This window comes from Eschrichtius robustus, chromosome 1 (genome assembly GCF_028021215.1).
Source record: "Eschrichtius robustus isolate mEscRob2 chromosome 1, mEscRob2.pri, whole genome shotgun sequence".
Taxonomy (NCBI): Eukaryota; Metazoa; Chordata; class Mammalia; order Artiodactyla; family Eschrichtiidae; genus Eschrichtius; species Eschrichtius robustus.
Genome location: NC_090824.1, coordinates 65,631,020 through 66,679,547, shown reverse-complemented (window position 1 = coordinate 66,679,547; position 1,048,528 = coordinate 65,631,020). Strand labels below are relative to the sequence as shown.

Sequence of the window (1,048,528 nt, the reverse complement as noted above, 5' to 3'; positions counted from 1 at the left end):
AACTTTACCTGGAAAAAGAATAATTTAAATAAGCTCCAGAGGTGCTTAAAGTTGTGTACCAGAATTTAATACATCTCATGGAGAAACGGGAAAGATAGACTTCACTCATAAATATACAACTTAGAGAAGATTCACATATATAATCACCTGCTCCCTTCTCCCTCACTTACTAGTCTCTGCAGATGCTTCCAGGAAAGCCACTGAAAAAAATTGTGGTTGGGGTTTGTACCCAGGTTTAAAAGTGGAGGAGGGGAAAGTAGGTTTAAGAGCAAGAATGAAGCTTATTCTAAAATTTTTGCCCCTGGTAGCCTTTGCTAAGCTTCAGAGAGCTGACTTCAAATAGACTATCAAGCATAGCTAGTCTGCCTGTTGCTAGGGGTAATATTTATTCCTCATTCTTCACATTTCCAGAGTGTAGAGAATTTCCATTCCGCTGTCCAGGAGGGAAGGGCAAGCTCCCCCACTCGCTCCATCCTGGGGAAAGAGGAGTGACTCATGGGCAAATTTCTTTATATCTGTGTTTCTTTGATTTCAGCCAAATCCTGAGCTTTCTGAGGTAGGCTACAGGAAAGCCTGAAGCTGTCCACTTCTGCCTTGCACTTGGGTGAGCAAGTCCGTCTAATTTAGAGGTAGGGTATTTGGTAGCCCATTGTGGTCACATACCCTCTAATCCAGCTTTTTGTCAGTCATAAAGCTAATTTTTTTTTTGAACCATTATCTGGATTCTATGTCTCTCAGTTCCAAACAGGGGAAGAATCCCCCCAACCAGACTCCAAGGAAACACAAAATACCTTTCTAGAATCCTATAAAGTTAGAACTGAAAAATATATTTCAGTTAAGTCCACCACTCTATTTGAAGCACCTGTAGTAAAAAATAAGTTCATTAATGGCCAGAAGTTTTTTTTGGGGGGAGGGGGGAGAGTGAAGGGAGGTTATTATGATGTATACTACATATGCAGTAAAGCACAGAAGACATAAATATACAGGTCAATTAATTATCTACAAAGTGAACACCCATGTAACTACCAACTAGGTTAGTGAGTAGACCACAACGAGCATCCCCAAAGCCCCAGTGTTTTCCTTCACAATCCTCTTCTTCCCTTACAAAGTTAACAACAAACTGATGTTTTAGCACCTAAGTCTGTACCCTTAAACATTATAGTTTTGCCTGTTTTTTTGAAATTTATATTAAATGGGACTATACGGTATTTTGCTCTATATTAACTGCTTTTATTTTGCTCTATACTGACTGCTTTTGTTCTGTATTATATTTCTGAGATGCATGTCTATTGTTGCATATAGCTGTGATTTATTCATATCCTTTGCTGTAGAGAATCCCATTATTTGAATAAACAACTTACCCATTCCACTGTCTAAATGGATATTTGCATTGATTCCAGTGTTTTACTATTACAAATAATGCTGCTCTGAACATTCTTGTATATATTTTCTTGGTGTTCATGTGCTTGAATTTCTGTCGAGTTATTTCTGGGAGTGGACTTACTGGTAGTTGTTTAGTGGTATCTCATTGTGTTTTTAAATTGCATTTCCCTCATTACAAATGAAGTTGAGCACCTTTACATACAGTTATTGGTTAATTAGATATCTTCTTGTATGCAGTGCCATTCAAATTTCTTGCCCATTTTTCGAACGTGTTGTTGGAGAATGTATATATTCTTATATTGTTGATATGAATCCTTGTCAGTTCTATGTGTTGCAGATATCTTTCCCCCTCTATGACTTGCCTTTCACTCTCTTAATGGTATCTTTTGATAAACAAAGGATCTTAATCTTAGTGTATTCAAATTTATCATTATTTTCCTTTATGATTGTTGATTTTTTTATGCATACCTCAAAGTCATGAAGATATTACCCTATATTAACTTGTAGAAGCGATTGAGTTGTTTTGCCTTTTACGTTTTGTTCTACTGTCCATGTGGAATTGGCCTTTTGGTTATTAGGTGAGGTGGGTGTAAGTTTCTCCCCCTCCCCACCAGGTGGACATCTAATTGTCACTTGTGAGACTGTGTTTCCCTCCACTATTCTGCAATATGCCACCTCTGTTGTAAATTAAGTGTTTGTGTTTCTGTGGGTCTGTTTCTGGGCTTTGTATTCTTTTCCATTGGTGTATTTGTCTGTCTTTGCACCAATAACTCACTGTCTTGTTTATCATCACCTTGATGTTCTTCAAGAATATTTTGGCAATTCTTGATTTTTTGCATTTCCATATAAATTTTAGGGCCAGCTTGTGAAGTTCAAAAACAACAACAGCAAAGTACTGGAGAGTTTCAGTTTTGCTTGGGATGGAGAAGACTGGAAAGAACATCGTACCCACCCTTACAATAAGAAAGAACTGTATGATCTACAAAATCATAACTTTTAATTAAACTGACCAGAGAACCTAAGTTACAGTGCAACGTAGTAGCCTGAAATGTAAGGAAAGACAGAGCCCTCCAAGGAGAGACAGGATGTAAGCATTTCCCCACCTTTGGCAGAGCACAGACAGAAGACATCAAGCTCCCTACAAACAGGTAAGACAAATTCAGTGAAAATGTTTCACACATTGCTAAAAGTTGAGTGTGGATAACAGGAGAATCTAGAACCCCTGGAAGCTACTAACAGAAGGGGAGTTTACACCCACTTATAGACTCTTCTCTGTGGACTTCACTGGGTACCTAAGAGAAGATTTGAGCATGGGGTAAGGGACTGAAAAAAGCCTTTCTTAGTGTATAGGCCTGGAGGAGGAGAGCAGTTGCTTCTGTGAGAAAAACAGAGCCCTGCCTGACCTCCCTTGCCTGTGGAACAAATACTGTAAGTCACTGGGGGAGGGCAACAAATCTTGTTGTCATCAGATGAAGACCCATTATGACTGGGGAGAGGAAACAGAAAAACCCTCTATTCCTAGGGGAATAGGAAGAGAAAGACATCCTGGCCCCAGGGACCATTAAAAATATCCTATCCTTGGGGAGGAGGAAGACCACCGAGAAAGCCCAATGACCAAGGCTCAGGGACACAGGACTTGCCCAAAGCTGAGGCTGAGACAGGACAACTGAGAACCCCCTGCCCCACAGCAAGCTAGCAAGCACTAAGTATCAAGCAACAGCAGTCTACTGTTGGAGGAGGGAGCAAAAATGTGACTAGAGAAGGTCAAAAGCTAAGGGTAGAGCAGGAACAATAAGAAAAAATCCTTTGGCAACTCCATCCTTCAACTTAAGCACAAGGTAATACCAGAGAGATCTGAAGCCAGTGGTGCACTTTAACCATAACAACAAGAAAACCTAAATAAGATCAACTCCTGATGAAATTGACTCAGCCCTACACCTTAAGTTTCTAGCAAAATAAGAGGCATGCCCATTTTCAGCTATAAATGCTATTTACCTCAGTCTTTACTGTCCTACTCGTGATAACCAGTATTTAATGAAAGAATTATAAAACATAAAAAGCAAGAAAAATAAACCCCCTACTTGATAGACAAAACATTTAACAGAACCAGACACAGAGATGACTCAGATGTTGGTACCATCAAATAAGGACTTTTAAATGGCTAATTAGTATGTTAAAGGGGCTAATGGAAAAAGTGAACAACAAGCTTGATTAGATGAGGAATTTCACAGAGAGACGGAAACTGTAAGAACAAGTAAAATAGAAATGCTAGAAATTTTAAAACACAGTAACAGGGAAGAAGAATACCTTTGGGCTCATTAGGAAACTTGACACATATGAAGAAAGTGTTGATGAACTTGGAAGATAGGTAAACAGGAACTACCCAAATTGAAATACGAAGAGTATAAACAGTTTAAAACTCGCATACACACAAACAAGAGCTGGGGATAAATTGTATCTCATAAGGAGAAGAGGAAGAGAGGGACCTTGGGACAGAAAAAATATTTAAAGAGATAACTGCTAAGAATTCTCTAAAAAAAATAAAATTTATTAAACTAGGGAATTAACAAAACTCAGAAAGTTCCAAGTGGGATTTTAAAAACCTAGATATATCATATTAAAACTGCTGGAAAAACAAGGATGAGAAAATCTCGAAGGCAGTCAGTGAAAACAATTCACACTTTTTTCAGACAAAAGCTAAGAGAATTCATTAATAGCAGACTTTACTACAATAAATGCTATATAGGAAGTTCTTCAAGCAGAAGGAATAGAATACCAGGTATCTTACCAGATAGAAATTTTGATCTGTACAAAGAAATGAAGATCTCTGAAAATGGTTAAAAATAAATATAAAAAAATACTTATTGACTTGTTTTTGATCATTCTAAAAGACAGTTGACTGCCTGCTACTACTAACATTTTTAAAAATGAGGTTAAATAATAAGCCAGTAGTAGAGATAAAATGGAATCCTAAGTACATAATCCAAAATCAAGCAGAAATCGAAGTATAAAAGGAATGAAGAACAGAATGAATAGAAAACAGCTAGCAAGATGAGGATTTTAATCCAAACATATTGATAATTACAATGAATATAAATGTTTAAAACAGACTAATCAGAGATTGTCAGAGTGGATAGAAGAGCAAGACCCAACTCTATACTGTCTAAAAAAAATTCATTCTAAATATAAAGACACAAATAGATTAAAAGGAGTAGATAGAAAAGATATACAGTATGAACATTCATCAAAAGAAAGGTGGAGTGGCTATAGTAGTATCAGGTACGGCAGATTTCAGAATAAGGAACATTACCAGGAATGAAGAAGGATGCTCACTAAAAAAGAAATAACTTTAATGTCATAAATCACCAAAGGAAATGTATGTTGTAGTTGTAAATTGACAAAGTAAACTCCAGTCCCACATGCCATCACTGGCAAAATCTACCCAACATTTAAAGAAGAAATAATGCCAGTTCTACATGAACTCTTCCAAAAAATAGAAGAGGAGGGAGCACTTCCCAACTCATTTTTTGAAGCCAGCATTATCCTGATACCCAAACCAGACAAAGACAGCACAAGAAGACCACAAATACTCCTCGTGGGCATAGATACAAAAATCCTCAGCAAAATATTATTTAATTGAATCCAGCATTATATAGAAAGGGTAATGCATTGTGACCAAGGGGGTCATTTTCCTGGGAATGCAAGGTTGGTTCAACATTTGAAAATCAATCAGTGTAAACAGCAGATTAAAGAAAAAAAGAAACTGAAGAAGGACAGACCAAGGAAGAAACACCATATGTTTCTCTAAAAGGGGTAGAAAAAGCGTATGACAAAATTCAACATTTAGGATAAAAATTCTCAGCAATGTGGGAATAAAAGACAACTTTTTCACTCTTATAGAAGGCATCTACAAAAAATTTGCACTTAATATCTTAACTAATGGTGAAAGACTGCTTTCCTCCTAAGAAAGGGAACAAGGCAAGGTTCTCCATGCTCACCATTTTTATTCAATATTGTACTGGAGGTCATATCAGTGCAATAGAAAAAGAAATAAAAGCATACATACTGGAAAGGAAGCAATAAAGCTGTGTCTTTTCACAAGTAACTTGATTGTCTATGGAGAAAATATACACAAAAGTAACTAGAACTAATAAGTAAATTTAGTAGAGTTGTAGTATCCAAAGTCAATATACAAAAATGAATTTTATTTTTATATATTAGCAGTGAATGATTGGAATTTGAAATGGAAATAGTACAATTTATAATAGCACAAAACATGTAATATTTAAATATAAATCTAATAAGATATGTGCAAGATCTGCTATGCTGACATACAAAACACTAATGAAAGAAATCAAAGAAAACTTAAATAAATGGTGAGAGATATCATGTTTATTGTTTGAAAGACTCAGTATTGTTAAGATATCTATTCTCCCCATATTGATCTATATCCAATGCAATCCCAATCAGAATCCCAGGAGACTCGTTTGTTGAAACTGACAATTTGATTCTAAAATTTATATGGAACAAAAGAGGGTCTAGGAGAGCCAAAACAGTTTCCAAAAAAGAAAATTAAAGTCAGAGGACTTACACTACTTGATTTAAGATTTATAAAGCAACAGTAATCAAGACAGTGTGGTATGGGTGTAAGATAGATAGATCCATGGAACAGAATAGAGTGTTCAGAAATAGACATATACAGATATGACAACTTGATTTTCAAGAAAATTGCCAAGGCAATTCAATGAGGAATAGATCATCTTTTCAGCAACTGTGGTCAGTTAGACATCTTTTTGCAAAGAAATGAACCTTGCCTTGTACCTTACACATCTACAAAAATAAAATCAAAATGGATCATATACCTAAATGTAAAATCTAAAGCTATGAAACTTCTAAAAGGAAAACATAGGAGAAAAGTCTTCATGATCTTGAGTTAGGCAAAGATTTCTTAATTAGGGCACAGAAAATCGCTATAAATCTATAAAAGAAAAAGTTAATAAATTGTACTTCATAAATTTAAAACAGCTGTTGGAAAAACATAATTAAGAAAATTTAAAGGAAATTTACAGACTGGGAGAAAATATTTGTAAAACATATCTGACAAAGAATTTGTATCTTAAACTATATAAAGAACTCTTACAACCCATTAATAAGAAGACAAAAACTCCAATTTTAAAATGGGCAAATAATGTGACTAGAGACTTTACCAAAGAAGAGATACCATTGAAAAGTAGCATGAAAAATACTCAACATGTTTAGTCATTAGGGAAATGCAAACAAAACAAAACAAAACAAAAAACCCACAATGAGATACCACTACACAGCTATAAAAATGGCTACAATGAAAAAGACTGACCACACCAAGTGTCGATGATGATGTGAATCCACTGGAACTTTCATACACTGTTGGTGGGAATGTAAAATAGTACATTTACATTTGGAAGACAGTCTGGCACATTCTTAAAAAGTTAAAGAGGCACTCACCATACAACCTAACTCTTCTGCTCCTAGATGTTTATCCAAGAGAAACAAATATATATCCACATGAAGACTTACATACAAATATTCCTAGCGGCTTTATTTTATATTATCCAAATGCTGGAAAGAACTCACATGTCCACCAAAAGGTGAATGGATAAACCAAATTGTAACTATGCAATGGAATACTTCTTAGCAATAAAGTGGAATGAATTATTAAATCTTAAAATGAATTATTAAATCTTGAGAGTGAATTATTAAAATGAATTATTAACTCTTAAAATAATAGTGCTGAATGAATGAGGCAGACAAAAAGGGTACAACCTGTGTAATTCTATGTACATACAATTATAGAAAACGCATACTTTACTAGACAAAGTAGATCAGTGGTTGCCTGGACATGGGTACTGGGAGAGAAAGGGTATGGAGAGAGAGACAGATTAAAAAGGAAATGAGGAAACTTTGGGAAGTAATGGAATGGTCATTAATTTGATTATGGTAAAGTTTTCACAGGTATATACCTGGATCAAAACTCATCAAGTTGTGCACTTTAAATATGTTCAGTTTATTGTGCATCAGTTATACTTCAATAAGGTTATTAGAAAAAGAATGATGTATTCATGAATTGCTTTCTGATATTGGATTATACTTTCCAGAATAGTATTTTTATAAGAAGATAACCCTTTTTTTTTTTTTAATTTTTTTTTTATTTATTTATTTCTGGCTGTGTTGGGTCTTCGTTTCTGTGCGAGGGCTTCCTCTAGTTGCGGCGAGCGGGGGCCACTCACTGTCGCGGCCTCTCTTGTTGCGGAGCACAGGCTCCAGACGCGCAGGCTCAGCAGTTGTGGCTCACGGGCCCAGTTGCTCCGCGGCATGTGGGATCTTCCCAGACCAGGGCTCAAACCCGTGTCCCCTGCATTGGCAGGCAGACTCTCAACCACTGCGCCACCAGGGAAGCCCGATAACCTTTTTTAAATGCCTGAAATGTCACAGTTTCCATGTATAGTTGTTTTCAAATCCCTTTTTCAAAGTCTCTCTTGGTTTTTTTAACTAAAGATACCTTTTTGAACAACTAGATGAGCAATGTCTCTTCCTTGTGCCAGTCTGAGTGACTACTGATGTTTGGTGTTCAGATGGAAACTTGAAGCATAATCAGTTCAATTATTTGCTTTCTTTCCTTACTTTTGCCACGTCTGCTTGTATGACCTGAAGCAGCAAATTGTTTTCACATTTAAAGCTATTTTTAAATAATTTGGCTTAATGTCTATATAGAGTATAGTATAGAATTTGGTCATAGACCACTTTTCTAATCAGAAACTCTTATTTGAATAACATTTAAACCCAATCTTCCCTTTAAAGTATATCAGTGCTTTGAAAACCTTGTTAAAGTCTGAAATTAGATGGCCTATATAAATATTGATGTGCCATACTTTCAACTTATTAATTGAAAAGTAGCTGACTTTTATTCCCAGGAATGTCAGGTTTATAACAACAGATAACTTGATTAATACATAAAGGATGTTTAAAACAAAAGAATATCCTTTAATTTAAAAAGAAGACAAAAAGTGGTTGTGTTTTTGAAGATTTTTGCAAACTACTTTCCTACCCTTTATTATTTTTAATCTTTTGTAGATATTTTAAAGTTCTGTAGTTGTTATTTTTTGTTTTAGCTCGTTTATACCCCATGCCTTTAGTAATTTTAATACTGTAGGTTAGTTTGGATCTCTACAATAACATCAGTTGTCTTTTACAAATTGAATGTATCAAGCAATAATGATTTTTATTTTTTGTTATTTATTTTGAAATATAAGATAGGAACAATAAATTATCTTTAACTGTATCTGTTTCAAGCATTAAAAAAACATTTGGTAGAATATGGGTGTTGCAGCTGTTGAACTGTTGTTTAAACATTATTTCTCACACTGTGCCTAATGGATTTAATTATGGTTCACACACTTGTTTCTTTATCATCTCTTCAGATGGAGGACTATACAGATACATTGTAAACCACCATGAGAATGTGTTATCAGGCTGTCTTTGCAGATGAAAGTATTTTCTAATTATGTTGTAAAAGTTCCTTGCAAATAAATTCCATTAATTACTGGCTTTCTCTTGTAGTTCACTAATCTAGTTACTCACCGAGATCAGATACAAAAGAAAGCCAACATATTCAGACTAAAAGACCTTATTGTGACTGGACCCAAAGGTCAACAATAGTGATTAGTCTAAAATCCATTTAACATTGAGAAGAACCAATCAAAAATATTTCTTCAGCTGTTTCCCAGCCCCTACTTGTCCATAGGGAGCTTCTACTTTAATTGAGGACACTAAACTATCACAAAGTAAATGTTAAAATGCATAAGAGCCAAACTCTAAGTACATCAGTAGTTTTAGGGAAATGGGTTGGAGAAAGAAGATCTGGAATCAGGTTTGAAGAATAGGGGGTTAAATAGGAGGAAATAATACGAGCAAAGAAATGGGTGTAAGTGGGCGGAATATAGTGTCTCCTGGGGAGCTGTGGGAAAACTAGCCTACTTAGAGATGTAGTTTCATATTTGGATGTCATGGGTAATAGGATAATAGCATGGGAAAAACTGATCAGATTACAGAGGGCCTTGAATGACATGAAGTGCAGTTCGACCTTGACACAACAAGCATTCATAAGATTTAAAAAATTTATTTTTATCTATAATACATGCCTTCCAGACAAAATTTTAAAGGTATAAAAAGACATTCCATGAAAAATAATTCTCCCTTTTAATAGAGCCTAACAAACTGATTTCAAAATTTATGTGAAGAGTAAAGATCCAAGAATAGCTAAGAAACTCCTGAAGCAGAAGAAAAATAAGCAGGAAGATGAGGAGGCCAATTGTCCTACCAGATATCAAGACACTATAAACTGACAGTAATTAAGATAGTGTTAATAAAAGATAGAAAATTGACAAATAGAGAACCTAGAAACAGTGTGTGCATATTTGAATATTTGATTTACCACAAAATGGGTATTGCAGATCATTGGGGAACCAGTGCTGGGACAGAAAAAATTGGATCCCTACCTTACGCCATATAAAATTCAATTTTAAAAGTAAAAATTATAAAATTTTGCAGAAAATATAGGACTTTGTGACCTTAGGAGTGAAGAATCTCTTAAGATATAAAAGGTACTAATCATAGAAGAAAAGACTGATAAATTTGGCATTACTTTAAAATTAAGAATGTCTCTTTGGTAAAGCACATCATATAGAAATTGAGGAGATAAATTGTAAACTGAGAGAACATATTGCAGTGCCTATAACTAGTTATTCCTAAGAATTCAAGAATTCCTACAAATCAGCAAGAAAATTTAGAAAGGATAGCTTAATTGAAAACTAGGCAATAGAAACAAAACAGGCATTTCACAGAAGAGAAAACATGAATGGCCAGTAAACATAAGAGAAGCAGCTCAGTCCCAGTAGTAATGAGGAAAATGCAAATCAAAACCAATGAGAGGCCATTTATACTCACTGGATTGTAAAAATTAAGAAGTCTTATAAACCAAGTATTAGAAGGGACATATCCTAGACATTGGTGGTAAGATGGTAAACAACCACTTTGAAGAACACTTTGTTATAATATTACAGTCACATAACCTACTACTCTGTTCTTGGTATTTCCTAGAGGATTTCTTGCACATGTGCACCAGAAGACATATACGAGTGTTCATAGCAGCACTGTTCGGAGTAGCAAAAACCTACAAATAACCCAAATGTCTGGCAATAGAAGAATGGATAAATTCACTGTAGTGTAGTCACACAGTAGAATATTCTGCAGCAGTGATAATGAATGAACTACAGCTACTTTTTAAAAATGGATGAATCTTAGAAACGATGTGCAAAAATAGCAAGTTACAGAAGACTATTTACAGTATGGAGATCCTATTTCAGCAACACCTTTGCAAAGACATCTTATAAAGCTCAAAAACAAGCAAAACCAACTAATTTCTGATTTAGCCATATAAACATATGATAAAATTTTCTTAAAAACTCATAGGAATGATAAACATTAAAATCAGGGAAGAGTTACTTTTAGGGTGAGAAACAGGGGAGTGAGGCATGAAAGGAACACAAAGGTAAATACAGTGTTGGTAAACTAGTTTTTTTTTTTTAACTTGGGAGGATGGGTGGAGTCACTGATACTGTTTTGTTTCTTGTAATATTCACTTGTACATATTCTTTTGTGTGTATGATGTAACCTTAAAAATATCATTTGTAGAAAAAAATGTATTTCCTCCTTCTACTCAGTCAATCACCCATTTCCCTTCCACAGAGCCTTGTTAAATAAATTGTGGAACATCCCTATAACGGAGTATCATGCAGCTTTTGAAAGAGAATAAAGCACCTCCATATGTTCTGAAATGGAATGATCCCTGGGTTATGTTGTTAAAAGAAAAAGTGTACGTGGAAAGCTACAACCTGCATTAAAACATACACACATGCATACGTGTTTGTGCACGCATGTGTCAGCTATCTCAGTAAGATAACGAAGAAACTGGCTCTCATAAGTTCTTGACTCTGGAAGTGACTTATGGAAGCCATGTTTTTAAAAGGTTGATCCAGCCATATGTAGGAAGTGAGGGCCGTGGTGATGGGCTGGGGGAACGAGGGAAGGGAATTCAGTAACAAAATCTGGGAAAATAGGGAGACCAGCTGGAAAACCATCACAGGAAGAGCGCCCTAAGGGAACCAGGGCTGGAGAAGGGTGATGGAAAAGCGTGAGGAAGTGAAATGTGTATTTTGGCACTGTAAATGATTTAGCAGTTCATTCTGCCTAGTTGCTGTTGCCTAAACCCAACAGTCTAAAAAGTCATGTGAAACTACATTTTTAATCTATTGAATGCAACTTATTTTATTATGACCTGTTAAATTCAAGGTGTGGTCATGGAATGTCACAGCCCAAATAGATGGTCTTAAGATTTCGTGGAATCACCTTTTACATTAAAGCCACAGAGGGAGAAATCTCTACAAAGTCAGAAGTTCGTCCTGATTTACTCTGTATAAACTATATTTCGATCTTTCATCCTGAGAAGGACTTAATTGATAAGTCTATGGTGGGATTATACAAATGTTTGCCTACTAATGTGCCCTTTGTAGCAATGGCAAAAATGCCCTCCTAACTGGATATTCTAAGAAAAAGTACTTTTAAGGCAGAAAATATTATATTATTCTCTTGATACCTATAATTAAATTTAATGAAAATGTTATAAACTTTTTCTTCTACCCAATCGCATTATGATATGAATTTTTAAATATGTATCATATGTATCCACAGTTATGAATTGATTTTTCTTAAATTGCCCCATCCATGATTGGCATGCCCATATTTTTACTAATTTTTAGTGGAATCTGCTGGCAATCTAAAATAAAATAGTCCTATCCACTTTTTCTTCTTCCCCTCTTCTTATGCTTCTCTTCTTCTGCACTTCTTGCCATCATTACTCTTCTTACACTTGCTCTTTTAGCCAGAATGAAGCCAGGAGCTAGTTGTGTGCAGACGTATTGATTGTAGTGTTGTGTGTGTGACTCTCTGCTGTCCTGTTGTTTTCCTGAACCTCGGATGGAGTCATCACTCTCACCAGTACAAATCAATTACTTCTTGTTGAAGTACCTGAGTCTTTGAACGTCCGTTGTCCTTTACATCATTGATGGGACTCAGAAGAGATTCACTTGAAGTTCTTTTTCTCTCATACCACAGGGATTTTCTAAAACTTGTGTTATTTTCTGTGGCCCAGAGGTTGTTTCATTTTCCTGCAAGAGGAGGAAAAAAAGGGATCTAAGTGTTTCCTGTGATTGCATAAAGTTTATTTTAGGAACAAAAATCTGTGCTCTTTTCTTTTTTTTCTATTACGCCCAATTTTCCTTGCTGAAGAATTTATAGGGAATGTTGGGTGATGTTTGCTCCTTTTTTGCACCAAGGAAATGTTTCTTTTACTGACTAGAAAGTTTTAAAATAAATATCCTATGACCCTCTAGTTAAAATGTTTTGTGGAGGGAAAAAACATTGTTCTATCTCTTTACTCTTTAATCAGCGTTCAGACTATTGCTTGAAACAGTTAACATTATTTAGTCTCCCTCTGCACTAACCAATTTTTATACATAGTATGCATAAAATCACCAATAAACAAAAATATCAAAACTTTTTATTAGTTTATGCCTTTTTATGGTGAGGAGAGAGTTTTTACTGTCTTGAATTAGTGAGTAATTGTTTTCTGTTGAACCGGGAGGATTTCTTATCCTTTCTAGGGAGGAATTTTCATATAAACAAGCTTTTTGTATTTATCTAAAGCTTCCAATTGACTACATTTTACAATGAATATAAAAAATGAAGATTCATAATAACCACTTCCTGTTAGTAAAGAATAGGACACAGGAGCTATTTAGTCAAGTTGCCTTTTTATAAAATGAAATATTGAAAGGATAGGAAAATATGCTGTCTAAGTGTTTAGGCTGGAACCTGTATAATCCACTTTTATTTCTGAATGATGGCTTTATCGCCATGCTTCTGAGAATGCTTTAGTATCCTGAGCTTTTAGAAACAAGTGTGTATGTGACTTGCTTGTGCATTTTCTGAGACCATATTTTCCAAATGCAGAATAGCTGCTGCCACTTCAGTTTTGGTTTCACTTCACAACTCTGTTAATAAAAATCCTTGTTGCAAGCTAATTTTCCTTGACAATTCATAGCAACCCTAACATGCTACTATTTTAAACAATAAATGAAGGAGATATCAGTTCCCATGTAAATAAGAACATTAGTCACCATCTCCAAAACTGGTTTGAAGAAGGAGGAGAGGGTAGGTTTCCTGATGATGTGAGAGACCGAACTGTGGGAATAATTCCTTTTGGTAGTCAATTTATCTGTGCAGGAAAGTAGCTTACCCACATGAATTTCTTTCCCTTTATTTTTTCATATATTGGTAAGCCTAAGGTACCCATTTTCTCGGGTAGAAGAAATAGGTTTGGGAAGTTCAATAAATTTGCCTAGGTAAGATTGTCAAAGAAAAATAAACCCAAAGAAACTCAGGAATCACGATAAGCTTTTATTAGCTGGAACAGTCCATAGTATTAAGTGGATATCAACTGATGGAGGTTAAGATTCTACTCACATTGCCCTACATTACCCATCAGAATTTCTTTGCTTTACTGTCTGGAATACTAGATACGAATTTGAAGGGAAATTGTGATTGAAACAACTATACCAGATAAATTAGAATAACCGTAAGTGACATTCTTGTTGAATTAAATATTAGTCAAGGTATAATTTTGACTCATTTCTTTTATTCATTTACTATTACCCGCCTCTGAAAGATTTATTTTAGAGCTTTAAAGAAATATTTGCTTTCTCCCAACTCCATTGCTCTGTCTTTTTAAAGAATAAAGATTGGGGGAAGCCCTCGAGAGAGGTAGGCATATGGGAGGAATAAGGAGTTTGCCTCTTGATTTCCCCACTGTGGAGGGTAGTGGGGAGGAAGTGTGGAGTGCTTGAAGTGATTAAGTTTGCTAGGCCATCTGGTCATCAGGAAAAGGCTATGTTTTCAGTTTCACAGTGAATGAGGAGTTTATTAAAGAAGGAGAGCATTTAGTTTAAGAAAGCAAGGAATCATATTTTGTGTCTGCCACTAAGAGCTTCAGCTTGCTTAATGTAAAAAGAAGGGTCACCTGTGGACAACTCTGCTCATCAGTGTGACTCTATAATGATGCTGTCGTCTGTATCACTAGGGAGAACTTGAAGACAATGGTTTGGGAAGATGAGCAAACATGCAAGGGTGGCCACTTGGAATAGAGTTATTCCAGTCCCCTAAGGTCTCTCCCCACCACCATACAATCTTTACGGAGGGAAGAAAATGAGCCAAACGGGTGAATTTTTCTCAGGCCAAAGAAAGAAATCAGAGCTCCTGGTTCCTTAAAGTTTACTCCCAGAGTCTCTGATGCAGGTATCAGGTGGAAAGCCATGAATCAAGTGTAATTGATTAACATCCATCCACTCTTCTATTTATTGAACTACTTTATGCTTTAAAAGTTAAAACCAGGCTCATGTTTTACTTACCACTTTTTAGGTAAAGCCCTAAGTTCAAGAGAGGCTATAGGGGGGAAAATCAAGAATAGGAAAAGAAATCAAGGCAGAAAGCCTGTCTCTGCACTGAACATTGAGATTCGAAGTCTGGCAATGGGCAAGGGCCTGCAGATAATGAAGAGCTTGGAGGTGAGTCCATCTGTTGCCACCTGTTATCATCTTTGCAAGTAATTAATACAGTTCTCTGAGGCTACCTGAATTATCAATAAATCTTGAAAGCTCAAATCCTGGGATGTGATTTGGATTGAGCAGGCTGAAAGTTTTTACAGGATTTGTGGAACTTGCAGTTCCCCAGAAAAGTGCAGTTTGTTTCATTCAAGGTACAGCTAATTACTGAGTATAGGAAGAAATTTTCCTGACCTTTTAAGAGACTGTTGCCCAGATGGTCTTGGGTTTATTAGGCGTGCTTGTCAAGGTGAGAATTCTTTTTGATTTCATTTGAAGCTGCCAGTATGAATGGGGTGGGGGGAAGGCGAGGAGTGGATTGCCCTTCCAAGAAGGGCAAGAAGAATGGAACGTGCAAAGGCTTGAAGACTGAGAGTTTAGTCAGCTTCCGCACCACAGATGAGAAAGTCAGGGTGGCTGAGGCTGGGCTGGCCTGGGGCTGAGCAGAGGTGAGCCAGCAAGGGGCGAAGGGCCAGGTCATGAAGGGTTCCTGCCATTCCCTAGAGGTGATAAGGAGCCATTGGAATGTGAGCAGGCAGCCCTCCCTGTCTGCTGGCACCCTGGCTCACAGTCTTCTCCCTCCATTCTCCCACACTCATTGAGTGCACTGCCTCAGCGTGCATGTGGGCAGACAGCCCACAGACGCACCTGCACCTCATTCTCTGCCTCCACTCTCCTGACTCTGTTCTCATTCAGATCTGCTCTGCATCTGAACTCTGAAACTCCCCTAACTGTGAATTTAGTAATTTACCATTCTTCCTGTTCCCACATTCTGTTAACCTTCACTGAACTTGGTTGGCATGATGATGGAGGCTGGCAAGTCCAAAATCTGCAGGGTGGACTGGTAGGCTGGAGACCCATGGAAAACTCTGGTGTTGCAGTTCAGTTCCAAAGGCTGTGTATTGGCAGAATTCCTTCTTGCTTGGGGGAGGTCAGTCTTTTGTTCTATTAAGGCCTTCAACTGATTGGCTAAGGCCCACCCACGTTATGGAGGGCAATATGCTTTACTTAAAGTTTACTGATTTAAATGTTAACCTCATCTGAAAACACCCTCACAGAAACATCCAGAATAACGTTTGACCAAATGAATGGGTACCGTGGCTCAGCCAAGTTGAAACAGAAATAACCATCACACCTTCTTTTCTTCTCCAATCTAGACCTACACAGTAAATGTTCATTTGCTTCTCCCTCACTCCCTTACCTTGTATAACCACTGTACCCTACTTTGTTCATGGCAAAGCTTTTATCACTTCTGCAGTTGGCTTCCTCTCCTCCTGAAACTGCTCGGCAACACTGTAGAAAACCACACACTCAAGTGTAAGGCTGCTACAATAAATGTGTGGTTTCCAGCTTCAGTGGGGTCCTCGGGATAGCTGGGTGCTGCTTGTGTGTCCCTGGTCAACTCCCTTTCCGTTCCCACAGAGGCTATTTCAGACGTCTACAGTTCTGGGGAATCTCTTACCCATCCCAGTCTCTCTTCCTCCGCAGATGAGCTTACCTGTTACAACACAGTGGAATCGTGGATTTTGAGCATGAACCACCTCAACTTGCTGCTCTGCTCCCTGTCTGAACCATCTGAACGATCTTGGCTTGCCCAATAACAATACTGGGAGCAGATAAAGATCCCAACAGGCATTCACACCTTGTCCTCAGAATTCATCCAGAGCAACTCTGCCTCTTCTCACTTTTGACTTTCCTGGTGCTTTGATTCCCTGCCCCACATCTCCATTCTGTAACTCTCATTTTCCAGCTTGTCTCTTCAACCAGTGGCTTAGTTTGAACTCAACTCGCTGGCTTTGACCTTCACACTTCTCAAGGTCATGTGTTCTGGTGGCTGCTGTATTCAGGGAGGAAGGAGGTGGCAGTGGCTGGAGAGGCCTGCATTCAATTCCTGTCCCTGGGGCTCCGCTAGACAGCACGGAAGCCAGAACTGCAGGGTCCCTCAGGATTTTGGTGGCGCCACATGGAACCTGACATCCTGTAGTTCTCACGACTAGTCTCTCAGCAGCCAGCCAATACTTGCAGCAATTATCAGTCTCCACGGGGACTTCCTGGCACCTTCTGGTGTACCAGTGTACCAAGAAGCCGTTGAAAAAAAGTATGTCAGTACAGAGGGTCTCTGTGGAGGGGGACATGCAGTTTGGATCTCCTCCAGACACACATGATCCACCCATATGGGCCGGAAATGGTTAGCTCACTACCTAGGACTCTTTGAAGGACAGAGAGCATTACCACCTCCTCCTGACTTCCCCTGCCTCCTCACAGTGGTCCATTCCATCTTTCAACTTGCCTCACCTGCTAAATGTCCACTTTCAACTACTATATCTGACCCAACAACCCAGGGTGGTAAATCAAATAGGATTTAGAAATGGTAGGACATGGTGTCTGGATGTGGTCGGGCAGATGGCACCAGTCATGGGAAGATGGCAGTAGGAAGTGGAGCAGGGTATTTTAGGAGGAGGATGAAAGCTGGTTTTGGCCATGTTAAGTCTCAGGTGCCTGTGGAGCATGTGTAACCACTGTAATGTCTTGAGGGGTTTTTATTAGGCCTTGCTCATACAGCCTGACTTACTCCCTTCCCTCGAGGCTACGTGAGTTCACATTTCATCTTATAGGTTGCTAAAGCAAAAGGAACAGTACTGATCACCTAATCCCAGTCATTTAAACGAGGGGATTTATTATGCGTAACTGAAAAGACCCTGTTACAGCAGGAATTACATACACACATCAGAGATAGGTCCCAGCTTGTGGCAGTGACAGCCATCTCTCAGTTTTTGTCCTGTAATCTCTCGTCATCTTTGCCCAGCAGTTGGTGGTCTGAGGTTCATCCCTAATGAAGAGACTCAGGTGCTAGTGAGCCAATAGTGAAGTATTGGAATACACCTCTGTAGTTACTGACTACCCATTTTATTCTTTGGGTCAAATGCATAGTTTCTGCAGAACTATTAAGTAAGGTTTCTCAAAAAGACCTCTGCATGTATATTCATCATCTAAGCAAGTCATAAAATTGCTCCTTCAAATGCTAGCCAGCGAAGGGAGAATGCAGTGAGGACAGCTCCTAACTGCACTGCTAGCATCTGGGAGGATCAGAATTGTCATCTGCTATTTGCAACATTGGTTGGCATCAGAAACAGGCATGGAAGAAAACATTTGCTGCTACAATCTCCTGAGTCTTATCTCTAGATGGAGAAGCCGGCTCATTTCCCGTATAAAGGCCCACTCTTAAAAGGCCGTTTCATGAATTCATGATGGCAAATGCTGTGTGTGTGTGGGGGGGGGGAGGGTGGTATGTGTATGAGAAGACCTTGCAGACCTCTTTACCATCAGAATGATAGTGTCAGGAAGGCAGCTCTGTGTCCAGCCTGGAGCTCAGAAAGGAGACTGGGCTTCAGATAGAGCTTTGGGAGTCATTACACACTGGTGGAGGTTGGAGCATTTTTTTCTTTCTTAGGTACCTTTTGTATTCTTCAGCTCCCAAATTCCTTGATTTCAATATTAGACATTTATATTCTCCTTAACTGTGCAAAGATTCAGCAGACATGTGACTCTTTAAGGAGTATTGAGTTTTTCTTCCATTATCACAGTTGTGAACAACCACTGCTGTAGGGTATAAGTAACCTTTTTAAGTGGAAAAATAAAGGGAGGGAACATTGTCAAATTTTAAAAGAGGCATATTTTTAAACTATTTTTATTAATTTCAGAAAGATTAGAGAGGTTTCTAAATGTCTCACAAGAAGGAAATCCTTGAAAAGTTTGCAGTCACCAAAAAGAGAGTCAATAGAATGCAGAGAAAAATGGACAAGTCAATTGTCCCACTTTTTAAATACTAAAGTAAATCTAAAGGTGCACCCAAGTACAGAATTACAGAGAACTAAATGAATGACTGAACGGATGAATGTATGAGTCAGTAAATTCTCCTTGAGAGTAAGTTAAGCTCTTTCGGATGTCCCTTATCTTTCTCAACCTACTTACAAATGAATGGATGTTGCTTCTTTAGTGCCCAAGGGTCTTCCATTACTTCTAATCCCAAAGTAAAAAATGATAGGTCCAATATCCCTATTAATTCAGTAGTTAATGCTGCATGATTTCATCAAGTGCCACCAAGGAACTGCTGTCAGTCACCAAGTTTTCTTTTTTATTTTTCTCTAACATATAGAGCTGCTCTAGATAATATACGCTTTTCATCAGATTATACTGATCTGCAAGAGAGGTAGTGTCCCCGGGCCAGGAGACCAAACTTTCAAGGTTGGTGGCAGTAGATTTTACAATGATGAAACCAAATATATTTTGCTGAGAATATTGATAAAACTATTCATTTTTACTGAGGGCTCTTCACACTGATAGATGGTCAAATACAAGAAGCAAAATAAATATGGTTGATCCTGTCATTACTGCTGCTGGCACTTTTTTATTACTTTAATATTGTTCTGTAAAGTCACTAGGTGTGTATGGGTGCCAAACTGCATTTAATTTTCCTGTGCCTCCCAGAATTGCACTTGTTCGTTTTATGTACTAATTCTTAAATGAAAACATATTTTTCTATATGAAGATGTGATGCTTCAACTAGATAATGACTGCTGCTTTCTAAATACATTAGTTTAATGAGATAGGCAGATAAATTGAAATTTGGAATTACTGAAACCTTCTTAAACAAAATTTTTATAATTTCCTGCCTTAATAAATTATATTCAGTATAGTCTTTATTTTCCTTTGATTAATCTGGATTTTTGTCTTGCTTCAGGGTATAAAGGATCATTTATACTTCTATTATAATATATATATATATATATGTATGTATATACATACATAGAGGGAGAAAGTAATTTCCCTCTCTTTATTTTCAGGGTCTAGCCCCAGAATTGCGTTTAAAACAATAGCTAAAGTCCTTTTTTGTCCATTTGTTTTCTTCTGGTTGTCTCTTTAATCCAAGGGCTAACTGAGTACTGCCCCAAATTCAGTTTCAGTGGGAATTTAGTTATTTAAAAGGTTGTAAAATCACTGTTGATCCTTTTTTCAAATTTCAATTGGAAGTCGTACATTTTAATAAGATATGCTTACATTGCTGACTAAGCCAAGCAAATGATTGTCCCCTGAGTTCTAGAAAGCAAGTATTTTAAAGCAAAATCCTAAATTAGATTACCTTAGATTTGCATTTATCTGCTGGTGGAATGCTATAATCATCTCCAGTCTTTCTCCTAACTCTTCATTCATTGTTCAGGTAATGAATATTTATCGAGTGTCTACAGCCTGTCAGACAGCATGTGAGATACTGGGGAACACACAGATGACAATCCACAGTCTTGCTTTCAGTGTACTTATAAAGCCAGTGGGACTTCAGGCAGGGATTCTCTCTTCAGCATCACTGGCTGATAGAATCAAGGCTAGATTTCAAGTTGATTGTTCTCAGTCAATAAAACAAAATCTTAGCAGCCTTCCTGAAAAATTCAAATACTCTGGCTGCAAAAGTTTACAGGAGGCTTCAACAGACGATGGAATGAGATCAATGGTTTTCAAACTCTAGCTTGCCTGAAATTACTGGAGGGTTTGTTAAAACACACATTGCTGAGCCCTACCCCAGAGGTTCTGATTCAGTAGGTCTGGAGTTGGAGGGAGGGGGCTGGTTTGCGTTTCTAAGAAGTCCCCAAGTGATGCAGATGATGCTGGTTTGGGGGCTACACTTTGAGAACCACTGGTCTAAAGTATTTGCTTCCTTAATAGGCTATCCTTCTGGTGATGACCTTGACGTTAACAGTAATAAAGATAGAATAGCTCACACTTACTGAGTTCTTGTGTGTGTCAGGTATTTTGCCCTTCACATCCATCATTACATTCATTTCTCACACAACTTAATGAAATAGTTGTGATCACTACCCTCATTCTTCTATAGATGAGGAAACAAACATTTGGAAAGGTTAATTAATTTGCCCCATGTCACAGAGCTAGTAAGTGACCAAGGCCAGGATTTGAACTTAAATCTTTCTGACACACATCTGTGCTCCAGCCACCGTGCTCTTCTGCCTTCCTGTGATGGCCACCACGCCTGGGCAGTGACAGTGCAGTCGTAATCTCCTTGGGAGACACCAAAGAGACATCTGTCAGACCTGTCTCCACGTGTGCCTGCACCTAGGGGACTCTGAGTAGACAGCTCTGTGAGCTGTCACGGGAAAGAGACAGCAAAACTTCCTTTAGTCATTTATTCTAGTGGCTAATAAGCTTTTTGCAATGGGAAATTTTCTTTTTAATTGGATGAAATGTTTCCATTTTACAGATTTTAAAAGTCTTTAAATCACCAAGAATTAGATAACCGTAGCACAGTAGTACACTCAGTTGAATTGACCACAGCTCTAGATGAAACAGGATTTGACAGTGAGGGCTAGAACAAGGTTCGCTTTTTCCAGAAAGTCATACACCCCCTCTCCAATCCTCATGCACTTACAACCTATTTCAAAAGGTGTCTGTGAAATTAGTTTGAGCTTTCGTAACCTGTCTGAGTTAAAGTACTTTTTGCATAGCTCCTGACTTAAAAATAATAATTATCTAGTATTATTAATTAGTAGTTCTCTCGAGGAGGGTCCAGTGATATTTCCCACACGGTAAGGAAAATCCAAGAATGTGCTGGTGGTTCATCAGCCTACTGGGAAGGGCCACCTTGCTTCCTGCTTGCTTCCCCAACATTGTAGAGGAATTCCTCCCATCTCCTAACCTCGCATCAGGCTCTTCTCCCACCCACAGAGGGTGGAGAGCCCTTTCAGGTGGGCTATTATTATAATAATATGATATTATTATTATAAAACAGAGATATAGAAAACAACATAAAACGATTGTATGACAATTATTCTGAGGTGAACATTCTTGTCAAGTCAATAAATAGGACTTTGTCACCCACTGTGATGGTTAATTTTATGTGTCACCTTGACTGGGCTAAGGGATGTCCAGATAGCTGGTAAAACATGATGTATTTCTGAGTGTGTCTGTGAGGAGGGTGCCTCTGAAAGAAATTAGTATTTGAATCAGTAGACTGAGTGAAGAAGATTGCCCTTACCAATGCTCATTTTAAAAATCTGATGTGTCTTTAAGTCTTTTTCAACTTACAGATTGCCTTTCTATCCCTTTCTTTTCCTTAAAATTTATGTATTCCAGGCCATATGACCTTTAGAGTTTCCCCCAATCTGGCATCATCCAGTCCATTCAGAGCCTGAATAGAACAAAAAAGCAGAGGAAGGGGGCTTCCCTGGTGGCGCAGTGGTTGAGAGTCTGCCTGCCAATGCAGGGGACACGGGTTTGAGCCCTGGTCTGGGAAGATCCCACATGCCGCGGAGCAACTGGGCCCGTGAGCCACAACTGCTGAGCCTGCGCGTCTGGAGCCTGTGCTCCGCAACGAGAGAGGCCGCGATAGTGAGAGGCCCGCGCACCGCGATGAAGAGTGGCCCCCGCTTGCCGCAACTAGAGAAAGCCCTAGCACAGAAACAAAGACCCAATATAGCAATCAGTCAATCAATAAATCTTCAAAAAAAAAAAAAAAGCAGAGGAAGGACAACTTTGCTCTCTGCTTAAGCTGAGACATCCATCTTCTCCTGCCCTCAGACGTTGGAGCTCCTGATTCTTAGGCTTTGGGACTCAGACTAGGACTTATACCATCGGTCCCCAGATTCTCAGGCCCTCAGACTCACGCTGGATTACACCACTGGCTTTTCTGTTCTCCAGCTTGCAGATGGCAGATCGTGGGACTTCTCGGCCTCCACAATCACGTGAGTCAATTCCTGTAATCAATCAGATAGATAGATAGATAGATAGATAGATAGATAGATAGATAGATTTGTATGTATGTATCTATAAACATCTTGTTGGTTCTGTTTTCTGAAGAACCCTGACTAATACACCCACCCAGAGGTCCCACCTTCCCCACAAAAGTAACCATATCCTGACTTTATTATAATCACTTAGCTGCATTTTTTAGTGTTCTCCTGCATATGTGCATCCTTAGCACTATAGTTTAGTCTTGCTTATTTAAAAAATTCAGTGTGTCTTTAAGTCTCTTTTAACTTATAGATTTCCTCTCTGTCCCTTTCTTTTCCTTAAAATCTGTACGGAAGAATCCAGGTCATTTGATCTTTAGAGTTTCCCCAAATCTGGATTGTGCTGATTGCAGTCTCTTGGTGCAGTGCAACATGTTCCCATGTCCTCTGTATTTCCTGAAAATTGGCAACTGGATCCAGACCCTGGATCAGACTCACTTTGGCAAGATTTTAGGTGGTATTTGGTAAGATCATAGAAGGCACGTGATATCTGGTTGTCTCTCTTTTAATGATAGGAACAACTTTGATGCTTAATGTGTACATCCTTTAACTCATTAGATTTGTAAAATGATGCTATTTTAATTCTATCTTTCTTTCCGTTTATTAGTTGGAATACATTTATAAAGAGATTCTTCATTATTATTGATTAATCAATGGTATAGTTCATGTAGGGAAAGAAAGATAAATGTGTGTTTCTTTCCCTTCATTTACTAATTCTCATGAATTAGTTCCCTGTCATACCTCAAAGTTGACCAATTCACTTTTTAAGAGATCATTTAAGAACTTATGGATTTAAACATAATTATTTGCTTAAATACATTGCATTTATTATTACTGAAACTCAAATTATCACATCTATATCAAATCATCACATTATACCTGGAATTTACCATTTCTCTAATAAGCCCCAGGTTCTTTTAGTGAGAAATTACATTTTAAAACCGTATCTAGTGCTAGGGATGCTCAGTCTTTGTGTCTAGGCCTTTTCAGTGGACACAGCTAGGAAAGGTATGTGTCTGTAGATACATGTATACATCTATGCATATATTTTGCGTCTACTTTCCCCCATTTTTTAATAGTTGCACTTTGTCTACAGTGTTTCTTAGCCCTCACACAGTATTTGTTCCACAGGTAAAATATACTATATGTAATGTCCACCATCAGTCCTTATATCAGTGCCGCGCTAGCCATCTTGGTTGTCCGAAGCTCATTCTCAGGAAAGGGTCTTAGGAATAGTATTCCCTGAGTCCTTGCATGCTGCTAAGTTTGTCTGTGCCCCTTATACTTGAAAATGAGTTTTGCTGGATTTTAAATCCTCGATTCATACTTTCTTTCTTTGACTATCTTACTCTACTTCCTTCTGGGAAAAAGCATTGCTGTGGGGAAAAAAAAAACTAATGGCAATTTCATTTTCTTTCTCTTATAATTCACGTATTCTTTTTTCTAGGTGCCCAAACAATTTTCCCTTCCTGTTCCTTCCCTTCCCTTCCAGGTACGGCCTCATATTGGGTTGATCATTTGGGGTTGATATTCTCAGGTACATAGTGGGTTTTTTTCCATATGTATTTCAAATATATATTTTTTTATTTTAGAAGATTTTTTTTCTTGAGTTGTAGTTTTTAGTATTTGTTCTTTCACTTTGGCTTCTCTTCTGCAGGGACTCTTACCTATACATTCAAGCTCCCTTGTATATCTTTAATATTTCTCATTTTCTGTTGAACTCTTCAGAGTTTCCCACAATCTGGCATCATCCAGATTCTTTTTGCTTTTTAAAATGTTTCTCTTTAGCACATTTTGTTTCTCTTAGGGCATTACTGTGTATTTGCGCTTATATTCCTTCCTTATATTCCTTCCTTACTCTTCATTTCTGAAATGATTTTCTCTTTTGTTTCTAATTTGTGTGAGCTCTCTCACCTCATTTCTGAGTTTTTCTACCTTTGATTTTTTTTTCAAGTCTTCTATCATCTTAATGCCTTTGAACTCATTTTAAAGTATTAGGTTACAATTTTGTTCTATCAATATATTGCAGACATGTCTTTCTGGCTTGCTTTCCTTGCCTGTGGGATGCTATTGAGTTCATTATATTCTTTTTCCTTATGATAATTTGTATGGTATCTACCTTGATATTTTCACATAGCTCATTTTTAGTGAAATTAGTTTTTCTCAACTTTAGAATGAGATGGGGGCTCAGCAAAGTGTTTACTTCACAGAGCCCCTCTTTTGTTGATTTTGTGTAGTGTTCAAATATGTAGCAGCTTGTTCTCTCAGCTTTCTTGGCTCTGTTTCCCTCCCCTACTTTGGTCTGAACTTTCTCTTTCCTTTGTCTCTGTTGTCCCTATTCTGCTTAATTTTGATTGCACTCCCAGCAGCTCCTCCCTAGTATGGGTCCCGTCCTAGAAGGGAGCCCTGATTTCACAGGGGCCCCTTCTGTCCTTCTTACTTCAGGCCCCTTGCACTCACTTGCTATTAGTGAAGGTAAAACCTCCCAGTTTTAGCTGCTGTTCTCAAATTGGTCCTCCATATTTTCCAGTGCTACCTATAAACTATATTGTGGATTTTCTGTTCTTGGGTCCATAAGTCAGAAGCCCCATCACTTCCCTCTTCTTCCTCCTGCACAGACGGGCTACCATGCAGGTCTTACGAGTGTCGGTTTGTCTCCACCCATTTATATTTTGGGGTCCATGGGGATACTTTGTTATCTAGTTTTGTTTTAAACGTTGTCCATGGTTGTTTCGTTTTGCTGTTTTCCAGAATCCTGCCCTACCAAGGAGCTCTTGATCAATTTTTCCCCAGTTTCCTTCTCCCTGGGAGCAGGGAGAACCATTTTAACCTCCCTGGTGAAGATATTTAAAAGTGCTTTTGATGGAGGACTCTCTCTTCTCCTCAACCTGCTCAAGCCCTCTTTATTCTCCCTGGGCAGGTTTTAGCAGGATGGAGGGGAAAACAGGTATGCTTTATAGCTTCACAGTGTGACAGGATGCTTGGAACATTTTTCCTGTCTTGCTCTCCATAGGACTGAACCGAAAGGTGACTGAGAGCAGAATGTTTCGGAGATGAAAGCTGTTTCTGTTCCAACTGAGGCTTTAGTGACTCATTCTTAAACAGGAGGGACTCATTTAAAATACAGCTTTTCGGGGGCTGATATTATGCTTCCAGGCAGAGCCAGGCACCAGTAGGGGAAACCAGCACTGTGACCAGAGAAGCATTTGTAATGCTTGTATTCATATGGTGAAAATCGGAGAGGTCTACGATTTTAACCCTATTCTAAGGACCAGTTTTGTGAGTATAAAATCGCAGTAGCCCACCCAAGGTGGCTTTCCTCACTCTTGCTTCTGGAAGAAGGCAGTTGTATGACTATGTCAGCTCTCCTTCCTCCCTGCCTGGCAGGCCCCGTGCCCTCCCTGGGTCAGTGAAGGACCGTCAACTCTCCAGGCTCTGCAGTTTTTCTGTGCAGGTGCTGGGCATCCTTGGAAGTCCAAGCACTGTCCTGCTTGGGGCCATCGCTCACAGCTAGGGCTCCTTGTGAGTTTCAGACCAGGCGGAGGCCCCCTTTGATTGGCATTTCTTTTATTAGCTGGGAACCTGCAAACAATCAGCCCTTCTACCACATGCCAGCATTCGGTGTTTGGCTGGAAAGTGTCTCTTGGTGACCTTTATTTGCATTGGCCTGCAGATAATAGTAAGTTTCCTTAGTGAGCAGGAGGTGGGAGGAGGTAAAGGGCATATGTGAAGCCTAAGTATTAGCTATGAGGACTTAAGTATAGGATGCGCAGCCTGCACTGGCAACCTCAGTTCCGCTGCCCTTTACGAAGGGGACGGTGCCTGTATCATTAACCACCCTGGCCGAGCACGACCGCAGGGGTCCTTACAAGTTGAAAGAATTTAGAGATCATACAGCCAGTGTCCTTCAAAGGTCCCTAAATCAGGAGGCCACGCCTGGTAACCGTGGAAGAGATAAAGCTTTGCCGTATAGGAGAGGTTGCCAACTGGCAGCCTGCAGATGAGTTTTTTTTGGACTTCAGAGAATTAAAAAAAAATTTTTTTAATTAGTTGTCAGCACTTAAATATCAGGAGACTTCATGTTTGTTTGTTTGATTTTTTAAGTCAATTGCTGACTTCTCTTAGAGAAACCAGAGATCTGGCCGCAATTGGCTGGAACTGAGTGGCAGCTGCCCTAACACGGGGGGGCCTGGGAGCATCTTGTTGACATAGTCCCCTCTCTCTCCTCCACCATCATTTTTGCTCTTTCTTCTGGATTATTCTCATCAGAATACAAACCTAATGTTATCTCTCTGTTTAAGAAGGCTGTTCTTGACTCCACTTCTCCTGCTGCTGCCCCCTCCCGTTTCTTTCCCCCTCTTTGCAGCACAGACTCCTCAGAAAAGTTGCTCACTCTCATACTCTCCATCCCCCGCTCCCATTCCCTCTGCCAAGCTCTGCAGTCAAGCCCTGGGCCCTCAGTCCCCACCACAACGCAGCAAGGTCACCAATGACACCATGTCTCATGTTTCGTCCAAGTCAACCCATGAGCCTCCTGTGATGCTGGCCCTTGGTTCCTCTCTCCCTCCGGTGCTCACTCTTTGCTCACCTGCCCTCCAGGTTCTACAACCCTTGAGCTTTCCTTTCCCTACAGCCTCTTTGCTAGGACAGACTTAGGTCTCTGCCCACGGATCTCATCTCCCTCCACACCCCCCTCATGATTGCCTTCAGCGCCGTGGCTTTAAAAAGCATCTATGTGCTGAGTCCTAAGTGTGTGTCTCCAGCTCAGGCCTTGGCCTGAACTGCAGTCATAGATGCCCTGCCTCCCTGACCCCTTGTCTTGATGTCTCATAGATGTCTCTTACTGGCACATCCACACTGAGCTCTGGTCTTTCTTCTTTGCCAGCTATCTTCCATGCATCTCTCCATGTTCACTCTTCACCTTCCCCCCCTCTCTCCTGCTCTCTGCCCTATGAGAGTGACTTGTATGGCTATTCCATTCTCTGGCTTCTAGTTGGGTTCTACCAAGGCAATCACAGCAGGAGATCAGGGCAGAGAGTTGAGTGGCATCAGGGTGTTTATTCCTCAGGGTCACACAGGGCTGGGTACATCCCTCTATCAAAAGCAAGTCAACACACTAATTCAAAAAGATATAGGCACCCCAGTGTTCACAGCATAATTTACAATAGCCAAGATATGGAAGCAGCCTAAGATGAATGGATAAAGAAGATATTTTATATATACATATACATATACACATACACACACAATGGAATATTACTCAGCAATAAAAAAGAATGAAATCTCGCCATTTGTGACAACATGAGTGGACCTGGAGAGTATTATGCTTAGTGAAGTAAGTCAGACAAAGACAAATACTATATGTGTTCACTGTATGTGGCATCTAAAAAACAAAACAAATGAAAAAATATAACAAAACACAAACAGACTCACAGATAACTAGTGGTTCCCAGAGGAGAAAGGGGTGGGTGGTGGGCAAAACAGGTGAAGGGCCTTAAGAGGTGCAGACTACCCATTATAAAATAAGTACATCACAGGGATGTAATGTACAGCACGGGGAATATAGTTAACATTTTATAATAACTTGGTATGGTATGTAATCTATAAAAATATCAAATCACTATTTATATACCTGAAACTACTATAATATTCTAAGACAATATTGTAAGTTAACATTACTTCAGTTTTTAAACTAAGTAAGTCAACACAGACATTTCCACATGATTCTGTCCTTTCTGGCTCTGGTAACTGACCCCTTCAGGCCTAGGGCCAGTCACCGCCCCACTGTTTACTAGGCATAGAGCATCATACTATCACTGTGTTTTCCCTATACCCTGCCCACACCTTTGTAAATAGTCCCTCCATTAAGCCCTCCATGAATTACTCTAATTTGAGTATGCCATCTGTTTCCTGCTGGGACCTTGATTGTACCTCCTATTGTTGCCCTTTTTATTTGAAGACGATGTTATTGAGAGTGACCATCCTTTGTGTGAAGACAGAAAGGCAGACGTGTGTCCATTATTTTATTTTATTATTATTTTTTTAACATCTTTATTGGAGTATAATTATTTTGCAATGGTACGTTACTTTCTGCTTTATAACAAAGTGAATCAGCTATACATATACATATATCCCCATATCTCTTCCCTCTTGCATCTCCCTCCCACCCTCCCTATCCCACCCCTACAGGTCTTCACAAAGCATCGAATTGATCTCCCTGTGCTATGCAGCTGCTTCCCACTAGCTATCTATTTTACATTTGGTAGTATATATATGTCCATGCCACTCTCTCACTTTGTCCCAGCTTACCCTTCCCCCTCACCGTGTCCTCAAGTCCATTCTCTATGTCTGCGTCTTTATTCCTGTCCTGCCCCTATGTTCTTCAGAAACTTTTTTGTTTTGTTTTGTTTATATTCCATATATATGTGTTAGCATATGGTATTTGTTTTTCTCTTTCTGACTTCCTTCACTCTATATGACAGACTTTAGGTCCATCCACCTCACTACACATAAGTCAATTTTGTTTCTTTTTATGGCTGAGTAATATTCCATTGTATATATGTGCCACATCTTCTTTATCCATTCATCCGATGATGGACACTTAGATTGCTTCCATATCCTGGCTATTGTAAATAGAGCTGCAATGAACATTGTGGTACATGACTCTTTTTGAACTATGGTTTTCTCGGGGTATATATGCCCAGTAGTGGAACTGCTGAGTCGTAGGGTAGTTCTATTTTTAGTTTTTTAAGGAACCTCCGTACTGTTCTCCATAGTGGCTGTATCAATTTACATTCCCACCAACAGTGCAAGAGGGTTCCCTTTTCTCCACACCCTCTCCAGCACTTATTGTTTGTAGATTTTTTGATGATGGCCATTCTGACTGGTGTGAGGTGATACCTCATTGTAGTTTTGATTTGCATTTCTCGAATGATTAGTGATGTTGAGCATTCTTTCATGTGTTTGTTGGCAATCTGTATATCTTCTTTGGAGAAATGTCTATTTAGGTCTTCTGTCTGTTTCGATTGGATTGTTTGTTTTTTTGATACTGAGCTGCATAAGCTGCTTGTAAATTTTGGAGATTAATCCTTTGTCAGTTGCTTCATTTACAAATATTTTCTCCCATTCTGAGGGTTGTCTTTTGGTCTTGTTTATGGTTTCCTTTGCTGTGCAAAAGCTTGTAAGTTTCATTAGGTCCCATTTGTTTATTTTTGTTTTTATTTCCATTTCTCTAGGAGGCGGGTCAAAAAGGATCTTGCTGTGATTTATGTCATAGACTGTTCTATGTTCCCCTCTAAGAGTTTTATAGTGTCTGAACTTACATTTAGGTCTGTACTCCATTTTGAGTTTATTTTTGTGTATGCTGTTAGGGAGTGTTCTAATTTCATTCTTTTACATGTAGCTGTCCAGTTTTCCCAGCACCACGTATTGAAAAGGCTGTCTTTTCTCCATTGTATATTCTTGCCTCCTTTATCAAAGATAAGGTGACCATATATGCATGGGTTTATCTCTGGGCTTTCTATCCTGTTCCATTGATCTATATTTCTGTTTTTGTGCCAGTACCATACTGTCTTGATTACTGTAGCTTTGTAGTATAATCTGAAGTCTGGGAGACTGATTCCTCCAGCTCTGTTTTTCTTTCTCAAGATTGCTTTGGCTATTTGAGGCCTTTTGTGTTTCCATACAAATTTTGAAATTTTTTGTTCTAGTTCTGTGAAAAATGCCATTGGTAGTTTGATAGGGATTGCACTGAATCTGTACATTACTTTGGGTAGTATAGACATTTTCTCAGTGTTGATTCTTCCAATCCAAGAACATGGTATATCTCTCCATCTGTTTGTACCATCTTTAATTTCTTTCATCAGTGTCTTACAGTTTTCTGCATACAGGTCTTTTGTCTCCTTAGGTAGGTTTATTCCTAGGTATTTTATTCTTTTTCTTGCAATGGCACATGGGAGTGTTTCATTAATTTCTCTTTCAGATTTTTCATCATTAGTGTATAGGAATGCAAGAGATTTCTGTGCATTAATTTTGTATCTTGCTACTTTACCAAATTCATTGATTAGCTCTCATAGTTCTCTGGTAGCATCTTTAGGATTCTCTATGTATGGTATCATGTCATCTGCAAACAGTGATGGCTTTACTTCTTCTTTTCCGATTTGGATTCCTCTTCTTTCTTTTTCTTCTCTGATTGCTGTGGCTAAAACTTCCAACACTATGTTGAATAACAGTGGTGAGAGTGGACAACCTTGTCTTGTTCCTGATCTTAGTGGAAATGGTTTCAGGTTTTCACCATTGAGAATGATGTTGGCTGTGGGTTTGTCATATATGGCCTTTATTATGTTCAGGTAAGTTCCCTCTATGCCTACTTTCTGGAGGGTTTTTATCATAATTGGGTGTTGAATTTTGTCAAAAGCTTTTTCTGCATCTATTGAGATGATCACATGGTTTTTATCCTTCAGTTTGTTAATATGGTGTATCACATTGATTGATTTGCGTGTATTGAAGAATCCTTGCATTCCTGGGATAAACTCCACTTGATCATGGTGTATGATCCTTTTAATGTGCTGTTGGATTCTGTTTGCTACTATTTTGTTGGGAATTTTTGCATCTATGTTGATCAGTGATATTGGCCTGTAGTTTTCTTTCTTTGTGACACCATTTTCTGGTTTTGGTATCAGGGTGATGGTGGCCTTGTAGAATGAGTTTTGGAGTGTTGTTCCCTCTGCTATATTTTGGAAGAGTTTGAGAATGATGGGTGTTAGCTCTTCTCTAAATGTTTGATAGAATTCGCCTGTGAAGCCATCTGGTCCTGGGCTTTTGTATGTTAGAAGATTTTTAATCACCATTTCTATTTCAGTGCTTCTGATTCGTCTGTTTATATTTTCCATTTCTTCCTGGTTCAGTCTCGGAAAGTTTTGCTTTTCTAAGAATTTGTCCATTTCTGACAGGTTGTTCATTTTATTAGCATATGGTTGCTTGTAGTAATCTCTCATTATCCTTTGTATTTCTGCAGTGTCAGTTGTTACGTCTCCTTTTTCATTTCTAATTCTATTGATTTGAGTCTTCTCCCTTTTTTTCTTGATGAGTCTGGCTAATGGTTTATCAATTTTGTTTATCTTCTCAAAGCACCAGCTTTTAGTTTTACTGATCTTTGCTGTTTTTTCCTTCATTTCTTTTTCATTTATTTCTGATCAGATTTTTATGATTTCTTTCCTTCTGCTAGCTTTGGGGTTTTTTTGTTCTTCTTTCTCTAATTGCTTTAGGTGTAAGGTTAGGTTGTTTATTTGAGATGTTTCTTGTTTCTTGAGGTTGGATTGTATTGCCATAAACTTCCCTCTTAGAACTGCTTTTGCTGCATCCCATAGGTTTTGGGTCGTCGTGTTTTCATTGTCATTTGTTTCTAGGTATTTTTTGATTTCCTCTTTGATTTCTTCAGTGATCTCTTGGTTATTAAGTAGTGTATTGTTTAGCCTCCATGTGTTTGTATTTTTTACATATTTTTTCCTGTAATTGATATCTAGTCTCATAGCATTGTGGTCGGAAAAGTTACTTGATACGATTTCAATTTTCTTAAATTTACCAAGGCTTGATTTGTGACCCAAGATATGATCTATCCTGGAGAATGTTCCATAAGCACTTGAGAAGAGAGTGTTTTCTGTTGTTTTTGGATGGAAAGTCCTATAAATATCAATTAGTCCATCTTGTTTAATGTATCATTTAAAGCTTGTGTTTCCTTATTTATTTTCATTTCGGATGATGTATCCATTGGTGAAAGTGGGTGTTAAAATCACCTACTATGATTGTGTTACTGTCGATTTCCCCTTTTATGGCGGTTAGCATTTTCCTTATGTATTGAGGTGCTCCTATGTTGGGTGCATAAATATTTACAATTGTTATATCTTCTTCTTGGTTTGTCCCTTGATCATTCTATAGTGTCCTTCTTTGTCTCTTGTAACAGTCTTTATTTTGAAGTCTATTTTGTCTGATATGAGAATTGCTACTCCAGCTTTCTTTTGATTTCCATTTACATGGAATATCTTTTTCCATCCCCTCACTTTCAGTCTGTATGTGTCCCTAGGTCTGAAGTGGGTCTCTTGTAGACAGCATATACACGAGTCTTGTTTTTCTATCCATTCAGCCAGTCTATGTCTTTTGGTTGGAACATTTAATCCATTTACATTTAAGGTAGTTATTGATATGTATGTTCCTATTACCATTTTCTTAATTGTTTTGGGTTTGTTATTGTAGGTCTTTTCCTTCTCTTGTGTTTCCTGCCTAGAGAAGTTCCCTTAGCATTTGTTGTAAAGCTGATTTGGTGGTGCTGAATTCTCTTAGCTTTTGCTTGTCTGTAAAGGTTTTAATTTCTCCATCGAATCTGAATGAGATCCTTGCTGGGTAGAGCAATCTTGGTTGTAGATTTTTCCCTTTCATCACTTTAAATATGTCCTGCGACTCCCTTCTGGCTTGCAGAGTTTCTGCTGAAAGATCAGCTGTTAACCTTATGGGGCTTCCCTTGTATGTTATTTGTTGTTTTTCCCTTGCCTCTTTTAATATTTTCTCTTTGTATTTAATTTTTGATAGTTTGATTAATATGTTCCTCGGCATGTTTCTCCTTGGATTTATCCTGTATGGAACTCTCTGCGCTTCCTGGACTTGGTTGACTATTTCCTTTCCCATATTAGGGAAGTTTTCAACTATAATCTCTTCAAATATTTTCTCAGTCCCTTTCTTTTTCTCTTCTTCTTCTCGGATCCCTATAATTCGAATGTTGGTGTATTTAATGTTGTCCCAGAGGTCTCTTAGACTGTCCTCAATTCTTTTCATTCTTTTTTCTTTATTCTGCTCTGCGGTAGTTATTTCCCCTATTTTATCTTCCAGGTCACTTATCCGTTCCCCTGCCTTAGTTATTCTGCTATTGATTCCTTCTAGAGAATTTTTAATTTCATTTATTGTGTTGTTCATCATTGTTTGTTTGCTCTTTAGTTCTTCTAGGTCCTTGTTAAATGTTTCTTGTATTTTCTCCATTCTATTTCCAAGATTTTGGATCATGTTTACTCTCATTATTCTGAATTCTTTTTCAGGTAGACTGCCTATTTTCTCTTCATTTGTTTGGTCTGGTGGGTTTTTACCTTGCTCCTTCATCTGCTGTGTGTTTCTCTTTCTTCTCATTTTGCTTTACTTACTGTGTTTGGGGTCTCCTTTCGCAGGCTGCAGATTCGTAGTTCCCTTTGTTTTTGGTGTCTGCCCCCAGTGGCTAAGGCTGGTTCAGTGGGTTGTATAGGCTTCCTGGTGGAGGGTCTTGTGCCTGTGTTCTGGTGGATGAAGCTGGATCTTATCTTTCTGGTGGGCAGAACCACGTCCGGTCGTGTGTCTTGGGGTGTCTGTGACCTTATCATGATTTTAGGCAGCCTCTGCTGATAGGTGGGGTTGTGTTCCTGTCTTGCTAGTTGTTTGGCACAGGGTGTCCAGCACTGTAGCTTGCTGGTCGTTGAGTGGAGCTGGGTCTTAGCATTGAAATGGAGATCTCTGGGAGAGCTTTTGCTGTTTGATATTATGTGGAGCCGGGAGGTCTCTGGTGGACCAGTGTCCTGAACTTGGCTCTCCCACCTCAGAGGCACAGGCCTGTCACCCGGCCAGAGCAGGAAGACCCTGTCAGCCACATGGCTCAGAAGAAAGGGGAGAAAAAAAGAAAGAAAGAAAAAAACAAATAAAATAAAATAAAGTTATTAAAATAAAAAAATTATTAAAAATTAAAAGAATTAAAAAGTCATAAAAAAAAAAGAGAGAAGAGAGGGATTTCCCTGGTGGCGCAGTGGTTAAGAATCCGCCTGCCAATGCAGGGGACATGGGTTTGAGTCCTGGGCTGGGAAGACCCCACTTGCCGCGGAGCAACTAAGCTCATGCGCCACAACTACTGAAGCCCGCACGCCTAGAGCCCGTGCTCCACTACAAGAGAAGCCACTGCAATGAGAAGCCCACGCACCACAACAAAGAGTAGCCCCTGCTCGCTGCAACTAGAGAAAGCCCGCCTGCAGCAGCAAAGACCCAACATAACCAAAAATTTAATTAATTAATTAATTAATTATTTTAAAAAAAGAAAGATAGAAGAGAGCAACCAAACCAAAAAACAAATCCACCAATGATAACAAGCACTAAAAACTATACTAAAAAACTAACAAACAAACAAAAAAGAAATGGACAGACAAGAACCCTAGGACAAATGGTAAAAGCAAAGCTATACAGACTAAATCACACAAAGAAGCATACACATACACACTCACCAAAAAAGAACAAGGAAAAAAAAATATATCTTTTGGGAAGTCTGAGGTCTTCTGCCAGCGTTCAGTAGGTGTTCTGTAGGAGTTGTTCCACATGTAGACGTATTTCTGATGTATTTGTGGGGAGGAAGGTGATCTCCACATCTTACTTCTCCGCCATCTTGAAGGTCAAGTTCATGTCCATTATTTTAATGTTACACTTTGATGGAAGCCTGAGGGGGAAGCAGAGTGACACAGTCATTCCAATAAATATCTGTGACTAGTCCTTCACCCAAGAGGATAGATAACAATTCAGAAGTAAATGCACATGAGATAAAAGAGCATTTATCTTAGAAAATGACTCTGCTGCACACTCCAAGCCAGTTGCAGACTTACGTGGTCCATACCATCTGTGAGAATATAAAATTATGATTCATGTAAACCTTCCAGGAAGGCTGAAACCTACATTCCTACACATATCCAAACATTTTGCCAAGATACCATGTACTGTAGAAATATTGCATCTTCTTGACCTGAAGAGTGGGCATTGATTTAGCTGCTAGAGACAGAGGAAGCTAGAATCATTATTAATTTATCTATAGACACTGACCAAAGCCATTCAATAAACAAGAGTCCAATGCAAGGATTATGTTTTATTGGTGCCATTGTTTACTCTTGGTGTTAATGCTATCTATATGCTCAGCAAAAACTCAATTAAGCAGGCTCCTAGCTTGTTAATGTTTCATGTTCTTTTTGCATCTGATTGAGTATAAAAGGAAGGACTACAGTAGCTCATCTACTGGTGATGGTTGGGACAACAGGAGAAGAGGAGACTTCCCTTGATGTGGAATTCTGAGATAGGCAGAGATCTTATCTCTAATCTCACATCCACTTCCTGTCCCTTTCCCCCCCTCTCAGAACTCCTTTTGCCTCTAACTCTCACAGTTTAAATATAGCCCTGTGTTTTCTTTCTGCAAATAAAACAATTTGATAAATATATTAACATGAAGCATTCAGAGAAAAGACGTATGAACTTTTCCGAGTGCATTTTTGTTTTAAAACTACAAGAAAAACAAAAGAAATAGCAAAGGTAAAACATAGATCAAGATGAAATAAGTATCAGTTATTATATCATTTGTGGGATCAAAAGCTATTTTTAAGGGCCCAGGTAAAGGAAAATGAAAGCAGAAGGGGAAAATAATCAGAGAGGCAAAGATTTCCATACAAGAGGTTGATTCTACAATTATTTATTCTGGTAGAAATGACAAAAATGTGTTACAATAAAGAATGGTTAAAGTGTGATATATCCAGGTAATAGTTAAATAAATTGTTGTATGCCCATAAGCACCCATCAAATATCATCTTTTCAAAGTATATTTGAATACTGGGAAACTGTTTAAGATGAAATGTTAGGTGAAAAAAGCAACTATATGTTTCGTATTGTTCCCAGTTTGATTATATATGTGTGTGTATTATATATATGTACTCCTCTAGTAATAGATAAAGAACTAGGAGGGAGTATGCCAAAATGCTAGCAGTGATTATCTCTGAATGACAGGATTTATAGATGATTAATATTTAGTTCTTTATAAGTTCTGTATTTTATAGATTTTTTTCAGTAAACATATAAATATGTTAATCATATAATTAAAACTGGGAAAGTTACTCTTTAAAGGAGAGGACATTGATTTATAGAAAGGAATGGTGGAATTTCAGGCAGCAAGGAATGGGCATCTTACTGTGTGTGAGAGCCTTCTATTATATCATACATAACAGACAACAATAATTAGCAACAGGTTTCATAGAATAATAATGATGAACCTTTATTGTGTACTTACCACTTGCCACGCACTATGCATTAGCATACCTTATATTCATTGCTTGTCTTTTAAACCTCTTAACAGCACTATGAAGGTAGGTACTAGAATTATCCTGAAGAGACAAGTGAGGTTTAGAGAAGTTAAGTATATCGGTTAGAGTATAACAAACAGCTGTTAACATAAACCTGAAGCCTCATTGGATTAACAGAAAGGAAGTTGATCCCTTAATCACGTAAAGGTTATTTCTGAATCATGTAAAATCTCACTGGCAGCCTCAGTTGAGGGTGGGGTGGAGTTCCCACTCCATCCTTGGCTTCCAAGGTTGCCCTGGATATTCACATCAGGCCAGCAGCCAGGGTGATTGAGGCAATGGAGGACTCTGCAGTTTTTGTGGGCCAGAATTTCCACCTACATTTCAGTGGCCAGAACTCAATCACGTGGTCACCTGTAACTGCAAAGAAGGCTAGGAAATTGAGTCTACCTGCTTCCCCAGGAGGAAAGGGAAAGGAGTGTGGAGAATGGCCCACTAATTTCTGCCATGTGATATATCTTCCTGGGGGTCACATACCAAGTAAGTGGCACAGCAGAATCTGAATACAGTTGATCCCATCCCAAAGCTGACATCTTAACCACAGAGCCATACATTCATACTACAGAGGACTTGAAGTTTAAAAGCAGTCTCCCGTAGGCATAGGCTTGATAGAGCAGTGGAATCACTGTCTCTGGAAATGAGATATTCAACTTTAACGTTTTTACTTACTTTAGGAGATTTTATTTTGCTTTTTAAAAGTTAGACTCAAAATGAAAAGAGAGGTTGAGGTATGGCCAATGCTAAATACCCAAGAGTGGGACAAATATCCAAGAATTATAGATAGGATGAGATATGTGCAGTACTTTCAATGGCAATAAGATAGATTTTAAAAGAGTGTAAAGCAAGGACAACAGATTGTTATAAACTTATGACAAAGGAAATGAAAAATTGCCTAATGCATATTCTATCAAGAACAGTCTTTAAATAAGAAAGAGCAGGACAAACATAATTAAGAGGGCATTGGAACTGAGATGCAAAACAACAATGACCGGCAGTTCATTGTTCTATAAAATGAGTTCCAGGACATCTGTTTCATGGAGATGGACAAGGTGCACACATTTGCCTTCCATTCCTCCCAAACACCAACCAAAATGAAAGTACAGACTTACCAAAAAGAATGAACCCACGACAGGGAAGGGAATGGAACCAGGGAAGAGTTGACAGATGAGAGGCAGGGAAAGGTGATGGCCTAGCACCAGTCGCAGGGATGAGGGAGCCATCTGCCCGGTAGAGAAGGCACTGGGTTGAGAGTCAGCAGGCCCTATGGAAGCAGGTGTAAGCAGTTGGGGGTTGGGGGCAGGAGGTGGTATATCTATTGAAGAATCTATTAATGTAAAATTCAAAGTGTACCTGACACAAGGTAGAATGTGGAAGGGACTAGGAAAGAAGGGAAGTCAAGACAGGATATAAATTTTTATGTAAAAAGAAATAGAGGTTTGAATATTATTTAATGTTATAGTGGTTACTGTTAGAAAAAGTAAAAAAATGTAAAGCATTGGAAAGAGAGGAGAGAAATGGGATAGTATAAGCAAAATCCTTATCTTTCATATCAGAGTCAATAAAATTGCTTCAGTTGAGAAGTTAAGAAATAGAAATAATTCTTAATTTTATCCAACAAATTATCCAAAAGAGATAAAATAACTTCCAAAAGAAAAATATTAAGAAAGTTTGCCCGTTGGGTAGTGCCACTGGGAGGTGGAAAAGGGAACAGTAGGTTTTAAGGTCTTCTGCACTATTTGACTTATTCATCTATTATCTTCATGGAAAGTAAAAATCTGTTCAACTCTCTAAATTCCCTTGCTTACTCATACGTAATATTTTCCCAGAGAGCCTATTAGAATGTAGATTTCTGCTCTGTTTCCAGATATTATAATTTAGCAGGAGGTTCTGATACAGGAGGTCCATGGGTCATACGTTAGCAACCATGGCTCTAGGCTGTGAGAAATTATGTCCAATGTCCATGCCAATATCACAGGTATGAGAGCTGAACCGGTATTCTCTGCTCTCCCTTTCACCACACTTCTTGTGAAATGTGGTGTTCACATCTAGTTACTCGCTTCCTGGAGATGAAAGCGTCTTCAGGGAGGGGTTTGCTAATCTGCGCCCACAGATGAGGCTGAGAAGATGGTGACACCTCGGTGACTTCCCACTTGTCTGTGCCCCCCAGAGAGTCATGCCACTGCGCATGACCACAGAGACACTTTAGTCATTTACAGTGAGAAGGTGACTACCACTCAGGCTAGATACTCTGGCCTGACCAGCACACTTTCCTCTTATGGAGAAACCATTTACAGAACCAGAATAAATCTAGAAAGTTGCTTGGTAGATGCGGAATCAGAGTGTATTGGATGAGCAGAATGTTTAATAGAGTACAGCTCTCATGGCCCACCTAGTAGACCAGCACTTCCCAACCCTAGCTGCACATTACATTCACGAAAGGAGCTTTTCAAAGTACCAACACAGGCTCCACCCTAGACCAATGAATCAGAATCTCTGAAGGTGGGGTCCCAGGCATTGATGTTTATGTTAAGCTCCCCAGGAGATTGTAACTACTGCCAGAGTTGAGAATCACGATGCACAAGAGTCACAGAGCATTGCTGCCAAGTTGCCTTAGAACTCCCTTCCCCCTGATCCACATGGGAGACAAACTAACATGTGTTCCAGGGAAAGGCCTAAATGCCTGTAGCTCCACTTCGGTGATTTCCCTTTGGTCCATGACTAGTCCCTTAGCATAACACGTCCAGAAACTCAATATTGTCTGTAATGCAAGTAAAACCTTGCTTTATGTGTGTTAATTCATTTAATCATCATAGCAACCCTCTGAGGTAGGTACCATAATTATCCACATTTCATAGATGTGGAAACTGAGGAAACAGAGAGGTTAAGTAACTTGCCTAAGGTCACAATGTTGTTAGATGGGAGAGCTGGGATGTGAACCCTGGCGGCCTGGCCCACAGTCTGGACTCTTAATTTTTCTGTTATATTTCTTTAAAACCCCCAACTTCTACATGCTTCCCATTTTGGCTCATGGCCTTGATTATCACTTCACTGGGAAAACCAAAGCAATCAGAAGAGGACTTCCTCCACTTGCTTCTGCAACCACGTCTGCCAGCCTACTGCATACATGACTAGCCTCTCCATTTGTGCAGTAGATCCCATCTCCTCTTGCCAACTCAAGGACATGGTTCCAGTGCTTAAACCACTCTCTACTTATCATCAGTTATTTTTTCAGTTGGATCTTTCTCACTAGCTGTACACATGTTAGCTGTCATACATATGCTGTTACATCTCTCATGGAAAAAAGAAAATCCCTTCCTTGGTCACATCGTTTCCTCCAGCTGCCACCCAATTTTTCTTCTCTGATTTACAGCAGAGCTCCTCAGAAGAGTCATCTGTATTTGTCTTCACTTCTTCTCCTGTTCTGTTGCAGTCAGACTTTAGAGCTCTCCCCACCCCCAGCATACACACATACTCATGAGAGTAGTGCTTATCTGGTGGTTTCTACACTGCCATCTCCAGTGGTCCACTCTGAGTCTGATCCTTCTCCACTTATCAGCAGGGTATGTCAGCATTAGTAACCTCACCTGGAAACTTCTAGGCCCCCACTCTGTCTCAGGTCTTCTCCACTTTATTGACCATCTACTCTTTTTCAGTCTCATTTGCTGATTCCCCTCACCCCTCCGTTTTCTAAAGCACTGGCATGCCCTTGGCCTGTGTCACTCCATAGGTGACCTTATTCAGCACATTGATGATCCTCAGATTTATATTTCTAAACATCTTCATGACCATGGGGTAGGGAAAAATTCTTAAACAGAACATAAAATGTGCTAGTCAAAATGGGAAAGTGGATTAAGTCAAACTGTATTAAAATATAGACTGTAAATCAAAAGACACTATTCAGAGAATGAAAAGGAAAGCCACAGAGAGAAAGGTATTTATAATGGATATATCTGACAAAGGACCTGTATCTATAGTATATGAATAACTATTACAAACAATAAGAAAAGGATAAATAAAGCAGTAGAAAAATGGGCAAAGGCTTGAACAGCCCAGATGTCTCCCCTAAATTTCAAACTTGAGTATACAACTGCATATTCATGATCTCCATTGACCAGGCATCTTAAATCTAACCCATCCAAAACACTTCCTGCTTCCTCCCCTCCCTCTCAACCTGCTCTTCCATCAATAAATGGCAACTCCAGGAGCCAGTTGTACAGGCCAAAACCTTTGGAGTCATCCTCTATCATCCTCTTTCTCTTCTGTCCCATCTCCAATCTGTATTAGTTCTCTATTGCTGTGCAACAAGTTATACCTGAATTTTTGAAGGCTGGGAATCTGGGCACAGGTTAGCTGGGTCTCCAGGATCAGAGTCTATAACAAGGCTATAGTCAAGGTGCTGCCAGGGCTGCAGTCATCTCAAGGCTTGACTGCGGAGGCCCACTTCCAAGCTCACTCCCGTGGCTGTTGGCAGGCCTCTGGTCCTTGCTGGCTGTTAGCTGGAGATGATAGTTTCTTGCCACATGGGCCTCTCTCCAAGGGAAAATCGCAATATGCATCTGGATTTCCCCAGAGTTAGCCAGAGAGAGAGAGAGTGAGAGAGGGCAGCTAGACAGAAGTCACGTTTTGTAACCTAGTCTTGAAACTGACATGCCATCACTTTTGCCATATTCTTTCCATTAGAAGTGAGTCACTAGGTCCAGCCCACACTCAAGGGGAAGTGAGGATCATTGGGGGCCATCATCGAGGCTGCCAACCACACAATCCGACAGCAAGTTCTGCTCTTTCTACTTCCAAATATGTGCAGAATCCAAGTACTTCTCACCACCTCCGTTGCTGGCACCCTGGCCCACCTGACTTACTGCAATAGCCTCTTAAATGGTATGTTTCCTCCCTAACGCCTACTACACACAGACTGTTTGACACACAGTAGTGAGAGTGAGCCTTTGAAAAGATGAGTGAGATCATGTTAATCCTCTGCTAAAAAAAATCTCTGATGTTCCATAAGGACTTACACGCTCTGCTCCTGCCCCAGCCTTTTCTCCTACTGCTCCCTGCTTCGCTCATTCTGCTCCAGACACACTGGCCTTCTTGATGTTCCTTGAACACACTAAGCGTGTACCACCTTAGACCCTTTGCATGGGTGTGTCTTCTCTTAGATATCTGCAAGGCTGCGTAAATGTCACCTTTCATTTGAGGCCTTCCCCAAACGCCCTGTATAAAATAGCAACACGCATACCTCCCCACTCGTTTACTCCCTATACCCCTTAACCAGCTTTTATTCTATTCCATAGCACTTACCATCAGTCTTGTTTTGTTTGTTTGTTTATTTTCTGTCTCCAGTAGAATTTATTGGCATGTAATAGGAACTCAATAAATATTTATTAAATACATATGTACATACATGCATACCCTCGATCAGGTTATACCAAATTCTTGCTCTTCCTATAGCCGGTACTGAACACTTTTGTGTATGTGTGGCACCATTTGCATAGTTGACCTCATCTGAGTTGTGCTGAATTCATCATTTAACTCTACTACAAGTGGAAGGGGTGAGTAGGAATGTGGAAGAGGGTAGGAGGAGAGATTGGCTGCTACATCCCTAACCCTCCACAGTCCCTTCCAACCCACTGGTTCTTCATCCTCTTGTAAAAACCTTTCCTCCCCTGAGCCTCATGGTACCTGTTCATACTTCTGCCTTCTTGCTGTCATTTCCAGATCCTGTGTTCATCTGAGACCCTAGCCCAGCAGCCTCCATTCAGATCCAGGGCTCTTGCTCTACCTTTGAAATCCTAAACTCTGGAATATCAATGTTTGACCCCAACCTTCTACTTTTTCAGTTTATTCCCCTTCTATTTGCCCTTGAAACACACCGAGACCTCCACCCTATGCTCCTCCATTTTCAGCCAAACAATTGTCCCCATTTGGCTTTATGTCCTCTATCCAGCCTAAACATTTGATTCATCACCTCATTCTGTATAAAGAAGGTAGAGTGGAGTGGTGGAAAACACAGGCTCTGGAGATGCAGACATAGGCTCAAAACCTGGTTTCACCACATGCTAAATCTTGTGATCTTGGGCAAATTAATTAGTATGTCTGAAACTTACTTTCCTTAAATGAGAATAATAGCTTCCTTACAGGGAAGTTGTGAGGATCGTAAGAGTTTTAAAGAAGCTCCTAGACAGAACAATAAATGGAAACAATGACTATTGATGACCATTTTTAAATGAGTTAATATTTAGAAATGTTTAGAAGAGTGTCTGGCACATAGGAATTACTATTTAATGTTTGTTAAATAAATTAATATTTATTTATTTCTATTTCTATCCCATATTGTTCATTTTCTTACCTTTCCCTGACTCTCAGAACCTCCCAGTTTCTGTTGCTCTAACCTGAGCTCTGTTCAGTCATATCGCACACCTGGCAAACTGAGTGCAAAGTCCTGGGCTCCAGCCTCAGCTGTGGCCCAGGGTAGCTCCTCAGTCCCTTCACTGTCCCTCAGCAGCGCCCTCTCTCCTTTGCTCAGCAGCTACCTCGGCTCTTCTTTCTCAGATCCAGGGCTCTCCCTTACCGTGTCTTCTCTCACATTGAATAGATGTTCTTACCTCCTACTGGGCAGGGAAAAATAGAGGTCTGGTGCCAACAACGTCAACTGTTTCCCCCCCGCAGCTATAACTTTCCTTTATTTATACTCGTCATTACCTCTTACCTCCTACCTGAGGGCTCTGTCTTGTCTGGGCTCCTTGGGAATGCCACACACTCTGCATCTTCGACCTTTTCCTCTCCTCCGCCTGGTTGCTCATCCTTTAGGTGTAGAGTCAGTAAAGCACAGTGATTATCCGTGTAACCCTGTACCCAGAACTCTCAGGTATGGATCCTGGAGCTGCTGTTGTGACCCTGGACAAGTCATTTAAGCTCATCCTTGTTCAGTTTCCTCCTCTGGAAAGCACTGAGAATAATGGTACCTATCACATTGGGTAGTAGAAAGGAATTCATGCGTGTGAAACACTTAGAGCAGCGCCCGGCATACAGCAACTTCGCAATAATTGTATGCTATTCTAAGTCATTCCAATCTAAAAAAGCACATGAAACTTTCGTATTTATGTCTTCCCCTAGCAACTGCCTTTCCTTTCCTCCCATCACATTGAAGTCTCTTGAAAAAAAAGTAGCCTTCGATATTTTCTCCCTTATTCTATTGCTTACATTTCCCCCTCTGTTAAAATGCATTGCCCAATTCTCCCATTAAAATGCTTTTGCTTAGGCCTTGAAAAAACCAGTGTGTGTGTGTGTGTGTGTGTGTGTGTGCTTATATTGACCAGTATGAGACATCTGACACTGGACCGCTTCTCCCTTCTTCATATCTCTCCCTTGGCCTTCCAAGACACCATTTTCTTTTCATTCTCTTATCTCTCTGGCCCAATCTTCCCCTTTTTCCATTCTTATCCTATAAATAGTTGTTGTCCCTGGGTCTCTATCATCAGCCCTACCTCCTTTTCAGGATACACATTCTCCTGCAATCCTTCTACCTGAGTCTTCAGTGTTCACTTACATGGAAGGACTCTCAAACTGAACTATGATTTACAAACTCATCTATCCCAAAGCCTACTTATAATTTTACTTAGTTGTACTATGGGCTTCTTAAATTTACCATATCCAAACTTGAACTCTTCACCTCCCCCACCAAACACACTCCCCTTTTCTTATTCCATATCTAAGTAAATGGCACCATCATCTACCTGTTGCCAAAGCCAGAAAATGGAGTATCACCCTCGACAACACCTTCTTAATCACACCTACCCTGATGTTAGATGGCCTTATAGTCTCAGAGATTCTGCTTTCTTGTTACTTCTAAAATCTGTCCCCATCACTCCACTCCTGCTTCCTCTTAGCTAATCTCTCAATGTACAATATTTCTTGCCAGGATTATTGCAGTTCCCTCCTGTTGAAGTCTCCTCTCTTTACTCTCTAGCTGTGCCAATCTACACTTCACAATTCTGCAGAGATGGCTTTTTAACATACAAATCTGCTTATATTATTCCTTTGCTTACAATTTCCAGTAACTCTTATGAAGAAAACTCAGATTGCTTAGCCTGACGTAAGGCTGTCATGAATGTGCCTCTGCCTGCCCTTCTATCTTTACCTCCTAGATTTCCCCTTTGTGAATCTTATGCAGTTCTCTGAACACATCATTCTCTCTCTTCCTTACCGTCCTGGCTTTGCCTAGAATGTCTTTTCCTGGTTCTCTATTTGACTGAATTATACTCATCCTTTAAGATTCATCCAAGCTTTATCTTCTCCTGGAAGCCTTTCCTGACCAGCTCCAGCCTCTGTTAAGTATCTCTTTGATTCAATTAGGAATTAGTTGTAGCTAACGATCTATTCAGCTAGCTTTAAAAAAGGAAGAGGGGAGGAACAGGTGCTCATAAAATGATCGGAAGGGTTAGAGGAGCAGGCTCTAGGCTGAGTTTCCAGGGGTGACTCCAAAATTATCACTGCAGAACTGGCCCACCAAGGGATCACTGCCTCTGCAAAGATCTATGTCAGCTGGAAGCTGGTACCCAGGAAGCTGGGGACTGCCACTAAAAAATAAAAAGGACTCCACACCCATGTTTGTTAGTATAAATGATGGCAACAGTAGCAGGTAACCTCTACATCAGGTACACCTGTGTTCCAAGTCGTTCAGTCTTTGCTTTTGTTTGGCAAAGGCTAAGTCCACGTGGGGAAATAGAGCAGCAAGGAAACTGGGAGAAGTAGTCCTTAGCTTTCCAGTCTGTAATGCACAATAAGGGTTACTGGAAGGAGGGTGGAATAGAGTAGAGGGAGCCAGCTTGTATATCTGCCTCTCACTCCTTTATGCCCTCATACCATCATGTATACATTCTGTAGACATACTTACCACTCATGTTCTACTTAACTGACTACCAGTCTGTCTCTGAACAGGCTGTCACCTTCTTGAAGGCAAAAAACTATTCTCGTTCATCTCTAAATTGTGCCCAGCACATAGTAGGTTCTCAGTAAATGTTTGTTAACAGAATGAGTAAGAAGCTTTAGCTTTATCTTAGAAGTCTCCTTTAATCCACCAGCCAACAGCTCCTACTAATTCTGTCTCCAAAATGTCCTTCCAACAAGCTCTTCTCATCTCACCCAGTGCAACAACCTCAGTATTAATTTCTACCACTTTGTTCTGTTCTGTGGTGTAAACTCCCTATCACCATTGTACTTACCTTTCTAAAATGCAGATCTTTTCATATCACTCCCCAGTCTAAAAGCTTCCAATGGCCTTTCCTTTAGGAAAAGTACAAATTCCTTAGCATAGCATTCAAAGCCTTCCTCCCTCGGTCCACAGTCTGTCTTCTAGCTTTGGCTCATGACACTCCCTTACACACACTCTCTGTGCTAATCACTCCCTCAGTGCAGCCAGAATGCCGAGCTTCCGTCCTTGCTCTAGCCACTCAATCCTGTTCACCCTTCACCATCTAGCTCAGGTGCCACTTACTTTAGGGAAGTTTTCCATTACCTGCTTTTTATACCTTCACCCTCCACATCTGACCAGCAGATTATATTCAGATTACCTTCTCTGAAGTTCTAGAGCCGTGGTTGTTTACACTGTGTTGCATAGGGCTCTGGGGCTCCACGGGGTGGGGGTGTTTCTAGGGCCTCTGAAGGGAGCAGGAGGCTGAGCCCTCATCTCACTTCATGCACAGCAGCTCTGCTCAGTCTGACCCACGTATAGTGTTTCATATAAGACTTTGTTGAGAAAAGATTTACATTGCTATGGGGAAAAAAATCCCCCAAACTTTAAAAGGCAGTTTCTAAAGGACTTTATACTGTGCGCATGGCAGTCATCCTGATGAATTAAGTTTAATTCCATGTGTGCCTGGCACTGCATCCTGCTCATTTTTAAATCCCCTATGTTCTTAACCTGATAGAGGCAGCCAGTAAGACTGAAGAGATAAGGCTTAGAGAAGATATTATGGTGGACACCAACTTCATGCAGAGCTGTAAGGGAGAAGAAGGTTAGACTTCTACTTCCTCAGAAAAACAAAAAGTGAAAACCGAAGGGGAATATTAGAGCGATGGAAGTTTTAGATCTGTATGAATAATTGCCAATTTGACCTAAGCAGCGATGGACTACTTGCAAAAGCCTCTCTGCCAGGAATGGCATAGAGGTGCTCTCAGAGTGAGGATGGTCATCCCACTAGAAGACCTTGCAGGCCCCCTTGACTTCTGGGCCTCCATGATCTTCTGTTTTGTGTCCCCACTGAGAATACAGATGGCTCGGTATCTGCATTTTTTGAGACTGTAATATCAGCAGTATTTTTTTTTTTAAGTTGTAAATGAATTGGTTTGACACTTTTATATTTTCAAATTGATTGCTGTCTGTTTCTGACTAAAGAAAGTCCCCTAAGGCTATTTTAGAAAGGCAGCCCTGGAACTGGTGTCAGGTAGGAGAGCCAATGCTGTGGCTGAAGCAATGCTGTTGGCATCTTCTGGCCACAGATTTGCTAGGGCAGCACATTTAGAGGAAAATTTATAGCTTCTGCTCCTGAGTAGTAAATGGGAATTTACTTGACTGAAGTAATGGATTGTAGGCGTTCTGTAATTGTCTCTGTGGGTGGCCAGCAGCCGTTTGTCAGCAGCATTAAGAGTCAAGGGTTTACTTTGCTGCCTATTTTACGTTATACTTTTATTGCAGTTTGAGTTTCCCCACTTGGAGGTTGGGTAATGGTACATTTTATTCCCAGAACAACTAACTTTTTACTAGAAAACAAGAAGATTACTTATTATTTCCATGCCTTGAGATCTTTTGTGTGGTGTGTTTTGGAACATATTGGCAAGTGAGACGAACAAAGACCCTGGGACTGCCACGGTTCTCAGACAATTTTGACACAGAAACTTAGAAACGTTGAAAGAATTTGTTTGCTCACTTAACTGGACCAAATACCTATTGTTTCTAGGAATGTTTTATAAGACAGAAAAGTACTAGATGTAGCTTGATAATTCTGTTTTATTAATATTATTCTAATTAATTCTTGAAGCCCTGGCTAATGTCCTCAGGGAAGAATAGTTAGCACAATTAATTAATTGCACTTCTTTTTACCTTTCTGTTTCCAGAGGTGATTGTTTAAGCACAGGCTTATGGCATAATATTTTTCTTTAATAAGGAGAAATGTTTGATTTCATAAATCTCATAAGGAAAGACTCAAAAAATAAGCTTTGAAGAACATATCTTCATATCAAGACAGGATATCCTCCTTGATCAGTTACTCTTGTGAACAGAAGACTAAGCAGAAGTAAAAATTTGTGAATTATATTATAGATATCAGCTGACATTGATATTAATACTAAACAAGGCCTGGCTTACAGCACAGTGCAATTTGTGATAATCACCGTATTTTCTTCTATAGCTTAATTGATCCTATATCCTTTAGCCTCTTGTACATATATGCACATGCTCCATACCTGCTTTCTAATTCTATTGGCACCATGTTACCTCCAGTTGATAATGGGGCAAAGGAGAAATAACCGTATTTGAAATGCTAGCTGCTGACATGCATATTCTCTCACATCAAACCATTGTCCTGTAGCTAGAGATCCTCTTTGAAATTCTGGCAAACTCATAAGGTGTCTTATTTTCTTAAATCTGATGCTACATTAGCAAGATAGTTTAGCTATTCATCATTTTCAACATGGTGAATAAGAAAGGAATTTATATAATTGTCCATGGCTGGAGCTAACAGGATTAAAAACCCAGATAGTTAAGTGTTACAAGCATATGGCCTGTTTTCACGACTAATCACTTGAGATATGTAAATGGTGTCACCGTAGAAGCAGTAGAAGGAAATATAAAAATATGTGATAATAATTCTGATTCAGAGATGGAATAACCAATTATATTACACAGGATCAGCTTTAAAAGGATCAAGAAACTCCTTGTGCATTGCTAAGGATCAAACAGTGCTTTATTTTATGGACTCAAACAAATAAGTTCAGAAACCAAAGTCCAGGATTAAAAGGACTGTCATAAGAGATGCAGAATGCTTAGCACAGACACAATCTTTGATGCAAATGTCACAGTTCTAAAAATCGCCTGATAGTGCTGGGCAGCCTTTGAAATTTGGTTCATATGTCGAGCTTGTCAATACATTACCCATTCTGCCAGAGGCTTAAAGTTGGTTCTTTTCTTGGTTCACTTGGGGTGGAGGGAGGGAATGCAAAATTTGTTGCTCATTCATTATACATACAAGGCAACATCTGTTCCCTGCTCATTTTTCGTCTGCATTTCTGCCTTCAGAGTATGTTAAATAACCATAGAAATGAACTTTGTGGTTGAAACTTGCTAACCCAAAGGTGAAAATAGATAGGTAGGCCCATTACCCAGGCTAATGTTCAGCTGGAATGCACCAGCTGTTAAAACGCTAAACCCTTCCGTGTTGGTTGGTCAATAGCTTACAATCCTGACAGCACCCCCTGCAAGTGCTTTCTGCCCTGGCTGCCCCAGCCCCTCCCCTGGGATGCTCTAGGCCTTTCCATAATCCAGCAACTAAAGGGATAATGCCTGGTTCAGCAGGGCCTCCAGGACCTTGCTGGAGCACCACGTTAAAAGTTTTGAGTAGCATCTCTGCATAGTAAGTCTTTGGAAAGCAGATTTTCAATATGAGACTGCAATGTTTCTCCCCCACCCCCCATGTTGAGCAATATAACATTATCCAGTTAGGGTCCATTGTCCAGTTAGCAAGAAAGAGATGGCACACCAAATTAAAATAATCTGTTGAGAGTCTATTTATAAGGGAGCTATTTACAGAGGTGTGGGTGCGTGTTGGGGCAGGTGCAGAGGTCGTGTGGTAACCCAGGACTAGGAGCAGCAAAACTGCCCTCACCCTGGGCCCTAATGGGTGGAGGAGGGGTGGCCATAATATAGACAGAGAAAGGTGCCTTGAAAGAAGTGACCTTAGGTCAGGGACACAGTCAACCTGAAGGGGTCCTGAAGACAGAGATTCTGATTTGCCAGGGACAGCTTGAACAAGGGCCCATCTCCTGCGAGTTCCCCATTGGCAGAAGCCAACCGGAAGCTGGGAAGCACAAGAGCCCATTGACACGGTCTATAGGTTGTGCCTGTGGGGCGACAGTCAGACTGGAGAGGGTGGTGGTGGTGAGTGGATCTGGAGGAAAGACAACCCAGCCCACTGTCAATCACTGTCCTTGTGCGGAATTTCTCAAAATAGTTCTCATCCCACAGCAAGTGCTCTTTACAAGGAGAAAGACTTAGCTTGTTTCTTTAAATGTATTACATTAGATCAGGAAATGTATCTCTTTTTGTTGTTAACTGACTTCATGCTCCATGTTATGCTTAGTGCCACATCAAAGCCACAACTCTCAGGTGGATTTTTCACAATAATAGATCAGGTTTACACAAAATTTCAATATTAGAATGATAAAAAGCAAATAAGTATGCAATTGTTCAGCAGAGATTCTTGAAAATAAAGTGACAGAAACTCTAACAGGTGTCATTGCTCCCGACGTAGGGCAGGTAATTGTTTATTCTCAGTAAGATTCAGTTGAATCCTTGTGATGTCTTCAAGTGTGCAAACACAACTCTCTTAGCAACTCTGTGGGTGAAAACATACTATCTTTCTTAGAGAGGTCACAGTTATCTCTGAGCAAAATGACTCATGTTCTTTCCCCATGTAAGAGCAGATGCATATTATCTACATATTAAAAGATCAAAAGATAGATTATAGGACAAAGAGAAACTGTACTTTTTTTTTTGGCCTTTGTTTCTTTCCAGCTTCACCTCCAGAATGTTGAGTACACAGTGGTCTTGGTAGGAGTTGGGTTTGCACTGCCTGCTATATGCTTCCAGGGTCCCACTGTTACTGCCACATCTACCTGCTTGGTACTTTCAGACTTGAGGGAGCATTAAGGTGGTGGAGCACATGCGTGATTTGCCAGCGGTGGGAGAAATGGCTGCCAAGGTGTGAGACAGCAAAAATCCTACTGCCCTGAGGACATAGTCAACTGGGAAGTGTTACCACTGCCTAATCCATGCGGGACCCCTGGCCACACTGGGTTGCCTGGACCAGCTACTCCCAGGAGTAACATCCTTATCCCCACAGTTGGTGACACAGAATAGCTGAGTTCTAGATTCCCTTAGGCAAATTGCTTACCCTCTTGCACGATCGTATATGACTTCAGAGGACTTTTGTGAGGACCATTCAGCATGGTGGTGGCCTGCCCTGGCCAGAGGAGCCACTGTTCTTTTAGCCAACAACCTGAATGGCCATTTCTACCCCTTTGTCAACTGTAGCTTCTGCACTCATGTTGATGTTGGCCCGCCTTGGCACTGAATTAAGGAAATTATAATGTCCTCACCTCCTAAGGATATAATCTAATACAACAATATATGAACAGCTTTGTATCTGGAGACGTATTCTATCCAAAGAGGAGTGGAAAGAAAATGAGTTTTAAAGTTCTCTGAACATTGGGGGTTTTTTGTTTTTTGTTTTTTGTTTTAAATGATATGCATCAAATAGACAGTAAGAAACTTGGATAGTGAAAAAAAACAAGATAAGTCCAAGTTCATTCATTAAGTGCCTACTGAATGCTCAGCACTGTTCCAGGTGCTGAAACAGTGATAGACTATGTCTACCTTGGCCTCAAGAAGCACACGGTCTGATAGTAGAGTACATTTAGACTTAGGAACACTAGGGGTAGAGAGTACAGAGGGTTTAGCTGCTAGAGGGAGAGTGGAAACAGGGAAGGTGTTTTAGAAGAGGTGACATCTGAGCTGGACTTTGAAGGATAAATTCTAAGCAGAGGAAACAACCTAGGCAAAGGCATGGGGTGTGATCAACAGCATGGTAGGTTTGGAGAAGGCATAGTGGGAGGGTCTGGATGGATGGAAGGCCTGGTGCCAGGAGCCTGGACTTTATCCAGTACACAATGGGGAGCCCTTGTAGGACCTTAAACCAGGCAGGGACATGGTCAGATTGGCATTTTATAACCATCAGCCTTGTGTGGGTGTGAGGGATGAACTAAATATTTCTGTTCCAGACATCTGTATTGTACCTTAGCATATGTTAAATGGCTTTCTAATTTGCTTTAATTTAAATTAACAATGAAATTAATTGTGTATCAGTCAGGGTCCAGTCAAGAGACAGAAACCACATCTGTTATTTTAAGAGAGAGAATTTTAATATACAGAATTATTAACTAAGTGTTGCAGGACTGAGAAGACTAAGACTACATTAGGGTATCTTGGGGGTGGTCACTGAAGGAAGTAGCTACCAGCCCAAAGTTTAGAGGAACAAGGGAAGAGGTCAGAATTATTAAAACCTAAAAGCTTTTGATGGTGGTGGTCATGCATTATGAGGCTAGTTCTGTGAGTACTGGAAAAACTGCAAGCTAGAATCAACTCCTGCTACTGGAATGAACTGCCACTGCCAGGGTGAAGAAGTGAGACTGGGGAGGTGCTGAGAAGTGGGAGGCAAGCAGAAAGCAAACAGGAAAAAGCAGCCTTCTTCCTTCTCCAGCCTCGCCGTCTCCATCTAGCGCGCTCCCCGTGTGTCCCCCGCCACCTGCAGAGCCTAATAGGGAGCAGCAGGCCAGAGGGTCCCGGCCCAGAACCACGAGGCAGAGCATCAAAGGTTGAGTTTATAGCTTAGTAACTAGCACAGTGGCCATTCCCAGGGTAAACCCCAGTGGATGCCAAGAAAGAGGGCAGACAGCCTAGAAGCTAAAGATTTCCTAAAACATTCGCAGGTCATCAGTCATCTTTCAGGCTTATTTTCATCGTGACCAGTGAGTTCTGTTTGCTGTCTTTGTGACCTAATTCACATGTTCTTTACTGTCTTAGGATTTTACTTTTCATCTGACATCCCCCACCCTGAGTCTATTATCCTATAGACCGTGGAACTTTAGGGAGAAGGTGTGACTGGGCCCAGGCCCCTCCGAAGGTGGGCAGTGCAGTCTTGGGCCTACAGCCTCGTGCCCATCTTCTCAGTCATCTTGCATCATCTGAAGCATTTATGTCATTGATAGAAAAATCATGCTTCCTTTGGTCCCTTCACTAATGTCCCTGAAAGTGCTTTGCTCAGGGCCCTGATCTTTGTAGGCATTTATACTCGTTTATAGAATTGGAATCAGGAGTCCTGATCACGTGAATTGTAAGCATTTGATTTTGTACTGCTGGTATTTTTCTCCAGTGGATTTCTACGTGTAAGCCTTGCCTTACCCACTAGATGACAGTCTTCTCGAGGGCAGATCTGTGTGTTAGGTGTGCCTGGATTTGGAGTCAACAGAATTAAGTGCACACCCCAGCTCTGACACTTATTAAGTAATTAAAGCAAGTTATTTAATCTCTCTCAACCTTCGTTGCCTCTTCTGCAAAATAGGGGGTAGTATCTATTCTTACTGGGTTGTGATGGTGAAATGAAGTGGTATCATAACACAGAATCTGGTATTTAATAGATGTTTAATAACGTACTTCCTTTCTCCTCCCTTTATCTTATATAACTATTTTAACATATCTCATTATGCTAGGAATGCAGTAACACTGATGACCTGACTTAACCGAAATAGAGAAGTTGTGGAATCCTTTTAGGAGAGAATCTGAAATATCTTTATACAATTTCCCTCCTTTCCAGGCATCTAGAACATTGGGTATCCCAATAACAATTAAAAATATTTATAATGGCTGGAAGTTATTTCTAGAGAGGAAGGTCGTCTTCAGTGTGTGTGGATGTGAGCGGCCGGATACAGTGTCAGAACAATAGCTATTCATTGTGTCGGTTTCAAAGCTGGCACTGGCAAGCTAGTATTCTAGTGTTATTCCCACACAAATAAATCTCAAGCAAGATTTCCATGACCCGATGGATTGGTGTAAACAGCTCATTGCAAGAGCTTTTTACGTCTATCCCCATGTCACTCATTTAAACATTCAATGCTTCTCAGAGAGTCTTGTAAGCACAGCTTACAAATTAATGATTTTTTTTGTTTAAACAAATGTTCATCAAGCCCTACCCTCAGGATTGTGTTTTGTTGCTGAGTACACATGGTAAACAGCTTGGTTCCTTCCACCAGAGCTGTCGATGGGAGATTCAGCCATCAGATAACCCAGGCTGAAGGAAAAGTCCTTTAAAGGTGCTGAAACGATAACAGGCTGACCGAGGCCTGCGGGCGGCCAGAGGTCCTGACTCCTGGGCCAAAGAATAATGACAGGCTTTTTATTTTTAAGTAGTGGTTAGTATTTGATAGCACTTAATATTTGCAGTGACCTTTACAGCTATTGTTATTAGTTATTCCTCCCATCGGCTCTGAACTCAGTGACAAAACTATTTTTACTCAAGTCCACCAACCCCCTCTCCTTCCACTCCAGTCACAAGACCTGTGTGGTTCTCAGCACGTTGTGCAGACCTTCGTTTAGGTGTCAGCTCCATTTCCTCATGAACAACGATCTCAGTGATAAAGAACATTTTGAAACAACATAAAATGCAGTGCATTTTAATATACTCATGTAAGTCGGATCATGTCACTTCTCTGCTTTCAACCCCACAGCAGTTCCTCAGCTCACTTGGTATCAAAGCCGAAGTCTTGACAATGGCCTGGAAGACCTGCCACCCCTCCGCCACCGATTGGGCCTCACCTCTTCCCCTTCACCTTCTCCCTAACCTGCTCCAGTCCTGGGGGTCTCTTTGCAGTTCCTCCAACCAGGCGGGCTCTTGTCCTGGGCTTTTGCATGGGTTGTATCCTCTGCCTCAAATGTTTCTCCTTCAGATACCTACATGGCTGACTCTCTCACCTCCTTCAAGTCTCTGCTTAGATGTCAAAGAGGTCTCCCCTGCCAGCCTAATTTAAAACTGCAACTTATGATCAAGTACTTAAAGCCTTTTAATGAACTACATAATTTACTCAGCTATGTTTATTTTCTCTCCCCCCATAAGACTGTAAAATCCACGCAGGCAGGGATCTTTGTCTATTTAGTTCACTGCTATGTACCAAGCACCTAGAACAATGCACATAGAAGGCATGTAATAAATATTTGGTGAATGAACAAATACTACTCCTCTGAAGGCCATTGTAATGCAATTTGACCTACAGACTTAGAATGCATCTCAACATGTGGCCTATCTTTATATTCCTTAGCAGTAGTTCCTATGCTTATTTTCCACTCATAACAAACAATTCATTTTGATAGCAATTCTGTAGAGATAAATGAAACACACAGATTCTTAAGGTTGCAAGGAAGTGTAAAATCTCAGTGTTGCAACAAGGAAAGGAGTTTATGGGTATTCTAGCCCGAACACTCATCTATTCTAATCCCATCAGCTCCCGTGCCATGCTGTATTACACTCTCTTTCCATCTTTATAAGGGGATAGAAGGATATAGGGGTTAAAAGGATAGGCTCTGCGATTGGGAAGCTCTATCGTCTAATTCTTGTTCCATCAATGTCTACTGCGTGAACAAGGTATTTTAGCCTCTCCCCCCCTCAGTCTCCTCATCTGTAAAATGGTGATAAAAAGTAGTCTCCATCTCGTGGAGTTTTGTGAGGATTAATGAGCTAAGGCATATAAAGATATTGGCTTATAATAAGCGTTAAATAAATATTAGCTACTATTATTCTGATTTTTTTAAAGATTTATTTTATTATTTATTTATTTAATTTATTTTTGGCTGCATCGGGTCTTAGTTGCGGCACGCGGGATCTTCGTTGAGGTCTGAGGGATCTTTCGTTGCAGTGCGCGGACTCTTTGTTGCAGCAGCACGCGGGCTTCTCTCTAGTTGTGGCTTACAGGCTCCAGGGTGTGGGCTCTGTAGTTGTCGTGTGCAAGTTCCAGAGCAGTGGGCTCTGTAGTTTGCGGCATGCGGGCTCTCTAGTTGAGGCGCGTGAGCTTGGTAGTTGTGGTGCGTGGGCTTAGTTGCCCTGGGATCTTAGTTCCCTGACCAGGGATCGAACCCGCATCCCCTGCGTTGTAAGTCGGATTCTTTACCACTGGACCACCAGGGAAATCCCAATTCTGATTTTTAGAAAGTTCTTAATGTTGAGCTTAATCAAGTCTTATTGAATAAATACAACTGATTTAACCTATTTTACCAGCTTGGCATGGGGATTAAAATATAATAGATATATCTTTTTCCCCCTGTTAGTTGCCGGAATATCTTCCTGCTCACACCAGTAGGAAGTCCAAAATCTCTCTCTTAACCCCTGCACTTTCTACCTCTTCTAAACATATAAGAACACCAAGAACACCCTTCATTCATTCTGCAAGGGTCAGTCCCGGTTCCAAATGCAGGCAGAGAAAAACCTGGGGAGTCTGCATGGTCTGTTGGTGTTGCTGCCTCTCACCAGGCGGTGACACTGAACTCTGGCTATGCATGGTCCAGCACCACTGCCCACTGCTGCGGGCATTCTCTTCTCACCCTAGAGCCTTTGTGTGGTATGTGTGCTTGGGCTCCAAGGTGGCAGCTCTTTCAGTTCATAGTCTCAGTCATTGTTCTCAAGTCGCTCCCACATCAGAAGGGTTTCTAGTCTCAGCCACGGGCTGTGTTGGAACAAGCCCCCCACACCCCTGCAGGGGTTACCCTGCAGCCCTGCTGGTAACCCAAGACCATCAGACTAGACTGCTCCTTTTCTCATGGTGTGTTACCCTTCGAGAACTTTGGTTCCGTTCCTCTCAAAGGGTTTCTTATGGGGTCTATCCTAACCCATGAGGGAGATTCTAATAACATCTCCTCCCAGGAGGCTCCTGACATTTGTGCAGTTGCTCCACTTCTCAGAGATCAGCTCTGCATAACAAGGGGTGTTGATCGAAGGGGCAGGCTTTGTCAGGCCACAGGTAGCTTTACTAGACTCTCCCTGCAGGCCAGTGGGGCACGGCATCTTACAGCATTGAAAATAAGAGTGACCACTTAATGACTCTTTGCCTGAACCAGGAAAATCTGTACTTACTTTGGCAGAGAGTAAGCGACATTACCTAGCTAACTAATTTCAGGTTGCGCCTTACCAAACGCCCTGTTATACTTATGTTCACTGGGTCTGGTTCTACTTCTTTAAGTCAGTACAAGCCTCCCGCTCCTTCTCTTTGACAGACTTCACCCCCTAGAAAGTAACTAGGATTCTTTTCTTCTCCACTGGTTCCCCAACTTACAGGGTGATTTTAGGCATGTTTTCTTAGCAATAACAGCTGATCTTTATTGAGCTTACTATATGCCAAGCACTGTGCTAAGTACTCTGATGTATTAACTAATTTAGTCTTTGAACAATCCCTTGAGGTAGGTGTCATACCCCTCTTCTGTAGATGAGGAAATTGAGGCTTAGGAAGACTGAGTAGCATGCCCAAGGTCACACAGCTGCTAGAATTTGAACCCAGGCTGTCTGGCTCCAGAGTCCACAGTGATGCAATGCTGCTTCCCTAATTCAGCTTCACAGAACTGTGGTTCTACAAAACAGAGATAATGCTCATCTCGGAATATCCTGGTAAGGATCAGATGTGATAAAGTATGAAAAAGGGATTAGTGCAGTGGTTCCATTAGTGCTCAAAAGATGTTCATTTGCCACCTTTTCCCTCCAGTCAAATTGAGCATCTCATATCTTAACTACTTCACATTTTTAAAGTGCCTGACACAGAGTGGGTGCTCAGTGGGCGGTAACCCCTCCTGCCATTACAGTCTGTGGTTTGAAGCCCCCTCCCTATCCTGAGTGCTCCCCTCTAGCTCATTTAGATCTTAGACTGTGGCACCCAGAACTACACATGATACACCAGGTGGGCTTGGATAAAGCAGAGTGCAAGGGACAGTCTGCTCCCACGGAGAGTGAGGTCCCTATCAGGCAGTCCCTAAATTGTGTCATATTACCTGCAGTTATTCCTTTTTTTAGTTCATCATTTACACTGTCAACAAGTATTGAAATTGCTGCCAGTCAGATCCTGGACATCTCTTTACTTAGGCTGTAACTGATCCACACCTCACTTGGCCTGTCCCTGGGTAATTGATTTTTTCTTTTCCAAAAATGTCCTCTTTTTTTTTCTGATTTCTTAAATACTACATGTTTGTTGGAAAAATGCAGAAAATCACAAAGAAGAAAATTAAAGTCACCATGAATAGCATGATCCAGAGATAACCACTATTCATTCTTGCATATATATCTTCCCAGCATATGTGTATGTGTGTATTTCTTTTTTACAAAATTAGGGTCATACTATTCAAAATATATTTTCAGTCTGCCACTTCTCGCCATTTCCTCCCAACCTAAGCCACCATCGTCTTTTTTCTTAAAATACCACAAAACTGGGGACTTCCCTGGTGATGCAGTGGTTAAGAATCCACCTGCCAATGCAGGGGACACAGGTTCGATCCCTGGTCCGGGAAGATCCCACATGACACAGAGCATCTAAGCCCATGTGCCACAACTACTGAGCCTGCGCTCTACAGCCCACGAACCACAACTACTGAGCCCGCATGCCACAACTACTGAAGCCCGCGCGCCTAGAGCCCGTGCTCTGCGACAAGAGAAGCCACGGCAATGAGAAGCCTGCACACTGCAACTTAGAGCAGCCCCCGCTCGCCGCAACTAGAGAAAGCCCGCGCACAACGAAGACCCAACGCAGTCAAAAATAAAAAATTAAATTAAAAAATTACCACTAAACTATTAAGTTATTATTGCCCAAAATAGGTTTCCCTACTTCCTTTCTTACCCCCCTACAGTCTGTTCTCCAAAACGTAGCCAATGACCCTTTAAAATCTTAACTCTCTCCTGCTCACAATCTCCAGTGGCTTCCCATGTCACATAAAATAAAACGCCAGAGCTTCCCTTGGCTGGAAGGACCCTGCATGGCGAGGCCTCTCCAACCTCATTTCCTTCTCCTCTCCCCATTGCACACTGCGCTCCAGCCTCATGTGCTTCCTTCCAATCCAAGCCCTTTCCTGCTTTAGGGCCTTTGCTCTTCCCAGGGCTGCATGGCTCCAGCCTCTCATTTCAGTCCCTGATTAGTACCGTCCCTCAGAGACCACCTTCCCCAAAGAGTACCTCGGCCTCCATCACCTCCTCTCCCTAACCCTGATTCATTTTCTTCATTGCCTTAATTATTCTTCTGTAACATGACGTTCATGGCCGTCATATTCCATCATATATATGTACTATCAATTCCCTATTGTTAGACTTTTAGGCTGTTTTCCTTTTTTGGCACTAGCATTTATTATTAATATTTTCTCTCTATAGCTTTCATTTTATAAGATTCCACCATTTCAGCCAGACAAGATAGTTGGGCTCTTGATAACTTCTCTAATCAGGTACTGTTCTAAATGCTTTAATACATACTAATTTAATCTACCTCATCTAGTGAGGTTGATACAGTTATTCTCCCCATTTTCCAGAGGGGGAAATTGAGTCAGAGAGTATAAGTAGCTCTGTTAACATCACACAGCTAACAAGGGGTGGAACTAGGATCCAAACACAGGCTCTTTGCTTCCTCAGCTGCCCTCTAAACCCCTCTTCCACCCCACCACTGCCTCCTGGTCTTTCTCCCAGCAGATGTCAGCAAACTTCCTTTGTTCTGCAAGCCAAGACCCCTGTCTGTATAGAGAGGCACTGATGACCAAGTTCTGTGACATTAAAATCCCTCTACAGACGGATGCTAACCTGTTCTCCAGTCCTCTTTGAGGATTATAGTTGAGCCACTCTGAGTTCTTACTTGTACTGTCACAGAGTCTGTACTTTTCTACCTGGTTCACAAAGAGATTGTGAAGCCTTGTTTGTTACCATTTCCTAAGTGGATAATGTCTGTGGCACAGAGTTACCATTTGAGGAACGCTGTGAGAGGGATGAGGTTGGGGTGACCAGCATTCATCTTCCTGGGTCGACACAAGGCATCGAATCTGTGCTAGAATTTTGCTAACAGTCTTTGGTACTTATATTGAAACATTTGCCCCTCTGCAAGTTTCTGGAAGTTCTTCCATGCTTCATAAACTCTTATATGTTATCACAGTGCCATTTTAAAGATATTATAATCATGAACTCGTGTTCTTTGAGCATCCTGGGGCTGTATATCTTGCCGTCCCTGTTGCAGCGCATATTTGGGAGCACTTAGAGATGCTGCCGAGTCAGAATTCATCGGAGCCTGGAGACTTAAATACGGTGGCAGGTACCCTCCTCCTATCTCCTCACTATCTCAGACTTTAATTTCCCCTTGGCCATGTTTGTGTTCTCCATTCTGGCTCGCAGATCATTCTTCTTGATAGAGAAGATGGAAACAAACTAGGAATTGAGTAATTCTGTGTTCACTATATTATGTCTAAGTTAACAGTGTCATCTGCCCCAAGCAGTAGGCGAGCCCTTCTCTTGTTCTTTTTCTTGTTCTAAACGTTGCTGTTCTGTGTGCGTTAATCCCAAACCCAGCCTTCCACTTCCCTGACTTGATTTTTTCATTTTATGCCATTCTTTTGTGTCTGCTCTTGGCTGCAAATTCCTCCTTCCTGCCTTTGTAAGTGTCCTTGTAAATACAAACTGATTGGAGACATAGTGATTTCTTTGGATAACTCCCTCTCTTCTTCCTCTCCGGAATTAGGTATGAATAGATAATCTTGGAGCCTTCAATCTTTTCAGAATCAAGCTCTATATGATTAGAGTCTCTGACCATGGGATCAGAGCATCTAGCCTAGTGCCTTACACATAGGAGACCTGCAAGAGTGGTAACAGCACAGTAATGGCCACCCTTTGAGTGTTTACCATGATTCAGGCACTGTGCTTTACATATCTTATCTCATTTAATTCCCATAATTGACATATGAGGTAGGTCTTGTTATTCATGATTATTGTGAGGAACCTGAGCTACGGGGAGGTGACATTTGCACAGCTGTGAGGGCAGAGCTGTGAGCCTGACTCAGGTATGTACAGATTCCTGAGTGTGTACTTTAACCTCCACATTATGCTGCCCTCTGTGTTTGTTAAGTCCATCGAACCACACCTTCTTTTCGCCGGACTTGTGGAGTTCTGCTTTCCTTCAATCACAGGAACATTAGCTGCTCATATTCCCTCCTTCGGCTCTTACAAATCATGTGATGGCAAGGCCCCTTTCTCTCCAAGTGCCAGTCAGCTCCGTTCTGTCATCCGTCTAGTTCTCCCTCATTGGCCAAAAATAGGTCCAAGCAGCAGCTCTCGTCACCGTATCTTTGTCTTTCTATGATGTGAGATTGTCAGCAGAGCAAGGCTTGAGTGAATTAAATGCTCTGCTTCTGGCAGAGTGGGGCTCCTAACAGACCTCTGGATGGTTCTTCCATCATTCCTCAGCCTGCAGAGAACAGGCCCTGATGAGGGAATGACAGGTGTGCCTGGCCAGGTGGGCCTGAGGGGAACCAACCCTGCATCTTGCTGCCTCCTCACTGAACTTTTCATGCTCTGGGAATATTACATCGGTTTGAAGGGTTTTCTTCAACTATGATTTACATGCGACCTACTCTCAAAAAGAATGTGAAGTGGTTTACAATAAAACATGTCACAAATAGAGTTAAAACACATTTTTAAAAGTAGAGGCAGTCAGAGAGAGGTCAGAAATCACTCGGTTTGAATCCCTGACAAGAAGTTTTATGGCACATGAATATATTTGATTAATTCCCGATACAACTGTCTAGGTTTGTGGGGATGGGGAAGGAACTCTGCAGATGGGGAAAACCTAGAACCTCAAGGGCCTGTTCTATACACACAGTCAAAATCAAACAGCATCATGCCTAGTGATGTCCATGGAAATACTCATTAATACCACCTCATCTCAGGAAGCCTCAGGGGAAGGCAGCAGGGGGGCAATTGCATGGGTTAATCCTAAATTTAGAGTAGCTAATCTGCCCAAGGGTCATAGCCAAGATAATTCATCATTGTCGTCGACCAAGGACCACAATAAATTTGTCTTTAAATTTTAATACCTAATTCACATATTACACGGCTAGAACTCACACTATCTGTTTATCTCTGTTATTATCTTTAAGCAGAGAATTGGTATGAATCATAAAGGAACCTTTTAAAATTACCACACTTCTTCAAGGGAAGTTCATGCTATGGCTTATCTGCTGAACAAGATTTCCAGTAGAGAATGGATGAGAGAGGAATGAATGAATGAATGAATGAATGAGTGCCCACATGGACCCACAACACCATGAATCAGTCTCATACTGGCTGTGCCACAAAGAGTTCATTCATTAAGGCTGGGCGTGTCCCCTGGCAGCTCTTCCCACTGTGACAGAGGCTGGCACCAGGGGAGTTGTGAATCAGACTGGCGGGCAGCACCATGACGCAAGACATTGCGGGACAGGGCAAGGAGCTCAGGTACCTTGCTGACCCCCTCCAGACACACACCTTCAACCACCTTGATAGTTTTACTGTGATCAAGTTTATTCTACAGCCAGATGGAAACAGAGAGAAGGATCATTGGCAGCGGAGGGTGAGTCCATGAATTTCTATGCCATCAGAGGTGTGACAGCACTCAAAGCTACCAAATGAACCTGAGACCCCTGGTGGGCCTTTTCCTGGTCCCCTACAATTCTATAGGGGCATTTCTTTAGTTCACTGAATGGAATCAGTATGCTAAGACAACCTAGAAACTGAGTGCTGGCCAGGTTCGGTTAAAAACCAAAACAGGCTGAACAATGAAATATCAGGCAACAGATCTAACTAAAACTATTATTTTAGTTCTTTCTGTTTCCCTAATGTGAAGATTCTAAGTATATAGTTATTTATGGGAGAGGTAGTAGTTATTTTTTGTAAGCAAATACTGATATTCTCCTGGGTACAGGAAGTCATTACAAATGGGGATAATTAGACAGGGGAAATGACATTGATAAGTCTGGGTGTGGCTGTTTTTTGTCAGCTTGATGGAATTTGGTGAGTAATAATTTTTAAAAATATCTTGTAAGGTTGGATGAAAATATATAATGTAAAAACCTTTGGAGTATTATAGCAAATCCAATCTCCACAAGTGATTATGTAAATTTACTTGATTTACCTAGTGTTCGTTGACTACCTAGTTGTTCATCCATCCATCCATCTATTCACCCACCCATCCTTCCACCATTCACTCATTCAACACTTATAATGGGCTGATTTGTGTCCCCCCAAAGTTTACATGTTGAAGTCCTAACTTCCAGTATCTCAGAATGTGACTGTATTTGGAGATATGGTCTTTAAGGAGCTTATTAATTTAAAATGAGATTATTAGGGTGGGCCCTAATCCAATATGACCTGTGTCCTTTTAAAAAGAGGAAATTTAGACAGAAATGTAGAAAGGGAAGATCATGTGAAGACACAAGGAGAAGGTGGTCATCTGCAGGCAGAGGAGAGAGGCCTCAGAAGAAACCAACCATGCTGACACCTTGATCTCAGATTTCTAACCTCCAAAATTGTGAGAAAATACATTTCTGTTGTTTAAATCACAAATTTCTGTTGTTTAAGTACTACATTGTGGCACTTGGTTATGGTAACCCTAGCAAACTACTACAAGCATTTATAATATACCAGGGCCCTGTGCTAGACATGAATAAGATACCTTTTCTGCCTTCAAAGAGCTCCCAGCCGGCTAGGTGCAAAACACTGCTAACTGTTAGGGAAACTATAAGGCTACAGTGATGAATCAGATACTTAGTTTTGTGAGATGTTCACATTCTATAAACCAAAGCTCTTGCTCCCATCAGTCTGACTATTGGGGCTACTAATTGGCACGTGCCTTCATTTTATTTTGAATTCTGACAAAAATTTTCCAGGGTGAGGGGTCAGCTGGGAGTTAAGTGAAATTTATATCAGCCATAGGAACTAAATACCTGCAGAGGTATGGGAGGTGTTTTTTTTTTTTTTTTTTTTAATTCACATGGGATCATTTAGGTATAAAACAATCTTCAGACCATTTCTGCTACTTTCAACGTGTCAGAAAGCTCATTTTCACAGTAAAATCCTATCTTCCCGGCAGATCTATTTACTCCCAGCTCACAGGGCTTTAGCTGATCTCCAGAGTAAGCAGAGGGGACAGCAGTGACAGCTGGCACCCTGGTTCACTCAGATTCTGTTTGTCCAGTTACTGTTTACATGGAGCCTCTAACTTAGGGAACGAATCATGACTCAGACCAACGTGGAGGACGTGGAGCAGGATTTGGAATAGAACACAGTCACACATTTTAACAAACAGCATGAACCAAACTATAGAAACATGGAAGTTTTAGAGCTTTAAGGACTTTGGATGTTGTCCAGTCTAAAAAAGAAAATTCCTTGTTTTGTAGAATTGGAGTGAGAGACACAGGTGAAGTGTTAAGTGACTTACCTACAGTCAAAAGACTAGCTAGTATCAGCAGTCATGACAAAGTAGTATTTAATATGTTCTTGTAAGTATTTGTGTGTGTGTGTGTGTGTGTATATATATATATAATTCAAATTTTCTTGAATAAAAGTGCTTAGAAAAAAAAAAAAAGACTACCTAGTAGCAAAAATGGGATGAAAACCCTTGTCTCTTGCTCCAAGCCCAGCTGTCTTTTCTGCTACTGTATGTTCAGGTTTGGGAAATTATGCTCCACAGCTAATCCCTTCACAGACACCATGTCTGGGATTCAGGTGCATTGTTGCCGAACAGAGAGCGCTATCTAGTCCTTGGTTTTGGTCTGAGCAGCTGGGAGTCCTGTTGGTGTGGGAAACCGAGTCAGGCAAGTATAGCCCTCTTTTCTATTCAAAAATAGAGCTGTTTTTTAACGTAACAAATGTGAAAGAAATGGGAAGAAGAAACAAATGCTTATTAGGCACCACCTATGTGGCAGGCCCTATGCCGGCGCTTCACAGCATCCTTGAGGCAGGTATGGTTATCCCCATATTAAGAGCTCACGGTACCAGTGGACAGTTCCAGGATTTGTTCTGTTCCACAGCCTGCGATTCTCCCGCTATTCTACACTGCCTCACTTGGCATGATTAATAAATGTTATAAGGCTAAACTAAGTTATATTAAGATGTAAAGACACACAAACAGAGTAATATCTGTTAACCTTCAGCTTTTCTCAATCAGTCACTGTTCCTGCAGCACTGGTTCAAACTCCAGGCTAAAATAGAAACACCATTGAAACCCATTTTGAACTCCCCTTGGCCAGAAATTTGCCCAGAGTTATATAACTTTGGGGCAGCTTTGCATCAAGAGCCATTGCTGGAAGCTTTCACTTAACCCTTATAAGGAAGGAGATTCACCATCTCCATGGGGCCTCTTCTCTTGCTTAGCAGGTCTGGCTTCTTTGTCAGCTGAGATGCAGATGCCTTCTATGAAGATCAATTTTTTAATCCAGAAATGTCCTTGGGTACCATGTCCTGCTCTCATGGTCAGAAATCTGAGTGCTTAGGTCTACTGTATATTATTTTTTCTTTCATAGACACATGAGAGAAAGGCCACAGGGATATATAGTGACTGTGTCAGTCTGGCTCACTTAGATTCTGTTTATGTAATGAATGCTGACATCCCAGGCACTGTGTGTTCTCCCAGGCACCATATTAAGTCTTTTCTGTAGATGGTCTCCCTTAAGACTCAGAGTAATGTTATGTTGCACTGACCTATTTTGCAGAGGTGTAAACTCACTTAGGAAGATCAAATACCCAGCCAGGTTCACACTGCCATCAAGAAGCAGAGCTGAGCTTCGAAACCAGACTGTGAAAAGCCCTGAACTTCCTTTTTTTTTTTTTTAACATCTTTATTGGAGTATAATTGCTTTACAATGGTGTATTAGTTTCTGCTTTATAACAAAGTGAATCAGCTATACATATACATATATCCCCATATCTCCTCCCTCTTGCGTCTCCCTCCCACCCTCCCTATCCCAACCCTCTAGGTGGTCACAAAGCACCAAGCTGATCTCCCTGTGCTATGCGGCTGCTTCCCACTAGCTATCTGTTTTACATTTGGTAGTATATGTAAGTCCATGCCACTCTCTCACTTTGTCCCAGCTTACCCTTCCCCCTCCCCGTGTCCTCAAGTCAATTCTCTACGTCTGCAACTTTATTCCTGTCCTGCCTCTAGGTTCTTTAGAACCTTTTTTTTTTTTTTAGATTCCATATATATGTGTTAGCATATGCTATTTATTTTTCTCTTTCTGACTCACTTCACTCTGTATGGCAGTCTCTAGGTCCATCCACCTCACTACAAATAACTCAATTTCGTTTCTTTTTATGGGTGAGTAATATTCCATTGTATATATGTGCCACATCTTCTTTATCCATTCATCTGTCGATGGACACTTAGATTGCTTCCATGTCCTGGCTATTGTAAATAGAGCTGCAATGAACATTGTGGTACATGACTCTTTTTGAATTATGGTTTTCTCAGGGTATATGCACAGTAGTGGGATTGCTGAGTCATAGGGTAGTTCTATTTTTAGCTTTTTAAGGAAACTCCATACTGTTCTGCATAGTGGCTGTATCAATTTACATTCCCACCAACAGTGCAAGAGTGTTCCCTTTTCTCCACACCCTCTCTAGCATTTTTTGTTTGTAGATTTTTTGATGATGGCCATTCTGACTTGCGTGAGGTGATATCTCATTGTAGTTTTGATTTGCATTTCTCTAATGATTAGTGATGTTGAGCATCCTTTCATGTGTTTGTTGGCAATCTGTATATCTTTTTTGGAGAAATGTCTATTTAGGTCTTCTGCCCATTTTTGGATTGGGTTGTTTGTGTTTTTGATATTGAGCTGCATGAGCTGCTTGTAAATTTTGGAGATTAATCCTTTGCCAGTTGCTTCATTTGCAAATATTTTCCCCCATTCTGAGGGTTGTCTTTTGGTCTTGTTTATGGTTTCCTTTGCTGTGCAAAAGCTTGTAAGTTTCATTAGGTCCCATTTGTTTATTTTTGTTTTTATTTCCATTTTTCTAGGAGGTGGGTCAAAAGGATCTGGCTGTGATTTATGTCATAAAGTGTTCTGCCTATGTTTTCCTCTAAGAGTTTTATAGTGTCTGGCCTTACGTTTAGGTCTTTGATCCATTGTGAGTTTATTTTTGTGTATGGTGTTACGGAGTGTTCTAATTTCATTCTTTTACATATAGCTGTCCAGTTTTCCCAGCACCACTTATTGAAAAGGCTGTCTTTTCTCCATTGTATATTCTTGCCTCCTTTATCAAAAATAAGGTGACCATATGTATGTGGGTTTATCTCTGGGCTTTCTATCCTGTTCCATTGATCTATATTTCTGTTTTTGTGCCAGTACCATACTGTCTTGATTACTGTAGCTTTGTAGTAGAGTCTGAAGTCCAGGAGCCTGATTTCTCCAGCTCCATTTTTCTTTCTCAAGATTGCTTTGGCTATCCGGGGTCTTTTGTGTTTCCATACAAATTCTGAAATTTTTTGCTCTAGTTCTGTGAAAATGCCATTGGTAGTTTGATAGGGATTGCATTGAATCTGTAGATTGCTTTGGGTAGTATAGTCATTTTCACAATGTTGATTCTTCCAGTCCAAGAACATGGTATATCTCTCCATCTGTTTGTATCATCTTTAATTTCTTTCATCAGTGTCTTATAGTTTTCTGCATACAGGTCTTTTGTCGCCTTAGGTAGGTTTATTCCTAGGTATTTTATTCTTTTTGTTTCAGTGGTAAATGGGAGTGTTTCCTTAATTTCTCTTTCAGATTTTTCATCATTAGTGTATAGGAATGCAAGAGATTTCTGTGCATTAATTTTGTATCCTGCTACTTTACCAAATTCATTGATTAACTCTAGTAGTTTTCTGGTAGCATCTTTAGGATTCCCTATGTATGGTATCATGTCATCTGGAAACAGTGACAGCTTTACTTCTTTTTTTCCGATTTGGATTCCTTTTATTTCTTTTTCTTCTCTGATTGCTGTGGCTAAAACTTCCAAAACTATGTTGAATAATAGTGGTGAGAGTGGACAACCTTGTCTTATTCCTGATCTTAGTGGAAATGGTTTCAGTTTTTCACCATTGAGAACGATGTTGGCTGTGGGTTTGTCATATATGGCCTTTATTATGTTGAGGTAAGTTCGTTCTGTGCCTACTTTCTGGAGGGTTTTTATCATAAATGGGTGTTGAATTTTGTCGAAAGCTTTTTCTGCATCTATTGAGATGATCATATGGTTTTTCTCCTTCAATTTGTTAATATGGTTTATCACATTGATTGATTTGCATATATTGAAGAATTCTTGCATTCCTGCAAAGCCCTGAACTTTCAAACCACTGTGCATGCTGCCTCCTGACTCTCTGTTTCTTTGCGCATTTCTCTAGCCAGGAGATTTTCTCCACCTGACCATTTATTTTCCATAATTCTTGCTCTTGGAACAGATAATTTTCAAGGTCCCTTTGAGTATTGAAATTCCATGACTGATTAAAGTTATAATTTATGCAGGTTGATTCATTTGCACTAATGCCCATGTTCATTTATTACATTAATTCCTCTACTGAAGGTTCCAACAGCTTTTCAGTTTACTTACAGATCTCCTGATGCTATAGAACTCACGCTGCTTTTCCCAGAATAACATTTAAAACCTGAATTTTAAAAATGTAAGGTTTAAAAACATATCCAAAAGGATTTTATCATGCACGCAACATATCGATTTTCCATATGGACCAAAATAGTCATTTTAAGCCCCGTTCTCTTGGTTGTCTTTCCCTAGTCTCACAGATGCAGTGCTAATTGCTTGCAGCTTCGGGCTCTTTTTAACATGAGGTAACAATTTGAGCGTCTTGGGCTTGAGTGCTGCATTTGTTAGGCATGCCTGGCCTGGAATTGGCCTTGGCTCGTCAGGATGCTGAATCTGCACAGAGGTCAACTCCTCTGAACTTCAAGAAGCTTCCTGGAGAACCTCCTGTTGTGCTCCTCTCAGACATGGTATGAGACCCAGTGGTGTCACTGGTTCTGCAGCTAGGGCATCTCTTATTCGGACCTGGCAGCTTTTGGTGATGGCCCTTTTAGACCAGCTCCAGCATCTAAGTCCTTCTAGTCAAGCTGTGCTTGTAGAGAATGTTTCTGGAAGGGGACGTTGTTCACAGACCTACTGGCTGGACTTGCTCCAGTGTCTGAGTGGCTCTTTGCAGCCAAAGGCACACCCCACTTGGGACACATCTAAAATTCATTCTGACTGGATTGAGAAAGCAAGGAAGACGAAAAAGAAAGGAAATGACAAGATTCTACAGTCACATCTGTAATTAGGGAGCGTCAGGGCATAACTTGGGAGAATTTCTGGATCTTGTTTTGTTTGCATCTTATGTGTAACTCTGGTCATTGGAGTCAGACAAGCCTGGTTCCAACCAAGCTCTGCTATTGATGGCTGTGCAATAATGAAGACATCATTTGACTCCCAAGCCTCAGTTTCCTCATCTGTGAATTGGGATGATCGTACCTCCCCTGTGCGTATGTTGTGAGGACAACATGTAATGATGCTGCTAAAGCTCCCAGGCGCCCTGTGCTCCACTGTGCAGCCAGTGCACAGGCAGCAACTACATGACGCTGTTTTTGCTCCCCTCCTCCCCTCCCCTACAGAGGACACATGCTAGAAAAATAAGGTTCCTGCAAACTAGCATTTTAGGAGCACTTACACAGGTGTGTGCCATGTGGTGCATGTGTGCTTGATGAGGTTTGAGTAAATATAACTTTAAAATCATATTTTAGATATACTTAGGGAGTTACAGAAAGGTGCCCCAGGGTAGGCTGCTTTAGAAAGACAATAATAACTTTATGAATTAATTTAGGCTTTTTACATATCGTATTTTCACCAAATTAGGCAACCCCCTCCCCACCTCACAGCTCCCTAGAGGAACAAAAGCAATGAGCAAACAGTGCTTGCCTCCTGGGGATGCACAGTCCCTCCTTCTGGGGTTTTCTCCTAAAGGTCACCCCATTCAATGCAGCTGTCAGGGGCTTGCTACTCTTCCCTTTTGATAAGGAGACATAGACCCAGGTCCTAGGCTGGCTAAGACTTGAGCAAGAATGTTGAAGTTGGAGAGTCAAGACGAGTCTGTGTCGGAGGCTTAGCAGAGGGCAAGGAAGCTGCCTTGCAGGGAGCTGCAGGGAGCTGCCTGAGGCCACCTGACTCAGGATGGTCCTCGCCTTGCCGCACAGATCATATTCCTAGTAAATCCACGTGAAGCATTAGAACTGTACCCAGCACAAAGTAAGTGATGCTTGTTAACCATCATTATTACTGCTACTATTATTATTATAGCGCTTGTTACGAGGCTCTCTGGGATTTGGCTTGGGTTGTCTTTCCGAAATGGTCTTCTGTCTTACAGAATTGAGGGGTGGATTTTGGAACCAATAGTTTCACAGCATATGAAGGAGCAATTTGACAGCCTTGGGATTGATTCCACAAGTCATGGGAGACCCTCTGCGTCCTCCTTACTCTCCCTAAATAGCCAGGACTAGCTGAGCCCTGGCTGGGTTGTTCAGGTTTACCTGCACGATTGCCGTCTCCTGAGCTGGGTGGAAGTGATGAGCACCTCATTGTGTATTCATCGGATGGGCTGATGGAAATGGGATGCAGCCAGACTGCTAAGACCACACTGTCCTGCATTTAGGCCTCAGAAATCTGATTCCAAGAATGTACATCTTGCATTGCAATCTAGATGTCCAGAGGAAAGTTTTGGACAAAATAACCCAGACCCAGGTCTTGGTAATTTAAAGCCTGGGTGAAATGGGGCACAAAGAGCCCAGAGGAGCCGGCTGGGGAGATGTGGAAGATTCGAGGTGCCAGACGGTTGGCTTCTCTCCAAATGTTTACCACCCTGGTGCCATGGGGCTGTGGGTAACCCATGTGCTCATTCTCTCCCCTTCTCTCCCCCTGCCTCCTTCTCTCCCCCTCTCTCCTTTTCTCTCCCTTCCTCCTCAGATTTTCCATAGGTTGGAGAAACTCAGGAACCTACTGACCCAGAGGGAGGGTGATGAGACAAATGAAACGGAGGAATCAGACTGACCCTGCCTTGGCTGAGGATACCATGAAGTTTAAGGGCTGGCCCCGGACTTTGAACCCCAGCCTCACCCACCTCTGCCTGGGTGTGCCTTTCTTCCCTGGAGGCCTTGGTCCTCTGGATAGAGACTGGCAAGAGGCCTGGGGCCAAATCTCCAGGAAGCAGGAAGACTGTGGCCGCCACTGATTCAGACAGAGCCCACGAGAACAAGGGCTGCTCTTTCCTCTTGGCCTCATGCCCCACCCCCACCCTGCCCTGTGGTACCCAGGCTGCCTGTACCGCTTGGATGCCACAGACTTGCCGGGGGCCTCCTGAGAGACCTCAGAGGCTTGCAGCTGGTGGGGCCGTTAGTCAGCGTGTCTCTGAGTTCACCTCCCAGAGGAGAACGCATATGCTGCTGGGGCCAACAGCACTCCTCACTGATGTGTCCGCTGCCTAGGCAGTAGTTGTTCGGTCTGGCATTGCTTTCTCTTCTTCCTAAAGCATAATATCACACGGAGTCCTGAGCCCTGAGCCCAGTCTAGCCTCTGGGACAGAAGAATTTGTGCTTTTGTAAACCCACAATACTGCAGGTACTACACAGGGAAGTGTTTCTCCAATTCCTACCTTCCCCCAACAACTATGTATCAAACCAGAGGAATGACCTTACGGTGAAAGGAAGGTGTCTTGTGACTGTCATTGCTCTACTTCCTGGGGCCAGCAGCCTGTGGATGGATGGCACCAGAGGCCAAGAGGGTGGCGAGCTGCAGACGTGGGCACCAATCATGTGGGGCAGGGGGGTGGGCACAGACTGGCACTGCTTGGGCACACCCTTAGAGCCCCGACTTCTCTCCTGTGTCCCCCGACCCACCCCAGCACGCTGCTACCGGGCTCCCAGATGCTGGCCAACCCCCATGGCTCAGTTGCCCCCAGCCACGCTTAGGACCCCTTTCCAGGGGTCCTCTTGGACCTATTCCAGGGGCACATGGCAAAGGAAGGCCTTTCATCCAGGGATCTCACACTCACCAAAGGCTTCAAATTTGGATTTAAAAAATTTTATCTTCAAAGATATGCTAATAGGACTAAAAGAAGGAAATGATCATCGGCTTTAAACTTCTGCCAGACTTTGGTACCATGCCCATGAATTTTAAAAATAAATCCTGCTATTATATTGTGAATAGGATGATCCCACTGCCTTGTGTGTGTTTTAAATTTTACACGTGTCACAAGCCTTCATTTATTAAATGTAAATTTCTAAAATATTTCACAATTTTTGAAACCCTGTTTGGACATGTCTTTGTTTTCACATGCCTGGAGCCTCAGAGGATGAAAGCATCCCGGGCCTCTCTTGACCATCATCCACTCTCCTCTTGGTGGGCTGTGGGAAAAGCCGTTCCCTTTCCACATTGTCATTTTAACCTCAGAAAATCTAAGGTGCATCTCCCTGTTTCATTACAGCAGCTGACCTATAATGGAAGAGGCCTTCAAGGTTTAGGCATGTACAGTTCAGCCCCTTTCTCACTCCATTTTAAACACTGTTTTCTTCCGTACAGTAAGGCTGCCTTACTTACTCAGCTGCTTACCAGCTCTGGGGGAATGACTGGTAATCTTGAATCCCTTACCCTTAGACAATGGGGTTCAACCATGGCTGCACATTGGAATCAAGGCTGGGGGAATTCAAAAACCTGATGCCTGAGTCCCACCCCTAGAGATTCTGATTTACTTGACATTGGATGTGATCTGGGCATTGGAAATTTTAAATCCTCCCCAGGTGATTTTAATATGTTGCCAACTTTCAGAAACACTACCCTAAGACACGCAAGTATTAGCATGCATCAGAATAACGTGGAGAGGGGTTTGTTAAGAATCAGGTGGCTAGACCCCATCCCCACAGTTTCTGAATCAGTTTCTGGATTGTGCCTGATGGTTTGCATTTCTAACAAGTTCCCAGGTGAAGCGACGCTGCTAGTTCAAGGACCGCATTTTGAGAACCACTATCCTAAAAGAAAGCAAGCCGGGGAGATGGGCTGGGAGGGAAATGTGAGTGAATGCACAAAGATCCAGCTCTTCCTTATTCTCAAACTCTGCTGTTGGCTTCAGAGGCAGGAAACCCTAAGCACCATAGCTGCTGCTGTGCAGAAAACCCATGTGGGGTTGAGCTGAGTCCAGAAAGCCAGAGTCTCGTTTGGATGAAGCATGGACCTGCAACAGAGAGTCTAGAGGTCTGGATCAGCTCTGTCCAATGAGAATATAATGCAAGCCACAAATGTGAGTCACATACATACTTTCATATTTTCTACCCACATTAAAAAATTAGATATGAATTTTAACTATGTATGTATTTAACCTAATATTCCAAAATCTTATCATTTTGACATGTCATCAACATAAATTATTAGTGAGATATTTTACATTCTTTTTTTCATGCCAAGTCTTTGGAACCGGGTATGTGTTTTACAGGAGCACATCTCAGTTCGAACTAGCCACCCTTCAGTGGCCACCTGTGGACAGTGCATGTCTGGATACACCAAGTACTGGGGCCGTCAGCTTCTGAAGAAGGGCTGATGCATGGAGGTCAGCAGGCGGACCCCTCCTTCCCGCCCCTCCTAGAGCCCCTGGAATCTGTTCTTCGCATCTGAGAATCTTCCCGTGTTCACCATCAGTGCTTCTGGAGACCGTGAGAGGTGAAGAGGGCCAGATCAGGTCTGCAGGGCTTGTTTCTTCATGTCTGTGTGTCTGAGGTCAGACTCTAAGAGGCTTTCACAGCCACCTCTCCCCCTTTCCAGACTTAAGCATCGACAGATACGAGCAGAGACCCTGGGTGTTGGTGGGAGAAGCTGAGGCTTTGGTTGGGGAGAAATGGGTGTCTGAGTTAGACTGAGGAAGGGAGCGAGGGGAGAGCTGTGGTTGGCCTGAACAGCCATGAGTGTTCGTTTGAATGCTGCAAGCAGGCGTGAGCTGACAGTTCCAATGCTTTCACTGGCCAGGGAGCCCAGAGCACTGTGGGTTTTTACAGCACTGGGTCGACAGCCATCGTGCTCTTCCCGTGGCATGCTGCCCTCTGTCCAGTTGCAGTCATTCACCATGCAAGTACTGAGTGCCTACCGCATGTGCCAGTATACCAGGAAGCCAGTAGACTGTAGTTATTGGGATCACGTTTTGGAGTCAGGCAGGCCTGAGTTCGAATCCCCACTTTTGCAGTATGATCATAGGAAGTTTTTTGATCTCTAAACCATAGTTTCTTCATTTGCAAAATGGGGATAATAACACCTATACCTCAGAAATCTTGTGAGGATAAAGTGAGGTGATATATGTCATTTCTGAGCTCAGGTCCTGGCTCACAGGCACTCAGTGAACGGCGGCAGCCGGGACGAGGTGAGGTGAGTGAGGGGCACTGTGTGGAGATCTCATCACCATCACCATTGTTGCTCTTGAGTTATTACACCATAGTAGATGCCCCAGGAATTACCAAGCTGCACAAGGCCTGGTCCTTTCTCACCAGGGGCAGAGGGTCCATAACAGGAGAGGAGATGTACAGACGAGTCGAAGATGAGCTAGGTGTGATGATTGCCTTGAGAGAGGAAGGAGGAATCGCTTCCACCCAAGGGATTTAGAGACTGTGCCCTTGAAGAATGGACAAGAAGTCTACTGGCAGAGATTGAGGGGAAGGACAGTTTATGGAGAGAATGGCTTGATCAGAAGCCCCAGAGGTGAAGGACTGTGCCCAGGGAGTACCGAATGGTTGTGACACTGGTGCATGGAGACAGCTAAAAGGGGTTTGAAAGAGGCTGGTTGCAGCCCATTTGTACAGGGCTTACGTGCCAGGCGAAGGAGTTTGGACTGTGTTTGGTGAAAAATAGAAAGCCATATAGACAGCAGCCCAGGAAGGAATGACTAAAGTAATGATGAATACTTTTTCCTTTTGAAACAGAGGGGTTTTGAGAGTCAGAATTTACTGGCACTGCCCCGTCAAAATTGAACACAAACTTTCATGCCTTGAGACACAGGTAACTTGTAAATCATGTTATCCATTACCACCCCTTCCCAATCCCACTCCCCAAAGGAACCCTTGTTACCACTGTGGTGGGTAACCTTCCAGACTTTCCTCTGTACAAAGACAACATATAGAGATTAAAAAGATTTTAACCAAAATTGGAGCATAGTATACTTACTGTTCTGCCATTTACTTTTTTATTGTAACTAACTCCCCATTCCCCCTCCTCCAGCCTCTAGTAACCACCACTCTTCTTCCTATTTTTACAACTTTGGCCACTCTAGGTACCTCACATAGATGGAATCATACATTATTTGTCCTTTTGTGACTGGCTTATCTCATTTAGCATAATGTCTTCAAGGTTTATCTATGTTATACTATAGAATGTGTCAGACTTTCCTTCCTTTTTAAGGCTGAATAATATCCCATTGCGTGTATATACTACTTTTTGTTTGTCCATTCATCTATTATTGAACACTTGGGTTGCTTTCATCTTCTGGCTCTTGTCTGCTATGTACTTTTAAAATAATATATTGTGGGCATGTTTCCCTGTGAGTTCCTATAGAGCCAGCTCATTCTTCATGGCTGCCTAATATTCCATTGTATGGAAGTGACTAGTCTAGAATCACACAATCAGCTAGTGGTGTAGTGGGGATTTGAAAACAGTTCTTTCTGGCTCCAAAGGCTGAGCACTTTTCACCACTCCAGGAGACATGACGGACGTGTACGTTTTGAGCCACCGTGTGGCCTGCATGGTGTTAGGCAAGTATAAAATAATGTGATACAATTTGATTGAGTTCTGAGAGGATTCTGATAAATGAAGTGATGGGAGTGGGTAGAGGCCAGATCTAGCCCTGAATTAGGAGTCTTCCCACGACAGAGTTATGGCCAATGACACTCAGATTGATTTTCCATTGCTGGAAGGAAGAGATGGAAGTAAAAGTGATCAGAGAACATAAATAACTTTTTTTTTAAAATTTTATTTATTTATTTATTTATTTATGGCTGTGTTGGGTCTCCGTTTCTGTGCGAGGGCTTTCTCCAGTTGCGGCAAGCGGGGGCCACTCTTCATCGCGGTGCGCGGGCCTCTCACTATTGCAGCCTCTCCTGTTGCGGAGCACAGGCTCCAGACGCGCAGGCTCAGTAATTGTGGCTCACGGGCCCAGTTGCTCCGCGGCATGTGGGATCTTCCCAGACCAGGGCTCGAACCCGTGTCCCCTGCACTGGCAGGCAGATTCCCAACCACTGCGCCACCAGGGAAGCCCCCATAAATAACTTTTAATAAAGCCAGGCAAGACTCTGTGTCTTCCCATGACACAATTATGGCCAATTCTCGATCAGTGCTGACTTGGGCCCCTCTCAGAGTGGCTCTGGAACAGTAAAAAGTAGTAGCACATTTAAGCCAGAAGGGGCATTGGAGTTCATCTGGCCCAACCCTTTGTTCTAGGAGAGGAGGAAACTGGAGCCTGAGAGATGGGCCCCACTACATGCCTGCACCTCAAGGTTGTGGCTGCTGGCTAAGCAAAGTGGTAAGATGCGCCAGAGTGTGTCCCATCCCAATTTTATTGACTCATACTCACCCTGTTGATGCTGGAAACTTGTGCATTATTTTTGTTGTTCATTTCTCCCGTACACAGGCAGCCTGCCAGGCTTTATTAAAAGTTATTTATGTTCTCTGATCACTTCTACTTCCTTCTCTTCCTTCCGGCAATGGAAAATCAATCTGAGTGTCATTAAGAGGATATTCCCTGAAGAAGATTGCTGGGGACAGTGGATCTGTCACCCAACTTACTTCTTTTCACCGAGCAACCTGAATTTCTTCCACAGGGGATGAGCCCCAGTGTTATTTCATTGTTTGAATTCAGGCAGGCCTCACACTGACTTACCAAGTTTTCATCCCATTGTCTCACTCTCACTGGCTGATCTGATCTCTGCACTGATTAATTAGTTTCAAATCCCTTCATATTGGTCTAGGAAAATTGGCTGGTTTAATTCGTGATGGGAAATCCTGAGAATGTTTCATTTCAACTCTGATGAGAGGCACCTTTTTATAATGTCCTGTTGGAGACATCCCTTGGGAGAGAGACATTGTCCTGCACGCAGTCTCCTGAATTACACAGAGCAGATGCCGGAACGGTGGTGAGACTCTCCCTGCTGCCAGGTCCGGGTGCTTTTACAACAAGCACCTCTGCCTGTTAATGGGGCAGTTTATCGTGTCCTCTCACCACATGCACCTTGGACCTTGGACCATGCAACCTCCTCTAGAGGTTGTCTGAGCTGCTTCTAAGCATCAACACCTAGCCTGTCCACCCCTGCCGTCTGGGGCCAGAACAGAGTCACGGCCGCTTCACCAGCCCCAGTGGCATGCTGCTTGATTTATAAATACCTTCTTTTTTTCTACTGGCTGTGATTCTCCCCCCAGGAGAGGTTGGAGTAAAAGTCCCAAAGTTGAATATTTTCTGTTCCGTCACAAAGAGAAATGGATGAGCGGATATAAGTGGCCTTAAAGGGGAGAAGAGAATTCAGCTAAGAGCCAACCCCATCCTGGATGCAGGACTGGTTCATGGCACTCAGCAAGATGCCTTCCGGGATGTGGTCACTCACTGGCTGGAATTAAATTCTAATAGCTGCTTTCCCAATCAGCAGCCACGAGGATGCAGGGAGCTTGTTTATTTAACGCGATCAGACCACTGTGTCCAACTAATCTCTACTTGCCTATCTCCCCTAAGATAGCTTTCACAAAAATGTGTAAACACATTCTAAGACTCTTCTTGAAGTCCCTTAAAACCCCCCTGCGAGGCCTGCCCCCACTGGCCAGGCAGTGGCTGAGTCGCCCCGTGGTGGGAGGGTTCTCATACATCTCCGTCAGGCAATGCAAGAGCGGCGGCCCAGCCACAAATGAGCTTCCCCCACAAAGCAGCCTCCCTGCGAGGCAGGGCCCTGGGAGCTGCTGTGCAAGCTGCAGCATTTGGCTCATTCATTTGTCTTCATTAATGTTGCTTATAGCGAGGCCTTTGTCACATATACGATTATGGGAGATTCAATTCTCCTGAATGTGTAAACACAGAGCACCAGTGAGAGGCTCCAGGCAGGCAGCAGCCTGAAAAGGAGCTTTTCTGCTGTTGGAGGGATGGCATATGCTTTCGGTCCCTAGGGAAGGGGGCCACACTGCAGGACCGGGTCTTAAATGTCAGGGACTTGCTCCTGCTCCTCGGTCCTTGGCCCCAGGGTCCCTCCTCTGCCCACCAGTCACCTCGCATGACCTCACGTCCTGATCCATTCCTCCCTCCCCTCAGCTCCACATTCACCAAGTCCACTCAGGTTTCCGCCTTAACACCTCTTAACTCAATCCCTTCCTCTTTCCTCCTCCAGGGTCCTGTCCTCATCTAAGGCCACCATCATCTCACGGCTGGATTCCTGCGACAGCCTCTTAATCATACTGCCTACCTCTAATCTTGTCCCCCTCTCCTCCATTCTCACCCTGCTGCTGTCCTCATCTTTCTGAAATGCATATCAGTTTGGGCCACTCTCCTTCTCTGGGAGAAGGCCAAACTGCTTCACCTGGTCTGCAAGGCTCTTCAGAACAAGGCCCCTGGAACCTTCCAGGCTTCAACTCCATGCCCTTTTTGGGTTATAATTTGTTCCAGGGTTCCAAAACAATTCTACCTTGTGGCTAGTATCTTCGGGCTTTTACCTAAAGCAAATTTTTAGTGTTTTTTTTTAAATTATTTTTATTAAGGTATAAGTGACATATAACATTAGTTTCAGGTGTACAACCTAATGATTCAATATTTGTATACACTGTTAAATAATCACCACAATAAGTCTAGTTACGATCTGTCACCATACAAAGTTACAAAAAAGTTTTTTCTTGCAGTGAGAACTTTGAAGATTTAGTCTCTTAGCAACCTTCAAATATGCAATACAATATTATTGACTATAATCACCATGCTGTACATTACATCACCATGACTTACTTATTTTTAGCTTTTAATCCACTTACTCTGCCATTTCTCAGATTAAGCCAGGAGAACATGGGGAGCTGGATTTAATAAAATTTCCAAATCACTGCTTTACTAAGTATCATTCTTCTCCAGGGATTGATGTTTCTGTTCTGAGCTGTCATACTCAGGCCACTTTAGGTGCAAGAAAGAGAACAATCAAGTTACCAGAGGAAAAAAGGGGGAATTTATGAAAGGATATACATGAGGGAACCCAGCAAAATCTGGCTTCGGGAAGGGTAGAAACAAGACAGGCCTATGGCCCTGCCAGTCTTTCTCTGTCTCTCTGTCTCTCTGTGTGTCTGTCTCTCTTTCTGTCCTTCTCATCAGCTTCACCTCTCTCCATTCTCTTTACTTTCTCTTGACCAGCTGCCTCTGCTTACTCATCTTGTACACAACCCAAAATGGCAGCCACATGCCAGGGTCTCCATGGGCTTCCAACTTTAGCACCCACCACCCACTTCAACTTCCTTTTGTTGGAGAGGGCACGGGCTGGTCCTGAGTCATCTCTCTGAGCCGGGCTGCAGCAGTCCTGGGTCCTGGTGAGCCTGGGGATTGGTTGTCCTTGGCTCAGAACTCTTTCCCACATTCTTCCCCATAGCTTTGACCCAGGGCAGGAGGTTACAAGGGTGTCCTGCTTTCTCTGTCAGGGGCAGGGAGCAGAGGTAGCTTATCAATGGGAGGCTGTATTAATTTATTATATTAACTGTATTACTCACAAAGTACCACAACAAAGTAACAAAGGAGGCTGTGTTAGTAACAAAGTACCACAAACTGGGTGGCTTAAACAATAGAAATCTATTGTCTCAGTTCTGGAGGCTAGAAGTCTGAGATCAAAGAGTTGGTAGTGTTGGTTCCTTCTGAGGGCTGTGAGGGAAAGATCTGTTCCATGCTATTCTCCTAGTTTCTAGTAGCCTTGAGCATCCCTGGCTTGTATATGGCATTCTCTCTGTGTCTTCACATCATCTGCCTTCTGTACATGTCTGTCTCTGTGTCTTAAGTCTTCCCTTTTATGAGGACACGAGTCATATTGGATTAGGGCCCACCCTAATGACCTCATCTTAATTTGACCTTCTACAAAGACCCTATTTCCAAATAAGGTCACATTCACAGGTACTGGGGGTTAGAACTTCAACATCTTTTGGGGGGCATAATTCAACCCATGACAGAGGCTAAGGGCAGGGCCAAGAAATATCTCTACTGTTCCTCTCATGGGTCCCCTCAGGAGCTCCCTGGTGAGCCCACTTTGCCAGTCTTCCAGATACAACTAGACACTGGAGTAGAGAGAGACATTAGGTGCAAATTGAGGCCCACACTACAGACAGGAAAAGCCTTGTAAACCCCAAGTAAACACCTTCCACAGGTAAACTATGCCCCACTGAACCCTGGTCAGGAATATAGCCTTTTGGTTTTATAAGACCTATAGGGAAAGGTTATTTATAACCTGGATAGGTCGGTAGCTCTGATGGCAACTGCTAACCTGGTCAATAATAACTACAACAGTAATGCAAATACTGTATACCATGTGTGGTACCTTAGAATTGTCAAAGTGTTTTCATATCCATTACTTTATTTGTTCCTCACAACAACTGTGCGAAGTAGGAAAAAGCAGATTTTCTTTTGTTTCATTTTATCTTACTTTTTTATTGAGGAATAATTGACATGTAACAGTATATTAGTTTCAGGTGTACAAGATGATTTGATATTTGTATATATTGTGAAATGATCACCACAATGGGTCTAGTTAACACTCATCACCATACTTAGTTACAAAAATGTTTTTCTTGTGATGAGAACTTTTAAGATCTACTCTCTTAGCAACTTTCAAATATGCAATACAGTATTATTAACTATGGTCTCCATGCTGTACGTCCCCATGAATTATTTATTTTATAACCGTAGGTTGGTACCTTTTGACCCCTTTTACCCATTTTGCCCACCCCACCCTCTGTCTCTGGCAACCATCAATCTGTTCTCTGTATCTATGAGCTGCTTTTTTTCTTAAAGATCATATGGTATTTATCTTTCTCTGCTGAATTCTTTAACTTAGCATAATGCCCCCAAAGTTACCATGTTGTTGCAAACAGCAAGATTTCATTCTTTTTATGGCTAAATAATATTCTGTTCTGAGTAAATCACATTGTATTTATCCATTTACCCACTGATGGACACTTAGGTTGTTTCCATGTCTTGGCTATTGTGAATAATGCTTCAATGAACATGAGGTTGCATAAATCTTTTTGAGTTAATGTTTTCATTTTCTTCAGATAAATACCCAGGAGTGGAATCGCTGGATTTATATGGTAGTTCTATTTTTAACTTTTTGAGGAACCTCCATACTGTTTTCCATAGTGGCTGCCCCAATTTACATTCCCACCAGCAGTGCACAAGAATTCCCTTTTCTCTACACCCTTGCCAACACTTGTTACCTTTTGTCTTTTTGATGATACCCGTTCTGACAGGTGTGAGGTGATAGCTCATTGTGGTTTTGATTTGCATTTCCCTGATTATTAGTGATGCTGAGCATCTTTTTATGTACCAGTGCAGATTTTGGCTATATTATTTCTTTGTGCCTCGGTTTCCTCATCTGTGAAATGAAGATAGCAATAGCTGCTCAAAGGATCATTGCAAGAGTTAAATGCATTAATAAATTTGAGCACTGGTACCCTATAAACATGATATAATGGATGATGTTTTCATCACCATCATTCATATCACAGTCAGAGAAAGGAGACATGGAGGGTAAGAGTCTCAGCTAAGACTCTCAAACCCACTACCAAGGCAGGGCTGTCCCTCACAGCTCAGGGGCAAGAGGATCAAATGGGTACCTCTGTTAACCCAGAAAGAAGATGCCTCTCCATTCCCACCACCTCTTTCTGTCATACCCTAGAGTTACTTTGCTAGAGGCTCATATAATGTCACTTCTTTAAACTGTAATTTCATTTATTTTATTTCCTGTCAGAGCTGTTTTGTTGTTACCAAAATTAAGAAAGCATAAAGAAAATATATTTTAGGTTAAAATAACATGCAACTCTTTAGTTATGCCTATAATATCCAAAGGGCATGCAGTGCAATTCTTTGACAGAAAGAGAAAGGGGAAAGGAAAATCATACACCACATGTATACACACACACACATATTAGAAGACATGTGGGATCTGGAAGATTGTACAAAATTTTTCTTTAGTTTCGGTCTAAAAACTATCTAGACCTTTCTATCAAGCCCTCCTCTCTCATTTCCCTCCATCCACATCTCTGGCTCCCAACTGTTGGAGACTTGTTTTTCTCTCTCTCCCCTTTTTGCAGCCTCTTGGCTTCGTCCTGGGATGTCTTAAGTTCGGCTCCTCAGAGGCTGCTGCTGAGATAAGGATCATGTGAAAGAGATTTATTAGGAAGCATTCCCAGGAAAAATTGGCAGGGAGGTCGATCAGGAAGTGAGGTATAGGAAAATATCAAGTGAAGTCCCACAGAGTTGCTCTTGGAGAGAGAGGAGGTCATACTTCAGAGTTGTCTTCATCAGGAAGGGATGGGCAAGGCGCTGGAATATCTTCCATCTAATCAACAGTCATTGGTTGTTAAGTCCTCCCCCTCCCCCTTTCCTTCCCCAGGACAGAAATTCCCCATCACTTCCAGCTGTGTGCAGGCCTGAGGGTGGGCCTTTAGATGAGAAGCAGGTGCTGGCTGTTGGGAATGAAGGCACAGCTGAAGCTGGTGTGTATGAAGGTGATAGAGAGATCTGAGGGGAAAGGGGGCAGCTCCATTGGGCGGTTCCTGACTCCATCCTGTAAGAGGCTGCATGAAGTCTCTCCTGAGCCGGGCTGAGGTGGCTGTAAATCCTTCTGAGTGGAAAGTCTGCAAAACAATCACCTTTCTGTTGCTGGTGTGCACTGTCTCTTTGGACAAAGCTTTGATGTTTCATGCTACACAGGGTCTGGTTTTTTATTTGTTTTACTAAACTCAGCGAAGGGAAAGAAAGGTGGGTTGAACCCCCAGTCTAGATCCTTTTCGGGATCAGAGTTTTGAGGTGAGAGGAGAGTTGTGAGGTAACCCTCCATGGCACGGGTGAAAGGAAACAGGGAGGAACGTAGAGAGCATGCTGTCCGAACTCCACGTGTCAGAAGGTAATTTCAGAAAAGACGTTCTCCCTAATGAGGGAAGTTGGGTTTCTGGCCTACAGGTGGAGGGTGAGGTGCTTGGATGCGGGGGGGGGGGGGGGGGGAGCGGGGGGCTGCTGGCAGCTGGCCCCTGAGGCAGGGAACTGGGCCACTCACCTTCAGTGCCTCTTGGCAGAAAGGCAAGGTACTTCCTAATGGAGACTGATGAAGCCGGAACTCTGAGAGATAATGAACTGAAACAGGATTCCTCGCTGAAATGAAAGTCAGGGCTGGCGATAATGAATGCAGTTGTCTCTATCGAGCCTAGAAGCTGTACTCTGCGTGGAACTTTGTGAAATGAGGCCTTCCTTGTAGAACGACAGATTGTGAGGAGCGGAATCTATGTTTAAATTGCTGTTAAACTGAGCTAAGCAAAGCCAAGCAATAGCCTTCCAACTCAACAGATTAGTCCTGCAAGCAAGGTGCTTGGAAATGTCTAAAAGAGGCTTGAAGCCTTCTCAAATCTCCTGGCAACCTTCGAAAGGAAACAGTTGTAAAATTCCTCCTGCCAGGTAGGAGCTTAAGCATCTCAAGGGCAACCTGCGACTATTGTCCAAGGTTGTTTCTCTGAATGGAGGGACATCCTCAAGTTGGAAATTTGTGATATTATGGGTAAACAAAAGAAGACAGAACCCTCAGGTGCAAGAACTTTGGAACTCTAGAGAGACATTTTCCTGGGCTGGGAAGTATCAACAAAATACCCCAGACTTTGGGACACAGTAAAGAAGGAACTGAAGGAATGTTTATTCCATAACAAGGTCGGATAACAAGTCTACTGATCCTGAACTCCCAATATGACTCCCAACATCACTAGCTTTTCTACTGTGCTGAATGGAAAGAGTTGGGTCTGGATCAGAGAGATGTGCTCTTGAGGTAGGATATTTTATTGATTTTTAAACTGATATTTATCTGTATAACATTTGATATTTGCATTGTCGTTCACTAAATTTTTAACTCCTGCCCTACATGACTGCCAATAGTATGTACAGTCTGTACTTCAGGAAATTTTGTGTAGGTTGGATTTTTTAAATCCATCATAATTTTGATGGTTTAAGGCAATAATAACACCATACATCTATAAATCGCTTCTACAATTTACAGAGCATTTTAGTATATTTGGTATCAACTGCCACAACATCTTTGTGAGGAAGTGTTGTCATCTCCATTTTCCAGATGCAGGAACTAAGATTCATGAGGGTGCAGGGGCACACTCAACCTTCCACTGCTTCCTGGCTTGTGTTCAGAAGTCAGTTCTCCTTACTGCAAATCTCATATTCTTTTTTAAAATTCAGTACTCATTAATTAAATTAATTCCCTTGTAGAATAAATGCTCATTATGCCAGGTTAATTTTTCTGTTTAATATGTATAATGTCAACAAATATTTCTTTTTATTTATCATATTATTGTAAAGTGAGGTATACCTATAGTGGGTCAGCATTGAATGAGTATCAACTAAGACTGAAAGAAGGATTATTTTCCCCATGTTGTAGGTAAGAGAATGAAACAACAGTAAGGTTAAGTGAATTTCCTAAAGTCTTGGTGAAATGGTAGTATCAGTGCTGAGTGTTTCAAGCCTCCTGGTTAGCCCATAAAACACCCCTATATTTTCTATTCTTGCTTTGATAGACCGGTTATTTGCAATACCCATAAGAACACTTCCAGTAGAAGCATAATATGTGACCTTACACAAGACTCAAGGGCAGATCCACATGTCTGTGCTTTGAAGGTTACACAGTTTAACAGAACAATTTTAAGAAAAAGAATACACAATTAGTAAGGCACTCTGAAGATTAAGCTTCATGAGCTTCACAGTAAATCCACCTCTGCCAATAGCTGGCGGGACGCTCCAGACTCACCACACTCCACCTCCCAGAGTTATACTATCCCCATGGGCAGGAATGAATTGATTTTTATCTCCCTTCATTGGTGAGGACACATCCTAGACAGATGAGGTAAAGCCTCAATTGAGGACAAAGATATTGAGAGCAGCTGGCCATTTGAAATGCATTCAGGTCTCCAAGGCCAGATAAATTACTTTCCAGGGAACCAAAACAATTGACATATATGATTAAGGAACAACTTTTTAAAAAAATTTTATTTATTTATTTATTTATTTTTGGCTGTGTTGGGTCTTCGTTTCTGTGCGAGGGCTTTCTCTAGTTGCGGCGAGCAGGGGCCACTCTTCGTCGCGGTGCGCGGGCCTCTCACTATCGCGGCCTCTCTTGTTGTGGAGCACAGGCTCCAGACGCGCAGGCTCAGTAGTTGTGGCTCACAGGCCTAGTTGCTCCGCGGCATGTGGGATCTTCCCAGACCAGGGCTCGAACCCGTGTCCCCTGCATTGGCAGGCAGATTCTCAACCACTGTGCCACCAGGGAAGCCCAAGGAACAACTTTTTAACAGTTTTTGAACAAGTTACCAAGGAATGAATAGCCACAGGTCAGACGGAGAAATTGGTACCCCCCAAATTTCAGAGGTGGACTCTGCAAACTGCGGACTGGTGATCTTAACATTAGCCACTGGCATATTTCTAGAATGGGTTATCTAACAAATAGTTTGTTAAAATGTAGACAGGGGAGACATGATTACCAGGTTCTAAGATGGATTTAGTAAAAAGAAATCATCACAAATCAAGTTCAGTTCCACTTTTTAAACTGAAATATTAAACCCAAAGATCAGGGGAATATGTTTGGGTTTTAGAAGGCTTTTTGACAGGATTTTTCATGATATTTTTTCAAGCAAGTTGGAGAAATGTGGATTGAACTATGAAATAGTTAAATAGATTGGTTTGGTTGACTGATAGAGTGAGATGAATTAGTGCTGAAGTGAAAGAATTGCCCATTTCTTTTCAGCTCTTGTTCAGTGGGGATACAAAGATGAATAAGACAGGGCTACTGCCTTCAAGACTTCAGCAGAGGAAAATGATATATAAGCAACTAGCTATGATCATTCTGGAGAGGGCTGTACCAAGGATAGATACAGGAAATGGGATGACTGAAGTAGAATCACTGGGGTGGTGGGTGGGAGAGCTTTATGGCGGTTAGCAATGTCAACTGATACAGAGACCATCTTACAAATTAGTGAGGATTTCAACTAGAGAGGAGATAACTTGGGGAAGGTCATTGAACCAAACAACTTTCAGGTTCTCTTCAAAGGCTAAGGTTCTGAGTTTGTTCATGGTTAAATCACAACAGCTGGTCTCAGCACAGCCGAGCCTGGCCAAAGCTCTGAGCTTACATCTGCACAGCCAGACTGTGGGGCAGGGGAAGCAGAGCTGCTGAGGTAGGTACCAGAGTCAGCTCGGAAACCACATTTATGCTAGGAGCAAAGGACAGGGAAAGAAAGCTTGTTAGCTTGTTCAGATTATTGGGATCCTCCTGAAAGGGAACGTATTTGGCTACTTAAAAAATTACAAGCTAAAGGGTCCGGGAATTAAAGGAGGCTTGTGGTCTAGCAAAGGAAAGCTGGCAATAAGGGGGTGGGGGGGAAACCCTCCACTCAGAGAGATTGAATTTATGCTAAAGAGTGCTGAAAACCTCCACATTCCCCTCATTTCAAAGCTTTTTCATGTCATTGAAAAGACTGATTCTGCTTTTCTAAAGAACACTGTGGGTTATTTATTAATGTTCATAAGAAATATTTCTGTAATGCTACCTCAGGGTTTGAAACCAACCTGGCTGGATGAGGCACATCTAAAGTCTAAAAATCCCAGTAATGTCAGCCTTGTTTCCTGTGCAGAGCATGGTTTAAAATGAAATATTAAGTCATTGAGTCATCTAAGTACCTGGAAACGATTCACATCCGACTGGGAAGAATTTATTAGAAAAACACATCCTGGTCCCCCAGCACAGGAGCCCACAGCTCACCATGCACAGCTGTCAACAACAGAGTTCTGTTAGGTTCTCTCACTGGCAGCTGTCCTGGCCTAAATCTAAACTCTGACCAGGAATCTTCTCCACACCCCAAAGTCACCGTAACAAGATAGCCACCCCTCCTCAAAATCGTTTATAAGTGTCTCTCCCTAGGGGCTCACCCTTTCTCAGATTGACACCCTCCTCTAAGGACAAAAACTGGGCATGTGGTGTGAGCGAAGCCCTTTTCACCAGGCGGTCCCTAATTACGCACGGCCTTTCTCCAGCGCATTCAGAGGCAAAGACCAGCCAGACAATGAACCCATGTTCAGGGCTCTGGATAATGCCGGGCATTTAATGCGGTTGAATATTGCAGCCAGGGCCTTCCTGTTTCCAAACCAGTCAATAGAGGTGCGGGGCCCTGAGTGTGTTTCCCAGCCTTTTGCCATCCCATGGAAAACAAAGAGGAGTTTGATGTCTGTGCCCTGAATACTTAGCACAAGATGCTGAGGTCCAGCCATCCCTCTGCATGACAGTGGAAGGCTGTGTTGCTTGGACAGATCGGGGTAGAGCTCAGTTTGGTAGGCGGCACCATGCGCTGTACTCACAGGTCCACAGAGAGGATGGTCTCAATGTGACTGAAAGGATCTTTGGTCACAAAATAGTATCTATTTTCCCACATAAATACACAAACATTATACTTCTTTCAGGAACAAAAATATTAGTTGAATTTAACCGTCCATTTTCATACCCTGGCATTCCATGTTTTATTGGTAAAAACCACCTGTGTTCTTTGAAAATTTAATGAAACAATATTAAATAAATAATCCAGAAGTAGCATAATAAAATGCCAGTACATCCAGGCTGTGGCTCTGTTCTGAGAAATGAGTGGTGTGTAAATCTTGCTTTCTTTCTATTCAAGGAACTACCCTGCTAGTCTGAACATGTGAAAATCTAGCTGGGATGGGCCTTAGACCTTTGGCTCTTGGTAATAGAGAATACAGATTTGTACATAGGCAGTCTCTTCATTTTATCCATAATAGCTTGGCAGTCAGATCATTCCCACATTTTGGATGAAAATGGAATGCTATGAATAGCAATAAACTGCGTGAAACCAATGGGCTGGAATGTTCTGTAAGAGAGAGCTCAATCCATCCCTCTCCCACCCCCCTTCCTCCCCACCTTCCATTTGTAAGAAACACTATCCCAAACATCTCAGGCAGCTAAGAATGAAAAGCTACGGAGATGCTATAAAATATGTATGCTTGTGCTCCTCCCCAGACCATGTCTAGCAAGTACAAAGGACTTGTGTGTTCTTGGCTAGGAATATATAGATGGATAGAATCGATAGGTCAGTAGATACAGACAGATAATTACATTATCATTTAATAACTATTTATGGCATAGAGGCTGTTTAAGTAAATAGAGGAAAGCCAAGGTGACAATCCTAGAAATGATCAAGCTACGTTAAATCTTTCAGTTCTTTGAAAATACTCTTCTTTCATTCTCCCTAACACCCATAACCAGCTAACTCAAGGTCTTATTTTAAGAAACACCAACCATGGGAAGCATTCCATGATCTCCCAAGCCTAGGAGAAGAGTTGCCCTCGTTCTGTACCCTGTAGCATGCTATTCGCTCCCCGTCAGAGGGTCTTCATTGCCAGTCTGTGTTGTAACTGCTTGTTTAACTATGTTTCCCACTGGCCTATTAGTTCCCCATCTTTCTCACACTTTGATCTCCAGCGCAGATCGTGACACACAGTAGGTATTCAATAGGCATTTGTTGAATACAAGTATGAATTGTGCCCCTTTTATGTGGGAACACCATGCTCTGTCCTGGTTCTCCTGAGGTCATTGAAGGATATGAGCAGTGGCCCTGCTCTCAAATCCCTTGCAGATGAGCCAGACAAATGAGACAATCAGAAGCTCATCAAGAGCCTCTTTGAGCTGCTGATTTCAGCTGAAATTCAGAGGAGCGAGAGAGCATGGGGGCCTAGGAAGTCCTGTAAGGCAAGGAGTGAAGGGGACTGCAGCTGGGCTGGAAGGAGGGCGGGGGGGGGAATTTGATTAGACAGAGAGGGTGAGGCGGGCCCTGCGGAAAGGAGGAATAAGAAATGGAGGTGGGGATGATTCTGGCATGAACAGGGAACAGGGAGGAGGCTGGCTTAGCTGGAACAGAAGGTCCAGATTCTCCACGAGCTGTAGAAGCTGGAGCTGGATTATGGAGGATTTGGAAAGCCAGGCAGAGGGGTCTGGGCTCCAGATACTGCATGACAGGATATTGATGTAAAACTGGGATTGGGAATTTCGTGATAAACAAAGTCGTGAAGGAAGAAAGTCTTATGGTCATTGGCAAGGAAAACCTGAAGGGGAGAGAACTGTGCTGAGAAGGCCACACTGTAGCCATTGCAATTATCCAAGAATGAGATGACATGGCCTGGGCTAGGGTGATGCAGGAATGGGAAGAGGGGAAAAGGAAAACATTCTGGAGAAAGGAATGGCAGGCTGGCCTCAGCTAGAGGCATCTTATGCTTTTCAAAAGCCACAGGTCTGCTTCTTCTGAAGGTACAAGTGGCTGCACCCTGGGAACCAGTGGCCAGGGGCTGGATGGCCGATGAGGAGGAAGGGGATGGCTTTGGAGGTCATCGTGCTGTCCTGGCGCCCCTCGTGGAGGTTGCTGGCCAACCTTCCCTTCCCCAGGGCTGTGCTCCTGTGCAGCTTTTACTCACTCCCCCGGCAAGCACAGGAGGGTAACCTTCTCCCGTCGGCACCACGCTTCTGTCTTCCAGGCGGGCGTTCAAGGGCAGCTACCTTGCAGAGCTTCGAGTGCCTCCAGGACAAAGAACCCAGGCTGTGCTGGAGGCTTAGCTGAGGGCAGGACTGTACCAGGGGTCGCTGGGGAAGAATTCGTTTTTAAAAATATGCCAGCCTTTGACTGCCTTCTCTAAGGCCTCAGGGTTCTGCTTTCACACTTCCCTCTAACGGCTTTTCATCATGGTCTTAACAACCGTCACATGAACGTATTACATGAAAAGAAAAGGTGCCACTTTTCCAGAATGTGCTCAGGAGGAGTAGCCGTTTCCCTTGTGTCCCCACTCACAGCGAAGCTCCTGGTCTGGAGAGAACTCGGGGCCTGGTTGCCATGATTTATCATCCTGGTGTCTTTCCCGGACAGCCTGCCTGCTCCCCCGGTTCAGCTTTTCATCATCATTTCGGGGCTGTTTGCTTAGCCTTCACTATTGCTGTTGCAATTGTGTTTTGGACCTGACCTCCTGGCAAGCCGTGGGCTTGGCTGAGGGAGCTGGCAGAGGCTGAGCCCAAGCTCCTGAGGGTGGGAGGAGACAGAGACACAGGTGTGTGTTTTCTGGGCCAAGAAGGGGATTCATTGAGCAACCAGCTTTGGTGCTCTTCTGGAGCATTCTCCGGTGACCAGGGTCCTCTGTGGTGTGGCTCCCTGCTTCATCTCTCCTTAATTCCAGCTCCCCCTTCAGACTTCCATGCTTTTGTCACCTCCCAAAAAGATGATTATAATTCTCTCCAAATGGTGCTTCGTTTGAAATAAACTCAAAAGCAGCCCTGAGGGCCGGACACAGCTGCCTGCTTCCATTTAGGAGCCAGGGCCCTGGGAGCCAGAGTCCCCTCGATCTCCTCCCCGCCGCCCCCTTCACCCCTGGCCTGAGCCTACGGGCTGGCGAGACAGCAGAGAGATGGAGAAGAGGAAAGAGCTTTGGCCTGGATGTCTGGACATCCCGGAGTCCAGAACCATCTCTAACCAGCTTCTCCTGTGTTGCCTACTTTATAAGAACAAAACCACCAGCCTCTGTCTTGACCCAGGAGGGATGGATTTAGCTTTATTGATCATGTATTATGTGTCAAGCTGTTTACAAACCCTGTTAATCCTCAGGACAGCCCTTAAGAAGTAAATAGTTGTATCCTAAATTTATGATTGCTCAGAGAGAGAAAATAACTACCTAAGGCTGCACAGCTATTAAGTGCTAAAGCTGGAATCGAGGTCTTCCTAACTTCTCTTATTCCACACTGCCTCTGAGAAAGGATGGGCCAGCCTGTACACTGGCTCTTTCTGATCCGTACTCAAGCATGCATATTAGAAGGCTGTTATTGACATAAATATATATATATATATATATATATATATATATATATATATATACCTTTTGAGTCCCTTCAATGTAAAGCAACAAAATGCGTCTAGCTTCTCAGAGGAAAAATGCCATAGAAAACTCAACTTAGGTTCATAGTGGTTCTTGCCCACCTCTCTTCAGGGCTATTTTGATGACCTTATGCTAGGAACCATTGGGCATCATGTTTTCTACTGTCAGCTCAGACAAGTCTTGAACCAGAAGAGCCTGAAGGCTGATCCCAGCTGTCTCCTGTGTGTCAGAGAACTCATCATGCAGCCTGTCTGGGTTCCAGTTCCTCCACTTCAAAGGAGAAACTGAAACCCATGCCCTATGGAGCTTTGCTGTGAAGATAGATGCAAACATTTCAGGTTTACAAAGGTGCTACTGACAAACAAAAAGCTATACCCAGGTAATTTTCTGCTGTCCCCTCCTGGGAAGACAGGAGGAGAGAGATTTTTCCTTTACCAGCTTCCCTTTACTTCTGAAACAAATCCATCCTTCCTTGTCCCCGTGTCACCCCTAACCCAGGAGCAGAAGCAGTTTGCTCCATCAAATTGTATAACACTAGCATTTTCCACATGGACAGGCGATCTTGGGGTACAAGCAGCTTACAGCACAGGCATGTCTTCTGGGCAGACTCAATTATTCATGGGGCCTGGTGCAGAATTAATGCTGTTTCCTTCCTCCTTCAATTAACTGGCTGCTCTTCCGGACTCATGCTTTGGGATAACAGACTTTGCCAGGTGACTTGACTTCTTAGCTTAGCCTCTTGGGCCTCCTGGAAAACAGGACCTTTTTCTGTCTGGGTCTCGGATCCAACCCCAGGACATCCCTTGAGTTAGGCTGAGACTATTCTACACGCACCCAACAAGATACATAGAAGGCTTGGACCACACCACAGATCTCAACCATCTGCTGGGGCTCCTCCTGGGCCCCGTTCTCATCTTCCTTAAATGACCTCACACTCTTTCACCGCCCTGTCCTTCCTACGCTCCAGCTCAGCCATAACTAATGGCTTATATTACGTCTCTCAGCACCAACGACCCAGTAACGACCGCATGAAATACAGTGTTGACAAGGATTCTGAAGCTAAGCCTCAGTTTGGTGGGAAAGAATAGCCTAGACTTGATTAGCGGTGTCTGTCACGGGCACGGGAGGAAGGGGGTCCACATGCATGTGAGATTCTTGCTGTCTCTCCACCAGCATTTTAAGAGCTTGTTTCCCTGGCCTCACATCAAATGTTTTTGTTTTGTTTTGTTTTATTCTTTATTCAGCTCACATATTTTCCCCTTGTATGTGCAGTACCATTTTTTCCCCTGATAAGAGTAGCATATTTAAAAGCACACATTTACATTTTATCATAATTGCCCTCCTCAATGCAGTGATTCTTGGAGAAAGGGTACTCTTTTTGCCATTGAGTTCTGTAGAAAATTTTGCTACTAGTAGTTCCCTCCTATTCCCTTGAGAAGTTAGAAAAAGAAATGGGAACATATATTTTATGGAGACAGGTACTAGAAATTTATTCACTCACTAAATAATCTTTATTGAGTGGTTATTATGTGCCAGAACTTCTAGGCACTGGGAAACAAAAAGGAAAATGACACCGACTCTCTCTGCAAGAAGCTCACATTCTGGCCTGGAAAAGCCACACGTTAACAACTGACTATAAACAGATCACAAAGCCTTGCCACCTCTTCTAAGGGAAGCTGCCATGATGTTCCTGTAACTGGAGAATTGTTCTCACCAACTTTCATTTTCTAAACAGGTTAAGCTGTTGAAGGAAGGAAGTTCAGAAGGAAGAACTAACCTCCTCCACGTTGTTATCTATCAGTGAGTCAGTTCCCAGTGTCAAAGTTCCCATGGTGCCTTTAAAACACTCTCAGGCAAACACTGCTGAACTGGGCTAATAAATCTGACTGAGGTAGCAACCAGCTATTTGGCAATAGTCCTCAGAATCACCCTGTTCAGCCTGCACAGATTCCGGTGCTCAGGAGTTGGCTGCCCACCCTGTATCCTGAATCAGCTCTGCCCTGGGCTTGAGATCTTCAGGCTGTGCCTCCTACTCCCAGGGTAACCTCAGATTTCAGGCCTCTTCCTAAAACAGCACTTGATGTTTCCTCACGTGAAGTCCCGTGGCTTACGCCACTGCCCATCTTCAATGCTGCCTTTTCAGACCAAGCCTGACCTCCTGTCACTGACCTGGCATGCCCCAAATTCCATTTCAGCTAAGAGTCATTACACCAGAATGGGTCACCCATGTAGCTGCTAAATGGTGCTAGAGCATGGGATAGGCCTGAATTAGTTTGGCGATATCCAGGTATTTCACATTTGCTTTCATTGTGATTCTGGGCTGAATTTCAGAGCTCATCAACATGTTTGGCAATCCAGAGACTCAGCCTTGGCCTGGAGAAGGCTGAAGCCATCTGTTCTTTTAAGTGATAGAAAGGATGAGACTGAATTAGTTAGAACCAGGGTAACACAGGGAATGCTTTCTGAAGAGCATGACCGGGTAGACATTTTGCTTTGTGTGCTTATGCAGAAATACATAAAACTGTGGAACGCAATTATCAGAAAACTGTTGTCAGAGACAGAAACTGAGTTTGTGGTTGCCAGGGGTTGAGGGATAGAGGATAGGGAAGAATGGCTAACAGTTACAGAGTTTTGGGGAGAGGTGGTAAAAATGTTCTCAAATTAGATAGTGGTAATAATTACACAATTCTGTGAATACACTAAAACCCACTGAATTGTATACTTTAAAAGGGTGAATTTCATGGTTTGTGAAGTATATCTCAATAAAGTTGTTACTTAAAAAAAGAAATCTATGATGTGTAGCAAAGACAACAACCAATAACCTGGTATACATTTAACAAGCACTTGCTCAGCATCTACTGTATGCATTAAGCTTTGTCTGAAGCATGAGAGGCATTCAGAAATGAGACAAACAAGGAGTTTGTAGCTACAAGCAACCCATAGATGCAACTGAAACTCTTCCTTGCCCACATCTAGGGCTCACCTGGATATTTGTAGCCTAGAGTCAGGTGTAGATACCCGTCCAGCCACAGTGGTCACCTTTGGACTTTCTACCAAGGAAAGACTGCCTGTCTTGGCAACCCTGAAGCCCTTTCATCTCCAGGGAGTGTTTCACTGATGAGCTGGCTTATCTCACTCATTTGTTAGTAATCACAGGAACAGAACAGTTTGTAATGAATTTTTATCTTTCCCTATGCTTGTGGGAGTCATCCAGGCCTTTCTCTAGGGCTCCATAATCAGAGCCCCAGAGCTAATACAAGAAGGAGAATGCTAATACAAGACGTCCTCCCAAGTGGGTGCACTCCTGCAAGGTGGGATTACCTGGCAGTTCCAAGTCCTTAGTAGGCCACTGTACCCAATTTTCATCCTCACCTTGAGAGGCTAAGTCCATGGAGTGGCAGTCACGCTCCTGGACAAAGATGAGGCCCTACCTCCAATTCCTCTCTGAGAGACCATGTCTGCCTTGGCAGGGACAGTATGTTATTTATGTGAGATCATTCTCAGCCATGGTACCCAACCACACCTCCATCCACGACCAAAATTAAAAGAGCTTGGAAGCAATCTTCCTGTCCTCCACAGCTTACATTTTCTAACTTCCAGAAATGTCCAACATCTGGCCCTCAGCCTTCCCTCCAAACCAGAGCAAGCCCAGGCCTTGACTGACCCCGCCTCCCGCCCCCCCCCCCCAACATACCAAATACAACCCACTGTCCAACACCCACCTCTCTCCTGTGGAGCAAAACCAATTATAACCAGATGAGAATTTCCACTTGTGCCAGTGAGCTCCCAGACAGGAGAAGAAAGGGACAACTTTAGAAAGATGTCATCTAGTATGGAGACAGTTACGAGTTCACATCCTGGGAGCCAACTGGCTGTAAACTGAGCCTAGACTCCTGCTCTGAGATACATGTGTACATCCCTCAGGGATGGGAAAGCTGTGCAGACAAGCACAGCCCTAGTGGTGTACTTGGAAACTCTAGGAACAGAGAGGAGGGGGCCTGTGGGAGGACAGAATGACTCAGGGCATCTAGAAACTAGACACTTCCAGTTTGGGGGCTGTCTGGGGAGTTGGGTGGGGCTCATTACTTCTTCTTTAAGGACTTGGGCTAGGTGGGGAAGCTTACTTGGCAGAGGAGATAGAAATACGAAAGTTCATTTTTATCTTTGATGAAGTGAAACTTCAGCTTAAAAAAATTCTGTCGTGACTGGAGCCCTTCTCACAGATAAACACAGAAAAGCGCTGTTGGCTATTGCCATCCACCCTCAGGAACTGTGCCTTCAAAACACACTAGGGGGCAGTTTGAAGGTCATGAACAGGTCCTGTCCAGCTGTCTCATAGGAGAAGAAAACAGGCGAGCAGAAGAGGAAGAGTTTAAAATAAGGAGGCTCTTAAATAGAGCTATAAAACTGGGTGGCAAACCTAGTCCAAGGGTTAAAAACAAGCTTTTCCTCCAAAGTTTCTATGGCAACTAGATAAAATCTACAGCAAGAGTGTAGTTAATGAAATATTTCTTCTAGATCAACATGTAGCAATAACTAATGAAGGCCGACTTTGTGCAGGGATCCAACACAGGTTACATTTTTAGCTGCTTCTGTTTTTTTCCGGCAAGAATTAGGTATGGAGTTTGGTGAGACTCCATTTACTATACGCCCTGATATCTCTTTCTCACAGCACAGAGTCTAGAAAGCAGGGGCAGATACGCTGGTGTGGATCCAAATCACTTGGACTGGAGAGAAACCTTCTCCCTCCCTCCTTCCCCGCCCCCATCAACAGTTTGGATTCCTTTGACACACACTCGCAGTGTTAATTTGGACATTTAGCATAAATGCTCGTGACTAATTTTATCTGTACATAAAGAATGAACACAATCTGGTGAGGTTAGCTGGGGGCTACTTATGTTGTACATGATGAAGAAGCAATGAGAATGCTTGGACTTGGAGGCCTTGAAATGGTATTTTAACCTGGTCAGTTATTAGCAGTGGGACTTTGGGCAAATTATTTACCCTGTGTCCCAATCTCCCATAAAATGGACCTGAGGAAGTGCCCACCCAAAAGCTGGTTTGAGGATTAAAAGAGGTTAAAATGTATACAGGTGCCTAGCAGCAACTGGTATAGAGTAGGTTTTCAATAACAGCTTATTGAATCTAATTAAATTTCTTTGGCTACAAATCACTTTAGGGTTTCAGAGGAGCTCCACTATGTTTCTTACCAAGAAGACTGAATCCCAAATCCTTTCTATTAAGGTGGCTTCTCAGAGAACAGTTTTAAGATATGAGATTATTCTAAACATGGAACACATAATTGGATAATAATAAAAGCGGCTAACACTATTGACACTAATTTTGTGTCAGGCATTGTTCAAAGCATGGTATATGCATTTGCTTGCAATCCTCACAGAACACAATGTGGTAGGCAATAGTATTATCTGTTTAACCAATGAGGATATCGAGGCACAGAGAAGTTAAATTCTGGATAAAGTCCTGGATTATTTAAGTTACCACCACTACCACCATCACTGTCAACACTAACATCACATGAGCCTGACATTGTGCTAAACACTTTATGTGTATTATTTCATCACATCCTCATAACTTGGTATGACCACCTTACAGATGAGGACAATAAGCCTGTTATACTAAGTAATTAGTCCAAGATCACAAACCTAGTATGTGTTGTAGTCACCATTCAACATAAGCAATTATGCCATCTGTAAATAAAGACAGTGTTGTTTTTTCTTTTCAGATCTTTATGCTTTCCATTTCTTTTTCTTGCTTTATTGCACTGGTTATGACTTCTTTGCTCATTGATGACTAGAAATGGTAAGAGTGGACACTTTACCTTGTTCCCATCTTAGGGGGAAAGCAGCCAATATTTCACTGCTAAGTATATTTGCTGTAGGTTTTTATAGATGCTGTTTATCACACTCTGGAAAATTCCCTTCTAGTTCTCATTTTTTGAGAATTTTTACCACAAGTGAATGTGGAATGTCAAATGCTTTTGCTCCTCTATTAAGATGGTGATATAGCTTTTCTCTTTTATTCTGTTAAAATGATGAATTTCAGTGATTGATTTTCAAATATTATGCTAACTTTCAATCTGGAATAAACCCCACTTGGTCATGATGCATTATCCTTTTTATATTGCTGCGTTTGATTTGCTAGCATTTCATTATGAATTTTTGTGTCTATAATTCATGAGCTATATTAGTCTGTAATTTTCTTTTCCTTCATGTTATTGTCAAGTATTAGTATCAAGGTTCTTCTGGCCTCAAAAAGGAGTTGAGGAGTATATGCATTAGGGTTGCAGCAGAAAAGAATCTAGTAGGGTAAATATATGTGTATATACATATGTATGTGTGAGTGTGTATGTGTGAGTGTGTGTGTGTGAGGAAAGAAAGAAAGAAAGGAAGGAAGGAAGGAAGGAAGGAAGGAAAAAAGAAAGAAAGAAAAGAGAAAGAAAGAAAGAAAGAAAGGAAGGAAGAAAGAAAGGAAGAAAGAGAAAGAAAGGAAGAAGAAAGAGAAAGAAAGAAAAGAAGGAAGGAAGAAAGAAAGAAAGAAAGAAAGAAAGATGGCTATATTGCAAGTATTGGCTTATACTTATTGGGTGCTGGGTAGTCAAGTCCAAAATTTGTAGGACAGGCCATAAAGAAGAGCAGGTTGGAAACATCTGGGCAGGAGTTGAAGTTTCAGTCTACAGGTAGAATTTTTTCTTCTTCAGGGAAACCTCAGTTCTGCTCTTAAGGTCTTTGTAGCTGATTGGGTCAGGCCTACCCAAATTAGTGAGGATAATCTCCTTAAAATCAGCTGATCGTAGCTGTTGATCGCAGCTACAAAATACCTTCAGAGCAACACCTAGATTAGTGTTTGATTGAATAACTGGGGACTATTGCCTAGTAGAGTTCACATAAAACAGATCATCACAGTCTATCCCTTATCAATGTGACGCTCATATATATCTCCTTAAACTATACTTAATTTCCAAATAAAGACAATAACAAAGCCCTACTTTTGCCTAGCATGATACAACTATCCTGTATATAACCAAAAATGCACTGATCCTTTCTCCAAAAGAGGATGAAAAGGTCTTGGGTGATGTTCACTCTTCTCCCTGATATCCTCTAATTTAAATACTGTTATGTAAAGTTAACTATTAGTATATCTATGTTAGATGATATGGGGATAAGAGAGGGAAGAAAACAAACAAAAATATATACACACATATACATAAACATGTTTAATAAAATAAGCAAGAAATACTCATAACAATTATAGTCCTCATTTCTGTAACTGGTCACGTAGTTATAGCTGGTATTTATAATTAGCTTCTTACACTACATTTCCATATTCCTTTTGTTTGCAGCAAGCACCTTAGCTGATTGTGGTTCCTTGCCTCATAGTGTGATCCAAACCTTCATTCCTGTAGGGTCTGTCTGGACCATTAGCAGTCCTGCCTGAATTGGATTGTTCTAGTTTTCCACTGACTTCAATCATACAGCATGGTAGTACTAAGAGACACCCTGAGGGATTCTTATATTCCAGACATTCTCTTCCTTATATCCATTGTGTAGTACCAGCCCAGTTTCCCCTTGATAATCAGAATCAGTAACTCTAGCCAGTAGTAGTAACCCTCTTCTTTGCCTGTTGACTCAGAGGCATGAGGAGTCCAAAGTGGCTGAATGGCAGTTATACCTTCCAGTTCAATAGAATCATTGTTGTGTCTCCTGGTAAAAGCATTTCTCCCTTTGGAACAAAGATCAACAGACCAATAAAGCATTAAATCACAGGGATGGGAAACAAACATTTTACAGGTGGATCACTAGAGGTAATAGTGAGTGGTGCTACTCCCATTTCCACCCCTTGGTTCTTAGACTCATGAATTCTGACTGTGGGAGAAACAGCACCACATACTGTATGCTGATTTAAAGCATACATAGCCTCTTGGAGGATATTGCCATAGTCCTGCAAGGTATTGCCACCTAGCTGGCACTGGGACTAAGTTTTCAAAAGGCCATTCCACCACTCTGTCAAGGCAGCTGCTTCAGGATGATGAGGAACATAGTTTGACCAGTGAAATCCATGAGCATGAGCCCATTGCCACATAGCCCATCGCTGTGAAGTGAGTCGCTTGATCAGAAGCAATGCGGTGTGGAATACCATGATGATGGATAAGACATCCCGTAAGTCCATGGATGGTAGTTTTGGCAGAAGCATTGCACAGAGGTAAAGCAAATCCATTTCCAGAGTAAGTATCTATTCCAGTAAGAATAAAGAACTGCCCCTTCCATGATGGAGGTGGTTCATTGTAATCAACTTGCCATCAGACAGCCAGCTAATTAGCCTGGGGAATGGTGCCATATCAAGAACTCAGCACTGCTGCTGGCCGATTGGGTCTTCAACAGTAATTGTATTCAGGTGGGCCTTGGTGAATGGAAGTTCATGTAGCTGATCTTATGCATAATCTCCCTCATTGCTACCATAGCCACTTTATTCATGAGCCCTTTGGAAAATGGCAGGAGTGACTGGAAAAAGAGGATGACATGTATTGCAGAAAGGGTTATTCTATCCACTTGATTATTAAAAAATCCTCCTCCGCTTAGGTCACCCTTTGGTGAGCATTCACATGAAACTCAAATATATTCACTTTATTTGCCCATTCAGAGAAGTCTATCTACATACCTCTTTCTCAGACTTTATTGTCACCAATTTTCCATTCATGTTACTTTCAAGCTCTTACCCATGCAGCCAAACCATTGGCCACAGAACATGAATTACCATAGACTTGTACCTCTGACTATTTTTCCTTCCAAACAAAATGAACAACAAAGTGCACTGCTTGAAGTTCTGCCCACTGGAAGGATTTCCCTTCACCACTGTCCCTCAGGGATATCCCAGAAAGGGGCTGTAGTGTTACAACTATCCACTTTTGAGTGACACCTGCATATAGTGCAGAACTATCTGAAAACTAGGCATGAGTCTTCTCTTTCTCAGCCAACTTATTGTAGGGAATTCCCCATGAAGTCATAGGTATGGCCTAGGGGAGAGAAGGTAATGTGGCAGGAGTGGGGACCATGAGTATTTGTGCCACTTCTTCATATAAATTACTTGTGCCTTCAGGATCTACTCAAACCCAATCTTGTATATACCACTTCCATTTGATAATGGAGTGCTTCTGTGCAAACCCAACCTTAACGGCTTGGTAGGTCAGACAACACCCAGTTCATGATGGGAAGCTCAGATTGCATAGTAACTTGGTGGCCCATAGTAAGACCAGTGTGATGTCTTCTGGAAGGGAAAGGTGATCAAGGTACTGTGGACTAAATTATGACACAGGACTGGAGAGTTGCTATACCACTGAGGTAGGACAGTGAAGGTGTATTGCTGGCTTTGCCCCCCGAAAGCAAACTGTTTCTGGTGTTCTTTACTTAATAGGCTTTGAGAAACAGGCATTTGCCGGATCAGTAGCTGCATTATCAGGTGCCAGGGGGAGTGTTACATTTGCTCAAACAATGAAATTACATCTGGAACAGCAGATGCAATTGGAATCAGCACTTGGTTAACTTTACAATAATCAATTGTCATTCTCTAAGATCCATTTGGGGGTTATACCTCCTGCTCTGTTCTTTTTCCACAGGATTGTTTTGGCAATTCTGGGCCTTTTATGATACCATATAAATTTTAGGATTATTTGTTCTAGTTCTGTGAAAAATCTCATGGATAGTTTGATAGGGATTGCATTAAATCTGTAGATTGCTTTAGGTAGTATGGCCATTTTAACAACATTAATTCTTCCAATCCAAGAGCATAGAATATCTTTCCATTTCTTTGAATCATCTTCAAATTCCTTTATCAATGTTTTATAGTTCTCAACATGTAAGTCTTTGACTTCCTTGGTCAGGTTTATTCCTAAGTATTTTTTTATGTGATTTTAAAAGGGATTGTTTTGTTACTTTCCCTTTCTGATATTTCATTGTTAGTGTAAAAAAATGCAACTGATTTCTGTATGTTAATCTTGTATCCTGCTACTTTACTGAATTCGTTTATCAGTTCTAGTAGTTTTTGTGTGGAGTCTTTAGGGTGTTCTATATATAGTATCATGTCATCTGTATATAATGACAGTTTTAGCTCTTCTCTTCCAATTTGGATACGTTTTATTTCTTTTTCTTGTCTGATTGTTGTATCTAGGACCTCCGATACTCCATATGCTCTTGAAGAGAATGTGTATTCTCAGTTGTTGAGTGTGGTGTTTTCTAAATGGCAACTGCATCTAGTTAGTTGTTAATTTTGTTTAAATCTTCCTTGTCCACTCTGGTTCTTTAAATTGTTCTATCAATTGCTGAGAGAAGGGTATCAAAATCCCCACCTATGACTGTCTATTTCTCCCTTTAGTTCTGCCAGTTGTTATTTCATAAATTTTGAAGTTCTGTAATTAGGTAAGTATACATTTAGAATTTTTATGTCTTCCTGATTTCTCCTTAAGAAATATCCTTTTAGGAAAACATAGGCAGAACACTCTATGACATAAATCACAGCAAGATCCTTTTTGACCCAGCTCCTAGAGAAATGGAAATAAAAACACAAATAAACAAATGGGACCTAATGAAACTTAAAAGCTTTTGCACAGCAAAGGAAACCATAAACAAGACCAGAAGACAACCCTCGGAATGGGAGAAAATATTTGCAAATGAAGCAACTGACAAAGGATTAATCTCCAAGATTTACAAGCAGCTCATGCAGCTCAATAACAAAAAAACAAACAACCCAATCCAAAAATGGGCAGAAGACCTAAATAGACATTTCTCCAAAGAAGATATACAGATTGCCAACAGACACACAAAAGAGTGCTCAACATCATTAATCATTAGAGAAATGCAAATCAAAACTACAATGAGGTATCACCTCACTCCTGTTAGAATGGCCATCATCAAAAAATCTAGAAACAATAGATGCTGGAGAGGGTGTGGAGAAAAGGGAACCCTCTTGCACTGTTGGTGGGAATGTAAATTGATACAGCCACTATGGAGAACAGTATGGAGGTTCCTTAAAAAACTAAAAATAGAACTACCATATGACCCAGCAATCCCACTACTGGGCATATACCCTGAGAAAACCATAATTCAAAAAGAGTCATGTACCAAAATGTTCATTGCAGCTCTATTTACAATAGGCAGGACATGGAAGCAACCTAAGTGTCCATCATCGGATGAATGGATAAAGAAGATGTGGCACATATATACAATGGACTATTACTCAGACATAAAAAGAAATGAAATGGAGGTATTTGTAGTGAGGTGGATGGAGTTAGAGTCTGTCATACAGAGTGAAGTAAGTCAGAAAGAGAAAAACAAATACAGTATGCTAACACATATATATGGAATCTAAGGGGAAAAAAAAGGTCATGAAGAACCTAGTGGCAAGACGGGAATAAAGACACAGACCTACTAGAGAATGGACTTGAGGATATGGGGAGGGGGAGGGGTAAGATGTGACAGGGTGAGAGAGCGTCATGGACATATATACACTACCAAATGTAAAATAGATAGCTAGTGGGAAGCAGCCGCATAGCACAGGGAGATCAGCTCGGTGCTTTGTGACCATCTAGAGGGGTGGGATAAGGAGGGTGGGAGGGAGGGAGATGCAAGAGGGAAGAGATATGGGAACATATGTATATGTATAACTGATTCACTTTGTTACAAAGCAGAAACTAACACACCATTGTAAAGCAATTATACTCCAATAAAGATGTTTAAAAAAAAAAATCCTTTTAAAAAATCTGTGATAATACTCTTTACTTTGTCTGATATTAATAAATCACAGCAGTTTTCTTTTGCTTACTGTTTACATAATATACCTTTCTCCAACCTTTCACTTTAAGTTATCTCTGTGTTTATATATATCAAGTGGATCTCTTCTTGACAATATTTAGTTGGGTCTCACTTTTTAATCTCTCCTTTTTAATTGGAATATTAGTTCATTTACATTAATACAATTATTAGTTTCAAGTATATCATCTCATTTTTTTCTCTAGTTGCCAAATCTGTTTTTTGTTCCCCCTTTCCTGACTTCTTTTGGATTAAAGAAATACTTTTTAGTATGTTAGACCACATGATTGTCTCATAGATCACTGAGTTTTGTTCATTTTTTAACCTATCTTTTATCTCCAGAATGGATAATTTCTATTTGTCTTTCTTCAAGTTTACTAATAATTTTCATTTCATATATTTGTACTTGTCAGTTTTAGAATTTCCATTTTATTCTTTTCTGTATTTTTCATCTCTCTGCTGAGATTTCCCATCTGTGCACTAATTTTAACCATCTTTTAAGTCCTTTAACATAATTGTAGTAGCACTTTTAAAGTACTTGTCTAATAATTCCAACATCTGGAATATCTTGGTTTTTTTCTTTCTTTTTTTTCCCTCTATTTCTTTAGTTTAGGTCATATTTATCTTTTTCTTTGCATACCTGGTAAATTTTTCTTGTAACCTGGACATTATGGATGATACATTATAGAGACTCTGGATTATGTGTTGAGTGTTGGGTGTAAAAAGTGTTGAGTTTTGTTCTTATGGGTAGTTAAGTCACTGGTAGATACTTTTGGTTCTGTCAGACTCAGTTTTGTTTTTTGTTAGGGGAGGACTGTTTTGGTTTTGAAGTTAGTCCTTACTCTATGATATGATTCTTACTCTTAAAGTTCTTATTTCTCAAGTAGGAACTGTAATCCTAAAGCACAGTCTTTCTCAGGTCTCAACTGAATTCTAGACTAGAACTCCAATATCTACCAGTGCTACACAACCTTTGGCATTACCATTGGTATTACCATTCAGCTCTCAGCCCTGCAGCAATCAATCTCTGCTGAGCCTCATGGAATCTTGCCCTGTGATGTGCAGCCCCACCCATACCAAGGACCCATGGTGAATCCCCCCACAGACTTTTGGGATCTCCCTTTGCACAGGTTCTTCTCTAGCATCTGATCTCACACATTGTAACTGTTTCAGCAGCCTGGAACTGTAATCTCTGCCTTATCTGCTCATTCTGCTTTGTCTCCGTCTCCTCATATTATGGCAGAAGTATGACCAGGGCAGAAAGCTGGGGCAATTCTGGGGTTCATTTCATGCTTCCCTTCTCTCAAGAGTTGCAGAATTACAAGAATTATAGTCCTATGCTCCCTATTGTTCTTTGCCTGAAAACAGTTGCCTCATATGTCTTGTTCATTGTTTTAGTTTATTGCAGTAGGAAGACGAGCCAGGTATCAGTTACTCTGTCATTGTGGGACGCTGAAGTCTCTGAACACATCATCTTAAAACCATTTTGAAATATGGAATGCTTGTATGTGATGTTTGCCAATGAGAAGACCAAGCTTCTGTAAAGAAAAATATGGCTATTTTCTATCTCTTTTAAATGAATATTCACCCATCCAATGGCTTAGAAGTATTTACACTTTTTACTTGGTGTGTACCAAATAAAAGATAAAATCAGTTCAACCAATATTTTTGCTAACCCACATATAGGGCCCTGAGAGGCTGAAGAAAAAAAAAAAAAAAACAGAGCCCTAATGTCAAGAAACTTTTACTGTACTAGGAAGGACAAGTTAAATATGAAGACAAGGCTGAATACAATTACATACTAAGACTTGTTGGAACAAATAGGTGAGACAAGTCTGATTTAACTTCCCCTTCTAGCTGCAGGAACACCTTAGCATCACACATGCTTCCTCCCCCACACCTAACCTAAGGGTATCAATCTACAGATAGTGCTTCGCCAGTGAGATTTACCTCTAAGGATTTGAATTAAGAGACTCAGCGATTGCAGTCAAATGGTGCTCTATGAAACGCTATGGAATTATGTTCACTTTCACTTCATCCTGGCTGATCCTCAAGTGGGTATTTTACGCCTCTAAGATGTAGAATCATTTAGGGTAGCACTAGCACTAAATGAAAATCAGAATACTAGGTTTTAATTCCAGCTTAGCTAATTCCCTTGTGGCCTCCCAGCACCTTGCCTCGCTCTCCCTGTCTGTATAGAGAATAAATGTTGAAGGTCTTAGTCCTTGTTTCATATCAGACTATTGTTATAAGAATTAATGAGATCATGTTCATAAGAGGATTTAATATCTGCATTGTGGTAAAATATCAGATTGTAAATCCACCCAGCAATTGTTGCCATAATAATTATAGTAAGCAATAGAGAATCTAAAGAGAGACGTGGTTTTATACTTTTGTTGTAATTGTGAGGAAGGTTGGGAAGTGAGAAGGAGGGGGTAGAGAAATAAAAGCTAGCCTCACTTTGACTTAGATGGCATCTGACTCTCCCTTGGAGGTAGGTGGAGATAAGAAGAGTCTCAGAAGGAGTAATTTCCTAATCCTTTACTCTGCATCACCACAGCCTTCTCACTGTCCTCTTTGAGAGAGCTGAAAACATCTCTGTCCTTAACTAAAGCTTTCCTATTTGTTGGGATGAATGGTGACATTTGGTGTAATGGTAGCGCAGGTCAGGTTGAATAACTGCTTTGCTGTAAAGGGATCCTGCAGTAGAAGGCAGAGCTGTAAGAAACACAAGACAGGAACAGTATTAAATTTGCAATGGCCAATGAAATGAGAGCTCATTTTGCATGTTTTGGATGATTCGTGTTAATGTACAGGCAGCGTTCTGACATACATTGGCAGAAGTATCAGGCAAGCCTGCATGAGGTGATAATGTTCCCCATGAAGGAAAAAGTAGGGGCCAGAAGGCAACCAACTATCATAAAAGTAATTAATTGTTTTACTTTATAATGGTCTGGCAAGATTGCCTTTAAAAAAATGAATCATGGGCTTCCCTGGCGGCGCAGTGGTTAAGAATCTGCCTGCCAGTGCTGGGGACATGGTTTCGAGCCCTGGCCTGGGAAGATCCCACATGCCATGGAGCAACTAAGCCTGTGCACCACAACTACTGAGCCTGCACTCTAGAGCTCACGAGCCACAACTACTGAGCCCACGTGCCACAACTACTGAAGCCCGTGCCCCTAGAGCCCGTGCTCCGCAATAAGAGAAGCCACTGCAATGAGAAGCCTGCGCACCACAACGAAGAGTAGCCCCCGCTCGCCGCAACCAGAGAAAGCCCACACACAGCAACAAAGACCCAAAGCAGCCAAAAATAAAAATAAATAAAATAAATAAATTTTTAAAAAAAAAGAATCATACAAATGGGACCATGATGTCACACAGGCTGTCCATTGAGACACAAGAAACTAGTTCCTGCTATAAATTATGATAATGAGTTAGCTTTTAAAATGTTTTATGAGGTTAAGAAGTGCAACGTCAAATTATTTTTCCTCAATATCTCATTGCTTTGAATGCCTTTCAGAAGACAGAGGGTAACATTTCCTTTCAAAAATTCCTTCCAAGTTTACTGGCTGTTGCTTTACCAATCAGGTCTTTCTCCAAGGATGGTTTTAGTGCATGATTTTCATGACTCAGCTTAAAATGAACAAGACCCCATTGTTGGCTTTCTTGTTTTTGCACCAGCATTATTGACAAGATCTGCATAACTCTTGGGAAAAGGTCTGTTGTCTAACCAAGCTACTATGGAAACCTGATCCAGGCCATTTAGAAGCCTAATGCCTTTTCCTCTTGAATTTGTGAAAAATTTTGAGGCTGGTAAAACTTCACTCAGAAAATATTCATCAGGGCAGAGGGGTACAGCTGTTCACTACACTTTGCTTTTCATCTTAAATCAGCTTTGCAAATAGACTCACTGGCCCAGGGTGAGAGACGGGCAGTGCTGCCCAAAGGGTCATTGTAAAAAAGCATGCAGCTTTCACTTATTTTATTCCTTACGTTCTGACTGGGCAGGAGCAGAGAGAAGCAAGGGCTTGGCTTCTTTTTTTTTTTTTTAAAGCACACCTACATAATTGATAGCTGGAAAAAAATTGTAGATACCTATTTTATATCAATAATTAGCTCTATATGTAAGAAAAAGAGTTGAAACTTTACCTTAAACTTCCAGGTTCTAAAGAGGAGCCCAGAAATGTAGTCTATATTCTGCTCTCTCAGGAGAATTTTCCTCTTCCCACCCCCTTTCTCTAGGTATCACCTGAGAAGGGAAAGAACACCCTGGAAGGCAACACCAGGAGTGCCCCAGCTGTGGCTGGTCAAGGACTTTCCTCAATAAATTCTTCAGGCCGTTTCCCTTCCCTGTTTATTGCTGAGTATCCTGAGGCCTTAAAAGGGTGGAGGGAGGCTTTACTTTCAGTATCTTTAGGTATAAATCTCATCTCTGTGCAACAAGCCTTGCAAAATTTATAATGTGGTTATTCGTCATTATTTATGATTCATATACACTTAAACTTTATGACAACTCTGACCGCAGTCATCTCTCCTGGAACATGGGCCAGAGGGAGAGAGCCATGGGGACGTTTCATGTGAACACTAACAGGATTCCTCACAACGTGACAACCGGGAACCGAGTATCTGTGAGTAACAGTCTCCTTCTTGGGATGTGGGATGCAAGATGAGCCCATGCTCTGCCGGGCAGGGTACAGAACCTGAGGAGATCGGAGCCATTTCATATTCTCCTTTCATCCTCCTCAGAGGTGATAATATAATCGCACCATTATCTGAGGTAATTGGGATAACTCAATGCACAGAGTCTACCCCTAATTTTTGCCAATATTTCAAGCTCTTTTTCCTGCCAGATCTTTTATACAGGCTGGAAATTCAGTGCTATTGAGGTTTATGTCTCCCCTACCCTTTTGCTCAAGTTCTGCAATCTTATCAATAATGTTGGTGCAGGCTTCCCTGGTGGCGCAGTGGTTGAGAATCTGCCTGCCAATGCAGGGGACACGGGTTCGAGCCCTGGTCTGGGAAGATCCCACATGCCGCGGAGCAACTGGGCCCGTGAGCCACAATTACTGAGCCTGCGCATCTGGAGCCTGTGCTCCGCAACAAGAAAGGCCGCGATAGAGGTCCGCACACCGCGATGAAGAGTGGCCCCCACTTGCCGCAACTAGAGAAAGCCCTCGCACAGAAACGAAGACCCAACACAGCCATAAATAAATAAACAAATAAATGAAAATTAAAAAAAAATAATAATGATAATGCTGGTGCAAAAACAAAGCGAGGGAAAGGAAAAAAAGCAGGAGTTTGAACAGTCCAATGCTGGATTATCTGCCCTCGGTGAGGTTATTCCTGGCCCAGAGGGTATAGCTGAAGTTGGGGTGTGGTTTGGGCTCCCTCAGATTCCCCTGGGGAGGGTTTCTCCCACAGTTTCCTTTATAGAATCCAAGATACTGGCCCAGAGACTTCAAGAAGGTGGTCAGCTTCCTGGCAGATTCAATGAGAGGTAGATTCTGAGATGGTTGGAAAGACTATTGGATTATGACATATTAGATTATTAATTGGTTCAATCAAAAAATTTTACAGAGTACCTACTATGGGCTGACCACTGTTCCAGATGCTTAGAATACATTGCTGAACAAAAAAGACAAAAATTCTTGCCCCCATGGAGCTTACATTCTAGCGGAAATAAAACCAATAAAAATAGGCAGAATCAATCATCTTTAATGATAAAGATAAGGGGGATTGGAAGCATTGAAGGGTGCAGTTCTGATTTTAAACAGTATTAGTTAATTAGAGTGACCAGGTTAGATCTCATTGAGAAGTGAAGTTTTGAGGAGAGTTGAAGGCGGAGAGGGAGTTCTCCATGGGGCTATCGGAAGGAAGAGCATCCAGTTGGAAGGGACAGATCAGAGCAAGGCCCTTAGGCAGAAGCCTGTTGGTGCACTTGAGGACAGCAAAAGGCCTTGTAGCTAGAGCAGAGTGAGCAAGGGGGAGAGGAGTAGGAGAAAAGGTCAAAAGCAATGGGGTGGGACAGAGCAAGTAGCGAGTTGCAGGCCATTGGAAGGACTTTGACTTTTACTCTGCATAAGATTGGCAGCCACTAGACAGTTTGAGCAGAGGAGTGACATGATCTGACCTTGTGCAAGGATAACACTGGTTACTGTACTAAGAACAGGCTATAGGATAACGAAGGAGGAAGCAGAGACTGTTGCAGTCATCAAGGTGAGAGATGATGGTGGTTCAGCCCAGAGCGCTAGGAATGGCAGAGTGAAGAGAGAGAGAGAAAGGGAGGATTCTGGATATATTTGGCTATAAAGGCAAAGCCAAAAAGACCTCTTAATGGGTAGGAGAGTGAGTGAGTGGCTTCTAGTTCTAGGAATAAGTACTATGAGAAACATGAACAGAAGAAAAATCTCAGTGCCCAGTGAGAGTCCCCCAAGACTTGGTTGGCCCTGGGAGCGGGGTCAGCCGTAGTAGTAAGAGCAACAGCTCGTGGCTGGTCTGGCTCTGCTTGGTCCTGACCCCTCTTGGACTTGTGGCCTGTCTTCTCCATTTCATTCATTGGCTACTCCACCCCAGACACCTTCAGGGTGATATGCCAAAATAATATTAAATGTACACTCTGCAGTTTATTCAAGTATTTATCCTGCAAGTACATATTTAGCACCTGTTCTGTGCCAATTCCTGTGCCACATGCTGAGGATAAGAGACTCACAGTCACGCCTTGGTTTACTCAGCCAGACTGGGATCTCAGCTCAGTGCCTGCCCATCCGATTCGTCCCAGAGATCCTTTGGGATAAGGACTGTTTTTGTCTCTGTTTCACAGATAAGGAAAGTGGAGCTTAGAAAGGTTAAATAACTTTCCAAGGTCACAAAGCTAGTTAGGGGTGAGCTATTATTTGACCTAGGTGTGTCTGACTTAGATGGTTACTTTTAGCCTCTATGTTCTAAAACAGAAGTTGGCAAACTTTTTCTGTAAAGGGCCAGAAAATAAATATTTTAGGCTTTGTGGATCACGTTGTCTTTGTCACAACTACTCTGCCACTGTAGTGAGAAAGCAGCCATAGACAGTATGTAAACCAGCGGTCCCCAAACTTTTTGACACCAGGGACTGGTTTCGTGGAAGACAGTTTTTCCGTGGGGGCGGCAGGGGGATGGTTCAGGCAGTAACGTGAGCGTTGGGGAGAGATGGGGGGCAGCAGAGGAAGCTTCACTCGTGCTGTGCGGCCCTGCTCCTAACAGGCCACAGGCGGGTACTAGTCCTTGGCCCTGATGTAAATGATCAAGCATGGCTGTGTTAGATAAAACTTTACTTATGGACACTGAAATCTGAATTTCATATTGTTTTCATGTCATGAAATATTATTCTTCTGTTGATTTTTTCCGACCGTTTGAAAATGTAAACCCCATTCTTAGCTCACAGGTCATTAAAAAACAGGCAGCAAGCTGGATTTGGCCCATGGGCCATAGTTGTCAGCTCATACTCTGAAAGAGAAAGTCTCCTAAAATTGTGGAATTTTCCACACACAACGTGTCCATTAGATTTTGATCCTAATAATTCTGAGATTCAGAGCAGGGGAAACTGAGGCCCACAGGGGCTATTACTTGCTGAGGGCCACAGAGCAGTGGTGACTGGCCCTGGGTCTGCTGAATGCATTCATGGGCTTCTATAAGGGCCACTGTCCCGTTGCTTACGGCTGCCTGCTTTCCGTAGAATGCTGAGGGCAACAGTCTCCCAGGAACATCATCAGGGTCCATGAAGGCCTCAGTCTACTTAGCTTAGGGTTCTCAGTAGTAAAATCTTGAGATCAGAAAGGAAAACAAATCCTGGGCTTGACAAGAGACTTAAAAGGGACATGAGAGAGATTAATTACACACCTTTCAAGAGCTTAGCCTCCAGCATCTGAGCCAAACAGAATGATTGTCACCTGCCAGTCCCTTTGCTGTGAATTTAGTTGTCTCAGTGTGCCCCCTCTCCAAGTTCAAGCAGTCCTCCCCACTGGTAAGAGAAGCAAACTCCCTAATATAGCATTTCTGGTCTCTGCCCAGGACCTGCCACACCAGCTGCCCTTGTCAGATCTAGAATCTGCCCAAGACAAAAAAAAAAAAAAAAAAAAAAGCTTGTGTGACTTTTGATTCCACATGAACTGTAAAGTCTTTAACGCATGTCATGATTTTTAAGACATTTTTGGGTAAAACTAACTGATTAAAAATCAATCAAGTAAAATATTGAAATGAACCTCCTACTGCCTTTAAAGGGGAATGTAGGAGATAAAAGAGCATTCTTGGAGAAGGGGGAGGATAGTATTTGGGAGGTCAATGACCTGATCCTTCAGAAGCTGTCCCTCGAGTGATTTCTGCTGAATGGGGAGTAGATCAGACGATACCTGCATCACATCGTAGGTGAGTGGAGATGGGGAGGGCATTGGCTCAACCAGTAGAAAAGCCAGAGACTTAGGGACTATTGACCTGGCTTGAAAAGATGATCTGAGGTCATCGGACTCCTCTATGGGTAAACTGTGACCGAGAGAGTTGATGGAGGTAAGGCAGTAAACTCAGACCCGGAGCTGTCACGTGGCCCAGTACAAGCTGAATTGATGAGGAAATCAGGAATCTCCGAGGAGGGGAGAAGTCAAGCATGGTCGTGATGGAGTGCTGGAGTCAAGGTCTTCCCAGCCCTGCCATTGAGGTCCTGGCCACCCGCTCCAGTTCTTGCCTCCAGGACACCCAGCCCCAACAAGTAACCTACCAACATTCCTATTGTTGGGTTTCTGTAAGACTCCTTCTTATTAAGGCAAATCCCCTTTACTTGAGATTGCTTGAGTGAGTGTCTGTTCCTATCAACCAGAGGAGTGATACCTAAAACACGTGTTCTTCTATTTGCTCATTCACTCAATCAATATTTATTTTTAAGTTCTGGGGATCCAGCAATGAGCAAGATGAAGCTGCTTCTCCTGTGGTCTCATGTTCTAGTCGGGGTCCAGGAGGGATAAAGAGGCTAAACAGATAAACAAGTGAATATATACTATATCAGATGCTGGTAATTATAACGGAAGAATGTGGAGGAAATGACAGAAGTCCTCACTGATAAGGTAACATTTGAGTGGAGACCTTAGGAGGTGGGAGAGCCAGTCCCACAAATATCTGGGAGGAGCATTCCAGGCCCAGAGTACAGTGAACGCAAAGGAGGCACATGTTTGGTGTGTCTATCAACCATGGGACTCGAGTGGCTGGGCTGAGTGAGTGAGGGTGATAGCCGCAGAAGATGGATCAGTTTCCAATTATTATTATTCATTCAATAATCTTTATTGAACTCTACTATGTGCTAGGTCTCCTGAAAGCTCTAGAATTAGGAATTAGGGTACAAATGTCTTTTGTCTTCAAAGGCTCCCAGTTTCACTCCAGCCATCTGACACTAAAATAATCTGCAGCTTGTATTTTCCATACTCGAAAATGAAACAAATATATTAGGAGAGATAAAGCGGTCAAGTCATTTGCTTACTTCCTCAGACGAGTATAACGCATGGAAAAAGATACAGAACTGCAGGGTTGAAACAAGGCTTTAAAGTTTTATTCATCTACTTCTGCCCCTGCCTCCAAGGAAGGGGGGGCGGGTGTGCTCCCAAGTTGCCCCAGAAATGCAGCCCCCTCTCTTGAGCTTTGGAGAGATTCCAATGAGGACTTACCAAAGCTGTCTTTGGAAATGCCTTCTACAAACCCAACACTGAACTCGTGCAGTGCTGCATGAAAACATAAAGGCTTTCCCCACGAGGTACTGCTGCTACCAAAAATGTTACCAGGTGACCCAATTCCTTCATTCAAATGTTATTTTTAGTGAATGTCAGATAAAGGAAGAGTATCATTATGAAGCTGAGAACAAATCCCCTGCACATGCCTCCTCTTTTCATCTGTACCACCCATGGAGGACAAGAGTGACACCTGGCCAGTCTCTCTCTCTCTCTCAAGATGATATCTGACCAGATCCCAAAGTAGTCATGCTTCAGCTGAAATATGAGTCTGCCTTTTCTCTTCCAAAGAAAATCAAAACTGTCCCCCATTTAAGTTCCTAAATGCATAATAACTCTGCTAAGTAATGGACTTGAATATAATTTACCATCTCCCAGAGACAGAAATAACATTAATAACTATCATTTGGATACATCTGCTCCTCAGATTTACAATCAATCTAAAAGATTGTATATTTGTTTCCGTGTCTTCTATGAAAAGTCTAAATGTTGACCTGTGCTCCCTTAAAGAAAATGCATGAAAATGAAGTATTACTAAATCTCCCATCCTGCTCTCATTATAGACAAATCACTATCACTCTGTGTTTGCTGTACTGCTGTTGGTGGCTCTGTGTGTGTGTGCATGTGTGTGTATGTATATATTTGTGTGCGCAGTTGTGTGTGTGTGTGTTGGGGTGTGTGTGTGTGTGTGATGGTGTATGCGTGTAGGGTTTGGACAATCCACATTAGAAATCTGCCTTCTGTTTGTCCCAGTGAATTTCCATTTTCTATTCCGTTCTTCTTGCAAACCAAGAAAGGCAAAAAAGAAAGTTTGCTCAATTGTCAGAAACACAGATTCTTGCCATCTGTTTACTAGGGTACAAAAACTGAAATTGCTCAAGATAACACTTAGGATTTGATGAGGGCAATTGGTTTCTTTGGATGAAGTTCAGTGCTAACATGACCAGGGCACAGGTTCAATCCCTTATGGACCACCTCGAGTCACACAGATGAGACCTGGCTTCATAGTCAGTGTTTCTACCTCCTGAACCTTGACCAGTTGTCCTTTCAGTGTTCACTGTTGCCCACAAATAGGAAACCACATGCAGTGAGTATAGCTCCATGAAAATTACTACAGAGGAAATAGCTCAAAGAGCTGGCCCTGCCAATGGGAAATACCATCTATATGACATAATGACTAAATGACAGAATATTGCCAACACTTGGTGCTTATGTAAATGTAAAGAGCTCAACATCTGTACACTGATGTCTATTTTTTCAGTATGACTAATTTCTTTATAAAACCAGTAGAGCCTAATGTTTAAGATCTTGAGCTCCAGAGTCAGAGACTTTTTTTTTTTGCATTTTTTTAAAATTTAGTTTTTATTTTATGTTGGGGTATAGTTGATTTACAATGTTGTGTTAGTTTCAGGTGTACAGCAAAGTGATTCAGTTATGCATATACATGTATCCATTCTTTTTCAGATTCTTTTCCCATATAGGTTATTACAGAAAATTGAATAGAGTTCCCTGTGCTATACAGTAGGTCCTTGTTGATTATGTATTTTATATCTAGTAGTGTGTATATGTTAATCTCAAACTCTTAGTTTATCCCTTCCCCCAACCTTTCCTTTTTGGTAACCATAAGTTTGTTTCTGAAGTCTGTAAGTCTGTTTCTGTTTTATAAATAAGTTCATTTGTACCATTCTTTTTAGATTCCACATATAAGTGATATATGATTTTTGTCTTTCTCTGACTTACTTCACTTAGTATGATAATCTCTAGGTCCATCCATGTTGCTGCAAATGGCATTTTTAATTCAAAATCCTCCTTCACCTTTTACTAGCTGTGTCATCTTGGACAAATTAATGAACCTCTCTAAGCCTCAATTTCCTATCTGTTAAATAGAGGTTGAATAGTAGCCAGCTCCTTATTAACAGGATTATATGAGATGCATGTAATGCACTTGGCATACTGTCCCCCACGATCAGCATTCAGGAGATGTTAGCTGTTGTTATTCAGTATTGTTTGCGTCTGCAGATAATAATGATAGTGCCTACTGCATCAGGCTGTTGCAAGCATTAAATGAGATAATCCAGGTAAAGAGCTTAGCACAGTGCCTAATTCATAGTAAGGGCTCAATAAATGGAGGCCTCCATAATAGTGATAATGATGACAATGACCAGAGAGGTGAAGTGACTATCTCAAATTTACATAGTTGGTTAGTGGGTGAGTGGGAAATAGAATCTGAGTGCAGTGTCACTTCTGTACTATGCCTCTATATTAAAATATGAGCTAAGGGGACTTCCCTGGTGGTCCAGTGGCTAAGGCTCCACACTCCCAATGCAGGGGGCCCAAGTTCGATCCCTGGTCAGGGAACTAGATCCCACATGACGCAACTAAGAGTTCGCATGCCGCAACTAAGAGTCCTCATGCCACAACTAAGAGTCCACATGCCGCAACTAAGAGTCCACATGCCACAACTAAGAGTTCACATGCCACAACGAAGATCCCACATGCCACAACTAAGACCTGGTGCAGATAAATAAATAAATAAATAAATAAATAAATAAATAAATAAATAAACAACTTTTTAAAAATGTGAGCTAAGAACTGGTAATGAATATAATTCTTCCTGAACCTTAATTTCTGTCACCTTAGCACCAGTAGACAGCTTCTTAATATTTGAAAAAGTTGTTTCTCTTTACTTTGGGGAATCCACGTTTTTCTAGAACCACATTTCAAACAAAAGTCTCTTGTCCATCTTTCATATCATGAATTAATCAGCTTTTCAATTTTCAATAAATTCAATGGCCATTTTTCATAGAGAAAGAGTTTATCACTTCTGGAGAACAGTAGAGAACAACAAAGTCAGGCTAAGACGAGATTCAAAATGACAAATTCCTATGTATCATAGAAATCCAGAGTCACTTACAAATAGCAGAAATGGCAGATTGTAAACATGCCAGTGTGAAATCCTCAAATGCCAAGGGTCTACCCTCCCCATTCATTTCCCAAGATATTGTTCTAGGAAAAAATCTTTGGAGAATTTGGAGAAAAGCCTGAAATAGTTTCAAAGAACATTAGCTTTAAACTGTCTTTTGGTATGCAAGTTTCTTACAAATTCAGATTTAATCAAACTCATTTTTAAAAATTTAAATAAAAAGATATGATAAAGAACACCTATTATCATAGTCGGTGGTAGAGAAAGAGTTGTTTTAATCTCACTAATCCATCATGATGGTTGAGATTGTTGCAGCTGGGAAAAGCACATTTCTTCAGTGATCTGAAAGATTTTTCTTTTCTTCAACAAATCTCATTTGGAATTTTAGATTTCATCATAATTTCTTATATTTAATTATTATTACTTTAGATTCAGACCAATTAATTATTACTTCAGATTCAAGCATTTTTCAAAAGCTATTCTACCTATACTAAGCTGGGTCTTATAGGAGGACAAGAATAGATTTCATAGGTGGTAAATCTGGGCCTAAATGTCTCTGAGTATTATGGGAATAGACATATTTCTCATTTTGTTCTCAGCAGAACCTTTCTCTAATATTTCATGATAGTGAAAATTATTCAAGGCATTATAAAGAATGGGAGAGGAGGATAATGGGAAGGGTTGAATGAGAAATCAAGACTTGAGTGGTATCAGATACCAATGAAGTATGTAGCCCGACGGTTATTTCTTACTATGATTAGATGTCATGGGAGATCAAAATGAAACCCATTCCTCATGTGCACGGTGCACCCCACACTATCCAAACTTTCGTGGAGTTTGGGTAGAGGAGGAGGTGGGAGGTGACCCCCCTGCTCTTGATTCCTGCTTCCAGTGGAGTAGTTTATGTGTCATCTGAGCACCTACATGTGTATTTCTTATTCACTTGGTACTTTCCCACACATGAAACTCAGCACCTTTCACTGCTTGGCACAAAGCAAGTAAAACAACAAAAAGGCCTCACTTATGACCCTGTGTGTACAGCAGACGTTATATAAATATGGGGAGATGAAGGGATTTTATAACCCCGAAACATAACTTCAAATTGAATTTAATACAACCTGAGCTTAAACATCTCTGCTCCTGCCTCCTGAAATGTTTAACCCTCTCCTCTTCCCTTTCTCTCCCCTCTTAAAAGCTAATTTCTTCCATTTGCTTATGTATAACCATTTAGCTTTTCCTTTGTTCGGCCTTGCCCTTCCAGATGCTGTATTTAGTCTGTGTAAATGGCCCATCAATGTTTTTTATGCATTCATTTTTTTCCAACAAATATTTATTGAGCACCTGTTATGTGCCCACCTCAGACTCTGGAACCCGCAACCTTCCCCAGCCCATGCCGGGAACTCGGACCCCACACCCTGAGAGTCTTTCTTAATGGATGTGGTGGCCCAAAGCACTGCGACCCGGAGGAGCAGATTGAAAAAATCCGATAGCAGCACCACTTTGACCAGCTTCATCCTCAGACAGGAGGAAGACAAAATGTAAAAAGCCAACGTCTGCTTCCGGGTCAGCTGAGGGCCGGACACTGGGGAGGAGGTGCACCAGCCCTGAGTGACAGGTGGAGCCCCAACAATGTTGGAACAGCCCTGGGGCTTAGTGGAGGTGAAAAACAGGCTTAGGGAGATTTGGGCTGTGCCTGGGTTCACAACCAGCAAGTGCCTGAGGCATCACTTCATCCAGTTCTTCTGACTTTAAACCCTTCTGCTCTCTCAAGTGTCGGATGCCTGCCACAACCATGTGGCTGACAGGGTCTTGGTGCTACGGCCGGGTGTCAGGCTTGAGCCTCTGAGGTGGGAGATCCAAGTTCAGGACAGTGGACCACCAGAGACCTCCAGGCCCCACGTAGTATCAATTGGCGAGAGCTCTACCAGAGATCTCCGTCTCAATGCTAAGATCCAGCTCCACTCAATGACCAGCGAGCTCCATTGCTGGACACCCCATGCCAAACAACTAGCAAGACAGGAACACAACCCCACTCATTAGCAGAGAGGCTGCCTAAAAACATAATAAGGTCACAGACACCCCAAAACACACCACTGGATGCAGTCCTGCCCACCAGAAAGACATGATCCAGCTTCATCCAACACAACACAGGCACCAGTCCCATCCACCAGGAAGCCTACACAACCAACTGAACCAACCTTACCCACTGGGGACAGATACCAAAAACAATGGGAACTACGAACCAACAGCCTGCAAAAAGGAGACCCCAAACACAGTAAGTTAAGCAAAATGAGAAGACAGAGAAATACATAGCAGATGAAGGAGCAAGGTAAAAACATTCTCCAGGATAAATCATATCTTGGTCACAAATCAAGCCTTGGTAAATTTAAGAAAATTGAAATCATATCAAGTATCTTTTCTGACCACAATGCTATGAGACTAGATATCAATTACAAGAAAAAACTGTGAAAAACACAAATACATGGAGGCTAAACAATACACTACTAAATAACCAAGAGATCACTGAAGAAATCAAAGAGGAAATCAAAAAATACCTAGAAACAAATGACAATGAAAACACGACGACCCAAAACCTATGGGATGCAGCAAAAGCAGTTCTAAGAGGGAAGTTTATAGCAATACAACCCTACCTCAAGAAACGAGAAAAATCTCAAATAAACAACCTAAAGTTACACCTAAAGCAATTAGAGAAAGAAGAACAAAAAAACCCCAAGCTAGCAGAAGGAAAGAAATCACAAAGATCAGATCAGAAGTAAATGAGAAAGAAATGATGGCAAACATCAGTAAAACTAAAAGCTGGTACTTAGAGAAGATAAACAAAATTGATAAACCATCAGCCAGACTCATCAAGAAAAAAAGGGAGAAGACTCAAATCAACAGAATTAGAAATGAAAAAGGAGAAGTAACAACTGACACTGCAGAAATACAAAGGATCATTAGAGATTAATACAAACAACTATATGCCAATAAAATGGACAACCTGGAAGAAATGGATGAATTCTTAGAAAAGCACAACCTTCCAACACTGCACCAGGAAGAAATAGAAAATATAAGCAGACCAATCACAAGCATTGAAATTGCAACTGTGATTAAAAATCTTCCAACATACAAAAACCCAGGACCAGATGGATTCACAGGCAAATTCTATCAAACATTTAGAGAAGAGCTAACACCTATCCTTCTCAAACTCTTCCAAAATACAGCAGAGGAAGGAACACCCCCAAACTCATTCTACGAGGCCACCATCACCCTGATACCAAGACCAGACAAAGATGTCACAAAAAAAGAAAACTACAGGCCAAAATCACTGATGAACATAGATGCAAAAATCCTCAACAAAATACTAATAAACAGAATCCAAAAGCACATTAAAAGGATCATACACCATGATCAAATGGGGTTTATCCCAGGAATGCCAGGATTCTTCAATATACACAAATCAATCAATGTGATACACCATATTAACACACCGAAGGATAAAAACCATATGATCATCTCAATAGATGCAGAAAAAGCTTTTGACAAAATTCAACACCCATTTATGATAAAAACTCTCCATAAAGTAGGCATAGAGGGAACTAACCTCAACATTATAAAGGCCATATATGACACACCCACAGCCAACATCATTCTCAATGGTGAAAAACTAAAACCATTTCCACTAAGATCAGGAACAAGACAAGGTTGCCCACTCTCACCATTATTATTCAACATAGTTTTGGAAGTTTTAGCCACAGCAATCAGAGACAAAAAAGAAATAATAGGAATACAAATTGGAAAAGAAGAAGTAAAGCTGTCACTGTTTGCAGATGACATGATACTATACATAGGGAATCCTAAAGATGCTACCAGAAAACTACTAGAGCTAATCAATGAATTTGGTAAAGTAGCAGGATACAAAATTAATGCACAGAAATCTCTTGCATTCCTATACACTAATGATGAAAAATCTGAAACAGAAATTAAGGAAACACTCCCATTTACCATTGCAACAAAAAGAATAAAATATCTAGGAATAAACCTACCTAAGGAGACAAAAGACCTGTATGCAGAAAACTATAAGACATTGATGAAAGAAATTAAAGATGATGCAAACAGATGGAGAGATATACCATGTTCTTGGATTGGAAGAATCAACATTGTGAAAATGACTCTACTACCCAAAGCAATCTACAGATTCAATGCAATCCCTATCAAATTACCAATGGCATTTTTCACAGAGCTAGAACAAAAAAATTCAGAATTTGTATGGAAACACAAAAGACCCCGAATAGCCAAAGCAATCATGAGAAAGAAAAATGGAGCTGGAGGAATCAGGCTCCCTGACTTCAGACTATACTACAAAGCTACAGTAATCGAGAGAGTATGGTACTGGCACAAAGTCAGAAATATAGATCAATGGAACAGGATAGAAAGCCCAGAGATAAACCCACGCACATATGGTCACCTTTATCTTTGATAAGGGATGCAAGAATACACAATGGAGAAAAGACAACCTCTTCAATAAGTGGTGCTGGGAAAACTGGACAGCTACATGTAGAAGAGTGAAATTAGAACATTTCCTAACACCATACACAAAAATAAACTCAAAATGGATTAAAGACCTTAATGTAAGGCCAGACACTATCAAACTCTTAGAGGAAAACATAGGCAGAACACTCTATGACATACATCACAGCAAGATCCTTTTTGACCCACCTCCTAGAGAAATGGAAATAAAAACAAAAATAAACAAATGGGACCTAATGAAACTTAAAAGCTTTTGCACAGCAAAGGAAACCATAAAGAAGACGAAAAGACAACCCTCAGAATGGGAGAAAATATTTGCAAATGAAGCAACTGACAAAGGATTAATCTCCAAAATATAGAAGCAGCTCATGCAGCTCAATATCAAATATCAAACAACCCAATCCAAAAATGGGCGGAAGACCTAAATAGACATTTCTCTAAAGTAGACATACAGATTGCCAACAAACACATGAAGAGATGCTCAACATCACTAATTATTAGAGAAATGCAAATCAAAACTACAATGAGGTGTCACCTCACACCAGTCAGAATGGCCATCATCAAAAAATTTACAAACAATAAATGCTGGAGAGGGTGTGGAGAAAAGGGAATCCTCTTGCACTGTTGGTGGGAATGTAAATTGATACAGCCACTATGGAAAACAGTATAGAGGTTCCTTAAAAAACTAAAAATAGAACTACTGTATGACCCAGGAGTCCCACTACTGGGCATATACCCTGAGAAAACCATAATTCAAAAAGAGGCATGTACCACAATGTTCACTGCAGCACTGTTTACAATAGCCAGGACATGGAAGCAACCTAAATGTCCATTGACAGATGAATGGATAAAGAAGATGTGACACATATATGCAATGGAATATTACTCGGCCATGAAAAGCAATGAAACTGAGTTATTTGTAATGAGGTGGATGGACCTAGAGCCGGTCATACAGAGTGAAGTAAGTCAGAAAGAGAAAAACCAATACCGGGTGCTGATGCACATATATGGAATCTAAAAAAACGGTACTGATGCACCTAATGGCAGGGCAGGAAAAATGACACAGACGTAGAGAACGGACTTGAGGACACAGTGGAGGAAGGGGAAGTTGGGACGAAGTGAGAGAGTAGCATTGACATATATCCACCACCAAATGTAAAGTGGATGGCTAGTGGGAAGCTGATGCATAGCACAGGGAGATCAGCTCGGTGCTTTGTGACCTCCTAGAAAGGTGGGATAGAGAAGGTGGGAAGGAGGCTCAAGAGGGAGGGGATATGGGGATACATGTATACATATAGCTGATTCACTTTGTTGTACGGCAGAAACTAACACAACATTGTAAAGCAATTATACTCCAATAAAGATATTTTTAAAATAAGTTTAAAAAAATAAAAGATGCTAGATCCAGAGGAGATTATTATGAACCCTCCCTGATGGCCTGGACACAGGCATAGCTCACCTCAGAGCCATCATGGAGATGGAGCAGGAGAAAGAGCCCTGTCATTACCGCCTGCCTTCTTCTTTGGAAAAAAAAAATACAAGGGAAGTACCCAGGATGTTCCTAGGAGTATGGGTCAAAATAAACGATGGATTGTGGACGCGTGCAAACAGCATTCTTTAAACATGTTTAGTCCTCAAATTAGAGATCCCTGGGACGTATGAGAGCAGAACAAGTGTGAGGGCCAGGAGTTTGAATTAGCTCAAGGGAGCCCTTTTTCTTCTCTTACAAGTGCCATGCAGGTGCGACTGAAATATCCAACTGGGGACAGCTAGAGACATGCAAAATGAGAGTCTAAGCCAGGAGACTCTGGTACTTGGGGCTGGAAAGAAGGGCAGCAGTCAATGGGCAGATTGTGCTTCCTTCTTATCAGGCCTCACAAGCTAAATAGTGCAAGACTTGTCCAATATGCAGATGGTGAAAGAGCAGATTCTTGTTTTCTACCAATGGCCTCATAACTACCATCAAGTGAGAAGCAGTAGCAACGGGCAGACGGTCGGGATTTATTTAGAGCAAGAGGGTTGGAATGGCTCATTTGGGGCCAGGCATCACAAAAGCAGCCCATACAGCAGCATGCCTGGGTCAGCCCCACGCAAAAGAACCAGCCTCGGGACACGGATGTGGTAGGTAGTTTTGTTAAATACAGCAGCTTGTGCTTCTCAAACGTTTCTGCTCAGGCATCCTACCTGCCAGAACACAGCCATGCTACTCCCTGGAAACCTGGCATTGAGCAAAATACTCACGGACGTTGGAAGAGTTTGTTTCACTCTCTCCTTTTATGTTAAAATTATATTAGAATATCATACTCTACTCAATATACTGCTTTTTTAAAATATAAAGCTATTTAAATTACTAGTTAAGTTGCTTTACATGTCCCAACCCCCAAATCTTTGGGGGAAACATTTGTATTCTGGGAAGATGGATTTGTTTATCCCTTGGCTACCAGTACCAGGCACATGGCTACCTATTTCCCGGAAGGAGGAAGGTGTATATTCTGGTTTGAGAAATAGAGCATCGTGGAAATGAGTAGCAACGCTGCATATGCTGAGAGAGGGATGAAACTGCTTAAGGGTCATCCCTCCGCACTGCCACCACCACCCCTGCTCCTCCTTTCCATCCTATGTCCCCATGTTGGCGTCATTCGAAAGTCAGTTCCTGCCAATTCTCAGTCATTTAAGTATGATAAACAACCAAACAGCCACCTCCTTAAGAGACTGAAAAGCTATGCATTATTTAAACCCACTTGTCTCGGTCTTTCACAGACAGAATCAACACAGCCTCTGTCCTCTCTGGATAAACCTGTAAGAAATGTTCTGAGACAGAGATGATCAAAAATGTTTGGTCATTAACTTCTTCCTTTTTCATTTGGAGTGGAAATAATGGGCGTAAAAGAAGATGTGTAATTTCCATCTTTCCTAAAATAGGATAGAAACTGAGATGAAAGTAAAGTAAAATCTAATCCCTTCTCAACTTCGTAATATGGCCACTTTGGCACAGGTAATCCGTGTGAGAGAGAATTGAGAGATTCCAGTTCTACCTAAAAATACAGGTCTCCAAAGTAAAACAGAATGTGGAGGTAAGCATCCAGGTAAAATTCTAGCCTGTTCCTGAATTAATCTAGATTCAGACACAAGTGAGATTTTGCCTGAACTGCCCATGGCAATTGAGATGGTGAGAGGTTGCCCCAAAACAAGAATGTGAATACAACTGTTTGAGACGTACCAAGGCCAGAAGAAAAATTGACCAATTCCTTGAAAAACTTGGTTGCAGAAGAAAGGAATCATGACTGTGTTCCTCATTCCATTACTTTTCTCCTCTCTAGTTGGCAATGCCACTTGATCCACCCAGCAAAATCTGGGAGACATTCCACCAAGAGAGAGAGACTACATTTGCATGTGGTAAACGTCCCAAGGAAATCACAATATCTGCTAAAGCTGATGAAAAATGGCTGTTCTTTAACCTAGAGATTTGTCTGCAGCTGAGTGCTAGGCTCTCTCACTTTTTTAAATGAAGCTAGAGATCTCATGGCTCAGGATGGGATTATTTCAGTTTGAAATGTGTCCCACCAAGGGTGGGGCTAGCAGATGAGAATGGTGTCATGAATAGCTGACTTGCCAAAATCCACAGAAAATGAGAAGTGGGCAATCAAACTTGAAATCACTTCTGAAATTCCAGCCTTAAAACCGAGAAGAGAGAGTTCATACCCTGTGTTTGGAAGTTGCCAATGGGACACTGTATTATCAGGAATTGGAGGCATAAAGGAGGCTCCCAGCCCATGCAGCCTCTTCAGGACAGAGTGGGTAGGGGGCTAGTAACACTTAACACTGTAAAGGTAGCTCTACCAACCCTCACCCAAAAGGTAGCTGGGCAGGTATCAACTTTGCTTTTTCCCTTTGAAACCAAGCTTTTACTTTCAGAGAGAATTTCCAAGGTAACCAAAGAGATTCTACTCACCTAATTTGACATTATACCCAGGAAAACTCTGGGCTGAAAACCTAGAGCTGCAGATCAAGATTGTGAGAGCAGCTCTGTTCTAAGTGTGTGTGCAAGAGGTGTGCCAGCCCAGCAGGCCAGTGAGTCAAAACGAGTTATGAAGTCTTAAAAACCACTGGCAAATATTATATGATATTGCTTATATGTAGAATCTAAAAAAAAAAAAAAAAGATACAAATGAACTTGTATACAAAACAGAAATAGATCTACACACATAGAAAAAAAAAAAAAACTTATGGTTACCAAGGGGGGAAGGAGGGAGGGATAAATTAGGAGTTTGGGATTAACATATGCACACTACATATATAAAATAGATAACCAACAAGGGCCTACTGTATAGCACAGGGAACTCTACTCAATATTTTGTAATAACTTATAAGGGAAAAGAATGTGAAAAAGAGTATATGTATAACTGAATCACTTTGCTGTACACCTGAAACTAACACAACATTGTAAATCACCTATACTTCAATTAAAACGAATTAAAAAACCCACTGGCTGGACCAAGGAGAGAAGACTGGGCTGCCTGCTCCAGCTCGCATTGTCTTAGACGGGGTTTGGGCAGCTTTGTGAATGGAAGAGCTCCCGCTGCCCCCAGCCCCGCTTCCAGAGGGAGTCATATGATGAACAAATTCCCACCGGCTTGTTAATGATTCAGTGTGTGGTTTGTTGTCTTCTCCTAGGAAACAAGGGCAAGGAATCTCTAATGATGGAATTCCACAGATGCTGTTGAGCTGGGAGGGCAGGTTGGCTGGGGATGGGGCCTTTTCCTCTCCCCTTGGTCCCCACCACCTTCTCTGAGTATGGGGTCAGCCCACACTCTCAGCTCCAACCTTCTGTTCTGACTTGGGGTTGGCCGTCTGTTTCCCTGACCCCAGGGGATACCAGTCTTGCCTGCTTAGTGTCTGTCCTGTATGAAAGAATCCTGTGAGTCTTTGCAAAGGTAAACAGTTACGTAAGGAAAGATAGACTTACTTTAGTCCTAGATCTTATTGAGTGGAGCCTGCAATACCACGTGGGGTATTAAAAAATAATGTGAGGATTTGTGCCGTCTCTTCTCTGTTTGTTCTTCTGAGTCATGCTCTAGTTTAAGCAGCAAGAAAGATGATGACCTTTCTCTTCACTCTAAATTAAAGAGCAACTGATGCCTAATGGAAAATTTTGAGAAAGTTGTCATTATGAAGCAATTCAATGGCCAGAGAACTTCCTGCAAGGCTTTTTTTTTTTTTGAGAGAAAGAGAATTTCAGGGTGAGACACCTGGTGTGGGAGGATGAATCAGGAGGTCCAGGGAAGTGTTAGAACCGCAGGGGGACCAACAACAAGCTCCCCTTTGTGGCTTTGGTGCTTGGAAATTCCTTGAGATTTTTCTGGACTTTTACCTTGAAGACATGAAGGATACTTTGGACTGTGGACAGGGCAAGAAAGTTCAAGTTCAGACACTGGAGGATTTCCTGGCTGTGCTGATAACTTGCTGGGGAAAGGCACATTCCGGTTTCTCCCCTCATGTGGAGGTGATAATTCGTGCCCTATATGAGTCTTATAAAACTGTTTGGAAGAGTATGTGGTCAATTTTGGGGTGATAATCTAGTCTAAATGCTAAAGAAATATGCAGTTAATCCCCAATCTGAAATTTTTTTTTAATATTTATTTATTTATGGCTGTGTTGGGTCTTCGTTTTTCTGTGCGAGGGCTTTCTCTAGTTGCGGGGAGCGGGGGCCACTCTTCATCGCGGTGCGCGGGCCTCTCACTATCGCGGCCTCTCTTGTTGTGGGGCACAGGCTCCAGACGCGCAGGCTCAGTAGTTGTGGCTCACGGACCCAGTTGCTCTGCGGCATGTGGGATCTTCCCAGACTAGGGCTCGAACCCGTGTCCCCTGCATTGGCAGGCAGATTCTCAACCACTGCACCACCAGGGAAGCCCCTGAAATTGTTTTATTGTGATTCTCTTCCCTGTGCCTGGTTCATGATGTTGTGCACGAGGATGTGTTAGGAAAAGACAGCAGAAGCAGGTCTCATTGTCTATTTAGTTATTGTTCAAAGCCTTCCTGGAGAGGAGGGGATGGAGACGGCTAATGAATAACCTAAGAGTAAAGGGTATCAAGGAATGTACTGTACAGAAGATGTGTGCTAATTAATCTCCTCTGTTGAAGCTGCAGAGAGAGGGAAAAGGAAGCTTGTATTAAAGCAAGAGAGATACAGGTTAGACATAATGAAGAACTTGCTGTTAATGAGTATTTTAAGTTGCTGAGCAGGGCAAATAAAACCATAATCTTGGCCTTGGCCAATATAAAAAACAATGAAGGGACTTCCTGACGGCCCAGTGGTTAGGACTCTGCGCTTTCACTGCTGAAAAAAGGCAATGAAGTGGGCCAGATTTCCCACAAGGAAAGAGTTCGTATCTTCTGAATAAGTTAAGTCTGCTTTCTGGCATAAGCAGGCTTCATTTCCTCACAAACAGCACTCTAACCTGTAGGCTTGGCAATTTTAGGGTCTCTCCCTTTTTGGAAGTGAGAGCCTTTCTCATCACTGTGAAAGTGAACTTACAGTTTCAGGAAAACTATAGATTTCTTAACTGGGAGAGTTTTTTTTTCCTCCCTCCCTCTCTCTTTCTTGCTTGCTATCTTAAACATTTTATTCAGTCCGTTATACCACCACAGACACAGACTCTTCCCAGGGGGCTATTTCTGCCTCCCACTTATGGAGACTACCAGGTCATATCACTTGTTTTCCATTAACTCAGAGCTCTCAGAAGCTGCTATTAGGCCATTAACTGCTTTACTAGATGCCAACTCCCAAGTCTTCCTCCTCTTCCCTCCAGTCTGGCTACTTCACTGCACTTCCTTCCTCCTATATGCTCCACTGTCCTTCCTGCTTCCCTACGTCCTCCTTTTTTTTACCCTTTCTGTCTTCCCCTGAGAGCAAGCGAGCTTCTTTCTTTCTTTCTTTCCTTCTTCCTTCCTTTCTTTCTTTTCTTCCTTTCTTTCTTCCTTCCTTTCTTTCTTTCTTTCTTTTCTTCCTTTCTTTCTTCCTTCCTTCCTTCCTTTCTTTCTTTCTTTCCTTCTTCCTTCCTTTCTTTCTTTCTTTTCTTCCTTTCTTTCTTCCTTTCTTTCTCTCTTTTCTTTCTTTCTTTCTTTTCCTCCCTTTCTTCCCTTCTTCCTTTCTTCCTTTCCCCTTCTAAAACATGCTTACTGTACCTTTCAGAGTCATGACTGGAAAAACTAGATTGCTTCTGGAATCTACAATAGGAAGCTTGGCTGAAAATCACTCCTGTGAGGTCCAGGAAAGCCAGAACAGGCATTCAGATTTGTTTATTCATTCAACAGATATTTACTGAGCAGCTACTATGTGCCACATCCCTGAGATTAAAGCTCTCGGCAATCTTTAAACTGAGAGATAGTCTTGCTCATCTGACACATAGGCTTAATCGAAGATTAGAAGATGGAATAAAAAGCCCTTGTGTTATTCCCCAGCTCTGTGTTCATAATCAGTGATTATTGCTACAAAAATGTGCAGCCAGAGCCTTTTACAAATGTTGCAAACATCCCAATGGCCATACTGGTTTGCCTTGGAATGTCACTAGGATTATGTGTGGTAATTTGTTTCCTTTTTCCCAGCCAAAGACCCCTTCAGCATAGCAGTGTCTGGCCCTTTCAAACTCTTTGAGCAACCGGTTTCTAGATCATTGTAATCAATTGTTTCCTATGGGCAAACCCTTCTCGATAATGAGCTCATCCTCCTATCAGGGGAAAATACAGCAGCACAATTAATATTTGGGGATGAAAATTGATTACTGTTTTCTGAGTAATGAGCCCTGAGTCCTGGTTTAAAGCTGAATATGCAGTGCAAGAACAAAATATAATTCTTTTCATGAGAACCGACAGACTTTACTTCAAACCAACTATACTTCATTAAAGCTCTGATAAGAGTCTGCAAAGCAGCACAGAAATCTTGCAGCTGTGGGATCTCGGAGAGAAGGAAAGAATCCTTATATTGTTCAAGTATGACACAATGAGTTTGTTATGGAGTCACTCCATCCCAGATATATTCGGATTCAATGCATTAATTCTCCTCGCCTGCCACCAGGGTTCACTTAATGGTGAAAGGGAGGCAGCATCCAATTCTCTTACTTGCTTTAGACTGTAAGGCATTGAGCAACAGAGCTGGAGCTGGGGGGAGGTGCAGAAGCATAAGAAGGATAAACTCCCTCTGAATAAGAGTGTGGGACTAGGAACAACAATCTGGGCCAATCACATCCAGCCAAGATATGGAAAAGGAAAAGGGACTGGAGGCTGGACAGGCCTCCATAGAGGTGGAGGAGGTGACCACCCTTTGTGACTGCATTAGTGACCCTGCCTCTGGACTAGGGATTGGGGGTCAGAGGCCGCTCAGAGAACATCTCCTCCAGGAAGTCTTCTGTAATTCCTCAGGCCAAGTTAGGTGACTTCTCTGTGCTCCCCAGGTATCGTATACAAACTCCTTTATAGTTCTTACTACCTTCTACTGAAATTGTCTACATTTTCACAGTGGTTGCACCATGGACTTTGGAGAAAGGCTGTTTGGCTCTTTCACCAGTTAGCTGTGTGACGTTGGGCAAGTCACTTAACCTACCTGATGCTTGGCTTCCTCATGCATAAAGATTAGAGGTAATAACACTTCATAGGGAAGATGTAGTAAGTTAGTAAAGGACCTGGCATATACTAATCATTATTACCATTATCATTAATAATATCATCTTTCTCACTTTATCAGAAGTTTCATGTTCAGGGTTTGTATACTAAGAGCTCAGCACATAGGACACTCTCAGTAAAAATCTGTTTGATGGATTTCACAGCAATCTGCCAGCATCTAGTAAGAGGCTAGATGTGCCTCTCATGGGATGGTGATTAAGCCTGGAGAGAACTAAGAGTCAACAGTGACACAGAGGGGGTCACTTGCTGTTCTATATCTTTGCAGTGGTCAACGAGAAGTGATAGGAATGGTCTTTGCAATGAGGGTTAGGATAGGAAGGACTTCCTGCTGAGGAGGTGGTATGCTAAATCCAGAGAATCTTGCACCAGGTACAAGCTCTCTGCCACACCTCAGGTGTGTCCATTTAGAAGGGAGTGACTATTGGAGCATGTGTCCCAGGAAAAGGTCCTTAATAAAGAGCCCAGCATCATGCATGTAGGAAATGGAGCTGTGGGTAACTTTGTACCCTTCTCCTTCTGCACTGCCTTTTATGGGCCTCCAAGGGCAGTGGGAGTCCTCTGGTCCTCTGTGCTGCCCACAGTGTGCCTGTGTGTGGTGTGTACTCCTACAGGGTTCACACTTAGCAAGAATTATTGAAGGGCACTCCTGAGGGAGGAGTCCTCTGTATAAACAGTCACATTGGCTTACATCTGGGATGTACAGGTGTGATCATGTCTAAGGCGAACAAACTAGATAACTTCTCAGGCTCTTTTGCAGCCCTTTGGGTACAGGAAATAATCTGTGTGTATGTGCATGCGTGCGTGTGTGTGTGTGTGTGAGAGAGAGAGAGACAGAGAAGGACAGAGACAGAGACACAGAGAGATAGAGAGACAAGAGGGTGAGAGGCAAAGAAGAGAAAATCATGGCATTTCTAACCAAATTGTTTCTACAATATTTTCTCCCTTAAATTAGCATAGCTAGTGAAATGAGGAGGTGCTGCTGACTTGGAGATATTTCAGACAGCAGTGTTTCCACCAGTTGATCAGAGATGTCATTAAGAAAGAGAATGACTAAAATCTGATGGTATAATTACTGCTTTCAGCAGCCTTTTTCGAAGAGAGGGACTGGCTCACCTCTGGAACAGGGGACTTCAAAATTAAAGGGGGAGATGTTCATGTGACACGGTGACAAAAGTACAGCTAAGGAGAGGGCATGATAACTGAGCAGGGAATAGAGGGGAAAAACGTCTAATGGGAGTTAGGACATCTGGGTCCTAGTCCAGAATCTGCTACTAACTAATGTGTGACCTTGGGCAAGTCACTTCATTTCTTCAGACTTTAGTTTTTAAATTTGGTGGGTCTCTTCCAGCCCTAACATTCTAACTTATTTAAGTGGATTTTTTTTTTTTTTTTAATTTTTGGCTGTGTTGGGTCTTCGTTTCTGTGCAAGGGCTTTCTCCAGTTGCAGCAAGCGGGGGCCACTCTTCATCGCGGTGCGCGGGCCTCTCACTTCGCGGCCTCTCTTGTTGTGGAGCACGGCTCCAGACGCGCAGGCTCAGTAGTTGTGGCTCATGGGCCCAGTTGCTCCGCGGCATGTGGGATCCTCCCAGACCAGGGCTCGAACCCATGTCCCCTGCATCGGCAGGCAGACTCTCAACCACTGTGCCACCAGGGAAGCCCCCATTCCAACGTATTAAAGCACGAGTATATACATGTGAAATAGCAAATAAGACAGAGCTCTACTCTTTATATATTCTTGCACATTGGAATTCTGATGCTGCGTTAGTCCATGTTTATCAATGTCTAGACAAATATTCAAGTGGGTTATATATTGATTCTCTTTCAAAGTTTCTTACAATGAAAATTGCTCTATCATCAAAAAAAGTACAGCTCCCCAGCTCATGGCATTATTTCAAGTAATTATTTCTACGTTTAATTCTTTCATCCAGTTATTTAATAAGCATTTGTAACACCAACTGTGTGCCTGATGCTGTCCAAAGGAAGATGACAACAAGATTCCTGCACTTAAGGAGCCACCACAAAATGACAGCCCAGTAAAACATTAGCAGCATCTTGGAATATGTCTCAGGACCTGACCTGCCCACAAATTTTGAAGTGATTATTTACATGAGTATTTCAGCTGAAGACACCTAGTCCAGGGTGTGCCTACCTGCAGCATCAATACTGTGTCAGCCAGGTTTGAATTGACTAACTTGAATCGTGGCTGGCATACAATGCCACTTCCTTTGTCCAAGGAACAATGGAAACGTAAAGGGGAAGTTCCCACCCAAAGTCTGAGAAGACAGGGTCTGGGATCCTGATAACTTTACAGGGGATGATGGACTTTCCCTTGATCTGGGATCATCCAGAGTTCCAGCTCCTGACAGGTGGCGATAGTGGGTGATGACTGCACGTCATCTGCACGTCATCTGCACGTCCACTGCACGTTTTCCTGGAAACACTTCTCTGCTTCCCTGCGGCTTTTATCAGGCTTCGTGGTCTCTGTGTATTGCAGGAGAGCTCAAATATTTTAACTCAAGGGGTACCAAAAACCAACAAGGAAGTGATCAGCAAAGGGGGCATGATGGCAGAGGAGGCTATGCAGGTACAAGCTTTGTAAATATTTAATAGGAGTTTTTTTTTTAACGGCTTCCAACTTAAACCTTTAAATCACTAACCTGATAGTGTGTGTGTAGGAGATGTTTGCTCTGTTCTCCTTTCTTAAGGATTAGGGAGCCCTAAGGGATGGGCAAGAGCTAAGGGTCAGATATGACTAGTGAGAGGAATTGGGCAAATAGTATCTCCCAGTCCTCAGTAGTCCTGGTTTACAAGAATCTTCAGGAACCTCCTAGGCAAAGAATTTGAACTGAGTCCTTTAGCAAACTGGAGGAAAGGGATTTGGAAGAGAAAGATGTATCAAATACTAAAGTGCAAGAACTGTACAGTCCCTGGGAGAAAACTTCTCCTTAGGGGAAGAAAAATTCTGGCACAGCAAGCTGGACTTAGCAAGAGAACTTAATGATCAAAGAGTAATGACTCTTGGTAGAGCACAGAGGCCATTATTTGAAGCCACCCTGGCCCAATTATCTCAGTGTTGTATGCTAGCCCTAGAGAGAAGAATAAATAAAACTGGAAAAGCAGTGTCACCAAAGTGTAACACCACAGAGCCCAGACAATTCCACTGCAGCGTGAGGCCTCTCCCCCAACAGAGCTTAACACAAGGAAGAACACCATCTCCTTTCTGTGTGGCCAAGGCATTTGGCAATGCTCTCCCCAAGCAGAGCACCGGCATTGGCAGGGCTGTTAGCCTGCAGCGGCAGTGGCTGCCAAGGTTGGGACGGGATGCAAACGGAGGTGTGGTCGTCACAGTGAGCACTGCCCGATGGGGTCTCAAACACATCTGAGACATTCGCCAGATTCCCAAGAACACCTACAGGGTGAGGGGCTGTAGAGAGGGAATAATGCAGATGGAGTCCTACACAAGCTAGTAAAATTCCATATTAAGGACAAAATTGGTTCATTGATTCCTGTAGCCTGGAAAGAGTTGGGTCACACTTCTTTGGAAATGTGCTTTTGAGGGGTGTATCAAACACGTCATGTTCTACTTCAGTTATTCTCAGCCTCATCTGCTTGTTCCAGCTGCTTCCACCATCTCAATCCTTTCTAAATTCATCTTCCTGACATGGCACCAGCCACTGGGTTGGTGGCTTCTCCACAAAGTGTTCCTTTACAGCTTCAGGCCCGGGGCTCTCCCACGGCCACCTGGCACAGCTCTACTTATTACCACACAGTTGAGCACTTAACTGTTTAACTATCAGTTGTTCAACTATGGGATGATCGTGTCTCACTTCCTGTGTCTAAGTTCTTGGAAGATAAGAAACCTGTCTTCTGAATCTTCTACATTCCTAGGGGGCTTGGCATAGTGCTAGGCACACACCTAGGACTATAGATCTTAAAGCCTCCAGATAGATATATAGATATAGATTTTTTTTTCCTTTCATTAAACTCAATGCATAGTAGACTTCTTGGCCTACTTGCTTCCAAAAAACTGGCTCTGAGTACTTTCAAAGTGTTTCCCCGGGATACATGATCACGGCAATTAATATCAGCCAGAATACTTTCCAACAAGTCCGCAGGCAGTCATCATGAGCAGGGACTTAGAGACAGGGTTTTTCTGTGTCGGAGCCAGAATTCAGAAATGCTCTGCTTTTCTTGGTTAAAAGAGACCCAGGGTTTTTCTTTTCAACACCCATTTGCACTGACCTCTTTTTCTGGCTTCTCAGTAAAAGGATTAAGGACTCAGGAAGCACTGGGGGTGGGGGGAAAATGGCTTGTTTAGCTGGAGAGGGGGCTTAGGCAAGTGTGACAGTGTGGAGTGGAAAAGCCATGAAGGAGCTTCCTCTACGTCTGGCAGTTCTACAAACCCAGGTCCCTGTCCAACTCTGGGTCATCCCAAGATGAGCATGGCAGTATGTCTGTTACATGTACATTGCATCAAGCTATTCCCTCAAGTAAGCACATCCTGGGAGTTAGCAGGACACAGGGTGCTGAAGCACTGGGGCAATTCAGGAACTCATACCTTAACAACCTAAATCATTTATGTTGGCTTCCGGAGGGTCCAGTATCTTCTAAGGATGTAGCCCATGGCAATGTGTTGATCCTTACACATAACACCTTGTGGGTTTAGCTAAAAAACAAATACCCTCATATGCTTAAAAAGTGAAAACACATTCCAGCAATAGATGAATGTGCTTTTCTTTCTTCTAAATTTCCCCAGAGAAACTTCCTTCTCATTCTGATTTTTATGTGATAGAAAAATCATTTATAAATGCACTGGAAATATTGAAAATAATTTCACTGAGGCCCCATGATAGGTGACAGAAACTGAGTCTTACGGCTTGTTCCTGACCTGAGCTGGATTTAATTCCAGAACGCAGGTGGGCTACAAAGTGACCCACTTTTCATTATCCTTGCTTTTACTGTGACTTTGCAGTAGTTTCAGCGATGAACAGACTGGAAGAAATCCTTAGGGGCTTATCATCAAAGTTGGATATAGAAACAGAGATATAAGGCACCCAGCAAGAAACTGATTATCTAGAGAAGAGTGAGTCCCAGAGCTTCTACTTCTGTATTTCTTCCTTCCTCTGTCATTCTACAATATCATTGCCTTCAATGTTTTTCATAATAGTCTTCCCAGGAGTGGTCTGGAAAACAAGGAAGCATGGAGAACAAACTTTGCCAGAAGAAACATAACCGCACTGAGGGAGAAGAGGTGGGGCAGCTTTATAGTGATCTTGGCAAAGAAGCACAATGTGATATTCAGAGGCCGCTCAGTTCTCCCCTCCATGTCCACACATGTGGTGGTCTTGAATTCCCATCAGAGCCTACATGCCATGGTGCCTAAAGATTGCAGAGACCCCTAGGCCACCTCAGACACAGCCTGTGAGTTGCCAGATTGGGACCCCTGCAACTTATTAAGATGTTTGCATGCAGTGGCCAGCCCTGCAGGAGTCAGGAGGGCCTGCGTATTTTACAGCTAGATCTTGCTCAGATGAAGTAGAGTAATGGGTTAATAACTCCCCCTCCCCAATTAAGCCCTAATTCCCTAACAGGAGGCTGTTATCAAGCCCACAGTCAATTTAAGAGGGCTCCCAGAGAGGATTCAAGAAAGTCAGTCTCAGACTGTTAAGAGGGAATATCCTAAAAGATTTCCACCAGAGGAGGAAGCAGTACATGGTGAACAAAGCCAGAAGAACAGCTGGAGGCAGAGATGGTAGGGCTTAAACCCTGGATTAAATAGTGACAGTATTAGATGGAATTGTTCAGTAGATAGTAACAGAAAATCCACTATGAGAATGTCTATTGTTTATTTAAGAAAACCTTGAGCTAAGCTTTCCAGGTTTGTGTCAGCATCTTCAGAACTCAAGCGTTCTGAGTCAGAGTCTTTGCAATTCTCTTGACCTTCCCCACAGGATCACAAAATGGTTGCCGTAACTCCAGGCATTGTGACCTCACAAAGCCATTTCCAAAGGCAGCTAGCAGAAATGTTCTTCGTGTGCCTTCTATCGTTTATTAATTATAATCATAACTAACATTTTTAAACATTTACTATATTTCAGGGACTATCCTAAGTAATTTATATGTGTTAACTCCTTTAATTCTACAGCAGATAAGAAAAACCAAAGCAAACCAAACCAAAGCACAAGAAAAACCAAAGAGAGTACAATTAACTTTATCAGGGTCACACAGATAAGAAGTAGTAGAGCTGGGACTCACCCTCTGACAGTTTGTCTCCAGAGCCCTTACAGTGTCAAACCAGCTCCCAATTAGGGAAGAAGAGATTTTCCAGAATCCCCTCAGCAACCTTACCTTATGTGCCATGGTTTAGACCTGGGTCACATGACCACCCTGGCTGCAAGGGAGGCTGGGAATACAAGTATCTGCCTACTTCAACCTATAGCAAGATGGGGGCTGTGAAAGTCAGTTACATAACCAACCAAACGTGTCTGCCATGGTTGCAAAAGGAACAATGGCCTTTGTCATAGGGGAAAGGTCCTAGTGCGCTAAGGGCGTAGGTGAAAGTCTGAGGTCACAGGGTCATTTGGCTTACTGCCGCTGTGGAAGAAAAACAAGCTTCTGGTCAAGACCAGCCAGAAATAACAAAAATGCCAGCAGCCTGGTAGTCTTATCTTTCAACCAATCACTGGAGTGTCTGTGCATGAGCAGTTCTTATTAAATTATTCATCCTGATTTAATGGGGAGGAAATCAGATGCAACAGGTATGGCTCTTCCTGCTTGTTAAATGGCTTTAAAACAAACTTCCAGATATTGGTCGCCTTGGGGGAAAGCAGCAGGAGGACAAATCAGCTGTATTTTAAGCTAATTACCAAAATGCTACACTAGTACCCGTCAAAGAAGGACATTTGTTCTGGTGTCAGTGGTCATAAAATAAAAATCTGGAAAGAAAAAGAATATTACATAAGCAATATGCTTTACATGTACTTTAAAAAAAGCCTCTCAAATGCAAGATATAGTCATATCCCAAGTGTTATTGTACCTGCTTGTAAACTTGAGTAGAATCTCATTTTAATAAGCTTGAAGAGACTTCCAAATTGCTACGTTAGATCCAAATCTCATTAAACTTGAACCCTATTGTTATAATATACTAAAATATACTCTATTGTTTCCTGGATTTAAAATTCACTTGCACAAAGCAAATGTTAGGTATACAATTCATTTGCAAATGACATGTGGGTGGGGGGGAAGAGATGGGTGCCAAAGGACTTGCTTGCCTTGTGCCAACCCGTTAGAGCCAGAGAAGGTAAATGATGCTACGTCTTTCTGCAATGACTGAAGTTGAATGCAGCACAACATCTTAATGAAATATGACATGTTTTTCAAATGTTAGGTGGTTATGTTCCACAGTTTTATACGTTGTGGTTGTTTGGTTTTGCCCCAATTTTTCTTTCTCTTTTTTGGTCATGAGCTCATTGTATTGGTACTAACAGCTAAAAAAGGATGTAAAATGAGCAAGGTTTTGAATTGCCGTTATCTATTCAGAAAATAATTAGAGGTTCACTAAAGACAGTCTGTAACTGGAAGATGCTGAGAGCTCACAAAGCAAACCTACCCAGATCCATTCTTTTTTCTCCCTGGCCCTGCAGAGAACCATCACCTCCACTGTCCCTCATCTCCTGGAGCCTCAGTTTTCTCATCTGCAAAATAGGGAACTGGACTCCATGATCTCTTGGGTTTTTGAAATCCTGAGGTTGTAAAGTTCTATGATTCTGCACACCCTGGGTCAAGATTTAACAGAGACCCCAAATTTGATAAATATCACTAAGCCATAACTGACATGCTTTTTCATATGCTGCTAAGAATATTTAACCGAGTAATAAGAGATACAGTCAATCACACTGTAATAATTTTATATGGTGACAGATGGTTACCAGACTTGTTGTGATGATCATTTCATAATGTATTTGATTGTCAGATCGCTATGTTGTACACCTGAAACTAACATAATACTGTATATTAACTATACTTCAATAAAAAGAATGTTTAACAATGCAAACAAAACACTATATGAAAAGGAAATATCTTCATTCAAAAAATAGATGATTAAGAGGATACATATTTCTAAATGCTTTGTTGCACTGGGATTTTTTCCTCCACACCATTCCCTGTAGGCACACTGACAAATAATGCTAATACATAAAGCATACTTAAGGCATGGAAATAGCCTTGTTCAGTTGGATGTTAAAATGGCATTCTCCTTACATTTTGCTTTATGAATGGAAGGTTAATGAAATTGTGCATGTTTCAGTTTTCACTCTGCAGGTTATTTTGTAATAAGGATGAGACTGTCTTACCTTTAATCTGGTGTTTTATTAAATTAAATGCATTTCAAAGGAAGGGTCATTTTATTCTGCTATTCTGTCTTACATTCACAAGCAAGAGGGCATGCTAAATGCTTTCTCTGTTGGTTCTTTTAGGAGTCTCCTGTTTCCAGTGAATGTGATATAAGCCCATATTTAGCACATAGAAGAAAAGTAATATTAATTTCTTTAAATCAAAGGTCTTTAAACTGAGACAGGAGCTTCCTTTTGGATTTTTATGATTTGTTCTCATCTCACCTAAAAAAAAGAAGACTTAAACATATGAATCATTGGGACTTCCCTGGTGGTGCAGTGGTTAAGAATCCGCCTGCCAATGCAGGGGACATGGGTTTGCTCCCTGGTCCGGGAAGATCCCACATGCCGTGGAGCAACTGGGCCCGTGTGCCACAGATGCTGAGCCTGCGCTCTGGAGCCCACGAGCCACAACTGCTGAGCCCGCGTGCCACAACTACTGAAGCCCGCACACCCTGGAGCCCGTGCTCTGCAACAGGAGAAGCCACCACAATGAGAAGCCCACACACCACAGCGAAGAGTAACCCCCGATCGCCACAATTAGAGAAAGCCTGCATGCAGCAACGACGACCCAATGCAACCAAAGATAAATAAATAAATAAAAATAAGAAACATATGAATGGTTAACTCAATGGTTCTCAACTAAGGGCTTAACATATCCTTTAACTCAGTGGTTCTCAGCTGCGGGGTTATTATTGTTGGTGGAACAATATTTGATTTTCATGACTGACCATGCATTGCAAGGTATCTGGCATTCCTGTCTCCCACCCACTAAATGCCAGAAGCACCCTCCTACCATTTCGACAACCATACTTGCCCCACACACATTACCAAATGCCAACTCCTCTGAAACAGTCCAAAGTAGAAGTGTCCTTCTGCAGAAAGGAGGTCTGGTAATAAGAGGTTAGTTTTCAAAAGCCCAGAGAGGGTCTGTGTCCACATGTGGAGAATGTGACATTTCATCATTTCAGTCCTCGTCTCCAGTTGACGTACCTTGGTGACTTCATTGCTCCACAGATGATGACACTTTTATTAAGAGAAAAAGCATAAGACAGGATGTTTGAGAATCATATGACTTATAAAACATCGTACGCTTTTCCTGGATCTTAAATAAGAATCGAAGCTGGCAACATGTAACTTTATAGAAGATGTAGACTTATTTCCCTTTCATACTCTATGAAGTAGACTGCATGTGGTCCACCATAAAATAACACTTGAGAAGTAAAGATCCTGCATAATGAGAAACACAACAAGAGAATAAGTGGATTTGGTTTCCATATTCCAGATTCCTCTGTGGTGTCAGCATTTTGAATTCCAACAAAATTCAACATTTCTGGGTATTGCGTGCTAAATGAGAAGGATTCTCTCTTGGGCCCTGGGAATGTAAAAGATGAATCAGACATGTTCTCTGCTTTTGAGGCTCACAGCTGTGCCTGGGAGACTGACTCTTGGAAAACCAGGATGTAAAATAATAAACACCACCATAGAGGTGTGTTTACATGCTATCGGAATCAGGAAAAGGGGTAGTTGATTTCACCCAGGCATAGGGGCGTGGTGGTGGTGAGAGAAGGTGGAGACTGGCAGCTCCAGGGAAAGCTTCAGAGAAAAGGGGTCAGGTGAGTGGGCCTTGAAGGAGAAACGGGCATTTGCCAGGTGGTGATGAGGTAGGGAACAGAATTCCTAGAAGAGAACAGCATATATACATGGTCACAAAAGAGTGAAAGAGAATGGAGAAAATCCATCGTGTTGAGGCCTTAGTGGAAGGGTGGTGGAGGGGACGGTATCAGCATCTAGAAGGCCTGATATACCAGGCTAAGAAGTTGGAGCTTAACTCATAGGTAGAAAGAAAGCAATTTAGATTTTTAAGCAGGAAAGTAAAATAATCAGATTTATATGGGGACAGAACTCTAATGGCAGTATTGAAGATGGATAAATGTAGACAAACTTCAACCAGGGATACCAGTTAAGTGAATTGACTGAATACTTCACTATTAAGCATTCATTCATAAGACCAAGTTAATCCACAGCAAATTGAAGGCAGATAATAAATTTGAAGATTTTCACCAGGGAAAATGTTCATGATTTGCCCTAATTTGATACTCTGAGTGCTGGCTCCAACCACAGTTTCTTCCTTTCTAAACAAGGAAGCATGAAACATTTTCTTACACCAGGCCACCACGTTTGTATGATATATTCCCACTGCCAAAGACATAGATGATTGAGTCAGAGATTCACTGTAGGCACCATAAAAAGCCATTGATAGCCTAGGTGGACTGGCTCTGGGGTCTGACCAGTGATGGGTGCCCTGTATTGGGTAAGGGCTACCTAACAGATCCTCTCAGGGTGTCTGAACACAGACATAGACAGAGACTTGCAGAGAACACAATGGTAAAGAAGCCAAGATACATAGAGAACAGCTCATGCAAGTAGTGAGGAAGAAGAAACCAGGAGGTGCTGAGAAGAACAGAGAGACCATCAGAAGCAGCAGGAAAGAAAGTTATGGGACCAGTGAGGAGGTGAGTCTTGTGGGGGGCAACCAAAGTCCCTCCTGAGAGGTACTCCTGAGCTTCCAGGAATACTGCCCCCAATTCGAGTCCTTTTCATCAACTATGTGATGTTCTAGCTCAGGTGTTTTCCTGCTCTTTCTTGTTTCCTTGTATCTCTTTAAAAAATTCAAATTAACTGAAATAACTTGTATATGTCTCTGTTTCTTTCAAACTGAAGGAAACTTTCACATCTCACTGAGTGAGATGGTGGCATTTCTTCACAGTTAATAATGAAAACGCCGTTTGCTGATGGCTCACTAAATGCTGGGCGCTGTGACAGGAGTTGTGCGCGCATGATCTTGCTTGAACCCCATGACAAACCTGGGAGACAGATTCTTCCATTATCCCCATTTTACAGAGGAGGAAAGTGTCTCGAAGGTGACATAACGTGCCCCTGTCTACACGGCTAGTGAGTGGTAGAACTGGGGTCTGGATTCAGGTCCGTTGGGCTCTAGAACTGGCCTTCTTGACAACTGTACCTTTGTGGCAGAGATGGCTGGCTGCTCCGCCAGTTTATATTCCACATTCCACAACCTCCTTGTCCGGGAGGGAGCCATGTGACTCGTTCTTGCCAGTGGAGTATGAACTTTGGTTTTGAGTGTCACCTGTGGGCAGAGAGGGCCTTCTGCATACTCTCCTTTTCTGCCAGCTGAATGCAGATGACAGACGGGGCTCCAGGGAACAACAAAGCCACGGTGTGGAAGAGCCCAGGTCCCTAAGTCATAACATGGAAGAAGATTGCTGAACCGAAACCCTTGTATTGTATTATTGCATAAGCAGGAAATAAACTGAGACTTCGAGGTCTGTTTGTTTCCACAGTCTAACAGCCATGCTGCCTCGCCTTCTTGCCTTAGGGGTCAAGAGCAGAGCGATAAGCTTAAAGCTTGAACCTCTCACGCCCTGGTAGGTTACCCAGCGTTGCTAAAGGAGCGTGGTAACAACCTCAGATTGCACTGCTTTCCCACACCAAGAGTCGCTCCCTCTTTTTATTCAGCATAACAGGAAAACCAGAAGGTGTTAAAAACACAGAGTATGTTTGTAAACACATTGTTCTTATGCCTTCTCAAAATCCTTGAAAACTCAGGAAGAAGAAAACAACAGAGCTTTGAGCCTTGGAGCACCTCTCATCTGTTAGAGGCCTCCATTCTAGTCCAACTTATATTTAGATGTCACTCCCTCTTTTACACTTCTGCCTGCTAGATCGCAGCCACCTTTGGTGTGAAACCTGGCACCTGTTTGATGGGCGCACAAGAGACGACACAGCTGTTTTCAATACTAAGCAAAAGAGTACCGGACCTGGGGGACTTCCCTGGTAGTGCAGTTGTTAAGAATCCGCCTGCCAATGCAGGGGACACAGGTTTGAGCTCTGGTCTGGGAAGATCCCACATGCCTCAGAGAAACTAAGCCCATGCGCCACAACTACTGAGCCAGCGCTCTAGAGCCCACGAGCCACAAGTACTGAAGCCCGCGCACCTAGAGCCCATGCTCTGCAACAAGAGAAGCCACCGCAATGAGAAGCCCGCGCACCGCAACGAAGACTAGCCCCCGCTCGATGCAACTAGAGAAAGCCCGCGTGCAGCAGTGAAGACCCAGTGCAGCCAAAAATAAATAAATAAATTAATTAATTAATTAAAAAAAAAGAGTAACACACCTGGGAAGAGGCAGCATGACTGGAAAGGAGGAAAGCTAGGAATGTGGAGAGTTCACCTATACTCCTACCCAGTTGTGGACTATGCCACTGATATGGGTGCCTGGGATCCACCCCACAGGGACACTCAAGGGAGACATACAGACCGCACCTCAGAGTTATCTGCCTGGGCGGGTAGAAAGGGAAAGCACTTACCCATGAGTGACCATCCCCCATTGGTCAAGGGTTGCTCAGTGGGGTGTTAAGCCCTGAGAACTTCCAGGTTACACATTCCTGGGGGCCAGTTCCAATAGGTATACCACGCTCAGGTGTCAAAGCAGCCCCACTGAGAGAAGAGAGGCTATGAGGTGGGGCACCAGCAGTGTCTGATACAGACCTCAGTGTTAGACAATGCAGGTGGGATTTGAATCCAATACCTTCTAATTCCAGAGTACAATGTCACTGCCCACACACTGGCCTAGGGGAGAGAATGCAGGCCTGGAACTTGGAACATTTGCTTCTTCTTCTGGAATTGCTGCTCCTGGCTACTTCACTTAGGCAAACCCTTTAATACCTAGACCTCAGTTTCTTTACCTGTGAAATAGGGATACTGAATTAATTCATTATTTCCCAAAGTGTGTTCAATGTTACAATAATGTTGCAGGATATTAATTAACAGGTATAGTTGAGAATAGGGGGTTTTGGGGCCAAATAAGATTGGTAAATGGAGCCAAACAAAGTTATGCAAATTTCTTCCCCGAAAGCTATTTCAGAGTCTTTACAATATATATTACACAAGCTTCTTTATTTGAAAAACATTTCAGAGAACTAGGTTGGTTTTTATGCTGATATTTATTGCACTTACTATTTGCCAGGAATCATGCCAAGAACTTCTCTTGTATTTTTTCAGCCATTCATTTCTTCAGAACAACGTTGGCGAGCTCCTGCTATGTGACCACATTGTTGCTGGCACTGGAGTTACCTCCATGAACAAGATGAAGTCTCTGATTTTTACTTGGGAGTGAGGTAAAGAGAAGACAGAGAAGAAACAGGTAAACAAATACGTGAACAAAAAAATCGGCATGCCTCATCTCATATTCTCAACTAGTGCAACAGGGACTATTTTTATCATGCCCATTTTATAAATAATGAGACCAAGGATTAGAGAAGGTAACATTTAAAATCGTAGGGGTGGAAATACCAGAACTAGGACTATATCTGCATTAAAGTCTGCTTTAAAAATGATGTTGGCATCAGGTGAACAGCACTGGATTAATCAGTATCCTGAGTCCAATACACTCCTTGTCATAATCCACACATAGCTCATGCCCGTACCCACTGAGGTTGCCACCACTGTGCTGTGTGGTCTTGTCCACCATCCTGAAGGTCAGTGTTCTGCAAAACACCATTTTGAGAAACAGTGCACCAGATAGTCTGGAAGGAGAACCTCTGGCCCTAAAGAGATGAGCAGAAGCAAAAGATTTTGCTCATATATCCAAGTAGAGATTTGGAACTCAAGTGAATGAGATGTGACAGTTTTGCAAAATACTGCATAGTGTCTTGTGAGTTATGCCTTTCAACAGTTCTGAATAGACTTACATTATTATTCTCTTCTTACCGTAACAGATTTTTTCTCTATAAAAAGTAAATGATGTTTGTGGAAGTTCTTGGTATCTCTTTTTTTTTTTTTTTTTTTTTTTAGTTCTTGGTATCTTTAATAATCTAAGGAGTGACTTGTCAGTGATAAGCTGATTTTAAAAGCATATACTTTCTCTTGACACCTTCCTTTGAAGAAAATTAAAAAATCCAGGGCCTGATTTTAATGATCCTTTGGTCTGTGATATCACTATCAGAAAAAATAAAATAGGGAAAGGAGGATTATACTTTCTGTGCATGGCCTACTGAAATGGTCAGGATTGTTGAATGTTAGATACAATGAAATATCCTTTGAAGATATGAACTGTTCATATGTAGATAACATTTCCTTAAATGCTTTGCTATTTTTACCATTGAAAGACCCCTCTTAAAGCTCAATCTAGATCTAATCTGACTTTAAAACTTCCCAGATGAAAGGAGCTTGAGAGAGTTATAATTTATATAAAATCCCCTCAGTAGATGGAAACATCACTTATACACAGCATTATGTTTAAACAATTAAGTGACCAGATTCGAAAAATGAAAAAAGGAAACGTTCTTCTTCCTGGAGATTTGCACAGTAAAGAGTTACAAACATAAAAACAACACAGGATAATCTTAGAATGATGAGACCTCAGTCATCTGAGGCCTTTAGGCCACATTCCCACTGGATCTGAAAACTGTAGCAAAATAGTTTCCTCTGCTTCCACTGGTTGACATTCAGCTGGGCCATGTTCTTTGGATGTGCATTAGGGAAAAGAATGGCAACAGGAAAAGGTACAAGAGAGTCAATGCAGTGATCATTCACCGTACAGCATGTGGTTTTAAAAGTGTATCATCTGGACTTCCCTGGTGGCGCAGTGGTTGAGAATCCGCCTGCCAATGCAGGGGACACGGGTTCGAGCCCTGGTCTGGGAAGATCCCACATGCCACGGAGCAACTGGGCCCGTGAGCCACAACTACTGAGCCTGCGCGTCTGGAGCTTGTGCTCCGCAACAAGAGAGACCGCGACAGTGAGAGGCCCGCGCACCGCGAAGAAGAGTGGCCCCCGCTCGCCGCAACTAGAGAAAGCCCTCGCACAGAAACGAAGACCCAACACAGCCAAAAATAAATAATAAATAAAAATTTTTTTAAAAAAGTATATCATCTTATTTAACGGGGTTGAGGCAAGGATCACAGATCTTTGACTTCTGACAGAGACACAGTGAAGGTGACTTAGAATGGGTTAGAGGCCGTGCTGGGAGAATGTCAAAAGCCCCAACATTTTTATGTTGGGACAAGCCTCAAAACCTAGTTCTCCACTTCCCTATAAGAAAATATGGTCATCTGTGTCCAGCCTCCTTATAATAACCAAGGTTTCATCAAATGTGAAGTAATTATATAATATTCAAGTAGATGATCAAGGGAAATGCATCTGCTATTCTAAACAGGTCATAGCAGAAAACTAATTACAGGTGATTGAAAAAAGAAAAGGGCAGGGTGTGTGGATAATGAGACAGAAAAACACATTACAAAGCAAAGTCCATCTCATTTGGTCTTTGAAATTTGATTCAGGATTCCTGAGTCCTCGTTAAGAGGAAGTAAGTGTTAAAGCTGTAATTCTCATCTTGCACAGGAGTCCATTTGCCACCTCTACAAGAATTCTTTGGATACTCATGCAAAGTCAGAAAGAAGAGGACAAACCTTTGCAAAGGAAACACTTGCCTATCTTACTAGAATAAAATCAGAATTAGAACTGCTTTCCAGCAATGACTGGGATAGTAAAGTTCTGGTGTTCTCTGTTTTAGAGGGGATTTAGCCCAACTAGTCCCCCTGCGCTTTGATCCTTTCTACCTCATCATCACCAAGCTTAGATAGCCCCAGGGTCAGAAACCTACCTCTGGTCTGACACAGCCTACATTTTTATGAGGATGACACAAACAGAACACCACCTACTCTGAAAGTCCAAAGGTGGTCATTAGAAGGAACTACTCATGATAGGTATGGGTGGCTAATTTTTTCCCTTCATTAATTCATCAAACCTATGCTGAGCAATTTCCGTGTCTCTACTAGGCCTTCGGAACACCAAAGCAAATTACACCTTGTTTTTTGAGAGCTTTCAGTTTAGTGTGTGTGTGTGTGTGTGTGTGTGTGTGTGTGTGTGATAGATAGGATAGATAAGTCGCAGGAAACTACAGTATGGTAGTTAATGGGGGAGATACATGGTCTAGGAGCACAGAGAAGAGATGCTTAAGAAAACCTTGGGAAGTTAGTGACACCTTCTACAAGTTGGCAAACAATAACCATTAAAAGGGGATTATGAAAATTGAGTAAAAATTTCCCGTATGCATGCTCTTCTCTTGGTATCCAAGCACACAGAAACCCCTTTTATTTTTTTAAATTTTATTGAAGTATAGTTGATTTACAATGTTGTGTTTAATTTCTGCTGTACAGCAAAGTGACTCAGTTATACATATATACATTCTTTTTCATATTCTTTTCCATTATGGTTTATCACAGGATATTGAATATAGTTCCCTATGCCATACAGTAGGACCTTGTTTATCTATCCTATATATGGTAGTTTGTATCTGCTAATCCCAAACTCCCAATCCTTCCCTCCCCTAGCCGACCATCCCTTGGCAACCACAAGTCTGTTCTCTATGTTTGTGAGTCTGTTTTTCTTTTTAATAAATTTATTTATTTTATTTATTTATCTTTGGCTGTGTTGGGTCTTTGTTGCTGTGCGTGGGCTTTCTCTAGTTGCGGCAAGCGGGGGCTACTCTTCGTTGCAGTGCGCAGGCTTCTCATTGTGGTGGCTTCTCTCGTTGCGGAGCACAGGCTCTAGACACACAGGCTTCAGCAGTTGTGGCTCGCGGGCTCTGGAGCACAGGCTCAGTAGTTGTGGCGCTCGGACTTAGTTGCTCCTTGGCATGTGGGATCTTCCTGGACCAGGGCTTGAATCCGTGTCCCCTGCATCGGCAGGCAGATTCTTAACCACTGCACCACCAGGGAAGCCCTGTGAGTCTGTTTTTGTTTGGTAAGTATGTTCATTTGTGTCGTATTTTAGATTCCACATATAAGTGATATCATATAGTATTTTTCTTTCTGACTTACTTCACTTAGTATTATAAGCTCTAGGTCCATCCATGTTGCTGCAAATGGCATTATTTCATTCTTTTTTATGGCTAAGTAATATTCCATTGTGTATGTATACCACATCTTCTTTATCCATTCATCTGTCAATGGACATTTAGGTTGATTCCACGTCTTGGCTATTGTAAATAGTGCTGTTATGAACGTAGGAGTGAATGTATCTTTTCAAATTATAGTTTTGTCTGGGTATATGCCCAGGAGTGGGATTGCTGGATCATATGACAGGTCTATTTTTAGTTTTTTGAGGAACCTCCATACTGTTTTCCATAGTGGTTGCACCAGTTTACATTCCCAGCAACAGTGTAAGAGGGTTCCCTTTTATCCACATGCTCTCCAGCATTTATTATTTGTACTTTTTAATGATGGCCATTCTGACCGGTGTGAGGTGGTACCTCATTGCTGTTTTGATTTGCATTTCTCTAATAATTAGCCATGATGAGCATTTTTTCATGTACCTACTGGCCATCTGTATGTCTTCTTTGGAAAAATATCTATTTAGGTCTTCTGCCCATTTTTTGATTGGATTGTTTGTTTTTTGTTATTGAATTGTAGGAGCTGTTTGTATATTTTAGAAATTAAGCCCTTGTTGGTTGCATCATTTGCAAATATTTTCTCCCAGTCCATAGCTTCTCTTTTTGTTTTGTTTACTGTTTCCTTTGCTATGCAAAAGCTTATAAGTTGATTAGGTCCCATTTGTTTATTTTTGCTTTTATTCCTATTGCCTTGGGAGATGAAACCACTTTCAGAAGTCTACCATACTTCTTTTCCCTGAATGCTGTCACCTTGTGCTGTGGTGGGTTGAACAGGTCTGAGGACCTATTGGTGCCCTGTTAATAGAATGAATGTTTGTGTTCCCTCAAAATTTATACGTTGAAGCTGTACCCCACATTGTGATGGTACTAGGAGGTGGGGCCTTTCGAAGGCTATTAGGATTAGATGAGGTCCTAAGGATGGAGCTTTCATGAATGGGATTAGTGCCCTTAGAAGAGTCATAAGAGAGATGGCTTCGTCTACTCTCGGCCATGGGAGGATACCACGAGAAGGTAGCTGTCTGCAACATGGAAGAGATTTCTCACAAGAATCTGACCACACCCACACCCTGATCCTGGATTTGCAGCTTCCAGAACAGTGAGAAATAAATTTCTGTTGTGTATAAGCCCCCCAGTCTATGGTATTTTGTTATAGTAGCCTGAGCTGAATATAACATGGCCCCTTGCTTACCTTCATTTAGTCTTACAGGTCACATTGGTCACATGCTGTCTGAATCCTTTTCCAGGCTTGGTACAAAGGCAGTGCTGGGCACAGGTCCAGATGAAGAGCTTGGCCTTCATCATTGTATTTTAACCAAAGCACAGTGTCAGCTTTGTCTCTTTTATTATGCTGATAGCCTGCACTAATCAAATTTAACATTTTGCCCTTCTATTCATTTTCTATAGCTATCATTCCTTTGATACTTCATTACTTACTTTTTCAGAGGAAATAGTTTTTGTCCAATGTGGCAGGGGTATGCTGGAGAAGAAGCTGATTGCAAAAGATTTATCTAAGTAGAGAGTCACATAAAATCAGTTACTATCAGTTCAATAAAAAATTGTGTCTATTATGTGCCAAATATAGGCAACTTAAATTTGGGGTATATAACTTGACATATATGCAAATAAATTAGTGGATGGATGGATGGATGGATGGATATGGTTGGAAGAACAGTCAAACTGGTAAAGCAGGTGCCTCTGTCCCCTAGAATATCACCAAAAGGAAAACAGTTCACACTCCTAGTGGGATATATGCCATAATTACAGTTGCCATGCTGTCTAAACCAAGACTGCCAAGTACTGGCATCCTTGTGTAGATAAACTGACAGAATATTTGAAACTGAGATTGCCAGAGAGCTAGAACTTAAGTTCACTCTACGTATAACACAAGACAAAAATAAAATCTTAAAAGAACAAATCAATTCTGACCAGGAAAAGAGGGATGTTTACACAAAGGAGCTGATATATGGGTTGGCTGTGAGGGGCGAGCAGGGTTATTCCATCAGGCAACCAAGAAGGGCAAAGTACTGAGGCAAAAAGAACACTGTGCAAAGGGCACAGGGCTGGGTAAGCTGTTATCCAGTGGGCCCGGAGGGTTGGGGTTCTGCCCTGAGGTGCTGGGAGATGGAGCCTGAGAGAGAAACTAGGGTTGCTGGTGAAGGGGTTTTTTGCTCCATAGGAAATGAGGAGACAGAGATGAAGTGACACTTTAAACCTAAAATGGGAAGGGGGCAAGGGAGTCTGACAACACATCTTGAGCTCCAGAAGGCCAAAAACCATGTCTCCTACCTAGTTCAACAAAATTCCACCAGTAAACATTAGAGCTTAAAGGAAGATTAGAAGTGTCCATTGACAGATGAACGGATAAAGAAGATGTGGCACATATATACAATGGAATATTACTCAGCCATAAAAAGAAACGAAACTGAATTATTTGTAGTGAGTTGGATTGACCTAGAGACTGTCATACAGAGTGAAGTAAGTCAGAAAGAGAAAAATAAATACCGTATGCTAACACATATATATGGAATCTAAAAAAAAAAAAAAGGTTCTGAAGAACCTAGAGGCAGGACAGGAATAAAGACACAGACGTAGAGAACGGACTCGAGGACACAGGGAGAGGGAAGGGTAAACTGGGATGAAGTGAGAGAGTGGCATGGACTTATATATACTACCAAATGTAAAATAGATAGCTAGTGGGAAGCAGCCACATAGCACAGGGAGATCAGCTCGGTGATTTGTGACCACCTAGAGGGGTGGGATAGGGAGGGTGGTAGGGAGACGCAAGAGGGAGGAGATATGGGAATATATGTATATGTATAGCTGACTCATTTTGTTATAAAGCAGAAACTAACACGCTATTGTAAAGCAATTATACTCCAATAAAGATGTTAAAATAATAATAAAATAAAATAAAATAGTGAATCAAAAGAAAGGAAGATTAGAAGAGCTCTAGCATCTAGTCCACCAGCCCTCATCTCCAAATGAGAAAACCCAATGACTTAAATGACTCACGTAACTACTCAAATGACTGATTTACTACTTAGTGATAAAATCAAATTTCTGCTTTGCCCTTACTATCTCTGGCTTTAGGCAAATTACTTAACCTTTCTAAGTCTTAGTTTCCTCACCCATAAATGCATGGTTGTTGTGATGATTCAGTGATAATATATGTAAAGTGCTTAGTAACATGCCTGATACGTAGGAAGAACTCAATATTAACAGAAATTATTATGAACAGCAAAAATAATAACTACAGTATTATCGAAGTTCCCTGATTCTGTCCAATGCTCATTGGCCAGTAGGGCCCAATGCTGGCTGATCATCTTAATCACCTGGGGTGTTTCAGACAGTTATAAATTTCCTGGCCTACCCCAAGCCTACTGAATATAAATCTTGAGATGGTTGGGGAACTTGAGCTTTTGAAAAGCTCACTAAATGTTCCTGACAGTAAGACTAGGATTAGAAACAATTGTCCATATTTACTGCTGTCCAAACTTTATTTTCTTAGTCTTCAGATAAGAACATGGAATTATCTTTCATGGTTCAGTCCTTTAAAGGTAGGTGTAGGAGCAGGGGGTTGGGGGAGGGGTATTGCACATAATGCTGTGCTCCCAGGAGGTTAGAAACACACATCTCTGCTCCCAAGAAAGGAGGGATTGGACCGCAAGATTGGAAATGGGATACTTATCACTGGTGGAAATGATTAATTATGCCCAGTTTTGCACATACATTAGCATGCCTCCTAATATAACATATGCAAATACAACTTTAATAGCATGACTTGTTTGCCAATGTTGAATGCTAACCGTAAATAATTTCTATTTTTTGTAGTGTTTAGGAAACTTCAATATGGCACTTGCTGGCAGAGAGTTGCTGTCGCCTGGATTTAGCAACATATTAAGTAATCATTACAGAAACATTTTTTCACTTACTACTAACAAAAGAAGTCTAGACAATTTGTGGTTGTCTATGGAAACAGAAGATAGGTAAAGCAGAAATAATTTAAATTTATGACAAAATTTAAAATATGGCCTATAGTTTCTATTTTTTTCCCTAAGTTTTGGCTAGTACAGAGCAAAATAGGCCATTAAACATTTCACCCCTTCTTTTAGGATCCTAGTTAGTTTTTCTGATGTCATCAACAGCCAACATAAGGTGGGCAATAGAATAAAGAAGAGAGAGAAAATACCCAGGCGCCCTGATAGCCAGTACCTGGAAATATTAATCCCTGAATAACTACCTATTAATGTCCCCCTCTCCCTGACTTCCTCTCCCCCAACACCCAGTGCATTGTTCTTAGTCTGTATAGGAATCATAGAAACTCTTGTTTGACCTGCAGATTCCTGGGACCCCACTTTCAGAGTTTTTGATACAGTATATCTAGGGGGTGGGCCTAGAAATCTGCAATAATAGCAGTACCCTCCCTCACCAACCAACCCTGTGATTTTGATGTAGATGGTCCTCAGGACATACTTTGATAAGCACCGCCCTGGGTAATGTAGAGCCTTGAAACTCAGTAGTTCCTGGGCCAGTAGCGTCAACATTACCTGGGAGTTCATTAGAAATGAAGAATCTCTGGACCCAGTCTAGGCCTACTCAGTCAGAATCTGCATTTCAACAAGATCCCCAGGTGATTCATAGGCACATTCAAGTTTAAAAAGCATTGGTCTAGAGGAGTCATCTTCTTCCCTCTTTGTATGTATGAACCTATTTGTTTTACTGACAGTCTTCCTCTCCTACATTACCTGGGATTGCTGGGTTCTCAAGGTGGATCCCCAGACCTACTGAGTCAGAAACTCTGTGGGGAGGGCCCAGCAGCGTGTGTTCTAACAAGCCCTCTGGTCGAGGTCCAGGTGATTTTGATGCATGCCGAAGTTCAAGAACCACTGGCATAGTTGATGTTATTGGTCTACATTTTAAAATGAAGTTCACTGGAATACACAGTGTCTTCAGTTGTGTATAACAAATAGGCCAGTGTCACCTGAGGTAGAGCACATCTCACAGACTTTTGCTTTGCATTGTCAATACCCCAGAATCAGTCAATCCTGCAGTGTCTCCTACCTCCTGCTCCACTGGTGAAGAGGATGCTTCAACTAATGCAAGTGTTGGAGGCGATCATCTCCTGTAGTAATTAGTGAAATGCCAGGATCTGCGAGCACCCTGGGCAGCTAAGCGGTATAATGGTATCAGGGGATGAGTGGCTCAGACCGTTTGAGTTTCAAATGAAAGATAACTCTCTGACCCAAATACCTTGGAGATTACAAATTAGTATTCTCCACTTTCTGGTGACTGAACTGGAACAACCTGAGTAAAAATACCAAGGTTACATGATGCTCAAAATAGAGCCCCTGAACGGGAGGTGGGGGCATGATGTGGAGGAAAGGTCATGGATAATATGATTGGACCACGGAGCAAGTCAATTTAAGCTGAATACATCCACCTTCCTTTCACTCTTGTTTGGACTTTCCAACAGGTTATTATACTCAATGCCTAACCTAATATCAACTAGCTCTGAATTAGAGGCTTTTGTTTCTCTCTCAGCTTCTTGCTCTGTCATCTGTCTTGGGCTCTCTCTCTGTCTCTCTGTCTCTCTCCATGTCTCTGGGTCTCTTCCTCTGTCTGTATCTCTTCATCACACTCTTTTTCTTTCTGTCTCCGAGTCTCACTACCTTCGCATCTCAATCTCTTTAATGAAAAGATGGAGCACACCTTCCAGGGGATTGTGGGAGGGGGAGGGGATTTCAATATGAGCAAAAGCAAAGAGGCTGCCAATAGGTTTTTGTTGGTACTGTTGATTATTTTTTCTGATGTTGGAGAGCTGCATGTTATCCTGATATCTCTGCTCCTTTTTTTTTTTTTTTAATTTACAAGTGTTTGCTATAGATTATTATCATGCTATTTCTCCATGGGACTAGAGTACTAGTTTATCAAAATGTCAGCATAAAGACCAAAAGTCAAGCAAATTTGCTGCAATAAGGAGAGGCTGTAAATTTGCTGTCAGTTAAGAAATCCTCTCAAATTCGAAGTGCAAGTCTAGCTGAAAGCATTTTTTAATAATTGTGACTGAATGAATGTGAGGGTAACCCAGTGTGCGTGCACTTTGATCCTGTGCCTTGTTAAATTTCTCAGTTTTAATGATAGGGGCCATTATTTATGCTATGATTCCAGGAGCTATGCTATCAGGGAATGCCAAAAATATAAAATCAGGTTCATTTTGCTAATTCATTTGTTGAAACTCATATCTATCCCCTCCTTTTTATTCTTTTTGAATGTTAATAATGATGCACCCAGGAATAACTTTCTTCTTCAAGTCTTAATTACAGTTTGAGTGAAATAGTGAACCATTTTAACATTGAAAATATTTGGCAAATAAGCCTGATAAGAGAAATTTTTATAAAAGTTCTCATTGTGTCCTGGATATAAGCACAAAGAGATGAAGCATGTGGAGAAAGACCTTTACCTCCTTGGAATTTTAAGTCTTTCTGTAGTACACAAAGCGGTCATAGAATAGCAGTCCCCAACCCTTTTGGCACCAGGGACCAGTTTCGCGGAAGACAATTTTTCCAGGGACGGGGGTGGTGTGGAGTTCAGGCGGTAATGCAAGCCGTCTGCAAGGCAGATGAAGCCTTGCTCGCCCACCGCTCACCTCCTGCTGTGCGGCCCGGTTCGTAACAGGCCATGGACTGGTACTGATCCGCAGCCCAGGGGTTGGAGACCGCTGTCGTAGAAGACCAAAAAAAAAGACTTCCTCAAATCTAATTATCAAAAAGCAATTCATCTTGCTTGAGTATTTCAATGAACACATCCCTGAAACCACACTTTCTCAGTTTGCTCTCCTGTCTGATGTGTGGATTTGTGTGTGTGTGTGTGTGTGTGTGTGTGTGTGATCATTTGGAGAAACCTCTTAGCATATGGTGGAAAAAATGCTGTTTTGTTAATTTTATGTTTTATTTCTTAATAGCCTACTTCTCTGCAGCAGCTTTAGTAGAATGGTTTAAGCTCAGTCTGACTTTTTTGAGAGTCATTTACTCTGTGACAGTGACTCAGCTGTGTTAGAGGCAAGATGTTTACATGATTGAGGTGTGTGCATCGGCTTCAGCTCTTGCCGCTTTTGCAGAGAGCTTACAAATTGTAGGCAATCAGAATAAGTGGCATCATTAGTGGGCACAAAATGCCCTAAGGGTATGGGAGTGATTTAGAACTCTAGGATTCAGTGGAGAGAAAGTAGGCTAGGGGCTCAGGTGTCTGAGGGAACTGGATCCAGTAGTAGTGCTGAAATGTGACCCTGGTTATATCACTTGACCTTAATTCTTTACCTTTAAAATAAGGTGAATATATGCATTTTTCCTTTTATTGAAATGCTGCAAGTTATCAGGGCAGTATTTGTCAAGCACAAGGAAATCTTTTCACTTTAAGACAATTATTTTAGGTAATGATTTGCAAAAGATTACTTAACACAGGCAGCTTTAATCTAAGATTCTGTGAAAATTGCATGTGTCACAGAGGACATCAGCTCATAACCAAAGGGGTCATTGGCAGAATAACTATTTCATTTCCCTCAAAAGGGAGAGATGAGCTGGGCTCTTTGGAAATTTGGTTTTTTGAAACAAAAGTTAAAATTGTATAAATAATTGAATCAACCATTATTTTGTAGCCAAGGTCAAACGATCATGCCTACATTAGTATTCCCATCAAATGTGCATACCCTTGGTAAATCAATAAAGCAAAACATAAGTGCTCAACTGAATTTTTCCTATGTAATCACTGTGTTATGCACTGCTGGGTTTCCAGAACCTTAGCTATAGTCCTTACCCTCCAAAGGTTTAGATTTCAGACCGGCACTCTTTAATAGAACTTGCCATGATGATGGAAATGCTCTCTACCTTTTTGGATGGGCATTTTAATCAAAGACAAAATTAATGCCCATAAAATCATCAGTGACCACCCATAAAGAAGTTTATAAAGAAATGTTGTCTTGGACGGAGGGAAACTTGAGCTGAGCCTTGTTGGCTAGGGTAAGACAGAGATGGAAAAGAGAAGAGCGGATGTTCTGGACTAAAGGGATAATAAACCAGTGACCTAGAAACAAGAAGAGCCTGGTGCTGTTACTGAATAGTTAGGAGATCACCTTGATGGGAGCTGAAGGTTCCTGCTAGAGCTGAAGGGGAAAGAACACTGGAAGGGGTGGGAGAGAGGGCACAGAGGGAACACCTATTCTGTACTAGGCACTTTACATGTGTAATATAATTTAATCCGCACAACCAACTGATGAATAGTTGCTGCTATTATCCTTATTTAATGTCAGGGAAAAGACTCACGGAAGTTAAACAATTTCCCCCAAGATCACCAGCTACAGTAGTGAGCCAAGCTTCAGAACCCAGGCTGCTTTCCTGCAGATGCCATACTTTTTAACCGCCTCACTCCACTGCAGTGATTGAGAATTTGAGCTCTGGGATCATCACACTTCTTTCTCTGTTAGCGTGTGACAATGGGCATCTATAAATTGAGGACAGAAAAAGCATATCATTTAAGACTGTTGTGCTAGGATTACATAAGATATTTCATGTAGAGCACCTAGCAGTTCCTGGCATATAATAAGGGCTCAGTAAACCTTTGCCCAATCTTTTTATGTCAGCAATAGACTCGAAAGGCAGCAAAGAAATTAGGACTTGCTTGAGTAGGCATTAGGCAACCATTGCATCTTCTTGAACTGAGTGTTGACATGTTGAAACTATTATAAAGGACAAAGGACAGAAGGGAAGGAGGACTGGAATGAAGGAGGCCTCCAAGAGGCAGTTGCAGTCAACTAGATCTGGAGGCTCACATTCAACAGATGAAAGGAATGCAATTTTATTCTTCCCCTAGAAACAAAAATAATATATATTTATTGGGGATAAAAATTTTAGAGGACAAGAAAGAAAATTAAAATCACCCATAATACCACATCTAAGAGATAATTACCATCAGTATTTTGGCATATATCCTTCCAGGTTTTTATGTTTGTGCTTGTATGTGTTAATTCATTTTTTAAGTTTACCGTATTCACCTACAGTAAAATTCACACTTTTGGTGTAACGTGGAGGTTTGACAGACACACACTGTCCTGGTACCACCAGCACAATTAAATTACAAAACAGTTCTAACAACCTCAAAAAAATTCCTTTTGTTACCCTTATAGTCAACCTCTCCTCTTACTCCCATCCCCAGCCCCTGGTGACCACTGATCTGTTTTCTCTTCCTATAATTTTGCCTTTTCTGGAATGTCATATAAGCAGGCTTGTACAGGATGTAGTCTTTTGAGTCTGGCTTCTTTCACTTAGTATAAGGCATTTGAGATTCATCCATGTTGTGTGCATGAACAGTTCATTTCTTTTTATTATTAAGTAAGATTTTATTGTATAGATAGGTGTACCACAGTTTGTTTCCATTCACCAGAGGTACATTTGAGTTGTCTCCAGTTTTCAGCAATTTCAATAAAGCCAATTGAAAATAAGTTTTCATTTCTCTTGCATGAATACCTAAGAATGGGATTGCTAGATCATATGTTAGGTAAAGGTTTAACTTTATAAGAAAATACCAAACTGTTTTCCAGACTGGGGATGAGAAATTTCCAATCCACACAAATTAACTCTTCTAATTAGCTGATAACCTTTGAAAAGGACTATTTGCATCTTTGATGAAATATGAAGAGAAAACTGCTGTAAGTTTTGAAAGCCATTATAAATGCTGAGGCAAAGGAATGGTCGTAGCCTCCTGAAGTCCAGCTGCTCCTCAGGAATCTGGGGAATCGAAAATCTCTATCTTATGATAGTAACCGTAAATAACTTTAACATACAATAGAGTTCTCTGATGTTTGTAAAGAAAGTTCTCTTTCTTCCATTAAAAAATACTTGTGTAGATAGCTATAGATGCAGATTTACACATGCATATACATAGGTTTGAGAAGAGAGCGTCAACAACCTTTTGATAAATTTTATTCCGAAGCATTTTTTATTTTGAGATGTTTTTTCCCTGGATAAGTAAGTTTTTCATTAAAAAAAATAGAAATGTGAGTGTTTTCGACTCTAGAAACATGCATTCAAGAGTAATACACACTAAGTACCCACTTTAGTCTTATTTTTAGAATTCCAAGAATCTGCTTTTCTTCCAAGTTTTATTTTAGAAAACGCAATCTAGTTACTCTTCAGATGCTCATAAAGAAAATGTCATTCATTGCTTTATTTTATATGTGAGTCAGAGCTCAAGATAATGGTAAATCTTGCCGAAGGCCTCAGGGATACTAAGCATGAAGTTTGGGAGGAGTTTGGTTTTTGTTGGTGTCCTTCTTTCCCAGTCTGGGGTTCAGATGAGTCTGTGTCTTTCAAAATGTTTGCACGAGAGGATGAACTTCAATGTTTGCATCGTTTCCCCTGTTTTACACTCTCCTCGCATAGACCACAGCTGAGAGTTTTAGAGAAAAGGCGCTTTCGGCAAGTGCAAAGTGGGATTGTCATGTTGCTACTGGAGCTGCCTGTGAGAGCCAAGAAAATAGGACAGAATAAAAAGGAAGTAAAATAAGTCATAGTGAAACCCTCTCCCTCAGAGGAAGGAAAGCAAACGTTGAAATACTGCTTTTTCCTGGCTGCTTATTAAAGGGGAAATTTGCCTACTGTGTTGGAAGAGTCCTTTATTCATCGTTCTGTTGATGTGGAGCTTCCAACTTGAGGTTTGTTTTTGTATGCACAGCCCATTCTGTTTCTTAAGGTGAACTCTACTGACAGTGAGTATTGAACAGATTCAACGTTTCTCTGATTACGAAAGATCTTGATTTGTTTTCATCCTTCAGTAATTTAAACTAGTCCAATTCTCTGAAACAGTTCAGTTTAAACATGTTTGCGGCGAAGTCCCTTCAAATTTCTGAAATATATGAAGTCATTATTTATATGAGAGTGGAAGTCTTGTTTTTAATATGGATCAGTTTGTTTGAAATAAATGCTATTTGGATATCTTGTGAAACTTACATAATTTTGTCACTTTCAGAAATGTTTAGGTACAGGGTATTGTAAATTAATTAATATAAAAACCTCGAGTTTATAGATATAGAATTGTAGTGCCACATTATGCAATTAAATACCCGATGTTCTATTTTCATAAGTCCAAGGTCATTGGTCTAAAGTACAATTATATAATTTCTGTTATGATTGTTGGTGATTGGTATAATTCAACTAATTATTGCCTAAACAACGGAAGTTGGCTGGGACTCAAACTGCAACAAATGCTTTTTTATATGAGAAGAGCAAGGAAACTTAATACTTTTTCCTTTTGTCATTCATTATGTTAGGCTGCAATTAATCATAAATATTGTGCTGGGGGGTGTAGAAAGCTTTCCTTATTTTCCAGGATCATCTTTCTTGAATGGGATGGAAGGTAACCCTCCAGAGAAAAATAAATGATTATGTTTAGGGAAACATCACATTGACTGACTAATTGGAAGGATAGTGAAAAAATCCCACAGGAAACGGTTTGAAGCCTGTGACTTTTACAGTCAATGCTCTTCTTAGACAGAGCAAACATTCCTTTTAATGGCATGAAAATCCATTTAAATTGAAAGTACCATCTGCCCAACCTTATTATCTGACCACAGGGTCAAGAGTAACCATTGCCAGATAAGGAAATAATAAAATAATAAAATGTCATGGAATATGGAATGAACTTGGGTCTAAATAATAAGAGTGTGATTACAAATTAGGAGGCTGCCTTTTGAAAAGGCGCTTGTACTTTGGGGCAACTTAATATATTACATCATTTATTAAAACCTTCTTAGCCTTTCCAACCTTTTCCAGTAATTTCTTTGTCTATTTTGACCACAAACTTTGAATGAATTGGTGATGAGAGAACTTGGTCATTGTCACTTTCCAGAGGCATAGAGATTTGTGTGAGTGCAGATAACACAGAACCGCCGCAGCTGAGAATAGAAAAGCTAGGGAAGAAAATAGTGTGCACGATTTAGCTGTGCACCCAAAGATGTTAGGATTTGCACAGGGTTCTTGGAATGCCTTAGCATCTCTACTAGAGCTGAGGAACCCCCTGGTCCCTAGAGGTGAGGGGTATACTGTAAAAGTCCACCGCTGAGGAGGCGCTGTGGGGACATCTCAGGGGCCCGGAGTGGGCAACAAGTTTTTTCCACGAACCTCAAGGCAATGAGGTTTTCCGAGTCATAGTGACAGGATTGAGAATTCCATCTGTCTTATGGTCACTTCCCACAAATTCTAGGTAGAGAGTTGCCCCTTCTTCCCCAACCCCTTGCAAAGAGCTTTATAACTTGGAATATGTTCACAGAGGCTGTTAGTGCCATTCCCCCACATGTTGTATCCTCAATGTCAGAAAATTCCTATTGAAAAGAATGATAGATTGGATAGGGTAAATCTTCCATGCTAGTATCACATTCTAAAATTAATGGTATGACTTCTGAAGTACTGAATGAAATAAATTGCCTTTAGTACAGCACAATGTAGCATAAATAAAAACGTTAAGTTCCTTATTTAAATCTCATTTGAACGTTTTATGCTGCTCACCTTAGAGATTGTCTCATTTCCTTGGCAACTAAGGACAGGTAAGCAGAGACAAGCTGACCATTGTGGAGCTGGACCTTCTGGAAACAAAAGAGGCCTTCTGGAAGGCCATATAGCACACCGTTTAAACATGTCAGCTCTGGAACCCAGTTGCCTGGGTTAAATTCTTATTCTGCCACTACCAGCTATGAATCCTCAAGCAAGTTGCTTAACTTCTGTGGATCTCAGTTTCCTCATTTGTGAAATGGAATATATAATTATACCTACCTCAAAGGATTACTGTGAGGATTGACCAAAATCATTCATGTCAAACACTTTTAAATTTTAGCTGCCATTATTATGAATTCATTTCTTCCACCTCGATATTCCTTCGTCTGGCATTTCACACACCAGGATTATTCAGAATTATTATTGAGAATGCTTTAGCCTACCAAAATTTAAATGCCTAAACAACAATCCTAGAGAAAGTTATTTATTCTTTAGATACAGTATAGACACACTTCCAAAAAAGCCTATCTCTGGGTTTCCTCAGCACTGATAGAATATCCTTAGATCACAGTTATACCAAAAGTTATTTAAGTGAGCCCAGAACCTCTAAAAAATTAGGCAAATGCAAAATTTGCAGGCCAAGTAGCATTCCAATGATTCTGAACATCATGAATATAGAAGTTTCTGATCCACTGGGGGCACACTCTTCTCATTTGTCTCAGTAGCGAGAGCTCTGTAGTTCCACCATCCCCTTTTTGGCTCACAGAACTATTTCTTCATTTTTGAAGATGCAGTAAAATGTGAAGGGAGAAGGTGCTTGAGCACCTACATAGCCTGGTGCCCACCTGGTCTTTGATGGTTTGTCAGGGGTTTGGTTCTGGAGTTCATATTTTGGGTTATGTGTGGATTAGAGGTTATTGGCTGGAATTTTTTCTAAGCCAGAAAAAATAGTTACTTTGGTTTTTTAGGTCGTAGCAGTCATGAATGTTATTAAAGATTAGTATGGAGTATAAAAAAATTGTTTTCCTTAGAATTCTTGACCTAAAAAAGTAACCTTTTCATTTTAACTTCTGAGCTTACCTTGCAATACAAGTAAATAGACTGCAGCAATATTATACTCCTTAACTGCAGCAGCAAACATTTCATCTTTCTAGGATGCTGCAAAGTCATAAACTGAAGAAGTCAAAGTCAATTTATGAACTCTTCAAGATCTTATTAAGGAAAGAGCTAGAAAATAGATAGAAAACGTATATTTATCCTTATGGTACATGCAAAATAATCTCAGTACACTTCCCTAGGTGCCTCTACTATGCTATGTAGGCTATGTAAGATTATGAATGCATTGAGTTTACTTAATATGATGCTTTGGGGAATGTGGTATAATTGAAAGCTTCAGAGATAAAACTAGCATCAACTGAGTTGAAAAGTTCCTTTTTAAATAAGAGCTGTTAAATTAAACTGCAAAATGCTGGAGAAAATATTATACACTATCTAAATGTGAAATTAATGTCTCCCTTAACATTGCTATAAGTAGTGCATCTCAACTTAGTTCATAATTGAGTGAACTGTTTCCTTTGTTTCTGGTGATTCAGATTTCCCACGTAATAATATATCTTTTCCTTGTCTCTTTCTGTAACCAAATTCTGCTGCTAGAGTAGTCTGTTTGAACAAGAAAATTAGTGCCTTAGGAAGGTGTTAATAAGTCACAGAGCTGAGAGGAATATTTCAAGGTAAATATATACACAATTTTCTGAAAGTGAGCAAGTTTGCTTCATGATTTTCCTCACTGACTTAGAACCATAGCTCTTTCACCGTGGTATTCCTTCTCTTTTGTAACTTGTGGCTTCATTTGTGTGACTCATTTCACTTGTTAGGTTTATCTCCATGGAAACTAACCATCCAATAAGCCATACTTTGGGCATTTAAAAACAAGATATAAATCAGCAATTCTCAACCTGTGTTTTCAATATCCAAGGGTGTGTTGATGTAAATCAAGGGTTATCTTTAGTTCTTTAAAAGCTAACTCAAAATAGCTTTGGACTTCAAGATGCTACTGAAAACTAGAATGAATGATTGTGCAACAGCTTGTTTTCTAAGATTTGAAATACAGTGGACCCTCAAACAACATGGGGGTTTGGGGCCCCATTCTCTGCTCAGTGGAAAATCCTCCTATAACTTTACAGTTGACCCTCCGTGTCTGTGGATCTGTATCCACAGATTGAACTGTGGATCATTTAGTACTACAGTAGTTACTATTGAAAAAATCCACATATAAGTGGACTGACACAGTTCTAGCTCATGTTGTTCAAGGGTCTACTGTATATATACTTAAAGAATTCTTAGTATAGCTATAACTACTTGATTGAAGAAATCAGTTGCTAAGCAAACAACTGAATGGTCTTAAAAATATAACTTGTACTTGCTTCCATTTTTGGATTCCCATTCTCTTCCCCCAGATCCATAATATTTGGAGGCACTGTGTTGATATTATAAAATTTATAGAGAAACTAGACTCTGCTTATTAGATTTCACCATTGAAATATTTAGGCTCTAGAGGTCATCATCATGTTAAAAATTGGCTTTCTTCAGCCAAATAAAATCATAGATGCGTGATTTTAGAAACTCCTCATTTGTAAAGGAGCAAAGGTCCACAACATTCAAAAGAATTGTTTGAGTTTACCCAACTAGTTAGCAACAGAGTTCTACCAAGAACCTAGGACCCTTCCCACCAGTATTTTATTTTTTTCCCAGTATACCAGACTACTATCTCATTGGCACATATCCATACATTTTAGAATAAAGTGAGTGGCAAGGCAAGGGAATAAGAAATTGAGAATTAGAAATTTGGTGTAGGGTCTATGACATTGTGTCTCAAAGTATAATCTGATGATCACCTGTATTAATTACTTGGATTCCTGTTTAAAATGTAGATTCCTGGACCCTACCCCAGATCTACTGAATTTCAATCTTCCAGGGGTGGAACCCAGGAATATGCAACTTAAACAAGCTCTCTAGGTAATTTTTCCATACCCTAATGATATCCTACATGTTTCACTAGAATGTTATTTAAAGTGTTTTAAAGTGTCATAATAACATAATAGATTCCCATTTGAGAAATGTGTAAAATTTTGCAGTGGATTCTAAGGAGTGGTGCAGAGGAGACAGGGTGAAAGGGAAGGGCCTTGAGTTTGGGTTTCACTCCAGGCTCTTCCACTTTGCTATGTGAGCCTGGGCAAGGCACTTAACTCTCTGAGTCTCCAATTTTTCTTCTTTAAAATAAGAATAATGCCACCCTTACAGGATTGCTGAGAGATAATGGATAGAAAATACCTGGCAGGCACTGGGCCTAGCATAGTGGAGGCATGCAGCTATTAATTACTGTCATTACCTAAACTAATATAACTATTTTTTTCCATGCCTCTTCCCTTCCCATGCAAAGTAGAAATACATTGAATTCTACATTGTTTTAGACTTAGCTACCATCTGTGGATTATTTCTGCCCTTCACTCCTCCTCCTGTCCTCTGTGGCTTCCTGCCTACCTCTTGGCCATTTCACTGTCCATTAGTCACCTCCACCAGGAGAAAAGGGAAAAAAAGAAATTCAATTCAAAACACCTATTTTTCTCATATGTTATTACTTTTACTAAAAGGTTTGGTTTGAGAGAAAGAGGCTGAATCACTGGCCAAAATAACATTTTTTAGTTTTTTTGAGAATTGAGTTTATTTTTTAGATAGTTTCTGTTCCTGCTCTTGTAATAGATAAGTGGTAGTCATCTACTTGACATGCCCTCATTTGAAAACAGTGATTTTAGTCAGCATTGCATGATAAAGCGATATTTCTAAATGAATCATCTAAATCTTGTTTCCTTCCTTACATTTTAGGGAAACTGAGAAGATTTGGTTTAGTGAAACTCATTAAGGTCCTACTGAGAAGGAACCCGAGTATGAAGTAGGTCAAATTCAATCTCCCGGTCATGCCCTTCAGGCACTGCTGACACGAGTCTCTAGCGTGGCAGAGGTGGATTGCATGTGGATGGATTCCTAGATCACAGAGCTGCTCAGTCAGTATAGCTCATACCTAGTGAGAAGGTGCCTGCACAGGGCCGGCAGCCAGGAGCCTAGAGTTTCATGTAAAATGCCCTCGGTTCCTTCAGATCTTCAGGTTTTTCCTCATGAAAAGCTCTTGGTGATAGGCATCTGTTGGTTGGAAAGGAGAGCCACAATCTCAGCTGCAAGAACTGTGAGCCTCCAAAGGTGGTGAAACCCAAAGCATCACACAAAGGTGAGTGTAGCAATACGGAAATTTTTTCTTAACCATGCTGGTGTGTAGTCAGACTCTGGCAGGAGGGTGGGGGTGGGGTGTGGCTGTCTGGAGGCCTGGTCTTTTCTTCTTCCCACTCTTTACCTACTGCCAATCCTGGGTCCTGACAGGGTGTCCAATACTGGCCCTCAGGTGGACCAGTGATATGGTTGACATGTGTGGCATGAGTGGTCCACTAGAATAGCATCTTCTTGAGGGTAGGTATTTTTTTGTTTTGTTTTTAATTAGCTTTTTTAAATTTTAATTTTATTCAACTACAGTTGATTTACAATGTTGTGTTAGTTTCAGGTGTACAGCAAAGTGATTCACTTATACAAATACATACATTCTTTTCCATTATGCTTAATCACAGGATATTGAATATAGTTCCTTGTGCTATATGTAGGACCTTGTTGTTTATCCACCCTATATATAATAGTTTGCATCTGCTAATCCCAAATTCTCAAACCATCCCCCCCACTCCCCCTTCCCCTTGGCAACCACAAGTCTGTTCTCTATGTCTCTGAGTCTGTTTCTGTTTCATAGGTAAGTTCATTTGTATCATATTTTAGATTCCACATATAAGTGATATCATATAGTATTTGTCATTCTCTTTCTGACTTACTTCAGTTAGTATGATAATCTCTAAGTCCATTCATGTTGCTGCAAATGACTTCATTTCATTCTTTTTCATGCCTGAGTAGTATTCCATTGTATACATGTACTGCTTTTCTTTATCCACTCATCTATTGATGGACATTTAGATTGTTTCTATGTCGTGGCTATTGAGGGTAGGTATTTTTGACTGCTTTTCTCACTGCTCTAATCCCAGCACCTAGAACCAGGTCTGGCATAGAGTAGGCACTTAATAAATATTAATTAAATAAATGCATGAATTAATCATCAGGGTTAATAAATGTTGAAGGAAAAGAATGGGGGTGGGGGGGGACCTTCAAGATGGTGGAGGAGTAAGAAATGGAGATCACCTTCCTCCCCACAAATTACTACAAATGAACTGGCTCCAGAGACGGGTGCAAGCTGTGGCTATCTACTTGGACCCCAGAAACAGGCATGAAATGCTAAGGCTGCTGCTGCAGCCACCAAGAAGCCTGTGTGCAAGCACAGGTCACTATCCACACACCCGCCACAGGAAGCTTTGCAGCCCACCACTACCAGGGTCCTGTGATCCAGAGACAACTTCCCCAGGAGAACACACGGCTTGCAATGTCACGCCGGCCTCTGCCGCCACAGATTCGCCCCACATTCCCATTATAACTACCATGCCTCTCCTTCCCCCTGGCCTGAGTGAACCAGAGCCCCCTAATCAGCCACTGCTTTAACCCCATCCTGTCTGGGCAGGAAGAGAAGCCTGAGGGCAACCTACACACAGAGATGGGGCCAAAACCAAAGCTGAACCCCAGGGGCTATGTGAACAAAGAAGAGAAAGGGAAATTTCTCCATGCAGCCTCAGGAGCAGCAGATTAAATCCCCACGATAAACTTGAGGTATGCTGCATCTGTGGAATACCTGAATAGACAACGAATCAACCCATAATTGAGGCTGTGGAATTTGTGAGCAACTGTAGACTTGGAGTCTGCTGTCTGCAACTGACTTGTTTCTGATTCTTGTTTTCTTAGTATAGTTTTTAGTGCTTGTTACCATTGGTGGATTTGTTTATTGGTTTGGTTGCTCTCTTCTTTTTCTATTTCTTTTTTTTATTACTTTTTTATTTTTTTATATTAATAATGTTTTCTTTTTCATTTTAATTATTATATTTTATTTTATTTTTTAATTTTTTTTCTTTCTTTCTTCTCCCTTTTCTTCTGAGCCATGTGGCTGACAGGGTCTTGGTGCTCTGGCCTGGTGTCAGGCCTGAGCCTCTGAGGTGGGAGAGATGAGTTCAGGACCTTGGACCACCAAAGACCTCCCGGGCCCACATAATATCAATCAGCGAGAGCTCTCCCAGAGATCTCCATCTCAACGCTAAGACCCAGATCCACCCAACAGCCAGCAAGTGCCAGTGCTGGATGCCCCATGCCAAACAACTAGCAAGATAGGAACACAATGCCACCAATTAGCAGAGAGGCTGCCTAAAATCATAATAAGTTCACAGACACCCCAAAACACACCACCAGATGGAGCCCCGCCCACCAGAAAGACAAAAATCCAGCCCCACCCACCAGAACACAGGCACCAGTCCCCTCCACCAGGAAGCCTACACAAGCCACTGAATCAACCTTACCCACTGGGGGCAGACACCAAAAACAACGGGAGCTACAAACCTGCAGCCTGCGAAAAGGAGACCCCAAACATGGTCAGTTAAGCAAAACGAGAAGACACAGAAATACGTGGCAGATGAAGGAGGAAGGTAAAAACCCACCAGACCAAACAAGTGAAGAGGAAATAGGCAGTCTACCTGAAAAAGAATTCAGAGTAATGATAGTAAAGATGATCCAAAATCTTGGACATAGAATGGAGAAAATTAAAAAAACGTTTAACAAGGACCTAGAAGAACTAAAGAGCAAACAAACAATGACGAACAACACAATAAATGAGATTAAAAATACTCTAGAAGGAATCAATAGCAGAATAAGTGAGGCAGAAGAACAGATAAGTGACCTGGAAGATAAAACAGTAGAAATAACTACTGAAGAGCAGAATAAAGAAAGAATAATGAAAAGAATTGAGGACAGACTCAGAGACCTCTGGGACAACATTAAACACACCAACATTCGAATTATAGGGGTCCCAGAAGAAGAAGAGAAAAAGAAAGAGACTGAGAAAATATTTGAAGAGATTATAGTTGAAAACATCCCTACATGGGAAAAGAAATAATCAAGTCCAAGAAGCACAGAGAGTCCCATACAGGATAAATCCAAGGAGAAACACACCAAGACACATATTAATCAAACTATCAAAACTCAAATACAAATAAAAAATATTAAAAGCAGTAAGAGAAAAACAACAAATAACATACACGGGAATCCCCATAAGGTTAACAGCTGATCTTTCAGCAGAAACTCTGAAAGCCAGAAGGGAGTGGCAGGACATATTTAAAGAGATGAAAGGGAAAAACCTACAACCAAGATTGCTCTACCCAGCAAGGATCTAAGTCATATTTGACAGAGAAATTAAAACCTTTACAGACAAGCAAAAGTTAAGAGAATTCAGCACCACCAAACCAGCTTTACAACAAATGCTAAAGGAACTTCTCTAGGCAGGAAACATAAGAGAAGGAAAAGACCTACAAAAACAAACCCAAAACAATTAAGAAAATGGTAATAGGAACATACATATTGATAATTACCTTAAATGTAAATGGATAAAATGCTCCAACCAAAAGACATAGACTGGCTGAATAGATACAAAAACGAGACCCATATATATGCTGTCTACAAGAGACCCACTTCAGACCTAGGGATACATACAGACTGATAGTGAAGGGATGCAAAAAGATACCTCATGCAAATGGAAATCAAAAGAAAAATGGAGTAGCAATTCTCATATCAGACAAAACTGACTTTAAAATAAAGACTATTACAAGAGACAAAGAAGGACATGACATAATGATCAAGGGATCAATCCAAGAAGAAGATATAACAATTGTAAATATTTATGCACCCAAGATAGGAGCACCTAAATACATAAGGCAAATACTAACAGCCATAAAAGGGGAAATCGACAGTAAGACAATCATAGTAGGGGACTTTAGCACCCCACTTTCACCAATGAACAGATCATCCAAAATGTAAATAAATAAGGAAACACAAGCTTTAAATGACACATAAAACAAGATGGAGTTTATTGATATTTATAGGACATTCCATTCCAAAACAACAGAATACACTTTCTACTAAAGTGCTCATGGAACATTATCCAGGATAGGTCATATCTTGGGTCACAAATCAAGCCTTGGTAAATTTAAGAAAATTGAAATCATATCAAGTATCTTTTCCAACCACAATGCTCTGAGACTAGATATCAATTACAGGAAAAAAACTGTAAAAAAATACAAACATGTGGAGGCTAAACAATATGCTACTAAATAACCAAGATATCACTGAAGAAATCAAAGAGGAAATCAAAAAATACCTAGAAACAAATGATAATGAAAACATGACGACCCAAAACCTATAGGATGCAGCAAAAGCAGTTCTAAGAGGGAAGTTTATAGCAATACAATCCTACCTCAAGAAACAAGAAAAAGCTCAAATAAACAACCTAACCTCACACCTAAAGCAATTAGAGAAAGAAAAACAAAAAAACCCCCAAAGTTAGCAGAAGGAAAGAAATCATAAAGATCAGATCAGAAATAAATGAAAAAGAAATGAGGGAAATGATGGCAAAGATCAATACAACTAAAAGCTGATTCTTTGAGAAGATAAACAAAATTGATAAACCATTAGCCAGACTCATCAAGAAAGAAAGGGAGAATACTCAAATCAACAGAATTAGAAATGAAAAAGAAGTAACAAATGACCCTGCAGAAATACAAAGGATCATGAGAGAGTATTACAAGCAACTATATGCCAATAAAATGGACAACATTGAAGAAATGGACAAATTCTTAGAAAAGCACAACCTTCCGACAATGAACCAGGAAGAAATAGAAAATATAAACAGACCAATCACAAGCACTGAAATTGAGACTGTGATTAAAAATCTTCCAACAAACAAAAGCCCAGGAGCAGATGGCTTCACAGGCGAATTCTATCAAACATTTAAAGAAGAGCTAACACCTATCCTTCTCAAACTCTTCCAAAATATAGCAGAGGGAGGAACACTCTGAAACTCATTCTATGAGGCCACCATCACCCTGATACCAAAACCAGACAAAGGTATCACACAAAAAGAAAACTACAGGCCAAAATCACTGATGAACATAGATGCAAAAATCCTCAACAAAATACTAGCAAACAGAATCCAACAGCACATTAAAAGGATCATACACCATGATCAAGTGGGGTTCATCCAGGAATGCAAGGATTTGTCAATATACACAAACCAATCAGGATGATATACCATATTAACAAACCAAAGGATAAAAACCATATGATCATCTCAATAGATGCAGAAAAAGCTTTTGACAAAATTCGACACCCATTTATGATAAAAACCCTGCAGAAGGTACGCAAAGAGGGAACTTTCCTCAACATAATGAAGGCCATATATGACAAACCTACAGCCAACATTGCTCTCAATGGTGAAAAACTGAAACCATTTCCTCTAAACTCAGGAACAAGACAAGGATGTCCACTCTCAACAATATTATTATTCAACATAGTTTTGGAATTTTTAGCCGCAGCAATCAGAGAAGAAAAAGTAATAAAAGGAATCCAAGTCAGAAAAGAAGAAGTAAAGCTGTCACTGTTTGCAGGTGACATGATACTATACATAGAGAATCCTAAAGATGTTACCAGAAAACTACTAGAGCTAAACAATGAAATTGGTAAAGTAGCAGGATACAAAATTAATGCACAGAGATCTCTTACATTCCTATACACTAATGATGAAAAATCTGAAACAGAAATTAAGGAAACACTCCCATTTACCATTGCAACAAAAAGAATAAAATACCTAGGAATAAACCTATGTAAGGAGACAAAAGACCTGTATGCAGAAAACTATAGGAGACTGATGTAAGAAATTAAAGGTGATACAAACAGATGGAGAGATATACATGTTCTTGGATTGGAAGAATCAACATTGTGATAATGACTATACTACCCAAAACAATCTACAGATTCAGTGCAACCCCTATCAAACTACCAATGGCATTTTTCACAGAACCAGAACCAAAAATTTCACAATTTGTATGGAAACACAAAAGACCCTGAATAGCCAAAGCAATCTTGAGAAAGAAAAATGGAGCTGGAAGAGTCAGGCTCCCAGACTTCAGACTATACTACAAAGCTACAGTAATCAAGACAGTATGGTACTGGCACAAAATCAGAAATATAGATCAATGGAACAGGATAGAAAGCCCAGAGATAAACCCACATACATATGGTCACCTTATCTTTGATAAAGGATGCAAGAATATACAATGGAGAAAAGACAGCCTCTTCAATAAGTGGTGCTGGGAAATCTAGACAGCTACATGTAAAAGAATGAAATTAGAACACTCCCTAACACCATACACAAAAATAAACTCAAAATGGATTAAGGACCTAAATGTAAGACCAGACACTATAAAACTCTTAGAGGAGAACATAGGCAGAACACTCTAGGACATAAATCACAGCAAGATCCTTTTTGGCCCACGTCCTAGAGAAGTGGAAATAAAAACAAAACTGAACAAATGGGACCTAATGAAACTTAAAAGCTTTTGCACAGCAAAGGAAACCATAAACAAGATGAAAAAACAACCCTCAGAATGGGAGAAAATATTTGCAAAGGAAGCAACTGACAAAGGATTAATCTCCAAAATATACAAACAGCTCATGAGCTTAATGTCAAAAAAACAAACACCCCTACAGATGAACCGGTTTTTAGGGCAGAAATAGAGACACAGATGTATAGAACAAATGTATGGACACCAAGGGGGGAAAGTGGCACCAGGGGGGAGGGTGGTGGTGGTGGTGTGATGAATTGGGAGATTGGGATTGACATATATATGCTAATATGTAAATTGATAACTAATAAGAACCTGCTATATAAAAAAATTAATTAAATTAAATTTAAAAAAAACAAAAAAACAACCCAATCCAAAAATGGGCCGAAGACCTAAATAGACATTTCTCCAAAGTAGACATACACATTGTCAACAAACACATGAAAATATGCTCAACATCACTAATCATTAGAGAAATGCAAATCAAAACTACAATGAGGTATCACCTCACACCAGTCAGAATGGCCATCATCAAAATATCTACAATCAATAAATGCTGGAGAGGGTGTGGAGAAAAGGAAACCCTCTTGCACTGTTGGTGGGAATGTAAATTGATACAGCCATTATGGAGAAAAGTATGGAGGTTCCTTAAAAAACTAAAAGTAGAACTACTATATGACCCAGCAATCCCACTACTGGGCATATACCCTGAGAAAACCATAATTCAAAAAAGTCATGTACCACAATATTCACTGCAGCACTATTTACAATAGTCAGGACATGGAAGCAACCTAAGTGTCCACCAACAGATGAATGGATAAAGAAGATGTGGCACATATGTACAATGGAATATTACTCAGCCATAAAAAGAAACGAAATTGAGTTATTTGTAGTGAGGTGGATGGACCTAGAGTCTGTCATACAGAGTGAAGTAAGTCAGAAAGAGAAAAACAAATACCGTATGCTAACACATATATATGGAATCTAAAAAAACAATTTAAAAATGGTTCTGATGAACGTAGGGGCAGGACAGGAATAAAGACACAGATGTAGAGAATGGACTTGAGGACATGGGAATAGGGAAGGGTAAGCTGGGATGAGGTGGAAGAGTACCATTGACATATATACACTACCAAATGTAAAATAGATAGTTAGCGGGCAGCAGCCACATAGCACAGGGAGATCAGTTCGGTGCTTTGTGACTGCCTAGAGGGGTGGGTTAAGGAGGATGGGAGGGAGACATAAGAGGGAGGGGATATGTGCATATATGTATACATATAGCTGATTCACTTTGTTATACAGCAGAAACTAACACAACATTGTAAAGCAATTATACTCCAACAAAGATGTTTAAAAAATAAATAAATAAAAATAAAATATATGTTAAAAAAAAAGAAGAATAAGTGGGAAAAATGGGAGAGGGAAATTATGAGATGTTGATTGGCCTGGTTGAGTCAATCTGATCATCTAGAGTGTCCTTTTCAGAAAAAAGGAGATACTTCTTTGGTCAAAGGCCCATGAGATTCATGCTACTGCTAGATCCTCCAAAGTTTTAGGGTCTACCCCTGATAGTATTAGTGCTGATGACTGTGTGCATTGGAAAAATAATGAAAATAATGATGATGAATAACAACAGCAGCAGCAACTGACATTATATAGCACTTACACCATGTGGATTATATTTCCCAATCCATTTGTAAACTTAGTGAATGATAATAAAAGTATAATGGCATTTTGCCACAGCAGTGTGAGAGCTTAGTATAATATGGTATCAAGTCCATTTAGTCACTGGAATGCAATGTTACAAACAGGTCCTAAGGGCAGCAGGTAAGCCTAGTTTCTCTAAAAAGACACTTTGTATGTGTATGTATGTGTGGGTGGGTGCATGCATATATGTGCATCTAAATACACAAAGCCTACTCAAAATCATTTTAGTAATAACCTTGATTCTGGAAGTTGGGTTGCTAGGTAAAGCTAAGTATAATTTTTACCTTAAGGCCACATCCTTTTATTCAGACGATGGTTTTCTGGGAAGTTTCCAAAACCACAAATGCAAATGACACAAGCATCTCTAGAAATTTCCCTTTTAGGTGAATGGCAGTATGCCCACAAACGTGATGTACAGAGCGTACTTTTAAAAGGAGCCCCTAACCAGGTCTGTATTTTATAGATCTGCTCTGTGATCTTTATTTTGTCACCTTTGTTTGCTGCTTTAACACTTTGGCTCGAAGGTACTTTAGTTAAATTCAGTGAAGGCAAACTGAAATGAATGGAACCATTAAATAGATTGTAGTGTCCTTCAGTGTGTCCTTTGTGAAAGGCCATAGGCTTAGGTGGTTTGGATTCCTGCTCCGCCAGTGGTCACTTGAATGATCTTAGGTAACTTTCTTAATTATCAGAGTTCTCCACAAAATAGAGAAAGAAATAACCTCTGAGGGCTGTTGTGAGGATCAAGTGAATAATACACAAAAAATGCTTAACACAATAACATGGCATGTGTAAGGTGTATATATACTTACTTCCCTTATTGCCTGCTCTTATCAACCCCCTCAGCATCCTGCACAGTGTTGGCTGCTTGGATGCCTAAACATCCACAGAACTAGAGTAAATTAAGAAAAAACCCAGTATTTCCTCCTGTGTCTTTCTCCTTTATGTTCACACAAAACACTCCACTTCCGGTCACCAAAATGGTCACCAAACGCATGGAGTGTTTTTCCCCACAACAAGGAATTCTCTGTGACACTCAATTCTGGCACTGTCTTCCTGGAGGTAGTGTCATATCCCACAGGTTAAGGGCTCAGTCCCACAAGACAGCTCTCATCTCATTTCAGATGCCAATTGCAAAGTCAGTCCCCAACTTCTGTGGGGCTTGGCTACGAATCAGAGGTTCCCACTACTTCCATCTTGGCTTTGATTAATTTGCTGGAGCAGCTCACAGAACTCAGGGAAACACTTACTTACATTTACCAGTTTATTAAAGGATACAGATGGACAGCCAGATGAAGAGATATATAGGGCAAGGTCTGGGAGTGTCCCAGATGCAGGAGCTTCTGTCCCTGTGTAGCTGGGGTGCATCACCCTCCTAGCACGGATGTGTTTGCCAACCTGAAAGCTCTCTGAACCTCATTACTATTGGGATTTTATGGAGGCTTCCTCATGTAGGCCTGATCAATCATTAACTCCATTTCCAGTCCCTCTCCCCTCTCTAGAGAAGTGGAGGTAGGAGCAGGGCTAAAAATTCCATTTCTAATCATGGCTTGGTCTTTCTGGTGATCAACCCCCATCCAGGAGCCCACCTGGAGTCACCTCATTAGATCAAAAGATACTCCTAGTGCTCTTATCACTTAAGAATTTATAAAGGTTTTAGGAGCCCTGTGTCAGAGACTGGGGATGAAGTCCAAATATATATTTCTTATTATAAATCACAGTATCACATGGAGCCTCAGGGCAGCCCGTTCTTTCTCTCATAGACTGTTGCAGTTACAGCTAGACATTGTACTTCCAGCCCACTCTCTGCATTGCCACAAGCATTATCTTAAACACACACACACACACACACAATCTTATTCTACTTCCTTCTTAGTTTTCTGCTGCCTTCAGGATAGAGCCTAAGCTCCTTGTTGAAGCATGCAAACCCTCCTCGTCTAGCTGTAGGTCTGTTGACTCATTTCTTGCAGATCCGGAACTGTTTCTTCAACCTTGCCATGCCCTTTTACACCTCTGTGTCTTTGCATATTTTTTTTCCAGCCTAAAATGCCCTTCCACTCTTCTCTACCCAGTGAATATCCACCATGTCTTCTTTCAAGGTAGAGCTCAAATGTTATCTCCTCTATAAAGCTTCTCTGGTCTGCCTGAAGCCAAGTCGGTCACTCCCCTTTATGCCTTTCTGACTCCCACAGTTCTTTAGGTATATCTTTATTTTAGCAGTGTCATGCAGTAATTAAAATTCAAACACACTTAGCAATGCCACTTTCTGGATGTGTGACTGGGGGCTCTATTAGCCTTGTTGTTTTCATTCGCACGATGGAGACAATATTAGTACCTATCAGACAGAGTTATTGTAAGTATTAAATGAGATAATCCATGTAAACCACATAGTACAGTGCCTAGAACATGGTCTTTACAGGGCTATCCTTGTTAGACTGTGAGTTACTTCATTTTTGTATCCCCAGTACCTAGCACAAAGTCTGGATCACAGTAGGTATTTAATATATGTTTGTTGGAAGAAAAGGAGGAAGCAAACAAGCTACCTTTCATCTCTATTAACAAAACACAGAAAGTGTTAAACTGTATTAATGAGGAAGGCCCATTAGCTGTTCTTTCCTTCAACCTTCAGTCAATACTCGGATATTCAGTTTTACCAGCTATAAAATGCCTGCTTCCTCCTCTCCCCCAGAAAGCTTACAAAATATAATATGTAAAAATTACACAGCCTTAAGTCTTCTAGGTACGTCTTAGCTATAGAAACTACTCCAATACTGTCCCCAAAAAGGGAAGAGAAATTAAGAACGCATTTAAACTGTGAAATTAAGGAAACTTGGTAAAACAGAGGTCAGATAAGCCATTCAGTAGCATTTCTAGAGTCCTCCATTTTCTGTATATAGTGTCAATAATTTTGTTTTCAGAAAACTTCACTCTCCCAATTATCAATCCTTTTTAAATTTATTGTTAATAAAATGATACTGTTGTCTTCCTTTACTTAAAATTTGAAACATAATTGTTAAAAACAAATGCCAATTGAGGACGCGGGAAGGGGGAAGGGTAAGCTGGGACGAAGTGAGAGAGTGGCATGGACTTATATACACTACCCAAAGTAAAATAGATAGCTAGTGGGAAGCAGCCGCATAGCACAGGGAGATCAGCTTGGTGCTTTATGACCATCTAGAGGGATGGGATAGGGAGTGTGGGAGGGAGACGCAAGAGGGAGGAGATATGGGGATACATGTATACATATAGCTGATTCACTTTGTTATAAAGCAGAAACTAACACACCATTGTAAAGCAATTATATTCCAATAAAGATGTTAAAAAAAAAGCCAACTTTCACCGTAATGAGGTATAGCAGCCCATTTCTTTCTGTCTGTCTAAAAGTGAGCTTTGGCAGTGGGTGGCAAGATTTTTGGGTTCTAGTTCAGGGACAGGTATTAACAAGTGAGTTAATCCGGCCAAGTTTATAATTTACCATCTTAACAGCACTGCTGGTTATTTCTTAGATGCTTTGAAATTTTTAACATTGTTTAATTTTTCTGCAATTCAAGTTCCTCTTTTGCAAAAAGAAAGTAAAAATACCTACGGGAAGGTATGAAGGTTAAATGAATAATGTAGATAAAACATCTAACATGGTTCTTTGCATGTAGCAGATGTCTGATAAATGTTATTTTCTTTTTCGTCAGGATTTTGTTTACAGCACCACGTTTTATTCAGACTAACCTGCTTACATATGGTTTACCTCACTATACTGTAAACTCATTCGTGGCAGGAATTATGTCCTACTCATCTTTGGATTCCTAGCACCCAGCACACTACTTAACATATAAGAGGTGTTGAATACATAATTATGGAAGGCAGGAAGGAAGGATGTGAGGAATAAAAGAAAGAAGAAAGGGAGGAGAAGGTGAGAGATGGAGGGAACTAACTACTAGGTAGAGTTGAGTACCATGGAACAAAAACCCCTATATAATTATTCAAGTTATTGTGTTTTAAATATTTGTTTTATCATACTAATTGTAATAAGTCTAAGAAATTACCAGCACTATAAAAAATACTTGAATGCTACTTCATACTTCTGAAATGAAAAAAATATATATATCTCTCTCCTTTTGTTTTATGCCAATGTTCATGAACAAGCATTACTGAATGAAAATTGATTGTCAAAAGTGTAACAAATGTGAGGTGGGCTGTGATTTTGATGGCACGTGTCACTTAGGCCAGCAAAATAAGAAGAGTGTCACCATGTTTCAGGGCTCTTATGTGGCACTTAGAAAACTCTTCAGTCTGCCATCTACTCGTTCTGTGACCTAGTCAAGGTGATTTATCACAGGTAAAAAGCATATGTTTTGTGCCTTTTTAGTGATGTGCTTGACACATATTAAGAAATGAGGGGGCTTCCCTGGTGGCGCAGTGGTTGAGAATCTGCCTGCTAATGCAGGGGACACGGGTTCGAGCCCTGGTCTGGGAAGATCCCACTATGCCATGGAGCAGCTGGGCCCGTGAGCCACAACTACTGAGCCTGCGCGTCTGGAGCCTGTGCCCCGCAACGGGAGGGGCCGCGATAGTGAAAGGCCCGCGCACCGCGATGAAGAGTGGTCCCCGCCCCGCGATGAAGAGTGGCCCCCGCTTGCCGCAACTAGAGAAAGCCCTCGCACGAACCGAAGACCCAACACAGCCAAAAATAAATAAATAAATAAATAAATAAATAAATAAAGTAGCTATAAAAAAAAATTAAAAAAAGAAATGATACAATCTGTATAGTATAAAGTTGTAGTGCATACCAATCAGAGATGTTATGCTTCAGGGTTACATAATTCACTGTTTGAAAATACCTTATCTGAAGAAAACAAAAGAACAAGAATCTGCTACCAAGATAGTTTTCAGTCTTCTCAAATAGACTTCTAGTACCCCTTCTCTAGTGTGTGCTATGGCCCCTAACTTTCTTTATTTTAGACTTTTTGTTGCTGTTGCTATTCTTTTCTCTTGGTTGACAGTTGATACATACTGTTTTCTTTTTAATTTTTTAAAAAGTTTTAATCATAAAATGTAAACAACATAAAAGTGTAAGTAACAAATTCCTCTTTGCCGTGTCCTTACCCCTCTTTCCTTGCACTTCATCCACTTTCTTCCACAGGTATGCATCTTTCCAAACCTTTCCCGTATATTAAATGTATAGATATATGTACATATGTACATGTACATACACATATATTTTTCACACAAATGGGATCCAGCCATATATATGTATGTGAGTATATATATATATATATATATATATATATATATATATATATATATATATATATATATATATAAATTAAGTGACATGCTTTTTTCATTTAATATCTTAGACACCTTTTCATGTTAGTACATATAAATACATCTCATTCTAATGGCTGCATAGTATTCCATGCCATGGTTCTAACATAATTGATTTCTCTATTCTTCTTTTAATCAAAATACATTTGTTTTCCCTCTTTTGCAATATAAATAGTATAGCAATTGACATTCTTGTCTATTTATCTTTCCATGGGGTAGAGTCCTAGAAGTAGAATTGCTGTGTTAAAGGGCACACCATTTTTCTGAGTGCCACTTAGAACAGTCTACTGCAACATTTAGTAACCGTTGCTATTTGGTTTTTCTTTCCTGTTTTATAGAGGTTGGAAATCTACTCTGGTTTAACTGATCCTTCAAATACATTGAGATGTCAGCATAAAGAAGCTTTTGCTTCTTAAACAGAAGGGGGAAAGGAAAGATTGTGACTCTTATGTTAATTTAATCAGGAAGCTTTAATGATGTCTTAATGTTTGGGTTTTCACCATAACAAGGTTTCTTTTAAAGTTGAGTTCAGTTCATTTTACCTTATTGTTTTATCTTATGCCACATCCAAGAGGAGTTTAACCGTTTAAATTGGCAGTCACTTAAAAAAATTATCTCTCCACAGCATGGATTTGAGGGGGGCAGGCAAATATGGAGTGAAGTGCTTCTCATTAGATTATACAATGGCAATCCAGTTCTACTGAAGCCCTGCAAAATTATTGCTGCCAAATTTAATGTACATTTTCTGTTTTTTGGTTTTGGGGGAACAAATGCTTTCATTATTTCTTTTGTATTGCAGAAAGGGAAGAATCTAAGAATTCTGAAATTTTAAGTGTTGAAAATGAGAAATGTAGGCTACAGCTATATGGATCATGTTTTGAGCTATCTTTTTAAAATGTTATGGAGATTTCTAAGAATGGGGTTATATCACAGCCCCTCAGATGGGAAGTTATGAACAACACTCATAGAGGACTGAGGAACTAGGGCCATAGAGTTTTGGGAAACTATTGGATGATGGTGTTTTGGGGCTGTTTGGTCATGCCTCCTGGACTCCCTCCTAGAATCTCCTGGTACCCTCCTCCACCTATCCTGACTGCCGTGGTCACAAGTGAAATGACTTTCTTTATCATCTTATTGTTAAGCTTCTGCTACAGCTTCAAAAATCAGAAAATTTTAAAGTGGAAAAGGAGTCCTTGGAGACCACTGACTTCTTTCTCTTGTCCTGAAGCAATAAAACTGAGCTGCATTCTCGTGTAATCACAGGTCATCTGTCTTTCCAAATGATTCCTATTGAATTTCTTTCACTTTTTTTTTAACTAAAAAAAAAAAGTGATGACTAATAAGAACAGAATGAGCAAATCAAACATCTCCCTCTCCATGCCCTCAGCACATGTGCCCATTCCTTGGCCTTTCCCTACTCTGTTCAACATTGCAGTTCCTCCTCCTCATTCAGACCCTGGTTGGTTATCACTCCCTTGGTGATGGAAGCCATCCTTTGTGTACACTCACTCCCAGTGGAGAGCATTCTTCTAACATGCTCTAACATGCTTATCACTATAATCCGATATTTTTCTCCTGTTTGTCTCTCCCAGTAAACAGTGAGAATAGATTCGTCTTTATCTTCGTATCTCCAGCACCAAGCACAACATCCAGCACTCAGTATATGTTGGTTAAATGAATGGACGAATGGACAACTGACTGAATAAACCAATTGGATAAACAGTCCTTTCTTAGATGTCATAAATATATTTCAATCTAGAGGAAGAAGGATGGATTAGAGGTCCCTCTCTACTTTCTGAGTCCGTATAAGCTATAGTCATTTTACTTAGATGCTTTAAAATATTTGTGTATGGATGACAATCACCTTCTTTGGAGAATGACTAGTGCATGATTTGGTGTTTGTAATGTGCCAAAAGGCATCATGACAGCAATTGTTCATCCATCATTTGGTAATTTGCTGGATTCTTACTTAGCCCATGGAAAGGATTCCAGAGCTTTGTTGTAGAGACCTCTGATCGTCTGGACTGGGCCAAACTGATTTATAAAAATCTGAAATTTTCAGGGGCATATGTACCAAGAAACGGTCCAAAATTTGTGTGTGATTGTGTTTAGATTTGATTGCCTTTTTTAAATTTGTCAGATGAGAGCCAAAATGACAAGACCTGTATCAAAACAAAATACGCTGTGAAAACTGCTAAACAGTGGCATTTGGGAAACATGGTTAAGTGTGTGTGCTTTTGTAAAAGTGATTAAAGTGAAACAGGATTAGCAAAAGTTTAGGGTTCAAGATTAGCATAGAAATTAATTTCTGAACAAGTAGGTTGTCTTGTTTCATTTCATTGCTTCCTGTGTGATTATGTAAAGCTGAAATTAATTTCTGAACTGTTTTTTAGCCATGAAACTATGCTAGTATTTCTCAACTTTTTATTTGTGTCTGTGTCTAGATTCCCATTTTGTGTCCTCCCATCATGCAGTGGCTAATCAAGGGCCTAGCTATACCCTTGTGAATTTCTGACTAGTTGCTTCTGACCCTACCTATCTCATGTAGCGCTTTTCAGTTTGTATCTGAACTATTCCTTAATCAGTGTGTTTTTGAGGAAGATCTTTATCCTGCCAAGAACCTGGGAAAGCTTCATGAAGAGATTGCTCAGCAGCCTAGAATTTGCAAGTGCTTAATCAGGGTGCAAAGCTTGCTTAAGGTTGGAGAGTTAGTTCCCATGAATGCATCTATACCCACACAGCAGAGTGACTCTGAAGGGGGGCCAACCCCTGATAGGGACCTGCAGTGTGGACCAGCCATCCTACTTTATTCAGGAATGAGAAGGATAAAAAGAAGGAAGAGTTGTGGTGACAAAAGTCTTAATGCCATACTCCTTAGCTCTATAGAAGTTTTCTGGGTTTAAGGTCCTTCTGTTTTAGGCTCTATTTTTCTCCTTTTCACTGACAGCTAAACCGCTGAAACTTTATCATGCTTATCTTGACATGACCTCTTAGATTCTTACTCAATATAATTTTTTATACCTGGGTGAAATGTAAACATACTAAATCCTCTTTAAACTGGTACTGGTTTGTTCTGGACAGTAGTTCTATTGCCCTAAGTTAAAAGCTACTCTTCTTCCCAGTACATTAGGTGCTTAGTTACTCTTAAAACATTGGCTATCCCAAGTTTCTTGGAGTAGAAATCTCTTTATTTCCAGGCTCCCAGTATTTTAAAATAAAAATATTTCCTGTAATTAGGCTTTAAAATGATGGAACAGTTATGAATAAAAGTTATTCCTGTAACTACCTAAAACATCCGCTAAGAGTTCAAAATGATTAAGAAGAGAAAGAGATGTGTGCTTGGCATTTAAATATCATATGTTTGTGTATAAAGTCATATTAGTTTTGTACATATACTCACTTTAGGAAAAAACATGGTCAGAAGAGTAAAATAGGGCTTCCCTGGTGGCACAGTGGTTGAGAATCTGCTTACCAATGCAGGGGACATGGGTTTGAGCCCTGGTCCGGGAAGATCCCACATGCTGCGGAGCAACTGAGCCCGTGTGCCACAACTACTGAGCCTGCGCTCTACAGCTTGCGAGCCACAACTACCAAAGCCGGCGTGCCTAGAGCCGGTGCTCCACAACAAGAAAAGCCACCGCAATGAGAAACCCACGCACCACAACAAAGAGTAGACCCCGCTCACCACAACCAGAGAAAGCCCACACACAGCAAGGAAGACCCAACGCAGCCAAAAATAAATTAATTAAGTAAAAAAAAAGAAAAGTAAAATAAATGTTAAAGATAATGCTACAATCACATTATTGAAGAAAAGTGAACATTAAATAGATCTATAAACATTAAAATTAAAATGTGATTTGATATTTTAAAATTAAAAAGTATTATCATTTGTTGAAATTTACTAGGAACAGCACTTACAATTTCACTAACTCATTCACTCTCAAAATTTTCCTGAAATGCTATTTACATAAGAAATAATATTAATATTAAACATTTTAAGGTATAGCTCAACTTCAACATTTAAAAAGCATACACAAACCCTGATAGAGTAGCTTCAGTCTATTAATCAATTACAATCAAATAGCACAAACCAGAAAAATACTGAGTTAATAGTCATCAGCAATTAGGATAGTGATAGTTTTGGAGAAGAAAATTTCCTACAGTGATTATTTCCATAACTTACTCATTGCTATGAAGAGAGCATTAACACATACTTTTAGCATTCTTTGCAGAAATTATCTTCTAAAGACAGCTCTGTTCTAAACTATGTCACTGACATACTATGTGATTCTTTGGACAGACTTCAACGTTTCCATCTATAATACATGGATAAATATGTTGAAACCTAATATTGAAGATCCACTGACTAAATGGAATATAAAAAATAAAGCAATGTTTGAAAATAGGCATGCTGGATATTTTTAATGGGTTTACTAAACATAAATGTGCAGTAATATTGAGAAATTTTTGGTAAGAACAACTTCCCTAGCATGAAAAGCATATTAATATTGCCACATGTTGACATTTACAGCCACATATGATATTTAAATCCAGTTGCATATGGTTGCTAAGTCAAGGATCTGATATAATCAAAGTTTTAAAGCTCAAAGGATTCTTAAAGAGCAGCTAGTCCGAGCTCCTTATTTTATAGATGAGGAAATTAGGTTTAGAATGGAAAACGCATTTGCTCATGTTTTCACGGAGTGACTGCACATCCAGATCTCCTCAGCTCCAGTTGTTATTTCCCTCAGAGGGCTGACTTTTGCTGGGACCTTTGAAGGTGCATACCAGTGTCCGGAAACTTAACATATAGTGTCCCACAGGTACAATTTTTCAAATGTACATAAATGCCACTGGGATTAACAAAATACATTCATTTTTAAATAATAAGAAAATTCATGGTAGTTTTTTTTTGCTGTTGTCATTTTGTATTTGTCTCATCAATAGATTCTCAAAATACAAAATATCACATGGAAGCCACTGAAAAATTTTGAAGAGAATATGAAAAGTTTGGGAACCATGACACAGTATCCCTTCTCCTATATATTTATTAAAATTTTGAATGGCTGGAAAGGATAATGATTTATTCATTTGTTATTATGATGATGATGATGATGATGACGATGATGATGATGATGATGATGAACTGGGGGAACAGAGGCCCAGATATACTGATGCAAAGATGAGCCTGAAACCAAGGGCTCAGGTAAGCATGCTGATATTGGTATGTACCCTGTGCCACTGGAGTATGATTTACCATGCACTCACACCAAGTGAAAGGCAACCTCCTTGTTTTATAGGCATGTTAAGACACACAGAACATTTGATTTTAATGGCATGTTTCACTTGACACAAGTAGTATCATAGTAATATCCACCTAGTCCTTTATCCTGACTTGCTAGCAATACTCCTGATTCTGGTTTTCAAGCATCTCTAGAGAAGCCCGAAAACCCCTAAGGTATCTAGCACTGTCAGGTCTTCCTTCTTTTTAACCTTACGGCAGTGTAAGCTCATTCCCTTTTGTTCATTCTTCACTGCATCATTTATATGCTTAAAAATAGTTTTCCTTTTCTCAAGCAAAGGAATTCAAGTTACTTCAGCTCTTATGGAGTTTATTTTCCATAAATTAGCGCACTCAGAAGTACTTGTATTAAATTGTGCTCTGTTGAGGACACAGTGAGCAGCACATCACTAGAGCAAAACACTCTGCCATGAGTCTGCACAAAAGCAGGGCTCAGGAAAACATTCTGAGGCTTTCCCAGGAGAAATGAGGATCCGGAACACAACCCTTATTACAATTCCACAAACCAACTGCGCATTCGTAGTCAGAATGTTCTCAGAGTCTCCTCTATTATATTCTCTGCGTTCCATGTTTGTTTTGATGTATGCACCTCATCCCCATTAACTTTAATGAGTTTTACCCGCAATCAAGAGACTGACCCTTGTATGTGGGGAGCTACCATTCTCTGTATTCCTCAGGAAACAAGACGCCACAGGGGTAATCTTACACGGGAAGATAACCAAGGTCTTCCTTAAGGCCTCCTCTCCATAGCAGAATCTGTCCCTGTTTCTCTTTGCATTTAAGTGCTCGGAGTCTAAATACACTTTTGCATTTAAAAGAAAAACTAAGATTTTTAGGTTAAAAGTTTGGCAACCCAGAAAAACCTAGTTTTTGTTTAAACAATTTGAGAAATAATACACATTGCTAAAGAATTGTGACTATTATTTGTGTTGAATCAACTACTACATGTACAAAATGTTGATATTTTTAATTCTTCGATTTTCAAAATTTATTTAAAAGGGTTATTGTTTAATTATGTTTATTATTTTTCTATACTACTGTTACTACTGCTCTTGCTGCTACTACTATTAACATTACCAAGAGGACTTGCTGAATAAGAATTCTGTGTTTTGCTTGTCTTAAAACACCTCCCTTTATCACTTTTCTTGGAATGTCCTGCTAAAAGTTTAGTTACATTGAAGGAAATGGAAACAGTATACGAAGGAGGGATGGCTTTTATGAAATGGAATTTGCGGAATGCCCTCATTTTGGATGAGTTGCAGACTCAAATTCCACAGAAACCCAAATAAAAACAGTTACATGCCAGTTAAAACAAGACTTCACTTGGTCTTGGAATGGCCTCTGTGTCATTTGGTGGTATGGCACTAACTTAAAAACTGCAAAAAAAAAAAACACCCATGAGACTACAAATTTGACAATAGAAGAGAAAAATGAGTTAGAGTACCTCTAATGATCAGAATCTGAAAATACCGTAATCACAAAAGTAATTTGAACAAGCTAGTTGTTTAGTTAGATTAAGGAAAAATTATTGTCCATTCAAACTTGTCATTCTATAGGTTTTATCTTTTTATCTATCATCTATCAATCTATTTATCTATCTGTTTATGCTTGTCATGTTTAAAAGGAGAAATTGTAAATGATGAAGCTATTATAGAATAACAGAAATTGAAAGACTTATTTGATCTTCACAGATGTAATATATGAACCTAGTTCTCAGTAAAGATCCAATCCTAGGACATGAAAATGAGTTCAGTGCAGGCAGGGGCCATGCCTTTCATGTTTATATTTCTGGTTTGAGCACAGTCTTTGGCACATAATTGGTACAAATTGATAGTTGTTGGATGAGAGAGTATATCAAAATAATATTCCAAAGAGATGGTCTACTTAAGTTTCAAAACTCTTGTTGATTGTATTCTGTCTGACAGATGGTGTAATTTTAAGGAATGTTGTGAATGAGAAGACATGATTAGTATGTGCAGTTTTTTTAAAAAAAATCCTCTTTTTAAAAAGTCCAATAAAGTATATGGATAGATAAGAAAGTATATAAGATGAATATCCAAGAAGTATATATGATAAGTATATTTTTTAGAAAATTACCCAGAGATAGCCACTGTTCATATTTTTATATATTTCCTTTCAGGCTATTTAAGTATTCATATGCTTTTTATATATGAGCAAACTTGGAATCATACTGAATTTCCAAAATATGTCAAACTCCACATATATCTCATATATAAAATAATCCAGAGTAAACTAAAAATAATTACCCTATAACCAGCTTATACTTAATATATATCACTTTCAAAAAATGAGTTCTCAACAAAATTAAACTAAAAGCAAAAACTAAATAAGATTTGGACCAATGTAACAGGACTAGGGGGACTAAGGAGATTTCTAGTTGTCAGCACTCCTAGAGTGTTTCCACTTTGTATGACGACTTTCCGTTTTCAAATGAGGGCATTTCACTTTAGCAGCTTATAGAGTATTTATTCTCAATATCTTAGGAGAGTTTGATAGGCAAGCATTCCCTCTAAGCTGCAGGTGTACATAGTGGCATCTGATTTCTGAAAATACCTTGGCAAATACCTATTATTGTGATGATTTAGCTAAAAATACTTATCTGAAAGGTGGGCTGTGGTAGCCAATTACAGCAAGTTAACTGATGAGATGACTGGGGAGGGTGAAGAGTTTCACCCTCAGGTAAATTCAAAGAATTGTCAGCAGCCTGTTCCAATACAAAGTGAACATACAGAATGCTGTCAAAGCCAGAGCTCTTTTATTAGAATTAGGGTGACACTTGGGATGCTTACCACAGTAGTACGAACCCACAGGCCACACTGCAGATGTACACATAGTAAATCAGAAGAGAGTATCCAAACTGCAGTAGCCTCTTTTCTTTCTAATCCCTAAATTGCTGTGGTACATGATTTCTTTGAGGCCAAGAAGTTGCCTTGCACTGCAAAATATTTAAAAGGCATGGCAGTATTTCAAGGTATCAAATGAAAAGATCACTTTGAAGTGCTTTAAAATTGTATTCCCTTGGCTTAAAAGAGTTAACTCACTTTCAAAAACACTTACAACTGAAAATGAATTAGGCACCAAGGAAAAGAAGGTTAGCTGTAGTAACTCACTTTTGATCAAAATGCCTCAAAAGTTCTGCTCAAGGCTCATGCTATTGAGAGAGAGATCCCAATTGCCATGGATCAGGGAGCATATGGCTCAGAGTTTAATAGTCCTTCACCCAGATTTTCTGATAGAATGTGTGTACTGTTTCTACAACAAAATCAAATAGGATAATTGGCATGAAGCCATCCTGTTTAAACAATGAGGAAGGGGAAGGAAAGTCTAAACAACAACTATGTATTGCCAATTAAGCAAACTGATTGTAGGAATACCCTAGAAGAGAAAGTATTTTACTCAATGATATTGTATCTTTTACAACATTTTGCAAGCTGGGAGAAAGAAGCATTACAAACATGCAAGGAAGTATTGGGAAATATTAATAAAGTCATTGTTGCATTAAAAAAAAGTCTTAAGGATTTTTCTGGGGAAAATTCAATCAGAGAATTTAAGATCCAGGGAGGCCCAACTCAATTATAAGACTCACAACCTGATTTTAAAATAGGCAAAAGATTTTAATAGATATCTTATCAGAGAAGAGATACCAACGGCTGAAAAGCACATAAATAGATGCTCAACATCATTTGTCATTAGGGATACGTGAATTCAAACTAGAATAAGATACTATTTCTTACCCATTAGAATGGCTATGATAAAAAAGACAGACAATAACAAGTATTGGCCAGATTATGGAGAAACTAGAACCCTCATACACTGCTGACAGAAATGTAAAATGGTACAACCACTTTGGAAAATATTTGGCATTTTCTTATAACATGAAACATAAATTTATTATATGACCCATCAATTTTACCCATAGGTATCTACCAAAGAGGAATGGAAACATATATCCATGCCAACATTTGTGTGTTCATAGCAGCATTATCCATGGTAGCCAAAAAAGTGCAAACAATCTAAATGCTAACTAACTGATGAATAGATAAATAAATGTGGTATATCCATACAATAGACTACTATTCAGCAATGAAAAGGAAGGGATTACTGATGTGTGCTAAAATATGAATGAACCTCAAAAATATTATAAGTCAAAGAAGCCAGATACATGAGACCACATATTGTATGATTCCATTTATATTAAATGTCCAGAATAGGCAAATCCTTAGAGGTAAAAAGAAGATTAGTGGTTGTCTGGGGCTGAATGTGGAAACAAGACTGATTGTAAATGGGCACAAGGGAGAAAAAACATGGGTGAGACCATGAGCACCTGAATAGATTAATAAATAGAATTGTGAGGACCCAGGATTGGCTACTGGATGCCCAGGATTGTACTGCTGATTGGGGGGTGGGGGACAGAGTGATGAATAAATTGTGGGAGTATAAAGAACTGTAAGCTTAGAAACTACAAAGCAACCTTTTGTCAAAGAAGGTTCAGAGAATCTGACCTTATAACAGGGATGTGGCTAGCTTGTTCTAGGAAACCCAGAGGTCCAAACCTAATGAAATAGATTTTAGAGATGGGTTTTGGAGGAATGTAATTAATTTAGTTTCATCAGGATGAAGTTTTTTTTTTTTTTTTCTCTCTTTGTGGGGAGGGATGAGGTATGGGACCCAGACAAAACCCGCAAGGAAGCTGAGAGTAACAACTTTGTCCTGGGTGTGATGGTGGGTGTAAATTAAGTGTGAAACAGGAAGAAGTGAAGCCTGGTCTATAGGCTAACCCTGCAAAATAATTTCAAACTCAATAATGTTAAAGTGGCAAAGGGACAATTTTATGGATATGGAAACTTCAGAGAGATTCAATGACTTCTGAAGGTCACACAGAAAGCAGAACCTGAGATAACAAATTCAAGTCTCCTCATCCCCAGTTTGGTGGCCTTTCCACTACAGACTAATCTGTGCCCCAGTATTCCTTTGTACTATAGGTAAGACCATCTTTACCTTTCCTTTAAACTGGTAATCGATTGTACTGTGCTGAGGATATAGTGGAGGAGGAACTCTGCAAGATAAATGTCTGACTTAGAAAAGCAACCCTCATTTCCTTAGGGGTGATAGGAAGAAAAGGTAGCCAAAGTGTCAGCAAATCCACATGGGAAACCATCCAAATGGAACACATTTTATCATAAACCTTGTGGTCCAAAGGGAAATACCAGAGCATGTGGAAAGATCAGTTCGGCTTTATCAGCATTAGAGAAACTACCTATTGTCTATACCTGAAAGCTTTTGAGTAGAGTCTTAGTGTAGAAACAGAGCTTAAAAATAGAATCTGTGCCATGAGACCATCAACAATAGAGGCAATGCTATTGGCAGATTTACATAATTTAAAATAAGTCATTAGGGACTTCTCTGGTGGTGCAGTGGTTAAGAATCCACCTGCCAATGCAGGGGACACAGGTTCGAGCCCTGGTCCAGGAAGATCCCACATGCTGCGGAGCAACTAAGCCCATGCACCACAACTACTGAGCCTGCACTCTAGAGCCCACGAGCCACAACTACTGAAGCCAGAGCACCCAGAGCCCATGCACTGCAATGAAGAGTAGCCCCTGCTCGCCTCAACTAGAGAACGCCTGCGTGCAGCAACAAAGACCCAACGCAGCCAAAAATAAATAAATAAATATTAAAAAAAAAAATAAGTCATTCAATATAATGAAATGTATGTTCTTTGCTTGATTTGGTCTGTAAGAACTTAAAAAAAAAATTCATCAAAGACAATACAATCTAGTGGTGGAAATAATAGGTTTGCCTAGACCATTTCATTCCCTTACATCAGAGGCTGCTGCAGACAGAAAGAGACAATGCCCAAGGTGGCTTGTAAAAGGCCCAAGAGAAAGTTAAGGGAGAAGGAAAAGAAGATGGAGAATCAAAAAATAAAAAGAAAGGAAGAAGGAGGAAACATCTAAAGTAAGAGTAAGAGGGGGAAAAGAGTGAAGAAAAGAAAAGGGAAGAATAAAAAAAAAATAAGTAGGTATATATAGTAGGCAGTTCAAGTTCTTCAAGACAGTTTGCCTTATTCTGCTTTATACATTGCCTCTTTTTCTCAATTTTCAACACCAGTATAATCCAAACTTTTATTGCACAAGAAATAATAGGTTCATTTAAAAAAGTTTTAACTGCAGAAAAAGCAAAAAGAATAAAATAAACATTAGCTGTAATATCACCATGTAGATTAAATCTCTAGTAACATGTTAGTCAATAATATCGCCATCTTGTTTTCAAAACATTTTCTTTTTATAAAAATAGAACTGTGCTTCCTTCCTTGCTTTGTAGCCTGATTTTTTCACAGAAAATAAATGAATATCTTTCTACCTCAATAAATACATACTTTCAAAATATTTTAGGACTTCCCTGGCGGTCCAGTGGTTAAGATTCCACACTCCCAATGCACGGGGCACGGGTTCGATTCCTGGTCGGGGAAAGATTCCACATGCCACACAGCGTGGCCAAAAAAAATAAATAAATAAAGCGTGTTGAAAAATATTATAAATATTTGCCTCCATTTAAATTTAATTTTAAAGAATTTGATTTATAGGACACAGAGCTTTTACAAATTTATGAATTGTTGCTTTTACTTTTTTATCATGTTTGTAAAATCTCAGAATTCTTAACGTAAACACTTTTGGGGGAAAGAATAGAAAAGAGTTACTTAACGTCTGCTTCTAAGAGAACCAAAGCTAGAAATAATAAAGTATATCTAGAACCCTGTGCTGGGCTGTGCTGAAGAGAGATGGGAAGACTATTTGGGGGAGTATTGTTATTCCTCACTATGTAATAGGTGTGTACGAAAGAAGCTGTGCGTCCATCAGAAAAATCACATTGTTATTTGTGAAGCTTTTTGAAGAAAATGCAGAAGCATGGATTGGTGAGACAAACATTTGCCATCTATTGCAGTTTATAATAATAGGGGAAAATGACAAAGCCTTAATTGTGAAATGATTATACACCTTATCATTGATTTCAGAAACTGCTAGCTGCATTTCTTTAGAATGTTCCCTGATGTTTCAGATCCATGGTTACTTGTCGCTAGTAACTCACATTTACCTACCAGAGAGATGTAATATGGAGAAATGTGGGTTGTACTTAGGGAAGGACATCTAACTCAACTTTCACAGGCTAATTCAGCAATTTCTTTAAATGATTTGTGTTTTCCAAAGTGATTATCTCAGCTGTATTTCAAAATATAATCCAAAGCCTTCTGTTGGTAATAAATCCACAGAAATCCATAAAACCTAGAGTGTTTCATATTATGATTATCAAACATTTATTGAGCTTTCTACTAGTTGTATTCTAGTTATTGTATAGGGCCAAACATTCATTTGTGATCCCTACCTAGAGGGGCTCGCAATCTAAATTTGGCCTAAAGAGAGCAGGAATAAGGGATAGTCACAAAAATTATGTGTATGGTTAAATAGTCAAGCAATACAAGTTCCTGTTTCCCATTGTAATGATTTACAAACTACAGTGGCAACAATCTCAAAGAGAGAATTCAGTTAGCAACCTTTGCAGTTATTTTTTATCTTTATGGGGTTAACCTTATTGGGGTTGATTAAATTCAAGCTGCGATCTTTCATGAAAACTCAATGGAGGGTCCAGATGGTCCAACAATACCTCCTTTTGTGAGAGGAAATAACTTGAAGATTTTTGTCTAATTAAAGTATTTGTGCTGGTTATTCCTTTAAAAGGAGTCTGCATTACAAATAATCTTTATAAAATGCTAATTAGTCAAAACTAGAGCTCTGATTTCACTCTTTCAGTTATGTCTGAGAACCAGAGCAGCATGAACATGACATTTTGAAACTAGACTCTGATATCATCTTTGGGATTTCAGTCTGAAAATACAATTCTGAAAAATCAACAGAACAAGGTTCTGTGGAACAAAATGCCAGGAAGGTCAATGCATTACTTTCCTACTGTTCCAGTCCCATGCTCACAATTACCTTAACTCTTGTCAAAATATTTTCTATGGTAACAGCCAAGACATAATTAGCACCTTTTCTTCATGCTGAAAATATCATTGGTAGTCATAAAACAAATTTGGAGAAAGCTTTTCAGCACCTTAACTCAGCAAATGGCTACTATGGTTATATTGTGGTCATTGGTTATTGGTATTTGCCTGCTAGTGGGAGAAACACTCCATCTTACTCTGCCTTCCCTCCTTCTAATAGCCCTAACTGTATGAGATACAGAGAAAGAGAAAAGTCTAGGGAGAAGGTGGGGATTAGGTGGGGTGTGGAAATGAGTTGTGAAATTCTATAGGAAATTAGACAAGAAACAACATTACCATGCTTTGGTTATTTAGTTATTTTCCTTTGTTATTCTCCAACTTCTTTGGGTATTTTGTCTGTAATCAGGGTGATATTCTGAGATAGTTTGTTCTCCAAAAGCCTGTCTTATGTCAGACAGGCAAAAAATATGGGTCAATTTTGTCATGAATGGAAAGGCCCTTTATTTGGCTTTTCCTATGTTCTTGGTTCAGGCTACAAAAGCCAAAGTAGTTATGATCAGAGATTTCCAGCAGGGGGTGTACCTGCTTCTATAGGGTAAATTCATTGAAGCCAAATGACATCAAACATCTCAATGTGGTATGTAGTGTTACCACTGATGGTAGAAGGTGGAATTTTGATAACATTTTTTATGACTGTCATCTCTTTTTTTTGGTCATCTCTTTTGATCCTAAAAAGACCATGCATATTAATACTTTATTAGGATGTGTTAAAGAACTAGAAACTTGTGGAGAATATTTAAACTAAAAACCTAAAATGCCTGACTGAAATTTTATTCTGCTAATTTTTAAAAAGTAAATGAAGAACAAAGCTTCAGGTGATTTTAATTATCCAGTACAGCAGAACAAGTGCTTAAATTTTTTTTTAAGATAAGAAGAGTAGTTGATCTGAGAGGGGTTGGTAATATTTACTCTATCTCTCCTGTGTGTGTGTGTGTGTGTATGTAAATGATAAATTACTTATTTTCTCAAAGCTTTTGTTTTGGGTGGGGAGGGTTGGTGTTTAAAGCAATTTCTCTGAAGGCATGGTTCCTGATCAGTTTTAAAACATGCCATGTTGTCCTTGGGTTTTGTTTTATTTTCTGCTGTTTATTGCCTTTTATTTGTAATATGTAAGCATTTTTAACCCTAGAACTTTGCCCCCAATTCCTATTTTCAGATTTTTATGTATACAGAAAACTGTATGCTTTCTTTTTTGAGAGGAGGCAAGTACTAACATAAAAATGATACAAATTTGTTAGTTATTAAGCAGTTTACCAGTATATCAGTATTAATAAGGAGCAAAGCTGTAAAGTTCCAGACCCCTTAAATCAAGATGGATGATGCAGGAGGACTAAGAAGTAAAAACAATGCCAGCTATGAAAATAATCTTTTGAAAACCATGACTTTTTTCCCCCTACACTTTCTGGTGTCTTCATTATGAGAAAATGAGATTTCAAAAGTCCTTTTTTTCCTCCAGTATTATGTCCTCATTCTTCAGTATCATGTCCTGTTTTAAAGAAAACAGTATTATGTAAAGAAAGTAACACCTTTAAAAGCCCTGATTTGACTTTGGTTTATATTGATACATGTCCATGGTTATGAAATTTCTGATTATTTAGGAAATAATTTTTAAAATATCTTTAGGACACCTTATAGTACTAACATTTCAACCTCAAAATTATGGCTTTGAATTGGCTTCTTGTACTTTTAAGGACTTTTAGTACAAGGTCAAAAAATGCATTTAAATGCACGAACTTTCCAACCTATACAAGTGGTGTGGCTATGTAAGGCTTTAGTACCATGTGTTGATGGATCCACTCTCCGAAATTTCCTCCTCTCTTCTTTTTTCTTCCTTTTCTCTGTATTTTCTTTCATTGCAAGTTTTCTTTAGTGTCCTTTTCCCCTGCCTATGGTTTGTAACTGAAAGAAATAAGTACCTACGTACCTTACTTAACTTATTTGGTACCATTCAGATGCGAGGGAGTGATTGGAGTAATTTTAGTCACACCTTTTTAAACTTAGGGAGCAAGAGACATATAGAGAAATTAAACATCCCTTCTGCTTTTGTCTATTAAGTTTACCTTAGAGAAATATGGAGAATAGAGGGGCAGGGGTGTGGAAGAAATGAACAGAACTTCTGCTGGAATATTGTGACAGATTTACTGACAAATATTTTCTAACAGATTTTTACCAAAAGGCAGTTTTTGTTTTTCTTTACTGACAGACCGGAAACGTACTTCTGGTTGGAAGCAGCTGCATCATTATAACACTAAAAAGCAACCTTGGCTAACTTCAGTACCTTATGTAACATAAGAAATACAGAATAATTTGAATTTAAAAGACTTTTTTTTTTATATGTTAACTTTACTGATGACGAACTGTTTTCAATGCAGGAAATCTATCCCCAAAGAGAAATTCTCCCCCACGTTACTTCTTTCTTTTAAACTTAACAACAAATTGGGGTAGATTTATTTTTTTGCTCATTCATTCTTTCATCTGCTGGCAGCTATTTTAAGACCTCTGTGTAAGGCGGATTCTGATGACCTTGGGAAAATCACAAGACCTCAGTTTCTTCAATGGTAAAAGAAAAGGCATTCTTCCACTGTCCTTTCTCCACCATTCAATGCCAATGCCCAGTTGAGAGATACACCGAAAGCTCAGTGTACCCCCAAACTTGTGAGATTTCCACAAGTCTCGAAAAATATTGAATGTATTTAAGGCAGTATAATAAAAGCCAGGTGGCCGATGGTTCCTAAGGTTGGGCTGGTAGTGGTGTGAGCAGGGGTCTTCTGGGCCACCCCAAAATCCGCCCTATGTCTTGGCATCTCGTTCAACTTCCATAAGAACGGACTAAACCGAGGGCCTGCCTCCGTCCCTGTGCGGTGTCGACGGCGAAATGGATTCTTCTTGCTCCCACGGAGTTTTGCCTTCTGGGTGAGTATGGCACCAGGTCCCGGGCAGGTGATGTCTGTAGTTGGCCAGCGATCCCAGGCAGAAAACTGGCTGCACACACAGGAGCATACAGGCAAGTATGTCCCTGAGAACGAGCTTGGGCGCATATTTTCATCTCTTGAATTCTTTAACGCTCAGAGACCGTAGGCTGATTTATCGAGAATCATTCAGTGCCCATGCGATGTTTTGCAACGGCTAACACAATATCAGGTTCCTTTTCAGTATTGTGGTTTGCTCTCAGTTACGGCCAGAAACCGGAACAGAAGGAAAGGGAGAAAGCAGGAAAGGTTTGGAGACGACCGTGCTCAGGGCTGCATGGTCTGCAGCTTCTAAAGCGTGGAGGATGGGACGGAGGAGGAGCAGAATACGGAGAAAGGGGAAAGCAGAGGAAAAACACTCACGCCAATGGGTAAAAGGGAAAAGGTGAGAAGGAATGGAGTAAGAGAGGGAACCAATGGGTGGGAGGGGCGGAGGAAGAAGGGGGAGGGGCAGAAGCCAATGGGGGAGCCGGGACGCGAGCGAGGACGCGGCCCCGCGCGCTCACTCCCTCCCTCCTTCTCGGGCGCTCGCGCCTTCCCAGGCTCCCGGGAGACGAGGGCAGGGGCGGGGCCCAGCCGGGCTCGCGGCGCGGGAGGCGCCGCGAGGTGAGGGCGGCGGGGGCGGGGGATTGTGGGGAGGACGCTGTGGCTGCGCGCGCGCGCGCCCCGTCGAGGCTGCGCCGCCGCTCCGCCCCCGGCCGGGTGTGTGGCAGCGCGCGCGCGCGCGCGTGCGTTCCGGCGGTGCGCGCCGGGAGAGATGCTGAGGTAAAGTTCGGGAGAGAGGGAGAGATCCATCAGCGCGAGGGAGCCCGAGTGGCCGCCATTACTGAGCCCGGCGCGGCGGCGGGCGCCGGGGAAAGGGGGAGGGACGGGGCCGCCGCTGGTGGCAGGGAGGGAGGGAGGGTGGGTTACCCGGCCGCGGGAGCCGTAGGGCTTGAGGTTTCGGGGCGTGTGTGTTGGGGAGGGCGGGGGGAGGTGGCTGAAGGGACGCGGCGCACGGTGAGCGCGCCGGGGAAGAGAGACGAGCAGAGAGTGGAGGAGGAGGAGGCGGCGGCGGGAGCGCTCCCCAGGAATGTCGCTGCCGCCGCCACCGCCGGGGCCGCTGCCGTTGAGGAGAAGACGGAGGAGACCGACGGTGTTAGGTAGGACCTTGCGACTCCCCGCTCCTCCGGGCCTGCCGGCTCGCCCCCTCCCCGCCGGGGACCCTCCAGCCGCCCGCTGCCCTCTGTCCCGCTCGGTCGCCGCCGCCGGTTGTAACCAGTTCAAGGGGCTGGGGCCCCGCAGCCGCCGAGGGGAGCCTGGCGCCGCGCTCGGTCCTCGCAGGCCGGGGCGGGGAGCGGCTGCCGCGGGGAGGATACGGGCGGCGTGAAGGGCAGAGAGGCCGTGGGCGGGGGGGGGGGGGGCGCTTTCTCCACAGGTGACGGGGCAGGGGTTGGCGGAGGCCTGGTGGCGGCCGGGGATCGCGCGGGCCCCGCCGGGTGTCCGCTCTCGCCCGCTGCCCTCACTTGCTCTGGTCTCGGATGGTGCGTGGGGGAGGAAGGTGGCCGTGTCTGTTGCCCGGGTGGCTGCTGTTAACGAGTTCCACCTGGAAGGGGGAGAGGGGGTGGGCGCATATTCGCGGAGACACAGCCCTCGTTGCAAACTTGAGCGCCTTTCTGGGGGATCGGCCCTTTCACTTTTTTCCCCTCGCTCCCCCACTCCTCTCTGGGTTCTGTTCACCAATTTCGCGTCTGCTCCTAAAGCTCGGGGTAGGATATGAGAAGTTGCGCTGCGCAACCAAAACACAAGAGTCCTAAGGGTTGACTGCGACTGGGTGAGCCTTTGATACTGAGTTCTCGCTAGAATAACCTCTAGAATTCTCCCTGTTTCCACTAAAGAAAAGTATCGGGGTGGGGGTGGGGAGCTGCGCGGGAGCGCGCGCGCACTTATCCACACATAAATACACTCACTCCTTCACACCCTCCCTCTCCAGCGTTATTAGAAATGCAAGTGAGGTGGACGCTCTGGGTGCAGTTGAGGCTGAAAGGTGCTCGAAAGTCAAGGCAAACTATCAGGACGTTTAGTAAAATTTCGAGAAAGTTGTAGGGGAGAAGCTTATGCTTTTACAATATGATAGAAATCCAGTCTGGGCCCATGCTGAATATATGGGAATTTAAATGTTTTAAATTTAGGCCTAAATAGGCATGCAGATGGTGTGTACGCGCGTTTTTAAGTTTAAATTCCCAGCGATAATTTGCTTTTGCCTTTGTGATTGGTAGGAAACGACATCATTCTTTAAAAAGTGTTCAGGTATAAAACAGTGAAATACATCGCTATATTTACTGATTTTTGCTTATGCTATCTTCTACAGGTGTTGGGGGGGCGGGGTTTGTCGACTCCACTTAAAACAAATCCAAAACCAGTATTCAAATTGAATAGTATATTAGGGAGTGTTTATTTACATTCATGTTCTTCATTTCAGGGAATATTTCTCTTAAGTCTCCATTTAAGATGGTTCTTTAACAAAAATGTGATCTAGATTCAACTCTTAAGAAAAATATTTAGTTAAGTAAGATATGTTAATAAAATGTGTTTGGAAGTGTTTTGCTGTCAATTCCAGTTTATTTGGCTTTAATGTGATAAAACTGTACTCTTATTTAGTGTTTTTAGATGGACATACTGACCATATAGGTAACCTGCTAGGCAGTTTCCAGATTAAGGTTTTGCTTCCATTTTAAATTGCTTTCTCATTTTTGGCTTTTTCATGTGTTCTTTGTAATTGACTCACATTTCTTGTATCTGTAGTATCAGTAGATCAGAGGAAGAGACTGGTAAATGCAGATCACCAAAAACTTGCATAGGCCTTGGAGCATGTGACTAAACATACACGACTGAAAAGCTGGGAATACCTGTGCATTTAACTTTCAAGAAATAGCACTATTGATCAGATTGACTTAAAGCAAAAATTAGAGCAATACAGGTTACTAGATTAACAATCGATTTGGTTGTCATGTGTAGGCTACATTTTTTTTTAACCCACCTCAGCATGTCTTATTTTACCATTCTTTGTACGTTAATTTTAAGAGCACTGGGGAATGGGGTGTGTTACACTGTGATATGAGAAAGAATTGTCACAGAATCTGATATCTTTATCAATTTTTTAGCACCTCTCCCCACATTTAAATTACTTTAGCCATTTAGAAATTGTATTGCAAAATTAATACCTTACTTCTGTCACATGGTACTTATCCGAAATGTTTTCAAACCATGCCCCCACCCCCATGTTTTTATGTTTGAAAGGCAGATTTAAATCTGCACACTTGTTCTTTTGGAGAAAATTATTTTGACCTTGAAAGTTAAGATTTTTTAAGGAATAAAATACTGTACTTGCATTCTTTTTTTGGAATTGAAGTTGTGGCACAGCTTAGAAAAACAGTTTTGTAACTCACTTTTAAATTGAAAAAATTATTTCTCAAGAAGAGCTTACTAAACTTTTACTTTTTCATCGTTAGCAGGGCTTAAGGTAAGTGTTGCCTTTAGTATTCACTTCTTAAATATGAAATGGCATAATAGAGATTTTCTTGGTAGCTACAGAATGTTTTAATTTTCACAACTTCAGTTTCCATAGATATTATTTTTAAAACTATTTATTTGGGCTAATTTTTTCTTTGCCCACCAAGGAAGGATACAGGTAATATAGTTCACTCAAGAAGTGCTGTATAGTGTTCTGTTTTAGTAATGTCTTATGTTCCTAAAGGATGTTTGTAAAATACATTTGAAATACACCAAGGGAATTCGGCTTTTTAAAGAACTGTGAAGAAACTTTATAAAGTGATCCATTATTTGGTGACTTGAGTAATCAAGCTCCTATTTGTTTAAGTGAAGGTTGTTGATAATTTTCTCAAACTAGGAAAATTAAGAAAAAATAGTTCAGTGCTAAGAATTTTAAGTATGAACTTTAATTGGTTTTCATATTCCATTCCTTGGATCCCTTATGGAGTTTTGCTGGATGTCTTGAGACTTCCTCTGATACCCCACCCTTCAAAACCAGGGCAGCCTTTATTTTTGTCTATTAAATGTATTGTATCAATACTTAAATATAAAAATTCCTTTGAAAAAAGAAATCATCTGCATGAGAAATTTTTTGAAAGCCTCCAATTTGTATTCATTAATTCAGATTGTCTTTTTTGGCACTTACTGTGTGCCTGGCCTTGGGGGTACCAAGATAAGTTAGTAGTAACTTTACCAGGAATAAATAGTTACAAATACTAAGAGATGTGGAAAAGAGAACCACTGTTTCTGTCAGGGCCTCTTTGGGAAACCTTTACAGAAGAAGCATTTGAATTTGGATGTTTTGACTGCAAATAGGAGTTTGAATGTAAGAGAGACAAAAAAGGTTTTTGTTTTTGTTTTCACTGTATTTTGGAGGTTGACTGTCCACGATTCCTTAGATTTGCAGTCAGATAAAATAGGTTGTTAATATTTGGTCATGTCTGTGTGTTTTACTCCTTAGAATTAGACTGTTGGGAAAAAATTATGCATAACTTTGTAATTTTAGGGTTAAAATATGATTGGTATGTTCCATTTGGTTAGATTCTCAAGCTTTTCATCATGAAGAGTTAATGGAAAGGTGAATTTTTATTTTTCTAGCTTCGTATTAGATTTAGTCTATTTTATTATCCCTGACCAGTATTTTATTGAGCAACTAGGCACTGTGAGTGATAAAAGGAAATATAAAATATTGCTCCCTTAAAGGAGCTTACAGCTTTGGTGGGGAGTGAGCTTGACAATTTAGGAATAGTTAAATGCCAGTTAAAAATAGAGTAGAAGAGCCATATACAAGGTAGTACCTATTGATTTAAAAATTGGTGTAAAGGAATTTAGATAAAGGAGTTGTCATTTGGAAGTTGTCTAGGATTGGGATGAGTGAGAAAAAAAGACATCAAGTTAATGACACTGTGGACCCAAAGCACAGGGGAAGTGTGGATAGATTGACAGGTGAGGGGAAAATATAAGGTAAAAATGTAAGAGCATCAGTTTGTATGTTGTGAGCCAAATTGAAGGATTGGGGAAAAGTGTTAACACAAGGTTAATAGGAGGAGTAATCGGGAAATAAACAAATTACATCTGCATTACTGTCCTTGTTATTATATTTGGCATTGTCAAACAGCCTTGGAAAACTCATTCTTTGGCTTCTGTTAAGGTATATAGTTTGTTTATTTTCTTCCTAGTGATCCAATATTGTGATCCAATATTTTACGTTTCTTTCTATACTTGCCTTTCCAGAGTCAGGATAATGTATCTCTTTTTATTTGCTCCTTTATTTTTATTTTGGTTGATTACTAAAGAGAAAGTAGAAAATTAACATTCCTATGATCTGGGAAACTGAGATCCAGATTTCTACTCTTCTCTGTAAGTTTGTAAATCTTTGGATGCTTGTTACAAAGAGTATTAAATCAAATGGTCTCTTAAATAATTTTCTAAAGTTTATGATCTTGAAATTGATGTTACTGATCTTGACTTTGCCTTATTTCATTTCTGTATTTTCATTTGTCTTGGTAATACTGTTACCTGAAACTCAAGTGATAGCACCATCTGTTGCTGAGACTGGTTAGTTTTTCTTTAAGAAACATTGACTCATTTGTCTTTATTTCTTTTATCTAGCAGCCAGTCACCAAGATCTTTGTCTTGGACTGCTCTTTTCAGTTCTGTGATAGTTCAGGTGCTTTCAAGCCTCTAGTATATGTCCATCTCTTGGGCATTGTGCCCTACCAAATCCAATTTTGTATTCTACGTCTAATCTGGAATGGCTTCTTATTGCTCATTACAAAGTCTAACTCATGTTTGCCCTTGAAGACCTTCTATAGATCTTATATCTTCAGAAATAAATAAGAAATAAGTCTCTACTTTCCAGCATGGCAGCTGTGCTCAGCCACTCCACCCTAATCACACACCAGGAAGGACTTCTTTTTAAAATCCAAATCCAGTCTGTTTTCAGAGTTTACTCAGATCCTTTAATCTGTTGCAGGGGTCTGCAGATTACAGCCTCTGGGCCAAATCCAGCCTGCTGCCTGTTTTCATTTAATGGCTTTTTACATTTTGAAATGGTTGAGGAAACAGTTAAAAGAATAATATTTTGAAATATGTGAAAATTATATGGAATTCAAATTTCATTGTCCATAAATAACCAATGATCATTTTTGTAAGTATTGTCTATGGCTGTAATATTTACTGTCTGGCGTTTTACAGAAAAAGTTTTCCAAGCCCTGACCTATACCAATTTGTACTGATTTTTCATTTCTTTGAATTCCTATTACATTTATCAGTTCCATGGTATAGCACACTGCCTCAGCTATGGTACTATATATAAAGCTTCTTAAAAATAGTGGGGATAGTGTTTTTCAGCCTTTTAAAAGAAATCCATACCTCCTTTTTAGTCTATACCCCTTTTTGAGATTCTTATTTGACTCCCTAATGTTCCCATAATTAAGAATATTGTTAAACTTAATGTAGTTTGTTTTCCCTCCTGTGTAGCATTGCAGTAACAAACATTAAATTATGCCCTTTCCCCCTGCTTTTCAGTTCTTCAGAGTGAGAAGAAAGGACTCAGACCCTGGAAGGGAGCATATTCATAGCCTGGCTTAGTGGACTTTCCTATACATACCTTTGTACCCTCAAAACTTCTGACATAAAGCTAAGCAAATAGTAGCTAAGCACAGTATGTACTTAATGGGTGGCTTATATAGGTTTATGTAAATGAGGTTACTGTTGGTTCTTCTGTTTCCATCACAGAATAAGGAAATGGACTAGGAAGAGTTTAGAATAACTTTGACACCACGTCCTCAGAGACAACATGTTGTTAGAGGAAAGTGTGGATTAAAAACAGGATAGGCAGTTAATCTAGGGAATAGTTTACATCATTGCTTTTCAAATATCTTCTGCAATGAAACTTTTTCAAACAATAAATGCTTGATTGAAATATCAAAAGATAAAAATGGATAAAAGCAAAATTACCTTTGCTGAGTAGGTTTTGGGGAGATCTCAGAGTACTGCCTACTGAGACCCTTCTGGAAGGGACCCTTCAGGCTTAATGTTTATAAACCTATAGTTTGTGTTAATGAGCAGACTAAAGATCTTGGAAAAAATACTGGACTTTTTATATTAGAATATTCTGCTGTGCTAAACCTTATGGACCTATAATGGTGTGTGATTTTTGTTAATTGTGACTGCAAATATGACTTCAAGATTGTCCAGTGGTTTGGGATCCGAGTCTGGAGATTGATTCATTCAGTCATCAAATACTTGAGCACCCACTGTGTGTCAGGCACTGATCTGAGTGCTAGGAATATGGTAAAAAACAAAACAAAATCTCCATCCTAACAGTTTATCCTGAATCTTACCAAGATATGCTTCAGTAAAGACTAATTCATAGGAATGATGCCTTTAGCATTCCTTTCAACCTTAAGATAGTGTGCTTATGTGGTACAAACCTTGGTCAAAGAAAACATGGAATATGATTGACTCTCCTACAGGTGTTAACATTGTTTACTTAGCTATCTTTTATATGTTAAAATGACTTTTTCATTTCCTCTTCTAATTTTTACAGCATACATTTGTCATTGAGAATTAGCAACATTAAGAAAAGTATATTTTAAGGCAATATTATGCCATATCCATCTTTTAGTATACAGTTGATGTTTTTATTCTCAAACTATTCTAGATAAGTTTACCTAAGATTGTGGAATATATGATCACCTTTGGGCTTGGATCTGCTTCTGTCTTGAATATTTGTTTATTTAAGGGATATTTTCTCTATTTGACTTAAAGAAGATGGAGCACAGAATTACAGAGCTGCTGCTTCTGCGTAATTAGGTCTTTGAAATGTTTTCTGTAGTAAATAGTTGTGATTTAAAAAAATTTTTAGGTGTCAAAAATAAAAATTAGATGATTATTCTGGCTGAATACAGGCATACATTTTATTGCGCTTCGCAGATACTGTGTTTTTGCTCATTGAAGGTTTTTGGCAACCCTGTGTAGAGCAAGTCTATAGATGCCATTTTTCCAACAGCATTATTTTTTAATTAAGGTATGTACATTGTTTTTTTAGACATAATGGTATCGCACACTTAGTAGACTACAGTATAGTGTAAACATAACTTTCATATGCACTGAGAAACCAAAAAATTCATGTGACTTACGTTATTGTGATACTTGCTTTCTTGTGGTGGTCTGCAACCAAACCTGCAGTATCTCCGAGGTATGCCTGTACAGTATTATAGATTATAGTTAGTCTTTATTCTGATGGCTTAATTTTTGACAAAAAATTTTGGGACCTTGAATATAGGTATATTTTCTCCATAAATAGCTTTAGAAAATCTTTTAGATTAATAAATCATGACACCTATTTAGTAAACCTAACATGCTTTACTTTTTTTTTTTTTTAACCGAAGATTTAAGAACATTTGATTTTAATATTTATTAGCATTCATGCATTTGTTGAATAGCTACTATGTGGGAAGGACTGTTCTGGGCTCTTGGGAGCCCAGATGATGGAATGAACAGATTTGTGCCTTTGTGCATCTTTATTAAACCTGGAGTGGGGCAGGGAGAGGGATAGAGTTAATGACAGATAATAAAGAAGTAAGTTGTATAGTAAGTTAGGAGGGTAAGCAAAGGGGAATTTGGGGAGTACTAGGAAAAGTAAGTGCAAAGGTAGGAACATGTTTAGCTTGTTGAGCAACAGTTCAGGGTTTCTCACTGTGACTGGAATAGAATGAGAATGGGGAGAATAGTATGAGAGTAGGTCAGAGAGTAAGATAGGGCTGGAGAAGGTAGATCTTGTAGAAAGCCATTGAAAGGACTTGGCTTTTACTTTTAGGAGCCACTGGAGAGTTTTGAGCAAAAGAAAGGAAGGGTCTGACTTACGTTTTAAAAGAATTACTCTGGCTGCTTTATGAACAGACTGGGGAAGGGGAGCAGGAGTGGAAGCAGAGAAGTTAGTTTAGAAGCCTTTGGAATAATCCAGAGCCAGAGATGACAGTGGAATGAGATCAGAGTTATAGCAATAAAGGTAGTGAAAAGCAATAAATTCTGGATGTATTTTGAAGGTAGGGCCAGCAAGAATTTCCTGACACAGTATGGTAACTTAAAAGTGTAAAATAGTTTTTAAAATATACTTTTTATTGAATAATGAGTGCAACAGTTTTGTGAAAAGGTACAAAACAAAATTTAGTTTAAATCCAGAATTACTAAGAATCTTTTCAGTTTCCTAGATCCCTTATAGAACTTAAAAACATTTTTTTTTGCAGAAAACCACTTCATGTTATTAAAACTCCATTAAAAGGAGCATGTTATGTTTGAATGGCTTAAAATATCTCAGAAAACTTAGTTGTAGAGATAGCTTCATTGCAGCAGACAACTGTAGGACAGTTCCACTCAAAAATTGTACATTGTCATTAATTTCTGTAAGGATGCTTAATCTAAACATTTCCTTGAAGTGAAAGTTTATAGGATAATCTTAAAGGCAGGATGAGAAACTGCATTGCAAACTATTAAAAGCAGCACTACTGCTTAAGAAAGTAAAGATTGGTCATCAAGAGACTTATCTTAACCCTGTAACTTTGAGTAGGTCATTGTTTTTTCTTGGTTTCTTCATGAGCAAAAATCAGCATGATAGTAGATGTTAGAGAAAACGAGGTATTTTTAGTTATATGAAAATAGTTATGTCAAAAATAGAAAAGATATGTCTGGATTGACATAGTCAAATATTACCATTAAAAATATTTGAAAGGAATATTCAAATTAAATCAAACAGCCTGCCGGTAGATATTGACCATTAGCTTATTAGTGGGAACTCAAAACAAAACAAAAAAAACAGAAGGCATTCTTTTTTTCTCAGCACAGAAGAAAAATTACCTTGGTTAGTTAATGAGGGCAGTTTTGACTTGGATAGTGAGGGCCAGTGGATAATTCATGTATGTGTAAACTATCCAAGTGTCTGAAAGTAAATTTCTTTATAACCTATTACAGCCAATCTCATGAGAGCTGTCTTTCTCCCTTGAGGTGGTAATAGCATACTCACTCAAACAAATGGTAAAATCTTTTTGCGGGCAGGATGGCAACAATTTTTTTTTTTCTGGTCTAGGATTTCTGAAACATTTAAAAAATCTGAAAACACTTTTATAAATTTTAGCTTCTGAGTTAAGTAAACCTGTAAATCAAATAAAGAAGACACTGCTCTGATGAAGAGTTGGAGAGAGCAACTATTTATTTGCCCAGCGTTCTTTCCCACCTCTAGATGAAAGAATTTTCCCACCAGAATTTGAAAATCACTATATGGTGACTCATGACATAAACTCTGGATCTGACTTCAGAATACCAGCAGGTAGCCTGCCTGAGAGCATCGTTAGAAAAAAGAATATGGATGTTCCTCACTGTGTCTAATTGGTAGTTTACTGTGAATTTTTGGTTTGTTAACCATAAATGTCACACAAAGCTACCTTATTTTTAATTTAAACTTCAGTATTTGTAATTCAGAGACTGCCACTAACAAATTAATTAGGATGTGTTGAAGCCTTAGTATTCAAAATTATCCTCAATATAATAGAGGGTTTTTTTTGTCTGTTAGATAAAAAGCCTTCCAGTTTTCAATGACTGATGAAAGAGTGAAGACTTCATGCCTCCACTCATCTTCATTTACTTTTAAGGCCTTTTTCTTTCTGAAACTTTAAAAATTGATTTTGTGATAGTGTTTTTATTTCTACTCTTATGCTCTATAACTTTAGATAGAAAAGTATCTCAGTCTTTTGAGGTTTATGCTCTAGGAGAGCATGAATGATTCTTTTCATGTATTTCAATAAGTATATGTAAAAAATATTAACAAAGATGTGACCATTATGACAAGGATTAGATTTGTAGTTGAAACTTTTCTGCAGTATTCAGGTCCATATGACGTTGTATTGTTACCTTTCTATTAACAACTTTGTGTCTCTTAAGCTGGAAAGCAAGGAACAGTCTTTGAATTGCTCTTAGTTTTCAGAATAGATGTTTGTCTACCAAAGAGTTAATAAAGAGCTATATGTAGTTCCAGTGTTTGTACTGTTTAATGTAAAAATTCCCCAAAGTAATCACTGGTTATGTTTTCTTTTGATGTACATTTAAAAGGATATCTTCTGCAATTTTTTGCTTGCTTAGTAAGAAAGAAGGATAGACCTTGTATTCCACTGTGTTTTCAATTTTTTTTCTTAATTGTTAGTTATGAATCACTATGCTATTTTCACAAACTAATTTCCCTTTTTATCACTGTTTATAACTTTGTTATCCAGTTAGTTCACTGTTGTCTTTTCAGTAAATATCCATTAAGTAGCCCAGTTGTTCTTTTATGCAGTTTAGGTAAAGAATGTTAAACTTGGTGCTAAGTGCAAATATTCAGTTTGATCACATTAAGATCTTTTAAAATTTTTACTTAATGAAAGAGAGTTAAGAGCATTGAGTGGGACTGCCCTAATTTCTTATACTGCTAGTTATTGTATATACTGCTGCCAGATAAATATTTGTAAGTCACCAGTCTGATCACATCATTTTTTATAAATCTTCAACAGCTTCCTTGGTTCTAAAAATCAAATTTTAAAAACAGAACTTAGTATTTATTAAGCATCCTTTTCTTTGCTAAGCACTTAACATTAAAGGAAAAATTAGTTCTTAAATTTGTATAGATAGGCAGCCCCATTTTATAGGTGGGGGAACCATGTCTCAAGAGGTTTAGGGCTTTACTATTGTCATAAACTAGTAAATACTAGGAGTTGAATTTGAAATCAGTTCTATTTACTCATGGTTTTCTACTACTTATGTTGCTCCTTCAACATGGCAATATTTTATTTATTACCGAATGGAAGCTAATAAACATTTTGCTTGACTATCAGAAGGCTGATATTGTTAAAATTAATATTTGGTTGAGGCTGGTAGGATAAACTTACAGAATACAAGAATAAATCTGAAATTTTATTTTAAAATATTATTGTACTAGAAATATTAGAATTTTAAATTTCAAGAATAATTTCTCTTTACCATTAGTTGTTAGTATAGCAGATGTGCAGCACAACCTAAATAGATGTTTACTTGCAATTTTGAGGGTAGTGGAGAAGCCACATATTGGGGGCAGGTAGTGCTTCTTTTCTCACCTTTTATTTTTTTCCTCATGGTCTTTTTATTCTTTTATTTTGTCTGAATTGAAGATAATTTTCACATATGTTGATGTACATGACTGGATATTTTCCTTGTGAAATTTTGATGTGGTAGAAATGATGTATTGCTTTTCCTTCAACTTCGAAAGAATGTGAAGAATCACCAAATAAAACCTTCGTGAGAGACTGATTCATTGCTTCCACACAAATAATCTAATTTAAATTACATGCAATTCTTAAAGTTTATTTGATGTTGTTGGTATATCAAATAATTCTAAAAGATTTTCTCAAATATATAATCGTAAAATTCTTTAGCTTTGTGCTACTCAAAATGTGATCTGTGAGCTCTTTGTAAATACTCTGAGAGAGAATAAATGCAGAAATCAAAAACATTTAGAAACAATTTGATAGTAATTTTGTGTCTCTTGAATCTAATAAGAAACTGGGACCTAGATTTTTTAAACATTTCATTCATTGTATTTTTAAAAATTGACTTACAGATATGAAATAAAAGTTGGTCCTTAGATCGTTTGAGAAGCATTGATCTAGTTAAACGCTGTCATTATTTGTATTAACTGTTCATTTATTTCTATTTCCTTGTTTAAGTATATGAATATTCTTAATTGGTTTTAGATATAAAATTTGATAGATTTCACAGGAGTATGTTGAAACTTCTTGAAAATTTTTTTTAATTCTAAAATCTTGCTAAATTCATACGAAATTCCATTTTAGGGAATAAGTTTTGAGAAACCATGTTATAGAAAGCAGATAGTTTTTTAAAATTGTGAGAGAGTTGTTAACGCAACTAGTATGTTATCGTCAAACATAGCCAGCCTCCAGTCAGAAAAGGCAGGAAAATTGAGGGAGGGGAAAGGACTAGCTGTTTCCTCAAACTCATAGGAAGAAATAGAAACAAAATGCACATTTGGTTAAGAGGGTTTTATTTTAAAGTTTGTAAGATCACATTAAAATTTGTATTTAGTTTTTTTAGTTGTTAGATTTGCCTTAAATTTTGAGGTCATCTTGCATTTATAACAGTAAATCATAAACTGTCTTTGGTGATTTCTTAAAATACATGTAACATTGTTAACTTGTCTGGTGCTTTGTTATGAACATCTTTAATATGTATATAATTCGACATGTGTAATTCATGATTAAGATTTGTCCTTTTTCTCTTTCTAGGAAGATGATCCATATGATCTTGAAGACCTTTCTGCACAGAAATGAGGGAAATACAAAGAACCAAATATAGTTCTGAAATTCGGGATCTGTATTTTGAGATGATTTTATTTTCAGAATGAGAAGTATATCTGGTTATCTTTATGAATGTAGAGACATGACAAGAGAGTTATGATGGCAAAAAACAAAGAGCCTCGCCCCCCATCCTATACCATCAGTGTAGTTGGACTCTCTGGGACTGAAAAAGACAAAGGTAACTGTGGAGTTGGAAAGTCTTGTTTGTGCAATAGATTTGTACGCTCAAAAGCAGATGAATATTATCCAGAGCATACTTCTGTGCTTAGCACCATTGACTTTGGAGGACGAGTAGTAAACAATGATCACTTTTTGTACTGGGGTGACATAACACAAAGTGGTGAAGATGGAGTAGAATGCAAAATTCATGTCATTGAACAAACTGAGTTCATTGATGACCAGACTTTCTTGCCTCATCGGAGTACGAATTTGCAACCATATATAAAACGTGCAGCTGCCTCTAAATTGCAGTCAGCAGAAAAACTAATGTACATTTGCACTGATCAACTAGGCTTGGAGCAAGACTTTGAACAGAAGCAGATGCCTGAAGGGAAGCTCAATGTAGATGGATTTTTATTGTGCATTGATGTAAGTCAGGGATGCAATAGGAAGTTTGATGATCAACTTAAATTTGTAAATAACCTTTTTGTCCAACTATCAAAATCAAAAAAACCTGTAATAATAGCAGCAACTAAATGTGATGAATGTGTGGATCATTATCTTAGAGAAGTTCAGGCATTTGCTTCAAACAAAAAGAACCTTCTTGTAGTGGAAACATCTGCACGATTTAATGTCAACATTGAGACATGTTTCACTGCACTGGTACAAATGCTGGATAAAACTCGTGGCAAGCCTAAAATTATTCCCTATCTGGATGCTTATAAAACGCAGAGACAACTTGTTGTCACAGCAACAGATAAGTTTGAAAAACTTGTGCAGACTGTGAGAGATTATCATGCAACTTGGAAAACTGTTAGTAACAAATTGAAAAATCATCCTGATTATGAGGAATACATCAACTTAGAGGGAACAAGAAAGGCCAGAAATACGTTCTCAAAACATATAGAACAACTTAAACAGGAACATATAAGAAAAAGAAGAGAAGAATATATAAATACTTTACCAAGAGCTTTTAACACTCTTTTGCCAAACCTAGAAGAGATTGAACATTTGAATTGGTCAGAAGCTTTGAAGTTAATGGAAAAGAGAGCAGATTTTCAGTTATGTTTTGTGGTGCTAGAAAAAACACCTTGGGATGAAACTGACCATATAGACAAAATTAATGATAGACGGATCCCATTTGACCTCCTGAGCACTTTAGAAGCTGAAAAAGTCTATCAGAACCATGTACAACATCTAATATCAGAGAAGAGAAGGGTAGAAATGAAGGAAAAATTCAAGAAGACTTTGGAAAAAATTCAGTTTATTTCACCTGGGCAGCCATGGGAGGAAGTTATGTGCTTTGTTATGGAGGATGAAGCCTTCAAATATATCACTGAGGCTGATAGCAAAGAGGTGTATGGTAGGCATCAGCGAGAAATAGTTGAAAAAGCCAAAGAAGAGTTTCAGGAAATGCTTTTTGAACATTCTGAACTTTTTTATGATTTAGATCTTAATGCAACACCTAGTTCAGATAAAATGAGTGAAATTCATACAGTTTTGAGTGAAGAACCTAGATACAAAGCTTTACAGAAACTTGCACCTGATAGGGAGTCTCTTCTACTTAAGCATATAGGATTTGTTTATCATCCCACTAAAGAAACATGTCTTAGTGGCCAAAACTGTACAGACATTAAAGTAGAGCAGTTACTTGCCGGCAGTCTTTTGCAGTTGGATCATGGCCGCTTACGGTTGTATCATGATAGTACCAATATAGATAAAGTTAACCTTTTCATTTTAGGGAAGGATGGCCTTTCCCAAGAACTAGCAAATGAGATAAGGACACAATCCACTGATGATGAGTATGCCTTAGATGGAAAAATTTATGAACTTGATCTTCGGCCCGTTGATGCCAAGTCGCCTTACTTTTTGAGTCAGTTGTGGACTGCTGCCTTTAAACCACATGGGTGCTTCTGTGTATTTAATTCCATTGAGTCACTGAATTTTATTGGGGAATTTATTGGAAAAATAAGAACGGAAGCTTCTCAGATCAGAAAAGATAAGTATATGGCTAACCTTCCATTTACATTAATTCTGGCTAATCAGAGAGATTCTATTAGTAAGAATCTACCAATTCTCAGGCACCAAGGGCAACAGTTGGCAAACAAGTTACAATGTCCTTTTGTAGATGTACCTGCTGGTACATATCCTCGTAAATTTAATGAAACCCAAATAAAGCAAGCTCTAAGAGGAGTATTAGAATCAGTTAAACATAATTTAGATGTGGTGAACCCAGTTCCCACCAATAAGGATGTATCAGAAGCTGACTTGAGAATTGTCATGTGTGCCATGTGTGGTGATCCATTTAGTGTGGATCTTATTCTTTCACCCTTCCTTGATTCTCATTCTTGCAGTGCTGCTCAAGCTGGACAGAATAATTCACTAATGCTTGATAAAATCATTGGTGAAAAAAGGAGGCGAATACAGATCACAATATTATCATACCATTCCTCAATTGGCGTAAGGAAAGATGAACTGGTTCATGGGTATATATTAGTTTATTCTGCCAAACGGAAAGCATCAATGGGAATGCTTCGAGCATTTCTGTCAGAAGTTCAGGACACCATTCCTGTACAGCTGGTGGCAGTTACTGACAGCCAAGCAGACTTTTTTGAAAATGAAGCCATCAAAGAGTTAATGACTGAAGGAGAACACATTGCAACTGAGATCACTGCTAAATTTACGGCACTGTATTCTTTATCTCAGTATCATCGGCAAACTGAGGTCTTTACACTGTTTTTCAGTGATGTTCTAGAGAAAAAAAGTATGATAGAAAATTCCTATTTATCTGATAATACAAGGGAATCAACCCATCAAAGTGAAGATGTTTTCCTGCCATCTCCCAGAGACTGTTTTCCCTATAACAACTACCCTGATTCAGATGATGATACAGAAGCACCACCTCCTTATAGTCCAATTGGGGATGATGTACAGTTGCTTCCAACGCCTAGTGACCGTTCCAGATATAGATTAGATTTGGAAGGAAATGAATATCCTATTCACAGCACACCAAACTGTCATGACCATGAACGCAACCATAAAGTGCCTCCACCTATTAAACCTAAACCAGTTGTACCTAAGACAAATGTGAAAAAGTTGGATCCAAACCTTTTAAAAACAATTGAAGCTGGTATTGGTAAAAATCCAAGAAAACAGACCTCCCGGGTGCCTTTGGCACATCCTGAAGATATGGATCCTTCAGATAACTATTCAGAACCCATTGACACAATTTTCAAACAGAAGGGCTATTCTGATGAGATATATGTTGTCCCAGATGATAGTCAGAATCGCATTATTAAAATTCGAAACTCATTTGTGAATAACACCCAAGGAGATGAAGAAAATGGATTTTCTGATAGAATATCAAAAAGTCATGGGGAACGGAGACCTTCAAAATACAAATACAAATCTAAAACCCTATTCAGTAAAGCGAAGTCATACTACAGAAGAACGCATTCAGATGCAAGTGATGATGAAGCTTTCACCACTTCTAAAACAAAAAGAAAAGGAAGACATCGTGGAAGTGAAGAAGATCCACTTCTTTCTCCTGTTGAAACTTGGAAAGGTGGTATTGATAATCCTGCAATCACTTCAGACCAGGAGTTAGATGATAAGAAAATGAAGAAGAAAACCCACAAAGTAAAAGAAGATAAAAAGGTAAGTTTAATGTATGGTTCATAATGTTTCTAAAGATGTTTGTTTTTGACTTTTAAAAAATTATTATTATTTTTTAAGAGAATGGATTTGACATCAGTGAGAACTTAGGCTGCCTGTGTCATTCAGTAAATATAATTGACAGCTTTTTAAAATTTTCTGAGTATTTTGTGAGGGCAGATTATTTTTTGTTACTTATTACATTTTATTGTGCTTTATCTTATTTGGGGTGGAAGTTTGATTTCATATTTTTCAGCATAAAAGTTCTAGCTGAATATGTGTATTATCTCTGCAGAAACTCAGATATAAAGTGATTTATTTTTTTAATTTATTTATTTATTATTTTTGGCTGTGTTGGGTTTTCGTTTCTGTGCGAGGGCTTTCTCTAGTTGTGGCAAGCGGGGGCCACTCTTCATTGCAGTGCGCGGGCCTCTCACTGTCGTGGCCTCTCTTGTTGTGGAGCACAGGCTCCAGACGCGCAGGCTCAGTAGCTGTGGCTCACGGGCCTAGTTGTTCCGCGGCATGTGGGATCTTCCCAAACCAGGGCTCGAACCCATGTCCCCTGCATTAGCAGGCAGATTCTCAACCACTGCGCCACCAGGGAAGCCTGATTTTGTTCATTGTTTTCTGTTTGTCTGTAAGCTTCCCATTTGTTTGTTTTTTCCCTTTTGATCTACCAGTTTTGCAATATTAATTTGATACATTGGCATAGCTTGTTTTATTGCAGTTTGCTTTCTGCGCTTCTCAGATACTGCATTTTTTACAAATTGAAGGTTTTTAGCAACCCTGCAACAAGCAAGTCTTCATCAGCACCATTTTTCCAATAGCATTTGCTTACTTCTTACTTGCTTCCATGTTACATTTTGGTAATTCTCGCAATATTCCAAACTTTTAAATTATTATTATATTTGTTACGGTGATCAGTGATCTTTGATGTTGCCGTTGCAAAAAGATTACAGCTCACTGTCAGCTCAGATGATGGTTAACATTTTTTAGACTAGAAAATTACAGACAAAGATCTGGCAAGATTGATCAGATAAAAAGAGAAGGCATAAATACTGAGAATGAAAAGGTGAATATAATTACAGATAGATCAGATTAATAAGATAGTAGAGAATACTATCAACAATTTTATGTCAGCAAATTTGAAAGTTTAAACAAAGTTAAACTCCTCGACAAGAAAGTTTAGAATAATCCTGTAACTATTAAATAAATCATGAAGTAGTAGTTACATCTTGCCACAAAAATACCAGACCCAGGTAATTTTACAGGAGACTTTTTAAGGAACAGATCATTCCAATGTTCTACAAATCCAGAAAATAGAATAGGATAATACATTCTTTAATTCATTCTCTGAAGTTATCTATTCTTAATTCCAGAACCAGTCAAGGATAATACAAGAAAGGAAAATTATAGTCCCATTTTACTTATGAGTGCACATGCAAAAATTCTAAATAAAGTTCAGGTCTACAGACCCTTAACTGCAATTTTGAAATCCAGTAACCTCTGAAAACCAAAAGTTTGTTTAGAACTTGGCAGCATAATCTGATTTACCCTGTTCTTGGTGGGAAAACCTGACTTGAACTAATGTGTGAGGCTACATACAAGCATTGTCTTATTTAGAGTGAATATCCATATAGTTCACTGCAAGTGTATTAATGTATTTGAATACAGGTACTGACCCACAGTTTGTTGGGGTTGTTACCTAATAGACGTTTTTTGTACTGTACAGTAGGGATGATGACTAAAATTTTCTGAATTCTAAAATATCTTACCCTAAGGGTTTTACATAAGGGATTGTGAATATATAATACCAAAAAAAAAATCCAACAATGTATATAAAAAGCACTTGATAAAATTTAATTCATGAGAAAGCTACTAAATTATGAACAGATGAGAACTTACTTGAGAAAAGGTATCTATAAATATGCAAACAAGTGAAATCTACAACAAGCATCATCCTAATTAGGGAAATGGATTCCCTTTTCAACCAGGAACAAGACAGAATGTACACACCATCACCACTTCCAGTTGGTATTATACTGAGATCCTAGTTAAAGCAGTATGATAAGAAAAAAAATTAAAAGGATGAGCATTGGAAAGGAAAAAACAAAATTGTCACTCTTGGCTGATGATATGATTGCCTATGTAAAAGCCAAACAGTATCTACAGATAAATTATTAGTATTAATAAAGGAGCAAAACTGCTCCATGTAAGATCAGTAATTGTCAGTTGCATCTCTGTACATCAGCAGTAAACAACTAGAAAACATAATCAGAGAAGACACCATTTATGAAAGCATGGCAGATTATCAAGTGCCTGGGAGTAATTGTAACATCATGTGCAAACCTCCGTGTGGAAAACTATAAAACTTTAATGTAAGACATTAAAGAAGATCTAAATAAATGGAGTAACTATTGCCTTCCTGTCCATGAATATGGCTTATCATAAAGAAGTTATTGCTGTTCAGACTTATCTCTAGATTCAGTGTTGTTTCATTCAAAGTGTCAAAGATTTTTCAAGAAATTTTGCACTGATTCTAATACAAATATGGAAGAGTAAATAGTAAAACCAAATATTGAATAGCCAGGACACTTTTGAAGAAGAAAGGCAGAGGTAGAGTGGTGATGATATATGTGCTTATTCTATCAGATAATATAAAACTTTAGTATTTAACATAATGTGCTGTTGGCTCAGAGACAGGCACATTTACCAGTAAAACAGAACAGAGTGCTCCCAAATACACAGACCTCTGACTTGGAGCTGTCCTTCCAAGCCATGTGAGGCTGTGGAACACTTGAAATGTGGCTAATCTGAATTGGGATATACTGGTCTACAAGGGTGAGTAAAGGCTTCCCTGAGACTTGTCATTTTGTCAGATCTGATAGATGAATAGGACTTAATTAGGGGAATGGTTGGGTGGATGTAAGAATATTTAATGCTGAATGAATAGAATGTGCATGTTCTTAAAGGAGGTCACTGTGGCTAGTCATTGATCTAAAGCTGTCGTTGGCAAACTTTCTGTAAAGAGCAAGATAATAAATATTTGAGACTTTGAAGGTAATACCTCCTGTATTATAATTGCTCAGATCTGCTGTAAAAAAAGCAGGCATGGACAATATGTAAATGAATGAGTATGGCTTCTTTTTATTTATTTATTTATTTATTTTTGGCTGTGTTGGGTCTTTGTTGCTGCGTGCGTGCTTTTCTCTAGTTGTGGTGAGTGGGGGCTTCTCTTGTTGCAGAGCACGGGCTCTAGGCACGCGGGCTTCAGTAGTTGGGGCACGCGGGCTCTAGAGCGCGGGCTCTAGAGCGCAGGCTCAGTGGTTGTGGCGCAGGGGCTTAGTTGCTCCGCGGCATGTGGGATCTTCCTGGGCCAGGGCACGAACCCGTGTCCCCTGCATCCACAGGCAGATTCTTAGCCACTGTGCCACCAGGGAAGCCCAGTATGGCTATTTTTAAAAACAGGCAGCAGGGTGGATTGGTCCCCTAGGCCGTAGTTTGCTGATACCTGATCTGTGGGAGAGAATAATACAAGGAGAGATTTGAGACTAGGGACTAGATGCAGACCTTTTTAGCACTGTTAGGAATTTTTGTTATTTAGCCTAAGAGTAAATTGAAATTAACAGAGTTAGTGGATCTGAAATCACTGGGTTTCAGTATGGAGTATGGGTTGAGTGATACAGAAGACCAGTAGGCATTTACAGTAGTTTAAGCGAATCATGATAAAAGCTTTGAATAGTTGGAGTGGGGAGGGAGAGTGGTGGCAATGGATAGAATGGGATGGATTTGAGAAATACTTAAAATACATAAGATTTGATAACGTATTGCATATGTGGGGAAAGAGTAAAGATGATGAAAGAGATAGGAAAGATATCTCCTTGGTTTCTAGCTTGTGCAGCTTAATCAATGATGATGCTGTTCCTGACGTAGAGCATTGGAAATTTGCCAGGTGTGGAGTGGAGGGATGGAAATTAAAACTTTTAGAGTTCAAGTGGAGATGTCAAATAGGCAGTTAGGTATATAGGTCCTCAGAGAAGAGGTCTGAGTTGGAGATATGTATTTAGGAGACAATGAAGTAGAGATGGCAGTAGATGAAATGACCTAGGGAGTGAATACAGAGGAGTGCCTAACACACCCTAGACCAATGTTGAATAGCCAAGGAGCAGAGAGGATCCTTAAAGGTAGGGAGAGTAAAAATAGACCACTTACCCTTTCTTAGCTCATTCCCTCACCTGTAAATTAGGAATTGTAATGTTTCCCTTGGAATTGTGGTAGAAATTGGAACTGTGTGTCTCAAGTGCCTGACATACAGCAGTGCTCAATAAATGCTATTATAGTGTGCTTCAGGCCTGAAATATCCCAGTATACTCTGTATTTCAGAATAGTCCTTTGTCCCATTTGCTGGATTAGTCTCCTGACTCATTTTTAAATTAAATACTCCTGTGATTTCTGATCCTGAATTTATGTACTACTTCTTTTTTTTTTTCTCTCTAAGAGAAAAGTTCATTCTCTTTACCTTCATTCTTTGACTCCAAGATGAGAACTATAGTCTAGGAATATTTTCTCAGATTCCTTGATATTGGAAAATTATAACTTTTGTGCATTAGTGGCATCTAAGGAAGGCTCAAAGATCTGTTTCTCTTAATGTGGGCTTTAGTTGTCATTCCTGCCAATCAGAGAAGGCTTTATGCTTAATTATCTTTTGTTCTGTACCCCAAAATGAGTTTAGTGTTAGTTGTGGGAACAAAACCCCTAAGACATTTCTTGATTTGCAAGGATTTTCTTAAGTCATGACCTGTTATAGACATAAATATTTCTATGTAAAGGAAATCTTGCAAAACAATACCTACTTTATAAGTTATTTTGATTTTCTAGTCTATTGCAGTGAAAAAAGAGGTGCTGGTTGTGACCTACTGAATTGACTTCGTAACTTAACAGGTGCTTGAAAAATAGTGCTTAAGAGAATGAACTGAATGAGAAAATTTGAGTTGTATTGATAAAATTGCCAGTTGTTAACATCCATTCAATGAAGTGAGGTATACTTGTGTTTAAGCTAGTTTGTTTTTTCTTCAGTATCCATTTCAGTGCTGTCAGCTTGATTCAGATAGTAAATAGTAGAATACTTTGTGAATTTTGTGGTGCATTAGAATAAGCTGGTATTCTAATGATTTTTCATTTTGAGCTTTTCTTTAAAATTGTTTTCCTGTCTTATTTCCAGGTCATGAATCTTTTCATCCTCTTAATTTATATTAGCAACTACCAACTCCTATTTTACTCTCAAATGTTCCATCCAGTCCTTATTATTATCTCTGTATTTTATTGGTCCCTTCTTACTAAACCCCTCTATCAGATAGTATCTTAGAAGATTCTGCTGCTTTAGCCATTATACTAGGGTTTGGAGCCTGTTTAGGGAAGAATACCAAAATAGGTATGTTTTCTTCAAAAAAACTGAAGAGATATCTATATGTATATATTGAGTCGAAGATGTTAATTTAATATTAGTAGATAGTGAATGGATACCAAGCTGTTAATAGGGTAGATCCTTTAGAGTATAGTAAATCTTAAGTTTAGAATTGTTTGACTTCTGACTTCTAGAACCTACAGTCTTTATTAAGTAAAATGCCTTTTGAAAATACTGTCAGCCAAACAGTGGTGACCAGAATTTTCTCTTGATTTATAGATTGTTCATTCCAGATATAAAAGTAATGAAATATATGAAAATATGTCTGTGATGAACTGCTGTTTGTCTATATCAAAATGTATAAGTTATAGGGTAAGTTTGCTTTTTATTTTTAGTGTATATCACTTAACCTCTTGACAGTCACTTAACTGACTGTCAGTGTTCACATCTGGGGTTCTTGAAAGAGTTATAATTAAAGCTAAATAAAAATTGGATGCTTAAAGAGCTTACTATAGGAAGAGCAATACTTACAGATCAGATACAGATAGAGTAGTTTGCACTTTGTTTAATGAGCTAAGTCGTTTAACAAAGTCTTGAACTGCTCGACAGTTTCAGGTTTTCTATTTTTCACCTATTTTTGGGGGAGTACCTTGGTTATATTTCTGGGCAGTTGATAATAGGGTGCCCATTATATACGTTATTACCTTGCAGACACTTCCTTAGGGGAGAGAGTGAGGGTCACTTTTATAAAGGAAGTATGATCAGAAGAATGAGAAAACTGCTTTCCCAGATTCCTCAACCAGCATCTTTTCCAGCCTCATTGCCATGAGTTGGGTCTTATATCCATTCCTGACCAGTAAAGTCTGGCCAGGGGTGGAGAATTATGCTATTGAATGTAGGCCTGAGCCTTTAGAGCTCTGGGTGACGTTGGCTTCCCCCAAATTCGGGTAATTTCTAAGGGATGAAAACTGCAGTGTCTAATGCAGGCTAGATTTATATGTTGTTTATAGTTGATCTCCATGGCCTAGCATAGTATGTTGTACTATGATCAGTTGACGTCAGTAGGAGTATATAGCTTTGTTTTTGTAGTGGTAATGAAAGAACCATTTATGTGTTTTTTAAAATAATTACATCTATTTTGACTCAAGGAAACTGTTGTTTTATTCAACAAGCATCTTACTGAATGCCTTCTATGCCTGAACACTGTCCAAAGCTAAGGATACAGGGATGACTTGGTCATGGACTCTGCTCTCAGGAATTCAGTCTAGTACATTTGATTTTGGTGAAAATTAAACATATTTTATATTTTCATCAAGGTTAGTAAAACTTTTGGTTCTTTCATATCTCTCATTTCATTTGGAAAGCATTTACTTAGGAGTCTTAGTAACGATTTTTATTGCTTTCATATTGGCTAAATATGTTCTACCTCTGATTGATTAGTTCTAAGGTGTTTCTGAAATTTCTCATAAAGTTAAAATTGGTTTCTTTAGTAGCATTTCTGGTGCTGGCAACATCAATTTATGGTATGACGTAAGTGTGGATATATAATGTGAGTATTTCTGCCTGCATTTTACTATTTGCTGTTTCTTTGAATTTGTTCTGTGCTGTTGGGTTGACCATGATCTATTACTCTTCAAATTCAGAATGAAATGTAACGAGATGGTTAGTTTTTAAAGTATATTTTGACTGATGTGTTTTAATAAGACTCAATTTAAATGATTATGTCAGTGGTATGGCTGTTTTCACTAATTTAAAAGCAAATGTAAATGTCTTCAGTGTGGCTTTCTATTCAAACTTTATGTTTTTTCTTAGCTTTCAAAACAGCATGTTGAATGTTTAGCAAAAACTGGCATAGCACAAATTATTGAAATTACTCTTCTGCAGCACATTCATTATATTAATTGTTAGACTGTATTTAGTTAATATATCAAGGAGGCACTTTACCTCTATAACATAGAATACTGTGTTCTTACTATAATTTTATATCAAAGGCCAATTGTTACTATTCCAAGACTTATAAGTGAGTTTATAGGGTTGTCAATTTTATGTACTCCAAAAATGTATATACTACAGATCATCCCACTCAAACCTAGAAGAGTTATTGCCACAGTAGGTATAGTTTTATGATTTTCAGCTCTGTAGTGTTTTCTTGTCATCTCAGCTGATGTGTTGAAAGAGTCCTCAATAGGGCTTAATCTATGACTGTGTTAAGAGAAACCTCAGTGGAAGGAGGACTGCTTTTCTTTTTTTTTTTTTTAAAGATTTATTGATTGATTGATTGCTATGTTGGGTCTTCGTTTCTGTGCTAGGGCTTTCTCTAGTTGCGGCAAGCGGGGGCCACTCTTCATCGCGGTGCGCGGGCCTCTCACTATCGTGGCCTCTCTTGTTGCGGAGCACAGGCTCCAGACGTGCAGGCTCAGTAGTTGTGGCTCACGGGCCTAGTTGCTCCGCGGCATGTGGGATCTTCCCAGACCAGGGCTCGAACCCGTGTCCCCTGCATTGGCAGGCAGATTCTCAACCACTGCGCCACCAGGGAAGCCCCTAGGACTGCTTTTTAAAAGTAGTAATATCTGATTTTACAGTTCTTACAACAAAATATAAGGGTGTGACAAAAGTGATCTTGAGTTAGTATCTAACTTTGTCCATATAAAGGTACACCTTGCATATGTTTGTTTGTGTATGTGTGTGTAGTTGTTCTGAGCTTTTTGGAAATTGTTCTTAGCCTTCGAAAATCTGAGGAAAGGTTTGGGTATTTTTCCTGGAAAAATGCACGTTCACAAAATTTTAGTGGCATTTTAAGGGTATCATATATACTTTCTAAAGTATATATGGACTCTAGAACCTCTGTTGATGTAAGAGAAGAGAAGAACACGCTTGAATTTGTCTCATTCTTTACTGATGCTCTGATTGGTAATCTTTAGAGTGACAGAAAGAACCTAACAGATGACATGGGAAGCAAAGGGAGAGATAATGGTTTTAAGAATGAAATGCTGGGTATAATATAAAACTTACTTTGATTTGAATACACTTGAAAAAATATTTTTAGGGAAGTTGGGAAGAAATCTACTCATCCTTAACTTGAATAGCTAGATGTTTTGCTAAGACCCTCTCCAGGTGACTCCAGGTTTAATATTTTGTTAGTAAAGTTTTTAATGGCATTAATGAAATACCTGCCAGGTAGATAATATATGTTGAAATGCTTTATAGGAAGGTGTCATCTTAGAGATGAATCAGTGTAGGAACCAGTTTGTCTGATACATGTATACAAGAACCCAGACCACATTCATTTGCCCTCAGTTATTTTCTCTTCCCTCTTTTCACCTAGTGTTAGGTTAAAGGGTCTGAAAGAGCATTCACAATCCAGCACCTAACAGCTTTTAGAGAATTAAAAAAAAAAAAAGGATTAAGTAGACCTTCATGGAGTACTGACTCTAAAGACTTCTTTCTTATATTGATGTGTTATGCTATGGTGTAATACTTATTCTTCCCACATAAAGTAATCACTTTATAGTAGTTTTATTTATTTATTGCTTTGTAGTTTAATAAGTATTGTTTTTCTTACTACATTGTAAGCTTTTTGAAGGCAGTTATGATTATCATTCATCTTTGTGTACCGTACAGTAGTGATTCTCTGTCTTGAATTATGTATTGACTTTTTTTTTTAAGTTAAAGTCTCAGACTTCCCAGGGCTATATCTGTAGCCATCGCCCAAACTTGAGTTCTTAGTCCTTGATTTTATTAGCCTAGCACAATGGTTCTCAACCAGGGTCAATTTTGACCTGCAGGGAGCATCTGGCAATACCTGGAGACATTTTTGGCTGTCACAAGTCAGGTGAGGAGTTGCTACTGGTATCTGTTGGATTGAGGCCAGGGATGCTGCTAAACACCCTGCAATTCAAAATGTCAGTAATACTGAAGTTGAGAAACCCCGTGTAGCCAAATGTGGTCTTTAATGAAATTCCTGTGAGATTCTAGAAGTCAGTCATACAACGCTTGTTTGTACTTGCTCATTAGGAAAGGCAGGTTTTTCCTCACAGGTCATAGATATTACTTCCCTATCCTCACCATGATTGGGTAAGAATGTATTTTCAGGAAGGAGGTCCTGTGGGTCAAAGCTACATGCTCTTGCTATTTATCTTACTTCTCTGATCTTTATTCTGCTGTAAAACATGTTGTTTCCATTTCATTGTCACAGTCGTAGTTGAGGCTATCATAACTTCTTACTTGGATTATTGCAATGACCTTTTTTTAAAAAAATCGTTTTAATTTGAGGTAATTGTAGATGGACATACCATTGTAATAAATAATGCAGAGAGATTCCGTGCACCCTTTGCCCACTTTCCCGCAAAGGTAACATTTGCAAAACTAGTAAAATATCACAAACAGGGTATTGACATTAATGTGACCCGCAGATCTTTAAATTCCCCCAGGTTTGCTTGTACTTGTGAGTGTGTGCACGCACGCGCGCGTGTGTATACTCTGCAGTTTCTATGAGTATGTACTCAACTGTGTTGAGGTTCTTTAATTGCACAACTTCTCAGAATTTTTTAACATGCTGTGATATGTTGAGAATCTCTTGAGTGTGGGACAGAGTATATCGGGACCAGAGAAAACTCAAATTGGAAGCCATTGGGGAGAAATTTGATTGCCTATTTCCTTCCTTTTTGAAAAGAGGATTAAAGTTTATATATCATAGACATAAATTTTTAAATTAATTAATCTGTTCTTGGCTGTGTTGGGTCTTCGTTGCTGCGTGCAGTCTTTCTCTAGTTGCGGCAAACAGGGACTACTCTTCGTTGTGGTGTGTGGGCTTCTCATTGTGGTGGCTTCTCTTGTTGTGGAGCACGGGCTCTAAGCACATGGGCTTCAGTAGCTGTGGCACGCGGGCTCAGTAGTTGTAGCTCGCAGGCTCCAGAGCGCAGGCTCAGTAGTTGTGGTGCACGGGCTTAGTTGCTCCGCGGCATGTGGGATCTTCCCGGATCAGGGTTTGAACCCATGTCCCCTGCATTGGCAGGTGGATTCTTAACCACTGTGCCACCAGGGAAGTCCCTCATAGACATAATTTTTTAAATCTTGATTTTTTTCTGGTTACACAAGTGATCTTTATCTTTTCAAAAAGTACTTCCTTTACAAAAGGAAATGTACAACTTACAGTGAAAATTCTGTATAACCTCCCCCCAGTCTTTTCTTTCTCTTTCTTTCTCTACCCTGCTCTAAATTTAAGGGTATCGTTGTCAATAGTTTGGTATTTGTTTTTTAAGTTTTGCTGTAATATTAACATAAATGATTTATTTTGATGGAATGGAATTACACTATTTATCCTGTTCTTAAACTGTAACATATATCAGTATACGTAAATGTGTTAAAATCAACCTTCTTAATTCGTCTTTATTGTCATTAATTTTGGTGTACTTGATCTGACAAGGACTAAAGGAGATCATTTAAAATTTCTTATTCTGTTTCCATAGAGGTACATATTTCTGCTATACTTTGTTTCTGCTACTTGGTGGATTGAATTCTAGATAATTGTCAAGTGAGTCTCTTTTGTATAGTTCAAAGCTTTTTGCTTCGAAGACAGCTGCAATGTTAACCTTGCTCTTGTAAAAACAAAAAAAATCATTACTTTTTCCATCATTTTGTTTTCAGTTTTTAGGAGTCTGTTTAAATGGCATGTGGTTAGTCACGTTTAGTTTTTTGTTTTTTGTGTTTTTTTAAATAAATTTGTTTGTTTGTTTGTTTTTGGCTGCATTGGGTCTTCGCTGCTGCGCGAGGGCTTTCTCTAGTTGCAGCAAGCGGGGGCTTCTCTTCGTTGTGGTGCGCGAGCTTCTCATTGCGGTGGCTTCTCTTGTTGCAGAGCACAGGCTCTAGGCACATGGGCTTCAGTAGTTGTGGCACACGGGCTTACTTGGTCTGTGGCATGTGGGACCTTCCCGGACCAGGGCTCGAACCTGTGTCCCCTGCATTGGCAGGCAGATTCTTAACGACTGTGCCACCAGGGAAGTCCCTCTGTTTAGTTTTGTACCAAGTCTGAGAGTCTTTTATAGCTGATTTGATCTTAATCCATTTACATTTATTTTTTAGTTTGCTTTTTTCTGGTTATCTATTTTTATTCTTCATCAGCAAAAAGAGAGAGAGAAATAAAGGAACTACTAGTTATTCTTTTTCAGATTCTTTTCCCTTGTAGATTATTACAAAACACTGAGTATAGTTCCCTGTGCTATACAGTAGGTCCTTGTTGGTTATCTGTTTTCTATATAGTAGTGTGTATATGTTGATCCGAAGCTCTTAATTTATCCTCCATGCCCCGTCTCCACCCAATGATGTTTCATTATGTGTTTAGGATTTTTAAGAAGGCAGTTCGAGAGTGCTATAATTTAAATATTAACTATTACATATTTGAGAACTTAAAAAATTCTGTAGTTGCTTGTTACACACATTTGGATGACATATTGGCTAAATAAAGAATCTTTGACAAATCTTTTTGCCATGAATATTCACATAGAAGAGTCTTCTGACTTCCCAAGTTTTCGTGAGAACTTTGAGGCTAGCCTGATATTTTCCCTCCTTTGTTGGTCATTGGTTTCTTCTGCCTAGATGCTTTTAAGATTTTTGAAGCTTACTGAGTTCAGCAGCATATGTCTATAACTTGATGGTTTACTCCTATTTGTTTATCTTTCCTGGTGCATGGTGAGATCATTCAATCTACAAATTAAATTCATTATTTCAGAAGAGACCTCGACTGTCTTTGCACTTTTCTCTTTTTCACAAGCAGAATTCCAGAGCATTGGAGTATGTTAATGAAAAAACCAGATAAAAATCCGTGCCCTTGTGTGGAGCTTAAATTGTAGCAGGCGTACACCAAAATAATAATGACGATGATGATGATATATGAGAACATTTATATAGTTTTGTGGGTAGGAAAAGCAGTGTAAGAGGGATTAGAAGTACTGGGCAGTACTTAGAGAAAGACAGGCCATAGATTACAATGTTTATTAGTCAATGTAGGCCTCATTGAGAAGGTAAAGGGAACAGCCAGTGCAAAAGTCCTAAGTTAGGAGCATGTGTCACATGCTAAAAAAGCAAGTAAGCTGTGTAACTTACTTGCACAAGGAAGTAAGGAAAGGGAGTAAAATGATGGAGAAAGTAGAGGAAAATGAGGTCATAATATACAGAAGCCGAGTTCAAAGCATGCTAGATTACATATGGTCTTGAAGGCTGTTATTTGTGGGTCACTATCATTCTGGGTGCTTTATTGAGAACGGTATGTAGAGAATGGTGGTAGAAGCAGGGAGGATTGATTGAGCAGTCAACGCAGTAATCTACATATGTGAAATGGTGATAGCTGTATGGACCAGGGAATTAGCAGTGAAGATGGTTAAGATCTCATAGATTTGGAAGTCGGGTGTGAGAAAATAAGAGGGATCAAAAATGACTCCAAGATTTTAGCCTGGCAGCTGAAAGGATGGAATTGCCAGCAACTGAGATGTAGAAGGCTGAAGATAGAGCTCATTTTAAGGAAATCATCAGGAGTTCAGTTTTGCACATTAAGACAGAAATATCTCTTAGACATTCAAGTGAAGAGTCAGGTAGAAGGTTTCAAATGAGTCTGGAGTTCAGGAGAAAGAGCTGAGCTGGCGGTATTAATTTGGGTTAGCAGCATATGGATGACATTACCAAGAGGGTGATTATAGATATTGAGAAAACAGGGCAGGGACTGAGGCCTGGGGTATTCACAGTATTACAAGGTTGCCGAGGAGGGACAAGCTAAGGAGACTAATAAGGGGAGAACAAGTGAGATAATAGAGGTCGTCTCCTGAAGTTCACTGAAGAGAGTGACTGCTGAAAAGTTAAGTAAGATGAGAGCTGAGAACTGACTATTGCAAAACAATCATTCGTGAACTTAATAAGAGCAGATTTAGTGGAGTGATGAGAGTGATAAACTAATATAAGTACATATAAGAGGGAATGGAAGGAGAGGAATTGGAGACAGCTAGTATAGATGATTTATGTAGAGTTTGTTCTGCAAAAGGGAGTAGAATTCTGGAGCAGTAGCTAGCAGAGAGAAGAAGATTAAGACTTCTTTTAAAAATGGGAGCAAAAGTATTTTTTGGCGTGTGTCAAAGAAATCATATAGTAGAAAAGAGAACTCTGATGATCTTTTCCACTTTATTCTGATTTTTTCAATCATATTGAGTCTTTTACTAAAGAGGTATTCATTTCTTTAATGGGTTTTTTTCTTCACTTTCTTTACATTTTGCCTCTGGTTGTCTCATTTCTTCTTTAATCTTTTATTTCAAGAATCCCATCATAAATTTAAGAGAACAGAGAAGTCCAGAATTTCTTGTTTCCTGGATTTATTCTTTGAAAGCCTCCTCAACTGTTTTTTGCTACTTAAGTTTTTCTTGTTTGTTGGTTACATATGAAGCAATTGAAGTATTGTTTTTGTTATTGATTGTATCGATAGTATTTATTGAATATTTGAGGATGTGGCTTAGATGCTCTCCTTTGTTGTGTTGCTGATATTGCTGAAGTGGAAGAGCAGATTCTGTAAAGAGCTATTTATATGCCTTTTCCTGGTCCTGTTTACTTATACTAATGATAGTTTTTAATATCCACTGGACACTTAACTGATAACATTGTTTATATTATTTGTGAAATAGAATGTTTATTTTACTGGATATGCTTTTGCAGACATGAGATTTGCCTAAGTGGCCAGTATAAAAGACCATGGGTATTTGTATTTAAGCAGAAATTAAGATTTGTATGAATGTAGTAATGAATCAAAAGTTGGATTATCATAAATCAGATCCTGTTTTCCTGCTGGCATAATTATTTATTGGGACCTGCCATTTCTGACTGTTGGTTCATCAAAAGCTATAGATATAAATGACCAAATAACCATATGCCTCAACTTTTTCTTGCATTTCAGAGAACCTTGATGGGATTTTATAGCAGTTGTAATCATCTAGCCTTAGTTTAATTTATGAAATAGATTTTAAATAATATAAGTTAATTTGAATTGGTATAAATTTGTAGCTATAGATTAGCAACTCTTAACTAAGGGTTGTATGTTAGAATAATGTAGAGTTTTTCAAAATTCACATTTTTAAAGAACTCCCTGTAGTGATTCTTATGCTTAAGAACTATCACTTATAGAAAAAAAGTTATATATGTTTTTATTCATCATAAGAGCTAATATAGGAATGTCTAATTCAAAACTATTTTCCTACATAGAGTTTTCTTTTGCACCAGTGTAAATTAGTAGAAAAATTGGTAAAGTCACATAAGCTTTTTATGCTTTTTTTCCCCCAATATATGTGAACTATAACTTGACTGTCAGGGCAGTTATATGTTAGTAAATTATCCGTTTATACTTTGCCAGAAATTCTATGCTATAAGCCACTTAGCATTTCATTGCCTCAGATTACTGGTGTAATCTGATCTTGGTGTAACTGCAGAATTAAATAACTTGCCCTTGTAACTTTATGGACTTTGGGGGACGGATATTCCCTGAGCATAAGCCAGAGAAATCTACCCCCAATTTTAGTGAAGTATTCAGAGTTTAGATTGGTTCCTAAAGGGTAATATGAAAAGAGAATTTCTTAAGAGTTGATTGGAACAGTTAGGACTAGCTAGCTTACTTTTCTTACAACTTTGTTTTTTAGGTGTCATTGCAGATTAAGATCTTTTATTCCTGTTGCTCCTGCCATAGGCTAGGCATTGCTGTTTTCATTAATTTGCTTAAGTGTAATCTTTTTTACCACTGTATTATCTCTCTAAACAAAAACATCCATCTTTGCCTCAGTTTTCACTTTTGTAGTCAAATGGTGCAGCTAGTAGTTTGCAGGCTGGAAAGCACCTTAGTGCTCCTGAGAAAGAAGAGGACCCAGTCGCTGTATCCCTACCTCAGCTTTGAAATTACAGTCTCTTCATTTCTACTTTCTTGCACATTGTTCTGTTTTGGTGGTGGTGGTAGTGGAAGGATTGTTTAAGGAGTAAGGAAGGATCCACACTACTTGACTTGGTGGGCTAGGTCTTGAGCCAGACCAAGTATTCCAGTGCTTTGTTGGTAACATTTCAGACAACTAGTTATATTGTATGTAATCTGTACCTACCAGAGTTTATGTAATCTGTATCATCAGAGTGATAATATATGAAGACTTAGAAGTTGGATTTCATGAGATCTGGGAGTTTGCTAGGTAGAGCAACCTGAAATTGAAATGAAGAAAGGACTTGATTGATTATGCAAGGTATCAGTTGCATAACTTGGAACTTGGAAGAACACATTGAAAGATCAATCCATCCAAAGGAGAGACTCCTCTGGAAAGAACTGAAAATTAAAATGAGGACTGTTGCTTTAAGCATTGAAAGCTCTGCCTGTGTTCCCTTCCCTGCCCCCACACACACTTTTCTGATTAGAAATGGTATGTTTTTATGTGATTTGTAAGTCAGTAACAATACTTATGACAAATATAAATACACCCTACTTAAGGAAGACTGACTCAGAATCTCCTTAAGGGTTGAATTCCAGGCAGTATTTCCTTAGGTTTTTGAAATGTTCACTCCCTGGTTAAGAACCCATTTTCTCCCAATGCAGGATTGAAATTAAACTTTGAAAATTCTTATGTAATTTTGTTTCTTTATTATTGTGAAAATGTTTTGTCCATTACTTATAAAAATTATCTTTTTTGGGGTGCTTAATAAAACATTTTTAATAGACTAAATTAACATCTCCTTTCCCACTGGGATGTTACTTTCTTTTATAAAAATTATCTTAATATTTAAGAAATAGAGTCAATAGATAGGAAGAAAATGGGAAAATGATGGGATTAAAACTCATGGAGTTGCATAGCTTCATTATATAATCAATAATTAAAGCTATGTTATATTCTTACTAATATAGCTATGCACAAAAATCTCACTTGGAACTTCTCCAAAGACCAGATAACAAATGCACCAATCAACAGACCACACTGAAACTGTGCATTGAGCATTGCTTACTCCTAGTTTCTCCTTTTCACTTGGCATTGAAAAATGATCTTTTCTAATTTCCCTACCTATCCAGTTTTCTGTTATTTTCCAAAGGGAAAAGTTTCTTCTATTCAGCCATTTTTTTGTCTGTTCACTTTTGTCTCTTTCTCTTGGTCACGTTGCTGCTTCTAGCAGAATTTATTTAATGAACCCGGTATTGATGGACATTTAGGTTGGATATGGCTTTTAAATATATCTTTTGATACAAAATGTTTATTTACATTGCTTAATACTAATGTTTTTCTGAAGGAAATTAATTTTAATAGTTTTAACTTGAATATGTTTTCTTATAGCAGAAAAAGAAAACTAAGAACTTCAATCCACCAACACGTAGAAATTGGGAAAGTAATTACTTTGGGATGCCCCTCCAGGATCTGGTTACAGCTGAGAAGCCCATACCACTATTTGTTGAAAAATGTGTGGAATTTATTGAAGATACAGGTAGGATAGAAGTATCATTGCAAGAGGTTTGATATAAAATTTCACTTTTGCTACACCAATAGTTTGTCAAATGTTCCTGATTCAAGCTAAAATTTGAAAGAGGTGTATCGTTCTCATTAGGATTGATTATCTTGAGTATTAATTCTAGATGTAACCATCTGATATTTGAAAGCAGTTTTGTTGTTAGCCAGTCATGCTTTTGTTGGACTTCCCTTTATTAAATGGCTAAGTCAAATACTAAAATGTTAAACTTACCTTATTTTGGAATTTAGAATAACTCAGTTATTAAATTATGCTACTGTTTAATCATAGATATGATTTAAATCAATAATTTGAATGTTTGCAACATTTTAAGTCTAATACTATTTTTTAACTCATTTTACACGTGAATTTTTCTTTTACAAATTCATAGCAATATTTGTGAATGTGCAAGAGGTAGCTTGTTTGTGATGTTACTATTTATTCAGCAGCACTAGCTTAATATGGTTTGTATGGTTTGAGTTGTATTTGTAAGGAGTGTGTAGATATCCTCACTGTTTTAAAAACAAGCCTGCTCTTATGTTTACTTTGTCTGATGAAACCATTACTGAGGGTTGGACTAGTCAGAGTTGGGTAATAAAGGCAGAATATTATGTTTATGTGCATTTAAAATGAATACAAGTTAACCATGAAACTTGAGTGATTTGAGTGGACTCCAAAATTTAATGGTTTGAAAACATGAGCTAATTTCATTTTAGCTTTATTTATTCTTAATGACCTCTTTTGATAAACAAGTATTGTTTAAAGAATAAACAAGTTAGGATGCCCATGTCCTATCCAAAAAATCAAGCTTATTTTTACTTAGGTGTATGTATGCCATACCATTTCATCTTGACTGTCAGCTAAGTTCTATATGTACATATTAGGTTGTCTGGTGAGAAGTGCTAACTTTCAGTTTTAATAACGAGTGGAATATGGGACAATACCTGTTATCCACTGGTATTAGAGTTGAAATAGCCTATCTTCTCCCTTAAGTTAATAAATTTTAATTTATAGAGCCTGTATTTGGATATGCCTTCAATCATTTGTTTTTTCCTTCAACAGAAGTATTAGGCAAATTTCTTTATGTATTTCTGTCCATCTTTAGCACAGTAGAAATGCAGAGGTTCTTATAATGTTAGCTACCTGCTTTGAGGTTAAAGAAATCTCATTTTCTCTAGTAATATAATTAGGCCTTGTGGATATGACTGAGCAATTCAAAAAGACTTTTCTTTAGTGATTAGAAAATAACAATAAAGTAATAATGGATTGCATTTTGTACATTTATTTTTATAATTAAAAAGTCCCACTTCTTGAATATTTTCGTGGTAGTTGAGTGATTTGGCTTGAGGAAAATAAATTCCAAGTGTAAGATAAAATGAAAATTCTAGTTCAATTCTTAGCAACATTTGAATTAGTTCAGTCAACTGGCAGGTAATTTATATATTTAAGTGCTTTGTTAGAAGTATACTTAGGTACCATAAGACCATAAGAATACTTATATAAAGATTAAAGCTAGTTCTTTTGTTGATGTAGTAGTATGTATCATTTTGTTACTGATTAATGCTAATCCATTTTAGCAGAAATTCTCAGTTGTTTAAGAATTGAATAGCAGATTCTCATTATGGACTGGAGCAGCCATCTCCATATTTAAGGTTTAACTTGTAACGTAAATATAATCAACACCCTTGTTTAGAGGACTAACCTTCTTCTAAACAACCCTGAAGAAAATACGGTGGAAGTTTTTAAAATCAGCTTTACTGTTATAACTTACATGCAATAAAATTTGCCAGTTTTAATTATACAGTATGAGTTTTAATAACTCTAGTCATATAAGCACCACCACAATCAAGATATAGAACATTTTTATCACCTCAAAAAGCATCTAGTCTTTTGTCACGTATGATGTTAGCTCTTAGTTTTTTGTAGATATTCTTTATCAGGTTGAAAAGTATCCTTCTATTCTATTTTTCTAAAGAAAGCACTGGCTCTTTTAATTTTTTAAGATTTATTATTTATTTATTTATTTATTTATTTATTTATTTATTTATTTATTTATTTTAGTCTGCGTCGGGTTTTAGTTGCGGCACATGGGGTCTTCGTTGAGGCACGTGGGATCTTTCTCGTTGCGGTGTTCGGGCTCTTCATTGTGATGCCTGGGCTTCTCTCTAGTTGTGTAGGTTTTCTCTTCTCTAGTTGTGGTGTGCAGGTTCCAGAGCGCCAGGACTCTGTAGTTTGCAGCACGCGGGCTCTAGTTGAGGCACATGAGCTCAGTAGTTGTGGCATGTGGGCTTTAGTTGCCCTGCGGCATGGGGGATCTTAGTTCCCTGACCAGGGATTGAACCCGCGTTCCCTGCATTGGAAGGTGGATTCTTTACCACTGAACCACCAGGAAAGTCCCAATCCTTCTATTCTTAGTTTGCTGCATTTTTATCCAAAACGGATGTTGATTTTGTCATGTGGCTTTTCTGCTTCTGTTGATATGATCATAGAGTTCTTATTAAAGTCTGTTTATGTGGTGAATTATATTAATTGATTTTTTTTTTGAGGTTTTTTTTTTCGGCTGTGGGGTCTTCATTGGGTCTTCGTTGCTGTGCACAAGCTTCTCATTGTCATGGCTTCTCTTATTGCGGAGCACAGGCTCTAGGCACGCAGACTTCAGTAGTTGTGACTCATGGGCTCTAGAGCGCAGGCTCAGTAGTTGTGGCGCACGGGCTTAGTTGCTCCGCGGCATGTGGGATCTTCCCGGGCCAGGGCACGAACCCGTGTCCCCTGTATTGGCAGGTGGAATCTTAACCACTGTGCCACCAGGGAAACCCCATTAATTGATTTTTAAATGTTGATTTTTAAACTAACCTTGCGTTCCTGGGTTAGTCATACACCACTTGGTCATAATGTTTTATCGCTGGATCCAGTTTGCTAAAATGTTAAGGATTTCTGCATTCTAAGAAATATTGGTCTATAGTTTTCTTTTCTTGCAGTGTCTTTGTCTGGTTTTACTATCAGGGTAAACCTGGCATCATAGACTGAGTCTATTTTCTGGAAAAGTTTGTATAGAATGGTAATATTTCTTTATTAAATTTCTGTAGAGTTCACCCGGGAAACTATTTGGACCTGGAATCTTGTTTGTGAGGAGGCTTTTAACTGTACATTAAATTCCTTTAATAGATACAGGACTGTACAGATTTTCAGTTTCTTCAGTAAGCATTGATTGTTTGTGTCTTTCAAGGAGTTTGTCCATTTCATTCAAGTTGGCAGAGGTGGTTTATAAAATTCCTTATCATACTTTTAATGTCTGTAGCATCTGTCTTCTCTTTTGTTTTTGGCATTGCTGATTTTTTTTTTTGTCCTCTTGAGAGAGGTTTATCAATTTTATTGATCTTTCAAAGAACCAACTTTTGGTTTTATTGATTTTCCTCTCTTGTCCATTTCTAAGTTCATTGAATTCTACTTTTTTCTGTTTTCCTTCTTTCTGTTTTCATTTGTTTCTTTATAGTTTCTTAAAATGGAAGCTAGATAATGATTTTGACCAGTCTTCTACTATAATGTTTAATGTTTAAAAATTTCCTGTAAACATTATTTTAGCTGTGTGCCACTGATCTTGATATGTTGTTTCCATTTTCATTCAGTTCAAAATACTTTGTAATTTCCCTTTTGACTTTTTAATTTAACTCATTGATTATTAAAAGTGTTTTATTTCTAAATGTTTTCCAGATATCTTTCTGTTATTCATTTATAGTTTAATTCTATTGTAGTTGGAAAACAGTTTGATTTCAGTGTAAGTTTATTGAGACTTGTTATTTATAGCCCAGAATATGGTCTGTTTTGAAGAATGTTCCATGGAGCCTTCAGCAGAATGTTTTTTAAGCTGTTGGGTGAAGGGTTCTATAAATGTCAGGTCAAGTTCTTGAGAGTATTCGTCAAGTCTTGGCTATCCTTACTGATTTTCTTGTTGACTTGCTTTTTTAATTGAGTACTATTGAAATCTGAAATCATGATTAAGATTTGTCTGTTTCTCCTTTCAGTTGTATTAGTTTTTGCTTCATGTGTTTTGAAATTCTTTTAGTTGCACATACATTTAGGATTATGTCTTTTTTTATGAACTGACGTATTATCATTATGAAGCATTCTCCTTGTTCTGAAGCCTCATTCGTCTAAAATTAACATAGCCAATGGTATTTTCTTTTGAGTAGTGTCTATGTGGTATATCTTTTTTCATCCTTTCATTTGTATCTTTATATTTAATGTAATTTCTTGTGGATAGCATATCTGAATCTGACAATCCACTTCTTTTAAGTGGAGCATTTATTAGGTCATTGGCTTTTCATGTAATAATCAACATAACTGGTTTTAAGTCTGCCATCTTGTTTTTATTTTCTTTTTGTCTCATGTGAACATTATTCCTTTTCTCTTCTTTTCCTGCCTTCTTTTGGATTAAGTGAATATTTTTTATTCTATTTTAACTCCAATGTCAGGGTTATTAGTTATATTTATCTGTTAGGATTTTTTAGTGGTGCTGTAGAATTTGAAATAATAAAAAGTTCAGAAAGTTAAAAAGGTATCAGTTATCACTTTTATACCATCCTAGTGACTTTGCTTTTTAAATGAATGGACAATGATATACAGTTTTTACTATGTGGCCACTGGTTTAAAAGATGCTGACTTTGTTTTTTCATTCATTTTTGCGGGAAAAGGGGACTTGTACATAAGGTCAGTCCTGCTCCCTCAGAATCATGTTAAATGTGGCTAACAGTGTAGGTACAGAACTGTAGTTAGTTGTGCATTTGTGATTTTTATCACTGTTTGTTTAATCACAGTTCATCTTCAGACAGCATTACACCACCATGATATGTAGCTTAAGAACCTTGGAATAGTTCATTTAACCCTCCTATCCCTTGTTCTTTTGTTGTTAATTGTTAAAACATTTTAATTTTACAATATGTTTTAAACATCACAGTATATGTTCATAATTTTTGCTTAAATCAGATAATTATCCTTGTTTTTGAAAGATCACATACTCTACAATTCACCCATTTAAATTGTACAATCCAGTGGTATGTTTGTATATTCACAGAGTTGTGCAGCCATCGGCACTTTCAATTTTAGAGCATTTTCATCACCCCCAAAATAAACCCCACCCATTAAGCAGTCACTCCCTATTCTCCACACCCACCTTCCCTTAACTTTCTGTCTCTATAGATTTACCTGTTCTGGTCTCTTATGACTGGCTTCTTTGATTTAACGTAGTGTTTTATAACATCAGTGTTAGCATCTGTCAGTACTTCATTCATTTTTATTGTTGAATAATTTTCCATTGATGAACATTTGTGTTGTTTGCCACTTTTTGACTATTGTGAATATTGCTGCTGTGAACCCTCCTGTAAAAGTTTTGTGTGGACACGTTTTTCACTTCTTTTGAGTATATATATCTAAGAGTGGAATTTCTAGATCATATAGTAGCTCTATGTTTAACCTTTTGAGGAATTTACCAGACTGTCTTCCAAAGGGGCTGCACCATTTTACATTCCCACCAGCAATATGCAAGAGTTCCAGTTTCTCCACATCTTTGCTAACACTTATTTTCTGATTTTTTGATTATAGCCATCCTAGTGGGTATGAAATGGTATCTCATATGGTTTTGATTTGCATTTCCCTGATGACAAATGATGTTGAACATATTTTCAGGTGTTTATTGGCCATTTGTATATCTTCTTTGGAGAAGTATATATTCAGATACTTTACCATTTTTAAATTGAGTTGTTTGTCTTACTGTTGAGTTTGTTTGTTTTTTTAAATTGTGAGATGAATGCACCCAAAGCCTTTTATTTATTTATTTATTTATTTATGGCTGTGTTGGGTCTTCATTTCTGTGCGAGGGCTTTCTCTAGTTGTGGCAAGCGGGGGCCACTCTTCATCACGGTGCGCGGGCCTCTCACTATCGCGGCCTCTCTTGTTGTGGAGCACAGGCTCCAGACGCGCAGGCTCAGTAGTTGTGGCTCACGGGCCCAGCTGCTCCGCGGCATGTGGGATCCTCCCAGACCAGGGCTCGAACCCGTGTCCCCTGCATTGGCAGGCAGATTCTCAACCACTGCGCCACCAGGGAAGCCCTCTTACTGTTGAGTTTAAAAGCTCTTTATATATCCTGGATACAAGTTGCTTTCAATATGACTTGCAAAAATTTTTTCCCCAGATTCCTTGTTGATATCATTTGAAGCACAAAAGTTGAAAATTTTGATGAAATCCAGTTTTTAAAAAAATTTTGTTATTGTGCACATGGTATCATATCTAAGAAGGTTTTGCCAAACCCAAGATCACAATGATTTATTCCTATATATTCTTCTAAGAGTTTTTTGGTTTTAGCTCTTTCATTGAGGTCTATGATCCATTTTGAGTTAATTTTTGTGTATGGCACAAGGAAGGATTCCAGCTTGATTCGTTTGCTTCTACGTATCCATTGTCCAAGCACCATTTATTGAATTGCCTTGGCATTCTTTTTGAAAATCAATTGACTGTAAATATGAGTACTTCTGCACTTCCACGTATATTCCATTGATCTATATGCCTATCCATTTTTTTTTTTTTAATATTTATTTGGTTGCACTGGGTCTTAGTTGTGGCAGGTGGGCTCCTTAGTTGTGGCTCATTGGCTCCTCAGTTGCAGTGTGCAGGCTCCTCAGTTGTGGCATGCGAACTCTTAGTTGCAGCATGCATGTGGGATCTAGTTACCTGACCAGGGATCGAACCTGGGCCCCCTGCATTGGGAGCATGGAGTCTTAACCACTGCACCACCAGGGAAATCCCTATGCCTATCCTTTTTTGCTAGTACCACTTTGTTTTCATTATTTAGCTTTCCAGTAAGTTTTGAAATCGAGACGTGTAGTCCTTCAACTTTGTTCTTCTGATAGTTCTAGGCTGTTGATGGATTTCGTTTCTCTTTTCAGCTTTTTTTAAAAATTTATTTATTTTATTTATTTACTTTTGGCTGCGTTGGGTCTTCGTTGCTATGCGCGGGCTTTCTCTAGTTGTGGTGAGTGGGGGCTACTCTTCATTGCGGTGTGCGAGCTTCTCATTGCGGTGGCTTCTCTTATTGTGGATCACGGGCTCTAGACGCGCGGGCTTCAGTAATTGTGGCACGTGGGCTCAGTAGTTGTGGCTTGCGGGCTCTAGAGCGCAGGCTCAGTAGTTGTGGCACACGGGCTTCGTTGCTCTGCGGCATGTGGGATCTTCCTGGACCAGGGTGCGAACCCGTATCCCCTGCATTGGCAGGCGGGTAACCACTGCGCCACCAGGGATGCTCTTCTTTTCAGCTTTTTAAAGACTGCTTGTTGTCTTCTGCATGATATTTTAAAGGAAATCTGCTACTATTCTTACCAGTATTCCTCTGTATATGATGTGTTCCCCTTTCTCCCTCGACTCCCAGCTGCTTTTAACATTATTCTCTCTAGTTTTTTAGCAATTTTATTAAAAATGTATTTTAGTGTGTGCTTTAAAAAAAAAAAAACACTTCTGCTTGAGGTTTCTGGAGCTTCTTAGATCTCATAGTTTATAATTTTCAAATTTGCGGCCATTATTGGAATATTTTTTCCTGTTCTATTTCCCAGTTGTGGACTCCAGTTACATGGTGTTAGACATCTTAAAATTGTTCTGCAGCTTACTGAGACTGTTCATTTTTTTAAACCTTTTTTTCTTTCTAGGTTTCATTTCACCTAGACTATGTGTCTATTGCTGTATTTTCTAGTTCACTGATTTTTTATTTTTTTCCTGTATGGTCAAATCTAGAAGTTCCATTTTAAGTCTCTTTTTTATTTGTTTCATTTATCAATATCATGTTGATATTTTCTTTTATATCTTTAAATATACTTATAAAATTTATAATAGCTGTTTTAAGGTCCTTGTTTTATGGATTCTGTCATATTTTATTTCTTGGTCTGTTTATGTTTCTGTTGGCTTTTCTCCTACTTATGGGTTGTGTTTTTCTGCTTCTTTGACTGGCGGTTTTGATTTGACATCAGACATTTTTAATTTTTCATTTTGAGTGGTGAATTTTCTAGTGTTCCTTTAAAGAGTGTTGGATTTGTTTTGTCATGTGTTAAGCCTTTTGTGTATCAGTCTGGTCCTTTCTAGGCTTGCTTATAAGTTTATTTTGGCAGATCCATGGCAGCTTTTATTCTAGTGTTTATTTAGACCTACTTTAAGGTATGAAGACTTCACTTAGTGCCCTGCATATTAGGTGGTCTTAAATCAGCTATACTTCAATTAAAAAAAAGAAAACAGTACTTAAAAAAAAAAAAAGGTATTTTGAGAATAGAACTTGGACTAGTCTCAGCCCCTGTCCTCAGAAAGTTTCCTCTCACACACTTGCAGTATTCAACCAAAGACTCCAGTGTCTTTTCTGCATATCTCTGAGGCTCTTTCTGTATATATCTCTCCCTCTTTTTTTGGTACTCTACTTCACAAATTCTAGACATCTCATCCTTTCTGAACTCCTGTCTCCATATTCTCAACTCTGGTAGGCCATTATGATTCCACCTCTCTGCACTGCTATCTAAAATCTGTTTCCAGGCACTAAATCGGGGCATTCAGACATTTTAATTTATTTGCTTCTTTTTCCTTACAGATCAGTTTTGAGCTGCCTATAGTTCAGTGTCTGAAAACTGTTGTTTCATATAAATTTTACAGTTTTTAGTTGAAGTTGTGCTAAGTTCCAGTTGGGAAATGACCCTTGAAATATTAGTATAAGTTTTTTTTTTTTAAATGTATTTTATTTTTAAACGCATTGTTTACTTTGTTTATTTATTTATTTATTTATTTTTGGCTGTGTTGGGTCTTCATTTCTGTGCGAGGGCTTTCTCTAGTTGTGGCAAGCGGGGGCCACTCTTCATCGCGGTGCGCGGGCCTCTCACTATCGCGGCCTCTCTTGTTGCGGAGCACAGGCTCCAGACGCGCAGGCTCAGTAATTGTGGCTTGTGGGCCCAGTTGCTCTGCGGCATGTGGGATCTTCCCAGACCAGGGCTCGAACCCGTGTCCCCTGCATTGGCAGGCAGATTCTCAACCACTGCGCCACCAGGGAAGCCCAGTATAAGTTTTAAGTAGACAAAAAGTGTGGTGGAGAGAGATTGAAAAGAAAGAGTAATAGTCCTCTCTCAGGAACTAGGATGGATAAGGAGTTGAAAGAGGTCTCAAAAATGCCTCTCAGATTCTATATTAGGGTGACTATAGGTGGTACACCATTAATGAAAACAGGAATTATGGTATGAAAAGCAGATTTGACAGTTTGATAATAGATTCATATTATGTACATCTTAAATCTCAAGGTGCCTGTAGGGCAGTGGTCCCCAACTTTTTTTTTGGCCCCAGGGATCGGTTTTGTAGAAGACAATTTTTTCACAGACTGGCAGGGGCATGGTGTGTGTGTGGGAGGTGGTTTCAGGGTGATTCAAGCACATTACATTTATTGTGCACTTTATTTCTGTTAATATTACATTGTAATATATAATGAAATAATCATGCAACTCACCATAACGCAGAATCAATGGGAGCCCTGAGCTTGTTTTCCTGTAACTAGATGGTCCCATCTGGGGGTGTTGGGAGACAATGACAGCCGAAGTGTGGTGCTTATGTCCAGTCTACTATGTAAGATGCAGCTTAATGGTCACTTGCCACTCACTGATAGGGTTTTGATACGTTTCTGCAAGCAGTTGATTTATTATGGTCTCTGTGCAATCAAACCTCTCTGCCAGTGAAAATCTGTATTTGCAGCCGCTCTCCAGCACTGCAGTGGGGAGCAGCTGTAAATACAGATGAAGCTTCCCTCACTTGCCCGCTGCTCACCTCCTGCTGTGTGGCCTGGTTCCTTAAAAGTTCAAGATTCAGTTGAATGTATGGCTATGGATCTTTGGAAAGTTATTTGATCTTAAGATGAGATTTTGGTAATTGTCATTGTATAGATATTAATGTAAACTATGTGCTGATGAAATTCAGGGTGAGCATAGAGAGTGAGAAGAAAAGGTCACACTGCAAATAGGCTGTACAAAAGAATGGAGCCCTAAAACACTAAGAAAAAAATTTTTAATAAGAAGGAAGCGTGGTTATCAGCTTTGAAGTTACAAGGGTTAGATGACTTAGAATACTTTTTTTTTTTTTACATTTTTATTCAGGTGAAATTCATATATTATAAAATTAACCATTTTAAAGTGTACAGTTCAGTGACATGTAGTACATTTACCATGTTGTACAACCACCACTTCATCTAGTTCCAAAGATTTTCATCACCCCAAAGAAGACTATACTGATTAAGTGGTTATTCCCTTCCCTTTTCCCCCCTTGCTCCATCCTCTGCAACCATAAACCTACTTTCTGTCTTTATGGTTTTACTTATTCTGGATAGTTCATATAAATGGAATCACACAATGTGTGACCTTTTGTCTGGCTTCTGTCATTTCGCGTAATGTTTTTGAGATTCATCTGTTATAGCGTGTGTCATTGTATGGATATATACAGCATTTTGTTTATTTGTTCACTTGGTGGGCATTTGGTTTGTTTCTACCCTTTCGCTGTTGTGAACAGTGCAGCAGTGAACATTCATGTACAAATACTTGTTTGAATACCTGTTTTCAGTTCTTTTGGTTACAGACTTAGGAGTGAAATGGTGGGTTGTATGGTAATTCTATATTTAACTTTTTGAGGAAATGTCAAACTGTTTTCTGCATTTTACATTTCCATCAGCAATGTATAAGGGCTCAAATTTGTCCACATCCTCCTCAACACATGTTATATTCTGTGTGTGTGTGTGTGTTTTATTTTTTATTTTTTTATACAGCAGGTTCTTATTAGTTATCTATTTTATACATATTAGTGTATATATGTCAATCCCAATCTCCCAATTCATCCCACCACCACCATTCCCCCACTTTCCCCCCTTGGTGTCTATACATTTGTTCTCTACATCTGTTGTCTCTATTTCTGCCTTGCAAACTTGTTCATCTGTACCATTTTTCTAGATTCCACATATATGTGTTAATATACGATATTTGTTTTTCTGTTTCTGACTCACTTCACTCTGTATGACAGTCTCTAGGTCCATCCACATCTCTACAAATGACCCAATTTCATTCCTTTTTATGGCTGAGTAGTATTCCATTGTATATATACACCACATCTTCTTTATCCATTCATTTGTCCATGGGCATTTAGGTTGCTTCCATGACCTGGGTATTGTAAATAGTGCTGCAGTGAACATTGGGGTGTATGTGTCTTTTTGAATTATGGTTTTCTCTGGGTATATGCCCAGTAGTGGGATTGCTGGGCTCATATGGTAATTCTATTTTTAATTTTTTAAGGAACCTCCATACTGTTCTCCATAGTGGCTGTATCAATTTACATTCCCACCAACAGTGCAAGAGGGTTCCCTTTTCTCCACACCCTCTCCAGCATTTATTGTTTGTAGATTTTTTGATGATGGCCATTCTGACTGGTGTGAGGTGATACCTCATTGTAGTTTTGATTTGCATTTCTCTAATAATTAGTGATGTTGAGCAGCTTTTCATGTGCTTCTTGCCCATCTGTATGTCTTCTTTGGAGAAATGTCTATTTAGGTCTTCTGCCCATTTTTTGATTGGGTTGTTTGTTTTTTTAATATTGAGCTGCATGAGCTGTTTATATATTTTGGAGATTAATCCTTTGTCCATTGATTCGTTTGCAAATATTTTCTCCCACCCATTCTGAGGGTTGTCTTTTTGTTTTGTTTATAGTTTCCTTTGCTGTGCAAAAACTTTTTAAGTTTCACTAGATCCCGTTTGTTTATTTTTGTTTTCATTTCCATTACTCTAGGAGGTGGGTCAAAAAGGATCTTGCTGTGATTTATGTCAAAGAGTGTTCTTTCTATGTTTTCCTCCAAGAGTTTTATAGTGTCCAGTCTTACACTTAGGTCTTTAATCCATTTTGAATTTATTTTTGTGTATGGTGTTAGGGAGTGTTCTAATTTCATTCTTTTACAGGTAGCTTTCTTGTGTGTGTGTTTTAATTCTAGCCATCCTATTATTCCTTTTTGATAGGGATTGCATTTTGATCTGTAGATGACTTTGGTAATATTTCCATCTTAACAGTGTTAAGTCTTCCAATCCATGAACACTAGATGTCTTTCTGTTTATTTAGGTCTTCTTTAATTTCTCTCAGCACTGTTTTATAGTTTTCATTGTACAAGTCTTGCATTTCCTTGGCTAAGTTTATTCCTAGGTATTTTATTCTTTTGGATGCTGTTATAAATGGAATTATTTTCTTAATTTCATGTTCGGAATGTTTGTTTCTACTATATAGAACTGATTTTCGTGTGATTATCTTTTATCCTGCAACTTTGCTGAAGTGTTTTTTATTAGCTTATTAGTTTTTTTGGTGTGTGTGTGTATTTGGGATTTTGTCTGTATATAAGGTCATATCCATTGTGAATAGGGATAGCTTTACTTCTTCCTTTGAAATTTGGTTGCATTTTATCTCTTTGTCCTGCTCTGGCTTGAACTTCCAGTGTAATGTTGAAAAGCTGTGGTGAAAGTAGGCATTGCTGGTATTCCTTACTTTAGAGAAAAACTTTCATTCTTTCACCATTATGTTAGCTCTGAGTTTTTCATAAATGCTCTTTATTGCATCGCTGAAGTTCCCTTTTGTATTAGTTTCCTGGAGTTGCCATAATGAAGTCCCACAAACTGAGCAGTTTAAAACAGCAGAAATTTATTTGCCAACAGTCTAAAGGCTGGAAATCTGAAATCAGGATGTCAGCTGGGTCACACTTCATCTGAGACTCTGGGTAGAATCTTTCCTTGCCTTTTTCTGGCTTCTGGTGGTGGCTGTCAATCCTTGGTGTTCCTTGACTTGCAGCAGTGTTACTCCATTCTCTGCCTTTGGGGTTCTCCCTGTGTCTCTGTCTTCTAAGAAAGACACTAGTCATTGTATTAAGGACTCACCCTACTCCAGTATGACATCGTCTTATCTTAGCTAATTGCATCTGTGATGACCCTGTTTCCAAATAAGTTCCTCTTCTGAGGTATTGGGGGGTTGTGACATCAACATATCTTTTGGGAGACAGAGTCAACCCATAAAACCTTTTATTCCTAGTTGAGTATTTTTTATCATGAAAAGGGTGTTGGATTTTGTGAAATGGTTTTTCTTTCTCAATTGAGATGATCGTGTGGGTTTTTTTCTTTCATTCTATTAATGTGGTGAGTTGCATTGATTGTTTTTTTCTTATGTTGAACCACTTTTGCATTCCTGTGATAAATCCCACTTGCTCATGGTATATAATCTTTTTAATGCTGTTGCATTCAGTTTACTAGTGTTAAAGTTTTTTGCATCTGTATTCATAAAGGATATTCCATAGTTTTCTTTTTTTTTGGTGTCTGTCTGGCTTTAGTATCGGGGTAATACCTCATAGAATGAGTTAGGAAGTGTTTCTTCCTTTATCCTTTTATCCTTTAGAATGATATTTTAATGAAAGTTTTCTCTGGTATTAAAAATGTGCTATCTTCAGAATCTTTTGAAGCATTCCTATGTTAGAGACTTTCTAAATTGTTTTCTAGATTTTATAGTTTTTCAATTTCCTGCTTTGTTGTCAGTGTACCTCCTGCTGCTTATAATCTTATTTTGCTTTTCCAGTTTGCAACTTCTAATCTGCTGTGAGTCAGGAAAACATATGGCAGAGTTAGTTTAAGTTGTGCTTTTGGTTAGGTTAAATAGAATCTGTGGAAAAACAGGCGGTATTCCTCCTATAAAGGAAATAATATATTTTAGTGCAAGGGCTTTGTACATCTTTTTGGCTATTTATAATCCTTTTTGTTTCCATTTTTTCAGTTATGACAGGTTAGGTGATCAGATGACCAAGTTCCAGATAGGGGAAGAATTTCTTCACCTATGTATCCTAAAATTTATATCTGCATGTAGATGTAGTTAATCTGGAATGCCCCCACTATTACAAATGAATTATAAAGAAATAAACTATCTGTATAGCTTAGAGGTTATTTTTCTGCTAAGACTCTTGTTAGAAGGATGAATGTCTCAGTAAGTTTCTTTAAGTATTAGTCTAAAAATTATGTTGTTCCAACACACCAATGATGGATGAAATAAATGAGGTGAAATGGGTAAATGAATCTTTGTTTTATTGCTAAATAAAGGTCAGTATAACTTTCTTTTTATTTAAATATATAACTTTCTTTTTATTTTATTTATTTTATTTAAAAGCATTCCCACTTGCTTTTTTGAAGAACTACTAATTTTCATTATTCTAACACTTTTTCACTAAATGTCATTACCTAATGTCTTCTGTACTTCCTTGTCCTACCTATATATATCTCAATCCATTTTTATATTCACTCCTTTGCATACCTCCTCAACCCCCACCATGTTATTCTCTTGGCAAACCTCAACTTTGGTTAAACTAACTGCCTGTCTACTCTGTGGTTGGACCAGAAAGTAGATTATAGCTGTAGAAAAACAAAAAACATGCATTTCGTGTTAAATATGTGACCACAAATCTGAAGTAACCATCCCATATTTTCTTTATTTCTTCACATTTTGAAGACTTTTGAACCTTCAGAAATGTTGCAAGAATAGTATGATTGAGCATCCATATACCTTTCATCTAGATATACCAGTTTGGGTGGGGGGCTGGGTTGCCACATTTCTCCCCAACTTTTTTTTTTTTTCCCAAACCATTTGAAAGTCACAGACATCATGGCACTTTGCTCTTAAATCTTTTTGGCATGTGTCTCTTAAGAACAAGGACATTTTCTCCACATAATCACAGTATAAATACCACCTTCGGGAAATATAACATTGATAAAATACTGTTATTTAATATTTTATTTATAATCAAATTTCCTTCATTGTCCCATTGTCCCTCTTACAGCTTTTTTGTTCTTTCACTAGGATCCAGTCAAGGATCGTGCATTGCATTTCTTGCTATGTTTCTTTAGTTTTCTTTAATCTAGAATAGTTCCCTAGCCTTACGTATGTTTTCCTGACACATTCTTTGAAAATTTTAAGTCATTTTTTGCAGAATGTTCCTGAATTTTGTCTGATTCCTGGTCAGATTCAAGGTAAACATTTTTGGCTGGAATTCTACACAGGGCTGTTGTGTCTTAATGCATCACACTAGGAGACATATTATTTCCTAAAGGACTTTTTATGTTGCTTTTGAATTTCTAGGCTTTTAATAACCTTATCCGTGTCAGATAATGCTAAAAGTTGGTATCATTGGCATCTGAATTTAATGATTCAAGTGTGACTTGTTTATTCTTGATCTAACAAAGAGAAATTGTAAATTAGACCTTAAAGCCTTTCTTTAGATAATTTTAGTATGCCTATATCTAGCAGAAATTCCTTAAGGTTTTTTAGTATGTTAATATGTTACCTTTTGTGTTTTCTAGTTTTGAAATAAGTTTTTATCTGTTAGCAAGAACATTTTCTTTGAAGTAGTTGGTCATTGGGTTACAGCCTATGCTTTGTTTTGTTTTGTTTTTTAAACACCGCAGCCATTGGACCATAATCTCTAAGAGAGGAGGGACCCCCAGCTCCTAAAACTAGGAGGACATGTGAATAAATCCTTTTTTAATAAATGTTTAAAAAACGAATCCTAATTATTTTTAATAATCCTAAGTGTGTGTCCTTGTGCTAGTAGTTATACATGAATGATATCTCTTTAAGTCTTTATTTAACAAACTAGAATTAGCATTTATTATTTTTTCCTATAAAAATGCATGACCTTTGCAAAAGATGAGAGAATGGAGGCATTTGTGCTACAGTGTGACTTTTATAATTTACATTTATGTCAGTTGACTAATTTGTATTGTGCTGAGCTGTTATATCATTAAAAACCCAGGTTTTACATTGTGATAATAGTGGATGATGAAGGTGATACATGATATGCAGGATGCTCTGTGGTTATGACAGGGAAAGAAAGGCTATTCTCAGGAGAAAGCTATGTCAAATACTTTGTTTTTAAGTTAGATTGAAACATACAGAATCGTCATTTTTTTTGTTATTGACAACCAGGTGATTATACCTGAAGCTCTTTTGTTTTTTTAATGGTGAAATTCCGGCAGGAAAATGAATGTGGTGCAAGTCTGAAGAAACACTCTAGCCCTTACTCTTTTTATCCCCAAGGTGGAATAATTAGTAATGTATTCAGCTTTTACTGAATGCTTCCTATTTGTATAGTAAACTTTCGGTATGCTATAAAATAAGTGTGTTGTTTATTCATTTAATTTTTTAAAAGTATTTATTTATTTATTTATTTAACTGTGCCATGTGGCTTAAGGGATCTTAGTTCCCCGACCAGGGATTGAACCCTTGTCCCCTGCAGTGGAACCATGGAGCTCTAACCACTGGAATGCCAGGGAATTCCCTGTAGTTTATCATTTAATTTTCACACCTCTATGGCATGTGTGTGCATTTACTATCTCTGTTTTACAGAGCAAGAAACTGAGGCCCAGAGAAATTAAGTAATTTGTCTGAGGTCACACAATTGGATTCTAGCCCAGGCTCCACTACGATTATCGCTTACAGGTGATTTTTGATAGCCAGGGGATTTTTGTTTGTTTTGATTTGTTTTAAGGAAAGGAACTATCTATTTCATTACAGCAGGAAAAAAAGTACAGATGAGTCCATAAGGAATAGAACTGAAAAAATCACCTGTGATTTCATGAGCAAGAGATAAGTTTTTCTTCTTCTAAATGTTTACACATTTAAACATATATAGCTTTTTCAAAAGGGGGAAATTCAACATGGTTTTGTAATATTTTTAATACATGAGCAAAACTTCATTCCATTTGATAAGATACTTTGGAATTATTTTTTATGACCTATATTTCATATCTAACATCTTGATAATTATGGTTTATTCAGTAATTCCGTATTTCTGAACATGTCTTGAAACAGTCAATAATGGCAGTTATCCTTTTGTTTACATCTATGCTCGTATTTTTATTTTCTAGGAAAAATGACTAGACATGAAATTGCTATGCCCAACCCCAGTGATAGATATCATGCAGAGAGAGGAAATCACCTAGCATAAAACAAATGGGGTAGCATGTCAAAAATATTTCCTTTTATATATTGAATGAGACAAACTAATGACCCTGGCTTGCCCAGTTTCTGATTTTAGCAAGTCACTTCACTTTTCTAAGTTTGTTTCCTTATCATTAACATAAGGCCTCTTGTCCGTTATTTTGAAAATAGAATGAAAACAATGCATGTCATGTTTACGTTATGTATTTTTAAGCATTATATGTAGAAAGTAACAAAATGAAAGATTGGAACACTGTTGTTGCTTTTTCTTGGATATTAAAGAGGTATATATATCTCTCTTTAATATAGCTTCCCCCCCATATTTAAAAATACTGTTTTTGATTGAGGAAAAAAAAATACTGCCTTTAGCCTTGTTATTTCTGTAGCATTCTTGTCCCTGAAGTGTCACTTATCATTGCTAAAAGACTCTCGCTCCATTGATGTTACTTCATCCTTATAAGCTTTGATGTATCTATATGTGTCTATATCTTTTTTTTTAAAAGAAGTTTTAGGTTTATAACAAAATCAAGAGGTTTAGAGATTTCCCATATAACCCCTATCCCCCCACACATGAAACCCTCCTCACCCCCCATTACCAACATCACTCACTAGAATAGTACGTTTTTTGCCAAGGATGAACCTGCATTGACACATGATAATCACCCGAAGTTCATAGTGTACATTAGTGTTCACTCTTGATGTTGTACATTCTGTTGGTTTGCACATATGTATAATGACATATCCATCGTTATAATAACATACAGAGTATTTTCACTGCCCTAAAAATCTTCTGTGCTCTGCCTATTCATCTCTCCCCACCTCCCTCACCCCTGGCAACCATTGATCTTTTTATTGTTTTCATAGTTTTACCTTTTCCACAATGTCATATAGTTGTAATCATGCAGTATGTACCCTTTTCAGATTGGCTTCTTTCATTTAGTAATACGCATTTAAGTTTCCTCCATGTCTTCATGATTTAATAACTCATTTCTTTTTTGGCATTGAATAATATTCCATTGTCTGGATGTACCACAGTTTAATTATCCATTCACCTCCTGAAGAACAGCCTGTATGCTTCCAAGTCTGGGCAGTTATGCTATAAACATAGCTATAGCTATAAAATAAATGTTGTAAACATCTGTGTGCAGATTCTTGTGTAGATATGTTTCCAGTTCCTTTGGGTAAAATAACAGAGGATGATTGCTGGATGGTATGGTAAGATTACATTTAGTTTTGTTTTGTTTTTTTGGTGGTTTTTTTTTTTTTTTTGTCCGCACTGCACAGCTTGTGGGATTGAACCGAGGCCCCTGGCAGTGGAAGTGTGGAGAGTACATTTAGTTTTGTTAAGAAACTACCAAGCTGTCTTCCAAAGTGTCTGTACCATTTTGCTTTCCCACCATCATTGAATGAGAGTTCCTGTTGTTCTCCACATCCTTGTCAGCAATTGGTGTTGTCAGTGTTCTGGATTTTGGCCATTCTAATAGTGGTATCTCATTGTTGTTTTAACTTGCAATTCCCTAGTCACGTGTGATGTGGAGCATCTTTTTATATGTTTATTTGCCATCTGTAGATCTTCTTTGATAAGGTATCTGTTAAGGTCTTTGCCCCATTTTACAATGGAGTTATTTTCTTATTACTGAGTTTTAAGAGTTCTTGGTATATTTTGGATAACAGTCCTTTATCAGATGTGTGTTTTGTAAATATTTACTCCCAGTCTGTGACTAGTCTTCTAATTCTCTTGATGTTGTCTTTCACAGAGCAGAAGTTTTTAATTTTAACAAAGTCCAGCTTATCGATATTTTTTTCACAGATTGTGTCTTTATCTAAAAAGGCATCACCGTAGCCAAGGTCCTCTAGGTTTTTTACTCTGTTGTCTTCTAGGAATTTTATAGTTCTCCATTTTACATTTAAGTTTGTGATCCATTTTGAGTTCATTTTATATATATATATAAAATTTATTTGGCTGTGTCGGGTCTTAGTTGCGGCACGCAGGATCTTTTCGTTGCGGCGCGCATGCTCGCTCTTCGTTGCGGCGTGCAGGCTTCTCTCTAGTTGTGGCACACAGGCTCAGTAGTTGCGGCACGCAGGCTCCAGAGTGCGCGGGCTCAGTAGTTGCGGTGTGTGGGCTTAGTTGCCCCACGGTGTGTGGGATCTTAGTTCCCCAACCAGGGATCAAACCCACATCCCCTGCATTGGAAGGCAGATTCTTAACCACTAGACCACCAGGGAAGTCCCCAGTTTGAGTTCATTTTGTCAAGGGTGAAGGTCTGTGTCTAGATTCATTCTTTTGCATATGAATGTCCTATTTTTCTAGCACCATTTGTTGAAGAGACTGTTTTTGCTCTGTTCTTATTGCCTTTGCTCCTAATCTTTGTGTCAAAGATTAGTTGACTATTAATGGGTGTTTATTTCTGGGCTCTCTACTCTGTTCCATTGATCTATTGAATATTTGCCTCTTTTTTCCTCAATACCATATTGTCTTGATTACTGTAGCTTTATAGTAAATCTTAAAGTCATGTAACATCAATCCTCCAACTTAGTTCTCTTTAAATATTGTCTTGGCTTTAAGTCTTATCCTCTCTATATAAACACTAGGATCAGTTTGTTGATAACCGTAGAATAATTTCCTGGGAATTTGATTGGGGTTGCATTGAATCTGTAGATCAGGTTGGGAAGAACTGACAACCTGACTATTTTGTCTTCCTATCTATGAACATGTTATATCTCTCCATTTACAGTTAGTTGACCCTTGAACAACGTGGGTTTGAACTGCGTGGGTCCACTTATACCTGGATATTTTTCAATAGTAAATACTATAGTACTACACAATCCATGGTTGGTTGAATCCGTGGATGTGGAGCAACAGCGGATACAGAGGGCCAACTATAAGTTATACATGGATGAACTACTGCATTGTTCAAGGGTCAGTTGTATTTAGTTCTTTGATTTCATTCACCAGTTTTGTAGTTTTTCTTATATAGATCTTGTACATATTTGTTAGAAAATTTTCATTTTGGGACATGCTAATGTAAGTGGTATTGTGTTTTTAATTTCAAAGTCCATTTATTCCTTGGTATATAAGGGAAGAAGTTGATTTTTGTATCCTGCAACCTTGCTATAGTCACTTACTAGTTCCAGGATTTTTTTGGCAGATAGATTTTCTACATAGCAATTATGTCATCTGTGAAAAATTATAGCTTTATGTCTTCTTTCCCAATTTGTATACCTTTGATTTCCTTTTATTGCTTGAGCAAGTACAAGAACTTCCAGTACTTTCAACCAGATGTTGAAAGGTATGGTGAGAGGGGACATCCTAGCCTTGTACCTGATCGTAGTGGGAAAGCTTTGAGTTTCTTTGGGTACTAGACCCTTATCAGATAAATGATTTGCAAATATTTTCTCCCATCTTATAGGTTGTCTTTCTTGATAATGTCCTTTGATGGACAAAACTTTTAAATATTGTTGAAATCCAATTTATTTTGTTTCTCATGTGTTGGTGCCGTATCTAAGAATCCATATGGGTTGCCAAACCCATTGACATGAAAATGTACTCCTGTGTTTTTTTCTAAGAGTTTTATGGTGTCAACTCTTATATTAGTAAGTAATGTCATCGGCAATTAGGACTAATTTTACTTAATTCTTTTATGCTTTGGATTCCTTTTATTTCTTTTTCTTGCCTAATCTAGCTAGAACTCCAGTACAGTGTTTATTAGAAGTAATGAAAGCAAGCATCCTTGTTGATTCTGTTTTTCTACTTTTTTATTTTTGTTTTCTACTTTTTATTTTGTTTGTATCCATTTTAATTTTTATTTCCTTTGTTCTGTGTAGCTCTCTTTGAGTTTATCCTGTTTTCAGTTCATTGAACTTCATGTATAGATTTCTAGGTTTCTTTTTCATATTTGGAAGTTTTCAGCCATTATTTTTTCAGATATTCTTCTTTCTCCTTTTCCCCTCTGGGAAAGTTTTTATGCTAGTGTTGGTATGCTTGATGGAGTCCCAGAAGTCTCTTTGACTCTGTTCATTTTTCTTCATTCTTTCCTCTTTCTGCTCCCTAGACTGGATGATCTCAGTTAACCAGTCTTTAAGTTCATTGTTTCTTCTGCCTGCTAAAATTTGCTGTTAAACCTCTATAGTTTATTTTTCATTTTAGTTATTATACTTTTCAGCTCCAGATTTTCTCTTTAGTTCTTTTAATAATTCCTCTGTATTTATTGATATTCTTCATTTGTTAAGTCATCATTCTCTTGGTTTTCTTTAGTTCTTTGTTCATGGTTTCCTGTAGCTCTTTGTGCACCTTGAAAGATTGATTTAAAGTCTTTGTCTAGTAAGTGCAGTGACTGAGTTTCCTCATGGACAGTTTCTATTAATTTCTTTCTTTTCTACAATGGGCCATACTGTTTTGCTTCTTTCCATGCCTCTTAAATTTTTTGTTGAAAATAAGAGGTTTTGAATATTTTAACATAGTGAAACATAGGCAAGCCCTTGTGCTCTTTCTTCTGGGAGCCACCAGACAGGTCAAAATATGCAACTACAGTTCTTTGACAATAAGATCTGTGTTGCTCCCTCTGGCACTTGAAACCTAAACCCAGAGTGCAGGCTGCCTTCCTTATGGTCGTTGCCAGTCTAGAGTGGCAACGGGAATGGTAGGTGGGCAGCTTAAAGCTTCTTTCTTCACCAAGCCTTCTAATGGTGGTTGTAATTTTTTTACTAGATTCCAGAGGTTCTGCAGAAGTTGATTCTGATACTTTTTGGCTGCTCATTAGTTGCTTTTATGGGGGAACCAAGCCCCAAAATTCCTTTCTCTATCTCTTTTGCTGATGCCACCTCCCATGGACATATTAATCTAATTTGTGGATTATCTATACACCTTACTTCTCCTTTACCATTTGTAATCTGTTTTATGACTTCAGTGAAACTCTTGTTTTGTATCTATTAGCAACTCAAAGAGAACTTAGACCATTTTAGAACTTCAGATATCAAGAGTTCTGTGTAGTGTAAAGATTAGTTACCTTTCTAATGAAAGAAAAAGGGGTGATGATACTTGGTTCAAACATATTTTAAGTTTAGTTTTGGAATATTGGAATATATTTCTAATACCTATATTACTTGGAGGCCCAGGATAGATACTTTGGGTGATTTAAGTCGAAGTTAAACTTGGATAATTCACATCTAGATAATTGAGTTGGCTGCTGCTTCTTTTTTTTTTTTTAAAGGAGAAAATCATATGATCATTTCAATAAATATAGTTGATTACATTATTTCTGTATACATTCTCTTTTTTTCACACACACACGCTGTATTTTATTTTTACAAGAGATTAATAGACTGACACCAAGCATTGTAAATGGATGACCACAACAAAAGCAACAGTGATTGCAATTACCAAACATGAAACACACTCATACTATGTCATAATATTGACATTCAGTCCAGTAATCCTCCACTGTAACAGCTCCTTTACTTTGCAGTGAAATTTGATTTGTATATTCTTTGCCTCTGAGTCCTTGTGGGATTTTTTTATTTTTTAATTCAAACAGAAAGTCACAAAAATTATAATCATCCTCATCAGTTCACTCAGTCGCATGTAATTAATTTTTTTTTCATCTTGATCTTTTGTTAGCACTTTTATGAGTTCATCAGTTTTTCATTAGAGTTCTGAAAATACTTATTCATTCAGTTCAGTAGTACAGTCAGTTACCAGAAACCTGTACTTGTCAGAGTCTTTTCCATGAATTCCTTGAAGATGAAACCCTTTTATAGGAACATATTTGCAAAAGCATCAGAGTACACCCAGAAAAGTCTGTAAGTGACAAAGACTTAAAAATGACCACAGTTAAAGATTTGATGAAAGTTCATAATAATGCAATTGACAAGGAAATTTAGTTATTTCTGAGATACACATTTTAAAGTAATAACTAGAATTATGACTTATAACATTATACCAGAACATATAAAATTTTTAGAAATTTCATGTAATGCCTGAAACATTTATATTAACATATTTCCGTACAAATAACCCAATGAAAGTTTTAGTTGTTAGTTGTTTTGTTTGTTTTTTTATACTGCAGGTTCTTATTAGTCATCAATTTTATACACATCAGTGTATACATGTCAATCCCAATCACCCAATTCAGCACACCACCATCCCCACCCCACCGCAGTTTTACTCCCTTGGTGTCCATACGTCTGTTCTCTACATCTGTGTCTCAACTTCTGCCCTGCAAACCGGCTCATCTGTACCATTTTTCTAGGTTCCACATACATGCGTTAATATACGATATTTGTTTTTCTCTTTCTGACTTACTTCACTCTGTATGACAGTCTCTAGTTCCCTCCACGTCTCAACAAATGACTCAATTTCGTTCCTTTTTATGGCTGAGTAATATTCCATTGTATATATGTACCACAACTTCTTTATCCATTTGTCTGTCGATGGGCATTTAGGTTGCTTCCATGACCTGGCTATTGTAAATAGTGCTGCAATGAACATTGGGGTGCATGTGTCTCTTTGAATTATGGTTTTCTCTGGGTATACGCCCAGTAGTGGGATTGCTGGATCATATGGTAAATCTATTTTTAGTTTTTTAAGGAACCTCCATACTGTTCTCCATAGTGGCTGTATCAATTTACATTCCCACCAACAGTGCAAGAGGGTTCCCTTTTCTCCACACCCTCTCCAGCATTTGTTGTTTGTAGATTTTCTGATGATGCCCATTCTAACTGGTGTGAGGTGATACCTCATTGTAGTTTTGATTTGCATTTCTCTAATAATTAGTGATGTTGAGCATCTTTTCATGTGCTTCTCGGCCATCTGTATGTCTTCTTTGGAGAAATGTCTATTTAGGTCTTCTGCCCATTTTTGGATTGGGTTGTTTGTTTCTTTAATGTTGAGCTGAATGACCTGTTTATATATGTTGGAGATTAATCCTTTGTCCATTGATTCATTTGCAAATATTTTCTCCCATTCTGAGGATTGTCTTTTCGTCTTGTTTATGGTTTCCTTTGCTGTGCAAAAGCTTTGAAGTTTCATTAGGTCCCATTTGTTTATTTTTGTTTTCTTTCCATAACTCTAGGAGGTGGATCAAAAAAGATCTTGCTGGGATTTATGTCAAAGAGTGTTCTTCCTATGTTTTCCTCTAAGAGTTTTATAGTGTCCGGTCTTACATTTAGGTCTCGAATCCAATTTGAGTTTAGTTTTGTGTATGGTGTTAGGGAGTGTTCTAATTTCATCCTTTTACATGTAGCTGTCCAGTTTTCCCAGCACCACTTATTGAAGAGACTGTCTTTTCTCCATTGTATATCTTTGCCTCCTTTGTCATACATTAGTTGACCATAGGTGCATGGGTTTATCTCTGGGCTTGCTCTCTTGTTCCATTGATCTATGTTTCTGTTTTTGTGCTGGTACCATATTGTCTTGATTACTGTAGCTTTGTAGTATAGTCTGAAGTCAGGGAGTCTGATTCCTCCAGCTCCATTTTTTTCCCTCAAGACTGCTTGGACTATTTGGGGTCTTTTGTGTCTCCATACAAATTTTAAGATGATTTGTTCTAGTTCTGTAAAAAATGCCATTGGTAATTTGATAGGGATTGCATTGAATCTGTAGGTTGCTTTGGGTAGTATAGTCATTTTCACAATGTTGATTCTTCCAATCCAAGAACGTGGTATATTTCTCCACCTGTTGGTATCATCTTTAATTTCTTTCATCAGTGTCTTATAGTTTTCTGCATACAGGTCTTTTGTCTCCCTAGGTAGGTTTATTCCTAGGTATTTTATTCTTTTTGTTGCAGTAGTAAATGGGAGTGTTTCCATAATTTCTCTTTCAGATTTTTCATCATTAGTGTATAGGAATGCAAGAGATTTCTGTGCATTAATTTTGTATCCTGCAACTTTACCAAATTCATTGATTAGCTCTAGTAGTTTTCTGGTGGCATTTTTAGGATTCTCTATGTTATAGTATCATGTCATCTGCAAACAGTGACAGCTTTACTTCTTCTTTTCCAATTTGTATTTCTTTTTCTTCTCTGATTGCCATGGCTAGGACTTCCAAAACTATGTTGAATAATAGTGGTGAGAGTGGACATCCTTGTCTCGTTCCTGATCTTAGAGGAAATGCTTCCAGTTTTTCACCATTGAGAATGATGTTTGCTGTGGGTTTGTCGTATATGGCCTTTATTATGTTGAGGTAGTTTCCCTCTATGCCCACTTTCTGGAGAGTTTTTATCATAAATGGATGTTAAATTTTGTCAGAAGTTTTTCCTGCATCTATTGAGATGATCATATGGTTTTTATTCTTCAATTTGTTAATATGGTGTATCACATTGATTGATTTGCGTATATTGAAGAATCCTTGCATCCCTGGGATAAATCCCACTTGATCGTGGTATATGATCTTTTTAATGTGTTGTTGGATTCTGTTTGCTAGTATTTTGTTGAGGATTTTTGCATCTATATTCATCAGTGATATTGGTCTGTAATTTTCTTCTTTTGTAGTATCTTTGTCTGGTTTTGGTATCAGGGTGATGGTGGCCTCATAGAATGAGTTTGGGAGTGTTCCTTCCTCTGCAATTTTTTGGAAGAGTTTGAGAAGGATGGGTGTTAGCTCTTCTCTAAATGTTTGGTAGAATTCACCTGTGAAGCCATCTGGTCCTGGACTTTTGTTTGTTGGAAGATTTTTAATCACAGTTTCAATTTCATTACTTGTGATTGGTCTGTTCATATTTTCTGTTTCTTCCTGGTTCAGTCTTGGAAGGTTATACCTTTCTAAGAATTTGTCCATTTCTTCCAGGTTGTCCATTTATTGGCATAGAGTTGCTTGTAGTAGTCTCTTAGGATGCTTTGTATTTCTGTGGTGTCTGTTGTAACTTCTCCTTTTTCATTTCTAATTTTATTGATTTGAGTCCTCTCCCTCTTTTTCTTGATGAGTCTGGCTAATGGTTTATCAATTTTGTTTATCTTCTCAAAGAACCAGCCTTTATTTTTATTGATCTTTGCTATTGTGTTCTTTGTTTCTATTTCATTTATTTCTGCTCTGATCTTTATGATTTCTTTCCTTCTGCTAACTTTGGGTTTTGTTTCTTCTTTCTCTAGTTCCTTTAGGTGTAAGGTTAGATTGTTTACTTGAGATTTTTCTGGTTTCTTTAGGTAGGCTTGTATAGCTATAAACTTCCTTCTTAGAACTGCTTTTGCTGCATCCCATAGGTTTTGGATCGTCGTGTTTTCATTGTCATTTGTCTCTAGGTATTTTTTGATTTCCTCTTTGATTTCTTCAGTGATCTCTTGGTTATTTAGTAACGTATTGTTTAGCCTCCATGTGTTTGTGTTTTTTACATTTTTTTCCCTGTAATTCATTTCTAATCTCATAGCGTTGTGGTCAGAAAAGATGCTTGATATGATTTCAATTTTTTTAACTTTACTGAGGCTTGATTTGTGACCCAAGATGTGATCTATCCTGGAGAATGTTCCGTGCGCAGTTGAGAAGAAAGTGTAATCTGTTGTTTTTGGATGGAATGTCCTATAAATATCAATTAAATCTATCTGGTCTATTGTGTCATTTAAAGCTTCTGTTTCCTTACTTATTTTCATTTTGGATGATCTGTCCATTGGTGTAAGTGAGGTGTTAAAGTCCCCCACTATTGTGTTATTGTTGATTTCCTCTTTTATAGCTGTTAGCAATTGCCTTATGTATTGAGGTGCTCCTATGTTGGGTGCATATATATTTATAATTGTTATATCTTCTTCTTGGATTGATCCCTTGATCATTATGTAGTGTCCTTCCTTGTCTCTTGTAACATTCTTTATTTTAAAGTCTATTTTATCTGATATGAGTATAGCTACTCCAGCTTTCTTTTGATTTCCATTTGCATGGAATATCTTTTTCCATCCCCTCACTTTCAGTCTGTATGTGTCCCTAGGTCTGAAGTGGGTCTCTTGTAGACAGCATATATATGGGTCTTGTTTTTGTATCCATTCAGTGAGCCTGTGTCTTTTGGTTGGAGCATTTAATCCATTCACATTTAAGGTAATTATCGATATGTATGTTCCTATGACCATTTTCTTAATTGTTTGGGGTTTGTTTTTGTAGGTCCTTTTCTTCTCTTGTGTTTCCCACTTAGAGAAGTTCCTTTAGCATTTGTTGTAGAGCTGGTTTGGTGGGGCTGAATTCTTTTAGCTTTTGCTTGTCTGTAAAGCTTTTGATTTCTCCGTCAAATCTGAATGAAATCCTTGCCGGGTAGAGTAATCTTGGTTGTAGGTTCTTTCCTTTCATCACTTTAAGTATATCATGCCACTCCCTTCTGGCTTTTAGAGTTTCTGCTGAGAAATCAGCGGTTAACCTTATGGGAGTTCCCTTGTATGTTATTTGTCATTTTTCCCTTGCTGCTTTCAATAATTTTTCTTTGTCTTTAATTTTTGCCAATTTGATTACTCTGTGTCTCGGCGTGTTTCTCCTTGGGTTTATCCTGTATGGGACTCGCTGCGCTTCCTGGACTTGGGTGGCTATTTCCTTTCCCATGTTAGGGAAGTTTTTGACTATAATCTCTTCAGATATTTTCTCTGGTCCTTTCTCTCTCTCTTCTCCTTCTGGGACCCCTGTAATGCGAATGTTGTTGCGTTTAATGTTGTCCCAGAGGTCTCTTAGGCTGTCTTCATTTCTTTTCATTCTTTTTTCTTTAGTCTGTTCCACAGCGGTGAATTCCACCATTCTGTCTTCCAGGTCACTTATCTGTTCTTCTGCCTCAGTTATTCCGCTATTGATTCCTTCTAGTGTAGTTTTCATTTCAGTTATTGTATTGTTCATCTCTGTTTGTTTGTTCTTTAATTCTTCTAGGTCTTTGTTAAACATTTCTTGCATCTTTTCGGTCTTTGCCTCCTTTCTTATTCCGAGGTCCTGGATCATCTTCACTATCATTATTCTGAATTCTTTTTCTGGCAGGTTGCCTATCTCCACTTCATTTAGTTGTTTTTCTGGGGTTTTATCTTGTTCCTTCATCTGGTATATAGCCCTCTGCCTTTTCATCTTGTCTATCTTTCTGTGAATGTGGTTTTTGTTCCACAGGCTGCCGGATTATATTTTTTCTTGCTTCTGCTGTCTGCCCTCTGGTGGTTGATGCTATCTAAGAGGCTTGATAGGAGGCTCTGCTTTTTTTTTTTTTTAAAGTCACTCAGTTATTAGTGAACGGAAGGCAAGATTTTTATCATGGATGATTAAGCACCTTATAATTTTCATTTAGCAAATAAATGCTTATCACTATGTCAGGGTTTCTCAACCTCAGCATTATTGACATTTTGGACATTTTAAATTCTTTATTAGACACTTCAGGATCTAATCTAGGTGCACTGCTCTTAGTAATCATGTCTTTTTTAACACCTTTAGTTCGGGAGAGTTGCTCAGCTTCTTTTGTTTTTCTTGACTTTGAGACTATCAGACTTTCAGCCACTAGTTTTAGCTTCCGTTGATGATTTTTTTTTAGTCTCTCATTTTTTGTATGTTTATTGGTTGGCATTTTACTGTACAAATGAACTTTTTCTTTCTCCTTCAATTTGAGGTTGCTGTTTCCTCATTATTAGATTCAAATTATGCATTTTTGTTAGAAATACCACCAAAGTAATGTTGTATCCTTCTAAGTGCATCATATCTGTTGGGATAGGATGTTATTGGATGTTATTGGATGTTATTGGATGTTATTGGATGTTATCTGTTGGGATAGGATGTTATGATAATAATTTTGGTTATTTGGTGGTGTCTGCCATGCTTCACTGAAGTTAAAACTTTGGATTTAATAACTTTGACACTTTTGTCAGTGGATTTTTGCTACCTTTATGATCATGAATTTCTGAATATAAAAAATTAGAATTAACATATTGTCCCATACAAGCACCTTGACATTTGTCCAGGAATAAATTTGACACATTCTTCGTTTCTATTGATTCTTTTTTTTTTCTCCTTGGGATCAGAACAATACAATGCCTTATCAAACTGAGTCTCTTTCAGAAGTGCTTTCAGAAACTTCCCATTGAACATAGAGATAGGTTTTTAGCTGATGACACAAATATTAGATGTTTTGTTATTGTCCCACAAATCCCTGAGGCTCATCATTTTTTTTTTAGTCTAATTTCTTTATGTTCTTTAGATTGAGTAATTTCTATTGATTTGTCTTCAAGTTCACTTATTATCATTACTCTGTCATCATTTTTCTATTATTGATCCCATTCAGTGAATTTGTTGTTTCTGTTACTGAATTTCTATTTCTAAAATTTCCAGTTAGTTCCTCCTTATATTTCTGTTTTTTTGCTAAAACTTTCTCTTGGGAAGTTTGTTTCAAGTGTGTTTATAATTGTTCACTGAAGTGTTTTATGATGCTTTAAAATCCTTGTCAGATAATTCCACAACTGATATCTTTGTATTGGTGTCTGTTAATTGTTTTTTCTCATTCAAGTTGAGACTTTCTTGGTTGTTGGAATGATGAATGATTTTAGTTTTATTATTATTGTATTCTAGACATTTTGGATAGTATGCTGTGAAACTTTGGATCTTATTTAAATCTATTTTAGCAGGCCTCCTCTGACACTGCACCAGCAGGGGAGGAAGGCTGCCTCATTACTACAAAGTGGGGCTGGAAGATTGGACTCCCCTCCCCACTTGATCTCTACCAGCCTCTGTTGACTACCATGGTGAAGAGGGGAGGGTACCTCTTACCTCAAGGTGGTAGTAGAAGTTCAGGCTTGCCACTCAATCCTTGCTGACACTCTAGAGAGGGGAAGGGGCACCTTTGTTACTGCTGGCAGAGGTAGAATTTTAGTCTCCCTACTTGGTTCCACTGATGTGGATGAGGAGGAGTGGATTCCATGGTGTTTGGCTGGAGTAGGGCAGTAACAGTAAAAAATGTTTTTGCTTGCTAGTCTGCACCTTTCCCAATCCTTTAACTAGAGAGAACTGGCTTTTCTTGTTGGTTTTCTGATGGTGTTTTGTTTTTATTTTTATTTTTTTGCTTGTGCTCATTGGTATTTCCGGGTTGCAGGCTTCTCTGTTGCCTGGGCTAAGATATGTAAGAAGCAAAAGGAAAACCCAGGGAACTCACTATCTTTTTGTTCTTCAAATTCTGTGGTTGCTATTCAAATTCACTTTCTCTCCACCTTTCAGAGTCTTTTGACTTTTTTAATATATTGCACTCAGGAATTTTAGCTGTGTTTAGTGGACTAGGAAGAAACGTATCTTATTTTACATGGAACTGGGTAGCCTAAATGGTTAAAAATTAAAGTAGTCCATTAAGAACTTACTTTAAATGAAATGCTCAAGAATATTTTATTCTTAAAAATATTTTACCACCATATTTTGTAAGTCACTAAGATGTACATAAGGTTAAGTAGATTCTTTGTTGTAGCTATATATTCATGTGTAAAAGTCTATTTCTTTATTCTTTTAGGATTATGTACTGAAGGACTGTACCGTGTTAGTGGGAACAAAACTGATCAAGACAATATTCAAAAGCAGTTTGATCAAGGTAAGAAGATAATTATAGATATATTTATATATATGTTTGATCAAGGTAAGAAGATAATTATAGAAGATAAAATAAAATCATTGTTTTATTATTTCCCTCATTGAAATTTCATATGAAAACCTCCTAAGAATATGGATGTTTAGGGGAGAAAGTTTTGAAGTAGTATTGGAAGTACTTAATGGAACAGATACCACAGTCAAGAAATGGGAGAGCTATAAATCCATTACCAGAATTAGAGAAGCAATAAATTGAGTTATGGTGCCTCATCATCTTTGTATATCACAGATTGCACCTATTTAAAGTTGCGATTTAAAAGGTTTTTTTTTCCTTCATGATACTGGGCCAACTAACTAACCATTAGGAATTTTTAAAAAGCTGAATTTCCTACTCATATTAAAGGAAATCTGTATGAGATCAAAGGTTTAAATGCAAAAAATGAAAACTAAGTTCTAGGGAGAAAAACGAGTGAATATATTTATAATCTTGGAGTAGGAAGAGGCCTAAACTTGACATGAAACCTAGAAAGCATGAACAAGATGATAAACTAGACTGCCTAAAAATGTAAAACTTCTGTATGAAATAGTGTATAAAGCAAACAGAATCAGGAGACAAACTGTAAATTTGGTGTGGCTGTGGAATTTCTTTGCTAGATTAAGCAATTCATATTAGAAGAAAGCAACCAACAAATATATGAAAATATGCTCAGCCTCTGTCAGTTATAAAGAAATAAAAATTAAAACAAAAAGGTTGTATTTATTTTGTTATGTGAGTGGAAAAGATTGTTGGTAGGGTGTAGGCAAGCAGGTATGTTGTATACTGTTGGTTATGGGTGCTTCAGGTAGCTTTGCTGGAGAAATTCCATTTGTAAATACTTACGTTACAAAAGTCTTTGTGTAAGCATACCAAGATATTTATTGCGGCATTGTTTGTATTTTGTTTTAAAGGTGGGGGGACCAATCCTGTTTACAAGTAGAATACTAGATAACTGTATATTATAATGAAGATTATATGTGTTGAAATGGTAAAATGTTGAGTGGTAAATGGTAAAGTTGAGTGGTGGGTGGGGTGTTTGTGTGCGTGCCTTGCTTTGAAAGACGATTGCATGGTATTTCATTAAAAAAAAAAAATTGTTAGAAGAACTGTTTAGACTTTAGCAAATTGGTACAATTTCACTTCCAATAATGAAGGAAGAGTAGTCGTCAGTACCAGGGCCTCTTGAATTAGAGTTTCTGGTTTTGTTTCCTGTTTCTGCCACTTACTGTCTTTGTGGCCTAGGGAGGTTAACCTTTCTAAATCTCAGCTTTTTCATATCTAGAATGGGAGTGATAAGAGTAACTGAGGAATAATGAGATAATGCATATGACGAGTTTTCTGTGCCAGACACCATGTTAAATGTTCACTGGGTAGCTGTTATTACAAGGAATATAGCCTGCCTAAGGACCTAAGCTTTAGTACATAAAAGTTGTTATCATAATCTCTTTATAATATTTTTAAATGAAATAAATCTAAATGTTCAGTAATAGAATATTATGTAAATTTTTATATCTGGGAGAATGTTTTGTAGCCATTAGAATTGTTTATGTAGGACAAAATGTAAGGATTGGTGATTCTTGGTTAAGGATATATGTGAGTTCTTTGTATTTTTATTATTCTTGCAAATTTTCTGCAAGTTTGAAATTACAATGAAATGTTACCTGCCCCCCAAAAAAGTTTTTTAAAGTTGCTTGCGAAATTTTATTAACCTTGGATAATGCCTTAAAAATTAAATCCAATATAAAATCTATCATCTGTCTATATATATATATATATATATATATATATATTTTTTTTTTTTTTTTTTTTAATGAGCAGAAAAGGGCTGAAAGGAAACATGGTAAAGTATAAACAGTGATTATCTCTTGGTTATGGGAGTAATTTTTTTATTTATCATAAATATTCATTGTATTTATAATAAGGAAAATGTGACTTTTTTAATAGCAAATTAACCTTATGATATACCTTTAATATGTTACATTCTTATTTTTTAAGTCAGAACTTCACTGATAAGTGTTTAAAGTGTTTTATATTAAAATTTTTTAAGTATAAGTTATAAGTTCCCCACCAGGGAACTCCCTTACAATAGATTTACACTATAGATTACAATTTATATTGGCTTGCAGTATAATATTGTAGAAAAAACACACAAAAGTGGTCCTGCGATGTGAGAATAATAATGTATATTGAAACAATAAAATAGTGTTTGCCTTTTACCCCTTTTATGTCCAGTTAAGCATACTCCATGAGGTATAGTGATTTTGGTTTTTCTTCCAGTTTTATTGAGATATAATTGATATACAGTACTGTATAAGGTGTACAACATAATGATTTGACTTACATATATCATGAAATGATTACCACACTAAGTTTAGTGAACATCCATCATCTATCAAAACTTGAATTTATATGCATGATTCCTATCTTTTGTCTTTCTGTTTCCTTATGGCCTCTTTTAAATAGCTTATGTGAACGAAATGTTTCAAAAGAAGAGAGATGTCAGTAATATTGCTCATATACTGACAAGCCTAATAGCATTTTTTATTGTCACAGAAAATGCTTCTTACTTGGTTTTCTCTTTCCTTATCTATAGTTTGTCAGGCAAACTTATATTAAAACAGTGGGGGAAGGATGAATCAGCCTGTGAAGAAAGGTGGTCCATGAGAAGACTTAAATGTCTTTGGATCTACAAGTACCCATTTAGCTTACTTCTCCTGTAATAAATTTAAATTTATTATAGTTTTTAATTTTAATTTTTATTTTTGTCTTATAGATCATAATATCAGTCTAGTATCAATGGAAGTAACAGTAAATGCTGTAGCTGGAGCTCTTAAAGCTTTCTTTGCAGATCTACCAGATCCTTTAATTCCATATTCTCTTCATCCAGAGCTATTGGAAGCAGCAAGTAAGTAAAAGCCTCCTTTTTTTTTTTTTTGAGAAGGATGATGATAGTGGGGTTTGTACATTGATTGCTTTGTGTTAAAATCAGTCATGCACTAGAATATGTAGCTAATAAAAATTCAGCTTCTAGAACTGTTTATTAAAGCTCTTTCCCTTTAAATAAATAGTTTTAGCTAGGCTCCCAGATGACTAGGTGCTCCTAGAAGTTTAGATCATTATACTAGAAGTTTGAGATTTGTGTTTTTAATTCAAACTCAAAGGCATTGTAAGAAAAAGAAATTAAGTCTTCAAATGAATGTATCTGTAATGTACTTTAGTAACATATTAACCTGTGTATGGTCTGTACACATGTGTATATAAATTTTTTTTAAGTCAAAGAAATTAACTTTGGCCTCATGTCTTGATTCAGTTTTTGAAAAAGTAAGACAGGAAAATGGGTACTTATTCAGTATTGATTCCTACTTGGCATCATCATTCATCCAGATGTTTCTATGAAGCAAAATACTCATTTGTTATCTGGAAAATGAGACCAAAGGTCTATTTGAGTATCAGGTAACCTAGTGCTTAATCCACATTGTGTTCTCAATGGCTAAAATTAATGTAGTTTCTAAATATTTCTCTTTAATTTCCTTTTGATTACAAGTCTTCAAGCTCTGTAGCGTGAGACTACTTATAATACTGATTGTTAAAGTTCTCAGTTAATTTTCTTTTCATTAAAATCCACTTCAGTATATTGTCACAAGATACAGTTGCCTTATACATTCTCTCGTATGAAAACTGGGAAGATAGTCCAATTGATAGCTTAGATTTTCTTACTTTTTGGCCATGAACAATAGCCTCAGAACTTTCCTACCTAGGAAATATTGAGGGCTGATTTAGAAGTAATATGTGGCAAATGAGAAATTTGTTAGTACTTGGTGTACTACCATGAGTTGGTTGGCAGACTGGCCTCCTCCAGAGGAATCCATTGTTATTTTAGAAGAATGAACTGAATGAGGAAGAGCAGCAGTAAGGCGCACTCTCCTCTCCCATTTACAGCAGAGCCACGTTTCAGTTATTCTGTTTCATAATTTGTGTAAATTTGGAAAGTAACTGAGCTAAATGCTTGTATTGCTTGTGCTGCTTGTGAAGAACAATGTTTTATAAGCTAAGTGGATTATAAATAAGTATAATGCTTTAAATCAGGTGTTGGCAAACTGGCCTGTGGGCCAAATTCAGTGTGCCATCAGTTTTCAGAAGGCTTGCAAGCTAAGAATGTTTTTTTACATTTTTAAATGGTTGAAAAAATATTAAAAGAAAATTTTATGAAATATTAAAATTATATGAATTCAGATTTTTAAAGTTCTATTGGATCACAGCCACTCTTGTTACATATTGTCTGTGGCTGCTTTTGTACAACTGCAGAGTTGAGTAGTTTCACCCACAAAGCCTAAAATACTTACTCTCTGTAGCATGAATATTAAGAGCCTAACAGATTTGTAAGTAATTAGTTAATTCTAAATCAGTATCTAGTTATATAAGTTGCTTAAAGAAATTACTAATATACCATTTCCTATTTTACCACCCCCAGGTTACTTTGATCTTCAGTTATTAGCTTTACTTGTGAAAAGGCTATTGTAAATAGATGGTAGTCTGTTTATTAGCAGGTTCTTTACAACATTTTCTTTGTTTTTGTTTCCCTCGCCTGATATGCTTCATATACATTCTTGATTGTCTTATACAATAAGCATAGCAGGAAGCTTTATCAATATTTTTTAATGTTTGTGTTTCACACAAATACCTCGCTACTTTAATTTTACAGAAATCCCGGATAAAACAGAACGTCTTCATGCACTGAAAGAAATTGTTAAGAAATTTCATCCTGTTAACTATGATGTATTCAGATATGTAATAACACATCTAAACAGGTATTTTTATTTTTCGTTTTTGCAAATAAAATGCACTACGGATTTCAAACACATAACCTTATAAATTGGGTAATCATAAAATAGAGAAAGAGAGACTAATTTAAACATACAGTTCAATTTTGGTTCTCTAAATTATTTTTTCTGTATTTTTAAAATAGATTTTTCATCAACTTGTTTAAAGAAAGGTATATGACCCTTTTAGTATCTAACATGATTATATAAATAGTAAGTGTGGTGAGTACTTTTTTTTTTGTCACTGCTGTTCTTTAACAATTCTCTTCTATAGAATCTTAGAATTTTAGTTACGAAATGACACTTAGATAATTAACCAGATCAACCTATTTGAAGTTGGAAAGATTGAGGTTTAAAGAGAGAAATCATATGCTCAAGTGACACATCTTATGACTAGAATACAAGTATTATTAAGTGGTTTAATTGCCTCTTCTTTTGTACTATGTCTCTTTTGTGTATCTTGCTTGTTTTGTTTGGATATTCCTCATAGTGAAATTTTATTAGAAACTTGAATTCATATTACTATCCACCTTGACTGTTACTGAAATGCAGGACATTAATCCTATATCAAAAGCCTTAAATATGTTAAGCTTCAAGTTTATACTTTTTTCTATAAAGATACCCTTCCCAACACCATTTCCTAAATGAAAGGCAATATTAATATCGTATAATAGCATAAAGCTCAAGACTATGGAGTTAAATAGGCTTGGTTTTGAAACATTTTTAGTTCTGTGGCTTTGGACAAATACTTTACCCTGCCTAAGCCTTGATTTTTCTCAACTATAAGAATGAGAAAAATAATAGCTCACAAAGTTGTTATTGAGACTGAATAGAATTATTAGTATTTGTACTACTTTTTTCAAAAGTCTACTCTTCACATTATTTTCTACTAACATTTTAAAGAACTGAGGTTTGGTTTTTTTTAACTAATAATGTCAGTGTCCAAAACAAGTACATTTCAGTCTGTACCTCTTAAAAGAGAGTATTAAGCAGTGTTTAAAGTTTTATTGTTGTTATCAATGTAGCATAAAATTATATTAGCACTTCTAGTAACTCTTCTCTGGAGTCTCCCTCTGTGAGAAAATACCAACATACATAGTATTGCAGTATAATTAGTGGAATTTCCTCTTTTGAAAATTACCATGCAACGTGGTTCATGATTTAACAGATGTGTACAGGGTACTACAGGAGATCTTACCCAATATGGAATGTAGGGATGGTATATGAACATATTATTGTATGGCCTGATTAAAGTGCTGAAAGAAGAATTGGACTTTATTAAAAACAATAGGGAAAAGAGACAAAGGGAAGAGCATATTCAAAGAATCACAGTGCTAGCCCACCATCAGTGTTATATTGAGACACTTAACTGTGTTTGACTCCAGTGATACAACAGTTAATGACACAGGCATACTTGGCGTGTTGAGGAACAGCAAAGAGGCCTGTGTGGTTTGAGCAGAGTGAAGGATAGGGCAGTACTACTCAGAGTGTAGCCTAATGATTAGCTTTAGTCCTCAAAATATTTTACTGACAGGGAGGTTGCTTTCATGTCTATCACTAAGTGCACTGTTGAGTTCAGCTGACATTTATGGGGGGTGGGGTGGGGAGCAAGACTTTGTCAATGAAAAAAGCATTGCATGATTGTTACTCTGAATGGTATGGGGAGCCACGAGAGAGTAGAACAGAGAAATAGTATCATCAGACTTAAATTTTAGAACAAACACTCAACTATTGATTATAATGGATATACTCTTTGTGCCAGGTACTCTTGTAAATGCTATACAGACATAGCAGTAAATAAAATAATCACATTTCATGGAACTTTATATTCCAGTATAGGAAATCAATGATAAATATATATTGGGTGATTAACAGATTGCAAAAATTAATCCATGGAGCTGTTCTTTGGATGTATTTTCTCTCACCTTCCATATTCAGTGAGTTATTGTGTCAAATTAGTTTTACCTCCTGACTACTTTTCCTTTTCATTCCTCTGCCACTGCTTTAGTTTAAATTTTATCATTTCTCATTTAGGAATCTCTAGTTTGTCATTGAGCTCTCTCTCTGCCAATTTTTCTTCTTGATTCTCCCTTGATCCTGATGCCAGAATGATCTTTCTAAAAGCTCTTTGTGTAAAGATCACTTATATCCTAAAGGAAAAAAATCTAAATTGTTTATCATTAAGTGGCCTAGTTCTAACTTACTCTGTTAAATCTCCTTTCCTTTTCCACCGTGCAACACCAAGTGCCACTGTATTAAACTAATAGGACTTAACCGAAAGTATCAATTTGTGCCTGGTCCCTTATCACATCTTAACATGACTGCCTCAGTCTTTCTCAAAATTCAGTCCTCAAACCAGCAGCATCAGCATCACCGGGGAACTTGTTAGGAATGCAAATTATCAGGCCCCACCCCAGACATAATTATCAATCTTTGTTTTAACAGGCCCTCCAGGAGGTTCTGATACACACTGAGAATCACGGGGGGGGGGGGGGGGGGAGGGTTTGTTTGTTTTTTATCAAAGTATGGTTGATTTACAAGCTCATGTTAGTTTTCAGGTGTACAGCAAAGTGGTTCAGTTATATATATTCTTTTTTTAGATTCTTTTCCATTATAGGTTATTAAAAGCTATTGAGTATAGTTCCTGTGCTATACAGTATTGTTTATCTATTTTATATATAGTGTGTATATATATATATGTATATGTATACATATATATTTTATATGTAGTGTGTATCTGTTAATCCCAAACTCCTCATTTATCCCTCACCCGCCCTTTCCCTTTTGGTAACCATAGGTTTGTTTTCTGTGTCTGTGAATCTGTTTCTGTTTTGTAAATAAGTTCATTTGTATCATTTTTTTTTTTTTTTTTAGATTCCACATATACGTGATATCATATGGTATTTATCTTTCTCATTCTGCCTTACTTTGCTTAGTATTATAATCTCTAGGTCCATCCATGTAGCTGCAAATGGCGTTATTTCATTCTTTTTTGTGGCTGAGCAATATACCATTGTGCATATATATATATATACATATATATACACACACACACACACACACATCTTCCATGTCTTAGCTATTGTAAGTAGTGCTGCCATGAACATTGGGGTGCATATATCATTTAAAATTAGAGTTTTTGTCTTTTCTGGATATATGCCCAGGAGTGGGATTGCTGGATCATATGGCAACTCTATTTTTAGCTTTTTAAGAAACCTCCATACTGTTCTCCGTAGTGGCTGCACCAATTTACATTCCCAACAACAGTGTAGGAGGGTTCCCTTTTCTCCACAGCCTCTGCAGCATTTATTATTTGTAGACTTTTTGATGATGGCCATTCTGAGCAGTCTGTGATGGTATCTCGTTATAGGTTTGATTTGCATTTCTCTAATAATTAGTGATGTTGAACATCTTTTCATGTGCCTGTTGGCCATCTATATGTCTTCTTTGGAGAAATGTCTATTTAGGTCTTCTGCCCATTTTTTGATTAGGTTGTTTGTTTGTTTTTTGATACTGAGCTGTCTGTGTATTCGGAAAGTAACCCCTTGTCAGTCACATTGTTTGCAAATATTTTCTCTCCGTAGGTTGTCTTTTCATTTTGTTTATGGTTTCCTTTGCTGTGCAAAAGCTTATAAGTTTGATTTGGTCCCAGTTTATTTTTGCTTTTATTTCTGTTGTCTTGGGAGACTGACCTGAGAAAACATTGCTACGATTTATGTTAGAGAATGTCTCGCCTATGTTCTTTAGGAGTTTTATGGTGTCATGTTTTATATTTAAATTTTTAAGCCATTTCGAATTCATTTTTGTATATGACGTGAGAGAGTGTTCTAACTTCATTGATTTACATACTGCTGTCCAGCTTTTCCAACATCATTTGCTGAAGAGACTGTCTTTTCTCCATTGTATATTCTTGCCTCCTTTGTCAAAGATTAATTGACCATAGGTGTGTGGGTTTGTTTCTGGGCTCTCTATTTTGTTCCAGTGATCCATATGTCTGATTTTGTGCCAGTACCACGCTGTTTTGATTACTATAGCTTTGTAGTATTTGAGAACCACTGTTTTGACTAAATTACTCTTTCTTCCTACTGTTTTACTAACACCCATCACCCTTGGCTCAACTCAAACATTACCTCTTCAAGGAAGGCTTCCCTGACCACGCTCATCTAACTGATTTGCTACCTTTCCTTTGTATTTTTTGACTCAACAATTAGACTTGATGCCCATATTCATGTCTTTCAAATCTTATAGGTATTTTCAGAACCTATACTTGACTACCACATAGACACACCTGACTGGGCCCCTCTATACACTGTATTTTAACAGAGGTTGACTTTATTCTGAATATTCTAATTTAGTCTCTTAACAAATAGTAATAACTTTTACCACAGAACACATGTTTTTAGGGCACTTATTTTACCTCAGATGAGCAACTCCTGTGTTTGGGGGTGTGGGTCCTTTCGTTTAGATTTTAAATTTTTTGATATACAAATTTAAATAAAAAATTTTCCTGCTACCTTGCATATTGGGCTGTTTCTTCATGTGTGAATGAGAGGATTGGATAAAATACCTAAAATTTCCTCCCAATTTAATAATTTTGAGTTAAAATTCAAGATTTGCTTCTTATGTTTCTTGCTAATTACAGACAATGGTAGTAGTGCTTGCTCACATATTTAAAAGACTGGATGCAAAATAGTTAACATATGGTCATTTGTAAATTATTTATTGTCAGATCAAAAGAATTTTAAGGTAGAATGTGCTCTGTGAACTGTTGTCATTGAAATTAAATTTGTAACGATGTACAAGGTAGTTAATGATTAAAAAGATTGTTTTTTGGAATACTAGAAACTTGAGTTTTTTGAAAGTTGAAAAGTCTCCCGGTTGGAGTATATGATAATTTTTCCAAAGTAAAAACCATCTTTGGTTCTCATAAGGAATGGATTTTACTGCTCTTTTCTGTTATTAGAATGTAGTTGAACATGGAATGCACAAGCAGGAAAATGTTTTAAATTTGAAGTTAAGATTTTTTAAAAAGGTAAAACCAAATCATCTGAAATAATAACTCTCAGATTCTTTAATTGCAATGAGTTTTGACTGGTTTCTAATTGTTTTTTTTCCTATCATAATTTCAGGGTCAGTCAGCATAATAAAGTCAACCTAATGACAGCAGACAACTTATCCATCTGTTTTTGGCCAACTTTGATGAGACCTGATTTTGAAAATCGAGAGTTTCTGTCTACCACCAAGATCCATCAATCTGTTGTTGAAACATTCATTCAACAGTGTCAGTTTTTCTTTTACAATGGAGAAATTGTGGAGACTGTGAACACTGTGGCTCCTCCACCACCTTCAAACCCAGGACAGTTGGTGGAACCAATGGTACCGCTTCAGTTACCACCACCATTGCAACCTCAACTGATACAACCACAGTTACAGACGGATCCTCTTGGTATTATATAAGTAGGAAGTGATTGCAGCCAGCCTGAAATTGGACAAAAGCAAATCTAGACATGCATGTTTCAGGGTTCAGTAGTATACTTCATGTTTCTTACAGATAATTCACATTCAAAATAATGAGACATTTTCTCTTTGAACTATATGGTATTCCTTATTCATTTACATTACAAATCTAAGACCATGTGATAAGCATGACTGGAGAGGTTTAATTTTTATAAACAAAAATAGCTACAAAATACAAACAAAGCTGCTGTTGCATGCAACCTTATTGCAATCAGTATATCATTCCTGTGGCATTTTCTGTCACATTATATTGTGAATAAAATTTTTCTATAGAAATTAAATGATTTAAAAACTCACGTATATGAAACATTTAATGCTTTCCAGCCTGCTTTATGGCTGGTTTTGTTATTTGATGTGCTAATTTGAGCAACTTAATTTACTTTTATCAGTCTGTATAGATAACTAAAAGCCCAGTTAAGTATTTTATAATTTCAGGCTACTTATGCCATGCTTGGGATGTTGTTTGAAAGAAAGAAAAATACACTTAACATATTTCTGCACTTTCATTTTCTAAGTAAACCTGTGGATGATTTGATGGGGGTAAATGGATATACTTCTTGTACACACATACCAAGGACATGCTTGTGGCTAAAGTGAGTTGATAATGTTGTGCAAAGGATAGTTGTCACCAACTCATTTCTTTATAGTCCATGATGAAACAAACATCTTGTATACTTTTAATTCTGTAAACAGATGCATGTTCAAAAGATCTATTATGGTCTTGTAATCTTAATCTAATATATTTTAGATATTTTAATTTTTTCCCTCTTGGGAAATACATTTAGTATAGTGTAGAAAATACTTCATGACATTTTCATATAAGGTTATATAACTTTTCATACATAAACATGAAATTTGTTGTAGAAAATTCTTTAAACCAAACATTTTAATCTAGGACTTCAATTTAATCTGTCCCTTGAATCTATTTTTATGTGGCCCTTAAAAACATATCCAAAAATCCATTGCTAATATAGCAATAAAAATACTTTGGGTACTGACAGCCTCTTTGGAGTATGTATATATAAAGTTGCAAACTTGTATTCATATTCTTTTCTGTGATATGTTGTACTAAAATCCAAAGTGGCTTTCGCACCATTTTTTAAGCCAATTTTTCCTTTGATGTTGGTACCAGATTTGCTGTAAATGACTGCTGCTTTGGAGGTTAAACATTTCGTTAGTGAAGTTACAACCAGAACAGGAAATTATGGATAAAATTTTCAGAATAAGTGGCATAGGTAAATTTTGTTAGGCTTTATTCAAAATTTGTTCATTATCAAAACATGCCGTTTTTTTTCCCAGAAAGGGAAAAAATGGTTTTTTTGTTGCTAGGTTATATTTTGTGTAGTAAAGAAAAAATTCTTTGGTCCACGTTGTAATCTTCATACTGCAATTTTAAGGTTGTCTTATGTGTACTTTAGTAAATAGATGATTTTGAGATTTGAGGCTCCTAAGAGTTTGATTTGCTCCATTTTTTCCTAAAATAAATATTGTCTTTCCCAACTGTTATGTCCTAGGTATTGTACTTCTAATTTTAACTTCAGAATCAAGATGTTGACATGAACCAGGCTGCTGTTGAAGTACATGTATATTATAAATTATCTTATTTGTGTTATACTCTTACATGTTATTATCTTTTCTAAGAAAACAAAGTCCCTATTATTCCTATTGCAAAGCACACAGGAATTAAGAAAGTACAGTAATTTTTAAAAAGAAAAATCTGGTAAATGTAGTATTCTTAACTTGTTCTATATTACTTATACCTATTGTCTACATAGCTTTAATTTATAGCTGTCAGTTTAACATCGGCATGTCTGGCAAAGAAAATTAAACTTTAAGAGTTTTATAAACTGTTTCTAGGTTGCTAAAGAATTTATTTTTCTACTATATATGGTATAGACAAAGCTCAAAACTATGTACAGGAAAAAAGCCTGACTATTTCTTTTGGAAGTAGGCTGAAAAGAGAATTTTCAGAACTGTTCATGTCTTCAGTTCATTTGGTCATAACTTTGCTATTGTAATATGTGAATCCCAGTTTATTTAAGCTATTCTCTTTTATACTGTGTTAATTTAACTTTCATGTGCATTTAGTACAACTTTTGTTATTGAAACTAGCATTTACCATTTTCCACATTTACTACCTTACACCTTCCCAAAAATTTATCTCCACTTTCCTATGCATTCTATAATTGATTTGAAAAGCTTCATAGTGGGTCATTTAAAATTCTACTTTTGGTTCACTTAACAGATAGGTTACAGTTAATTGAAAATTAAAGTACGGTTTAAAGCTCAGTCTGTTACACTGAATTGATTGCGTTTGTTTTTACCAAGGGTTTAGATATGTTTTTAAATATTAGAAAAATAATGCTAAAAACAAAATAATATGATTAAACTCTTTTCTGGTAAGTTACTGGAAGGTTTCACTGTTTAGGGAACTATCATATATGAAACTTATTAAAGGATGAAAAGAATATTAGGTAGTCTCGTAATTATGCGTAAACATTAAGGCATTATATTTTACAGTTTTAAATAAAATTCCATCTACACACATGTTGCCATCGTTTCATTTAAGCTTCAGTGCTTGTAGTTATTATAGTATTGTACTTAACAGTATCTAGATTAGCAATATAAAGAAGCTTAGTGGAATTCTCAAAGTTTCAGTAGATTTATGGGAAGTCAAATTCTATTCAACAAACACTTATTAGGATATACAATTAATTTTAGAACAAAATTCCAGGCACAATATATTTTCATTTGAAATGGTATTTGTTAGTAGTGCTTATTTTCCCCAACATTTACAATGTAAATAATGTAGGTAGCAGCAATCTAACTTAGCCAAAAAGCAGCTTTTATTTTCCATACTGTATGTAAATAATGTAGACTTCTTTTTTTTGAGGTACTGCAATTTAATTTCTAATATCTCTTAGATAGGAACAAAAAGGAACAATTGGAATAAGAACTTAGGCCTTAGCTTCCATGTGATTTTTAGTTTTTTATACAGTAATAATTGTGATGCTATTTGTCAACTGGATATAAATATATATATAATTTTAAAAAGTCAAAAGTGCTTTGTTTCTTCGTTTATAATTAATGTAATTTTGTGCTTCACCAACAGGATGCTGCAGTAAATTAAATATCAGTGAAGCTTCTTCTGTATAAAGAATGCTATGAATAAAACATTAAGAAGCTGTGTAATTTTAAGTTATAGTTGCCTCTAATTTTACCATTTCATTGGTAAAAATCAACTAATATTTTTTCATAAAATAGGAAAATGTTTTTAAAATTATGATGAAAGTTTTATTAGGGAAGTGTATTATTGAGCTTTTACTGTACCATGAGAGGAGATCTAAAATTTATTCTGGATGTATACATACAGATGAAAATTAATTTAAAAATGTTTAGGAAAACAAGATTGCACAGATTTCTAAGACTCAAATGTTACCTGGAATTTCAAGCTGTGGCTAGACATATTTTGAGCCACTGGAAATATTTTGAAACCTATTCTAGTTTATAACAGAGGTGCTAACATTGAAGAACATAATATTTTTATTTTCTTCATGGTTTATGAATATTAAGTCAAACTTCTATAGGTATATATCGTCAAATTCTATGGATCTGGTGAGGTCGGTTTGACCTGAATCATTGTATGTGTTTATCTTGAGTTTAATCCTTTTAATTAAGTACCTTAATTCTTAGGCTGAACAATTTCTGATTTGTTTCAGAACTTTATGGGACACTTAAAATTTTTTATTGTGTCTGAACTGTTAAAGTTCTTAGCGTTTTCAATTTATCAAATGTCTGAAAATAAAATTTTCTAAGATTTAATAAGGGAAGGAACTACTCTTCAATATTGATTTCTTGTGGTAGGATCTGTGTGTAGTTGAGAAGACTGTACAAGCATTAATGACATCTCATATCCAATACCCAGTCATTAGATGTGATCCAAGTACCATGATCTTTTTAAAGCAGTTAAAAATCTACTAACTAAGGAACTTTGGGAATATCCACTATTCAGTTGGTCCTCATCATCATCCTATAAGCATGAGTCCATTTTTTTCCCTTACAATATTAGTTTTAACTCTTGGGGTGTGTTGGGGGGGTGGCGCTGGGTGGGAAGGATCCACAGTTCTCACATCGTTTAAGTCTTATGTGTTCAATATTAGTCTTCTGTAGAAATTTTGCAGGCAGTAGGAATGATTTTGAAAAGCTAATCAATGGTAGTCAAAGGTAGGATTTCAGTTATAACTAAGTTTAATGTATAAAATTATAAACCTTGAAATTAATGCAGTGCTGGCAGTTCTGGTTTAGTTATTTTTTACTCATCATTAGAAGAGTGCCAAGACCTGCAGTATACACACTTCTGCTGTAAGTAGTTGTCAAGGAATTTGTATTTTAGAAACGACCTAATACTTGTTTATTCCCACAGTATAGTTTTTCTGTTCAGCTTTATTTACCTCATAAAATTTATTCATAAATTTATTATGAACTAATAATGGCTTTCTTGTTCTAATAGTTTATCTGATACTTAGTTAAGATTCCCTTAGTGTTAAAACCTATTTTTTCAAATTTCTATTTTGTGTTAAATCTTATTCCAGCACAAGTGATGTTGGATTAGCAATTGATATATTTACTAATTGCTTTACTAATTCATCAAAATTAGTTTTAGTTATGTATCTGTACTCACCAGATCATTTTCTTTTTTTTCTGTTATCTATTTTATACATAGTATCAATAATGTATATATTATTTATATATATATAAACCACCCCCCCCCAGATCATTTTCTTACGACCTAGAACTAAATGTTCTGTCCTAACTATTTAGTATTTTTTAGGTCCTTACCAGTTTTTAAACTATCTTATCAGTTTCAAATTTGGAGCTCTTAGTTTCCCTTGTCTCTAGATTCTTGATATTTCATTTTATCCAAATAAATGTCTTCGTAGGCTTAGTTGCTCCACGGCATGTGGTATCTTCCCGGACCAGGGCTCGAAACGTGTCCCCTGCATTGGCAGGCGGATTCTTAATCACTGCGTCACCAGGCAAGTCCCTATCCAATTCTTTATTGCAAAATGACTTGTAAGTTACTTTAAAATCCACTTAGATAATTATGATCATGGTGAGCAAACTTTTTGGTGAAAGGACGGACAGTTAGATGTCTTAGACTTTGTAGGTCATGCAGTCTCTGGCACTACTCAACTCTGCTGTGGTGCAAAAATAACCAGAACAATATAGAAATAAATTTAACACGACTGCATTCTAATAAAACTGTGTTTATAAAAAAAGAGGCAGCAGGCTGGATTTGGTCCACAGAGCCGAGTTGATTGATCCCTGCCTCAGATGGTTAGTAGAATTAGGATCTTCCAAGTTTTATCCATGTGGAATAATGTATGATAGAGTAACACAAAGTAATGTAGGTCAAAGTAAAATTTTATGAAGGATGATGACAGTTGCCCACTGTTCATGCTGCCTTTTTACCAAAGGGGATCATCTTTTTTTAGTTGTAAGTAATGAGAGCTTATAATGGCAAATCCTAATGGATTCATACTTAAGTTCAAACAAGTTCCTCAGGTAAAAATAACCTTTCTCAAGTTTTAAGAATGTGCTGGCTTTTAAGTGTTTTTCTGTTTATAGCAATGGTTTCCATACATCAGAATCACTTGTGGGAGCTTTTTAAGAATCAGGCTATCCAGAAGCTAGCCAACTATACAAATCTCTGAAGTGCAAGTGTAAGAGATTTATTCCCAGTCATGTGCTTTTGTATTCCATCTAGGGAGGACAAAATGGAGTTTCCAGAAGAAAAATTTCATATGGTAAGGGTTAATTACATAGAAAAAGCCTTGGCATTCAAATTTAAACTCATAACTATATCATGTAGGCTTGATAGTTACTGAGCAATTTTATAATCATCCATTGTAATAATCTAATCAAAACTAAGCTTTTTAATGGCAGAGATCTGGGCTTCTTAGTAAGGAAATTTTAATGTTATTTCCTAGAAAATTCAAGTATTTACAATTCCTTCTTCCCCTTTTTGTGAATAAAAGGGTTCTATCAAAGAAATAGGAAAATGATAATAAAGGGAATAGGGCAAGGAATTGGAGGAAAAAGTAATTTGCACTGTAGAATGTTTTTTTGTGTTCTAACTTTATACATCCTGAATTTTCCAAAGTCATCATTTTCATTTTTATACCACTTTAATATTTGCCTTACAAACGATGTAGAGGTTCTGTTTTCAATGGGATGTAGTAGGTCACAGCAGGTAAAACTACACCATCTAACAACATATAAAAGCAAGATAATTTTCGAAGGCCATATTTTTAAAGGCATCAGTGTGATATGGAAATGACTGACTCTAAAATAGACTTCAGTCTCACAGAGGGGAAAACTATTCAGAGGTTAGTGGAAGATCAAAAACCTTTTTTTTTTAATCTCCCTGATTTCCTTTGCAGTATCAGGGGGGCATAGCCCTGGGATCTGGATTTGGCCCAGGCAGAGGGCCATGATAAGGGAAAAAGAAACCAGCTATGCTTTTAATGATTGCATAGGGCCAGAGTTACAAAATTGGAGGTTTGAAAGAATAGCCCGTCTTTCTGTCAAGATATTAATTAAATGTTGTAGCTTAGGAAGGCTAAAAAAGCTAAGCGGAAAATATCTGACAGGCAGAGCTGAATCCCTTGCAGATTCCTGTACCTCAGAAATGTAATAAGTGGGGTTTTTTGAGAATTCTGTAGGAGGTAGCTGAGCAGCTGAGCAATACTTCTGATGGCCTCCTGTAGCCATAGGTGGTTTTTGAGTTTGGGGGTAATTTACACAGCAATAGATACTAGCACAATTGCACATCAAAGTTCAAAGTGGGGGTATACTTTGTGAATGCAGTGATTGTGCATTTCCTTCACTTCCAAGTCACAACTCCAAGTGTAACAGAAAATTCACAGAGTGAAATCATATATGTGTACTGAGTGAGAAAGCACTAAGTGCTGGAGTAAATCTCAGTAAATGTCAGAAAACTCCCTGTAATGAAAAATTATATTTGTACCTGATAAGAGAGAGCCTTTGTAAAGAAATCTTTAAAATACATGTCAGAGAACCTGTACTAGACAGAAATTTTATGAGTGTGCTGACTGTGGTAGCTCCTCTAGGAAATATCACAGAAGCAGTGGAATCCAGTGGCTGCTGGACTCACAAGGGAAAGAAACCGTGTGTGTGTGTGTGTGTGTGTGTGTGTAAGAAGGCTTTTCCAAACATTGTTTGAATATGACCAGAGTAGTCATGCTTGAGTCAGCGTTAATGCAGTGACTGTGGGAAGGGCCTTGGAATCAGTTCTAGTGTATATCAGAATTTATAAATGAAAGAAAATCTGTTTCTTCAAAGTGAGAAAGTCTCACAGAATCAGATGAAATTGCACATTACGGATTTTATATAGCCTAGAAACTATATAAATATATTTGTGAGAGGAGCTCTGAGGAGAACAAAATGAAGGATGCATTGAGGAAAGGGCATCTCATTTCACTTAAGTAATAATTCATAATGAGGGAAAACCTGCCAGTTTGAAGTGTTAGGGTGTGGACCAGCAAACTTTTATAAAGGGCCAGATGGTAAATATTTTAAGCTTTGTAGGCCAAGAGGCCAAAATCAAAAATATTATATAGATACTTAAGAGAAAACAAATGTCCACAATATTTCTACTGACAAAAATTAATGTCATTGCATCGCAAATCATTTCCAATTGAAGTTTGGAAATTCCACAATTGCACAAATATATTTTTAGATATAGAAATTTCCCTTGCAATTACATCAAGGTCCGAAAAATCCTGCTGGAATTATACTGTAAGTTTGGAAAGTACATCCAGTGCAAATTTGGAAATGAAGGATTCACTTCTCGTTTTAACTTCTGATAGTACTGAAAGTGTATAAAGCAGCTTGACATTACTTTTGATTCAAACAATGTTAATTGTCATCGAAATGACTTTACTGCAGCGTAGATTTTGCATGTAAGAGTTATTTTGCCACCCTCCACAAAAGAAAGAAAAGCATTTTATGTGAACATAACACTCAAGTGGAATTTAAAGGAAAAAAAAAAAGTTATACAAGTTTGTTTCATTTTGTTTTACCACAGTTCCCACATATCTTCACCCTTATCAAGCCACCTTTTTTCTTACAAAAAGTCAGGTTCCTATATAGTTAGAATATAAATGGCTTCAGTAACAAGAACGGATTTCCATTTATAATAATGCCAGGTAAGGTCATTTGGACCAACTCTTCAACTTAGGACACTTAGAAAAAAATGGACAAAATTATTTCAAAAAAATCAATTTGAAGTCCATCAAAAATAACTAACAAGATAGTGAAGATTTGCAGCCAGGAGTCTGGAAAGAAAAGATGCCTAGATAGATACACTTGTGTTTGGAATCACTTCCCCCTTGGGTTTTTTTGAGAATTCTGTAGGAGATAGCTGAGCAACTGAGCAATACTTCTGATGGCCTCCTGTAGGCATAGGTGGGCAGAAGTTGGAGTTCAAGACCTCAAAGTATTTCACAGTCTTGCAAATTTGGTGTCCATTACAAAATAAGGCATGTGTGGAGATAAGGCAACATGAATTAAAAGTAACAGAAACACAAAATTTTAAATATGCTAACTGAGCCCAAGGAGATAAAAGTCAAGATGGAGATTGCAACAGATAACTGGGAAAGTACAGAAAAGTACCAAATGGAAGTTAGAGAACCAAAAAATATATTAATTGAATTTGAGAACTCAAAGGATGGGCTTATAGCAGATTAGACACAGCTGTCGATGGAATTCGTGAAAGACTGGTCAGAAGAAAATAGAATAAAACGAGAACTGAAAGAATAAAAATACAGAGAAGAGAGTTTTGTGATAAATTTAATGAACTTCCCAGAAAGAGCAGAAAGAGAAAGAGGTAGAAGCATTATATGAATGGATATTGGCTGAGATCTTTGCACAGCTATCTGAGAGCAAGCAACTGATTCAAGGTTTGTGAATTAATCCCATGCAAGAAAGAAAAAGAAATCCACACTTAAGCATATCATAATAAAGCTGCTGAAAACTGGACAAAAAATTATAAAAGCAACCAGAGAAAAAGAATCACCTTTGAAAGAGTACTGCTTAGACTAAAATCTGCTGTCTTAATCAAAATACTAGAAGCCAAACAACAGTGAAATTATCTTTACCTAAAATTCAGTAACAAAAAAATTTAGCCTTTAAGGAATCTCCAATGGAATGCTGATATGTAGGAAAGAGTGAAAAGAATGAAAAGCAATGAAAAATACCTTGGTAAATCTAATGTTAACAATAATAGTAAAAAAGTATAACATCAAAGTCAATAGAAGGGGGAAAATGGAATAATAAAAAATGCTTAATAAAAAGAAGGAGAAAAAGAAGAAAGAATAAAGAGGCAAATAGAACACAAATGTATTGTGGTACATTTAGACCCAAATATATTAAGTACATTGAATTAAAAAAATTGTTCTAAATGATACGAGAATCAGACTGGATTTAAAAAATGACAAAATCGCAAGCATTTACAAGGGCCCCACCAAAAGTCATAAGGATCAGAAATATTAAAAGGAAAAAGATTATAAACAACTGATATCTATTAAAATGAATCTGTAACTTCAAAGTTCATGACGCATAGGCCTACATGGCTTTGCTGGTGAATTTCACCAAATAAGGGAGAAACAACACAAATCTTATATAAAGTCTTTAGCAGAACTGAAAAGGAGGAAATACTTTAACTGATTTTATGAGGCCAATATAATCTTGATAATTAAATTCAACAAGGACATAATTATGGGGCAATCTCATGAATATAAATGCAAAAATCTCAAGTATTTGTATTTAGCAAGATATTAAGAGGAAGAAATAGAGTTGGTTCAACTTTCAAAAATCAGTGACTAATTTGCATTTATGGAATAAGAAAAATATGATTGTGTCAAAAGATAAAAAGGCATTTTATAAAAATATGCAAATACTAATAGCTGGTATTGCCATGCTATTATCAGACAGTAAAATATAAGGCAAAAAGCATTACTAGAGAGAACATTTGATAATGATGAAGGGTTTATTCAGCAAGAAGAGATAGCAATTCTAAATTTGGAAGCACCTAATAACATAGCATTAAAATAAATAAAGCAAAAAAGAAATACAAGGAGAGAGAGAAAAGTTTACAATCCAAGTAGGAGATTAGCACCTCTCTTTCATAACTGATGGAACAAGCAAATAAAAAAAAATATCTGAAGGTATCAAAGATTTGAACATGGTAAGCAAACATGACATAATGGGCCTATATTAGACACAGCACCTAATAACTGTAGATATTTACATGAAATTGTTACAAAATTGAATATATGCTGAACCACAAAGGAAATCTCAATAAATTTCAAAGGATTAAAATCACACAGAGTTTGTTCTCCAGTTACATTAGAATTAAGGTAAAAATCATTAACAACAAGATAAGAAAATCTCCAAATGTTTGGAAACTAAGCATATACTTCTAAAAAGTTCATGGGTGAGAAAGAAATTGAAATGAAACAAATATTTTGAACTAAAAGATAATGAAAATAACAAATCTTGTGGGATGTTAATTGTGGGAGGTTGCTTAGGGCCATGCTTAGAGGGAGATTTATGGCTTTGAATGCGTATATTATAAACAGGATTTATAGCTTTCAGTGCATGTATTAGGAAACCTAAATTATCAGTAGGGAAAAAGAGTAAAAAGTAATGAAGTAGAAAACAGACACACAGAGTAAAGCTACAACTCATATCTTTGTTTGCTTTTTGTTTTTTAATCTTTCCCCAATGTGAAATTTTTTTAAATTTTATTTTATTGAAGTATAGTTGATTTACAATGTTGTGTTAGTTTCAGGTATACAGCAAAGTGATTCAGATATATATATATATATATAATATATATATTCTTTTTCAGATTCTTTTCTCTTATAGGTTATTACAAAATACTGAGTATAGTTCCCTACACTATACAGTAGGTCCTTGTTGGTTAACTATTTTATATATAGTAGTGTGTATATGTTAATCGTAACTCATATCTTTGAAAAGACAAATAAGCAGAGTTACCTATATTTTTAGGTATGTGATGGGAAAAGACAACATGTGGCATTTATGGTATCATTCCCCAACAGAAGAATCACAACAGAGTTTCTTAGGATTTTGAAGCAATCCATGCCATCTGCAGCAGAGAACTGCATACTTTTCAGAAAGCTCCTGGCATGCTTATGGGCCATGGAAAAGACAGAAAGCATGATCATGGACTATTAAGGGACCATGTGGCCAGAACTATTTAAGATGAGGTAGGTTCTGTCGAATCCATCAAGTCATCCTGAGGTCAGATGGACCCAGCAGCAATCTATCATAAGATGGTAGTGGTACATCTGTGATTGGGCTTTAGCGGGGCTGGAGGACCCAATTAAGCTGCACAAGCAAGTCATCATGATCCCCATCTCATCAACTTGTGTTGCCCTAGTGCCTGTTTCTCAGTTCAAAACCATGTGCATATGGTAGCCATGGAAGTGCACTGCTCAAATCTTTCAAGAATTGCCTCTAGGATTGCACTCAGCTGACAGTCCTAAGCTGCAGCACTTCCAGAATCCACTGCAGCATTTAAATTCAAGACATACTATCTCTGGGTACCTATAGCCAATGACCAAGTACTGGTGGGGTTGGACAGATATTAGGATCTAAATATTTCTGCATTCACCAAGATCCTGTGACTTTGCATCCATCAAGACCATCAGGAATGTTCTTGTGAGAGGAGCACCAAGTATTACTAAAGAGTGTAGTGGTGGCTCCTCTCATCTACAGGCTGGAGATGATGGTAGGAAAGGTAGTTACAGAACTGAGCTAATTAATAGCAACAGGAATGATGGCATCCCAAAGCAGGTGGCACACTAAACTGCAAGAAGTCACAAGGCCATAATTACAATGACCTGCAAGGTTGGAGGGGTAGTCTCAGAGGCTTGACCAGGGAATTGTGAAGAAGGCTAATAGGACATTTCATCTCCAGGGGCAAAAGAGATGGACATTTAATGAGGATGCTGTTTAATATCTAAAATCATTTTTTTCACCAAGTATGGAGAAACAAGTGGCCAAAGGCAGCCAGTCCAAAAAAAGTTGAAATCCCTTGCTTAGTTCCCTGACCTGTATTCACAACCAGAACCAACTGACTAAAAAGGCGAACAGGTCTCCAGGAGGAAAGATCCTACAACATCTCAGCTAGTATATATTATAAGATTTCCTGTCTTTTCCCAAAACGACTGAGGCCCTTTACTCAGGTGATTGTACACTGGGGAAAGAGGAGAACTCTGCATTTCAAAGAATATTAGACACAGGGTCTGAGTTGACGTTTGATACCTAGAGACCCAAAGCATCATCACCACCCCTTTGTTAGAAATTCACTAGTCTGTCCTCTGAAGAAACCAGATGGATCCTGGAGAATGACTGCAGACTATCATAAATTCAACCAAAGGGTGTTATGTAACATTACATAACAGATGTAATGTTAGGCATGATCTCATTGATAGAGTATATTAATAATATACATGTCATGTGGCCACTGATTTGGCAAGTATAAGAATATATTCCAATTAGGAAAGAGAATCAGAAACAGTTTGCTTTCATGAGGAGCAGATGATATTGATTTACAATTTTACCTCAGAACTCTGTCAATTCTCTTAACATCTGTTATAATACATTGTGAAGAGATGAAAGTGTCTGGGCATCCCATGACCCATTACACTGATGTCACGCTGATTATGCAGGTGGAGTCCTTGATGAGACAGTGCACTCCGGAAGAGGGAGATAAGCCCTTTAAAAATCAGCGAGCTGTCACTTCAGTAGAATTTTTAGGGGTCCAGCGGTCAGGCACATGCCAGTATATTCCCTCCAAGGTAAGAGAAATTTGCTGCATCTTGCATCCCCTTCTACAAATAGGGAAGTACAGCACCTGGGAAGCCTCTTCTGGCTCTGAGTGCAATACATTCTACAGCAGGGTTTTTCAACCTTGGCACTATTAGCACTTTGGACCAATTAATTCTTTATGTAGGGAGCTATGTTGTGCATTGCAGGATGTTTAGCAGTATCCCTGGCCTCTACCCAAGTTGATGCCAATAGCACTCACCCTACTCCAGTCATGAAAATAAAAAATGGCTCCAGACTTAGCAAATGTTCCCTGGGGAGCAAAATTATCCCTGATTTAGAACCATTGTTATATACCTAGGAATTCTGGTGTCCCATGTACCAAGTGACAGGGAAAGCTGCCAGATTTCAGGGTGGTCCAGAATACAAAAGAGCCCAGCAGAAGGTACAAGCTTTGGTATAAGCAAATATACTATACTATCCAGTAGACCCTCTGGTCTTAGAGGTGACAATAGGGGAAATGTAGAGTTTGTAGAAAGTCCTAAAGGGACAATTACAGTGCAGACCCTTGGGGTTCTGGAGCAAGGCCATGCCATCTAGAGTGGAAATTCCTACATCTTTTGAAACACAGCTTCTGGCACATTCCTGGGCTCTGGTGGAGAAAGGAATATTTGACTGTGGACACCAAGTGTCCACACTCTGTTGTAGGGAGGAAGGTGGGACACTAAGGGAGATACTGGACCATCATATGACAAAGGAGGAAGAAACCTTAAAGAACCTCAACATTTCACCATTGAGGAAGCCGAGTCCAGAGACATGACTTTGCCTAAAGTCATCACGAGGTTAGGGGAAACCAAGTTAGGAGTCTTCTACTCCATGTAAGTGAGTATCTCACTTTATAAATTGAAAATGATTGCATCTTCCCTGTGGAATATTCTTACACACAATTCTTGGGTTTTTTAGTACTGTGGCTACAGTGCATTATAGGTTAAAGAGAATTTTGTGGGCCAGTTTGATGTCTTTCTCTTACAGAATGCATTCTGAGTCCCCAAAAACTGACTTACAAAACAAACTTGAACACTGGGAACTGCTTGGTATGTGTGTGAGGTATGTTGTGGGCTCTCAGGTTTTAGAACAATAAGAGGGAATCTTCCCCCCTACTCCTGCCCCTGCCCCATATACTGGGCAACAAACCTTTCAGCCAGGTTACATGGAGCAGCAGTTTTCAATTCTCATTTTGACCAAGACCCAGAGTAAGAAATATTTTTGACATCATGACTCACTGTGTGTATGTGCACACATACACACTCACACATGCAACACAGATATGAAAGTTTCCCAAATAGAACTTGCCCTTACCATATATAATGCTTTCAAATATTTTCTCTATTTTTTTAGTATTGATCATAACCAACTAATCATAGCTGCAATCCTCCTGAACAGGTAATTTCACAGCCCAGTAATAGGCTAGGTCCCAAAGTTAAAACAAAAACAAAAACGAAACACCAATGTTGAGAGTTGTAGGCCTAGAAATTCTAGACTTTAAATATAACTTGATAATAATATGGACTCAAAGATTAATTTTTTGGGACTTCCCTGGTGGCGCAGTGGTTAAGATTCCACATTCCCAATGCAGGGGGTCCAGGTTCGATCACTGGTCAGGGAACTAGATCCCACATGCATGGCCAACTAAGAGTTCGCATGCCGCAACTAAGACCAGTGCAACAAAATAAAATTAAAAAACAAAACAAAAAAAGATTAATTTGTCAAATATGAACACTTATTGGAAGTTGGCTGTTTGGATGGAAAATACATTTTACATTGGGAAATGTATCTTTTAAGGTATAAAGCAGGCCAGTCCACAAAACTTTCTTTCTGTAAATACATACACAGGAATAGGACACCAACTGCGCAGCATCTTGGGGTGGGCAGTCAGCCACTTCACTGATGCCCTTATGTCTTCTTCTACAGCCATTTCAAAAACAGGACATTCTCTTTTATAATATAACAGACAAAAAAAAAATGCTAACCAGCCCCTTGGAAATTATGATAACCCAAAATGCAAAATTTCTTGAAATGGAATTTTTTGGTCCACACAATAGGATTATTAAGTATGTGATGTTTAGAACTTCCTAAGCCAGATTCTAGGAGAAGCATTTTCATCGTGTATGAGTTATACCCACTTAGGAACATGTTATCCCTAACACTGAGTAGGAACAGGGACAGGAACTACATAATAGAGCACCTAGAGGCTCTACAATAAATGCTTTCTATACAACACTTTCTGTACTGGGCTTAGTAATTCTATGAACAATATTTTTATTCTGCAGCTGAGGAAACTGAGATGCAGATATTTTAAATGTAATTTTCTCAAGACCATGCAAGCTTTATGGTGGATTTGAGCCCTGGTTGTTCTGACTTCAAAGCCCATGTTCTGCACAGTCTCATCTGCTTCTTAGTCATTTGATTTGTTGATTGGGAAGAAGTGGCCGTCCTTTGACAGTCGGTCCTTTGAAGAAGTCCATAGTGCTATGAGTTCTTACTGCACCAGGAAGTGGCAGGTAAGCCTGAAAAGCTGACTTTGCTCCAGTTTTGATCAAGTTGGAAAAAACTCAACTCCAAAGTCAGTGCTGTATCACCTGAAACTTGAATTTCTGAGATTGGACATAATAATATAAAGAATATTAGGGAATTCCCTGGCAGTCCAGCATGCTTTCACTGCTGTGGGCACAGGTTTGATCCCTGATGGGCAAACTAAGATCCTGCAAGCTGCGTGGTGCAGCCAAAAAAATAAATAAATAAAAATAAAAATAAAAATAAATAAATAAATAAAAATAAGGTCAGAATTCTAAAAAGATATTTTTTAAAAAAAGAAAGAAAATTAACAATGGTTTCAATAAGAACTCTAACATAATTTCATACCTTGCATTGTCTTCCACTGTTGATAGGGTACTGATGTTTAGGCCTTTCCCACCCCATTCCCACTCCCACCCCCAAGTAATATTTAATATGTCTTTCACTATACCATCAGAGGCTTAGCATGAAATATGAGAGTTCAGACAATCCTTCCTTTTCTGGTCAGGAGGAATCCAAACAATCTTGGGAGGATCATCTAAAAGATCACCTCTCTTTGGTGTGAGCCTGAAATTTTTTAGTGAATTTTCAATTTGCACCATTCCATAACCACATCAATCTGATATGATTGATAATATTTTTCTACGAATTTGTCTCTTTCATCTAAACTTTCAAATTTATTGACACTAGTTGTTCATGTTTATTACCCTTTTAATTCCTGCTGTATCTGTAATATCCCTTCCTCGACATTTTAAACATTGCTTATTTGTACCTCTTCTCTTTTTGTATTGATTAGTCTTGCCAAAGTTTGTTAATTTTATTAGGTATTTTTTCCAAAAAAACAACTTTTTGCTTTATTGGTTCTTTCAAAAATAGGGTCTTTGTTTTTTATTTCATTAAATTCTGCTATTATCTTTATAATTTTCTTCTGGGTTTATTGTGTTGTTTTTATAATTTCTCAGGTTGGTTACCTAGATCATTAGTTTTGGAGTTTTTTCATTCCTTTAATGTACATTTAAAGCTATAGGTTTCCTATATGTAGTACATTAGCTATATTCTACAAATTTTGATATAGTATAGAGTTTTTATCATTGTTTCTTTTGAAATATTTCCTAACTTCTGTGTGTTGTTAGAAGCATTTTTAATATTTTATATACAGAAGATTTGTAGTTATGTTTTTGTATGATTTCTAATTTAATTGAATTTTTTAGAGACCATAGTCTTTCTAAAATTTTTCTTGTCTTGCCATAAAATATGAATTTTATTTCATCATAATCAAAGTCAACAAATTGTCCTCTGATTTTTTAACTAAGAGAAAAGGTTGATGAAAAGAACTTCAGTTGGGGCAGTTCAAAATTGGGATTCTAGCTGGTGCAGTTCACACATGGTAGAATCCTAGAAATCATAGTCTTTCTAAAAACACTTTGAAATTAGTTGAGATCTATTTTATGGAGAGTACGTGATCAGTTTTCTTTCCTTAGGCACTTGGAAAGAAAATGTGAAGTCTCTAATTCTTGGGTACAATTCATGTTCTATACCTGTCCTAAATTACACTAAGCTTAGTAAATTGTTATGCTTTCGATCCTTAATATTTTTACTGATTTTTTTTGTCTATTGCTCTCAATTACTAAGATAAGTGTGTTAAAATCTTTCATATGATGTAGAATTTGCCAGTTTTTCCTTACGTTCTGTCAATTCTTGTTTTAGATAATGTGAGGTTCTTTTTTATGTCCATAAATATTCATGATTATTAAACTTTCTTGGTGAATAATATCATTGTATAATGTCTCTTTTATCCCTCTTTATGCTTTTTGCCTTAACATCTATTTTGTTCATTATTAATACAGCTCTGCTGCTTTCTTTGTGTTAGCATTTACTGAGTAGTTCTTTTTTTGATCCTTTACTTTCAATCATTGTGTTGAAACTTCATCTCAAACTTTAAATATTTCTCCTGTAAATGGCATGGGGATGGACTTCTCTTTTTTTTTTTTTTTTAACAAATTAATTAACATGCTTGGCTTTACTTTCAGCCTTTATTTCTACTACACTTTTTAGCAAGGATGATTGATTTTTTAATTAATTAATTAATTAATTATATTTATTTTTTGGCTGCATTGGGTCTTTGTTGCTGCGTGCGGGCTTTCTCTAGCTGCAGCAAGCAGGGGCTACTCTTTGTTGTGGTGCACGGGCTTCTCATTGTTGTGGCTTCTCTTGTTGCGGAGCACGGGCTCTAGGTGCACAGGCTTCAGTAGTTGTAGCACATGGGATCAGTAGTTGTGGCACACAGGCTTAGTTTCTCTGCAGCATGTGGGATCTTCCTGGACCAGGGCTCAAACCTGTGTCCCCTGCCTTGGCAGGTGGATTCTTAACCACTGCACCACCAGGGAAGTCCCAGGGATGGACTTCTTTTTAACTTAGGGCAACAGTTTTGTATTTCAGTTGGAAAGTTCTATATACTTTTTGTAATCATTTATTTACTCGAATTTCTTTTTGTCATCTTATTTTGTGCTTTCCATCTGTTCCACTTTCTCTCCCTCCTGTGTTTCTATTTGTTTCTTGCCTTCTTTTGGCTTTGACTGAGTATTTTTGTTTATTTCTTCTCCTCTACTAATTGGAAAATTTTACACTCTATGTCTATTCTTTCAGCTTTACTCTTAAAATTTTAATATGCTTTCTTTTTTAAAAATATTTATTTATTTAGGCTGTGCTGGGCCTTAGTTGCGGCACACAGGATCTTCGTTGTGGCATGGGGGATCTTTACTTATGGCATGCAGGCTTCTTAGTTGTGGCATGCATGCAGGATCTAGTTCACTGACCAGGGATCGAACCTGGGCCCCCTGCATTGGGAGCATGGAGTCTCACCCACTGGACCACCAGGGAAGTCCCTTAGTTTGCTTTCTTAAATTTTAAAGTTAGTCAATAAGTCAATACATTTATCTTTTTCTTTTTTTTTTTTTTCTTCTGTGAATTAAACAGAAAAAATTTAGTATATGTGCTGCCGAAGCGAGCACTATCTTTTTCTTGATCATTACAGGAGCTTTTTAACTCTGACCACCCCCACCCACCTATATGTTATTATTTTCCAGTATTTTTAAAAAATTTATAACCATATAAATTAATTCCCATTATTATTATTTATCATAGTAAATATTTGTTTTTATTTAATCACATATTTACTATTTTCTTTGCTCACAATTCCTCCTTTTAACTCAGATCTTGTTTCTGGATTTATTTTCATTCTTTCTGGAATATATTCTGTATGACTTCTTTTAGTGAGGATTCTAAGTTTTAGTGTCAGAAAAATATCTTTATTTTGCACTTATTATTAAAAAATAGTTTTACTAGCTATGCATTTCTAAGTTCACAGTTGATTTTGAAGATATTATTATTCCATTATCTTTTTACTTTCATTGAAGCTGGTGACAAATCTGCTGTCAGTCTAGTAGAGGTTCCTTTGTAGATTATCTGTGTTCTCTGTCTGCCCCTAAGATTATTTTTGTCTTTGGTATTCTGTAGTTTCAATATGATATGTCTAAGTGTTTATTTCTTTTCATTTATACTGCTTGGATTTTTAAAATTTATTGAACATCAGTTCTAAATGTTCTCAATCATTATGTCTTTGAATATTATCTCTTTCCTGTTCTAGCTAGTCTTGCCTATTGTTATGGACTTAATGTGTCCCACCAATATCCATATGTTGAAACCCTAACCCTCAATGTGGTTATATTTGGAGATAGGGCCTTTATAGAGGTAATTAAGGTTAAATGAGGTCATAAGGGTGAGGTCTTAATCCAGTGGTGTTCTTATAAGAAGTGGAAGAGAGAACAGAACTCGCTCTCTCTCTCTACACATACATACATAGAAGAAAAGCCTTGTGAGGACACAGAGAGAAGGCAGCTATGTACAAGCCAAGAAGAAAGACCCCACCAGAAACCAACCCTGAGAACAGCACCTTGATCTTAGACTTCAAGCTTCTAGAACTTTACATATGTTTTAATATCTGTATTAGTTAACATTCTCCAGAGAATGACCAATATGATCTATTTATTTATTTACCTCTACATATATAACCGTATACAAATTTGGAGAAAGAAAGAGAGAGAGAGAGAGAGGAGAGAGAAGAGATTTATTGTGAGGAATTGGCTGACATTATCATGGGGGCTAAGAAGCTCCACAGTCTGTTGTCTGCAACTGGAGATCCAGGAAAGTGGGTGGTGTAATTCTAGTCTGAGTCTGAAAGCCTAAGAACCAGGGGAGTTAGTGGTGTTAATGCCAGTCCAAGATCAGGAGAAGACCAATGTCTCAGTGCAAACAGGCAGGCAGGAAAGGGATAAATCTTCTCTCCTTCTGCTTTTTGTTCTATTCAGTCCCTCACCAGATTGGATGCTGCCCACCCACATGGGGAGGGCAGTCCACTTTACTGACACCATTGATTCAAATGCTAATCTCATCTAGGAACACACTCACAGACACACCCAGACATAATATTTAATCTGGGCACTCCGTGGTCCAGTTAATTTGACACATAAGATTAACCATCACAATATCTTTGTGCTATTTTCTGATTTTTAGCTCTATCTTCCATTTTAGTTAATTCTCTTTAATTATGAACAATCTGATATTTAACCTGATCATTGAGTTTCTTATCTTAGTTACATTTTCCATTTTTAGATGTTATGTTAGATTTTTTTTTTTTTTCCAGATCTACCTGATCATTTTTGATGGTCTCTTTTTCCTTGGGTGTACTCTTAATACTCTCTTGTTTTTTAAAACATAGTCACTACAATGCGGCACCACTTTTTTTTTTTAATGATCACCACTATGTATTCTTTTTTTTTTAATATAAATTTATTTATTTATTTATTTATTTATTTATTTATTTAATTTTTGGCTGTGCTGGGTCTTCGTTGCTGCTCACGGGCTTTCTCTGGTTGCGGTGAGCGGGGGGATACTCTTTGTTGCAGTGCGTGGGCTTCTCACTGTGGTGGCTTCTCTTGTTGAGGAGCATGGGCTCTAGGCTCACAGGCTTCAGTAGCTGTAGCAGCCAGGCTCAGTAGTTGTGGCTCTTGGGCTCTAGAGCGCAGCCTCATCAGTTGTGGTGCACAGACTTAGTTGCTCCATGGCATGTGGGATCTTCCCAGACCAGGGCTAGAACCCATGTCCCCTGCATTGGCAGGCAGATTCTTAACCGTTGAGCTAGCAGGGAAGTCTCTCTTTTAAAAAAAAAAATTTTTATTTATTTATTTGGTTGCACTGGGTCTTAGTTGTGGCAGGCAGGCTCCTTAGTTGCAATTCTCCAGCTTCTTAGTTGTGGCACATGGGCTCCTTAGTTGTGGCATGCGAACTCTTGGTTGTGGCATGCATGTGGGATCTAGCTCCCTGACCAGGGACTGAACTCAGGCCCCCTGCAGTGGGAGCTTGGAGTCTTATCCACTGCGCCACCCGGGAAGTCCCATGGCATCACTTTAAACTAAACTTTCATCTTAATATAAATTCTTGCCTGTAACCCAGATGAAGGCAGATTTGTGATTAGGAAATCTTCAGAGAACATTTTCCCAACTCTATTCAGAAATAAGATTGAGACTGGCATATTTCCTAATTATCTTCCTCTATGTGATGGGGTTTTGCCCAAGTTTATCCTTCCATTAGAATGACACCTCTCAAAGTCTCAGCTTTATGCCAGTATCTTATTTTGACTTGCCATTTTATATATGTGTTCCAATTAAACTTTATATATGGACACTGAGATTTGAATTTTATACAACGTTCATGTGTCATAAAATACTATTCTTTGATTTTTTTTCAACAATTAAAAAATGTAAAAATTATTCTTAGCTCATGGGACATATAAAAATAGGTGGTAGGTTGGATTTGGCCCATTGGGTTATAGTTTGACAATCCTTGTTCTATAAGAATGTTTTCAGCAGCAAAATAATTGATACAACCTAAGTATTCTTTATGGGAGAGTGAATAAACTAAAAAACAGTGACATATCCAGGCAAGGAATACTACCCAATAGCTACATTGTATTAGCATGGTTAAACATAAAAAATATAATTTTAAGCCAAAACAAAGCAAAAAGTTGCAGAAGGACATTCTAATATGATACAATTTAAATAAAGTTTTAAAATCTGCCAAGGAAGACTATATATTACTTATGGATACATATATATGTGTGTATGGAAAATTATTTTTTAAACTCATGAAAATTGGAATTTAGAGAGAGAGGAAGAATGGCAGCTGAGAGAGGTACACAGTGGGTCTAAGATATATCTGTAATGTATTGTTATTTTTGAAAAGTTTGAAGCAAGTTGGGCAAATAACATTTTATACATAAGGTTTCTTAAATTATTCTCAATACTTGTGTATATGTTTGAAATATTTCATAATTTTAAAAATGATCTAAGATTTCATCTTAAAATTTGTATGGAGACACAAAAGACACCGAATAGCCAAAGCAGTCTTGAAGGAAAAAAACGGAGCTGGAGGAATCAGACTCCCTGACTTCAGACTATACTACAAAGCTACAGTAATAAAGACAGTATGGTACTGGCACAAAAACAGAAATATAGATCAATGGAACAGGATAGAAAGCCCAGAGATAAACCCACGCACCTATGGTCCACTAATCTATGACAAAGGAGGCAAGGATATACAATGGAGAAAAGACAGTCTCTTCAATAAGTAGTGCTGGAAACCTGGATAGCTACATGTAAAAGAATGAAATTAGAACACTCCCTAACATCATCCACAAAAGTAAACTCAAAATGGATTAGAGACCTAAATGTAAGACCGGACACTATAACTCTCTTAGAGGAACACATAGGAAGAACACTCTTTGACATAAATCACAGCAAGATCTTTTTTGATCCACCTCCTAGAGTAATGGAAATAAAAACAAAAATAAACAAATGGGACCTAATGAACCTTAAAAGCTTTTGCACAGCAAAGGAAACCATAAACAAGACGAAAAGACAATCCTCAGAATGGGAGAAAATATTTGCAAATGAAGCAACTGACAAAGGATTAATCTCCAAAATTTACAAGCAGCTCATGCAGCTCAATATCAAAAAAACAAACAACCCAATCCAAATATGGGCAGAAGACCTAAATAGACATTTCTCCAAAGAAGACATACAGATGGCCGAGAAGCACATGAAAAGCTGCTCAACATTACAAATTATTAGAGAAATGCAAATCAAAATGACAATGAGGTATTACCTCACACCAGTTAGAATGGGTATCATCAGAAAAATCTACAAACAACAAATGCTGGAGAGGGTGTGGAGAAAAGGGAACCCTCTTGCACTGTTGGTGGGAATGTAAATTGATACAGCCACTGTGGAGAACAGTATGGAGGTTCCTTAAAAAACTAAAAATAGAATAACCATATGACCCAGCAATCCCACTACTGGGCATATACCCGGAGAAAACCATAATTCAAAAAGACACATGCACCCCAATGTTCATTGCAGCACTATTTACAACAGCCAGGTCATGGTAGCAACCTAAATGCCCATCGACGGATGAATGGATAAAGAAGGTGTGGTACATATATACAATGGAATATTACTCAGCCATAAAAATTAACGAAATTGGGTTATTTGTAGAGACATGCATGAGTCTAGAGACTGTCATACAGAGTGAAGTATGTCAGAAAGAGAAAAACAAATATTGTATATTAACGCATATATGTGCAACCTAGAAAAATGGTACAGATGAACCAGTTTGCAGGGCAGAAATAGAGACACAGATATAGAGAACAAACATATGGACACCAACGAGGGAAAGTGACATGGGGGTGGTGGTGTGATGAATTGGGAGATTGAGATTGACATATATACACTAATATGTATAAAATGGATAACTAATAAGAACCTGCTGTATAAAAAAATAAAATTCAAAAATTCAAAAAATAAATAAATAAAAGACGCTTGCCTTATCCACCACCTGAAAAAAAAAAAGATTTAAGATTTCATTAGTTTGCATAATATTAACATGGTGTAAAGTGCACATCCTGGTTTGGAAGAAAGTTTGGAGAAATTAAAAGAACACTAAACGACTTAGGACAACTTAGTCCTAAGCACTAGACTCTATCAGGAACTAGCCTCAGACAAGAATGTGACCTCAAACAAGTCTTTTCATATCTTTGGGTCCAATAGAAGAAGTTCTATTTGATGAACAGTGTGCCACCTGTTTGAAAACAGTGATATGAAAACACCCTAAAAATGCAAGAAGGTACATATTTTTTGTTTGTTTGTTTGAGACACACACACACACACCTCATTTTAAGCCTTGTCCATTGTGAAATATAACACACATACATAAAAACTGCATAAAATAGTAATGTATACCTTAATCATCATAAAATCAAACCATGTAGCCACTACTCAGATCCAGAACACTGGCAGCTCCCAGAAAACCCCTGAATGCTCCCCACCCCTCCACCTATGATAATTGCTTCCTTGCTTTCCTTTTCAAGGTAATTGTTAGCCTTTTTCTTTCTTTTTTTTTTTGGCAGCCCCACACAGGGCGATTTCAGTTCCCCAACAAGCAGTGAGAGCTCTGAGTCCTAACCAATGGACCACCAGGGAACTCCCCTTCAAGGTAATGTTTTTATTTGTTTGTTTCAAGATATTATTCTTGATGAAATTTACTGTGACCAGAATTCTTACAGTATTTTGACTCAGAGGTCTTTGGAATGTCTGTGGGCTCAGAGAGAAGGGGATTGGGAAATTCCTTACTAGATTGTTGTTGAGAACTCTCCTTTCCCCTGAAAGGGAAACTCAGGCTTAGGCTGTGCCTTGAATGGCAATATCAGCTGCCCAGCTGCCCCACCTCCAGCCTGTACTGTGTGGTGGGCGCTGTTTTGGGCATTGTATATATTTATATCATTTCATCCTTGAAACAGACGTGTGAGAAAACTGAAGTAGTCTCTAAGGTCAAAGAGCCAAAGAGAAAGAGAAAGGAAAGAAAAGTTGCACTTAATTCCTAAATATTCAGGACTATTAATTTACTTACATTTTTTCCCAAGGTAAAATGTACAAGGCATGGCCCCAAGTGACTGATTTGAATTTGTCTCTTTAAAGTATTTGCATAATTGCCATTTACTTTATCTATGGAGAACTTGAAAAAATAAATTTCCGTGGATCAAAGCATTTTGAACACATTTAGGGCTCACCAAAATTCTTATGAGTTATTAAAAATGTATCATGTGTACCTATAGTCAGCTGTACTGTAAATTGCAGCTAATCGATGTTCAGTTGACAAAAGTTGGAATAGTTTGGCTGACTTACTCCTTGGGCTCCTCCTGTTTCACTGGAAAACTCATCTAAACATGCATGTCACAAACTAATTTCAAGACAAAAGCAAAACCTCAGCTGAATGGTGAAAATAGATAGCCCCATCCAAAATAGATAGCCCACTTTCCCAGGTAAGACTGGGAAGACTGCCTGTCTGAAGGAAACGGCCATCAATCTAAGTGAATGCTCCAGAAAGACACTTCTAAAAATAAAAGCAGCCTCTCTACAGGAGAAAAGAAATATCACTAGACATTTTGACTGTGGTTTTATTTCATTAAATTGCTGAGTGTAAGCGGAGTTACAAGAAGTAAAATTCAATATATAGTTTCCAAGTGCCTCCTCTGTTTAAGGCACTATGTGGTGGGCGCCAGAGGATGCAAAAAGGAATGATCTGCCATCCTCACTATTGAGGAGGTTATAATCTAAGGAGGGATAAACAGCAAGGTAACATTATATGAGCAATGTGTGATAAGACTTATGAGAAAGAAGCAGAGGGGAAATGAACCAAGTTATTTGAGTACCTTTCATAGGCCAGGCATGTTTCATACATCATCTTATTTTAATCTTACAATAAGGTAATGAGGTTGGTATTATTCCCAATTCGAGGAACTGTGGGAAAGTACAACCAAACAACTAACCCAGGATCACACTAGTAAATGGCACAGCTGAGATTCAAATCCAGATATGCCTGCCCCAAAACTTGTGTTCCTAACAACCCCACAGGCCTTAACCATGTGATGGATAGAAAAGAGGTCCTTACTGACCATGACTCTCAGAATTAAAAAGGAGCCAGGAGGATAAAACATATTAGGGTGACTTCAGACACCATTTATGTATGCCCTCCAATGCATGATTGTATGATTTGACATTGTTTTCTTAGCCTAGAATGTAAAACACTTCGGATGGAAGGCATGGAGCGAGATTTGATCACAGGCATTCTTCTGTCTCCGCCATCAACCTCACTCTGCTCAAAAAGATAAAACTAATTGAATTTTATTATTTATTCATGTGAATACTAACACTGTGGATATATTTTCATAAAATAGGAAAAAAACCCCTCAGCCTCACCATATACATTGCAGGGGTCCATTTTCACTCTTATTACTATTACTATTTATCATTTTGATTTTTAATTGTCTTTTGTTCAGGTGACTATGCAGCCCCAGTTGTCCTTCTCTTTAATTGCTTGCTTTCGCTTGAATACCTGCTTCATGGTTTCTCAAGAGCTATCATCATCGTTATCATCATTATTTTGAAAGGTGAATGAACATAAATGTCGATTTTCATCATGTGTAGACTCCACTGACAATCAGCAAAAGTTTTTCTTTCATATGAATTGTGTAGCTTAGAGGGGATGCTAGAAGATTAGCCCCAAATGGACAGTTCAGCACTCTCTGGTTTAATTTCAATTCTGCCAGTGAGCCACTGGGCAGACCACACTGCCCTTTGGCACGGTCTCTGTTTCTAAGCAGGTGACATTAAAGATGCTTGTCACCCATTGTTTTCCCTGACGTGCTAATAGGGTTTACTAATGAAAGAAAACACCATTTCTCAAAATGATATAAAGCATCATAGAAACTAAAATTATAGGAAATAATTTCACCCACATTTTGGCTTGCACAGGCCTACCTGACTTTGGGAAAGTTGTTTTTATGACAAGGGTTGATCTACCGTAGTTGAGACTAATACAATTTTAGCTTTTCATCAATGTCAAACAAAGCTAAAACACCAATGGCTAGAATCTCTTTCTGTTCCTCCACTGATGAGAACCAAAATAAACTTTAAGACATCAAAAGCAACAATACTATGGTGTGGTAACAGATGCTTAAACTGGTGAAATCCTGTGGCTCAACTGCATGACTCTAGAACAATACCAGTGAACTAGGTGCTAAGACTTTAGAGTCTGAAAATTTTATTCCCTATACTGTACATGTTATATGAATGAGGGCTTGGTATGTAGTATGATTTTCATGGGTCATTTCAAGCCAGTAGGTTTTAGAAATCCCCAGTCACTTACTAGTACACCTTCTTAAATATTCAAGCCTTGAGGAGAAAGTGGGAGTTTCCAGTGAAACTGAGGGATGATAGTGGATCTTAACAGTGTGGTGTTCTTTACTTAAATGCACAGTCCATATGCTTTAATTTGTGTGTAATGATCTGGTGAATTGTCAATCTGTCCTTTTTTAAGAGTGTGTGAGAAAATGTACATAAATGTGCACCAGTGAAATAGGCCTTCATGTTCTCATGTTTTGAAAATGTGTTTTCTTCATAGAGTGAGAGCAAAAGTATTTGAGAATTGATATTTGAAATCATAACAGAGCTAAATGTGACAAGCAGTTTGACAGGCAAATATGTGATTCACACACCCTGCCTCAGAAATGAGTAAAATGTGGTCAAATATTTCATTTTCCTCATTGCATTTATCACCATCTGAAATTACCCCATTTATCTATTTGAATACTTTTAAAATCTCTATCTCTTCCACACTCAAGTGAACTCCATGGTCACTGCTCTACCCCTGGTGCCTAGAACATTACCTGCCACACAATAGGTGCTCAGTAACTATTTATTAAATAAAGGAATTAATGTAAGTTGAAAGATATTCAGTGCACTACTTTAGAAGTATATGTATCTATTTCTTTTTTTAAAAAAATTTTATTTATTTATTTTTGGCTGTGTTGGGTCTTCCTTGCTGCGTGCGGGCTTTCTCTAATAGTTGCAGTGAGCAGGGGCTACTCTTTGTTGCGGTGCAGGGCTTCTCATTGCGGTGGCTTCGTTTGTTGCAGAGCATGGGCTTTAGGTGTGTGGGCTTCAGTAGTTGTGGCATGCAGGCTCAGTAGTTGTGGCACACGGGCTCTAGAGCGCAGGCTCAGTAGTTGTGGCGCATGGGCTTAGTTGCTGCGTGGCATATGGGATCTTCCTGGACCAGGGCTCAAACTTGTGATCCCTGCATTCACAAGCGGATTCTTAACCACTGTGCCACCAGGGAAGTGCCACAGTACACGTATCTATTTCTTAATTCATCTTGATGAAGCCTCCACAAAGGCAGTATCTACCAGCTTTACTAAGTGCCTTGTTATTAGATGGGATCAATATATGTCTAGTAAGGGAGTATAGATAAAGTTCCAGGAACACTGGTTAAAAACAGCAAACCCTTCGGCATTAGATTTCAGCAACAATTCTTTTGTTCTTGCTGCTTTCTTCTTTTTTATGGAAGCATGCGTTTTTATTGCAGTATAATTGATAATGGTGAGATGCACACATTTCATGTGTATAGTTGATGTTTTGACAAATGTATACACCCATATAACCCACATACTGATCAAGATATAGAACTTTACATCATTTCAGAAAGTTCCCCTGTACCATCTTTTAGTCCGTTCCCCATTTCCCTCTCCCCCCTAAGCAATGGCTGTTCTGATTTCTATTACTATTAGGTTAGCATTGCTTGTTCTTAAACTTTATATGAAAGAAATCATACAAATGTATTCTTTTATGTTTGGCTTCTTTTGTACAATTTACCTGTAAAATTCATCCAGGCTGCTACGCATATCAGTGATATGATCCTTTTTATTGCTGAGTAGTATTCCATTGTATTAATATACTACAATTTATCCAGTTTCCTGTTGATGGAAAACATTTGGGCTGTTTCCAGTTTGGAACTATTATGAGTAAAGCAGTTGCAAACTTTCTTATACAAATCTTTGTGGACATATGTCTTAATTTCTCATGGACAAATACATAGAAGTGGAATTGACGGTTCAGTGTCAGTGTATGTTTATCTTTATAAGAAACTGCCAAGCAGTTCTTTGAAAGTTGTATCATTTTATACTCCCACCAACAATGTATGAGAGTTCTTAGTTGCTCCACGTAATTGCCAATATTTGGTATTATCAATCTTTTACATTTTAGCCATTCTAATAGGTATGAAATAGTATTCGTTGTGTATTAACTAACAGTTCGCTGATGATTAATGATGTTGAGCATCTTTTTATTTGCTTATTAGCCATTTGTATACCTTTTTTTGTGAAGTGTCTGTTTAAGTCTTTTGGCCACATTTTATTTGGGTTGTTCTTTTTATTGTTGAGTTGTAAGAGTTCCTGATTTATTCTAGATGCATGTCCTTTTCCTGATATCTCATTGTTAAATTTTCCTGAATATTTTCTCCCAGCCTCTAGATTACCTGTTTTTTTTTAATGGTGTCTTTTTATGAGCAAAAGTTTTTAATTTTGATGAAGTCCAGTTATCAGCTTTTTAATGGTTTCTGCTTTCTGTGTCCTATCTTAGAAAGCTTTGCTAACCCTAAGGTTGCAAAACTATTTTCCTATTTCCTTTAGAATCTCCATCTCTAATTAATTTTTGTGTGTTTAAAAAAAAAAACCTGCATTTTACCTACCTTTTTAGGAGCTCTCAGAAATGCTAGAACTCTCTGTGACTCTACTGAGGTTCATTAATGAAAAATATTTGATTAAACAAAAGCTTACTACCTAAAACAGAACGCTGATTTTAGTTGATAAAACATGCATTCAAATAATTGAGTTATTATTTATTTTATTCAATTATTTTTCAAAAACTGAATTTTATTTTATTTTGCTTAATTTTTTTAAAGAACTGACCACTAAAGGCAATTCTGAATCACTTGTTTTAATGGAGGACAACATGGGCACAAATCCTGGCTTGGGCCATTTTATTATTGTTTTTTATGGTCACAGGCTTTTTTTCTTCTGTTTTTTTTTTTTTTTCTTGACCACAACAATTATATTACCTTTAATTCATAAGTTAGCTTCAGTGGTCTAAAAAACATAGCCCCCCCAAAATAAATAAATAAATAAAAAATAAAAAACATAACCCAGAACATTTTGGAAGATAAAAATAAGCTGGGCTGAGACAATTTTTTTCCTTCATAAGCTAGAAACAGAACACCTAGAGTTGACTGAAGTTTTTCCTCTTATTATGATCTATGTATTGATTGCCCAAGAATTTTAAAATAGTTTATAAAGATTTTCCTGGTTAAAGCTATATTAGGATTCCTCTAATGTTAAATAAAATTACAGAATAAGAAGGAACGTGGATTTGGATTCTGAGGAAACTGAATTTGAATTCTGGCTTCCCCCAGTCCAATATTATTACCCATATGAATTTACCCAAGGCACATAATTCCTTTGAGTATCAATTTCCTCAGCTGTAGAATGGGGTAATACCTACCCCTCAGAATAATTGCAAACATTAAATGCAATCTTGTATGTAAAATGCCTACCAAGTAGTTGGTGCTCAATAACTATGACCCCCTCCTTTTCTATTTCTAATTCTTGAGTTGTCCTCTCAAGAAAAGAACACATATAAAGCTACACAAACTCCAGAAAGTAGATTTTTCTATATCAGCCTATACAGTGTTTCTCAAACTAGGATCTAGAACCTCTTGGAGACTTCAGAGAGCTTCTCAGGGGTCAGAGGCTTTTCTACAGGATTTTCAAAGGAAACTGTTTATATTTGGATGATTATCCTAAAATATTAAAATAAGCAGAGTCTGAAACTTCTGAATAAGTTATCTTTAGCTTATAACTAAGCATTGCCTTAAGATTTCAAAATGAATTTGCATTTACCTTTGCCATTTCAGCTTACTGAACTAAGGGACCATCAATGTGTCAGTGCTGTTTGGCTGGCATGTCCTACTATCTAAATGGCAGCAATGGCCAGTGTCTGCTGCTATATTCATGTTGTCTGTGAAGGCAAAATTTCTATTTCCTAGTAATAACATACATACGAATAACATTTTCAATGATTAAGACTTTAGTTTCTTATCTTTTTAATAAATCAATACTTTGATTTCTCATCAAGAAAATGACACGCCACTGAGTATTTACTATTTTGTAGAGGCTAATGAGAAATGAACAGAGGTAGACTGAATAATATAAATGATGCACTTGCACCAAGAGAAAGCCAAATGCTTTCAGGACATTCTATACAAATAAAGATTTAATGGTAATTTGAATATTCTAAATTGAAAACAGAGTGGAAGCAATCATAATAAAATCTGATTTATGATCAATTTTGAAATGGTGTAAATGAGGCATTTTCAGTATCTAATTGCCTCTGTGAAATTCTGCATTCTCAAGCCTCATTCATGGTAAACATGGCGCTGAGCCTGTTGAAAAACCACAAGGCTTGTGATGCCTGTGTCAGACTTGTTTCTCTGTAGGAACCTGTCTGCCTTGTTTTGGGGGTGAGAGGGTAATTTTGATTATACAGCCTCTCTGTTAATCCTTTTCTCCCTTGCCAACAATTGTTGAAATATTGTCCAAATGGAGTCCCAAGCAGATATAAACAAAACACTATGAGAAACCTAGTTCCTTCTTTGCCTTCAACAGTCTATGAGCTCAGGGCTGAAACTGAAAAAAAAGAAAAGTTTAAAAAGTATTTCTAGGAGTTTAAAACTAACTTCACATAATCTTGTTCTAAATTTCAGCAAAATTTGATTATACATTTAGTGCTGATTTCAATTATACTGTTATGCCAACTCCATGTTGAAATAAGTAATACAGCTTTACAGAGTCATCAAGCAAGGATTGCTCATTGCAGAATGTTAATTAGGAGACCTAATTTTCCGAAACTGCCTTATTTCATAGAGTCTCAGCTCCCATCTATTGTGTGCTGTGTCCTGATTTCAAAAATGCTACAATATCAAAAAAGTATGTTCCAGTACCTATATAATTTGGTAGTAAACAAAGGTTCAGTTTTTTCAGAACATACTTATGTGAATTGGCATTCTCTGCATTAGTCAAAACACAGAAACAGATTAAGTATAACTGAACCTGAGGCTACATCTTTCCACTATCAAATCCAATAGTGGTTATTCAGTTTCAGCCAAACACATTATCACTGCAATAAATTAACGCTGTTAATTTGAATTGTATTGATTTGCAGTTGTGTGTTTAATTTGTAAATCTGCTTTGGTTTTAGAGTATGTAATAGCTATAAGCATGAGTTTATACCCAGTTTTATGTTTACACATATTTAAATAACAATATAATAGAAGTAATTTCGGGAATACTGGGAGCCTAGAGAGAATTTATTGTTTTAAAGGGGTCGTGCCTGTATCACCTGTGAGAAATTCTGCTCTAGTTCTTTAACAGCTCATTGTTCAAAAGTGCCATGACTCTAAAACCATGCGTTTTTGCTATTTCTGTACACATCTGATAATTTAAAGCCATTATAAAGATTTTTCCTCCAAAGGATTTGATCTTTAGTCAACTTTCAAATCTTTTTTTCTGTCTGTGGTAAACATTTTTCCTATTTTCAGAATATAAACATTTTTCCTTTTCCTGGCTTAAACATGGTCATACAGAAGTGTAGCTGACTAAAGGAGCTTACAACTTGCTAAAGACATCAAGCTCATGTCCCTGGAACTCTGACCATCCTTCCAACTATAGATTCCTCTAATCATGTATCCTTTAATAAACTGGTTGTAAGGTTTCTAAAGAGAGTAAGAACATCTTCATGTTTTGATATATTTCTTCAAATCATAAAATTGAACATCAATTTACTATTTCTTAATAGCTTTGAAGTCAGAAATGCTTATTGGAAAGACAGGCTATTAGAAGAAATACATCAAAGCATATTTTATTTGTAATTGGGCAATTTAACTCAACAGGCTGTCATTTTTTGCCTAATTTGGGGGGGTGGGAAGAACAGTATATTTTATTACTTTTCAAAAGCTGTGAAAGTAAAGAATTATAACTATGAACACAGAGAAAGATAGGTTGAACAATAATCCCTATAGGCTTTCTGTTCCTTTCTCTATTTTTGTTTCAGCAATACCAGAAACTCTTACATGGTTTCACACTTTCTTTTTGTACATCATAAAATTGGATACCAATTTTAAAACTTCTCAAAACTACTTATCTTTCACAGGTTTTTACTTCAAACTATTGTGTTGTGGAAAGGATAGGACGACCATAGGAAAGAGAAAAAAGAAACAAAACTTCACTTATTCTATAAATATGCCATATTCCTTGTTAAGGGTGCCATTTTAACACAACGCAGCCAAACCTATGCCCTTCACTTTACTTCAATATATGGAGGCTTTCACCTTTGGCCCTCAGTTCACTACGTGTAAGGCTGTAACTTGAGCAGCAGTTAATATCAGAATGTTTTAACACTAACATTCCAGTATTTCTTGCAGGTAGATCTGTCCTGCATGTTTGTAGCATAATAGGGCTAGGGTTAGGGTGTGGGGAAGTATACTTAAGTACAAGAATGATTCTCCACTTCAGCTCTAATAGTTTAATCCTTCGAATCCATCTCTCAGGCCGAACAGGTGCGCTTCAGCGTGTTCTTCAGTGTTCCAGTGGGTTGGAGGCCAGGCTCGAAGGCGGCCTAAGGGATGACACCTGTGAAGGGCGTGGTCACCCATGCTGGCTCCTCCCCCATCCCAATGACGCCTGCGCAGAATGGACTCAGGTCGAGACACGTGTGCTAATACTCGAAGAGCCAAGGGCGTCCTAAAGTGTGGTGCTGACCGTCAGATCTGAGTGGTCAGTCGTTGGGAGGAATCTTCCGGAGAGCTGGACGCTGGGCTCCGCCATTTCAACAAAGCCTCTGGAACTGGCACAAGGCTCCTATGTCATGGGTGAAATATCGGTGACACGTTCCATATTTTGCTGGGAGGACCCGAGCTCGATCCAGAGCCCTAGTGACCCAGCGTCCTGGTGGCCCAGCAAGCCAACCGATTCGCAAACCTTAGAGAGACTTGGGAGAGGCGCCGCTTGTTCCAGGCAGGCCGCCAGGGCCGCCTCAATCGCGCCAGCCGGGTGGCCCACTCCGCATCGCGGCCGCCTCAGAGAGCGCGTGTCCAGCTCGCTAGCCGGGTCCTCGAGGGCGCCGCGCTCGCCACTCCCGGCATGCTCCGCAAGCCGAGCGCCCGCGCGGGAGGACCCACAGCCCGGGACCTGGGGCCCGCGACGGGGCCCCTTACCCAAGGTGCCCCGGGCGCTCATTTGCATGTCCCTCCGAAAGGTGAACACAACAGGCCTCGCGGTTTAGCAGTCATAGCACCAAACGTGCGAGCCTGCTCAGTGGTTGCGCGACATCAGATTTCCCTAAACGTTCGGCGGTCGCTGGGAAGACGCGCAATTCAGTCACCATAAGTGAAAGAAGCGAGAAAGTCCCGTACCTTATATAGGCTGTGGGCGTAGCCACTGTTGTGCTTGCTTCGGCAGCACATATACTAAAATTGGAACGATACAGAGAAGATTAGCATGGCCCCTGCGCAAGGATGACACGCAAATTCGTGAAGCGTTCCATATTTTGTGCCCTTTCCCAGCGTCCGGACACCCTTTGTTCATCAGCTCCAAAGGAAAGGCTATGGGTCAGAAGCACAACGTCTGGCACTTAAGGCTGAAATTAAGTGATATTCACTATAGTGAAAATCATATGGTGATTTTTCACTATAAAAATATTTGTGTAAGGCAATGTATGAAATGTGAATGAAGCCGAGTTGTACACCTGGGAATTTATGTGCAAATATGTCGTTTCTACGTATCTTGGAAATGAGAAAATGCCAACTTGCATTTCCTTCATAGAACTTGAAAGTTCTGAAATCGCCTTATTTATGGTCTGTCTCCCTTAACAACACAAACTCCAGAGGCCCAGGTGGGTTTAGCTCTTATGCACTAAAGACTGACACATGAATCGCTCGATGAGTCCTTACCAAATCATTTCTAAATTATTAAATCACTGAATTATTGCGAAGTTAATGAATCCTTGCTAAAGGAAGTAAGCAACAGCAGTGCACAAATCTTGGGCCTACTTTGTGACATTCTTTGGTCGTTTCAGACCGGAGTTCCTGCGCTCTCAGACTGAGCTACACAAAAGCAGGGACTGTTACCAAGGAGTGGTTATACCGGATGAGATCAATGTTGGCCGGTGTCTGTGGATCCTAGAGCTCCAGCACCAGTTGAAAACTGGCTAGAAGCAGCAAGCCCATTCTGATCTGCTTTCCTAAGAAGTCATTTTTATCTGACTTCTAAGGAGCACTAAAAATGCCGCTTTACCTAAATCGGGTGGATTCAGTGATGGGAAATGTAAGAGAAAAGTTAATTGCCCAAACCATAAGCAGATTTTAAGCAATAGTAACAAGCATTCGACTGCAGACAGCAAGATTATCTAGGTAATTTAATAATAGAAATGAGACAGGTCGGTCGCGGGCATGCCGGGAGGCCATTGAGCTAGAATCGACCCTGGGAGGAAGGAGTATCTATCTGGTGGGAAAACCTTGCAGGAGGCCTCAGAGCGGGCTTCCAGAGCTGCCTCTCAAACCCCACTGTTTTTTGTGTTAATCAGCAAACGGGTCGGGACTGTGGGTAAAGGCACAAAATATGGAACGCTTCACGAATTTGCGTGTCATCCTTGCGCAGGGGCCATGCTAATCTTCTCTGTATCGTTCCAATTTTAGTATATGTGCTGCCGAAGCGAGCACGATTTTGTTTTTGCCCACAGCCTATATAAAGCACGGCGCCTCTCGACTCTTACACTTATAGTGACTGAACTGAGAGTCTTCCCGGCGATCGCCGAAGTTTAGGAAATTTGATGTCGAGCCCCACTCATGAGGCTCGCACATTTGGTGCTGTAGTCGCTAGACCGCGACGATCTGTCGGGTTCATCTGTCGGAGCGACATGCAAATGAGTGCCCGGGGCATCTTGGGTAAGTGGCCCCGTCGCGGGTCCCAGGTCCAGGCCGTTGGGTCCTCCCGCTGGGGCGCTCGGCCCGCGGAGCATGCCGGGAGTGGCGAGCGCGGCGGACTGCGCTGCGCGCGGCGCCCTAGAGGACCCGGCGAGCGAGCGGAACCCGCGCGGTGCGTGAGGCGGCCGTGGTGCGGAGTGAGCCGCTCGGGTGGTGCCGCACTTCAGAGCACGTCGTTTCCCACTTAAACTTCCTTTGATGAGTACTTGGGGAAAAAAAAAAAAAAGTAATCACCCAGCCATTATCACACCTCGAAGAGTTAAGGTAATTCCTTAATGTCACCTAATATTCACTCTACGTTCCAATTTCCTTGTTTCAAAGATGCCTTTTATTGGTGGTTTGTCGTAAGGATCCAAACGAGGTTTCCGTTCTCCCACATGGTGTTTGGTTGCTATGCCTCTTAGGTCTCTATTAATCTCCTAAAGCCCCCTCTCTACTCCCGCCCTCCCCCCACCGCCATTTCTCTTCACGCTCTTGATTTGCTGGGGAAACCGGATACTTGCACCATGAAACGTCACATTTCTTTCATTTGGCTCATGTATTACTGATGATGTCGTTTAATTTGTTTCTCTATCCTCCATGTTTCTTGAAAGTTTGTAGTTAGATCTAAAGCCATAATTAGGTCCTGGTTTAATTTATTTCTTAAGCTTTAGAGGCCCATTGGTAGGGCGTATCCTTCCTATTGCATCTCAACATAAGGCAGGTAATGTCCGGCTGCACCAGTGGGTTCAGGTGAGGTCAGTAGCCTGATCCCTCCATTATCAAGTTTCCCATACATCTTTCACTTAATGATTTTAGAATACAATGATGAACGTTGCCCAGGTAGAGGGTCTGGCGGTCTGTTTGTTGGTTTGTTTTTAACCCTTGGCTCATGAGCTATAAGGGTGTAAACCCAAGGCCCTTGGTGTCCAACTTCTGTACCCCAAGGAAGAAACTGAGAATAAAAGACCAGGAAAAGAAATGAAGGAAGAGTGTCATTGGTCGTTCAGTCCTTTCTGTGGTTTGGTTACACGAGCTAACAAATTGCCTTTCTTGCTTAGGCTAGATTGGAGCCCAGTTTCTGTCTCCTCACTGCTAAGAGGCTCTTATGGAGCCAGCAACGGGTCTCTAGACACCACCTCCTTCACACAGTCTGCTTTTCTTTAGCTACTTTTCTTGGGTAGAATCGATTGGATAAGAAAAATAGCCCCACCCACCCATATCACTATTTGAAGGCAGGCTGTTTCTTTTCTGGATATTTTCTGAATGTTTTCTGTCAGGCTATACATTTATTGAAGGCCTCACCCAGGAGGACAGTTGCTGGAGGTGTTCAAATTAACATCTTAGATTTCCTTACCCTGTTCTCTCCTTTCTGTTACACAGTTGTCTTCCCCCCACCCCCCCCCAAACTGTTGTGTTCTCCTACTCTTCTCCTCCTGTTTCTTCTTTCTCTATCCTGTCCCTCCTCCCAGCTGCATCGAATACCTCACTAACTGAGCATATTTACCCAGTTCACCTTATGCCTTTGTAATCACCCTCATGTTTTCACACTACACATTTGCAGCATTGAAACCCTATTGGCTTCTGCCAAACTACAAAATATTTAAGATCCCATATTTAGATTTTGACAAAAACAATTCTTGTTCTTATCACTGGTTAAGTATGTGTAAGTCTCCAATTGCTTTTTTATGGAGAGATAGTGATCTTTAAACACATCTTTTGGAAGTCATATAGGAACGTTCTGAGGAAGGTGGCTTTTTAGTTAGATAATCTTTTTGTATCTTAAGATCTCACATGAGGAGTCTCAGTAGGCATTTTTTAACAAACAGACTTTAGAAAAGGTTGATTTAAAGGCTTTTTGTCAACTTTTATCCAACTTTTTAACAAGGAAAAAAAGCGTTTTATTTTTATATTCTGGAACATTTGGATTCTGTTACCAATAAATGCTGTCATAATAATTCTAACTATTTACATTAACAGTGGAATAAAACAATCATCTGTGTTTTCTTAGTGGTATGTAAAACTATGGTGCATCTTACAATCAGTGGCATTATAGCTCCAAAGAGATAGAAAATCTCATTTTTCAGAGAAGGAAACTGAGGCTGAGGTAAGTGTGTAGTGATTTCCCCGGGCAGTACTGGCACTGGTCCTACCATCTTCTGAGGCCAAATTCATTTCTCTTTCTACTGTACCACCTGTAGTATTACTAGGTCATACTCTTTGCGGTAGCTTAGAAAAGAATAAAGACTTCAAGCCTGTCATTTTACAGACACATTTCTGAGTCCTGCTCATTTTACTGCAACAACAGGATAGCACACACTGATAAGCAGAAAATCTATCTTATTCTTTTTCTTTTTATTCACAGAAAGGGAACATTCAGTGATGTGACTCAGTTGAAACAGGCAAAACCCACAAGTCATTTCCTCTTTAGGAATTTTGCTCTAATTAAAAAGAAGAGGAAGCTCAACCAGAATGCTCACATCCTCTTGAACAGGGAACAGATGAGTCACTTAGAACCACAGTATCAGTGACCAGCTCTACCTGGTGTGAAATTGGTGAACTTCAGCTGGGGAACAGAGGTTATCAACCTGGGCTGCAGTTTATAATCATCATGAGAGCTTTTTAAAATATCAGTGCCAGAGCCCTCCCCTGAAGGTTCTGATTTAATTGTTCTCCATTTCTCTGAGTCTCTCTACTGAAGAAGCTTGTTGGAGTTCCCCACTAGCCCCCTTCCTTTGCTATTCCTTCCCTTTTATGGCCATTCCCCCTTCCCTCATGTTGCACCCATTGACTCTCCAGGACACCTCCTAAATATCCCACCTAGAAAGAACTCCAAGGACCTTTGAGAACTTACTAGTCCTGGGTTTCATCTTTTCAGGGCTCTTCTGGCTAACCCCATAAACTAAAAGGTGATAGAACAGTGTTTCCCAAACTTGCCTAGAGATAGATTCCCAGAGGATTGGCCAGTGCCAAGGCAAAGGATGATACAGCATATCTCCCAGATGACCTATCTGTGTCTTAAAGGCTACTTTTAGTGAAATGAGAAAGTCACTGTGGTAAGGCTGGTGTGAGATATTTTTGTGCATGGAGCCCTTTCATAGCAACCAGCTCCTTTAATTTGTAGTAGCAGATAATCTCACGTTCTGTTTTACGGGGGGAGTGGAAAGGGGGAAGAGGGGAAAGCATGCACAAGAGACTTATCAGAGATGAGCTTCCTTAATTTCTTGTCCTTATTGCAGATTTACTTATATTCACATACATCCCTGTTTCTTCTGCTTTCATGGGAGAGGTGTCTCTTGTATGGGAAAAATTTGTGCCCAGGTGGACAACTGCATTATCTAGAATCTAGACAATCCCCCAGGGTTATCTGATTAGGGTTATCTGATTCCAAATCTGTGGAAACTATCTTAAAACTCTGTAAATTGTAGATAACTGATAGCAACACAAAATAATTCTTGTTTATAGACATGCAAAATCTGTCCTGACCAGCAGAGGTTCAGTTGACTTCTCTCTACCACTGTGGAAGAAGCTTGTTTTGCTTCCATTTGCAGATTCATTTCAACATTCCTTTACTCTATATAAGTTTGTGGTTTTTGATTTCTCTTTTGAGCTGGTTACAATATCTACCTTGTTTCTTCATTGATTAATACATTCAATACAATCTTTAACACATGTTCATATTATATCTGTATGAGAGGCATGATTTTTACCTTTTTTTTTTTCCAAATGTCTTTTAACAGTTTGGAGGTCTTCTACTGAGTTGCCCAATGGATTCACCTAACAATACTAGGTATAGTTCTGACCAGAGAAATGCAGCTCATGGGTTGCTTAACGCCCAGACACGTCTTTTTTTTGGCTCTCAAAATGAGAACAACTTCGCTTTACTCTCTGTTTTTCTAGTTTTAATATTGTTCTCTATTAATTTTGTGGTTTGTCTTTGTTTTGCTTACAGCAATGTCATTGCCCACTCTTGGTAGCAACGATTAGGAATTTGGTGTTATGTTCTGACCAGAACATGTGAATGGATTAATGATTTGTAGAGATCTTTTCTCTGTTGGGTGAGAGACAACAGAGAAACTAGTTTGTTAGTCTTGTTTGTTTGCTTATTCATTTATTTGGGCTCAAATAAGGTAAGAATGTTGTATTCCACCAAGAAGGAGAACAGCTCTTTGATATCTGAACCAGTAAATTTTTTGTGCTTTTGTGTTTATTGTTGACTCATGACTGAAATTTTAAAATTGAAACTATAAACTCTGTGTCTGTATGTCTATATGTCTATAATTCGGAAAGGTCTTTATGTCTCATTGTATGGATGTGTAACGCTTTCCTGAATCCAGATGGTATTATTAGATTATAAAATTTCCTAAATTAAAGAAGTCCTGTTCTGACTGACTTATGAGATAAATAAGTGCTTATTTAAATATAATATTCCTGTAATTCTCAGAAAATAAGGAAATGGAATTTCTGAGATTTAAAATGTGCCAGATTTTAAAACTATTTTAAAAGAAATCAGCTCAGAATCATTTAAAGAATTCAAGTGCACATAATTTAGGTAAATCCTTGGCAAACTAGACTTTTTTAATGGTAAGATCCTCGAGGCAGTGCATCAGGATGGGCTTCAGACATTTCTTTAACGGAAAGAAGGTCAGGCTCCTCTTCTGAGAGCAGAGCAGGAAGAAACAAAGATGAGAGCAGATACAGGTGTGCTTTCAGGGGTATGTATGGAGTGGGAAGATACAGGGAGATGCTTGATGGATTTCAAGTCTGATGGATTCTCTTTTTAAGAATCTAGGAGGTGAGGCAGCCTGCTGAGGATGAAGGGCTAGGTTTGGGTAGAAGGCCTGGGGAGGGTAGCAAAGGCTTAGGAAAGTATTTCACAAAGTGGAGGAGCTAAGTCACTGATGTACTTGGAGGCGATTTTCTTGGGTACATAGGCAGAGTTGTTTTTAAAAGTTTAATAGTTATGAGTTTATTTTAATGCAAAGGTTTTTTTTCATTTTAATAGTTTTGTTTTTAAATGTGTATTGGAAAAAAACAATTAGCACATCAAACCTAATATTTTATGGATATTACTTATAAAGCAAAAATACTGTTTAAAAATTAAGTTAATTTGAAGAAAGGGCTTCAGTTACTATTACCTCAGGTGCTACTTTGATATGGCAAAAATCCCAAAGGTGGTACTCAAAAATTTGGGAAAGTTTGATTTAAATAAGATATCCAATAGGGCACTTGGGAAAAGAGGAGCACTGTGGGTGAAAAGACTGGTGAGTGGTGCTGAGACCCTAGCCACCTGAAATCACAGCTTTTAGCACTGGCTCAGACCATAATTCTTCCCTGAGAAGCCCTCATGCTTTCATGGGGATGTTGCCGGTAACTGCTGAAAAAATAGGATTTGTCAGAATCAAGATAAGCAACATAAACTGGAGAGTAAAACAGTGCATTCTTTTTTTTTTTTTCTTTTTGGTTTAAAACAACCGATTTATTATTCTACAATTCTGGAGGTCATCAGAAGTCTGACATGGATCTCAATGAGCTAAATCTGTTGGCAGGGCTGACTTCTTTTCTGGAAGTTCTAGGGAAGAATCTGTTTCTTCACCTTTTCAGCTTCTAGAGGTCACCTGCATTTCGTGGCCTGTGGCCCCTTCCATCTTCAAAGCCAGCAATGCCATCTGAGTCCTTCTGCTGCCATCTCTCTGATTCTCTCCTGCCTCCTTATTCTCCCAGTCGATTCTTGAATTCAGAAATTCCTGCCCATCTTGTTGGGCTTAATGCATATGGGAGAGTAGAGGACAACATATATAATTATGATAGGTCATAGCACAGTCATAAACTCTTGCTATGGAAACAGGTGAGAGTTGCTAACCAGGAGAGCTAGAGAAGATACTTTTGAGGTGACATTTCACCAGGTGGGCAGGGTTGATGAGAAGCCAAGGGAAGTCACACCATAAAAGCTCAGAGGTGTGGAAGGGCATGATGAGTAGAGGGTGTATGAGATGATCCAGAAGGCCTGACTCAGATGAACTCTTCCCAGCCTTGATGGCTGAATGTTCTTCTAGTCACTAGAGCACTGCATTTTTACTCAAATTCTAAAACATCCTTTTTAAACTGTGATACCCTTTCTAGGAGGGCTAAGGCAGGAAGCTGTTATCATTGCTTGGGTTTATTTTTAACCCAATCTGTGGGTTAAAAATAACTGTGAGTGTGGGTCCAGAATAGAGGAGGGAACTTTCCATAAGAGCAGCCAAGTATCTGGAACCTGTGGTTGCCTGTGTGGAGTGTTCTAAGGGGATGTCCTGGGAAAGCAGAGGCCACTGATTAATTAGGGACGGAAATGAGCAGTTTCCCAGGCGGGCTGAGTCAGTGAGGACCATTCGCATATTCATTCATTAAATATCTGTGTCTAGTCTCATGAATGTAGGAAATTCATTTAGTGGTCCACCTAATCCTTTACTTTCTAGGTCTAATAAATTTCAGAACTCATCAGTGGAAGATAATGATGATGATGTTTTTATCGAACCTGTACAGCCTCCCAACCTTCTGCACTAGTGGCAGCTGATCAAAGAACCATAACATTTATATCATCAAAAAATTAGGAGCTACAATGAAATGATTCCAAAATTCTTCCTTCCTCAGAAGAATTGGCTTCTCAGAAGGGAAGTGTGAGACAATTGTCACTGGTGATGAAGAGGACATGGAAACAAATCAAGGGAGAGAGAAAAATTCCTCCAATTTTATTGAATGGAGACCTCCTGAACCTAAAACTAGAACCCATGATGTGGATTTCTCCACTTCCGGTTTTTCAAGAAGACCAAGACTGCAGTAGGACCTTTTAATCCTGCTAGAATGAATGTGGCAGGAGACTATTTCAAAATGTAGATTCTGCAACTCATCATAATCCTGATTCTTGGATCTCCCAGTCAGCATCATTTCCCTGTAATCAGAGTCAGCCAGGGGTAGAGTCTTTATCACCAGTAGCCTTGCTTTCTAAACAGATTTTTCAGTCTTCTGCCCACTAAACCAGTTAAAGTCTCTTGCGCAAACTGCAAAAAAAGAAGGGATAGATTAATAAAAATAGCTGTGTCTTCTCTGATTTATCAATATTACATATAATGCAAGCGTACATTTTTTTATACTTGGTTATGTTTTTTCTAAACTTATACATGTTTACAGGTCAAGTAAGCTATCATTACTTCCATTTAATGCTTTGCTTATGAAAAATATAAATTTGTGTTTGACCAAATTAAATCCTTATTCTGATGTACTTTGTTTAATTAGTAATTATATCAGCTTAAAGATAAATTTCCAAGATCTAGGTAAGTTAAATCTTGGATTGGCATTAGATTGGGTTAATTAATGGAAAATCATTGGATACCTAGATCATTTGCAAGTAAGATCGAACACTAAAGTATTAATTATTAAGCATAATTTAAATTTTATATACCTTAGCTTCTTATTTTTATATACTACAGAAAAACTATAACTTTGGTTCATGTTAATGAACACGTTCATTTCTACCATTTTGAGAAGTTGTATATGGAATATTAGTGACTGTAGAAAGTTGTGTTATGTGAATTCATGAGCTCTGCTAGTCTGATAAAATGCTGGGGTGTGACAGTTCACATTATCCACCCCCCCAGTCTTCTATGCAAAATAGAAGTTATTTTGGTTAAAAGTTATAATTATTATAAATGGTTGAGACTACACTGAGAAGCAGTAGTTTCAGAGAATTATAACTGTGTACATGCTTCTGTGTTTTCAGGAAAAGACTAGTTTTGTCCTAAAGCAGCAGCATGAAGTTTTTCATAATATTACCTTGTTTTTCTTTTAATCTCTCTAGTATCTGTAATGAGGTCTCCTCTTTTGTTCCTGATGTTGGTAACTTGTGTTTTCTCTCTATTTTCTTGATTTGTCTGGCTAGAATTTTATTAATTTTGTTGTATTTTGCCAAAAACTCCCACCAGTTTTGGTTTCATTTTTTTTTCTATTGCTTGTTCATTTCTATGTTAATTTCTACTCTTTATTTCCTTCCTTATATTTACTTTAGCTTTAATATACACTTCTTTCTCTTGTTTCTTATAGTGGAAATTTGGATTATTAATTTTAGACCTTCTTTTCTAATAGAAGCATTTAAATTTGCTTCTAGGCAATTTTAGCTGCTGTAGCTGTACCACACATTTTTTAAAAAATTAAAAAAATTTTATTTAAGTATAGTTGATTTACGATGTTGTGTTAATTTCTGCCATACAACAAAGTGACTCAGTTATACACATATATATTCTTTTTCATATTCTTTTCCATTATGGTTTATCACAGGGTATTGTATATAGTTCCCTGTGTTATACAGTAGTGTATATCCATACACTGTACAAGTGTATGGATAATCCATGCAAGTTATTGTAATCCATACAAGTTATTGTTTATCCATCCTATATATACTAGTTTGCATCTGCTAATCCCCAACTCCCAATCCTTCCCTTCCCCACCTGCCTCCCCCCTCCCCCCGGGAACCATAAGTCTGTTCTCTTTGGCTGTGGGTCTGTTTTGTTTCATAGATTTGTTCATTTGTGTTGTATTTTAGATTCTACATATAAGTGATAACATATGCTATTTGTCTTTCTCTTTCTGACTTACTTCGCTTAGTATGATAATTTCTAGGTCCATCCATGTTGCTGAAAATGGCATTATTTCATTCTTTTTTATGGCTAATAGCCCACTGTATATATATACCACATCTTTATCCATTCATCTGTCGATGGACATTTAGGTTGTTTCTGTGTGTTGGCTATTGTAAATAGTGTTTCTGTGAACATAGTGGTGCATTTATCTTTTTGAATTATAGTTTTATCTGGGTATATGCCCAGGAGTGGGATTGCTGGATCATATGGCAACTCTATTTTTAGCTTTTTGAGGAACCTCCATACTGTTTTCCATAATGGCTGCATCAATTTACATTCCACTAACAGTGTAAGAGGGTTCCCTTTTCTCCACACCCTCTCCACCATTTATTATTTGTAGACTTTTTGATGATGGCCATTCTGATTGGTGTGAGGTGATACCTCACTGTAGTTTTAATTTGCGTTTCTCTAATAATTAGTGATGATGAACATCTTTTCATGTACCTCTTGGCCATCTGTATGTATTCTTTGAAACAGTGTCTATCTTGGTCTTCTGCCCATTTTTCGATTGGGTTGTTTGTTTTTTTGTTACTGAGTTGTTTGAGCCGTTTGTATATTTTGGAAATTAAGCCCTATCAGTTGCATTGTTTGCAGATCTTTTCTTCCATTCTGTAGGTTGTCTTTTCATTTTGTTTATGGTTTCCTTTGCTGTGCAAGAGCTTGTAAGTTTGATTAGGTCCCAGTTGTTTTTTTTCGCTTTTATTTCTGTTGCTTTGGGAGACTGACCTGAGAAAACATTGCTACGATTTATGTCAGAGAATGTTTTGCCTATGTTTTCTTCTAGGTGCATTTATCTTTTTGAATTATAGTTTTGTGTCTATAAGACACATACAGTGTCTTATGGTGACATGTGGTGTCATGTCATATTTAAGTCTTTAAGCCATTTTGAGTTCATTTTTTTGTATGATGGGAGTGTCCTAACTTCATTGATTTACATGTGGCTGTCCAACTTTTCCAACACCACTTGCTGAAGAGACTGTCTTTTCCCCATTGTATATTCTTGCCTCCTTTGTTGAAGATTAATTGACCATGGGTGTGTGGATTTATTTCTGGGCTCTCTATTCTGTTCCATTGATACCACGCTGTTTTGATTACTGTAGCTTTCTAGTATTGTCTAAAGTCTGGGAGGGTTTTGCCTCCTGCTTTGTTCTTTTCCCTCAAGGATTGCTTTGGCAATTCTGGGTCTTTTATGGTTCCATATAAATTTTAAGATGATTTGTTCTAGTTCTATGAAAAATGTCATGTGTAATTTGATAGGGATCACATTAAATCTGTAGGTTGCTTTGGGTAGTATGGCCATTATAGCAATATTAATTCTTCCAATCCAAGAGTATGTTTACCCCACACATTTTAATGTGCTGTGTTTATATTTTCATTTAGTTAAAAATATTTACTTTACTTTTTATCTTTTTTTTCTTTGTCACATGGATCATTTAGATGCTTACTTTTAGTTTCCAAATATTTGGGGGGTTTTCTAGAAATCTTTGTATTATTTTTTAATTTAACTCTATTGAGGTATGGTTTCAATTATTTTAAATTTATTGAGACTTGTTCTACAGCCCAGGTTCTATGCCTAGTGAATGTTCCATGTGGGCAGAAAAACAATGTGCAGTTGTTGGCTGGAGTGTTCTATAAATGTTAATAGGTCAAGTTAGTTGATAATGTTGTTCAAATCATGTATATCCTTGGGACTTCCCTGGTGGCGCAGTGGTTAAGAATCTGCCTGCCAATGCAGGGGACACGGTTTCGAGCCCCAGTCCAGGAAGATCCCACATGCCAAGGAGCAACTAAGCCTGTGTGCCACAACTACTGAGCCCACATGCCACAGCTACTGAAGCCCATGCGTCTAGAGCCCGTGCTATGCAACAAGAGAAGCCACCGCAATGAGAAGCCCGCACACCACAACAAAGAGTAGCCCCCACTCACCACAACTAGAGAAAGCCTGCGTACAGCAACGAAGACCCAACGCAGCCAAAAATAAATAAATTAATGAATTAATTTAAAAAATGCTTTATAAAAAAAGAATCATATATATCCTTACTGATTTTTTGTACTTCTTCCATCAGTTATTGAGTGAGGACTGTTGAGGTCTCTAGCTATAATTATGGAGTTTTCTATTTGGTCTTTTAGTTCCAACAGTTTTTGCTTCATATATTTTGAAGCAAATGTTGTCGTTAGCTATATACACATTTAGGATTGCTATGTCTTCTTGAGGAATTGATCCTGTTATCATTATGAAATGTTCCTCAGTGATCACAACTAGTAAAATTAATCTAGTGGATTTTTGTTGATTTATAGAAACATTTAAAATGGACACACAACTTGTGTTTTGTGAAAGCCACATCCCCTGTATCCTGCTTCAGTTTTTTCCATGGCATCTGTGTCCATCACACAATTTATTTGTTTGTTTTTTTCTATCTTCCTCCACTAGAATAAAACTTCCAAAGAGTAGGACTTCATTTGTTTTGCTCACTGCTGTATCCCAACTACCTGTCACAAAGTCTGACCTCAATAAATACTTTCTGAATGAATTAATGTATAAAAAAGCTGCAACAGCTATGAGCAGATAATATTCCCATGACTCTATCCCATTTACTCCATGGTAAGAAGGCCTCTGCTCACACAGGGGCTATTTCAGAAATAACTTCTACACTCCAGTGTGCTCTCACACTGCCCTTCAGCACAACTAGTGCCACAAAACAGTGTTGCTTTGGGTTCTTAGGGTCTCAGGGAGACGTTAGTAAGATAATTCTTTGTTTTAATTTGCTCTTTGTATCTTTAGTCCTGAATCATTCCAGAATGGTGATTCCAGAATGACAGACACCCAGACTCTGCCCCCGACACCCTGGACCTGTATTATGTGCCTCCAGTCACTCCTTCAGGAGGCCATTCAGGCCCTCATGTAAGATGGACTTTTGGGCCAGCCTCACTGCTTCCAGGAGTGGCTCTATATATCCCTGGATTGTAGGGTGAGTAGGAGTTTGGTTCTTATACCAAGACCCCAACTGTATAAAGCATTTACATTTCACATGTCCTTAGCCACACTGTGGTTTCACTTCCCCCACCGACTCTGTTCCTTCACGCAGCTGAAGGGTTTTGTTTTCCCAGGAAATTTAGGCTTCAAATTCACCAGGAAAACTGAGCCTACCCTGATTGACATATTTGATAATGTAAACTGCAGATAAAACATCAGTCAAATATTCCTCTCATATTTACTTCTGAAGAGAAAAAAAACCTTTTTAAATTAATTGTGTGTTTCGTGTATCATAAAAAGATCCCTGAGCCTGATGGTCAGAGTTCAAATCCCAGCTCCATCCCTTGGACATACACCTTCCTGTGAAGGGAGAAAATAATAGTGTCTGCTCTGCTCGCCTCTGGGGGTTGATGGAAGAATCTATGAGAAATGCTTGGGGAAGTGCCCTGTGCATTGCAAAGCTCTGCAGGTGTGTAAATTTCTGTCGTTGCCATGAGAAGCTTTTTCAACTTTAAGGTTTGTGGTGATTGAATATTTTTTGCTCATTAATTCAAGAAGAGCATTTGGGTATTTGGATCAGAGGCCTTCACTACATCCTGAATGGCACCTGCCTGCAACTCTTAAACTGGGAGGAACACAACCCAATATCCATTGGCTGTTACCTTGGAAACTAGGACAATTTAAAAACACTGGAAAGGAAATACTGTAACTGGGAGGAAAAGCACACTTGGGGCCAATCACCTTTTTTCTTCCAAAGCTTAAAATATTAGACACCTGTGTAAACAATTCTTAATCATTTTTTTAAACCCATAAGTTATTGTTAAATACATGATGAAAATGAGAGACATAAGATCTTTTCTTACCTTGGGGAAGTTAAGACTTAAAAGTCCTACTACTTGTATCTACTGTGTACCTACTATTAGCCTATTGGTTTTTCTTACTGTCTAGGATGCTATCAGCAGGCTCAAGCTGTATTCTTGGTCAGCTATAAGAGTCCCAATGTAATTATCTAGGACTTCAGAGGGAAAAAAACCATCCAAGCACCCAATAGACCTTTCTCCACAAACTCTCTCATCCTTGTGATAATGTATAATTCTGGTTCCTGCTAAGCTCACAAGCTTCTTTCTTTCTGTATCCTTCGTTGGCTACTCTTTGTGACCCATAACTGTTGAGACCCCCCCCGCCCCCTTCCCCCTATGCTTTAGTGCTTGGATCCTGCTTTCCTCTTCAATAACTTTGGGTAAGCTCAGCCACTTGGAGTTTGGTCTATACATATCTTATCTCTGGTTCAATGGGGGACACTCCAATGCCCTCAGTACCTCCCTCCTCTAAATTCATTTAATCCCGATTCCTGGGATTGTGGTTCAGTAGGTCTGGAGGGGAGCCCTGAAATCTGCATTTTAATAGGCACACAGGGGATTCTGAAGCAGGGCTCTAAGGGCTACTGTTTGAGTGTCACTGTATTCAAATGCTGGCCTGATTTTTATCTTAGATCTTTATCTTTCATCTTAAATTTAATGAGCCTAAAAGTAACCTCCACGAATAGATACAGGTTTCTCTTGCCTGTCATCATGCCTGCACCAGTTTTGTAAATGTAATCAGTGTAGTCTTTGTTCTTCCATCTTGCCTTCTTTCCTCCTCCCTCCTTCTCCTTCCTTTTTTTCTCAATCTTCCAGTCGTTCCCTGTCTGGTTGGCTCCTCCTCCCCAGTCTTCATTCACATTAAATCTCATTCTTAGGACCACTCCTCTAAATCCCCATCCTCATCAACTCACGCATGGACTATCCAGGTCTTCTAGCCTCTCTCTTTCTGCTCTAATCCTTCTTTCACGTTTTCACCATGTCACTTAGCTATTCAAGAATAAGTAGTATTCCCTGTTTGCCATGTCAGAACTGAACTTCTCTCCCTAGTATTTTATGTTTTCCTCGTTACTCCGAAATTATGTATTTTTATTTTCTGAACTAGTGCCTCAGTCCATTATTTAGACACAATTTCTTTTCTCTTGCCTTTGAATGTGTAGTCTCAAAATATATTCATTGCAAACTTCCATGGACATAGAATTTATTTGTTGGAGAGGAATTTTGATATACTGACTACATTATTATAAATTCCTTCCCATAGGCGAGGTCTAGAGAGGAAACCGAGTGGACTGGTGGACTGATTGAATGAGAACGTTACATTCCTCTATTTTATGGCAGAGTTAAATTTCATTTTTGTGGTTTCCTTAGATTAAATGAATTTCTCTTGTGCAGTGAACTTTGAACTTTTAGAGGGAGTAGATTACCTTTTAATAGGTTGTCTATTGGTAAAATTTTCCTAAAGCTGTTCAGCCAAGATTTTAAGTCAATATATAGATTGTTTTGTACACCTTAAAAACTATTTTCTGTTCTGAGCAGCTGTATATTTGGTTAAACTGAATCTACTAAAACAAAGCTCTGACATGTTTTGAAAATTAGAAACAAGTACTCAGAAAATCAGGAGAGGTAGCTGGTCACTCTCATAACAGGTTTTTTTTGTTCTTAATCCAGTGCTTTGATGTCTCTGGTACCCATGCAGAAGCTTATGTTGGAAACGGTTTAAGTACTTGATAAATCACAAATGTGTCTTTTCAGGGCGCTTATCATTGAGGTTGGCCACTGTCCACCACCTTCAGAAAGACTTAACAGTTCTCAACCTCTTTTTTACCACAACATAACATCCCTATGCGGTCCCCCTCTTTCTGACAGTAACAGAGGTGTACTGAATTAGTTCTCAGAAGATCTCTCCTTTTCTCCTCTCTGGGTAACGTATTATTTGAAAAAGTTCCTCAGGTGGTTCTGAAACCCCCACCCATTCTGCATTGGGAGTCACAGCTTTCAGATCTCCTAATTGCTCCTTCTTTAATATAACTAAAATTTATTGGCTTGATTTATCAGTTTCTGAAAGATGTGTGGTGAAATTTGCCTCTGAATTTATAGTTGTGAAGAAGTTTTCATTGTAGTTCTATCACTTTTGCTTTATATATTTAGGTGCTTACAAGTTCAAGATTGTTTCATCTTCCTGGGGTGTTTTCTTTTTCTCCTTACGTAGTATACTACTTTATCCCTGTTAATGTTGATGCATTACCTTTTATATTGTCTGATATTAATATTGCTATGTATTCTTTCTTTTGTTTAGTATTTGCTTGACATATCTTTATCCATTTCCTTATTTGCAAACCTTTGGTGAGATTTTTAAAAAGTATGTTTTCTGGTAAATAGCGTTATTTGAATCTTTAAAAATTGACTTGCTCTCATCCTATTTTTTAATAAATGGGTTTAATTCAGAGTTCAGCAATCTTTTTCTATAAAGGACCAGACAGTAAATATTTTTGGCTCTGTGACCCATATAGTCTCTGCCGTAACTACTCAGAAATAGCCACTGACAATACATAAATCAATGCACAGGGCCAGATTTGGCCTGCCAGGTGTAGTTTGCCAACCCCTGGGCTTAGTCTGTTTACATTTTTGTGATTGATAATATACCTACATTATTTCTGTCAAATTATTTTATGTTTTCTGTTTACCATCTGTATGACTTAGGGTAGTGCCAGCTGAGGTTACAGATGAACCTGGAAACCTCAGTGGCTTAACATAATAGAAGTATATATTTTGTTATGTAAAAATCCAGTCAGTGGCACGGAGGGTATGGTCCCCCCCACACAGTCATTCAGGAATCGAAGTTTCTTCCATCTTGCGGTGCTGCCACTCCCAACATGTAGGTTCCAAGATCACCATAGAAAGGGAAAGAAAGGGTTAGGCTGCTTCTTAACCACATCAACCTGAAAGTTATTTATATCACTACTGCTCACATTTTGTTGATGAGGACTAGTCATATGGTCCTACCTAGAAGCAAGAGGAGCCTGGGAAATGTAGTTCTTGGCCTGACAGTCACTTCCCAGCAGCAGTTCCTCACTATGGTAGAGGATCACAAATCTTTGGCAGACATCTAGACACTTCTGCTGCAGCCACCCTTTTTCTTTGCCGCTTTTTTTTTTTCTTTTCTGCTTTCTGTGTGGTTGATTTTTTTTTTCTATTTTCCTTTATTCCCTTTGTTGCTTGCAATATATATGATGCATTACTTTTATTTTAGTGGTTGTCCTTACAGTTTTAACATATATACATAATTTAAAAAATTTCTATAAAGCCTATGTTTATTCATTATATCTCTTCTCTTCTGGATAAGAAAATAATTTCTTTGCTCCTCTCTTCCCCCTGTACCTACACTCCACATATCTTTCTTCATACTGCTGTCTAGGGCTTTATTTAAACCTAAAAAAAAACCCCAAATAGTTATTATTTTTATGGTTAAGGATTAAATATACAGTTATTATATTTTTATCAGTTTCTATATGCATTCTTCAGTTTTTTGTTTGTTATTTTCAGTGAGTCTCTGGGTAGTAAGCTCCCCTAGTCTATTATAACTGAATAGCTGGGAATAGGAAGGTAGATAATTATATTCTCGCAGTAGGTGGAAGATGTTACTCCTTTTTCTTTTGGCATTCATTGTTGCTATTGTTGCATCTATTGTCAGTCCAATTGTCATTTCCTTCATAGGAATCTGTCTTCTTTTCTCTAGTAATTTTTACAATGTTCTGTAGTTTGATCACACACTATAGTTGTGGATTTATTTTCTTTGATTCACCTTGCCATCCAGAGTAAGTCTTCAAACTGTGGACTCATATTTCTTTGATTCTTGAAAATTATTAACCACCCCTTTGAATATTGCTTCTCTTCTATTAACTCTTGGCTCTTGAGGAATTGGTTAGATGTATTTTGAAGCTTCTCAATGTATTCTCCATGTCTCTTAACTGCTCTTTCATACCTTTTCTCTCCTCCTCAGTGGTTTTTTCTCAGCATAATTTTTCAGTTTTCTAATCCTCTTTTGAGTGTGTACAGACTAGAGGTGATCTCATCTAAGTTTTTGTTGCTGTATTTATTATATTTTTCATCTACCTCTAATTTCATTTGCACCTGTTTTTTGTTTCAGTTTTTAAATGAATGTTATTCCTTCGTTCTTCTCTGAGGATCCTGAAAATACAGAAACGCTTTTTAGGTTATTCTATTATTTTCATTGCATTTGTAATGTTGGCTGACTTCTGTTGGTTGTCTTTCTTTGTTGAGATTCTCACTTTCTCTTTCCCTCTCTCTTCACACATCCCTCCCTGAACGGTTGCCCAACCTCCTGGGACCCTTTTCCAGAACCAGGTGTTCTATGGGTGGTGAGACAGTGCTGCCCTGGGTGCTACTAAATAGGTCACAGGTCCAGTCCCTGCATTCATGCACAGCCTTGCTCAAGTCCTTGCTCAGGTCGACTCAATGTTACGACTGTGCTTGTTTCTTCCTATCTCCCTAGGTTTGCACCTTCACAGGAGGTTTACCCTCAGGCAGCACCTGCAGTAGCTCCCCTGTCATGGGTGGGCAGGGGACACTGGTCCTGCCCTGATTTCCCACTTGAACCTGGCTCAGGGCACCTGCCATATGTGGAGCATCTCTAGTCGCCATGAATCCCCAAGAGCTGAAATCAGTAGGTTCTAAGGAGGTCATTATCTTGCTTTGGAGCCCACCTTTTTAATACCTTCTTTTTTCTTTTTTTAACAGCTTTATTGGAGTATAATTGCTTTACAACAGTGTGTTACTTTCTGCTTTATAAAAAAGTGAATCAGCTATATACATGCACGTATATCCCCATATTCCCTCCCTATCCCACCCCTCTAGGTGGTCACAAAGCACCGAGCTGATCTCCCTGTGCTATGTGGCTGCTTTCCACTAGCTATCTGTTTTACATTTGGTAGTGTATATATGTCCATGCCACTCTCTCACTTCATCCCAGCTTACCCTTCCCCCTCCCCGTGTCCTCAAGTCCATTCTCTACGTCTGTGTCTTTATTCCTGTCCTGCCCCTAGGTTCTTCAGAACCAATTGTTTTTTTAGATTCCATATATATGTGTTAGCATACGGTATTTGTTTTTCTCTTTCTGACTTACTTCACTCTGTATGGCAGTCTCTAGGTCCATCCACCTCACTACAAATAACTCAATTTCGTTTCTTTTTATGGCTGAGTAATATTCCATTGTATATATGTGCCACAATTCTTTATCCATTCATCTGTCGATGGACACTTAGGTTGCTTCCATATCCTGGCTATTGTAAATAGAGCTGCAATGAACATTGCGGTACATGACTCTTTTTGAATTATGGTTTTCTCAGGGTATATGCCCAGCAGTGGGATTGCTGGGTTGTATGGTAGTTCTATTTTTAGTTTTTTAAGGAACCTCCATACGGTTCTCCATAGTGGCTGTATCAATTTACATTCCCACCAACAGTGCAAGAGTGTTCCCTTTTCTCCACACCCTCTCCAGCATTTATTGTTTCTAGATTTTTTGATGATGGCCATTCTAACAGGAGTGAGGTGATACCTCATTGTAGTTTTGATTTGCATTTCTCTAATGATTAATGATGTTGAGCATCCTTTCATGTGTTTGATGGCAATCTGTATATCTTCTTTGGAGAAATGTCTGTTTAGGTCTTCTGCCCATTTTTGGATTGGGTTGTTTGTTTTTCTGATATTGAGCTGCATGAGCTGCTTGTAAATTTTGGAGATTAATCCTTTGCCAGTTACTTCATTTGCAAATATTTTCTCCCATTCTGAGGGTTGTCTTTTCGTCTTGTTTATGGTTTCCTTTGCTGTGCAAAAGCTTTTAAGGTTCATTAGGTCCCATTTGTTTATTTTTGTTTTTACTTCCCTTTCTCTAGGAGGTGGGTCAAAAAGGATCTTGCTGTGATGTATGTCATAGAGTGTTCTGCCTCTGCTTTCCTCTAAGACTTGTATAGTGTCTGGCCTTACAGTTAGGTTTTTGATCCATTTTGAGTTTATTTTTGTGTATGGTGTTAGGGAGTGTTCTAATTTCATTCTTTTACATGTAGCTATCCAGTTTTCCCAGCACCACTTATTGAAGAGGCTGTCTTTTTTCCATTGTATATTCTTGCCTCCTTTATCAAAAATAAGGTGACCATATGTGCGTGGGTTTATCTCTGGGCTTTCTATCCTGTTCCATTGATCTATATTTCCGTTTTTGTGCCAGTACCATACTGTCTTGATTACTGTAGCTTTGTAGTATAGTCTGAAGTCCAGGAGCCTGATTCCTCTAGCTCTGTTTTTCTTTCTCAAGATTGCTTTGGCTATTCAGGGTCTTTTGTGTTTCCATACAAATTGTGAAATTTTTTGTTCTAGTTCTGTGAAAATGCCATTGGTAGTTTGATAGGAATTGCATTGAATCTGTAGATTGCTTTGGGTAGTATAGTCATTTTCACAATGTTGATTCTTCCAATCCAAGAACATGGTATATCTCTCCATCTGTTTGTATCATCTTTAATTTCTTTCATCAGTGTCTTATAGTTTTCTGCATACAGGTCTTTTGTCTCCTTAGGTAGGTTTATTCCTAGGTATTTTATTCTTTTTGTTGCAGTGGTAAATGGGAGTGTTTCCTTAATTGCTACTTTAGCAAATTCATTGATTAGCTCTAGTAGTTTTCTGGTAGAATCTTTAGGATTCTCTATGTATAGTACCATGTCATCTGCAAAAAGTGACAGTTTTACTTCTTCCTTTCTGATTTGGATTCCTTTTATTTCTTTTTCGTCTCTGAGTGCTGTGGCTAAAACTTCCAAAACTGTGTTGAATAATAGTGGTGAGAGCAGACACCCTTGTCTTGTTCCTGATTTTAGGGGAAATGGTTTCAGTTTTTCACCATTGAGAACGATGTTGGCTGTGGGTTTGTCATACATGGCCTTTATTATGTTGAGGTAAGTTCCCTCTATGCCTACTTTCTGGAGGGTTTTTATCATAAATGCGTGTTGAATTTTGTCAAAAGCTCTTTCTGCATCATTGACATGATCATATGGTTTTTCTCCTTCAATCTGTTAATCTGGTTTATCACATTGATTGATTTGCGTATATTGAAGAATCCTTGCATTCCTGGGATAAACCCCACTTGGTCATAGTGTATGATCCTTTTAATGTACTGTTGGATCCTGTTTGCTACTATTTTGTTGAGGAGTTTTACATCTATGTTCATTAGTGATATTGGTCTGTAGTTTTCTTTTTTTGTGACATCTTTGTCTGTTTTTGGTATCAGGGTGGTGGTGGCCTTGTAGAATGAGTTTGGGAGTGTTCCTCCCTCTGCTATATTTTGGAAGAGCTTGAGAAGGATAGGTGTTAGCTCTTCTCTAAATGTTTGATAGAATTCGCCTGTGAAGCCATCTGGTCCTGGACTTTTGTTTGTTGGAAGATGTTAAACACAGTTTCAATTTCAGTGCTTGTGATTGGTCTGTTCATATTTTCTATTTCTTCCTGGTTCAGTCTTGGAGGGTTGTGCTTTTGTAAGAATTTGTCCATTTCTTCCAGGTTGTCCATTTCATTGGCATAGAGTTGCTTATAGTAATCTCTCATGATCGTTTGTATTTCTGCAGTGTCAGTTGTTACTTCTCCTTTTTGCATTTATAATTCTATTAATTTGAGTCTTCCTTTTTTTCTTGATGAGTCTGGCTAATGGTTTATCAAGTTTGTTTATGTTCTCAAAGAACCAGCTTTTAGTTTTATTGATCTTTGCTATCATTTCCTTCATTTCTTTTTCATTTATTTGTGATCTGATCTTTATGATTTCTTTCCATCTGCTAACTTTGGGTTTTTTTTTAATTCTTCTTTCTCTAATGCTTTAGTTGTAAGGTTAGGTTGTTTATTTGAGATGTTTCTTGTTTCTTGAGGTAGGATTGTATCGCTGTACACTTCCCTCTTAGAACTGCTTTTGCTGCATCCCATAGGTTTTGAGTCATCGTGTTTTCATTGTCATTTGTTTCTAGGTGTTTTTTGATTTCCTCTTTGAGTTCTTCAGTGATCTCTTGGTTATTAAGTAGTGTATTGTTTAGCTTCCATGTGTTTGTATTTTTTACAGATCTTTTCCTGTAATTGATATCTAGTCTCATAGCATTGTGGTCGGAAAAGATACTTGATACGATTTCAGTTTTCTTAAATTTACCAAGGCTTGATTTGTGACCCAAGATATGATCTATCCTGGAGAATGTTCCATGAGCACTTGACAAGAAAGTGTATTCTGTTGTTTTTGGATGGAATGTCCTATAAATATCAATTAAGTCCATGTTGTTTAATGTATCATTTAAAGCTTGTGTTTCCTTATTTATTTTCATTTTGGATCATCTGTCCATTGGTGAAAGTGGGGTGTTAAGGTCCCCTGCTATGATTGTGTTACTCTCGATTTCCCCTTTTATGGTGGTTAGCATTTGCCTTATGTATTGAGGTGTTCCTATGTTGGGTGCATAAATATTTACAATTGTTATATCTTCTTCTTGGATTGTCCCTTGATCATTATGTAGTGTCCTTCTTTGTCTCCTGTAATAGTCTTTGTTTTGAGGTCTATTTTGTCTGATATGAGAACTGCTCCTCCAGCTTTCTTTTGATTTCCATTTGCATGGAATATCTTTTTCCATCCCCTCACTTTCAGTCTGTATGTGTCCCTAGGTCTGAAGTGGGTCTCTTGTAGACAGCATATATACGGGTCTTGTTTTTGTATCCATTCAGCCAGTCTATGTCTTTTGGTGGGAGCATTTAATCCATTTAAATTTAAGGTAATTATCGATATGTGTTTTCCTATTACTATTTTCTTAATTGTTTTGGGTTTGTTATTGTAGGTCTTTTCCTTCTCTTGTGCTTCCTGCCTAGAGAAGTTCCTTTAGCATTTGTTGTACAACTGGTTTGGTGTTGCTGAATTCTCTTAGCTTTTGCTTGTCTATAAAGGTTTTAATTTCTCCATTGAATCTGAATGAGATCCTTGCTTGTAGAGTAATCTTAGTTGTAGGTTTTTCCCTTTCATCACTTTAAATATGTCTTGCCACTCCCTTCTGACTTGCAGAGTTTCTGCTGAAAGTTCAGCTGTTATCCTTATGGGGATTCCCTTGTATGTGATTTGTTGTTTTTCCTTTGCTGCTCTTAATATTTTTCCTTTGTATTTAATTTTTGATAGTTTGATTAATATGTGTCTTGGCATGTTTCTCCTTGGATTTATCCTATATGGGACTCCCTGTGCTTCCTGGAGTTGATTGACTATTTCCTTTCCTGTATTAGGGAAGTTTTCTACTATAATCTCTTCAAATATTTTCTCAGTCCCTTTCTTTTTTTCTTCTTCTTCTGGGACCCCTATAATTCGACTGTTGGTGCATTTAATGTTGTCCCAGAGGTCTCTAAGGCTGTCCTCAATTCATTTCATTCTTTTTTCTTTATTTTGCTCTGCAGTAGTTATATCCACTATATTATCTTCCAGGTCACTTATCCATTCTTCTGCCTCAGTTATTCTGCTATTGATTCATTCTAAAGAATTTTTAATTTCATTTATTGTGTTGTTCATCATTGTTTGTTTGCTCTTTAGTTCTTCTAGGTCCTTGTTAGACGTTTCTTGTATTTTCTCCATTCTATTTCCAAGATTTTGGATCATCTTTAGTATCATTACTCTGAATTCTTTTTCAGGTAGACTGTGTATTTCGTCTTCATTTGTTTGGTCTGGTGGGTTTTTACCTTGCTCCTTCATCTGCTGTGTCTTCTCTGTCTTCTCATTTTGCTTAACTTACTGTGTTTGGGGTCTCCTTTTTGCAGGCTGCAGGTTCGTAGTTCCCGTTGCTTTTGGTGTCTGTCCCCAGTGGCTAAGGTTTTCAGTGGGTTGTGTAGGCTTCCTTATGGATGGGACTAGTGCCTGTGTTCTGTTGGATGAAGCTGGATCTTGTCTTTCTGGTGGGCAGGACCGTGTCCGGTGGTGTGTTTTGGGGTGTCTGTGACCGTATTATGATTTTAGGCAGCCTCTCTGCTAATGGGTGGGATTGTGTTCCTGTCTTGCTAGTTGTTTGGCATAGGGTGTCCAGCACTGGAGCTTGCTGGTCGTTGAGTGGAGCTGGGTCTCAGCGTTGAGGTGGAGATCTCTGGGAGAGCTTTTGCCATTTAATATTACGTGGAGCTGGGAGGTCTCTGGTGGACCAATGTCCTGACCTTGGCTCTCCCACCTCAGAGGCACAGGCCTGACATTTGGCTGGAGCACCTAGACCCTGTCAGCCACATGGCTCAGAAGAAAAGGGAGAAAAAAAGAAAGAAAGCAAGAAAAAATAAATAAAAATAAATAAAGTTATTAAAACAAAAAATAAAAAAATTATTAAAAAGTAATAGAAAAAAAAGCAAAAAGAAAGAAAGAAGAGAGCAACGAAACTAAAAAACAAATCCACCAATGATAACAAGCACTTAAAAACTATATTAAAAAAAAAAAGCACAGACAGAACCCTAGGACAAATGGTAAAAGCAAAGCTATACAGACAAAATCACACAAAGACGCATACACATATACACTCACAAAAAGAGAAAAAGGAAAAGAAAATATATATCTATATATAAAAATAAAAGGAAGCGAGCAAGCAAATCAATAAACAAATCTACCAATGATAATAAACTCTAAATACTAAACTAAGATAAACGTAAAACCTGAAACCAGTCAGTTGCATACAGCAAACCCCATGTCTACAGTTGCTCCCACAGTCCACTGCCTCAGTTTTGGGATGATTTGTTGTCTATTCAGGTATTCCACAGATGCAGGGTACATCAAGTTGATTGTAGAGATTTAAATTGCTACTCTTGAGGCTGCTGGGAGAGATTTCCCTTCTCTTCTTTGTTCGCACAGCTCCCGGGGTTCAGCTTTGGATCTGGCCCGGCCTCTGCGTGTAGGTCGCCTGAGGGCGTCTGTTCCTGCCCAGACAGGATGAGGTTAAAGGAGCAGCTGATTTGGGGGCTCTGGCTCACTCAGGCCGGGGGCGGGAGGGGTACGGAGTGCGGGGCGAGCCTGCAGCGGCAGAGGCCAGCGTGACGTTGCAACAGCCTGAGGCGCGCCATGTGTTCTCCCGGGGAAGTTGTCCCTGCATCACGGGACCCTGGCAGTGGTGGGCTGCACAGTCTCCCGGGATGGGAGGTGTGGAGAGTGACCTGTGCTTGCACACAGGCTTCTTGTTGGTGCAGCAGCAGCCTTAGCGTTTCACGCCCGTCTCTGGTCTCCACGCTGATAGCTGTGGCTCGCGCCCGTCTCTGGAGCTCGATTAGGTGGTGCTCCGAATCTCCTCTCCTCGGCACCCTGAAACAATGGTCTCTTGCCTCTTCGGCAGCTCCAGACCTTTTCTCGGACTCCCTCCCAGCCAGCTGTGGCGCACTAGCCCCTTCAGGTTGTGTTCATGCAGCCAACCCCAGTCCTCTCCCTGGGATCCGACCTCCGAAGCCCGAGCCTCAGCTCCCAGCCCCCGCCCACCCCGGCTGGTGAGCCGACAAGCCTCTCGGGCTGGTGAGTGCTGGTCGGCACCGCTCCCCTGTGCGGGAATCTCTCCTCTTTGCTCTCTGCACCCCTGTTGCTGCGCTCTCCTCCGTGGCTCTGAAGCTTACCCCGCCCCCACCTGTCTCCACCTGCGAAGGGCCTTCCTAGTGTGTGGAAACCTTTCCTCCTTCACAGCTCCCTCCCACTGGTGCAGGTCCTGTCCCTATTCTTTTGTCTCTGTTTTTTCTTTTTTTTTTTGTCCTACCCAGGTATGTGGGGAGTTTCTTGCCTTTTGGGAGGTCTGAGGTCTTCTGCCAGCGTCCAGTAGGTGTTCTGTAGGAGTTGTTCCACATGTAGATGTATTTCTGATGTATTTTGGGGAGGAAGATGATCTCCATGTCTTACTCCTCCGCCATCTTGAAGGTCGCCCCTTAATACCTTCTTTTTATATTTTATCTGTTGCTTTATGTTTGGAGTAGTGGTGAGAGGGGTGTGGTCCAATTCGTCTTCTTTTAGGAACCAATCCACCCTGATTTGAGACCTTTCTCCTATTCCTTTTGATTCCTTCATTGTGATAATACTGCTTGGTCCATTTTCTGTACCTCACATCACTGTTGGATCCCCAAACGCACTCATAGCAAGCAGACATGAATTGTTCTAGATAATTTTCCTCAGAGACAGATGGTGGTGAGTGAGCCTGATGACGGGAGTGGGTTGGGTCTCAGTGGCTGTGTCAGAGTGAGGTTAGGACATGGCTGGTTTGAGTGTAAGTCCTGGCAGGACCACCATGTTTCTGTCCCCCTTGCTCCTCCTAACATCTCTGTCATCAGCTAGCCTGGCACAGACCGATGCCCCAACATGCAAAAGGGTGTGAGAAGGCTGACCCAGACATGACACCTGCCATCTTTTCTGACACTCTACCTTGAAACTAATTATTTCTAACCCCTGAGCTATGGAATGGGACGGCTCTGTGTTGCTATGCGTTGTGCACTCTACCTGAGCACAAATCATGCCCACGTTTCACCCAAGCTGTGCACCCACAGGTCTCTATCTACTGAGTGAGGGAGGGCCTTCTCATTTACACAAAGATGTCAGTTAGACTATGTTGGCCATACAAGGACTCTTGTATGGAAGAGGAAGGAAGTCTTGTATGGAAACAAGGAAGTCTCTCTCTAGGCTTCTTGTCATCACCTCAGATAAGATGGTCAGGCTCTAAACTCCTTGTTTATCACCCTTATAGACAAGAGTATTGCTGAACCCCATCCTGGGGATGCTCTCCTACTAGGGTATGGTGAAGGGAGAGCCAGGGCCTGGTACCAAGTTGTTGTGGCACCTGACTGGCAGCTGGAAGAAACTCCAGAGGCTGGGCTTTTGTCTCGTATTTCAGTATAGACCTGGCAGGTGAGGTACCAGCTTCCCCTTTTATCTGGGTTAGACCTCATTTTCTCCAACAAGTGACACCCTCAGACTGCCAAGGGGCCAAGGCAGTTCCTGGCCTTTGTTCCCTCCAGGGGCCAGCTTTTTGTGCACACTGCCACTGACCCCCTGGGCCTGGATCTAATCCTGTCTCCCTCTGCACCCCGCCCTCCCTCACCCCAGTTGTGCAGTAGTTTCTGGCCATAAAGCTATTAGAAATTGGCACCAGCAAATGAGTCACTGGAAACCCAGCCCTTGGTACAAGGAAAGCCATGGTAAACATCACTTTGCAGTGCTGCTGAGATACTCAGTATTAAGTAATGTTATAGCCTGACTCCTTTTCAAGGGACCCTTCTGCGCTAGTGCCTAAGGTAGCATAGAAGCATTTGTTTTCCAGAGCCAAAAGCATGCTTCCTTTAGCTTTTTTAGGTTTTGCTTTTTTGTTTGCTTTTTTTTTGAAACTGGTCTTTAGAATTCTTGCTACTTTTTGCCAGAACTTACTAGAGAATTCCTTCAGGGAAGTTTAAGAGATGACAGAAGGAAGGAGAGGTTCATTTGTAATAGGAGGAAGAGCAGTAATTATGAAAAGCACAGAGGAAGCTAGAGAAAGAAAATCAAGGAAAAGAGACTGGGAGCAAGTCCAATCCGAGGGATTCGTGTTGTGGTTGGTAGATTTGGGTTGGGAGTCTCTTTCACAAGAGTGCCTGGTGCCAGCCACACTGTCCCTGAACCCAGTTAGCAGGGACAAGGGAACAGGATTCAGGGACCGTGAGGAATCTGTCTTACAACCAGGGTGCAGGAGCATGGTAGTCAGCCTAGCAAAGCTAACGTTTAGAATTATGGAGGCTTTTGATGCACTTTTCTTCTAGGAAGCATTTTACTAGGCCAGACAGAGTTTACCAATTCAGGGGACAGGAGAGCTGCATTGCTGTTTGGAGCAGGACAGCTCTTCCTTGTGTCCCCTTGTGTGGGACACTGTTTTCAGCTAGGCACTGAGAGCATTTGAAAGTCTATAGGTGCCGTCCGTGATTGTTACAAAGAAAATACAAACCATGGACCCTTGAATACAACAGAGCAGTTGTAGATACAATTCCTAGAGAATTAAATGGGCATGGGTTCCAACATCATAGAATTTATCAAGTTATCTGTAAAACAGAATCTCAGGTGGCTGTTTCCACTCAGACCAGAGAAATCAAATGTAGAGATATGAATGTCTTTGGTACCATGGGAGAGATGTAGGAATTACACATAAGAAACTAGGGAGCAGAGAATGTGTTCTTATGATGGCAGCATTCAGAGTGCGGAAAGGGGAAGTTTGCAGGTAGGTTATAGACTGTAATGAGGATGGAACTTGAGACCCACCAGAAAACTTTGTTTCCATGAGTGTGGCTGTTTAGGATGCTGAGAAGGCAGAGTCTGGGAGAACTTTCCCACATTATGCTCATGGTTTATTCCACATCTGTTTCACTTTCCTATCTACTTATACATTCATTCCTTCTGTCCTACCCCTACCATTTTACCATGTATTCACAGTAATCTTTCCTATCATCATCAAGAGAGCTTCGGCAGTGCTGCCTTCTCTAAGGCATCTTTCTCACCCACTGGAAAAAATAGAGTTCCTGTAATGTGCTGGGGTTTGTGCAGTCCACATGCATCATCCCATTTCATGGTCCCAGCAAATCCATGAAGTAGTTACAAGAGAACTTTCTGGAAATCTCCAAATGGGGTTTAAGACCCCTGGGTCTGACTACGTAAAGGTGTTTCCATCCCATAGGCACAGAGGGTATTAGTGAATTGTGAGCACTATTTTTAAGCCATATTGACGAGGGTTGCTACAAGACGATTTTACAGAATCTTCTCTCGCTAGGGGAAAATGAGTAACACATGCTTTATTTAGGCTCCTTTTAGTAAGCAGACATGTCTGGGAGTCAGGTTTGAATCAGTGAGTGTCAATAGCAAGTCAGGGAATGTTGGTACCTTTCTAGGCAGGTGTAATGAAATAACATTCCTTGCCAAGGAGGAGCAGGGGTTGAGATTGTTGTAGTGTTGAATCCACTGAACAACATACGCTGGCTCAGGAGAGACATGAAAGGCTGAGCAATTGATTTCTCAGTAGTGGACCTGAGCTGGCCAATTTGTAGCAAACTTGGTTATTCAAAATATATTTTCCAGCTAAAGACAGATGGACCCTTTGATGTGAGATGTTTTGCTGTGCTCAGAGAGCTCATAGCCAAGGCCCAGCCAGGCACTGTGAGCGGAGTCAGTTCCTTTACCAGAAATCACCCTGATGCAGTTATGGAGTCCAGAGCATCTGGATTACAGGGAAAGATGGGGGCAGTAAGGGAGCATAGAGATCCTAGGCCTTCTGTTAGGGGTGTTAGACGATAACTAGTGGGATGTGGGAGTAGGAGACGGAGTTGAACATTTGATGCCCTTCATGTGGGGCTGATTGGAGAAAGAAATTCTCCCTGACCAAATGATTAAGCCGTAGATTCATAGAGCTTGAGTGATAGGTGGAGCTTAAGCAAATAAGCCTCTCATTACGCAGTTGAGAAACTGAGTCCCCAAGAGATTTGTTGAAGGCCACGCCGCTAGGAACGAATAGAATGGGATTCCAATCCATGTCTTCAGACTCTAACTTTACATCCTGTTATATAGAGTTATTTATTTTTTTAAGGTTCCTGATTCAGTCTGATATGGCCAAATGAGTCTCTTGCTTCTTTTTATGAAGACAGAGACTATAGATCTGCTGTTTTTTCCTTATTAGCAGCAATGTCAGAAGCTCATAAGAAGTTTACACCCAGATAATAAACTCCCACTCATGGTCTGAGAGAAAGATTGAAAAAAATTACACAAAAAATATCAAAATCCCAGACTCATTAATGGATCCATTTCTTACTAACATTCCTTTTCCCTCCTACTTCTTTTTATTTTTATGATGGTTTTGGGCTTCCAGGAGTGAATGATGATTTATCTTGAACAAAATAGAATTTGTTCTTGAATCCTGCTGGTGTAAATGCTAAGCTAAATAAATGGAAATAGATAGAAATCTCAGGAATAAATCAGACTCCTTGCTTAAAAAGCAAGCATGTAATTCAGCCCTTTCTTTTTGGTAGGTAAGAAAAAGCCACAGGACTAGAAGTCCATCTCCTTGTCCATGTGTAGGCCCTCACTCAAGCTTTTTGTTCATTTAACCATTTGTAGCAATACAGGGTTTTCTTCCTCCCTTGCTTCCTTCGTTCCTTGTCTCCATTATCACTCATTCTTGGGAGGGGTCTTTGGAAAGTCAGAAAAAAAATAGAGACTTTGTCAGCACAAAAATATATTGAAGTCATGCTATGAAAGGTTGTGAATATTAGCAAGGAAGGATATGTTAGGAGTGGTATTCCTCTGAGACTCTGAAGGACTTAAAATAATCAGAACTCACAGAACACAGAGAGGCTGACTCACACTCCCCACCCCAGGGGTAGAGCCAGGACTCATGAAGGAAAAACAGGGATGGAAGAAATAAGGGAAACATGGGCGAAGAGATAAAACGGGAGACCAGAGAAAAAAGGGCTTCACAAAGTCCACCAAAGACAGGCTCTGCAAGGACTGAGGAGTGACTTGGTTGAAAAAATAAAGGGCCCCATGTGTATTTGTGATCATCTAATCAACGGAAAACATTCATTTTGGTGACAGACTATACACCTAAAGTAAAATATAATTTGCTGTCCAAACTGATACTCTTTTGCAAGTAAAAGGGGCCATTACTGATTATGCGGATACAACAGGTATAGTCTGGGATTATTAGGCAAATCAGGACATACGGTTACAGACTCTACCTCTACCCCTTCCAGACCTCATGGACATAGCTAAGAGGTTAGACTTTCACTCATTCAAAGCACAATTATTAAGCCCTGATGTGTCCGGCATCGCGCTTGGCACTGAGGGTACAAAGTTGAGCTCTTCTGCTTCTGCAGCAGATGAGTAGTTCTTTCTGTGGCTGAGACTTTCATGACTAAAGATCAAGGCAAAACCTTCACAGTCCAGTTAACCAGTCATGGTGCTTCTCAGCGGGGCTTGTGTATGTGGCTCCCACCTGATCTCCGGCGTGGTGACGGCTGCACACCCTGAAGCGTGGAGTGAGTGGTGTGGTTTTGCTCTGCCTCTGCCCTGCATGTGCTGCTTTTAATCAGATGAGCGCTTAATCCTGTAGCGAGTCTTATTACGCCCTTTGCCCTTTCCCATTCCATCTGTTACATGTCTCATCGTCTATCCTCCAAATGGAATAAGTTGTATTTTTTCTCAGACTTTTTTTCTTTCCGTGTTTGATGTCTTTCAGAAATAGGCCTGGAGCCAAGAATTACAATCAAGCTGAAGTGGATCTGACTGAGGATTTTCAGTACCTTGAGTTACTTTCTCTAATGCTCCACTTCTCTTATCAGCAAAGCCTCCAATTTTGATGGATTTTAATGCAGGGTACTGGGGAACTATGCAGTTGGTTTCACAGATCTTCCTGTTAGGACTGCCATTGCTGTCTCCCCAGGGTGTAAAAGCCCCTTGGGGCACACAGTTATGGTGGCATCCAGTTGGATCAGCAGGTCTGTGTCCCAGCCATGCTGCAGAGCCCAGATATCTGCTGGTGGATGGATCATAATCTTGTCTCAGTGCGCCTTTCTAATCCTTTTGATCTCTGGCTATTTGCTATCTTACTGACCAAATCATTCATACACATCAAGACCAGCTCAACTTGAAAATAGACCTCAGGGCCTGTGTCCTGGGATTAGCAAAAGAATATAGACAAATCTTCCTCAAGGAGCATATTTCTGTTTATTGTAGTTTCTCTCCTTGGCAGGTATGATAAGGTTTTACTCTGGAAGAATGAAAAATATTTAAAAGGTGTTGATGGTATGGCAGGTTCCAAATTCTGTTCTCTTTCAGCAAGCACAGCCCCATACACCTGGCCTCTGTCTCTCTTTTGCATTATTTATTTTTGTGTCTGTGTGTGTCCCCCATTTTTAAGGTCCTTTGAGGGGAGGCTTCTTGTCTCTCATCTTTCAAGCCCTTCTTCTCCCTACCCTACCCCATCCTAGTGCTAAATCCTTTGTTTTCCATATAGAAGGTAATTGATAAATGTTTCCAAACTCAGTAAATATTTCTGGCTTGTAAATCAGTCATTTCCTTATTTGATACTTCTTTAGACTGAAAGACTTACTGATAGGTTCTTAGATGGAATGCAGGGGTTAATGTCCTTTGAGTAATAAGGCCAGACCAGAGATGTGAAAAATATGAAAGTCACTCCATGTGCAATCCCATGGGGGAGATTTTGCTACCCCAGATGCAGAATCTTCAGACTTCTAGGGATGCAAATAAAACATGAGGTTGATGCCGCATCCAGTCTTTTTCGACTCTTGTGTTTACTGCTGTTGCTGTCTGACAAACACTCAAACTTACTTTGCAATAGATGGAAGGAAAGGTGTTTTAGACCTAGGAACACAGGTAAACTAAGGCCCAGGACCTGCCTTAAAAGTAGCATCCAGAATCCTTGGTTGGATCCCAAACCAAATTAGGCTAGCACACGCCCCACCTTGAACTAGACAGGGATCAATCCAGCCTAAAACACCAAAAGGAATAAGACATAGGGCAAATGGCCACTTGGTTCTCTACATTCTGTTCCTAATTATTGAGTGTTTCAACCCAAGTATAGCATGCTCCCTATTCTATTTGACACTTTCATGTTGCTTCTCTCTATTAATAGTCATTCGGCTTCTGGTCAGCCAAGGATAATTATGCTTCATTATCACCTCTGGGTAAAACTCTGGTTGCCAGAAATTCTCTTTGTGTTGTATTTGAGAACAATCCAAATTTCTGCCTCATTGAGGGGGGTGGAGGGGTGGGTCAGGATCGGCCATTATGAACAAATGATGAAAGTTTAAGGCACTAGGAATCTTCACATGAGTTTCCAAGTAGAGAAGTATGGAAAATGTATTATAGTAACTTTCTGTGTTTTGAAAGTAGACCCCCTCTTGTTCAGGGCTGGGTGGTGAGACACCCGAGATAGTATCTCCCATTTATGTATGATAGCCATGAATTTGGAAGGCAGAGAGGTGCCATCCAGGGCCAACCACATGTGGACATGCAGTGCATGCCCTGCACAAAGCCTGCCTCCAGTCAGTCAGGAGGAGGGTGTGACTTTTTGGTCATTTGTCTGCCCACAGAGGGGATGCCTTTTTGAAATTCTAGTAACACTAAGCCTTCTAGTCATCTACCTACCAAGAAGAAGGGAAACTATCACTAAGACTGTGTCTCCATCATAAAATCACATTCTAGCTCGGCAGAGACATAGAATATAGTCTTTTGATTTTAGTGTTCTTTGCCTAGCTCCATCATTTTGCTGTGTGTGTGCTCAGGGCAATCCAAAATGCTATCTATTAAATTTCTTCAGGATGGCTCTTCTCTCTACTCCTTTCCTGAGCTCCAGTATTTTAAACTTAAAACTCCAGTCCTGACTGATGCAACACCACACATAGCTACTAAATGCTGGATTTCAGGCTCCTGGGAATCCCTGGTGATCAATGCCAATTAGAGTGCCATAAGCCACAGCTGAAAACGCCAACAGAAACTTCGAGCTTTCTAATCTAGGCATAAACAGCCAGGTAGTGCTTCTTTGAAGTGCAGAGATTGGGAGGTGGTATGTGGGCCCTGGATTGGGAGAGAAGGGGGTGAAATATTCTGGTAAAAGTGAATATAGGCACAAGCCAGTTGTGTCACGAACAGATAGTTTCTTAGCGTGGCTTGAACTTAAGTTCGAGGAAAGGAACTACATTTCAGGAACTTGAACTTTTAAACTCAGGGTTAGGAGAAGCAATGAGATTGCAAGTTCCATAGGCATGGGTTATGTCTTACTTATTAAGTGTCTTTGCAGCTGCTAAGGTAGTATTTTACCCTTGGTGGGCACTCAATAAATGTTTATTTAATTGGATTGAGTTTTCTGCAGATAAGGAGGAAATTGTTTGACAGCCCTGATTTGGGTATTTTTCAGTCCCTTTTCTCTGTACAATTCTGTGATTCTAGGAAGGCCAGCAGGCAAGAGAACAGCAGGTTTGAAGGTCTGAAAGAGATTCTGTGGGGCTGGAACATGAAATGTGAAGGAATTCTGGTGAGAGATGCAGCTGGAGAGGTATGTGGAGACCAAGTTATGCAGCATATCTTCAGTTGGTTAAGGCATTTGGACTTCATCCTAAAAGCAGAATGGAGCTACAGGAGGATTTTTAGTGAAAGGCATGACATGCTTAGATATACATATTAGAAAGATCACTGGGTTCAGCATAAGGAACGGATTGGAAGAGCTCAAGCAGGGTCAGGAGACCAGTTGGGAGACTTATCTCAACTTTGGGAAATAATGATTTTTACCTGAACTAGGCTGGTGGTTGTGAGAGTGGAGAAAAGTGGATGGATTCAAGAGAGGATAATGACAGTGTTTGACACTGATTGGATGTGAGGGACCTTGGGTGGGGAGGAGCAAGGAGTGAAGGGTGAGTCCTCGGTCTCTTATATGGGCAATGATAGAAGATGGTGCCATCAACAAGAGAAGAGAGAAAGAGAAATGGGTGTGAGGAGGTGGTACAGAGAGAAGATGATGAGTTCAGTTTTCTACAGATTGAGTTTGAGGTGCTTGTGAGACATCACAGAGATGTTGGCAGTTTCATGAATGGGTCTGAAGTTCTGAAGAGAGATATCAGTTGAAGTACAGGTTTGGGAATATATGCTGTGTCCATGGGAGTAGATGAGTTTGTTCAGGGAAATACCAACATTTAGGGCTTGGCAGAGGGAGAGGGATACATAAAGCAACCTAACCATGAGTGGTCAGAGAGGTAGGTGGCAAACATAGGGGAAAGGAGAATTTAAAGAAAGAGGAAAGGTCCAGCTTCCTTACCTTTAAGTCATCCAATCTCTAGGTTCCCAAATATTTCAAATTACTTTGGCCAATAGGCCCTAGATTAGAAAAAATGCATATCCAACCACTCGTGTGTGAATGATATAGCCTAAGGTCATTGGTCTATTTTATCTAAATATATCTAGGTTCTGCTCCCTCTGAGGATTTTACCTACTGCTAAAGAGAAAGAGAAGAAATCCTCATCATACACTGTACAACCACACTAAAAGTAGCCAGCAGGGAAATTGACCTATAAATACTCTGAGCACATTAAGGTAAGTACATTTTTAAAAACGGTATGTCTTTTGGCTATGGTCTAATGTGATGATTGGTGGAAATGGAACTGAAGAGTGACAGGAAATATTTTTTTTTTTTTAAATAAATCATTTTTATTTTTATTGTTGAATATATATGTTTTTTTTTTTTTAAAGATTTATTGATTGATTGCTATGTTGGGTCTTCGTTACTGTGCTAGGGCTTTCTGTAGTTGCGGCAAGCGGGGGCCACTCTTCATCGCGGTGCGCGGGCCTCTCACGATTGTGGCCTCTCTTGTTGCGGAGCACAGGCTCCAGACGCGCAGGCTCAGTAGTTGTGGCTCACGGGCCTAGTTGGTCCGCGGCATGTGGGATCTTCCCAGACCAGGGCGCGAACCCGTGTCCCCTGCATTAGCAGGCAGATTCTCAACCACTGCGCCACCAGGGAAGCCCCGTGACAGGAAATATTAATGGAAGGTAACACACAGTCTTTCGGCCTTAGAAAGAGCAATGGGCTATATCTGTTCCCAGAGGGAAAGTTTGATGAGTAATGATCCTGATATACGTTTTAAACATTCTGATGATGACATATGGGTACTGCTTTTACTCTTTGGACAGCAGATTCTCCTTTGCTGTAGTCGGGTCTATTACTTCAAGTCTGTTTAGAGGGCCACCTGAGGGTGCAATGGAAGCATCACGACACCCATATACCTGTTCTAGACAGTGGGTGCTGTAAAAGGCATGCTATAAGAGGCTGTAAGTGGGTGCTGTCACATCAGGGCTTGCTTTCCCTGCGGAGGGAAGAGCGCCAATCCAAGGTCTCGAAGGCACGCTTTCCCAAAACTTCCCACCCCCCAGGTTGCTGATTAAGAGCTGATGATTCACATTTAGATGCCCTTGCACCTCCACTCCCTTCCTAACCATACAAAATTTGAGTCAAGCTTGAACCTTGCTAAGAAAACAGATTTGCTCTTTTTAGTCTTAGCAGCACTGGAGTCTAAAGAGAGACTATGTGGGAAGGCAGATCCTTAGTTCCCTCTTCTCCAGGCTGTTGGAGGAATTTCAGACCTCTGCTTGCCAAAGCACTTTTATGGAGCTCAGATTTTTTTTTTTTTTTTTTTTTGTGGGGTGAGGGAATGCCTTCAGTGACTCACTCCCCTCCCCTCTCTGAGCCTCAGGTTTTTCCTCCTAACAGAGGGGTCTGGATTAGGGGATCCTAGAGGGCCCCAAGGCCTAGCCTGTGTCCTCGCCAGCTGGCCCCACCAGCAGAGAGCTTGTTCTCAGAGAGGCCCTTTCCTGGTGAGCTAAACTGGCCTGAAAGGACTGCTCTATATTTGGACAAGGCAAGTCACAATATGTCAGTTTGCAGAAAGGGGGCTTGTTTGGAGTGGGAATGCCACGGGAAGAGGCTTCTAAGTTGAAAATGCACACACCCTGTGGGATGGGGGGAAGACAGAGAACCCCAGTTGCTCTAAGGGGTCTAGAAATCAGAACGGTTAGAGTTTGCCTGGCCCCGCCAGTGCTTTGCTTGATTCCTTGGCCTCTTCATTTTGTGTTCACCTGTGAAGAAGCCCCTGGCTGAGAGAAGGGTGTCGGAGGTAGATGAACCTAGCTCTGTCCCTTAGTCGTTGTATGATCGTGAGTTGTTGGACTTTCTGCACCTTATTTTCTTTATCTGTTAAATGAGGATGGTTTATAGACCTGGATGAGGAATAAATGAGATAACATACATAAAACAGCTGTACAGAGTCTGGCATGGGGGGCAGTTACCTCCTTCCATCCCCAGTCCTCTTCTTCTTTTACCTTTGCTCACATTATTCCCCCCACCTGGACCATTCTCTCCACCTCTCCAAATTTAACTCACTTTCAGTGCTCAGCAAGATCTTTCTGCCTGTCCGAGTGCCCGAATTCTCCTGCTGCCCCAAGCACATATTACCTGACTTCACATTCTGGCAACTGTCTTCTTTCTTGATACTGTTTTGCTGATTTTTCCCATCTAAACTGATGCTCTCTGAGGGAAGAAATTTGTCAAATAACAGTTATCTTTCTATAATATCTGGTAAGATGTTGGGGACATAAGCAATATTTGAATGAATGAATACAGAAAGAACTAAGTTACAGGGAGAATGTGGTGGGGGGCAGTATGTACTGTGGTTAAGGCCTGGATGCTGGAATTAGCCTGCCTGGGTTTGAATCCTGGTGTTGCCAGTTACGAGCTTTGCAACTTTAAGAGTTGTTGCATCTCTCTGTCAGTTTTCTCCCTGCATAAAGGTAGTGGCAAATATAGTACTTCTCTCCTAGGGTTGTTGTAAAGATTAAGGTTAGATTTGGAGACTGTTTAGATCAGCGCCTGGCACATGGTACTATATAAGAACCACCGTTATTATTTTAAAGAACATGAGTTTAGGATTAGACAGGCCTGAGTTCAAAGCCTGCTCTACTGCTTACTAATTATGTGACCTTGGACAGAAGTTATTCAGTTTCTCTGTGCTCCAATTTCCTTATCTGTAAAATAGGGATGATACACCTGCCTAATAAGTTGTTGTGAAGACAAAATTAAGAGCCTAGAACACAGTATATGCCTGAGAACTGGTGGCTATTAGAAGCCTGCTTCAGTCTTCTAGAAGCAAGAGTTTGAGGTGACTGCATGAAGAGTCATTGCAGTGGCCTGGGCCCCATTTAGGAAACTGAAAACCTGGGGCTTGCCTTGACTAGGAAGGATTGAGAGAAGAGTCGAAACGGGTTGTGGGTGCATTGTAGGAAGGGATAGGGAAGCTACTTTGTGCTGGTTGCTAAGCTGTATCACCAAAATCCTGGCCAAATTAGGTCATTAGAGATACATTTGGAAGGAGCTAGAGACTTTTGCCTGAGTGAAATTCCGATACAAGTCCATGCATGTCACCTTTCTGCATATCTTTGATTATATAAGGTGTTTCTCGTGTTTTGTCCTTACGTAGCCAGCCAGCTGTGTTACTGTCATGGTGATGCCCCAGGCGTGGGTGAGTGGAGACGCACCATCCTCTGCTGGCCAAGAGGATCTGTGATTCTTGTTGTCTGGGAAGGTAAAATTTGCCAGTTCAGAGCTTGTGTAACTGAGGGGTACCACTTAGCCTCTTCTGACCCCGAGTTGGGACTCTGAGAGTCCTAATTTCTACAGTTCAGTCTATTGATTCTCACTCCCCAGATCTTATCTGGTGTGCTGAGTGATGGTTTAGGGCCTTAGGAAGTCTATCTCCCCTTAACTTCTGCCAGCAGTGGGAGGCTGACTGTTCTGTACTGTTCAGGGCAGAGGGATCTGAATGGTTTCAGTCAGGGACCCCGCTAGGTCCACTGGCCTTGAAGGGAGGTGTGGGAGAGGAAACAAAGCAAAGAAGAGGCGGGCAGGGAGGCCTTGGCATTGCTGGCTTCTTCCGCAGATGGCTTTGCTGTGTTCACACCATAGGACTAAGGGTTTGAACCTCTCTTCCAGCACCATCTGGATATAAGTTTAGACTTTTCATGATGCAGGCTTCTCACATCCCTTTCTTCTCTGTCCCTCTATTGCTTCTTTGTTTGAATTTAATGCTATATTCTGCAATGCAATGAATCCTTTGGTAAGGAGATGTAACACATTTATACCTCAGAATTACAGATTTGCTACATATTTGCTATATTATCTCACCATCTCATCAACATCTTGTGGCTTTATTGTTAGCAGTGCCAACAAGTGGTTTCAAATATCAAGATAAAAGTGCCCACTTCCTTTTTTTTATTACCTCAAAGTTCTTTATGATTACAGTCTTGTTTTTACTCTATTCCGGTGGGAGGACTCTCCATTAACTTCATTTTGCAGAATAAAATTCAGATACGGGGAAGTTCAAAGAAGGTGGTTAATTACATTCAGCTGGTGGGCCTGGATACCCCAGTTCAGTGGTACTCAACCTGGCCGTGCACCTGAGGATTTTAAAAAGGTACTCTTCTCTGGACCCACCCCAAACCAATTAAGAATGATAGTCCATTGAGGCGGCAAGGATGGTTTAATCTTTTCAGGTGAATCTAATGGGTAAGCATGGTTGAGATCTCTGCTGAATTTACTAAGGAAGCAAGACTTTCACTGTTTGGATTAGGAAATCACAGGAATGACTGTGAAACAAATTTAAAATGTAGCTGACAATGTTAAGTTAAAACTTGCTTCTGCTATTACTTTTCAAACTTGTTAGCATTTTGCATATGAAGGTTTTTGGTTAACTATAGATTCAAGGCTCTGTCTTTGGGTTTTTCATTTTAAAGAATAAAACTTCAGGGTAGGACTGGAGGTGCTCACCCATTGTTTATCAGTACCTTAAATCATGAATATGTTGGTGTTACCCACCTGTGTTCTCTTTGCTTTATGATCGTGTTAAATAACCTAAGTGATTTCCAATGAGGTTAAGCAGAGTCCCTTCAGGGGGCTCTTCAGTCACTTTTTCAGAGTATGCGTTTTCAAACTATACCCCACGTCTCGTCCCCCAGCCTCCTCATTCTGATCTGTTCCTCGCGGTAGACAGCCTTGGTAACTAATGGGAGTATATCTTTTGGGTATGTGAGGGCAGAAATTAGGTTAAGAGCTACTTTCTTAGAAGTTTCCCCAACACTCTATTAAGTATGGTATATTTATCCTCGTCTTTAGAGCTTTATGTGGAAATGTCAAGCTAGTTATTGCAAAAGACCTGGTACTGGAAATTCCTTGCATTTAATGTGAGAGTTTGATGCACCTGTAGTTGGGATGGTGTCTTTTTTAGGGTTGGAGTTCAGAGCAAAAGGAAAATGTTCTGTGTAAGACTTGCCCTAAAAAGGCACCTCTGACTGGCTGAGTCCCTCTTGAACCACTTTGGGATCCTTCAAGTTTCTAGCTTGGCTGGGTTGCTTTTTTTGGAGCCAAGGAGAGTTCTAATCATTAGCATTAGTGAATTGTTGCTCATTAGCATTTGTGTGGAGTACCCAAATCACTGCAACAAAAGTGTGAAACCCCAGCTGGTGGTGGGGGGAGGGCGAGCGGGATTGTTTCTTCTTGGATTAATACCAGAGTTATTTCCCTTGGTGCAGATCCATTCTTCCCTGTGTGGGAATGTTTAACGTTCATACTGTTAGGTGAGAGTCTCATTCAGAGAACTTTAAAAAAATACCCATTTTTCTCAATTTATCTTAAAAAACCCACAAACCCAACGAAAGAATACTTTCCCTGTACGATGACTTGTTCAGAAATTTGAAAAGGCCTTCTGCTTCATGAGAGAGCTTTTCCTGCAATGCAGGTCCACCAGTTATTCAAGCAAAGAGTTAACCGAGGCCAGGGAGGCTTCTCTGGCAGCCTGCAAGCTTTGTGCAATAGCCAAGCTGGGGGCTGAGAGAGACTGATATTCATTTGTTTGTGTATGAAGCTTTCATTCCCAAAGTCTTAGACATCACATACCAGGAAAGATGATTGTGAAAAGCACGGACAAACTCAAGTGTTTCCTGGCTGCTCTGGTTGCCTTTGATACATCTAATTCTGCCTGACAGTGTTTGCCGCTTGGTTGTCTAAACGGAATTGTCTTCTTCAGTGGTGAGTGAGAATTAGTTATTCACATCCAGTCGTCATCATAAATACTCTTATGTGAGCCTGTGTCCCTAAATGAGTCTTACAGTAAAGTCTTCAGTTTGGAGATCTTCAGTCCTCCCACTTTATTGTACCATGTGTAAGCTTCACCCTGGAATTGCATAGTTCGATGAGGTGTAATGGTCTTTGGTTCTGAGAAACTGTGCAGCGTGGTTGTGCAGAGAGGCCCAGCTAGGAATGTCTCCCAGGAGTCTTGAGAGCTCTGTCACTTCCTTTTCCTCCATGGCTCCAAGTTCCTTGGGCCTGGATATAGCAACAGCACCCTCTAGTGTGTGATAGGGCGAGGATGGGCTCCTGCTTAATAAGGTGAGGTGCTTTGGCTTCACTGAGTGAGGTGTGGGAAACAAGGGGCTTGCCATTTATTGAACAGTACAGCTGAGCCTAAGTATGCAAAAGCAGCATGTCTTCTAGGTTTTGACAGCTGAGAAAGGAAGATAGAGACAGCAGGAAGATAGGGTTTTAGATTATTTTACAAAGATGTGAAAGCTAAGGAGAGCCACAGGAGGGAATCCGGGGGTCACTGGGGATAGGAACTGTTCCTATGAACAGTTTGCTGTTCTTCCAAAGAATTCAAAGCTTGGCCATGTGCACGGGGAGGAGGATGGATAGGGCCTGGCCACAGAGACCTTCCATTGCTGACTGAGACTGGGCCTGCAGAGGGGCCAGAGCTTTTTTTAGAAAACAAATTCCAAACACTCCAAGCAGTGGTTTAAAGGCTACTAAAATGTAAATGACTGATAGGTATTACCTGACAACAGAGTTTTGATTAAAGGAACTAGACTTAAGTACAACAGGGAGCAAAAAGTGGGTAGAGATGGACTGAGTATAGAGAGAATGGAAGAGGGATGCTTCCATCCTTCATTTTGTTCATCTAGCAAATATTTATTGTTGAGCTGCTATTCAGTGACAGCTTCTGTTGTAGGTACTGGGTGTGAATTCACACTAGGTGTAAATAAAAGAGAGTCCCTGCCCTCACGGAGCTTATGTTCTTTACAGTTGCCAAGGGGTTCCATAGCTCAGTCCTCCACGCTTACATTTTTATAGCGTGGTCTGTTTACAGGCAGAATGTGATTTGAGGACATGGAAAGTACCCACTGCTCAAAATTGTGTCTGCTCCAGCTGGTCTTTCCTGCAATTTCCAAACCAAAACCCCTTGTTCAACAAAGATCTGTTTTCTGAGAGAAGTAACGATGAAGTCAGACACTTTGTCCCCACGCTTATCGTCTGGTGAAAATGAACAATCTGATGAGACCTGGAGGGACGGGGGTAACTCTGGCACCAGCAAATTGTGGCCTGGGGGAGTGTATTTTTCAGAGCCAAGGTTTCCTCATCTGTGGAAGCAGCTGTATTAATTCCTCTGTCAGATCCTTTCTGGATCTAACATTCTATTTTGCATGGCAGGTAGCATCCTGGAAAGCACAGAATGTGGTACATCCCTGGGAACACTGGGTAATTGTTTGGGGATGGGGGCAGGACCAGATTAGACACTGTAAAAAAAAAAAAAAAAAAAAGGCGAGCATGGAGAAGGAGCATGATTTGACAACCAAATTTAGGCTATTTAAAAACTGTTTCTAGGGCATATATTCCTGGGTCCAATTTCTGACTAGAAGTTGCCTACAAGGGAGGGTGGTAGTGTAGGTATGGTTGTTGCAGATTTTTTTGGAAGCTCAATTACTGGTACTTTTGAGGATGCTAATGAGTTTTGAAAATTATCTGCAAAACTCATGGCCATAGATCTGACCCCTGAGCTGCAGCTGCTGCTATAAAGAGCTCTGTGGTGAAGATTTCTTGTGGTGTGGAGTGCTTTCCTTTTAACTGCAGATGGAGTACCACAAGCTGATATTCTTTGAATCCTAGAGAGCAAGTGACCTACTTACTTACTATTGTGTCTGAAATATTCAATTAGACTATATTTTAGGAAAAACTTTTTCAGCTTGGAACATGGTTTTGCTTTTGTGAAAACACACACCAGTAGAGACACAAGATTAATTTTCTTGGCTGTTCTGACCCACTGTATCAGGAATAACTTTGGATACTGTATGACTTCTCTCATTGGGAAGAGGCAATGTAAAATCCATGGGCTTCTTTAGTAGAGACTATTCATAACTATACCTTTATAGGCTCATGTGATGAAGATTAATGAAAGCTTTCGGTTTAGAATGAAAAAATGCACGAGTTATTTGCTAGGCTCTCTAACGTCTTGAAGATGTTGATCCTGGTCTTTGCAGTTTATTGGTCAGGCTTTCTTTACCTTGTGGCTTTTCGCTTTGCAAAGAGTTTCAGCCTCTCTGTGAAGTACTGTGTAAATAGGTTTCAGGGTGGAGTGTGGGTGGGACTTTTTTTGCAAACTTTCTTCTTTCAAGACTTTTAAAGAAATCATACCTGGGACCAATTGAGAGGCAGAAACCTTGGGTGGCTTTGGAGTTTTCTATGTGTGTGTTCTGCCATCTGCTGGAAAAGGATCACCAAGCTTGGAAAGCTGACCGGCAGTGTGGAAGAGGGTGTGCACTCCTGGTCCCTCCATCCCTCTCTCAGGGCTGGGCAGAGTACACAGCAAAGCTTGTAAAATGCCATGATGTACTTGGTTTTCTGTTGGATCACCTTGACTCACAACCAGAGTTATCTCACAGGGATTTCCCTACCAGTCTGCTGAGCTCAGGTCCAAGTTGCTTTGGGAGCCTGCATCACAGTATTGTCTGGCCTCATTCTTCTGGGTATGCAGTATGTTGATTGGGATTGCCTTGAAGTACTTTTCATTGGTTTAGAGTGGAAACAAAACAAAACATTCAATCCAAGTCGAGGGCAGGGTAGCTGCCTTCGTAGTGATGTTAGTATAAGAGGGCTAACTGATCTATTCAGGAAAGATCAGCCCTTTTTCTCTGAGATCATAATCTCCCTCCTTTTTGGTGTTAAAATGCCCTTTTACAAAATGATAGTAATAGATGAGAGTTATCATGTTAAGCATATATTTGCACGGCAAAAGTAAAAGTTAGCAACCGTGAGTCAGTTTCCTAATTCTTTTAAAAAACATTTTCTTGTCTGTGAAATCCCGAAGTCTGGGTTTGCTACTCCCTGTGGTCTCACCTTTTTCTTCATGTGACAACTCGAGTAGAAAAGTAGGGTCAACAATCCTCAGTTGTAACTTCCATATTTTCCCTGGCAAATCCTCCGTGGATTTTTCTGTGCTATGACCCACATAGAAACACAAAAATAATAGTGTGGTAGAATGAGGATAAGGTTTCCTCACTAACTGGGTCACTGCTTTATAGATGGATTTTGGTCTGTAGTAAATGCTTGGCCTGGTTTTGCACCCCTTTGCATCATTTTCTTCCTCTGGAGCTCTTGATGGAATGTGACCTTCCTGTCTGGATGTGTCTGTGGGACTCCCATGGGGAAGACTTAGATTTTTGGCAGCCGGATCCTCAAGGCAACTGGGACAGGATGTGAAAGGCCAGCGTCCTTGTTTCTTCTTAAAATTTCTCAGAGGCTTATAATCCTTTTGAAAGATTTTAAAATGGAAATATGACATTTTGATATCTAAGATTAGTTAAAAGATTCTAGTAACTGAAGTAATGAAACTGACTTTCTTCTTTATTAAGGGTTATACTTACAGAAACATATGATTTTTTCCCCAAATGTTTTAAGGCCTAATTCAAATAAAATTATAAAGATTAAAGAAAAAATTACAACTGGAGTTACTCTGATTGAGGCAGGTTTGGTATTTGGCTCTGTGGAACCTGAATTGAAAATTGCTATTGCATAAAAAGTGAATTGAAATTTATTTCTGAGAAGATATTTAGCTAAGAGGGCAGATATTTGAGATCTGAGTAGGTGGAGGCTGGGAAAATAAGTTTGTACTGAAGCCAGAGCACATGGTGTCTTCATTGGAAATATCAATAGATGTTCCCAGAGAATAAACGTTTTTGTATATTTATCTAGTGATAACAAGTGCTTCTGAACGAACAAGGACATTCAAGATTGCAGGGTATGAGTTTTCATATGGGCACACACAGAGGCTTGTGACCTAAAGGCCATGTGAAGAAGGTGGAAAAATCCTCCCCAGTTAAATTTTCATGGGCCAGATTGTTAGAAACATGTCCAAGAAGTGATTTCATAAAACTTTTGAAACTTGGCTGAAAACCCTGGCAGATCTGTATCATCTGGTAAATATTTAGGACTTTGTGTATATTATTTTCAAGGAACGGCAATAAACTATAGAAAAAAAATTTCTTCAGCAAAAACAAAACACTGCAGGAATGTTAGCGTTTGAATCAGAATTTTGTTTTTTTTTTTCAAGGGTGGGGGTGGGGTGGGGGAGAGGGAAAGAGGTCTTATTTCTGGTAGAATTAAGCCAATCTAAATTCTCTTTCATTGAAGGTGACTATCAAAGTTTACTATGATTTGCTTGTTAACTTAGCAACACTGGGCGTATGATAGCTTCATTTTTTATCACCTGGTAGTTTTTTGTTTTTATTTTTATTTATTTATTTTTAAAAATTTTCTCGCCTGGAAGAGCTTATGAGATTTCACCATTACCTGCACCTTAAAATCTCAGTATGTAACTCAACAGCAATTGAAAATGTGAATTTTCCTATCTAGTAGGAGAATTAAAAAGCAGAAAGGTAGAGTTCAGGAATAATACTCCCAAAAGGGAAAAATCAAACATCAAGGCCATGTTCTAGTTTCCTCAGGTCATAGCCTTCTGTTAACGATACCATCTTATATTTCTTTTCCAATGGGATTCACATCTGTTTGTCTTTCACATACCTCCTAAGGCAAATGGCTATAATAATCATGCCCCTATTATATAATTTGGGAAACAGAGTCATAGATGAGGAATTACTTTCCTGTCTCTCTTTTCCTCAATACATTGTTCTATTGTAGTGAGGAAAACATAGATGTCAACCAGTTATATATGCCGAGCACTTTACGTGTATTATCTCATTATTTCCTATGAGGTAGGTGTATTTCTATTTATTTTTCTTTCAGATGAGGAAATAGTGGCTTATAGAGGTTAAAAAACTTGCTAGAATTTATATAGCTAGTACGTGGCAGAATGGGGAACAGAAACCATTACACCATACTGCCTCTCCAGTAATGTGCTACAGAGAAAGCAGCTTCCATAGCCCAATTGAACCCAGCTGTCTATTCCCAGGCTCCCAGCCTGGTACCTTCCTTCATGTCCAGCATTCAGTGAATCAAGGAGTTGATTTAGACCTCCCAGGAAAGGGGTCTGGAGAGGCAACAATGTCCTGCTCTCTAGCTTAGAGTTAGCTGTCACTGATAGGACCTCTCTGAGATGTTTTAAAACAGCATGATAAAGACGTAGTAAATGAATATATGTTCTATGCAAAGGCTCATGAAACAGCAGCTCAGTAATGGCCCAAGGCCTAAGCAGGCAAGCAGGAGGCCGCAAACTGGACATGCCTCCCCAGTGTGTAGGCAGACATCTTCTCACAGGCTGTATTCCCATCCTGGCCTCTTCCCTTTTCTGTTGACTTGGGCAGAGTCCCAACTTTTCCTTACAAAAGATCAAAACTAAGACTTCTTGGCTGTCCAGATCAGATCGTCACTAAGGTTTGGCCGTCTCTCAGAAAAGACAGGCTGGGTTGGCCTGAACTTTCCTCACTTGGCATTCCAGGAGGTTCATACTCCACTGAAGGACCTTAAAACCAACAACTGTCTCCTTCATACCGTAGTAATGGCTTTGACTCAAAAACTGAATGTAGCTGATGCCAAATAAATGGCAACTCAGACGATGCTATCCAGACTCGGCAGCTTTTAACCCATTTATCTTTAGAAACCGAACCCTTCTCTTTCAGACCCAGGCCTGTACAAATGAAATTCTATTTGGGTATAAAGTTTATTCTAAAACTAGTTTTTTGGACTGCTACTGATTTTGAATACTAATGGCCATCTTTGTTACTTTTTGATTATGAATTTTCTAGAAGGAATAATTTTGTAGAACACAAGTACTCTGGACCCTGTTTGTGCAGAATTCACTTTAAGGGAAGGTACCTTAAATGCCTGACTGTACACTATGTTAGAAGGAAAAAAGACATCTAAGCACTACATTTCTTCCTTTTTTCTTAGTTCTGTGAGCCTGTGAGACTTAACTCTTCAATTTCTCCCATGCCTCAAAATTTCAAATCTCAGGGACTTCTCTGGTGATCCAGTGGTTAAGAATCCACCTTCCAATGCAGGGGACACAGGTTTGATCCCTGGTCGGGAAACTAAGATCCCACATGCCATGGGGCAACTAAGCCTGTGTGCTGTAACTACTGAGCCTGCATGCTCTGGAGCCCATGTGCCACAATTAGAGAGCCCGTGTGCCACAATTAGAGAGCCCGTGTGCCGCAACTACTGAGCCCGTGCGCTCTGGAGCCTACGTGCCACAACTAGAGAGAGGCCCGTGCGTCACAACCAGAGAGGAGCCCATGCGCTACAATGCAGAAACATCTGGCATGCCGCAACAAAGATCCTGTGTGCTGCAACTAAGACCCGATGCAGCCAAAATAAATAAAGTAAATTAAAAACTAAAAAGCAAGCATTAAAGTTTCTTTTAAAAAAACAAGTCAAATATCTCAGCTACCCACCACAACAAAATATCACAAGTGCTTTGGGAATTTCAGAGGAGGAAGGGTGTGGTCAGAACGCTGCCTTCTTTTTCCTAACACAGTCAAACAGCATCTGCTCACTTTCTAATGCACTACAGAAAAACTGACCTTTCATTTTAGCCTCTGCATATTAAGAACATGATTCCTAACATTCCATTCATTACAACAGAAGCTCATTATTGTAAATATCTGGTCTCAGATGTTCATTATAATGCTGTGTTTCCTCTTCTGCTTTCAGAGAGGGAGGTAGTGTCACTTACATCTGGCATATGGGAAGGGGTTAAATAAACTGGGACTCATCAACCAATTCAGCCCTGGCCCCAAGCAGCAGGTGGTTCTTTTGCTCTCACTAAACTGGGACTTATACAGGAAACAGCCCTTGAGGAAGGCAGGTTAAGTAACTTAGCAGTTTTGTAAGCAACATGCATGTAAACCAGAGGATAATCCTTTCATGCCCCAAACATCTTATAAAATAGTGGTAGAACCAGCTGTACAGGAGATCCCACACATGCAGTTGCTGCACTGCAAACATCGTCCAGTCATGAGCTGTAGAAGTGTAGTTGGTGATGCCTTGCTTATGTCTTAAACTGAAGAGAATGAGGGGCTCTGCATTTAGCAGGTTACATATGATACCAAAGAAAGCTGTACCCCTTGGCAAAGCGCATCTTCTTTGGGGAACAGGACCTCTAACCCTACAGAGCCCAGAGTGATAAGGATGGGAAACACAAAGAACCCCTGTCGGTCATTGAGAATGATGGTAAAGTGGGGCCACTCCTGCTTCCATGTCTTGGTTCACAGACTCATGAATTCTTCCTGTTGGGACACAGCACCATATAGATTCAATACTTACACTACGTCCTTGGAAGATGGCACTCCATCCTTGCAGAGAATTGCTTCCAAGCTGGTATTTCAGCTGTAACTTCAACAGGGCATTCCAATGCTCTGTCATGCCAGTGGCTTCTGTATGGTGCGGTGTGTGATATGACCAGTATATTCCATGGTCATGGGCCTGCTGCATATGTCCTTCATTGTGCAGTGGGTTCCTGGTCATATGCTGTGTTTTGTGGCCTTCCATGTCTGTGGGATAGGCACACTGTGATCCCTGATAGCGGTGCTGCTTGATACTCTGCAGATAGTAAAGGCAGCCCCATACTCAGAATAGGTGTCTACTCCTGTAAGAATGAATCATTGGCCCTTGAAGGAGTATAGTCAACTTGCTGCCAAGTGGCTAGTTGTTCTCCTCAAGGAATAGTGCTATATAGGATGCTCAGCTTTCATCTCTGAGATTGAAAATTCAGAGATGGCAGTAGTTAGATTGGCCTTGATAAGTGGGGATCATGTTGTTAGGCCCAGGTATACTCTGCCATTGTGGGCATGTGCCCGTCTTGTTAGTTCAGCATGGTTGATGGCAAAGGCTGACTCATGTCAGCTGGCCGAGTCATTTTGCCTATTCAATTGCTCAGTGCCTATTCCATGGTGGCACTTATGGCATTAACATGATACAAAAATCTTCACACTTCATTCTCACAACCATATGTCCATTTACATGTATATTTTTGTCTCTGATCTTCTGGTATCTTTTCCTTTCAGGTCCCTGACCAGTCAGCTGTCCCTCTAGCCTTGCCAGTCACTGCAGTAATTTTGTTCTCCTGGCTTCTGTGCTGCCACCAGGGCTCAATTGCTTCGGGGCCCCATCAACCGCATCACTATCAATCAGCCAAGCTTTGTGACTGCCTCTCTTACCATAGGCTCTGGCTTGCAGAGGAGAGCCACTACTGAAGTTCTTAGTGAAACTGGTTCTCCTCTCACTAGCAAATTCCTGATGGCCTTGGTAAATGAAGCCTCCTCTTAGCTCTCCTAAGAAATATAATCCTCTGGTGAGTCTGTGGCATCACGTAATGCATCCATTCCAGTATGCCAGCTTTCCCCAGCCTCTTTATCCCTTCTTCTGCTGCTTGCTGTGGCAACTCAAGCATTTCCACTTTCTTTACAATAGGCTACAGTTTTCTCCAGGCTTCTAGGAGCCTCCTAACCGCAAGTTTGCTCCTTTGCTGGCGTCCTTGCCAGGATGTTAAATCCCATATCCCAAGAGAATGCCCCAAGGCAATTTTTTCTTGCTTACACAGTCTTATATTCCTCCTCCTTTAATTAAGCACCCTTAAAATCCAGCCACAGAGGTCCTTCCCCGGACTGTCGGGACATGCTAATTCTGGCAGCTCTTTGCTCTCTCATCAGCCTTAGCACGTCACCACAGATTATGCCGGAATTTATCTCTAGTTATCAGTTTGGCAGGCAGGGGACAAGTGGGACTACTCCTGAAGGTGGCATGTACTTCTTGTGGCAGAGGCCTCTGTCATGTCTTCCTTCATGGGGGATGTGCTAGCTTCTAACACGGAGTGGTGGGCTCTGCAGGCTCTGAGGGTTTAGGAGAGCATGTAGAGCCATAAGCCTCTGGGGCTTTAACCCACGTTCCCCCATATGGGTCTCAGGTTTTTCTAATTAGGATTTTTGCATAATAGACCTGCCTTGGCTAAGCATTTAAATGTTTCTGGAGCTTTGGACTCTTCAGCCATGTGTTTGCTCCTCAGTTGTGTCTATTCTCTCATTATGGGAGAGAAGGGTCTCTTTGTAAACTACCAAAAAGGTTTTCTGATTGTTATACTCAACTGTACTTATACTTTGTTAGAAGGTGCTCTCAAGTTGTTCATTATCCCTCTGCAGGACAATACAATTTAGTAATAACCAACTGATTCTACTGTCCTTTTATACATTGTTCCCCCCTTACCTTTCAAATGCCTGCATCTTATCGGAAAGGGCATTCCCCTCCAATGGGATGTGTTCCCACATCACTACCAGTAACATCTTCAGCAGCTGGCCCACCACCTTGTGCCAGGGACTATCCGTGCCCCGCAAGCCACCTGGGGTATGCTCTTCTTTACCAGATGAGGGGTGGATGATCCAGTCTAAAAATCTCATCTTATTGCCTGCTTTCTCAGCCCACTGCTACCGATTGTGTCAGTTCATGTTCTCTGGATGTAGATGCCAAAATGGAATTAGAAGTGCAAGGGATTTATAGAGGGAGACACCTGTGAAGGATAAAGGGGAGTAAGAGCCAGAGTAGAAGGGAGAGCCTTTGGATGGCACTGTAAATCTGAAACCGGTGAAAGAAGGGAGGGAAGAAAGGAGGAAAGGGTAGGAAGAGCCTGAGACTCAGCACAGCTCTGAGAAAGTCTTAGGGGGCAGGTAAGGAACCAGAGCAAAGATTACCCTTAGAGGCATCCTGCCCAGGCTGGAGTGGGCCTGCCCTAGTGCCCTGCTGTGCACAGTCACTGGCTGAGAGCAGTTCAGGCAGTCTGTGGCCTTGGCTTGAATGCTGCCTCAAAGCCTGGAGGTGCATCTGCTGGAGACTGGCAGCTAACCACATGCTGCACAGCAGGGAGATCTGAACAGTGCACCTCGTGGCTGCCATCTCCACTTCTCTGTAGTCTTCCCTATCTTCATGGCAACATATCCTGTTCTTAGGCCAAAATCATGGACTTATCCTTTATTCTTTTCTCTTTTATGTTCTCCACAATCTGTCAGGGTAACCTGTGGCCAGACCTTCATATCTTAACTAGAATCTGACCACCTCTCATTACCTTCACTGCTCTCATTGATGTGAAGAGACACAGGGAGAAGACAGCTGTCCACAAGCCAAGGAACACCTGAAGCTACCAGAAGCTAAGAGCGAGGCCTGGAACAGACCTTGCCTAGGCCCTTCAGAGGGAGCATGGCCCTGCCAACACCTTGATCCCAGACTTCTGGCCTCCAGAACTATGAGACAATGAATTTCTGTTGGTTAAACCACCCAGTTTGTGGTACTTTGTTTGTGGCAGCCCTAACAAACGAATACAAATACCATCTCTCATTTGGATTACTGCAAGAGCCTCCCTGTTGATCTGTTTGCTTCAGCCTCTTTCAACAGAGTAGTAAGAAGGATCTTACTTAATGTAAATCAGATTATGTCACTCCTCAGTTCAGAAATCATCCAGAGGATTTCTATTTTAGAGTAAAAGCCAAAGTCTTTACACAGGCCCACATTACATGTGCTTCCCCTTGCCCACTCTGCTCTAGGTACCTACCTTTAGTTTTCAAGCAGGCCAGGCTGTCTCCCACATAACGGCCTTTGCTAAAGCTGTTTCCTCAGACTGCCCTTCCTGCAAAGGACAAGGCTCATTCTCTCACTTCTTCCAAGTCTTTGTTCAGCTGTCACCTTCTTTAGGAAGCTTACCTTGACCACGTTGCTTAAAATAAGAATCACTCCCTCTGTACACCTGATCCCCTTTAACCTGCTCTATTTTGTTCTTTTTCCATAGCACTTATCAACTAACATAGGATATTGATTATTTTAATTATTTATTACCTGTCTCCCTCCACTAGAATGTAGGCTATGAGGGAAAGGAATTTTTGTTTGTATCCCAAGCAAAATAACAGTGCCTGGTTCCTAGAAGATGCTTAATGTTTGCTGGATAAAGAAATGGGCTTTCCAGGATAGGAAACAGAATAAAATATTAAACCTGACAGCCTGGTAGCACAACAAATCCCTCCACAATTTAATACCTGGCTTGCATCTTGTACCGAGAACTGACCTATCTTCATCCACCTAAGATGTATCAAAAGCATCCTGTGTCAGGTGCAGGATCAAAAAGGAGTAATGTTTGGTCTGTGCCTTCAAGGACTCAAGAGTCTAGTGGCTGGAGGCAAGCAAATGTGTGCCCTAGATTATCTTTTTGTCATCTCTCTTCTCTTTCTCCTTTTTTTAAATATATAGTAGAAGTAAGGCAAGGGGTACTAGTGAGTGATGACAGCCTGGTAGATTTATTTTGCTTCATATAGTCCAAGCAGGCTTTCTTTGAGGGGAACTTGAACCTTATTTCAGGTATCACAGTAGCATTAAAATCTTCCCTCCCACCCTGTGTCTAACAAAACAGTATAGATTTCACATAGAAAAGATGTCATTATCTGGAATATAATGATTAACCTATTTTAAAATGCAGAGACATTTCTATTAATGAAAAATTATGATCATTATGCAAGTTTCTGACTAATCCTAATTGCTTCCAGGCCAATTTCATGAAAACTTGTAAATAAAAAGTGCCGCTGGCACCATTATGCAAAAAGAAGCCTTTAAACATGATTTATTTAAGTCTGGTGAATGCAGTGAAAGATAAAAATAAATTAATAATCTGTTCATAATCTTAGGTAAAAAAATAGGTACTTACAGTTCTATTCAAAACTTTAATTCTCTGAAATGTCTTTTCATGATCTGTCAAAAGATAAAATATTTAAAAAGTGTGTTTCATTTTTTATTATTATTTATTTACTTTTTTATTGAGGTATAGTTGATTTATAGTATTATATTAGTTTCATGTATATAACCTAGTGATTCAAAATTTTTTGAATTTTTAATAAGCAAAATTTTGAGAAGCTTTGCATTTTAATTGAATTATTTTTCTTGGAAGAATATTTTTAGTAGTTCTTGATGTCTTGTCTTTGATGTGACTTAAAAGTCTTGAGTGATTCCTCAAGGAAAAAGCAGTGTTTTTGTGTGTATGTCTATTTTTCTGTTCGTCATTTCCTCCTTTATTCAGTGTTTCTTGAGTGACTACTATCGGTACTAATCTAGACCAGTACGTAGTATTCACTCAATTTTATGGAGATCAGAGTTCTCAGATCTTTCCTGAACCGGGCAGAAATATAAAGAATTGTCTACTTTGTATTAATTGCAGTGACTTTAAAGGAAATAGTTTTTGTATCTCTTTTGGCTTAAAATTCTTAGTCTGCAAGAGGGAAAAAGCCTTGTACATAATTGAATGAGGAAAAGAGTAAAAACAATGTCAAGAGTTCAAGGTTTAAGAAAAACACCTATATTTCCACCTCTAAATGACAATTATTATTTGATTTAAAATATCAGTTTCTCTATTTGTATTCATTTCTATTTTTTCCCAAAAGAATTGCTACTTTCTTCCTTAATGTGATTTTCATTGATGTTCTTTCATTTCATTGATGTTCTTTCCCTCTCTTCAAGATAATTTCTGAAAACATTTTCTTCATATATATTTCCTTCTCTTATTTTGTGACATTTCCATGTTTTCTATTTTCTAATTAACTTTTTTATGTGCAAACTGTATTTGTTCACTTTTAAATTGTTTATTACCTATATAGTTATTTTCATTTTTCAATTGCTACACCTTTTTTTTTAACCTGAGAAAATAGTTTGGGTGTATTGATTTGGGATGGAATACATTACAATTTTTTCATTTAAATGAATGGGAAAAGTTTTTAAACTTAATGGCTTTTCAGTTTGCAGTCTGTTTTTTAGGAATGAACAGAAGTTTCTAACAGGGATCAGTGTATCAATTTGTGGATCAACATAAAGCTTGTCTGTGGAGTAGATTTGGCCAGCAGGATGCTAGTTAGTGACATTCAATGAAGAATGGCTGCAAAAGTACTGTAAAAATGTTAGCGTGCTGAACAATCTATGGGGGTTATTATTCTAGGCCTTTCAGGGTGTAGGGTGGAGAGTGGTGCTTTTTTTTTTTAACATCTTTATTGGAGTATAATTGCTTTACAATGTTGTGTTAAAATCCTCAACTAGCAAACAGAATCCAACAGCACATTAAAAGGATCATATACCATGATCAAGTGGGGTTTATCCCAGGAATGCAAGGATTCAATATACACAAATCAATCAATGTGATACACCATATTAACAAATTGAAGGATAAAAACCGTATGATCATCTCAATAGATGCAGAAAAAGCTTGTGACAAAATTCAACACCCATTTATGATAAAAACTCTCCAGAAAGTGGGCCTCACATAATAAACGCCATATATGACAGACCCACAGCCAACATCATTCTCAATGGTGAAACACTGAAACCATTTCCTCTAAGACCAGGAGGAAGACAAGGGTGCCCACTGTCACCACTATTATTCAACATAGTTTTGGAAGTTTTAGCCACGGCAGTCAGAGAAGAAAAAGAAATAAAAGGAATCCAAATCGGAAAAGAAGAAAAGCTGTCACTGTTTGCAGATGACATGATGCTATACATAGAGAATCCTAAAGATGCTACCAGAAAACTACTAGAGCTAATCAATGAATTTGGTAAAGTAGCAGGATACAAAATTAATGCACAGAAATCTCTTGCATTCCTATACAATAATGACAAAAAATCTGAAAGAGAAATTAAGGAAACACTGCCATTTACCATCGCAACAAAAAGAATAAAATACCTAGGAATAAACCTACCTGAGGAGATAAAAGACCTGTATGCAGAAAACTATAAGACACTGCTGAAAGAGATTAAAGACAATACAGACAGATGGAGAGATATACCATGTTCTTGGATTGGAAGAATCAACATTGTGAAAATGACTCTACTACCCAAAGCAATCTACAGGTTCAATGCAATCCCTTTCAAACTACCAATGGCATTTTTCAGATCTAACTAGCTTTTAAAAAGCTCTAGAAACTCACCTCAAAATCCCTTGAGTAAATCAAGTTATTCTCAGATTATTGCCCTAGTCCCTTGACTTTTTTTTTTCTTTTTTGGCCTTTTTCTTCAAAGATATCATCCTATTTTTATTTCTCTTTCTTCTGAAATATAGTTAACCTACTTCTTTTTTGAAAATTTCTGGGTCTCATTGATTTTCTGGATTTGAGAAGTCTTCTAATAGATTTCAGAGTGCTGTCCCATTCATATTATGAGTCTAAGAAAGGTATTCTTTACTCTAAAAAACTTTCTTCTTTCACATTTCTGGATATTTCCTTTATTTCATTTCCATCTTGTTTTCCCTTCACTTTTTTGTCTTCTTCCTGGAAGACACAAAAACTTCCTCTTACTGAATTATCATTGGTTTATTGGTAGAGTGATTCCAAGACAAAATGTCAGATTTTTCCTTTCATGTTAGGGAGATACTCCCAACATCTCTTCCTCTCTGGGCCTCTGGTAGGTTCATTTTCATAAATGCCATTTTCTAGTTTTCCTTTAAGAGTATATAAACAGTCACTTCTGTGATTTTCCAAAGTTTGCCTCCTCTTTTAAGGGCACCAGATGGCTTACTCCATATTCTCATGTTAGGCTCACTTACTTATGTACCATATTCAAAATGTCAAAACCAAGTGGTCTTGGATTGTTTACTTTTGTTATTTTACTTTATCTGAATTAGACAACTTACCTCCTTCCAGTTAAACTCAAACTCTTAGGCTTCCCCAAATGTTTAATTAAATTTTTTTTCTCCAGGTCCTTTTCCAAACTTTTAGCACATCAAGACATTACAATTATGTTTCTGGAATTCTCTTCTCTAGCTAAGTTGAGGGCTTTGGTGGTGTCTCTTTTCCATGAAAGGCTAGTCCAGTCTCAGACTCCTCAATTTCAACTTTAATAGAAATTGTTCCAGGGGACTCCCCTGGTGGTCCAGTGGTAAAGAATCCACCTTCCAATTCAGAGGACGCGGGTTTGATCCCTGGTCAGGGAACTAAGATGGGGCAACTAAGCCCGCGTGCCACAACTACAGAGCCCATGCACCCTGGAGCCTGCGCGCCACAACTAGAGAGAGAAAACCCACACACCGCAACTAGAGAGAAAACTCGAGCAGACTGCACGCTGTAACGAAAACACTCCCACATGCCTCACAAATATCCCGTGTGCCGCAACTAAGACCCAATGCAGCCAAAAGAAAAAAAAAAAAAAAGAAAATAAATAAACACAATAAATAAATATTAAAAAAAAATTGTTCCAAAACACAAATGCTACCCCCCTTCCTCTCTCCTTCTTTGTGTTTGTTAAATTCAGGAGTTGTCTGCTCATTCTGATACTGTTTGATTGAAAAACCAGTTCTTGGGAATAAAAGTTTTTATTCAGCATAATGTTTAGGGGTCAAATTATCAGTCAAAATGTGACCAAAAAACATAATGCTCCATCTTCTCTTGTTCTTCGCCTTTTCCTTCTTTATAGGATTTATCCTTTAGTATGCTTTTTATTCCCGAAAACTGGCTTGAGAGTCCCTCACAAAAAAGCATTCATCTTATTATTTTTTGAAGTGTGAATCAACTTGTTCTCATTTCAGAAGGATCTTTTCTCCTCACTTTGAGTGATAAAGGTTCAAAAAAATAATTTTTCTGCACACTAAAAAGTCGTCTTTAGAAATGTAAATGAAAACCACAGTGAGATTCCACTTCATACCCACGGGGATGGCCCAGGCTGGTGGGGAGGGTGCTAATGGGTACGAGGCTTCTTTTGGGGATGATGAAAATATTCTCAAGCTGTGGTGATGGTTGTGTGTATCTGAATACATTAGAAACCATTGAAGTGTGTATTTTAAATGAGTGTATGTGTTGTATGGTATATGAATTATATCCCAATAAAATTATTAAAAGAAAAAATTTTTTTAACACATTTACTTTTCAGTGATCAATACCACTTTCTCATGAAATGCTTACATATGAGAAATGTTCTTGTGTCTTCTCACCTTAAATTGTTCTCTTTCGCTTAGAAGTCAGGCTCATTCCTCTGGCTAATAATTGCATCTGACAGAATCCCGTCAGTGTTTTTGCTTCTTCCTTTATTAGCCAGACTACTTCCAGTTTAAAGAAAATTTTGCCATCAACAACCACTAGGGTTCCCTAAGGTATGGTTCATAAAGGAAAGGCAGGACAGGTGCTCGATTCTTTCTTTCTATTTATCAGCTTTACAGATAGTAAGTGGTTCCCTAGCGTGCAACGATGACCAGTGCTTTTTAGGGTCATTATGAACTTAGGGATTTAAAGGCATGTGATATATTCTAATCCATTGCAGGTATTATCCTTATTGGTGCTTAAATTTTCCCATATTTGCCCAATAGGAGCATTCACGTTGACTTCTGGGTCTTCTAGATACAACTCCAGTAATGTTTGATGACTTCTTTATTTTCTGGTGTAAAAAATTGCTCTTGGCTCCTCTTTTACATTTTCTGTTCCAGACATGAATCTACCGTTTCTCCAAGAAGCCCTGGGGTATTTTAGAGACCACTACCTGGATGCTATGGGTGCTTATTGCTTCTGGTTTCATCATTATTTCTAGGTCTTTTCAGTAGACAGATACAAGAAATATTTTTTAACATAAAATAAATTATGAATTCATACTGATACTTCTAATTCAAAAAAGAGGGTTTTTACTTAATTTCATTGATCTTAATCCGTACCTTTCTTCTACATCGAAGTCTCTTTTTAACACCAATTACTCATTCTCCTTATCCCCCACTAAACACACAGTAGTCCAAGTGTAGCATTATTAATGCTACTCTAACAATGTGATTAGTTGAAAATGTTAGAATTATTTGAAGTTCTTTTTTGTAATGAGGGTATATGCCAAAAGAATGAATGACCAGACACATTACTGTGTTTTCAAGTCACTTGGCATGATTTATTTCTGGTGGTCATACCACCAACTAGACACACATTTAGGTTCTTTTTTTTGTTTTTTTGCTTTTTATTATTAAGGATATTTTATACTTCTTTTAATAAGGTATAATATATATACTGTAAAATTTATCCTCTTTAATGTATAGTTCTGCATATTTTGACGAAAGCATAAAATCATGTACCCTGCACTAAAACCAAGATACAGAACAGTCTTATCATCCCCCCGAATTGCCCCAAGCTCCTTTACGGTCAACCCCCACTCCAGTTCCCAGCAATTTGAATCTGTTTTTTTGTCCATGTAGTTTTGCTTTTATTCAGAATGTCGTATGAATGGAGTCATATAGTATATAGCTTTTTGAGTATGGATTCAGCATAAAAGTATTGCTTTTTAAAATTTAATTTTGTTTTATAATGATATAAAATATTTACATAATTCCACAGTCTAATCAACAAAAGTATATGTAAAGAAATTTGGCTTTTATCCTGTCCTCTTCACTTTATGCCTTTCCTCCCTCTATAGATAGCCATTGTTTTAACATAAATTTATTTATTTATTTATTTATTTATTTATGGCTGCGTTGGGTCTTCACAATTGGGTCTTTGTTGCTGCATGCGGTCTTTCTCTAGTTGCAGCGAGCGGGGCCTACTCTTAGTTGTGGTGCGCGGGCTTATCGTGGTGGCTTCTCTTTGTTGTGGAGCACGGGCTCTAGGTGCACGGGCTTCAGTAGTTGTGGCACGCGGGCTCAGTAGTTGTGGCTCACGGGCTCTAGAGCACAGGCTCAGTAGTTGTGGCGCATGGGCTTAGTTGATCCGCGGCATGTGGGATCTTCCCGGACCAGGGATCGAATCCATGTCCCCTGCATTGGCAGGCGGATTCTTAACCACTGTGCCACCAGGGAAGTCCCTAGATAGCCGTTTTTTATTTTTTGATATCTACCTGTCTACCAATTTCATATTTCCCTCTCTCTTCTTAAACAGTTAACATAATATGCACACTTTGCTCAGGTGGGGCATTTTAGTTTAAATTAATTTCAAGGACTAAGAATTAAAAGGGCTTAAGGATAATAATATATTTGACTAGTCTCTAGTTTTAAATTGGAATTGTATTATAGGTTTGATAAAAAGTAGTAAATCACCATTTTTTTTCTGTCTTCCCTCCCTTTTTTACCCCCAGATTTTGTTAGGGCCAGTGATGTGTCTGCTGCTATGGACTTGGAGGGTGGTATTTGTGCTGCAGTTTAGGGTTGGCTAGGATTTCCCGAGCCCTCGATGTCAAAGTGGGCCTTGTGCACGCTTATGCAGCAAAGAGCAACAGTTATTACTGAGTAGCTACTTGTGCCAGGCATATTCTAGATCTGGGGGATAAGGCTGGAAACAAGTCACTTTCTCTGACCTATGATCTTACAGTTCTCTGAGAAAGGAAGACAAAGGGTGAGGAATGTTTGCCCTGTGTAAGAGATGGGATAAGCTGGGGGTTCCTATCTCCTGTGGGGTGGCCAAAGCTTGTCACAAGAGTAGCCAGATGAGGCAGCCACCTACCTTAAGGCCCTCTTTTGCCTTCAAATACCTCACTACCAGGCCTGATCGAAATTTCCATATCTGCAAGACTCATTCCTTGGGGCTACTATTATCTTCAGAAACTTTTGTTTAAATGTAAAAGGAAGGGGCAGCACAGTAATATATTAGATCTCCTTCCATTCTTGCCCAGGGTGTTTAATAGATTTCTAGGAGGTGGAAGGGCCCCGAGGAGTATAAATAAAAAGGGTATGGGGAGGACAGCCAGGCGTTAGATTGTAATGAAGCCTTAGTTAGCTAACATACAGTATGACAGATAAAATGATCTCGATAGGTTGGGAGGATGGGCCAGGTATCAACAGGATAAAGTAATATATGGATAAAAGTACATTTCGAATTCTTCATTACAGAGCTAAACATACACACCTGGCCCAGGAGTTGGAGAAGCTGGGGAAGATCCAGGGCAAGTTGCAGGCCCAGCTGCTGCCTCATGCAAACGAGGTGAGTGAGCAAAGATAAGCAGCAACCTGTGTGAGCTGCAAAATGGTTGCTGCATCATTTCTGCCCAGCAAATCTCCCACAAGAATATTTCTTGTGGCTGACCCTCATCAGAAATATATAGGAAAGGGAATTCTGGAAAATGTGGTTCAGCTTAGTTAAGTTGGCACATTAAAAAGACACCACAGATATGTACTATTGTGATTCCGTGGTGGCAAGTAGCAGACTCCAATCAAGATTAGCTGAGGAAAATGTAACTTGCAAAATACCACGAGTGACTCATGTGACGCTGAGCAAGAATGTAGCCAGGCCTCTGGAGGGCCTAGGATCAGGTGTGTCTTGCCACAGGCCTGTTTCCTCTGCCCCTTTGACCTTTGGCAAGTACAATATGGTCAGCCTACAAGTTCTAAGCTACATCATGGTAACTGAATGAGGCATCCCAAGAGACTCAGCCTATCTGTTTCTCTGTCTTTCCCTTCTTCCTTCTTCACTATTTCAATTCAGATATTGGTAAATGGACTCTGATTGGTCCAGCTTAGACTTCATGCCTGTTCTTGGTCCAATCAGGATAATAGAGTCACACAGGATAACAAAGTGGCTTCAGGACCAGGACCTGCCACTGTGAGGGAAGCAGACAGTTAAAGCGAGTTCAGTCATCAGCCAAATTTGTTCTAAAATTTGTTCCTAAGCAAGGTGTGATACCACAGGAGATGCCTAGAGCTCCCTGTGGTTCTGAGTAGTGCCGTGCATCTTTGTTTTCCCCCTTTCTAGTCTTTTCCCTTTTCCCCCTTGCACCGCTCAGAGCTCTGATACTCCAGTCCCTCCAGGCCTAGGAAAGCAATCAATGTGTGACCTCCTCACTCTCATTCTGAACAAGAACTATATGCATTTTTAGAGAAATAGGAAAGGGCAATGTAGTATTTAACCTAAGGGAATTAAGGGTAATGCCTGGACCCCAAACAACAACAACAACAGAACCCAACCAACCAAACAAAACTCCAAAAACCTTTTTTAGTAACTAGCCACTTATTTTGATTCTGAGTCAGACAAGCCTTGGATTTTGGAGAAACCAAAGGGGCAAAACAAGGCATGGAGACTGGGCCAGCAAGAAATCAGCATTGTCATTTGGTTTAGTCCAGATGGCAGTCCTGAAAAGGGTCCTAACATTGAAGCAAATACAAAGATACTATTCACCCTCATCACCACCAAATACTGCTTGTTAAGCAGTTCATTGTTTTGTCTTTACTGAAAGATTGCGTGGAATGATGAATAGCTAGAAATGTTATGACTGCTGGTTGGAAACCACCTGAGGAGTAACAAAATAAATTCTGTTCCTCTCTGTGAGTTATGGAAAGACTCGGGTGAAAAGAACCAATTGTATTATCTGTACACTAATTCTTACTGATAATTCTTAGTGATAATTGTACTGCTAGTGTTTTCAGGCCTGTTTCTACAGGCCAGATATGCCTATTAAAGCATTAACAACATGAGCAAGCTGTGAAGTAGATGAATTTTGCAGTCTGTGTCCTATGCCTTCAAACCCAACTCACTCAAGTGAGTTAAGTGCCTCCTATATGGTAAGCATTGTACTACTTTCTAAAACTCTCACTTAAAAAATAAACCCGTAAAGCCTTAGATTTAGACGGGATTTTAGAAGAGAATGAGACCCACTCTGTCTAGGACTCTTCCAGTGACATCAAGTGCTGTACATTCAAAGGCAACACCCTCCATCAGTGATCATCTCTGAATGATAAAAAGCTCTTCCATATATTGTGATGAAACTTGATTCCTCTGTTTCTACCCATGGGTTCTAATCTGTCCCATAGAGAACAGTCTCATTCCCACTTACACATCCCAGCCTCGGAAGGTTTGTAGACTTCCTTCAAGTCTCCCCTAAAGGTGAGCATCCTCAGGGTTCTTGGCTGTTTCTGTGATATCACGTGAACGCTCTAGTTGCAACTGTTCCTCTTTGAACGTGATGCTGAGAACAGGACATGGCAGTCCATAAGTGACAAGTTCAGTAGGAGTGTTACACTGGGCTAGTAACATGCTCTGCGTTTGTTTTACTAATTATTTTGAACATACTGAGTCTGAGTTAACTAAAACTCCAGGGGGAAGCCAGAGCTCTCCTACTCTACTCCTGCCATTGATTTCTTGAGTTCAGGTGTATTAGCATTATAGTCAAAGAGGGCTCTATTAATTTCTTACTGCTGCTTATTAGCACAAATTTGTTATCTTATGGTTCTGTAGGTCACATGTCCCACCTGAGTCTCACTTGGCTAAAATCAAGATGTTAGTAGGGCTTCTTTGCCTTCTGGAGGCTCTCGTGGAGAATCCATTTCCCTACCTTTCCAGCAACTAGAGACTGCTCACTTTCCTTGGACTCTGGCCCCTTTCCTCCATCTTCAAAGTCAGCAACGTTGCATCTCTGTGCCTTTATTCCATAGTCACATCTCCCTCCAACTTGCCTCTTCTGCCTCCCTCTTTCATTTCTAAGAACTCTTGGGATTACATTGGGCCCACCTGGATAAACCAGGATAATCTATTTTAAGGCTTAGCAATTTTAACTCTATCTGCAACCTTAATTCCCCTTTGCCTTGTAACCTAACATATTTACAGGTTCTGAGGATTAGGATATGGACATATTTGGAGGGCATTATTCTGCCTACAATAAGGGCTACAGCAGCTCCAGAAACCATCTCCCTGCAAAACAACATCCAAAGATGTAAGAAGGGTCATCTCTTTTGCATGTCCCCTTTTAAGAAGGAGGGGGGAAATTTCCTAAAACCTCTTTGCACCCAACAGATTTCCCTCATCAACTGGCCAGAATTATGTCACATGCCCATTCCTAACCCAGTCACTGGGAAGGAAAATAACTGACCATGATTGGCTTGGGCTGCTCAAGATGCATCCTCTGGGGCCGAGGAAGGCCCAGCCTCCTAGGAGACAAGCAGGCCTCTGACGCCTGAATCAAATTGGGTTTCTGCTAACAAGAAAGAGATGGAAAATGGCTTTTGGGTATTTATCCTCTAATGTCACCATGTAATGGCTTTTAGTTATGACCTAGTTAACTGAAGGGGAGAGAGGGAGAGAGAGGGATGTTTTAAAATTATTTTTGCGTTTTCTCTTCTATGTTGAAGAGAGCACAGAGATGTGAGATATCCAGAGAAAAGCAAGAAAAGTATCAATATATTAAGTATATGGGTGTGTATCTGTAAGGGTTCGTCAGATATATATATCCCCAGCTCCCACAATAATATAAGGTCTCATACCTGTAACAAACCCCTTCATATATGTACATATATATATGTGCACATACACAGGGATTTATTGTAGGGGTGTGACCTTATGTAACTGTGGGAGCTGGTCAAGCAGTCTCTATAAGGCTGTCGTCTTCACGTTTGAAGTTGGAGCTTGTGGACACAGAGCAGGCAGGGAAGGGAAGATGGCTGTCCAGTAGCCAGTGCAGGAGAGCAAGAGCAAACTGGAACCATAAGCCCAAGTGGGATCCCACAAGGATGGACTGAACCCATTTGAATTCTTATTGTCTCTTTCTTTAACATGGACGGACTCTTCTTGGATTCCAGTATTTAATCTACTCAGGATTTGTTGCTACTCCTGTCTTTTCTTCCCTACATTTGAACTTTTTCCCATTTAGGAACACTGGCAAATTTAAACATTAGAATAGGTAATGTGCATCGATTAGAGGCCTGTATTTTAAAGGCTTTGTTTTCTGGCAGCAGAAAGGGGAAAAGGGTAGTATATTTCAGGTGTTATGTCAGGTGGTTCCCTTTGTTTTACCTTTCCTTTGCTGTGCTTATGAGTGATTTAAAAACAAACTCTAAGACATTTGTTTCTCTTCAATAAGCAGGAGCCATATATTATCCTTTAACAATCCTGGTTACAGTTCGTTTTAGGTTTGGCATTTCTTTTTGGTCACTGGATTGAAAGATTAGAGAGGAGTTTTGATATCCTCACTATAAATTCTCTTGGTAAATGCCAATTACAGTATTTAAGGCTAAGTGGCTATATACTTAACTAGGACTAATGGTCTCATGAGATAAATATTAGTAAAAAATGTAAAATTATGTTTTGTAACTTTATTAACTGTTGTTTATTAATAACAGTACCATGTATAGCTTAGGAAGAATTTTGCATAAATTATTCATGTTTGAATTAAAGGGAAGATAATCAAATTTACTGAATCCTCAGAATTTGTCTGGTGCATGTACGTGTTCTCGTCTCACTAATTCACACTACAGCCCTATGGGGGAGTGACTCTATGTACAGTGGAGGAAACCATGCCTTAGAGTGGTCATTTATTTGTCTCAAGTTCTCTGAATTGTAAATGGTGGAGCCAGGATTTGAACACAGTTCTATGTGATTCCGAAGCCCATTTTTGTTGTTGTTGTTGAATTAAAAAATTAAGACTGATCTAGTAAGTTTAGGTTTCCTTTGTAAAGTTTGTTATTAATATACCGTAAGATATACACTTGAACACACTGATTTAAAATTACATGAAACAGCAGGATGTCTGTATGTGTGTGTATACACACACATATGCACATGTGCACTCATGCTCATACACTTTCCTGTTAGGTAGAGTGATTATCTAATCTGACTCTACATTAAGAGTAATAATTCTACGTTAAAAGGGCATGGTGAAAAAACGGTGCTTTTCTTTCTTTTCTCCTTTTTCCTTTTTTTAAAAAAATTTTATTTATTTATGGCTGTGTTGGGTCTTTGTTTCTGTGCGAGGGCTTTCTCTAGTTGCGGCAAGTGGGGGCCACTCTTCATCGCGGTGCGCGGGCCTCTCACTATCGCGGCCTCTCTTGTCGCGGAGCACAGGCTCCAGACGCGCAGGCTCAGCAATTGTGGCTCATGGGCCTAGTCGCTCCGCGGCATGTGGGATCTTCCCAGACCAGGGCTCGAACCCGTGTCCCCTGCATTGGCAGGCAGATTCTCAACCACTGCGCCACCAGGGAAACCCCCTTTTTCCTTTTTTAAAAGGGAATTACTTATAAGGTGTGTATTTACATACATAAACTATTATATTGGCATTTTATGGTAATATTGTCTGATGATGGCATTATTGCAACCATTATTATCAGCATTCTCATATAATTCTGTTTTTTTAGTTAACATTTTATTTATATATATTATTTGTTTTTGGCTGCGTTGGGTCTTCATTGCTGCACGTGGGCTTTCTGTAGTTGTGGCGAGTGGGAGCTGCTCTTCGTAGTGGTGCACAGGCTTCTCATTACAGTGGCTTCTCTTGTTGTGGAGCACAGGCTCTAGGCATGCGGGCTTCAGTAGTTGTGGTGCGTGGGCTCAGTAGTTGTGGCTTGCAGGCTCTAGAGAGCAGGCTCAGTAGTTGCGGCACATGGGCTTAGTTGCCCTGCGGCATGTGGGATCTTCCCGGACCAGGGATCGAACCCGTGTCCCCAGCATTGGCAGGTGGATTCTTAACCATCACCAGGCAAGTCCCAGCATTCTCATATGATTCTTATTTCAACTCCAGGGAGCTTCTTAATTCTTTGTATCATATTTAGAATTTGAGAATGAAGAAAAGAACCGACTACCCAAATCATCTTTTTAAAAATTAGTCTATTCACTCTTGGAAGTTTCCTTTCCTTGTCCTTCTCTTTGATTTTTTGTTCTGTTGTCTTCATTTACACAGGCCTTTGATACAATCAGTAGTCATTAATTTTGAATCACACTTAACAAAATTTAACTTGTAGATAGAAGAAGTAAATATTTTAAGGCCACATGAATTCATATTGCTATTTTTCAAACATGTCCATAAAACGTATTACTTTATTCTGTTTCCCTCTTATTCAGACATAAGCTAGCACTTTTTATATTCTACAAAGACTGAAACATGTTTAGATGAGAATGGACATACCCGTTTCTTCTTCCCTTTTGACATTTGGCTCCAGTGACGTCAAAAGCTCCCATGCTGACCTCTGTTAGTCACACACACCAATTTGGGATTGAATTCAGGCTAGTGTGTATTGGGGAATGGGGTTCAACAGTGACTTAGGAAAGTGAGGATACAGACCTGCTTCATTGTTTATGGAGCAAGGGAAGTTGGGGAGACAGAAAGAAATGGATTTTATGTGAGTTGCAGAATTGTGACCCCAAAAGCAGCAGTTTGAGGGTAACTCTTTTGGTCTCTCTTCTCCATCTGTTACATGCAAGGACAGAGGTACCACTGATACCCCAATCCAGTGTTCAGGGCAGGGACATCTAGCATCTACTTAAGAGAAGTGTGTGTCAGTCCAGGGACTTTCCTCACTCCCACCCCTTCATGCCATGAGGACTGTGGCACTGGATATTAGACTCTTTCGTTATAGACCCTCTTACATTTCTAGTTTCCAAACTACCCAGGACTGACTTTCTTGTAGAAACATGAAGAGATTCAAGATTTTTACTTTAAAAGAAGTTAATGTTGTACAATTGTGAATAATTTCCAGGATTGGAAATTGAATGTAAAATTGTTCAAAGGACTTGTCTGTTCACAGCTTTGTCTATCTTCGGTGAATTCTTTGCCAACTATTTCCATAGCCACACTCCTAGATTTTGAAAACAGTTAATTTATCTAGGCAGGAATTTTTCTGGTAGCTTTGTTTCATGGCCAAATCATTCAAACAACTCGCCTTAAATTTGTTTTGGAAGCTTATTTATAATGAACAACAACAACAAAAAATTTTACAACTTGGCAATGTCTATTAAAATCTACTAAAATAAAATAAATATATATAGTAAACTAGAATATCTAGTAATCACTATATCAGGAATTTATTCTACTAAAATACTCTGAAAAGTATGCAGTGATACTACTCAGTAAAAGATTGGTGAAATAAAGGCATAAACTTAAAATGGAACACTATTCAGCTGTTAAAGCAAATGAGATAGATCTATCTCAGCAACTGGAACTACAGCAACTGGAAAAAAGCAAGAGGCAAAGAGTGTATAATATGATCAAATTTTCGTCTAAAATATCTACATTTATGTACGAATAGCACACAGGTATCTTTGTATGTCTATAAGAAAGCTAAATAAAAACACTAAATTGTTATCCTCTAGGGAGATAGGTTTATGGGCCACATTTTCTTTTTTTGTTTTGTATTTCAAAACTGTTTCAATTTTTAATAATTACCACGTGTTCCTTTTGAAATAGAAAACACACTTTAAAAATACCCTGTTTCTTTCCTCTTCACCCCATCAAAACAAGTCAGGAGGCCCAGTCAGGGGAAGTATTGGGTCTGTGATCCTAAGAGACCTGATGTATGAAGACTTGGGCCTCCCTTCTCAGTATGATATTTTGTCTCAAAAGTCTTATCCTGACCGAACCATCAAGCCTAATTAAAAATGGAAAATTCATGGAAGGAGAGGCCTCCCTGCACACCCCAGGGGAGCCATTCTTTCCTGGCTCCCTCTGGATCCTTCCAGTTCATTAGCTAAGAAGGAGTTAGAGGAGATGTCTCTGGCCACAGCTGCTGCCTTCTCGAGTGTCACTCTGATCCGGTGAGCAAAACCCCCTGTGGGAAGCAGCAGGCTCTCAGCAGCCTGCCAGCCCAGCCCGCTGGCTGCCTCCGAAGCAGGCCTGCTGGCTAGGCCTGCCCTCCCTCCGTCTACCCCCTCCTTCCTCTTTAAGCCACTGTGGTACGGCTAATCATTAGGAAACAAGGGAATTGAGGAGCTTTATTCTTCCAGGTGGGTGTGCCAGGAGTGAGGCACTCAGGCCTTGGGGATTTACTGTGGATATCCCAGACTTGAGATCTTGGAGATGACCGGAGCCAGTGGCCATATTTGGGTGAGGAACACCGTGTGCCCCCTGGCAACTGTACTCTGTACTCTGAGGGGTGTTTAGGAAAGAGAACTGTTCTTTGCTGCTCCTCCCTGTGAACCTGAGGCCCCCTTTGTGGGGATGCTCTCGCCCTCACTGTGGCCCAGGAGAAGCCCAAGGAAGGACACAAGACTGAGAACAAGAACCTCATTAATTTGAAGGTGGCAGGCAGGATGAGTCACATAGCAGATGATGACATCAGGAACATCTGGAGCCGGTTCTGCTGTGGCGGCAGCCCACCTGACAATGGAAATGGAGTAGGAAGATAGCGAGAGTCCAGCAGAAGACAGAAAGTTCTGCTCAGAAGGGTCCTTCTCTGCTCCTTAATTCCAGAACTATGTTTCCGTAGATCACGTTCCATCAAAGAAAATCGCAGTTTGGTCATTTCCTGACCATTTACACTAGAGTTTCTGTAGTCTTGGTTCTCTGCCCTCTCTCCCCTCCCCCTTTTACTGATATGATTATATTGACCACAGGGCAGGCAAAACCAAACAAGTTCTATGGAAATAGCCCCTTTTTCCATCTGAGGCCTAATCATTCAACTTTTTTATATCCTAGTAAATTTTTTGCTTTCATTTTTTAATGAGAAATCTTGCATATCTTGATTACTTAGATAATTTTAGTGCTTTTCTTGTGTCATTGTAAAATGAAGTATTTTCAAATCATATCTGTGTGTAGCTAATTCAAGTAGGGCAATCTCTGTATTTAGATAGAGATAAATTACACTAAAGAAATTACTGTCAGATTTTTTATTTTCTTTCAAGTCCAGGAATTTGCTGCTTGTGGTAGAGCCCACTGGAACTCGCTAATAAATGTGTTCTTTCCTTCCCGGGCACAGAGCTAGACCTCATTTCTCAACCTCTTGTGCCCTCTTCCAGGCCTGACCCATAAAAGTCTCCTATTGCCAAGCCCTACTCTCTTCTCCATTTGTCTGCTGAATGGGGAGATTCAAAGACTAAAGAAGATCAGAATTACAAGATGGAAGAACCTGAGTCCTAAATAACTTTGTGGAGCAGAGTCTCTCTAATGACCCACATTGGACTGCGCTATGAACAAAAAGTAAACTTTTAATGTTCTAAGCCACTGAGTTGTTTTTTTTTTTTTTTTTTTTTTTTTTGCTACAGCAGTGTCTCTTCTAATATCTTATTTAAATGAGCTACTTTAAAAAGAGTTCAGAGGTGCTTTCTGTCTACTTTAACTTGTTTCCATGATAGGAAATACTACAGGAGTATTAATATTCTATGTCGTTAGGTCTCCATTTATAGGCAGAGCTAGTTCATGGCATCAATAACTTTTTAAAGCAAGTTTTGTTTCTTTTTTTAAATAGCAATATCCTATGAAATATTTATGGGCAAGCCCTCAGAGACTGTTTACATTGAAGTGCTGTTAGTTTCAAGGACAAAAAATTGACTTTCCATGTAGCAAGACTAAACACAAAATACTCACTTTCTTCAACTGCAACACTTTCTTCAACTTCAACTGTGGCTGGAGGTAAGGGAGCATTGTTATTATGTCATTTCTAAGATGCCTTCCAGATACAATGTTCTGATCCTCTAAGTTTGCTTGTAACAGAAACTGACTAACTTTTAGTAAAAGAGAAAAAGTTTATTGAATAGATTTGCCTAGCTCACACAGTAACAGAAAATAAGATCTCACAAGTATAGAAGCCATGGGATCTCAGTCAGAGTAGCTCATGGAAAGTCTCTTAAGCGGCCATCAGAATGATTCAGCTCCATTTATCTTCTATCTGTTCCTCCCTTGCCCAATATTGCGTTTCCTGGCGGAGAGGGTCAGATGTAGATTGTTTACATGCCTACCTCTCAGCCAGGGTAGGGTGTCAAGACTGAGAGACCCAGGAGTACCACAAGGAGGGTCAAAGGAGAGCATGCCCAAAAGAAAGGCAGGACTCTGAAATACCCCTTTAGAAACACAAAGGGTGGTAGCAGGAAAAGTAGAAGCAAGGTTAGATGGCTGTCACTCTCTTTTGCCTGATTGTGTCCTCTGAAGGATCGGGGTCCTCTTTCTTGTCTAATAAATATCTGAAAAGATGATGCCAGGTCAACATACAGAACTTTTACAACTAAAGGCATTATTTTTGTAACTAAATGATTGAGTTACCAATCATTAGAATAGTAGTAGGCATTGTCACCTAAAAGCCTAAAATATTTTACTTTATTTAGTTGCTTATAATATGAATGAGACTCTTGGGCGTCTATTCTGAAAATGTGAGGTATAATCATTATAAGCACGTGGCACTGTGGGTAATGGCAGTTTTTAATACTATGCTTAAATTAGCAACATTAACAGGGTACAGCCAAATTGAATATTGTATCTTCAGATTGACAGCAACTTTTAAAGTAATTACTTCATTTTAGTAAGAAGCACCATTTGGGCTCATTAGCATCTGAGGTCAAAAGGACAGTGAGTAAATCATATGGAGCTTGGTTATCGATCCCTGAATCACTGGGCTCTTAATCCATAGTATCGCTAGCTCCTTGTCTGGGTTACATGTGCTCTGTGAAATGCAGTTACATTCATTTTTAAAAATTCTATTTGGAAATAATGTTAGACTTGCAGAAGAGTTTCAACGATAGTACAGAGAGTTCCCATATACCCTTCACCTAGCTTCCTCTAATGTTAACACTTTATGTGTCCATAGTTACAGTCATTATTTGTGGTTAAACATGAACACAGTCATTTAGACTTAACAGAGACAGATTGATGCATTTAAAAACATGGGGTTTTGGATTCTAACAAACTTGGATTTAGGTGCTATATCACACTTACTAGCTACTAGACAATGTCAGACAAGTTACTTGTCTGTAAAAATGGGGTGCCTTCTTTCTTACAAGGTCCTTGTGGGCATAAAAATGGAATCATAAAGTTTTAGTACATGGTAGATCCTTAATAAATGTTCATTTCTTCCTGCATCTCTCAACAATCTTTTTGCCCCTCTCTAAACCTTCCTTCTCCTCTTTCTTTGTTCATATCATTGGATAATGTCACTTTTGTCCTGGCTTTTGTTTTCTGCTTTTGTGTCTGTCCCCAACCAGACTGCCTTCCCAATCCTCCAGTTCTGGCATTTTCTGGTGCTGGGGCAGGAGATGGCCTTTTTGACCTTAGTATTGCCCAGCCTCTTGCCGATTTAGCTTTAACACTCACCAAGCTGAGTTCGAAGTACAAAATGTTTCCACATCACTAACAAGGACATGGAGAAATTGTAAGGAAAAAAAGGAAACCAACTTTCTGTTACAAAATGTTTGTGAATGTATTGTGTGTGTGTGTGAGTGTGTATAGGTGTGTAGGGGGGCAATCAGACAATCAGACAACAATATAAACTCTGAAAAACAACTCAAACTCCCCTGCACTTTAACACTAGAAGGGATTCCTGGTATGTGAAGTTCAACACCCTGGATCCAAATAATCCATTTTAGCCAAGTGGGACTCAGATTCTTGAAGGGCTAATCTACTCTCGTCATTTACTCTGATGAATGTCCACAGGGAAGGGAAACAGTACAACACTGGCACCATTTCACCTCTCAAAAAAATCTGCTTAAAACCAGATGCTTGGTAGCCATATGACAGACGCTCCACCCTGAGGAGGGGGCTCCCCTCAGGGACCCAGGAGAGGCACGGGTGATTATGCTGTATGCCTGCTTCTAAGCCTAATGGGCAGGCTGGGAGGGAGAGATGGAGCCCTTAACATCTTGGAGGTGACACCCTCTGAGCCATAAGTGCTCCAAACAGGATTTAGTCTCAGCTCAGCAGCTGTCCCATGGCTGCAGCCTTTTTTTGCCATATGGGGGAGCCGTATTTGGCATGGAATCGGGATCCTCAGGCTGGTAGAAACCCCATTATCCGTGTGAGAGTGTGGGTCAGAGGCCTAATTTGAGAGTGAGGGAGAGAGAGGAGAATAGGCACTGTCACTCTCTAGTTGCCTCTCTTTTATTTTTTATTTTTTTAATTTTAATTCCAAGGCTGTTGTTTTGGTCTCCAACCCACAATAGGAGAGGGGCATGAGTGTTCCTTTGTCACCATCAGGGACTATAATAAGGAAAAAACAATAATTAGGGTTGGGCTGGCAAGGAGTTTCTCCAAGAGGAAATGCTTGCCCATGGTGGGTTTGTTCGGAAGTCTAGCATGGGTCATTGGACGGATCACAAAGTGAAAACATGACCATTTGGTAAAGCAAATGGAAGCCAGATGTGAGGCAAGTAGCATTTCTGTAGCAGCTACACACTGGGATTTGTAGCAGCGCAGGAAGCTCAAAGGCTGAGGTCCGGCAGTGTTCTTGCTTGTGGCGGCTGTGGCTGGGACATAGGACCAGGGGTGCCTTCTTTTCCTGAGTGATGTGGGGAGGGCGTGGGCAGAAGAGGGATGATCAGTGGCCTAATTTGTTATGGTTAAGGATTGAATCATTAGCAAAAAACATGTTGGATAGTTGAGCTTTGCAGAGGTAGCAGAAACATAATCATTTTGACTAAGAGCTCAGTGTTAGGAATATTCAAGTTTGTGGAAATATGATATGAGTCTTTCAGAAGAAAAACACTAACATGTCATATCAGTACAACTATATGACCTAGTAGGAAAATGGTTGACAAACAAGAAACCTGATTTATCGTCTAGGTTCTTTGGCTGATTTGCTTCAGTTTCTTTATGTATCAATGGGAATGATAATAATGGTTAGCACTTTATAATGATTAGCCAGGTACTTTCTAAATGCATATAGGTACTGTTAACGTCCTCTTCATTTTATCATGAAGGAGCTGTGACCTGAGTTAAAGAACATAGCTAGTAACACAGAGTCACCATTTTGATCCTGACTCCAGAGCCTATATGTACAACTCACACACCATACTGTCTACTCTATTTACCCCATAGGGTTTGGCAGTGATGAAATTAGGTAATTGAAAGGAACAGACTAGTTTTGAGATGGCTGATAGAATGGAAAAAGCCTACACTTTGGAGCCTGGTAAAAGTGGATTTGAATCCTCATATCACCTTGTGACTAGCTGCAAATAACTAGCTGCAAATTACTTAATCTTACAATTTTTGGTTCTGTCATTTTAATTGGGAATGGTAATGACTATTTTGCTGCTTGTTGGAAGGTTAGAGATGATGTATATAAAGTGTTCAATTTGTAGTAGGAACTCAAAACTTGGTAGCTATCATTGTTTGCTTGTACTTTTATATATTAGTCTTGTGAACCAGGACCAAGCACGTATTTTTACATCCTGCTTTTGTTATAACGGGGCTGAGAACAAAGTTGTCACTCAGCTATCAATAACAAAGGCTTATGTTTACTTGGGGCTTACCATGGGCTAGGTGCTGTTCTAGGTTCTCTACATATATTAACTGATGTCACCACCACAAGGTGAAGAAGTTACTCTTAGTGCCCTAATTTTGCAGATGAGGAAGTAACTTGTCCAGAGTCACACAGTTTGTAAGTGACAGAGTTGGGTTTTGAAACCAGGAGTCTAGTTCTTAATTACTATGCGATTAGTCATAGCTTCATAAGATCATAGAGTTGGAGGAAGAGATAGAGGTTTTATAGTTCAGCCTTATGCCCCACAGTGTGAATTACTTGCCTGATATTTCTGAGACATGCTTATTCAGCCTCTGCTTGTTTATCTTCAGTAATAAGGTGCTCCACGGCCCAAGGAGGCAACCCTTTCATTTGCTGGGCAACCCTTTGTGAGCGCTTTGTAACGTTAAACTGAAACCAGCTTTACCTCTTCTTTCTCCATTGATCTTCTAGTTTTTGAGTGCCAGAACAAGGTTAGCTCACTCTTCAGCATGACACCTCTTTGCTATTTGAAAACCACTATGTCCTCTTCTGCAAGCCAGCAACTTGAGTTTCCCTCAGTGGTGACTCACTGGCCGCCTCGTCCTCGTCGGCCCTCTGACTGTTTCTTTCGATGTGTGGCAGCATAAACATGACAGTCACTGTCCATCAGCAGTGCGTTATTATTTTCTTTTTTTTTTTTAAAAGATTAAACTTTTTAAAAATTTATTTATTTATTTATTTTTGGCTGTGTTGGGTCTTCGTTTCTGCGCGAGGGCTTTCTCTAGTTGCGGCAAGCGGGGGCCACTCTTCATCACGGTGCGCGGGCCTCTCACTGTCGCGGCCTCTCCTGTTGCCGAGCACAGGCTCCAGACGCGCAGGCTCAGCAATTGTGGCTCATGGGCCTAGTCGCTCCGCGGCATGTGGGATCTTCCCAGACCAGGGCTCGAACCCGTGTCCCCTGCATTGGCAGGCAGATTCTCAACCACTGCGCCACCAGGGAAGCCCTATTATTTTCTTAAGTAAAGATTGCATTCGCTTTTTGCACAACCTTATCACACAGTTTGCTCCTACTGGCTTTAGGTAACTGTAACCTCCTGTTTATTGGTCTGCTTAGGCTGCCATAGCAAAATATCATAGACTAGGTGGCTTGAACAACAGAAATTTATTTTCTTATGATTCTGGGGGCTAGAAGTTCAAGATAAAGGTTCTGGCTGATTTGGTTTCTGGCGAGAACTCTTTTCCTGGCTTGTAGACAGACGCCTTCTCACTGTGTCTTCACATGGCCTTTCCTTGGTGCTTGTGTGTGGGGAGAGAGCGAGAGCTCGATGTCTCTACCTCTTTTATAAGTCCCATCGGATTAGGACCCACCCTTATGACCTCATTTAACCTTTATTACCTCCTGATAGGCCCTAACTCCAAATGCAGTCATATTGGGGAGGGGGGTGATTAGGGCTTCAACATACAGACTTTGGGGGACACAGTTCAGTCCATAGCAGCCTATGACCACAGGGTGTAGCTGTGTGCTGGAGACCTGTGATGGAGAACTGAAGGGAAGGGCCATGGCCACTTAATCTTGGCTGCAGGGCAGTGTGGAAAGAGTCAAAACTGCCCTTCTGTCTTCAGGGCTTGTACTCTCTGTCTCTGTAATTCCACTGAGCCACTGAGGTTTCCTTTTCTTGGTTTTGAGTAGCTGTGATATGACAAAGTGGTAAAAGAAAGGGAGACAGCTGAAATCTGTTATTGCATCAATAATTCTGAGCTTCAAGCCCAGGGATTTCCCCATCTACCTCATATTGGGCATTTTGCCTTCCTGCCATAGGAAACAGATGCAGGGAGGGCAGGTTGTAAGCCGGAGCCCTTAATCATAGGGCAAAGGGAGCTCTCTCAGGACCTTCATTGCTGGTAGAATGACTGTGGAGACCTGCCAGAGAAATTCCAGCAGCCTTATGGAGAGGCTTAAGGTGGGGAGACCCACTGCTCCTGGGACCCAGCCTACTTCGGCCTGAAGGAGAGTAAGGACAGGGCAAGCAGGGCATGTCCATTAGGATTCTCTAGATTGCAAGCACTAGAAAAGCCAACCTAAAGTGCCTTAAGTAAGATGAGAATGTATTGGTTCACATAAAGTACACAGGCAGGCTGAGCTTCCAGTGTGGTCTGATCCAGTGCTCACATACTATCACCATGATCAGTCTCTAGGCTTGCTTCGTTTGGGTGTCAGCTTTACCGGCTCACTTTGTGGTTTTATATGCTCCCACTACCAATTCCAGAGGAAGACTAAACATGTTTCCTTGGCTCTGACTGGTTGATGTGCCATTCTGGAAGTAATCAGTGTAGCCACAGGGATGGGATATGTTGTGTTTTAAAGCCAGTCAGGGACTCCCCTGTAGCTAGGGTTGGATTCAATTCCATGGAAACCACATGACTAGAGAATGGTGGAGGGTGGTTTCCCAAAGGAAATTTTGGGTCTTCTGTCCCAAAGGAAAAGAAGCTTAAGAGACAAAAACTTTGTGTATCTTAGAACTTTTGGAAATGGCTGTTGGGCAGAAACAACAGCTGTTTATTAGAGAGCATTTCTGACATGGTCCTCAAAACAAATCTTCAGTCAGTTTTACTGGAATGTCCCTGAGAATTGTAATAAAGTGTCACTTTTTCTTCATACTCTTATTACAGCAACTTTGTGTTTTTATATGCTGGAGGTTAGGACTATAGTCCTTTCAAATTTTCTCCCATTTATTTTTTATTTTTATTATTATTTTTAACATCTTTATTGGAGTATAATTGCTTTACAATGGTGTGTTAGTTTCTGCTTTATAACAAAGTGAATCAGTTATACATATACATATGTTCCCATATCTCTTCCCTCGGGCGTCTCCTTCGCTCCAACCCTCCCTATCCCACCCCTCTAGGTGGTCACAAAGCACCGAGCTGATCTCCTGGTGCTATGCGGCTGCTTCCCACTAGCTATCTATTTTACGTTTGGTAGTGTATATATGTCCATGCCACTCTCTCACTTCGTCCCAGCTTACCCTTCCCCCTCCCCATATCCTCAAGTCCATTCTCTAGTAGGTCTGTGTCTTTATTCCCGTCTTGCCCCTAGTTTCTTCATGCCCTTTTTTTTTTTTTCTTAGATTCCATATATATGTGTTAGCATACGGTATTTGTTTTTCTCTTTCTGACTTACTTCACTCTGTATGACAGACGCTAGGTCCATCCACCTCACTACAAATAACTCAATTTCGTTTCTTTTTATGGCTGAGTAATATTCCATTGTATATATGTGCCATATCTTCTTTATCTATTCATCTGTCGATGGACACTTAGGTTGGTTCCATGTCCTGGCTATTGTAAATACAGCTGCAATGAACATTTTGGTACATGACTCTTTTTGCATTATGGTTTTCTCAGGGTATATGCCCAGGAGTGGGATTGCTGGGTCACATGGTAGTTCTATTTTTAGTTTTTTAAGGAACCTCCATACTGTTCTCCATAGTGGCTGTATCAATTTACATTCCCACCAACAGTGCAAGAGGGTTCCCTTTTCTCCACACCTTCTCCAGCATTTATTGTTTGTAGATTTTTTGATGATGGCCATTCTGACCGGTGTGAGATGATATCTCATTGTAGTTTTGATTTGCATTTCTCTAATGATTAATGATGTTGAGCATTCTTTCATGTGTTTGTTGGCAATCTGTATATTTTCTTTGGAGAACTGTCTATTTAGGTCTTCTGCCCATTTTTGGATTGGGTTGTTTGTTTTTTTGATATTGAGCTGCATGAGCTGCTTGTAAATTTTGGAGATTAATCCTTTGTCATTTGCTTCATTTGCAAATATTTTCTCCCATTCTGAGGGTTATCTTTTCATCTTGTTTATGGTTTCCTTTGCTGTGCAAAAGCTTTTAACTTTCATTAGGTCCCATTTGTTTATTTTTGTTTTTATTTCCCTTTCTCTAGGAGGTGGGTCAAAAAGGATCTGGCTGTGATTTGTGTCGTAGAGTGTTCTGCCTATGTTTTCCTCTAAGAGTTTTATAGTGTCTGGCCTTACATTTAGGTCTTTAATCCATTTTGAGTTTATTTTTGTGTATGGTGTTAGGAAGTGTTCTAATTTCATACTTTTACATGTAGCTGTCCAGTTTTCCCAGCACCACTTATTGAAGAGGCTGTCTTTTCTCCACTGTATATTCTTGCCTCCTTTATCAAAGATAAGGTGAACATACGTGTGTGGGTTTATCTCTGGGCTTTCTATCCTGTTCCATTGATCTGTATTTCTGTTTTTGTGCCAGTACCATACTGTCTTGATTACTGTAGCTTTGTAGTATAGTCTGAAGTCCAAGAGCCTGATTCCTCCAGCTCCGTTTTTCTTCCTCAAGACTGCTTTGGCTATTCGGGGTCTTTTGTGTTTCCATACAAATTGTGAAAATTTTTGTTCTAGTTCTGTGAAAAATGCCAGTGGTAGTTTGATAGGGATTGCATTGAATCTGTAGATTGCTTTGGGTAGTAGAGTCATTTTCACAATGTTGATTCTTCCAATCCAAGAACATGGTATATCTCTCCATCTATTTGTATCATCTTTAATTTCTTTCATCAATGTCTTATAATTTTCTGCATACAGGTCTTTTGTCTCTTTAGGTAGGTTTATTCCTAGGTATTTTATTCTTTTTGTTGCAATGGTAAATGGGAGTGTTTCCTTCATTTCACTTTCATATTTTTCATCATTAGTGTATAGGAATGCTAGAGATTTCTGTGCATTAATTTTGTATCCTGCTACTATACCAAATTCATTGATTAGCTCTAGTAGTTTTCTGGTGGCATCTTTAGGATTCTCTATGTATAGTATCATGTCATCTGCAGACAGTGACATCTTTACTTCTTCTTTTCCGATTTGGATTCCTTTTATTTCTTTTCCTTCTCTGATTGCTTTGGCTGAAACTTCCAAAACTATGTTGAATAATATTGGTGAGAGTGGGCAACCTTGTCTTGTTCCTGATCTTAGTGGAAATGGTTTCAGTTTTTCACCATTGAGGACGATGTTGGCTGTGGGTTTGTCATATATGGCCTTTATTATGTTGAGGAAAGTTCCCTCTATGTGTACCTTCTGCACGGTTTTTATCATAAATGGGTGTTGAATTTTTTCAAAAGCTTTCTCTGCATCTATGGAGATGATCATATGGTTTTTCTCCTTCAATTTGTTAATATGGTGTATCACATTGATTGATTTGAGTATATTGAAGAATCCTTGCATTCCTGGGATAAAACCCACTTGATCATGGTGTATGATCCTTTTAATGTGCTGTTGGATTCTGTTTGCTAGTATTTTGTTGAGGATTTTTGCATCTATGTTCATCAGTGGTATTGGCCTGTAGTTTTCTTTCTTTGTGACATCTTTGTCTGGTTTTGGTATCAGGGTGATGGTGGCCTCGTAGAATGAATTTGGGAGCGTTCCTCCCTCTGCTATATTTTGGAAGAGTTTGAGAAGGATAGGTGTTAGCTCTTCTCTAAATGTTTGGTAGAATTCGCCTGTGAAGCCATCTGGTCCTGGGCTTTTGTTTGTTGGAAGATGTTAAACACAGTTTCAATTTCAGTGCTTGTGATTGGTCTGTTCATATTTTCTATTTCTTCCTGGTTCAGTCTCGGAAGGTTGTGCTTTTGTAAGAATTTGTCCATTTCTTCCAGGTTGTCCATTTTATTGGCATAGAGTTGCTTGTAGTAATCTCTCATGATCCTTTGTATTTCTGCAGTGTCAGTTGTTACTTCTCCTTTTTCATTTCTAATTCTGTTGATCTGAGTCTTCTCCCTTTTTTTCTTGATGAGTCTGGCTAATGGTTTATCAATTTTGTTTATCTTCTCAAAGGACCAGCTTTTAGTTTATTGATCTTTGCTATCGTTTCCTTCATTTCTTTTTCATTTATTTCTGATCTGGTCTTTATGATTTCTTTCCTTCTGCTAACTTTGGGGTTTTTTTGTTCTTCTTTCTCTAATTGCTTTAGGTGTAAGGTTAGGTTGTTTATTTGAGATGTTTCTTGTTTCTTAAGGTAGGATTGTATTGCTATAAACTTCCCTCTTAGAACTGCTTTTGCTGCATCCCATAGGTTTTGGGTCGTCGTGTTTTCATTGTCATTTTTTTCTAGGTTTTTTTTGATTTCCTCTTTGATTTCTTCAGGATCTCTTGGTTATTAAGTAGTGTATTGTTTAGCCTCCATGTGTTTGTATTTTTTACAGTTTTTTTCCTGTAATTGATATCTAGTCTTATAGTGTTGTGGTCAGAAAAGATACTTGATACGATTTCAATTTTCTTAAATTTACTAAGGCTTGATGTGTGACCCAAGATATGATCTATCCTGGAGAATGTTCCATGAGCACTTGAGAAGAATGTGTATTCTGTTGTTTTTGGACGGAATGTCCTATAAACATCAATTAAGTCCATCTTGTTTAATGTTATCATTTAAAGCTTGTGTTTCCTTATTTATTTTCATTTTGGATGATCTGTCCATTGGTGAAAGTGGGGTGTTAAAGTCCCCTACTCTGATTGTGTTACTGTCGATTTCCCCTTTTATGGCTGTTAGTATTTGCCTTATGTATTGAGGTGCTCCTATGTTGGGTGCATAAATGTTTACAGTTGTTATATCTTCTTCTTGGATCGATCCCTTGATCATTATGTAGTGTCCTTCTTTGTCTCTTGTAATAGTCTTTATTTTAAAATGTATTTTGTCTGATATGAGAATTGCTACTCCAGCTTTCTTTTGATTTCCATTTGCATGGAATATATTTTTCCATCCCCTCACTTTCAGTCTGTATGTGTCCCTAGGTCTGAAGTGGGTTTCTTGAAGACAGCATATATATGGGTCTTGTTTTTGTATCCATTCAGCCAGTCTATGTCTTTTGGTTGGAGCATTGAATCCATTTACATTTAAGGTATTTATCTATATGTATGTTCCTATTACCATTTTCTTCATTGTTTTGGGTTTGTTACTGTAGGTCTTTTCCTTCTCTTGTGTTTCCTGCCTAGAGAAGTTCCTTTAGCATTTGTTGTACAACTGGTTTGGTGGTGCTGAATTCTCTTAGCTTTTGCTTGTCTGTAAATGTTTTAGTTTCGCCATCAAATCTGAATGAGATCCTTGCTGGGTAGAGGAATCTTGGTTGTAGGTTTTTCTCCTTCATCACATTAAATATGTGCTGCCACTCCCTTCTGGCTTGCAGAGTTTCTGCTGAAAGATCAGCTGTTAACCTTATGGGGATTCCCTTGTGTCTTATTTGTTGTTTTTTCCTTGCTGCTTTTAATATTTTTTCTTTGTATTTAAGTTTTGATAGTTTGATTAATATGTGTCTTGGCGTGTTTCTCCTTGGATTTATCCTGTATGGGACTCTCTGTGCTTCCTGGACTTGATTAACTATTTCCTTTCCTATATTAGGGAAGTTTTCAACTGTAATCTCTTCAAATATTTTCTCAGTCTCTTTCTTTTTCTCTTCTTCTTCTGGGACCCCTATAATTCAAATGTTGGTGCATTTAATGTTGTCCCAGAGGTCTCTGAGACTGTCCTCAGTTCTTTTCATTCTTTTCTCTTTATTCTGCTCTGCAGTAGTTATTTCCACTATTTTATCTTCCAGGTCACTTATCCGTTCTTCTGCCTCAGTTATTCTGCTATTGATTCCTTCTAGAGAATTTTTAATTTCATTTATTGTGTTGTTCGTCATTGTTTGTTTGCTCTTTAGTTCTTCTAGGTCCTTGTTAAACATTTCTTGTATTTTCTCCATTCTATTTCCAAGATTCTGGATCATCTTTACTATCATTATTCTGAATTCTTTTGCTGGTAGACTGCCTATTTCCTCTTCATTTGTTAGGTCTGGTGGGTTTTTGCCTTGCTCCTTCATCTGCTGTGTGTTTTTCTGTCTTCTCATTTTGCTTAACTTACTGTGTTTGGGGTCTCCTTTTCACAGGCTGCAGGTTCGTAGTTCCCGTTGTTTTTGGTGTCTGTCCCCAGTGGCTAAGATTGGTTCAGTAGGTTGTGTAGGCGTCCTGGTGGAGGGGACTAGTGCCTGTGTTCTGGTGGATGAGGCTGGATCTTGTCTTTCTGGTGGGCAGGAGTGTGTCCGGTGGTATGTTTTGGGGTGTCTGTGGCCTTATTATGATTTTAGGCAGCCTGTCTGCTAATGGACAGGGTTGTGTTCCTGTCTTGCTAGTTGTTTGGCATAGGGTGTCCAGCACTGTAGCTTGCTGGTCGTTGAGTGGAGCTGGGTCTTGGCGTTGAGATAGAGATCTCTGGGAGATTTTCGCTGTTTGATATTACATGCAGCTGGGAGGTGTCTTGTAGACCCGTGTCCTGAACTTGGCTCTCCCACATCAGAGGCACAGCCCTGACGCCTGGCTGGAGCATGAAGAACCTTTCATCCACATGGCTCAGAATAAAAGGGAGAAAAAATAGAAAGAAAGAAAGAAAGAAGATAAAGTAAAATAAAATAAAGTTATTAAAATAAAAACTAAAAAATAATTATTGAGGAAAAATTTTAATAAGTAAAAAAAAAAAAAACAAAAAAACAGACAGAACCCTAGTACAAATGGTAAAAGCAAATCTATACAGACAAAATCGCACACAGAAGCATACACATACACACTCAGAAAAAGAGAAAAAGGGAAAAAAATATATATATCTTTGCTCCCAAAGTCCACCTCCTCAGTTTGGTATGGTTCGTTGTCTATTCAGGTATTCCACAGATGCAGGTACATGAAGTTGATTGTGGAGATTTAATACACTGCTCCTGAGGTTGTTGGGAGAAATTTCCCTTTCTCTTCTTTGTTCGCACTGCTTCTGGGGTTCAGCTTTGGATTTGGACCCACCTCTGTGTGTAGGTTGCCTGAGGGCATCTGTTCTTCGCTCAGACAGGACGGGGTTAAAGGAGCAGCTGATTCGGGGGCTCTGGCTCACTCAGGCTGGGGGGAGGTAGGGGTACGGATGTGGGGCAAGCCTGCAGCGGCAGAGGCCGGCGTGACGTTGCAGCAGCCTGAGGCGCGCCGTGCATTCTCCCAGGGAAGTTGTCCCTGGATCACGGGACCCTGGCAGTGGCGGGCTGCACAGGCTCCCGGGAGGGGAGGTGTGGATAGTGACCTGTGCTCGCACACAGGCTTCTTGGTGGCGGCAGCAGCAGCCTTAGCATCCCATGCCCGTCTCTGGGGTCCGCGCTGATAGCCGCAGCTCGCACCCGTCTCTGGAGCTCCTTTAAGAGGTGCTCTTAATCCCCTCTCCTCGCGCACCAGGAAACAAAGAAGCAAGAAAAAGTCTCATGCCTCTTCGGCAGCTCCAGACCTTTTCCCGGACTCCCTCCCGGCTAGCTGTGGTGCACTAGCCCCCTTCAGGCTGTGTTCACGCAGCTAACCCCAGTTCTCTCCCTGGGATCTGACCTCCGAAGCCTGAGCCTCAGCTCCCGGCCCCCACCCGTCCCGGCGGGTGAGCAGACAAGCCTCTCGGGCTGGTGAGTGCTGGTCGGCACCGATCCTCTGTGCGGGAATCTCTCCGCTTTGCCCTCCGTACCCCTGTTGCTGCGCTCTCCTCCGTGGCTCCAAAGCTCCCCCCTCCGCCACCCGCAGTCTCTGACTGCGAAGGGGCTTCCTAGTGTGTGGAAACCTTTCCTCCTTCACAGGTCCCTCCCACTGGTGCAAGTCCCATCCCTATTCTGTTGTCTCTGTTTTTTCTTTTTACTTTTGCCCTACCCAGGTACATGGGGAATTTCTTGCCTTTTGGGAGGTCTGAGGTCTTCTGCCAGCGTTCAGTGGGTGTTCTGTAGGAGCTGTTCCACGTGTAGATATATTTCTCATGTATTTGTGGAGAGGAAGGTGATCTCCGTGTCTTACTCTTCCACCATCTTGAAGCTCCTCCCTCTCCCATTTATTTTTGAGATTTCCCCCATGGTACTGTCATTTGTGCCCATCCATCTAAAAACAAATACTTGTAGAGTGTCTACTGTGTGCCAAGGGATGCTAGATGCTGGGGATGTTGCAGTGAACAAGAGAGAGATGGTTGCTGCCCTCATGGGGCTTTCAGTCTAGTGTTCCAGTCTCCTCATCAAGCCTGTCCATTGCATTATGTGATACAGGCATCTCTGATCTCCCTCAGCCCATGGTTGCCCTCACTACCGCACTAGCCTTGCCCTATTCTTGCGTACAAAGATCAGGATCTCTCCTTAATTCTGCACAGCATGGGAGAGACTGCTGTATGCTGTCATATGTATAGGATGGCATTTGTTACAATTGTCATGAATTATCTATATATTTATTTTTTTAATATCTTCCTATCTAGACTAATTATAAAGGTAGTATCTGTGTCTACCTTATTTGTCATTGTTTTCCCTTGCCTAGCACAGTTTACAGAGCATATTAGGCATTCAGATACCTTGAGAGATCTGCTAGACTGTCAGGTTTAATAAGACTATTTAAGGTGAAGGAATAATGAAACAAACAAAAAAAATACAAAAAGTATCCTAAAAGTTACTAGGTATGTGTCTTGGTCGGCTCAGGCTGCCATAACAAGATATCATAGATTTAGTGGCTTAAACAACAGAAATTTGTTTTCTCACAGTTCTGGAGGCTAAATCCAAGATCAAGGTGCTGACCAATTCAGTTCCTGATGAGAGCTGTCTTCCTGACTTGTAGATGGCTGCCTTCTTGCTATGTCCTCACATGGCAGAGAGAGAGAGAGAGAGAGCGAGAACGTGCTTGCGCTCTCTGGTTTTTCTTCTTATAAGGACACTAATCCTGTTTGATTAGGGTCACACCCTTATGACTTCATTTAACTTTAATTACCTCCTTATAGGCCCTATCTGTAAATATAGTCACATAGAGGGTTAAGGCTTCAACATGGATTTTGGGGGGGACACAATTCAATTCATAGCAGTGTAGTTATCTTCAAAGTACATAGCTCCAGGATACCTTCAGGGACCTTTTAATGTACACCTGCCTAGTTTTCTGGATGCTTCTATGTGGTAGAGGCCAGCTAACCATACACTGGAGTGCTCTACTTGTAAGAATCTAAGCATACCTCTCCCAAGACCCAAAAAGAGAACAAAGTTCCTCCCCTCACAGTCTGTGGTTGGCTTTCTGTGTGCCTATTTTTTGTCCAAGTCTCTCTCTCATCCTAGTATTGGGAATATCCACTCCCTTTAGCTGAACCTTTTTCTCAGTCCATAGCTCCCATATGAAAAAAAGGAAAAAAAAATTTCTAAAGAAAGACTGCTCAAGCTCAACCTAAAGTGAAAACCTTCTCTACCAAAAAGAATACTTATGTTGTAAATTTGAAACACCTACATTTAGGTTATTTCACATTGTTCTCCAAGGAAAATTGGTAGATGTAACCAAGGTACATTTAGATGTTTTTTTCAAAACGAAGGTTCTGCCCACTCTGAAGGGAATTCAGGTTCCTGTATATGGGCAAATAGAAGTGTTTCCAGCACTTAGATGGCAGCCTGTCTTCCACTCCCTCTTCCCTTCAGATTTTACCCATCAAGGCTTGGAAAATCTCAGGAGTGGCCAGAACTCTCATTATACTTACATTGAGTCTGGTACTAAATCACACAGTGCAATATTTTAGTCTTTGAAGCTAGACCTCTGTATCTCTGAACCTTGATGGCCGGAGTAAAGGAAAACTCCTATTCTAAAACTTCCAGAAATGTGTTTTCTCTGTATGTAATGGGTGGAAGCAGGAATAATATATGGAGCATAGTTTTTCTTTGTTCTGAAAGTCCTCTAGGTCAGATAGCTGTAATTAAAAAACCAACTCCTGGTTGCATGAAATAGCCTTGATTACTGGTAAAGTCAACCAGGTTGACCCTGGAACAATGAGGGGGTTAGAGGCACTGACCCTAAGCACTCGAAAATCTACTATAACTATAGTCGGTCCTCCATATCTGCAGTTCCACATCCATGGATTCAGCCAACTATGGATCATGCAGTACTAAAGTACATATTAAGTGGAAAAAATCTGTGTGTAAGTGGGCCTGTTTAGTTCAAACCCATGTTGTTCAGGGGTCCACTGTACTTCAGGCTGAGTGATGTTTTCTTTAATAACAGAAAATAATGTTTCTTGAAGAAAAGGATGAATTTTTGAAAGTGTTTTTTTTTTTTTTCCACTGCTATCCTCATTGATTGATTTGTCTAGAATTTCTGTGGAGAATACTTGACATGACTAATAAGTGCTCTAAAGTTCATTTAAGAAATCACCTAGGGGCTTCCCTGGTGGCGCAGTGGTTAAGAATCTGCCTGCTAATGCAGGGGACACGGGTTTGAGCCCTGGTCTTGGAAGATCCCACATGCCACGGAGCAACTAAGCCCGTGCGCCACAACTACTGAGCCTGCACTCTAGAGCCTACGAGCCACAACTACTGAAGCCCGCGCACCTGGAGCCCATGCTCCGCAACAAGAGAAGCCACTGCAATGAGAAGCCCTCACACTGCAATGAAGAGTAGCCCCCCGCTCGCGACAACTAGAGAAAGCCTGCAGCAACGGAAGACCCAACGCAGCCAAAAAATAAATAAATAAATAAAATCTATTAAAAAAAAAAAAGAAACCACCTAGACCATTAACAGCTTAAAAACAAGAAATAAGAGTAAAATATAATTTTCAAATGGTGGAGTGCTGGATATTATCTTTTTGGTAATAATAGAAAAGATAACATTTATATAGTGCTTTAGAGTTTACAAAACATTTGCTAGGTTACCATTAGGTCTGTTTTAGGGCTGAGCACTCTGCTTAAGCCTAAGCTGGTAACTCTGAATCTCATCGTTCAAATAACTAGTGGGTGTTTGTGCTGGGGGTGGGAGCATAGTTTTGGTTTTTCCCACCTCCAGCGCTGCCTCTGCTTGTGCTAGGTCACTCCATTCTCTCTGCCCTGCCACTACCTGCCCCAAGCATTTCTAGAGCTTCTGCTGCCTCTGGGACCAAAAAAAGATGAGGGAGTCTTTGCCACCAGTGAAGAAAGAGCTGACTGTGAGATAACAATGTTACTTGACTGAACACAAAATTATTAGCTCAGTCCTTGTACTTCTGTATTCATCCTGGCTCACCATCAGCCACTTGGTGGATATTTGCTAGTACACACCCGTTTGATGCCACCAGATTCTGTATTTTTCCATTACCTAGCCGAGGGCCGCTGTTGGCAAATGCTGAGCTTGGCAAGTTAGGAATCTAGAGTCAGGAACTCCGTTCCTGGGTGAGCCACGGGAAATTTCAAGACCTGTAAGCCCTGACCGGCCTTGGAGATATGGTGATGAGATAGGTGATGGATTTTAAACCGTGGACACTTTCTTCCAGTACTATTCCCGGAATTACTGCCCACATGCATCCCCTGCAGAGCAGAAGAGAACCTAAGCTTTCTACCCCTTGGGCTCTCTGCTCAGAAAGCTCTGAGCAAAATTGCTTCTCCCCTTGGGATTCAGCCAAATGGAACCTTCTTTGTGACCTCTGATTTCCTATCACTGAGGAAAGAGGAAAGTGCTGGGTTATGGAGAGCTCATTAGGCCTCTACAGAAAAAGGCTCCTGACTTGTTTGTTCCCAAAGGGCAGATTGTTGTCCTTCATTCCCACGTTAATAAAAATACTGTCCAGTAGTGGTAAGTGAGAGTGTTCCTGGTATATCTTATTTTAATTCCTTTGAGTTATTCCATTAGGATGTTTATTTCTTGTTGTGTTGTCATTTTGATGTGCTGTGTTTCTTTGGCTGTACCAAGTCTGTATACATGTATTTGGATAGGTGTGTTGGTGTCTTCATACATGTATTTGCTAACCAGAGAATGTGTTTTGCCCTTTGGAATTGCTCTTATTGGAAGGATGTTTCTTTATATGTGGTTCATGGTCAAGCTTTGCCCGCTTTTGGCTCTTTGTAACTGTTTTCTTTTTAAATATATACCATGTATATATTATTAAATAAACTTAAATAAACTTCCTCCCCCATGTTCCCCAAGGGAAGCCATGCATTAAAAACAAGGGCAAAAAGGAGGAAATTCCAATGCATCTATGCTTTTGGTTACTTTATCAAACAATAATTAAAATCTTCACCACAGAAAGAAAACCTAGCTTGTGAGGATGGATGGGGGAATCCATCTGGTGTTTTAAGTTTATTTTCTTGGCTTCACTGTGGTCGCTCTCCCAACCTCTTTGTCCTTTTTCCCCAAAGTACCTGGGACAGACTTGGGCCTCTCTTTCAGGTAGTTATCTAAGCCTTTCTGCTCATTCCCTGCTACCTGAAAAACTGACTTCGAATCTGCAGGACTGGAACCTCTTAAGATGCTGGGGTTTTGAGAGTCAGAGAAGAAGGTTCTAACCAAGGCTGAAGTTTGAGAGCACAGGTACCTAGGATTCTTTCTCCTGAAGTATTGAATGAATCAGGCTCACCACTGTTCAGAATTCTCCCAGCTTCTTTCTTTAGCATCTTCCCCATTTAACAGTAGCAAAGAGATGCTGCATCTGATAACAGATGACAACTTACAGGACTAGTATGATGAAACCTGTATTTAACATCCATTAGCATTTGAGCTTCCTCAGCTTGCAGGGTTTGCTTAATTTCTTTTGACTCAGTGCCTATAAATCAGTGCTTATTTGCATGGGAGACTTTATCTTCTTAGTATGGGGATAGATGATCCACAGTAGAAGAAGGCATCGGCTGGGATAGCATTGCAGTGATTACTATTGTTATTATTGCTGCCCTTACTACTATTGCTCTATTATTGTTGCTGCTACCTGCTGCTCTAACAGTGGTCTAGCTGATGCTGCTGTGGCTGATTTTGCTCCTACTAGTATTGCTTCTTCTTCTGCTGCTACTAGTCACCATTCACATATTCACTTCTATGCCAGATGCTGTAGGGATTTTTAAAAATTCATTGTCAAAGCCTTGAAGATGTTTATAGTCTACGTGAGGCTAACCTGAGAAATAATGGCTGGCAAACAAGCACAATATTTACCATTTATTTAGCATTAATATGTGCCAGATGCTTCCTATAATTAGCTCATTTAGTTATTTTGACTATTCTAAGAGATAGGTCTTACTATTAACCCTTTTCAACAGATGAGAACATTATGTTTAGAGAGGGCAAGTAACTTGCCCATGATCACACAGTTAGTGAATGACAGACCTGGGATTTAAACCTAGGTCTGTTGGGCTCTAAAAGCTTTGCCATTTTCACTGGGCTGGCCTGTAGACTTTAAATACAGAAAGCACATTCCCCATTATTATCTCAGGGAATTTCACAATAGTCCCCAGAAATGGCAGGGCATGTATCGTGACAAAAACTGAAACACAGAGAAGACGAATGACCCTCAGAGCTAGTTACCAGGACTGAGACTCAAGGCTCCCAATTCCCAGCCCTGTGTTCTGCTTCCCTCTGGAGCCACAGTGTGTTTTACTGACTCTCTCTTTATAAAGCAACCCTTCAAATTAGCACAGACCCAAAGCCTGAAAATTAGGCCAGGGAAACAAGAGTTCTAGCAGTTATTGAGCTTGTACATCCTTGTAGCCTTGCCATGCCATGTACCTTGTGCAGCCACACTCTTTGATCAGTAGCGTTGTCTTTAAGCACCTTTGTTCCTTGAGCAGCATAGGCACTATAATGTGGAAATAAACGCCTGGGCTGTTCATATTTTCTATTTCTTCAGTCTTGGGAGCTTGTGTCTTTCTAAGAATTTGTTCATTTCTTCTAGGGGGTCCATTTTGTTGGCATATATATGCTTGTTGTAGTAGTCTCTTATGATCCTTTGTATTTCTGTGGTGTCCATTGTAACTTCTCCTTTTTCATTTATAATTTTATTCATTTGCACCCTCTCCCTTTTTTTCTTGATGAGTCTGGCTAAAGGTTTATCAATTTTGTTTATCTTTTCAAAGAACCAGCTTTTAGTTTCATTGATCCTTTCTATTGTTTTCTTCATCTCTATTTCATTTATTTCTGATCTTATCTTTATGATTTCTTTCCTTGTACTAACTTTGAGTTTTGTTTGTACTTCTTTCTCTAGTTGCTTTAGGTATAAGGTTAGGTTGCTAATTTGAGATTTTTCTTGTTTCCTGAGGTAGGATTGTATTTCTGTAAACTTCCCTCTTAGAACTGCTTTTGCTGCATCCCATAGGTTTTGGATTGTTGTGCTATATTTTCATTTGTTTCTAGGTAATTTTTGATTTCATCTTGATTTCTTCAGCAGTCCATTGGTTGTTTAATAGCATATTGTTTAGCCTCCACGTGTTTGTATATTTTATAGGTTTTTTTCTTGTTGTTGATTTCTAATCTCATAGTGTTGTGGTTGGAATAGATGCTTGATATGATTTCAATTTTCATAAATTTACCGACGCTCGCTTTGTGGCCCAGCATGTGATCTATCCTGGAGAATGTTCCATGTGCACTTGAGAAGAATGTGTATTTTGCTGCTTTTGGATGGAATGCTTTATAAATATCAATTAAGTCCATCTGCTCTAATGTGTCATTTAAGGCCTGTGTTTCCTTATTGATTTTCTGTCTGGGTGATCTGTCCATTGATGAAAGCGGAGTGTTAAAGTCCCCTGCTATTATTGTGTTACTGTCAGTTTCCCCTTTTATGGCTGTTAGCATTTGCCTTATGTATTGAGGTGCTCCAATGTTGGGTGCATATATATTTGCGATTGTTATATCTTCTTCTTGGATCGATCCCTTGATCATTATGTAGTATTCTTCTTTGTCTCTTGTAACAGTCTTTATTTTAAAGTCTATTTTGTCTGATGTGAGTATTGCTACTCCAGCTTTCTTTTGAGCTCCATTTGCATGGAATATCTTTTTCCATCCCCTCACTTTCAGTCTGTATGTGTCCCTAGATCTGAAGTGTGTCTCTTGTAGACAGCATATATATGGGTCTTGTTTTTGTATCCATTCAGCCCACCTGTGTCTTTTGGTTGGGGCATTTAATCTGTTTATGTTTAAGGTAATTATCAATCTGTATGTCCTTATTGCCATTTTGTTAATTGTTTTGGATTTGTTTTTGTAGGTCTTTTTTCTTAAAAAATAAAATTAGTATCTTACCTTATACCAAATAGGGTATTTGACCAATAATCAGTGACACTATAAATGTCCATCAACAGGAAAATGGATAAATGAATTTTGGGCTTCTCATGAAATGAAATACTTTACAGCAGTTAAAATGAATGTCCTAGAGCTATTTCTGTCTACCTGGATAGATATAAAAAATGTAATGTTGAGGGAAAAACCCCAACTTTATACAAGGCCACCATTACATAAACTTTAAAACCAAATTTACAATACTTCATAATGTATATGGATGCATCAAATATCTAGTAAACTTGTGGAAACATGCATAGGAATAATAAAAACTGAGTTTGTAATAGAAAAATGCCTGAGCTAGTGGCTGAATAGTTTAGATCTGGGTATTGCTTTGATCAACAAGAATTTATTGAAAACTTAATACATGCCCATGAGTGTCAGATTGTACCAACAAAGTTTTGTTAGGCAAGACTTTTGCAATTGGTAGCCTCTAAAATGTGAGGGGTCGATTGGAAGCTCTTTAAGGCATAGTCTCCTCTTCATGATTTATATACAGCTAATTTATGTTGTGCATTATTGGAGTGAGCATGGTCTCTCTTTTCCACTGCTGACTGAATTCTGGGTTGCTGCTGGGGAACCAAGTGGGCAAGGCAAGATGCCTGGAAAGGTCTGTTAATGAGGGAGCATCTGTGTTCCAGAGATAAATATAAACATTTTGGGGATTATATTCATTATGCTGTGTCTTGGAGGTTAAGAGTACAGGCTCTGTCCAAAATATACAAACAGCTCTGTCCAAAATATACAAACTCAATAACAAAAAGGCAAACAACCCAATCAGAAAAGGGGCAGAAGACCTAAATAGACATTTCTCCAAAGAAGACATACAGATGGCCAATAGGCCCATGAAAAGATGCTCAACATCGCTAATTATTAGAGAAATACAAATCATAACTACAATGAGGTACCACCTTACACCAGTTAGAATGGCCATGATCAAAAATCTACAAATAACAAGTGCTGGAGAGGGTGTGGAGAAAAGACCCTCCTACACTGTTGATGGCAATGTAAATTGGTATAGCCACTATGGAGAACAGTATGGAGGTTCCTCAAAAAACTAAAAATAGAGTTGCCATCTGATCCAGCAATCCTCTCCTGGGCATATATCCAGAGAAAAATAATTATATTATTTTCATATAATTTGAAAAGATATATGCACCCCAGTGTTCATAGCAGTGCTATTTACAATAGCCAAGACATGAGAGTAACCTAAATGTCCATTGACGGATGAATGCATAAAGAAGATGTGGTATATATACACAATGGAATACTACTCAGCCATAAAAAAGAATGAAATAATGCCATTTGCAGCAACATGGATGGACCTAGAGATAAATATACTAAGTGAAGTAAGTCAGAAAGAGAAAGACAAATACCATATGATATTACATATATGTGGAATCTAAAATATGATGCAAATGAACTTATTTATGAATAGGAACAGACTCACAGATATAGAAAACAAACTTATGGTTACCAAAGAGGAAAGGGGAGGGAGAGGGATAAATTGGGAGTATGGGATTAACAGATACATATTATGTAAGTAAAATCAGTAAACAATAAGGATTTACGGTGTAGCACAGGGAACTATATTCAATATCCTGTAATAAACCATAATGGAAAAGAATATGAAAAAGAATACATATATATATATATATATATATATGTATAACTGGATCACTTTGCTGTATGCCAGAAACTAACACAACATTGTAAATCAACTATACTTTAATTAAAAGAAAAAAGAGTACAGGCTCTGTAGTCAGTCCACCCACCTGGATTCAAATCCTGTTTCTGCCACTTATAGCAGCAAGATCTTGAGCAACTCTTAGCGCCTCTGTTCCTTATCTGCAAAATGAGACTCAGTACCTTTCTCACAGGATTATTTAATGATTAAATGAATTAATACATACCCTAACCGTGCCTCTCACATAGTTAGCTATTATAAGAATAATTATTATAATTTTTCTCTCATTTATTCTTCCTTATTTCTCAAAAAGTAACTCATATTTGACTAAAATATTTGAATCCCTTACTCTGTATACCTTTGCTGTATATATGTCTCCTTAGTAATTTAAGCTGAGAGCGTATTTTTATTTATTTATTAAATATTTATTTATTTGGCTGCACCAGGTCTTAGCTGTAGCATGTGGGAACTTTGTTGCCATGTGAGGGATCTTCATTGTGTCATGCGGGATCTTTAGTTGTGGCATGTGAACTCTTAGTTGCAGCATGTAGGATCTAGTTCCCCGACCAGGGATCAAACCCTGGCTCCCTGCATTGGGACCGCGGAGTCTTAGCCACTGGACCACGAGGGAAGTCCGAGAGTGTATTTTTAAAAGATAGCTTTTAGATACAAAAAAAAAAGGGAGAACTATACCAATTTAGAGATTAATAGAAGAGCCCGTTTCTAGGAATTCCAGATGAGGACGTGTTATAAAACTCTTAGAAGGATAGCCTTTAGAATATGCCTCTTCCTAGTTTAAAATTCTGAGTGGCTCCACATCCCCCTCACCCCCTAGACTGAGCCCTCTTTAAGGCACATTCAAGATCCTTTCATTCTACTTCTCTCATCTTGCATACTCCCCCGCACCTTCTGTAAGTCAAGTGAACAAGTAAAGTGTGGATCAGAACGAATATGTCACCCTTAGTAGAAAAACTCAAAAGTTCCTGTTCTAGCCACAGGAAGTGCATAGCGATCCTTCATGTACATTAATTATATACTTATACTTCACATAGTGCAGCAAAGTTTCAATTATTCACATATGAATTATTTAGTTCAGCGGTTCTCAATTCTGACTGATCATTAGAATAACCTGGGGGGCTTTGAAAAATACATGTAACATCTCAAATATTATAGTAGTTTTTTTCTCCTCATTTAACAGTCCACAGTGGGTGTTTCAGTTGAAGAGCAGTTTTCTTCAACTGATGCTGCAGGGTGGTGCATCCTGGGCACACAGGGGTTCCACCTCAGTCTCTCTCCCTGGTACCATCTGGTTTGCCGGAACTTTCTTCCCTTCCTCATCAGAGTTTACTAAGTTCCATTTCTCCATAGAAATGGAATCTGGCTAATCTGATTAATTTGAGCTAATAATAATATTTTACATTTTATAAACACCATACATTGTTAGTATCAATGAAAATATTAATTAACATCTACTGAGTGTCTGGTATATGCCAAGTACCATGCTAGACACTTCGATTCATACTAGAATGTCAGCTCCCCAAAGACAGAGATTCTGGTCTGTTTGTTTACTGATGCATGCCAAGCACCTAGAATGGTGCTCACTAAATATTGGTTGAAAAAGTGAATAGATAATCTTAATAATAACATTGAAAGGCAGAATTATTATCCCCATTTCCCAGAGGAGAAATGTGAAGCTTAGATAAATGCTTTGCCCAAGGACAAACACTTAGGTGGGAGCAGAGCCTAGAAGAATTCAGGCTCCAAAGCCTACATTCCTTCGCACCTTTTCCCTTCCTCTGTGCCCCTTTCCCTTCCTCTGTGCCCCTTTCCCTTCCTGTTGCTTCTCCCCTTCCACTTTCCCCCATTTCCCTTGCTCTTTTCCTCCCCTCTTTTTTTCATTCCTCCTTCCCTTTTCCCTGCCCTTTTTTCTCTTCCTCATTCCCCTGTCCCTTTACTTACCTCCCTCCCTCCTTCTTTTCCTCTTTTTCTTCCTTCTCTTTTCCCTTCCAACATTTTCTTTTTCCCTTTCCCTTTCCTCATTTCCTCCTTTCCCTCTTTCTTTCTTATAACACTTAACAAATACGGCATTTGCTTCCTAGATTCTCATATCACTGTTAGGTAAGCAGAGCAGTTACTCCTCATTTTACAGTTGAGGACTCTGAGAGAGGTTAATGCCTTGCCCGATTTCCCGTGGCTGTTAGTGGTGGGGCTTCAACCTATTTGTCTTCCCACTCATCTGCTTAGTGCCTGTCCCACAGCACGCACTGCCTTGCGGGTATCAGTGGCTGCGATGGCAGATGGTGACACCTCTCCTCCAAAACATTCATTAGCTTCCAACTGAGTGGAGTGGATTCTGAGGTAATTTAGGAACCAAAGCAGGTTTGTGAGGGAGACCATGGAGCAGGTGGGACTTAGACTCTCCTCAGGTCCCACCGTCTGCGTGACAGTTACTCATAAGGCTGTCTCCTATGAAGGAGACTCCAAAGCTGATTTCAAAGCCCACCAATACATGGGAGCCCACACAGCATCAGAAACAGTGCCTCAGAATGGCGCCACTTTGGCGGGGGGCGGGGGAGGGGGGGTGGTATTTACTTATTTTAAATCACCACTTGAAGTCCCAGATAGATAAATGGTGCTGGCTCATTTTTACTGTGACACATCATCTTTTTTTTTCAGTCTAGCTCATCTCTTGTACTATTTGTGATACTCTACAGCACACCACTAACATTTTAAAACCTGAATGGCACATTATTAAAGTGCTGACCAACTACAGCAGGTACTATCTACAGTTATGCCACACTTCTTGGGTGTTTTAAGACATTAAGCCAAGGGCCAGCACACCAACTAAAACAGGTCCTGAAGTATTTTGATCTTATATTAGTTAGGAAGCACTTGGCTCAATTCCATACAAGATCTGGGTGTCTTTTTTCTTGTTGTTGTTGTTGTTGTTATTTTCTCCCTCTATCCCCCAGCTTTATCAAGGTATAGTTGACAAATCAAATTGTAATATATTTAATTTGTACAATGTGATGATTTGCTATACATATACATTGTGAAGTGATTACCACAATCAACTTAATTAACACATCTATCGTTTCACATGGCCACTGGGTTTTTGTTTTTTGGTTTCTTTGGTGAGAATGCATAAGGTCTATTGATACACTCTCAGCAGATTTCAAATATACAATACAGAATTATCAACTATAGTCACCATGCTGTACATTACATCCTCAGAACTTACTCATCTTATAATTGAAAGTGTGTACCCTTTGATCAACATCTTCCCCAAGACCCTGGCAACCACCATTCTATTCTCTGTTCTATGAGTTTAAATTTTTTTTTTCAGATTCCACTTATACCATACAGTATTTGTCTCTTTCTCAGGCTTATTACATTTAGCACGATGCCCTCCAGGTTCATCCATGTTGTTACAAATGGCAGTATTTCCTTCTTTTTTATGGCTGAATGTATTTTATACACACACACACACACGCACACACTCATATGGAATGGGAGATATAAATCCCGTATATAGATATCTTCCACAGATTATATATGTCTTCCACATTTTCTTTATCCTTTCATCTTTTGATGGACACTTAGGTTGTTTGTATATTTTGGCTATTGTGAGTAATGCTGAAATGAACATTGGCGGGCAGATATCTCTTTGAGATAGTGATTTCATTTCCTTCGGATATATACCCAGAAGTAGGATTTATGGATCATACGGTAGTTCTATTTTTAATTTTTTGAAGAACCTCCATACTGTTTCCCATAGTGGCAGTACCAGTTTACACTCCCACCAACAGTGTATAAGGGCTCCCTTTTCTCCACATTCTGGACAATATTTGTTATCTATTGTCTTCTTGATAACAGACATCCTAGTAGGTGTGAAGTGATATCTCATTGTGGTTTTGATTTACATTTTCCTGATTAGTGAGGTTGAACATCTTTCATATACCTTTTGGCCATGTGTATGTCTTCTTTGGAAAAGTGTCTATTCAGATCCTTTGCCCATTTTTAAATTGGATTATTTGTTTTTTTGCTATGAGTTGTAAGAATTCTTTTTTATTTTGGATATTAAACCTTTATTGGATATATGGTTTGCAAATATTTTCTTCTTTCTTGATTGTTTCCTTTGCTATGCAGAAACTTTTTAGTTTGATGTAGTCTCATTTATTTTTGCTTCTGTTGTCTGTGCTTTTGATGTTGTATCCAAAAAATTACTGCCAAGACCAATGTCAAGGAGCTTTTCCCCTATATTTTCTTCTGAGAATTTTTATGGTTTCTGGTCTTTTCCTTAAGTCTTCAATCCATTTTGAATTTATTTTTGTGTATGATGTAAGATAAGGGCACAATTTCATTCTTCTGCATGTGGATATCCAGTTTTCCCAGCTCCACTTACTGAAGAGGCTATCTTTTCCTATTTTGTGTTCTTGGTGCCTTTGTTGAAAGTTAGTTGACCACATATGCATGGGTTTGTTTTGGGGCTCTCTATTCTGTTCCATTGATCTATGTGTTTATTTTCCTGCCAGTACCATATTGTTTTGCTTTCTATAGCCTTGTATGATAGTTTGAAATCAGGAAGTGTGATGCCTCCAGCTTTGTTCTTCTTGCTCAAGATTGCTTTAGTTATTTGTGATCTTTTTTGGTTCCATGCAAAGTTTAGGGTTGTTTTTTCTATTTCTGTAAAAAATGCACTGGCATTTTCATAGGGATTAAATTGAATCTGAAAATTGCTTTGAGTAGTATGGACATTTTAACAATATTATTTATTCTAATCCATGAACATGGGCTACCTTTCCATTTATGTGTGTCTTCTTTAATTTCTTTCATCAGTGTTTTATAATTTTCAGTGTACTGATCTCTCACCTTCCTGGGTTAAATTTACTACTAGGTATTTTATTCTTTTTGACTCCATTGTAAATAGGATTGTTTTCTTAATTTATCTTTTGTTGTAGGTGTATAGAAACACAGCTTAGTTTTGAGGAGCTGGGATCTTAATCTGTTTGGGCTGCTATAACAGAAACACCATAGACTGGGTAGCTTATAAAAAACAGACATTAATTTCACACAGTTGTGGAGTCTGGGAAGTCCAAGATCAAGGGGCTGGAAGATTCTGTGTTTGGTGAGAACCCACTTCCTGGTTCATAGACAATGCTCTTTGCTTTGTACTCACATGGTAAAAGGGGTCAAGGGAGCTTTTTGGGGCCTCTTTTGTAAGGGCGCTAATCCCATTTGTGAGCAATCCACCTTCATGACCTGGTCACTTCTCAAAAGTTCCATTTCCTGATACCATTACCTTGGGGGTTAGGATTTCAGCATGTGAATTCTGGGGGGATACACATATTCAGTCCATAGCACCAAGCAAGCACTATAAACATAGAGCTAGGTAAAGCAATGCTTTTATTACCGGACTTTATTGTTTTGTATGTTATCTCAGTGTATTTATTATGGTATATGTTCTTTTTGTGACATGTATAGTTATGAATATTTTAGATTTACTTTTATGTTTGTGTCTGTGTAATCCTTTTCCAAAGAATTCCATGAAGCAATAATATTTTGTATTATGGTGAAATGTCTTTACAATAAATACATTTTGATAGAATGTTTAGACCAGCAGTAAATTAGTACATTTAAAAGTAAAATGTTATCATTGGCTAGAGTAAGAGGGAAATATTGGGATTATGTGCAAAAACTCATTCTCACCTATGTTTTAAAGTCTATATGTGTATGTGTTTATATGCATGTATATTTATGTTTGATGGTGGTTTGGGAGTTTCTAATTGCATATCTTTAGCTGGCCAGGATCAAGTCTCTGAGTTTGACAAACTCATGTAAAGAAGCATTTACTAGGCAATGTACACAACAAGTGTTTGCTACACAACCTACTCTGCTCTGGAAGACTTAGTCTTTGCCCTGAAGATGCTTGAAGTTGTTTCCATGACAGACATGCATCTAGTTAATGGAATATAAGGCAGCCTGATATAACGACTCAGTTAGATGTAAAGCAAAATGGATACTTGTAATCGGCTGAACATTTCAGCTCTCTTGTTTGTTTCATAGCACTCTAGCAAATGAAGATAACTTTACCAATGGTGTGTAACTCTGTACTTTATATAGAGCTGATTTTTAAGAGTACATTTACTAAATTGGATTATTCACTAAAAAAAATGTTTGTACCTTGTAAAACAAATCTCTTTTATCAGAGCTACTTGTAACTTTGATTTAGTGAGCCCTTTAACGTACTATTTACTGTAGGAATTTTACATATGAAGGTATGATGTAATTTGTTTCTTTTCCATAGAAAAGGGAATCACTTTTTCTAACTAAAGTTATCTCAGGAAACTCCATCTTTCTAGAATGTTTTATTCTTATGCCGGGAGAATATGTGTAAATGAGGGTTAGTTATTTTATTCATGATTTTTCTCAGGTAAGGGGAGGAATCTAGTTTTTTAAAAGACCGTGTGGGCTGAAAATTCTATGTTAATTAAAAGACTCAGTTGTAAATAACTTGAAACAGGTATCATGATCACTATTCCTTCTGTCTCTGATGACACATATTAAATGTTTGTTTGCTGGCTTGCGTTATCATTTTTGGTCAGATTTTCTTAGTAGCAAATTACTTTTTGTTATTTTAGGCAGCAAAAGGAAGGGGAAAAGACTTACACATGTAAGCCTTAGTAAAATCTTATAACATTTCAAACTCTGCTGTGATAAGGAGAAAGCTGTTTGGAAATTTTTCTTTGCCAAGAATGGAAACAATGTTACTTTAACAAAAAAGAAATTAAGAATTAAGAAGGACTTGTTAGGGGATTACTTATGCCTAGGAGTGCACTAAAGGTTATGGGGGAATCAAAAGTAACACAAGACATTGGTAGTATCCTAAAGAGCTGTCTACTTGAGTAGATAAGATTAAGACCTATGAAAAAATTGAATACTACAACAGGAAAGGCCCAGAAATGCCAGTGCAAAGTTTAAACAGCACATAAACCCTCATCATATGTTGGTCCTGACATATATAGGTATTTCCTGTACCTATATAACTCAGCACAACTGGACTTCCACCAGCACATTAAAGCCACTTGGTTTTATGTCGAATGTTTTTGTTTGGCCTTAAATCTAGTGAAGCAGCAAACCATATTAACTCTAAAGTTGCGCAAGAGAAAATCTTAAATTCAGAAGATGACAGGGAGACCTTTGACCAGGTTGGGGCCAGTTTCTTTAGTGAAAATCACCCCAAGGTTTGCTTCAGGTTCCAAATCGAGGTGTTCATTCAGGAGCTAATCCATCCTCCCTGGGCTTTTGGAGGCTTTTTGGCCTTTGCTGATGGGAATTTTGCCTGGGAAAGGACAGAGGAGTGGGGCTTAAGCTGATTGGAGTATGTAGTCACTGTCAAGTCCGGGAATGTCTAGGAGAAAAGATGAATAACACATTGCACCTTCCTTGTGAGGGGATCTTGCCAGCTCTGGCCCTGACCCTAGCCCTTTGAGGGGTCTCACTGTTCAGTCTCATGCACCACTCCAGAGCCCAAGCTTTTTTTTTTTTTCTTCCAAGTACACTTCATGCTAATGGTGCCAATTTATGCCTTACACGGTTTCTTCAATGATTGGATCAGTTAGGGCTCTGTTTACTGTGACTGAAATCCCAAAACATACTGGCTGAAGAAGAAAAGGGACTTTTTGGCTCTTATAACCTACAGAGTCAGAGTAGGGCTGATTTCTGGCCCAAGCAGTGTCATCAGAACTCAGTTTCTTTTCTCTCAACTCAGCTCAGCCCTCCCTCTGTTGGCTTAGACACGTTCTTCACTCATGAATACAAAATGGATGAGCTACTTCAGATTTGACACCCTTTCAAAACCAGGAGCCAACAGTGATTTCTTTACAATGTCTCACTGTATCTTATTGGCTTCAGTGGGGTCTCACACCATCTCTGAACTAATTTCTGTATGTCTGGGGATAGAACAAGCTTATTGGCTTAAGACTGAGTGGCATTCTGCATTCCTTGGTTGGATTCCCACCCAAAGCATATAAGTTAGAATGTGGAAGAGGTAATGTCTGAGAGGAAATAATAAATCCAAACATTAGCTAACTACAATAATAACTGAGCTTATTATTAATATTATGGTTGCAAATTCTATTCTGATCACCCATGATTAATAATAATATCTGTGCGGTTATCTAAAAAAAGTAGAAGGGATGGCGTGTGTTTGACAACAGTAAGAGCCACAAATGACCACTGTAATTTGGTGTCCAAATATTTTTGGCCAACAAATGTTCTCAGAAAGTATATACTGATTAAAACAGCATCTACAGCCAGCATGGGTATATGGTCATGTAGGCCTGTGGTTAGAGTGCTTGAGTATTTGTATATTTTGTGAATGAAGGTCAATTTTGAAGCCAGAATTCCAGAATTGGGCATTGTTGGTAAAGGATTAACTAAACCCCTTCTCCTTCTGCATAAGATTTCGACCTCTGGTTAATTCTGTAGCTCTGTTCTCCTGGAAACCTGAAAATAATAAAACATCAACAGTATTGCCAAGTAACATTGCTTAGGGTAGAAATGACCCTTGGCTAGTAAGAATGGCCACCTGGAAGTAGGAGAGTTTCCTTGGTATGGCCCTGGCTCTGTTCTCCAAGAGGGGCTGTTTATCCATTCTGCCCATGGCCCTGGCTCTGTCCTCCGGGAGGACCCCTTGTCCATTACCTTCCCTGAAGTGAGTAGTGAGGGGTAAGCCCTCATTGGTAGCTGTGCAGACTTTGTAAGCCATTTCCTAACCATCTTATTCCAGAGCCCAGAATCTTACTGGACCTACAGGCGAGAGCTAAATAGCCTCCCCTGACTGGGGTGAGTGGGCTGTTAACGACAATATTAACAAGGTTCAACGTTTCTGTGACGTTTTTGGTTTCCAAATGCTTTTATAAACATTAGTGCATGCAATCCTCAAAACAATACCACAAGTTGAGGATTTGGGGGTAGTGAGAAAGGCCATTGGGAAATTCAAGGTGAATTACTACAGCCCCATTCACACAGCAAGAAAATACTTCATGACTTGCTTCTGCTTTATGGGTCCACTTTTTAAGCCAATCCAGGCCATTTTGGGGGCCAGTAATTCAGCCACGTCAGGTTGTTAAAAGTCTGACTTGGCCTCAGATTCGATGAGACATCCATCTCTTCCCACCAAACCAATGACTTTTTTCTGGCAAAGGAAACTCATACTGAGAAGCCATATTCAAATCTGGAACACCTGATCCCACCCTCTTCTCTCCCTTTTATAGAACGGTGGATTTCAGTTATGGAAAGGCTGATAATATTGTTATAGAGCCATGACTTTCACTCCATCTTCCCCTGTGGCTGAGGGTTTCATAAGAGTGCCTTCAGAGGTCAGATCATAGCAGATGAGATGGGGGATGGGGTTGAGAAGAGCTCATCAAACTTGGCTCTGGGCTTCTTATCCCCTCTCAATCAGGGCAGCCCAGCTTTGGTCTGTATCATTAGAAGATAGGGTTCCACTACTAACAAAAAACTTGAAAACCATGGTTATTAGCTAAATCCATCATCTCTGCAGATGAAAAACTTGAGGCCCAGAGAGGTTAATTTATTGACCTGTTGTTACACAGATGCTCACTGGAGGAACTGGCATTAACACTTGGGTTTCCTGAATCCCAGATCAGTGCTCTTTGCACTGGAGTGGCTGCCTGTTACTTCCCTTGGTGTGGCATGTGGCCTAAGATAAGGGTGGGAGTCAGGCTCTGCCCATGACTGAGAGCACGGATGACTTGGGCAGGCAGCTTCACATCTTGCTCTTGGCCTCCCAATTCCTCATTAGGTGAAGCAAGAACAATCCTGGCTTTGCATCAGGGAGGGGATGCTCTGTGCATAGCTGATGGTGCACCCTGCTAGGATCTTGGCATCTTTCAGGCATTTTATCAGCCCCCATTTACCAAGCCACTGCCTGAATTCCTTCTGCTATTTCATCTCCCCATCCCCCATGCTGCTGGTTAACAATGCCATTTAAAATCTCAAGTAGGAGGGGACGACATAATTGTCTCATTAGATTTGGGGGTTTTAGAATGTTGTTCTTCCCCAGAGTTGTACAGATAGAGTGGATGTATGTAGGTCAGCTTGATTCTCTCTCTATCCATGGTCTGAGAGTATTAAATATGCAAGAGATGGCTGCTTTGTCCATGTCTCCTTCTCCCCAGTTCGCATCACATAATGTTTGTTTCTGCTCAGGAGTGGAAAGAAATGATTGCTTTAGATTTGCTTTTCTTTTACGAACTAGAGGAATACCTCACTATGTCTTATCTAAATGTGGCTTTTCACGCAGTTTCAACTTTTGTGGGGGGAGGGGTGTGAGTAATTTCCTCCTGTGTGTCTCATTGCCCCATAGAGAGGAAAACAGAACCCCAATGTTTGGAATGCCAATGATTTAGGAAGTTTCTAGCAGGTCTGCCATTTGTTCCAACTACCAGGTTTGGTCCCAGAAAAAGACTCTTGCATTTTGGCTCTGAGTGGTAAGGGTTCTCTGCATGTCAAGGGAAGGGGCCCGAGAAGTTGAAGGTGATGTGGTGTGCCCCCTAGATTCTAAACCTCCTTCCTATCCAATGTGCCTATCCAATGCTCAAGTGAGAGCTGGGGCTAGTCTGCATGAGAAGGTTCTGTGTCACATGTCATGTGTCTGGGTTGGTGTCCATCAGTGGAAATGATTAGGACAGACTTTGTTGGTAGGAGTTTGTCCATATTCTGAGAATTAAAGCCTATTTTCTTTAGAATTAGAGTCACTTTCTCAGCTGTTTATATTCCATTTTTAGTTTTTTTTTCTGTTCCTTGCTTTGTTCTTTTGGTCTTTGACAAATGAGAAAAATTCTTCTTAATAACTTTAAAAAAAAGTAATTGAAATGCTGTCCAGAGAGGAAAAAGTAATCAAATTGCCTAACAGAGAAACATTGTCCATTTGAGTTTTTATTTGTTTTAGCACTAAATCTCATTCCCCCCTCCCCTTTTTCTAAGCGTGTAACAACAAAGTAGGAGGTAATTTTTATTTTTTCCAAAATGACTTCAGGGAAATCCCTTTTAAACCTATGGATTTTAGCCCAATGAGGGATCCTCTTCCTTTGATCTAAATTTTGCATATTGTCTGTTTCTTACAGGGCTTCCGTATTGTCTCAGGCTCCACTGGAAATGCAGCAAGGATTCCTAGCACATCCCAGTTGCCATAGCAACAGCAGTCTTTCCCATAATGAGCTGCATCATCTGAACTGATGTCACAGCATCATGCAGCAGGTCAAACAAGGCATCTTCTAGTATTGCATCCTACAGATGTGCTGTAAACATCAAAAGAAGGCGGTGGGAGCAGGAGATGGTGAGTGTTAAATGTCTGGGCCTTTATTTTATGGCTGTTTTCTTGCTTAGTCGGTGTCTGCTAAGGCGGTGATGGGAGGATGTTGTCTGCTTAAAATGGACTAGGGAAAGAAGGGCTGTTTTACCTAAATCTGTTTTCAGGCTGCTGGGTTAAGACAAAGGCCTATAAGAGTCATAGAGGAATCAAAATATGTGGAATTATTCTTGTTCTATCTCTGCCTGTTATTTTTAGTGTTCTCATGGAATTTTTCATAAACATAAGACATTTTTCTATTGCAAAACCCCAAATAGGCTCTAAATTGAGCAGTTCACAGTATTTAAAGATTGTAAAGATATCTATTTCTTTTTTATGGGGAGAGCTCATTTGTCCCCTATTTGCTCTTGTGATTTATGAAATATTAAGTGATTTACAATATGAAATTCAGTATTTACCTCGGTTGGGTTTCAGTTTCTTCATGGCAAGGAACGAATGCTGAATAAGCATTTGACATAACCCTGATGTGAAAGGGGATCTCTTGAATGTTCAAGACAGAATTTTTTAAAAACATAGAGACCCAAACAAAATGAAATTACTTGAGCCTATTGATTTATATGGTAGTCCTTCGACCCGTGTCCTTCATAGTTAGTTGAAAGACTGCCACAATATTTTTTCATCTCTAGCTAGTCCTCAAAATAGCTGGAGTTATCTGCAGGCTGACTTGTAACAAGTCTCCTCTCTGCGGCAGTTGCAGTGAAGGGTAACCCTATGGAGAGCCTCTGCAAGTGGCAGTGGTGTTGCTACCTCTTGCTTAACTTTAACCAGAATCTGATAAGATGAATAAATAGCAGAGTCCTCAGTGACTGTGGCAAATACAGATCTGTGGGCTCAGTCATAACCTCAACTCAATTCTGAAACTCTATGTAAACACGTATGGTGCTTATTTCAACTCCTAGCTCTGTCTTTAAGCCTCTTCATTATTATTAATTTTTTTTCTAAAAAATATGACCTGTCATTATCAGATAAGGAGCAGTGAGTTGCCTTTTGTTTTGGGCAATGGATTTCCCAGGTGCAGCTGATTGCTACTAAGGGAGGGAAAGGAGGAGGCGCATGTCAGTCCAATTGATCAGTGTGTCCACTTGGGATCAGGGAGTGGTCTTTGGCTCAGTGCTGCCAAGCTGATAGTTTTTATTTGAAAAGTCGTACAGGAATGAATGGTGACCCTTGAGGCTGTTTATTGAGCCTAAAAGAGATGCATCACAGGAAGCAGGAAAAGCAGTACCTCTTGCTAGCTTGGAGTGATTTGTTTTTTTTGTTTTTTTGTGGGTTTTTTTGCACAGAGTCTAGCCTATTGGTCCCATTAAGCACTAGCTGGGATGAAACACCTTGGATTTAATTAGTTTGTTTATACACATCACACACATGCTGCTCTTGGTCCTTTAAGTTTATGTGCCTGACATGCAGCTGTTTGGGATGGGAGAGGTCAGCTCAGCCTGGCTTTATCGCAGGCACTTAGGAGCATGGGTTGTTCATTGCCTGCTTTTTTTATGTCGTAAAATGTGAACAGAAAGCTCTGCTGGGACTTCTGGGTGTGAATACAGCTAAGTCAGAAGCTCTAAGGTGACAGGGAGGAGTGCTAGATGGTGATGGGGGAGGGGAAAGTGTGTCTAGTGGCTGGATTAAGGGTCTGGAGAAAATCACTCAGTGGCCGTTGGAATTCATTTAAAGTATTACTTCCAAGGAAAAGCAATGAAGAAAGACTTGCTTTGGTAACATAAATTGCTAGGAATAAAAATAACCAAAGGCAGCATTTTAAGGAGTTTCCTATTTGCTTAATTTTTGTTTCTTTTGTCTAACAGTGTTCTCAGCTGCTTCATCATGGGTGATTTGTACCATTACTGGAAGTCGCAGAAGCCAGATTCCTTAAAGGCAATGATAGGAAAAGTGGAGTCATGCTTTGAGGGTGGGGAAGGCGCTGGAGGGTGTGGGCTGACGCAGTTATCTGGTAGAATCTCCTTCTAGTTTAGAGGAGCCTGTGATCTCTCCTCGCCTCTGCAAATGTTCAAAATGCTTTTGCAGTTCCCCAACTTTATGCTTTTGTGCTCTTTTTGCTCTAGGAGAACAAAGCCCTAGTAACGGGAGCTGTCATCCTGGGTGCTCGGTTTCTTTGCAGAGGGCCACAGCCTGTGCTGCTCTCTGATTAGCTGTGTGTCTTAATTACTGGCTAAGGCTATTTCAGTTGTCTTAGTTTAATATATCCCCAAGGGGTGGATGGGGTGTGCGTGTGTATGGGGGATGGGAGAGATTGCTCTATGGCTGCATTTTGTGGTGTTTCACTGAAACTTTCTAGAATTTAGAGAATTTTGTTTCACAGTGATTAGTGAAAGATCATTAAGATCATATTTATTGTGTGGCCAAGTTTAGACCATGGAAGCCTGACAAGAAACTAACTTCCTCTATGCTTTTGGTTATGGCTTTCTTCACTGAATTACAAAGATACAAAGAAGTTAATTCTTTGTAGATAACTAGGCCATGGTGGGGTGATAAAAAGAAAAATCATAGTAACAACCACAGCTCTTATTTATTCAATTCTTATTATGTATTGGCACTGGACTAAACATTGTATGTAACTTATTCGGCCCTTATAATGACATTATGAGATAGAGAGTAACAATCTCATTTTATAGGATTAAGTTATTATTATTTACATTTTACAGAAACTAAGTCTTAGCCAGGTTACCAAATTCGGCTAAGGTCATATAGTTAATAAGTTATTGGACCAGGATTCCAAATCAATGTGATTTGACTGTGATGCCCACCTGCTTACCCACAGTCATCTTAGTTTTATAGCATCTTAACTGTGTATACCATCAGAGCAGTCATCTTTACTCCATCAAACTCACCCCACCCTTCTCATTGTAATTGGAAAATCAGATTTCACACGTAGAATGAAATCTCATTTACAGCACTAAGATCCGTTTTACTACAGGGATGAGCATGAATCTTGGTCAGATCCTACTCTGATCCCGGATATTAAAGTAATGCAGACTTGATGCTCAGACCTTTTGCCAGGACCCTTGCTTGACATATCTTTCTAGCAGGATCTGAGTATGGGAAAAGCTACACGAATGAGTGTGGGCATGATGGAGTTGTAATAAAAGCAGGTCTTACCTGAGTCAGTAATGATTCAAGTTTGTTGTACCTGTCTTACCAGCTACATATGTAGTGCTCTGCTAACTTTAAGACATTTGAATTCCTTGCCAACACCAGCAAGGAATAGAAGAATAGACTTCTCTTACAGTCAGGAAGGTGTAATCCATCTTGTGGGTTAGGAAGATAAAAGAGAGTTATTTTGCTGAGTATTATTAGTGGCTGAATCTAAATGCTGCCTACCTCTGACAAAGTACAAGAATGACCGTCTTGTGCAACATCCTGGAAGCCTTGTGTTTGAGGAGAGCTGCTACAGTCATCTCTGCATCATCTTGCCCATCCCCAGCTATCCACGCCCAGTGTCATTATTGGGCCGTAAGGGCTGTTCTTTGTTTGACTGTGGGGCTAATGCACACACTGACAGCACATTGATATTGATTCCGGTATGATGAATACTTAGAAATATTATTCCACAGAGCTCATTAGCCGTTACTAGGTTCTGGGAAGAAGTTAATCTTTGTCCCAGCCTGTTGCAAGGAGGCCCAAGCTCATGTCTGCATGAGCTACAGGAATTAGAGGCTGACCAGAAAGCAACGGAGTTGCTGGGTGCAGTGACCACAGGAGTTAGGTTCTATTTAGGGAATAAAAAAGCCAGTGGAATTTAGGGAAGTTGGTAGTCCTGCTACATGTCTCAGATTTCCTTCTATTTCCAATCCTAGAATCAGGGAATGATAACTTGTTTTGATCCTATGTATTCAATTGAATTTAACACCTATTTATTGAGTCTCTACTATGTGCCAGGCACATAGCAGTGGAACAAGACAGATGCAGATCTCTTACCCAACTGCATTCTAGCAGCAGGGGTGGAGGTGCGGAGATAAAAATAAACAGATAAATTTACAGTGGAATAATTTATTCTCTTTAATACTGTAGTACTATTTCCATTTACTTCTATTCCAGAGATACACCCATTATCTCTGCACATATGCATATATGGTCTACATGTGGAGGTAAAATCGCTGCATTGAATAATAGGTTTGGTTTTTTTCTTACTTTTTTATATAACATTCATTTTTATTTAACAGCTACCTTCATTAGATATTCATTGAAAAGAGGTTCACTGTAAGCAAGAAGTAGGTGCGGGGAAGAGGTTGAGCATCTAGAATTTTTTTATATCAAAGTTTCAATACAAATTAAAAAATAAAAATTATTTTGTTCCAGTCAGCAAAGAAAAATAAACTGTGGGCACATCAGACTAGGAAAGAGGAAATGCAATGTTAAATGAAAATGAAAAAAAAGGGAGCGGTGTGAACTAGCAGAATAGTTCAATCCAAACTTTTTAAAGATCCTGGAGTTGTTTTCATTTTTCTACCTTGACAGGCTTAAGCCCTGTGATTTTTGCTTGATTTCCATAGAGCATCTCCATCACTTTGGCTTTGGTGGAGCCAAGTAGCTTTGATTTTTTTCTTCTTGAGTTTGGATTAGAATCTTGCTGGGTGTGAACAAAGCCAATTTGGTGATTAGCATTTTGTTGGTATTAAGCTATTCTGAAAAGTATAATTGTAATTAAACAAAAAGTACATGTCTATCTCAATTGACATAAACCTGACGTATGGAAATATGAAATGTATATGACAGATCAGTTTAAGGAGTTTTTTTTCATTTTTATGAAAGATAGTTTTAATCTTTAAAAACTGTCCAGTAAGCCCTCTAAATGGAACATTCCAGCCAGCATGCTGGTGGAGGTATGTTCCAGTCACCTCCAGCTACAAGCAGCCTGTTTATTCACCCTAGTATGCCTTACAAACATCACTTTAAATGGGAAGCATTTGTCTAAACAATCATATTAACTAATGTATTCAAAACTATGATTGTGGGACTTCCCTGGTGGTCCAGTGGTAGAGTCTGTCTTACAATGCAGGGGACATGGGTTCGATCCCTGGTCGGGGAACTAAGATCCCACATGTAGTGGGGCAACTAAGCCCGTGATCTGCAACTACAGAGCCCACGTGCTCTGGAGCCCACGCGCCACAACTACGGAGCCCACGCACCACAACTAGAGAGAAGCCCATGTGCCACAGTGAAGACCCGACATAGCCAAAAAATTAAATAAATAAGTAAACATGAAAAAAAACCAAAACTATGATTATATTTTTTAAAATATGTTATTTATTTATTTTCCTTATTTGCTTTTGTTTTTTGGCTGCCTTGGGTCTTAGTTGCGGCACTCAGGATCTTTGTTGAGGCGTGCGGGATCTTTTTGTTACAGCACGCGGTCTGCTCGGGTTTCTCTCTAGTTGTGGCGGCGCGCGGGCTTCTCTCTAGTTGTGGCGGCGCGCGGGCTTCTCTCTAGTTGTGGCGTGCGGGTTTTCTCTCTGTAGTTGTGGCGCGTGGGCTCCAGGGCACGTGGGCTCTGTAGTTTGCGGCATGCGGACTCTCTCATTGAGGTGCGTGAGCTCAATAGTTGTGGCACGTGGGCTTAGTTGCCCTGCAGCATGTGGGATCTTAGTTCCCTGACCAGGGATCAAACCTGCGTCTCCTGCATTGGAAGATGGATTCTTTACCACTGGACCACCAGGGAAGCCCCTCAAAACTATGACTGTATTTTCATGAAATTTTCCATCCTTCACACGCGTGTGTGAAGGATGTCTGACTTGTGACAGTCACTTGTGGAGTGACTGTTCCTCTTTGATGGCAGTTGCACATACCCAGCTCAATAGATGGGCCATGAATGGGAAAACTTTTCAGGGGAGTATCACTTTTTATAGGACTTTGGCTATAGCAACAGACTTTTAGGTATTTTGAATTAATAGGGCTGAAGATTTCGTTTCCACAAGCACATACCTATCAACAGCTGAATCCCCCAGTTGGTTTTAAGACTTGGTGAAGACAAAGGAGAGACTTTTTCCCTTGTAAGCCACCAGCCGTGTTTTTCTCTGTTCTTTTTTTTTTAAACATCTTTATTGGAGTATAATTGCTTTACAATGGTGTGTTAGTTTCTGCTTTATAACAAAGTAAATCAGTTATACATATACAATATGTTCCCATATCTCCTCCCTCTTGCGTCTCCCTCCCACCCTCCCTATCCCACCCCTCTAGGTGGTCACAAAGCACCAAGCTGATCTCCCTGTGCTATGCGGCTGCTTCCCACTAGCTATCTATTATACATTTGGTAGTGTATATATGTCCATGCCACTCTCTCACCCCGTCACATCTCACCCCTCCCCCTCCCCGTATCCTCAAGTCCATTCTCTAGTAGGTCTGTGTCTTTATTCCCATCTTGCCACTAGGTTCTTCATGACCTTTTTTTTTTTCCCTTAGATTCCATATATATGTGTTAGCATACTGTATTTGTTTTTCTCTTTCTGACCTACTTCACTCTGTATGACAGACTCTAACTCCATCCACCTCACTACAAATACCTCCATTTCATTTCTTTTTATGGCTGAGTAATATTCCATTGTATATATGTGCCACATCTTCTTTATCCATTCATCCGATGATGGACACTTAGGTTGCTGTAGGGCATGCTCCAAACTCTTCCAGCCTTCTTGCATTTGTTTGCTTTGAGTCACAAGGGGAAGTGGGAAGAGAATGTAGAACCTTTAGAGCAGGGTCTCAAACTGGGTGATTCCTGAGCTTGTTTTGTATAGCTGCAGGGCAGGCTTCATGGGCTGGCAACCTATGTTGCAGCATAGGGCCCTGCGCTGAGAGGGGTCCACACTTGGTTTAATGCTCTACTATTGCCAGCTTGCGATTCTTAGTAATTTTTGAGCAAGGGGTTCTTCATTTTCATTTTACACTGGACCCTGCAAGTTACCTAGCCAGTTCTGTATGGCCCTTTTGATATAAAAAATTGACACACAAATCTGAGTTTTAAGCTTCTCTTTAAGAATTAGATAATGTGGCTCACTTGGCAAGAGTTGACTGCCTTAGATGGAGCAGTATTCTCCAGTTCATCACGGTCTCCCCGCTACTCCCATCCATTTACCCCCACTGCTGCTGCTTGAACCCTGTGGGTATTTGAGTTTGAGACTTCTATTCCGGAATAATTCACATGGCAATTGTAGAGCTTAAAAAAAAAACAGAAGGACCATTGTCAAACAACCGAGAGAAAAGATGCCATGCATAGTAATTTAGAAGCATCCATGGTAATTCACCACCATGCACGGTAGTTCAGTGGGATTTCTTTTATAGGCAATGGGGGGGACATATTACATTGTACCTGAAGATATTTGATAGGTCAGGCTTGTTTGTCACCGCCACTTCTTTCAGGGGAGAAATCAAATGTTCTTTGCAAAGAAGCTAATTAACCATCCTGTTGGTTCATTGTTTGCATTAATTTTCCCGCCCTTTGTTTACTACTTGATTACTTTTATCCCCTGCTTTGTTTAAGTTTATTTAAATTACACAGTATTTTTATGCTGGCTGGGTATTTTTTTAGCACTATTTTTTTCTCTCTATTCTTTCTTTCTAGGAGGCTAGGGACCTATAATTTGAGATTATATTACTGTAGGAAGAGTTCACTTTTTTTTTTTAGTTAAAAAGGGAATTACAGTCAATATTTATAATGAACCCTTCTCCAGCAAGGGAGTTCCAGCCATGCTAATGTTAATGTTCGTAAGTCCAGATCTGCCATTACTATTTATAATAATGAGATGCTGGTGACAGACTCCTGGACCTTATAGTAGGTAAAGCATTCTCACCCACCATGTCACAGTGAAAAGATACTGTATTAATCTACAGATGTGCAGAGAAATGTTAGAGAATTAACATGAATGATGGTATTTGCTGCACTGGAAAAAGGTTAATTTTTTTTTTTTTTTTGGCCGTGTGACAGTAAACAAGGACCTGACAAATCCGTAAGGGGCTTGTGTCACATCTTAGAGATGGAGTCTTCTCTAAGGATTAAGCCCCAAGGACTCACAGCTTTACTCTGTGCCCTGTAACAATCCTAATGCCCACCATGTCCACCACTGTACAAGCTGTAAAGCCAGCTGTTTCAGATAATTTCACCAGCAGTCAACAATCAACAGATGTGTCAAATGTCTACCCTGTGCAAAACCATGTGCTGAAGGAACACTTTACAACTTAGGGCAACCATAGGCAAGCACGTGTGTATTACTTGGAGAGCTTGTCATAGACTTAACACTGTGTTGTCTGGGCTCTGCTTATAGACAATTCTGATTAGTTCTTCCCTTGCTCTAGAGGTACTCTGAGATGGGGCTCCAGGTATATCTGGGGCTGCCATCTCATCTTCTATTCTTTTCATTCAATTCCTTGATTTAAATGTTTTTTCTTAAATAACTCATTACTTTTTCTGGCCCACTCAGAATCTTTGTTTCCCACCCACTCTCAGCTTTTTCAGTTCTTAATGCTCATCCTTTGTTTCTACCCCATCAGTCTCCAATCACTGTAACCTTCTGGGATAGCTGTGAATCCACCAAAATCCTCCCCACCAGCAGCCCCCCAGGCCCCCATCTTCCCTGCTACTGTTTATTCCCATTATATTATCATAAAAATAGCCCATCTAAAACCAAATGACACTTCAGCTCCCCTTGTGAAGTAATCTGCTTACATTTAGCTTTAAATATTTAATTCAAATATTGCACTGTATTTCACCTGTTTTTTGTTTTGCTGTGAATTAAAAGAGAATGAGTCTAAAACGCATATTAGTCACTCTTCCAGGCAATCTATGTGGGGCATCAACTAGAAATTACCAAAATAGCAGGGCCTTATGTGGTAGAAGACTACATGCAAAATTAAAACAGGTGTACAAATGTAGTTAAAAATTTTTGTCCTTCAGTGTTATTACCACATTGCATTTTCAATTAAAAATAAATAAAAATGGGGGGAGGGGTTGGTGAGAAGGTAGGCATCACAGCAAGGCTCCAGAGAGAAACACATTTCTTCAGCCTTGCTTAGGAGTGGCACGCAGCTTATAGAACACTGAGAATATCTGTCTCAGAAGAGCAGCTGCTTGAAAAGAAAGGACAGACCTGAAAATAATGGTAAAAAATAAAAACAACCACAAAACAGGCATGATTGCTCAGAGAACTAATAAAGAATCAGATTGGTGAATTAAAATATTACAGTTTTCACTAATTTAGTATTAAATGATTGATAACATGATTTTTAAGCATTTGAATTTTGACTAAACTGAAAATGAATACGCTAAGAGGCAGAGGACCAAGAAAAAAGTAACGTAACCAGCTTAAGAAGAGACGTGTTTCACCATGTTATTTTTTACTTAGAGGGTTTTTCCTTTTGGTCCTTGCTCTGGTTAGTATTATTAGGTTTATTTGTTGTGAAGGTGAATAAACCCATATATTTTGTTTTAATTTTAAAAAATATTTTCTTTAAGAAAATAACAAAAATCATGGTCTCTGGCATGATATTTTTTTCTGGTGCTTAGATGCTAAATCTTAACTCCATCCTTTTGTAATTACTACTTATGCTTAATACCCAAACACGAAGTAGTAAAATGAGTGCTGTCAACCAGTTTGAGGGGAAAACAAAATGCTCCTTTTCAGAGATACTCTAGAATCTCAAATGGTGGTGGAAAGGCCACATTACCAAATTTAAAGTGAATTTTTGCAATGGCTTGTACCAAATGAGAGATTTCTATTCTGGATTTTGGAATCCTAAAATCCAACAATTTACACATATGTATGTAGACTGATATTCTCTGTGCAGGAGATTAGTGGTGGGGGAGTTGGGCAGGGGTGGGTGGTCCCAAGAAGGGAGCAATAGCTTGCTTCCCTTTTGACTCATTTCATCTCCTGACACCCTAAACCTAAACAGTAAACAAGAACAGAGCCTGGCAGGGTGGGTTTTGGAGCCGGGCATATTTACATTTGAATCAGCTCTAACATAAGATGAGAAGATCTGTGATTTTGAGTTTCTTAGAGTGTCATTTTCCCCATATGTAAAATGAGGAGAATATCCATTTTACAGAATGACATGAAGTAAGTATTTTTATGTAAAGTTACTAGCACAGAGCAGGCATTTGATAAATAAAAGTTATTATTATTTTGCTATTCACAAGTAGTGGGGTAAGATTATTACTCCCCCAAGAAGAAATTTAATTTCTCAACTTCAACCCTGAAACCAATGAAATACTTTTCAGAGCTTTTATTAATGGAAAGAAAACCCTTTTAATATATTTTAAATGCTATAATATATTTTAAAGGCACATATATTATCTCACATAATTTCTTTTTCCCGCTTAATTTTTCTCCATGGCACTTATCACCATCTGCAAACTACACATTTTACTATATTGTTTGTCTCCCCTTAGTACAAAGCAAGTTGCACAAGGGCAGAAATTTTTGTCTATTTTGTTCATTGATGTTTCCTTAGCTCCTAGAATAGTGCCTGGCATGTGGTGGTGCTCAGTCAATTCTTGTTGCACGAATGAATGAATCCACATAACCCTTTGAGAGAGGCAACTTGACTGTGTTCAGTATGTAGAAAATGAATTCTCTTTTTCAGTGATGCTTTTCAAGGTTCTGAACACCTTTGAGTGATTCTTGCTATTCCAGATAGCATGTCAAGAAGCCCTTCTGGCTGATGGTTAAGCCATCATACACCATCCAGTATTCTAAATTCTTCCATTGAAAGCAGGGTTATTGACCAGGCAGCTCTGATGGGCTTCTCCTCTCCATGGGGTTTCTAAGAGGGAGCTGGAGTTTCCTTGGTCATTTGAAAGATACATTGATTCTTCTACTAGTGGTTGTCTCTTTCTATCTCTTTAGTGAATTTGAGACTCCTTCAGGATCACTTATTTATTCTCCTTGAAATCATGAATTCTGAGCTGTAAATCTCAGATTGATTGATGGATTGGTGGGATTCAAAGGAATCTTCAAGGAAAGCACCAGATAAGGGAGAATGATAAGCCATGGCAGTCAACTCTTTCCTATTTCTATAAAAATGCTCTAATGAGAAATAAAGCAAAGCATAGGCACATAACAATACACTTGCTTGGCCAGAAGAACATACCACTTCATAAATGAAGGAAATAATTAAGAGAGCCGATTTCTGCTATATATTTTGAATTAGAGGCAAACTATCTTTTAACAGTGGATATCTATAGCTGAATTTTGTACCAAAGACATATTCTAAATGTCATGCTTTTGAACTATGTCTCAGCCAACAGGTGTGAGATTTTTTTCTTGAAATTCAGACCATTTTGACAGCATCCTATTTTTAGAATGCCTTCCTTTTTTAAAAGGCAAAACAACATCCAAAAGCAATTAGAAAAACATCTTGAGAGAAGGCAGTGTTCTTGTTATACCATAATAATAATGGGCTGAATAAGAAAATGTAATGCTGTTAAATTTATAGTTCACAGTGTTTTTAATTTTTTAAATTTTATTTATTTTTGGCTGCGTTGGGTCTTTGTTGCCGCACGTGGGCTTTCTCTAGTTGCGGCGAGTGGGGGCTACTCTTCGTTGTGGTGCGCGGGCTTCTCATTGCGGTGGCTTCTCCTGTTGTGGAGCACGGGATCTAGGTGTGCGCGCTTCAGTAGTTGTGGCACATGGGCTCGGTAGTTGTGGCTTGCGGGCTCTAGAGCGCAGGCTCAGTAGTTGTGGTGCACGTGCTTAGTTGCTCCGTGGCATGTGGGATCTTCCCGGACCAGGGCTTGAACCCGTGTCCCCTGCATTGGCAGGCGGATTCTTAACTACTGCGCCACCAGGGAAGTCCTATATAGTATTTTTATTTTATGGTTATGAAACATATTTAATATATTTACTTTTAGCAACCTCATCATGCTACAGGATAAAAATTATGCCTTATGAAAGTTTCCTTACATCTGCAATACATGCCATGGCCAGTTGCAGTACACAAGGACATTATTGTGTTCAAATAGCATGCTATTTTGACCTATTTCAAAGAGCCCTGGACTGGAAGTCAGGAACCTGAGTTTTAATTCCTGCTAATATAATCTTCCTGAACTGTAGTTTCCTCCACAGTAAAACAAAAGGGTTAAAATAACTGATTTCTGTTTCCTTTTATCTCTAATATTTTATGCCTCACTTAAAGGGTTCTCCCTGTCTTTCAATTGTTCAGCTTTGTCATTTTTCCAAAATGATATTCCATTAGAATATTTTAAATTTGCTTAATGCCCTCATATAGATGAAAACATATTTTAGTTTATACACCATTTAAATTTCACACTTGTGTGTTTCATTAGCTTGTGTTTCACAGTACTCTTGGTGGTTAACCTATAGTCGATACATAAGGTTTCACTTAAACTAACAAATTACTGTCTTTCACAACAAACTTAAAATTTTTTTTCCAGTTTTATTGAGAAATAATTGACATACATCTCTGTATTAGTTTAAGACATAGAACATGATGGTTTGATTTGTATATATTGTGAAATAATCACTACAGTAGATTCAGCTAACATCCGTCTTCTCATATAGATACAATAAAAAAAGAAGAAGAAAGGAAAAACATCTTCTCCTTGTGATGAGAACGCCTAGGGTTTACTCTCTTAACTTTCCTATATATCATACAGCATTGTTGGCTGCAGTCGTCATGTTGTACATCACATCCCTGGTACTTCTTTGTCTAATAACCGGACGTTTGTACCTTTTGACCACCTTCCTCCAATTCCCTCTCTTCTTACCCCCCTCACAACAAACTTTTAAACAGTTCCCTTATCTTGTAAATTCAAATATTTTCTATTTATTCTTTCTCCCTTTTAGCCATAACATGTATTTTCTGTTAATGAGTTGAATGAAATATTTGGTGCTCCTCTACCCTTTCTATTGGGTGTGGAATTTCTTTAGAAGCTCACACTGCTGCTCCAGACGTTCCCCCCAAATACCTGTGTGTGTGCTTTTATAAGGTCACACCATATGGAATTCCCATTTTTGTATGTCAAAAATGGCCAAATATTGGCAGTTTCATGTGGCTCAACCTAATAATTTGTTAATTATCATAACAACATGTTTACTATTTTTATAATGCAGTGATGAAGTCAGTCCCTAAATGAGTTAGGGAAGTAGCTCAAAGAGCACGCAGGGGCTTTAATGAAAGACAGATCGGGGATTGAATTCTGCTTTTCTGCTACCAACAATGTGCCTTGGGCAAGTTGCTCAACTTTGCTGAGCTTCCATTTCGTTTGTAAAATGGAAATGCTGATGCCTGCCTCATGGGCTTGCTGAGCAGAATGCTCATGGCTCCTAGAATGGTGCCTGATACATGCTTCAAACTCAGTAATGGTCATGATGTTGTTACTGGTAACCATCGTGTACTCCCTCAATGATAAATCTCTAAATGTTTAGCTAGAAAAACAAACAAATTGACCTAAATAGATTAGATGAGAAATGGTTACAAGAAGGAGCAGATTCCTGGGAAGAAGAGTCCTATCTTCTAGGGCCATGTAGACGTTTAACAAGATTCGCAAGGGACATTTTAGGGGAGAATGGGAAGGTTGTCTTTCATGTCATCCTCAAATAACTATTTCTGGAGCAATAATGCCATAATTCATCTGGCATCTGCAAATTTACTTCAAATGTTTTCCTTTTTATATTTTGTTTTTTGAGAGTAACAGTAACAAAGTTCTCTTATGAAAACTATGGACTGTAAAATTGTATTTATTTATAACAAATAGATTTAAAATTTTATTTGTAAAATTCTTTGAGCCAAAAAAAGTCACAGAGGTTAAATGTTCACTAGTATTACATATGTTTTAATGCCTACTAGGTAAGCGAGTTTAATGTTTTATTTAGCCTAAAACAACTCCCATGAGACCGTGAGTCTGGTCCCAGACCAGAAGGGACAATCTTTAACTCTCCTCCTTTCCTCTGAATGATCCTGTGCTTGTCGATGGCTTCTCCTGTAGCCATGTGCTGATGACTCATGAATTCAGATTTTTACCCTCTGATTATTTTCCCTGAGATTCAGACTTATATTTCTCCTGCCTTCTGTTTGTGTTCTCCCAAATCTTCCTTGAGTACCTTCACTCTGCACATCTAAAATCTCCTTCTCTTCCGCATTCCAAACTTGTTCCTCTTTCTGAACTCCCTGTCTGGAGTAAAGGCTTGTCTTCAATCCCATCCCTCAGGGCAGAGACTGGGTGTCATCCTTAGCCTTCTGTTTCACCTCTCCCCTCACCCAAGTTCTGCTGAGTCACCAAGTCCTGCTGAGTCACCAAGTCCTGTAGAGTTTCTAACTCCCTGGGATTTGGTGAAAATGAGCTTAGGGTCACCCCAAATAATTTTTTATTGTCTAATAGACTTAGGTCATGTTTCCCCACCTCCTGGCTTCGCCTTTTCTACACTATAGACCTGATATTTTTAGACTTTCTTTCATGGAAGGCCCTTCCATCCCCATGACCTTTCTAGCTGTGCTCTGAACCTTTTCCAGCTCTGTGAAAGCCTGTGTCCAGGACAACCTCAGGTATCCAGTGTGGCTGGTGTGCTGTGGTGAAGAGGGGGAGAAAATGCACAGTGTGAGCACTGGATGGGGACCCTAACAAATAAGAAATGTGTTATCCTAGATGGAAAAAGTGTGGGGGTTTTTTTTCACTTTGAAATAAAAATTTGTCTGATCAGAGAGTTCCAAAAGTTGATACATAAAGTTACTACATCCCGACTCAAGAGGATTACACACTGCTGACTTCAGCACCAGAATGTATTTCTTTTTTGTAGGCGTGATTCTCATTTGTCTTTTGAATTAATTCCAGTGGACAGGAGCCAGTTTTTTTTTTTTATTTTATTTTTTTCTTATTAGTCATCCATTTTATACACATCGGTGTATACATGTCAATCCCAATCTCCCAGTTCATCCCACCACCACCACCACCCCCCGCCGCTTTCCCCCCTTGGTGTCCATATGTTTGTTCTCTACTTCCATGTCTCGATTTCTGCTTCACTTCACTCTGTATGACAGTCTCTAGATGCATCCACATCTCTACAAATGACCCAATTTCGTTCCTTTTTATGGCTGAGTGATATTCCATTGTATATATGTACCACATCTTCTTTATCCATTCGTCTGTTGATGGGCATTTAGGTTGCTTCTGTGTCCTGGCTATTGTAAATAGTGCTGCAGTGAACACTGGGGTGCATGTGTCTTTTTGAATTATGGTTTTCTCTGGGTATATGCCCAGTAGTGGGATTGCTGGGTCATATGGTAATTCTATTTTTAGTTCTTTAAGGAACCTCCATACTGTTCTCCATAGTGGCTGTATCAATTTACATTCCCACCAAAGTGCAAGAGGGTTTCCTTTTCTCCACCCCCCTCCAGGAGCCAGTTTTAACTCTGTGGCTCACAACACTGGCATTGTTCACAGTAATATTCACAAGAGAGCAAATCAGCAACCATTTTTCCCATTGAAGACAACTAGTTCCCATGAGGAAGGCAGGTGGCATGTTGGTGAGCTGTGCTTGGGGTCAGTTAGATCTTCTGAGTTCAGATCCCAGTCACATACTAGCTCTGTGCCTAAGGGAAGTTGCCCTTCTGGGCTCTGCTTTTCTTCATAGTACCTGCCTTGTCAAGTATTGTATAGTTTAGGCACAATGTGTAGTTTAGGCACAAAGCACCTAGCACAGTGCCTGAGATACTGAAAACTCTCAGGAGTAGTTAGTGGAGGCTGGAGCTATTCATAATGTAAAAGCATGACTAACTGGTGGCCAGCCTTGCTGCCTGACCTTGTTTTAGGAGAATTTCTGTTCCAATCCCAGACCTGTGAGATTTCAGTGGTCAAAGGAGTCTTGTATCAGCATCTTATCCAACTACCCTGCTTCTTCCCTAAATTGGACAGGAACAACCATATCATATGACTGATATTTATACAGATCTTCCTCAACTTATGATGGGGTTACCCATCGTAAGTTGAAAATATTGTAAATCAAAAAAGCATTTAATACATATAACCTACTGAACATCATAGCTTGGCCTAGCCTACCTTAAATGTGCTCAGAATACTTACATTAGCCTACAGTTGGGCAAAATCTTCTAACACAAAGCCCATTTTATAATCAAGTATTGAATATCTCATGTAATTTATTGAATACCGTACTGAAAGTGAAAAACAGAATGGTTGACTGAGTATAGAATGGTTTTAAGTTTATCAGTTGTTTATCCTCTTGATGGTGTGGATGACAAAGCTGCCGCTGCTCACCATCAGAGAGTGTCATACTGCATATCACTAGCCCAGGAAAAGATCAAAATTCAAAATTTGATGTATAGTTTCTACTGAATGCGTATGCTTTTGCACCATTATAAAGTTGAAAAGTCATAAGTTGAACCATCATAAGTTGGGGACGGTCTGTATATCAAATTTTATTTTCCTTATGCTTCCTTTCTACACTAATTTTGGGAAAATGTTTCCATAGAAAATTGTTTTGGGCCCAGTGAATAATAACATTTACCGTTAAACTCTCATAATCTTGTCAAGGGAAATTCCACACTTTAAAATGTGCATTTACTTCTCTAATATAGATTCAGTTCACACAATCTGTTGCACCCTCAGGTATTAAAATACTCTAAATACTCAATATTAAATGTTGATTTCACATTTTTCCCACAGACGTTGTATAAGTAAGCAGACACAAAGGTTATGCATCCACTCTCAGGGGACACAATTGCTGGTTTTCCCAGCACAGGTAAAGCTTTGCCTTGGAAATGATTATGTGATTTAGCAGTGAGGGGTTAATATTCCTTACACTGTCAGATGTGGTGTAGGCTGGAGCCTCTCAGCTTGAGTTGCCTCCATCACTGAGCTCCAGACATGTCTGGGCATGTCCACTGAATGTCTGCCCTATGTTGCTGATGAGTTAGTGGTCTGTTCCATCAGTGGACAGAGTGTATTGGCACTAGGGTCAGAAGAGATCTCTGAAGAGAAGTCATCCTAAGAGAAATGGAGTCTGCCATGATAAGCTCTAATTTCCAAAGGGTGAAGTGACTCTGAGCCCAGTTTGAGGTGGGACACAAGTTATCCTCTCTTGGTCACTCCCTGGACTCAGGGCTGAGACCTGTAAAAACTGGGGAGGGGCAAGTGTAGTGTACATAAGAGCTATTCAACTAAAGAATCTGTACCTGATTTGAGCACAAGACCACTGCTTCAGCAGCCTTAGGCAGAGTATATTGTGCAAGAGGGAGAAAGGTGTGTTCCCATCTATCTGCAGATGCTCTAACCAGAGGTTTCCAAATTCTTTTGATTGACAGCCTTATGTGTTAAAAAATGTCTAAGCCCTCACTTGTATTAATATATTATATATTTTATAAAACATACACAAAAGTAAAAATTAAAAAGGATGAAACAAAAATTAAGCAGAAATCTTAAATTTTCTTTACATTCCCAAAGGTTTGCCTTGCATCTCCCATGGGGCGAGCCCCCACCCTGTAGATTATTGCCCAGAGCATCAGTGAGAGGGGCCTGCTAGTGCCTGGAAATATCAGCTCTTCCTGGCAAAGGTGCCCATGCTGTAATGAGTGTGCACACACATTTCATGCTGAAACATCATGAAATTCTACCCAGTGCTCTTTTTTCAGGGAACTAGACGCTGGTGAGGCAGGTAAGAGAAAGAAACTGGTAAATGTAAGACATTACCAATAATGTGACTCCATCTGTACCCCTGAGCTGGCCAGCCCTGGGGAATATTGGGTTGTACAAATCAAAAACATTTCTGAGACAGTATGTTTGTACTGGGTTTTAGAGTTTACAGTCAGCTTTTTACACGTAACTCCTCAACAACTCTGTAGGATATGAAGGATGGAAATTGAGAATTTCCTTAAACCAATTTGATCACACCCAATTCTCAGGTTCTTTTTGGAAATCATAGTAGCTACCTAAGAAGTTTGAACTGATAATTAACTACTCTTCCACAACCTTTACCAAGTTGTAATGAATGCAAGCCTCAGACCAAAATTTACCACGCATACAGGTATTTATTAGACAAACATTTATTAGCAAAGTAGGCACAAAATATTTCATACAATCCGTTTGATAGGATTAATGAAGTTCTAGATCTGTTTCCTTTTAGGTGCTCCAACTGTATAGTAAAAGCTTTACTTGAGGTAGGATTCTGTGCCCTTCAGTAAGCATCACACAGTCAGAAATTCTTCTGAACCAGTTGTTGAAGACAAAGACAGATTAGGGATTGAGCCTCAGACAACATCACTAAGGGGCACATCTGAGGATTCTTATTCTTTTCTTCCCGAAAGTGTTTCTACTGTATTTTAAGTAACTCACATGTCTTGAATACCTTTAGTTTTTCCAAGGAAAATCCATTTCTAACTTTCAGCTTTCTAAATGACAAAGCAGTGATTATTGATTGAGGTAGGAGTGAGGCTACCCCCTTTTTGATATAATGCTGGCTGGCACATACCCCCCACCCAACGACTATATTTACCAGATATTACTTTAGCTGACTAAGTGTAGAAATGAAGCTTAAATTAATTGTCATATGTATATCACACAGATTATACTGAAGTATTTTAAAGTAAATTATAGATTTTGTTAACACTGGGTTACCATCTTACGTTGAAGCTTATAGTCTATGATTTGCTTGAAGTCTCTTTGCTGGTGAGGGGTGGGTCAGAAACTGAACCCAGGTGTAAATGATTCTCAATCCCGCTCTCTCTTTGTAATACCAATGCATCTGACTGTGTGCACTTCCAGTGCTGGCCTCCTGGGACTGAAGCCTTCTGCCCCTTGGCTACTTTTCAGTAAAGTCTAAAGTTTAGTTAATAGTAATAACCCAATGTTAGAAAGTAAGGAATTGCTTCTTCTGCTGACCTGGTCCCTTCTGTACTTCTTCCTGAGGAGGGGAAAGATAATCCCCACCAGAATTATGAGGCTTTGCTTCCATTCCCAAAAGGTGGCTTTGGTTGCTCTGGTTCTTATAGCTCTTTTCCTCAAGGATATTGGGATATGTTTTCCGGGGCCTGGAGGACATTTGTGTGAAGCCACATGGTGTCTGAAGGCCATGACCCAAGGGCAGGGGCTGCTCTGGACAGTGAGATAGAGATGGACTGAGCAGGTTAAGGACCTGGAAGAGACAGCTGGGTGGGATCATGTTGGGAGCAAAAGCAAGAAGTTCAAGGTAGGCCAGACCAGAAATATTCTAGACAGGAGCCAGGGGATTTTACAGGTTGCAGCCTATGGTAGGGATCAATTAGCCTTGCTCAGAAGAATATAGACCTGGGTTAGACCAAGAAAAAAAAAAAAAGTTAGTACATTCTGAGATACCAAGAGCAAAAAGCAGTTATCCAAAAGCTAACAGAAACCCAGAATGTTTAGGAAGAAGATTGTGGATGCTGAAAAACTGAGAAGAGTTTTGTCATGTTGGGAAACTTCTGCTTCCTTTTATCTCCTAGCATTCCTCCTGCAATGCTTTTACCCTGCACTCTATAAGGCTTCTGATATATCCTAAAGCAAGGTGAATTTTCTACAGTACTTCCCACCCAGCAACTCAGCAGGGCCCAGGTAGTGCCCTGAAAGATGCGAGTGACCCTATATTTTTTAATCATTCCTATTCCTGTGTCCTGAGCCTGCCCATTGGTCCCAGGGTCCTCCCATAGATCCTCCCAGGACCTGTGTCTCCCAGGACACCTCTCTGATTCTCATGACCAGAGGATCCCTAGTGGCCACTCTAACTGGCCAGAGTACTTAAGGTAGAGGTCCCCTTTAAGTCACCCCCTTAGAACTCTTGCTATTGGTTATTTAATTCATAAAAGGGACTCTCTAGTACCTATTGCTCAATAAGAATGATGGCATTTGTGGTTTGACACAACAGGAATTGTTTGAAGGGATTTTTACGGATCTATTGGACAATAGCCATTTCCATTCCAATGACATTGCAGTATTTCTAAACAAAAGTTATTTGGGGCAGGAATTCAGAACTGCACTCCATAGATCCAAAGTGAGTTTGACTTGTATATGGGAGTGATTCTTTTTTAAATGCCCTTGAAATGTTTCATTTAAACTTAACAATTAAGGAACATCTTTTTCCACAGAAGTCTTTCGATTTTATGGCTCTGTGTAGATGCTAGGATAGGAAAGAAAAAATGTCTTATGGTCAAAGAATGTAGAATCCTGGGCCAGGGGTGGAGGAGTGTCTATTTCTTGGCCTTATGTGTTCCTGAGCCTCAGAAATATAGAAAGATTGGTAGGCCTATTGGGGCTTGATATAATGACTAATGGGATATAATTTTGGTTTAGGGTTTGGAAGTTCCAAATTTATCAAAAATGTACATAATAGTAATAATAATAATAACAATGATAATAATGGCTTTCTTCTGTTTATTGGGTGCTAATTATGTGTCAGGCTCTATGTTAAGAAGTGCTTCACATATGCTAACTTATTAAATCTTCAACAAATTTATTAAAAGGTAGTTGAAGGGACACATTCAGTGCCCAGACCTTGGTTTCTAAACACCCTTCTTCAATAAAAGGAATAATTTTCTAAGGCTAGGACAGGGAAAAGTTTAAGATGAGTGTGAACATCATGTAGTGTGAGAGAGTAAGGAAGTGCTCACAAAACAAAAGCAAAAGGATGGGGCATGTCAAAGGGACACAGGAGTCAAGCTGCAAGAGCTTCTTTTTTTTGGTCGAGCTGCACAGCTTGCAGGATCTTAGGTCCCTGATCAGGGGTTGAACCGGGGCCCCTGGCAGTGAAAGCACCGAGTCCTAACCACCGGACCATCAGGGAATTCCCGAAAGAGCTTCTAATAGCCAAATTTGGAACACACTGAGCAATAAAATAAATAAATCAGATAGTATTGAGTTATAATCCAAAGTATAAAATAAATATACATGAATGTATGTTAGTATAAATAAATGATTGAATAAATAAATGTGAAAAGAGGCAAGTCTTCCTTACTGAAGAATTCAAAATAATGTACATTAGTACTCCTATCTCTAGGAGTAAGAGCTTAACCCACCCCCCCCCCCCCCCCACTTAGGGTGGCCTAGACTTGATGGCTCACTTCCAAGGAACAGAGTACAGAAAAAGAAAAAAAATATGCAGTAAATTTACAGGGGAGAAGTCTGGCAAACACCACTATAGGCAAGTGATGAAGTAACCTTTGCCAGTGATATCATGCCGAAGTCATGTACCCCTGATACTGATGTGATGATAAGGGCACTTCATCTCCATGATAGTCTATCCAAAAACCCATAACCCCATTCTAATCATGAGAGAAACATCAGACAACCCAGATTGGGGGACATTCTACAGAACAGCTGGCCTGTCTTCCTCAAGACTGTCAAGGTCATGAAAAACAAGGAAAGCCTAAGAAACTGTTACAGACCAGAGGAGACCAAGGAGATATGACAACTAAATGCAATGTGGTACTCTAGATTGGGTCCTGGAACAGAAGAGGACATTAACAGAAAAACTGGTGAAATCCAAATAAAGTCTGGATTTTAATTAATAGCAATGTACCAAGATCAGCTTTATAGTTTTCACACACGTACCTTGATAATGTCAGATGTTAAGAAAGGAGGAAACAGTGTGTGGTTGTTGTGGGAACTCTCTGTACTATCTTTGCAGCTTTTCTGTAAATCTAAAATTTTTCCAAAATAAAAAGTTTACTAAGATAGATAAATGAATGAATAAATAGGTGAATAAATAGTCAAAAGTTTAAAGAAATGCAGGCTTATTTTTAAAAAAAAATCAGAGTACTGTAGAAAATGAAAAGTAAAAATTCCTCTCCTCTCTGAGTAGGAACTCCAAGCCCACCCCGTTGCAATCCCAGAGGTAAATATAGTTTAACAATTTGGTATAAATTTTTCCAGATGTCTGCTATGATCTACATGTGCGTACTTTAAAAATGTGTAACTGGAATCTTGCTTTTCATTCTGTCCCATGATTGATTTTTTCTCTACTAAATACAAAACCATGGAATTAGCTTCAAGACAGAATGTAATGATTTTCCAGGTGACTTTTAAATATTCATGAGAGTATTGCTTCCACAGAGGCATTAGCTATCGAGTCTACATCTTACCTAATTTTTAAGCCTTTTAGGTGTACTTCTTGTAGATATCTTAGGCCTTTCTAAATTTTAGTCATATTACCCAAGATTATTACCTGCTCTGCTCTAAAAAATAGTATTTGGTAATCATGGACTTTTAAGAAACAAAGACTAAGAAAATAAAGTTATTAATGATTAAAAAAATAGAAATAGGAAAGATGTTGCTAGTTGACCACATTTATGTCATAACTGTAGATGGATGCTAACTGAAGTTATTAATGATAGAAACTGAATATATTTCTGTATATATGTGTGTGTGTGTGTGTGTGTATGTATGTATGTATATGTGTGTGTATAATTTTAAAGCATTACTTTACTGCTGCCTCAGGTAGGATAAGAATAATAATCTCTGAGCTTAGAGCCAGAGAAATTACTGATCTGAATAAGATTTTCTGTATTTTTACCCTTCTTTTTAACACAGCCAGAGCTGGGACTTGAGCATGGTTCTGTCTTAGCATCTTGCTGCTCTGCCTCCACCCGCACTGGGTAGACTTGCTGTAGAAGCTGTAGAGGGTTACACAGCCATGGGCGGTGGTTCCTGTGCAACCTTGGGGAACTGTGTGTGTGTGTGTGGTGTGTGTGTGTGCGTGGTATAGGGGAGTCTTCAGCATGCTCCTCAGGCCTTTTCTCCTATCATATGTCTGTCCCATTTCCAGCCCACATTGTAACAGTCCTTCACTGGTCAGCCTCACTGTGCCATTCCCAACCTCCCATTTCTCAACTAATGGCTGCTATATCCTGCAGAGAAAAGAGAAGGTTAATGATAGGAATCTCTCCCATGTCCTACCTGCTTAATACAAATCTATAAGCTGGTACACCCCCTTTTACCTACTTTCTCTTCCTGCTTTTACAGGAAGAGGCAAAATATTGTTAAAAGCATGGATTTTGGAGTCAGAAAGAAATCTACCTGTTCTCTGCTCTGCCACTGTAGCTGTGTGACCTTGAGCACTTTACTTAAAACTTTCCACACTCAAGTCCCCATTCTCTGAAATGGGCATAATTACAGTACCCATTTGGTAGTATTAGAAGATAATGCAGGAGAAGCCTCTTTAGCCTGGTGTCTGGCACAGTAAGTACCTGGCGTGGTAAATGGCAATAGTAACTTCTTTCTCTTCAGAAGAAATCCATCTTCCAGGGCTCACCCAGATCTTAAACTGCCCCTATTGCTCTGACTCCTTCCTCTATCTATAAATATGGTCAAGTCGCTTCTAGGTTAAAAGTAAACAAGAACCAAAAAACCCCTCCTTTGATCCTGCTTTTATTTTCTACTGTTGTTCTGTTTCCCTTTTCTCACTGCCATGCTTTTTAACAGAGACGGATACCCTGCTTCACTTTACATCGGCTCCTGGCCTAAAGTAATCTGGATCCCATGCCCCTTACACAGAAACTGTTCTCGCTCAGGTCACCAGTGAGACCCCTGGAAGTGGACACTGGCTTTTGCTCACCTTGCGTGCTTTCCCCTTCTGGTACTGGTGTGCCATCTTGGGAACTGCCTTCCTCTGTGGACCTTGGTGTAACTGTCAGTTCCGGTGCCCTGCTCTCTCCCAGCCCAAGGGGTGGATGCAAGACCCCAAGTCAGGCCAAACGGATGAGCAAATCAGGGGAATTGTAGACGGTGGCATTTCCTTCCTGCTACCCTGATCCCCCTGGACATTCTTGTTCCCTGTCTTTTCTATGGACAAATTCTTCAGTTTTTCCTTGGAGTCTGTGATCTTCCTCATATTCTTTCAATGCATTTCTTTTTGCTGACATGAGATAGTTGGTTCTATTTCTTACAGCAAAATAACCCAAACTGATACAGGTTCTTTGAAGCGTCTTTGATGCCTCACATGTAGTTAATGCCTCCCACCTCCTTTCGTCCTTGAACCTAGCATATGTCCCCACTAAAGTTCATATTACTTTACTAGTTTGGAATACATGATTTACAATTATGTATCCATATATTTCTCTTTTCCACTAAAATGTGAAGTTCTTGAGGAAAAGGGCCATATTTTATTCGTTTATGTATTTCCAGATCCTAGCATTGTAGGAGCTCTTAGCATATAGTCATTGTTCCCAACAAATATAGATTGACATATGTAGTGTTACTAAAAAAATAAAAATACCGCTATGTGATTCACCCAAGGAGTAAGTTTGTTTTAGGAGATGAGAGCAAATTAATGAGTGTCTCCCATTATAAATTTAGGACAAAATTTTAGCCTCACTTTGTAACATAATTGGGCCTCTCTAGTGGAGAAACTAGGTCACGGTACAGTTGTAGTGCTGGGAAAGTGAAATTTATAGGCATTTAAAAAGCTGGTATGAGTTTATGTATATAAAAGCTCAGCCAACCATGTCTGTTTTAAGGTACTATTTTAGCTAGATATATTATTATTTTGTATGAAATTGTTCTTTTTCCCCATGTCTATAAATGTTTATCTGAGTTGAGGTTAGATTTACTGCAAGTGAAAACTCTTAGAGAAATAGCCAGAAAGTCAGAAATATTTGTGAGTCCTTACTGTGGACTGGTATTTTAAGAATTTAGAGACAGAATTACTGGTTGGAGAACAATCTTACAGCATGAAATAAAATCATGGCTGCTGCTAGCCCATATGGCACCTTTATGCAATTTAGAAAAAGATATCCCTTCCTCAAAACACTTTACTTCCACCTTTAGGGGACTGTCATCATATAGTGATTTTTATGGAATAGGGTGCTTTCCTGCCATCTTCTGGAAAACCACACTAATAAATATGCAAATCTTGATATTTGTGATGTGAAGGGCCCCCCTAGAAGTGGTGCCCTTGTTTAATGCGCAGCCTGCATTGTGGTATATATAGCAGCGTTAGCTATGGGATTGTATTTAGCAGTTTCTCCGTGTATGCAGTTTTGCTACCAATTACTTATTGTTCAAAAGATGGTGAAAGTTTGCAGATGAAAAGCAAAAAGTCTCAGCTATACTTTACTGAGGGGGAGAAGAAGCTGACTTTAGGCATAGCCGGGTGACTCTCAGACCATTCATTTTCTCCTACAGAACTGAATCAGAGCACCGAAGAGCGCTATATTTAGGCTGTTGCTTACCTGGCTTGAAAAGTATCATAGCCTCAAGGGTTCTGAAACATCCTGTGCATTAGCTATGGCTCCACAAAGGGTACACCTTCAGTTGCCAGCTTCCTGTTCTAGAACTCTGAGACAGATTTCCAAGTACAAATTTTAGGTAAATTTTAGGTAAAGCACCACAAATTATGGCCACCATTTGATCTTTGCCACTTCTTACACTCCCTTGCTGTAGAATTTAGAATTCCTGTTCTTAGGCATATCCTGCAGTTAATACTCAACATATGAAGCCAGGGAACTATTTGTTCCTTGAATAAAAATGAACATTTGCTTATTTTCTCATAAAGAATGAAGTTTTGGCTCTAAAATAATTTGGATATACTCTGTATCCTGTGTTTTTTCCCTCTAGGTTTGTTCTCTGACGTGTGTTTTGGGTAGGGGCCTGGGATGCAGTGAGCCATGGCAGTTTACTTTAGGTATATTCTGGCTTTTAACCTCCCAAGAGGACCAGCATAACAGGAGAACCATGGTCCCAATAAAGCTGGGAGGTGAACTGAACATTTTGAGGATAGGTACAGGCTGTAGGAGAGCTTGTTTACTTTGGAGCTGGAGTGATGGGTGGGGTTCCCCAGGGGACAGTGGAAAGGGAGAAAAGCTGTGAGATGTGAGTGAGATGGGGAGATGCCTGGGCCAGTTTGTAAAGCCCACTGGGTAAGGATTAATGATCATACAGGCTGTATTTTCAGTGGTGACCAGGGATGGCAGAGATTTGAATTGTCCTGGGACTGATTGGTCTCAGAGCTCTGCTTTAACATTGCATCAGAGCAGACACCTGCTGAGGCCCCAGGTGCAGAGAAGGTCTAGAAAAACAGCAGCTGGCAGGCCAGTCCTGAAGGTAGGGTTGGCTCAGGGACTGTCCCTGGATGGATGGAGGCTTCCTTTCTGCCAATAGCTCCGCTGACACTCACTGGATTCTAAGTGCTGGGTAGGATTAAAAGGGCCCTTGCCTCCATAGAGCTGCTAAGAGGAGAGACACATAACAACTATAAAAAAAGGAAGAATGAACTGAATGCTGCAACAGAGTCTCTGAACAGACAAAATCCTAAAGGAATGCAGCATAAGGAGCAATTTACCCTCCTGAGAGGAGCTTTCTCCAAGAAGGTGGCCTTAACGTTTTTTTTTTTTTTTTTGCCCGCGCCATGCAGCATGTGGGATCTTAGTTCCCCAGCCAGGGATCGAACCCATGCCCCCTGTGTTGGAAGCACAGAATCTTAACCACTGGACCGCCAGGGAAGTCCAAGAAGGTGGTCTTTAAAAATGAACATCTTTCTGTTTGTTTCTGATTTTTCAAGGAAAACATGCTCATTTTAGAAAAACGGAAGTATAAAATACATACAAGAATCAGAAAAAGAAAAGGTGTACTTTAAAAAACTTTTTATTTTGAAATAAACTTAGATTAATAAGAGTAGCAAAGATAGTACGAATGTCCTCATATAACTTTTACCCAGCTTCCTCTAATGTTACCCTCTGACATAACCATGATATATTTATCAAGACCAAGAAATTAGCATTGATACACTACTATTAACCAAACACTTATTTTCCTCCAGATTTTCCTTTTTTTTCCATAAATGCCCCTTTTCTGTTCCAGGATCTGATCCAGGACCCCACATTGCATTAAGTCATCGCATCTCTTTAGTCTCCTCTAGTCTGTGACAGTTTCTCTGTCTTTGCTTGTCTTTTGTGACCTTGATACTTTTGAAGACTAGTCGTCAGGTATTTTCTAAAATATCCCTCAGTTTTAGTCTGGCTGGTGTTTTCACCTGAATAAAACTAAGATTATGAATTTTGGGGAGAACACCACAGAAGTGATGTCCCCTTCTCATCATGTAAATCAGATTATCAGGTTATCTCATGATAACTGCACAACTGATTGCTGGTGATTTTAACTTTGATCACATGGTTAAGGTCATGGTTGCCAGTAAAGTTACTGTTTTTTCCTTTCCATGCTCTATGCCTCAGAAGCAAGTCTCTAAGTTCAGCCACACTCAAGGTGAAGGGACTTGAGCTTCATATCTTGGAGGGAGGTCTGTCAAAGGATCTGTGGGCATCTGTTAAAAGCATCACAGTCATTAGTAAATTTGGGAGGTGCTGTTTTGAGGCTGTGCTAATATCGTTTTTCCCCTGAACGTTTTCCCCACTGATTTTAGCACTCATCAATGGATCTTGCCTGTAGCAATTATTACTGTGGTATTATAATGGTGATTTTCTATTTCCCTACATTTATTAATTGGAATTTTTGGTAAGGATTGTCACTCTTGCCTTTATTTCATTATTCAAGCATTTATTTATATCAGTATAGACTAATAGATGTTTATTTTATACTTTAGGTTGTAATTCAATACTATGGTTATTTGTTACATTGCTCAAATTGTTTCAGCTTTGGCCATTGAATATATATTTTTGAGAAGCTGGGGAAGGTCATCGCAGCCTGAGAACAGTGTGAGTAATGATCTGGTAGGGAAAGAACCTGGTGGGATCAGGGAAAGGAGGTTGGGCTCTGCTATACATGGCAGAGGATGAAGGGAAGCGGGGTGAGAAACACCAGCCAGGAGGCCAGTGAGGCCAGCACTGGAAAGAAGGCAGGAAACAGACTCGTTGGCAGCTATTTCAAAGTACAGTAACTAATGAATCGCTGGACCTTTGAAAGGGACGCCATCTAGAGTTTTGTTTTGGATTCTGCTGGGTAAAGTGTGATGTGAGGGACTAATTAGAGTTTTCTTCATTGCTTCTGAAATCTTTCTCCTTCCTGTAGGGGATATTTCCGACTGCAGTTGTAATAAGGATTGGGTTCTTATCGGTTTTTATTAAGTTTTACACTTTATATGGCTCAATCTCAACAGAGACCAGGGCTCACTTAAGCTACAGGGAAAACCATTTGATTTCTGCTTGTTCATGTGTTATCTTTGATGGCTCTTTCCCATTCATTAGGGCCAGTGGAGCGCTGCTGTGCTTCAATGCTTAAAAAAGTTCGACTCCTTTTGGCCAGGCTTGTCTTTGAATTTCACGTCAGTAGGGGGCTTTGCTGTTGGCTGGCTGCAGGAACTTGGGCAAGTCTTTTCTCTCTGAGGTTACCTTTCTTCAGCACTGAAAAGGAAATAATTTGCTTACCTTAGAGGTTTGTTGTGAGAGATAGATAAGATGCTTGATTTAAAAAAAAATCACCAGCATAGTGCTTGGCCTGTTGTACTCAGTAAATGCTCTGAGAATCAGACTAGAATTGAGAGGGTCTTTGAGGGATTATCTAGTCCATCCCTCTGCCTGGGGACCAGTGTGTGCCCCCAGCATTCGGGTTAAAGTTTCGTATTTTCTTTTCTAATATTTCTAGACATGCGGACTCTACAGTCATCTTCAGCAGTGGTGAAAACATTTATTAATAACCTCCTGTATGTTGTATTATATGGCTTGTGTGCATTACAAAGATGAATTAGATATGTCTTGGGCACCGACAAGTTACAGTATTGTAAGGGACACAGCTGTGTAGACAGTATTAAAATTCAGTACATTAAGTGCTATACTAGCTAGGGGTATGAACAAAGTAATGTGTGGGTGCAGTGTGAGAGAAACGAATGAATTCTGGCAGACTTGAGAAAAGCTTCAGGGAGAAGTTGATATTTGAGCTGGGCTTCTATCCCAAATAGGAACTTGCCAGGAAAAGGTATGTGTGTGCATATGCTTGTGTGTGTGTGTGTGTGTGTGTGTGTGTGTGTGTGTGTGTTTGGGGAAGAGAGGGAATAAACAGGTGATGGTGGTGTTCCAGGTAGGGTGGAGAGCACATGCAAAGGCATGGAAGCAGGAACAAACATGACATGTACCAGTTTAATGTGACTCAAGCGTAAAGTGAGTAGATGGCTGGTTGGGGCAGGTCAATCACAGAGAGGTAGGAAATGGGACTGGAGAGGTGAGTTGGAACCATGCTAAGGAACTGACTTTATCCTATTGAATAGAGAAGTTAGACCTGTGTTTTAGAAAATCACTTTTGCAACAACTTGAAAGGTCAGTCAGTGGTGGGAGGGCTGAAAGTGGTGAGCAGGTTGCTGTCATAGGCCAGGTAAGAAAAGACAAGGGCTGGGATGAGGCTGTGACCATGGGGTTGCAGAGCAGAAAAGGGGAAGCCAGCGACTCAGAAGTATATGTCAGGACTTCGGTAGAGTAGGGGAGGAGAGAAAAGGATGAACCAAAGGTGGTCCTGAGGTTTGTAGTGTGAATGGCTGAATGGATGGAATATTATCTGAGGTATGGACTATATAACACAGTTTTATTTGTTTACTGCTAGATGCCATGCTCTTCTGGCACTGGAGTTACCGAGAGAAAACGTCATCCCCTGTCTTGAGTAATTTACCATCCTAGTGAATAGACAGAAGCACAAAAATCACCAACCAACCAACCAACCAACCAACCCCTACCAGTAACAGGTTGGTTATGTACTATGTGCTGTGCGAACACAGGAAAACAAGCACTTAAATCTACCTAGGGGAGTAGAGAAAGATTTCACAGGAGAGGTACCATTTGAGCTTCCACTAAAAAGATGAATAGATGGTTGCTAGGACGATAAGAGGGAGGAACATCTGGTAGGTAAAAAATAATGAGAGAGGATTGTAGAGGAAACAGCTGGCTTGCCCGTTAGATTGTAAGTGGGGTGAGGGCAGGGGCCATGTCCTTTTTGCTCAGCATCATATCTCGAATCTGAGTGGTAGAGAGAATAGGAACTGGAGGAAGGGTGGTAGCAGGAAGTCTCTTTACCATGGGGTGAGGATGTAGAGGTAATGAATCTGGATTGTTTTTTGGGAAAAAAGCTGAGGAGGAAAAGGAAGGTGTGAGAAAGAAGGTGGCAAGTTTTGAGAGAAATAAACTGATGTGGAGAAATGAAGTAGATTTGGACCAGTTTAGTTCAGTCCGCTCTAGGATTCTTCTAGATATTGATACAGAGAGGCCTTCATTGTAAGCTCCCTCTGCCCCCCTTGCTTCTTAACACAACCAGGGCCCTTGGAAAATCTGATTGGATTGTAGGCTATGGGTGCTGCCTGGTGGGCAGGGCAGAGTGGTGTACCCCATCTGCTGAAGGGCGGGTGATGGGGGTGGTGGGGGGGAGTGGGATTGTCTAAGTAACTGCTTATCTCTTTGGCTAAGGTAAGTAGCCATAATTTCTTCTGATCTTTCACACGGGAGGTATTTTCAACTTTTTATTCATTTGGACCATGTCCCCCGCTCTCCATTCCAATACTTCCCATTTCCTATCTTACCCCCACCTCCCAGTGAAGTATAGAAATTTCAAGGGAAAAGAGATAAGATTGTCACTTCAAAGAAAAAGTGAAAAGGGGGCTTTTTGAATCATTTCCCTCAATTTATATTTCAGAAGTCTCAATTGGGAAAACGACTTTTCTAGATGATAATCAATGACACAAACAACAAATTATGACAGCCACATTGGTGTCCCAGATTGTTTCCCGTTCGTTTGTTGCTAAGTGGTAGATTTAGGTTGCCAGAGATGCTCGGACTCTGGCATCAGGTGTTTAAATTATAAGTAGAATTAATGATAGAATTATAAGGAATAATAGAACCAGGGAACAGCTTAGAAATCATCTAGATTCTAGGACAAACTCCATACTTCACAGATGCAGACACTCAAAATGTCCAAGCCACGCACTCCCATTATCGCAGGAACCCAGTTAGGCTTGCCTTAAGTCTCCGGGCTGGACTCCCTGCCTGCCTGGCATGTGGCTCTGCTGCGGGTGACTGGATGCAGCGCTGCATTCCCCTTCCCTGATTGCTTCCAGCTGCTCTGATCTCTCGCTTGATTGTGGAAGCTACAAGGTGGCAGTACCTGTGTCAAATGAGTCATCTCAGGACGGTAGAGTGGGTTATCTAATGATGAAGTCATGGGACAGTAGGGAGAGAGATTCTCCAGGTGCTAGTCTTTTGCAGCTCAGTAGGCATTTCCATGCTGCTTCTTCATCCTGGGACCTAGTCTTTCCCTTTTGTAGAGCACTCACACGAACACTGCCATCAAGAGGGTCTAATGTCTCACCAGGACTTACTGATGACCCCAGGACGTGCTGAGCCTTCTTTTGAAACCAGCCATATAATGTGCACCTTTTATGGTCAGTTAACCCTCTTGACTACTGATTCCAATCCTTTCCCACCTCCTCTGAACAGCTTCCTCCAGCTGCCCTGGCCCTCATGGACTCTACTCTCTTCTGTGATCTCCCGTGGGGGCTACTCCTGGGGCACCTGTACCCAGGCCAGCTGTCAGGAGGGCCTCTGGGCCATCAGTAATCCTCCTGGTCAGCCTTTCCCCTGTCTTCTCAGAACCAGTCCAAACTTTTGCCTCATGCCCACCAACTTCACCAAGAAGTGGTTGATCATTGGGTAAGAACTCCTCAGCGTCCACACCCAGGCTTGCCTACCACTATTTGCACTCACCGTTTCCTCCTTCCTCAGGGGAGAGGTGTCCCTGCCCTGTCTGCAGTTAGTCTACCCCTCCCCACTTCCTGGGCCCCTTGCCCACTGATCATCCCCCTGTCTATTTCCTCTATCTTCAAACCTCTCTTTCTTTGTTGACTCTTCCCCTTAGGACAACAGTCCCCAGCCTTTTTGGCACCAGGGACCAGTTTTGTGAAAGACAATTTTTCCGCGGACCAGGGGTAGGGGAAATGGTTTCGGGATGATTCAAGCACATTACATTTATTGTTCACTTTACTTCTATTATTATTGCATTGTAATATATAATGAAATAATTATACAGCTCACCATAATGCAGATCAGTGGGAGCCCTGAGCTTGTTTACCTGCAACTAGATGGTCCCACCTGGGGGTATTGGGAGACAGTGACACCCGAAGTGTGTTGCTTATGTCCAGTCTAGTCCGTAAGAGGCAGCTTAATTGTCACTTGCCACTCCCTGGTAGGGTTTTGATATGAGTCTGCAAGCAATTGATTGATTATGGTCTCTGTGCAGTCAAACCTCTCTGCTAATGATAATCTGTATTTACAGCCGCTCCCCAGCGCCAGCTTCACCACCTCAGCTCTACCTCAGATCATCAGGCATTAGATTCTCATAAGGAACGTGCGACCTAGATCTCTTGCCTGTGCAGTTCACAGCAGGGTTTATGCTCCTATGAGAATCTAATGCCGCCACTGATCTGACAGGAGGTGGAGCTCAGGTGGTAATGTGAGCAATGGGGAGCGGCTGTAAATGCAGATGCAGCTTTGCTCGCTCACCCACCACTCACCTCCTGCTGTGCAGCCTGGTTCCTAACAGGCCACGGACTGGTACCGGTCCATGGCCCGGGGGTTGGGGACCCCTGCCTTAGGATATAAATACCCTCAAAGTCTCTCCCATTAAAAGAAACAGACATGAGCAAAACCACACACAACAAACAACGATCCATTGGTCCTGGCCTCCGCCTGCCATCCTACCCTTCCTTGGTTGCCCCCCTCCATGAAGAGCTACCTCTGCTCAGCCCTTATGCCATCACCCCACATCCTGCTCCTGCCCATTTGCAGTGGCCTGATGACTGATCACCAGGCTTCATTATTTTATTTGCTAACAAGTCCTTCTTCAGTTAGAACACAGCACTTGAACTAACCTTGATGCCAGGGGTCCCCAGGAGTTAATTCTTCGTGGAGCAGTCCCTTCTGGGGTCAGAATCCTCTCTGGATGCGTTGTCAGACTGTGGGCTGATAGTCTGTGGCCGGTTGTGACTGTGGGTGGAGTAGGGGGATGGCTGTGATCCGTGGCAGATACTCTCTGACTTCAGTCCAAGGTCTGTAGAAAACCATTGTGAGAGCAAGACAATCTGTCCTGAGAATGAAGCCCTTTAATTTTTAGAATGTTGACTTTAACCGGCATCGCATATTTTATCTCTTGCTCTGTTTCTTTTCTAACTAGAGAGTGATATCTTTCTCTCTTTACATTTGGATTAGAAAATGCTGTGTGTGTGTGTGTGTGTGTGTGTGTGTGTTGGCGGGGGATGGGTGCTGGGGAGTAGTGGTGGCAAAACTGTAGCAAGCATTTCTATTTATGTTTAGTCAAAATGTTAATTATGAATATTGAGGTGTTTAAATCTCAAATTTGTCCCCTAGGAGAAAGAAAGGCTTGTGCAAGGTCATAGCGCAACTCAGAGGAGGCCAGGGGAAAGAAGTTCCAAGGCACACACCAGGGTGCTTTACAAACCAGCCTGACCTCCCTGAGTTCCGGAATAGGTCCTTGAAATGGGCCTGCGTGGTAGCCAAACATAAGCGCATTCTAAAATTCTCTGCAGTGGGCTGCTCCAACTCAAACCATGAATAATTCAGAAGATCTTTTGGAAGCCCTCCTGGGAACAGCAGTCCCACTCCCCTGGGACAGGCTCTTTTGAATGAGAAGGCCTAGCTACTTCTTCTGACTTGCAGCTGGGAATTTCTTTCCTGTCCCACTAAGTCCACAGATCAACAGGGCCTCCAAAACAGAGATCAGTGTCATCAGTTTGTCACCTGGAGTCTTATCTCAGAGCCTGATAAGACATGCATGTTTACACCAGTGACTTGAAGGTTGGGTTAAGGATATGAAGTGGTCAAAAGTATTATGTTCATGGAATTAAGTGGTCGAAAACTCCATCTCCTTGCTTGTTTGTTTTTTAAATTATTAATTACTCAGGCGCTATGAACACAAGTGTTATTAGATATTATTTATTATGAAGAAGATCAGATCTTTCTTTCTCTTTACCTTGAACTAAAGTGAACAGCTTTTTCTTTTTCTTGTGTTTATTAAAAGTTGACTACTGATTCCAATATCTTCTTGTATATTTTTGTTGTATTTTTAAACAGGAATGGATTACCATCAACCATTTAATTTTCTCCTCAGTGACTGTACTACCTTTAGTATCCTGCTCTTTAAACCTTGCTTCTTATCCTACTTGAGCAAGCCTGTTTTACTTCACAGGTGTGTAGAGTGGGGACAGGGATGAATTCCCAGCCAGCTGAGTGAGGGATGCATAGGGGTCTTTTGGGGACTTCCCTTCTAATCTGACCAACCTGCTTTAACTACTTCAACCTCTACTATTTTTTTCTTTGCTACTTATGACTAAAAATAATCTAGTCCAATCTCACACCCCCGCCAAGTCACAATTTGCCTATAAGGAATGCCTCACAGACAACATATTTATTTTCAGGTAGCTTTGACTGCTAAAAAAGCCCAAGCCTATTGTCCTCTAATTCCTTTCATTGATCCTAGCAGTGCCATACGAAACATGTTTAATATTTCTTCTAGAAATGTGAAGGCAGTTCTCATTTCTTTGTTTCCTCTTTCCCTCTCTTTTCTAGGCTGAACTGTCTCAGTTTCTGTGTTGTAGTCTGTTAACGTCCCTGATTGCTTTCCTCTGAGCAGGCAGGGGCTATGTTTATATTAACAAATGGTATGCAGGACTAAACATCATCCACTACAGTGTGAGGCAGGACTGTCATCCCATTTTATCTTTATCCTGTACGTTTAAGATCACATTAGATTATTTTCACTAATTCAACAGTAATTTATTAGCTGCCTCCCATGTGGTATACATTGTATTAGGTGCCTGGGTGCTGAGAATATGTATAAATGCTATCCGAAAGCAAACAGACTAGGAAAGAAGGAGAGAGGGAGAGAGCAAGCAAAAATAGTTAACTGGAAAGTAAATATGATGAGTATTAGCTTAGGAGAAGTACAGAGTGGTGTGGGCGTAAATAGTTGGGGGACATTTCGTAACTAGAGGGTTAGGGAGGGCCTCCTAGAGGAAAGACTTTAAAGCAGGGCCCTAAAGGAATTGGGCTAGAGATTAGGGGGAAGAGAGAGGTAGAGCTGGCGGAAGGAGGGGAATGTACCAGGCAGAAGGAAGAACGTATGCAAAGGCCTAGAGGTGAGAAGGAACTGAGAGTAGTAAAATCTGACTGAAGGTTAGACTATAAAGAAGAGAAGGCAGAGCTGAAGTAGGAGATAGAGGTAGTGCCCACACTGTGGGTTCCTTAAAAGCTAATCAGTCAGCACATGTTTGAGTATATACTATGTGCCAGGCACTTTTCTGGTCCCTGGGGTCATGGCAGTAAAGAAAACAGACCAAAAAACAGACCAAAAAAAAATCCCTTCCCTCATGGTATGTACAGTTTAGTGGTATTAAGAAGTTAAAAAGCCTTATCAAAGAATTTGGACTTTAAGGGCAAGGGGAAGCCACTGAAAGGGTTAAGTGGAGGAGTGATGTGGTTAGAATTACGCTGTTTTAAAGTTAGGCATACGATTTCACCCTATTGTTATGATAGAACAATAGGTGTAAACTGGGCAAAGCAAGAAAGAAAGATAGGCACCCTTTTAAAATACGGGCAAAAGACCAGAGAGAAGCAAGACGAAAGGCAGAGATTGGCTATTGCAGGGACCAAGGTGAAAGATAGCCAGGACTGGTACCAAGATGTGCAGTGAGGTGGAAGGAAGTGCATGGGTGAGAAGCACTTAGAGGGAGACACCTGTTGTCCAAAACAGGCAAAGCACAGGAAATGCAGGGTGGCACCAAAAGCCTTCTTCCAAACTGATTAGAACTCAGAAACCAGTGACCGTTAGATAAGGTCATTAGATCTGGTACTGATTTCCTGTTGTCCTGTTATCTTGTCTACATCTTGACCAACTGAGTCAAAATTCTTGATGGAATCTATATAGGTATACACGTCTATTATGTTTTTCTGAACTGTTTGTCCAGTAAAACTGTTTAAAAACAAATAATTTAAGAGATGGTTAGCCTCATAGAACTTGTTCATAGTGAATGGCCTCTTGATCCTGAGATTGTTGCTTCCTTTTGTTTCAAGCGTTGGCTTATAGTTAGTGCACTAAGTTAATCAGCGTTCTCCAAAGAAACAGAACTGATAGGAAGTGTGTGTGTGTATGTGTGTGTATATATATATATACACACACACACATATATATATATATACATACATATAAATATACATATATAGATATACATACCTATATATAGACAATTCTTATAGGAATTGGCTCACACAGCTACAGAAGCTGAGAAGTCCCACGATCTAGTGTGTACAAGCAGGAGGAATAGGAAAGCTGATGGTGTGACTCAGTCTAGGTCCTAAGGCTTGAGAATTGGGGAGTCAGTGGTGTAAGTGGCAGTCTGAGTCCAAATGTCCTTGAAACAGGAGCACTGATGTCTGAGGGCAGGAGAAGATGAATGTCCTAGCTCAAGCAGAGAGAGCGAATTCGCCCTCCCTCTACCTTTTCGTTCTATTCAGTCCCTCAACAGATTGGATGATGTCCACCCACATTGCTAAGGACAATCTTTTTTACTCGGTCTACTGATTCAAATGCTAATATCTTCCAGATACACTGTCACAGATATACCTGGAAAAAATGTTTTACTAGCTATCTGGGCATTCCTTAGCCCAGTCAAGTTGACACATAAAATTAACCATCACATGCACAATACATGTATAAGATTAAATTAAAGAATCTTTTCCTTGATAGGTGAGGGAGAGAACAATCCATTTTAAGCACCAAGTTTATCTGTTTAGTGGTTGACTTGCTCCAAATATAAATAACAATTCTTTTAGTTGTTCCCAATTCCTTTTTTCTTTTTCTTTAGGTGTGTAAGTTCCCTTTAAATCATAACTCCCTAGAGCAGCTTAACGTCAGGCCATTTCATGACCATTATTTCTAAGCCAGTATGTTTTGCTCTACTTTGGCCACAGAGCATGTGATGCATGGCATTTTCAGGACAGGGTCAGAAGTTCTGAAATATTGCTATCCATCAAGAGAGGAACTAGTAAAAGACTGAAGGACTGTGGAAAAATCAGCACAAACCAGAAACCGCTGTTAGAGAAGCAAGTTGGTACTTACCCTCAGGGGAGAAGCATCACTTTCACTCAGAAGGGAGGGACTTTCTTGGTCCCTGACCACCGTAACTTTGTGACTTATAAAGATGATACTATTCATCTGGTGGTGGTGTTCTAGGTTGTTATGAGGAATGCTTATAAAAATTGTTGCTGAACATGCTAGATATGCAAAATGCTATTTAAATGCTTAATTACTAGAAGTGAACCCAAATAATGACTGAGTTTGATTTCCTACAGACTAGAACTGCTGCTCCCGATGCATGACCATTAGCAGAGTTCTGCAGTGTCTCTAATTGCACAGTCCTGAGGCTTAGCCATAAATAACTTACTGATTGATCAGGGAGGAAACCACAGGCCCTATTAGTGCTGGTGAAATGGAAGGTCTAACTTCCGTGAAAGAAATCTTTTACTTTACTGTTAAATGATGAGGGGAAAGGAAGATAGTCTCTTAAAGCTAAAATATATTACTCTTATAAAGGCTCTCAAAATGTAAACAAATGAGTAAGTGGTTAAAGGTCTGTTTGGGGTTTGTATTTTCTAGCTTTACTAGCATGCAGAGACTGGGGCAGGTTTTATTACCGGAGGGACCTGCTTCATTCTCTGTGTGCAATCCATTCCGTGATTGCATCCCTTTTCCTTGTGCAAGAGGAGGAGGAGTGACTCATGATGACTCCTGGTTTTAGTTTCAGTGAATTCCTGAAGGTGCAAAACTGAGTCAACAATCGTCTCATTTAACTTCACTTTGGTTTATTTCTTTTGAGGGGATGTATTTGCTAGTTTAAATATTAATATTGAAAAGTAGATTATACATTAAACTATGGCAAGAGAGCTCCAGAAACATGAAAATTAGCTAAGTCCTAGGAAAAAATGCTCATCTTGTTTTCTATGACCTAAAAGATGTCATAAGCAAGACACATGAGCCATAATCCCTGCCTCTCCTTCCTTCCTGTCAACACAGTGTTTACTGAGCACTGACTTCATTCCTGGCACTATACTATGTCCTGGGGATATAGAATCCACCCCCCACCCCCCTTGTTGTTGCCTCTCCTTGAAGGGGTGACTAACAAACAAATTGCCTTAAGGGAGAATGCCTGTGTTCCTGAGGTGGCCAGCATGCTGGGGGAGCAGCTAACAGCCTGGGAAGCAGGGGAGGCTTGTTATGCAAATTAAAACTGTCAGCATTTTGTAAATGCTGTTTATTAACATTTTTCTTTTACTTTTGATGGGTCCTTTGTGGATTTCTATGATGGTAGAGGAGTTCTGAGTCACTATTGAAGATTTCTGTAAAGAAATACAGCATTGCCAGGCAGAGGAGGGGGCGTTTTAATTCAGTGAACCTTTGCACAGTGCAAATTTAGTGGATCAGATGAGTGTTTGTAATGGGTAAACAGTACTAGTCATCCAAATCAAATGCCATCACAGTGAACCCAGAAACAGTCACATTTTTTTTCACTGGAGTAAAACTTCTTTATAATAAATGCGTTTGTTAAAAATCATGTTTTTGGTTTTTGGACACTAGAGACAAAGTAGAGGAAATGGCAAGACTCAGATTTTTGCAATCAAGCATTTACTTGTTAAATTGACAAGAATTTTCCTGAACGCAGTGGAAGGAGGGGTTAGGCATGCCCCAAACAAGATTTTGTGTAGTTTGGAGGCTGTTTCTTATGAGAACACAGAATGATTAGAGGGAAGTGAAATGAGAGGTTGACGTGTTATTACTAATTGTTGCCTGTTAGGTTTTAGGGGAAGATAAGAATGTTAGATGCAAACTTTGGTAAAAATTCTGAGGGACTTTTCAATGTTTCAGTGTCTGATGGTTCTAGTTCTTTATAATACAAAATTTCACTTAAACCTTAAGGGTTTGCTGTTGTTGTTGTTAGCACTTCTAGAAACAGACCAAGCATCAGCTAGTTGTAAGTGTGCTTCTCCTCTCTTGCACGTTGATGTAAAAGTCTTTATAGGAAGAAAAAAACCCTATTCCTTAATTATAGAAAATAGACTTGAAATGTGTGCAACCCATCTGGATTAAGATAGAACAGCTATATATCCTGGTATCATCGTTATTCCTGGTTAAAGATGAGGGGTGATGAGAACAACTGTTTAATGGAACAGAGGACAGAGAGATTGCTACTGAGTGAGGTGAAAGGCTGAGAGAGAGCAGTTTACAACTTTGTACAAGAAGTAGCACACTTCTTAGTTTGGTGCTCAGTTTAACTCAGAGACATGTTTTGAGGGCCTATGCTGTTGGGACATGTGTTGGGACTATGCTGGGTATCGTGTACACAAAGATTGAGAGAAATAGTCCATCAAGAAGCTCCTAGTATGGGTAGGAAAAACACCAACCACAGCTCAACTGTAACTTATTGATACAGCGATCAGTTAATTTTGTCCAGGAGGTCCTCTGAGAGGAGATGCTTGTGCTAAGAACAATTAGACATTTGCTAGTTAGAGAAATAATGGAAGGTTCTTCCAGACAAAGAGAAAAGGATGATAAAACCTTGGCCACAGAAGAGTCTATAAAGCATTAGGGCCTTTTACTCATTTGTCTAGGACATAGGGTACAAATCAGGGGGAAGAATGGGAGGCTGGAGTGGTAGATAGGAGCCCAATTGTGATGGGCCCACATAAGATGTTTGGATGCTATCCTCTAGATCAGGGGTCCCCAACTCCCAGGCTGCGGACGGGTACTGGTCAGCGGCCTGTTAGGAGCCGGGCTGCACAGCAGGAGGTGAGCGGCAGGTGAGAGAGCGAAGCTTCATCTGCCGCTCCCCATCACTCCCCATTGCTCGCATTACCACCTGAACCATTTCCCCACCCCGCCAACCAAGTCTGTGGAAAACTTGTCTTCCATGAAACCGGTTCCTGGTGCCAAAAATGTTGGGGACCACTGCAGGTGACAGGGAGCCCTCTTGATCCTCTGGCCACCAACATTTTATTATGAACAGTTTTAAAGCATACAGCAAAGTTGAAAGAATTCTACAATGAGCACTTGTATAACTATCATTCAGATTGGTACTATAAACATTTTACTATACTTGTTTAATCACCTATCTATCCAACCATCCATCCCTTTGTAATCCATCAATCCATTTTATTTTTATGCATTTCAAAACAAATTACAGATTTCAGTACATTCCTCTCTGAATATTTCAACATGAATATCACTAAGTAGAATTTGTTGTTTAAGGCATTTAATGTAAAATTATATTCTTTTTTTTTTTTTTTTTTAACTTTTGGGTTAATTTTATTTATTTATTTATGGCTGCACTGGGTCCTCGCCCCTGGGCGAGGGCCTTCTCTTGTTGTGGCAAGTGGGGGCCACTCTTCATCACGGTGCGCGGGCCTCCCATTATCGCGGCCTCTCTTGCTGTGGAGCACAGGCTCCAGATGCGCAGGCTCAGTAATTGTGGCTCACGGGCCCAGCCGCTCCGCGGCATGTGGGATCCTCCCAGGCCAGGGCTCGAACCCATGTCCCCCGCACCAGCAGGCAGACTCTCAACCACCGCGCCACCAGGGAAGCCCCCAAAATTATATTCTTTTTAGGTTTTAAAGCATGAGAATAAGATAATCGATTTTGTATTTATGAAATATAACGTGAAGAATCAATTGGAAGAGGGAAACAAATTAGAAACCTGCTTCAAAAATCTAAGTGAGAGATGCTAAGAATGTGATGAAAGCCTGTAGTAGAAATGGAGAGGTACCAGTTAATTCAAGAGCCAGTCCAGAAGTGGAGTCAGTGGATCAGTTGACCAGCTGCATGTAGGGAGGGGAGGAGTGGAGGGCAAAGGCTGGGCTGGGGAAGTATAAAAAGTGAAAGATGGATCCAAGGTTTTCTAGTCTGGATAACTGGGTGTTTGATGATGGGATATGTAATACAGAGGGGAAAAGAGGTTTGGAAGTAGAACAAAAGACAAGTTGAGGCCATCTCTCAAGGAGAGCATTCAGAATAAGTAGAGAATAGGGGCTAAGGGGACCACTCTGGGGAAAGCCAATATTTAAGGAACAAGAGGAAAATGCTGAGCCCACACGAGAGGCAGAGAGGAATAGTCAAAAGGCTAGGAAGGAAATCAAGCCTCAGATAGATAGACAGACAGACAGACAGACAGACAGACAAAGGTTTATTATGTGTTTGCTATGTTCCAGGGTTCCTAAGTGGTTTATATTCACGGACTCATTGAATCCTCATAACAACCCTATTTTATAGATGAGGAAGTAGGGGAACTCAGGGACAGAAATGTCAAGTAATTTGCTGAAGGTTTTGCAGTTAGTAAGTGGCAGAGCCAGTTTTGAACCAAAGTCATTCAGATTTGTCTTATCATGGTAGCCAAGGAAAGAGGGAATTTCCAGGAGGGTGTAGTCAGAGGGTCACGGTCCTCCATGATCTGAACCTTAACCTACATTTCCAACTTTGTCTTCTAATTACTCTTCACTTACTCGAGACTGTCAGCTTGAAATGCTCCATGTCTTTGACACAAGCTCAGACTCTTGTAGAGCTTCCCTAAGTGTTTTGTAGGCCACTAGTTCCATGAGCTGCTCTGTGAAAAAAAGTGTCTTGTGGTCAAATAAGTTTGAGAAATGCTGCCAACTTTATTATCTTGGAAATTTGCGAGTTATGTTAGCCCATCAAAGGTATTGGGGAGTCCTGCAGTAAAGAACCTATTCTAACTTTGTCTATCAGTGTCTCCCAAACGTATTTGGACTTGTTTGACCTTGGGACCCATCCCTCTTTTCCTCATAGAAAATCTATAAACTCCCCTCAGGACTAGAATTCTGAAACCCTCCTAGTGAAACAAGACTTTACTTTTCCTCAGGTGGTTTTAAGTGAGATACATGACATAGCTTTATCTGCCTCTCACTCTTGATGGCCATGGAACACACTCTCCCCTGAAACATCATTATTTGTGCCCTGCACTCGTCCCAGTGCCCCAGGAAAATGGCGTCCCGGTCTATTTCATCTTAGGATCTTACATGGGACCTAGCACAGTGCCTTTCATACAGTCATTGCTCCGTCAGAGTCTATTTGTGGATAAATAAAATGCACAAAACACAGAGGAAATTAGTACTTTTTCTCTTAAAATAAAAGTTTTCTTTTAAAAGGACTTTTCTGTTGAAAACATGGATGCAAATTTGGACTCAAACCAGGCTTTTCTTTGAGAATAAGGAGAATGTATGTTTCGAGTTTCAGTTTTCATTTGAACTGTTTGCTCTTGGGTTCAGTTGAGGAATAAACTGAGGAAAGTAACATTTTGGTCATTTCTGTCCTAACTGCATAATGGGATATACCGCGAGGTCTTGGAAACATCACTTTTCTTGAGCAGTATCTGGTCTTGTCAGACTTGGATTTCATAGTTAAATCAGTGTGTACCTATACCCTTTGAACTTCCTTACTGGTTTGATGTAATTATTTCTCTTGCTCATTCTGACTTACTGTTGGCAGCAGTCCCACTGGTTTCATTGTTTCGTGAGTCCTTATATGGAACTTAATCAAGTGTGATGTTGTGTCTGACCTTCCTCCTTTGAATTGTATAACACATTCAGCTATGCCCTGCTCTGTTTTCCCTGTGGGGATAGAAGAGAGACTTTTCTGATGCCCTCCCACTCTCTTTTCTGCATCATACAGCTCACAACTCCCACATGTGGTTAGGTCATTTAGAAGTGTGTGTGTGTGTGTGTGTGTGTGTGTGTGTGAGAGAGAGAGAGAGAGAGAGAGAAAGAGAGGATGTTGTGTGTACAAGCCAGGGGAGTCATGCGGAGGGAGACAGACCAGTCATGAGCACAGGCAGTCACGGGAGCACGGAGATCCCTAGGAAAGGCCTGAGCATTAAGGTAAAACCGCTGCTTTCCTCCTACACATCAACCACACCTGCATGCAAGTTTTGTTTGCTTATTCCTTAGCTGGATGTCCTACCCCTGGAGCAGGACACCAGAATCCTTGTGAGTTTAGAGGGCTGCGTAGGAGTTTTATTAGCTCACGTGCTTGTTTAAGAGCCCCTGATGATCATAATTATTGTTTTAGAATGAGTCTGAGATTTTTTTATGGAGAAGACAAACCCTACTTGGAGTATATTTTTATTTTCAGAGTCTCTTTAATGCCACAAAGAGCAAGTTTTTTGAATTTGCATATGTTCATGTGGTGATGGTACCTTGATAATCATCATTCAGAGAAACAACAGGCCTGGTGGCCACTTTATGGAAAGTTCTAAATTTATTATAGGAAATGATTTGAAATTTAGGAGAGGAAGAGAGACCCAAGAATCAGATCTGGCTCTGTATGATAAAAGAACATTGTGCTATCAAGAATAATTCTCATCATTTTCCATAGTGACATTATGGTATGCAATTAAAATGGCAATATTTTACATGGAGTGACAAAATTGTATTGTCATGGCCACCATATCATAGAGAGAGAAAACTAACATTTAGCATCACTGTTAATAATACTGAAATATTTAGAATTTTTTTAAAGAATGAACAACTATTATGATGTCATCAAAATGGAAAGTGTTGCAAAGGGAAGAAAACACACTTTTGGCTGAATGCACAGGGAATGCTGATGGTATTCATTAAGCATGAAATAATAAGAGGAACAAAATTTCCATCTCCATCCCCTCCCCTATGAAATATCTTCTGTGTTTTCAGTGCTCCCTTTGAAGTCAATATATCTTTGCTTTAATCCATTTTTAAAGCTTCCTTTGAAATCAGTGGGAGCTCATGCCTAGAAGAGAGGAAAGTGGCTGAGGATTGGATGCCTGCTGGGGAAGAGGGACCAGCCTAATCGTCACTGGAAAATAATATTTATTGATTGTCCTCATGTGCATGGTCTGTTAGGCTCCACACTAAAGTGACTTTGAAACTGGTCTGATTCATTTCTAATATTACAAAACTAATAAGATGACCGAAAACAGTTAACTTCTTTTTAGGCCAGGGTTTTTGTTTCAAATAATTGGAGAAAAATGAATATTTTAAATGGAAATAATTCTTTTATCTTGACACTCTCACAAACACTGTTTCACCTAAGTGAATTTTCCAGATAACTGAAACTAATAATTGTCTAATAGAGTAATTCCTTCAAGGATGATTGAAGAGTGTAGGATTATTTTCTCCTCTATGTAGTTACTTCAGACTGCTTGGCTTTAAAAAGAATTCTCGTTAAAAACTTTGGAGCAAGGTAAAAGTAATTTATTTCTCATTCTTTCTGCCTCTTCCTTTACTGCTGCCAGTTGTGCTCTGTAATATAGGTCACGTGTTCTCTGTTTCTATTCTGCTCTCTTACTTCACATGGAGTTTCCTGAAGAAGGGCCCGGAGGCCTGAAGTAGCTCTATACCTTTCCTACAGGGTGAAACATAAAGATGGTCCCTTCTCTCATTTCCTTTTTCTCTCCCCTTGTCTTTTACTGCTCTTCATTTTCTGTCCCTCCTCTCCTTGGACCACCTGCCTCTTTTCCTTTCCCTTGTGATCCACCCCCATGATGTCAGCCCCATCTATGAGCGGGGGTGGGGGGTGGGGCCTCTGTCAATGTCTGGCCTGTATACCTTGGTCACAGGCTTGAGCTTTGCATCTCTGATTGGATCTTGACCTGGATGCCTCTCGGGGCCTCAAACTCAATACTTCAAAGCTGAGCTCAGCAACTCCTGCCAAGATCTTCATTTTCAATCTCTGTGAGTGGTATCACCTTCCAGCTAGCCTCCGTCTAGCCTGAAAATCTGTCAATTGCCCTTGACAATGTCTCCTCCCTATCACTCCACCTCTAATCATTTAGCAAATCCTGTCATGTCTGCCTTGGAAGTCCAGGACCTGCTCCTTCTCCACTCCTCCCTGCCACTATCTCATCTAGTCCCTCAACACATCTTGCCAATGACAACAACTGCCTTCTCTCTGGTCACTTCCTTATGCAAACTTGTCTTCACATGGTTGCAACTTTTCTTCCTAAAACTGGATGCTGGCCATGTCATTCTCAGACTTAAGAACCACCCCCCGCCCCTTTGCCTCAGCTGAGCATGTAAAGTCTTTTGTAATCTGTCCTGACTCTCTAGCTCCTTTTCTATGTAGTAAGCCCATTGCTCCTGCCACTGAAAATGCTTCTTGATTCACTTGGCAAATGTCTGCATATGCTTCAAGAGTAGGTGGAGTGTCTTTTCTACGAAGCCTTCCCCAGTGTCTTCAGACAGTCTCTTCCCCCTTCTTTGGGTTCCCACCCTCTCTTCTTTCGAGGTGACCTGTGATGATCTGTTTTTATGTGTCTCCTGCACCGGAATGAAAGTTCCTGGAGAGTGCAGTTTATAATTTGTTTCTCTGTCAATCCTCATCCGAATGCCTACCTCAGATCAGGTACAAATCAATAAATACTTGGTGAGTGAAGATTCTGAGAAGTCTTTTTCACTTACATTTGGGCTTGAAGTTATTTTATGCTGTTGAAGATGCTGGTTCAGACATTAAAATAATAAAACATTTTAACAGATTCTGCCTTCGAGAGGCATATGTTAGAGAATATATAAAATTTTTTATCTCTTAGAAGGGAAGACAATGCCCATACACTGAGGATGGTCCAGCAGAAGGAAAGAAAGTTCCGGTCCATAGGGATGTCCTTAAACCCTTGTACCATCTCCAGAATAACCTGTTGCTGGAGTCCTTGTTACATGAGAAAAAAGTAAGCCCTTATCATTAAAACCACTTTTAGTCAGGTATAGAGAAAAGTCATCTGCTTCAGAGTTTCCACTCTCAAGATTTCTGAGATTTCAGCTAAGAGCCTCTAGTGAGAGAGTTTTTTCTTGGTGTTTTCAGCAAGACCTATAAATCAAACACACAAATCCTCAAAGTCTTATTTTAAAAAAATGATAGTACAGTGGGAGAAACATCCAGCCGAAGTACCTAACTTATGGTAAAAATGAGAAACCTTTTTTTCTTTTAAAGAAACATAGAAAATATAAATAAGGTCCCCTTACTTGGAGAAATTTGGTTTTAATTTCAGTGATGTTTCTGAGCAATGGTAGAGATAGAAAATTGTCTAACTAATTTAACAATTGAGTGAGAGCATCTGACTTTATTAAATAAATATATAAAGTAGAAGTCTGTTTCAGTTTCATTGTTTGGGCAATTAGAGGAGAGGGAAAATAGGTAAGAGTGATCTGGGGGCAGAGCACAGCCTGCATTAGAGGAAAGGCTGGGAGGGTGGAGCGAGTCCAAGAGAAGACGGAGGTTGTTCCCCTAGTTCCCCCCATAACCTTCTGTTTGAGGTCTCTACTTCATCGTCCCTCCCTCCTTTCTAACTTACCTCATCTGGCCCAGACCATCCTCCAATGGCATGTCTATCCAAGGCACTTCAAGTTCTTCTCTCGCTTTCTAATCACTCTCTTTCCCCAGCCTCTGCCTCCAGACCCTTACCTGCCCAGCGTCTATGGTCCCGCTTGCTGTGGGATCTCATCTCCTCCCTCCTTTCCCTAGGTGGATGAAATTTCTGCCTGCTCATCTGCAGCTCAGCAGAGTCCTAACTTACCTTTTGGTGTGTTATTTAACCCTCTGGGCCTCAGTATCCTCATCTGTGAAAAGAGAATTAGTAACACATACCTCACAAGATTGTGAGTTGCCCAGCAGGTCCTCAACAAACATTCATTTCCCTTCCCTCCTTTGCTTTTTGCTGCTCTTCCCACTTTTTGCTGCTTCCCTTCTGCTCTGCTGATACCAGTGCTTTCCAGTCTTCTCACCAACTAAGCCATCAGCTGGGAATTTGTCTCTGGAATTCTGCCTGGAGTCTATGCCTGTGTCTGAGAGTAAGGGTTTCAGAGGGAGGCTCTGAGGTACGGACATCTCTGCACCAGCTGCAGAGTCAGACATCACAGATTCAGGTCCTTGTCCCACCATGTACTCCTGTATGAGCTTTGGGAAGGTTGCATATTCTCTTGGTGGCCTCATTTGTAATTTGGGGATAATAATTATTTCTGTTTCTAGGGTTATAGGAAGGATTAAATGAGCTACTTCATGAGAAGTGTTCAGTGTAATACCCAGCACATTGTAAGTGCCTACTAAATGTTATAGGTAACCTCAATGTAGAAAATTGTACTGTGCCTTGTGACCAATGGCATGATGTCCTCAATGCTCCAGCTTCATTATCTCATCTCAGAAGGAAAACATGGCAGGATTCAAGTGGCAGTTACCAGGGCACATCCAGAGCAGGCCCTTGATAGATGCTTGCTGGGGTTCACTGTCTGTGGTGGGTGTGGGAGTGTGCACCAGCTTTGTTTTGTATGGGAAGGAAGCTGTATCAACAGGGAAGCAACTTCTGCGTGGATTCTGACCTAAAGCCTCCTTCACTACACAGAACTCACCACCTCTCTGGGCTGCAAGCAGCAAGTGTCCATATATTGCTGATGGGAATCACCTGATGGGGGTGGAGATTACTCTTAACCTATTTTTGGGTGAGCTTAATTAGCATAAATTAGTATTCATGCATGAAAGACTTCATCATGAATCTTATGCCCAAATATAGCTCAGCAAGTTTACTAGCTTTCTGATCATCAGCTGTGTTGCTCTGCTCATGCCGTGTGTGAGTGTGCAAAAGAGAGGGAGAGAGAGGAAGGAGAGGTAGAAAGGAGAAGCATAGGGGTGGGCAGGATGAGGGCAAGGGGATGGGGCGGGGGGAGAGATTGAGAGAGAATATTCATTTGAAGGTTTCACCTTCTGCTGGATTACATTCATATATAATTGGGGAGTTGGCCCCATAATTCAACAATGTCACTGAAAATGAAGATGATACATTTTAACTGCATTTTTAAAGACAGAGATATATATGCTAGACTTTTAGATATACCACAGGAGGAATTTGGCTATATTCCAGAATGTCATTAAAGAGCAGAAAATATCTCTAGAATTCTAGCATCAGAGCTGGAAAAGATCTCAATTTAGCTTTTCATTTCCCAGAATCAGAAACTGAAGTATAATGATGCTAAGAGACTTTGCCAGAGCTCACCAGCTGGTCAGAGGCAGAGCAAGGACTAGACACAATTCTGCTGACTGGTGTTCTGAGGGCTTTCTGCTGCACCCCGGACAAGTGTGCATACATAAAATGCCAGAAAACTAACAGTACCTGAGAGCCTACAGAAAAAAAAAAAGGATTGGTTGGAATTGAGTTGGAAGCGAAGGCAGGAGAGGCTGCCCTGTTCTGCAGTAGGAACAAGACTGAGGTGAAGATTTTGAGGGAGGGGGGCTCCCTCAGGCAGCGTGTGATGGAGCAGGGTAGAGTCTTAGTCAAGCAGAGGACTCTGGTGAGAAGAGATACTATCTTCTGCAGAGGAGAGACCTTTGTGGTGACCAAAGGAATGGTAAGTGTACATGGCTGATATCCTTCATACCTTGACTCGTCTGGCTAATGGGAGAGAGAGAGCTGGAGAACACCAGGCATCTCGATGAGAGTGGTTGAAGGAACTGCAGAGAAAGGAAATGCTGGAGGTGCCTGAGATTTATCATTTTGACTCTCCAGTCTTACCTAGTGTTAGTCCTTTGCTTGCCAGCTGTATGTAGATTTTTAGGGCAGCTATATTTTTAGGGCAGCAGCTTCCACACAGACTTTAATGGAGATGTTGTCATCGACTGACACCAACAAAAGTATGATTCACAAAGTAAAATGCACCCATGTTACAGACCTAAGAACAACCTATGTAAATATTTGGAGAACGTTCTTCCTGGCATCTGTCTATGCATATTTACATGTACAAACACACACATTTATTTTTATACAAATGTGATCAGACTGTACATCTTGTTTTGTAGTTTGCTTTTTTAATGTTTTAAATCATTTTTATTGAATCTATGGATTGAAGAGGCAGGTGAAAATCCTTCTTCAAACTTAAACTTTACTTTTATTTTTTTAAATCAACTTTATTGAAGCATAATTTACATAAATAAAATACATTCATTTAAAATATACAGTTCAATGAGTTTTGATAAATATAAAGAACTCTTACAGTTCAATGATTATAAAACAAACAACCCAATAAAAATGGGCAAAGAAAGGACACTTTATAAAAGAAGATATTTCTCCATTTAATTCCATCAATTTTGGCTTCTCATAAATTGAAACTCTGTTAGGAGTTTGAAATTGTACAGGATTGTTATATCATCTTCATGAATTGACTCCTTTTTCATTATCATAGTCGCTTTTGCTCCCTGGCATCATTCCTTGTTCTGAAGTCCACTTTGATATTGAAATAGACTCTATTAATTTCTTGTGGTATATCTTTTCCATTCTTTTGATATAAGCCTGTTTCTATGTTTTATTTTGACAGCATGGAGTTGGGTCTTGGTTTTTAATCTTTGCCTTTTAATTGGAATGTTTAACCAATTTATATTTACGGTAATTATTGATGTGGTTGTATTTAAGGTTTCTATCTTCATACTTGTTTTTTTATTTTTCAGTTTGAAACAAGATTTAAAAAAAATTTTTTTTCTTTTTAAACATCTTTATTGGAGTGTAATTGCTTCACAATGGTGTGTTAGTTTCTGCTTTATAACAAAGTGAATCAGCTATACATATATATACATCCCCATATCCCCTCCCTCTTGCTTCTCCCTCCCCTCCTTCCTATCCCACCCCTCTAGGTGGTCACAAAACACTGAGCTGATCTCCCTGTGCTATGCAGCTGCTTCCCACTAGCTATCTATTTTACATTTGGTAGTATATATTGGTCCATGCCACTCTCTCACTTCGTCCCATCTCACCCTTCCCCCCACCCCGTGTCCTCAAGTCCATTCTCTACATCTGCGTCCTTATTCCTGTCCTGTCCCTACGTTCTTCATAACCATTTTTTTTTTCTTTTACTATCCATATATGTGTTAGCTTACGGTATTTGTTTTTCTCTTTCTGACTTACTTCACTCTGTATGACAGACTCTAGGTCCATCCATCTCACTACAAATAACTCAATTTCATTTCTTTTTATGGCTGAGAAATATTCCATTGTATGTATGTGCCACATCTTCTTTATCCATTCATCTGTCCATGGATACTTAGGTTGCTTCCATGTCCTGGCTATTGTAAATAGAGCTGCAATGAACATTGTGGTACATGACTCCTTTTGCATTATGGTTTTCTCAGGGTATATGCCCAGTAGTGGGATTCCTGGGTCGTATGGTAGTTCTACTTTTAGTTTTTTAAGGAACCTCCATACTGTTCTCCATAGTGGCTGTATCAATTTACATTCCCACCAACAGTGCAAGAGGGTTCCCTTTTCTTCACACCCTCTCCAGCATTTATTGTTTGTAAATTTTTAAATAATGGCCATTCTGTCTGCTGTGAGGTGATAACCTCATTGTAGTTTTGATTTGCATTTCTCTAATGATTAGTGATGTTAAGCATTCTTTCATGTGTTTGTTGGCTATCTGTATATCTTCTTTGGAGAAATTTCTATTTAGGTCTTCTGCCCATTTTTGGATTGGGTTGTTTGTTTTTTTGATACTGAGCTGCATGAGCTGCTAGTAAATTTTGGAGATTAATCCTTTGTCAGTTGCTACTTTTGCAAATATTTTCTCCCATACTGAGGGTTGTCTTTTCATCTTGTTTATGTTTCCCTTTGCTGTGCAAATGATTTTAAGGTTCATTAGGTCCCATTTGTTTATTTTTGTTTTTGTTTCCATTTCGCTAGGAGGTGGGTCAGAAAGGATCTTGCTGTGATTTATGTCATACAGTGTTCTGCCTATGTTTTCCTCTAAGAGTTTTATAGTGTCTGGCCTTACATTTAGGTCTTTAATCCATTTTGAGGTTATTTTTGTGTATGGTGTTAGGGAGTGTTCTAATTTCATTCTTTTACATGTAGCTGTCCAGTTTTCCCAGCACCACTTATTGAAGAGGCTGTCTTTTCTCCATTGTATATGCTTGCCTCCTTTATCAAAAATAAGGTGACCATATGTGCGTGGGTTTACCTCTGGGCTTTCTATCCTGTTCCATTGATCTATATTTCCGTTTTTGTGCTAGTACCATACTATCTTGATTAATGTAGCTTTGTAGTATAGTTTGAAGTCAGGGTGCCTGATTCCTCCAGTTCGATTTTTCTTTCTCAAGATTGCTTTGGCTATTCAGGGTCTTTTGTGTTTCCATACAAATTGTGAAATTTTTTGTTCTAGTTCTGTGAAAAATGCCATTGGTAGTTTGATAGGGTTTGCATTGAATCTATAGAATGCTTTGGGTAGTATAGTCATTTTCACAATGTTGATTCTTCCAATCCAAGAACATGGTATATCTCTCCATCTGTTTGTATCATCTTTAATTTCTTTCATCAGTGTCTTATAGTTTTCTGCATACAGGTCTTCTCCTTAGATAGGTTTATTCCTAGCTATTTTATTCTTTTTGTTGTAATGGTAAATGGGAGTGTTTCCTTAATTTCTCTTTCAGATTTTTCATCATCATATAGGAATATATATAGGAATGCAAGAGATTTCTGTGCATTAATTTTGTATCCTGCTACATTACTAAATTCATTGATTAGCTCTAGTAGCTTTCTGGTAGTGTCTTTAGGATTCTCTATGTATAGTATCATATCATCTACAAACAGTGACAACTTTACTTCTTCTTTTCTGATTTGGATTCATTTTATTTCTTTTTCTTCTCTGATTGCTGTGGCTAAAACTTCCAAAACTATGTTGAATAATAGTGGTGAGAGTGGGCAACCTTCTCTTGTACCTGATCTTAGTGGAAATGATTTCAGTTTTTCACCGTTGAGAATGATGTTGGCTGTGGGTTTGTCATATATGGCCTTTATTATGTTGAGGTAAGTTCCCTCTATGCCTACTTTCTGGAGGGTTTTTATCATAAATGGGTGTTGAATTATGTCACAAGCTTTTTCTATATCTGTTGAGATGATCATATGGTTCTTCTCCTTCAATTGTTAATATGGTGTATCACATTGATTGATTTGCGTATATTGAAGAATCCGTGCATTCCTGGGATAAACCCCACTTGATCATGGTGTATGATCCTTTTATTGTGCTGTTGGATTCTGTTTGCTAGTATTTTGTTGAGGATTTTTGCATCTATGTTCATCAGTGATATTTGCCTGTAGTTTTCTTTCTTTGTGACATCTTTGTCTGTTTTTGGTATCAGGGTGATGGTGGCCTTGTAGAATGAGTTTGGGAGTGTTCCTCCTTCTGCTATATTTTGGAAGAGTTTGAGAAGGATAAGTGTTAGCTCTTCTCTAAATGTTTGATGGAATTCGCCTGTGAAGCCATCTGGTCCTGGGCTTTTCTTTGTTGGAAAAATTTTAATCACAGTCTCAATTTCAGTGCTTGAGATTGGTCTGTTTATATTTTCTATTTCTTCCTGGTTCAGTCTTGGAAGGTTGTGCTTTTCTAAGAATTTGTCCATTTCTTCCAGGTTGTCCATTTTATTGGCATAGAGTTGCTTGTAGTAATCTCTCATGATCCTTTGTATTTCTGCAGTGTCAGTTGTTACTTCTTTTTCATTTCTAATTCTATTGATCTGAGTCTTCTCCCTTTTTATCTTGATGAGCCTGGCTAATGGTTTATCAATTTTGTTTATCTTCTCAAAGAACCAGCTTTTAGTCTTATTGATCTTTGCTATTGTTCCCTTCATTTCTTTTTCATTTATTTCTGATCTGATCTTTATGATTTCTTTCCTTCTGCTAACTTTGGGGTTGTTTTGTTCTTCTTTCTCTAATTGCTTTAGGTGTAAGGTTAGGTTGTTTATTTGAGATGTTTCTTGTTTCTTGAGGTAGGATTGTATTGCTATACAATTCCCTCTTAGAACTGCTTTTGCTGCATTCCATGGATTTTGAGTCGTCGTGTTTTCATTGTCATTTGTTTCTAGGTATTTTTTAATTTCCTCTTTGATTTCTTCAGTGATCACTTGGTTATTAAGTAGTGTACTGTTTAACCTCCATGTATTTGTATTTTTTACAGATTTTTTTCCTGTAATTGATATTCAGTCTCATAGCATTGTGGTCGGAAAAGATACCTGATACGTTTTCAGTTTTCTTAAATTTACCAAGGCTTGATTTGTGACCCAAGATATGATCTATCCTGGAGAATTTTCCATGAGCACTTCAGAAGGAAGTGTATTCTGTTGTTTTTGGATGGAATGTCCCATAAATATCAGTAAAGTCCATCTTGTTTAATGTGTCATTTAAAGCTTGTGTTTCCGTATTTATTTTCATTTTGGATCATCTGTCCATTGGTGAAAGTAGGGTGCTAAAGTCCCCTACTATTATTATGTTACTGTTGATTTCTTCTTTTATGGCTGTTAGCAGTTGCCTTATGTATTGAGGTGCTCCTATGTTGGGTGCATAAATATTTACAATTGTTATATCTTCTTCCTGGATTGATCCCTTGATCACTGTGTAGTGTCCTTTTTTGCCTCTTGTAATAGTCTTTATTTTAAAGTCTATTTTGTCTGATATGAGAATTGCTACTCCAGCTTTCTTTTGATTTACATTTACATGGAATATCTTTTTCCATCCCCTCACTTGCAGTCTGTATGTGTCCCTAGGTCTGAAGTGGGTCTCTTGTAGACACATATATATGGGTCTTGTTTTTGTATCCATTCAGCCAGTCTATGTCTTTTGGTTGGATCATTTAATCCATTTACATTTAAGTTATTTATCGATATGTATGTTCCTATTACCATTTTCTTAATTGTTTTAGGTTTGTTACTGTAGGTCTTTTCCTTCTCTTGTGTTTCCTGCCTAGAGAGGTTCTTTTAGCATTTGTTGTAAAGCTGGTTTGGTGTTGCTGAATTCTCTTAGCTTTTGCTTGTCTGTAAAGGTTTTAATTTCTGCCTCGAATCTGAATGAGATCCTTGCTGGGTAGAGTAATCTTGGTTGTAGGTTTTTCCCTTTAATCACTGTAAATATGTCTTGCCACTCCCTTGTGGCTTGAAGAGTTTCTGCTGAAAGATCAGCTGTTAACCTTATGGGGACTCCCTTGTATGTTATTTGTTGTTTTTCCCTTGATGCTTTTTTTTTTTTAACATCTTTATTGGAGTATAATTGCTTTACATTGGAGTGTTAGTTTCTGCTTTTGCTGCTTTTAATATTTTTTCTTTGTGTTTAATTTTTGATAGTTTGATTAATATATGTCTTGGTGTGTTTCTCCTTGCATTTATCCTGTATGGGACTCTCTGCACCCCCTGAACTTGATTAACTATTTCCTTTCCCATATTAGGGAAGTTTTCAGCTATAATCTCTTCAAATATTTTCTCAGACCCTTTCTTTTTCTTCTGGGGCCCCTATAATTTGAATGTTGCTGCGTTTAATGTTGTCCCAGAGGTCTCTGAGACTGTCCTCAATTCTTTTCATTTTTTATTTATTCTGCTCTGCAGTAGTTATTTCCACTATTTTATCTTCCAGGTCACTTCTCTGTTCTTCTGCCTCAGTTATTCTGCTATTGATTCCCTCTAGAGAATTTTTAATTTCATTTATTGTTTCTTCATCATTGTCTGTTTGCTCTTTAGTTCTTCTAGGTCCTTGTTAAACGTTTCTTGTATTTTCTCCATTCTATTTCCAAGATTTTGGATCATCTTTACTATCATTACGCTGAATTCTTTTTCAAGTAGACTGCCTATTTCCTCTTCAGTTGTTTGGTCTGGTGGGTTTTTACCTTTCTCGTTCATCTGCTGTGTGTTTCTCTGTGTTTTCATTTTGCTTAACTTACTGTGTTTGGCGTCTCCTTTTTGCAGGGTGCAGGTTCGTAGTTCCCGTTGCTTTTTGTGTTTGACCCCAGTGGCTAAGGTTGGTTCAGTGGGTTGTGCAGGCTTCCTGGTGGATGGTAATGGTGCCTGTGTTCTGGAGGAGGAGGCTGGATCTTGTCTTTCTGGTGGGCAGGACCATGTCCGGTGGTGTGCTTTGGGGTTCCTGTGACCTTATTATGAGTTTAGGCAGCCTCTCTGCTAATGGGTAGGGTTGTGTTCCTGTCTTTCTAGTTGTTTGGCATAGGGTGTTCAGCACTGTAGCTTGCTGGTCGTTGAGTGGAGCTGGGTCTTAGCGTTGAGATGGAGATCTCTGGGAGAGCTTTCGGCATTTAATATTACATGGAGCCGGGAGGTCTCTGGTGGACCAATGTCCTGAACTTGCCTTTCCCACCTCAGAGGCACAGGCCTGAAACCCGGCTGGAGCACCAAGACCCTGTCAGCCACACGGCTCAGACAAAAAGGGAGAAAGAATGAAAGAAAGAAAAAGATAAAAGAAAATAAAGTTATTAAAATAAAAAATTAAAAAAATATTAACAATTTAAAAAATTAAAAAATAATAAAAAAAGAAAAAAAAGAAAGAAAGAAGAAAGAAACGAAGAAATCCACCAGTGATATCTAGCACTAAAAACTAACTATACTAAAAACAAAACAAAACAAAAAAAACAAACAGACAGAACCCTAGGACAAATGGTAAAAGCAAAGCTATACAGACAAAATTACACAAAGAAGCATACACATACACACTCATAAAAAGAGAAAAAGGAAAAAAATATATATCATTGCTCCCAATGTCTGCCTTCTCAGTTTGGGATGATTCCTTATCTATTCAGTTATTCCACAGATGCAGGTACATCAAGTTGATTGTGGAAATTTAATCCCCTGCTCCTGAGGCTGCTGGGAGAGATTTCCCTTTCTCTTCTTTGTTCGCACAGCTCCTGGGGTTCAGGATTTGGCCCTGCCTCTGCGTGTAGGTCGCCTGAGGGCATCTCTTCCCACACAGACAGGTCGGGGTTAAAGGAGCAGCTGATTCAGGGGCTCTGGCTCACTCAGGCCGGGGGGAGGGAGGGGTACGGATGCGGGGCGAGCCTGCGGCAGCAGAGGCCAGCGTGACATTGCACCAGCCTGAGGCGCGCTGTGTGTTCTCCCGGGGAAGTTGTCCCTGGATCACGGGACCCTGGCAGTGGCGTGCTGCACAGGCTCCCAGGAGGGGAGGTATGGATAGTGACCTGTGCTTGCACACAGGCTTCTTGTTGGCTGCAGCAGCAGCCTTAGCGTTTCACGCCCTTCTCTGGTGTCCATGCTAATAGCCGTGGCTCGCGCCCGTCTCTGGAGCTCGTTTAGGCGGTGCTCTGAATCCACTCTCCTTGGCACCCCGAAACAATGGTCTCTTGCTTCTTAGGCAGGTCCAGACTTTTTCCCAGACTCCCTCCCGGCTAGCTGTGGCGCACTAGCCCCCTTCAGGCTGTGTTCACGCAGCCAACCCCAGTCCTCTCCCTGAGATCTGACCTCTGAAGCCTGAGCCTCAGCTCCCGGCCCCCACCCATCCCGGCGGGTGAGCAGACAAGCCTCTCTGGCTGGTGAGTGCTGGTCGGCACCCATCCTCTTTGCGGGAATCTCTCCGCTTTGCCCTCTGCACCCCTGTTGCTGCGCTCTCCTCCGTGGCTCCGAAGCTTCCCCCCGCCACCCCCCTGTCTCCGCCAGTGAAAGGGCTTCCTGGTCTGTGGAAACTTTTCCTCCTTCACAGCTCCCTCCCACTGGTGCAGGTTCCGTCCCTATTCTTTTGTCTCTGTTTTTTCTTTTTTTCTTTTGCCCTACTCAGGTACATGGGGAGTTTCTTGCCTTTTGGGAAGTCTGAGGTCTTCTGCCAGCATTCAGTAGGTGTTCTGTAGGAGTTGTTCCACATGTAGATGTATTTCTGATGTATTTGTGAGGAGGAATGCGATCTCCACGTCTCAATCCTCCCCCATCTTGAAGGTCTCCCATATTTATTTTTCTATTTGCTCTAATTATTCTTTTTTTTAATTGAAATATAGTTGACATACAGTATTGTGTTAGTTTCAGGTGTACTGTGTAGTGATTTGACATTTGCGTGCACTATGAAATGATCACCATGATATGTCAATGTTCTATCTATTCTTTGTTACCTTTTCCCTATTTTCCTGCCTTCTTTTGGGTAGAGTATTTATTATTTTAATATTATTATTTAATGTTATTTAGTAGTGAATATTTATTATTTTACTGCCTCTATTTATCTCCTCTGTGTTTGCTATACTGCTTTATTGCTCTAAAGTTTACAATATACATCTTTAACTTACCACAGTTTATCTTCAAAAAATATTATAGTACTTCATGTGTAATGTAAGATTCTAACAGCCTTCAGTTTCTCCCCTCTGACCTTTATGCTATTGTTCTTATACATGTTGCTTCTGCATATATTGTAAATCGCCAAATACATTGTTATTATTTTTCTTTAAACAGTCAATTATTTCTTAAAGACGTTTTTAAATCGGAAAAATATCTTCTATATGTGTATATATGTGTGTGTATATATATATATATATATATATATATATATATATATATATACACATGTATATACACACATATTTGCCATTTTTAATACTCTTTGTTTCTTTGTATAGATCCACATTTCTATTGCATTATTTACCTTTCACCTAAAGAACTTCCTTTAACATTTCTTGTAGTACAAGGTTGCTGGTGATAAATTTTCTCAGCTTTTATTTGTCTAAAAAATTTCTTTAATACCACTAAAAATTTTTTTTATTTTTGAAAGATATTTTCACTGGTTGTAGAATTCTGGGTTGACGATGTTCTTTTACACACTAAAAATGGTATTTAGCTGTCTTCTGCCTTGCCGATTTCTTATAAGAAGCCTATGATCATTTTTTATTTGTTTCTTATTATATAAAGTATCTTTCTTTCCTCTGATTGATTTTAAGATTATTGTTTAACATGGATTTTCAGCAATTTGATTTTGATGTGCCTTTGTGTTTATCCTGCCTGGAGTTCATTGAGTATTTGGGATTTGTGGGTATATATTTTCTGTAAGAGAGAGAAAATTTTCATGATGTCATTATTTTTGACTGGGTTCCAGTCATTATGAAATTTATGTTGTGTGTGCTGGATTTTTTTGTATTCTTTAAAGAGTGTTGAACTTCTTCTAGAAGAAGTTAGAGGATTTGCAAATCATTTCAACATTTTAGAGTTTTATTCATAAGCTATTATAGTGCTGGTCTAGAACAGCCTTTACCAAATAGGTAGTTTAGTCCTGTTGCCAGGGTGTGACTCTTTTGGACTCTCCTGAATGACCTGTATATTCAAGAAAGTTTCTGTACTCTGGCTAGTGGAAGATAGAATAATTCACAGTTCTATGTGAGCTTTGGGATTGTTCAGCTTACATCTCCCTTTAACTGCTGTTTCCTAGGAAGTTGACTGACCTTGTGGGGTTTCATCCTATGCATACACAGATTGCATTCAACTAAAAACTCAGGGAGTTCCTATTCATATTTCTGGAGCTCTTTCTCCTTGTAGTTTTCTCTTCTTTTGTATTCTGCCCTGCCAATTTAAGCTGCCATGTCCTCTCCAAACTCCCATTTCTGTCTCCTTAATTCAGTGAGAGACCATCAGCTCTCTTTGGGTTCCCTCTCCTGGCACTATGGTCTGGAATTTGCCCCCAGGCAGAAATCTGGGCTTACTGTAGGGCTGATTATCATTTATTTTCCTTTTTCCAAGAGTCACAGTCATGTTGATGCTTGTGGGCCAATGGCTAAAAACCAGGGCTGAGATGAGGTTGAGGACAGGTACCAAGGGTACAAAATTTAAGAAGGTACTTACTCTCAGGGCCATGAAAGTGCCTCCTTAAATTTTGAACCCTAAGCGTCTTTCCTGCCTCACTCTAATCCCAGCCCTGATGAGAGCAGCTGTCTTATATACTTTATCCAGTTTTCTTGTTATGTATGCTGGGAAAGTAATTCTGAACTCTGCCAATCCCTCATTGCCCAAAGTGCAAGTCTCCTGTCATCTGCATATTTAACTCAACAATGTGTCATGGACATCATTTTACATCAGAGAATTTAGATATTTACCGCCCTTTAAAATGATTGCCTTGTATTTCATTGTGTGGATAGATTTGAGAAATTATGGAAATTAAAACTCATTTCTTAAAAAGTCTCCTCATATCAGATGTGACATTAATGTATTGCTGAAAATAAAATATGTGAGTATACATAAAGTTTTTTTCATTTAGAAATATGCTTTATATTGAGTCTGTTAACTAAGAAGCAAGAATAACAGATGGTTTTTCTGTACACCTCTTGATTTGTTACCTGGATGTGTTGTTAATTCACAGTAGTGGCCAGGAATAAAACTTTTCACTGTAGCAATGTTCAGCATTACATTCTGGAGCATGGGGTAACCTTAATGATGAATCAAAACCACAGTTTTAAGAGATTGATAAGACATATAAAAATTACTATCTTTAGGATGTCACTCAGCTGTTTTTCTTTCTCATTTAAAAAAATTTTAACAGAGGTAAAGGTGAAATAAAAACACTAAGGTCTATCTAGTATTTAAAACAAATATAAACGGAGACTAGACTGTCTGACATATATTGTCCTCTTTTCAGATTAACAACAAACTAGGTATCCAAAAATCATAGTTTGTTCTAACAACTATAAAAGAAATATAGTTTCCTTTTAACTGTCATTTGTAGCTTTCATGTTGCCTTTTAATTTCCAAACCAGATATTGAAAATTTATCATTATCATTATAATAATTAGTAGAAATTATGTAAAACCAATAAAAAATACCAGAAGGCTATATGGGGAAATGATAAAACATTGATTTGTTTAGATGGTAGGATTTGGGCTGGTATTTCTTTGTTTTCTATTTTATTCATTGTTTTTTAATGTAGTTTCCACACTTTTAGAGTAGAAAAGTACATTTCTATATCAAAATTCAATGCAAAACAAAATGGTAGCAAGTTGAATCCAGCAATGTGTAAGAAGGATTATACACCATGACCAAATGGGATTTATCTCAGGTATGCATGGCCGGTTCAACATTTGAAAATCAATTAATGTAGTCCATCACACTAACAGGCTAAAGAAGAAAAATCATATCATATGATCTTTCTTAATAGATGATCATATTAATAGATGCAGAAAAAGTATTTGACAAAATGCAACACTCATTTATGATATTAAAAACTCTCAGTGAACTAGGAATAGAGGGGAACTTCTTCAATTTGATAAAGAACATCTACAAAAAACCTATACCCACATCGTAATGCTGATGGACTAGAAGCCTTCCTGCTAAGATCAGGAACAAGACAAGGATGTCTCCTCTTATCACTCCTTTTCAACATTGTAGTAGAAGTCCTAGCTAATGCAATAACGCAAGAAAAGGATAGAAGAGGCATGCTGAATGGGAAGTAAGAAATAAAGTAGTCTTTGTTCGTGGATGCTATGATTGTCTATGTAGAAAATCTGAAATGGTTTCTTGGAGCTAATAAGTGATTATAGCAAGGTTGCAAAATACAAGATTAATATACCAATGTCCATAAATTTCTTATATACCAGCAGTGAACAAGTAGAATTTGAAAATAAAAATACAATATTATTTATATTAAGCACCCCCAGAGTTACTACATAACTCTAACAAAATATGTACAAGATCTGTATGAGAACAAAGAAGAACTAAATAAATGGAGAGGTCCCATGTACATGGATAGGAAGACCGAATTTTGTCAAGATGTCAGTTCTTCCCAACTTGATCTGTATATACAGTGCAATCCCATTCAGAATCCCAACAAGTTATTTTGCAGATATTAATAAACTGATTCTAAAGTTTATATGGAGAGACAAAAGATCCAGAATAGCCAAAACAATATTGAAGGAGAAGAACAAAAGAGAACTGATACTACCTGACTTCAAGATTACTAAAAAGACCTACTGTAATCAGGACAGTGTGGTATTGATGAAAGAACAGACAAATGGATCAATGGAACAGATAGAGAGTCCAGAAACAGACCCACACAAATATAGTCAACTGATCTTTGACAAAGGAGCAAAGGCAATACAATGGAACAAAGATATTCTTTTCAACAAATGGTGCTGAAACAACTGGACATCCACATGCAAAAAAAATGAATCTAAACACTGAACTTACACTCTTCACAAAGGTTAACTCAAAAATGGATCATAGACCTGAGAGGTGGCTTCTGGTACAACTCAGAATAAACTTCGCCCAGAGCTTAAAAAAAAAAAAAAAAAAAAAAAGATCATAGATCTAAAAGTAAAATGTGAAACTATAAAACTCCTAGAAGATAGCATAGGAGAAAACCTAAATGACCTTGGGTATGGGAATGATTTTTTAGATACAACACTGAAGGTACAATTCATGAAAGAATTGATAATCTGGGCTTTATTATAATTAAAAACTTCTGCTCTACAAGAGACACTGTCAAGAGAATGAGAAGATAAACTACAGTCTGGGAAAAATATTCACAAAAGACATTTCTGATAAAGGACTGTTATCTAAAATATACAAAGAACTCTTAAAACTCAACAATAAGAAATGAATAACCCAATTTAAAAATGGACAAAAGACTTGAACAGACATGTCACAAAAGAAAATATACAGGTGGCAAATAAGCATATGAAAAGATGCCCAACATCATCATATGTAACCAGGGAACTGCAAATTAAAACAATAGTAAGATATCACTACATACCTGTTAGAATGGCCAAAATCCAGAATGCTGACAGCACTGCCAAATACTGATAAAATATGGAGCAACAGGAACTCTCATTTGTTGCTGGTGGGAATGCAAAATGGTACAGCCACTTTGGAAAATAGTTTGGTAGCTTGTTAGAAAACTAAACTTACTCTTAACCATATGATCTAGCAATTGACTCCTTGATACTTACTCAAAAGAGTTGACAACTTACATCCACACAAAAACTGGCATATGGATGTATATAGCAGCTTTATTAATAAGTGACAAAACTTGGAAGCCACCAAGATGTCCTTTAGTAGATGAATGGATAAATAAATTGTGATACATACAGTGGATTATTCAGTGCTAAAAAGAAGTGAGCTATCAAGCCATGAAAAAATATGAAGAAACTTAAATGGATATTACTAAGTGAGATAAGCCAATCGTATGATTCCAACTATATGACATTCTAGAAAAGGCAAAACTGAAAGGATCTCAGTGGTTGCCAAGGGTTAGTGGGGAAGAAGGTATGCATAGGTGGAGCATGGAGGATTTTTAGGTCAGTGAAACTATACTGTATGATAGTATAATTGTGGATACATGTCATTATACATTTGTCAAGCTGGTAGAATGTACATAACCAAGAGTAAAGCCTAATGTAAACTATGGACTTTGGATGATAAAGATGTGACAGTGTAGCTTCATTGGTTGTAACAAATGTACCACTCTGGTGCAAGATTTTGATAGTTGAGGAGATTGTATATATGTGGGAAATCTCTACCTTTAGCTCAATTTTGCTGTGAACCTAAAACCTAAAATAAAGTCTATTAAAAATTCAATGTAACACTGCATAAAATTTCTAAGTATTATAAGGCTAAGTATAAGAGTCTTTGCTTAGTTTCTCTAGAAAGCAGAGCCTAAAACAAGAATTTAAGTGCTTTAGGTGAAGGTGCAAACCCAGGTGGTGAGGACTGAGAGTAAAAGGGAAATGAAGCAAGGAAAAATGCCAAGCCGTGTGAAGCAAAGCATTATTGTATTGGCTAGCACTTAACAGTGAGGAACAGGTCACTCAGCAGGCAGGTGTCCTTAAAGACTCCTCCAGAAGAGATGCAAGAAAGACCTGACCCTTCAAGTATTCCATTGAATCTGAAAGTGAAGGAGCAACCCAGTGCCACTAACCAAGAGAAAGAAAGAAGGAGGTGGTTAAGGGAATATGGAGACGTGCAAGTTTCGAGTATCTTTGCCGATGCATTAAGCAAGAAAGAATGAGGAAAATGCAGGAAGAAATGGCATCAGAAAGTCTGGAAGGGCAGTAGGCAACTGTTTCAAGAACGCATGATGGAACAGGACATTAATGCTGGAGTTATACCTGGATTTAAATCCATGTTCCATCATGTAGCAGTTGTGTGATCCAGGGGGAAATTAGATCACCTTTCTAAGCATGTTTTCTTCATCTCTGAAAATGAAGTGAATTTTCACTTCATAGGGTAGTTTTAAGAAATAAATATATTAACTTAATGAAATTGCTTGGCACTTAATATACATTACTTTCCTCCATTCCAATTCTGTTATTTCATTTCACAGAAGTCCATCATGCCAGTTTTTCCCCAGAATTTGTTTCTAGGGAGATTGGGGCATTAGAGAGGGAAGGACTCAATGTTGTTCCCCAACTTTATTGGGAAATGACCCAATAAATTTGAATTTTCCATAGCTTCTTTTATCCTCAGCCTGGCTAATGCCAAGGGGAAGTCTCCTAATTTTACATATCCTTGGAAAAAAAAGACCAACATGCCTCCCTTGAAAAGTGAGTCATTTATTCTCAGATTATTTTCTTTAGGTCCAATGTTACAGTCTCTTGACAAAATGGTTTTTTTTTGGGAGGGGGCTTATATTAAAAAGGTGACTTAATTAGCTTGTTTGTTAGCTTTTCTCTGATAGTAAGCCATGAGTAACATAGCTAAATATGGTTCAAAGCTAGAACATTTGGTGTTTTACTGCCTCTGGAAAGTGCAGATGCAGTTTTATCATCAGTGAAGATAGTTTTCTTTAGTAGTCCAGCATGAGGTTCAGCATTGTCAAAGACAGCTAACTTTACTAGGTGGCCATTTCTAACTGCTGTGGAGTCTTATTAATGCATAAAATCTATTTTCATTTATTCCTAATTTATACCTGAATTATAGTTTATTTTTTACTTTCAGTGGTTAGCTATTTGCTTTCCTTATGCTTTTTCTCTTATTTGTTGCTCAGTAGTTTGACACTCATTTGGTTCTCAAGTGTTTTCATTTTCATTTTGGAGATGGAAGAATTTTATATACAGGAAAACGGCATCATGGAGAATCTTAGAGCCTACATTCTCAATAGAGGCACTATGACACCCCTGCCCCAGGGGGCGAAAATTGGTTCTTGAAGGGTAAAAAAAAAATTGTATTCTTTTGATATTTAAAGCACAGATATACCTACAGTACATGTAGAGTATATCTGTGGTAGTAAAATTTTATGAGGGGTGATTACAAAAATATGTCTAAAACAGCACCTGAGGGGTGTTGATAATGAAAAACAGGTTGAGAAACACTGATCTAGAGCCAGAAAAGATAATTTTTAAGAGATAAAACTGTGGTATAAACTGAGGGATTCAGAAAAACTGCCTCTGTTAACACTGTGTTATCTATGTTAGTGATCATCACACCATGGAAAAAGCTGACCACATGAAAGTTTGGTTATTATTTACATCTTTCCTTTTGCTTTCTAACCTGTTAATGTTTCTTTTGTTTTTGTTTTCTTTCTAGCCTGTTAGTTCTTTTGGCTATTATTCATTATTTTCCAGTGATGATTAAATTATATAAAAAGATCAGAGTTGGGATCCATTGAGTTGTTGGGTAAAGTTTGGAGTTTAGAATCAATCGTCTGTTATGTTACATTCCAACACAAATGAGTGCTTTCTCCTTTTCGCTTATTTCTCAGGCCTGTAATATTTCATTAGTTAAAAAAAAAAATTAGAACCATTGGTAACCATCTGGTGTGTCTTTAACCATTCTTTTGAACAGGACTCTCTCATTCTGAATCTCCAGGGCACTTTTTATATCACTTTACTGTCATATGGCCTCGCTTTATAGCCTTTTCCTTAGTTTGATATTACTGTATTTCTTAGCTTCCTAGCTGCATTGTCGTAGGTCCATAGTAACTGGCATTCGGAAGGTGCTCAACAAATATTCAATAATACTTCATTAATTTACCAGATAGTTAAAATATAACACAAAAGAGAGATACTAGAAATGATGATGCAATTTATGTGGAATATTTTTCTAGGTGAGATGCTTTACTGTAGGTGAGTGAGGAGCAATTCTGTGCAGTAAAAGGAGGAATCCTGCCAGGTTTAGGTATGCTTATCTCTGCAACTGGTGTTTTTAGAAACATTTTCCTCTAGGAAATATTAGTTCAAATATTCCAGAATTTGAACAAGCTGTCATATAATTTTCCTCCATCCTTCTGGAGAAAATTTCATCCCCCAAACAAAAGACTTAAACCATAATCTCTATGAACTGATATAGAATGGTTTCCTTGAAATAATAAGTGAAAAAAGCAAAGTGTAAATGACTATCTATAGTATGGTGCCTTTCATGTAAGAAAGACAGGCAAAAAAGAAAATATTCATTTGTGAAAAAAGAAATACAGGGTGGATAAACCAGAAACAAATGAAACTGGTTATATAGAGAGGGTGGGAGGGAAAAAGTGTGTGTGTTTTGGGGGGCATGGGGAGAATGGAAATGGAGTAGATGAAGTGGGGAGTGACTTCTCTGAATATACCTTTCTCTATAGTTCTGACTCTTAGAACCATGTTAATGTTTTATTTACTCAAAAAATCATCCAGGGACTTCCCTGGTGGTGCAGTGGTTGAGACTCTGCCTGCCAGTGCGGGGTACACGGGTTCGAGCCCTGGTCTGGGAAGATCCCATATGCCACGGAGCAACTGGACCCGTGAGCCACAGCTACTGAGCCTGCACGTCTGGAGCCTGTGCTCCGCAACAAGAGAGGCCGTGACAGTGACAGGCCCGCACACCGCGATGAAGAGTGGCCCCCGCTTGCCACAACTAGAGAAAGCCCTCGCACAGAAACGAAGACCCAACACAGCCAAAAATAAATAAATAAATTAATTAATTAAAAAAAAAAAGTTAAAAAAAAATAAGGTACATTCATAAACACTTGAGATTTGTCATGTATTTAAAATTTTAACTGGCAGAGTGGAATATATGAATAAGTAATAGAATGAGATGTGGAAATTAAGTGGAAAGGAAATTTTTTAAAGAGAAAAGAAATTCTGTAGAAAATATCTACCTTCAACCAGGTTCCTCAGGTTTCAATTACTGCATATTTAAAATCAATAATAACCACCAAGCACTCTCATCTACAGAGTCATGTTAAATGATTATACTTAACACAGGTGCATGAATTTTGCTTATTCAAGTATGAAACTGACAGTTGGTAGTATAACATTTACTAAAGTGATCTTTGAGCAGTAGATGAAATTGAAATCCATTTGATAGTGGTATTTCAGGAGTGTTTCTGATGCTCTCCTTCTGAGATCATTTTCTACTTTTGTCATCAAGAAAGTTTACTGAGCATTCATGTTGTGTTGTGTGCCACCCACAAGGGATACACTCTTTGCTTGCTTGAGGCAAATATTCTAAACTTCCAAAGATTTAGGAGTCCAAAGGAGTCTGGCAAATATAACATTAGGGAGGTAAAGGTCCAAAACTGGGACCATGGGGTGGTCTTATAGTTCTACAGAGTGAGATGGAACATCAGAGTCAGAGTTTCAAAAAGAATAAAATAAAAAATGTTGTAGGACAGGAACTGTGGGGTCACTGATGCATGATAGCAAACAGACTAAAAAGCAATCAAGGTGACCTACTCTTGGAGAATCTATATTCACATCACACAATAGTTCTCTTTCCCTCTCTCTTTTCTACACCTGAATGCAAACACATACACATACACACAGATACCCCTGAACTTGGCTGCACCATATTTATTTGTTGCATGTGTCTCTTTTTGCTGGGGTGACTTTTGGTTCTAGTCAACTGAAACGTGCGGTTTTCTTAATTTGTATTCTGCTGTTTAGTTGGAGAAGCAGTTCCTGTAGATATGGCTTTATTTTTATTTAAAATGTCTATATTTGCCATTCTTAGAAACTAAAGGAAAAGGAGGAAAAAGACCCCTGTCTCTGAAGAATTGTGAGGCAAAATGAATTGCACATGTGAAAAATCAGGTGTCTGCTGGATAGCATCATTCATTATAGAGTGAACCCTGGTACAAGTTAGGGCCACCTTAGTTTCCTTTCCACGGCCTTGGTTACCACAAGTTAAGAGTTGACTTAAGGAATTAAGTAGTAATGGCATTAACGTTAGAGCTGCTCTCCTCACCTTTTCCAAGCAGGCACTCAGAACAGATCCAGTTTATACCTACTATATACAATCACAGGAAACCCAGGCCTATGTTCTGCCCCCATTAGGCTAAATATAACTCCATTCCCTTTCTTCTCCACCTCTGAAAGCACATGAAAAATGATAGTAACAGGCCTATAGTGATAACCGTGAACCTGCTCTCATTTATTAAGTGATGAATTATTTGCATATTCTAGTATTTTATTATTCGTAGCAAGTTACTTTCAAAATATCTCAAAACTGTTGTGTTTTGAGCCTCCACACTGAAGTGGAACATTCTGCCCTGGGCAGGTCTGCTGCTTTGTGATACAGATGAAATGCTGTGTTATCTATGTTGACTTCTAAGGGTTGGCCAGAAACTTAACTTTTTTCCCCTTATTTATCTTTCAGAACCTTCCTGGAATATCACTTCCATCCTTCATATGTCAGGTGGATTTCATTGCTTTGGTGTGTAGTACATTTACAGTGTGGGCATATGTCTGTTACTGCCCACTGCATCCTGCATTGTGTTCATTTGCTCACATATCTGTCTCTCCATTTCACTGTGGGTCCTAGAGATGAGGACCCACCCTCACTGTATCCCCTTTGCTTAACACTGTGCCTGGCTTAGAGTTGCTGCTCTAAGTAACGTCTAGTAAGCTATGGAAATAGCTCCAGGTTACATTATTTGTGAGTCAAATATGTCATTAATTATCTATTGATACAATGTGTATTCATATCACATTGGGGAAATGGCCAGAAGACCTCAGCTATGTTATAGAAAATTGTATTATTAGGGGTGGGAGAAGAAACAAAAAGCAAATGGTTTCTGGTTTTCACTCAGCTCCTGAGTTTGCCTGTGAGATTTGATAAATTTCCCTCCAGAGTAATTACCATTCAATGCTAAGGGCTGGAGTTTGTGGTCTTGGCTTGCCAGCCTCATGATACTTAGCTTAACTGCCATGTCGAGAACAGATAATTTCCCTTACTAAGAAGACGTTCTTGGAAATGAGTTGACACCTATCAGTCATTCCTCCTTTCTCCTCCCTAGCTGAACCCTGATTTCTTTTTGACATCCACCCTCTACAGGGGTGTGGGGGGAGCTGACCCTACCCCCAGACGCAGTAATGGGCCTGATTGATCAATCTTATCCTTCCTGCCAGTAATTGGTTCAGGAATGACTTCATGTTGCTGTTTGGATCCGTGATGAAAGAGAAGAAAGGTGTGTTGGAGACTTCTGGGAAAGCTTTCCCTCACTCTTTTGGAGTTCGCAGAAGTGAGCCCTCTCTCTTCCACGAGAGGCTTTTGTGTGCCGATGTGAGACTGGGTTGCCGCGCCATCTCGCTGGCAACCTCAGAGGAGGGCAGAATTAATAGAATTCTGGGGAAACCAAGCCAGGGCTGGTGGATTAGATCAACCAGGGAACCTGCCCTATGTTAGTTTTCCAGTTACGTGAGCCAATAATTGTTCTCATTGTTTAAGCTAGTTTGATAAGTGTCTGCTGTGACTTGCAGCCAAAAGTGTTATAACTTGTTAACAAAACAAAACCAAACAAAAATTCTCTAGTTTTGAAAAGGTGGAAAGTGGAAACAGTGCAAGACAGTTTGGCAGGAAGGAGAGCTTTAAAAAAGTAGTCCTTTAGACCAGTGCTTCTCAAACTTGAGCATACATTAGAATCACCTGAAGAACTTGTTAAAACTGCTGCGATTCAGTCCCAGAGCTTCTGATTCCTTAGCTCTGGGTGAAGCCTGAGGATTTTCGTTTCTAACAAGTTCCCCAATGGTGCTGATGCGACCACACTTAGAGAATCACTACCTTAGACTTCCAAGTATTCTGCCTTTTCTGCCAGGATATCCAAGAGTCGGGGGCAGGGCCATGGTGCCAAGAAATGAGCTCCCGCTGTTTCCGGGGGAGCCACCAAGTGCCTCAAAGCAGGTAAACCCACATAATGGGACAACTTACAATTGTAGTTGTCTTTTCACCTGTTTTTTTCCTTCCAGTTTTATTGAGATATAATTGACATACAGCACTGTATAAGTTTAAGGTACAGCATAATGATTTGACTTACATACATCATGAAATGATTATCACAATAACTTTAGTTAACATCGTTCATCTCATATAGGTACAAAATAAAATAGAAAAATATATTTTTCCTTGTGATGAGATGATTGTCTTCCTAAATGAACCATATACTTCATGTGGAGAGGGTTTGTGACTTAAATGTCTTTGTTCTCCAGAGGATTTAACACACAGCTCTATAAACAGGCTGTAGGCACTCAATAACGCTTGATTAACTTACTGGAAGGAAAGCGCTATCTGCCAAGTGTTTGTGGTTGGATGTTTTAAGAGGAGAGTATGTACAATACAAGGCTAAAACTAACCCAGGATAATGATTATGTAAATGAGAGCTCACCTAGTTGCTAAGAAACTAGCAACTTGTCCTTTAGGGAAACGGCAGCTCTGAGGTCTCCTCTTTGAAGCCTTGGGCTTCTGAACAGGAAAACTAATCACCTGTCACTTTCTACTTTTCATACTAACCACAAAATAAATCTCGGATACTGCTCTACTAGTTTAACAGTGTTCCTTTTGCCTTCAAATATTTACTCCCTCTGTAGACACATCTACTCCCAGTTTATAATAAAGGAGACCTTTGTGTTGAAGACAGATGACAAACTCTGACTTTCTAAGAGAAGAGAACCTTCCTGCTCTTTCCATAGCTTGCATTCAAATAACTGTTTCTTAACTAAGGAACATAATTGGTGATTGTGCAAGGGCCAGGAGTACTTCTCTGCTTTCTTTCCAAGTAGCAAACGGTGGTCCCAAATGCAGTGAAGCTCTGCCTCTCTCCTGTGGTGGAAGGAAATCTGCAGTGGGCAGGTGTGAAGCCTTCTCCCTGGCAGGGAGGGAGTCGCTCCTTCCCCCAAGCCTCTGTTTAAAACAGGTGTTTGTTCTCCCTGAGGCAGGGTCAGGCAAGGGCTTCTTGGCTTTAAGTAGCCTTTTGCGGTTCTTTTGGCATCAGGTTTTGCCAAGGGATTCACACATTCTGGAGATGCAGGGAGGAATGTGAAGGAGCCTCCTTTCCCTTAGCCAGAAATGGATTAAGACAGAAACACCAAATTTGATGAACATGGTTTGATGCAAACCCTGTGCTTTCCAGCTATCCACTTGATATATACAGGCCTCTCCCATGGTTTCAGGCTTCTGCTAGGCCTGGCCAGCAGAAGGGGTGTGGCAGTCTTTGTGAATAAGTAAACTTATGATGATTACTAAACTGCAGGCCTTCACAACAGTGTTTCTCCAACACTGGAATTGAATTTGTATTTGGTACAGATTGATGGTACTCTGCAACTTGCATTTTTCTCTTTTTATATTTCTACAAGTTATTAGAAATAAATTTTAAAGGAAATGCTCCTCATTTAGGGAGTCAGAGAAAAAGCCTATAAGTTTGATAAAGAAGACTCACTCTGATAAAAAGAGGTTTGAGTTTAATATGGTACTTTCTGAAATGTTTGCCTTTGTTGTGAAATACCATAAATATAAATATTAAGCTCTAAGTTTAAACTCTGATAAAGAAGTTCTGCAGAGCAAGGATTTCACAAAGCTTTTCATCAAGCACTCCCTCCATATTCTCACAAACATCATTACCAATCATTTAACTATTGCTCAGCTTCTCACCCTGTTACAGCAGGGGACAGGGATGAATCTCTCCATGTCATGGTAGGCGTAGGCATTGAATACCATTTTGGTGATTTTGGTGATTCCCTGCTTAGATCCTCAAATTACAAAATGCTTTATGGGGCAATGAGATTAACGTTAAGCTTCCCTAGCTTCTCTGACAACTTGTATTGCAACCCAGGATGATTTCTGAACGAGGTCATACATTTCTTGTTAAGAATGATAAGAGGTTGGAAATTTCCCTATTGTATATCTTTTTCAAATCTGCTTGGTTCTTTTATTTTTTTGATAGTATCTTTTTCCTTTCTCATATTTTTAAGTCTTTCTTGACTTTTAAAAATAATTTAAAACCTCCTGTCCTGATAATTCTATTATGTGAAGTTCATATTTGTTGTTTCTGCTGACTTTCAGCCATGGTGACATGTTCCTTCAGGTTTTGTGATTTAGGATTGTGAGCTCTTGTCTGTGAGAACCCCGTGTGACCTAAGATGAGGATGTGTCTTTACAAAGAGGCTTCCTGTTTTCTTCAGCCAGGACCTCAGGGGCAGTGACAATCTGGAAACCAATTTTTTTAAAAAAAATATTTATTTATTTATTTATGGCTGTGTTGGGTCTTCGTTTCTGTGCGAGGGCTTTCTCTAGTTGTGGCAAGCGGGGGCCACTCTTCATCGCGGTGCGCGGGCCTCTCACTATCGCGGCCTCTCTTGTTGCGGAGCACAGGCTCCAGACGCGCAGGCTCAGTAATTGTGGCTCACAGGCCCAGCTGCTCCGCGGCATGTGGGATCTTCCCAGACCAGGGCTCGAACCCGTGTCCCCTGCACTGGCAGGCAGACTCCCAACCACTGTGCCACCAGGGAAGCCCCTGGAAACCAATTTTTATGTTACTTTCTCTGCCTGGGATTTATCATCCTTGCAGGTAGTGTAAGCCCATACCTCAAACCCACATGAGGGCAGACCTGTTGTTACAAATTATCAGCGGAGATTTTTTTTTTCCCCTTAGAGTTCAGCCTGAGGTAGAGGAGGTTCCTTGTCCTCCCTCTGTAGATAGATCTGTTTTTTAGTCCACCTGTTCTCAGAGAGTATAGCCCTTCTAGGGTCCCGGCTCACCATAAGAATCTTAGTTCTATCACCCCATCTTGTGGCCTCCTCATGTATCATTTACATACAAGCCCCTTTGTTCTTGAGAGTGGCAATGACCTCTATTTAGAGTAACAAACTTGAGTGCCTGTTTTTAAGATTTCTCTTTATTTTGGGACTTTGGGGGTTTCCTCTCCATTCCTGAGAGAAAAAAGTATCTGTTGTATTTCTGGGCCATCTTTTTTTTTTTTTTTTTTTTTTAATATGACTTAAAAAAAAAATTTATTTATTTATTTATGGCTGTGTTGGGTCTTCGTTTCTGTGCGAGGACTTTCTCTAGTTGCGGCAAGCGGGGGCCACTCTTCATCGCAGTGCGCGGGCCTCTCACTATCGCGGCCTCTCTTGTTGCGGAGCACAGGCTCCAGACGCGCAGGCTCAGTAATTGTGGCTCACGGGCCTAGTTGCTCCGTGGCATGTGGGATCTTCCCAGACCAGGGCTCGAACCCGTGTCCCCTGCACTGGCAGGCAGATTCTCAACCACTGCGCCACCAGGGAAGCCCTGGGCCATCTTTTCAGGCTTGGTTGACTCTGGACTCTAAGAAGCAGTTAGGAATCCTCCTCAGGGAAACCTCACAACCTGGAAATTCCTTAGAATTCCAGGACCCAAGAAAGACTGTAGATTTGAGGATATTTCTCTGGTCAATCTTCACTTAAATGTGAATATCAAGGAGTTTAGATCCTCCCTAGAATATAGAGGTATGGACTAGGGCAGCCTCTATCTTTCAGCTCTGGCATAATGGAATAAAAACTAGATTTAGAATCAGAAGACCTAAGTTCAGATCTTGACTTTGCTATGTACAATTGGATGAGTTAACTTAAATTGCCTGAGCTTCCATTTCTTCATCTGTAAAATGGAGACAGTAATACCTGACAGAGATGCTGTGTAGAGTTAAAGGGTAGAGTGAAGGTAAAAAAAAAAGTTGGAATGGAGCAAGCATTCACAAATACTAGTTGAATATAACTCGTTGGTCATTTTAATGGTTGTGGTCTGCCTCAATTGCTTATCCCTCGACCAGTGTCCTGGTCATTGTGGTTGGGAATCAAACACCCATTCTACTCTAGTCTAAACCGGTGGTTCACAAACTTAGGTGCATCTGAATCAGCTGGAATTCTTGTTAAAACACAGATTGCTTTGCTCCAGCTCAGGAGATTCTGATTCAGTAAGTCTGGAGCTAGTCCTAATAGTTGCATCCTTCCCAGGTACCACTGATGGTCCGGGGACTGCACTTTGACAACCACTCATGATAATCCTGTTCTTCCCACTGGCGCTTGGTTTAGGAAGGGGCACGTGATCTAAATCTGCTGGAAGAGATGTAAGGGGAAGTCTGCTTCAAGCTTCCAGGAAAGATTCCCTCAATCCTGAGAAAAAGACACAGGAAAGGCTGGTCCTGTTTTTCCTCTGGCCACTGTGTCCGGACATGATGTCTAGAATTACTATAGGCATCTTGCTTTCATCCTGAGGATGAAGCCAATCTAGGGTAGAGAGCAGAGCCAAGAGAATCCCAGGGCAGCAGAGCTGGAATCCTGATAGCTCCTCCTTGGCTAGGTACTACCCTGCTTCTGTTATTTATTATGTGAGGTATTGTATAAATGGAAAAAACTTAAAAATTTTAAATACAGTTTGAGTCACAGTTTTCTGGTTGTTTACAACACCAAATATTCTAAGTGATGCAGCCATTGTATTAGTTTGTTAGGTCTTATTCTTGCTACCCCCAGCTATAGAGTGTCAGAGTATGAGTTCATTTAAAATTATGCTTTCAGTTCTTTTTTTTGATCTACTAGTTTTCTGTGATACTTTCTTTTCCACTTTACCTCACCTTCCCACCCTCCAATTTTACCCAGTCGTCTGGGGATATACGGTAACACTGTCAAAACTATGAATCCCTTGAAAGGAGGCAACTGCTCCAAACTTGCATCTCTTTGCACATGTAGGACTGTGGTATCCATTTGTGGTTGAATGCACGATGACAGTTTTACTGGATGTCTTCTTCCTTGTATTCTATTTCTATACATTGTTATTTTTTGGCAAGCCTAGGTAATTAGTAACTTAACCTGTCTCCTTTCAGACTTTTTTCTAATTTCTAGAATTCCCCAATCAAGTCAACATTGATTCTACCAGAATTTCAAATATACCCTGTCCTTCTGCGTGGAATTTTTGGTGGAAAGAATTGCAGCAAGAATCAAGGCCATGTGATGCAAATTCCTGAATCCTGAATTATGACCAGGGTTGCAAAGAAAAGAAAAAGGGAGCTCTCTAGGGAGCTGAGTCAGCTCAGCACCTCCACATGGCGTCTGAGAAAAGGAACAGTAATTTTTTTCCCCCCTTCTTTTTAATCCTAGTTTGGACAGCTTCTTTATTCAGAACATCAAGGGCTGTTCAAGTTGAATGAAAAGAATAGGGGCTCATGGGATTGCTAATGAGTTAGAAAGCCACCTCAGAATCAAAATAAATTGCTATCTGTTGGCTTCTCTGGCCACAAGGGGATGAGTTAAGAGCTGCGAGCCAATTTCTATTGACAAGTATCCTTATCCTGATGAACAGTGTGATGCACCGTCTAGTTGGCTTCTGAGAGGAAGGGCCAAGGACTGCCAGTTGTTTGCTGCCAGTTGTTTGCTGTCAGCAGATAGCTGGGCCAAGGTGAGCACATTGGTACTGATGTGGCAGGAAGCACAGTATCTGGTAGGAAAATAAGGTTCTTAACAATTATAGCTAACACATAATATTTCTCATAAAAGTAATTTTCTTAGCCTACAAATTGAAGCAAGTGTTAAAGGGAAGAATTCTATTATTTTCTGATATTAAATGCCATTTCTCACTTCCTCTCCAGTCGTAATCATTTCTCTAGACCACATCATATTCCAAGTCTTCTTTTAAAGCCTTTCCTGACAACCCAGGCTAGAAGTAATATTCTTTCTTCTGAGTCCCTAGAGAAGTAATGGCCATACTCTTATCTTATCCTGTCTTATTTTGCAAACTTGACTATGCAGCTCTTTGAAGGTAAGGATATAGAATGTCTTTTCTTATATTCTCCACACAAGATTCAGCACAGTGCTTTGAAAGTAGAAGTCACCCAATAAATATTGGTTTTTTGGTTGATTCTTTTTTTAAAAAAATGAAGTATACAGCAATGTAGACATAGAATTCATCTAAGAAGAGAGTTTTCTCACCTAGGGCCTATGCATGGGCATCAGGGCTTCTGCAGACTCCCTGCAATGGAATGCAAAGTAAATGTTTTCTGGGGAGAGGGACCATAGCTGTCAACAGATTCACAAAGGGGTTCTTGATTCCCTCCTAAATATTGAGAATTACTGAACTAGTTTATTCATTTTCTTTTCTCCTGACAGAACTAGGTCCTAATGTCATGTCTATGACTTCACACATGTTATGGTAGTAAGAGTTCTCTTGGGATACCTCAGTTCCCATTTTTAGTTGTTATTCCTGAAAGAGAAGCAGAAATTAAATGGAATTAATGTACTGTGATAAACTGATTTTATTTTTTTTTTAATTGCATACCAATAAAAGGACTGTTTTCCCAAGTTCTAGTAGAGATGGTACGTCTTGGTGCTTAGATGTATGGGCGCTAAGCCAGATGGCCTGCACTTGAATCCCAGCTCTGTCACTTACTAGCTGTGTCACCTTGGACAAATCACTTAAATTCTGAATCTCAGTTTCTTCATCCGTAAAATGGGAATAGTAATAGTGATCTAATTCCTGGGATTGCTTTGAAGATTAAATGAGTGAATGCACGTAAAACATTTAAAACAGTGCCTTGCACACATAGTAAGCATGGTGTGTTAGCTGTTTTTATTGCTATTGTTGCTGTTGTTCAACTCTACCTCTCATTTTCATCAATTCAGATTAGTTATGGTAATTGTGTCTTCAGTGGCCCTCTCCACCACCAGATTCTCTCCTGAGTAATCACGTTAAAGTCAGATCAGATTGATGAATTGCTTTGCAGGAATCATGTTTTACTCTTTACTAGGTAGAATTCTGTTTTCTTGCTTGAGTTTTCTTGGCACTCTGAGGTCAAGTCCTCACACTATGAGAGTATTTCAGTCATTGTAAACATTACAAGGCAGATAATAGAGATCCTTTGAATTTCAATGAATGTGCCTTTTCTCCCATAAAATTTTTTGGAAATTAGTAACAAAAATGTTCTTCATTCTAAGAAAAACTTACAGTAGAGTCTTTTAGTCATGATTTTAGGTGCTGTTAACTTAGAAATGGATGAAATGAAATGCAGAGGATGTGGATAGATTAAAGTCAGTACTGCCTGGAATTAATTCTTCCCATTAGCTTTAAGATTAGCCCTTTTAAAATGATGAAAGGTTTTGATTAATCCCAGAATGTATAAATTTAATTTTTAGAGATGGTAAGACTGGTGAGCTCTTACTTCCCACTGTTGGGAGAAGCAGAAAAATAATAAAGTGATTTTTGTGGAGGGAGGGGTTGTGCTAAATGAGGCAATTTGTCCAGTGTTATTTTTATGAGGTGACTGGCAAATATTTGAGAAGGCAGGTGATATATAGAGGCTGTGCTGCAGCGATTCCTCAGCTAAGTGCACATCTACTTTTCCCTGAATAGTGAAACTATACTTAAACAACTGACATCAACTACTCAATTCCCAGGATCCTAAGACCCTATGGAATTAGAATACACATAGTTAAGGAGGAGAAAAATTTCCATTTGAGGTCTAGGATAATGAAGAATTGTGATGGAAATTGGGGTCATAAGGAGAAAGAGTATATATTAGTTAGGGTCTTAGCAGGAAATAAGTGATTTCTACAAACTGCGCCATTTTCAGAGAGTTTAAATAAAACTAAATTTATAAAGGCATGGACAGGGTATAGGGAAATGACAAGGGATAGTGTAGTATCCTCAGGCTACTAAGGGATGAGAGCAGTGCCTGTCCACCCCTGGGTCTGAATTGATAAGATGAGCAGGTAATAATCATAATCCAGAGGGAAGGAGAGGGAGAGGGAGAGAATGAGTGGTGGGGGGAGAGAGAGAATGACTTTGGCCAAAGCCAAAGGATGGTGGGAATGTAAACTGGTATAGCCATTATGGAAAACAGTATGGGGGTTCCTTAAAAAAAAAACTAAAGAGAGAACTTCCATGTGATCCAGCAGTCCCACTTCTGATATATATCTGAAGGAAATGACATCACTATAGCTGTACACCTATGTCATTGCAGCGTTATTTACAATAGCCAAGATATGGAAACAGACTAAATTGCCGCCTATGGATGAATGGATAAAGAAATGTGGTATATTGGAATACTATACAACGGATTATTATCCAGCCATGAAAAAGAAGGAAATCCTGTCATTTGCGACAACCTAGATGATTCTAGAGGCCATTATACTAAGTGAAGTAAGCCAGACACAGAAAGACAAATACCGTATAATCTTACTTGTATGCGGTATCCAAAAAAACCTAACTCAGAAAAAGAGTAGAACCGTGGTTGTCAGGGCCAGGGAGGCAGGGAAATGGGGAGATGTTGGTCAAATATATAGTACTAAGTTTCAGTTATGCAAGATGAATAAGTTCTCGAGATCTGATGTATAGCATGGTGACTATAGTTAATACTGTATCATATACTTGAGAGTTGCTAAGAGAATAGATCTTAAGTGTTCTCACCACACACACACACACACACATAAAGTAAATATGTGAGGTGATGGGTAGGTAATTCACTTGATTGGGGGAATCATTTCACAATGTATACATATTTCAAAACATCATGTTGTGCACCTTAAATATATACAGTGCTTATTTGTCAATCACACTTCAATACAGCTTGGGAAAAAAGTTAAAGGATGTTGCCAGACTGGGGCAAGCCTGCAAGGAAGGGAATTGATGAATGCCCCAATCTTGCTCTTCTGCTTTCCTAATCCCCACCAGTGGTCCTTTAAGAACCCAATCAGAAGCCAGAGAGCAAGGGAGACTGTTTACGTGCTCCAAAGAGGTAATGGTGTACCTAGCATTTCTGACACCCAGAACAGATAATTTTTAATACCCTTACCCTTGCCCATATAGGACAAAAATTATTTTCAATAATAATCATGCAAATAATCAGTCATAATTATCATTTTATTGATTCACCCTTACATTTTATAATACATATAATTAACAATTAAAAAGAATAAATTACAATTTAAAGTTATTTAAATTCAGTAAAATAGTTCATGTATGATCTTAAGTTTGCATTTATCAAACAAAACATTACAGTTGCACTCTCTGCTTTAAATTTTAAACATGAATTAAAAATTGCACGTGACCACACAGAATGGTAGAATTGATGTAACTCAAGTTTTGGTTTTCCTCTCGACAATCACTTTTTCTAATCTACTGTTTGAACAAGAGATATGTAGTACTCTGGAGGCTAGAGGCAAGAATGCTCTTGTAGCACACACCACTGATTCTAGACCCCTAGAATTGAACTCTGGAAAGAAGTGCCGGTAGCTGGGTCTCTGTATGTTGAGGCTGACAGTATGACTGGAAGCTAATTGAATTAGCTTCCATGTCGAGTACGATGTTTAGTAAAGTCAGAGAGAGAGAGAGAAATGGGGGGGGGGGAAGGGAGAGGAAATTTGAGGCCTATATACATATTATTAAAACTGTAGCAATTCTTGGTTTTAGATTTTTAGCCATGTGTTAATAAAATGCTGATTGACTTTTGGCTGGTTTATCCTAATTTTCAAATTCTCCAATTCTCCACCAACAATTCACCCCCTTATTGCCTATACCGGGGAGCAGGATAGGAAGTGGATCCAGAGTGGCAGCAGGAAGGCATCTTGCCCAGGACATTAAGGTATGAATCGAGAGCTTTCTAAGCCAGAGGTAGTGAACCCTTACATCCATGCTGTTTCTCTCCGATTGGTTTTCTATTCCTTGTGTGTCTACATGAGATTGTCAGGCGTGTTAGCCTCCTATCATAGATTTTGTGACAGCTGTGTATTTGAGGTGAGTGGCTGAGTGGAGTGATTATAGCAAAATGGAGGAAGGACCCGATCTCAGGTGGCCTCGGCCTGCAGCGGCTTGAAGCAGGGTTTCAGTTCCCGGCCAGTGATTGAGGTTGGGTCGCGGCGGTGAGAGCACCGAATCGTAGCCACTAGACCAGCGGTCAGTGACAAGGCTCTGGCCCTACAGCTTTGCAGAGAAAGAATTCCCACAAAGACGGAAAGTAGTAAAACAAGTAAAGTATTTTTTAGGAGAAAAAAAGAGTATGATACGTGTGGATAGACACACGGGCGGGCTCAGAGAGAGTTGTGACCTCGTGGCGGTTTGAATCACTTTTATGGGGCATTTCTTCTGGGTTTGCTTTGGCCAGTCATTTTGATTTGCCTGCTTCAAAGTCCATGTTTGGTATATCTCAGATCTTCCCATGTGTGCGCGCGCATCTCTTAACCGAGATGGATTCCACCGAAGAGGCCTATGGTGGTTAGCGTCGCTTAGCATCACTCCCCGTCCTGACCTCCAAGGAGCCTTTCTGCGCATGTGTAGTCGGGGAGGTCTCCTGACTTCAAGAATGAGAAATATGTGATCTCTTATCTTCTATCTGGGCAGGGCCCAGCCTCCAATCTCAATTGTCCTGCTATTCTCATCTCGGAGTATGGGTCCACAGGGAATGAATCTCTGATTGCTTTACCCTGGGGGCGCCCATCTACCTCCTGCCTCAGACCCATTATTCTGTATAACAAATAAAAACCTTAGAAACTCTTCTCTTTTTGCTGCAAGACTGCTTCCAAGAGCTTTTGGAAGATGCTTTTCTGGGCTTTGTATGATGGTATCTGCATATTCTTCTCTGGGAGTCTCCATCCCTCACCCAAGTGCCTCCCGTTTATCTGCCTTCCTCTTCTTCCTGCTTCTGCAGATTGCTGTTTCCTTTCTCTCTCTTGGCTTTCTTCTCCCCACCCCCTTCTTGGCTACCTCTATTTCCTTCTTCTTTCTTCACTGGACCAGACCTGAATTTGTCCTGGGAACTTTTAGTAATCTATGGAAAGGTTGTAAAAGGCTTCATGTCCGATGTTCAGTTGCTTAGTAACTCAAAGAACCTCCTGCCAAGTTTATGTTCAGAGAATTAGACAAACCGTCCAGCCCCCACTGTTTTCGGGCCTGGGCAGCATCAGTTCACCAGCGCAGCTATGTGTGAGGAGATCACCACACAGGCACAGAGAAGAACCTCAGCCACCACAGAGCACAGAGGGGAGGAGCAGAGGTTGAGCCCACCTCGCCAGGCCTGAAGAGGCACCTGGGGAGGCTGACCCGCACAGAGGTGTGGGCAACATTGTAGAGTAAGAAAAACTAAATAATCACTGCATGTCAGTGAGGTGGTTTGAGATTCAGAGTTTCTCTACTTCTTCTTTTATTCTACTTTATAATCTGTCATTCTCATTTAACTTCCTAGTAGTTTTCAGGAAGCCCATAGTTTTAGATTTAGAGACCCTCTAATAAATGGTACCAGGTAACCTCGGAGCAATGGCAACCTCCACAGAAACACAAAAACCAAACAAACAAAATCTCCTAGGATTCTGGGTTGTGAGATACCAACCTGGAGGAAACAAAGCTTCCGTAGTGGTAGGTAGGATGAATCTGGGTAAAATATTTGGTTTAATGCCTATTAAGAGCTGAGGCACCAGCAACGCCCCAAGGTCCTAACAAGAATTCCTTGCTGGACTGCAGATGATACCTACTGTCTGATGATGTGCAGAAAAGTGCTAGAGGAGTGGGCTTCTCCTGGCTGGTGTCAGGAACCTCTGCTACCTGCGTAAATCATTGGCCTTGTAACTCCCCCAAACTGTAACACAGAGGAGGAGGTAAAGCTTCTCCGAAGAGAGGAGCTGCCACAGCATGAGTAAAAAGTAGTATTTGACACACCACGGTTAGCTGCGGGGTAGGGGAGCAGACTGGCTGGCTGGGAGCCAGGATTAATCAAGTGGAAATGAACAGGGAAGGAGGGGAAAAGAACAAAAGTCTGTTGAAAGGTACAATAAAAATTTTAATGAGTCTTCAACTGTTGCATTATCTTGTAAAAGTCATTGCATCATTTGAAAATTTAACTTTGAAATGATTGACTTGAATTGGGCTGGAGATTTAAAAATTTACAAAAAAGGAAATGGTCTCAGATTAGCAAGATTATTTATACTAAAACGTTTTCAGCATTCAGGGTAACAGGATGGATTTTGGTGATGGTTGTAACTGTTGGGAGCTCACTGGATTTTCACTTAGGTGAATGAGAAGTCTCTCTAAAGATAAGAATGAGAATTTGGGTGTCTGCTGTACATTTTCCCTAAGATTACAAGTAAATTGAGTGTGACTTGATTTTAGCCTCTTTCATAATCAGGGATATTAATTATACTCTGCTGTAGTTTAAGGTATCTCCAAATAGGTGTATGTAGGGGAGGAAGATGACATTTGTGCCTTTACTCCCATGGCCTTGGAGTAGGAATAAGGATCACTCCTTGGTGAATGGATATTGGTGAAAGGTAGAGGCTCATGTCCATGGAGAGAGCATGATGCTGGTGAAAGGCTGCATGATGAGTTGATATAACCAATCTTACACAAAGAATCCTTCCCTTTTGAAAATGCTAGCTACCTAGGTGACTTTGGGTGTGTTTGAAAGGAGTTAGGTACAGGTGGGAAGGGTTTTGGTGGCATGGGTGCGCTGTCAGATGTCTTAGGAAGCTTGTTCTACTTCATTTCCTGACACTGCTGAGGCTTAGGGATATTTGGGGGCTTCAAAATACATGGAGGAGGGAGGAGCCCAGAACTTTTGAACTGAAACTGATGAATCAGAGAGAAAAATACTTTTTTCTTTAAAAGTTAGACCTCTAAAAGAAGGTTATAAAAGTTATAAAAGCAGATTTGGGTAGCTTTCTCATTGATTCACAACTGAACCATCTTCTTAAAAAAACAGCAGCCCTTTATCCTTGATCATGTTCCAGGAATCTTGATGTGGTGATTCTTTCCTGGGATAAGAGGTTGACAGATGGCTCCTGAGGTTCCTTTCTACTTCGAAATTGTATGGTTCTCATAAAAGGGTTTTTCTTTCTTTTTTAAAAAATTTTATTTTATTGAAGAATAGTTGATTTACACTGTTGTGTTAATTTCCGCTGTACAGCAAAGTGATTCAGTTATACTGTACCTATATATATACATTCTAAAAGGATTTTTCTTACATGCACAGTGTACTTCACATATTGATATAGAGTAATAGCAAAGGTTTTCTTCCTCTTTTAATTTGACACTGACATTAAAGGTAGTTAACAATGTGAAAGGTAATAACATTCCACATGTTCAAACTGATATTAGATGCACATCTCTTAAAGGCGACCAGAACCTCAGAGGTATCCTCAGGAGAATTCACCTGACTTACTCACCTCTCTTGATCATCATGTATGATGAGATTTTTAGATGATGATGACAATGACAATGATTAAGCTAATAAATTTTCCTTGAGTGAGAAAGAATAAACTGTTTAGAATTTTGTAAAATAAAGTAAACCTCAGTTCATCTCTCATAGACAGATAATATTAATAGTTTTTGTTTTTAATTTTTAAATTTTTGGGGGAAGGATACATTTAACTTTAGATGGTGTTTTTTAGAAAGTTTTTTTAAGTTTAGGTCTTGTAAAGAACAAAATAATTTTAGTTGAGAAGAATCAAACTACACTGTGCTTCCTAAATGGTTAATTAATTCAAACACAGATTACAAGAGTATCTATATTCACCCATACATAATTTCAAAATATTTAAGAAGGTGCTTTGAAGCTCTGGGTATGTGGGAGGGGCATGTCAACTGTGAGTCTCAATCAAGGCAGTGGTTCTCCACCAGGAGTGATTTTGCCCCTAGGAAACATTTGGCACTATCTAAAGAATTTTGATTGTCATCACTGGAGATGTGGGAGTGCTATTGGCATCTGGTGGTGAACATCCTACAATGCACTGTTCAGCTCTTTTTTTTTTTTTTTTTTGGCTGCGTTGGGTCTTTGTTGCTGTGCACGGGCTTTTCTATAATTGTGGCACGCGGGCCCTAGAGCGCGTGGGCTTCAGTAGTGGCGCGTGGGCTCAGGAGTTGTGGCACACAGACTCTAGGGTGCACAGGCTTCAGTAGTTGTGGCGCGTGGGCTCAGTAGTTGTGGCACACGGGCTTAGTTGCTCCACGGCATGTGGGATCTTCCTGGACCAGGGATCGAAACTGTGTCCCCTGCATTGGCAGGGGATTTTTAACCACCGCCACCAGGGAAGTCCCAGGTCAGCTCTTTATAATAAAGAATTATCTGGCCCCAAATGTCAATAGTATCAAGGTTGAAAAATCATGCTACAGGGTGATATGAGCTGTTTACTGATGGAATATCCTCCCTTAACAATACCTTTCAGTCTTTCCTTTGGATCTGCTCAGATTCCAACCTCCTTACTAGAGGGTTAAGGCCATGCTGATAGCATTCTGGGATCTGAGTGGAAGAATAGATGAGATCTAAACATTAAATAAGTATATGTTGACCTAATTCTTCAGCGTAGGGTATGGTACCTCTGCCTTCAATTGTGTTTGTTTCCTCTAATCCAGAGACTCTTCATTTTACTCTCTCTAGAGAGAGGCAGACTCCCAACAGAGGGAATCTGAGGTTCTAGGAGCTTCTTAAATGGCAAGTGTAGGATTGATTGCCTTGTTTACAATGAAAACCTCCAGATTCAAGATGAAGACAAACAAAAGTGCATTGTCTACACCTACTCTCAGCCCATCCTACCATCTTTTTTCTTTAATCAAAGGCATTTGTATTCGTTAAGAAATACAGGACCAGACTAAGTAAGGCAGGTTGCCATTTTATACACAGTGTCTCCTGGATTTCTACTGAGGAGGCTATCTAGAGGCCCTTAGGATTGGATGTACTGCTTTAAAGTGCCTGTCTTTCTTTTTCACGGCTTCTTGTCCTGATCACCCAAAGATACCATGTAAGGATAGCATTAAGCAAGTAAGGGATAGTCATAGGGACCAAAGTAAAAGTTTCAGGGAAAACCATTCTTAAATCTTGTAATTATACAGCCATAGGATGGGGAAATTTCATCGTTATTGAACCACAAATTTCTCTCTTGCTTTCTGCTCCAACTCATCCCCAAACATAACTCAAAGTGAAGTGCCCTGCCAGTGTGCTTTCTGCTGAATTCGCCACAGCTCTTGATGAGAGAAGAAGCTCTTCAAGTGTTTCCTCATTGACTGATGGATGAATCCAAGCTGCAAGAAACATTGTTGGATTTCTGTATCTTTATGGAGCGCATTCTCATTGTCACAGTTTGGGGTTTGCCTTTATTGATTTTGTCACAGGCAGAAGGATGAGCCCGAAGTAGAAACCTAAATTGACAGGTATCTGCAGAGGATCAAAGGGAAAACCTAGACACTGAGCATAAAAAAACGCCAGAAGTTAGTCATAGATTTGGCTAACCAGAATCTAGAACGTCCGATTAAGGGTCCTGGTCTGAAACTAAGAAAATATCAAAAGGGACATACACCTATCAAATGCAGAATGAGAGATTCAGAGTTGAAATTAAAAGGTAAATAAGATAGAAAACTAAGCAGGACTTGTAGTCTTTTCTTCTTTTAATACTGGTAGATTGCAGTTGGGTCAGGCTGGGCAGACAGAGGAAGGGACTGCTGAAGTTAAAGGACAAAAGGCTTCTTGCTTTTGACTACATGAGGTCTGGAATCCACACTCTTTGTATACAAAGAATGCTTGAAGTTTTCCAGAGTAGTGTTCCCCAAAGTGTGTCCCAAGGAGCACAAGTTCTGTTAATGCAGAAAAAATGTTTGGAAAATACTGGATTAAACAAAATTAAGTTTCTTTCCGAAGACTCCCAGGAGCTAACGTGTGCTGTGTATCTCCCATAGGGGAAGTGTGTAAACAGTGTTTCCCCGATGTATTCAACCTCTGAACCCTTTCTTACAAGGACTTTACAGGACCAGTATTACGTAGACCATGTTTTGGGAAATCATGCTCTGGTCACTATCTCTGTTCATATAGAATCTCTATGTCTTCTGTTCAGAACATTTGTACTGCTGGCTGTCAGAGCTTACCTTGTCAAATTTTGCAGCTGAGCGAATATATTGATATATTTTATCCTTATTCTCTAGGCATTGTTTATGAAGATGACCCAAAGCATTGAGGAAAAATTTGAAGGCCTTTTACTTTATAGCCAAGTTACAAACGAGAGTGACAAAATGAACTTCTGGTAGTTTAGGTCTCTAATTAATCTTACTCTAGGGAGCAGATGACCTTTAATAACTTACCAGACTAATCCACTCACTGTGTTAAACTTGCCTCTGTTCAGATAATTAAATTTGGATTATGCTGAGTTTGAAGCAGAAGTAATTATTTTATGTATTTTTAACCCCTCTCCCCGGTTGAATTTTGAATGGAGGTAATTGATCCAATTACACCCTAAGAATGAGATTTTAAGATACTTTTCGCTGTAAATATTTCATGGACACAGAAATATCTGGTGATACTGGAAAAAGACATAAAGACAAGAAGACAAAGGGGTTCAATCTGCATGGTGTTGAATTCTTTGGGAGGTGTGATGCAATATATGGGTGTAGAAGACTCTCTATTAGCCATCGGATGATGTCATCCTACAGTGTTATTGTATGCAATACACATGCATTTCCTAAGGTTTTTAGGGTAATGATTTTTTTGCATATGTACTTACCCCAGTGCCTTAACTGAGCAGATACTCAAGTGTTTAAGAATTACCACTGTTATTTTAAGACTTTTGATTACTTTTAGAATAATAAAAAACAATGTTATTTAATTCAAATGACTGCTTCATAGTGTGGTCCCAAGATGCTATTTTAAAATGTTCTGCCCTCATAAAGATAATTATTTTAAATTTCATGGTAAAAGTATGCATGATCACAGAGATCATGTTATAATATAAACCTTGTTATATTTAAATATATATATAAATCTTGTTATATTAAAAGAAGGTTAAATATATAAGTGTAAATGTAAAAGGTTATAAGAACCCTGGTAATGATAGTCAGATACCTTTTTTTTTTGTACTATAGACTGAGAAACTTAGTTTAAAAGTATAGGAGAGAGACGCAAGAGGGAGGGTATATGGAGATATACGTATGCATATAGCTGATTCACTTTGTTATACAGCAGAAACTAACACACCACTGGAAAGCAATTATATTCTAATAAAGATGTTAAAAAAAAAAAAAGTACAGAGACGTGACCAGGTAGGAGATACTCTCATCTGTGCCCTGGAGATCCTGAAAGGGCCTTAGACTAGGCATTAGTCCCTTGCCAGCCACAATCCGTGAGCAGGCCTGTTGGCATAGGGACCAGGCAGGAGAAACTCTCATCTGCATCCCAGGAGAACCTGAAAGGGCCTTATACATGGCTCTAGCTTCCTCACAGCCACAGTCTGCAAGTCTGCCAACAGTCCTGAGGCTGTAGGGTCCCAGCAGGAGACACTCTCATCTGTGCCCTTGGAGATCCTGAAAGGGCCCTTTACTCCAGTCCCTTCACAGCCTCAGTCTGCTAGCAGTTTTGCTGGCACAGAGACCAGGCAGCAGACACTTCTGTCTGAACTCTTGGAGATCCTGAAAGGGCCCTATACTTGGTTCCAGGCCCTCCTGGCCACAGTCCATGAGCAGTTAAGCTGGCACAGGGACCAGGTGGGAGACATGTCTGTGCTTCAGGAGATCCTGAAAGGGCCCTACACTTGGCTTTAGCCCCTCTAGTCACAGTCAGGGACCAGTCCAGCCTGCTCAGGGACCTGGTGGGAGACACACTGCTCCGTGCCCCCAGAGGCAGGTCTGCAGACTTCAGTCTTGGCTGTGGAAACTGAAAAAGCCCTGGGGCTTGCTTTCAGCCTCTCTCAGCCATGGTCCAGGATCCGTCTTGCCCACACAGGGACCCATCCAGTGACCAGGCAGCAATCGTCCTGGACACTACACCTGCCACACACCTGGTAAATAGATCCACTGTCTGAAGACCCCACTGTGGACCCTGAAGTGGACACTTATCCCAGCACTACCTTGCTGAATAAGGTACTAGAGGCAGTTCTAGCCACCTGGGCACCAGGCATGATCCATATCCACCTGAGACCCTGATAACAAGCCTGCCAACCATAGATCTCACCGCATACCCAGCAACAACCTCATAACCGGCTCCAACCCAGCATAACTGTGATTCTATAGGTAATTCCATCAACCCAAGGAACAGACAGGAGAAGATATTTTCTTGCTGAAACCAGTCTGTAAAGCCTGGAAGAGGTGTTTGCTCCTTTAAATGCACAAAAAAACAATGCAAAGCTACATGGATCATGAAGAGTCAGGCAACATGACACCACCAAAGGAAACCAAAAAAGCTCCAACCACAAAGAAATGAAGATCTATAATTTGCCTGACAAATAATTGAAAATAATCATCTTAAAAAACAATGAAATGCAGGAGAACACAAATAGACAACTAAACAATCTCAGGAAAACAATGCAGGAACAAAATGAGCTTAATAAAGAAATAGAAACCATAAAAAAGAATGAAACAGGAATCCTAGAGCTGAACAATGCAATGACAGAACTGAAAAATTCAATGAGAGCTTCAGCATCAGACTTGATCATGCAGAAGAAAGAATCAGTGAACTAGAAGACAGGTCATTTAAAATTAGCCAGTTAGAAAACTTTTGTTTCATTTATATATGTATACATATTAGATAAGTGTGTGTTTGTTGGATTGTGATATAAAATGTATTTTTTAGATCAAAAAAGTTTTCAGGCCATTGTAGTTAAGTTATACTGGCAAATAAAAGCACAAATAAACCTCAAAAAAATTAGCCAGGTAGAGGAACAAAAAGGAGAAAGGATGAAAAAGACTGAAGAAAATCTACCTGAATTATGGACATCATCAAACGAATGAACATTCGCATCATGGGAGTCCCAGAAGAAAACGAGAGAGAAAGGTCAGAAAGATTAAAGAAAGACATAATAGCTGAAAAATTTCCAAATCTTAGGAAAGATATGAACACTCAGTTACAGGAAGCTCCAAGGATCCCAGGTGAGATCAACCCAAAGATTACTTTGAGACACATTACAATTGAATGTTAAAAGTCAAAGAAAGGAGAGGATTTTGAAAGCAGCAAGAGAAAAATGACTTGTCACATACCAGGGAAACCCCATAAGTTTATCAGTGGATTTCTCTGCAGAACTGTGCATTTCAGGAGGGAGTGAGATGACATATTCAAAGTGCTAAAAGAAAAAAATCCTGCCAACCAAGAATACTATATCCCTTTTGCCTTGTAGGCAAAAACTGTCCTTCAGAAATGAAGGAGAAATAAAGACATTCCTTAACAAACAAAAGCTAAGGGAGTTCATCACCACTAGACCTGCCTTACAAGAGATGCTAAAGGGAGTTCTTCAAGCTGAAATGAAAGGGCACTAAATAACAACATGAAAATGTATAAAACTCACTGATGAAGTTAAATATATAGTCAAATTCAGAATACCCTATTAATGTGATGGTGTGTGAAGCACTTTCATGTCTCTAGCATAAAAGTTAAAAAACAATAACATTAAAGATAACTATAGCTACAATAATTTGGTAATGGATGTACAACATGAAAAGATGTAAAGTGTGACAGCAGTAGCATGTCTGGCTAAAGGTTTATCAATTTTGTTTATCCTTTCATAGAATCAGATCTTAGTTTCATTGGTCTTTTCTATTGTTTTTTTAGTCTCTATTTAATTCATTTCCACTATCTTTATTATTTCTTTCCATCTACTAACTCTGGGTTTTCTTTATTTTTTTTCTAATTCCTTTAGGTGTAAGGTTAGATTTTTTTATTTGAGATTTTTCTTGTTTCCTGATGTAGGCTTGTGTTGTTATAAACTTCCCTCTTAGCTTTTGCTGAGTCCCAAGATTTTGCGTTGTTGTGTTTCCATTTTCACTTTTCTCCAGGTATTTTTTGATTTTCTTCTTTGATTTCCATTCGTTGTTTAGTAGCATGTTCTTTAGCCTCCACTTGTTTCTGGTTTTGCAGTCTTTTCTTCCAGTTCATTTCTAGTCTCATATTATCATGGTTGGAAAAGATGCTTGATATGATTTCAGTCTTCTTAAATTTACTGAGACTTGTTTTGTGGCCTAGCATGTTATCTGTCCTGGAAAATGTTCCATGTACACTTGAAAAGAATGTATATTCTGCTGTTTTGGATTAAGTGTTCTGTATATATTTATTAATTACATCCGGTCTAATGTGTCATTTAAGGCTAGTGTTTCCTAATTGATTTTCTATCTGGATGATTTGTCCATCAATTTCAGTGGGGTGTTAAAGTCCCCTACTATCATTGTATTACTGTCAATTTCTCCCTTTATGTTTGTGAATATTTGCTTTATGTATTTAGGTACTATGTTGGGTGCATATATATTTATAATTGCTATATCTTCCTGTTGTTTGATTCCTTTATTATTATGTAATGTCTTTGTCTCTTTTTTACAAAGTCTTAGACTTTGTTTTAAAGTCTATTTTGTCTTATATACGTATTGTTACCCCAGCTTTCTATTCCTTTCCATTTGCATGGAATACCTTTTCCATCCCCTCACTTGCAGTCTGTGTGTTTCTTTAGATCTGAAGTGAGTCTTTTATAGGCAACATATATATGGGTTTTGTTTTTTTATCCATTCAGCCACTCTGTCATTTACATTTAAAGTAATTATTGATGATTATGTGCTTCCTGTTATTTTATTAATTGATTTCTGGTTGTTTTTGTAGTTCTTTTTCCTTCTTCTTTTGGTGTCTTCCCTTGTGATTTGATGACTGTCTTAATGTTATGCTTGGATTCCTTTCTCTTTTGTGTTTGTGTGTGTGTGTGTGTGTATTATAGGTTTTTGGTTTGTGGTTACCATGAGCTTCATATATATGATTATTTAAAATTGATGATCTTTTAAGTTTGAACACATTCTAACCACCCTACAGTTTTACTACCATCTCCATGTTTAATGTTTTTGACATCATATTTTACATCTTTTTGTTTTGTGTATGCCTTAGCTACTTACTGTGGATATAGTGATTTTATTATTTTTGTGTTTTAACCTTTCTACTAGCTTTATAACTGGTTGATCTAGTACTTTTACTGTATGTTTGCCTTTACCAGTGAGATTTTTCCTTTCACAATATTCTTTTATTTTCCACTTAGAGAAGTCCCTTTAACATTTCTTGTTAAGCCAGGTTAGTGGTGCTAAACTCTTTTAGCTTTTGCTTGTCTGTAAAACTCTTTATATTTTCTTCAAATCTGAATGATAAGCTTGCCAGGTAGGTTTTAGGTTTTTTCCTTTCATTTTGAATATATTGTACCACTCCCTTCTGGCCTGCAAAGTTTCTGCTGAAAAGCCAGCTGATAGTTTTATGGAAGTCTCATTGTGTATAGCTAGTTGCATTTCTCTTGCTACTTTCAAGATTCTTTCTTTATCTTTAATTTTTGCCATTTTAATTAGAATGTGTCTTGGTGTGGACCTCTTTGGGTTGATCTTGTTTGGGACTCTGTATGCTTCCTGGACCTGGATGTCTGTTTTCCTTCCCAGGTTAGGGAAGTTTTCAGCTATTTCTTCAAAGAAGTTCTCTGCCCCTTTCTTTCTCTGTTCTCCTTCTGGGACCCCTATGATATGAATGTTAGTATGTTTGATGCTGTCCCAGAGGTCTCTTAAACTATCCTCATTTTTTGAAATTCCTTTTGCTTTTTTCTGTTCAGCTTGGGTGGTTTCCACTATCCTGTCTTCCAGATTGCTGATCTGTTCCTCTATATCATCTAATCTATTGTTGATTTCTTTTAGTGTATATTTTTATTTCAGTTATTGTATTCTTCAGCACTGTTCTTTATATTTTCTAACTCTTTGTTGAAATTCTCACTTGTTTATCTATTCTTCTCCCAAGTTTGGTAAGCATCTTTATATGATCATTACCTTGCACACTTTATTGGATAGATTGCTTATCTCCACTTTGTTTAGTTCTTTTTCTGAGGTTATGTCTCATTTCTTTGTTTGGAACATAGTCCTCTGTCTCCTCATTTTGCTCAATTCTCTGTGTTTATTTCAATGTGTTAGGTAAGTTGGTTACATTTCTCAATCTTGGAGAAGTGGCCTCATGTAGGAGATGTCCTATGGGGCCCAGAAGCACTCCCCTCTGGTCACCAGAGCTATACACTATAGTGTTGCCCTCAATGTGGGATGAGTTTGCCTTTCTATTGTGTTGGGGCTGATTACTGTGGGTGCGCTGGTAGGCCAAGCTGGCCCCTGGCCTGATTGGCTGCAAGGTCATGCCTCATGTGGTGGCTTCAGGGTAGGCTTCCTGTGCAGTGGGCTGTGTGGCCTGGAGATGGGTGGGGCTGGGTCCCCCTGTGGCTGTCTGTGCAGCCCAGAGGGACTAGGGCCTGGTGTTGGCCTGCTGGAGGGTGGGGCTAGGTCCCGCTGCAGCTATATGCATGGCCTTGGGGGCTAGGGGCTGGTGCTTGCTCACTGGAGGGCAGACTTGAGTCCCCATGTGGCTGTCTGCACAGCCTTGGAGGGGGGCCAAGATTGGGGCTGGTGCTAGTCCACTGGTGAGTTGAATTGTGTCCCTGGTGCTATAGGCTAGAGAGAGAATTCCAAAATGGCACTTGCCAGTGCTGGTGTTATTGTGGTAGAACAGACTCCCCAGAATGGCTGCTCTAAATGTCTCTGTCTTAAGGGGGAGTCCCAGTTGCCTCCTGCCTCTCCAGAGGGCTCTCCAAGATCAGCAAGTGGATTGACCCAGACTCTTTTCAAACTATTGCCTCTGTGATGGGACTCAGAGCATGTGAGGGATTGTGTATGCCCTTTAAGAGTGGAGTCTTTGTTTCCTGTAGCCCTCTTGCTTTCCCAAACAAATCCCACTGGTTTTCAAAGCTAGATGTCCTGGCTTTGTCTTCCCAGTGCGGGAGCCCTGGCTTGGGGAGCCTGATGTGAAGTTTGGACCTCTACATGAGGACTCACTGGGGGCCTCTACAATTATGATGTTCCTCCCGTTTGTGGGTAGCTGACCCAGGTGTCTGAGTCCTGGCTATACTGTGTCTGCTACCCATCTTATGGTTCCTTCTTTATGTCTTTGGTTGTAGAAGATCTTTTCTGCTAGTCTTCAGGTTGTTCTCATAGTTGCTTTATAAGTAGCTGTGATTTTGGTGTGTCTGTGGAAGGAGGTGAGTTCAGGGTCTTCCTATTCTACCATCTTGGCCACCTCTCTAATATTATTAAAATGTCCATATTACTCAAAGCCATATATAGATTTAATGTGATCTCTATTAAAATTCCAATGGTATCTTTCACAAAAATAGAATAAAAAACTATCCTAAAATTTGTATGGAACCACAAATGGCTCTGAATAGTCAAAGCAATCTTGAGAAAGAAGAACAAAGTTGGAGGCATCACAGGTCCTCATTTCAAACTATACTACAAAGATATAGTAATCAAAACAGCATGGTACTGGCATAAAAACAGACACATAGACCAATGGAATAGAGCATAGAGCTTACAAATAAAACCATGCATGTATGGTCAACTCATATTTGACAAAGGAGCCAGGAGTACTCAATTGGGAAGAGAGAGTTTTTGCAGTGTATGGAATGGGAGAAAATATTTGCAAACCATATATTAGATAAGGAGTTAACATACAAAATATGTAAGAAACTTATACAACTTGATAACAACCCACCCCCTGCAAATAGTCCAATTTAAAAAATGGGCAGTGGACCTGAATAGAAATTTTTCCAAAGAGATATACTAATGGCCAATGGGTACAAGAAAGGTTGCTCAATGTTACTAATCATCAGGGAAATACAAATCAGAACCACAGTGAGGTATCACTTCATACTTATTAGAATAACTATTCTCAAAGAGACGAGTGGCAACAGGTGCTGGTGAGGATGTGGAGAAAAGGGAACTCTTGTGCACTGTTGATGGGAATATAAATTGGTGTAGCTACTATGGAAAATAGTATGAAGGTTCCTCAAAAAATTAAAAGTAGAACTACCATATGATCCAGCAATCCCACTTCTGGGTATATATCGAAAGAAAATGAAATCACAATCTTGAAGAGATATCTGTACCCCCATGTTTATTGAAACACTGTTCACAATAGCCAGGATATGAGAAAAATCTGTGTTTATTAACAGACAAATGGATAAATAAAAGGTGACATATATATATATATATATATATATACATATATATGTATATATATATGTGTGTGTATATATATATATATATATATATATATATATATAATCCATGAAAAAGGAAATCCTGCCATTTGTGACATGGATGGACCTGAGGGCTAAGTGATAAAAGTCAGACAGGGAAAGGCAAATACTGTATGATTTTACTTGTATGTGGAATCTAAAATAAAGCCAAGCTCATAGAAATGGAAAGTAGAATGGTGGTTGTTAGAGAGAAAATCTTCCAGTTATAAGATGATTAGGTTCTGGGAATCTATTGGACAACATTGTGACTATAGTTAATAATACTATATCTTAAGTGATCTCACCACAGACACACAAAATCATAATTATGTGAGTTGATGGATGTGTTAACTAACCTTATGTGGTAATCATTTTGCAATATTTGTGTGTATCAAATCATCACATGCACTTAATTGTACACAATTTTATATATTAATTATATCTCAATAAAGCTGGTACAAAAAGGAAAACAATGGAAAAAAAAGTACAGACTTATTCTTTATGTTCAAGATCAGTTTTTCTCCAACATATTTCTCTTTATAGTTCAGTTGAGAAGTAAGTACACACAGAAGCTGCTAGTTCTTCCTTTCCTGGACCTGAAGTTCCTGGAAGGTGGATGGTAAACAAGTGTTGACTCACTTGTTTTCCATAGCACCAGGAAAGTGTCAAAGTGAGATGCTCATTAAATTCCTTTTTTCCTTAAACTGTGGTATACATAAAACTGTCAGGCCAATATATTCCTCTGCTTCCGTCTAAATCTGTTTTCTTCATGTTATTTTGCACATTATGGTGGAAACAGAGAAAAACCATATTCTCTCAGCTGCTTGTGTTACATTATTTAAAAAATGAAACAAAACTCTCACCTTGTAGACTCCAGTTTAATTAAAGGATCATTCCAAATACTCTTATTTTAAAAATTGTCAGCTACATATTGATGAAATATTCTCGACTGTTCATTTTCAAGCATGTGAAGTAACATTTCTTGTTGAAGAAATTCATTCAAAAGACGTTAAATATCCAGATCAAGGAATCATATGGAACTATTAACAATGAGAGGATCAGGGCAAAGGGCACAATGAATAGAAGCTATGACAAGCAGAAGTTGTCTGAGGTTCATTTGTATTTGGCTGCAAATGACTAAGTAAGACCCAAAATAGCTGTGTCATGTGATGTATGATATGATTGTGAAGCATTAATTGAAAAATTATAAACAGATGATTTTCTGAGCCTATTGGAGAAGGAACTACTGTTTCTGAGAGTCATATCAATTTTAACTATTGGGAAGGAAGATATGAAAAATTAAAATAAAAAGCTTAGTCAGCTTTAATGCATCTGAATCACTCTTGGATGACTGCCAGGTGCTCATGTGCTTGATGATAAAGTCTTATCCAAGACTTACCTAAGGAGAGCAAGAAGTGAAAGCCTCAGAAATGATGACCTCTCTGGGAAACTGCTGCTCCCTTCCCACACCACAGCTAGACTTGGTTGGTGGTAAGTGATAAAATCTAATGGCTGGAGGGTTTTTGATTTCAACTTAAGCTTTAGCTGTCTTACAGAGGGGAGAGAGTATGGGTTGATCTGTTATAGTATTCATCATTTTGTCCCTTTTACCCCTATGATTTAGAGGAGCCACCTAAATTTAAAAAATAAAATATTTTTTCTGTATGCTGAAAGGAAGATCTGTCAAAGCATCTGGTAATATTCAATCTAACAATTTTTAGGGTTGGTGAAGGATCCGCTAGGTTCTTTTTAGAGGCTTTTAAGTCATTAGCTCTTACTCAGCACTTTCTCTTATTGCTATTTATTTTCTTAGGCAAGAGAATAAATAATTTATTAAGAAAAAGACAGAAATTCAATGAATGTGAATTTATGCTAAGCTAGTTCATGCCCCATGCTTTTATTGTCTACCAGCATATACAGAACAAAAATAAGTATGGGCTTGTACTATATATCTACTTTTCATTAGAAAATATATATTTTATTTTTCCTTGAAGGTCCATGATGTAGAATTTTTATTTATTATAGGAATTATTTTTTAAAACACCACTTCATGTTGGAGCAAGTCATACTTTATCAGACACCCACCTTCAAGTTAGGTGACTGGATGGGCAGAAACGCTTGACAGTATCCAATGAACTTGATTCAACAATTTTAAGCAAAACGATTGTAAAATATTTGAAATAAATAGCTTCTACCTTGCTGAAATTATTTCTTTGAAAAGTAAATATAGTACCAGACCTTTAATTATTCTTTCTGTAGTAAAGAGCATTCAGAGGGAGGACCTCTGATCACATCAGACCTTTGGATATTAAGAGCCTTTGCTGTCTCCATTAGTATTTTTAAATCTGACATCAGAATCTTCTAAAGAAAATCTTTCTTTGCATGTCTGGGAGGTTAGGGTGAGTAGGAAATAATAGTGAATAGGAAATAATGCTTTTGAAAATCCTGGTCTTTATGGGAGTTCATCACCCGTAAAATGCTTTCTGTTTATGAAAGAACAGCAGTGTGGGTAGTTATTTGATGTGTTCTCAAGTTGCAGCATGAGTAGCACAAACAAATGTAATATTAGTTGAAAGATTTGGCTTAAGTTCATTATTTTGTATTGCAGTCTGATTCAGTTGTCTTCAGAAATAAAAGTTATTCACTCCAGAACAAATCTACTCATGGGACAAATAATGAAATAACCTGTAAACTCGGTCACTTAATCACCTGTGGCTTTCATCATGATATCAGATTTAGTTCATAGGAAGACTTATTTCTTAAAGGAATTATTGGACTGACACAAATACAACCTTATTATTGAACTGAATCACAGTAAGCATTTTGTATTTAAAAATATAATGTTTTAACAAGTGGGTAGGTACAAGTTTAAATTTAGCATTTTAACTGAGTGCCCCATCCAGTCTGGTGACATTCTCTACCCAAAACAAAACAAAACAAAACAAAAATAATCATTTTCATAGTCAAATAAGTTTGGGAACTAAGGCACAAAATATTCCTACCCCTTATTTGGAGATTCTCAATGTATCTGAGTATTAAAGCCCTGTCCCGCAATTAAGAAACACTTTCATTTTTTAATCAAGATATTTTAAAGTTATGTGTTTATACACAGGTAGTTGAGAGTCAAGTAGTTTTGGGATTTTAAACAAACAGCAGCTCTTAGACCTTCTTTTCCATTTCCCATTCTCCAGAGGCAACCATTTTTCATCTGTTAGCTGATTCTTTGGTAACTGCCTTCATCTTAAAACAACAGAATGGTATGGCTACCTCCTGAGTATTTTTTCTATTTTTTTAATCTATTGACTTCTCACTATGAAAGATGGGAGTTTATTTAGCTTGTTCCCCGATCCCATCTCTCTCTCTCTCACTTTTCTCTCACAGGGGCACACGTGCACATGTGTGCACACACACAATTCTTACTCCCCCAGTTCTTCCTGTAAAATTATGTCGTGATTTGGATTATACCAACATTTAGTGTTTATATTAAGAATATGTAAATGCAATTTTTAGCTAAACCACATAGAATAATATAATTCCTATTCTATTTTTGTATACCTTTTAACTTTTTTCTAGAGTTTATTGTTGTTATTTGCTTAGTTTTCTATGTGTTTAATTCAACCCCAATTCTCCACTAGATCAATAAATCTCTTCTTGGTATGTTCATTTGCATCAGGTTTTCTTTCAGTGTCATCTGTTTCAAGAAGTCTTTCTGAGAGCCTTGTGACCTGTTCCAATCTGGGCTGGATGCATTCCTTGCCCTGGTATATGGCTGGCATCCTTAGATTTCTCTTCCTCACCACCCTGGGGTGCTAGATCTCCTGTTGGCTGTGTCTCCTGACTTCCTCTTTCTTGGTTTGCTCTTTTTTTTTGGTAGAGTATCTACCAAAGAGACTCTGGTATCTCTTGAGAAAATGTCTGGAAAATAGTCTCTTATTCTATCCTCACATTTGATTTTTTATCAAACTATGTTATTCTCAGTATACAATTATATTCTAGAGTTCTTTTTCCTTCCTTTTTAAAAATTAAAAAAAATTTTTTTTGGCCGTGCCTTGCGGCATGCAGGGATCTTACTTCCTTCATCAGGGATCGAACCCATGCCCCCTGCAGTGGGAAGATTGCCAGGGAAGTCCCCTCTTTTTCCTTCTCGAGGAAAACAATTGTCTTTTAGCTTCCAATGTTGTTCTTATGGAAGATCACACTCCTGTGTGTCTCTTCCACTCTCAGTACTCTTCTTCACTTTTGGCATTTCTGATCACCAAATGTGTGGTGGTTTTTCCCACACTAAGTGACTCAGTGATACCAGCTTGGTGTTCTATAATTTAACTGTCTGCCTGAAAATAGTGTCAGATCCCACCTGTTAAGGGCTCAGTTCCACAGGACTGCCCCCCTACCCCTACCCACTTCAGGTACCAATTGCAAATCCAGATTGTGTCCTGTGGATCTGACTGACTGGCTATAAATCACCCCCCTCCTCAGGTTCCCATGACCCCCTCTTCAGGTTCGATTAATTTATTAGAGCTAATCACAGAACTGAGGAAAACAGGTTACCTCCTAGTTTACCAGTTTGTTACAAAGGATATTAAAAGATACGAATGAATAATCAGATAAAGAGATATATAGGGCAGGGTCCAGAAGGGTCCCGAGCATAGAAGCTTCTGTCTGTGGAGTTTGGGGCATACTACCTACCCAGCATGTGGATGCATTCTTATTCACCAATCTTGTGGCTCTCCACAGCCTGTCCTTTTGGGTTTTTATGGAGGTTTTATTGCACAGGCATGATTAATTAAATCATTGGCATTGGTGACTGATTCAACCTCCAGCCTCACTCTTCTCCCCAGAGGTTGGGGGGGGGGGGTGGGACCAAAAGTTCCAACCTCCTAATCAAGGTTGGTTTCCCTGGCAATCAGCCCCCATCCTTTCTGGAAGTCACCTCATTAACATAAACTCAGGTGTGGTTGAAAGGGGCTTATAAGAATAACAAGACTCCTTTCACCATTATGGCTCTGGAGCTATTTCAGGAACTGAGGACAAAAGAACAAATACTATAACAAAAGATGCTCTCATTGCTTTTGTGCTTTGGACTTTCCAAGAGTTTTAGGAGCTCTGTGCCAGAAATGGGGACAAAGACCAAATATATATTTTTATTATAAATCACAGTATCACAGTTACTGTTGAGAAATCCAAAGCAGTCTAATTTATAATTCTTTGTATATACCTCTACCTCTAACCCAAATCTTATTTTCCTAATATTCTGGGATTTCAATAAAGTGCCTTAGTGTGAGTCTATTTTCATACACTAAATGGGTCTTTTTAACGTAGAGACTCATGTCCTTCATTTCTTAAAAGATTTTATTAATGATATTTTCCTTTCTCTTCCCTTTTGCCTTCAGGGACTCCTATTCTTCAGGTGTTGGACTTCCTGGATTGGTCACTAATTATCTTTCTCTCCTAATTTTTGTCTATTTATCTTTTTCTTTACTTTCTGTGAGATTTCCTCAACTTTATTTTCAGCCATTGCATTGAGATTTCCCTTTTTGCTATCATGTTTTTATTTTGCCAAAATTTTTTTTTGTTCTATAACTATTTCTTTTAAAAAATAAAATTCTGTTCTTGTTTCATGGATACAATAGCTTATCTCTGATAATTTTTCTTTTTCACCAAAATCATCTTCTCCTTGCATAATCTGTTTCCGCCAGGTTGAGGTTTTTTGTTTGCTTCCTTTGGACCTGTTATCCAAATTAGAGTTTTCCCTTGATCTCTGCTAATCCTTGACTGCCTGATCATATTTAAGAGTAGGAGACTAGAAAGCTGATTGAATGCTCTGAGTGTGTGGGTAGGCCTATTGACTGAATGTCATTGTAGGGTGATCTGGATGTGCCAATTTTCAGTATCATGTCTTCTTGGACTGATCAGATCTCCTTAGTGGGGGTGGTCTCTAGTCTACTAACTGGAGGATAAAGGCTTTGGAGAGTCAAGTTGTGGAAGAGGACTGGGGGTGGTCTCAGCACTCAGAATGCCCATGTTAACTTAATTCACCTATTTTCAAGGTACCTCTATACTCAATTGCCCAGAGTCCCTAAGTCCAGAGACCCTTTGATTGATTCTTTCTGGAGAATAAACCTCTAGAATTGGAGTGGGTGCACCTACCCAGCAACACAGAGTAAGGAAAGACCTAGAATTCTAACTGCTTCTAAACATTTTTTAATCAGAATTAATCTTCTCAATGTATCATTGCCCCTTTACCCAGAGTTAGGCCAAACTTGAGGTTAAGGGTACAGTCCTCCAAGACTGTCTAGTTTGCCCAAGACTTCTGACACCAGCTGCAAGTTCAGGGGTCTCTAGGGCTGTCCTCACATGAGACTAGCTAATGATAAATTTGGAGGTTCTCACAGATTCCTTCAGATTTGATAATTTGATAGATCAACTCACAGAGCTCAGGAAAGTGCTGTACTTATAATTGTAGTTTTATTATACCAAAAGGGTACAAATCAGAACCAGCCAAAGGAAGAAACACATAGGGTGGAATCTGGGACTGAGAAGTTTCCCAACACAAAGCTTCCATGTCCTTAGGGATGCATTACCTCTTGCCCTTAGTGTGTGACAATACTTATGGGGTATTGCCAACTTTGGAAGTTTGCTTGAGCTTCAGTGTCCATAGTTCTTATTGGGGCTTCGTTACTTAGACACGAATGATTGAATCTTTGCCCATGTGGTTGCTCAAAGCCCCAACCCTCTAATTACATGAATGGTCTTTCTGTCTGGCTAGCTCCCATCATGCATCACCTTGTTAGTATAGACTGTTAGGTGTCATCTGAGGGGCCCACCATGAATAACAAAAATAATCCTATCACTCAGGAAATTCTGAAAGTTTAGAGGTTACCTCTTAGGAGTTGGAACAAAGGCCAGACTTTTTTTTGGGTAAAGTTAATTTTTCACTACATACTTTTCCATCTCCAGTTCCAGAGGTATCTGGTTCCAGCAATTTCAAAATACATAAAGAATTCTGAAGTAAAATCAGGTTGGTTCTTTGCTCTCTGTGCCGTTGGTTTAGGATTTTGTTTTCTTGGGTTGGCTAAGGCATTTATCACTTGTTCATCTGATTTTCAGCTTCCAAAAATATTACTATTTTTCCTCCCATTCTTGAGTGTTTATACTTTAAAAAAAAACAAAAACAAATTTCAAACTAAAACCACTCTGCAGTAGTGTTAGTGAGGTTTCTGGAGGGAGCCAAATTAGACACATATATTCAGTTGGCTGTCTCTTCCCAGAAGTTGCCTAGCACTCTCTCAACTTATTTGTCAGTGGCAACTTTTTATAGAATACCTATTAATACATGGTAAATAAACACTGCATTAGCAAACACTTCTATATTGCTTCATTAGTAGAGATAACCAACTAATTTAGGCTTCAGGATCTTTAAAGACAGCTTTTCTTTTAGGGCTCATTTCCTTTCTACTTTACATGTTGAGGGCACAAAAGATAAATAGCCTCTTATCACTTATTGACTGGGGATGAGAATATCGGGATAGAGGAGGATCTTTTAACTTCAGTGTTATCTATTTTTACAATGTTTGAATTAATATATATTACTTTTTAATTAATTAAAACTTTTTAGAACAAGAAAAAACATGAAAACATTGCATAAAATGATCCTAAAATTTTTTCCACTTCAAATCTATGATGCTAGGGTTAATGGAGAGCTAAAAATGGAGAACTCTTTTTATATTTAATGGAGTAGGTAGAACAGAGCACAGAACTCCTTTAATCACTCTGATCTAAAAGTCAGACTTCTAGATCTGAATCAGTCTCTCTTTCTGTTTTTTTATGGGCTATAAAGAAGTTTTTAACCTTACATTTTATATTGATGAAGTCTGCCTGGAAAAGAAGATGTTGATTCTCTCATAATGCTGATTTCTCATTTCATTTTCTTGGTAAATAAGAGTTTGTATATTGATTTTTCTGTCTCATTCTAGCAAGCAACTGTAATTCTATTTCTCTTCTTTTGCAATCTTTTTGGAGTTCCTGATCCCTGTGAGACTCATTCCAACCTCCATAGTATGGTGTTCAAAGCCCTCTTATAACATGGCTGCAACTTACCTTATAGCCTTACCTGCTTCCGGTTCCCATCAAGCTCCCAATTCCTCTCAACACTGAATTATTTGCTGATTCTCCCAACTTCTTGGTATCTTTGTCCATGTATTTCTCCCAGCCTGGAATTCTTTCCCCATCTCCCTTCTCTTTCTGCCCATCTAAATCATAGCCATTTTTACAAGCTCATCTCAAATGTTTCCTTCTTCAGTAAAGGTTCTTCCTTATCTTTCCTCCATCCAGGATTAATGCCATTCCACTGGGGCCTCACAGGGCTTTGTTTGCCCACATCCTGCCTGTGTAATAGGTATCAGTAGATGAGTGTGTGTGTGTGTGTGTGTGTGTGTGTGTGTGTGAGGGGAGAGTGGAGGGAGGGAAATTGTCCCCATTAAATTATAATTTCCTTGAAAGTAAATCTGATGAGTCATATATATACATAATGCCTTATATATAGTTGATTCTCAGTAATGTCAGCTGATTTGAAATGAATCTTGTTTCATTTTCTTTGTATCAATAGCATTGCCAAAAGTAACAACTGTATAAATTATGTATTAGTTTTACAAATCCAGTTCTTCCCAAGACATTTTCTTGAATGACAGAAAGGTGGCTGTCTAATGCTCAAAGGTGATTATTAGCAACCTGGGGGGGGGGGTAAGAAATGTGAACGCTCATTAGCGTCACTGAGTCCAGATCCACACATTCATGACCATGGGCACCATTTGCAGCTGATGAGTGTTCATATTTCTTACCCCCAGCCCAAGTGGGGTGATGCAGCCAAATGAATCTCTGAGTGACAGGAGCTGACCACTGTAGTGGTAGAAGGAAGACATGGGAGGTGTGATGACTAACTGAGTCAGTCTGGGTATCCACGCCACAGGAGAAGGATCTGAATAATGTGGGGGGGTGGGGGGCACGTAGTAGGAGGATGGATGGTTTGAGCAAGGAGCATGATTGATGAAGTGTGTTATGGGTGACAGAAGACCCTATGCTCTGGGCAAGGGAGTTAGCAGTGATTGAGGAGAGACCCAGGAAAGGGTGCTTGGTCTCTGTGTGATTAACCGGATGTAATCAGCCATTTGCCTGAGGGGACAGCCATACAAAAGGATATAGTAAAGGGGGAAAGTGTTGGGGGGAACATCAGTGATAACACCAAGGTCTTTTAAATTGTAGAAATCTGTCTGGGCCCCTGTATTTACATGCTGTGTCCACTCCCTTCCCTGATCCCCAAGCCTGTGCACTTAAAGCTTGAGATTTTTCTTCTCACTGACATCCACTTGCAGGCTGCTCTGTTATGGCAGGAGGATTAGAAAGTGAGCCTAATCTGGGGTTACCACAGTGATCTCACTTATCAGTGTTACTCCAGATGAGTGCTGGAGGGCGTGGGGCTGGGAGGAGAAGAGGGCCAAGGAGAAGGAGGAATCAGTGATTATGGAAACTTCCTTAGAGCATCTTACAAAAGCCACTCACTCTTTTTTCCCCTAAGTACAAATTTAACTTAATATTTTGTAGGAATTCTTTGGCTCTCCTCTTAAAAAGCTTAAAGCCATTTAAAGTTTCCCAACCCTTGACCTCACAAGAGGCCAGAGAATAAGACAGGCAGCAAGATTTAAAACTAGGTGGTGAATTAGAGCCTCATTCATCTGGGTAGACTGCGACATTTAATTAAGCAATTTATTAAGCTTGTTTTTGTGGGTTTTTTTGTAGAGCCCGATTGTAGAGTCCTGGAATCGGATATAGGGTGCACCTCTTGAGTTCATTTATTTTCCCTTAATGCAGTCGAAGTGTGAGAGCTAGCCAGAGACAAAATTCAAAACATTCCAGTGGAACTTTTTTTTCCCTTTCAAAATTCAGTCTCTGTGAATAGGTTCTGTGAAGAATGATTATGAGAATATGAAAGAAAAAAAAGAAGCAAGAGAAAAAAAGCACACTTAGTGATGCCTAACTTAATTTTCTCTACCCCAGTTTTGTAATGTGTCCTTTGTAGCAAGCAGATTCGTTAATTTGGCCTGAATTATGCTTTAGTCTCTCATTTTGGGGGCAGTAAGCAGAGCACAGAAAGATTGAGAGTAAGTATTTAGGTTTGGGGGTGATTTACATGATGATAAGACTACCTCTCAAACTATACACATGAAGATGCTCTTGTTTGGAAAGAACAGTTTCTTCCTAAGAAAAGAGAGAGGGCTTGAATGCATTTAGCTCAGATTGACTTTGTCAGCTGGTTATGTTACTGTAGTACTATTAATTTATTTATACATTTTAAAATTTATCCTGCTTTAGGATTTGCTCAGTTTTGGGGTATACAGTCTTGGTTCTTCTGAACCGTGCCTGACTGTGCTCTGTCTACCCAAATACTCTTTGCCATAGTGATCCTTGTTTTGGCAACTGTCTCCTTTTTCTCAACTCACTTATCACCGCTGCAAAAGCCCAGCCTATAACCTCACAAGCCTGGAGCTTATAGATTAGCTTCCAAATAGGGACAGTGTAGTAGCCCTCTCTTTGCAAGAGATTTAGGCCACTAAGGGCATTTGAAGCTGGTGCCCTACAGACTCACCAGTGTCCTGCTGGCATGAAGCAGCCCTGATACCGGCCTTTATCTTGTTTGGCTACAAGAAGAGCACCCGAGGGGGGAGAGGAGGAGGAGCCAGGCACTTAATCCTGAAGGACCTTTAGGGACAAAAGCATTTACAGTGAGTACAGTCAGCTGATTTCCAGCTTTTCTGTCCTTTTATTTAAGAGAGACAATCACAAGAGAAGGGAGAAAGAGGTGGGCAGTTTTGATGGGTGTGTAGCTGCATTTTTTGCTTCCTAGTTTGGTCGAAGAACACGCTCCTGATTTAAATGTCTTATTCAAATTGAATGTATTCTGCTAACGTCAGGTTTCAACTGAAAATTTGTGGACTGTCAGGGAGGTAGCTGCACCAGTCCTTGGTTAGTAAGCAAGCCATGGTATGTTTCTTCTGTTTCTGTAGGAGGATAAACAGAGTGTGGTGAGAAAAGCCTTACCACAAATTTTTTTTAAAAAACCTTTAAAATCTTTACTGCTTTTGGCTTTTGCACTTTAAATGTTGAATCTTCTTTGGGTTTGTGGAAAGGAAAGGATTTGATCTATGTTATTTTTAACAGCAGCTGGGTTAAAGGTGGTATTATCTCTAATGCTGGAAACGTGGCCACAGATAAGCATTTGATGGGGGCAGGGGGGTGGGTGGGGAACAGGAGGTCATTGGGTTCCAAAAAGCTGGTTGATCACTCCTCTCATGCAGCTTTGCAGCCAGAGATGTAACTGCATGGGTATCTGTATGTACTTGAATCAGTGCTTCATTTGCATCGTCAGAAGTTGTCTACTGGCTTTTTTTTTTTTTTTTCAAATTTCTCTGTGACTAGAAAGGAATCTTATTGCATGGATCCTTGTAAAAAAAAAAAATACAAAACTTAGAATTTAGAAGAATATATAGAGTTGTGTTGAATTTCCTACTATTTGTTTGCATTCAAATGGAGTAATTAATTTGATGGGAAAGCAAGCTTGAATAGTCATGATAAGGGCAGGAAAAATACACACAAGGATTGTTATTGTAGATCTCTACAATATGAGGCAGTTTTCCTTTAAAGTATAAATTTATCTTGGAAATGAGATGTGCTTTTGTGAAAATCAGAAATACAGGTTGGTTATCCATGGGTGGTACATCTAAATGTGAACTACTGGAATTGAAAATTAAATGTTTATAGTAATCAGTTTCCATGAAAATGGGTAATTAATCAATTTTATGCCACTTCCTGGGCTTGCTATGCTGTTATGACACGTGCGGTATTCCTTCCCCAGGGACAAAGCTGTATGTGAAGGAAAGTAAATAGACAGAAGTTGAAATAAAACTTGAATAAAGCGTTGCTTTGCTTCACTGTTTTGGGTTATGGAAATTCTCTCATTTACAGTCTGATCAGCTAAATATGGAAACATCACATGCAGGTTGAAATTTTGTAGATGCAGGTAACTTTTGCCTTGGCAGCTTGAATATAAGGTTTCCTTGCCCTTTACTCATGTGTGATGCACTCCAGCTACATTTTTGTTTAATGTTTTTATTTTATTCTATTTGTCCTCTGCATATATAACAACATCTGTGTTATCAGTCTTAAGTGCAAACTCCCAGAGGGAAGAATCTCCCATATTTATTCCTCTGGAAAGAATTAGCAACATATAATGTGTAAATAATGATTTACAAAATGTGTTTGCATGGTAATAATTTATTTCTTTCCATTAAGTAGGACAAACATTGATGCTGTTTGCCTGCTTTGGTGAAATGGAGGTCCATCATTTAGTATCTACATAGCTCTCAGTATAGGTAGGATGCTTCTAATAGCTTAGAAATCTCTGGATAAATAACCCTAGAGCTTAGAAATCTCTGGATAAATAACCCTAGGTAATTACAGATTCTTATGGTCAGATGGAATCTTATTGATCATTTAGTCCAATTTTGTCATTTTACAGATGAGGAAACTGAGACCCACAAATGTGGAGCATCTTGCTCCAAACCACACAAAACTGCACTGTGCCTGCCTGGTGCACAGCCTGATAGTATATATAGAAATGTATGTTGGGATATAAATTACATTGAGCCAATTGGTATGTTCTTTAGTTTACAGTAAGATATGTATTTCAGAGGAGGCCTTGCCTCGATTTAGGGGTTTCAGAGAAAACACAGTGACCAAGCATTGTTTTTCAGTTGTACAGGGCTCTTAGGTAGGGGCTTGGAGGTGAGTGAGTGTGTGGGTGAAGGTGAAACAGTGCATTTTACACTGCCCTGGCACTTAGTTTTCTGGTTTGGTTGAGTCTGGTTTCTTAGAAGAGGGAACCACTGTGACACCAGTGACTTCTTCATTACTAGTTCTTTGACCTTGCACTAAAAACCTTTATTAACCTTTGTGTATCAGATTCCTTCTTTGGGACAGTGATTCTAAATAGTGATTCACCACCCCAGAAGGCAGTGAATTGATAAAAATTTTTAAAGTGCTTTTGGAAATCAGAATCAGAGACTGAGACTAGGGTATGGTTTATTAAGAAGTAGTGTGGTAGCTCACTCTTCCTGAAGTTTCATCCCTCCCAGTGAAATTTTGATATCTTCTAATTGGTTTTAAAAAACAGTCAAGTCTAATATTATTGTTATACTAAAGACTGTATGCAAGGGTGGTTAAAAATGTGGGGCGTGGATTTCTCCCTCTTGCAATCAAGCGTAGAAAGCTGTCGAAGCCTAAAACCATTCTCTAAGGCAGGTACCAAAGTGATAAACTTACCTTATGACATAATATTTTGCTCTTTGCAAACAACTTTTTTTTTCAAAAATTCATCTGTAAACCCCCTTATCATTTAATTTAAAAATAAAATGCTCAAGAAATTGGGGGAGAGGCAGTATGCTACAGCATTAGAAGGCTTCTGAAAATAATATATCATAAGAATAACTTATTCTTAAGGCTTTTGTCAATTCAGCAAGTCTTTTTATTCCCTGTGCTCATTCCTGTATGGAAGGTTACATATTCCTAGTCAAACTGGGAGCTTTCTTGACTTTTCCCTTCCATGTTTGTAGGTAAAATAATTTTGTTTTTGTTATTAAGTTAACCTTAAGAATATAAAGAAATATAGCTACTTTCTGACAATCACATTTAATTTCATATTTTGATCAGCCGCCTTTCATCTTTGGAGGAATGGGGCTATAAACTAACTTGAATGTATAGAACTAGAAAAAGACTTAGAAAAGGAAAAGAAACCCATTGCCTTGAGTAGAAGAAGTTTCTCTTGAAACTAAAAATAATGTCTATTTAAAGTGTTCAAAGTACAAGATCCTAAAAGTTGTTATTTTATATCAGACTGGTTACAGAAGAAAGATAAATTACATAGCTAGATCATTAGTAAACTAATCAACTTTATCTTAAAAAGAAACCGTACACTTCATTGGTCAGAACTTAGCCACATGACCACAGTGAGCTCCGATGGAGATAGGGAATATAGTTTTAAATTCTTGGCAGTAATATGCACAGCTGAAAATCAGGAATTTTTTATTAAGGAATGAGGTGAGAATGGATGTTGGGATAGGCAGTACCACACCGTTTTGTGTTCCTATTGAACCAGTATAGGTAGGACGCTTCCAATAGCTTAGAAATCGCTGGATAAATGCTGGGTCTTGGGTCTAGTTGGTAGAAACTCAAAACACCTCTTTCTGTTTTTGTCATGAGCTATGGTTTCTTAATTTAGAAACTTGGCTTAATTTAGAAATCTTGTTTCTTCTGCGAAGTACCATTCCTTTATTTGGGAATCTTGTCTGACTTTTGCTTTCTTTTTTCCTCTTGCCTTTCAGCTGTTTTGGAAAGAAGTAAGGCTTAGACTTCTCCATGTTAACCATGAGCGTGACACTTTCCCCTCTGAGGTCACAGGACCTGGATCCCATGGCTACTGATGCTTCACCCATGGCCATCAACTTGACACCCACTGTGGAGCAGGGTGAGGGAGAAGAGGCGATGAAAGACATGGATTCTGACCAGCAGTACGAAAAGCCACCCCCACTGCATACAGGGGCCGACTGGAAGATTGTCCTCCACTTACCTGAAATTGAGACCTGGCTCCGGATGACCTCAGAGAGGGTCCGAGACCTAACCTATTCAGTCCAGCAGGACTCGGACAGCAAGCATGTGGATGTGCATCTAGTTCAGCTAAAGGTAAGGAAGGTCTCTAGGCTCAGGTCCCTTCCAGACAGAAGTCTGAAGGTGGCTGTGGTGCCTAGAGCCTGAGTTCTGTGATTCTCAAGGAGAAAGCATCCAAGAAGAAAAACAGAATAACAGGTTTGAAACCATTATTTTTGTAGGTAACCATGGGCGGAATTCTTTCCTGGTTTTACTTTGTGGGCTAAACATCTAGAATAAAACTGACCTCAGGGGATAATGTGGAGAAGTGAGGAAAAATGGGAGGTGGCATTTTTGTGCAATGTCATAGAAATCAGTAGTAAAGAATAAAAATATTACAAAAGGTTTAATAAAGACTCTCACAGGTAAAAAATCAAACTGAGCAGTGATTGTATATGTATGTGATTACTAACTTCTGTTGAAGTTGATGCTGCCTTTGTGGCAAACAGTGGGTTCTGGCATGATGGAGAAGGGCGGTGTTCTCCTTTTAGAATGAGTACGTTCTAAAAGGTACAATGCATCATGCAGAACAAAGGTGCTTTTATAACAACTCATCTGAAGTTTAGACATTAAAAAAATGTGTGTGACTTTTAGAGAGCCCTTAAAAAGCCTGACCGTTGATAATAATGAGACGGAGATGCTAGTAAAGAGTGCTATTAATAGAGATTTTGGCCTAGGGACCCCAAAATACCGTGAATCTTGCCCTGCCATAGCCACTCCTCTCTTCTGGGTCCCCGAGGGAAATACATGCTCAGGTCAATGGTGGGCAAAGCAGGGCAGATTTATAACCAATTAGGACATTGGCCCCAAACCTCAATGTTAATTTCTAGTCAGTTAGATGAGATCCTAAGGAGAATTCCTCTACCTCAGCTGGTTCATTTTAAATGATCTGAAACCAAAGACCAAACAGATTCTTGCATCTTAATACTTAAATGACTTACAAGATGCAGCCATCAGCGTGAGAGGAAAGGACAATTAAGAGAGCCGTTATGTGCCCCAAAGGCTAGAACAGAGCTGGCTTAGCCTTCCCAGGCTGGTTCAGCAGATCCTGGGCTCAGCTGCCCCATGAGAGAGAGTGTCCAAGAAAGGGAAGGAAGGGGTTGGAGAGAGAGAAAAAACAAAAGGGCCAGAATGCCAAGGTGGCTGGGCTTCTCCCAGGTTGAGCAGGCCTGGGTGGTCTTCTTTCTTTGGGTTCTTGGGAAGGAGCAAGCACGAAAGGTATCAGAGGTGGCTAGGAGCCAGCTTTAATGGAACGCCAGCCCGACTGGTTTCCCCACCCTGGCAGCAGGGGGTGGTGTCTCTCAGTTCCTGCAACACAGTCCCTTTAATCAGAGGAGCGGCTCCCCAGCCCCTCCAGGCTGCAGTGAGATGGGAGTCAGGGGGCTCCGCGGCACCCCACCCCCTCCTCCGTTCCCTCTAATGTTGCACTTACTTATGTGGCTCCCAAAAAGGAAATATAGGATTGGGTTTACAAGGAAAGATGACTGTTGCTCTCTAAAATCTTTCAGATTTACACAGAAAAGGTGGTAAACGATCAAGGAGAATGGGGGGAATGGAAATATCTTTAGAAGATTGCACTAAAAATGCTAAGGGCGCCTGAAAACAATGTGTCAACTAACTTCATTTAATTACATCAATAGTACTTAAGTGAAAACTTAAATTTTAATTCCAAATAGGGATGTAAAAGTTTTTGTACAGTCAACCAGGATTATGTTTAGTGTTGAGAAATCCCCTGTAGGGCAATTTGCTTCTTTTTCTCATTGGAGCTGCCTATCACCTTCTCACCTCACTCAAAAGGCATCTCACTGCCTCCATTCAGCTCTGTCCCACAGTGTGGTCTGTCTCCCCGGTTGAGAAAGGAGCCCCAGGAGGGCAGGAAGTCAACACAGTAGTCACGTAGTAGTTAATCAATAGCAGTTAAAGGGATAAAGTGACATTGTCTTATGTTAATTTAATTCTAGGATTTCTATCATTCCTTTTTTTGATGCTTATTTCATCAAGTGACTTAACCAACATTCTCTGAATGTTCTAGAATATTCTATAATAATAGAGCCCTTCCACATTGAGCCCAAAGTCAAGGAACTCTGGTCAGTGAGCTATGGCCTTGTTAACACAAGGGCTTAGTTTTGGTCTCCTAATCTGCTTATTTAAGTTTCCCCTTTATTTGCATAATATTTTTTTATTTAACCAAATAAGCACTTTGATACATTAAAAAAAAGATTTTTTTTTTTTTTTAATAAGGAAGTTTTTAAAATTATTATTTATTTATTTATTTTTGGCTGTGTTGGGTCTTCGTTTCTGCGCTAGGGCTTTCTCCAGTTGCGGCGAGCGGGGGCCACTCTTCATCGCGGTGCGCGGGCCTCTCACTATCGTGGCCTCTCTCATTGCGGAGCACAGGCTCCAGACGCGCAGGCTCAGTAGTTGGGGCTCACGGGCCCAGTTGCTCCGCGGCATGTGGGATCTTCCCAGACCAGGGCTCGAACCCGTGTCCCCTGCATTAGCAGGCAGATTCCCAACCACTGCGCCACCAGGGAAGCCCCCCCCCCCCAAAAAAAAAGATTTTAAATACATGTCAGTTCTTCAGATTTCCACACTGATCCACAAGAATAAAGGGAAACTGGGTCACAGAGTTTTATATGTGGAATCAAAACAACAACAAAACAACCTTGTAGAAGCAGCTCTTACGTTAGGTGTATGGCAAAGCAGAGGGGTAGGCCCAGCTGGGGAAAGGCCAGCTATCTCCTATGGGGCATCCCCGCTTGGCTCCATGCCTTGGTGAATTATTCAGTTTATTAATTTACTATGAAGAATAACCATCGCAGGGATGGGAATGCCATGGCTTTAAGGACCATCTAGGCGCACATAATTTCTAAATTTATATATCCATCCCAGTGTTCTCCCAGGAGCCCCAACTGCCTAAGAGACATCTTGTATCTCTAGTGAGCATCTCAAACTGATACACCGATTGAAAAGCCCTGAATGCCTCCCCCACCCCGTCTTCCCAATTTCAGTAAAAGGCACCACTTTTTTGCCAAGCCAAAATGTGATTCCATGCCCCACATATATGTCTATTAACAAGTCCTGGGGATCCATCTCCAAAACATGCCCTAAATCCATTCACTTCTCCCCTATACTACTGCTGCCACCCTAGTCAAGCCACATCACTGCTTGCCTGGGCTACTTTTAGAGCCTCTTCTACTACCCTGCAGTTTATTCTCTACACAGCAGCCAATGGGATCTTTTAAAAATGTAAATCCAGTCATGTAACTCCCTTGCTTCCTGTTGGCTTACAATAAAACCCAAACCTCTTCCAGTGGTTCTGCCCCTGCCTGCTTCTCTTGCTTGTGTCTCCTGTTACTTTCCCCTTGTTTATAAAGCTCCAAGTGGATTGAAAGTTCAAAAGAAATGTTAGTCTAGTTCTTGCCTCACAGCTTTTCCTGTTTCCTCTGCCTAGCTCTAGCTTTGCCTCGCAGATTCTGGATCCTCATCAAGCAGTCGGCCAGAGGCGCAGCCAGGTTCTAATATCTGGAGGCACAAACCTGGGAGAAGGTTGAGCAGGGGTTGGGAGCAAGGAGGGGCCTGTGCTCAGCTCGGTGAAAGGCAAGCACAAAAAAAGGAGCTACCCTTACCTAACTTGTCTACACGCCTCAGACTCCCTTTCACATTGCTTGTTCTAAATCTTGTCATCACAGTTTTCTCTACCATCCTGTTGATGTATAACTTAAAAAAAAATTAGTTGAGAAATGCTTTTGGAAAATGCTCAGGGTGGGCTCCCCCTCTGGTTTTATATTTAATGTCACTTTCTCAAAGAAGCTGTTCCTAATCCCTATTCTTAAAACACCCATCTCCTCCCCCAGCAATCATCTAGTCCATTATTCAGCTCAGTTAATGGTAAAAATTCTTCAGTGCTATTACCATATTTGAAAAAGGTCTGTCAGTTATTCAAAAGTTAGACATATATATTCCATAAGCTCAGAAATTCCATTCCTACGTATTTACCCAAGAAAAAGAAAGCATATGTTCATAGAGACTTGTTTAAGAATTTTCATATCAGCTTTGTAAATAATAGCAAAAAACTGTCTGAAGCTCAGGTGTCCATCAAGAGGAAAATAAATAAGAAAGTTGTGTTATATTTGTACAAATGGATTGCTATTTAGTAATAAAAACAGCACAAATTGCAGATATCTGCAACAACATGGGTGAAACTCAAAACAAAAAGTATGCAAAAGAGTACATACATCCTGTAGCATTCCATTTATATCAGATTCTAGAACAGGGAAAACTAATCTGAGGTTAAAAAGAACCAGAACAGTGTGATGAGAGCAAGGAAAAGCAACATAAAAGAATTTGGGGGAGGTCACGAAAATATTTTATGCCTTGATAGATGGTTTTTAAAAAAAATTTTATTTATTTATTTTTTATACAGCAGGTTCTTATTAATTATCTATTTTATACATATTAGTGTATACATGTCAATCCCAATCTCCCAGTTATTCCCCTCCCACCCCCCGCTTTCCCCCCTTGGTGTCCATACGTTTGTTCTCTACATCTGTGTCTCTGTTTCTGCCTTGCAAACTGGTTCATCTGTACCATTTTTCTGGATTCCACATACATGCGTTAATATACGATATTTGTTTTTCTCTTTCTGTCTTACTTCAATCTGTATGACAGTCTCTAGGTCCATGTCTCTACAAATGACCCAATTTCGTTCCTTTTTGTGACTGAGTAATATTCCATTGTATATATGTACCACATCTGCTTTATCTATTCGTCTGTCGATGGGCATTTAGGTTGCTTCCATGACCTGGCTATTGTAAATAGTGCTTCAGTGAACACTGGGGTGCATGTGTCTTTTTGAATTATGGTTTTCTCTGGGTATATGCCCAGTAGTGGGATTGCTGGGTCATATGGTAATTCTATTTTTAGTTCTTTAAGGAACCTCCATACTGTTCTCCATAGTGACTGTATCAATTTGCAATCCCACCAACAGTGCAAGAGGGTTCCCTTTTCTCCGCACCCTCTCCAGCATTTGTTGTTTGTAGGTTTTCTGATGATGCCCATTCTAACTGGTGTGAGGTGATACCTCATTGTAGTTTTGTTTTGCATTTCTCTAATAATTAGTGATGTTGAGCAGCTTTTTATGTGCCTCTTGGCCATCTGTATGTCTTCTTTGGAGAAATGTCTATTTAGGTCTTCTGCCCATTTTTGGATTGGGTTGTTTGTTTTTTTAATATTGAGCTGCATGAGCTGTTTATATATTTTGGAGATTAATCCTTTGTCTGTTGATTTGTTTGCAAATATTTTCTCCCATTCTGAGGGTTGTCTTTTTGTCTTGTTTATAGTTTCCTTTACTGTAATGGTTCTTATCACTAGCTTTAATTTCCTTATTTGTTTATATTAGCTCCAAGGACCTCAAATGTCTGATTCTTCACTGTATCCCTGTTGCCTAGGGCAAGGTCTGGACATTTGGTGGAAACTCAGTTCGTATCTGTGGTTGGATAGAGGAGTCCAAATCTGTATGGTCAGTGCCTTCTGTCCCCATAGGCAGGCTTGCACTGGAATTCACAGGAGGAAGCCTTCTTGGTGAGGATTGAATTACGACAATGGTGTCGGATGAATCAGGCCCAAGTGCATTTGGGACATTACTCTCCCGTCAGGGAGAGTCTGCGAGTGATTCAGAATCTTGGACATCTTGTCTGGGGAGTCTGCCTGGGAGAGTCTATTCTGCCTAGGTAGCTGTGCTGGTCTTCCTCCCACCCCACTTTCTGTTTGACTCCTTCTTTGGCAAGGATTTTGGTCAATGATCTAGAGGGCCTGGAACTGCTCTTTTTCTTTAAAGGTAACTTTGCTTATCTTCCGGTCATTATGTTGATCTTAAAGTTTATTTATCAGAGACTATTCTTACCAACCTTATTTCCAAGTTCTTAGGGGAAGTTTTATTGTAACCCCCAGGATGGACCTACAAACCACTGTTATAAAGTTCCCAAAATTGGGGTGGGGGTTGGTGATTGTTCTAGAGAGTGAATAAATAAAAACATCTCACTTTAAGATTAAAATATGGAAACAACGTGATATGTTACACTGTGTAGTTTTTTCCATTATGTTTTAAATAGGAAATGTAATCCACATATTTTGCTTCTTAGCTTCCAGATATTCATTAGGAATAAGTGTGAGAAGCCAGCTGAACCATTTTTAGAAACTTTCCTTCTCCTCCTCCCCCTTGTCCTTTGGATTCAGAGGCTGTGCCGTGCAGGAAAACCAGACCAAGAACCTTAAAAGGGTTTGACTTTAACTGCAACTTCTGGTCTGGATGAATGTATTTGGGTGCTAAATAGGCAAATTAGATACCCATGCTTCCTGATTAACAGTCTTCTTAGAGAGAATATTATTTGTATTCCTGGACTCATGATAGCGGGAAAGAGGCAAGGCTTAGACTAAAAGATGTGGCTGGATGACAAATAGAAGTCTTGAAGTGACTTTGCTGGAATCAGCTCCTCAAATAACCCACTTGAGATAAATTCCACTCTCCAGGTGAAATTTGTGTCTGTGTCTTCGATTTGCGCCTGATTCTCAAAGATAGAACGTTGAACAGAGAGACTCTGTTTACAAGATGTTCTGACTGGGCTGTACCCAGACTGAGATGTGCCTGACATCTGGAGTTAAATCCAGATACCCAGTGACTCACATGGGGTCTGAAGGGCTTCCTGGGGAAAAGGCTTGAATCCTCTCCACAGTTGGGGTTGTCACATCAGGTGTGCCTGATGGACTGAGGACTATGGAAGTCCTGGGATGATGGAGCTCTTGAAAGAGGGTTCACCTTCATCCTGGGGCAAGGAGTCTGCCTCCGAGCAGAGGGGAGGGGAGTAGTGGTGTGCGGTAAAGTGTGTTCCCGGTTCTGGAACCCATCTTGAGCAGCCACCTGGGCAGTGTGGGTACCCAGTGAAGGGAAAGGGCTGTGGGTGTAACTCGGGGGACCTGTCTCAGCTGACTCTCCACCTGGACTTCTCCCCTCCCCTTGTTCCATAGGTGTAGGAGGGAAAGAATATTCTCTGTCTCCCACTGCTGGAGCATAACAAGCTCTGCCTGCAGTGGCAGAGGAGGTACCAAAGTGGCAACTGTAGAATCCAGGGTCTGGCTGGCTGTGACAGTGAGCAAGAGCTGGGGTTGATCCCTGGGTACATCCAAAACTCACCCTAGGAGTTTCAGAAATTCTTGATAATGGGAACTCTGAGTGGAACTAAACTTCTGACGTCAACAGTTTGGGGCTTGGAGGATCTGATCTAAATGTTAATAAACTGTGTGTTAAAGCCTGAAACGTTCAATTTATTACATCTTTGAGTAGTTTTCAGTTTGTAACGTATCTTAGGTTAAATAAGTACCAGTTTAAGATCAAAGACCAAATATCTTTGTTTCTGGGAAAGAGTAAATATTTTCCTCTTTGCTCTTTTAGATGGCTGTTTTTCAAGAAGTAGCTCTCAGTGGTTAGTTGTTAGTGGTTGTGAAATCAATTTAATGAACTAAAGAGCTAAAACAGTGAAATAGAATTACATGAAGTAAGGATAAATACTATTTTGTGAAACTTGGTTTTAGTTATATACATATATATATATTATATATATATATATATATATATAATATATATATATATGATTCATCATGATGTAAAATTTATGTCTTTCTCTTCTGAGTCAAGCCAGAACATTTTGATAGTTACTGCTTTAGACCGCTCTCAACCTTCCTCAATATCTTTGATATGTATTTTAATTTTGGAACGTACTATGCAAGTAAGTGTAACTTGGTCCAGTTTTTGCAACGTGATTTTTTTGTATTTATATGGGAGCACATGACAACCCCCCACAGTATATTCCAAATCCCAGAAAACTGGAAAATGAAACCGATTTCTCTGTTGGCGGGTATGAGGATGTTAAATTTTTTTATTTTCCCAAAGCCCAGATTTGTGGCTGGAATCTCTTTTTTGGCTGATGTGTCTTCCTCAGGGTGTATCTTCTCAGGGAATCTGAATACTAGTTGTTAAGTGTCCTGGGAGTATGGGTCAGTACGGTGATTAACAGTGGAAAAGTTTTTCCTATTATTAATGCCTAGGTTGTGTAAGAGTATTTGGTATCATGGACCAATAAAAATGGATGAAATAAAAAGAATGTTTAATGTTTGGAAGGCTAATTTTAGATATGTAAGAGACACAATTATGTGAAAAAAATCGATCTTAATTATTGAGTAATAATCTCTCCACCCCTCCCCCTCCCCCCACACACACTCCAAGTGCTAAATAAATACTTTTTGATTGTTGAATGATTAATATATTTTCATTATGATTTTGGGAGATGATCTAAAAATCTCAGATCAGGCACATGTTTAAAGATATTTACGTGTGAATAGTCTTGGTTAAGACTTGGGAAGGGTGACATGGAAAAAATAACTTTGGTAGTTTATGACACATATTATGGAAGATTTTTGGGTATGCATGAACCTTAGCCACATGTGCTAATGTATTTAGAGCTCAGGATGGGAGCATTAATTTTCGAGGTGGCCCAACAAGTTTACTAGATTGTCCAGCTGTGTAGTTTTTAAATAGCAATAATAGCATGGAAAATGAGGATTATCATAGATATCACAATTTGAAGGAAACCATGAAAACAGGGTTTAGAGAAAAGTAATAAATATTATTAAAGAATTTGAAAATGAGTTCAATGAGAAAAGTCTGAAGAAAACAGCATTTTGATTAGAGAAGTGTTATTGGGATTCGTTGCTTCAAAAATGGTTTTAAAATAACGTCAGCATGAACTATCACTGAGCAACAGCAGCCATCAGTTTTTATGATCTCAGGGAGTTAGATATTTCTAGGGGCAACCCCCAGAGGTAGGATATGAGTTAACTCTTCCCTTGCCTACAGAGTTTTTAGTTCAGTAGCATTCACTGAATGCCTGATATGTTCCAATGTCCTCACATCCTTCTACAGGTGTGAGAAATTTTATTGGCTATAAAGTATAAGATAATAGTTCTGCTTTTCTTGTACTAGATGGTTGAGATGAATGGATGTGAGGGTGGGAGCTCATTTTTTTTTTTTTTTAATTTAAGAAGAAGATCCAACCTATGTGTATTTTAATTCATCACAAATAGGAATGTGAGGTTTTGGAAGTGTGGACGTAAATGACACCCTAAAGTCCCTTTGAGTAGGGCTTTTCATAGTACCGTGAACTAGAGAGATGTTTCGTTTCCCTCCGTTATTCTGCTACTTTGCCCACTCTCTTCACTTCAAAATTTTACATCTCAAAAGAGGGAAACGTGATCTAATTAAAGTGAAATTGTAAGGTGTGAATTACTAGTATCCTAACATGGAAGAGGGTGGAGCAAGAGATGAATATCTTTAGTGAAAAATGTTAACAAATCAATTGATTTCCAGGTATGGCATGTGTAGAGATAGTGGTTCTCATCCTTGGCTACACAGTTGAATCTCCTGGGAAGCTTTAAAAAGCCCATTTCCCAGGTCATGTTGTAGACCAGCTACATCAGAATCTGGGTTTGGACTTAGGCATCAGTACTTTTTTTAAAAAAATTTTATTTATTTATTTATTTATGGCTGTGTTGGGTCTTTGTTTCTGTGCGAGGGCCTTCTCCAGTTGTGGCAAGTGGGGGGCCACTCTTCATCGCGGTGTGCTGGCCTCTCACTATCGCGGCCTCTCTTGTTGCGGAGCACAAGCTCCAGGCGCGCAGGCTCAGTAATTGTGGCTCACGGGCCTAGTTGCTCTGCGGCATGTGGGATCTTCCCAGACCAGGGCTTGAACCCGTGTCCCCTGCGTTGGCCGGCAGATTCTCAACCACTGCGCCACCAGGGAAGCCCGGCATCAACACTTTTAACTCCGCAGGTGATTCCAGTGCACAGCTAGAGCTGCCAGCCCCTGAAAGGAGACATTTTTGAGCAGAGGGCTTTTGGATACATCTTGCTTGTTCCATGCGTTTTTCCTTTCCTTCCAAAATGACAGCAAGGGATTTAAAGTCACTTATTTAGGAGCAAAGGCTGCTACATGACTCTTTTGAACTTTTTCAGTTTCCCAAGTGACCTTATAAATAAGTAAAAATTGTGGGAAGGGAGTAAGTCCATGCCAGACACCAGCCTATATGTTTTAGATGTTCTAGCTTATGTTGCTCTTTTAAAATTCTTACGTACAAAAGAAAAACCAAATCCAGAAAAAGTAAATGTTTCTCTCTTACTTAATTCTCACAACAACTTTTTGAACTAGAAATTATTCTACAGAGAGGTCCAGGCTCAGGGCTGCCCACCTATAGTTGTGCAGGTTATATATGAATGGCACCTTTTGAGGTTGTGCAGTTTACCTGCACAGCTTTCTGTGGCTGCCTTGTATAGGCCTGGGAAATAGCCTGAGCAAAGGCTGCTTTGAATATGAAAGACGAAAGGGCCTTTTACCCTGGAGTCAAGGAATGAAGAATGATGTATATCATTGAGCTTAAAGGGGACACATTTTGAAGGACCACAAATACTTTAAATGCCTCAGAGGAGTCTGGGCTGGATCCAGTAGTTATAAAGACATCTACAAACAAAGGAATAACATGGTAAAAGCCTGGGTCTTAGCATGAATTTGTGGTATGTGCATGGTAATCTGAGAAGGAGGGAGATGTGAGACAGTTATGAGGATGTTCAGTAAATGACATAGAGTGGCTGGGCTTGGCTGATGGAAAAGGGAAGCAAGAAAAAGCCCATCAGACCAGGCTGTTGAGGCAAACACAGAGAGGCCTCTGGGGATTCAGAGGCGACTGGTTCTCTGTGGCTTCATTTGCCCTCCTCAGCCTCAAATGGAACTAATATGGCTATTGTCACTTGGTTTTAGGGCTGAGGGCTGTATTTCTTTGTATAAATGTGGATAGGATAAAAAGGAACAGAAGAGAAATTTCTCCTATGTTCATTTTAGCAGGATGGCTATTATTAGTGGGCTTTTAGTGTAAGCTCCTTCTATTGTTCTGTGATACCTGAACCACCAATTTTATTCATTTTTTGAATGAGGTAAATTTGCCAAAATCATCATTTAATGGACAAGGAATATGTGAAATGAAAATGGAAAGTGATCTACTCTTCTCCCGAGGAGGAGGGAATGGGTATAACATCCACTGGAGAACTGGTTCACGAGGAGGGAACTGGCCTGAATGAAATTACGAAGAAAGTCTTCAGTGCGCATTGTAGTTTTCCCTCTTCCCAGAAAACTAATTTCTATCAGAAGACGCTATAAAGTAATTCAAACAATAGTGTTAAGAATGACTGCAACTCAAACTTTTGCTGCTGCAAAGGGAATTAAGATTATCACATTGGCCGAAGGAATCCACGTCTGTAATTGTGGGGGTCAGGTATTAGTGACAAGATGGGGAGAGAGTCCTCCAAATAACACCACATAGGAGACTACCTCTTTTATGTGTATGTCTGTGTCCCCATCCTAGAAATAACAGGAGTGAAATGTTGTTTTAAAAAGTATTTTAACTGCAGTGTTTACCTCCCTTAGCTTCCAGCTGCCCTCCCAGATAAAGTCCAAATGCCTGGGCATGGCCTACAGGCTCCTTCACAATCTGGACCCAGCTGGCCTGTTGTTCCTTCCGACATTTCCTTTCCTGCACCTCTAAAAAGCCAGGCCCTTTCAGAAATTCATGCCTGGAAACATGGTTTCTCTATCCCTGGGTTATCACCTCATTCTTTACCCCAAACTTCTGTTTCTAGGAAAATTGCTATACATCCCCCAAATCACAGCTAAAATGTTACCTGCCTGGTGAAACTATCTCGAATTTGGTCAGTCCTTCCGGGGATTCTCCCCATATTTTCATATGATGCCTACTGTAGCATGGTGGTAGACACAGCATCCAATTTGAGTTATTACTACTTTAGCTGTTATGACGAATTCTGTTTTATTCTATTCCATAACTATGTATCTCTGATGATACATTTGTGTGACTTTGAAATCAGGACAGAAGAAAACAATCAGCATAAAATACATTTCCTTTGATTATTTTGTTGATCGATTACAACCTGATAAACTTAGACTTGTGAATAATTAGCAGATCTTCCTCAGGGAAAGTTAGTTCACACTTATGCTGGAAATCTGAGGGCATGCATATTTCCATGTCTGCCACAAGATCATAAATAAGAATAAATATTTCATAACTGTTTAACGTGGTTACCCTAAAATTCAATACATCTTTTTTTTAACATCTTTATTAGAGTATAATTGCTTTACATTGTTGTGTTAGTTTCTGCTGTATAACAAAGTGAATCAGCTATACGTATACATATATCCCCCTCCCTCTTACGTCTCCCTCCCACCCTCCCTATCCCACCCCTCTAGGTGGTCACAAAGCACCGAGCTGATCTCCCTGTGCTATGTGGCTGCTTCCCATTAGCTATCTATTTTACATTTGGTAGTGTATATATGTCCATGCCACTCTTTCACTTCGTCCCAGCTTACCTTTCCCCCTCCCTCTGTCCTCAAGTCCATTCTCTACGTCTGCGTCTTTATTCCTGTCCTGCCCCTAGGTTCTTCAGACCTTTTTTTTTTTTTTTTTAGATTACATATATATGTGTTAGCATTCGGTATTTGTTTTTCTCTTTCTGACTTGCTTCACTCTGTATGACAGACTCTAGGTCCATCCACCTCACTACAAATAACTCAATTTCGTTTCTTTTTATGGCTGAGTAATATTCCATTGTATATATGTGCCACATCTTCTTTATCCATTCATCTGTCGATGGACACTTAGGTTGCTTCCGTGTCCTGGCTATTGTAAATAGTGCTGCAATGAACATTGTGGTACATGACTCTTTTTGAATTATGGTTTTCTCAGGGTATATGCCCAGTAGTGGGATTGCTGGGTCATATGGTAATTCTATTTTTAGTTTCTTAAGGAACCTCCATACTGTTCTCCATAGTGGCTGTATCAATTTACATTCCCACCAACAGTGCAAGAGTGTTCCCTTTTCTCCACACCCTCTCCAGCAATCATTGTTTGTAGATATTTTGATGATGGCCATTCTGACTGGTGTGAGGTGATACCTCATTGTAGTTTTGATTTGCATTTTTCTAATGATTAGTGATGTTGAGCATTCTTTCATGTGTTTGATGGCAATCTGTATATCTTCTTTGGAAAAATGTCTATTTAGGTCTTCTGCCCATTTTTGGATTGGGTTGTATGTTTTTTTGATATTGAGCTGCATTAGCTGCTTGTATACTTTGGAGATTAATCCTTTGTCAGTTGCTTCATTTGCAAATATTTTCTCCCATTCTGAGGGTTGTCTTTTCGTCTTGTTTATGGTTTCCTTTGCTATGCAAAAGCTTTTAAGTTTCATTAGGTTCCATTTGTTTATTTTTGTTTTTACTTCCCTTTCTCTAGGAGGTGGGTCAAAAAGGATCTGGCTGTGATTTGTGTCATAGAGTGTTCTGCCTATGTTTTCCTCTAAGACTTTTATAGTGTCTCGCCTTACATTTAGGTCTTTAATCCATTTTGAGTTTATTTTTGTGCGTGGTGTTAGGGAGTGTTCTAATTTCATTCTTTTACATGTAGCTGTCCAGTTTTCCCAGCACCACTTATTGAAGAGGCTGTCTTTTCTCCATTGTATATTCTTGCCTTCTTTATCAAAGATAAGGTGACCATATGTGCATGAGTTTATCTCTGGGCTTTCTATCCTGTTCCATTGATTTATATTTCTGGTTTTGTGCCAGTACCATACTGTCTTGATTAACATGGCTTTGTAGTATAGTCTGAAGTCAGGGAGCCTGATTCTTCCAGCTCTGTCTTTCTTTCTCAAGATTGCTTAGGCTATTTGGGGTCTTTTGTGTTTCTATACAAATTGTGAAATTTTTTGTTCTAGTTCTGTGAAAAATGCCATTGGCAGTTTCATAGTGATTGCATTGAATCTGTAGATTGCTTTGGGTAGTATAGTCATTTTCACAATGTTGATTCTTCCAGTCCAAGAACATGGTATATCTCTCCATCTGTTTGTATCATCTTTAATTTCTTTCATCAGTGTCTTATAGTTTTCTGCATACAGGTCTTTTGTCTCCTTAGGTGGATTTATTCCTAGGTATTTTATTCTTTTTGTTGCAGTGGTAAATGGCAGTGTTTCCTTAATTTCTCTTTCAAATTTTTCATCATTAGTGTATAGGAATGTAAGAGATTTCTGTGCATTAATGTTGTATCCTGCTACTTTACTAAATTCATTGATTAGCTCTAGTAGTTTTCTGGTAGCATCTTTAGGATTCTCTATGTATAGTATCAAGTTATCTGTAAACAGTGGCAGTTTTACTTCTTCTTTTCTGATTTGGATTTCTTTTATTTCTTTTTCTTCTCTGATTGCTGTGGCTAAAACTTCCAAAACTATGTTGAATAATAATGGTGAGAGTGGGCAAGCTTTTCTTGTTCCTGATCTTAGTGGAAATGGTTCCAGTTTTTCACCATTGAGAATGATGTTGGCTGTAGGTTTGTCATATGTGGCCTTTATTATGTTGAGATAAGTTCCCTCTATGCCTGCTTTCTGGAGAGTTTTTATCATTAGTGGGTGTTGAAGTTTGTCAAAAGCTTTTTCTGCATCTATTGAGATGATCATATTGTTTTTATCCTTCAGTTTGTTAATATGGTATATCACTTTGATTGATTTGCATATATTGAAGAATCCTTGCATTCCTGAGATAAATCCCACTTGGTCATGGTGTATGATCCTTTTAATGTGCTGATGGATTCTGTTTGCTAGTATTTTGTTGAGGGTTTTTGCATCCAGGTTCATCAGTGATATTGGCCTGTAGTTTTCTTTCTTTGTGACATCTTTGTCTGGTTTTGGTATCAGGGTGATGGTGGCCTCGTAGAATGAGTTTGGGAGTCTTCCTCCCTCTGCTATATTTTGGAAGAGTTTGAGAAGGATAGACGTTAGCTCTTCTCTAAATGTTTGATGGAATTCGCTTGTGAAGCCATCTGGTCCTGGACTTCAGTTTGTTGGAAGATTTTTGATCACAGTTTCAATTTCAGTGCTTGTGATTGGTCTGTTTATATTTTCTATTTCTTCCTGCTTCAGTCTTGGAAGGTTGTGCTTTTCTAAGAATTTGTCCATTTCTTCCAGGTTGTCCATTTTATTGGCATATAGTTGCTTGTAGTAATCTCTCATGATCCTTTGTATTTCTGCAGTGTCAGTTGTTACTTCTCCTTTTTCATTTCTAATTCTCTTGATCTGAGTCTTCTCCCTTTTTTTCTTGATGAGTCTGGCTGATGGTTTATCAATTTTGTTTATCTTCTCAAAGAACCAGCTTTTAGTTTTATTAATCTTTGCTATCGTTTCCTTCATTTCTTTTTCATTTATTTCTGATCTGATCTTTATGATTTCTTTCCTTCTGCTAACTTTGGGGTTTTTTTCTTCTTTCTGTAATTACTTTAGGTGTAAGGTTAAGTTGTTTATTTGAGATTTTTCTTGTTTCTTGAGTAGGACTGTATTGTTATAAACTTCCCTCTTAGAACTTCTTTTGCTGCATCCCATAGGTTTTGGGTCGTCGTGTTTTCATTGTCATTTGTTTCTAGGTATTTTTCGAATTCCTCTTTGATTTCTTCAGTGATCTCTTGGTTATTAAGTAGCATATTGTTTAGCCTCCACGTGTTTGTATTTTTTACAGTGTTTTTCCTGTAATTGATATCTAGTCTCATAGCGTTGTGGTCGAAAAGATAATTGATACGATTTCAGTATTCTTAAATTTACCAAGGCTTGATTTGTGACCCAAGATATGATCTATCCTGGAGAATGTTCCATGAGCACTTGAGAAGAAAGTGTGTTCTGTTGTTTTTGGGTGGAATGTCCTGTAAATATCAATTAAGTCCATCTTGTTTAATGTATCATTTAAAGCTTGTGTTTCCTTATTTATTTTCATTTTGGTTGATCTGTCCATTGGTGAAAGTGGGGTGTTAAAGTCCCCTACTATTCTTGTGTTACTGTTGATTTCCCCGTTTATGTCTGTTAGCATGTGCCTTATGTATTGAGGTGCTCCTCTGTTGGGTGCATAAATATTTACAATTGTTATATCTTCTTCTTGGATTGATCCCTTGATCATTATGTAGTGTCCTTCTTTGTCTCTTGTAATAGCCTTTATTTTAAAGTCTATTATTTTGTCTGATATGAGAATTGCTACTGCAGCTTTCTTTTTATTTCCTGTTACATGGAATATTTTTTTCCATCCCCTCACTTTCAGTCTGCATGTGTCCCTAGGTCTGAAGTGGGTCTCTTGTAGACAGCACATATATGGGTCTTGTTTTTGTATCCATTCAGCCAGTCTATGTCTTTGTTTGGAGCATTTAATTCATTTACATTTAAGGTAATTATCAATATGTGTGTTCCCATTATCATTTCCTTAATTGTTTTGGGTTTGTTATTGTAGGTCTTTTCCTTCTCTTGTGCTTCCTGCCTAGAGAAGTTCCTTTATCATTTGTTGTAAAGCTGGTTTGGTGGTGCTGAATTCTCTTAGCTTTTGCTTGTCTGTAAAGGTTTTAATTTCTCCATCGAATCTGAATGAGATCCTTGCTGGGTAGAGTAATCTTGGTTGTAGGTTTTTCCCTTTCATCACTTTAAGTATGTCTTGCCACTCCCTTCTGGTTTGCAGAGTTTCTGCTGAAAGATCAGCTGTTAACCTTATGGGGATTCCCTTGTCTGTTATTTGTTGTTTTTCCCTTACTGCTTTTAATATTTTTTCTTTGTGTTTAATTTTTGATAGTTTGATTAATATGTGTCTTGGTGTGTTTCTCCTTGGATTTATCCTGTATGGTACTCTCTGTGCTTCCTGGGCTTGATTAACTATTTCCTTTCCCATATTAGGGAAGTTTTCAACTATAATGTCTTCGAATATTTTCTCAGTCCCTTTCTTTTTCTCTTCTTCTTCTGGGACCCCTATAATTTGAATGTTGGTGCATTTAATGTTGTCCCAGAGGTCTCTGAGACTGTCCTCAATTCTTTTCCTTCTTTTTTCTTTATTCTGCTCTGCGATAGTTATTTCCACTTTTATCTTCCAGGTCACTTCTCCGTTCTTCTGCCTCAGTTAATCTGCTATTGATTTCTTCTAGAGAAGTTTTAATTTCATTTATTGTGTTGTTCATCATTGTTTGTTTGCTCTTTAGTTCTTCTAGGTCCTTGTTAAACGTTTTTTTGTATTTTCTCTATTCTATTTCCAAGATTTTGGATCATCTTTAGTATCATTTCTCTAAATTCTTTTTCAGGTAGACTGTGTATTTCGTCTTCATTTGTTTGGTCTGGTGGGTTTTTACCTTGCTCCTTCATTTGCTGTGTAATTCTCTGTCTTCTCATTTTGCTTAACTTACTGTGTTTGGGGTCTCCTTTTCGCCAGCTGCAGGTTCATAGTTCCCGTTGTTTTTGGTGTCTGTCCCCAGTGGGTAACGTTGGTTCAGTGGGTTGTGTAGGCGTCCTGGTGGAGGGGACTGGTGCCTGTGTTCTGGTGGATGAGGCTGGATCTTGTCTTTCTGGTGGGCAGGACTGCGTCTGGTGGTGTGTTTTGTGGTGTCTGTGAACTTATTATGGTTTTAGGCAGCCTCTCTTCTTATGGGTGGGGTTGTGTTCCTGTCTTGCTACTTGTTTGGTATGGAGTGTCCACCCCTGGAGTGCTGGTCGTTGAGTGGAGGTGGGTCTTAGCGTTGAGACGGAGGTCTCTGGGAGAGCTCTAGCCGGTTGATATTACGTTGGGCCGGGAGGTCTCTGGTGGTGCAATGTCCTGATCCTGGCTCTCCCACCTCAGAGGCTCAGGCCTGACACCTGGCTGGAGCACCAAGCCTCTGTCAGACACACGGCTGTGACAAGTTTCATGAGCCATTAGAAGGGATTCTCCATCCTCTGCAATATCTTGCTAGTACTCCCCTTGGTGCTCTGTGGCATAATCAGGAGAAAACTCTGAGTTCCTGGTTTCTCCCTTGGGAGGAAAAGAAAAGACTGAAATATTCATGCAACTTTCAGACTTTTGCCAGAGGTACCCAAGGGGCTCAATACATCTCTTAAAATGCAATTCCATAAATGTGTTGCAGGTTTCCAGAAGAAATGTACTGAAGCTTAAAGCACAAGGCTTAGTAAAGAGTATGTATTTATTTAATAGAATTTTATGGTCTCTGCTTTAATTTTATAAATCAAATGTGGTAATTTTTATTTATCATCAAACTTAGGTTCTGTTATTTGTTTTATTTTGATTTTGATAGATTTATTAGTGAAAGATAGTAAAAAAAAATCTTATTCCAAACTGAAGCTATTTAAGAAGATGAGTATGTTTTCCTTCTATCATGACCCCAGCTATAGATATTACAGCACAAATTCTAGACTCATAACTGTTCTCATTCACAACTAACTTAAAACCAGTCACCCAAAGCCTAGCACACATCTCCTCGCTCAGCTGTAAAGCCTTCCTGGATTCCAGCTCTCTGCCCTCCCTGCTCTCTTGATCCATGATTTAGCACCAGTGTTTGCTATCTTGCATTCTTATTTGCTTTTTCATATGTTGTTCTCTAATATTCTCAAACAAGTTTAAAAGCTTTTCCTCCCTTTTTATTTTATTAAAAAAATTTTTTTTATAGTATGTCCTTGTTGGTTATCTGTTTTAAATATAGCAGTGTATACATGTCAATCCCAGACTCCCAATCTAGCCCCCCCCCCCAAAAAAAAGCTTTTTAAGGGAAAGTTCTCCCACTTTTTTGTATAAAACTGCAAACATTTTTGGTCAGCTGATTGACTGAATCCTCATATTATCATTTTAAACTTTCCCTACTGCTCTGAGTGGCATTAGCAGGCCAGGGAAAACATAACTTCCTGAGGATATTTCAGTGAAATAGTAAAATGTATTTATAAGCATTTTAAAATTAGTATAATTGTTCACAGTAGTTTTGGGGTTAGGTCTTGGCCAAAAACAAGCAGAATTTTGTTGGGATTAACTCAGAGCAAAATTTGACATTTTTCTTAATAAGAATGAGGTGATGAGTAACCTTAATTAAATTCCCTTGAAAGACAAGATACTCCAGTTAATAAAACCCAAAGTTTGGGCCAGATTAAATTTGTAAGCCCTACTCAAGTCCTTTACCAGTTCAGTTCTTCTAAATCTCCAGTGTAACACATATTCGTGTTTGAAAGGAAGTGGAATTATGAACCAATTTCATCTTTGACTACTTGGCAGTTTAATGTTCCTTTACACCCATTCTATGTCCAAGTGAGAGCTGGTATGGAAATGTGCTTGCTCTTGACATTCTCTCTAACAGTTCCTAGTGGGATTCTTGGTTTCAAAGGTTAAAACAGGTACAATGACTTATTTAAATCCATCAGAAATCTACCCATGCACACTGCTTTTTCTGTAGTAAGGAGAGCAGAGGGGGAAGAACTAGAATCGAAATGCACTGACATCTTCATTAATGATGCCCAGGACCAAAGGTCCTCTTGCAAGGGAGGGAAAACGTCTGTAAATCAGGTGAAGCTGAGCGGGTTTGTTTGTAGTTGGATAGCAACAGTATCTCAGTGACAGCTTCTGTTTATTCCTGGCTGCCTGGAGTAGGACCAAAATCCAGTGTCCAAGTTCTGTCTCTAACCTTATGATATGGCAACACCTCTCTTTTCTGGATCTCATCTTCTTCATTTATAAAATGAGGGAACCATAGGGCTCCTTCCAGCCGTAACATTTTGCAAGGATAACTAGGTATACCCTAAGCAAACTGTAAATTCTGCCAAGTTTGTGGCTTTGATCCTTAGTCTCCTCTTTCTGCATCTGGATAAGAAAACTTCCTTCCTCTTAAAGTTCCTCTCATCCTTTTCTCTGCTAGTAATAATACTAACCAGCTACCTAGCATTTATGCTTTGCTTTCCTCTAAGTGATTTGTATGTATTATCTCAGTTAATCCTTACAATAATACTTGGACCTCTGGTGAGGGATGTGAGGTACAGAGAGGTTAACTGACTTGCCTAAGGTCACACAGCTAGAAAGTGGTAGAGCTAGGAATAAAAACTAGGTCTTTCCAATTCTAAAGTCTGTGTTAACCTTTTTTAGATTAGTAATTTCTTTGAGAATGTGCTGAAAACTATAAATCATCTTCACAAGGCATTGCACACACATGCCCATAATATTTTGCATACTATTTCAAGACACCTTTGAAACCCATTCATGGGGACTCCAAGTTAATTCCTGTAGTATACTATATAATGCTGCTTTTTCAGTTCACTTTTTCCTAATTTCAAAATGGGAAGATTCTGAAAGAGGAAGAAATATATTGAAAATGCATACTTGCTTCCACAGTCTTATGTTTAGTGGAAAATCGTCACCTGGATTCTCCTTTGCATTAGGTTTTTTTTTTTTTTACATACATGAACATCAGGAGCTTTGAGGGAGCTGCCCAGTCCCAGGTATATGGTAAGATTGCAGGAGAGATCTTCACCTTGAAAAATCAACTTCCCAGTATATTCTTTAATGCCTGAATTCCCTCTGTCCTCCACGAATGCTTCCTTTCCATAATTAGAGATAAAGCATTAAAAATAAATGTCACTGGGATAAGTAATGTTTGGGCTTACATTCACATCAAGAATATCTACCAGAGGCTTTCTTAGAAATGTTTTTTGATGGAGGAGAGGGCTCTGGGCCCAAAAACGGTAGATGGAAGGAAAAGGCTTCCGAAAGAGGCCCTGTTGAAAACTGCCAGTTTTTACCTCAAGTCATATGAATTCAAGCAGAAGAAACTAGATTCTAAACATATTGGTCATAACTACTAAAACAGCTGAAGGTATTCTTAAAGCTGGGTTGAAGCTGTCCTCTAGAGTATATAGGGCATATTGGAATGTCTCAGTTCTTTTTTGTGATGGTGGCTCCTTTAGTTTAAGCAGCCTCAAAAGATTTCAGAAGCACATAAGGAGTAATGAAAGCTTGATGCCCCACTGGTATAAACCAGCTTATAATGTTGGAATGGGAGTTCTTCAAATCAGTGACAGTCAGTTGTCATCCCTGCCCTCACGCCTGCCCACTTTCTGCTGGCTCAGGGCTGGTGGGAAGTGAGGCTGAGTGGAAAGCCCCCGGGATTTGGAGATGGCAAACCCGGTTCTTAGCCTGTCCCTGCTACTCACTAGAAGTTAGACACCAAGCAGTTCAGTAATTTCTATGAGCCTTATTTTCTTGGATGTAAATATTTATCTCTAAAGGCTAAAGATCAAGTAAGATCATTCTTTAGAAGAACATGGAAAGCTCTCAGGTGCTATATAAATGTCCCTAGTCCTGATTATAATTTTGCAGTTCAAACTCTGCTTGCTGCTTTTGTGGCTATGGCAGGGTGAGCTGGCAAGTGTGTGTATGTGTATGTGTGTTAGACCTGTGGCAACTGTATCTACTGCCAATTATAATACGCTCTTCTATTATTTGCTTTTTGTCATTAAAACACAATAAAATATAGCTTTTTTTTAAAGATAAAACATAGTTTTATTCTTTTACCTATTGAGGAAAAACATGATCTCTGAGCCTTGTTTTCAAATTATACTATTATTTTACGCCCAAATATATTTAAAAAAGTATAAAAAAACAAAAATTAAGTAAATATAGCCTTTTAAAAAATAAAATATAGCTTTAAGTAACAAGGCCTGAAAGGGGCGGGGCATATTTCATTTGACATTCCTAGTTAACAGAATGAAATAAAGAACAAATACTAAAAAATTTTTTTACTGTGTATTAGTACACTGTCTCCCCAAATTTCAAGTGTATAGTACTGAACATACCTAAATCTTTCTCAGAATTAAGGATACTGAAGCTTTTGAGGTAATCATTGGAACATCATTTTCACCAAATAGAGTGATGCAGATCTAGACGTAGTAAGAGGTGTATGCTGAACATTTCTTTCTTCCTTCAATAGCCTTTTTGGGATTATTTTTTTTTCTCCTAAAAAGTAGAATAAGGGGAAGATCCAATTAATTGAGGACCTTAATTAGTTATAGTTTTATTGTTAAGAATGCTACAATTTGGGCCAATTTGTTCTTTGAGAAGGCTTTTTAAAACCCCAAATGTAGAAAAAAAAAAGCCTTCTACATGAATATGTTTATTATAGCTTATTTATAATACCAGAATATTAAGAAAAACACAAGTCGGGAAAGTGGTTTCATTATTATATTTCATCTACCTAATAACCTGGTAGTGGAAAAAATTAATTGAGTTGAGGGAAATGTTGCTTTAATTTGCAAATAGATTGGAATTTGGAAATACCTGTGAATGAACAAACATCCTTCCTGCTTCATGCAGGTCTTAAAAGACAAATCAGCCTTTAGCTAGTTTGCATGGTTCCCTAAGACTAAGCTTTTTACTGGCTGGCATTTGAGAAAATAAGGTATTTTGTTGCTTCATTACATTTCGATATAATCAAAACTTGTAAGTAGAAAGCATGAGCTTCCTAATCACTACAGATCTATTCAATGAGTTGAATAATTTATCATCCTTTCAAAAATCTGGCCCTGCTTTCAATGCTCCAGCTTTTATTTTCTGCAGTCTTCCATTTATCACTCTTCCTTTCTGGTCTATTCACCAGAGCTAGCACAAAGGATATAGCTTTCTTGGCATAAAGCTATTTATTTGCTGGTATGTGAAGTATCTAGGAAACTTGCCAAATTAGCACAATCATGCCCAGGTTTGGAAACCATGCATATAAAACATGGATTGGGATCTCACTCTGCAGGAAGAGCAGCTCCTTCGATAAACCTGCTGTGAACTAATTTATTCCTGTATCTTCTGGTTGTCTCTTAAGTACAGGTTGGTTGATTTGTTGTTGCTATTGATGTTTAAACAAAACATTTAATATTTTTTCTGATTATAAAGCAACACACAGTCATAAAATAAATATCAATGTCTGCTGTGCTATCTGAATCAATAGCCACTAGCCAAATATGGATATTTAAACTTAAATTAATTAAAATTAAATAAAACTTTAAAAAATTCAGTTCCTTAGCCACACTCTAAGTGTAGTTGGTGGCAACTATATTTGACAGCACAGACGAACATTTCCGTAATTGCAGAAGTTCTATTGGACAGTGCTGATTGATGTTTTAACCTCTACTTCCTCCACTCCTTTTCTTTAATTCATGGGTAAGTTGTGGCCTTATTTCCATTTAATTAACTATATAGCTCTTTGCAATCTTGTTTAATGTTGTGTAGTAATCCATTGCCTGGATGTGCCTTAATTTATTTGCCTAGTCTGCTATTGATGTACGTATAGGTTGCTTCTATTTTTTCACTGTTATAAAAAGTGTTGTGATTATTATCTTTGAGCATATATCTTTTTGTACTCATGTAAAAAAATATTTAAGATTGGTCCATATTGCAGAGCTGCCCTCCAGAGACTGCATTAATAAGTATTCCCTTGGTTGATTATGAGAGAGGCATTCATATCTACTGGGGCAAGTCACTGAACCTCTCTTAAGTGTCATTTAATTTTTCTATTCAAGGTATGAATAATAATACTTACCACTCAACTCACTAGTTTTTAGAAATGAAATAATATTTATGAATACTTTAAACAAATAAAAGGAAAGTGCTACTGTCATGTATGATATTCATATTATTAAAACATCTATTGGTTGTAAGCATGGAAGTCAAGAGACCCTTAATCCTCTACAATCTAGTTTAACACCTAAAGTAAGGACTAATGATGGTGGTAGTGGTGGAGAGAACATGACTTGGAAGACTTCATCATGGGAAAGGGACCCCTGGCTTCAGAAACATTATTTTTTTAGTAGGCATAAATACATAAATACAAAGGTCGGATTTTCTATACAAGGACATTTAGAGAAGTGGGGTAATTTTTGTTTTAGCCTTACAATGTGATGAAACCTGAGAGATCATGCAATCCCACTCCTCATTCTACAAATGAGAAAGCGGAGGTCCAGGGAAGTTAAGTGAGTTCTCAGATTCACACAGCTCACAAGGGGCAGAATCTAGGTGAGGCCCTGCTCTTCTGATCTTCCACCCAGCATCCTTTCCTCTACATCCTTAAGCTCTAAATGACAAGTCAGGTGGTGGCAGGATTTATACTGTCTCTCAGATGAAGTTTAAGCCAGTGTTACAATCCGGTTTGATAACTAGTATTTATCTAGGAGTTTATTTTGAAGTAAATGCTTGTATAGGCTGACTAAGACATTTAAAAGTCAGGCTGCCAAATGCTAATTATTAATTATTTCAAATTCCTGTAGTGATAATAGAATTTTTCAAACTGACTCTTTAAGCCAAATTACAAATCAAATCTTTTTCTCGTGAATGGCGTCCAAGTTAGGCAACATTCCTAGAAGTGAAGGTTCTTTGAGTTTGGTGAAGCTGTCAGTCTCTGTCTTCAGCTCATCTCTGAAACTTGAACTTAATACCTTAATTTACTTTATGACTTTACATAAGAAACTGTAAGGACGGACAGCTTCAAGTTATGCATAAGGTTTTCATCAGCCTGCAAAACTAACCAGATGACCACGGCCTTCCCGCAGTTTGAATATGCCTTCAAAGTCATTTTCTTGAGTGTTTATGTGTGATTGCCTTCCTCGGGATCTCTCTTTTCACTGGCATTTTTTGAACATCCAATGGCTGCTAGCAAAAAATAACTTGGAGAAATTAAGGTTGCTGGCCTTCCTTCTATTTCATCTGGGTCTTCTAAGACACGTAAGAGATCTTAAATTTAGAAAGGGCATACACCTTCCAGTGAGTCATGTGCTAGATATCAACTCTTTGAGAATGCTTCTCCTGTAGGAACCAAAGACTCGCAAGGTTTCTGGTCAGAGCACAGCTTCTTACGTGGCCAGCTCTGATACCTATACCACAGGGATTTCCACTCATGGCAATACTTGGTCTTGTACTTGCTGATGTAAAGCAGTTGAAAATGAGGTGACACAATGTAAGGACCAATGGTTTGCTGGGGCAGACCAAAAGGAAGATAAATTATAGTGAAAACTTGATCTTTTTATGAGATGAAAAGATGCAGATAATACACATTTTTAGATGTTTAAGGAGTTGTTTTTTATTTCACATTTCTTTTTTATAATATAGTTAAAAAGGCATATAATTATAGATTTGGAATGATAGAGTTATTTTCCCCAACATAAATCCTTTCTTGTATTAAATTGTTTTCTTTCTTTTATTCATTTAAAAATTTGGTTGTGTGTTTTTCTTGAATATACAGCAATTGGATGGTGTTTTTCTTGAACACATAGCAGCTGAATGATGTTAATATGAGAATTATCCATTGGAAGAGGGTCTCAGTGTGTTTGCCAAGTTGTCATCAGACATGGTTTACTCAAAGTCCCAAGAAGTACTTCCTTGACAATAAATTTCCTTCTCCTCCCCTTTTTATTGAAGTAAACTTTGTTCGCTCCAAAATCTTCTTTTGTGATATTGACGCTGGGAAAAAACAATGGTGAGCCTTATAATCCCTGCCCCTTTTATCTCCTTTAGAGTGACTCTGGTCTGTTTTTATCAGTGCTGTCCTGTTTTTAAATTACATGACATTTGTAACTTGCCCCAAACCTGCTTTGGAAGTACCTGAAGTATAATTCCCAAACAAAGATTGAGTTACCGTCCATCTGCCTGGATAAAATGGGTTGGTGGGGGAAGGTGATTGGTCAAAGCAGGACAGTCTGGAGCAGCCACATTGATGAGAGGAAGAGATAGAGGAAGGGATTTTGTTGTTGCCTTTGCCTCATCATTTTTTAAAGGCTGAAGTTTTGTGGGGTTTTGGTTTGTTTTTTTAAGTGGTGGAACAGCATATGTAGAAAAGGGCAGAAATACATGCATTTCAGAAATTTACAAGGGGGTAAGTATTAGCATTTTTTTAAGATGTGATAAATGCATGAGACTATTTGATGATTATAAAGCAGGTACAATAATAGTGCTAAGGACAATAGGATCCATGGAAATTGGTCTAGATATTATCACAATGCCTTATATGAAAAGCAACATTCACCATGGTTTCATTTTAATGCTGAGCAGTCTTTGAATGACATAGTATTTAATTTAGCAAATCTTTCAAAATGAAGAAAAAAGCAGAAATATTGTCTTCACAGAAATGTAGTTCAGTTTTGACTTTAGAAAGAACAGAAAGCAGAGATCAAAAGTCTTTTTACGAAAACCAAAACCCAAAATACAGAGTAAAAAACTATCATACTATGTAAGCAAATCACCAAATACAACTGTTTTCAGAAGTAAACTTTCAAGATTTTTTTTGTTTCATTATCGAACAACAAAAATAAGTAGCTGGTAGCAATATTTATAAAATAATGTTCTCAAATTGAAACAAATAATTTTGATAGATGTGAAATCTAAATCAACCAAGATTATATTATAGTTAAAAATGGCTTGTCAAATGGCTGAGTCAAGATATCTATTTCAAGGGACTTCCCTGGTCCCTACATTCCCAGTGCTGGGGGCCTGGGTTCAATCCCTGGTCGGGAACTAGATCCCAAAAGCATGCCGCAACTGAGAGTCCGCATGCCGCAAGTAAAGATCCCGCAGGCCACAACGAAGATCCTGCGTGCTGCAACTAAGAGCCAGTGCAGCCTAAATAAATTTAAAAAAGAAAAAAAGATATCTATTTTAAAATAGGTATCTTAAATTGTCATGTATTTGCCGGTGGCAGACGGGGCTGGTCATGACCAGAGTTAGAGAATTGGATCATGTCCATGGACCTCAAATATAACTCTTAATGGACTTGCTACTTCTTTAGTGCTAATAATTATATGCATTTTAAGCAAAGAAAGATATAGTCTTACCCAAGAGGAGGGAGTAATACATATTAGGAGAAATAATTTTAATATGAAAAAAAAATCAATGATCTTTAACCTATGATACTGAAAAAAAAATGATAGACTTCAAACTACTTTGAAAACTTCAACAAGCCTAATAGATATTATACATTTATCCATGATATGGTTTCAGAGACTGACATTTTTTTACTGCTTTCTGTCTGAAGTTCTATCAAGTCCATGAGGTAACTAACATCTCTTATCTCATATTGGTCAGGGAGCTCTGAGAAGCAGTTGTATTTGTCATTGAATAAATGGAAAAATAATTTCTAAATAAATTTAATTTTTCCAACAGGCACAGTCTTTCAGAACATGGGGTTTATGGTGGGAAAGGATTGGCTATAGTGAGATAGCTAACAGAAGAGGTTTCTTGGTGAAGACAGGGTTGAGGAACCATTGAATTAATCTACAGAATAGGGCCTTATCATCTACTGAGTAGGACCTGAGGAAATGTAATATAGAGTATGCAGGTTTTGATCAAGTGGGGGAGGGGATGGGCCTGAAACTTCCCTGCCAATGAGTATTTTTAGCAATATCAGATGAAGTCATGAAGATTCCAAACTTTATCTGCTTCACATTTTGGCCCTCAAATGGCCTTGGTGTAGAGTGGAGGCAGCTCGAAATTCGAAACTTGTCTATACTGCAAATATGGTAAAATACCCCTTCCCCTCATTCTTAGCACTAGGCCAGGGCAGGCAAAACTCCAAAATCCCAAACTACTTATTAATCTAGGATCAACTTCAGGACTTCAGCACAGTGCTAGATGAGAGTGAAACCAAACAGAAAGATACTTGTGTGATGACCACACTGGAAATTCTTTCCTGTGTGCTGCAGGGGCTGACATTCTGATAAAGTTCAGATGCCTGGTGAAGCTGCAAAGACAGGGCCCAGTCTCTGGACCACATGCTTCTTGTCTACATCATAAACATGCATTTCTGAATTGTTCCTGTTGACATTTTCATCTCTGTTCGGAGACCATAAACCTTAATTATATAATGGGACCCAAATTATGACAAAATAGAAAATTTAAATGTTTCCCTTATGTTCAGTTGCCTGAAACCTTCCTTTCCCAACCTTTCAAGGCTGACCTGGTCATTATTTTAGCAAATCACAATAATTTACTTTGCGAGGTAGGGATTCCATCCATTTTGCTACAGATATTCACCAGTGATCGAAGTCACATCTTGTTCAATCTGCCTCCTTGATAGCAAGTTACTGTGAATGAAAACCCTTGGCAAATATATGTTAGTGTATAAAAGAAAGTTAACTCATTCAGGACAACAATTCTTTTACTACCCTAAAGCTGTATTAACAGTTAAAAATGTATCAAATTTGCTTTCATTTTCTAAAAGGAATCCAAAGCAGAGAAAAGTCTACTTAGAAAAGACAGTTCTTCAGATTAGGATAATGAATCTTCATTTCAGTTTTGTACATCTTCGTAGATAGTTTGATAATTAGGAGCTTAGGGTTGTAATATTGCCCTACTGTTAACTTGAAGCTTATAAATTTCAGGTGTATCACTTTCTTCTTCAGTAAAGTAAGGATAAATACTGACTTCATAAAATTCATAGACAATAGTAATGTTAACTACTCTCCACAGTTGATGGAAGCTGTATAATTATCTGTGTTGCTGACGACATACTTAGTTTTGTATACTCTAGGATTAGGAAGTTTTCCTATATTATATATAATTGCAAATGCCCTTAGAAGTATTATTAGTAGCCACAATAGTAATAAAGAAAATGAGCAACAGAAAAGGTTGATTACCATACAAAATTATTATTAAAAAAAGAGAGATGAAGGAGCAGAAAACAAAACAAAGGAACAAATATAACAAAACAGAAACAGATACAGAGAACAAGCTAGTGGTTGCCAGAGGAGAGAGTGGGGGTGGGGATGGGCAAAATTGGTGAAGGGGGTTAGGAGGTACAAACTACCAGTTATAAAATAAATAAGTCACAGGAGTATAATGTATAGCACAGGGATTATAGTCAATAATATAATAATAACTTTGTATGGTGAGCAATCTGTAGAAATATTGAATCACTATGTTGTACATCTGACACAAATATAATATTGTAAGCCAACTATACTTTAACTATATTAAAAAAAAAAAGAATAAGGAGCAGAATAACATCTTTGCTGACAGTGAAAGCATGCCAGAAAGATATGCCCACAAAACATGAAAATGATACCTAATATTTCCAACTGAGCCAAAAGCAATTAAGAAAATGATAGAAGCTATGAAATAAAAACATGAATCAGAATTACAAAACTCAGAAGTATGACTGTTGAAGAGAAGGAAGATTTTAACAGAGGTAAAAAACTCAGGAAAGAATTAGAAATAAAGGAAAAATAATTTCAGGAATAAAGACTTTAAAGAAGGAACACAAGGGCAAATAAACACAACAGCTAATACCTCAAGAAATATGGAATATGGAAAGGAGGAAAGACATTCCTAATAGCCCCCAAATGGAAATAGCCCAAATACCCATTAACTGGTGAATAGATAAAGAAATTTTCATTTATCCATTAAGGAATAGTACTTACCAAGAAAAAAAATGAACTAATTGTACATGTATCAACATGAGTAAATCTCAGAAGTATTATGCTACATGAAATAAGTCAGACACAAAAAAGACTACATGCTGTGCAATTCCATTTAAATGACATTCTAGAAAAGGCAAAATATAGAGAGAGAAAACAGATCAGTGGTTTGGGAGTTTATGTATGTGGGGAAGGGGGAAGTGATTGACTGCAAAGAGGCATGAGAAAACTTTTGGGGAGATGTGAATGTTCTATATGTTGGAAACGCTCCTGTTACAATTGCCAAAGCTTGCCAAACTGTATATATAGCTGGCCTTGAACAACATGGGTTTGAACTGAGCAGGTCCACTTACATGCATATATTTTTCACTAGTAAATGCTCCAGTACTACACCAACCATGGTTGGTTGAATCCGAGGATGCAGAGGAACTGCGGATATGGAGGGCTGACTGTAAGTTTTAACCCCCTTGTAGTTCAAGGGTCAACTGTCCTTAAAAAAGATTAATGCGATTGTATGTAAATTACACCTCAGTAAAAATAAAGAAAGAGTTAAAAAGGATTTGAGAAAGAGTAATAGATACAGGTAGATTGCCAAGCAGATTAAACATGCACAATAAGAATCTCCAAGGAAGAAAATTAAAACATTAGAATAGAATGAATATTAACATCTCTATTTCATGAAAACTTTCTTGAAATAAATTTTAAAATGATTTAAAATTATGTATTGGAAAGGAACTACACATATGAGGGGAAAAACTCTACTCAGAAAATGAAAAACCATTAGACTATAAGAAGGAGGAAAAAAATCCTATGGTCATCCAGGCTAAACAACCAAGTCATTAATAAGGGAAAGAATGTGATTGTCACTAGATTTTTGTCAGCTGATTTAAAAATTTTTTTTTGCCAGAAGACAGTGGAGTAATATGTCTAGGATACTTGGGGAAAGAAGGATTCAGCCAAACAGAACTTCAAGTATAAAGACCACAGATAAATTTGCAAGAAATCAGGGTATGTTGTTTCCTGAGTAGTTACTAAGGAATCTACTAGAGAATATGTGTTTGGTAATCAGAATGACTGGACAAGGGTCCATATAAGAACTGCTGGCAGTGATTTTCACTGTCTGATAAAAATCACAAAAAGAAAGACAACCATATGTAACTCTTTACAAAACTGTACAATACCATCCATAAATTAGTCTTGCCAAAAGAAGAAAAAAAAAAGAAAGAAAAAGAAACCTGAATATGATCAAGACTTTAGATCTGACTGTCAATTTCCAGGAAACATGGGGGAGAGGGGGATGTGTTAAATAATACCATGGGGTTGCAATCAGCAAAACCCAGACTATGTGAAATGTGAAGCTCTACGGGACAGACAACCCTACTTCTTCAACAGAATTTCCAGGAAAGGGAGGGAGATGGAGAGAGAAAACCTATAGATTAATAGAGGTGTTAGAGCAATATTAACCAATCAGTGTTGGAACTTGCTTGGATCCTGATTCAAAATGCAAGGTATACAAACAAGATATATATAGGACAATTGAGGAAATATGGACACTGATTGGATACTTTATAATATTAAGAAATTAATTTTTAGGGGTAAAATAATGGTGTGGCAGTTAGGTTTAAAAAGAGGAGTCCTTGTCTTTTAGCAATAAAAGGCAGTCCTCATGAGATAGGAACCCAAACAATAACATTTAGAATCTAGGAAGACATGATTTTTCTATTCAGCCACTAATATGAGAGGAACCCTGGCACCTTGAACAACGTAGGCACCCCATTAATATTTACAGATGATGTCAATGGAGAGGAAATGAAATGACATACTCAGAAGAGTTAGTTTCATGACAAAAATATTTCTTACTCTGTGCCTTTTGAGGGGCTGGACTCAGTTTTCATCCCTGTCTGCCATGCTTTCCATATCTAGGGATCGAATACATCAGAGCCTTGTCAGACAATGCCTTGCCCTTTCGTGGACTGAAGGTCAGCCTACCCCATCAGTGTAGCACAGAAACAGTAGATTGGGCATTCCTCGAGGGCAGGGACTTTGTTGATTAAAGTTTATATCTCTGTGCTTAGACACCCTGTATTTATGGGGTGTTGCAGGATGTCATCTCTCTTGTTCGAATCAAGGTCTCTGCTAGGTCACACACCTGTGCTACCATGACTTAAGGCAAAACTGCAGAACAGGACTTTTGTTTATGGTATGTTTTGTTGTCCTCCCATCTCCCATCTTTGTTGCTCCATTCTGTCTTCATGGTACTCCACACCCTCATGTTGTTTTCCCCTGATCAAAGCCCTCCCATCATCACAACAACCTCCAGAGACTTGCCAATCCCCAAGTGCCCCGCATTCTGATTGGACTTGCCCTCTGCTCTAACAATCCTAAACCACCTTCATCAACATCATTATTTCTAGGATACTGATCTGAGATTTGTTTAAAGTGACTTGTAATAAGATGTGAATAATAGGCAGGTTTAGTACAAATTAATCTCTGTTTAGTGGAATGTGTAAAACAGATTGTCCTAAACTCTATAGTGCTGCTGCTGGAAGAGGTATTAGTTAGGCATTCTACTAGAAAATTTGCTGATCCCTCCTCTGCTTTGTCACTCCTTCCTGACTCATGGGGTTTACCGTGAGAACTGATGCAGCTTTGGGGAAGTACTTTCCTGTTCTGCCATGAGACCTAGTGCCAGGAAATCATTTTTATCCATTGTCTGGTAAAGTTCATCAACTTTCTTTGAAGCAGGCCTATGAAACTAATCCAGGAAATCAATAGAGGGTTTTGTGTTGCCCTTAAAAATCTCTAAGGGAAGAGATTTTCACAACTTCCTTTGTATGCCAATGTATCACAAACTTTGTGACCACTAAGATTCTCTCATGTAATTTAAGAACAATTAAAAACCATATGCATACAAATGTTCATAAATAACTGTTATGTGACATATTAAACTATCAGTAGATTCCTATAGTGTTTCCTAGATGTAGAAAACTTTTGAAACATGTCCACTAATCTGTATAATAAACTCAAGATCAATTTTGAACTCGATCTGTAAGAAAGTAAGTAAGATTTAATGATAAATCATTAAGAATTGAATCCTGGCAGGGGAAGGTATTTGCTGTACATTTACAGTTTACTTGTATTGTAGCACCACCTAGTGTCAATAGAGAAACCAGTTCTCTGCAGCTTTTCGAGCTGTCCTTGCCTTGCTATTTAGCAGAAACAGATGCCTAAAGCATACTTTTGGTCTGTCAGCCAAAGAAATGCTGCTCAAAGATGTCTCTGAGTTATGCAATACAGATTGCATTGTATGTTTCTGAAATGAAGGATTATGCCTTCAGTTACCTAATGATCAGAATGGACATATTTACTGACATGCATATATGACATTTTAACTCTTTTAAGCCTAATGTCTATCTTTTTATTTCCTAAGAAAATAGCCTGTAGATGTTGGGAAATTATTGATTTGCTTTAACTTCAGTTGCTCTTTCAACAAACACATCTTTAAATAGTGCAACATCAATTCCTGCAAGTATATTAATACCATATTAGGTCCAGGGTTAGGACTTTGCACCGCCACTCCCTTCCTGCCACTCCTGACAGAATCTTCACCGCTAAAAAGGCTACAGAACATCAGCTGGAGGACTGACGTTTAGAGCTTTGCTTCCCAAAATGTGGTCTGTGGACTGGAAGCTTGAAGTCAGTGCCTGGGAACCTGCTAGACGTGCAGAGTCCCTCCTCCTGCCCCAGACCTACTGAATCAGAGCCTGCAGCTTGGCAAGATCCCCAAGTGACCCGTACGCCCTTTAAAAATTGAGAAGCACTGTTTTAGAGACTTAACTCCCGCCTCCCCCCACCCCCGCCGTGAGAGATTGTGAATCAAACCAAGACTACGGACTTTCACTATAGTTTTGGATTTACAATATTTTGTTTTTGGAGAAAGTTACATGATTTTCTTATCTGACTCATGATTTATTCCACAGAAATTGTATCATTGCTGTTGTTGGGACTCACATCAGCAACTGAACAAAGAAGGCATAGTTCTTTCCTACCAAATTCATCAGCTTCATCTCTTGGGAAACATAATTAGGGAGCCATTTAAAGCAGCTGAGAGGAAAATTGCCAACTCTGAAATTGGAGGGCATGTAAACGCTAACCGAATATTTAAGTTTGCTGTGATAGAGAGATTCATACTTTGAACAGACAGTAGGAGGTGAGGCTTAAATAATTGCTGACAATTGAGGTAGAAAGGAACACTTAGAAATTGCATTATTAATTAAGTTGAAAATTTTAAAGCTTGATTTTTCTTAAGCGTTTAAATAGTGCAACATCAATTCCTGTATCAATTCCAACTATCAAGTAATTTGATACTGGAAACTTATCTAGTAAGTTTAGTATAAAAATAAGATAACTTTTTGGTTGATGTTCAATTAGCTCTTAAGTTTAACAAATTATATCATTCACAAATTCAGTTAAATTTCCTAAAACATTTTAACCTATCAATTTGACACCTTAAATGAATAATAGCATAGACTTAGAAGCTTAACTAAGCCAATCTTTCTATGCACTTAGACAAATTAGAAAATATAATAAACCAAACATAACCATAATAAACTAGATCCTTTTATATTAAAACTTAATCAAATTTTAAATTTTATTAAAATCACAGCAAGTATGAAACATTTCAAATTAAAACCTTAAGGCAATATTATATTTCAGATTCTTTAAAAGATTTCAAAAACTTTAAATAATAAACACATATTATTTCGATAATTACAAAACTTAGTACTAAATCTAGCACAAGGTACCATGACTTATGTTATCCTCTCTGTACTCATTTCTACATTTTCCTAGTGTTTCGTAGTCACACACATAAAGGAAGCAGAAGTTATTTGATCCATGACCAGTTCTTCAATCCAGTTATGGATATGTATAGTATAGTAACACACTGGTCCAGAATGCAAACCCTGGGGGCTACTTTGGAAACCGTAGATTAGCATGCTGAACCTTCTCATACATAGTTTAAATCTTCCCTGCCAGTGGGGCAATCCAAGTCTAAGGCCATCAGCTGGGATTTAGTTTCACAACCCAGTGCATCACTTGTCCCTGAGGTATATTCTATCTTTATTCAATTTTTATTGTAAACTCTTTCAACATTCTCTCACCCAGTTGGGGTAGATAGAATTGTGTACCCCCTACCAGGGCTGTAGCTAACATCCTCATTGCACAATTAACGTTAATTGAAACCTGCACCCCCATCCAGGGTGTAAACTGTCTTTATAGTTTCTTATCTGTCTCATCTGCCTCCGTTTTACCGTCGTTCTATTGATGTTGCTGACTGGAGTTTGGCCAAGAATGAAACACTGGACATTGCCTTGCTGGACTCCACTGAGTAACCACGTGTGTCATGCATTCTGGGTTATGACTTGTGTGCTGGCACAATTATTGTGAATAAACCAAGAAAAATAGTCCTAATGAGATTTCTTTCAGACTTCAATATGTGGAGACTAAGTGGGTTGTTCCTTAAAAGAAACCAGAGGTTTGAGAATGTACGTGTCCTCGTAGGTTGGGTTCCTAGGAAGCAGATTCTGAGGCTCTGAGGTTTGCACGTTGGAGGCTTATTGGAATGAACCATTGGGAAAACACCTGAGAGAGGTGAGAGACGTCAAATCAGGCGGAGGGAGGAGCTGAACCTCAGTGCAGCTGCAATAGAGGCCTTAGTCATTCCTGTGGGGAACTCCATAGAATTGTACCCACTCCTTCCCTGCCAGGCTTTATACCTCCTCCCAGGGAGCAGACATTGGATGTGGAAAGCTCCCAGGGAAGGGTGTGACCTTGGGTGAGGCAGCTGAGGGCAATTCCCAGAGAGGGTCTCAGCTGAAAGCAATAAGCAGCCAATGCTCCTTGCAGCTGGGGGCATAAGTGCCTTAATCAGAAGTGGTGGGGGAGTATAAATGCTTCCCACAGCTTTTCTCTGTTGTTGTTGTTGTTTTTATTATTAAAGGGCTTGGCCCAGAAAAGATCATGGTCTTTAGCCATGGAACTTAATTCTAGGAGAGGCAATGTAACAGCAGACTGATCTCCATAATGCAAATGAAAATGCCTTCCTTTGCTGAGAAGCATTGTGGAGAACTCATGAAAACATGGCAGTGATGTTGGCAGGGAGATGGCAACGAAGTTCTCTGAACCAACTGTCTCCTGCAGCTGTGAAAAGACACACAGCCTGGCTGCCAACTGTTCGGCTCATTGTGCTTTGGCTGAATTTAGTTCCCTCTTTTGTCAACTTGCAATTCTGTGTTGAAGAAAATTGGTCTGGTCTGCCACCTTCTTCATCTCTTAGCAACTGAGAGAGGTTGAAACAACAGCTGGGTAATTTGATACTGGAAACTTAAGGGTTGTGAAATGGAGTAGAATGGCTGTTGTATTAAAGGGAAAAAAAGAGAGAAAATGATGTAACCCTAATGCATAGAAATGTTAGGAATGCCACATGGGCTACAAAGAGTGAATATCTAGTTTAAACTGGTTGGACTATTCCTCTCTCAGAATGATTAAAGTTGGGTCCAGAAGCACTCCCAAACACCTATATTTGCCTAAATATAAATTCCTGTGGAATGTTGGAACTGCAATGTGAAAAACAGTTCCTATGTTCTGCATTTATTTTCTCTAAGATTGAGCTACTGCTTTTTTTACCACAAGTTTTGAAACAATATTTCCAGTATAACATAGATGACAGTTTAGAATTATATTTTATTTTGCTTTTGGTGGGCCATGGGATGAGGACCAGGTGGAGATGGCAGATGATGAGGGGTGGTGCTCAGAGGCAGTGATGTGCTGGAAGCCTGCTTTATAGGCTGTTCACACTGTCTCCAGGGCCACACGTAACAGGTAATAATGGAATTATGAGTTTGAAAACTAGAAAATGAAAAGCCAAGTGCAATTGTTGATAACAAGTTGTTTTCCCTCTTCCCTGGGGCCAGTAAAGAGACCATCTGATTTTCAAATTAGTAAAGCCAGAATATACAGTGTTTGCTCTCAGAATAAGTCCAATGTCATACTTAATGAAAATTCCGAAGCAGAAAGAGAGAAAGCAAGGGGATGGGGGAAGAAGAGATTGAAATGCCTAATTAATGGGGCAATCTGCTTTCTGCCTATGTTCCTACAGGTTCATAATTCAAGCATTTTGCCATTGTATAGTAAACCTGCCTGGACAAGGTTCATTGAAGGGGTGTGTATTATAGGTGAAGGGACTGAAAATCTAGCGCTCTACATGGTAGGTAACTGCCTAGTCTTGTTTCTCAGAATAACTTGTTCATCCACCGCGTGTGCAGCTTTCATCCCAGAGCAGGGGGCAGAAAGTCATTGTTTTCTTTGCTTGGTTAGTGGTTTACTTCTTTGTTACCTTCTCGTACAGTTGGGTCACGGGTCTACTGCTGCTGGCAACGTGAGCAGCCTTGTCTTTTTCCATCACCACTAAAAGAATTTAATTCCTTCCACGTGAAGTGGTTCCAGTTCCTCAACAAGTGTTTGGTTTTGTGATAGGACAACTTTGCAAAGGTGAAGTAAAAATTCGTTGAGAAATACATCCCTTCTTCTTATCCATCCATTTCCTTACCTCCCAGCTCCCCCAAGACCACATCCATCCAGTTTACAACAAATGAAGCGGAACCATATGAAACTGCTTTTTTTGTAGGTCAAAGGCAGTTAAATATAGGTAATTTCACATGGCTCAACTTCTGCATATACAAACAAGTTCTCTGGTTAAAAATATACTGACTGTGAATATCCTCCTTAGAATTCTCTGAGGAGAGAAAAAAGGCTTCAAGGGAAACAAACTGACAGACAAACTTACTTGTACCGAACTAAATTCCAGATGGGGCTGGCTTCTAGTTCACAAACAGAAAAGAAATAGGGATTGCATCTTGCAGGAAACTAGTGCTTCTCCCTGAGGGAGATGAGGATTGAAGTTCTCTATGAGGGATATGTTTCCAGTTTACTTGTTCTTGCATTTAGCTTAAAAATTCTGCGCGGTATTTGCATGTCACTCATTTTCCAAAATTTGTTCTGATTCCAGATCTCTGTTACAGTTCTATAAATTTGTTTATATGTTCTTTGATTTGGAAGATAAGAAGTATATTGGTTCTTTTAGATGAAAACTAACTTTCCATTCATTTGGGAAAGAATTGTGCATTTGTTCACTTCCACAGCTCTGGAACATGCATTCTCAACTTTATATTTTTATTCGAGACATAGGAAGTATATTTGTTTAAATTTTCTCTCGGAAAATGAAGCCAGAGCTACAGCCTGTTGAACATTATACAAAGGAATAGAAATCTCTATGTAGTATTCTTTTATACTTTACTTTTAATGGCCCATGAATGTATACTTCATCATAGTGAACTTTTATTCAGCACTTACTATATGTCAGATACTATGCATGTACTATCACATTTAATCCTCATCCTATGACATGGGTCCTAGTCCTGACTTAACAAATGAGGGAATTGAGGCTCCAAGGTTAAGTTTCTCTCCCAAGGAATCGAAATTGTTAATAGCAATGCTAAGACTGACTTTCAGGCTATCTCCAGACCTACTCTCTTAATTTACTATACCATTCTGCCCTCACACTGACTGCACTGATTCAGACGTCCCCCCAATTCATCATTTTTAGTGAATATTTTTGATGGTGGTTCGTATTTTGAAGGTGACATTTGGGCAAGGTGTCTTGAAGGACTGATGGCAGGTGCATATTGACTATTCTTTGAGGAGCAAAGCTTCAAAAGAAGCATCTTGATGAATTTCCTCAGCGGGAGACTCAAGGAAAACCAGCTTCTGTTTGCAGCACTAGCTTATAACCACTTGCTCACCTGAATCCTTACATCATAATCTGTGAGCCGAGTCTGCAGCCAGAAATCATTTTTAGCTCTTTCAACTAGCCATAAAAATGTCTTAAGCCCACTTTTAACTGCACAATATTGTAATTATTATCTACTTTGTGCCTTTAGATTGTATTATTTCTATGCTGAAACAAAAGTTCAATATATTGTTCTTAAACATATTTATATGCTATATTTCCTGGTATCTTATATGATATTTATCAATTCAACAAATACTTACTGCGAGCCTACCATATGTCAGACATTTTTCTTGGCATAACAATGAACAAAACTTGACAAAAATTCTGACCTTGAACACTTAACATTCTTGCAGTGATTAGTTTTTAAAAGGGTTACCAACAGAAGGCGAGGGAAGGAGGGTGGATCTATAGAATCAACTCCTTAGATAGGGTTGAGAGGTCTGGGGAAAAATGCATGGCGCCTCCTTATTCAGGAGCCCCTAAAACCAGCTCAGATTCTGCTCAGACAAGAGCAAACAGCAAAATGGGGGCTGGAAGAGGTTTCAGTTGAGCTTCCCTTGTGTAAATTACCTCAAAGATGCATTGTATTAAGATACTTGCATAGCAGTCTAAGTCTCCTACTGGATTTTAGCCTTATTTCCCATACATAGAATTTAATCTAGCCATATCTTAATTGTGCAGATAAAGATTAAAACACTTAGATGTTGGACCCCAAGTTGAGGATCATTCTGAATCACAGAGATAAAAATAAAAAAGAGAGAGAGAAAATATTCCATAAGTAGAAGCAGCTGAAAAAGGAAGTTGAGGGTGGGGTTCACAGTTCTCCCGAGGAGTGGCTGAGGCTGGCTGGTTGAAGCTCAGCTCCAAGGCAACTTGGCTTCCATATGTGTGTGAGTGTCTGTCCTGACAAACTAATTTAGTGCCACAATTCAAGACAAGTGTGTATCACAGACTTGCAAGAATGCCTTGTGGCATATTTACTACTTTGGTTCCCAAACTCAGAATTTAGCCAGATCTTTTCAGTAATGAAGCATTTTTATTTATAGAGCTCTTGCTACATATGAAAGGCCATTTAGAGTGGTGGTTAAGGGAGTTGATTCTTGGAGCCCAACTGTCTGGGTTCAAATTCCAGCCCCACCTCTTACACAGCTACAAAAGGCAGTTCACTGCCTCATTTTTCTTTTCTGATGGTCATAATAATAGCATCTACCTCATAAGACTGTAATGAACATAGATTAAATAGTATCTGTGAAATGCTTAGAATGATGCCTGGCCATTATAAGCACCATATAAATGTAGCTGTATGATGAGAGTCTTAGATTTTTCAGTCAATAGGGATGCCTGGCTGGGGTTTAGCATCCACAGTGAATCTTTCACATAGCTGGACATGACAGATCTAGTGGGCATAAGCCCTAAAAGCCGGAAGCAAACACTGAGACTCAGAGCAGAGACATTTACTGAGCATTGCCATGTATGGAGTTTTGAGTTTTCATATTTAATGATTAAGAGCCAACATCAGTGAATGTTGTTGCCAAGAAGCATCTCACACACACACACACACACACACACACACACACAAGCACACGCACACACACACCCATGTGCCTGCAAGCCAAGTTCCTATGTGATTGCTATCAAATGTGCCAAGAAGACATCACACTCAGATCTGTGAAACCAAGGGATAGATGTCAGGAAGATGAAGGTCCTTCTGCTAAACAGATGGCTGAACGGTTAAGTAAGTGAATTGTGAGGAGGAAAATTCCAGCCCCCACGTGGAGTCAAGACGTGAAGCAGCAGCAGCTAAGCTAATAGACCATGGCGACAAGGATTAAAGATGAACTGAATGTCCTCATAGGGAAAGCCAAGTGAGATAGAAGACACATCAGAGGAGACCTCTGCCATCAGAAAACACAAAAATGTAATTTGATGCCAGAAAGAGATAATTAGCATGTGGAAAACCAGATGTAGCCTGAAGTATATGTCTGCTCAAGGTGCAGGTCAGGGAAAGAAAATGAACATCTCAGGATAGGTTTTCTGGGGAGCTCCCAGGACACACAAACTCCATGGTGATGATTGTGTATGAAGAAAGATGATTATGGCTCTTTTAGAGAATAGTTGGATTAAGATAGAGAATGAGATAGCAGCGTGAACAAGTCTCCTTGGTACTAATGGAATTCACCATTCACCATAAGAATTCCTGATTTCTACTATGTTGTCTTTGGTTCAGCATAAAATCAGTATACAGGAAGAAGGAACTAGTCTCAAGTTAGAGAGCGTTGAGGAAAATATATTGGGAAGAGAGGAGAGGATGGGGCTGCCCACTCCTATTTCCATGAGAATTTGACATGTAAAAGGACGCCCCAAGGACATGGGGAAAATGCCTTCTGAGAAAGAATTCCATTGGGTTTAGATTTAGAAACATGTAGCTTATATCAGGCAAACATCCACTTCCCACTTTGATTGATTTTTAGCATCGCATACAATTGTTTTTAAAAATCACTTCTATTATTTTCCCCTGATTATATGAATAATACATATTCTTATAAAAATGAGAAGAAAATAAAAATCATCTGTGGCCCACTAGAGATACCCACTATAATTTTGATGTATTTCCCTTTCCCAGTTTTTATTTACATGTGTTCAAAAATTGGACTCAGAGTCCATCACAATTTTATACATTGTTTAACTTAATATTATATCCTGAACATTTTCTGTATCATATAGATGGGCCCACATGTTTATCTTTTCTCACAACTCTTGTGCTCAGGGGTTTCTAGAGTTCTTTACCTTCCTCATGCTGGCACTGTGGCCGTTTAGGCCTTGTGAGGCCAATTTGGGATTTGCAGGGTGTCTTGAGCTGTGAGAGGAAAAAACAAACTTTCTGCAAATGTAAGAGAATTGGACCTTGGTGTTGGGGTTTGTGTCTCTTAACAGTCTTCCTTTGAGGAGCATATTCTGACTAAATGTATATTCACATTTCAACAAATTCAGACAAGTGATGGGCAGCTGTTGGTTGAGAGAAATATTGGTCACTATATCAGATGTTTAAAAGAAAGAAGCAGTTGATCATAGCCCCAACTAAGAGAACATTGGCGTCATCTTTTAAGAGGACAAAATTCACAGCTGACCTGATAGTAAATTCTCCTGTGTGGGCTCTTGCATTAATGAAAGATCTGTATTAAGCCCTGAAGTCTTGTGATTGAAATAATAGCACAATATGCAGAATCCAAAGGGCTCTCTTCTTAAACATTTTTGTCCTGTTTATAGTCAAGGTGCCCATTCATAGTTGGTCATGCTTTCTGGCATTGGATTTCTTTCCATGATTTGTAGATATTTGTGTGAAGTGACTCACATATCTATTATGAAGGAAGGAAGAAATGGTTTCATGATTTAGTATAAACCAGTGTGGAGCCCAAGTATTTTTAAAAATCTGTTTTCATTTATCATTTGTTTGAATTTAGGTGTCACTGTGGTAGGCATGGTTTGGTATGTAAAGCAACGCAAGACATGCTCTCAGGAGCCAGAGTTCAGTACACTTTTACTCAATCAGCCCAGGTCTGATTCTTCTTATTCCCCCTCAGCCCCTACCCCATCTGCTCATGCCTGAAGACCCCAGTGACCCTGGAAGGTATCTAGTTGGTCTTCTTGTTGCTTCAGCACACAGAGGATTAATTCATATTTATAGATTCATATATGATAAAGATACTTTTAAAATATGAAAAATATATATGTTTCCTGATATACAAGATTGTTGTAAAAAAATAAAACAACAGATAAGTGAGAATTCTCCTTTCATGTTTATTTGAGATAACCTCTGTTGACAACTTGGTATATATTTTTCTAGACCTTTAGTCCATATTTATATTCGTACTTATGTAATTTTAAAAAACATACTGGTTACTATTATTTAACCAACTCTCTTACCTCACAAAATATTTTAGGATCTCTTTCTGTGTCAATATTATAAATATCTACTTTATTGTTCCACTTTGTTTATTGACTGATTTGTGATTAGGTAATGCATGCAAAGGTACAAAATGGTAAACACTGATGCCTCCCTCCTACTCTTATTATCTGGCCTTAAGGTTCTCCTCTTCAGGGGCAATCATTGCTATCAATTTAATATAGATTCTTCCAAAACAAATATAAGCTGCGTTAGTCCCTTCAGTACACAAACAAGCAGTAACATAGCACAGCCTGAAACAGGACGAACTCTTCCTTGACTTGTACATTCCCTTTCAGCTACTACCTCATTTCTTTGCTCGCCTTACAGCAGTAATCCTTGAAAAATTGTCTTCAATTACTCTTTCCAATTCCTCTTCTCCAGTCCTTTGATAAACTCACTGAAATCTCCATTTTCATGCTATATTTAAGCTATGTGGAGCTATAACGGCCTGGCCCCCCCATTTCCCTACTTGGGACAATTTGAAGAGCATTCTCAGTTTCAGAGTTCCATTTGGGGTGGACTGATGCATTAGTTGAGACCGCTTTACAGCCCAACTTGCCCAACCCCTGCCTCCTTCCTTCCTTCCTTCCTTCCTCAAGAGTTCATCCCAAGAGCACTCCCTAAAAAACTTCCTGGATACTAATCTTCCTTGTGGAGTCTGCTTCCCAGGACACCATCCTGTAGCACTCTCCAGTGGTTTTCCATCTCAGAATAAAAGCCTGAAGTCCTCGCAATGGCAACATGTGTCCTTCCCTCCCCACCACCAACCTTTCTGGCTACATCTCCTACACTCTCCCCCTTGTTCAGTTCTAATTAGTTTTTCCCTAGATACACTAAGCATACTTAGCACTCCTAAACCTTTGCACTTGCTCTTCTGACTTCTTGGGATGCACTTCCCCCAGATGCCCTCCCGTCTCAACCCTCATTTCCTTGATGTCTCTGTTCAAATATCACTTTATCAGAAGTTCTTTCCTGACCACTCTATATAAAGCAGTGTCCCCACTACCACCTAAGTGCTCTCTATTCCCCCTATTTTGTTTTTCTCTTCCTTCAAAGCACTTACTACTAACACACATGCGCTATATAGTTTTTCTTATTGTCTGTCTTTTTCTGGTTTGTCCTCTGATATTTTCCAAGGGCCTAGATAAGTGCTTGGCCCAGAAAATATGTTCAAGTAATATTTATGGATGAATTATGAATTATTATTATGAATTATTCATTTCACGTAATATTTATGGATGAATTACGAATTATTATTATGAATTATTCATTTTCTTTTTCATGCAAATGTTGCAACCTTTACAAAAGTGTTTTGCACATATGAGAACAATACATATCTTGGAGAACATTCCAAATCAGAATAACGCCTGCATAGTTTTGCACTATATGTATAAACAATTTATTTAATCAGTCCTCTATTAGTGGGCATTTATGTTATTTGCAGTGCTGAAATGAATATCTTCATAATGTCATCTTCTATTATGTGAGTATATCTGCAGGAAAAGAATCTCTAGAATTATAATTTGCTGGTCAAAGAGTATAAAATTTATGTTGGTAATTTTGATAGATAGTACCAAATCATTTTCTATAAATCTTATACAAATTTATATTCTCACCAGCAAGATATGAGCATGCCTCTTTCAACACATACTAATTCTTTGATATTGCTAATCTGATAAATGAAAATGGTATTTCACTGTAGCTTTAATTTTCAATTCCCTTATAATGAGTGAGGTTGAATATCTTTTTATATATTTAAAGACAATTGTATTTCTTTTCGTATAATCTTCCTACTAATACCTTTTCTATAAACTTTGTTGGGTTGTTGATCTTTTATTTGATGATTTATAGATAATGTGAATATTTGTGAATACTCTTCTTGGTTTTCCATTTATCTTTTTTAAAAAATATTTATTTATTTATTTGGCTGCGTCAGGTCTTAGTTGTGGCACATGGGATCTTCGTTGAGGCATACAGGATCTTTCATTGCGGCGCATGAGCTTCTCTCTAGTTGTGGCATGCGAGTTTTCTCTCTCTAGTTGTGGTGCATGGACTCCAGAGCCCGTGGGCTATGTAGTTTGCAGCACAGGGGCTCTCTCCTTGAGGTGTGTGATCTCAGTAGTTGTGGCACACGGGCTTAATTGCCCCCCATCATGTGGGATTTTAGTTCCCCGAGCAGGGGTCAAACCTGCGTCCCCTGCATTGGAATTTACCACTGGACCACCAGGGATGTCCCTTCCATTTATCTTTTAACTTTGTTTATAGTGTTTTATTTTCATATAGAAGTATAATTTCTTTTTATAGTGGAATATATCAAATTTTTTCTCTTATAGGTTTTGTGTCATATTTAGTCTTCCTCACTTTGAGACTGTAAATAATTTTTCCATGTATTTTCCTCCAATACTTTTAAATTTTGATTTTTTAAACTTTAAATCTTTATTCTTTGAGAATTTATATTGACGTATATCTTAAAAACAGGGGCATAAAAGTTTTTTTAACCAAAGATCAAAGGTTACCTTGGGGCACTAAGGTAACCTTTGATTATTTGTTGAATAAATGATCTTTTCCCCACTTACACCATCTTCATCACATTTCTGGTTCTAGCTTTATATTTCCATTCATCTATTTATTCATGTATAAGTACTACATTGCTTTATATAGTATAGTTTTATGTTTCATTAGTAACCTGGTTGTTTTTGTCTCTACCTCCAACTAAAAGAAAAGTTCTGAAAAGAATGATATTTTCAAAAATCTGCTGCCTTTCTAGCTTATTTTTCCACTTAAAATTTATAATCAGCTGGTACCAAATAAATTTCTGTTTTTTTAAAATTAGGCTTATGTTACATTAGAGATGAATTTAGGAAGAACTGACATCTTCATAATCTTGAGTCTTCTTATCCAATAACATAGTATCTTCTCATAGTTACTTTATCCATTCAAGTCTTCCTATATTCCTATCAGTATATATTTCCTTTTTAAAATTGCTGTATATATATATATATATATATATATATATATATATATATATATGTATGGTTTTGATTTGAAAAACTTTAAAGCAAACATTTGACTTATTACTACCTAGCTTAAACAACAAAAGTAGAACTTTGCCAGGAACATAGAAACATCCCACATACTCCCTCTGATCTCAGCCCCTTCAGAAGTAACCAACATTCTGACTTTATGATAGTCATTTCATTGCTTTATAGTTTTGCTGCCATGTAAGCATCTCTAAATAATGTAGTTTAGTTTTGCCTGCTTTTGAGCTTGAAATAAATATAATCATGCTAGATATATTCTTTTGTATCTAACTTCCTTTGCTCAAAATATGTCTGTGAGATTTATCCATGAATGTTGCCTTTTTAGTGAATTTTTGTTTTCCTGAATTGAGATCTTTATGTGATTTTTTAAAATTTATTTTTCAAACATTAAAGCAACATTGCTTTCCTGGAATGAATCAAACTTGGTCATGATATATTTTTCTTTTTTATGTATTGCTGGATTCATTGGTGAGGACTGGACTATTTCTGATTTACTGTACTCCTCTGGAGTGGTCCTTTAGAGGTTCCCCCTGAAAGCCTGATTTTTGTGTGTTTGTTTTGGTTTGTTTTTTTTTTAACCAGGGCTCCTCCTCCTTGCTGCGTTCTGAGCTCCAGTTTTTGTCCCTCCAGCACTGAAAACTGCTAGAAGTTCAGCCCACCTTCTTAACCTCTTAGGTCTGCTTACAACTCTGCAAAGGGCTTTAAGGGGAAAATGGTGCCAGATATCTTCTCTCTCTGAATTTCCATTCTCTGTGGGATCTTAGTTTCTCAAATCCCTGCTGCCTTGGTAATTCTCTTATGCCTTCAGACTGATACTTTTTTGTTCAGCTTATCTAGTTATTCTCAGTGAGATGGTTGGTCTACATAAGCTAGTCTGCCATAACTAGAAGTAGAAATCAAGAAATGATAAAAATGGAAGTTTAAGATACAAAGTATAATGGTAATATCAGGGAATGGTAATTATGATTTATGTCCATGCCTCTGGGAGCCACAAAGGTAGTATGAACTAGCTCAAATACCAAGAATATCATTTAGTGTCCCATGGGATGTGAAGGTGATCTGGCTGTGACATCTGTCACTCCACTGATCTCAGGCTCATTCTGCTCATCTCAAGGCTAGGTGACATCTCCTTTCTGCATAAATACTTCATGTGCATCCCATTAGATACCTCCTCCTGGTTTACTCAGTTACCAATGCCAGGAAACAAGGAGTTACCCATGCTCAACATCTCTGCTTCTTGACGCACAATGTCCAACTGGTTACCAAATAATGTCTATTATATCTCTCTATTGTTTCTACAATATGTTCACTCTTTTCCATCCCCACTGCCTTTGCTTAGGTCCAACTATCATAATTCTTTGTCTGAGTTATTGAAAAGACCTCTATTCTCACTCCCCTTTCGAAATAAGGAGTGATGCTTCTAAGATACAAATCTCACCCAAGCTTTTGCTGCTATGTTTAAAATCCAGCAATAGGGCTTCCCTGGTGGCGCAGTGGTTGAGAATCTGCCTGCCGATGCAGGGGACATGGGTTCGAGCCTTGGTCTGGGAAGATCCCACATGCCGCGCAGCAACTAAGCCTGTGCGCCGTGACTACTGAGCCTGCGCGTCTGGAGCCTGTTCTCCGCAACAAGAGAGGCCGCGATAGTGAGAGGCCTGCGCACCGCGATGAAGAGGGGCCCCCGCTTGCCGCAACTGGAGAAAGCCCTCGCACAGAAACGAAGACCCAACACAGCCAAAAATAAATAAATAAATAAATAAATAATTAAAAATGAATATCTGCTAAAAAAAAAATCCAACAATAGCTCTCTGTAACCCATAAGATAAATTATATGTATTATACTTATCCTCCCCGCCCCCCCCACTACAGCAAATACTGAAGGCAGGGACTGTGTGCTGTAGGATACTCATAGATCTCCATCCTTATACAGAGGCTTCCCCTTTCTAGCATATGACTGGAACAAGTGACAATCTCTCTGGACCATGGTTTCCTCCTCTACAATAAGAGGAAATTGAACCAGAAGATTTCCAACCCCGATGATTTTGTGATTCTGAATCATTGATTTAAAATGTATTATGTGTGCTTTTAAAAATGAAGCTTATGTTTATAGCTACATCCATATCTAGGTTGTAAATACTATATAAAGAGTAAGATCAAACATCAATCATGCAATTTTTATGTAACAACAATTGATTTTATCTACATGGATTCACGACTCAAATGGGAAACTAAATCATGACTTAATTGAATTGTTTTAATTGAAGTCCTCCACCACAAAAGGCCCGCAGAAGCCCCTCAGGATTAAGGTGCACTGCAAGCCATTATCCTAGACATCCCTTCCTCTGGGCTGGCCTGCAGTGTGACAAATTATCTTATCCTCTGGTTCCATCTCTTGCCTCTCTGCTCACTCCCACCCTCGCATGCTGGGCTCTTCTCATACTGACATGTTTTCAGCTCCCTCAACAAAAGTACCTCATACTCTGCTGCTTCCAGGTCTTCTCATAGGATGCTTTCTTTCCTTGAATGCTTCCCCACAAAATCCATGTCTGTCTCTCTCTTACTTGTTCTTTGGGAAAAAGCTTTACCTCACCTCTTTGGTTTTTTTTTAAAGATTTATTTATTATTTATTTTATTTATTTTTGGCTGGGTCGGGTCTTAGTTGCGGCATGTGGGCTCTTTCATTGCGGCACATGGGCTCTTTGTTGTGGTGCACGGGCTTCTCTCTAGCTGTGGCATGCGGGTTTTCTCTCTCTAGTTGTGGTGTGCGGGTTCCAGAGTGTGTGGTCTGTGTAGTTTGCGGCACGCTGGCTCTAGTTGAGGCGTGTGAGCTCGGTAGTTGTGGTGCGTGGGCTTAGCTGCCCCGCGGCATGTGGGATCTTATTTCCCTGACCAGGGATCGAACCCGCATCCCCTGAGTTGGAAAGTGGATTCTTTACCACTGGACCACAAGGGAAGTCCCCTCACCTCTTTTTTTTTTTTTTGAAGGTACAATATTTTATCTTATTCATTTATTTAAATTTTTTTTCCATTTTTTAAAAAAATTATTTTATATTAGAGTATAGCTGATTAAAAATGTTGTGTTAGTTTCAGGTGTACAGCAGAGTGATTCAGTTATACATATACATGTATGTATTCATTTTCAAATTCTTTTCCCATTTAGGTTATTACAGGGTATTGAGCAGAGTTCCCTGTGCTATACAGTAGGTCCTTGTTGGTTATCTGTTTTAAATATAGAGGTATGTAGATGTCAGTCCCAAACTTCCAATCAATCCCTCCCCCGCCCCCCATAACTATAAGTTTGTTCACTAAGTCTGTGAGTCTGTTTCTGTTTTGTAAATAAGTTCATTTGTATCATTTTTTTTTTTAGATTCTGCACATAAGTGATCTCATATGATATTTGTCTTTCTCTGTGTGACTTACTTCACTTAGTATGATAACTTCCAGGTCCATCTATTTTGCTGCAAATGGCATTATTTTATTATTTTTTATGGCTGAATAGTATGCTATTGTATATATATACCACATCTTCTCTATCCAGTCATCCGTTGATGGACATTTAGGTTGCTTCCATGTCTTGGCTATTGTAAACACTGCTTCAGTGAACAATGGGGTGCACATATCTTTCCGAATTATGGTTTTCTCCAGATATATGCCCAGGAGTGGGATTGCTGGATCATATGGTAGGTATATTGTCAGTTTTTTAAGGAACCCCCATACTGTTTTCCATAGTGACTGTACCAATTTACATTCCAACCAACAGTGTAGAAGGGTTCCCTTTTCTCCACACTTTCTTCAGCATTTATTGTTTGTAGACTTTTTGATGATGGCCATTCTGACTGCTGTGAGGTGATATTTCATTGTAGTTTTGATTTGCATTATTTGCATTTCTCTAATAATTAGCAATGTTGAGCATCTTTTCATGTGCCTCTTGGCCATCTGTATGTCTTCTTTGGCGAAATGTCTATTTAGGTCTTCTGCCCATTTTTTGATTAGGTTGTTTGTGTTTTTGATATTGAGCTGCATGACCTGTTTGTAAATTTTGGAGATTAATCCCTTGTCAGTTGCATCGTTTGCAAATATTTTCTCCCATTCTGTGAGTTGTCTTTTCATTTTGTTTATGGTTCCCTTTGCTGTGCAAAAACTTTTGAGTTTAATTAGGTCCCATTTGTTTATTTTGGTTTTTGTTTCCATTACTCTAGGAGACGGATCCAAAAAATATTGCTGCAATTTATGTCAAAGATCATCTGCCTATATTTTCCTCTATGGGTTTTATAGTATCTGGTCTTACATTTAGGTCTTTAATCCATTTTGAGTTTATTTTTCTGTATGGTGTTAAAGAATGTTCTAATTTCATTTTTTTACACATAGCTGTCCAGTTTTCCCAGCACCATTTTTTGAAGAGACTATCTTTTCTCCATTGTATGTTATTGCCTCCTTTGTCATAGATTAATTGACCATAGTTGTGTGGGTTTATTTCTGGGTTTTCTATCCTGTTCCATTGATCTTTATTTCTGTTTTTGTGCCAGTGCCATACTGTTTTGATTACTGTAGCTTTGTAGTATACTCTGAAGTCAGGGAGCCTGATTCCTCCAGCTCTGCTTTTCTTTCTCAAGATTGCTTTGGCTATTTTGGGTCTTTTGTGTCTGCATACAAATTTTAAGATTTTTTTGTTCTAATTCTCTGAAAAATGCCATTGGTAATTTGATAAGGATTACATTGAATCTGTAGATTGCCTCGGGTAGTAGAGTCATTTTGACAATATTGATTCTTCTGGTCCAAGAACATGGTATCCCTTTCCATCTGTTTGTGTCATCTTCAATTTCTTTCACCAGCGTCTTACACTTTTCTGAGTACAGGCCTTTTGCCCTCTTAGGGAGGTTTATTCCTAGGTATTTTATTCTTTTTGATGTGATGATAAATGGAATTGTTACTTTAATTTCTCTTTCTGATCTTTTGTTGTTAGTGTATAGAAATGCAACAGATTTCTTTGTATTTATTTTGTATCCTGCAACTTTAAAGGTACAATATTTTAAATTACTTCATGAGATATATTTTTAAAATACTCTGTCTTTATTTTGGTTTTCTAATCAGTAACTAAAAAGTAGTCTGTTAAAGTCTTCACTACTATACTGTTTCTGCCCATCTTTTCTTCTTATATTTCCAATTGTCACTTTATATAATTTGATGTAGTGTTTCATTTCCTTAAGTGCTTTTTCTTCTTTTTTTGTTAATTAATTTATTTATTTTAATTTTTGAATTTTATTTTATTTTTATACAGCAGGTTCTTATTAGTCATCAATTTTATACACATCAGTGTATACATGTCAATCCCAATCACCCAATTCATCACACCACCACCCTCAACCCCCCACCGCTTTCCCCCCTTGGTGTCCGTACGTTTCTTCTCTACATCTGTGCCTCAATTTCTGCCCTGAAAACTGGTTCATCTGTACCATTTTTCTAGGTTCCACATATATGCGTTAATATACGATATATGTTTTTCTCTTTCTGACTTACTTCACTCCGTATGACAGTCTCTAGATCCATCCACGTCTCAACAAATGACCCAATTTCGTTCCTTTTTATGGCTGAGTAATATTCCATTGTATATATGTACCACATCTTCTTTATCCATTCGTCTGTTGATGGGCATTTAGGTTGCTTCCGTGTCCTGGCTATTGTAAATAGTGCTGCAATGAACATTGGGATGCATGTGTCCTTTTGAATTATGGTTTTCTCTGGGTATATGCCCAGTAGTGGGATTGCTGGGCCATATGTTAATTCTATTTTTAGTTTTTTAAGGAACCTCCATACTGTTCTCCATAGTGGCTGTATCAATTTACATTCCCACCAACAGTGCAAGAGGGTTCCCTTTTCTCCACACCCTCTCCAGCATTTGTTGTTTGTAGATTTTCTGATGATGCCCATTCTAACTGGTGTGCGGTGATGCCTCATTGTCGTTTTGATTTGCATTTCTCTAATAATTAGTGATGTTGAGCATCTTTTCATGTGCCTCTTGGCCATCTGTATGTCTTCTTTGGAGAAATGTCTATTTAGGTCTTCTGCCCATTTTTGGATTGGGTTGTTTGTTTCTTTAATACTCAGCTGCAAGAGCTGTTTATAAATTTTGGAGATTAATCCTTTGTCAGTTGCATCGTTTGCAAATATTTTCTCCCATTCTGAGGGTTGTCTTTTCGTCTTGTTTATGGTTTCCTTTGCTGTGCAAAAGCTTTGAAGTTTCATTAGGTCCCATTTGTTTACTTTTGTTTTTGTTTCCATTACTCTAGGAGGTGGATCAAAAAAGATCTTGCTGTGATTTATGTCAAAGAGTGTTCTTCCTATGTTTTCCTCTAAGAGTTTTATAGTGTCCGGTCTTACATTTAGGTCTCTAATCTATTTTGAGTTTACTTTGTGTGTGGTGTTAGGGAGTGTTCTAATTTCATTCTTTTACATGTAGCTGTCCAGTTTTCCCAGCACCACTTATTGAAGAGACTGTCTTTTCTCCCTTGTATATCCTTGCCTCCTTTGTCATAGATTAGTTGACCATAGGTGCGTGGGTTTATCTCTGGGCTTTCTATCTTGTTCCATTGATCTATGATTCTGTTTTTGTGCCAGTACCATTTTGTCTTGATTACTGTAGCTTTGTAGTATAGTCTGAAGTCAGGGAGTCTGATTCCTCCAGCTCCGTTTTTTTCCCTCAAGATGCTTTGGCTATTCGGGGTCTTTTGTGTCTCCATACAAATTTTAAGATTTTTTGTTCTAGTTCCATAAAAAATACCATTGGTAATTTCATAGAGATTGCATTGAATCTGTAGATTGCTTTGGGTAATATAGTCATTTTCACAATGTTGATTCTTCCAATCCAAGAACATGGTATATCTCTCCATCTGTTGGTATCATCTTTAATTTCTTTCATCAGTGTCTTTTAGTTTTCTGCATACAGGTCTTTTGTCTCCCTAGGTAGGTTTATTAGTAGGTATTTTATTCTTCTTGTTGCAATGGTAAATGGGAGTGTTTCCTTAATTTCTCTTTCAGATTTTTCATCATTAGTGTATAGGAATGCAAGAGATTTCTGTGTGTTGATTTTGTGTCCTGCAACTTTACCAAATTCATTGATTAGCTCTAGTAGTTTTCTGGTGGCATCTTTAGGATTCTCTATGTATACTATCATGTCATCTGCAAACAGTGACAGTTTTACTTCTTCTTTTCCAATTTGTATACCTTTTATTTCTTTTTCTTCTCTGATTGCTGTGGCTAGGACTTCCAAAACTATGTTGAATAATAGTGGTGAGAATGGACATCCTTGTCTCGTTCCTGATCTTAGAGGAAATGCTTTCAGTTTTTCACCAGTGAGAATGATGTTTACTGTGGGTTTGTCATATATGGCCTTTATTATGTTGAGGTAGGTTCCCTCTATGCCCACTTTCTGGAGAGTTTTTATCATAAATGGATGTTGAATTTTGTCAAAAGCTTTTTCTGCATCTATGAGATGATCATATGGTTTTTAATCTTCAATTTGTTAATATGGTGTATTACATTGATTGATTTGCATATATTGAAGAATCCTTGCATCCCTGGGATAAATCTCACTTGATCATGGTGTATGATCCTTTTAATGTGTTGTTGGATTCTGTTTGCTTGTTTGTTGAGGATATTTGCATCTATATTCATCAGTGATATTGGTCTGTAATTTTCTTTTTTTGTAGTATCTTTGTCTGGTTTTGGTATCAGGGTGATGGTGGCCTCATAGAGTGAGATTGGGAGTGTTCCTTCCTCTGCAATTTTTTGGAAGAGTTTGAGAAGGATGGGTGTTAGCTCTTCTTTAAATGCTTGATAGAATTCACCTGTGAAGCCATCTGGTCCTGGACTTTTGTTTGTTGGAAGATTTTTAATCACAGTTTCAATTTCATTACTTGTGATTGGTCTGTTCATATTTTCTGTTTCTTCCTGGTTCAGTCTTGGAAGGTTATACCTTTCTAAGAATTTGTCCATTTCTTCCAGGTTGTCCATTTTATTGGCATAGAGTTTCTTGTAGTAGTGTCTTAGGATGCTTTGTATATCTGGCATGTCCATTGTAACTTCTCCTTTTTCATTTTTAATTTTATTGATTTGAGTCCTCTCCCTCTTTTTCTTGATGAGTCTGGCTAATGGTTTATCAATTTTGTTTATCTTCTCAAAGAACCAGCCTTTAGTTTTATTGATCTTTGCTATTGTGTTCTTTGTTTCTATTTCATTTATTTCTGCTCTGATCTTTATGATTTCTTTCCTTCTGCTAACTTTGGGTTTTGTTTATTCTTCTTTCTCTAGTTTCTTTAGGTGTAAGGTTAGATTGTTTACTTGAGATTTTTCTTGTTTCTTTAGGTAGGCTTGTATAGCTATAAACTTCCCTCTTAGAACTGCTTTTGCTGCATCCCATCGGTTTTCGATCATTGTGTTTTCATTGTCATTTGTCTCTAGGTATTTTTTGATTTCCTCTTTGATTTCTTCAGTGATCTCTTGGTTATTTAGTAACGTATTGTTTAGCCTCCATGTGCTTGGGTTTTTTACGTGTTTTTCCCTGTAATTCATTTCTAATCTCATAACGTTGTGTTCAGAAAAGATGCTTGATATGATTTCAATTTTCTTAAATTTACTGAGGCTTGATTTGTGACCCAAGATGTGATCTATCCTGGCGAATGTTCCGTGTGCACTTGAGAAGAACGTGTAATCTGCTGTTTTTGGATGGAATGTCCTATAAATATCAATTAATTCTGTCTGGTCTATTGTGTCATTTAAAGCTTCTGTTTCCTTACTTATTTTCATTTTGGATGATCTGTCCATTGGTGTAAGTGAGGTGTTGAAGTCCCCCACTATTGTGTTACTGTCGATTTCCTGTTTTATAGCTGTTAGCAGTTGCCTTATGTATTGAGGTGCTCTTATGTTGGGTGCATATATATTTATAATTGTTATAGCTTCTTCTTGGATTGATCCCTTGATCCTTATGTAGTGTCCTTGTTTCTTGTAACATTCTTTGTTTTAAAGTCTATTTTATCTGATATGAGTATTGCTACTCCAGCTTTCTTTTGATTTCCATTTGCATGGAATATCTTTTTCCATCCCCTCACTTTCAGTCTGTATGTGTCTCTAGGTCTGAAGTGGGTCTCTTGTAGACAGCATATATATGGGTCTTGTTTTTGTATCCATTCAGCAAGCCTGTGTCTTTTGGTTGGAGCATTTAATCCATTCATGTTTAAGGTAATTATCGATAGGTATGTTCCTATTACCATTTTCTTAATTGTTTTGGGTTTGTCTTTGTAGGTCCTTTTCTTCCCTTCTGTTTCCCACTTAGAGGAGTTCCTTTAGCATTTGTTGTAGAGCTGGTTTGGTGGTGTTGAATTCTCTTAACTTTTGCTTGTCTGTAAAGCATTTGATTTTTCATCGAATCTGAATGAGAACCTTGCCGGGTAGAGTAATCTTGGTTGTAGGTTCTTCCCTTTCATCACTTTAAGTATATCATGCCACTCCCTTCTGGCTTGTAGAGTTTCTGCTGAGAAATCAGCTGTTAACCTTATGGGAGTTCCCTTGTATGTTATTTGTCGTTTTTCCCTTGCTGCTTTCAATAATTTTTCTTTGTCTTTAAGTTTTGCCAATTTGATTACTATGTGTCTCGGCATGTTTCTCCTTGGGTTTATCCTTTATGGGGCTCTCTGCGCTTCCTGGACTTGGGTGGCTATTTCCTTTCCCATGTTAGGGAAGTTTTCATTTATTATCTCTTCAAATATTTTCTGTGGTCCTTTCTCTCTCTCGTCTCCTTCTGGGACCCCCTATAATGCAAATGTTGTTGTGTTTAATGTTGTCCCAGAGGTCTCTTAGGCTGTCTTCATTTCTTTTCATTCTTTTTTCTTTATTCTGTTCTGCAGCAGTGAATTCCACCATTCTGTCTTCCAGGTCACTTATCCGGTCTTGTGCCTCAGTTATTCTGCTGTGGGTTCCTTCTAGTAGAGTTTTCATTTCAGTTATTGTATTGTTCATCTCTGTTTGTTTGTTCTTTAATTCTTCTAGGTCTTTGTTAAACATTTCTTGCATCTTCTCAATCTTTGCCTCCATTCTTTTTCTGTGGTCCTGGATCATCTTCACTAGCATTATTCTGAATTCTTTTTCTGGAAGGTTGCCTATCTCCACTTCAGTTAGTTATTTTTCTGGGGTTTCATCTTGTTCCTTCATCTGGTACAAAGCCCTCTGCCTTTTCATCTTGTCTATCTTTCTGTGAATGTGGTTTTTTTCCCACAGGCTGCAGGATTGTAGTTCTTCTTGCTTCTGCTGTCTGCCCTCAGGTGGATGAGGCTATCTAAGGGGCTTGTGCAAGTTTCCTGATGGGAGGGACTGGTGGTGGGTAGAGCTGACTGTTGCTCTGGTGGGCAGAGCTCAGTAAAACTTTAATCTGTTTGACTGCTGATGGGTGGGGTTGGGTTTCCTCCCTGTCGGTCATTTGGCCTGAGGCAACCCAACACTGGAGCCTACCTGGGCTCTTTGGTGGGGCTAATGGCAGACTCTGGGAGGGCTCATTCCATGGAGTACTTCCCGGAACTTCTGCTGCCATTGTCCTTGTCCCCACGGTGAGCCACAGCCACCCCCGACCTCTGCAGGAGACCCTCCAGCACTAGCAGGCAGGTCTGGTTCAGTCTCCCCTCAGGTCACTGCTCCTTCCCCTGGGTCCCAATGCACATACTACTTTGTGTGTGCCCTCCAAGAGTGGAGTCTCTGTTTCCCCCAGTCCTGTCAATATCATGCAATCAAATCCCACTAGCCTTCAAAGTCTGATTCTCTAGGAATTCCTCCTCCCATTGCCGGAACCCCAGTTTGGGAAGCCTGATGTGGGGCTCAGAACCTTCACTCCCGTGGGTGGACTTCTGTGGTATAAGTGTTTTCCAGTCTGTGAGTTACGCACCCAACCGTTATGGGATTTGATTTTACTGTGATTGTGCCCCTCGTACCGTCTCATTGTGGCTTCTCCTTTGTCTTTGGATGTGAGGTATCTTTTTTGGTGAGTTCCAGTGTCTTCCTGTCGATGATTGTCCAGCAGCTAGTTGTGATTCTGGTGTTCTCGCAAGAGGGAGTGAGAGCACGTACTTCTACTCTGCCATCTTTGTTCAGCCCCTCACCTCTTTTAACTGGCTTCTCTGTCTTATTCTGACTATGGTTCCCCTCCTCACCTTCCTGTTCTTATGACACCCTCTGCAGATACCATCTCTGTGCTTCTCAAACAACATTGTGATTATTTACATATCTATTTCTCTAAATTCTAAGTTCAATGAGGGTAGAGGCTATGTTCTTTTCGTTTTTAAATTTCTGAGAGCTGAGCACAGAACTTAATATATAATGTATATTGAACAAACTAATTTATATTTAAATGAATGAATATATTTCTCAATGAGAGCCATTAAGAAATACATTTCCCTTATCTCATTTTAGAAGAACCTCTTTTTTTATAGCTTTGTTGAATGTCTCTATTGGATGATCTATCTTTCTATCTATCTATAACTTGTGGTGTGTGCTAGACTTATGGAAAGTTATGTATGGATGCTTCTTAAACTCACTGAGAAGTATGTAAATTCTCAGATAAGTATAGATTTTCAGACCAATATTAATACTTGGTTCTGGTCAGAAAATCTTGTCTTGATTTTGTCATCTTTCTTCTTTTGTGCGGGCAAGAGCTGACAGCTATTTAAATGAGAATTAAAAATAGGACCCTGTGAAGTACATGTTCTTTTTTTGCTGCCAGGATATAACTGACCACAGAACTGGGGTTATGTCTCTCTTAAAAAAAAAATGCCACAGGCTATGCTATCAAGTTCTAGATAAAAATCAGCAATGAAAAAATAACTCCTAAGAGATATTCCAGTGGTACAAATAGTTTTCATTACTCCTAATAGAAAATATGTTTTTTTCCTCATTCTTGAAAGATATTCAAAGAATTTGAAGATTAAAGTGCCACCAGTTTTTAGCCATTATAGTCAGTGATTCATCCACGTTGTGAGTTGGCTTTGATTGCTGGATGTGTCTTCCCTTTCTGTATCATCATCACAAATGGAAGAACTTCAGATTGTGGGAAGTTTTGAGCTGGGGTGTTAGAGAAAAAAGGGCAATTTCATGTCAGAGAGGGAACTGTGTGAAAGCCTTTTGGCTTTGGGAAGGTGGATTCTTATTTATCATTGGCACTAACTGACTAGAGCAGGCCTGGCTTAAGACTGGAACTGGGAACGGGCTCTAAGAACACTTTTACTAAACATGTGACATGTGGTTATTCATTTGTTTGCTCCTTCATCAGATAGTCATCCGGTTTTATAGCGAAGTCTATTAGACATCTATTGTGCCACCTCAGAGCTGCTGGTCACCCTGAACTAACAATAAGCAGGCCATGTGTGTTCCAGTGATTCTAGAACATCCCCCAGTTTGTTCATTCAGCAGACATTCATTGACATCTGCTAAGGACCCAGTGCTGATTTAAGCCTGCTCTGCAAAGATGAACGTGACACATCGACTGCCAAGTAGAGTTTCCTGTTTGGGGTGCTAGGAAGAGGTAACAAGACCATTAAAAAAAGCACTGAGGAGGGGGCATTAAGCTAGCTAAGGGGAGTCATGTAGCTTACAGAAGAGGTGACCACTGAGCTGACTATCAAGAAGTTTGAGAGAGAAGTAACCAAGGAAAGAGATGAGACCTTTAGACTTTACCCATTTTGTTGCTCTCTCTTTAGGGAGGCCATGGCTAACCATTCCTAACAGATTTATCAACCCTTTTATTTAAACTTCTCTTAGAATGAGGTTTGACTCATTCTTTCTACAAGTAGTTCTCAGCAAATCTCCAACTCAGGAAATTCTTCCTTATGTCTAATTTATATCCATCCCTTCCTGGGAGTTCAAGTTCTCTTTTTGAGTTCTGACTTCTGTGGAAACCATGAGAAGGGTGTTGATGAGGAAGTTGAAAGGTTTGTGAATTTATCCCATGTTCCCCTGGGAGTCAGAATGTTCAGTGCTGCATGGAGGAACTCACTGGTAAGGTGCACAGTGCAGTTTCCTGCTACTGTTTTCTTCTTTTGGTTATTTCTCCCATGAGACAGTGTCTGCAAAACAGTCATATTAGCCAGTAGGTGGAGTACTTTATTAGAAATAGTAGGACCTAGTAGATATGTATTAGTTTGTAGAGGGGAACTAACTTTAATAATTATGAAAAATGTTTATAGAGTATTTTGTATTTCTAGCTTTCTCTGTGAGAGCCTGGAAGGGGATCAATAATCTTGATTAGATTCTGGGTAGTTTACTTTTACTGGGACTTCCTGTGGAACAACACACCATGTGACTAAATACTGCCGGTCAGAACTTAAAACTGTTTCATAAAACAGCTGTCCAAGTCGCTTGCATGCCTCTGTTGAATAATTATTATTCATGATGGGTCTAAGCTCTCTGTGGGTATTAAAAGATAGGTGTATAATTTCGGTGTTTCTCCTCAGCTAAAGTCAAAATACATGTAGTGGAGTGTCGAGGAAGCACTGCACACAGATTGTGAGCTTCTCGAATGAGCTTTCTATTGTAACCAAGCAGCTTGACACATTAGACTCCCCTTGGCCATCAGCTTACATTCTCTGAGAACTTAGGTCAGTGCCTAAAATAATCCTGCTAATTGTGAGGGGCACATGTGGACTGAAATTCCAGTTAGCAGTCTGGGAGCTGGGGACTGAGGATTTGAAAGCTTACTATAGTTAACAGTTCAAAACACGCCTCTAGGCAGTTAGGCCCAAAGCATGTAAGTGTTCAGGTATGGAAAGAAAGTTATATGATGTGTTTTATACTCTCAGTTTGTAAAGCTGGTTGCCAGTGACAGCTGGTTAAAGACCAAGTCTAGAGTTATAAGATCTGGGCTTTCAGTGCCCTGCTTTCAATCTGTTGGTCGGTGGTGGAGTAACTGACAGAAGCGGATGCCTTGGCTGAGGGACATGAAACTTCTGCAGCCTGTGTAGGACCCCACGGTGCTTTGGATCTCTTCCTACAGTGCAGTTCAGGTAGGCTGTTGTTTACGTGGAATTTTTTTATCAGTTGGACAGAGGTCATAAAACTGTTCAGTTCCAGAGTTGGACATGGGATCTCAAATGCTTCTTCTGCACACGGTGTGTCTGTATTGGTGGGTACTTTATTTCACTCCCTTCCTTGACATTTTGCAAATGAAAGTCTTTATTTTCTTACTCAGGTGCATGAAAATTCTAGGACATAAGGGAGACTGATGGAATTCAGACAAAGTACAATTGATCTGGCATGTGGTGAAATGCCTCTTTAAAATTTACCTTCCTCTTTTCTGTTTTATTTCTCTTATCCTAGCTCCAAAAGACAGGCTTTATATTTGTGAGAAACAATGTGAGAAAATGTTAAGCTTCTTAGTGTAGTTTTCATATGTTTTAAAAACCACTTAAGAGGGTCTAGGTTTTTATCTTTAGACTAAGATGAAAATCAGTACTACTCTTATCCGAATAACCTCACTTAGCCTTCTGTCTGTGCTCTGTATCAGTGTAACTAACATAAAATCCTGCAGTACTTTGCTCTTCTTGCTCCAATGTTGACCTATATTATAAAGTATCAAATTTAGTTTTGACTTCCAGATATCTGGCACATAAAATAAGCATGTAAATGCTGTAAGTGATGCTTTGGAACTTCTGCCTGGGTGGGTTATTTAATCCAGCATTTATCCAGATTTAAACGTATACCTCATATCATATGACAGACGTATTTCTGAAACATATGTGCAAACAGGGTTCTGTAATTGGAATAATTTAACACATACTTCAAAATCTGATCATTTTTAAGGAATCTATGTATAAAATGAATAGGAAGTTATTACAAACTATGTTTAGATGGTTCTTTTTTGTGCATCAGGTTCATAAATTGAGATACACTGATGTTGAAGTGTATTTACACTCGGATAAATTTCTCAGGAGCAAAAACTGTCCTTTCATTATCAAGGAACATATAGGTGTATATATATGATCACATGAAGCCTTTTGGGTATCCCTAGAAGGATGGCTGTGGGGTTGGATTTGGGGGTGGCCTATTGGATATATTGGATATTAAATTGTAACCTTGGAGGGTAAAGATTTTCTAGAGACAAGGGTCATGGTCTGAGACTTAAGAAATTAAAAAAATAATAGTTGAAGAGTATTATCCTGCTTTTTGTGCATTATGTCTATTCATAACCTTGAGAAGCTGCAGTATTATTGCTTTTCTAACATTTATATCTATTGTAGTCTCAGGAATTATTAGCTTGAACAATATGCAATTGCCAATATTTGATAACTTTGGACCTGTAAAAATGGCACTTTTGTGTGGCTTATTCTAAGTGATTTATGAACATTAGCTCATTTTAATGAAAGTTTAGCCTTAAATCCCCAGCAATAGTAGCAAGAGTGAAATATTGTCCTAAAGTATGAGAGCTATCGCGTTAAAAACATGCTCACCAAGGTTACTTCCTGTGAATACATCCAGTATGTCTGTGTTATATCCTTCTTTCAATTCTTAACTTCTTTGTTTGGTCTTCTAAAAAGAACTTACTGTTTCTGCTAAGTGCTGCCTACAGTGTTTGTCAAACCTGGTGACTGTGGGCATACATCCTCAGTGGCTGAGAGTTGATATTTAGTGGGGATATCTTTGAGAAGGTTCATCCTTGGTAGCTTATCAATGACCAAATGTATGTTATAGTTTTAAGGTTTCTCTACATATTCTATCTCAGTGCTCTTCTTTTTTCTGACTTCCTATGGTGGAATCTGAGGTCATTGATTTGAGTCTTTTCTTCAGTTTTTATATAGGTGTTTAGTGCTATAAATTTTCTCCTAAGTACTACTTTAGCAGCAGCATAAGAATTTTTACAGGTTGTATATTTATTTTTATCCATTTAAAAATGCTTTCTAATTTACATTTGATTTCTTCTTTGACTCATGAATTATTTAGAAGTGTATTATTTATTTCCCAAATATATGGGGATTTTCCAGAGGTCTTTTTGTTATTGTTTTTAGTATTCTAATTTAATTTCATTGTAGCCAAAGAGCATAATTTTTATGGCTTGAATCTTTTAAAACTTATTGAGACTTGTTTTATAATTATGATCTATCTTGGTAAACATTCTATGGGCACTTGAAAAGAATGTGTATCCTGCTCTTGTTTGAGAAAGATTTGTAAAATGTCAATTCTGTCAAGTTGGTTGCTAGTGTTGTTCAAATCTTCTCTATGTATGTATCCTTACTGATTTTATGTCTACTGGTTCTGTCAATTATTGAGAGAGGGGTATTGAAATATCCAGTTATAATTGTGATCTATTGCTCTTCGCAGTTTTATCAGTTTTTGCTTTATGTATTTTGAGGTACTCTCATTAGATGCATTGACATTTAGGATTGTTATGTCCCCTTGATGAACTTATCCCTTTATCATTATGACTCTTTATCTCTGGTAATATTCTTTGCTCTGAAATTTACTTTTTCTGACATTAATATAGTGACTCCAGCTTTGTTTTAAAGGCTTTTCTCTTTTAGGGACTTTCTATCTAAGGTATTTATGCAAAAATAAACAGTATAACTATTTTATTTATTAATATATTTATTTTATTAATTAAGGTATAAGTAGAATTCACTAACAGCTTTCAGATGTCCTTCCACAATTCCGTTTTCACAGTAGCAGGGTTTCTATAGCCATCCCTCCTCCACTGTTATGTGACTGTCATTTTATAGTAAGTAGCCTTCTTTCTATATAATGCATGATATTCATATGTTTAACATGTACCATAAAATGAGCACTGGCCAATCATAACTGATGTCAGCTATAAGCTATAAGCAAACTAAGGTGTGGCCTTAGTGCTGGATGCTGCCTGAATATCAGTCCTGAATATATAACAACTGATGACCCTTGAATTAGGTGCTGGAATCATTTTTCCAGTCATGCCTATAATATTCTACCTTCTTTTTTTTTTTTTAACATCTTTATTGGAGTATAATTGCTTTACAATGGTGTGTTAGTTTCTGCTTTATAGCAAAGTGAATCAGCTATACATATACATATATCCCCATATCTCTTCCCTCTTGCGTCTCCTTCCCTCCCACCCTCCCTATACCACCCCCTAGGTGGTCACAAAGCACCGAGCTGATCTCCCTGTGCTATGCGGCTGCTTCCCACTAGCTATCGGTTTTACACTTGGTAGTGTATATATGTACATGCCACTCTCTCACTTTGTCCCAGCTTACCCTTCCCCCTCCCCACGTCCTCAAGTCCATTCTCCTGTAGGTCTGTGTCTTTATTCCCGTCCTGCCCCTAGGTTCTTCATGACCTTTTTTTTTTTTTTTTTTAGATTCCATATATATGTGTTAGCATACGGTATTTGTTTTTCTCTTTCTGACTTACTTCACTCTGTATGACAGCCTCTAGGTCCATCCACCTCACTACGAATAACTCAATTTCGTATCTTTTTATGGCTGAGTAATATTCCATTGTATATATGTGCCACATCTTCTTTATCCATTCATCTGTCGATAGACAACTTAGGTGCTTCCATGTCCTGGCTATTGTAAATAGAGCTGAGACAAAGATGTCACAAAGAAAGAAAACTACAGGCCAATATCACTGATGAACATAGATGGAAAAATCCTCAACAAAATACTAGCAAACAGAATCCAATAGCACATTAAAAGGATCATACACCATGATCAAGTGGGGTTTATCCCAGGAATTCAAGGATTCTTCAATATACGCAAATCAATCAATGTGATATACCATATTAACAAACTGAAGAAGAAAAACCATATGATCATCTCAATAGATGCAGAAAAAGCTGTTGACAAAATTCAACACTCATGATAAAAACCCTCCAGAAAGTAGGCATAGAGGAAACTTACCTCAACATAATAAAGGCCATATATGACAAACCCACAGCAAACATCGTCCTCAATGGTGAAAAACTGAAACCATTTCCACTAAGATCAGGTACAAGAGAAGGTTGCCCACTCTCACCACTATTATTCAACATTGTTTTGGAGGTCTTAGCCACAGCAATCAGAGAAGAAAAAGAAATAAAAGGAATCCAAATCAGAAAAGTAGAAGTAAAGCTGTCACTGTTTGCAGATGACATGATACTATACATAGAGAATCCTAAAGATGCTACCAGAAAACTACTAGAGCTAATCAATGAATTTGGTGAAGTAGCAGGATACAACATTAATGCACAGAAATCTCTTGCATTCCTATACACTAATGATGAAAAATCTGAAAGTGAAATGAAGGAAACACTCCCATTTACCACTGCAACAAAAAGAATAAAATACCTAGGAATAAACCTACCTAAAGAGACAAAAGACCTGTATGCAGAAAACTATAAGACACTGATGAAAGAAATTAAAGATAATACAAATAGATGGAGAGATATACCATGTTCTTGGATTGGAAGAATCAACATTGTGAAAATAACTATACTACCCAAAGCAATCTACAGATTCAATGCAATCCCTATCAAACTACCACTGGCATTTTTCACAGAACTAGAACAAAAAATTTCACAATTTGTATGGAAACACAAAAGACCCCGAATAGCCAAAGCAATCTTGACGAAGAAAAATGGAGCTGGAGGTATCAGGCTCCCTGACTTCAGACTATAGTACTATCCTACAATAATCAAGATAGTACGGTACTAGCACAAAGACAGAAATATAGATCAATGGAACAGGATAGAAAGATCAGAGATAACCCCATGCACATATGGTCACCTTATTTTTGATAAAGGAGGCAAGGATATACAATGGAGAAAAGACAGCCTCTTCAATAAGTGGTGCTGGAAAAACTGGACAGCTTCATGTAAAAGAATGAAATTAGAACACTCCCTAACACCATACACAAAAATAAACTCAAAATGGTTTAAAGACCTAAATGTAAGGCCAGACACTATAAAAGTCTTAGAGGAAAACATAGGCAGAACACTCTATGACATAAATCACAGCAAGGTCCTTTTTGACCCACCTCCTAGAGAAATAGAAATATTCTAACTTCTGTAGGTTTTTGTTTGTTTTGGTTTTGTTTTTTTGAGCTTGCTGCGCGGCTTGTAGGATCTTAGTTCCCCAACCAGGGATTGAACCCATGCTCTCGGCAGTGAAAACGCGGAGTCCTAACCACTGGACTGCCAGGGAATTCCCTGTAGATACTTTTTATTAAAAAATAATCTTTTTCTGTTTAGAATCCTTAGAGCTATTCAGTAATCAAGTTAACATGTATATCAACATATTAAGGCATAATTTCTTTATATAAGGGAAAATTCCATAAGGGAACTTGTTTTTTAACTTTTATTTTAGATTTTAGCTTAAGTTTCAGGTAGCAGATACTTGTTCATTAATTTACCACTTATTTATTGAGGCCCTCCCATATGTCAGCCAATGGGAATTGGAGGATGAATGACACTACGTGGTCCCTGCCCTTAAGAAGCTAGTGTAGTCAGGAAGAGAGGCCTATTGCACGTTCTAGCACACCTAAGCTCTGGTGCAGCAGCGTGTGGCCAGTGGAGTGTAAGAGGGCACCCTCTGGCCTCATAAGATCTCTTAGGATAGACGAGCCCAAAATAAATTAATTCACCTATTTCCAGAGAGGTAGCAACTATTTTATAATATATATCCTACTTCCTTCTTCCAGAGATTTTTACCATTTACCTTGTAATCAGTGTATCTTCAATGATACTTTTTTTGTCCATGTCTGGGTTTTTACTAGAGCTCTTACTCTGCTTACTATGCTCCGTGTCGCATATATTACCTAATGGAGTGCCTTACACAGTCTTGGAGCTCAATGACTATTTGTTGAATGAATGAGTATTTACCTCTGTGTATGGAAGATATAGGAAGAAATTGGAGGTTTTGTTCAGCCCTGTCATGAGCTGGGTGTTACCTAAAGGAAGTGATTATCACCAGAAGGCACTCCATGGCAGCACTTGGCGAGGAAGGTGTCTTCAGGGACCAGGAATGAGCTATCATGATATGCCTATGGGACTGAAATCAGAGCAACAAAATGATTTTGTGTGTAGAGCTGTTAGCGTACTGAGGACAGAGTTCAGAGAAAAGCAGCTTACAGCAGCTCAGACCCCAGGTGGGATTTACCTCTGTTCCTTTCCGTACAGTATATATAGCATCTGCAATTTGGCCATGGGAATAAATTAGCTTCAGTCACCATCTAGGCCAGGGCAGCTCCAAGGCCCTGGGGTCAGGAGGTCAGACTGGTTTGGTTGTATTACCGGCGAAGATGTTTAGAGGCTCTGAACTACCAAGTTAATAATAGTTGCTAGTTAAATAGTTGTACATATCTTCCCTCCTTTTCTTTTTTTGTCAAAACATTTTGGAAACTGTTAAGCAAACCCAGTCTATAAATGAGAGAAATTTCTAAAGCTGTGTGATGGGCACATGAGTGTTCATTTTATTATTATTCTTTATACTTTACATATAAATTATATATTCTTCTTTTTTAGAATATTTCTTGTGATAGAAAACACACAGGATAGGAAAAAATCTTTTCAACTTAATGTCATATGAAAAAAGCAAGACGAGCATACACACTGTATGATTACATTTATATAAAAATCAGAAACAGGATAAACTAAACTGTTTATTTAGGTGCCCATACTAACTAGGTAAAATGATAAAAAAAGAAGGAAGAAGTGGTTAACATAAAGTAATAGGCTTAATCACCTCTAGACAAAGGGTATATGAGGAGCATCTTGGCTGTTAGCAATGTTCAGTTTCTTCAGCACAGTGATGATTACACATGTATTCACTTTGTGATTATTAGTTAAAATTTAAATTTATGATTTATAAATTTTATCTCTGCAAGCTGTATTTCACAACACAAAAGTTTAAAACACTTGAGAAAAATAAACTTAGTGCAACAAAGGGAGAGAGAGAGAGAAGGAATTTTCATTCTTAATCACTCATTTAGGCCTCTCATTCTTTATACAATTAGGAAGCTGCCCCTTGCTCAGCTTTTAGATGATGTTTGATTTTGATCTTACACAGTCAGGTCTGTGTATGTTATAATGTGACCTGTTCAGAAGATGAATGTGGTAGATAATGCAGAGCATTGATATTGATGCTTAGAATAGAACTTGGATAACATTTTTTGATGCAGTAGTAGTAACATTAAATAAATATCACTATTAATATATTACATGAAGCTTGAGATATTACTATACATTTATTATCATTTTTAATTATTATATTTGATATTATCACATATTTATTATCAAACTAAAAATGACATTAAGTTTTACGTATTTCAAATGTTAAAGTTTTTTAAGCATTAATCAAAAAGAGAGACTAGACAGTCTTTGTTACATGGTTTTTAATCTGAAAAATCTCACAATTGCAGTTAATTAATCCTCACTCATACCAAATACCTATTTTTAAAAGTAGAACTTATTGAATAAATTTATATGTACGTGATAAAAAATTAAAGCTTTTCAGTAAGAATTTGTATGAACTGAAACAGTGTATCTGTATATAGGTATTATTTATAACAGTTTAACTGTAATTGACACGTCCAAGAAGTACCTGAGGCTCTGATTTTGCTCCTTTTCTTTAGTACCTTTGTGCTTGGTTCACTTACAAAAGATCTTTATGTTCAAAAAAAAAAGAGACAGGGCTTCCCTGGCGGCACAGTGGTTGAGAATCTGCCTGCCAATGCAGGAGACGCGGGTTCGAGCCCTGGTCTGGGAAGATCCCATATGCCGCGGAGCAACTAGGCCCGTGAGCCACAATTACTGAGCCTGCGTGTATGGAGCCTGTGCCCCGCAACAAGAGAGGCCGCGATAATGAGAAGCCCGCGCAGCACGATGAAGAGTGGCCCCCACTTGCCGCAACTAGAAAAAACCCTCGCACAGAAACGAAGACCCAACACAGCCATAAATAAATAATTAAATAAATAAATAAATTAAAAAAAAAAAAGAGACAAAAAGAGGGAGGGAAAAAGTCACTAACGTGGTTTATCAGCTTGATCTGTGGAATTGTCAACAGGAAGTATAAACAGATTATTCTTAGCAATGATCTTGCTTACAAAAGACTTGTGTGGGCTTTGTGAAGAAGTAGTCGCCTACATACATCCCGGGACCTGACCGTTTGGCAGATTGCTACAAAGCATTTACTTGGTAAGATTTTTTGTTGTTATTATGTGAAAATGAATATTGCAATAATGTCTGAAGGAAAGAAGGAAAATATCATACTCAACCAGTTGCTGTTTCCTGCACTTGTGACACTGAACATACTGCTCTCAAGCCTCCGGTAGGAAGGAGAGCGTGCTCAGCATCCAGGGTGCACAGGTGCCGATGGTTACAATTGCATTCCTGTAATGGATCTACTCAGGATTGGTATGGTGGTGTCATTGCGGGGTGCCTGTCCTAGTTAGAATGGTGAAGCTTTGGATGGGCAAATAGAACTGAGCAGTTCTGTACTTTCGTGCTGATCACCACCTGTGTGGAGAAGTCTCTGTATCCCCCAACTTTTATCCCTTTCTCTACCAGCTTTGCCAAATGTTTTCCAGAGTCTGAATGTATGATGGTCATAACCACATCATCTCATAAGATACTCTTCCCCCCATCCCTTTTACCCTTGGTGTGAACAAATCTCTTTTTCATTTAGCTCAGCTGGAGCAGGTATGCATACAGGAGACATAGGTTGAACTCCCAAAGGAACAAGGGTTGAGCCCTGCAGTTTCTCCTTGCAAAAGCATTCTGAACTGGCGATGGCACATCCCTGTAGTGGAGCAGTTCTGGTCTTTGCAGTCATTCAGGGATCAAGGCTACTAACATCTGGAACAGCGTTGTCCAATAGAAATATAATATGAGCCACAAATGTGAATCATGTATGTGATTTTAAATTTTCTAGTGGCCACATTTTAAAAATAGGCAAAATGAATTTTAATAATATTATTTTATTTAACCCAGTTTGTCCAAAATATTATTCTAACATGTAATCATTATAAAAATTATTAATAAGCTATTTAAGACTTTTTTAGACTAAGTCTTCAAAATCCGACATGTATTTTATATTTACAGTACATCTCAATTTGGAGTAGCCACATTTCAAGTGCTACCATATTGGACAGTGCAGTTCTTGAGACTCTGCCATTTTTCTATGACCTCAGATTTCTCCACTGGATCTTTTGAATCCAGCCAGAAGACAAGGAAGAGAGAGTTCCTAGAGTATCCCAAAGGAGGTTTTGGGGATTAGGCCTGGCAACAAAGTAGCACTTCCACCCACATTCCATTGGCCAGTACTCAGTCATACGACCCCACCTAACTCCCTGGGGCACCTGGGAAATTAGCCCTGTGCCCAAAAGGAAAAGGAAATGGGTTTAGTGAGCATATAGCAGAGTCTCTACCATAGCAAATAGGGCATTATTATCCACATTTTACAAATCAGGAAACTGATGTCCAAGCAGACTAAATGATGGGATAGTTAATGAGAAAATATAAGTAAAATGCAGATCCCTAGAGTGATGTCTTCAATCAGACTGCCCAACCTTCGTTTATTTATCCCTCAACCTACCCTTTAATTCTGTCCATGTAGATACAGTTCTTGCAGAAAACCTGATGTCTTCAATATTTTGTCTCATCAGTTCTCCTAGGCTGCCCTATGACTTAATGACAGTATCCTATTACTGCTGTTTTGGAAAATGACAGGCACCCCAGTATATGAAGCAAATATGCCTTATTACTGAATGGTTCAACTAATAGTACTATTCTGAGCACTGCATTATCATTTTGAGTGGGCCTTTTCCTTCAGCATACTGAAGTTCCTCATTCAAAGCAGAGAATTATTAAGGTCCTCATCAAGCTGTTTCAATCAATGTATAAATTGCATTTTATGTTATAATGAGCAGTCTGTTCAATTGAAGTTTTCAGCTTTCTAGAAGTGCTTAGAAGAATAGTAACAGAAGTGCTCTTAATGGTGAAACTGTTGAGTTGAAGTGCTTGAATAAGCTGCTTTATTTCTTAGATGGAAGGGGATATTTTAGATGAAGAAAAGAGATAATATTCCTCAAAACAGACTAGTAGTAAAGAGTGATGGCTCTCCATGGGCTACTGATTATAGCACAAGTCCCTTAGGTAAGGTTTTATTGAAGATAATATAATTAGACCACTGATTGCCCTTTATCTTTAAATTACCTATAGCAAACTAGTTTGGAGTTTTTGGTGTTGTCTTAAATTTTTTAATATGAAATATATTCACAGGCTTCAAAAATTTTTAAATATTAAAATATATATATTGCAAGGTCCCCCTTCCATCCTCCAATGCAGAGGGTTGGCCCTTCTGCCAAGCTTCTCCCTTCCCTACCCCAACCAGGTAGGTACTCATTCTTATCTGTTTCTTACAGATCCTTCCTGAGTTTGTATACACATTTATAAGCAAATATGAATATATATTCTTTCTTCTGTGTTATTCTAGACACACTATTCCAAACCTTGCTTTTTAAACTTAATGGAGGTCTTTCTGTGTCAGAATATAGAGATCCTTTTTATCGTCACCATTCTTTTTTTTTATAGCTGTGTAGTATTCTACTGGATGAATGTACCATAATTTACTTAACTAGTCACCTATTAATGGACATTTAGTCTGTTTCCGATATTTTGATATTATAAATTGTATTGTAATAAATAGGTTTGAACATGAGTCATTTCACAAAAAGTGTAAATATATTAGAGACGTAAATTCTTAGAAGCAGGATTCTAAGTCAACGTGTGTATGCATTTGGAATTTGATAGAAATAGCCAAAGTGCTCTCTACAGTGGTTGCAGTAATTTACCCTCTAACCAGGAATGTATAAGAGTGTCTATTTCCTACACCTTTGCTAATAGTTTGTGTTATCAAATTTTTGAATTTTTGCCTTGTAGCTGAGAAATGATATTTTGGTGTAGTTTAAATTTGTATTTCTCTTACTCTGAAAAAGGTTGAGCAGCTTTTCATATGTTTAGGACCATTTGTGTTACTTTTTCTATGAACTGTGCTCATTTCCTTTGCTTATTTTTCAGTTGTATTGTTGGTCTTTTCTTTATTGATTTGTAGGAGCTCTGTGTTGATTAGGGGTATAAGCCCTGGGTTATAAGCCACAATATTTTTTTTCTGGTTTGTCATTTGTCATTGACTATGCTTAAGGTATACTTTTTCACCATTATGCAGAACCTTTCTTTTTTCATTTTAGACAAGTTTATCTTTCTTTTAATAGTTCTGGATTTTGAATCCAGAAGGGCTTACTCATTCCAAGGTTATAAGTAATTTAGCTATTCTTTCCTAGTAATTTTTACATTTTTATTTCTTTACATTTAAATCTTTGATACATTTGGGATTTATTCAGGCATATGGTGGATCCAGCTTAATCTTTTTAGATATTTATCTAGTTGTTACTTTTTTCTGCACTTTTTTGAGATGCCTCATTTATCACATGCTCAAATACCCATGTGTATTTGGGTCTACTCCTGGACTTGTTTTTTCCATTTCTATGTGACAGTATTACACAGTTTTAATTACTGAGACTTTATAACATATTTTGATACTTATTAGACTAGTCTGCCCTCATTGTGGTTTTTTTAGGTTTTCTCTGGTTATTCCTGTTTATCCAGTTTTATGTTAGAATCAGACTGCCTGTTTTCAACCCCAACCTTTAACTGCTCCCCACAATAAAAAGGGCAATCTGTTGTTATTTGTATTGGGACTTGTATCACATTTATAAAATAACTTAGAGAGGGCTGCTATTTAATGATGTGGAATCCAAGGACATATTTTGTTGTTCCACTTGTTTATCTTTTTTAAAATAAATCTTCATTAGTGTTTTAAAGTTTTCTTCATTTAGGTCTTCTACATTTTTCTTAAGTTCATTACAAGGCACTTTATCTTCATTGTTGCTATATTGTTAATGAAATCTTCAGTTATAGCTTCCAAGAGCTTACTGTTTGCAAATATGATAGCTATTGACTTCTAGGTATTAGTTTTTTACTCTACTCACTGGTTGAATTTTCTTGTTTGTTGCAACTTTCCAAGTATGTAATCGTATCATCTTTGAATAGTAGTAGGCTTACTTTCTCCTTCCCAATAGTCACTTCCCTGGTTCTGTTGGCTTTCTCCAAGTTATTTTGTGGCAAGAAACAACTCTCAGATCTTTTTTTAGAAGTATAGTTGATTTACAATATTATATTAGTTTCAGGTGTACGGCATAGTGATTCAGTATTTTTACAGATTATGCTCCATTAAAAGTTATTACAAGATAATTGCTATAATTCCCTATGCTATACAGTATATCCTTGTTGCTTATCTATTTTTACATAGTAGTTGTATCTCTTAATCCCATACCCCTGATTTGCCCCTCCCCACTTCCCTTTCCCTTTTGGTAACCACTAGTTTGTTTTCTATATATGTCAGTCTGTTTCTGTTTTACATATATACTAATTTGTATTACGTATTAGATTCTACATATAAGTAATATCATACAATATTTGTCTTTCTCTGTCTGACTCATTTTACTAAGCATAATATTCTCTAGGTCCATCCATGTTGCTGCAAATGGCAGAATTTCATTCTTTTTTTTATGGTTGAGTAATAAACCTCTGTATATATATACCACATCTACTTTATTCATTCATCCATTGATGGGCATTTGGGTTGCTTCCATGTCTTGGCTATCGTAAATCAACTCCCAGATCTTCATGGTTTACAACAAGGTGTGAACTCACATTACATGTCCATCATTACATGTCTATCACAGACTGGGCTTCAGCTCTGCTTCATGTCTTTATCATCTGAGACCAGGCTGAAGGAGTGGCTCTTTTGGTGATATTCAGGTCTCCTGAAATCAGAAAGGAAAGAGTGATGAGAGAGTCACTCTATGGTTATTAAAATTCTAACTACTTCATTTTGGCTCACATTTCATTGGCCAAAACAAAAGTCATATGGCCAAGCCTGTTATCAATGGGGTGAGGAAGTATAATCCTTTCACAGAGAAGAGCATTAACTATTAGAAATCAGTAATACAATCTACTATAACTTCTCATTTATTTTTCCAGATAAGCAGTGAACTTTGAATAATATAATCATAACTCTTAGAGCCTACTAGCCCCAAATGCTTAATCTGTATAGACCTATAATTGTCATTGCTGTATCAGTTAGCTCTTGCTGCATGAGAAGCCACTCCACAATTCAGTGCCATATGGCAGCAAGCATTTATCTAGCTCATGTGTCTGTTGGTTGGCTGGTGGTGGCCAATGTAGACCTGGCTTAGCATGGGAGGCTCTGTCATCTTCCTCAGCCAGTAGGTTAGCCAAAGCAGAGCTGAGATTAGTGTGAGGCAGGTGAGGGAATTGCCTCGGGCACAAAATTTAAGAGGGTGACAAAGAAACTTAGTAATCAAGATAAATAATATTTTAATGAAATATTTTAAATAACCAAAATCAATGTAGACAAATCATGATGAACAGAATATCAAAATTTTAAATAAAGATGTGATCAATAACAATGCTGTGTCAATGACACTGATCCTGTACTTAGGAACAATTATTGAAAAAGTATATTAATTGAGTATTATGTACAAGGCATTCTGATATATGCATAATGTATATGCGTATCTTATTTATGAGTTATATGTAAATATGAATGATTTCATTTAGTTGCTCAGTCATAAGGAATTTATATCAAATGTACTCATTTTCACAATCATAGTCCAATAATAGGTACAGTAGTTTGAGAATCCATTTTTTGGAATCTCCTTTAGAGACATCTGCATGCTTCTTTGAAAGTCCTTAGTGGTGTCTAATTCTCAAACTTTTTATAGTAAATTTGATTTTTGAAAACAGGCAAAAGTTATTTAGGGCCAAGCGTAGGGTGAGTAAGCCGGGTTATTAAGCTGGGTATTATTGGTCAAAATAAGAAATGAATGTGAAGACGTGACATTCATTTTACTGTGCAATTTGTGAACTTATCCTGAAGGCTGTTCTTAAAGTGGAATTCTAGAAATTTCTATTTTAACTGTACTGTTGAAAAAGGCAGATAGCTCCACAGAGTGATGACTTTGAGAGAAAACATTACTTTTGGTTGTATAAACTCTAGCATTAATCCTCCTCCATATCAATGACTTGAAGGAATGTCCTAAAGTCCTGACGAATGGAAGGGAATAAAATTGTCAGAAACTTAATAGACTTATCCTAAGAACATTGAATCAGCTTTGTAGATAGAGTGTAAAACAAAAGTCATAGTTCTATTTGTTCTGCCATGGTGTAGAAAGTGAAAATAAAAATAGACTGCAAAGATTATGGTAAATGCTCTACTGTGAAGATACCAGCTCCTACCACATCCACATAACCTGCACTCCCTCCCCCAACCCCTCCAGAATTTCAGTCATGCCATGGCTGTAAGATCTGGCCTTGATTTTGTGTGCATATGTGGGTATCTAGACATATGTAGATTTGTTGGCCAATAGGTGGAGATGGTCCATTCACGCATCAATAAATCTGTGAATGGATCAATTATCCAGTCCCTGATTCAGAAATACATAAAGAGACATTAGATCCCAAACTTGTGTATCAATATGTCGATAATAAATAACAGTTTTATGGCATATGTAACGGCCATATATATATATCTCATTTTAATTCTTCAGTCTAAAGGAAGTTCCCTATCTCTTTTCCTGTGTGCATATATCATTATACACACAGCCCCCCACACATAACTTCTTAGGAAGACCTTAAGGAAAAGAAAAAAAATGTCTATGCATGGTGCCTAAAAAGCAGTACTTCCCCTGAGTTATGGTATTGGTATAAGAATAGACAGTGGTGACTCGAATAAGGTAAATTAACTGTATTACAGGGTTTTGTTTGTTCTTTGGCATAATAGTAACTATAGTAAAATTTTTTGACCATCTTCTTTCCATCTTGATATTGTGTTTATCTATCCAGTAATTTCTCATTACTTGTCAAAAATATTAATCAGTTAGGGGATCATACCATAGCAAATCTCAATTTGGGCATTTGTAGAATTACTTACAGAAAAGTAATCAGATTTGTTCCAAAATTTGTAGTCTAATGCTTTGCACAAGGCACTATTGTGAATACTAAAATAAGTAAGGCACAGTTGTTCCCCTCAAAGGTCTTACCATCCAGTGCCTCAAAGTATAAAAAATAATCTTGCCTTGAAGGTGGAAGGCTTTTGCAGAAATTAGCAATCCAGAAACACTGGCCTTAAATTAAGTTCCACATCTAAAATAAGGAAGGGTGAAAGGAAGCATCAAGATGTAATGCTTGTGCGGCTGTGCTTATTAAGTGGCCTGCTCCAGCATCAGAATGTATTTGGCTGGCTCAGCACATTGTGTGGTGTTTTTTCCATTTCCACCATTCTTTTCCTTCTTACACATGCAGCAAGCTACTTCACTCAGCTGTGAAATATTTCCCATTGCAAGGCAATGTATAATTAAGTGCTGGAATGAGTGGGGCAGGCACGTGCTATTCAAGATCAGAGGACTAAGAATTGAGCTTGGCCTGGGAAAAGAATTGTGGAGGAGGCAGGGCTTGAACTGGGCCTTGAAAAAGATTAGATCAGGCACAGAAGCCAGACAGGAGGACAGTTTAGGCAATAGTAATACTCTGAGCAAAGGCAAGAGCCAGGTGAGTCAGGCTTATTTCGGGACAGTCTGAAAACTGTCTCCTCTGAAGTGAGGATCTGGGTAGGAGATGAGGCTGGCGAGGTAGACTGGGACACAGCTGACGTGGCCTGAAGGAACAAGCCGTGGCCTGCAGGCCAAAGACCTGGGTTCTACCACTGGCCAGCCATGTGTCCTTGGCAAGTCATTGAAACTTGTAAGCTTCAGTTACCTCATATGTGAAATGGTTTCAGACTGAAAAATCTCCACAGTAGATTCCCATTTTTAAAGTATTCTGTGATTATTTTATGGTGGTCCTTGATAAACTAGAATAAAGACTTTTGAATTTATCCTTGCATTGCAGAGACTTTAAGGTTGTTCTGAGCAAGGGAATCACATGATGAAAGGGGGAATTCATCACATAATTAAAGGGGCATGTATTGGTATTTAACTCAGTAAAGGAATTAGGGAAGGTGCCTTAGGAAATGTGGTTAGACATACTAGAAAAAGGAAACCAGCTTGCGGGCTTTGCCAGTGGTTCAGACAGGAGCAGGGCCATTGAAATAGGAATCAAAGGAAGAGGACAGACAAGTGTCATTGCTTATTCATTCTTTATTGATCTTTAGAAACTGTACTAGGTTCTGGAGATCCAGTGATAAGTAAGACAGGAAAGGTTCCTATTCTCATGGAACTTAATATTCCACCAAAAGGAAGAATCAGCAGAATTTAGTGATTGACCAATAGGATATTTGTGCCGTTAAGAGAATGACACTCCAAGGCCAACATCCAGCTACAAAGGATTGATTCAAACAATACTCTGTTTTCATAAAATGGAATACTGTGCAGCCATAAAGAATTATGAAACATATTTATTGACATGAAAGACTATTCATGTTATGCCACCGAGTGAAAAACAGCACAAAAATAGAACACAATCTAGAAAGTTATGCACTACGTTGTATGAAGAGTAGGTTATTGGAGATTTATTTAATTATTCTTCATTCAGTGATTATTTACTTATTGAGAGCCTACTATGTGCCAGGCGTTGTTTTGGGATCTAGGGATAAATGGTAAATGAGACAGACATGGTCCCTGATTAATTTTTTTGTCTTAGCTTTTCTAACTTTTTTGCAGTAAACTTATGTTGAACAATAATTTTTTTTTTAAGTTTTAAAAAATCCTTTAATTGGCCATTTGTGTGGTATATAAGTGTATTTTATGACTCCTCCTTGGCTGTATAAGTGAAGTGCAGGTTGCGCTGTTGTAAATGACAGTGTCCTGGCCTGTGTCTCATCGAGGTGCTTACACAAGAGGGGAGGTGGCTCGAGGACACCAGCCTCTTGCTTGGGCTGGATCAGGGCACTGCCTGCTCGTTGGTGGCTGGAGTGGTCACAACTCCCAGACTCAGTCTGGCTCCAAGGCAACTAGAGTCCTGCTGATGAGATGTGCAACTCTGCTGGCTTTTTATAGTCCATCTGAGGGCTGGTCATTCCAGCCTTGGTGTCAGTTGACACTTGCTGTATGTTACTTGACACTCCTTTATTCTCACTGAGGTTGCCTCTCCCGGAAATCTTTGTCATTCCATAAGCCCTAGCAGCTGACCTCCCACAGTTTGAAAAACAAGATGTATTCTGGCTACATTTAAAGGAAGTTTTAGGGTGAGTTCATGGGTCAGGACTCGACTGTAATATCTTTGTGGGCAGAGCACCTTAAGGGGGATCTGGCACTGGTCATCACCTAGGTTCCGGGGCCCTTGCACAAAAGGCTTTGTGTTATTTTTTCCCTCCTTCTGCCCAGCTCTTCTCCCATGACTACTGCTAACCATGTCTTTCTGCTGCAATGCACTTATTGCCTCCTATTTTTAAAAGACAGGATCTTTGTGTATATGCTGAAGAACAAACAAGCAGGCAAAAAGACCACCAAATGATTATTTTTTGAAAAATATTCCATGTTCCTTATACTAAATTGTAGTATATAAATAAACATATGGATACATATAAAGAAAAAATTACCTACAATCCTGTTTCCCAGAGATATTTTGATACTTATTTTACATTCTACTCACATAGCTGTTGTCAGCTTTTGTTCTGCCACTTTCATAGCCTATTTATAGATCTTAAGCTGTATCCATGCTAATATTTTCCACCTAAGACTGACCTGTTCTACGGAGAACAAATGCTATTATAATTAGGTGCTTAGCTGCTTTTTCCAACATCAAGATGGCCTCTTTGCTCTCATCATATGATGACAGAATGTCAATTTCAGGGAAGCATCTGTTTATTTTCTCATGTCAGCCCCGGATGAAGGAAATCACTGGAGTCAAGCTGACCAGTCAGATCCTCATTCTTTGTTGCTCTGTGATGAAACCCCAGGGGCATTTTGATATAGAGGGCTCCTCAGGGTCACTGGTGATCTTGACCTTTGTACCAAACTGCGGGAGAAAGGAGGAAAAGAGGTCCCTCTGGATCAAATCTTCCTGCACATACCTTCTACCCTCTGCTTGGAGTGTGAGAACCTTCTTGATGTTTGTGTGAGCAAACCTGGAGAACAAATCCTCTATAGAGTGTAAGTAGACAAACACCATGGACAAAGTTTAATTACAGAATCCACTTTTCACTAGTTCCGGAGATAAATTTTCCTTAGGAATTTCCTTGTTGTCAATGTTCTCCCTCTGATTTCAATTCAGCCATTTCCAGTCTAGGTAGGCCTCTCTGCACCTGACTTTCTCAGTTGAAACATTGTTTCTGCTTTCCACTCAAAGTCTGAATTATTGCCACGAAGATGTCCTGCAATTCCAAAGAAGCAGGATCTTCCATGTTTGGTTGTTCCAGGTCCTTAGTTCACTCCTCTCACAGAAACCATCTACTGCCACCCTCTTGTGTTAACTATTGATAATTCCTTTATGTCTCAAATTTCCCACACCAGGTCTTTTTCTTCAGCCATCCACTTCTGGTCACACATTTTCTCCTCCTTCCATGGAGCTGAACTGAGTGCTTGAATGCAGCAACTATATCATTTTAAGTGTCTTATTTATCTTTCTCCCTCCTGTCCTTTTTCAAACTTTAACAGTAAACTTTACTATTTATAAGCCACCTTCCTCTCTCCCTTTTTTGGGCAAAGGTAAGACCTAAATCATGGAGAAACAATCTAAGTTACCTTATCCTTGTAAATCTTTCTTATAGTCTTTCCTTACTCTTATTTTCTGATCTCCAAGTCATTTGCCTCTTTTATTTTATTTCTTTAATTTTATTACTCATTATTAATTTACTTGTACACACCAGAATTTTCACTAGACATTCACAAGACAGTTTCTGTCTGCAATTAAATAGGGGTAGAGGGGCTTAAGAGTTAGGATACTATAGGGAGGAGATTATTAATCATGGATTAAATGTTGAAAGGAGTAACCTGAGGTTTGGTTGGTCTTTGTGCTTGCTCAGAGCTCATTTACTGGTCCTGCTTTTCCTTTTGTGTGCTTTCTGCTCCTTGTGAGATATGAATAGGATTCTGTGTGTGTAGTCAGAAAAAAGAAAGCTCTTCCTCACTAAGTTTACAGTCAAACTAAGTAAGCAGTGAGGTTAAAATGATTTTATAGGTAAAATTAATCTGGAAGTTTGGAAAGTGCATTGAAATTGAATTTATTTCTCAGTTAGTTGCTGATTTCAAAAGTAAAGTACAATGTCCCTTGAGGAGCCTGAATCAGTGTTATAAGACTATTTGAATGGATCCTTCATCTCTCATTTTGGTGTGTCGTTGGGACATTAATAATGGATGGTTTCTGTACTTGGTGGTCAGATATGTTATTTTGATCCATTTTTATTTCCCAAAGGGGCCTCTGGAAAAGGGCAATGAGGGTAGATTTAAAACCACATTATTGGAATTCAGTAACTTTCCTCTTGCTTTGTATGTCTAGTTCTTGCTGAAGAGTAGTTCTGATACAGAGTCAGTCAAGCACGACAGAGCAGGCAAAATACCAAAATGGATTTTCTTAACTAAGATATAAGCTGAATTCTATGTTTTCATTTAGGCTTTGATGCTCAGCATTAAAATTTTTCAGAAAATGTGCTAGATGTATGCTTTTTGCTCTTTGTGGTTCTGTGGATGAAGGGATGGGCATAGGAACAAAACAAATCTACCAGTACAAGTTATTTGCATTTATGGAAGTAAACAAAAGTTTATATAATTCGATCAGCAAAAATTGTGTATTTCAATAATTCCTAAGCAATTGTGAAGAACTGTTACTTTAGTTATGTAAAGTATACCCCCAAGGGAGCGCTGAGTTCTCTTTAGATGTCTTCACTTCTCCGGTAATTACTCAAAGGCTATAGTAACTTGAAAGTGGAAGATTATGAATCCTAGGATATTGAGGTCACTCCTGGAGATAAACAAGGTCTTACTTTGTCAAGTAATGGAATCTTTCCCCAGAAACATCCCTCCCTTATGGGTTTATATGAAAATATAGAAGAGGGTTAATGATCTACACAGTCATGCTCTGGGACAAATCAATCAATCAAATTAGAAGGGAGAGAGGATGAGTAATACATACATTCTCACTCATTTCAGGTGATTAATGTCTTTCCCTCACCTGTATCTTTATATCAATTCTGTTAAACTTTAAAAAAGGCAATCAAAATGAAAACAGAGCTGAAAGTCTTAATAACCACTGATTAATGATATGTTATTTGTCTGTTAGTACTTGGCTAGTAGCACCTGGCCATCTGACATAGAACCCTAAGAGAATGCTGATAGGATATCTGTGAATGAAGTGACAGGTCTATGCCTACACAAAAAGAATGCCAGGAGTCTGGGATCCTGTTTCTCTGACATTGATCTTCAGTAAATGATATTGACTCTATTGATATTGTACTCTACGTATTACTTCCTCTGCATAAGTGTGCATTCCTTGACATGTTGCCATAGAAACTAACTTCTTCATTGTTGTTTAATTTTTACTTTTTTTTTCACAAAAGAAATGAATCTCTAGTGGAGAAAAACAGTACATTAAAAATCACTTACAATGCTGCCACCTAGAGAATATACTATGAACAGCTTTAACATATTTTTCAGTTCTTTCCCTATGAGTATACATAACTATAATTTTTAATAGAACTCTTACATAACTTAGTTCTTCTCAGTTAACAATATATCTTGAACATCCGACACGCATATTGTAGTATCTGTGTATTTTTTCATTGTATGGAACACCACATCATGTTAAACCAATCTCCTCTCTTTTGATCTTTTTGTTGTTAGATTTTTTTCACAATTAAAAAAACAACTCTGATAGCATTTCAGTAGGTAAATGCATTACTGCCTTAGGAGAGTTTCCTGGAAATGAAATTATTGGGTCCATGGGAGGCAGTGCGAGTTTTTCAGAAGGTTAATTGATGACCTGCATTCCCATCTACCTTACATAAAAGGGTAGTATTGGCTTCAGAATATGGATTTGTTGTTATCTCATTCACAGGGTGTTAACCATGGCCCCTAAAATTAGTTCTTCACAGGACTCTAATCCTATGAGGTTTCATTTCCTGTTCCGGACTCTCAGATGTGAGATCTAAAAACTTGTGTCTATAATGTTAGCTTCCAACAGGCATGCTGTAGGTGTTAAATACAAATCAACAGCCAAGCTATTTGCTGTGGATATATTTATGTGGGGGAGGAAGACATAGAAACACATCCTTAGAAGCTGTGCCATGTTCTTAGTGATCTAAATATATAAAGAGTGCATCTAAGAAAGAGGTTGACCTTTCCAAGGTCACACCATGAGTCAGCAATGAAATCCCAAATAGGACTTTCATCCTCTTAACTTCTTTCTCCCAGTATGAAGAGTATTTATGAATAGGTCAAGAGAAAGCATTTGTAGATGGACTTATAAGACCATTTATAACTTGAAATGCTCCAAAATTTCAAGAGAGTTGCTAGAAAATTTCCATCTCAGGTAAATAAATCTAAATTGCTAAAAATTTTGATAAATTTTTAGAAAATAAAATCTTAAGTGACTGGAATGTAGAGATAGTAGTGGGTGGTATAGGCAGATAGGAATAAGCCTCAAAGGAATGTGCATACACGCACAGGCGTTTGTGTGTGTGTGTGTGTGTGTGTGTGTGTGTGTGTGTGTGTGCAGGAATGGGGGAATAGGAAAGTGGAAGAATAATGGCCTGAGTCTATCATGGTGACTAAGGAAAACACAACCAAAGGGGGTCCTCAGGACATTAACCCTGGGGTGGAAGTGTAGGGGTCTTAGCTCTCATTTTGAATGAATCATAGATCTTTCCTCCTCAGCCTGCTGGTATGGATCAGTGCTGTTATTTCAAATCTTATGGGAGGGTCACCTGCAGGACCCAGAGAGATACTTTTCAATGTCCCCAGGACTGGAACTCAGGTCTCCTGATTCCCAGTCTAGTGCTTGTTCTACTACTAGAAGGAAGTAGCAGTCATGTTACAAGGATTTTCAGAGATACACAAAAGCTTCTGGGTAATGAAAATTCAGGCTATGTATTATGGGAGGGCTACACAAAATAAAAGAAAAAGAAAACAGAAGAAAATTTTAGAGCTTGATGGTGGTGGATGGAACACCATTCAGCTTGGTGGATGGTATTCCATCTACCACTTTATTGCAGATGAGGAAACTGAGACTCAGTGATCTGTTGGGACAAGGATAACCAGGACACAACAAGACCAAGAACTAAGACCTTCTAATATTCATCCTGGTGCAGAGTAATCTAGATACATATTATGATTCATTTATTCTTTCTCATGATCATCTTATAAGCTCCTATTTCATGGTTCGTGAATTAAGTATCACTAACATCAGCATGTATTAAGAATCTATTTGCATGTGGTACTATACTCTATAAAGCAAAATAGACGAATGCAGTGCTTGCCACACAAGAATTTTCTAAGGCAGACAGACCTCATAGAAATAGAAATGATCTGTAGATCACTGAACAAACAAAGCAAATATGTGAAGTGCACAACTTTGGCCATGTGAGATGGTAAATGAAGAGATCCTCACAGTCCATGGCTTCAAGAGGAGATCCATCTTCATCTCTGGACAGCCCTAAACTAATAAGTAATTAGAATCACCCTATGCTCTGTAGGTGTTATACTGGAAAGGAAAAGAAAGAGTGCTTTATCTGGCAAACCCAGCACTCAAGTTCATGTAATGGTGCAGTCTCTTTGGAATATTGTTGATTACTGCTTTCATTGATTTTTGTCCTTTTGCATATTCTGTGATGATCTGCAAAGATTAGAAGGGTCTGCTGAGGCAGGAAGTCTCTTAAGGCACGCCTTCTAAAAGCAAAGTCTTTTCCCTCCTTGTAGGAAAACTAATGGTCATGTGGTTATATTTTTATTGAGGCTTTTTTTCCCTTCGAAAAGGGCCTTGATTAATGTGGGAACCTACAAAACCCACAAATGTTTAAACTGTGTAATATGAACAGTCATGAATGTGAGACTAGGGTATAAGTTCTGTTCTCTCAAAGACCAGTTAAAGACAAACCAAAGGTGACCCAGCTCTCTTCTGTGGTAACAAAAGCCACCTTGACCAGATCTTTTACATGCCTATCTTAGTCATTTGCTTCAGGGCCAGTATTAATAGTAGTATTAGCATTAGTATTCTGAAACTGTCATATGTATAATGTGAGATAAAACAAATGAGTAATTATGGGATTCTCTAATTCCATCACCCCCTGTGTTCTTGAGAATCAGAATTCTTGGTGTGGAAGAAAGGAGATAGAGATGTCATATAGAAGATATTAGGTTAAAACCCTGTGGTCATGAATTTGAATTGGAAATATCAGTTATGAACTCATAAAGTGTTTTTTAAAAAATATACATATCTACTAGCTCTGTTAATTAAAAAAAAAAGCCTAGAAACAATCACTAACCCAGAAGTAATGAGCTTCCCTACTGTCCAGATGGTAGTCTGAAAAAACATTTCTCATTAAAGGAAACCAAGGCTTATTAGAAAAATGGCTGATTTCAAGCCTGGAAATATACAAGATGAGCAAGAAAGCTATCACAGTCTACTTAGAATAGCCAACCTGAAGTCAAATTGAAGGGGATACTACTGGCCAAAGATGGACAGTTTGCCCTTCAATAAGGTTGAGAATTGCTATGGATCAAAATCTATCGAATATGTTTAAATCCATGAGTACAACATGATATTAAAAACCGACTGGTTGGTTACCTTCTGAATGTAACAGAGAACCAATTCATTGCCTTGAAAACCAATTCATTATCTTGAAAACTGATAAAGAAAAGGAAAGAATCAAGCATATATCTTCACTTTCCTTTATGAATTATATCACTGTAACCAAATTTTCCATAAAGAGAAGCATCTTCTATTCCAGCTAGTAAATGAAAACAAATTGATAGAATATCATCATTTTACAACCCCCAATACATTAACAGTTTTAGGTACAGAGCATCAACTGTCAAAATAGTTGATAGCATCAACTATCAAAAAAGAGCAAAAACCACAGTTAAATTCCTCTTGATGAAAGAACACAATACTACTGATGGTTTAGTCAAAGACATTGTACCTTAAACTAATCAGGCCTTAGGGTCCAGCTGCCAGTTTGTAGGAAGAGGACCAACACACTGACTGTTTTCACATGGCTGCAAGCAACAAATCCAAATTATGGGAAACTCTGCAAGTCTAATGCCCTAGGACTTTCAACAGGTGAATTGTATGAAAAAAAACAAAAGGAATAGAGATGGACTCTGTAGATTTAAAAAGACTTACAGACATAGCAAGTGAAAATATGGGCAACAGTAAATTATAGTACCAGGCATGCATACTTGGGTGATAAAACCATAAAGAGATGCAGGAAAGTGATTGCTCTTCAAGTCAGGATAGTGATCACTTTTTTGAGGCTTGGAGGGTCTGTGATGGGGAGGGGGCACTTCTGGGGTGGCTGGCAAAGTTCTAATTTTTGACCTGGATAGTTGTTTGCCTTATCATAATTCACTAAGCTATATATTTTTATGTGTGATATTTTGTATCTGTTTTATTATATTTAAAAAGTGTAAAAAATCAGAAAACAAAATAAAGCATGTTAGAGAAACCTGCAAACCTGATGCTACCCTAGAGATTATCACAACACTGCAAGCAGTAGATAAATAAGGTTGTGGAAAATTGTGTTCTGGAACACAAAGAATGTGAATTATCTGGTATAGACATCTGTGTAATGTCAGTGGCAGACTGCCTTTCAAGTCGCTGGGTTTTGTTCTTAGGGTTGTGTAGCAACAGGCTTGCGCGTAGCTTCTGTTTCTAGACAGATGACCCATCTCTGGCTCAGTGTTTTTCATTTGTGGTGCTTAGAACACGGGCATAATGACCACTGCATGCTTAAGAAAATGCAGATTTCTTCATCCCATCTCTCTTCAAAAGGAGCAGCCCTGGAATCTGCATGATTAACACACGATTATACTGCACACTTCAGTATGAAAACCGCCACTGACTTCTCTGTCAATTTCTACCTGAAATCAGTTCTATAAAGATGTCCTGGGGAAAGTACAGACCTTCCGAGCAATTTCCAGATGAGCTATTGAGCGTTGAGGCCATAGCTGTGATTTTCACTAGTGAATGAACTTAGATTTTGAACCTTTATCTAGAACACTGAATATGAATGTGACTAAGCATAGCTCAGTTAGAAAAAATGGTTTTTCCAGTGTGCAATAGCAATTGTCAATTTTCCTCTTGTCTTTTTGCTCAGGATTTTTTCCCTCTCGAATAAGTCAGAGCCTGGGATTAAGAATTTAAAGTGGAATCTTCATCAGTGAACTCTCTGACGCTTTTAAAATAGCAATTTTAAACCAAAAAAATTTCAGTAATGGAAAGCAGAACAATCCTGATTTGGATATGGCCAGGTATGGCCAGGCAGAACGTTTAATTGGTTCTTTCTCAGTTTAAGGCAAAGGAGGCTTTCAGAGTGTGGAAGCAGAAGTGTGAAGGCCTCCAAGTCTGTATTGAGCGTCTTCATCCTCCTCTTTCTACAGTCTCCTTTGCTCTCCCAAATCCATGTGCTTTCTTCATCACCTCTCCTAATCAAAACAGGAGATGATGTCAGTTACTTACATTTGCAGATCGCATACTGATGAGTGTGGATATACTTGGGAGAGGAAGCTAAACTAGTACTTGCTTTTTAAGGATTTTACATTGATTTGTGAAATACAGTATTTTATCCAATTGAATCCAATTCTACAGGCATCCTTTGGACACTGCCCACATGTATGGCAGTGTCCTAGCAGTGCAGACGAGTAAGATACATTTCCTGCTTCCAGAAAGGTGCAATCTAGTGAGGGAGATGGATGAGTACCAGCTAACGATAACAGAAAAATCACTTCTGCATAAATAATCTCATTTCAGTCCTCATACTTGCAGAATTTTAGTAATTAAAAGGATAACCACTCTTTATAATCATAAAGTTCTTCAAACTTTGGAGAGAAGTACTATGATGATCATAAAAGTCTCAGCATCCCTCCCACCAGTTTTCATCACAGTCATTTTCAATATGACAAAGAAGAAACTAGGACCATTAGAAAAGTGAAGAGGAATAGGACTTCCCTGGTGGTCCAGTGGTAAAGAGTCCGCCTTCCAATGCAGGGGACGTGGGTTTGATCCCTGGTCGAGGAACTAAGATCCCACATGCCACGGGGCAACTAAGCCCGTGCGCCACAACTACTGAGGCCATGCGCCTCAACTAGAGAGCCCACGTACGGCAAACTACAGAGCGCACATGCTCTGGAGCCCGCATGCCACAACTAGAGAGAGAAAAACTGCATGCTGCAACTAGAGAGAAGTCCATGCGCTGCAACGAAGAGCCCATGCACCACAACAAAAAGATCCCGCATGCCACAATAAAGACCTGTCGCAACCAAAAATAAAAATAAGTAAATAAAATAAATATTTTAAAAATACAGCTATAATTTTTAAAAAAAGTGTAGAGGAAAGGAAAAAAGAGGGGGTAGTCTACTTTTGGGGAAATAAAAATACCTTATCATAGGAACATCTATTAATCTTTTGGAGAAAGTACAGTTTTGAAAGTCAACTGAAGGTGACATTAATACTCTGCAATATTTTTTATATGAGGTTGCAAGTTTTAGTTCACATGGTTCACTTGTGAGTTTTTTTAAACAAGTAACTGCTATTCCCTTGATCTGTATTTTAAAATACAAAGTACATGTATTAGGTAAGAATCTCTTTTCAGCTTTTTCTAATGAACACATACATATGGTGAACATATGGGTAAAAGACACTTTAATCACTCATTTCTACAATTGCTAGTAAACAAAATGAGCAGTCATGATGACATGGCATTTTGCAGTAAGACTAAATTATGTACACAAAATACATCTTATATTTACTTATCTCTTGCTTACTGACTTTAGAACATAAAAACTCTTTATTTTAAATGTAATGGTATCCTCTGGATAAGATGAGGGCTCAAGGTTTTTGAAACTCTGATAGGGAAAAAGATGGAAGTGGGAGTGAGGAGACCTATCCTTTAAAAGTGGACTTTAATTCATGTTTGTTTTAGAAAAACCATCTGAATGTGTCCTGCAGTTATACAAATGTAACTCAAGAGTGTTTTGAGAGAAACAGTGAAATTATTTGGGGGAAGAGAAAGAAACATTATTTGGGTAGTAGAAGAATGCAGAAATGACTGTTGATTACTGTTTGTCCCTGTGCAGAGGCAGGTTGTAGGTACTGGAGGGATTTTCTGTGTTTTCTCATTTGGGGATTGCACGTAGGGAAGCAAGAAACAAGAGAGAAGTGGGAGCAGCTGCATTTGTGGGACTTAGTGAAACTGGGGTGCCCAGTGTTGCTTTAGGACCTGGGCGAGAAAGTTGCTGGAAGGGCAGGTTTCGCTCCACATTCTCATGGAGCCCTTGGAGACTGGCAATTTGGGGCACTTTGGCAGAATGTTGATCCACAGACACTTGTAATTTCACGAGGAAACCTTCAGGATGTTTTGAGAATGGTTGGAAATGGGCATGGTGGCCTAATGATGAGGCAGCAAACAGATCCCCTCCCAGGGTCAGTTAGCAGGAGCTGGGGCAGTCATACTTAGAGTTATTAGCGTAAGCAGTCAGAGCACTCACAGGAAGGACACCCTCACTTCTATCGCACTCTGGTGAAAACTGGACATACTGGTTAAATACATAACAGGTATCTTAAAAGCCCTGTATCTGTCTAGAAGAAATAAGATACAACTGGAACATACATACACAACAATCTTACCAAAAAAAGACACCTCTCTCACATAAACATACAACAAAATTAAAGGAAAAATACTGACCCAACCAGCTGGAGTTTATTTGTAAACAGTCTCAGGTCCTCAGTGTTTGTATCAGCTACTAGGCAACCATAGAAGAGTCCTGTTTCAGTGACAGGCAGCAGCAGCTGCCATTTTGAGACCACAAGGTGTCATGAAGGTTGAGTGAAGTGGGCAGTTGGCAACATAATGTATTCAATGCATGTTGTGCTGTGAGTAATACTGAATGCCACAGGGGCTACTGTGCTGTATATGAATTAAACAAGAAAATAACATCACTTTCCCACATTAATGCAGTAATACCTATGGAAAAAATTTTTATGCAACTTTTGCATATACATTGTTTCCACTGTCATTTGCTTTAATTCACTTTGAGATGGGCTCCAGATGAGCCTCATTTTCTTTTATACTTGCCAGAAACTAATGTGGAAGCTACAGAATCAGAGATGATGATAGTAGTGCCATGACCTTAAGGGCTGTGCTATTTGTCATTTCCAAGAATCTGAAGGGAATGTGTGACCCCAAATTAATTTTTACATGCATTTTACTAAGAGACTATAAACTGGCTTCCTTTTGTTTCATTAGTTTTAAAATTATCATACAGCAAAATTGTGGGGGGGGTTTGGTGTACTGTTCTACAAGTTTTAACCCATGTGTGGATTTCTATTACCTTCTCCATAATCAGAATTCAGAACAGTTCCATCAGGCCAAAAAACTCCCTCATGCTATCGGTCGATAGTCATGCCCTCCCCACCCCCAATCCCTGGCAACCACTGATATATTCTTCATTACTATAGTTTTGTCTTTTGAGAATGTTGTATAAATGGAATTATGCAGTGTATGCCCTTTTGAGACTAGCTTCTTTCACTTAGCATAATGCTTTTGAGGTTTATCCAAATTGTTGCCTGTATCAATAGTTCTTTTTTTCCCCGATTGCTGTGTATTGTATAGATGTACTGTAGTTTGTTTATCCATTTATCCACTGAAGGACATTTAAGTTTTGGTTTTTATGAATAGAGCGTCTTTTCATTTTTGTGTGTACCTGAGTTATCATTTCTCTAGGTTAAACACCCAGGAGTGGGATTGCTGGGTCAGATTGTAAGTGTATGTCTAACTTCATAAGAAACTGCTAAACTGTTTTCAAGTATGACTGTACCATTTTGCATTCTCATCGTCAGTGTAGGAGAGTTCCAGCTGCTCTGGAACTCCTCAGCACTTGGTATTTAAGTAATTTTTTATTCTAATCATTCTAATAAGTATATACTGGTATCTCACTATGGTTTTAATTTGCATTTCCCTGATGGCTAATGAGGCTGAAGATTGTTTCATGTGCTTATTTACCATCATTATATCCACTTAGGTTAAGTGTTTGTTCAAGTCTTTTGCCTATTTTAGAATTGGGTTGGTTGTTTTCTTACTGTTGAGTTTTGAGAATTCTCTGTATGTTCTGGATATAAATCCTTTGTTGGGTAAGTAATTTGCAAATATTTTTCTCAGTCTGTAGTTTATCTTCTCCTTTTCTTAAAAATATCTTTCACGAGCAAAAGTTTTAAATTTTGATGAAGTCAAAATTTGTTCTTTTATGGATGGTGTGTAATATGCCATGCCTAAGAAATTGGTGCTAAACCCCAGGTCCACAGTTATGGAGACAACATTGACACCTGCTACCTCCTGGAATGTTCTTCTCTGTCTCATCTCCTGGTTGTCTTCTTCAAGACCCAAACTTTACTTCCTTAGAAAAGCGCTTGTGCCCCTTTCCTCTTTGCCCCTGTGGACACAATCATTTCCTCCTCTTCTGTGTACCCTTTGTGAACACTTATTTTCCTGACTATAATTTCTCATTATATGCCCCCTCCCACCAGGCAGGGAACTCCAGGGGACCGAACCCTGGCATTATTCACCTTTGTTTCCCAGCACATGGGTTAGTACATAGTAGGTACTCAATACATTCGCTGAAAAAAACAGAAGTAATTAATTCCTAAAGACATTATCCTTCTATCCTTAATTGTGCTGGGGACAATTTGAGTAGCTATAAAAAGTGTTATTGCTTTAAGGACATTTAAAGACTATCTTCAGTTTAAAATTAAAGTTTGTTATTCTTTAAGACATCTGTTGATTTAGTCATTTAAATGAGCTTGCTGGGGAACATCTTTTCTCAGAGGAAAAGATATAAGAGAATGAATGAAATTCATGTTAGAATTATGAGAGATTTTAAGTAGCTAAAGCAGTTGATACCAATTGATGATACTGAAAAATAAACTAAGCAATTTTATCTACTGAAATTAAGTTTTTGTTCATTATTAGTCTGTTAAAGTAAGATCCATATCATCAAAATTCTTGACTGCCCAATTTAATGGTAGCCACTAATTATACGAAGAGGTCCTGAGGAACCAGTCCTCTACTTGGGGAAAACATTCACATGCTGAAATAAATCCTCTGGGAATGAAGCTACCTTCTGATGATATAAAATCTTCATTAATTGTGCGAAACAGCCTCCTGTTGCCAAATAATAATATTCATAGGAAGTTAGATTTTTAGCTTTCATTTGTCTATAACAGAACAAGATAATGGGACCAACTCCAGGTGAGCTTCTGAAGGTTAACAGTTTGTCTTGGTATCCTTGGCCCCTCTCTCTGGATCTGCCTTTCCTCCACCTCTACATTCTCAGAGTCCTCCAGCTCTCTGTTTGTGGACTTGGTTTACAAGGAGTGGGAGCTGCCTTTAAGGGCGATAGACTGAATCTAGAGTCTTAAGAGTGTGAGAAGTGTGGGCTGGTGGATCTGTCCATGGTTGCATCATTCCAGATGATGCATACTTGGGAATCAGGAGAGGAGTCTAGAAGTCAGAGAAGAAAGGTCTAACACAGACAACACTGGGGAGAGGGGCTGGAACTGATGGAAATAGTGGCCAAAATTAAGTGTGAACAGGAGAAATGGGATAATTTCAGGCTACGACTTTGAAAGCAGAGCCTGGAATAAGTTGCTTTATAGAAGATGGACCAGTGGACCTAACCATTTTTCTCATGGATGCTGGGAAGGGTTCCTTGGCTGTCACTCATAGAATCTTTAGCATCCTCATCCCTTTCTTGACCTTACCTCTTCTGTAGACATTCAATTTTCTGCCTACTAACACCCTCTATCAAAATAGGAAAGAATCTGAAATCAAACATTAACATTTTTGGGGCAATTACACTTCACTATGAATTTTAGTCACTGTATCAGCATAACTAGTCATTGCCATGTTAAGTGTTTTAAACCTCCAACTATGAATGAAAGATTTTATTTCCTGTTAATACTCTTACTAAACAGATGGGGAGAAATATTTTTGCTTATAGGTTCTTCAGATATATATTATGTATCTCCAGTCCCAAAGGGATTGTTTCTTTTCATATTCCTAAAAAACTGTGAATTTCTTCTAAAATTACCACTTTGTTTCCACCAAGTAGCACTGCAGTGCTCAAAAGTTTGTTATACACTGAGCAGTTCAGCCATGTGAGTTGAGTCCAGTTTCCAGTTGCTTTCTGCTCAAGTTAAACATCCGGTAGAAGCTGAAACACCAGTGATTCCTTACATGCATCAGTTGGGCTCCAATCCAACTCCACACCCAAGCTTCTACTTCATCTTATTAATCTAGTGCCCACAGGGCCTCCAACAAGTCAGATCTCTCAGTGCCTTTTAATTCCAAACAATCTCTGCTGGGAGGAAACCATTCAGCAAATCATTTTTTAAAGTTTCTGATACCTGATTATCTGACTGAATGTCCGTAATCTTCAGCTTGTTTCACATAACATCCAACAAACTGGCAGTAGTTAAGGGCCAAAGCACCAGAAGCTTCAGACTGAATATTTTTTAAATATTTGTTTGACATTTATATAGAGGGACAGGGAAAAGCAGATCTTCTATTATTAAAACCTAGATATAGATTCAGAATTAGTTACCTTTCTCTCAACAAACATCTCATCAAGTGTTCAAAGCATAGTCCCCGTTTGGAGGGAGAGGGAGTATATACACTCACACACTCGTATATACAACCTACACGTTTATCTGTAGTTCTTGTTCTATAATTTGTGCGTGCATGTAATTTTGTCAAGCCAGAAAACCGATGGCAGAGTAGAGGGCATAAAAGTAATTAAATAAGTTAATAGACTCCAGAAAATTGCACCATGCTATGCATTATTTAGTTTCAGAATTTCAGCGGATCCTTCGTGTGCATATTGCCAAAATACTCAACAGAGTGAGGGCAGCACTTGTGGGGAGGGTGTTTCTTTCTCCTCAGGGCCCATCTGCTTCTGTGGGAACAGGGCTAATTCACATTTCACAGTTACTAAGGAGGAGGGTATGAAAACCTAAGTTAACTGGCACCATTGATGCTTTAGTGCCCCTTACACATAGTTTCCCCTGGATGGTTGCCTGACATCTTGACCCATGAGCTGGCTCTGACTAGATTCCTGCATCCATTATGAAGGAGCCAAATGTGTGTAAATAGAGTGGATGACATGTGCTTTGGCATGAAGTTTTCATGGTACCAAGGCTATACATATAACTTTCTGTATTGGGGGATGAGCGTGGGATGGTGTAGAAATGCCTATTTAGCTCTTCTGAGCAGGTGGCAGAAGGGTTACTGAAACCTTTTTCTCTCCGAGGTATGTCATTTTTCTGCATCTCTAGATTGCAGTGGGGCCTAAGAGACAGAGACTCACAAATTCTGAGTCACGGAATCAAGAGTGTGAGGGGGCTTCCCTGGTGGCGCAGTGGTTGAGAATCTGCCTGCCAATGCAGGGGACACGGGTTCGAGCCCTGGTCTGGGAAGATCCCACATGCCACGGAGCAACTAGGCCCGTGAGCCACAAGTACTGAGCCTGCGCGTCTGGAGCCTGTGCCCCGCAACAAGAGAGGCCGTGACAGTGAGAGGCCCGCGCACCGCGATGAAGAGTGGCCCCCGCTTGCTGCAGCTAGAGGAAGCCCTCGCACAGAAACGAAGACCCAACACAGCCAAAAATAAACAAATAAATAAATAAAGAAAGACTGATATTATTAAAAAAAAAAAAAAAAGAGTGTGAGGAAGTTGAGCACACTGCCGAGAGAGTGGTTGAAGTAACCACTGTGGAAGCTGTGCTAGGAGACAGGGGGTGTATGAGGAAAGCGGCTGGAGGGGATGGTGGCCTGGAGGGGGTTGAAAAGCACCTGTAGTGGGGGAATGGGAGTACAAAAGTCTGTCAAAGAGAGGTTGGGGGCACAAGGGACTTTCTGATATTGTTCCCCAGGTGAAGTGACGACAAGGTCCAGAGTGGAGCGATGGCAGAGAGTCATCCCAGTAGAATGGGCGTGAAGGTCTTAGGAGTAGTGAAGGAAAGGAAATCCGAGGCTAGAGTGTTGGCTGGCTCCTCAGTGTGAATGTTGAAATTACCTAAGATAATGGTGTGCTCAGTATGGAGAGGAAAACCGTGAGCCAGATGCATTCTTCAGTGCAGAGGAGTGAGAGAGAAGAACGTGGATAACAGCAGTAAGGGAGGATGGCAGGAAGGTTTAGCAGACAGGAGGCACCTACGAAGAAAGAAGGCGAGAGAGTAATGATCAGAAAGTGACAAAACAGCACTGAGGTCTGCCCTTGCTCCAGCAGCTCCCCCTCCTTCCTCCACCCTCCCCCATCTCTCAGCTGAGGCCTGGGAGAATGAGCAGCTTCCCCTGGGAGAGCAGTGGAGGAAGCAGAAGCCTTGGGCAAAGTCAAGTTTGGGTAAGAACAGGAAGTAGAGGTAACATTCGTGAAGAGGTTAAGGCACGGTTTTACAAGGGATTGGGGATATTAGCCAGGAGAGCACTGAGAATTTGGAAGAGGTCAGCAGTGGGAGGAAGGGCATTTTCCAAGGCAACACAGTACTACATCGAAATGAGCATCCTAATAGGACAAAGCATGCAGGGCATTTGCTTTGGGGTGGTGGTTGAGGTACCAGGAATAAAATGTGTGGGGTAAATGGAGTAGATGTCCAAACAAGCATCAGCTAAGACCCCACGCTACATGGAATATCTGCTGGTAGTTAGAGGCCTGCTTTTTTCTGCTGAAGGCCAGCAGAGACTAGCTAATCTGGCTGTGACTGGTTCTTATGTACTGGTTAATAGGGTATTATAATTTTTGCCCCAAGTCTCTATTGGACCGCATAAGCCCATGGGCCATATTTTTTTCTAAGAAATTTACCTAATCAGAACTCCAAAGTCTATTTAGTTTAAACTTTTAATCTGTTTCAAGTTATTATCACCAATTTATTACCAGTTAGGTCTTGGATTTCAAGAACTAATATTGGAGCATGTATTGGAATTGTACAATAATTTTTGTTCAGAATTCAGCACAACTTTCCATCATTATTCAATAGTTTTTTTGGCTTATTATTATATATTGTCAAATACAGGTTACATTTTAGTTTTTCTTTGAAAACAAGTAATTGAATTGTATGAAATCAGAAGGTTATATTCCCAGCATAGAATGACTGTTTTGATACTCAAGATAGGGCTCAGAACTCAAAGGCTGTCTTAAAATTTTAGCTTTAACGAAAATCATAAATAAAAGCCGCACTTAAAAGAAATCACTGATACATAACTAAAAGTGAGTAACTGAGCACTTTTTGCTGACATCTACATCATTTTGATGCTTAATGGACTCCAATTGCTCAAGTAAGTATTACCAGTGCTGCCACCCATTTCATGCTGCTGGCCTCTGACAGCACAATGAAAATGTGGGAACTTGTAAGGACAAGGGACACATCAGGTAAAATCTGCCTACCTAATAGTATGCGAGGAGGACATTGAAACTTTGATATAGTAATGGTTTTATTTTAAATGCCTGAGTCTTAAAAACAAAACCAAACTGTATTTTTTTTTGTTCAGTCTTGGGGTTTCTCTGGTTTTCCTTCTTAAGAGTGATTTTGTTTGCAAAGCGTGGATATCCATTAAGAATTTAAATATTAAATTGTGTCCCGTGGGAAAGGGACAATTATCCCTTACCTTGAAGATCCCATGGCTCACTGAGAACGGCTAGGAGTTCCAGTGCAGCACACATTCTAGCCCATTTTTCTTCATGCTGCATGTCTGGAGGATGCTTCTATCCTGAGATATTATGTGTTCGGTGGAGCTCACCAGTAGCAAAGAGAAGAGCTCTTGGCTCCCTTACCTAAATCCCAAACTAACAGTAAATAAAGAGAACAGAGAGCGGATTTGTGAGATAACCTCTCACCTTGGATGAACTTTCAATGTGAGTATCTGAAAAATAGTAGGATTTTCGTGGCTTAGAAAGAGATCAACTTACCTGTGTGCACTGAAGGCCCAGTGCCCAGGAATATGGCCTGTGACTCTATCTGAACTGAAACAAAGGCCAGTTATCCAACATGTGCTCACCTGACCTGTTGGCCCTGATCATTGGTGTCAGGTGAAGGAGTGACCTTTCTACCATCCCCTTCCCAGGTTAAGGCAAAGGAGTCACCGTATATTTGCTTTTCTTTGTTGCAGGACATTTGTGAAGATATTTCTGATCATGTTGAGCAAATCCATGCCCTCCTTGAAACGGAGTTCTCCCTGAAGCTGCTATCCTACTCCGTCAACGTGATTGTGGACATCCACGCGGTGCAGCTCCTGTGGCACCAGCTCCGCGTCTCAGTGCTGGTTCTGCGGGAGCGCATTCTGCAAGGTCTGCAGGACGCCAATGGCAACTACACCAGACAGACGGACATTCTGCAAGCTTTCTCCGAAGAGACAAAGGAGGTGGGTGTTTTCCCTGAAGCCAAATAGTGTATTGTCAGGTGTGATTATTTGAGAATGTTTTCAGTTCAGAGGTGTGGGGTAGGAATTCTTTATAGGTAAATAAGCAGGTCCTAAGCCGGGTGTTGAATCTAGGTATAGTGACTAGAGGCTAGGGCACTTCTAATGTGAATGAAGCTAAAAACCAGAGTTCATTCACACCCGGTAGTTTGCACAGATACCACCCGTAGCTGTTGGTGCTAACCTGGCTTCCTGTTCCTCATTCAATTATTTGATAAATATTCATTGAGTGCTTATATGGGCCAGGCACTAGGTGCTAAGAGTGTAATAGTGATCAAAACATGGCCTTTGCCTTCAAAGAGCTGAGACTATTGGGAGTGGAGGCAAGTGGACAGACATTAAGACCAGACTGTGATCCGTGTGATCTACATGCAGATACAATGGTCTACATGATGCCACTGGAGGACAGAGAAGGGGCACCTAATTCAGACAGGGAAGCCTTTACAGGAGAAGTGAGTCTAACCTGAGACCTGAAGGAGAAGCAGGATTAGACTGATGAACAGAGGTAGAAACTGTTCTAGACAGAAGAAATGGCATGATCAAAGATCCAGAGGTAAGAGAGAGAATGACAGCCTCAGAGAGGAAAAAGTTCAAGGGACCAGGAAGCAGGATTTGAACTAATATGTAAGCAGAGGTCAGATCATGAAGATGAAAAGCCATATTAAAAAGTCATATTAAGAGAAGTGGACTTTATTTTGAGGATAACAGAAGAGTTTGTTCAGGGAATTGATGCGATTCAATTCATGGTTTAGAAAAATCATTCTGGTTGCAGTGAGTCATATGGACTTTAGAATTTTGCACAACCAGTATATTTAGATTTTTTTGTACTCATAGTAAGCATAGTTTAAAGAGTTTGTTGCTGTTAATCTTGATGCATAGCTTAAGAATGAACACTGTAAAGTTAAATCCAAGTGAACTCTCCTATTCCCAAATAAAACTGACATATATGTCAGAGCGAGAGAGAAAGAGAGAGAGAGGGAGAGGCATTGTGCTAGCTAAGTAGGGGCTATATATACATGTGTGTGGATGGGTGGATGGATAGATAAATAGATGGATGTATAGATGGATGGATGGATAGGCAGGTAGGTAGGTAGATAGATAGATAGATAGATAGATAGATAGATAGATAGATAGATAGATACCATGTATAGATACATAGTGTGTGTGTGTATGTATATAGTCCCTTGGCTCTTGAAACCCGGTTTAGTGCTCTACTGTTGATTTTGTGGAAAATATGTATTATACAAGTTTAGAAGGCATTTATATAAATGTGGATTAAAAGGCCTTATAAAGAGTGTTGCATCTTATTAAGTTATTAATGTTTCAGTGGCTCCAACATTATCAACAACACAAAACAAATCTGGGCTTCTTCTCATAAATGATTTATATTTGTTGATTATTGTTTTTGTAATAATGATGCTCTTGCTGTGGCAAATTCCCTGCAGGCCCTGGAAGTTTCTGGGAATGAAAATCTACTGGGCTCACTTCTAACTTTAGGTCACAGTCTTTGTTTTCATTTAGCTTTTCCTAATATTGTGGCAATGAGGGAGGTGATACAGAATTTGGTAGAGTTCCTTTTAAAATCATAGAATGAATATGTAGGTGTGTGAGATAGTCCTCAGATGCCATCCATCCCAAGTGGGATCCCTAGAAGGTCCCTGATTGGGACCCTTGTGGTTATGGGAAACTACAAAGAATCCCAAACTAGTCAACTCTGCCCTAAATCTGATGATTAGGAGGAGGTGTATGCTAATGAGGTGAGAGATCAGAGATGGGGAAGGTTTGTCTAAACTCTGAAGAGACAGTACTTTAGATATCTACCTGGTATCTCCAATCTGTACATTCTTTTTTTTTGTTTCTACCCATGTGTTCTCCTGGCTCTGTCCAAAATCCAGTATTGATCAGTCATCAGATCTGCCCACTTTCAACCACTTAGAGGGAGCATTAGAAATCATTGAGTCAAACCAACTTATATTACATATTTATTTATTCATTCAATAAACATTTACTGATCACAGCTTTGATTAGAGCTGGCGATATGAAAGTGCTCTAGGGTTTATTGTTATTGTTGTTATTGTTCTGTGGAATATGTTCATCATGTGTTTATTTGAACTTGTATTATTCACAAAGTGGTAGCCCAAGAAAGATGAAAAGCCATTGAGACTAATTGTTACTGGCCACTATTTTCACAGCTATGTTGCGAGTTTATATTAAGTAGTACCCATCATGGGTCTCACAATGTGAGCTCAACAATTATTTACAGATTCGATTGAAAGCAATTTAGTGCATTTTCATGTTTGAAGTCAGTCTTTAGTCCTGTTGTAGAGATGCAAGAATGCGTTGTATGAGGGGTAAAGGAACAGTGGATTCTCAACCACCTGCTTTGTGGACATTTCTCTGTGAATTGAAGCACTGTCTCCATTACCATCTTTCCTGAAGCAATGGATTCCTGATCCTATTTGTTAGTTTTATTTGTTTCTGTCAGCACACTGGAACTGTGGAAAATAGGAAGAGAATTAGGATAAAATTCTCAGCTTTATCAGAATAAATTCAGCTGTGAAAGAGTTGTAGAATGAAGAGGGAGATGGCGTAAAACATGCTGATAATTTAGAATAGTAAATGTCCTTCCAGTGAAGGTAAATTCATTTTTCTCTGTTCGGAAGTCAGTTGAGTTTCATAGCCCATTAAAGAATAGGTTTGAAAGTCAAGAAAGTGGCAAGTTCTCTTTCTGTCCTTACGAAAACAAAGTGAGTTTTATTCCTTTATTTAAATATGGAGCAGACCATATCTTGTAAACAAATTGGCAAATGCCTTACTGAAACAAAACCAGCTGAACAAACAAAAAATACTTTAGGGCAAAGCTCCACATTGTGTAAAAAATGTGTTATACTGAAATTTTCTATATTTCAGATACTGTGATAAGCAATTTATATTTATTGTTTCATTTAGTAAGGAGGGTAATGGGTATTAAAAGTAGTTCCATTTCAATATTACTCATCCATAAAAAAGAATGAAAGATTGCCATTTGCAGCAACATGGATGGACCTAGAGATTATCATACTAAGTGAAGTAAGTCAAACAGAGAAGGACAAATACTATATGATTATCACTTAAATGTGGAATATAAAAAATAATATAAGTGAATTTATTCACAAAACAGAAACAGACTCAGAGACATAGAAAACAAACTTGTGGTTACCAAAGGGGAAAGGGAGGGAGGAGGGATGAATTAGGAGTATGGGATTAACAGATACAAACCACTGTATATAAATTAGATAAAACAAGGATTTACTGTATAGCACAGGGAAGTATATTCAGTATCTTGTAATAATCTATAATGGAAAAGAAACTGAAAAAATATATATGTAACTGAATCACTTTGCTGTACACCTGAAAATAACACAATATTGTAAATCAGCTATATGTCAATTTAAAAAAATAGTTCCATTTTATAGATGGAAAAACTGAATTTAAGAGAGGCTAAGCGAATGCTTAAGGGCATAAATGTAAGAATAATTAAATAAAACAAGCAAAACCAGCTCTTAACTGATCTCTTTGGTAAAAATAATAATAATTATTTCCTTCTTCCCATCCTTCCTACTTTCCTTTCTACCTCCCCTAAATATTTATTGATTTCTTACTCTTTATAAGGCACTAGGCATTCAAAGATGAATAACACATGTTATTAAATGTTAGGAATCACCATCATAATTTTGTTAGATCCTCAAACAGTTCTGGGAGGTTGGCAGGGCAAGTGCTATTATCCTTATTTTACAGATGATATTATTGTATCCATCTTACAGATAAGAAGACTGAGGCTGAGAGAGGTAGTCACACAGGTAGTGATAACTGTTAATAGTAGTAACACAATAGCGAACATTGATTAAGAACTTACCGTATGCCGGATGGTGTGGTAAGCACTTTACCTAAATGATACTCACCCTCTCAGTGGAAACACATTGGTCCTTCCAGAGCACTCACATCATTGCACTTTGTGTGTTCTTCCACGAGCACTTATCACAGGACAATTTATATTACGACAAAGTGTGTGCTAGATTTGAACTTCGTGATTGTTGGCACCAGATTATAATCACCTCTGTATCTGCCACAGCACCTGGTTCGTATCGCTGAATATAAAAGTCGATGAGTTGAACTGAAGTAAATAATGCAGATAATAACTGCTTTAAGTGTGCAAGAGGGAGATATCACTGTAGGTTGGTTGACTGGGATTGATCATGGAGATAGTTATTTGACTCATAATTTCAGCCTGTAGAAAATGGAAATTGTCAAGAATTATTACTATAGTATAAATAAAAATATTGAAAGACTTTGTCTATTTTCCCTTTTCCCATCAGAAACTAAACTTTGCCTTGCTTCGCATTTCCCTATCATTGCTTGTTCCTCTGAGTCCATTGCTGGTCTCTGGAATGCAGTCAGAATCAGAGCACCAACGTGGGAGAGCTGAAAGGAATCTGAGCAAGGGTCTCGACCCTGTGGTCTGAGGACTCTGGGGGGCTGTAGCCTTCTTGTAAGAGGTCCATGAATTTATATGTTAGTAATTGAAGCATAGCAAACACCATGTAGTGAAATTAGGGGAGGAAGGGAAGAGAGAGGCATACAAAATTTTTTGCCGTAACCATAATTAAAACAGTGAAATTCTGTTTTCAACTCTTCTGAGTAAGGTCACTAAATCAGGGCACAAAGTCAACTCTGAAATGGCAATGGACACTAATATAAACCTTGGGGGCATTGCAGTAGGGAGATCTTCAAATCTCTAAATTATAAGTATCAAATCTCATGTTCAGCTGATGACAGAATTCACTGTTAAACAAAGAAAGATCTAAGAAGGCATTTGGAATTAGAACTTCATTTAACTTATTTATGGGTAAGGAACAAAGCAAAATTTCTTGTTTCAAATTAGGGAGGAAAAAGGGTTTCCTTGATGTCTGAGACAATATTGAAGCCAGCAGTAAAGTGAATAAATTGCTCATCAATAAGGTGAATAAGTTACCATCTCCATAAAACATAACCTTCATCTGAGAAACTGCTTCATAACGTATTAAATGGGGGTCTGTTTGAGTTTGGACATTGCTAGGCTGCCATGACACAGCTAAAAGCACTACAAAATAAAATGTGGTATTTCTAAAATAAAAAGGCCAGTAAAAACAACATGCACTCTTCCCCCACCTCCATATCCACCTGAGACTTTACTACTTACATGCATTAGGAAACTATCTGGGAAGGTGGTCCAGTAGAAAGCAGTGGGACTAAAATATTAGTATTACTAAGCAATATTTTAAGAAATGAAACTCATTATTTATCTGCTTTGAGAAACTTCAGAGAACTTTATTTTTTAAAAATTGCCTCTGCACTGTGAAATGTAGAAAAATACTTTTGAGGAATGCTCTTAAATAATAGCCAACTGTGTTAAAATATATGGGTAGATGCTTGCCACTTGGTCTTTAGGATATGAAATGCATGTGCTATGTGCTGTTTTTTGTTTTGTTTTTCAGGAAGGGATTTTTTTTTTTCACATTAAAAAATGCAGTATGAATTAAAACTAGTTACCCCTGAATGACAATCAGCCATGCACAGCAGTAGTTGGCCTGATTGGGAACAGGATGGGAGAGGGCTCCCTTTGGAGCATTAAGTGTTTTTGAGTATGGTATTTTCTTTTCCAAACAAAGGACTGGCTAGGGAAAGGATCTTCAGGGGAAGACTTAATTAGGAAAAGGCAGCCATACCCTATTATCTAGATGTCTCATGCCGTATGTTCAGCTAACATCGTTTATTGAGTACCTGTTATTTTTGAACAAGACAGTATCCCCTGGTCTTAACATTCTATGACCACCAAAATTGGGATCAAATACTTTCCCACGGTTATGGTATTCCTTGACTGTCCAGAAGCGGGTAGCTGACATTTTCATGGGTCTAATTTTTACCTGAACTCTCACATCTCTTTTTTTCTATTCATCATAGGAACATTTTTCCTTAATGCCTCTTTGACCTCACTTAAGTAGGTGCAATGCTGTAACTTTGTGAAAAAAATGATTAAAAATAATGTAAATTTCAACTAGTTAATAATTTAAATACTAACTTATGGGATAGCTTTGGAACTTAATTGCTATTTATAGTACTAATTTTGTAAAGGAGTAAGTTCTGAACATCGAACAACCAAATAAAAAAAATTTTAGTAAATACAACCTGCTTTTAAATTGGCATCTCCTCTATTATTCTCTTAAAAATTGCATGAACTGTCACTTCTGTTTGACTGGCTCATTCCTTGGTGTTTTGGGCTTCTGACTTTTTTCTTTAAAGATCCTATTCCAGATATGAAGCATAAAAGCCAAACAATTCCAGTTAGACCATTTTTGTTGATATTGGCAGTTAATATTGGTTTCTTGCTTTGTGCAGTATAATTTAGCATAGGGACACCTCTCATTTTGATGAAACTTCCCCCCTTGATATATTTGATTAGTAAAAAAATATATAATAAGTAATAAGAGTAAGCATTCAGTTGAGTACCTATCCATGTGCCAGACTTGTGTCTTACATATTCTGTCTTCTTTAAGCCTCACAACAGCTCTATGGCATGGCTTATTGTTTCATTTTTACAGATGCGGGAAATGAGGCTTAATGATATCAAGCTACTGGTTCCTGATCACATGAATAATTAGTGCTTGAGCTAGAATTTAACTCTGAGGTTTGGGCTTTTAATCACTGGAATCAATGAAAACTATATAATCAGAGGAATAAACTTCATGAAGGCATAGAGATAACATTCCAAAATGTCTTCATTCATTCAACAGATGTATCTTTGAATTCTGTGTAGCTCACTATGCTAAGTGTTGCAGGTATCCTGGAAAGTCAGCCATTTTCTATGTGATTTATACTCTTGTGGTGCTTACAAACTAGTGGGATAAACAGGTTAATCAAAGAATCACAATAATATGTATTTAAAGCTTGAGATAAATATTTAAAGGAAAAACAACATAGTTTTATGAGCGCTTATAAGAAAAGATTCTGACTTAGGTGGGTGTTTGGAATCTTGCAGAAGTGAAGCTTGATCTGAGGTCTGAGGGGTGAGTAAAAATTAACTAGTTAAGGATTTTACAGGTGGGAAGCTTTCTTGGCAGAGGAAATAGCACGTGCAAAGGCTCTGGGGCAGGAGGAACACATTCAAAAACTGAAAGGATGATACCGTAGCCGGGTGCAGCCAGGGAGGGGAGATTGGCTTGAGAGAGACCTCTTCATATCTGTTCTTAAAGGGTTTGGGTTTTAACCTAGCAGCAGGAAGCTAATAAAGGATTTTAAGCAGAGAAGTAATGGCATCAAGACTTGAAATTTGTAAAGGTTACTCTGGTGGCAATGTGCAGGACAAACTGGAGGAGGGGGTATGTCCGTTTAAAATAACATCCAGTGAATCAGAGAAAATTATGGCACAGGGGTCAAATTATGGGTCAGACAGCCTTTGTTTAAGGCTTAGCTCAGCCTTAGTCCCGAGGCTGTGTGCTAGTTATGCACCTTCTTTTGGCTCAGGCTCCACTTACGTAAAACAGGGACAATCGTACAGACCCCAGGAGAAAATTGTTTTGAGGATTAAATGAAAAAGTAGTAGTGGTAATCAGCCACCCCCATTTATAAGATAAGGACATTGAGGCCTAGAAAGGTAAAATGAGGTTTTTCATCATTATTATTTTTTAATTTTTTTAGAAGTAATATATGATTTTTTTAAAATTTATTTATTTATATTTATTTATGGCTGTGTTGGGTCTTCGTTTCTGTGCGAGGGCTTTCTCTAGTTGTGGCAAGTGGGGGCCGCTCTTCATCGCGGTGCGCGGGCCTCTCACTATCGTGGCCTCTCGTTGCGGAGCACAGGCTCCAGACGCGCAGGCTCAGTAGTTGTGGCTCACGGGCCCAGTTGCTCCACGGCATGTGGGATCTACCCAGACCAGGGCTCGAACCCGTGTCCCCTGCATTGGCAGGCAGATTCTCAACCACTGCGCCACCAGGGAAGCCCCGTCATTATTATTTATCTGGATGTTGTGGAATAAGAGTGAAGGGAGTAGGAGGTAAAGGCAAGGTAAAGGTCTGAAGGGAGAGAACAAAGCAAAACGAACAAATGACCCCCAAAACTTGATGTAAGGTCCTAGAAAGGCCAGATCTTGGGATAACCTGGTTGAAATGATGCAGGGTCCTGCTCACCCCATTCCTCCTCCAGGAGAGCAGAGATCTGGGGATATGGCCACCCTTCACTTTTCAGTTTTCTTCCTTCATCTCCTAAGGGGCTAGATTAGACCAGCTATCCTTCAGCCTGGTAGGCATGTAGGATTCCAGGGGCCCTTCTGCCCCAAACAAATCATCAAGTAAAAGTGTCCCCATTTGTTGTGTGGTATCAGCAACTGCATTAGTAATGAGAAAAGAACCTGAATTATACAACTAAAGATTAAAAAATTAAAAACACTTACTTATAATACTATTTTTTAGCATAGGGGAATTTCAAATCAGCCTACCTTGAAGGAAGGTGGGCACTTGGCATCTAGCACACACAAATGGAAATGGGGGTGGGGTGGAGGGTAGGGGACAGTGCATACAGAGGGCGGGGATGGGGGCTAAGATGATACACTTTTGACTCATTAATTTTCTCCAGGATTTCCTGTGTTTACCTTTAAAAGGTGGAGACAAACAGAAGTTGGCCTTGAACTATTTTTGTTATGTATGCAAATTCAGTAGTTCATCTTCTTGTGATTTGTGAATATATATTTAACACAACAGACTTACTATAATGAATTATTCTACTTTAAAATATTTACTAAGCATCTACGATGAGCTCACCACTGTGGTAGGTGATGGAGTGATAAGCAAAAGAGACATCCATGGAGATTTTACTCTCATATTATTTTGTTTTCAGAAATGTTATTACTTAAGGCATCGCTTAAGAAATGCTTACTGAATGAAAAATACACCATTTTAAAATAGAAAGTTAGGGTAAGAATGGTTATTTTTGGCTTGGCCTTGACCATTTCTATCAAGGCTCTGTTCTCCAGATTAAAGAAAAATCCTTAAATATTTAAGAACAGGATACTATATAAAGCAATATGGTAATTAATGAGTATGCCTTTCTGTATCTCAAACCAGAAGCAATTGAGATTGATGCATTTTTTACCTTTATAGTGGCCTCTGCTGAGATTTCATGTGAGCAGCAGTTGAATATAATGCTGAAACCATTTCCATTGTCTGTTTCAGGACCGGCTTGATGCTCTAACAGAAGTGGATGACTCAGGACAGTTAACTATCAAATGCTCTCAGAATTACTTGTCTCTGGATTGTGGCATTACTGCTTTTGAACTGTCTGACTACAGTCCAAGTGAGGATTTGCTCAGTGGCCTGGGTGATATTACCTCTAGCCAGGTCAAAACCAAACCCTTTGACTCCTGGAGCTACAGTGAAATGGAAAAGGAGTTCCCTGAGCTTATCCGAAGTGTTGGGTTACTTACGGTGGCTCCTGACGCAGTCCCTTCCAACGGCAGCGAAGCAGTTAGTGAGGAGGCGTCTCAAGTGTCCCTCTCAGCAGATGACAGAGGTGGATGTGAGGAAAACAATGCGGCCACAGTGGAGGAGCAACCAGGCTTAACGCAGGGGCTGTCATCTTCAGGGGAAGCTCTGACAAATGCTGGACAACCCTCTTTGGAGACTGTGAAGCAAGAATCTGATTCCTCTTCCCAACTTGGGGCAAAGAATCAACAGCCTCTTCCTTGTGAAAATGCAACCCCCAAGCGATCCATCAGAGATTGCTTTAATTATAACGAGGACTCTCCCACACAGCCCACGTTGCCAAAAAGAGGGCTTTTCCTTAAAGAGGAGACTTTTCAGAATTATCTGAAAGGCACTAGTGGAAAGAAGCAGATGGTTGATCTCAAGCCTGAGTTGAGCAGGAGCTCCCCTTCCCTGGTGGACCCTCGTGACAGATCTAAACTCTGCCTGCTGTTACAGTCTTCTTACCCCAGCACACCTGCTGCTGCCAGCCACTCATATGAGTGTTTGCACAAGGTGGGGGATGGGAATCTTGAAAACACAGTCAAAAGTCACATTAAGGAGATCTCCTCCAGCCTGGGGAGGCTTAATGACGGCCATAAAGAGAAAATTCGACTTGAAAAGCCTCACAAGACCGTAGAAGAGGTGCCTTCATGCCAGACACCTAAACGGGAACCCAGTTCAGGCAAGCAAGCCAAAAACACTAGGAGCTCAGTAGTGCCGCATGGAATTCCTTCTAGTACTTCCAAGGCCATAGAGGGGCCAGAAACAGATTCTGCTTCCACATCCTCACTTGAGCCATATAACCAGAGTAGTTGGAATGCCAAACTGCCAGTACAGTCAGAAACATCCAGTTCACCACCTTTTAGTCAAAGCAGTGAGTCCTCTGCTGGCTCAGACAACGTTGTGTCTCCGGTACCCCTTCTTTCAGAACACAAAAGCAAAAAAAGCTACACCTCCTCCCCAAGTCACGTCACCAGGAACGGTCAGGTTGTGGAGGCCTGGTATGGCTCTGATGAGTACCTAGCACTGCCCTCTCACCTTAAGCAGACAGAAGTATTAGCTTTGAAGTTGGAAAACCTAACAAAGCTTCTGCCTCAGAAACCCAGGGGAGAAACCATTCAGAATATTGATGACTGGGAACTGTCTGAAATGAATTCAGATTCTGAGATCTATCCAACATACCATGTCAAGAAGAAGCATACAAGGCTAGGCAGGGTGTCTCCAAGCTCATCCAGTGATATAGCCTCTTCGCTCGGGGAGAGCATTGAATCTGGCCCCCTTAGTGACCTTCCTTCCGACGAGGAGTTGTGCGTGCCTCTCTCTGGCATGAAAAAATCCATTGATGAGAAGTCAGAGAGAGCTTCATCCTCTGAGAAAAATGAGAGCCATTCCGCTACCAAGTCTGCTTTAATTCAGAAACTGATGCAAGATATTCAACACCAAGACAACTATGAAGCCATATGGGAAAAAATAGAGGTAAGGGTGGTCTTCTTAATCGGAATGATTTCTTACCTGATTTTTGGAAGTATTGCTGGGAAAAGGTGAACTCTTCCCCACCCCATTATAAAATGTGTTGCTATTTTTGATAAACATAACCGATTCCCTAAAGAGAGAAAAGAAAAAACACACGATGATCACTGAGTTGTAACAGTGGCATCACTAGGAACTGCCCTTGTCTGTGCATTAGCTTGATGTATCCCTGCTGGTATAGATCTCTCTGTTGATATTGCTCAAGCCTAACATGGCTCCTGATGAGTGGTGGACCCCCGAACGTAATACAAAATAAGGTAGAACAGTAGCTGTGCACACGCCGGTACCTCAGGAATACATGAATGGAAAGTTCCAGTTACCCTCAGTGCTTTTTTGATTTGTTGGTTCTAACCCCAGAATAGCTCTCATATCTCCAATATTAACTTCTTGTAGAAAAAGACCAGATATTTCTAATTTTTCAGGAATTTTTTTCTTCAGTCTTCCTCCTCTGGCTAATAACCATGCTACCTATACTCTGTACCATCTATGGGCTCTGAGATTGGGGAGTTGATATATTTTGGGTAAATCTGTGCTTTTAGAACAAATGGTTATGTGATGAAATCTTTAAGGACAGACATCAACATTCTCAGAATTCAGCTCCTTAATATGAGCTGTGATTTAAGAGACTGGATAAAAGTGTAGTGCATATGGACAGAATGACCTGGAGGAAGAAAATGAAGGTACATAAAACAAAGAGGGTAAAGCTAACAGCGATATATAATAATCGTAACATATATTAATAATTATTTACTAAGTATTTATGTGTCCAATCCTCACAACAACCCTAATATTAATCCCATTTTATGTAGAGGAGACTGAGGCTGAGAGAGACCAGGCAGTCTGCTCTAGAACCCATACTATTAACTCTAGAACCCATACTATTAACTAAATGCTCCCATGCCTCTCCATTAGGAAGTGACTAGTATGTACTACATGTAAATACTGTAGTATTGTAGAGAAGAAATAATATCAGTAGAGCTAGGATTTGCCTGGGAAGTTCTTGTGAAATAATAAACCTTCATTGGGGCTTTGAAGGATGTGCCAGGATTTAGAGAGAAGGAAGGTGGGCACTTCAGGTAGAAGGAGCAAAAACCAAAATGCAGAGGTGGGTATTGGGAATGAGCATGGTATTGGGGTGCACAGCTATCTTGACTGGAAGGTCAGTGAGCAGAGAGCAATAAAAGTTTCCATACATTTAATAGACCTGGTAGCTGCAAGGGCCTAATGGCCAGACCAAGGCAATTAGGATTTGTTTACCAGGCATCCATGGTAACTTCTCTGAAAGGCACTGAGAATAGTTATACAACTAACAATAACTTATGCTCCTTGGGGTCTTATTTTGTGCTGGTTCTGTGCTGAGGGCTTTACATGCCTTATTCTACTTACGTCCTGGGAGGTAAGAGCTTTTCAGATGAAGATGCTAAGGCAGATTGTGGTTAGGAAACTTGCTCAAGGCCTCACAGCTAGTGAGTGCAGAGCCAGAATTTGAACCCAGAGCCGGCACACTTAAAGCAGTGTGTGCCATGGCCTCCAGTAGCCTTTCTGGAAGGCCTAATTGGCAATAACAGGAAAGACGGTCGTGGCAGCCATGGCGGTGACCAGTGCAGAGACGCCTGTGGCAGCCAGTGTTAGGGGCTGCTGTGATGGGGGATGGGCGAATGGGGGGGCGCGTTGAAAAAGTGAACGGGATCCAGGAAACTGGTTCCAGCCCTTGCTCAGTCATTAAAGCCAGGAGTGGCCCACAGCTAACCCTGCTCCATTCTGGGCCTCGTTTCTTTTTTGTAAATAGAGATGTTTTAAGCGGATGATGGCTATTCTACCAACTTCCAATGGAAGCATCCTTTTATTCCATAGTTCTACAAAGATGAAGCTAAGTTTTCAGTCTCTAGGGACTGGTGTAGTTTTAATAGAAGGAAACATTTGGATGGGTAGCCGGCTGGAGGTGGAGGTGAGGCAGGTAATTTTTAAAAATACACGCACTGATATTGAGGATACGATGAAACTTTTAAGAGGAAATGTAGGCCGTTGGAAATACTGTCTTAGAGTTGGGATATGAAGTGAAACCTAAAAGGGGATTAAGCCCCTTCCTCAGCCCAACTTCCTTTCAGGTAGGGGTGACTACAGATCCCCATGTCACTTGACCTTGGGTGTCACATTCTAGCTTTGACCTCCTCCATATAGTGACCCAGAAAATGTATTCAACCAGGAAAATATAACGTAATAAGAGAGGGTATTATTTAACATCTGCCTTGTATCAAGCAAATACTTGGCACTTTATCTGAAGCAGTGCTCTCATACGATTCTCAAAACAACCCTACAAGGTAGGTTTTATTATCTTACATTGACCACTTCTCTTCCTCTCCAGTGCTCCCCCTCTGGTCCTAGCCACCATCACCTCCTGCCTGGATTACTGAGGTAGCCTCCTAACTGGTTTCCCTGCTTCCATTCTGCTCCCCTTACAGTCTATTCCCAACAAGGCAGCCAGAGTGATCCTTTTAAAACATAAATCAGGGATTTCCCTGGTGGTCCAGTGGTTAAGAATCCACCTTCCAACGCAGGGAGTGCAGGTTCGATCTCTGTTCGGCTGGGGGGGGGCGACTAAGATCCCACATGCCGTGGGACAGCTAAGCCCGCGTGCCACAACTACTGAGCCCGCGTGCTTCGATTAGAGAACCTGCGTGCCGCAAACTACAGAGCCCGCACATTCTGGAGCCCGTGCGCCACAACTAAGACCCAACGCAGCCAAAAAAAACAAAAACATAAATCAGATCCTGTCACCTCTCTGCTCAAAACTCTGCAACAGCTCCCATGGCATTCAGAGGTCCTACATGGACTGGTCCCCCGATTTCCTCTCTGACTCATTTCCAACTGCTCTTCCCCATGCTCACTTCACGCCATTCCCACTGGACCCTTTGCCGTTCCTGGAACAAGCTGGGTACACCCCTGCCTTTCAGACCTTTGTCAGCTCCTTCTGGCTGCACATTCTCTGTCAGATGCATTTTTTTTCTAATTCCTCCACCTCTTCTGAGATTTGGTCAAATAATAACTTCTTAGGGAACGTTAGCCTGACCACCTTTTAAAAGGTGTGACCTGACTTCTTTTTCTTTTCTTCTACAGCTCTCACCATATTCTGTAATTTTATATAATTCTCTTATTTAGCATGTGTATTATTATTAATTTTTGTCTCCCCCTGCTAGACTGGGAGATCTGTGAAGGCAGACATTTTTATCTGTTTAGCTTGCTAGTGAATCTCATGTACCTAGAACATTGCCTGCTACGTAGTAGGTGCTCAATAAAGGTTGTTGAATGAAAGAATGAATGATTCCCCATTTTAGAGTGGAGGAGAGGAGTTCAGAGAGATGAAATCACCTCTCCTAAGCTGCACAGCTAATAAGTCATAGAGCCATGCTTCAAGCCCTATCTGCTTTGCTCTTCCCACTAGATAAAGTCTTGGGAATAGAAGAATTCCCTGAGAGACTGAGGATAGATGGAGAAGAGAAGAGGAGGACAACTGACTTTCAAGTTTTAGCCCAGTTACGAGGCAGGAGTAAGGAAGAGGCCTAGTTGTGGGGACCAGGAAGGAACAGGATTCTTGGGTATTAAGTAAGTGAAGGGAGAAGAGATGTTTAGTATGATGAACACTAGCTTCATTCTTTGCAAAATGGAGCTCGAGAAGAATAAGGATAAAGAAAAAAAAATAAACTTCAACCTTTAGATTTGTTTTAAAGAGTCAATGAGGACCTTAGAACTCGTCCTGGAAGACATGACTCCATTAGGTTGGACTCATTGGTACCAAGTTAATGGATGCATGACATGGCTGATTCCTTTTCTCCCCAGAGATATAAATGTCTTCAAATGCTAGATTATGGTGTCCCAGCTATAGTTCAGTGACTCAGCTGTTTGTTAGCATTTTATCTCAGAGACATCTATAACCCAGTTTTAAAAACTTCTTTGGTGCCAGCTAAGAATGTCCTTGCACGTAAATTATTTCAGATTCAGTGCAGCAAATATTTGTCTGAGTGCTTGATCTTTGTAACTAGGCTATATAAAATTGCAGTCTAGTGTGTGGTGGCAGCACAAAGGCAGTCACCCTTGCTGCTGCCTAGAGGTAGAGCTGGGATGTGGTCAGTAATACCAGGTAAATGGGAATATAGAAGAGGTTTGGTCCTGGGATAAACTTGGCACTGATTTCTGCATTTATTTTTCCAAGAGGTAAAATGGTCCAGATAGGATCCATCCTACCTTTCACCCTCATTTCGACCATATGTTGACACATCGATGATACCACACTGATGATGGCAGTCATTAAAGAAATACCATGTTGTCCTGTGTTCTCTTTTCCTTCTTCTTCCATTGTGGTAAAAAAACATAATATAAAATTTGCCTTCCTAACCATTTTTAACTGTACAGTTCAGTAGTAAGTGTATTCATATTGTTGTGAAACAGATCTCCAGGACTTTTTCATCTTGCAAATCTGAAACTCCATACCAATTAAACAACTGCCCTTTTCCCCTCTCCTCCAGCCCCTGGTAGGCACCATTCTACTTTTTGTTTCTATGAATTTGACTAATTTAGATGCCTCATATAATTGGAATCATATAGTATTTGTCTTTTTGTGACTGGTTTGTTTCACTTAGCATAATGTCCTCAAGATTCATCCATGTTGTAACATATGACAGGATTTCCTTCCTTTTTAAGGGTGAATAATTCCACTGTATGTATATACCACATTTTGTTTACCCATTCATCTGTGGAGGGATATTTGGCTTGCTTCCACTTCTTGGCTATTGTGAATAATGCTGTTATGAACATAGGTGTGCAAATACCTCTTCAAGACCCTGCTTTCAATTCTGTGGGTATATACCCAGAAATTGGATAGGATTGCTGCTGGACCATATGGTAGTTGTACTTTTAATTTTTTGAGAAATCACCATACCATTTTCCGTCATGGTTGCTCCATTTTACAATCCCAACAACAGTGCACAGGAGTTTCAGTTTCTCCATATCCTCATCAACAATTGTTATTTTCTGGTTTTTGTTTGTTTGTTTGTTTGTTTTTAAGATAGTAACCATCCTAATGGGTGTGAGGTAGTATCTCATTATGATTTTTTTTTAACACCTTTATTGGAGTATAATTGCTTTACAATGGTGTGTTAGTTTCTGCTGTATAACAAAGTGAATCAGCTATACGTATACATATATCCCCATATCTCCTCCCTCTTGCGTCTCCCTCCCACCCTCCCTATCTCACCCCTCTAGGGGGTCACAGAGCATGGATCTAATCTCCTTGTGCTATGCGGCTGCTTCCCACTAGCTATCTATTTTACATTTGGATTTGGTAGTGTACATATGTCAATGCTACTCTCTCACTTCATCCCAGCTTACCCTTTCCCCTCCCCGTGTCCTCAGGTCCATTCTCTACATCTGCGTCTTTATCCTGTCCTGCCCCTAGGTTCTTCAGAACCACTTTTTTTTTAGATTCCATATATATGTGTTAGCATACGGTATTTGTTTTTCTCTTTCTGACTTAACTTCACTCTGTATGACAGTCCCTAGGTCCATCCACCTCACTACAAATAACGCAATTTCGTTTCTTCTTACGCCTGAGTAATATTCCATTGTATACGTGTGCCACATCTTCTTTAACCATTCATCTGTCGATGGACACTTAGGTTGCTTCCATGTCCTGGCTATTGTAAATAGAGCTGCAATGAACATTGTGGTACATCACTCTTTTGAATTATCTCATTATGATTTTGATTTGCGTTTCTCTGATGATTAGTGATGTTGAACATCTTTCCATATGCTTTTTGGCCATTTGTATATCCTCTTTGGAAGAATGTCTATTCAAGTATGTTGTCCACATTTTAAATTGGGTTATTTGATTTTTTTGTTGTTGAGTTGTAGGAGTTCTTTATATTCTGGATCTTAACCTTTTATTATATATTTGATTTGCAAACATTTTCTCCCATTCCTTTTCACTCTGTTGATTGGGCCCTTTGATGCACAAAATTTTTAAAGGATGATGTGGCCCCATTTGTCTATTTTTGCTTTTGTTGGCTGTGCTTTTGGTGTCATATCCAAGAAATCATTGCCAACACCCATGTCATGAGGCTTTTATTTTATGTTTTCTTTTAGGAGTTTTATAGTTTAAGTCCTAGGTTTAAGTCTTTGAGTTAATTTTTATTTTATCTCAGTGTGATTACCTCTCATGCTTTAAAGATCTCACCCCTGGCTTTTTTGCGTGGTAGGACACAACTTCAAGAGACAAGATTTGTCTTTAGAAAAACACTTGGGAGTCACTCTTTTTAAAAAGTCCTGTCTGCCATTCTTTACTTGATTTGAAACACAGCTGTATTTTTCTTTATTTGTCCTCAGAGTAACTTATAATCAAGATCTGCTGTAAATATAATTCTCACCTGCCTTTGATGTTCTTTTATACCAACCACATAGCAGTTTTCCTAGAGTTGGTGGAGTGGTGGTCTGCACTTTGGTGTTTATAATGATCTCTTAAGAGCATCCTATCAGATAGGAAGCATTTTAAGGTTACTGGATTCCACTGTTCTTCACTGACATTTCATTTTGTATGTGCCTTTCCCTTATGCTAGCCTTTTCCCTCACAGTTGCTAGTCTTCCTCCTATATCTGAATTCTCTCTCTTCCTTGTATCTTCTCTCCTATTCTTTTTCTTTACTATTCCTCTGGAATATATAGTTTTCACTCTCTGGCACCTATTTTCCCTTTTAAGTTCCTTCCCCAAGAGTATCTTCTACTTTCTTCCTCTGATGTTGTTCTAGAGATTCTCAGATTCCAAATATGAGAGGACTATGAGTTGGCTCTTCATCACCATTCAAGCTTGAACCCTTGATCTTCTCAGTACATTTCTTAGTCTTAGAAATATGTATCCAGAGGGTTGAGGAACTGTTTAGATGCAAGAATAAACAATTCAGTTTAAATATCAAGGAAGAAGCCACATTTTTAAAGAGTTGGGAAGGCTCAGCTTTGTAATTAAAATTGGAAGATTCAAGAGTCCTAAAAGATCACAAATTGAACATGAATTGATAGTACAGATTATGATTCAACAAGCGGTGTTAGTAGCAGAATGCTGTAGGAACTCTGAATATTATTCTTTATGCTATGCACAATCTAAAATTTTGTTTTAAATTCTGCACTTAGAATTTGAAAGAGATAGGACAACATAATTCTAGGCTCTGTTTATTAAATAAGATAATATTTGGTAAGTCTCAAGTGGAAAGTTATACAGTGGCAGAGCAGAGGAAGGAAGATAACAAGTGTACCTAGACCAAGCATCACAAAAGGTGGACTACTTGAGCTGAACCTTGAATGATGAGTAGAATTTAGGAGAGATGAGAAGGCAGAATGTTAGTGACAGAAGCTTTGGTATAAGCTAAGGTTGAGGGCAAGAATATTTAAGGTATATTTGGGAAATAGTAAAGGGTGTAGGCTAAACAGCTGTAAACAAAGAGATCCCCAAATACAATAAGATAGAAGACTTTTTCTCTCTCACATAACAAGAGGTAGGCAGACAATCCAGGGAAGATAGAGGCCATCTAGGGATTCAGGTGCTTTCTCCCTGTTGCTCTTGTACTATGGTGCACCAGTGCTGTATCTGTGTTCCATCTCACCAGAAGGGGGACGTGGAGAGCACCCAGCTTTCTTCTCACAGACAGGACTTGGAAGTTGTACACATTTCTTCTGTTCACATCCCATTGGTCCAGACTTTGTCATATGGCATCACCTAACTGCAAAGGAGTTTGGGAAATTTGCCTCTAGGCTATGAACTTTAGGATGGAGATGTTCTCTTAAACCAATTGCTGGTTAGAATAGAGTTAGTTGAAGGGAAGGGGAATATAAAGTTAGAAAGGACCAAAATATGAACTTTGAATTCCACGTGTTTACATAGCACAGACGTAAAATAAATACCTGTCTAATGAATGCATGAATAAATGAACAAGTGAGTGAGTGAATGTATCATTCAGATTGAACTTTTCCTTTAGACCAGGAGTTACAACCTAAAATGACTCTAAGAGGGGCAGACAGATAATATAAATGAGTCATACAGCCGGGGTGGAAGTGGGGAGTGAAAGAGACTGAGTAACGGAGGGTAAGTGCCATGTCTAGAGGGCGGCCAACTGCTCAGTTCCAAGTGATTGTTGCACGGGAGTGTGGGCCCTGTGTGGCAAGATCTTGCAATTTTTAAAAAGAAGTAGCAAATCTGGGTTTTATGTGACATATCCCCATTTGTTAATGTTTGCTCTGAACAATTTAAAAATGGGCCAAATAAACACATCCATAGGATAGGTTTAGCCTTCAAGTCACTAATTTGCCATCTTTCTGAAGAGGAGACATTACTTAAAATTTTTGGCTCAGATGGTTGGTAGTTTAAGGTTAATCTGGCCATGGTGTGCTGGATACACCTGTAGCGAAGTGGTTCTTGATTGTGGCTGCACATTATAATCACGGGGGTGCTTTGAAAAAAAGTTCCAACTTCAGCCTCCACCCAGAGCTATTAAATCAGACTCTTGAGGGATAGGTATTTTTTAAAGCTCCTTCATGCATTTCTGATGTACAGTCAAGGTTGGTAGCTAATGCTCTAAGGCTGATTTTGAAGGTTATTGCTAAAAGGGTCTGAACTGTGGTTTTGGAAGCCAACTAAGGAAAATAAAGAAACAGAGGTGGGAGGTGTTATAAAAGACAAATCAATACAATTTTGTGGCTTTTAAAAAATGAGATAGTGGAGGAAGGGGGTCAAAAGAGTTGAGATTTCAAGCTGACGTTTGGGGGCAGGGAGATGTAATAAGGACTTTAATAAATGGTTCCAAGGGACATAAGAAATTAAGACACACAGTTGATGAACGGGGCAAAGGTAAATGTTATCTTATATGCAAATGCTGTGGCCAAATCCAAGTTGAGAATTCTCAATTAATAACATTAAAAAATAAAGCTACACAGTTCTTTTTAGGGGTAATATTGTATATATTTGTGCATAATTTATTCGTTGCAATGCCAGGAAAAAAACTGAATTAACATTACTAATGGATTTGTTGGGACAGTATGTCAAGGTCACTGCTCAGGGTTGCTGGAGAAGAACCATAGGGATCCAAAGCAAATACCTTCCTGGTTAACCCAGTAGGAATGTTTCGATCCTGCGTCAGTTTGGTTTCTGCAGAGCCTTAGCTGGGTCTCGAGCCTTTATCAATGGTGATTTAGCACCACCGTGAGGCTGCATCCAGTCAGTGCGTCTCGTTTTTACCTTCTGAAATGTATACGGAAGGTGCAGTTTTTTGTTTGCAGTTTTAAACGTTAAGATGAAAATAGTTCTTTGTTATTTTCTTGGTGTGAAAAAGCTATGATTAAATTACATTTTGTTGTGTCAAGATGATGAAAGTTCCTAACTGCATTTGACAGCAAATATGTCTATGATGATGAAAATCAAAAGAGGAATAAACTCAGTGTTGCACTTTTAAATTCAACTAAAATTATTATTAGGATATTAGTGAATTCTTCTTTATCCTTAAGCCTAAAGTAATGACTCTGTATTAGCCGTAAGCTGTTTTAGAAAGGTAGCAATTAAAAAAACAAACAAAACCTTGACATTTATTGCCTACTTATAACATGTCAGGCAAGATGCTAAGAGTTTTATTCATTTAACACATTTAATTCTCAAGAAAAAAAAATCCTTCTTTGATGAAGACACTTTTATTATATCCTCATTTTACCAATGAGGACAGAGATATTATGCATAGAGAAGTTAGTAATTTACTTAAGGGTACAAGACTTAAAAGCAGGAACTTTGGGCTCAATTCACAGCCCCCTACTGTTTAATTATGAAAACTTGAATAAGTCGCTGAAAGTTTACGGTTTAAATCTCCTAGTCTTTAAAATGGGATATTAATTATGTTTGTTACGCCATTGCACAGATTATTGTATGAAATTACAAAGAGCAACAGTTCATTGTAAACTCTAAAGGCTACATAAATACTAGTCTTATCATTATTGTGACTTTTCCTATGAATTCAGGGAATAGCATCAACAATAATAGAAAGAACTAGAATAAGAATCTTAATTCCGCCCCTATGTAGCATTGTGACCTTGGAAACTTAACTCCCAAGCCTCAGTTTTGAAAAATAAACATTAGTAGAGAAATTGAATTGGCTGACCTCTTAAGATACCTCTCAGTTCTGAAATTTTATGAGACTAAGAGGCATAACTAAGAGATGCAGCCAGTTCTCTGCAAAATATTCACTGGAATATATCACTTCAACATGGAATTTCTTTCTGTTCCATGGAATTCTGGGTGAATCTCCCTTAGAAGACCGTGATGGTAAGTGAGTGAGAGGCTATGGCGTTAGTGAGCCTGGAGGTATGCAGCTATTCATGCTGCATTCCCAGCAGTGTAATGTGAGAAGAACCAGACATCCTAGAGGAATTTGGGGCCTGGCCAGTGTTTGTTAGATGCCAAGAGACCAGGGACAGTGGTGAACAGCAAACAAGTGAGTAACCCAGTAAGAATCAGATATGGATTAGCCTGAATTTATAGCAAGTAAGGTCAGCTAAATGGAGCAGATTGGAAACATTCATCTTGGCAGATTTGCCGTTGTGATGTCTTAAAATTAACTGTCAGCACTGCTGTTTGTGCTCTGTTCTGACAATATGAGGGCAGATCATTCCAAGAGTGTGGGTTCTGTGTCCGGGTCACTCATGATGTCAGATCATGTCTGAGGCTCTTGATCTCATTCTATAAAGATGATTGGCCTGAGATTTGCATGGCGAATAAGCAACTTTACCCAGGAAAGGTGCTGCCTGTATGCTGAGGCCCAGGTGCTTTCCATCTTTCAGGTAGATGAGGTTCTGTGTATTATCACCGATGTTATCTTGAGCAAGTGACTTGACCTCTCTTGCCCCAGTTTCCTCCCTTGCAAAATAGGGTTAAAAGTGTATCTTCCACATAGAGTTGTTTTTTTATTTTTTTGGACCGTTAAATGTGTTAAAATGTGTAAAGAGCTCAGAATAGTACCTGGCATGTAGTAAGCATTCAATAAATGTTAGCTCTTGTAGTTGTTATTGTTGTTATTATTACTATTATGGGAGGGGAGGGGTGAGGCCTCAGCAGCTCTTTGTATGTAGATGGCTCTGGCCTTTTGGGATCAAATGCTACCACCCTATTTTCTCCTCCTACCTTCAGGCATTTTGGTCATTATGAAGCTTCAACCTCCTACTCACCCCCCACCCACAATGGTTAAGGCCGCCGGTCCTCCTTCCTGGGACCTGTGGTAGTCGCCCTAGACTCCTGCACCCCTCTTCCCTGTGAGACTCTGGGCCTTCTGCCTTGAGAGATGATTCTTATGTTGTGTTAGAGATAATTCTCCTCTGACTGGCCCAATAATTTTAGTTAATGCACTTCTCTGACATCTTAGAAGGTTTATGTAGGGGAATTTATGCTATGAATGTGTGTTCAGATAAACACAAACAACCTTCTAGTTTATAATATTGTCACAGAACAACTTATAAATAGTATGTACTTATCTATGTATAATTTGTATTTATACATATTTATAATATGTATTTATAATTATGTACTTATAAATAATAGTTCCCACAGCACTCTAACCAGAGGAATCTCATTACAACGTATTATGGGAAGAAGAAGGAAGGGACTCCAATAAGTTTACAATTGCCCCTGAGACCCCTGACTGCTAAAGATGGAAAAATTAAGCAAGTGTGTTGGAAAGGTAGCACCAGGCTGGGATCATTTGCTGGGAGAGGAGCATTGAAGCTGGGTTTTGAAGGCTAGATATGGTGGGAGGAGTAGAAGACATTGGGAAGGTATGTGGAAGTCACCAAAGATCAGTTCCCTGTGTAACTAAAAGAGGACAGGTAAATCATCTGAACATCTCTGGCTTTGAAGGAGGCTCTATATGCAAGAACCACAGACGGTAACAGTAAGAAAGGCATGAGAAATTGTCCAACTTAATTCCCGCATTTTACAACTAGAACATGCCTCTCCCAGAAGTGCTTCCTATTAGCACATCCTATTTTCTGGTTATACCAGATTTTGCAAGCTTGTCACAAAGGGGCAGCAAGTACTTTTTTTTTTTTTTTTTTTTTTTTCTCCAAGATCAACATGAGTATGTTCCTAGTGCCCCTCAGCTGTTGGCTTTTTATCTTTGTTGCCCTGATGGACTTTGAAGCAGATTTCCCTTCTCTGAATTTGGTGTATGTTTCACAGTTTAATTTAGGGACGCAGCCGGTGTCGAGAACCACTGAGACAGACACAGAATGAGGGACTGGGGTGAATAAAATTGAGTACCTTGCACTGTGGGGCCTCAATCTGTAGAAGGCGCAGCGGATATGCCCCTACACACTGTTCCTGGGTTCTCTCCATGCCCGTGGTCTCCAGCACCACCTGTGTGTTGCTTTCTCCAACCTAGATCTTGCTCAACACCTCAGAAGCCAAGCTCATGCTATCTAATACCATGTCTATCATATACCTGCAAATTACTTCTTCCTTCTGAATATCTTATTGCTTCTTTCAGAGAATAGTACCTCCAACGAAAATGGAAAGCTGGCAGTCATCTCAGATTGTAACAAATTTCTCAGATTTTTTAATCCATCACATTCAACTGGGCCTGTCCATTTTAACTTCTGTCTCTCTCTGCAGTCTCGCACATTCCCTCCGTGTCCACTGCTGCTACTCAGTCTAGCCCTCATCGACTTTTTCATGGAGTAGTGTAGCAGCCTTTTTACTGGCTTTTCTGATCTCAGCCTAACACCTGGCAATCCACTCTCCACTCTGCAGTCAGAGCAAGTCTTCTAAGATGCTAATCAGATTCTCTCTCTCTTCTGCTTCAGAACTGCAGTGACCACCCCCATCGTTCTTAGGATAAAGTCCTAACTCCGGGGCGAGGTGCATGTGCCTGGCTCTTGACCAGACTCTCCAACCTCATTTCTCAGTTTCCCTATTTGCCTCCAGAGCGTTAGCCATCGGTTACTTAGATTTCTCAGAATGAACTGTTCTCTACTGGATTTTATCTGCCAAGAATGTTCTCTGTTCCTCTCAGTGCCCTCTATTCTTTTTCAGCTGGTCCGATGCCACCCAATCTAGATACTATACCCAATTAGGTAAACCAACAGGACTCTGGAATTTTACATTATTCTTTAAAACTCTAATTCTGTCCTTTCTTTTGAACTCTAGAAATTTTGTTCAAAAGATGTCCATGAAAATTTTAAAGTGAACAATTAGAGTTCTATACTTAAGGACACAGCACCTGAGTTCTTCTGCCTCAACTACCAACTGGCTGCCTGTTACCAATCAAGTAGCTAACCTTTCTCAGCCTCGGTTTCCTCACCTGTAAGATGGGGGCATTGAACTAGATGGGATGTAAGGGCCTTTTGAAGATCAGGTCTTTGCTTCTAATCTGCACGGGAATGCTTCTCCTTTTCAAGCAGATGTATTTAGTAAATGCTGTTTTCTATCTTCTTGGCTCCAATGGTAGTGCAGTGGCTGAGTTGTTACCCTTTACTGACTCACCGCCCTGAACTTCTCTGGTAGAAAGTTGGTTGTTTTCTTGCTCATTCAATGTGATAAACTCTCCGCATTGAATTCCATTTTTTTCTAAAAGTATAACTTTGTTATTACTGAAGAACTGTATGTCCCCTAGAGAAAATTTAGAATATTTAGATAAACAAGACTCAACAATCACAAGTAATCTTTTTAATAATTTTAGTGTCTACAAACACTCCCATCTTGCTACATGCATTCTTGTTCCAGTTATTAGATTTACAAGGAGGTTTTACTAATCAGGAAAGTATTTATATCTAAACACAAGATTCTAACAACATTTCAGCTCTGTACTTCAGTGTCAAGGAGACAGCCCTTTTCATTAAAACTGTATGGACATGTGAGGAAATGTGGTTTATTAAAAGTGATTGATTAGCTCCAACAGTCAATTGTTGGGGGAGACTTTGAGCTATAGAAAAAAAGAGAGAAGGAATGAGAAGGAAGAGGAGAGGAGAGGAAGGGAGGGGAGTGAAGGAAAGGAGAGAGGAGTGAAGAACAAGGGAGTGGAGGGGCTAGGAGGAGAGGAAAGAGAAGGAAAAGGCAAAAGAGAACAGTAGTCAAGAAAGAAAGGAGAAAAGGACGATGGAAAAGAGCGCGGAGTAGGGAGAATTATCTAAAACACAGCGGCTGTGATGGGAATGTTGAAATCGTGTGGCACAGGCTGGGCTTCTCACAGAGGCTTGGGAAGTAAGAATGGACAACAGTGGATGTTTCTGTCCTTTGTTTTTCTCTGTGAACCTCAGGGTGAGTCTGCTTAGAAAGACAGGGTGGTGTAGCAGTTCAGAGCTTGAGCCCTGGACCAAAACTACTTAATAGCTATTTAGTGGCTTTATGACCTTGAATAAATTATATATAACTCTTCTACGCTTCAGCCTCTTCCTCTGTACAGTAGAGAAATTTGTGAAGATTAAAGGACTACATAAATTATCAGAAGAATAGTTGGTAGATAGTCAGCACCCAAATGTTTAGTACTGTTATTTATAATACTGGATATAACATACCTATAAGTAAACTATTAAATGATCATAATCCTAAATTCTAAAGTGTGAGCATCTTAGGTCCTTGTTTGGGATTTAGAGGCAGATAAAGATGATTTGATATGGTCATCCAGTGCCTCTGGAGGATTGGGGGTGCTTGAAACAAGGTCTTACACAGAGCCAGTGAGCAAAGGTATGTGGGAGAATCCCCAGTTTCACTCCTGACAGCCGTTAAGTATTTGAGCTTGTCTGTGCTTCAGTTTTCTCCTCTGTAAAATGGAGAGTGTGGGAATCTTACAGCATAGAGTAGTTGTAAGTATTAAATAAGTGCCTGGCATGTAATTGGTACTCAGTTAATAGTATTATTAGTTCCAGTTTATTCCCAATTCTTTTATTCATTCCTATTTTTATTAGACTTTGATGATACGCATTCCAAACTTGTTTTTCCCTTAAAATTGTTGATTATTTCTTCTTAGAAATCAAAAGGGAGCAACTGAAGTCAAAGCCTCTGGATTTGTTGGAGGAAACCCTTTCCCATTATGAGAGTCAGGGATCTTTCTGGGCTCTTCTTTTCCCAGTTGAAACCACTGTCATTAGTGTTTGAAGAAATTGGGGATTCAGCTCAATTTATGCCTTCCACATGATACTGAGTTCAGAATAGAACTTCCTACCTGGTCAGTTTTAGATAATACCATTCGATGCCCTCTTTATTCTCTCTTTCCAACTGACAGCCTTTATTCTGGGATAATTTTATCAGAAATATTTTAAAATTCTAAAGACATTCCATTCAACCTTTAGAAGAGAAGCTAAATATTTCATAAAACATTTCAGTATTTGAGTATTCTTGTGGCAACAGAGTTACAACTGCCTTAAACCATTTGATTTTCTCTTCAGTCTTTCTTCTAAGAGTACACACCATACCCTCCCTTCTGTCAATTACTTGTACAGCGTTGCATTTTATAGGTAAGGATGTGGGTAAATGTGTGAGTTGGTTGAGTCCAAAGTACCACTTTTAACTCGCTTTGATTTTATCTTGAGCCTCTGTGTCTCGGTGGCACGTTAAGTGCATTGATATGTGGTTAGGAAAGGTAAATTACATTTGAGTGCTATTGTGTAAAAAGCTTAATTAGTCATTTCATGTAGGAATTAGGTGTATAAGAATTAAGCAAAAATGGAAGGTTAAATATATATGTTGGTAGATGTACATATAAAATCTCAATACATAAGTTTGCTTCTAAGGGGAGTTCTCATTTTACCAGCTGTCAGAGCCTAAATTAAGCTTCCTTGTGGGTAGAGTAAGAGCATTGCGATTACTCACTGGTAACCACTACTAATGTAAAAACTGGCTCCAAAGCATGTGTCCTGTTTTGAAAAATTAAGCCAGATTATTCTTAAACTTGTAGTTGTTTAATAGGGAAATGAGATCCCCTTCGGACTTGCTGGTGGAATAAGGAGGTAGGGAAATCTTTGCTAACCTGCAGGTTCAGATGATGCCCCTGCCACACCGCCTCATGTGATGATCTGAGACAGAAGTCATGACTCCCTCCTCTGCACCCCCAGAGTGGCTGGTGCCACCTCTCATATTGTGGCTGTGAGAAGACTTTTCTCTCCATCTTCCCTGGACACCTAGCAGAGTGCTGTATGCTTAGCGAATGACCAAAAGTTTTGAGTGAATGACATAAGAGATCAAATTGGAACCTGTTAATTAGGAATGGTTTTTCAAGATCATTTATCAAGCCAGGCTTTAAAATATAATTTCTCTTGAAATCCTCACATAAACCCCAAATGGATATCCCTGTCCCTGTCTTATAGATGAAGAAACTGAAGTTCAGAGACCTCAAGTAGCTCATTTAGTTTATACTGTTAGTAAGAGGTGGATGGAGCCTGGAATCAAATTCAGTTTTGTCTGGTTGTAGCAGCTATTCTATTATCATTATCCACACTGGTTGATGATAAGCATGTTTTTTTCTCTTTTACTATACCCTCTCCTGCTGCCACAATTAATCCTCATTTAAATGTTTTTCAAGTTCTGATTTCTGCCAGGGACTTAGACAAATTGTTAGATCAGCTGGCCCAACTAGATCATTTGAGTCTCATAAAGACCCTGTGAGGTGGGTACTACTGTCACCCCATTTTACAGATGAGAAGACTGAGGCCCTGAGAAGTAGGGAGACATGCCCGATGCCATGTGCCCAATACCTGGCACATAGTGAATGTTGTGTGAGGATTACTTATTGTTTCAGCTAGCATTGTTCAGATGAGGTCATTCACTGAATCCTTTAATCTTGGAATAGTAAGGAAGGGGTAAATACTTTTTTTGAATGGTTTAAAAAGTTCAACAGCAGAGGCTGCCCTTTTTTATTTTCAGAAATACAGTGAAAATAGTTCACTTCTTGATGATTTTCAGCAGGTCCCTCTCTGAAGGCAGCTGACTTGATCTGGACTAGGTCAGATTTCACACTTGATTTCTCTGTCCACTGAGAAATGTGCATCCTTCTGGGGGTGAACACACACATGTTCACACACACATCCAAACAACAAATACTGAGAGGACATTAGCAGTTGAGCCCATTGGCTAAACTATCTCCTGAGAACCAGGGGCCATCTCCTCTGTGATTAAACTGAGTCAAACTCATCCATAATTAAGGCACTGTTAGAATGGGCTTGCTTAAGCATGTAACTGCCTTAAAGTTTGGGTTTAAATTTTCTATAAATTAGAAATGAAACTTACCGTGATTTTTGCTTGCTTAAAAAAAAAGTTCTTTGTTGTGTCTAACCTCATCACAGATCCCCTTTCAGAAAAATTAACAGAAAATAGTGAATGTGAAGGGGGAAGGGCTTAGAACGAAAAGAGTTTTATCTCAGCACTAAGAATGTGGGAGTGGCAAGAAATGTTTCTTCACCCTCATCTGGGTCAGATAATGTGTCTCTAGGAGCGCTGTTTCTAGAGGGCACCGTGTTACCGTGAGAGGAATAGACTTTGGAATGAGATATGGGTTCAGATCCCAACCCTGCCAGTGGGCTAGTCACCTTCTTTGACCCTCAGTTTTCTCATCTGTAAATGACCATAATCAGCACCACTTCACAGAATTGTGTTGACAACACAAGTGTCTACTTCCCCTTTTAGAGAAATAGTTTTCAATTTCAATTTGTTGTAAAAATCATGTAATTCTATAAAAATTTACCCCTGGGCTTTTAACTCCATAAGGCAGGGACCATGTCTTGTTTCCTACCATGTCACTGTTTCCTGGTCCCATGTCTGATACAAGGAAGGCCCTCCTTTTTGTCCCAGCTGCACATGACAGCTTTGTCAAAGGGCAACAGTAATCACCCACATAGTTTCTAGTTAACCAGACTAGGTTTGTCATAGAAGAGAAATAGTTAGGAAAATAAAAGAAATAATGAGTATTCTTCTTTAAATTGAAGCATAGTTGATTTACAACATTGTGTTAGTTTCAGGTGTACAACAAAGTGATTCAGATACATATATATATATATATTTTTTTCAGATTATTTTCCATTATAGGATATTACAGGATATTGAATAAAGTTCCCTGTGCTATACAGTAAATCCTTATTGTTTATTTTATATATGGTAGTGTGCATCTGTTAATCCTGTACTCCTAATTTATCCCTCCCCCCCCCAGTTTATGCCTCCCCCCTTTCCCCTTTGGTAACTATAAGTTTGTTTCCTATGTCTGTGAATCTGTTTCTGTTTTGTACGTTGATTCATTTGTGCTATTTTTTAGATTCCATATATAAGTGGTATAATATTTGTCCTTGTCTGATTTACTTTACTTACTATGATTATCTCTAGGTCCATCCATGTTGCTGCAAATGGCAATATTTCATTCTTTTTCAGGGCTGAGTAGTATTCCATTGTATATATATATACCACTTCCTTATCCATTCATCTGTCGTTGGACACTTAGGTTGCTTCCATGTCTTCGTAAATAGTGCTGCTATGAACATTGGGGTGCATACATCTTTTCAAATTAGAGTTTTCTTTCTTTTTTTTTTTTTTTGGATATATGCCCAGGAGCGGGATTGCTGGATCATATTGGTATTTTTAGCTCTATTTTTAGTTTTTAAAGGAACCTCCCTACTGTTTTCCATAATGGCTGCGCCAGTTTACGTTCCCACCGATAGTGCAGGAGGGTTCAATAATGGGTACTTAACCTGTTATGAGAGTGTAGCTCTTTGCAAGACTAACTTTATATTTTCCTTGCAAATATAATCTTCAAATGTATGTTAACCAGCTGAGGGCTCTAGCAAATTACTTTTCACAAACCTGAAAGTGTACCTTTATATACACTTGCACTGTGCTTCTTAGTCTTTAAAGAGATTGATGCTTTAGAAAGTTTAAGAGTAAGATTCTTTAAAAGCACCTCGTTAAGGAACTTTCAAAATGCAAATGATTTGATTCCTCCAGCAAATGATTTGGAAGTGGGAAGCGTGCTGTCAACTGATGGTAGTAATAGGCTAACGGCTGTTCCATTTTCTCCCAAGTTGGATGACCAAGGTTTCTTCTGGGGGTTGAATCCTGGCTTGGCTCCAATCATCAGGCTCTCAGAACATGTATCAAATATGAGTATGACAAGGGGCCCACCGAGGAGGAAACAATTAAGGGGGTAGCCCAAGAGGACTGGGACCTGTGGACTGGTCACCCTCAGTGTGCCCCTGGAGAGCTCGGCAGGGAGTCAGAGAAAGGTAATGGAAGAGGGGCAAAAAGGGACGAGAAGGACACCAGTGGTAGAAAGTGACAGGAGAGAGACTGAACAGATGAGATACAGGAGTCTGAATGACGAAGGCTAAAATGTGGCCTTTCAAAGGTTTGTAATTCAGCCTGTAGCAGTGAGTCGAATGTGTGTAAAATGTGCTTTTTATGTAGTGCAGCATTGGATTGTGCCGTGAAGAAAATGTGATTTTTATAGTTGTCTTTGACTCTCCAGGTAAGTACGTGTGAACTCAGAATCTTAGAGAAACAAACAGGTCAAATACTAAAAAATAGAAACAAATTTGGGTATAGACAGAATTCTGATACGGACAGAGTACATTTCACAGGAAGATCCGGGAGCGTGTCCCAACTCTTTATTGCTTGTAAAACTTTTTCTAATGATTAAAATTACCTGAATTCAGTAGGCCAGTGCTTAGACGTGCTTTATGTTCAGCTGAAATTTTTACTTCAGTGATATTTATCATTTTATTCCCAGTAATGTCCAGCAGTGTGCTTTACACAGAGTAGGTGCTTAATAAATATTTGTTAAAAGAATGAATGAGTGACCAATATATCTCTTGGATAGGATTTGATTTATATTACAAAATAAGTAAAATTTTGTATTTTTTTCTCATTTTCCTATGTTGTTACTTATGTCAGCCTCATTTTCCTTCATTCACACCACAAAGACTCTAGCAGAGCTTCTGAAAATGAGCATCAGATATTCATCTGCATCCAAATGTGAATTCTCCTGCACATTGCATGGTTCGGTATATAGAGTGGAGACTACTTCGTTTCTCTGAGAATAGCCGTCTCATGATATGGGGATAGTAGTCAGTACCCTGTCCACTACACAGAACACTGGTGACAGTACACACAGAAAGGGGCTGGGAGAGATGGAGAAATAGCAGGTGACAAAGGTATCAAGAATCGGATGGACTACCGTTTCATTTGCTTTCATGATTTCTGTTATATGTTTGTGCCTACACATGTAAGCAGGAGAGGAGGTGGAAAGCTAAGATTCCCCCTGATAGGGAGGAGTGTTTAGCTTTTCATTACAAGTTAACTCACAAGTTGAGCATTAAAATATTAATCAAAATTAATCAAAAGGTAAATCTGAAAAATGGGTTAAGTTCAGTAGGGAAATAGCTCTCAAGCCATCTCAGTGAGTTCAAATGTAGAAGCCTGTCCTTTCTCCTTTCGAACTCCAGGTGGTGCTGTTTACCCAGCCATGGCAAGCAGGTGCCCGGCCCCGTTTCCTTCCCCTAAGGTTCACAGCTGGGCTTTCAATTTTTCAAAATATTTTCAGTTTCCACAGATGTGTTCTTTTAAATGGTCAATAAATTTTTATAACCACTATTTGAAAACTTGCAAGATTATTGTGAATTGTGCTTCTTAGCCAAGAATATTTTTTTTATGTCCAGGACACACCCAGAGTTAGGCATTTACATTTGTTCATTGGTCCTCTACCTTTCCTTGCTTCTTAGAACCCAGATTCAGTCATAGACATTTGGGCTGTTAGTAGAACTCATCACTCATCCAAGTCCCTTTAAACACTTTTGTAATTTAAAAATAGATTTCTAGTTCAGTTAAGGCACCTCAACTCCATGGGCTTCTGAGTAAAGAACACCATCTTTATAGGAATACTTTTATCCCTCAAAGCCAATGAGTGTTCCTAGCAGACCTGACCTGATTTTTTGGTGAGGGGGCACTTGTCAGACACCCAGAAATGTTTTGATGATTTGAGGTCACCTTTCCAATGACACCCTGCAGTCCAATCCAAATTCCTCAAAAAAAAGTGTTCCTAGGAAAAAACTAAGAGGGAGTCATGGACAGTTTCTTTCCATTTTAATAGATTTCAGTGGCAAGAATGGTGGGAATTTTGTTGTACAACGTGGAAATAGGATGGGAGTGCAATGGTATCAATTTTACCATCGACAAGGTTTGGAATTTTTAAGATTGGCTTTAAAAAATAACCAGTTAACATGCTTTTCTTGTCCTTTTTTTCCTCTTTTCTGTCACAAGGGGTTTGTAAACAAGCTGGATGAATTTATTCAATGGTTAAACGAAGCCATGGAAACCACTGAGAATTGGACACCTCCCAAAGCAGAGATGGATGGCCTTAAACTGTACCTGGAGACGCACTTGGTAGGCAAGATTGTGCTGCCCTTGCTGTTGGGAAGGATTTTAATGTGCTACTTGTTTGTTTATGGAGAATATCAGTTTTACTTATCAGAAGTCATTATATGCTAATAAACCAAGTTTTAATGGGGTAAACTGCAGAAGCTGAAAATTTACAGGCATTTCAAGTAATACTATGAAATCTAAATCCTCCATATTTCAAGCTATTTTTTCAAAACTTTTTCCAGAAAGGTAAGTAATTATTTAAAAAAATACCTTAGAAAATTTTACTAGACCTTTGCTCTCTAAAGTGACAATTGAAGGTTTTCCTCTTCTTAAAAAAAAAAAAAATGAAGGAGGTAATTTTGATGACCATTCTAAGTTTTCTAGAATTCTTGTAAAATTAATGAACCTCTCATTATCAAGAGAGTCTACTTTATCTGTTCTACATTGGGTTATTTTAATAAAATATTTAAAACGATGATCTCCATCATTTTGGCTGCTATGTGGGTTTTTCAGCATATAATTAATACTACTGTCATTACACTGGTCCCTGTGCACAGGGAAATCCATGGAGAGGAAGCAGAAAACACTTGGATGAATATGCTTCTGAATATGTTAGAAGCAAGAATTATAGACTGGGGGACATTTGATGAACCCTCATGAGGTTTTTACTGAATGCTTCAAATGGCCGATATCAATTATGAAGGGGTGGAAACCAAGTAGTGGAGTGTGATAAAGCATGAAGAAAAAGCACGTTGTCATAGGAAATGAAAATTCAAGCTTTAAGGATCTCATCTTTATTCCTTTCACTGATAGCATAAAATCGACAAAGGCAATGAACACGAATCCTTGGGTACCCGACTGTGGGGCTGATCTTCTGCCCCTCTTACATACTCAGAATTTGGATTGAGTAAACAATGTGTGGGAGTCCTGCATGTATGTTAGTTCACAGGGTTCCAGAACTGTTCCCTGTGATATTAAGTGAGAGAAGGAGAGAGAGGGAGAAGAGAGAAGGAGAGAAGAGGGGGAAGAGAGAGAGGATGCTTTAGTTTTTTGCTGTTTGCATTTTGCAGTGTATTTTATATCATTGCGAGAAAAACAGCCTCGAAATCCTATTGCTGCATGCAAATAGTCTTGTGAAAGATAAACAAACAAAAAAAAATCACAAAACTGCTAGAGGATGCTTCTGTTTTTAGAGACCTGGGTTGTTGGTGTGTAAAAATGCCAGTGACCCTAACCACCTCTCTTGTACGTGGGTTTTTAAATACTGCCCTTAGTATTCAATTCCCTGTTGAGTAGAGCCTTGATTTTTTTTTTTAAAGAGGGCATTTCATAATAGCAAGATAAAGATATTCAGTGCTTTATAATGTAAATTGTATTAATTAGAATGTCAACTTTTCACTGGCATTGTTCTGACAGAAATTCTAATCTGTGTTTAAACAGGAGTATATGAACTTTATTTCACATTAAGTGTGCTGTCTTAATTTCTCTTGATTTAATATTTTATGGAAAACACACATTTAGTTTTTGAGGTCCCAGAGGGCATGGGGACACAAAGGGCACTTTAATGCTAGACTATTTATTGAAATGAAAGCCAGGCTAGGAGAATATGAACCAAGGTCTCTCCTCTCTTTAGGAGTTGAGTGACACAACCTCTTTGTAACCAACGTGCACTCCTGGTCTCAAATCCATACTACAGAATTCTTTACTTAGCATCCCTGTGTTGGTCTCTGTCTCATTCTAGCCCAACACTATCCACTAGAAGTTTCTGTGATGATGGAATATTCTATATTGCACATCCAGTGTGCAATAACTAACCACACCTATCTACTGAGCACTTGAAATGTGGCTAGAGCAACTGAGGAAATGCATTTCTAACTCTAATTAACTTACGTTTGCATTTAAATTGCCACATGTGGCTTGTGACAGCTGTATTCTAGTCCTGTAAATTGTGGAACTCTTTACAGACGTAATGAATAGCAAGTATCCAGTAGCTGCCTCATAATGACATTCTCATCCAAAATGTGAAAATCATTATCCCCTTTGCTGTGGATCTCTACCTCAGATCCACAGCAAACAGCCCTTCTTAAAATGTTTATCTCTTAAAGAATAACCTTGTTCCCGCCTAATGGTCAACACTTTCTTGAATGAATTTTCTCCACCATCATGTCTGTATTAGTTGGGCTAGAGATAACACAGGAACATCTTTACCTCTGCTTTGCGAATAGTGAGGGACTGTAATCTCCAGATTTGTTCACTGTTGTTAACTCACAATCTCAGGGGCTGAAATTATGAATAATACTGTTTAACAGTTACTGAAGACCTATTGGGTGTGGATTGCCATTGAATGATACTTAAAGACAATGATTGAGTCACTGTTTTACTGCATGCTGTGTCTGCTAATCTAGACACAGCCTGTTGTTTAAACATCTTTCAAACAGACTCTGAGTTACTGTCTATCTGAGCACAATGTCTATCTACATATCTCCTGAGCAATATTGTCATTTATATTTTTTATTGTATTTCCTTACTGTGGTGCTGAGTTAATATTTAGTTATTCTTCTCAAAAGAAGGCAAAAAATATCTACCTTTCCATAAAGAAAGTATACAACTAAGTCTAGAGATTTATATTTCTTAGTTCACACTGTGTAAGTCATTACTGCTCCTTAATGAGTGGGCAAGAGGTATTTATTTGCAAGATTATCTAGTATGTAGACTTAGCTACATGAGTTTCATTAAACATCTCTGTAGAGTCTATAATTTAAACATTAAACCAACAGATGTACAAGCCTCTGAGTCCGGTGTCTCCCCTGAGTTAATAATGTGGCACCCTGCAATATTTATTATAAACAAAAGCAAATAAACAATAACATAAGTTGTACATTTATATTTTGATACTTAATTCAATTCTTTTCCATAACAGTAACCAAGGGTTTTCACCAGCACAAATCAATTAAACCTTCACAATACCTTTATAAGAGATATGAAGGAGCTTTATTCTAACTGTAAGAAATACTGTGAAATTGCGATGATACATCAATGATTTTCCATGATAATTAATCATCTGCTTGCAACCTGGCTGCTCCTTCAAAAATAAAATTCCTGTCTTTTTAGAAAATGACATTTGCAGGAAAATGTTTGAATTTTGCAAGTAGTGAGCATATTGGACATTCCTCTTTGAAAACCACTTTTAAAATAGCATTGTATACATATGTTCTTGAATGGATTCCCTTCTTCACCTCTGTCCACTTTTTTAACAGCTTCATTGAGGTATAATTGGCATACTAAATTGTATATACTTAATGTAAACAATTTTGCAAGTTTTGACAAATTGACAAATGTATACACCCGTGAAACCGTCACCACAGTCAAGGTGGTGAACATATCCATCACCTCCAAAAGCCTCTTCATGACCCTTTGTAACTGCTCCCTCCCTTCCCTCTCAGCCTTTCCTTCATCCCTAAGTAATCAAGGGTCTACTTTCTGTCACTGTTAGATTGTAATTTCTAGAATTTTGCATAAATGGAATCAAACAACATGTTCTCTTTCTCTCTCTTTTTTTTTCTTTTTTGGTCTGGTTTCTTTCACCCAGCATACTTATTTTGATGTTGTATGTTCCAATTGTTCATTCATTTTTATTGCTGAATAGTATTCCCTTGCACAGTTATAACACAGTTTACCCGTTCAACTGATGGTGGACACTAAGGTTGTTTCCCTCACCACCATTTTTATTGGCTAAAGAAGCAAAAGTCACCAAAAATTACATGTAAGTGGAAGCATCATAAATGGTTCTTCACGGACTATTTTGATTTTTTTCCTTTGAAAGAATTTATATTATCTTCAGAGTTAGACTGCTGAAGAGTAAAACAGCAGAGCATGACAGCAACTTCTCCCTCAAGAGATTACAATTCATGTCCGTTTGCTTCCAAAAAGATAACTGTCATCTCCCAAATAGTTTTTATCCATGCCTAATTCACAAAATGGTACCACATCATATGCAATCAATTGCAGGAAAACAAAGCAGAAGTTTTTTTTAATTCTGTAGCCAATCAGAGTATCTAGTAGGAGAAAGCAATGTCAAACTGACACCAGACATCTGTGCGATAATTAAGAAAAAGAGCCAAGCATAAAGGCCTGGCTTAAACTTGGGAGATAAATTTGCATAGGTAGCACCATGTCATGTTGGGCAAACATTAACCAACCACATAGAAATAACCTTGGAAAAACAACATTCTTTTTTTTAATTAATTATTTATTTATTTATTTTTGGCTGTGTTGGGTCTTCATTTCTGTGCGAGGGCTTTCTCTAGTTGTGGTGAGCGGGGGCCACTCTTCATCACGGTGCGCGGGCCTCTCACTGTCGTGGCCTCTCTTGTTGCGGAGCACAAGCTCCAGACGCGCAGGCTCAGTAGTTGTGGCGGAGCACAAGCTCCAGACGCGCAGGCTCAGTGCTTGTGGCTCACGGGCCCAGTTGCTCTGTGGCTTGTGGGATCCTCCCAGACCAGGGCTTGATCCCATGTGCCCTGCATTGGCAGGCAGACTCCCAACCACTGCGCCACCAGGAAAGCCCAAAACAACATTCTTAATTCAATTTGATAAATGAGAAAACGTGGGGGAAATGGTGATGATGAGTTCATATATATTAAGCACCTGCGAGTGCCAGGCAGTTGTTTCTGTGTTAGGAATACGTGATGAATGAGTTTCGCTTCTTTCTTCTAGGGATTTGCAATCTGAGGGAGATGACCATAGATTAAATGTAGTCATCTGTGGACCCATAAATGATGAATGTAATATAATTTTGAGCAGTAAACTTCTTGTAGGATAAGCAAAGTACTGTTTGGAGCATAGAGCAAAGTTTTATTGGTTCTTCCTCAGGGTAGGGAAGGCTCAGAGAGGTAATTTGATGTAGACCTCACAGGCCATATATGATTTGTTGGATAAAGAGGGGAGGAGAGGAGATGGGAGGAAATTTTATGGGCAAGTAAGGGGGTGGGGTGAGCCTTCTGGCGTGGCTGAGGCTAAGTTGTGTCCTGCAGGTTAGGGCTGGGTGGTAAAAGAGATCGAATGTCCTTTTAATGGATTGAACTTTTCTCTGGGGACAATGGGGACTCATTGAAGGTTTGATTTTATTTTAAAACAGGAGAGTGACAAGAATCAACTGTAAATTCCATGGGGGAAGGGTCAGCTTGCCATAGATTAACTGGATAAGTCCATGGCTTAAATGAGAGAATAACAATGAGCATAATGGAAAATGGATTTGAGTATAACAATCTGCCCTTGAAGGGTCTGAAATTTTTTCCTCCTTCCTTATTGTGTCATTACTCATAAAAACAGACTGAATTAAACTAATAATAATGACTGGCTAACAAAAGCTCAGTACAGATGTTTTCCTGCCTTTACCATCTATATTTAGGTATTTATATCATTTTTTTTAAATAGCTTTCATTAGTATCATAAGAAAAACAATATACTTCTTACAAAGTTTTTAGTCATACCAGAAAATTTCCCAAAATACATTCAGCTGTGTTTCTTTTGCTTGCCCTTCTGTGTCTACCTGTGTTCCATTTCTCATTGCTTGAAGTGAAGAGATGACAGGCTCTCTGTTTTCCCACTTCCCGGTGCCCACCTCTCCCTGCCTACCCTCCTCTGCTGAGAGGACAGGCAGCTCTGGCCCAAGAAAGCTGAGCTTCACAGCACGAGCAGCTACCACATGCCTGTACTCTTCAGCTAACAACAGACACTCGATCACGCTTCAAAAGCCTGAGCTGTCTCAGTTTGGCTGCCACCTCCCCTCAGCCTTGCTGAGTAGGGCTGGTGGCCTCATAGGAGCTTTGAAGTTCCATTTGCTTGTCCCCCTTGATTCCTGTCAGTTTAAGGTGAGTAGCTGAGAGTTTAGCAGGGAGAAGCATTACTTCTCTTTGAGGGATTTGAGATACTCGACTCCCAGCCTTGAGTTACTTACTTTGGTAGCTTGTGGATGGAAAGATCTGCTGGAAATTTATAGCACTTAGGCATTTTGAGGTTGATGCCTGGGGACAAGAGGCTCATTTTGGACATGTGAAAGTCCTGGACCACATTCTTTTGCTCATATAACTTATTCTGTGCGTCTAGGAGACAAATAGTGTTGTCTTCCCTTTTCAGTTAAAAAGGATCCCTGAATTGTTCCAAGCACCTGGGAATGTACTTTTTGCCTGACTCAATTTAGGGACTCTTGTTCACATCATTTTAAAAATTGCTGTCGGAGATTGGTTCAAGGTGGCGGAGTAGAAGGATGTGCGCTAACTCCCTCTTGCGAGAGCACTGGAATCACAACTAACAGCTGAACAATCATCGACAGGAAGACACTGGAACTCACCAAAAAAGATACCCCACATCCAAAGACAAAGGAGAAGCCACAGTGAGACGGTAGGAGGGGCGCAATCACAATAAAATAAAATCCCATAACTGCTGGGTGGGTGACTCACAAACTGGAGAACACTTGTACCACAGAAGTCCACCCACTGGAGTGAAGGTTCTGAGCCCCACATGAGGCTTCCCAACCTGGGGGGTCCGGCAACAGGAGGAGGAATTCCTAGAGAATCAGACTTTGAAGGCTAGTGGGATTTGATTGCAGGACTTCGACAGGACTGGGGGAAACAGAGACTCCACTCTTGGAGGGCACACACTAAGTAGTCTGTGCATCAGGACCCAGGGGAAGGAGCAGTGACCCCATAGGAGACTGAACCAGACCTACCTGCTAGTGTTGGTGGGTCTCCTGCAGAGGCAGGGGGTGGCTGTGGCTCACCATGAGGACAAGGACACTGACAACAGAAGTTCTGGGAAGTACTCCTTGGCGTGAGCCCTCCCAGAGTCCGCCATTAGCCCCACCAAAGACCTGGGTAGGCTCCAGTGTTGGGTCACCTCAGGCCAAACAACTAACAGGGAGGGAACCCAGGCACACCCATCAGCAGACAAGCAGATTAAAGTTCTACTGAGCTCTGCCCACTGGACCAACACCCAGCTCTACCCACCACCAGTCCCTCCCATCAGGAAACTTGAACGAGCCTCTTAGATAGCCTCCTCCACCAGACGGCAGACAGCAGAGGCAAGAAGAACTACAGTTCTGCAACCTGTGGAACAAAAACCACATTCACAGAAAGATAAACAAGTTGAAAAGGCAGAGGGCTATGTACCAGATGAAGGAACAAGATAAAACCCCAGAAAAACAACTAAGTGAAGTGGAGATAGGAAACCTTCCAGAAAAAGAATTCAGAATAATGACAGTGAAAATGATCCAGGACCTCGGAAAAAGAATGGAGGCAAAGATCGAGAAGATGCAAGAAATGTTTAACACAGACCTAGAAGAATTAAAAAAGAAACACCTAGAAGAATTAAAGAACAAACAAACAGAGATGAACAGTACAGTAACTGAAATTAAAAATACACTAGAAGGAAATAATAGCAGAATAACTGAGGCAGAAGAACGGATAAGTGACCTGGAAGACAGAATGGTGGAAATCACTGCTGCAGAACAGAATAAAGAAAAAAGAATGAAAAGAAATGAAGACAGCCTAAGAGACCTCCGGGACAACAATAAATGCAACAACATTCGCATTATAGGGGTCCCAGAAGGAGAAGAGAGAGAGAAAGGACCCAAGAAAATATTTGAAGAGATTATAGTCGAAAACTTCCCAAACAAGGGAAAGGAAAGAGCCACCCACGTCCAGGAAGCACAGAGAGTCCCAGGCAGGATAAATCCAAGGAGAAACATGCCGAGACACATAGTAATCAAATTGACAAAAATTAGAGACAAAGAAAAATTATTGAAAGCAACAAGGGAAAAACGACAAATAACATACAAGGGAACTCCCATAAGGTTAACAGCTGATTTGTCAGCAGAAACTCTACAAGCCAGAAGGGAGTGACATGATATATTTGAAGTAATGAAAGGGAAGAACCTACAACCAAGATTACTCTACCGGCAAGGATCTCATTCAGATTTGATGGAGAAATCAAAAGCTTTACAGACAAGCAAAAGCTAAGAGATTTCGGCACCACCAAACCAGCTGTACAACAAATGCTAAAGGAACTTCTCTAAGTGGGAAACACAAGAGAAGAAAAGGACCTACAAAAACAAACCCAAAACAATTAAGAAAATGGTCATAGGAACATACATATCGATAATTACCTTAAACGTGAATGGATTAAATGCTCCAACCAAAAGACACAGACTGGCTGAATGGATACAAAAACAAGACCCATATATATGCTGTCTACAAGGGACCCACTTCAGACCTAGGGACACATACAGACTGAAAGTGAGGGGATGGAAAAAGTGATTCCATGCAAATGGAAATCAAAAGAAAGCTGGAGTAGCAGTACTCATATCAGATAAAATAGACTTTAAAATAAAGAATGTCACAAGAGACAAGGAAGGACACTACATAATGATCAAGGGATCAATCCAAGAAGAAGATATAACAATTATAAATATATATGCACCCAACATAGGAGCACCTCAATACATAAGGCAACTGCTAACAGCTATAAAACAGGAAATCGACAGTAACACAATAATAGTGGGGACTTTAACACCTCACTTACACCAAAGGACAGATCATCCAGACAGAATATTAATAAGGAAACACAAGCTTTAAATGACACATTAAACAAGATGGACTTTATTGATATTTATAGGGCATTCCATCCAAAAACAGCAGATTAATCTTTCTTCTCAAGTGCAAGCGGAACATTCTCCAGGATAGATCATATCTTGGGTCACAAATCAAGCCCTAGTAAATTTAAGAAAATTGAAATCATATCAAGCATCTTTTCTGACCACAACACTATGAGATTAGAAATCAATTACAGGGAAAAAAATGTAAAAAACACAAACACATGGAGGCTAAACAATATGTTACTACATAACCAAGAGCTCGCTGAAGAAATCTAAGAGGAAATAAAAAAATGTCTAGAGACAAATGACAATGAAAACACGATGATCCAAAACCTATAGGATGCAGCAAAAGCAGTTCTAAGAGGGAAGTTTATAGCAATACAAGCCTACCTCAAGAAACAAGAAAAATCTCAAATAAACAATCTAACCTTACACCTAAAGGAACTAGAGAAAGAAGAACAAACAAAACCCAAAGTTAGCAGAAGGAAAGAAATCATAAAGATCAGAGCAGAAATAAATGAAATAGAAACAAAGAAAACAATAGCAAAGATCAATAAAACAAAAAGCTGGCTCTTTGAGAAGATAAACAAAATTGATAAACCATTAGCCAGACTCATCAAGAAAAAGAGGGAGAGGACTCAAATCAATAAAATTAGAAATGAAAAAGGAGACGTTACAACAGACACAGCAGAAATACAAAGCATCCTAAGAGATTACTACAAGCAACTCTATGCCAATAAAATGGACAACCTGGAAGAAATGGACAAATTCTTAGAAAAGCACAACCTTCCAAGACTGAACCAGGAAGAAATAGAAAATATGAACAGACCAATCACAGGTTATGAAATTGAAACTGTGATTAAAAATGTTCCAACAAAAGTCCAGGACCAGATGGCTTCACAGGTGAATTCTATCAAACATTTAGAGAAGAGCTAACACCCATCCTTCTCAAACTGTTCCAAAAAATTGCAGAGGAAGGAACACTCCCAAACTCATTCTATGAGGCCACCATCACCCTGATACCAAAACCAGACAAAGATACTACAAGAAAAGAAAATTAAAGACCAATATCACTGATGAATGTAGATGCAAAAATCCTCAACAAAATACTAGCAAACAGAATCCAGTAACACATTAAAACGATCATACACCATGATCAAGTGGGACTTATCCCAGGGACGCAAGGATTCTTCAATATACGCAAATCAATTAATGTGGTACACCATATTAACAATTTGATCATCTCAGTAGATGCAGAAAGAGCTTTTGACAAAATTCAACACCCATTTATGATTAAAACTCTCCAGAAAGTGGGCATACAGGGAACCTACCTCAACATAATAAAGCCCATGTGCGACAAACCCACAGCAAACATCATTCTCAATGGTGAAAAACTGAAACCATTTCCTCTAAGATCAGGAACAAGACAAGGACATCCACTCTCACCACTGTTATGCAACATAGTTTTGGAAGTCCTAGCCACAGCAATCAGAGAAGAAAAAGAAATAAAAGGTACACAAATTGGAAAAGAAGTAGTAAAACTGTCACTGTTTGCAGATGACATGATACTATACATAGAGAATCCTAAAGATGCCACCAGAAAACTACTAGAGCTAATCAATGAATTCGGTGAACTAGCAGGATACAAAACTAATGCACAGAAATCTCTTGCATTCCTATACGCTAATGATGAAAAATCTGAAAGAGAAATTAAGGAAACGCTCCCATTTACCACTGCAACAAAAAGAATAAAATACCTTGGAATAAACCTACCTAAGGAGACAAAAGACCTGTATGCAGAAAACTATAAGACACTGGTGAAATAAATTAAAGATGATACAAACAGATGGAGAGATATACCATGTTCTTGGATTGGAAGAATCAATATTGCGAAAATGACTATACTACCCAAAGCAATCTACAGATTCAGTGCAATCCCTATCAAATTACCAATGGCATTTTTCACAGAACTAGAACAAAAAATCTTAAAATTTGTTTGGAGACACAAAAGACCCCGAATAACCAAAGCTTTAGGGAAAAAAACGGAGCTGGAGGAATCAGACTCCCTGACTTCAGACTATACTACAAAGCTACAGTAATCAAGACAAAATGGTACTGGCACAAAAACAGAATCATAGATCAATGGAAGAGGATAGAAAGTCCAGATATAAACCCACGCACCTATGGTCACCTAATCTATGACAAAGCAGGCAAGGATATACAATGGAGAAAAGACAGTCTCTTCAATAAGTGGTGCTGGGAAACCTGGACAGCTACATGTAAAAGAATGAAATTAGAACACTCCGTAACACCATACACAAAAATAAACTCAAAATGGATTCGAGACCTAAATGTAAGACCGGACACTATAAAACACTTAGAGGAAAACACAGTAAGAACACTCTTTGACATAAATCACAGCAAGATCTTTTTCAATCCACCTCCTAGAGTAATGGAAATAAAAACAAAAATAAACACATGGGACCTAATGAAACTTAAAAGCTTTTGCAAAGCAAAGGAAACTACAAACAAGACAAAAAGACGGCCCTCAGAATGGGAGAAAATATTTGCAAACGTATCAACTGACAAAGGTTTAATCTCCAAAATATATAAACAGCTCATGCAGCTCAATATTAAAAAAACAAACAACCCAATGAAAAAATGGGCAGAAGACATAAATAGACATTTCTCCAAAGACGACATACAGGTAGCGAAGAAGCACATGAAGACGTGCTCAACATCACTAATTATTAGAGAAATGCAAATCAAAACTACAGTGAGGTATCACCTCACACCAGTTAGGATGGGCATCATCAGAAAATCTACAAACAACAAATGCTGGAGAGGGTGTGGAGAAAAGGGAACCCTCTTGCACTGTTGGTGGGAATGTAAATTGATACAGCCACCATGGAGAACAGTTTGGAGGTTCCTTAAAAAACTAAAAATAGAATTACTCTATGACCCAGCAATCCCACTCCTGGGCATATACCCTGAGAAAACCATAATTCAAAAAGACACATGCACCCCAATATTCATTGCAGCACTATTTACAATAGCCAGGTCATGGAAGCAACCTAAATGCCCATCGACAGACGAATGGATAAAGATGTGGTACATATATACAATGGAATATTACTTAGCCATAAAGAGGAACGAAATTGGGTCATTTGTAGAGATGTGGATGGATCTAGGGACTGTCATACGGAGTGAAGTAAGTCAGAAAGAGAAAAACAAATATCATATATTAACGCACATATGTGGAACCTAGAAAAATGGTACGAATGAACCAGTTTGCAGGGCAGAAATAGAGACACCGATGTAGAGAACAAACGTATGGACACCAAAGGGGGAAAGTGGCGGGGGGTTGTGGTGGTGGTGTGATGAATTGGGAGATTGGGATTGACATGTATACCCTAATATGCATAAAATGGATAACTAATAAGAACCTGCTGTATAAAAAAAATAAATTAAATAATTAAAAAAAAATAAAAATTGCTGTCACCCAGACATTTTACCGATTTATTACTTTATTCTTTTTCTTTAGAATGTGATGACTGCTTTAAAGTAGCATAACAGAGAAATACTGGATTTATTGAACACTTGCTATTTAGGGTGGTGGTATGCTAAGCACTGAAGAGACAGTTTGCAGACTGCCTTGTACTCTGAGGGTTTATGCACTATCAAAGGGCACCATGTATGGACAAGAGCCAGTGCGTGACCTAACTCACTTGAGCCAGGGTGCTGTCACCCACTATCTGTCTCCCTGTGTAGACCCATGTGCAGATCTTACTTATCTACTGTGTTACATGGAATTTTGGAATCTTGAAGCAATTCCCCTGGCATAAATAATATTAGATAAAGATTAAAAGATAACATTTTAAAGATAAAAGTTTCAGGCCTGAAACAGATCTTTACTCTAGCCAGAAAAATGCCTGTCATATCTACTGAAGGTTGTTGTGAAGATCACATAACCCTGTTGTAAGTGAGGATGCTTTGTTCACTTTGGGGGAGTTGTGTGCACCCCTCGGAGACCCTGAGAACAGGTGGTGTGAGAATCTCGGGTGTTCCTAGAGAGGTTGAATCTCTCCCCACCTACCCTGCCCTAATGATTCACCTGTGACTGTCACCTCCCTGAGGGACTGCTTGTGTCTTTTTGGTGTCTGCTCTGACACCCTGCCCTGCACATGCATGATATGTACTAAACAAATCTGTTAAATGAATAAATGAGCACTTGTAAAAGCAATGTTACAACCACTACAGCAGCAAATTATAGCTAATATTATAAATCATCAAACAATAACTGAGAATGTATGCAAGGTAAATTATTTCCTCTACAGTTTCCAAATCAAAATGGACTCTGGTCACAGAGCTTTCTGGGTATTGTCTGGTATATTTGTGACAAGAAAAACACCTATAGAGGGAAAAAGTAGGATAGTTTCTTCTGCTTTCAGGATGTAATTCATCCCCTTTGGCAAAAAACACAAGGAAAATAGAATGGTAACTCAGATATTAGAAAGGTTAAGAAAATTCCACAGGTTAACATTACTATTTCAAAAGATGAAGACTGTATGACTACACAGGATGTTAATGACTTGACGTTACGAAATTTATTAAATTTATTTTTAAAGCAATTTGGTTCCCCCTCTCAAATGCATGAAGCATCTGGGAGTTGGAATAGATCTGCCCCAGGCTGCCAAACAAATTTTTAATGGAACTGGAGTCCTTCAGGGATTGTCCTAAATCCACATAATATTCTTAGGTCTTGGTGTTTGCACTGGGACCTGTATATTAACAGCTGTACGTGTGAATAATATACTTATATCCATCCATCACCTTGGTGACTCCACATCTGTAGGGGCTGCTGCACATCAATTATTCCACCGCAGGGGGTAGAGAGAGATTTGGGCCAGCATTGACCTCTTTTTCAATTAGGGCCTCAGAGCAGTGTGTTCTGGAAGTCACATGGTCCCTTTAGACAGAACCTCTGCAAATCCATTTGGCCTAATGTGGCCATGCTGGGAAGTCAATGTGATTACCTGTGCCAGGTGTGGAGGTAGCATCCAGAAAAGCAAATGAAAATTTGTTCACTAAGAGGCACCATCAACATTCAGGATCTCTCCCATCTATCTAATCCTTGAATAAGATATTAGCAAGTCTATCAAAAAAAGAATGCCAGCCTTAGTAAAATATATTTACCTTCCACAAAAAAATGCAACTGCTTGTTTGAAAGAAATTGTGATTTGGTTGAGGAGCTAAATTCACTTTCGAATGCTTGGAAATGTTTTTATTATCTGCAGTTTCAGGAAAAACAAGTTTCCTCAGGAAGAACAAGGATTTTTGTCTTTCTATCTTAGTGCCTCTTTTAAAAAAAGGAAAACAATGTTTTTATAATGCTTATCTTTTTGTTCATGAACTTGGAACATCTTTCTCAAGAGTACATAGTGCTTTTCATTTTTTAAAGCTTCTGATATTATATGTGGTGGTGTGTTGCATATTGTCGTAACTAATAAATCAGTGACAAATGTAGCCACTTCATTTTGTTGGGGAGATATATAATTGTGGTGGTGGCTGACCATTTATTTAATTATGTGGTAAGTACCATATGATGAGAGGGTAAAGTTAAATTGATGATTTGGGCTATCTCAGCCAGGGTACAGATTACATGGCAATTACACCGGGATCATCTAAGTGTAATTGGCAAGTAATTTTGTAAGCAAAGGAACATGACAGCTCATTTACATGGTGTTCAATGAGTAAAATTTGGGGACATTCATCAACCACTTGCAAGTGAAGAGTGATCGCACCAATATAGCCCAAAATACTGTAGGCAGCATTTTGAAAGCTTCGTGGAAGGTTTTTGGTACGAATCTTCATTCATTTGCTCCTTGAACATTTATCAGGTGTGTGCTGTGTGCCAGGCACTGTCCTAGGCATTGAAGATACAAGCACAAATGAAAAGTGAAGGTCTACTCTCAACTCATGGGTGGGAAGCAGACCCATCATCAATAGTTATACAGCAGTGTAGTAAGTAGAGGTTCGAGCTCTGCAGTTACTGTGGATGCTGAGGAGGGGAAACCAGGAGGCTGGAAGAGGGTCAGGGAAAACTTGCTAGCAAGGGTGACACCTGAGATGAATTTTAAAGGATAAGCAGGGCCGAGCCAGGGGAGGGGAAAAAGGACTTTCCAGGCAGAGGTGCAAGCAAGAGCAGAATCTTAGATGAGCAAGATGACTGATGTGAGCTGGCACATTTCAAGGCAGACCTGGGACCCAAGAGGCAGACTTGAGTGGGATCCCAGAGGCTCTGTAGGTCATGCTGGAGGCTGGACCTTATCCTGCAACCTGGGGAAGCCATCGGAGGCATTTAACAAGAGTTGTTTTGTAGACAGAACATTCTGTGTAATAAAATATTTTTACTGAGCTATTACAATATGCCAGGCTCTGTTCTACAGGTATCAAGGCATTTCATCCTCACAGCAACCCCATGAGATAGGCACTAACATATCCCCCTTTTTACCTATGAAGAAACTGAGTACAAAGAGATTGCCCAGAGCTACACAGGGGGTGATAGAGGAGCCAGGATTTGAACCCAGGCTTGTCCAGCTCCAGAGCCCATGCTTGTCCCCAGCACCCACACCATGTCATTAGTCCCCTTGATATAATCAACTGCAACCCCCTGTTTTTAAGATACACATTCCCCACCTCCTGTCCCCGCCGCTAGACTGTGCGCTCTGTGAGACCAGGAACTATATTTATCTTGCTCACAGCCACATCCCTCAAGCTTAGGATGATGCCTGCACCTTCACAGGCATGCCACAAATAAAGAAAAAAATGTCGTTTTGAGGGGGTCATGACTGGAGGCTGTTGAAGTCAGCCTGGCAAGGGATGATGATGCGGGCCTGAATCGAAGGCAGTGTTGGTCGATACAGAAAGGTGAGGATAGAGAAATAAATTGTCAGGGCTTGGTGATTGACTGGACGTGTGGATTTTGTTGGCATATTCTCACAGTGTTTCTGATCTCCAGCTCCTACGCTGGAGAGATGACTTGGCAAAAGAATCCGAAGCTGAGGGAAGCTCGTACTCCTATTCACAAAGCTGTCAAATTCCTGAGAAGAAACGTTGCGGACTCAGGATGAGAAGTTAGAAGAAACTTCCCTGGAGATAGTTAAAAATAGAATGAACACATCTGCCTGGGATGTAGAGGGACAGAGCTGCCCTAGGGTAGATGAATAGTTAGATGGCCTTTGGGATTCTTCCCGCTTTGAAAATTTTCTGCTTTAGAATAAAAATTCTCCTGAGCCACCTGTCCTTAACTGTGTGGCTTAAAGATAAAATCAAAGCGTCCAAGAAATGGAAAATATGGAGTCCAAATGCCTGGATTGTAGATAAGGAAACAGAAGCCCAGAAGGGTTAGATGACTTGTCCAAGGGCACACGAAAGGAAGGCTCAGATCACTGGTCTCTCAGTCCCCTGCTCCCTGGACTCCCAGAGAGCAGCATCTGTGTTTGGGTGCCCCCTGTGCTGGGTGGTGGCCCAAAAGCAAAGAGAACCTGGTATCTGTACTTGAGGAGTTCAGAGAGCCTCAACAGTAAGTGCCACTTGTCACCTAAAAATGCCATAAAGTACCACTTGCTACACAGAACATTTGGAAAACAGAGAAAATGAATTTAAAAGCCTATAATGATTTTTCTTTAGCCCCACTCATTGCCAAGCACTGCTTCAGTGCTTTACAATCATTATCTCTAATTCTTACAACTTGGAAGTTAGATAGTATAACTTTTCATTTTATGTTTCAGAAAGCAAAAGCCCTGAGAACTCATTCCATAAGACCAGACTATGTTAACTCCAAGTCCTACCCTGCACAAATGGTGTTAACATTTTGTTGCATTTCCCTGTAGTCTTCTTCTTCTACACGCTGGGACTATCCATTTACATAGTTACAGCTTAATCATAGATACAATTTGAACTTTCATTTTTTGGCTTATAATGTGTTCTATTTTTCATGTGATTTCATAGTCTTCATTTTAATGGCTGTATAATGTCTTATCAAGTTTTTCGGAGGTTCTTAAACAAAAATATTTACTCATAAAAATCTTTCAATTTTTGGCACGTGTGGCATTTGGAAGGTATATTTTATATTTTGAGGACCATCTGACCATCCGCTACGGATGGCATTGGGAAGAGCAGGAGAGAAGCTGCCAGGCTGTGCACAGAGGGTCATGGCTTTCTTCCCCACCAAGAGCCCCTCTGGGAATGCAGGATGGTGCCGGGCACAGCTCAGATGGAGCCCGGGTGGAGATGGCCTAAGGCAGATAGCAGGTGACTTTTCAAGCCTCTGCTTCTCTGACTGAACACACATTCCTCCTCCTGCCCTTGTGAAAAAGCAAGTTTTCATTTTCTTAGGGTAGTAAAAATCTTTTGTGTGAAGAAAAAGTGTCATCAAGTGTCTTATTCATCAGCATATATAGCATCTCTTTAAAATGACAGTGGGAGTAAAAGTTCATCAGTTCAATATGTCTTTCACATTTGGAGACTCCTGACTAATAAACCTCTGTTATTTATCATCAGAACAGCCAAAGAACTAAAATCTGGCACATGCTGTTCTCACGCACTGAGAAAAACTTAAAAAGACAGAAGATTTTCTCCATTTTTCCTTCTTCCATTCATTTAGAAGAAAAAACATACCTTTTTTTAATTAAAAAAAATATGAGCATACAGAAACATCTGGCCTCCATTACCATAGCAGCCTCCTAAATAGCCTCCTTGTCTGCCCTTCTAAAGTCAACTCTGTATAAAAGCCAGGAAGATGTTTCTAGAACACAGAACTGTACCGGTCACCCTCCCATGTTGTTGACCTCTTCTTCCATGACTCTTAACGGCTCTTGGAGTTAAATACCATGTGTAGCTGCAGCTCCCACATCCCCTGCTTCCACCTTGTCCCAGCCATACCAAGCTGCTTCTGGCTCCTCTCTTCCTGCTGCAGTAAAGCGTGTCTCCAGCCCCACATGCAAATCAATTCTTTCTTCACAAGCTCCCTGCCAGCCTCTGCAGAACCTGGTTCCCAGCTTGAGCTCCCACAGCACCTATCTAGCACTATCACACTCATACAGAATATAGCCTACAATCTTATTTTTACTTGGCCTGCATTTAAAAAAATTAAATCTCATTGGGCATGCATATCACTGTTCAGTTTAAGGCCCTGCCACTCTCTGTTATACATCAAACCCCAATTACATATTTATGCTGTGCTGGGTCATATAAGGCTACTTGCTTTTGATCTCTTTTACCCAACAGACTATAAGCAGTGTGTGCTGGAATTGGGTATTGTTAATTCTTGTATCTATAGGCCTGGCAGAGACTGCTCAATAGATATCTGTTGTATTAATTTATGCTTTTTTTAAAAGCATAAATTATGTCGGGAAAGATACCGTAACTCTTTTTGGCCTCTCTGTTCACAAACATTATAAAATTCATGGACCTCAATGGACCTGGCAGACACTAACAGTATTCCATGGGGATGGCAGAAAGTCTATGTTCATGATGTGATTCTGCTAAAACCTAGACATTTTGGATCTTTAAGCTTCTGAGTGTGATTATGGTCTTTCCCACTATTTCCTGTACCAGGAGATTCATGTCAATTCTTATGATCCCTCATGAGTAACTATCTTCATGTTTGTCATAGTTTTGTGCATCAAGGTGTACATTTCCTTGGTTTCATTTCATATCCACATGATCTCCATGCTTCCATCAAACTGGGATCTTCAGAAATTTGAATGGAATAGGATAAGGTGTAGTTTTGTTATCTACTTAGTAAGGTGTGATCATGATTAAAGTACAATCAGTGTGCTTACCTGAATTTGGATCCTGACAAGGAGTAATGCACCCATATCTGTACATGCTGGTGACGCTAGGAATACCCATTGGTCAACCTGTGAAGTATCATCTTTTTGATAATCTAGTCCTTTGTCTCAGCCACTGTATTTTTCATTTCCTTAGTTATTCTCCTCTAGATGTTCAGTTTCATGCTGCTGTAAAGACACTAAAAAAAGATAGGGTATCTCACAGGTCCCAGATTACTCATATTTATGGAATTTCACATAATCATCAGTGATGTAGATCTGTGGTACCTGTCTATGGCCATGTTGTTGCCATAAATTAAATCTCCAGAGAATGCCCTGCATTTTCAGGGAGTGCTATGGATGTTGCAGAGGGACTATATACCATAAGGCATTGCTGAGGAAACATGTTAGTAGCACAAGAATGGAAATGTGTCCAGGTGTCAAGTTCAAAAAAAAAAAAGAAAAGAAAAGAAAAGAAAAAACTCTTTCACCTAAGCTTCCTTCCCTAGGGAAGAAGTGGGGGCAGAATGGGGAGAGTTTATTACAGAATCCTTTAGCAGCCAGAAATTTCATTGACAATTTTGTTAATGTGCCTGCTTGCCTGCCTCCTCAGAAGCCCGTTGTGAATTCCTTACTTGATATTATCAATGGTTAATGGATGCACCTGAAAATTAAGCACTATTGTACCATTTGGGTAATAGTTATATTAAATGGTTCTTTCCTATAGCATAAAGCTTATCTTTTTTGTAATAATGAATACTTCATCTTTTCCAATGTCCTAATCAAATGCTTCCACATCATCTTGAGGCAGAACCAGATCCAGCTGCATCTATTCTATGCTATTGGCTTCAATTATGTCAAATTATCCAACCTACCCACAGGTCCTAAGGTTCTCTTTTGCTGAGACATAGGCCTGATGCACGTCTTCAGAAGCTCATGATTACCAACCATTCAGCACTAGTCTGTTGTAAGTAAACAGAGAATCAAAGAGAACACTAGGCTAATTTTACAGTTATGAGGAAATCTCTAGAATAGATTTCTTCCTAAATGTTGGCATTCTCGGGTTGATCTCAAGTATTTTTCTTTTCCATGTCCCTTCTCCCTGAAACACAAACATGTACCTCAATCTGCATGGCACTGCTTCAGAGTTGATGATTTCCACTGCAGTGGCAAAAAGTAAATAACAGTCGTGTTTTGGCTATAAATAATAATTATTTAATTTTTAATAGCTATTATATCGTTTGGATTGACCAGAAGCATCAGGCTTCTGATACATTGCCATACTTTATTTTATTCAACCAAATACCTGTAGCTGAAAGAGGGCAGTACAAGAAATAGTGAACAACCCTTGGGGAAACCAGTAAGTCTCTTTCTGCCATATTATGCTGAAACTTTACTGTTTCTTATGCTTCTAGTAAGATGAAATGATTCATCATTTTGGAGTCATTTTTTTTAGTCAAAATTCTTATCTTTATACTTCAAGTTCTGATCTGCCTGTCCCTATCTCCTTCATTTTCAGCTTATTTTGACTGTTGTGCTTTTTCTTCTGAGCTTTAAAGGACCCCTTTTTTCCACTAAGAAAAAGACTCACTAGTGAACATCCAAGGTGATTGAGGATGCCCTTTGATGTGCAGGGGCCATGCCTTAAACCCCTTAAATTGCTATTACCCTGTCCAGTGTACAGCATAGGCACAATACATGGTTTCCGAATGAATGAATGAGTGAAAGAATGGAAAAATTCATATCTAATATCATAATTTATGGTTGTTTAACCTCTTTCATCCAAATTACACTCCAAATGAGACTATCATCTTGAATTTCTGTCAAATATTCTTAATACTAAGTTCAGTGTACAGTACATGCAGCCATTGCTCAGTTTAGTTTAGTTTAGTGAGAGCAAAGTATATTGTATACTTTGGAGCCCTATTATGGAGAAGCCAAAATGTGGCACCTAGTCTTTCAAAATCCATACTTTTTCAAATTGGTCAAGTCAAGGAGTGGATTTTCACCCTGAAGACTAACCATTGATTCAACAGATTGGACACTATGATTACCCTCCATTGGACCTCCTGTGTTTGGAACACCTTATAACATTCCAGAGATGGAAAAATCTTTGGAAAACCATCTGTGTTTCTTGAAATATTTAAATGGAAACCTTCCCCTTGAGAGAGTCCTATTGATCCAGTTCAGCAGATATCCACTATTCCTGCAAACATTTATTGAACACCTTGTATGTGACATGAGTTGGAAATAAATGTGAAACTGGCAATTCTTTCAATTGTAGTTCTTTCTTGCTTATAATTTGGTAGGCAAGTATAGGAATAAAGCAGAATTCAGTATGATAAATTCTACAATAGAAGCAGGTATAAGGAGCAGAGGAAGCCGAGAGAGGGGAGTAATTAATTCTGTGTAAGGCATTAGGGAAGGCTTCCTGGAAGAAATGGCTCTGAGTTGGAATTCATCCATAACAGTTTTTGTCTTTTGGATGACTATCATGAGGGAAAAATGCCCCTGATGTACTTGATGTATTCATTTATAACACAATGTCATATTGTAAGGAATAAACTTAAAATTCAAACATTTGACTCCTCACTACAGCACCTGAATCCACCTCAATATTCTGTGGTTTGTGTGATATCTGAGAAACAGCTGAATCAAACCCCACTATATTAATGGATTTATATATGTGCATATAAGGCTAATATAATTTATGTTGCCAATTTTTTTATGGTTTCATAAATAGTGCTATCAGTAACATTTCTAAAAAGTGACGAAATGAGCTCATATGTGCTGGTAGAAATTCAGTATATTTTATAGAACACTGCTACTCTTGGTATAGCCTACGGAATGTGACTTCGTAAAAACCTAATGAATTTCTAGATTTGTCAGCTGTTTCCAAACAGATGCACTCTGCTAATCTAATGGAAACATTCTGAGCCCAGATCCCAAATATCAATAGCTTTTAGTATTGCAAATTAGTTTGTCTATTGGGTAAATTGGACTGTGTGGCTCTTGATAAAAAGTAGCAAGTAATTTTGTATGGATGTTTTAACTGCCTTGCCAGGCTTTGATGCTCGTATTTTTCCTTGCAGAGTTTTAAGCTGAATGTAGACAGTCATTGTGCTCTCAAGGAAGCTGTGGAGGAGGAAGGACACCAACTTCTCGAGCTTATTGCATCTCACAAAGCAGGTAAATCCTCCTGAAATATCGCAGGTCTTTATGTCTCCAGACTATTAAGAATGAAGAAGCATTGCTGTAAATTACTGCATATATTCACTTCCTTATGTATTATTAATATTTACATTATCAGATTGACCTTCAAGATTTATAAATGTTTCATATACTGCATACAATGCTGTGATACTTGTAAGATGAAATACTGCCTCCAAATGGTCTGTTCATTTGGGGCTTGCTGTTCGCCTGAGTTTCAATTGAAATCACATTCCTGAAAACTTCACTGACATGCTTTTTGATGTAGGTGCTCTGGGAATAACATTAAGATAATGAATGAGAATTGTGCATATAGTTATAATGCATATGCATTCAGGTACTTATAGATATCATTACAGATATAAGGCAGGCAGTCTAGAGATACCTGATTGTTTCCCTGCCAATTCACACACATGAACGTTTTGCATATTCTTTGCTGGTCATTGCATTAGCAGAGTTTTGGCCTTAGACCAATTCTTACTCCAGTATTAATGTATTTATGAGGAACAGATTATAAATAAAAAATAGTTTTGTCATTTGGTTATACTTATCCTGGTAGTAAAAGACCATAAGACAGGATGAATTACAGTTTGGCACTTGTTTTGAGCTTACCACAGCTAAATAAGAAAAGAGCAGCATTAATCTGATGTGCTAATACTAAAGACTGCTGTCTTAAATCTGGCCCATTTACTATAGTTCGGGTTGAATTAACTTTACCTATTTCCATACATTTTCTGATCATTATAAAGTCTCCACACAGATACACACAGGGCCTTTTATTTGGAATGTGAAGCTACAGTGTTAATAATTTTTATGTATTGTGATTTTTTGTTCCATATACATTTGTTTAGTCAATATATTAAATCTAAGTCGATTCCAAACCATGCATCTATGTGGTTATCCCATTTTTGTGTCCTTATGCCTTCTGTCAAGTCAAAAATCCCCGACCTCTGTTCTGAGTGGCAGGTGATGGTAATGGTTGCTTAAAATTATGTTTATTGTTTGAAATATCCATCTAATTTGCTAAATGAAAAACAATAATGGGTAAAAATGCAGTTGAGTTCGTAACTTGTGCTTTCCCCTCCTTTTGGAGAAGGACTAAAGGACATGCTGCGGATGATAGCAAGTCAATGGAAGGAGCTGCAGAGGCAAATCAAACGGCAACACAGCTGGATTCTCAGGGCTCTGGATACCATCAAAGCTGAGATTCTGGCTACTGATGTGTCTGTGGAGGGTGAGGAAGGGACGGGAAGCCCCAAGGTAAGTGGCTTGAAGTTTGTCTTATTTCCTCTTATTTCTGTCTTCTTTTGAACTAGGCACCACTGAAGTTTTCTTTCTACCCCTAAGGCTTTTCGTTTTTACTGGGTAAACTTTATATATCTCTCTCTGTATAGGTATGTATAAACAAAATGAAATGGTTAAGTTTAAAACAATAAAAAAGCCTACAACTTTCAAGTTTTCCAGGAAGGGGTCTTTTTGTGAAAAGTGGCCGAGTAGGAGGGGGAAAGTACTTTAGGGGTAGGAGAAAGGGGGACATAAAACATTTAGTAAACAAAACATAAAGCATCTTTAACATGAATAATCAGAATGGTTTTAAATTGTTTTGTTGCAACTATAAATCACTATAATCAGTGCAATCACTCAGCTCTGACATCCATTAGCCGCTTGGTTACAGCAAATTAACAAAGAAGAGAGAAAGTGATTCATTATCTCATTCCTGTTAATGACTATCAGATGCATTGCCTAATTAGGGGATGGTCATTGTAGTGGGAAGAAGGTCATATGCTTTGCTACAAATCTTTTTGCTCTGAGTGTAAGTTCTCCATAATGGTGCATGCACCGAATACAAGTACTTTAAGAATGAATATTGACATGTTTTGGTTATCCACTTTAGATTTACAAAATAATCCGTAAAGCATATGCAGTTAAATTTTAAATGAGGCACCTTCTGATACAGTGCACCACTGTTCTAAAGGTATCTTTGGACTCATGAAGTAGAAGATAATGGACTCATGAAGTAGAAGATAATTTTATTAATTTGATATTTTCTTGCAATCTCTCTTTTCTCTTGTATTTGTTCTTTTGTGAAAGTTAATGCAGAAAACCAGTCTCATAATAGACTAAGCATGGAAACATACTGTAACATGGGGGGAACAGAGTTAAGAGTTCATGGCCTCTATTCCTGGCATGGACAAAGTAATTAAATCATCATCAGGTCACATTTATTCAGTCCCCATGTGGATTGGCATTGGGCTAAATGTATACAGAGCAAGTTAAACAAACCCTCTGCCCTCTGAGCCTCACATTCTCAAGTGCAGGCAAGGAGAAACCCAATCTGCCCTGCAGTGGTGAGGCCATGCAGCCAGTGAAAAACTTAGGTGGTTTATAGCTTTGGAATCTCGAACAACAACCTTGAACTTATTTGTTGGAAACAGAGGATGGAACGATGAGCTCAGTTCCCTTTAAAGAAGGTTCCATGGAGGAGGTCACATTTCAGGAAATACTTGAAGGAAGGAAGAGAGGTGGCTTGGCACATGAGCACATATTTTAGGAAGTGACGTGATGAAAGGATCAAAGCTGGAACTAATCATAGGGAATGGAGAGTGTCTTCAGCAGACTTCTCAGGGCAGAAGTGGAGCCCTTTCAAGGAGCAGACTGCAGGAAGAAGTTGATTGGGCTAATACTTTGGCTGGGGTAGGGGGCAGTGATGATGAGAAAGGACACAACTAAAAACTTTGTTGTGTTTTATTTATCTAACAAAAATAAACTGAGTGCTTACTTTTTAAAAGCTATCCTGTATTGGATGCATTCTACATGCCAGACACTGTTCTACACTACTTCTGTGTATTCTCTCATTTAATTCTCACAACAAACTATATAAACCTTATAAATAAGGCAGTTCTATTCTAATTTCCAATGGGAAAAATGGAGGCACAGAGAAGTTAAGTAACTGGCTTAAGGTCACACAGGTAGTAGGTAGCAGAGCTAGGATTTGAAACTGAGACCTTTGGCCCCCGAGCCCATTTCCAGCACCACCTAGAGCACTGCCCGTTACTAGCACTGCTCAAGGCGGGGCATGGTGGTGAACAATCAGCCTCAGTACCTGTCTCGTGGAGCTTGTGGTGAAGTGCGGTGACAGACTCAAATCTAACAACCATGCTTTTATAAACCATGATGGGCTGTGAAAGAAAAGAAAAGGAAGCAACCAGAGGTTGGACTGGGAGAAGCGATTTAGATCAGGGCATCAGGGAGCGCTTCTTTGAGGAAGTGGCATTCTGTGAGCAGGCTGTGCAGCTAGAGGGGAGGTGGTGAGTGTGCAAGGGAAGCTGAGTGGCTGTGGGCACAAAGGGGAGGGTTTGGGAGTGAGCAGGGAAATGACATCATTGATTTGCAGCCTAAAAACCTGTCCTTGGCTTTGGTGTGGAGCATGGGTGGGTGAGTGGGGTGAGTCTGGGTGAGGGTGGGGAGGCACCAAAGTGGAGCTGCAGAGATGATGCAATCACCTGCATTAATAAAAGACCTGTGTTGAAAACGAGTGGCTCTATTCACCAGGGCCAATTTCAACTGGACGCTTTTAAATGAGCTCATTTTGTCAGGAGATACTGAGATGAAGTAAAGAGGGTAACTGAACCAAATGGGGAGAAAGTATTATTAAATGAGAGGCAATGTCAACATTTCTCAAAAAGAGGACCACCTTCCCCAGGCCCCGCCTCAAATGAATCAGAGTCTCCTGGGAAGGGCCCGAGAATCTGCATTCCACAAGCTCCCAGAAAACCACTGTCATAGGCTCTAAGAAGGCCCTTTTCCTACAGTGCTATACGATCCTCACATAACCGGGATCCTCACACAACGTGAAAGAATGTCTGTCTTGTTGTTACTTATAATACCAAACAATTGGTATCAACCAAAATGTTTAAAACAGGGGCTGTTTAATTAAATTATGCTACATCTTATCCTAATGAAAGGTTACATAACCATTAAAAATAATGTTTTAGAAGAGAATTTTTAAACATTGGAAGAGACCTGTAAGATGCAATTATATATTTTAAAATATCTTTGAATTTTCTAAGTCTCTACAATGAGTAAGAATTATTTTAACCAGAAAAATAAAGAATATATGTAAAATGCAAGAATTACAAAGTGATTTAAAAGGTAGACTATATGCCATTGATCTGAAGGTTCTTGAGATGTGAATTTAGATATTAGGAGGAAAAATAGATACATCTGATTCTTAATGATTTGGGTGTCTCAGTTCTAAACAAAACAAAACAACAACAGCAACAAAAACCCTCTCTATTTGAATCATCTCCAGAGTGAAAGTGTCTTTCTTGAGTCACATCAGTTTACAAAGAATAGCAAAAGTAGTTTTTCTAGTTAATAGTGTTACTATCCAAAGCATTTCATGTCACACTATGCACACAGTGTGATGCTTCTAAAAGCAGCTACGAGGAGAGGCTTCTGTGGGCGTCTACAGATGTAGAACCTGAGGGAGGTGTGAGAGTCTAAGACTTTGACGTGGCAGAGCTGGCCACACCCCAGGCCTTCGCCTCCCAGCTACTTCTCTCTTCCCCAGTTTGGGTTGAATTTTCTTAGGACTGATGAACTCATCCATAGTCAAGGGTGAAGGTAAAATCAATTTAAGACAAAGAAAATATGTTTCTAAACTTAAGCTTAGGAAACTGAGGAGAAATCAGAACGGTCATTCCTTCTATTTGCTTAATGTTTATGAACTGCCTTCCTGAGTCCCTTGGGCAAGCACGAGGAATAACAGGAGGGGCTCAGACTATGAAGTCAGACTGTCTGAGCTCAACTCCTGACGCTTACTAGCAATGACTTAACTTCTCTGTGCCTCAGTTCCCTCATTTGTATGACGGAGGCAATGCTAACATCCACCTCAAGGAACTGTGATGCAGGTTAAGGGGTGCCTGGCACATAGTAAGTCTGAGATGAGGGTAAACGTGCAAGACTTCATACTCTAGTGGTGGAGACAACAGACAAATAATTCTAATAGAATCTGACAAATACTCTAGTAGAGGTAGGTACAAAGTTCTATGAGTACCAGGAGAAGGAAATAACTACCCCCAAGTGGGAGTATCAAGGAGAGACTTTCAGGGGAGTTGATGTTTTAAATGGAGGGTGGAGGGAAGGATTTCTGCCTGGGTGAAGTTGATGGGCACAGAGAACAGACCTGGGATCTTCTGGACCATGATTAGGCCAGCTTGCCGCAATCTACCCAGGGCTCACGATGTGACAAAAAATGACCCTTAATGATCAGTGATGTGAGCAGTAATTCCTCGTATGTCTCTAACTGACACTATCCAAGCCGAGTGAGGTTCCTAAACAGAATGTATCTAATCTGTCCTGTTTAAACGGAAATTTTTCTTTCCATATTGCACCAAATAGAGCAAGCTTAAACCCTGGAGTTCGCCAGGACTAAAAGCTGGATTCAACTTTTTATCTATCATGTCGGCCCTCTTTCTGTGACGTGACCTTGCGCAGGTCATGTACAAGTTGTGCCATGAAATGCATCTCCTAGCACAGCAGTTATGATCATCTATTTCATCTTAGTCCTAAAAGAGGAACTAAAATTAAAACATAATAAAAAAATAACTCCAGAATTCATCTTAGGTTTACTTCAGAAGCTACTGGGAACTTGAGAAGCATAATAGAAAATCTAAGGAATATATCTAGGGGGTATTTTTCTTTTTTACCTTGTTTGAGAGACTGCAGAAAATGACTTGGTCTTAGAAATCTTGTAAAGAAGGAGGATAGGAGGGAATTCAAAGACTCTGGGAAACTTCTCCCCCAGGACTCGGCAGCATACCTTATTTGTTATATTTCGTTTTTAAAAAAGTGTTTTCCCAGGACTGTGAGATCTTTTATACATGGAAATAGAAAACAAAATTCACCAATTCTAGATATAGAGCTTCGGCATGCATATCCAAGAATTGAAAGTATGCTTGTAATTATATATTTTATTTTAAGATAGATTGGTGAAAGTTTATCACCTTAAACTAGGCTTTTTCAGTATGTTAGACTTCTGAATGGTGTATAGCTGGAGGGATTTCAAAACACAGTGAATGTCTAACTCCTAACAAAGGGTGCATTCTTTTTTTGACCTCTCAAGGCAAAAAACAAAAATCCTGCAAGGAAAAAAGCATTCTTAAATTTTGCACATTGCCTCCTTTAAAATGTTCTTATCCTCTGTTTTTACTTCTTACCTATAGAGCTTGCCATCATTACAGATGTCCTAGAATCAAGGCCAGGATTTCCCCACATGACATCTCAAACTTTGCATCATAGAAAGCACACAACAATGGTTCTTTTGTCCTCCTTAAGGAAATATATACATTTCTAAAATAAAGAATATTTGAAGACTTTATTGTAAATTCAGAGAACTTTATAGCTACTAGAAGGGTGACCTAGCCTGGGTTCCAACCAAGATCTTTACTTCTTTAGTGAAAGGAGATGGAGGGTTTAGCTGCTTTGAGCTCTAAGGTTGTGCTTATTTTATCCGGCTTCTTTTTTTTTATAAATTTATTTATTTATTTATTTATTTTTGGCTGTGTTAGGTCTTCGTTTCTGTGCGAGGGCTTTCTCTAGTTGCGGCAAGGGGCACCACTCTTCATCGCGGTGCGCGGGCCTTTCACTGTCGCGGCCTCTCTTGTTGCGGGGCACAGGCTTCAGACGCGCAGGCTCAGTAGTTGTGGCTCACGGGCCTAGTTGCTCCGCGGCATGTGGGATCTTCCCAGACCAGGGCTCGAACCCGTGTCCCCTGCATTGGCAGGCAGATTCTCAACCACTGCGCCACCAGGGAAGCCCTATCTGGCTTCTTTGAGGTTCTTAGATTGAAGTTGTCATCCCTTTGGAAATGGATATCAGACTGTGAAGGTCATCAATGTTATGTTATCTATTCAACAATAGCACAAGAACAAGCCTAAGGACATCTCTTAAATATGTTTGCTCAGCCCTACGAATGACAGTTTCAGATATTGGCTGAGAAGGGACGTTTGTGGGTACTCTAACTTGGGTATGTCACTGACCACCTAGCCTTTCATTGAATGTCAGGAGTGGGCAAGTCTAATACTAACACATATTTTCTGTTTGTTTACCAGACACCCAAGTCTTAACCTAGTATTTATGCTAATACTAGGTTAACTTTTGCTAATACTAGGGTAACTTTCTTTAACTGAAGGGAGAGAAAGAGGCTGATTTAGGGAGGACTTTATATGATAATTTTCTCTGTATTATATAGTATCTCTTGGGTAATAGTGCAGCTGGATATTATTATCCTGGAACGGAATTTGATCCTGATTCTTCCAAAGCATTGGTGAGACAAAGCATTGTCTCTGCATTCTTTTCTTTTCTGGCTCAAATGCTTTTGTAGTTGCATGTTGTTTAATATAGGATCTTCAGAAACAGCTTTAAGATATTGAATGGGAATTGCATTTATATATGGTTAGTCCCACATACACTTGGCACTGACATATATAAAGAATTACTTAAGATACTTTTCTCTTTTCCTCATGCAAAAAAAGGAGCACAGGTATATGTTGTCAGAGGAACCAGAAATGATATCATAAGGTTAAACTGGGCCTAAAGTAGTAGAAACAAAGACAACAGGCAAAGGCCTGGCCATTATTTATTGAGTGCTGACAGAGAGCTCTGCCCAGTGCCGGGTCAGACATGAGGGAAGACACGCTCTTCTGCTCAGTGGGCTTGTCATCTCAGTGTAAGCACACAGTGTAGCATCTTGTCTAATGTAGATTGGGCTATCTTAGATCTAGAATAATAGATCACCTAAGATTTAGATCATCTTAATTAGGATGTTGGCAGATTGAAATGGAATGGGGTTCTTGATGCAAGCAAATGAGTAGTAAATGCATTACCAATTCCACCTCTTCCTTGCAGAATTCTTCCTAAAAGCCAGTATCCAGTTCCTTTCCTGCTAAACTATATAAACAGTACTGAAATGCAGTACCTAAGGAGAGCTCTTTCTTCTACTGTGGATTCTTCAGTAGTCCTTTTTGTGTTAACAGAAGGGCAACTTTTCTTCAAAAGTGTTTGTGGAAGACAGAAACAAAAGTGAGGTATTTTTTTGAAGATCGGTTGTGGTTACTAAATTTGTGATGTAATCGAATAAAAGATAGTTCTTCTAATCTCCTTGAGGCACTTAAATTTGCACATTATCAGATGTGTGAGTGGGCCCAGGATGAGGAATTTTTTTAGTAGTCTGCCACTGTAACTAGGTGACTGAAAAAATGATTGAGATGATATAACATATATTAGGTCAAAGGACAACTAATGGTCAGCCCTATCATGGTCTATATGATGTATAAAACCATAGCTTATCTTGATTTTTCGCACTATGTTTCCATTGCTGGATGATTCTGGGAGTGAAACTCTTTGGTGTCTCTAACCAACACAGGGAAATGTCACTGGCAAGAGTAGGTAGCCTATTTTTTATTCCCTATTTAGTCAAAGAGTGCCTAATCTCTGAATCCATAACAACTAGAGTTGCAGAGATGCATGGTATTAGATACAAAGTTGCATTCTACAGCAAGCAACACTCTTTTATTGGCAGAACTCACATTTTGTAACTCAGCCTGATCTATTTTGAAGATAATATATAGTTAAACACATTAGAGGTACTTTTTGATATATAGTAGAGGTCAACATTTTTTAAAAAATGTATAAGTATTTAAGCACAAAACAGAAGGCAAGATACAGAATTGCTTCTAAAAACCACTTTAAAATTAATAAATAAATTATTTGAAAGTGTGGAACAATTACCTCAGTGTGTGACTTACACTTTTTCCCCCGGAATGTGTTGTTTCTGGCAGAGGAGCGTCTGAGCTGGGAGAGCCCTGCTAAAGGGATTACTTTGCTCTGGCTCTTGTGTTTATTGAGTCGCCTAGGACTTCTTACAAAACAGCAGTTTTCAAATGTACACACACCTGCACTCGACACCCTGAATACTCCAAAAGTTTGTTTAACTGTTCTCACACCCAGAGTATCTCTCCCATCCAGTGAGGTCAAAAAGCATTGAGATGTCCACATTCTGGTTTTTCCTTCTCCTCGGAAATTACTTGGAATATAGCCATTTATGTGGTTTTGACGCTCACAGAGACAGAGGTATTTTTTCAGTGTACTCTAGTGCTCTTTGCCACCAGGCCTCACAGAACATCCCCAGTCTTACCTCCCCCTGTGCCAAAATGAAGGGTGACGTTTCTCAGGAAACATTAACTAGATTAGAGGTCCTGCTGGGCCAGAGTCCAGGGATCCATCTCACTGCGGCTTCCAGGCCATTTTGCATTGGGTGGGAGTGGTGACTTCTCATCTTTGTACTTATCTGGCCTGCAGAGGCCAACAGTGGTTTAGCATTGCCCCCTGCAGGGCTAAGCAAGGCCATGGATCTTTCCGTGTGAGAAAGGGGAGAGGGAAAAAGGAAGCCTAAAGCAAGAGGCTAAGACAAAGGAAAAGAGAGAGGGAAAGAAAAGAGAGCGAAGGAACAGAAAGAGAAAGATAAAAGAAGGAAGTATGTATCCAGTGAAGCTCATCTGCCTAAGTCGCTTCATGAACATTAATGCTTTCATGTCTCTTGCTCCTTCTATCTTATCCTTTCCTTTCTCTAGCTCTGGAACTCAAAGCCAGAAAAACTGTCTTTATTTTTGACATCTTAGATATTATTGTATAACCATTGTGTGTGTGTGTGTGTGTGTGTGTGTGTGTGTGTTTAACATACTCTATTAATGGGGTTAGCATAGTTAGCAGGCTTAATATGGTCTAGGTTTGTATCAAACCTTTTACCTGGATCGTCTCATTCATTCTTCCCAACAGTATAGCAGTTGTAGCTTCTGTTGTCATTTTTACTTTACTGATAGAAAACGTAGGCTCCAAACACATACTAGGTACTCAGGCTTATTCAAAGTCTTTTTAAAATCCATATGTGACAGTGTAAAGGCCAGATTCCTTACCCTGTCATTTGACTCCACCTGCTTAGTCAAGATTCATGTCACTGTTTCATTTCGTTGATGTTCTAGTTAATTCACCATCTTCCAAATGCCTTTTCCCTTTCTTTTCTCTTTGCTTTTGCCCAGGGCTTTCCCATTCTCTCTACTTACACTGCTCTTATCCATCCTTAAAATCGATAAATATTGAATATGTAACTACATTGTGATGTCATAGCTCTGGACAAGACAGTGTTCCTCTCCATGCTCACTGCCCAGCAGTAGAGAAAGACACGCACATATATAATTCTAAATTAAGGCAGACTGTGTGATGAATACTATAATAAGAGATAGGAACATGAGAAATAGGGAAATTGGGGGAAGGGACATTATTTCAATCTGATGGTGCCTGGGAAAGCTCTTTGCTGTAAGAGAAGATGGATTTTTGTGGAGGTCTCTAATATTCTGACAAATTGTTAGTAGGAAGATATTAAAGGGAGAGCATTCCAGGTAGAGGAAATAACATGGTAAAAAGCATGGAAAAAGGAAAATATGAGGGACATCTAGAGAATGGTGAACAGCGAATAGTTTGGCTCTTTTGAACATAGAGTGTCCATGTGTTTATGGGAAGGGATGAGGACCTAGTGGAAAATAAAGCGTGAAAAGCTTTGAGCTATGTACTGGAGAGGTCTGAATATCAGCTGAAGAGTTTGTGTTTTGTTAGTATGCCTTTAGCGTTTTTAATCAGCGGTCCCCAACATTTTGGCACCAAGGACCGGTTTCGTGGAAGACAATTTTTCCACAGACAGGGGGAGGGGGAGATGGTTCAGGCAGTAATGCGAGTGAGGGTTCAGGTGGTAATGAGAGTGATGGGGAGTGATGGGGAGTGGCAGATGAAGCTTCTGTGTCGCCCAGCTCCCAACAGGCCACGGACTGGTACCAGTCCGTGGCCCGGGGGTTGGAGACCCCTGTTTTAATGATTGGATTTAACCACAGAAAACAGATGGCAAAAGTAGGATGAGACAGGAAGGACTGACAATGAATTAGGAAACTAGTATAATAACTAAAGGCAGCTAAAGTCAAGCAGTGGCCATGATAATAGAAAAAAGTAGAAGCGATATTATAGAAGAAATATTAGGATTTGGCATCGAGGGAATGGAGGTCTGAGGGAAGAGTTAATGATGACTCAAAGGAATTGAGCATGAAGAGTTAGGAGAATGGTGTTACCATTAACTGAGGTAGGACAGATGCCTAGTTAATAAGAATATCTGGATATGTAACCTGGGCAGAGGTATTTTTGTAGCCTCTGCAGGTGATTCCAAAGTGCAGGCAAGTTTGAGAACAATGATTTAGAGATGGGAGAAGCCGAAAAATTATCTGTGTAGTTATGTGCAACACTCAGTTGAAAATGTAAGCCCGAAGCTTGGAGCAGGGATCAATGCTGAGGTTACAGGTTTGACAGTACACATAGATTTTTAAAAAAAATTTTTATTGGAGTATAGCTGATTTACAATGTTGTGTTAGTTTCAGGTGTACAGCAAAGTGAGTCACTTATACATATACATATATACACTCTTTTCTAGATTCTATTCCCATGTAGGTCATTACAGAGTATTGAGTAGAGTTCCCTGTGCTGCACAGTAGGTTCTTATTAGTTATCTATTTTATATATAGTAGTGTGTATATGTCAATCCCAATTTCCCAATTTATCCCTCCCCTGCCTTTACCCCCTTAAGTTTGTTTTCCATATCTGTGACTTAAGTTTGTTTTCCATATCTGTGGAAAACTGATATGGAACCTTAAGTTTGTTTTCCATATCTGTAACTCTATTTCTGTTTTGTAAGTAGATTCACTTGTACCATTTTTTTAGATTCCATCTATAGGGGATATAGATGTCTTTCTTTGTCTGACTTACTTTGTCTTTCTTTGTCTGACTTACTTCACTCAGTATGACAATCTCTAGGTCCATCCATGTTGCTGCAAATGACATTATTTCATTCTTTTTTATGGCTGAGTAATATTCCATTGTATATATGTACCACAACTTCTTTATCCATTCCTCTATTGATGGACATTTAGATTGCTTCCATGTCCTGGCTATTGTAAATAGTGCTGCAATGAACATTGGGGTGCATGTATCTTTTCAAATTATGGTTTTCTCCGGGTATATGCCCAGGAGTGGGATTGCTGGGTCATATGGTAGTTCTATTTTTAGTTTTTTAAGGAACCTCTATACTGTTCTCCATAGTGGCTGTACCAATTTCCATTCCCACCAACAGTGTAAGAGGGGTCCCTTTTCTCCACATCCTCTCCAGCATTTGCTGTTTGTAGATTTTTTGATGATGGCCATTCTGACTGGTGTGAGGTGATACCTCACTGTAGTTTTGATTTGCATTTCTCTAATAATTAGTGATGTTGACCATCTTTTCATGTGCTTTTTGGCCATCTGTGTCTTCCTTGGAGAAATGTCTATTTAGGTCTTCTGCCCATTTTTTGATTGGGTTTTTTGTTTTTTTGATATTGAGCTGCATAAGCTGTTTGTATATTTTGGAGATTAATCCCTTGTCAGTTGCTTCATTTGCAAATATTTTCCCATTCTGAGGGTTGTCTTTTCGTTTTGTTTATGGTTTCCTTTGCTGTGCAAAAGCTTTTAAGTTTCATTAGGTCCCATTTGTTCATTTTTGTTTTTATTTTCATTACTCTAGGAGGTGGATCAAAAAAGATCTTGCTGTGATTTATGTCAAAGAGTGTTCTGCCTATGTTTTCCTCGAAGAGTTTTATAGTATCGAGCCTTACATTTAGGTCTTTAATCCACTTTGTTTATTTTTGTGTATGGTATTAGGGAGTGTTCTAATTTCATTCTTTTACATGTAGCTGTCCAGGTTTCCCAGCACCACTTATTGAAGAGACGGTCTTTTCTCCATTATATATTCTTGCCACCTTTGTCATAGATTAGGTGACCAAAGGTGCGTGGGTTTATCTCTGGACTTTCTATCCTCTTCCATTGATCTATGATTCTGTTTTTGTGCCAGTACCATATTGTCTTGATTACTGTAGCTTTGTAGTATAGTCTGAAGTCAGGGAGCCTGATTCCTCCAGCTCTATTTTTCTTTCTCAGTATTGCTTTAGCTATGTGGGGTCTTTTGTGTTTCCATACAAGTTGTAAGATTTTTTTTGTTCTAATATTCTGTGAAAAATGCCACTGGTAATTTGATAAGGAAGTCCACATAGATTTAATAGCTGTAGCCTTGGAAGTTGATATTGACAAGAAAAGCCTACTGTGTGAGAATGAAGGAGAAGTATGATAGAACCTTGAGGGATCTCTAGGGTAACTGAGAGCAAGGATGTCATATTACAACTGGGGATTAAGTGAGAATATACATGCTCAATAGTGAAACTCCCAGCTCTTGCCTCCCAGAATGCTGTTAACCAGGGGATAGTAGGGATGTAGTTCAAAGGAAATTTTCATGGGGTAGGGGTGACCTTAGCATGTTTATAGGTTAGAGAATAAGACTAGTTAAAAAGGGATGGTTGAAGAAGATAGTTGCAAGAAGGATGAGAAAGAAGATGAATTGGCACAGTGATTCAGATGATGGAGAGGAAGTGAGTCAGGTGGAGCTGTGAATTTCAGGAAGGGAGGGTATGTCTTATGAGATAGGAAAGAAAGAAAGAATATTGAGTGGTAAGCAATGGTAAAGAGCGCAGGAAGCCAAAGGATTTAGAACAAAGGCAAAGTCAATGTGATTAGTCAATGAGGCAATTACATGAATAGAGAGAGGGTTGAGAGTGAGGAGGGACTGGAGAACAAGAGTGGGATTCAAATCCCACCTTCTCAATAGAGATTTCCTGCAACTTTCCAGTCCTAGGTGATTGCTATCCCTTCTAAACTATATTGTATTTACTATTTGTACCATACATTTGGTGATTAATCACACACAGCCTTGTGACCCATTTCCATTGTTGTCTTGAGCTCTCATTTATACCTTTTGTAAGTTAACTTTTAAGGTGATTACACTCCATGACTAAAAAGTCCTCAGGGCAGCAACTACATCCTAAACTTCTTTGTTTTGCTCACTTTAAACTTTATTTGAGCTAAAAATATATATTTCAAAATTTTTAATTGGTTGATATAATATTATTATTAAAGTTAAAGACAGCACTCCACTTTATCTTCTCATCTTTTATGATACTCTTTTTATCTTAGCTGTGTAAATAATGGCACAATCCTATCTTACCATCTGATCTTCCTCTCTACAGTTCTCTCCCATTTCCTTTGCCTCTTGCTTCTTACTGTAAATAAAACAATCTTTAAAAGAGCTGTTTCACCTATTTCTCCCCAAATAACTAGTAATTTATATGATAAAGAAGAAAAAAGTGTGATTTTATTTACTTACTTTTTTTTTTTTTGTATTTCCTTGAATCACTTAGTTAATTGTTTTAATAGATTGTTAGTTTTGTTTTTTTAATTTTTTTGGTTTCTATTTGAACAGACTTGCTGAAAAAATATATTCTGTGTTGCTTTGAAAAAGATTAAAAGCATCTAATGTGACTTAGCAGCTGACCAGCACACTGGTTGATGAAATATGTAGTCTTTGCTCGAAAGCTCTCTAACAAGATTAGGTGAGATTGAACCTGAGAAGGTAAAGGTTTCTAAATTGACATAAACTCAAAGGACAGAACTAAATCATACTACTATTTGAATCTCTAACAAAGTCTAATCTTTGACATATTGTATTTGGTACACTATAATCTGTGTACATACACATCCTTCTAGTAAATGATGAATGAGGTTTAGCTAACATAATGTAGTTTATTATATTCTTTCATACTCTTCTAGACCTTTGTAGGAAATTTAAGGTTGGGGAGGTCTGCTTTGTAAAATGTCCCAGATCACTTCTCTGGAACAGAGTCTCTATAGAACACACATGCATGCGTTTTTCCAAAACAGCTTGGTCAAATGTATTTCCCTACTGTCATTCATTTGATGCCTTGTCTGGCTGCCATTAGATAGATAGGGGGAAACACTGAATTTCACTGGATAGTTCCGTCTTGCTAAAACAGGTAAAACCAGTACTTTCTGATGGGAAGTTTTGGTCCAGTTGTGAAACCAGAAAGAAATTAATAAAGTTTCATCAACATATTTGACCTTCAGTACTTATCTGAACCTTCTCAGATTCATCCATAATTTGAGGGCTATGCTTTTTGAATTACGTAGCATTTTGAAAAACTCTCTCTGTCTCAGATTTTTTCTCCTTTTCAGTCCCTCATCCCCAAAGCTTTTATTTCTTTCCTATCTGAAAGTAACTAATAACCACATGATGTAACCTTGTGATTCTAATGCTGAGCAGGCTCAATAATATCAGTGAAATTGACTCTTGTAGGACGATGCCGACCAGCTTAATGTGTTGGAATTTTTCCCATTACTTAAGACTTCAGAGGTTCCAGAACCTGGCCTGTTGTATACTTAACAAGTGCTTTATACTGACCGCCTTTTCTGATCACACATTGTTTCTCCTCTTTGCAAACTCTTCTGAGAATTACATATTTATAAAATAGCAGCTTTCTGGACCCCACTGCCCATTCTCATTAATGAAGTTCTTGTGTCACGAGTTTTTTCTTTCACGTAAATTAGATTAACATGACAACAGAAAACAAAATGTATTTTTTCAAATTATCATTAAATAGTGCTAATAATAATGTTGCATTTTAGAATGAAATTAAATCATCTCATTTCCGAATAATTGAGAATTTTATTACTGTTACTGTAAATCAGTAATTGAAAATCCCCCCCCCCCCTTTTTTTTTGGTTGAAGGCTAAGAATTATTAACTGTGTAATACAGAACAAAGAGAACAGTGATGTGAACAAAGATATCACTGGATAAAGGTAAACTTGATGTTCTGAGTGTTTTTTCTTCCCATGTAATTACTTTTGTATTTTATCCAATTGTGAAGTAGTTTTCAGTTGTATTCCTGCTTCAGACCTTTGACAAATATCATCTTCTGTTGTTACCTGCAGATTTCTTTTCGTCTCAGTTGTACACAAAAAGCTTAATGACTATTCTCCTTTGGCTAATGCACAAAAAGGAAATCAGGTAAAAGAGTTCGAAGATAGAATTTCTTTGGAAATCTTGCATTTTAAGCAGTCGCTGTCTTACAACAGCTTCTTTCAGTGAATACCTGGAAATTGAAACTCCTGTTGTGTGTACTTTTCCTGGGCAATCAATAGTTCTGTCTCTTCCTGTAAATGGGAAAATTGGACATTAGGAAGTATAGGCACACTTCTCCTCCTAAAAGGGAAGTGAGTTGGGGATGTTGCACTAATGATACAATCAGCAGCAGCAGCATCAAACAGCGGTTATTAAAGTCATCAAACAACGACTACGTGATGACTTTAGCCACAGTCACTTTATTGAAATTATCCTCATCGGTGTTCACTCATGACTTCTTGGCTATCAAATAAAACAGTCTCTGAGCCTCAGCTCCCTAATTTGTAAACAAAACATTTGATCCTGATTAGTGGTTTTAACTGATAAATTATTAGCCAATAATTTTTTTCAAAATAAATGTTATTCATAATCCCAATATAGAAAACAAACCAAAGTGAAATGTCTTGGTTGACTCAGAACCTGGAGGCTTTGTCCCCTGCTTGCTCCCACCTGGACCTTCTATAGCCCTCCCTGTCCCCAACCTCTGCAGAGCTCGCAGGTTCCATAGGACGAAGTTCTGAAACTAGCCTCCCAATTTGACCTTCTTGTCTGTGCCTCTTTTCCATTTGCACCGTGACTCTCCTACGCAGGATGCTTCAGTGGTTTTCCATTGCCTGCCTATGAAGTTCCTTCCTTTTGAGCATTGTTCCTTTGAGTCTCTTGTCTTCCTTTGCAACATGGGCGTACTTCTAGCCTCCAGAGCTGCTCAACTTGTCCTTTTTTCTACGCTCTTCTCATTCTGCTCCTTATATCTTTGCCCATCTCTAACTGTTCAGTCCTTTTCACTCTCACCCAATACCCATCTAAGTCAAATGACTCTCAGTTTTCTCAACGTTCCTATAGCATTTGTACCTCAATTATAGCACATATCACATTCTGTCTTTGAATTTTGTATTAAAGATGTCCCTCAGGCTGTTTGCTGTCTGAAGATAGGGAACTATTTCTTGTTCATCATTCTATACACTGCAGTGCTCAACATATGTCCCTTAAAGTCTGCTTTCAAAAATGCTTGTCAGTGAACAAAACATTTACAACAGAAATCAAAGTCCTTCAATTATGTGGGTATTCTTTAGATTATTTATTTCTGTTAGTCCCTTAAATATTTGTACCAGTTTTGTAAACTGATCTATATTCTCTGAGGTTATGTAGATTAAATTGATTAAATTTAATCGATATGATGGAATCTAGGCCAGTTACATAAAACTAAAGTGAAGTATCTTTTTAATGCAAAGTGTTTTATAGCTTTGCATTTCATAATAAAAAGAAAAAGGAAAAACAAAGCAACCTACTATGTTTGTGTTTGGAAACTTGCCTTTTCTTGACATTTTTTTTTCTTGACATTTTAAATAGGGTTATTTATGAGTTAGTTAGCTCACTGACATCCTAGATATACCAGTTATATATTAATAAGTGTGGCATCTGTACTAACACTATAATTTTTAATTTTCATTTAAATAATTGTTATTGAGCTCTCAGGGAGGACAATGAAATGTGTAATTTCAATAAAGTATATCTCTTTTTGTATTTATTTTTCTGTTTCCTGTAAGTTCTATAAGATTATCATTCCTTAATAGAATATGTTTGAGAATTCAATTAAGTTTAATGAAAGTTACAAAAGCTGGTAAAGGAGAGAATGTACCACTGTACAACTATTTAGTTTCTATTACTTCATTTTAGTTACTTAGTGCTTCATAATTTTATTAATAGTTTTGGGATAAGGAAAGGTATGCTGATTTGGTAAAGTTTATATTGATATTTCAAATAAACTGTAATAAGAATATGTCCTATGATATAGTAGTGATAGTATAGTGATTAATATGCTTTGGAGGGGAAAAGCCCAAATAAATTTAATAGGTTTTTTTCCCCAAGACTAATATTATCAATTATTTTCATAACTGGGGAAGAACTGACATTGAGACTAGAAATAATGATGGAGACAAATAGATATATTTCAGAATTAGAAATCTGAGGGCTTGAAATAAGTCCGTATATCCATAAACCACAGACAAATGGAGGGTATTTTCCCCAGGGATCATTAAGTCAGAGAATCCCTTCTCTGCACCTGTGTGATCATCTGCAAAGGAGGAGTGATAATGCTACCTCCCTCCCTCACAGGCTTGTTGATGAGATCAGATGATATATATGGAAGTACTGTCAGAGTTGGATGGTTGACTAATTCATACGTGGTAGCTAAGAAGACCAGAGACATTTTGTACACTTCTAGACTCTTATAGTTGCAGCCAGGGCAGGAGTCTGACTCCCTGTTCTCTTGCAATGGTGGGTGTGTGGGGCTGGGGCCTCACTGGGTTACAGCGAGGAGCTTTGAGTGGGACATGGAATGGAGGAGAGTCACCTCAGTCAGGGAGGAGGTGAACAAGTAAACCAAAGATAGTCAGAAGCAAGGACTAAATCCACAAGTGGAGTCAGAAGGAATGGATGTGAAAAGGAAAACAGGAAGTCAAACCTGAAAATAGCCACTTTGAGGCACCAATACTCAGATCCAGATGCTTCACAATAGGGACCCTGGGTGGTACCAGAGGCAGTGGTGGTGGGAGCCGTTAAGGTGCCAGAAAAATCAGTCCTAGCACAGGCCATGCCTTCCACACACCATCCCATGATTCCTGGAATTTCTCTTCAGTGCAGAAATACCGGCCCTACAGACCCCCCAGTTTCAGTGTGTGACATCTTCATACTTTTTGAACTCTAGCATAATACCCTTAGGTGACTAAATCCTGAGATTTAGTGATACAGGATCTGAACTCTTGAATTATGATTTTATGTTTGTTATTGGAAATAATTAGTATGATATCTTGTCAAGGGTCTTTGATGTTAAGATTATATTAATATGTATCTAGAGCTAAATTGCTTCTGTGACTTATATTCATTATTTACTCTTGGTAGGTCTAGTATTCACAGGGTAACATTTAAAACATGCCGACTGGCATTGGGCACTAATTTAGCTGCTGACCCCTTTCTACTTCCCACATCCCCTGACTCTTTGCCCATTAATTCTGTGGGACTCAGTTTAAATCAGGAAAGGAAAAGTGTTGCGTAAAATGAGTGTAGTCAGGGAGAGGCTCTGGTTCTTATGGCTTTGCCCTCAGGAGCCTCAGTAAATTCCTTTCTGCAAAGTATTTGATTCTTGCGGCTTAACTACCAATGATGCCTCAGCGGGGTTCGCCACTGGAGATGAGAGAACTATGACCACAGTTGCAGACAGAGAAGACTCAAAAGAGGGTTAGATAAAGAAGTTATTTCCAAGTAGCTTCACCTGTTTCAGCATACGTGGCCTGGTCTTTAAACTCCAGCCCATAAAGCAGTATTTCCTGTCCTAATAATTTTCATATCTTGGTCTCCTAACAAGCATGGAGCAGTAAGTGGGCTTCACTGCCTGTCTGCATCTGACTGCCCCGACTGTGTTAATCATCATCTGCTCGTAGAAGCATGGAAACCCTGGGGGATTAGTGCTTGGCAGAGTCAGTAAATTGGTCGGTTTGTGCAAAATTTTGGGAGAAGAGAGTGGAGTGGCAAAGTGAGCTGACTTTGGAAATATGAGTAGAAGTGGTGCTGAAAGTGCAGAGGGACAGCCTCCTACCTAATTGTATTGTGCTTTTTTAAAAAAAAATTGAGGTATAGTTGATGTACATAATTGTTTTGTGATTTTGAATAAAAAGATCTTTAAGTACAAGCTATTTTAGTTCTTTTCAGGGCTAGTAGGAAGCTATTTCATCTAGTGTGAATGAAAAGCAAGTCTTAGGGTTTATGAGCCCAGGGCCCCATACAATTGCAGAGAGTATTGGAAGATACTTGTGTTAGGTGGCCATAAATGATGACAAAGCACAGGACTAATGGGACAGATGAAAATACGCTGTTCAAGAAAAATAGGCTCCTTTTCATAAAACACATGACATTCCTGCATCCTGAATCTGCCATAATATAAGGACCCCATTAACAGGAAAGAAATGAAAAATAAGGAGTCAGCATGCTTGTTACCTAAACCCATCATGACATTTTAAAATGCTTAAATTGTCGTTCCTAAAAAGAAATTACAGCCATTGAGTGGCCGTTCTGGCTACTTGGCAAGATCTGTAATCCAAATGGTTCAGGACTTAATTCTTAGGGAATTTTGTTCACTTTTCCTATGTAAAAGGGTCACAGCATTTTATATATTACAGAAAAATATGAGATGAGTAAGGCCAGAAAAAGTAGGCAGGGAAAAATAAGAAAACATACCTCTTTCTCTGTTTCATAAAACTGTGGTAGAGTACTAAGTAAGACAAACAACCTTATAATTAGAAAGAAAATTATAAGAAGTTATTTTTATTCTAAAAATCACATTAATGGCTTTATCTGCAGCACAGTTATTACCAATTGCCATTAACTTGTCGGCACAAACAAGCTTAAAATTTATTTCATATTCTGTAGTCCTAATAATTTTTTTGAAAAAGGGTGGCATTCAGATGGTGTAATTAAAACAAGTAGAATAATAAACATATATTTATGAAGGGTTGTATATGTATTTGTTTTAAGTTGAACAGGTAATTTCTAGTGATTTTGTGAGTCATACAGTGAATAATTAAAATAAATTTAAATTCAAATATTAACATTTCAATTTCCAATTTAGTGAACATAAGCAAATTATTTATAAGTTTGTTTTCAATTCCTGCAAAGCTTATTAAAAGTAACTTTTCCTCCATTTAAGTAAACTTCCTTCCTACTGTGAAACGGTTTCATTTATTGCTATTTGTAAACTGCCTAGGAAAGATGCAGAGTGGATTGGGCTTGAAACTCCTTGAACAGTTTCTTTTGAAATAACACTACATACGTTAAGCTCAATTACACATCCAAACAGCCACAGCTCACTTTTGGTAATTTATTCATTGATTTAACATAGTACCCAGAAGAGCCATGCCTGCTGTCATTTTTGTAATATATTATGTTTTAAATATACTCATGCTCACCCATGCACACCATTAAGGTGTGCATAAACCTGTGTTTTTCTCTCTTGACAGCTATAAATGTTTGTTATTATTACACAAAACATATGTTCATGTTGTTTTTGTCTAAATTATTCTATCTGGGGCTATAAAGTTTTAATGTTATTAGTTGCCCTTAGAATTTTAATGTTTCACTGCTGTAACCTTCTTAGGATTTCTGTGCAATTAAATAGAAACTATTTCACTGCAGCCTGGAAAAACAATATATTTTACAAAACAAAAACAAAAACAAAAAACCTTCTTGTTCCATTTTCTTTCAGTGTAGTAAAAATGTTTGGTTGACAGTTTTTCTTTTTGGTCTATGGAAGCCCCACCTGTGATCATACCTGAGCCCCAGCTGCGTGCAGAACATAGACCATTGCTCGTCCTGCTCCTGGCATCTGCTGGAAAGACATGAGTTAAGCACTGATTCAACCAAAGGGACAATATTTCACCAGCCCTTCAGGGGTCATTCCAGGTGTTATTTAGTTGGACCTGGCTCCACTTGGGCCTGGCTTTGGTCTAATATGTACAGAGACCAATAGGGATGAAATGAGAAGTCCGTTATAATACCAGGTATGTGTCTAACTTGGTTTGTTTCACCAGCTTGGATCAAGGAGCATTTTATTTACTAATCAGTGGAGACACTCACATTCGGTTGAGCCATAGAGATGCTTTTCTGTTATGTCTCATCTCCTTTCTATCCCCAGTCACTGTACTTGGTCTAGGCCTCGTTTTCCAGCCAAACTGATCTTGAAATCTAATTTCTCACAGGCAGAATCAGTGAATTGCAAGTCATTTGTATTTTACAGATGAGGGTCTAAGGGTATCCTGACTTGTTTGCCTATAATTCTATGGTATTAACTTGGTGGTGCCCAACCCACCCCAAGTCTCCCCACCCAGTGCTGGGGATGAGTAATGTCACTGACTTTTAATTGACTCTGAACCTCAGTTTTATGTCTGTGTACCAGTCATTGTACTTCCGTTGTCATCTTCCTAAAATACATGTTGGAGCACATCAAACTTCAGCTCAAAAGCCTTGCCACGTGTAAATCTGAACTCCTTAACAAGGTATTCAGAATTGTCCTTGATCCAGCACCAAATCACTTCTCCAGGCTCATTGGCCCTTAGTTCTGTTGCAGAGCCCATACCTCAGCCCTGCTTTTCCAGCACCACCCTCAACCATAGGTGCAAGACTGTTTCCTTGGAGTGTTCTTCTTTGCTTTCTGTCCATTCAGACTCTATTTCTCCAAAGTTCAGCTCAAATACTGCTTCATCCGTTAGGCTCTTCCTAACTTTCCCCCAGTCAAAATTAATCACATCTGCTACATTTCTTCAGCATGTTGCTTCTGTGTGATTTCTCATATATTCCATTCTGTCTTATTATTGTTCACTAGATTATAAACTCCTTGAGGGCAGGAACTATACCTCTTTCATCTTTGTTTTCTTACCAATACCTTGCACAGTATATAACAGGTTCTGCTTTGTTGGTGAATGGATGAACGATATTTTTTTTTCTTTTCTTTTTTTACCCTGAACTAATTGGAAATCACTGAACTATTAGGCTGATAGTAACTGAAGTTTTATTCAATTTCCCTGCCTTTGTTCAGGCTTTATGGACATGAATATAGACCTAAAGTCTGACAGACTTATAGACAAAGGGATTATATATATCTCCTCAGAGCGACACATTACATTAGCGGAAAAATCCTTGTTAATAAATTCTTTTGCTTACATCTGAAAGTACCATCAGATGCTTAGTTCACCTTGTATCTGTCCTCTGAGGAATCAAAGATTACCTGGCCATCATTCTTTGAATAATCTCCTGCTGCAGTAAAAAACTCAATGCAAAAGTCAGAGAAACACAATAAATGAACTTTGAACGAGGGGTATCATATATATCAGCACTACTTGACTTCAATTTGAAGTCCAGTTTGACTTGGAACAAAATTAGTTATTTAGTACTCTGTATTTGGTACTATTTTAGTTTTCTAGTTTGTGAGTTTGAGTTGCCACAAAAATTGGATTTGTTTTCTACCAACTTGATCCATTCTTAATTAAGGTATAAAGTTTCAGAGCATTAAAGGAGCTTATTATTTTTCCTTAAATATTTAGTACCCCTAAAATAACTTACATTATGGAATGAGAATTTCTCAATGTTCTCAGGAGCTGAACCTACTAGGACGTTATTTTAACAGAAAATTGGGTTAGTGTTCCTTCTCTTCTCTGGCACTACCCCCCGGTTAATGGCGGTCTCTGGAAGAAGGAAAACAGGAAATGAAGTTCTTCCAGGATTTGTGGAAGTCTCTCTTGTTAAATCACCCTTTTGGACTTTTCTTCCTTTTTATCTCCCACATTTTCCAGTTTAACACTGTTTGCAAAGCCCAGTTGGAAAGAGACTTAGAAAGCCACATTTAACTGCTTTTTAAGTCTTCATTTTTTTTCTTCTTTAGAGTGGTCTCAAATCGTAGAGATTAAGGTTCTTAACAGGCAGCAATCACTGCTCACGAATGGTAGACCTCCTCTAATTTACACCATTTTAATTACATTTGAAGTTTTTACCAATTATATGGTGAACCTCTGCAGGGCAAAGGGAGGTGGACAGTTGGTGTGGAGCCTGAGCAGCTTTCTCTTTTAGAAACAGAAACACCGATAATGGAGAAACACAACATTTGTCAAAGAATGGAGATATGGTAAGTCAAGGTGCTTGGTTACACAGTAATCCCCCACAGAGTACTCATCCCTGCTAAGTCACGGACTGTGTTACAGGAAGGTTTCTCAGTGAGGAAAGGATCAGGAGGTCAGTTATCTGGTGGGTATTAAGAGGGTATTAATGCTACTAAGAATAGAACTCTACCTTTTTATTGAAGTTTTTAGTTAAATGATATTAACTTCAAGTTTTAACTGAGGTGCAACCATCCAAATTTTACAGCCGAGCTCCACAAAGTAATGAACATAAAATTACATGTTCTTCTGATAGGTTGATGGGTCTTTATTAGAATTTCAAGGACCTCCACAGAGCTGTTATTAGACACAAACTGCTCTGAAGTCTTCTATTAGAATTAGGGCTGGCTGATTGATTCCAGGAAATAATTTCAACCTGGACCACTGAAAGGAAAAAAAAAAAGCGGGGAGAGAGAATGATATAAGGAAAGAAGTGTTTTGTTTGTTTTTGCCTTTTTTTTTTTTTTTTAAATTGAAAGGGTCTCTTTATATGGCTAGGTTAGGATGCATTTGCCAAGCCTTTAAAACACAATACACATCTCCCTCCTTTCCTCTCTTTATTTATTCCTTCTGTTTCTCCCTTTATCTCCAACTAAATGGGAATAGAAACTGCCCCCCCCAAAGGAGTTTTTTTTTTTTTTTCCTTCAAATTTTAAGGAAAGCTCATCTCTCTTGAGAATTCCGTACATCTGTGTGTCACTGGTTCTATCAGGGTAGCAGTACCTGTGAGAAGTCAGAATAAAATAAACACTTTATTAAAATATTTAAGTTGAGCCAAACAAAAGTGAAAATTAATGCCAGAACTTTGCCATCCATGATTTATAAATAAGCTGTCTTCTAAATAAAAACTTCAACTACCTGCAGTTCAGATCTCATGGAGAAATGGGAGGGATGTGCAGTTTGAGGAGGAAATCTGCTATTACTCCTTCTCTAGGAACAAAAGAGAGAGATGGCAATTTCAAGGTTCATAATTTTACCTCTTTGAGCCAAGAAGGAAAGAGCTATGGGTAGTGAACAATTTCATAAACAAAATCATCCATACCTAAAACCCTTTGTTTCGTTGTAATCATAAACTTTGTGAAGATTTGGTATTAAGTTGGTTGGCTGCCATTTTACAGCAAAGAAATTTGCTAAAGGAATTGATAATAGCCTTTTCTTCCTTTGGAAAGGATTTAAACTACTTTACATTTTTGGTAGATAGCCAGCGTTTTGTCATAGACATGTCACATTACTATGAAAGCATCATGTATCATAACACAGCATAACTATGTGATTTGCTGAAGTGCTAGTTTCTTTAAAAAAAAAAGAAGAAAGAGAGAAAGAAATGAAAAAAGGCAGGCATATATATATTTATATAGTTTATATAATATATAAATGTAATATTTTATATTTTATATATATATATATTTTTCATTGTGAAAGCCATACAGCATAATTTTTCCCCAGGAGCCAGTAGAAGTAAGCTCTTTTTTAAAAAATTTATTTTAATTTTTTTAATTAATTTTTATTGAGGTATAGTTGATTTACAATGTTGTGTTAGTTTCTGCTGTACAGCAAAGTGAATCAGTTATACATATACATATATCCCTTCTTTTTTAGATTCTTTTCCCATGTAGGTCATTACAGAGTATTGAGTAGAGTATTGAATAGAGTACCAAAAATGTAAAGTAATTTAAGTCCTTTCCAAAGGAAGATAAGGCTATTATCAATTCCTTTAGCAAATTTCTTTGCTGTAAAATGGCAGCCAAGCAACTTAATACCAAATCCTTGCCTACCTATACAGTAGGTTCTTATCAGTTATCTATTTTATATATAGTAGTATGTGTATGTCAATCCCAATCTCCCAGTTTATCCCCCCTCAACTTCCCCCCGGTAACCATAAATTTGTTTTCCACATCTGTGGCTCTATTTCTGTTTTGTAAATAAGTTTATTTGTAGGATTTTTTTTTAGATTCCACATATAAACAGTATCATGTGATATTTGTCTTTCTCTGTCTGACTTACTAGAAGTAAACTCTGAAACTAGTCCCATGTCTCTGGATGCCCAGGTGTAAGTGGGCTTCTTTTGTAAATATGAGAAGACAATCTTAGGCTTTTTTTCTAATCAGAGAATATTCATGTAAGGTTATGACATGTTCCAGTGTAGCTAGTTGCCTGTGAGCATTCATTTACCAGGAAGCTGGAAGGGCTAGGCCCCAGATTTTTAAACACAACCAAACTTCTTCAGTGACTTGAAATTATGTCTTTTTAAGAATGGTAATACTCTGCCATATTACACTGAACAACCACAGTATTAGTTTGGAATGACCTCTACGTGAGAGGAAAAGAAAACTGCTTCCCAATAGCTAGGTGATTATGACCATTTCATTGTGATTCCTGGAGATTTATTATTCTAATATGTGGATTTTTCTTCTCCTGTGTGTAAACCGAGGCTATAGTTCTCATCTGCCTCCTTCTGTCTCCATTAAATAAAGCTGTCAAAATATAACAAGTAAATTTTTTACTTGAAGATCTCATCTCATTTTACACTTGGGTTTTGAGAAGATCTTTCATAGGCCCATTTAATTTACTTCAAACCATCTTTAAACTGAAATTAGAAATAAGATTCCAGATGAGAATATAAGCAAGCAGCTTATTGTATTGTTCAACATTTAGGAAATGAAAGATTTTTTTTTCAACTATAAAAATAATATAATGGAAATTACCTCATGTTGCTACTATGGAAAAGAAAAGCAATATAATGCATTACTTGTAGAATTTGATGAAAAACCTGTAAATGCAGTGGAGTTGGGTATCAGCATTGATTTTATTTTCCAAGACATATTTGTAATAATTTAGTTCAGGGAAAAAGGCTAGATGGTTTTGGACCAGAGAGAAAATATTCCTATCAAAGCGAATGTGTAACCTGCTAGGACTTAGATGTAAGCAATAACCCCAACAGAAGTGAAATTATAACCTGATAATGTACGCCTCAAATATTCTTTGAAATTTAAAGTAAAAGGTAAGCCTTTCTATGTAGAACGCATAAAGTCTGCTTAACAGTATAACCCTTTCTTGATTCAAAGGGGTTAGTTCTTTATATGTTCTAGACAATTTATTTTTCCTTCTGATATTAATAGTAGTAGATGTTCATTGAAGAAAACATGGAAACTACAATAAACAATAAAAAAGATATAAAGTGATAACTACCTTACCACTGAATTGTAAGGATGGCTAATATTTTTACATATAATATTTCCTTCTAGTCTCCTTTCTATTTCCAAAAATTTTGGTGAATTTTTAAAAATTCACAGATTATATAGAGATTTAAATTACATCAAGAGGGGCTTCCCTGGTGGCCCAGTGGTTAAGAATCCGCCTGCCAAGGCAGGGGACATGGGTTCGAGCCCTGGTCCGGGAAGATCCCACATGCCGCAGAGCAACTAAGCCCATGCACCACAACTCCTGAGCCTGCGCTCTAGAGCCCGTGAACCACAACTACGGAGCCCTCGTGCCACAACTACTGAAGCCTGCATGCCTAGAGCCCATGCTCCGCAATAAGAGAAGCCACCGCAATGAGACGCCTGCCCACCACAACGAAGAGTAGCCCCTGCTCACCGCAACTAGAGAAAGCCCGCATGCAGCAATGAAGACCCAACGCAGCCAAAAATAAGTAAATAAAATAAATAAAAATTTAAAAAAATAAAATAAATTAGATCAAGATATTTTATACTTCATATTAAGAAACATGGTTTCCATGACTCATTTTCCACAAATGGCACTTTATTTTGTTTGAGAGGTTTGTTCTCATATCTATTTTACTAAAATCTCACATTGTGTGTGAAATACCCCATCTATTGTTTACCATGTTATTTTTAGAAAATTATTTTTGTGCACCCTATGTTTGTGTGTAAGATTAGGATTAGCACCACTTCCGTGCTTATGGAAATGAACTCATGATGTTATAATGGCAGGTTTTATATTTACCAATTTTCCACTTTTCAGAATGCCTTCTTGGATAGTTTATGATTTCATGATTGGATTTCATGATTGATTAGTTTGTGATTTTTTAAGATTGAGATTGGTTAGATTTTAAATAGGTTTTACAAATGTAGCAAAACAGAGTTAGTAAACACTATATATTACAGTTGTGCAGTTGTACAAAACTAGGAGAAATACGTTTATTGATCTCCTGAGAGCAGTAATTGCAGCACGAAGAGATGGGATCCTGTTCATATTCTTCCAGTGCTTCAAAGTTTGTGGCTATGATTGAAGCCAGCCCTCCAGCATTTCACCAATAAGATGCAACTCAAGACTATTTGAGCTCCTGTATAGAAAGTAACCTTAGAATAAGCAGTTGAAGTTGCCACATAAATGAGATGTTTCAAATGATTTAAAAATTTACAGCAGCATTTTGATTGTCAATTTAGGTGAAGGTCTTTAGAAAGCAAATCTAATATACTCTAGATGTGGTTATGCTGTGAGTTGTCAATGTTCTTTTATAAACATGTTTACATGTAACAGATCATTATAATACAAAAGAAGCCTTCTTAGACCTTGATGACATTCCAATAACATTCTGTAGTGTTTAGGAAATGGCATTTTAGACGATGGGGAGTGAGACAACTTTCTCTTCCTAACGTTAGAATTTTCAGCGTTATATTCATTCCTCCCCTCCCCGCAACCTGCGTGCCCAGGACCTAAAAACGTTTGTTTAAAAAAAGAGGGGAAAGATGGGAAGGGATGTGATGGGACATCTGTTTTGCTATGAACTATGGACTATACTTTTTCCTCCTTGTCCTGGTAAACAATGATAAATAATTATTGAGCACCTTATGCAAAAAATATATTGAATTCTCTTTAAATGCCTTTAAATAAAAGTTTAGGAGCTTTTGCTATATAAGAGAAGCTTAACTGCTAGAATGATCAATCAATTTATTTTTCCATTTACAAATATTTATTAAGTACTTAATATCTACTGCACATCCCAAAATGTTATCTTCCCTAGACTTTCAAATTGCATGTTCTGGGAAAACTTGGGCTCCCCTTAAAAGATTTGGTAGGATTTGCAAGAAAGGAGAGAGACAGACCATTTTCTAATGGAATGTCAGGCAAAATTGATCTTTAATGGGAATGTTCTGGTATCAGCAAACTTTATGCTCAGATGAAGTGATGAATTTGCAGAGACATGCATCTCTGTTTAAGAATTCAAACAGGAAAGCTTGATGTGCAGCTAGGAAGGGGAATCAAAGAACCAGGCTTTGGACCAGGTAAACAGTGACCTTTTGGAATGACCTTGGATGCTATAAATGATCAGTGAGGACAAGAGACTTGACTGAGAAAACCAAATAGTGTAAAGCTAAGGTTCAGACTTAAGTTTTATAGGTTTAAAAAATTCCAAAGAAAGGCTTGGAAATGACTCATTCTAAGAATATCATGACATCATTTTTATTTGATTTAATGATCTGCACATATGGGGTGACTTGTTTAGCACTGTTAAATAAAAATTCAACTGAGTAAATTTACAGGTCAAATTGGTTTATTAAATGATTCATTTAATAAATTGGGCAGCATCCTATCTAGCAAACAGAAAGGAGCTCCACCAAGCTATAGAAAAGAAAAGGTCTTTAAGAGTGGAAAGGGGGCAGAAAAAGAAAATATTAGCAAAGAATGCATTGCTTCAGGGAAGGTTGCCCTCCTAAGGGGTACAGCAAGGCCTATTGGGTGGGTTACCTCACTAGTGCTGACCAGATAATTCCTGCCTGACTGGTTAAAGGTTACATTCCTGGGGGGAGTTGAAACCGCAGCTAGGTTAGGTATTAAGCCTTGGTTTGCTGATGTGGGGTTTAGCACAAGTGACTCCATTTTGGGCCTGCTGTCTCCTTTTTAACAGCACCAAAATGTATTTAGGTTAGTTCATTTTTAACTATCACTCATTTGCATCACATGTATTTCGTACACAACTGGTATCGTTTATTAGGTCAGCAGCCTCAGAGTCAGTAGGTAGAATCATCTTAATTATAATGCCATCTAGGATAGAGAATCAAGACAGTATAGACACATGTTAACTGGGTCCTTTCTCTGTTTACCTTTCTAATTTAATTTAATTGTAATTGTAATGAGACAGAGTATAGAGGATTCATATCCACCCCATCAATTCATATAAACTGTCTTTGATTCATTTTTCAGTCTTTGACAGATTTTAGGCACAGGATGATAAAATCATACAGCATAAGACTTTTACATCAGCAAATATGGATATAGAACAGCAGTTGTTCTCCTTAGGACAGAGCCCTCTATCTGGGGAGCACAAGAGATTTCACCCCCTTCTGTGAAGTTTACTCATTTTTGTCTGTTGCTTTAATTTACAGCGACAGCATCTGTAAAGAGCACAGGCTTCCTCTGGTAGATTACATTATTGTTCCCACGATTCACTCCCCTTTCCTGTAAGAGGATTGTACACCCTGCCTTCTACCATGTGACTTGCAGGCCTCCTGTGGAGGAGGATGCACCCCTGCCCCATCGACACTGAGCTTGAGCTTGGCTGTGTGACTTGCCTTTGACAATGGTAAGTGAGCAGATGTTTTAAGAGCCATTGCATGTCTTCGTCAGCTCTCTGGCTCTTTTCCTCTGCCACAAGAATAGCATGTCCAAATAGGGGCTGCTCTTTCAGCCTGGATCCAGGAATGAAGAAGACAGATGGGGAAAACTCACAACTCACTCACAGCCATCCTTAGCAGACATGTAACTTAAGTGAGAAGTATGAGAAGTAAACATTTGTTTTTGTAAGCCCCAAACATTTGGTGGTTGTTACTAAAGCAAAGCTTACCAAATACAGTTACCAAAGGCCTAAGCAAGTGTTTCTCCATCCTCATCAAACCAGTCCGCATGTCTCTGCAACTCTAAGTCTTCCGCCAGCACTGCTGTCTTGCTCACAGACCTTCCATGGCTGCTTATTTCAAATTCAAACTTTTCTATTTCTAAGGCAGCCTACAATCTAATTCATATATCAAACATTTTCTGTATTTACTCCACATAGCCTCCATCACTAGTTGGGTCAGTTTCTTCACTGTCCCCCAACCTCCACACATATGTTTAGGGCACTAGAGTTTAGGGCACCCACCATCGACTGACTGGGTGACCTTAAACAAGATACTCAGGCTATCTAAGTTTCAACTTCCTTATCTACAAAGTGGGGACAATCAAAGTACCCAACTCATGGGGCTGTAGAAATAGCAATGTTAAGCTTGTAAAGTGCTCAGTGTGGTCCCTGTCACATAGTAAATGCCCAATAAATGTTAACTGGCTTTATGTAGTTTCCTTCACCTGGAACGCTTTTCTGACTTCTCATTTACCTCAATCACTTCTAACCAAACTTCAGGTTTGAGTTCAAAGCCGCTTTTTCTATGAAGTCTTCCCTGACAGATTTTTTTGGTACTGTCTTTTACTTGCTCACTATTGTTTCTTCCTGGTTTTAAGCTTTTTGAAAATAGCGATGAGTTAAACCTGCTTTGAATCCTTCTATAGGCTGAGGACATCGTGGCTGTCCAACTTAATTGATTGATAGTAATTCCCTTGAGGTTATTCATCTTGACAACTAGTTATTTGGGGGTGAGGTGGGGGGTAGAGTCAGCATAGCAATGGCCATAGCTTTAATGCATTACTACTTTCAGACCATTCTGAAAATGGTTGATATCTGGCATATCATCCAGTTCTCTTCCTAAATACACCCAAACTTGAAAGAGTCATGCAGCCATAGCAATAGGTTTGGTGTTGAGATAAAAACACGTCAAGAATTCAGAGCTAAAAGAAGTGAGACCCAGGCACTAGGGTTAGTTTTCAATACAGAGCTCAAGAGTGACCTCAACACTACTGAGTTTAATCAGGGGAGTTTTGAAAGGGAAGATCTTTTTTAGCTCAATGAAGTGTATGTCTGCCAAGGTTAAGTTGTCTAGAATTATTTGCGACTCACTGCCAAGTGCTTTTTTAATTGTTTTCAGGTTGGAAAATCAAGTTACAGCCTTTCCAGGAAACTCTAGGCATCGATTTATCTTAGTGGGGGAATGGGGGCATGGAAAACTAGCTTGCCAATTCTATACAACTGTGAAGAACAAGGAATTATAGAAAGCTTGCTGTATGAGTCGTGATCAGAGTAAACGTCTTTGCTGTAAAGCTTAAAGTATGTATAAAGTTATATACAAAAATAAGTAACCGGGGCTCTGTGTTTGGATGTTTTATTGTCCACTTTAATTTGTATCATTCACTACAAAAAAAATCACATAAAGCAAGTACATCCTCAATCCATCTCTAATTATTAAATTGAAAGTAATTTTAGAAAGTACTACCCTCAACTCTATTATTAATTTAGCTGTGGCTAAGAAGCTGTCTTGAAGCTGGGAGCTAGTGTTATAGCTAAGCTAGATAAATGAATTAGAACAGAATAGGATTGAAGGACACCAGTAGAAATAGACGAGGGTTACATTCACGGTATTGATAATTATAGTGGGGGAGAAGAATGTCAAGCGTTTTTATGGGAAAATGATTTTGTTTCACTGGACATATTTTACTAAACACATAAAGAATGTTGAAAGTTAGTGATTAATTACAGTAGTTAATTTTTTTTAAGTATGGTTACATATGTGAAGGTTGTAGGAAAATATATGTTAAACCAAATAAAGGTAGAAGAGGAGATTACTTCAAAGAACAGGGTGTTATGAAGCCATGTTTATTAGCTTTTGTGAGAACAATGTGGTACCATTCAATTTATTTGTTGCTTCATGTTAGTTCTCAAGAGATCTGGAATCTACTACTAAGCTTACTGATTTACATGCAAATAGTGGCCTTCTAGCGCAGTTGTATATGTATAGACTAGTGCTTGTAAGGACTTTGCACTTACTTTAAAAATTATTTAAAATGAAGGTGTCCCGGTATCTGTTAGACATTTGAACCAAAAAATCTATATACCTTTAAAAATAACAGACTTTGAAATGTAGTAAATGGTACATGTGCTGAAATATCTACACACATATAATTGCTGGCAATCAAATGACTTGCCCATCAAAACAAGCAAATGATACCCGTTTTACTCTAAATTCATGGACGCTGTCTTCATTAGGAGTGTGAATTTATCAAAACATCATTTGTTGCACTTGGAAAATGATAAAAAAAATTTCCTCAGGTGTATGACAGATTTTGAAAAACATTCTTTCGGTGTATGAGTTCAGATCAGGACAGCTAAATTAGCAAGAAGATATTGAGAAGTAAATATTTGAGTTCCTCTATATTGATAGGCGCTGTGAGTGGCCCTGGTGGTTCCAAGTGGAGAAAATCACAGTCCTGCTAGCCCTGCAGGAGGTCGTAGTTGAGTGTGAGCGTGACACGTAACTGTGCTGTGAATGCAACACAATAAGTCCCGGTGATGGAGCAGGGCATCTACACCAGGCACCACAAAGACTTTTTGGGTGGACTGTACTGAGTTTTAAAGAATGAATAAAAATTAATCTGATGAAAGTGGCCTTCAGGGAGTGGCCGCAATGTGACACTGTCAGGGAAAAATAAGTGATTCCACTTGGGTATGGGAGGAGGAGGAATGGCATGGGTAGAGTGCCAGGGAGGCTGGCAAGGGGCAGACTATGAGCAGACCTGTGTGATAAGTGTGCCCCCTGAGCTTTAGTCTGACAGTTAAGGGGCAGCTGTGGAGGTATTTAAGCAAGGGGGCATCACTGCTATATTTAAAACAGATAACCAACAAGGACCTCCTGTATAGCACAGGGAACTCTGTTCAATACTGTGTAATAACCTAAATGGGAAAAGAATTTGAAAAAGAATAGATACATGTATATTTATAACTGAATCACTTTGCTGTACATAACAAAACACAACATTGTTAATCAACTATACTCCAATATAAAATAAAAAGTTTTTAAAAAAGCAAAAAAAGCCAGGGGGTGACATGATCAGCTGCGACATTTAGAGGGGTCTCTAACAGCAGTGGAGAGCATGGATGGAAGACACAAAATGGAGCCAGGGAAAGTACTGAGGAGGGGAGCCTCTTGATGAGCTGGAACAAGGCAGTATCAGTGGGGAAAGAGAGGAGAGGATGGATCCAAGAGATGTTAAGGAGGTGGAAGGATGTTGGCTTAGCCTATCATCTCTAGTTATAGTTTCCATCTCTATAAAATGGGAATAATGGTAGTACTGTGTACTCCATAGCATTCTTGTGAGGAGTAAATGTAAAGCACTTAGCACAGGCCCTGGAACATAGCATAAGTTCAATGAATGTTAGCTTATGACACATCATAATACATCAGCATAATTTGGTAACTGATGGGAGGGAAGGGGGAGCATAAGCAATTGCTGGCTTTTGATGAGGCAATGGGTGGAAGAGCAGTGTATTCTGAGATAGATAATTGTGGAAGAGGCACCAATTCTGAAGGACAGAAGCCGGATTACACTGGGTTCAAGAACAAATTCAAGGTGAAGAAATGTAGAGGAGACTACTCTAACAAGATATTTGGGAGGGGAAAGAAAAAACAAGATCATAGCCAAAGGGAGATGTTATATAAAGATTTCTTTTGTTGTTTCATGTTTTTGGGGAGTTATTTGTAACATATATACAAATATGTCCAATTGAGTCAAGAGTCAGGAATAGTGGTAAAGGGATGACTGATATAATGAATCTTGAGATTAGGTTGGAAAAAAAAACCAGGAAGATGAAAGAGAGCTGATATATGGGCATGGATTAGAATTATTCTAGACATGTCTGGAAAAAGTAAATGCATTAACAGTTGAGGGTGAGAGGGGAGGGGAGAGAGAAAGCACTAGGAGAATCAGAGAGATTGTGGTCAGAGAGTGGAACATGGGAGTTTACATTCACATCCTAGATATGGCAAGAATATGGTTATGGGATTGGATTGCAGAATGGTTAGGTTATCAGAATCAAAAAAGCCAAGGAACTGGACTATGGGAAGAGTTACCCTCACAGACGTTGGAATTGTCCGAAGCAGCTGGAGATGGTGGGGAAATAAAGATCCTGAGCCTGGTGCCACAATCCTCAACCAAAGGGTGGGAAAAATCCAGGAGTAATGAGCCGCCCAGAGAGATTCAGGATGAGTCTCCAGGGACATTTTTAAATTAGGGTAAAGGAGCAGTGATCTGGAAAAGGCTGTGGGGAATAGGAAGACTGTCTTGTGCACAGTGTGGTTAGTGGAACGGGGAAGCTGAGCAGCCCCCACTGAGGAAAAGGCTGGTGGGGACGTCAAGAGGAAAATGAGTTGGGAGCAGAATTGGGGTAAGAGTAAGTGAAAAGACAGAAAAGGAGTCTCTCCTTTGAGTAAAGAATGGCAAGGCTAAGAAGCATGGTAGGATCCACTTGTCCCAAACTTCCATTCTGACATGGGCAGAGGCACTGGAGGGTGGCAGCAGCCTGTGGCCTAATAGACAGTGTGTTCAACTCTGTTTTATAGCCTCTGCTTTGTTTCCTTTTCTCTTCTGCATCCAACATTTTGACTATTTCACTGTGTATTAATGTTTCAGCCAGATAATTGAGGGAGAGAGATAGTGAGAAGGAATGAAAATCTAATCATAGATGATGGCATATTGTGATGAAACCTTAACAATTGCTGAGTTTTTTGTGAAATAACTGCTGCAAATAGTTGATATTATCTAATGGCCTGATCCAAGCAAAATGGTATCATCAATGGAAAGACCACCATTTGTATCCATCTCCTTTTTCCCCCCTCTGTTTTCCTCTTCTCTCTCTCTTTCTTTAATTTTTTTTCTCCTCCCTCCATTTAAAACATATGTATTGTGTTTTAACTAGCAAAGCACTGTGCTTGGTTGTTGGTTGGATAAAGTGTTGGAGGTGGTATACCATGAACAAAACTTGGTTTCTACTCCTAAGGTCATTATAGGTGAGGAAAGGGACTGACAATATACAAAATTATAAGTACAACGCCAGCAAAAAACATGGACTAAAATCAGAGAATACATGATACCTTATGGAAGTATAGAGAAAGGAGCAATAAAGAATATGAAATGCTTTATGAATTTATGTGCCTCAGTGGGAATTTTGGTCCTGATACAGCAATTACACTGTCTAAATTTCAAAGTCTAGATGGTTTCATATACATAGGATTTACTTTGGTTCTCTGCCGTCAGCATGGATAACTGACACACATGCAATATATGATAGTATTTAAATGCTATTGCCATTGAGCGGCTCAAAATAAATTAATGTTATGATCCATTGAGGCTTACCAGTAAGCCCTGAAGATGATTAAAGGGACCGTTGGTGACCCAGAAATATCTAAGTTGTTTTTGCATGTGTATACATGATCTTTTGAATTGTGGCTAATCATTCTTGTGCTCATAGAACAGAGATATTTTCTCTTGGAGAAAAGTTTTCAAGTATATATCACATTTTTACAGAGAGGATGCTGCATCCATCTTCATCTATCTCAAGATGGAACTAATAATTAATTGTGTCTATACAACGATAATCATTCCAATAAAAAGTGAAAATCATTCATTCATTCACTCGTCGAATGTTCATTGAGTGTCTTCCATGTGCTAGAAATCACACTAAGTTTTGTGGAAAATGATAGTGAGCAAAACCAGATAGGATTTGTCCCCTCGTGAGGCTTGAGGAAGATGGGATGTAGTCAGATATTTGCAGAGATGAAAATAAAATTGCACCTGTGAAACATTTAGCACAAGGGAGAAGTCTAGAGTGTTAGGAGAACTTGCAGTTGTTTTGCTCTAGTCAGGGAGGTCGGACATGTGTTCACCAAGGTAGCAACATGGAATGGAGATCTAAATAATGATTAGATACTAAATAGGAAAAGGTGCGGAGGAGTGAGAAACTGACAATCTTTTTATGGCTGAGAGAGTATTGGTGATTATGCTACGTAGTGGCTGGAGCAGAGAGTGCAAAGAGGGCCATGCTGTGTGTATGTCGGTGAGGGTGGGGGCCTGGGGGTGGGAGTTGGGAGGGAAGGAGCAGCCAGACTGCTCAGGGCCTTGTAGTTCTTCTTTGCCGTGAAGGCAAAAGGCACAGCAAGTAAATTTAATTTTATTCACACCATTTACCTTAAGGTAGATATATCTCAAGGCAAATGTCTTTTCTAAGAATAAAGTGGAGAAGACATTATTGTCATGAGTGAACATTTTAATAAAATGCAAAGGCAGTAATAGTCTATTTTTTCTTTCCAGTAAAGGCAAGATAGCATACCTTTTCTTCACTCAAAATTAATGTATAAATAAGAGGAAAAATAAGATCTCTAGCTCCTATCTTGTTTATCCTAATCAGGATTAGCTTTATCCTAATCAACAATCTTATATTCAACCTTAATGATATTTCATTAGCTTCTCAGAACCACCTTTCCTGTCTAGGTCTAATTATATCTAATGTAATGTATCTCAACTCACTATATTAAATCATTTTTAAAAAAACATTTTAAAATCACTCCAGAGCTTTGATTTAGGCCTTAGGGAGGAATGAGCCCTCTTATTTCTTTTTGGGGGTCCATGACCTTCCAGTTTTCTCCTCAACATTTCTTCTTTATTATCCTCATATCTAATCTAGGGAGATGAAAAGAAATAATTTGATTTTTAACAATTCATAAATGTCTACATAAATAAATGCAAACATAAGCATATGTTCTAATCAACCCTTAAAATTAATGAGTTTTTCTATATGCTTCACATTGTGAATAGAGACCAACTATCTCTTACCTATGCTCACATTAGCCCTCACAGATAACCTTTGATTGATTCAGAGTCTTAAGGACATCTAGTGGTATATTTTAATATCCTATCATTCCCCAAAGAGATCGGAGTTCTAAAACATGAATGCTAAGCTTCAAAGAATATGATTTAGAAACAACACAGAAATACTACCTCAGAGAATCTATGTAGTAATGGCATGGGACTCTTTGTTACAGAAAAATACAAACAAAAAAATGTGCAAACAAAAGTATGCAAACAAAAACGTAGAAACAAACAGAAGTGTACAAACAGAAATCCAAAGATGTGAAATAGCAAGGAATCATTAGCTGCTGCCATTTTCCTTTGATGACTTTTTGGTGGCATGTTTCCATAAACTATTGCCACCGGATGTTCTACCCAGAGAATCCTCAGCTTTCTTTTAAGACATGTCACGGATACCATTTTTAGTGGGGATGCAGGAGAAATAGATTACTACTCTTCTACTCCCTGGGAGGTTCTTTTGAGTTTGTCCTTCACTAAAAATAATATTTTGAGACTAATAAAAATATGCCCATCTCCTCTCTGTGACGGTAATGAGTAATCAGGTAATATAATTTGATTAAATCTGGCATGCTCTGTGTATAGAAGGGTAGATCTGAGTGCAAAAAGAAGAATACAAATTATATAAATGGAAGAAGTGGAAGATATAATAATATACTCTACAATAAAAAAAATCTGAAAGCTAGGATGTTCAGGCAAAGAGAAAGAGAACTTCTGTCTTCTGGGTGAAAAACTAAAGGACTTATATTAACCAAGCCTGCTTGACTTGAACTTTGGGGTTATTTCTAAGATTAATGGACAAAAACGATGGCCTCCACAGGACAAATCTCAAAGACTCTTGATGGAGATTGGTTAAATTCAGTGTGGTCCGTACATTTCACTCTGTGAGAAATAACGGAGAGCTACAATTAGAACTTGAGTAAAGGGGAATTTATTTGAGGAGACTAAAAATGGTATAATCCATAGGTTCATGCTTGATAAAATTGTAAATAACAGGGTGCAAGGGTTCCATTAAAGAAAGCAGGGAACATTTTGTTTTTAGGGTATTGCATTTTAACCTGGCAAGAGAGAGAGAGAGAAAAAAAAAGCCAGCGTTCTTATGCTGAAAGTTGCTTTTGAAAATGTTCTTAGTAGCTGGAGATTTGGAAATGGCAAATCAGCAAATGAATGAAGGTATCTTTAAGGAGAAAGACTGTTAACATTGTTTTTCCAGAAATGCAATATCATTTACTGAGAGGAACAGAAATGATTAATATAGTCTTTTTGTTCAGGGAAGCTATTCCACAAGATAAAAGGCTAGTAATCTAATAACTAGCATATCAGTGTTATTTTATTTGCTTTTTCCTGTTTGCAAAATAACTTCGGTGCTATCTTGTTATTGCTGTTATACTTGGCTAGTTATACATCTCCGATAAGAGAACATAATTAATGTGAAAAATTATACTGAAATGGCTGTGTTTATTTTGTGTCACTTTAGAAATGCCCCCTTCAGGAGTGCTATTCTTATTTTCCACTTGCATTCAATAATAGGCTTGCAGACAGTGGCATTGTAGTTACACAGCTTTTGTCAAAACAATTTTATCTCTAATAGATTTTTATCTACATTGACTGAAAACTTCTGTTTCTGTTTAAAACTTTAATGTAATTTCTTGCATATCTATTTCAGGCAATGGAAAAACTTTTGAACCTATACATACTTGGCAGCTATACATGTTTTCTTTCACAAAGTTGATTTATTTTTTTAAATAGGGGGAAAATGTCCTTAAAATTAGTCATCTCATTTTTCAGTGGGCTTTGAGGAAAGCAACAAATTTGAACATAGTTTATTCTATTCATTCACCACAGAAAGAAGCATTTAAGAATTACTCCAAATGCTGTGACCTTCAAATGATTAGAACTGGTTACAAATATAAATGAATTCCCCACAAACATTAAATGAACCCCCAAGAAACCTTATTTGAGAATATGTAGAGATATATTTTCATTTCAATGCACAAGGATTTACATGTGTGGCTCCCTATTAGCATTTCTCAGGTAAATCCCATTAAAAAATTCATATGCCTCTGTGTGTATAAATTTATACATGAAGCACAGTTAAAGTATATCAGTGTTAATACTGTACCATGGGAATACAATATGACGAGGAAATTGGAAATACAATTAAAGTTCACATAGTATTAGAATTTTTTCACTAGGATAAAAAAGTTTTTATGACAATATAAGAGGATAAATCAAGACTTACTAGTACAACTAGAACCAATGTGTACATTTCAGTATAACTCTGAAACACATATAATAAGGAAGATTAATGCTCTGAATCTCTTGAAAGGGACTGTCTTATCAATGTGTTACCCTAATGACTGTTTGTAATCTTCTAACCCTGAAAGGAGAAAGTAGGAACCAATGGTGAAACCCACCTACAAGGATACCTGTTATGTAAAGAAAGGCGTGTCCTGTTTGCCTCCCTCCCCTCTTTTGTTTTTCTGTCGTTCTTCATTTTCTTTCTACATTCTCTTTTGATCTCCTGCTTTTCTTCCCCCCGCCCCTTCTTTTTCTCCTCCTGATTTATGAGCATGAGAATGTTTCCTTTTTTTAAAACATTTTTGCTGTTGAAGAAAGGTTACAGTGTTGCCTTTTGCCAACTATGTGTCATGGGGGGGAAACATAAAGGCAAGAGACATGTCCTTTAAGTAAATGGACATTTGAGCTGTAATGGACTTGGTACTTAGTCTTGATTCTCTGCCCAGACCAAGGCCATCTGAAGTAGAAATGAAAAATGCATGTTTCTTCATCTTCAGTTAGGATTCAATATGTAGGCTTAAATAGACTCATAATGCTGACTTTGGTTATTTGCCTCTTTCCTCTATTTCTCATAGATATATTCACCTGACATATTGAAATATTAATGAACCCTACATTAATAGATGCTCATATATGTACACATATATAGAGAGCACACAATTTTGACTTATGAAAGGTACTCAGTTGCAGACCCTTGAGGATGTGACATTTGCTAGAGTAGACCATTTCCAACAGATCATTTGATGTTAAATGGTCTGATTTAGTTTGGTAATCTATTTGCCACAGAAGGATACAGAGGCATTGTAAGCCCAACATCTACATAGATCTTAGTGCAGATGGAGTTGGGATTGCACTTCAGCAATTTGAAGAGGTGGTAGGGATGGGAAGTTGCTACCCTCCAAAGCCTGTCAAATAATGTCCAGAGAAGTGGCTTTCTCTGTGAGGGTCATTTCTTCCTCCTATCAAGTGTTTCCAAGCCAACATCAGAGAGGAAAGCTGTCAGTAATTTGTAACCTGGCTGGGTTTTATCTGGTGACCTTGGAGCGAAGAAACTCTAACGTAGCGCTGGTTTCTGGAGACATTCATTTGATCTCTCTGTAAATACTGCCCAAGGGGTTTTGTTTCCAGGATGTTCCCAAGAGTTCTACTGGCCTAGGAGCTAAAAAGGGTTTTAAATACTTGAACTATTTTTCTACTTTTCTATAAAGTGACACAAAGTCTATATAACAAAGCCTTGTATTGCTTTTAAGTTCCCTATAGTGTTTTGGGAACGAAGATTTTTTTAATCCCATAGCTTCTCTCTGCCTCTGTTTCCTTTGCTCCATTCTTTATACTCACCAACTCTCACATACTGAAACATTCGTATTTCTCCACACATATAAATTCTTTTTTAGCCTTCTCACTTAATCTCTCCAATTTCTTCCACAAAGAGTGCAGAAGTTCTTCATATGATTACTCAATAAAATTCCCTTTTGTTTTTGTCAAGAGAGGGCTACTTTTTTTAAAAGAAAAACTGCCATGTCATGATTCTTCTGGTCTTTGACTAACAGGTGTGTTTACCGTAATCAGTGGATCATTCATGCACAAGAATTACAAACCAGTCACCTCTCAGTTACAGGTTTATTTCTGTGACAAACCTAAATCTTTTGTTATCATCTTTGCTGTGAAACATGCTTTGGTATATTGCTTAGGATGGTGCTGTTATCCAGCTAAAGACAAATAGTATTTATATTTGATAGTGACCTAATCTCAAAAGGTTAGGCTCTACTCAAATTCTGACTCTGTGCATAGAAAAATTGTCATTAAATAAAATCCCACTTATTTATTTGTATGTATAGTATCAGAGAAAACTATTTCATTCTAAAAGGTGCACACTTAAAAGAGCAAGGTAGCACTGAGGAGTTTTTCAACCTTGAATATTTTATTTAAATTCCATTAAGCTATCAGGAACGTTTGCTGCATTTCCTTTCCCATCACTGCAGATTGCTAATATATTCGTGGGTAAGCAGACAATCTTTTTTATAACTGGTCTCCTCCTACCTTGTGTGCTTCTTGATGGCAGTCTAGTACGAGTGACAAAGAAGCTCACTCCTGTGTTGATGAGCTCCCAAGCCTCAAACAGGGCTGTGCTGAATTCAAGTTAATCTGGCAAGAGATGCAGGATGATGGTAAGGGAAGCAGACACTGTTTATGTACAATTCTTGGGAACCTGGCAGGAGGATCAGAGCATGGCAGGGAAAAGGAGTCTTCAAAAAATATCACACAAGGCTGAGTAACACTTTTTAATGGGAAATTCCTGTTTTGGTTCTAATTTTATGCTTAGATGCTTTTAATTTGATCCACATTTAATTTTCCATTCCTTGGAGAAGGCATTGATTATACAAGAAGCTATCTGCTCTATTGCTAACAAAAGAGGATTGGTTTCAGGGGCTACCACGATGGCATTGTATTTTAATTGTGCCCACTTGGAAACGTTGATGCACACATCTTTGGAATCGCTCTGTCAACCCTAGGCCCACTCTTCTGGTTATGATGGCCTAAAAGCTTTGTTAAAGTCACAGTTCTAAAGAAAAATGGGTCAAGATGTGTCTTGAAAAAGCAGAAAAAAAGCCAAGATTGGACATTTGAGTTATAAATCATTGTAAAGGATCATAAAGAGCTAAATGGCAGTTGTACATCTGAGAACACATATAATTGATATATTTTTATATATTGGGATTTCCCAAAACCCAATCACTTTGACACTGTAATGTGTCAGTGATGGCATCCACTACTGGTATGACAAGTTCCAGAGAAATTCAGATAGAGATTCTGGGTTCAGGCTAAGCAACTGCATGGTAGCATTTATTTTTGCTAGAAATTTGAAGCTGCATACAAAATCTACTATAAGCATTATTTCAGAAAATTCAAGTCTTCTACTTTTTAAAAATTAGGCTTCCATTATTTCTGAAATTCTAATGGCTGAACTAGCAACAGTAAAGATGTCCAGGTTTCAATGAAATATATTTCATAAATTAGCTTATCATTGCACTGATTTAGCATGCCTAGCAGGTGAGAGACAAAAACATGTGTTATCTTCCCTAGGGAACCTTCAGTGAATGTCATTCTGGCTTCATATGTCTTTCTTCTCTCCCCGTCTTGAACTGATATAAAATTCTAATGTGTGCCCCCTAGTTCCATCTTCACTGAAATCTTGCAAAACCGCTGAAGGTAAGATAGTGGCAATGGTGCATGAAAAGAGGGAAAAGGAATACAGTGATTCATAGCATACTTGAAGAAAGTTGCAATTGTTAACAGCACTACTTTTGTATGTAGACAGGTTAAAATATGTCATATTAATGATACAAATGAAGTTATTCATCTTGGCCAGTTCTTAAAGTTCATGGGAAAGGCACTAAAACTATATTGGCAACTTGAAAATATTTCTGTATGTGTCTGAGGGCATACCAAGTCACCCTCTCCCAAAACAGTAGTGAAAAAAGTAGGTGTACGTGCTAGGATTATCAGTAATCTTGACAAGTGGTTGTTGTTTAAATACCAGAAATGGTAGGTGTTATGAAAAACCCTGCTCCTATTATTATGAAAATGAAACATGACATTTTTCAAGTAGAGTAGCTCAGGCTGACATCTCTTATCTCTCTGTCTTTGTTCTTCTATGCAAATTGAACCACTGATACAGTTATCATTTTGCAAGTGGTATTCATTGGTCTTTACATCTGCAGATGCCAGGGCTTTCAGACAGGCATAATCCTTTTCCTTAGGCATTATTCCCATTTGCTAGAAGAGAAAACTGAGGTATAAGACCAAATATGTTTCCTTTTACTGGTAAGAAAAATAGGCTCTTGGAATCCTGCTTACTTTCACTTTTTCTAGTCCTCTTTTTTAATGAAAATGTATAAACCTTTTTCCTTTTTCCTTATCTTTTGCTTAGGAAGCCTGAGCAGACTTTAAGTATCATCCTTAGTTTTTAAAAATTATTATTATTTTACTGAAGTGTAGTTGCTGTACAATATTATGTTACAGGTGTGCAATAGAGTGATTCACAATTTTTAAAGGTTATACTCTATTTATAGTTATTATAAAATATTGGCTATATTCCCCATGTTATACAATATATACCTGTAGCTTATTTTGTATCTAATAGTTTGTACCTCTTACTGCCCTACCCCTATATTGCCCCTCCCCACTTCCCCTCTCCCCAGTGGTAACCACTAGTTTGTTCTCTATATCTGTGAGTCTGCTTCTTTTTTGTTATTTTCACTAGTTCTATTTTTTAGATTCCACATGTAAATGATATCATACAGTATTTATCTTTCTCTATCTGATTTATTTCACCTCACATAATGCACTCCAAGTCCATCCATGTTGCTGCAAATGGCAAAACTTCATTCTTTTTTATGGCTGAGTAGTGTTCCATTGTATATATACCACATCTTCTTTATCCATTCATCTGTTGATGGACACTTAGGTTGCTTCCATGTCTTGGCTATTGTAAATAATGCTGCTATGAACATTGGGGTGCATGTATCTTTTTGAATTAGTGTTTTTGTGTTTTTCAGATAAATAGCCAGGAGTGGAATTGCTGGGCCATATGGTAGTTCTATTTTTAGTTTTTTCAGAAACCTCCTACTGTTTTCCACAGTGGCTGCACCAATTTACATTCCTACCAATAGTGTATGAGGGTTCCCTTTTCTCCAAATCTGCGCCAACACTTGTTATTTGTGTTCTTTTTGATGATAGCCATTCTCACAGGTGTGGGGTGATATCTCTTTGTGGTTTTGATTTGCATTTCCCTGATGATTAGCAATGTTGAGCATATTTTCATGTGCTTGTTGGCCGTCTGCATTTCCTCTTTGGAAAAATGTCTATTCAGTTCTTCTGCCCATTTTTTAATCGGGTTGTTTGGTTTTTTGATGTTGGGTTGTATGAGCTATTTATATATGTTGGATATTAACCCCTTACCTGTCGTATCATTTGCAAATATTTTCTCCCATTCAGTAAGTTGAATGAAGCTGTCTGGTAAAAGCTTTAGCCAAGATTTTGTTCTGATAATAAGACAGAATGAAGATATATCAATGACTTGTAACAATCTTTGAGAAAATCCACACAGTTTAAATTAGACTGCCAAAATCTAGCTAATAGATGTTGGCACCACTAGTATAATTTAGGTATATGAGTGCTACAAGTTACTATTCTTTTTAGCAATTGAAGCTCTGAACTTCATGTCAGTGGAGCATTAGCCACCACCATCTACTCTGCCCAGATCTATGAAATATGCCTTTTTATTCAGAGCACAAACATATTCAAAAGCCCTTCTGGAATTAATTGAAGAATTCAAAGAATTATATTATCAGTATGACTATACTTGCCTTTTTCCATCAGAAGAGAAACTATGCAAGTATGCCCTGAGAAGATATACCTGTAAGCTATAAAATAAATTTTTAAAAAACACCCAAATAGTGATATATGAAAGTGCGCCAAAATGGGAATTCATCTAGAGTCTTTAGATCACTATTTCTCCGTTTACTGCCTTTCCATTTAAAATAATGCAAATGGCTACTTCAGTTCTTGAAGCTTCAGCAGTCATGAACATGAGAATTGCATGTGTTCTCATTTCTGTGACTTCAGCAAGCCAGGACTATGCATTAAGGCCCAAACTTAGCTAGAGGAGAATTTAGGAAGAGTTGTTTAAAAAGCAGACATTTTAGAAAATATGTTGATTTGAGCTGGTTTTGGTTTAAAAGCTACAACAAAATATCTCAGTCTTGAGTAAGATTTGGTTTCCATTAGTGACTTCTTTGATTGTGGTTTTCTTATGAATTACTATTCACCTATGTAGAAATTAGTTTTTTAGCACTGTTTCATAAATAATAATGGTGATCATTTTTAGAATTGCCTTTTTGAGGAACAGATAGGAGTACATTTCCTTTTGGTCAAGTGCCTTTAGCAAGAAGGATTGGGCCTTCCTTTCCTGTTTATTACGCTTCCCACTTTGTCATTATCAGGTCTGATGTTTAGCAAAAACGGTTTCCAGTTGCCTGGATGTGCTTTGACAGAACTGACAGTAGAAACTGTATCTTAACGTACTTGAATCAGTGCTGTAGAAAAGCACCCAAGCATGCTGAAGACAGCTTTTATGAGGTGCATTTTGTCAGTGTAAACACTGTGAAATCCAGCACATTTGGAAGAGCATACTCTGTATTTGTTAGAATGAATGAATCACTAATGGATTAAAGAGCACAGCCAAATAAACCTAGACTAGTCATAAGCATATGTGGCCTAATATTCAAATGTAGGAAATCCAATTAAGCTCCAGCTCTCCTTAGTTTTTCATTCATGAGGCAGTTATCTCTACCAAAAAAAGCAAATAACTAAAAAGTTTCTTTTACCAAAAAAAAAAGGCATTGCATTTTTAAAATATAAGTTTGAAGTTAGTCTTCCACAGATAGCCAATTTAATTATGCTAAAAATGACATTTTTAATTAAACACCAAGGTAAGCATAAATGGATTTCAAAATAATTAATCAAACATCAAAAAATTGAAACCTTTTTCTGCTTGAGCAGCAGAAATGAAAGAACCAGTCTTTGGGTCTCATAGAGATTCAATCTAATTTAATTCTCTGTCTTCTCTAAATAAACATTCCTAAAACCTTTTTTTCATCTGGGGGAATAAGGATGAGAGGGGTAATCAATATTTCTAGCATTTTAATTAAAACCGTTAGTGGAATAAATCCATTTAATTATCAGTTAATGAAATACAAGGTCATTTACCTGACAGGAACTTTGAGGGTGGATTACTAGCTGGAATAAAGCAGAAGAACCCAATGTCACAGCCATTTAACTTCTGCCAAATTTAAGGTTAAAATCCTTTTAGACTGTTCAACCTATTCTGTACCATTTTTCTATTACATATGCCAATTGGCAGGAGAAGTGCATGTTAAAACTTATTTTACATTTAATTGTGCTGAAAAGTTTTCATTAAATTTCCACAAATATCTTTATATTTCTAAGACAGTAACTGAAAGGCGACAATAGATTCCAGTGTAATTTTATTTTTATTTTGTGCTTATCACTTATAAAGTTAAAGAGACATTTGTTTTTTTTCTTACTGCAGGTCAGGCATTACTTCTGCTTTTTTATAAATATGAATTAAATATGTTTTAGCAGTCTGAAAATTTAGGATGCAAATACAGAATATGCAATAGTAAACAAATCACTTTAAATAATTTATGGTGAATTTTATACAACATCTTTGTAAAGGGAGTTATTTATTTATTTATTTATTTTTGGCTGCATTGGGTCTTTGTTGCTGTGCGCGGGCTTTTCTCTGGTTGCAGTGAGCAGGGGTACTCTTCCTTGCGGTGCGCAGGCTTCTCATTGCAGTGGCTTCTCTTGTTGTGGAGCATGGGCTCTAGGCGCACGGGCTTCAGTAGTTGTGACTCGCGGGCTCAGTAGTTGTGGCTTGGGGGCTCTAGAGCTCAGGCTCAGTAGTTGTGGCGCACGGGCTTAGTTGCTCCACGGCCTGTGGGATCTTCCTGGACCAGGGATCAAACCCATGTCGCCTGCATTGGCAGGCGGATTCTTAACCACTGCGCCACCAGGGAAGCCCACGGCACCTTTCTAAAGTGACCTGGATTTCATAAGAATGATATAAAAAGGTAAGAGCTGGTTGGTCACTAAGCTAGTTTTGCAGAATGGTTTGGTAAATGATTTTCAGCTGGTTTAACAAATGGAGAGAAGGCAGAAAATGTGTTGTAGAGAAAACTTCCTGGTCTTTGATGGAGACACAGGGTTTCTCTAAGCAGCACACAGTGCTCACATTGTATATAGATCACTTTTAAAAATAGGCCTTAAGAGGGGCTCTTGTTCTCTCTTACTTTAACATAGATGCTGAACTAATTATCTAGGGTTTGGGATTTTATTTTAATTTTGTAGATCTGAGTTTGTCTCATAGCCATAAATTTCAGAGTTAGAGTTTAAAAAGATTACTTATTATTGGCGTCTCATTCTTCTTTTCTCAAATGAAACTCCGTAAATGTTAAAGTCGTGTGCAATGCAAACAAGTATAAGCAGTTTACTCTGCGGTAGTTCATCCTGAGGCAGCTTAGCTGTGTACTGTGCAAGAAGCCCAACATAACTTAGAGTAGTTTGCCTTTTAAGGACATACCAGTGATCTATTCTAACTTCTAAATGCTACATGGTACATGTTTGGCCTCAATTTAGGTATTCTACCGTTGAAAATGTAAGTGCCATGTTTGGCCATTTTTTTTCCGCTCCTCTTTCTTTTGTTAATCTATAAATACGGCTTGTGTATCAATTTCCTCATCTATGTAATGGGAATGATGATATTTATCTTTAAGAACATAATGAAATTGTTGAGTAGGCAGTAACAGGTGTGTATTTGTTCATCTGCTCTTTCTGGTCTCTGTGTTAGCAAAACAAGAGCAAATGAAAGATTGCCTCATTTTTTTGTTTATGGTCATGATATGTTCAACAGAAAAATGAAAGAATTGATTTCTATCATTTCAAGTTCATGCAAGTTGAATGAGTGGCAACTTACAGGTTTCTGACCATTAAAAACCTGTGCAGACTCATAGTAACAAATTAGAAGACCCATGTCTTGGGCCATTTGGGTTCTTCTGCCATGTGCACAAGTCTAATTGGAAACCATTGTACCTTAAACTCTTACTGATTGCTCAAACTTAAAGTCATTATTTCAGACCATTATTAAAAATCAGATTTTTCCCTATAAAATGCCCATAATTTTTAGCAGCTATATATCTGCTGTGTAATTTCCTCTTTTAAATAACGTCATGCTCAATTTAATGTTGGTATGTCATTTGCAAGTGGCTGGGGGACTTTGCGAGGCCATTACAAACTCTAGTTTCACAAAAGTTGGACTCTGAAGCCTGCACCACTGACATTCTGGGTCTGTTTTCCTGACACTGTCCTACAGCATATTTTTCATACCCTAAGGGCTCCCCTAGGGGATGTTCTATCATGGAATGAAATGGCTTTGACTGAAATGAGAATTTTCTCCTCTATGAGAAAGTGAATTAGGAAGAACCCAATCACAAATGCAACAAACCAATTAAATCAAAACAAAACACACAATTTTGTGGGCTTATTACTTAAGAGTGAGACATATCACACTATAGTATTTTAGGAAGATACCTTGTACACAGTTAGAAATATTATTAAGTAGCTATTGTTATACAATAAAAAAGGATACAAAAGAATCATATTCTAAGGACTTCTATAAATTAACAAAATAACATATGTAGGACTTGCAGCTTCACTCTTATTTATTACTTAAATTTTGGTTGTAAAATATTTTGATGATGAAAATGCAAACTGAGGGTTGAATTCAGGGCTTTCCTCATGGCGCAGTGGTTAAGAATCCACCTGCCAACGCAGGGGACTCAGGTTCGAACCCTGGTCCAGGAAGATCCCACATGCCACGGAGCAACTAAGCCCGTACGCCACAACTACTGAGCCTGCGCTCTAGAGCCCATGAGCCACAACTACTGAAGCCTGCACACGCCTAGAGCCCGTGCTCCGCAACAAGAGAAGCCACCACAATGAGAAGTCTGCGCACTGCAATGAAGAGTAGCCCCGCTCACCGCAGCTAGAGAAAGCCAGTGTGCAGCAACAAAGACCCAACTCAGCCAAAAATAAATAAATAAATTTATTTATTTTTTAAAAAGAGTTGAATTCAGAAAAATTCATCAACAGAAATACTGTATCAATGGGTAAAATTGAGTATCGAAATAGAAGTAACTATCAGGAAAAGCATGAATATGCAGCAGATTAAGAAACAGTTAGTTAACTGTCAGATTTCTATCTCATCAGAAAATGAGTTTTATTGGAATACTTTAATTTGAATTAAGATATAAAGTCCATTTTTGTAATAAAATATTTTATAAATTGGTAAGCATAAAAATCACTATGGTTTTACCATAAAGCTTAATTTTAATGTTCAATTAAGGACAGAATTCAAGTTTCAATTCATTTTATATATTGTAAAATATTCACCTATGATTCTTCTTGATTTTTAGGAGATCCCTACAAATTCCTTGAAGGGACAGAGTATCCCACTGATTCTGCCATGTTTTGCCACAGAAACACATACTCTTTATCTGAATGATGTTATTCATTCTCTTAGGAGAGAGAAAGGGAGAGAGAGGGAGGAAGGGAGAGAGAGAGTTAGTGGTTATGAAACCAAGCTACTCAGATTGGGACTTGAACCCACGGTCTTTTGAGATCACACAGCTGGTCTTAGGACTTAATGAAGCTCAGGTTCTTGATGCCTAGGGACAGAAAGAATTCAGTGAGAGACAAAGTGCTGAGTAAGAAGTGGATTTATTTAGAGGGAAACACACTCCACAGACAGAGTGTGGGCCATCTCAGAAGGCGAGAGGCCCCGAAATATGGGATGGTTAGTTTTTATGGACTGGGTAATTTCTTAGGCTAATGAGTGGGAGGATTATTCCAACTATTTTGGGGAAGGGGTGGAGATTTCCAGGAATTGGGCCACCACCCACTTTTTGATCTTTGATGGTTGGCCTTGGAACTGTCATGGCGCTGGTGGGTATGTCACTTAGCATGCTAATGTATTACAATGAGTATATAATGAGGCTCAAGATCCACTGGAAGTCAAATCTTCCCCCATCTTGGACCTAGGTGGTTCTAACCAGTTTTTGTCATGTCCTATGTCTATGTCATTCTTTTAAAGGTTGTACCCTGCTCCCTTCCCTCCTGTTTCAGTTATAATTGGGTGAGATCCTTTATTATCACCCTTTCTTTTCTCATCAATTACTTTTGGACATCCTACCCTGATGATACTGTTCAATTCAATGGTAATGCCTATTCATTCATATATTTTCATTTTTGAGAGGAAAGGGAAAAAATGGGAGAGTAGAAGAAAGAGAGAGAAAAGAAAGGAAAAAAAGAAAAATAGTCAGTAAAACTAAAAATTGTTCCCTAAAGTAATTGTCTATCATTCAGAAATATGTGGGGGATAAATACAAAGTAATATATAGTTTTAAAGGCCAGGGTGATGCTGCTATGTTAATTTATGCCGTGTGGATGGATGGATGTCAGAAGTAATCACACTTTGTATTTTCAGTGTCTTTACTGTTTGTCTTTCACTTATCTCTAGTTTAGACAATATTGATATTTCTGGGTTACTTTTAAGGAATGGTAGATAGAGTTGACACTTTGAGGATTGTATACAACTGTATATCTGTATACCTTCTACTCAGTAAGATACTACAGATTGCAACTGTGGGAGAGCAGAATATGCCACCCCCGTGTGCCACTTTGACATGTGGATTGTTTTGAGCAGAAGGCCATTAAGACCCAACAGACTCAGAAAAAACTTCTTCTCCCTTATCTGCCTGAAAGAATTTAGAAGGAGGCCAGTACCAGGAAGCCAGCTATTACCAGAGATAACTTTTTATATCAGAAAGACTTGTCTGCATGGCATGGTAAACATTTGTTTACCAAACATTTGATCTCATCTTCCTGTGAATTGTCTTCCTCCCCTTTGAAGCCCCAAGACCCTACCCCCTTCTCCTTACCTCAGGATGGTATTTAAGCCTCAATGCCTGACTACCTTTGAGTCTCATGTCTGTGTGGGGCTCCTGTATGTACATAATTAAATTTGTTTTCCTCCTGTTAATCTGTCTTATGTCAATTTAATTATTAGGCCAACCAAAGAACCTAGAAGGAGAAAAGGGAAAAATTTTCCTCCCCAACACAATAAACATATCATTATTATTGTTCAGAGTTAGGGGTAGATAGTAAAGCGCTTTTACACTTTTGTGTAGTTTTCCTCAATAGTAGCTATTATTCTGAAACTATTTTTCAGAAATTGAGTATTACAAAAAAGTTGAAGTCAACTCCAACTATACCAGCCTATGATGCTGCTAATTTAACTTCTTTCACCTCAGTACTTACCTAGTCACTAACATTCTATTATTCTTCTTCTACCTTGGTGACATCTGTGACCTATGTGAATCTATATCTGGTTCTCATGTGGATTTTGGGTGAAAAATGTTAACTATAACTCAAACTAAAGGATAAACCCTATACCATATTTGAATAATTTATTATTGTATCTTTTAGTAAATCTTTTTATTATTCATTTATTTGATTTTAAGGTACTCTTTACTTTTCTAGATTTATTCAGATATAATTGACCTACAAAATTGTATAAGTTTAAGATGTACAACATAATGTTTTCATATATGTACATATTGCAAAATGATTGCCACAATAATATTAGTTAACATCCATCACCTTACATGGTTACAAAGGTTTTTTTCTTTGTGATAAGATTGTTAAAGATCTACTCCTTCAGCAACTTTCAAATATACAGTACAGTATTGTTAACCATAGCCATCATGTTGTACATTACATTTCCAGGACTCAATCTTTTAAAATATTGATATCAAGCTTTCAGGTAACTCTGATGTGTGAGGCAAGGTTCTAAATGCTTTGGGAGATTCCTTGACTATAAGAAGATTGTGACTTAATTCGGAAAAGAAGACTTACACACCTGAGCAAATAGATCTTTACCAATGCAGGGTGGCCAGTGATACATAGTGGAAGAATAGAGGCACAAGATTTGGAATTGGGGAGGTGTTAGTGTTGGCCCTTCGAGGACTTATTTTTTTTAAGATTTTTTTGATGTGGACCGTTTTTAAAGTCTTTATTAAATTTGTTACAATGCTGCTTCTGCTTTATGTTTTGGTTTTCTGGCCACGAGGCATGTGGAATCTTAGCTCCCTGAACAGGGATCAAACCCGCACCCCCTGCATTGGAAGGTGAAGTCTTAACCACTGGACCGCCAGGGAAGTCCCAGAGGACTTTTTGGTTTTATCTAAGTGAGAGAGAAGACTAAAGAAAGTGTTTCATGGAGGAGAAATGTTGCTTGCAAAGACTCAGGAGTAGAAAGCTTCTAGTTAGGAGCCATGATGAATAGACAAATGGCCTGGGCAAGAAGATTGTGTAGAAGGTAATGGGAGATAAGACTGAAAAAGGAGATTAGGGTCAAAATGGGGAAAACCTTTTCTGCCCTCCTAACCTTTTTGTCTAGGAGGGTGAGTTGAACCTATTTTCCCAGATTTGTGGTGATCATGTCCTATGGAATATAATCAGAAATCTAAAGAAAGTCAATGTATGTTAAATCTATCTCTTTTAAGATGAGTCTGTTTCTCTCAAGATAAACCTCTTTTAATTATTTCCGAGAAAATCATGAGGAGTTGGTTGATACGAAACATGATAAAGATTCAGCCATCTATTGCTGAAGTAAATGTAATAAAAGTAGAGTGGAGCTAACTTTGATTTCTTTTTTTTAAAGAAATGTATTTGAAAACTCCATGCTTAAAATGTGTTTATGAAGCAATATCTATATCTACAGCAGAGATGACTATAAAAATATATTCAAAGTGAACATAAATATTTCTATTTTTATGTGACTTTTATTATCTGCCCATCAAATTTTGTAAATTGTCAAAAGTGACTCAATTTTAACAAATCTTGCCCCTAAAAACTTATTTTTTTCTTCCACATTAATCTATACGGAAGTTACACAACTAGGTATGGACTATTTTGCTTATTTTCAGGATCATCTCCTATAATATGATAAGTAGGGGACTGTGGTTTCTCTCTCTCAGAGGTTCTCCAGATTTACTCTGAGTAAGCATTACCTGGATGTGCTAGTTAAAAATGACCCACCCCCAGAAACTAGGATTCATTTCCTCCTAACTGGGCCTCAGAATCTGCATCTTAGTGAGCCCACAGGCTGATTTTTTTTTTTTAATAGTAATCTTTTATTTATTTATTTATTTATTTATTTATTTATTTATTTATTTATTTATTTATTTATTTTTATATTTTTATTTTTGGCTGTGTTGGGTCTTCGTTTCTGTGTGAGGGCTTTCTCTAGTTGCGGCAAGCGGGGGCCACTCTTCATCGCGGTGCGCGAGCCTCTCACCATCGCGGCCTCTCTTGTTGCGGAGCACAAGCTCCAGACGCACAGGCTCAGTAGTTGTGGCTCACGAGCCTAGTTGCTCCGCGGCACGTGGGATCTTCCCAGACCAGGGCTCGAACCCATGTCCCCTGCATTGGCAGGCAGATTCTCAACCACTGCGCCACCAGGGAAGCCCCCCACAGGCTGATTTTTAAGCTGGTGGTCTAAGAAACATTACTTCAGAGTGAGGAGGAGAAAAGAATCAAGTCAGCGGAGAGTGAATTTTCACTGTTAGGCCTTTGTGTTAAATGTTTATATGCAGTTAAACAAATGACGCAGTGCTGGATGCAATGGGTCCACTGTTGGAACACTGGAGGACTTCTCTAGGAAAGACCTCGGAACTTAAAACCAGGAGGGATGTTTGTGAAGATCTGTCACACATTTCTAAATCAGGGTTCTGTGCTTATGTCTCTCCTGCTTGTACCTTTCCTGCATGAAAGCCCAAGTGAATTTAATGGGAAGAGCATAGGTAATACTGATATATGGCCACCCTATATAAGGAATTTTGTCATAATCTCCAGAACAGAGGAAGAATTTGATAAAGGCTTTTCAAATTCACTTAAACAGAATTGAGAGGTGCCCTTGCACCTGTTTCCAGGCACTGCCCTCAGCACTGATCCAGGGAGGACGCCTGGCTCCTGCATGGTCTCCCGGGAGCCCAGACCCTGATTTGCCATAGGAGAATGGGGCAAGGAATTCACTGTAACAGCTTGGAGAACAGCTTTGCAAACCCAAGAAACATTCACTGCCCAATTTGCCAGCTGAAAAGGAGCTCAGAGAGTGAAGGGTAAAAATACTGACTTCTGCTGACACTGTGTGGTAGGCTGTGGTGAAGTGGCCGATGGTGGGAACAGACCCAACTCTCTCTGAAGTCACTGGGAACAAGCAATTTCAACGTTAGTAACTGCTTAAGACAGCAGATGAGCCTACAAATCTAGTAGTGGAGGCCGCTGCTTTTTCTCTCTTTGCACCAACTTTTACCACAATGGCTGTGATTTCTGGTATTTTCAGTTTCAGATTTGAATGTAAGCTCATGAGGGACACTTTTGTCATGGTCACTTGGGTTTTTCTGTCTAAAATACTGCCTTACACACAGTAGGAGATCAGTGGGGACTTAGTTATTTTAATTTTGTGCAATATTATGAATGTTTTTCTTAATGCTTAATCAGGATATGATTGCTTTTTCTGTAAATGTGGGTTTTAAAAGGCTTGTAATGTTTTTACCATAATTTTAGTATGTCTTGGGACAAAAGAATACAGTGGTGTGTCATGTGGGTACCGTTTATTCCATATAAAGATGAAGCTGTTTTCATTAAAATGATAAAAAAAAATAGGTAATGTAGAATATTAACAGAATGTTAATAGTACTTGAAAATTGACACATCTACTTGATCACAGTAAAGAAATAACATGAAAGTCAATTTTGTGTTTAGCGAAAATACGTTCTTAGTAAGTAATTATTGGTGGTTCAGTACATGGTAGGTTGACAATAAAGAACTATTCCAATGCATGTGGCTCTTTAAGATAAAACAAGGCAAGATAGGTTGTTTTAAAAATGAAATTTTTGCTAGTTTGAAACCTTAGGTATTAAATGACATTACTCCTGATGCTTTCTTTGGTCCCTGGAAAGGATAAGAAGAGGTTAGGAGGTAGTCACATTGTTAACTCTGTTATAGTCATTTGTTTATTTCATATAAGGAAGATAACAGTCTATGGGGATTCTTTTAAGTCAAAGTCTTCTGCCCTCCAAATGATCATTGAAAGATTATAATGTAATTCATGTTTAAAATGTGAATGCTGTTGGCTCTATATTTTCTAAAGAACATTCTTTTTCATTTTGATAGAGTTTTCACTCATATTGTATATATCTCCCTGTTTAATATTTTAAATTTGGTGTGTACTTCAAAAGTGATTGCTGTTTTGTGATTTACAGCCTTGGAGAAAAATAACATAGTAGTCATAACTTTGCAGTTTTTTGTGATGCACGAAGATCAGATTTTTTAATGTTGGTTAATGCTTTGCTAATTAAAGTGTGCATGTTAATTAAAGCAGAGGCTAATGTTAATTACCTATATTAATGGAATCTCATGTAGCACCTGCCTGAAGCAGTGGGTTCAGTTTTCAAAATATCTCAATTAAGGCTGAAACTTTTGATTTGCATCTAGTAGGGTTTCAATTAACTGCATTGAAAACTTAAATAACACTCTTAGGGGTGCAAAATATCAGTGATTATATGAAGTACAGTGGAGTTTGGTAAGTTCATTTCTGAAGGCTCTTTTTAGCCTAACTGTATTTATTTCTTGTCTGCTGGTCAAAATTCTGTTCATCCACTAAGACCCAGTGGAAATACCATCTCTTCCACGTATTTCCAATGTACTATTAGCTCCTTTTTGTTGCTCTTATTTTTTTTATGCCATTCTGCCTTGCATTATAATTACCTGTTACAATCTGTTTCTTTTTCTAACTAGAAGCTCCTTAAAGGCCTTATCTCCATCCCTTACAAGGCCCAGCACACCTGATAAGATGCTAGGATGTTTTCTAAGTTGAAGATACTCTTTAAGTGTTTGCAAAACAACTAAATACCTTTATTGACTGAAGTGGAAATGAGTGAATTTTTAACTTTCAGCCAGACAATTGCACTGTTGCTACATTTATGACTGCTTCAGGTAAAGCATGAAGTTGCTGTTTGGGATCTTACTGCTTTGTCAAATAAAAGATCGATGGCTTTGTTAATTTCAGTTAAATATGAGCTGAAATGGGGAAGAGGCTTCTTGTTCAATATAAAATAGTCAGTGTTATGAGATCAGAGGACTTGTGTTTACGCTGGCAGGGATGATGTGAACACCCTCTTTTAGTCCCAGGTTTATAATCTGACCATTTTGCATGCAGATCTGGCCTGTGACCCAATAAGCACAAATATTGAATACTTTAAATAAACTATAAATTTAAGAGAGCCGTAGAGGGCTTGTTTTATCTTGGAAGATAACATGTTATCTTGTAGTGGGCCCAAATTTTAAATTAATGAATTAAAAATATAGATAGATGCCTGTAGACAGGTACATTGTAATTAGTATGCATGTCATTTCTCTGAAACTTAGTGTTATGTTTGCTGGAGTCCCAGTAACAACCATTCCCACTGGGTCTTGGGAAAGGATTATGAGCTAATGGTGCTAACCTTTTTGACATCTAGTATGATCGTGGTTTCAGAAAAATAGTTTCCATTACTCTACATAATTGAAGGGAGCAGTAATCTCCTCAAGAAGTATACACAAATAGATCCCACACTGATTTACAGGCTCTGGAAATAAGCACCAGTTACTGCTGTTCCTTGGCAGACTTTGACTCTAACTGACTGTCGATCTCAGAGGACCAGGATTTGTCTTCATTCAGCTGTGGAGAATATCAAATGAGCATAAGATTTCCATGTGTAAGGTATAACCAGAAAGGTGACAAAAAGACACGTAACTGCTTACCATCCTGCTGATTTAAAAAAAATTTTAAGGAAAAAATAATAGTACTTTTTGGGCAAGAAGATGTCAGGTGTCGTCTTGATGGCAGGACATATGATTGCTGGAAATGAGAAGTGAATGTGTCCATTAATGAAGAGTGATACAGGCTTAGAGGTGATAGTGAGTGCTTACATACTTCGTGTCACAATTGGCTCAATGTTGGTTAGTTAGCAGCTGAGATAAATACAACAACTATTTGGAGAAATGTGACAACTATGCAGATCAGATTTCTCATGATGAGACAATGGGCCAGGTCTTTACAAGTCTAAGAGTAAAGTCACCAAAGCATCTAATCTCCATTGTGGCACCATTAAGGTGGCAGATGGCAGAGCATTAGCAGAAAGACATTGGGAACAGCTGGAAAACATCTGGTAGGAAGTGACAACCTGAAGGGTGTACTGGGGTTTTCCTAATTGTGAGGCGATCACTCAAAAAGCCTGGAAAGAAATGTCAGTGTTTTGGTGGTGGGAGAAAGGAGTTGGCTGGAACACTACCTTCCAGCCCAGGGGTTTGAGGGAATTCTGAAAATAAGTGATTTTAGTGCCTGGTAAAAAGCTTACAAGGGAAAGAAAAGATTATAGAAAATTAACTTGCTTTTCCTCAAGTGCTAAATAAGAACAAACTTTTTAGAGGTGTCAGTGAGGCTTACATGAACCTGGAATCCACTTTAGGAAGATAGTTGATTCATCACCACCTTGTGAATAATATTTAAAACATACGATTTTGAGGGTATATGGAAAGGTTATGTGTTCACAGAGAATATGGAAACACTAATTAAACTGGAGTGAGGAAGGTGAACTATTTAATGACTCAATTCACCATACATCTTTCTTAATTTACTATCTCATGATTTTTCTAGAACCTACATGAAATATAAAAAGGCTTTTGGGCTATTTCTGTCACTGTATTTCTTCTTCTTCTTCTTTTTTTTTTTCACTCTAGCCATTTGTCCTTGACTGTCTATGTCTCAATGCTCACTCTCCCACTTTCTCACAAGGATCACCTAACTTTTCATAATTGCTAGCTTTTAAGACTCACCATAAAACAATAAATGCTCAAGAAGGTGTGGAGAAAAGGAAACCCTCTTGCACTGTTGGTGGGAATGTCAATTGATACAGCCACTATGGAGAACAGTATGGAGGTTCCTTAAAAAACTAAAAATAGCACTACCATACGACCCAGCAATCCCACTACTGGGCATATACCCAGAGAAAACCATAATTCAAAAAGAGTCATGTACCACAATGTTCACTGCAACTCTATTTACAATAGCCAGGACATGGAAGCAACCTAAGTGTCCACTGACAGATGAATGGATAAAGAAGATGTGGCACATATATGCAATGGAATATTACTCGGCCATAAAAAGAAACGAAATTGAGTTATTTGTAGTGAGGTGGATGGACTTAGAGACTGTCATACAGAGTGAAGTAAGTCAGAAAGAGAAAAACAAATACCGTATGCTAACACATATATATGGAATCTTAAAAAAAAAAAAAAAGGTTCTGAAGAACCTAGGGGCAGGACAGGAATAAAGATGCAGACATAGAGAATGGACTTGAGGACACAGGGAGGGGGAAGGGTAAGCTGGGAAGAAGTGAGAGAGTGGCATGGACCTATATACACTACCAAATGTAAAATAGGTAGCTAGTGGGAAACAGCCGCATAGCTCAGGGAGATCAGCTCGGTGCTTTGTGACCACCTAGAGGGGTGGAATAGGGAGGGTGGGAGGGAGGCTCAAGAGGGAGGGGATATGGCGATGTATGTATAAGTATAGCTGATTCACTTTGCTATAAAGCAGAAACTAACACACCATTGTAAAGCAATTATAACCCAATAAAGATGTTAAAAAAAAAAAAAAAAAGACTCACCATAGAGAGACTGACGTTTCATCCGGAGAACTTATTATTTTCTACAGAATAGAACAGTGAGGACAACATGCCCTAGGGGACCGATAACTAGAATCGGGGGAGGCAAAGGCCACTGATGCTACAAGACTAGGACAGATTATCTCATAGGTTACCAGATAAGGCCTTAATTGCTCCATGAAGCCGGTGTTGGTATGTGCAAGCCTCCATGTGTTGGGAAAGGAAAAGTCTGAGTAGGTGCCAGGGGATCCGTGACCAGCAGGGAGCAAGAGGTCAGAAGGGAACAGGGATAATGTCTCCAAAAAGGAATAGCAGGGGGACAAAATGAATGTAGGAAAGTCAAGAGCTCAACATGTGGTGCAACCCTGGCCCTAAATTTCTAAGTTATCACAGGACCCCTCTGAACCCTTCATATCAATACATCATGATAATGATAACAGGTTGTTACTAGTTGGGGATCAGTCATCAAAATTGGCAAGAAAAATTCCTTGCAGTGAGGCTGCATTGCTCACAATATGCAGGGTGTGTGAAGGGAAGGAGTGACAAGGTGGTTGAGAGGGGAGCTGTACCAGGGCCAGGTAATCGGAGTGTGCGGGCACTGCAGTGGTGCACAGCCACTAAAGTTGCATAATCAGCATAATTTCTGGAGGTAAAGGAGCAGAGAGTTTTGACTGAGTCCAAGAATCACAGGACAAGTTAAATTGAGCCTTGCCGAAATTGACTGATGTGCATACCTTACGCAAGGTACCTTTGTGCCACACCCCAGCTGTTTTAGTTGCCTTAGTCAGAGACTGGTTAGGGATTGGAAATCATGGTTGCAGGACTGCTGGCTAGAGAGGATACCTGGGATGGTTAGTAGAAGAAACACTAGACTTAGAGCCAGAAACCCCTGGCTCTTCCTCTCGTTAGCTATGTGATTTTGGACAATCTAATTTATTTGATCTCTGGCATCTGCATCTCTTCAGTGGGGATAATAATACCTGATCTACCTGAGCACGGCGCAAGATTGTTATAATTGCCAAATGAAGAAATGTATGTGAAATCACATAACCATGAAAGTATAAATGTATTATCAGAGTATCAATATCCTATTAGCAAGTGATTCCTGATTGAGCACAACATTATTCTCAATGACGTTTTAAGCATTTATCCAGATACCCAGTGAATAGTGAACTGATATAGGTGAGAGATAGTAAACCCAGGTTTGCCACATGTAATAAACCTGTTAATTTGCATACTAGTTCAAGTAACAGGACAAAATCAATATTTGTTTCATAGAAGAATAGATTATTTGGGATGGAACTCTGAAAAAATTCTAATTATATAAAATATAAAATCTTATATTTCTTTTTAAATATCCAATAAAATAGTGGAAAGTTTCACTATGTGTATGGGATTCTGACTAAAAGCAAGATGTTTATCATTAGAAAAATACAGTTCTCTCTTAGGGATGGTTCTCAGGCTTCAAAGTAACACATTAAGGACAGCAGCGCATTTAACGCTAATATAAAATGACTTTGCTCCTCACCGTCGTCTTTTATTTCAACATGTTTCTTTCTATTTCAGAACTCCACAAAAATATTTGAAAACCATATATATGATAAAGGGTTAATATCTAAAATATATAAAGAACTTATACAACTCAACAGCAAAAAAGAAAAGAAAGACCAACCACAAATAACCTAATTAAAAACTGGGCAAAGCCCTGACAGACATTTTTCCAAAGATGATATATGAAAGGCCAGCAGGTACATGAAAAGATGGTCAACATCACTAGTCATTTATTAGAGAAATGCAAATTAAAACCACAATGAGATATCATCTTACACCTGTTAGAATTGCCATCAAAAAGACAAGATAACAAATGCTGGCGTGGATGTGGAGAAAAGGGAACCCCTGTGCACTGTTGGTGGGATTGTAAATTGGTACAGCCACTATGGAAAACAGTATGAAGGAGCCTCAAAAAGTTAAATATATAACTATCATATGATCTAGCAATTCCACTTCTGGGAATATATCCAGAGGAAATGAAAACACCAACTTGAAAAGGTACCTGCACGCCCATGTTCACCGCAGCATTATTTACAATAGTCAGGACATGGAAACAACCTAAGTGTCCATCAATGGATGAATGGATAAAGAAGTTCTACAAAATAGAATATTACTCAGCCATAAAAATGTGGATATTCTACCATTTGTGACAAAATAGATGGACATTAAAGGCATTATGCTAAGGGAAATAAGTCAGAGAGAGAAAGACAAATACTGTATTATCTTACTTATATGTGTAATAAAAAAAAAACTCATAAAAAAAGAGATCAGACATGTGGTTCCAGAGGCAGAGGGTGGGGGGAGGGGGAATTGGAGGAAGGTGGTCAAAAAGGTACAAATTTTCAGTTATAAGATAAATAAGAACTCGGGATATAATGTACAGCATGATGACTGTAGTTAATACGGCTGTATGATATATAGAGAAGTTGTTATGAGAGTGACTCCTGAGAGTTCTCATCACAAGGAAAGGTTTTTTTTCTTTTTTCTTTTCTTCTTTCTTTTATTTTTATTGTATCTATATGAGATGATGGATGTTGGCTGAACCTATTGCAATAATCGTTTCACAGTATGTATGTAAATCAAATCATCATGTTATACTCCTTAAACTTATACTGTGATGGAAGTCAATTATTTCTCAATAAAACTGGGAAAAAAACTCCACTCAAATTGAAGTCCCAGAAGCCTTTAAATACCAATTTGAAGGAACAGGTGAATCATTTTGTGAAATGTTTTATGTTCTAGATTTGTCTGATTGCTTCCTCATGGTGTCTTGTAACTTTTCCCCCTAGCCCCTATTTCCTATAACCTGTAAATTTGGTCCAGAGGCTTCCTTGGATTCAGGTTAAATGGTTTTGGCATGTATGCTTCATATGGCATCTCATCAAGTTGTGTTGTCCACTCTCTGTGATGCTGAAGTGGTGACAGCCAAATATCTTCTTCATAGACATCAGATTTTCCTTATAATTAGCAGGTAATCTGTAGGACAGTGTTTTGACATCGTGTGAATATTTAGTTCTCCATCAAAGCTTTGCTTAATGGTTTTAGAATCCATTGATGATTCTTGTTGGAGTCAATGATTTCTTTGGGGATTGTGAAATGCCAGTTTTCTAATTCTGTTATTTCCTTCCATATTTTTAACTGACATTTCTTTTCTATAGAGCTTCCTCATATCAACCTCAGATGAACTACAGTTTCTCTTTTAAAAAGCAAGTGAAATGCCTTATTTTTTCTTTTTACTTAGCAATTTTGTGGTAACAGTCGTCTTAAGTAGTGACACTTTTTTTTCTCTCTTAGTTCAACTAAGTATTTTATCTCAGGGTTAAAGTATCATAAGACCTGCTACAATTAAGCATCATCACTTTAAATTAAAATGTGTAACATAGAGGCTCCATTGCCCCCACAAGTTTTCTTGTTTGCAATTCTTAGACAATCTCAATCTATTTTAAACTGAAAGAATCTCAGGAGACTTTGGTCAAAGCATCCCTTTTAAGGATATCCATCCTGCCACAGCTCAGGAAGTCTTTAAATGCCACCATTTATATCTTACCACTCAGATTGGCAACCTGAGGTGTTTGCAGCACTGGCCAAGGATCTCTGCTTTCTACCAGGACATCGCCTCTCCTTTAAGCTTCCTTGAAGGATTGTTCATGAGCCTTCACTCAACAACCCATTCATTTATTCATTCATTCATTCAATCAACACACAATTTTCTGACATTGAGGATACAATTATGAAGAGGAAAGATAAGGTCTCTGCCCTTGTGGAATTTACATTTCACTGGGATATGGATCAGAAAAAGCAAGTGTGTAAATAAGCAAAAAAAAAACAAAACATTTAGTCCAATAACTATAATTGAAAGATATAATAAATTTAGGAAGAAAATAAATACGACCTGAGAAAGAGAATAATAGGAGATACCTATCTTCAGTGAGATGATCAGGGAAGGAAGTAATATTTAAACAGAACTAAAGGATATGAAGATGATAGCCATATGAAGAAGGAAGGAGGAAAATTCTAGGGAGAGGGGATAGCATGGGAAGGAGCTAGTGTTCATTCAAGGAATTGAAAGAAGCCTAGTATAGCTGGAATGTGTGGGCGAGGGTGAGAGCAGCTTGTAAGGAATGACAGACAGCAAAGGCCAGAAACAGCAGGCCCCTGAAGACTCTGATACCCAAGGGAAAATATGTCTGCACCACACTGGCTGAGGCTAGGTCAGATCTTTCCTTTAAATAGATTTTGAGCATAATATCTGATATCTACTATTGTGTTATCGATAAGGGGGAAATACAGAATAATGGAAATATAAAATAATAATGGAGCAGTCTGTTGTAATTTGTCAGCCGTGGACAGAGCAATGTTTAGGAATTCTTTTTATAACTAGTCTTTTGGCTTAGGAGATAGCAATAGTTCATTTTTTTCACTCTGGTCCTAATATAATGATCAGAAAAAGAGTTAAGCAAAAGTGAGGAGAAAGAAGGAGGATATAATTTTGCTTAATTTATCCCTTACTTAGAGCAGCGGTATGCCTGATGGGTAGGAATCAAGCCTTCAAAGAGGAAATAAAAATGTGTATTTGTATTTTTTTCTGTCTCTTCCAGATATAATAGCAATAAACTAGTGAGTATTTTCAGAAACAACTAAGCAACAAGCCCACCTTTATAAGCTGTAAGCAGCAGTGGTGATCAATCTATGTAGTAATGAAGATGATATAAATGCATGGGAGTTACTGTTGCAAAGTTTTGTGCAAGTGTGTGTGTGTGTGTATGTGTGTGTGTGTGTGCATGTGAGTGTGTGGCTCTGTCACAGATTTACCAGAAAATAGCCCCAGTAGCTCTTTTTAATACTTGGTGAACTTGTAGAAAGGAGGGAAGAATTATTGGATATTGTCTTAGTCTGTTTGGACTTCTGTAACAGAATGCCATAGACTGGGTGGCTTCTAAACATCAGAAATTTATTTCTCACAGTTTTGGAGGCTGGAAAGTCCAAGATCAAGGTGCTGGCAGATTCAGGGTCTGGTGAGGGCCCGCTTCCTGGTTCACTGTGTGCTCACATGTCAGAAGGGCGAGAGAGCTCTCTGGGGTTTCTTTTATAAGGACACTAATCCAATTCATGAGGACTCCACCCTCATAACTTAATCACCTACCAAAGGCCCCACCTCCTAACACCAGCACATTGAGGGTTAGGTTTCAACATATGAATTTTGGGGGGGGGGGGGACACAAATATTTAGTCTATAACAAATACGTTTTGAGTTTAGTTTGGGTTCTAGAGTTTCATTTTTAAGCATATTACAACTTCAGCCTACGAAAGAATTTTGTTTAAGTCAAGATTTTATTTAAGAACATTCCATTTTGGGTTTGTAATAACCATTCTTCACATTCATCATACACACTTGCTTTTTTCCCTTGCTCTTCCACTTGCCTTTATTCTCCTCATACTACTTTCCTCCTGTTGGGTCTCCTTCCCTGTTGACAAGATAAGCTAACTTCTGGGGCTCTGAGGTCTTTTCTGGCTGTGCAAATTGGGGCCCCAAAGGAAACCCAGCTTCACGTGATCTCCTCCTGCCTGATACCCAGACCCCTGGGAGCAGGGCCAGGATGAGTCTTAGGTGGAGATGAGGGAGGTGGACACTCAAGACTTGGGGGTCTGCAGGCTCTCCTCACCGCTGCTGTGAAAACAGATTTCCATCCATTAGCCTTTCTTAAAATTATCTTGTAGATCAATGTATTTCAATCTTTAAGTGAAGAATATTGAAATTCATGAACTTAGAGATGGGTACTCTGTTAATGTTAATGCCTGTGAATATTTGATATGTATTAGTACATCAGATATCTTTCTAATTCAACAGCTAACAAGAGTAGGGATGGGGATCATGGACAAAGGTAGTGAGAGTTTTTTTATGGAGGCTCTTATACACGGCTTTGAGATTTACTCCAATGTTCTTATTCAGCATTTGGGGTCCTTGCCTTACTCATGGTAAGCATCCTCTGCTTTCATTAGAATTTCCTAATTAAACAGTATTATCTGCCTTTACATTTTTATTATGACTTTAGTAAATTAATTAATAACCAATATATTGAAAAGCAAAGCGTTTTCCCTAGAAAATTATTTTTATATTTCCTACAAATATGACTTTAAATAAAATATCTAAGTTTTTAAATGACTTCTGATTTTCTTTCTTTTCTTCATCTTCAAATATTTCTCATTTATCAGTGAATCACATCTCAGTATAATATCTAGATAAAAATGTGTTTTCTCTCCTTTTAAATACTTTTATATTCTCATCTGTTTTTATGGCATGTTACTGCATGTCTCCAGAGGCACACAACATTTTTATTTTCAAGTAAATTTATATTAGTTACAGTCTCCAGCTGTTTTAGATATAGGATCATTTCCTGTCAGTACTGTTTCCAGGACAATTCTTTTTTTCCCTCACAAAAATGAAAAATGTAATTTAACAAAGACATCCTATAATTGCCTTCATATCTAGCAAGGTATCTAGCAATCTAAATACTTATTTTATTTAAAACATCTGTCTACATAATATCTAGTGATTGTCCAGGGCTAGATCATCCTTGGGAAAAGCAGCTGCTGCCATTTTTATTTAATTTATAAGGCACCACCAAAAATGTCTCCTTAATATTGAATCTTCTGCCACTATGTCATATGTGAGATTTTTAAAAAAATGAGAATAGCTTACCTTTTTGGTGTTTGCAGTTAGTCTTTTTCAAATTAGGAAAGACCATTCTTTTAAAAATCACTATGGAAATATTCTGCAAGAATAGTAAGCTTTTGTTACATATATCAAGGTATCATAATAAAAATGGTGACATGCTACTCTACTCATATAACTAGACTTACATTGGAATCACATTTTATTTATTATTTATTTATTTTTAAGATTTTTTTGATGTGGACCATTTTTAAAGTCTTTATTGAATTTGTTACAGTATTGCTTCTGTTTTATGGTTTGGTTTTTCGGCCGCGAGGCATGTGGGATCTTAGCTCCCCAACCAGGGATCGAACCCGCACCCCCTGCTTTGGAAGGTGAAGTCTTAACCACTGGACCACCACGGAAGTCCCTGGAATCACATTTTAATTGTCAAGTTTTTTTAGACTTATTTGTCTGTAGTGCATTTTCTTTTTATTTATAATGAAAATGTAAGGTCTTTTTTATTGTGAAGTCGGTCTGCTGATTAGAGCGATTAGTCGATATGTTCTTGTTATTTTTCAGAAAATGCACGAGAAAGATGACAGCTTCTATAAAATCTCTTTTGTCTTGGGGGTGATACTGAATATTGCTTGTAGAGGAACCAGTTGGAAACTCTATTTATTGTGCAAGATCCTTGGAGCCTAAGATAAAGTGTTTAACTTTTAATAGATTGTATCAATTGAGGCTCAACGGAATGCCAAAACCAACAGACACCCAGGCTCACAATAGTGTGTCTAAATGAGAAAGTTTACCTTTTCCAGGGATGTAATCAAAATATTCCTTTTTGGAACACTAAGAGTATGAAAGGGAAATGATTATGGTTCCCTACTGACATACTGTTATGATTGACAGGAAAAACCAACATGCGTGCCACCTGAGACATCTTGTTCAGGAACTTTCTGGAGGGTAGTAAATTGGTGTTGGCACAAACACAAAAAAATAAAATGACTTGATTCAGCACTTTTCAATTCTAAATCCCCAAACACTAAAGAAAGAAGTAAATATTCATCAAATGATCAAAATTTATATTGATTTTTATTCTACATTAGCAGCTCAAAGTCAAGACTCTTGACAGGGTGGATGTCGGTTTGAATGATTCTCTTTGAAATGAGGATACAGGCACTGAGCTGAGTGCTACCGTGCATTCCTGAACCATAGGCCCTGATTATTAGAACCCTAGGAGGCTAAATTTTTAAAAGAACAGTATAAAGGCAGACTTGTTCAGTTCTGTTTTGATAGCTAAATTGTTATTATTAGTATGTAAAGTAATTCTTGTTGTTCCTGCTTCATTCCTTCCTTTCTATCACCATCTAAGGACAACTATTTTATAGAATTTCAAAGGAACTGGAGTGCACATTGTAGTCACAGAGTTAATAGCAGCATTTGCCAACATAATTGTACTTGGGAAGGAACTGCCAGTCCTGCAGGGCAAGAGAAACTAAGATTGTATCTTCACATTATACATCTTTAATTTTTAGTTTCTGCCAGAAAGTACATAAGGATTTGCTGTAGTGGAATTTGGAAGATGGGAATAAGGATACAGCTGAAGAATATAAACACAGACTTGATGCCTGTGTCATCGTGCAGAGATTTGCTAAGGAAACAGTAATGGAGAAACATCGAAATTCTAATCATCCCCTCCAGTCCACACAGTGTAATCACACTCCCTTCCCACCCTAGCTCATGACATAAGATGCTGAATTTTTAATTGCTTTAACTACTTCCATTGCAAAGAGGAGGAGGGTAGTGGTGGATAAGGCTATCCACAAATGCGATTGTGTGATATACTTGTTCTTTATGTTTGTTAGGTGGAGGCATTATTGTCGTTGTTTTTAATAAACATCTCATCTATCATTAACACGGAGGAAGGAAACATTTTTCTTTACACACAAATGCAGAAGAAATAATGAAAATAGCATTCATGTTAATTTTTCTGCTTCGTCTAAATGCTTACCATTTAACAAATAACATTAAGGATATAGCTTTAAAATTGAATTTCTTAGACATTACAGTGAATGGTTTTAATGGTTTGCAAATAGCACCAAGTCAATAGAAATAAAGATGACCTTTTAAAGATATAATATTTTTTACTTAAATCAGTTATCTTTTGCAGTTATCCTGACTTAATTATCCATGAATATAAATATAAGTAAACCTTGGGAACCTAAGGCTAGTTTTTCTGGGGCTGCCAATATGGTCAGAGAAGTTTTATATCCTAATGTACAGATTAGTATATACAGTAATCTTTGCTAAGTATAATATTGAAATAGCTTTGAGATTCTTGTTAAATTTTTAATGTATATTTAACTTTAAATGGGAAAATGTTTATATATTTAAATACTTTTATAACTTTCTTATCCATTGATAAAAAGAATATTCTAACAAACTTACTGTTTCTTTGACAACATTTTCAAAGTGTAATATTGGTCATATCCTTGAATAAATATTTTAGCTCCTATTATGTAACATAATTTTCTGCAATTCTAGGTTTAGGTTCCCTAAGGACAGGCACCGTGTCTGACCCAGATGTGTATCTTGTACAATGTCTTACATATAAGAGACTCCCAAAATATGTTTGTCAAATTGAAGAAATGAAGACCTTTAATCAGCTTTACTCCAAAGAGACACATTGCTCCTTAGTCCTATGACTCCCTGCTCCAACTCTGTAGGAGGAGGAGGCTTTGTTACTCCATTCAGTTGTGCACCCAGGGCTGAAGAGAGACACTCTCATCCTTTATAATGCCAAATATTCTTTTTACTTAGTTAGAATGTAGCTAATCATGGTTGTGTGATAAATGTCTTCAGAGAGTTCATTTCTGGACAAAGGAAATGCACTTTGAATTCAATTCCAAAGATGAGTTATTTCAGGAAACTATGAACCTCCAACAGTGATGGCAAAAGGAAAAACGCACAAAATAACTGGGATCTTGGGGGAAGAAAACACTGTAGAGGTGACAATGCTAAATCCTGGAGTGAGTATGAGCAATTCTGCCAAACAAAAGCATGGAGATTTCCAAGTGTAGATTCTAATCAACCCTGAAAGTCCTTGTCAGAGCCTGTGGGGGTCTAGAGACTGAAGGTGTTTCCAGAAGAATGAAGCAAGTTGGGCTAGTTGCGTGAGGAGGATACTATGGGGAGGCGAGAGGGGAGGCATAGTAAATATTTGTCTAAGGAATAAGAGAAAAAGGCATGTGATTAGAGACAGTGCATCAAAGGGTAAAAAAAAAAAAAAAAAAAAACTAGTAAAAGTAGGAAGATATTCCCAAATGACAAAATTATTGTCAGAAAAAGTACAGTTCCCCTCCATTGTATTGATGGATCCCCATGGTCTTCCTGAGTTGGTGTGGATTCTTACAAACTGTGACATTGCTAATGTTTCTTCCAAAAGCTCAAATGACTCTTTTTTAATGGGAAATCAGATTTTATTAAACTAAAACAAGTTCTTACCCAGAAGACTTAAAACTTCATTTTGAAATGGATTGTGCAGCGTACTGCATGATGACAATAGCTGAAATTTTCATTCTATAAGTGTGAGACCATCGTGGTTAGTTTCTAATATAATATGTGACATATAGGATCACTCTATTAGCTGAATAAAATATTACCAAATGACTCGAAATAAAGAAGCTTTTCTTTTCTTCTTCCTTTTTTTCCTAGATAAAAGTAAACAAGTTGTATATTACAATAATTTTCTGTCAAAGAAAAAATTAGTCTCCTTTCTAAGAGAAAATGAAGCCAAATATTTTAAAAATCTAGCTGAGGCTACAGCCTTCAAACTATCTGTTTTATTTCTTTGTAGACTTTAAACCATTTTAGATTTTCAAACTCAGTAAAATCTATTCAGCTAATTTGTATAGAGTGCCTATCACATACTGTGTGCTGTGCTGGGTGCTGGAGATGCAGCAATGAATACATAGATAAAAGTGCCTGTCCTCACGTGGCTTCCAGTCTGCTGGGGGAAGATGGACAATACAAAATAAGTTACATATTTTAGCTACACATGGTGAATATGTATAAAGGATGATAAGGATTGCTGGGGGGTGGGGGTCGGTTGAAGTATTAAGTAGAAGATCAAATAAGACCTGAATAAGAAGATGACATTTTCAGCCAAGACCTGAGGGAGGTTAGGGACCGAGCTAGCATGCAAACAAGACCAAATGCCCCTAGAGCATACCCACAAGCCGTGCTGGAGCATGTCCGGATAGGTTGAAGACTGAGTACTCAACTGGGGAATTTGGACAACAGCCTAGTTGGAGTGTATTCAAGAGAAAATAGGAGAGGGATTGGACATAGTGAGTATAGATAATATATGTGAAAGTGACTTTGCTGTAATGGAGAACAGAGAAATGGAGCTTTAGCCAGAGGATAGATTGGTATCAACTGATGTCTAGAGATTATTTTTCCTTTTTATTTTTATTTTTTTTACCATGGGAGAAACAGCATCTGGGGGTGGGGTGGTAATGTGCTAATGAGAATAATTATAGTAGAGAAGAAAAACTTGATGAAGGGGAGAAGGGTGGTTTGCTGCTGGGGTGATAATCTTTGCATAGATAAGAGGAGGTCTGGTGCCTAAGTAGAGGGGATTGGTCTTGGATAGAAATACGGACTGTTTCCACAGAAACAGGAGAGAAAGCAGAGGATGTGGACCCAGATGCAAGTGGGTGGGTAGATGTGGTGGGAAGCTATGGAGTACAATATGAATGAGCAGGCAGACCTACAATGGCGTGAGTTAAGAAAGAGTAAAATTAACTATTTAACATTCTCAGGATACTTAACCCAACAAAGGAGGCTGTGACATGCAGTGATAATGAAATAATTGATATTTCTTAACTAAATCAGTGCTTTTTAGGACAAGGATAAGGCATATGTCTATATGTGATTATAAAAGTAAGTATGTGTTTAATCCTTAAAGACTGTTAGAATAACTGAAACTTACCTCCCCACCACCAAATTTTTCATGGGCTAACTATTTTGTCGTTAGACACAATATCAGAGGAAGGTAGATGGTTGAGTAATTATTCAGGCCCTGGAGAAGATTGTTGAATTTGGATCACCACATACCAAGCCAAATTTAAATAAAATATTTTAGAACACTGTCTTGTGTTCTGATTAAATTATTAATTTGTAGTCTAAATTTGAAGGAGTATCTGTAGTGATTTAAGCTATAGGTGCATACAAAATAAAAGGGGAAAACATACTAACAATGATAAGCGGCAAAGCAATTGTATTAAACCTCAGATGAGAAGGCAGTGTTTCTAACTTTATTATGTGTATTAGTCTGCTAGGGTGGCAATAACAAAATACCACAGACTAGGTGGCTTAAACAACAGATTTATTTATTTCTTTCTTACAGTTCTGGAGGCTGGAAGTCCCAGATCAACGTGTTGGCAGGTTTGGCAGGTTGAATTTCTGGTGAGGCCTCTCTCCTTGCTTGCAGATGACTGGCTACCTTCTCATTGTGTCCTCACATGGCCTTTTCTCTGTGGGACCGCTCTGCATCTTCTTATAAGGACACCAGTCCTGTTGGATTAGGGCCACACCCTTGTAATCTATTTAACCTTAATTACCTCTTTAAAGACTCTGTCTCCAAATACAGTCACATTGGGGTTTAAGGCTTCAACCTACAAATTGAAAAGTTATGACATTGTGTGTCCTGAGTCCATAACATTATGTTAAACGTTTACTAGAGAGATATGAGTTAATAGAATCTCTTAGGCATTCCCCCTGTTTGCGATGCTGGGCTTCTGGCCTCATGGAAGCCGTTGATTCCCTTCTCAATGCAATGTTCTCAAAGTACACCAGGAGGTAGGAACTTCATGAGCATATTTGGACTAATCCATCAGACAGCTATGTTCCCATGACAGAAAAAGGGAGATGGAGGAAGATAAGGCCATCACAGAAACAATGTCATCTTTTGTTGGCAGGTCATTGGATAGGGTTCCGATTCCCTAACCTGACATCCTCCATAGCCTATCCCCTTCTACTTTAGCCTCTTCGTCCAAATGCCCCCAAAACTCCAGCCATCATTCTCTGAACATGCCACATCCTTTCATAACTCTGGGCCTGTGAACAAATAAGGTACTCTGCCTATATTCATCTGCTTCTTTACCTGACAAAGTCATAGCCATACTCCCAGATCTGGCTCAAATGCCACCTCTATCAAGCCTTTACTGCCTACTCCTCACCTTCAGGCAATTAGTTGTTTTATTTCCCATCTTCCCCCACAATCATTTCACTTGGCACACTTGTAGGTATCTGTTGGCATGGCTCTTTCCTCCACTACACTGCAGTCCCTTGAGGAAAGGGGCTATGTTTTGTTCTTCTTTGTACCCACAGTCCCTGGTGCAGTTCCTGACACATGGTAAAGGCTCAGTGAATATATGAGTAATAAATTATTTACTGAGCCCCTATCATGTTCCAGATACTGCCAAGGTGCTGGGAATACAAAATGGCTGAGGAGACAGACAGACAGTTTCCCTGTATGGAGCTTAGAGTCTGGAGACAGAGACAGAAAAAGTGTAAGCCAGCAAATGTAAGAATTTTAAGTTGTGATATGTGCTGTGAAGGAAATTAACACTGTTCCGAAATGGAGAAAGAGTGGATCTACTTTTGATAGGGTGGTCAGGGAAGGCCTCTCTGAGAAGTAACATGTCAGCTGAGAGCTAAAGGATGAGAAGATGTTAGAAAGAGAATGTTCCAGAGAAAGGGAACAGTATGTGCAAAGGTCCTGAGACAGGAAAGAGCTGTTTAAAGAACTGGGAGAAGGCAAGCATGACGGTGCATAGTGATCAAGAGGGAGACAAGTAGGAAATGAGGTCTGAGACAGGCAGGAACCAAATCTAATGAGCCATGGAAGAAGTTTGTGTTTTAGATCTGAATGCAGTATGAAACCAACTCACGTTTTATAGAGACCACTCTGGTACTGTAAGGGAAGAGATTAGAGGGGCAGGAATGGGTGAGGGGAGATACATATTAGAAGATAATTGCTATACTACAGGGGAGAGATGATGAAGGCTCGGACCAGTCTGGCAGCAATGCAGACTGTGAAGACAGACTGGAGAGACATTTTGAAAGAGGAATCAACAAAATTTAGGGAGTAACTGGCTGTGGAAAATGAAGAAGAGGAGTCATGGAAGACTCTCAAGTTTCTGACCTAAGCAACAGATGGTGCCATTTATTTAACGGGAAAGTCCTAAGAACAAAGTTTCGGGGCACACGATAAGGATGAGAATGGAGAGTGTTTTAAACAGTTATGCCTACAGTAAATTCAATTAGCAATGTCAGGTGATTGATTGGGTAGGTAAGTATGGCACTCAGAGGAGAGAATAGGAGGCCATTACTACATAGATGGCACTGAAAGCCATGGAAGAGAGTATAAATAAAGAAAAGAGATCCAGAATTAAGCCCTGAAATAACAACAACCAGTGATCCCAGATGTGATTCAAAAAGATCAATGAACTATCTATAAAATAGATTTGGGGATGGTGGAGAAAGAGGGAGGGAGAGTGTTTGAGAATCCATCGCATTAGGTCAGCTAAGGTGTAATGCAGGCCTAGATTAGAATAAGTGAGAACTGATTCTTTTTCTCTTCTCATTATATACCATCTCCCATGGCATTCTCATTTCCTCTCCTAATGTCAACCATTGCCTCTGGGTTTATATTTCAGTCTTAATATTTCCACTTGCTTGCTGAACATCTCATTTGGGGAATCACACCAGTACCTCAAACCAAAAGACTCAATTCCAGCTCATTTGTTCCATTCACCTGTACTGCTGTTTTTATATTCCTACTCCCATTGATGGCACCTACCAGGAAGTGAGAGGTGGATCTGTCACTGAGTCTATTCCCTCTTGTTCCTTTGTATTTTCCTTAATAAGTTGCTAAATCCCATTGATTACAATCAATCCCATTGATTGATTAGTAGGATCAGTAATATTATTTAATGTCTTAGTTTCCATTTGTAAAATGTAGTCACTTTTAAAAGTATCCACAATTGTCATAGATGCTAAGAAATGAAATTCTTTTAACCAAAGATTCAGTGTTACTATTTTTTTAAGAACTATAGTTTCTTCAAATCTTTTTCTTAAAAATTTACCTTTGGACTAAGATACAGTATGAGAAAAAGTTAAGACAGTTTGCAGAGAGATTTAGACTGGCAAAGTCATTCAACCTTAGCAGAAGAAGCAACTTTGGTTCTATTTTTATCATCACGTTGAGGAATGAATTACTGAAAGCAGAGATAGAAATAGAGATGGATAGAAAAGACCTGGGCCATCTAATTCATCTCCTTGTTAGTACAGGGAAGTTTCCTCTGTCAAATGCCTTTGAGATGTTGTGCAATAAAAGACTTAGATTAACAACATTTCAATCACTTTTGTAAGGTGACTAATTATTTTTCAAGTTGCTCTCAGCATTGTTCTCTGAACTCCTTTCCATGTATCCCTGTCATGAGAGATGTTTCCCTCTGAGCACAGAAATGGCCTAGGATCTCAAAGGGATGAACTTCAATTATTCTTCTATAGTAGTGATGAGTCTATATTAAGTTGGCCTCCCTCTTGATGATGCTTTTTGTGACCAGTGGCACACATTTGTGAAATCTTTACCCAGAACAAGCAGTGGTCCAGTTTGCTACCTTAGGGTGGTTAAAAACTAAGGGGAACCTCTAGGGATCAGACATGCCCCTTGGCATCTAATGGTGCAGATTCAGTATTTTAATGGGGTTACCAATAGAATACTTTGTGTGGGATGTCCTCCTCAGTATCCCTATAGCGTTGAGGAGAGGAGGGGTTGGGGGGGTAGCATTTGGAAAGATTGTTTTTAAGTTCTTTTTTAAAATTATTGTTACTGTTATTTTATTGAAGTAGAGTTGATTTACCATGTTGTGGCAATCTCTGCTGTACAGCAAAGTGACTCGGTTATGCACACACAGACATTCTTTTTTTATATTCTTTTCCATTATGGTTCAGGATATTGAATATAGTTCCCTGTGCTATAATAGTAGGACCTTGTTGTTTATCGATTCTAAATGTAATAGTTTGCATCTACTAACCCCAAACTCCCAGTCCATCCCTCTCCCTCCCCCGCCCCCCCTTGGCAACCACAAGTCTGTTCTCTATGTCTATGAGTCTGTTTCCGTTTTGTAGATAGGTTCATTGTGCCATATTTTAGTGATATCATATGGTATTTCTCTTTCTCTTTCTGACTTACTTCACTTAGTATGATAACCTCTAGTCGCATTAAGTTCTTTGACGATTGTTCAGTATCTCTCAGTTATCTCAGATTTAGTTACTTAAGAATATTGTATGCTCTTTTGAAAGATATATTCTGTTGTCTTTTTCTAATCATTGACTCCCTCTATTCAGTTTCATGTACCTCCCCTGAACTGTTAAAAAATATTCTTAGGTCTGTACGTATCATTTCTCCAAATTCTGTGATATCTGCAAACCTCTGAGTTGGCACTCTTCTGTGTTGCCATTAATATGCTCCATACCTCCTCTTTCACTATCTATTAATAAATATGCCAAATAACACTAAATCTAGTATTTCCTTTGTGCTTTTCCATCAGCCATACCCCTCTTCCCATACTGAATGTACTCCATGTAACATTATCCTTTGTTTATACTGTTTGATGTAATTCTTAATCCAGTTGAGTCTATTCTTATTCAAGCCACTTAGCTTGGGTAAGAAGAGTTTACATGAACCAATACATAGATTGCAGTTCTTAATTGATTTCAGAAACTTCAGTTATATGAGTATAGTAATTTTAGCATTTTTAACGTTCTTCCTCAGTATCTAGAACATTCATAATTAGCTGCTTGTGGAAAGCAACAAAATACGAACTCTAGAATGGTTTGAGATCTTACATTTCATAAGCTACCCATTTCCTTTACAGAGTCCTGATTTGCCCTTTTAAGCAGCTGCTACTTTGTAACACTCTCTCTTTTTTTCCATGGTTGAGTCTGTAAAACCAGAGACCAGGCAAAAGGCCTTGGTTGGCACTGGACACAAAGAATAGGAGGTCATGTCTGACTTTGCTTTTACTACATGTTACAGAATTCTGGCAACTACCCAACAGCTGACCCAGACCCAGAATATATAATTAAATTATAAAGAAGTAGAAGTGTTAAGGCTATTGAGAAATGTTAACGGACGTGTTGGATTTAGTGAAGCGCGCCAAAAGAAAATAAGAGCTCCTTTGGTCCACAGTGCACATAACTCATCATTGCCCTTTCCCCTGCACCATAGGCAAGCATGCCACCGAGAAGACTTCATTCCCCGTCTCATCTGGTGTTCTAGGGAACTCTAAAGCCACAGGGATCACAACAGCTGCAATAAATAAAGCATCTATTCAATACATTTCCATGCCAAATATTATTCAGCATTCTTTTGGCCTTGGTTTGATAGAAAACAGCATGGTGAACTTACTACCTCTCCCTGTACTACAGTGAGCCCCAAGTATCTGTGAAAGATTTAACAATTCAAGCCTGCATGTAAGCAAAATCACTGTTCTCTCTATTTTAACATTATTAAGACAAAGTACAGAGAACCAAAAAAAATGTAATACAGGAAGTCCGTTGTCACTATTGGAAAGGTATTGAATTAGTACTAGGCTTTTTTATTCTCCTCGGGGAAGATAATGAGAAGCATTCAGAGTATGTGTCCATGCAAATGTATGGGTCGGAGGGGGAATCTTTAAAAAAATAAATGTTACATATGTGGCAATACGAGGAAGAATATTATTAAGGAATTTCACAGAATTTTTATGTAAAGTCTCATCATACAGTATTATGATCTCAGGGATATTTTGTGATATTTACTGAGTCTTCTGAGAATTCATTTATTCAGGTCATATTTTAAGGAGGAACTTATAAGATTCAGATCTAAAATATAATTCTGTAATATGCCCAGCTGATCCCATTAAATCCAACCTGAAAAGGAGCAGTATAACGATGAGAACAATTCCCATTCTTTGAGTTGTTACACCTCACTTGAAATGCATTCCTTCTGGATTAAAACAGCAATTCCTCTTTTTTTCTCTCTCTCCAGGCTGAGGTTCAACTATGCTACCTGGAAGCACAAAGAGACGCTGTTGAGCAGATGTCCCTCAAGCTGTACAGCGAGCAGTACACCAGCAGCAGCAAGAGGAAAGAAGAGTTCGCTGATATGTCAAAAGTTCATTCAGTAGGAGGCAATGGGTAGGGGACTATTCTTTTTGTTGTTTTATTCTCACTGATCTCTACTTTTTCAATGATGTTCCACTGGTAGGTGTTAGGCAGGCATTTCGTCCCTAGCTAACACGAGAAGCGCAATAGACGAGGCATTTATGTTCTTTTCCATTCATTTCAGAATTGAAGACTGTGGATTTTATCAGTGTGTCATCTCACCCAGAACTTCCTAACTTTGTTATTATTGTTTTCAAAACAGCCTTGTGATTTTATGAGTGTTTCTGTCACTACATTGTGCCTGTAATTTTTTTCAGTGTATTTCCCCCTCTTTAAACTTTACCATTTATTTTAAAGTCTATAGAAGCAACTTTTAAATACCAGAACCTCACTGGAAACTTGGTAGAACATAATTTTTCTGAAAAATATAGATATTTAATAATTGTTCAGGGACTATGGGCTAACCGGTTTGTCACATAAAGTCAACTGGAATAATGGACTAGTGCTTATTGTCTATGGTATGTGAAAAGACCCAGCAACTTTAGTGACCCACCAACAATTTCATTCAGCCTGAGACTAGTGGACTAATGGCTGTATTTATATTGTACTAACTACCCATGCTATTGAATAGTTAAGTCATGCATTCAAATATTTCCAAATTACTTTAAAGTTATGCGAACATTGTGTGTGTGTGTATATAAATATGTATGTGTATATAATACACGTATAGAATTTTAAAAAAATTTTTTCTGGCTCAATTTGAATATTTAGTAGGTGATTATTAAAGAGTAAAAGAGTGTAATGAAATTTAATTATTTCATAGTTTTAATGACTTGATAATAATTATACTCATAAAAATAGAAACAGTAACCTATTTCGCTTTTATACTTGAGCTAGACAACACGGCGGAAAAACTCTTCCCCCAAGTTCTATTAGATGTTAATAGCACAGTATAAATCTATGGGGTGTAACTCTAGCCAAAATATTCCTTGAAAAGGCAGGAGGAAAGAAGTAAGTGCTTATGGTTCTGACGTGACTTAAAATCCAAATTCAAATTTGGGGGATAAATTACGAACACAGTTTATAAATTCTGTCTTGTGATATAACCCAAGGTCTAAGAATGCAAGAAAAGAATCAGAGTCATAATTCTTTTTTAGGAAATGGGAAAGGACTTTTCAAAATTTAAAATTTACCTATCTATATAATTTGTTGCTCTATTAAGATATTTTTTATACATAGACAAGTTATACATATATTTGATTCATCTTATACGATTCAGAAGACATTTATTCACAAGAGGACAAGCATAGCAGCAAATAAGAAAGAAAAGGTTAAATCTTGGCGCATGAACAATAAGCTGTTTTTAGGCCTTAACGTGCTTTAATTTTTCTAAATGCCGAAATAGTCTCTGGTGTACCCACAGCCACAAACTTTAGGTCACATTTTCATGTTTTCTAAAAGCCCTGGGGGTTGAGCGGGCACCATGTGCTTCTGACCTCAGATTCCAAGGGCCCAACCTGAGTACTTACTCTGGGCTCCACAAATCATAAATCTGCCCTGGGAATTGCTTAGTTAACAACAAGCATTGTTCTGTAAAGTGGGAGTACGTGAACTTGCCTGATATCCTTTGTTTATGCTCCTTAGGGTGCTGAAGGCTGTGCATTGTGCAGAAATTTAACAGCATGCTAAAGAAAAGGCAGCTATTTAATACTAAGGACAAAAAACATATACTCCTTTCTATTTTCTGTTTACATACAGAAAACCATTGTTTGAGAAATGTATGTGGGTGAGGTTATCTGGGGTGTCCTGCCCCTAAGACTCTTTGCTCCCACAGTTGAATCCTTAATTCTGAAGCCTTAAGAACACAGCCTTGTAAAATTATCTGCTCCAATGATACATAAACTTCATTAACCGTTCGTTTTGTTACATAGAATGAGCATTGTTTCTGATTAGCAATTGTGGGAATAGTGTGGGCTTTCTAGGGTCTTCATTCCATATGCAGATAGATATCCAATCTACTAAAGAGAACATTAAGTTGGTGATACAATTTGTATATTTTCATTTCCTCCCCGTGCCTACATGCATGCGAAGAAGAGTACGTAGTTGAAAAATGTATAAGATTACTCCAGGGAAGACTCAGCTGCTAGACTGAATGGAGATCTTAAATTTCTAAGAATTTTGCATAACCAAAGTATTGTTTAGAAATGAGTTTATAACCTTTCTGGCTTGACGAAAAGGTGTGTATCAAGGTGATTTAACACAGCTTATATACAACTATGAAATGTGTGTTTAGCAGTCATGGATATGTGCGGTGGGAAGATTTCCCCAAAAGTATGTGAACCTGTGTGAGCTGTAGTAACAGAATGTGTCCCTCTGTGGGAGACTCTGGGCACTGGCTCCTGCATCACAAAGTGGGGAAGCCATGGCTTCCTGTAGGGACATACAATGCGTGAATCACTGGTGATTCTCAGTGGGAACAGGTTGGTACTTTTGATTCCGGCTGATTTAAATGAAAGCTTATAGATTGTTTTGTTTCTTTCATCCAGTAAATATCCACTGAAGGCCTACTAAGTGCATGGCATGATGTTCTGAGCAGAGTTTGTCAAGAACACTTATAATTTGTGTATTTTGTAAAGTATAACCATCTCTTTTTCTAACACCTCTTTCTATCAAGGAGTTATCTGATTTCATTTTTTTTAATGAATTTCAAAATCTTGTTTAATTCATTAAGCAGCATCCATGTCAAGACTTAGTGTAGATTAAAAACCATGTCTTTTGTTCAGCTTATAAATGATAGAACTGGGAGGCAGAAAGGCTGGGTGACTGGCTTGTCCAGGACCTCACCTCAGAGTCCTGGGTCATGATGCAGTAGACAACCCATAAAGTCACACTTTGCCCTCTCTCTGAGAATTTCATTCAGACCCTTGATAAACATTTTTCCCCCTAAAATGCATGTTATGCATGTTCCATACTGTATAAAATTTAAATTATGGTATCTTCCTACTATGGAAAAATGGAAGAGTCTTAAGGCAATTTCATTAAAGCCACAAGGAAGTTTGGGCAAAAACATTGCAAAGCAGGCGGTAAGTGAAAACAAAAATGACTTCATTCATTAATTTGATGAATATTATTAAATACCTCCTATATGAAGTGCAGAGATGAAATGGTCCCTGCCCTTGAGGAGTCGACTCACAGTTTGGTAGGAGGAGCCAGATCTGTAAGCAACATGTAATAAAGGATCACAAGTGCTGAGTTAGAAATCTGCTTGGAGTCAGAATCAGGGCTCCTGGACGGCGAGGCTCAATGCTGACTGCGGTAGGGGGAGTTGGAGCAGGTCAGGAAAGACAGCAGAAAGAGAGGACTCTGGAGATGATTTTCAAAAGAAGCCTAGGTCAGGGGAAGAGTTTTCCAATTTAATCTGAACAAACATTTATTGAGCACTTACAAAGATAGACCGTAGTCCCTACCTTCATGAAACAGTCTAGCAAGAGAGTGCAGCATTAAGCCAGTATTTGCCTGTGCAATGAGGAAGAAGGGGAAGCAGAGGGTGCCAGGGAAGCTCAGAGCAAACAATGTGGACTCCATGAGGCAGGGTTGTGCCTGTCATGTTCACCACACTCAGCCCTGCACCCTGGAATGTGCTAGGTGCTCGGTGAATGCATTGATGCATAAATGAATAATTAAAACGGATCTGGGGGTCTGAGAGAGGGAGCAAAGGTCTGGAATCATTAGACTGCCTGCTGTTCCGTACGACTGGAGAGGAGGAGGGTAGAAGGTTGGAGGGGGGTGGTGAAAAATAAGGCTTAGGAAGAAAGTGAAGTCCAGATCCTAGAGTTAATTACTGAGTTCATGGTTCTTAACCAGGATAGTGCATCAGGATTACCTACGCAGCTTTTAAGCCAAAAAATGCCTGCCCGTCTCACCTCCCTAAAAATTCTGACTCAGTAGGCAGGAGTGGCCCAAGATGTATTTGATGCCCACTTCCAGTTGAGAACCATTGCCCTAGTGGTTTTCAAAGTGTGGTCTCTGGACCAACAGCATTAGTGTCTCCTGGGAATTTGTTAGACATGCAAATTCTGGGTCCCACTCCGCATGTACTAAATTGGAAAGTCTGGGGGCTGAGACCAGTAATGGAAAAAGTGGAGACTGGATTGGAGGCTGAAGCCAGAAAGAGTCGATAAACCTTGGATGAGGGGAATGAGGGAGAAAAAAGAGCCACTCTGATGCTCCAGTTGCTGGCTCGAGGGGAAGAAGGAAACTAGGAGGATTTGGAGTCAAATGATTTTCATGTCATTCAACACTTAATAACTCTTGAGCAGCTAGGAAGTGCAGACTGTACTAGGCACTGGGGATGTAGAGACAGTGCGACCCAAAGGGTGGCAGGGGCATGTCAGTCAGGAACGCCTGCTAGGAGAAGTGTCATGGAGGATGGCCTGGGTCAGAAGTGACAGCCAGAGTGTCTCCCACAAAGGAGACAGTGTGTACACACAGCTGGAACCAGCCAAGGATCCCAGGAAGACTAGACTGGCAATTTTCCAACAGTATTCTGTCAGCAGTTGGGAGAATAGGTTGCCATGGGCAATACTAGACAGCGATCGGTTAAGAGGCTATTCCAGTCATCCACGTGAGAAATAGGGCCTGAGCTAATAAGACAGCAGGAATGGAAACTGAAAGAAGGAAGTTGAAGACAGACCCTGGTCACTGAGTGGATGGGGGGCACTAAGGGAGGCGGGATTTAAGACAGACCTCCGTGTTTCAGGCTTTTACACTCTTGACAGATGGACATGGCATTCACTGAGGTGGGGAATGCAGGGGAGGAGCAGGGGGGCGGGGAAAAGCTGAGTGTTTGGGGCATAGTTCTTTTTATGATCTGCGTAACATCTAAGTAGAAATGCCCAGGAAGCAGGTCTGGAGCTCAGGAAAGTCTTGGGCTCCTCAACCATCAACAAGGACAGTATGGTAACTATGAGGTGGTAGAGGCTGAGAGAGCTAGGAGCTTACCTTGTGGTAGTCTATCCCATAAAATCTACCGCAGGTAGACATAACAGTATCTCTAAGAACGCTCGTTTTAAAAGGTATGGCTAATAGGAACGTTTCTATTTCAGTTAGACTCTTTCAGGCTCTATTATAGAAGTCTTCGAAAATAAAAACTACACCATTGAAAATTCCATGTGATATCTTGATTAGCAGGAATTGAGGACTACAGTTGACTATTATTTTCTGTCTTAAAGCTGCAGGCAACATGTCCTGATCCTAGATATTAGAATGCATTAGGTCTGCTCTGATTGCCTCCAAATGCACAATAAAATTTATTTTTAGGGATGGTCATACATTCACTCTAGTCTAATTTCTTAAAGGAGGAGAGAGAGCATACATGATTAAAAATTAAAGATTGGAATTCAAGTTGGCACTCTGCTACTTTTTAGCTGTGTGACCTTGATTGGGACACTTAACCTCCTCAGTATGCAATATCTCAGTCTGTAAAATAGTAATATTTTATTATTCCTATTATTATTATTTTATTATTCCTATTATTAAGTGGACTGATTATTATCCCAGTCTACTTCCCATGCTTTGTGCAGCACAGAACTACAATAATCAATAAGAAAATGTCTAAAATACCTGGAATGTAATAGATACGTGAAAAATTAGTTAACGAAATATGCATCAGAGCAACTACTGTGTTGCAGGGAGTTGTATGAGGTGCTAGGAATGGAAAAAATACATATGACTTAATCTCTACTGTCTAGTGAGGGAGAAAGACAGAGACACTCAGATACAACCTTATGAAATGATGGTCAAAATTCCAGATAGACAGTATTATGGGGATACTTAGGAGGCTTGCCTAATCCAGCCTGGCTAGAAGGGGTCAGGGAGGTTTATGGGAGGAGGGAACATCTGAGCTGTCTTAAAAGATGCATAGATACTAGCCATTAGGAAAAGGTTAGGTAGGATGAGGGTGAGGATTTCAGGTGTGTATGTAGGGGGGTGTGTGTGTGTGTGTGTGCGCGCGCGTGTGAGCGTGTATGAGCGTGCACGCACGCACATATTAAGGGTTACCATAAATAATAATTTGAAGCAGAAGGGCATGGAGATGTTTCCTGGCTCTGCTTCCTGGGATCAGGAGGGAATCCCAAGGGAGCTCTTAGAGACTTCTGTTCTTGTGGTAAAGTTCTAGAAGATACTTCAGTCTCAGTCATATGCCAGGCTTCCTCTGGTTGTAGGGGAATTTGGGCAATGTCTACAGATGGATATGTAGTTAAGGTTTATGCTCTGTGTGTAAGAATACAGGAGTATTCACCCTGTAAGGTTTTAGCGTAAATTTTACTTCCAAATACAAACAGTATATATAGGTTATTTCCAAGCACAACAGGCTGAACTCAGTGAACTTTAATTAGACAAAAGGCTAAACAAACGTTCAGCAGGAAAGATGAGTCCATTTTCCTTTAGGAAGAGAAGTATCCCTGGATCAGTGTGAAAACATACACAGATATATATATATATACCATATATAAAAAACACTCCCAAAGAGGAATGATATTGACAGATGAAAACAAATATATCACTATTTAAAACATTGCTTGATTAAAGATCAAATTTGACTCTAAATTAATTAAGCAATAAGATACACTGAATGACTGTAACTACCTGAGAAGCGATATAATCACCCCTGGATTTCACTGCAGCAGGGTGATCTTTCTAGTTTTCTGTTGAGCAAAAGGCCAAAAATATCTCTGTGCAGTTTGATGAACATTCATGCTCACTCATATTCTCTCTCTCTCTCTCTCTCTCTCACACACACACACACACACACAAAGACACACACAAAATGACCATTTGGAATTTCTGCTCGATGGGTGTTTTTGGAACACTGCTACATAAAATGTTTTCTTTTTGGTACACACCAGCCATAAAATGAAGTACTATCTCTTCCATGTGCCAATGTTGAGAACACTTTTGCAGATATATCACTAGACAGCCCAAAGAGACCTTATTTCCACCCTGCATTTCTGTTTTCTTCCCCTGATTCTTCCCCTGTCTTAAACTGATGAACAGCTGCTCGGTGTTCAGTTCCAGTTCTTTTTGCACCTTCTCTTGTGCTGTCGTGTTATTGAACAGTAAGATCTCAACACAGCCTGTAGTCAAAGGAGCCAAAAGTGCCTGACTACCTTCTGAAAAACTGATATTCTAGGCACTATGTGATTATTAAAATAGGTCTTTCTGGGCTGAAAAAAAAAAATCTCACCAGTATAAATGTATTCATTTGGGATCATGATATTATATCCTTCCAATGTGCAAATACATTAAACTAATTTTAGACCTAGACAGTCTTCCACTTCAGTAATCTAATGCCATCCATGCCAGGAGCCAACGAAGGGTAAACCAGAGAGGCAGTGGCATAATTTCTGGGGAAGTATTATTTCAAAGTTAACAAAGTTAACAGTAAAGTCAACAATTTTTATATATATATATATATATATATATATATATCCTTTCCATCTTAATAATGTTCAAACAATTTCTGTACTGCTTTGGAGAGTTTATGGGGTCTGTTGAAGAAGGAGAGGTATGAGTGAACCTAAGACAAATCTAATCTACCTCATTTTAATGTGCAGAGCTTAATTCTTTTCTTTAAAATTTATTCTTTTATGCATTCCCCCATGTCTTTCACAAAGGATTTAAGTCAACTTACAAAAATATTTACAATAAAATAGAATAAATATTTGACTGAAGTAAGTTAAGCAAAAGTAAAATATGTGTAAGAAAACAAACAAATGCATATTCTATGCATGTCCTCAAGAAGGGCAATGATTTGGCTCTCAGCTTTCCACATCCAAAGAAAAGAGTGAAATCTCATCCATCAGAAAATTCATAGTGTCCTAAGATTAAAAATAATATATAAAGCTGGGAAACACAGCTGCTTATGCCATTGAGTCCTGAGAGGAATTTCTCCTGTAGTTCTTCAAGGAGAAGATAGGCATCTGTGATACTACATCCCTATAAGAGAAAACAAATTCCCAAGGCAGTTTTTTGATGTAGGCTGCAGAAGTGATGGCAAAGCACAATTCAGTAAGAGCCGTTCTACGAGTAACCAGAACCTTGTAGTCTGAGCATAGCACTCTGTGGCCAGGGTCAGCCTTGATGGAGGAGATAGACAAAGTCATTTTGGGAGAGGTCTCCATATTAAGTCTGCTACCAGGTTTTTGTTAGGGATTGGGTGGCCGAGAGTTATTTCTAGGTTATTTACCTCTTACCCTAACCCTGAGGGTAAATATTCTCTGTTGCTTGTTAAATCTTTGAAAAACACGGAGGCCTAGGGTGGAGTAGACCTTTTACCAAAGGCTGAGCTGCCCAACGCTCACCAGTGTGGCCAGTAGCAAGTCTGGATCCAGCCCCCTCTAACACACAGACAATGACATAAGAAGGTTTATATCTTTTTTTTTTTTTTTTAAACAACATCATCTCTTGCTTTGTCTTCGGACGTATGGGTTCTCCCATTTGTGTTAGAATCACTCCTGATTCTAAATTCTTCAGAATGTTTTCAAGCTTTTTGGCTAGAACTTAGTCCAGTGTATTATCTGAAAATTTAGAGAAAGATTTGACTTCCTGACAGCCTAACAGAATCCTCTAAATACGTCTAGAAATTTACATTAATATTTCTACTTTTATGGCTAATCCTGGAGGTTAGAATTGTTTTGCTTTATGGCTTTTATTTTAATAGCAAGTGTTTATGGACAGACTGTCCATGAGACCATGAGAAAGTGGGGCCAATCATTAACAAATCTGTAGGGTTGATCTTATTGTTCTTAGACATTTTCATATGTACATGGGTATATATGAGAATTGAGAAAATTACTGCTGGAAAGAACTCCATATTCCTTTTTATTTATTAATGGCAAAGGCAGGCTGCTTTTCTCATGAGGAAGTGGCTCATGAATTTTCATTCAAAATAGTAAATTAGTGTTCACACTTTAATATGTTTAGAGTGGAAAGGGATTCTACATGCAACTGTGCATATCAGATTTCATGTCTGGAAAGCTAAATTTTATTCTTTAATGATATTATGATTGGGTTAGGTGCCACTCTTGTATCTCCCTTTTGTGCTTACATGACACATGGAATAGAGGATGATGGGAAATTCTGATCTATTATTAGTATTTTACTTCAGTAATATTCTTAAACTATTTTTTTTACAAGATTTTGTTACCATTACCTTTAGTGTCATTTTTGAAAACCAGAGGCAAACTTCCTTGAGCAAATAATGTAAACAGTGAACACTTAGTGAATATTTGGGGAAAGAATCAATATGCTAAAGAAGCTAGGAAAATTGGATCATTTAACAGAAGTTCCAACATAGACAAGCTGGTATCTCAGGAACCTATCATGTGTTTTTGGATGTGTTGGTGTGAAATGAACCATTAAGTTTACAAAAGATGGATTCTTAAATGCTCCAAAATATGTATTACTCAGCCTTAGGTAGAAAAACTTCCAGGGCTTTTTAGTATTATTTTTTCTTCAACTAATAGTTGCTCTATTTTGATGATTTCTTCATTTGGTGTCTGGTTTAATCAAAATTCCTTAGTGGACCAAGCTGGAACCTCATATATTCACACACACCTCCCATTGATTTCACTTGGGTGAAACTTTATCTTTTAAGCAAAGTTTAAGTTGAAATGTTGAGTTAATGATGCTCACTTTAAATACCAAAGGCTGAATGCATTTATGTATTCAAACACTTAGCTGGTTAAACGTAACTCCCACCAGGGTTTAGAGGAAGGATCATTTCTGAGACTGTGCCAGCCTCACAAATAATATATTGCTATCCAATCTGCAAAAAAATGATACTGAACAGGCTTGTTAGTATTTTATTTCTATGGTGAAAGACCCTGGAATCTTTTTTTAACCTTAAAAAGACAGAGAAAATGGTGGACAAGATGTTGGGAAATACTTTTGGCAATTACCATAGTAGTTAGCCCAAATTTAGAAATAAACTCTAAAGAAAAAATTGCACATTTATTTTTCCATAGCCTTGTCTCTGTCTCTATTAGAATTTCAGACCATGAAATAAACACATAATTCTGTGTTTATCTAACAAAAGCTGACTTTGATTTAGAAGGCTTTCTCCTCATACCATGATGAAGCTTTTAAAGCTCCGAAACTGGTTATATCATACCTACAATAGAATGTCCAACTCTTTTGTTGTGAACCCTTCAGGTATATGGCAATTTAAAGGAAAAATATCTGAAAGAATAGCATTTTGGTCATGTGTTTGATTTATAACACCTTCTTAGAGTATTATACAAGTCTGCCTCGTAACATTTTCATAGAGAGTATAACATATTCATAGAGTACTGAAAAGGTATGCTTTGAGACCTTTTAACATCTAGGAGATTATATATTTGAGTGAATGAGTTGACATGAACCCAAGCACATTTACAAAGAAAATTTTGTAAGGAAAATCCCCCCAAAAGAGTAGTACTCGTAGCCTTTATAAGATTCTGAACTACTTGCCACAATTTCAGTCACCTCTCTCTCCCTTTTTAAAAGAGGGCATTTGTCACCAGGACTTCAAAAAAAGGTACCTGGTTCTGAATTCAGCTGATTGAATCAGCCTGTTCTTCAAAGGGCTGTAGAACTGTTAACTAGTTCTGTGCTACCGCTGATAAATTTACTCATCTGTGATCTTTTTTGTTTTCCTGTATAGTAGCTGGCATTTTCCCTGGAAAACATCTTTTATAAAATCACTAGTATACAGCACACCTTTGCAGGTAATATAAACATAAGAAAGTAAGCTACTTCCTTTATCCAAGGATTTTCCTAATATAATGAGCACGTTAAATTATAGTCATTACAGAAGGTTTCAAAAAAACCAACAAAGAAATTCTAGTAATTTATTTCTGATTTGCTACAAAGTTAACGTATTTGATTTCACTAAATTTGGAAAACTGTCAGGTTTTTTTCTAAGCTGTGAATTAACACACGGCAAAGAATCTGAAATCAGGCACAAATGCTTAAAAAATGTTTTTGTCTTCAGTATTAGGACCTTATGAGAATGTGTTGTTTAGAAAACACTAGCGCCGATTCTACACTTAATGAAACAAACTATAGAACCAAAGCATTTACCATATTTAACAAACTCAAGCCTAAATATTCTCAGCTAGGATGAAAATAGACTAGACTGGAGGAAGTGTATCTGTGTTAGGTTCATTCACCACTCGCTGGTCTCCAGTGTAGACCATCCGAGAACGAGCCTGAGGTACATTTAACTAGAAGAAATGGCTTTTGTTCTAAGTCCTTTGATAGGGAGAATAATAGGAGGGAACAGCTCAATGGATATAAAGACATGTTAAAGAGCTAGTAAAAAAATTCCATGATTGTGAACATTTTATCATCCCATATGCAGTTTTCATCTATTTAAAATCTACTCATAAATCTCCTTTAATTTTTAATATAGAAGCAGGATGTGAAAGGAATGGGAAGGCAACTCACATTAATTGAGAATATACTGCATATAATCATTTCAAGTAAGCAAATGTACCATTGTATACTGAAGGCAAAATCTCACCTTCAGAATGAATGAAGAAGTCTGTCCATATTGCACTAGTTTGTATTGGCATTTGGGGATGAGATATTATCTCCATCACATACTGCTCTTCTGAAGTCATTCTGGTCCTACTAAAAGTTTTTGGTTTCATTATCTACATTCATTCATCATCATTTACCAGGTACTATCCTGGGCATTAGGGATACAAAGATAAATTCATACCTTGCCCTTGAATTGTTTAGTCATAATCAAAGTTTCTTTTTAAATCATACACGTATAGAAAAGAAAGCAGGCTTCCTTATTATCTCTTACTGATTGATAATTTATGACACTTCCTAAATACATACTTCCCTGGTACAGCAAGGGAAAAAAACCTGGTTTTAAGATCAGAGTTCAGGCTCTTACACAAAATGCTTGTAGCCTCTCCTAACAAATTAACCTTCTCTTTAGGGAACAACCTCTTGGGATAAATGCTGTTTTTCAGATTTCCTATTCCTCTCCCTTCTTTTGTGCAAGATGACATCTGAGCATATAGCAGGCTTACATGACCTTGTGATTCTGGGGTACAGTGAGGGTCCCTGGCTTAATGTGGCCCCTGGGTGCAGGCTGGCTGGGTTCAGTGAAATGGCTCTTGCCCCTGACATTATGAGGTTGCTCCCGACAGAGGGCTGTGGCTGTGTTGTTATCTCTTGGCTTGGTCAGGAGGTATTTCCTGCTGACTAAACCTCATCTCAGCCTTCACTGGCCCAGCCAACTCCCTGAGGTCTGGCTTCAGAGGCCACCCTGGCTCTCCTTGGTTGGGGGAGGGGGGTGGTCATTGTGTCTCTGTTGCCATGGCAACACCTCTGTCAAGTTCACCAGCTGAACTCCAAGAAACCTCATGGAAGGATGAGAGAACAGGGTAGCAAAGGGAGTCCTGACCACAGCTCTCTGACTACAACATTCCCACTTCAGGTTATTGTGAGGACATTTTTTAAGGCAATCTCCCAGACTTCCTAGCAGGAAACAGAGCTGACATCCTGGTGCTTTTGGCTTTCCCTTTAGGTCTTAGGCCAAGAGAGGGGCGGACACACATTTGAGCACCTGCTCCTCTTACCTTTATTTTGTTCTTATTCTCCAAATCCACTGAGATGGAAGGGGTGAGCTTTTTCCTTCCTTTACCCTTTGCTTTTATTATTCCGCTGGATATTCTCTCCTGTATGCAAGTATTAGGATCATACTCTCCTAATTTGGGGGATGGCATTCCACCTTTCCCCTGTCTTTACGGTCAAAATGTGGGAGGGTGCAAGGAGAGAAAAACAATGAACATAATTCAGGAGGTATTTCTAAATGACTGTGCCCGTCGTGTGAGCAAATGCTTATTAGTCATTCCTTATTAGTCACTCACAGAACGAATAAAGAAAGCCTGATGGTTTATTTATCCCTGCTGCAGTGGTTTTGGCTTATTTGTTAGTATTTTGAAATGGGATACTATTTCAGATTTCACACGTATGCTGTAAGTCCTTGCTACTCCAAGTGAGACCCAGGACCAGCAGCGTTGCTAGTTGCCAACACTCATTAGAAACACAGAATCTCAGCCCCACCCTAGAAGTACTGAGTCAGTATCTGCATTTGAACAAGCTCCTCAGCTATGCCATATGCACATTAGAGTTTGAAAAGCACTGCTCTAGACCACCTTAGCCTTACTGAAGGTTTTGGCTACATCAGCTATACCCATCATTGGCATTCAGTAAACATTTATGAATTAATTCTATGTGTTAGCCAATGATAATCCTTGTCCTGGGCACTTATGGTTCTAATCAAGAAGCTTTATAATTATGGTAAAGTAATTAAAATAAACTAGACAATTCTAGATCTAGTCTCCTTCATCACCAGACACGCCTTATTTTTTTTGACAAATCTATTAAGATTAAATTGTAAGTTATGAAAAGTGGATGTTCATTTTCTTGGAAAGCAATCATTTCATATATAGAGACAGGAACAAGGTGGTAATAAAATGCTCACTTGATAAATTCAGATTCATACCTGAGGCTGCTGCTTCATTAGTACTGTTAGGGTTTTGCTCAGTTAAAGTTTGACAAGACTCTAGGATTTCTTTTAGGGGGATGATTTTGGGGAGAAGAACACAGTCATAGTTTTTCATTCTGCGCTTTCATTTTCTGATCACAGTGTTTTAGAAGAATCTGAGCTTTACTTATTCACCAAGCTTTCAAGAGAGAATCACATTAATCCTTTTAAGCTCCTTATTCTAATGATTTATTTTGTTGAAAACCATAGTGATCCTCCTTTGAATTTTAATGATTGCTGGCTATTCAGAGATTCATTGTTTTGACTTCCTGTCCTTACCTTTGTTTCCTACATGTCTGTGGGGAACACCTGTCTCATACTGGATCTGCCCCTGGTTCTCACTGGCTTACCAGAGTCACTCAAGCCCATCCCTGAGTGTTAAGCTGAAATGCTGGCTACTCATCCATGACAATATATGTAGGATATATGTTTGCAGAGATAGGCAGATAGACAGCAGAGGGACAGATAAATGATTGAGTCATTTCCCAGTGAAAATAATATTTTGGATATGATGGTATATTGTGATCATTTTAGAGAAATTAGTTGAATTAGTATTCTTAATCATGAATGTATTGGGATGCAATATCTGTGGAAAATCTAGTCGTAGAGAAAAGGGTTTGACTGTTGAGAGTGCTGTTTTTACCCCAAGTTCTTGACTGTGTAACCTTCACAAGGCACTGACCCTCCATTTCTCAGTCTGTTAAATATGGCAATGCTCTTTTTCAAGGACATAGTAGTAATCATTTTGTTCAAATGCTGCAAATCCTCAGAAAGGGTGAACAAATGGAAATAGCCATGATGTGTCTCAGGTATGAGCATCAGAATTACATGTTACCTTTTCAAAATCTAAGAAACGGCTATGTCACAAGCTTGAGTTCCTCTTTTGCCCTCTGTTTAACCACACAGAGAATTTTTCCTTCTCTTTTTACAGGTATCACCTAGGAACATCATAGGTTTTCAAGAATATATTATTCCAATATGAGATTTTAACAACTACACTGTATTTATGCATAATACCTTCTGTGCCTTATCTTCAGGCTTCTGGACTTCGATTCAGAATATCAGGAGCTCTGGGATTGGCTGATTGACATGGAGTCCCTCGTGATGGACAGTCACGACCTGATGATGTCAGAGGAGCAGCAGCAGCATCTTTACAAGGTTAGAGCTACCCTTCCTGTCTGTACCTTTGCTGCGGAAGATCTGATTAGCCTGACAAGTCTTCCTCTCAGGATATCTTTTGCGTTCATTGTGTGTATCATGGTGTCTATTAGAATTCCCTTCCCTGTCCCCAAACTCATTCCCATCCCCTGTGTGCTGACAGGCTGCATGGACGTCATAATTGCAAGAAAGTTCCCTTTATCACATTCCATTTGGTGTCATTCTATAGAAGGACAAAGATTTATCTTCAAGATGAAGAGCAATAAATGAAACTGCATTAATAAGTAGACTGAAACAAAATGAAGGATAAATGGATTGGTAACATTTCACAGAATGTGTTTTGATTGGAGCACTCAGGTGGATTCTATCCACCCCCTCAGATCTTCCCAGAGATAAAAGGAATTTGCCTTCCGTTTGGCTTGCTGCTTCCGGGGGTACAGGTCTTGTCCAATGTAATGTTTATTGGTGTTACCTAGCGCAGACGTTGTCAAATTAAGCCAATACATTTGCATGTGATTGAAAAAAACTGGCGTTGTACTCACATATTGATTGTAGGCAGTCCATCTAATAACTATCTTGTTATTATATATTATAATATATATAATATATTACTATTATATATTATATATTATATATTATAAATAACTATTAAATATATAAATAACTATTATTATATATTATATATTATATATATATTATATATATATAATATATAATATATATTATATATTATATATTATATAATAATATATTATATATTAAAATATAAAATATATATATATATATAAAATATATATATATTATTATATATTATTTATATAAATATATAAATAACTATTAAATATATAAATAACTATTATTATATATTATATATTATAAATAACTATATTGTTCTCCATGTCTGTTAATTCACCCCTAGCCTAATGTGTTTTACCAATTCTACTTAAATAGTCTTAGAAGTTCTTACAAAACAACCATGTGATTTTGACTGAAAAAATGGTTGTAAGATTCAGTGTCTGAAAAAGCAGTTGGGGAGGGTAGAGGGACTTTCCACTGAAATATCAGACTGCAGTAAATCTTCCTCATTTAGGCAATTTTTATTGGAGTAATTCTGACAGTTGTCATCCTTGAATTGCTTTGAGCATATGGCATATTTCAAAGAGCAGATTGTGAATCATAAAAAATAAAATTAATAACTAACCACAGAATCAGCAACAGTATAATGACAAGAAACAACTACCCTCTAGCTTTTTAAAATTTCTTATAGAATAAGAAGTACACTCAAGGTCAAATAAAAGTTGTCTTCTTTCTTCTCCAGTTTTTATCATTTTAAGTTACCTTTCCTTAATACATTATTTTAAATTTTACTTCCTCTAAAGAGAGAGATTTATTTTCAAGGGTCTGGTAGACTTTAATTAGTGTCCCTCGGGGATCATCTTAGTTAAGAGAAGATATAAGCTCCTTAGGGACTCAGCAAATGGTGATATTTTACTCCCTAAAGAATTCTGTCCAACATTAATCAAGTTTGTTGACTACTAGCTGTTTCCTATATGGATAGCTGTCCACATTACCCACAAAGCTACCATCTTCTGGCATCACATATTGTTAGAATAACAATTTCAACCTAATGTAACCAAAGCCAGGTGATTTCTCATTTCATGCCGGGATCAAGAATTATGTGTGAAAAGTGCCTATAAATCTATATTAATTTAATGGTACAAAAATATTTGTTTCATTCCTAAGACTTAAGTATTAGAAGTCCAGCCAAAAAAGAAAAAAAAAAATACAAAAGTTATCTAATCATAAGCCATTATCTCAGATTTTATTTCACCCATGATGCCAAATAACATTTCTTTTCTTCTTGATGCATTTTGTATTTTGCACATAAACCACTATTTTTTTCAGAAACAGTGCTATTCTTTGTCAAAATCACATTCATATAATTTACATCACAATTAATAGGAAAACATTGAACAAAAAGTGCAGTCTTCTTTTACTTGTGGTTTCCTTGTAAGTGCTCTGCCTGAGAATTCCCATTCTGGCATATTGAAGGCCATTATTCCACCCACTTAGTACTTCTGGATTATAGTATTTTTCCAAACATTTTTATACTGGGGCTCTTCATTTGTGACTCATGTCCTCTGTTTCTTCTTTCAGATGCTCAGCATATCTAAGCTCACTAGACTAGCACTGATTTTGCATTAGGCTTGTAAACAGATTAAAGATTATGTTAGAAACCAAGGACAGTGCTATAGGTTTGTGGAGTGTCTCTCTTTATATAAGCTCCCAAATTATTCCAGAGGTTTAGAAACCTCCAAAGCAATCCTGAGGATATTGATGAAGGAGTCATTTAGAACTTGGGGTGGCTCCTGAATTAGAAAAACTGAGGGAAGAAAATTAATTTCAGGTCTTTGCCAAGAATCCCCAGGGATTCTTAGGTTAGGTCAACATTTTCAGTGTCCCATTTCTCTGTTCTAACCTGCTTTTCTAGGAATCAACAAAACTAATGCCTTGGGGGAGGGAGGTGCGGAGCCGGTTGATCACAGAGACCCCTAAAGGACTAAAGCTTTTCAGTTGGTCCCCGGCCTTTCTAGGCTTTCGATACCATTTGAGTCTACCGTAATCATTTTTAATCTTAAAATCTGTTGGCCCTAAAAATTACCAATGCTTCATCAGCATTTTTCACCAAGGGCACCATTGACATTTGGGACAAAACAATTTTCTATTAGTTTGTGCAACCGTTCCTTCCACTACAGGACATTTGTTATTCATGTTTCTCTAGTCATTGTGACAACTCAGTTGGACACCCAACTCATTTCACAGCATTTTCAATCTATCTCAACTTACCTACATCATCTTCATTTCTTAAAACGCTTGTATAACAGCAAGAAAAATGCTTTGCCCTTGTATTCTTTGTTATTAAGCAAAGCACCTCACATGGTTGATATTGAACTAATAGTTGTTGAGTTAAGACAATTAAGGATGGGATTGAAGCTCATGATCCCTGCTATTAATGTAAAGAATGAGGGTGAAAAACTTTTAAGAGAGACCTTCAACTGAGGGATGGTAAAATTCCAGGAACTGTAGATCAGGACAGAATCATTATTCCTGTCATCATAGAATCTGAAACTTTGTTCTCCTCTCCCTAGGGTGGGGCTCTCTCTGTTTCATCATTCAGCTGATTTCCTGGCATGGATAGGCAAGCCCAGACCCCAGTTCTGCATTACTCAGTCCTAGGTTGATGCCTGAAAATCACCTTTGGAAATGTTAGGTTAGAGGAAAGATAGTAAGATGGTCGTCAGTGAGTGTGAAGATTTTTTAGCATTTTCAGCGTTAGACACTACCTTACTCACTTTACCTGTTTATTTTATATTCTTGTCTCTGCTAGAAAATCATGTGACCTTAACTCCTATATATGAAACTTCTGATAAAGACCCCAGACTATTCATTCAGCAGACCTCCTGAGTGGAGCACCTGTTATGATATCTTGGTTACCCCAAACCAGCCAAATATTCAAGGAACTTTTAAAGGAAGAGAATTAGGTTTACCAGGCAAAGAATACATAGATACAACCTCACATAATTTAGAACCTTAATATTACAATGGGCTGTAAAGTGGATTGTCTGTTTAAAACATTTCTTGTTATTTTCAGATTGTTAGAAATTTAAGATCATTTTCTTTCTGATTAGTTTTAAACTGCAGGGCCATTAGAACAACCTGATTCTTATTAAAAAGTAACCGCTCCCTTAAATATGTTTTCTTCTTTGTTTGGAGACAGTGAGACATACTGCCAATGTCCTTCCTTCCCCCTTCTCGGTCTGGCTCAGCCTCAGAACGGGGACCTTCTGAAGCTATTTTCTAATAAACATTGGCAGTATCATCAGCTTAGAAAACACAAATGTAGTCTTTTCTCGTTTTTTTCTTCCTCAATCTGAGAATCAGCTCCAAGGAGAATTTACTCCCACTCTCTCATTTTCTTTCTCTTCATTCCTGCTACCTTCCTAAGTAGGACAATTTAATTTGTCAAAAGTAACACCATGATTCTGAAAGTTCAGCTCCTGTTTGGACTAGCGTTACGAAGCCAGAATTCATAATCACAGGGAGCTGTCTGCATGTGCATTAACTATTAATGGAGAAATATTTAAAACCCACTTGCAAAGGAAAAGCTTCGTATTTTCATATCTGCAGATCAAAGGTGGCATTATTCTTGGGTTCAGGGAAGCTCAAGACACCTCCTCCCCCATCCTATATACTTTATAGACTGAGTGACCTGGAAACATCTCCATGACGGGAGAGCTGGAGGCCAGGCAGCGGCTGTTGCTGCCGCCTCGCCCTCTGCAGCGGGCGCAGCTGGTTCTGGAGTGCCGTGAGGCTGTGCCCTGTCAGGGGCTTCTTTCCTTGCCACAGGGCACTGCTGTTCTCTGCCACCTGCAGAGCACAGGTGACAGAGCCCCTAGCCGTCCTGGATTGGTGTGGGGTTTCAAGGGTTAATTTCAAGGGCCAAATTCAGAAGTTGTAGGCTGGTGATTATTGTTATGATTAAACAAGAGCTGTTTTCAGGTAGTGTGAAGCTCACTAAAACACCACATTTATAGATTTGTTCCTCGAGTGAATGGCTTAGCTGCTCCTCATCAATAAAATATTAGATTATATTACTTCTCAGGGGTTAAAAATAACCCTTCCAGCTTAAACAAAAATAACAATATTAACACTCACTTCAACCAAGACCTGTATACTTTCAGGGAATTTACACTGAAGATGCTATACTTAATTTAGAGGGTTGGTTACTCATGTTTTCTGCTTTTATGGGAAAAATGCAAGTGTCCTCTATCTTTCTCCATTGGCATATCTGTAAAAATATATCCTGTGTGAAAAAGGAAAAGAACCATTCATTCTATATAATACAATGCTCACTAAACATATTAATTGCATTTTTATTTTGTTATTGGTTTGAGGTTGTAAGAACTTATAAGAATTCACAGGGGAATAATAAAAATATTTTTAATATATAAGTACAAATCAGAACTGGGAAAATATATGTAAGCTGGATTCTATTTCTGTGAGAAGAGTTAATATGTAGGCACATAGACTCTAAGGTCCTACACAATTACTAAAGATGATCCTAAAAGTTTATTCTGGGTTTCCTGGTAGTGAAAGCAAAGAGGGAAATGTGGTCAAATGCTAAATTTACATTTTCCACAAGAAAAACATTATACTTCCTTTGGAGAAATTGTTTATTTTGATACTTAGAAATGAAGATATTTTCTTTTAGGATTTTTTTATATAAGGGGTTAGAATGGTATAGTAGAGAAATGCCTAACCACAATATTTCTTACAAGTAGCTTTCTGAACTTAATAGTTCTGACAAATGAGTTAGTTATTTTTTCTCTGACTCTGTTGCCGGGTAATGTTTAAAGATTTTGAGCACAGCTCTCGCCCATAGGTGGCTCCTTTCAATGATAGTGTGACCAGATGGAATTAATGAAAGGACATCGTTATTATAGATTGGAAAAGAAGAGGTTATTAGTAAAATGAGAAAGAAACATAAACGTTGAAGAGATGGAAAAGCAGTTGAAATTAGTTAATTCAAAGTTAACCAAAGAAAAAAAGAATAAAGGAGTAAATTAAAATCATGGGTAGATGAATGAATAAATAAGAAAATGCTAAAACATCAAATACAAACAAATTTTTAAAACCAAAACATTGAAAGAAGAATTGTTTCAGGAAAAAAAGCCAGATACAAGAAAGGGCTAAATTTTAAAGGAGAAAATGTTACTTTAGAGAATTTGGGTGTGTATTATAAGACAAGCATTATGACTTTTAAAAGAAACGTGTATGGAGTGGGATAAGAAATTCTGGGGAATAAGAAATACAGTGTAAAAGAAGAAAAATGGGACATAGTTGACTTGCTATTTTATAACTATTGATGCCAAAATGATGCCAGATGATGCCATAGCTATGAACCAATCATAGAAAACAGATTAATCATGCTATTCCTATATTTTATCAATTCAACCCTCTACAATAGTTCTCTTTCACTTTGTTCTGGACTACATTGATCTAAATAATTTCAGATGTGGCTTGATACCTTTATGACTGAACTTGAGCTCTTAAAAATATAATGGTAGGCTGGTTCATAGTGCAGGTCATAGTAGCTAGGATTAAAATAGAAGAAAATCCATGAACTTTTAAAAAAATTTACAAGAATAGAAGTACATGTCAAAAAACTAAATTCTGTTAATTAAGCCTTATATTGGAATTTCAGTACCAAAATTTTCTACCTTGATTGTTCAAAATGAAGCAAATTACTAGTTATTGAAGCAGTCAAGGTAAAAATGTACCAGATATATCAGGCACAAGAACCTAATGATAATTTTTTACCTCTTTCCCAGTAGATTATTTGTAGAGCTTAATTGTATGTTAGATTAAAACTCCATTAAGATAAGAAGAATATGCTTAAAATCATTATAATATTTCAAAAAACAATATCTAATCTTTTTTAAAGTGATCAGAATGGAAAAACCTAGGCCACCTCCACTGCTATCTAGAAGTGAATTTGTTGTTCCATTTTTATTAAAGTTCAAAAAGTCCTTAGATTAACTGTCATATTAGTTTGAGCTTTGATTAATCAGTGTTTGCTTTGAATACTTGAATATATGTATATGTTTTTCTTTCTTTCCTTTTCTTTTTTTTTTTTTTAGAAAGGGCAAAACTTATCCTGAAAATGTTTAGAAGAAAAAGTAGATGGATGTGGTTTCTGAACAATATATGAAACACTATTTATGCTGGAGCTTATAATACCTATTTTCATTGCTTTTTTAAAAGGAAAAAAAAAAAAGAAGGATGTTAAGAGAATAGTATGCCAAGAAATAGCTGGCTCTGTGTGCAGAGGGGCAAGGAAGGGAAGCCCCGCCAGCAGTTTTTGTCTCTGGCGGGTGAGCCACTGTCCGGAAGGTGCGTTGGCTCTCTGGGCAGCCTCTGCTGTATCGTGCTGCTCCCTGTCTCCCTGGCCTGGCCTGCTCTGGCCTAGAGTGGATCAAACAAGCCGTGGGGAAAGTTCCCCTCATTTGCATCACTTCTAGACAGCCCTGTCTTACTCTTTGCTGACAGGAAATCACTGTCTTTGTCACCTTTTCTCAGGGCCCTCCTTTTGGCAGAGATGGGCCATGTGACCACGCTTAATCACAACAACAGGGCTGGCTCAGGACTCAATGACATGTTTTCCTCAGCACTTCAGTAAATGGGGTAGAGGAGTCAGTAGGAAATGACTACATTAATTTTAGAGTGAAAAGATAATTAACACTTGAAGGACTAATGCTACAACCTATGGAATTATTATTCAAATTGAAGTTAATTCATCAAAAACTTGTGAAAACTATCTTCCCTAATGCAACTGTTTAAAAAAATAAACCTTGAATAGTAAGATTTGGGCATGTTGGAGGGAGAGTGGGAAGAAGGCGGGGGAGAGAGGGGCTTTGGGTGGAGAGTGGAGAGAGAAGTGGGGGATAAAGGGAGAGGGAAATCATAGCAGGCATTAGCTATGTTTGAAAAAGCAACTTAAATGGGCTAAAACTTCAACATTTGGGACTGAAGGCTGGAGCATGTAAAACGCTTACTTAGATGATATGAATAGGACACTGGCAAACAAAAGCAGCAGTGTGCTCCTAGAAAACTGTGCTTAAAGGAGTTTCCTTGGCAACAGAAATGCAGTTCCAAAAGTAGACAGAACTTTCCTCAGAAAACATACTATTAATAACAACCTTCCGGAACAACTTGGAACAATTTGACAACTTGGCAATAATAATGCCAAGTGTTCTGCAAATTAATCTAACACATAACTGTTATGTTTCCCTTGCCCATAATTTTGCTGGACTCTACCTAGAACTCATTGCTTTTCAGTGGCACAAGTGTGAAAATTATTTCTAAATGTTGTCATGGAAAAAAGAAAACCAAAAGAAGTGCTAGTGGCCAACAGTCGCCAGTGATTGTGTTCAGCCTTTTGCAACCTACCAGAGAACTTGGTTTAATGAGATGAGTTTATTCCAATTAAAGCTATTACATTTAATATCTCATTCCAACAAAGATACTTTCACAAACAAAACTTGGTAAAGGGTTAACAGCCTGAGATTTGCTGTGATGTGAAGCACATCTTGAGGCCATTGGTTATATAAATGTAACACTTCACTAGATACGTGCTGGGTGTTATTTTTAAAAGCGTCATCATTTCTTGTCAGCCCAGAGAATAAACTAATCTCGGATCTACTTGGCCAATGGGAATCATTTGAATTCTCCTGAAGGCTATACATTTGCCAACCAAGAAAGGAAGAATGTTCCCCTCTTCTAACCTTTCTTGAATCCTTGGATCTAAAGGTTAAAAGTAATCAATATCTCATTGTGCTACTTGGTTTCACGGTAATAAGTAATAACCATCATGTTAAAATCCAAATGATTACAGATGGCACTTAAATGAGTTGACCTGTTTGGGAGATTTTATTAATTGCAATCAGGATAATCATTAGAGTTTGCTAATAAAAATTTGGATTAAATTGTGAAAATTTCAGCCTTTAGCTTTTGAAAAATGACTTTCACTTAATTAGATGTGAATGTGCAGTGTTCACCCCCGTGTTAAGCTGAGATATTTGGCTTTAACTCTACATATTTGTAGATTTCTTTCTGGTTTTTATAAAATAAATTAGAGGAACATTTAAGTTCCTTATAAGAAAGGGCGTTTGGTTCACTGCCACCTTTGGTTCCTGAACTGCTCAACACTATATAGATATGTTTCAGATCAGTAACTTAATGGAAATGTCCCTCACCTACTTTTTAACATTTCCTATTTTTAAATTACTTATTTGTAGCGGTTATATTCATATGTAAGCTAATCTGGTTTGAAGCTAGAAAAAAAGTTATATGATGTGTGATTAAACTTTACAGACAACCATGGTAAGAACTGGGGGTTATTTATTTTGTCAAAAATAAGTACCAGAGTTTAAAGATGAAAACCAAGTATTGTCATTGACAAAGGGGTCTTAATATAAAAGGATAAATGTTAGGTTTAATGTTTCATGTAATTACATCAGGAAGGCATTGGTTATCGTAACTGTACCTACAAGGAAGTGTATAAGATGCTATTGAATCCAAATATTTTGTCTTTATTATCATTCTAGGTTTTACAGTTTGTTAGGATTTCATGCATATATTCCTAAAGCAGGGAGGTGGGGCTAGAAGAGTACATAAATAATGTTTTAGTTATTTCAAAGGAAGTCCAGGTACCTGTTCAGAATAGGCTGGTGAGCCCTGGCTGGGGATGGGGCAGGGGGCAAGCAAAGCTCAACCATAGTGCTTTTACAGATAAACTCACTAACCTCCTTCCTTTCTGTCCTTGTTTTACTACTATGTCTAACTTTAAATCCCATCCTTAAGATTTATTTCTTTGTGGTAAAAAAGAGTGTACTCTACTGGATGCAGATAATCTATGGGCAGGGGGAGAATAATAGTGAATTAAATGCCAATTTTAACATCTAGTTTAAATGGAAAGACACTGAGAAGGGAAGATAGAGTGGGGAGTGGGTAGAGGGAAGAAATCCAGAAAAGGGACCAAGGACGCAGATGTTACCTACTTCACCATTTGATAAGAAGGGAAGTGTTTGTGTGTGTGTGTGTGTGTGTGTGTGTGTGTGTTATGAGATAGGAGTAGGATAGAGGGACAAAAAAACTAACATTGGTCAAATGCCCTATGAATGCACTAACATATGTCAGTGCCCTATGTACATTATTGTATTTAATGCTCACAATGATCATGGATTATTTTCCCCATTTCATGTACTCTGAGCCTGAAATACAGTTAAGTGGCTAGCCTGAAAGACACAGAACTAGTTTCTCAGTCAGGTTAGGCTAGGGTTTGCTGAGATAACAACCACCCACCAAATCTCAAAGGTTTAAACCTGCAAAGATTTATTTCTCATGTATTTATACTACACGTCCATCACAAGTTGGCTATGAGCTATCCTTCACATTGCTATTACTCCAGGAATCATACTCATGGACCAGCCACCCTCTTAAATATTCCCTCAATGTGGCAAAGAGAAGAGAGACTTCTGGAGGGTCTCACTCTAGTCACTAAATCTTCTACTTGGAAGAAACACATGTCACTTCCTCTCAATCATTGGCCCAAACTAATCGTATGGCTCCACCTTGCTCCAAACTGAATGGGGAAATGCATTCCTACTATATGCTGGAAGGCAGAAAACTAGAAATATTTGTTGAGCTGCACCAATAACTACCACAAGAAATAAGTAAATAAGTCAGGGTTTGATCCTTGCCTGCTCACTGTTGCCCCATATCCTCTTCTCTACAACAGGTAAAATTCTTGCAAGAACATTATTTCCGCCCTCTTCATGAACTTTTTGTGCTAAGATAGAAAGAAGAAAGTCCTAAATATTTAGATGGTACATCTGCAGAGAAAACATGATGGGTTTGGGCTGGTTCTTTAGCCACTCATCAGCCTTTCTTAAGCACCTCAGCACCCTGGGGAAGTGTTGCCATAACAGGAGCCTCCTGTTATATTCTGTCAGATTCGGGAAAGCCAAGGCTGAAAATATTTATGTCATTTTGGGAGATGCACTAAAGGCAGCATTGCCCGAGGAAGATTCAGCCTCATGGATTCTGTTATTGCCAAAGGGAGTCATTGAAGAAGTGTCCCCATGGAGAGATGCTCTAGAGTAATATCATGTACAGAAAAACCACCTTCCAGTCCTGTCAAGGAAGCAAATTCATTTCTCAGAAACAAGGGCATTCCAAGCATATTCTTAATAAAGTGGGCATTTGTGAAGCTCATACATTCTTAAAATAGGCACTTCTGTGACACTCTATCCCTAATGAGGCACACTGGGGTAAGCTAAGAGGGAAGAGTGGTCTTCCTGCTGAACCTTGATTCATTTACCTGAGACACAACACACACACATACACACACACACACACACACATTTTCTTTTTCTAAAGCTAGGGAAGAGTCAACCAGACTAAAATCCTTATTGCTTTTGGGGTTGATTTCAATTTTTCTTCCAAACTTTCTCAGACCACAACTTTCTCCAATAGGATATCTATACACCCCTGAAACTCATCTGAATTTACTACTTTGGCTGCTTCTTAAGTGGTTGATTCCATATGCTCATAGACATTTGCATAAAGCTTTGTGATTTGTGATATTCCCCTTGTCACCTCATTTTAGCCATTGAAAACTAGGAAGTCTGTGGAAGAGGTAAACACACACATAGTTATGCATACATTTATGTGTGTTTACACATATGCACACATATACAAAGTATTAACATGTTGAATTAAAAGAATCTTTCATCAGCATTGAATCTGGATGAAGTCAGATTCCTTGGACCAGCCATGCTGGCTGTCCCAAGACATTTAAATCATGCATATATAAATAGCTATACAAACTCCTTCCATATCTGCCAAGTTTCAGTCTGGAGCTCATTTCTATGTTATAAATTTTGGCATACTGGATTTTGCTACCTTCATTACAATAGAATTATCCCTTTCAATACTCACAGGTGCCTCCCTGAGATAACCCTCCTTGAGAATAATTTAGCCATGAGTACTTTGTTATTAATTAAATGCATATTTTTAAATAATGTGATAGATTTAAACTTTGTGGACTAAATTTGAGAATGAATGATTACAATTTTTGTTAGATTTCACATTCCAAGGGCAGGATTCATGTCTGTGTTGTTTATTGATATAGCTCCAGTGCCTAGCACAGTACCTGGCACAGAATAGAAACTCAATAAATATATGGTGAGAAACATTTTTCCAATAAGACTTATTTAATAATCTATTAATTAGATCCTATTACTAAGAGCTATGCTATCAATTCATTACTTTTTCAAGGAAACAATCCTATTTTCATGCTGTGGTAATTGAGTCTAAAACTTCATGGCTTCCTCTTACATTGTATATAAAAAGAAAAACAAAATTTCTCTCCTTGAAAAACCAATGTGCATTAAGGATAGTTCTTAATACTCAGAGTACTCAGATTTGGCCAGGTTGATATCAGGGGAAAAAACATGGTGATAGGGGAAGAAAGAGGGAGGGAGGAAGGGAAGGACAGTGACATCCATGTCTGAGACAAATGGTACAAAAATGTACAAATAATCACCATAATTCTATGGCTAGTTTCCAACCTTTCAAACCGTAGTATTCACTGATGTATTCTTGATTATGTAGACAATCTCAGTACAATTGTTTATACATGTGAGGATAACATGAACCATGCAAATGCGAAGCCTAATAATAGAATAATAAGTATAGGTAAACATGAACAGTCATTTGAAATGTGAGGTATATCAGCACAATTTGTTCTTGTACCATAGTTAGCAGGAGATTTTACTGACACTTTCATTGTAGAAAATCTGGTTTGACTTCAGATGAGTGTGTGTCTAAAAATTTAATCATGAAGGGGTGAGAAAAATAATAGGAGATTTGGACTTGGGCTGGCTCTTTAATCCAAGTCCGTCATGATGAGGGTGAAGAGGGGAGAGAACCTGAAAGACTGACTCATCTTTCCAAAGCTATAGCAAACCAATTCAGAATATGAAATTGAAAAAACTCAATTTCACTTCTATAATGTCAAGAAAAAGCCGAAATGTAATTTCAAAACTCACTCCCACTCTTGTATTTAAAAATTTTATACTCTTCATTATTTAAAAAAATAATCCTCATATATGGTCATTTATACTTTTAGTGATTAATTGTAAGCTTTAATGATTTTAAGCAATAAAGAAAAGGTTAAAAGATGTGCCATTTAAAATTAGAATTTGATAAAGATTTGTGATGAATTCACTTCTTGCCCCTCTTTGTGTCTACTTTGGCATCCTTTTGGGTTTACTGTCTTCCCATTGAACTTTGTCCTTCCTCCTCAGCTTTCCTCAGCTGGGACATGCTGAGGTTTGAAAATAAGCATGCGGAACGCTTCTCTCTGTACGGTTGTTCTCTCCTCTTCTTCACTCTCTACAGCCTGGTGATGCTAAAGACCCATTCCTTGAATCTCTGGTTTTCTTATAAGCCACGAACAAAAATCCTCACGTTCCTGAAAACTTAAATATAAATGAATCTCAACAAGGGAGTGTAGCACAAGAGCTCAGATTTGGCTAGTATTTTATAACCAGTGTTTTGATGATAGTTTAAGAGGCTCCATCCGTCCAAGTTTGGGTTAGAAAAGGAAATAAAGTATAGAAACACTGTCAGAGCCTTTTCTGTTTGCAAAAAGATCCAGGGATACCATGAATAATGCCAGAAATTTCATGTGACAGCCAGCTCTTGCAGGATTTTTGAGCTCACCAAGTTCAGGAAATAGTTACAGAAAGCTGATTGGAGCTCAAAGATTTTTTAAAAAATTAACTGAAGTAAATAATTGTGTTCCCTGTCCATTGTCCACACTGCTGCTCAGACATGTGCCCTCCTGGGGTGGACGTCTCCCCAGAGTTAGGTAATATTTGACACTCAATAAATACTTTCTGAATTGAATCACCTGCTTAACGAGTGTTTTCTCCTGAATCTTCCAAAGTGAATCCCTTAGAGGTTTTGTACAGTTATTTACCCATGGGAAGTGAGAATTTTACCTGGAGTTTCAGGACTGCAAGTGACCTCAAAACGACCTTCATTTCATTTCCTCTCTTTCAGAGATTGTTTTTTATCCATTCCAGATAGGAGAGAATTTGTCCTCCATTAAAGACCTTTCCAGAGGGAATTCACAACCTTCCATTACAATGTTTAACAATTCTCACTGCCCTGAAAGTCTTCTTATATCTAGTGTAAATCCCTTCTGTTGTTAGGTTTAATTGTCAAATCAGCCAGAATCCATGCTCCATAATTAAATCTCTTCTATTTTCTAATATAGTCACATATCTGAATCTTCTGCAGTTTTCTTTTCAAGTTAAAAAATCTTTTAAAAATCCTTTATTTCAGTTTTGTCTACACTCCATCTAACTGAAACCACTTCAGTCCTCTTTTGTAGGAGAAAATATGCTAATATTGAGAGACTGCTGGTAAATCCATGTATTTGAGGGGCTTTAATGAGCTCTGTGGATTTCTGCATCAGGTTTTTCAACTTTCTCTTATTAACAGTTAATAAAATAGTTCATGGTTAGTTTGGAAGGGGAATGTGGTCTGTCTGAGATGGTATGACTTACAGTGTATACCTGGGGAAAAAAAGAGTTTAAAAAGAAAAAGAAAATGAGGTAAAAATGGACCAAAAAAGTCCTCTTGCCATTTAGGGACAGAGCTGCTGCTTCTCCCAGTGGATGTGTAATATATTATTTATGTAAGAGTGAGAATCATGGTTTTGGCTCACATTCCATTTGGAACTTATATGGTATGACAGTTTCTTTGGCTTATTGTTGTATATGTGGCTATCTATTTTTAATACATTGCTTTTGTCTTTTTTCTGTGCTTGCTTGCATCTGTTGTTATGAAAACTGACATAAAGCTTTTAAACATAAAAGAAGTGATGGAGAAAGAGATGGTAAGAGACAACATTTCAAGGGAACGTGAGGTAGAGAAACAGGAGCAAAGTCACCATAGAGGGAAACCAAAAGCAGCCCCTGCAGGATGAATGAGAGGGAGGGTCAGAACAGGTGTCAGCAATCACAGAGAAAAATGGTCAGGAGGCTACATAAAGCATTTCTAAGTTAGAGGGAGCAGAGTACATTTTACACCAAATTATTTAAACTTTTTAAGCTGCAGTTTTTAAACCTGTGAAATGGGGATAGCACCTACCCTGAAAGGTTGTTAGGACTCCATGAGGTATGTAAGGGGTTCAGCCCTGTGCTTATAGTAAATAGTATGCGCTCAATACATAGTACAGAACCAGGGGTTGACAAACTACAGCCTGAAGGTCAAATCCAGACTATAGCCTGGTTTTTTTCAAATAAAGTTTTATTGGAACACAGCCAGGCACATTCATTATGAATTGTTTGTGGTTGTTTTTACACTAAGATAGCAGAATTGAGTAGTTTCAGCAGTGACTATATGGCTCACATGCCTGAACTATTTACAGTTGACCCTTGGACAGTGTGGGTTTGAACTGCATGGGTCTACTTATGCGTGGATGTTTTTCAGTAAATAAGTACTACAGTACTACATGATCCGCAGTTGGTTGAATTCATAGTTGCCGAATCTCAGGTGGAGAGGGTCCACTGTAAAGTTATACTTGGAATTTTGACTGTGTGTGGGTCGGTGCCCCTAACCCCCGAGTTGTTCAAGGGTCACCTCTACTATCTGGCTCTTCACAGAAAAAGTTTGCCGGTCCCTGGTATAAATAATAACTATTATGGCAACATTTTAGGAATATACATTATTCTACAGACTTGAATGATTTTCCAATTCAATTTTCTCTCTGTTGCATTGCAATAATACATGTTGACTATCATTTTTTTGCCCAATGTTCTAGTTCTTCTTTTTTAACAACCCAAAATCTGCCTATTTTGCTTGCTTTTCAATGTAATATTAAATGGTTAATTGGTTAATTTCACCACCAGGTGGCCTCCTATACTCTATTGTGCTTGTGGGACCCAAAGGAAAGCAGAGAGTGGATCTAACACACTTCTTTCAACTTTGGCTGTTATTCTGCTTTTATTAATATTTCTCTGGCGGCTGGACTGCTCTGAAATCATTCTATGAACCCTAAATTTCGTGTCTGACCCTGAAACAGAAATTTACTCTGACCTTTTTAGGAAATGAATTATCAATCAGACTTAGAAACAGTAAAAACAAAATAAAAATATTTAGCTGCACACTCTCACATACACACGTACAACAAAGTGGAGTTTAAAAAAAAGTTTGGCTATTACTCTAAGAGCTTTACCACAACTCAGTCACACTCTCATATGCATACTATCAGGATTAACTGATCTTGAGGCTTCCTCAGGAAAAGGAAAAGGCCACTGTCACTCAGATCTCCACGTATTAAATTCTCTTGAGGATGTGAATGGACTTCATTTCAGTGCCTCAGTTTCTTTATGTTATTTTATAATCTAGATCCTCTTTTGAGTGTTCTTTGATCTTATTTTTTTTTTTTTTTTCTTTTTTGATCTTATTTTTAAGCTTCACTAAAGACCAGTGATAGGAAAGAAAGATTGGAAAACCCTGTGATAAAACACAAGGAGGCCGGATTCTCCCTAGGCACTGACACTCATGCTCTCAGGTTTCATTTTCTTCATCTGTAAAGTGAGGGGGATGGACTAGGTAGCTCCAAGGTCCGTTCCAACTTCTATATTCTCTCTTTGGTGAAAAAACAAAGATTGTTCTAATTAGTAATTGATTTTGCCTATAGGCAATCTGGCAAAAATCAGGATTTTAGGAACAATTTCAAAGCTAAGGAAACAATATATATTTGAATTAATATAATTTTTTTTTGGAAAACTACCATAACAGTGGTAATTTCTAATTTTTTTAAAATAAATTTATTTAGTTTATTTATTTATTTGTGGCCGCGCTGGGTCTTCGTTGCTGTGAGCGGGCTTTCTCTAGTTGCGGTGAGCGGGGTTACTCTTCGTTGTGGTGTGCAGGCTTCTCATTGAGGTGGCTTCTCTTGTTGCGGAGCTCGGGCTCTCGGCGTGCAGGCTTCATTAGTTGTGGCACACGGGCTCAGTAGTTGTGGCTCGCAGGCTCTAGAGCACAGGCTCAGTAGTTGTGGTGCACAGGCCTAGTTGCTCAGCGGCATGTGGGATCTTCCCGAACCAAGGCTTGAACCCATGTCCCCTGCATTGGCAGGTGGATTCTTAACCACTGCGCCACTAGGGTAACCCAACAGTGGTAATTTCTAAATGCCATGTTATTTTTAGTTCATCTCAGATAGTAGTCATAAATACATATTTTATGAGCCTTCTTGGACCCTTTCCTTTCCATTTTACTTTTATTCAGTAGTAGATAACTATTCTTTTTTTTCAGATTTATATAAAATTTCATTTGTTTTTAAATGAATTTTTATTGGAGTAGAGTTGATTTACAATGTCGCGTTAGTTTCTGATTACAGCAAATTGAATCAGTTATACATATACATATATCCACTTTTTTTTTTTTTAAAGGAACCATTTTGAGATATGTCAGAGCACATGGTTCTTTTTTTTTTTTTAATTTTTTTAATTTATTTATGGCTGTGTTGGGTCTTCGTTTCTGTGCGAGGGCTTTCTCTAGTTGTGGCAAGCGGGGGCCACTCTTCATCGCGGTGCGCGGACCTCTCACTATCGCGGCCTCTCTTGTTGAGGAGCACAGGCTCCAGACGCGCAGGCTCAGTAATTGTGGCTCACGGGCCCAGTTGCTCCGCGGCATGTGGGATCTTCCCAGACCAGGGCTCGAACCCATGTCCCCTGCATTGGCAGGCAGATTCTCAACCACTGGGCCACCAGGGAAGCCCTATCCACTCTTTTTTAGATAACTATTCAATGAGGTTCTCGACAGTGTCCTTTGCTAAATCTGTCATGGAAGTTCAGCCTTCTCTTTGACATCTTATTTTCCACATATTTTAATTTTCCTACCGTTTTCTTTAGGCAGAGTTACCAAATGCTCCTCAGATTTCTTGACAGCGTAGAATAGATATATTTATTTATATCTCCATTGAAAATGGGTCACTTCACATCATATGAACAACCTGTTCTTACCTTCTGCTTGTGTTACGGTATGTACACCCCTGGTTTGTATTTCATTTGTCACATTGGATGTCATGGCAAATATGGCTAAAGGCATTTAGCTGTCTATGACGAAAAGACCAGAATGGTCTCTAGGGAATTTTGGTAGAGAATAGGCTCACATTTGAATTCAAAGTCAACCCTGGGAGACCTAGTGACAGATGATCACTCTAATTCCAAATTCCCTACTGGGGCTACTTCTCTGGAGAGCTATTTGGTTAAAGGCAGATTCATATTTACTTGGGGAAAAATTGATTTCAAGTTTTTTCTACTTTCCAAACTGTACTACTTAGTATCAAGCCCCAGTAATAATTTATGAAATTTGCATCACTTTCTGTGTGCCTATGCACAATGATATTTCCTACCTTAATTCTCTTTTCTCACATATATTTTAAAAATTACATATGTCCATATGTTCTAATACATATATTAGGAATTAATGGTTGAATAATTCCACCCTTACTTTAAAAAGTAAGGAAGAGTAAGGAATGATGCTGTCTGACTATGACGATGAGGCAATAAGCATTTGTTAGGTATTACTATATCCTTTGGAGAACAAACTGAAAGGAAGGTTATCCTTTTCCATAGTAATTTATAATCCATGTAGAAAAATAAAACCAAAAAACATGAAATTACAGCCAAGATAGCACATTTGTGTGGTATAAAAAAAGTACTGGTCTTAGAACACCTTTGTAGAAATGAAATTTGAACTGGACCTTGCTAGATAGAATTTTAATAAGTCGAATGGAGATAGGTGCATTGCAGAAGAATGCAGTATGGGAAAACCCCTCAGATTTGGGAATTAGTTTGACATGCTCCTAGGCCTTTACCAAAATCAGGAAGACACACTGGGGAAGAGTAACAAACCAATGGCAAATCACAATAGCTTTCAGCCGTGTGTTCAGTGGAAGTCAATAAAAGGCAAGGTTTTTTTCCTACTGAATTTTGATTCCTAGATTCAGTGTTTTATTTAGTGAAGGGAAATTTTACATAAATATACAAACTAGGGGCATAAAAGAGATGAGAAAAGTTATGCCAAAGGTTATATTTTTTTAACGTGCAACATTTGGATCAAGTGTGAACAAACACTTGAATATAGTGCTTATTACGTAATAGGAATTGTCTAGGAAATTGCATATATTAGCACATTCAGTCCTCAGAGCAACCTTATGAAAGAAGTATTAATATTATCCCCCGATGCGCAACTAAGGCGTAGAGAATTACACAGCTAGTAAGCAATGCAAGCAGAGTTTAAAAATGGGCAATCTGATTCCAGGCATATATTTTCTTTTCTTTTTGGCCTCTTTGAAACTCATTAGTTCACAAATTAAAATGTTTGGCGTGGGTCCTTTTCTGTTTCCATGTTTATAGAACTCGGTAATTAAATGGTCATGTGAGTATAGATTTTGAGAAGTAGTATTACTGGGTAATATCAACATGTTCCCTCCTCCCTTCATCAAGGGTAGAGAAAAATAGTAATGCTTTGTTGATATATTTTCTAAAAGATGAGGGAAAAAATATATATATATAGTACCTTTTCAATGACTCCCCTCCAATGTGACTTGTTTTACTCTCTAATGTAGACAATAGTTATAGTACCTTATTTCTAAGACATATAAGAAAAATGAATGGGAAATTTGCATTCTTACTTACAAATGGGTAACAGACCAAAAAAATCTTTTTACAAAAGTCATGTGTATTAAAAGTAGAGACTTTTTTTTTTTTAATGTTGCATTTTCCACAGAGATTTGAAATTTTGTAGAAACATGACCTATTTACTTCTTAAAATATATCTGTGGTGGGTAAGTGGCAAGTATATCATTGTCCCTGTTTTAAATGGAACAGATTTTACACAGAAATATGAAATGGCATCCCTTGGACCACGTAGCAAGCCACCGATATAGCAAAGGCAGAAGTAACAGTCACGGGGAAGATGGTGCCCAGTGAAGGGGCTCCCTATCGATGGTGCTTAGAGAAAATCCTCGACATCACAAATTTTAGTAACTATTTATTCTTGAAAAGTTTTCCTTTATTATGGATGTAAGCTGTACTAAATGGCCACATCCTGGTACTTCTGCCTCTTTTTGTTCTCATCTCCTCTTAGTGAATTTTTGCAGCCCTTACACAATTTTTTTAAGCCATCATTATCATATTCTTTCATCTGATTATTTCAGGGAAGTCATTCACTGAAGACCTTCTCTCCAGCTGTGATTTCCTTCCGCTTCTGCAGTACTTTTATTTTTATGTAGTTGTTGTGGTTTATTCTCTGCAGACTAGTTATTGTTTCCCCTATCTGTTTAAACCTTTGTAATTCTCCCTATTTACTTATTACTTTCTCTCCATCCATCTATGCATTTCCTTCATTTTGTTCTCTAAATCTTCTCTCCATCCTCTTCCTTACTTTTATCACTTGTGTGATTGGATACACATACATACACATACACACAAATACAGTATGTTTCTGTTTGATGCACTGTTTCGGTAAACTTACTTGAATGTTTATGGTAGACTCCCTTACATAACTGGAAAAATGGTTAAAAGCAGTTGTCACAACCAAGGTTTGCTCTTTTTAGTCTTAGTTTATACTAATAAATTTTTACCTGTACCCCAGAGCTCCTGGATGACAGGTGTGACTAACAGTGAGAACTCTCCTATCTGCACTTTTAGCCTCAGCCTCGTGCTGTTGAAGATGTATGGAGGTTTGGAAGATGCACCTACACCAAACTGAATCTGGCTGTAGAAACTATAAGGGTGGGGTTCTTAACTGTGTTTTGACTACTCTGAAGTCACTTTGGATGGCATTCTTGACTTTATTTACATTATACTCCCAGGGCCCACCAATTTCCTCAGACTTCTGGACTGATATCTAAAGATGCATTGTCACGAATAACAGAATGGCCTAGCAAACTAAGCTGAAATTCTTCCGGAAAATTCTGTTTCTGGCTTTTAGCATGGTCTTACTGACCTTGGGCAAGTCACTTAACGTCTGTGTATCAATTTTTAACCCGTAAGACAGAAGTGATATTACTAACTTTCCCCATGGGTTTGCCGCGTAGGAGAACAAAAAAGAGAAAAATCCATTGAAATGACAGTCAAGCTTTTTGAGGCTGAAGCAAGACACAGTACTTAAAGCTTAAAGCCTAAAATCTTTAAAGTTTATTTTCTTAAAAGCTCTCTCTGGTAAATATGGACATGTACCCCAAAGAAACAAAAAAGAGAGGCTAGAACAGAAAGGTTTTTAAGTCTATAGCAGACTCGTGTTGGAACTAGAAATTGGAGCCAGCCTCTTGCATTCTGATCAAATGTTATTGCTGTGAGAAAACACTGAACTCATAAAAGGTGTCCTTAAATATTTAAAGAGCTGCTGTCACCTTCTTCTTTTCTTTGATACATTTTATAGAAGCTTTTCTTATATTAACCATTCCTGGCCATGGGAAACAATTAAATTTGTTCACTGTTTCTAAAAATTGAGAATATTTCTATACGGGATGCTTTAACCAAATAAGTTTTACTGAGCATTAAATTCAGAGAGAAATAAGGCAATCACCTGCTGCTCATTTCTGTGTACTATATAATTATACCTGGCATATATTTCAACAGCCTGATACAGGCTCACCTGGTCTTTTAGGAGAAATTCAAATGAATAAATATTTTCCAACTACCTTCTATATCTAAGCCATAATGCTTAGAGTTACAGCAGATAAAGGGTCAACAAAACATGGTCCCTGACCTTATATACTCCATTGCAGGAGCTTATATCCTAATTCTGAAACAACATTCATCCTCATCTGATAAGAAGACACCCAGAGTACTCTCAAAAAGTGGCCTAAGAGATCAAATATTTTATTATACATGGACTCAGGCAGTCACCAAGAAAAACCCCATGGCATTATGGATCTATTAAGATTACAGATATTAAAACCCTTTGAAAGGTTAAAAACACCCTACTAAAGAAAAGTCATGATGTGAATACATAAAGGTATGATGGCATTTCTCTTGTATTTTCAGAGCAGACAACCCTGGAAATGCTTTGATTGGCTCTGTCTTAACACCTTCATGGTGAGTTCTGGACATGCTTCTCAGTGCTGGAGTCCATGGTCCCTAGGGAACGCCCATTTGCACTAAACTTGAAAAGATTGTTTTTGATGATGACAGTATGGGGGACAGTGCTTTCAGCCTTCATTTAGGCCACTGATTTTCACAGATTTTCCAAGTTACCATGTTCGGCAGTAATATCTTTTTGATACACTACAATGGCTACAGTGTTCTACTTCTCATTTTTCTTGCCATCCTCAAAGAGAAAGCAGAATACTCTCTTTGGAGAAACATTATCAACAGAGTTAACATAAGAAATATATAGTTTCTTCCTTATGAGATTAATTTGGCATTATTTTTGAGGTGAGCAACATCTTGGCAACTGCTTTGGTTTAAAACTCTATGTGATTTGGGAAAAGCACGTTTCAGAATGTTTAATTCAGTGATACAAAAGGCACTAATGAAATATGCATGTATGAATTTTATATCATATTAGTTCCCTCTTTCTTGAAATCTGAATAAAAGCCAAACATCTGGATTACGTTTGAAAAGCCTGAATTTCCAATTTTCAGAGAGATTCAATCTATTTTGACATTGCACACTTAGCCTTAACATTTACAGTGTGTTATTAACATTACTTGCAATTGTAAAAAAAAAAAAGTCCAGATTTAAACAAACTTGGTCCCTCCTAATGCTAAAAATATATCTATATTTGAAATGGCTGCTGCTGCACAACTGTACACGTCCATGGTTTAGGCTTCGTCAGCATTTCTATTATAAATGCATTGAACAGGGCTGTAATTCAGCTATAAAGATATGGGGTAAGCTTTGATATATAAATTCTCCCATGATTGTATATTAAAACAACAAAAAGAAGTTCATGTATCACTTAGTTTGAGAAACTATTCATTGACTCAGTGTTTTCTGAAGGCCTCAAATATTCAAGATACTCCATGGTTGACCAAAAAGGCATGCCCTCATCCTTTGAGAGTTTATTCTTCAAATTTATGACAAATGACAAGATTTCTGTTTTTGTAGATATTTGGGTATATTTTGGCAGCTGGAATAAAGGCAAGTGAATACTTATGGTCATAATTTAGAGAAGTAAATATGGATGCTAATGCTTTATCTCATTTCATTATCATAGTTTTTTTTAAGACGGAGGTGGTCAATTGAGTTTTAGGAGATGAGGCAAGAAATTCTGTGTGCACACAAGAGATCAAGGGCAACAGAAGAATGTGACGTTGTATTTGAAGTTTGCATAATAGTAAGCCTCAGTGGGCTTAAATTTATTACACTTAAATTTTTACTGGATTTCTTGTCGCATAAATTAGGTGAATCTTATTCTTTTGTGACTTACAGAGAACAGCTTACAGTCAAGGACTTCCCTTTTCTCTTCTTATCTTGCTTTATTAAAAAAATTAGTCCATTAAATTATATAGTAGTATCCAATTAAACAACAATAAATGTGTTTGAAGGCGTTTGTTTAGGTTGGGAGATGGGAAACAAAAGAAATGGTACTTTTAAATTAGAAACTTTTTTAAAGGAGAAAACTGAGTTTCATTACATTAACTGCTGCTCCTCATGTCTTTTTTCTTTTTTTTTTTTGTTTTCCATTCTACACTGCATACTCTAACAGATATTACATAATTGCATAACTGTTCTTACTATGTGCTGACATGACATTACAACAGCCCTGATAGGGTATATCATAATGAAACTGTAATTAGAACAGTCATGATGTATTATGGCAATGATCCACATCGTCACTGAAGTGCATTGGAATGAACAGAAAACCCATTGAGATGTGCAGATTTTCGACGTAATACAGCAGAACCATGAAGTTTCATAGCATGGAGGAGAGATTGCCATTATGCCCACCCTGCTGGCAGCAAGAGTTATAACACATTTCCTAGATATCTGCTAGAGAAAGTTCTGATATATATCAATGGAAGAAAATTTTTGAGAGTGGTATTTGTGAAGTTTATCTTTAAAATATCTACAGGAAGGACTTGTTGAAATATGGACCTATCTGCATAAATTGTATAGTAGAAGTTTCCTATATCCTAAAAATATTTAGTCAAAAAAAGGACCCAAAAGGTTTCCTTAAGTTCAGGAGTTCATCAAGTATGCCTCTAAAGTAGGACAGATTGAAGATGATTTGAGAATTTTTCAGTCAACCTTGCCTTTTCTTTTTGTTCTCTGTATTTGCGCTTAGATTGTATAGCTTACATTTTATGTGGTTGTGTCTCTGCTCCACTGTTGTTCTCCTGAGTTTCTCTGCATGAGTATCTTATATCTCTTTCCAGCAAGTGACAGCTTCTCCTTAACTTGCTGTTTTTCAGTCTTGGCATTTCTTCTGCACATAATAACGTGATTGTTATGGCTGATCTGGTGAATGTGGGCTCAAAGAAGCTCAACTTTCTAAAATTGAGAGGAATTCTAGACTATCTTCTAGACCAATCCTCATTCAGTGCCTCATTATCCCATAAAATATCCCAACTGGGTAGACTTCTGGTCTCTGCCTGAATAACTCTGGTGAGTGAGAACTCACTGTCGCTCAAGCTTTGTTTCTTCTTGTGCTTCAGTCTTTGATCCCAGGCTTGACCTCTGAGGTCAGATGAAACAAATTAATGTTTTCTATTTAGTCCTCTAAATATTCCAAATCTGCTAACATGTTTTTCCCTCTCTTCTGTCATCTTCAACTCTTATTTACCTCTCGGCTGAATATCTGTCTCCGGCTTCTTCAACAGCTTGCTCCCTGGAGAAGTGTTGAATCTTCTCCCTTCCTTAAGTACTCTCCTTTGGATATTTAATACATTGCTTAGGTCCCTCTTGGAACATGGAACCCAATGAGAACCAGGACTACAGGTTTGGGCCTAGTAAACCACAGTCAAGCTGATCTATCTGCTACCTTTCTTTTTTTGACCCTGGGTTTGTCTCAGTTCAGCCCGGAATCATATTTCATTTTTTTTTTTTTTAATTCCTTCCACTGTCTGTTGACTCATTGAACCTAAAGACAATTGAAACCTAGTCACCTCCATTCTTTGTGCAGTTTCTGTATTTCTATTTTTTTGTGAGGGGAGGGGATGGTTATTAACTCTGTCTGACTTAATATTTGTCCTATCTCCTTCTTCAGTTTCATCTACTATGCCAGCATGTTGTGTTCTCTTTGGAGTCTAGTATCATCGTCTAAAATAGACATTGCAAAATAGTTGCCTGCAAATTCAGATCTAACTCAGAGACGTAGGTTGACGTGTACAGTGTTAAAAAGTTTTAATTCAACATATAAAAATTATAAGATTTCACATAAAAATATACATTCTATCTTCTCTTCAGATGTGTACCTGGCCATACAGAAGCCATATCGAAGCCATATTCCCACACAGGAACAGTTGGCAGAGCTGAGTAGAGAAACTTGCGCTCTCCTATCCTCCGTAATCCACACTACTTCCTCTTATTTCCCCTTGACTGGAATCAAATGTTAGTAATCATGACATTTATGCATTTTCTTTTAGTAGAGAAAAATATCAATAGTTCTCTTTTTCTATGACCCTAGCAATAGTTAGAGTATGAAGGATAGAAGATGACTTATCTATACTCAACTCCTGTACATTAGATGCCAAGTAGTGGGGTGCTGGATCTGGTTAGTTCTAGCTTTTGAGAGCTGATTGTCAAATATTCAGGAATTTTGCCAGCAGTAGCAACCATTGGTAGCTTGGAATCCACAATAATGGGAATTTTTACACCAGGGAAATCACTCCCCCAGGGAGCCAGTTTACTAGTATACCACTACCTGTAGGTTCTTGAGTTTATGATATCTGAGCTAAAATATTTATTCTTCTTTATTGATAAATGAGATTAGTATAATCTGGCAATCTAATCAACATGCCATATACAAATATGTTCACTAATAAAAATACTGAATAAGACTAAACCAAAAAAAGGGCCCTATGGCATGACATATCTATTAAGCAGTGATCTTTACAAATGGCTGTTCAACAGGTTCTTAGCAAAATTCCTTGTACTTCTGTACTTCTAAATGATTGCATCCTTCTGCTTACTTTATGCTTATGAAAATCTAATAGAAGCATATATACCTGATCCAGGAATTCACATCCTTGCTGTAGGGATTTAAGTCATTAGATTTGGGGTGTATGTTCTTAGCAATTTAATTGTGTTTAAAGTCTGGTTAGTAGTGTAGTAAATAACTGGTATTGCTCCAAAATTGCATTGAGAAGGTAATAGGATTGAATTTCTGCACAAGTTGACACTCAATTAAAATTTCTGTATATCCAATGAGTTAGCCAGTCCTTGTCTGGGGAGCTAGAACAAATGCCTTCCTCCTTAAGCCGATCACTTCAAAACACGCAAAATTTACAATAAAGTCAAATCAAGACCCAGTGCATCAACTAAAATTTGAGTTTGGCTTATCAAATATAGATCAAAAGCAAGGAAGAGACTAGAGAGCATTCACGATATTTCTTTCTTAAACTCTTCTATTTTTTATTGACACTGGAGGAAAAATAACACATTAAAACCTCCTTACTGAATTACTGTCCTAAACCAATAGATCCATGGGGCTTGTTCAGCTAAAAGCCACAACAGACTTTGTAATGCAATGATGTAATCTTGGCTTTGTGTCATTTATATTCAACCTAAAAAAACCAATTTTCCTGAATAGACAGGCTGACAACAATATTGTTCGGTGTGGGTTTTTATTTGGATTCTTTCCAAATGGTTCACATGCCTTCACCATAACACATCATGCCTGCTTACATCTTTTTTTTTTTTTTTTTTTTTTTTGCCTGAATTCCAAAGTTTTCCCCTTTTACTAGCTCTCTATTTTTCTTTTAAGGTCTCAGTTACGTTTGTAAAACTAACCAGCTCCACCACAAAATTAGGATGTATCTTGCAGAGTGCATTCATTTTACTTTTTGCATATTTTTCCCGAGGTCATGTCAAGGTTAGTTTGAATTCCATCCTACATTAAGACTTCTTTCACAGCTATTTAGCTCGGCAGCCTACTCCCCGCTGGGGTCTGCCCCTTGGGCACGTCAAAGCTTCAGACCTGACAAATCACACGCAGATGAAGCTGTACAGTTTTTTAAACAGTTTCATCAGTAACTTTTTTTCCTTTTTCACTATCCTTCTTCATGTTGAGATTTTTTTTTCTCTGAATTACCGTTTCAGGAATGTCGATTTCTATTTGAGACGGTTTGTTTTTACATCAGACTTGCAAACAAGCAATATCAGTTATTTTATAGTAAATCATACCAATAGCCTTCTATTCACCGAGACTGCAGACCAAAAGACCTACCGACCATTCTTGACTAGTATAACTGTAATTCCATTATTAAAATCTATTTGTAGCAGGACGCTTAGTGTTGTGAAAGGTGGCGGTATCACAGAGTCTACCGGAATCTGAAAAAAATGTCAACCATAAAAATGCATCCAGTTTATAACATATTATGGGTTGAGCCTGGAAATGTTTCTCAAATGGTTAGCAATATGCTCTTATCAGTATTTTAGCAAATTGTGACTAATGGTGCAACTCCATTTCCTGTTTAATTGATGAACTTAAAATGCTTGGTTGCTAATGAGTGTATTAGCAAACAATGTTCCCTTCACAGGCTTAAACAGATCAGGATTTTTTTAAAGCAGCTTACTGTCCTTATTTTCATATAAAGAAAAATATTGACTGCCACAAAATTGCTAGATCAAGTGAAGAAGTGGTGTAATTATTGCTGTGTAGTCATTTTGGCAATGTCAAACAACCAGATTATAGTTTTCTAGTTCTCATGCTAGAAAATAGTCATTTTCTTTTGCAAACCATGGGCTTTTCATTACACTTTAATTCAGGACAGACAACACCTGAAGATCTTAACTGCAGACCAAGTAGAAAAGTTAGAAGTAAGAGGGAAAATATATATATTTGAATGATTCTCCTCTCCTCGGTCCTCTTTTACACTTAGCTCAGTATGAAAGTACCCATCGAAGGGTCTATAAAAGGTGGCTGGTTGAAACTAATTAAAGACAGGTTTAAATAGAAAAAGAAAAGGAAGGGGGATCAAAGGAATTACATTAGGTGTCAAGACGTTGTTTGGAGATATTTCATTTAGATTTTTGTAATTATATTCAGGGGAAAAGCTAAATTCTAAAAATATCCATTTTGTGCCATAATTTCATATTTACGTTATTTTTGCAATAAGATACATGTCAACAGGCAAACATCTTGAAATCATTTCGGCATTGGCGCATTAACACATTATGGTGAAAAGAGAGGCTTGTGCTTTTCACGCAGTGCATTTCAGTCTTCAATTAATGTGAAAGCACTACAATGCCTATGCAACTTCTCTTGCCTAGTGGTGTACCATTTATCATTGCAGTTTTACATTGACCTTGACACCCACTTCATTAGAATAAAGATTGTCTACCATTTAGGTTACATTGTTCCTCTGCACAGAGACCCCATGCAAATTTCTGTTCAGATAGAAGAGCTGTGAGGCTGTCAGAGGTCATCTGCATTAAATGATTGCAGCTATTTTCCAACTGCTTCTTTTCATTCTACTCAATTCAGGCTAGGAGGATCAATCAAGTCCTCTGCCTGAAACAGTGGGACTGCTGGGAATATAACTGTTTTTGGTAGTAGTGGATATGCCCTAAACAGTATTAAATATTTAATATAAACTCATTAAAGGCCATGCAAAGACTTCAGAAATACATCAAATTTATAGAAAAATCTAAGGGGCTAGAGGACCTTTTAAGAAATAAATAGAAGAATAATAATCAATTTTATAATTTCAGAGTATGATTACAATAGTTCTTAAACTTAGTAAATCTTTTCTGTAGCAGACTTTTTTCTCACCCTAGACCTGGGTAGAGAAGGGACAAGACAGGCAGATTTGGTGTTCTTATGCAGTATTTTACTTAAAATTGGCATTGAAAAGTTTTCAGTCATGGTTGTTTTTTATTTTTGTTCTATAACAGTGAATTTTGCTCTGGGTATTTGTTTAAAAAGCCTTAGGTATTTGTTATGTAAAAGGAATGATTGGAGAAATAAGTTGCCAGGTTTCCTACTTAAGTTTTCTGAGTGATATAATTGGAATTAAATTATTAATGGGGGATACTTTAAAAAAGATTGTTTTATGATCTTCTATTAGGGAATTTGCAATTCATTTTAATATTTGTAGTTTGATTTATATTAAAGATAATGCAATCTATATCCAATTAACAATACATGGCCAATGTAATGTGATTTCCAGATCATGCAAATGAAATAAGCTAGAAGAGGGGGGAAAACTCAATTCTTAACCTCAGATGTAATTTGCTGTGTGAGTTCTGGCAATTTTAAATGACATTGCACTTTTTAATTTTTCCAAAGGCTCAGCAGCAGATTTATCCCAATCAAGAAAGCCTATTATTAATTTACAAGGACAATTGTAGGAGTCTTTATAATTTCTCTGTGCAGTTATTCGCCATAAATTGCTAATGGTAAAATACAAGGAGTTTGCAAGAAATAAAGACTTTTGACAAAACAATAAGACAAACTTGTTCTTTGTCTTGGGCTTGAACCCTCTTCTTCAATCTTGAACATCTTCCCTAAGTGTTGGTGATATTGGCTCCCTGTGAAACATCACATGCGTTGTGAGATGCTGGACACTGGTGCTCTGAAAAAGGGGGCAGTGCAAGAACTGCTGCAAAGGGGACACTGGCCTCTAGCAGATTCCTGCACTCAGCATGTACAGCTGAGCTGTGGACCCTGGACTTTCATATAAAAAGACTCTTTGTTCACCACTGAATGGCATTAGGCATGGACTTGCTGAGGGGCCACCATGAAGCCTCGCATGAGGAGGGCAAACACTAGCCCGAAAACACAATGCGGGAGTCATAGACGGACACATCCCTGCATTTTTGTGCAAAAATGCATATTTTCACGCATAATTTTACCAGTAGTTTGGTGTTTTGGTGTGTTCCTAGCATAAGCTTTCTTGTTGATAGACTATAATACATTTTATTTTCTCAGTGTATATTCTCTACCTGTTGTGTGTTTATGGGAAAGGGGATTATGCTGGATATACAGGTGTTTATGGTATTACTTTGCACTGGGAAAGATAATCAAACTGTAATTATAATAACTAGATCATTTTCCTTGCTTTTACTCTTCCTCATATAAAATCACATGAAGCCCAGTTAAAATACAGTGTAAGATGTAAATACTCAAACCCTGAAGATACAGCATCTGACAGCCCTATTCTAATAATCAAGAAAATTCTTTGGTTTAATTCTTGTGTTTTTCGTAGCCAAAACTTCACTCTCCGCTCAGCAATGTCTGGTCTCTTTTCAGCATAACCAACAGAAGCACCATACAAAAGTCTTACAATGGATGTCTTAATCTCTCTGTGTGCTTTTTAGAGCATTATTTTGAATTCCATCATGCTGCCTTTTTTCTTTCCTCTTCTGAAGTTTTATTACAACAGCAGAATTCCCAGGGAGCTTTGGGGGCAAGGTTCACATAATATAGCCCTGAAGTTTTGCTTAGGTGGAATCCATCCCCCAATCCTGGCCATCTTTTGATGATCTTTGTATTTCAAAAAGATTCACTGGGTAGAGTCTTGTAGCATTAGCTGTATGTAGTTTATTTTTTATTTTTTTATTTACTAGACGGTGAGCATCGACATCCCTTTCATGACGCTTTCTTTCTCTGACCTCACAGTGACAAGGCATCTTGTTCTTTAACATTGAGGGAGGCAGAAAAATGCTTGAGTTGCTCAATGTGTGCCTTCTATACCAGTTTCAAAATGGCTTATTCTTCTGGTTTCCATGGTGACAATTAACACTGTTTCAAGGCATTGTTCCAGTCTCCATTTGGGCAGAATTTTCGGTGTGATTTTTAACAAAAAAAAAAAAAAAAAAAGGAAAAAAAAAGGTCTTGGGGGGAAAAAAACCCTTTAGCATAACTGTCAAAAAAGTTATCTCAATCAAGTCTTCATGCATTTCTAATTATATTTACTTCAGAAGTCCTGTTTTGGCTGACTTTGTTTTATAATTCAATTTTAGTATTTGTGCTTTTAAAAAGAAAGCACTGAATAAGAATTTTCTAAAAACTTCTTTAATTCTTAGCTTTAAAAATGAGCTAGTGTTTGTGGTTATTTGTAATTCGGTTTTTAAAGGTTTCTTTATATATCTCTATATACACACAGGAGTGGCATTTAAAATAGGAGTGGCCTGTGTCTTTAATTTAGATCATTCACATATCTATTAGGAGGCTTCATTAGTCAAAATTGAATTGGCCAAGCAAATACACTTAATAATGTAAATACGCCCTTTCAACAGAATATATTTTATTTTTGACTAGACAGGCCCACAGCAGGTGCTGTGGGGAAATTAAATACCGGATGCTTATTTACCTTAGCACTCAAGAAAAGCCATCTGACTTTAACTTTGTTAATCTCGTTTTTCACTATTGAAGAGTAGTCTATATCATAACATCCCTAGACTACAGGGCACAATGGGGCAACCTCTGCTCACTTACTGCTGTGGACAGAATGAATATGAAGACTAAATTATTTTCTCACCACAGGCTAACGTAGCCCTACTTGATAGAATGACCGAGAACTAATAGAGCTGGCAGTTGATTGTCCCTCTCTAATGCTTCTGAAAATGCTGGAGAGAGAAAAGCAAAAACATACTAACATCAACAAAAATATAACCCTCTGGCATGATGACATATACAGCTGAGGCCCTAAATTATATCCGATTCAACCTTCAGAGTGCTTCAAAAATTAAAATAAATATTTTCATCTTAAATTACGTGACATTCTATTACCTCTCACGCACATACCAATACATCTAACAATTAGCTGGATTCTCTTAGCTTTTATAGTCTGAAGGCATTGTCCATCAATCACATCTTTCATCAGTCTGTTTATACAGTAGGTTACATGGTGACAAAGACAGAGAGCATACATAAAGACAGGTTTTTTAATGTAATAACCTTTTATAATAGCTGTTGCGGTGACTACCGGTACTAGATTTCACAGAGAAAATTATTTTATTATGTCTAAAATTAAACTAGTTGTTTTTTATATTTTTATTATTACAAGACTATGATGTTTATGGGACACATCTAAACTGTTGTCTTTCTTGACTGATCTGCTGTGTAGGAGCTGTTCAAAGTTGGGGTAAGGAGAGGGGGTGAGCTTGTTACAAGTGAAAGTGATAACTGGTCGAGGCTGATCCCGGGTGGCACAGCTGGAGGACTCCCTCTGTCAATTAATGCACATGGCATAAGCAAAAGATTTGAATAGGATTCTTCTGCTTGCTTGAAATGCTAGTTCCCCCAATATTATGTCAAAGAAGTCTTACCAAATTAATTATGTAAATCTTTGTCAGCCATATCATCTTTAGATGGGACTCTGATTACATAAAGCAGATTGCCCTCTTCTCCAATCATTACTCTGATAAATAAAACACTGTTTAGGTTTCTAGAATACTTGTTTAGTGTTGAGTCCAGAAAACTCGAGTGGACAGTGTGTTTCATAAGTGTTGGAGTAATGTGGTCTTGGTAATTGCCTGCCATTAGAAAATACAATCAGAATTCCCATGTATCACAGGCCAAATTCTGAAAGAGCTCTAAAGCAACCCTTGATTCTTTTCATTATGCATATTCATGTAATTTTGGATGCTCTGACACCCTGATCAACATTCATTAATACTACGAAATGCTTTAAATCACCTCATTTAAAACATTTTGTTCTGTGATCCACAAATGACTAACATTTGGAGAAGTTTACATAATACAAATGATGTGCATGTTTAGTAAATGAAAGATTAAAATATGAAACTAAAAGTATGCAAACATATGCAGGAAAATGCTGAGGGCCTGTTAACCGAAACCGGGATTTTACACCTTCTTTTCCTTTAAGCTGCTTCCAGTTGTATTTTAGTTTGGGATCTTACATAGTATCGTGTTTTCAAGGTGAATAAAATCACCCAAGTGCTTGGGCATGTTTTGAACGTGCTGATTTCCTACTTTGCCCAGACAAAAGCATTTCTTATTAGATCTGGTAAGGTGCTCATCTTAGCTCAGTTAGGACAATGGCGTATTATTACCAAGGACCCCAGTAACCTAACTTTTATGCATTGAAGAAAGAAGTTTAGGGATTGCCAGTATACATTTGGAAATGTGCTAAAGTTGTAAAACATGTTTAATACTCTAACCAGAATCTAGTTTTTCTATTCCGAGTTGTTTTTAGGTGCACATTTAAAAAATATATCCATAGTCATATATAGTTGTCCATAATATAGGACTTTCTAACTATGAAGTTATCCAAATAGAGTTATTTGAAGAGAATCACCCTAGTTAACTGTCACTTATTAAATAACACTTATTATTACCAGCAAGACATCCTTTAGGAGACACCCACTTGGCAGTTTGTTAGAATACAATGTATATCGTATTGCGGGAAGAGAGTTCTGTAATCGATTGTGATATTTGGGACATTTTACAGTAATCAGTAAGGAAGCGTAGATTTGTAACCATTCTCAAAACACTGTTTTTTTGTTTTTTGTCTTTTCCTCTCTATATGTACCTCTTCTCCAAGCCCACACGGAATTTTTAAGTAAAAGAAAAATGAAAAAAAAAAAAGTTAACTGAGAATTTAGGGGACTTATAGGATAAGGAGGAAGTTACACAATTTTTAGGGACCATTTTATTTGTACCACTCTGAGACTAGTCCTTTGGGAGGCAGAGATGAGTGATGGGCAGTACTCTGGAGCCAAAAGTTGGCCAAAACTAATTTTGATATTAAATCCCTCTAGACCAGGTATGTTCCTATTTGGAGTATTTTAAGATAAAGATCAAATGTGTGTACAAACTTTAGTTTGGAAAGACATAAATCTTAGTCAACTAAATGGAATACCTTGCATGTTTGTGTATATGTGAGCAATTTGTATATTTTTAACTGTTTTCAGCAATTTTTCTCAACTACTCAAGTTTCTTAGTTTAGCCTCCCCATTAATTTTATTGGAAACACAAACTTTTAACACCCATGAGCCTCACTAACTCTGTGCTCAAAGATTTTCGAAGAACACCTCTTTCCCTAATGGCATCTTTTTTTCTCTTCCCGTTTTAGCGATACAGTGTGGAAATGTCCATCAGGGACCTGAAAAAGACGGAGCTGCTTAGTAAGGTTGAAGCTTTGAAGAAAGGTGGCGTTTTACTACCAAATGATCTCCTTGAAAAAGTGGATTCAATTAATGAAAAATGGGAACTGCTTGGGGTATTTGCATTTTTATTACTGTTTGTAGGTTATGTGTACATTTTTTGTGAAGTACCCTGTCTGATTTCTAATTTGAGGCACAAATATCTCTCTCTTTCAATTCACTACCTACATTTCAAACAAGCTAGTCATGCTATTATGGGGGAAAAACACTGCTTTTTCTCTTCTGTTGATTTTTTTTTTTTTTTGTACTCTGAACTTGTCTTCTCTCAGATTTTTAATAATTTTGGTTCTTTAATACGTAAAAAAGTAAGTAAAATATGCCATGTATTATGGGTATGCACCAAGTCAACTATAATACAGTATATCTGATATACACTGACTGTCATGCTTGAATGAATGTTAATAGAATTTATTCTGAAGGTACATGTTAGAGACATCCACTGTTTAACTATTTACTGTACCCTTCAGATGAAAAGTGGAGTTGTCACTGTAGCTTTCAAGTCACACTAAAGCCGCAAAAACAAAGATGCAAACTTGACCCAAATCTGAATTGCAGAATTAAATCGGCCTCTGTTTTGTGCCTCAATTTCCAGCTCACTTTTAACAAAAGCCAAAAAAAAAAAAAAAAGTTTCATGTAATTCATTTCACGCAAAGATGGGCTGGGTCTCAGCCAAAGACTGAGATGCAAGAATCTGGCAAAAAGGCAATATAGAGATTCTGTTACCCAGAGACCAGGATGGCACTGTGCAGGAGACAGTACTGTCCTTTTGTTGGAAGACAGCTGAGAGAGAGAGGTTAAACTGTATTTTTTCATCAACTTCTCTCCTAAATTGCCTTCACTTCAAATCAAGGGTAAGCTAAATTTGTCAATTACTTAAATGATTAATTATAACAGCTAAGTATGGGTGGTGTCAGTTATGGAGCATGATTTTGCATGCCTTCCCTTTCCTGCCTTTTAATTTTTAAAGAAATAATACTCCAAAAATATTTTGAATAAAAAGCTCTCCATGTACCTTGATGACTTGGAGGAATGCCAGTGTTCAGTTTATGCCATGCTTAATCTAGGTGATTAGAAAACTGCAAGTTTAAATCCTTGCCTTCTCATTTAAATTCACCACACTCTGCAATCGTGCAAAGTAACTTAAAACGTTAAAAGTTTTTACTCTGACCTATTGTTACATTACTTTTCAATAGTAATTAATGGCTTTTATTTTATAATATGGTGATTTAAATCAGAACGTACTAAATTCTACAGAATTCATTGATCTCATACAGGAGAAATGTGGTTAGTGTCTGATATTTTAAAAGACTGTTTACTAAATAGATGAGAGCAGCAACTTTATATGCTTGATAGACAAAGCGATAGTCTGCCTATGCTGTATTTTCACATATCTATTTCTAATTTGATAAATAATTAACAATAATCTTTTTGGAAAATTTTTTGAAGTATATCATGTATATAGCTCCCTAAACAAAAATTTTAAATCAAGATAACATTAAAAAAAGAAACAATATTTAGCTATCCTTTATGAGCCAGATACCTTAAAAATGGTTGTCATTTTAACAAAAATATCATTCGAATGCAGTATGCAGAGTTTTGTAATGATTTCTGGGGAGAGAGGGTGCTGGGAAGATTTTAACAAAACCTGTGCTACACTACCACCACCAGGCATACTGCTTTAATTGGCATGATTACATTTTAATTGGCATGAAAAAAATTTAAAGACAAGGATTTTAACTTCTAACAATAGTAAAATAGAGGGATATGGTTTTTAATATTACTTTCATCTAAGGTGAACAGTGTGGAATGGAAATACATTAGAATGAAATGTCAGTGGTGCGTACAGTTTAATCTGTGAAATTTTGTCCCCTGTGCTGCATATTACTCTGTCTCAATTGCATATTAAACAACCCTATCAAGGCAGGCATTGGCATCTGCTGTGCTGACACAAATTGTGAATTAAATGAAATTGATGTCCTCTGTCGTATATTTATGAAGATGGACCATTCTCTGAAGTATTCTGTTTATGAAGAATTTATGATTGCAAACTGTTCCAGAACAAAAAAGTGGCAATAAATTCTTTTTTGTGACCCTACCCTCCAAGGGCATTGATTTCACCTCCTGCTGCTACTTTTGTTACAGCATAAAAACAATAGCTAAATCTGGATTCCACTGAGGGTCTTCAAATTATCAATATTTGCACCATGAAAATACAAGGGTGTTGCCAAGAAAGGCGATTTTTCTCCTAAAGATACTATTTACGGAACACTACACAGCAGATGAATGTTTGTTGACTTAATTTTATTTGTGTTTTAAAGCCTATTTTTGTAGCTTTAATTCATCATTATAGATTAACTCGTCCTGATTCTCCAAAGAGAGTGTTTTCCACCAAAAAAAAAAAAAAAAAAGAGCCTTCCCTGACTGTACCTTCATGCCATAGTGGTTCATCTAAGCAGGCTTCTAGCATAGTGGATTGGGGCTTATTTTAACACATATTTTAGAAAGTCTAGCATCCAAAAATGCAAAGTGGGAAGAATTGAAGGGTTGAACAATTTCTAGGTCAGGTAAAATCAACAGCACCAAGGAGGCTACCCCTTCTTAACAGTCCTGTGTCATAAGGTTTAGGGAATTGTACTTCACAAAACAAAAAAAAGCAAAAAAACAAGGAATTTAATTCTCCATGCACAGTCTACTCTTGGCCTCCTTAGTATATTGATTAAACTCAAACTTCTATCTCCTGAAAATTTTATGCAGAGAATTTTTACTGTAAACTCCTGTCATGAGAGTTGAAATGAGTGTTTATCAGTGATCATGGTGAACTTTTGGGTCAAAGCTCCTTTCTGTTAGAGGAAATTAGAAGTGAATGACGTCTTCGTCAGCCTCTAGTGGTAGTCAGAACAACACCCATGGCTCGAGAATCGAATCCTAAATGGAACATTGAGCTAATCTGAACTGAATGTCAGTTGTGAGGTGGGAGGTGCAGCAGACACCTTCCAGGTGGCTGTTGTCACCAGCCAAACTGTGATACGTATTTGGTACCTACGCTAATCAATGTTTTTGTTTTTTGCTGTTGGTGTTTTTGTTTTTGTTTTTAATCTGATGCATTAGAAAACCTTAGGAGAGAAGATCCAGGACACAATGGCAGGGCACAGTGGGTCGGGTGCACGTGACCTGCTCTCTCCTGAAAGCGGAAGCCTGGTAAGGCAGCTGGAGGTCAGGATCAAAGAACTGAAAGGGTGGCTAAGAGATACAGAGCTTTTCATCTTCAATTCCTGTCTGAGACAAGAAAAGGAAGGGACAATGAATGCTGAGAAACAACTGCAATACTTTAAGGTAATAAAAAACAATCAAAGTTCATAAAAGCTTTCTTTATGGTAGGGATAAAATATTTATCAAGTACATAAAGTATTATACCCATGTATCTATGTATCACTGTGCACTTAAATGTTTCCTTGAATTTATAGGCACCCTCCACATTTCTTATATGCCAGCGTCTGTGTGTGTATAAAGATGAACATTAAGCATATCAAATACACATTGTATAGGGGAAATCTCTGCTGCTTGTGTGTTTTGTGCAATGCCTGTTGAAGGAGGGCTTTGATAAATTAAAAGCAGACCAGCAAACACTAAAGATTACTGAGGACTTTGAAAGGCAGACCTAAATGTTCTATAAATAATGTGGCTAAAAATACTTCCATAAGTTGATATGATAAAAACACATGATTTAATATAAGACCATTAATGCTAACAAAAGGAAACATAATTTTTACATATGAAAGAATCAACTATTTATGGAAGGAAGAAATAAAGTAAAAGTGTTTCCTACATTAGAGGCAGTTTCCACTATAGAAAAATGTCAAACTTAGCAACATGGCTGTGTACATGTTCGTTGTATGTCCATGAAGAAGAAGTGTTCCCCTCGTTTGTTCCCATGGTTTACACAATATCTATTCAAAAGCAGTTTAAAATTCAAATCTTTGTTCTCATTGGCCACACTAGCCTGTACTGCTTGAACCCTCCTGTAAAAGCAGTGATTATTTGAACTCTGGCTGGTGTCAGCCTAAGGCTTTGGGGTTGCAAACATGAATTTGCTGGCTTAAAAGGTCTGAAAGAGGAGAAAGGGGAAAATCGAGAAGAAAAGAACTTCTTGAGACCAAGCAACTATTTCTTCTCAAAGCCTTCTAGGACCAGGTTTTATTCATCTCACATTCTGCTCTGCAGTCTTCCAGCAATCTACATATCAGAGAATGTAGTCACATGTAGTTCACCTTCCCTCTGCCAGACAGACAGGCCCCCCTTGCTCACCTGCATAACCCAAGAGGAGGCCCCCTCCAAGGTAAGACCACAGTACTTCTCAGTAAACTGTCTGCATTACACATCTACACATTGTTTTACTTGAACTCCTTGTCTGCCACTGAGTTGAAGTTAAAACCAGAAGTTAAAAAGTCTCTTGCCAAGGCAAATGGGTTTCACTATCTAAAATCTAACATCCAGATTATTTGTTACTTGACCTCCGCTTGTTTCACTCTAACCCCCCATTGCAGGGAGATGGAGTCTTCAGATATTTCCCTCTGTGTTGTTTGAACTTAACAGGTCATCAGTAGGCTAGATGTTGTGAAATTTATTTTCTCTCTATAGTATCTATATTGCAGCTTTAGTGAACTGGTTAATGGCCCCAGTCAGTTGTGTGACCTTGGTCATATTTCTTGTATGATCCCTGGTGCCTCAGTTTCTTCATCTATAAAATGGGATGCTGGTAATATTTATCTTATGCGGTTATGAGTTCATATATGTAAATCATTATTTCTACTTTTTGTAATGGTGCATTCATAAAGGATAGAAATCTCAACATTATAAGCCCAAATTATTATGTTACATAATAATTGGGTGCTGCCAAATGACATTAGCTTTATGCTGTAGGCTTATACAGTGTCATCAACATCATCTTCAGCTAGGTCCTCATAACAAATTTAAAAGAGATTAAGAGACACAGAGAGAGACCTAGAGAAATCTCTAGGCTTCCAAATCATTAAATAATTCCTAAGAGTTCTAGTCGTTTGCTAACAAATACTTTGTAGCCACTGGGGAATATTCACTACCCCTAATTTATTATTTACCATGTACATCTTAGTGCCTGCAAATAATCATAGAATTTTTCTTTCAAAAGTACTAGAGATTATCGCATGCTTTTTGCTCTTTTATTTCTTCAAAGACATTTTTTCCTTAGAGCATGTTTATGTTTTCAGTATCACCATTCATTAAACTCACTACATTTATGCCCGACTCTTATTTATTTAGCTATTTTTAAAATAAGATAATAAATAGAGACTTTCCTACTCCAAACAACAGGCAGGATCTTGATGGTGATGTATACCTCATCATGTGTTTTTCCCAGCCCTATTCCATCCCCTGCTATCCTTACCTAAGATAATCATGATCCTGAATCCCATGTTCTTTATTTCCTTGCTTTCCTCTAGTTAGAAGGAATATTTTTAATTTTAGTTGTTTTTAACCTTATTAAAAGGTAATCATGCTGTATGTTATCTTTTAGGACTTCTTTTTCATTTAACATTATAATGCCAAGATTCATTCAGCTCATTGAGTATGGCTGTAATTCACTTACTTTGACATTGTGTAATATTCCTTTGTGAGTATATACATATAATGCTAACAGCAACTTATGAGGTTAGTATTAGGATCCCAATTTTGCAGATATGGAAACAGGCACATGGAGGTTAAGTTTTGTGTGTCCAAGGCCACATATAATGAGTGGTAGAATTAGGTTTTAAATCCAGAGCTGTCTGACTCTAAAGCCCATTCTCTGAACTACTATGCAAAATTGGTATTTATTGGTATTTACTGGATGCCCTTAGATGCCAGGTGACTCAAAGGGAAGAGCAGGACAGAACTAAATATCATTGGTTCTTTGTGGAAGGTTTATTAGTCACAATCTTCAGCAATTTGGCCAGAATAGCAAATGGCTGTAGCTATTAAAGATCTGGGGAGGTGAAAATATTTGTGTTTTCGTTTTACATTTTTGTACAATATCAGTGTAAATTTCTTTGCCATGTGTCACTTTTTATTTTATTATTTTATTTTTTTAACATCTTTATTGGAGTATAATTGCTTTACAGTGGTGTGTTATGTGTCATTTTTTAAATTGAAACTTTTAAAACTTTTTGAGAATATGGAGCCCTGATGATTTTTCTGTATGACCTGAAGCTCTAGTCCCTTCTAAAGTTTTGGCCTTGAGGAGTTTGATCGGATAAGCTAAGTGGATCTAGCATGACAACACTTTTTTTTTTTTTTAAAGAAAGCTTTCTGTGTGTCGGAGTAAACGTCTTTCCTAGCCAGAATTATGAATATTTCTGAGCTGTTTACTCTTTAGTGCTCAGTATATGATTAGTTAAGTGTTCTGTATATTACCACATTCATTGGAAGAATGAAACCAAATGTTTGTAACATAATAATATTGTAATATAATGTTTATAACCTGTCAGAAATCATAATTGGTAATAGGCATATGCAGAATAAAAACTTTTTACTTACCACAAATCCAGAAAACAGATAACCTCTGCCTTTCTAAGTGATAAAACCACTCAAATAAGAGAGTTATTAAAGAACCTTTATGTGTCAGAAACTCTTTGCCATGTTCTGCCTCTTCTTGTGGGTTCCCAAATGTCTTCTGCTGTCATTAGTCACACAGAACACAGAAGACAGGCTTTATCCACAGGGTTTAGCTCTATGATTCTCCATTCTCTAAAATCTCAGGCTTTTCACAGAATGAATTTCTTTATATGACACCCAGAGTAATGACAGATAAGCCACAGTGCACTACCCAGGAGAACAGGGAGGGAGGGCGCTGCATATAAAAAGGAAAATCCGTCGCTTTATAGACACAACTGTTTGCTTCTCAGAGTTTGGTCTGGGATGAGAGAAAGGATCAGGATCTTAAGTTTTCAGAAAAAGAGAAAAAGCAATTGTGGAAAATATTCTTTTTCTCTAAGACAGTAATGTGATAAATGTGGGATAAGACATGAGGCAAAATTCTACCTAAGAAAGAGTTAAAGCCCAGGATGGGAGAAACACGAAGGTGTGAACCTAAGAGCCCTGGGACAGAAATGCAAAAGTGTCCAAGAGTGAACACACCATGACAACAAAACTCAGAGAGCACATCAGAGATTTAATGAGGCCAGCTGGCAAAGGGCCCCTTAGAGCTGTGTATGGGCAGCTTCAATGCCATTGGCTGGAAAGCATTACTTTTTAATGATGACCCTTCAGAGAGAAAAGAAAATAATTACTTAATCATATGTTCCTTGTATCCCATAACAAAATTCATTATTCTGAAGACTCAAATTGGGGAGAAATTATCGGTTACCAGCTAAAGGAGACTGCAGCACTGGACTGGGCCCAGAACCAGCCTGGGAAGGACAACTTTAGACCAGCCAAGAGGCTCTGTCATAAGAAGAGTGAATGGGATAGATTTGGTAACCTTCACAATGACTAATGTCCCAAATTTGCTACCAATTTAAATTTGACCAAGCACTGATTGGTTCAAGATGGCGGAGTAGAAGGATGTGCAATTACTCCCTCTTGCGAGAGCACTGGAATCACAACTAACTGCTGAACAATCATCGACAGGAAGACACTGGAACTCACCAAAAAAGATACCCCACATCCAAAGACAAAGGAGAAGTCGCAATGAGATGGTAGAAGTGGTGCAATCACGATAAAATCAAATCCCATAACCGCTAGGTGGGTGACTCACAAACTGGAGAACACTTATACCACAGAAGTCCACCCACTGGAGTGAAGCTTCTGAGCCCCATGTCAGGCTTCCCAACCTGGGGGTCCGGCAACAGGAGGGGGAATTCCCAGAGAATCAGACTTTGAAGGCTAGTGGGATTTGACTGCAGGACTTTGACAGGACTGGGGGAAACAGAGACTCCACTCTTGGAGGGCACACACCAAGTAGTGTGTGCATTGGGACTCAGGGGAAGGAGCAGTGACCCCATAGGAGACTGAACCAGACTTACTTGCTAGTGTTGGAGGGTCTCCTGCAGAGGCGGGGGGTGGCTGTGGCTCACCGTGGGGGCAAGGACACTGGCGACGGGAGTTCTGGGAAGTACTCCTTGGCGTGAGCCCTCCTGGACTCCACCATTAGCCTCACCAAAGAGCCTGTAGCCTCCAGTGCTGGGTCACCTCAGGCCAAATAACCAACAGGGAGGGAACTCAGCGCCACCCATCAGCAGACAAGCAGATTAAAGTTCTACTGAGCTCTGCCCACCAGAGAAACAGCCAGCTCTACCCACCAGCAGTCCCTCCCATCAGGAAACTTGCATAAGCCTCTTAGATAGCCTCATCCACCAGAGGGCAGACAGCAGAAGCAAGAAGAACTAAAATCCTGCATCCTGTGGAACAAAAACCACATTCACAGAAAGACAGACAAAATGAAAAGGCAGAGGGCTATGTACCACATGAAGGAACAAGATAAAACCCCAGAAAAACAACTAAATGAAGTGGAGATAGGCAACCTTCCAGAAAAAGAATTCAGAATAATGATAGTGAAGATGATCCAGGACCACAGAAAAAGAATGGAGGCAAAGATCGAGAAGATGCAAGAAATGTTTAACAAAGACCCGGAAGAATTAAAGAGCAAACAAACAGAGATTAACAATACAATAACTGAAATGAAAAATACAGTAGAAGGAATCAATAGCAGAATAACTGAGGCAGAAGAACAGATAAGTGACCTGGAAGACAGAATGGTGGAATTCACGGCCATGGAACAGAATAAAGAAAAAAGAATGAAAAGAAATGAAGACAGCCTAAGAGACCTCTGGAACAACATTAAACACACCAACATTTGCATTATAGGGGTCCCAGAAGGAGAAGAGAGAGCGAAAGGACCCAAGAAAATATTTGAAGAGATTATAATCAACAACTTCACTAACATGGGAAAGGAAATAGCCACCCAAGTCCAGGAAATGCAGAGAGTCCCAGGCAGGATAAACCCAAGGACAAACATGCCGAGACATATAGTAATCAAATTGACACACACACAAAAAAAAAGACAAAGAAAAATTATTAAAAGCAACAAGGGAAAAATGACAAAGAACATACAACGGAACTCCCATAAGGTTAACAGCTGATTTCTCAGCAGGAACTCTACAAGCCAGAAAGGAGTGGCATGATATATTTAAAGTGGTGCAAAGGAAGAACCTACAACCAAGATTACTCTACCCAGCCAGGATCTTATTCAGATTCGACGGAGAAATCAAAAGCTTTACAGACAAGCAAAAGCTAAGAGAATTCAGCACCACCAAACCAGCTCTACAATAAATGCTAAAGGAACTTCACTAAGTGGGAAACACAAGAGAAGAAAAGGACCTGCAAAAACAAACTCAAAACAATTAAGAAAATGGTAATGGGAACATACATACCAACAATTACCTTAAATGTGAATGGATTAAATGCTCCAACCAAAATACACAGGCTCGCTAAATGGATACAAACACAAGATCCTTATATATGCAGTCTACAAGAGACCCACTTCAGACCAAGGGACACATATAGACTGAAAGTGAGGGGATGGAAAAAGATATTCCATGGAAATGGAAATCAAAAGAAAGCTGGAGTAGCCATACTCATATCAGATAAAATAGACTTTAAAATAAAGAATGTTACAAGAGATAAGGAAGGACAGTACATAATGATCAAGGGATAAAGCCAAGAAGAAGACATAACAATTATAAATATATATGCACCCAACATAGGAGCACCTCAGTACATAAGGCAACTGCTAACAGCTATAAGAGAGGAAAACGACAGTAACATAATAATAGTGGGGGACTTTAACACCTCACTCACACCAATGGACAGATCATCCAGACAGAAAATTAATAAGGAAACACAAGCTTTAAATGACACGATAGACCAGATAGATTTAATTGCTATTTATAGGACATTCCATCCGAAAACAGCAGATTACACTTTCTTCTCATATGCACACAGAACATTCTCCAGGATAGATCAGATCTTGGGTCACAAATCAAGCCTTGGTAAATTTAAGAAAATTGAAATCATATCAAGCATCTTTTCTGACCCCAACGCTATGAGATTAGATACCAATTACAGGGAAAAATACATAAAAAAACACAAACGCATGGAGGCTAAACAATACGTTACTAAATAACCAAGAGATCACTGAAGAAAACAAAGAGGGAATCAAAAAATACCTAGAGACCAATAACAATGAAAAGATGACATTCCAAAACCTATGGGATGCAGCAAAAGCAGTTCTAAGAGGGAAGTTTATGGCAATACAATCCTACCTCAAGAAACAAGAAAAATCTCAAATAAACAATCTAACCTTACACCTAAAGGAACTAGAGAAAGAAGAACAAACAAAACGCAAAGTTAGTAGAAGGAAAGAAATCATAAAGATCAGAGCAGAAATAAATGAAATAGAAACACAGAAAACAATAGCAAAGATCAATAAAAGTAAAAGTTGGTTCTTTGAGAAGATAAACAAAATTGATAAACCTTTAGCCCGACTCATCAAGAAAGAGGGAGAGGACTCAAATCAATAATATTAGAAATGAAAAAGAAGTAACAACGGACACCGCAGAAATACGAAGCATCATAAGAGACTACTACGATACAATGGACAACCTGGAAGAAATGGACAAATTCTTAGAAAGGTATAACCTTCCGAGACTGAACCAGGAAGAAATAGAAAATATGAACAGACCAATCACAAGTAATGAAATGGAAACTATGATTTAAAATGTTCCAACAAACAAAAGTCCAGGACCAGATGGCTTCACAGGTGAATTCTATCAAACATTTAGAGAAGAGCTTACACCCATCCTTCTCAAACTCTTCCAAAAATAGCAAAGGAAGGAATATTCCCAAACTCATTCTATGAGGCCACCATCACCCTGATACCAAAACCAGACACAGATACTACAAAAAAAGAAAATTACAGACCCATATCACTGATGAATATAGATGCAAAAATCCTCAGCAAAATACTAGCAAACAGAATCCAACAACACATGAAAAGGATCATACACCATGATCAAGTGGGATTTATCCCAGGTTGCAAGGATTCTTCAATATACGCAAATCAACCATTGTGATACACCATATTAACAAATTGAAGAATAAAAACCATGTGATCATCTCAATAGATGCAGAAAAAGCTTTTGACAAAATTCAATACCGATTTATGAGAAAAACTCTCCAGAAAGTGGGCATAGAGGGAACCTACCTCAAAATAATAAAGGCCATATACAACACACCCACAGCCAACATCATTCTCAATGGTGAAAAACTGAAAACATTTCCTCTAAGAACAAGACAAGGGTGTCCACTCTTGCCATGATTATTCAACATAGTTTTGGAAGTCCTAGCCATGGCAATCAGAGAAGAAAAAGAAATAAAAGGAATACAAATTGGAAAAGAAGAAGTGAAACTGTCACTGTTTGTAGATGACATGACACTAAACATAGATAATCCTAAAGATGCCACCAGAAAACTACTAGAGCTAATCAATGAATTTGGTAAAGTTGCAGGATACAAAATTAATGCACAGAAATCTCTTGCATTCCTATACACTAACAATGAAAGATCAGAAAGAGAAATTAAGGAAACAATCCCATTCACCACTGCAACAAAAAGAATAAAATACCTAGGTATAAACCTACCTAAGGTGGTAAAGGACCTGTACCCAGAAAACTATGAGACACTGATGATAGGAATCAAAGATGACAGAAACAGATGGAGAGATACACCATGTTCTTGCATTGAAAGAATCAGTATTGTGAAAATGACTGTACTACCCAAAGCAATTTACAGATTCATTGCAATCCCTATCAAATTACCAATGGCATTTTTTTTACAGAACTAGGACAAAAAATCTTAAAATTTGTATGGAGACACAAAAGACCCTAAATAGCGAAAGCAGTCTTGAGGGAAAAAAACAGAGATGGCGGAATCAGACTTCCTGACTTCAGACTGTACTACAAAGCTACAGTAATCAAGACAATATGGTACTGACACAAAAACAGAAATATAGATCAGTGGAACAGGATAGAGAGCCCAGAGATAAACCCACGCACCTATGGTCAACTAATCTATGACAAAGGAGGCAAGGATATACAATGGAGAAAAGATAGTTTCTTCAATAAGTGGTGCTGGGAAAACTGGACAGCTACATGTAAAAGAATGAAATTAGAACACTTCCTAACACCATACACAAAAATAAACTCAAAATGGATTAAAGACCTAAATGTAAACCGAACACTATAAAACTCTTACAGGAAAACATAGGAAGAACAAACACTCTTTCATATAAATAACAGCAATATCTTTTTTGACCCACCTCCTAGAGTAATGGAAATAAAAGCAAAAATAAACAAATGGGACCTAATGAAACTAAAAGCTTTTGCACAACAAAGGAAACCGTAAACAAGATGAAAAGACAACCCACAGAATGGGAGAAAATATTTGCAAATGAATTCAACGGACAAAGGTTTCATCTCCAAAATATATGAACAGCCCTTGCAGCTCAATATTAAAAAAACAAACAATCCAATCAAAAATTGGGCAAAAGACCTAAATAGACATTTATCCAAAGAAGACATACAGATGGCCAAGAAGCACATGAAAAGCTGCTCAACATCACTAATTAGTAGAGAAATGCAAATCAAAACTCCAATGGGGTATCACCTCACACCGGTCAGAATGGGCATCATCAGAAAATCTACAAACAACAAATACCAGAGAGGGTGTGGAGAAAAGGGAACCCTCCTGTGCTGTTGGTGGGAATGTAAATTGATACAGCCACTATGGAGAACAGTATGGAGGTTCCTTCAAAAACTAAAAATAGAGTTACCATATGACCCAGCAATCCCACTACTGGGCATATACCCAGAGAAAACCATAATTCAAAAAGACACATGCACCCCAATGTTCATTGCAGCACTATTTACAATAGCCAGGTCATGGAAACAACCTAAATGCCCATCGACAGACGAATGGATAAAGAAGTTGTGGTATATATATACAATGGAATATTACTCAGCCATAAAAAGGAAGGATATTGGGTCATTTGTAGACACATGGATGGACCTAGAGACGGTTATACAGAGTGAAGTAAGTCAGAAAAAGAAAAACAAATATCGTATATTAACGCATATATGTGAAATCTAGAAAAATGGTACAGATGAACCAGTTAGCAAGGCAGAAATAGAGCCACAGATATGGCTATGGACAAACTATGGACACCAAGGGGGGAAGGCGTGGGTTGGGGCTTGGGGATGAATTGGGAGATTGGGGTTGACATATATGCACTAATATGTATAAAATAGATAACTAATAAGAACCTGCTGTAGTAAAAAAAAATTTACAAAAAAAAAAGAAATTTGACCAAGCACTTTTATGCATGTTATTATATTTAAACCTTACCCTAATTATATAAGTTGAAAATTGTGGTCACCTTCTTATGTGTGTTTTTATTTATTTTCATGAATGAAGAACTTGAGATATGGAAAGTTAATGTGACTTGTTTGAATTCACACAGCAACCAGCAGCAGAGACAGAGCAAAAGCCATGGTCTTTGGGTTCAAATTTTAGTATTCTCCCATTCTGTCATTTGCTGACCCTTCGGTAAACATTGAAACCTGTTTTACTCTAAATCAAGGGTTGGCAAACATTTTCTATAAAAAGCAGGTAATACAATCTCTGTCACAGTTATTCAGCTCTGCTGTTATAGTGTAAAAGCAGCCACAGACAATATGTAAATGAATAAATATTGTGTGTTTAATAAAACTAATTTACTAAACTATTTACAAGAGCCAACAGTGGCTAGCAGACCTTAGTTTTCTGACCCTGCTCTAGATTACAAAAATTATCATAAACATGGGAATGGGTACCATCTGCATCTCCTTTAAGGAAAGGAGGCCATGCAAGAATTGCATTAGGAGGAAGAAAACATTCTTTTAATAATTGTAATAGTGACAACCAGTACTTTTTGAGTGCTCATTAGATGTGAGCCACAGTTTCTAAGTTTCTCCATTCACTTATTTAATCCTCATCACCATCTTGAGGCAGCTGGTTTATTATCCCCTACTTATGGATGAGAAAACTGAGGCAGGGAAAATTGAAGTTACTGAAGTTCATACAGTTTATAAGTGATAGAGCCAATAGTCAGGTCTAGAAAGTCTTTCAGAATCTGCCACTACTTTGTAGACTCAGTAGTCCTTGGGTCAAAGATCTATCTTCTGGAAAGAGAAAAAGATGTTAACTCATAACTTACTCTGTTGTTCCTCATCCCTTTTCTGATTCCTTGGATAGCCATCTAGAGGATGTTGGGTTGTAACCTCCTCAGGAACTTCCCAGGTATAACCTGCAACCAACCGCCACAAACAGAGGGCAGGAAGAGACTGAAGAAAGAGGCAGACCACTCCAGATTGATAGGTGGCAGGTTTAACAGGAAAGGGAACTTAGGAGGCTTGTCATGGGCAGCCCCAAGACAAGAAATTTCCCCACCCCCAGAATCTTAAAGGTTTATATAGAGGCCTGAACTGGGTTCAGTCATACTCACAGTCCAGATAGTCTCATCACCACACTGTTATCTCAAGGCCGTATCCTTGGGGCAGCTTCTGAGGGCAGGGAAGGCAAGCAGAGCACACATTCCAAGGACAGGGGAGGAGAAGAGGAGTCCAGTTGCCCGGGTTCAGCTTGAAGGTCAAACTGAGTCACGTCTTCTTGATGACCACCAACCCCCCTCAACAGAGGACGTCAGCAAGTCAATGTTCTAAACCTTGGACGTTAAAAATTTTAGAGTAGGGTCTTTAACAGGATTTCAAATTAACTATGAAGTATGCAGCGTTACCAAGTAATTACTCTGAAAGGGACTATCACTGATGTACTTTTACAAAATAGATTAAATAAAAGAGCTAAACACAGTTCACGTGCTTTAAGAAGTATTTTCCCAAATCTCACTGCGTAATTTCCAGAAATAAAAATAGAACCCATCTAGCCAAGACATTTAGAGGGAATTTCCCATGTCCACTATAATCAATCTCAAATGGCACCGCAAATAATCACATGTCCTATGTCCTTCAAAACCCGCATTTTTAAGGAGATAAGGTTGAAAGACAGAAGAGAATATGTTGGAAGTTTTGAGATATGAGAGAGGAGGCCATGGTTCCTAGAGGTCCAGGATCATCTCTGCTGCTGTGTCCTGGAGCCATACAAACTAGGTAATGAGGCTGTTGGCAAAGCTGCAAACAAAGAATTACAGTAATTCAGTCTGGCTGTAACAAAAGCGTGTAAAATGCTTTCAAAATCAACAGATACCAGACAGGATTTAATCCTTTCTATGTGTCTTAAATACATTTTTAAAAAAAACTATTATAGTAACCATGTATGTTCATCAAAAAGTACTGAAATCAGCTTTTATTAGACATTTTCCCCACTGTATATAAAAAAATCCATTGCCTAACTCTTCTTTGGAAGTAATTTTGAGTAATTGGATACAATCTAGAGCTGCCTTGTAAAGAAAAAAAACATTGGCTGGGTTAAGGTTCAAATTCAAAGATAGATTTGAATAAATGTTATTCACACTACCATCTGGGGGTAGTGGGAAGACCCACAGGAAATTTTTATAGGCAGTGCCATTGTAAGCCTTCTAAAGTAAAAGAAAATGGAGTAACAAAGACCTAATTCTTTCTGAGTACACCTTTTTCTAGAAGATGCTGAATGATTCCTGAAGTGAGGCAATCTGCCCCTGAACTGAGGATTCATAGAGGTAGCCATATACTCATTTCATATGTGTCGTTTGTATTACTGCTCTCAGGTAAACCAGATTCATGGAAGTTAAAGGCTGCACTGCTAATCTAGAAAGATGACAGAGAGATGTCACCCATCCTTACTTCACTGCTGCCTCAAAAACCAGACAGAACTGCATTTAGGCTCTGAAACCACAGTGATGAATATTTCTATTCTTACTTGATTTCTTAACATTATTTAGATGTTATTTTAATTGATAATAAACTCAAATTAGGAAGAAACTGGGAGTACAGAATTGCAAAGGTGTCTCCATGCTCTTCATGTAGATAAGATTGAAGCAGTGAATCTGATCCACCATAATGTAGAAGCTTAAGCTGTGGGTTCAAGACGCTTGAGTTTATCCTGTCTCTACCTATTTCCAATCCATGATTTTTCTTAAAGCCCCAGGTTTCTCATCATAAAAATAGGCATAGTAATAACACTTACCTCATAGAGTGGCTATGAGTATTAAATGAGATAATATATATGAAAGCTCCTTAAAATGGAGCCTACCTAGTGAGAACTCAGCATTATAATGCTATCAGCATTGTAATTACTATAGCATAAGCTTGTCCTTTTTAAAAAGCATTTATTTGTAATACAGTAGGGCAAATGGATAAAGTAAATGGTAACTAGTAATCAGGGAAAGTTCCATGGGTTTCAGTTACTTCAGGATTAGTTGTAGGATCTTTAAGAACTGAATTATCTGTTAGTTGGATCATTGGGCTATTACTGCCTAGGTAAGACCACAAGAGAATTGTTTTCTCTCAAGACTGGAAAAAAAGGAGACAGTCAGTAGACCTCCTAAGTTTGCCCTTTGACCTGTGGACTGGAACAACTTTTCTGGGGTGCAGAAAACTAGGTCCCAGATTATCAAAGGTGGTCTCCACATTAAGCTGCTTTACAGCTTTTGAGCAAGGTGGTAACACTTGGAGGACATTTTCTTCCCTACTTTCTGTCTCCCTGACTCTCTTTTGTAAACACCCCTTTATAGCTTCATCATATTTCTCACAGATTATTGCTCTATACAGATACATGTATACCACACACACACACACACACAAAATTAGACCTTAAATTAAGGAAACAAACAAATCTTTTTTTTCAGTGTTAATATTGAATTGTCAGTCATTTTTCTGTAATTTTACCACATCATTCTTTTATATTTAACCAATTAATGGTATTTATTGAATATCTCTCACTAGGTTCTGTTAGTTGGCAACATTATGATCTAGGATTTTCAGCTGTGTAATCTCAGCAAATAATTTCTCTTCTCTTTGCCTGATATTTTTTATTTGTAAATTTAGGCTCTTGGATTGAAAGAATTCAACTCTAGCATTCTGTGATTCTGTACTAGCCATCTTTTTCTATCAGTAAATTTATTCAATTGCAGATGCCGTTTAATTCCTCTAAACAATACTTTTGGTTTGGCACAAAATTTCTGGTATATAATCAACTTTATATTGCCAGGATTCATGTTTACTTCATTGAAAATGATGCTTCAGAAGGACAAAGGCATCTTTTGAACCAAGGTTGCCATGTTGTTGCCTTTGGCACCATGATAGCTTTCTCTTCATACCCATTTCCTTTCTAACATTATAGTGTCTTTATAATTTGAATAGAGATGTTGTATAAAATGTAAATGAAAAGGTCTTCCTAGTTATGAATTTCAGTCAGGATGGTGGCACAGGTAACATTTTGTTTCATCAGGACTTGGTTGATTTAAAAGTAGAAAGAAATATGCCAGTTAATTATTGGTGCAGCTAATATTATTATTATTTTATTAATATAAGTACATTCTTTCTCATACTTTCAATAGTTTCTTTTGACATTTGCATTCATTTTATAAGAATATGAAAAATAATTCAGAATTAATTCTTTATACATTTTTTTATTCCTCAACATAATTTTTTATACCATGGTTTTCCATTTACAAAAAATTATTCTTAGTACTGACTATTGGATTGTCTTCTAATAATTTTAATAGAAAAAGTACTTTCCTGGTGTATTCTCCAAACCATTGCATGTCTGAAAATGTATTTTTCTTGACCTCACATATAAACAATAGCTTGCTGAACAGAAAACTTTGTTATGGGAAGTATAACCTTTTGCCATCAAAACTGCTAATGATTCTTTTGGCATTTGTAGTCATAAAGGAGAAGTCTAATTTTTGTTGCCACATAGTAACTTTGTTTTTCATTTGTGTGTGACTGGGTGTTGGTCTCTTCATTTCTTTTGCTGGGAACTTGGTGAGTCCTAATTGATTTTGAGAACTTAAACCCTGCTTTAGACCAGGAAAGTTTTACCTACTATTTGATTATCATAAGTTCTTTACATGTTTAGTTCCCTCCTTTTGAAAGTCCTATTCAATGCATACTGATGAGCCTATATTGACACATCATACACCCAGCATCCATAGTTTATGTTACCGTTCACTCTTGGTTTGTACATTCTATGGGTTTGGACAAATGTATAATGATGCGTCCTTCATCATGCCTAGTACTTCACTGCCCTAAAAATCCTCTGTACTCTGCCTATTCATTCATCATCCCCCAGTCACCACCCCAACCCCTGGCAACCTCTGGTCTTTTTACTCCCCATAGTTTTGCCTTTTCCAGAATGTCATGCGTTTGGAATTATAGTATGTAGCCCTTTCAGATTGGCTTCTATCACTTAGTAATATGCATTTAAGATTCCTCCACATCTTTTCATGGCTTAATAAGTCATTTCTTTTTAGCACTGAGTAATATTCCACTGTCTGGAGGTACCACAGTTTACTAATTCATTCACCTACTAAAAGACATCTTGGTTGCTTCCAAGTTTTGGTAATTATGAATAAAGCTGCTATAAATATCCATGTGCAGGTTCTTGTGTGAACATAACTTTTCAACTCCTTTGGGTAAATACCAAGGAGTGTGATTGCTGGATCATATGGTAAGAGTGTGTTCAGTTTTGTAAGAAATTCCCAAACTGTCTCCCAAAGTGTTGGTACCATTTTGCATTCCTACCAGCAATGACTGAGACCTCCTCTTTCTCCATAACCTTGCCAGCATTTGGTGTTGTGTGTTCCAAATTTTGGCCATTCTAATAGGTGCATGGTGGTATCTCATCATTGTTATTTTAAGTGTATAAACTTGTTAAGAGTAGGAACTATATTTTTTTTAAAAATTTTTCATTGAAGTATAGTTGATTTATAATGCTGTTCTAATTTCAGGTGTACAGCAAAGTGATTCAGTTATATGTATATATATATATTATATATATAGTATATATATATTCTTTTTCAGATTCTTTTCCCTTATAGGTTATTACAAAATATTGAGTATAGTTCCCTGTGCCATACAGTGGGTCCTTGTTTGTTATCTATTTTATATATAGTAGTCTGTATCTGTTAATCCCAAACTCCTAATTTATCCCTTCCCCCATTTCCCCTTTGGTAACTCTAAGATTGTTTTCTATGTTTGTGAGTCTGTTTCTGTTTTGTAAATAAGTTCATTTGTATCATTTTTTTAGATTCCACATATAAGCAATATCATATGATATTTGTCTTTCTCTGTCTGGCTTACTTCACTTAGTATGATAATCTCTAGGTCCATCCAGGAGTAAGAACTATCTTGAAGTTGTCATTTTTTGCATGCCCTTCACAGTAACAAAGACAATGCCTTAGAGTTGCTAGATACTAAAGAAGTACTTAGCAGATTGTAGAATTTCATCACAAGATGGTATTTGAGGTCATTTGGCTAGCTCAACATCCTTATTCCAAAGAAGAGAAAACTAAGTCTCTGATAAATTAAGTGACTCACCCAGGACCATACAACCAGAGCCAGATGGCAGCCCATATCTCCTGAATCCTAACCCAGGCTATAGTCCAATAATACCAAACTGATGATTTTATGTGAGTCATCATTGATGCCTTTCAATTTTCACATCTTGATTTTTCCTCTGTAAAATAGAGATAATAAGCCTATCATTTGATGAATAGAAATTAAAAATGATCATCACAAGGGACATTGTGATTGATAGGAAATGTAGAAATGCTTACTAATACTATGAAGTACTATTTTAAACAGTATTAAAAATAGATATGACAACAAACCAAGGCTCTTCTGGCATTGGAACTCAGAGACTAACCATCTTGACCCTGCATCTTCTCATTTCAGGGGTTTTACTCTCAGGAGTTCAACTCAGTATGGAGTTTGCTATCATTTTTCACCGTGTGTTTATGTTGTACCTCCATATGAGGAGCTTAAGGAGCTTTACAAACATTAGCTCATTAATCCTCCCAAAAACCTCTCTAAGATAGGGCAGAGGCATAAATTATTATTCCTATCTGGAAAAAAATAGCCTAACTTATCTCTCTTAATTTTACTGATACTCTAAACCATTGATTAAATACTAACTTATACCCTGTACACTTAAAATATAATATTTTCTTCCCCAAGGATATTTTTCTTTCTTTTTCAATGTAATGTCATGAAGATAAGTGTGAAACCATAATGACAGGTCTGGTGTTAGAAGCTCATTTGCGAAGCACAGGATAGGCGATAGGTTCTTCCTTCCCCATATGCTCTACTCATTTTCTAAAAAATATCCTTTATTGCCCCTCAGTCATGACAGGAGAAGTGACTTTTAGGATTTAGAGGGACGTTTCGAGACCAATTCACTCCTTTATCTGTAAGCCAAGACCACCAGCAAGAGAACCAATGGATCCATTCAACCATGCCATCCTAACTCTCTATAAAACACTGGTGCAACAGACTTCAAAGCTTTACAAAAGCAGCAATAGAAGTTAAACTTTCAGTCTTGTGTGCTTTGCTTAGGCATGTGGTTCTCACTATAAAGATATTTGGAGTTAGACTTTGAGGATGTTAGAACATGACCAAGACATGAGAAGAATCTGAGGCCAAGCAAGGTTGTTTCATGTAAACGATTGCAACAACACACTTGTCCAGTTAGAGCAGTTGCCCACAGTTCAGGTCAGTGAAAAGGAAAATGAATAAGAATGATAAAGACAAAGTGAAACTAGTACCCTATCACCCCTCAAAGTTTATCAGAGAGGGTAAGAGTCATCTTGCAACTGATTTGAGAGATATTCCGTGTTTTATTATTATTTTTTAAAAGACCATCTCAGACCACCATATGATATTTTTCCTGTCTCATAACAGAATAAAGTTATGTAATAATCTGATGCCAGAAGATGGTAAAGACTAAAGAATCATTGCATTTTAGAGAAGGGGTACTGAGGGCACATAAAAGTTACATCATTTACTTGAGATCACGTAACTAATTATTGCCAAACTAGGTGAAGGCCCTAAGTTGTGTTTCTTTCCCTCCCTCAATCCAAGTTGCTTCTTAGATGTTCAACTAAAATACCTTTATGCTTAGATGACTTATGTTCGACCTTGCTGCCAGATGAAGGAGTTTAATGAGAGAACTACCCCCCAGTGTATTTAATCTTGTTTTGGGGAACAGGCAGGAGAGGGGTGTGGCGTCTTTTCTCAGAAGAAAAGAAAACATGTTCTTCTAAAAGGAAAATTAGCTTTTTCAAGAAACTGCTCTCAAAAATTTCTCCTGGACCTCTGCTTTGTTTAAGCTATGGAGTGTTTAAAGAATGAAGTTCTTATTACATTTCCTTTTCACAAGGTTGTGGAATATTGCTTTGAGCTAAGTAATCAGCAGACCATTTTACCAGTTGGCTAATATTTAGTCAGCATCTCTCTACTACCTGATATAACAGTTAAAGAGTGTTTTGCCGTTATATATTAGTTAAACTTCTAAGAGAAGTTTACTAACCTGAGAGTGTGGTTAGTATTACTGCACATCTGGGAATACTGAAAACTAGCAAAAAAGGAGTTGAATTGCCCTGGGCTGCCACCACAAAAGCAAAGGAAAGAGCTAAGAAGCAAATTCCCAATGGTCCAGACCCACAGGAAAATGTCCTATTTATTTCAGGTGCTATGAAAAAAAATCAGAAAAATGAAGTTTATAGAGCTGGCTATACCTCAGCCTCTTCCAGGTCAGGGAGGAATAAATTAACGAAACAGAAGGGTCTTTCTAATATTGACTTTTTGTCCTTAGTATCATCTTCCTCTTTTTTAGTGGTGTTATCCCCCACAGCCTGACTTTCTTCCTGCATTCTTGCTGTGTCCCTAGAGTTCTTGAATTCATTTACTTCCCATCTGTATGATTCTTGAATAACAGTAATACTTCCCTAAAATACCAATTCCTAGCTGTTATACTTCAAGTAACACTCTGAGCTTTGTGATGAGTTCCAGGAGTGGCTTCATAGGAAATAACAAGTAAGTTAGCCAGAGATAAGTCTGGAAAAATACGGTTTGATGAAGGAGGCGGGTGAAGAATAGTCAACTGTGTATGGATGAGAGAGTTAGAAAACACCATGCAGCAGAGTTGAGTGATTCATGAAACAAATTAGTCCAATAATCTGTCCTCTCCTCTGTGTTCCACATTATCCCTGGGGATTCCTTTTGTGTTGTCCTTGCTCCCGTGTTCTCTTGCTTTCCTTCTTAATGCTATTTCATCCTCCAGGTGTGGTTTTTATGATGGTTCTTCTTTCACCTGAACTCACAGATGAGTTCAGGTAGATGGGATCCACAAATAATCCAGAGAAGAAAATCACCTTCATCCGTTCTCCAGAATTACTGGTTTTTAAAAAATATTTATTTATTTATTTATTTTATTTTTGGCTGCATTGGGTTTTAGCCGTGGCATGTGGGATCTTTCATTGTGGCGTGCGGTGGTCTTCGTTGTGGCATGCAGGCTTCTGTCTCTAGTTGTGGCGTGTGGGCTCAGTAGTTGCCGTGCACGGGCTTAGTTGCCCCGCGGTGGCATGTGGGATCTTAGTTCCCCGACCAGGGATTGAACCCGCGTCCCCTGCACTGGAAGGTGGATTCTTAACCACTGGACCACCAGGGAAGTGCCCTCCAGAATTACTTTGAATGGAATCAGTAAGAGTTAAAAAGCACAGTGGGTATTGTAAAAAGATTTCAAAATGTAATAATGTAAAAATAAATGGCAATTAATGCCTCATCTGCTTATGAAAAGAGTGATTGTGGGATTTTAAGAAAAGGTATAGTATAATGGCTAAGTTGCATTTATATCCAGCACCCTTTCCGCCTTATTGCTAAAAGTTACCTTTCTGTAATTGCAGACTAGTTTAGCATCTTAACAATAATGGACATGTTTTTAAAGTGCATTCTTTACTCCAGGGAGACTCTGTAATAGATACCAGCATTTTAGTAATGATACAAGCAATCTGTAAGCTATTACAGTTTTCTTTAGAGTAATGTAATCTTCGTATTGTTTTGTATGTCTGGAATTTTAATAGTGTTTTTAATTTAGAAAAGGAAGTATATAACATATTACTAACTACATGTGAATATGAACTACGCACACGACCACTGAGCTTGATTCTTAAAAACAAACATGTTTAAAAGTACTTAACCTAGTGTAGGGTAAGTCACAAAGAAATTAAAGAATGCACACAGGGCTAACAGCAGCTTTCATGGAATAACACAGTGAGGGTCTTCATTTTTAGAATGGTTATTAATTTTGGTCTACAGCTAAAAAGTAGCTAAGAGGAATAGAAGTGCTCCTTTCCAAATATAATTAATGTTTTTTGAGCAGATGAAGGTACAAAAAAATTAAAACATAAATATGAGTGTATTAAAAGAATGTTTAGTTTTTCCCTTGATGACACCATTCATCGAAGAGTGTCCAAGGATTTCTAGTATTAATAGTCCTGGTGGCCCCTAATGCTTCAACTTGATTGGTGAGGATACTAGATTGCAAGAACAAGTAAGATCTTTTTCTAGGTCAAAGGTCAGGCTAATTAGGCCTGGAGGTAAAGATGGCATCTCACTTATCTGCTGCCTAGGTGAACGGAGGGTAGATGATTTTTCTTAAAAATGAAAGTGTTCGCTGAAACGATTTTGATTTTAAATGGTTAAAATAAATCATTTAGTGTTAGAATCTAGACTTATACTGTCATGTACAATTTAAAAAGTATTTTGGCACGTATCCCAGACCCTCTTCAAGGAGCTGATGGAGATGTGCTTGGTGAATCAATTCAGGGGCCTTTACTGCTATTTTTAAAATCCAGCTTTTACATTAAATAAACCAGTTTGTTATTTTGCAAGAAGTTATAATCTACTTAAAACTGTCATTCTCTGTTTCTGACTTGCAGTTAGATGGTATTTCCAAAATGTCAGACCTAGATTCTGCTTCTACCGTCACCATAATAAAATGTGACAGCCAAGATATTATATCAGTACCTTTTCCATAATTAGCAATAAGGATCCTGCCAAGGGTTAACTAGAAAAGTTTCATAAATGTTTTTCTACAAATGGTCCTGAAGGCAGTATTACGCTTTTAAAATCTGCTAATGTAGCAAAGACTCATGACAACCAGGAGACAAATCTATGAGCAAAACTGTTTGGAGAGAATAGTTTTGTACTGTATGATGTATGGTATGTAAATGAGCTTATTAGGACTCTAATCTATTTTATTATTGGTGACCAATTTGATAGAGGCATTTACAAAACAATATTTCTGCCTGACTCCTAGAAATGAAGAAGATACATTGATATAACTGAGAGCAAATGATTGCATGTCGTGCCATTTAATCATGTCATTTTTCAATTGCTGTTTTTTGCACTTCACTGCATGCTTATAGAATATTTAGCTCCAATATAGATTAAGTCCCAGAGTTTGCAACTGAGCTGAGTTCCTATATTGGCTGCAATCTTTTAAGTTTGCAATCAGGTAAAATATGAAGATGTCTTTTGTCCATATTTTCTTCAAAATATGCAAGTCGTCATTCATACCTCACTTGAGGTGTTTTAATTTTTTTGGCTGCTTTGAATTACTCCTTTACAATTCCAGGTTGGAAATTCTTTTTTTTTCATATTTTTTAAAGTTTTATTTTTATTTTATTTGTTTATTTTTTGGCCATGCCGCGTGGCTGGTGGGGTCTTAGTTCCCTGACCGGAGATTGAACCGCACCCTCAGCAGTGAACGCGTGGCGTCCTAACCACTGGACCACCAGGGAATTCCTTAAAGCTCATTTTTAATAGAATCATTTTTCTGATATTCACTTCCACTTTGGTTTGGGGCTAGATTTATTTCTTTTTTTCTTTTTCTTTTTTTTGACTAGATTTATTTCTGACATCATGTCTGTTAAATTCATGTTTGCCAAAAGAGCCAAAGCTGCCCGCTCAGCCCATTCCTTATCTGTGATGGCCACCATCTCCTCTACCAGAACAAGATGGCTCACACAGGTCAATACACAACAGGTTGCTCACCATTCTTTTCAGTGGGGTTTTCAGGATAATATAGATATGGGTGTGCAAATTTAGAAAAAGGGTATCTTGCTTTAATACTTCCAATTTCTTTTCCCTGTTTCCTTTTTTTTCTCTTCCTATCAAAACTGTTAATCTTGCTAGGTCAGTTTATTTATTTTTTATTTTTTTATTTTTTTTCTTATTTGCAACATACACTATACACTAGGTATAGTTAAGTTAAGCACATAATTGGCTCAAGAATGGAGATGTCAGGACCAAATATGCTGACCCCTTGCTGGAAACTTTGATAATCATTTGCCTAATGAATGTTTCTTACTTTTGTTAAATCTCTTCATTATTTATATGATTTACATCTTTCTCAGAAAAGAGATTATCTCCCACTGTCTGCTAGAATATGAGGTCCTTGAGGGCAGGAAGTTTTGTCTGTTTTGTTCACTGATGTATCTCAAACACTGAGAACAGTGCCCATTATAAAGGTGTTTAATAAATGTACGTTCAATTAATTAATTAGTATTTTTCCACCTCTGCTATCATTAACTACCCTGGGCTTAAGAATTGCATAGGTTATAAATTCTTATCATATTTGCAGGCTTAGGAATGGGTATAAGATAGACCCCTGACAGATACATGGAAGAAGTTTTTGGCTCTCTGATCAACAGTAACTTTATGGCTGTGGCCACTTCTGGTTGGAACTCAGGGGCAGAGATGGTCTGAAAATGTCAAAATTTTCCAAGCTTCTTCAGCTCTCTTATGAAAGGCAATGTAGCATAGTGTTTTCATGAGTTGGCTCTGGGTTCAGGTTGCATGGGTTAAAATCCTTTGCTGCTTATTTTCTGTTACTTAACCTCTCTGTGTCTCCATTATCTCAGTTGTAAAATAGGTAGATGACAGCAGTGTATGTCTCAGAGTGCTGTTGTGAGGATTAAATGAGTCCATACATATAAAGTACCTAAAAAATGCATAGCACACAGAAATACACAAAAACATTTGTCATTAGTGTAGGAGATTAGTGAAAAATAACTAAGAAAATACTACTAAGAAAAGAACTCTAGCAATTTATGGCTCAATGATTGTTGGTTATTATTTTGCATTCAAGTAAAGCTTGATTATTTGAAGCAAACGTAGCATTATTTTTATTTTGTGTTGGTTCAGATACATATAGTCAACTCAGAATCATCTTTGGTAAAGTATATGAAGTCTATCTGACATGTCAGGTCTCTCATTCTTGTACAGATACTAACAACACAATAGATTACAATTTCATAAGATGTATCTAAATATATATGAAACTCATCACTGCAATAATTACACTTAACTAACATTCTTCAACTCCCACATTTCTTCAACTCCTTTTCCAGGCATGCTCTTCTATGTATACTTTTCTGTTATGTTTTATGATGTCTCTAGAAGTTAGGACAGCTATATTAAAAAAGGAACTGTATTTTTTTATCATATAGCCGAATGTTTTATCTGTTGACTGAGATTTATAGGTCTGTAGTTGTAACTGTATCCCAGGAAACTTTATAGCCATTACTTTAAAAAAAATAAATAAAAGTTCTACATTTGCATTTGTAAGTGTATTAATCAGTGTATTGATCCATGGCTGCAGAACCATGATAACTGACTGGATGGTATTGGTAATATCGAGTCTGTTGTCATAACACACTCTAAAGGAATGGAAAATTATCTGATTATATCATCAGTTTTGTGGTTGACAATATATACCTGCCCTTACTGAGAGATTTTAAAAACTAACAACTTTATTGAGATATAATTCACATACCATGAAATCTAATTTCAAAATGTTGTTACTACCCTGAAAAGAAACCGTTTACCCCTCAGCAGTCATTCCCTATATCCCCCGACTGCAACCCCTGGCACCTACTAATATACTTTCTGTTTCTATGCATTTGCCTATTCTGGCCATTTCATATAAATGAACTCGTACAACACATGGCCTTTTGTGTCCAGCTTATTTCACTTAGCATAATGTTTTCATCCATGCTGTAGTATGTATCAGTACTTCATTCCTTTTTATTGCCAAATAATATCCCATTGTATGGATATACTGTTTTTTTTAATCTATTTATCTATTAATGGATGTTTGAGTCATTTGCACCTTTTGGCTATCATGAATCATGTGGTTATGAATTTGTCTACAGGTTTTTGTGTGGTCATATGTTTTCAGTTCTTTTGGGTATATACCTAGGAGAGAAACTCCTGGACCATATGGTAATTCTGTTTAACTTTTTGAGGAAATGTACTGTTTTCCAAAGTGAGTTCATCATTTTGAAATCCCACCAGCAGCAGATGAGGGTTCCAGTTTCTCTATCTCCTCGCCAACATATATTGATGTTTTCTGGTATATTTATTTATGTTTTATTTCCAGCCTCAACCACTGCCACACCCCAACACACAGACAAATTTGCATATAAGTTCCATGAGAGCAGAAATCTTGTTGCCCACCGTTATATCCCTACCAGTGAGAACAGTGCCTGGAACATAGGAGGCACTCAAGTACATTTAGATGGATAGGTGGATAATTGAATTATTATTAACATCACATTCCACTTGAAATTCCATGCTTTTTAAAATGTTGCAAAAGTTATGGTTTCTTGGGCATTCCCTGGTGGTCCAGTGGTTAGGACCATGCGCTTTCACTGCTGAGGGCACGGGTTTGATCCTGCAAGCCGAGTGGCGTGGCCAAAAAAAAAAAAAAATCTGTGGTTTCTTGACCTTTTCTTATGTGAATCCCCCAACTATAATGCCTGTCCTTCTTCCCCTCCACTTTTTCGAACTTCAGCAACTTTCATGGCCTAGTTCTAGTCCTATGAATCTTTATCGACTCCAGCTGGTAATGATCTTTCTCATCTCCAAAGTCAATGCCCATAATTTAGCATGTATATCAATTGCACAGTACTTTTGGGTCACGGCCTCACTATTCACATGGCACATTCACCTCACTTACCTCATTTAAAATCTACAACAACCTGATGGGTTAGGTCTTATCAAAAACCTTTGCCTTGCATTGATACCTCTCATTTTGAGTAGCCAGAGGCTTCTCTTTACAGCCAGATTACAAGCCCTTAAGATCAGGTACCACATCATATTATATGCCTCTTATCCACCAATGCCATTCCTGTAATGAAAATTATGGTGTTTGGCACATAATTGATACCCAATAAATGTTTATTGCTATAGGAAATATCATTCATGTGATCTTTGCCAACCTTGACCCCAAATTATGATTCCAAACCAACCAGTCAAAAGCATCTTCTGGAGAATCATAGAGGTACCAGTATAGCCTCTCATTTTTCCCACCTGCTATACATTCTTCTCAGACCATGGCTGTAGGCAGTAGCATTACCTGATGCCTTGTACCTTCCAAACAGTCATCAAGGTTTTGATTACTATGTAAACTCTCTGAGAGCAAAGCTTCTATTTAATTTAGCACAATGCCAAATATGTTAGAGTCATTAATTAGTAAATGACTTCCTTGATAAAAATAACCAAAAGGAGTAAAATCCCCAAATACAGTACTCAAACAATCAGCATTCTTTTTTTGTAATTTAATTTTATTTTTTTATACAGCAGGTTCTTATTAGTTATCTATTTTATACATATTAGTGTATATATGTCAATCCCAATCTCCCAATTCATCCCACCACCACCCTCCCCCTCCACTTTCCCCCCTTGGTGTCCATACGTTAGTTCTCTACATCTGTGTCTCTATTTCCGCCCTGCAAGTCAGTTCATCTGTACCATTTTTCTAGGTTCCACATATATGCATTAATATACGATATTTGTTTTTCTCTTTCTGACTTACTTCACTCTGTGTGACAGTCTCTAGGTCCATCCATGTCTCTACAAATGACCCAATTTCATTCCTTTTTATGGCTGAGTAATATTCCATTGTATATATGTACCACATCTTCTTTATCCATTCATCAGTCGATGGGCATTTAGGTTACTTCCATGACCCGGCTATTGTAAATAGTGCTGCAATGAACATTGGGGTGCATGTGTCTTTTTGAATTATGGTTTTCTCTGGGTATATACCCAGTAGTGGGATTGCTGGGTCAAATGGTAGTTATATTTTTAGTTTTTTAAGGAACCTCCATACTGTTCTCCATAGTGGCTGTATCAATTTACAATCCCACCAATAGTGCAAGAGGGTTCCCTTTTCTCCACACCCTCTCCAGCATTTGTTGTTTGTAGATTTTCTGATGATGCCCATTCTAACTGGTGTGAGGTGCTACCTCATTGTAGTTTTAATTTGCATTTCTCTAATAATTAGTGATGTTGAGCAGCTTTTCATACACTTCTTGGCCATCTGTATGTCTTCTTTGGAGAAATGTCTATTTAGGTCTTCTGCCCATTTTTTGATTGGGTTGTTTGTTTTTATTAATATTGAGCTGCATGAGCTCAGCATTCTTAATTATATTAAAATTCTGGAGATCATCAAGCAAATACTAATAATATAAAGTTATCACTGGCTGAAAAGATCTATTCATTGATTGATTCATTAATTTTTTTAGCCATTCAATAACAATTAAAAAATAATTGGGGGTGGGAGGAATTGGGAGATTGGGATTGACACATATACACTATTGATACTATGCGTAAAATAGATAACTAATGAGAACATACTGTATAGCATAGGGAACTCTACTTAATACACTATGGTGACCTAAATGGGAAGGAAATCCAAAAAAGAGGGGATTTATGTATATGTATAGGTGATTCATTTTGCTGTACAGTAGAAACTAACACAACATTGTAAAGCAACTGTATTCCAATAAAAATTAATTAAAAAAATAATTGATCACCAATGGGTTTGGTCTTTAGGCTCTTGGCTACAAGTGTGACTCCAGAATCAGAACTTACAACTTCTATTTTTATACTTCTAAAAAACTACTCAACTAGATTAATTTTCTTATCTGAAAAACTAAGTTCCTCTGTTTTCTGTAGAGCAATGTTCTCAAACTTTAACATGCATTGTAATCACCTGTAGGGCTGGTTAAACCATGACTCACTGGGGTTGCTGATTCACAAGATATGGAGTGGCACCAGGGAATTCTTGTTTCTAACAAGTTTCCAGATGATGCTAATACTGCTTGGCCCGGGGAACACACAGAGAAATTTTGCTCTAGAAAACTTGGTCACAGGTAGCAGACTAAGAGAAGACAATTGCTCACCTCATGTAATTAGAATGGTAAAATACAGAAAATGCAAAAAAGAAGAAAAGCACATGAAAAGGTGTAGAAAACCCTTGCAACAAAGAGATGGAGCTGTCTGCTTTTATATGATCCTATTTAAACTAGAAGAGTGTGCCTATCTTTTCACTTCTCTCTTTTCTCTCTGTATATTTCCTCACGCCAACTACGTTGAAGGCAGGTACATATAATATACATATACAGATTGAAATTTCTTTGTTGTGCTTGCCACATAGAAGGCATATTCAATAGATAGTGTTTAAACAATTGATTCATCTAGAAGGTAAAGTCATGTTTGACTTTTTAAATGGAATTGCTTCATAAATAATTTTTTTAATTTGACACATTACCTAAAGTCCCAGCACTTTGTTTCTATTGACGTACCTAATGATGTTATATTAACTGCTAAATAAAATTGTGTAAGACATATGGAGACAAATTTCTTTGGAGTTTCTCAGCTAGATTTAATTTTTTTCTCTCTGCTTTTACCATATACTTGGTTTTGGTATTTTTTAAATTTCATTCTCCTCCTCATGTCTTTTTTCTCTATTTAGTTCTTACATTTTACTTATTGTGCATTTTGGTTCTTGGTCTAATTGTAGTTCTTTAATTGTAGGCTTATTTATATCCTTTTGTAATAGGAGATGACAATATTATTTAATGTCAAGAATATGGGTGTACATTTGACTCTTGAACAACATGTGTTTGAACTGTACAGGTCCACTTATACTCAGATTTTTTTTCAACAGTAAATACTACTGTACTCTATGATGAGTGGGTTGGTTGAATTTGCAGATGTGGAACCCTGGATAGAGAGGAAACGTGGGCTGGACATAAATTATAATCAGATTTTTGATTGTGCTGGGTGTTGTTACCCCTAACCCCGGCATTGTTTAAGGGGCAACTGTGCAAGTAAATATAATCATTCTATGCAATATGTGTGCATATATACATAAATTTAATGTATAATGAAGAATAAATTACCAATATTGGAAGCCTTACCTTCAGTGGTGTTAAACTGAAGCCAGTGGCAGGAATGATGTTACATCACATTTGGCTCCATAATATGAGTGGTTTCAACAGTCAGAGAAGTTCATAAAGCAAGTCAGGAGAGGAGAAAAACCCCACATAAACCAAAAACACCCCTTTGTATCACCACTGGTGAATTGAAAATCAGATTGATAGTTTATAAGTATAAAGCAAAAATCTTCCGTCTGTTGGCAGCTCTCTTACAACATGTCCAAAAAGATATGTTTAAAGGGTTGGAGATTTGTAAAGGAAAAAACAAATTAGAAATTTTGATTTTCACTTTTATATACTTCTCAACTTTTATAGCAAATATGCTTTTTGAGTAACATGAGGAAGCTGAGTAGAAGTGTGAAATAACCAAATTAAATAGGTCATTAGAGACTTAAAAGTAGAACACCGAACTATATTCCAACAATTGGATTCTAAAGTGATACTAAGACAATGACCTCCATACTAACAGAGGTAGCTTTGTAGGAAAAAATTCCTAAGGTTACCAAATAATAATGATACTAAATACATAACTAAATACAAAAATAATGATAATTAAATACATAACTAAATACAAAAGCATTTGGAATAACTTTCTCTTAGATATATTGATAATTAGTTCTCCTTCTTTCTTTTTATATTTTCTTTCCCACTTCTTTCCTTTCTACTTTTCCGGGAAGACAGTATGGCTGTGCTTGGGAACCAACATGATCTCATTGGATATCAAGGAGAGTGCTTCAAAACTGGCAAAAATGAAAAACCTTATAAACTTTTCTGTTCCTTACTTCCTTTTCCATCTGCTTTACTCTCTCTTTTCTCCAACACACTGGGTACTCCCAGGGTCCCAGGCTACTTGCTACTGGACCTTCTGTCCTTATAACCACAGCCACCCAACTTGGACCATCTGGCTCACGTTGTTCCCCTGAAGATTTCACGACTCCTCCAATAGCAACCTGCACAAACTTCTGTTAGCACCTACCTCTCTGTATTATTCTTGGTACTGTATAGTCCACCTCCAATAGACTCTCAGCTCCTTGAGAGAGGGAGCAGTAACTCGCTCCTTTTTGAAGCCGCCATGCCTGAAGCAGTGCCTGGCAGATGCAAGGTGCAATACACATTTGAGGAGGTCTGAGAGACAGGGATGAGTCTGTCTTATTTCTGTGCCTTACTTAGATTGCTTAGCTTGGGTTTCTGTTGTGTTCTCTGAAAATGTAAGCCAAAAATAGTTATAATAATCATTTTGTTCCTATGTCGTTATATTTAACATTTCTCTACGCATAGTGTATCATGGAAATAATGTGAACTCTACTGATTCTAAGAAACATTACCAGCAAATGCACTGATTTTATTTAGTATGTGTTTGTGATTATAAATAAGCATGTACATTTTAATGGTTGTCATGGAAACACATTTATGTAAAAGAATGTTATCTTATCAATTATATCACTTAGATGTAAAAAAGTACTGAAAAATATGTTGGCCATGTAAAATTCTCAGTGTTCCTCTCCTTTTAAAAGTAGTGTTATTTCCGAAGTGTGCATATAGAATAATCTAGAATGTACACTAAGTTCTTTGAATATTTAAAACTTTTTAAACTGCAGAATTGTGGAGATCTGAAAATCAGATATTGAGTGTCAACAGTTTCTAAAAACAGCTAACACAGTTTTAAAACCCATAGACTGTCATTAAGATGTGGGGTGGGGATCATCTGGATAGTTAAATACTGGATACAATCTAGATACTAATAAAAAGTTATGGCCAATCACCTTTATGAAAATTTCCCCTAGCAACCTCACATGTCCTGTTTCAGAACTTTGAAAATGCCTGTGAGGTGAATGAAGCCCATTGGGCTGCTTTGTGAATATCACCTAATGTGGCTGTGCTAAGTCCACACATACCTTTAGTGTCATCCATGGCAAATTCTCATTTAGCTAAGAAACATAGGGACTTTTTGTTGGCTGGAGAAATGCAGTCATTATTTTAGTCAACTTAAATTGGAGTTTTGCAAGATCCAGTTTTGTGACATGGAAACATCTCTTTTGATTTTTCTAGCCCTTTATTTTTAACAATTTAATGACAAAACACAAACAAAAAACCAAAATCTTCAACATGTATATTCATAGAACTCATTTGAATCAATCCCAGTTGGCTATGTTATTATCTTGAAGTGTTTAATATTGGGCCAAAAAATGACAGATATTAAGTGGGCTTGATAGTTTGATTTGCTCAACAGTTCTAGAGCAAGAGAGCAATTATTGAAGGGTGTGGGTCTGTGTGTGTGTGTGAGAGAGAGAGAGAGAGAGAGACAGAGACAGAGAAATAGAAGGAGAGAGAGAATGCATGTGGGGAGGGTCAGTTAGCAGGATTGGGAGAGGTAATGGAAACAATGCCTGTTGCTTTGGTAGACCCTCAAGTTTTATCTTTGAATGTGTAGGGGTTTCTCCTCATTCAGCATTGAACTAATGAATAGCATCAGTAAAGAAATTTGTCAGACCTGATGGTTCTATCAGGAGTTATATAGGAAAATAGTAATGATCCCTAGGAAAATAAATAAGGGTAAGTTCAAGAAACATAACAAAAAATGCTGTACTGGTATAAACTGAATAATAAAATTCCTAGTCATATTTTGCTGTAAATAGAGGTATGGGAATTTGTCATTCACCTTATTTAAAATTCAAAAATATTAAAGGTACGGGGTTCTCTCATTACAGAAATAATAGAATTCCAGCTATTACTGAGTTAGGGTTGTTTAAATGGCTGTAGCATGTATTATATCAATAAGTGGAACATCTGTATGAGACGTCCACCTGCTGATCTACTACCACTCTGCACATTTCAATGAACTGCACTTAATCATTTTAAGACTTCTTCTAATGAAGCCTTATCTAGATTAACATTTTAAGCACAAATACTTTTAGGCATTAAAACTCTAGCACTAAATGAAATTGCATTGTCTTGTTTATCCTTGTTGATTAATAAGCAATCTGTTAACTGTTAGAACAGTCCAATTGTGGCAGTAGAAGGAGATTAGTAATTCAGTGATGTTTGTGGATATAATCATCATTTCTCCCGAAGGCTTTGAATTAGAGTATCACTTACACACTGTCCGTAGGCAAAGAAGAGATATAATATTTTTAGACATGTGTACCCACTATTTTGCTTGAATCGTTCAGCTTAGGGTCACTGCAGCAATACAAATGCTTCTGGGGGCAAAATCTTACTTTGATGCATGCATATCCTTCTTAAATAGTGTGAATGTCTATTAAAAGAAACACAGCAACTAACAAATAATGCATAAATAATCCAGTATCCTAATTTCTGTTTTCAGAAAATTATTGCTTTGTTAATCGAGTTTCGGAAGAGAAATGTTGCTTATCGTTTTTTTCAAACAATAGCTGTCAATTTTTTTGCAATCTTATTTAACTTATTTCCAGCCAGTAGAAAAGTAAACTTTTGGCTCCAAAGAATCTAAGAGTAAATTTGGAAATACTCCATTTCCTTTTGGAGGACTTTTCTGTCTTTTGTGTTTCCTATGACCTTGAATCAAAGCATGTCAACCTGTTTGGCATAAATGCTTTATTTCATTAAGTTAATCACCTAGATATCAAGGTGGGACCCGACATTTTAGATGTAGAAATCAGTTTAAAAAAAGAAAAAGGGAAGAGGAATGAGATGCAGCTAAATTCATCGGCATCAGTTGGGTGTCTGTAGAAGATCTCTAATCCAAAGGCAACTCCAGAGTCCTTCTTGTCCTATTGTTCGCAGCTGAGCGTATCACTACAATTTAAAATTATGGTGAAAGAGGGTGTTTTATGTTTTAGGGAAATCTGCCCTAGAAACACTAATGGATCCATCCCTTTTTCTGTTGTAGTCCCTCTGTTGTGAAATAAAGCAGCGACGTCGTGGAGTGGCCTCCATCCTGCGATTATGCCAACACCTTCTGGATGACCGGGAGACCTGCAATCTGAACGCGGACCACCAGCCCATGCAGTTGATCATTGTAAATCTTGAAAGAAGGTGGGAAGCCATTGTCATGCAAGCCGTCCAGTGGCAAACACGGCTACAAAAGAAGATGGGAAAGGAACCTGTAAGTGATGATTTCTTTTTTAAAGCATAATGCTCTCTCATTTTTCTTAGAAAAAAGAAATTCTTTCAGGGCTTGGAAAATGTGTTCGTCTTACAAGTGGTTTTGCTAACTAAAGGGATAGCTCTCTCTAACCGTTAAAAGAAACTGCTTTTATCATAACACAGAGATTCATTTGCCTACCGATAAGATGTATTTTAGTCTCATTGTCTTTTAAAAAATTCATATGGAGACTTTGCTTAACCTTACCAAACTAAGGTTTGGTAAACCTCACCAACAATATCATTAATCATACAATACCCCATGAAGATTTTGCTAGGAGGTGGTTTACCACTCTCAGAGCATATGGAGCAATGTGTATGCTTTACAGACAAGGCAACAAAGTATACAGTTTACCTTTTCTTTACATGATATGAATTAACACCATCCACGTGTAAAACAATCTCCATTGCTCCTGCTTAGAGCTCCTTCCAATACAGTTGCATTGCTGAGAACTAGCAAGTTTCCTCTGAGAGTTTTAATGTAGTGCTCAAGGTAGAGGTCGGGACCCCTTTTAAGAATTTTCCAAATTGACTGTAAATTCAAGCTGTTGCTAGATGAAGGAAATATATATATATAACTAGAGTTGTTTTATTATAATGTAGAATACACACTTGTCCAGAAAACCTTAAGGGAGAGGATTTATTGATAAAAAGATTACATTCCCCAAATGACCTTGAAGTTAGTGTCTGTTAGTTGAAGGCCTAATTCTCATGTTTGACTTACATAAATGAAATACACACACACATACATACATACATACATACAATGGAAATTTTTTCTTGTGTATTTATATTATCAGTTCTATGTCTTTGGAAAGTTCAAGATTCAAAATTGTAAAATCAAGTATAATAATCCTGACACTGAAAAACAGGCTTCTCTTATGAATTCTAATTTTAACAAAACCTAAATATTTAGGTTATCTGATGTGTTTGGCATTGGGGACTGGGAACAGAAGGGACAATGAAGCAGTAAGCCTTCTCACTCTTTTTGCATCTGTAGTTATGTTGAGTCTAGGGGGTGATTTTATCCTCAATAGTTCACTTTAATTGTTTTGCACTGAAGTCATTAAATTTCTTAAGACTTCCAAGTTATTACCAGTAATCAGATTCTATATAATTGGATGTCTTTTCTTGAAATGACCTATTTGTTGTGAAGCTATTTAGCTAGAGTGTTTTCTTTTCTTTTCTTTTTCTTTCTTTCTTTCCTTCTTTCTTTCTTCCTTTCTTTTTTTTTCTCTGAGTGTTTGAAAGCATAGAAGAGGTTATTTTTTATTCTATAGTTTGAAACATCTAAGCATAGTAGTGGTGATAATAAAATTTACACAAAAACCAACTGCACCTGGAGAAGCTGTTAACGTTTTGGAAGCATTCAAGCTGCTTTGGAGGAAACAAAACTGGGTTTCTTTGGAGATTTATTTGTAATCGTATGATGAGGGATGCAGGACTGGATCTCTGCAGACTAGCTGTAGACATTTTTATCCTACTTCTGTGGTAAAGGGGTAAGCTTTAGCTTTGAAACCCTGGCTGCTTCTTAGAGGCTCAAGCTACTACAGAGAGGTAGATAAAAATTGCAGATAGACAAAACACCCCCTTTTCTTTAGGTTGGCTGCTGAATGTTAGGTTTTATGGAATGATGAGGTAGCAAATAAGGTCCTCTGTGCTAAACAAGATTGAAAATCACTCGAGAAAGGGATAGAAGAGTAGCGAGTGGCACTAATGCCAGCAATACAATGAACACCGTGTACCTCATTACGTTGGAGATATTTCTTGCTCTGATCTCTGTTGGTTGGGTCAAGAGTCCAAGTTGCTTTGATGGGCAAACAAGTATTTTACCAACATGGGAAGCTGCCTTTGTAGAGACTCAGAAGCCTCTAAGTGGTCTGTTTGCTTTTTTATCCTATGTCCCCACCCCCATGCCATCCCCTTCTTGTGTACAGGGACTTTCACTGCTATATTTCCAGGGCCTGGGACATTCCTGCGTATAGTAGATCTTTAATAGACATTTGCTAAATGAATGAATACAAGCTTTCAATTGATAAACTTTGTTTCATTCTGGCATTTGGTTTGGAGTTACTATTTCTATATTAATTCTCAATGTTCATATTCTCACAAAATGGCTTTGAGTGTTATGTTCCTATTTGAATATTTCACCTTCATGAGATCACCAAGGAGATGCCTTTTAACCTTTCTTCTTGCCTGGTAGGGTCAGTTTTTCCAAGTTTTAAAGTATGATATGAAGTCCCCCATGGTATACTCTCTTTTCTTCAAATTATTTCTGAAGGAAATTCTCTATGAGGTATTGAATAAAGTCATCCTGAAAGTGTGGGCTAGGTTCTGGCACTTAGAATTAGAAGCTCTAATTCTATCTCCGTATTGTAGAATTTTCTTAGTCACTTTGGAAATAGCTTGTATAAGAGATGTCACCTAATGGTCGATCCAGTGCTCCTCATTTTTCATGTTACATCTGTTTGTGTGATGATTTAATTACTGTTGGTCTTCTCCACTAGTCTGAAGAAGGCAGCCACACGCCAGTTTCTGCTCACCTTTACATTCCTAAAAGCCCTACGTAGTATGCAGGACTTAACAGGTACTCCATAGTATTTGTTAAATAAGTGAATTTTCTCTAAGTGATGCTCTATAGTAATCAGTGTTAGAGATTTAAAGGTACACAAGATATCCTCCTCCTCAAAAAGTATAGTTAATACAAATATGCAAATAACTATGATGCTAGGTCTACTGAGGTAATTATGGGCTTCAAGCTTACAGTTAATACTGACAAAAATATGAAAACTCCTTCCATAGTATTCAGGAGAATTCAGATAAATGTACATATGTCAAGTAAGCAAGCTTCTCTATTTCTCCTAACTAGGTAAATAATGAATCTCTCTCTCTCTTTTAACTGGAAGAAAGCAAAAGATCTTGTATTAAATTCTGGGAGTTAAAACAGACAAAACCCAAAAGCATCTTTCTCCCTTATCATCAAGATTTGAAATTGCATAATTATTTGACACTACACCTTGTTCTTTCTACATTCAAGCTCTTTTCCCAGACTTATTTGGTTTATTTTTGTGTTACCTGTAAAAAATGACCTCTGTCTATACTTTGTATGCTTTAATTCTAATTTTCGTTTGAATCATATGTTTTTATTTCTAGTCTCCTGCCTTCTCTCTATGATTCAGGCTCCACATTTTGGCTAGCAATACCATGTGCCTGAATTACCTTAGATCGTCCCACTTGCCAAAAGAGCGTTCTGAATTTGTGATGTGTTAATTATAGAGAACCAGGATTTTTTCTATTAAAAGTTTGAATCTCACCTCCTACAGTAGATGCAAATTAAAATATATGAGACAACCATGGAAACACCAAGAATCCATACCAATAATCTATACATCCACTCAGATTAATCATTATCAAAGAGAAGATAACTTATTGATGAAGGCCATAGACCTTCTTCCTCTAAAAATACATGGGCAGACTTCCACTTCCAGCCAGGACTGAGTAAAGGACCAGGACCCTTCTACCTGAAACAATTTAAAAGCTGGGTAAAATCACAATTTTAAGACCTTGGATACCAGGCAATGAAGAGATGTGAAATGATTGAAGTGATACTATGATTACTCAAATTTCTGCCTAGACAGAGTTTTCAGGTCACAGTGTGCAAAGAGGAAATCCATGCAGAGCCTAGCATTATCCCTGGGACAGGTCTGGGAGGCTGAGGAGGACAAGGGAGCTAAAGTTGCTACACGGCATAGTACCAGAGAGGAGAGAGCTGCACAGAGAGATGACTCTAGAGCTATGCAGAGGGATCCTTTTAAATCTTCAGCAGAAGAAACCACCTGAAAAAATTAGAGGGAACAATCCCTGGAGCTCACACACAGCTGGGAATAGTTCCTTTTCCCATCAGTCACAGTAGAATCCTTATTATTCACAGGACATGTGATACAGTACCAAGAACAGTTTTGCCTTAGTAATGGGGCAAAATTAGACTAAATGCTACTCTAGTCTTGCCCAAAAAGCTTAAAAGCAAGACCTGAAAGGATCAAACTCTTTCAAAGTTATTTAACTATATCCCAGGACAAAACTCAAGAATGCTTATAAGCATCTAAGTATCCAGCATCCAGCAAGGTAAAATTTATAGTGTCTGGCGTCCAGTCAAAAGCTTCCAGTGTTACAAAGAAGAAGTAAAATATCTTTGAAAATGAGGAGAAAATTCAATTAATAGAAACAAATCCAGAAATGACATATTATAGATTTAATAGACAAGAACATTAAAAGTTATTTTTCTTGCATTCCATATGTTCAAGAAACTAGAAAATATATTGAGCTTATTTAGTAGAGACATTGAAGATATCTATCTAAAATCAAACTTCTACAGATGAAAACTGTAATAACTGAGATAAAAAATACCCTGGATGGTATTAACAACCAAGTAGACAGTGTGGAAGCAACAATTCATAAACCTGAAAACATAGTGATAGAAACTGTCAAAAATGAAACAAAGAGAAAAAAAAAGACAAAAACAAAAGCATAGCATTAGTGAGCTGTGAGATAACTTCAAGCAGCCTAATGTATATGTAATTGGAATCCCTGAAAAAAGGGCAGAGGGAGAAACAATTTTTGAAGAAATAATGACCCAAATTTTCCAAATTTGATGAAAACTATAAACCCACAGATCCAGAATGTCAACAAACCTTAAGCACAAGAAACATGAAAATAACTACACCAAGGGGTATTCTGTTCAAATTGATTAAAACCAGTGATAAGAGTATCTTCAAAGTACCTAGAGGAAAAAGATACATTATATACAGAAAATAAGAAGGAAGGGTTATAGCATACTTTTTTCAGAAATATAATACAAGTCAGAAGATAGGGGAACAACATCTTTAAAGTATTGGAAGAAAATAACCCAGAATTCTATACACAGAGAAAATACTATTCAAAAAGGAAAACAAAATAAATTGTTTTCAGATATCAAAACTTTAAAAAAATCATCAGCAGCAGAACTGCAAGAAATTTTAAGGGAAATCCTTACAGGAAAAAAGAAAATGGTATTAGTGGAAGCCTGAGTCTGCACAGAGAAATGAAAAGCACTAGAAATACTTACTGTGTGGGTTAATATGAAATGTCTTTTTTCATCTTATTTAAATCTCTTTAAATGATAATAGATTGTTTAAAGCAAGATAATAACAATGTATTATGGGATTTATAACACATGTAGAAGTATAACATATGACAAAAATATCACAAAGGCCAGGAAATGGAACTATACTATTGTATGGTTCGTATATTAAGTATAGTATCACTTAAAGATATATAGTATCACTTAAAGATGGATAAGTGGTATAGAATGGTATAGAATCACTTAAAGATAAATAAGATAAAATACATACTATGATTCTTTAAAAACACAAGAAGCTATAACAAATAGGCCAACAAAGGAAAGGAAAGGAAATCATTTTAAAATATCACACACAATGCAGAAAAAGAGGAAAAATAGGAATAAAGAACAGACGTAATATATAGAAAACTGAACCAAGTGCATCAATAATTCTGTTAAACATAAATGGACTAAAAACCCCAATTAAAAGGTAGTAATTAACAGATTGCATTAAAAAAGCAAAACTGAACTATATGTTGCCATTTTAATTATAAAGAAAAATTAAGTTAAAAGTAAAAGGATGGAAAAATATGTATTAAGCTAATGCAATCAAAAGAGAGTTGAAGTGTCCATATTAATATTAAACAAATTAGAGTTCAGAGCAAAGAATATTACAAGGTATAAAGAAAGATATTTCTTAGTGATAAAGTGCTAATTAATCAAGAGGACACACCATTACTAAATGTTTGTGCTGTAGTAACAAAACTTACAAATTCATAAATCAAATACTGATACAATTACAAGAAGATAAGAATATACAATTTGGGGCAGAGATTCCAATACTTTTCTCAATAATTGATAGTACAAGTAGACAGAAAATCAGTAAGGATATAAAAAACTTGAATCACACCATAAATCAACTTGACCTAATTGACATTTAAAACACTCCATCCCACAACAGGAGAATATACATCCTTTTCAAGTGTTGACAGAACATCTACCAAAATTGACTCTCTTCTGAGCCACAGAGCAAGTCTCAAATTTAAAAAACATTCTTATTACACCCTGTTCTCTGACTATGATGGAATTAGTTTAGAAATAAATATTAGAAATATATTGGAAAAGTCCTCAAATATAAGGAAAGTAAATAACACAGTTATCTACAACTCCTGGGACCAAGAAGAAATGAAAAAGGGAAATTAGAGATTATTTTGAACTGAATAGAAATAGAAAAAATATTAAAATTTGTACCAACGAAAATTTGCCACCAAAATAATAATCTTAGTTTTCACATTTATGCAACTAGAGGAAGACAAATTAAACACAAAGTAAGTAGAAGAAAGTAAATAATAAAGTTTAGAGCAGAAGTCATTGAAATTAAAAACAGAAAAAAACAATAGAAGAAAGTTAATGAGGAAGAAAGCTGGGTGTTTTTTGTTTTGAGATCAATGAAACTAATAAAGCTCTAGCAAGACCGATCAGGGAAAAAGGAGAAAAGAAACAAATTATCATTATCAGGAATAAGAGATAGACATCACTACAGATTCTACTAATATAAAAGAATATAAAGTAAATACTATGAATAATTTTATGCCATTAAATTCAATTATTTAAATAAAATATACGAATTCCTTAAAAGTTGCACACAGTAGACATTTACTCAAAAGGAAATACACAACCTGAATAGCTCCATATCTGCTAAATAGATTAAACCATTAGCTTAAAATTTCCCTACAAAGAAAACTCCAGGCCTAGACAGCTTTATGGGTAAAGTCTCCCAAATAGTTAAGGAAGATATTATACTAATTTTATGCAAAATCTTCCAGAAAATTGAAAAGGAAGAAATACTTCCCAACTCAGCATTACTCAAAGACATTACAAGAAAACTGCTGACCAGTATCCCTCATGAGTATAGATAAACAGATTCTTAACAAAATTTTATTAAATAATCAACGGTATATAAAATAGATAACACATTATGACCATGTGAGGTCTAGAAATGCAAAACTAGTTTGAAAAAAAATCAGTATGATTCACCACAAAGAGAAAGGAAAACTACGTTCCAGGGTGTGCAGAAAAAGCATTTGCCAAAATCTAACATCCTTCCTGATAAAAGCTCAGAAACCTAAGAATAAAGTAGGAACTTCCTCAACTTAATAAAGGACATATACAAATAATCTACAGGTAACATCATACTTAGTGGTAAAACACTGAATGCTTTTCTTCTAACATAAGAGGAACATGGTAAGGATGTCCATTTTCACCATTTCTATTCAGCATTGCACTGGAAGTTTTAGTGAGTGAAATAAAGCAAGAAAAAGGAATTAAAGACATGCTGCTTGGAAATTAAGGAGCACAATTATCTTACTCATAGGCTCTATGGTCATCTATGTAGAAAATGCTATGGAATCTTCAAAAAAGATCCTAGAGCTAATAAAGGATTTAACAAGGCTGTAGGATACAAGATCAATATATAAATGTCAGTTGTATTTTTATGTACTATCAATTAACAAGATACAAGATCAATATATAAATGTCAGTTGTATTTTTATGTACTATCAATTAACAAGATACAAGATCAATATATAAATGTCAGTTGTATTTTTATGTACTATCAATTAACAATCAGAAATTGAAATTAAAAACTATCATTTACAATAGCAGCAAAAATATGAAATGTTTGGGATATGTCTAATAAAAATATGGAAGACCTATATGCTGAAAACAAAATATTTCTACAAAATATTACTGAGAGAAATTATATAAGTGAGTGATGAACACTATACTATACACTATATGCTATACTGTGTTCATGGATCAGAAAGCACAATATTATTATTATTATTTGTTTTAATTTTATTGGAGTATAGTTGATTTACAGTGCTGTGTTAGTTTCAGCTGTACAGCAAAGTGATTCAGTTATATGTACACATATATTCATTTAGATTCTTTTCTCATATAGGTTATCACAGAATATTGAGTAGAGTTCCCTGTGCTATACAGTAGGTCCTTTTTGGTTATCTGTCTTATATATAGTAGTGTATGTATGTTCATCCCAACTCCTGATTTATCCCTCCTCCACCACGTTTCCCCTCTGGTAACCCTAACTTTGTTTTCGATATCTGTAAGTCTGTTTCTGTTTTGTAAATAAGTTCATTTGTATCATTTTTAAAATTAGATTCCACATATGAGTGATATCATATGATATTTATCTTTGACTGACTTACTTCACTTAGTATGATAATCTCTAGGTCTATCCATGTTGCTGCAAATGACATTATTTCATTATTTTTTATGGCTAATATTCCACTGTATATATGTACCACATCTTCTTTATCCATTCCTCTGTCGGTGGACATTTAGGTTGCTTCCATGTCTTGGCTATTGTAAATAGTGCTACAGTGAACACTGGGGTGCATTATCTTTTTGGATTATGGTTTTCTCCAGATATATGCCCAGGAGTGGGATTGCTGGATCATATGGTAGTTCTATTTTTAGTTTTTTAAGGAACCTCCATACTGTTCTCCATAATGGTTGTACCAATTTACATTCGCACCAGCAGTGTAGGAGGGTTCCCTCTTCTCCACACCATCTCCAGCATTTATTGTTTGTAGACTTTTTGATGATGGCCATTTCTGACCAGTTTGAGATGATACCTCATTGTAGTTTCGATTGCATTTCTCTGATAATTAGTGAGGTTGGGCATCTTTTCATGTGCTCTTTGGCCATCTGTATGTCTTCTTTGGAGAAATGTCTATTTAGGTCTTCTGCCCATTTTTTGATTGGGTTGTTTTTTTTTTTGACATAGAGCTGCATGGGCTTTTTGTATATTTTGGAGATTAATCCCTTGTCGGTCACTTCATTTGCACTTTCTCCCATTCTGTGGGTTGCCTTTTCGTTTTGCTTGTGGTTTCCTTTGCTGTGCAAAGCTTTTAAGTTTAACTAGGTCCCATTTATTTATTTTTGTTTTTATTTTCATTACTCTAGTAGGTGGATCAAAAAAGATATTGCTGCAATTTATGTCAAAGAATGTTCTGCCTATGTTTTCCTGTAAGAGTTTTATACTGTCTGGCCTTACATTTAGGTCTTTAATCCATTTTGAGTTTATTTTTGTGTATGATTTTAGAGAATGTTCTAATCTCAGTTTTTTACATGTAGCTGTCCCGTTTTCCCAGCACCACTTATTGAAGAGACTGTCTTTTCTCCACTGTATATGCTTGCCTTCTTTGTCGTAGATTAATTGACCATAGGTGCATGGGTTTATTTCTGGGCTTTCTATACTGTTCCATTGATCAGTATTTCTGTGTTTGTGCCAATACCATACTGTTTTGATTACTGTAGCTTTGTAGTATAGTCTGAAGTTAGGGAATCTGATTCCTCCAGCAACATTTTTCTTTCTCAGAATTGCTTTGGCTATTTGAGGTCTTTTGTATTTACAAATAGATTCTTTTTTTTTTTTTTTTTTTTTTTTTTGCTCTAGTTCTGTGAAAAATGCCACTGGTAATTTGATAAGGATTGCACTCAATCTGTAGATTGCCTTGGGTAGTATAGTCATTTTGACAATATTGATTCTTCCAATCCAAGAACATAGTATATCTTTCCATCTGTACGTGTCATCCTCAATTTCTTTCATCAGTGTATAAGAGTATAGGTCTTTTGTCTCCTGAGGTAGGTTTAGTCCTAGGTATTTTATTCTTTATGATGTGATGGTAAATAGAATTGTTTCCTTAAGCACAATACTATTAAGATATCAATTCTCCCCAGATTTATCTATAAAGTCAGTGTAATACAAATGAAAATCCCAGTTATGTTTTTGGTAGAAATTTATAAGCTGATTCTGAAATTCACATGGAAATGCAAAGAAACTGGAATAGCCGAAACAGTTTTATTTTATTTTATTTTAAATTTTTATTTTATATTGGAGCATAGTTGATTAACAATGTTGTGTTAGTTTCAGGTGTACAGCAAAGTGATTCAGTTATACATATACTTGTATCTATTCTTTTTCAAATTCTTCTCCCATTTAGGTTATTACAGAATATTGAGCAGAGTTCCCTGTGCTGTACACTTGGTCCTTGTTAGTTATCTATTTTAAATGTAGTAGTCCAAAAAAGTTTTTTAAAAGATGAATAAAGTTGGAAGACTTACAGCTCCTAATTTCAAGACTTATGATAAAGCTATAGTAGGGCAGAGAATATGGCATTAGTGTCAGAGCCAAGAAATAGATCAGGATAGATATTTCAGAACTAGAGCTCCACATGAATGGTTAATTGGTTTTTGACAAAGGTTCAAAGGCAATTCCAAGGATAGTCTTTCAACAAATAATCCTGGACTAACTGAATATCCATATGAACAAATATGAAATTGAACAATATATTGCACCATATACAAAAATGAGTCAAAATGGGTCATAAACCTACATGTAAGATGTAAAATTTTAGAAAAAATATTATAGGGTAACATCTTTCTGACCACTGGAAGAATCATAAAACGTAAAGAGGAAGCTTTTTGGAGTGATCGATATATCCATGATCTTGACAGTATGATGGTTTTGTGCGTGTATTCATATGTTAAAACATATAAAATTGTACATTTTAAGTCATGCAGTTTATTTTATGCCACTTATTTCTCAATAAAATGGTTTAAAAAACACATGGGCAGGTACAGAATTTTACATGTAATTACAAATGGGTGGATAGATTACCTTGAAGCCTGACAGTGAGAATCCTTGCCTGGGAGTAAGTAAATAAAAATAAGCAATCATTTTCTGAAGAACCAAAATAATAATAATAGTAGTAATTATAATAGCTAACACAGCACTTAATATGTGTCAGGCACTTTTCTAAGTGATTTACATTTTAAGTCATTTAAAACTTTTGATAACCATATGATATATGTAGCATTATTCTCTTAATTTTACACATTGAGGCAAAGAACGCTGGGTTACAGCTAGTTTGTAACTGATCTGGCATTCAAATATAGGCATTTGGGCATTTTCACTCCAGGGTCAGTGTCCTGAATCAACATCCTAAATTGTCTCTCTAAGATGAAGCCTTCTTTAATGATAAGGGTGGTGTGTATGCCACCACTTTTCTTTTCAAATCAAGTATAGTAATAGGACTTTTATAAATACAAATTGAGCCTACTGGATTTTGAAATTAAGTAATCCCATTTTTCCAATACAGTTTAGGAAATCATGGATCAAATTTCTTCATTATCATAGGTGATATCTAAAGAAGTTTTCATTGCCAAAAATCAACCATATCTAACTGGGCTAGGAAAAGCAGTACTTTTTAAAAATAAGAACCTTAAGAAAGACGAGTAAATAAGCATTTTCCCATTCAAAGTACTAGAAAAACTAGAAAAGAGAATTTGGGCTGCCATGTGTGTTGGTTGACCACTGATAGCTCATTAACACTTATTTAAGCATTACCTCTAGGTATTTGAGCTTCTTATTAAATTTACACATCCTTCACAGAAACTCCTGACATTCATGGAATTTGTCTCAAGAAAGCCAGTTTTCCAGAAGTGATTTGTATGTATCACAAATCAAATTTCTTTTTTCAAGTGCTGTCTCAATAAACTTCTCTCTACCAGACAGGTTCAGTCTAATATAGATCCGTTCCCTCAGGGGAATTCACAAAGTTGCTAACACAAGAAAGTTTTATATATCTTAAGGAAATGTATTTCTCAGTTTATTTTATTTTCTCGTGTTAATTTTGTTTGATTGTCTGGCAAAGATCCCTCTAAAAAGCCAAGTAGTATAAGGATTACTCACTATGAGGACAGGACTGTTTGTTATTTGCTAGCAGTATTGAATGTGTACCATGTCCTGGTCACTGGGTTACCATTTTTCATACATTATCTCATTTAATATTCATAACAACTTGAAGAAACTAAATTTTTGAAAGATTAAGTAAATTGTGCAAGGTCATAGAGCTAGTAAGTGGGGGGAGAAGATCTGGATCCATGCATACCTGATTCTAGGCCTTTCAGCTCTTTCAGCTCTTAAAGGGTCTATCGATATAATTTTTTTTTTTCACACACACACACTGTATTTTATTTTTACAAGAGATAAATAGACTGACACCAAGCATTGTACATGGATGACCACAACAAAAGCAACAATGATTGCAATTACCAAACATGAAACACACTCATACTATGTCATAATATTGACATTCAGTCCAGTAATCCTCCACTGTAACAGCTCCTTTACTTTGCAGTGAAAATTGATTTGTATATTCTTAGCCTCTGAGTCCTTGTTGGATTTTTTTTTTTTTAATTCAGACAGAAAGTCACAAAAATTATACTCATCCTCATCAGTTCACTCAGTCCCATGTAATTAAATTTTGTTTTTCATCTTGATCTTTTGTTAGCACTTTTATGAGTTCATCAGTTTTTCATTAGAGTTCTGAAAATGCTTATTCATTCAGTTCAGCAGTACAGTCAGTTACCAGAAACCTGTACTTGTCAGAGTCTTTTCCATGAATTTCTTAAAGATGAAACCCTTTTATAGGAACATATTTGCAAAAGCATCAGAGTACACACGGAACTGTCTGTAAATGACAAAAGACTTAAAAGTGACCACAGTTAAAAATTTGATGAAAGTTCATAATAATGCAGTTGACAAGAAAATTAGTTATTTCTGAGATATACATTTTAAGGTAATAACTAGGATTATGACTTATAACATTATACCAGAACATATAAGATTTCTAGAAATTTCATGTAATGTCTGAAACATTTATATTAACATATTTCCATACAAATAACCCAATGAAAGTTTAGTATTAGTTGTTTTGTTTGTTTGTTTTTTTATACTGCAGGTTCTTATTAGGCATCAATTTTATACACATCAGTGTATACATGTCAATCCCAATCGCCCAATTCAGCACAACACCATACCCACCCCACCGCAGTTTTCCCCCCTTGGTGTCCATATGTCCATTCTCTACATCTGTGTCTCAACCTCTGCCCTGCAAACTGGCTCATCTGTACCATTTTTCTAGGTTCCACATACATGCGTTAATATACGATGTTAGTTTTTCTCTTTCTGACTTACTTCACTCTGTATGACAGTCTCTAGATCCATCCACGTCTCAACAAATGACTCAATTTCGTTCCTTTTTATGGCTGAGTAATATTCCATTGTATATATGTACCACAACTTCTTTATCCATTCGTCTGTTGATGGGCATTTAGGTTGCTTCCATGACCTGGCTATTGTAAATAGTGCTGCAATGAACATTCGGGTGCATGTGTCTTTTTGAATTACGGTTTTCTCTGGGTATATGCCCAGTAGTGGGATTGCTGGGTCATATGGTAATTCTATGTTTAGTTTTTTAAGGAACCTCCATATTGTTCTCCATAGTGGCTGTATCAATTTACATTCCCACCAACAGTGCAAGAGGGTTCCCTTTTCTACACACCCTCTCCAGCATTTGTTGTTTGTAGATTTTCTGATGATGCCCATTCTAACTGGTGTGAGGTGATACCTCATTGTAGTTTTGATTTGCATTTCTCTAATAATTAGTGATGTTGAGCATCTCTTCATGTGCTTCGTGGCCGTCTGTATGTCTTCTTTGGAGAAATGTCTATTTAGGTCTTCTGCCCATTTTTGGATTGGGGTGTTTGTTTCTTTAATATTGAGCTGAATGAGCTGTTTATATATTTTGGAGATTAATCCTTTGTCCGTTGATTCGTTTGCAAATATTTTCTCCCATTCTGAGGGTTGCCTTTTCGTCTTGTTTATGGTTTCCTTTGCTGTGCAAAAGCTTTGAAGTTTCATTAGGTCCCATTTGTTTATTTTTGTTTTTATTTCCATTACTCTAGGAGGTAGATCAAAAAAGATCTTGCTGTGATTTATGTCAAAGAGTGTTCTTCCTATGTTTTCCTCTAAGAGTTTTATAGTGTCCAGTCTTAGATTTAGGTCTCGAATCCATTTTGAGTTTATTTTTGTGTATGGTGTTAGGGAGTATTCTAATTTCATTCTTTTACATGTAGCTGTCCAGTTTTCCCAGCACCACTTATTGAAGAGACTGTCTGTTCTCCATTGTATATCTTTGCCTCCTTTGTCATAGATTAGTTGACCATAGGTGCGTGGGTTTATCTCTGGGCTTTCTATCTTGTTCCATTGATCTATGTTTCTGTTTTTGTGCCAGTACCATATTGTCTTGATTACTGTAGCTTTGTAGTATAGTCTGAAGTCAGGGAGTCTGATTCCTCCAGCTCCGTTTTTTTCCCTCAAGACTGCTTTGGCTATTCGGGGTCTTTTGTGTCTCCATACAAATTTTAAGATGATTTGTTCTAGTTCTGTAAAAAATGCCATTGGTAATTTGATAGGGATTGCATTGAATCTGTAGATTGCTTTGGGTAGTAGAGTCATTTTCACAATGTTGATTCTTCCAATCCAAGAACATGGTATATCTCTCCATCTGTTGGTATCATCTTTAATTTCTTTCATCAGTGTCTTATAGTTTTCTGCATACAGGTCTTTTGTCTCCCTAGGTAGGTTTATTCCTAGGTATTTTATTCTTTTTGTTACAATGGTAAATGGGAGTGTTTCCATAATTTCTCTTTCAGATTTTTCATCATTAGTGTATAGGAATGCAAGAGATTTCTGTGCATTAATTTTGTATCCTGCAACTTTACCATATTCATTAATTAGCTCTAGCAGTTTTCTGGTGGCAGTTTTAGGATTCTCTATGTATAATATCATGTCATCCGCAAACAGTGACAGTTTTACTTCTTCTTTTCCAATTTGTATTCCTTTTATTTCTTTTTCTTCTCTGATTGCCATGGCTAAGACTTCCAGAACTATGTTGAATAATAGTGGTGAGAGTGGACATCCTTGTCTCGTTCCTGATCTTAGAGGAAATGCTTTCAGTTTTTCACCATTGAGAATGATGTTTGCTGTGGGTTTGTCATCATATATGGCCTTTATTATGTTGAGGTAGGTTCCCTCTATGCCCACTTTCTGGAGAGTTTTTATCATAAATGGGTGTTGAATTTTGTCAAAAGCTTTTTCTGCATCTATTAAGATGATCATATGGTTTTTCTTCTTCAGTTTGTTAATATGGTGTATCACATTGATTGATTTGCGTATACTGAAGAATCCTTGCATCCCTGGGATAAATCCCACTTGATCGTGGTGTATGATCCTTTTAATGTGTTGTTGGATTCTGTTTGCCAGTATTTTGTTGAGGATTTTTGCATCTATATTCATCAGTGATATCGGTCTGTAATTTTCTTTCTTTGTAGTGTCTTTGTCCGGTTTTGGTATCAGGGTGATGGTGGCCTTGTAGAATGAGTTTGGGAGTGTTCCTTCCTCTGCAATTTTTTGGAAGAGTTTGAGAAGGATAGGTGTTAGCTCTTCTCTAAATGTTTGATAGAATTCACCTGTGAAGCCATCTGGTCCTGGACTTTTGTTTGTTGGAAGATTTTTAATCACAGTTTCAATTTCATTGCTTGTGATTGGTCTGTTCATATTTTCTGTTTCTTCCTGGGTCAGTCTTGGAAGGTTATACCTTTCTAAGAATTTGTCCATTTCTTCCAGGTTGTCCATTTTATTGGCATAAAGTTGCTTGTAGTAGTCTCTTAGGATGCTTTGTATTTCTGCAGTGTCTGTTGTAACTTCTCCTTTTTCATTTCTGATTTTATTGATTTGAGTCCTCTCCCTCTTTTTCTTGATGAGTCTGGCTAATGGCTTATCGATTTTGTTTATCTTCTCAAAGAACCAGCTTTTAGTTTTATTGATCTTTGCTATTGTTTTCTTTGTTTCTATTTCATTTATTTCTGCTCTGATCTTTATGATTTCTTTCCTTCTGCTAACTTTGGGTTTTGTTTGTTCTTCTTTCTCTAGTTTCTTTAGGTGTAAGGTTAGATTGTTTACTTGAGATTTTTCTTGTTTCTTTAGGTAGGCTTGTATAGCTATAAACTTCCCTCTTAGAACTGCTTTTGCTGCATCCCATAGGTTTTGGGTCGTCGTGTTTTCATTGTCATTTGTCTCTAGGTATTTTTTGATTTCTTCTTTGATTTCTTCAGTGATCTCTTGGTTATTTAGTAACGTATTGTTTAGTCTCCATGTGTTTGTCTTTTTTACGTTTTTTTCCCTGTAATTCATTTCTAATCTCATAGCGTTGTGGTCAGAAAAGATGCTTGATATGATTTCAATTTTCTTAAATTTACTGAGGCTTGATTTGTGACCCAAGATGTGATCTATCCTGGAGAATGTTCCGTGCGCACTTGAGAAGAACGTGTAATCTGCTGTTTTTGGATGGAATGTCCTATAAATATCAATTAAATCTATCTGGTCTATTGTGTCATTTAAAGCTTCTGTTTCCTTATTTATTTTCATTTTGGATGATCTGTCCATTGGTGTAAGTGAGGTGTTAAAGTCCCCCACTATTATTGTGTTACTGTCAATTTCCTCTTTTATGGCTGTTAGCAGTTGCCTTATGTATTGAGGTGCTCCTATGTTGGGTGCATATATATTTATAATTGTTATATCTTCTTCTTGGATTGATCCCTTGATCATTATGTAGTGTCCTTCTTTGTCTCTTGTAACATTCTTTACTTTAAAGTGTATTTTATCTGATATGAGTATAACTACTCCAGCTTTCTTTTGATTTCCATTTGCATGGAATATCTTTTTCCATCCCCTCACTTTCAGTCTGTATGTGTCCCTAAGTCTGAAGTGGGTCTCTTGTAGACAGCATATATATGGGTCTTGTTTTTGTATCCATTCAGCAAGCCTGTGTCTTTTGGTTGGAGCATTTAATCCATTCACGTTTAAGGTAATTATCGATATGTATGTTCCTATGACCATTTTCTTAATTGTTTTGGGTATGTTTTTGTAGGTCCTTTTCTTTTCTTGTGTTTCCCACTTAGAGAAGTTCCTTTAGCATTTGTTGTAGAGCTGGTTTGGTGGGGCTGAATTCTCTTAGCTTTTGCTTGTCTGTAAAGCTTTTGATTTCTCCATCAAATCTAAATGAGATCCTTGCTGGGTAGAGTAATCTTGGTTGTAGGTTCTTCCCTTTCATCACTTTAAGTATATCATGCCACTCCCTTCTGGCTTGTAGAGTTTCTGCTGAGAAATCAGCTGTTAACCTTATGGGAGTTCCCTTGTATGTTATTTGTCGTTTTTCCCTTGCTGCTTTCAATAATTTTTCTTTGTCTTTAATTTTTGCCATTTTGATTACTATGTGTCTCGGCGTGTTTCTCCTTGGGTTTATCCTGTATGGGACTCTCTGCACTTCCTGGACTTGGGTGGCTATTTCCTTTCCCATGTTAGGGAAGTTTTTGACTATAATCTCTTCAAATATTTTCTCCGGCCCTTTCTCTCTCTCTTCTCCTTCTGGGACCCCTATAATGCGAATGTTGTTGCGTTTAATGTTGTCCCAGAGGTCTCTTAGGCTGTCTTCATTTCTTTTCATTCTTTTTTCTTTAGTCTGTTCCGCAGCAGTGAATTCCACCATTCTGTCTTCCAGGTCACTTATCCGTTCTTCTGCCTCAGTTATTCTGCTATTGATTCCTTCTAGTGTAGTTTTCATTTCAGTTATTGTATTGGTCATCTCTGTTTGTTTGTTCTTTAATTCTTCTAGGTCTTTGTTAATCATTTCTTGCGTCTTCTCAATCTTTGCCTCCATTCTTATTCCGAGGTCCTGGATCATCTTCACTATCATTATTCTGAATTCTTTTTATGGAAGGTTGCCTATCTCCAGTTCATTTAGTTGTTTTTCTGGGGGTTTTTCTTGTTCCTTCATCTGATATATAGCCCTCTGCCTTTTCATCTTGTCTATCTTTCTGTACCTGTGGGTTTTGGTCTACAGGCTGCAGGATTGTAGTTTTTCTTGCTTCTGCTGTCTGCCCTCTGGTGGTTGAGGCTATCTAAGAGGCTTGATGGGAGGCTCTGGTGGTGGGTAGAGCTGACTGTTGCTGTGGGGGACAGAGCTCTAATCCACTTTAATCCACTTGACTGTTGATGGGTGGGGCTGGGTTCCCTCCCTGTTAGTTGTTTTGCCTGAGGCAACTCAACACTGGAGCCTACCTGGGCTCTTTGATGGGGTTAATGGCAGACTCTGGGAGGGCTCATGCCAAGGAGCACTTCCCAGAACCTCCGCTGCCAGTGTCCTTGTCCCCACGGTGAAACAGAGCCACCTCCCGCCTCTGCAGGAGACCCCCCAACACTATCAGGTAGGTCTGGTTCAGTCTCCCCCAGGGTCGCTGCTCGTTCCCCTGGGTCCTGATGCGCACACTACTTTGTGTGTGCCCTCCAAGAGTGGGGTCTCTGTTTCCCCCAGTCCTGTCAAAGTCCTGCAATCAATTCCCACTAGGCTTCAAAGTCTGATTCTCTAGGAATTCCTCCTCCCATTGCCGGACCCCCAGGTTGGGAAGCCTGACGTGGGGCTCAGAAGCTTCACTCCAGTGGGTGGACTTCTGTGGTATAAGTGTTCGCCAGTCTGTGAGTCACCCACCCAGCAGTTATGGGATTTGATTGTACTCTGATTGCGCCCCTCCTACCGTCTCACTGTGGCTTCTCCTCTGTCCTTGGACGTGGGGTATCCTCCTTGGTGAGTTCCAGTGTCTTCCTGTCGATGATTGTCCAGCAGCCAGTTGTGATTCTGGTGCTCTCGCAAGAGGGAGTGAGAGCACGTCTTTCTACTCCACCATCTTGGTTAATCTCCGATATAATTTTTTATTGAAGTATATAGTTCATTTACAATATTGTGTTAGTTCCAGGTGTACATCAAAGTGATTCAGGTATATATATATATATATATATTCTTTTTCAGATTCTTTTCCCTGTTAGGTTATTACGAAATGTTGAGTACAGTTCCCTGAGTTCCCTGTGCTATACAGTAGGTGCTCGTTGGTTACCTGTTTTATATATAGTAGTGTGTACATGTTAATCCCAACTTCCTAATTTATCCCCGCCCCACCTTTCCCTTTGGTAACCATAAATTTGTTATGGTCAATATTTTTTACTCCAAAAGTACTTCTAAAAGTAATAGAATGATTTTATGTAAAACTCTTTTGAGTTTTCTGTTGAATCCAAAGATAAAAATGAAGGGAAAAATGACCTGACATTTAATACATGTATGAGGCTTAGATGGAAAAGTATTTTCAAAGTGTTGCAAATATAAGGCTCTTTGGGTGTTGATTTGGCAGTAAAGTTTGGGATTCTGTCATAAATATACCTGTTCTGCCAGTCTTTAAAAGATATTTGTACAGCACAACTCCTCCTTTTACCAACTCAGTTTCTTCTATCATCTGCAGCATATGGATGGATGCTGTACCTATTTGAAAATACTCAAAATAAATCAAGACATAAATTAATAAGTGAAAGGACAGAAGATGTTCTTTGGTTTTCAGAAATCTGAGAGTGTGATTATTTTTTTTTAAAAAGAAAACCTGGTGAAGATACAGGGGTCATTCTCAGTAAATGAAACTCGTTTGACGAAGTGTCAAAGTGTATTTATTGATGATGTCCCCAAATAATGTCCTAATTCACTCCTAGATTTATTGTGGAGAAATATCCAGGAGTCATTCATAATACCTGAGGACACCACTAGCATTGAATGGGTGGATGTGGGATGACAACAGCTAGGCATAGAGCAATCTATGGCTTGTCTCCCACAAACACCTGTAGTGTCCCATTAGGAAACACTACATGCTGTAACCATTTCAGGGTGCTCTTACCATCACCTTCATGCTGGGGACAGATCTCTGTAAAATACTATTATGCTCATATTGTATGTCTGTAAAGTACTCAGTATAGCTCTGCTTAGCTCTTTTCAAAACCCAAACCTTCATCTAAAGAGGAAGAAAACTTTTGTCTTTTCTATCTCAGTTTCCTCTCCTGTCTAACTCATCATATAAGACCTCTGAATGGTCCCATCAGTATTTTCTTACCTAGAAGAAGTAGTTATCAATAGCAAATAAATCATTCTTGCTTTCCATACAAGTGTTTTAAAAAGAAGTAACCTGGATTCCTTCTAAATACCTTTATTTCAGCAAGGGTGCCTTTGACTCCTTAGTGTATTTAGGGTTTTAAGTTTTCATTCTTCACAAAAATATTTTTTTCCTTTTGCCCTGTCACTCCAGAGCTCTAGCATTGAAAACAGAACCTTGTGTTCAGAAAACCCCTGCATATTTATTGGCCTTGAAAGTATGCAACACATCTAGCCACATAATTGAAAATAATAAGGCCACGATAAATGGGATGGCCCCAGGGTAAAACACCCAAGGGATTCAATTGGTGTCGCTTTGCATCAATGTCCATGCATCATGGTAATTGAGGTAACATAACCAATTACCACATTTTAATTAGAGTTCTAAGAACTTGAGAAAATTTGCAATGATGAGACAGCTCACTTTAAAGGGAAAAAAAGCAAAGAAAGAAAGAATGAAAGAAAACTGGGGGGGGGGGATCCCACATATTTTGTTACCCAAGCTTGTTTCTTGCAAGAAGAGGTTACATAAAATGATGTTTTGTGAGTCTTCTTTATTTCTAAAGCTTTTTCTATCTCTCAATCTTATTATTTGGTGATGCATTTTGAGATACCAAGTATTTTAAAATGCCATTTTGTGACTAAAGTAATAGCATTCTCACCCTATTATGACTGATGATTTTAGAAATTTATGACCAAAGAAATTCTCTAGAATATGCCTTGGCTTATAATTTCATTTCCCATCTAAGTGTTTCTCACCATCATAATTTAGGGATTTATTCTAACTTTTAAGTCAGTGTCTGAACACAGTGACACATTATTAAATGACATATTTCTCTGGCTCTGGTTGCTAAACAAAAATAGACCTAGATTCCACCCCCCTCACAATTAAAAGCAGAAAGAATTACAGCATTTAGAAAATAATTTTGACTTGTGGCAATTATTTTTATAAGGGTAGAGTTTAAGTGAAAAACCTCCTGTAAAATTTTAGTGCTGCTACATAATCAAGTAATTATGTAATTACTTATACTTAATTACTTACAAGAGAGATGGTTGTTAAAAGATCTTTATACATGTCAAAAACAACTTTCTTCCTTTAGAGTATTTCTAGCCAAGCTTCAAATACCAAATCTCTTTTAAAAGTAGTTTCCAATAGATTTATTTTTCTTTCATATATCCCTTACCATTTTTCTTCAATGTATGAAAGTGCATTATATACAGCCCTACATGTCCTCTCTCCTGTTTCCACTCATAATAGCCAAAAAAAAGGAAGGAAGTCAGGGAAAGAGGGGCAGAGGAAGGGTGGAGTGGGAAAGGGGGAAAGAAAGAAAGAAACGATTTTGAATTACAGTTGAAGGTCTTGAGGTTAAATATAAGAAACGTGTCCTTAATGTGAGCATTTCCAGTAGACAGAGTAAATTTTCAATAGAAGTTGAGGAATTTTCTTTCCTTGAGTATTACAATAGAATGTGGTGACTAAGAGCTTGGGCCAGACTTTGCCACTTAGTTTCTGTGTGATTGTGGCAAATTATTTAACTTTTCTATGCCTCAGCTTCTTCATATGTGAGATGGAGATAACAGTTAATACCTACCTTGGGTTTGATAAGGTTTAAATGAAATAGGTGAAAAGTTCTTTGAACAACTGCTGCCACAGGGTCAGTAAATGTTAGCTGCTATTATTGTTTATGTTATTGTAGGAACCAAGTCTTATTTATCTTTTAGTTGTCGAGAAATTAATACATTGTGTGGCATACTAGGCAGTTAATATATTTTTGCTTAATAAACATATGAACAAATGACAGAGAAGTGAGTAGTTGAGGGAATCCTGAATTAAGTGATAGATTCCATGGTTGGCATAACCACTCATGCTTATCTTCCTCCTTTTCATTCAGAATGGGCCAAAGCATTATTTTGTTCTTTTTTATGGCTGAGTAATATTCCATTGTGTATATATACCACATCCTCTTTATCCATTCCTCCCTCAATGGACATTTAGGTTGCTCCCATGTCTGGCTACTGTAAATAATGCTGCCATTTGCAACAACATGGATGGGCCTAGAGAGTGTCATACTGAGTGAAGTAAGTCAGAAAGACAGATATCATATGATATCACTTATCTGTGGAATCTAAAAAAATGGTACGGATGAACCTATTTACAAAACAGAAATAGAGTCACAGATGTAGAAAACAAATTATGGTTACCAAGGGGAAAAGTGGTGGGAGGGATAAATTGGGAGATTGGGATTGACATATCCACACTACTATACATAAAATAGATAACTAATAAGGACCTACTGTATAGCACAGGGAACTCTACTCAGTGTTCTGTAATGACCTATATGGAAAAAGAATCTAAAAAAGAGTGGGTATATGTATATGTATAACTGATTCACTTTGCTGTACAGCAGAAGCTAACACAACATGTAAATCAACTGTACTCCAATAAAAATTAATTAAAAGAAAAAGAATTGGCCAAAGCTAAACCAGTTGAATTAATTAGCCACACTCCTCTCAGCACTGGTTGATTTAGTTGATTTTCTCTATTATTCTGTCTTCAATTTCATTGATTTTTGTTCTAATTTTTACTATTTCTTTTTTCCTGCTTGTTTTAGAGTTAAATTGCTCTTTTTTTCTCAGTTTCCTAAAGTAGGAGCTTAGGTTACTGATTTTTAGATCTTTCTTCTTTTCTAATATAGGCATTTAATGCTATAAATTTCCCTCTAAGCACTACTTTTTCTGCATCTCAGAAATCTTGATCAATTATATTTTCATTTTTATTTAGTTTAAAATATTTTAAGGGACTTCCCTGGTAGTGCAGTGGTTAAGACTTCACCTTCCAATGCAGGGGGTGTGGGTTCAACCCCTGGTCGTGGAGCTAAGATCCCACATGCCTTGTGGCCAAAAAACCAAAACATAAAACAGAAGCAATATTGTAACAAATTCAATAAAGACTTTAAAAAATAGTCCACATCAAAAAACAAATCTTTAAAAAAATAAATTAAAAATAATATTTTAAACTTTCTCTTGATACTTCTTTAACTGTGTGTTATTTAGAAGTTTGTTGTTTAATCTCCAAATGTTTGGGAATTTTTCAGCTTTCTGTTATTGATTTCTAGTTTAATTCCATTGTGGTCTGAGAGCATACATTGTGTGATTTCTATTCTTTTAAATTTGTTAAGGTGTGTTTTGTGGCTCAGAATGTGGTCTGTCTTGGTAAATGTTCCATGTGAGTTTGAGAAGAATATGTATTCTGCCATTGTTGAATAAAATATTCTATAAATGTCAATTCAGATCAAGTTGATTAAAGTGAGAGAGTGGCATGGACATATACACTACCAAACATAAAATAGATAGCTAGTGGGAAGCAGCCACATAGCACAGGCAGATCAGCTCGGTGCTTTGTGACCACCTGGAGAGGTGGGATAGGGAGGGTGGGAGGGAGGGAGACACAAGAGGGAAGAGATATGGGGATATATGTATATGTATAACTGATTCACTTTGTTATAAAGCAGAAACTAACACACCATTGTAAAGCAGTTATACTCCAATAAACATGTTAAAAAAAAAAAGATCAAGTTGATTGATAGTGTTATTCAAGTCAACTATTTCCTTACTAGTTTTCTGCCTGATTGATATATCATTTACTGAAAGAATGTTGATTAATCTATCAGTTACCGAAAGAGCTAAGATCAGAAGTCCTCAGCACTAGTTGAAATCCAGCCATAATAATGGATTTTCTGTTTCTCCTTGCAGTTCTGTCAGTTTTTGCCTCATGTATTTTGATACCCTCTTGTTAGATACATACATGTTTAGGATTATTGTCTTCTTGAAGAATTGATCCCTTTATTATTATACTGCCCCTTTTTATCCCTGATAATTTTCCTTGTTTTTTGAGTCTGCTTTGTCTGAAATATATATAGCTACTCCAGCTTTCTTTTTTGTTGTTGTTGTGTTGGAAGTCATTTCAAATTTTTTTAATTTTATTTTAAAAACTTTGTTCCAGCTTTCTTTTGATTAATGTTAGTATGGTATATCTTTATCCATTCTTTTAACCGTTCTGAGTCTTTGCATTTAAAGTGAGGTTCTGTAGACAACATATAGTTGGATCTTATTCTTTTATCTATGCTGAAAATCTCTAGCTTTTAATTGCATTATTTAGATCATCCACATTTAAAGTGATTATTCATATAGTTGGATTAATATCTATCATGTTTGGGTTTTTTTCCCTTTGCTTTCCTAGAAATGCCTGAATTCTATAATTGAAATTGTTATTGGTATTGATTTCATTGTATATATAATTACATGTTATATACATATTATATAGTATAATGTTATATATGTTATAGTGTATATAATGAATATATGTTATATTATTTTGCTGTAATTAATGATAATATTCAACAAGTGTTTAAAATTTGAATTTCCAACAAATATTTACAAGATAGCCATAAGCTAACTTTTGTTAAAAATCTCCTTCCAAGTCTGTAGGGCTGTCTTTTCTTCTGCCCTCTTAAATACTACAGGTAATGACTGGTTGAGAACAGCATAAATTTATATCATTTCTTTTAAGGAATAGTAAATTATCCAAAAATGGGAATGAAATAATGCTTACAAATTATTTGTATCCCATATATAAAGGTAGAACACAATATAGAACACAAAATCAAAATGTATATCATGCCAAACATAAAGATTCTCAAAGAATTTTGTTGAAGTATAGAAGTAATTCATTTGTTAACAGAAGTCATAATTTTTTTTTTATTCAAAGTCACAAAAATTATAATCATCCTCATCAGTTCACTCAGTCCCATGTAATTAATGTTTTTTTCATCTTGATCTTTTGTTAGCACTTTTATGAATTCATCAGTTTTCCATCAGAGTTCTGAAAATGCTTATTCATTCAGTTCGGCGGTATAGTCAGTTACCAGAAACCTGTGCTTGTCAGAGTCTTTTCCATGAATTCCTTGAAGATGAAACCCATTTATAGGAACATTTTTGCAAAAGCATCAGAGTACACCCAGAACTGTCTGTAAATGACAAAAGACTTAAAAATGACCATGGTTAAAGATTTGATGACAGTTCATAATAATGCAATTGACAAGGAAATTTAGTTATTTCTGAGATATACATTTTAAAATAAATAGAATTATGACTTATAACATTATACCAGAACATATAATATTGTTAGGAATTTCATGTAGTGTCTGAAGCATTTATATTAACATATTTCCATACAAATAACCCAAAGAAAGTTTAGTATTAGTTGTTTTTTTGTTTTTTTTTAATTTTTTAATTTAATTTAATTTATTTTTTTATACAGCAGGTTCTCATTAGTCATCAATTTTATACACCTCAGTGTATACATGTCAATCCCAATCGCCCAATTCATCACACAACCATCGCCAACCCCCCCCACGGCTTTCCCCCCTTGGTGTCCATACATTTGTTCTCTACATCTGTGTCTCAACTTCTGCCCTGCAAACCAGTTCATCTGTACCACTTTTCCAGGTTCCACATACATGGGTTAATATACGATATTTGTTTTTCTCTTTCTGACTTACCTCACTCTGTATGACAGTCTCTAGATCAATCCACGTCTCTACAAATGACCCAATTTCGTTCCTTTTTATGGCTGAGTCATATTCCATTGTATATATGTACGACAACTTCTTTATCCATTCGTCTGTCGATGGGCATTTAGGTTGCTTCCATGACCTAACTATTGTAAATAGTGCTGCAATGAACATTGGGGTGCATGTGTCTTTTTGAATTACGGTTTTCTCTGGGTATATGCCCAGTAGTGGGATTGCTGGATCATATGGTAATTCTATTTTTAGTTGTTTAAGGAAGCTCCACACTGTTCTCCATAGTGGCTGTATCAATTTACATTCCCACCAACAGTGCAAGAGGGTTCCCTTTTCTCCACACCCTCTCCAGCATTTGTTGTTTGTAGATTTTCTGATGATGCCCATTCTAATTGGTGTGAGGTGATACCTCATTGTAGTTTTGTTTTGCATTTCTCTAATAATTAGTGATGTTGAGCAGCTTTTTATGTGCTTCTTGGCCATCTGTATGTCTTCTTTGGAGAAATGTCTATTTAGGTCTTCTGCCCATTTTTGGATTGGGTTGTTTGTTTGTTTAATATTGAGCTGCATGAGCTGTTTATATATTTTAGAGAGTAATCCTTTGTCCATTGATTCATTCGCAAATATTTTCTCCCATTCTGAGGGTTGTCTTTTGGTCTTGTTTATGGTTTCCTTTGCTGTGCAAAAGCTTTTCAGTTTCATTAGGTCCCATTTGTTTATTTTTGTTTTTATTTCCATTCCTCTAGGATGTAGATCAAAAAAGATCTTGCTGTGATTTATGTCAAAGAGTGTTCTTCCTACGTTTTCCTCCAAGAGTTTTGTAGTGTCCGGTCTTACATTTAGGTCTCGAATCCATTTTGAGTTCATTTTTGTGTATGGTGTTAGGGAGTGTTCTAATTTCATTCTTTCACATGTAGCTGTCCAGTTTTCCCAGCACCACTTATTGAAGAGACTCTCTTTTCTCCATTGTATATGCTTGCCTCCTTTGTCATAGATAGTTGACCATAGGTGCGTGGGTTTGTCTCTGGGCTTTCTATCTTGGTCCATTGATCTATGATTCTGTTTTTGTGCCAGTACCGTATTGTCTTGATTACTATAGCTTTGTAGTATAGTCTGAAGTCAGGGAGTCTGATTCCTCCAGCTCCATTTTTTTGCCTCAAGACTGCTTTGGCTATTCGGGGTCTTTTGTGTCTCCATACAAATTTTAAGATTTTTTGTTCTAGTTCCGTAAAAAATGCCATTGGTAATTTGATAGGGATTGCATTGAATCTGTAGATTGCTTTGGGTAGTATAGTCATTTTCACAATATTGATTCTTCCAATCCAAGAACATGGTATATCTCTCCATCTGTTGGTATCATCTTTAATTGCTTTCATCAGTGTCTTATAGTTTTCTGCATACAGGTCTTTTGTCTCCCTAGGTAGGTTTATTCCTAGGTATTTTATTCTTTTTGTTACAATGGTAAATGGAAGTGTTTCTTTAATTTCTCTTTCAGATTTTTCATCATTAGTGTATAGGAATGCGAGAGATTTCTGTGCATTAATTTTGTATCCTGCAACTTTACCAAATTCATTGATTAGCTCTAGTAGTTTTCTGGTGGCATTTTTAGGATTCTCTATAGTATCATGTCATCTGCAAACAGTGACAGTTTTACTTCTTCTTTTCCAATTTGTATTCCTTTTATTTCTTTTTCTTCTCTGATTGCCGTGGCTAGGACTTCCAAAACTATGTTGAATAATAGTAGTGAGAGTGAACATCCTTGTCTTGTTCCTGATCTTAGAGGAAATGGTTTCAGTTTTTCACCATTGCTGTGGGTTTCTCGTATATGGCCTTTATTATGTTGAGGTAGGTTCCCTCTATGCCCACTTTCTGGAGAGTTTTTATCATAAATGGGTGTTGAATTTCGTCAAAAGCTTTTTCTGCATCTATTGAGATGATTATATGGTTTTTATTCTTCAGTTTGTTAATATGGTGTATCACATTGATTGATTTGCGTATATTGAAGAATCCTTGCATTCCTGGGATAAATCCCACTTGATCATGGTGTATGATCCTTTTAATGTGTTGTTGGATTCTGTTTGCTACTATTTTGTTGAGGATTTTTGCATCTATATTCATCAGTGATATTGGTCTGTAATTTTCTTTTTTTTGTAGTATCTTTGTCTGGTTTTGGTATCAGGGTGATGGTGGCCTTGTAGAATGAGTTTGGGAGTGTTCCTTCCTCTGCAATTTTTTGGAAGAGTTTGAGAAGGATGGGTGTAGCTCTTCTCTAAATGTTTGATAGAATTCACCTGTGAAGCCATCTGGTCCTGGACTTTTGTTTGTTGGAAGATTTTTAATCACACTTTCAATTTCATTACTTATGGTTGTTCTGTTCATATTTTCTGTTTCTTTCTGGTTCAGCCTTCAAAGGTTATACCTTTCTAAGAATTTGTCCATTTCTTCCAGGTTGTCGATTTTATTGGCATAGAGTTGCTTGTAGTAGTCTCTTAGGAGGCTTTGTATATCTGCGGTGTCTGTTGTAACTTCTCCTTTTTCATTTCTAATTTTATTGATTTGAGTCCTCTCCCTCTTTTTCTTGATGAGTCTGGCTAATTGTTTATCAATTTTGTTTACCTTCTCAAAGAACCAGCTTTTAGTTTTATTGACCTTTGCTATTTTTTTGTTTCTATTTCATTTATTTCTGCTCTGATCTTTATGATTTCTTTCCTTCTGCTAACTTTGGGTTATGTTTGTTCTTCTTTCTCTAGTTCCTTTAGGTGTAACGTTCGATTGTTTATTTGAGATTTTTCTTGTTTCTTGAGGTAGGCTTGTATAGCTATAAACTTCCCTCTTAGAACTGCTTTTGCTGCATCCCATAGGTTTTGGATCGTCGTGTTTTCATTGTCATTTGTCTCTAGGTATTTTTTGATTTCCTCTTTGATTTCTTCAATGATCTCTTGGTTATTTAGTAACGTGTTGTTTAGCCTCCATGTGTTTCTGTTTTTTTACGTTTTTTCCCCTGTAATTCATTTCTAATCTCATAGTGTTGTGGTCAGAAAAGATGCTTGATATGATTTCAATTTTCTTAAATTTACTGAGGCTTGATTTGTGACCCAAGATGTGATCTATCCTGGCGACTGTTCCATGTGCACTTGAGAGGAAAGTGTAATCTGCTGTCTTTGGTTGGAATGTCCTATAAATATCAATTAATTCTATCTGGTCTATTGTGTCATTTAAAGCTTCTGTTTCCTTATTTATTTTCATTTTGGATGATCTGTCCATTGGTGTGAGGTGTTAAATTCCCCCACTATTATTGTGTTACTGTCGATTTCCTCTCTTATAGCTGTTAGCAGTTGCCTTATGTATTGAGGTGCTCCTATGTTGGTTGTGTATATATTTATAATTGTTATATCTACTTCTTGGATTGATCCCTTGATCATTATGTAGTGTCCTTCCTTGTCTCTTGAAACATTCTCTATTTTAAAGTCTATTTTATCTGATATGAGTATAGCTACTCCAGCTTTCTTTTGATTTCCATTTGCATGGAATATCTTTTTCCATCCCCTCACTTTCAGTCTGTATGTGTCCCTAGGTCTGAAGTGGGTCTCTTGTAGACAGCATATATATGTGTCTTGTTTTTGTATCCATTCAGCAAGCCTGTGTCTTTTGGTTGGAGCATTTAATCCATTCACATTTAAGGTAATTATCGATATGTATGTTCCTATGACCATTTTCTTAATTGTTTTGGGTTTGTTTTTGTAGGTCCTTTTCTTCTCTTGTGTTTCCCACTTAGAGAAGTTCCTTTAGCATTTGTTGTAGAGCTGGTTTGGTGGGGCTGAATTCTTTTAGCTTTTGCTTGTCTGTAAAGCTTTTGGTTTCTCCGTCAAATCTGAATGAAATCCTTGCTGGGCAGAGTAATCTTGGTTGTAGGTCCTTCCCTTTCATCACTTTAAGTATATCATGCCACTCCCTTCTGGCTTGTAGAGTTTCTGCTGAGAAATCAGCTGTTAACCTTATGGGAGTTCCCGTGTATGTTATTTGTCATTTTTCCCTTGCTGCTTTCAATAATTTTTCTTTGTCTTTAACTTTTGCCACTTTGATTACTATGTGTCTCGGCGTGTTTCTCCTTGGGTTTATCCTGTATAGGACTTGCTGCGCTTCCTGGACTTGGGTGGCTATTTCCTTTCCCATGTTAGGGAATTTTTCTACTATAATCTCTTCAAATATTTTCTCTGGTCCTTTCTCTCTCTCTTCTCCTTCTGGGACCCCTATAATGCGAATGTTGTTGTGTTTAATGTTGTCCCAGAGGTCTCTTAGGCTGTCTTCATTTCTTTTCATTCTTTTTTCTTTATTCTGTTCCGCAGCAGTGAATTCCACCATTCTGTCTTCCAGGTCACTTATCTGTTCTTCTGCCTCAGTTATTCTGCTATTGATTGCTTCTAGTGTAGTTTTCATTTCAGTTATTGTATTGTTCATCTCTGTTTGTTTGTTCTTTAATTCTTCTAGATCTTTGTTAAACATTTCTTGCATCTTCTTGATCTTTGCCTCCATTTTTTTTCCGAGGTCCTGGATCATCTTCACTATCATTATTCTGAATTCTTTTTCTGGAAGGTTGCCTATCTCCACTTCATTTAGTTGTTTTTCTGGGGTTTTATCTTGCTCCTTCATCTGGTACATACCCGTCTGCATTTTTATCTTGTCTGTCTTTCTGTGAATGTGGTTTTTGTTGCACAGGCTGCAGGATTGTAGTTCTTCTTGCTTCTGCTGTCTGCCCTCTGGTGGATGAGGCTATCTAAGAGGCTTTTGTAAGTTTCCTGATGGGAGGGACTGGTGGTGGGTAGAGCTGACTGTTGCTCTGGTGGGCAGAGGTCAGTAAAACTTTAATCTGCTTGACTGCTGATGAGTGGGGCTGAGTTCCCTCCCTGTTGGTTGTTTGACCTGAGGCAACCCAACACTGGAGCCTACCTGGGCTCTTTGGTGGGGCTAATGACAGACTCTGGGAGGGCTCACACCAAGGAGTACTTCCCAGAACTTCTGCTGCCAGTGTCCTTGTCCCCACAGAGAGCCACAGCCACCCCCCGCCTCTGCAGGAGACCCTCCAACACTAGCAGGTAGGTCTCGTTCAGTCTCCCCTGGGGTCACTGCTCCTTCCTCTGGGTCCTGATGCACACACTACTTTGTGTGTGCCCTCCAAGAGTGGAGTCTCTGTTTCTCCCAGTCCTGTCGAAGTCCTGCCATCAAATCCCACTAGCCTTCAAAATCTGATTCTCTAGGAATTCCTCCTCCCGTTGCCGGACCCCCAGGTTGGGAATCCTGACGTGGGGCTCAGAACCTTCACTCCAGTGGGTGGACTTCTGTGGTATAAGTGTTCTCCAGTCTGTGAGTCACCCACCCAGCAGTTATGGGATTTGATTTTACTGTGATTGCGCCCCTCCTACCATCTCATTGTGGCTTCTCCTTTGTCTTTGGATGTGGGGTATCTTTCTTCGTGAGTTCCAATGTCTTCCTGTCGATGATTGTCCAGCGGCTAGTTGTGATTCTGGTGTTCTCACAAGAGGGAGTGAGAGCATGTCCTTCTACTCCGCCATCTTGGTTCCTCCTATATCTATCATGTTTGTAATTATTTTCTATTCATTACATTTTTTTTTGTTTCTTTTCCCTCTTCTTTTTCTGCTTTCTTTGATTTTAATGGAGCATTTTATATGATTCCACTTTGTCTTCTCTTTTAGCTCTGATCTGCTATTATTGTACTGGAACCCTTGTATAGTGATAATGATTGGGGGAGGAAAAGTGTTCTATAATTTTAAGATTATCTCTCAGTCTTAGTAGGCCTATGCCCTTGGGCTGTGACCTTCTTAAATGTTTCTTAGCTTCCTCCTGGAGGTAAAACGCATGAAAATGTGTCCCACCCCCACCCCCCCCAAGACTATGGTCCCTAGGAGTTTTTCACTCTCAAGCTGACCACATGCAGCCTTCAGCAAGTCACTGAAATTACTATTTAATAGTTGCTACCAATTTATGGCTCCAGTGACTTCAGCTCCAGATGATCAGATCTTATCTGTGATTCTCTGGATTTACCTGTGTCTACAGATTTCAGGGTAACAGTTTGCCCTGCAACCTCAGTTCTCTAATGGGTCCAAGAAAAGTCATTGAGTTTCAGTTTGCTTAGCTTTTCCTTCTTTTGAAGACAGGAGTGACAACTTCCAAAGCTCTTTACCTGTAGGAGCTAAAATAGAAATCCTCAGCACTGGTGGAAATGAAGGGTTCTAGTCCAAGCTAGGACTTTAAAGCCTGATCCAAGGCTGCAGGATGTAAATCCAGGAGAAATCTAAGATACAGGATCAGGGTCAAGCAGGGCTAAGAATCCAGTTCTTAGAAAGCATCAATCCAAAAGGGCCTGGGCAAGAGGTTGAAAGTCAGATTGAAGCAGAGGGGCTGCAAGCAGAGAGGGCCCAAGGGCAATGAGAATGATTCCCAAAGGAGTGAAGACCTTTTCAATTGAGAATCTGAAGAAACAGAACTGTTAATGGTGGAAGTGGTTTTGAGCTGGAATGTAAACTCCCATTTACCTTAGTAATTTTTGTGTGACAAAATTGATGAAAGGACACACTCTCCTTTTTCTGTTCTCGCTGCCCTAATGCTAATCTACTCCTATTGCCACAGCCTAGCAGCTAGAGTAGACTCCTTGCTGGTGTGCTTATTTCCAAGTAGCCCCTCCATTCTACACAACATACCACTGTCGGGCTTCAGTGACTGAAATGCTGTTGTAATGATGTTATTCCACTGAACAAGGATATGTTGTAGCTCCATTTTGCTTGTAAGTAAAAGTTCATAATCTTCCAAGACTACATAGGCTGGTCCCGCTCTGACTACTACCAACCTAAATAAGGAGGTAAACTGAGGCAAGCTTGAATTACTAGAAATTGAGTTTATTTGTGAATAACAGAGAAATTGCAATTCAGGAAAGGCATGCTGTAGCAAGCTACAGGCAGGTCCATTGAGAGTTTGGGGCAGGCTCTATTTATGTGCAGGGAGCCAGAGTCCAAGCAGTAAGTCCATTGGCTTGAGGATGGGGAGATATTCTTGGTGGATTTTCATTGATCAGGAGGTAAGTCTGGATCCTCTGTAAATTGGGCATTTACAGGGAAATTAGTCTCTCAGTTATTAAGTTCTGTTCTTCTGAAGGAGTGTGCATGAGATTTTCCATTTTATATCCTCCAGTTCCATTTTAGATTGAAGTCCTTTCACACTACCTAAACCTTGCCCCAATAATTGTCCATCCAGTTAGTTTTAAATATCAAAAAAGAAAAAATGTGGGCAAAGGACATGATTAAGTGATTCACAAAGCAATAAATACAGATGGTTACTAAACCATTGAATGGATAACCAATCTAAGTAGTAATGAAAGACATGCAAAGTAACACAGTTTGTCAGTTGTTATTTTTTCACCCGTCAGAAAGAGGGAAAATTTATGACAAATTCCACTGTTAGAGAGGTGAGAATGGGTTGCCAACTGGCATAATCTTTAGCTATTTATCAATATCCTAAAAAGTGTTCATGCCCTTTGGCCTAGTTTTTATCCTTCTCGAATTTGCTTTCAGAAGATAATCTGAGCTTTTTATCAGAACATGCCTGTCATGTTTTATTTACAAAACCAAACATAATGGGAAACAATAGGGATTTTGAATAATATATATTTTAAGTAAACATTTTAGTAAATTGATGGAATATTTAGAACCATTAAAAAATCATGATTTTTCAGAAATTTTTTCATGGCTTATTGGTCTTTCTTTCTAAATGGCTCTGAAGTCCATCCAGTTTTCCCTAACTGTATGCCACCTTAGTCCAAGCTACTAGCCTCTCTCATGAAGTGTTTTAGGATACTATTACCTGGCACAGAGAAAGTGTTCAATAAGTGTTAGTTGTTATTATTCTTATTCTACCTGTATCACTGCAGTAGCCTCAACTACTGCTTTCCACAAACCAACTTTTGCCCCCTTTCCAGTTCGTTCTCTACACTGTAGCCTGTGTAATCTTTTAAAAATGCTAATCTGATGCCACCTTGCCTGCTTCTCCAGAGCAGTCACATATCCTCTCCCTGCAGACCAGACCCACTTTCTGCCGTCAGGCCCTCAAATGCAGCATGCTCCCCCCTGCCTAAGTGCCTTGTTCCTTCCGCCTTCACCACTCACCCATACCAGGAGTTCACTCCCAGAAAGTTTGTATTATCCTTCAGAAAACAGCTCAAGAACCACTTCCTCAGGCAACTTTTTCTTGACCTCCTAGAGTAGATCAAGACCACCTCTTCTATTTTAGCACAGATTGTGATCTCACTCACTATGTCTGAAAACTAAATCTTGTCTGTCTTATTCAGTACTGAGCATTCAGTAAATATGTGTTGACTAAATTTGCTGAATACATATTTATTGGATGAATGAATGAAGTTGTTGAAAAAGTTCATAATAACTTGCTTTAGTATGATAATTTTTTTTTCTTTCTACACTAGTCAGCCATTAATTCAGTCTTCGTTTACCTACCTCTCTACCTTCTCATATGTTTATGGCTTTCTTAACCAGAAAAACCTCTAATTATATTTATCTCATGTATAACTGCCCTTCCATGTATGCTGAATCAGTTAGAGATGAATTAAAATATTGAAATCCTTATCCCTCCTGGTGTGGGGAGGAGGGTAGGTGGGGCCTGGGAGGAGTCCAAGCCATTTATTTGCCTTTTGCAATGAGCAACCTCTCCTTCCTTCCCAGTATGTAAGTCTATATTAGCATTTTCTATATGTCATATCTTGAAAAAGATTGGGAAACACAGGTCTAGAAATAATAGGTATTAAGCCTCAATACCAACCCACTGATCATGAAGCAATAGTCACATTTAAATTTTGATTGAAGAGAAAACATCTAAGTGGAAATGCCACTGGGGTCAAATAATTTTCTTATCCCACTATAGAAAGATCAGATTTACTCTAATTTTCTTTTTTATACAGGGCTAATATTTTAGGTCTGTTGTTTCACTTGAATTATGCTTATGATTTTTTTAACGTATAAATGACTAAGTTTGCTGCATATCGAAGAAAAGATTCAATGTTTAGTTATCCAGGGGGTTAAAATTGAAACACCAATATTGAAAAAGCTGATTTTTGCATAGAGGAGTGTAGTAGTGCAAAATAGTACGAGCAGGCCCATAGGCCTAAAGTCAGAGTAACTAAAGCTGTTTTAATATAGATTAAATATTTTCCCAAGCCATAATACCATCAGTGTATCACTCCTGATTATGCAAGTTTTGGATTCTGAATATTTAACCTATTTGCCAAGATGGTTTGTTGTCTGATTCCATTGGGTCATGGTATTGGAAGGAACTGAACCTATTGGCAGATAATCATCAAGTGCCCCTTGAGTACCTGCTCTGTGCTCAGCAGAGTTCTGAGATTTATCTATACAGAAGTAGCTCAGGACATGACCTTCAGTCTCAAGGAGTTTGCAAGCTATATGGAGTGATATAGTAAGACAATATTGACATATATGAGACAATAATTATTCCAAGCTGTGTTTGGGCTGAAAATGACAGTACCAATTAGAAAACTAAATGCAAAGCTGCAAGATACTTGAGAGGTGAGTTTGTGCTCAGTTCACATTTATATCTGCTCAGTGCTTGGGCAGTACTATGTAGTAAGTATTTAATGAACATTTGTTGAACAAATAAACAAATGTTAATATAAATTGTGTGGTTCTATTACTAGTGTAAGAATCAAATGAGAGGGAAATCACTGAGGGCTGAGTATTCAGAGGAATCTTTATAGAGGAGTTTCAGACTGAATTTTGAGATGTTTGGTGAGGGCAATAGAAACCACATTCTTTCATTCAATCAAAAAATATTTATTGAATACCTACTAAGAACATAGGCATGGTAACATATGTGAGCAGCGAATATTCTTGAGGCTGTTACTATAGTGAAGGTCAGCTTTGGAGGAACATTAAATTAAATTTCAGTCATTTTTATATGACCAGATTAAGGAATGCCTTAGAAGTCAGTCAGGGGACTTCCCTGGCAGTGCAGTGGTTAAGACTGCGTTTCCAATGCAGGGGGCACGGGTTCGATCCCTGGTTGGGGAATTAAGATCCCGCATGCCACATGGAGCAGCCAAAAAAAAAAAAAAAAAAAAAAGGTCAGAATAATTTGAAGAGAAAATGACCATTGAAAGTTGTTTGTTTGTTTATTTGTTTTGTTTTGTTTTAGTGAGAGGAGTAATGCAATGAAAGGATTTATTTTAGGAACCTTGGTTTGAAAGTGGTATGTAGGATCATCCTGAACATGTTGTTGTTTCTTCTGTTTTTAAAAAAGTCTAGGGATAGATTTTTCCCAAACTGTCATGGGGGTCTATGAGAATGTTCTGTTGCCCTTTTAATAAAAAATCCTTTTGTTATATCTTAACTACTTTTTCCTGTTGCAATGTAATTCCATTTCTTGAGTTTGGAGTTCTGGAAATAGAGAACTTTTTCATTGTTCTAGTCATAGTAACTTCCGAAATGCTATAGAAAATAAGTCCCAATATAGCCTTTTCCTCAGCTGGTAAAATAACTCCAGCTCCCTTGACTGTTCTGAAATGGTTTGTTTCTTGAGCGTTAAAACACATTCCTTGACTGTTAAACTCTAATGATATCTAACTAGATTCTCTCACATGGCCCTGATTTCTCCCTTTGTTTTTACACTTAAGCAAGAGTAGGGATAGTGACAATTACTTCTAAAGATTAAAGAGCTAGACGCTCCTAAAATAATCCCATTTCAAGAGCAGTTTTTGCAGGTAAAGAAAAGTCAACCCTGTCCAATGCAGGATAAAGAATTCTTTATCTGGTGGAAGCTCAAATATTTTACCTTCTCTTTATTCCTTACCATATCACCATCATCATTTGTTATGTTACTTCCTTAGCTCTTTTTATAGCTCTTGTCATCCCCAAGGACTAGAAAAAGACTTACAGCAATAAACATCCAGAGAGATGTCCCTTCTTCCTTAGGACACCTATACATCTAGATATGGACGAGAAGGGTCAACTGACATTCAAGAATAAAGACAAGTTAGCTGAGAACTCTAGGCAAGTCCTGTCCACTGGATGTTGTTTCCTGATGGAGCTTTAATGGGCCCAAATGGCCTGCTGGACCTCTCTAACCAAGGATTCCATTCATGGAACTTAAGCTGTCAGTTAAAGAGCAGTGCTCAACTGAAATTGTCAAGGGTGGAGAAAAGGCTAGAGAGGAATTCAGGTGTCTCTGTATATTAAAGGTTGTTCTTGTGAGATCACTAACCCACCTCATCCAAACTGATGCACATTAAAATGGGTTTGTTACAGAACAAAAGGACAGAATATTAGGGGATCCAAAATAACCCACGCCCTTCTGCTCTTTTCTTGTTTTACAGTCTGAAAGAACCAACTTCAAATAAGGAAGGGAGTCCAATTTTCAAAAAGCAATTCTTCCTTTTTTTTTTTTTTTTTTTTTCTCCTTTCTGAGTGACACTCACACAGTAGCAGTGGTAAAATAAACAACAATGTGTTGGATTTTGTTTCTCTTTATCTATATGACATTTGTGTCATCACCGTAGCTCTAATCCATATTCAGGTCTTCATGTTTGGTGTGCAGTAATATGTAAATTATCTCGCCAGCTGCGTGGAGCAGTGTTTGTTTATTCTATTTCTTTTGGCACTGCACAGAACTGAATTTCTGCCAAAATGGGGCTGCTTCAGGGAGCACGAATGCTCCAGGAGGAAGTTTTGAAAGGAAACGCACATCGTAAGTCTTCGCTCTGTGAAGCAGCAAAATCAAAACAAACGTTCTGTTTACAAAAATATCGGTATTATGAATATAAAATAATGTGTTTGTTAAAATATAATGAGCACACTGCCCATCTCCAGGATGCCTGGTGTACGTGGGCTTTGGAAATGAGGACACAATGCTGAGAAAGCGAGTGTATTTTTATCCTTGGAAAGGAAGTAGGTGAAACGAAATAGACAGAGACAACATCTAGAAGTTTAAGGGGAAAGAAATATTTTAACATGCATATTAATCTCGGGAAACACATGGCATTTACATGCATTTAAATGTGGACAGCTGTGGCGTTTAAGTGTTAAAAAATTTCATTAATGATGCATAGAGCTATCTACTTCTGTTGGCAGGCCTTTCAGTCTTCAATCTGACACTTCCTTTTTTATCCAGCAAGCTAATTTCCCCTCTTTTGTGAGGAGTAACTGTTTTCACACTACTGCTTACCCAGCAAGCCTCCTTATTGTTTCATGGTTAATTATCTTCTCCAGCTTCACCTTCCCCAGCAAAGGAAGCAGGGCTATGCCTCCCCAGTACTAATGAAAGCTGGGTTTTATGGGTACACTGTGTAAATAAACGCAAGGTCTGATCAGACAACATAATAAACGAGTTCCTAAAGTTTATGGAGTCAGAGCTCATCTAGTGGTTTTACTGAATAATGAGGGAAAATGGTTAATTTTGTGGGAGGGGGGACTTTAATTTTGGAGGAAAAAAACAAACTCTCTGTTACCTTAGTGTAGAACCTATCCGTAGATAAACATAAGGGATCCCTGTTTATCTAAGTGTTCCCCATTCTTCCTAATAACAGCAATGATATCTGCCAGGAGAATGTCTTGCATGGAGTAGGCCTTTGAAAAACATTGTTGATTTGGTAGGAGGTGGAGGTCACCTGGCTTTATATTTTCCTGATTACTTGCCATTTATTAAGGAAAAAAAAAAGTAGCCAAGCTTTCTGTAGTCAAAGTATGCCTCAGTCTACACTGACTGCAAGGAAAGCAGAGATGTCACAAATGCCACCATGGTCACGTGCTTGGAGTAGTAAATTGAGCAGGTCTGGCCCAGGTAATTAGCTCCACTGGCCATCAGTGTCTTGCCTCTCTGGACTATAAACTCAGTATATTCTCTTAGTTGCCAGCTCAAGGGCCCATATCTGAAGAGTTCGGGGTTTGAAATTATTTTTGGTTATTTGTTACATTGAAAAAGGATTTTAAGGGATTAAGGTGACCCTAAGCCTCTAATATTCTTTTTTTTTTTAATTTACAAAGTGAATTCACATTTTGAGATCATTTTTCCTCTAGAATGAATTTTTTTTTTAACGTCTTTATTGGAGTATAATTGCTTTACATTGTTGTGTTAGTTGCTGCTGTATAACAAAGTGAATCAGCTATACGTATACATATATCCCCATATCCTCTTGCGTCTCCCTCCCACCCCTCTAGGTAGACACAAAGCACTGAGCTGATCTCCCTGTGCTATGCAGCTGCTTCCCACTAGCTGTCTATTTTACATTTTGTAGTGTATATATGTCAATGCTACTCTCTCACTTCGTCCCAGTTTACCCTTCCCCCTCCCCATGTCCTCAAGTCCATTCTCTATGTCTGTGTCTTTATTCCTGTCCTGCCCTTAGGTTCTTCAGAACCATTTTTTTTCTTTTTTTAGATTCATATATATGTGTTAGCATACAGCATTTGTTTTTCTCTTTCTGACTTACTTCACTCTGTATGACAGTCTCTAGGTCCATCCACCTCACTACAAATGACTCAATTTCGTTTCTTTTTACGGCTGAGTAATATTCCATTGTATATATGTGCCACATCTTCTTTATCCATTCATCTGTCGATGGACACTTAGGTTGCTTCCATGTCCTGGCTATTATAAATAGAGCTGCAGTGAACATTGTGGTACATGACTCTTTTTGAATTATGGTTTTCTCAGGGTATATGCCCAGTATTGGGATTGCTGGGTGGTATGGTAGTTCTATTTTTAGTTTTTTAAGGAACCTCCATACTATTCTCCAGAGTGGCTGTATCGGTTTACACTCTCACCAACAGTGCAAGAGGGTTCCTTTTTCTCCACACCCTCTCCAGCATTTATTGTTTGTAGAATTTTTGATGATGGCCATTCTGACCGGTGTGAGATGATACCTCATGGTAGTTTTGATTTGCATTTCTCTAATGATTAGTGACGTTGAGCATCCTTTCATGTGTTTGTTGGTAATCTGTATATCTTCTTTGGAGAAATGTCTATTTAGGTCTTCTGCCCATTTTTGGATTGGAGTGTTTGCTTTTTTGATATTGAGCTGCATGAGCTGCTTCTATGTTGTGGAGATTAATCCTTTATCAGTTGCTTCATTTGCAAATATTTTCTCCCATAGAATGAAATTTACATTTCTTTGATTTGGGAACCGTTGATTTGGGTTACAGTTTGAATTAAGGTCCCAACATTTAAAACCCTCAAGAGCCTCCTTCATGACAACCCAGGACCAGAGCTTCTATTCCAATGAAGACTGAGTTTTTAAATCTAATCGGAGCTCAGAATCATTACTATTTTTCCCTTGAGATCTCAAAAAAGAAAATCCCCCAGGGATTCTACATTTTTTTAAAATAAATTTATTTATTTTATTTATTTTTATTTTTGGCTGTATTGTGTCTTCATTGCTGTGCACGGGCTTTCTCTAGTTGCGGCGAGTGGGGCTACTCTTCGTTGCAGTGCGCAGGCTGCTTATTGTAGTGGCTTCTCTTGTTGCGGAGCACGGGCTCTAGGCACGTGGGCTTCAGTAGTTGTGGCATGAGGGCTCAGTAGTTGTGGCTCATGGGCTCTAGAGCGCAGGCTCAATAGTTGTGGCACACAGGCTTAGTTGCTCCGCGGCATGTGGGATCCTCCAGGACCAGGGCTCGAACCTGTGTCCCCCCACACCGGCAGGCGGACTCCCAACCACTATGCCACCAGGGAAGCCCAGGGATTCTACATTTTTAACACGTCTAAGGACTCTAGTAATCAGAAGTATAAAATCTCTTGGAAACTTACTTCAAATACATTTACTACCTTCTAGGAAAATTCATCCTGAAATTTCAAGCAACTTTTCTAGCCTAAAGTGTAATTTGTATATTCTCCAGTCATTTTTGTGGAAGGAACAGTATAGCGCAAGGGAGCTATTCTAGCAATTCTGAGGTTTTTCAGTTCTCCTTAAGTCTAAAAGCAGTTGTCTTTAAAGGAGGCTGTTAAAACAAAAATGTAAATCAAATCAAGTCAGATGTATAAACAAGGGTTAAGCCATTTAAGAAAACAAATCATAACTGACTTCCTTGTTAATCATGTTAAACGTTGGGCCAATCAGATAATAAACTGAGAAAAGCAAGAAACAAGTTTGGTTGACTGGCACAAATAAGATGGAAAAGAGATTAAAATGATATGTACCATTTTTGGTCATTCCAACATTTTTCTTGGTTTTTTCTCTGAATGGTGAGTTGTAATCACACTATTAGAATTGAATGGAAACAAACAAAATGAATCCCATACCCCTATTTATCTGAGAGGAGCAAACCATTAAAAACAGCAGTAGCTGGGACTTCCCTGGTGGCGCAGTGGTTAAGAATCCGCCTGCCAATGCAGGGAACATGGGTTTGAGCCCTGGTCTGGGAAGATCCCACATGCTGCAGAGCAACTAAGCCTGTGCACCACAGCTACTGAGCCTGCACTCTAGAGCCCACGAGCCACCGCTACTGAGCCCGCGCGCCACAGCTACCGAAGTCTGCCCGCTCAGAGCCTGTGCTCCGCAACGAGAGAAGCCACCACAATGAGAAGCCCGCACACTGCAACGAAGAGTAGCCCCCACTCACTGCAACTAGAGAAAGCCCGCACACAGCAACAAAGACCCAACACAGCCAAAAAAAATAAATTAAATAAATAAATAATAAATTTAAAAAAGAAAACAGCAATAGCACAATGTTGGTTCTTAATGTGGACCTTTAGAGAGTGAAAAGACACAACAATTCTCTCAACTACTGGGTTGGCCCAAAAGTTCGTTCGGGTTTTTCCGCAAAATAGTACCAAAAACCCAAACAAACTTTTTGGCCAACCAAATGATATGTACTTCCCAAAGGACACTGATCCTGGACGTGAGTGAACTTTGTCAGCTGATATTTGGCTTTGCAGGCAGACTTCAGCGTGTTGGCAAAGCTCTCCTTGTAAATGAAGCTACCTCAGAATCATGACACAAATCTGTGTTCTTAAAATTCAGTCTGAAAGTTGGGAAACTAAGTCTATGTCAGTAAAACTTCACTGGTTTACAAGACTGTTCACCTCCTCTTTACTACAAATATGCTTTGTAGGTTTTTAAAAAATGTAGGTTTTATTAATGGGAGCTCCTTATCATAAAGGGAGGAACAAGAGTATACTTCTCGCTAAGGCAAAGATGAGGCAAAAATTACATCCCAAGGCACAAAACTCAAATGTTATGTCAACTTTTAACAGTCAAAAGGCAAACACCAAACAGAATGATGACAGAAGAATGGGGCCAGATGTTATCATTAGGGGAAAAAATCGTTTATGCAACTTGGCACGTGGGTCTGTTGTCATTCAAATAGTTTTACCATGTGGCAGAATGTAGAAAATGCCACCATTTTACTGCGGTTGGGTTTTTTACAGCTTTATTGAACTTATTTTTCTTTTGTACTTCATTTTATTGGTTTCAGTTCTACACAGTACTGAAGAGGTCAGATAAAGAAATTCCTTTTATTTAAAAATCTCTTCCCAAGTTGTTTTTTAAATTCATTTTTAAATAATCCTAAATGTAGATACTTTCTTGCAACTCTAGGGGAAATTTTCTGGAAAACAGAATAGTGACTAAAAATAGAAAAATAAGCCAATTTTCCTATTCAGTCTGTTCTGAATACAATAAAATTTCAATGTTTGCACATAAAGCAATATTTAAGATAAAATAATTTATTTTCCAGTGGAAGTAGATTATTTTTCTAGTTATAATACTTTTAATGAAACATTCAGAGTTGGGTGGGAAAACAACTTTTTCCTACAGTGGATGCTTAACGAATAATGATTTATACAATAATTAATTTGTTTAAAAAATAGCTTGATGCAAGGCATTCATCTTTTGCCACCTAGCTTTAATATACCAACACTGAGGTTACTGCATCTAAGAGTTATTTAGACATTTTGACAGTATCTAAATTTCTTTAATTTATTGGCACAAACATGTTGCCTCTTGGTCAAAATAGTAGTGTGACACTGAAGTTATAGAAAGGGCAGAAAGAAGTGCTTATAATTTGTGTTTCCTTCTTTCTTCTATGGAATTCCTCCTTACAGCCTTACAATCACCCTGTTTATAGAACCTTACATTTCTTGGCAACCTGTTCTTCACACAAAAAAATCAAACTTAAAAGTATTAAATAGGAGTTTTTTGTTTTTTTGTTTTCAAATGGATACAGAGTCAGGATGGGTTACTGTGTCTGAAGTTGAGGGAAGAGATGTTAGAACAATTGAAGAGTTTCCTGTGCATTCTATGGCCTCCACGGTTTCTCCACTTGTGCTCTCCTTCCACGACTGGTGCTAGAAGACAAGAAAGGTGGTGAATAGCACCTGGTAGGACCAGGCTCCCAATTTCAACAGCAGCTTTACTGTGGAACCTGGATTCCTTCAGGTTACTCTCAAGCACATCCTGTGCTCCTTTCCTCACCCACCAGCCTCTAGGACCTGCCCTTTCCAAGGCAACAAATGACTTTCTTCTTGCTAATTCACTGGCTTTCCCTCACCTCCCATTCTTCTTATCTTCTCTGCTTCTATAACACTCTTAACCACCCGCTACTTTAAAAGGATTCTTCTCTCAGTTCTCAGAATTTCATACCAGTCCTACTTGGATATTCCTCCTGTGTTTCTTTTGCTGGTTGCTCATCCTTCCCTTGAAGGTACCCACAAGGCTCTGTCCCATCTGCCTTTGCTTCTTACTCTTCCCTCTTCTTGCAGTGTCCCCCTCCTCCAGCCCTTTCTCTGAATGCCTTTCTCCTCAATGTAGCCTATACAACCTTCAAAATAATAGACAATCAGGCCTCATGTGGCTAAACCTATGGTAGGAGAGTCTGTAGGGTGAAAAGAAGCAAGACAGAACTGTGGGACACACTGTCATTTAACAGTCGGCTTGAGTGGATTTTACAAGGAGGCTTAGCATCAAGGTAATCAAAGGAGGAGAAAATATCAAGAAAAATGGAATCAAATGCTGTGGAGGAATCAAGTAAAATAAGGGTGAAGGAGAATCAGTTGGACTGGGCTGTCAGAAGGTCACTGTTGACCCTGCCAGTGGGTTCAGCAAATAAGGGCTCTGGTAATCACACTCTTTCTCTCTCCTCAAGAGACTGTTGCATTGAAATGAGTGAAGTTGAACTAAGAGAAGTATTATACACAGGATGGTCTCTCCTTCAACACTTCTGGGAATGATGAGCATGCATTCAGACCAAACAAAGAAGCCTGTAATAAAAAATTATCTTTATTGATAATATATGTACAGTGATGTAAATGAGTTCAGAAATATCTGTTGTAATATTTTTGTAAGCAAGTTCCTCAACAGAGCGATGATGTCCTGTTATGTTTGATGATGTTACAGGTTCAGAAACTCAGTAGGACTGAGGACTACTATTTGCTTGGGTTTTTTTGGGTTTTTTGTTTTTTGGGGGTTTTTTTGAGGTGAAATTAACATAACATAAAATTAATCGCTTAAAGTGAGCAATTCAGTGGCATTTAGTACATTCACAATGTTACATAACCGTCACCTCTATCTAATTCCAAAACATTTTCATCACCCCAAAAGGAAACCCCGCACCCATTAAGGAATCGCTCCCCGTTCTCCCCTCCCACAAGTCTCTGGCAACCACCAATTTTGATTCTGTCTCTATGGATTTACCTAGTCTGGCTATTTTATATAAATGGAATTAGACAATATATGGCTTTTGGTGTCTGACTTCTTTCACCTAGCATAATGTTTTTGAGGCTGCTAGCTCTTATAACTGAGCAGTAGTACCAGTTATACAGTCAGAAATTCTCCATGTGGTTTTGTCATGGCAAAAAAACCTCAGGACCTTTCCCCAGAGTTCTTCAACAATTCATGAGACCACAGACAAGTCTTTCTTTGCTCATTAAATAATTTTTTGAGAACCTGCTCCCTGCCAGGCACGGTTTTAGTTGCCAGGGCACCAGTGGAGACAGGACAGAGGAGCCCCTGCCCTCATAAAGTTTATAGGTGGGAGGAAAACCCCTGATTCTCAACACTGAACTCTCTTTCGTCCCTGGTTCCTGTTGAAAACTAAGGCAATTTTTGCTATTGTAAAACTTACTTTAAAACAACATCTAATGGATTTTTCATTTTCAGCTAATTCAGAAATATCTGTGTAGCCAAGACTAGGAAATATATCCATGTCAGTACTCATTTTAGTGAGATTTGTGAGATGACTTTGGGTTTTACTTGTCTGTTTTGAGTTTCTGATCAGCTTTGTTATTGAAAAAGAGCATTCACTAGAACAGTTTTTGATCATTAGTGTGAGATAGAATTTCAAAGCTTTTTCTGAGCTGAGACAAGTTACTTTAACATTATTGTCAATCTGATAGATAGTGAGCAGGATTTGATTGCTCTAATGTGTCAGTTGTGATAGAATTTCACAGACAATGGACCTGCCTTTTGAAAAAAAAGATTATTCTCAGGAAATAGAAAGTCCTTGAGCTATGGGCCCTGCTGAGGGCTGGACAGGCGTCTTTTCTCATCTGGCTATTCCTAAGGGATAAGCCCAGTGAGGACATGCAAAGACAAACCCACACCCCATTTGCAGTGCAATGGGAGTGAGTTAGGGGCCTAACTGACGTTGATTTCATTGGATTCCATGCATGCGGTTGCACTAAAGAGCTTAGTCAACAAACCACCAGTCTTTTTTTTTTTTTTAACTTATTTATTTATTTTTTTATTTTTGTCTGCGTTGGGTCTTCGTTTCTGTGCGAGGGCTTTCTCTAGTTGTGGCAAGCGGGGGCCACTCTTCATCGCGGTGCGCGGGCCTCTCATTATCGCGGCCTCTCTTGTTGCGGAGCACAGGCTCCAGACGCGCAGGCTCAGTAATTGTGGCTCACGGGCCTAGTTGCTCCGCGGCATGTGGGATCTTCCCAGACCAGGGCTCGAACCCGTGTCCCCTGCATTGGCAGGCAGATTCTCAACCACTGCGCCACCAGGGAAGCGCCAAACCACCAGTCTTAATGCAAACCTTGATAAGGTTATTTAACAGTCAGCTGCACTGTCCTCCTCTCTCTTCACAGGCAGTATATGCTGACAGCTGCAGTCCTTGTACCACTACTGTGTGTCAGGCCCTTCCCATAGGACTTTACAGACATCTTATCATTTAAAGCTCCCAGCCGTCTCTAAGATAGACACAATGTGCTCTGATTATCTTGAATAGATAAATGGTGGAACTGAGGCACACAGATGTTAAATAACTCGTCCAGGATCATACCGCTAACCTGTGAAGGGGGGGATATTCAGGATTCAAACCCAGATCTGTTTGCCCCAAATCCCAAAATGGTTGATAAACAGTGAACATTTTTGCTTTTTATCCTATTTTGCTTTTCATCTATATTTTTTCTTGCTAACTCTGAATCTGTTCTCTGCCCAACAAGCAACAAAGTACTACAAACTCTGAATTCTCATAAAAGCTGTCTTTCTATTTATTAAGGACTAGCTCTTTCTTATGGTTGTTGATGTTGTTTTTAAAAAGTTTCTACCTCAGTCTAATTTAGGAAAATAATTATGCATCTAATGATCAGACACTTTGGTTTTTGCATTTGGAGGGGTGGGAAAATATTGCATCAAAAAAGCAGAGTGAGTATATGAAGGGTGGAATATCCCCTCATTTAAATGGATTCCCCCACCCTGATCTATATATTATTTTCTCCCTGTTTCCATCACCGCCTCAGGCTTCCCTGTGTTCTGCTTTTTGCCCTAGGGTAAATATGCTTATCTTTATTCAATTACGGCTAATGCTGTTTATGTTTTTGTTATTTTTATTTATTGTATGTTTTTGTTGTATTCTACTTTTCCGCAGATAAATCTTTCCTCCCAGGGCTTTGCAAGTGGTGTTGCTTAATAAATTCCTGGATCTAGAATAAACAGGGGAACACAGATTGCAAGACCTCCTAATGGTTTCGGCCATTCTGAGCACCAGAAGTTTGACTGGAACATTCAGTTCATCCTAGTCTTTTTGAGATACTTTAGTTTTTCAAAAGTTGCAACTTTTTAAAGGAAATTAAAGGAATTCAGAGTAGCTATATCAGAACTCTGTTGGGTTTTTGTTTTATAGAATGTCAGGTTCCTTCATCTCCACTCTTTAGCTGATAATGTGTTTCTCATTGCTTATAAAAATCTACCATTTAACCTGAAATATTATGAAAATACTAGAAATGCAATCCTGGGATACCTAACTCAAAGTCATGCAAGTACAGAAGGAAATTAATTTAGATATGTATTACTTGCTGCAACTGGAATATTGGTTCTTTCATCATCATCATCATATTTCTCCAGCCACTTTTTAGTTACTTTCTCTCTCTATATTACACTAATATAAATAACCTGCCTCCAAGAATAAAAAATAAAGTAACACCAATTAATTCTACTTGGTCTTGAGCAGATCTGTAAAGGGGTGTGTGTGTGTGTGTGTGTGTGTGTGTGTAATTCTTTATATAGAGCCCTTGGTTTAGGCCAAAATTCTGCACCAGTGAAACAAGTTTATAAATGAAAGGACTTTGCACAAATGAATTTAATTCAGAATTGTCTCTGGAAAGCCAGACTCTCTATTGGAACCTCATGTACTACTCACCATCCTTGGCTTCACAAATATTCTTAGATTTTTTTTCTAAATCCATACTTGATTTATCACTTTATCAAAGACAGGAACACTTGTGACTTTTTTAAAAGTACCAGACAATTCCTCTAGAGAAAAAACAACAACAAAAAATGCTTAACTAGCTTGAGGATTATTGGCTATTTTGGGCTATCATCAAAGAGAGCATTTGACCAAATAATTTTCCAGCCAGTTAACATCACTCTGTACATAAGTCTTTTTTTTTTTTTTTCAAAGACAACTTTTTTGTTATATAAATATTGTAATGTCCTTCCTCTTGGAAACTTTTCCTATTTTTTGCCCCCAAGGTATGTTTTATGTTTGAAGTTAAATCTTGAAGAAATGGAGATTTTATTGAAAATATTGACAGAATTTAATTCACAACAGAAAAAAAGTGAATGAGGGCAGAGTGAGTAGCACTTCTTTAATATGTAAAATGTAAAGTCTAAATTGAATGATTTTCTAATGGATCTTGTCAGATATTCCCTGCAGTTGACATAGAAATTTTTTGGAAGTTACAATAAATTTAAGAGATTTATAGGAAGAAAGAATTAAGAAGGGTAAAGGACAATATTACATACAAAAGTTTAATCTTCTCCTATGGAAATTTTCCACTCTACTTTATTGAGCAAAAGATTAGTTCTTTTAGATGCTGCTGCAAGTTTTATACTTTTGTAGGCTTGCATTTGTAAAGCCATAAAGGCAGCATTTGGTCAGAAAATGACTGTGTCATGGAAGGCAAGTCCGAATTACAGGCATCACTTGGGCTAAGCTCCCGGCGCACATCCAGATGGCAAGGTTCCTGCAGCTAGTGTGAGCCCCCGGGTTTGGGACTCTCATGGAAAATCTGTGCTTCTAAATGTTAAAGTCAACCAGAGAGTTACAGAGAGAACTCCTTTGAAAGACGAGTTCAATTATTTATTAGCATTCTCAGAGTACAGTGTCTCCAAGAGAGTATTTGAAATTAACATACTATTTGATTAGACTGATTGATTGTTTCTACAGCTGAAGATTTTAACATTCATTAGCCGTACTAACTGGTCATTAGTACTTCCTTTATCAGCAAGCAAAGAATAAACAGAAATTCTAATAAAAATTCATCACAGTGAACATACCCCGTACCTAAGCGAGCGTGGTGACGGCCAGTGGGCTAGATTAGCTGCTGTAACGTTGGCAGGGAAGATTCTGTTATAACATTTAAGAATATACCTTAATTAATGTTTACTTTGTATCTGGACTCTTTTAAACTTAAGTAGGCTATACAGACAATCTCTTACATATCCAGTATAATAAAGTGCCAATGGTTATTTTATACTTAATGTGTTTGTGTGGTATCCTTCAACTATTAGTTTCAGGAAGGACTGAGGACTTCTTAGGAAAGTTCTGCGAATGTGCTGCTGGTAAAGCCTTTTTCCCACTCCTGAGGAAGAAAAGCATCATGGCCTGGTTTTCAACCAGACTGTTAAAATAATTCTGAATTGTAATGCAAATATGCTCACCTGTTAATACTGTGGGACACCTCTCTCTACCTACCATGTCATGAATCCCTTGTGGTTTTTATAATTTTTTTTAAATTTATTTATTTTATTTTTTTATTTTTGGCTGCGTTGGGTCTTCGTTGCTGCGCGCGGGCTTTCTCTAGTTGCGGCGAGTGGGGGCTACCCTTCGTTGTGGTGCGCGGGCTTCTCATTGCGGTGGCTTCTCCTGTTGCGGAGCATGGGCTCTAGGCGCGTGGGCTTCAGTAGTTGTGGCACACGGGCTCAGTAGTTGTGGCTCGTGGGCTCTAGAGCGCAGGCTCAGTAGTTGTGGCGCACGGGCTTAGTTGTTCCGCAGCATGTGGGATCTCCCCGGACCAGGGCTCGAACCCGTGTTCCCCACACTGGTAGGCAGATTCTCAACCACTGAGCCACCAGGGAAGCCCTCCCTTGTGATTTTAAGAGCAAATTGAAAGGAATGATGAGAAGGGTTCTCCCTTCATGAATTAACTCAAGGCCACTCTAGAGCAGTTCTCCACATGCACTGAGAATTATAACTGCGTTATACTGACTGCTTCCTCAGCCCTTCACAAGCATTAGCCCATTTAGTACTCAGAATTATCTCCAAAGATAGATAGTGCTCACCCCCTTGAAAAAGTGACATGAGGAGACTGCTGCTTGGAAAGGTTAAGCAACTTGCCCGAGGCCATGCAGCTGGTTAGCAGGTCAGCACTTCAGCCGCTCTGCATCGTTCTAGAGTCCTGTTCATCCACCTGGCTACCCCGCATAAGCATAAGCTGAACCGCAGGGTTCTGTTTGAGTTTCTGTTTGTAGGTGAGCCTGTCAGGGCCTGCAGTACCTATATCACCTCTCTTGGCTCTAGCATGAATCCAGACAGCTGGCCAGCAAGTGAGGATGGTGGAGGAATACAGAGTCCAGGAGCCCATTCAGCTTCTATGTCCCAGAATGTGTCAAGCTCCACCAAGCGGGGTTAAAATCAAGAAGTCCAAGGGAAGATCAAGGTCCCAACTGTGCAGGCAGAGAGCAGCATAAGAGAATCTGGGCTACTTCATCCTTGGAGTCAGGAAGTCCTCAGATAGTTGTTATTGTAGGGCTGCAGGTGGGCTGGAGGGGGAGGTTAGTGCCTGTTAGAAATAAGGAGGCAATAGTGAGAGAAGTTAACAAGGATCAAAGTGGAGTCTGTGTCATAGAGAGGGACTGGGGAAGAGAGGGACTGAGAGAACTGTAATTAAGAAGCTGCCCTGCAGCACTGGGGCCCGAGACTCAAGGTCCAGAAAGATGTAGGTAAGCAAACCAGTCGGAGGTTGCTCATCTTGGGTCTGATTGGGAACAGAGCCAGATTCTGAAGAAGAAGGACCCTGAAAGGGAAGACAGTGGACAAGATAGACACGTGAGAGCCTCTGGCCTGTGAATGGCTCTACAGGTAGAGCCAACTCTATTCTCTTTTCCCAGGCAGAAGCTGCTTCAAGTGGAGAACCCAGGAATAGAAGCAGGAGGGGGTTCACCATATGTGGCTGCAGATAGTACTCCATTATGAACTCCAGAACTGAGATAATACCAGAGTGAATATTCCCTAAAAGATGTCATAAGCTATACTCTTTTTACCTTTATTTACCTGACAGTTTTATCTTCACCCAATCCAAGGTTAAAAATGTATTGATAGAAGAATCAATAGGAAATGGCTAATTCCATATATTACAATTTGACTGTAATAATCTTACATTTTAATCTATGCTATTGCCCTCAGTGAGAAATTACTATTGATAGAAAAGCATTTTTCAATAATTTTGGATGTTATTCCCGAGAGGAATAGAGCTGATAATTATGCTATCTTTCAAATTCATGCTTGGGGCAAATTTCTTTCCTGACTCTTCCAAGAGATTTTGAATGGATAAAATTTTCATGTTTGTGTTCCCTAATTCTTCTTCTTTTTTTTCCCCTTCTCCTACACAGGAGACTTTGAATGTGATTGATCCTGGCCTGATGGACCTAAATGGGACAAATGAGGATGCCCTGGAATGGGATGAAACTGACATAAGTAACAAGTTAATTAGTTTGAATGAAGAATCGAATGACCTTGATCAAGAATCCCAACCTGTCTTGCCTTCCTTAAAGCTTGAAGAGACAGGTAGTGAGGACCCCGGTTATGAAGAAGAGGCAGGTGACCACGGGGAATCTCAGTGTGCATCGAGTATCACTGCCCTGTCCAGTCCACACATTTACCAAGTGTACAGCCTCCACAATGTTGAGCTCTATGAAGACAACCACATCCCATTCCTGAAAAACAATCCGAACTTCACGAGCATGACACAGTCTAGTGTTTTAACTAAGAGTCTCAGTAAAGACTCTTCATTTTCATCTACCAAGTCTTTGCCAGATCTTCTAGGGGGTTCCAATTTGGTGAAACCCTGCCCATGCCACGGAGGAGACATGAGTCAAAATTCAGGCAGTGAGAGTGGAATTGTCAGTGAAGGAGACACCGAAACCACTACCAACTCTGAAATGTGCTTGCACAATGTGGTGGATGGGTCCCCAAGTAACCCTGAAACTGAACGTCTGGACCCACAAATGGGAGATGCAGTTAACGTGTTAAAGCAAAAGTTTAAAGATGAGGAGGAACAAATTAAGCTTCCAAATAGCTCTCAGTTATCCGTTTCACCAGTCGGTTGTGTAAATGGAAAAGTTGGAGATTTAAACAGTGTTACCAAACATACCCCTGATTGTTTGGGAGAAGAATTACAAGGAAAACATGATGTGTTTACATTTTATGATTACTCATACCTCCAAGGCTCAAAACTCAAATTACCAATGATAATGAAACAGTCACAAAGTGAAAAAGCACATGTGGAGGATCCCCTGCTTCATGGTTTTTATTTTGATAAAAAATCCTGCAAATCTAAACATCAGGCTACAGAGTTACAACCAGATGCACCTCCCCATGAAAGGATTTTGGCAAGTGCATCTCATGAAATGGATCGCAATTCATATAAAAGTGGTGATGTAGAGAAGACATTCACTGGCATGCAGAATGCCAAACAGCTCTCCCTTTTATCTCATAGTTCCTCTATTGAGTCTCTTTCTCCAGGGGGTGATTTATTTGCATTGGGCATCTTTAAAAATGGCAGTGACAGCCTCCAGCGAAGCACTTCTTTAGAAAGTTGGTTGACATCCTATAAAAGCAATGAAGATCTTTTTAGCTGTCACAGCTCTGGGGACATAAGCGTGAGCAGTGGCTCAGTTGGTGAACTGAGTAAAAGAACATTAGATCTCCTGAATCGTTTGGAGAATATCCAGAGCCCTTCGGAGCAAAAGATAAAGCGAAGTGTTTCCGATATCACTCTTCAAAGCTGTTCCCAAAAGATGTCTTTTCCTGGCCAACTGTCATTGGACATAGCATCTTCTATCAATGAAGACTCGCCAGCATCTCTTACAGAACTTAGCAGCAGTGATGAGCTCTCTCTTTGCTCAGAGGATATTGTGTTACACGAGAACAAGATCCCGGAATCAAATGCATCATTCAGGAAGCGCCTGCCTCGTTCGGTGGCCGATGAAAGTGATGTTAATGTCAGCATGATCGTGAATGTCTCTTGCACCTCTGCCTGCACTGACGATGAAGATGACAGTGACCTCCTCTCCAGCTCGACGCTCACCTTGACAGAAGAAGAACTATGCATCAAAGATGAGGATGACGACTCCAGTATTGCAACAGATGATGAAATTTATGAAGAGTGCAACTTGATGTCAGGGCTGGACTATATAAAGAATGAGCTGCAGACCTGGATTAGACCGAAGTTTTCCTTGACAAGAGATAAGAGAAGGTGTAATCTCAGTGATGAAATAAAGGGCAGTAAGGATGTAAGTAGTAGTGAGATGAACAATTCCTCTGACACCCTGAACATAGAGGCCCTTCTAAATGGCTCCATAAAACATCTCTCTGAAAATAATGGAAATAGTAAGAATTTACCCCACACCTGTGAGTTAGGGACAAAGGGTGAAAATAAGAAAAATATTTTCAAAGTTAATAAAGATCCATATGTGGCAGACATGGAAAATGGCAATATTGAAAGTATTCCAGAAAGGCAGAAGGGCAAACTGAATGAGATTTCAAAGGAATCAGAAAATCTTGGTCCAACTGGGAAAAGGATTTCAGAGAGTGAGCATTGTAAGTGCAAAGCATTTATGGATAGCTCAGATGATTCAAATATTGCTGGAAAGGAATTTGTTCCCCAGATGGTTAGACATCTTCCAAAGAAATGTCAAAATCACCACCATTTTGAAAATCAAAGTGCTGCTTCTACTCCCACTGAGAAGTCTTGTCCAGAACTGCCTTCAGAAACCAGTGTTATCAATAGACAGGACTCTGAGGTACTGAAATCTTCATCTAATGATGCACCAAATATGGCTGGAAAATCTGCTGGTTGCTGCCTAGCACTTGAACAAAACGAAACAGAGGAAAATGTTTCTATCAGTGACAACGTTTCCTGTTGCAACTGTGACCCAGATGTTTTCCATCAAAAAGATGCCGAAGATTGTTCAGTACACGACTTTGTCAAGGAAATCATTGACATGGCTTCAACAGCCCTGAAATGTAAATCTCAACCTGAAAATGAGGCAGCTGCTCCTACTTCATTAACTCAAATCAAGGAGAAGGTGTTGGAACATTCTCACCGGCCCATCCAGCTGAGAAAGGGGGACTTTTATTCATACTTATCTCTCTCATCTCATGACAGTGATTGCGGGGAGGTCACCAATTACATAGAAGAGAAGAGCAACACTCCACTGCCACCGGACATGACGGACTCTGGCTCAGAAGACAAGGAAGACACCGAATGCTTCTTCGAGGCCTGTGTTGAGGAGGACCCTGCTGAATACCCGTCCTGTTTCTCCAGCGCTCTTCCAAATGAACCTGGGGTTCCCAGTGAAGCTCCAGGGCCACTACAAGCAGCAGCAGGCCCTTCCACGTTCAGTGATACTTCTCTCCCCGTCGATGATGCAGACATGATGGCTCTTTCGGGTCCTTCCCCTCCAAAAAGAGGTGATGTAGGAAAGGAAGTGGATGGTTTACCCCAAGCTTCTAATGTCTATGGAGAAAGCTCAGAGTTTACTCCTTCAAGGCTGAGCGGTGAAAAGGAGAGTTCAGAAAGCCCAGGTGAGTCTGGAAGGCCAGAAGAACATGATGCTTCTTCAGCCCAATCTAGAGTTCCCGGATTCTCCTCGAAGGCAAAGCCGCCAAAAGACACGGCTGCACTGCATCCCAACCCCAAAACTTTAACCTGTGAAGAAGATCTTCTGAACCTTCATGAAGAACGACATAGAAATATGCATAGGTAGAATGTAACCCTCTCCAAGCATGAAAATCATCTCATTGAAAGGTACGTATAGTCCTCATGTTTTAATATATATATATATTTGATATATTTTAACATATATTTAATATATACATACTTAAAATATGAATTTTAGTCAACAAAGCTATGATAGGAGAAAAGACTAGTCAGGATAGCTGGTCATGGCAGATACTTACCTGAATAAGACATTTAGATGAAAGAACTACTCCCAACAAAGCAAGTAACTATGAAGCAAAAGGGGGAGAAAACAGTCACAATTGACATTTTTCGTAGCATTACCTTTATTACATCGTTATGGCAAGAAGAATAAAAAATTTGAGGAAGTAGTCAAATAATGTAGGGCCTCAAATTCTTCCATTAGGGGAGGAAAAACGGTTCTGCAAATTGCAATTATACCCTCTGATCAGAATGCATGCACAGTGACAGCGGTCCCCGCTTCAGCTTCTGTGCACAGAGATGCCCGCTTCCTTCAGTGCCTGGAGATGAACAATGATTAGGTTAAAGGCTGCATCTCCTGGTCTGAGCCTTCCTTTTACGCTTCTGTCTAATGTAACTATCATCACATTTGCTTCCCCGGTGGAAGGCTGTGCTGTCACAGCTCCTAATCATGACCAAGTCTGAGGATTCAAATAGGAGGGGAAAGTTGATGTTAAAGAAGAGGCTTTTATTTATCCACACAGAGACTGAGAACAGGCTCAGAAAGCAAATGCAGAGCGAATACGTGACAAGTTAATGGTGTTTTGATAAGAACAGAATTTTTGAATTTTGCCTGAAGGTGACAGGCTGATTTCCATCCCATTTTTTTAAGAAAGTCATTCTACTCCTCATGTTTAATAAGACAGCTATTGATTGATAATTCTGATATGATGATACAGCTCTAAAAGTGACACAAAAATTCTGTTATTTCCCGTTTCTAAGCCCCAATGATGAATATACTTTCCCAATCAAGTTTAAAGAAGAAAATTTCAGTTTTTGAATGTGAGAGTTGTATTTCACCGAAGTGTGAGGTACTGAATGCCGTCTCCACCCGTACTCCAGAAGCTTAATGCAGTAACCTAAACTCGTGCTATAGGAAATGAATTACAGAAGCAATCTACCCTAATTTGTTAACTTATTCAAATAACAGTTATTACACTTAACTATGCTAAAGATTATCTTTTTTGTGGCAGATTGTTTATTTTTTGATGAGCCTAATTACTGATTTTCTAAAAGTAATTTACATTTATTACAAATACATCTTTTAAAATGTGACAGATAAATGTTGTTCCCATAATGTATTATGAAAAAAGTTACTATTTAAAAACACATTATTTAATTTGAAAGATGAATGGCAAACATCATTACTTTTTTTCCTGCAACACCTGTGCCCTCAGCTCATTAAAATGTGTGATTCTGTGTAGAGCTGCTAGAAATGGGGAGTGAGGGGGGGAATCTATACCATATATATATACCCTAAAAATAAACTCAGTATGCAAAATTGAAGAAAAGCATCCTACTTACTAATATAGCTCAACTAATTTTCTGTGTTTCAGACTCTATTTACAATTGGTTGCAAGGGAGAACAAAAGTAGGAGAGAGAGAAATGTATTTTCTGTGAAACATGTCCACCCTATAACCACATTCTCTATCAGTATGCAGTAAAACTGACCAGCAAGGGAGAACAAATGTAGGAGAGAGAGAAATGTATTTTCTGTGAAACATGTCCACCCTATAACCACATTCTCTATCAGTATGCTGTAAAACTGACCATTAAGGGAGAACAACTGCGATTCCATAAGCTGCTTCAAAACAAGTTCTATTAGAACCAATTGTACAGCCGGCTCTGCTAACCTCCGCAAAAGGGCTGGTAGAGCCTGGCTGATTTTTGTTTTCTGAAAGGGGATCAAGGCTTGGAAACAACACCACTCTGAGCACGACATCATGTGACTGTGACCCTCAAGTCACCAGTCATGCTGAGATCTGGTCTCAAGAAGCTCTGGCACTGGAGAAGCCTATGGGGTGCACTCCTGCCTTTTTGATGCTCTGGGGATTTCTTCTCTCCCCTACACAGATATAGAATTGGAATGAAATGTAATGACTCACAGCTCCATCTTTAGACTCAGGGATGGGAATATACTGATGGATCTGTGTAATCCTCACATTTTACAGGCATGGACAGTGTAAAACTATCAGCCAGCCCACTTTCCAGTTAGCAATATTTTGTGGGACCCTGTGGTTCGATGCCTGGCTGATCTCAGGCACTGGGAGGAGCAGCCTGATTTTACTTCTGCAGAACTCACATCGCCCCCCAGTGACTTGTTATCAGCCTAAGGCCATTTAGGTAGCCATATTTACTGGGCCTATTCAGTTTTTTTCAGTATCATATAGACAAAACATCTGGATGCCTAAACTTTTCACCAGTCATTAACACTGGGCACCTGGTATAAATATTTACATATTGTTAAAATACTACCAACCAGGACAAGTTATTTAATCTCAAAATGTTGACATGCCTTCTGTGTTAAATGTCAGGAATACATAGTAAAATTATTTGGTAAATAAGAGGTTTCATGTCTATAAAAGCTTAATTGTTGTCATTGTTCTTCCTATAAGAAAAAGCTCTACTTTTTTAAGCCATTTGAAAACCGTCAGTTGGGGTGCTCTTTTTATCAGGAAAATAAAGTTCACCAAATTCAGTTTGCTTTTTTTCCCCAGAAGTAAGTTCTCAGATGATGAAATTATTGTAATGCCTTCTAGAAGAGCTATAACTTAGAATAGCAGTTACAGTCTGCAACAGTAACAAACTTTTTTTTTCAAAATTTTGGAACACATTTTTCATTTACTGTGTTCTAATTAAAAACCCACTGAAACTGAGAAATTTTAACATGATCTAACACAGTATATGCGTTTGCACTGATTTCCGGGTACACTGCTGTGCTTTTCACTATTTTCATATATGTGTCATGTTTCTACAAAAGTAGAGAGGTCAGTTACAGCAAATCACATCAAAGGAAAGGTAACTGGATAGATCCAGATATTTCTGCCTAATTTGGAGGAAGCATATAATGTTTTTCTGGGGAGCCTCCTAGGACCTGCCTAAGAGATGTACTTCGTGCTCATCTTTTTGCTGTATTCTGTATTCCTCATCATAAGCCTCTGATCTTTGGTGAATGATTTAACCCTAAACTTCGGGCTGGATAAATCCTGTGGTACAAAAATTGAACTCATCACATTCAGCCAGTGTATACACTTTTTTACCTTTTGGTTTGCTCTGCTCTTTGGGCTTGTTTTAGTGTGCGGGGGTACCGTATTTACTTAGGATGTATATATTTCCTTCAGAACTTTTTAGCTCTATTGCCTTTCCTGCTTTATTGGTCTGCAAAGAGTTGGCCTATAGATTTTAGATTTTAGGCAATCACTTGTAATCGTACATGCTCAAGTATACACATATACTGTAAAAAATGCTGCTGCTCAGTTTTTACAAACCGGGAAAGCTGTAAAAGCAAACGTTTCTCATGTACACAGCACATTCTATTAATTGGATTGACATTAAGTGTTTAATGTGACCCAAAGCTGACCAAGCAAGTTTAAGAAACTACTCTCAGTGATAGAGTATTAATTTTTCACTAGACAACATAGGTGTAATCTTATCATATTTTACCTTTAAAATCACTTTAATAAATCAAGGTCTTGGTGGATGTGAAGTGTTTTTTAATTATCTAGCACTTCTGAATAACGAGCCCTGCCATGCCAAGTAACAAAGATTTTATTGGGCATCACCCATCTCTCTCTCTCTCTCTCTCTCTCTCTCTCTCTCTCTCTCTCTCTCTCACACACACACACACACACACACACACACACACACCCCAGATCTCTGTCTCAACCAGTTTGTCCTGCCCCTTTCCAAAGTTGAAAGTCTTGATTATGCAGAGGAATTTAAATACCATCATTTAGTGAGACCATATCTGCCTCACCTAAGGATTCCCTACTCAGTGGCCAGATTTCAAATGAGTCGTGTCCTCAGCATTTGAACAATGCACCATGCTTTCTTGAGTTACTGCGTTATTTTACTGTACCAAATTTTGTCCCATCTGTTCCTGTCTGTCTCTCCCTGTTCTTGGTAATTTGCCTTCTCTCCCCAACATCCTGTGGCTCCAGCCAAACCACAGTTGCTCAAGTTTTTCTGGCTCTCAAACAGGTTGCAAGATTATAGAGAAAGAGAGAGCAAGACAGAAAGAATGAGAACATTTACTTCTAGAAGGACAGTAAAGCAACCTGACATCAGACATCAGACTTCAGAACTCAGTTTAAACCCATATAAGCAAAAGCCTGCTATATTTGAGAGCTGGTCAGAGGACCTAACGTAATTGTACCCTGCATTGCCTAAACCTGGAATTTAATTGTTCCTCACACTCGACAGGTCGCTTTTAGCTACTCAGAAATATGAAGAACCAATTGAGTTTGTAACAAATTTGTATCTGAGCCATCAGATGTACAGAAATAATTGAATCATTCTCATTTGCACAATGCTGTCTGTGCTTTAAATGAAATGCATTCCTATTTGAGCTAGAAGCCCCAGTTGTATCCTTTTATAGGCAAGGGACTGAAGCATTTGGGATTATCACAGTTATGAATATTTCCCCATTATAAAATAATGGAATTGTTCAATTCCACTGTCACACATATAGTGATTGAAGGAAAGGTTAAACCCGAGGGTCAAGGCTCCCAGTTTGTGAATCACTGTTGATATTTTGCTGCATCACTTGGCATTGGCAGCCTCACATTTTCATATTGATTTGAGGCTTCTTGAGTGTTCAAAACTGAGTTCACAAGCAAAAGAGTAGGTGAGATCCAGAGAAAAGATCAAACTTGATGATTTTTCTTTTCTTTAAAACCATGTCTTTTTAAAATATATATTTTTTTCACATTGATTCTGAAACATTTGGGCTATTAAAATCACTGTATTTTATGTATCCTTTTATTTCAGAACATTAGCAAGTAGTTCTAAATGGCAACCTTCATTGTTCTTCAAAGGGGCTCAGTTTTGCAAATGAAACAGACACTTCTGAAATCTTTTCTTGTCACTTTTGTGTTTCTTGTAGGTAAGCCTGGCTGCAACTCAGGGGTGGCCTCATATTTCCGCCCTGGGCTGGTCTCTGGTTCCATCGTGTCACTGCCATTTGTTACATTGACCTCTCCCAAGACGAATCTTTCTTCCGAATGCGGTTGTCCACATGAGCCTTGTGATCTGGATGTGTGCACTGGTTCTCTGTAGGTGGTTGTCTTTGAAGTTCAGCAAAGCTGCTTGTTCTCCCATGGATTCCTGTCCCAAGCTACCTCTACCGACCCCACCTCTCCAGAGAGACTTTTCAGTTTGCCTTCTCCCCTCCCCATCTACTCTCTAAAATTCTGCAGTTCACCAAATTGATGGTCCATTAAATTCACCTGTCTGGAATGACCCCCCCCTGCTGGTACTTGACCAATTTCACGTTTCAGTCTGGATTTTTTTTTATGGTATGGTGCCTATGTTCATGGAAAGAGGTTTATGTAAAAGGCCAACATTTGATTTGATTGCAGCATAGAGAAGAAACCCTGGCCCTTCTTTCAAAATTAAGCAACTTTTAAAAGCGCCATTTTATTTATTTCCTTTAAAAAATAATAATCTATGCAGCACTTCAGGAAACAACTATATGGTGTTGTATATTATAAACTGGTGACATTCTACTATTAAATTATGTACAACATTTTTGTTTTTTATGCTTCTTGAGGTGGCAATGAGAAAAAAGTTTTTTAAAAAAGTGTGCCTTGCTGTATTTCTTATACCATTTATTAAAAAGCTGCTTTCACGGTAAAATTATGTTGGTTTGAAAGGAGGAAATAGCAAGGTTAAGATGTGTGAATAAGTTCTGTATATATGTATAACCAAGTACAGACACTGATGTATAATGACAGTATAAAATGCTTTCATTTTTGTGATGTCTAGTGATGTGGAAAATATAAGCCTTAAATCCATTAGATTGCATGGTAATTAAAATTGGCATAATAAACATAGTTTATTGGGGGAAAAGGAAAATTAGTGATCTCTTCTACCTGTGTTCTTTACCAAATTATTGCATCTGGTTCTGGAAAAGTGTGACATGTAGCAACTTCCAAAGTATCCATATTGTATAAGAGACTTAAAATTACTTAAACTCTACATGATGCTTTCACAATTTCCAAACTCTTTCTGGTAACTATAAAGATCTTGGAACACAAATGATTAAGTGCCAGTTCCCCTAAACCAATAAAAATTTATCCTAGATATTTTATTTCTACTTATCATTAATGGTTTAGTGTTGGGTTTCAGGATACCTAGTATATCTTGTATTTATTTTATATAATTATTTTGAATGGGTTTGATGGAAGGATGGTAGAGAAGTATAAAAAAGTTGATTATTTTTTGATTTAGACTGTAGATTTCAGGTGTATTTATTTTGTGTAAAAGAAATTAGCTAAGAAATATTCCATTTAGCCTTTACTGCTCTTGTTAAATGTAGTTTTGAATTTATATCCTAATACCTACTAAAGTGCCTGACACATAGTAGGTACTGAATAAAAATTTGCTGAATTGAAGTATTGAATTAGGTAATATGGATGACATTTATCTATTCATTTTGAGAAACCTACACTAAAACACTTATAAACAATTAGAAAGATGACGAAATGCAATATAAAACCATACAATATATAATCAGTTTATATCAAATTTCAAAAAGAAATAATGTAGATTCAGATAGTCACAGTAATGACAATCATTCATTCAACTGATAATTCATTAACATCTTTTACCTGCAAGGCATTGTTCTAGATGCAGGGGATGCAATGATGAACAAACAAAAGCCCTGCCCTCGGGAGGGTTACCTACATTACGGACGAGGTGAACACACAGTGAGATTCAGTAGTTGTCCTGTACATGAGGAAGAGAACAAAGCAGTGAAAGAGGCACAAAGACAGAAACAGCAATGAAGGACAAGGAGGAAAAAAAGGGTTAAAAGAGAGCGGAAGTTAGTAGAAAATAGTGCAGCTTTATTGCAGGGATAGTAGGAGAAACAGTAAATTGTGAGACTTAATGAAGGGTCTTTTAAAATGTTAGGTTGGAGCTTTTGTATGTAATATGCTAAGTAGTAAGGAAACTTTGTATCGTCTTTGTTTTGCACCTGATTTTATTTATTATTAGAACTTTATTAGTACCACACCAAGAACAGTTAAAAAATAATAGTCTATAGTTCTGCCACTTAATAACTATTTGTATTGTTATGCCTCTTCTAATCTTTTCCATACATATTTCTAAATTGATGAATCATTCTAGGCTTTTTAATGGGTAGCAATTTGTTCAAAAGGGGTTTTAGGCAGACATCTAGCTGCAGTATTCAAAACGATTACAGGGGAAAGAGATCAGAGGTAAATGCCTCGTTAGGAGGCAGCTGTAGAAAATAAGCTAGGCTCGAGATGATCACGGAGTACACAGGATTAGCAGCCCAGGCCATAGAGAAGGAACAAATCCTAGAGTCTCTGAAATACCTAAGAGCATTCTGGAGCTCCGTTGAGGTACGGTATTACTTTATATACTGAGACAACCTAAATTTTCCTTGGGTAGTAATTAACAATGCCAAGTCTAAGTCTATTGGTAAAACATTTGAAGAGCAAACTGACCGAGATATTCTGTTTACCTGTTGTGTGCTCATTGGAGACTTTGAGGTATTGAAAATATGTGTTTTTTAATTATCCGCTTAGTATTAACACCAAATTTGTAGCATGACTTTCCGGTTTATTGAACAGTGCTTTTTCAGGCTGGAAGTGACGGAATAGCCTCAATCCTTCGCTCTAGGTAGGCACGACCCCCCTGCCCCCCACCAGGCAGCCTTGAAAACGGTCACACCAACTCTGCCTACACACTTTCAGTGACAGTGGTTCATTGTCTGTCAAGGCAAGCTGTCCCACCGTTGGATGCGTCTCTTTGTTAGAAAGTTATTTCTTAGGTTGCTAAAATCTGCATAGTTCTGCCTTCCCCTCGCCTTTAATTTTGCTCAGTGGTCCTAGTTCTGTCCTGATGAGCCGCCCAGAGTATTTCTGCTCCTTTCTCCTGGCAACCCTGAAGAGAGAGACCAGTTAGCCATCCTCTCCAAGCTGCTGTGATTTCTGTTCTTCAGTTCCCTCCACCACCCTTCATTTGTCATGATTTTCAGACCCATTTAAACCCTGACTGAATGTTAAGAGGCAGAATCCTTGAAACTGAGGAACTGTCTTGCTCATCATACATGTAGAAAAATATCCGAACATTTAAATGGTAAGTTTTCTCTCAAAATATATCCAAGATATATGTTTATTCTATTATTGTAAATTTCAATAAATAAATAAATAAGTGAATAAATAAGAATTCATTACTTCCTTCAGTGGCCCAGTCCAGTGCCGGAGTCATGTTGAATCCTTTCCTTACGTCAAATCTGAACCTAACTTGTTTCCATATAAAGCAGGGTCCCCCCACTCCGTTTATTCATCCAGTCATTCAACAACATTCATTCATTGACTGGCTACTCGTGTGAGGCAATGTGTTTGGCATTAGAGATACAAAGGCAACTAAAACACGGTTTCTGCCTACAAAGGGTTTACCGTTTTTTTGTGAAAGTGCCTTTCATGTCCTTGAATAGGGTAATTTCTCCAAATTAAAAGATGACTCATTTATTTTGTTTCCTATCTTGTTTCCCTACATTTTCAAAAATCTAGTGAGCAAACAATATGCAGAATTACCTGGTTGACTACTAGAAGTGGTTTTTGTATTTGTAAGTTTTAATTGCAGAAAAAAATATATTTCAGATTTCTGGTCACTGAATAACTATGCATCTTATGCAACAACAGAACAATCTAATTTCAGGGCTTTTGAGAAGCTTAGTTTAATAACTTTGTTGTGTTTGATTAGCGCAACTCAGGTTTCACCAATGCTGTAAATTTCCTGGGAACAAATTAGATGAAGATATCAAAACACACTGAAATGATCCAGCTATTTCTTACAAGTCAGATTGTTTTAATTTCTAAATGGAATTGGTATTATCTTTAGAATTTTAACAAATACTTAATTTTTCCAGCACCATATAATTCTTATCTTTCAAATTTTTCTAACTTGAACCAACTAAATTTACAACTGTCTCTTTTTTTCTATATATTCTTTTTCCAATTTTTATTTTGAATGTTTTCAGGCCTATAAAAGTTGAATGAGTGGTACAGTACAGTAATATTTGCATACTCATCATTCAGATTTATTTATTCCTGATATTTTACCACATTTGTTTCATCTCTACACACACACACACACACACACACACACACACTTCTGTGTGATCAAACCATTTGAAATTAAATTGCAGATCTGTAAATGCTTCAACATGTATCACCTAAGAGCAGGGCCATTATTCTACAAGTCCACAACACCATTCTCACACCCAAGAAACTTAACATTGATACAATAATACCTGATAATACATACTCAAATGAATTTCTCCAAATGCCCCAATAGTGTCCTTTTACAGTTGTTTTTTGCTTTAATCCAGGATCCAAGCAAAGGTCACACATTGCTTTTAGTTTTCCTATCTTTTTAATCTTGAACAGTTTCCCTGTGCTTTTATTCTTTCTTTCTTTGGTCATTCATAACTGACATTTCTGAAGAGCCCAGTCCAGCTTTATAGAATGACCCACAGTCTGGATGTGTTCGGTTTTCTCATTATTCAACTCAGGGTAAACTTTTTTGTCCAGGAGAGTACATAGGTGATGTTATGTTCAATAGCTACTCTTTAATGAAGGGCGAATGATCCACTGACATTGTTCATGTGTCTGGAAGTTCCCTGCCTACTCTTACAGCTCATGCTTCATTAGGCTAAGGCAGGGGTCAGCAAACTACAGTTTGTGAGCTAAATCTGGCCCACTGCCTGTTTGTTTGGCCTATGAGCTAAGAATGGTTTTTAAATTTTTAAATGGTTGAAAAAAATGAAAAGTGTTTCGTAACATGTGAAAATTACATGAAATTCAAATTTTAGTGTCCATGAATAAAGTTTTATTGGAACACAGCTACACACATTTGTTTACATATTGTCTATGGCTGCTTTTGCACTATAATTGCAGAATTAAGTAGTTGTGATGGAGACCATATGGCCTGCAAAGCCTAAGATATTTACTATTTGGCCCGTTACAGAAAAAGTTTTCTCATCCCTGGTCTACATACAGTACCCTAAATTCTGACACCATTTTCTTAGAGGTAGATAGATATTCATTGGCAAAATCAATGTAAGTTATTAGCACCTGCAATAGTTATTTTTTGCTTTCTAGGTTTTATTGAGTTCTCGATTTCAGTTTCATGTGTCCTTAGTAAAATAAAGTGTGCTTTGTTTCATAAACTTAAAGATAGTTCTACATCCATGGTTGGTTTAAGGATTTAAATTTGGTTCACTTATTACAGGCTGGGTTTGATTTAAAGGGTTAGTCAATGACAGACTAAGTCATTAAGTTCAATCAAAACCATCAGGAAAATTGACACAACCTAAACTCAACTTCAATTCACCAGTAAACTGGAATCCCTTTTCTGAATGTTTTTCTAAAGTAGTCCAAAGAAATTTAAAACCAATCCATTTCAGAGTCAGGATTTTCAAATTTATTTTTCAACCCAAACAAAGGTGAAACCATGATCAAAGATTGTTTAAGATACACTTGCATTTCCTAAGGACTGGTCATAAATAACAATCTGAATTTACCAAGGAAATAATTACTCACCACAGACCCTGCTGTGGTCATACATAGACGCTCTTATTGAATAGATGTTCAAAGGTAACAGTCTTTCTTTACCTTTTTTTTTTTTTTAAAGAACATCCATTTTTTATTTTTATATTTTTATAAATTTACTTATTTTTGGATGCATGGGGTCTTCATTGCTGCGCACAGGTTTTCTCTAGTTGTGGTGAGCGAGGGCTACTCTTCCTTGCAGTGCGTGGGCTTCTCATTGCAGTGGCTTCTCTTGTTGTGGAGCACAGGCTCTAGGCACGTGGGCTTCAGTAGTTGTGGCACGTGGGCTCAGTAGTTGTGGCTCACGGGCTCTAGAGCGCAGGCTCGGTAGTTGTGGTGCCCGAGCTTAGTTGCTCCATGGCATGCGGGATCTTCCTGGACCAGGGCTCGAACCCGTGTCCCCTGCATTGGCAAGTAGATTCTTAACCACTGCACAACCAGGGAAGTCCCTTTACTTTTTTTATTAATTCACTTTTGACAGCACTGCCATCTCCCACTGCCATGTACCTAGAGAGGGGACGCTCAAAGACAGTGGTCGTTTAGCCACTTTCTCCTCCTTAAAAAGCAACCACTGCCTTGCATATAGCAACAGCCTCTTAATTTGAGACTTGTCATGTATTTGCATTTCCAGAGTAAAATAACGAGTGACAGATGCAAGTCAGGCCCACAATATTAAGGTTTCTGCAGCAAAGGCCTGTTGGCCAATGCCTTGAGACCATTCTGATCCTTGACTAATGGGCCCTCACCAAAGCAGAAAATATGAGGATTGTTTGTACTTGTGTTTTGAAGTAAGCCAGGACATGCAACTTCAAAGCAACTTTTCTCAGTCTCTTTTCTGTTGCAACACGCACAACATGGAAGGTGTTCCCACGTGAGACACTTCCAACTTCTGCCAAGCACTGATTAGCAATTTCCAGTCAGGAAAGGCTGTGCCCCCTTCTCCCCCACTCATGAAGGAGATCTTAATGCAGCTGAGTGGGGTGACATTAGTCTATGAATAGCTAATTCTTTGAAGACAATCTAATTCATACATAAACAAAATGTGATTCCTAAATATTGGTACTTTATTATTGGTTACAAATCCCTTGTGACGTCATGTTTAAGAACCACTGATATGGAGGCTTGCACTCTCTTGCTTGAAAGGAAGTGCCCCAAAACCTGGGAAAGGACTTCCAAAGAACAAGAGAATCAACACCCCTGTGTGTGGATGTACAGCCCCAGATGCTCCGCAGCCACAAAGAACTTGTGCTTTCTGGTGAGTACGTTCTTCAAAAAATGTGAATTTAAGAGAAGCAGATGTAAAATGCAACAAAACTTGGCCTCAAACTTACATTGGTGAAATGGCTCATTTTGATGATTTAGCCTAAGTAACTTCACTCCTTGTTAACTACAGAGGCATAAGATATGGAACATCAAGATTTTCCAGATGCTCACAAAACATTTTCCGTCTCTACCACATAAGCTGCCATGTTCATCAACTTTACAGACTGTGGCGTTGCTCTTTCTCCTTCTTGACCTATTTTATGTAGGAAATTTGGACTAGTATCACCAGATGTAAAATTTGGTATTTTTTTCCACACCATCAAGATACATAATAATGGATTTTATTAATTTAATAAATAGTATTACTAATTAATTACATGATTTAATAAAAACTATACTAAAATTATTAAAACATTTATTTGTCCTTGCACTTAACCTTCCATTAAAAAAAAAAAATCCCACCTCCCTATAAAAAAATGGGCCATTACTGGCATAAAACAAATATTATTCAGCAAAATTTATCCAAGGACTAAAATGATTTAAGGCATTAGGAACATAAAAATGCATCAGATCCTCTTTAAATCCCTATATTCCCTAACCACTGGTTTATAAAAAATACTCTAAGGTTTATAGAATTAATCTGGTTCTATTAGTTGATCGAGTTACTTACACTGTCAGCAGTTCAAAACAAATAATTCCCTCTGTGTGTGCATGTTTGCTTGCTTCCGAGTATGTTTCATTTATTTTAAAGTGTCTTTTTTATATAGAAATCCAAGTTGCTGAATTTTATCTTGTCATTAAAATGGTGTGAAAATCAAGTCAGTCTTCATATAGGTTCTCTCATCCTTGCCAATCTCAAATGATTGGTGACGCTTACAGCAAGGTTTTGTGAAATGCAAGCTCCTTAACTTTTCAGAAACAGGTCCTTTTTAACATGTATACCATTTGCCCCTCTTCTAATACTTTGTTCAGTGTTCTAAGTTTAGGATTATTCTCTTATAATATACTAAGGATACAAACTATATGGAAAAATATTGTATAGAATGTAAAATTACTAATTATTTAAAGGCTAAGAGGCATTTTTCAACGTGAATGAAATATTTAATTGCTATATTTAAAAAATAAAAGATTACAGATTCTCATTGGTTCAGAATGATTGAACATCAGAATATTCTTCTTCTTAACCTAAGGGTCTGATTATTTAAGTTATGTGTGACTTCCTGGCAACTTAAAACATTTTTTAAAAAAATGTAATCTTGGATGATTCAGCATCATAATGATTACCATTTATTGTCCAGTATGGTAAATGAGTAAGTTATGGGAAATCAGGCTAAGTTGGTAAACACACTCTGGATATTATTTTTTAAGTCAGTCTAAATAATAGCAAAATAAATCATTATCACTTGAGTGCCCACTATGTGCCAGGCACTGTGCTAATTTTATGCCCATTTTACAATAAGGAAATTGAGGACTGGAGAGGTAGCTGAGGGGCTGTACCCCGCAGACCTGCAAGCCCTGTACTTGCCCAGCCTCAAGACCAAGGGAAGAGCCCGGCATCAGTGACAGAGACATAAATGGTTTAATGGATGGGGGAACTTACACATCTAAAGCAAAATCCTGGAGCAACACCCCACTGCGTGCAGCAGGCGGTGGGCAGGATATGGCAGTAATCTTCGCTACCAGGGGAAGAGGGAGGGTACCAGTTATAGGGGGAAATGACATCAAGTTGGCTTATCGGTTGCCAGGGAAACCAGCAGAGAGGCGCACCCCTCACAGCCCCTTTGATAAACCAACATAGTGGAGATAGTCCTGATCTAAAAATTAGAATAATTGCTAGCTGGGGCCAAGGGCGAGTACACAGGCATTTCCTGATTAGGCTCTATGATTGAGAAGGAAGGTCAGGTGAGTAAGGTATAGGTGAGGCAGGGACTGGTCGAGCAGGGGCTGTACAGAGAGCAAGAGAACGGCCACCTTGGGTGGCCTGACCATACAGCAGGCTAGTTATTACTTGTTTCCTTTTCATAAAAGCAGAGTGTGTGTGGAGGAAAAAAGCTGTTTCAGAAACTCATTTCCCATCTAGATAAATAAGGATTTATTTTACAGAGTTCACTTAACATCCATACGTATGTTACTAAATTTCCTGTCTATATTATACATTGAACGTGTAACTCATGCCAAAACTGAAGAAAGGACTTTTCATTTTTAAAAGTATTTCTTATAAAAATTCTATATGAAGAAATGATAGCTAAATTAGCACTTGAAAAAGACAAAAGAAAATTATATACTGTATATAATTATGCCTCATTATGACCTCTGCACATTTTCTAGAAAAGTTAGGCATTAAAAACACACATAACAGGAACACCTTAAAGGTCAGAGCCTGATGAAAGAAACATGCAATAGTTAATTATGAAGGACGAGATTAACGTTCTAGTAGGAACGTACATTTTTGCTTGAGAATACTTAAAATATGCAATTTCCCTTTCATGTATTTTGTCTCATATCTGAAAGAGGTGATGGAGAGAGAAACTTCAAAGTATAAGTATAAATTAAATTTTAATTTAATGAAATGGAAATGTGGGCTTTTTATCTGATTTTTCTTCACTTAGGTCTTTTTGCCCCTAAAGGTAGTAGTTTTAAGAGTAAATACTGAGGTCTCAGTTTGTAAAAAATTTATCTCAAAATTTCTCATTATCTTCAAAAGATATTTTCTAAGATGGCAGAATTCCTGGATCATATTTGCTGAGTTTCACACTGGCAACACACCTAACTATACACAATTTTTCCTCACATGTTTATTGGAGTATAATTGCTTTACAATTTGTGTTAGTTTCTGCTGTACAACAAAGTGAATCAGCTATATGTATACATATATCCCCATATCGCCTCCATCTTGGGCCTCCCTCCCACCCTCCCTATCCCACCCCTCTAGGTGGACACAAAGCACCGAGCTGATCTCCCTGTGCTATGCGGCTGCTTCCCACTAGCTATCTATTTTACATTTGGTGGTGGATATATGTCAGTGCTATTCTCTCACTTCATCCCAGTTTCCCCTTCCCCCACTGTGTCCTCAAGTCCGTTCTCTACGTCTGCATCTTTATTCCTATCCTGCCACTAGGTTCATCAGTGCTGCTCTTTCAGATTCTATATATATGCGTTAGCATACAGTATTTGTTTTTCTCTTTCTGACTTACTTGACTCTGTATGACAGACTCTAGGTCCATCCACCTCACTACAAATAACTCAATTTCATTCCTTTTGATGGCTGAGTAATATTCCATTGTATATATGTGCCACATCTTCTTTATCCATTCATCTGTCGATGGACACTTAGGTTGCTTCCATGTCCTGGCTATTGTAAATAGTGCTGCAATGAACATTGTGGTACATGACTCTTTTTGAATTATGGTTTTCTCAGGGTATATGCCCAGTAGTGGGATTGCTGGCTTGAATGGTAGTTCTATTTGTAGTTTTTTAAGGAACCTCCATACTGTTCTTCATAGTGGTTGTATCAGTTTACGTCCCACCATAGTGCAGGAGGGTTCCCTTTTCTACACACCCTCTCCAGCATTTATCGTTTCTAGATTTTTTGATTATGGCCATTCTAACTGGTGGGAGGTGATACCTCATTGTGGTTTTGATTTGCATTTTTCTAATGATTAGTGATGTTGAGTATCCTCTCATGTATTTGTTGGCCATCTTGTATGTCTTCTTTGGAGAAATGTCTGTTTAGGTCTTCCACGCATTTTTGTTTGTTTTTTTGATGTTGAGCTGCATGAGCAGCTTGTATATTTTGGAGATTAATCCTTTGTCAGTTGCTTCATTTGCAAATATTTTCTCCCATTCTGAGAGTTGTCTTTTCATCTTGTTTATGGTTTCCTTTACTGTGCCAAAGCTTTTAAGTTTCATTAGGTCTCATTTGTTTATTTTTTGTGTTAATTTCCATTTCTCTAGGAGGTGGGTCAAAAAGGATCTTGCTGTGATTTATGTCATGGAATGTTCTGCCTATTTTTTTGTTTTGTTTTGTTTTTTGTTTTTTTTTTTTAAACATCTTTATTGAAGTATAATTGCCTTACAATGGTGTGTTAGCTTCTGCTTTATAACAAAGTGAATCAGTTATACATATACAATATGTTCCCATTTCTCTTCCCTCTTGCATCTCCCTCCCTCCCACCCTCCCCATCCCACCCCTCTAGGTGGTCACAAAGCACCAAGCTGATCTCCCTGTGCTATGCGGCTGCTTCCCACTAGCTATCTATTTTACATTTGGTAGTGTATATATGTCCATGACGCTCTCTCACCCTGTCACATCTTACCCCTCCCCCTCCCCATATCCTCAAGTCCATTCTCTGGTAGGTCTGTGTCTTTATTCCCATCTTGCCACTAGGTTCTTCATGGACTTTTTTTTTTTTTTCCCTTAGATTCCGTATATATGTGTTAGCATACTGTATTTGTTTTTCTCTTTCTGACTTACTTGACTCTGTATGACAGACTCTAGGTCCATCCACCTCACTACAAATAACTCAATTTCATTCCTTTTGATGGCTGAGTAATATTCCATTGTATATATGTGCCACATCTTCTTTATCCATTCATCTGTCGATGGACACTTAGGTTGCTTCCATGTCCTGGCTATTGTAAATAGTGCTGCAATGAACATTGTGGTACATGACTCTTTTTGAATTATGGTTTTCTCAGGGTATATGCCCAGTAGTGGGATTGCTGGGTCGTATGGTAGTTCTATTTGTAGTTTTTTAAGGAACCTCCATACTGTTCTCCATAGTGGCTGTATCAATTTACATTCCCACCAACAGTGCAAGAGTGTTCCCTTTCCTCCACACCCTCTCCAGCATTTATTGTTTCTAGATTTTTTGATGATGGCCATTCTGACCGGTGTGAGATGATATCTCATTGTAGTTTTGATTTGCATTTCTCTAATGATTAATGATGTTGAGCATTCTTTCATGTGTCTGTAGGCCATCTGTATATCTTCTTTGGAGAAATGTCTATTTAGGTCTTCTGCCCATTTTTGGATTGGGTTGTTGGTTTTTTTGTTATTGAGCTGCATGAGCTGCTTGTAAATCTTGGAGATTAATCCTTTGTCAGTTGCTTCATTTGCAAATATTTTCTCCCATTCTGAGGGTTGTCTTTTGGTCTTGTTTATGGTTTCCTTTGCTGTGCAAAAGCTTTTAAGTTTCATTAGGTCCCATTTGTTTATTTGTGTTCTTATTTCCATTTCTGTGGGAGCTGGGTCAAAAAGAATCTTGCTGTGATGTATGTCATAGAGTGTTCTGCCTATGTTTTCCTCTAAGAGTTTGATAGTGTCTGCCCTTACACTTAGGTCTTTAATCCATTTTGAGTTTATTTTTGTGCATGGTGTCAGGGAGTGTTCTAATTTCATACTTTTACATGTAGCTGTCCAGTTTTCCCAGCACCACTTATTGAAGAGGCTGTCTTTTCTCCACTGTATATGCTTGCCTCCTTTATCAAAGATAAGGTGACCATATGTGTGTGGGTTTATCTCTGGGCTTTCTATCCTGTTCCATTGATCTATATTTCTGTTTTTGTGCCAGTACCAATCTGTCTTGATTACTGAAGCTTTGTAATATAGTCTGAAGTCAGGGAGCCTGATTCCCCCAGCTCCATTTTTCGTTCTCAAGATTGCTTTGGCTATTCGGGGTCTTTTGTGTATCCATACAAATTGTGAAATTTTTTGTTCTAGTTCTGTGAAAAATGCCAGTGGTAGTTTGATAGGGATTGCATTGAATCTGTAGATTGCTTTGGGTAGTAGAGTCATTTTCACAATGTTGATTCTTCCAATCCAGGAACATGGTATATCTCTCCATCTATTTGTATCATCTTTAATTTCTTTCATCAGTGTCTTATAATTTTCTGCATACAGGTCTTTTGTCTCCTTAGGTAGGTTTATTCCTAGGTATTTTATTCTTTTTGTTGCAATGGAAAACGGGAGTGTTTTCTTAATTTCACTTTCAGAATTTTCGTCATTAGTGTATAGAAATGCAAGAGATTTCTGTGCATTAATTTTGTATCCTGCTACTTTACCAAATTCATTGATTAGCTCTAGGAGTTTTCTGGTAGCATCTTTAGGATTCTCTATGTATAGTATCATGTCATCTGCAAATAGTGACAGCTTTACTTCTTCTTTTCCGATTTGGATTCCTTTTATTTCTTTTTCTTCTCTGATTGCTGTGGCTAACACTTCCAAAACTATGTTGAATAATAGTGGTGAGAGTGGGCAACCTTGTCTTGTTCCTGATCTTAGTGGAAATGGTTTCAGTTTTTCACCATTGAGGACAATGTTGGCTGTGGGTTTGTCATATATGGCCTTTATTATGTTGAGGAAAGTTCCCTCTATTCCTACTTTCTGCAGGGCTTTTATCATAAATGGGTGTTGAATTTTGTCGAAAGCTTTCTCTGCATCTATTGAGATGATCATATGGTTTTTCTCCTTCAATTTGTTAATATGGTGTATCACATTGATTGATTTGCGTATGTTGAAGAATCCTTGCATTCCTGGGATAAACCCCACTTGATCATGGTGTATGATCCTTGTAATGTGCTGTTGGATTCTGTTTGCTAGTATTTTGTTGAGGATTTTTGCATGTATGTTCATCAGTGATATTGGCCTGTAGTTTCCTTTCTTTGTGACATCTTTGTCTGGTGTTGGTATCAGGGTGATGGTGGCCTCGTAGAATGAGTTTGGGAGTGTTCCTCCCTCTGCAATATTTTGGAAGAGTTTGAGAAGGATAGGTGTTAGCTCTTCTCTAAATGTTTGATAGAATTCGCCTGTGAAGCCATCTGGTCCTGGGCTTTTGTTTGTTGGAAGGTTTTTAATCACAGTTTCAATTTCAGTGCTTGTGATTGGTCTGTTCATATTTTCTATTTCTTCCTGGTTCAGTCTCGGCAGTTTGTGCATTTCTAAGAATCTGTCCATTTCTTCCAGGTTGTCCATTTTATTGGCATAGAGTTGCTTGTAGTAATGTCTCATGATCGTTTGTATTTCTGCAGTGTCAGTGGTTACTTCTCCTTTTTCATTTCTAATTCTATTGATTTGAGTCTTCTCCCTTTTTCTCTTGATGAGTCTGGCTAATGGTTTATCAATTTTGTTTATCTTCTCAAAGAACCAGCTTTTAGTTTCATTGATTTTTGCTATTGTTTCCTTCATTTCTTTTTCATTTATTTCTGACCTAATCTTTATGATTTCTTTCCTTCTGCTGGCTTTGGGGGTTTTTTGTTCTTCTTTCTCTAATTGCTTTAGGTGCAAGGTTAGGTTGTTTATTCGAGATGTTTCCTGTTTCTTGAGGTAGGCTTGTATTGCTCTAAACTTCCCTCTTAGCACTGCTTTTGCTGCGTCCCATAGGTTTTGGGTCGTTGTATCTCCATTGTCATTTGTTTCTAGGTATTTTTTGATTTCCCCTTTGATTTCTTCAGTGATCACTGCGTTATTAAGTAGTGTATTGTGTAGCCTCCATGTGTTTGTGTTTTTTACAGATCTTTTCCTGTAATTGATATCTAGTCTCATAGCGTTGTGGTCGGAAAAGATACTTGATACGATTTCAATTTTCTTAAATTTACCAAGGCTTGATTTGTGACCCAAGATATGATCTATCCTGGAGAATGTTCCATGAGCACTTGAGAAAAATGTGTATTCTGTTGTTTTTGGGTGGAATGTCCTATAAATATCAATTAAGTCCATCTTGTTTAATGTATCATTTAAAGCTTGTGTTTCCTTATTTATTTTCATTTTGGATGATCTGTCCATTGGTGAAAGTGGGGTGTTAAAGTCCCCTACTATGATTGTGTTGCTGTCGATTTTCCCTTTTATGGCTGTTAGTATTTGCCTTATGTATTGAGGTGCTCCTATGTTGGGTGCATAAATATTTACAATTGTAATACCTTCCTCTTGGATCGATCCCTTGATCATTATATAGTGTCCTTCTTTGTCTCTTGTAATAGTCTTTATTTTAAAGTCTATTTTGTCTGATATGAGAATTGCTACTCCAGCTTTCTTTTGATTTCCATTTGCATGGAATATCTTTTTCCATCCCCTCACTTTCAGTCTGTATGTGTCTCTAGGTCTGAAGTGGGTCTCTTGTAGACAGCATATATATGGGTCTTGTTTTTGTATCCATTCAGCCAGCCTGTGTCTTTTGGTGGGAGCATTTAATCCATTTACATTCAAGGTAATTATCGATATGTATGTTCCTATTCCCATTTTCTTAAATGTTTTGGGTTTGTTATTGTAGGTGTTTTCCTTCTCTTGTGTTTCTTGCCTAGAGAAGTTCCTTTAGCATTTGTTGTAAAGCTGGTTTGGTGGTGCTGAACTCTCTCAGCTTTTGCTTGTCTGTAAAGGTTTTAATTTCTCCATCAAATCTGAATGAGATCCCTGCTGGGTAGAGTAATCTTGGTTGTAGGTTTCTCTCCTTCATCACTTTAAGTATATCCTGCCACTCCCTTCTGGCTTGCAGAGTTTCTGCTGAAAGATCAGATGTTAACCTTATGGGGATTCCCTTGTGTCTTATTTGTTTTTTTTCCCTTGCTGCCTTTAATATGTTTTCCTTATATTTAATTTTTGACAGTTTGATTAATATGTGTCTTGGCGTGTTTCTCCTTGGGTTTATCCTGTATGGGACTCTCTGTGCTTCCAGGACTTGGTTAACTATTTCCTTTCCCATATTAGGGAAGTTTTCAACTATAATCTCTTCAAATATTTTCTCAGTCCCTTTCTTTTTCTCTTCTTCTTCTGGGACCCCTATAATTCGAATGTTGGTGCGTTTAATGTTGTCCCAGAGGTCTCTGAGACTGTCCTCAGTTCTTTTCATTCTTTTTTCTTTATCCTGCTCTGCAGTAGTTATTTCCACCATTTTATCTTCCAGGTCACTTATCCTTTCTTCTGCCTCAGTTATTCTGCTATTGATCCCATCTAGAGTATTTTTAAGTTCATTTATTGTGTTTTTCATCGTTGCTTGGTTCCTCTTTAGTTCTTCTACGTCCTTGTTGAATGTTTCTTGCATTTTGTCTATTCTAGTTCCCAGATTTTGGATCATCCTTACTATCATTATTCTGAATTCTTTTTCAGGTAGACTACCTATTTCCTCTTCATTTGTTAAGTCTGGTGTGTTTTGACCCTGTTCCTTCATCTGCTGTGTGTTTTTCTGTCATCTCATTTTGCTTATCTTACTGTGTTTGGGGTCTCCTTTTCACAGGCTGCAGGTTCGTAGTTCCCGTTGTTTTTGGTATCTGTCCCCAGTGGCTAAGGTTGGTTCAGTGGGTTGTGAAGGCTTCCTGGTGGAGGGAACTAGTGCCTGAGTTCTGGTGGATGAGGCTGGATCTTGTCTTTCTGGGGGGCACGTCCACGTCTGGTGGTGTATTTTGGGGTGTCTGTGGCCTTATTATGATTTTAGGCAGCCTCTCTGCTAATGGATGTGGCTGTGTTCCTGTCTTGCTAGTTGTTTGGCATAGGGTGTTCAGCACTGTAGCTTGCTGGTCATTGAGTGATGCTGGGTCTTGATGTTGAGATGGAGATCTCTGAGAGATTTTTGCCGTTTGATATTATGTGGAGCTGGGTGGTCTCTTGTGGACCAGTGGCCTGAAGTTGGCTCTCCCACCTCAGAGGTACGGCCCTGATGCCTGGCTGGAGCACCAAGAGCCTTTCGTCCACACGGCTCAGAGTAAAAGGGAGAAAAAATAGAAAGAAAGAAAGAAAGAGGCTATAATATAGTGAAGTAAAATAAAGCTTTTATAAAGCAAAGCTATACAGACAAAATCTCACCCAGAAGCATATACATATACACTATACACTCACAAAAAAAGGAAAAGGGGAAAAATTAATATATCCTGCTCCCAAAGTCCACCTCCTGAATTTGGGATGATTTGTTGTCTATTCAGGTATTCAACAGATACAGGCACATCAAGTTGTTTGTGGAGTTTTAATCCACTGCTTCTGATGCTACTGGGAGAGATTTCCCCTTCTCTTCTCTGTTCGCACAGCTCCTGGGGTTCAGCTTTGGATTTGGACCCGCCTCTGCATGTAGGTCGCCTGAGGGTGTCTGTTCCCCGCCCAGACAGGACGGGGTTAAAGGAGCAGCTGCTTCGGGGACTCTGGCTCACCCAGGCCGCGGGGAGGGAGGGGTACAGAGGAGGTGGGGCGAGCCTGCGGCGGCAGAGGCCGGCGAGACGTTGCAGCAGCCTGAGGCGCACAGTGCGTTCTCCCGGGGTAGTTGTCCCTGGATTACGGGACCCTGGCAGTGGCGGGCTGCACAGGCTCCCGGGAGGGGCGGTGTGGAGAGTGACCTGTGCTCGCACACAGGATTTTTGGAGGCGGCAGCAGCAGCCCCAGCGTCTCACGCCCGTCTCTGGGGTCCGCGCTGATAGCCGCGGCTCGCGTCAGTCTCTGGAGTTCGTTTAGGTGGCGCTCTGAATCCCCTCTCCTTGCGCGCCACGAAACAAAGAAGCAAGAAAAAGTCTCTTGCCTCTTCGGCAGCTGCAGACTTTTTCCCGGTCTCCCTCCCAGCCAGCTGTGGTGCGCTAACCCCTTCAGGCTGTGTTCACGCCGCCAACCCCAGTCCTCTCCCTGTGATCCGACCGAAGCCCGAGCCTCAGCTCCCCTCTGCCTATGTTTTCCTCTAAGAGGTTTATAGTGTCTGGCCTTACATTTAGGTCTTTAATCCATTTTGAGTTATTTTTGTGTATGGTGTTAGGGAGTGTTCTAGTTTCATTCTTTTACATGTAGCTGTCCAGTTTTCCCAGCACCACTTATTGAAGAGGCTCTCTTTTCTCCACTGTATATGCTTGCCTCCTTTATCAAAGATAAGGTGACCATACGTGCGTGGGTTTATCTCTGGGCTTTCTATCCTGTTCCATTGATCTATATTTCTGTTTTTGTGCCAGTACCATACTGTCTTGATTACTGTAGCTTTCTAGTATAGTCTGAAGTCAGGGAGTCTGATTCTTCCAGCTCCATTTTTCTTTCTCAAGATTGCTTTGGCTATTCAGGGTCTTTTGTGTTTCTGTACAAATTGTAAAATTTCTTGTTCTAGTTCTGTGAAAAATGCCATTGGTAGTTTGACAGGGATTGTATTGAACCTGTAGATTGCTTTGGGTAGTATAGTCATTTTCATAATATTGATTCTTCTAATCCAGGAGCATGGTATATCTCTCCATCTGTTTATGTCATCTTTGATTTCTTTCATCAGTGTTTTATGGTTTTCTGAGTACAGATCTTTTGTCTCCTTAGGTAGGTTTAATCCTTGGTATTTTATGCTTTTTGTTGCAATGGTAAATGGGAGTGTTTCCTTAATTTCTCTTTCTGATCTTTTGTTGTTAGTGTATAGGAATGCAAGAGATTTCTGTGCAAAGAGATTTTTGTATCCTGCAACCTTACCAAATTCATTGATTAGTTCTACTAGTTTTCTGGTGGCATCTTTAGGATTTTCTATGTATAGGATCATGTCATCTGCAAACAATGACAGTTTTACTTCTTCTTTTCCAATTTGTTTTCCTTTTATTTCTTTTTCTTCTCTGATTGCCGTGGCTAAGACTTCCAATACTATGTTGAATAATAGTGGCAAGGGTGGACCTCCTTGTCTTGTTTCTGAGTTTAGAAAATGCTCTCAGTTCTTCACCACTGAGAATGATTGCTGTGGGTTTGTCATATATGACTTTTATTTTGTTGAAGTAGGTTCCCTCTAAGCCCACTTTCTTAAGAGTTTTTATCATAAATGGGTATTGAATTTTGTCAAAAGCTTTTTCTGCATCTATTGAGATGATCATATGGTTTCTATTCTTTAATTTGTTAATATGGTGTATCACATTGATTGTTTTGCATATATTGAAGAATCTTTACATCCCTGGGATAAATCCCAGTTGATCATGGTGTATGATCTTTTTAATGTGTCATTGGATTCTGCTTGCTAGTATTTTGTTGAGGATTTTTGCATCTATGTTCATCAGTGATATTGGTCTGTAATTTCCTTTCTTTGTGATATCCTTTAACTGGTTTTGGTATCAGGATGATTGTGACCTCATAGAACGAGTTTGGGAGTGTTCCTCCCTCTGCAATTTTTTGGAAGAGTTTGAGAATGATACGTGTTAACTCTTCTCTAATTGTTTGACAGAATTCACCTGTGAAGCCTTCTGGTCCTGGACTTTTGTTTGTTGGAAGATTTTTAATTACAATTTCAATTTCATTACCTGTGTTTCATCTGTGTATATTTTCTAATTCTTCCTGGTTCAATCTTGGAAAGTTGTACATTTCCAAGAATTGTCCATTTCTTCCGGGTTGTCCATTTTATTGGCATATAGTTGCTTGTAGTAGTCTCTTATGATCCTTTGTGTTTCTGAGGTGTCAGTTGTGATTTCTCCTTTTTCATTTCTAATTTTAATGATTTGTGTCCTCTCCCTTTTTTCTTGATGTGTCTGGCTAAGGGTTTATCGATTTTGTTTATCTTCTCACAGAACCAGCTTTTAGATTTATTGATCTTTGCTATTGTTTTCTTTGTTTCTACTTCATTTATTTCTGCTCTGATCTTTACGATTTCTTTCCTTCTACTAACTTTGGATTTTTGTTCTTTTTCTAGTTGCTTTAGGTGTAAGGTTAGGTTGTTTATTTGAGATTTTTCTTGCTTCTTGATGTGAGTTTGAATTGCTATAAACTTCCCTCTTAGAACTGCTTTTGCTGCATCCCATATGTTTTGGATCGTCTTGTTTTTGTTGTCATTTGTTTCTAGGTATTTTTTTAAAATTTCTTCTTTGATTTCTTCAGTGATCTCTTGGTTATTTAGAAGCACACTCTTTAGCCTCCATGTATTTGCGTTTTTTACAGTTTTTTTCCTGTGATTGATTTCTAATCTCATAGAGCTTTGGTTGGAAAAGATGCTTGATACGATTTCAATTTTCTTAAATTTTCCAAGGCTTGATTTGGGACCCAAGATGTGATCTATTCTGGAGAACGTTCCATGTGCACTTGAGAAGAAAGTGTATTCTTCCACTTTCGGGAATATCCTAAAAATATCAATTAGGTCTATCTGGTCTATTGTGTCATTTAAAGCTTGTGTTTATTTATTTTCTGTCTGAATGATCTGTCTATTGGTATAAATGGGGTGTTAAAGTCCCCCACTATTATTGTGTTACTGTCAATTTCTCCTTTATGGCTGTTAGCATTTGCCTTATGTATTGAGGTGCTCCTATGTTGGGTGCACAAATATTTATAATTGTTATGTTTTCTTCTTGGATCGATCCATTGATCATTATGTAGTGTCCTTCCTTATCTCTTGTAACAGTCTTTACTTTGAAGTCTATTTTATCTGATATGAGTATTGCTACTCCAGCTTTCTTGTGATTCCATTTGCATGGAATATCTTTTTCCATCCCCTCACTTTCAGTCTGTGTGTGTCCATAGGTGTGAAGTGGGCTTCCTGTAGACAGCGTATATAAGGGTCTTGTTTTTGTATCCATTCAGCCAGTCTGTGTCTTTCGGTTGGAGCATTTAATCCATTCACATTCAAGGTGATTATTGATATGTATGTTCCTATGACCATTTTCTTAATTGTTTTGGGTTTGTTTTTCTGGGTCTTTTTCTTCTCTTGTGTTTCACGCTTAGAGAAGTTCCTTTAGCATTTGTTGTAAGGCTGGTTTGGTGGTACTGAATTCTCTTAGCTTTTGCTTGTCTGTAAAACTTTTGATTTCTCTGTGGAATCTAAATGAGATCTTTTCTGGGTAGAGTAATCTTGGTTGTAGGTTTTTCCCTTTCATCACTTTAAGTATATCATACCACTCCCTTCTGGCCTGTAGAGTTTCTGCTGAGAAATCAGCTGATAACTTTATGGGGATTCCCTTGTATGTTATTTTTTGCTTTTCCCTTGCTGCTTTTAATATTTTTTCTTTGAATTTATTTTTTGTTCGTTTGATTAATATGTGTCTTGGTGTGTTTCTCCTAAGGTTTATCCTGTATGGGACTCTCTGCAGTTCCTGGACTTAAGTGGCTATTTCCTTTCCCATGTTAGGGAAGTTTTCAACTATAATCTCTTCAAATATTTTCTCAGACACTTTCTTTTTCTCTTCTTCTGGTAGCCCTATAATTCGAATGTTGGTACATTTAATGTTGTCCCAGAGGTCTCTGAAACTGTCCTCAAATCTTTTCATTCTTTTTTCTTTATCCTGCTCAATGGCAGTTATTTCCACCATTTTATCTTCCAGGTAACTTATCCGTTCTTCTGCCTCAGTTATTCTGCTATTGATTCCTTCTAGAGTATTTTTAATTTCAGTTATTGGTTATTCATCACTGTTTGTTTGCTCTTTAGTTCTTCTAGTTAAATGTTAAATGTCTCTTGTATTTTCTCCATTCTGTTTTGGAGATTTTGGATCATCTTTACTATCATTACTCTGAATTCTTTTTCAGGTAGGTTGCCTATTTCGTCTTCATTTATTTGGTCTTGTATGTTTTTACCTTGCTCCTTCGTCTGTAACATATTTTTTTGTCATTTCATTTTTTTTGATGGGTGAGGCTGTATTCCTGTCTTACTTGTTGTTTGGCCTGAGGCATCCAGCACTGGAGTTTGCAGGCAGTTAGGTAGAGCCAGGTCTTGGTGCCAAGATGAGGACCTCCGGGAGGCCTCACTCCAATTAATATTCCCTGAGGTTCTCTGTTAGCCCAGCGGTTTGGACTCAGTGCTCCCACCACAGGAGCTCAGGCCTGACCCCCAGCCTGGGAACCAAGATCCCGCAAGCTGTGCGATGTGGCAAAAGAAAAGAAAAAATGTAGCAGTACAATAACAAAGCATAAAAAATAAAATAAAAGTAGAAAGATAAATAATACATTAGGAAAAATATATATAATTGAAACATCTGCAACAAGGTAAAACAAAACCACAACAGAAAAAAGAAAGAAGAAAAAAAAAAAAAAGAGAACAAGCCAAAAGGAGCAGAACAATAACAAAGTATAAAGAATAAAATAAAATTAGAAAAATAAAAGATTTATTAGAAAAAATTAAAATACAAATGAATCAATAACAACAACGTAAAACAGAACCCCAACCTAAAAGAAGAAAAAAAAAAGGCCAGAAAAGCCTGAGCTATGGGGGGTGGAGCTTTGACAGGGGGTGAAACTTAGGCAGGGGTGGCGTTTAGGATGGGGTGGGGCCTATGTGAGGTGACGTTCAAGTGTGGGGCGGGGCCTAGGCTTAGGATCTGCATGGAAGGGGAGAGGCAGCATGTCCAGAGGGGGACCTCCAGAGTGTGGAGTTCATAGTTTAAAGGTAAGGCCCTGGATAAGGGTGTGTGGGTGGGGTTTAGGCCCAGCGTGGTTGAAGGACTTCTCCCAGTGCCGCGTGTAGAGGTGGGGCCCTGGGTGAGGGTGTAGGGGTGGGGCTTGTGTTCTGCACAGCAGCAGGGAGGCTCCAAGGGCAGAGGATTAGGCTGGGGAGCCCAACAGGCTCCACGGTGCCCAAGAGGGCAGGGAAAGTGCTGGACGTGCTCCCTTCCATTCCTCTGCGCCCCCCCTCCAGGGTCTCCCCCATCACTGCTGGACCCCTAACCATGGGTGGGTCCCACTGGGTGTAGGAACTCCTTCCCTCCCCCAGCTGCCCCTCAGGGGCGCCAGTCCTGTAGGTCCAGCCTTTACTTTTGTTCCGCCTTCCCCCCCTCCCACTCCCTCAGGACCCACGCAGCTAGAGGGGGCCTCAGTGGTAGAGGATCAGGCACGGGATCTCAGCAGGCTCCCTGTGGCCCAAGTAGGCAGGGGAAACACTGGCCATGCTCCCTTTTGATCCTCTGCCCTCCCATTGGTCCCCCCTTTCCCCCTGCATGGCGTGGGACCCCTTCCCCTCCCCCAGCCACCCATCAGGGGTGCCAGTCCTGTCCTGCCTCCACTTCTCCTCCCCACTCACTCCCAGACACGTCCTACCCAGTCGCTGGGGGTTCCTCCCATCCCCTTAGGTGCCCATGGTCCCCCACCCGTGCCTGGTAGGTGCCCTAGTTGTGCGGAGACACGAATTCTGCGTCTCCTAGTCCACCATCTTGACTCCGCCCCATACACATTTAAAATAACAACAAATGACAACTTTTTAAAGTTTTATTAGAAAATAAGTTCAGATTTACAAATTATTACAAAAATAAAAATAGTGCAATAGTGTACCTATTGTTAATATAGGTACACTACATTGTTAATAGTGTACCTATTGTTAATATCTCAGCCCATTTGCTTTATCTTTCTACCTACCCAACCATATGGCTTTTTTTCTGAGCCATTTGAAGATAAATTATATACATCATGGCCTTTTATCCCTAAATATTTTATTATATATTTCTTTACAAGGATATAGGTGTGTTCTCTTAAATAACCATAGTGCAGTTGTCAACCTGATAAATTTACATTGATATATTTATGGATATAAATATAAAATATATGAAGTCTATTTATTTGATCTACCTTTCACATTCCAATTTTGTAAATTTCCTTAATAATACCCCTTATCGCACTTTTCCCCCTTCAGTACACAATTTAAGTCTTGAATTTAGTTGTCATGTCTCTTTAATCTCCTTCAATCTGGAAACATTTCCCCAGCCTTTCTTTGTCTTTTTATGACATTGGCGATTTTGAAGAATAAATTCCCCCTTTTTAAAATAGATTATTCTGGGACCTCTCTGGCAGTCTGGTGGTTAAGACTTTACCTTCTAATGCAGGGGGTGCAGGTTCGATCCCTGGTCAGGGAGCTAAGATCCCACATGCCTCGTGGCCAAAAAACCAAAACATAAAGCAGAAGCAATGTTGTAACAAATTCAATAAAGACTTTTAAAAAAACAGTCCACATCAAAAAAAATCTTAAAAAAATAATAAAATAAAATAAAATAGATTATTCGTCATTTTGTGTTTGATATTTCCTTGTGATTGGATTAAAATTATGCATTCTCAACAAGAATATTGCATAGGTGATTTTCTGTCCTTCTCAGGGTATCATATGTAGAGACACACAGTGTTCATCTGCCCCACATTAGTGATGTTAATTTTGGTCATTTTATGGAGAAACACTTTAAAACCATGCAAATATCCTGCACCTCCTCAAAAATTTCCCTTTATTTAGCATCCATTGATAATTCTTGTCTGGTCCAATCCTTACCAAGATGGTTGTGAAATTGTGATTTTCCAACTGTACCACTCTCTTCACACTTACCAGGTGGCCCTTGGTATTTCACTACAATAAGATCTCTCCCTTCTCCCCTACTTATCTATTTATCATAAGTATGAATTCATGAATTTCTTTTTTCCCAATTATTAATAATTCATTACTATACTCAGATTATTTTGGTATAGAAATTGTCCCAGGTTTGGCTAGTGGGAGCCTCTTCAATCTAGCTCTTCAATTCTTGTGACATCTTTTAAACAATCCCTTACTTTCTGGTATAACAAGGTGTTCCAGTCTTACCTTGTACCTACCTGCCCAAATTCTTTACCAGCCATTTCTCTGCAGAGCCTTGGTTCTTTGTAGTAAGGGTTGGCATTAGAGACCTAGATCTAGAGTGCTAGGTGTGCTTAGGGCTACTGAGGTGTTTTTGCTTTTTTGACCCTTCAGCCAACAAAGATAGGAAATACACAAGTGTGTATATACATATATGTACACGTATATGTGCAAAGGCATATTCATATGTACAGATGTATACATGCACATACAAACATGCATATGCATATACATAGACTTATTTTAGAAATCAGGAGTTTGTACCAGTTCCTCCAATTTCAATCCATCCCACAGATTCTTTCTTGACTTCTCCCATTCCATATTCGTATTTCCCTTCTTCCACCATGACAACACTGGATACCCACAACATTAACACATTTACTCATTTGCTGAATAATATAATACATTTAAAATGGTTTCAGAATTGCATCAGAAGTATTATAAAAAAACAAATCTGCTAAAAAGAGTTCAGAATTCATTTGCAGTTTCCCCATCCCCACATTCTCTCTCCCACACCCCCAACTCTGCTCAAGACTGAGGGTGTATGGTCAAATACTGTGTTCTAAAGTTACGTTGTTAATAAGTTATCGGTTCCTTTCTCATCCTCCCTTCCTCCCTCCCTTCGTTTCTTCCTTCTTTCTTTCCCTTCTTTCTTTATTTTTTCCCTTCCATTATGACATTCATTTAGAACAAAATTAAGTTCATTGTTTCCATTTCCTTTCAGTTTTAGGTTATTTTCTTCTTCCCTCCAATTCTTATTAACTTAATTGTATTTTTGGATATGTAGAATATTAACATGCTTTCCAAAGTCAAAACTACACAAAAAGGTATATTCAAACACTGTCACTCCTTCCTCTAGCTCATCAACCTCGATTCCCCTCAGGCCTTGTAAGTCCAAAATTCCAGTGTCTTCTGGTTTATTTTTCCTCTGCTTCTTTCTGTAGTAATAAGCAGATGTTATGAATATGTTTTTATTTTCCTTTCTTTCTAGCACAAAAGGTGGCATACCACCTGTGTCTTTTGCCTTTGATTTTTTTCATTTAATAATATCCTCTGGAAGTCACTCCATATCAATTCTTGAGATCTTCCTCATTCTTTTTTTTTAACTATATGGCACTCACTGAAGTCACAACTTTTTTGAAGCTCTTTTGTAAATGCAAAAGGAGATTTGGAGTCCATTCCATGTCCATATTGTGTGAAAGGATTAATGATGAGAAACTTTTTTTTTTTTTTAATTTATTTATTTTTGGCTGTGTTGGGTCTTCATTTCTGTGCGAGGGCTTTCTCTAGTTGCGGCAAGCGGGGGCCACTCTTCATCGCGGTGCACGGGCCTCTCACTATCGCGGCCTCTCTTGTTGCGGAGCACAGGCTCCAGACGCGCAAGCTCAGTAATTGTGGCTCACAGGCCTAGTTGCTCCGCGGCATGTGGGATCTTCCCAGACCAGGGCTCGAACCCGTGTCCCCTGCATTGGCAGGCAGATTCTCAACCACTGCGCTGCCAGGGAAGCCCCGAGAAACTTTTTTTAAATAAGGTGTTGGCATATTGTTTTCTAAGAACAACTGTGGTTTGAGACCATGTTCTCACGCTTCCCTTGATTTTCCCCAAGCAGTTATCTTTATCCTCCTGTCTCTTAGTTACACTCCATGCCATCCTTTCCCCCACCAACAAATGGTGGCTTTTTCAAGGCCTAGAGACATTCTTAAATATGTGCTGTCATCAAAAACTTTCTCTCAAGAGTGTCACCTCTGTTTGTACACTGCACAAAAAGAGGTCAGTCAGGATGAAATCATCCAGTATTCTGCTGGCCAAGTCACGCCAGCACACACGTGGGAATATGTCTACTCAGAGCAAGTGTCAAATTGTCCTAATTTTTCAAAAAGCACCATAGAGTCTAACAGCAGCTTCCTCCTCAGTCCTTCTTCCTGATCATGTGACCATCATATCTCTCCATCCTACACTATCTGAATTCTAGTTTTATGCTAGTCTGCCCCTCCCATTTGTTCTCCCTCTGCAGTCTTATTTCTGCCCCCTCCACTCTACTGAAATGGCTCAACTACAATTCCTTGGGAAATTATAATCCTACCAGACAGCAAAGGAGCATCTGGCAGTTGAAACCTTTCTTGAAAGCCATTTTTCTTTTGACTTCTGAAGCCCACAATTCTCTCTTCTGCCTCCTACATTTTGACACGTGTCTCTTTCCTCCCTTCTCACTAGAGGTCTTTCTCCAGGTTTCCTTCTTAGCCTACCTTTCTTTTCACTCTATAGTTCCTGTGTTATTTTCTACTTCCATGATTTCAACTCACCTCTAGGTGTAACGTTCCAGCATTTCATCACTGAGCTTGGCTTTTCTCAGGAATTCTAGATCTAGGTCCATTTATCCAACTGTCTTTTCACCTAATAGTTTTCGTAGGACCTCATACTTTAAAACCCAAACTTGTAATTTTTTACTCTTTTATGTGATTGTCTATCTCACATAATGACATTAACTTTTCCCACTTGTTCAACATTCAGATTCTGGAATATCTCTGATATCTCTCTCTTACTCTCTCTCTCTCTCTCTCTTTAATGCCCCCAAATGTGACTAGAAAAGACCTGGTGTTCCTTCTTCCCCACATTTTGAAATTTTGTTTAAATACTTTCCATTCCCACTGCCACCCTGTTGCCAAGACTCCCCATGACTCACACATGGTTCATAGCAATAATTTTCCAATTCCTTTTTCATTCTTGGTTCAGGCATAGGGCTTATAACTTTGCCTCACACATTTCATTTAATTAAGTCTTTTATGAATATCTAAATTTGTGTCTTACTAGAGCTGTAAACAATGCTTGTGAAATATAAGATGTATCCTTCTTCGGAAGGAAGGTTAGTAACTTTGTAATTCTCAATCCTTAGTCTGTAGAAGACTCACTGGAGAAGCTTGTGAAAATGAAACTTCCCAGTCCCCACATTTATTCTGATCCAGTAGACCTTGGGTAAAGCCTAAGTGTCTGTATAACACAGGCATCAGTTTATTCTTCTGCAGGTATTACATTGACCACACGTTCTTAGTCATTCCTCCAAACAATCCCTAACTCACTACCCAATCTATATTTCATATGTATTTATACACTGCCTACTTTCAAAAGTGATGTGTGATATGAGACAGTTTACAATAAAATCACAATTAAGTGGAAAATCATTAATATAATAAAAGACATGAGCCAAGAAATAAAAATAGTGAGGGAATAATTATTTGAAAATCCAGACTAAGGGAAAGTACTGAATCTAAGCATAAAAATTTACTCTGAGCTTTTCAGCAATCAAAGTAAAGAAGAAAATGTGACCAATGAGAGTGTTCCTTATCTAATAAAAGGAAGTAACTTTTTTCCTGCACCTGAGCTTTGGGAGGAGGAATTTGCCCAATGAGTCTTTATTTGGGGACCATTGAATAACATAATAGATACTATAATTTAAGTCTACTTTTTAAAAAAAAGGAGTCTGCATAGAGCTACTTCTTACAATAAGCTTAGATGAAAACTGAGGGCACAACATGGTTGTATTTTGGAGAATCTTGAAAATGCCTGCTTGGTGGATCCCTTTGGCAATTCCTTCTAAGCATCAATAGTCTCAGCCAGGCTTTTGACAGGGGATGAATAATACACAATTCAAATTTGAGATTACTATCTTGTTCTACTCACAGGTAGTCCACGTTTCTGACTGAAAAAAAGATCAGATGTGTAGATGACAAAGATGTTGTTGCCCTGTGAAAATAAAAAGGCTTGTCTGATATTTTTATCTTAATGGAGAGTCACTTCACCTCTGTACAACAGAGAGCCAAATGAGCACTTTCAAACAGATCAAGGGCAATTCTCACAAAGCAATTCAGTGTCTGCACAAATTGATAGAAACGTCAGAACTCTGTACCATAAGGCACAAAGGAGTTGGCCTGTCTTAGAAGGTTTTGAGAATAAGAAGTACCAAAGATCTGTCTTGACCTCAGAAGATCCTTAACATGACCCCTGTAAAAGGTTTAATTTTGAGACCAACTGCATACCGAAGGTTAACCAGGTAAATCTCAAATTTGATCCTTAGGAATTATGTATGGCAGTCGGTTGAGCAGACTAGTTTAATATTATCCATTTAGATGTCAAAGCATGCCTGCCATAATTGATCATTTTGGTTTTAGGAGAATTAATATTTAGAAGCTTCTCCTGACATAAGTTGGCCAATAGGCTGAATTGCTTGTCAAAGCCGCTTCTGTAACCATAGAGGAAGGCATGTCATCAACACATGAGAAATACTTGTCTTGCTGTGGCCAGGTCATCTAAAGACAAACAATTTGTTCAGTTATAAAATTAAAAGGAGGGCACTTGGGATCCAGCCCTGTTTTATGCCATTTAAAAGGGACATTTCATCTGTCAAAAAGAAGGCTCATCCTAGCCACGTTAATTTGTGCCATACTGTCCAGCAGTAATGGCCCTAAGAGAGAATTATAAGCCTTGAATCTACGTTGAGATCATACACTTAGGCCTCTTTATGGATTCATTGACCAGTGATAAATCAATAAGTTCCATGAAAAGTCTTAAAATACTCCTAATTGAAAGACTGCATTTTACCTTCAGAAATATATGCTGCATGCTGATGTCTCATCTCCCTTTCCATTGTCCTAAACTATTTTCCCAACTTACCCTCATGATTCTTCTTATACACTCCCTTATATAATAGTTATTTTAACATTTGTCTCATAGCCCCAATTAGCTTTCTGTTTTATTGGGTCGTCTAAAGCTTTGAACTGTCATTCTCTAAATTTATAAATGCTCTATGTCTTTGCTAAATGAAAGAATGAATGACTGGTGGGTGAATGACTAAATGGGTCATATTTCCTACTCTGTTTATGATCAAATACAAAGTTCCCAAGCATAAAATTTGGTGACACAGAAGTAAGAGGCAAAAAGTCAAAGAACACGATGAATGTGATCTGTGTCCTTTAGCCCAAGAGGTTGTTTTGGCTTTCTGCCAAGGAAATTTGGAATTGTGTCACTCCAGATTTTCAAAGTACAGATTATTGGAAATGGATGGGCTCCACCAGCACTTGTCATGAAGTGACAGATCTTGTCACATTGGCCAAGTCATTGTAATGTTCCAGTTGGATTCCTCTAATGTTCCTTTCCTAAGGAAAATCCAAGGAACACCTAAACAGTCTGAATAATGAAGACTGTAAATTCCTTAATTTTCTCATTTCTGTCCTGGCTCCTCCTATGTGTTCACAAGCTTGTATTTAGCCTCCAAAAGGTTTTCAGTTGATTGATAACATTTGTATGTAGATGCCAGCTCTTTTTCAGACCATCACACAACCAAGTCATTATTTCCTATATTTTTCACCTCATGGCACATACGAAGTGATGACATCCTACTCTGGAGTAAATAGAGGAGGTTGTGCATGGTGATGGGCCACCATGGGGGCTGAGAGGGCCCAACCTCAGACAACAGTGACACCACAGGCTGGTGTCGGACAGAACTGAGTTTGGAAAGCTTTGATCTTCAGTATACAAAATTAAATCTTGGAGTAGAATATGGTTATCAGGTCCAGCTTTTCATTCCTATGAATTAGATTTAATTACTCTAAACATCCAAGATAGTGATTATTTATCTTATGTTTGAAGATTTCTAGAGATTGTTGAGAGACTGTCCTGCGGTGGGAACATCCATCGTTTGTGGACAGAAGTCCTTATGTTGTCCACTTTGCTGTCTACTATCTACAGTCAGCTCCCTTATCTTCTCATATATGAAAATAACACTCTCATAAAAGCTATCCTTCAAAACCTTGACCAAATAACTTATCAGTCTCTTTTCAGGTAAATAAGGCCAATCCTTTCTATCTTTTATCCCAGGGTTGGTTTCCTATTTCCTCACTCAATGTTTTATTTTATTCTTCATTCTCTAAATTCACTGTGATTTCTCCACATATTTTTAAAAATACAGAAGTCAAAACTTGGCAAATTATTCTATAAAAATCTGGCCATCCCTGCCTGTGTGCCTATGGGCTTACTCACCTCTTACTGTGGTCCACTGGCATTCTCCTGCATTATTCCAGTTAGTCCACTGATAGCATTTACACTTGTTCTTAACAAACAGATGAGAGAATGTGGACAAGGGACTCAAATAATAAAACTCTAAATATTAATATTAATCATAACTATTATTGAGTTAAGCACTGTAGTTAGCAGTGCCTGACAAATGTTAACTTATTTGGTTCTCACAATAACCTAACTAGTAGATATATTAGCATTCCTATTTTATAGATGAAGAAACTGAGGTTCAGGAACATTAGGTAACTTGTCCAGGGTTGGTCTTGGATTCAAGCAGTTTAGTTGTCTGACTACCGCCACTTAAGAACAGTAGTTTAGAATAATAATGAGCAAACCAATTTTACCTGTGTACATTATTTTGGTTCTTTTGTAGTTACCCTGATGCAGAAGCCAATTCACACTAAAAGGTGACTTCTATTGTACCTTCAAATTTTATCAATTCCCTACTTAGGAGGAGCAAGCACAACTTTAAAAGACTTAATGCTCCTCAAAATATGCTTCCAAATATATTTTTCCTAATCCATTATGATAATTTTTTATTAAGGTACACCTGACATCTAACATTATACTAGTTTCAGGTGTGCAAAATAATGATTCAACATTTGTATATATTGTGAAATGATCACCATAATAAGTCTAGTTCACATCTGTCACTGTGCATACCATACAATTAGTGTACAATTTTTTTTCTTTATGAAATGTTTAAGATCTACTTTCTTAGCAACTTTCACACGTGCAATACAATATTAGCTATAGTCACCATGCTGTACATTACATCCCCATGACTTATTTATTTTATAACTGGAAGTTTGTACCTTTTGACCCCCTTTATTCTTTCTGCCCACCCCCATCCCTTGCTGCTTCCCCTGGCAACCACCAATCTGTTTTCTGTATCTATGAGCTAGTTTTTGTTTTTATTTTGGTTTGGTTTTAGATTACACAACCACATATAAGTGACATCAAACAATATTTGTCTTTCTCTGACTTATTTCTCTTTCATTTCACTTTCATTCTTTTTTATGGCTGAATAATATTCCAGTGTGTGTGTGTGTATCACATTTTATTTATCTATTCATCTATCAATAGACACTTAGGTTATTTCCCTATCATGGCTATTGTGAATAATGCTGCAGTGAGCATGGGGGTACAGATATCTTTCCAAGTTAGTGTTTTTGTTTTTCTTCAGATAAATATGCAGAAGTGGAATTGCTAGATCATATGGTAGTTCTATTTTTTTTTTTTTTTTTGAGGAACATCCATACTATTTTCCATAGTGGCTGCATCATTCCTGTCAACAGTGCACAAGGGTTCCCCTTTCCTCACATTCTTGCCCTTTGCTATTTCTTGTCTTTTTGATAATAGACATTCTAGGAGGTATGAGGTAATAGATAATCATGTTGCTTCAAGAAAAAAAAATCTTATTTATTTATTTATTTATTATTTTTTTTTAAACAGATTTTGAAAGGATTCTATTTATTCTTTTTTTTTTAAATCTTATTTATTAAGCAGATAGTTATATAGCACTCACTATGTGTCCAAATACTCATCTAGGTGCTTTACAAATATAAGACATATAAGTCTATGAAGTAGATACTACTATAAATATGGAGAAGCTGAGAACAGAGAAGTTAAATAATTGCCCAAAGTCCCAGAAATAGTATGGAAGTAGAACTGGGATCTGAACCACACGACACCAAGCACTGAATCACTCTACAGTCCTCTATTTTTTGCTGAGCAATGTGTTATTTATAGGATGTATGATGACTGTTTTAACTCTATTACTGAATTTAAAACCATCAAGTGTGTGTTTGTTGGTAGGTGTGTGTAGGTGATCATATGCATACTGATATGCCTTTAAAAAATCTAAATGGAAATGAAAACAAGCCCTCTTATCTCTAGATAGCTTTATTTTTGGTAACATAGTCCAAGAAACCTATGGTCAAATACACATACAAAGCTCAAGTTTCAAAGCTTCTGATGCCGTGACATAAACAGGAAGTCACCAAAATTCCTACCCGAGTTTGGTATACCCGAGGTTTCCAGTGGATCCAGAGTCCAGACAGGGCTGAGAGCCCTGTCAATTATCCTGGACGTCCCCATCCTCAAGACAAACTGAGGGGCCTCGAAAATATTTCAACCTTGTACCCATGTGAGCCTCAAGTCTGACTCTTCTTTTATCATTGGAGAGGATACTATTCAGCTATGACACATCTGTCAATTTTTAATGACATAAACACATTTCATAAATACGTCACAATTATTTTACATCATCAGATGTTGGTCATTGCATGTCTCATAAAGGCTGTTCAATTCGATTTAAACAAGGAATTTTATCACCTGACACCCTCTACCTGGTTAATTTTAAATAATGTAATTTGGAAGATATTTGGGAGTTCTTTTTTATCTAATTTCCCTATAAGGGACTTGGGCCATTTTGACCTTTGTTGAAATCAGCATATATTTCAATTTGGGGAAAGAAAAGAAAGAATGTCCCTTCTTATAGCTTATGTTTGATGTGTACAATTGCACCTGAAATAAGACACTAACAGATACCAACTAGAATTTTAAAAGATACTGTATACGAATATAGGTATTGCATAAGCAAGCAGTAAAACCTATAGGCAACACTGCTCGAAAGGAGATAAGTTTGATGTGCTTGGGATGCACACCAACCACAGTAGAGGAAGAACTATGGGCTTTGGAGTCACAGGGCCTCAGTTCGAATCCCAGCTCTGTCACCCACTATCTATATGTCTTTAGGCAAATTACTTATCCTTTCAGAGCCTCAGATCCCTCAACTGTATAATGAAGATACAACTAATTGGCAAGGTTGCTTTGAATATGAGAGATAATGTATTAATTAGCCCAGTTCCTGGCTCTTAGCTCTTTGTAGGTATATACATATATATATGATGTTCTTTATTACAAAGATCTATACTCATTTAAAATTTTGACATGAGAATTTAACCAAGAGAAAAAAGAAATGCTTTTGGCATCATCAAAATGGCAAAAAGAAGGTTTTGGCTCCCTTTTGGGGGCTCAAAAGCTGGACGCTTTGTTGTGAAATGTCTAATACTGGGTGACCAACACATACTAATCCAACGTACTGCATGCAGTGATGCTGGACCAAATGTTTGCTCTATCACCCTGGTTTACTGTGAGATACTTTATTTGAAACAAAAACATAAGAAAACACAGCTTCAATTACTAACTAGGTTTCCGTGAGGCAGACAAACTTAATCAAAGTAGGACCATTTTGCACAGACTTAGAGCTCTACAAAGTGCCACAGGCAGCATGTATAGTCTACATACACTTTCCCAGATGCAGCAAACTGTGATAAATTATATCTCAACAAAGAAACTAGTCTTATTCAAAGCAAGTTTGGAAACAATATTTCAGGAGTCTAACCCTTCTTTAATCATATACTTTGATGGAAGGATGTTCTTATGCACATCAGCTCAGCTCAATTCCTTCCAGAAGGACTGACATCTTAAACTGCACTAAACAATGAATCACCTTGTCAAATAAAGTGCAAAATGGAAAACCTGTTACCAAACTCATCTGATATAATGACATTTACAACAACATGTTTGAGGTGATAAACCGACAATAATAATTATATTTCCTTTAGACTTTGATTGTACTCTGAAAGTTCGATGCAATCATACTTTCTTCCTTCAAGAAAATTTTACACCCCGACATTTAATTTCTGAAACTTCAAACCTTCTATGAACATGCAAATCACAGTTGGCATTAAAAGAAGCACTCTCAGCTCTCCTTCAGGAGCCTGGAATAATGATGACGACGATGATGTAAACAATAGCTAAGTATAGGAGACTCTTCCTGTAATTCAAGGTTGATGGAAGCATTTCAGTTCAGAAATGACAAATAGAGCACTTTCCTCTCCCTAACAACAAGATTTTGCTGGTGGACTTTCTTGAGGAGAATAAAAGCAGAAGCAAGGTCATGCAAAACACCAGATTGCAGCTGCATACGTGGAGCTTTTGCACACAGTAGACACTTAATTACGATTAAATGAATAACCATTTCTGGAAATTTTTCATATAATATTCTGAGCGCTCAGAAGACTGGGTCACTCCTCTCAGGGTGAGGTTTTAATTACCCTCACAGAGCAGGCCGGGTCTGGGAGCGCAGAGCCTTACAGACTACTCCTGGCTCCCTCTGCTGCCCTATAACCCTGCTTGGTGAACGGACTTCCCCACCAGCTCCTGGGCAAACGCCTCTCTTCCCTCTGTGGGGGTGTGGCCAAGCATTGGATCCTCTCGTACATTCCTAAATTCTCATCGCAGTTGGGTTCAAAGCCTCTGGGCTCATGCTCGCTAGCAGACTCCATCTACTTTGCTATTTGTCAGTAGCTCTGGCCAAAGGTTCAGTAGGAAAAATATTAAAACTTGGGACTAAAGTGAGATTTGGTATACTGTTTGCAGATACCAGTTATCCATGCTCTATCTGTCTCGGAACTCCCCAGAGAATCAGGCACAGGCTGTAATCTTTTCTCAGAATATTTGTGATTAGAAAGTCTATTTACAACCCAACAGTTTAAAGGTTAAGAGAAACAAAAAAACTAAATCACATGTACAAAAATGGGACTTTTATTTCTAGACATAACTGTTTTAGGTCCTCTACTGAACATATAAATTGTATATTTTATATGTCTAGGAAGTTTTAATCTTACGTAAGTGTTAACATATGTATACGTTAACATATAAGTATGTTATATACACCTTTTTTCTCTATGATCCCTAGATTTTATATGGCTTCCCATGGTAGAGACAATAAACTCTAAGACTCCAGACCTAAATTATAAATGTGTTTATTAGGTTACTTGTTTGAAATACTTTGTCTACAGCTGCATCAATTATTAGATTGCAAACTCCCAGTGGTCTATGTCTTGTTCTAATGCTAGCATCATGCTTTCCAAGATAGTAGCACCCAACAAGTTGGTTAATATTGAAATGAATATAGATATTTAAATAAAGGATACACTGGATTTTTTCTAATACCAAAAGGCAGGGAGATTTCTAAGGCAGCTGGACTCACGCCAGACCCAGCACATAATAATTTCACAGCTCATATTTGTTAAATGAATAAGTGAGGAATGACAGGGGGATGTTTAATATATGGAATATGAGACAGTCTCACAATATAGAACTCAAGGGAAGATGATCCTATTCATAAATGAACAAATCGGGGTGCTCTGAGGGTTTAGGCAGCAACAATGACAGCTATGATCAGTCGTGACAGGAACTTCATATATATCTCTAATGCATACACTGTCTCTAATGCTTTGCAAGACGTTTATTATGAAACCCATTACACAGAAGATGATCAGCAACTTTCCTGAGGTCAAACAGCCACGATGGGGCTGAGCCAAGATTTGAAGGCAGGCCAGTCCCTTCCCAGACCTATTGTTTTCCCACTCCCCTGTGCTGTCCTATTGTCACCTGAAGTCCACAGAGCCAGTGACAGTGGGGGCAGGGCGGGTGGGGAAAGGATATCAGGCTTACAGCCTTTCAGACTCATTACAGGGGATGGAGATTTGAGGTAGTGAGGTCAGTGAGGAGAGGATACTATGAGTCTGTTGATTCTAAAAATGAAACTTTTCTACATAGGTACGCATATGACTCTAGCCATTTAAAACAAAATTATTTTGACCCAAAGTGTAGAAGAACATTTGCTCATTCTTTGAAAACAATAAGAGGTGATTGGTGGCCACATGCTGAAGTGGTTATCTTCTCTCTGCTCTACACATCGCTATTCGTAAAATCATTGAGAGGGGAAAAATGATAGACTCCATATTGTGCAGGATACTGCTGCACTCAAATAGCTTTGTCCCTTTCTTAAGAAATCAGGCAGGAAAACCGGCTAACTGGAGGGCCAGCAAGTCCATGAATTCCACATAATGAATTCCAGGGGGAAGGACACATCCGGGCTCACAATCTAGTAAATGACTATGGCAGTGAAGAAATCAGGAGGTTGTCTTCTCATGCGCTGTGTCCGCAGGAGAAAGAGCCTCATGTAGTCTGCCAACGTCACCCGCGTAGAGTCTGGGCTAATGTCTGTATTAATTTAACTTTTCGCTGGAATTGCTGTTCAGCTTTTTCCTTTGGAATGAATCACTGCTTTACAAAATGAAAAATCTATAAAATGCAGCAAGGGCTCTATGACAATTAGTGCCGTATGCTCTTTTTTAATCCTCTTTTGGAAGCGGAATTTTTCACGGTTCAGATACTGTTCCAATAATTAATTGGAAAATTTGCCATATTTTTCTGAATTAGCGTTCTTCATTTTCCTCCAGGGAAGAAGATGAGGAACTGCAAAGCCTTAGAGCAACCTGGTTGAAACCACAAGTTAAATGATAGCAATGGTAATCATACTTTTCTGTGTCTCTCTCCGGGCCAGTAAAGTTCAACACGCTGCCCCTCAGCAGCCTCTGCTTGTGGAGTTCAGCCACTGGGAAGTGATGTGACCATCAGGTGTCAGCAGTGGGCACAAATTTAGGAAAAATCATGTCCAGAATGCTCACAGGTGCTTGTCAATTTCATAACTGCTAATTGAATCTATCGAAGTCCAAGCTCAAGTCAATTCACTAATATAACAAACATTCTTGAGGCACCTGTTATGTGTTAGGCTGGATGCTAAACACTGAAGATACAAACATTTCTCAATTCAGAACCCTGGAAGTCAACCCTGCTTAATAATTTGTCCTCATCAACTACTATTCAACCCTTTGGCTGGTGCTATTTATTCTGTCTACAAAAAATCTATTACTTTCCAAATTTCTTTTGCAAGAGTCGAGGCACCATCATCTCTTGCCTCTACTACTGTATATTATCCAGCCATCCACCCAGCAAGCATTCATTGGACTCCTGCTATGCACCAGGCACTTTTGCGTGCAGGGAACATACCATTGAATGAGACAAACAGAGTCCCTATTCTCAAGGAGCAGCATTCCAAAGAAGGGATACAGATAATTTTTAAAAAGAAGGAAAAACCAGTTAGTGATTAATATACTACTACTAATAAAACAAGGTTCTCTTTTGGAGGCAATGGTGGTAAGCAGAGATGCACTCAATTTTTGTTTGGGTCTTCATATTCAGACAAAATCTGCCATTTGTCTTTTTTTTTTTTTTAAATCTTTATTGGAATATAATTGCTTTACAATGGTGTGTTAGTTTCTGCTTTATAACAAAGTGAATCAGTTATACATATACATATGTTCCCATATCTCTTCCCTCTTGCATCTCCCTCCCTCCCACCCTCCCTATCCCACCCCTCTAGGTGGTCACAAAGCACCGAGCTAATCACGCTATGCTATGCAGTTGCTTCCCACTAGCTATCTATTTTACATTTGGTAGTGTATATATGTCCATGCCACTCTCTCACTTTGTCACAGCTTACCCTTCCCCCTCCCCCTATCTTCAAGTCCATTCTCTAGTAGGTCTGTGTCTTTATTCCCGTCTTGCCACTAGGTTCTTCATGACCTTTTTTTTTTTTTTCCCCTTAGATTCCATATATATGTGTTAGCATGCTGTATTTGTTTTTCTCTTTCTGACTTCTTCACTCTGTAGGACAGACTCTAACTCCATCCACCTCACTACAAATAACTCAATTTCGTTTCTTTTTATGGCTGAGTAATATTCCATTGTATATATGTGCCACATCTTCTTTATCCATTCATCTGATGATGGACACTTAGGTTGCTTCCATGTCCTGGCTATTGTAAAGAGAGCTGCAATGAACATTTTGGTACATGACTCTTTTTGAATTATGGTTTTCTCAGGGTATATGCCCAGTAGTGGGATTGCTGGGTCGTATGGTAGTTCTATTTTTAGTTTTTTAAAGAACCTCCGTACTGTTCTCCATAGTGGCTGTATCAATTTACATTCCCACCAACAGTGCAAGAGGGTTCCCTATTCTCCACACCCTCTCCAGCATTTATTGTTTCTAGATTTTTTGATGATGGCCATTCTGACCGGTGTGAGATGATATCTCACTGTAGTTTTGATTTGCATTTCTCTAATGATTAATGATGTTGAGCATTCTTTCATGTGTTTGTTGGCAATCTGTATATCTTCTTTGGAGAAATGTCTATTTAGGTCTTCTGCCCATTTTTGGATTGGATTGTTTGTTTTTTTGTTATTGAGCTGCATGAGCTGCTTGTAAATCTTGGAGATTAATCCTTTGTCAGTTGCTTCATTTGCAAATATTTTCTCCCATTCCGAGGGTTGTCTTTTGGTCTTGTTTATGGTTTCCTTTGCTGTGCAAAAGCTTTTAAGTTTCATTAGGTCCCATTTGTTTATTTTTGTTTTTATTTCCATTTCTCTAGGAGCTGGGTCAAAAAGGATCTTGCTGTGATTTATGTCATAGAGTGTTCTGCCTATGTTTTCCTCTAAGAGTTTGATAGTGTCTGGCCTTACATTTAGGTCTTTAATCCATTTTGAGTTTATTTTTGTGTATGGTGTTAGGGAGTGTTCTAATTTCATACTTTTACATGTAGCTGTCCAGTTTTCCCAGCACCATTTATTGAAGAGGCTGTCTTTTCTCCACTGTATATGCTTGCCTCCTTTATCAAAGATAAGGTGACCATACATGCGTGGGTTTATCTCTGGGCTTTCTATCCTGTTCCATTGATCTATATTTCTGTTTTTGTGCCAGTACCATACTGTCTTGATTACTGTAGCTTTGTAGTATAGTCTGAAGTCAGGGAGCCTGATTCTTCCAGCTCCATTTTTCGTTCTCAAGATTGCTTTGGCTCTTCGGGGTCTTTTGTGTTTCCATACAAATTGTGAAATTTTTTGTTCTAGTTCTGTGAAAAATGCCATTGGTAGTTTGATAGGGATTGCATTGAATCTGTAGATTGCTTTGGGTAGTAGAGTCATTGTCACAATGTTGATTCTTCCAATCCAAGAACATGGTATATCTCTCCATCTATTTGTATCATCTTTAATTTCTTTCATCAGTGTCTTATAATTTTCTGCATACAGGTCTTTTGTCTCCTTAGGTAGGTTTATTCCTAGGTATTTTATTCTTTTTGTTGCAATGGTAAATGAGAGTGTTTCCTTAATTTCACTTTCAGATCTTTCTTCATTAGTGTATAGGAATGCAAGAGATTTCTGTGCATTAATTTTGTATCCTGCTACTTTACCAAATTCATTGATTAGCTCTAGTAGTTTTCTGGTAGCATCTTTAGGATTCTCTACGTATAGTATCATGTCATCTGCAAACAGTGACAGCTTTACTTCTTTTCTGATTTGGATTCCTTTTATTTCTTTTTCTTCTCTGATTGCTGTGGCTAACACTTCCAAAACTATGTTGAATAATAGTGGTGAGAGTGGGAAACCTTGTCTTGTTCCTGATCTTAGAGGAAATGGTTTCAGTTTTTCACCATTGAGGACGATGTTGGCTGTGGGTTTGTCATATATGGCCTTTATTATGTTGAGGAAAGTTCGCTCTATGTCTACTTTCTGCAGGGCTTTTATCATAAATGGGTGTTGAATTTTGTCGAAAGCTTTCTCTGCATCTATTGAGATGATCATATGGTTTTTCTCCTTCAATTTGTTAATATGGTGTATCACATTGATTGATTTGCGTATGTTGAAGAATCCTTGCATTCCTGGGATAAACCCCACTTGATCATGGTGTATGATCCTTGTAATGTGCTGTTGGATTCTGTTTGCTAGTATTTTGTTGAGGATTTTTGCATGTATGTTCATCAGTGATATTGGCCTGTAGTTTCCTTTCTTTGTGACATCTTTGTCTGGTGTTGGTATCAGGGTGATGGTGGCCTCGTAGAATGAGTTGTGGAGTGTTCCTCCCTCTGCAATATTTTGGAAGAGTTTGAGAAGGATAGGTGTTAGCTTTTCTGTAAACGTTTGATAGAATTCGCCTGTGAAGCCATCTGGTCCTGGGCTTTTGTTTGTTGGAAGGTTTTTAATCACAGTTTCAATTTCAGTGCTTGTGATTGGTCTGTTCATATTTTCTATTTCTTCCTGGTTCAGTCTCAGCAGGTTGTGCATTTCTAAGAATCTGTCCATTTCTTCCAGGTTGTCCATTTTATTGGCATAGAGTTGCTTGTAGTAATCTCTCATGATCGTTTGTATTTCTGCAGTGTCAGTGGTTACTTCTCCTTTTTCATTTCTAATTCTATTGATTTGAGTCTTCTCCCTTTTTTTCTTGATGAGTCTGGCTAATGGTTTATCAATTTTGTTTATCTTCTCAAAGAACCAGCTTTTAGTTTTATTGATCTTTGCTATTGTTTCCTTCATTTCTTTTTCATTTATTTCTGATCTGATCTTTATGATTTCTTTCCTTCTGCTAACTTTGGGGTTTTTTTGTTCTTCTTTCTCTAATTGCTTTAGGTGCAAGGTTAGGTTGTTTATTTGAGATGTTTCCTGTTTCTTAAGGTAGGATTGTATTGCTATAAACTTCCCTCTTAGAACTGTTTTTGCTGCATCCCATAGGTTTTGGATCGTCATGTCTCCATTGTCATTTGTTTCTAGGTATTTTTTGAATTCCCCTTTGATTTCTTCAGTGATCACTTCGTTATTAAGTAGTGTATTGTGTAGCCTCCATGTGTTTGTATTTTTTTCAGATCGTTTCCTGTAATTGATATCTAGTCTCATAGGGTTGTGGTCAGAAAAGATACTTTATATGATTTCAATTTTCTTAAATTTACCAAGGCTTGATTTGTGACCCAAGATATGATCTATCCTGGAGAATGTTCCATGAGCACTTGAGAAAAATGTGTATTCTGTTGTTTTTGGGTGGAATGTCCTATAAATATCAATTAAGTCCATCTTGTTTAATGTATCATTTAAAGCTTGTGTTTCCTAGTTTATTTTCATTTTGGATGATCTGTCCATTGGTGAAAGTGGGGCATTAAAGTCCCCTACTATGATTGTGTTGCTGTCGATTTCCCCTTTTATGGCTGTTAGTATTTGCCTTATGTATTGAGGTGCTCCTATGTTGGGTGCATAAATATTTACAATTGTTATATCTTCTTCTTGGATCAATCCCTTGATTGCCATTTGTCTTTGACCTCAGCCTTTGGATGGCAAAATACCTGAATGCCGATTTCAAGGTCATTTTTGGCATCCCTAAACTTGTCAATAATTAATGATTGGGTAATCATGTAGGTTTCCAGCATTACTAATGAAAGTGACATTAGTAATAAAAACAAAATATATCATTAAGATTCATTGTTAATACCTGGGTATTTATTTTCAACTATAGATAAGCATTATAGACATAATTTGGAATGAAATCTACTTTATGCTTTAAATTCTACAAAGACTCAGTTGAAATAAAAATTTATATTTATTATCACTATAACTGTAGAGTAGCTGCTACGCTATATGAAGATTACAAAAGCTGATAATTTTACTTATGTACAAATGCAGTTGTGAGGAACTTTTAACTAGTTAAATAAATAAGGAAATAGATTGGCAGATAAACAAACAAACAAAACCCTTTAAGATGTATATTTAACTTTCAGTTATCAAACTCCATTTAGGTTATAATTTTGAGAAAATATCCTCCTTGGGGATCATTTGCATCTTATTAAGATGAATTAAAAGCAGAATGCCAAATTTTATACCTCAACATTTCCTAATGAGGCGCAACTTTAAAAAACACGTTTTACAACACCCATGGTAAACCACTGCGTCTGTTCATACTGCAGACTACAGAGAGCATGAAAACAAGACGAGGCTTTCAGAGAAAAAGCAGGAAACCCCAAACTATCTTCTCCTCTACTGAAGTTAATAGGCAGTAGCGTTACAGTGACTGCGTGAGCTGTCAAGTGGTTGACCGTGCTGAGAAATAGTTTCTGTCCTTCAGTTTCAAACTTTCAAAATCCACTACTAAAACTTTCCATGACAAGATTGTAGAAATACTTACATTTATTTATTCAAATATTAGATTTATTTTTTAAGTCAGGCATCCTTTTTATAATGAACTAAATATTGAATTTGACACTTAGCAATTCAGCATTGATCCATAAAAGTTATTAGGTGTGCATCCAGCAAGAAGTAAGAAAGGCCTCTCTGAGAAGGGGACTACGTGCTGTCACCCAAAGTACAAGACTGAGCCATTCAGACAGTGATCTGAGTGAGGAGCATTCCAGGCAGAGAAAATAAATGGTGCAAAAGCCCAGCTTATCACACAGAGAGGAAGAAAGAAGTGGCTGAAGAACAGGAGGCAAAACACAACATTTTAAATCAACTATACGCCAATAAAAATTAAGAAAAAAGAAAAGAAAAAAAAAAAGACCAGGAGGCAGCAGGGAAAGGAGCACAGCTGAGGACTGAGAGAGGCAGGCAGGAGCCAGATGTTGGAGGTTCTCTTCCACTCTTGTCCCCTCCTCCACTGTCCCGACTCCCAGACCCCATTCATTCCACTCTCAGCATCCTGCAGAATGGTCTTTTTGCAATGTAGTTGTGTGCTATTACTCTGCTTAACATCCTGCCATGGTTTTCCACAGCATTCGGAATGCTGCCCAAACTCCTTGCCAAGCCTCCAAGACCTGGCCCCTGCAGACTTTTCTAGGCAGATCTCAGGACTGTATCCCCTTTGCTCATTAATTTCCAGCCCCTTCTCTCTGCTCATCCACCTACCAATCTATGTTAAATCTGGCCTGTTGCCCATGCTATTCCATTTACCAGGATGCCCTTTTCTTCAGCTCTTTGCATGATGTGCAGCTCCTTTCTCAGGCCTTCTCTAACAACAACCACCAAAATTGGGTCTCCCTCTCCCCATCTCATGCTGATATCCCCCATTATCTATTTTCCCCCTTAAATTTCTTTTCTTGTTTATTGACTGTCTTCCGCATGGGACTGAAAGCTACTTGAGGGTTGGTGCCATGTTCATTTTCTTTGCCATTGTAGCACCAGCACCCACCATGATGCCTGGCAATGGTAAGCCTTCAATTAATGTCCATTGAATAGACAAAAAAATAAAAATAAAAATAACAGTGATCCTTTAAGTTACAACACAGTAGGGGAATTTTAAAAACACAAAAACAAACAAACGTAACAGTAACACATGAAATGAATATCTCTCACTACTAACTATTCACTATACGCCACACATATAGTGTGCTCGATGATTTCTTTTTTTCATTTATTACCCACAGCAAATTTATGAGCAAGACATTACTCTCCCTGTGTATTTCCTTGCCCAAAAGTCATAGCTGGTATATTGTGGAACCAAGGCCGGTCATGGAAGGCCTTGAATTCCATTCTCAGAAAGAACACTATTTAATTGGCATCTGGGAGGCACTGAAAGTGTTGTGAGCAAAGTAAAATAAATCTTAAAATATTTTATTTGTAGGAGTATTCATTCCCTGAATTATACTAGACCATCGTACTTTTAATGCTCTGAAAACTAAAGGGAATCGGTGTTCCATTTCGCTCCCAGGCTTTGCCTGAGGACTCAATTTCTGATTCCATTCCTTCAATTAAAGAGAATTGGGGTAACTTTTAGAATGGGAAATGCTCCTCTGACACACAAATAACCACAAGGACGATTAAAATGATAAAATCTTAGACCAAATGTGAAACATTTCTTCTGAGTGTTTATAATTATTTTTAGACATAAAATCATGTACTGTGCAAAAATTCATGAATTCTAACATTCAAGAAAGAAAATAGCACAATCACAATAAGCCCTACCTAAATGTGTTTTCAAATACATTATTATTTATACCAACTTTTTTATATGAAATATTTTCAGTGTGCCTGGTTTGGGTCAATCCTGTTAAACAAAACAAAAACCATGCAAAATTTATTTTTCCATGTGGCTAGGTATATTCCCAGGTCTTGAAGAAACAGATTATGTACTCATGTTCTTCTTTCTTCGAAACTATGAATAGAAAGTCAGGGACAAAAAAAATGTATCTTTGGGCAACACAATAATTTGCAAAAGGCTACACAATGAAACAAGCATTTTTCCAAGAGTTAAAAAAATAATAAGGGAGCACGCAAGCACACAAAAAATTAAATTTCAAGCTGTAAGGGCTGATTTGGAAATTTTAAAGAAAGGTACAATTCAGATATAGTTATATGACTTTTTTCCCTTAAAAATCCACTTGGTTATTTTCATATGTCATTAAATATTGTTCACGTTTTGTATAATTTATAATTCTTCAACAAGAAGTTATGTCATTATTTCTTTAGCAAAACTTTTTTTGTAGCAAAACTTTGAAGATTTTTTTTTAGTATTTCAGCTTCAGTAATGTAAAAAGTAACTCACTGGGATGAAAATCTTTTTCGATAATTAGCTTTATTAAGGTATAATGTACTTAAAATAAAATAATCCGCTTAAAGTTTATATGTCAAGGAGTTTTGAAAAATGTATGTGTGCAACTAGTATTAAAATTAAGGTATAGAATACTTCAAAGAAAATGTCCCTTTGTGTCCCCCACTTCCCTGGCCTGGGCAACCTTTGATCTGTCACTATAGATAAGTTGTGCCTATTCTAGTTTCAGATAAATAGAATCACACAGTAAGTATACTTTTAGATCTGGCTTTTTTCACTCAGCGTAATGTTTTTGAGATCTATCCATGTTGCTTGTGTGACAGAAGTTCTTTGCTTTTTATTGCTGAGGAGTATTCTATTTTATGGATTAACTTCAATTTGTTTTTCTTTCTCCCACTGAGATATTTGGCTTGCTTTAGATTGTGGCTATTTTGAAGAAAACTGCTATGAACACTTGCTTTCAAGTTTTCCTGTGAAGATGCTTTCATTTCTCTTGACCAAATACCTAAGTGTGGGATTTCTGGGTTACACGATAAGGGAATGCTTAACTTTTAAAGAAACTTTTAAAGTTAACTTTTAACTTTTAATGCAAACTCTTTTTCCAAAGTGGTACCCCACTGAACATTCCCACCAACAGTGTAGCAGTGTTCCACTTGATTCAAATCCTTGCCAACACTTGGTATGGCCAATCCTTTTAATATTAGCCATACTAATGTGTATGTAGTGGCATTGCACTGTGGTTTTAGTTTGCATCTTCCTACTGACTCATGATATTGAGCTTTTTCATATGCTTATCTGCCATCGGTATGTCTTCTTTGGTGAAGTGTCTCTTCCAATCTTTTGTCTAATTTTTAAATGTATTGTTCGTCATCTTCTCTTGAGATTTGAGACTTTATAAATCGCAAATAAAAGTCCTTTTATCAGATATATTTAATACAAATATTTTCTTCCAATTTGTGTCCTTACATTTCTTAATAGTGTATTTTGAATATCAAAAGTATTTTAATTACTGAAATTTAATTTATGATTTTTTTCTTTTATGACTCGTGCTTTTTGTGTCTTGGGAAATTTCTTGGGAAATTCCTTGGGAAATTTTCTTACAAACAGCATTTCAATAAACTTTGCTAACTTACTAAATGAAAATAAATAATATGTTGCTATTTTCCTGAGATTAAAATATACTTAAACTCTATGACTTCAGAAGGCTGTGTGGGGATAAATGAGATCCACGTAAAGCAATTAGTCCAGTGACTCTGCATGTTATTGTTCATACATGTTAGTTTTTATTATGATTGTGTTTACCAGAAACTTGCCTTTCTTCTCTTATAAATTCCTTTGCACACAAAATTTTAAGAACTTTATAATCAGGGAACAAACTTCTTTTTCCATTTTCATTGCCAAATTTTTTCCCACATAGTACCTTTTTATCTTTTTAATTTTTCTCATTACATTTCTTCTGCGATTTTTTTTCCCCCACTGGTTTTCAGATCTGAAAAGTTCTTCCTCATCCAGAATACATTCTGGATACAAAAATGTAATATATGGTACAACTGGCACCACAATATGATTGGGGAAAAGAAATCAATAAGTTATTTGGGGACTACTTATAAGCTACTTTAAAATTTAGAAATTCATATCACATCATAATTCAAAGTAAATTTTAGGTGAAGTAAAGATCTAATTTTAACAATGGGGCAAAAGTGAAATAAGCAGGAACATGGCATCCATCACCTTTGCCACATTCTATTGGCTAGAAGCATGTTACAGGTCCCAGCCACACTGGGGGCCAAAAAGGGTGTGGCTCAGTGCGGAGATCAAATTAGGGCACGTCCACCACTACTATTCATACATGTTACAAAAGGAGTGAATCTCAAAATCATTATGCTGAGTGAACGAGTGAATAAAAACAGACAAAACAAGAGAGCACATCCTTTGATTATATTTACATAAATTACAGAATATGCAAACTAGTCTATAGTGATATGTTCCTCCTCAAGTAATACAACACAGAAATTCAGGGGAATTTACACCTTGTGGAAAGAATCTTTGGCCAACAGGTGATGGAATCACTGGATAAATGCAACCCCTTTTTATCTTGCATCACTCCACTCGAACCTCACTTCTGCTCCCAAGGATTGTACCTCTTTTTTTACTGAGGTGTAGTTGATTTATAATATTATATTAGTTTCAGGCATACAACATAGTGATTCAAAATTTTTATAGATTATACTACATTTAAAGTTATTATAAAATAATGGCTATATTCCCTGTGCTGTACACAATATATCCTTGTAGTTTATTTATTTTATACATAGTAGTTTGTACCTCTTAATCCCCTATTCCTATCTTGCCCCTACCCACTTCCCTCTCCCCACTGGAAACCACTAGTTTGTTCTCTGTGAGTCTGTTTCTGTTTTGTTGTACTCATACATTTGTTTTATTTTTAGCTTCCACACATTAGTGATAATATATAGTATTTTTCTTTGTCTGACTTATTTCACTAAGCATAATACCCTCCAGGTCCATCCATGTTGTTGCAAATGGCAAAATTTCATTCTTTTAAATGACTGAGTAGTATTCCATTGTATATATATACCATATGTATATAGAGGTATTGCTGGACACTTATGTTGCTTCCATATCTTGGGTGTTGTAAATAATGCTGCTATGAACATTGGGGTGCATGTATATTTTTGCATTAGTGTTTTTTTTCATTGTATATATGCCCAGGAGTGGAATTGCTAGGTCATATGGTAGTTCTATTTTTAGCTTTTTGAGGAACTTCCATACTGTTTTCCACAGTGACTGCACAAATTTACATTCCGACCAACAGTGTATGAGAGTTCCCTTTTCTTCATATTCTTGCCAACATTTGTTATTTGTGCTTTTTTTTCATGATAGCCATTTTGAAAAGTGTGAGGTGATATCTCATTGTGGTTTTGAGTTGCATTTCTCTAATAATTAGCAATGTTGAGTACCTTTTTCTTGTTCCTGTTGGCCATCTACATGACTTCCATGGAAAAAATGTCTTTTTGGGTTTTCAGACCATTTTTTAATTGGGTTGTATTTTTTTTAATTGAGTTGTATGAGCTGTTTATATGTTTTAGATATTAACCCTTTATCAGGCATATCATTTGCAAATATTTTCTTCCATTCAGTAGGTTGTCTTTTCATTTTGTCAATGGTTTCCTTTGCTGTGCAAAAGCTTTTAAGTTTAATTAACGCCCATTTGTTTATTTTTGTTTTGTTTCCTTTGCCTTAGGAGATAGACCCAAAACAATATTACTACAGTTTACGTCAAAGAGTGTTCTGCCTATATTTTCTTCCAGGATTTTTATGGTTCTCAGTCTTACATTTAGGCCTTTAGTCGGTTTTGAGTTTATTTTTGTACATGGTGTGAGGGAATGTTCTAATCTCATTCTTTTACATGTTGTCCAGTTGTCCCAGCACCACTTGTTGAAGAGAATGTGTTTCCCCCATTGCACAATCTGGTCTCCTTTGTCATAGATTAGTTGACCATAAGTGTGTGGGTTTGTTTCTGGGCTCTCTTCTGTTCCATTGATCTATGTGTCTGTTTTTGTGCTAGTAACATAATGATTTGACTACTGTAGCTTTGTAGTATAGTCTGAAGTCAGGGAGCATGATACCTCCAGCTCTGTTCTTTCTCAATGTGGTTTTGGCTATTTAGGATCTTTTGTGTTGCGATAAAAATTTTAAAATTACTTGTTCTAGTTCTGTGAAAAAAATGCCTCTGTTGTTTTGATAGGGATTGCATTGAATCTGTAGATTGCTTTGGGTAGTATGCTCATTTTAACATATGAATTCTTCTGATCCAAGAACACAGTATACCTTTCCATCTGTTTGTGTTGTCTTCAATTTCTTTCATCAGTGTCTTATAGTTTTCAGAGTACAGGTTTTTTGCCCCCTTAGGTAGGTTTATTCCTAGGTATTTTATGCTTTTTGATGGAATGGTAAATGGGATAGTTTCCTTAATTTCTCTTTCTGATACTTCATTGTTAGTGTATAAAAATGTAACTGATTTCTGTATATTAATTTTGTATCCTGCAACTTTACCAAATTCATTGATGAACTCTAGTAGTTTTCTGGTGGCGTCTTTAGGCTTTCCTATGTAGAGCATCATGTCACCCACAAACGGTGACAATTCTACTTCTTCCTTTTCAATTTGGATTCTTTTTCTTGTCTGATTGCTATGGCTAGGACTTCCAATACTATGTTAAATAAAGTGGTGAGAATGGGCATTATTGTCTTATTCCTGATCTTAGAGGAAATGCTTTCAGCTTTTCACTGTTGAATATGACATTAGCTGGGCATATCAGATATGACTTTTGTGTGTGTGTGTGCATATGGTCCTAGATTTTTTGAGTATATTGGAAATATTTTACAGACACAACAACACTCAAGTCCAAGGAAGGAATAAGATAGAAAATTATCATAAGCCATTCTGTAGCGTAAAATTACATGTTTCAAAAGTTCCACCATCAAACGTAGGTATTGGGAAAGAATTACAATAGAGAAGAAACAAAGATAAATTATACTATACTTCATTGCAGTTCTGTTTGTCTAGCCACACTTGGGACTAGCACACAAAGAACATGGTCAACACCACCAAGTTCTGCCAAATTAAAAGGTAAATTTCTAATGTAATAACACTTAATGAATGTGATAGACATTCATAGCATTGCATTTGGAATTTTACAGTATGGAAAATAAAGGAAAATAGTTTTATTCAATAGATTTTTTTTCAAATGATTCTACTATGCTTGGTAAGATCCTTAGAATTTTTTTTTCCTATGCATTTTTAATTGTTTTTTAACATCTTTATTAGAGTATAATTGCTTTACAATGGTGCGATAGCTTCTGCTTTATAACAAAGTGAATCAGCTACACATATACATATATCCCCATATCGAATCCCTCTTGTGACTCCCTCCCATCCTCCCTATCCCACCCCGCTAGGTAGTCACAAAGCTCCGAGCTGATCTCCCAGTGCTATGTGGCTATTTCCCACTAGGTATCTATTTTACATTTGGTAGTGGTGTATATATGTCCATGTCACTCTCTCACTTCGTCCCAGCTTACCCTTCCCCTTCCCTGTGTCCTCAAGTCCATTCTCTATGTCTGCATCTTTATTCTTGTCCTGTCCTTAGGTTCTTCAGAACCCTTTTTTTTTTTTTTTTAGATTCCATATATATGTGTTAGCATATGGTATTTGTTTTTCTCTTTCTGACTTACTTCACTCTGTATGACAGACTCTAGGTCCATCCACCTCATTAAAAATAACCCAATTTTGTTTCCTTTTATGGCTGAGTAATATTCCATTGTGTATATGTGCCACATCTTCTTTATCCATCCATCTGTTGATGGACACTTAGGTTACATCCATGGGCTGGCTATTGTAAATAGAGCTGCAGTGAACATTGTGGTACATGACTCTTTTTGAATTATGGTTTTCTGAGGGTATATGGCCAATAGTGGGATTGCTGGGTCATATGGTAGTTCTATTTTTATTTTTTAAAGGAACCTTCATACTGTTCTCCATAGTGGCTGTATCAATTTACATTCCCACCAACAGTGCAAGAGGGTTCCCTTTTCTCCACACCCTCTGCAGCATTTATAGTCTGTAGATTTTTTTATGATGGCCATTCTGACTGGTGTGAGATGACATCTCATTGTAGTTTTGATTTGCAATTCTCTAATGATTAGTGATGTTGAGCGTGCTTTCGTGTGTTTGTTGGCAATCTGTATATCTTCTTTGGAGAAATGTCTATTTAGGTCTTCTGCCCATTTTTGGATTGGGTTGTTTGTCTTTTTAGATATTGAGCTGCATGAGCTGCTTGTATACTTTGGAGATTAATCATTTGTCAGTTGCTTCATTTGCAAATATTTTCTCCCATTCTGAGGGTTGTCTTTTGGTCTTGTTTATGGTTTCCTTTGCTGTACAAAAGCTTTTAAGTTTCATTAGGTCCCATTTGTTTATTTTTTGTTTTAATTTCCATTTCTCTAGGAGGTGGGTCAAAAAGGATCTTGCTGTGATTTATGTCATGGAGTGTTCTGTCTATGTTTTCCTCTAAGGGGTTTATAGTATCTGGCCTTACATTTAGATCTTTAATCCATTTTGAGTTTATTTTTGTGTATGGTGTTAAGGGGTGTTCTAATTTCATTCTTTTACGTGTAGCTGTCCAGTTTTCCCAGCACCACTTATTGAAGAGGCTGTCTTTTCTCCATTGTATGTTCTTGCCTCCTTCATCAAATTAAGGTGACCATATGTGCATGGGTTTATCTCTGGGCTTTCTATCCTGTTCCATTGATCTATATTTCTGTTTTTGTGCCAGTACCATACGGTCTTGATTACTATAGCTTTGTAGTACAGTCTGAAATCTGGGAGCCTGATTCCTCCAGCTCCATTTTTCGTTCTCAAGATTTCTTTGGCTATTCGGAGTCTTTTGTGTTTCCATACAAATTGTGAAATTTTTTGTTCTAGTTCTGTGAAAAATGCCATTGGTAGTTTGATAGGGATTGCATTGAATCTGTAGATTGCTTTGGGTAGTAGAGTCATTGTCACAATGTTGATTCTTCCAATCCAAGAACATGGTATATCTCTCCATCTGTTTGTATCATCCTTAATTTCTTTCATCAGTGTCTTATAGCTTTCTGCATACAGGTCTTTTGTCTCCTTTGGTAGGTTTATTCCTAGGTATTTTATTCTTATTGTTGCAGTGGTAAATGGCAGTGTTTCCTTAATTTCTCTTTCAGATTTTTCATCATTGGTGTATAGGAATGCAAGAGACTTCTGTGCATTAATTTTGTATCCTGCTACTTTCCCAAATTCATTGATTAGCTCTAGTAGTTTTCTGGTAGCATCTTTAGGATTCTCTACGTATAGTATCATGTGATCTGCAAACAGTGACAACTTTACTTCTTCTTTTCCGATTTGGATTCCTTTTATTTCTTTTTCTTCTCTGATTGCTGTGGCTAAAACTTCCAAAACTATGTTGAATAATAGTGGTGAGAGTGGGAAACCTTGTCTTGTTCTTGATCTTAGAGGAAATGGTTTCAGTTTTTCACCATTGAGGACAATGTTGGCTGTGGGTTTGTCATACATGGCCTTTATTATGTTGAGGTAAGTTCCTTCTATGCCTACTTTCTGGAGGGTTTTTTATCATAAATTGGTGTTGAATTTTGTCAAAAGCTTTTTCTGCATCTATTGAGATGATCATATGGTTTTTCTCCTTCAATTTGTTAATATGGTGTATCACATTGACTGAGTTGCGTATATTGAAGAATCCTTGCATTCCTGGGATAAATCCCACTTGATCGTGGTGTATGATCCTTTTAATGTGCTGTTGGGTTCTGTTTACTGGTATTTTGTTGAGGATTTTTGAATGTATGTTCATCAGTGATTTTGGCCTGTAGTTTTCTTTCTTTGTGACATCTTTGTCTGGTGTTGGTATCAGGGTGATGGTGGCCTTGTAGTATGAGTTGTGGAGTGTTCCTCCCTCTGCTATATTTTGGAGGAGTTTGAAAAGGATAGGTTTTAACTCTTCTATAAATGTTTGATAGATTCGCCTGTGAATCCATCTGGTCCTGGGCTTTTGTTTGTTGGAAGATTTGTAATCACAGTCTCAATTTCAGTGCTTGTGATTTGTCTGTTTATATTTTCTATTTCTTCCTGGTTCAGTCTTGGAAGGTTGTGCTTTTCTATGAATTTGTCCATTTCTTCCAGGTTGTCCATTTTATTGGCATATGGTTGATTGTAGTAGTCTCTCATGATCCTTTGTATTTCTGCAGTGTCAGTTGTTACTTCTCCTTTTTCACTTCTAATTCTGGATTTGAGTCTTCTCCCTTTCTTTCTTGATGAGTCTGGCTAATGGTTTATCAATTTTGTTTATCTTCTCAAAGAACCAGCTTTTAGTTTTATTGATCTTTGCTATTGTTTACTACATTTCTTTTTCATTTATTTCTGATCTGATCTTTATGGTTTCTTTCCTTATGCTAACTCTGGGGGGGGTGGTTAGTTCTTCTTTCTCTAATTGCTTTAAGTGTAAGGTTATGTTGTTTATTTGTGATGTTTCTTGAGGTAGGATTGTATTGTTATAAACTTCCCTCTTAGAGCTGTTTTGCTGCATCCCATAGGTTTTGGGTCGTTGTGCTTTCATTGTACTTTGTTTCTAGGTATTTTTTTATTTCCTCTTTGATTTCTCCACTGATGTCTTGGTTATTTAGTAGTGTATTGTTTAGCCTCCATGTGTTTGTATTTTTTACGGATTTTTTTCCTGTAATTGATATCTAGTCTCATAGTGTTGTGGTCAGAAAAGATATTTGTTACGATTTCAATTTTCTTAAATTTACCAAGTCTTGATTTGTGACCTAAGATATGATTTATCCTGGAGAATGTTCCATGAGACTTGAGAAGAAAGTGTATTCTGTTGTTTTTGGATGGAATGTCCTATAAATATCAATTAAGTCCACCTTGTTTAATGTATCGTTTAAAGTTTGTGTGTCCTTATTTATTTTCATTGTGGATGATCTGTCCGTTGGTGAAAGTGGGGTGTTAAAATCCCCTGCTATGATTGTGTTACTGTCGATTTCCCCTTTTATGGCTGTTAACATTTGCCTTATGTATTGAGGTGCTCCTATGTTGGGTGCATATATATTTTCAATTGTTACATCTTCTTCTTGGATTGATCCCTTGATCATTATTTAGTGTCCTTCTTTGTCTCTTGTAATAGTCTTTATTTTAAAGTCTATTTTGTCTGATATGAGAATTGCTACTCCAGCTTTCTTTTGATTTCCATTTGCATGGAATACCTTTTTCCATCCCCTCACTTTCAGTCTGTATGTGTCCCTAGGTCTGAAGTGGGTCTCTTGTAGCCAGCATATATATGGGTCTTGTTTTTGTATCCATTCAGCCAGTCTATGTCTTTTGGTTGGAGCATTTAATCCATTTACATTTAAGGTAATTATCGATATGTATGTTCCTATTACCATTTTCTTAAATGTTTTGGGTTTGTTATTGTAGGTCTTTTTCTTCTCTTGTGTTTCCTGCCTAGAGAAGTTCCTTTAGCATTTGTGGTAAAGCTGGTTTAGTGGTGCTGAATTATCTTAGCTTTTACTTGTCTGTAAAGGTTTTAATTTCTCTGTCAAATCTGAATGAGATCATTGCTAGGTAGAGTAATCTTGGTTGTAGGTTTTTCCCTTTCTTCACTTTAAATATGTCTTGCCACTCCTTTCTGGCTTGCAGAGTTTCTACTGAAAGATCAGCTGTTAACCTTATGGAGATTCCGTTGATGTTATTTGTTGTTTTTCCCTTACTGCTTTTAATATTTTTTCTTTGTACTTAATTTTTGATAGTTTGTTTAATATGTGTCTTGGCCTGTTTCTCCTTGGATTTATCCTGTATGGGACTCTCTGTGCTTCCTAGGATTGATTGACTATTTCCTTTCCCATATTAGGGAAGTTTTCAACTATAATCTCTCAAATATTTTCTCAGTCCTTTTCTTTTTCTCTTCTTCTTCTGGGACCCCTATAATTCGAATGTTGGTGCGTTTAATGTTGTCCCAGAGGTCTCTGAGACTGTCCTCAATTCTTTTCATTCTCTTTTCTTCATTCTGCTCTGCAGTAGTTATTTCCACTATTTTATCTTCCAGGTCACTTATCCGTTCTTCTGCCTCAGTTATTCTGCTATTGATTCCTTCTAGAAAATTTTAAATTTCATTTATTGTGTTGTTCATCATTGTTTGTTTGCTCTTTAGGTGTTTGAGGTCCTAGTTAAACGTTTCTTGTATTTTCTCCATTCTCTTTCCAAGATTTTGGATCATCTTTACTATCATCACTCTGAATTGTTTTTCAGGTAGACTACCTATTTCCTCTTCATTTGTTTAGTCTGGTTGGTTTTTACATTGCTCCTTCATCTGCTGTGTGTTTCTCTGTCTTTTCATTTTGCTTAACTTACTGTGTTTGGGGTCTCCTTTTTACAGGCTGCAGGTTTGTAGTTCCTGTTGTTTTGCGTGTCTGCCCCCAATGGCTAAGCATGGTTCAGTCGGTTGGGTAGGCTTCCCTGTGGAGAGGACTGGTGCCTGTGTTCTGGTGGATGAGGCTGGGTCTTGTCTTTCTGGTGGACAGGTCCACGTCTGGTGGTGTGTTTTGGTGTGATTGTGACCTTATTATGATTTTTGGCAGCCTGTCTGCTAATGGGTGGTGTTGTGTTCCTGTATTGCTAGTTGTTTGGCATAGGGTGTCCAGCACTGTAGCTTGCTGGTTGTCATGTGGAGCTGGGTCTTAGCATTGAGATGGAGCTCTCTGGGAGAGCTTTCACCATTTGATATTACGTGGAGCTGGAGGCCACTGGTGGCCCAATGTCCTGAACTTGGCTCTCCCACTTCAGAGACACAGGCCTGACACCTAGCCGGAACACCAAGACCCTGTCAGCCACACGGCTCAGAAGCAAAGGGAGAAATAAAGAAATAAATAAAATAAAATAAAATAAAATAAAATAAAAAGTTATTAAAATAAAAAATTATTAAAAATAAAAAATAAAAGTAATTTTTTAAAAAACTGACAGACAGAACCCTAGGACAAATGGTAAAAGCAAAGCTATACAGACAAAATCACACAAAGAAACATACGCATACACACTCACAAAAAGAGAAAAAGAAAAAAAAATATATCTATATATAAAAAAAAAAGGGAAGAGAGCAACAAAATCAATCAACTAATATACCAATGATAATAAACTCTAAATACTTAACTAAGATAAACGTAAAACCAGAAACAAATTAGATGCAGAAAGTGAACCCCAAGTCCACAGTTGTTCCCAAAGTCTACTGCCTCAATTTTGGGATGATTCGTTGTCTATTGAGGTATTCCAAAGATGCAGGGTACATCAAGTTGACTGTGTAGATTTAATCCGCTGTTCCTGAGACTGCTGGGAGAGATTTCCCTTTCTCTTCTTTGTTCGCACAGCTCCTGGTGTTCAGCTTTGGATTTGGCCCCGTCTCTGTGTGTAGGTTGCCTGAGGGCATCTGTTCCCACACAGACAGGACGGGGTTAAAGGAGCAGCTGATTAGCAGGATCTGGCTCACTCAGGCCGGGGGGAGGGAGGGGTATGGAATGCAGGGCGAGCCTGCGGTGGTGGAGGCTGGCGTGACATTGCAACAGCCTGGGGCATGCCGTGTGTTCTCCTGGGGAAGTTGTCCCTGGATCACGGGACCCTGGCAGTGGTGGGCGGCACAGGCTCCTGGGAGGGGAGGTGTGGATAGTGACCTGTGCTTGCACACAGGCTTCTTGGTGGCTGCAGCAGCAGCCTTAGCGTCTCATGCCCATCTCTGGGGTCTGCACTGATAGCCGCAGCTTGTGACCATCTCTGGAGCTCGTTTAGGCAGTGCTCTGAATCCCCTCTCCTGGCACACCCCAAAGCAATGGTCTCTTGCCTCTTAGGCAGTTCCAGACTTTTTCCGCAACTCCCTCCTGGCAAGGCTAGCTGTGGTGCACTAGCCCCCTTCAAGCTGTGTTCAGACAGCCAACCCCAGTCCTCTCCCTGGGGTCTGACCTCCGAAGCCGGAGCCTCAGCTTCCAGCCCCAACCCACCCCAGCAGGTGAGCAGACAAGCCTCTCGGGCTGGTGAGTGCTGCTCGGCACTGATCCTCTGTGCGGGAATCTCTCCACTTTGCCCTCTGCACCCCTGTTGCTGCGCTCTCTTCCGTGGCTCCGTAGCTTCCCCCCTGCCACCCCCCGTCTCTGCCAGTGAAGGGGGCTTCCTAGTGTGTGGAAACTTTTACTCCTTCACAGCCCCCTCCCAGAGGTGCTGGTCCTGTCCCTATTGTTTTGTCTCTGTTTTTTCTTTTTTCTTTTGCCCTACCCAGCTAAGTGGGGAGTTTCTTGCCTTTTGGGAAGTCTGAGGTCTTCTGTCAGCATTCAGTAGGTGTTCTGTAGGAGTTGTTCCACATGTAGATATATTTCTGATGTATTTGTGGGGAGGAAGGTGATCTCCACGTCTTACTCCTCAGCCATCTTGAAGGTCTCTCCAGATATGACCTTTATTACGTTGAGGTATGTTCCCTCTGTTCCTACTTTGTTGAGAGTTTTTATAATAAATGAATGTTGAATTTTGTCAAAAGCTTTTTCTGCATCTATTGAAATCATTTTATCATTTAAAAAATTTTCAATTTGTTAATCTTGAGTATCACATTGATTGATTTGTGGATATTGAACTATCCTTGCATCCCTGGGATAAATCCGACCTGATCATGGTGTATGCTCCTTTTAATGCATTGTTGAATTTCATTTGCTAATATTTTGTTGAGGATGATTACATCTACCTTATCAGTGATATTGGCTGGTAATTTTCTTTTTTTGTGATGTCTTTGTCGGTTTTGGTATCAGAGTGATGGTGGCCTTGTAGAATGAGTTCAGAAGCATTACTTCCTCTTCAATTTTTTGGAGTAGTTTGAGAAGGATAGGTTTTAACTGTTCTCTAAATGTTTGGTAGAATTCACCTGTGAAGCCATCTGGTCCTGGACTTTTGTTTGTTGGGATGTTTTGAAATTACTGATTCATTTCACTACTGGTAATTGGTCTGTTCATATTTTTTATTTCTTCCTTGTTCAGTTGTGGGAGATTGTACATTTCTAGGAATTTGTACATTTCTACTAGGTTGTCTCTTTTATTGGCATATAGTTGTTTGTAGTAATTTCTCATGATCCTTTATATTTCTGTGGTGTTGGTTGTAACTTCTCCTTTTTTCATTTCTGATTTTATTGATTTGGGCCCTCTCTCTTTTTTTCCTGTTGATTCTGGCTAAAGGTTTTTCAATTTTGTTATCTTTTCAAAGAACCAGCTCTTAATTTCATTGATCTTTTCTATTGTCTCTCTAGTCTATATTTCATTTATTTCTGCTCTGATCTTTTTTTACTTCTTTCCTTCTACTAAAGGAAAAGTGTTTGTTCTTTTTTCTAGTTCCTTTAGATATAAGATTTGGTTGTTTATTTGAAACTTTTCTTGTTTCCTGAGGTAGACTTGAATTGCTAGAAACTTTCCTTTTAGAACTGTTTTGGCTATGTCCCATAGATTTTGGATCATTGTGTTTTCATTTTCATTTGTCTCCAGGTGTTTCTTGGTTTCTTCTTTGATTTCTTCAGTGACCCATTTGTTGTTTAGTAGCATATTGTTTAGCCTCCATGTGTTTGTGTTTTCTACAGTTTTTTTCCTTGTAGTTGATTTCTAGTCTCATAGCATTGTGGTTAGAAAAGATGCTTGATATGATTTCATTTTTCTTAAATTTATTGAGACTTGTTTTGTGGCCTAGCATGTGATCTCTCTTGGAGACTATTCCATGTGCACTTGAAAATAATGTGTATTCTGCTGCTTTTGGATTGGATGGTCTATATATATATCTATTAAATCCATTTTGTCTACTGTGCCATTTATAGCCAGTGTTTCCTTATTGATTTTCTGTCTGGATGATCTGTCTATTGATGTAAGTCAGTGTTAATGTTCCCTACTATTATGTGGTACTGTCAATTTCTCCCTTTATATCTGTTAGTATTTGCTTCATGTATTTAGATGCTCCCGTGTTGAGTGCGTATATATTTACAATTGTTATATCTTCTTGGATTAATCCCTTGATCATTATGTAGTGTCCTCGTTTGCCTCTTGTAACAGTCTTTGTTTTAAAGTCTCTTTTTTCTAATAATAAGTATTACTACTCTGGCTTTTTTGTTGTTGTTTTTCCATTCACATGGAATACATTTTTTTTTCTATCCTCTCATTTTCAGTTGTGTATGCCTTTAAATTTGAAGTGAGTCTTTTGTAGGCAGCATGTATATATGTCTTTTTTTATGTCCATTTAGCCATCCTATGTCTTTTGATTGGAGTATTCAGTCCATTTACATTTAAAGTAATTATTGATAGGTATGTATTTATTGCCATTTTGCTAATGGTTTTGGGGTTGTTTTTGTAGTTCATTTGTGTTCATTTCTTCTTTTGCTCTCTTCCCTTTGATTTGGTGGCTATCTTTAGTGTTATGCTTGGATTCCTTTCTCTTCTGTGTGTATGTATATATTATAGATTTTTGGTTTGTGGTTACCATGAGGTTTGTATATAGCAATATAAATATATATATATAATTATTATACCTTGTTTATCCCTTAAGTCTGAATACAATTTAACAACACTGCATATTTACTCCCCATCCCAAAAACGTTTAATGATTTTGACATCATATTTTACATTTTTTTGCTTTGTGTATTCCTTAACTACTTATTGTTGATAAGGAGGATTTTACTACTTTTGTATTTTCACCTTCTTAGTAACTTTATACGTGGTTGACCTATTACATTTACTGTATATTTGCCTTTACCAATGAGATTTTTCTTTTTGTAATTTTCATGTATATAGGTGTAACCTTTTCTTTACCACTTAGGAAAGTCCCTCTCACATTTCTTGTAAAGCCGGTTTCATGGTGCTGAACTATTTTTGCTTTTGCTTGTCTGTAAAACTCTTAATCTCTCCTTTAAATCTGAATGGTAATCTTGCTGGGTAGAGTATTCTTGGTTTTAGGTTTTCCCTTTCAATTTTAATTATACCATGCCACTCCCTTCTGGCCTGCAGAGTTTTTGCTAAAAATTCTGCTGAGTCTTATGTGGGTTCCCTTGTATGTAACTAGTTGCTTTTCCTCCCTGCTTTTGATATTCTCTCTGTATATTTAATTTTTGCCATTTTATTTACTATGTGTCTTTGGTGTGGACCTCTTTAGGTTGATCCTAGTTGGGACTCTTTGTGCTTCCTGGACCTGGATGTCTGTTTCCTTTCCTAGGTTAGGGAAGTTTTCAGCTATTATGTCTTAAATATGTTTTCTGACCCCTCTTTTCCTTCGGGGCCCCCTATAATGTGAATGTTAGTACACTTGATATTGTCCCAGAGGTCTCTTAAACTGCCCTCATTTCTTTTTATTCTTGTTTTCTTTTTTCTGTTCATCTTCAGTAATTTCCACTACTCTGTCCTCTGGCTCACTGATTCATTCCTCTGGATCATTTTATCTACTGTTGATTCCTTCTAGTGTATTTTTAATTTCAGTAATTGTATTCTTTAGCTCTGTTTGGTTCTTCTTTATATTTTCTAACTCTTTGTTAAAACTTCTAACTTCTCATACTGTTCATCCATTCTTTTCCCAAGTTTTTTGATCATCTTTGTGATCATTACCTTGCACTCTTTATCAGGTAGGTTGCCTATCAACTCTATACTTAGTTCTTCTGAGGTTTTATCTGGTTCTTTTGTTTGGAAAATGTTCCACTGTCTCCTCATTTTTCCTAATTTTCTGTTTTTATTTCTTTGTGTCTGGTCAGTTGGTTATGTTTCCTTGGAGTGTGTTCTTATGTAGGAAACGTCCTATGCATCCCAGCACCACGCTCCCCTATGATCACTAGAGCTACTTGCCCCCTACGTGGTCTGCATAGATTCTTCAGTTGTGGCGGGCTGACTACTCTGGGTGGTCTGGTAGGTGTGGCTAGACCCTGGTCCAGTTGATTGCCAGATCCTGCTCTGTGTGGAGCTTGCTAGCCACTGGTTGGTGGGACCAGGTCACAATGTGCCTGACTGCTGAACCACATAGGGTCCTATGGCTTGTGCTGGCTCACTGGTGGGCAAGCCAGGTTCTGGGGTGTGTTGTGGGGTTGCAGTTTCCCAGGTTGGCCTGATGGTTGAAGCTGGTTTCTGACTCAGCTGGCTGGGGTTCCAGGATGTCCCAAAGCAGGTACTGGCCCATTGGTAAGGGGGTTGGATCCCAGGGCAGCTGGCTGAGGAGTCTAAGGTATTTTAGAGCTGGTGTTGGCCTGATAGTGGGGAGGGCCAGGGCCCAGTGTGTCCCAGGGTTAGGGCCAGCTCACTGGTGATGGAGCTGGGTCTGGGGTATCTGGTTGTATGGCTTTAGGGGTTCTTTCTGAAGCTCATGTCAGCCTGCTGGTGGGTGAGGCTGCATCCTAGGTCCACTCTGACAGACCCAAAGTCTCCCAGAGATGAAACTGACCACTGGTGGTCAAGGCCAGAGCCTGGAGGGTCCCACGGCTGGTGCCAGCCTGCTGGTGTTTGCTGGGTCCTGCCACAGCAGGCTACAGGGCTGCAGTGGTCCTGGGGCTGGTGTCTGCCCACTGGCGGGCAGGGCTAGGGCCCAGGGTCTCTGTATGTAGTGCATTGGGATACTAGGGTCTGGCACCGATGCACTGATGTTTGGGGCTGGGTCCTTGGCCCTCTGGTGGATGGAGCCATGTCCAGGGGTGACTTCAGGCTCTGGGGGTCTGAAGCCAGCCTGCCTGCTGGTGAGTGTGGTTGTGTCCCTGCCTGGCTAATTGCTTGGCCAAAGGGATCTCAGTACTGGTGTCTACAGGCTGGTGGGATGGGCCAAGGCTGGGTCCCAAGGCTAGTAAGGTACAGGGAGGATTCCAAAATGGCAGCAGTGTCTGTGTCCCCAGGATGACATCCAGTTGCTTCCTGTTTCTCTGGGAAACTCTCCAAGATCAGCAGGTGGGTCTGACCCAGGCTCCTTTCAAATTACTGCTTCTTCCCTGAGTCCCAGAGCATGTGAGATTTTGTGTACTTCCTTTAAGAGTGGAGTCTCTATTTCACACAGTCCTTAGCCTCTCCAGAAAGTAAGCCCTGCTGGCCTTCAAAGCCAAACATCCTGGGGGCTTGTCTTCCTCGTGTAGGTCCCCTGGGCTTAGGAGCTCAATGTGGAGCTCAGACCCCTTACTCCTCAGGGAGAACCTCCAAAATTGTAATTATTCTCCCATTTGTGGGTCACCAACCTGAAGTTATGTATCTTGACTATACCATGTGACTCTGCCCCTCTTACCCATCTCATTTGGTTCCTTCTTTATAGCTTTAGTTGTAGAAGAGCTTTTCTAATAGATTCCAATCTTTCTCACGAATAATTGGTACGTATGGAAGTTGAATATTAGCTATCTATTGTTCTATAACAAATTACTTGAAGTAGTTGTAATTTTGGTGGGCCCATGAGAGGAGGTGACCCCAGGGTCTTCCTACTCCACCATCTTTCCAAGAGTCAGGATTGTACTTTTTAATAAAGGGTTTGTACATAGGCGTTCTGCCTGGGGTTCTACTTTCTGGGGTACCCAGGTTAAGACACGATTACAAAAAGAATGTCTTCATACTATTATTATCCATATAAAGACATTCTTAAACTGCTCTGTTACTACTTGCAGATCTTAATAAGCTAGAAGTTGACATAGTCTCCAGTCACCCTTCTCTGGCTACTTGGAGAATGGTGGGAAAAATGTAGAAGGGAGCATGAGAAAAAAACCAAGGTAAAATCTGATGCTGGCATAATCTTTCTTTAGTTGGCATCACCTTTCAGGTGTAGCCACCAGTGTGTGTATATTTTCTTCAATTCTTTTTTCTTTCTTATCTCGATTTCATAAAACAAACACAAAATAAGCTAAAACTAAAATGCTTTTGTTAAGACATAATAACATCTTCCTCAATGTCTTAGGATATCACAAAACCACAGATCCTCAGGTCACTATATTTGGCTTCCTTTCTTGTTGATGCCTAAAGGGCATGGAAAATATTTGAGGATTAAAAATACTCAGCCAACTACATATGACAAATGAGCCCAAATGCCAGTCTCCAGAAGCAGCAAACATAATGGTGTGGTGTCACCAAGATTAGAGACAAACCTCTATCTTCATTAGAATCAGCCAAACTAAAACTCTGAGAATAGATTACAGTTCAGTACCAACACCCTAAAAGTATTGGAAGCTTCCTGCATGCTGTGACTGGAGTCATCAAAATCTGTTTGTCCTCTAAACTCTATTTCACTGACTTGCTAAGTTTCTTGAAATTCTCTGGGGTTGCTTCTTTAGTTTAATACAGATCTGTAGAAGACTTTGTTAAAATTGCAATGTGTTATCTTGTAGTGCTCAAACCTTAATCCAGACCCAGTTGTTGATCATATTAGAATAGATTTGTTTACCAGTTTATGAGAGAACTTAACTCTAAAGAAATAGTACACAGGAAAAGAAAATTTTCTGGGAAAAAGATTTGATAAAGATTCCAGAAAATCTGGAAAGTGAGATGGCAGTGAGTAGATTAGAATAGGCTAGATTGGTGTAACAAATAGACCCCCAAAGCTTAGCAACATCAGAACAAAGAGCATTCCTTGCTTACAAAATAGTTCACATTGCTCTTCAGTCTTCCAGGATCCTGGGCTGACAGTAGCAATGCCATCTTTACCATGTGGCTTCAAAGGTTAACCCTGAGGGTTGCATCCCAATTGGGCAGAAAAGGAAAACAGCAGAGGGAAGCACACTTGGGGGGGTCATGAGCCAGGTTTTAAGTTATACTACTTCCTACCCTCACTGGGCAGAAGCTAATCACATGTCTCCACCCAACCTCAGGGAGGCTGGACACTGTGGTCTAGCCGAGCGCTCAGGACGTTGAGAAAAATAGGTTTTGGTGAACAGTTAACAACCTACAAGGAGACAGGCCTGAGTGGGGCTTGGTTTCCAAGGTCAGGTGTTTTTGAGGCAACTAGAGTAACCTGGGGAAATTGGATGGAACGTATGGAAGTTGAATATTAGCTATCTATTGTTCTATAACAAATTACTACAAAACATAAAGCCTTAAAACAACTGTAAAATTTGTTTATTGTTTCTATGGATCAGGAATTCTGACCCCACTTGGCTAGGCAGTTCTGGATCAGGGTTTCCCATGAGGTTCATTCAGAAATTGATTGGGGCCATAGTCATCTGCAGGCTCAGCTGGGATTGGAGGATCCACTTCTAAGGTGGCTCACCCCCATGGCTGCCAAGTTGGTGCTGGCTGTTGGTGGGAGGATTCAGTTCCTCTTCACAGGAGCCTCTCCATAGGGCCCATTGATTGTCTTCATGATATCATCACAGGCTTCCCCCAGAAAGAATGAGCTAAAAGAATATTGCCTTTGATGACCTAGCCTAGGAAGTCACCTCTGCCATATTCTTTTGGTCACACAGACCACTCATGATTCAATATGGGAAGATATGCATAAAAGCATGAATATTGGGAGGCAAAGATCTTAGGGGGCAATCTTGGAGGCTGGCAAAAATCAACTTGAAATAATCCACAGTCAACTATCCTATCCATTAATTAGCACCTCATTGATGAACTGTATATATTAGCTGCACACACTAAAAGCAGACTAAGTCAACCTGATTCATAGCTTGTATATTCACATTTCTTTGGTATCAATCACTTGACACCTGAAACACATGACAGTCTTTGAAGTAAGCATCAGGAAAGGTTTCCTTGCTCTCTAAGTTCTCATTCTCACTCTCCAATGAACTTACTACACCATCATAGCTCTCCTACGTGCCCCTAACCACTTACTCAGAAACATACTTCTTAGATTTTAATCTGGAAGCCTCATATTTGTAATTCCCAGGATTCTTTCTCCTGTAATCCCCATACATCATTAAGAACTTAAACTAAGAAATAAAAGAAATAGAGAGCAAGTCTTGTCTTTCTGTTTTCTCCCTGGAGTTTTTATTATGAAAAATCTGGACTTTCTAAGAGGAAAACTGACACCTGAGGACCTGATTTACCCTGACTGTGGTCAGGTGCTGGATTTCCTAACAATATGGCTTTGTTGTGTTTAGTGTTGGTTATACCCCTTGCATGTAGAGTGATTAACTAGGAATAAATAAGATCCAACATTGGCATGGTGCCCAGTGACAGTAACTCAATCTAGTACCATATAGGATATATCCAGTCACAAGCAAGCTCAAAAACAGTCTGCCAAGAAAAATAATCAACTTTATGCATCTCAAAATGCTAATTTGTAGCTGATAACCTGAACTTTCTGAATCTCTGGATGCATTGAAACTTCTTTTTATCTCTGGACCTACATATGGGGAGGTGCTTTAAGACCAGTGGTACCTGGATAAATTAATGAAGTAGGAAGAATTTTATCCTCTTTCCACCAATTGATCCACCTTAGCAAGATAATGTTTCCCAGAATTCAGTAAATTGAAGCTATGAAAGCATAACTCTGTGTAAACAAAAGAGTAATCCATAAACAAAGCATGGACAATAGGAGAAACCACTATGACATCAAACCTGACAGGCTTAGCTGCCAGGCAGGCCACTGAGGCCTTCGGGAGATTACCTTTTCTGCCCCTTTCTGGACATGGCTGTGGACATGTATGTCTGTGGGTGGCATCTCCTGAGTCTTTCAGACACTTGGTGGTGGCAACTTATTATCGTTGCCCTAATACCATTTTCACAGTGGAAAATACTCTCGGTGTTATTTATATTGCTTGGGTAGAAAAAAGGGAATATTTCTGAAACTATAAGTGATGACCACACAACGTGACAGTGATGAATGTGTAGTGCAGAAAGGGATGCTTCTCTCAGAGGCCTCTGCGCCTGAACTTCAGAAAATGGAAACCGCCTAAAGAGAAACTCAGATTGTCATCTTTTTTTTTTTTGCTGATAAGAAGAAAAATATTTATCAAATCTGGATCAAATTAAAGTTGTTGCTTCTTCAAAGAAAACACTGAGTCAAAATACTTAGATTTCCCTTTTGAGTTTAGGATTATTTGCTAAGAATAATGTCTCCATCATAACCTTTCCTTCAAGTATAAAAATGATGTTTCCTGAAAGCTACAGGGTCTTTTCTTTAGTGCTTACCTCCAGCACGATTTACTTTTCTGGTCATTTCTAATTGAATAGAACTCACATAAATATTTCTTTAGAATTTCCTAGTGTTGTTCATATGTAAATATATGTAAATTTGATATATATGCTCTCGAAAATGTATTTAGCAGATGGTAAAGGAAACCAAATTTTAAGATATTAGGTTCCTCCTGAAACTAAAAATCAAGATTTACGTTCCCTTGACAAACTGGACTATAGCAATGTTTAACTGTTTAACTATTACCATTGTATAATTTCAGCAATTTCTTTAGGAGTATATTTGGAAAATGGCAGGGTAGACAATAGTAAATGTAAATTTGATACCCTCCCTTGAAAGTTTTTTTTTTAACCCCAACATTTTGCCACCAGCATACTGTAAATTGGTTTAAAAAAACTTCTTTGGAATAAGGTAAATCCTTATTCCAAAGTTTTGGAATCTTGTAATTGGGTAATTGCAGGATGTCTGATTCCTTCTAGTCCTTGACTATTAGGACAAAAGAATGGGAGTAGTTTCCTTGATGTACTCAGGATAAAGTTTCGAAACAAAGAGCAACAGAATCTGTCAGAAACAATTTGCTCTCTTATCTCTGTAGACTGTAAAAGATACCTGAATCAGACTTATGATGTCTAAACCACAGAAAGAACCCCTGTACTTTTCCAAACGTGCCACCCTATCTCTCAATTTTCTCATCTTTTCCTTTGCACATGTAACTCTTCCCTTGCCTAGAACACGGAGGTTCTGCTGGTTTCCATGGTTAGCCACTGCTGGTCCTATCAAACTAGATGGTATCTCCCCTGAGTGGTTTATACACTTGCACACCACTTAGCATATATCTCCATGACAGCAATTATCCTTTGGGGTTTTCTTTGTTTTCATGGTCTTCCCCACAAGACTGAAAGATCACTGAGGGCAGGAATTGTCAGCAGAGAATTTTGAGTGCCCAAGCTCAACTCAGCACAGCAGGTAGCATGTAATCAATACCACTGGATGAAGAAATAAATAGAGACATTTTATATTCTCCAAGTGTGCTTTATTAGGTTACCTCTGTTCAAGAAAAAAGACCATATTTTGGAATTTTATAAGAGTTTCTTCATATATTGCTTTTTTTCTTTCTTCCAGTTTTATTGAGATATAATTGACATACAGCACTCTATAAGTTTAAGGTGTACAGAATAATAATTTGACTTACATATATCATGAAATAATTACCACAGTAAATTTACTTAATGTCCATCATCTCATATAGATACAAGATTAAAGAAATAGAAAAATTTTTTTTCCTTGTGGTGAGAACTCTTAGGATTTAACCTCTTAACAATTTTCATATATAAATACAGCAGTGTTAATTATATTTATCTTGTTGTATATTATATTCCTAGTATTTATTTATCTTATAACTGGAAGTTTATAACTTTTGACTACTTTCATCAAATTCCCCATCTCCCCACCCCCTTCCTTTGGTAACCAGAAAGCTGATCTCTTTTTCGATGAGTTTGTTTATTTGGTTTTGAAGTATAATCAACAGCATTATGTTAGTTCCTGGTGCAGAACAGAGTGATTTTAAATTTCTATACATTTCAAAATGATCACAACAGTAAGTCTAGTTACTATCTTTCAGCATACAAAGATATTACATAATTATTGACTAAATTTCCCACACTGAACATTTCACCTGTGAGTCATTTATTTTGTAACTGGAAGTTTAAATCTCAAAATCTCCCTCACCTACTTTTCTTCTCCCTGTAAACCCCCTCCCCTCTGGCAACCACTTGTTTGTTCTCTGTATCTATAACTCTGTTTTTGTTTTGTTGTGTTTATTCATTTGTTTTGTTTTCTAGATTACACATATAAGTGAAATCATATGGTATTTGTCTATCTCTCTCTGATGTATTTCACTTAGCATAATACCCTCTAGGTCGATCCATGTCGTTGCAAATGGCAAGATTTCATTCTTTTATATGACTGAGTAGTATTCCATTGTATGTGTGTACCACATCTTTATCCATTCATTTGTTGATGGGCACTTATGTCGGTTCCATACCTTGGCTATTGTAAATAATGCTGTAATGAACACAGGGGTGCATATATGTTTTCTAATTAGTGTTTTCATTTCCTTCAGATAAATACCCAAGAGTGGAACTGCTGGATCATATTGTAGTTCTATTTTTAGTTTTTTGAGGAAGCTCCATACCGTTTTCCGTAGAGGTTGTACCAATTTATATTCCCACCAACAATGTACAGGTGTTCCCTTTTCTACACATCCTCACCAACAGTTGTTATTTGTTGTCTTTTTGATGATAGCCATTCTGACAGGTGTGAGGTAATATCTCATTGTGATTTGGTTTGCATTTCCCTGATGATTAGTGATGTTGAACATCTTTTCATGTGCCTGTTGGTCATCTGTATGTCTTCTTTGGAAAAATATCTATTCAGGATCTCTGCCCATTTAAAAAATTTTTAATCAAGTTGTTGTTGTTTATTTTTTTTGATGTTGAGTTGTATGAGTTCTTTCTATATTTTGGATATTGATGCTTCATTGCATTTATTGTTGACAAATATCTTGTCCCATTCAGTAAGCAGCCTTTCCATTTTGTTTATGGTTTCCTTCACGGTGTAAAACTTTTAAGTTTGATATAGACCCTTTCTTTATTTTACTTTTGTTTCCCTTGTACCCAAGGAGACTTATAAAAAATGTTGGTAAGACCAGTATCAAAGAACATACTATGTTTTCTTCTATAAGTTTTATGGTTTAAGGTCTTGCATTTAAGTCTAAGCCATTTTGAGTTTACTTTTGTATATGGTGTGAGAAAGTAATCCAATTTGATTCTTTTGCATGTAGCTGTCCAGCTGTCCAATACCATTCATCGAAGAGGCTGTTTTTTGCCTCCTTTGCCCTAGATTATTTACCCATATAAGTATGGATTCATTTCTGGGCTCTATTCTGTTCCATTGATCTATGTGTCTGTTTTTGTGCTAGTACCATACACACTGTTTTCATTACTGTAGCTTTGTAGTATTGTCTGAAGTCAGGGAGCATGATTCCTCCAGCTGTGTTCTTCTTTCTCAAGGTTGTTTTTGCTATTCGGGGTCTTTTGATTTTCCATGCAAAATTTAAAATTATTTGTTCTAGTCCTATGAAAAATGCCATTGGAATTTTGATAGGGATTGCACTGAATCTATAGATTGCCTTGGGTAGTATGGTCATTTTAACAATATTAATTCTTCTAATCCATGAGCATGGTATGTCTTTCCATTTGTTTATGTCATCTTCAACTTCTTTCACCTATGTCTTACAGTTTTCTAAGTACAGGTTTTCACTCCTTAGATTTATTCCTAGATATTTACTCTTTTTGATACAATTATAAATGGGATTGTTTTCTTAATTTCTCCTTCTGATAGTATGTTGTTAGTGTATAGAAATTCAACAGATTTCTGTATATTAATTTTGTATCCAGCAACTTTACCAAATTCATTGATGAATTCTACTATTATTTTTGGTGGTGTCTTAAGGATTTTCTATGTACAGTACCACGTCACTTGCAAACAGTGACAGTTTTACTTCTTCCTTTCCAATTTGGTTTCCTTTTATTTCTTTTCCTTGTCTGATTGCTGTGGCTAGGACTTCCAATAATATGTTAAATAAAAGTGGTACGAGTGGGCATCCCTGTCTTGTTCCTGATCTTAGGGGAAATGCTTTAAAATTTTCACTGTTGAGAATGATGTTAGCTGTGGGCTTGTCATATATAAGCTTTATTATGTTGAGATATGTTCCCTCTATACCCACTTTGGATAGTTTTAATCATAAGTCGATGTTGAATTTTGTCAAAAGATTTTTCTGCCTCTACTGAGATGATCATATGACTTTTATCTTCAATGTGTTAATGTGGAGTATCACATTGCTCAACTTGCAGATGTTGAACCATCCTTGCTTCTCCAGGATAAATCACACTTGATCATGGTGTATGATCCTGTTAATGTATTGTTGAATTCAGTTTGCTAATATTTTGTTGAGGATTATTGCATCTAAATTCATTAGTGATATTGGCCTATAATTTTCTTTTTTTATGACATCTTTGTCTGATTTTGGTATCAGAGTCATGCTTGCCACATAAATGAGATTGGAAGTATTCTTTCCTCTACAATTTTTTGGAATAGTTTCAGAATGATAGGTGTTAACTCTTCTCTAAATGTTTGATAGAATTTACCTGTGAGGCCATCTGGTCCTGGACTTTTGTTTCTTGGGAGTTGGTTTTTTTGTTTGTTTGTTTGTTTGTTTTTTAACTGATCAATTTCATTACTAGTAATTGGTCTGTTCATATTTTCTATTTCTTCCTGATTCAGTCTTGGGAGATTGTACATTTCTAACTATTTAACTATTTGTCCATTTCTTCAAGGATATCTGTTTTATTGATGTATAACTGTTCATAGTAATAGCTTATGATCCTTTATATTTCTGTGGTGTCAAATCTTAACTTCTTTTTCATTTCTGGTTTTATTTCTCTTTTATTTTTTCCATGATGAGTGTGGCTAAAATTTTATGAATTTTGTATATCTTTTCAAAGAACCAGCTCTTAGTTTCATTGCTCTTTTTTAGGTGTTTTTTCTTTTAGTTTCTCTTTCATTGACTTACTTACTTATTTATTTATTTATTTATTTATTTATTTATTTATTTATTTATTTATGTGCTCTGATCTTTATTATTTCTTTCCTTCTACTAATTTTAGGTTTTATTTGTTATTCTTTTTCTAGTTCCTTTAGGTGCAAGGTTGGGTTTTTAGATTAATTTTTTCTTGTTTCCTTAGGTAGACTTGTATTACTATGAACTTTCCTCTTAGAACTGCTTTTGCTGTGTCCCATGGATTTTGGATAGTTGTATTTCATTTTCATTTGTCTCCAGGTATTTCTTGATTATTTTTTTATTTCTTCAGTAACCCATTGATTGTTTAGTAGCATATTGTTTACCCTCCATGTGTTTGTGTTTCTTTGCTGTATTTTTTTTCCTTATAGTTTGTTTCTACTCTCATAGCACTATAGTTGGAAAAGATGCTTGATATGATTTGTCTTCTGTTCTTTTTATTTATTTATCTTTTAACAACTTTATTGCAGTATAATTACTTTACAATGGTGTGTTAGTTTCTGCTTTATAACAAACTGAATCAGCTATACATATACCTATATCTCCTCTCTTTTGCATCTCTCTCCCACCCACCCTCCCTATCCCACCCCTCTAGGTGGTCACAAAGCACCAAGCTGATCTCCCTGTGCTATGCAGCTGCTTCCCACTAACTATCTATTTTACATTTGGTAGTATATATAAGTCCATGCCATTCTCTCAATTCGTCCCACCTTAAACTTCCACCTCCCCATGTCCTCAAGTCTGTTCCCTATGTCTGCTTCTTTATTCCTGTCCTGCCCCTAGGTTCTTCAGAACTTTTTTTTTTTTCTTAGATTCCATGTATATGTGTTAGCATACGGTATTTCTTTTTCTCTTTCTGACTTACTTCACTCTGTATGACAGATGCTAGGTCCATCCACCTCACTACAAATTACTCAGTTTCGTTTCTTTTTATGACTGAGTAATATTCCATTGTATATATGTGCCACGTCTTCTTTATCCATTCATCTGTCTATGGACACTTAGGTTGCTTCCATGTCCTGGTTACTGTAAATAGAGCTGCAATGAACATTATGGTACATGACTTTTTGAATTATGGCTTTCTCAGGGTATATGGCCAGTAGTGGGATTGCTGTGTCTTATGGTAGTTCTATTTTTAGTTTTTTAAGGAACCTCCATACTGTTCTCCATAGTGGTTGTATCAATTTACATTCCCACCATAGTGCCTGTAATTGATATCTAGTCTCATAGCATTGTGGTCAGAAAAGATACTTGTTACGATTTCAATTTTCTTAAATTTACCAAGTCTTGATTTGTGACCTAAGATATGATCTATCCTGGAGAATGTTCCATGAGACTTGAGAAGAAAGTGTATTCTGTTGTTTTTGGATGGAATGTCCTATAAATATCAATTAAGTCCACCTTGTTTAATGTATCATTTAAAGTTTGTGTTTCCTATTTATTTTCATTTTGGATGATCTGTCCGTTGGTGAAAGTGGGGTGTTAAAATCCCCTGCTATGATTGTGTTACTGTTGATTTCCCCTTTATGGCTGTTAACATTTGCCTTATGTATTGAGGTGCTCCTATGTTAGGTGCATAAATATTTACAGTTGTTATATCTTCTTCTTGGATTGATCCCTTGTTCATTATGTAGTGTCCTTCTTTGTCTCTTGTAATTGTCTTTATTTTAAAGTCTATTTTGTCTGATGTGAGAATTGCTACTCCAGCTTTCTTTTGATTTCCATTTGCATGGAATATCTTTTTCCATCCCCTCACTTTCAGTCTGTATGTGTCCCTAGGTCTGAAGTGGGTCTCTTGTAGCCAGCATATATATGGGTCTTGTTTTTGTATCCATTCAGCCAGTCTATGTCTTTTGGTTGGAGCATTTAATCCATTTACATTTAAGTTAATTGTCGATATGTATGTTCCTATTACCATTTTCTTAATTGTTTGGGGTTTGTTATTGTAAGTCTTTTCCTTCTCCTGTGTTTCCTCCCTAGAGAATTTCCTTTAGCATTTGTTGTAAAGGTGGTTTAGTGGTGCTGAATTATCTTAGCTTTTGCTTCTCTGTAAGGGTTTTAACTTCTCCGTCAAATCTGAATGAGATCCTTGCTGGGTAGAGCAATCTTGGTTGTAGGTTTTTCCCTTTCCTCACTTTAAATATGTCCTGCCACTCCTTTCTGGCTTGCAGAGTTTCTGCTGAAAGATCAGCTGTTAACCTTATGGGGATTCCCTTATATGTTATTTGTTGTTTTTCCCTTACTGCTTTTAATATTTTTTGTTTGTATTTAATTTTTGATAGTTTGATTAATATGTGTCTTGGCGTGTTTCTCCTTGGATTTATCCTGTATGAGACTCTCTGCACTTCCAGGGCTTGACTGAGTATTTCATTTCCCATATTAAGGAAGTTTTCAACTATAATGTCTTCAAATATTTTCTCAGTCCCTTTCTTTTTCTATTCTTCTTCTGGGACCCCTATAATTCGAATGTTGGTGCGTTTAATGTTGCCCCAGAGATGTCTGAGTCTGTCCTCAATTCTTTTCATTCTTTTTTCTTCATTCTTCTCTGCAGTATTTAGTTCCACTATTTTATCTTCCGGGTCACTTATCAGTTCTTCTGCCTCAGTTATTCTGCTATTGATTCCTTCTAGAGAATTTTTAATTTCATGTATTGTGTTGTTTATCATTGTTCGTTTGCTCTTTAGTTCTTCTAGGTCCTTGTTAAACGTTTCATGTATTTTCTCCATTCTCTTTCCAAGATTTTGGGTCATCTTTGCTATCATTACTCTGAACTCTTTTTCAGGTAGATTGACTATTTCCTCTTCATTTGTTTGGTCTAGTGGGTTTTTACCTTTCTCCTTCATCTGCTGTGTGTTTCTCTGTCTTTTCATTTCATTAGCTTATTGTGTTTGGGGTCTCCTTTTCGCAGGCTGCAGGTTTGTAGTTCCCTTTTTTTTGGTGTCTGCCCCCAGTGGCTAAAGATGGTTCAGTGGGTTGTGTAGGCTTCCTGGTGGAGGGGACTTGTGCCTGTGTTCTGGTGGATGAGGCTGGATCTTGTCTTTCTGGTGGGCAGGTCTATGTCTGGTGGTGTGTTTTGGGGTGTTTGTGACATTGTTATGATTTTAGGCAGCCTCTCTGCTAATGGGTGCAGTTGTGTTCCTGTCTTGCTAGTGTTTTGGCATAGGGTGTCCAGCACTGTAGCTTGCTGTTCGTTGAGTGGAGCTGGGTCTTGGCGTGGAGATGGAGCTCTCTGGGAGAGCTTTTGCTGTTTGATATTACATGGATCTGGGAGGTGCTGTTGGACCAATGTCCTGAACTTAGCCCTCCCACCTCAGAGGCAAAGGCCTAACACACGGCTGGAGCACCAAGACCATGTCAGCCATACGGCTCAGAAGAAAAGGGATAAAAAAAGGAGGAAGGAAGGAAAGAAAGAAAGAAAGAAAGAAAGAAAGAAAGAAAGAAAGAAAGGAAGGAAGGAAGGAAGAAAGAAAGAAGAAAGTAAAATAAAAAATAATTATTAAAAATTAAAAAGTAATTAAAAAAAGAAATCAAAAAAGAAAGAAAGGAAGAAGAGAGCAACCAAACCAAAAAACAAATCCACCAATGATAACAAGCTCTAAAACCATACTAAAAAAACAAAAACAAAAACAAAAAATGGACAGACAGAACTCTAGGACAAATGGTAAAAGCCAAGCTCTACAGAGAAAATCACACAAAGAAGCATACACATACACACTCACAAAAAGAAAAAAAGGAAAAATATATATATATTGTTGCTCCCAAAGTCCACCACCTCAATTTTGGGATGATTTGTTGTCTATTCAGGTATTCCACAGATGCAGGGTACGTCAAGTTGATTGTGTAGATTTAATCTGCTGCTCTTGAGACTGCTGGGAGAGATTTCCCTTTCTCTTCTTTGGTCACACAGCTCCTGGGGTTCAGCTTTGGATTTGGCCCCGCCTCTTCATGTAGGTCACCTGAGGGCATCTGTTCTTCGCTCACACAGGACAGGGTTAAAGGAGCAGCTGATTAGGGGGCTCTGGCTCACTCAGGCCGGGGGGATGGAGGAGTATGGAATGCAGAGCGAGCCTGCGGTGGCAGAGGCTGGCGTGATGTTGCAACAGCCTGAGGCGCGCCGTGTGTTCTCCCGGGAAAGTTGTCCCTGGATCACGGGACACTGGCAGTGGTGGGCTGCACAGGCTCCTGGGAGGGGAGGTGTGGATAGTGACCTGTGCTTGCACACAGGCTTCTTGGGGGCTGCAGCAGCAGCGTTAGCGTTTCATGCCTGTCTCTGGTGTCCGCACTGATAGCAGTGGCCCCCCACCCCCGGAGCTCGATTAGGCAGTGCTCTGAATCCCCTCTCCTCGCGCACCCCAAAACAATGGTCTCTTGTCTCTTAGGCAGTTCCAGACTTTTTCCCGGACTCCCTCCTGGCTAGTTGTGGCGCACTAGCCCCCTTCAGGCTGTGTTCATGCAGACAACCCCAGTCCTCTCCCTGGGATCTGACCTCCGAAGCTGGAGCCTCAGCTCCCAGCCCCCACTCATCCCAGCAGGTGAGAAGACAAGCCTCTCAGGCTGGTGAGTGCTGGTTGGCACCGATCCTCTGTGCAGGAATCTCTCCGCTTTGCCCTCTGCACCCCTGTTGCTGCGCTCTCCTCCATGGCTCTAAAGTTTCCCCCCGCCACCCACTGTCTCCTCCAGTGAAGGGGCTTCCTAGTGTGTGGAGACTTTTCCTCCTTCACAGCTCTCTCTCGCTGGTGCAGGTCCTGTCTCTATTCTTTTGTCTCTGTTTTTTCTTTTTTTATTTTGCCCTACCCAGGTACATGGGGAGTTTCTTGCCTTTTGGGAGGTCTGAGGTCTTCTGCCAGCATTCAGTAGGTGTTCTGTAGGAGTTGTTCCACATGTAGATGTATTTCTGATGTATTTGTGGGGAGGAAGCTGATCTCCACGTCTTACTCTTCTGCCATCTTGAAGGTCTCCCCCGTTCTGCTCTTTTTGGATGGAATGTTCTATATATATCTATTAAGTAAATCTGATCCAATGTGTCATTTAAGGCCAGTGTTTGCCCGTCGATTTTTTTAAAATAAATTTATTTATTATTTATTTATTTATTTTTGGCTGCGTTGGGTCTTTGTTGCTGTGTGTGGGCTTTCTCTAGTTGTGGCAAGCAGGGTTACTCTTCATTGCAGTGCACAGGCTTCTCATTGTGGTAGTTTCTCTTGTTGCGGAGCACAGGCTCTTGGTGCACAGGCTTCCATAGTTCTGGCACATGGGCTCAGTAGTTGTGGCTCGCAGGCTCTAGAATTCAGGCTCAGTAGTTGTGGTGCACGGGCTTATTTGCTCTATGGCATGTGGGACCTTCCTGGACCAAGGCTCGAACCCATATCCCCTGCATTGGCAGGCAGGTTCTTAACCACTGCACCACCAGGGAAGTCCCTCCCCATCAATTTTTGTCTGGATGATCTGTCCATTGATGTAAGTGGGTAAAGTCCCCTACCATTATTGGAGACTTTACTGTCAGTTTCTCCCTTTATGTCTGTTAATATTTGCTTTATATTTAGGTGTTACTATGTTGTGTACATATATATTACAATTGTTGTATCTTCTTCTTGGATTAATCCCTTGTTAATTCTGTAATGTCCTTTTTTCTCTCTTATTACAATCTTTGTTTTAATGTCTATTTTTCTGATATAATTATTGCTACCTTGGCTTTCTTTTGATTTCCATTTGTAATGAATACTTTTTTCCAGCCCCTCACTTTCAGTCTAGGTGTGTCTTTATATCTGAAGCGAATCTCATATAGGCAGCACATATATGGGTCTTATTTTAGTATCCATTTCAGACACTCTGTGTCTTTTGATTGGAGCATTCTGTCCATTTACATTTAAAGTAATTGTTGATAGGCATGTATTTATTGCCATTTTGTTAATGGTTTGCGGTTGTAGATCTTTTTTGTTCATTTCTTCTTCTTTTGCTCTCTTCCCTTTGATTTGATGACTATCTTTAATGTTATATTTGGATTCATTTCTCTTTTGTGTGTGTGTATTTACTATAGATTTTTGGTTTGTGGTTACCATGATACATACATACATACACACACAGAGACACACACACACACACACACACAATTATTTTAAGTTGCTGATCTCTTAAGTTCAAATGCATTTTAACAACCCTACATTTTTACTCCCTTCTCCCACACTTAATGTTTTTGACATCATATTTTACATCTTTTTGTTTTGTGTATTCCTTAACTACTATTTATAAAGATGATTTTACTACTTTTGTGTTTTCACATTCCTAGTAGCTTTATAAGTAGTTGATCTACTACCTTTACTTTATATTTCCACTGAGATTTTTTTCCTTTTGTAGTTTTCATATTTCTAGTTGTGGCCTTTTCTTTTCCATTTAGAAAAGTCCCTTAAACATTCCTTGTAAAGCTGATTTCATGTTACTGAACTGTTTTAGCTTTTGCTTGTCTGTAAAACTCTTGATATCTCCTTCAGGTCTGAATTATAGCCTTGCCAGGTAGAGCATTCTTGGTCATAAGTTGTTTCCTTCCATAACGTTAATTATATCATCCCACTCTCTTCTGGCCTGCAGAGTTTATGCTGAGAAGTCAGTGGAGACTCTTATGGGGGTTCCCTTTTAAGTAACTAGTTACTTTTCCCTTGCTGCTTTTAATATTCTCTCTTTATCATTAATTTTTGCCATTTTAATTACAACATATCTTGGTGTGGACCTCTTTGGTTTGTTCCTGTTTGGGACTCTTTGTGCCTCCTGGACCTGGATGTCTGTTTACTTTCCCAGGTTAAGGAAGTTTTCAGCAATTATGTCTTCACATATGATCTCTCCCCACCCCCTCTCCTTCTGTGTCACTTTTAATGCAAACTTGATGTCCCAGAGGCCTTTTAAACTGTTCTCATTTCTTTCTGTTCTTTTTTCTGTTCAGCTTCAGTGATTTCCTCTACACTGTCTTCCAGTTCACTGATCTCTTCCTCTTTATCATCTAATTTACTGTTGATTCCTTCTAGTGTGTTTTTCATTTGTTATTGTATTCTTTTAGCTCTGTTTGGTTCTTTATATTCTAACTCTTTATTTGAAGCTTCTAACTTCTCATTGTGTTCATTCATTCTTCTCCCAACTTTGTTGAGCTTCTTTATGATTGTTACCTTGAACTCTTTAGCAGGTCGATCGCTTATCTCCACTTCACTTAGTTGTTCTTCTGGAGTTTTATCTTGTTTTTTTGTTTGGAACTTATTCTGCTGTTGACTCATTTTGCCCAATTTTCTGTTTTTATTTCCACATATTTGGTAAGTTGGTTATGTTTTTTGATCTTGGAGAATTGGCCTTTTGTAGGAGACATCCTATGGGGCCCAGCAGTGCACTTCCCTCTGGTCACCAGAGCTATATATGCTCTAGGCGTGCCCTCTATCTGGGCTGCATGGGCCCTTCTGTTGTGGTGGGCTGACTACTGTGGGCACACTGGTAACTGTGGCTTGTCCCTAGCCTGGTTGGTTGCCAGGCCCTGCCTAGTATTGAGGCTGCTGGCTGCTGATGGCCAGGCCTGAGTCACAAGGTGTCTGACTTCAGTGACTTGCAGGGTCCCAGGGCTTGTGATAGCCCACTGGTAGGTGGAGCCAGGTTCCAAGCTGGCCTGTCATGGGCCTGGGGGTTCCCATAACTAGTTTCAACTTTGCAATGAATCATAGAACAAAATGTAAGGACTAACTACACAAATTCTATACAAAAACAGAAGAAAAATATTAGTGGCTTTGACTTATGCAAATCTTTCTTAAATAAGACATAAAGAGTAAGAAATATAAAAGAAAACATTGATAAAATGAACTTCATCAAATTTAAAAACCTTTGCTCTTTGAAAGATAGTTAAGAAAATTAAGGTAAGTCATAGACTAAGAGAAAATATTTGCAATATATATCTGATGTAAAAAGTTGTATTCAGAATATATAAAGAACTTCTGACAACCAAGAAACAAGAAAACCTAATTTAAAGAGGAGAGGGTTGTGAAGGTGCAAAAGACTTAAATAGATACTTCACAAGAGAAGATATACAGGTGCAAATAAGTACATATAAAGGTTTATTAGGCATCATGAAAATACAAATTAAAACGACCATGAGATACCACTTCACAATCACTATAATTGCTAAAATTAAAAGGTCTGACAATACCAAATACTGGCAAAGGTGTAGAATAACTGGAACTCTCACATATTACTGGTGAAAATATAAAATGTTTGGCAATTTCTTAAACAGACATCCACCTCATAGCCAAATATTTCTACTTCTAATTAGCTGCCCAAGATAAATGAAAATATTTTTTCCACAAAATGACTTGTTTTTAGCAGCTTTACTTATAATAAACAAGTCTAAAAACAACCTAAATATTCAACAGGAAAATGGAAAAACAAATTGTATAGTAATATAATAAAATAGTATATATTAAAAAGAAGTGAAATATTCACACACACAACATGATGAAACTCAAACACATGTTTAGTGAAATAAATCAGATATAAAAGAGAACAGATTTTATGATTCCATTTATGTGAAGTTCAAGATTAACCAAAACTGTTTTATGGTGATAAATATCTAAAACAGCCATTGCTCCTGGTGGGTTCAGAATTGAGTGGTAAGAGGGATAGGGAACCTTTTCAAGATGATGGAAGTGTTCTTCTGATGGACATGGAGATATGCTGCCCCTTTAAGAATGACCTTGTTGGGGCTTCCCTGGTGGCGCAGTGGTTGAGAATCTGCCTGCTAATGCAGGGGACATGGGTTCGAGCCCTGGTCTGGGAAGATCCCACATGCCACAGAGCAGCTGGGCCCGTGAGCCACAACTACTGAGCCTGCGCGTCTGGAACCTGTGCCCCGCAACGGGAGGGGCCGCGATAGTGAAAGGCCCGCGCACCGCGATGAAGAGTGGCCCCCGCTTGCCGCAACTAGAGAAAGCCCTCGCATGAACCGAAGACCCAACACAGCCAAAAATAAATAAATAAAGTAGCTATTAAAAAAAAAAAACCCACAGAGTTCCACAGAAATATAATACAATTGTTAGTTCTCACAGCTACTATTTCAAAAAAAAAAAAAAAAAGAATGACCTTGTTGCCTCAGCAGCTGGGGGTGTTGTCAATGAAGATTGTTCAGCTGTCAGCCCTTTATAGGATTGCTTCAGCTGTAGTGACCCACTCATCACAGGTCATTCCCTTCTGGGGATGATCCACAACCAATGATTAATCAAAACAGAAATTAAATGTCTGGCCCTGTGGTCCAACATGAAACAACTCCATTGGGCCATCCCAGCTTCACAGCTCCCCATAGAGTGGGCTGAGGCTGTTGGGCCTGCTTTGCAGCAGCAAAACAGTATGACATGGTTGCATTATTTTTGAAAAAGACTATTCTTTCCCCATTGAACTGTCTTGATAACTTTGTCAAAAATCAATTAAACATACACTTAAGAGTTCATTTCTGTACTCTCAATTCTATTCCATTTATCAATGTATCTATCCTTATGCCAGTGTTGTACTGTTTTGATTATGGTAGTTTTGTAGTAAGGTTTGAAACCACTGTGAGACTTCCAATATTTTTCTTCTCTTTTAAGATTGTTTTTGGCGATTAGTGTCTTGCATTTTATACAAATTTTAATGTCACTGCCAATTTCTCAAAAAGTAATATGTGGCTGAGATTTTGACTGAGATTACATTGAATCCATAGGTAAATTTGGGGAATATTGCTATCTTAAGAGTATTGTCTTCCAATCTGTGAACATGGATGTCTTTCCATTTATTTAGGTTTTCTTTCAATATTTCATAGTTTTCAATGTGTACATCTTGCACTTTTTCTATTAAATTAATTTCTAAATATCTTACTCTTCTTGATGTTATTGTAAATTGAATTGTTTTCTTAATTTAGTTTTCAAATTTTATTGCCAACATATAGAAATATTGATTTTTATATATTGATCTCATATTCTACAACTTTGCTGAATTCTTTTATTAGTTCTAACAGTTTGTGTGTGTGTGTGTTCTTTGGGATTTTCTATATGCAAGGTCATGACATCTTTGAATAGAGATTGTTTTACTTCTTCCTTTTTAATCTGGATGTTCTTCCTTTCTCCTTCCCTTCCTTCCTTCCTTCCTTCCTTCCTTCCTTCCTTCCTTCCTTCCTTCCTTCCTTCCTTCCTTCATTTCTCCCTTCCTTCTTTCTTTCCTTTCTTTCTTGACTAATTTTCCTGGATAGGACTTCCAGTAAAATGTTGAATAGAAGTAACAAGAGCAGACATTCTTGTCTTGTTTTTGATTTTGGGAGAAAGCATTCAATCTTTCACCATTAAGTATGATGTTATCTGTGGATTTTATTTATTTTTTTTGATGTGGACCATTTTTAAAGTCTTTATTGAATTTGTTACAATATTCCTTCTGCTTTTTATGTTTTGGTTTTTTGGCTGTGAGGCATGTGAAATCTCAGCTCCCTGACCAGTGATCGAACCTGCACCCCCTGCATTGGAAGGTGAAGTCTTAACCACTGGACCACCAGGGAAGTCCCCATTTACTTTCTTTTTTTTTTTTTTTTAATTAATTAATTTATTTGGTTGTGCCAGGTCTTAGTTGCAGCAGGACAACTCCTTAGTTGCAGCTCCAGGGCTCCTTAGTTGTGACTCGTGAGCTCCTTAGTTGCAGCACATGGGCTCCTTAGTTGTGGCATGAGAACTCTTAGTTGTGGCAGGCATGTTGTATCTAGTTCCCTCACCAGGGATTGAACCTGGGCCCCCTGCATTGGGAGCGCAGAGTCTTATCCACTGTGCCACCAGGGAAGTCCCATGTGGATTTTTAACAGATGGCTTTTGTCAGGCTGAGGAAGTTCCCTTCTATTCTTAGTTTGTTGAATTTTTTATCATGAAAGGGAGTTGGATTTTGTCAAATGCCGATACTGAATTTATTGAGATGATCTTATGATTTTTGCCCATGATTCTATTAATATGATGTATTATATTGATTGATATTTATATGTTAAAGCAACCTTGCATTTCTGGGATAAATCCCACTTGACTATGGTGTATAATCCTTTTATACACTGCTGAGTTCAGTTTGCTAGTATTTTCCTGAATATTTTTGCATTTATATCCATAAAGAATATTGGTGTACAGTTTTCATTTCTTATGATGTCTTTGCCTAGTTTTGTTATCAGGGTAATGCTGGTCTCAGAATGAGTTGGGAAGTGTTCCCTCCTTCTCAGTTTTTTGGAAGACTTTGTGAAGGGTTTGTCTTAATTCTACCCTACGTTTGGAGGAATTTACAGTGAAGCTATCTGAGCCTTCTCTGTGGGAAGTTTTATTATTATTATTATTACTAATTTAATCTCTTTACTTGCTACAGTTCTACTGAAATTTTCTATTTCTTCTTGAGTCAGTTTTGGTAGTTTGTATCTTTCTAGGAAATTGTTCATTTCATCTGGATTACATAATTTGTTGGCATACAATTGTTCATATTATTCTCTATAATTCTTTTTATTTTTATAAGTTTGATAGTGATGTATCCTCTTTCATTCTTGTATTTAGTAATTTGACTCTTCTCTCTTTTTAGTCTTGCCAAACCAAATATTAATCAAAAAAGCAAAGTGAATAATGATTCACAAATACTATGCTATCAATGTTAAATTCAAAACCACACAACTATTATAAAAACTTTATTGATAATATTTATAGTAAAAGTCTTAAAATCTTCAGGATACTGGTTTCCTCTGTGGGAGGAAGGGGAGGAATAGGAGATTCAAATATATCTGTAGTTTAGACCTTTAAAAAGATACTTTTAACATTTATTAAATAAAGGTGGTAGATAAAGTAAAATTATCTTATTCTCTGTGTCATTATGTATATTAGACATATTTTATAATTAATTTTAAAATTGGATCATGTTAGTCCCTTGCTTAAGACTTTTCAGTGGCTTCCCATGACACTTAATGCAATTCAGACTCCCTACCTCAGGTCTTCCATGATCAGACTCTTACCTCTAACACCCTGCCTCATGCTGTTCTCCTCTTTGCTTGTTAAAGCACAGCCAGCCTGGCTGGCCATACTTTTTCAACTCAGGTTTCCTCAGCCTCCCTCTTTTCTGGGCACTTTTGTCTCATTCAGCTTAAATGTCATCTTAATGCGGCCATTTCTGCATATTCACCATCCCTGCACATTTCTTCTCTTTTTGTTACAGAATAGTTTTCATTCCATTTCTTGTCTGTCTTCCTCACTGTGCTGTAAGCTCTAGCCGGGAATTAGTTTGCACAGTACTCTGTTCCTAGCCTCTAGCATGATGACTGTCATATACATGTGCTCACTGGATATGGTCCAGTGTAATATAAAGATTGTGAATCTGTAACCATAACTTTAGTGTCTTAGATATGTCACATATCTTCATTTTCTTTAAATCAAATTAAACTCAACCTTAAGGCCAAACCCTGCATGGATGGTGGGAAATGCAGCATTAATCAACATAGATGGTTGGATGGGGGGAGGGTATGCTTACCAGCGTCCTCTGCTTTGGGACCCCCAAGTCACCACTTGCGGCCCCACTCCACTCTCATGTAAGGTCTTCTACATCCTTTGGCCCCAAACAATGCTCATGTTTGCAGGCACTGCCATCTCTTCCGTTCCACCCTAGGACACCTAAAATAATTTCTTCAGTGATAAGAAACTTTTGCAAAAGACAGTAAGAGCGTTCACTTCAAATTCTTCCCTGAGGCAAGGGTAGTTACATAATGAAGGTGATGAGAGAGGAATAAATGTAAGAGGGAAAAACATAAATTAATATCTCAGTGAACTGTTTTTCCATGGGGAAAAAGAAATGACTAAATAAATGAATGAGTGTAACATCATTGCTAAAGCTAATAGTTTACTATTATTGCAGCTGTTGGTTGTCTCCACCACCATTACATTTACATATCTACTTTTCCCATGATCTTTCAAAGGCTTCCTATTGCTCTTAGTGTAAAGACCAAAAACCTTAACAAGGCATGCAATGTGCTCCGTGATCTAATCCCGAGCTTTTTCTCCAGCTGCACTCCCCCTAACTCTACGGCAGTAGTTCTGAATTCTGGCTGTGCATTAGAATCACCTGGGGAACTTTAAAAAATATATACCATAGGCCACTCTCATCCCAGAATGATTGTATCTAAATCTTTGGGGTGGTGTCCAAGCCCTGGTATATTTTTAAAGCTCCCCAAGTCAGGGTTGGTACTCAAAGCTGGGAACCATTCCTACATTCTCTAGCTGCAGTGGCCTTTTTTCTACTTACTGCAAAATAAAATGATTCTTCCCAATTTTTCAAACTAGGTTGGCAAAATGACATTCATGTCTAGCTTTTTCCATCATGGATGACTGACCAGTAATCTTCATACCTCAATCCAGCTATTCTCCTCAGGGAAGTCTTCCCTGAGCCACCAAATGAGGTCAGGCCCCCTGTTCTATGCTCTCATTGCACCCAATGCATTTTCTTTAGAGCATTTATCATGGTTTGTAATTATTCTTTTGTGTGACTTTTAAAAAATTAATGTCTGTCTCCCATGTTAGATTGTAAGCCTCATGAGGGCAGAGAATACTGTGGAATTTCTTCATAATTCTATCCAGCGCTTAGGGCATTTTAGGGAAGTAAAAATTTGTGGAATGAGCACTTGAATGAATGAATGAATATAGAAATCTGTGAACATTATACTTGGAGTATATGATCAAGTATATAGTATATAATAAAGACAAGAAATGACAATCTTTTTTCTTTTCTTTTTTTTCTTTCTTTTTTTCTGATAAAGTTTGGAAGATCTTGAAAATACTTCCATAGATGATAAGTTAACAAGCCTAGTTTTAAAATAGTTTGTTTGTGATTTTTAACATCTACACCAAACAGCATTAGTGAATAGTTTCAGAATTAATGAGAAATATTTGATATTTTAATTATTTTAATTTAATTTTCCAACTTGAATAAAGAAAACTGAGTCTTGTGAAAAAAACAAAACAGAATATCTTGACATGGCACTGAATGAAGAAACAAATAACTTCCAAAGCCTTACAGACTACAATATTTGTAGATAGGTGCAAAAGTCATCTCTACAACACCAGAAACATGTCAAAACAAAATTATAGTATCCTCTCCAGGAATTTTTTAGGAGATAGAAACAGATTCTGGATTCTGTAACATCTTGTTTTGATCATTTATTTACTCAAAAACAAGCAAACAAACCCTCAGTTCAGATGCACTGTGGGTTTTCAGTGAAGTCCTGCTTAATTTGAGGCATTTCTTTAAAAATTTTATAGACTTGTCCCAAAAAATTCTTGATTAAAAAAACTATAGAATTTTACACCAATAACTTTTTTCATCTTTCTTTAAAATGTGTTAGTATCAAAGGACTATAGTTTATCATTTAAACTCTAAGTATGAAAGATATTTAGTTTTATTTCTCAAAGTTTAAGAAACTGCTTAGATGAAAAAATCATAATTTATAGGTTGAGTCATTATTTAGTTCTTAGGATGCTTTTTTATCTTTAGCCATACAATTGCCTTCATATGTGACTTCCCTAATTGTAATGCCTATGGTGGTTATATTAGAATATATAAGATACTACTTTGGTTTCTTTTAAAGATTATGTCTGGGTATCTCTGCTCTATTCTGTGCAGATGTAAGTATATATGTCACTATTTCACATTTAAGGATAAGTAATAGTCACAAAGTCCTTAAGCAGCTGTTTCTAATGTTCTGCTCTGTGAGTTGTGTAGATTAGTGGCACCCAGCTCAGAAGGGAGGCAAAGGCTCTCACCGAGCTCCAAACACTTGCCTCCATCACGCAGGCTCTTGATAACATTTCTTAAACTATCATGACCGATTTCCCCCTTCAGCTGACTGTAGAAATGGTTGACCTGTTTGCATTTATAGAGGACTTTTAAAGCAATATTTATGAAGCAAATGTCATTGAGTATCTGCCGTATGCCGGACACCACGTGGAGCCCTGGAAAAACAAAGGTAAATAAATGCATCCAACAAATCCTGTTTTCAGCAAAGAAAAAAAATAGTTATTTGCATCACTTAACTGTTGGGATTTTTGTTGTCAAAGAGTTTGTCTTTACCTACATGGAACCTTTTTAATAGAAGGAAGATAATTACGTTTGTTGGCCACCCACTAAGGGCCAGGTATTTCATATACATTAACAAATTCAATTCTATGCCTCAGAACAAGTCTCTGGGAAAAGAGTTATTTTAGCTTCATTTTTCAGATGGGAAAACAGAGGCTCAAGGTTTTAATCACTTGCCTGTGAATGAGTGGCAGAACGTTACCATGCTAACTGGGGAAAAGTCTCTGGAAACTAAGAACTCAGTGGAAATGGCAGAAGATGGGTCTACATCTCTCTTGCTGAAGGGTTGCTCATTAGAGGATCAAAGCAAGATGTCACTAAGAATATTAGAGGGAGGGAGGTGGGAACAGCGGCACAAGGGGAGAAATAGATGCTTTTGCAAATGGCAGCGGGGTAAGCTTGAAAATGAGACCACCCTTCTCAGGTGCTCCACATTAGCGAATTGCTCTCCACCCTCCCCTGTGAGTCTGTGAGCTTTAACACCAGCAGTTCTTTTGTATTAAAAGCATGACACCCATTTTTCTGCTATTTGTACAGAGTCACTTAACAATGAAGCGATGCAAATATTTGTATCCAGGTGCTAGGCACACTGTATTTCAATCTATGACCCGAGGGTAGTAGCTTATGAGGTACCTCTAATGGTACCGAGCATGTTTCCCTAATCTATATTCACATCAGTTCCATTTTCAAATGAGTCAAATGGGAAGCTGAAGTTAGCCAGTCAGAGCTTAACACCTCTGATTTATGGTCAGAAGTATCTTAATAGGATCATTCATTTTCCTTCGCTCGTTCAGAACATCTGATGTTACAAGTTTCTAGAAATGTTCGTGTATACTCTGGTTCTGCAAAAATATAATCTTTATCTCCAAAAGTGACCTTCAAATGAGCAGGAAATGAAAGCCAGCCGTTCTTTCTCAGTCACCTTGCCTTGCTTTATTGATGTGTCATAATGGAAATCTTGAGAGCCAGAAATCTCAGAATTATTATGATATTTACTCTTTTTTAGGGTGAGTGTAAATGTGAAGGTGTAGGGCAGAAAGCATTAGTTTAGGCCTGGCTTTATGAAGTCTCTCTTTCTTGCCCTTTTTCTCCTTGTTCAGTTGCTTTAGAGAGGATGTCTCTTCTGCAATCCGCAGTGTCTGGGCTTTTGTGAACTTGGTCTTCTACTTTTTATATCTTCATAAGTGACTTGATTTATGAAATTGGTTGGAACAACTCTGAGCATGCGACCCCGACCCACACTCCCCTTCCCTGTGCTGTCCCCTCCCCCTCCCCTCCTTCCTTATCTGAGCAGCTCAGCACTAGTTCCTTTGTTTCTACTACATATTTTACAAATATTTGTAAACAAACCTAACTGCAGTCTGTTGTTAGTTTCCGTTCGCTCAGAAAAATATCTAAACACATGCTTTATTCAGTGTGAGGCTGCGCGTGTCAGGACACAGGGTTCTAAGCCCAGAGCATTCAACTTTCTAAGTAGCAAGGGCTTGTCAATCAATGATCTTACTCCAAAGCTAAAATCTTGCTGTTATTCTACGTCTTGAGAATGAGCTCCCAATGCCAAACCATCAGAATATGTACAACACATATCCCTAGAATTGGTACTCTAAAATATTCTTCTGTTGGGATGAACTCTTAGTAATGGATCAGTTGCTTATCTGGGGTAATCACGTATTCTCCTGAAGCAGAAATGATCGCTGACTACTTGATCTAAATGCATCTCAAGGGTAATAAAAAATTAGGGTGAATTGGTGAATTTACAGTGCTGCTCTAGTCAATATAAAAATAAGCCTTCTAACATCATGATTTCTCTCTTAGCCCCAAGATCACCCCAAAGTACTTGGTTTTAACTGTGCACTGAACTTGTCTGAGACTACCAGATATATATATATATATATATATATATATATATATATATATATATTTTAACGTATCAATCACCTCAAACAGACTTTAGAAAAAAACACTGTGTTGACTTTATGTTAATTGCTAAATTACTAAATTCTCATTGCAAAAAAATCAAATATAGTAATGTACAAAATGAAAAGTAAAAGCTGCTTCTTAGGGTTTAATTTGTGTCTTTCTAAGTCTTTTACAGAACAGTAGATGTATAGATATGATATTCAAATATATTTAATAAATATATAACAAAGCTATATTTCTATCCTAATATTTGTAATATGTCCTCAGCTTTATAGTTTCCAACCCTTTCCTGAAGGCTGTAGACTGTGGCCAAAACACCAGAGGCCTGTCTTGAAACTGGGGAGCTGACATCTTAGCTATACAATTGGTCCAAACTGAATGGATTGAACATCTGACACATTACATTTTAAGGTCTCAGGGAGATATTTCATGATCAGATTGAACAGACCACATATTCTTTCCTTTAGGGAGGCCATAAAATTTCCAGATTATGGGAGCAGATCTTGTGCTCAAGTATGCAATTCTCTATTTTAAGCTTGATTTTTCTTTTATTAAGATCTGTCAGTGGTACTTTGGTTAAGTTCCCTCCTGTGGCCAAAGACTCCTTCTCTACAAATTTGTTTTTAGAATCATGTGGTTTTTAAGAAGATGGACTTGCCATCTAAGAGACTGTAATAAGAGGCATTCTTTTGTTGCTGAAAAGATCTAGCTGAGTTAATGACATTGTTAACATAAACCGATGAGGCCAAAATGTTTGTGATAGCTCAAAAATAATCATAAAGCCAATGGGAAGTTTCTGCAGAGTAGAAAAATATCTCTTCTAACTCATAATAAACTGAAAAGAAAAGAGTCTGGTTCAGTATTTTACTGACAAACAAGGGAAGAAGGCAGGGGTGGTAGAATCCCTCATACACTAGTATGGTATAAAAGTCAAGTCCAAGAGGAAGAACAAATTCTGGATTTTTTTTTTTTTTCAGATAAATTTTACCAACTGAAAGGTGAGTCATGAATGAAAGTATTTGAGTTTTATTTTCTACTGGCAGCCCCTTTAGGTTAGATGTTTTGTCCCGCAAAGTAGGATTTCAAAATCTTTGTTCCTCTGAGTATACAGTTGTCCCATCCAGCTCGCTCTGTCAGTCTCTTTTGCTGGTTAGAAACCTGCGGTGCAAAATAGCCACACTACAGCTTTTTTTTTTATTGTCTCTTTTCCATTTCATTTCTATCAACGGCATCAGAATCAGCCGCTTGCCTTTCTATTGTTAATGTCCGCTAGAATTGGTCAAGCTCCTCGCTTTCCCATAAATAGGGACATAACAGGAATCCAGTCTAGTTTCGCTTTCTCTTTTCTTCTCTCTTCAAAATCAGAGTCAATAGTCAGCAGTTTGCGCTCACATAAATCTTATTGTTTATACCAACTCACCCTTTCTAATGCTATTAGAACCACAGTGGACAGAGACCCCAGAGATTTGCTCATCTTAAAGCTTTAAAACTGCACCACTTTTATGACAACAGTAAAGCCTTGAGCTGTCACTTTACCCCTACGACTGTTACTCACCGTGATTACTGGCATTTCGTTCTTGCTCATTCCCTCCTGCTCCCATCCCCCGCTTGATTGTTTGGAAAAAGGTATTTGGAACAAATAAGGTAAAAGACTAATGATTAGCAATTCTTAGTTGAGCTGTATAAAACTCTGTGGCTGCCTAGAGAGAACTTGTATCTGTTTGTTGTATATACATATATCTTCCTGAGAACTCAGCCCATTTTTCTGAAGGATTTTTTTTTTATGTTGCTGATTTATTTATTTTAACATCTTTATTGGAGTTTAATTGCTTTACAATGGTGTGTTAGTTTCTGCTTTATAACAAAGTGAATCAGCTATACATATACATATATCCCCATATCTCCTCCCTCTTGTGTCTCCCTTCCACCCTCCCTATCCCACCACTCTAGGTGGTCACAAAGCAACGAGCTGATCTCCATGTGCTATGCGGCTGCTTCCCACTAGCTATCTATTTTACATTTGGTAGTGTATATGTGTCCATGCCACTCTCTCACTTCATCCCAGCTTCCCCTCCCCCCCCCCCCACCGCCTTGTCCTCAAGTCCATTCTCTACATCTGCATCTTTATTCTTGTCCTGCCCCTAGGTTCTTCAGAACCTTTTTTTTTTTAGATTCCATATATATGTGTTAGCATATGGTATTTGTTTTTCTCTTTCTGACTTACTTCACTCTGTATGACAGTCTCTAGGTCCATCCACCTCACTACAAATAACTCAATTTCATTTCTTTTTATGGCTGAGTAATATTCCATTGTATATATGTGCCACATCTTCTTTATCCATTCATCTGTCGATGGACACTTAGGTTGCTTCCATGTCCTGGCTATTGTAAATAGAGCTGCAATGAACATTGTGGTACATGCCTCTTTTTGAACTATGGTTTTCTCAGGGTATGCAAATCAAAACTACAGTGAGGTATCACCTCACACCAGTCAGAATGGCCATCATCAAAGAATCTACAAACAATAAGTGCTGGAGAGGGTGTGGAGAAAAGGGAACCCTCTTGTACTGCTGGTGGGAAGGTAAATTGATACAGTCACTATGGAGAACAGTATGGAGGTTCCTTAAAAAACTAAAAATAGAACTACCATTCGACCCAGCAATCCCACTACTGGGCATATACCCTTTCTGGTGGGTTTTAAGGGAGCTCTGAGAACAAGAGGGATAAAGAAAAATATGGCCTTCTTTACCTTAATGAGGAACTGGCTGTGTCCAGCCATGATTCTGCTAGGGCCACATGGCAGTTCAAGGCTGAACTCTGCTGAACTCGACTGCTTCCAGGCCGGGAGGTTCAGGCAAGGTATTAGCTTCTTTGGCATTCAGTTTCCTCCCTGGAAACATCACATCTGCCCCACAGAGCTGCTGTGAGGATCAAATGAAATGATGTATGTGGACGAGTATTGTAAACTTGTGATCATACCATAAATATTCAAGCTTATAAACTTATTGATTAAAAGAAAGGGAAAGAAAGGTTTGGATGTGCAAAAGAACTAGAATTCACCTGCTCAGACATTTAAAATTCACAGTCAAATGGCCCATCGGTTTTTGAATTTAAAGACTGATATTTTAGAGTGTACCTGTACAAAATTGGAACTTTAATTTTCCTTCTTTTTTTTTTTTTGGTTTTCACAGTTTTGTAGAGTCATAAGGTATTGTTATCCTCATTTTACAAATGAGGATATTGGTACAGAAGAGTTATGTCACTTGCCCCAGGCCGCTTCTTACTTGGAATCAAAAGCTTTCTGATTTTGACAGCCTAGATATTTGTCTCACAGCCTCCAGAGAAAGGAGAGGATTTATGTGGGAAGTTCATCCTCAGAAAGGTTACATGTTCTCTAATGTATGTTCATTTTGCATTAACACTTTGCTCCATCCCAGAACTGTATTAACTGTATCTTACATTTTATTCTGCATTTCCCTAGTAATATAAATCTGTTTTTAAAAATCTCATTGCAAAAATGCATTGAGAAGCAGGGTTAATAAATAGAGAAAATAGGCCAGAGAAACTTCCTAAGTGCCTAAGTCAACCACACATTTTCGTGCTGAAAGCTCCCTCTTTCCATTTTCTTTTTCTTCTCTACAAGCATAAAATGTGCAAAACGCATAGAGGTTTATTTGAACACTGTGGGATGGTGAAGGTGGTGTTAGAACTGACCCTTTCCATTGAGTCATGGAAGAATGGAGAGTTAAAATCTACTGTCTTGCTTACCCAGAAGGATATTTTTTTAATGTTCATATTTAAAAATGCACTTGAATCAATGCTTTGGCTCATTCTTTGACAAGTAAGTTTACGTATGAACAAAATAACAGTGTGCAGGATGAAATGAATAATCTGTAAAGTGGATATATCTGGAAATTTCTAGGCATTTTGGTCTCTGAACCTTTTGAGGAAATTACTTAGCCTAACTTCAGTTTCTCAACCAATATGGCAAACAATTGACCTCAGAAGAATAATCCCAGAAGCTCCCAATTTACGAGTGGGTTAGAACTAAGTCAGTACGCAAGTCAATTGTTTGAAATTTGAAATTTACTTTTTTCCTGGCAGTATTTCTTTGAAACACAATTTGGTTCCCCAGCTAGTCTGCAAAAACTTCACCCATAGTGAATCAGGGAACTCTAGTGTCATTCCAGGAGCAAAAATCACTCTCACCTCTCACACATCTCCCTGTCCTGGTGGCATCAGAATCAGAGGAAACAGATTCAAAGGACGATGACTGCTTCACAGAACAGGTAGATGGAGATTTCTGAGGTCTAGAGACTTCTCTCTTGCTATGTTTGTCAGACAAAGTATTCCTCTAAATAAATTTCTCCCCAGATATGACAGGGGAACGAAGGGGTGGTGCCCTTAAGAACTATGGGTTTGGGTTGTGCTTCCTCCAAAACTTTTCCTGCATGTATATTTCCTTTTTTTAAAAAAAAAATTTATTGAAGTATAGTTGATTTACAATGTTGTGTTTAATATCTGCTGTATAGCAAAGTGACTCAGTTATACCTGCATATATATTTTTCATGTTCTTTTCCATTATGGCTTGTCATAGGGTATTGAATATAGCTTCCTATACAGTAGGACCTTGTCCTACTATACAGTCCGCTATACAGTAGGACCTTGTTGTCTATCCACCCTGTATATACTAGTTTGAATCTGCTAACCCCAAACTCCCAATCTGCATGTATAATAGATTTCTTAAGTCTAGAATTTATTACTTGAGGAATCACTGCTGGGATGCCTAATCCCCTTGCACAGAGGGCATGTGTGTGCAAGTGAACGTGTTGAAGACTCATCTGCACAAAACCTGTCTTGGTGATTTTGTCCCTCACAAACAGTTACTATTTCCAAAACAGAAATGATGTCTTAGGACTTTAAAATGGCCATTAAAAAGCTATTTGTAAGCTATACAATCAAAAAAGCATCAAATTTGAGTTGGGAAATAAACTTTCCTCTTTCATTTCAGATAGAAAAATTATACCATGTAGTATCTTCTAGAAACTTCTTTGTATTTAAAGAAAGGTAAACATAGTCACAATTTAACTTAGATGTTATGAAGATTTACATTCAGCAGATGGTTCCTAAGAGAGGACAAATTAAAATTTGCTGGTCTCTAAATGGATATGTAAAGTTAAACATTGATTTCATGTAGCCTTTTAGTAAAAAACTAAAACTTTAAGGACCAGCCCAAATATCTGAGTGAAAATAAAGCCTTACATTCAACCCTAACACCCTCTTTTGATCAAAGACCATGGATATGATATCCTAAACTAAGAAGGAAATTGATGCGTATGGCAATAATAGCAGAATGAGCGAATCCTATTATTAGGTGATTAACCCACGCTAGACTTGGAATATACGCCATTACATCTCTGTTATCCTCCCTCTTAGCTTGCTAGCAAGTGCAAGCTGGGCTCTTCTCAGTCTCTGGGATGACTTCGGAGGAGGTGGGGGAGGTAGAGGGCACATGGCCACATATGAAGTGGTCTTATCCCAGCCTTCCGATCTTTGTGTTTCAGAGTATTAACCAGATTACAGGTCATAATCTGTAAAAGCTCCCCTGCTAGTGCCCTGCTTGACTTCTTTCCAGATGAAATCGCTTCAAACAAATCCTGGATCACAAAGAATACTCTATTTTGTGTCTGGAGCCAAAGAGGAAAATAAAATGCATATAGAAAGACAAGTATCTGCCAAGGGTAAAGAGCTAGACTGATGAGGTTCTGCGTTTATCACCTCTGGAAAAAAAATTGTTCCTGTAAAAGAAGCCAACTGCAACATTTAGGATGAAGTAATTCATCTAGTGATTCTTCTTCCATCTGAACTTTTCATTTCCTTGTGGTTTTTTATGGATGCCCAGTTTAAATGTGTCTAGATAAGGACATGACTTATTTATTGGCACTAAGAGCTTTTTATAAATTTAATATAATTTATGGAGTTTTAATAATCCCTCTAATAGTTTCTTTACATGAGTTACTACCTTTTTTTAAAGCCAAATTTCATTTGCTTTATGGCAGCAAATGCGTGAAAGAGAAAATTAGGGTTTAAATAAAAAGTTATCCCACTTGGCAGTCCAAACCCATCCTTCGGCTCATAAAACACTACTGATGGGGACACCCTATTATTTTTAAGGGTTCATGAAGTAGACAGAATTCAGTTGTTCTCATTTGTTCTCTCAGCATACAGACAGGATATTTATGGGAAAGCACTCTCAAAACAAACAAACAACAAACAAAAAAAACCCCATCCTCCCCCTTAAAAACAAACAAATCTTCTCACTGGGAAGGTCTGGGGTAAAGCAGTTGTAATCAAGCTTGCTTGCTAAATGCCCTCAATTTTTCAGGAGCAATTTCCCCTATCTTTTACAAAACCTTTCCCCCCCACCCCCCAGAGGATAACTTTCTAATTCAATAGAAGTTTAGTATCCTTTAGTTTTTCATTTGTAAGCTGTGTAGAACTTGTTTCTGAGGCAGATAACCTGGTGACATCTTTAAAGTAACTCCAACAGGACTAGCCTACAACAAAAGCCATTGGTCTCTAGATAAATATTCCCTGGACTAGGAGTGTCTTCTTCTTTCCCTGTACATCTCTTAGCTGCACACCACAGATGCCCACACGGGGGTGCTTCTCTGTGTGTTAACTCTCATCTGTCACAGCCCTTCCTGGTCCCTGCCTCCTATGTCGATACACTCCTATCAGTGAGATAATTCAGAAGACCTCATTCCTCCCTTAGTCACCTTTAGGTAGAGCTTTGAGCCTCATCTGGCTCTGATCACTTGTGGCACTGAAGCCAGCAAGCGCCATAAATGAGGGCGAGTGAGGAAGCTACCACTCTATAATGAGATTCCCTCTCCCCCCCCATTAGAACTCCCAGGTCCTTCCCTTGCTGGGACCTGCCTGCATCTCCAGGCCGTGGACAGTTTCCCCAAGACTTCAGTCCATGACTCCTTAGAACTGTTCTTTGGGTTCTACCTCCCCTGTTCTGATAAAATCTGTTCCGTGTAAAGTTCACTTTTTAATAATAGTTTTATTAAGGCATAGTTTACATACAATACAATTCACTCATGTGAGGTGTACAGCTTGATAAGCATTGGTATATATGCAGTCATGTAACCTCCACCAAGATATAGAACAATTCCATCACTCTAAAAAGTTCTCTTGTGCCTCTTTGTAGGAGAGGCCTTCTTATGCCCAGCCCTAGGCAACTACTGACTACTTTCTGTCATTATAGTTTTGTCTTTTCTAGAATTTCATATAGGAATTATACAGTATGTACTCTATTGTGTTTGAATATTTCACTTAGCCTAATGTTTTTTAGATTGATCAGTATAGCTAAATGTTATTAATATTTCTTTCCAATTTTTCACTAAGTACCTACCACAATATATTTATCTATTTTTTTTAAATAAATTTATTTATTTTTGGCTGCACTGGGTCTTCGTTGCTGTGCGCGGGCTTTCTTTAGTTGTGGCGAGCGGGGGCTACTCTTTGTTGCGGTGCATGTGCTTCTCATTGCAGTGGCTTCTCTTGTTGCGGATCACGGGCTCCAGAGCACGTGGGCTTCAGTAGTTGTGGTGCATGGGCTCAGTAGTTGTGGCTCGCGGGCTCTAGAGCACAGGCTCAGTAGTTGTGGCTCACGGGCCTAGTTGCTCCACGGCATGTGGGATCTTCCCAGACCAGGGCTCGAACCCATGTCCCCTGCATTGGCAGGCGGACTCTCAACCACTGCGCCACCAGGGAAGTCCCTATATTTATCTATTGACCAGTTGAGAGATTCATATCGATTTTGCTTCACATCTTCCATCTCTTCTGAAACTGATTTGGAAGTGAATTTCTTGAGTTTCAAGGTGTCTGCTTCAAAAACTTTACTTAAATATATATGCATTTAAATATAATAGAAAAGGTCCAAAGAAGCAGAGGGAAGAATATTTCATTGTACAGTTTGTGGGAAATGAGGAATTATTCCAGTGTGGGAGATTAATGCCATATTGGAAAGGTGGAAAGTTCCTTCAACATCTGAAAGAACAAAAACACTGAATAGTCATGTCTCTCCTGTTGTCTGTCCTGATTCCCATGTCTGTTTGAGATAAACTTACTTAATTTTCCTCTCCTGACTTATCTGTTTCTTCTAATGGCCACTTAGATTACAGGTAAAACACTATTGATAAGGAACTTCCACAGTTATTTAAACATGTAAGTCCCATGACAGTTCTTTCACATGTGGCCTTAGTATTTACTTTTTTTTCTATCTACATCAGTGTTGACATTTAAAAATCTGATGAAAAATTATTTGAAAAGAATTGCAATTTGACTGAGCTCACAAGTCAATCTGATAAAAACTGGTTGATCTGAGTTGATATAATCAAAAGTTATGACTTCTGCAGTGTTTTTCAAAATTTAATGTGCATAAAATCACCAGAGGTAACTTGACAAACACGAGGTTCCTAAGCCTCACCTTTCTGGATTCTGATTAAGAAGCTTGGGGTACACAGTTTAACAATCTGCGTTTTCTAAGCTTTCCAGATGATTCTGAAGCAAATGGTATGTAGATCTCCTTTGACATGTGCTAGAATGCAAAAGGTTGACATAAAAGGCTGGTCAGACTGGTTATTTGGCAAACTACGCATGTTAGTAAGGACTCTTTCAGTTGCAAGTGACAGGAACCTAAATCAAACTGACTTAAACAAAGCAGATGTATATTGACTCATATAATTGGAAAGTATGGGAGTAGAACAGGCTTCAGTAAAGATCTGTCTGTCTTCTGGCTTTCAAAGGATGTCATCAGAATATGAGTTCTTTCTTCATCTTTTGGATTTGTTTTCCTTTTGTTGCTTCCTTCAGAAAGAAATCTTTGTAAAAGATGGCGAGATGGCCACCAATAGTTCTGTGCTTATACGCCATCTCAGTAACTTCACTGGAAAGACAAAAGTCCCATGACTGAGTCTCACTGGAAAGTTTTATCACATTCCCATCCCCAAAACATCCAGAATGTTCTAAATGGCCAGGCCAGAGTCAGGTGCTCCCCTCCCCCTCCCAAGTGAGTGAGTGTATGTGTGTGTGTAAGCACGTGTTTGTGTGTTAGGAGATGGAGGGCATGGATCAGCTGCAATTAAATCCCATGAACCGACTGTAGGGTAGGGGTGATTCCCTCCTCCACCAACCAAAAAACCAATGTGTCAGCTATAAAAAGCAGCCCAAGTCTGCTATATTACACATTTCACATAAACAGATGCCAGTAAAATACTATATTTTTATCTGACTAGCTGTGTATATAGATAATCTTAGAGTTAAAACTCCTAGTGACAGAGCACAAAAACCAACTTCTTTGATATGGGGCTTCGTAAGCACATGCCAATACATGCTTAACAGATACATTTTCATGTCTAATATCAGCATTGTTATAACCAATTAGCTTTGGAAGAGCCTACTATTCAGGAAAGGAGGGAGGGTACCCAACAAGACTGTTTCTGTGGATTAGAGTCTCTTGGATGGTTAGGATGACGTTTTTTGAAATGTGCTTTGAAATCCATCACTTAAACTGCCATTCCTAACTATGATGATGGGGTGAAGAATTATATTTGAGAAAAAAATCTGTTAAAACTACCTCATCATTGAGAGGTGAGACGTAAAGTAGGAGGAATTAAAAAACAAATAGCAGAAATAATTGACAAAACTTGGATAAAGAAGAGGAATTTTAAAAGCTGTGTATACGAATGCAGCCATGACTATAAGAGTGAAATGATTCTCGTGTGCAAAAATGTGGGCAGAGAAGAGGAGAGGTATGGTCCAATTGGGTTATCACAACTTGGCTCTGCATTAGAAAGACCAGACCTAGAATAGCTATGGGCAAGAGACTTACAAATGTAAGCATTTTTATCAGTAATGTTACATTGTGAAATAATTCCACAAAGGGTCATCTGTGAAGAAATTTAAGGCTAGGGTGAGCAGTACACGAAAGAAAAAACAAAACAAAACAGTGACATAAAAGAGCGGCAGGAAATGGGGAGCCCATGACCTGAAAGGTCTCTTTTGATCTCACTTTTCTATGATTCCAAAACAAATGTGTCTCCTTTGTGAATTCTTTCTAAGCAATAAAAATTCGAGGTTCAGTTGAAAGTCAAACATGTCGGCCACTCTCCCGGGCCTGCCGTCTGATACGGGGCTGGTGATCCTTACGGCTTGTGACTCAGCAGGTTCAGGAAGTAACAACAGATGTCTTTTCTCTGTTTGTTATAACTCATGACCAATGTCTCTTATAACCTAGAATTTTAGCCCAAAATGTCTAAAAATGACGAACCTCAGCTCAGAATAGACAAAATATTTTATGATTTATTGGTTCAAATTTCAAAAGTTCAAGGAATATGGCAAAATTTGGTGGTAATATGGCAAAAAATTTCTCCAGGAATCTAGCAGTCTATCAGAATTGTGTGTGTAATTTTTAAAAATTACACAATTATATATACATATACATTTTTTAACTTTCCCTAATGGACAGTACATGGTATTATTGTGTATGGAAATAGTTTGTTTCTTGACATTTTCTCTGAGATGAATTGACCATGTATCCTACTTAGAGAAAAACAAGTTCAATGAAGCTATAGGAACTTAGCCACCACGAAAAAGACAAAAGACATGAATGTGAGTTGAAGTGACTTTAAGGGCTAGATATAGGATGACATCAGCATGTTGGCAAGAAACAGAGACACACAGCAAGGCTAGACTGTCTGATGTTCTATCCAGGATGGAACAAATGAAGAGGAAGACAAATGCAAAGCTACAGAAATAAATACAGCTGTCTAAAATATGCCCCTTGTGGTTATTAGTATATTTATTTTCTAGCAAAGAGGAAATTAACATATGTGATTCATATATCACCTCCCTTTTCTCTTACATACTTTTGTCTCTATCAGCTCTGCTGTAGCTCTGATCTGCCACCCACTCCAAGAGGATCCTTTGGAAACTTGTGTCCTGTAATAAACTCCTGTGTCTTTCAGGGATCCTTCCTCCTCACCTAACTGAAACTTGAGCTTTACGTGACCATGAAGCCTTTCTTACTGTCCACTTAATGGTTTCTACTTTCAGATAAGGGTCTTAGGTTAATCCAGGAAAGCAGGTCTGCAACAAGGGCTTGCATTCAGTTAGTATATTTGAAGAAGCAACCCCAGGAAACAGGATGGGGAACCCGGAGGAGTGAACCCAGGAAGGAGGGAAAGTCAGTCCAAAGATGTGTTATCAGACCTGTCACTGCTGTGGACAACAGGAGGCCAATCCATCTGGGAGGCTCTGAGGAGCCTTCTGGAAATCACCTCAGAATTATTTGCCTGACAGATGGAAGAGGGGAGCGTGTATCTACCAGCGAAGTGTTGGACAAGTACTGTCCGAATCGGTGTTAACTCCCTCCATTTTAGATTGCACGTATGTGAAGGCCACATTTTATTGTCAGGCCCTGGGATAGAAGGTAAGAGCTGAGTGTATTCTAGAGCTGAGGTGCTGTCAGGTCACCTGTGTGTGCAGTAACCAGTGACCAAAGGGGACATGAAAAGAGACACGTGACATTTTCTCTGCAAGAGGCAACCAATTCCTTAATCACTGCTGCACCTAGTTCATTATCCTCCTAACTTTACCCAGTCAACAGTCCTCTTCCGGAATCCATGACCTCTCCCCAAACCTCTCTCTCCCTCACCTCAGCTTCTGGTCACCCAGATGCTGCCCAATCTCCCCAGTGATAGTGGCACTGAAGCCTCCACCATCCTCTACAACCCGTGTCTGTCACCATTTTTCTTGGCTTCAGTGCAGATGGTGATGACCCGATAACTCCCTGGCCCCACAAACCCTCATCTTCAGGCATCACTCAACTTCAGTTGGTCCCGGCACAGCCTCATCTGTGGCCACACTATTACCCAGGCCCTCCACACTTGTACACCTTGAATTGAATACAGGGATTTAAAAAAATACGAAACCTATTCACTTCCTCATTCCTTCTGCTCTTCTCTTCGTTCTCACTGCGTCCTCAAGTCCTTCCCTTCTTCCCAGCCCATATCCAGGCGATTCTGGTTTTATCTGCTTCCTTACCCAGGGTGGACTTCTTGAAAAGAACAATCCTGTCAATAACACATGAGATGTCACCTTAAAATCCTATGCCTCTTTTACCTACTGTCACCTTTCTTGGTTCTGCATCCTTGGTTCTTATCAAAGTTTGCTGGAGGAAATTCTCAGGGCCATGATAACAGACTCAGCTACAAATTCACACTATTTCATCTCTGCTTAGATAGCAATCTGATGCTCGAGGTTTCAACCTTGGGAAGTGTTCAGGACCTCTATAATCAAGCTTCTCACATGCCCACACATGCCTCAGTCGTTTCCCTAACGTAGGAGTCTGTTACTTAGAATATCTTTCTGTCTCCTTTGGACTGTCTACATTCTACTCATTCTCCACACATTACATTGGTGTGTGTTACCCTTTCCTTTCTCTAGATACCTATTGTATATGTAATCTGCAGTATATTTGGTTATACACTGTTTTTATTATTTTTAATTATTTCTCTTCTGTTTGAGACTTTAACGAGGGAGTATGCTCCCTAGGAGCAAGGACTTTATCTGATTCATCTATGGTCCCAACAATGGTGACCACCCATTAAGCACTTACTACAAATACCCATGGACTTCATTTCAGTGAGGCAGAGCTTTTCACTGGAAAAAGCAACCTACACGTGCACACTTGAATCTCAAATAGTATAAACTAGCTCTTCAAAATTCATAATCAAAATGAATTGGCATAATTAGCATCATCTTTTTATTTTTCTCTGAGTATTGGTTGTGAATGACCTAGCTTCATGGGTATATTGGACCATGGGAATCATCCCTCAGTTTACAGTTCCAACTAAGCACAATGCCAAAGTGTTGATCTAAAACTATGTGGATGATGAAATATAAATGTAGCTTGTGTCTACACATCATAAACACTTAAATTAAAATATGAAAATATAAAAATATGGAAACATAAAGGTTTGACTGCTTTTTAAATGTTTTTGAAGAGATGTTGACAGCAATAATTTTGGAATTTAAATATTTGTTTGGAATTTATACAAATCAGAGCCAAAACATAAGAATTTAACTCACAAGTTGTGTTTGTGAATGTTGAAGAGTCATTAGAATAAAACATAATTTAAGCAAATAACACTGCAAGTCTCTCTTAAAAACACATTTGATAAACATTGATCTAGCCCAGCCTCCAGCCCCATGCCAGAATTCTCTCTAACATCCATGTCAACCTACGCTTCAATGATAGGAAGTGTAGGTTGATAGGAAGCTCAGCAGCTCTTAAGGCAACACACTACATTTGGAGACGTTTCATTTTTTCAGAATTTCTTCATCACTTTATTTTATAAGAGTCACACAAGTTCAGATAGCTAGGGGCCAGGCACATGCATAAATGAGTACGGCAGACCAGGTGTGCAATAGGGAGCGGTGGGGACTGTGGTGAGTGGAAGGCACTGCCCTGCTCTTGCTAGATGCTGCTAGAGGAGTGAAGGGCCAATGCTTCCAGATCTTCCTGTGACTCAAAAGATGCTGAAAATCCAGATATATATATGAAGTCTTGTGGCTTTTCAACACAAGTAACTAAGTAAATATGTTAGATAAAATACTCTGGAGGAGGGTGGTAAATTAAAAAAATATATTTGTGGGCTAAACCTGGCTTGAAGCCCTTCAGTTTTTTAATTTCTAAGTCCTGTCTTACATTTTCACCTCTGGAAAAAATGTATTAAATTTCTACTCTTTTACTTTAAAAAAGAAAAAAATAAATCAGATATTTAAGACCACCTATTGTTCTCTATACTTACCCCTGTCTTTTTAAAATTCCTTGAGTCTTTTGAACCCAAAACACATTTAGGTTGAAAAATAAATTACATGTATCTTTATTGAGAGACTCATGATTTAGAGGGTTCCTTAATGTAAAATATTGATTTCTATTATGATTGTTTTCCTTAGTTTTGGTCCATCGGTAACTTTCCATTTGTAAACCAGGCCTAGTATCCTCTAGGCCTCCCAGCTTTATGTCATAAGCAAATTAGATAAGCATAGCTTCTCTGTCCTCATTTAGAGCATTGATTAAAACTAAGTTTAGCTTTCCTGGACCAAGATAACTGTCCCATTGATAGGCCGCTAGTCCCACTGTCCTGACTCCCAACCAGCTGGCATACATCACTTAATAATCTCTAAATCTCTGGGAAATATAACCACCCTTTTCAAGATGTCAAGGTGGAGTTTATCAAATATTCTATTAAAATTTAAAAATACATTGCGTACATTATCTTCCTTATTTGCCAACTCAAATTCCACTTAAAAAGGAGCTTAGATCAGTACCATTGTGTCGCACAACTCAGGGGAATTTCGTTCATAAAAAAAAAGATACATATGAACTGATTTACAAAACAGAAACAGACTCACAGACATAGGAAACAAATTTATGGTTACCAAAGGGGAAAGGTTTGTGGCGGGGGGGATAAATTAGAAGTTTTGGGATTAACATATACACACTATTATATATAAAATAGATAATCAACAAGGACCTACTGTATAACACAGGGAAGTCTACTCAATATTCTGTAGTAACCTATATCAAAAGAATCTGAAAAAGAATAGATATACGTATATGTATAACTAAATCACTTTGCTGTACACCTGAAACTAACCCAACATTGTTAATCAACTATACTCCAATATAAAATAAAAAAAAAAACAAAACTCTAAGCGTAACTCATAGAACACAATGTGGCTGGTGCCCCCTGGAGTTGTGCATCCACCATAGCCCTCAATGAGGTTAATTTGGTACTAAATCCCTTGTGGCATCTGCACATATATGATAGCTCTTGGTAATCATGTTCATGGGCCAGGCTTCAAACAATAACAGAAACAAGGATTATAAAAACCTGATTAACAATTTGCTGGCATCAGACATACTTCAGTATACTTTCCTTTGATAAATATTTTGGTAACATTTGAACTTATACAAGAAATTACGATTTGGTCACATAATCAATTTTTAATCTTAGTAAATGCTATGTAATCCAGAGAAAATCTAAATATCTCTGGCATTCCATATATATTATTCACTTACACTTATAAAACATATCTATTGTAGTCAAGATTACCTATTAGAGCAGAGCTGGATGAATACTTTTGTAAAGGGCCAGATAGTAAATATTTTAGGCAGTGCAGGGCACGTACAGTCTCTGTCACATATTCTTTTTTTTTCTAGCAGTTACAAATGTTTTAATAGCTGGTAATTCAATAAATAGTAAGTATTGCCTCACTGCTTTATTTTGGCTTTTTTTCTTCTGTTTATTTTTGGTACTATTTCCATACACTGCCCTAAGAAGTTTTAACTATTTAGTAGTTTTTAGATCCTTACAATAACCCACGGAAATAGGCTTTACTATTGTCTCCGTGGTTTAGATTGGGAAATCAAAGCATAGCAGGGGTTAAGTAACTTGTCCAAATTTTCAAGGTGATTTTGCTCTTATAAAGAATTTCTTAAAATTGTATCTTACATACATTCAAGGGTGGAAATAAGTACAAAATGTATATGGGGAATTGTGATTTATTTCTATATAAGGTAAAGTGGTCTCAGCCTTTTCCATTTTTTTCCTTTACACCACAGAGTGCAACTGCAGATGTGCGTGTTTCCACTATATTTTGGAATGATAAACTGATATGAAAATATTTTAAATAGCATGCCAAAAATGTCTTCCCTGTGCACAAAATGGACAAAGTCCAAATGTTAGTTTAAATTTCATATTATCTACCAATCTTCCCAGAAGAATCTGAAAGATTTTATTGTTTAAGTCACGTAGTTCTTCTGAATAATCTTTCCTTTGTAAACAGTTGGCAATCCAAACTCTGGATTTTTCCACTTAATGTTCAAAGGAAGCTCATTTTTAAGATCATTTTTAGTCAGCGTATCTGTCACCTTCCTTTTTAACCTTTATTTTGCCATTGCTTTCTGGTGCTGGTCATTATTGGACTTGCAGCTTTAAACTGCTATTCATTTTCTTCTTTAACACTGCAGTTTTCTATTCACCAAGATTTGCATTCCCTCCATGTTTTTTCTAAAACCAAAAATTAGTGATCTTTTTTTATAAAAGCTATAATTTTTACATTAACCTTGGTTCTTCTTTTAATTGGTGTTCTTCTTTTAATTGGACAATAGTGGAGGGCTGGTGATGGGTGTTATTTATTTTGAGAATCCTGCTTCAGTGAAGTTGTTGTGAAGTAAAAGCTTGACATGAAAACACTCCTGAAGGCCTCTGACAGGGGTGAGTCAGAAGAAAGGAGAAGGAGAAGGAAGAGGAAGAGGAAGAAACATGGTGGGGGTGGAGCGGGGATAGCACTGGAATGTCCTCATCAAGTCAGAAATTGGAAGCCAGTCAGAAGCAGGTGACCAAAGGGTTTCTTCAAGTTTAAATACAAAGCCATGTTCAGGTGCATAGAGATCCAAGTTGCTAAGAATTCCTACCCCCCCCCCCCCCACACCAGCCCAGCTAAATAACAGAATGTTTCCTTCAACAGGTGTATGATGCACATTCAAGAGGAAAACCCACAGCTAAGATAAAGTGATCATGTTGAAACCCCTTTCAGACAAACAAGTAAGTATTCACATTTCTTATCGTTTTCTGGTTTTCCTCTCAGTGGGCTAATATGTAGCTACCTCTGTCATCATTAATTGTCCACTGTTCTTTTTTTTTATTGCTATAATTTTAAAAATTGAAGTATAGTTGATTTACAACTATACTTCAGGTGTACAGCAAAGTGATTCAGCTATATATATACATATAAACACACACACATATATACATTCTTTTTCAGATTATTTTACATTGTAGGTTATTACAAGATATTGACTATAGTTCCCTGTGCTATACAGTACGTCCTTGTTGTTTATCTATTTTATGTATAGTAGTTTGTATCTGTTAATCCCAAACTCCTAATTTATCCTTCCCCCCTTTCCCCTTTGGTAACTGTAAGTTTGTTTTCTGTGTCTGTGAGTCTGTTTCTGTTTTGCAAATAAGTTTATTTGTATATTTTAGCTTCCACATATAAGTGATATCATATGATATTTGTCTTTCTCTGTCTGACTTACTTCACTTAATATGATAATCTCTAGGTCCACCCATGTTGCTGCAAATGCATTATTTCATTCTTTTTGATGGCTGAGTAATATTCCATTGTATATATACCATATCTTCTTTATTGCTCCACCTGTCGATGGATGTTTAGATTGCGTCCATGTCTTGGCTATTGTAAATAGTGCTGCTATGAACACTGGGATCCATGTATCTTTTTGAATTAGAGTTTTTGTCTTTTCTGGATACATGCCCAAGAGGGGGATTGCTGGATCATCTTGCATGCATTGTAGTTAAATTATCTCCTGCAAGAAAACTTAAAATGATGCTTTGAAGGAGGGTTCCCTTACCTAGAGCTGGTTTGTAAATATAAAGCAGTATAAGCAAAGAAATTATATGGGATTTAAAACCTAAGTTCTTTTTATTTTAATTTGGACAAAGAAGATGGCTAGAGAATTAGAAGATTTAGGTATTGTTATATTCAATCCACAAGTTTAATTTACTTAACATATTTTAAGCATTCTTTCAAGCTTGACAAACAGCAGTTCCAATCTTAGTTCTCTAATTTTACACAAACCACAGTTGAAAAAGAACATACTAAATATCTCTGAAAATTTCAATTAAAAGGCTTAAATTTTTTTTGCATCACCACAAATATCCAGTATTTGAAACTGTCACAAGTTTTCCAACATTTCCGCCCCCCTAATTTCCATGGATTTAAACCTCTGACACTGTTACACTTTTTAATTACCTAATTTTTAGTATTGGTTTTCCTGCCGCAATGTTTCAATGAATAAAACTGTGTTATTTTTCGCACAGCTATCTAATTAATAGGACATACTTTTACCAGATTACAATAATTAGAAAGCATCATTTAGAGGAGAATCAACATTAATTTTCTATAGTGTAATACATCATGGTGAAAAGAGAATAAAGTATACAAGGAGATCAGACCATGGGATATTTTTATATGGTGTTTTCAAATCAACTCTTTTATAAAAATGATTTACTTGCCAATTCATTCAAGAACCTAGTTGGTAATGGTTTTTATGCTTTTATTTTCAGGGACAAATATTTCATGTCCCCTTAGATGGTATTTACTCAGAAAGTTTCATATGCGGGGCCCTGAGCAGAGTGTCCTCAAAGAGTTCACTGGAAATGCTGTATGGAGTTGAACACTTGTGCACTAGGAAACACTGCTGGTCACAACCAGTGGGGAAGAACCCGGATGCTCTTCCACATCACAGCAAACCATTTATTGTAGAGAAAAGAGTGACCTAGTCAGAAAGACATGCTGTTGTAGAGATGTAGACAGATATTTAGAAGGTAAATAAATACATAGGTATATCGAGAAATAAATATTTGCATATAGAGGATGTTAATAACTGCTGGGTACCGGAAGAGTTTTAAAACTCTTATTGAAGCACAGTGTGCATACAAAAACTGTAGGCGTAAAACTCCTACAATTTTTTACAAACGACCTGTGTATAATCCACATCCAGATCAAGGGACAGAATATTATCAGCATTCCTTAAACTATTCATCTTCCAACTTGAGGGTAACCCCTTCCTATTTTCTAACAGCATGGAGTAGTTTTGCCTGCTTTAGAATTTTATATAAATTGAAACACTGTGTATGTACTATTTTGTGTCTGACTTCTTTTGCTCAGCCTTTTGTTGGTGAGATTTAGCCACATTGTATGTAGTCGTAGTTCTTTCATTCTCATTCTGTCTTTGCATATGCCTTGATTTATTTGTACATTCTGTTGTTGATGGGTTTTTTGGGAAATTTCTAGCTTAGGGTTCTGTTTTGGAAAAACCTATGGTTCTCCTCCTGTACCTTTCTCTTTTTCTTTTACTTCTGACACGTGCGGTCACCAGATGTGTGGGATTTTTCTCCACAACAAGCAACTCCCTATGACACCAGCTGGATATCCTGCAATTAAACTCAATTCTGGCACGATCTACCTGGAGATAGTGAGAGATCCCACAGGTGAAGGGCTCTGTCCCATAATGCTGCCCCTCACTTCAGATGCCAATCACAAGTACTAGGTCCCCAGGTTACCCATAGCTTTTGTCCAACTTGGCTGCAAATCGGAGGTGCTCATCACTTCCTTCCCCTGGGATTTGATTATTTGCTAGAAGAGCTCACAGAACTCAGGAAAACACTTACCAGTTTATTAAAAGATATGATAAAAGATACAGATAAAAAGCCAAATGAAGAGATATATAGGACGAGGTCTAGGACAGTCCCAAGAACAGGAGCTTCTTTCCCAAGGGAGTTGGGGTATGTCACTCTCCCTATTAGTAGACATGTTCACCCACCTGAAAACTCTCCAAAACCTGTACTACTGGGATTTTTATGGAGGCTTCATCACACAGTTAATGTTCAATCCTTAACTCCATTTCCAGCCCCTCTGCCCTCTTTAGAGAAGAGGAGGACAGGGCTGAAAACTCCAAGCTTCTAATCATGGCTTGGTCTTTCTGGTGACCAGCTCCCATCCAGAAGCCATCAAGGAGCCCACCCTGAGTGCCTCACTAAAACACAAGATGCTCCTAGAGTGCTCTTATCACTTGAGAAATTACAAGGGTTTTAGGAGCTCTGTGTCAAGAACCAGGGACACAGACCAATAAATATATTTTCTATTATCTCACAGGTTCATATGAATAGTGCTGCATAAACATGCTTGTGCATGACTTTTGGTTAATAGATGTGTTTCTATCGGGTACTTGCTTGAGGAAGAGATGCTTGGTCACAGGGTGCGCGTGTTCTTTGGACAGTGCTGGTCTTCCAACATGGTTGAGCAGTCTACAGTCCCACTGGCAGCAGTTGAGAGCTGTTGCACGGAGCTGCTGGCTTGTGGAACAAGCCAGACAGCAGCAAGCTACTGATCTTACCTGTCCTTTACATTTTAACTGTTCCAGAGAATATAACATCACACTGTTTTAATTTGCATTTTCCTGACGACCACTGTGATAAACGTAAAAGCACATTGCCACAATAATCAAATCCTCATAGCAATTTATAGTGATGAGGAAACTGGGCTTCAGCGGATTTGTGATTTACTCAAGTTCACTCAGCTTGGATGTGGTGAACCAGGATTAAAACACGAGGTTTTGCTCATTAGTGAAGCACATAATAATAGACTTTTAGAGTCAGAAGGGAGTTTTGAGATTATCTTATCCAAAAGTTTTTCACAGATGAAGTAATTGAGGTCCAGAGGGTTGGCTGTGTTCATTACTTCAGAGATCATATTACATTTGGGGGTTTTGTCTGGTGGGGTACAATGGCCTAGAGGTCTGAATTCAATTCACTACCTACCAGCTGTGTGGCTGAGACAAGTCACCTGCTTTCTCTAGGCATCTATCTTTTTTCAAATTTTTATTGGAGTAAAGTTGATTTACAATGTTGTATTAGTTTCAGGTGTACAGTAGAGAATCAATTATACATATACATATATCCACTCTTTTTTAGACTCTTTTCCCATATAGGTCATTACAGAGTATTGAGTAGAGTTCCCGGGACTATGCAGTAGGTCCTTATTAGCTATTTATTTTATATATCTTAGTATGTATATGTCAATCCCAATCTCCCAGTTTACCCCCCCCCCCACTTCTCCCCTGGTAACCATAAGTTTGTTTTCTACATATGTGACTCTATTTCTGTTTTGTAAACATGTTCATTTGTACCATTTTTTTTAGATTCCTCATATCAGCGATGACATATGATATTTCTCTTTCTCTGACTTACGTCACTCAGTATGACAATCTCTAGGTCCATCTATGTTGCTGCAAATGGCATTATTTCGTTCTTTTTTATAGCTGAGTAATATTCCATTGTATAAATGTACCACATCTTCTTTATTCACTCCTCTGTTGATGGACATTTTGGTTGCTTCCATTTCTTGGCTATTGTAAATAGTGCTGGAATGAACACTGGGGTGCATGTATCCTTTTCAATTATGGTTTTCTCCAGATATATGCCCAGGAGTGGTATTGCTAGATCATATGGTAATGCTATTTTTAGTTTTTTAAGGAACCCCCATACTGTTCTCCATAATGGTTGTACCAATTTACATTCCCACCAACAGTGTAGGCGGGTTCCCTTTCTCCACACCCTCGCCAATATTTATTGTTTGTAGATTTTTTGATGATGGCCATTCTGACCAGTGTGAGGTGATACCTCATTGTAGCTTTGATTTGCATTTCTCTAATAATAATTAGTGATGTTGAGCATCTTCTCATGTGCTTTTTGGCCATCTGTATGTCTTTGGAGAAATGTCTATTTAGAACTTCTGCCCAATTTTTGATTGGCTTGTTTGTTTTTTTTTGATATTGAGCTGCATGGGCTGTTTGTATAATTTGGAGATTAATCCCTTGTCGGTCACTTCATTTGCAAATATTTTCTCCCATATTGCGGCTTGTGTTTTCATTTTGTTTATGGTTTCCTTTGCTGGTCAAAAGCTTTTAAGTTTAATTAGGTTGCCCTTGTTTATTTTTGTTTTTATTTTCAATACTCTAGGAGGTGGATCAAAAAAGGTATTGCTGTGATTTATGTCAGAGAGTGTTCTGCCCATGTTTTCCTCTAAGAGTTTTATTGTATCCGACCTTACATTTAGGTCTTTAATCCAGTTTGAATTTATTTTTGTGTATGGTGTTAGAGTGTTCTAATTTCATTCTTTTACATGTAGTTGTCCAGTTTTCCCAGCACCACTTATTGAAGAGACTGTCTTTTCTCCATTGTATATTCTTACCTCCTTTGTCATAGATAAGTTGACCATGGGTGTGTGGGCTTATCTCTAGACTTTCTACCCTGTTCCATTGATCTATATTTCTGTTTTTGTGCCAGTACCAAACTGTTTTGATTACTTTAGCTTTGTAGTATAGTCTGAAGTCAGGGAGTCTGATTCCTCCAGCTTCGTTTTCCTTTCTCAAGATTGCTTTGGCTATTTGGAGTCCTTTGTGTTTCCATACAAATTGTAAAATTTTTTGTTCTAATTTTGTGAAAAATGCTATTGGTAATTTGATAGGGATTGCATTGAATCTGTAGATTGCTTTGGGTAGTATAGTCATTTTGACCATATTGAGTCTTCCAATCCAAGAACATGGTATATCTCTCCATCTGTTTCTGTCATCTTTGATTTCTTTTATCAGCACCTTATTGTTTTCTGAGTACAGGTCTTTTGCCTCCTTAGGTAGATTTATTCCTAGGTATTGTGTTCTTTTTGATGCAATGGTAAATGGGATCATTTCCTTAATTTCTCTTTCTAATCTTTCATTGTTAGTGTATAGGAATGCAAGAGATTTCTGTGTATTAGTTTTGTATCCTGCAACTTTACCAAATTCATTGATGAGCTCTAGGAGTTTTCTGGTAGCATCTTTAGGATTTTCTGTGTATAGTATCATGCCATCTGCAAACGGTGATAGTTTTACTTCTTCTTTTCCAATTTGGATTTCCTTTCTTTCTCGTTCTTCTCTGATTGCCGTGGCTAAAAATTCCAAAACTATATTGAATAAAAGCAGCAAGAGTGGACATCCTTGTCTTATTCCTGATCTTAGAGGAAATGCTTTCAGTTTTTCACCACTGAGAATAATGTTAGCTGTGGGTTTGTCATATATGGCCTTTGTAACGTTGAGGTAGATTCCCGCTATGCCCACTTTCTGGAGAGCTTTTATCATAAACTGATGTTGCATTTTGTCAAAAGATTTTTCTGCATCTATTGAGACAATCATATGTTTTTTATTCTTCACTTTGTTAATGTGGTGTATCACACTTATTGACTTGCGAATATTGAAGAATCCTTGCATCCCTGAGATAAATCCCACTTGATCATGGTGTATGATCCTTTTAATGTGTTGTTGGATTTGGTTTGCTAGTATTTTGTTGAGGATTTTTGCATCTATGTTTATCAGTGATATTGGCCTGCTATTTTCTTTTTTTGTGGTATCTTTGTCTGATTTTGGTATCAGGGTGATTGTGGCCTCATAGAATGAGCTTGGAGTGTTCCTTCCTGCAATTTTTTGGAAGAGTTTCAGGAGGGCAGGTGTTAACTCTTCTCTAAATGTTTGACAGAATTTGCCTGTGAAGCCATCTGGTCCTGGACTTTTGTTTTTTGGAAGTTTTTAAATCACAGTTTCAATTTCAATACTTGTGATTGGTCTGTTCATATTTTCTATTTCTTCCTGGTTCAGTCTTGGAAGGTTGTATTTACCTTTCTAAGAATTTGTCTATTTCTTCTAGTTTGTCCATTTTATTGGTGTATAGTTGCTTGTAGTAGTCTCTTATGATCCTTTGTATATTTCTGTGGCATCTGTTATAACTTTTCCTTTTTAATTTCTAATTTTATTGATTTGAGCCCTCTCCTGTTTTTTTCCTGATGAGTGTAGCAAAAGGTTTATCAATTTTGTTTATCTTTTCAAAGAACCAACTTTTATTTTCATTGATCTTTTCTATTGTTCTTTTTGTCTCTATTTCATTTATTTCTGCCCTGATCTTTATGATTTCTTTCCTTCTACTTACTTTGGGTTTTGTTCATTCTTCTTTCTCTTGTTGCTTTAGGTGTAAGTTTAGATTGTTTATTTGAGATTTCTCTTGTTTCCTGAGGGAAGATTTTATTGCTGTAAACTTCCCTCTTAGAACTGCTTTTGCTGCATCCCGTAGGTTTTGGGTCATTATGTTTTTTGTTGTCATTTGTCTCTAGGTATTTTTTAATTTCCTCTTTGATTTCTTCAGGGATCCACTGGTTGTTTAGTAACATATTGTTTAGCCTCCATGTGTCTGTGGGTTTTTTTTACAGTGTTTTTCCTGTAATTTATTTCTAATCCCATTGTGTTGTGGTTGGAAAAGATGCTTGATTGATATCAATTTTCTTAAATTTACTGAGACTTGCTTTGTGGTCCAAGATGTTATCTATCCTGGAGAATGTTCCATGTACATTTGAGAAGAAAGTGTATTCTGCTGCTTTTGGATGCCCTATAAATATCAGTTAAGTTCATCTGGTCTAATGTGTCATTTAAGGCTTGTGTTTCCTTATTCATTTTGTGTCTGGATGATCTGTTCATTGGTGTAAGTGGGGAGTTAAAGTCCCCCGCTGTTATTGTGTTACTACTTCCCCTTTTATGGCTGTTAGCATTTGCCTTATATATTGAGGTTCTCCTATTTTAGGTGCATATATATTTATATTATATTAATATATATATTTATATTATATTTATATATATTTATTTTTATATCTTCTTGGATTGATCCCTTGATCATCATGTTCTGTCCTTCCTTGTCACTTGTAATAGTTTTTATTTTAAAGTCTATTTTTCTTGATACGAGTATTGCTACTCCAGCTTTCTTTTAATTTCCATTTTCATGGAATGTCTTTTTCCATCCCCTCACTTTCAGTCTGTACGTGTCCCTAGGTCTGACTTGGGTATCTTGTAGACAGCATGTATGTGGGTCTTGTTTTTGTATCCATTCAGCCAGTCTATGTCTATTGGTTGGAACATTTAATCTATTTACATTTAAGGTAATTACTGATAGGTATGTTCCTATTGCCATTTTCTTAATTGTTTTGGATTTGTTTTGGTCGGTCTTATTTCTTCCATTCTTCTTTTGTTTTCTTTTCTTGTGGTTTGTTGACTATATTTAGTGTTGTGTTTGGGTTGATTTTCTTTTTTGTGTTTGTATCTATTGTAATTTTTTGGTTTGAAGTTCTCATGAGGTTTTGACAAAGCGGTCTATATTATGTACCAAGTTGTTTTAAGTTGCTGGTCTCTTAATTTCAAATGCAGTTCACATTTCCTGCAGTTGTCCTCTCTTCATGTTTGTGGTATTGATATCATATTTATGTGTGGATGATTTCCTACTATTACTTTATTTTTTAATTTTTCAAACATCTTTATTGGAGTATAATTGCTTTACAATGGTGTGTTAGTTTCTGCTTTATAACAAAGTAAATCAGCTATACATATACATATATCCCCATATCTCCTCCCTATTGTGTCTCCCTGCCAACCTCCCTATCCCACCCCTCTAGGTGCACACAAAGCACTGAGCTGATCTCCCTGTGCTATGCAGCTGCTTCCTACTAGCTATCTATTTTAAATTCAGTAGTGTATATATGTCCATGCCACTTTCTCACTTTGTCCCAGCTTACCCTTTCCCTTTCCCATGTCCTCATGTCCATTATATACATCTGTGTCTTTATTCCTGCCCTGCCCCTAGGTCCTTCAGAACCTTTTTTTTTTCTTAGATTCCATATATATGTGTTAGCATATGGTATTTGTTTTTCTCTTTCTGACTTACTTCACTCTGTATGACAGACTCTAGGTCCATCCACCTCACTACAAATAACTCAATTTCATTTTTTTATGGCTGAGTAATATTCCATTGTATATATGTGCCACATCTTCTTTATCCATTCATCTGTCAATGGACACTTAGGTTGATTCCATGTCCTGGTTATTGTAAATAGAGCTGCAATGACCGTTGTGGTAAATGACTCTTTTTGAATTATGGTTTTCTCGGGGTATATGCCCAGTAGTGGGATTGCTGGGTTGTATGGTAGTTCTATTTTTAGTTTTTTAAGGAAACTCCATACTGTTCTCCATAGTGGCTGTATCAATTTTCATTCCCACCAACAGTGCAAGAGGGTTCCCTTTTCTCCATAGCCTCTCCAGCATTTATTGTTTGTAGATTTTTTGATGATGGCCATTCTGACTGGTGTGAGGTGATACCTCATTGTAGTTTGGGTTTGGGTTTGCATTTCTCTAATGATTAGTGATGTTGAATATCCTTTCATGTGTTTGTTGACAATCTGTATATCTTCTTTGGAGAAATGTCTATTTAGGTCTTCTGCCCATTTTTGGGTTGGGTTGCTTTTTATTTTGGTATTGAGCTGCATGAGTTGCTTGTATATTTGGGAGATTAATCTTTGTCAGCTGTTTCGTTTGCAAATATTTTCTCCCATTCTGAGGGTTGTCTTTTTGTCTTGTTTATGGTTGCCTTTGCTGTGCAAAAGCTTTTAAGTTTCATTAGGTCCCATTTGTTTATTTTTGTTTTTATTTCCATTTCTCTAGGAGCTGGGTCAAAAAGGATCTTGCTGTGATTTATGTCATAGAGTGTTCTGCCTATGATTTCCTCTAAGACTTTTATAGTGTCTGGCCTTACATTTAGGTCTTTAATCCATTTTGAGTTTATTTTTGTGTATGGTGTTAGGGAGTGTTGTAATTTCATTCTTTTACATGTAGCTGTCCAGTTTTCCCAGCACTACTTATTGAAGAGGCTGTCTTTTCTCCATTATATATTCTTGCCTCCTTTATCAAAAATAAGTTGACCATATGTGTGTGGGTTTATCTCTGGGCTTTCTATCCTGTTCCATTGATCTGTATTACTGTTTTTGTGTCAGTACCATACTGTCTTGATTACTGTAGATTTGTAGTGTAGTCTGAAATCAGGAAGCCTGATTCCTCCAGCTCCCTACTATTACTTTACATTTGCATTTACCGGTGAGCTTTCCCATTTGGCATTTTCTTGTTTCCAGTTGTGGCCCTTTCCCCCCCCCGTCTAGAGAAGTTCCTTTAGCATTTGTTGTAAAGGTGGTTTTTTTGGTGCTGAATTCTCTTAGCTTTTGCTTGTCTGTAAAGCTTTTGATTTCTCCATCAAATCTGAATGAAAGCCTTGCTGGGTAGAGTATTCTTGGTTGTAGGTTTTTCCCTTTCATCACTTTAAATACATAGTGCCACTCTCTTCTGGCCTGCAGATTTTCTGCTGAAAAAATCAGCTGATAAGCTTATGGGGATTCCCTTGTACGTTATTTGTTGCTTTTCATATTTTTTCTTTGTCTTCAATTTTTGTCAGTTTGATTAATATATGTCTCATCATGTTCCTCCTTGGGTTTATCATGCCTGGAACTCTCTGCACTTCCTTGACTTGAGTGACTGTTTCCTTCCCCATGTTAGGGAAGTTTTCAGCTATAATTTCTTGAAATATTTTCTCAGGCCCTTTCCCTTCCTCTTCTTCTGGGACCTCTATAATGCAAACGATGGTGCATTTAATGTTGTCCCAGAGATATCTGAGGCTGTCCTCATTTCTTTTCTTCTTTCTTTTTCTTTATTCTGTTATGTGACAGTGATTTCCATCACTGTGTCTTTCAGCTCACTTCTTCATTCTTCTGCCTCCGTTATTCTGCTATTGATTCTTTCTAGTTTATTTTTCATTATAGTTATTGTGTTGTTCATCTTTGTTCTTTAAATCTTCTGCCTCTTTGTTAAACATTTCTTGTATCTTCTTGGTCTATGCCTCCATTCTTTTTCCAAGATTTTGAATCATCCTTACTATCATTACTCTGAATTCTTTTTCGAACAGATTGCCTATCTCCTCATCATTTAGTTGTTCCTGTGGGTTTTTATCTTGTTCCTTAGTCTGCAACATATTTCTCTGTCATCTCACTTTGTCTAACTTTCTGTATTGTGGTCTCCTTTATTCAGGCTGCAGGATCATAATTCCTCTTGATCCTGGTGTTTGCCCCCTGGTGGGTGAGGTTGGAACGGGGGCTTATGTAGGCTTCCTGGTTGGAGGGACTGGTGCCTCTGTTGGGTGGAGCTGGGTCTTGTCCCTCTGGTGGGCAGGGCCATGTCAAAGGGTGTGTATTGATGTGGCTCTGAGCTCTGTATGACTTTAGGCAGCCTGTCTTCTGACGGGTGTGGCTGTGTTCCTATCTTTTTGGTTGTTTGTCCTGAGGCTTTCCAGCACTGGAGCCTGGAGGTTGTTGGGTGGGGCCGGGTCTTGGTGCTGAAATGGGGACCTCTGGGAGAGCTCATGCTAAGCAGTATTCCCTGGGACCTCCACTACTGTTGTCTTTGCCCCCACAGTGAGCTATAGCCAACCTTTGCCTCTTCAGAAGACCCTCCAAGAACCCTAGGTAGGTCTAGCCCATGTTCCTATGGAAGTACAGCTTTTTGCTGGGTTCCAGTGCACATGAGACCTTGTGTGCATTCTCCAAGAGTGGAGTCTCTGTTTCTCCCAGCCCTGTGGAGCTCCTGCACTCAGGCCTCACTGGTCTTCAAGGCTAAATGCTCTGGGCGTTCTTCTTACCGATGCCAGACCCTTAGACTGTCTTGGAGGGCTATTTTTATGTGGGAATGTCCCTCTGTAGCCTGTGTGGGTCTAATATCTTTTGGTGCAAGGGCTGTTTTTAGTACAGATGTCTGCCACCTCTTTCCTCAGTGTATGCTGACTGATATCCTCTTGATAGGATGTGTGACTGATATTATGGTGACAAGAGCCTGCACTGGATACTGAGCAAGATATTTGCTCCGTGGTTGTCACTGCCCGGTCAGGGACAGTGTCTGCTCCCTAGTTGTTGGAGTAGAGGCCCCCAGCTCTGTTTTTTAGCTGTGTTTCTGATCTGTGGTGCAAAGTATGCGGGATTGGAGCACTCCCACTGGGAGAGAAGCCACTGAGTATTCCTCCTGTGGAACTGTTCATCTGTGGGTTGCTCTGTTGTGTCCCCTTTCACCCATTGTGTGGGCTCACAAATTACACTCTTTTTGGCACTGCTCTCGGCCCCACCTTAACTGTGGGTATGCCAGAATAGGCCCAGGTGTCTCTCAGGCATTGTTTTCACCAGCCTCTCTCCCCATGCACTGGCCCCTGCCTCCCCAGGCAATAGGAAAGGCTCCTGCCCCATCCCTGCCAGGGTGGGTTCTCGCTTCCCTGGCCACCGCCACCTCCTCCATGCCCCCTCCCTGCTGGGGTGAGCTCAGATGCTTTGGGGCAGCCTCGAGAGCAGACACCTGTGGGTGGCCCACATGCAGAGGTGGGTCTGAAACCACAGCTGAGCCCCAGGGGCCATGCAACTAAGGAAGAAGAGCTGAAATCTCTCCTCACAGCTGTGCAAACCATGGATTTACACCCCTGTGACCAGCATTGTAAACTCAGCACATGCAGAACGTCTGAATGGACAGTGCATGCTCCTGCAGCCAAGATGGATCTAGCTTTAGCAGCTGTGGACTTTGTGGGTATGTACATGTGGAGGCTGGGCCAGGCCAGAGTCTGAGCTGCCTCCATAGTGCCCACAACGGGTCCAGTTCCATGATTACTGCAATCCTGGAACCTGACCTCAGTGGATCTACACTAGTGGCATGGTGTAAACAATGCCTGAGAGTCACCTGGGCCAACTGCCGGCATACCCACAGTTAAGGTGGGGCTGAGAGCAGTGCCAACAACAGTGTAATTGGTGAGCCCACACGATGGGCGAAAGGGCACACAACAGAGCACAACCACAAATGAACAGCTCCACATCCTCCTACTCCTCCGACATCTTGATTCCCCTCCATCTATTCTTTAATGAGGGCTCTATGGGCTCAAAAATGTTTTTTTAATTTAATTTTTATCTTATATTATAGTTGATTTCCAATGGTGTGTTAGTTTCAGGTGTACGGCAAAGTGATTCAGTTATACATATACATATATCTATTCTTTTTCAGAGTCCCATCTATATGCAGAATATTTTAAAAAAATTTTTTTAGTGAATAATCTTTCTTTTTAAATTTTATTTATTTATTTATTTATTTATTTATTTATTTATTTATTTTTGACTGCATTGGGTCTTCGTTGCTGCGTGCGGGCTTTCTCTCGTTGTGGCAAGTGGGGGCTGCTCTTTGTTGCGGTGCGTGGGCTTCTCATTGCGGTAGCTTCTCTTGTTGAGGAGCATGGGCTCTAGGCGAGCAGGCTTCAGTAGCTGTGACACGTGGGCTCAGTAGTTGTGGCTCGTGGGCTCTAGAGCACAGGCTCAGTAGTTGTGGTGCATGGGCTTCATTGCTCTGCGGCATGTGAGATCTTCCCGGACCAGGGCTCAAACCCGTGTTCCCTGCATTGGCAGGCGTATTCTTAACTACTGCACCACCAGGGAAGCCCTATATGCAGAATATTGAGTAGAGTTTCCTGTGCTACACAGTAGGTCCTTGTTGGTTAATCTATCTTATATATAGTAGTGTGTATATGTTCAAAAATATTTTCGTGTGTGTTTATAGCCACCCAGAGGACAATTACGATAAAAACCTCAAGTTCTTGTGGTTACAGCTGGCACAGACTTGAATGGTCCTCAAGCAGCCTGTCCTCCCTCTGTGCCATGATTGCTTGTCCTCAACTGGGCTCAGCTGTCCTCAGCTTTTAACCCATATTCCAGTGGTTTACTGGGTAGATCCACCTGGATACCTACAGGCACCTCAACTTAACATGTCCCAACCCAAATATGTCCCCGCCTCTGCTCCACCAACCCCTGTCTCCAGTCCTATTTGTAAACCTCTCTCTTTTCCCTGTTTCCTCCTTTGTTTGAAATTAATGTCACTGACCTCCACCTTTCATCTAATCTACATTCCTGTCTCCTTTACTCCACTGCGTTATCCCCAGTTCAAGAGCTCATCACCATGCCTCTTTCTATTGGAACAGTTTTTCCAAAAGGGTCCGTAGCTCCAGTATCTTTTTCCACTAATGTACCCTCCACAATCTTGCAGACTTTATCTTTCTGTATTATGATATGATCATGCCATAATCTTGCTAAAATAAAATAAAAACGTCTTTAGTGACTCTCTATGTACAATGAGGTAAAATCCAAATTCCATGGCTTGGCCTTCAAGGTCTTTAAAATCTGGCACCTGCCTACTTTGTACACCTGAGTGTAATTTCTTGTTGCTCATTTTGCTTTGCTGCTTCACTTCCATGCCCCACTGCAGACCCTGTCTGCTCTCTAACCACGCTCCATTCCTGGCCTGAAACATGCATGTTCCACTTCATCTACTAGAAACTGCTAACCTGGAATGCCCTTTCCTTCTACACCTGTTAAATTTCTACTGATTTCCTCACCTGTGAGGCTACTTTTATCTTACCTTTCATTTGCCCAGGCCACCTTCACCTTCTCATCTCTGCTTTCACCTCTCACAAAGCTCTACTGCAGCACTTCTCACATGGTACCCTAGTCATTTGTTTCTGTCTCTAACTTCCCTACTTTTTGGAGCTCCTCAAGCATCAGGGTTGGGTCCGTCCATCTCCATATCTCCAGTGCTGAATGAACATAGATGCTCAGTGAATATGACTTGAGTGTACTAATGAAGTTACTGAACCTGAGGAGGCAAAAAACCAGACTTTCCTTAGTAGCAAAATACCGGGATACAACTTTCCTCCTTTCTCATTAATATGCTCGAGTTTCATTTCTTTGCTTTTCTCGTCATCAATATTTTGTTAACTAGGTGTTTGCAAGGATGGCACTTTTACGTACACTTTAAGTGCATCTATTTGCAATTATGGCATCTTGAATCTGAAGATTTGCATGGGGCTCCTTGAGGCTTTAAATTGAATATTATAGATGAAATTTCTGAAATCAAATTTATCTTAAAAAATAGAAGCCCAGAGAGTTGCCAAGTGGAGTATAATGGAGTGCACTCTCTTTATTGCCCTCTTCAAATGTGGTCTGCTCCTCTCTGTTTCCATTTTGCGGTGTGTAAAACTGATCCACTAAGCTAATTATATGATGGTGAGCATGTGATCAAGCATAATGTTGCTTTTAGAAAAATCTGGAACATATGAAAAAAAATCCAAACACATTTTAAAATTAAAATAATATAATGCCTAGGTAAAACAAATAAAAATCTACAAATAAATCTCTGAAATAGAAAGCCCCAGATTGTTTATAAGCCCTTTTCTAGAAAATAAAAACTTATAAAAGAATCAGTTACTCATAAATGTAGAAATGCTTCACCTTTTCCTTAAGGTATTTTATGTGGACACGATCATCACTCAAAAACTTAGCTTTTAATTTAACCTTTAAAACCTAAGAATGCTGATTTTTTAAAATGCTGCTATAAGAATACATTATCATAACAAGGAAGTGCACTGTCAAGACAAAAGAGTCTCCATGATGTTCTTTACAGTAATTAGGTAAATAACAATGCAGTAGAAAAAGTTCATTTGAATTTTCCAAAATGGTTTTCCTCTTACAACATTCCAGATTTTTAACAAGTTCTAAATAAGTTTTAAAAGACAGAAATGTGCTGAAAGGAGAATTTTCAGGCCAATCACAAAAGGAAAAATTAATAAGGATTAAACATTTCTCACACTTTGTTCAAAAGTGTGTATTTTGATTTTGTTCTCACTTAAGTAGTGCTAAATTATAATATGAAGCCCACGCTAGTAACTACTCTTCAATAGCCACATTATCCAGGATTACTGGCATTAAATACTAAATTAGCAGTAGCTGTTATTGTTTATAAGTTAATTTTTTTCTCTTTCTCTGAGTTCTATGAATTACACTGTGTAACCTCCCTTTTCTGAAGGGACATAGGGTGTCACAGTGTAAATAATTGTGGCCTAGAAACTGAAGACTTAGCGTCAACATGTGATTTGCCACCAAGTGGTTCTGTGACCTCTGATGAGTCACTCAACTTTTGCTGACATTGGATTGGATTGGAACCAGACTCTGCGTGAGGTTGTTTCTAATTCTTATATTAAATGATCCTTCCTGGGCCCATATTAAAGAGGATTATGCCTTAAAACACATCACAGTTCAGTCCTTTCTCTACCATTTTTGTATTAAGACTCATCTAGTTGAAAGTGACTAAATCCATCTCAAACAGCCTGAAGCCAAAGAGACAATTTATTGGTTCATAAAACTGAAAAGTCTAGGAGTGGATCTAGGTCTCAAAGTCTGGGGGTGTTCCAAGGGCTCCAAATGTGTCATCAAAATCCAGTTTCTCAAATTCTTCTTCTCAGCTCTGCTTTCCTTTGCCTTGGCTTCCCTCTTGGTTAGGCTGTCTTCATGAGGTATTCTCTGGCAACTCCAGACTTACCTCATCTTTATAGCAAGCAACACCAGTGGGGAAAAAAAAGCATATTTTTAGCAAAGGTCCCGAGTGGCCAAGTCTGAGTCATGCCCTCTCTTGGAAGTGATGGGGGTCGGTGAAGATGGGGATGGTGGGGCATTTCCACATTAACAGAGAGGGGTGGTTCCTCAGAGGAAAACTGGTGTAAAGTTTGCATAAAAAAGGAAAGGGATGCTGAACAGACAAAAATAGCAGGTGTCCCCTGGCAGCTTTGCAACTTGGGCCACTTCTTTGTGATGTGCATGGCTTTCCCTTTTTCTACACTGCCAGCTCCTCGGATAGCAAGAACCATATTTATTCACTCTGTATTTCCTATCAAACCTACCACTGTTCTTTGAAATGAGAAGTGTTTGTTAGTAAAATAACTGTGGCAGCTCTGGAAGTGGGACTCGGAGTGCAATGAGCTGACAGCCAGCCTCCAGTTGCAGTGACTTGAGGATCCACCACAGCATTTGCGCCTAGGCCAGGCTGGGCCTGGGTGACCCTTTGCAATGACCAAACATGGCAGGGTTCTAGGGCCTGGCCATTTCTGCCCGATGCTATACTCCTCTATGGGTGATTTTTTATTTGGAGCTTCCCACTGGGTTGGCCAATGCTTTGTTAGGTCTGTATGGCAGTCTGAGGTTCTTCCAGTTTGCTTCCTCCCACTTTCCTTTCATACATTCAGACCTGCAACTCGTCTAAAGGTTTTCTCTGTCCAATCTTGCTTCCTTCCCCTTTACCTTTCACAGGTGTTACCTCTCCCAGTAGACCTTGTGCATTCCTAACTCTGCCTCAGCAGCTGTCTTCTGGGGGACCCAAACTGAGGATGAGATAGGCTTTGGGCCTGGGTTATTCAGCACTCCTCTGGCAATGAGGACCCCCATCTTGGTGGTAAGCAGAGCACACATAGTCCCTGTCACAAGGTGGTGATTCCATTGCTAAAAACTTCACAGGTGTTGCTGTGGAGGGGGGACACCCTGATTGCAACAATGATTGAAGACTTTGAAAAGTGCTGCGCGGGAGATGGGCGGAGAATAATGTATATAAGGACAATGTATTTGGCTGCTGTTATTAGATTGAACTGAAACACTAGAGAAAAATAATGAAAAGCTAATGGCCATTAACAGACCAAAAATTAAGTGAGAAGTCCTGGGGACCTCTTTAGCAGCTTCAGCAGCAGTCTTTATCTTCTGCAGGGGGTAAGCAGAAAAAGCCAATAACCAACTCCAGACTTAGAATCATTGAGCTTCAGATGATTGAATGCTCAGTGGAGACAGACCTAATGAGCAGGGCACTAAGTGGGAGAGTCAGGAAGTTTGACATATGGGATAGGGAAGCATCAGAGTAGATAACTCTAAAAATTTTGGCTCCCCAGATTCCTCTGAACGTTCAGAGCCTGTGTAGGGCGCCTGGTCATCCCTACGTGGGAAGACACTGCTGGGGCTTCTTCCCAGCAAGGCAATGGGGGCTTCCCCTCAAGATCTGCCTCTACCACTTCTGGCTGCCAGTGTAACCCAGCTAGAGATGTGCTGAGCCTGAGAATTGAGAAATCAATCATATCCTAAATTAGCCAGCATATTCCAGCAGAAGCTGGGGAAGTGCCCCTGGGGATTAGATTTTGAAGGTGCTTGACAAAGGGGGCCAGAACAGAATACTGGATAAAGGAGACTTTATTGACTTAGAGGTACTCTGGAATATAGGATTTCGCCTTGGCAAGGACCTCAGTACATGATATGCAGCCTTTGATTTGGCAAATGTGTTTGTTTCTTTCTATCCTAATCAAGAAAAGTGAACAGAAATAGTTCTCTTTGGTCCACATGGTATGGACAACAGTATATATTCACGGTTTTGCCCCAGGGCTATGTAAACTGTCATAATATAGTCCTAAGAGATCTGGACCATTCAATATCCTTCAGAATATCACATTTGTCCATTGCATTGATCATATTATGTAAATCTGGCAGGTTGAGTAAGAGGTGGATAGCATACTGAAAGCCTTGGTAAGATACATGTCCTCCAGAGGACAGGAAATAAACCATATGAAGATTCAGGGGCCTGTCATATCAGTAAAATTTTAGGGACTCAGCAATCATAGAATCATAGACATGCTGGGACATCCCCTCCAAAGTAAAAAAAAAAAAACCAAAAAACCCAAAAACCCAAATTGCTGCATCTTGTAAATCTTACAACAAAGAAAGAAGCACAATGCCTGGTAAGTTTCTTGGGGTTCTGGAGGCAACACACTCCACACTTAAGAATACTGCTTCAGCCCAGATACCAGGGGCAGGGCTCTGTGGCAGCTCCAAGCTGCATGAACAAGCAGCCCTGCTGCTTGGACTATATGATCAGGCATAGTTTATGATTTTGAAGATGTCAGTGGTGGAAACGATACAGTGGAATTTATGGAATACCGCAGTTGGAGAATCTCAATGCATGCCCCTGGGGTTCTGAAAGAAGTCCAAGCTATCTGTGGCAGAGAGAAACACACTTTTGAAAAACCATCAGGAGCAGTTGAGGTGATGACTGAGGGCAAGGGAAATTTAGAGTGAGAGTGGGAAGAAGGGCAGTGAGGCACACCAGCTGCAAGAAGGGCTGTAGTTCTTCTCAGGAAGAAAGACCCCCTGGAGTCCTGGAGGGCTGCTCCTGATTGGAGACATGGATCCCTATGGCACAGGAGTGGCCTGTGGGCACCACAGAAGTGTGCCGCTTGGATCTCCCTTCAGGAGAGAACTTGCCATTCAGCTGTGAGACGGCCGACAGCCTCCAGGGGCAATGCTTGCATAGAATGTCACAGCTTTTGAGCCAAGACTGCACTCTTCCCTGGTGGTCCTCAGAGTGACTGAGCATGGTAGGCCTGCCAGGGCCTGACCTCTTCTGCCCAATGTGGAATTCCTCTGACACACAACATGACTCCCCAGGGTTTCACAATCTGAGATTCTCCCTGCCCAATTCTTCCTCCCACTTTCTTTTCACAAATCTCAGATTTATATCCTAGTCTAAAGACTTTGCCAAATCCGGCTTCCTCTTTCTTTATCTTTCCTGGGCATTATTACCATCGCCATCCAACACACAACTTCTGAAACCTTTTGCACTCCTATCTTCATCTTTGCATTTAATTCCCAGTTGCAATATCTAAATAACTTGATTCTGATTTTGGCTAAAGTCTACATCGCCCACCTGCTTCAGGAGCACTTGAACTTTCTTTCAACTTAATTCATGGAAACTGTTCACCTGTGCCCTGTTACACCAGAAATTTTGCTACAATCACTGTCACTTTAGCTTCTTTTCTCAAAACTATAGTGCAAGCCATAGCTTTGTGATCAAGAGACTGGGGTAATGATTTAAACTTCAGGAGTCCTTTCTTTACTACTTTTTACATTTGAATGAAAATAAAATTTAGGTCTTCGCTACATTCCTGTTATATCCTGCGACAGGTCTCTGTCAAAGGAGTTTTTGATTAGATGGTGAGGAGGGCATCCATACCACAGGAGGGCATGTGTACATGTGAGAAATATGAATACTTTGAATGCCAAGCATAGTTTTCCATTCTTATATCATGTGTTTTGCATGCTATTCTCGAGGTAAATTCTCCAAACTTATTTGGAATTATTTGTTGGTCTTTTCCGTCTCAGCAGTACCTCTGGAAGAACTTTGAAGATGTCTTATTTCACTGATATTTAAGGAACACTGATCTTAGAAAGGATCTGGTTTCCTTTTTCTTACCCTCTTATTTTTCCCCCACTGAGTTTAGTCTTCTCCGTAACTTTTATTAAGCTATCTTTGAGTTCAGAAGGCTGCGAGAATTTTTCTTTTAAAAAGGAAAGCTTGCCTACCAGCCAGTTTTATATTTTCCCCCAAGCACTCAACAGTCTAATCTTTTTCCCATTTAAAATGAGAAGGAGTTTAGCAAGAAATTGACTTGATGTTAGGACAGGAGCTTTGGGAAGCTCTAATCTCTGTGACAGCTTTAACAAACCAATCCCACTCTCCGACCTCCTACATTTTGAATAGGACCTGCTCCTTTCAGCTCTCCAGGTAGGATAGTAAGCCTCTAAAGCACGTTTGTGAGGGCTCTGTATTCACTCTTTCTTTTGGTTTTCTCTTCCGTACTTTCAGGATCTTGAGTCTTTGCAATATATTCCCTAGTCTTTTAGAAGTAGAAGAACTTAGAAAGGAAATTAGACTTTGGTTTGCCTTTGAAATATTTGCTCAAGTTTCACTATCTGCACAGCCCCCAAAATGGTGATTTTTGGGAAATGTTTGGAACTGCTGAGTCTTTAAAGGAATGCTTTGTTTTCTATTTTCACATAAAGAAACAAATGACATAAATTTTTTATGCTAAGGAGAGAGACTTTTGCCTCAGAAAAAGATAGCTTTATAATGGTCTGTAATACTGTTTATTGGTTACCAATAATTATCCATGCCAGTAGTCCTCAAACTTTCAGGACATCATAGTCACCTGGAGGGCATAGGTCCCACTCTCAGAATTTTTTATTCAATAGGTGAGAATCAAAAATTTGCATTTCTAACAGGTTCCCATGATGATGATGCTGGTCTGGGGACCATACATTGAGAACCATTGATCTATACCATTGCTATCATTACCCAATAGGAAAAAAAATCCCTACAATTTCTATGAGCATTCCTAATTGAACTAGAGTGTTATGACCATTTTATATCATTACTGAATGAACTTAGAAGGTGAAGTAAAAAATATTCTGATTTATTTTAGGACCATTAATTATTAAAATATAAAAACTGTCAATTATCTTCTCAATCTGATTGGTGGTATTTCATTCCTTTGTTTCTTACGTGAAAAATATATACAGCCAATAACATATACTTGTAAAACAATAACGCCGCTAAAAAATATAAGCTATTTTAGTTGTCTTTATTTTTCTTTTTCTTTAGTTGTTCCAAGTATTTACTGGAGTCTGTTGCAATTAATGAAGTTTTTCCATCTATTAATGTGGGGCTAATAATAGGTACTTTTTAGGGTTGTTATGAGGTTTAAAGAAGGGAGTATGTATAAAATGCCTAACATAGTACCTGACTACTAACAGATGACCAAGAAACATCAATTTTTAATTTTCATTTCTTTACCCATTTTAACACCACTAATTATTTGTGGGTACTTTAAAATACATGTATTCTACCCTGAAAAATCAGAGAAATAAGAGAAGAGAGGTACAAATTATTTTAATGTGGGATTATCTTCCATTAGATATTACAGGCTTTTTTTGTTTGTTTGTTTTCAAAATAGGAATAACTCCTTCCATGCAGACTAGGTATGTTATTTTAGACTATTAATGCAAACTAAATTTTTTTGATTCATACTATTCCCAAACCCATGTAACACCATCAATAATAGCTTCCACCTAGAATTGTGTTTGCATGTCAGTACTAGGCTAAACACTTTATATTGCTTACTTTATTTCATCCTTATAACAACCCTATTAAGTTGTCGTTTCTGACTTTTACAGATGTTAGTTCATTGCTATCTCCTCTTACCTATAGTGGAACCTCCACATGAGCAGCGGCTTTGTTTTAGGTCCTGCTGTAGCCCTTCTGCTTAAAAGAGTACTTGGCATATAATAGGTGTTCAAGGAGTATTTGTTGAAATAAATCCATGCATCATTAAAAGGAAATGAATGAAAGGAACTCTTCCCTGAGAGGCTAAGTAATTTGCCTCAAGTCCCTGGCCAGGTTAAAATCCAGGCACTGGATTTCAAGTTTTCCCTTTCCTGACCCCGAACATACAATGTAGAATAGGAGTTTCCTAAACTATTATTAAAATATCTGAGCTTCTCTATAATTTTCAAATGGTAACAACAGTGCATGTAATATTGAAATGTGCTTGAAAAGAAACCTGGAGTTACAAGTTTAAAAGAAGCTCAAGTTGAAGGTAAGAGAGTCTTTGGTAGAGAATGGTTGAGGGAGCAAGTTATTCTATGGATATAACTTGTCTCTGCAGAACCAGATTGAAAATGTTAAGTCACCCAAGATCACCAACAGAAAGAGCTCTCATTCTCAAACTGCTGAATGCCTGCAGCCTTTCCTTCAGTGAAAGGGGTGGTTGAGGTTTCCTAGAGTCCATGTTCCCACTATAAGCAATCTTGATTCTTGATACTTCTCCCTCATAGTCTGAATATGGGTCAAAGGAACAATACTTGACCACATTAGTATTGAATAAATAATATCTGCAGGTTTCGCTGGGTTTAGTTCTATGTTATATATACGTTTAAAATTATACCTCACAATACAAGATTTCTTATTGCACTGAAATTCCAAAAACTTTGTCTTCTTCCTTTAAAAAAAAAAAGAAAAAATGTGATCATATTGTACTCGTATATCCCAAACATTTACACGAGAGAGAAATAAACTCCTATTTTATCTCAGCAGTTATTAATTTGGGTTGTTGTTACACAAAGCTGAAGTGATTTCATATATGGTATATTTTACTTTGGTGAATTCAAAATTTCTTTTTAGAAAAAGTTAAAAATAAAAAGTCATAATAGGGACTTCCTTGGTGGCGCAGTGGTTAAGAATCTGCCTGCCAATGCAGGGGACACAGGTTCGAGCCTTGGTCCACGAAGATCCCACATGCCGTGGAACAACTAAGCCCGTACGCCACAACTACTGAGCCTGTGCTACTGAGCCTGCATGCCACAACTACTGAGCCCGCGCGCCTAGAGCCTGTGCTCCACAACAAGAGAAGCCACCGCAATGAGAAGCCCGCACACTGCAACGAAGAGAAGTCCCCACTGGTGGCAACTAGAGAAAGCCCGCGCGCAGCAACAAAGACCCAATGCAGCCAAAAATAAAAATTAATAAAATTTAAAAAGTCATAATAAACCAAGATCTTTGACATCAAGGCACTTTCGAAGTGAAAATGCTTCTTATCATTCTCCAAAATAAAACAAAATAAGATTGGCAAAACTTTGAACATTTGGTTTAGATTTCCCCTCATGTATAATAACTTACAATTCTCAATGAATCTTCCTCAAGTTTATAGTTTTCTTTGACTATGACCACACAAATCACTTTTTAAGAGGGATCATTTCTCAGTCAAAATAAGTAAAATTAAAACAGAGTTATGTTGGTATCTTACCTTTGTGCAAAGATACATGGATGACATTTCTCTGATACACATCCTTTCTTGATTCCCCTGAGACAAAAACACTGAAAAGCTGTCTCTGTAAATAAGTCAGCCAAGAAGCTTCTTTTTCTACAACTTCCATCAAATACGTATCTCACAGTTGAGATATAATTCTTGAGCCAGATTATTTTAAATTCCATAAATGATTAATTCTTCAGTAGTTTATCATCTCTTTGAGATACGCCTTTGATTATGAATACTAATAACAAGTAGTGATTTAACTTCAGAAGATTGTTACTCTCCTTCTATTTGGTCTGCGTCTTGAGCAGCTGTCCAGGGTACTTAAACAAAATTAATTAGTGTAAATACTTAAATTACAGATCTTTCCCTTTTTCTTGTGGTTTGTGGGTTTTGAGACACTGAAGATGCTTTGCACAATAACTCAGTTTGTTTTTCCATTTTGAACAAGATTTTAAAATCCTCCAGCCTAAGAATGATGATAAATGATATAGAAAATATTTGTGGTTGCCTGTGAAGCTGTGTTAGAAAGATTGTACAACACTTCTTTGAAAATGGTGTTATGGTATTTTGCTTATGGAATAGAGATAATATGATTAAGTATTATGTCTACATAGAATATGAACTTAAAGGTCACGGACTCCAGCTCTTTATCTGAATTCCTAGAAGGTAGTCATTTTGTTGCAAGTTAGGGAGGCTCAGCACCTCCAGAGGTGGCCCTCTTCAGGTTCTGAACAATGGAAAACCTCTTTCTGCTATGGAACTTAATCTAGCTCCTTCTGAGTTTCATCTTTCCAGCCTTCTGAAGTATCATTCTGATTTCTGTATTCCCATCTTTTTCTTGGAGAACAGAGGGAAAATTAAGTTCCTGGTCCCAGATCTTCAACATTAAGTGCTGGAATTGCTTTGTTAGAAGCTATACCCACTTCCTGGATAACAATATAAGAAAACAAAGTATCTATTTCTGAGTTCTACATGAAATCAAAGTCCCAAGTACAACATTCGTAATAATCTATTCATGATTTGATAGCAAACCAACACATAATTGCGAAGTGTATTTTCACTCTTTAAAAAAATACAGCAAAAAGGATGTTTAAACTTTTCCTCTTACTTATTGGTCATAATAATAACTTAGACACATACTCTTAAGATAGCAGTTCTCAAAGTGTGGGTTGAGGATGTTTTCAGGGTGTCCATGAAGTCAAAACTATTTTAATATACTATAGTAATGCTAATAATATAATAATATTAAAACATTATTTGCCTTTTTCATTGTGGATGTTTCACTGTGGATGCTGATGGTACAAAAGCAATGGTGAGTAAAACTGCTCGGGCATCAGCATGAATCAAGGCAGTAGCACCAAAGTACACTAGTAGTCACTGTATTCTCCCCTGCCACACATTCACAGTAAAAAGCTGCCAGGCTCATTTGAGAATATCCTTGATGAAGCAGTAAGAATTATTAACTTTATTACATCTGGACCCTTGAACACATATCTTTAAATATCCTTTGTGGTGAAATAGGAAGTACTCATAAAGCATTTTTGCTACGTATCTATAAGTATCTCAATAAAATACTCGTGCCATTGTTTTCGTTGCAAGCTGAACTAGCCACTTTTTTCATGGAACACTATTTGAAAGAATAACTGACAAACTATGGGTATTCAGATGTGAGTATTTGACAGACATTTTCTTGAAAATGAATAAAGTGTGTCTGTCACTTTGAAGATCCAACTGATGGTATTTAGCTACCAATAATAATATTCCAAGTGAAAATTAGAATTTAGAATATTCCAATTAGAATATTCCAATTATTCCAATATTCCAATATTCCAATTATAATATTCCAAGTGAAAATTAGAATTTTAGGAAACTTGTACCTGCCATTGTGAGCTTGACAGCTTCCCAGTATGTAGAGACTTTACTGAACAGAGTGGTAGAGATACTAGCAAATGTGATTTTTACTGATATTGTATAATAAAATGTGTTAACCTTTGGAAGATCTGCATAATCCAGTTAGTTAATGTTTTAAAAATTATCATTGCATATGATATAAAGCCATGTATGGACAAAAAAATCTACAGGCCAATGGATTTCAATGATTAGAGTGTGAAAACTTTTTTTTTTTTAAAGTATTTGTTTTCTTTAATTTATTTATTTATGGCTGTGTTGGGTCTTCGTTTCTGTGCGAGGGCTTTCTCTAGTTGTGGCAAGTGGGGGCCACTCTTCATCGCGGTGCGTGGGCCTCTCACTATTGTGGCCTCTCTTGTTGCGGAGCACAGGCTCCAGACGCGCAGGCTCAGTAATTGTGGCTCACGGGCCCAGTTGCTCCGCGGCATGTGGGATCTTCCCAGACCAGGGCTCGAACCCGTGTCCCCAGCATTGGCAGGCAGATTCTCAACCACTGCGCCACCAGGGAAGCCCTGAAAACTTTCTTAATATGATTCCAGATTCCACATTACAGCTAACTTTTAAGAAACTACTACTTACGAGTGTTGGTATAATAACAGCAAAGAAAAATATCTACAGTTATATGTAAAGGCTATTAAAATTTAACTTAACTCTTTTCTAACCTTGTATCTATGTGAACCTAGATTTTCTTCACCAAAACAACTTATTGTAACAGACTGAATGCAGAAAAGATATGGGAATCTTGTCTTCTATTAAGCCAGATATTAAAGAAAACAAAAATATATAAAACAATATCACTATTTCTTATTTGTTTGGAAAAAATAGTGTTAAAATAGTTTAAAAAATAGTGTTTAAAATAAAAAGTGTTATTATGTTAACATGTAATGAGTTTATTTTTAAAATGAACTAATAAGAAATTTTTGCATATATATGTTAATTTTGACTACATTAAATATTGATAGATGTGATGTACATAACCCAAAGCTCTTTGAATGGCCTCCAAATGTTTAAGAGTTAAAGGAGACTTGAGACAAAAATGTTTGGGAATCATTGTGCCAAGGAATACTCTGGTAAAAGATTACGGTTATCCTTACCCTCATTAACTTCAAAAGATTGGAAATAAAACCCATATATTTGTTTTCAGTAATAACCAATACAATAGTGGATCTGTTATCCACTATTTTATTTTATGCCTCTACATATCTATTTAAAAATCTTTACTATATTTAATTTTCTTTAATCAAAGATTGTTTATTTATAATATGAAGGTTGATAACAATACCAACCAGATATATTTCTTGTAACAAGGATGATGGGTAGGATACTGCATTGCACACCTTTTTTGTCAGTTTTCTTTATAAATATTTTTTAAAATTTTATAATGGAGTATAGTTGATTTACAATGTTGTGTTAGTTTCAGGTGTACAGTAAAGTTACTCAGTTATACATATACATACCTCTCTTCTTTTTCATATTCTTTTCCTATATAAGTTATTATAGAGTATTGAGTAGAGTTCCCTGTGCTATACAGTAGGTCCTTGCTGCTTATCTATTTTATATATAGTAGTGTGTTTATGTTAATCCCAACCTCCTAATTTTTCCCTCCCCCAACACCTTTCCCCTTTGGTAACCATAAGTTTGTTTTCTAAGTCTGTGAGTCTGTTGCTGTTTCGTAATTAAGTTCATTTGTATCATTTTTTAGAATCCACATACGTGATATCATATGATATTTGTCTTTGTCTGTCTGACTTACTTCACTTAGTATGATAATCTCTAGGTCCTACACATCTTGCATATGATTAATGTCAGAAGTTTACTGCCCTTTGTGTAAAGCTGGACTTCAAGCCTCTAGAAAAGTGCACTGGACTTTAGGAAACACTTGCAGTAATTTTATCTGGTGTCTTTCTTGACTTTGATCAACAAAGTTAGTCACTTAGAACTGCAGGTGTATTGTTGTAGAATTTAAAATAAATAACTTTAGACTTGTCAACATTCGTAAATAGAGCATGTAAATATTTCATAAGTTATCTGGGTAACCATCAAGACCTTTCCCATCTCCACCAAGGCAGAGAACTTGGGAGAGAACTTAAGAGACCGTCCTCATGGTGATGACTACCTTTTGTTGAGTAATTTACATGAGTCAGGCACTGTACTAAGTACTTTACACACTTTACATCAATTAAACCCTACAACAATCCTTTGAGAACTACATATATTACTAGTTTTACAAAGAAAGGAACAGAGGCTTGGTGAAAATAAACAAATTGCTTGAAGTCACCCAGCTTATAAATGGTAGAACTGTAGTCAAACCCAGAGTGCATGATTCTTACCCCAAAGCTCCTGACCACATTTTATTTCTCTTCTCATCTGGTTCAAACCCCAACCCCCCATGCCACTTTTGTACTTTTTATGTAAATCTGTTGTTGCCCTTAGGACACTTTATTGCAATTGCAATAATTGCAATTGCAATTTCTTTATATATTTACTTCTGCTTATAAACCCTTGACTTCCTGAAGGAAGGAACTGTGCCCGAATCCCCATCAGGCAGGGCAAATCCATTTATGCTGACCTGAATTAATACCAGGTTAGGTTGTGGAAGCTGAGAGAGCTTAAAGAACTTGCTCTTGACCACTCAATCAGTGTGTAGCAAAGTTGGGATCTGAATCTAGACCTCCCAACTCAACCCTTTATCTTAAACACTGCAGGTCAGTGGTTCTCAAATATGGTGCCTGGACAAATGGCATCAGTATCATCTAGCAATTTGTTAGAAATGCAGATTATTAGCCCCACCCCAGACCTACTGAATAAGATCTTGTAAAGGTAAAACTCAGAAATTTGTGCTTTAATAAGCCCTTCTTGTGATCTGATGCATGCTAAAGTTTGAGAATCACTCCTCTAGGTGAAAAGACAAAACAGTTTAATAAAAACAGAATGTTTGACACAGCATGGAGTGTAATAAAACCGTTTGATTTGCTATGTGATTAGGTTTTTAAAATATCCCATCCTACTGGAAATGAAAAATTCAAGTAAAAACTCATCTAGTATGGTTGTTTTCATTTTGAAAAAAATCAGTCCAAAGCAATGTCACTCCTTCAATCAAGCATGCACTGAATTAATAATTTTACAATTAATAAGAAAATTAAGTGAAGAAAAGAGTCCATTGGCTGTTTAAGTATGCCTACTTGGAGGAATCCAGCCAAACAGAAATAAAATTTCCAGTTAGCACTAGGTATAATTTTCACTGAAACAAAAAGTAGCATGGGCTGCTGGATCTGAGGTGCAAGTCACAACTCACATCTTAGTGGGTCTTTTCAAGTTCTAATTATGCTGACAGTCATAGAAGAAGCAAACTGGAACCAACATTTTGGGACTCCTTTATCATCACAGGTAGATTTAAAATTATCTCCTAAAATTTAGAGATATTTCAACCCCAAAATCAAATTCTCTATCATGAAAAAAGAGGCAAGAGCAATTTTTGAGATTGTTGTTTAAAGACAAATTAGTCTTTTAAATATGTTGAGACAATTTAGTTTTTTTGCATGTAAGTCTAAGTTTAGCTTTAGTTAGATTCTATTGATTTGCACATGCTTTGGAATAATATTACCACGATGTGTGAATATTTTAACTAAAAAAAAAACAAAAAACCGTATGGATCTGAGACCCTTCCCCACTCACTAATTTTTTTTTTTAAACAATTCCTCCTCTTCTACTGCCTGCTGCTGATTTTAGAAAATAGCTAAAGGATTTTCTTCTCTTTTAACTAAACCTCTTCTGTTTCTAGCTATATATTTTTAAAGTCCTCTGAGAATTAGTTTAGCATAACAGTTTGAGATATTCAGTATTTGATATAGGTAGTAGTAATATGAAAAAATCCTCAGTACTCTCCTTATATATTATAAATGGACATACATATATTATAAATAATGATTTATTAGGTATTCTCTCTTAATTCCTTAGTTTCTCTTCTGGAATATTGAGAAAGACATTATTGTGAAGTTCACGTCATTTTTTTCTCCCCTGACATTGTAGTTTTGCTTTTGAATGGACTAGGGGACATATTAATTGCATGGCAAAGTTAGCAGTAAGAGCTTGAGTTCAATTTGGATTGAGGAGCAAAGATGGAAAATTGTTTAAATCAAATATTAAACCCCTCTACAGAATGTAAAATCTCCTTCCCATGATATGGAGGGACCTTAATTTTAGCTCACGGCTTTTCCTACAATGAAGACTCCTCTCTCAGATATCTGTAAATTATCTCACATGGTTTTTTTTTTGGGGGGGGGGCGCTGTGTTGGGTCTTCGTTGCTGTGCGCGGGCTTTCTCTAGTTGCAGCGAGCTGGGGCTACTCTTCGTTGCGGTGCGCGGGCTTCTCATTGCGGTGGCTTCTCTTGTTGAGGAGCACGGGCTCTAGAGTGAGTGGGCTTCAGTAGCTGTGGCACGTGGGCTCAGTAGTTGTGGCTTGCCGGCTCTAGAGCACAGGCTCAGTAGTTGTGGCGCACGGGCTTAGTTGCTCCGCGGCATATGGGATCTTCCCGGACCAGTGATCGAACCCGTGTCCCCTGCATTGGCAGGTGGATTCTTAACCACTGTGCCACCAGGGAAGTCCTCACATGGGTTTTTTTTAATGGAAAAAAAAAAAACCCCTCTCATTGAAGCATGATCCCTTCAATAAAACACCTTTTCAGAGTAAAGCATTTCTTACCTTATTCATTACATATAGTATTTTCATTCTGTTTATTTTGTTTTGCTTTATCTTATTCTGATCTCTGTGTACTATTTTATTTTCCTCTTAAACACGTGACCAAAGTAAAACAAAAATTGGTTACAATAAAGCTTTGTAGCTGCTCTCTCCTACCTGTCATTGGCAGCTTCTGACAGCCAATCATGAAAATTCAAAGTCAAACCATTTAACTCTAAGTCAATGGAAATGAATTTCCAGAGAATAGATATTTATATCACATGAGCAAAAGGCACAGTTGTACAATGACAACAAGGATAAAGATGTAAATATATATTGTGGTGGCTGTGTGTGTATCGTATGTATGTTTTCAGAGTTAAGACATCATAAAATCCTTTTCTATGTCTCTACATAACCTAATATGTAGATTTTAGGTGGGGGGAGAAGGATATACAATGAGAAAATATACAGTTTAATGTTAACTGGAGCCCTTTTGGTTGGTTGAGTGCCAAAGCAACTTTCAAAATATTTCAAAACGGCTACCAGCATGTAAAGATTTTAACTGGAAGAGTAGAGTAATGAAATCTGAATTACTAATGAGGGAATAAACTTATATTTTGCTTAAGGTCCTTAATGAACATGGAGATAAGAAGATGCAATAAGGAATTTGTCTGTCATGCATGCAAACCAAACTTCCAAATTTTTACATGTAAAGACAAAATACTGAAACAGACTTATCACATACATTCTAAGGTAACCTACTGTGCAAGTCTTCTTTGAGTAGTCTGTTTATTTCTATTTTAGAAAAGAAAGTTTCTGGAGGGGAGGAGCCCTATTAATTCTCTTAAATATAGACAGTTGAAAGCTTGGAACTTTGAAGTTGAATGTGCTCATTAAACTCTATTTTAATAGTATCAAGTATAATTGAAGTAGCTTAAGCATATCTAGTTTCAAATGTCTAACAGCAGATCTCACATCTTCTTTCGAGTGGGACAGGTTTGCCCTTTGGGCTTCCAAGAAAAACTTGCCCTCCAAAAGAGAAGAGAAGCAGGATCACATATTTCCAGACTAACTAGTCTGTAAAATAAGTAGTCAATAAGATATAATAGCTGGTCTTTTCATAGAATCAATATTAAAACAGTTAAAGAAGAAGGGTGATACTGTCTATAAATGTAACTCGTGGATTGTGCAGAAAATAATCTAAAAGGAAAAATAATTTTCTAAAAATCCTGCTTTTTTTTGGCCAAAGAGCATTTTATCCACCTCTGACATCATTTAGCACATGAGGGACTGCCTCTGGATCCACCAGATCTAACCTGAAACATGGCATTACATATCGGAGTCAAAGTACACATGGAAGAAGCAGCCACTTGCCAGAAACCTCCACCAACTGGTTGACCTAGATATCAAATGCCAGACACAGGCACCAGCCCACAACGGGCCAATGATTCAGACGTGCTATTTTATAGAAATCCACTGTCTGCATATATGTTCATTTTAAGCCTCATTGGTCAGCCGTTAACTGGGCTTCCTGTGGCCTACAGTACTGCTGGCCTTGACCTATGCAGTCAGAGAAGGAGAACTTTTCCCAACCCCTAGAACATTCCTGATCTGGCTATAATTAGCACAAACTCCCATTTCTTTCTACAGGAAAGCTTGCGCAGAGCCAAGAGGTGGTATTTGAGATCTCTTCAGACTCAGCCCTGAGGATGAGAGGTGGGGAGGGGAGAGCTCTGAGACCCGAGTCAAACTGCAAGGCCTGGCCTGGCTACGTCTGTGACCTGATCCCTCCACGGTGGCTTTCCACCTACCCATGTGCCCCTACCCTCTCAGCACACCCTACCCTCGCCGGTTCAGTGACTTTGCGTTTGGCCACTGAACAAGTATTAGTATCTCTTAATGAAATGCCTTTGAACTAGAAAAAGACCCCTTCCTAGGAAGGAGGCAGTCAGGACCTCAGTTAGATCTTCAACTAACTCGTGGGATCCCTAGCACATGCCACAGATGCTCATTACGATTCTTTTTACGTGCAACATGTGGGGGACGAAGCAGTTTCATATCTCCTGGTATTATCTGCCGTCCAAAGCATTTTCTTTGAGAGGAAAATGGAAACGCAGCTGCGCCGTGGGCCCGGCCAGCCAGAGCTGGGGCTCCCTCCCTCTGACTCCCTGCGGCTGCCGGGCGCGGGCGGCTTCTCCGGAAACTGACTCGGGTTAGGGGAGCGCAGAGGTTGCTCAGCCAGAGCAGGACGCAGCCGGGGCGCAGACCGGCCTTTGTGCGGCTTGGCTGTTTTCCGGGAGCCACGAGGGTGGAAGGGGACGCCCAGGTCTGCGGCGAGGGTAGGCGTCTGGCCCCCAGACCTTGTGCGGGGACGCCGGGCTGGGCAGTCTCTACCGCTCTCGTCCTCGGCAACTTCTGGCCAATCGGCCCTGCCCCTCTGGGTCCCAGGGGCCGGCTGCGCCCCAGGCTCAAAGGGTTAAGCAGGTGCCTCGCCCGGCGAGGCGCTATTGGCAGAGGGTCGGGCAGCGCGGCCGCGGCCACCACGCTCCGCCGAGCCCAAGTTGGTTTCGCGCGGCGGGCGCGGCGGCCAGTTGTCCCCCAGCTGCCAGGCCCGGGCCTCTGCGCGCGGGGAGAGGAAGAGACGAGAGAACGAGATGGGGAAACCAACAGGAGCACCAGCCAAGCTTGTTGGGGGCGGTGGCGCGCAAGAGGAGGGGAGCCCGAGCCCCGCGTCGCGTAAGGGCAGCACCGTCCTCCCGGCAACTCAGGTCCAGTGTCGCCACCCGGAAGAAAGAGGGAGGAAGTGGGGCCACTGGGGGTCCTGGGCAGGGGGTAGGGGTAATCATTCGCTCCCATTGGCCCCACCCATTATGCAGGCTAGAAGAAGTGCAAGTTGTCAGTAAAAGGGCGCGCCCAAACCACAGCATCCCTCCTCATCCCCTAAAGAAACACCGATGTAACAATGTGGAGAAGTAACTGGAAGACACGAGGAAATAAATGCACGTGTTTTCTCTTTTTGTTTCCCTGGTGGTTGGAATTTGCAGAGTTCACCCCAGTTGTGGCTGCTAATTTATTCGTTTCATCGTTCGAAAGGGGCGTATAGAGATGGGTCATCAGGGGCACACCCGAATCCCTCCAGCTGGACCTGCAGTCCCCACCTCACAAGTTTGTCCAAGACCAACATGCCAGCCCACCAGAAGCTAGGAGAGTCCCTTCTTATAAAGGGAACAAACTCTCCATTGCACAAAAGCGCCTCCCCCCCCCTCCTTTGCACACCATCCCTCCTCGATAAGCATCAAGTTCTCCAGTAGTCCAACTTGCAGTTGGCAACCCCCGCGCTGCCTAGTGTACAGAAGACGGGCAGAGAGGGGTCCCGGCCCGGAGGGGAGGTTCTGCGCCCCCATTCCTGCACACGCGGGCTGGAGTCCAGGTTACAGGGAGCCGCGGGAGGCGCGAGCTTGCTTGGATGGTGGTTATTTCTCTAGAGAAAAGAGGGGAGAGAGCGCGCCTGTCTTACACTTCGAGTCGGAAGTGCGCGGTGTGTGTGTGCGTGTTTGTGTTGAGGGGGCGGGAAAGAAAGGCACCCTCCGCTGCCCGTCATCCCCTTGCACCGGCCAAGTCCTCTCTAAGCCTCCCGGTGCATCCTTCCTCCGCCACCCCCTCCCCTTCTTCCCTCAGCTGGGCTCGCGCAGCGCAGTCGGAGCAGCCAGTGAGAGCAACATCCTGGAAAGAGGGGGGAGCACCACCGCCCCCCAAAAGGGAAAAAAGGACCCACCCTGACACGTTTTGCTGTTTGCAAGTCCCTCGCACGCCCCCCCGCACCTCCTCCTTGCGCTTGCGGCCCCCCCCCCCAGCCCGCTGCGCGCACATCAAAGCGCCTCTCCGCCGCGCACAGTGGCCGCGGCTCACTAATGGGATTGCAGGCTAGTGCCTGGCTCCGCTGCTGCCGCCGCCGCTGCTCGCGCTGCTGCTGCTGCCGCCGCTGCCCGAGCCCCAGCCCGAGCCCCCGCCAGCCCGAGCCCAGAGCCGCCGCGCCCGGGGGCCGAAGCCGCGGCGATGATCCGAATCTTTCCGGATTTCAGCGTGCAGGTGACGGCCGCGGCAGCCGGCGGGGCGGCCGCGGGGGTGCCGGCCGGCGCGGGCATGGGGAGGGCCGGCGCCGCGGCCAACGGCACCCCGCAGAACGTCCAGGGCATCACCTCCTACCAGCAGCGGTGAGTAGTCCCGCCTGGGCTGGGATAGTGTCCCCCCGCTCCGGGGTGCTGGGGTGGGACTCACTTTGCCTCCTGTTTTATGCGTTACAACACACATGCACATCGCCAGGGCTCACTTTGCTTGCCCCTCGTTCTACAGATAAGACAGGAAAAAATAATTCACAATTCCGATTGAAAGGCACTCCAGTGTACTGGCGAAGTCATATCAACCTTTGCCTTCTGCCTGGCCCCAAATCTAGAGTCTCAGCCCCGCGTAGCCAAGGAGTTACAGCGAAGTCTGAGGCGCAGAACAAGGTGCTTTTGCAAAGTTTGGGATCCTCGTCCCTTTCAGCGGAATTTTCTCAATGCTTCTGCCGGGTGCGGACCCGCGCTGACTGGCGGCCAGGGGGCAATTGATCACCTGAGGCTGACTGATCATTTGTTTCCAAACAGAATGGGAACAGTTTTCACGTGTAGCCGTACACTTGCAATTCTACATAATAGTGTTATCATGTCACCTGTTACTACAGGGAAATACAGCATGAAATCCGAGTCTCCTCGGCGCTGTTAAGTATTCATCTTAAACGTATTATAATGCAAATGCGTAAGATTCAGAGATGCAAGTTAGGAAGCAAATTTTACAAAGTTAGGTTAGGTGGGAAGAAGGAAGTTTTAAAGTATTTATTGTTTGCATTTCCTCCAAACATTTATGGATTAAAATAAATATGGTTGTGACACTGAAATAGTAAACATTCTTTGATTCAGTTAGGAAAGAAAGGGGGAAAAAATTACCACCACCACCAACAGCCCTAGAACCCTGAAGTTTTTCCTTAAAGACAACTTGCCATGTTGCAAGATTTTATCAAAAATGTAATCCACAAAAATGTGCTGAGAAAAACTAACAATGTAGTATGAAAGGTAAGCTTCCCATTTGTGGGGCTCAGTTTTATAGAAGATGGGAGGAAAAAAAGAACACATGAAAGTGTGAAATTAAATATTTGTGTTTCCCAGATTGCATACGATTAAACATCTGAGAGCTTTGCCAATGGCATTTAACTTAAAATATACACAATGCATAATTCAAATAACAGCTCCTATTCTTACCTTGTATTTCAAACTTCATTGATTTGAGAACCTTTGATTTGAACCAACAGTGTTTAAACTGAAAAGGTTAAGATAATCTATCACTGCCATATTTTGTGCCTTCTAACCAGTGGCTCAGCAACCAGAGCAGGTTTTGCATAACACACTGAATGTTTTCCAAGTTGATGCCCAGTATTGCAGATATTCTGTAGAAGACTTCATTGTATGCTCTGAGTATTGTCAGAAGTTTAAAAAAAAGAGTCTTGAAAATAAGTCAAAAAGAGGCTATTCCTTGTCAAAGAGATTTTTTATTTAAATTATTTTAGTCTTGTTTTACTTCAGTGATTACAAGAACCTTTAATACAAAAGATCTGGGAATCTTTCAAACATAAAGGACCAGGAAAGAATTAGATTTTTCCTTTTCATGGTTCAGGTATGGTTTTATGGTTGTTGTTTTTTTTTTTTTTTGTCACTTATAAACATTTAAATGACAATAGAATCCAGTGATCACTTTAGCTAGGAAGTGCAGGCAATAGTCACAATAGTGTGGTCTCTGAAGTAGTGAGTCAAGGGTCAGAAATGTCAGATGGCCTTTGGATGATTTCAGGGACCTCCAGGGAACTTCAACTAACCCTTAAGATATGAATTGGGCATAAGAGGTGGTCATGAAATTTCAGCCTTTATGTTTACTCTCTGAGTGTTGGTGTCTTTCATCATAAAGATCTTCCCAGGGCCAATTTCCCTGCAAGTCAGGAGCACGCAGGGGTAATCCTCCATGGTCCCGCACTCAAACGCCAAAAGCTGTACCGATGCTTCCACCTTCATCTTTGAATTTGGGCCACTTTATCAAGTCTGAATCCCACTGCAGTTCTAAAGACTAAAGCTTTAAAAATAATCAACTCTAAACTCTAGCCTTTGGGATGTATTTTTCCCTTCTTCTCTTTTCATGTTCTGTCATATTGACAGAAGAGAAGGTGCTAGCTGTGAAAAATGTAGCTCTTGGTTTCGTTACTCAGATATGATGACACCTGTTACTGCCTTTAATTTTAGTTAATTTGGGGACAGGGGAGCGAGTCATGTGGGGCAAGAGGATTATTGGCAGGGTCTGAGTCACAAGTCCCCTGTCCTCTGGAATTTTATTGGGAATGTGGGCCACCTACTTGTTAGGCTGAAGGGGCTGTGAAGGGCAGACTTAGTTTCCACCTCAAGACCTGGATCTGTCTGTTCGAGTGAATGGCGACATCATTTCCCCCCCCAAAATTTGTTTTTGCATTAACTTATTTTGGGGAGTCTAATGAGGGACTGACAGGGGTGGGGGGTTTTCAAGCAAAGAGTGGCCTGTTGGAAGAACACAAGCTTCTCTCATTTGTCATCTTTGGGTAGAAATGCCCTAAGCTGGCTGTCCTGGAGCCAAAACTTCCAGTAGACAACTTTTTCCCCTCCCTTCTAGCCCCTGTCTATCTTGTACTCAACACTCTCCACTTCATTTTTCAATCACTCTCATCTTCTCCTACCTGTAGAGTGTACTCCAAAGAGAACTCAAACACCATCATGCAGACTAAACACGTCTATCACGAAAAACACTTATGTTTTCCAAGTTTCTAACTCTCAGCCCCAGTGTACTGGAATGGTAGAACTGAATGGGACCCCTTTGCAGGTCTATTTTTTTCTTAAGCTTAAAGTAAAATGCAAAGCCTCTCATAGGATTGATGTTTTCCGTCTGGCTCTTTCATTTATTCAAAGTGGGAATGCTTTAAGAGTCCTTTCTACTTTCCTGGGTGACACATGACCGACCCAAGTCTCTGCTTAAAAAGCTGCCCACACCCGGCAGAGCGGTTTAGTGGAGAAAACGCGCTGACCAGGGGCTACCCAGGCAATAGGATTCCAGCACTGGCCCTGCACTGAGTGGCCCTTTCCCTAGGCCTTGCTGAGCCGTAAAATAAGGAGGCAGCTGGGCTGGATCCCCGAGGCCCGCAGTCCGGTCGGGTCCCAGGTCCTAGGAGCCAAGTCGAGAGAGGCGTTTTATCTAACTGCGTTTAAACTCCTGGGGATTCACTTGTGAACCCCGGGGTCTGCAGACTTGCATGTGCGTGAATAATGCAGCTGCTCCGGCTTTGCAACGCTGCTGAGAGCGCCCGAGCCACAAGGTGCCTGTGCCGCCGCTGCACCCGCTCACGGGGCCCTCAGGGCCGCTCCGCCCGCACACCCCCACGCGCTGTCCGCGGAGGCGCGCCCCGAACGCCGTCCTGTGAAGCCCGCTCCCGTGGCCTCCCAGCTCCTCTCTCTGTTTCTTTCCTCCTGGCCGCGATACTCGAGAGGAGGGAAGTGTTCGAAACTGCAACTGAGTGGCGTTGTTGCGCCGGCAGCGGAGCTTCCCAGTCCCCGAACGCGAGAGAGAGAGAGAGAGACAGAGAGACCGGGGGGGGGGGGGGGGGGAGAGAGAGACACGGAGGGAGAGAGAGGGAGGGAGAGAGGGAGGGGGAGAGAGAGAGAGAGAGATAGGGGGGTGTGTGTCTGCGTGCGAGAGAGCGCTCTGGAGCAAAGCAGCTGGAAAATGCCCAGAAATACTTTCACAGCGGTCAAGCTGGGAACCCCCTGCGCGTCCTCCCCGTCCCCGCCCCTCCCGGCCTAGGTCCCCCCCCCGCCCCCCGCCGGGAGGGTGTGTGCCCCACCTGCCACCGGGCCAGCTCTGGGTGGCGGTGGTGGGGTGACTGCGGGGGGTGTGGCGGCGCGCGAGGCGAGAACCCGGAGGCGGCGGGGCCCTGGGCCTGGCTGCCCGCGGGGCCGCGCGGCCGCCTCCCCCCCCTGCGCCGCCGCCTCCCCCTCCTCCTCCGCCGCCGCCGGTCGCCTGTCTCCGCGCTGGGCATGTCTCGGGAGCCGGAGCGGCCCGGGCCGCGGGGGCTCTGCGGCGCATGGACGGCGGCGGCGCCCGGAGAGCAGGGGGAGGAGAAGGCGCAAGCGGCGGAGGAGGCGGCGACCTGCGGCGAGAGGCACCGGCGGCGCGAGGGGACGGCCGGCCGCCGGCGAGGCTCCGGCCCCACTACTTTTCCGTAGCCTCCCCGCCTCAGCAGCACGGCCGCCGCCGCCGCCGCCGCCGCCGCCGCCGCCACGGCCAAGGCCACGGCCGCCGCCCGCCTGGCCGCAGCTGAGCGCCGCGCACGCCCGCACTCACTCCCGCCACCCCACGCACACGCACACACACCCCCGCCCTCCCCACGCCCCCCGCCCCAGGAGGGGGGAGAGAGGCAAAAAGTAAGAGAGGAAAAAAAATAGCAGGAAGATGGCGCCCACCAAGCCCAGCTTTCAGCAGGATCCTTCCAGGCGAGAACGGTAACACTTTTCTGTTTATTGAACCTGCCGCCGGGGCGGTTGCTGCCGCCGCCGCCGCCGCCTCCGCCGCCGCCGCCAAGGTGGCGGGGCCCGCTCCGCAGCCCGCCTCCTGGGCCGCGAGCCCGCGGGGACCTGGTCGGCGGGCTGGCGGCTCCGCGCTCGCTCGCGGTCCCCGCGCGCATTGTCCGCCCGCGGTGGCTGCGGCAGCGGCGGCGGCGCCAGGCTCTCCGAGCGGTCGCACCTCCTCGGCTCGGCGAATGGAGTGACTCGCTGACAGAAAAAAAAAAGAAAAAAAAAAAAAAAAGAAAGAATGAAAAAGCAAAAAAGAAAAGAAAAAGAAAGAGAAACAAACAGAAAAGAAGGGGCTGCTGTATGACTGGGGGCAGCGGAGCGGGTGGGGGGGCCGGGGGATCCCCGGGGCCGCCGCAGGTCCCTTGGCAGCTGCTCTCTAGGAAGGAATGAGGCTGGGGAGGGGGAGGGAAGGCAGGCGAGAAGGGGGAGGAGGAGAAGAGAGGAGGAGGAGGAGGAGGAGGAGGCCGGGGGCGGGGAGCGCGGAGCTCGCGCCAGGCCCGGACGGTGTCGCCGAGGGGCTGTCTCCGCGCGGAGCAGCTAGGCCGGGCCGGGCGGAGAGAGAGGCGCGCGGCCGCCGCCTCCCTGCCGCCCAGGCTGCGCCCCCAGCCTCGGCAACTTGTGGGTCTCCTGCTTTGCCCTCTGTTCTCCTCTCCTGCCCTCCTCTCCACTCCCTTGCCCCCCAGAGAAAATAAGGAAAAGAAAGAAGAAAACCCTCCAATCCAAAGCAGCAAGCCAATAGCGAGATCCAAAATGTGCCAACAGTTGGAGCATCTCTGCCCCGTTAGTTACTGTTTGGAGATGTGTGTTTAAAAAAGTTCCTGGTGAGAATTGCCTATCCAGGCAAGGAGCTCAGCCGAGCATGTCTGTTTGAAGTTAGTTAAACCAAAGCCAAAGGGAAAGGGAGTTTGTATTCAAAATTTCCTTAACCGTCCTACGTGGATGGCATTGTTAGATTTCGGAGTAACTAAGCACCCCTCCGCCCCACGTGGTTTTCCCTCCTGCTGTCCACCCAGCCCACTTTGTTTGGAATCCTATTTGCTATTAATTGGCAGCGTTAATGACATTAATTGCATATAGCATATTGGTTTGAGCAAAGTGAATATCTCTCTCTGTCTCCGAGGAGAAAATGCTCAGTAGGAAGTATGAAATGTTACCCATTGAATCGTGAGGAAAACAAATGCGGTTAGATATATGCACCCCCTGTCCCCCCGCCCCCAAGCAGCGCTGTTTACTTTCCTCACAGGCGTAAGTGAACTTGAAAAGAAGATGAGGGCAGTCCGCAGTAGCAAGACTTAATTATTATTACGTGGGCAGTTTTATTTTTGGTACAACATAGCATTTAACCTATAGTTTACATCAAGAGGCGGTAGGGAGATATTATTAAACAAGCTATTCCTTTAAAAAGCTTCAGTTGCACTGTTGCTGGTTTCCTCCATACAGTAGGGACCGCAGAATTGTCAGGATTAAGGAAATAATTTTAAGTAGGTACTTAAGTGACTCATTCTAAACTCTAGCTAATTTCTATATAAATCATGTACCTGAGAGTAAATCATACACAGTCCAGTTTTTAAAGATGTTAAAAGTGGGTAGCGTTAACTATCTGACAACTCAAAGCTAAAACGAACATTCAGTCTTAGTGTTTTATGAGAATTCACATATTAAGTACTTTACTCTCGTAGGTAGAAAAATTATGTCTCAGAGCATCGTGCAAGGCTTTTAATAATTACTTCTTATTTAACATGGTGATGAATACTTTTTGAAATCAGAAGTTTGTAATTGATTTCCTCCGTTCTTTCCTTCCTCTTTGCCTCCTTCATCCCCAGTTCTGCTGGTAGTAAGTGTATTTACTGGGATGGCCCCAGTAATCTCTCTAGCAGAGGCCTATTTGTGTGCCATTTTGGGAATTTCTCTGAGATGGGAATCTTGAAGATAGAATTAATTTCTAGAGGAAACTTCATAGCCTGTGCATGAGCGCGTTCTTTATCACCTGTCTCCATTTGGCATTCGAAGAAGGTAAATCAAAGTGCGCGATTTGTTATTCCGCTCCACTTGAGAGCTGAACTAAATAACACTTGGTCTGAAATTCTGATTGAAGTTGTAGGAGGATATACTGTATTTAATTTAATGCCCTTTAATAGTATCTTCTTGTTCAGCTCGGATGCTGTCATTTTAAAGGTTGGATCTGAGAAGGTTTAACCTGTAGGGAGAGGGAGTAGTACTAAGGAGGGAGGGGCGGAAGGAGCGATATAGAGGAAAGGAAGGAAGGAGTTATAAAACTAAATGTTTTCAAACAGTAATAACCACAAACTTGGCCCGTTATCCAAACAGTTGTTTTATGCCCCGAGGGTTCACTTTGTTATTAGGGTTTTAAATGTTCTTAACACTTTAAGTGTAAACATTACACATGTTAGTTGATTTGGTTTTGTAATGAGAAATGGGAAGTCAGATGGTTGGTTCAGGAGGGGGTGTTTTTCATAGTTACTTGCTTCAGCTAAGTAGTCATTTTACCTTTATGTGCACTTTGTGCCTGAACTTGCTGGTTAGTAGTATGATTTCTCTGTAATGGTTGAACACAAATATGTTTATAAAAGATGGCTTTCTGTGGACATGCCTTAAGTGATCTCCTCCCTTTTACTTAAAAAATGGTTTCCAAATCATTGATTTCATAAAGGCATTCATGGACACTATTCTTTACTGCTTTTCAAATATACCAGTGATCAAAAACTTGAAAAAATATATCTTTTGAATTGTCTTATTGTTTATTTATGACATATCTGACCTGAGTTTAATAATACAGTACAAAAGTCATTTTCTTCTAATAATGTTTACAGAGTAAATTTTGGAAAGAGAAGCTTTTTCTTGATAATGTCTTACGTTATTATTTAGTACTCCTTAAATTTCTCTGACTCATACACACAGAAGGTGTCTCTTTGGAGCCTGAAAGAACAAGTTGAAAACCTTGTGCATTTAAACAAAACAAAAACCAAAAACCGAAAAAAAACTCCAATAGGCTGCAAAATTATATAGCACTACCACAGAGTGTTTCCACTATGTGAATGTATAACCAAGAAAATTAGACAGAAGTGTCAGGCATCCGATATGCCCATGCTGGTTTGCAAAGCATATTCCATTTGCACAGGGCTTTTGGTTTAAAAAGTAAAGGTGGTGGTGGAGACTTTTTTGGAGGTATTTCTTCCTACAGTGTAAGCTTAAACACAGAGTGATAAATGATGATGTGCGTTGTCTAACACTTGCTTATATATAAATAGCTCCACAAGATTGCTTAAATGATAATCGAAAATATGAAATAGGATGGCCTTCATATCACAAGGCCAAGGGTCTACAAATGGAAAAACTGAAATAATGAAATATTTCCAAGGCAACAGACTGTCAACAAGAACTGTAATGCATGGGCATATCATAGAACCACCAGAGAGGATATTAGATTGTATAGCTCTGGAGCCAGGAGTTATAATGACCTTCATTACGTAGGACCCTCCCACATTACAACATCCTTTCGTATTTCCAATTTCTGATTTATAAATTGAGAGACACAAAGCTACTTCAAATCTGTAATATGCCAATTACTAGATCTGATTTGTTACAATGAGCAAACTCGAATCCAACATTATTTAATGCTTTTGGTTTAAAAAAAAAAAGTTACATGAGTTATTTTTTAGCACCTAGTGGTATTATGAGTAAAGTTTTAGTCCTTGTGTCTTTAAAATATTCTTAAAAATATGACTTATTTTTGACTAAAAGTTATGGGAAATTAATGTCCAGTTCAGCAATGAATAGGTAAGAATTATATTGCAATTATCTACAGATTGTAACAGCTTGATATTTTTGGCAATATGAAGTTTGAGTTTTCCCCAAAATTCTTCTGCACAATGGTTGCCCCTACCTACAATAGATCTATTTTATGGGAATGCCAGAGTTTCCATGAACCCTTCAACTCTTTTACTCTGGCCCAGTGGCATGTTAAAATTGCATCTGTTTGAAACTGGACCTGATGTCCAGGGTCCCCTGCTCTGTGGTGAGGTTTTCTATGATGGTGTATTTGTACTGTATATGCTTTTATAAAGCAGAACTTTTGGGGGAGGATTTAGGCAGTTTAGCTTTTATTTAGTTATTTTTTAAGCTGTTGAGCTTTAAATTTTGCGGGATATTTGCAGGGGATATGTCGCAGAGATTTCTGAATCATTCCTGGTAATGTTTTTCTCTGTAAACTTCCTTAAGTGCTTTATTATTATTACTAATGACCCTTAGATAGTCCATTGTTCTTTTCCTGTTTTTTCCTGCAATTCTAGTGATCCTCTTTCCTATGCAGAATGCCACTCACTAAATTTAAAGAAAATTAAGCACACGTGAGAGCAGAACTAGCCCCTCCCCTGTTATGTTTACATGGCTACTTTTTCTATATTATAGCGTTTCATCTCTTGAATTAACTTTTAAAAAATTCTGCATTGCTGTTGGCTTAGAATCTAACTTCAAGTGCTTTATCAACATTTCTTTAATTGCATGCAATGGGTAAGGCTGAAACCTAGTGTAAGGGTTAGTATGTTGAAAATTGTAGTTCATTTGATTAAATATTAATTTTAAAATTTAAATGCTTCCAAAGTTGCTCATAATGGAATATGTGAAACTTTAAATATTTAAATCTATACTATGATTAGCTAAGAACTTCCTGAATTTATGGGAAAATTCAGTTATGTTTGCTTTGCATTTAATGTTAGTATTTTCACAGTAAATAGTGCCTTTTTTTTTTTTTTTTTCCTCATTGGGCAGTGTAATAAACCAACTGTAACTGAATGGTATATTTTACTGCGCTGGGCCCCATTAGTGTGAATAGGATGTTTGCACTAGTAAGTTTGATAGAACCGTACATAGAATAATTTGTAGTAATATTAATAATAGTACAGTGCATAAGCAGGACATGGCTTAGTAAGAGGAAGGTGACTGCTACTATATCTGAAATTACTAGGGCAGTGACAAGATTAAACAACACTTGAAGTTGTCTGTATACATGTCTAAAGCGTAATGTTTTGGTGAATTGGAGTACTTGTGATCTCGTGTACAAAATCATGAGAGGCAAGGTGAAAATCGCACATTACTGTTGTCCAAACTGCTCGTGGGCCCCGACTATAATTATTGATTGTGTTCATTCAGCTTTATTTATCCCACCTCTGCAGTGGACCATCATGACTTGTGTGGGGGATAGTGGTGAATAATACACCCTGTAAGAGCAGTTGCTCTAGTTACAGACTTGTCTTTATATTGGATATGTGAAATATTATCAAGGGCCAGAAAACACCCTTTTCTGGAAGAGTAGGAAGTACAGAATTCATACACCTATAAATAAGGCTCCTTATCTCCTTTGACTTCTGTTAGCTTAGTGTTCTGCGGGGACAGGTATTCAGCCTGTAAAATATTGTAAGTAATGACTATAAAATGATTAGAGGTTCTTGGGAGAAAGAAAGAAAAGATACTATATAATGTAAATGAAATTATAGCAAAAAATTTTAAAGATTTTTGATGGGATTTTAAAATGAAAATAGATCACATATGATCATAATAAAGATTTATTGGACATTACATGTTTCAGGCCCTGTGTTAAATACTTCGTAGTAATTTTCTCATTGGTTTCCCCACTGCCCTACAAGGGAAGTGCTAATATCCCCATTTATGGATGGAAAACAGAGGCTTATTGTTCCCAAAGAAGGTGGTAGAGTTAGAGATTGAAATCAGGTTTGTCTCTAGAAATGTACCTTAACTGCAGTGTGGAGGGGCCTACATTTTTGGATTTTCTAGAGTCGGGGATTTCTGAGCCGATGCCAGAAAGTTCCTATGGCAGAAAGACTGTGTGTGCTGTGAGTAGTGAACTAGATCTCTGCTTCTTGGTCCTTCCTCAGATGTTTGGAGAAGTTCAGAAATGCCGTGCTTATAAAGTTAGAGGAAGAATCAAGAAATTATTCTCACTCTACCTTTTAACATTCCGGTAGTTTTGTGGGCAAGCTCCACAGCTGTCTATACTTTGGGGCAGATTTTTTACTGAATGGTTTCAGAAGAATCAGTTTGCCATGTACATAGACCTCTTTGGTCTTAGACTGAAGTATTCAGTGACCTCTTCCGCTCGTGTTATTCTTGCCTCAGAGTGTGCCACAGTTTAATCTAAAGATTGCAGTTGAGATGTTTTTATTTTGGGATAGTTTTGCCACTAAATGGGTAGAAACAACCTCATAGGCTTTCTGAATAACACACTCTAGTTTCTGTATTTCTGGATGTTGTCTTCTGAGATATATAAGGACTCTTGTATATCTCAAAAGTTGGCCTCTTGCCAAATTATCTGGCATTATAATAATGACAGCAAGCATTTATATAGCACTGTGTACCAGGTACTGTTCTAAGGGCTTTACGTATATTAATTAACTCATTTAATTAAAAACATGTTAAAAATGGACCACAATAAATACACAAGTAAGTTATCCTTACTGAGTTCCCCCCACCCTCCTCCCAGACGCTCACACACTTGCCTCATCTTCAAGAAGGGAAAGTCTTGGTAACATTTTAATTCCTCTAATGCCACGGATCACAGGGGTTGGTCTGGTGTGTAACAGTTCTTTGACAAAAGCTATACTTTAGGAAACTTTGTAGCATCTGACTCTATCACTGCTCATTGTAGAATGTATGCTAGATTTGAGGTAATAGACAAGCATGCCACATTTATCTTCCCGTTTTTAGATCTAATACTGTCAACCAAATAGCTTCCTTTAAAAAAAAAAAAAATGTATAGTAGGAATTTCAGGGCTTGAAAGGGCTAGATAAGCAGCGCTTGAGTATTTGTGGTTGAAAGCTGAGTATTTTGCTTGTGTAACTTAATTAAATATTCACTTTTACATTCAGAAAATTTCTTGTTTACATAAAGAATAGGTTGCCTTGTGAAATGTTGGAAAGGGCTCATTTAGAGAGATGTTTTGCTAAAATATGGACGATAAAAAGCAACAGTCAATAGGAAGTATAAGTGAAAAATAGGCTACAAAATTTCAAACAGCATTCAGATCATCTTAAAAGAAATTATATCTGATTACAGTATTTTATTATCATCAGCATGCTAATGCAGAATTAAAGAGCTCTGACTTGGGTACTGAGGTTATATACAACATTAAAACTTAAATATTTATCACATATTTTGGAAAGTAGTGCCACATAGCATTTTAAGACCATTTTATGGAATCACAGGTCATTTCAGTAATATCTGATTACTTCTGATAGACTGGGGCTTTCTTCATTTGTAAGATTTATTTTAAAAATTTTATTATAAAGAAAAGTGTAATATTGGGTTAAGGGTCATCTTTAGTGAATATAGCTGAAATCAGTTATCCTCCCCCCCACCCAACTATGACTTCCTTTCTGCTATTGTAACACTGCAGAAAAGGGTACTAGTTCTGAACTTCATTCAGAAGCACTTTACTCATAAAGACTGCAGTATTTTGGTAGGAGCAAGTGGAATGATTGAAACTGTTTGCAGAACCTCTCTTTCTGGTCCTAGAAAAAGGAGATATCAATGAATAAGGATATTTTAGTAGCTAATATGTATTGCACTGATTGAGGGAGCATTTTTCCCTACAAAAATAATTCATTCCTGAAAATCTATTTCTTAAAAACATATCCATTCTATTCATATATATGAATGGGATGATTTTTATTTATTGTAGGAGATTTCTTTATGTTGTATACATGATTTATATATAAGCCATACATATATGTATATATAGTCTTTACAATGTAACATATATAAAACATAAACCAGATATACCATGTATGTATAGATCTACCTGAAATGGGAAAATGTTACAAAGGTATCTTGAACATATTATAAATGTCTTACTTTAGATCAAGTTAAATTTAAATATATGCAGCGGATTGGTGACTTTTTTGTTTTCCTAATGCTTTAAGGAAAAGTAGGCTCATCTTTTTTTTTTTGCACATTTTTATTGTTCTGTGTAAATGTAATTTGTTAATCCTGTGAAATTTGTCATAGATAAATTTGCTTGGATTATCTTGTCACCACCGTATCTGCATTCTTTTGTTCATTGCTTATTCATAATTTAACAGTCTGGCAGTGAGCCTTTTTGGGATGCTCACAAAAGATATATGACCTCTACCAGCTGCTACTATAACCTGCAGAATGCACAGCAAGACATTAGAAATGTGAGGATTCCTCTACTGATTAAAGTGCTCTTCATTTAAACAGTCTGTTCGTAAGAATCTCAGGAATCTCTTGCTACCAGCAGTTTTGATTTTTCTTCTTCCTAACAAAATTAGTTCTAACAATTGAATCCTCATTTGGTATGAATTTTTCAGATTATCCAAAGGAAGTTAGTTCCTTGAATGCTGTTTCTTCTTTATAGCTAAATACTTAAATGTTTTGTATTTGGGGGTATTAAAGTTATTCAGAAATGGTTTTATTGGACAAGAAAAAATGGAGAGTGGAGTAAATATCTCACATCCTAACCTTAGAAGAAATGGTTGGATTAATCCTACTTGAATCCAAGCACTTTACAGTTTATACTGTAAACATCCCATATTATGTAGTATGTAGCAGACATTAAAAATAGAATGTAACTTGAAGTGTAACCACATCTTTAGGTTTTCATTATTCTGAATTAGTTTAACGTATGAATTTATTCTCATCAACTCCCCCCCCCCCACCCCCCAACTCTCTCAAGAAATCAGCAGATCAGTTTATGAGTAATGGCTAGTTTTGCCTCTCTTCTGTGCAGGCATATGATTACAGTTCAAAATAATTCATTGCTAATCCATGCAGTATTGGTTCATCTCCATCACTCTGTTCTGTGATTAGAGCCTCAGGCCTGCTGCCTTGCTTTCTGCCCTGATTTTCTTTAACTGCAACCCTTGTTTTAATATAGTTCTGTAGTCACCACTCTCCTACTCTCCCCTCTCCATTCCTCATATATATCGATTGCAGTAGATTAATATTTATTTGAAGCTATTTTTCAGACTTTGTGAAAAATGTATTCATTTCTTACTGTGAATCTTCACCTAAACGGAAAATGGAGAGGGAAGATGTAGGACTCAGGTATGCAACTCTTCTTATAGAGTAAAGCTATTGCTTTTACCAATCTTCTTTCTCTGCTTTGGTCAATGTTTGTTCTTTATACACAAATCAGGAAGTTGAGTTTCCTTGAAAAAAATTTTAGGCAGATTAAGCTACAATGTTGACAGTTTATCTCTAGTTTGTAACAGTTCTAAAATGGCTTTCTGTATTTTGGAAGTACATACTGCAGTCAGTACAGTCACCACAATATACATTGATCAGCTTGCATTTTCAGGCAGGGACACAAAGCTATCATTTTCCTTAACATCAAAATTTGCCAATTTTACCAGAAGGTCATCTAACAGATTTTTAAAAGACTTTGTTTCAGATCTTAGTAGTCCTGTGTTCCTTTTAATAATTACTTTCGTCTCATTGTAGCTGTGTGTTTGAAAGTGTAGGTCAATGAGGATGATTGCATTCAGAATTTCATGATCTGTGTAGTGGAACAAATTGAAAGCAAAGCCTGTATCAATCACTGTGAAGGGAGGGTTAATTGTTACCGCTTCTCAAGCCTCTGGACAGATAAACCAGTAATGAAATACTTATTGCTCTGATAGGTGAATGCTAAAGGATGAAACAATGGAAACAGAAGCAGTCTTCAGAGATAACCAAAAAGGCAAAGAAAAAAAGAATAAACTGGATGAAAGTATAGAACTGTGTACTGCATTAACTCTCTTAAAAGTAATATTGTTTTTAGCCTCCTACCCATCTTTTTTTCTGGCAGGTTAGGGCAGTATCATATATCAGGTTGCTAAAGCCAAACAAGAATATAAATGGAAAACTCTCTTTGTGTAAAAAAAAAAAAAAAAAGTGTAGTTCTATGCTTTATATGAATTCCGTATATTTTATAAAAATAATGTTTGAATTACTATTTAAGGTTTTCTGTTTTTAAAAATTAGTGACGCTACATATGTTACATATGTTAAATATTATACATGTATAAATGGCTTAAATTCTAAAAAGGATTGTTTTATCTTTGAAGAGATTTTGGAATTATCGGTCCATTATAGACCAAAGCATAGAGGAAATTGTAAAATACATAAAGAAATAGTAAAATAAGAATTACTGTTGCCGAGAAATCATGAGATAAGAGTAAACACATTTAACCATTTCTTCCATATGAACTTAACATTTAAACATCTGTTGGTTACTTATATGTTGAAATATATGCAAAAATATTTAGCCAAATTGAAGTCTTAGGCCCATGACAATCATCTCAACACAGTGGGTAGTTCTGAAAATTAATGAGAATGATAATACTGTAAAGACTGTTCCAGAGTTTGCCCAAATTCATTATCTAAGACTCTTGTTAAGAACATCTCAAAGAATTTTAACCAGGAAAATATATTAATGGTTCAAAAGCATTTTCAAAACCCTGAATTATAAAAGTATAATAGAATTATATATGCAAGAGTTATAGTTAGCAACAGAGATAGCAGAAGGTATTATGAAGGCATATTTTTCCATAACCTGTACTGCTCTTGCACATGGTTTCATCCAAGGGTTTAATCTCATACATTATTTTTTTGTTTTTAGGACAAGGAATTGGGATCATTTAAAAAATGAAATGGGGGAATTCCCTGGTGGTCCAATGGTTGGGACTCTGCAATTTCTCTGCCGAGGGCCCAGGTTCCATCCCTGGTCAGGGAGCTACGAACTCACAAGCCACGTGGATGGCCAAAATAAAAAAATATAAAATGTTTTTTTCCCCCATTAATGTAGGGAAGCCTATAGCTATAAAAAATTAAATATATCTTTTAGTAGTCACTTCATATTTGGTACAAACAACTACTAACAAGATAGAACATTCTTAGCAAAAAGAAGGAACTGTCTTACACCTTTGTATTTACCTTCAGAAGGTTAAGAATTTCCCAAGGCCCGTTTCTGCATAGTATTGATGTGGCTGCAGAGCAACTTAAACAAATGGTTTGGGGCATAACACTTTCTATGACAGTAGCCCCGTCCCCTAGCTAATGTGGTTTTGTATATTGTAAAAGATAACTATAATAAGAATGCTATAACATCCCTGGATCAGGATATTTAAACTGCTATTCAAATATGCTAGGACATAAGTCAGTAGAGAGCCCTAAAAGTCAAGCTGTGCAAAGGGCTGTCAGTTTCTATGTACAATAAAGGGCAGGCAAAAAGCAGGAAGAGTTCCATTACTCAATAATAAATGTGTTCTTAAGACAGGAGCCCATGGATATATCGAGATTGTCATGGCAATACATTATGAATTACCATTGGCTACTTTTGCTTGTTGGGTTCTAGTAGAACAGCAGGTAATGGCATAAGTCCTGGTCACCAGTGTCAGTCTTTCATTATCTTTGTAGGAAGTTGTACTTTACATAGGTCCTTTAACCGTTTACAGCCTCAGTTTCTTTATTTGTATATTGAGTTGCTAACATTTCCTTCCAGCTACAAAATTATGTGACTACATGATTTGAATTGCATGACTATATGATACAAAGTAACGCGCTGAAGTATTTGTGGATATTTTTTCTGATGGTATTAACATTTACATATATTCTTTATTTATAAAACTATTAAATAAAGTTTTTAGATCAAATGTGATGCTTGTCAAGCAGGTTTCAATCAATAAGATATAGGATACCTAAGTATTTTTCTTCTATGAAAACATCTTTGACAGGAAGCTTCTTATTGCAGGAATGTCCAGAGGGACATTGCAGAGGAAGCAATAGGCTGTATTAAGTTATATTTTAAAGTGACATATTATGCACATGACTCAATGTAACACTGAAGAAAAACACAAAAAGTGTTCAGTGATAAATACATTTGTTGGTTAAATTCAATCAAGACAGTAGAACAACTCTGGAAATATTTGAAAACCAAATGATATACCATAAAGAAGGAAGTTAATGTAATATTTGATGGCCAGGTGAGTGCTTAGGGGAATAACTAATCTCTGAAAATTTTGTGTGTTCCTAAAACATTTATAAAAGAATAAATTTCTGTAGTGAGATATATGCCCAAACTACAACAATTATTTATTTCTTTTTAACCTTGTTTTTCAAAGGAGCTTTCTTCTAATTCCTCTCCCTTACTTGTAAAGTTGAACTGATTTAGTGTTTGTAGTGTAGACAGATTTAAATATTTATGACTGGATAAGATTTCTTGCTTCTCATAGGCTAATGACTTTTAAAATAGATATATCGTCACTTATTTATTGTTTTCTTTGATTAATATTAATAGATACTGCAAGGAGGTAATTAACTTTTTTTCCTAATTTCTATATATGTGCAGATTATCTAAATCTGTATTCTATATATTATCTGTAGATTAAGAGTATTTTATCCCCTAAACCTATTTTATGCTTAATTGTCAGTGATTATTTTGATCAGTGGTGTTAAATTTTTTCCCTAAAAACACTCTATTCCTCAAAAGGTAATTTTCCATTTTTTACTGTGAAAACACTTAGGAAAAGAAAAAAGCATGGTATGGTGTAGACTGGACTTCTGTAACTCCTATCTCTCCCTTTCACTCATCAAAACCCTTTTTTCAAAGCTGATTTTGGCTAGCTGTTAGGAGATAATCTGAATAGAACAATTTATAGTTAGGAATAAAGCTTATTTTAATTTTTAAAATGAACCAATAATAATAAACAAATTTTTAATTAATAGAACACAGAGAATCTTTAGTGTGTTCTTGCCTGTCTCTCCATATCACGTGTATATACCCCTTCCCAAGAGATACGTTAGTCAACACTTTGAAATACCTCTTCCGAAAATTTAACATCTCATTGTGACATTGTTTTAGAAATAATGTGTTAATTTTCTCACATTATTGAGTATAAAAATGGATAAATGTCATGAGCTGGGTTAAATACATGTATTGTACATATTTTCCTTGGTAACCATTTTCTTTTTCTGTCTAGTTAAAAGTCTCTCACTGTGGTAAAGAGCTAGCACCAAGAGAAGAGATTTAGAATTGGGTGGTATGTTGTGACACCAAGGTTGGAAGTGTCCACTCAGTGCTGAAATAGAATTTAAATGTGGAATTTATAGATGGCTGTAGTGTTCTTTGTAGAAAGGAGTCTGCAGCAGATGTTTAGATTTGGGTTGAACCAAACCACAATAGACTTAGCAAGATCCATCCCATTCCCACTTCTTCTGAAGTTCATTTACCAAGTCTTGTTCCAAGGGCAAACATTACCATCTAGCTATATTTTGCTGTTATTCGCTTGTTAGCAGCATTTGCTCTATACATGGTCAAAAAGACTTTTGATAGGCCCTGATTGAGTGTGGCCTCTCCTAACTTAAGCAGGAATCTTTAACCCATGGTCCATGTTATAGCAGTAGGTGAATGGGCTTCAGAGGATCCAAGAATCTCCTGAAATGGCATATTCATACATTTTCATCAGTTACACACGGGAGTATATTTTCCCTGAAAACCTGTCTCAAGAATTTTGAAGAGTCTGAGACTTTACCCTACTTGCAAGCTAATGGCCTGCTACAGTTTAATGGATGCTGGTAGAAGATGCAAAACCCCTGATTCAGAGATGAAGAAAAGTTTAATACAGCATTAGCAATAGCCAGGGTATCAGCATCTAGTTCTCTGAGCCCCAGTTCCTACAGGATGATACAAAGAAGACTAGATAATACCTGCACATGCAGTAGCTTGGGTTATAAGAAGAACTCCGATCTTAGGGAACCTAAACCTTTTAGAGATGTCTCCCCTTTCTTGTGAAGGGAGAAATGCTAGCTCTATCCTCCAAGGCTGTTCTCCATACAAACAAACATTAATAGATAGTTTGGAGCAAAGGACGGTTAGTACCTTGCCTGAAAGATGCGCAGAAAATGCAAGAAAACTCATGGAGACTTGTCTCTCAACAATATGAATCACTGTTATGGGGATTTTTATAGAAGGGATGAGAGGATCTAGTGCTGAAATAGTCCTATAGTTTAGAGATTCTTTGAGCTTAATGCAAAACGAAGTCAATGATTTGGAAAGAAAATGACCAAGGTTCCAAATATGTAATCTTTCCAAAATTGCATATGATGCAGTATCTGAAGCTTATGTAGGTTTAGTTGATTCGGTAGTGGATGGATCCTTACGATGTTAATACATTCACATTCTCATGACATATTATATCACAGTAGATATCTGTCCTATTTTGTAGGCATGCTCTCTTCCTGGTTTGCTCTATTTATCCGTAAATTTTAACTTGCTGAGAGTTCACGTCGTGCCTTTGCATTATATCGTTTAAGTTTCTCCGTCACACAATAAGACAGGCTTTGCCAATATCTCCAATTTATAGATAAGGTCACAGTTAGTGAGGATTTGAAACTGGGCTCAAACCTTAGTTTGTGTTGACTTAGTATATGGTAGAGATGACATCCTTTTACCATACTAGCTTCCTTCTGACTCTTGTGGATTTATTTTCTGTTTTCAATCTTTATTCTGGGGCTTCTCCATTTTCTCACATCACCTTCCTTCATCATAATGTTCTTCGCTTTTCTATACCACCCCACATGGATCCAACTGATGATATAGGTCCCATCTTATATATTGCCTTTAATACATTCCATTGACTTGTAGGTATTGAGTCTTTTTGCATCCCCAAATTAGACTAGATCATAACCTTTCTTATCTTCTGATTTCATGGTACCTATCTCTGTAAAGCTAATGATTACAATTGCAACATAAACAGATCAGCCAAAAGTTTGCAGATCATACCTAGCATTATGCTAAGGTATTACATTCAAGATTCTTATGAGAAGATTATGATCTTGTTTAGCAAGTTATAATCTGTAGTTCTATTTCCTGCATGGTTTTTATAACATTCAAATGTGAATAGGTTTACATTTTGTGAGTTATGGTGGCATGGGTCATAATATATTCCTGTCTTTTGCATAGCAGGGCACTTTTCTATATACCATAATTTGTTGATGTATCTCACTTAAAAACCTTGCTTAAAATAACCTGTGGCTTCTAGTTAATTCAGATCCAGCTATAAATTAGGAGTTTACCTCCAATCAGTGCCCAATGACTTGGCACTTCGCTTTCTCCCTTTCTAGTGTTTTAGCCCAGTTTTTATCCCAATAGGATTTAACAATACCATTCTGATATAATTTAATGCAAATTCATTATCAGAACATGGTCTAACTAATGAGACCACTCAGATCCAAATATTCTCTACTGGATACATTCCCTAGTTATTCTCTGCAATGGGGATTTTTTTTTTTAAACATCTTTATTGGAGTATAATTGCTTTACAATGGTGTGTTAGTTTCTGCTTTATAACAAAGTGAATCAGCTAAACATATACATATATCCCCATATGTCCTCCCTCTTGTGTCTCCCTCCCACCCTCCCTATCCCACTCCTCTAGGTGGTCACAGAGCACCAAGCTGATCTCCCTGTGCTATGCGGCTGTTTCCCACTAGCTATCTGTTTTACATTTGGTAGTGTATATATGTCCATGCCACTCTCTCACTTCGTCCCAGCTTACCCTTCCCCGTCCCCGTGTCCTCAAGTCCATTCTCTACATCTGTGTGTTTATTCCTGTCCTGCCCCTAGGTTCTTCAGAACCATTTTTTTTTCTAGATTCCATATATATGTGTTAGCATACGGTATTTGTTTTTCTCTTTGACTTACTTCACTCTGTATGACAGACTCTAGGTCCATCCACCTCACTACAAATAACTCAATTTTGTTTTTTTTATGGCTGAGTAATATTCCATTGTATATATGTGCCACATCTTCTTTATCCATATAAATGCCAATCAAATATCTGGAGATCATGCTAAAATATCAAACTGGAAGGTGCTCTTGAGGACGTGACAGTGGGACATAGAGATTGTCTACCTGTTGGCAAGCAAATCGTAATTCATCATCAGAATCTATTGTTAAACTTCTAAGTATTCATAACCAGAATAGAGTACTGTTAACCAAAATAATGGATGATAAAGAAATAAGTTATAGTTTCTTCTGTACTTGTCTTTCTATGTAGATTGTGACCTCTTTGGAAGGGAAGAAATTACTCTCCTTCATCTTGCATGCCCAGTGGTGAAACACGTTCCTGGAACAGAGCTAGGGAATGAAGTAATGAATGAATTTCAGTTCTAATTATGCCTATTTCGTATTTGTGTTTCATTCCCAAAATCCTCCTTATCTGTCAGAAATCTACAAACACCCTTTGCATACCGCATGACCACTGATCTAAAAAAGAAATTATTAGGGAAAATTAAACATTTTATAATTATAAAAATTTTACCAATGCTTAGAAATTTCTAGTGCATTCTGGGTTTCAGAGCTGAATTATTTACATTATCTGTTCTAGATTCCCTGAAGAGTATACCCCTGTAACTCTATAGAGAAGAGTCTTAGGTTCAAGATGTGTCAGGACTCTGTATTAAGCAGAGGACCAAGAAAATCAATTAGAACCAAATATGCCATTGATAGTTTCTTTACCTCCAAATGATAGCACCAAATGGATGAACTCTGAAGCAATGGAATATTTCCAATTAGAATCATATTAAACCTATTTGATAGTCAATTATAGTTCTATAAAATTTGAATTTCATTAATTCTGTATTTCACAAAATTGTACCTATAATAATTTAAGTTGATTAGACTAAAATTAAAAAATTCAATCATGTAAAATAGAACAGATTACAGAGAGCTGACATTTTTCCAGGCATCTCTTCTCTAGTAGCACAGTTCATCCATCACATGGCCATGTGTACATAGTACCTATAACAAAAATCTTTGCACAGAAAATCACATATAGGGATACAGTGGAAAAACCATGATTAATTTAGCTTTTTACCATGATTGATTAATAGTGGTGAAGCTTGTTACTTTCATTCAAACCAGTAGAGGGATAAAATTTGATAAACTTGCTTGAACTTAATATATATAAAGAAATGAAATAATTAATGACTCCAGGGAAAGAATGGATCAGTAGTTCAAATATACTTATTCCTTTCTCTCTTTACTCTGAATGTTGCTCACTTTCTCCAAAGTTTATTATCTGTAGTCACTGAATTTTGTCTTCAGTGCTTATCAGGCATATTCAGATATATTGATGTATATCTTGAATAATTTTAGGAATAAAATTTAGCTAGAAATTTATTAATGTATGCATAAAGAAGCACATCTAATTCCCTGGAACCAAAATAACATCTGATACCTTGATGTATACACCTAAATATGTCCACACCCACACACACCCACACATGATACACATGGCAACAGAGCTCTGCCCTATGACACAGTTAGAAATTCTATTCAGTGTTAATCATGAAAACTCAATCTAATGGGCAAAAGCTTTCTATTTGCCCAATGAGAGCACTGAGTTCCAGAAACAAATATAACCATGCATGGTTATTTGGTCTGGTGCCCCAGTGTGATGATGATTTGATTTATTTTGTCCAGATCTACTCTGGCTTCCCAACTCCAGATAAAAGTGGTCTTCTGTATCCAATATCTATTTAGAAAGATTGCTCTCTTTCTGAAAAACACAGACCATCTCTGGACTCTGCTTTTCCACCTGGAAAATTTGAGCAACTACACATATTTCTTACAGTTTTAATAATATGTTAACAATTACTGCTTATTGCATTACTATTTTGTGTCACAGTGATAAGCTCTTTAGCACATTATCTTAACTTTCTCAGCATTTGAATTTGTTAATTTGTAACTCATTTTTGATATCTTTAAGTGTTGCTCATTATAAGCATTTATTTTCTATTCCAGGCACTTATTTTACATGTGCGTTGTCTCTTAGAAATTATGAAAGCCGCAAAAGTTTTGGTTTGGTTGACTGAGTCACTCTGTTATCCTTCTGTCTCTCACTTTGGAGAATGTATGCTGCTTAATCTGGAATTTGGTGGTAAAATCAAAGGAAGCATTATAAGCTGATGGAAGTTCTCATTTTCTCTTAGTTTTATAGGTTAGGACATTTTGTAGCCTAAATGTAGAAACTCTCGCTTTTGAATCGTTGCTGTTATACTCCCTGCTTCCCACCCCAACTCAGTACAGGAAAGCTTCAGTGTAGCTTTCACATTTGACCACTCTTTCTACGCTCCTTTATCTCAGACTCACTCAGCGTTTCCTTAAATATACTTCATCAATTCCCTTAAAGTCGGACCTTTTCAATTGCCACCTAAAGGTTTGTTTTTCTTTTTGAAAAAACCTGTGACGCCTATTCTCTGCTTTGATTTTTTTCTTGTTTTCTTATGAATTCTTTAAAATGAAAGCTCTCCTCTCCCCAAATAACTGAATGCTTCCAGAAGTGTTAATACCCTCTTTCTCACCCCATGAACTTACCGTGACCTTCAGTTTTTCTTAGCCAACTATAGTCAGCTTCCTTGTATATCTCCACACTGGAGGTGACCTATTACCTATAGACACTTTCAGTCTTTATCTCCATAATCTCTTGGCAGCATCTGACACTTCTGATCACTCCTTCCTTTCTGTGACGCTCTGTTCCCTTGCCTGGCATGATGCCATGCTTTTCTGGTATTCCTCTCAGCTCTCTGTTGTTCAGGGTTCTGGCCTGATTTCTATACCCCTCATTCTCTCCTCCCTACAGGAGTCTACCACTTATTTCCATGGCTCATAAAAGCAAATAAAGACGCTGACAACGCCACACCTGTTCATTTTCGACCAGTATCTCTCCTGATCTCTAAACCCATATACACAGCTGTCTATTGGCCATAGCCATTCAGATGTCCCTTGGGCACTTCAAAATCAAAGGGACCCAACATTTAACTATACAGTGCTTGCACACACTATATGCTCAGTTGTATGCCAAATGAGTGAGTGATAAGTAAATACACGGGCAGGAAATGTAGTCCTAGAACAGGCTCACAGCAGTGTGTTGTTGGTGATACTGCTATCTTGTTCTGTCACACTACTGGCAGATATACTCCTGTCTGCTTTGACCATTGAAATCTGGCCTATCTTTCTGATCTTTCTTTTGACCTCCTGGTTTCTGAACACTCTACTTATTTTGGTCAACTCTTAAACTTGTTTACTTATGCCTTGATGTTTCTGTTCCTAAACTTTTGCTTTACTTCTTATTCCCCAGAAACCACAAATCCTTTATTTCTAGATCTGGCTCAACTTTTGATAGGAGATGCCGGGTATTTACTAGGGGTGTGTGTGTGTGTGTGTGTGTGTGTATTTGCATGCTTTAACAGTAAATCAAATAAAGACTCCAAAGATGAGTAATGACCTTAAGTCTAGTAATGTTAAGTTTGGACAATTGAAATAAGCTAACCCTTCAGAAGAACTATATTTTCATTTACAGGAGTAAACACTTCATGTACCATGATTGTATTGTCATTTTGCCATTTTTAGACTTCTTTTCTTTTGTGAAATCTGCAGTTTGCATGAATTGTGTTCAAGTCTCTGGCAGACACAGACTTAATTATGACTGTGATAGTAGAGGTGACAACCCGTTCAGTGAGAGCCCCAGGAATATGCACGTGGTGCTCGGTTTAGAAGCCTTGGGCAGGCTTCATTTCCTCAATAACAACATCACCACTTTCTGTTGAAATCCCTGAGTATCTTCAGGTTTACAGAGGTGAAAACCCTGTTTTCTGAATTCACCAAGTAGTAAGTATGAATGTAGTACTATTATCTATAGTCTCTCTTGGCTGAAGTATACTCCACAAAAAGGGGATATGCTGACTGAAGCCAGGTGGCTTATGAAAGGGACACACCATGTACATAAGGGATACCCCATGTCTAATGTTTTATGTCAGTTTTCACTTGCATTTTGTGTGAGTAATGATTAACTGTTGAATTAGGTAGACTCTGTAGCTCTTCCTATCCTTCCAATGATGTATCAGGGGGCTTTGGAAGGGAAGGGGATACTGGTTATAAGATAGTAATCAAACAAATGGAAGAACTTTAAAATGGAAATCATCCAAGAGGGTTTCCTTACTTTTATGTTTTCTTTGTATTTAAATAGGGTTTTTTTTTTCATTGACTTAAATATCCTTTACAGTCATTAACAAACTCATGTAATGAGTTTGGAGAGAAGCAGGAAAGACAATGTTTATTACAGTAGCCATGGAGAAGACATAACATTATATGGTTATATCCTTGAATATTTCCTGGAACAGGAGAAAAGTAAAAGTAAAATCCTGCATTAACATGTAAAGAATCTGTTCAAATACAAATGGAAACTAAAGAGACATATCTCTTCCTGTGCCCCAGAGGTAGTTGGCTGAGAGAGCTTCTCAGACAAATCACCAAGAACACCACAGTGGAATGTCAAATTATAGACGTTTTCTTTTTTGGGGGGTGGGGTGGGGGAAGCAGCTATTCTATGCACTATTATAGCTTTTATTAATTCAAAAATAATAAAATGATTTTCCTCATTACTCTGTCAGCTAGTCAAATGCAGCCATACATTTGTTTGAGTTTTTAAACATTATTTTGGTCCTTTACTATAGAATATAATCTTTGCTTATCCATGAATTTTTTTCATACAAAATGTATACTTATGTGTTTAATGTAGAATTAGGAAAAAGCAGAGGACTTATGTCAAACGTAATAGCGATCCTTTAAGAAATAGTAGGAGATGAAAACCTGTAGTAAGACGGTTTCATTTAATCCTAAGAACCCCGACAGCAGTATATTGTGTTTCAGTGTGTTGTGTTTACCCCAGCATGTGTGTTTAAACATACTCACCAAACTCTGGAAGTATTTAGAGAAAGTTTGTGCTGCTCAATTCCCCACATAAATGGTAATTTCATGGAAGTTCTTGAAATAAACATTTTTAAACTTGAAATTGTTTGTTACTATTTCCATTACAGAAACAAATATTTAAAACCCAAAGTAATATTTTACCAGTAATTTGAAACCTAATAACATTTCTCTGAAAAATGTGAATTCATATCTGATTGTAGTGATGCCATCTTATGTTGGTTCTGCTCTCTTTCACACTTAATCTGTATAGCATGTTGTGATAAATTGCTCCATGTCTCAAATTGAGGATGCCCCTGGGTTATTCATAGTGTGAGGGTTGTCTGATACCCTATATGGCCACACCCTCCATCTTCAGCATCATCGTGATGAAAGCAACATGTGTTGAACTCTTTCTGTGTCTCAGGCCATGTGCTAAGAGCATTAAACACATGATCTCATTTAATTTCCACAAACCCTCTGAGGAAGAGATCATACCCCCATTTTATGGGTGAGGAACTATGTCTTCTCTGCTAATCAGCTGTGGTCTTATTTAAATTCTTTTAGAAAGCTACATTTTAGTGGTAAATAAAAAGTAAAAGAATAAAGAGAATGGTTCAGAAGTTCAAATACAGAACAGCATATGATATTCAGTTATCAAAGTGTAACGTAAGTTAAAATCCTCTTAAGTAAATAATCGAACACAAATATGAAACCCCTCACATAATTTTCATTTGCAGTTATGGAGTCAAAAGAAGCAATTAGAAGAAAAAAGGAAGCTTTTTTTAAACAGATATTTTGGTACAGTGTTGTGTTGCTTCCTGATGTCATTGAGAACCTGTGTGACTCTGTTTGAGATTAGGGCCTTCCTGTGTTAAGGGGAGGGCGAGGAGAGGATGGTAATGAAATATTTTGAAGGTCTTCTTACCTGTAAAGGAGGATGTCCCCCAAAATGAGTTGGTTAATTCATGTTGGTTTGAATTGAAACATATAAAGAATGATGTTTATTATTGAAGTTGTTAAGAATGAATTTTGAAATTATTAAGCGCTACTGATTTATTTCAAACTGCAAGTAATAACATCAGCATAAAGTTAGAACTAGACAGAGCATTTAATAAATGATTAATAAATGATGAAAAATGTTATCTTAAGAAGAGTTTGTATTTATAAATGGAACTGTTTTAAGTGCAAGCATTAACAAGAGATAGATGACCAGCATTATATGAAATCTAAAAGTATACTAAAGTTTAAGAATTTATATCACAATTTTAAAGACATATTTCCTTCTAATTCAAGATTTCTTCATCTCCTTCCCTTCTGAAAACTATTTATTGTTTAAATGGGTACCATCCAGTGACTTTTCTCATTGTTAGTGATGATAGGTGATGATCCTGAAGAAAGCCTAGATAGAATTTAATGATAAAAACGACATTCTGGGGCTAAAGAAGTTGCTTTAAAAATGCAAGCAGTTCTGAATGCAAATAAATAATGGCAAAACAGGTCTTTTCTGTATTTTCTGCAATAAACCCCATATTAGCTATCTTTTAGATTTTAAATACAGAGTAACATTTGATAAGAGGAGCTTTGCCAAATGGAGAGAAGACAGCAGATAAGGACATTAAACTGAAATAATGAGCTGCTAAAAAGGATAATGGTTCAGGCTGTTCCAAAGCAACCTGTGGGGGGAAAAAAAGAAGAGAGAAACTTTGAAACTGGGTTCTTCAGCTTTTTCGAAGAATGGTCTCCTTTTACCTCAAGTGCTGACTGCAGGGAGAGGGCATGGAGTGGGTATGACTTGTATAGCTGACACTGAGGAGGGTGTACTGAGTCCCTGAGCCCACTTAAGGATGTGGTGGCCCGCAGCTTCCAGCCAGCCCATCTCCTTCCCCGGGAAGAACCACTGAAGAGACAGAAGCAGTCATTAGTGCTGTGATCAACTTTGAAGTTAGAAGAGAGCTCCCCATTTTGATGTTTAAATTAACTTTACATTTGAAATTAATATTCAGTATGTAGCTAGAACTTAGTACATGATTCAGTGAGATAATGCATGGAAAATGCTTTGTAGATTATAAAGATCTATATAATAAATACCAAGTAATATGAAAATTGCATGGCATAAAAAATCCTACTGTTTAGGACTATTGTTATTGTTACAGAAAAAAGAAAAATAGACTGGGGAGGAGCTATGGTTTGGGGGGTCTGAGATGCCATTCATTAATGGAAGATGCAGTTTTTCACGGTATATTCTTCCTCGATATACCTGAAAATTGTGTTCAAACAATAGTTATTTTGCCTTCACTAAAATGTGAGTTCCAAAGTGATCACACTTATAAAAATAATGATGGAATATGGACAAAATGACTACTCCAAAACAATATTGTCCCCAACTGGAAAATTTTTTTCAGCTTTTTGTTTTACTTTTTTTTCAACACTAAAAAATGACAAACACTTATTGATTTATTCTAGACTCTGTGAATTATTCATTCCATATTCAACCCTATGGGATAGGTGTTATTGTTGCCATTTTATAAATGAGGATGCAGCATTACAGAGAGGTTAAGTAAATTGCCTAAGCTCACACAGCTAGTAAATTTTATAATCAGGATTCCAGCCCAGGTCCCCTGGATTCCAGATCCCAGGTTCCTGTCTGATATACCAGATTTTTTATAGTAAATGTGCTGAACTTCTCCCCGCACCCCATTATTTTGACTATTTAAGTTAAAAAATGCAGTTGTTACATATGTACGTATATTGTGCTGTAAATAGAAGAGAAGGAAATATCTCAATGAAGACA

At 38.7% G+C, this 1,048,528-nt stretch overlaps 3 protein-coding genes, 2 non-coding genes and 1 pseudogene across 17 annotated transcripts in view; 5 read left to right on the top strand and 1 right to left on the bottom strand.

The window, feature by feature from the left end:
• Nucleotides 1-193,462: 193,462 nt before the first annotated feature.
• Nucleotides 193,463-270,831, top strand: ARHGAP5 (Rho GTPase activating protein 5). 3 transcript variants are annotated; one of them, XM_068546394.1, is made up of 7 exons: nt 193,463-193,532; nt 206,111-209,998; nt 226,724-226,871; nt 257,363-257,440; nt 260,247-260,378; nt 262,176-262,281; nt 267,423-270,831. In XM_068546394.1, exons 2-7 carry the CDS (start codon nt 206,279-206,281, stop codon nt 267,748-267,750), a joined length of 4,512 nt encoding a protein of 1,503 aa, XP_068402495.1. In that variant the 5' UTR covers nt 193,463-193,532; nt 206,111-206,278; the 3' UTR covers nt 267,751-270,831. The 3 variants fall into 3 exon arrangements, with proteins under 3 accessions (XP_068402495.1, XP_068402504.1, XP_068402489.1); XM_068546403.1 differs by lacking the exon at nt 193,463-193,532 and adding an exon at nt 193,757-193,909 and having other exon boundaries at nt 226,727-226,871; XM_068546388.1 differs by lacking the exon at nt 193,463-193,532 and adding an exon at nt 193,757-193,909.
• A 30,939-nt stretch (nt 270,832-301,770) lies between these two features.
• LOC137753780 (U6 spliceosomal RNA) lies at nt 301,771-301,877 on the top strand. Its single transcript, XR_011071580.1, has one exon. It is a non-coding gene; the product is annotated as a U6 spliceosomal RNA (small nuclear RNA).
• A 1,061-nt stretch (nt 301,878-302,938) lies between these two features.
• LOC137753734 (U6 spliceosomal RNA) lies at nt 302,939-303,045 on the bottom strand. Its single transcript, XR_011071563.1, has one exon. It is a non-coding gene; the product is annotated as a U6 spliceosomal RNA (small nuclear RNA).
• A 197-nt stretch (nt 303,046-303,242) lies between these two features.
• On the top strand, nt 303,243-310,398 carry LOC137759672 (zinc finger MYM-type protein 2 pseudogene; annotated as a pseudogene).
• Nucleotides 303,372-883,671, top strand: AKAP6 (A-kinase anchoring protein 6). 10 transcript variants are annotated; one of them, XM_068546290.1, is made up of 21 exons: nt 303,372-303,573; nt 314,746-314,932; nt 335,773-335,878; nt 336,781-336,909; nt 361,491-361,581; nt 370,309-370,489; nt 370,758-370,921; nt 404,607-404,818; nt 512,222-512,579; nt 607,170-607,421; nt 616,725-618,491; nt 639,846-639,968; nt 661,529-661,625; nt 662,740-662,906; nt 738,775-738,923; nt 753,540-753,660; nt 787,529-787,675; nt 790,729-790,953; nt 822,885-823,100; nt 873,914-877,332; nt 882,390-883,671. In XM_068546290.1, the coding sequence occupies exons 9-20, from the start codon at nt 512,256-512,258 to the stop codon at nt 877,289-877,291; spliced, it is 6,966 nt and encodes a 2,321-aa protein (XP_068402391.1). In that variant the 5' UTR covers nt 303,372-303,573; nt 314,746-314,932; nt 335,773-335,878; nt 336,781-336,909; nt 361,491-361,581; nt 370,309-370,489; nt 370,758-370,921; nt 404,607-404,818; nt 512,222-512,255; the 3' UTR covers nt 877,292-877,332; nt 882,390-883,671. The 10 variants fall into 10 exon arrangements, with proteins under 10 accessions (XP_068402391.1, XP_068402477.1, XP_068402409.1 ...); XM_068546376.1 differs by having other exon boundaries at nt 662,743-662,906; nt 882,390-883,670; XM_068546308.1 differs by lacking the exon at nt 314,746-314,932.
• Nucleotides 883,672-1,020,417: 136,746 nt separating this feature from the next.
• Nucleotides 1,020,418-1,048,528, top strand: part of NPAS3 (neuronal PAS domain protein 3) — an 855,298-nt gene continuing 827,187 nt past the window's right edge. For both annotated transcript variants that reach the window (XM_068534504.1, XM_068534494.1), the window contains exon 1: nt 1,020,418-1,020,488. In XM_068534504.1, the coding sequence (XP_068390605.1) occupies nt 1,020,418-1,020,488 (71 nt within the window). The remainder of the gene's footprint in view (nt 1,020,489-1,048,528) is intronic.

Coding starts and splice junctions, on each gene's coding strand:
- ARHGAP5 (XM_068546394.1), top strand. CDS start 206,279: ATGATGGCAAAAAACAAAGAGCCTCGCCCCCCATCCTATACCATCAGT. Junction 226,872..257,362: donor GGAATTTATTGAAGATACAG/GTAGGATAGAAG, acceptor TTATTCTTTTAG/GATTATGTACTGAAGGACTG. Junction 262,282..267,422: donor GTAATAACACATCTAAACAG/GTATTTTTATTT, acceptor TCATAATTTCAG/GGTCAGTCAGCATAATAAAG.
- AKAP6 (XM_068546345.1), top strand. CDS start 512,256: ATGTTAACCATGAGCGTGACACTTTCCCCTCTGAGGTCACAGGACCTG. Junction 618,492..639,845: donor CCATATGGGAAAAAATAGAG/GTAAGGGTGGTC, acceptor TTCTGTCACAAG/GGGTTTGTAAACAAGCTGGA. Junction 738,924..753,539: donor CATTCAGTAGGAGGCAATGG/GTAGGGGACTAT, acceptor CCTTATCTTCAG/GCTTCTGGACTTCGATTCAG.